Source organism: Emydura macquarii, unplaced genomic scaffold (genome assembly GCF_026122565.2).
Source record: "Emydura macquarii macquarii isolate MOO-44397 ecotype Brisbane River unplaced genomic scaffold, CSIRO-AGI_Emac_v2 contig_1043, whole genome shotgun sequence".
NCBI lineage: Eukaryota > Metazoa > Chordata > Testudines > Chelidae > Emydura > Emydura macquarii.
In genome coordinates, this window is record NW_027131180.1 from 5,598,489 (window position 1) to 6,751,921 (window position 1,153,433).

Sequence of the window (1,153,433 nt, forward strand, 5' to 3'; positions counted from 1 at the left end):
TGGTGAATAAATAGGACCGGAGAGTGATAAGGGTGAGAGAAAGAAAAGGAAAGCTGGAGTTTAAGGGTGAGGGGAAAATGGGCAGTTGGAAAGAAGAATGTAGAGTAATTGTGTGAAAGGATGTGGGGGAAAGACTGCAACAAACAAATGATCAAGTAGCTGATAGAAAATAACAATCAGAGTTCAAAGGATTAAAAAAACAAAAAACAAAAAACAAACAAACAAACAAAAAAAAAACAGTTGTCTGGTAATCAAGGGCTCTGAAGGTGCTTTGCCTTGCTGGTCTCAACTGTTGCTGAAAAAGTCTCTGCTACTCCTGTAGGGTTGGCTCTATCACCAGGACATTCTGGTCTGTTTCTCTGTGCCCACTTCTGTTTGTTGTTTTTTTTCCCCCTTTTTTTTTTTTTTTTTTTTTAAGCTGAAATACTTGAGAATTATGGTGTCCTTTGGAAAAGAAGAGAATGAACAAAACAAGGTTGCTTTAGAAACTGTATTATTTGAAATGAGCAGCTATTGTTAGTGCTGCCATGGAAATTATGCCTTGAAAAGGCCAAAATTTCCCCAGTGTATTGTATTTTTTTCATAAGACTGTGTAAGAAGTGTTGAATTTTCACTATTGAGACTGATCTCTCTTACTCATTTTATTAGATTGGCTTTTTGTGGTTCACACATCCTTCTGCTAAAGGCCTCAAAACATAGTAGCAATTGTAATGTTGGACAATTTTTGCTTTAGCTGATTATTCCTTGTTTGCTTGAGAAAAGTTGTGTATTTTTTGAACATGAGATGAAATGAGTTATTATTGCCAAGCAGTGTTCATAGCCTGTAGATAAATAATGCCTTTACGCTGAAAAACTTGTAATGATTGCTGAGTACTCAGAGGACTCAGTTATTTGAGCTAGCATTTCTTTACAAAAATCACCCAAATTATTCAAACGGTCTGAGACCAGCAATCAGTTAAAGACAAAGTGGTTAGTGCTCTTTGATAAAGTGGATCATCCATATGCTACTGAGTATTTTGGCTCTGACATTTTGGGCTCCATTTTCCTGGACGCACAGGAAAAAAGACACGGCTCAAGGACTATAGTTTAACTAGGCTACAGCTTTACTGATCCAGCTTATATGGGAACTATCCAATAGTGACTTGTATAGTGCAGGACATCCTTCATTCCCTGATCTATTCCACCTGGTGAAGGGCTGCTGTCAACCCCACCAGAACTGGTCCTAGCACATTCCCCCCCACCACTCTCCCCTGGTACAAAGGTTGGCTGGGGAAAAGGATTTTGAGTCACAGTCCCATTGCCCAGCTTCTTTAGGAGGATATTTTCCATGAAGTCCACTTACAACTCTAGTTTACCAGAAAAATGATTGAGGATGCAGAAACAATGAGGTACATAGGTTTATCAATTATTTTAATAAGTCTGAGGGGCACACATAGTGTTTCTTTACTCTACATCTTGTGTAACAGGAAATTTAATGCAAGAATTAAAATCCATCTCTGTTCATAATCCTAAAATCAAGTCAACATTTCTTTCATTTTCCATGACTAAGTAACCTTTCCCTCTTCCTGCTTATTCAGACAATTCTAAGGATGCCAAAATTTCTGTTTAAACTGGAAGTATTTTTCTTAAAGCTATATCAGAATTCTTCTGCTCTGACTTAACATAGGTATAAAGATGCCTTTCCATCAGGGAACTATTAGTCCTTTGTAATAAAAAAAAATGCCTTACACAAATTTCATAACGTCAAATGAAAAGTGCAGAGCACAATCCTGCAGATAATACAGCGCAACCTGCAGGAATGCACTTTAGTGGAGATTCCCACTAGTAAATCCCCCCCTGTAGGTCCCTTGTAGATCTAATAGATCAGGGGTGTCAAACTCATTTGTCATGGTGGGCTAGAGTTGAATTAAATGTACTTCAAGTGGGCCGTACATACCATAAATCGAAATACTAGGCACTTTTGGAGCCCTGTCTCTCGTGCACACAGCGCTTCATGCGCTGCCGCCAGAGTACACAGATCTCGTGGCGGTGTGCGATGCTGCGAGATCTCATGGCGTCATATTCTCTGGTGGCAGCGTGTGCTGTCATGACATCTCGCGCCGTTGTACCTTCTGGCGGCAGTGTGCGGCGTCACCAGAGAGTGCAGGCAGCGCATGACGCCGCCAGGGGCCAGACCAAAAAGGTTGGCAGGCTGTATCCGGCCCACGGGCCGGATGTTTGACACCCCTGTAATAGATGTTTTCTTTTTGTTGCCTCATGTCCTTTTGTCTTTGCAGATTTACTGTATTTCCAAAAAGTAGACAAGATTTGGAAACTGGATTCTTTGTTGTGGGGATGTTAGTCAATCAATATACATTTCTGTAACTTTAAAAATGAAATCCATTAACCTTTCATCAAAACTGCGTTGGCTTCTTTGGACAATTTACTGTCTCTTCCTCCCCAATCCCTGCTAATGTATTCAAAGTTCATTAGATTAATATTAACACCAAAATCCTTTCTACTACAGTGCTTCTTAAAAATATAGATGCAATCATAGACAAAGCAGCTAGCTCCCCTTCACCCTTGCATGAATTATTGATTTGATCATAACGTTAGGGACTCCAATAGGCCAAGGTCACAGCACAGTTGTTCAAGGACTTGTCATTTACCCTCAACATATGTAACAGAGTGATACCCAAAGACTCTCTCCTAGGTCTGCTTATAAAGGCATCTCATTAGTGTTTCTCTTTATCTCTTGGACTCTGTTCATTCTAAATTTTCCTTTTTTCCCCTTAAAGAGCAGCAGATACCATTTGACAATTACTATTAAATATATATTTCTCCTGCACTGCTCATAAGGTCCCCCAAACAAGACGGAAGCCTGTGACAGAAAGCTGGGAGCTCGCAGGTGAGCCGGGAACTCTGATCACTCTGGCACTAATTAGTCTCCCCAGAGAGGTCTGACTGGGGAAAGGAATGCAATTAGCTCTCAGGCTGGCAGGCTGGGTGAGCCAAAGGACTAATTAGCCCATCAGCTGAGGGCTGATGAAAAAGGCACGGAAAGGAAGTACAGGAGAGAGGAGCTGGTGAGTGTAGAGTCAAAGAGGTATCAAGAAAGTGAGACCTCTTCTCTTAGGCCCTGGCATAAGCTATAAGGGATGTTGTAAATAGTAATACTGCACAAAACTGTAAAGGTATTGGTGGAGGGAACTTAAACTGCCTAATTTGTGGCACCTGAGCAGTTTCCGTGGCAATACAGGGTGGGTGCACAGCATGCCCTGTTAGAGGCCTATTGTGGTTACACGCACATTCCTGCCCAAAGAGCTCAAGTTCAAAATAGACAGGATAAAGGGTGGGGGAGGGTAGTATGATGAGGAACTGAGACAGTAGGAAATACCCAAAGTCACCTGCAGCGTGACTACATTGCAGCTAGGAGTGAGCCTCCCTGCCCTGGTAGACAGACAGACTCACATTAGCTTGGTTCAAACTAGTGCGCCAAAAATACCAGTGTGGATGTTGCAGCTTGGGCAGCTGCTCAGGCTCTCAAGCCCACTGATTCCCAGTGTCTGCGCTCACCAACCATGAAACTCAGATCACATGAGTCTCAGTCCAGCGCCTTAAACACAACACCATCCTTCCACATACATATGGAAAACTCAAACCAGCTATTTGATAGGTAGCTGAAAGCTGGTGGTTTACAGGTGCTCGAATGGTGATAAACACAGAGATTGTCCATGACAGAGGAAGGGAAAGAGGATTTTTATTTTCTTTATCTTTTCTTTTTCCTCTCCCTCCCCCCAAGAGAGCTTGTGTGTTCAGAACATCTTCATGTGTGGGCTTACAGCTTTTGTGTGTCTTTTTAATGACAAATGTGTGGGTATTTACTTTTTGTTTATGAGAAGGGACAATAGATGCTACACACTTTAAAAAAAAAAAAAAATAGATTTCCCCCTTTTGTGATTTGTTTGGGGAAGTGAATGACCCTTTGCAGGGAGGGAGGAGAGATGATGCAAGTTCCCATTCTGTGCCTGTTTCTTTGTTGTTTGACTGAAGGGATATAAAAGTTCCTACTCAGATTTTTTTGTCTTGTTTTGTTTGTTTTCTTAAATTTGTTTCTGATGATGGATGGCTCCATACAAGGATGTTATGCCTGGGCAATGGATGTGAGCTGGTGGGTTTGAAGATGTACTTTAAGAAAACTCTTAAGGGTGATGTGACAGGGAATGATACTTGTCTGGAGCCTGGGAAGAGTTGGGCAGATGGGCTAGGTTTTCCCAAGTATAGCCAGCATCCAAAAATCTTATTTTCTCTATCAGATCTGCAGGATTTGAAAGCCAAAGAGCCAAAGTTTAATATCCTGGAAAGCAGATGTAGCTAAGAATCATCTGGTTCTAGCTGATAATCATACAAGGAGAAAGAGAAACTAAATGACTAATGAAGGGGAAACTTCTGAGTACTGCTGAGAGAGATTGTTACCCATAACTGTGCCCTGGAAAGGGTGAGACTCTGTTTGGCAATGTTTATATTCCTGGAATACTTCTAATTGTTTTGCAAGCTACTGGCAATGCCAGAGAAGGTATCCAGTTTCAGGCCAGTATTAGGCCTTTGGAATAGCGGAAGATGCTTCATCTTAGACCAGGGGTGGCCAGTCAGCGGCTCGTGAGCTGCATGCGGCTCTTTGGTCATACAAATGTGGCTCCCGGCTCTTTGCATGTGGCTCTTTGAAATTGACAAGCTTTTGGGGGGGAGGGGAGGAGGAGGAGGTTAAGAGACAAGGGGAAACTGACAAGTGAAATCGACAAGCTGCCTCCGAAATGGACTGATCAGCACAAATTTTCAGCAGAGGGTAAGAGATGAGGGGAAACTGAAAAGGTAAATGTGGCTCTTTGCCTCTGACTGGTTGGCCACCCCTGTCTTAGGCTTCTTTGGCAGATCCCTCCCCAGGCTTCCAGTGAGAAATACCCATGTGTGAATAGATCATTCAGGTTCCTTCTGCATCTGGGTGAGCATGCCAAATCAATTAAAATCAGGGACAGTCAGAGGAAGGGTTTATCTGTAACACTTATTTTTATATGATAGGAAGGCAAGGGTTATTAGTAAAACAATGAAAATGTACATTAGTCTGTGGACCTGATTCTCTTATCCTGTTGGTGTAAATCAGGAGTAACTATACTGAAGTTAATGGAGTTACACTGGTGTAAATTGCTATTAGGAAAATCAGTCTCTGAGACTTAATCAATCCTCTTCCCAGCAAACCCTCTCCCCATTTCCAAATAAAATCTTAGATAAATTATAACCCTGAATGCTTGTGTACCAAACAGAGATGTTTGTATAATATGTGCCATGGATGATCCCTCACTCATCCCATCCATCACTCCATAATCCATCACTCATCAGCCACCTGATTTAGGGTAAGTAGGAAGAGGGAGAGGTGAGAGCGAGGAAGAGGGAGTCATTCTAGCTAAGCATATTACTACATTAGGTTTGATTAACTCAGTCTCCCTTATGTTTTTAATATTTGAGTATTTAACACAATACTCATACTAGAAATAAAATAATTCTGATTGCTGCAATAATTCCATAAGTCCTGATTAATCACTGGGTTACTCCAACTTCTGCAGAGTTACCCTAGTTTAATCACGGTTTAACATAGTCATGAATCAGGTTCATTACGGCTATTACACATATATGTTGAAATTTACACATTTGTCTCATAAATATATGTTTAACAATTGGCTATTTATCACCATAAATTAAATCTTATTGAATACATTGTAAATGCCATCTCTATTTGAATCATTTAATTGAAAGTATGACAAAGAAATTTTACTCTGCAAGAAGCATTCAGTTTAATTCTGATTTGCAATATTGCATGTAGCTATACATATGTGAAAAACAACATCTGCTATTTTTTTCATGCAAAGATGTCCAGGAAAGTTAAGTAAGTCTCCTTTACTTACAAAGTCAACTGGAAGAACTGCAGATCATATAACCATTTAGCTCAACTAATAAGCACCCTGATTCAGCACATGCTTACCTGCTGTGATAGGGCCAGACCTGATAGCTACAGGAGAGTAGTGGAGGGGATCTCTATTAGCCCCAGGATTAACAAATCCCTGTTCCCTGGGTGACCCAGCTGTGGCTACTCCAGGGCAATTAGGCCAATTAGGCCAGCTGAGGCCAATCAAGGAGCTTGCCCCAGCAGTTAAAAGCCTCCCTGTCAGGCAGACAAGGGTAGCTGGAAAGGAGTTAAGAGGAGAAGTAGAGTGGAGGAGAGCTACTACAGGACTTGAAGCAATCACTACCACAACCCCAAAAGGTACCAGAGACAAAAGGGGGTACCTGTCTGGCTACAGCCAGGGATCCAAGGCACAGGCCTGAGGGAGAACCCCTTCCCACCCAGTTCCAGGAAGCGGACTGTGAGCAGTGGGGCCAAGGACAGGTGACCCAGGGAAAGGAGTAAGTCATAGACTGGGCAGTTTGGAGACTACTCCACACAGGGTCCCTGGGTTGGGGCCTGAGGCAGAGGGTGGGACTAGGCCCCCCCCTGCTCCCACCCAGGCATATCCTAGTCATAGCCGAAGAGGGCACAGTACCCATGAAAGGGCTGAACAAGCCGCCGTCGCCACACTGCTTTGCTGAATAAGGATCAACAATATTATCTTCATGTGGGAATTTTTCTAATTACAATTTTCAATAAACATCACAATAATTGAAAATAAAACCTTTGCAATTTGTGGATAATCCTCCATATTTTTCAGTAGCCATGGCCTCAAAAATATGCTCAGTGTTTCTATAGATGCTGTTTTGGCTGTACCTAATAATTTCATGTTTGTGTACCGTATAGCCAGTTCATTGCCACCTGACCACAGGATAGTCAGGGTCTTCCAAGACAGACATGTATTACACACTATGACTATTCATATTTTGGGTACAGGTAGATGTGGGAGTATGTTTGTTTAAAAAATGAGGAAGTGACAATTAAGAACAGAATCATAGAATTTACAGATGAACAAATTCTTTTGTTCATGATTATTCTACATCATCTATTCTCCAGTGCTTTGCCTATTCAGTTATATAATATACTTTTTTATGCTGTCCAGAGAAGATGTAAGCAGGTTGTAAATGTTTAATGAATTTTCTTTGTAAAGTTTCAGGTGCTAAGCAAATATGTTTCTACATCAGAACAATGCAAAAAGAAAATGAAAAGAAATAAACAATATTATAAAGATTTAATCCCCCTGAAACAACAAATATGGAGAGGAAGATAGGTCAAGTGGACTAAGCACAGAGTGAAGTGCTACAATTCTAATCATGACTCTGACTTGCTGTTTGGCCCTGGACAAATTAGTTTCTGCCCATCAATTTACCCATTAAAAAAATGGGAATTATAATAATGTATACTTACCTATTTTTAGGGTGTTGTCAGTCATAATTAATGTTTGTACTATGAAAATGTAAAGCTTTAAAAGAAATGTTATCCAGTGGTATAACTGATTTCAGGAATAAGCATCCTACCAATATACATGTTTACATGTTTTGAAGTTATTCTTCTAACATGGCTTTAAATGAAAATGGACCTTTCAGCAGTGGCTTGCTACTTTATTCAAATGTGGATGCATCATATAAAAATGCTTACACTGTCACACGTGTCTAGCTTTATTGTTTAAAGAGCTTCAATACTAGACTGGGAATTGCATCCTAATCACATAAAACAAAAGATGTATCAAGTTTATTTAACCAATATACAAAGTTTTACTTGATCGGGTGTACTATTTGCTGTAGCACTTCTCCGTCTGTATCATTGCCAGGTAAATTCACGACTGCATTCATTTGGAAATCTCTGATATTCCTTAGAAAATGCACACACACACTAATTTTTAATAGGCTTTTTTTTAGGCATAACCCTGCTGTACTCTTTTCCTGCAGTACACAGAATTCTCTGTTGGGGTGGCTTGCTGGGACCTCCATAGCAATGGCATTACTAATATTACGGGGGTAGTTCATACCACACAGAGCTATTGTCTCAGTCTGAGGCAGATATCATTGCAGGCTATGCTCAGGTCAGGTTTTCAAACTTTCAAACAACGTGCCACATGGGCTAGAATTTTTTGTAACTGAAAGCTAAGATTCTGTTCACCTCACGTGACTCCAAGAGTTGGAATCATAGGTTTGAGTCAATAGTGCCTCTGTGCTGGTGATCACTGAGATTGTGACCGGTAAAGAAAGTGGTCCCCGCTATTGAGCGGCAGCAACTGTTTGTTTGTGGGACAATTTCTTTATTAATATGTGATCCACAATGTGTAAAAGTTTGAGGACGCCAGAACATCAGCATAAAAAAGTAATAGCTAAATATATTAAAATGGCATGCCTTTGTGTCAGTAGAGCGGGCAGCAGAAGCCATCAGATATCCATAACTGGATATAAATTCCTGTTTTCTCTTCATTTTCTAGTACTAAGGAACTTTTCTCAAAATACCATACAGTCCATAACATTATAAAGTGTTGTGTTTTTGATTTGTTTAACATGAAGCCATGTGTGTGAGTGCTAACGTTTGCTTTATAAATAATCTGAAAGATAAGAGTCCAAATTCACGGCGGGTATAAGTGTGAACAACTCTATTGAAATTCTCCATTGAATCAATGAAGTTGCTTATGCCAGTAGGAATTTGGCCCAAGGTGTTCAATATAGTAATTGATCCTCAAATTACCTAAGACGCTCCGAGCCTAGTCACAATGTAAAATCCATAAGAAGTAAATATTTTTCCTGTCCAAGTATTCTTCAGTGATAAGATTACTGTACTGAAGGATTCAGGTTTTAAAATATTTCATAGTTTTATGAAATTGTACTTACCAAGAACACTTCATATTTGGTGTTGATGATTGTGACACGCTGTACCCATGTACACCCTTATGGTGTGATTTGTGTAACTGTGTATTGTCTGATGCAAAATATGCCATGTAAGGTGTTCTTGGAATGCTACAGCATACTGAACATTATTTTTATGCTTACCTGTTTCCTGCAATGCTGTACGTATGTACAGATATGAAACTCTGCTGTGTCTCACATGGCTTGAATAGATGCAGACAAACACAAAGCTGTGTTTCCACGCCCAGCAGAGGCATGCATACAGGAACAATAGACTGGCCTAAGCATCTGTAAGCACTTTGGCTCAAGTGGAAGAAATCATGCCCATTGCTGGACAAGGCCAATCACTTGACCCCAGAGGGGGTTGGGGAAACTTGTTAAAAAGCTGAGGCTTCTTTGTCTCATCCTTTCTCATGGAATCTATCTTCCAAGCCACATCAGACTGGCACCTACTCACAGGGAGGAGGGACCTGGTTGCTAGACGCATTGCAACCAGCCTGTGTCGTAAACTAATGTCATAGATTGAAAGAGACTGGAATATTAATCCTAGTTTTAGGATATGAGTTATCTTTTAGTTAATTGTGATTAACTCCTTGATTTATTAATAATCTGACTTAGATTCATTTAAAATCTTATTGTAGTCAATAAACTTATTTGTTTGTCTATCTAAAACAGTGCATGTGGATTGAGCATGTACAGAGACTTCACTTAGGGTGACAGAGCTGGTGCATATCAATTTCTTTGATAAATTGACTGACAAATGTAAATGAACTTGTAGGGTGCAGTGCACAGCACTGAACCCTGCAAGATGGCAGTTCCCAGGGTTGCAGCTGAGACTGGGGGTGTTTGCTGGGGGTCTATCCCATGAGTGGCTGGCCAGAAGCACTCCTTCACTAGGCCAGGGACTGATTACATGCAGGAGGCTGAGCATGGGCTGACCCAGGAGTGGGTGGTTCACATAGCAAAGCATGGTATGTCAGGGCCCAGGAGTGAGGAATTGGGGCGACACAGCTACACACGAGTCCGGATTGGGGGGGAAATCACAACAATTTTAGCTACTTTTTTATGATAGCAGAGATGTAGAACACAGATTACTTCATAAGAGGGTGAACCTTAGCATTTTCTCTTTTGAAAGCATCAGACAAATTTATTCACACAGTAGCTATGCTCTTTTTTTATTAAATATTTATTCTGAAAATTGAAGTTCAATGTGCCAATTGATTGATAACAGACAGTATCCAAAACTTCAATAATACCTAATAGCTAATATATAAAGACCTTAGCGCTACTTGATGAGTGTCTAATATTTGTTTCATTAGAGCTGTGCTAATATTCTGCACTCACTGAAAGGTCCACATATTTCAGGATTCTCTTATTATACTTATCTTTTAATGTACACAGTCCATTTATACAGAATTGCTTACAATGCATGCACATTAAACATAAATATAATATGTTTCTGTCCTAAAACCACAAAGACATGTGAAGTCTGAGCTCTTACAGCTCCTTTTACTGAGCCCCATTGCACTGAATGATTGCAGCCATTAAAGCATGGCATGGTACAGTATGTAAGATTGTTTTGAGACTAGAATATCATGTTCTTTATGCAGCAGTGGGCAAAACTGGTTTGAACTGAGTCCTGTAAGAGGTTTAAATTAAAATTCCCTTACTTTTGGGGTGTAATTAAAATCATACAGGACCTCCATTTTTCAAAGGGCCCAAACCTACCTACCAATACTGTCGGCACAATTATTTGTACATGATTTGTGGATATAGTCTAGTAGTTAGACAGCTGTATGGATTCAGCTGTGCGCAAAACAAATTGATGTGCACTTTTGACTTCAATGGGTGTTAATTGTGTCTTGCAGTTGGAGTATCTGTGTGCGTGCGTGTGCGTGTGTGTGTGTGCATATTCATGAGTGTGTGTGTGTGTGTGTGTGTAATCTCCTGTGCATTATGACAATAAGAATTGATATTGTCTTATGGGATGCACTGTTTAGTTTCCCTTTTACGTACATTCAGTATGATGTGAATTCCCCTGTGCAAGAGAATAGGAATTGTAATTAAAAAAAAAAAAAAAAAATCTGATTAAACAGTACCTTAAACATTCATGAGTACATGCAAACAGATGAATGAAGAGGTTTTTCAAAATGTGCAGGTGATGTTCACTTTTAAACTTTTTATTTTTATAATTCCATCAACAAAGAAGTAGATGACCAGATAGCTCAAATGACGAGTAGGAATATAGAACTTTTACATTCTAGGATACTTGTTTAAATTTGGGCCAGAGTGGCTAACATCTGAGGGTAAAATTCTAGTCCTATTAACTTCGATGAAGTGTAGTTTACATCTTGAAAGTTTGGTGTGGTATATACATTGATTTGATGGAGGTATCATTATACTTATTGCTGAAGAGGCATTACTAATTGAGGCTTCTGTTTGTAGTGTGTGGGGATATTTTATTTTTATTTTTTTATTATTGATACCCTTGTTTACAGAGATGGAAATAATGGGCACAAGGAGAGAATCCCTCATGGTCAAAACTGAGAGATTTTACCAGTTGACTATATAGGAAACTACCTTTTTTTCCTGCCTATTTTGTGAAAAAATAAAAAGGCTTAGATCTCTAGTTCAATAGGACTATTAACTTAGAAACATTACATTCATGCCAAGGGAAAGTAAACAGAATGTATTGTTCTTAAAATTATAGCTTTTTCCTACTCCCAAAGCCATAATGTATCCATAAAACTTAAAGCTCAATCAGGGCTAAAATCTATGAAAAATTCCAAAAGCCTGGGGCATGTCCTGAATGCTTAGTGTTATACTGCAAAGGTTAGGATTTTTCAGCCTGCCATCTGATTGGTTAAACATCTGTATATGTTCTATATTATGTCCCAATTTGAATTCTATATTTCTCTTTCTTGTACTGTCATTTGAATTGATAGTGTGGGGGAGAGGGGTTGAGAGTTTTTAAATAACCATTATAGACATTAGACTGTCATAACTTTAAGATCTGATATCAACCTGCCATGGTTAGAAGTGGATAACATATCTCACTGGTAAACTTAGAATTCCACCACTTCAACAGTATTATAAAGGTCTCTACAAATGCCGAATTATGAATTATTGACTCTTTAAAGTGGAATTGCATTTAGCAAGCTTCAGTCCCTGTGCTGATAACAGGCACATTTTGGGAATCAGGGTCAAGAGGGATTTTTTTTTTTCCTCAGCAGATTTGATTTGTAGAAAGAGGGGAAAAAAGTATGTATTTGAATGCTGCTTATGTATCTGAAATATTAGAATTAGGCCTGGATGAGATTAGTGGGCAGAGTTTTGCTGAGAAGCTCAAAGGTACAAGATAAATACATTTTTATACAATGGAGGCAGAAGTAAAGGAATGTGTTCCATGGTCATCAGGCCCACATATGTACATATAGAGTATATGATGGTTATTTAGTACGTTCTACCTAGCAGGCAATCTCCAAAGAACTTAATTTTCAAAGTCAAAGCTAGTTTCACAGTTTTCTCCACACAATTTCAATAAACTTCAGGGGGTAATTATTAGACATTGTAAATCACTGATGCTTGAATCATTTACAAATTAATTAAATGATGACAATCCTTGTATAAATTGTTCTTTCCTGAATTATTATACAGAATCTCTTGCTTTTGAATGGTAAGGTTGGCTTGACCTTCCTCTATACAATCCTGTTTGGGTCAATAACTCTTTGTTACTGTTCTTGTGCAGAGGGTGAGCTCGGCACATGGACACTGAGTTCTTAATCAGGCTGTAGTTATGTTCATAACAGTGTAAACGCCAAATGCATGGTTGGCTTTCTGCCATCTAAATATATTCAAAAGTGATTGTCTTAGCATGCTAGCTGGTTGTTAGTATCAGATCCATTTTGTCATATGTCAAATTTTGCTAAAGATTGTGAGCTTCCCGAAGATTTAAAATATTTTTTGCAGCCACATCAACTTTGTTTTAAATTCCCTGTTTTTAGTATGAGATTTCATTTCTTATGATTACGAAAATAGAAAATAAAAAATTGTCCCATCATTAGAGCCTAACAGTTGTAGGGTTGTATTGCGACTTTGGAACAAGCAAACATGGAAGCTTCACTCAGGAAGATTACTTTAAAGAAATATTTTTGCAACATGTATTGTACGTTGTATCAGTATTACATGTAAGTGTACTACATTTCCAGAACTGTTTTTAAATACTGTCTTAAAAGAAATAAAATAATAATGGCTAAGGACTGTTCAAAATAAAATAATCCCCCACATATTCCTGGAAAACAAACTTCTGGACATGGTTGCTTTATGTAGGTTCACAAAGCAAAAGTTTCTAAAGGAAAGTGCTGTGTTTTTCCTCCCCACCTACCTCCTTCAATGACGACTTTCTAGGTCTTAATTCAACAAAACACTAAGCATGTGCTTAAAGTTAAACATATTCTTAGTCTCATTTAAAGATGATAGAATTTAAGTATGTGTTTAAAGTTAAATGCACACATTTATGTGCTTAGCTACAGTGGCATAGTTGGCTGAATAGGAGCTTAATGAAGAAAAAATTCAGTCAGATGTCCAGATTTTACAAATAGTCAAAGCTTCTTAAAACTAAGCCACTTACTTGCCTAAATATGTATTCCAGAGCCAAGATTTAGGCACCCAATTTTGAAAATGCTAGGTTATATTTACCCAGGCCACACGTGGGGTGGGGGAAACTCTCATATTTCTTCAGTTAATTGATACAGAATAAATCCATACAAAACAGGGGGAAAAATAGTCCATGTTTTCCAACAGGTAATCAGCTCACACTAAATCAACATAACTTAAATACCAATTCTTAAGAGCCATACTTTTTCTAGTATGTCTGGGACAATTCTTCCTGCAGTCACATCACCTAACTGATCAGTGATGTGTTGCCAGTTTTTTATACAAGGGTATCAACAAAAATACACCTTCAGCCCTTTATACTTTAACTTCAGTGGGTCAAAGGCCAACACTGAACATTGTAACTTGAAATTCTGATGCATAGAATAATTAACAAGGCACCTGTCAAAATCAAGGCAATAGAGTCAGGTTCCCTTTTAAAATGGAATTAATAGTACAATGTGTTCTGGGAATACAAAAGCTATTTGACTAGGAACTAAATGCACTTTGAAAATTTTAGGAATAATGCCATACATTTTAGTGTCCTCAAGCTCAGTACCGCCTCATAAACCAAAAACCCTTAAATGTGCTCTTTCATGAACCTCTCCATAATGTCCAATTGTCTGGTGAAATTCAATATGTGGAACTAGTGTACCCATATATATATATATAAATAGTGTCCACTTTTTATTTTTACAAACTAATAACAGAATCTTCCTTTACCCAGAAACCATGGAACTCTCCTGTTTAAGAGAGACTATACAGTCATAGCAATAGCCCAGGATAAACTGTCTATTATAAAGCAAAATGAGGGGGAGAAAAGGAAGAGGAAAACTGAGTGTTGTTTAGGAGATTGACTTAGTAATACCACAGGCTGTAGAGACTGAATACAAATAGCCTGTAAAGGCTAAATGGAGAGGTTGTGAGAAAATGTTTCTGGATAGGTGTAGGAATGTAAAAGAAAGAGAGATGCACTAAAAGGGCATTTGCTTTAGCTTGATTTAAATATCTTAGGGTGCAGTCCACACTGAATAGAGAACCCTCACCCATGTCACGTTCACTTACGATATTAGGAATAGCAGGTGAAAAGCAGCACAGTGTTCTCACAAGTAAAGGACTGTTAGCAGCATGGAGAGTCTAGGATTCAGTTCCTGATGTTCTAGGAAATAGGCTACTGTGCAACTGGAAAATATAAAATACAAATTCTTACTTTGACTCTAATATCTCTGATGCTTTAAAAGCTCTTATGGTTATGTGGTATGTGCCTATATTCAGGATATATGTAAGCTACCAGATAAGCATTCCTAGGAGCAACATAGGCTACCAGATTAGCATTCCCAGAAGTAAGGTACTCTAGCAGTCTGCACCACAGAATTGTGAGGAACTTTAGCAGTGTTAAAGCCCTGGGGGAAAACACAAATTGCTTTAAGGTCTGCTTAATCACCAGAGAGTTGAGACTTTCCTTAGTACTTGGCACAATTGTCCAGGAGAAGGATTTTTGTGCACTTCTGGCTATGGTTTACATAGAGATACAGACAGTACATGCAGCTTTACAATTTTCCATTTGTGTGTGTATATCATTCTCTACACTTGTATTCCAGTTCAGCCTTTCTCAGCTGTGCTGGCACTGCAGAGCTAACAGGAATAATAACTGTAAAGCCCTTTTTGCCACAGATGAGTCTCTGCTTATGGACAGGAAGCTGATTTGTTGAAAGACCCATTTTTATAATAATTTTTCAGAGCAGAGCTGTATTCCCAGTGCCTCTGAATGGCTACCCTGTACTTTGAGTCCAGGTGTGGAGGGGAGGGTGTTGCTACCTACCTCCTCCAAGCAAATAAATGGATGTTTGTGAGGATGGATGAGGAGTGGGTGCAGTCTTGGTTCCACCCGCCCAGTGCACTTCCTAGGCCAGCAGAGAAGGGAATGGAAAGGCTGGAGAAGTGTACTATTGGTAGAGGCCAATAGCAGATTAATATCCACCTAGAGTAGGGAAAGAATTATGCTTCTGCATGCTGCTTCTGAGGAAGTGCACCTATTTGCCTCTCCTTACACAGGGCAGATTGTAAAAGTACAACTAGCTCTAAATTTTGCTGACAAAATAAATGGAGGCTTGTTAGAGATTCCTTTTTTAGAGTATGGCTCTTCGTGCTATTTATAACTGTTGTTCCATTAAGTGAGCACACTGTGCAGTATGGGATGGGTGAGTACTTTGAGCTGACAGGATAGCTTAAGGAAGACTAAGAATTATCACAATAGTTTTAAAGTTGTTAAAAGAAGGACAGAACTATTAAATGAGGTCATTGAATGTGAAGTGCAAGACAAAATAGGGACCCATTTCATTACTTGAGCTAGGAAAAGGGAAATAAAGTCATTAGATGTAGGAATGAACTAGAGTCTAAATACCCAAAACATACAAATATCAATCATAAAAACAGAGAAACAAGTAACCTAACCTACATGAGACAAAGAAGGCATTGGGCTTGGTGTTATGGGAACTGAATACTTGAGAACACTTTGTTTTGTTGTGCATAGAAGACCCAGTCATGGACCAGAACCCTACTGTGTTAGGTGCTGTACAAACAGATGGTTACTGCCATGAAGAGCTTACAATCCTAGTATAAAACAAGATCTAACAGACACAAGGGAATACAAGGAAACAATGAGACAGTACTGGTCAGCATGATAGGCAGTGGTCTTGGCATACTGGCAGCCTAACCATTGTCAAGTTTTTTGTAGGCATCACAACAAAGGAAAGTCTTAAGAAGGAATTTGAAGGAAAACCATGAAATGGCTTTGACCTTTTATGGGAGTTCCTTCCAAGTGTGAGGGGTGGTTTTGGAAAAAGCACAAAAGTGATTGTTTGAAAATGTATCAAGAGGGCAATGGAGGCTGGAGTCTACCTCTCAATAGTGAATGAGAGATACTAGGTAGGGTAGGTATAGGCCATGAAGGGCCTTGAAAGTGAAGACAAGTAGCTTATATCTGAGGCAAAGAAAGGAGTGACATTCTCAAAATGATGGCCTAAACAAATGATCTCTGCAGCAGCATTCTGAATAGATATTGGAATAAGATTACATTTAGCAAGGCGAGAGAGAAGGATGTTGCCGTAATCAAGATGCCATAAGTCAAGAATTAATTAATTCTTCTTGTCAAGAATTAATCTAGAATTTTATCTTTGAACATCTCACTACTACCTTTGGATAGAAGGAAGGAGAGTCATTTGAAAATTAAAGATGTAATTTTGTTATAGCATCTTTCGTACCTAAGGTGGGGATCCATTTAAATAGAGTAGTTGACCTGTGGCCTATTCTGCAGCTGCACTGCTGATGCAAAGATACACAGAGCTGCCTGCCCAACACAAAGCGATTACAGTTTTTGTTTACCAGGTAGCTAGCCAGAAGGTAGTTACTCTGTGGGAGAGAGTGTTTTCTCAGGAAGAGCTTGACGGCATGTTGATATGGTCTCAAATGTTCTGTTTGAGAATTTATTACCAGATTTCTTCATCTTTGTGGGGTGAAAGTATGGTTTCAAATTTTCCCTTTTAATCCATGGGTTATTAAGCAGTAACACAGCACATGTATTTTTCTGCAAGACATTTACTGAATGTGCAGTTTACAATGCAAACTACATTCTAGAAGCTTGGTTTCTGCAACAGTCACTTTGTAGTTCAAATTCATATTTCTTTGTTAAGAGGTGCAGACATTGAAAGAGACAGCAGCAATCTTATACTTACATCAATGCTACCAGCTTTCCTAAATTGAGCTTGAGTCTCCAATACTGCAGGAGAGTGATCTAGTTCAATGGTTCCCAACCTGAGGTGCGGGACCCCTCTGGCGAGAGGGGACGGGGGTGCCAAAGATTACAGGGGGCCCATGAGGCTTCAGTAATATTGAAGTCATTTAGCCTCCAAGCTCTATGCCAGCCAGAGTGGAGGAGCAGCCTCAGCCCCAAGCTTCACGTGGGTCAGAGCAGAGGAGCAGGCCCAACAGCCCCATGCTGGCTAGGTGCCCGATCAGAGAGGAGCAGCCCCAGCCAACCTGCCAGGGCCTGCCTCCCAGTTATAGTAGTAGAAAAGGGGTTTTACTGGTATAGCTTATTCCTGTATGAGAAGAGGAATGCTCTATATGGCATACAGCACCTCTCTAGCAGTATAACTATGTCCGCACTAGCAATTGTACTAGAATAATAATTTGGTAAAAAACTCACACCCCTAACCAGTATAGTTATATTGGTACAAATCTGTGTGCAAACCAGGCCTTTGAGGATGGGGCTAAACATGAATCTGAAAGGGTTTGAGCCCCCAGTGGCTAGCTTAGTTTCTTACTCAAGTAAGAGTAATTTATTGTTCTTATTTATGTAATTTAGTGTTATCATTATATATGTTTATAGTGGTTATATGTGTTTATGGCTGGTGAGGAAGAGAGTGGGGAGGGGATGCGTGTTTTACTTAGTGTTAAACTAGTGGGGCTTTCACTCAAAAAGATTGGGAACCACTGCCCTAGCCTTTGGACCAAGGCTTATCTCAGAATACTCCAGTCTCTTCCATTGGAGCTATTCCATTTTTTAAAAAGTTATGTACATATTCCGTGACTTAGAGACTTTAATTTAGGGAATGCACTAATCACAAGACTATTGATCATTCTTTCTCTGATCCAATGAATAGTGGAACAGCTTCAACAGGAGTGAATGAGAGCCATACCTGAATAGCCCAGGGGCTAGGGATGCTTAGGGTGACCAGATAACAAGCGTGAAAAATCAGGACATGGGGTAAAGGGTAATAGGTGCCTATATAAGAAAAAGCCCCAAATATCAGGACTGTCCCTATAAAATTGGGACATCTGGTCACTCTAGGGATGCTTCTGCAATGTGGTAGAACCAAGTTCAAATCCCTTCTTCACATCAGGCAAAGGGGGGGAATTGAATCTGGGTCTTCCCCATCCTGGGTGAGTGCTCTGACGACTAGGCTAAAAATTATAAGGTCACCACCATCACTGCCTAATCCAATCTATATATTTTTAGGAAAAACCTTGTCAAATTTGCAAAATGTTGGGTCAACTGAAATTACATTTTTATGCAAATAAACTATTTTTAAAAATTGCCAAGTCCTACCGCTGGGTGGTGCATTAGTATGCTGAGCCTATGGTCCTTTAATCCTAGCAACTCACTTGTCCTCTTACTCTCATGAGAAGTAGTGAATCTGTGGAGCCTGCTACCACCTTGTACATTCAAATTTATAACTGAGGGATGCTATGCAAGATGGGAATGGGGTGTTTACTTTGACATCTGACTGTAACTTGCCTTTACTAATCCATTACTAAACTGGTAATCAAATTCTAATTCATGGCAATGAGGGAAAGCATCTAACTTTCAATGGTTGTATGGCAGGAAAATGTTGCTCAGAGGATTCTCAACCACATAATGCCTGGTGTTCCAGTTATTTGGAAACTGCTACAACAGCTGATTTTTCACGTTTATTCTCTCTTCTGCTGCTGAATAATGTTAGCTGCCTTTAATAGAATGGTCAAGTGTCCAAAAGTATCCAAAAACCTTGTCTTCTATTAATAACATAAAAATGGCCATATTGAGTCAGACCAATGGTCCATCTAGCCCAGTATCCTGTCTTCCGACAATGGCCAATGCAAGGTGCTTCAGAGGGAATGAACAGAACAGGTAATCCTCAAGTGATCCATCCTGTCACCAGTTCCCAATATCTCCATCCTGTCACCAATTCTGGAAAACAATTGGCAATCCCTGCCAATCCTAGCTAATAGTCATTAATGGACCTATCTGCCATGAACTTATCTAGTTCTTTTTTGAACCGCGTCATAGTCTTGGCCTTCACAGCATCTTCTGTCAAGGAGTTCCACAGATTGACTGTGTGTTATGTAAAGAAATACTTCCTTTTGTTTGTTTTAAACCTGCTGCCTATTAATTTAATTTGGTAACCCCTGGTTCTTGTGTTATAAGAAGGAATAAATAACACTTTATTTACTTTCTCCACACCAGTCATAATTTTATAGACCACTATAATATCCTCCCCCCCTTAGTCATCTCTTTTCCAAGCTGAAAAATCCGAGTCTTATTAATCTTTCCTCATATGGAAGATTTTCCACTCCCTTAATCATTTTAGTTGCCCTTTTCTGTACCTTTTCCAATTCCAATATATCTTTTTTGAGATGGGGTGACCAGTTCTTCACACAGTATTCAAGATATAGGCATACCATAAATTTATAAGGAGGTAATATGATATTTTCTGTCTTCTTATCTATCCCTTTCCTAATGATTCTCAACATTCTGTTAGCTTTTTTTACTTCCGCTGCACATTGAATGGTTGTTTTCAGAGAACTATCTGCAATGACTCCAAGATCTATCTTTACCATATTTAAAGTTAATTAAACAGAGTAGGCAGAGATACTAATCAATGTAAGCAATGTACAAAACATGGCAGGCGTGTATAGCCAACATCCTTCACTTCACATACTATGTTGACATCATCATCTGATAAAATGAATCAAAGGTTGAGAGAATAAGTGCTGAATCAGGCATGAAATGTTTGTCATTCCATGAGTAGGCTGTATATATTGTGTAATTCTTTTAAATAGGCGTATACTTTTATAAAGCTCTAAGTATATACTAACAGAATTTATTTTTTTGAATGGAAGATTTCTTATTTTTTTATGGGCAAATGATCTGCTCAATGTGTGAGACAGGTGTCACCTTCAGATATGTATGATGAGATAAACATCTGCACAGTGCCCAGTGCAAGAGTCTCTGATCCTCTACTGGGGATTTTGGGTGGTACTGTAATGCAAGTAATTATCATGATCCCCTTTCTCTGAAAAAGGATATTACAAAACTTTAAGAAGATTAATAAAAAAGTGTAAATTATCAAGAGAAAATACCCAAGAAAGAAGGCAGTAATGTGTGGCAGTTCCAGCCACAAATAGGATGATGCAATTGAGTGGAAACCCCCACAAAAATCACCAGATCAACTCTGCTAGGTTCCTATTTGCAGACCGAACAGCCAAATGGGTTGTGTATTTCCACTTGCAGCATTTTCACTATTTCATACCACTCTTTAGTGCTTTACCAGTAAATTCTGTTTATTCTGTAAGTTTCACTTATTTCTTACCCTTAAGAGTCCTGCTCAACATGGAAGGTTAAGAATGACTTACAAAGAAATCACAAAGACTTAAGAATCAAAACTTTGTATTGCTTTCTATTGCACGTGATTCTGGCTTTTCATGATTGCTTGACTCTCAATTTAGCTGCTCAGGCTTTTTAATTTTGTAATCCTTGAAAGGGTTACTGTCATGGTCCTTACTCTTTGAAACAGATGTGTTTTTCTCTGATATTTTTAATGCTGTTCATGCTCTCCATGTGTTTCAGGACACTAATGTAGTAAGTAGATCATGAAAACGAATTGACATCTGTTTTTGAGATCTTGATGATTCTAATTTGTTATTAATAGCAGTTTTTAAGAAGGGTCATACTGCCTGGAAATAATTATTGCATAGTTTTCTGGGGAAATCAAAAGTACTGATTTAATAGGGCACTAATGTGTTGCAAAAGGATTCTTGCAACATTTACAGGAGGACTGATGGTGTAAAACTAATTAAATAGTAATTGTAAATAGTAATAGTAATTAGAACACAGAATTAATCACATCTTAGGTGAGTGTCTTAACCACCAGGCTATAGAATCATTTCTCACTCCCTTTCTTTGGCCCACTGACTATATATTTTCATTCATTATGGCAATTCATAGTCATTTTGTATGTAAGTTCTGAAAAAATTCTTTTTTGGCCAAAACTATTTAGTGAGTTCATGTCAAATTCACAAATAGTTGTGGATCAACCCAAACTACCTTTTATGGCAAATAAACTATTGAAAAAATTGCCCAGCTATAGTCAAAACTAATAGTTTTCACAGAATGTTTCAATTTTGATAAATTGGCATTTTTCAATGACAACTTTCACTGAAATTCCCAACCAGCTACAGCAACAAGTGGAAGAAAAGAAAATATACCATATATGCAATATGTACAAGACTCTAACTTAACTTTTGGAATTTCCTGATTTTCAAGTGGTTAATCTTACAATTTAACATTCCATTAATGCAAGTTATTTCCACTTATCTTCACTTAAAAGAGAGGGGGACAGCAAAAGAAGAATCTGGTGGTAATTGCTTTGTACACTTTACAAATTCCACTGACTCTTCCAGGGGAGCTTTTTACCTTACTCTGAAGCTATTCACCTTGCATGGCTTTTTGGCGTGGAAGTTCTTTGAACCAACAGTATGCACTTGTTCACATATGGTGTGGACTTGAGAGAGTATATTACTCTTGAATAAAACATGTTGTTCAATCCAAAACAAGCAAGTTCAATCAAGCTGTTTTTGAATGACCAGCTCTTTGTTAAATCAAAAATTTTCCATCTGGACCAAGCAAAGGCCTTGTCCTCAATGCATGCCAAATTTCATGTTTCAAACTTCAGTTATGTATGCTATAGTCTTTTCTAAAACAATGCGGTGAATTATTTTAATGATAAATGTATATTTTTCCAGGCCTTGCCACACTCAAAAGTAGTTGACAATATTTTGGTCAAACTTTTCAGGCAGATGCTTTCTATGGGAAATTTCATAAGGTGTTGCTTTTGAAAGAGATCAGTGTATGAAAAACAAGTCTTGTAACTGAAATTGTGTTGCAGGTTTAATTATACTGGTAGCTACCAAGCATCCACTATAAAACTTACTAGGACCTGTCATAGCTGTCTTTAGAGGGTTAACTAATATTTCAAATGAGCTTAAAAATATTCAGATGAAAGATTTTGAATGATTGTGAAATTTTATTATTTAGTTCGTTCAAAAAATTAATAGGCCAAATTTAGAAGAGAAATTTGATCCGCTGAGTCCCTCACATATTCATGTTATATTTACCAATGCCGTCTTAGACAGATTCAAACTTTTGAATGATTGAATGATTTTGTTATGAATATATATTTTATTTAAATTTTCTTTTACAATAGGCAATGGTCTCTTCAACCATATGGCCATAAGAAAAATGTGCTTGGATCTGTTTTCACAGCCAGAATTTATTTGGTGATCTTGCAGTGCATAGTAAAATCCTGTAGTGTTTGCACAGTGTTTATTAGACTCACACAGAGCAAGGGGTTGGCTCTCACTGGATCCCCAGAGGCTGAAGATATCAGCTATAGGATTTCCTGCAGCATCAGTTAGTGCTGTGACTGAGAAATGGGATTTTGGTTTCAGAAATGTTTGACTCAGGCCTGCTGTGCAATGTGGCACAGTGCTTTAGATGTAGCTGTTCTGGTTCACCTCTGGATAATTAGCTTCATTTATACCTTTTAAAAGTATATACAAATTCTAAATACCAAAAATCATGTGTTAGAGAGCTAAAATTGTGGCTGACAGTTAGTATTAGGCTGTATCTCATTCACAGAAATCCAGACAGCTTTATCATTTAATTCCTCAACCTGCTAGTTAATTTGACCTATTTTTTTTTAATTTTTATAGCTTCTCTTTCAAGGGTTGTGGTGACCCCTGGTGATTAATGGTAAATGGAATTCCCCCACCTGAGAATGCAAATCCACTAGAATTGGTTCTGAGCAAGTGAATGAATTAATACATGAAATAACTGCATAATAAATATATAAGCATTAAGTTTCTGAGATAGCATAATGTGTGACTGTCAAGCCGTATTTTCCTGCTTTCTCATCTCTAATAAAGCCATAATCATAGCTGTTGCAGGTTTGATGCTCTTGGTTCCCAAATGTCTTGAAAAGTAAAACTGTGCTGTAAAAGAATTGACAGTGACATTTTCAATGTGGTTCTGCAGTCTTTATCTAAGAAATTCTGCCCTTCTATATGCTATGCTACATCTGCCCCATTTCTTACCTGTTTTTCCCACCTGCTTTAAGACAATAATGACATTTAGGGTAACATTTTCAAAAGCACCAAGAGACTGACTTAGGAGCCTAAGTCCCACCTTCAGAAGTGACCAGTTGGCATTTCCTTAGTGGGCATTTAGGGACCAGTGGCATTTGGTATCACTTCTAAAAGTGAGACACAGGCTTCTAAAACATTTAGGCACTTCTGAAAATATTACTCTCTAGGTCCAAAACAAAATCCTATTGACTTCAACAGGAACAAGGATAGGGACTTCCTTTATATCATTAAAGTTTCTCTCCCTGTGGCCATATCTTTACCTTGTTCTGACAAACCTGTGTATAGTTCCCCTCATGAAATTTATACAGATGAGTGTGGTTGGGTAAGAGTGGGATTTGGCCTTCATCCCATTTAAAAAAATATAGCAGAGGATGGTCCAGAGATCTGTCAAATTCAGGGCTATCCATATTGGTTCCCTCTGCCTCAGTGCTAGTGCCTGGCATTCTGAGGGTCAACCACAGGCATCTTAGCATGATTTCAGATGACTTATAGGCTAACAGAGCTTCCTTTATACACAATCCAGTGTAATGGGGATGCCAGACCACTGAGGGACTTCATGCAAAAAAGAATGTCCAAAGTGGTGGAAATCATTGAATTCCCTACTGGTTTACAAGGAGGGTGGGACTGAATAGTGCACTGGATCCCTTAAACCCCTTCTGTCCCTCATTATTATATTGCTCACCCTATAGAGCATGTTCTCTGGGACCTAGGAACAATAGTAGCGCATACCCATACACACTCCATACATAGGGGCTGGAGATTCTGTAAGTGGACCTCTAGGAGATGAATAGTGACTATATTGGAGGTAAATGCTTATGCACTCTTGACTCCTGTTGAAAGTAATGGTATTGTACAACTGCTTCCATAGGTGCTGGAATTAGCAGTGTAGGGGGTGTGCCAGCACCCCCTGGCTTGAAGAGGTTTCCATTATATACAGGATTTACAGTTTCGTTCAATGGCTCTCAGCACCTTCACTATAATAATTGTTTCTGACTGTGCCACAGTGTACTTTAGAGTGAAAGGTTATTCAACTGTTTCCCTTATAGGTTCTTAAGATTCCTTTTATAGTTATTGGAAAGAAGACCAGACTATTTTTATTAACTCTTCAGCATTGAAGATGCAAAGGTTTCTTATCAGCCATTGAGACTGAGCCAATGAAAACAAAATCAACTGCAGATGGACATTTCAATTTTACTTTTTTCTGTAAGAGGTTAATAAAAATAAACCGAAATGTTTTGTCTTGGTTGTTTGCAAAAAGAAAAACATAGCCTTTATTTTGCCAATTCAGGAAAAGGATCAAATTCTTTGCTGGCGTAAATTGACTTTAGTGAAGTTTGACCCAGCAGATAATTTGTCAGATGGTTGTAATAGTTAGATTGATCCACATGTAGTGCATTTTCACATTGTGGACAAAATTACAAATCTTTCCCCTTACAGTGGTATGGAGACTCCAGAGCTAAACCTAAAAAATGAAATCTTCCTGGTATTACAGTGACTTCGGCTCTGGTTTTTGTAATGGTCTTTGGTGCTAGCCCAGCATGTTAGCACAGGAGTTGAACTGAAGTGACACTTCTTCAGTTTCTTTTTTATGATTTAATTACTAAAATGTATTTCAGCAAAAATATCAAAACAAAGCTTTTTAATATTCTTACAGGATATCTTTTTTTTTTTTTTTTTTGTGTGCTTTAGGGAGCAGCCTTTAAGAGCTGGAAGATGAAAGCTCCTATTCCACACTTGATTCTCTTGTATGCTACTCTTACTCAGAGCTTGAAGGTTGTGACCAAAAGGGGCTCAGGTAAGTAGATTTTCTTCCTTTTTCCATTAAGTTTGATGTTGTGGTTACAATTTGTATGTAAAGCATGTTTGGGACTTAGGAAATATACAGTAAGAAGTTGTTTCATTGCTTTCTGGACACAGTGGTTAAAAGGGTTTCAAAATCAGCAACAACAAAATGGAATATTTTTAACCCTAGAGATTTATGGACTAGTCTCTGGTACATTCCTTTGACTAAACTAAATGCAGCAGGCTATGGATTAATTGAAGTCATATAGATAATCTAGTGTCTTATTTTCTAAAAGGAGATCACTTTTTTATAATTGTTCTAAGTTATTCTCAGTTGAAGAGAATGTGATTTGTTTTGTTTTTTATCTAGCATTATTGCAATTGTAACATTAGCTTGTATTTGTGACTGTATTTGTTTAGTGATTGTAGACCTTCTAGAACAAAATTTTTTAGATATGCTGTTGAGGTGATTTTTATTTATGCCATGCAATTCTGTAAATCAAGGGACAGAGTCAAACACATACATTCAATACCACTAGAAATAATAAACAATGTGACTTCTCTTAGTAGAGGGCCACTCAGTTGAGGATGAATGGATTAATACACCAAAGCAAATACTGACAATTGTTGCCTCCGCCTGAGTTGCTGAAGATTTACACAATTTTCATATAACTTTTAAAGAGGAGTTGAGTCATGGTATTAGCAAGCTATTTGCATATTGATATGTAATAGGAATAAAGGAGCTTCAGTACTAGTCATGACAGTTGATTTTGGCTGTCATCCTTCATAAGGGCTTGATTTTCTTCTTAATCGTTGTCTTGAAGTTATAAAATTGTACAATGAAAACTTTACAAGACACTAATTTATGCAAACTCCTGCAACAAAGAACCCACACATATATCAACTGAAATTCTGATTCTTTGTTAGACTACTTCCATGGGGTAACCACTTTTGTTAGTCTTGGAATGCTTGTTTAAGATAGTTTTCACTTTATTATTTAGTCTCCTGGACACTAAACCTGTATTCTTTGTATCTCCAATCTCCATTAATTGAAGTCAATTAGAAGCAAAGTGATGCAGGATTGGTCCCTAGGTCATCTCATATTTTTGATAAGTAATTAAAGTAAGAAAAAGATTACAATTATCAAATTTCAAATGTATATCATTTTGTAGTGATCCACCCTGAAGCTGATGAAATACCAAAAAAATTCAAATGGTCAGAAGTGTGCGTGCATGGGGGGACGGGTGGGGGGCAAAGGTCGGGAGATTTATTGCCAGTAAGAAGCAGTACTACAATGTTAAGGTGTTCAAAAGACAGGACATTCCAAATTTGAAGTTGCTCCCAAAAAGTGATTTAATTGATGTTGCATATTCTTTGTGATGTGCAAAACTGCCATAAATTTTAATACTTTCCAGTCTATTAAAAGGAGAACATAAAATAGAAAATACTAAATTTGTACAAAATGGTTCAGCTATATTTGGGTTAGAAATATTGATCCTAATCCTGACACATAAAAATGTTGGAGTTTTGGCATAACCCATTAAAGAGAGAGGCATCACCTGAAAGATTCAGAATTTAGGATATTTTTACTATTAGAGCCCAAGTCCATTAAAGTGGAGTTGTACTTTATGAATTTATCATTATCATGTTGCATCATTTTTTGTCACAAAAATGGCTTTTACCATGACGTTAAGGGGCCATAAGAAATGGCCAACTATGATGTGTATACCTGTGTTCTGTTGCAATCTTGCACAATGGTGTTTTTGGTTTTCTTCATCTCACTTTTGTCTCTAATTTTTCTTCTGCTATCTTCAATTCAAGAAAAATTGTGTTGAATTTCACTTTTGAAAACCATGAGTGCATTCTGTCTAGCCAAAGCAAGAAAAAATTCCCGTAGCTCTTCAGTGAAATATGACACACTAAATTCACCCATACGATACTGGTGTAATAAAGAAGAAAATTATAAATCAATACCTGATTTTGACAAAAAACTGAAATTACATTTGTAGCCCTGGAGAAAAAAAGAAGAAGAAATCAGAGCTAAAAGCCAAAAGTAAGATATACTTTTCTATTGATTAGACATAGGATTGGGAATCAGCAGACCTAAACAGGCTCTGACATTGAATTCCTGTGTAACCACAAGCAAAACTTCTCTAGTTTTCACCTGCTGAAAAAATAGACTACAGAACTATATTTATCTCAGATGTGGCAAGAGGCTTCAGAAATGGTTTGTGAAGCACTTTCAGTTCCTCATATGGAAGGTGCTGTGTAACCACAAGACAATATTGAATTGATCTCAGGAATTTTTACTCAGTATTTAATCAGTCCTTACTAAGGCTACATCATCTCATTGACTTTGATGAGAATTTTGTCTGAGTAAACACTGAAGACTAGATTCTGTTAGCATTGCTCAGGATGAGTAGTGTCTTACACAGACAGCAGCCCCATTGAACTCAATGGGATTTGTTGCAGAATAATGAACTACTCAGTTTGAGCAAGGGGGTAGAATTTGTCCCTTGTACATAGGAAGGCTATTATTAAATCTGCACTTATTCAGGAAAAATCCCTTTCACTGTAATGGGCGTTTTGCCTGAAAAAGGGCTGCAGGATTTTGCACTAAGAAAGTAAAATTGTTTTTTGGAGAATAATGCAACTTTCTGGGGACTACTCTTAGAAACACAGAAAAAGGCTAGAACTAGAAAAACAGAACTTTTGTTCTATGCGGAAACACTGACTTGAGTGAAAAAAATCCTCTGCCTCTTGGTTTATGTTTACTTGGGTTTCTCCATGAAAGCCAAAATTTGTTTCTATGTGGATCAGGAGTTCAGCTGATTTTATTTTTATTTCCCTGGGAAATCTTTTGTTGCTCTGGATGGCTAAAGTACACTTCAGTTGTTTTAAAGTTGAATACCACTACACTTCTTATTTTCCTTGCATAAAAAAATCAGAGACAGGATAAAAAAGAAACCAAAGCACACTATAATGTAGGAAGTTTAGAATGAAAAAAGCCCCAAACCAATCAGGTAACAGTTACTTTAAAATCTGATTTGATCTTTTATTTTTGAAGTCACGGTGCATTATGGAGAACACTAAAATGAGGAGGGGAAAATGATATTTATGCTGGTAAATAGAAGATTGAGAATAATCGCATATTCTTTAAACTATGAGTTAGAAAAGAATGAGATTGCTTACATAATATTTCAGGATGTATACCGCAGATGTCAGAATTTACAACTTCCTGTTTCTTTCACTGTAATAGCTGAGATATACAAAAAAAAGTAAACGTTTTATTTCCTAATTTTGATAACTAATTATTTATACTTTATTTGCGGTCTTAAAAAGTAGGTGTTATCATTGATGAAACCACATTTACTACAATTTGAGCAGTTTATATTACCTGATATTCACTAGAATTTTTGGGAGGGGCAGATGATGTGCACTTACAATACTATTTTGCATTCCAGTTTTCACTTGTGAGTTTCATTTGTTGTTCCGTAGGATCACAGCATTAAAACAAAACCCTTCTAAAGTTAGTGGACCAAAATAATTTTGTCTCCATGTCTTCAAAGTAATTGAAGTTCAAGTACAGAATTATCACAAAACCGGGTCTACCAGCGTCTTCTAAACTTTCCCTTTTGATGTTGGAAAGAATTGTGTTTTTGTTTTATGCATAAGTATAAAGAATATCTTAGTTTTTAAATATCTGTAATGAAATATGTTGAGCTTTTCTAGTGTGTTTGATTTTCAGAAGGTTTTTAATTTGCAAATTGTTTCAGTTGTGATGCCACTTAATATGGTGGATCTCTGCAAAAATGCAGACTGCATCATAATAGTGGAACTCACCAAACTAACCCGTGTGCACAAGAAAGAGGAAAAAAATATAAAATTGTTCTTAGTGGACTCTCCCTTTCCTCATCCCCCAACCATTTCTGCACTTCCATGGTCTATGCTACTTGTTGCACAGTATCATGGTAGACTTCTAATGACCCTTTTTGCAGAATTTCCATGACTCAAGTGGTAATGAAGTGCTAGAGCAGAGGGACACTGAGCATCTTCCGATTACAGGTTTAATGGTATTATGGTAATGTTCTGCCTAACATATAAAAACAGAATAGAAGCTAAAGGGAAGGCAGGAAGGATGGAGTAAAAACTGTTAAAACTATTTTGCATAATCTTATAATTTAAACCATCAGCTCAAGCAAGTGGTAATTTTCTGGTTGTACACACACAGGCTAAACTGCTGAATTTGTACTGGCTAGAAGTGCCTGGGGTCTCTAATAGGTTAGCAGACTCTAAGACCTTGTGTAGGAATGCAGGACTTTTAATGTAGGATTTAGCAGCTAAATCTAGATTGATTCATCAAAACTCTTCATGGAGGACATAAAGGAGATTTTTGGGCCAAAAGGAAAATAAGATGAAGGAGGTTCAGAAGGGAAAAAACAAAAATTGGAAAAGACACTTGGGTCAAAGTGTATGTAGTATAGCTGTTTCCATGGTAACAAGAAAGCTAAACAACAGGAACAGGGTGAATTTTGCACCTTAATTTGGGGTCTGTGTGCTCTGTTGATTTTGGGGTATGTGGCCTGTTCTCAGGGTATAATAAAGGTGAATTTTTTAAGCATTTCTGAGTTGGCAATTAATACAGAGCTATGTATAAGAACAGAAAACAGCTAGCAGGAAGTGTGTTCGATAATATGATATTTGAACTAATGTTTAGATCTATTCATATTTTTTGGCATTTTAATAAAATACTTTTAAAGTGGTTCAAATTATGCATTTCATAAAACAATGGCTGGAGAATTTTAATCTAATCCAGTGGTTCTCAGCCTATTTACCATTGTGGGCCACATATGCAGATCTCTCTGTGTTATGTGGACTGCATCAAACAATATGTATGATCTCTATGGTCTCACCTTGATTTTCCTAACAGATGGGAGTGACTTCAGCTTCTCTTCCCACTGGCCTAGTCTTTGCTCAGCCAATAGGAATGCAGAGGTGTGGCAGAGCCAATAGCAGGGCTGGGAGCCTCTGCAACACTTTTTAAGTCTTGAAACAGCTGGGGAGTCAAGGTAGGCAAGGTCTCCGCAGGCTCTGTGCTTAGTCTGCAGATGCTGCAGATTTCATCATGATCTGTGCCTCACCTTCACATGCAGACATGTTAAAAAGGCAGGAGCAAGCTCCTTGTGACACCAGTAGAGACAGGGCTGCTGCTCAGCCAGTGGAGGAAACTGCCACCGCAGGCACATTCAGGAGATGATTATCCTCAGACAGCCCAGCTTTGGAAGTTTAACACCACCAGTGAGCCATGGGGACCCCAGCCCTGCAGGGGCCAGGCAGCCCACCCAACAGCAGGGCTCCAGGGTCAGAACCCATCATGACCCCTCCCACTGCCGGGAGGCCTGGGGGCATCTGCCATTGTCATTCCCACTGCCAGCCATCCCCACTGCCCCTACAGTGCGGGGGGGGAGTGAAGGGGGAGCAGGAAACGGATCCACAGACCCCTCCTCATGGAGCGCTGCTGCCACCAATTTGGGGGGGGGGCAGGACACAAACGTAAGCATTGGCTCCCGGGAGCCGGAGACCCACGGCATGCCACTGCTCCCTCACATCTCAGGTGAGTGTACTTCCCACTGGTCTATTAACTATTTTGAGGTCTTGTGCTCTCTCTTGATTTTAGTGGAAAAAAATTGATGCAACTTCTTGTTGCAGAATAAACACATATTGAAATATTTCTCAAAATGGAATTGTTCCTGACCAGCCCTAGTAAACACTGATCCTCCTCTCATTCCCATATATTTCCACTTTATTTTACTATTTTTTCCTCACTATTGTTCATTGGAAATCCAAATGCCTCCTGGTCCTAGTGTGGTGAGATATTTTATATTAAACTTTTATATTAAGTAGGTTCTTCCATATTGAAAAATCATAGGTATCTAACACTACCGGTAACAGTTTAGAAAAATACATCTGAAAGAATTGCAAAAAAATGTAATTTACTTTTTTCTCTTTCTGGTGTCTCCTTCCTTGTTTGTTTGGTGTTTGTTTTTATTTCTTTCTGATATTTTCACAATCAAAATAAACTGAGTCAGTAGCAGTTTTGTTTGTTAGTTTTTTAGTCAGTTTCATTTGCTTGAAGTGGTAGGCTGTTGCAATATCAGGAAACAATGCAGGGGGACTTTTACTCTGGCTTGCATCTGGGGTGGGGGGGCTGGAAAAAGGCCACTAGAACTTAAACAAAATGAAAAGTGTGTTTGTCAGGTCAGCTTTGGTCTTATAATATCTATATCTATTATAGGATCAAATATTATTCTGTAAAAAACAACGTCCATGTATGTTATCCTTTAGTATAATACTACTTGGATCCTGCCTTCCTTGCCTTTCAGTTAATCTGTATTTAGATTTTTTCCCGGAAAACTATGCTTAAAAGAAAAGATAAGGAAATAACACAACATTTTCATAATCACATGGTTTCAAAATCACATTTGGTACAATATATTTTGGAAAGGCTTTTGTTGCAAATTTTTCATAGTCTTTTCATAATCAAGATCAAGTTACACAGTAATCAATAACAGCCTGTTATATCTTGTTGGCTTCCTTCTCAATTGCTATTAATTTAAGAAACCAATTAAAATATAATAGACTGGATTGTAGCTTTGCTGATTGTGATATTAAATGTAGATACTAACTGAAATGTTCCTCTTGAGTGGTTTGTCTTCATGGAAAATATTTCTAAATTTTAAATCTGGAAAAAAAAAAATCTTGCATTGCTGTATGTATTTGAGGTTTATCCTTTAAAGTTACAGATAAATCTGTCTTTGAAAATCTCTCCTGACTTCAGTGCTGATTGGATTCTCCCCTCCCCAGCACTTTCAGTTCTATTCCACAAGGTTTTTATCAGCTGTGCTAAAAGGGTTAGGATTAGTAATATCATGAGTCTCTCCATACGGAAGTTATACATTTCAAGCCATGGCTCTGATTTAGCAAGCTGCTACATGTGAGAATCAAGATTCACAGATTCCACATAAGTAGAGTCGTTTGCAGGGTCAGGACCCAAATTTGTTAATAAAAAATAGTAATGGGTATGATCTACTAACTGCTTTTCCAATTATAGTCCAGAATAATGTGGGGAAAATATGGCAGTCATATATCATTAAAAATTGGACTTCCAAACCTATTCTTTCTTTATTTTAGGCTTAGCAGTGATTGTGTGTGTGTAATTATATGCTGCTTTACATGGTATTCTTGTTATTGCCTCTATTGATTACAAGGCATGTTAATGCTTCATCTTGTAGGAGAAGGGTTGGATTGATCTGCTCTGCATACTTTTAAACATGTGATCATGAAGGTTGTGATTAAGAAGGATTCAAGGATTACTTTTTAAAGGAAATCAGAGGAATTTGGGGAATGTCATATTTAGAGCTTTTCAGAAACCCCCCCCCAGAAATAGCATTTGCAGAGCTATTCAACCACAGTGTGAGATTTTCTGTTAAACATTGTGACTTTGAGGGGAAAAAGTATTAATTACATTTTATTATATTAGCAGAAACACATACTTTAAATTAAATTACATTTGTAGTAATTTACCTATTTTGTTTGACATTTAATATTCTACATTCTATTCTGTTATACTTGACAAAGCATATTTCAGATTTATTCAATGATTTTTTTTAAAAAAAGTTGCTGCTTTAATGCAATGACTGGCTTCAAATTACTGTTTTTAACATCAAATTAATTTACTTTATATCTTGAGCACCTAATAATTGTGTATACCACATTCAAACATGGCTAGCTGAGTAGTTCTAAAAGCAATTGTATTAATAAACTAAAACAGGAAACATGTTGCCCTGTTCCTAGATGTGAAAAGAGTACATTAGATTGAGCAGGAGTGAAGAAATCTAAATTCATTTTCATGTCCATTAGGGTTAAGCACCCAAATCCCACAAATTTCAGTATCTCCTCAATCCAGAGAAGAGCAAATCTTTTGCCATTAGCTTTTTAGTTCTTTGCTATTTCAACATTATCTTAATAACAGATGTAATGTGTATCAAATGGGACAGTTTGGTTGTGAAATTATTTAATAGCTGGATATATAGGGAGTGACTTCTTCCCTGTGGTCAATGCCCCTGCTTTATTTTTTTAACTACTTTCTTATTTTTATGAGAAAGAATGGGTCCAGCCTGCTTTCTTTGCCAAAGCCATGTTTACCTCAGCCATTTTGTGTCCTTCCTCTTGTACAGTTAATCTGGCATTCACTAGGTGATCATTATGGAAAGATGTCATCTTGAGAGACTCTTTATACAGTGCAAATGTGGACTTGTGTGCTGTATACTTCGTTGCTGAATTGTGACCCCAATCTCTGTGGACATTATGGACCAGATTTTCTTCCCTTGTTCATATTGGGTTTGATTCTGATAAGTGCTGAACATGTCCTGACAGACACTGAGTGCTCCCTGCTCCCTTTGAAAATGTAATGGGAGTTGAGAATGCTCAGCACCCAGCAGAATCAGGACCATTACTCAGCAAGGCATTCAAGGCTTCAGTAGTTCTATTTGCTGAGTAAGGTGCTGAATTGGCCTATCTAGACTATAGGGTTTTGGTTGTTGTAACTCATTAATTTGATTTTCAATTAGCCTAAGCTTTAGTCTGAACCATAATCAGGGACAAATATCAGTAGAGGACTAGACTAAAATTTACAATTTTGAATTAATTTGCGTTATTTGGCAATCAATTAAGTTGAATTATGGCACAACCCGAACTCTAATCTAAACAGATCCAGTGTGAGCAAGGGTGTCGGATTCTGGTCCTAAGGCATCTTACTGTAGGTTAGTGTTTCCTAAAGTGTAGGTAGTATTGCATAATGCTGCAGTATACAGCTGACTTGATATTATTTGAACAATGAACCCTAATTCTTTTCAACTTAAAAAAATCAGAAACCTTGTGTGAAGTTGGAGATTTAGGTTTGTTTTTTGTAAAGTTGAGTAAGAGGGCATTAGAGTTCAATGTAGCCTATACCACAGACAACATTATATGTCCTTTTTGAAGCTAACAGTGGTAATGAAAGAACCTATTTCTAAAAGAGACAGGAAACCTGTAGTGGTTCCATTAGCAGTTAGCTATAGCTGTTCTTTTTTATATTTAGCCAACTTTATTGAAGTTTTTTCAAAATAGCTTGACTCTCAGAATTTCTCTGAAGGTGTCTCATTGTGCAACTGGAATTAAACTCTGAGCCAATTAAATAACAAAAGTGTTCCTTCCTCCCCACATGTTTACATCCCTGGCAATTTGGGGAAAAAATCATATTCCCAGCACAGCTGCTAACATTTTCTCCACAGATATTTTACAAATAAATTATGTTTACTAAACTGTCTTTCCTCCTGCTGATTGGGGCACAATGCACCTATTTATAGTGAACTAGGATTCCCTGTTGAAAGAGAACCTTAACACTAATCAAACAGAAAGTAAAGTAGCAAAAGGAACCTCATACTGATGTGAGGTTCCTATCACTTTTTCTTATGAAGAATGCAAAATAAAATAAATGAACACTGCAATGCCATCTGGTGGTTTTATTAGGATGTTGAATAAACAAAGGAAAGACAAAAAGGATGCAGTGCATAGTAAAAAAAACCCTCTGAAATAATACAGTAAAAACTGGTTCTACTGAAGAGACAGTTATAACCTGATCAGTGCTAATTAGAAACTCTTAAGGACACACTTGAAATTTTAGGCCCTCAAAGTGCCTTACAGCAAACATGCTGTTTGTGTTGTGTGTTGTAATTATAAAGATGAGAATTCTGTTACAGTTCTGTTTTTTAACAGCTTGCTGCAGAAATTGAATTAATGAAGGTGGAGGGGAGGATCAGATCCTGTTTCCAGTTATACCACTGTGATTTACTACAGAATAACTGGAAGAATTTGGCCAGTGACATTCTGTTCATCAGCAAATCAGTGAGCATGCAAATTGTCTCAATCAAAGAGCATAGGCAAAGACAGGTACATGAAAAGCACACAACTCATGGTGATATTTTTAAAATCTTTCAATTCCTCTGGTTTTCTAATCAATTTAAAAAGAGAGAGCCCTTTTTAAAAAAAGCTTTGGAAGTAGATGGTTCGAAAGATGCTAATCACTATAATTATGAGGAAAATCAGCATACAAAAAAAATACATAGGAGCCTAAATAGAAGTTATTTCAATGTTTTTTTAAATAGCAAACCATTGTTTTAAACTGGGGTAGACTCAGCTTCTAAGATTGAGATGTGTTCTCCAACTCTAAAAGTTGTTGAGTACTACTGTTGAATTCCAGACAGCTGTTCAGTTTGATTATGTTCATGCCCCTTATTCATTATCTGCAAACATTTGCACAAAATGTTGTTGGTGAATGACTGTCCTCCTTATGAATACCCATGTTGATGCATGAAAAACAGTATTCCTACATGAACAAGACTATTTGCTGCTATTCTTTTTTTAAAAGAAAAGTCTGTCATAGTGGAGCAGAAACAATAGCATTGGTGAAATCCTAGCCCTACTTGAAGTCAACAGGAGTTTTGCCACTGATTTCAACAGGGCCAGCCTTTCCCACCAAGTAATTCAGGTGACAAATGATATAGACTAATGAATAGTGAACAGTTCACAAACAATAGGCTGAAAATTCTTCTTAACTAACTAACGTGTTTGCAGAAATCAAAATGGATTTGTGAACTTCTTTCAGACAAGTGTTGAAATTTGGATGATTTATTTGCATCTTACAATTCAGTTAGTTACAATTCAGTGGCTAGGGAACTCACCCAGGATGTGAGAGACCCCTTAGTCAATTCCCTCCCCTGCCTGATGGGGAGAAGGGATTTGAATATGGGTTTCTGACCTCTCACATGAGTTCTAACCACTAGATTATGGGATATTCTGGACTGGGTCTTTCTCCACCTCTTCTGTTGATGCTCTTCTAAAATATTAATATTTGAATTAGGGATTTTGTGCATCCCAGAGTCTAGGGGAATGTCAGACCAATAGGCTATAGAGGGGTCAGAAATCAGCAGTCAGATACAGATACGACTATCTTATTGTCCTTTTCCTCTTAAATACATATGGGAGAACCCTTTCATAAGTACAGTCCTTTGTTACTTAAATTTGGGGGTCAGCCCTTTTAAAATAACAAGAGGATACCCAGGGTATAATATACAAGAGTTTATTGGTTTTATTGGCCTCTGGCTGCTGTTTGTTACAAAATGTTAGCTTTTCATTAACAATTGATGGGGCTTGAAGATCTTTATAACTACCAAATCAAACAAGAAAGCCATGATTAAATCATGTTTAAAAACCAAACTGTAGTTCTAGTCAGTGTACAGATCCACACGCATGATTCTTATGAAATTTCTTTCTGTCAAAAGTAATGAAAGTAAAGGAGACAGAAGGGGAAATAGAAAGCCAAAAGGATGCTAATAGATATACTTACATAGATCAATCTTTGAGTTTTGAGTAGCTGTTTCAAATAACTTTACGGTCCTACAGTCCTAACTTTCTCTAGGGGATGTTTATCTGTAGCTTCACCGATTGGCATATGCTAGCAAGCAGCATGGACAATGCAAAAAAAGAAAAAAAAAAGTGACCCTTGTTCAGAAATAGCTCTTGCGGAAGATTCATTTATTTCACTATTGTGCTGTCATTTTTATGTAGAATAATGAACCAGAGGAGGAGAAGGAAAACCAAGGACAAGTACAGGGGGTTTGGTAGCTTTTCTTTTTTAAATGTACTCCGTTGCAAAGTATTACTGAACAACAGATATGTAAAAGTAGCATAATAGGATCTGCTTATTAAAATATGGTTTTGATGCTAAACTTGAAATAAATTCCAACTGATAAAATATCTTTTAGATTAAATTTAAAACACCTACTGATTTGTCCTTTCTGAAAAATGGAGGAAAGAAGTGATATCAACATTATGCGCACAAAGGACATATAAAAAGCAGCTTAGCATAAAAGGAGAAGGTCATGCTTTAGATTGCAATGCTGAAATCTGCTGACACTTTTGCACAGGGTAATTCTTGCTGCTATCATCTTTATGTAAAATGCACGTCTCCTGTCGCTACTTTGTAAGATTTATATTTTTGTCTGTTTCTGAAGAACCAGTTATCTTACATCTACTAAGACAATTATTGGATCAATATGATAATACGTTATGACATCGTAAGAAATTTAGAAGATAAATGCTCCTGCAATCAGTTTTATAATTTTATTGCAATGAATGCTTAACTTATTTGAGATAGCTGTCGGGTGTGCCGATGCAAAACAGACAACTGTGTCAAAGCAATTTGCAGATACATTTGGATTAGCCTAATTCCAACAGTAGCTCCTTTCCATAAGGAGGTTGTCGTAAGACTGGTATAAAAGGAGTGATCTTCCTTTCATTTGTCAGTGATCATTTTGTAAGTAACTTTAAGATTGGGTACTAAACAAAGGGAATTGGCATATAATACTGAGAGGGGATCTGATGGGAATCTGTGCCAGTTGAGGGCTCAGTATCTGTCAAGAGGTTCTCAGCTTCTTGCAAGAGGAGGCCTTAATTTGTTTGAAAATACTACCCTATGTAAACAAAATGAAGCATAAAACAATCAAAATAGGTTCATGTTAGGCTACAATGGAAGGTGGTTTTTTATTTTTCATTTTACTTCTTCGCTTTCTCCTTTTTTCCTCTTACTTTTCCTCCTCACCCATTTTCCAGGTGAAGGAAGAAAACTCATAATTTCTTACTAGGGCCTGGATTAGCTGAAACTGACTCGTTGTTGTAGGTTCTCTTCAAGCACTTTATACAAGAAATGCATCTATGCTGTAAAATGTATCTGTCTTTGGTTCAAAGACAGTTTGTTCCTTTTATGTGGTTGCTTTATTTTTTGTTTTATCATAGTTTTTAATATGTGATTTTTTTAACAGACAAGACCTATTTTGACTTTTGCAGTTTCTACTTTTCTGTGAACTGAAAGGCGACTATTGCCATGTAGGTTTTCAGTTAGTAAAGTGGGATATGGGAATGTCTTCAGGAAGGTATACATCCTTTCCAGGTAGTGACCTATTAAATCTCAGACAATGTCAGTGGTTAGGTGCACAATACAGCAACATGAATCTATACTGAATAGTAGGATTTTAATCAAATAATTAAAATATGGATCCAGGAGCTACTTGATGTATTTATCTGCACCTCTAAATAAATTATTTTCCTGTGTTGCAGTTTTGAGAGGGGCACCAGTCTAGTATGCTTTCATGAATTTATTGAAAGAATAAGTAAACAAATACGAAACAAATAAAAGTCTAAACAAAATGTGCTGCTCACTAATTTTCTTCCAGATTCCCTAAACTAATCAAATATAACACAATGCAATGATCAAATCAATAAATCAATGGTTCAATTTATCTGGCTTGCCAATTATTACAATGAGTAATTGTCAATTTATAAGGCTGATATAAATGTTCAATACTTTACTGGAAAGTTAAAGAAGAACACCTTTCTTTTAATGTAATTAAACAGGCCAAGAGTCTGCTAAAGACATATTATGACTCTTGCCTTTGTTTTAAGGAAATATAGCTCTTAGAATGTTTTTTTTATCGTTTCCCACTTTGGTGTTCCATCTTCAGTTTCTCTGACCATACAATGTATGTTAGTTTCTATCACTTTGCTTATTTCCCTTTCCCAGATTAATACGACTGAGTCTTTCTTATATACTTTTACACAGGTGCAAAAATTATTCTTAAACCAGGCACGTAGCAGTTTTGGAATAACACACTTTTAACCCAAACTAATCTTTTACTAGTTAAATAACAATCTTGGGGCATTTTGGTTTCTTCCTGGGGAAACAATTAGGGTTTGTCTACACTTAAAACATTGTAGTGGTGCAGCTGTAGAGCTTCAGTGAAGATATATGTGCAGGTACTCTATGTCCCTGAGAGGCCTTAGCTAGGTCATCAGGAGATGTCTTCTGTTGACCTTGTGCTCTCTACACTGGGGGTTAAGTTGGTTTAACTGTGTCACTCAAGAGGTGTGGATTTTTCACACCCCTGAGTGAGGCAGTTATACTGACCTAATTTCCTTGTGTAGACCAGTCCTATGTGATACACAAATACACACACACATAGACATTGTACTGGAATGTTGGAGAATTCTGATGTCTCTGAATTCTATACAAAAGCACTCATGTTGTCGTTTTAGAATCTCTATCTCATGGTTGTTCTTAGCTGAGAACTAGTTCTGATGCTGTAAATAACTTGAGTTCATTTTGTATGTGGGGAGCTGGTCATTTCTCTCTCTTAGTGGTAGCTTCAGTCTTTGTTTAGCTGGTCAGGATCTTTCACTGTGCCTTACATATACAACTTCACGTGGTGATGTTGGCATAAGAGTCTCCCATTTTCCTTCTGCATGATTAGAATCATTTATAAGGTTCAGTGTACCCTTGCTCTGCTTCAGGGACCACCCTTGTCCGGTTACAGATTCCAGCATGTTGTCTATAGATTTTTTGGACCTATAATTTGGTATCTCTATCTGAGGTAGATGTTTTCTTGCAAAATTTGTTGATGAACACAAACAGATATGCTCTTCATAAGCAGGACATGTAAGAAGGAGTTGGTAACAGATTTGCACTTAGGCCAGACATAAATATATAAAATACATAAATATAATTAATGGCTAGTCAGCATTACACATTATCTCTTTTCCACTCATGACAGTAAGTAAGCATGACAAGGTAAAAAGAGATTCTGGGGGGTAGGGGCAGAGTCTAAGGCAAATGAGTGATCTTACTCTAATAACTTTTTGTCTACAAGCCATAAAGCAGCTTCAATCAATTCATGGTAATGTTAATTTAAACATTTGACCAACCAAAGTTATTGAGGCCTAAATTTGAATATGGCCTATATTCCATACACATGGTTTTAACACATATAACAAAGGAGGATTAAGTTACTTCAGCCTAAAAGCACTATACTCTTGAATGAATGCATTCACAGGGAAAGGAGACGTTAACACATTCTAATTTATCTGCATCGACTTCACACCTTGATTCGCCTTAACTTTCTTCACTGTTCCCTCATTGAAAAGTTACTAGATCATTCTTCTAATATGTCTTGAAAGGTTGACAAATACTGAATGCAATATGTGTATGAGCTTGCAGTTTCTGGGAATTGAAGCTTAAATTTTGGGTTGTTTTCATTCTTAATTTAAACCATTTATCCATCCCACTCTTGATAGTACTATTATTTATTAGTAGCAATATTTGTTGCACCAGTGTGGGAAATGGGGTGGACCAGTGGAAGATTCTGGGCATAGGGATCTGTGGGTGCAGAGTGCTGGGTGTGGGTGGGGGTGTGCAGGCTGCTGTGAAGTTGTGGTGGGGAGTCTGGGGGGGCAGTCTCTGGGTGGGAGGTGGAGGGCATAATGGGTCCAGGCAGGGTTCTGAGCAAAGGAATCTGTGTGGGTTCTCAGTGGGGGCGCTGGGCATAAAAGTCTGTGGAAAGATCTCCTGGTGGGGGCATACTAGGCATAGCGGGGTAGGGAGGCCGTGGGCAGGGGGATGGTGTGGTGTAGCGCGGCACATGTCCGCCCCCAAGGAGAAGGGGTGCACTGGCAGTGCAGTAACACGCGGGCCAGTGTGTGTCTGGCAGCTGCCGGTTTGTAAATGGTGACCTTGTGCTGGGCTACGCGGAGCGGAGCCGCCCACATCACACTATGACCCATTGACCATAGCCGGCCCCTTGCTCTGGGGACTACCCCCTGCACTCCCCACCCTCCGCACCATTGTCCTTTTGGGGGCCTACAAATATATTTGGTACCAGGCCCACAAAAGGTTAATCTGGCCCTTCGTACATGCATTAAAAATTGATAAACTGAAGTAAAGAAAACCACATCCATCTAAAGACTTTTGGATTTGCCTAACAAACTTTAGTGATCCAGTTATAAATGAAGCATCTGTACATTTTTGTGCATTACCTTAAGAAAGATTGCAATTTTTAATGTTCTATCAGAGATCAATGGAATGATTCAAATATAATAAACTACCCAGCAAAGTTTTGATTTAGACAATTTTAGTTTTGCCTGAGGTCACTTAACATAGAATACAAATTCTAACTTGAAAGAGGTACTGCAACAGTAGTAGGTTAAAATGCAAGAGGACAAAGCCTTCTCAAAAAACTTTTCTATCAGCAATAAAGAACATCAGACAATGTTCAGGGACAATCCTGTGGTTGATTAATTTTTTATAAGGCCCAAGGAAGTCTTTTGCTTTCCACAGAAAGATTCAAATGAAAAGCAACTGTCCATGCTAACATCTGGCCTGTGTCATGCCATCTGTAATTCAGGCAAACTAAAAATAATTGAAATAGTATTTTATGCTCATTTAAGCTGTCTGCTTTAACCTTTCATGACCGTTTCCCTCTGCCATTTTTGTGCAATGTGTTTGAAACAAACTCTCATAAATATATGAATGTCAACTGAAGTCAAGCTATTCTGCATATAAATATATAATACATATACACATTTTGTGTGACTGATTCTGAGGGCAGTAATGGTAAATATTACCAGGTTAATAGGAAGTTTGGAATAGGTGTTATACTTTGCAGTTGAAGTAACCTTTCTTTACCAAGGAAAGGGCCACTGCTTTGGGATTGGAAGAATCACTATTTCATCTCAAACTGTTTTTAAAAGATAAATGTTGGATAACTGTTCTAAAAGCTATCTGGGATGGATGTATGGTACATGGGGCATCTGTCAGGTTCTTTTCTGATAGTTGTCTAAGTGTATGTATTTCCTTTGTTCCTAAAGTCCCCTGCCCAGTTCCCAGGCTTAGTAATTCTATAGGTGAAGAGAGTGGTTGGGTTTTTAGCCTCTGTTGACCTGTTCAACCTTTCTCTGAGGACGAGGTAGAGAAGATCTGTGTAGCCATGGTTTCTTATCCCTGATGAACAGCATCTGCATCAGGAGCTCATGATGATTGATTCACTATAGAATGCAGGCAGTACATCTCACTGTGTGTTATCCTGTACTCCTGAGACTACGTGCTATTGTGCAACTCCTGTTCCAGCCCTGCATACTGCTGAGAACTGTAGATTAATTTACACTGAAATTCATGGGAATCTAGCTTTTTTCTAAGCAGATGGCAGATGCCAAATCTTTGTGATGCATGGACTATATGAACAGGCATAAATGAATAGCTGTAACAGTGTAGTAGCTACACAGTGACTTTATTAAAATCTGTCTTACATTAAACTTGCTGCGTTATACTCTGATCATTATGTAATTAGTTTTTTTAGCATACCAAGCTCACAAATATGTGCTCATCATAGGTTGCTTTCACTTATCCCTCCATTACAAGCAACCACCCCCCTTCCTTCCTATATAACTGTTTTTAATTTCTAGGTCAAACCAAATATGTAACCATGTATCCTGTACTCACCTCTAGACTGGGAGGGATCAGGTGTCACCATGCTACAAGAGCAGAGCAGCAGAATAGATTTGCACTGGTGACTGTGTCCTACGGTTGTGTGTTACCTCTACAGTGAATATACTCTAAGTGAAATGTTGGAAGGTTAGAAGTCATTCTGGAGTTTAAGTACATTGGATCAGACCTTCAATGGATATAAGTTAAAGTAACATCACTGATTACATCAGCTGAAGATCTGACTTTCTCTTTTTTTCATTACACTACTTTCTTCTTCCTTTTTAAAATTTATAATATTTTTAAAGTTTATATTTCAGTGTTCTTTTTATTTTTATTGTTTACTCTTTATTTTCTAGAGTGCCTATTCTCAGCAGCTGTTTTATTTCATTTTATTTATTGAACTCCAAGTACTACTTGCTCTTTTATTTGGGGAATTTGGAGGTATCTGATAAATAGCAGGTTGGATTGTAGGAATGGGCCATCATGTAGACTGACTTAATGGGCGGCACATTAAAGTAATTTTTCACATTATGATTTCTCTTTGTTCTCTTAATATATATGAGAGAGGTAATAAAGTTTGAATGGAGAAAATGATCACTGTCATTTGCAACTTGATCAAAATGAAAGTGGGATAGAATTAGTAGGGTTAGCGGTAATTAATTAACATTTGGCTGGGATTGAAAGCTATAGTATACATTTCCATCTACCTCAAGTTCCTTAAATTTAACCTTAAGAAATTAATAAATAAATCATTCAAATAACCAAACTTTACATATAGGTGTTATCCCTTATTTTCTGTTTTACAGACTCTCCTCTACTTAAGACATTCATAATCTTGCTTTCCGTTCAATTAAACTTTAGTGTACCCTTTAAAATTAATATTTAGGTAGAACATGCAAAATCTTGTCATGCATATGCATAAACAAATGTACTGATGTAGAGTCCAGCTTGAATCTTCTGAAGTCAATGGCAAAATATCCATTGACTTCAAAGATAAGAGGATCCAGACCAAAAAACAAATAGCATGAGAAACAGAGTTTATTTTCTTTGTTCACTAATGATATAAATGATATTTGCTTAGTCACAGCTGACCTTTCAATGTTTGCTCTTTCAAACACATGTGTGGCTTATCCATTACCAAGACACATTTTTTCTTACACTTGCACTCATTTAGCCAATTGTTTGAATAAATTAACCCATTTAATTATGAATTTTCTGCACTCTGTTGTTTAGAGTTAGATTCTGATCTCTTTACTCAGTTGGGTTAGTCCTTTATTCCATAACTGTTCCCATTAAGTTCAATAGGACCACTTGTGGAGTCAATCAACATGAGTAAGCGGACAGAATTTGGCCCTTAGGAATTTCCTTGAAAATTTTAAAGAAGCCTATTCTACTACCATGCTTTTTCTCACTTTACGTATCCTCTAGTTTTTATTTAGTCAAGGCCTGAGTGATCCTTAAAAATGTCTTGAGATATTTTTATAGCTTTTTAAAATTTAGGTGGAATAAAAAGTTATACTACAGCCTTTTTGTATAGCTTAATAATTGTTCATTATAAAGAAATTATGTAGAAATATTAAGTTCATTTTTCTTTGGTGGTTAGAATATTCATTTTGTTAGATTATCATTAAATCTAGGTCAATAACCATGATATTTAGAAATAGTGGCTTTTTGTACATATACAGACTAGAAATGACCATAGCATGCTCTGCCCTGTATTTATGCATACTAAAACCATTTGCTTTATTTATTATTCATATATGCCCATAAGTTTGACTGGGGCTGCTTGGTCGAAAGGAAGTATGAAGAAGGTGATTTGGGCATTCTTCAATAATGGAAACCTGTAGTTTAAACACTGGACACCTTTAATATGCTCAGACCATAGCTAAGAACTTGTGGGTCTTACAGTAAATGAAATTTTGTGAAGAGTATGAAGTTTTACCTCTGAGAAAAGACTTAAAATATCTAAGTGTATCTCTTCATAATACTAAAGATTGATGTCCTAGCCTTTATCAGTATCTGGTATGAGTTGGCTTCCATGAATAAGAATCCAAATGGCTCTGAATCATTTAGATTATGGAATCTGGTTGAACTAACAGAAAAATGTCATAGTCTAACAACATTTTAAAATGTTTGCTCAGAGCTTGAAAGTTTGTTTAAAAAAAAAAAAAAGATGGTCTTTCACATTCTTAAAGGAGCTGTTTTGGTCACACTTATAGCTAACATAGCAATATAGAAGGAAAAATCTCTCATGTTTCATTAAAGCAAAAATGGAAAAGTGTGGTTAGATTGTCTATGTAATTCTTAATTTGGAAATACTAGGGAGTGTATTAAATTCTTATTTCATTGTTACAATCAGATATGATTCTGGGGCTCTTATTTAGGTGAAAATGACAGCATAGAATGTATTGACAACAGGGATCAGCAAGACAGCAAACATGAAGTGGATAGGACCAAGAGTATACTGTGGAGACTGCAGAATCCAGAGATACATTGTAATCTTATGTCAAACATTCGTCCTTTAGGGAAAGAAGTCCTGACTTGGTGATAGGTTTTATGACTACGAAAAGAAGAAACAGGCCTTGTGACAGTTAGAGGATTATGCTGGGGATATCTCCAGCCTGGGCAAAGATTTTTTTCATAATCTACTTTAGAGATGTTGAAGCAACTGGCATTACAAAATGAAAAATGATTAAGTCCCCAGGTAAAATTGCTGGTAGAGGCATTGAAGTACATCATTTGCTATGCTATCCCTTCTTTTCTAGAATAATTCTTGCTTGAGTTAGTCATAAAGATGAAATTCTGAAAATCTTAGTCCCTTGGGGTGGGTTTACTTTATTGATATATTAAACAGTAAATGTAAAACTTGATCCAAAGCTTACTGAAGTAGACAAGACTTTCTTATTTCTCAACTCTTTTCATTGACTTCAATGGAATTTGAATCAAGCCCTTAGTGAATGCCATGACATCGTTTTGTATGAAACTTGTGTTACTTTGCAACATCTCTCATGGTTGTTCAGAATTGAACTAATACCTTCATTTTATGTATGCTTATCACAAACCCCCTTGTTGCCCCAAATTTCCAGTTTGGGTATAGCTGTCAAAAGTTAGTTGTTGATGGGCTTTGTTTGCATTAGCTCATCTCTTGCAATCGGTTATGCTATCTCACTGAAAAAGAAATATGCCTACTGCGCTTGGTCAGTGAAAAATACTTATTAAAAAGTGGCTGAACTTAATTTATATAAAAATAAATTTTTCTTCTGATAAAACCAAAAAGTGGGATGTTGATATTTGATTGGTTTGACTACCAACATGTTACATTTCTCCAGTCTATAGTTTTTGCTCTTCTCTTCTTTTCTTTAAGCTGTTTTTTGAAAATATTCTCTAAGGCCAGATTTCTTCCATTAACGTCTATAGAAGTGCAGCCCCGGACATCAGTATATAGCCATTGATTTAATTGAATTGATAGTTCTATGTTAATTCACAGTGAGTCCTGCTCCTGAATTCTGAAGCCTCTTAGAGCCCTCCACCAAAAATGCCTTACCTCAAGCCATTGAGAATTACACCCTATTACAGTGACCCTGTGATGAGACATGCAGACCTTTTAGCATCCCCTGGAAATAACGTAGTATCTCTTCTGCACTCTGCTCCAAGATGTTGCTTGGAGGATTCCTGTTGAGCCAGACAATGGCCTGGATTTTTTTAGGTTAATTTCCAAACAATTCCATTACAGCTCAGGAAGATAATCTCAAGAAATTAAGTGCACCTGAGACAATTTAGGCTCAGACTCGGAATATTAAAGAAGGGCTGGGTTATTTTCTTGGGGAGAAAGAAAGAGAAAATGCATGGTTCTGTTGACCAGAAATAGGAAAGGGAGCTGAGAGGAAACTGGCAGTTGCTCTGTTTTCTTGGTTTTCTTGGTTTTCATGATCTTAAGTTTGTGTAAAGCTGAACCTGGGAGGAATGCAGCCAAGTTTCCAAACCTGCCTGCGGGGCTTATTTTCATCAAAAACCTGATTGGTTTCTTGTGAGCTCATCTCTCCAGATTCTCTTTGGCAACCCCAGAGCCATGAGAGACCGGGCTTCTCAAGATGCTCATCACTTAGTCTGATGGGCTGCCAGGGATTCAAGAGGCTGAAAGCACCTTGGAAACATTTTGAAAAGGTCAAAATGAAATGCCTTTTTCATTTTTTTCAAAATGATATTTTGGAGTTTCCATTCCCCAGGAAATTTTTAAAAAATGGGTTTGTTCTGTATCCAAACAACTTTTTATTTATTTATTTATTGGTGTTCCTATGGAAAAGGAACTCCAATTTCCAGCCAGTTGTAATTGTAGTCCATGGTGTCTCCTGGTCTCTTGCAGCAGTCCTTCAGAAACTTCACTACCTTTATTTGCAAAGACTGAGCCCTGTAGGACTCCACGGATGTGAAACATCAAGGGAGGAGCAGCAGCATATTCTGACCCCTTAGGGTCTGTCGGAATGTTATGAGTTCAGGCAGCTGTTTAAAACAACAACAAAAAAAATGTAATTCACCCCCACATGGTCTTTAAGGCAAATCAGCAGCATCTAATGAATGGTTGTGCTGAAAGCCAATGACTGGTTTAACAGTGTTAACATGGACATTTTGCCTCTGACCATGGCTATAAGGAAATTAGTCCAACAATGTAATCAGCAACTTCTCCCTGCCACATTCAGGTCTGTAGCCTAACTGTAAGGGTTTGATAAAACTGAATCCACCACCATTCTTTTTTTCTAACCTTGTTCAAGGGTGAAGAACTAGATATAATCACTAAGTACAACTATTGCTCTAAGTATTAGAGTAGAGAGTGGAGAATAGGGCATGAGGATATTCCTTGCTTCATTTTTATTTTACTGTACATCTGAGATGGCTGAATACTGGAAAACAATAGCAAGTGATAGAATAAACAATTTTTGAGTGAAAAAATAAATGTTCAGTAATTTTAAATAAAAAGTACCTTTTGATTGTTCTATCTGTTTTAAAACATCACAAAATATGTGAAATTCATCAAATTATTTTTACATTTTAATGTTTTATGATGGGTTCTCGTTAAAATATTATAACATTCATTGTGTATTAAGATTAAGATTAAAAGATAGTTGGAAATATATATGGTTAAATAATTCTGCTATAAATCTAGTTAACATATATATTTCATATTATTTGCCAGTGAATGAAAATGCATATTCTCATTTATGGTACTGACATATAAGCTAGGTATTAAGCAAAAAACACAGGGCTATAGCTATAGGAATTAAGCTAAACCTCATTTATATTAGATGTTGCTGTATGATTTTCTTGTACAAAGTACGCACTCCACTGAGAAGGAAATGAACTAATTTGGCTAGGGTATTCAACAGGCCCGCTTGCCAAATAAGTAATTTTCTCTTGTCTCAGGCTGCCTATAACCCTTGTTCAGCTTCTCATTTCCTCCTTGCTTTGGGTGAGGAGAGTAGTAAACTGCTGCTAGTCTAATTTACTAGCAGTAAATTATCACCCTCCTCCATCATTTCTGTGACTCAGTGCTCTCCCAAATACTCTGGCCAGCAAGTACTCCTGCTTTCTCCAGCACGTCTGGATCAAACCCTGGGCTTAAATATGGAAGTTAGATCAATATTTGACTGCTCTAACTGTCTTTAGATCATCAACAGGGGATTTTGATTTGCTTTAATTAAGTGCAGAGTATGTGCCTTCTCTGCCATTTTATTATGGTGCCGATCATGTCACTGATATACAAAGTAAATACATTCTTAAAGAAACAGACCATTTTGGTGTAATGTCATGGACATATTATTAGAGGAATTTTAATAACATGGCACAACTGGGCATTTTCATTTTTGAAAGTGTCCACTATTTTTTGTACTCTTGCATTTTTTTGCATGTGTTAATGTTTAGAAGTAAACAATACAGTATCTACAAATTGGATGAAACATTTTATTTTGAGGGACAGAGGATAGTGAATGAGGGCTTAAACCAGGCGGACCACATAATTTATTTGGCCTTTCTAGGAAATTATAATAAATTCACAGAGAAGCATCATCTGCTGTTTCATTAAAAATATGACTGTTTATATTCATGCTGCAATCCCTTTTTTCATGGGCCAAAGAAAAGTGTTTGCGTTGCTCTGTTCATCTGTATACTAAAATCCCAACCTTTACCCATATGCTGCTATTTTAGCAGGCAATCAAGTCAAGCCAAATACATCCAATGGGAACAAAAGTCATACCAATTATATTGAGGCAGAAGTTGCATAAAAAACCATATAGTAATTCATGCTAAGGATAGAGATCCTGAGACTAGACAGCTGAACATAATCCTACCTTGAAGTATATATAATAAAATGTATTATAGATGTATCTACAGTTCTGATGTATACTGTCGTCTTCTTCCTTGGTACTGACTCTGCAATCTTATTTAATTTCCACACACCTACTATACTTCAGCAGTTTGAACTAAATTAACATTTATTTTTGATTACTGCCTCGATGCTTTAACTATTTTCCAACAAAGAACCACTTTTCTGTCCTCATAAGATTTACTTGACCAAATTTTGACCAGAATTAAAGCCTTGAAACCCAAGAATCTGTCCTGCTATTGTTTACAATCTCACATTACTTTTAAACTTCCAGTTTGCTGCCTAATAAGATGCTACCATTCAGTAGTACCTAACTCCAAGAATAATACCATTGCAACCAATAGAACTATTTGTGAATAAGGTCCTATTCCCTATAGTTAAGGAGGGTAGAACCTGACCCTAAACTTTTTCTGAATCTTCTTCTAATACAATAACACAATAGCAGTCCTATCAGTTAGCACAAGATAGTGCTTTAAATGTCTACATATCTTTTCCTTTGGTTCCTGGCAGCGACAGTAATTTTAAAAATTCCTTTCTTTACAAAACACCATTCATTCTGATGCATGTTTTCTAAAGATGTTGCAGATTGTGCACATCAGTGGAAAATACACAACGGCCACCTAGGAGATGGGAAAGCAACAGGCAACTGGTACACACCAGTAGAGGAGAAGAGAGATTAGGACAAGGATTTGAGGCTAAATTTCTATGTGAAAACTGCTATGAGATCTTCACAGAGCAGACAGGAGCTAATATATGAAAGTTTCATCCTAACCCTACTTGCACTGTTACTGTACTGAACTCAAGAATACATGAAGGAAGTGAGGAACTCCACCCCACTTGCATAGTGATTAGAGGGTGGCAGTGCTTCAGTTCCCATCTCTGGGAAAATCCATTATCAATCATCACTCACAATATTGTAGGAATCCCAAGTTTGAAAGTGTGCTATGCTGATTTCAGGGATCTAGAACACCACATATTTTTGATCCAAAGATAATTCATTATCTGTTCTGCTGCAAAGAGTATGAGCAGGTACTTAAATAATTAATTCTTGCTATGCAGGTTCTGCTAAGTATGCTGTAAAAAGTGACCTTTTTGCAATGTAGATTTGGCACATAGTTAAACAATGTGCATGTCATTTGCCAGCAAACAATTTTCACTTTGTGGGGAGAGTTATTGGACTTGATTGCTGGTCTGGACATGATTGAGCAGTTTAGCATTATCATGTAATTCCGAATGCTTTGGGCATTTTTGTTTTTGATCATGATTGCAAATGCCAGGTCCAGATGAACACAGAAAATGATAGGGGGATAAATAATTATGGAAAAGGCAAAACTTTACTATGTTATTGAACAGCTTTGTTTTGTGTTGTCATTAGAGATCTTCTTTTCTTGAACACTCTGGATCTGTAATATACAAACATTAATTAGCCTGTATATCCATTTGATTGGCTATAAAAATCTGTATTTCTGTGTGGCATATACATACAGTAAGAATGAATTGCATGTGTGCTGTTTATTGAGACCTGCTGTTTACCTGTTATCAGTATTGTGAGCTATTCCCATTTTCCCTTTGGCATATAAGAGCTATGTCATTATACACAGGAACTTGGAGTGGATGAGTGAAGGTGATGGTTTAATAGGCAATATTTTTATAATACTTCAGTTCATCCCAGTGTTCTAAGAAAGAGTGAATTTCTTTCTTTCTCAGATCTCCTGACTCCATTGCACATCACTCTGTGTCCCTTTTCCCCAGGCAGGCATACATTTGTCACTCTTTGTTCAGCTGAGTTGCCCAAGATATGCTTAGTATGAATATATCACACTCTTTAAACAAGTGTTTCTTCAGTTACCTGGTATCATGTTTATATAACTATATCCCTTGCTACATGGCTGAACTTAGTTTATGAATAAAATTAGGTGAAGGTCATCACCAGATGAATAATATATCTAATTTTAATTTTTACTTTTAAATATTCTAATACAAAAAATGAAATATCCATGCTTTCTTCAAGGAAAATGTTGAGAAATGAAATACATATCGTAATAAATTGTTTAGACTTCTTAAAGTTCTTTTTTTAACCTTGCTTAATTCATGATTATTCAGACAAATGAATATGGCACAGATGTGAAATTATTTTTTATTTCCTAGCTTGTTTAAAGGGTTGTTAATTAATGTGAACAATTGCTCTCCAAAGATCTCCCCCTCAGCATTTTTTGACAGAAATGTTAGTCATTAACAATATCTGGAGGAAGAAAGACATTTGTTAGAAACTTTTTAGTGCTTTTACACATAAAATTTCAATGGGTTTTCAGCCCACACAACAGTTTTTTTGTCATCAGAGCCATCTTTGTTCATCCACAGCTATCCTGCTCTAAGCATGTTTTGTATCAGTGCACTCTGGGAAGGGCAGTTGTTCCTTACTGTCTTGGCAGGGAGTAGAATGTCTGTGGAACGCAACATTGACCAATGCACTCTGGGAAATTCTGCTATACAGAAAGGTAGGAGGAAGTAGAATTGGCCAAACGTACCATAAAGGTTTGTTTAGGCATCTTGATTGCAGTACAAAATAAGAATGTAATGAACTGGTTACAGGAAAAAAAGCCATAAGCTGGCCCCTGCCATGGCAGGGGAAAAACACTGCTAGGATCCTATTCACTGGTCAGTGAGTCTTCCCGTTAAATTCAACAGAAATTTGATCAAGCTCTTATTGAAGCTCTGCACAACATACTATGAATGGAGTCTCAGTCTGGCATCAAGCAGGTAAACTTGATTTGTGGGTGCGCTTGAAAGAGTAGCATCACTTCCCTCCCTGCTTCCCCCACAGAAGAGGGGCCTATATATAAAGCCAATATTAATGGGTGACAATTGCAGGTGGAGAGGGAAATACCAGCACAACACATGAATTTCTGTGTACATTGATTTTAACTTGTAAATATATGCTTCAAAAGCATCTCTAAGTTACACCCATCTTCAGTCCAGCAGAACAGACCAATATATGAATAAGTGTATAACCACATACTCATACCTGTGTAGAGGACTGTGCATAAGTACCATTGTGTTTCTAAAATATATACTTAAAATAATGCATAGAATATGCCTGAGCTCCGTCACAGAAGTTTTGTGGAACAGTCTTTGGCCGTTGGAATGTTCTTGCATGTAATACAATGGCTAAATCCTTGGAGATATAGAAAAAGGTAAGCTGAGCTTTGCATTGACCATAGAACTACTTGGTACATTACCTTAGTCATGGTTTCTTAACATCCTCTTGATTTTTGAGCTATAGAATATTGAGTTGTCATGTTATTGTCCTCGAAACAGTAGTGTAACAGGAAGCATCCCATCCATTTTGTAGTACTGAATGGAACAGATCACCAAACTGTAATTATACTTACTTGTTGTGAGCCTAATTAAATTATCCAGATTTATCTTTAACCAAGTTACCTTTGCTACTGGAGTTTGCATGTGAGTCATCCCTTCTTCAATAAGTTCTTTCGTGGCTAATTAGGAAGACAGTGTTAGCCATTCATTTGCTATAGTCACTGAAGCAAATCCTCTTACTCATTAAGAAAAACATTTACTTTTCATAAGCAAATCCTGAGAAGTACTGAGCACGCTCTTCCGTGATTGATTTCAAAACTAGAGTGAGAGGAAAATCTGGCAATACGATGGTTCTTTTATGTCTTGCATTGCTTATGCACAGACTTGTTTGGGCTATGCATTGACTACGTTGATTTGAATGACAGCTGAAGGTGCTCAGTAATTTTCAAGATTTAGCTTTGTCATTTGCCGAAGGATAGTTAACTAGATGATAACCCAAGTGCAACCCGAATTTACAAATCAGAATGTATTTTGATTCTGCATGCTGGAATCAGATGCTCAAATATTCTGCTTACTCTCTTTTCCCATTGTTAAAGCCCATTTACGTTAATGGAACATATTCTGCTCTGTTATGCTAATATAAATGTAGAACCTCTCCACAGAAGTTAGTATATATTGAGCTTTTAGTTCCTTTGTTCTGATCACTTTTAGATTTTGGTTGGTATTTTTTCCCCTTATATCCCAAAAGCTAAAATGATGATCAGGCACAACAATGGGGCTACTTTGTGTTTACACTGGCATAACTCTGAGTGGATTTGGGCTACCAACTTCAGTGGGTTTATGGATTGTAAGTGAGCAAAGAACTTTCCCTAGAATCTCAAACGGAGCTGGACTAGGAGTCTAAAGGCTTATATAAATTCTCTGGTACCACACCAGTCCTTTGAATATGTATGCACATCTTGGCAGTTGGGAGTTGTGTGTGTGTGTGGGGGGGGGAGGATTGGAAAAGACCTGATGATCCAGATTAGAATAAGCAATTCTACAGAAATACCCATTACAGATAAAAATAATTAATCATTTCATAAATACTGTATCCATTTATGTAGTTGGTAAATATATTTTAAAATATGTTTCCTTGTAAAGAACAAGAGACTTACAATGCCAGTTTACCCTGTGGTATTCCATTGAGTCCCATGGGATCATTTCCAATTCCTACTGGTGTTAATGAGAAGAATCAGTCCCTTGGGCTAGGGGTCTGACCAAATAATTTTGATAGTAGTAACTTACATTATTCTGTAATATATTTCCAGAAAGTACTAGAGTCGAGACAATGGAAACTGCTAGTATAACAGTGATTTAGTCATTTTTGTCTATGCTGAACCCTATCTTTTTTTTTTTTTTTTGGAAAGGGTTTTAAGGAATTGCTAGTGATTGCAATTGGAAGATGTACAAGAAAAAGTAAAGTGTTTGACAATGTATTGAGTTCCTTTTGTTCTGATTGCTGGTAAATTTTGTTTGGTAAGTCCTGAAAAACTCAGAGGGTAAGATGATAAAAAGAAACAAAGTAACATGGAGAAGATACATGTCTAAGAACTATCATCTTCAAAGGGAAGGAAAAGAAATATTTAAAACATTAAAAATGTTTTTCCCCCTAAGCCAGTTGTTAATTCAGTATAATATAACAGTAAAATTATAGGACAGAAAGAAAGTTATTCAAGTCCTTTCGTCACTTTGTTTGTAGTTTTGCTCAACTTTGGTTTTTTCTCTCTTCAAATGCTTCTATAAATCTTTTGGAATACTACTTATATTGATTCTTATTGCTACACCAGTAGTTGATTCCATGATATTGAGTACTGTATATGGAAACTCATCCTCACTTTAAGATCCAATCCTTCAGCCCAAATAAAGGCACTAGAAGGCCCTGAACATAGCAAAATAGGCAGAGTGTCACTACACATATGATCAGGATTCAGGGAAATATGTGCACACTGTTCTACCCCTCTTGCTTCTGTGTACTGAAGATATCATCAAGTGAACAGGAGATAGGCCATTCTAGGGAAGGAGACAGAGGTGAAAATTGTGGGTCCATAACTAGAGACAGCATCAACAAAGTCCCTCAACCAAACTGGGACACAGCAACCCCGGGAACATTGTAGCTCATTGGGTTGCAGTAATTGCCACAGAACCGCATATAATGAGAGGAGGGTTTGTAAATTAGTTTCCTTTCTTTTGCTATTTTTCCAACTCTTTGTGTTTTTGTGTTTGACCTTTAGAAAGGTCAACATTTACCAACAGTTATAACACTGTCCTGTCTCAGACACAAGTACATGCAGACTTTTTCATTATGACCATTGTCTATTTGAAACTAGCACTAAGAACTTTCCAACATTTATCTTTTCTATTTTCTATTTTGTGTAACTCATGGACTCTTTTACAATTATCACTTTTCTTACATATAGGATTTGGAATGGCTAAGAACGTTGATAGTCTCTGAATTAGTATGGTTGCTATTTTCTGTATGTTATCCAGTTTCATAATACCTTTTTATAAGTATGCCAGAAATGAATACAGTATTTCACATTTTGCTTGACTAGTCTTTCCTACGATGCTAAACCAATGTGCTCTGCCTTATATTCAGTAATCCTATTTACACTTCATAGAATTTTCTTACCATCTTACTTACCGCTGTTAAACACTGTGCCAAAAAGTGTTAGTTTTATATATCACTATCCTCAGATCTTTTTTCCTGCTCCATATCTTGTATTGTCTGTCTAAGACACAAAACATATATTCCCCAACTCTTTTCCTCTAGCCTCATTAATTTCTCTATGATGATTTGTATAAGCCACTTATCTTCCCGTGCTGTGCAAGTCATTCTAAATTTTACTGCCCTCTGTCTTTTCTCCCTCTTTTCTCACATTCCCTGCTAGTTTGTATATTAGCAAGTCCCTCACAAATCTTTGTCATGAAGGGTACTGAACTGGTTCTAATGTTCCATCTATATGGTACTTCACTAGTTACCTCCTTTCTCTGGAACCCCCGCCTGTCATAAATACTGTCTACAATATATAAATAACTTTTTATTTCTGTTTTAAACACTAGGCAATCTACATATTGTATAATACGTACTGATTTTTATACAATAGTATTCTGTGTACTACTGGTTAATCTTTTTCCAAATTCCAGGTAATGTGTGCAGATTTCTCTGACAACTTTTATTTTTTTAAATCTTGACCTAAAATGATGTAATTATTAGGAATGTATCCATCAATAATCATTATTACAGTACCTCCTATTGGCCCGAAGTTAGGTTGGGGCCACATTGTGGTAGGCACAGTGCAAACGCATAGTAAGAGACAGTCCTTGCTCTGAAGCATTTACAATCTTAAATAGATAAATCAAAACTAGGAGACAAATAGAGGTGTAGAGATGTGAAATGACTTCCCCAAGGTTTCACAGTAGGTTACTGGCAGAGATGGCAACAAATCCACACATCCTGAGTACCAGCTAATTCATTAGACCCCCACGGCTTCTAAATATTAACAGATAATATTTCACCCACCTTCCTCCTCTGTAAGATACAATTGCTACAAACTATCCAATCACTGCTCTGGCTTACATGAAACACAATATTAAGGGACAGATCATGACAATATAAAAAATCACCTCCACACACCTCTGTGTGACTCCCAACTCCTAAATTCCATGTCTGGTGGGAAAAATGACCTCCCTGCATAAGCAAGTAATGTAGTGGAGGAGCTGCAGACCACCAAGAGAAGGGGGGTAGAAACCTACTGTATATCTGCCTTTCCCCTCTCCATGGCTTGTGCCCTCTTTCCATGATATTTCTCCACTCTGTACTGTGCAGCAGATGGAATCATATGGTTCATAGTCCCAAAGCATTCTCTAATATCTCACCAAACTGCTAAAAGTATAAACAAATGCACTGTTGGTTTGAGTCTCCACAGACTTATTAGCACTCAACCAATCATCCTATGGAGTATGTTAAAAAGCAAAAACCTAGAGAGTCTCCCCTTCACAATTTCCTATAGTTGAAATATGTTTGTATAGGATTCTTGAAATGTGAATCTGATTTTCTTATTTCTTTTAAAGTTTCAGATAAAGAAACTTTTGAAAGGACAATACTTATTGTCTCCAGCAGTGATAAAGATAATGTGGATGCAGAGCATTTGGCCACTTACCATGTAATTCTTTTGTGCTCTTTTACTCAACATGTTCTTGTGAAATTAGCAAGAGAACATCCAGCAAAAGACCCCATTTTCTTACTTGAAATAGTTTTTTAAAAAAAGGAATGATTTTTAAAGATTTTTTAAAAAAATCTAATGAAACTCTGTGAAAACAGAGCGCTATAAATAGTCAAGCACCTTTCCATGCCATTCATTTTTGTCCCAGACTAATTAAAATTTACAGGAGGAGTACATCACATATGTTTTGCTCTGAGCATTTTACCATTTAATTTATCTTCTCCTAAGGTTTTGTCAATCAGTATGAACTTCTTTCATGGCATTCTAAAGAGATTGCTCACACCGAGGCTCACTGCCAAGAACTGTTAGAGGGTCTTGCTGTAGATGTGGGATTTTTTTTTAAACCCACTTTTCAGTCTTCCAGAAGTTGCTGCAAAGCTGACTCCACACATTTTCCCCAGTAAGACAAACCAAGCAAGCAGACAATAACTTCAGATGCCAATGTCACTATGTATTTTTTGTTAGAAATTCCATCAGAAGGTTCTTTATAATTACATTTGTTACCCTTCCCTTCCTCCATAACCTCTTCCTGAATCTCTAGCCGCAAAGATCAAGAGTGTCATAGTGGTCAGCCACCCCCAGGCCTGGGAATGTGTCTGGAAACACTATAATTCTTTTCCATGTACCAACTTAATGGGGTATCTGAACATACAAAATGGTCATTTTTGCATTATTTAAAATTGCAAATCATGTTTCTGCCCTGAAAGGGGAAGGTGAGAGGAAACAACCTATTGCTGTCTGACTGTAAAATTATTGTTTCCACTTGATAAGAGACAGCACATTTTATTCAAACTAAGAAACCCAGTTTGGAAGAAGAAAAGCTGACACCCACATTAATAGCCACTATAAAATCCTGTCTTTTCTTTTGGATTTCTAGGTTAAAAATCTATTACTTTGAAAGGTCTATAGTTAAACTATGTCCTATATCTAGGTTGATGGCTAATATGACCTTACTGTCAACATATTTTCCCCATCGGATATATACTTTTGTATAGGGATTTAAATCCCCTCATGACATTTCTGTTGTTGAAAAATAGTTTGGATAGTCTCATCCCATTAACAGCATGTATATTAGCTCAGATAAATATATTGCTTACTGTGTGAATATGAATTATCACAAGTTTGTCTTCTGAAAATATGGCAGCAGTCATATATTCAATATTGCCCTGGTCACCCATTCATGGGGGCTGCAGTATCTGCTGTAGGCAATTCTCTTTCATTTTGAGAGCAGAAGTCACTTAATCTTATGCTTGGCAGAATTCTTTTTTTAAAATATAAGTTTGATGGGTAATGTCCATATTTATTGTTAAGCATCTTTTAGGTTTTTATCAATTTACATTTTAACACTTGTGGGAAATGTGTGTTTGTGTTATCAGACGAGGGGGGGGGGATGAGACAAATATTTGATGATAAGAGTTTCAAAGAGTTAGTTTTACAACTATTAAAACACAAATTTGTCAACATCACATGTCAAAAAGTACAGCGTAAATATCCTTGAATCAAACTCTAATAATTTAAGTAACATTTTTCTCTTCCTATCTGTACATTTCTGTTATTGATGGAAATATTTTTCATCGGTTTGTGCGTGGACAGTGAAATCAAAGTTTATTGACACTTACTGATTAAAAACTAATCCGTCCAAGCCTACTTAATCTCCATAAATGTAAACACAGTATTACAAGAAACCAGGCTGCTATGTGTCCAGAATTAATCGTAGGAATTCCATCACCTAAGGGGAGGAACAAAAAGTATAGTAGCCTCTGCCTTCTAAGAGAAGCCAAGTTGCTTACATAATTTAAAAGAAACTGATGACAACATGTATGTACATGGGCAGTATTGCTGAGAAGTCCAGACAGTGTTCTTTGTTTGCACTTTTTAAACAGATTACTGCTATTGAATCTGTTACCTTTTCATTTGTATAAATGAACCTTCTTTTGCAGCACAGTTTATCTATCCTGGAAGAATCAGAAAGGGGGAGGAGGGGAAGGAGAAAGAAGAGTAGGGGATTTTTTCTGGTTCTTCTGGTGCATAATGGTTTCCATTATAGATTCCAGATAGCAATAAAATTGTGAGATTTATTTGGAAGGCAATATTAATAATCTGAGGAATGTAATAGGTTGAGTAGTGCTCTTTACAAAGAAACAACCTTTTCTTCTTCCTTGCCCACATAAAAACCTTTAAAGTGTGACAGGACAACTCAAAACATGAGGGTGAATTTGGTTTTCAGATATAGACACGTGTTCCACCTCATGTCAAGAGTATGTGTGAACATCTGAAGGCAGACTGGTCTCAGTGGGACAAAGTGAGAGAATTTGGGACATTTAAGAAAACTGATTTTATGTTTATTGAAGATTATAGTAATAAAGTTAAACAGGAATCAGACCTCTAAAGGAGCAAGAAGCTGTTAACTACTAAACAAGAGTAACTGTCAACTTGGGCTGAATCCTGTTCTCATTGAAATCAGTGAAAAAAATCTTCTATCTCACTGTAGAGATATGCTTGCAAAAAAATTAATAACCTTATTAAAAACAAAACAAAATAAAACCTCTTCTCAAAAGAGTAGACTCTCAAAAGATCTTATTACCATCTTCTCCTGGTAGATTTACAATGCAGAGTGCACCTGAAATATACCTAAGCTTGAACCATGGTACCAGAAAAACTGAAAGTACTTTTAGTACAAGAGCCAAAGGGACCTTTTTACTGTGCACAGCAACTCCAATGATTATCTTCTGAATATTAGCACACGAAGGCCTTGCTCCAAACTCTATTGGAGTCAGCGAAAAGACTCCCACTTACGTAAGTGGGCTTTGTTTTGAGCCCTGAAACATCATTCACTTGTCTTGAATATGATTCTCTGTGTGAGACTTGAATGTCCCAGGAAGGGAAGGGGAGAGGGAAAATTGACTACAGATACATTTTGAAATAAAGTGTTATGAATATTATAAACAGCTATATATCATTCTAAAAGTTAGTAATAATAATACATTTCTATTGGAGATAGTTTTAATGCAACGGGGAAAATGATTTTCACTGTAGTGTATAGCTCCACATATCCTACACGCTGCCACAAGTGTAGACAATGTTCAAGAGTAGAATGGGGGCTAACAGGTCTTGCTCCCACTCCTCAGCTGTCAGTCAATGGAAAAAGGGTGGAAGGAATGCCATGTCTTTCCCTTGTCCCTAATTTGAGCGCAGGCATGGTACTCAACAGCTGTATGCTGTTTAAAAAAAAACCACCCAAAACTAGCTTTCGTGAAATGCCAGACTGAAGAGGATTTTTTTCATGCATGTGTGAAGGCTTGCTCACAAATTAGGCTTTTTAAGGTCTTTTAAAAACTTCTCTACACAACAAATTTTGTGCTATTTCTGTGGTGTTTGTGCCAAACAAAAACAGCATGAGAAGAATTAATTCAGAGAAACGTAAAAAACCACGCCAACTCTGACCCATTCCTTTTTAGTGGAATCCCTTCTCCCTTCACTTTTATTACTTCCTGGCATGCTGTGATTATTCTTCTTTTCTACCCCATGATGCCTCTTCCTCTGAGGCTCCAGGCGTTCACTGTTCACAGTAAGATTCCTCAGTGTTGTTGGTGTCTCTAATCCACTGCATATGTGGCACGCTGAGTTTCTAAAAGTGAAAGATGGCCTCTACTTTGAAAGGAGTCAACTAAAATGTAGTTCTGATCAAGGTTCCTTTTGCATTAGCAATACTCTCTAATTGGTCTGAATGGGCCAACCGCTAAGCAGCAGCCTTAATCTACACGTTTTAATATTCCCTCGTGTCACATAATGAATTCTAATTTTAGACTTTCTATGTACTATTTTAAACTCTATTATTCATATTCCTTTCAAAAAAGAACTTTTAAAAGCCAAGTTCCTCCCTCATATATGAACACAACTCTTTGAAGTCAAGAAGAGGAAGATGTGCATCCATATCTGAGTGTAGAATTTGATCCCATACAGGTGTATACTGGCTATATGTTAAAGATTAATTTGCATCATGCATCTAGAATATAACTGTTTTTTTCTTTTCATTTTTTGCTGCTGATGTATATTTTCAAGTCTATTATAGGTCACAAAATATTGCACCTTATGAACTAGTAGGTGGGTTTTGTTTTTGCCACCAACTTTAGTTCACAATGAATAATTCACTCCAGCCACCAATGGGTCTATTTTCTCTAGAATACAATGTAGGATTAATTGTGACTCCTGTGTTAATAGGATCTGTGTGCTCAGTTTTTCATGCACAATATTGAAAATTGCCTTCATGTATCTGGATCCTATATATTGTATAAAGCACTAAATCTTAACTGAGAGATTTCCTGACATCAATTCTGGAAGGAAACCTCTTTGTAGGCAGTGTGTTTTCAAATGACAACACATACTCTTCTCTTTACTCTTTTCATACCATCATGTGCGGAGGTGGTGCTTAGTAAATAACTCTCTCTCCCCTAATTCAATGTCACTGCAGACTGTGAAATTTACCATGGAAAAGTTATGAGCAATATACATTAATGAAGGCTTTATTATTTGAAAAGTGAGTGGAATACTCCTATGTGTGGAAAATTTTAGACCTGATTACGAGTACAGTATACAGCAAAGTTCATATCAAAGAGATACATCCCCCTCCCTGCTCCCACCCGTGCCGACTATGTCTTCCTTGAAGGTAGAAATAGAAAAGATTAAAGCAGCAATACTTTTAAAATATGTCTGACAGAGATGCTTGTGTTCAAAATATCATCCTCTCTCTCTGTCTTCTCTATTATTTTGTGTGTGTGGAGCTGTGATGCACAAAGAAAAATCTGTGATTAATTTAGGGCCATTTTCTATATGGCCTACTGCTGCTGTATATAGATTCTTTCTGTTCTTCTATTTTTGCTAGGAAAACAGCTATAATCTTAATAAATTTAAAGTTACTACATTGTAAATAGGTCTACCTAACCTTTAAAAAATACCTTATTTATCATCAGCAACTCTCTTAGACACAGGGTTCTTTCTCTTTCCCCTGCCCTCCATCTTATTTTAGGTAAATCAGTGAGAGGAGTGAAGGCTATAAACCTCAATGGGCCTGCCTAAGATTGGCATGATAACTGGCTGTTGATTTAGCTTGTCATTATCACTAGGGAATCTCCATCTGGCAGTTGCAGAATCTCTCTTTTGCACACTTAAATGGAAATATCACACACATGCATGCACACAGGATCCACTGGCTGTTCAGCTTTTCTCTGTCATATCTGTACCATCCAGTGTGCCATCAGGATCATACTTTCAAAGAATATGCTGCCAATGCTACAGTCTTTACTAATATTCGGTTACAAATGCTGCCCTTACGTACATTTCCAGTCACTCATCTCTTTAGGTAGACAGCACTTTTAAAAACCGAAGGCTGACACTCCTTCTTTCCTTATAATACTTGTGGCAGGGGAATTGAAAAGAATGCTACTATTGTTGTTTAAAGGGACCATGCAAATACTTATTTTTTCCCTTTAGACTTTAATTATATTTACCTTCGTTATTTATAATACCTTCTTAGAAGCTTGCAAAGATAATTTATCTCCTTACCAATATTGTCCTTTCACATATTGCAAACACAAATCTTTTTCCTCTCCTGTTTCTGAGGGACTACAAGTCAACAATGGTTTTGTATTGCTTTTTCCCTTGTTTATGCATCAGCGGTGTTGCTGTCTGCATAGCTTTGGGAATAGAGTCTGAACTTTTGCTTCTATTGCTGACTGTGCAGTCGCAGAGCATGAAACGCCTTTGGTTCTACATGAACATTGACTTTTTAATTTTTCAGCATCCAGGTAGCAGATTTTAAACAGACCAAAATGTCAAGTGCAGTAATAAGAGGTGGGGTGGGAGAGTGGTATGTTGTACCATCGGGCTTGACAGGGTGCTCAAATGGGGGTTAGCAACTCCTACTCCTCACATCTGCTCTTATAATTTTTGCACAGGCATGATGCTCAACAGCTGTATGTTGCCAAATTACTGATGTCCATATTTATCTTTCCGGTGTTGTCATGCATATGTCAGTAGGGCTTGCTTCTCCTTTTTTGCATATATAGCACAATGTGTTTATGCATACAGATGGCTTAGGATCAGTGGATGCTACCCCTGCATCCTCTAACCTACAGCAGAAGAGAATAACCTGCTGGATGTCAGCGATTAAGAAAGGAAAAATATTAATACCAGGCTTGCTAGCACTTCAGAAGGTTCTGGAGTTAGGATACAGTTGGAGTGAGGGGTTGTGGGGAATACATGTACATAGACAAAAAGAAAAATTCTTACCAGATCAAAGGTCTTGCATTAAAGATACCACAAAAGCCCTTTAAATGAAAATGTTACAGTTAGTTGGCTTTTCTTCCTCCTCCTCTTTGAAATTACTATGTGAGACTCTTAAAGCTATTTCTTCATATTTTAGGCAGGACTTGTACCAATATAATTTTTCTATAAAATGAAATTAGCTTATTAATACTGTCACTGGTTCATGAATATTTAATGAACTTTGTTTGCTTTATTTAGTTGCTATTGTGTGTATTTATCTAAATTCTGTTACCTTAATTTACAAGATTTCAGAAACACTTCCTGATTGACTGTTTTCATTGTAAATAGTGTGTTCCATTAGACCAATGATATAACGGTTAGGAATGCTCCCAGATATTAAAGTATGTCTACATTGCATACTCCTTTTACTAGCATGTACAGAGCATGGGTACAAATAGCAGTGTAATAGTGGGGCGCTGCTTAGGCGAGTAAAGGCCCCTTAAAGGGATCTGATTTTCAGAAAGTGATGAGCACCCACTCTCTGAAACTAAGACCCTAAAATGTCTCAAGTTGCAATCCCAAAACTGAGGAAGGCCAGCAAGAGTAGCTCTAGCTCCTGCTTCCTAAACTAACCTCTGATATATGAGGGAAATCTCTGTTTTTATAGTTCCAAGGTCTTCCTTCTCAGGTCACTTCCTGCCAAGGTGGTGGTGAAAATAATCTGACAGCACTGCTGCCAGGATGCTCACAGAGGAGCGCCAGACTCTGCCACCCCACCTGGTAGACGATAGTTCCTTAGACCAGCAAATTGGCAGATGTCTATTTCCATGGATAGAAGATGAAACAGAAGATCTTTCTGTGTACTTCTGTGTCCCTGAGTAGCTGTCCCATCATGGGCACAGATCAATAAGTATTATATCAGTGGTTTTCAAACTTCTTGAACTGAGCCCTCCCCTTTGAGTTACAATTTTTGGTTCCACCTCCTAAACCTAGACAAAAACAGACACATGCAAAAGTATGCCTGATAGCCTATTCATAAACCTAACAGAGACCTTAACACAACTTTAATTACATTACCTGCACCTGTACATTTCAAATACACAGACACTTACCAATGGTACAGCTAAGGCTTCCTCAGCAGTGCTACTCCACTAGGGCAGGGCCAACACCTGCCCCTCTGCCTCTCCTCTCTTGGGTTTTCAAGGTAAAGGAAGGTACATGTGATGGTTTCTGGGAGTGGAACCAAGTGGGCATGGAGGCTGCTGGGAGTGGAAATTGCCATGGCCGAGATGATTTTTGACACTGACCCACAGGCTGTGTAATCCCCTCAGGTGAGTCAGGGGTGGAGGTGGCGTTCCTTCCCCGCCCCCTGTGGGGGCTGGCCTAAGTTGTCTGGTGTTGCTGCTCACCCCCCTGAACATTCCTCTATGTCACCTTAGGGGGGCATGCCTCACAGTTTAAAAACCTCTGTATTAGATGGAAGGAGTCTCAGAGGAACTGATTTTGCAATACTGTGCAAAATCCCACAGATGTTTAAGATGTGCACAAGGTACAAAGCGGTAAAGGCATACGGATTTATGTTTGCATTCCCAGCAATGGAATAAGAGCAAGCTACAAAATTTGCTTTAAGGGTGTCGTCGTCCCCCCCCCCCCCCCCCTGCATCTCTAGTAAGTACTGTGTGTGCAGTATTTTTTCTATTGAGGATACTGGACTACCCTCAAGCCATGTGCATAGCTCCCATTGACATTGTGCAGATTAAGGGCAATATATTGCTATTTGAATGAGATCATAGAAATATAACAAGTCATTAACTTGTAATGCTTGCAGTATGTATATTACCAGAGGTATTATCAGGGCAGTTTATTTTTTGCAGAATTATTCCGCGTGGCTGTTTTAGATCATGTCAGTTAGGACATCAGTTGGTCAAGGTAAAAATGTCATAACCCTTGGAGATGGGTTGGATTACTTGTTATATTTGCTCTAATAACAATTATGATTAATTAGGGTAGTTTTATTTTTAACTTTCCTTCATTTTTATCAAGAATATGGAAGAAGGTGGGATCCCCGGAACAATAGCTAATGGTGAAATACTGTTAAATAATGTAATAGTTAATAGAAAGGTTCTTAAGATGAAGTAAGTAGGAAAATATTGAGCAAAATTTAAAATCCAAGTCTTCATTAACAGCATAGCTGGTCATCACAGGTTCTCATATGATACTGCATTTTAAGAATATGCAAGTCTTTAACACCAAGAAAAGCTGTTTGTTCCATCAGATAATGCCTTAGCTGCGACTGGATACTGATAGCACAGTTAGATTTGCTCTGGGAAATTCAAGCATTGTGAAAGTCTGCCTGTATTGTTCTACCAGTGCATCTGTATCAGTATCTGAGAAATACCTTCCTGTCTGGGTCCTAACATCTTCCCAGCCAATCTCTAACTTGTAACAAATAACACTTGGAGTCCAATGTGGGACGCTCAGAATCTTTTCATCTGTGAACTAAAGAAGAATTTAACTTTGGTCTCCAGAGATGGAAGGTTAGTGCATTAAATAAATAGGATCTGATTCTCCATTGTCTTGCAACTTGTGTAGACATCTACATTCATGCAAAGTGCATGTAACATAATAGTCATTTTTTTACCCAATTTGACTATCTCACTTTGCACAGATGTAAATGACTGTGCAAGGTACCAAACTGTGGAAAATAAGGACTCTCAAATTCTCATAGGCACATCAGAAACCAGCACCTGTGATACACATTGAAATCTCCTTAAATGGGACAGTGAAAATTTTCACACAAAAATTTAAAAACAAAACAAAACAGTACAATACATTAAATGCTGTTTTAAATGTCTCAGAACTGTTAACCTGTTTCTACTGTGATATAGTTCAGGAGGGAAGAAACACATTGACTTTTCATAATTGAGCAATCTTTATGCTTCGTCATGGTTTGAGTGAGATCTGATGTAGGAGTACATTAGCCTTCTCTGTCCTTTTGTAGATTGGCATTAGAACACAAAATTGACTTTACACATGATTAGTAACTAACAGCTGTTTACTTAGATTTTTAATATTCTGATGGAAGATTTGACGTGTGATAGGAATGATCTCTATGTAGAGTGCAGAAAGTTTGCATGACCTAATTAGCTTATTCTCTCATTTGTGAAAATCAAAGGACACCCAGGTGTCTTGCCCCTTTTTAATCATTTCCCTGAAGTCTGAAAAAATATACTGTTACACTTTCCTGGTAAGGTCTTTCAAAAGGATTTATATTATGCTGTAGCTATTTGTACATTTAATTAAATCTTCCTGTCAGCAGTATTGAAAATTCTTATTTATTGATAAATGCAGCAAGGATAAAATTAAGGAAGTAATTACAATTCAAGCCATTTTACTCTCCTACCACAAATATTAAATAGCATTAACATTTTGGTATATCTTCTCTTTTTTCTTAGCTTAATTAAAAGTAACTCATTTGAGCAATATTTGTCAGACTCAGTAATGAAACATTCATTAAGTAGTAATATACCTGGTAATGACTGATTTTTTTTTTCTCTGTCATGGTAAAGGCTGTTTGTGCTGTATTCTGTTTTTGCTAACTGCATAAACTCAGTTTGCTTATTTCATAACACACAAGTTGTTGTTTTGCTTCTTCTTGTTGGTTTGCTTCTATTGCATCTAGTAGGTCCGAGATGGTGGGTTTTCAGAGTTACCCAGTGATGCTCTTATATTTCTCTCCTGCCAGGAGCTGTCCTTGACTGATACTTATCTCTCAGTAGTGCCAACTTCGAACATTAAAATTAGGGCTGTCAATTACAGTTAACTCAAGCGATTAATTTGTTTTCAGTTAATTTGATGAAAAAATTCATCACAATTAATCGCAGGTTAAACCCACCGTTAAACAGTAATAGAATACCAATTTAAATTTATTATAAATATTTTTTAACGTTTTTCCACCTTTTCAAATATATTGATTTCAGTTACAACACAGACTATAAAGTGTACAATGCTCACTTTATATTTTTTATTACAAATATTTGCACTGTAAAAATAAACAAAAAAATTGTATTTTTCAATTCACCTCATACAAGCACTGTAGTGCAATCTCTTTATCGTGAAAGTGCACTTTACACAGGTAGATTTTTTTGTTACATAACTGCACTTGAAAACAAAACAGAGTAAATCTTTAGATACTATAAGTCCATTCAGTCCTACTTCTTGTTTAGCTAATTACTAAGACAAACAAAATTTGTTTACATTTATGGGAGATAATGTTGCCTGCTTATTTACAATATCACCAGAAAGTGAGAACTGGTGTTTGCATGACACTATTATAGCTGGCCTTGCAAGCTATTCATGTGACAGATATCTAAATATTTCTATGCCTCTTCATGTTTTGGCCATCATTCCAGAAGACATGCTTCCATGCTGATGATGCTCGTTAAAAAAATAATGTGTTAATTAAATTAGTGACTAAATTTCTTGGGGGAGAATTGTATGTCTCCTCCTCTGTGGTTTTACCCACATTCTACCATATATTTCATGTTATGGCAGTCTCGGATGATAACCCAGCACATATAGTTCAATTTAAGAACACTTTCACTGCAGATTTGACAAAACACAAATGTGAGATATCTAAATAGAGCTACAATACTCGACCCAAGGGTTAAGAATCTGAAGTGTCTTCCAAAATCTGAGAGGGACGAGATGTGAAATATGCTGTTAGAAGTCTGAAAAGAGCAGCACTCCGATGCAGAAACTATAGAACCCAAACCATCAGATGATGAAAATGAATGTACATCAGTCCACACTGCTTTAGATCGTTATTGAGCAAAACCTGTCACCAGCATGGAAGCATGTCCTCTGGAATGGTGGTCGAAGCATGGATGTTTAGCATATCTGGCACATAAATACCTTGCAATGCCGGCTACAGCAGTGCTATCCAAACGCCACTCACTTTCAGGTGACTTTGTAAACAAGAAGCGGGCAGCATTCTCTCCTGTAAATGTAAACAAACTTGTTTGTCTTAGCGATTGGCTGAACAAGATGTAGGACCGAGGGACTTGTAGGCTCTAAAGTTTTACGCTGTTTTATTTCAAGTGCAGGTTTTTTTACATCGTTCTATATTTGTAAGTTCAACTTTCATGATAAAGAGATTGCACTACGCTACTTTTATGAGGTGAATTGAAATACTGTTTCTTTTATATAGTGCAAATATTTGTAATAAAAAATAGAAAGTGAGCAGTATACACTTTATATTGAGTTGTCATTGAAATAAATATTTTTGAAAATGTAGAAAACATCTAAAATATTTAAGTAAATGGCATTCTATTGTTTAACAGCGCAATAAATGGTGACATTTTTTAATCGCCTGACAACCCTCATTAAAATAAATAAATAGAGCCAAATATCATGTAACTGGCTTCAAAATCTTGAAATTTTAAAAATAATAAATTGGGATTTTTTTTAATACTCACAGATTTAAAGGCCAAAAGGAATTATTAGATTATCTAGTCTGATCTCCTGTATATCACAGGCTGTAGAATTTCATCTAGTTATTCCTATATTGAGCCCAAAATTGTGTTTGACTAAAGCATATCTTCCAAAATCTTGTCCAATCTTTTTTTTGCCTTTGATTTTTGCACCTTTAACATTCACATATAACACTCACAAACTAAAAGTCTCACATAACATGCCTGTAAGAGCTGAGTTTTACAAAAAACATGAAATATGTTGATACCAAATGGTAATATCATGAGACAGAGAAACTGTCTTTTTTCCCTTTTTTAATGCAAATTATTATAGGTAAAGGCTAAATTTTTCAAAAAATGCTAAGTGATTTAGGATTCTAAATCCCATTGATTTTCAGTGAGACTTAGGCTCTTAAGTGTGACATGCTTTTCTGAATATTTTACCTTTTAGCTATAATCATCAGCATTAAAACAGCATTACTGACTAAAAACTATGGACATATTTCTCCTCTCTGAGCATTAAGGTGGAGCTCAGATCCTATATTCTGAGATACTCACATTCCAAGATAATGAGTGTTGTACATATAACATAGACAGCAGTGGGAGATGAGTGCATTTAAGGGAAGTAGAATACTGGAGTTGTGAATATTGCCATATAGAACTAATACTGTTGAACATCAGACATTCTATAAGATAAGTTGTGCAGGACACCATATTCTTCCAATAGTTATATTCGCTGATATCCTGAAATATAAGTATGTACTTTAGTAGAGGTATGTGAAAGATAATTAATTTAGAGTTGAGACACTGGGGTTGAACCCAGCAAGAGTCTTCTGTACTGCTTTCTGAATACACATTAACAGGTGGGACTTTTTTATTTAACTATTGTAGGCAATTCAACTACTCTTTATATTTATATAATTATACCACTGCATTTACAGCTTGAATCCACCTATACCAGTGGTTCTCAAACTTTTTGTATTGGTGACTCCTTTCACACAGCACATCTCTGAGTGCAACTCCCTCTTGTAAATTAAAAATACATTTTTATATTTAACACCAATATATATATATATATATATATATATATATATATATATATATATATATATATATATATATATTTTAAACAATAGGGTTATAAATTTAGCATTTTGTTTAAAATTAATTTACCTTTTCTCACTGCTTTTAAATTAAGACCAAAACACAATTAATCAAATTATTGTTATAAGCAGAAAAGTTATTTTTAATAGTTACTGTTTAATAACTAGGGGTGCAAAGAAACTGTGTCAATATCTCTTTTCACAGCAGACTTAGCACCCTATTGCCACCCTTGCTTCTGTTCTGCTGCTGGCAGCAGCGCTGCCTTCAGAGCTGGCAAACTGGGAAATGCCTGATGCTGTCTCCTAAGCCTGCAGTCATTTCTTCGTTGATAATTTGACTTCCCATAATGTTTTGCTTGCCCTAGGCAAGATTCTGCACTGTTCATAGAATCATAGAATATTAGAGTTAGAAAGGACATCAGGAGGTTGTCTAGTCCAATCCCCTGCTCAAAGCAGGACTAACCTCAGCTAAATCATCCCAGCCAGGGCTTTGACAAGCCGCAGCTTAAAAACCTCTAAAGATGGAGATTCCACCACCTCTAGGTAACCCATTCCAGTGCTTCACCACCCTCCTAGTGAAAAACTTTTTCCTAATATCCAACCTAGACCTTCCACACCGCAACTTGAGACCATTGCTCCTTGTTCTGTCATCTACTACCATTTAGAACAGCCTAGCTCCATCCTCCCTGGAACCTCCTTTCAGGTAGTTGAAGACCGCTATCAAATCCCCCCTCATTCTATCACTCCCCCTAGCTTAGTGTCATCTGTAAACTTGCTGAGGGTGCTATCTACCCCATCCTCCAGATCATTAATGAAGATGTTGAACAAAACTGGCCCCAGGACTGACCCCCGGGGCACACTGCTTGGTACTGGCTGCCAGCTAGACATGGAGCCATTGATCACTACCCGTTGAGCCTGATGATCTAACCAGATCTCTATCCATTTTATAGTCCATTCATCCAACCTATACTTCTTTAACTTGCTGGTAAGAATACTGTGGGACACTGTTTCAAAAGCTTTGCTAAAGTCAAGGTATATCACGTCCACCGCTTTCCCCACATCCACAAAACCAGTCACATCTTCATAGAAGGCAATCAGGTTCGTCAGGCATGACTTGCCCTTGGTGAATCCATATTGACTATTCCTGATCAACTTGTGATCATGTGACAGTCATGCTTGCACACATACCACTGTGACTGCCACCATCAAATATCCATTATAAATAAATTCAGTACAAAAAAATAACTGTAATTTCATGAAAGAATATGGAACTGTATTTCTTGACAGATTGGATCATTCCTTCATTCTCTGTGCCTAACAGACGTAGTTATAGTCTGTAATTCATATGACTATTATGTGTTACCAGAAGATTATAGAATTATTTTAATATCACCTCATTATAGACTTACACTGGGGATCAAATATACTTCTAAACTGCAAGGGGTTTTTTGTTTGTTTGTTTTTTAATAGAAAGCTGTTGAAGTAAACAGGATCTAAGTGTTCTTAGGGCCTTGCAGGATCAAGCACTTAGCAAAGCATGTAAGCATGTGCATAGTCCCATTGGGACTAATCACATATTTAAGCACAAGTTTAAATGCTTTGCTGGACTGGAGATTGGGGTCTAGACTCCAGTATTGATACTCCTGATGTCAGTGAAAGAAGTACAGGAACTATCCTTTTTAATGCTACAGAAGGAAGATTAAGGGAAATTATGTTATAGACAAAACCTGCATTTTAAGGCAGATTTGGCCCAAAAGCACATATGAAGTAAATGTGAGAACATAAGAATGGCCATACTGGGGCAGATTAATGGTCCAGTATTCTGACCAGTGCCAGATGCTTTGGAGGGAGTGAACAGAATAGGGCAATTCTCAAGTGATCCAAACCCATCATACAATCACAGTTTCTGGCAGTCAGAAGTTTAGGGACACTCAGAGCATGGAGTTGAATCCCTGACCATCTTGGCTAATTGATGGACCTATCCTCCATGAACTTATCTAATTCTTTTTTGAACCCACTTATATGTTTGGCTTTCATAGCATCCCCTGGCAACTAATTCCACAGGTTGACTGTGTTGTGTGAAGAAGTATTTCTTGCTTGTTTTAGACCTGCTGCCTATTAATTTCATTGAGTGACCCATAGTTTTTGTGTTATGTGAAGGGGTAAATATCATATCTTTATTCAATTTCTCCATACCATTTGTGATTTTATAGACCTCTGTCATATCCCCCTTAATTATCTCTTTTCTAAGCTGAACAGTCCCAGTCTTTTTTTCTCTCTCCTTATGTGGAAGCTGTTCCATAACTCTAATAATTTTTTTGCCTTTCTCTCTACTTTGTCCAATTCTAATATATCTTTCTTTGATATGGGACCACCGGAACTGCACGCAGCATTCAAGGTGTGGGTGCATCATGGATTTATATAGTGGCATTATCATATTTTTGGTTTTAATAACTAATGTTCATAATGGTTCCTAACATTCTGTTAGTGTTTTTGACTGTTGCTGCACATTGAGCAGATGTTTTCAGAGAATTATCCACAATGACTCCAAGACCAACCCCTGGCACTGCTCTGACTGTTAGTCCCCCCGGGTATTTTTAGTGAAAAGTCACAGGGTTCTGTGAATTTTTATTTATTGCCCATGACCTGTCCCTGTCTTTTAGTAAAAATACCCATTACAGAATCTTAGCCTTACCCATGACTGCTTACTTTGCTTAAAAGTCTTTGGTGTATATTGTGTTTGCATGTTGTGACGGGGCCAGCCCTGACGGCTATAGGAGTGTGCTGGAAGGCATATATATCAGCCCCAGGTTTAGCAAATCCCTGTTCCCTGGGTGATCCAGCTGGGGCTACTTCAGGGCAATTAGGCCAATTAGGACAGCTGAGGCCAATCAAGGAGCCTGCCCCAGCAGTTGAGCGCCTCCCTGTCAGGCAGATGGGGGCAGCTGAGAGGGAGTTGAGTGGAAGAGCAGAGAAGAGCGGAGCGGAGCAGAGCAGAGCAGAGCTGCTACAAGGCGTGGAGTCAGTGGAGGAGCGGAGTAGAGCGGAGCAGAGCTGCTGCAAGGTGTGGAGCCGGTGGAGGAGCTAGTGGGGGTGTTGCGAGAGCACCCAGCCATGGGAGTTAAGGAGGAGCCCGTCCAGGCAAGACCAGAGGACGCCTGCCCCAAAGAGCCTGAAGGAAGACCACAAGCCGGGGGGGGGCTGCTACAGACGAGTGACCCAGGGAAAGTAGCAGCCCCTGGACTAAGCTGTTTGAGGCTACTCCTCGCAGGGTCCCTGGGTCGGGGCCCAGAGTAGAGGGCCGGACTGGGCCCCCCCGCTCCCACCCAGCCACACCACTAGCGTAGCCGAAGTGAGCGCAGACCCATGAGGTCAAACAGGCCCACCTCGCCACAATGTGTATATATACAAAACACCTTTGTTTCGACAGTAATATTTAAGTTGAAAGTTAGGAAATGCCATATTTACAATTTTATGCACAACCTAAATTCATGCAATTAATTCAATTAATGCATATTAATTATTTTTCCCCAAAATATCTCTGCCTCATTCAGTATCCAGGCCTCTTACTCCATGATTTCCGGTATGGTATGTCCTGCTACTGCAGCGTTAGCATCATTATGGGCTCAGCCTTTGTGCTATGTTATTTTGGCATCATGCCAAAATGTTGCTGGCAGTGCAAGAGATAGAAGCAAATGATCATTTTGAAAGTTTACATGGATGGAATTTAATGGAGAAAGAAAAGTACTTCTTTAGCCCTAAGTCTCTCTTTCTATCAAATTTAAAAAATCTACTGTTAACAATGGAGGTGTTAGAGTTTCTCAGGAAAAATGCTGCAAGAATTTTATAATGGGGGAAGTGTTAGGTGACCTAAATATGAGGGTTGCTATCAGCTGCTTCATATTAATTGGTGGTTTTGGACCTCACATGTTATGTTTCTATAGTCTGTTGAACTGTTTGTGAAAGTTTAATTTTTTTTTCAATGAGCAATGCTAAATGACAGGCAAACCTCAGAAAACTATGGAGATGAATTTTGAATACAATTATCCAAATCTAAAATAGAGATCCAGTGTGTCAGACTGATTGGCTGTTATTGTGAGATCACTACTAAGAGTCCTTTTAAAGATGGTGCTGATATGAATAACATGAAAAATAACACTATTGTTCAACCACCCCCATGTGAAAGTTCTTGAGATACACGTGTGCAATGGGTCTTTCCTCATGTCACTGAACACTTCACTAAAATAGAATGTGACAGTGAAATGTTTGCATCTGATTATTAGTAATTTGCTTAAAGTACACGGACTGCATGCATGCAACGTTTTGCAGAAATCAGGAAAGTATGACATGAACTCATTGCTCCTAAACATAGGACATTATCCCTGTAGGTTGAGCCACATGGATGACCTGCATGCCTGTGCAGAGTCTCTTCGACTGATGCAGTTCTACATGGGCACATATCTACCTGTCTACCTATCCATCATGTAAGACTGGAGCCTAAAATTTGTGTGTGTGTTTAATATTTTGCCTACAGAAAGTGAAAGCGGTTCATATCAGTAGCTGAATAATTTTTTTAAAAAACTCAACTCTGTGTTGGTATAATGGTTAAGGGGATAGTTGATATATTTTCATGTAAATATATAAATAATTTCTACTCACATTTTTGTATAATGTTTACAGTGATGTATTGTCCTATTACTCACTCTTACAGACATTTTATTACATCAATACAATTCAGTATGCAAATTACTGTAACATATTCCCAACCCTTTGTCCAAATCCTCTCATAAAATCAATTAAAACTTGTGATCAGCTTGTCAGCATTTAAAACCAAGCTCTTTAAAGCAATCAGTCAATATTTTGAAACATGGAAATCCATCACGGGAAACTTAAATATCTCTTAAACTAAGTCTATTATTATTGCTTAGTCCAATTATTTTAATTGATTTTATTAAATGGGAAGAGAGGGCAAATGTTATATATTCTAACTTCATCGGCCTTGGCTGTCTTGAGCCCTTGTGTAGTTAATGCCTTAAAAACACAACTTTTTCCTAGTGTGGACGTGATCATAGAGCGTATGAGACAGATCTTTAGCTGTTATAAATCACCATAGCTCCACTGAAGTAAAAAAAGCTAAACTGATTAGTACTAGCTAAGGATCTTGTCCTGAGTGTCTGAAAATGGATTGTGGTTATATATACCCTATCGTGTCAATAGAATTTGTGGTAAAATTAAAGGTTTTTTTTCCATGGGATTAATTTTTTAGTTACTTAGAAACACTTCCCTCAAGCGTTATTCTACATCTATTTTAAGTGTTTAGTAAGGCATGAAATATATCAGAGAATATAAAAATGTATCACTTAAAAATAACTTGAGTCAGAATAAAATTTTGCTTGCTGGATTGTCTTGAGTTGTTGGAATTGAGCTTCAACTAGCAGCAGCCTCACTGGTTTCAATTGTCTTACTCTATTGTGCTGCTGAATGCCCTATTTAGTTCTCGATTACTTTAAATAATGTTGTATAATTGTCTGTTTCATTTTTTGTTGTATAGTGTCTGTTTCATTTTGACTCTTCCCTCTTTACCATGCTTATAGTGCACCTGGATTCTGATGGAGTCATAGTACAGCCCTGGTATATTTTCTCTGGTCCTTGTCTGCTATGCAAATGTTCTTTTGGCAATGTCTTGGATTGTGGAATTCCTTCCGTATTTCACTTCTGATTCTCCTATAAGTTTAAATCTGCTATATGGTATTACTTTGATTTGTGTTAAATTGGGTTGTGCAATTGAGCTTAATTAATTCACATTCTCTTTGTGTATTGTGCAATATATTGTATTTCATTTAGCAAGGTGGTAATTAATTTTTTTATCTAAACTGACTGACTTTTTATTTTTCCAAGACATTTCTTTTATGTGCATGCAGCCCTACACTAGAGCTTTTTCAACTGAGAGATGCACAGGCTGGCCAAAAAAGGCCAGAGTTAATAAATATATATTTGTTCTATGTCCAATATTTACTCAGACAAAAGCTCTTAAAAACAGACGATTCCCATTGAGTCCTTGCTGTTTCCTCCATCCGTATTGACCATTGTGATAAATGTCTTGGTAAGTCATAATTCCTTTATTGCTGTAAAGCTTACCATCCCAGTGCTGAGTTTCATTGAAGATGGAATGCATATTCTCTTACAATTATTTATTTTTCTTTAAAATATGATAGTAATAATGATAATCTAACTATAAACTCAACTGAGCAACTGCACTCTTCTTTCTGATTTAGAAAACGGCTTTGTTCAAAGGGTTGATAAGGTGACAGATGTCTGTGCCAAGATGGTGTTATGGGTACTTTAATATTTTTAATGGAATGATCATTCCTAAAAGATTTTAATTTAATTTGTCATGTTGTGTTTAATTTAAAAAAAATACTGCTTAAGCATGAGGATTTCATTTGAAGTACCTATGCTAAGCTAGGTCTTTATTTTTCAAAAATTTATGGCTTACATGAATGTTTTGCTACTGTGAAAACTCGAAGTGGATTCACAACTCAACACCCAAGGAGCCAGAGCTAGATTCATGAGGCCAGAGTTTCACGTAATCAGTCCTACAGAGTTCTGACTCAAATTTCCATGCTTAAATCCTGTCAATTTATGTGGATGCTCAAGTTAGCCTACACAGAGGGTAATTTATATCTAGAGGCTCCCAGTTTTGACAACAACATATCACAGTAGGATCCAGTGCCATTGGCATAAGGGGGTAGAATATCTGAGCTTTATATGCAACCTGGCAGCAAACAAACAAGTGCTTACCTGTGGACCATACTTTCAGAACATATAAACCCTGAAGAATATTATCACAGACATATTACCCTCAGTCGAATAATAGGAATAATAAAAGGACTCCTTGGCATGAAACCTCACCTGTTTTCTCCTGCGGCTTCTGGTGAATGGAATAGCCATGAATCACTTTTTGTTAGTCAAGCCTAAATAATACAAAAATGCAATAAAATCATGCACACTGAATTTTAGGATGAACAGTTTAACTGGGTATGGAATCCAGAATGATCTGTGACTTCCCTGTTGCAAAAGGCTCCTGTTCCAGAGCACAAAGAAGAATGTTTATTGCATACTCTGTCGGTGTTCTTTTTCTGATATATAACCAGCTGAGGAAAAGATCCCTTCCAATTTTCTTCTGGCAGAGAAAGCAAATTTGCTGCTATTATTTTAGTTGTAGTGAATCACAGTTTAGGCAAGCTATGAGTGTCACATTTGCAAAGCTGTACAGTTAGGCTATGTAGTTGGCTTAGTCAAAACCTTCCCTACTCCCATATAAGGCCATGCCTACTAGTATAACCATTACAGTTAGTGGTATGATTTCGTGTTTGTTTTCTTTTAAGCTAAATAGTTATACTTGTAAAAGCCCTAGTGTGGGCATTTACATCAATAAAAACTGCCTAATATTGGCATAAAACTTTCCCCCTTTCTATTCAGGAATTGCTATACCTGTATAAAGTACCTTTATACTGCTATAACTGCATCCACACAAGGAGGGTTATCTGGAACTAATCTGGAATAGGTAAAACAATACAACTTTCTAGTGTAGAAAAGCCCTTAGAGAGGATTCAAATTCTTGCTTCCCAAGTTGATGAGACAAATTAAATGTACTGTAAAGGTACATTATTTACCGATCTTCAATCTTCCCCTTGCCCTCTAATTCAAAAGGTTGAATGGCAATCCTAGAGCACACTTCACTGCTCTCCCAGGAGGTGGCATGACGACAATAGCTATAGATTTCACCAGCTAGGAGTTGACAATGGGTTTATGTGGAAACGGAGGATAATGCGCTACCGTGGATTACATCAGCATAGTTTCAAAGTGGACAAAGAGACACATGCTTTTCTGGTCCTTGGGCACTCCTGACAATGCAAAAAAAAGAAAAACCAAATTGTCGCAGATCAGTATCATTAAAAGGAAACAATGATTAAAAAAATAATCCCAGATGAAGCAAAGCTCCCACCAGGAATCCAGGATATCTTGCCATTTGATTTTCTGTGTGGGATTTTTTTAATATGTATATACATGTAACTGTTGATCTTGATTCAAGAGGCAAATCCTGATGTAGGTCAGTGTATTTAAAATTCCATAAATAAAATATGCTTCTTAGTATTTTGAAGAAATAAAAAGAATGGCCCAGCATATTAAACCCACTGCAAGGACTTCAGCCTCTAATTCTCGATCAGTTTAAGTGAGTGGGTGTAAATTCACAGTAAGTGCTTTAACAGGAAGAGAAACAAAGCCGACTCTAATTTTTAAGAACAAGAAACCAATATAGCATGTGGTAAAATAATATATTTAAGAACATATATGAATATAATTTGTAGACTAAGTAGTGGATAGTTAATATAACATAAATTAGTGTCTGATTAGTGTCAAAAGTAAAGTTAGTTGGGAATTTTTCTATGGATTTTTTTTTTGTCAAAACCAAATTTTTTTCAGGAAACATCAGTTTTTATAAAACTTTCTCAGGACCAGAATGGAATTTTTGGAGGAAAGAGCCTCTCAGGATAGCCTGGTAGTTAGGGTACTCACCTGAGATATGGGAGACTCAGGTTCTCCAAATCAGGCAGAACCTGGGCCTCCCAGATGGGGTCCCTAACCACTGGGCTATTGGGTATTCGGAGCTGGGTCTCTCTCTATCTCTTGTATTTTTGAGACGGGGGTGAGGGAATCTCGGTTTCATCCTGATGTGGAACAAAAACAAATTTCAAAGCCTCCATTTTTTTTTTAAAATGAAACAGGACTCTTATTGTCCATTCAGCTTTATACCTTAGCAAAGCCTACTTCAAAATGTGTTTATTTAATATTTATATTGCAGTAGCACTTAGAGGCCAATCAAATCAATCTGCTAGGCACTATATAAACTGAAATAATATTTGTTACATAAGAAATAGTAACAAAATATTTTGCCACTCTTTATTTCTAGACTATTGTAAATGCTGTAGTGTGTTCTGGACACAAGTCATGTAGTTGCTTGCTAGCATATATATTGTTGAATATTAAGCTCTCTGGCCTGACAAGAGATTCCGTGGTATGGGGATTTGAGTCTAAGCATTCAGTAAGCTGGTAGACAATACATGTACATGCAGACCAATGAAACTCTAACTAGGAAAGACTTTTAGATAAAATTCAGTAGCTTCATACTACCCTGCTCACAAATTCTCTCCTTTTACATGTGCTCAGGACTCTTTTGACATTTTCTGGTTTTGTTACATTAAGCAACCAGATAAAATGCTAGGGCTGAAATTCTGGGTTTCAACCAGAACTGAGTATTTAAGGATAAGTTGCAATAGATAACTCAAAATAGCAGTCTCTTAGAAACACTATTGGTAGGATGACAACCATGTGTACATATGTACGTATGTTTCAGAGGGTTTTCTATTGCACAAGGCATTTAGCTGTCTTGCAACTATTAATCAGCACAGGTCTTAAAGCAGCTGCTTTCAGATTAATTAGAGAGAATCCAGGAAATAATTCAGCTGAATGTAGCTCTCATGTAAGTGTGCTGAAGGCAATTAAGAGAAAGTATAGTCATTACTGAGATTATCAAGAAGTATGCCAAAGGGCTAGAAAGTTATAAAACTCTCTTCTGCTTTCCCTAGTTTTATATATACCATTAAAGATAATGAATAAGTAGAAATTTTTTAAAAATATGGCTAAAAAGCTGTTGACAAATTTCTGAACTTGTGTCACTAACAAAGAGCTGGGAAAAGGTTGAGATGCAAAAGGATAAACTGAGATGCACTAAGGTGGAAATGGGGAATAGGAGAAACAATGCTGATCAGCAACAATTTCACCTTTTAAAGTTTTGCAAAATGGAGTAAGGAAGAATAAGAATTATTTTTATGAACAGGTTTTTTTCCGAGGCAAAAATTTCAACCACCTGCCATGGAAGTTCAGAGACGTAGCCTCCTCTTCCTCAAGGTTGTCTGGCTTCTTCCCCTGCCCCTTGCTAATGCAGGTATCAATGCCACAGATAATCAAATGCCAGGTTGATACAATTGTAAATGAGATTAAATAGGGTCCACTGGTTAGTCTGGGAGCAGAACAAATTCAAAAGTCAAAGCCCAGTCGCTAAGGGGGGCTTTAGCCACTTTTGTGATTCCTGGTATATGGGAGGCCTGGATTCAATTCTGTGCTCTGCCACAGGCTTCCTGTGGAGATTTTGGAGCAACTCATCCTGTGCCTCAGTTTTGTGTGTGTAAAATGGGGTTAATATTTCTCCGTCTCACAAAAGGGATGTGAAGTTAAATAAATTAGATGGTGAGGTGCCCAATACTACAGTAATTAGGGCCATATAAATACAATAGATACAGTGTCACCTTTGTTTGGTTCTTGTCCTGATTAAACAGGCCTATATATGGCCAAGGAACAAAAAGTAACTTCAATAACGTCTATAATACCATTCTTTTCTGCCCCCCAATGCTTTGATAGAACCCTTCAGAGTCTACTAATATATCCCTGATGATATTAGTATAGGTCATATTCCAGATAGAAGGTGAAACTTGAATGCCTTTGTTAGTGAACAGAGAAAGAGATATAATTGATTGCATTTAAATATGTTGGGGACTTTTCTGAATGGGAGTTATTGATGGAATTGTTTTCTGCAGTATGAATTGTCTTAGGCACCTTTATGTCAGTGGTATCAAAATCTACATGAGCACTTGACATGACAGACTAGAGAAGAATATTGCAAAGAGGATGTTAATATGGATAAAGTTGACAGATCTTTTACTACCATATACTGAGGATATTGTAATTAAGTTTCTCAGAAGCAGATACTGTCAGTAGGAAGACTGCCAGCTTAGATAGTTTATATATTTTCTTAACACACAATGGTGCTGGTACTAGTACAAATTTCCTCTCCAATGTGCCTTAGCCATGTTTGTGAGGATGAATTTCTGAGGGAATAGCTCAGACTTGATGCCACTCCTTGCCCTCTCCTAATGCTTGGATAGTTCAGGTTATTAGTTATGATAATGGTTTGTGATGTGAACACCTGCTTCTGGAAACTGAATGTACCTACTCATTCCAAATAGGCCACCAAATAGCCATGAGATTGTAGCAGCTGCCAGTCACTACTGCCCTGGGCCAGACTCTACAAAGGACTTTGAGATGAATGTCTCCTTTGCCAATAATGTTATTGGTAACACCACACTCTGAGAAGCATGGAAACAAAAAGTCCCTTCTTATGGACTGTCTTTATTTTGCAAATATTATTTGTACCGTTAGCTTCTATTAATTCAGCTACTAATATGGCTTTTTTGTTTAGTTGAGTTTTTTATTTTTTGTTTGTTTTTGGTTTGCTAACTTCTCTGTGCCCCAGCATCATGTATCATACTGGTTATACATGCTGGTCATAACATTGTATTTACCTGCTACATGTTTAACACAGGGAATTCACACTTTGTTGTATCTTAACAAAGCAGTTTTTGTTTTTTTCCTGGGTGAGAAAGTCCTGGATTTAAACACAGATATTAGAACCTGGAATAGGTTTCCAACAAGAGATTATAACAGTTTTAAACTACCTGAGCTAACATTTTTGACCTAAGCAATCTGACATTTTCAGTTTGAAAATTTTTTAATGTGAACTGAGTTGTAAATAAAAGTATAGATTATTGCTCCTTTTCTATACCTCACAGGCAAGATTTGGTACAGCACCTCGAAGAGGTGCAAAACAAAACTCAAAGCCCAGTAGCTAAGGGGGCTTGAGCTACCTTTGTGATCCCAGAATTCCAGGAGGTTATGGCAGCACAGTAGCCCCACGATGTAACTTAAGCTAAAGTAAGTGGTATATGTTATAACAGCCTCCCCCAGAATACCCTATTGTTTGCAGTAAAAGCCTGAGATCTGGTCTACACTGCGAGGTTAAGTCGCATACTGTATGCGTTCCCACTGCCAGGTCCCTTCCACTGACCTAACTCGTTGGAAACATCGACTTAATTAATCCACCTCTGTTAGAGGCCTAGCACTAAAATTGAAGAGGATGGATTGACCGAGAGACCGTGTAGGTGGAGCATCGCATAAATCGACATCATTGGCCTCCAGGAGGTGTCCCCCAATGCTCTGCTGTGACTGATTTGGAAATCGTTTTCAACTTCCACTGCACCACAGCCACATACGCAGGAAAAAGCCCCTCCCCTGGTCAAGTCCCAGGAAATTTTAAATCCCCATTTTTCAGCGTGGAGAGCTCACCAGCACAGCTGATCATGGTGAGTGGACACCTCAAATGTGCTCCAGCATGGAGTAAACCTGAGGTGTTGGATCTTATTGGTCTGTGGGGAGAAGAGTCTTTTCAGATGCATCTGATCCAGCACAAGAAACGTAGATATCTACTAAAAGATCTCTTGGGGCACGGTGGAGAAGGGGAACAAGAGGGACATGCAGCAGTGCTGTGTGAAAATCAAAGAACTGAGGGAGGTGAACAGTCGTTCTGGTTTGGCAACAAAGACATGCCGCTTCTACAATGTGATGCATGTGATTCTCAGTGGCAACGCCACCACTGCTCCCAGATGCACCTCAGGGGAGTCAGGCCAACAATGATGAGACTGTGGATGAGAAAGAGGAGCCAGGAGGAGAACAGGGGGCAGGCAAGTAGGGGATCTATTGTCCCTGACAACCAGGAGCTGTTTTTAAACCTGGAGCACTCCAGCTGGATGCAGGAAAGCATCACTGATGACTGTGATGCCGGGGAAGGCACCTCTGGTGAGTATGGAATTTCATTCAAGGAGTTGGGGTTATATCCTCTAATGGGTTCTGTTTAATATGAAAAAAAAAGTAGGTGGAGTGGGATCGGCTTCCTTGTGGGTGCTCCAGCTGTGCAGAGGGTTGTCCCCTGAAAAGACTGTTTATGTGCAAAAGGATGGCCTGAGAATCCTCCATGGAGACCTCCAGGAAACTTTCATGGAGGTACTCTGCAATTCTTTGCAGAATGGTTCTAGGAAGGGCTACTTTATTTCTTCCACCACAATAGGACACTTACCATGCCACTCCATTATTAAATCTGCTGGCATCATTGCGGAACACACCATAGCAGCATAAGGACCAAGTCTGTACCCAGCATCTGCTCCCTTTCCTCCTACGTTACCTTGAGGAGACCAATATCACATAGGGTCACCTAGGGAAGACGGTAGGATTTTTCATTACACATGTTCATAATGCAAACAATAGTGTGTGTGATCTCCCACCTAGGACGGTTTCTGGGTCCCTCATCCACAGTCTCCCTAACATGAGGTTTTTTTTTTCATTGGCAGGGATCTGGGTATGGGTGTTAATGTGTTTTCTCCTGGCCAACTTCCCCCCACCCACCTGCAGAGCTGCCTTGGGGAAAAACTGCATTTTGGGAGGCTTAACGCTGGTCTCTACTCATGTTACTGGGGAAGCAGAGCCTTGTCCACAAGACATTCTGTGGTCGTGACTATGATTTCCTAAAACTGGAAACACAAGTTCCTTATTGACCGTGGCTGGAGAACCAAACCAGCTATAGGTAGGGATTGTGATTCAGTTCTACCACACACTTGAGAATAATAAAGGGAGTGATTTTTACATAGCGATCTTGCATTTTACCCATGGTATGCACTGACCAATGGTTGACTTATACTTTGCATACCTTACAGTGGAAATCATGGCCTTCAGAGCATCCTCTACACCTACGGACAGGATGTCTCAGATTAGAAGGTGGAAAAAGAGAACTCAGGATGACATGTTCAATGATATAATGAACACCTCAGCTGACAGTGAGTTAAGAGCCTGGAGGATTTCATTGTCCGAAAAACTGGACATGGACATGGAGAGCAATCCAGAAGCATGAGCAGGCCATGCAGGATGAGATAATGAGAAATCAATCAGCCATGTTGAGGCATCTGATTGTGCTTCAAGGACCGCAGTGGTAGGATAGACTCCCTCTGCAGCCCCTACAGAACTGCCAGCAACAATTGCCCTGTTCCCAAGCTCCCACCCCCAAGCGTTCCTGAAGGAGGGTGGGCAGGGTGCATTATGTGTTCCACTCAATACTGGGTGAGGACAGTAAGAAGAGAAAACGGCCATTCTAAGACCTTTTAATGTGCAGACTTCTGTGCTTGCACAGATAAGCTGCATTTGTTTCTTCCCTCCCAATTTATTAGAACTGTTGCTCAAATTTAAATTATTTTCCTCTCCCCTTTATTACATTTGTGCAATAAAAGTCAATGTTTCTGTGTTGAAGTCGTCTTTATTTATTACAATCATGGAGGCTGTGGGGGAAGTGGAGGTGCAGGGACACTGATGCAGTGGAGGGGATAGTATGGGAAGGCACAACACAGATAAGTGGCACACATTACTGTGGACTTGTTAGAAACCATGTTTTCAATGCCTTCCTGAGGCACAGAGCTCCTCAGTGGCCTCTCATTGCACTGGTATCTGGCTGCTCAAAGTTTGCAGCCAGCCTATCTGCCTTCAAGACCCAACCCAGCAGAAACTTCTCTCCCTTTGTCTCGCAGACATCATGGAGCACACAGCAGGCAGAGAGAACAATGGAGATATTGCTTTCATTGAGGTCTAACCTAGTGAGCAAACTGCGCCAGTGAGCCTTTAAACATCCAGAGGCATATTCCACCACCATTCTGCACTTGCTCAGCCTATTATTGAAAGCATCCTTATCTCTGTCCATGTACCCAGCGTATGGCTTCATAAGCCATTGAAGCTATGGGTAGGATGGGTCTCCGAGGATCACTATTGGCATTTCAACATCATCAATGGTTATTTTTTGGTCTGGAAAGAAAGTCCCTGCTTGCAGCTTTTTTTAAAGACCTGAGTTCCTAAGGATGCATGTGTCATGCACCTTTCCTGACCATCCCATGCTGATGTTGGTGAAGTGCTCCATGATCCACCAGTGCTTACAACATCATGGAAAAGTATCCCTTTCAGTGTATGTAGTTTTTGGCAAGGTGGTCTGGTGCTAACATAAGGATATGCACCCCATTATTGCCCCACTGCAGTTAGGGAACCCAATTGTGGCAAAAACCAGAAGTCTATTAACGGCCCTGCACACTTGGATCACAGTAGCTCCCATGGTGGATTTACCGACTCCGAATTGATTCTCAACTGATCGGTCGCAGTCTGACATTGCTAGCTTCCACAGAGCGATGGCCACTCACTTATCCACTGTCAGAGCCGGTCTTGTGTTAGTATTCCTGCACTTCAGGGCTTGGGAAAGTTTCTGGAAACAGTGGCCTTACATAGCAGAAAGTTCTGCAGCTGCTGCTCGTCATCCCATACCTTCATAATGATGCGATCCCACCAGTCAGTGCTTGTTTCCTGGACCAGAAATGGTGCTCCACTGTTTTCAGCTCCAGTGCAACAGCCAGCAGCAACTGGGAATTGTTTCATTCTATGGCTTGTAGCAGGGCATCTTGAGTAACATCTCAATTCTCCATGCTGAGGCTCCTCTCTTGGTTCTGGAAATACTTCAGAATAAGTTGTGAGATGTTTGTAATGCTCACAACCAAAGTGCAGAGCTGAGTGGGCTCCATGCTTCTTGGGTAATGGCGCACACATGTCTGAGCCAGGATTTCAAAAAGATGCGAAAAAGTATTGGTTTGTTTGCAGTTGATATCGGAGGAGGGAGAGAGGAAACTGCACCACGGGAGGCCGAAGATCTTCTTAAAAAGCCCCTGCGGCTAGTTGCACTGTGAGATAGCTACTGAGCACTACTCTGTTCATTGATACAAGTGCGGTTGGTGAGGATGCCCTCCCGCGACGCAATGAGCATGGTGTGTTCACGCCCAACCGACTTCATTAGTGTGGCAGCTGGATGTCGACTGATATCAACTTCCCTTCACAGTGTAGACATGCCCTGAAAGACTGTTGTGGTGTCTGCTTCGGCCATTTTGCATCCTGCTGCTAGCCATATTCAAGACTTGCAGCAGGGACCTCACAGGCAAGCATAATGCAAATCTAGGGTATGTACACTCATTCCCATCAGCTGACTTTAATTGTCTCAGCAGACACACAAAAAAGACATTCTTTTCAGTTAGCTAAGAAAGAAGCCATATGATGGAAAGTATTTTGGAAAGTATTATATTATTATTATCATCCGTGGCTTTAATATTCAAAGTAAATGACTTGAATATACTCAGGAACAATCGGAAAATAATTGTACTTTTGTGTGAGAATTTAGCATATAAAGTTCTTTGATAATATAAAGTGCTAAATAAGTGTATTATCTAGAGTAGAAAGAGGATAAGGGGAGGAAATTTGAAGGGAAAAGAGCAATCCATAACCGCAATTGTCCTCTCCCCTTGTTGTCATCTCTTCCTGTTTGTTAATGTCTTAATGAAGTCTTGGACTCTACAAACAGCTTTATATATGAGTAATTTTATGCACATGAATAGATATATTGAAATCACACATGAATGAACTAGTATGCTTAAGTGTTTGTTTACAAGATCAGTGCCATAGATTGTAAAATTGCAAGCTCAACTGGGAAAGGAATTATCTGTATTTATTCACACCTATGGAGCTATGTAAGTAAGATAATAATAAGGGCCTGACTGCAACTGTTACTGTTATCTAACTACCTCTGCAACTGTTACGTAACCACCTACTATCTGCAGTGAGGAATGGTGGCAGAAAGTGACCCAAACTAAAAATAAAAACAGGGGACTAGAAGGAATGCACTGGGGAAGAAGCTGATCGCCATATTTGGGGTTGGGAAGGAATTTTTCCCCAGGGCAGATTGGCAGAGGCCTTGGGGTTATTTTTGCCTTCCTCTGTAGCATGGGGCATGGGTCACTTGCTGGTGGATTCTCTGTACCTGGACATCGTTAAACCTTGATTTAAGGACTTCAATAACTCAGTCATAGGTTAGGAATCTATTACAAGAGTGGGTGGGTGAAGTTCTGTGGCCTGCGCTGTGCAGGAGGTCAGACTAGATGATCATAGGTCCCTTGTGACCTTAAAGTCTATAAGAGTAGGAGGGGAATGAAAATGAGAAATAATGGTTACATATGGTCCTGAAGAGAAGAAGAAGAAAATAAAAAGTAACTCATATTTCAGTTTAGAAAATGCCTTGCAGCTCAGCAGCAATACAAATATCCAACTCCATCTGGACCTCATTTTTTGTTAGAGATGTACATCTAGGAAGATGATTTTCACCCCCATCAAAGCCTTACAATATCTGGAACAGCAGCCTTCAGTTATAATTATTATTATTATTATTATTATTAGTTATTATACTCTTCATAAGGATCCACAGAACTACAGAGGTCTACAGAGGCTTGTATAGCTGATGTTCCCATATCACCACTGGAAGGCCATACAGAGGTGATGCAGAAAGTAAGTTTGGAAGGTGGACCAGGAAGTTGTCTGGACAACCATGCAGACTTCGGAGTTGCTGCACCTCCAAACCTTGCTTCACCTCTCGATCTCTGACTTGGACCTGACTCTGACTCTTGCCTCCTGACTTCAGCCTGGTAACTACTCCTAATCTTCAGTATCCAATCCCAGCCTGATTCTGTGCCTGAGTCTCACCTACTGATTCCAGCACTAGCAATTACTCTGATCCCGGTTAACTGACTACTATCTTGTGGCTGTCCTTGACTCTGTGACACCAGCCTAGCAGTGACCACTAGGCCAGATGGTCTCTTACACTACCCAGCATAGATCTCAATCGCTTTACAGAAATGGATAAATTTAATTATTCTCAATCTACTGCCAGGGACACTGATGCATCAAGGATGGAATTTTCAAAAGATCCTAAGTTATTTAAGAGCATAAGTCCCATTAAAATTCAATGGAACTTGTGTTGCAAAGTGCAGCAGGTCAGAAATCCCCTTACTTCCCCTACACACAGAGAAAACTTTGTTGAAAACTGGAATACTGAAATATTTCAGTCAACCCCCACCCCAAAAAATTTGGAAATGCTGCCATGGTGCTTCCTGGGAGTTGTAGTTCAGGTGTCTCAGGCTTCCGTTCCCCTGTATAGGACTGCATTCCTGGTCAGACTATCTTCCATGATGCATCACAGTCTCCCCTCTGGGTAACAGCAGGCGGTTCATCATAAGAAATGTTGTCCATCAGAAATCTCAGCTCATAGAAGGGAATGGGGACATGAGGCTAATGAAATGCAACTCCCTTGAGGCACTGCAGTGGCATATACAAATAGAAATATTTAGGATTTGAGATGTTCCATTTTTTTCACCCAAAACCAAAGTTTTCTGCATCACATAGACTTTATTGCAACAGAACCAAATTTTCCATGAGTGTTTGGTGGAATTTTTTTTTACCAGTTCTACTCCTAAGTCACTTAGAATCTTTTAAAAATGATATCCAGTGAGTTTCTGACTCCTAAGGTCAAACAGAAAAGCAAGTCACATTTCCTAGCCATTTGATCATACTGTCCCTGATCAGTTCTAATACAAAATTCATTCAGATCAATGGAATTCTTGCCAATGACATCAGTGAACGCTGGATATGGCCCACCTACCATCTATAGTAACTGCACCATCACACTACAATATCATGGAAAAAAGTCAATTATGAAGCAAACAAAATAGTAATTTAAAATGAAAAATAATCCTAGTAATTTAAAAATAGAAAACATAAAGTAGTTTGTGGTTATTCTTCATTTAAATATATTTTTAAAATCTGAAATGAATTCCAGTATGGTAAAGCAGCACTTCATGAATAATACATTCATAGTGACTACTTATCTCAGGGAGAGACTGCTGCTGTTAAAAGGAATATTGATGAATTAGATAAAATGCTAAGTGCATATGCAAACAAATGTGATATTTTTTTATTATATGTTATATTAATTCAGTTTATATGAGAAAATGTTTGTGTATTTCAAATATGTTGTCTTGTCACGTACATTAGTGTTCTCATTTCATTTTATTTTCTGTTTTCATTATATATAATGAATTGCAGATGGTTTACTGTGGGGAGGGGGCAGTATGAAGGCAGTATTAACAGAAGGGACAACTTCTAAATAAGATAGAAAAGAGTAGTTGAAGTTTTAGTCAAAATGTGGACAATGTGGACTATATATTTAATGCCTCAAGCTTCTGAATAGAAGTACCTAAATCTTCTGCAAGATGTTTGAATACAAGTCTGCTATGATACTTAATATTCCACTAGTCTACAAAGTAGACACATTTACAATTATTGTATTCACCCTAGAGCATTTTATGAAGTTGGCGAGTGTGAAAATTTTATAACTACTTTATTATGCTGTAGGGTTTAGAAACTAAGCCTATTTTACCTTGATAGCAAATGCTCTCTACAAGTCCTGATGCAATCAAATTGCTCTGTTTTCATACTTTCCTAACTTAATAGTAAGAATCTCTTTGTCTACACAATGATGCATATTTTTCCTACTTCAGGGAATTATTAAATCAGAAAAAAACTGTCTTAATCCATTTGATCAAGTGGCAGTTTGTATTTTGACCCCGGTTTGTAATTTATAAATAAGTTATTTCTGGGCAACTTCTTTTAAAATGTTTCTCTTTTCGCAGTTGACTGCAAATACCGTTCTCTGTAGACAAACACATAGACAATGCAAAGCATTGTCTATCTTCTTCTGTTGATTTTTGCCAGTGACCTAGTACAATCCTTATCCTGTATCTTCATGAAACATTAAAATGAGAGAGAACTATTGGATTACAATTCTGTAAGGAAAACATGAGTTTCATGATATAACAACCATCCCGACTTCTATCTTGGTTTGTGTCTTAAATGACGCTTTTATTTACTGATAAAGTTCGTAGAAGGGTCTTCCATCTAAGTAAGTTCTCATGGAGTTATAGTTTTGGAAATACATGTCCCGCATATGAGTGCATTAATATGTCTCCTTTATTTTTACTCGGATCTATTTTTGACCGTTCTGAACTAGTTCCAATTTTCTCCAACACCACACACTTGGCACATACATATAACCAGCAGCTGCAGTATGCCATCATTAGAAATACTAGTTGGGTTCTCTGAAATCAGAGGTCTGGGACTAATCAGCTGTAATGTGCTAGCTGGGTTGTATTGTGTGTGTCACTGCCATGTACTGGATAGAATATGTCAGACCTGCTCAAGTCAAATGCTTGGTTTGCAGTGGTGTCTGTCTGGACTGATACTTCTAAAAATATGTAATAAATATGTATTCATGGATCTGGAATCCAAATTCATCTCTGGTGTAAGTGTAAGTAGGATAGTTCTGGGGATAAATTTGACCCAATTTGCATCTTTCGATTAAATTGCATCTGCAGAAAAGGTTTTCTTTTAGAACCTTATGTAACCACCATGTTATGAGGAATGCAGAGATACTTTTAGATATTTGATTTTCCTGATCAGCCAGTGTCACTGTCATGCAATACAGAACTCTCCTGCCTTCTGGGAGATGTGTGGCATCTTCGTAATGCTGGCAGTCACTGTAAGATTAAGAGAAAGGAGAATAAAGGTATGTCTGCACTTGGAGATAAAGGTTTGATTCCAAACTCAGGATGGTTAACTTATGTTGCAGCTGCCTGTGCTACTGCAGCTAAATTACTATTTAGTGCACTAGCATACTGAGAGCTAGAATATAGCTCTCATATGTATAAAATCTCCCAGGATAGCTACGAATATATCTGCTTGACTGGGGGGCCTTTGTCTGGTCAAGTGTGATTCAAGGGATTGTGGCTTCCTTAAGGATTCCTCCTTCTTTCAGGATGGGAGGGGAACAGGGAAGAGGAGTACATCACCTTAGCTGAGGGCTGGCCTAAGGGATTCAGGTATGCCCTTGGCTTCCTGTAGGCCGGGCAGGAGTGTGTGCAGGTATTCATTCCATAATGGTTCTGGTTCCTTGATAAACGGGAGTTGGAAGTGGAATTAAGTAGAAGACATCCCCTAAAGAAGCTGGGAGATGGGACTGGATCTCTTAGTGTTTGGTACAGCAAGAAGATGACCCTGTCTTCCCCTCTTCTTTAACTCTCATACAAGGGGAAGGTGATGGGCTGGGACCATGGTCGGAGCGGTGGGGGGCTAACAGCAGCCCTCACCAAATAGGTGGAAATGAGATGCACTGTCCAAGTTATTGTTGGGTAGTTCCTAATGAGCTAAGTTAATAAAGTTGTGACCTAATCAAATCACATTCCCCTCATCTTCTCATTCTTCCTGCGTATGTGCGACAATGGGCCCTTAGGCACAGCCCTGCATAAAGGGTGATGTGGGCCATACCACCCTAAGTCTTTTACTCTAAGACATAATTCCATTTACTTCCCTTTTGCTCCAGGAATGAGAGGGTAGTAATTTCCTAATGGCTTATGCCAGCAGCAAATGTTGACTCCCCCCACTCGCATGTGGACTAATGGATTGGTGGGTGGTGGAAGGGGAGCAGAGCCAAAACTCTGACCCTCTCCACCCATCTGCTCTGGGGAGTAAGAGAAATAAGCACTGTTCAGCAACCACTTATTTATGCACATCCAAAAATGATGGTGATGAGGGCAGTATAAGAACCTATGTAGAATAGAATCCAGACCTATGGTTCAGTTAGCTCATGGAGGGGATTTTGCTGCTTCATGGGTGTATAGTCTGTCATGATTTAGATCTATTTCTGCATTTCTATCTTGATAGTGCATAACACTTTCTCTTGGCTAATGTCATGGGGTGTGACTCCTTTTTTGCCTTCTCCCTGCAAACACTGTCCAGACTCCGGTGGCTGTGCCTTTACCGTCTGATTTAATTTTAAATTCCCTCCACCAATTTCACAACAGTCATTGTGCAACAGCCACTTTACAATATTCAATTAGCTTTTGGCCTTCACACCTGGACATGAGGGTAACAGAAGACCCCCTGTTCTGAGCATCTGTCCGGCTAGGCTCAACTAGCCCTATTCCTCCCTCTCACCTTCCTTTCCCCCACACTTCTTTCCTGTGCCACCTCTTATCCATCCTGGGCTGATGGGATAATTGGCTCAGCTGGTCATCCTGATTGACTAATTACCCCCATCAGCTTTCTCCAGGGTAACTTATTAATGTTAGAGTGATCTGAGTGCAGGCTCACCTGTCTGCACCCTGCACTTTGACACAGCCAATGAAATACTTTGGAGCTCCACCCTGTGTTTCTTGCACTGCCAAAACTCCTATTGACCTCATTCCTTTTGAGTGAAGTGCAATGCAGTATCAGACTCTTGATGTATATCAGTGGCAAAAAGCTACATTAACACAGAGTTGAGGTTACTTGGTGGTATGTCGTCTCCTTGCAAAATGCTGAGTTGAGCAAAATTTAAACTTTGGTAAACCTGGAAATGCACAGAGAAGGTTTCCCATGCAACCTCAACTCTGCCCTCTTTCAGCAATGCCCCAATAATCACCGTTAACACACATACCTTTATTCTGCCAGTCCCACAGTTGCTGAAATGTACAAGCTCTTCACCTCCTTTTACAACTCATTCACTCTCACCCTCAGGATTCCATTCAACACCATCTTCCTTCTGTTCCTCTGGAGCTGGCAGTAGCCAATGGAAGCTATTTGGAAACACTCTGGATGTAGTCAGTGTGTTAAGTGTACTTACACTAAGTGGTGCAGGCAGTAGTTGGGCCTCCTTGGTAAAGGTATGTTTGTGTATTGAGGACATCTGTGGATTACTTTCAGATGTGTGACAGAGCTGTGATTGTGATATGAGGAGATCTATGTTTTGCATGCTTTTATTTGTCTGAGAAGAGAGAAGAGGTGCATGGGTAACTTCAGGATCCCGTATGCATCATCTCCATGCAGAATTGTGTAGATTATATCAGGGAGGCCATTGGGCTTTATGAAGGATATTATCAGCAATAAGATGGAAAGAGGATTCTAATGCTTTAGTGATTAAGTGAAAGTACAGGTTGAGATGCTTTCCTCTGAGTAACTGTCAAGGTGAGCTGTTTAAGGCTGTGAAGTAGTTCTTAAATTGTACACCTGTGGTATTTTTTTTGCAGAGTTGCGTTAAGTGTGTGTGAATGCGCACCATCATCTAAATCCTCCTGAGTCTTCTAGTTCTAAGTGTGGCTATGTGTGATGTGTATAGTGAGACATTGCTCCAAGAGGATAAAGGGAAGGCAACCTTTTTTTACCCCTTCTTTTTTGTTCTTTAATAGTGTTTGATGGAGTCTGTGGGTGAGTGTGAACGGGTTATAAAACATTTCAGTGACCCTGAAGTTGGGTTTTTGTATTAATGGGGCATATTAGGGCATGCTGAAATGGTCCTGGGCAATCTTAACTGAGCATGTCCTGGTTTTCAGAAGTTTTCAGTTTAGCTCAACATAGTGTTCTGCAAGGGGATGACATTCCACCAAGGAACCTTAACTCTGCATTAACATAGTCTTTGACATTGAATTCCTGTTTTTTGAACAGGAAAAGATATGTGTTGATGGTAGGCATTAGTAGACATTTAGGCAGTTGTACATATTCCATCCCACAACTTGCATACCAAGCCAGCCAGCCCACCTCACCTCACCCCACCTAGGTACTAGCTGAGTCCCCGTCAGCCCTGCTTCGGCACACCTCCCCCAGTCATGCCCCTGATCCATTCACTGCATTCCTCTCTCCTACCTGGAGTCCTTCCCACTACTGTACCCAGTCCTCCCATCAATCAAGGAATGCATCTTCCTGAAGTCTTCAGTACCTAGCTGTGACACTCTGTACCTCAAAGTGGCACCCTGGAACCTCCATATGCACCGCTGTGATATGATTATGTTATGATTGGTACAATGCATGTCTTGTGGGGTATCATTTAAAAAGTCTCTGTTGAGCATTAATATCCTGTTGGATTGCATGTATTATCATCGTATGTGAAGCTATGAAGTATTGCTATGTGTTACTGAAATATGTTGTGAGGTTGGAAAATGCCCATGCCCAGCCTTTCAGTAGGGACAAAGGAGCAGCTATCACTGGTTAGACATGCGTTAATGGCTCATCAAAATAAATCCACTATCCCCGAGGCTCCTTAGAGAAGGCACATAAGCAATGGGGACTGCCTGGCCCCCATGTCACAGCAAGGATCTTTCTAGCAGCTGGCAAAAGGTATATAATAAAAAAAGTGACATCATCACTTAGCCTCATTCCCCCACCCTTCCATCTTAACACCTGGAAAATCATCTGAAAGACACAGACTTTGACTTAAGGAGATTGGCCCCAGGCTGGAAGGGGATCCAGTCTTTGTATTGAGGAACTGTAAACTGCTTGTACCATCTGTTAAGGTGAGAAACTGATTCAAATCTTGCTTGGTCTGTTTAAATTAGAATTTAGACTGCAAATTTGTTAGGTAACCAACTTTGATCTGTATGCCTACTCATAACCATTTACAATCTATCTTTCTGTAGTTAATAAATCTGTTTTATATTTCACTTAAAACAGTTTGTTTTGGTTGAAGTGCATGGGAAATCTCAACTCTGATTACAAAAGCTGATGCATGTCCATTCCATAATGATGGAATAGTGAACGGGTCAGGGTTCTGACAAGTACAAGATGATGCATGTCTGGGGTGTAGGGCTGGAGCTGGAGGGAAGTGGCTGAAGCCTCCCTATTGATGGTTCATGAGTTGTTGGGAAATCATTCATGTGACTCAATTTCTATTTGTTAGTTCCCCACCTTTATAACCAGACTCGTATGCAAGGCCTGGAGCAAAGGAGAACTATATTACAGTGGAACTGGTTGTGTTTCAGAATGGTTGGAGGGAGGAGTTTGTGCCAAGGCCAGTAAGAGAAATCACAGAGAGGGCTTCTGTTCCAAAATACTGACAGCTTTATGTTTGAGAGAAAGATCCTCTGACCCCTATCTAAAAGATGTACCCCATATCCAAGAAACACTGAGGGGTCAGAACTTGTAATGTTTCTATGACAAACAGTACACATTTTCTAGTCAGTCATGAACCCTCTCATTTTCCAGTTACTATTCTTTTGACACTTATTAATAGCTTTCATATTGCTACTGTAGCAATTATTCAGCTCAGCCAAACCAGAAGAAACTATCACAGTTCCTGGATACGAATTGCTGATGCCGTCCAAATCTGCTCTCAGACATTTTATGAGATGTATTCCAAGAATAAAGGCCCACCTCTTAAGTCACAGTTCAATACTGCAGAGTGGGCAAAACGTGATGCCAATGCAGGCCACCTCCCTCCATTCAAACCAGTCTGTAGGCACTCATCCCCATATCCTGGTGTACTCCTTGCTCTCCCTCACATTTCTGCAAACTTGTGATCCAGGAATGGCCCAGAATCCACAAGCTGAAAACCTTGGTAGTGAACATATTTCTTTTCCCTGAGCCATCAAGTATTCACTTTAATTTCCAAATGCCCACTCTGTGCATCTTTGGAAATATCATACTAATCTGCTCCAAGGTCAGAAAGTTGCCACTTGCCCACCCCATCACCCAGGAGCTAGTAAAATAAAGATTTTCTCAAAAAACAATCCAAGGCTTGCTAACCACCCATTCTCATTTCCTATCTCTCTGCAGCAATAACCCCTCTGCCCTCCTCCCCACACATAAAGTGTCTTCAGCAATTCTCCCCCCAATAGAACAACAACAAAAGTGGTTAATCCAACTGCTGATTATTCTGCCGTGTTCACAGTAAACCTCCCCTTAAATAAAAACATTATATTATAACAGAGACAATTTGTACAAGTTGTAGAAAATTATTAAATATTTATTGCACAGGTGTACAAAGGTTCAGACTAGAAACATCAGTTGTGGACTGTTCAGTAGGTGCAATGGTATTGACACATTATCTTGAACTACCCAGGCAAGCAAAAAGTGACTGCATAGAAATCTTGTCACTGTAGTTTATTGGTGCATGCACGCTGTAATCCTTCCAGACTATACATCCACACAAGCAAAGAAGTCCAATAATTCAAAAACTTCAATGCAGTTCATAATTTGGTACCCCAAAACAATTAGTGGGTGCCATGCACTATTTTGGATAAAACTAACTGATTGTGATCACCTTGACCCACATCACATCAATAGTTAAATCTCTAGTTCAGAAAAAAAAAAACACTACCACCCTTAGAAACTTTTTGGAAAATGGCTGTTTTGGAGGGGGAGAATGATCTCTGAAGCTCTTTGATCAAATGACCCCAAATTTGGGTTACTGACCCTTCCCTGCACTCTCCGCAGACACAGTTTATTTTAAAGAAATCTGACTAAGCATGTCTATTTTAGAGGATGAAAAAATGTCAACTTTTAAACAGAACTGTTGTGATGCCAGAAGATGTGATCTGTAATAGAGTCCCTTCCTTAAGAGCTCACAGTGTAAGTGAGTCAGTGCATGTACGCAGGGTTTGAGCATGGGTTGGGGTGCACTGGCAGAGCTGTTGGGTGCAGGGCACACTGGCAAAGCTGGGGGATGTCACACCTCCCTCATTTGAGTCCCCAGTCTCTCTCCTCCCCTACCACCAATCTCCATTTCTCACCCTATTTCCTCCCCTACCACCAATCTCAATTTCTCACCCTATTTCCTCCCCTTGCTGCAACCCCAAACTCCTCTGCCCCCTAATACAACTCTCCTCCTATGAAGAATTCACATCTGTTTTTCCTCTCAAAAGACTTTGGTTACATTCCCCTCAAAATAAAGTTGCCAACAATGACCCACAAATTGTTGTAACCTCCAGCCACTCAGTTGAAAACTTCCTTTTATCTAAAGTGGGGGTTTATGATTAACATATCCTTAGTTATGTTAAGTGAAGGATGACTTCACAGCCATTAATCTCAAGGACCTCAGTTATTCATCTTTTAGTAGCTCTATTTAACGGTACAGGGCAGCACAAGGAAACCATTGGGGGAGTTTTAACTTGGGAATCCCTCAGTCAAACAACCCCACAGATGGCAAACTAATGCTATCCTGAAACCCCATGAGGCACATCAAATTTCAAAGTAATCCAATTAACCATTCAAATTTTAGAGCACTTACAGGAGATCAGTTTTAAAGCATATAAAATGGTGAGAATTGAAACTCTCTAGCCGCTTCTCTGTATTATCATGTCCACACTGCACAAATGTTTATTTACTTAAATACCATTCTCAGTTTGGGTTCCCCCAAAGTTTTAATGGGTGCTATGCACTACGCTGGGTAAACTTCAAAAGATTGAGACCACGTTGATCCACATCACATCAATGGTTTGATCTCTAGCTCTGTGCAAAAAAAAAAAAAAAAAAAAAAAAGCCATATTTTTCAAACGTTTCTATTTTTTCAGGGTTTATATCATGAACCCCTAATTCAAATGACTCCAAATTTGGATAATTAATCCTACCCTACACCCCTGAGGCATACCAAACTTCAAAGGAATCCAACTAAGCATGTGGATTTTAGAGGACCTAGAAATGTCAACCTTTAAATAGAAATCATGACACAACCTTAACTACAGTGGCAATCACTGCCACAGCACTATAATATTCAGGGTTATTAGGAAGCAATAGGAAATCCAATTAACTGTTTCTTGCAAAGAAACCATCCGTACTTTAAACAGTCATAATCAGTATATAACTGGCATGGTTTGCAGGGGAAAAATGATAAATGTAATGCAAGCATCACCGCAAAGAATAGCAATCTACAATCAGTAATTTCACTGCCAAAACCTGGAGGTTTCACCAAGAGATATGGTACAGGCACTAAAATTAGGACAAAAATATTGTGCACTTTGAAACGGTATTTCAGGCCCATAGATTATTAATGGTTGCATTAAATATTATTTACTTGCAGTTTACCTTAAGGTAATAAATATGTTAACTGGATATGGCTGTAGTGATTTATTCAAACTAAAACATCTTTAATGTTGACTAAATACTATTTTATTGTATGAATATAAATCCACCAACTAAAATAATTTAATTTTTTGACATTCTAGATTCAGGTAAATTATCATTGCTGTACATTTAGATAAGCTGCAGTGCCAATGGATACTGAAGTGAATAATGCAAGAAATAGAATTATGAGGTCTTGAAAGTCTTCCACAGACTCAGGAGCAGTTTGAATAGTTTTCCCCTGGTGATTCACATCTCATGTATTGGCTAATTCATTTTTGTTTTATGCATTCAACATGGAAAAAATATGATGGCTTCCAACTTTTGTTGTCTTTTGCTTTCCTTTTAGTTGTTTCCCTTTTGCTGATTTAACTGGATTCAATTTGGAAAAAGAAGAAATGTCAGACATGTCTGACACATTGTAAATATTGTAACATTTTGTTCTTACAAGCTTTTTTTGAGTTCCAGTTTAATATTTTATCCCTGCTAGTCTTTCCTTAACTGTGTTGTGCACACTGGGGGGCCTACAGGATACATTAACCAAAAGATATGTCAATCAATTCTGTTTCATCTGTCTCTGAGGTATTTGTGCTGATATGGGTGTCACATTGTGCTGATATGGGTGTGCTGATAGGGGTGCAGTCCAGACCATGAGAAACTGTGTCACCAGTTGCCTTACAACCTTGGGTGTCTCACAATGCTTTGCTGTTGTAGTTCCCAACATGGGCCTCTCATAAACTGCCAAATAGCATTCAGGACACCCTGAGTGTCCATGTACAGCTGCAGTCCTGGTTCAGCAACTCTGACCCCATCAACCTGTCAGCAACACGCCAGACACATTCTGGTTTCCAGCAGCCGTGTTTACTACTTGCAGGGTGACCCCAATACACTACTTGTCCCAAATGTTCCCATACATGTGTTCTGAACTGTCCAGGTCTCTCCTAGTCAATTCAGATATTATGGGTCCATTGGCCCTGTAATGGATCGATTTCCAAAAGTTTGCTACTTTAACTGGAGTTACCCAAACAGTTCAGTTTAAACAAAACACTGGATTAGTTTTGATTAAAAAATTAAACGAATTTCTTTAATTACAGAGAGAGAGATTGAAAGTGAGTACAGTTGCAAGATATTAAAGTCAGAAATGGTTACAAGAGAAATAAAGATAAAATGCTCTCTAGTAGCTAAGACTTAACAAACTAGATTTGATTCAAGGTAAAATCCTTGTCACATGTTCCCAGCTACAGGGTTGACCAAATGCTCAGGTCAGAACTATTCCAAAGTCCAAAGGCTCTCTCTTAGGCGACAGAGAGTGAGAATACTTGGGTTGTTTTTGCCCCTCACATTAATAGTCCAGTCACCCTTTGAAATACATTTTCCAGAAGATTACCCCTAGTTCCTTCCCACTGTAAGAATGGAGACATGGAGTCTCGTCGGAAAAGAGGTCCCATGATGTTGTTTGCTAAAATGCAGATCAATCTGTTTCTGCCCTCTTCATTGCCAAAGAATGGCCACTTGACACAGGTGATACCTGGCTAGAAGCATCAGTTTATCCTTTGAGGAACAGGTTTAGCCCTTCCCTAGACTTGTCTGGTAAACACATTTCAGTCAAAATTTCAGCTTCTGTTCATAACTTTACATATAATATTGCTACACACATTTCTCCATGATATTACTGGCCAGTGAGTTATTAATTTTCAAATTTTACCTTACAATGCATGTTTTGTATACGGATCATTACAATAGTGTGTAGAGTATGAATACAGGGGTGTAGTAGGTCACAATTGGCCAATGGGGATGAAGGTAAATGAATCAATGGATAATTACCGCCAAGACTGTGACTGTTAAGAGATTAAGGCCAACATTGTGCTATAGACATACATTTCAATGGCAGCTTCATGTTAATCTGTGAGTGTTACCTTGATTATATTCGCAAAAATTACTCAAAACTTTAATGTGAAAAAGAGTTCATATGCATAATTATTTAGAGGGAAAATAAATAAATAAGGATTTGGGCCCACTCTTGCAGATCTTAATAAATAACACAAAATCCTTCCAATGATATTAAAGGGAGCTTTATTTGAATAGACTGGAGGATTGAAACCCCAAATTTGAAATTAAAAGTCTAGAGCGGTGTGCGTGTGCATATGTGTGTGTGTGAGATAACCACAATATTTTTGTTTCACTGAAAAGGAGATCCTTAAATCTGCCATCACTCTAATCTCATCTCTGGTATAACAGGATTACATTTTCAGGGACATGTGATCACAGCTAGTGTAGGTTGTGAGTTTCATTAACTACTAGTTCAAAGTAAAGTGTGAAGTTACATATTTACAGGATCAGGGATACGGTTGTTTTCTTGGCCTTTTATCTTCTATTCTTGAATAAGGAGAAACTGGGAGTGGTGGGAAGCGGTAGTTTGAGCAGTAAATAATAGTTTTATTTTAGAGTAATTCACAAGGGATATCATGCAGTTGGATAATTAATGAACAAGACAGTTTCCCCCCCCCCCCCCATTTTATTAACTTCTAATTTTCATGGAAAGGATAAATCACAGACATAGTATACAAATAAGGAACCACTTAAATAGGATAGGAAATAAGAGCAGGACCGGAATTGCTGCACCCTGAATGTTTCCGTGTGGTTCCTCCATTGCTATGGGAACTTGCTACTGATTTATTTGTCTGATTTATTTGGATTCCAAGAGGGAAGGAAACATTTTGTTGCTTCACGAAAAAGAATGAGGGAAAATAGAGAACAACTGATGTTTATTAGTGAATTTTTAATTTTCTGTTGGCTAGAATTAGAATGCAGTCTTTCCTAATTCTATCTGCTACCTTAGCACAGTGGTAAGTAAACAAATGAATAAAAAGCAGAATAGAGTGGGACAGAGAGCTGTGGGGATGCAGTGTACTGCAAAGTCTAGTTATTAATCTTTGTGTGCAGGATTCCTAGCCACTTCAGGAATTTGAAATTAGAACAACAGTGATAAGAACACAAGGCTTGTAGTGAAGCCTGAATAGCTGATATCCTCCATTTGTTGGAAATGTAATGTGACAAAACACATAATTTCTAATATGTTCTTAGTATGTATTGAGGACAACTTTCCAGAAAGTCCAGGAAGTAACCAGGGGGACAGGTATTTTAGACTTGATTCTGACCTTGGTGGCAGGAATTGGTGGCAAATCTGAAGGTGGAAGGCACTTTGGGTGAAAGAAAACCACGAAAGCTATTGTCAAAGGAAAGGGAAGGGAGGAGTGAAAGCAGCACAGGAAGGACAATGGACTTCAAAAAAGTAGACTTAACAAATTCAGAGAACTGATAGGGAAGGTCCCAGGGAAATAAAACGTAAAGAGAAAATGAATTCAGCAGAACAGGCAGTTTTTCAGGGGGACAATATTAAAGGCACAACAGCAAACTATCCCAGTCAGAGGGAAAGATAAAAAGAATAGTAGGAGGCCAATTTGGCTTCATCAGGAGATCTTTAGTAACCTGAAAATCAAAAAGGAATCCTCCATAAAGTGGAAATATGGAGAAAAATTGTTAAGGAGGAGTGCAAAACAATACCACAAGCTATGTAGGAACAAAATCAAAAAGGCTAAGGCACAAAATACGTTACAGTTAGCAAAGGACATAAAAAGCAATAAGAAGAGTTTCTTTACATTAAAAGCAAAAAAAAAAAAAAAGGAAAGTGTAGGCGCTCTACTTAGTGGAGAAGGAACACTAATAACTGATGACATCAAGAGTGCTGGAGTGTTTAATACCTGTTTTGATTCTGTCTTCACTAAAAAGATACTCAACAGAATTAATATTAACAACAAGGGGGAAGGAATGCAAGCCAACATACGGAAAGATCAGGTTAAAGAATATTTAGATAAATTAGATGTATTCCAGTCAGCAGGGCCAGATGAAATTCATCCTATGGTACTTAAGAATTATGGTACTTAGCATTGTTAACAACTATCTTTGAGAACTCATGGAGGATGGGTGACGCCCCAGAAGACTTGAGAACGACAAACATAGTATCTATTTTTGAAAAAGGAGAACAAAGAGGACCCAGGGAACTATAGACCAGTCGGCCTAACTTCAATACCTTGAAAGATATTGGATCAAATTATTAAACAATCAGTTTATAAGCATCTAGAAGATAATAGGGTTAGGAGGAATAGCCAGCATAGGTTTGTCAAGAACAAATTATGCCAAACCAACTGAATTTTATTCTTTGACAGGGTTATTGGCCTAGTGGTTGGGGGAAAACTGTAGATGAGCGATATCTTGATTTTAGTAAGGCTTGTGACCCAGTCCTACATGACATTCTCATAAGCAAACCAAGGGGAACGTGGTGTAGATGAAATGACTATAAAGCCAGGTCACAACTGGATGAAAGATCATTATTAAATAGCAGTTATCAATGGTTTACTGTCAAACTAGTGGGATCCCGCATGGATCAGTCCTGGGTCCCATGCTAGTCAATATTTTCAATAATGACTTGGATAATAGTGAAGTGTATGCTTATAAAATTTGTAGATGGCACTGAGCTAGGAGGGGTTGTTAGCATTTTTGCGGACAGCATTAGCATTCAAAAGGACCTTGATAAATTGGAGAATTGGTCTGAATTCAATGTGATGATATTCAATAAAGACAAGTACAAAGCGCTACACTTGACAAATTAGAGAGTCCAGAGGAGAGCAACACAAATGGTAAAAGGTTTAGAAAACCCAACGTATGAAGAAAGATTTAAGAAAAAAAAAAAGGGCATGTTAAGTCTTGAGAAAAGATGACTGAGTGGGACCTAATATGTCTTCAAATATGTCTTCAAGGGCTGTTATAAAAAGGAGGGGGATCGATAGCTCTCCATGACCACTGAAGGTAGGACAAGAGGAGATGGGCTTAAACTGCAGGAAGGGAAATTTAGGTTAGATAGCAGGAAAAACTCTTAAAGGGCAGTTAAACTCTAGAATAGACTTCCAAGGGAAGTTGTGAAATCCCCATCACTGGAAGTTGTTTTTAAAAAAACAAAACAAAAACAGGTTGAACAAACACCTGTCAGGGATGGTCTAGGTTTACGTGGTCCTGCCACAGCACAGAGGGGAGGACTTGGTGACTTCTGAAGGTCCCTTCCAGCACTACATTTCTTTGATATATTAGACATATTCCTTTCTTCTCTTTCTCAACCGAATGGTATGGGTGGGAATCATTTATGGCTTTCAGCAATTTTGCATTATTTCTCCTCTTTCTCTCATCCCTTAGGCCATAGATATCTATGCTCTTTCTAAAGACTGCATTGGTAACTCATCTGAAAAACATAAGTTTAACTTCCATAAAATGTAACATAACAGCCCCTGTCATCTTGAATATGAACGTGTAATAGAGGCCATGGGTTACCGCTCTAGATTGAGCTGAATTCCTGAACTTTTGTATCAGGAAGGAACAATGCATTCACAGACCTGTATTCTCCTCAGGTTACCCCTAAATCTTCAAAATGAGGGCAGACACAGACCCTTTTGACTTGCAGTTCACATTTGAACAAGGTCCTCCTTCCCCAGGGAAGGTGGATTTTCCCTGATGTTAACTCTGTAAATACATAAATAAGAAATTCTTCTAATATACATTCTTAAATTTCTTCAGAAGATTTGAACAGATTTTGTTTTTTTCCATTTTCATATATTCTTTGTTTATTGTGTGCTGTCCAGCAAACTTAGGGTTGTGAAGCATTGCCAAGAAGTTGTAAAGAGCTCTTTTCACTGAAGATAAGGATATGAAACTTTTTCCTTAAGATTATATCCTCCTGGCATGGCTCAACAGGAGTTTAAAACCCAGGTACCGTGAGATCTTGCTGATAATAGTGTTCCAGATAGATCCAATTAATCTTCTAGCCTGTCATCTTTGAGTTCCTCATATGACATCCTGATTCATTTCACTCAAGTGGTTGGAAGCTGAAAAGAAAAAAAAAAATCATACTAGAAGAAGCATTCCCATTTCAATCACTCCTGTCTTGTGGTGACTTCATTTCAGAATAACATTGTTTTTGAACTGCTACTGATGGTGGGAATTTTACATAGAGTATATAAGATAAACTGTTCCCTTAGCTATATAATGTTCAGTATTAAAGCTGTCATCTGTGTCAGAGCTGTTTTTCTACATATTTCCTGACAGAAGACTTTTCTTTTTGCAAAAAAAGAGAGCAAACGCAAATTCCCTTGGAAGTTGAATATTCTGAAGAAAAAAAGCTATAAGGTTCCTTTGGCTTCTTCAGAGTAGCTGATATTTTACTTCCAACTTTACAGCTAGCCTCACTTCGTTATTGATTATTTCTTTTACCTCTGACATAGCCATCACAGAAAAAAAATTATGCCAGCCATGTTCATAAATATAAGACACAGAGAGATTACATATACCTGTCAGTATAGAAATTGTGAAGAATTTATCAAATTCACAGCTTGAGTCATAGTTCTGACTGTGGGATGAAGAAGATTTGCTTGAAATCAGAATCTTAAGTGAACACACCCTTCAAAGCTTGCTTTTCATTTCAGGACAGGCCACATAAAACAATTGTAGAGCATGAAGATCTAAGTAAAATTGAGCAAGAAAATATTTTTTCTCTATCTTGACCCAATAGTTTGGTGGGGTTTATGTGGAATTTCATGGGTAGGGGGAAAATAGGACTACTTCTCACTAATAAGGATAGAAAAAGGTTGGTTTAAATTGAGAATATGAACATTGATGATTTAACTAAAGATGAACATGAACCAAAATCATAGCCCCAAATACCTGAGAACTTTCAGAGGTTTTAAGTTCTAATTCTAAGTTTAGAGATTCCAATCAATTCCTAATTGTAATGACAATGTAAACCTTCCATTCTAATTATTTTAAAGTTACTGAAGAGAAGTTCATTTTCATTAATTCCTATGAGTGCCAAAACACTTTTAAAACTGACATGGCTTGGCTTAATAGCCTAGTGTATATTTATTGAGAGAGCTACTTTCTTAATTATGATAAAAATAGATGAAAGCTATATTTCAAATGTACTAGAACATATTATTATTTAAGAAGGATAGCTGTATAACATTTTATATGTGCCAGATGGTGCCCAGTTGTCATGCAGGTTCTAAAGAGTGCACAAAGCTCAGGAGGACACCAAAAGTTTGTAGCTGCACAATCTGTCCCCCAGAGAGAATTCTAGAAGTGCAACTCTTCATTGTCCCCAATATGGGTCTGTGTATATAACACATCATTAAGCCTATGGCTAGCTAAAAGTTAACCAAACTGTTAAAATAGCATATTAGAATAGAATAGAATTTCTGAATTAAAAATAAAGCCACCTTAAATTTGATGCATAGACAATCAGTTGTGGTAATCAAATCAAAACAAAACAACTCAGACATTTCATTTTGAAGGTTCAAAATGTTTTTCACCTTATAACATAGAGGGATCACTTATACCCCACTGTTTTGCAGGCCTCCTAGGGATAGAATGTGGCAACTCTTCCTCACCAGCAAAGCTTCACATCAGGGATTTTTAGGCAAGCAAATGACTTCTCCAGATGAAAACTTTTAGCAAGGCAGAATATAACTACCCAAATTCAAATTTAGCCAGGAGACAAGGGCTAATGACCTACTCTTCTGAAAGGCTATGTCATTGACATTAGCTAATTATTCATTAATCAGGTCAACCAGAATCAATTTGATGCGTGAGCTGAGACATTCCAAAAATGCACATTCATTGCCAAAGTTATAAAGAAAGTCAAACCACTAAAGTGGTGAAAGTGTCTAGCCAGCCTCTTAGATACTAAGAGTTTTTTTTAAAGTGATAAACTTGATTTTTGTTTACAGTAGTCTATTCTGCAGCTGCAGATACTAGTTAATTCAAATTGGAGTTACCAATTATATGTGGAGAAAGAAGGAAGGCTTATCTTCATGTTCTAACGAATGCTCAAATAACACACTGTATTTCATGATGAACATAAAAACATAAAATACTTGTGTTAGAAATTTGCAGTGTAACATGGCATACATGATAAAAACTTAAAATATTTTTTGGAAGTTTGCAATGTAACACTATTTAATTTCTTAGAATTCAGCGCAATCGCATGCAAGGGAGACAAAAACTGGTCCCTGAAACAGAAGCATAACTCACCTCACCTTACTTCAGGCTGTCTGCCTGCAGAATAACTGCTGCAAGACTCAGATCCCTACAGAGCTCCCTAGCCGGCAAGCAGAACCAGGAAAACCTAATGAAATTTAAAGTGATATCTTATAATTTAAAACATAGTTTTCAATACACCACGCAAACACCAGATTAAGATATCTTGTTCATAGTCTCAATCCGGCAGTCTAGAAAATTTTAGGGATCATGAATTACAAATATTTGTTCTGTTATCCCATTGTCGCATTAAACTGAAATCACTATCCACTCTAATATATAACTCGTATCTTATTTTATCATCAGTGTTTTTAGCCTCTTTTGACTATAGAAGTTACTCCATTAGTTTGTCTTGTCCACTTCCAATGCAAATATGTTTCCCATAGACATAAAGCTTTTACCATAGCAGTTTAAATCTCTTCAGAGATGGACCTTTCATTACTATTGTCAAGTCTTTTAGAAGTCCCTGGCTTAAACCTTTTCCTGTTTCTTAGCTCAATTTGTTCTTTTTTTTTTTTTTTTTTTAATATCCCATTCCTCCTAATTATAATTCTATTTCTTCCTTGGTGTTCACAATCTAACATATTTGTAGATAGTTATTTTTCTCTTTAATTGCAATTTAAGCAAGTTGTACTGTTAATATACATTTAGTTTTACATCTTTACTAATAGGATATGCCTTTCAGCCTCTCAACTGCTTTCATTGCTTTTCTTCCTCCTGAAATATCTTCCTATTTTTCTACTTTTTTTCTGATAACAAGATGTGCAGAAATAAATGTGTTTATGTTAGATGCAATTTCATGAAAGTCTCTTTGAAAAAGACTATCACCTCCCTGACTCATAAACCCAAAATGAAATTAGTTTGGCCGCCATATCATATTGCAGATTATCTGCTATCTATATGTTGACCATTCTTGCTCTTGTATGTCTGTGTCAACATTATTGCTCTATTGGTATCTTCTTAGAACTACATATTGGAGGTAAATGTATCTATCATTTTGCTTTTATCCAGGCTGAACCTCTATTTTCTATCCATATTTCTATCCTCTCTATCTTTTTAAACAATGTTTCCATTTTCTAATCTGTGAATTTCATTAATGAGCTGCTTACCGCCTCTGCTACATAATTTATAAATAATATTTAATAAGATCACACCACACAGCTATTACAACTCTCCACTGTACAGTTCCCCCAGATGTATATATTAGTTTATCCCAGACTCTTACTTAATCAGCCATTCATACTATGGTATTCATAGCTAAATTCATAGATATGCTATTTTTTTCTATTCTGTCCTCATAGCCAATCCTTATGTAATTCTGTCCTTTACTGCTCCTTCATCCTCCCCTTTTCTGTGTCATCATCTGCTCTCTTTCAGCAAGGCATGTCATTAATAGGTGGTGTCTTACATGGTGCTTCCAGCATTTGAGGCTTTCATCCTGCCTCAGAGAACAATTTCCATGCAAAGTGTAGCTTACACAATGCTCTAAGGAGTCAATGAAGCAGTCAGAATATATATACACTAAGAGCTCCTTGTGTAAAGGAATATTGGACATCCACATGCAGCAAGGCTGCAATGCAAAATCACCACTGCCTCATGCAAAATCACAGCAATAGGTGTTTAGCTGCTCATTTGGGGCCCTTAATCTCTGTAGCCTCATTCACTTAACTGGGACATAGGCACTGTGTAATCTGAAATCTAGCAGTCAGCATATTTCGGATGTAGAATGTTTTAAAGACTTATCTTTTCTAACTGTCTGCAAGGAAACCTATGCTTCTGTATTCTGAAGAATGCAATACAAAAAAAGCGGGTGGTGAGATGGGGGAATAGATCTTGCATTGTTCTCCTAACTGGAGCTACTGATTTAGTTCGAGAAACATGTTTGGATTCAATATATTTTGTTGTATTTAAATCCATATAATTTGAGAGCTTTCATTTTGCTTTCTTTCCTTCTACCACCTGAACAAAAAGTGGAATGATAAGTGGTTAATGTGAAGTACTGCCACCTAACTCTTATGGAAAAATCCTGCTGAATTTAAGAGTATGATACTAAAAGACTTCCATAGAAATTACACAAAAAATCCTGTATAACTTAATAGAGACAGATACTATTCCAATGGAATTTTTAAAAATAACATAGAAATTCTGAGTACTTTGTTTCTGCTACAGAATTGTATCTGCTGGCTTAAAATTTCTATAGGAAGTTTATCAATACAAATTAACCTCTACAGGACCTTTCATTTTCAAACCTGGGCTTTCAGTGAGTGGGAGGGTCTGCAGAATTAAAAACATTCACTAGTGGGATTCCCTTTGTCCATTTGACTTCAAACCCTATGGCTAATCTGCTGTCAGAGGAGTCTTGAGGCCTGAATAGATTATCACCCTTTTTTCCCCCGCAAGGCAGGACATAATTGGGTCTTCAGAAATATGATATGCACCTTCAGTAATAGCAAGGGGTCTTCAGCAATAGCAAGTTTCCCATTGGGGGTCTAGCTATTGGAAATCATTCCCTGATGTATAAAAGCTTAACAGAACAAGTGGCAATGCTTCTCTTGTTGATAAGCTGGGAGACGATATTGAATATTTTTGTTTGGTTCTACGCTGTAGTTTTCCCAGTAGCTTTTTTTTGTCATGAAGTGCTGTTGCCTTTAAAGTGTGTGTGTGTGTGTGTGTGTGTGTGTGTGTGTGTGTTTGTGTATTAAATAATTGATTTAGCATCCTGATGTACCATTATTGTAGCTATCTTCACAATAAAAAGTTTTTTACTATCAGATACCTCTTCTACTAATTAATGCATTGTAATATAGCCTCAATTATCACTGAACATAGACAACTTGCATTAAATCCACCAGAGAAACTTACACTCAAGTTGTACTTCAGCCTCTTTATTGGTCATAAGTAAAAAAGAGTCAGTTTGCAGCAAAAATGGCATTAAACAGACCAAGACATTGTCATGGGTAAATCAGCCATGGGCTGTGGCTGGTGCTAAGTTACATAAATGTACCCAAAGGTAAAAAATGTTGCATATTCAGTCCATCAGAAAAATAGTACCACCTCTGAGAAGATAATTTAGGGTAGTTTAATATTTTAAACCAACAAAAAACATTTAAAAAAAACCCTCTACCCTATCTTATTCTTATAAGATGAGATTTTTTTTCAAAGAGCAGAAGGGAATTAGATGCCCAAATCTCACTGAATTTCAATATTTTGAGGCCCAACTCTCTGGCTCCTTTGAACATTCTAGCTACATTCTGCTTTTCATATCATCTTTCCTCTTCCTTCTTAATTTATTCTTTTCTGTGCCTCTTCTCTCCTCCTCTGTTTACTGTATTCCCTCTCTTCTCTTTTACTTAACTATTCTCATGTTTTTCTCCCCCCACGTTTCTACTGCATTCCATTATTTTCCTCCCCTTTATCTCTGATTTTACCTCTTATTGCCCTCCCTTCCCAACTTCTAATCTCTGCTTTCATACATACCCTGTTCACTCAGTTTCCCAAGATCTCTTCTTCTTCCTTCTCCCCTAGCCACATTGCATTTTATCTGGGTGTTTATTTTCTCCTCACACCCAAGTGTTCCAGGTAATCCAGGATGGACACATTAATGAAAAAAGACTGACTGGGGAACCAATTACTCAATTAAAAAAGTTCATGAACTATAATTTTACTATGTACATTCAAACATAAAAAGAATCCAAACATGACATTGTTTTGGGACTGTTATCAAATAAGCGTCAGGTGGCCATGCAGTAGATTGTAATAATGCTATCAATGTTATATCCCCTAAAGAAACCCAAACAATAAATTGCTGTAAGTGTAGAGTGTAGGTTCATTAACTTGATCTTCTACAAAGTGGAACATAATTCACAAATCTATTCTATGTAAATGAAAAGATGCCAGGGGAGAGGAGGATTCCCTAGTATAAAACTACTGTGATCCTGCAATCAGAATAACTGGTAACAAAACCATTCATTGACAGTTGAGTTTACTGTGTTGTTTTCCTGGATAATCTCTTGCTAGGCTCAGTAGAGCTATTCACACCATGTGCACTGAGGATAAATTGCCTCAATAAAAATTCTATTAAAGCTAAAGAAAATTATCTCCAAGATTCTGACACTTTCGGGTGGATGAGTGAATATATGTAATCTGGTAATCCTTGTTCTAATTGGCAACAATAGACTTTTGGGGACCTTAACATTGGCCCAGATTAGTTAAATGCTAAGAATTACCTTTAGCATAGCAATAAATTCTTCTCAGCTGAAAATAGTTGTCTCTCTGTGTTATGTTTGTTCATTTCACAATGTAAGGCCTTTCCTTATATCTCGTTGAAGTGCATTTCTCATTCTTTTTTACCTGCATTCCTAAAGTGGCTGAATTTGTATGTATTTATTTAGGAGATGCGCAAAATGAGTTGAACAACACAACTTGACTGGATGATTAGCATTCTGACCCAACTGTTTATCACATGATGACCACCAATACTGGAAATAGTTAGCTATGCATTCTTTCATTTGTTATTCCAACCAAAAGGATGGTGTGTAGCTGCATTGCACCAAGAGGAGTAGAAAGATTGTAGTTCAGGCCCTGACTCCTCTCTAACCCACTTCTGGCATTCTGCTCCCCGAGGGGGAAGAACAGGCATGAACAGTCCTGGCTTTGCCCTGAGTGCAGGGACTACACTTGTAAGTGATTCATATGCAGCCACACAAGAGAGCAGACAATAGAGACTTTGTCCCTCTACATCTGCGAGGCAGTGCAGGAGTGAGTCCTAAATATATAGACATATAGCAGGATCAGACACACTGCTCTGGTAACTGTTGCCTTTTTCTTGGTGACTGTTGCCATACAATACCGTATGGTGCTGTAGCATAGAATTTGGAAAGGAAAGAAAACAAAAAAGAGTAACTCAGGCAGACAGTATAGGAGTCGTTTGGGGGCAATGTATGCTCAATTATTGTTGTTTTTTACTGTGCCAGTGACCTGGCTCGCTTTCTGTCTTTTACAGACGATTAAAGAGCTGTCCTCACCAGGGTGCTGCAAAATAGTTAAATCTTAAGTAGTGTATTAAAAAACAAACAAACAAAAAAAAAAAAAAAAAGGCAAGAAAATCTGTTGAAGCGGTTTTTAGGAGTATACACTCTGAAAGATAGATATCTAATGAAAACTGAAGTAGACCAACGATGCTGGACTTTTTCTTGTCCATAAAGATAGTTTTACCCTTATATTTAGTTTTTCTGGTTCTGGTTTTATTTTTAGATGGTGAAATGGGGTGAAATACAGGAGATGCGTTTGACCGTAAGTCTGGGGACATAGATGTGGAAAATAATAGCTTCTGACTTAACCTATTTTTTCCATCAATGAAGAAGTACCTATTATTGGGAGAAAAAAAAGGATAGTAAGACATTTTATTGTCAGACTTGTTGATGACTTTACTGTCAATGACGGTGGCAAGTACCAGTTGCCTTTCTGGATTAGCTGATGACTTTACATGTTTGAAACTACTGCTCAGTTTTTTTCTTATCTCAGCATGATAAAATGTTAATTTTTCAAAAGAGTGCTTTTATTTTTGAGTGCATGAACATTTATTTTTAATTTTTTTTTACTTCAATCATGTCCTATATCCAGAAATCAAAACACAATTATCACAGTAAACAGAAATTGCTCAGGAAAGCATCTAGAATAACTACCAAGGCCAACAGAGAATGTGCTTTACTAGTCAGGATTCCTGTGCAGTCAAGAAATTCAAGGGCTTCCCACATTATAATGAGGTAGTGAGGCCCTAGGTATAGAAAGCATTTGCTTCATTAAGCTCAATCCTCCACACTTTAGAATTTCTTTTGAAGCAGAAGTAAGAAATAAAAAATGAAACACCCAAATAATTATTTCTTTAAGAGCACCTTATGCATGTACCACAAAATACATAACATTATAGTGTGGAATAGCATATATTTAATAGCTTTACTGCATTAACATGATCATTTCACTTTTCCAACCACTTAGCTGCTAAGTAAACTTACTTATAGGTACTGTAGTACCCGGAGCAAAACACACACCAGATGCCGTGTCATGTACTTGGTCTGTTACTTTTAAAAGCCTACATAGCAATAGCTCATCTGTGCTTCAGAGAAACATTGCCCCAGCATCACAGGAATAGAGCATAATAGCAAAGGAATTAAATTAATGTATTTTTTGTGAACAGCAAGCATACCTAACACCTTCTATTCCTGAAACTGGCTAGCTACAATGCAGGCATTAACACACTGCCCATCACTGTGCTTCCTTTTTGTTCTAGAGAGGGAGAAGAGTCATCTAATCTCCATTCCTCTTAAGTCCATGCCAAAGAGTTTCTAATTAGAAATAACTGTTATGGTGGCTTTTATGACATGGACATTTCCTCACTGGGAAATGGATTGAGAAAACCACCTCTATTTTATGTGGGTATTGTAATTAGAGCTGGTTGGAAATTTTCTGACAGAAAATGACCTTTTATTAAAATCAAAAATTTCAAGAGGAAAATTTTAATTTTGCTGAAATTTTTCCATCAGGAAAATCTAAAAGACAGCTGACCATCTGCAAGGGTGTTGTCAATTTCATTTTCTGCCTGCAAGGAGAAAGTGAAATTGAGAACAGCCTTCCAGGTGGACAGCCAGGAAGCTGAAAAATCCTAACAGTTTGTCAAACTCCTTTTTCTGAAAAAATTGTTTTGATTTTTTGTCCTGATTCAGGTTGACTTTTTTTTTAATAAATGCACAACTTTTTGGGGGAAGGGATTGCCAGCCAGCTGTAACTGTAATATATAAACAAAACAGCTGCACGTAAGCTTCATGGGTGAAATCCTGGCCCCACTGAAATCAGTGGAACGAGAATTTCTCCCCATGTCTCTTATCACCACTTCACTTTATTTATTAATGTATGTTTTCTTTATTTAGATAAGAATGCTTTTCTATTAGAATAATAAATAGGCAGGTGAAGCATTCACCTCATTCAGTAGAGGAGAAAGAGACCCACACTCAATACATTAGAGGAACTCTAGCCTTCAGGATTACTGGAAGTAATTGTAAGAATCAAAGGAACTTTAAATATAATACTTTTCCATGGATGTCAAAAGAAAAATAACACTGATCAGAGTGACCATTTTAGAAAATTTCCTAAGAGAGCAGTGCACTAACAACAATCAAGCCACAATACCAAGATTATTTTCTTTGTCCTCTATAGCTCTCAAACATCCAGTTTCCAAAGTTATGACACACATCAAGCACACCAGTGTCAAAGACCCACTAAACAACAAAACCGCAGGAAGCCTGAAATGTTACGGGGATCATATCTAAAGTTTTCAAGATCACTTTTTGGAATCATTCCAAAGTCAGGATTGGTGGGTAACTCAACATCAGGTTTAAGTGGGATATAGCAAAATTTCTTCAATGATTAAGAGGTAAAATTACTGCATAAGGATGTACTGTTGGGAAGGTAGAATATTTTACTCAATTTTTTTTAATGGAAATTGCATTAGAGGGCACAGAAACTGAATGAATATCAAGTTTTACAGCATGCCTGAAAGCACTGAAGAGGCTGAGCCAATTACTTTCAGTGTTCCATCTCGCCTCACACATACGTCACTAGGTCGCTTAAAAAACAGCCCACAGTCTTTTTCTTCCCAAGGATTCTTTCCCCCCATCCTTTTTATTTTATTCATTTATTTATTTTTTGGAACAACTTTAAGGGTTTTTTACATCACAGCAGGTTTTTTGGGAGAGGGAGGCACAATTTTGGTATGTTGTGAAACTGGCTTACCGACATTTTCTTTTCTCCTAACTTAGCTTTAGAAAACACAATTGAGGAAAAAATATTTTTTAATCATGGGACATGAAAGAAGTTGATGCAAAATATTTTGGGTTGCAACTTCAAAGATTAATATATGTGATTACAAGCGTAACAATAAAGAAATCAGTAGAAGCCATTATAAATCCAAGATAGAACTGCAAAGAGAGGAGCTTTGACACAAAATTTGGAGAATTATCTACTTCGGCTACTCAGTATAATTTTAATTTCAGGTGTTGATCCATCACACACATGCATCACCCTTATATCATTTAAAGCATAGAACTAGAAGCGAATATGGAAAAGACATTTCTCTTACATTAGCTTACAGCATCAATTTAAAATACTCAGGGTCTCTCTATATTCTTTTGTTTGTTCCTAGCCTGTTTCTGATGTTAGTACCATCTGCAACTACACAAAAAAGCGGGTTCAGTGAATTTGGTTAACTTCAGTTTCCTTCTTGATTTTGCTTCAAATATCCTTTTAATGTTTTAATTTGTGTTCTGGTATTTACGCTTTCCATATTAGGCCAAACTGGCTACTTCTTATCCAATTATTTTTAGCCACATTAAATACTGATTTCCTGTTCATGAAGTTAGCTCTGATTGAGTTATCTCCCTCCAAGTTAAAGTGTAGCTATTGTTAGACTTAATCGTTTAGGAGACTTATTTTAATTTCCTTTCTAATATAGATGTGCCTGCTCCCTATCATTATGTGAATTACTTTGGATAGATTGTATCTGAAGTTTCACATTATTGTTAAGTTTAGAAAATAGTGTGTGCAGTGCATGACTACGCTATGTTCTAATACTTGCAACTACATGTAATAACCAAATTTATTTGAGCCCATCTTCAAATCTGTCCTTCAGGACTAAGGGCTTGATACAAACCCCACTGAATTCATATGAGAACACTTTCACTGACTTCAACGGGCTTTGAGACCCTAAATCCATGGCAAAATTCAAGGCTTATTTTATTTATTTGAGTTCTCTGAAGACAACACTGTTGAATGTCTTAATAGCTGAAAACACCATGGCCAAGATTTTTGATACTAGGAGCCTAAAACTGGTCCCCTGAATCCGTAATAGGAACTGAAATCAGCAGTTGAGTTTTCAGAATTGCTGAGCTCTCAGCATCTCCCACTGACATCAGTAGGAGCTATTGGGTACTCAGCACTTCTGAAAATCAGGAGGCTTATATAATTTCCTAACTATGGATTTAGGACACTAACTGTTAGCATCCTACTTTTGGAAATAATTAGCTATAAACGCTTGGGCTGATATTTCAAGCTAGGCAGTAGCCTTAACTTCTGAATCCAAGAGTTACATACATTAGTTCTACTTTAAGTTTCCACTGAGAAATCAGAATTCAGTTGGCTGACTTAAAAGGATATGTCAGTTGAATGCTATGCTTCTGAGTGAATCGCGTCCCCCATCGTGTTAAAACACGATATTCCACAATATTCTGATATGGGCACCTAACACTAGTTAAACAGCAGTTAACAACAGGAAGTTCTGACTTCCAGCATCAACCAGATAGAATTATGAGTTTCTGCTTATTCTGATAGTTGTTGAAATGGAGTACTGTATGAGTCTTTTCAAAAGAGAAACCTTATGTTCTAGGTGTTTTAATTGTCTATTCTAATACAAAACTAAATTAATTTGACACTGATACAGGTGTACATGGCTGTGTGAAGGTTGTTGCTGGGCATATAATAGCTACTACATTGCATAATGTTTCTTTGTTAATTAAATGCTTTATAAAAGAGTTCAGAATGCTTGATTATAAGAAAAGTGCCTTAGAAATACTGTTGCTGTCACCAGATAAGGTGCAAATAACTAGAATGGGTGCTTTCACATGATGAATGGGAATAAATTTATATCATTAGCCTTGATGCTCACTGTTCATCTATTAATGAGGTGTTTATGCTAATATAAAACCAAAGTTCAGTTTGCCATATTTATTCTGTGTATGTAGACAGCAAATACACATTTAAGTTAGGGAGTGATTGGGATTGTGGTTAGAAAATTTTGAAAGGCTTGAAATATCAATAAATAATCATACATAGGGAAAAAATTGACCAGCTCTAGATAATTAAAACAGGACATTATTTACTTCTGTGGTTTTTTTAAAATAGCTTTTTCTATCACCTGATCCAAAGACAATTGAAGTAAATGTAAAGATTCTCATTGACCTCAGTAGGCTTTGAATAAGGCCCCTGAAAAGGTAAGACCTTAAAATGAGGGTGAAAGGTACAAATAGATAAAGAAATCCTCAACCAAAACCTGTTGTTTAAAATTTATTTTTAAAACTATCTTTTTCCTAAATCCTCCATATTTTTATTTGGATTTGGATTTTTCATGGAAAAATGTTGAAAATGTCAATACAATTTTTGAATAATTAAACATGTAATTTTATTTCTTTCAAAAATATTCACAGAAAATACCATTTTCTGATCACCGCTAGTGATTGACAATATAAAAATAAGTAAGGGACAAGGGAACTGTACAAGTTTCAGGGGCAGTCAAGGAAAGATATATTCCATTTCTCCATCAATTTTCAATTGCATTTGTGTCTCTCTTTCCAGATTTTTTTTTATGTGTTAAAATCTTCTATGTTGCCTTAATGCAGTTACGCAGGGAATACTCACACATCATATAATGACACTGATTTCTGCAAAATAAATATTTTTAGTTCATAGGATTGTCATTTAGTTGTAGTTTCAGGAGTACCTGCCCAAAGTAATTTTCCAGAATGTACTCATCAAAGAAGAAAGAAACAATTTTTCCCCCCCTACAGACTCATTTTGTCCTCATTGGGAAAATAGTCTTTAAATTAAGCCATTTTGTTTTTTTCATTGTTTTCATCAGCTAGGTACTGCCAGTTGGCAGTCACGGGCCCAACAGCCCTTAAGAATACAGATCTGGAAAATAGTGGCCTGTTGGAAGACTTCTAGCTTTTAAACAGCATCAGAGGTTTCATGATACTTCAGGGGGTTGTGTTTAGGGTTGACTGTCAAAATGTTTACCAAGGGCTTTACCAGTATGAAGAAAATACAGTATTCAATATGAGAAATTGATACTGAATGGGATTTCACCACCAGGTGGTAGCCCTTTTACATATATAAAGAAAATAAATCCTTTGTATGCTGAGAATATTTTCTTATGCTGATAAGTAACACAGCTTTTCCCTTTCAATCGCTTTAATATACAATGCAATTTTATGGGCTGAATATGCCAACCATGTTTGCTAGTGCCAAAGATGCACTTTATAATGAAATATACTTAGTGGCTCTGTGGCTACATTATCTTTGACAGATTTTTCTCTTTGGAAGTGAGGAAATGCTCTTTTCTTAAAGGGGAAGGTGTCTCCAAACCTGCCTGAAGGCCATCTTTGGCTTATTCCTCTGTCCAAATGCTAAAGAAAGATATATTGTATTTGACCTTTTACAGAATCATTGGAGCAGATTCCGTACTGACTTTAAATGTGGTTTGACTTGCTTTGGTGTGAAAAATGAGTCTAACTAACATGCTGAGGAGGTCGGAAGGGATCAGTAGAAGGCTAAGCAAATACTAGGGGGAACATAAAGCAGGCTCTTCCGTTTTCTAGTAAAGGTACCATTATTTAAGGCATTTCTGGATTTGCCTCTTAGACTTGCATGAGAGTCGTAGTCATTTACAATAGGTAAGATGTAAGGATTGATTGTAAGGACAATGCAATAGCAATGCTTGAGGCTTAGTCTCGCTATGCCAGAAGAAATACAGGAGGCACTGGATATGGTTTTAATTAGGTCACAACTTTATGCTTAAATATCTGGGAGAACTCAGCAAACAAAGTTGTACAGTGCAGGTAATTCTATAAGCATTTCCATATACTTGGGAGGGCTGCCATCAACCCTTCTTCGTACCTATCCTGGGCCCAGCCAGCCCATTTCTGGGAGCCCACCCCCGCTCATCTGTAGGTTAATGGGGAGGGGTTGACTCCCCACCATGCCAGTCATAGGCACCCCAAACCCTCTTTCTCCACTCCTTTAAAGAATGTCTTCTTTAAATCCTTCGCCAATCCTTCTCATCTGATCTTTATCCATTGCCTGCAGAGTACCTGCACTAGATGTCCACCATAAGCTGACATAATGAGGAGTGACATTATATCCTAACCTCCCTTTTCCACCACAATAGGCCCCAAATCTGCTGTGGGGAAGGTGAAAACCCCACCTCGCCTCAGCCACTCTGGTAGTGAAGGAAAAAATTCCTTCCCCAGCGGATTGTGACAAAGCTGGGGTTTTTAACTACATCCACTGGTGGGAGGGTGGGTGCTGGTCTGGGTAAAAGAGGGCTTTCCCGGCACAGCCCAGGATATAAATACCAACCCACCCATCATCTGTGGGTCCCCCCATTGACCTGGTCCTGCTTGGTGACTGCTTCCTGCTTAAGTGGAGCAGGGCTTAGAGGGGCAATGTCCCCTTTCTTATCAGCCTGCTGGAGAAGCCACCCATGCAATTAAAGGGGACCACTCACTTTCTTCATTAACCCGGACAAAGGACGTTATCTTAGCCCTTTATTAAATCTTGCATTTCTTTGACAGACCCATATAATCCTTCTTCCACTATCGAAGGCTCATTGTCTAACAAAGACTACCACAGCAGTAACTTATCTGAGCTCTCCCTTCACCTCCTGGCAAAATAACAAGATATGGAAGCAACACTTCCATGAAAGATAGCTCTAACAGGCTTCAATGGATCACCAAAATGTATCATACACACAAGGATATTCATTATTCAAATAAGGTCTAGAAAATGCTTTTTTAAAAATTGTTGGCTGGTTGGCTTAGTATACTGATCTCAGGTTACCATGTTTCAGGGAAAAGATACCACTTCAAATACAGCCCTTGACTATAAGCTGGTGGCTTTTAAGTGGCTTGAATAAAACAAATTGATTTCAGTCCAGTTCCTTTTGGATAGATAGATAGATATATTAAAAAAAAAAAAAAAAAACCCACCACCACAACCACAGCCTGCTCAGCGGAGAAACCAAGAACTAAGCAGAAAGTAAGCCACACTGTCATCCCCAATGGTGGACACTTTAAGGCATATTGGCAAGGCAGTGTGGCAAGCTTGCTGTACCTGTTTTGTGATCTGAGGACATTGGTCATCATGACTGTCAATCAGGCACTTCTCATCAGCACAAAAACTCAAATTACAAAAGTAAATGAAACATAAAATTACCAAAATATTTTCTATAGATGAAGCTAAATTTGTGTTTAACAAATATGATGTACATCAATCATTGAACTCATGTCTTGAGCACCCAACCACCAGCACAGGAGAGTAAGTGACTGAGGTACCCCTTACTCCCTCATGTGGGTCCCAGACTATCCTAAAGCAACTAGTCCCTCTCCCACACGGGTGAGTGAAGAATAGATGGGAAGGAGTAGGGAGTTGGCAGAGTTTTCCTTTACTTTGTCCCCGAATGCACCAGCTAACACAGTTGAGGTGGAAAAAAAGATGCAACGTGGGAAAGCTTACTTCCTTCACAGAGCAAGGAGGAAATTAGTTCTGAGTCACAGTCTTGATCCATTTCTACTCTTGGTGCAGCACAGCTAGGAGCTACTGTTTATTTAAGGCAGAGATTGCAAAGGGCCAATCTAGTACTATAGAATATACTAGCATATAAACCACTTCCTCTCAAATTAATGCATATCTTCCCGTATCATTTGTTGATTTAGGAATGATTTATGTGATTGCTCCTTGAGGCTCAACTGAAGCTTCTGACAAACACATCAAACTGTTGTCTCCTTCTCAGAGTGCATCAAAGTTGGAATATCAGATGTTTATGGGCTGCTGAAGACGTCATCCTGATTCCTAATGTCACATACAATCTGAATATTAAGCAGTGTTTGACCATCTCATGCCATCCCCAGTGAAATTGAACTGACTAAATATAGAAAAATACAATGGTCACACTAAAATATAAGTATTTATATCACTTTCAAAATTTCCCCACCCCTAGTTTGAGAGATTCCCTATTCATATAGAACTTGATCCAAAGCCCACTGAAGTCTCCAAGTCTTTCACCATCAGTGGATTTTGGATTAAGCCCTGGTCTATACTTACCTGGCGATTCAGCGGCTATCGACGGGAGTTACGCAAGGTACGCAGAGTAGCTTGAGTAACTCCTGTCGACTGCAATACTTCCCTTCTGCATGGCGTCTTCAATGCACTGTGCCGACGGGAACCATGTTCCCGTTGACGCAGTGCTACACCACTTGAGGGGGTGGTTTTAAAACATCGGCTTCTGGATTGATTGAGCGGGTGTACACTGACCACTCAATCGATCCAGAAAGGTCCATCTGACGGCGGTGACTCTGCCACTGTCAGTATAGACATACCCTAAGTCCTTAACTGGGATACTACTAAAATCTCTCAAATTATTTGAAAGCAAGGGCTGGATTCACCACCCTGTCATGCCAGCTTTACATCAGTGTAGCTCTATTACAGCATGGTGAATCAGGCCCTATGTGTGAAAATCACAGCCCATGTAAAATGGACATGGCTTAAGATAGACTCAGATGATTAATATTACATAATGTATGGGGTTAAGCAATGAATTGATGTATAATAGCAATCAGATATTACATGTTACAAGCATTTTATGGATATCTTTCATGCTTTTCTTCAAAATGTTGTTTGATTAATGATAGAAAATTAGTGCACTGTACAGACAATGTAAGAGAAACAAAACAGTTTTATATGTAATGATTGTACTGGATTTTGAAATTAAGCACAGCAGGTAGGAAAGTTCTGAATTGATTTCAAAGATATCACGCGTCCATGTTCGAAGGCAATTTTTTGAACCCTGAGGCCAGGATATTTAAACAAGGATTTGCTCTGAGCACAGGACTTGCATGATATCTCCATCTTAGAGCTTTATGACATGCTCCATTCCACTCCATTGAAAATCTTATCATTTTATGAATTATAAGGAGAGAGCTATAGAACAAATTGGTATTAAAGAATAGTCAGCATCTCACACAGAGAAATATACGTTATTTTAAAAATGTAAAGGGTGCACATCTTACAGCAAACTACTCACTGCAGTTAAAATTATCAACTTGAGAATCAAGTTGTGCCTGAGAGTTCCTGCAGAGAGAGATTAAATGTACACTGAATTAAAAGCATAAAGTAAAAATCACAGCAGCAGATGAACAAATAAAGTTGGCACTGGTGCAATTCCATGTGCAAATACTTACTACATGTCAGCTGGGAAATGGAATTTGATTTTAAAAAATGAAGCAGAATAAGCATTTGGTACAGTTTACAGTAATTTAAGAAACTTAAATTAATCAAAACTAATTGGGCTTACTTGACTGGCCCTGAAGATATAGTTATGAGCTTGTGTAGAAGTGCACCAGACCACAGAACAAACATCTTGTGGAATCATCTTCAAAGTCTCTATCTATAGAGATGATCAGGAATTTTTTAATGAAATAGTTTTTAAATCACAAAATGCTGATTCATCAATATTGTTTTTAATTTTTTTTTTAAGGAAAGTGTTGCTTTCAATGCATTTCCCATTTTGGCAATTTGAAACATGTTTTTCTATGAAACATCCTGTTCTGACACTTTCAAAATTAAAAGTTCCATTTTTTGATTCCAAACAACTTTTCAGTTTGAAGATTAAGTTAATTTACAGTACAGTTAAAAAAAAAAAAAAAGGCAAAATAAAATATTTTCTTTTGATTATTTCAAAATATGATGATTGACCCACACTGAATTATTGTTTTGAATTTGTAAGTGAATTTTGGTCATTATTTGGGTTGGGAAAATTTGTTTCCCACTCAACTCTGTTTATCCATCTCAGTGTTTTAGTGACAGAGTGCTGGGCGGCCAGCCCTTGCCCAGCTCTCTGTCACTCCAGCCCCAATTAAGTGAGGTAAATTGGAGCTGGCTAGGGACACCTGTGCCTGATTTGTGAAGGGGAAGCAGCTGTCCATCTAATTAGCCAGGGGCTATATACAAGCCCAGATGAAAGAAGTAAAGAGAGAGGAACTGAGGGAGAAGCTGGGTAGTGAAAAGTGAGCAGAGGCTCTGCCTGCAGAAGCTGAGAAGTCCCTGAAGCTGCTAGCTCAAGCTGTATGTTGTAAGAAGGTGGTGGGACTGCACGCTGTAAATAAATTGCACTGGTGACTGCTAAATCAGAAGGTCTTGGAGTCATTTGTGGCCAAAGAGGAGGGGTTGCGGCGGAAAACCCTTACCGTTTCCTTCTGTCATCTTCTGGATCTTGACTTTTTCTCCTCCGATCTCTCCATTTCCCTTTTTCTGTTCACTCATATGTCATTGTCCCCTCTCCTCCACACACCGCAGCTCCCCCATCGCTCAATTGCCTCACCCTCAAATATGTACTCCATCTGTCTTATCTTTTGCCACTACCAGCAGAACTATCCCATTCCTTAAATCTAATTATTGCTTTTACAATCATTTAATTGATTTTTCTTGCCTTCTCCTTCTTTTTCATTGCTTGTCCCTCTCTACAAAATCGCACCAGTCCATAAACTCTTCTCTCCCCGTACTTGCTGAAAAGTGACTTTCCTTTGCAGACTCAGCATCTGTTTATGCACTGTACTTCTATAAGCTCTGTCTCTCATGTCTGGTCCAGCAGGCTGTGGTGGTATTGTCAGCCTCCTGGCCTCCCTGCCTTCTCTTCTTTTGAGTTTTATTTGATCAGTTTCTCCCTTCTGTCTTTTTTCTGTTACTGTTCATTTACCTTTTTTTCTTCTCTAATTTTAATGCCTGGCTCTAGTCCTTCCTCTCATCTCAGTCCTCCACACTTCTGCCATGCAAACTCATCTTCCATATTCATCATCCTCTGAATCCATTGCCTCTCAGTTCTTCAGCTCTGGACCAATTCCCAATTATAATTCCTTTATCACAAAGTACTGTTCTAATCTCTGAATTCAAAACTAAACACATACTTTTTTTCCCCCTGAAATGTTAAAGCTCTGTTGTCTTTGTAGTTCTGCTACTGAGGAATTCAAGGTAATGTAGAAAAGACTCTTTACTTGCAAATGAGATGCTTCTTTTTCTTCTGTCACAGCACATTTTGGGGAGGACTTCCTTTTTTCGTAACTAACTGCTATGTCTACCCACTGTGTGGGCTAATCCACCACCCAACTTGTACTTCATCAAAAGACATGGAAAAAAATAAAAACCTCCATTTGTAGAAAGAGTTAGTCCACAGCTGCAAACTTGCATTTTGAGTTCTTTGTATCTTGAGTTTTGGTTGGGCTTTGTATAAAGATGGGACCTACTGCAAATTTCAGGCCAATGGACTTTAATTTTCTCAAAGGTCAGATAATTAATCCCTGGCATTGATTTGGCCTCTACTGTCTATTGAACTTCCTGTACTCTCATTGCTTCTCCTTCCCCTTGCATCTCCCTTGCTTCTCCTTGCATTTCTTTTCCACCCCTGCTGATAACACAAAAAGCAAAAATATCAGACTACTTTTGTACACTCACACCCACTGTTTCATGGAGACATGCATCAAAGGTTTCTCATGCGTTGAGGTGTTTGAGGACATATGTATAATTCTTCAGTCTTGCAGTCAACACAGCTGCTGTCTGGACAACAAAGGGTGTTATCTATTCTACCATATTAAGGATTCAGTCTCACTATCTTATAAGTGGATACCACTAACCTGTGAACTCAGCCCAAATGTATGATGTGTTTTAAATGGTGTTATTCATTGCTGTATTTGAGGATAAGACTGAGCCTTTGACTTCTTGCTTCAATGCCCTAACAAGTAACTACCTACTATATATATTTTAAATTTTTCTTTGATTTATCAGTAAGATTGTGCTTCAGCTGCATAGACAGTTTAAAAGTGAGTTTTTACTTTATTCTTAACCTGTTGATTATGGTGCTTATACCCAGAAACGACAAACATCAAATGGAGAATGGCCAGTTTCAGACAAGTTCTAGATGGAAAGAGGCAGTCACTAGTAAAGGAAATATTTTATTTTATTTTCTCTCTTTTCTATAATCAGTCACCATATGTAATTAACTCATATTATATTATATTATATTATATTATATTATATTATATATATATATATATATATAAGTGCCATAGAAATACACAAACACCCCTTTTATAGTTCAGGAAATTACAGTACTTACTTTTCTGTAAAAGCTGCTTGATAGCCGAATGAAACTGTAAAGATGAGAGTCAAGTGTGCTGTAAAAGGATCAAGGGGTCATTGGGTTCCCATCATCACTCGTATATTATATGCACTGCTGGACAAACAAACCTGTAATCATATAAACACTTTAGATTGTTTGTTTTTTCAGTCAGATATTCCAATGGCATACACAACGTTCTGTGTAGCATGAGAGAACAAGTTTTGCTACTGACTAGATCTTTCAAACTGGGAGAGCTAAGAAAAGCCCACCAAATATGCAAGCTCACTTGACCTATGTAGGTACTTGAACGGCCTTCATCACTGTAGTTCCAGAGTGCCTCCCAAGCATTTAACAATAGAAATAACATTTCTTATTACCGTTCACTAAAAAAGCTAGCCAAACAACAAATAATCCTTAATAGAATCTCAAGTCACAGGAGAAACAAATGGGGATAAAAACAAAGGGGAGAGGAATAGAGACAGATGAAAGAAAAGCTAGGGTTTTTTTAAAAATTGTGCTTCTTCTGTAGTAAACCACCCCCTTTACCTATCACTTATACCAGCTGAAGTAAGGTAACTGGAATTTGAAGTGTTCTGTCTATGAGTAAGGAGTCCCACATGTACAACAGTAATACAGATGTCTCATTTATTTGGCTTTGCTTTTATAGTTGATAACCAGAAAAAGCCCCCAGAACAAAAGATCAGAGATTGCCCACAGTTGCTACAAAAAGAGAAAGTAGGAGGGTTTCATATAGATTAGAAAATTAACTGCTCTTTTTAATTATTGTTAGGAGCACATATGATAAAATAAGAGGCAGCAACTGTAATTCTCCATCAGAATAAGTTGTGTTTGAGCCAGAACTGCACTCTCATCCTCATTTATCTTCCTATTCCAGAAACTTTGAGGTGTTGTGCATACCTGCACAAGTGGATTGGAATATTTTTAATTGGAAAGTGGGTACTGGTCTCATTTATTATTATATACCCATTTACAGCACAAGTAACCTAGTTCTTCTTATTTATAGAACAGACAAATATCTTTACAGGCCGTTCGATAGAGGGTGCACACGTTTTTTATTGCTATACAATGGACTGACAGTTTTTCACAGGTTGGCATTGGATAGGATAGTTCTCATTTGGTTAGCTAGTTCAAAAGTGGCACCGGACAAAAACAGCAATTGTGAGCTATACCTTCCCCGCAAGGGGATGATTCTGCCACCTTTACTGACAATAATAACTTACTCCCCAAATGGTCCCACTGAGACAAATAAGATCACTTGGCAAGTCTGTTTAATGGGAATAAGAATGACAGATTGGTTCCTAAATGATCTTTGGTTATACATATAGAGTGTACTGGTAATTTCTCATATGTGGCTGTGGCCATTTAGTTGCTATTGTTGTTTACCTTCCCCTTTTCATTATTTCCTGGCTGGTCTCTGTTGCATATTAGTCCTCTTAAGAAGTGGGCTGGGGAATGAGACTGCTCTAAAATATGGAGCAAACTTCCATTCCCCTCCTCCTTTGTTTGTATCAGTTTGTTGTATCTTACCATGTACTTAAATTGGACACTAACAGGGTCAGGCACCATCTTTTCATTCGGCGCCCAATCCTGCTCCCTGATTGCAGTATTTATTTGTATCATGATAGTGTCCAGGAGCACTTGTCAAGGACTAGTGCACCGTTGTGTTTGGCTTTGTACAAACACAAAACAAAATGCAGGAACTGTGCAAAAGAGTTTACAATCTAAATATAAAACAAGATACAGACAGATGGTGAAGCACAACAAAAACAATGAGACAATACTGGTCAGCATGATAGGCTGTGGGTATCCAGTATCACATCAGCTGCCTATCCATGACTGTGCATTGTGTTTTTTGTTTTTAGCAGGCGTAAAGACAAAGGAGAGTTTTCAGTATGGATTTGGAGAAGTACAATGAGGAGGCTTTGTGGATGTTTACACGATGCTCCTCTTATGTGTGAGAAGCAATATGGGAGAAAACATGAAGGTGTTTGTTTGAAATGTAACAAATCGGAGTTGAAGGCTAACATCACTGGCACAGTGGAGATGGAAGTTGACAACTCAGTAGAGTTTGAAAGATGATAGGTAGGGTAGGAATGGGCCATGAAGTTCCTGAGACACTTAAAAGTTCTTTTCTCTTCTGGGGTATCAAGATATCCAACTGTAAGTCCAAATAAACCCAACTTAATAATTCTTCTTCCCCTCTTGGGCTACACTGAAGCCTTCTGCTTCTTGGCTCCTACTCCTGGGTTTCTCCTATGCTGCTTCCTCCAAAGGTTTTTTCCCCACTGTCTCCCCTCTGCTGGGACTCTGGGAATCTTCTTGATCCTTATAGGCCCGAAATCAAGGTGCCTGACCTGCTCCTTGAGCTTCCAACCTGACTTTCTCAGACGCTTCCCAGAGAGGGATCTCCCCTTGCTCCTCTCCTGGATCTCTTCTTCCAGATGGGGCTTTCAGCTCTGTTTAAATAGATCTCACTCAGATCCCCTGCAGCTGGGTCAGTCATTATAATTAACACTCCTTCCCACTCAGCTGGCATATTTAATTATCACTAAATTGCTAGGTCACCGGCAAGGCTGAGGGATAGCTGGTAGGTCACAGGAAAGGCTGAGCTGAGCTTACTTTAAAGGGCCAGCCAGCCTGTGAGAAGGAGGTGTCTAGGTACTACAACAATACAAAGAATATATATAAAAAAAATAGAACATGGGGAAAGAAAATATAAGAGACTAAGCAACTTGTGATACTAGGAATAAATACCTTCTCAGTTGCTGTTACCTATATAATACAATTCTGGGATTGTCACTCTGTGTGTCACTCTGAAGCCTAAAATGTCTTTACTGTCAGTGTAAAGCAATGGGGGTAGCTACAAGTATGGTTGAGGGCTTTATTTTTTTCCAGATTAGCACAAGGTTCAATCATCACTCGGATTTGTGGTCTGTTACCATCCAATTTTTAAGTTCTCTGCCATTTTGACTTTACAAATTATACCTGTGTGGTGTAAAGATACCGTAAGGAATGTATCTGACATTGCCAAGACTCATATCAGAGGAAACTCTACCAGTCACCACCCTTACACTATAGCTAGTTTGCATATAACAATTTCATATTTTGTTTGACAGAGACTGCACAGATGGTGGATTAGGTGGCTCAGGTGCCACACAATAACCAGCATACAAAGGCAGCACACACCCTTCATTTTCCATCCATGTGACTCCACGCAACTCTCCCGGCACAATATAAACATAACCAGCATACGTATTGGGTTTGTAGTCAGTTACTATCTGATTTTTAAGTTCTTAGCCATTTTTGGTGTCTTACACACGACTCTAATATTTACACCCATATGACAGTGCATGCTTTCAGCTATTAGTGTAATCATGATCTAGCTTTAAAACATCATTCTGCTTCTTGATGAGAATTGTATTTTTGCTGCACTATTTCTTCAAAGTTATGTTAATGTTGCGCTATCTATCTTTGGAAATATATGTAAACAGGTTATTTAAAACATTGTGGTCTGCAGAAACATCTTCGAGAAGTATCACTTCACCTGAGACTGTAAAAGAGATTCCCTTGATAAAAAAAATACATTCAAGAACATTCCTCTTCTTTTCTTTGTGGAATGGAAAGAAAATTTGTTTTCAGAGCAGACCTAAGTTACTATATCATTTAGAAAGTCTCTTTCAAGTAAGAAGAATGCAAGGAAGAGAGAGGAAACTGGTAAAAGGAATGTTCCTTTGAAAGTGGATACTTTAAGAAAAAATCTCCCAGGAAAGTTAGACTCCGAAGCAAGGTCCATCTCTAACTATACCATGATTCAGGTGATAAGTAGGTTGAAAATCCGCAGTGCCACTTTTTTATTTTCAAATTAATCCTTCATTACTCTCATTCTAAACAGGAACCTAGGTATTTCCTAAACATATTTAAAAAACCCATAAATACTGAGAAAAAGTGAAACTTGATAGTGTTCATGATTTGTCATTAGGCTGAGCAGCACTGGTTATTCTAGAGGAAAGGGGTACTTAGTAAGTCTCTAGTTTGAAATATTAGTTTTGGTTCACATTTATTAAATGCTTCCTTTAAAAAATTGGACTATATCCTCAACCTAGTGTAAATCAACATAGATCTATTGATTGCAACAGAGCTGTCCCAATTTTATTTCACTGAGGAACTGGTTGGAGCATATAAGGTAAAATACCCAATACAATTTACAGAAATAATTGGGATAGTTTATATTAAAAAAATCCTATCTTAAAACTACAGGGAAATAAATTTAAACTCATCACCAATAGGTTCTTATATGAAGCTAGATGATCATCAGTTATGCACTGAAATAGTGGGAGAGACATAACTAAATTATCCATTGCTAACAATTATTCAAGGAATACTAAGACATAAAAACTGAAACAAAAAAGTACTCGTAAATTAAGACAGACCCAAAAAAGGGGAATTTATATCACAGTTTCTTTAGTTGAGAACGTTGAAATAGAATATACTGAGCCAACTGGGCAAAAAATTACTTCTGCTAAGCAATGAAATAACTTAGGTCTCTTATTTCCACTTTATTCACCTTGTTTTCTAACATTCATTCTGTGGTCAGCATTTTGTTTCCTTTTACAAGATAATGTGCCTCTATATCATCTGCTGACTCTGCAGGCCCATTCTACAAATTTTGATACATTTACCTGTGCCTAGAATTAGTACAATTTTATCAACTCAAGAAAGGGTTTCTTAAAATATTAGTGTTTATGAAGACGTCTGAGGATTTTTGGTAATGCTTGGTTTGAATCATGTGTAATTAACTTACAGCTGGTGTCATGAGAGCTAAACGCAAAGCAACTGTGTAAGATCTCTGACTAGATTATAAACTCTTTGGGACAGGGACTGGCTCTTTGTAAATATCTAGCAAAATGGGCCACTAGTCATAGTTAGAGCTACTGAGTGCTAACATAATAATAATAACTACTACTAATAATAATTATAATAATTAATTGAGGAAAGAAGCACTGTCCAGAGCCCTCACTTTGGGAATGATTCCTTCAACGGTAAAGACACTTCTTTAGTCTGGAGCAACTAAGACACTGTTCTTAAGTACTAGTATTTAACAACAAAAAAAAGAGGAGATTGTGATGAAACTAGAGGCACAATAGTTCCCATTTCTTTGTCTCCATATTGCAATAAAGTCTGTAAATTATTGATTCAAATCATGTACTATCCTTCTCTTGAGTGCATCAAAGATTATCACGTCATCTATTCAGGGTTCATTTGCTTACACTGCAACTTCTTCATGGAATACTCATTCAAATGAACTGAAGACATCATTATCGATTAATGATTTTCAGACAGAAGGCTTTTGGATTGTTACAATGTGTTTGTGAGTGAGGTTTGTCATCTGTAATGAAATAGACAATCTTATAAACAAGATGTGGCATCTTAACTGTTTTTGTCCTAGTGGGGAAAATAATAAAACATAGAAGGGGGTGTCAGGAGAAAGATTGACTCTCATAACCTAAACAGATTTTCCTAAATGACCTCAACAATGACATAATTTTTTGTTACCACATGAGTAGTCAGGTCTCCTTTCTCTCTTCTTCCCCTCCCAGGCCTGTGTCTCTGCCCATTCTCCCCAGTTAAGTCAGGTGACCACCTTTTTGCTATAAGCCCTCCACTTGTACAACTCCATATTGCCCAATGTGGTTATTATGCGCATAAGGGAATGGGAAGTTTGTACTCTGAGTTTAATAACTTTTGCATGTGGGGAGAGAAGGAGTTTACCGCACCCCCCTTTCAAAAGTGGCAGTGTGTTTTGGATCCAAAGGAGCAAATACCCTGATATCATGTGGCGATCTCTTGTCTCTGTCCCATGACCAAGCTCTTGTGCTCCCTTTTCCCTGCCTCCGCTGACAGGCCACATTCCACTAGGGATGTAAACATTAGTTTAATTAAACATCTGTTTAAACATTCTAAAAATAGAACGTTTAAATGGTTAACCCTTTGGGTGGGAGGGGAGCCATGCTGGGTATGGCTCCTCACTACCAAGCGAGAGCTGCCGAACTACAGCTCCCTCTCCCCCCACTGCAGTAGCTGGGCAGCTCTCACTCCCGGGGAGCTGAGCCGAGCCCAACTGCGGCTCCCCTCCCTCCCGCTGGGTTCCGTGCATCCCACCAGCAAGAGCTGCCCAGCTGCTCTTGCTGCTGGGGAGTCAGCCCAGCTGCTGCTCCCTTCCCTACCAGGTTAAACGGTAATCAGCTGTTTAAAACGTTTAAACAGCTGATTACCGTTTAAATGGTTAACCTGATACATCCCTACATTCCATATCAATCATGCTAGTGGGGGATCCCCTGACTCCTCAACCTCCCCAGAATCCACTTGTGTGGCTCTCATCAATCTGGCCACTTTGGTCCCAGTTGTGCAAAGACTGACAGACATGCTTAACTACATACGCTGTGAGTAGTCCTATTGAAGCCTCTGGGGCATCAAAGCCATCAGGGCTACTCACAGAGTATGAAGATGGGCATGTGTAAGCCTTTGCAGGACTGGGTCATTTGTTTGTATGTTGTACCCTGTTTGTCTTTCCTTCAGTTGTTCAGAGCAAGGACTATCTTTCTTTGTGTTTGTCCAGCACTCAGAACAGTGGAGCCCTGATTCAGACTCAGGCCTTAGGGTGCTTCTAAAGTACAAATAAATAATAATAATAGTAATAATAATAATTTTTAAAATAACACATTTGTTTTTTTTAATTCAGTAAATCAAAAGTTTCTACAAGAAAACAGTTTAATTTTTGTTTAAACAAGCATAGAACTTTATAAGGTTTTCCTTTTAAAATAGAGACACTTTCTTTGCTTAGTTTTAAGTGTAAATTATACACATACAGAAATAATCTGTGACAGCAAGGCACTCATTTTGATTTAATACAATTTATGTGTCTGGTATTTACAGTTGTAGCAGTCTCTGGGGTCCTATGATGTAGTCTAAAATTTGAATTGCATCAATTTGATGAAATTAGGTGTTAATTGTTTTAGTATCTTGCCTACAGGTAAATAAAAGTAGACTTGCTTTAGCATTTGCATTAATTCAGTGTTGTTGCAACTGGTTTAATACTTCTTCATTCTATAAGTTGAATCTATATTCAAATAAGAGTACATTTTGATGCATTTTCAGTACAAAATGTAGTCACCATTTGAATTTGAAGGAGAGAGCACACAAAGAAATACATCAGAACTAGCGTGGATGAATAATTTTTAGTTGGTAGGCTATTTTCAGGTTAAAAAAAGCTGAAAAGTGCAATTTATAAATTCTTCTCATTTGTTATGTGCACTTGAGTTTGCATCATATTTTTCTTGTCACGTCTAAATAATACTATGTCTCTTTCACAAAGTTTCTTTCCTTTTTCCCCAACTTCACCACTTTTCTGTCTTTTAACAGATAGATTTCTGTTGGAATGTTAACTCATCATCCCAAAAGGGAATGTCATTAATTTTCAGCTTCTTTGGGATTCTCCAGTCCAGTGTTTCCAAGTTTGTTGTTTCTAGACGGTTTAGCTCTACACCTGCATACAATGAAGGAGAAGATACTCATGAAGATTTATTATAAAAGGAAAGAAACAAGATGAGAAGTGTTAAATGCTCAAAGTAATCAGATGCATACAAATGACTTCAAAGTCCATATATGTTAGATTCTTAGCGGTATTTGAGTTTGCAGGCTTGTACAGTTCAACAAGGAGAAGTGCAGAGTATTGCACTTAGGGTGGAAGAATCCCATGCACTGCTACAGGATGGGGACCAACTGGCTAAGCAGCAGTTCTGCAGAAAAGGACCTGGAGTTTACAGTGGACAAGAAGCTGTATATGAGTCAACAGTGTGTCCTTGTTGCCAAGAAGGATAACAGCAAATGGGCTGCATAAGTAGGAAGTTTGCCAGCAGATTATTCCACTCTATTGGGCACCGGTGAGGCCACATTTGGAATATTGTGCCCAGTTTTGGGCCCCCCACTACAGGAAGGATGTGGACAAATTGGAGAAAGTCCAGCAGAAGGCAACTAAAATGATTAGGGGGCTGGGGCACATGACTTATCAAGAGACGCTGAGGGAACTGGGCTTGTTTAGTCTGAAGAAGAGTGAGGGGGGATTTCAGCTACCTGAAAGGGGGTTCCAAAGAGGATGGAGCTAGACTGTTCTTAGTGGTGGCAGATGACAGAACAAGAAGCACTAGTTTCAAATTGCAGTAGGGGATGTCTAGGTTGAATATTAGGAAACATTTTCACTAGGAGGGTGGTGAAGCACTGGAATGTGTTACCTAGGGAGGTGGTGAAATCTCCATCCTTAGAGGCCCGGTTTGAAAAGAATAGATATGGTACCACTGAATATCCAGTTGATTCAAAACCAAAGAAATAATGGGTAGGAAACTAATATGGTTGCAATGACATAAATAGATAAGCTTGTTCTGCTTGACTTAAAGCAAATTCCTTCCTTCACCTTGTGGAATGATTTCATTATACCTGTACTGGAGTACCTTTCCTTTTGTTGGTGGTGGCCCCATATTTACTTTCAAGGCAGATAGAAAGGTTGACTGGGACTGTACAGATAACATAAATTCTAGCAAACTACCTAGGCTGAGCTGTCCAGGAGAGACAAAGAACTAATTACTTGTAGTAGCATAATTTATAACATTCGTAAATCACATTATTGATGTGTGTATATTTGTATTTCTTAATGAGCATCACTGTATATATTTACCCCTTCCCCCGTATGTAACACATGAGTTATATTTGTGACTTTTGAGTGATTCCAGTTAACATGAGCAGAGTACCATGAAATACAGGTTCACATCTTTGGTCAGAACCTTTGATTGGTGATTCAGTAAAATATCTTGTATGGGGAAGTTCTGTTCTCATCCATTGTACAACCAGGTTTCTACTTCACTGAACATTTGGAGGGCATAGGAGTTAGTTAAAACAAACATGAGATTGATAGTTAAATCATCCTGAAATACTGGCGATGTGAAAAAAATGTTGTTCTCCAAGCACTTACTCATCCTCAATCAAAGCAAAATAAATAAATAAATAAAAAATTGACAGTTGTTTAGAAATGCAAAATAAATTACTGAGACACATTAAGGACAAGTCTTTAGAAAAATATAGTTGAGGATCCAATTGCTTTTTCTGGGTATTAACAATAAGAAATCTCAAGGTACTCATTTCTTTACAGAAGGGTGTCTTATTTCTTTTCTTTTCTCTTTTCTCTTTTTCTTACACTAATTTGTGCAAACATTTTTTAAAAGTCCATGTGATGAAGCAATCGTCCACTGAAGATGACAGAGAGCTATAGCAGGAGTGAGATTTACAGTTTAATAGGGCAACATAGTATCTATCTTGAAAGTATAGATGATCCATTGGATTGCTGGAATTTCAAAGAAGAGAGCATGGGCAGCTCCTGGATGTGCATTCTACTCTACATGCTAGGTATATTAGGCTGTAGTGAATTAGTTCAGAATGGAATTTCAGCTTCAGTGACTGGAAATGTTTCCAGAGTTTAATTGATTAAATTTACTTGAGAGTAAACATTGAGATGACAATAATTCAACATCTATAGTACATTTTTAGCTGATAATCCGGGAATCAGTTGCTTACATTAAAATTCTTTATCATACAACTTTATTTCAGAATTCTATGATACCTTATTTTAATGGTATAATAATGCTGGATTAGAACAAATTTCTTTTGAAAGTGCATATGACATTCACATTACTACCAAACTGCTGACTACTGTTGTTGTAATGAAAACCAAATGAATTTATGAAGATGAAGAGTTAAAACCATCACTCTTTCTAATCTATTTAGCCATTTATTAATATAAATATTCTTGGAGTAACACGAACAAGTATGAGTTACTTGTTCCAAGATGCCTGGAAGCTGAAACTAGACAAATTAAGAGTAGAAATAGGGTAATTAACCATGGGACAACTTGCCAAAGGTGAATGTTATTAATAGAGCTGGGCAAAATTTCCACCTGTATTTATTTGCTTCAAAAAAACTTCAGATTTGACAACACCATAAAATTTTGTGAATTCATGTTGGTTTTGCTAAATTGTTTCAGGGAAAAAAAATCCAAAAAAAAGTAACATTTTCAAAATGAAATGTTTCAGTTTGAAACATCTTTGTTTTGATTTAGTTTTAGTTTTATTAAAAATGCAAAAAAAAGTTTTAAAGGGTCAAAATCAAAATGAAACATTTCATTTGACCCAAAGCGATTTTTGCTGATTTTTTTTGAAATTGCTAATGAACCAAAAATATCCATTATTTCCCACCTCCAATTATTAATCCAGTTTGTTATAGTAGTGTAGTAGCTATAGATGGGCCTAGCCCATTGTGCAAGGCACAGTACGAACACAGAGTAGTAGATGATTTCTGCCCCAAAGAATTTAAAATCTAAATAGACAGGACAGACAGACAGATTGGGGAAGAGCTAGAACACACAGATAGAGTGAACCATGTGATGGCAGCAAATGTTGTGTTAGTTCCAGGTTGTGGCTGGGGGGATGCGTTTTTGGGGGGTTTTTTGTTTGGGGTTTTTGTTGTGGGGTGGAGTTAAGTGAAATGGAGAAGTGGGGTGATAGGGACAGGGCAGGCAAGAGAGGGTAAGAAAGCAAGGCGTGGTGTGAGGCTGTGTTGAAGACACTGAAGGACGGGAAAGGAGGGATGGAGCAAACAGGCAATCAGCACAGGGCAGAGAAAGACCAGTTAAAACTGCAGAAAGTTCTTTGACTGTCTAAAGATCCCTGCTTTGGCTGCTTCTGCCCTGACTGGCTGGAGTCTCTGGCTAGCTCCTCTCTCTACAGTTTTTTCCCCAAGACCACATGGTGTGGGAGAGGGGGAAGCACCACCAGGGTCCTACTGCCCCAGAGTGGGGGTTGTCCCCTGCAGAGTTCTGGGTCCTGGAGAAGTGTTGGAAGAAGGGATGGTTCCAGCTGGGTTCCATTTTACTACCTGCTCATCAGTGCAGCAGTCCCTTTTTTGGGTGCTTCTGTTCCTACTGACTATGGTTGACTTGTGGAGGAACTTCCATCACTGGACATTTTTAAGTCAAGATTATGTTTTTCTAAAAAATATGCTCTAGTTCAAACATGAATTAATTCAGGGAAATCCTATATTCTGTGTTTATGCAGGAGATCAGATTAGATGATCACTGTGGTCCTTTCAGCAGTCTGCTGCACAGAGAATTCATTGTGAGTCATATGTGTTCTCCAAGATAAAGGTCCGCAGTAGAGCTGGACAAATAATTTATTTTTTGGCTTACTCTTTGCTGTGGGATGGCAGGGGTGGGTAGGAGAATGGGTCAACTCTAGCTCTCATGGCACTAGAGAAACAAATGTTTAATATGTACATTTTTCTCTATACAATTTAATTATCTTCTTTAGCAATCATTTGATTTAAAACTTTAGACATATATTTTTGGAAAAGCAAAATTAGTATAGAACTATATTATCGTATACTGTACTCAGCACTAAAAGTTAGAGAAAGTCTTCAATTTTGAAGTGAGATTCTGCAGGTCCAACCAAATTGGATCCAAGATATATTATGGGAAATCTTCTAGTTCTCAAACATTAATTCTGCCTGATTCCAACCTTGGTAATCTTTTGGTGCTTTCAGAGAAGCATGCTTAAATTGTGAAGCAATCTGTTAGAAATAATCAAACAGGTTGTCCTGGGGGTGGATTGGGGAGACGGAACCCTTTATTGCCTGGTCGTTATACCTTGACACCGCAAGTGAGCAAGGAGGGGGTTACTTTACAATTCTTTTATCCATAACAATATGTAAATGTATACATTTTCAGCAACTCCACATAGACCCTTATTTGGTTACATTGGCACCTATAAAATGAATATTAACAACTACATAATGAATATAATTATACCCGCCCCTGTTTGTTGTTTACAGGATTACCATACAGAGGTCAGGCACATCACCTTAAAACCTATAAATTTTACACTAACATTATTTGAAGTAAAGGTATGCCAGGGGGAGAAAGAAGATAATACTTTTTTTCCTACCAAAAGGCCTTGCACAGAAATAGCGATAACGTATCCCCTGCGCAGATGGCCAGGAAAAGAGGAGAAGAAGAGAGATAACAGAGTCTAATTAAAATTCACACCAATTAACAGAAACAAAGTTTGCCCTTGCCTTGATCCTCTTCCCTGTAATTTAGGCCTGGCCACTTGTCTAGCTTTTAACTCTTTACTGTCCTACACTGTCCATAACATAGATGACACAGATTTTTTTTGTGCTGTCTTGTAAACATTTACAGATCAGATATAAACCCTTGAAAACCGTGGAGGGGAAGAAAGGGGGGTTCACTGGAAATGATACGCTAAAATTCAGCCTGTGTTTTCCATCCATTATGTTTGTTTTTTCACAGCGCAAATGACTAAGGGGTTAGTAATGTGGGACTGGGGATCTTTTTGTCCCTGAACTGCCTTATAATTAAGCTATTAACATTCTTTTTCAGTTCACCTGACTTAGAGGATTTGAAGTTTTAGATGCTAACTAGGTTTCAGTACATTTCACCATCATATGACTCAAATGATGGAATTGAAAGTATCATGGCCAACAGTGGTTGAAGATAATTACTTTGCAAGCCTGGTAGAATTTTTTCTAGAGTGAATAACTAAATGAATATGTTCTGATTTGTCAGCAAAACCCATTTAGAAGTTAAAAATGAAAATAAATAATAAATCAAGTAGTGTGTTAACTTACCTACAGTAATTGATAGTGTGGTAGTCCCAGCAGGGTCAATTCAGGGTTCGGACATCAAGCCATGGTCTGCTAAGTTTTACATAGTTTTATTTCAACATCCTGGAATTCTTCTCTCAACACAAAACGGCCCTAGCTGTCCAGAAAACCCAGCAATCAAAGCCAAAGTTCCAAACAACAGAACAGTTGAAGTTAACGGTATTTTTTCCTCTTTTTCTTGTTCAACACAGGATCGGTTCCAAATCCCATTAAAGTTTCCCATTAAAGACTCCAGTTGATTTTCATGAGAGCTGGATCAGATCTTAATCACTGTGGTGGGGTCCTTCCATTCCAGGCAGCATATGTTCATCACTTGAAGCAAGGGCTTTCCCCCCAGTCAAAATCCTTTTTAAGGCCTGCTTCTTTAGTGAGGGACTCCCTTTAAGACAAAACCTGTCCAATCCCTTTGGGCAGTGGGTTTGGAGCACTGGGCATATAGACTCTGTCACAGGCACGTGAAACCTTCTGAAGATTTGGCTTGATGGCTGTAATCATCAGTTTTTCCAGTTCATAACTTAAGAATTCTAACCTTTAAGAAAGAGCAGTTGAGGAAAATACTGAATATGAGATGTTATGGTGATTGATTAATGATAGAGACCAATTATAATTTTAGGTTTTATGACAATTATTGCCTGCATTTTAATCAAATGTCCTTGAAATAACAATACCTGGCTCTTATATAGCACCTTTCAATGGTAAATCTCAAAGCACTTCACAATCTTTAATGTATTTGTCCTCACGGCACTCCTGCAATTTCGGGAATTTCTACTATGCCTGTTTTTACAGATGGGGAACTGAAGTGCAGAGAGGCTAAGGGTCAGATTTTAAAAGTGTTTAGGCACTTAAAGGCACAGATAGGTGGCTAGTGGTGAAATGCACTAGTAGGGCTGTTAGGCTGAGGAAATTCAATCCACCTGCATAAAGCCCAAGTAAACTGGCTTTTTTTGGATGGGAGAATGGATAACTGTGCCGGAAACCCAACTCCCTATCTGGCTACATTGTTGAAGGCTAGAACATAGCCCCCCATGTCTACAACTCATTACTTGGTGCTAGGGTCCTGGGTGAAGATTGTTGAGTCAGCCCCCTGTCAGGTCAGCTCCCATTTTGGGAGGTAAATTGGAGCTGGCTGGAGAAAACTAGCACCTAATGAGACAATCGGAGACAGCTCCCAGCCCAATTAGCCTGGGGCAGTATAAAGAAAGATGGAGGAGAAGGAAGCCAGGGGTGGAAGCAGAGCAGTGGCTCTTCCCTCTTGGGGGTGGCTGCTAAGAGGGCAGACTGTGTATACAAACAGTGATGGGAGTTCTTGTAAATAAATCTGCGCCAGTGGTTATGGAATCAAGGGTCTCTGCGTGACTTTGTGACCAGAGAAGAAGCGGAAGCAGGGCAGGGGCACAGAACACTCTGCTCCAGGTCTATGAATATGTAACATCAGATTTGTGGCTCTGTTTTGGGTAACAGGATCTGTGTGTTCGAGAAAGTGGAAGTTGTACATAAAAAATAAATATTAGCAGTCTATTGTCCCTTAAGCCAATGGAACTATACAAACAATAATCCCAAAAGCTTTATTTATAACCATCAGCAACAGTTATTGGCTTATATTTGGAGAAAGAAATTGAAAGCCTATCCATGCAATCCTACTGATCTTCTCATAATCTTTGGAAAAGGGTAAAAAATAATGAAAGAGTGAAATTTGTTTGCACTGTTGGCTCTATATGTAGAAAAGGGAATCAGAAATAAATTACAGTGTGATGTTCTGTCTTCAAGCATTCTCTCAGAGTCATAATTAATGTTCATTTTAAATAACTTAACTTAAAGGTTGCTGAATTTTATACTGCAAGTCCCAACATCTCATTATGGATTGATTCAGTTGTGAGAACGATTCACAGGTGAAAAGACAGTTACTAAGAGGAATGATTTACATCTGAAAATCACAGTGTAGTTTTTCATATCACATCAGTGGCCTGAACTCATAGAATAAGAGAGTACTCAGGTATATCAGTGTCGTGTGCTAATGAGCAGCTTCCGAACTACATCACCTGCCTGGATTATAATGTCATTGCCTCATTTGTGCAAGAACTCAGAAATTACTGACAATTTATAAATACCAATTTGATCATAACAGTTTTTTTTATTCCACTGACAGCAATAGCTTACTAATCAGGATCACTCATTTTCAAGATTAGAATTAATTTGTAAGACCATTATAGCACTGCCTTATTTTCATTCTTTAGTTAAAATATAAAAATAACAGTTGTGATATTAAAGCAAATACTGACTGAAATCAAATGATAAATTCACATATAATATTTTGTGATCTGGAAAGTTAAAGGATAACAATAAACAGTGTCCTCTGTTATGTAGCAGTTTGCAAAATATCAGTTTATTTTTGGTGGAGAAATGGCAACATGCATTACAAGGGACAGCTTGAGCATGAGTGAGATGTGACAGTCATAGCCTCCTGTGCCAACATTCGGTTGCAACTCACAGTAAAAACCAACAAAACAATAGCTGCTACTACTCATACGATTAATGTCCCATGTAAATTCCAGCTGTTGCTCATGTGATTGCCCCCTGTGGTAGCCAAAACGAGTGTTTCACGTACCAGTCCATGGAATGTGGCATATAAATGTCCACCCTTTTATAAATCCAGCCTGCACTGTGCAGACAGATACCATTCATGACACTGTAAATCAGAAGTCTCTCTTCCTTGCGTTTTTATAAATGTGCCTATAAAGAGAGTGGCTTAATAACAGTGTGTGGGGGGGTTATAAATAGGATGGTTATAATTCATGTCTATTTTTGGTGAATATACCATATGCCATGACCTCACAAAGCTAACTTTGCTGCTGTTTACTCATTCTTCAGATACGGCCATTTGTGGCTAACCCTGTGTGGGTGCACAATGGGCACAGGGAGATACAGCGTGAAGTCTGGTCAATGAGCTTTCCTTTCTTCCCCTTGTCACAACTGTACAAAAGGCAGCTACAATCTCAGCCCTTATTCAGACAGTCAAGTGGGGAGTGACAGTGGCACCAGATACACTAGCCCCTCTAAGGGCCAACATGAGGTCAAGCTCCAAAAAGCATTTTGGATGTCTAGTTGCTGAGATGCTTCCAGGACCTGGTGCTATGGCAAAGCCCCTTTTATGTGCGCCCTAACATTTGTTGTGCCATTAAAAGCCACAGCAACGCCCATGACATTCTGTTGATGAACGAACACACGATAAGCTCTGGGCAGGTGGCATTCTGACACTGCTCCAGATGAAGTCTACATATGGTGTATCAGTTCAAACTTACACTCATCCTAGTATTTGGTTTTATTGGTTCCTGAAATCATTACAGGTTGTAAACCTCAGATTTCATCCCCAAGACTAATTGTTCCTTGGGTTGCCCATTAAGTCTCTCTGGCTTTACCATAGTGGCTTCTAAAATTCTGACCTGTCAAAATGAGTCAGACAAACTAAGCAGCTTTCAGCAGATTGAAATGAATCATTATTCATCTCTGTGACAATCTTTTGTGCATATGTAGGTATGTGGGTATGAAAAGCAGACAAATTAGTACTCTGATTAAGTATATATATATACATAGTACATGAGTTGAGGAATTCACAAATATCTACAGAAATGCCTGTCACAGCGAGGAAATATTCTCCAATGCTACATAATATACAGCTGGTGTAGTCAATAGGCCAAATCTAGACAGCAAGATGCATTTGAAAATACTTGTATTTACTTATCGTTGTTGTTGTTGTTGTTGTTTTTTCTGAAGTCTGGACCTTGACTTACCTTGACCAAGAAATTTGGATCTTGACAAAAAATTGGCGTCTCCTGATATACAGGATGCAGGTGTCCAACAACAACAAAAGATGTATTTTACATTCAGGTTCCTTCAGAAGTGTCAGGGAGACTCTCTTTTATGCACATTCATTTTTTGTTTGCAGGTAAACGCCTTTTCCTGCAACTTATTGTTAGCCCTCTCAGTAGTAGACTTTTTGGTGGAGACTGGATTTTTAGGTACTTCCTTTCCCCTGAATGTGAAGTTAATACTACTTGAATTGCAAGCTCTTTGGAGCAGGGACATTTCTTTGTTGTAGGCTTTTACGGTGAAGCCCTGATCACTAACTGGGCCTGAAGCACTACAGTAATAAAAATAATAACACTGTAAAAAAAAGTGACTTCCATTATATCTTTATTTTACATGGGGGTTTTGAGGACAGCCAATTCTTTCCCCTTATTGCTTTGCTTTTGAAGCATTTGCTTTTGCCCGCATTTTACTATCCCTTCTCTTCTTCCCCACAAACTCTAGGTTTTATAACTTTTCTAATGACTGACGTTTGTGGCTTCTCCAGCTATTTATCATCTCAGCTAAGACTTGGATGGTTTACTTCTTGTAGACTTAGGACTTGATCCTTCACCCATTAAAGTTAATTAGGTGCTGCCATTGACTTCAGTTGGTGCAAAATGCATCACTGTTTTTTGCAAGCCTAATCTTTGTCGTCTGGAGAGTAAAAGGTACATGGAGACTTCCCACTTTCAAACTTTGCACAGAACAATGTGATATGCCACTGGTGTGTTGCAGAACGGTGGACAAGTAAAGGAAAGGGCCAGATTTAGTTTAGTGCTTTTATGTGCTAGATTTTCTGGATTTTGTGGTGGTTTTATTTTTGATACTATTTAATTTCTGTTTCCTTAATAATTAACTTCTTACTCGGTGCTTGACTTAAGCTACTATATTTAAAGTTTGGTAACCATTATCTTTGTCTAAAAATGAAATGACAGGGTGCTGCCTATGATGTAGCTGAGGAAAACAATGAAATAGATTGAGCTCAGAGGGTGAGAAATTTCTGAGAATTTTTGCAAGAACAGTCCACACAGCACTTGTCACTGCAGTGAAACTCTGAAAATAGGAAATTTACAAGAGATGAATAATCCTGACAGTGTTTGCTACTTAAATGTGGTAAGTGTAACCCTAATCCATCACTGTCCTGATGAGCACACAGATTTATTGAGGTCATATAAAAATGCATGTAAAGCATTTGTTTCCTATTCTTGTTTTAGTATTATTTGTTTCAATATGGTCAGAATGAGTGTTAAAAATGCAGGATCTGTGTGGGAGGGGAATTCAGGTGGTGATAAAATACATTTCTTGATATAGTTTCAGAATGCAAAGCTCTTTACTGGAACCATTCTTCTAACTATATGTCTACATCCACTATAGAACGATAATGGGTGGATCAGCATTACTAGTTATTGTTGTTCCCCTTCCTCCCCAGATCTAAAATATGAATGTAAATGTATTCTTACCTACAATAAGCACTGCCAAGGAAAAAAAAGATGGACATGGGGAATGATAGTGAAAATAGTTTGCTTAGAAACAAATAAAATCTTGAAACTGCTAATAATCACACTATACAGATTTTGATTCTGGTCTAATATCTGTACATGAATAAAATTAGAAATTGGAATTATTATTTGTATATGTATTATTATAGCACCTAGAACCAATGTCCCATTGTGCTGGGCTCTGGACAAACACAGAACAAAAAGATGACCCCTATCCCAAAGACTTTACAGTTTCATTTATGCCTGTGAAGAGCAAACCACAATCTCCACACCTCACTACAGCTTTTCTGGTATATTTCGGTTCTCCAAAACAATTTTCAGCCACTTGAGCAACCATGCATGCTTTTCAAACAATGTTGGTTGTTGCTCTCTCTCTCTTTTTTTTCCTCTCTCCCCCTTAGATAAATGAATTACCTGTGTGGAACTGATTTCTATTCAAGTTGAAATCTGAAAGCATGTGACCAGAGGGATAGGATAGTGAACAGCATGGGCTGAATGATTGGAACATTATAGTATAATGCCCAGGAAACCCATATCTGCTCAGTTAGGTACTGTATCCCCCCCCCCCCCTCGTGGTGGCTGGGCCTCATATAAAGGGGTTGAGCCTTCTACATTAAAAGCTAATGCTGGGATCTGAGGTCTGAGTTCAATCCCTGCTGCCAACAGCCTACTCAGGGGTGGACTGTTACATCCAGAAAATGATGATAGAATGGTAAAGGGATGTTTATTGCAAGTAATGGGAGAGGTTATAATGTATATCTGTTATGCTGTAAGTGATAATTCATATTTATCATCATCATTTCTTTTACCCAGTTTCTTGGTAGGTTATATGGTCTCTGTATCACCTTCTTTTATCTGATCTTAAATGGTACCAGGAAGAATTGAGTAAAATTCTGTGAACTTAAAAGCCCAGCAAGAACTGATTTTGCATTTCTTCAAGTTATTTATAGATGATTTTCTATTCTTTTAAAATGCTGTCAACTCATCAATAGTTACTTTAGCTTTGTACAGTTTACCAGTTATTTCTTGTTCAGTGGAAAGTAACTTACACTACTAATAATGATCGTTATATTTATTTTGTGTTACACACTATCAATATCATCCTCTCCAGAAATGTTAGTAGTAATGATATACAATAAAGTCCAGTGATGAAAGCAATATTTCAGAAACATGCTTAATGAAATAATTTGTGCAGAACGTGCATCATAATCACTTTGTTCCTTTTTATTAGAATGTAATTTTATTTCAGATAGCTTAGGACACTAAAATGTCTGCTTGACTATTTCTGGCACTATGATTAACTTTCACACTCTTGTACACATTGCATTTTGATATTTATTGATCATTGTGAAAATTGTTTGAGATGAAGAGTAGAGCATCATAAGTGTGATACACCTACTCCATACTATAATATTCTCATCATTTTTGCAGCCTGAAGAAAACTTGATAGCATATTGGAAGTCTGAAAGAAGGTTTACAATATTTTAATAAATGGATGTCTCATATTTGACCATGTTGGCAGTTGTTGGCTGCGTGTGTTCTTCCAATGTGTATGCTGTCCTAGCAGATAGCCTTATGTCATGTGTTCTACATCCTGCATTTAACCAACAACCAACACTCATGTATGCACAAACCCATTCTGAATCTCTGTAAAAATAGCATATCAACCTTTTGATTTCTGTCCTGGTGCATTTACCAAGTCTCCCCCCCCCCCCCCCCCCCTTTTTTTTAAACATTTTATATGAAAAATTTCCACTTTAGAAATTCTGATTACTCACTCTCTGCTCTTAAATTTCTGGACTCACTAAAGGATCAGTGTCCAATATGTACAATTGCTGATTGAACTGTTCCAGTTGCTCCAGAGAGAATAAGATTAGTTTGCAGTAAGAACTGAGGGAGTCACTTTGAACACCAAAGCTTAGGAGATCATTTGTCGTAGTAAAATCCCTCTTGATATTAAACTTTAAACTAATTCAACAGTAAATCACTTTCAGGACACACTGGACTCCCATAATGGTAAAAGCAGGGATACATAACTAAAGGGGCTGCACTGTGGAAATAAGAAGGGAAATAATTTCTATTACTAGGACATTGTCTGTAAAATGGTATTGGAAAAAGATTGGACTGAAAGTAAATATGGCATTTAATCATATGTCCTTTGGAGTAGACCACATAGACTTTTGTGCGTTATGATTTGAATCCCACCAGGGCCACAAATAATTTGAGTATGTATTTATTTCTGTGAGTCATAGACTCATTTGAAGGGATAGCTCTGTAGGTCTTAAGTTGAAGTCTTTGAGGTCACTCACATAAAGCAATGGTTTAGGATCAGGCCTTAAGAAGTGAAAATTGATGCCTGATCCAAAACCTATCATGTCAGTGGAAGTCTTCTATTGATTTCAAGAGGTGTTGGATCTGGCCCTTTGTGAACAAGCTGAACATATGTATGTAACAACAATAAAAGGAGCCTAATGAGCCTGGAGAGGATTGCATTCCATTCAATAGAAAATATAAGGACATGATAGATGACAAAGATATGTTCTTTATTTTTGGGAACTTTTACAGTTAATTATTTTCTTAAGGAGTTACTATATGTAGAGTTGGTACATTTAATTGCAAAGTAGATTTGGATGTTTTATAGTTTGTTAGGCTAGGTACACATTACAGTTTACATTGGTATAAGTTACGTCTCGGAGGGGTATGAATCAGCCACCCCACTGAATGATGCAAGTTACAGAGTCCTAAATCCTGGTGTGGACAGTGCTTCCTGTTGACATAGCTCTGACTAGTTGTGGGGGCTGGAGTAATGAAGTCGATGGGAGAGCTGTCTCCCATTGGCTTAGAGCCACAGCACTGCAGTAAGCTCTGCAGTCTACCCATTGCCTTAGTTGGTTGTATTTAGTTAGTTATTCTATATCCTCTTAAGATCACTCCTTCCCATTCTTTCTTCATATTCACTATTATTGCTTTTAAAAAAATACTTAAAACAGCACTTCTGATGCCTTTTTAGCTAATAGAAATCCAGTTGTCGTCATACCTATTCTGAGGGGAGTAAAGCAGTATTGCAGGCATCCATAAGAAAATGTATTGTCCTATGTGGAAAGCAAAATCATTGAGCCCATCCTCTATGAAAGAAGATTCTATCATGGTGTCTGAATAAGTTGCAAGAAAAAGGATGCACCACTTTATTTTGAATTTTCCTCCCCCGCTCTTTGTTTTTTTTTTTGCTATTCTTGATAACTTCCCAGCTGAGATTCTCTAAGGATGTTAAGTTTTAATCTTTGTGTGTAGGTGTGCGTGGGTGTCTGCCAGTAAATATGAATCATGAATGGACATGTTTTGTAGTCTTCAAAATGCCTTTATTCTCTTTGGGATAGGTGACTGTATCTGCCTTTGTGTTAGTATAGTCTCTAGCACACCAGGCCCCCATCCTGAGTGTTTCCTCCATAATACAAATATTCAATATTTTAAAAAAGCTACTTTTCCATTTTTTTCTTTAGTGGACTTATTTTTCTGATATTCATATGTTCAAATTGTCAGTGACACAATGGTGTTTTTATTGCAGTGCTTTAGGAGTTGGGTTGCTTAGTAAGCTTAGCAGTCTTTTTTTTCCTTATTAGTATATTTTGCCAACTTTATTGTTTCAAACAAGGACTCTAGAATTTTTCACACTATACACCAAATCCTAATAGAAAGATTGTCTCATGGACCCACCTCCCTTCTTGTTCACCATCACATAACATCCTCTTGGCAACTTCAGCAATTCTTTATATAAAAAAATTACTAAATTATTGTAATATATTTTAGGATGTTTTAATGTGAGTCAGTAGCTGGAAAGCAGGAGGAGATCCAGCACCCTGTTGCCAGTCAGTCCCATATACCACAGTTTATGAACTAATAGCTTGAGGCAAAGGATTGTGAGGAGGAAAGAGGAAACACGGGAAAACTCAGCATGCAGATCTGGGAGATAGTCCTTTTCCTGTTTGGTTTTGGTTATCTGTATTGGTAGCATGTGTTAAAACATGTATTAAGGGGCTAAAATTTAAATAAAATAAATATACCTAGATTGTCAGGGGAAAATTGTTTATATATTTATGTATATAATTTGTTCACTAGTTAAGCAAGTTTCACTGTCAAAAGTGCGGCACTGCACTAGAGATCATCAGTAAAAGGCTGGATATGAGTAATGGAAAAATAATGTTTTACAGTTCTTTCGGCAAGATAAGGAGTTTGGATTAGATGAACCAAGAGGTGCCTGTCATCTACTATTGACATTTAAAATACAGAAAATCTTGAGAGTAAAAGTAAAATCACTTTTTTTGCATAGTCTAATATTAACTGATGATCTAGCACCATTGCTTTCTAGATCATATAGAATGAAATATTACTTTTATTTTTCAGGGTGAGATTTAAAATATAAAAAACTATCATGACAGGTTATTCCAGAGGAGATGTATAAAATCTCACCAAGGGATTTTGGAGCACATGTCCCATTGATTGTCAGTAGGATTTGTGCTCTTAAATCCCTTAGACTGAGAGGGAGACACTATTTTCTAAAGATTTTTATTCCCTTTCTGTTAAAAATTCCTCTTGCACCATCTAAATCTGATGCCCTACATAATTTACCACACTGAGACACCTCCTCCTGGGGGATGAAAAGGTAGGGGATATGAATACGATGGATTAAAATAATTCAGACCCAGAAAATTATAGTCAGTATATTTAGACAAAGAAAAACAGTTTTTTTTTTCAAACTTAAGTTTCTAAAATGTTGACAGTATTTGTAGGGTGTAGGTGTTAGATACATGTCATCCTTAGGCACATACTTTTAATAATTGAAAGATCATTACCTTAGTGGATTACTATCTCAGTGATGAGTTTAAAGAAAGACCTGGAAACCAAATTGTGGATTCTTCTTTTCTATTACCTTTATTCACCTTAATGCAATCCCAAGGAAAAGGTCAAAAGACACAGATTTTGATTATAGAATGCTGGAAGGCCGTCTGCCAGATTCTTCATTCTGAGAATATTTACTTTAGCCTGACATTTACTCTCCTGCAGAACAGAGCTTTATTCTTTCTCAGAGAATAAGATATTTTACTTAGAAAGTTATATGTGGGATTGTACCATAAGTACATTTATAAGGATGAGGCAATGTAATTGAAGCTTCAGTGTTCTCTAAACTGCATTCACCAGACTTCCAGAGAGAAACTTCTTATCAAACTCAAAATTTCATCAGAAGTGTATTGGTCTTTTTTTTCTATCAGATAGTAGAATGGTTTCCCATAAGCTACTTCTAAAATATGGGATCACTCACATACTTTCGGATTAGTTCTGGCCTCTGATATATACACAAATTAATGAAGTCAGTGGAAGTTTTGCAAATATCCCTGATGGCAGCATAACACTATAATTTATAGGACTTACATTTCTATATTATCAACCACTCAAAAAACTCATAGTTTTACAAATATTAATCAAACTTCTTAACATGTATGTGAGACAGACAAAGTATTATCATCCCCATAGGACCTATGGAGCAGTGGTGACTCAGGGAGGCTAAGGACTAGACTATGCAATTTAGGCACAGATCATACCAGTGGGTGGTATGGAGCTGCATTGTCACAGAGGGGGCATTAGCATGCCTTTGGAATCTCCCAGGCATTTTTAGGCTGTTTACCAACTAGTATACCCCTTTATGGGATGCAATTTGTTACCTTCTGCTTATACAACCAGATCTGCTTCCCTGCTGTCCCTTCCTCTTTGAGGCACCATGCACAGGGAAACAGTCCCCTGTACTTCCCCAAAACGTAAGTGCTGCAATTCTGCACAGCCCCTTTGTTAGCTGTGCCAGGTGGAAAATCTCTTCACACCCAAACCAGGCAGAATTTGGTCTAATGTGACCAAAACAAGGCTACAAAACAATTTTGTTGTACAATTAGGAGTGCAGCAAAGATCTCCAGTTTCCTATTTCAGTGCTTTTAAATACCTAGCTCAGGTTTTCTTTTTCTGGCATTTTCAATTTATAGAACTCAGTCTTTCTTACTGCAAAATAAATCCAACAACCGTAGCATGTTAAAGGTCTCTCCCAATTACGAAAGACAGTTATCTCAGCTACTGCAAATTGTAAGAGAGATTTTCCTTTGCTTTATTGTTTATTGAAAAGTATATAGTTTTGAATGTGCGAGCAATCAATTTCTGCACAGCTCTTGGGTCTTGAACGTGATGAACTGGATAAAATAATGGAGAGAGTAAAATGTATAGGAGAAGCGGATTCTAGCCACCTACAGGTTATGAATCCGTCACGCTTCTTCATGTTGAGTAGCCCCATAATGAAGGAGTAGTCCCATTGATGCTCCATACCTGGTGTCAGGATAATACTGTAATTATAATGATTTGCACTTCTATAACATCAATCTTGCAAAAATTTCAAAATGCTATGCTATTCAGACACTAGGATGAAATTCTCCTCTGTGAACAGGGTCAGTACAAACTCTATTTAGAGGACTTCAGTCATTCCATAGGCCTTGAGTTGGCCCTCTACCCACAGGCAAATTTAATTAATTAATTACATAAATTTGCCAACACACCTGCGAGAAATGTAAATAGTATTTTCCCTATATTGTAAGTTGGATAAAGGGAGGCACAGAGAAGCTAAAGGAAGATGCCTGTAACAGGGTCTGACTCCCCGCCTTGGCGCCTCCTCCTGTTTATCTGGGGAATCAGGTCTCAGCCAGGCAGACACCCCCTCTCTGCAGTATCTCACATTCAGTCGTGTCTCTGCTGGACCCTCCTTCTCGTAACTCAGCCCTCCAGTTGAGTCCCAATCTGTGCTCCTCCCCTTCCAGGGCATTCTGCAGTCCATTCTAGCCACTATGGCCACTGGAGTCCTGCTACCAGTTCTACGGCAATCAGGAGTGTGAAGGGGACCCAGGCTCACCCACTATTCCGGGTCCCAGCCTAGGGACCCTATGTGTGCGGCAATCTTCCACGTCAGCCTTTAACTGCTTCTTCCACATAACTCCTCCATCGATTTCCCAGGGCCACTTCAACACAGCCCCAGGACTTTCTCCACTGCTGTTTCAGGGCCTTTGGCTCTGCTGAGTCCCAGCAGCCAGCCACTGCTCTATCCAGGGTTCTGACAGACCTCCCTCTTTGCAGCTCCCTTATATACTGGCCTCCTGGGCCCTGATTGTCTGCCACGCAGCCCCTTCCTGTTGGCTACTTCTCATGCTGCCTCTCCAAGGGCCCTTTTAACCCTTTCCTGGCCACTGAGGGGCAGGCACCCATCACAATGCCACTTAGGCTAGATCTACACTGCAAGCTGGGGGGTGTGATTTCCCTGCTCATGTACACATATTCATGCTAGTTCCCACTGACCTAGTATGACTATAAAAGGCAGAGTAGCCGTGGCAGTGGAAGCACAGCTTAGCCATGCCAAATATATACACACCTGAAACTTGATGAGAGCTAGTGCAAATATGTGAACGTGAACAGGAGAACTATACACCTATTGTATCATGTGTATATATAGCCTTAGGCACAAGTCATAGTAATGGACATTGCAGAACCAGTAGGACTATTCATTGATATAGATATTACTCAGTGTGAGCAAAGGTGGTGGAAAAGGCATTAAATGAGAACTGTAGTAACTGTATAAACTAAATTAAGGTAGTGAAAATTGCATATAGAAAAAAATGAGCCCTGGTTTATGTAGCTTGATGGACAATGCATCATTTAACTCAAATACTCATCTCTTTCCTGGAAATGTTTCTTGATCTTTTTTCAGTTCTCACCAGATAACTTTTTAAAGTCTTACTTAGGCACAGTCTTTGATTTAGAGAGAAAAATGGCAAACCTAGTCTCACAAAGCATGTCCCAAATAGGATTTATGGAAAAATACATAATGCCAGTAACAAATAACTGACTGTCATTTGGATAGAATCTTTCATCGTGATATCCTAAAGTGTATGTGTGAACCCTGTCAGGGTGAAACTGGGCTATATGGGAAATTGAGCTGTATGTATTCACACATTCATTTTGTCTGTGTGTGTGCCCACATACCTCCACACAGACACACACATATAAAAATAACATTTTGATTGACCTCAACCAAATTTTAAAGATTTTGTCTTGGTCTTGAATTGGGATGCGTAAACTTTCTGAAATCTTGAAAATTTTCATAGAATGGGCCAATTGTTTCCCACCCAGCAATAATAATTTCATTTTTCAAGGAACCCTATTGATTTCACTGGGGCTCTCATGGTGTCAATTGTTATACAACATGGATAAGGATACCAGAATATCTTATCTGAGATGGTGCTATCCGGATTGATGAATTTTGTATTAAAAGTCCATTGTACTTTTTAAATATACATTACTCTCTATTGCTATATTTACAGTGCATTAGTAAATCTTCTAGATTATAATATGCTACTTTTTTTTTCTAACGTGGTATTAGATAACAAAGGTAAGAGCAAATTAGTTTCTTTGTTTTCCAATAGACAGATGAAATTAAAGCTTGCAATTGTTATTGGGGAAGAGGCTATCAGGAGATACCTTAATGACTATATTAAATGTCATGTAATTTAGAATTATGTCAAATAAAAGGGTGGAGAGACAGTAGAAGAAGAGAAAGTTTACATCTGAGGAGTGCTAATTATAAATAATAATTTAAAACATCTTTAAAGTCAAGATATTATGCTGTCAGGAAAAAAATTAGTAGAGATGTATTGGAAATTTTCCAATAAATCAGCCTGATAGATTTGTGCAGCTATAGTGAAGCCTACCTAAAGAAATGACCAATAAAAGGATGTGTGTGGGAAAAAAAATACATAAATCTTCTACTCCACCATTCACTATAGAACCTGTGTTCATAGGCCAGCACAAATATCCTGTAAACAGCCAAATAAAAATGTCACCTCTCAAGTTAGGGAATTTATTATTTCAGGCTCATAAAATTAATAAAATTGTGTGCTTCACGTATGTGCTAAAACTATTTAAAATGCTATACAAATGCTGTATGTTGAAATAATGTTGTTAAGGTTGCAAACAAGAACTCCAAATTTAGAAAAAGCCAGAAATACATTGCTTTGTTTCAGATTAATACAATATATGCATTAATATCAATCGCTTATTACAGAGGAACATATCCTGTCCTGGCTGGTGCAGATTTGGTGAGCAAATTCACTGAAAGATGTATCCTGCTACAGAGGTTCTGTTTTGACAAGTACCTATTCTTCCAGATCAGCACACTATGGGACTCACGTTGCTTCTCTTCTGAGCATGGTGTGTTCTTCCTGCTGCTGGCTAAAGCTTTTTGATGACTGAAGCATATAGACTGCTGGCCAGGTAGCCAGGAAATTGTCACTCCCTTAAATTACAGATCTATATCTCTGTAGAGTTGTGGTGCATGGGGCAATGTGCTCACCATGTTTTTCCTTGAGACACTCTTGATCAGTGTGCAGAGAGATCTTGCTCTGCTGCTTTCATAGACTTAGACTCCTGATAGCCTCTACTCCAATAACAATTGCAAGCTTTAATTTCATCCATTTATTGGAAAACAGAGAAACTAATTTGTTCTTACCATTGTTATCCAATACCATGTTAGAAAAAAACAATGAGGCATATTTTAATCTAGAAGATTTACTAGTGCCCTGTAAATATAGCAATAGAGAATAATGTATATTTAAAAAGCACATTGGACTTTTAATACAAAATTCAGCAATCCAGATAGCACTGTCTCAGATAAATGAAAGTATTTTTAGTTTAGTTTAGGTTTAGTTTAGTTTTCTTCTTATGTTTAAGAGTTGAGTAATATATGTTATCTCATAAGTCACTATGACTGAAAAGCTATTTTTAGCTCTGTGGGACTTTATACATTCAAACTGGCCAATAAATTAAATAGATAAATTAAGTGTTGTCAGGGCCAAGGATTGTTGGTTGATGCTGCCATGCTGATGTGTTATTTATCAATATCTCAAAGAATAACTTTTGAAGAGTCTCTCTTATTTCTAACTTGACAACCTTGAAAATAACTGCTCATTCCAGTTCACTATGTCAAAGGGGACAAAATTCTGCCCCATCAGGGAGATACCACACTACAATCAGTTATCATTAGTGCCCATCTATTGTGAAAACTGGGTCTACAAATTTACCCTCGTGAACTCATCTGTAAAAAGTGAGTGTACATTTATAACGGTCACCACAATCTATATCAGTAAACACTGATGGAAAAAGATATGAAATGGAGACAGACTAAATTAGTCCAAACAAAAAGGCCTACTGATATAAGTCGAGGACTGTGCTAATATCATGTTTGGTAAACAAGAACTGTGTGGAACCAAAATCAAAGTACCAAAAGTGGTATGTGAGAAATTATGCTTATTGGTGGACAAAATAATGAGGGGATGGGCTATTCCATCCCCCTTTTGGGATCCTTAAAGAAAGGCTCTTCGGGGAGAAAAATTGGCTACTATCACAAACTTCACCATTATCACTGCCACTCCCACCATCTCCTAGGACCTTGGTCCTTCTTCAACCTAATCCTGAAAAGATGCCCCAACAGACCAGGCCAGAGAGAGGGATTCATATGGCATCACCACCTTTACCAGCTTTTGTTAAATCCCAAACACCACCCTTCTCTCCATACAATGTGGCCTTTTCTTTCCCTACCTTATTTCTTCTCTTTCAGATCTCTCTCCACTTTTTCCCTTCTATCTAATAGAGTCTGGCTTAGCTGGCGAAGACTGCATATTTTGCAACATTACTGTGAGCTCGTAATCAGGAAGAAGCCGCTAAAAGCAGTGCTCTAAAGAGCCGGATGCTGACACAAGTTTGTCAGGTCTCAGAGTGGCTGATAAAATTGTGTTGTGTCTGTGTTTTTCCAGCAGTGAGGTTGCAAATGAGAATCAACACCAAACACAGAAGCTGAATTTTCTGTCATTGCTGGGTTTATTTTCTCTCCTCTTTTGTGTGTGTTCATCTTGTTTTATCTTCTTAGGAAACAGGATCAGACTAACAAAAACAGCAGGAACATCTCCAGCACATATTAACCAACTTTTCTTTTTCTCAAAAAGGACAGTTACTACCATTTTGATACCATTAAAAACGTTGTCCAAGAGGGTTTTTTTCCCCCTGTGAAAACTCCTATAACTGAAGGGAAAGGGAACAAGGAATATTGTTAAAATGAATGCCTTATTAAATACTTTACATTTCAAATGCTTTAACTGTTTTTCCTTCTTTGTCTCTATGTGTAATAAAAGGTTAAAAGGATTTTAATGGTGTATTTACTGTGATAGTATTAGGCACCTGCAACCCATGCAATCACAAGGGGCCCCAAGACAGGGAGGGGACCCCCTAACTTCATGATCAGTTGCTTGTCCCTGGTGACCAACACATTTGGAGAGAAGCAAGAACATTCCCTATCTGTGTGGAGGATATCATTTTTAGAGCAAAATCACATCCTCCACACAGATAGGAGCCCTGGAATTGAGCTTTGCATCAGGCCTTTTATGGACCAGCCATAGCCACTGTGTGTTTACCGTGGTATTAAGTGGGATGAGATCTTGTATACCAACCTGAGTTTTGTTTAAAACAGTTTAATGTTGGACAGTAACTGGTTTATGTTAACACCTTTGTCCTCTATATTGCATCTAAATGAATACAACAGACCTACATATTAAAATGGGAGTGGTGAATAAAATGAGGGAAGATTTAAATTATTCTTCATTGTCAGCTACACAGTATAGGTAAGAATGTTGACACACAAACATTTGCACACTATTTGTTTTGTCCATAAAATCCCAGCAACAGTGGATTGGAATTAAATATCAAAGCTGAGCACAAAAACAAAAGTCAGGCTATTGCCGTCTAAATAAATATCCAACCCTAGATTGTAATTTAGAACATAGATTAGATTATAAGATCTTTGGTGTTTTCTTATGTGTTCACACAAACATTAGCAATAATTAGACCCCCATTCCTCAGCGGGACCTTTGGCAACACAGTAAATAATACTGAACAAAGAGAAACTATAGAACGAATGAGGAAAATGAAACAGACAGATACTAGATACAAGGCAAAATATCAGTGAACGTTTCTATTAACATGTGACCTAGTATCGATTCATAAAATACAATAAATACCTTTTCCAAAAAAGATCATACTACAATGATAAAAGCATATAAAGCAAAGATTTTTCATATAAGGAATGAGGAGTATTAAAAGAAATAACCAGCTTTTTTTTTCCTCCCGAGTTGGACGTAGTTCTCTTTTCATTGCTGCATTCCCTGAGCTGCATTTGTGTGCTTTGTTTTTATTACATTTCAAATGAGATCACTGTATGAAGGGGTTTAAATAACATAGAAATAAGAGTGGTTTTTTTTTCCTTGAGCAGACTTTTTATGATGTATTTATAAAGTCCTCAAATTCATATAAATGGGGGCGTGGTGGTGTGTGTGTATGTATATATATGTATATATATACTGAGAGAGAGAGAGCGAGTACACTGGTTTATGGTGTACTATAGCTGAACAAACAAAATGAAAAATCAGACTATAGAATCAGCAAATGTAATTAAAACAAATCAGTTTCCAATGGTAACAATAGCCTTTATTAAATCTCGTACGTTATCAGTGGTGATATAAAGAATGTTGGCATAATATAAGTAGCTGACAATTATATCTTTCAATCCATAATACACTCAGGAAAAGTTGTGATCTGAAATATAATTTAAGAGTCTCATTGCTTGGCTAATTTTATATTTCCTTATTATTTTTGGATTTGTTTCAGTGTTATGAAGCCTCTTAGCTGTATAGAAACAAGCTGTATCATCCAGATTATTTTTAATGGAATACTGTAACAGGAAAATCAACAACCCACATTTTATTGTAATGTCCAGTCTTATGTTTCATACTACAATGTCCCATTTTAAAATGTTTTATGTCATATTTGCTATTTCTTCATTTTTACTTAATGGTTCCATAATTTATTTCTGAATCAGTGGGCAGCGCATTGCACAGTATTTCTGCAAAATTACTGAGATATGGGCTTCTGGTCTGAATGTTGTTCAACCTCTTCTTCTGCAGTTTCAGCATTTCCTTCTATTATGCAGAGCTTGTTTAAATAGGATTAAGAAGGCTTTACATTGCTAAACTGTACAACCCTTTCTAAAGAGTTGATTTAATTTAGTGGTCAGTTTGTTTGATAAAAGCTCCAGTTCTCATGTTTTATTACTCATTTTTATGGCTGATATGCTGTATACATCAGCAGAACAGTTTTGTCTAGTGGAAACTGGATGGTATATACACCTTGATATCTGTGCTGTAGGAAGCCTTGGCAATCATTTCTTCTCTTAATTTCTGCTGAGGAAAAAGCATTTGACATGGAATCTCCTCGGGTTTTTCACAATAGATCTAATTCTCTTCCCTGTGTTACACAATTGTAAATGCATTGACTTCAGTAGAGGTACTCCCTATTTACACCAGTCTGAGAAAAGAATTAGTCTCATTGTCTTGGTGTGTGCTTACTACACGTGTATTTATCAGAATTAGTAGAATAACACTTTCCAACAAAAGGTAAATTGTGTTTTATTTTTCTTTGGAAAGCTTTTGGCTAACCAGTCCTCATCTTTGTGAATCTGTTTATTTGATAATATTCAAAGAATATTAGTCAAAAATAAATGACATTCTATGGAGTATTTGCAAAGTATCTCAGATTGGTATTCAGTTTGAGTGCTTCAAAGTTAGTCATGCAAGTGTTGCAGAGTATAGAAAACACACATTTGATGATGATGTTTATTTGACCAAATCACAGTGACAGGTTTGGAAGCTCTGTGAATTCATGAATACTAAAGGGCTCCAGTGCAGTTGACTCAAATGAAAACCCTTCTGCTTGTAAAATATTCACAAGCATATTTCCACCATGTGAGCAGCTCTAATAATTTTGTCCCTAGATAAGCACAGAGGTGTGCTTCATTTTTGAGTGTGAGACTTGGATGTGTGTGGGTAACTCTTAACTTCAGTGGGAACCTCTAGTTTGCATGTTAGGCTATATCTACACTTGGATGTAAGGGTTTGATTCGCAGCTCAAGTAAACATGTTCATTCTAGCTCTCATCAAGCTAACACGTAACATGGGGTCTAGGCGGGTTTGTATCCAGGCTAGCTAGCCTATGCCACTGGGCACTGCTGAACATGCTTCCACAGCTATATTACTAGTTTTAGTGAACTAGTTTGATGACAGTTATGTCTATGTATGGTGGGAGTCACCCCCCTAGCTCCAAGTGTACCTGGCCTAAGAGTAAAATTTTCTCCAAACTAGCAGTTATGGACAATGTAGGTCAATGCTATTCCTTTTTAGTTGTATTTTCTACTCTTAAAATCTTTTAACAATTCACAAACTTTGTGCTCCATTTAGACTTTGCAATGAGTCCCATGCATGGGACAACTATGATCTGCCCCAGAAACAAGATCAAGTTTCTCCCTGGTCCAAGGCAAAAAGGGGAAGTGAAATACCCTGTGCCAGGCCTATTCTTGGCACAATGTATTTCCTCTGGCACAGCTCTGTTGGTTTGTGTGTTAATAGGGATAGAGCCAAAGCTGTCCCTATTTCCACCCACTTCCCACACAGGATATATAGTGAAACCACCACCAGGTACCCGTCTTCAAGCTCTTCACTACCTTTCAAAATCTGGCTCTTTCTCCTACAAGCTCTATGTAGAAGAGAAGAATAGTTGTAGTGAAATGATTCAAACAGAAAAGACATGTTGACATTGGAGACATTCCGAAAAGGTTCAATAGCTCATTACAACCACATACATCTCTCCAGACCCTAACAATTTAAGATTAAGGGTTAAATTTTGAAAGGTATCTAAACCCCATTTTCAAAAGTGACATGTTCCCTTGACTTCTGAAAATGTTACACTGATGCTAGATTTTTACATTTTGGAGTAATGTTTTAAATTACAAATTAAAGGTCTCAGACTGAAAAATCCAATATTAGTGTATTAATATCTTCATTAAAATGTCTTTTAAGAGCTTTGACAAGCATGAAGTATTCAAAACATTCCACTGGTTTACTGTACATTAGCTGGAAGTGTACTACTGAATATGGCCAGATCATGTGCCCAAGATCATTGTGTAGTAGAGTGCTTCTTGTTCTGATTTCCTCATTCCTGCACTGAAAGGGGGAGAAAAAGGATCAGTCACTGTAGTGATTACAGTCTTTTGATGCTGGCTACTATGCATCCTGGTTGTGTGGCTCCATTGGATTCAGGAAGTGAGAAGGAGGTACAAAGACCCATCCTTGAGCAGCTGTTGGAAACTTACCCTTCCATGTTCTGTGGCGTTTGGGGGCAGGTCCCATTGCAACTCCCCTATTCCACACACACAATTATTTCAGAGAAGCTACATAAGCTCTCACACTCCTCCTGTGAGCTTTATTGTGGGAAGAAGTGATCTCAACCCAGACTACTGAGAACGTTTAACACATGCTATGAATGGGTAGCTGACATGTGGCTTTCATTTTTTGCAAAACTCACTAGATATGTACTCTACAATAATAAAGAAATAAACATGTTGGACGTAACTTTGAGATGTTACTCAGTCCTTACTCAGGCAAATTCTGTAAGGTCAGATCCTAAAATTGTGTAAATCAGTAAAGCCCCACTGAATTCAGCAGAATTATGCTGATTTACACCATCAGAGGATCTAGTGTAATTATTTTTAATGGATTTTTTATCGATTAAGGAATAAGTAAAATGGAGAAAATAAGTTCATGAAAATTTGCTGCTACTTTGCTTTGCCACATTATTAATATACTTTCTAAGCCCAGTGTATAAATTACTGTGGGGGCTAATATTTTAAAGTTAATATTTAAGAAGGCAAAATAACACAAGAATTACAAACTGCTGTACATTTAGCTTTTTGGTTTTGTTCAGTTGTATTGAGATTAATAGCTCTAAGGCAAATGTTATTCCAATGAACTGAAGTTGTTTTTATTTTATTTTATAGTAGTCACAAAATTAAATATTAAGAGCCCTATTCAGCCTATATGAGCCTCCTCAATGCAGCTGGAATTTGGGAGCTTAAGTAACTGTCTAGGCTGCACAGCTTCAGAGGCTGCTCCTGATTCTCTGTGGAAAATACTAGCTAGTGTATGCTCCATTATTGTATGCAGTGTTGTTGTAGCTCTGTCAGTCCCAGGATCTTAGAGAGACAAAGTCGATGAGGTAATATCTATTATTAGATTCTATTCTGTTGGTGAGAGAGAAACTTTTGAGCTACTTCCTCAGGTCTGGGAAAGGTTATCAGAGGAGTGTGACAGCTAAATACAAGGTGGAACAGATTGTTTAGCATAAGTAGTTAACACATATTTCAAGGAACCATTCAAGATGAAGTGGCCCATTAACACCACTTCAGTCATAGGGGGAAAAGATGGGGAATGTTGTTCCTGGGTTATAGATTGTTGTAATATGCCATAAATCAAGAGTCTTTAATCAGTCCATGATTTATAGTGTCTAGCAAAGTTATGAATGTAAGCTCCCATGCTCGTCTTTTGAAAGTGTTGTGCAGGTTTCCTTTGAGGATGAGGACTGAAGTGTCAGATATGAAAAGTGTTCACCCGCAGGTGTTAGGGTGTTTTTATCTTTTATCGTTTTCCTGTGCAAATACAATTGAGAGCACAGTGATTGTTTGGTTTCACCCACATAGTTGTTATGGGGGCATTTAGTTGTTATGGGGGCACTGGTTATGGCATTTGGTTTCACCCACATAGTTGTGGGGGCACTGGACGCTACACATCACATGTTGTGAGCGGCATGTGTAGGACCCATGTATCTTGAAAGGTGTGTTGTAGTGGTTGTTGATCATTGTAGCAGTGGAGATATGTCAGCAGCTTTGGCTTCTGTTGTTCCGTCAAGTTCTGGTGCCGATTTGAGTTGGTGTGTCCTAGTCTGTGGGGAGCTTGCATTGTGGGGCAGATTCTTGTGTCTGGTTCTCACGAACTACACACACTCCATGAGCTTTTCTATATGCTTAAAGGTGGTGTAAAAATCATCTTTGCACTCCCACCAGCCTGCTGCCACTGAATGCAGGGCTCTACCCTTGAGGCAGGCTATAATAGTTGCTAATAGCCCTAAATGGACAAGTAGTAGCTGGGAACTAGCACAGCATATGTTGTGTCATAAGGAAAACAAGCAAAGCAGGGACATTATACCTATGCCAATGGTGGAGAGTCAGTGGTATAAGAGCCTCTACACCAGCTTTACACAATCTTACGCTGGGGTGATTCATCCAAGCTCTCTGACTAGAGTCTGCCAGCAGTGTGGTGCAAAGTGGAGGATAAGGCCTTAGGCAGCAGGTTTGCCTACCCTCTCCTCCTCCTTTCTTGGTGTTCATCCAAAGTCTCCACCAAACCCTGATTGTACTACATGGCAGTTAAGGGGTTTGATAATTATGGATCAGCTCCTCAGCTGTGTAAATCACTACTTCTTTATTGAAGTCAATGCAGCTATGCCAATTAACAGCAGCTGAGGACCTGACACTGTATTGGAGCTAAATACTCCTGAGATCACTCCTACTGTCCATATCTAGCTCAACATACTAAGGTATCAATATCTGGCCTTCCAGATCTCTTGAAAGTCTATATGCCATAAAAGCAGCTAGTACACTCCAGTAGAAATATAAATATCTGAAGTGTTTCGAAGTGCATGTATTTTAATTCTGATTTCATAGTTCCCCCATGTATATTTATAAGAACCCCCTGTAAAATGTGGCCATACATCTGATTAATGGCATAACTGTTGGTCAATGGATTTTCAAGCTTTTTGGGGAATATATATATATATAGCTTCACTAGTCACAACAGAATTAATTTTGCATTAGCTGCTAGAATCTCAAACAGCCTAAATGTAGTTAATATTCTAAGCCTATTTTTTAAAATAGACCTTGAAATTATTATGTAATTAGGAGCTGTGATAAGCCTAGCATAAGCGTTTATGCTTGACCAATGGTTCCATATGTTACAAAGAGTTAAATGCTGCTACCATAAATGGGAAGCTTTGGTTGCCTGGGTAACAAGTCCATAAGGCTGAGGCAAAATTAACTAAATCACAACAACGTTGTCCACTTGGTTTCAAGAAAATATAATCTATTCTAGATTATAAAGGTTTCACAATATTATTTATCATGCTGCAGTGGTATAAAAGACGTCTTGCAGTTTCAGCTGTCATGGCCAAGTGCTTTGTATTATGTGGACCCCTCAACATTAACTATGCCTGTAAGATTTGAACATGGCTGTGCACTACTGCGTTGTGTCTGATTTAGTACTTTTTACTGCTTCAAGCTGACAACTCTAAAAGAATGAGACCAAATGGTTTTATCAAAGAACAATTATAACCCATCAGTCTGATTATATGAAAAGCTGGAAGCACTGATCACAATGAACAAACATATGTGTTTTTTAGGGAAAAGTTTTTGATAATAATAGTCATTTGTTACACTGACTGTATGAGAATACATGTAAGCGATTACTTTAAAAGGGTCTTATGCTACCTTAATCAACAGAAAAAAAAAATCACTGAATAATCACGTCTTATGATTGTTACACAAAAGTGTTAAAATTTTATGGAAATCCATTTTTGGAGTATGGAAACAATACTCTTAACTACTTACAACTGATGATGGTGGTTGGTTCATCCCATACACAGACATTTAAAAACATGCATTTCCTATCATGTAAAATGCTCCACCGTAAAACTTTGGTAGTTTGATATCATTACATTGTGTTTTCCTTATCTATATTTCTGATCTTTCTTGAATTGTTCTTAAAGAGCAGAATGTTTGAACTAAATAAAAATAAATAAATAATACTATATTTATGGATTCCTTCTGCCTGTGTAACATCACTTATTTAGCAAGATGACTACCTCCTGTAACTGGCTCAGATAGATAGTTTGAAATACGTTTTACTTTCTTTTGATGGGGTCAAGTGCTGTATCCCTTTCAAACCACCTCACGGTCTTTAAAAAAATAGAAAATGAGGTTTAGTTTTCCTTATCTATGTATATACCTATATATATATATATATATATCCTATCCTATGGTTTTAGGTTGCTGCGTATTTGTGTGGTATCTGAGTGCTTTTTCACATAAAATCAGTAACATTAGTGAAATCCTGAGCTGACTTCATGGGGTCTCTACCCAGAATAGAAACTCTACTTGGGTAGAGGTTACATTACAAGAGGTAATTGCTTTGCTCATCCAATCTCACCTCCTAATCAATGACTGTCATTAGCCCTCAAGTACTCGGCTTTCATCCACTTCCCCCATTGTTATCTATGCACTTGTATATCTGTGTTTCCTATTTACTGTATCCTTCTACCTCTGCATCTGATGAAGTGAGCTGAGTCTCACGAAAGCTTATACCTGCAAAAATTAAATTTGTTAGTCTTTAAAGTGCCACAGAACTCTCGTTGTTTTTATTTATATTATGAAATTCTAGCATTGTTTTTGTTATTGAAATTGTAGGCATAGGTTCATGTCTGCACCTTCACAAGCTTCTATAACTAGTGTTTTAACATGAAAGGTGGGCATTCATCTGTGAAAATCCTAATAATTAGATTACAATAAATGTATTTCACTATGAGTATCAGTGTGTGTATATCTGCATGGATGCATTCTTAGTTGAAATAATGAGGTCAGATTCTCCTTCCTTTACTTTCATTGCTTGGTTCCAACACTGCAAAGAGAACAGGGAGAGAGGACCTCCATGGCTGGCAGAGCCTGTTGATGTCATAGGGCTCTGCACAGATGCCAGCCTGCATAATTTTGCATTGTTAGGACCTGATTTAGCAAATAATCCTAAAGTAAGACACACTCCAACATGAATAAAGGAGTGAGAATCTGGCTCAAATGCATAAAATAAGGCATTGCCCAGCAGCAAAATGACAGAATCAGGTATTAAATATTTTTTAACAGCTTGCTAGCAAATAAAAGGAAAAAAGGCAATATTTCATTATTATGATGATATCCAAAATCTGAAGCCACAACTATTTTGTATTACATTTTCTATATTTATTCAGTGTTTAATCATCTAAAGGGAGAGAGTTTTGTTTGAAATATTCTCTGTGTGCAATATTCTTTCGAAAAAAGTTATTAGTACTGATTCATCGTATGGTTACTATTTGTGTTTGCTCACCTATGGAAATATTTAAAATCCATACATTATATCAATGTATGTATTAGATGTATTAGATGTATGTATTAGATCAGTTTATTATCAGTGCCTACCGTGCCATTCACCATGTGATTTCTCTTTATTGCTACTCTGGCATGGAAGTCTGCCAAGTAAACTGCCACAAATGTAGATGCAACAACATTACTCTTCTTGTATGGTTTTTTTTCTTACAAAGAGTGAAATTTGAATATTTCTTACCCTAAAGATTAAGATTGAATGAGCTGCAAAATGAGGCCCTTGACTTATTAATTGCATTAACTAATCAATATTAGACTAAGAAATGCTGAAATAAATAAGTCTATCTTTAAAAAGAGAAAAGAAGCTGCTTTGTGAGCACTTCTTCTGCCTAACCTTAGTTTAAATTTACACAGCCACAATTAAACTATAGTGCACTTCATCCCTGCATTCAAATTCAGTAGAATAAAATTCATTTTTTAAATAACATCAAATTAACTGTCATTAATGGGAATTTAATTACCATGTTTCCCATTAGATATAATTAGTTAGCTAATGATCTATAAATTTATATCAAACACAACTTAACTATAACACTTTGCATAATAAAATAGCTAATCTAAAAGCCTAAAATGTAATTAAGATGTCACTGTATTGCCATATTTCATTGTCCATTGATAAAAATAATTAATGGTCAGGTGAAATGTACAGGGTGAAATTCACCTAATTGCAGAGGGCCTGCTCAAGGCGCTCTGCGTGATTTAATTTCTCCTTTAGTCTGGAGTTTAAGTGGTACGGGAGTTTGAGGCCAGTTACACCAATAAGATAATTAGGAGGAATGAGTATTGAAGGTTCATTCCTGTAAGGTGCAGAGCACTTTGGACACGATCCAGCAGAACACTTAAGCATGTTCTGAACTTTTAACAAAGTCAGTGAGACTGTTCACATATTTAAAGTTAGTATTCTGCTGGATTCAGGCCAGTGTGCTCACCACCTTGCCTGGCTGAGTAATAAAAATAATAAAAGTTATTTAAGAAAGTAATAGGATTGGTTTTAAGGGATATATTGTGGGTGTCAGCATATATAAATATATAGACATATGCAAGAACCTGAATTATGAGAGAGTATCCTATTATATATGGGAAGATACAGTAGAGTGAATGCTAAAGTTGAAGTTCTGCAAAACTTAAACCCAAAAAAAGTATTTGGGACCAAAAAAGCATCAATAGAGTCACGGAGTTGGGGGAAAGTGTTATGCAGCATCTTTTAAAATTTTAACTTTTTGTTATGCTTTTTTTTTTTTATTAGCTAAGCTCCTCAGAAAAAGAAGCCTTAGGAATTAGAGCTAAAGTAAATTCATACTTTTGTTGCTAAAGTATCAACTTTGAGAAATCATCCTGTAATGAGGACAAGGTAACAATTTTTCATTTCTCAATTTATTTTGTAAGAATTTATTTTCTTTGATTGGGATCCCCCAAGCTAAGGAAATGTTCCAAAATTGTTGCTTTCCTTTGAGACAAAATTCATTTGATTCATTTTCATTGTACTCAGAAGCATTAAAATCACCCTCCTTCCCTTGTGTTTTGGTCCAACATTGTTGTTGAATCCACAAGTTGTATTGCAGTAAATGGTGGTCTTTCCATTGATTTCAAATGAGTTTTGGATCTGTTGTTGAGCTGAGCAGATGTTGAGATCTGACTGTGCTAAAGAGTAAATATTCTAATGTCACAACGTTAATTGTGTTCAGGAGTTTGCCAAACCTGGAAGCTGACCCAAGAATAGGACCTGCACTTCTTTGGATATCAGACATTCATAGCTGAAGGCATTTAGAATCAAATTGAGATATTGCAGATGAGTAATATTTGTCCTGGATTTTGTCTTTCCTAGACTTCATCAGGATTTTTCAGGTTAAAATGAGTGAGAGCAGAATTTGGCTCACTGTCTAACAAACCAATCTAAATTTGCACTGCTACAACTAAACAATTCTATTTCTATACTCGTGAACTGGCTCTTAGATCTGAGTAGAAGCTTGTCGTAAAGTCAGCAGAGCAGCTTGGGCTTTACTTTTTTTGAGTCAAAAGTATGTTTCCCTGTATGATTGTCCTCTTACTCTGCAAAATCTCTATCGTGGTTTCCTCTGTACCTTAGGACTTATCTACGCTATGTCTTCCAGCAAGACTCCAAGCCTGGATCCACAGACTCATGCTTGCAGCGCCTGTGTTAGTACTCTAAAAATAGAGTGGAGCTCAGATTCTCAAGCACATTCCCTGGCCCAGGCTTCAGACCCTGAATGGTAATGTCTACACCACTTGTTTTAGAGCTCTAATGTGAATCCTGTTAACATAACATATGGCCCTGGGCTGGAAGGTTCACTCTCAGGTGCAGTGTAGACATGCCCTAAGATTCTTTGAGGCAATTTTTATTTCCATTGTCGCTGATGTAAATACAGAGTAACTCCATTCATTTGAATGCATTTACTGTCAGTTTACTAGTATAAATGAGTACAGAATTTGTCCCAAAGAATGTGCATATCCAGTCTTCCTTTGATGCTATGAACAAGCATTAAAAAGAGAGAGGTTAATAAAATATTAACATCCTAGCTTTCAGTGATTCAATCTCATCCTTTTTCTTCATCAGTTTGATAGTCATGTTCCAGATTTATCCCTGATGTCCTGATCATAATCTCATAAACTGTTACTTAAAACAAAGAAAACGACAAAAGCAATAGCTGGTTATGTTGCTTGAATGACTGCAGTAATAATATTGTTCCAATAGGATCCCTTGGGCTCAGTGGTCTATCAAATGCAGAGTGTATATGATAAAGAGGGCACAAGTTTCACGCTACACTCCCTAAACAAAATTAAATGTACAGAGTCATACAAGTCTTGCTCATGTTCTGGGTGCCTTGTAGAAGAAAAAAATCAGCATGATATGAATCCTAAACAGAGATGAGGTCATATCATACCCTTATTTTATAAGCTGTCCTCCAATTAGCATAAAAAGATGAACAAGTTTTAAAGCTATCCATAGGAGTTTTAACTTTCATCCTTCCCACTTTGCAAAGAGGACCATGACAGATAGCAGCATAGATATGGTGTCACTAGTTACCTGTGGGAAGATCCTGTGTTAACTGTATAAAACTTTGTTTCGGCTGTTATCTCGACGATGACTGTGGAGGAGGGAAATTTAGCACTTGTTAGCTCGGTGAGGAGCAGTGAGTCCAGCATTTGAAATAAAGCCTCTGTGTCTGATTGGGCAGGAGAAATTGGAAAGCTGCTTGATATTATGCCATTGAAGGTGGTGCTGTTGACATGCTGCCTCTCTGTGTGTGTCAACTACCTGGATAGAATCATACACGACAGATCTCTGTTTGCGTCTATCTCTGGCAACTTCTTCCCAGTTCTCTATGTTAATATTTGATTTCTTCAAGTTCCTTTAAAAAATGTCCATATAGCACAGTGTTTCCCTTCCTTGAGTTCACCATAGAGGAGAATCTTTGGGAGCTGATGATCTGGCATACGGACAACATGATCTGTCCATCGCATGCTGTAAGTGCCTCAACAGCAGACATGTCAGCTCTTCTCAATACCTCAGTGTGTGGAACTCGATCTCGCCATTTAATTCCTAGAAGCTGCTGCAGATGTCTGAGTTGCAAGCTTATACAACTATATACATCCTTATACTGGCTCTGATAGTCATAGTATCTGAATACACAAATGTTATGGGACTCATTTGTGGTACGGATTATATGTGGATATGAGAATAAATTGAAATGTGCATGCTTTGAAAAGGTGTGCCATTTTATATCAGGTGCTAGTTTATATCAGAGCTAGTTTTGAGAACACTGTCAGATTTTTTAAGATAGAAAACTTTGGTGTAAATAGTATGGTGCAGTAACTTGTCATCGTTTACTGTTCAGTGTGTGTGCAAACCATGAAGGGGTAATGGAGGGTAACAAGAAAAGACGCTAAAAAAGGAGTAAGACAAAGCTGATTAAATGGTGGGATTTCCTGATTTTACACCTTCCTGTTAGTTGCCTTTCTTCCGATACCCCTCTTTCTACCCCATCTTCTGTTCCTTTTGCATGCAACTTGTTTTCCCACTAAATTCCAAATCTGTACAAGATACAGTACTTTACCACTTAGTCCTTGTCTACCTGGGGACATTGATAGGCAATCACTTCCTGTGCAGTGTCCACAAAGACAGCTATTCCAGAAGAACTATTGTACAATCGTTTATTCTGGAATAGCTAAACCGGTCATTTTTGCTTTCTAGACAAGGCCTTACATGCAATATTCATTTACAGCACTAATTACATTTCCCAGAATTTGATCTAACGTGTTAACAGTACTTTTAACATATAGAACAAAATTCTGTCTGTTACACTGACTTTACACTGTAAATTTGCAGAATTTGGCTCATTACTTGATCTAATTTCTAAGGGATTGGCCCAGATCAGATGCTGCTGGAATTTATGCAAGTGCGAGGTGGGGGGAAATGGAAGGCGCAGTCTTCCTTTTCATGGACACCAGAGGGGCCAGGCACAGCTTCAATCTTTAGTGTCCTGGGCAATGGTGGCCCAAGGGATAGAGAAGGGCAAGAAAAAGATAGCATCATGACTCCACACCTGCCACTCCCCCTATTCCTGACATTGCTCTGCAGAGCAACACCAGCACAGCTGAGGATGTAGTAACAAGGTGTAGTAATAAATACATTCTTCCTACACTCCAGTACTTCCTCTGAGCATTGCTGCTCAGCAACACCCCAGCTAAACTTCTTGTTTGCATTTAGTGTACTGCTACTTCATTTTTTCTACATATGTGCATTGACTGTATCATTAAAATGTATATTAAAAATTGAAAAAAAAGAAACTTGGAACTCTGCAAGTAGCCAGTCAGTAAATGTTTGTGAGTACCATAGCAAGAGTGTAACAAATTGTATTGTTCTAATCAAAGTGTTTTTAGTATCTTACTCCTATAACATGTTTATATTTCAACATTTTAAAATGATGCTAAAGCCATTTATTTTATTTTAGGACATTCATTCCCCTAAGCATTATAAGGCTGCAATATACTTTTATATTTACTGTGTCCTCAGAATTTGCTTTTCAATTTGTGAATTTATTTCTAGATGCTTAATGGACCTGAAACCTACAAATGTGTATCTGGAGTAAGAGCCTTATATATTTCTGTGATAACATCCGTTCACCCGTTTCTTGCTGCTATCTTTGAATTCCAACAAGAAATATATACATTTGTTAGCCAGAAGTTCTTTCATGGTTAAAGGTTGAATCCTTGAAGATGTTGGTAACTATGTTATGATAAATTTAGAAAACTGCGTGGGTTGTAAGTGACTATGAGTACATTCTATTGTTGTCAGATGCATGGAAGCCGTATTGAGTGCCAGTATTTGCAACAGTAAGGTTGTCTAAGTATAATCAAAACAGGGAGACATTCCTCATGATATATCTGTACTAAGATCAAAGTGTGTCATCTTAAGAAAGAAATAACATGGAGATTATGAAATAAATTTTACTTAAATGGATAAAGGGCCATATTTTCTCTGAGTTATCAAATATCGGTAACTATTGACTCCGGTAGTTATGTCAGAGTTACAGCAGATTAACTGAGAGTCGAAGCTGGTTTCATGCATCAAGTAAAGGTAGTATTGTAGCACAAGATTAGCAAAAAACAACCACACGCGCACACATCCTCACCTCCAGCCCCACTCCACAACAAATTCAAAGTTCATGGGAAGATTTTGATCTAGGAACCAAACACATAGCTCTCAGGTCAGAATTAAGTAATAAAATTGCAACTCCAGGTTGGTTTCTAATTCCATTTACACTAGTGTCAACCCAAAGAAACTGTGCTAATTTAAAATACTTTTTTGGTATTTACTCCATTTTAGTTTAGAGCAGATTTTGCTTTGGAGTTTTACATTTACTTCCTTTTATTAATTTATTTCACAACCTTTACAGTTCTTAAAGATAATAACTTTTTTGCAAGTATTTTGCTATCATTTAAAGTTACATATAGTAGTATAAATTCTTTAAAAAGTTTTTTAAAGTAAACAAATTAATACTTCCAAAGTGCAGATCTTGGCTCCCACAGTACCAGTAGGAAGTTGTTAAAATGTATATCTTTGACTTAATTCATGTCATTACTTTTTTAAGAAGTAATAATTAGAGACATTGTAGAGCTTTGGTGAAATTCATATTTGGTATCAAGTTAATCTATAGTAAGGAATGTAATGATACACTACTAGTACCAATGCCAATTAAACATATTTAAATACTAATCAACATGATTGTTAAGTTAGAGCACTAGTGAGTGGTGCTGTAAGAATTTGATTTGACCAGCAATAAAGAAAGAATTAGGCTACTATTTTTCTTTAGTGATAGGACCTGATTCACTACAACAATACTTTAATATTTAAATGTAACAGTGAAATAACGAGTGGTAACTTACTTTATAAAATTAATGGCCGAATTTACCATATCAGAAATGGTTGCAGTAAACTTTAAAGTCAGACCATTTATTTAATAAAAGAACTGGCTAAAATACAGAGTTTCAGCAGTTCTACGCAATTAAGTTGAACACCAAATATATGTGGGGTTTTAGTACACCTTCCTTATAAGTTATTTTAAGATATATATATTTGTTTTTTGATGGGCAGAGGGTAGAATATGCTACCCTTGGATCCCCCATAATTTTCCTACTACTACTCTGAGACCCTTCATCAGTGTAACTCTCCCTCCAACTGAGATGGGATATACATGGCTCTAAAATATACAAGTACTGCTCAGATCCTTGGATTTACTGATTCATACCAGCTGAAGATCTTCAGTCTCTCTCTCTAACAGCTGTTTCAGGTTTTGACTATGAGTTAAATATTAGTACAGGTAGTTAAGTAGGTAGTTAGGTATCAGATTTTTCTGTCTCATGAAAAGTTCACAGATTTAATTTTTTTTGTCTCAACTTGGGACAAAAAACAATATTTCATTTTTTTGCTAAATGCAATTCCATTTTTTTATGTAGGTATTTTATTTCAGGTCAATTGAATCATTCTTGCAATTTTAACCCTTTCTGTTTTCTTTAACATAAAAAAATGAAAAATCAAAATCTTATTTAATTCACAGTGTCAAACTGGGACATCAGTGTTTTTAAACATTTCTTCCAATTTTTTTAAAAACAATTTCTTTGTTTAAACTGATGTATTTGTGAAAAAAAATTGGTTTCATTGAAACATTGTCTGATGAAAAACTTTCAATGATGATTTTCTTACCAGCTCTAATGAATACTGCCCTCAGAGATAACGGCAAATTCTTCTCTTGACTTCACGAGTGTAAATGCAGAGTAGTTCCATTTGGATCCTCAGTACCACAATGATCTTTTTGTCCCTCTGTATGGATGTCAATTGAGTTATTCCAGATTCCCTCCATTGTAATAGCTATCAGAATTTTCTCCCCAGGTGCTTGAAGGGGGGTTGTTATGCATTCACATGAGAGCAGAATTTGGCCTTTACATTACCAGAAAAGTTATTTATTAATAATAAAAAGCACTTACCTGATTCTGAATGTGTTTCACCATAAAACTAAAGGTTAAATAAAGGAAAGTAAGAGGAGAATTCATTTTATGTAGTTCTCAAGTAGCAGTTTTCATAAAAGTAAAATGAGAAACAGTAAATTGTGGTGAAGTTTAGCAATAAAAACAAAGGTGGCATATATTTGGAGGAGGGAAGGAAATGTTGAGTAGAATTTGATCCTTTAATTTCAAAGCTCATTTGACTGGATTTGCATAATTTCTTTAAGTTATTTAACATGCTGAGCTTTGTTCCCCACTGCTTTGTGCCTCTTCTAATCATTAAGAAGTGTGCAAAGTAGGTGTAAAACCACTACCACATCTCAAAAATGTTAGTGATTTATACTCTTTATTCAGTTTTCATTAGTAGAGTGTAATAAATAAAAGAAAGCACATAAAATGCAAAACAGTGAAGAATCAGGTTTGGCACATTTCATAAGTTTTCCTCCTAGTTCATTCTAACGAATAGCTGGATTTTGCTTCTTTTGCCTACTATGAGTAATGCCTTATACTGAGAATAGTCCCATACAATTTTTAAGGAACTACTCATGAACTATGGTATTATTCAATATGTCCAAGGGTGACAATGTCTGGCTTTAACTTATTTGAATTTTCTCTAAATATTATGGAAGGGAATCACTGCAAATAGATTCTCATCAGTAACTTCCTTTACCGTGGATCATCCATAACTGCTGATACATGTTAAATCTCAGTCAAACTCAGTTTTGAATATCTCAGATGAAATACTATCCCCTGTTGAAGTCAATGGGAGTTTTGCCATTGCCTTTAGTGAGGCTAGGATTTCACTCTGTTTTAAAAGGCCAAAACAGTGGTATCCTTGCACACTGTAACTGAAATGGAAAAGGAAGTTCATACTGAGTGAAAGATGAAAAGAATCTGAGCTAGGTCCTGAAAGTTACCAAATGGACAAAAGATTTCAAAGCCAGGTGGTGATGTTTAAAAATAAGTGTTTTTTGACAAATACTCTAGATAAAACCTAAGACATTTTAGCTAGTGTCTTCTGGTTAGTCAGACATGTGATACCCCTTGCCTCTTGGTAATGAGGATATTTCTACAAGTAGCAACTGGTACCTGCTAGTAAACAGCCTTCATTTGAACTTGTGGCACAAAATAAAGGAGTGGTTAAGGTTATCCTGGGTAACATCAGCCTTCATATACAACATTTGATATAATGTGAAATGGCATGGCACATCTGTTAAGTTTTTCTTTTATTGCTCATTTTAAGGAAATAAATCTTTTATTTCAGAACAGATACAATTATATCTGCCATGAGTAAAAAGCAAATGATAGTCACTACAGCACACATATGCTTTAAATACATTTTTTAATTTGGATAAATCAACAGGACAGTACCAAACCTACAGGGAGTGCCTGTTCTATAATATTCACTTTCATGCCAGTAGTCAGTCACAGAATTACAGTGGAACAGATCCTGAAAGGGTGCAACAACGGAAACATTCTGATTTTTGTTGTGGTATTCTTGCTATTCTCTTTCCATAGTAATGGAAATGCCATTGTAACATTAATTATTTGCCAAAGGACTTGTAAAGATTTGAATGATTCATAGTTTATAAGGCCAGGAAGAAACCATTATGGCTATTTTGCTTGACCCTCCTGCATAAACTCAGGTCAAATGACCTACACACAGAAATGGGCTCAAGATAGAACTGTTGAGTTAAGCACTTATGATCTTTATGGAGATGCACAATCAGATACAGTTTGGGCTTATTGTAAAGAGATCATTATCCAGTGAAAGCATACTAATTATTTGTCCTTTGGTATGAAGTCAAATGCTAGGTAAGTTGATTCCTATGTTAATATGAAAACAGCTGGTATAAATTTGCATAGATTCTTTGCTTAATACTTGTCAGCCTTGAAGACAATTTAATATGTTAGTTTTTTGAGACTACACAGTAGTGCACTGTGTTCTTTCCATTTAAAATCTGATAAATATCTGAAACAGGCAGCAATGTAAATATTAAATATGGTTAAAAAGTTGCCAGGTTTTTTGCTGGATTTATTTTTAATTTTCACTTTTTTCAATGTAAACCTGAAACCAAAAATTGAAATTTTCAGTTTCTGAAAACAGATTCTGAAAACAAAAATGTTTTTAAATACCCCCAGTAATCTTGAACTCAAAACCGAATTTAGTGAAATTTTACTGAAAACAAAAGTGACACAGTTTTTCAATCTAAAACTGATAAAATTTCAAAAATGGCTATTTGAGCCAAAAAATAGTTCCATGAAAAGATTTCTGTCAACTCTAGTATATACTGATGCTAGTCATATATTGGTCTCGCATGAAACTCAGATATAATGGTTTGGCTTGTGGATTTTCAGACCCATAAACGGCAGATAGGCCTCCCACTTCCGTTGAAGTTTTGGGCCTAACTTCCATTTCTGCCTTTGAAAGTCTCCCACAGTCTCAGATCCACTGACAGTCTTTAAGTCTGATCAAGATGAAATATAAAAATCCATACTGGTGAAACTAATATTTCTGAAGTGCGGGTATGATTTTTCCTTTACCCCTTTAGTACTTTGTGGCATATGATCTAAGTTCAAAAATGCAAATGTTATATGATGCTGTGAACATAGCAAGCCATATTTTCTATGGGCCTCCATTTTGTGCTTGTACACCTCTTTACAACTGCAATTAGTGGTGAACTGTGTATTTATATGTTTGCACTGGAGAGAAGGACAAATACCAGATATGTATACACAAATGTCTGTTTATAACCACAGAGTTTGCATTTGGGGAAGCCTACACTTAAAAGATCAGTAAAACACTTAATACAAATCTCTTAATTCCTTTAAAATCAGTGGGTCCAATGGTTATTTTAGCATAATTACAGTGGGTATGAATTCAACATATTGGTATCTCATTATCTCATCACATAGCAAATTGTGCACAGTATTCTGCTTTTTAAGGTGGAATGCTCCAAATCACTCAGTGTTGGCCTAATTCTCATCAGAATGAAATTGGAAGATTTATTACTGACTTCAAAGGAAACAACTGGCCAATGCTGAACACTTTTGAAAACTTCACTTGCTGTGTACTTGCTACTAACGTTAGATCTTTTCTGTATTTTTACTTTCATACTAAAAGTTGTTATCTAGTAATAGAAAAGGAGTAAATCTCTTTTGTGTTCATAGCACAAAATTCTGCCCATATAATCATAGAGTTTAGGACTAAGAAAGACCATCAGATCATGCAGCCTGATCACCTGTATATCACAAGTTACTAAAAACTCTACTCAGTTATCCCCACACCAGGTCAACAACCAGAATTAGACCATGGTATAGTATAGTATAGTGTGTGTATATATATGTGTGATATAATTTGGAAACTCAGTCTAAAAGTCCGTCAAAGTCATACATACTGTATTTCATTTAGCACCCTATTCACTGGAAGACAGCTTCTTAATTAAAATAATGAAAAAGAAAAAGGAAGGAGACTGAAATTTTCAGCAACTTTCATGTCTTTTATATGAGCTTACAGTCAAAGACATTATTGTAAAAAACATAACCAATCCATTAAACCTGGTCTTGTATACCTTGACTGAAACAAGGCAAGCAACAAGGAGAATGTTTAAAAATGTACACATTCTTTTTTTAAAAACTAGATAGACATTCAGTGGCATATTATGAATGCCAATAATGCTTAACAATTCCTGCTCATTATCACATAAAGTGTTTACTAAATAGCAAAGGTCATGTAAAAAATTAGCTGTGTTCAATAATGTTCTCAGGAAATGTAACAATGTTACATAGACTATTGTGGAATATTTTGCTTTCTCCAGGCTTAATGTGTGTTTCTTGTGTTTCTGAGTTCTCAAAATTTATCTCTTGGAAAACATGGTCTTGGAAAGCACTTTTACTTAACAATGCAAGCTAGCAAAGATGGTCTGGTCTTTTTATAATGCTCAGAAAGTAAGCAACAGTTTGATTTTATTTTAAAGTAGTTGTGGTCATTCTACAGCTAAGGTTGCAGCTCAGTTTCTAGATTTTGCCCTCAACACTAAAAATCAAGGGGGGAAAAGACGTTCTCTACACTGGCATCTTAGGTTTGAGGACAACAGGGAATTTAGCGACCAAATTTTAACTGAAGTAGACAAGGGGGTCATGACACTATAAATAGAGGTGTTCCCCAGCCTTCAAAGAAGCCTTAGAATTACATTGAAAAAAGAATAGAGAAAAAAATTGTTTCACTGGATTCTCCTAAATGAGACCCTGTGCACAGCACCAAAGTTCACCTAACTTTAAATATTAATAGTTTTTGAATTAGGCTAAATAGAACTCTGAGAAAACATGCTATAGCATGCCATCAGTAGCCCCATTCACAAGGCTGAGGAGCAACAGGATGTGGATGAGGTTGAGGGTTTCTTCACTCCTTTGGATGGAGGAGCAATAAAAGAGGAATACTTTCAAGCCTACTACTCGCCCTGGTCCCCATTCCCTGCAGACCACCTGAGATCTGTAGGATGGCTGTCCTGCTCCAGCAGACTTGAGGACATCTGGGGAGTTTGCATAATGGTATGGATGGAGGTGGGGGAGAAACCAAATGACCTTCTTCAGGTATGCTGTGGGGAGAACCCCCAGTGAGACTTAGGAGGCTCATCAGCTACCCCTTCCCTTCCCCCATCCCACACACAATCCTTTAAGATGCTTGTTTGGCATTCACACTTGCCCGGAAATTCAGATTTAATAAGCTACAGAGTCACTAATAACTATCACAGACTTATACTGTCCCAGCTGAGACAACAAAAAGCTCAGATGTGGGAAGTGTGTGTGATGAACAGCATTCATTTATATTAAATGATCCTCAGAAACTGCAAGAAAAGGTTGCAATGCTACACAAAGAATTGGGTTGCTGGTAGGTTAGCTGTAGTAAACTTACTTCAAGATGTATTACGTTGCAGATTCACTTCCCATACACACATCCAAAATATTAGTAGTATACATTCTGACACTGTGTACATGGGGGGGGAAATCACTTTCAAATTGAAAGCAGACAAGACCCCTGCTCCGTTTTCAAGAGTAAGAAGTTCAAATGCAGAAAGCATTGTGGATCTGAATTAAATTACACACAGTCAAATATTTCTTAAGGGGTCATACTTAAATACTTTGTTAAAGCTATTTAAAAAAACACAGGATTTGCATATATAATTGCATGGCTAATGTATATATCAAGGTGGAAAATAATTTGGTGGTGCCATTCATCTGCTCGTTACACATTAAAAATTACAGATGTCGATATTCAGAGGCTGGTGTTTATATACACACAAGCAATTTCAGATAACCTTCCAGCTCAGAAGAGCAGGTCAGTTGGCCTATAAATCAAATCAACAATATCAGCTTGACTGTGCTAGCTGATTTCTCTCATTTAAATATATCTAACTGAACACTAAGCTTTCTAAAGCTCTGAAAGGAGGTAGGTATCCATCTGCAACTGAATTTAATGGGAACTAGGTGACTAACTCCCCTAGGCACTTCTGAAAATCCCACCATCACCAGCTGGCTGGTCCCACTAGAATGAAGTAGGTCCAACTCCCCTATGACAAAGGAGGTACTCCCATTTGAGAGGGCAGGACAGCTCATGGGGGCTGTAAAGGGTCAGAGTAGAATGGTTCAGTCAGAAAAGGCAGGTGATAGGTGCCAGAGACCAGGGGACTGCAGGGTCCTGGAAGGAAGCAGAAGGTAGTTCCCGGGAGAAGACTGAAGGTCAGCGAGCACTAAGACAAGTTTGCTGGCTGGCATCCCCAAACCAGAGATTCAGGGCCAGAGGGCTGAAGGCATAAGAGTAGTGGAGGGGTTTACCTCCTGACATCTGCAGGACCAGAGAATTGCATCCAGAGGAAACATATGAGAGGGCCAGGGGAGTGACGGATGCTTCTTGGGGAAGGATGAGCCAACAGAGAGGCTGTGGGGGTTCCGAATGAGAAGAGCGGAGTTACACTCCAATTGGAAGGACAGTGTGTCTGTCATAGTACAAGGATGGGGAAGGACTGTCAGATAATTCAGGTGTGGCCAAAGATGCTGGTGGGTGATATGTGGGGCATCAAGGGACTATATGTTTTGAGTGTTTAAATGACTGCTTGTGGGGACACGAGAGAGCAATGGACTACATTGCTACACATTATGGACTAGTTGAACTATGTTGTTGCAATAAACCATCTCCAAGGGGGGGTAACATTAAGACCAAAAAAATAAATAAAAACCAAAACAAAACTGAAAGGCAGGGTATGGCATATCTCAATTTCCCTCCTTCAGATTCCCCAGAAATGGCCCAATAAGTCCGAATGCAAATAGTCCTTTTGGGGTTAGTTTATTATAATTGAGAATTCCATGCACACAAGTCTCAAGACGAGCAAGGCAATGCATCCCGTATAGTTCTGCCACTCCTCATCGTGCACTGATTTTGTCAGTCCCTTTCTGTTCTGGTGCCAGAACAGCCAGCCCAGCTCTTCTGACTGGAGTGCAACCCTAATCTTCCCAGCAGAAACTCCCACAGACTCCCTGCTAGGAACATCCTTGCCAGGGGCATCCCTCACTCCTCATTGCCCCGTCATGGTTACTTTGGGTCCAGCTCTCTGATCTGGAGATGTGAGGAGGTAAGCTGCTCCCTGCCTTCAGCTCACTCTGGCGTTTGGCTCCGGTTTTCCCCCTTCTAGAGTCAGGAGCCAACTCCCTCTGCTGCTTCTCCTGCCTTCAGTCTTCTCCCAGGAACCACCTTATGCTTCTTTTTGAGACTCCTACAGTCCTCTGGTCTTTGACTGCACTGACCTGGCCTTTCCCAATGAACCAGTCTTCTCTGACTCACTGGAATATCCCCCCTTATCTTTTGTAGCCCTTTGGTGCTGCCCTGCCCTCTTAACTGGCCAAGTAGGAGCACCTGCTCTGACACAGGGAAACTGGAACTACTTCATGCTAATGGAGCCAGATACCCTGTGACACCCACCCACAGACTTCATGAAACTGTGAAATTATTGTGCGATATTTTCTAAGTCACTGTGAAAATATCACTTTATTTATCTGGTTAAGTGGAGTCAACTCTGAACTCCCTGGGTTTCTAACTTTGTTTTAACTCTAACATTCTTAAAAAGCAATAAATACTCATCAGAAGGGCTAGGTGAAATTTTTGAACAAATACTTTTAAGTAAAAAATAGAGTTCCAGGTCAGCCAAGACTATTTGTGAAGTTGAGTTGAGTTCAGTGAATTATTTTGGATAAAAAAGTGTGTGAGGGGGGAAATTCAAAAAAGTCAAAACATTTATTTTAGACATTTTTTAAAAATGAAACGTTATGACTTCGTTCTGAAATACCATTTTGTTTAGACAGTTTTTTTAAAAAAAGCATAGAAAACAACCCCAAAATCATTAAACATGTCATGTGAACTGAAATGATTTTTTTCAGCTTTTCATTCTGTCAAGAAAAAAGTCTGGTTTAGGTGAACCTGAAACTTCCCCCTCCCCCCTCGAGTTTTTCAGTTTGGGCACCAAACTGAGTTATCTGTTATTGATTCATTTCCACTCACTGATATGTGCAAACTTCACCTAAACAGAATTTTCTCATGGTTAACTGCAAACCCTAACAACGGTCAGTTCAGTCTTTACCTGCTGTGTAGAGTCAGATGCTCATAGCACACTTTTACCTGAAATATTGTGTTTTCTTTATACCACATGTTTGGATGGGGTAATTTATTTTCTTAGATAATAATTAGAACCTTTGAAACTTATAAGAATGGCATACTAATTAGTACATGCTAATGGTGTCAGAAGCATTTGGGGTCAGATTTTAAAGATCTAGCTCAATTACACTTATGGTTTAGGAGTCCAAAATTAGATCCTTTTTCTGATTAATCTATTTTCATATTTCAGTGCCAAAGTTAATTTTCTTTAGGTTTTACTCCAGAACAGGCACATATTTACACTTTTCACAGCGTTATATATACAGCCATGTGTACTCGTGGAGATTATGCTTGCCAAAAATAGAGTAATTCAAGCAGTGGAGAATGCATAGTGGAAATGGAGGTAGCAGAGGGATACTTGTTTAAAACTAAGAAAAGTTTTCCATTAACTTTGTTGTTTGGGAAATAAGTTTAAATAAGCATTTTCAAAAAAAGCTACCTAGGAAATTGTTGTTTGGGGTTTTTTTGGTTCTCTTTTGGTTTTTCAACAACATTGAATTATCCAATAAAGATTTCTACCAAAAAGAAAATCCATTTTCTAGAGGAAAAACTCCTTTTGACCAATTCTACTTTAACATGCACACTTCTTTAACTTAAGCGTTCTGAAGTACTCCTCCTATATAGGGCTCATTACAAGCTCTGATGGGTGAAGATGGGTATTTAAGGAAAGCCAAGTTTAGGCTCAACAGAATCACTGTAATAATCCTTTCCAAAATCCTCATTTCTGGTCATGGTGGACAAGGGTTTATAACATATAGCCAATGAAGGAAGAAAAGTGAATATGGCTCAGAAATTCACCATACTCATAGCAGATTCTTTCTTCCTTCATAGAATCAGAAGCTTAGGGTAAGATACATACGATGGGTGAGACTAGTGTATCTAAAATCCTTGCTGTTAACCTGGGCACAAATAAGTCTGTGGCCACAACATCCTTTACCAAAGTACTAAACTAACATATACAAAAAATCAAACCTCCAGCTCAGCTGGTAGCCTCTTCATCAGAGATATGCATCTGCAACCTTAAATTGTTCTTCGGTGACTGAATCCACTTCACAATCCAGTCCACTCCTCTCCTTATTCAGAGCACAAGCAGGCCTCTAGATCAGCTCTAGAAAAGTCTGTCTGGTCTTCTCCCTTTTCTCTTTCTCAGTCTTCCTTCAGGCTGCTTTTTAGCAAAAGGGGACTCCCCAAGCCTTCTCCTCTGGAGTGTTTCCTCCCATCAGCTGTATTCACAGACTGCTCCTACAGGAAATGTTTGCAACATTATTTTTCAAACTCATTGTGGCTATTCAGGGTTGGTTGGTCCTTTGCTCTCATATTTCATATCAGAAAACAAATTCCAAACCTTTTTTCACAAAGAGGAATTGTGTTTTCCAGCTAGCCCTACAGATAACAAAAAATTAAAAAGTTTGATTTTAGTGATATTACAGTTTTCAGAGTGATTCCCTGTAGTTAAAGAAGAGAATGCTTGTAGAACTGGAAGGAAATGTTTTTGCTTCTGCCCATGGCAATAGCTAGCTGAACAATTTTTGTATAGTTTTCGGCATTTTTAAAAAAGTGAGTGCAGAAAACAGAATTGATGCCTATTGCTATGTTAGCAAATATATGTCTTTGCCAGAAAAATCAACAGAGTTCTGAGAGTTTGACTAGCTCTTATATTGTATTTTTTTCAGAATAAAATATAAACAAAGTAATAGAAACTTATATTAGTTTAATTTCTAGGTTAATAATTTCCTTCTACCTTTCTCATTTGAAAGCAATGTTATCAACATACTTCTGAAGCACAAAGGTAATGACAGCTGTATGAGCAATTCACAGAAAACAATTTATTTAACACAACTGAGCAGGAAAAGGTTATCCTATCCATGAGATTTCAAAATCCAATTTTTTCCCTCAAATTCAGACAAAAAGTCAATCTCAACAATTTTTAGAACAAACCAATAACATAAATAAAATAAAAATGGACTCACTTAAAATAGTTTGTTTCTATTTGGACCTTATTGTTTTCTTACATTTGTTACTATCAATTAACTTAAATTTCTAAATAAAAATTATTTGAATTTCCCCCAAAGGGAACCTCTTCATTTAAAAAATGTCAAAATGGGACACTGACAATTTTGAAACATTTTCATTTTCTTTTAAATGAAAAATTAATCAAACACCAATGCTTTCTGGTGAGCATTTCTGGTTTCAATGAACTAGCATTTTCCAACAACAACAGAAGATTGTTGAGAAAGTCCCACCCAGCTCTTATTAATTTAATTTAGGGGTTTTTTTTCCTGTTAAAATGTTAACTGTGGTCAAACTGCAAGCTTCATGAACTTGTTTGTTTCTCAAAACCAGTATGTTTGTCTGAACAGAATGTCTTTCAGTTTCTAGTTTGCCCGTAAGCCAAGTATTCACTCCTGAACTGTAGGACTAGGTTGTTGTAGCCCTTACTAGGCCATGCAGGGACAGAAGGAGGATTAAGGTGCTCCTTATTTCTCTGCTTGATCCTACTCAGATTGTGATTTAGGTCACAGGCAAGAGAATGGGCTGCTTGCTCAAAACTGCACCCTGCAAATGGATGGGCAGACCCCTGCTACTATTCCCATACTTACCACCAAGAGTTGCTGCTCTGTCATAGATGCCAAGGAAGTATGGGGGAAGCGGGGGATGAATTGTGATTCAGAGTCACAATTCATTCTCTGATCTGCTCCTTGGGTAGTGCAGTTATGCGTGACTCTTCACTCAAGGCAGATTGTAATGTTACCGTCTAGCGTGTAGTATTTTCTGCCTGTTGACTGAATGATTTCCAAATACCACAATGAGTTTGAAAAATAATGTTGCAAACATTTCCTGTAGGAGCAGTCTGTGAATATTCACGTCTCTCCAACACTTTTTTTTCTTTCTGTGAATTTTTCTCAAACAAAGATTAGCCAGCATGTATGTATGCAGAAAGCGTAGTAGCAAATTCATATAAGCTTTTTTGAATGAATGTTCATAATTTTTTAAGGAGAGTATTTGCACAGCTTAAGTAATTATACACTCAGGGGTGGGAGAGAAATGTAAGGGTTTCCAGATTTTTTTGTGCACTTCAGTCCTATTTTTAAATTAAAGTATGGTTCTAGTGTGACAGGTGACCCTGAAAAAATGGCAGAGTGGGGCTCAGTTTTTGTTGCTTCTCAATGTCTCGATAACCACTTCGCTCAATTTAAAAGTAAAGACTTTTTTTTTTCTAACTTCCAGTTCTGCAAATTTAACCTGGGATCAGAAAGTCAATCCCCTCCACATGAGATTGTACAGATGAGGGTATACTCTTGGGTTAACAAGATTGCATAGAAACTCTCAGGACATATTTGCTTAGCAAGACCTTTAATCCCAATGAGAAGGAGAGAAGCTGATCCTTTGGCAGTTCCCGCATTATTTATAGAGCTGGGAGATGGTGAGAAGGAGCACCCACAGAGATGTACCTGGCTTGCAAACTGACAAAATTGGATAGGAAGTCATTGAGAGTCAATAAACATGTAACTGGCCAATGTCACGCTTGTAGAAACACTTTTCAGAACTGAGCACCATTCAAGAAAGGAACATCTTCAGAAACAACTGACATGCAAAACAAGAACTGGAGCAACAATGATGTAATATTATTTTATTTCAATACTTGCCTACATGTTGCTCCATTTCCCTGTAGGTTTTGCTTTATAAATATGGACAAAGAGGCTGCTGCTGGAGATGTAGTTTATAGCATCAGGTTATGGTGTAAAAAAAAAAAATTGAAAATTCAAATATTATTATAAACATGTTTATAGGGGAAGGTGGAGGTTGATCTAAATATTTAATTAAGATTTCTATAGACATTAAAAAAAATAAAACCTTCCAAAATGTTTAGACCACAAAGTAGTGACTTAGGATAAAATGCATGTATTCGGTCACACTCACAGAGATATTGTGAAGCTTTATTAATGTTTCTAAAGTGCTTTGGGATGTTTAAGAATTATAATTTTTATAATATTGTTCTCTCCTAGTTGTGTCTGGAATGGAACCAACACACATCAGACTAATAGAGACAGCCTAATCTTTAGACATGCTGATCATTCCCAGTGGTTGCTGCATCTGCTTGGCATTTGCCAGACCTATTGAGGAGTCAGCTTAGGGATTCTAGAGCCAGAAAAGACTTTTGGAGTCACCTGTTGCTTTTCTTCAGGGATTGTCACTATCTCATTTTTACTATCTCATCGAATCCATATGTGAATATCTCCTAGTGATGGTGTCTTAACCACTTTCCTTCATGTTCTCTGAGGCCCACTTGCTCTTATTAACTTTTTCTAATGCTGAGCCTAAACTTTTCCTTCCTTGGGCACTGTTCCCAGTTCCACCATTTCTGAAAGTGAATATATTTTCCCCTTAATTTATATTGTTATCTTGAAGGTATGAGTTCATCCCCTGGTGTAGTCTTCTCCCCCATCACCTGCCCTGCCTACCCCTACTACATAGACTACACTATATAAATTTAGTTGGTTCAGATCTCTTATCCTCTAATCTGTTTGTCCTTTTTGGTTTTCATTTTTATATCCTTCCTACACTGTAGGACCAGACATCCAAAAAGCAAAACACAAACTTCACAGAGTAAAAATACAGGCCTCCATAGCTTGAGCTAAAGGAGAATCCCCACATAAGTGGAATGAATCATCAATAAAACTGCAGTACAATTGTGGCTTTTGCAACCTCTAGCTTTTATGTAAACATAACCCTTTTGCTACTGCAATCTGCTACAGCAAAATTTAAAGTCCTTGCATTCCACTATCACATTAGCACTTCAATGAGAATATACTTGGGAAATGAGGGCAAACACAGAGGTATACGCTTGATGTATTAGGCAGGATCAAGGTGGTAGCTTTGTAGCGAGAGTCATCATCTGATCACCACTGATTTATTACTCAGGCTTGCCTAGGCAGAATATTGGGTTAACACATTCTCTTGTTTTCTTCCAGTGTTATTGTGCATAATTCAATCACTCTTTAAAAAACAAACAAACAAACAAAAACACACTTCCAGCAAAATTATGACAATATAAAAATGTATTCCAGATGAGACTCGGACTCCTACATCAATGTAACTCAACTGGACCTTCAATGGCGCTGTGCCAATTTACACCAGATAATAATCTGATGTATAATATTCAGGGGGATTACTTTGTTTTCTAAATTGATCGTTATATATGGGAGTATAGAAATTTATCTAAATGTGAGGGTGTTTACCTGCTTTAAGGAGCAAAGAATAAGCCAAATAGCAACTAGATTGTACTCTGAGGTACCCAATTGTTTTTGTATGGGGAAAGAAATCAACTGACTTTGTTCAAACTTTACATTACAACTATCTTTGACTAATCAGATATCTCAAAGCTTTATAGCCATTCTTATTTTGTGCACTTCGGCTAATCAAAATTATAGGAGAACCCACCACCCACTTATTCTTTTCGTGATTGGGTCAAGTAACTTTGGCTATGTACACACTGATTGTGGCAAATTCATTGCTGTTAGATTGATTTTTCTGGTTCAATTGAGTGGCAGTGAAGACATGCTCAATCGATCTGGAAGTCGATCTAATAAAACCACCTCTCCAAAAAGCATAGCACTGCGTCGACGGGAACGCATTTTCCATCCACACAGCTCAGTGGAGATGGCTTGCTAAAGGGAAGTTACAAAGTTGACAAGAATTACGCAAGCTACTCTGCATAGTTTGTGTAACTCTTGTCGACTGCCACCGAATTTTGCCAGCAGTGTAGACCTGCCCACTATCATGTTTCTACAAATAGCTAAAAAATCCATGAGCACTTCTATAATGCAGAAAGAGAGAGGCAGGCATATTTCTGTCTCCTGCTCTCTTGACATTTTGAAATGACTGCCCCCACGTGAGTTTTTGACACACCTTCTAAAAGAAGGGAAGGTATTTCATTATAGTAAAAGGGTTAAAACACTTAAAAAAAAACATTTGGAAACAAAAATAAACAAAAAAATGACAAATGTCAGCTAGTCGGAGTTCTGCTCAGTGAATTGTTGAATGTTTAAACTTCAACTACCACCCTTGTTTTAAAATACTTCTGAAGCTATCCTGAGATCATATGAAATAAAATTAATTCAGATTGGCCAAGTAAACATTATGGGAACTGGTGTAGCATATTAGTGAATACTGAACTACCAAGTACAAAAAAAACCCAAAAAAAACCAGTCTTCTGAAAAGTTGTTTAAAAATTTAGAGGCAATCTGCAATATACTGGAGTACTTAGGGCACGCTTGGTAATGGTATACATATTCCATAGGCCACCTAGCTCTTGTTGTAATTACTAAGGCTGAATTATTTTCACAGTTGTCATGGATATCATGGAAACTGTGAAAATGATTATTTCCATGAAAAAATATGAAATCTCAGAGCCAGACCATCAGGTGGTGTAAATTGGAAAACTTCTATTGACTTTACCTAGTTATGACACCAGCTGAGTATTGGACCCAGTGTGAAAATTGTCAACTTTCTGCAACTTTTTTTCCTCATTATGAGAATTGCTTACATGGAATCTACAGGATGAAAAAGTACAAAATCAGCTTACCTGGAATTAATAAAAAGAAAATATTAATTTTGGTGGACACTTCTAGTACCTTATAAACCATAGTTTGGTTGATATTGACTATTCAAATATATGCTTGTGAATTTTAAGTTGAAAATTTGCCATGAAAGAGTACTTTTTCCTATGCAAAGAATCTATTAGTTGTCAAAATGCGAGTTCTAGTATGTATTTCCTGATTGTCAATTCTCCAAGCTTGAACTGTATTTGTACTTTCCTCTAATATTTCTCCAATCGGTGTACATATAGATCATCTCAAATTTGGCATCACAAAAAATAATTCATTCTATGCTTCATCACATCAAAGACTAGATTGACAAGAGAGAGACTTATTGTGTTGCTGGTTTTCTTCCTGCTCAGATTGCAGGAATGCTAAATAAATAAATAAATAAAGGTATTGAGTCTTGCTGTGATAAGCAGCCCACAGAAGATTCACATTGCACAATGCCCCAGAAAGAGTTGCTGTATGACAAATGACAAATCTGATTGAAGTAGTCAATTCTCCCTTTCGTTTCATTGTATAACTCAGTTATTTCTAGTGTTTCAATAGTGGTGTTTCCCTGTGAATGGTTGAAGGCAGTAAAACAAGCTTATGTTGCTTTGGGAAATAAACACTAATTTGTTGAATCCATTGTCAGATTGGAACAAAAGTGCACCAGTGTAGGTGGCCTTGTACTTAAAATAATTCTAATGGGATTTCTCTTTTGTTTTTTCACACTGTACCAGCTAGAGTCAAGTCCAAACTTTTCATTACTAGCATTTGTAGAATTAACCACTGTAAATACTCATTTTTTCTATTTTTGAATTGTTCATAAATGGATTCTGATTTTTTGCAAATATATTGATTGCTGATAACCAGAACTATGCACCAGGTACTTTGGAAGAACAACTATTGCAAAATCTTCAGTTCAGCCATTTGATTATTCGTGGAGTATGCGTGGTCATGTTCACCGCATGGTGATGTTTCTGCAGCCCAAGTGGTACGTTGAATCTTTTTAAATAGACAAAAGGTAAATTGTGATTGATGAACGCTCATGTTCTTGCATAAATTCCCTTATTCTCATGAAATCACAGATATTTGTACTTAGAAGAGCCATTCCCCAAAGAGTCATGCAAATAAAAACCCATTCACAATATTTTGAAATTTGAACAAATGATTGTAAATAGTGTTTTGATTCGATCTACTAAATATAGATCATTTTTTGTTGATCAAATTCCTCTGAATATCACAAAGTGGGCTTGTGGATCCTTTGATATAATATTTTCCAAGTGGTAAAGCATATGTACTGCTGTGGTAAAATCCAAAACCAAAGACAAAGCATTAATAATTCACTCAATTATTGTCATGTGGGATAATAGTAGCTCCAAAAATCATAAGGTTGTATACTCTGGTCCACTAAGGCACTTTGCATTGTGTAAGTCTTTAAATAGAAGAGCCAAAGGTTCAATGAAATCCACAAGTGACTTTGTTATTGCTATTGATTTTACATGGTGCCAGAAATAAAACATTGAGCTAGATAGACAGAAGGCCAGAGGATAGCTTCTCTTATGCAGGAGAACTCTTCAGTGATGTACAGCTAGCAAAACTAGCTGATGCCTCCTCTCAGTGTAAGGGGAAAAGATGTCATGATAGGTCTCCAGGAAGAGGGCACAGAGGAGCCAGATGGGCATGAGTACAAGAGTCATAACTGGCTCCATACAGCTATTCCTCTTTACTCCTGAGCATGGAACAGAAGGAGTGGAGTATCAAGCCTACAACCTTCCTAGTCACTGGATAAACTGAAATGAGGGTAGATTGGAACACTAAGTCACTGTTGCTTTCAGTATTGTTAATTTCAAGTAGAATTTGAAAAGTCCAATAGTCTACTAGTCCAGGTGTTTAACAGTGACCATTCCTTAAAAAATAACCATATTATAATTTGCAACTTGTGAATAATGAACTAACAATATTGTCTAACACTTCCTTTAAAATAGGAGTGTGGTTAGAGGGAAAAGTGGTGGTTCTTTATAACAGCAATTTAGAGCTTATCGAAGATGTCATATTGGCAGCCTATAGAAATTGCTTCTGTCTCGTTTTCTTCCATACAAATACAGGCAAAGCTTACTCTACTGTATGGAGGAGTGGGTATAATATGTGCAAAGAAACTTAACATAAATTGGCTGCAAAAACTATTGCTATAGTTAATATTTAGTCTATGACTCAGTGATGCTGTTTTAGAAATAAACTTGACATAATTGTTCATGTTATTTTACATCTCAACTACTGTCATGGCCACCTGAAAATCTGCTGTTCTGAGGGATGGGAGTATGTTTCTTTACAGGAAGTCACTTAAATCATTGGCATTGCCCCTATAGTGCTGAATAGGCTGAAAAACCTGTACAAGGAAGGTAGAATTTTAAGTACTAAGCTTGTGTCACAGTTACGCTTTGAATTGTCTCATTTGTTTTCTTTTTAAATTAAAACAAGGAAGTAAATCCCAACATTGTGTCTTTACGCAAAACTAATTTCTGTAATCAAATCTCTTGAGACTCCTTAGATTAGCGGTTATTGAATCCAATAGTCATTTAATATAATTACAACTGATACATAGGTGAGTTTTGTGAATGTAAAAGTAATGTGTACAAAGATAATGGCGAAGAAGGTTGAAACTGACTCTTCCATGAATTGCAGTGTTGTTGTAGCCTTATAGGCTCCATAATATTAGACACACAAATTAGGTGAAGTAATATCCTTTATTGAACCAACTTCTGTTGGTGAAGAGACAAGCTTTCAAGCTATGAAGAGAGCTATTCTTGACCTGAAGAGCTCTGTATATCTAAAAGTTTTTCATTTTCATCAAGAGAAGTTGCTCCAATAAAAGCTATTACCTCATCTACGTTGTCTTTCATGAATGGCATGGAATACACAAACAGGATTTATTTCTCTTCCTCTTACTTAATTCCCTGATTGACCAGCATAATGACTAGACATTCAATGCTGAGGAGTTAAATATATATGATAAGTGAGGCTGGTAACATCATGTATTAAGACTGTCTGACACTTTCCATTATAAGACTCTGTTTTCAGTTGCTTATGACGTTGACAAACTTTAACTGTTGGGGCTGGAATTTCCCATGCCTAGTGTCTACCTCAGGCTGCTTTTTTTTTTTTTTTTTTTTTTTTAATTTGACCAGAAATGGTTCAGCCATTTCTGAGGAAAGGCTAGGGAAAAATAAGTTGTTTTCCATGTTAAAAAATTCTGACACCCTTTTCTTTTAAAAGATCTAGTGCTCCCATACTTTGAAGCAGGGACTTTTAATTTCACAAGGGAGTGGACTTTATGTCAATGACTTGCCTTTTGCTGTCCGCATTGTCTGCAGGACTCCTACTTCATTTTCCAGAAGTTGAAAAGTGTATAGAGAACAATGCAGGGAACTGCAGAAAGAGAAGGGATGATCTCCTGGTTGAGTCAGTTAAATGTTGTCCTGGATAACTGGATTCTCTATTTGCCTCTGCCACAGACTTCCTATGCGATGCTGGGCAAGTCATTTAAACCCAACTTTTCACTGGTCGTCACCAACAATGTATTCCTCATTTTCTGAGTGTCTGATTTGAGACTCTGGGGTCTAATTTGCAGTCAATGGAAGATGTGCTTTGAACATATAAAATGCTATATAATCCTAAAAAAATCATGTTCCAGGAATTTTCACTACACTCATTCTCAGTGACTTTAGCTTCACTGTTGATGACCTGTCCCAGCCCTTGGAAGCATTTTTCTCCTCCTTCTCCTTTTCATTTGACGTTTATCATGGTTTGACTTTCCTACTCATCGAAAGGGCCATTCCTTTGATTTAGTCTTCACCCAGGCCTGCTCTCTCCCTCTCTCTCTCTCTCTCTGATCTCTCTGTTGTTGAGTTCCCCCTCCCTGGTCATCATCTGATTTCTTTCAGCATCACCTATCTGCCCTGTCCTCATACCCTGGCACTTAGCCTTTCCATGATCTCCAGTCTACAAGCATTGATGGCTTCTCATCTGCTCTCAGTTCTCGCCACCCTGCCGTCTCTTCCCTTTCTTCCATTGTTATAGCTGTTAATTATCTCCATGCTTCACTCCCCTTGACTTTTTGTCCCTCTTTCCTACTGCAAGGTCTTCCTTCCTCCACTCCAGCTCTTGCATTGCAGAGTGTCTCTATTAGATATTCCATGGCCAGGCTGACTTCCTCCATTACAAATAGGTTCTTTCCTCTCTCAGTTCTACCAATTTAGTAGCTAAACAACTTTACTCCTCCAACTTAATTGAATCTCACACCCACAATCCCAGCCACCTTGTCACTGTGACTGACTTCTCAAACACTTCCCTCCTCCTTCTTCCACTTCTCTCTCCCCACATGATCTTGCTGATTTCTTCCAAGAGAAAACTGACAAAATGCAATATGACTTTTCCCCTACCTTCAGCTTATCTTACTTCCTACCTCCCTTCTCATCCTTCTTCTTCATTACAAATAGTGGAATTTTCATCTCTGTTCTCTTTCTCTAACCCCTCCACTTAACTCAGTAACCCTCCTTTATTCTTCTCTTTAATGTCTCATCCTCCTCTGGCTTTTCCTTTCACAATACAAGCCTTTCCACCTTTCCAACTATCAACCCTTCTCTCTTTATCAAAAAGCTCATTGAATGCCCTATTTACATTCACTGTTAAGAATTCCTCTCCTCCGATTCCATCCTAGATCCTCTCTAGTCTGACTTCTGTCTCTTAGTTTCTGCTGAAACTGATCTTCTCAAAGTCTTTAATGACCTCTTCCTAGCCAAATCTCAGAACCAGTATTATATTCTCATCCTCCTTGACATGTCTGCTGACTTTGAGACTGTTAATCATGCTCTTCAACTTGAAAGTTGTCTTTCCTTGGCTTCTGTGACTGTTCTCTCCTTGGTTCTTCTCCACCTCTCTAATTGCTCCTTCAGCATGTCCTTATATTTCAAACATGGCAATGCATGAGGAAAGCTTGAGTATATATTTGAAATATAATAGTTGAAGCTCATCCCTCCCTGAAATAAATTTTGAACATTTCTAAGCATCTTTTACAATTAACTTTTTCATAATAATGAGTGGAAAATTTATAAAACAAAGGCTAAAATATTTGATAGTAAAATCTCATTGTACTGCTTTTAGGGACATGACTGGTCCTACAGACAAATTTCTGCCTTTCCTCAAGGTCAAAATCACTCCCACAACCTCCTGCATTCTATTTCCTAGCCTTCTCAGTCTTTCACAAATGGAATCTAGTACCTGTTCTATCAAATATCCCAAGAGTTAAAGCCCTTCTCCAACTGTAAGGGAACTTCTGGTTATGGGAATAAGTTAAGGGGGGGAGGGGCAGATTTATGGCTGGGACAGCCACTAAGTGGAAGAAATTGATGTCCATTTTTCATCTTTAATATTGATTCTAATCCCTTGATAGGGACAATATTCTCATTAATTATTTTAATCTGTATACTGTACATTGGATGTATTCTACTATATGAGTTTGTAAGGCTATAGTACTAACTATGTAGAAAGGACACGACAGACCAACAGATACCATGATGATGGGGCGTGGCATAAGAACCTAGGTAGGCGGGTAGCTAGATTGTTTTGAACTTGGAGCCAGCAAATAACATATGAAGTTGCTGAGGCCAGCAAAGTATTTAAGCACATGCTTAAGTCCTTCCCTATTGAATGTAATGGGCCTTAAGCACCTGGTTTAGTGATTTGCTGAATCAAGACCACAATGTCCAGCCATTACTCAAGACAGTGGATTTTTAGAATGATCCAAATCACTATCAGTCAAGGTTAAATGGTTATTTGGAATAGTCAGGTCAAGTCTGGCATTTTGTTAATCAGAATTCCCCTCTTTTAATTTCAACAGATGATGTTTTGTGACAAAATTGGTAATTATTCCCTGTATTTGTTTTAAATAACCATACAGGAAATACTTGTATTATAAAATATTAGGTAGTAATTGTTCTTTACACTAAAATCATGAGGCTAGATTCATAAAAGAACTGAGGCACCTAACTGCCACTTTAGGTGCCTAAATCCTCAAATCAGGCCTCATTGGGATTCACAAAGCCCCCGTTCAGCTGGCCCAAAACCCTGTAGCGATCTAAACTCATTTAGTGACTAAATTTGTATATTAAAATTCCCTGGGCACCAATTTTTTCTTTGTCATAGCATGCACACTGAAGCAGCATGCCAGATGGATGGACATTTAAGTCCTAGAGTTATTAATAAGTTCTAGGGAGGTTAAGAGTTCTTCTGCCTAACTTGCCTGTGGGGCTTATCTGGTAAGCATGCTCAAAGCTCACCTACTAGACTGGGCCCCTATAGGGGCTTACACAAAATGATGAGAGAGGAGGAGGATCTCCCTCATATCTTTTAGTACCATGGTTAACCAATGAGCTCTGGGATATACTGATAGGGGATCCCTCAATTTCTCTTGTTGAAGCTGTTTCATCATAAGTAAATAATGAATCATTGGACCAGAAAGAGAGATAGCAAGTATGAGAATGGCTTTATACACCATTCACCTATGGCATGGGAGATCGAGGATTCAGTCCCCCTTCTCAGATAAATTTTAAAATTAAATATCCACAGTGGAACAGCTTCAACAGAAGACACTGAAGTAGCCCCATGCCAGAATAATAGCATAGTATCTGCCAAAATGACCACTAACTCCTACCACAAATTTTCTTTCTGTTTAAAAAAAAACCCTCGCAAATTAAATGCAAAAAACATACTTAACCCAGAGTTAAAGTTTCCTAGTGACAGTTTCCAGAACAGCAAGTTCAGCACAACACAACATTCAAAAAACCAATACAATGGTAATGTACACATCCGTGTAAATTTAACTCTGCCTTCTTTAAACAATGCCCTAGAACATCCATAATTCTCATACTCATACTCAGCTCCTTTCCTTCCACTGAAAAGGCAACCTGCACCTGCCCTGCACTCAAACACGGAGTCTACTCGCCCGATTGAATTCCAAACTTCCTATTTGCACACAGGATATAAGCTATACCTACACTTACCTTTACCCATCAATACATTCACAAAATGCTCTCATAGCCCACCTCACTACTGACAATTCCAGACTGCCTCCCCATGCTTTTGTATTGAGACAAGCTGCACAATTTTGCAATAAAATGATGCAGACTTGCTCCTCATGGTAGACATGCTCCCCTTTCCTTTAGTTGCACACATGGGGTGTGCACAATCCCCAATCTCCTCATATCACAATTGCAGCTCCTCAAACTAATCCCTGTCTGCCCAGCTCAGAAACACACCTCTACCAGCCTGCCCACCATTCAAACTATTCAGTACCACTACAAATCACATGAGTGCAACTGCAGTGCATGTGGCTAATTACCAGTGGCTAGTGCCATCTCCAGGGGGACAGAGTCAAGTAACATGGGCATGTACCTTAATTCTGTATTTCCAGATTTTCTGAAGGTTGAGTTTAGATGAAGTCAACGTTCTGGAGGGACAAGAGCTGTCACTAGGAAACCTTAGTTCTATGTTAATAAAGTTTTTTTTTTTTTTGCCATTTAATATCCAACAGTGTAATGGGTAGGGCAGTCATCTGAGAGATGGCAATTCCCAGTTCAAATCCCATCTTCCCCTCAAGTGGAAGGGACAGTTGAACTAGGGGTCTTCCACATTCCAGGTGAGTACCCTACTATGGACTAAAAGTTATGAGCAAGGTTCTCCTCCTCCTCCTCCTCACTAAAATGGCATAGATGCCTAAAGCCAAGGGCAAGAGGACAGAAGTGGGAAGGGGTTGCAGTTGAGAATCCCAAGCAGAGGGCGGTGCTTATCGCTGAGGGAGGGGTGGGGCTTAGCTCACACCCACTGGCTTTTTTAGGCATGGAGCTGCCTAACATGCTGCCTTGGGTGAATCTCATTCTGAGGTGTCTGTTTCTCTTCATTCATTGTATAGGGAGCCTAGGTGTCTAACTCAGGCTTTGTAAATCCCATCTGGCACCTAGAAGTTAGGCATGGTGACACTGGGTGTCACAATGCCAAATGGCTTATCTACACATACATTTAGTTTGTGGCAAGATGGAGTGTGAACAATTTGTTAATGCACTTTTATCTATTCCCATTGAGATCAAAGCACATTAATGAACTGTTAGTGTGCATCAACCGGGTCCACACAAACAGTCAGTGTGTGGAAGGCTAGAAAGGGGTACATTCACTCCCCAGATTACCGTAAACTAGGAAAGCCCTAAAATTTTTTGTTTGTTTGTTTGTGGGCCTAGCCCGTAGTGATTTTTTAAAATAAAACAAACAAACAAACAAAACTGTTCGAAATAACATTCCATTAATTTTCCTTTCTTTTTAAAGTAAATAATGTTAATTTATGGGCCACAATATTTCAATTTTATTCAACATTAAAAAAAAAAACTATATATGTAAATATTAATGGCATATTTATGTATGTTATGACCTTTTTTTTCTATTGTCCCTAATGAATTAAGTAGCTCAACAATACTACCAGGCTTTAGTGATGGACTATAATGGCAACGTTGTGTTCCACATGTTGATTATTTTCCAAAACTTCATAAACAATTAAAATTTTTTTCATCCTTGAATTCACAAACAGCTATAATAATAAAAAAATACAAAATATTCTTTCTTAGGAAAATTGTTTATTTGAACTCGGTTTTCTACTCTATTTCAGTTCTGTCCTTTGGCCTGAGACTCCTGTCTACCTCTCCCAGTCCTGCAGCCCCTTCCACACAACATCCAAGATTTAGGGCCTGAGTTGAAGCTCAGTGAAACTTCCCATTTACTTCAATGGACTTTGGATAAGACTTGTGATTCTAAGGGCTAACATCATGGTGTTAACTAAACTGGTTTTCACAGCGTACCTGGCTGGATTGATTTTGGCTTATACTTTCTAAGAATGACCCCAAAACATGATGAGTCACAGTACAGGTATAACATGGGATTTTTTGTCTCAGTTTCATAGCCTGTGGACATAGCATCCTCCAACATTTTTCATTTATCAATAGGACTCATGTTGAATTCAGTAAGAATTATGTGCAGAGTCGGATGGCATAGTTTAGTGGTGTGGGTGGGTGCAGGTTTTATATTGGAGTACCTTCTCCTATATAGGGTGACAATCCATGGCTCAAGAGTCCTACCTGCCCACGCTATTTAGGACAGGGTTTTTATTGGGGTTTATTTTTTCAGTGCTATCTCTATGTTTGACTTTAAATTAAAGTCTGCCTTAGTGAGGCTGGTCACAGATTTTCCAATGAACATAGAATAACTGGCCAAACAATCTACCTCCAGAATTGCAGTCTTCATTTTCTTGTGGAAATGTATAATTAGCCACTGTGAGTCAATTCTTCTCTAAATTGCCAATTTAGAGGCTGATCTAGGGAAGTAAACAGACTCCATTGACCTCAATCTACATTGTAGCAGTCCCTTAAATGCATATTACGCAAACCTGCTATTGGGGGGGAACTGCACTGTTTATGTGTGTGCACTAGTGGGATGTTTTCAGGTATGGAATAGCGTCTTAAATGTTCTCTGTGCCATGAAATTAAATGTCATACATATTACTGTTTATTTTAAAGGGATGACATTAATCAGTTACTGGAAAATTAAATCAGCTGACTCTGTGAGATGTGAACGAAGAAGTCTTGAGATGCTCCAGATGCCATTTAAAACTGGAAAGGGATTAGTGGCTAATGAAAAGCCAAAAAATGGAGCCAGTAGTGTGTAATTACTTACACTATTTGTATAATACGTGTTGGGTAAACTTTTCAAAAATGTGTAAGTGATTTAGGAGCGTAAGTGCCATTTTCAAGTAATTTAGGCACCTAGAAGCCTAAGCCTTATTGGAAGACAATAACTTTCTAATTCCAAAATGTTTTATTTTATTTAATATTATTAACTAGGAGCAAAATTGAAATTAACATGTATTGTAGATTGCACTTTTTAACATAGAATTTCCACTTGCAGTGCGTAGCGAGCTGGAAATGTAAGACTGAGTTTGCGCAAAACATTATGAGAGCACTTCAATGTATTGTTACAAAAGCCAGTTACACATTATCTAAAAAACTCTTTCACCCTAACTGTGAACTTTATATTGAACTTTTTAAAGATGGAACAGTTAATAATGTTCTGACCAACTACTGAATTTTTAATCAAATATATTCATTAAGTTTTATTTTTATACATTAAGTTTTATTCATTAAGTTTTGTATGTTATGTAACAGTTGTTACAAACTCATAATCATTAGACTGTAACAAAGAGTGGATTAGTTGTACTTCACTTTTCTTTCTAAGGCTATGTCATCACTGACACTGACTGCAATCACATCAGCCAATTCCCTCAGCACCCTCAGATGCATTGCATCTGGCCCGCTGGACTTGTGCATGTCCAGCCTTTCTAAATAGTTCTGAACCTGGTTCTTTCAGCACTGAGTGCTGCTCACCTCCTCCTAATTCTGTGCTGCCCAGGGCAGTAGTCTGGGAGCTGACCTTGTCTGTGAAGACAGAGGCAAAAAAAAACATTGAGTACTTCAGCTTTTTCAACATCATCTGTCACTAGGTTGCTTCCCCATTCTGTAAGGGGCCCACACTTTCCCTGGCTGCCTTTTTGAGTGAAAGCCCCACTAGTTTAACACTAAGTAAAATACACATACCCTCCCCACTGCCCTCCTCACTGACCATAAACACATATAACCTCCATGAACACATATAATGATAATAACAACAAAACTAAATTACATAAATAATAACACTAAATTACTCTTACGTGAGTAAGAAGCTAAGCCTTCCCTGGGGCAGCCACCACTGCATGCCCCATGTGGCCGAATCCTCCAGCCTTTAGGGGCTCAAACCCTTTCAGATTCATGTTTAGCCCTACCCTCAAAGGCCTGGTCTGCACACAGATTTTGTACCAATATAACTATACTGGTTAGGGGTGTGAATTTTTTACCGAATTATTATTCTAGTACAACCACTAGTGTGGACACAGTTATACTGCTAGAGAGGTGCCCTATGCCCATACAGAGCATTCCTCTTCCCATACAGGAATAATCTATACCAGTAAAAAAACTTTTTCTACCACTGTAACTGTGAGGCAGGCCCCGGCAGGTTGGCTGAGGCTGCTCCTCCGCTCTGGCCGGCATGGAGCTTGGGGGGGCTGCAGCCGGCACAGAGCTTGGGTGGCTAAATGACCTCAATATTACTGAAGCATCATAGACGCACTCTAATCTTTGGCACCCCCCAAGGGAGTCCCACACCCCAGGATGGGAACCATTGCTGTAGAAACCCTTCTTGTTACCCTTCACATCCCTTGCTAGCTGCAACTCCAGTTGTGCTTTGGCCTTCCTGATTTCACTCCTGCATGTTCGAGCAGTATTTTTTTTATACTCCTCCCTAGTCATTAATCCAAGCTTCCACTTCTTGTAAACTTCCCTTTTGTGTTTAAGCTCACCAAAGACTTCTTTGTTAAGCCAACCTGCTCACCTGCCATATTTGCTATTTTTTCTGCACATCAGGATGGTTTGTTTCTGCACCCTCAATAAGGTTTTAAAGAAACCTTATTGGAAAGCTTATACTAGACATTTTTATACTAGTTATTAACTTGGAACAAACCAACCACCAACCATAACTATAAAAGCATCTGGATATGAACCTGGATGGAAAACTATGATTTATCCTAGCTATAAGTTCTGTTACTGATAAATATAGAATGAAACATGTATAATTTTCAGGGGGAGGGACGAGTTTTGGAGAGGGGTGGAGGGAGGACACGTAACCGGTCACATGACTTACATGTCTCGCAGTGTCCCTCATCTTTGGTCGCCATGCTCTCCCCATTCACTGCCCCACTTATGGGGGGGTGACTCTGTCCTTCTCCCACTGCACCCCCCCACAGCACATTTGGCTGCTTTCCCTGGAAGTTGGGCGGGGAACAGCTTGCAACCCTGGCTCCTCTTGGCCGCTACTCTGCAGCACGGCGGCTGCCGGTAGGGGCTTGGCTGGGAGAGGTGGCTTCCCCCCTCTGCCCTGGGCTGTGTCTGGTTCACTTGGACTCTGCCTCCGGCAGCCAGCCTTGATGAGGAGGGGAGGCTTCTTTCCCCGGCCGGGCTCTCACAGGTACAGAACAGCATCCCCACCAGCTGGGGCTGATGCAGGGTGTGGGCTCTGAAGGTGCTGGGCTGGCAGGCAAAAGAGGAGGTTTATGGGGAGAGGGTTACACACACTGAACATGCAGAAGCATCCCCTCCCAGCCAGAAGTGGCTGGTCCCATGCCCGCCTCTGCTGAGACCTGGCGCAGCACAGTCCAGTGCATGGGGCTGGAGGGGAGGGGCTGCTCCGAGGCTCTAGCTGGCTGCAGAAGCGGCTGCTACTTCGCCCGGCTGACATGGAGCTTGGGGCCAGATATCAGCCTTTGGCGGGCCGAACTCTGGCCCATAGGCCCTGGATAGAACAAATCAGAGGATGGGGTGGATTGCACCCTCAGCAAGTTTGCAGATGACACTAAGCTGAGGGGAGTGGTAGATACACTGGAGGGCAGGGATAGGATACAGAGTAACCAAGAAATATTGGAGGATTGGGCCAAAAGAAATCTGATGAGGTTCAACAAGGACAAGTGCAGAGTCCTGTTCTTAGGACAGAAGAATCCCATGCACTGCTACAGACTGGGAAATAACTAGCTAGGCAGCAATTTGGCAGGAAAGGACCTGGGGGATACTGTGGACAAGAAGCTGGATATGAGTCAGCAGTGTGCTCTTATTCCCAAGAAGGCTAAATGGCAAATTGGGCTGCATTAGTAGGAGCATTGACAGGAGATCAAGGGAAGTGATTATTCCCCTCTAGTCAGCACTGGTGAGGCCATATTTGGAGTATTGTGTCCAGTTTTGGGCCCCCCACTACAGGAAGGATGTGGAAAAATTGGAGAGAGTCCAATGGAGAGCAACACAATGATTAGGGGGCTAGAGTACATGCCTTATGAGGGGAGCTGAGGGAACTAGGCTTGTTCAGTCTATAGAAGAGAAGAATGAGGGGGGATTTGATAGCAGCCTTTAATTACCTAATGGAGGTTCCAGGGAGGATGGATGACAGTGGTAGTAGATGACAGAACAGGGAGTAATGGTATCAAGTTGCTTTGGAGGAGGTCTAGGTTGGATATTAGGAAAAGAATTTCACTAGGAGGGTGGTGAAGCACTGGAATGGGTTACTTAGAGAAGTGGTGGAATCTCCATCCTTGGAGGTTTTTAAGGTGCGGCTTGACAAAGCCCTGGCTGGATGATTTAGTTGGAGATGGTCCTGCTCTGAGCAGAGGGTTGGACTAGATCAGCGTTTCTCAATCTTTTTGATACCAGTGACTGGCTTCCTATACTGTGTCAGGGAGATCTCAGGAACCGTTGCCAGTCCATAGACTGGTCATTGAGAAACTGAACTAGATGACCTCCTGAGGTCCCTTCCAACCTTAATCTTCTATGATTCTATGATTATGATAGAATTGCTTCACATCATTCTCTGGGAATGTTGTTCATTGTGAAAGATGAATATGGCTTCACTGCATGCTGTTCAGGTCTTATCCAGATAGTGACACAGCTTTCTGTCACCTATATGGAGATACTGTTTCCTTTAAGTTGATTTATGATTCTTGATGCTTCAGCTGAAGAGTTTAGCTGTGTTCATGGTACCTCCCTAGTAAAGGATCCTCATACTCTAACAAGTCTGTATGGCAAAGTGAGGCATATTTGTTTTACATGTAGTTGGTCCACTGCTCTGAATTCTACTTTTTTACTATGGACTCTTGAGAACAGTGAAATTCTGGCCCCATTTCAGTCAGTGGACATTTCTCCAGTGATTTGAATGGGGATAGGACTTCAGCCAGGAAAATTCAATGGAATTCAGTTGTAATTATCACTGTTTGTAGAGACTGAGAACATTCAGCCACATAGAACAAAAATTAGTTTTGATAGCTGCTGGTGAGTTTGCAAAAAACTTGAAGAAAAACAAAAGCTTGGGATAGTTTTCACAAATAAATTGGTTTGAAAAAAATAATTTGAAATAATGTCAATCAATTCTATATGAGGAAGACTGTGTTAATATGCTAATGATTTTCAGGCTTGAGCACGCTTGTGGTGAACCAACTATTCCCCTAGGCTGAGCCCAGTCAGTCTGAGTTGAGTGCTCATTCAGTTAATAAAAGTGCTCTGACTTTTCTTGTGAGAAACGTGATTTTTGGGTATTTATTAAATGCCACTTTTACTTTTATTTTTCCCTGTGACTTTACAATAAGGTGATTTAAAAAGAAAACCAATTTCTACATTTAAGGTCCTTCTCTTTCAGAATAAATGGCAAATGTTAAAGTACTAAAGTAGGAAATCATATATTTAAATCTTTTTTAATAAAGATTCAGTTAATGTGGCTTTTAAAAGGAGATGAACCCTCTGCGTGAGAATATAGACACTTTCTCTCCCTTTTTCATCTCTTCTGGATCTCTCTATTTTGAAAATGTTCTTTGCTGATATTTCAGTTTCTGGAGTTTCTCGAGAAGTCTGTTGATTTTAAGCTGTGTCAGCGATCCCTTCTTTTCTCATTAATGTAATTGGGGGCTAGATTGAGGCATTCATATCTCAGTCTTTCTTAGATCATAGCAAAGATTCCCTCTGTCCCAGGAGGAACAGTGGGGAAATAGTGCTTCAAAGAGCCACAGTTTGTCCCAGGGCTTCTCCATGCATGTGGAGTGTGGAAACTGTTCAAGTGGAGGATGGAACATTTTGTTCTCTCCCTCCCTCCCTTTCTCCTCCTTCCCCCATTGAGTATGCTGGCCATGCTCTGTAGGGTAGTAAAAATGGAACCATCATTCCTCCTTACACCTCCTTTTTGGCGTTTTACCCTATGATGATTGGCCAGACAACTCAGGTCAACACCTACGACAAACTGTTGCCAACAGCAAACTCTTAGGCAGCTGTTAGTGATTGATGGCTGCCAGCTGCTTGGCCAGAGATTGAACCTGGAAACCACCAAAGCTTCTTACTGGGGATTGTAATACACTCATATCCTCTGCAGATCAGGTATGGAGAGAATGTGTAACACAAATTCACCAGAGGGTTACATACGCTAGCACACACTAGCCTTCATCTGTGCAAAGTAAGCAATGTTCTTCTTCGATTGATGGTCTCTATTGTAATCCGCTGTGGATTATGCATGCACACCAGGTGCACCATTCACCCAGAATCAGAGAATTTTGAAAGCAGTGTCCATTAGTTTGCGCATTCTCCCTGGCTTGCCTCATGCTTCTGACCGATGTGATAAAGGGTGGGGTGCACCAACCGCCTCTTTCCTTCCTTCTCACCGCCGCATGGTCCATGTTGGATCATTCGGTATCCTTACTGCTGATGTTGTTTTACATAAACAGTTGTAACTAGATTTATTAGTTTTTAATAACCTATAGATTTAGTAGTTTCAGTAGTTTTTAATAGTTTCAGAGTAGAATCAGATTATGGGGGACTCCTCCTATCCCGTGTCCCATTTGGTACTGTACAATGCAGAACTCTGAACTTCAACTCTGCACCTCCTGCCCACAATTCTTCTCAATCAGTGATGATTGTCAACACTGTATCTACTGCCTGGGAAAAAGCTCAAATTGCAGCTCAGTGCAGTATTTACCAGTTCTTTTTCAGTCATACCTGAGAAAGGTGGTCACTTTGCCTGTTCAAGCATCTTATGGAGATTGCCATGAGACCCCAATCAACACCAGGCTAGGGAACACTTCCTCCCTCCCTGTATATTGGTTTGAATCAGAAAGGCATGCACCTCCTGCGGCAAAGTCCGACTCTGGTGCCGGAGAATCCATTTCCACAGACCCCGTGGTGGAGCCTAATCAGGAAGTTAGGAAGCATTTTTATAAATATGGGACTAAGTCTTCCTCTAAATTCATGTAAAAAATATTGGACATCCTATCCATCAGCTCAGCCCATGAGGATTTAGCGTGTCCTAAGTCCCTTAGACATGAGAAGAAAACCCAGAAACATTGGGCTCCCCTGCCTCCAAGCTGTGCTCCATCAGTACCACTCCTCACAAGACCCAGGAACCTCCAGCAATGGCAAAGACAAACCAGAACCAGATACCATCTTCAGCCCTGGCACTGACAGGTAGAACAGAAAAAGTACCTCTTTCACTTCGGAGATCTGTGGCTGCACTACAAAGCATTTTCACTCTTCTGGATCCAGAATCCCCCCTGTATTGGGATCCTTTGTGTCCAGGGAACTCATTTATTCTCTTAGAGACACACCTGCTGTATGAGGCGTATGGCCCCTGCCCCCATAAACAACATATACCTCTCCAACGGCACCGACGGTACAGCCACTGGCACCCAAATCAGACTTTTCTTCTTCAAGGGATTCAGAACCACCAGAAGAATTGCCTCTCCTGTACTCTTATCCATTTCCCAGGAGATCCATGCTATCCTGGGAGCAACAACTGCTTCATCAGGCCCAGAGCCATTGATACCACCACAACACCCCCATTAACCTCTCCTACTGGCCATAATTGGGGGTCTTGGGACCAGTACACATCTTTAGAGTCTGTCTGATGAACGAGGGAATTGCCTCCTGCTTCCCCTCCAAGGGAACCATCAAACTTTTCCCCAGATCTGATGACAGAGAAAAAGTATTACACTCTAGTTCCAGCAGTTCCACTGGAAATGGCTAGAGTACCATCATCGACGCTGGACAAAGCAGCGACCTCGACATCCTCTTCTCCCCCAGATGACTTCGGGCAGTTCCAAGACTATGAAGAATCACTGGGGAACTTCAGATCCCACTAGAGGAGATCCAGGACTCCCATCACAAGCTTTTGGACATTCTCCACACACCTGGAGCTATAAGAATAGCCTGCCCTGTCAATGAGGCCATACTGGAACTGGCTAGGACAGTGTGGCATACCACTGCCACCTGTGTTCCTACCCCCAAAGATACACTATTATGTTGCAGCTAAGGGCTGAGAGAAGTTTTATTGTCTCACCCAGCTCCAAACCCACTGGTCATTCTATCAATGATAATTCTATCATTAGAAAAAGACATGTGTTTCAGGACTCCTGATATGAAGGACCTTATTCACATGTTGATATTCATCCTGCCAACAGATATTTTCTCAGATTTATAGTGGGCTCTGACTTTTTCCAATCCCCCTTTGGGATAACTACTGCTTCCCAGGTATTTTCAGTGGTATCAGGTCTTGTCAGATGTTATGGTCTCCTTGTTTCTCTGCACTTAACAACTGGCTCCTCGTTGCTAGATCCTGCTAAGAGGCTTACGCATCACCCAATATAATGCTTTGCCTCCTCTCCTCACTGTCAGTCAGTGTAAACATTGAAAAGTCTGTTCTCACCCCCACATCGGCACCCTTGAACTCTATCACCACAAGGACATACTTGCTCAAAGACAGGTTGCAGACTATGAACAAGATCATAGCTTGCATCATGAGCAGTCCTTGGGTAACAGTCAAGACATGTATGTCCCTACTTGGCCACATGGCCTCTTGCACTTACGTCACTCCATTTGAAAGACCATTTCTTTGAGCATGGCTATAGTCGGTATACTCACTAAGCTGTCATTCTATGAACCTTCTGCTCACAGTTCCCGCCAAGGTACTGTCTTCCCTCCAATGGTGGACAAATCTGCACCATGTATGCATGGGATGCCCTTTTCTCCTCTTTTCCAAACAAAACTATCATTATCAATGCATCCCTACTAGGCTGGGGAGCCATATGGGCAACTACATAACACAAGAGACATGGATGTCTCGAGAGTCCAGAATATACATCAATGTCCTGGAACTTAAAACAGTAAGAAAGGCATGCAAGTTCTTTCTTCCAGTCATCTGCTCTCACCATGTCCTGGTAAAGTCAGACAACATTATGACTGTATTCTACGTCAACAAGCAAGGGGGAGCAAAGTCTGCCTCCCTATGCACAGTATTAGTCAATCTCTGGAACTGGTGCATCACCAATCAGATCACCCTATCCTCAGCCTACTTTCTGGGGAAGCAGAATGTACTCGCAGACTCCCTCAGCAGACACTTTGTCATCAACCATGAGTGTAAACTTCATGACAATGTGCTACATGACATTTTCATGCAATGGGAAACACCAAGAAGAGATTTATTCACTTCTTAGATCAACAGCAAGTGTGCCATGTATTGCTCCAGGAGACCTCTAGGTTATCACTCTCTGGGCAATACTCTCCTTCTCTCCTGGTCTGGCTAACTTAACTATGCTTTCCCTTTGCTACCACTCCTAGCACGACTGCTGTACGATATCCAATGAGACAGGGCATCAGTCATCTTGATCAACCCCTTCTGGACTAGACATGGACCTTGATCACCCCCTTCTAGACCTGGGCATGGAATTTGGATGGGCATCATCCCTAGAATGGGCACACTCCTCAGCTGTGTGGGACTTCCTCTCTAACAGCACAAAGGACTGTACTAGAAAATCATATCTGGCTAAATGGAAATGCTTCTTCTCCTGGACACAACTAGAAGATGTTCTACCAAAAGCTATGGACATTCCCCTTATCCTGGACCTAGACTATATCCTGTCTTTAAAGACATCAGGTCTCTCCCTCAGCTGCCTTCAAGTTCAGCTAGCCATGATCAGCACATTCCATCCACCTACTGAGGGCCACTCCATTTTCGGACATCTGCCAACCAACCAATTCTGGAAATGTCTCATGATAACCTTTCCACCTCCTCAACAGATCACACCCCAGTAGGACATTAATCTTGTTCTCTTGGTACTAACAAGGCTACCCTTTAAGTCTTTAGCTACTTGCTCCATGTTCCTCCTCTCCATGAATGTTGCCTTTCCCGTAGCTATCACTTCAGCAGGAATGGTCAGTGAATGCCGAGCAATGATGTCAGACCCTCTATTCACTGTGTTCCACAACATTGAAATTTCCTTACACCTACACCCCAAATTTATCCCTCAAGTAGCTTCAGAATTTTTCCTTAATCAGTGCATTCACTTACTTGTATTCTTCCCAAAGCCGCACACATCTTCAGAAAAATGTAGACTCCACTGTCTTGATGTGTGACAAGCTTTGGCCTTTTACCTGCAGAGAACAAAATCATTCAGGAAAGCCTCAAGACTGTTTATTGTAGCAGAGAGTGTCAGAGGGCATGCCATCTCTACCCAAAGAATTTCCAAATCGATATCTGGCTGCATTCTACTCTACTATCAGTACTATCAGGTATCAAACCTGTCCCCACCTATCGGGGTGTGAGCTTACTCCACTAGAGTGTAAGGAACAACCATGGCATCTATTCAAGACAAACCCCTCATAGACATCTGTAAAGCTGCCTTGTAGAGTTCTAACCACACATTTTCAAATTATAACTCCCTGATACTGGACTCGGCTGCTGATGCCTCCTTTGGGATGGCAGTCCTCCGCTCAGTCCTACCATCCTCATCCTTGCACTGTCGTCCTATTTAGGTGTTGCTTGTCAATCACCCAGAGTAAAATACAATAGGGACTGTTACTTGAAGAAGGGGAGGTTATTTACTTGTAACTGCAGGTTCTTCAAGATATGTAGTTCTTATCTGTATTCCATCATTCGCCCTCCTTCCCTTCTGCTTCAGATCTTTCTAATTCGTGTTGGAGAAGGAACTCAAGAGCTGGCCAGTCCACTCTGCCCTTTATCACCTCTGTCAGAAGCATGAGGTGAGCCATGATGCATGAGCGGACCAATGAACATCTAATGCTGGGTGCACGGTGCATATGCATAACCTACAGTGGAATATGGATAGGGACCATACATCTCAAAGAACCTCCAGGTAAGGTAAGTAACCTCTTCAAATAAAATGCACAGTTCATCATATAAGCATAAAACAGTAGTCACAAAACTTGTTATTACAAGAACAGAAGCAAAAAGCGCATTTAGCTTTTTCATAGTATTGTTTACTTTTTTAAGTGTCCTGCTCTGTTCCAATTGTAGTTAGCACTGCTTTTTAAAGCTAATTTTGATGATATTATGTTTAGTGTTTGAATGCAGAATATTCCAAAATGCCTAAAATTTTTGTTCATGTAAGAACACCATTGAGCGGGGAGGGTGGTCCTTCCTATGATGATAGAATTATTTTCTTTACAGGAAATATCTTTTTTTTTCTTTTGACAAAAGCTATTTGATTCTTAAGAGCAGCCCGTGGACAATCAGTAAAGCTGAGGGAAAACAAAAATGTTTGCCCAGAGAGAAAAAGGAACAGAAAAATAAGATGTATAGTAAACATTCATTGCTCTCTCTTGGGTGTTGAGGTCGTTAGTGCTCTTTGAAGGCACTGACAATATTTCTTGAAAAATATATATTGTGTTCATGGAAAGACCATTTTAAACATTCCTGTAGTGGAAGCCATTAGAAGCTGTGTATCAAACACATTCTCTATATAAAGCATTCTCAGGTGTGTTGTATAGTTCGGGTGCTGTTCTAGGTGCAGATCAGATGACTAATGGCAATCTTCAGGCCAGTCCTGGAAATACAACAAGCTTGAATATTATTATGAGTGTTTCAAATGTAGGTGGCAAATGTTATCTTTGCTGTGACCGAATATCAGTTTCTTAGCTCATTGTATGTCACTGATTCACTGTGTTGATCTACTGAACATAATGTAATAGTTAAGTAAACCGTGTTGAATATTTTGTTTAAAAACAAGTGCTCTCAGTAAAAAATCTGAGCATATTTTCACCATGACAAGAAAGTTTAAAATTAAAAGCATTTTGAAACAATGATACGGATAGATAAAATAAATACAAATCTAGATAAAGCAAACAGTCATAATGGTTCTTTATTTATAAACTTGGAGTGATTTCAGTGAGGCTAAGCCTTGCTACAGTAATGAATTTGCATATCATTGATACAGCTCTCAAAGGGAAATTCCTGTAAACAATGCATTAATGGTTTGGAATATGCTAATTATTTTCCACAATTCACGAGCCCTTTGAACAATAAACACTCCCTCCAGATTAAGACATTGCCCTAGGTATGTTTGTGACCCTTATAAAATTTACAAAGTGAAGATACTACGGGCAGTGGCAGTGATCTTGGTGATGGACAGACATTTAAGATGTGTTGTACCCCTCCCCCTTTTATATAGCTGTGAAATCATAAGAAATATGCTTAAATATCCTTCCTTCACTTTCTCCCATTAAAAGAAGAAAACAGAATTTAACTGATATCATTGGAATTTTGCTATATGATTCATTCAAGCCTTTGTCATATCACTACTTTCTGTAGGTGGATTAAGTAGTTTTTTCTATTTCAGTTATGTTTATTGATAGCAATTCCTCCATTTAAAAATATATATTCCATGTAATAGGATTGTAAGAGTTCACTGGTGAATTCCTCCCAAAGAACTTACAAGCTATATTTGCCTTTTTAGCCTGGTTAGTAATAGACCTAGTAGAACTAGAGACCAACCCACATGTTTATTTAAAACCACATTCTTCAGTTATTCAGGCTTTGGTTCTTTGGATGAGAAGAAGTCAAAGTTCTGGATTTTGAAATACTTTTATGAATGCTATAGTATTTTGGAGACTCTAAAACTTGAATAAGCCATAGCATAGAATATTAAAAATTCTGACTGAGCAATTGCAAATTGATTCACAAATCACACTCCATCAGCAGCTACCGCCCCTGCTACATACTCCTACATTGTCAACCTTTCAGATGCTTTTTAGAAAGAAATAAAAAGCAAAAGCTGTGTTATCATCCTGGCATTCATTCCATTCCCACTCTGTCTGTCGTCATCTTCTCTGATTTTCTGATTATTTTAGCTAAAGCAATCTAAATCTCTTCAAAGTTTTGGTGTGTACTAACTTCCTTCTTTCCATTGTTTCTTGCTGATAGGCACCATGCTCGTTTACCTTGACTAGGGCCAGAAAAGAATAATCATTAAAGAAGTGATACTTAGTTTCCTAGTTATGCTTTTGCTTGATTCTGAATGACCTGTGCTTACCTATTTAGAACCTGATCTAAAGCCTATTGAAATCAGTGAGAGTGTTTCAAGTGACTTCAATGGGCTTTGCATCTGGCTAGCCCTACTATTTTGGTCATAGGTTAGGACAATTAGTTTAGTGTGCTAACCCATTAGCAATTCATTTATTGAGATGTGTGTTTAAAATTACTATAAATAATATTAATGGAATGGAATTATCCCAGTGACAACAGTAAGAAATTGTCACTATCTCATCCCAACCCCTGGACAAAAAAAGAAAAAAAAAAAACCCAAAAAGGCTGACAAGAGTTCTTCAAGGGAAATATGTTCATTAAGCGAACCTAAGCCTAAAATATCATTTCCATTTCAATATATTTAATTTTTCAAACATACTCAATATATACAGATAGAAAGAAAAAAAAAAAAAAGGTTCATAGACCTATAACATATTCCTTCCTGGGGATGGAGGGCATTTCACATTACCACAAAAGCTTTGTTATTGGCCACAGCTGGAGACAGGATTTCAGACTCAATGGACTATTAAACAGCTCCAGTATAACAATTCATATGTGAAAACAAAATTCCAGGCTCTAAACACCTCTAAACTTTAGAGCGTTCTAAATCCAAGCCCAAGTGTTTTGGTATGAAATAATCTCTATTTAAAATTCATCTGTCTCCTGGTCTATATCTATAGTGTTCAGACTGTTTAACTTATGAATAGTAAGCTCCTTGGGGAAAGAATCATATCTTCAGTTTTGTTTTGTATAGTACTAAGATTAGTGATAGTGTTTTATAAATACCTGCTGGCTGATTGGTTACTTAGTTAGTTATCACTTAACAGCTGGTAAGTGCTGCATTTCAGTGGAAATATCAGTTTGTTTTTACTCAGTGGTGACCATAGATATAGGTGTAGTAATATATACCCTAGAGCACCTTACTGCATTCAGTACTAAAAATCTTCCCCTTCTCATATTTCATGTCTCCTTTCTCCTCTCTTTCATTTATATTCCATTCATATTAATCTTGTGTTTTAAGGATGGATGGGTAGGTAACTATCTCTATCTTCTTTTTTTTCTCAAACCCGCAGAAATGAGTGGGGAGTAAGAGACCAGGCAAAACAAAAAATTCTCTGAAGCTCAACTACACCCAGTGCACCTAAGGATAGCCCAGCTCTTGCACGACAGAGAAGTGGAGTTACCACTAACTCCTGAGGGAGTGAGAAGGAGGAATCTTTGGTTCCTCAATTTGTTATAGTGTCTTCCACCACAGATTGAAGATGTGGACTTATAGAAGGCCTCCTGTAACTGCACAGGGTGAAAGGAGGCCCTGACACAATTTATGTGATGACAGTGAAAAGAGGCCACCTAGTAGAGGTACTGTTATGGTTAAAGTACACTTACACTGAAATTATATGTCATTCTAGAGGGACAAAGGAAACCCCACTTCACCAGAAGAAGTTATGTTTTGATGGGGGGTACCATAGTTCTATAAAATCAAATGTTTATTTTTACTCTTAAAACTCTTAAAGTATAAGGACTTAATAATCTCCCACCCCCAGTAACCTCTCTGTGGTTACTTTAAATAAAAGCAGAGGGGCTAGAATTCTTGGTGTATGGAGATGATGACAAACAGTGTTTTTTGTGTTTTATAATTTTACAAATATCTATTAATTCCCTTTGTCAGTTATTACAAGAAGTAAGCAGAATACCCTCTGTATGTATATCAAGACAACTGGAGTAATCAGGCTCAGCAACTCTATGAATATTTTGCTAAGCTTAATTAAAATTCAACCCTGCATTTGAGCAAGCCGCAGTGGTTTGGCAGACCTTCAAAGGGCTATACTGCAGCATAACAATAAAAGTGATAAAGGCACACAATAGCAATCAATATAATCCAAATGCTCCCACTACTCACAAATCAAGTAGAAAGTTGTTCCTTGAAGTATTTTCTGCTTTCTGGGGTGATAAAATTCAAATGTCTGGATTTTTTTTGTCTATAGCTATATATGTTCTTCTTATTACCATTCTGCTTTATGCTTCTAATGAATTGAAACTAAATGCTACTGTTATAATTCAGTGTGCAATACCATGTGTACAGTTTTACAGTACTATCATAATTGTACACTGCTTTATTTGTTTCTTGTAGGTTACAAATTGTAAAATGTGACTTCTTTTTTTTTCTTTTGCAATGAAAATGTCATCTTTTTTCTTTCTCCACTCTCTCCTCCCTCTCCGTGTCCCCCACGTGTTCTGATTACTCTTTTAAATTGAAAAAATTAGAACTCTGTTAATTCATCCTCTTTATTTGAGTAATTATTTTTGGACACATGACCAATCCTAGGTTTGTTTATAAATATGAAAATTACCATCTAATGAGATCCTCCAGCCCCCAAACATAAAGTAGAGCTTTCCCAAGCAGCTACTTGAGTTTTGATGGAGAAGTTAGACAGAACACTGTGTTTTCATGAGGATTATTCTCCTTCCTTACGAAATCCGATTTGGCCTCTACTGTCCTCCTTCATAAAAAGTGTCTACTTTACCCCCACATCATCTTTCAGAATTAGAATTACTCTTTGAAGAATAATTTGTTATGGCCACTTTGAAAATAGAGGTCCTGTAATAGAAATCATCTACCTCATACTCTCATGCCTTATACTTCATGATATTCCCATTTGTCCTGTTCCATTATCTTTGTAATGTGAAATGTAACACTTGTATTTTTGTATTTTGTTTGCTTTCTTAGCAAACTCGACTTTGACAATCAATCTAAAGATTTTTTCCCCTTCAAAATGGGAGCAGTTGGAACTGTTATGCCATTCCTTATCTTATGAGACAGAGTAATTTGACAACTATAGCAACATTTTTTTATATTACCGCCGAGAGAGCAAACTTTGGCAAACAAACACATTTTTCAACAGCTAACACAAACAAAAGAGGAGACAACCGCAAAAATCAAAACAATTAGTTGTCACCAGTGATCAATACTCCTAGAATCAGACTTTTATTATAAGAGAGAGACTTTGTAATGAGAGTTCCCCATTCAGATAAGATTTCAAAATCATACTAAGAGAAGACATTTCAGTCTGGTGCATCAATGTTCACTTTGGTCTTTAGTGTTTGTTAAACTTCACCCTTAAATTGTATGGTCTTTTTTCAAAAAGAATCTTACATATTTCATAAGATATAACAAAAGTCCACATTACAACATGGGATTTTTAGCCTGTAGAAAAATATACCTACAAGCTAACAGAGTAATATAAGCATAAATGTTTAAAACCTCAGAAGCTGGTGAGAAATCGAATTGTCATCCTCCAGCCAGCTGTATTGCCAGAAGATACCCCTATGATCCTGCTGTGTTATGAATTGTTGACTGACCAGCATACATGCACACAGCCTCACAGATCTCCAGTCTCTTTTTACAAGTCCCTTGCTGGTTTCTTCTTTCACATCTAATGCTCTGTGTAGCTGTTTCTGTAGGAAGCACAGAATGCACTCTGAGCTGTTTCTGAGAAAATCTTAAACAGTGAATGAAATATGAACCACTAAATTGTCTGAGGCAAGGTGGAAATCATGTGTCTGTTGGATTCGTACCTAGGATGTGACAAGCCTATGGGGGTGAATTGAGAAGGCTATTGTGAATTTAGGGCATTTTAGATACAGGCATGAGGGTGAGAGAAAGATCACAGTCCTCTTTGAGATGCAATGTAAGAAGGAATCTTGAAAGGCTAGAGAAATAAATAGGGAGTTGAGCAGTTGGAAGCTTACAGGAACATAACCTCTGAATTTTTTGAGATTTGTCTAGCATATCCATGAATGGATATTGAATTCAAATGGAAAACCATTTTTGGGTCATGTTTGTGTATCTCCACTACTTTCATGCATCTCCACCAAAGGCATGGTGTTGCACATGTACCTCAGAGCCTAATTTGTCCATATATGCTAAATATAATTGCTAGAAAAAATGTATTCATTTTTCTAGTTAATTTTTGCAAATAGACTTTCTCCTTTGAGTGATTGTGATTCCACTGTAGGTGTATGTGTGCCCAATATGCTTGAGTGGGAGACTTTTGCCAACATTACCAGTAGGAGGCTCATGCACCCCTGCTTTTCTCATGCTCAGGAGGGCTTGAAAGCGGTGTGGCCTATGCCTCCCTCTTAGTTCCTTCTTACTGCCCAGGAGAGAGTTGGAACTCCCCTGTCACTCTTTAGCTTCAATTAGTCAGCCTTTAGAAAAAGATTTTCTCTAGCTGTATATAGTTAGTTTGTTTAGAATTTGCATTGTTTATCTTATTTAAATAGTTAGTTTTCTCATCCAGAATTTGCATTGTTTATCTCATTTAAATAGTTAGTTTTCTCATCCAGGGATTTATTATGAAGAAATACTCAGGATTCCATCAATATGCCATGTACAGTGCTGTGATCCCTTTAATGGACAGGCATAAAAGCTGCCTAATTTGCTGAGGGAAGGGGCATATGAGGGAAAAAATTCCTATTTGTACTTCCTTTCCAACGAGGACAAAAATGCAGAGTGCTTTCTGCCTAAAGTGCATTTTATGGAGCAGGCAAATATGTCTCTCTTCAGAGCCTGACCATGAGATGATGGACAGCTCATCCATGAGGAGTGACCCTCTGGCTGTCCCAGCTTCTAGGCTCAAATTGGGTAAGAAACACCACTCATCTTCTCCTGTTGCCTCTTCAAAGAGTCCTAAAACATCTACGTCCCCTGAGACTGACAGTCAGTCTCATAGTTTGCCCCACAGGAATGCTTCTAAAAAGTCCTCTGTTGCCAAGTTGAAGTCTGGCTCTATTCACCTTGAGGACTTTAAAATCTTTCAGAACCTTATGAAAAGGGGGAATAAATGCCGCTTGTGCAAGAGAACCCACGTGAATTATTAGATGTCTTTCAAACTCCTGCTCCAGGAAGGGTTGTCCTTTCCATTAACGAAGACGTTCTGGAACCTGTGAAGACCCTCTGGCGGACTCCAGACTCTCGCACCTACTGCTAAATGGGTGGACGGGCACTACCAGATTCCACAGCAGGACATAGATTATTTCTTTACTCACCCTGTCCCAGACTCTCTGGTGGTAATAGTGGCCAACAGATGATCAAGGCAGTCTCACTAGAAGGTAGTCACACCAAAAGATAAGGAGTTTACGAAACTATACTTTACAGCAGAAAAGCCTATCCCACAGCAAACAAATAAGGGTGTCAAATTATGAGTGTTGTCAAAATATACTTTTGTTAACTGGTGAGCAATTTCAGCATTTGCGCACAAATTGTCTGAAGAATAAAAGGAGCAGTTCCTGCCATAGTGTCTGAAGGATACTTCACTGCTTAAACGTCTCTCCAAATGGCTATCGATGTGTCTGACACAATCTCACAGTCCATGGTAACACCCATCTCAATGAGACACTCCTCCTGGCTGTAGGCCTCTGGCATCCCAAAGGAGCTACAAAACACTATAGAAAACTTGTCATTTGAAGGGTTTAATTTTTTTTTTCTCTCAAATTACTTTGGATGCCATGTGCAAATTAAAATATTCCTGTGAAACCCTCTGTTTGCTGGTGTCTACACCCCAGGAACAAAGAGGAAACTGTTCAAACCTCAAATGCATTATAGATCATTCTACCAGCCGAGGCCTCAGAATATCTATAGAAGAAAATCTAAGCTTCCTCAACATTGCCAGTCAGCACTGTTTACAGCAAGTCCTTTTCATCAGACACAATTGACTTCAAATCAGTCATTTTGATTTCTCGATCAAGGAGAGCCCTCCAGCTATATCTCATATTCCGTTCAGAAAGCGCCTATCTCTCCTTTACAGTGCTTAGAAAGATTACATCAGACAAATGGGTGCTTTACATCAGACAATAAGGTATATATATATAGATATGTCATCTAGTTCACCTCTCTTCCCAAACCCACCTTCTCTGTCCTTTTTCAGGGACCCATCTCACAAGACTGTTTTACTTCAGGAAGTATGTCATCTTTTGGAATTGCGAGTGATAGAGGACATTCCTTATCAACACAGAGGGAAGGGATTCCTGGTACTTCTTGATTACCAGAAAGAAAGGTGGTCTTCAACTCATTCTGGACTTAAGAAAACTGAACCAATTTATCAAGAAAATCAAGTGAAAGATGGTCATCCTTGCTTCTATTGTCCCTTCCTTGGAGACTGGAGATTAGTATGCTGCCCTTGATTTCCAAGACATTTACTTTCATGTGGCAATACATCCTGGCCACAGAAAGTATGTTTGATTCTTAACAGGAGACAAGCACTACCAATACATGGTGCTTCCTTTTAGGTTACCATGGGTTTGAAAGATGTTCAAGTTTATGCTGGTGGTAGTGGCCCATTTGCTCTGCCTAAGCATACAAATATTTCCTTATCTGGATGACTGGCTAATTCAGGGAAGGTCAAGCACCCATCTCCAAAACAGCATCATTGTCATCAGACATACGTTTCCTCATCTAGGCTTAAAACTGAAGGTAGACACACCTGAGCCATTCCGTTTAGGGGACAAATATGAGGCACTGTCCCAGACTGCGGTGTCAGTAGAAGAGGTTTTGGAACAAATTGATAAATTAAGGAGTAATACATCACCAGGACCAGACGTTATTCATCCAAGAGTTCTAAAGAAACTTACATATGAAATGGAAGAACTACTTACTGTGGTATGTAACCTATTGCTTAAATTAGCCTCTGTATCAGATGACTGGAGGGTAGCTAATGTAACACCAACTTTAAAAAAAAAAAAAAAAAAAAAAAAAAAGCCTCTGGAGCCTTTTTTTTTTTTTTTTTTTTTTTTTTTTTTGTCTATCTTGACAATTACAGGCTAGTAAGCCAAGTATCAGACAAACTGGTGGAAACTATAGTAAAGAATAGAATTATCAGAAGGCTAAGTGAACACAATATGTTGGGGAAGAGTCAACATAGGTTTTGTAAAGGGAAATCATGCCTCACAAATATATTAAAATTATTTCAGGGTGTCAACAAACATGTGAACAGGATGCTGTAGAAGAGGGAGTGTAATTGGACTTTCAGAAACCTTTGACAAGGATTTTACTCCATGGCATGTTGCAGCCTGGGTTCCATGATTTAGGCTCTGCTGTATGCATTCCCTCCAGTCTTTCCGATTCTGAGTATGATCAGGAAGCCAAAAAGAGACAAGGCAACCTTAATCCTTGTAGCACTTGCCTGTCTGAGACAATACTGGTTCATAGACATACATCATCTCTCCATTTGGTCACCCAGAGCTTTACCTCTGGTTGAGAATCTTTTGTCTCAAAACCAAGGCAAATCAATGAATCCTACCTGTAATCTCTCTACCTCACCATCTTGATTATTTCTGGTTGAACAATCAAGAGAGTCTATGCTCCTAAGATATTCAGGCCATATTGGTGAGCAGCAGAAAGGATTCCATGAAAGTCACATATACAGCAAAATGGAAAAGCTTTTTGAGCTGGGTGGAATCTCCCAATTCATCATCAAATTGCACAGAGATTAGATATGTAGTTGACTACCTATTGCACCTGAAATCCTCTGATCTCTCAATCAGTTCAGTGAGATCCCATCTAGCTTCCATCTCTGCAGAGCACCCTCAGTGGATAAGTTATCTTTCTCTACCCATCCTCTTGGTTTCCAGATTTCTAAAGTGTTTTATTAATATGTACCCTTCCATTTCCATTCTGGTATCTTCATGGGATCCGAATCTAGTACTGTCCCACTTAGTGGATTCTCCATCACCATTTCCACTGCTATTGTCAATTAAAACAATTGGTACTTGGTAACAGTTACCTCTGCTAGGAGAATCTCAGAGCTTCAGACACTTCTAGCCAATATTTTCCACAAAGATAAAGTTTATCTTATGCCACACCTTAATTTTATGCCTCTTGTGATATCAGCATTCCACCTCAATTAGACTATTCATCTCCCAATATTCTTTCCAAAACTCATTCTTCCAAGGCTGAAGTAAAGCTTTATACCTTGGATGTTCACAGGGCTTTGGCATATACCTGGACCATACAAAGCTCTCTGACTATTTGTAGCCTATGCTGAAAGAATCAAGGGCCAACCTGTTACAGCTCAGTGTATTTCACATTGGATTTTAGACTGCATAAAGCTTTGCTATGATCTTGCTAAGGTCTTTCCTCCACCAAGGATAATAGCTTACTGTGCTAGGGCTCATTGCAGTTCATCAATCTTTTGGGGCAACATTCCTTTAATGGACATTGCAAAGCACCAACATGATTGTATGTACATACATTCTCCTGACATTACTTTATTACTCAAGCTTCTCAAGATGACACTAACTTCGGCAAGTCAGTGTTACAGTTTCCTTTCAAATAATCCTATCTACCAGTACCTGTAAGTGAATCACCTATAGTGGAATGTATATATGCACAATCAGCCAAAGAAGGAAAAAAATGGTTACTTACCTATGCAGTAATTGTTCTTCGAGATGTGTTGTGCATATATACATTTCATGTTCCTCCTACCTTCCCCACTGCTTCAGGTTGTAGGTAGATGGTGGTGTAAAAGAACAAAGAGGGAGGCGACAGCCATGCTGCTTTTGTGTCCTCAACTCTGAGCATGAGGGAGGGTCCGGCACATGAACTGTCTACCGGTCCTGCTGGTAAAAGTCTCTGACTCAAATGCATTGGGAGCACATATACCTATAGTAGAATGTATATGTGCACAACACAACTTGAAGAACAACTGTTGCTGTACAGATAAGTAACCAGGTTGTTTTAGTAACATTAAAAATAGTTTCTGCATCTGGTATCAGCCAGAGAATCTTTTTTGTATAATTGTTCAGCTTCAAATTGAAGAATAAAAACCAGAAGTTATCCTGTTTGGTGCTGTGATGGATTCTGCATGGAAGGTTTTCCTTAGAGTGTTGTTCATGCCTTGAGAAGGAAATAAAATAAAATGTGACTAATACATTATGCTTTAAAAATTGGCTACAGTGCACAGATTGAGTAAATGTTTCCACACATTTTTATAACCTTATTTATGACACATATTTATCTCAGAGTTGTCTATTGCAATATTACCGTATTTCTAAAAGAACCTGTCATTTCCTATTTACCAAAGACTCTGGAATAGGATTAAAATAGGTGCTCCAGACTCTCTGATAATTCACATGCATTTTATAAACTTCCATCAAAGAGTTTTTTAACTTAATCCAAATGTCAAAATAAAACCGGGATAAAATCACTTAGTAGTGGTTTGACTTTAACTGAACAAAATCCATGAAATTCAAAATGAGTAGTTCATCCTTCATACAAGCCACTGTGTCTTATGGATAAGGTTGCTGTGTTTGACTTTGAATGGGATTGTCATAGTAGTAATTGCAGGATCAGATTCTTAAACTTCATATGCCAATCCTTGATGGCTGCTGAAAAAGTAGGGAAGAATAGGGTCTTAGCTATAGGTAACTCATTAAGGCCAGTTATTCTTACACAGCTATTAAAGTGAGACACAAATTTAATTTAAATGAACCTTCCCTGAAATAATATCTTTCCAAAATACGCAGACCAACGATGGCCTTCTGAAGCACTGAACTAGAGATCTCATATGCGCACCTGTGACCAACACCTTGGCCAACTGTCATCTTCTGTTTAGTCCTTTGGCCTCTCCCTTTTTGTTCCCCATCACAGTCTAATCACAACACAATTCATTGGTATAGGACCCCTTTCTACTTAGTATAGCCTGCTATATAAAACAGACCATAGAATTTAAATGAATTGTTACTGTATCAAGCTCATAATGTCTGGCTGAATTATAGTATATCTTTTACAAAGACTCTAATCTTTCTTTAAAGATTTCAAGTGATGGAGAAGCTACCACATCTACAAGATATGCTCTAATTCAGAGAGAATTAATTCAGGAAGTCTTCTTGCCTGTGTTATGCAGTTGGTCAGACTAGATGATCACAATGGTCCCTTCAGGCCTTAAAATTTATGAATCCCTAGCTACGTTTTTCCATTGGTTAATTACCATTACTGTAAAAAAGAATGTGAATCTTATCTCTAGTTTTGATATTTCTAGACATATCTACATGTCTCTGTCCCAACAACACTCTGTATTGTTCTGTCAAATAGACAGATTTATATTTTTCTCAATACCATAAACTGTCCCACTCATTTTGCCATTGTCATGAACTATTAATTGGGGTTTGTGGTCCTAGAACCTCATTAAAAACATCCAGTGGACCAACCTAAGCCACAGTAATAGTTAGGGTCTGTTTAAAAAAAAAAAAAATTTTTTTTGAAACTTTTCAAAAATATTTGAAATTTTGTTTTCAACAGAAAAAATGTCTGTTTTTCAAGAATATCAATTTTGGCAGAACTTTTTATATGTATACATTTTTATTTTTCCAAATTTACTATTTTTTTTCAACAGGAATTGATAATCAAAATATGTTTTAGTTTTTGGTTTGAGATTTTTCCTTCCCACCCTTTCTCACTTTTCCTCCCCATCCTTATAGTTTTCCTTTTTTTCCATTTTGTCACTGAAATGGTATTTTGGTTAGTTTTGGGGGGTTTCTTTCAGAATATTTGGAAAATATCTTGCTTTGTGAATATTGAAAAACTAAACCAAATAAGTATACAACCATTTGCAAAAATATTTACCATTTTTCAACCAGCTCTATTAATAGTGCTACTTTATAGATTGTGTAATTGTGGGACACTCTCAAGTCACAGTGATGCAGAGAGGCTATGGGAACATTTTCACCTACTTTATTTAGACCTGTATAGGGCCTGATCATCTTTGGTATGTCTTTCTTATAGGATCATACTGCAGATGAGTGTAAAGTTTTGAAGTGACATTGATTTTAAAATTCCAATAATCAGTATCTAACCTTAAGTGTTGCATGTTATTTTAATGTGCTGCTACTAAGCGATGCATGGCTGCATAGAGTAGGACCTTGTTAGTGAATTATTTTGATGCATCCATTTTATTATCAGTGTTTTGCCTTGATCCTTGCTGAACTGTCTGTTTAGAAAACCTACAATGAAACAGGTGCTGAATCAGTGATTACTAATTAGAATCTGAAGAATCAGATGTAACTTAGGTCTATTTATGCTATTTTGTGTGTAAGAATGGAAAGAAGAAGGGATAAAATCAAATAACAGTAGTGCTATCATGTACGTAGAAACCATACTTTATAAGTTTTCTTGATTGCTTAAAGCAAACTGCCCATCTTCAACTAAAGGCTTTTGATGTGCTGCTAGTGTTCACTAAAACTGCTGTACTAAACATAAAACTCACTTTTCTTATTTTCAGTTTCAATGCCCACAATTACTTTTTCTTCTCTCTCTCTGATTGTAGCAGCTGTGATCTTTTTAAACAGCTGTTTTTATCAATCAAAGGTCCAGGGTTTTTTTAGCAATTACATAAATCAGTGCACCCCAAAGTATTTTAATGCTTGATGAAGCTTTTTTTTCCCTTTTTCTTTGGCTCTTTTTATTAAAACAAGATAATAATTTAGAAAGCTTTCACAGTTAGTGATGCTTTTCAATTCTTTGGGGCATGTTTTTATCTCAGTGTGCTGGGATTGACATGTATCTCTCCCTGTGAACTGAGATGAAAATACACCCCAGACCTTATGATGGCAGATTGTTTTATTCCTTGGACACCATTTCTGAACTTAATTTGCTTGAAAAGACTTCATTGTATATACTAAAAGGCATAGAGGAGCTGGAAAATGTGAACTTCACCCAGCAAAATGCTGAATATTTTGAAATTTAAAAAATGCAAATTAGGGAGAAGGATAGATATATAGTGTGAAAATATGTTAATGATGCAGTTCTGCTTTAAGGGTTCAGCCATACCTATTATCCATAGCTGCACCACCACAGGGGAACCAAAAGGAGGTAAAATGGCTCCCATAGCTCTGTATTGCATGAGTGAGCATTCACACTGCTCCTCCTTTTTTAAGGGGTGGAGCATATTAACCACTTGGACAACCAGTTCTTCTTGCAACTTATGCTGTCCATCTCTCCATCTTCCCGTTAGGGACCATGCACTCCCTACGAGAAGTGATTAAGCAGTCCTGGCATTCCCTTAAATGCAAGTGTGTGTGTGTGTGTGTGTGTGTGTGTGTGTGTGTGTGTGTGTGTGTGTGTGTGTGTGTGTGTGTGTGTGTGTGTGTGTGTGTAAGAGAGAGAGAGAAACTGAAGTAAACTTCATTGGTGCAAATCACTGCTTATGTTGTGTATTCTCTATGCGGTTACACTAATCCTGTTGCTAGTCACTGATAGCTGTAATTAGGATAAATCACCCATGTGGACATGGTCTATGTTTTTGAGCTACTGTTACAGTAATGCTTATCACTTTCATCTTATGTGTATTTCCCAAATGCTAGTCATTGCAATCCCCAAAACATTCCTGGAAGATGGGTAAGAAAGAATTAACACCTTTGTTTAAAAAAAAAAAACAGAATGGGTAAACTAAAGCATGGAAGTTGAGTAATTTTCTCAAGTCCATACAAGGAGACACTGTTAGAACTAGAATGGATTCTGAATTTCCCATTATTTTCTAGAGTCACAGTCAAATGTTTAGTGGTTTGAAAGCAGAACTGACAGCAACTAACTCTTAACTCATTTTCTATGGCATTTAACATGTGGACATTCCCAGTTCCAAAATGAAATTGTGCAGTAGCCAAAAAAGTTTATCTAAGGCCATAAAAATAGCTACACTAAGGCTTGTAAAGAGGAACTCCCTTGGTCAAATACAGACTCCTGGACGTTTGGCACTCATGCAATAAAATATATTTTTACCATTAACATTGTTAAGTCAGCGCAGCAAATCATATTTGTTGTAGGTAAAAATGCAACATTACTATTAGCAAAATAAAATACAAAAATCGCACTTATAGCAGCACCACAAAGACAAAATCTGCAGACAGAAATGGTATAATAAGCAGGAAACTGCAAAGTCCAACTTGCAGATCCTTGGTCCAAACCCACTGAGATGTGTGGAAATCTCTTTATTGACTTCAATAGGTTTTTGTCGTTTCCTAAAACTTTGTTGTGTCTAGAGCACATTTGTGTATATGCCTGAATAAAAACTGTCTTTTTCAGTTTCATATTAATCAAAGTCCACCCTGCATTAACATCGTAGAGTCAACTTATCAAAATGAATTTCCGTCTAACAATAAGCAATTTAAAAATCAATTGCACAAGCTACTCGAGCTAAACTTATGTGTCTGACTATGCATATGAGGCTTTAGTCAGCCTTCCAATATGCAGTAAGGCATAGTCACCTGTCATGTGACAAAGAGTTTAGCAAGAGGCATAATATGAGGTTGAGGAGTTTAAAGAACAATGCTGTACACTGCACCCTGCAAGCTCGTTTACATTTATCCATCAATTTATCAAAGAAATTGATATGCACCAGCTCTATGTGAAGTCTCTGCACACACTCAATCCACATGCACAATCCACTCTGCACATGCACAATCCACATTGTTTTAGATAAAACAAACAAATAGGTTTATTGACTACAGCAAGATTTTAAGTGATTATAAATCAGATTAATATAAATCAAGAGATTAATATGAATCAAGGAGTTGGTCACAATTGACTAAAAGTTAACTCAAATCCTAAACTAAACTTAATTTTTCAGTCCTTAATGTTAGCTTACCCACAGTTGGCTGAGATGAATCTTGCAACCACCCCCCTCCCTCCCTCCCTGGCCAGTTGTCAGAGTCCTTGATGTTGCTAAGTAAATCGATTCCAGGGGAGAGCCCTGAAACACAGATGCCTCTTTCTTTTAGCAAGTGTCCTTGACACTTCTTGGAGTCAGGTGATCAGCCATGTCCAGCAATGGGTATGATTTCCCTCACTTGAGTCAAATGAGGGTCACCTTATCAGGTGCTCAGGCCAGTCCCTTGTTCCGGTAAGCATGCTTCTGTGAGGAATGAACTCTCAGCTTTGTGTTTATCTGCATCTATTCAAGCCACGTGAGACACACATTTGGGGATATGACATATCAGAGCTTCATATCTGTACATACGTTTGACATTGCAGAAAACATACTACCATGATAATAATGTACAGCATGTCATAAGCTTTCCAAAAACACCTTACATGGCATACTTTGCATCAGACAATAGACAGCTACACTAGAAGGGTGAACATGAATGATACACAAATCACACTGCATGGGTGTACCTAGGGTACAGCATATCACAGACTCCAGGCCAGGTGTAGTACTATGAACAACTTTACAATCCTTTTGGAAATAAAGCATGTTTCAGATTGACAGCTGACCCTTCCATTTGTATTATCCAAGCATCACACCTTTGTATACTTAGTCCTTGTTAGGGTGTTAGGCAAGTAGAGTAACCCTAAGGTATAAACCCTACTTGGCTCTTTACATGCCCAAGAAGTGCCTGTCTGTCTTCATGGCTGTATTTAGCAGTATAGTGTCCTGCTGCCTCCCCACTAGCAGAACCTTTCCCTGTGTCCAGGAAAAGCTCTGACATCAAGGAAAGGCTCTGGCGGGGGGGAGGTAGCAGGGAGAGGCTCTTGCAGCTCCCTGCTGCTGGTGCCTTTCCCTGCTGCCTGCCCCACCAGAGCCTTTCACTGACACATGCAGCTACACAATGCAATGTGGACACAGCCTGCTTGTCCCTGCACATACTCTTCATGCTGCCACCAGTGACGTGCTGTGCAGTGTAGACATAGCCTATGGTTCTGCCTCATTGATCCCTTTCCCGAATCGAGGCCATTCAAATTCACAACATTGCTGTCAGAGAAACTGCATTTTATCCATTTACAAACTGAAATACAGAATTAGGTTTAGTAACGTGCCCAAGATAGCGTAGTGTAGAGCTTGTTGTAGAGCTAAAGAACAGAATCCAGAACTCCTTACTCCCAATCTCTTGTTCTCTAACTGAGAACTTCAAGTACTGAAAATCATGCAAGAGCTCAATGTTGTAGTTTAACCAGCCTGGCCAAACAGGTTCAGGTATATTTAGATGGGAAACAAGCAAACAAACTGTTAGGTATTTAACCACGGTGAACCTCCAGACCTTCACAACTTCATTAATCGCTCATTTACTATATATGTTCATTATTAGTTTACACACCATGAGTGGTTGATTTATATGTTGGAAGAAGACAAGGACAAACTGTTAATTTAGTTTTCACTAGACCAGCGGTTTTCAACCTTTTTTCATTTGTGGACCCTTAAAAATTTTGAATAGAGGTGCGGACCTCTTTGAAAACCTTAGGCATAGTCTGTGTACCCCAGGGCATAGGCGTGCGCAGCACATTTCATTAGGGTGTGCACACATTACCTAGGGAATTTTACCTGTGTCCTTATTTTTTGGCTATGGCAATGTCTTACCTGCCACTGGAAAAACTACCAGTGTCCTTATTTTTGGCGGCAGCTCACGTCGGGCGCCAGGTCGTTCCCTGCCGCCAGAAAAAATGCCGGCGTCCTTATTTTCGGGGGCCGCTCGCGTCGTGTGCCACGTCATTCCATGCTGCCGGTTTTACGGAGGGTTTCTCGAACCCTGCTTTAGGGTGTGCCTGGGCCCACCCAGCACACCCTATGTGCAGGCCTATGCCCCAGGGGGCTACGGACCACGGGCTGAAAACCACTGCACTAAAGGAAGTTTCAAAAAAGCTCTTTTGTGCTGCTTGCCTTGAAAACATTGCTTAACATTCTGATCATATTCAATTTTAATTGCCACTTTATAGTTTTCAAAAATGGGATGCAGTTGTAAAATACTAGGCTTTATTGCAGCAAGAGGAATATTTATCTGAACAGATGTATTACTGTTACTGTAAAGAATGGGCCTGTTTTACTTTATCAGCAGCTAAGGGGAAGGTTAATGACTATGATGTATCTTTTATGTTGTGTGAGAAACGTGTAGTGTGCTGCACTATTAAGATTTACACTGTGGAAGACAAAGCATGTGCTATTCCAAGCATTTTTTTTAACAGACTGTGAACTAGGGAATGAACTTCAATGACCAAAAATGTTAAAATAACATTTAGAAAAGCAAAGAAAAGCTCTTCTCCTGAGCTCATCCCTTTATGCTTAACTATGTGGATGACCCTTAAAAACTTGCTGGTTGCCTTAGGTTATCTAAATGCAAATATGTACTTAGCTGAGTGCTTGCAATATTCAGTGTATTTCCAGTAATCAGTTTAGGGCAGAACAAGGGAATAAAGCAGACATGAAGGTAATCCTTATCTATTTATCTAGGTGGGGACTGACAAGTTTTTAAGGGCCGGCATTTTATTTTAGACTACAATAAATGATGACTAATGTTACTCTTTGCCCCCAAGATTCTTGATAACACAAAGTGCAGAAGCCCTGTAGACAGGAAGAATTAATCTTATATTCAAGGCTCTGGTGGCCCATTGGCACAGACAGGGGAAAAGGGAGGGGCAATATGGAGGGCCTTTTGACTAAAGGCAATCAGAAACTAAGCATTTACACCAATAGCCCCAGAAAATAAATCACTGAGGATGCTCATAGGTAAGAATTGTGGTGAACAGACAGGATTAGAGAAGGCAAAGTACGAAAAATCAGCTGTCCTGTCCAGATTATAAGGGAGTAGTTTGGGCTGTTGCATGATCTAGGCACTTTGTTTTATTGTTTGGAGTGAGGGAATGTCATTAACTAGGGAGACTGAGAAGCAGGGATGAGGGCTTGTACTTAGAGTGGGGTGAATAGTTCATTGGGGTTGCATCCTTGACTACCTTGGCTAATAGCCACTGATGAACCTATCCTCCAGGAATTTATCTAGTTCTTTTTTGAATGCTGTTATAATTCTGGGTTTCACAATAGGCCCTGGATATGAGTTCCACAGGTTAACTGTGCATTGTGCAAAAAAATATTTCCTTTTGTTTCTTTTAAACCTGCTATCTACTAATTTAATTTGGTAATACCTAGTTCTTGTGTTATGTGAAGGAGTAAATAACATTTCCTTTTTCATTTTCTCCACACCAATCAAGAATGTATAGACTTCTATCATATCCCCTCTTAGTCATCTCTTTTCCAAGATGTAAAGCCCCAGGCTTTTTAATCTTGCCCCATATGGAAGCTGTTCCATACCCCTCATCATTTTTGTTACCCTTCTCTGTACCTTTTCCAACTACAGAATATCTTTTTTGAGATGTGGCGACCGGATCTGCAAGCAGTATCCAAGAAGTGGGCGTACCATGGATTTATATACAGGCATTATGATGTTTTCTGTCTTATTATCTATCTCTTTGCTAATGATTCCTAACATTCTATTAGCTTATTTGACTGCCACTGCACATTGAGTAGATGTTTTCAGAGAACTATCCACAACGATTTCAAGATCTCTTTCTTGAGTAGTAACAGATAATTTAGACCCCATCTATTTGTATGTATAGTTGGGACTATGTTTACTAGTATACATTATTTTGTGTTTATCAACACTGAATTTCATCTGCCATTTTATTACCCAGTCAACCAGGTTTGTGAGAGCCCTTTGTAATTCTTTGAAGTCAATTTTGGACTTAATTATCTTCAGTAGTTTTGTATCATCTGGAAAAAGGGGATAAATAGTGAGGTGGCAAAATCTGCAGATCATTTATGAATATGTTGAACAACAGTACAGACCGCTGAGGGACACCACTATTTAACTCTCTCCATTCTGAAAAATTACACTTTATTCCTATCCTTTGTTTCCTATCTTTTAACCAGTTACTGATCCTTAGGAGGACCTTCCCTCTTATCCCATGACTGCTTCCTTGCTTAAGAGCCTTTGGTGAGGGACCTTGTCAAAGGCTTACTGAAATTCTAAGTACACTATATCTATTAGATCACCCATGTTCACATGTTTGTTGGCCCCCTCAAAGAATTCTAATAGGTTGGCGAGGCATGATTTCCCTGTAGAAAAGCCAAAGTTGACTTCTTGAAAATTGAAAAAAAAAAAACTTTTCGTTGGACCTAAAATAATTTTTAAAAATATTTTTGGTTAATTAAAAAGTTTTTTAAAAAGGCTAATTTTGATTTGAGTCTTTTAAAATCTTTTAAATAAAAAAAAATACAAGTAAAGGACATTTCAAAACAAAAATGTCAAAATGTTTTTATTGGGGGGAGTCATAATGACCAGTTTGGTGAAAGGAATTTGCAAAATATTTAGCTGAATCTGCATTTTTTTGCTGAGAAATAATTAGGTAAAAAAAAAAATTCACTCAGCTCTAGTGATGGCTCTCTTGCAGACAACAAGAATTTGATTGTGGAGGACAAGGGGCACTAGAGAGGTGGCTGAGAAAATACTGAACTGATGCTAAGTTCCTACAGATGAGCCAGTGTCAATATTTGTGCAGTTGGGGGAGGGGAAGAGAGACCTCTATTGCCTGCCAGCTCAACACATGGAATCTTCTTTGCTGCACTGTTCACCCTTCTTCAAAAGAGATTCCCATGCAATTATGTAATGATTGTTTTAAACCTCTGGACATGCTCAGTGTCATTCAGATCATTCCCAAAGGCTGAGCAAGCAGATTGATTTACAAGCCTACACAGTTAACAAAGTTCTGTGATTTCTCTCTCAACAATTCAACTAGTCCCAACTGCTCACTTCCCACTTGGTAGGCAGAACATATGAGGGGAGGAGCAGGGTGTTGATCCTGTGGCAGGGAGCAGAGCATCCCTCCCCAGAAGTATGGATCATTATTGTAGCTCCATCTATGTGCAGTAATCCTCTGTGTCCAGCTGCCAATTATACTAAGCAGTTAAGTTCCTATGGTTCACCATCTCCTCCATAGCTAAAGGTGGCCTCTGAGGTCAGTGAAATTTCCAGCTTCCAACCCACAAATATCTTGGCAGCCCCCTGAACAGTGCAGAGTTAGGCATCAGGCAGCTGGTCTTGTGACATTAGGAGGTTGAGAAGGAAGGCATCCTGCTATCAGGAAATTTTTGTGGGAGGCTTTTCCTTTTTGGTAGAAATTTGATTTATAAAAGTAACTTGTAAAACTTTTTTTACCATACTCCTAACTGGTTACAAACAGAAAAGTGCTCTAGATTCTGACAATAATGTTTTAAAGTTCTAGGTGGTGTTTTCCTACTATCTTTTCCCCCATTGGTTTCACTGTAGTACCTTGGCTGGTTAATGCTGGGGTGAGGATTGGCACTGTGCAATCAGGAACCAAATTCATAGTTGCTGTAGCTTCTGACTCATTTTAGCCCCTTATTAAGTCATTCAACTCTGTGGAGGTGTTGAGCATGGCTCAGGAACAAAAAGGCAGAAGTATTATGCCTTCCTAGCGCTGGAGTTGCCAGGGGCCAGTTCAGCACAAGTTAGAGCAGCCTAAGGGGCTTCCCTAATTTTTACTCTGAGTTCAACAGCTTTTATCAGATATCTCAATCAGGAAACATTGCCATCATCATCTATTAAGATGTGTAGTAGAAATTTGTTGAAGACAAAGATACAAAAATCCACCACTGTTGCATAATTAACATGATAAGAGAAGTGAAAATTTGCCCTATGACTGCAGAGATGTTATTGGGCCACTATACTAAAATGATCCCTTAGACTATGTGCTAAGTACTTATGCTAAACTAGCTTTTCCATCTTGCATTTAGCTGTGATGCTTGGAAAACCTTTCTCAGACCTGAAGAAAAGCTCTGTATGGCTCAAAAGCTTGTCTCTCCCACCAACAGAAGTTGGTCCAATAAAATATATTACTTCCCCACCTTGTATTTCTAATATCCTGGGACTGACACAGCTGCAACTACACTGCATGGTGTTACATAAGTAATATTTAATGCATATAATAGAAAGCATATCATGGAATACTATATATAGTCTAAAAAGGAAGGTAGATGCTTTCTTTCTATGGCAGTAGATGCTTTTCGACATTCAGTTGAATGAACTAGCCTGGCCTGTTGAAAATAATAATAAGAATTAATCATTTGTTTTAAAAGGTAATATTTGCTTTGGCCATGCTTAAACTATTTTGTATTTGCTTTTTTCAAACATACACATGAATGAGATGCATGAGGGTCTAGTGATAAAAGCAATTGGCTGAAACTAACAAGACCTGGTTTCAGTTCTCACTTCTGCTACTGACCTGCTCTGTGTTTTTGGGAAAGTCATTCAGTCTCTTTGTGTCTCACTTTGTCTGTTTTGTCTATTTGGATTGGAAGTTCTTTAAGGTATCACTGGCCCTTACTAAGTGTTTGTACAATGCTTAACATGATGGGATCCCCATCTAAATTAAGGCCTCTTGGCACAACTATAATAGAATAATATTATTATGAATGTTTGCAGAAGATAAATTTCAAAGTCGCATGAAGAAATATTTGTGAAAAACAATGTTTAAGTTCATATGTACAAGCATTCATGTCAGAACTTCACATAAACTCATTCTGTCAGGAAAAGAAACAAGTATCAATCATGTAATTGCACTGGTCAATTAAAGAAAAACAACATAGTTCAAGAAGCAAATAGTGAATAACCAAGCCATAAGTTACATTTGAAACAAACAAAAAAATTTCAAAAAATTCATAACCTTATAGTTTGAGAAAATTCATATGTGCTTATTAAATTGATCAGATGATGCAGTATATTTTTATAGCAATAGTGAGTTTGTGTGATCACAGTATGTAATCAATCATTACTATATCAAATTCTCAGTTATTGAAGCAGTAGATATATTTTCCTGTTACCATGTGAGGAAACCCTTTTTATTGTTACTGAACAATCTTTTTAGAAGTAAAATCTGTATTTTATAAATTTGAAAAGGCAATTCTGTAATATTGTGTCTGAGCTTCCATTACAGATTAGGCGTAATAAAAATGGACTACCCTGTTATGTAATCACACAGCATAAAACTCTTATGTCATCTGCTGTATAATAGTGATAATAAGGTGACTATGCAGTACTGGAAGAGCTGAATTTTATACTAATATAAGATAATTTCCTTTTGCATTACCATTTTTATTACCTTGGTAACTTTGCAAAATGAGCTCACGGCCCATGTATTTAATACTTAAAATTCACTAAAGGGATGTTCAAACATCTTTCTAAGTAGAGCTATAAGAGCTTTAGAAAACCTGACTGGTTTCTTTTCCCTCTTCCTTTTTAAAGCTGTCCAGGCTTGCAAACTAACTGAAAGCATCATTAAAATCAATAGAGGAATCTCAGAGAAAACAAATTAAGCACTATAAGAGAGCTGCTCTTTTGGTATGGGAACCACAAAAATCCCTTCAGAGGTTTCACTCTAAAGTTGTAGAAGAATTATAGAATCATAGAAAATGATGGTTGGAAGGGACCTCAGGAGGTCATCTAGTCCAACCCTCTGCTCAAAGCAGGGGGAAAAAAAGCAAGTTAAAAAAATTAAATAAAATATTCTGTTTCCCCTCCTATAAACAGATTCACTGGCAGCATCTGGGGTTCCTTCATCTCCCAGTTCTGATGACAAATGGAACCGAGCATGTGAGCTTTTGAAAGTGATCCTACAGAGAGAGGTTTGTTCTCCAGCATTTGAATCTCTGAAAATTCTGTCTTCTTCTATCCAGAGTAAATTCTGTTCTGTTTTCTTGGGCGTCTAAGACTGTAGAGGTGATGTATTCTCTATACAACGGAAACCCCAGGCCAAGAGAGCCACATCTTATAGTCACAAAACTTCTCATCCCCACTGTCAGGTAGGCTCCCAACCTGGTCACTAGGCAACGCACAAGCTCATCTGGGCTCAGTGAGTCATCTCAAAATGTTAGTGCTTCCTGATTGGGCAGGGAACCAGCTGTCTGTTACCTGAGCCTTGTTGTGGCAACAGTATAGTGTCTGCTAAACATGTACAGTGCCGACAGCTGCACTCGCCCTACTCTTGCTTCCACTCCTTGTTTCTGCCTTGATTCCTCCCCACTTCAGGCTAGTCCTTGCCTCCTTGCCCTGATTCTGACTCAGGCTTCCACCTTTGGCTTGGCTTGGCTTTTTGACCTTGGGTTCAGATTGATGTTCCCAAACATCCTGTCCATGATTCTAACCTTTAACTTGGCTTCTTGTCTTCGGCCCCAGCATCTTACACCCAGGTCTTCATCTGAGAGTTGTGCATCTACTTGCACCCTGTGGGCGACATCTAGATGTCATGCTTTGGAATCATATAGCCTATGGCAGTATGTATAATCCTAGAATTGTCATGATAGCTCCTCAAGTGAGACCTCAGATATAGAATAGATCCTGGACATGGGCATCACTGATTTTTAAAAGAATGTTAAAACAAACTAGTCCTCTATGGTTGAGTGCCTCTCTCATCCTCAAGTGCTAACTCTGGCCACCTGTGCAACTTTAATGGTGACCAGATACCTAACAAAATACAATGGTGTTCTAAAGCAGATAGACTTGATAGATTAATATGCTGAGAATATTAGTTCAAAGATAGCACACTTCACAGTTCCAGTATTCAAACTGTTCACTGAGGCTATGTTCAGACTGATGGCGGAAAAATCGCCGCCGCCAGATCGATCTTTCTTGATCGATTGAGTGGTAAATGAGACCTGCTCAATTGATCAGGAAGTCGACTGAGTAAGTCCACCACCTCAAGTAGCGTAGCGCTGAGCCGACAGGAACGCTCTTTCCGCAGTGAGAACAGCGCGCAGAAGGGAAGCAGAGCAGTTTGCGTAACTCTCGTCGACTGCCGCCGAATCGCGCGGTAAGTGTGAACCAGCCCTGAGTTTCTCATGAGGAAGGACCACATTCCTCCACGTCATAAAATAGTAAAGGAACCACATTTTGGCCACTGCTTCTGATGCTGTCGTAGCTCCTCTGTTGCAGGCATTAATGGCTATAGTTCTCGTTATTCACAAATGTGCTGGTCCTGTCCCCAGCAGACTCTTCGTCTCCCCCAGCATGTACAGGGAAGTCCCATAAAACACAACTATGGACTATAAATTGTAGGTAGCCCCTGCATAGATTTCCCAAATCCAGACCTTTCTTCACCTCCCTATCTTATATCTGTTCTACTGTGCTGAGGCACCTGTGTGGTTATGGAAGAAGGGACAAGTTTTGCCACTGAGCAAAGAGTCCTGCATACAGGGATTCTAAACTGAATCACTTCTTTGTGTTGACCCGGAAGCCCTGAGTTACAGAAAGTGACTTCCAAAATATATTATCGTCAATAAAATTATCAAGGAAAGGACATTAATGATAACATCCACTGGAATACTTACAGATTTACATATTGTATCTTCCAAATGTTGAATAATCTCTCATAATTAAAACTGTCACAAATGGTTACTGAGGGAACAAAATGCTGATTAGAAATAGGCCCACGTTTAAAAAGTCAGACTAGGCTTTTGAAAACTCCCTGAAAGTTTGGATCCAAGTTTTTGGTTCAGCACCATAGAAAAAGAGCTTTCATCAATATGAGAAGGATCAAATTCAAGTACTGAAACCTCATATTGTGCCTCGAATTTGAATCTGGAGGCAGGGACATTCATGTTTATCTCTAACATCAATTTTATTTCTTGGTCCTCCTTTTCAGCCGATGATGTATTTAGAGTATTTTGTTTTACATTATTCCAGTATAATACTGTCAGAGGCAAAAATTCAAATTACTCTGTAGTCCAAGGATAAATAATTAATGTATTAACTTTAAATTTGTAAGTATGTTTTGTACATTATTTATTTTCTCCTATCTTCTGATGGTTCCCCCCACTGTAACACAAATCTGTAAAACATGCCATATACATTCACCTCCCAGCCACAGTACCAGCCAGGAATTGCCATTGGGGATTATCAATTTCAGAGGTATGTAGCACTTAAACAATGGAGAAGTACTTTAATGATTTTGCTTCTATTTTTCTATTAGAGTCAGGCTCAGGCAAATACATTATGATTTATACAATTACAAACATTTAGTATATTACCCCCTAACTTTATATACTCTATATTATCATAACTATAGCACAGGGAATGGAGGACATAACTAATATTTCACCCACACAAAAACTGGCTGTGGGGAAAGAGACAATCTGAAAATGTAGAGCAACTAATAATTATCTGGGAGAAATGAGGATAGTCTACCCTGCATGTTGATTAAACCAAATGTTTAGCAGCTGTGTTAAATGCAATCTTTTTAACTGTGATAATTATAGATATGCTGTACAAGTACATACTGTATTAAAGCTATATTAGTGAGACTTTACCACACATAAAGTTACAGCATTGCCAATTCTTGCAATTTTATTGTGATTTGGTGTGTGCGGGGAGAGGTTTGCTTGTTTTGTGAACACATGATGAAAGTCTCCCAACTTGTGAATTTTCAATTTTTCAAGATGGCCACTGACAATAGATCTGCAGCCAGCAAGATGGTTGACATTTCCCTGCAGTCTATCTGCATGAAGAAGTGAGCTGCCCTCAATAAAATTGGTTGCTGCCTCACACTCTTTTCAGTGAAATTGAAGGCATTCCCACAAACAAAGTGGCTGACATTCTGCGGTTCCTGGGCTAGACAGGACATAGGCATTGCAATGAACAGCAAAGACAATGAGAAAGGAGACTGGGAAATGTGAAGGGGGAGGTGGCAGATGTAAAGGTTTCAGGGCAACGTGGAGGGCAGGAGGGAAGTTGAGGGGGTGCGGAGGATAATGCAGAGGAGGTGGGAAATGGAGCGGACAAAATGGCAGCTTCTCCAGGTGGTGGGGAGTAGGGAGTGAGGGGAGTCACTTCAATCAGCCAGTCAAATTGTAGTGTTTCCAATTCATAAAAGCATAAGAACAGACATACTGGGAATCGAGCCCACTAACCTGTCTTCTGACAGTGGCTGGTGCCAGGTGCTTGAGAGGGAATGAACAGAACAGAGCAATTATCAAGTGATTCATCCCATGTCATCTAGTCCCAGTTTCTGGCAGTCAGGATTTAGGGACACCTGGAGCCTGGGGTTGTGTTCCTGACCATCTTGGCTAATAGACATTGGACCTATACTCCATGAACTCATCTAATTCTCTTTAACCTGGTTATACTTTTGGCTTTCACAAAATCCTGTCACAATGAGTTCAACAGGTAGACTGTGTGTTTTGTGAAGAAATACTTCCTTTTGTTTGTTTTAAACCTGCTGTCTATTAATTTCATTGGGTGACCCCTAGTTCTTGTGTTATGTGAAGGGGTAAAAAACACTTCCCTATTGGTTTTCTCCACACCATTCATGATTTCGTAGATCTCTGTCATGCACCCTCTTAGTTGTTTCTTTTCTAAGATGTCCGAGGTCTTTTTAATCTATTCCCTTATGGAAGCTACTCTATACCCAAAATCATTTTTGTTGCTCTTATTTGTACTTTTTCCAATTCTAATATATCAGCATACCAATTTCACACTGGAATCTGTAATGGGCTTTGCCGTTGCCATAAAAAAAATATCAGTAGCATATCCCCAAAGCCTAAAACCTTCAATTATTTCACAAAGATTATTATTAAAGCTGTAAAGAAAACTTCCCCCACAGTTACAGGAACTTCTTTAGTCACTGCTCTCCTTGAATTATTGGACTGTATAAGACAACAATGATGGATACACTCAAGTCATAAAGCAGAGGACCTTCTGTGGTGCCTAGGTGGAGCAACGCCATCACACACAAATACCAGAAGTTATGACTAACAGCATAGTCAGTCTACTGCTAAGAAACTGAAAGCTGACAAAAGAAAAGAAGTGAAAACAGCCCCAAAGAATCTTGCACCCACAGTTTCCCTTCATCAAGTTTCTGTTAATTTTCACAAGAACTGAGAGTGACATGGCCCTATCTGTTACTAAAGCAGGAAAAGCAGCTGGTGCTGATGGCATCCTTCCAGACTTTTAGTATCTTGGGCTGAGGGAATCTGACTGGATGGCAGCATTATTCACAGAAGACATCACTACCACCAACCTCCCAACAGTTTGGAGACAAGTTCATTACCATTTTAAAATCTGGAAAGCAGCTGAATGAACCCGAAAGCTATTTTCCTATACCTCTCCTCTGTATAACATACAGATTACTGGGGTGGGTGATCATGTTGGGGTTGACCCTGGCAAGGCTGACTCCCATGATGGAGACTGTAATCCCTCTGGAACAAGCAGCTTTCAGGGCATGGTGAAACTGCTGTGATCAAGTGCTTGCACTGACTACACATATTGAGGCCGGCTTCCAGCGGAAGCTAGAAATGGCTTCAGCTTTTATCAACTCATCATCAGCCAATGACATCATCTGGCATAAGGGCCTACTGCTGAAGCTCTCCAATCTGCTTCAGTGTGACCAGACGTTTCAAGTCATTAAATCAGTGCTCTCAGACAAAACATTCCATATCCATCTCAGAAGTCAGGTTAGCAAAAGGCAGAGTTTGCACAATAGCTTCCCACAGGGACCAATACTAACACTGTCCCCTTTTAACTTGTATATAAGCGATATATCCACAATGATATTCTGCACTTTCATTTTTGTCACTACTGACACAATCTGAAACACTCAAGGAAACAGAATGCACCTTTAATGCTGATCTGATGTGGACAGAAAACAACTCAAACCCAATCCATCAAAAATGGTTTTGTCAACATTTCTGAAGTTCAGAGGATGCTGAATATAAATTTATGTGGCAAGGCAATTGCCCATAATCTAATCCCCACTATCTAGGAGTCATTCTCAATCGCAGCCATACCCATCAACAACACCTGGAGCAGGTGAGCCCCAAAAAATGAAGAGTTTCATTAATAGAATGCAAAAGCTAGAAGGTTCTATCTGGGGTTATGATGATCAAATGCTACAAATGTCAACTCTGGCATTAGTTTACTCCATGAATGAATACTGTGCACCTGTTTGGGGAAGAAGTTTGCTCACAGACCTTGTTGATACACATCTAAATGCAGCTATGAGATTTATAACTGGCACCCTGAAGTCCATGCCACTGCCTTGGTTTTCATTCCTAGCAAACATCCATCCTCCAACAATACAGCGAAAGATGGCTATCTTGTGTGAGTGCACGAAAGCTTTCACTAACTGAAAGCTTTCACTCCATGAGAACCTTGTTCATCCATCTTGCATCCACCTTAAATCATTCTGGGTGGCTGAAGAAACTCATCTGTCATCCAATTTCAACCCAGAAGACACCTGGCAGAATTAATGGGCGTGTTCTGATGTAAACAACAAGTACCTCATTGTTATTCTGACTACCAAACCTTCTGGTTTCTTGCTCTGCCAAAGGCAGTGGATTGTGATTAACTGCATCAGAACATCATATGGAAGGATGTGTGCACCGTATGCACAAATGGAGAATTGAGGATTCAACACAAAGCGAAAGTGAAGACTTGAAACCATCAAACATGTTGTGAACAAGTATCCCATTTTTCCATTTCTAAGAGGGTATAGTAAAGGTGCATTTTTATCTCCTATAGCCCTCAAATGGATTTCAAAACTTTCTATTAACTTGTAAATATTGCTATTTCCATATGGAAGAAGAAGATATATATTTTTGAAATGGGATGGCCAGAAACTACATACAGTATTCAAGGTGTAGGTGTACCCTGGATTTATAGTGTCATTATGATATTTTTCTGTTTTATTATCTATTTCTTTTTTAATAGTTCCTTATACTGTTAGATTTTTTGACTGCCATTGCATTTTGAGCAGATGATTTTCAGAGAATTATTCATAATGACTATAAGTTCTTTTTCTTGAGTAGTAACAGCTAATTTGGATGCCATCATTTTGTACATATAGCTGGGATTATGTTTTCCAATGTGCATAACTTTGCATTTATCAACATTGAATTTTGTCTGCCATTTTGTTGCCCAGTCACCCATGTTTCTGTGATCCCTTTGTAACTCCTCATGGTCAGCTTTGGACTTAACTATCTTCAGTAATTTTGAAATGTATTTTCCTATTTGCCTACATTTTCTTAGTTTCCCAACTTTTTCCAACTGGGAAACCAGTATCAAAGTGTGAAAAGTGGGGTTTTCCACATTTTATTACATTTTACTACTCTTTACCTACTGAGACAGTATGGGAAAGGGGGGGAGAGATGACATTTTCAAAATATCCTGTGGGAAAACTGGAATTTCACAATGGGAAAATTTCAAAAGAGGGTTTTTTTCTGGGGAAAAGTTTTTTCTGGGGAAAACTTGTAATGAAGCTTATAAATGGGCTTATTATAAAATGGGCTTGCTATTTAAATATACGTAGTATTCAGATACAGTTTTTAATAATGCCTATCATTTCCAAGTTGACCAAAGAAACGGTACTTTTATGAATTAGTAGTAGTTGTTCCAATGAGCCTCATAGTGCTGTGAGGATATTTCTGGGAATAAGATATGAATGACATATCACCTAGAGAAAGGTCGGAACATCTATAGTCATAACAACAAGCTCTAATACTCAGTCAGGCGAGGAAATGGATGTGCCAGTTTGTCACTGTTTGACCTGAGTGGGGTCTTGAAAGCTTTTATCCTCCAGTAAAAAAAAAAAGGCTTAATAAAGTGTAAATTTAGCTATTAATAATATTCTAGCCTCCAAATAGGAGCTTTTGATTAACACTGTATAAAGAGCTATGTAATGTCTCCTGGGTGAATACACTGTTAGTTTAAAAGGAAGTACTTATCTTTGAAATAAGTGGCATTTACCTGATTAACTTCCAAAGGCAATGTGTTCGTTATCCACTTTTTAATATCAGCCTATTTAAAAATTTTCTAATATTGGTGTTGAATGGATCTTAATGTATTTACTACAGCATATAACCATACTTGCAGAGCTGTGTCCTGCAAATAAGTGCAAACTTTGTCTCTATCACTGCTGCATGTTGGTGCTGCCAATCTTTTAAAAATTAATTACAATTATTTTTACTTTTAAGTCAATTCAGTGTTTGAGAGTGATATCCTGGATACTGCAATCCCCTTATTTAACCAAAAAAAAAAAAAACAAATACAGCAACAATTCTGGTCTCCCCTGTTTAAGAAAGATGAATTCAAACTGGAACAGCTGCAGATAAGGGCTATTGGGAAGATTCGAAGAATGAAAAACCTACTTTATGAGAGGAGATGCAAGGAGCTTAGCTTGTTTAGCCTAACCAAAAGAAGGCTAAGGGGAGATATGATTGCTCTCTATAAATACATCAGAGGGATGAATACCAGTGAGGGAGAGCAGTTATTTAAGTTAAGTGCCAATGTGGACACAAGCACAAATGGATATAAACTGACCATCAACAAGTTTAGACCCTGAGGGTTTTTCACTTTCCACAGCAGCATGGGACGTGGGTCATGTGCAGGTTTAAACGAGTGTAAATGGTGAATTTGTGGTAACTTGAAGTCTTTAAAGCATGTTTTGAGAACTTCAATAACTCATCCAGAAGTTAGGGATCTATTTCAGGAGTAGGTGGCTGAGGTTCTTTGGCCTGCAATGTGCCATCAAACTAGATCATCAGAATAGATGATCACAATGGTCCCTTCTGACATTAAAGTCTATGAGTTTGAGTTTTTCTATGTTGCCTTGCCAATGCATGCACATTTTTTTTAGAAGGGATCACTTCTCTGTCCATACCTATTCAGTCCCTGGGATTTTTGTTAAGGCCATGCACATAGGTAGCAACTGTGCTAGCAATCACTGCTGTAGATAGCTGACCACTTTCAACTGGACCAAAACTATTAATACATCCATCCTAAGTACTAAGGACCAATTCAGCAAAGTAGTTAAGCATGTGCTTAATGTTAACTAGACCCATTGATTAATTACTTGGTTGAATACATATGGATTAAATCATGTGCTGAAGTGCTTTGATGAATTGGGACCTAAACAGATAGAAAGAGACATCTGATCACTATCAGCCTATAGATTTCATGGACCTGAAGATGAATGGTTATGGGATACAAGACATATTCCCGTTGGTGTCTAGTTTTCCAAATGTAATATAAAATAAACAGTCAGTTAATCTGCTGGTAAAATACAATACAGTAAGGCAGCTAATACTAGCAGATTTATAAGTAATTATACACCAAGAAAGTAATTTATTATCTTTCCACTGAGAATGTGCTCCTCAGACACACTAGGGCCTTGATGACTGTTAACTCTGGCAAGAAAATGTGCAGATTTATTATTCAGAGGCCACACTAGCCAAGAAAAATGAGATTGTCTTTTCTTTATTATTGGACAACATTATTTATAGTGATTCCATTCCAGCCACTTTTGGTAAGTCTATGTTGACAATTTCGTTATTTAAAAAAAAAAAAAAAAAAAAAAAAGGTTTCAGGGTTTTACAGCTCAGCTTTCCAGGCTGCAGTTTAGTTGACTAAGACTCATCCTAAGAGAACAGTTTTACCACATTTGGAAATAAAATCCTATTTGAATAACAGCTCAAAAGTTGTTACTCTTGCTTTTGCTGTCTCATTCTGTCAATTCTTTCTAAATATATATTTTTGTATTATATATAAATATATTGTTATTTAAATAGATATTTGAAGCTGAAAAGAGAACAAGGTAAAATGGTGCGTGTGTGTGTATGTATATGTATAAAATAAAATATTCTAAATATGTATATGATATAACTAACATTTTTAACTTTTCTCTGTTTCAAATCGCTACATAAATAGTATGCTAGTGGAGGAATGGTAAGGAGAAATGGGTGCACGGCGTGGAAAACAACAACATGGAGTTCACAACAAGCAGATATGATGTGCAGTACATACAGTCTAGTTAGAATCCATGATAGGAACAATATAAGATCTACAGCAGAATATTGGGAATATAGATATATTAATCATTAAAAAAATATGGCCTGAACTTGACAAGGGTTAGGAAGCTGAGTTAAGACCACTGCCTGTTAGGACAGTATTGTCTCATTATTTCTTTGAGTGCCCCACACCCCACGCCACATCTGTTTGAGACACCTTTTGTCTTTTTTCTTATGCTTACTCTGGGGCACAGACCATCTTTTTGTTGTGTGTTTGTACAGCATGTAACATTATGGGGTTCTGGTACATGATGTGCTCCCTGGTGCTGCCACAATTCAAAGAATAATAATTAACTCAGATCTTGTGGGAATGGATGAAATTCCACTGGAATGGCTCTTGTCTACATCAGATCTAAATTGAACCACAAATTTTCTCATTATTCATATTTCCCTCTCATGGAAAGTGAATTCTTGTGTAAAGCTAGATCCTGAGCTCATTTTTCAGGCTTCAGTAGGAGATTTACCTGAGAGTAGGAGATCAGGATCAGACATAACATATACAATATTGCTCACTCCAGTAGTCTAAGCAATGTTCTTTGCTGCTGTAACTTCAGGATTTTTTTTAATAATGACATTTTGTTTTCAGCATTCCCTAATGTTCTGAAATGAACTATTTCAACCATCTCACAGTCCTTTTGTATTCAGTCAGTGAATATTCAATATGCAAACTTTAAATGTTCATAGGAAGTAAATTCCAAAGTTGCTTGACTGAGTATTAACTGAAACCAAACTTTTTTACTTTACAAGAATTCAATCCAGAAGTACTTGTGTACTCTGTAACTGTTCTATTACTGAACAGAAATGTCTTGTAACATACCTGAATACCCACAAGTAATCAGCTAAGATTTAATTTAGAGTATTTGTGATCTTTCCATAGAATATATATATATATATATATATATATATATATATATATATATATATATATATATATATAAGATGAATAAACAAAGTGCTGACAAAGTCAAACAAATTATGAATCACCTATGGATATTTCATGAATGGAAAGAGGTAAAATCCATTGAAAACAATTTTGTTACAAATTATCTACCTGGAGTACTTCTAAGGCACCAGTAACTAGTACCTAAACGCTGCTTAAATGAAGTATTGTATTAGAATAATATTAGTGTGTTACATTTGGACAGTGTTATCCTTTGCAACCTCTTATATTTAAAGTAATCTCTCGTAGTACTATTATAAGGCCATATCTACATCATGAACTTCTTTGCCAGTGTAACTGTGTGAAACTAAGTTATACCACCAAAAGCACAATTTTACCAATATAAGCTGTATCCACACTAGAAGCGCTTTGCCAGTATAGTTACTAATATATATGCAAAGAACTCCTAGTGTATACCTGATTAAAAATTCAAAATATATTTGTGAGAAGAATTAATATGTTTTTCTCTTGGTTTTTTTTAACTTAAATAAAATTGTCCAAGGATGAGGTCAGGCTTTATTTATTTATTTTATTTATTTATTTTCAATTTAAAAGGACAGCTGGATCCAGATCTATCAATGTTGTCTTCTGGGGATAAGTGGAGATATGCTATCCCAGGCGTAGGTCAACAAACTTGTGGACTGTGGGCTAGCAATAGAAGATTGTAAAGTTAAGAAAAGGAAATAGCACAGTATGCTATACCATAAGCTCTTCAGCCTTCCTCATTTCCACATGGAGCTGTTCTTGGTTTTCCCCATAAGACTTAAGCAACTGCCTCTCCTTTCCCCAGGAATACATTCTTCTGTGGCTTGCACATCCTAGATAGTCTCAAGTGACCATATGTTTGTTCAAACTCCAATCCCCATGGTCTGAGGTCTTAATGAGGTGGGAAAATGAAACTGATTCCTTTTTACAAGAAACAAAAGGAATCCATGGTATACGTTTTAGAATGCTTAATGTGCCACCTGAACACAAGAACACAGTAGGGCAGTTTTATGATTACAACAAAGTCTATGGTAAAGAATGATGAAGAAGAGCCACTGTGGATATTTTCTGAAAACATCCACTCAATGTGCAGCAGCAGTCAAAAAAGCTAACAGAATATTGGGAATCATTAGGAAAGGGATAGATAATAAGACAGAAAATATTGTATTGCCTCTTTATAATCCATGGTATTCCCACATCTTAAATACTGTGTGCAGATCCGGTTGCCACATCTCAAAAAAGATATTTTGCTATTGGAAAAGGTACAGAAAGGGCAACTAAAATGATGAGAGGTATGGAAAAGCTTCCATATGAGGAGGGATTAATAAGACTGGGACTTTTCACCTTGGAAAAGAGACGAGTAAGGGGGATATGATAGAGGTATATAAAATCATGACTGATGTGGAGAAAGTAAATAAGAAAGTGTTATTTACACCTTCTCATAACACAAAACTCAGGGATCACCAAATGAAATGAATAGACAGGAGGTTTAAAATGAAGGAAAGGAAGTATTTCTTCACACAACACACAGTCAACCAGAGAATGTTGCGAAGGACAAGGCTATAATGGGGTTCATAAAGAACTATATGTGTTAACGGAGGATAGGTCTATCAATGGCTATTAGCCAGGATAGACAGGGATTACTGTTTGCCAGAGATTGGGAATGGCTGATGGATGGATCACTTGATGATTACCTGTTCTATTCATTCCCACTGAAACACCTGACATTGGCCACTGTCAGAAGACAGGATACTGGGCTAGATGGACCGTTAGATTGGGACATATTCTGACTTAGCATGGCAGTTCTTATGTTCTATGAGGCAAACAATTCAAGTTCAAAATCTTTTTATCCTACTTTTATACTGTTATTGGAAAGTACACATGAAAATACCTAGTCAGTTGATTATTTGTCATATATTCTGTTCACAATAATATTGTTCTGACTATCTGAGAGTAATAATCTAACAATAATACTACTATTAAAAGCAAATCTGTTCTGCCCCAAAAGAATCAAGATGTGAAGATATTTCTAAAAATAGAATTAGGTGCAGTGGGTATTTGATATGTATAATCACCTAATTAAAGGAAAGTACTTTCATATTGAAGTTAATAAGGCTGAAAATTCAACTCATTAATTATTAGAGAAAATACATCTATAGGAAAGAATGAGAAAAAGGATCCTGTGAATGTTAATAGAAACCATAATGTTTCAATTTTGGGTCTCTTAGCAATTCCCATAGGAGAAGACCTTGTCGACTGTGCAGGACATTTTTTTTCTGAAAGATATTTGAGGTTTGGGCTTTATTCCATGCTTTTTTATCATTGACCTAGAAGAAGATCTGAAATCTTAATTTAATACATTTTTCAGATGACACAACAATTGTGGAAGTGATAATTAATTAAGAGAACAGGTCACTGATACAGAGCAATCTGGATTGCTTGGGAAGCTGGGTGAAAACAAACAGTAGATGGTTTAATACAGGCAAATGTAAAGGCATACATCTAGGAACAAAGATTATAGGCCATACTTACTGTATGTGGGGACTCCATCATGGGAGTGCGATTCTGAAAAAGAGTTGATGGTTATGGTGTCTAATCAGCTGAACATTAGATCCCAGCGTGGGGCTGTGGCCAGAAGAGTAATGCAACCCTTGGATCTATAAACTCTTTTTGGCACTGGTATGACCCCTACTGGAATACATTGCACAATTCAATAAGGATATTGGTAAATTGGAACAGATTCAAAGAGCCACAAGAATGATAAAAAGATTAGAAAACATGCTTTATAATGGCAGACTTAAGGAGCTCAATCTGTTTAGTTTAACAAAGAGAAGGTTAAGGGGTGACTGGATCACAGCCTAGAAGTACATATATAGGAACAGACAAGCTCCGATGGCTGAAAGTTAAAGCTAGATATATTCTGAATAGAAATAAGATGCATATTTTTAACAGTGATGGTATAATCATTGGAAAAACTTCTTAAAGTTTGTGGTGGATTCTCTGTCACTGGAAAATTTAAAAATCACAATTGGATGTTTCTTTCTAAACTAAGAATATATTGTAACTGAAAGAGAAATTAATTCAGGGAAGTCCTATGACTTGTTTTATTTCGGAGGTCTGAATTGATAAAACCTATGAAATCCTACTTAAAACAGAATCACTATAAGCACAAATTTTATCTTCAAATCGAAATTTATCCTTTGAAAATACAGCCAAGACTGCTCACAGGCAACTATTGCCTCAGAGAAAGGTTTTGTGGCATATAAAAAGGCTTAGTACTGATTTTAGTCTTTGTTATTGTTGCATAAAGTAAACGTTACTTTCTAGTAAGAAGGAAATAACATAAAATATAAGTACAATGAAAGTACCCCTTTCTAGATCTGTCAGATAATACAAGAAATTAAAATGATTTCCTCCTCTAAATAAAACTCTGCTTTCTGGGAAATTGGTACTATATATTCATATATTTGGTTTTAAACTTCTTGTAACCTTGAAGAATAGTGGAGATGCATACTTAATGACTTTGTTGTTTGTTGTTAGTGTTGATATTTTGTAGATGCAGACATTTAGTTTGTTTTTTAAAAAGAGAAAACCCCTTGGATGAATCTGTTGATGAGGAAGAGGATTTGCTCAACATAATTATATACCTTGAACTTCATGAGTAAGTAATAGAGATAGACAAACATAGTAACCAGCTATGTAAAATAAAATCATAGAACTGGAAGGTACCTTGAGAAGTCTTCTAGTCCAGTCCCCTGCACTTAAGGCAGGACCAAGCATTATCTAGACCATCCCTGACACGTGTCTATCCAACCTATTCTTAAAAACCTACTACGGAGATTCCATAGCCTCCCTAGACAATTTATTCCAGTGCTTATAGAATCATAGACTCATAGAAGATTAGGGTTGGAAAGGACCTCAGGAGGTCAACTAGCCCAACACCCTGCTCAAAGCAGGACCAACCCCAACTAAATCATGCCAACCAGGGCTTTGTCAAGCCATACCTTAAAAACTTCTAAGGATGAGATTCCACCATCTCCCTAAGTATCCCATTCCAGTGCTTCACCACCCTCCTAGTGAAAAATGTTTTTCCTAATATCCCTCCTAGACCTCTCCCACTGCAACTTGAGACCATTGCTCCTAGTTCTGTCATTTACTACCACTGAGAACAGCCTAGCTCCATCCTCCCTGGAACCCCCTTTCAGGTAGTTAAAGGCTGCTATCAAATCCCTCCTCATTCTTCTCTTCTGCAGACTAAACAAGCCTAGTTCCCTCAACCTCTCCTCATAAGGCGTTTGCTCCAGCCCCCTAATCATTTGTGTTGCTCTCTGTTGGACTCTCTCCAATTTTTCCACATCCTTCCTGTAGTGTGGGACCCAAAACTGGACACATTACTCCAAATATGGCCTCACCAGTGCTGAATAGAGGGAAATAATCACTTCCCTCGATCTCCTGGCAATGCTCCTACTAATGCAGCCCAATATGCTGCGTTCTTGGCAATGCGTTCTTAGCGTTTTTGGCAACCAGGGCACACAGTTGACTCATAACCAGCTTTTTGTCCACTGTAACCCCCAGATCCTTTTCTGCAGAACTGCTGCCTAGCCAGTCAGTCTCCAGTCTGTAGGAGTGCATAGGATTCTTCCATCCTAAGTGCAGGACTCTGTACTTGTCCTGGTTGAACTTCATCAGATTTCTTTTGGTCCAATCCTCCTATTTGTCTAGGTCACTCTGTATCCTATCTCTACCCTTCAGCATCATGTATATTATTCCACCAAGTATCAGTGATGCCAACTATATCGTAGTTGTGTTAATAAACTAGCATTTCTACTTCTTCCTGCTTATTCCCCATATTTCTTACATTAGTATAGGCATCTAAGATACTGATTTGAATTCCCCCAGATGTTCTTTCTTGTCTCTCCCTTATTGCTGCTATAACGGTCCATGCTCCCTCCAGATTCCGACCCTTCTCCCAAGTCTCCATGTTTTTTTACTTACCTGTGGGCTTTTGTCTCCTGCTCACATCAAACCTAGCTTAAAAGCCCTCCTCCTAGGTTAGTATCAATTACGTATTCTTGACATTTTATGTTGTCTAGGCAAATGCAGTTTTACTCTTATAATTGCAAATACGACTACTCTTTTAGAAGTTGTAACTTTAAATTCTTCTCTTTTCTTCTGGGTTTTGACATTATGACAGATTTATATAGATAAGTAGATTTAAATAATAAAATCCTATCCTACCCTTGCACAATGAACCAGGAACAGCAACATAATGAGGAGAAATATTTTTAGAAGTTACAAAATAAGTTTTCTTTTTAAATTGTTTCCTGTTTTTAATCAAATGAATTGTATGAATTGCAAGCATGTTAATAAGCAAAGAGGCTATTCCCAGTCTCTGGGCAATATTAGCCTCTTTGATCAAAACTTCAGATCTCTTACTCAACTTATATATCGATAGGGCAGTCTCTACAGACCTTCATGGCCTTAGTCATGGAGGAGGAAGATGCCTCTAGGGTACAAGAAGAAGATAAAATAAATTAAATACAGACTAGGCCCCCATCCTTACGAACTGCATCCTACTATCAAACCCTGGCAACCTCTGACATCCATGGCGTTCTGTGTGGAGCAATTGGTAGGACACTTATGTGTAACATTCTTTGAGACACACTGACAGTGGTCAGGAAAATTTTGTTAGAATTGACTCCATTCTTAACATTTGTTGAGCATTTTGTCCCCAGACAGCAGTGAGCTGAGGACACTGTACCAACATCAGCTTAAAGTTTAGTCTTTCATTCAAATATTATCACTGTTCTTAAATCAGTATTTTCTCCTTTTTGATCAGTGTTTTAGCAGCAGCAGCATGTTGTCAAAATAATTATTCTGATACTCAAGGGATTATCCAAATTTTGAAGGTTTTTCAGTGATAATTAATAACCTATTTATTATAACCCATTTAGAACGTAATTATTCTTCACATGTGCAAGTTGAAAGAGAGATTTTCTTTTACAGAACAACAAATGGCATCAAGCATCTAGTTACCATAATCAATTCATCAAGATAATTTCATAAAGTTGCAACAGAGCACTGTGAAAGGGATTTCCAAAGATTACAGCTGATGTAAGGTTTTAGCTTGCTTTATACCAAAAGAGACAACGGACAGTGCTATCTGCCTCTTTAATCTTTTTGTCAAAATGCATTATGACCCTGTCAATATCTAGCGTAAACATTGTCATCAATCTGCAAATGCTATAATAAATTATTCTGTGTTCAGGTGCCCAGCTGTTAACTGAAACAAAAGCTTTATTGCTTTATTCATTTTACTTTTTATGTTTTTTTGATTATGTAAAAATTTGCAATCATGTTGTTATGGTCTCTAGAATGCAGTGCATTTGAAAAAGAAGGCTTTTCTCTTTCCCTTTGTCAGCCATGGCAAAATTTGCTGGGTTTTCTTTGCAGTAGACACAGGGTTAGCATAGTATGTTCATGCTGAGTCAGCAGAGATTACACTAAATTAAAACACACCAGCTATAAATTTAACAAAGTGTTCATTTTCTAAAGTGACTTCTTTATGCATCTGCAAATGGAAGTAAAAAAACTTTAATGGTGAAAGTCTTTGGTTAGTGTCTTTGAGACATTAGCTTTATTTTTAGTAGTTAAAACAGGATATATTATGCGAGAAATGGTGAGGTTATTTAGCGCTGATGTTGTGTGTTTTGTGTACAAATCACCTATTAATTTTTGAAACATGCATATCCTTTTCAGAAAGGTGGTACTGTAAATGACTAAATCGCAATGTAGTGTGTTTCTATATTAGTGATTTGAGTGTATGCTAAACACTGTAAAATGCCCGCCGGGTAAGTAAAATACATTTCAATATGGTGTTCACTCAGGGCTTGATCCTGCTTCCATTCAAGTCAATAAGAAAACTGCCATTGTCTAGAATGGCACAGGATCAAACCTTTGGGCTCTGATGCTGCTTGCATGGAAGTTGACTGTAAAATCTCTATTGAATTTAGGACTTAGACCAGTCCTCTAAAGCAACTATGAAATCTATCTGCCTCAAAGTATCCCACCCAAATAAGCAGGTACCATAGCAAGACAAGTAACTACCCAAAAATGGTTATTTGGAAGCCACTAAATATTCCAGCTAATTAATTTTGTTATGATGATGATGCACATACAGAGGCTTCAAAGCACCAAAGATAGAAGACAAAAGCTTTTCTCAAAGTAACTCAAAATGTACATTATTATTGATATTTACTGGAAACATAACTCTTGTAAATTATAAAGCTTCAAAAAAGCTGGATTGCTTGTAATTACTGTACAGGATCTGAAAAAGAAACAATGAGACCTTTACTGAAATATTGTGTCCATTTCTGGTGTTCACTCTTCAAAGAAGACATTGACAAATTCAAAAGGGTTCAGAATAGAGCTACAAGAATGAAATCTGCCTACAGTGAAAGACTAAAGAAGTACAATCTATTTAATTTACCCGAGATGTTTGAGATGACTTGATCACAGTATATAAGTGCCTTCCTGGGAAATAGATTTCATTTAGTAACCATCTATTTAATCTAGCAGAAATAGGCATAATAAAATCCAGTTTGTAAACTTAAGCTAGACAAATTCATTCCAGAAATAAGGTACTAGTTTCTAACAGTGAGGGCAATTAACCATTGGAACAACTTACCAAAGCATGTGGTAGGTTCTCTGTCACTTGAATTCTTTAAGTGTGGTATATTGTGATATGCAGAAGATCAGCCTGGATGATCATAATGGTCTCTTCTGGCCTTAAAATTTTTCTCACTCCTGGTGAGTTTTCGTATCTTAGTTTTTAGCTGAAAACCCTAGCAGTTGTGTTTACATTGTAATATGATAGAGTGGTGAGATATCTTACTGTATGGAACAGTGAATGTGCTGAGTAATATAGTGATACAGTATTTTGTGAAAATGAAATTTAAATTTCAATGGCTTGTTACATTGTACTGTGGGGCAAAAATCTGTTAATATTCTCATTTAGTGATAAACTGAATATCAACTAGTGACTTTGAGTGTATTTTTCTCCTTTAATAGTGAGATGAAAAATATGTTAAATATCTTGTCAGGAAGATTAGTTGGATGATTTAAAAAACAATGTTATATGTGTGTATATGTATATGTGTATGTATTGTATATTTGTAGTTCAGAAGAAAAAGTGGTAGTATATTGACACTATTAGAAACTGGCACATCTAAATCAGATGCTATTTCTTTATGGAAATCTTTATGCCTATATTCACTTGGTGACATGCTGTGGTGTTAAATTTGATTAGGGCTGCAGAAGATTATTAATATTTTCAGCTGTAATACGAACAGAAAAAATAAAGCTTAGGCTTTATATAGCATTTGAAATATATGGTATATTGAATGCACAAACACTGAAGTGTGTATAATCTAGTGTATTTACGAAAAAGAAAAGCTATAATTTCTACTCATTGAATGGCTTGAAAATTACTTTCACAGCCACATTTTCTGCTTTTATTTAATTGGAATCTTGGTGCTGGTAGAGGAACTAACACAGCTGAGACAACAAACTATGCATCCTTCTGATTGTATCTATTTGAAGTCAATGGGAGTTTTGTCACTGACATCAGTGGAGTCAGGATTCAACGTATAGGTGTATAACATTTTTGTGTGATGCTACACACTGATTTTTCCCCTCACCGTATGCATGAAGATGATAATATTTCACACAGAACAGCGTTATTTCATAGCTTGCTCAAAATGGTCTCTATTTACAATAGGGTTTCTTCGCCTCACACTCAATTATCCAGAATGGTGGGCTGTCCTATAAATAACTCAGTCACATTCATTTGAAGGGACAGTATTAGGCCCCAGTTCTCCACCTCACCTTTTTTCCTGCACCCACATAGAGTCCCACTGAAGGGGGCCACCATGTATGGTGAATTGCAGCACCATGGCCCTAAGGAGCTAATACAGCTCCCAGTGAAAAAGCCAACATCTCTTTTCCCAGTCTGCATCTGACTTTAATAAAGAGGTAAATACTAATTTAATTCCCCACCCCCCTTCTTTTTCCCAGAAGGAGAGGGATAGGTTCTCTGGATGTTCTGTAAGGATTCATATTGTGTTTAAAAAAACAATCAGACATTTAGCTGTAGTAATTGTTTAGAAACGGCAAATAAGATCAAAAATAGTTCTAGGCTTAAAATATCTATGTGTATCAGGCAGTATTGAAGTTATGTAACTGATAAAACAGTACCCTGCTGTATGCCAGAGGGAGATAGACTCATCCTGGGTTGTGTAAAAGTCTTTACACTTTGAAATCTCATGATAAGGCAGGTGGAGTGCCTTCCACCAAAAGTTGTTCAGATGTCAGCTCTCTATTTCTGCTGTGGGCAGTTAGTGTCCTTGCACAGGATTATATTTATTCATTCTTTTTTATCCTATCTGGGCCTGTTAATCTCTTGCTGTTACAAACATGTCGTCTGGTTGGTTGGAACTGGAACCAGAAAATTTCTAATATGTAGGTTCAGCATCTTCAGACCATTTCTAGCAGTCATGAAGGTCCACTTTCACTCTGAGATGCACACACAGCTTTCATTGACTTCAGTGGGAGCCACACTGATGCATCTTTGGACAGACTCGAGAACTAAGGTTCTCCAAGCACTCACAGTAATATTTGTCAGTAGAGAACTTAAATTTCAGCTTCATATATATATGTGTGTGTGTGTGCGTTTGTGTGTTGTGTAATTTTAAAAATAAGTATTTATGGGGCTTAGTCAGTTTATTTTCAGCTGCTTGTTCTTTATGAAGGAGAAATTGCCTTGCTACAAGTTGCATTCACTTCCAAAAATTCATCTTTCAAGTGGATCCCTTCATGTCAGTTAAAGAATACATTAATAGCAGCCATCAATCCAGATGGCTGGTTCTTATAGACAAGAATCTAAATTACAAGTAAAATAAATTGCCTTTCGTCCCATTTTTATTTTGAGAACTGTCTGAAAATGTTTGCTGTCAAAATGTAATCATCATCAAACAGCCCATATTTCCACATTCCAATACGATGCCTGCTTATTCTTAAAATAGATATCGTTTGTGGAATGTTGAGTATCACTATGTTGATATAATAATAATATAGACCTTGCAAATTTGCAGAAATTGATTTAGTTTATTAACGAGTATAAAATTTAATGTTATAATAATTCCTGCTTCCTGAAATTCATGCTAAATATTAATGAATTAATACATGGCCACTGTTATATATTATTTTTTGGCAGTACTAAAATAATAAAAAGTAGAGGTTGTTAGGATAATAAATATCATTTCTTTTCCCTCAAAGTCATTGATTAATGAAGCCAGCATCTTATTATGGGTTTTATCACTTATACTTTTGCTATTCAAATCTATTCCTGCCCCTACAAAAACAATAAAGCAGTAAATGAAATTACTACAGTGTGCAAACTATATTACAGAAAGTCTCTGATGCCTTATTGACAATTTACAAGGTGCTTTGAACTTAAGAATTTTTAAATTAGTTTTAGTTATCAGGCAGCGAGATGATGCAAATACTCTGTAATCTAGTCTTGTGGGAACTAATTTCAAATGAAGTGTTGGACTGAAATAATTGTTTCAGAGGATATTTTTCCAGGTATGGCCCAGATTAATGATACAGCTTTTCATACTACTGACGTTTCTAATGATTTTTTTAAAATGTATTGTAAAATTCAGATGTGCCATGCTATGCTTACATACACTGCATCTAACTTGGCATCTTAGACTGCCAGCAGAAGCCATTTTAACAGTAGGATCACAGAGGAAAAGACATAATACAGAGCTGGTGTTACATGGAGAAGTGACCAAATTTGGTGAGAATAGAAATTTTGAGATTGAAGAGAGTTCCATATTGGGATTCTCTTCAGTCTCAAAATCTCTATTCTTCAAGCGTTGTCATTCATAAAGTGAGAAGAGAAGAGACATGACGGGCTAATTTCAGACCTGCTTAATTTGAGGAACTGAAGAGTATCCCCAAGGAGCTATTGGAGAGATAGGTAGTAATAAAAGTCTGAGCACAAAGGGAGAGATTTTTGGTAAAGATTTATTTTGTGTCATTAGTATTAAGTTGGCAACCGAACATGTAGGGGTGGATGAGCTCTTCCAAGGGCTAAAGGAAGAAAAGGGGGGGAGGAGGGGCTAAGGACAAATTCAAGGGCTACTTAAAGAGGCAAAGGTAGCAAAAGGAATAGAAGTAAAGGGCAGAAGCAAATGAGAAAGAGTTGCCATCACTTTTAAAGTTTAAAAGATTTCTAAGCTCCTCAGAAGAGAGAGAAGAGGAGGGTTTGAACTGAGAATTAAAAAGAGAGAAGAGTTGGTAGGTATTGGAGACTGGAAGTGGGGAAGGGAGCAGTAGGTTAGCTTAACAAGAAGCCAGGCAGAAAGGATCATATGACTGAAGAAAGTGTTTATAGTGAAGGAAACCAGCATAATATCAGGATCCCCTCCAGAGGCATTCAACCTAATCAGAGTGGTGGGCGGGGGGCGGATAATGAAAGCAAGAGGGGAGCCAAGGCTGGGGATTAGTAGGCCTAGGACAGGCAGAGAAATTGGAAAACAGACAGAAATGGTTCAGTGTAAGAGAAATGAGGGCAGAGCCAGTGGAATCAATGAAAGACAGGTGAGAGAATAGCGTAAACAGAAAATTCAGAGAGGTTAATGAGTGACATGGTATAAGGAGGAGTAGATAAGAAGGCAACAAGCAAGGGAATGGGAGATCTTGAAAGAGATGAACTGGCAGTCACAGAAGGAAACACAGTCCACTGTGAAATCCAGTCCCATCCACAGGCAGGAATAACTGAAAATATAATGGCATGATCAAATGTTCTCCTGAATAATCAGGGAGTGCCCAGAAAGTAATAAGGGGATAGAGTTCTACACAGGATATGTCTGCACTGGAGATGAAGGTGTAATTTCCACCTCTATGATCAAACTAGCCTGATTAAAAATAGCAGTGTATCTGCTGCACAGGTGTCAGGACAGAGTGGCCACCCCAAGTACAGTCCTTTCTGACATCCTAGGTCAGTACTTGGGGCAGATTACCTGGGGCTACACTGCTATTTTTAGTGCACTAGCTTGATCAGAACTGGCATATATATGTTTATCCAAGCTGGAAATTACCTTTCCCAGCTCTAGTGTAGATGGACCCCACAATAGATCCATCAGCCATGACTCTGCTTCTCCCATTGAATGACTTGGCCCTTCCTCCAAATCTCCCTGTGCGCACTCTCACAGTGCAGAGGGAGTCCTGCAGAGCACAGATCTCTCATGTCGGTATAAAGGATGTTTTCTGTATCCTGCCTCTTCCCTTTATTCCTGCACAATCGAATACCACCAGTTTTATTAGATGTTTGCTTTCAGTCCATTTTGCTGCAGGGGTGTAGCTAGACGTGATCTTCTGCAGGGCCGCTGGCTGAGAGGGGTGGGCCAGCCGAAAAATCCAAACTTCCTGCTTCTAGCCATGTGACCGGATGCAGGAAGTTCGGGAAGCCACCGGCCATGAAAACTCCAGTTGAGCAGATAGCTTAAGCGGAGCTTGGGTGGGCCCTGGCCTAACCAGGCCCACCAGTAGCTATACCCCTGCTTTGCTGAGAGTGAAAATGGCCAGGATTTGCCTCTTAGTGGATAATGCTGGAATTATTTCCTCACAAAAGTCATAAGAAATCATATGGTCCCCTGAAAATTTGTTAATCAATACAATCTGCTGGAAATTATCAGTGTCCTTCATGAGACTTTCAAGGATCTCTGGCATGTCAAAGTTATTCATTATAAAATTGCTGCTAATAGACGTTCCCCAGTAAGTCTCAGCAGTTTATCTACTATGCTGTGTTTTCTCATGTACTACATATGTATTCAAAATACTTAATGCTTTCATTTGCTAGGTTAAATAGCAGTACAAAAATGTGAAAGAAACTGACTGATAACTGGACATATTTGTGACTTTTCCCTCAAAAGAAGCAATTTTAGACTATTTAAAATGAATGTGTTTATATGGAGTGCACTACACAGCCATATTTTATTAGTTTTCCTAGTGAGAAAATGTTAATTCCCTGTAAAATACAATACAATATCATATGTAAATGTAATTAGCACAACAATGAGTTGAATTTATTGGAAGTGCATTCTTCTTTTTTAGCATTTGACAGTCTCTTGAAAACATTTGGGATTTTTTAGGATTTGCAGGAACAAAATGTTTTCATTGCAGACACAGTACTTAAAGCTACAAAATTACTTTCCTGACACAGTGATGTATTTTAATATAGATTTTAATCAGTATAAATTCATAACCATTAAGACATATCTAAATGCTAGACAATTTTAACCATTAAAATGAACATTCTTTTTTATTGCTTATCTCATAACAAAAAATCCTCTACTAGCTACACAATCTATTTCCTCAGTCAACATATGGGACTTTAGAATTCTAACAGAATGTCCAATAGGATCTTGGGATTATCAAATTGGCAGCGGCTACCTTATTAGCTACCAGAAGACTTAAGAAATACACTGTCAACATTTCCTCCTCCAGTCCTAAATGGCTATGAAACATGAAGAGGCCTTTGTGTCATAGTGTTTTCTTGTCCAGTAAGCAAAGAAAATCAATTCTAAATTAAGGAATCATTTTTTTTCTTAAAGTTGGTTGGTTTTTTTTGGTAAGATTCAGTTTGTAAAATCTGCTGTAATAGTTAGACTTGTATTTTCAACACTTGAAGGTGGTAAGCTTCACCCAGTCCTCTCCTTACTTTATAGCTTGGAAGCCATTTCTCAAAAGATTTTTCCCTGCACACACTGCAAATCATTCCCACTTGATAAAGCATTTGATTGCCCTCACCACTGCACCCAGCTTTTTTTTTCTTTTCTTTTTTTTCCCCAAAACTCATACTGCAATTCACATACTCAAGAATACTTTTCCTCTGCAGAGCACTGTGCAAATACTACATTAAGCCCAATTTCATGTAAACTGTGTAGGTTAGCATCAATATATTACAAACGGGGAATTGAGGAACAGGAAGGTTGTGTGTCTTGCCCAATTCTAAACAGTAAGACAATAGCAGTCAAGATTAGAACTTTAGAGTTCCTAGCTACCTGACCCATACTCAACCCACTAGATTGTATTGCTATATATATGTATATAGAATATATAGATTCTATATGGATATGTGTGCAATTTTCTATGTACATGTGTCCCTTCAGATGGACTGTCAGGCCTAGTCAAGTATTTATAAGTCTGTAATTATTTTCTCTGCTGTTGATGGGCTTGAAGGAAGGATCATATGATTATTTTAGTGTGATGGAAGATCAGGGCCTTGTTGTACTGTTCCTACATATAATGAATAAACCATACTACCACTGACAGCTAATGGAAATTGCCCTTTAAGTGTGAGAAGCCCATTTCTTTACAGAAGAAGATTGTGGATTCTGTCACATTGTCACATGTACCATACAAAAACTGAAAACTGTGTTAACTGAAAATCTTGGTCTGTGTGTGTGACCAGAGATGTTACAGCTCTTAAACTATGTTAACAAAGGAGTGAGGGACTATATTTGCAATCAGACTTGGATTCCTTATTTGGTAAAGTATAGTACAACTGCTGGACCATTTGGCTCGCTCCAGATTCTTTTTGTGCTTTGTAAGTAGGTATTTAAAAAAAAAAATCTGTAATGAATTACTGAGGACACAAAATGAAGAAAACTCCTGGGAATGCTTTCTGGTGGAAATAAAGAGGAATATCTCTGTTTATTAACTTAAGCATCTGTTTCATTGCAAAGCTGAATTTGTGATCTGAGTTTACCTGTGGATATTAATCACACTTACAAATATTGCATAAAAAGACATTTAAGATTTATAATGCATTTTCAACACAAGTCACTTGTTTCTACTCCTGTTCTATACATCATCTTCCAATATTGGTTTAAAAAATTGGCCATTTTACTGTGACAAACTGATAAAACATTATCTTACGAGCATAATTAGTTTGTTTCAGATATAGTCATTCAGTGAATGAGACCATATTATGTGTGGGTTTGTCTCCATGTGAGGTTGCAAATGAAGAATGACAGGTGGGGGGAGTCCTTTAGTTATAGCCTTTTAAACCAAAATAAAGCTGTTTGATGAATGACAATAAGATATCACACAACTGCCACTGTTATTAATTAATGGGCTTTACAGGTTTTGATATATTCAACAGTATGACTAGTATTTGTGGCTAAAAATGAATACTAATGATGTGTGTAGTGTTACAATACAGATAGCACATTGTCAAAACCTGTTATAAATGAAAAGACTCATTTGTACAAAATCTGCAATGACAAATAAATTAAGTGATTGTCTCAATTAAGTAATTATCTTCATATTTGTATACATGTCAGGTTGCAAATCTCAATGTGGCTAATTTTTAAAAAAGACAACAATACTTAATAACTCCGAGGTAGTATTCCACAGAAAATCTTATCTTATAGCTACTAGTTATTAGTCAAACTCAGGGCTAACTGTTCCCATTGAAGAAAATTCTCATTCATTTAAATACGAACAGAATTAACCTTAATTTCTAGGGTTAATGATCACTCTGTTTCAAAATTAATCAGTGATTTCTGGTTTGCAAACAAACTTATATAGAGGGACCTAACAGGGTTGTATTTTCTTTCCATCAGTTGTTTCTCCAAGTTCATTGTGGCAGTGGCAGAAAAAACAAAACAAGGGAATAGCAATGTATGTTCAGAAAATCTGCTTATACTGAACTTTCTGGTAAGAAAATTTCATGTAGTTTTCTCAAAATTTCTGAGACCTATATATTTTGATTCTACATTGCAAAAATGTAGACAGTTACCCAAAACCCCAGCTCTAGAATTTCTACTTGCCAAGAAGATAGTTGTTAGTTTTCAGGTTTCCCTGTATTCCCTGTAATACATCACACAATATCTCAAATCTAACTTGGTGATACAAATTCAGATCCAATTCCAAACTTTTCTAACTTTCTGGAATTTTAGATTTGACCAGTTAGAGAGAGAGAGATTCAAGCAGTGAATCAGAATACAAATCTGGGGATTGATATGTCTTTGGTCTCACTTTTGTAAGATGCATACATAAAACATATACATAAATTTATGTATGAGAAGGATGCAATTCTTCTCCATATCAAAGATAGTATAGTCATGTGTATCTTGCATAATACATCAGCAGGCTAGCTAACTGGAGCCAAGTTATACTACAAAGTAATATCAGACATGCAAGACAAACATATGCTAACTTCTGTGTGCATTCATATATTACCCTTACACATAGCTACAGAACATCCTACTAAATAGACAGATAAGCGTTTAGGTGAAGAAAAATTAATAGAAAGTTGCAGAGACAAAGGGGGAAAACTGTTAGAGCATTAAGATTTGAAGTGAGAGTGGCAAGAGGATCTAATTCTCTGTTCAAATATCTTGAAAGTCTGACCATCAGACTTTCAAGGGGGAAGGAAAAAGCGGACAAGGATTTAAAAATGTCAGACATATAAATCTATTTGTAGAAGTTCAGTATCTTAGCATCTCTTAAATATATCCACCAAGGTAATTAACAATGTCATAACAAATTCGAGCTTTGGCATATTGATAGGAACCTAAGAACTATAGTTCTCAGTATATCAGCTAGACCAACACAAGATTTTTAAAGGTCTTTATAGATTAACAAAGTGTATTTATAGAATCTTCCCCCCCAGTGAAGCTACTACTGTGTTCAAGTTCATCAGTGAGTCTCAAATATATAAGTATTTACATGAAGTCATTTGGAGAGAAGTATGTAGATCACAGCCAGCATGGAGATCAGAAGGGAGGACTTCAGAGGGAGAAAAAGTTATTGCATTTTTTGCCCTGTTAATTTTAAATTATCAATGGGAGATTATTAATTGATGTCCAAAAGACAGTGCCAGAGTCTGAAGAGAGGGCATAACTGAAGGCATGAGTATAACTGAGGACATCCAAGAATAAGCTATAGAGGAAGAAAAGGTCAGGCCAATGAGAGAAACTTGTGGGATGCTGGTAGTATAGCAGAAGTGAAGCTGCCAAGAGAGACACTGAGATATTGGTGCTAGAAGTAGGAGACTAATCCAGCACACAAATTTAAAAGCTCAGGGAGAAAAGGGATGAGTTTAAAAGACTAAAGTTGTTAAAAGTGTTGAAAGGTCAAAGAAGGAGGATGGAAAACATACCTTTTGATTTCCTCAGGATTTGCTTATTTTGGGGAAGTTCTATGGCTTGTATCATACAGGAGGTCAGAGTAGAGGATCACAACATTTCCTTCTGGCCTGGAAATCTATGACTCTAGGAAGAGGTTAGATTGGTGACCTAATCTTCAAATCCCTCAATGAGCTCAACCCAAGCTACTGCAGAACAGACTTCCAAGCAGAAGCAACACATGGGGGAAGGATGCAGGGTCATGTCCTCCCCCCTTCCCGAGTTGCTGCTTGGTTCTTACTGAGCATGCTCACACACACCTCAATATTGGCAGATATGGATTGTTTCTGCTTCCAAGGGTAGAAGACAAAGCCTTCTCCATCATGGTCTTTGACTGTGGAACTTGCCTCTTTAAGACAGTCTGAACACGGATTTTGCTGCCTTTGAGACAAAGGGCTAGATACACAAAGAGGATTTAGAGTCAGCATTGCAAAGTCTAACATTTAGGCACCCTGCCACCTAGTGGAATCCACAGTCCTAAGTTAAGCACCCAGGCTCTCTATATAATGCATGGAAAGAATTAATTGCATAAGAATGAGATTCACATAAGCCAGCAAACTGAATGGGGAGACACCTAAATCCAATTCATCAAAAGGACTTAAGCACCTAAATCCAGGTTCTTCCCTCTGCTTGGGATTCACAGACATCAATCCTCTCCTGGAATTAGATGCATAAAGACCTTTGTTACGGGAAAAGGAGGAGGAGTTAGCCTAGGGGTTAGAGCAATTACCTAGGATGTGGGAGATCACTGGGCTATGGGATATTCTGTAGTGGGGTTTTCCATCTTTTCCTGTATAAATAATAAAATACTCACTGGAACAGGGACTCCCACATCCCAAGTGAGTGCCCTAACCACTGGACTATAAATTCCTTCTCACATTCTTTCTCTGGCCCAATAACAGTAAGAAGGGCACCACCACCTCCTCCTCCATAAATAGTATCTAAGTCCCGAAACAAAAACTTTTGGCCAAAACTATTTATACAATTTGTGTCAAATAGGCAAATAGCTTTCTCCAACCGAACTGCATTTTTCAGCTAATAAACTATTCACCCAAAAAAATGTCAGCCAGCTCTGCCTAGGGAACTTTAGACACCTACAGAGTTAGGCATCAGATGAGCAGGGATTTTGAGGATCTAAGTTTTGGTCTTCAGCATCTAAAGTGGCAGTTAGATACCTAAATCCCTTTGTGGATCTAGCCCAAAATATAAAACGCAATACTTTGCCTTGGCTTTCCCACAATAAAAATAAACACACACACAAACAAAAACCTAGTTTCCATGTCAGCAGTAGGAGTGAGAAAACCAAAGATCAGGCTTGATTTAGAGGACCCCTTGGATTTATGTAATTATGTAAGATCCTGAGATACTGTGGAGGTGAGCCTGGTGTTGATAGATAGAAGTCAACAATTAATGTTATCTGCATAGAGAAATCAGGCCTTATTTGAAAAAGAAAAGAATAGTTAAGTCTACATTGTTCTAGATATAGTAAGTACATTTGCCTGGAATGCAAAGAATTCAGGTTGCCTACTATGCTTACTGTCTGGACCGCTGTTGCTGTAACTACTTTGCATGAATAAAAGCTATTGTGGATTCTGAGGCGTATAAATAAGCGGGTGCTTCTTCACCTAGGAGCATTTAATCTCACTCTGTTAGATTTATCTCTACATCTTAGGCAAATGAGAGATAAATCTTCCTTTCCAAACCTGTCAGGCATCTGCTCAGTCATCAGTTTGCAGATTTACCAGACGGTATTAGTTATAGGTGTCAGCATCTTCAGATGTTGTGTTAAGCAGTCATTTTATAGAGCGGTTTCCTGCAACCTTCTTTACTCATGCCACTATCAGCATGTTTGTTTTTTGCAAGCGCTTGTTGTTTTACAAGATCTGACTGTGTATGTTTGTTTCTGTGCTTCAGTAGAGAGCTAATTTATTGTCCTTAACTATGCTTCTGAGCAGATCAGCTGCTGGTCTTCCTTGTTTCTGTCAAGTAGATTTAGGCTTGAGGTATGTGGAGGACGCTTCATTGTATACCTTTGTAAAACATCTGAGGGGAGGCAGTTGTGAGCTAGCACTAGGTGGATGGGTGGCTGCTGAGTGGTTAAATGTGACCATAAAGTTTAACTCCTTCCATGCTAGTTCCTTTACTATGACCCATTCTTTCCAATATAATATCTATATGTTTCTGCTCTAGCCTCTAATGTTGTGGTTATACAGTATTTAAAAGTTACTCTGATGAAGAATATAGACTGTGACAGATAGAGGCTCAAATACACTAGTTGAAACTGTATTCTCCAGCAAGCAACAAAGAAAGGACTTTGGGATAAATAGCCTGAGGTTAAACTGACTCAGGCCTTTGTTCTGATCAAACAAACAGACAGGAACTTCTGTCCAAAGAGATCCCCAATCCTTCCTGAGAGGGTTTGGAAGGACTTTGGCCTACAGAGGCCCTATCAGACTAATGGATCTCTGGTAATCTTTTAGCATACATATAGAAACTTATTATATTTCAAATGTTTTCTCTCTAATGCTTTTACCATAAGAATAAATGTGGTAGCATAGAGACTGTTGTGTGGTAATTTGTAACTGCTGGCCATTTCAGCTGTTCATAACCTTTGAAGAGAAAGTAAAGCTCAGATATTGGCCTGTTCAGTCTGGCTTGCTGGGAATATCACAGTGTAAGCAGGGAACTGTGCAGTGTGGAAAAACACTGGTCAGGAGGAAGAGAGCTGTGGGTCTCCACCCATGAGAGAAGCTGGTTGAGGAGCTGGGACTGTGGAATTGGTGCCCTCGAGGAACCACAGAGGGGAAATACAGGTGCAGTTGTCCTGAACTGTGACATGGAAACTGCTACATTATTATAAATCTCAGTAGCTATTATAGCTCTTAAAATCCTCTGCATCCTTTATTTTGGTCAGATGAGTTGTTCTTAGATGTCTCATTTTCCAGTGAATTTCCTCCCACTGCTATCCATAAAGGCCTTGCATCATAGTGATCTTTCCAGCTGAGATGGGCTGAGCCTGTTTTCCTAAAGAGACTGTCAACACCATTCTTTGTGTTGGCCACAAGAGTATTTGCTGAGAACGACAGTGATTTACAGTAGAAATCAGCAAATAATTCCAAATGCATAATCATAAAAGACCTGGAACCTACTGATCCTAGAGGCAGCTTGTCTCTCCAGGACATAATTCCATGTTGAAGCCATCAGAAACACTGGAATAGAAATTGGGGCGGGGGGAGGAATCTGTGAGGACTTCAATTGGGGGAGGTGGTGGAGCGTGGAGTAAATTTCGTTTTTAGCTGTGCTGCTGCCAAAGGTTCTGGGAGTAACTGAAGTGCATGTAGTATATTTTTATAGGCAGGTGTGGGACACTATTTTAGGTGCAGAACAAATCAAAATAAAATAACGTTTAACTTATTAGCTGAATTTTGCCTCTTTTCTTTGTGAAATATTTGTGAGCTAATCAAAGCATTTCTGCCCCACCACAGCGCTCACATGACATGTACAGGGGCTGCAATTCTGGCCAGACCTCATATGGCCACACGAGGGGCAGAGGGGAAGCTCCTTGATCTTTTTCCTCTCTCTGTATGCTCAAGTAAGGACAAGCAGAATCTAGCCCTTTATGTGCAGAACGTAGGGCGCACAGTTTGAACATTCCTAGGAATTCTGTATCGAGGACTAAACAAAACATTTAATGATGCTAAGATGAGTATTAAAGGAAAAGAAAAATCCCTGCAAATGTATGCCTTTTGTAGTCTTATCTGTAAACACGTTGCTGCTGAGCAAAAGGAAGAGTATGGGCACTGTCATCTTTATCTTTTATCATAAAAGTTAAAGGTTTAGGACATAGGCAAGCTATCAGTTTTCTTTTCAGAATGTAAAACATGTTAAAATACTTATTACAGGGTAAATGCTTAGAGCACAGAGTAAAAAAGTTGGTCAGAAAATTAAACCCTTTGCTGCTCCCTCAACCTGCACCCTTTGAAAACAAATGTGTCTCAAGACCAGTGTATGTAGAGTATTTGCAGGATCAGAGTCTTATTTAATAATTTTGTTGAGGATGCATGTGTGCTGCAAGTGTTAAAAAAACAAAAAAAACCAGTTTGATCTCTGAGACATTGCTTATTTGCTCTGTACTGCGAAATAGGAGTACACAGCTGTTTAAAAACTCTAGGCATTCAGATCTATGATGATAGGCACATTATGGGAACCTGCATAGAATATACTATAAAGGTGCTGCGGGCCATCCAGTCTCCTTTACTTTAGGATATGACAGTGCTCAGGATCTGCAAGATCAGTTAACTCAGCAGATACGACTCAGAGTATACAGAAGGAGGAATAGATGTGCTGTGTGGGAATGTGCCATTTTTACATGGTTAATCATTTTTACCAATACAGCAATTGAAATGGAGAGATGTTCATCCATATGTAGACATTCCTTTAAGAGTTCTTCTCTGCTATAACATATCTATGGTCTTGGAAAGATTAGATTTTAATTGGTAAATGTTAGTAAACATCAATTTTACCATACACACACACAGTCCAATACTAATAAGCAGAATTTACAGGCAAAACAAGAAAAATGCTGCTTGAGAATTTAGAGTCAAAATCCAGTAATTTAGACTTCTGAATTAGGTTAGTTACAAAGAGATTAGTAAATGAATGGTAAAAATAGATAAGATTTGTTGATTTAAGGGTATTTATTTGGTATATTTTGACATGTGACTTGACAATTTGTATTTCACTGGTTTATAAAGCTGAACTTTTTGGATCTCAATATCCACTATCTTTAAATAATTGTCTGACCCATAATTTCCCGCAGCTGTGAACATTTAAATGAATAAAAACAAAATAAATGTTTAAAAACAATCATTGATATTATCCACTGAAATTATTTTATATATATACACACACACATACAAATACAAAATGCCATCGTATCTACAATGGAATCTTGAGAACGGATCCAATTTAGGTACAGAACTGTCAGCAAACACTCCAATTTTTTTTTTATTTTTTTTTTAAGGGACAAAGGGTTTCAACCACTGCCAGTATTGTCAGGGTAAAATCAGAAAGGTAGTTAAACTAGAAAATCCCCAGTACAAGGAAATTATACAGGCTGCAAGGAAATTTAGCAGCATGAAAGGAAGAGAATGTTTACTGTAAAGCCATTCTTAAATAACCATCGTAATTGAAATAATTGTTTAGTTTGAGAATTTAAGGTACAATACTGTAGACTGAATAGCATTGAAATAATAACTTCAGTAGTCATTTGGTTATAAGATTTATTGCTAATTTATTTTGGTCTGCACATATGCTTTTCTATTTATTGTGGATTTTATTTATTATTGAATGTATAGATACTTAATTATTTACTCTGAACAACCCATTAAAACTATTTTATTCTGTTTTATATTAAAAAGTAAATCTCTAATAGTTCCCAAATTAGCATCATGAATTTGTACTTATGTGCTTGTAATATTTTACAGTTCACTTCATTTGCGTGCAGTAATGAATATCATTAAAATTTTGTCTTGTTTTAAGAGAGTCTAGTTTACATAATATTTCTAGTAAAACAGAGCAGGGATTAGAAGAAAGATAAAGGAAAAAGGAAAAACATATATTTCTAGTCAGTGAAAGCAAGGAAACTTGCCGTGGAACTCTTATGCCTAATTTATTTTTACCCTAATTTATATTTACGGGTAATATTTTTTTTCTTGTTTGGACTGTAGTAGACACTTTCTGGCTTAACTCAGAATAATTGCTTTAATATTTTCAGATTTTGTAGCATAATGTCAATCATATATGCACATTGCTTACACTATACAATTCCTAGCTGTGCTTAGTCATTTTCTAGTAGTTTATAACAGTTTTTTTTACATTTATAAGTCATTATTATTAACAGAAAAATATGCAGGCATTCTGGCAGCCTCCAAGGATTTGGTGGTACATAGAACATTGATTTCATGAAGCCACGGTTTCATCTGTTTGCTTTTATATGAACTGAATTACTGATACAATAAAGCTCTTACTAGTGCACTTGGCACATTCTTTAAACATTTACACTACATCATTTCCTTTTATCTTTAAAATTAGGTAATTATTGAATGATAACAGCTTGTGGCTATTTTACATATAATTGAAACTAAAAAAGTAGCAAAGTCTGAAGTATTAATGGTCCAAATGTCGTTGGGAATGACGTTTCATAAATCACATGGGGTTGAATATACACCCCAAAAGAAATACATTCCTGATACATTCCTGTGTAAGCAGGGGAATGATCCTGCTATTGTGGGGAACTTTCCTGGCATTTGCACTACCCCAGTGGAACCAGAGAGCAGAAGGACCTGAATCCTCGCTCCAACTCCCTTTATCCAGATTCCTACTTCTCTTCCACTTTCCCATGTGGCAGAATCCTCATAACCCTGACGAGGTTGGGCCCCAGTTTCCTTGGAGGCTTAATCCCCAGTCTTCTTGTGGTCACTTAGAACAGGGGCCAGAATGTCCCCACCCGGGGGTATTCTCTCTGCACCAGTCAGTTCCCTGACCCATTTTGATCACTACATTAAGTTCAAACAAAATACAATTTATTGAACAGAAGCTTAAGACAAATAAGGAAGAAGATGGAAAACGTTAAGGGAAATAAGGAACCCCACCCTCTGGGCCTGGGGACACCATAGGCAAGAATCTCTGTAACTAAAGAAAAGTTCACAGCCTATTCCTCACATTCCCCAGGCCTTCCTCCCAGGACCTGGCTGCAGGAAACTGTGGGTAAGACACCTGCTCTAGTTGTGGTCACATGCCTTTAGGTTGTAGGTGTCAGGGTCCCTTCTCCCTGGTATTGGCACTCCTGTGGAGCTCATGTCCCCACCTCCAGTCAGGCCTTCCAGGCTGTCTTATCTGGTGACATCTCCCCTCTGACCTCTCTGCCCAGTGTCCCCACCTTGCTCTTCTCAGCCACTCATTGCTCTTAGCTCTGGTATTACTTGTGACACAGCCGGCATCTGCTATCCTAGCTCTGGCGCCACAGCTCCCCACTGTAGCTCAGCTGTGGCTACCGTTGGTGCGGCTGGTCTCTGCTACTCCAGTTCCCCACTCCAAGCTTCTCTAACTCCCAGATATGAAGCTCTAGCTCCAGCCCATCTTTGCCTTCTGGCCCCCTCCAGTTCTGGCTGTTGCTGCCCAGTTCTGGCTCAGGCAGCTCCAGCTCACACAGAGGATGGGCCCCTGGGCTCCTGACTCGCTCATTGGCCAGCCTGCCTGCTTCATCAGACAGACTTGGAACATTGGCCTCTCCCCATTTGCCCTGTCAGTCTCAGAATCCTTATTTCTCTTCAGCCCTTCTCCTTTCTTTTGGTATTAGAAAAGGGCCAACCAAGTTTCAGTAGGGGGCCAACAGTCCCCGTACAGCTAGATATAATGATAAAGGAGTAAAGAGAAAAAAATTCCTGAAAGAAAACAAGTAATCTCACTCATGTGGTTCTCCAATCTACACAATTTACTCAAGCAAATCTTCCTGTAAGGGTTAATAGGAATATTACCTCAGTAAGGAGTGCTGGTTCAGACTCTTGGTTTAGTAGGCTAACAGAGTACACCAACAGTTCATCATAATAATAATACCTTGCATAGCTTTTCTGTATCTCAAAGCAACCTATGAAGCTGGGAAAGTATCATTATCCCCATTTTGTAGCTAACGAAAGTGACTTCCCATAAATATGTAACAGGTGGTTGGTCAAGCCATTAATAGAACCTCAGGTCTTCTGTCCCCTGTCCTCAACTCTAATCACTAGGTATAAAATCCTGGTCCAATTGCAGTCAATGACAAAACTTCTATTCACTTTGATGCGGCCAAGATTTCACCCTAGACTGCTGCCTCTTGGGGTCTGATGTTTAAATGTTGCATAGGTCACAAGCAATATAAAATTTGTAGTCCTGCATTTGCCCACATTGAACATTTAACCATATTAAACACATACACCAGACCTCTTGGCACAACAAACAATGCCTGCTTTAGAGGCCAAATGACTAGGGCCCCGTCTACACTGACGGTGGCAAATTCGCCGCCGTCAGATTGATTTTTCCAGTTTGATTGAGAGGTAGTGAAGACACGCTCAATCAACTTGGAAGTTGATCTAATAAAACCACCTCCAAAACATGCGTAGTGCTGCATCGATGGGTACACATTTCCCGTTGGTGAAGTGTAGTGGAGAGGGTGCACAATATGGACATTATGAAGTCAATGGGAGATAGACAAGCTACTCTACATAGCTTGCGTAACTCCCGTCAACTGCCGCTGAGTTTGCCGGTCAGTGTAGACCAGGCCCGGAATACGAAATGTTAGTGGTATTTCTATTCAGGCCTGAGGGTGACTTGCATATCATGTATCTGGCTTGCCACAGTGTTAAGAGCTTTTAACTCTAAATGCATTCCTATTGATGACAATACTACTTTTGCATATGATGATTATTTTTAATTTATCCCAAAGTGGAGCTAAACAAAATTCTGAGGTTAATATCAGTTGCTTTCTCTAACATTTTTAATAATTTTTCCAAGTATATTTGTTTCTTTACCTTTTACAGCTTGTTACAACATTTAGTGTCAGATTTTGCCCTGGTTACTCACATTAAGTAATAACTTGCTCCTTGACTTCAGTGTGACCTCTCCCAGAGGAAGGTATTTTTCAGTGTAAGCAAGGTTAACAAAATCTGGCCTTTAATAGTGAATTTATCAGATTAGACCCTTGCTTTGAATCCTGTTAAATAATCATATTTCAACTTATTTTTATAACAGGCAACTGAGAAAACAATTCATTTTTACCACAGCAGGATAAAAAGCTAGTGTAAAAAATCTAAATTCCACAACATGAAGTTAGAGACATGCTGTAACCTTTCTTAATGGCTAACTATCAGACATATATAATATAATTAATAAAGCCTCTTCAGGTGAATATGTGGTAATGCAGGACTTGTGGCTTCCTTAGTAGGAATACTTCATTTTTACTTGATATTTTCTATATTTAGTACTGGGGGAAATGATTCATGGCTAACATATCTCAAAAGTATATTAACATTTATCCTTGGGGCATTACAGGTGTTGCAGCCTGTCCCATTTATTAGAGCATTTTGTATTTATCTTCGGCGTGTCTTCCTTCAAAAGGGATATCTACTGAATTTCTGCATCACATTCAGCATCAATCACTTTGATTAGGGTCTCTCTCCACAAACCTAGCAGCTTTTCTTCCATGGCAGCTCCATATGTTTGCTACAGCTGTTATATTTTTAAGCAGAATGTGACTGTGTTCTGCTCTTTGTTTGTGTCCCTGTCAAAAAGGCAGTAGATTATTTATTTTACTCTGATTTGACTTGAAATCAAATGGCTTTCAATATTTTCTACATCTAATCCAGAATTACCATCAATGGTATAAGTGAAACTGCATCTGGATATCTTTTGACAACTCAGAGATTAGAAAGTATATGCTATCAACATTCATGCCAAGAAAATTGTTTGAAGATCAGGAGGTCAAAGAGAGAGTTTGCTGAAGAAAAGGTTACTCCAGAGAAATATTTAATGTGGACCCAATGATGAAAGACATTAACATTAGTTGGTAACCAGTTTGTTAATGGCTACTAACTTAAATTATACTCTGTTGCTTTTATGATTTTCAGAATTTATCTTGGGGAAAAAAAAATTTCTTGTTATATATTTTATCATGTTGCACTAAGGTGATGCATTATACAGTACACTGAATGCAATGCAAGAATACACTGTGATATAGCGAGAGCAGAAAGCAATAGGCGAGTGATTGTTTTGAAACCACATGTTTTCAGGTTTTCATGACTTTCGGTTCTGACTCATGATTTTTAATTTCTGGGGTTGGCAACGCTGCGGAGCCCCTGGGGCCAGGGTGGGTTGAACCAGAGCAAATAGAAGAAAGAAAAGGGAAAGATAAAGTAAAACAAAATAAAGGGAGAGTCCTGGATAAAGGGTGTAAAGTAGCTGTGAAAACAGTGAGACGAAAACATTCTGAAGAGGGGAAGCAGCGAAGGGAGGTATGTAAGCCTCAGACTGCTCAGGGCTCTGTTCCCTGCAGATCAGCTGAGAGTTGTTAGGGGGCAATTAGGAGCAGCTGAGGCCAATTAAGGACCAGCCAGGTGCTTCATAAAAACCCTCTGCCGCAAACAGACCGGGCATGGGCTGGGAGGAGTAGGAGTGCCGTGCCGTGCCGAGCCGAGCCGAGCCGAGCGTAGCGTAGGAGTGCTGAGTTGTGTGGAGGAGCAGACTGGAGTGCAGAGTTCTGTGGAGGAGCAAACAGGAGGAAGGTACCAGGCTCAAGAAGCCAGAAGGACAGAAGGAGGGGAAAATTAGCCCAGGGGAAGAGCTTGCAGTTGGGAACACGGTGCCAGCAGCACATAGCTGCTTCTCGTAGGGCCCCTGGGCTGCGACCCGGAAGAGCGGGGGTGGACGCGGGTCCGTACCCCCTCCTTGGGGAAGACGCGGTGACTGGAGATGCCCGGGCCCGCTACAAGCGGCAAGAGCATGAGACACACTAAGGAGGAGCTGGCCGTTTGCCACAACACCCACAAGGAGGTACCTATCTACTCACAGAAATGCTAAATACTTCCTTGAAGGACACCTTTATGATCAGTAATTGAGCACACATGGTTATGATAATGGAACATAGAATTCAAGCATTTAAGAAAGACAAGGAGATAAAGTCTTTAAAATAACAGGGTCTGAATATTTTGCCTTCAAGTTGACTTGTCTGATCGTTAGTTGGTGCCTGCGGAAATTTACTGAAAGCATATGCATTAATCCACTAACTAGGTACTTTTGCATCAGTTTTTTTTACATGGCTGTTAAACTCAATATCTCATTGACCAGCAGAAATGGTGATCAAGGGCCAGATTTTCAAGGAAGCACTTTTGCATGCACAGTGGATCCTGAGAATGTGGAGTTTTCTACCTCTTCAGATGTTTATTTTCAAAAGTCCAGTGTGAGCCCACATGGACACTTTGCAAATAAAACCTTCCAAAAGAGTACCCAGAGTCTGGGTACACACAGATGAATGTGTTCACTATACCGCTTTGAAAAGAGTGTTTCATGTGCCAGGATGTTTTACTTCTTGTTGTCTCTGTGCTTTTATGATCTCCACTTCTTCTCTAGTCTGAGCAGTATAAATAACCAAAGGTTACGTTTAAACTTGGAGTCAGGGATTTGATTCCCAGCTTGCGTAGATATACTTTTGCTAATTCTCATCAAGCTAGCATACTAAAAATAGTAGTGGTAGCATGAACACGAGGAAGCAGCAGCATGGATTAACTTCCTGACTGTATTCATGTGGTCCATGCAGGCTTGTACTCAGGGTGGACAGCTCATTCCACTGCTTCCCACTGCCCATGCTATTGTGTTTACACTACTATTTTTAGCATGCTAGCTTAATGAGAGTTAGCACGGGCATGTCCACACGAGCTATGAATTGCACCCCTAACTCCAAATATAGACTTAGTCAAAGTGTCACTCTTGGCTTTGCCTAGGAACTCACTTCTCTACCCATGACCCCAGGTGGCCTGAAAACATCTGAGACATCTCTGCACAGAAACTTCCCTTCTCCCACCTCTGGTCTCCTGCTTCCTTTCTCTCATCAGTCTCAGTGGGAGTGGGTACACATTGGTGCTTGTTTCCAAGTATCTGCCGCACACCACTCCACATCCCAAAGCATTGTCCATAAGCATGTGTGTGGTGGAATGGGGTAGTTGGGGAGAAGTACCTATGCCCAGTTATCTGCTGCAAGGGATATAATAGTATATAGTGGCTGCCTTCCTTCCTCTATCTACAATCTGGGTAGCCGGAGCAAGGCGGGTGTATTACAGATTACTCACTTGTAAAGCATTTGCAAGCCACAACCTGGCTTTAAGTAAACTTTTGAAAATTTGTCTCTATGCTTTCTATAATGGGATTCCAGGTTTGCTTGTTTGCTTGTTTTTCCATATATAGTATTGGTTTCTAGTGCCAACAGATCTTGAGATATTGCTGCTGAAAATCAATCTGAAATTCAAGTATGGGGGTAAGAAAGCAAGATGGTAATCCACATGAATTTAATGTAAGTGTCTTAACCAACAAAGCTAGAAATCTGAGAGTCCTCTTTCAATTCATAATGTTTTTCTAGCTCCAGTGCTTTACAAGATATTGCACCGTAAAACTATAATAGCCCTATATTGTATTGTGGTCTGGCGGCAACCGCAGAATCTGCTTACTTTAAGAAATACATTTTTTAAAGCTTGTTAATGATGTACAGGGCTTTGTTTATATGTGCCTTTGTTATAGAGCAGCAGAAAATAAATATTACATTAGTTTCTTTGGTTGGCTGTGTTTTTGACACCATTTTATGACTGGATATAGTTATTAGCTAGTCTATCCCTGATTTATAAAATGTTTTGATAATAAGTTACTGTGCAAAAATATGAAGAAATCTTGAGAAAGTGAAAGATCTCAAGCTGGTTATTGAGAGTTTTGATATGGACATAATAAAAACAGCCTGATTTTAAAAAGACCTCAAATGATTACTCAAGGTTGGTGGAGTTCCTGAGAAGGTACAAAAATGCTGTATGCCGTTCTCTAAACAAGCAACATAGAACTTGTCAGAAAATGATTTTTCTTCATGGAAAATTAAAACTCTTTGTTGAAAAGCCAAAAACCCAAAAACTAAAATATTTCCAGTTTTAGGTTCCTAAAACATTAAAATTTTAACTATACTAGGATCTAAAGTATGCTCTCTCATTTTTCACACACAAGAAATATTTACAAGTTCATTTAATAAATTCATGTAAGGTGGAAAACTGAGGCATATGTCCACCCAATTTAGGCTTAATCAAATTTTGCTTTTATTTATAATTTTTCAGACAGAATCATTGTCACTTATAGTTTCTGATCATATATTTATGAGATACAATAAACAGAAGGAACAGTTAGGGTCCCACGTTACTGAATTCCAGGGTATTGGAAAACTCTCCTATACTTCATGATGGTCATCTCAGTCTCTGGTCTGGCATTCACCCTCAGTCTCATTCCTTTAGTCTCTGGTCCAGTATTTCTCAGACTTGTTCACTGGGTTCATTACCTTTTCACACAACATATTCAATAGCTTTTCTCTAATCACCAATGTCTTATGTAACCTAGACAACATGTATGCACAAGTTAAGTTTTCATAGCTTTTGCTATCTATACTATTTTGATGTTGTCATGCCTTCATGTCACCATACTTCTGTTTTTCCCAGTAGAGGTACCTTTTTAGCATGATGTTTTGTGTTTTTTACTGTATGGAGAACTTCTTCTTATTCATGTCTTCCAACACAATACATTGCATGAAGAAAACATCACCTTTATTCTGTCAGCTGTGACCATTATTTAAGCATGCCTACATAAGAGACAAATGGGCAAGCCAACACTTATGTCAAACAGTAGGCCAAAGCTTTGGCATAAGTGTTACACTACCCAACCTCATTCGCTATACATAATTATGAGCTATTAACATTAAACTAGCAAAATGTAGCCCTTATTTTCTATCATTCAGCCCTTGCACCATTGGGACTTGACACCATTCTCGCTCTTCTTTGATAAGAGTGTTTTAGTTAGTTATACTCATTCACAGAGAAAGGGGTGTACATTTTCCAGTAGATTAAAATACTTTTTGTATTTCCTGACCATAAGAAATGAAATAATAATACTAATTACCAAGTGTGACTGAGACAGTTCTATTTTGGGATCCAATATGTAAAGTTCTAGTCTCTTGGATTTATTATATAACTATTCAAGTATTTTTTGTCACATAAAATTTGATCAAAACAAACAAAAAAATAAAAACCTACAGTGAGCAGGACCGTTCCAGTGAATCAGACTTACTTCATATTAGAAATAATTGTCCCCTTATGCCTAGACTCAAGAAGAGATGAGCAACCTATAGACTCTCAAACAACTCACAATCCATATGATGCCCACTAAAACTTTCAGATATGCCAGAATGACTGACTGTTACATTACAGCACTGCATCTCCTCATTGCTCAATTGCCTGAACTTGAATGTGGAAATCAGTTCCCTTGGATCTCACTTGCAAAGTCAATAGTAGAATTTGTTAATGGGCAAACTCACTTGTGCCAAAAGGGTAGGTATCAAGGAGATAATATTTGCAAAGTGGTCTTCTTTAGTTGTCCTTTTATTTTAAATTATGCTCTCTCAACCTTTACTAATGTTGCCAATTCAGCATCTTTAACCAGATTCTTTCATTTACAGTGTGTCTTGCCTTGGTGATTGGATTATAATTTGTTTTATTTTTTGCATTCATTATTATTACCAGTCTGGATATTTAATTATGGTTTATTATTTAACATTTAGTTTCTGTTGATCAAGTGTTTGGATACAAAGGCTTAGACAGAGGTAACCATTTTCAGTATATAGAAAATAATTTGCAATTTCTGCAGGCTCTAAAAGGTGCCTTTCAGGTTAGCTTTCTTTACCTTTTAATAGACTGTAATTTTCAACTGATAAGCTGCACATAGTAATAAAGAAAGCCATCTGAAAAATGAAAAAATAGTCTCTCAGGACTTTTAAATGTTTGATTTTTTGTTTGTGTCAAAGACTTCAAAATGGACCCATTTTTCAGATTTTTTTCCCCAAAATTTCTTATACTTTTTTTTTTTTTCCAGAATGGATGATTGAAAACCTAGTTGTGATAAAAAAAAAAATCCAGTTTCAATAAAATATATAGAATTTCATGAACATTTTAGTATTCACTTTTTCACAAAAAAGTGTTGAAAATGGCTGTTCATTTAAAGCACTTTGCTTTAAAATTTTAGACTACTTCTAGTAAAGACAAAGTTACAAAAATTATACAGATAGTTATTGTGCATTGATATATCACTATACATTGCAGTATCTCAAGGTCCTTTACAAATATTAATTAATCATGCCTCAGAACAGGCCTGTGAAGTGGAAAGGTATAGTATCCTTTTTACAAATCAGAAAACATAATAAGAAAAAGGTTAAATAACTTACACAAGCTCTCCCAGCTAATCTGTCATAGCACTCATAAAAACAAGTAGATCCAATGGAATAATACAACAAAATAATTTTTAAATAGTACGGTGAAGATAAATTGCAAGTTCACTTCACAGTTAGACAGTGGCTCATAATATTCATTATTCAAGCATTCAGACGAACAAATGTATTCACTAAAACATTTGTAAATTCTCAAAATTTCACAAGTTTCAGCATAAAAATTATTCATCTGAAAATTCAGTGTACAATTAATTTTTAGTTTGTCTTCTGTTTAAAGAATTCAATAGTCATTCAATCAGGAAGTAGGACAAAAATCATGTGATCAAGTTCCCCAGTCACAGAACAAGACTAAAGAATAGCCTTTAAAAATGGGGAAAAAGGAGGAGCTGGGGAACTAGAGATCAGTCAGCCTGACTTTGATACTTGGGAAGCTACTAGACAAATGCAAAAAACAACCAATTTGTGAATACCTGCAGGATAAAGGGGTAATCACTAGTAGCTAGCATGGATTTACCAAGAACAAATCATGACAAACAAGTTTGATTTCCTTCTTTGAAAGGGTAACTGATTTGGTGGATGGGGGGGATGTGGTGGACAGAATACACCTGAACTTCAACCAGACAGAACTATCATTAAGTGGATACATAATTGATTAAACAATCACAAACAAAGAGTAACTATTAATGGAATGATGTCGGATTGGAGGGAGGTCTCAAGTAAGGTTCCACAGGGATCTGTTCTGGGTCCGGTGTTGTCTAACAGCTTTGTTATTGACCTGGAGGTAGGTTTAAAGAGCACACTGATAAAGTTTGCAGATGACATAAAGTAAGGGGGTGTTGCCAATACTTTGGAGGATAGAGCTAAAATTCAGAAGAATCTTGATAAACTGTCAAACTGGGCTATAGACTACAACATGAAATTAAACAAAAATAAATGTAATGTGCTTCAGGAAGAAACTTGAGGAAGAAGGAACTTCAGGAAGAAAAAACAAATGCAAAAATACAGAATGGGGGGAAATGGCTTGGCAGCAGCACTATTAAGAAGAATCTGGGAGTTATGGGGTATCACAATCTCAGGATGAGTCAGCAATGCGATGCTGTTCCAACAAAAGTCAAATGCAATTTTAAATTGCATTAACTGAGGTCTAGCATGCAAGGGAGGTGATAGTACCGCTCTACTTGGAGCTAGTTAGGCCTCAGCTGGAGTACGATGTCCAATTTTGGTCACTAATGTATAGAAAGGATGCAGAGAAACTGGAAAGGATCCAGAGATGAGCGACAAAGATGATCAAAAGTGTGGAACGCAAACCATATGAGTAAAGACTGAAGGAACTGAGTATGTTTAGTTTGGAAAAGAGGAGATTAAGGAGGGATATGATAGCGGTCTTCAGATACTTAAAAGGTTGCTATAAAAGAGATGGAGAAAAGTTGTTTTCTTTTGCCACAGCGGGCAGGACAGGAGACAATGGGTTCAAACTACAGCATAGCAGATTTAGATTAAATCTCAGGAAAACTTCCTAACTGTAAGAAGAGTAGGACAATAAAACAGACTGTCTGGGGAGATTGCGGAAGCTTTTTCACTGGAGGTTTTCAAAAGGAGCTGAAGAGCCATCTGTCTTGGATGGTTTAGACACAACAAATCTTGTATCTTGGCAGGGGTTAGACTAGATGACTCTTGTGGTCTCTTCTAACCCTATGATTCTATCAAATAACCAAAGTAAAAAGCTTACAGAAGGCTGAAGGGCTGAAATTTGTTAACTTACATTTTTTCAGACAATATCTATGAAGGATAGATGCATTCATCAAAATCAGGATCAGGTTGCAAGCAATTTCTGAAGAGAAAAGGTCTTTTTTGTAGAATTTTTTTTCAATAAATAACCCAGCCAGCTCTAGATACTATGGGTAAAATACTGATCTTATTGAAATCAATGGGAGTTTTTGTCCCTGAGCTCAGTGGAACCAGAATTTTGCCCCAGGTTTCTTAATTCTCTGAAAACATCTGCTCAGTATTGTTGGAAAAATATCCAAATGAGGTTCGTTTGCCCTGCACCAGGAAAAGAGATCCACGCAGGTAGTTGGGCAGTCTCCAAGTTTTATTTCTGCAGAGGTCGGACACTTCCCAACAAGTGGTCAGTGTGAGACCCCGAAGGCATGCTCTCTTGCATATTTATACAAACACAAACAAAGAAATTATATATGCATAAATTCTTAATGCTTATTGGTACACTTAAATTATTATTATTATTACTATTAACGTTACACTTTATACTTCTTCTAACTATAAACATATGCATAACATAAAAATAAGGGCAAAAGGTTTCAACTTATCTATCAACATTGTCTAGACTATGTCTCAAGACTGCAAAAAACAAAAACTAAATTATAACTGACTCCTCGTTTCTTCTGTTAATCTTTCTCTCTGACCTTGGCAGGGATAAGCACCATAAACATGTTGAAAAGGAGCGGGAGGGTGATTTCAACAGAAAGCAGAACACTAAAAACAACAAAATGGAGTAACTGTGGTCAAGCAACCAATTATTTTCTTTCAGTATGCACTGGTGGTCAAAAAACGTAACAGAATATAAAGCAGAAAGTATCTTAATGCCAATGTATAAATCCATGATATGCCTACATCTTGAATACTGCATGCAGTTTTGGTTACCCCATCTTAAAAAAAGATGTATTAGAATTGGAAAAGGTACAGAGAAGGCCAAAAAAATGATTAGGGGGATGGGACAGTTTCCATGAGGAGAGATTTGAGGACTCAGACTTTTCACTTTAGAAAAGGGACAATTAAAGGGTGATATCATAGAGGTCTATAACTTCATGAATTGTTTGGAGAATATAAATAGAAAAGTATTATTTACCCCTTCACATAACACAAGAACTAGGAGTCACCAAAAAAAATTAATAAGCAGCAGGTTTAAACAAACATAAGGAAGTAATGCTTCACATAACTCAGTCAACATCCTCATTCAATCTGTCTCTTTCATCACTATCGATATTGGCTACCAGTCTCCTTCCATGGGTTCCTCATCCAATCTGTCTTTCTCCACACTTTCCCTGACCCCTTGTTCCATGCTTGTAATTTGACCATATTTCATGGGAATGGCAAAAGGCACATCCATGAAACAAAGGGTAGCCCCTACCAAATTTCAAATCCATACTCCAAAGGTTGGAGGCACAAAAGCATTTCAGAGAAATGGTCTCAAGATCTTTTTTTAACATGGAAAAATCAAGGTATTATCCTTAGTCTGGTTCTCAGAAACAGCTGAACAATTTTGGATGACCCTCCTCCTTTCCCCCCACCAAAAAAAAAACCTCCCCAACAACAACAAAAATAACAAAACCAAAATTATCAGCCCAAGGCAGACACCCAGAATATAAAACTTCAGCAGAAACATTTACATTTTGACATTGTTAAAAGCAACTGAAATCAACCTCTTAAAATATGAACAGCAAGTGGAAAGAACTGGTTAAAGAATATTTAGATAATTTAGATGTGTTCAGGTTGGCAGGGCCTGATGAAATCCACCCTAGTGTATTTAAGGAACTAGCTAAAGCAATCTTGGAACTGCTAGCAATTATCTTTGAGAACTTATAGAGGACGCGTGAGGTCCCAGCTGACTGAAGAAGGGCAAACATAGTACCTATCTTTAAAAGGGGAACAAAGTGGACCTGGGGTATTATAGACCAGTCAGCCTAACTCAGAAAGATACTGGAGCGAATTATTAAACAATCAATTTGTAAGCTCTTAGAGGATAATGAGGTTATAAGTAATAGCCAGCATGGATTTGTCAAGAACAAATCATGTAAACCAACCTAATTTCCTCCTTTGACAGGGTCACTGGCCTGGTGTATAGGAGGAAGCTGTAGGCATCTTATATCTTGATTTTTTTTGTACGGCTTCTGACACAGTCCTACATGATAGTCTCATAAGCAAACTAGGGAAATGTTGTCTAAATTGCTATAAGGTGGGTGCACAACTGGTTGAAAGACCATACTCAGAGAGTAGTTATCAATGATTCATTGTGAAACTCAGAGGGTATATATAGTGGGGTCCTGCAAGAATCCTAGGCATAGTCAATATTTTCATTAATGACTGGGATAATAGAGTGGAGTGCATGTTTACAAAATTTGCAGATGACATGAAGCTGGGAAGTGTTGCAAGCATAGTGGAGGACATGATTAGACTTCAAAAGGGCCATCATAAAATGGAGAATTGGTCTGAATTAAAAAATGAAATTTAGTAAAGGCAAGTGCAACGTACTTCACTTTGGAAGGAAAAATCAAAGGCACAAAGGTGAATAATTGGAGAGAGTTGTGAGAAGAGCAACAAAAAGTATAATAGTCTTCAAAGGGAGATTGTGGAATCCCTGGCATTAGAAATTTTTAAGAACTAGTTGGACAAACACCTGGCAGGGATGATCTATATATACTAGATTCTGTCTCAGTGCAGGGGGCTAGACTAGATGACTTCTCAAAGTCCCTTCCAGACCTACATTTCTATGATTTTCTGAATGGGAAGTGTTGAGTTGCCTTAAGTGATGTACCAGCCCCTCCTATAATATAAAACAAGTATAATAAAAATAATCCATTGTAATTGTAGTGTTGATTCTTAAAAACAATTGTATAAATAGTGTAGCTAATTAAATATTTCACAAATAATATTTTTATATATTCTATGAAAAGAAATACAAGATACTGAAAACACAATGGATAAAAAGTGTAAGTTATTCATGTGCCCTCACTTTTTTTGCACCTTGTGAAATTTACATATATTTATTACAAAATTTTATAGTGTCTAATTAAATGTAATTTGCTCTCGTGGTGTGTTGCAAAACACAATAGGCATATAATATTAACATTTTATCCCTGTTTGCAAATAATAAGATTTTGTCTGATTATTCATTAATGTAAAGTAGAATAACACTGAAATTATTGCAGAAGTTGTGAATGATGCGTACTGCGTGCCATGGGGCTGATGGCTAGAGGAAGAAGGTGAAAGCAAAAGTCAAATCAGCAGGGAACCATGCCGTACTTCAGAATATTGACTGTGGTAGGCAAAACCATTTTACAAAACACCTAACCCAAGAAGTTGTTTAATCTAATGTTGTCAAATGGTGCCTTTTGGGATTTTTCCTTCTTTTGATAGTTTAAAATATGGTAAAAAATACTACTCAAGAAAAAAACTCTTTTGCACTCCTACATTGTTGCATGTGTCCATTTTCAAATGCAGAACAGAAAACAGGCTGACAAAGAAAATATCTATGAAATGAAGTACTTGACCCAGATTTTGCAGCTAAAAATTAATAAATATGGATTTTTATAGTCATTGATTGTATAAAGTCATCCATGCTGTTAGGATATGCCCAGTTGCCTGTCTGACAATAGCTTTTATTGTTGGATCCTATTTCTCTAGACCATCATTAAACAACAGTAAGAGAATTGACTGGTGTTGATCAAATAGGAAAATGATAGCACCTGGGATGGCAAACATAGCAACTTCGATGTAATAGAAATGAGGTGGAGAATACATCATAACAAAATACTATCAAATATATTTTCTCACAAACAGTGATTGTGTGCAAACTTTTAGATGCCTACCATCTAAGGGGAGCAGTTTAACTCATAGAACTTAACTTGACCAGTATCTCACATTTATACTGCTAATTTTTATTTATTTTCAGTATTTCATTTTTTAAAGTTTTTCTTCTGTGACCACTAGTTACTTCAATGCTGTAGACAAAAAAACTTAAAGAGAGGAGGAAGCTTAATGAGATTGGTCCAGAAACAAAAAGTGATCAATGCTTTGTTAGATGCAGTCTGATCCGAGAGGTTTGTTAATCTAAGAGGCTAGTTTCTTTGGAAATTTGGAATTCCTGCATCTGGGTTTCTTCAAATATAATTGCTAAAACTGAGCAAGTATGTTGATGTATAGGAACAGACATTGTTTTGTTTTATCAGTTTCATGGTATTACCTCTAGTCCTGTATGCACCATGCCTTCTTCTAAAGTTAGTTCAAAGCTGAAGCAGGACAGACCATCTTGTGACCCATCCTACCAGTTCTCACAATCTAAGCAGAGGCAGGTGAATTCAGTTTGAATGAATGTTCAGCTGTGAATATCTAGGTATGGTCTACATGAAGTTGGTACACTCTTCTTTCTGAGTCAGTACGGAACCATTTAGGGGACATTACGATGTTGCAGGTTTTTCTGTTTGAATTATATGTAAAACAGAGGCATTAACCATTTGGGGTCATTAAATATCTCGTAGCACTTTTCACAAGATTAGGAGTGTTATTCCCCAGATCTCCTGAATGACTATTTTCTATCTTCCTAATTCTCCTTGCCGTTTCAGTTGGATATGTTTTCCACACTACAGTATAAGCAAGGAAGTGTGGTGCTGCTGTGTACTGTTGAACAGCTGTCACTCAGCATTTCAGTAGTGAATGAAGTGATTCCTATGGATAGCCTGGATTTGTTAAGCACTTTAGGAATCCTTTGGGACAAAATATGCTATTAAGTGGGAACATGTTATTTATAGAACAAAATATGGATTTCTATTGCACTTATTGTACTCTAGGCATTGAAAAGCATTAGATAGTATTACTGCAGTGACTGCAAGTACATTGGACAGCCATTCTGTGCTTCAGCAATATAACACAAATATAACTGAATACTAACATCTCTTCTGTTACGGTTGGCTAACATACCAGGGCAAAGCACCATCGACAATATTTTCAAATGTAGATGGAAAACGTTTGGTACTTAAAGCTATCTGGGCATACAAGTTTGAAAATTTTGGATCAGTCTTTTAACTTCCAACAGGACAGCTTCAAGAGAACTCAGTTTACTATCTCATCTAAAGGACATCTGAAAATAAAAACACTTTTCCTGCATGTTAATGTGCTATCTTTGGGTATAAACTCATAGTCCTGATATCTTCATGGCGCAGAGGTGAAAGTGCTACTAATTGGGCCACTTACTGACACATTTCTTATGCTGAAAGCATAACCTGCGAAGGCTATTTTGTACTATATTGCTTTGTCTTTCATCAATATCTTGCTTTATATAAAAATGATGATACACTATAAGGGCACCAAAATGACTAAGAGCATTACAAAACAAAGTATATCTTCATGCAAAGTTATATTGAAAATAACGAGTTTGAATCACTGTTTATAAAAGGATTAGAGCTCCCTTTCTCCAAAGAAGTAGCTCTTACTGATCTCTTTAAAAATAAACTTTCATCAAAACTTACTCACCTTCACCCTTCTTTAGGCAAATGGGGATACACAACGCTAGTAAAATTACAAAAACTACTGAACTCCTCCCTTCCTTAAAAAACACACTGACACTCAGCACTTTGTCTCAAAAACCAACTCTTTGAGGTTGCATGTAGCAATTGCACAATTCTGCATTCTTCTCTTTACATTTACTACAAAAGTTTGCAGTATGCTATAGTGTGGCTATTTCATCCCTTTAAATGGAGCTACTGCGTTGTAACACATCACAGCATAGTAAAGCTCAGAGCATTTTTTATAATCTCTACTAATTAGGCAATGATTGTGTATGGCTGCTATAATTACAGTTTTGTTTTTTTTCAGACTAGTTTATTAAAGAAATAGTCAAAATTTCTAAAAAAAGAAAAGGTAGCGTGGAGTGGAGATTATATAAATGATTCTCCATGGTTAAACTCTAGTAAATTACCCATACAACTGCTTTCCTACGTTCTTTACACAAGAAACAGTTAAAACTGGCAAATATACTCATACCAAATAAAAACCTGAAAAGATTCAGCTGTTTATTGTTTTGAAATTTAACTTAATATAACTAGAATAGATCTTCCTGTTTTCTCCACGGCAGATAAGCTATTAGGCATTTTTAAAAGAGAACCTTAGCAACCACACATAACATTTATATTTTAAGAACATCTGACATAGCCATCATATGTTAATATTTGGAAATTGTGTAGTTAGCAGTTGAATTCAAACCTGAGAGCTGCTAATGGACCAGTAATGGCATCATCTACTTTGGAAATTACTACCATGGCTATCATTTCATTGCAGATGATGATAATGAAAATAATACTGAGAACTTTTCATCCATAGACCTCAAGTTTTACAAAAGTAGATAGTCTGTATTCTTATTTTACAGATGGGGTAAATGAGGCACAGAGATGTTAACTGACTTGTCCAAGCTGTCAGAGTGGCTCAGTGAAGAGATAGGAAAGGCTCCTAGCATTTCTTCCATCAAGCGCTCCTTTCTGGGGAAAATAACTTGAGCCCAAATTGGCATGTAGGGTGTTCATGGGATTTTTTTTTTGTTTTCATTTTTAGAATGAGAATTTGACTGTTGTTGTTGTTCTAATCCATTAGAAGATGGTCAGTGTTCTGACCTCTGCAAGCTCTGGAAGGCCATTGATGCTGCCACCTGGAAGCTCATCCCTGCTAGGGACACAGTGAATCATAGAACCAAATGCCACAGAAAAGTGAAAAGATCTTTGATGATGGGTGAGAGAAAGCTCATGAACAAGTTACAGAGCTGACTAGTAGCCTGCATCCCATATAACTTTCTGTAACTCCCTAGCTAGAACCATTCTTATCAGCTCAGGGTTACTATAACAGGTCTCTGCTTGGGCCCTTGGCAAAGAGATGGATGGGTCACTGCCCTTGCCTAAGAGCTGAGAATTTTTAAAACTCTACCTGATAAGGGGGATATTGCTCTTACATAGCTGAGTTCTGAATGGACTCTTTTTCTACTCCTGTTGCTATTGCCTACCTCCCAACTGCTGTTGTGTTCACCTCTTTCTCACAGCTGCTGAAGACCTGTATGGAGGCTCCTCATGAACATCTTTGTTCTAAAGTCAGTTACTGAGCTGGAGTTAACCTCTAGGAATGGGATATCTGATGATTAGTGATTTGACACAATGGTTAGTGCAAGAAAAACAGACTAGATAGTTGTAAAAGCCCAGAAGTTAACTGAGCTGCGGCTCAGTAATTAACAAAGTTTCTCTGGAGAAGACAGGAGCCTGAGGATGGAAAAATAAAGTGGAGGGGAGTAGGTTAATCCTCTTTTTAGACTTCTAGGATTCAAAAATGGCTTTTATTTAAATTACAATTTCATGGGACACAAATCCTAAAGGGCTGGTTCCCACTGGCTTTATGGATTGTAAACTGTTCAAGGGAAGGGGATTGTTTTTTTCTACTTTTATATAGCACAGGTATTTAGTGATGTCCAAATCCTGCCTGAGTTTTTGGGTGCTGTCATACTATACGTATATTTAATAATAATTAGGGATGGTCAAATTTTCTGTCACAATATTTTTAATCAAAAAATGGTTTTCAAATAAAATGGAAATTTTCATGAAAAAAAATACCTCATTCACCAAAAATTTTGGAGGTTTTATCAAAAAGCAGAACCTTTGTTTTGTTTAATTTTTTTCCAAGCCCCAAAAAACTTTGAAGGAAAAAAAAGCAAAAAAACCCACCCAGTAATATGTTTTCCAGAGGGAAAAATATTCCAATTCGCTCTAATAATATTGCATTATAGCTGAGTGAGTAGAATCTGCCCTCAGATGTTCAAATCCAGAACTAATGAAAAGGAAATAAATTGTAGGATGATACACTACTATGATTACTCCTGATAGGAAAACTCTGCACTTTGTCTATAGTGACCATAATGCCAACTTCATTTTGGAGTTTCTCTTTAATGTAGAACAGAGCCTCATAATATAATATTTGGTAAAACCAAAAAAAAACCCCCACAAAATAAATGAGAAAATCTAGATTTACTGCACCTATTTCTGATGTGAGTGGTTCTACTGGGATGTAGTAACAACTGGATCTCGTGTGGTGGTGGTATTTTTAGCAGAGGGTCAATGAATAGCTAGATACAGGACTTAAAATGAAAATGCATTAATGTGTAATGGAAATATGCTTCTATAACAATGGTATCATTTGTAATGACTTTCCATTCAATACATTTGAGATTGCACTGTGAACTTCCTATTGTATTAGTGAAAAATAAAATCAACTAACACCATATGAACTGGAGAGGGAACACTCTAGAAGTAAACTTTTAAGTCACCAAAGTAAGACTATCTTTCCACCTTCTGCAATGACCGAGAGACTGATCTAATGAATGTACTGAATAATTATTCTGGACATCTCAGTGATATGTTGTGTTAGTACTTAGTTCTAACACAGTGTTGGGTGTCCTAAAAGATTTGTGACCGAAGCTCTCCTAGTTATTGACTACCAGGACTTCTCAGGAATGCAGTTTTCTTTCATACAGTAATTGTTGTCATTAGTGCATTAGGCAGGAACCTGATTCTTCTCCATAGAACCACTGAGGGTTGTCTGCATATTTGCAGGAAAGGATTTCTTTAACCCTATAGACACCTTTTGATCACGTGGATTTTTTTGAAAATGCTGTGTTTAGTGGTGTGGTGAATTGCGACGGGACCCCCTATCCTTCTGGGTCCTCTGTGTGGTCTCGCTCCTCCGAAATAAGAGGACTCGCAGGTGTCAGCCAGTGCAATCACCTGTGCTCATTTATTTACAGTGTGCAGGTACAATTTCCACTCCCGAACCAGGCCTGCTTGGCCTCGAGGCTCTGGGCTGCTCACCCTTTCTGGCCAAGAGGCAAACTAAGGTGCAGGGCTCCTACCCTCCTCCCTAGCCATACCTCCTCCTGTGGCTTCTCCCTGGCTGGTTTATGTGCTCTCTCCAGCTATGAGAACAGCTTTTTCCACTTGCCCCATTAGGCACAGTCCTGGCTTATTCTAATCAGCACCTTCAGCAGTTGCCTTCTTCCCTGCTGTCTGGGGCTCTGCCGGTCTGGCTTACCCCAGCCCAGGCAGCTAGGATGGGGGGGGGGGGGGAGGTGGCACAGGCACCAAGGGGCTTATCACCTTCCACTAAGCCACACACTTCCACCCTTAATGAACCTCCAGGTTCACCCAAACTCTTCCTCTCTTTGGCCTCATATATTGGCCAGCCCGACAGAGTTCCCTTTTTTCTTCTTGTGATCCATGGTGTCCCTGGAAAGGGGTTGGGTCCCTCCTCCAGCAGTACATTTCCTGGGGTGGATTTCCTCACCACTTTCCCAGTATAGGCAGTCCTCTCCCGAATGCTCCTTGTCCCATAGATCCTGCATCCTGACCCCTTTCCAAGATGTTCTCCTCCCTGACTCCCCAAGTTCTCCTGCTGGGACTCTGGAGCAGCTAGACAGTCTAGCATCTTGTGCCTCACTGGGGCTCCTTTACCCCTGCCTCTATGGGAGCCACTTCCGTGGGGCTCGAAATGGCCTTGCCCAGGCACTGCTTCCACCCATGCCCCTTTTTCCCACAAGCCCAGCACTCCCCGATCTCTGCAGGGTATGCAGGGCCTGGGATTCCTGTCCTTGTCTCCTCCTCTCCTCCAAGCCTCTTCCCCTCACCCTCAGGATTCACAGGGCATCTTTCCTTTTCTTCTTCCTGGTTGCGTCTAGGGGTTGTCTCTTGTTCAGTGGGGTCCTGTGTCCTCTTGTCTTCCTGCTTCCTTCCCTCAGGGTCCCCTACAGCAATCTGGGACTGGGTTTCCAATATTTCCCTATCAGGACCGGGTAGGGTAACTTGGCAACTACCTACACCGGTTGCCACTTAAACTGCCCTGGGGCATCCAGGGACAATTGCACTAATGGATACCTCTTGGTATCCCCATGGACACACCTGAGTTCCACCCCGGCCCCTGGGACCATCCAGCATGTTTTCACTAGCCCCCTCCGAATCAGCAATTGGGTGGAGGCGGGGTCCACTAACCCCTGATAGGGTCTTTTCCCCACCCAAACGGGTATTGTGGCTAATGGCCGTACTCTTGGCCGCCGGCCCCCCCTCCCCCCCCTGTCCTGCACACACACAGAAGTCCACTAGTCCACAATCAGTCTCGGGGCAGTCCACCTTCTTATGACTGGGCTGGCCACACTGTCAACAGATCAACTCTCAGCCTCTACTGCCCCTTCTTGGGTGTGGGTTCTGGAGACCTCCCCCCTGGTCCTGCACCTTTGGCAGGCTTCTCTGCCCTCATGGGTGCTTTGGTCTTCACATATTCCTCTGTCAGCCTAACAGTGTCTCCTACCTGGCCCGGCTGATGCTGCCGTACCTATACTCAGACAGTTTCTGGCAAGCTTTGAAAGAACTGTTCCAAAATCATAGCATCCAGGATCTCTCCAGTCTGGGTGACTGGCCGGCCTCAACCACCAGGTGGCCCAGTCCGTTAATCACTGGGCAGACACCCAGGACTCCAGGCTCTCAGTCCATTGTCCAAAACTTCTGGTGGTACCACTCTGCCAAGAGTGTGATTTGGTCCAGTACGGCGGCTTTTACCTCCTCAGTCTCTGGCTTGGGCCTCTCCCAATGCCATATAGGAAGCTTGGGCCTCGCCTCCCAAATATGGGATGAGGTAGCCCAGTTTTTCCACCTGGTGGGACTGCTGCATTTCCTGTACTCTTGCTACAAGCCATTTCAGGGTTTCTTCCATTCTAACAGCCACTCTCTGCAATGGCTCCAGAAGAGGTCCTGGATAAGCCTCCACTTATGGCAAATTGCCACGGGCCCTCCTGCCCATCTGGGCAGTCTCATCCTTCCAAAATAAGAGGACTTGCAGGCATCACTCGGTGCAATCACCTGTGTTAATTTATTTACAGTGTGCAGGTACAATTTCCGTTCCCAAACCAGGCCCATTTGGCCCCGAGCTGCTCACCCTTTCTGGCCAGGAGGCAAACTAAGATGCAGGGCTCCTACCCTCCTCACTGGCCATTCCTTTTCCTCTGGCTTCTCCCTGGCTGGTTTATGTGCTCCCTCCAGCTGTTCCCGCTTGTCCCATTAGGTACGGTCCTGACTTATTCTAATCAGCACGTTCAGCTTTTGCCCTCTTTCCTGCAGTCTGGGGCTCTGCCGGTTCAACTTACCCCAGCCCAGGCAGCTGAGTTGGAGGGGGTGTGTGTGGCAGAGGCACTGAGGGGCTTATCACCCTCCCCTCTACCACAAGTGACAATAAAGTTAATCTTAATTCAGACACAGTTTGAGTCTGCCCTTTATTAACAGAGTTACATTTATCCTCAGCAGTGATATTTTAAAAGTGGAGGGGGAGCTCTTTCTCAAAATATTTTTAAAATTCTTTGTGTTATTTAATATTCCCTTGGAAGTTTGAAAGTAAAACTTTCTATCCTGTCCTTTTCCTTTTCTCTGTGCATGCATACTAAATAGGTACTGCAAGGTTTGTTTCTGAGGCTTGGTCTACACTTACCCCAGCGATTTGGCGGCAGTCAAGGGGAGTTACACAAAGTACACAAAGAACTTGCATAACTCCCGTCGACTTCTCTGCTTCTGTTCTGCACACCGTCTTCACTGCACTGCGCCGATGGGAACCGTGTTCGCGTCAATGCAGCACTATGCCACTTGAAGAGGTGGTTTTAGTACGTCAGTTTAATAATGTCGACTTCTGGATTGACTGAGCAGGTCTTCACTGACTGCTCAGTTGATCCAGATAAGTCGATCTGACGGCAGTGACTTTGCCGCTGTCAGTGTAGACATAGCCTGAGTTAGTTTGGGAAATTTTAAAAAGATTTAAATAATTTGTGGGTGGGGGGAGGAAGTTTGCTAAAGTATTCATTTTTTTGGAAAAAATAAAATCTGTCAACTTTCATGACCCAAAGAAAAAACATAAACTCACCTTTGCTACAAATTTATATTTAGGCTCTGTTACAGTATTCCTTTCCTGTCACACATACATACCTACTGACTCCACAATACTCCAGCAGCAGCAATAAAGATTCTAGAAAATGTGCTACTTGCCAGAACTAGGTTTTGTTAGCTGTGAAATCTCCAGATTAAAAGATTACTTGTTTGTTGTGATTTATGCAAAAACTTTCATTGCACCCTGTTGATAAATGGTAATAGTTGCTACCCCATTTCCACTATATTTGTGGAGACCCCTTTTTTCAGACTGAAAGTAAGCCATCCAGGGAAGCAATCTATGGCAGAACTAGTGATGATATGGGAAATTTACACTGATCTGACATTAATTTATTTTAGCCTAGATTATTTTTTCCTTTAATTTCAATTTCATTATTTATCTTCGATGGATGTTTTCTTATTTTTTGCTTTGAGTTGTTGCAACACACTTATGTCAGACAGTTGCAAAGCTGTGTTGAGTATAAAGACTATCCCACATAATGAAGGATGTGGAGGTACAAATTGCATGGATTATGCCAACAGATAAAAGAATGTACATTTTTTACCTCTAGGCTTGAATAGAAACACAGTAAAATATAATGTGAGACATTTCACACTTGATGGTGTGAACACTGGAAAAGGTCAGTGTTTTAATTATTTAGCTTGCCATTACCTTGAAATAACTTAATATTTCTAGAGGTGGCATTGTTAAGATCTATTTTCATATTGATAATAATTGACTGGATCCAGTTTTCCATTTAGTTTTCAGACGCTGGGTCTGCCTAAAACTGCATTTGATTTTTTTAAGATTGCTTTACTCTCAGTAATTGTAACTAACATTAGTCAGTTAGAAAAAGGGAAAGATTTAAAATCATGTTATTGGCTAACAATAGCAGCTATTACATAAACATACCCCTGAAATTTAACATGTACTATATATTGCTTTAAGTATTTTACTATGTAAAATCATATACCCACCCAAGAGAAATACCCTACCAAACCCTTAACTAAACTTCATATGCAACTTCCTGGAAAATTCAGATAGAACCATTCTTGTGAAACTAGGTTTATAACCTTGTAATCTTACTGATTTAGGAAAATGGCCATTGGGAATCATCATACTGGCTACCTCCAAAACACTTAGAAACTATTGAATACTTTTGATGCTGCAGCTGAGTATGTTAAATTGATAAATATTTTGGGAAGTAAAAAAGAATAATCTTCTCCTGATGATGACCAGGATAAATGCAATCTGATTCAAAATACTGCTTGCGTACAGCAAAGCTAAGTTACTAAATATAAACAAATAAAACAGTTAAACTAAAGATGCAATAGCTATTTATTTGTAAAGGCTGATTAGAAAAGGTTTAGCCATTTCATTAGTGTTGTTAAACATGACACATAAGGAGTATTCTGCTCTTCTGTTAATCCTGCTTCATGGAATACATCAGAGCTCTGAACTGAGAAAAGGACATCAAGTTATTGCTAATAGGCCAAATCTGTCACACACTTTGACTTCTTTGCAGAGTGTGATGGCATAAAGAGATCAAAAACCTTCCTTAACAGGGTAGGTAAGTATTCCTCTGGCATGGGGAAATCTCTGGCTAGTCTGGGAAGCATTGCTGAAACAAGCTGGGCTTTGGTGGTCTCACAGCAGCATAACAGCTCCTGGGTAACCATTACCAGCCAGTACAATTTAGAGTACCCCTGAGGCTGAATTTTCTTACGTTGAGAACCAAACTAGTCCCCAGCTGCTCCATTGGTCAGAATAGTGCAAACAGGGTGTATAGTCACCTTTCTCCTTACACTTTCTGAGTCCTGAACTGAGAATTGTTTTGTGCAACTTGACAATTTTTAAATGTCTACCTCATTTTTTAAATGATCGTTTTTTACAGATACATCATCACATTTGGTATCACATATGGTTGAACTTTTTGTACGTCAGATTGTTTTGGCTCAGTTACACAGATGGGAAAGTTCCTTGACAGTGAAAGAAATGTACTGTTCTTGCATGTTGCCATAGAAGTTTTGTTGAAAAGCCTTTACCTTATTAAGCCATTATTTCCTAATGTGCTGTAAGATATATTATAAGCGATCATAGGTATAGTATCACATATTTTAACATTTGATGAAATATTATTTTTCAGAAGACCAAACGATCCTTTCTTTAGACTTTTCCACATGTAAATGTTTATCATCTGAATAGCATGAGTAGATGGAACTGTATCTTGCAGATCTGTCTTTCAGAGCACAGCCAACATTAACCTTATTTGGTGGTTTTCAATTCTATTTTGGCTATTTTTTACTTAATCTAAATCAGACATATTGATTGCCCCATTTCCTTAGTTAATAGAATGTACTCAGTGTGATTTACAAAGTTCTTCACTTCTTGACTGAAAGGTGATCTAGTAGGTTTGGAAGCAGTATATCTTCCTAGAAACCAGATTTGTTGAGTTGTACTGACAGTAGAATAGGTCAATTCTTTAATAATGTATGCTCATTGCTGTCTACCTTTTTTCCAGTTTGGCTTATATAATGTGTATGCATATATATAATCTTATATATGTGAATGTGTTAGATACATATGCACGCATGCAATGTTGAATCTATATATTCATCTTCTTCTTTTTCACCTTTGTTTTGTGCCATTAGTTGGGATTGGCAGCTCTTGTTTTTCATCTCCAAGAGTTTCTGTTGAGTGCATCTTCCAGACTGACATTGACTTCCTCCATGTCCTCTTTCAGTATGTCAAGTCACCTGCGTCTGGGTCTTCCCCATGGTCTTTGTCCTGTGACAACTAGATCTTTTACTCTCTGATCAAAATATCCCACATCTTGTTCTCTCACATGATCAATCACCTCATCTGATACTCTCTCAGCTTTTCCATGACAGGAGTTATCATGGCTCATATCATTTCAGCACATAGTCTGTCACTTCTTGTCTTACCCAGCATCCACCTGAGAAATTTCATTTTGGCAGTATGAGGTAGTACAATACTGAATATTTGAAAAATAACTCTTCTCTTCCTTCCGAAGTAAGATGCGGTGGTACATAAGCAGATTCTTCAATAATAACAATGCATTTTAGTTATCCACCTACCCTGAAGAGATTCAGTCATCCTTGTTGAAGCTGGGTTTTTTCAAAGCAATATTATACCATGTTCTGTACTGCAATATAAAACACTGAGTAAAGGAAAACAGAAAACAAATATAAAATGATGCCTTTCAGTAAGAGTAATTCTAATTTCAGCCAAATCGGTGGAATTTGGTTTCCTTTTTATTTGTGTTTAGGAAGAAACTAAATTTGGTTAGGGTGGAGAGAGTAGGATTTAATTTTTTACTTGATTTCTTGGAGTCCAAACCAAACAACCATCTTTTTTGTTCTGTGTTTGTTCAGCACCTAGCACAATGGGAACTTGGTCTATGACTGGGGCTCCTAAGACCAACAATGATAAAAATAACAAATAAAAGTCAGGGGTGCTGAACAGTTTTTACAGGGGAGTGCTGAGATCTATTGAACCAACTGTAAACCCTGTATATAATGGATGCTGCTTCCAGTCAGGGGGTGTGGCAGCACCCCGAGTTTCAGCACCTATGATGATAATACTCTACTGTAGTGTAATACACTTTGTTTTAAATCACTTCTACAGTCTGGGTATTTGTGGTCTGACTTTTTCCTCAAAAAATTATTATTTAAATAGCCTCAAGTGAACTTTGAATGTAATATCACATTAAGAATAGAGGTCTTTCTTTCCTTTGTTCATGCTATCAGTATTTTTTTTCCTGTGTGACACCATCTTTAGTAAGATACACCATGAAAATGAATGTATTACAATCCTCAGCCAGAAAGATAGGAATTATAGTTCCCTTTTAAGAAAATGAAAGCTGCAAATCAAATGGATGGAGTTTTACAATTTCCTATGAAACCACTGCTGTAAACCTTGTAACCAATGTTAACAAATCCTGCCTTTCCTCAATCTGTTAATGCCCAGTGTCAGACACTTTCTCAAATGCCATGAAAATTATGGAATCCATGACATTTGTGGCAAAATTGTAGTGTCATCGTATAGGGTGAATCCCTGGCTTCATTGAAATCAAACCACCCATTGACTTCAGTGAGGCCAATATGTCATCCTTGTATTCTGCATATAACTTAATAATAAAATTTAAATCCAGAAGGGACCACCAGATCATCTAATCTGACCTCCTGTGTATAATAGGCCATCAACACCCAGGCACTGTAGCTTGATTAACTATTCCCAGTGTTTGTACCAACATTATTAATAAACATTTTAGCACAGATTCTTTCCCTGATAGGTAGCTAAACAGAGTTTCTTGTTGATTGGGAGACTGATGGAATACATCATAAAGACTAATAAAAGCTTTTATTACTGATCAGGTAAGTCCACTCATAATCAAGCAACATAAAGCTTACAGAGATATAGGTTTTAGGATTGATAGCATCCTCATATATCCTTAAACTTCATAAAGAATAAAAATAGACGAATTCAGTCAATGGAGCACAATGGAGCACATCAGAACAGCATGCTGTTTACTCTGCGGAACTGAAGATGTATACACCCATCTTTATCTCTCTGCCCTCATTCCTCCCACCAAAAAACTGACCCTCTTACCGTCTCCCCTTCCCTCATCCAAAGACCTGGATCACTCTTAGTTTTCTCACCCTCCCACAATCTCCCATCCGCACCATAGCTCTTAATTCTTGATGTGGCAACTACTACCTGTGATCCTTCCCACTGGTCCCCTCCCCAGCAACTCCACATGGGATTGCATGTCCCCAACCCACCTGTTGGTAGAGAATCAGTAGAAGGGAAGCTATTTATAAGGGGAGTGCATGCCCAAGGATCACAGAGACATGGCAGTAATCTCCAAACAAGAGTTCTGATGTGCTCTATTTCTCTACCAGAGACACTTCAAATTTAGCTTAATTAATATCTTATTAGCATCTAACTCTTTCCTTTGCTTGTAGCAAAGGAACACTTTTCTTGTAGCATGGAGGTCCCATGCTAATGCTGTCTCTAAGTTGACTCAGTTCATTACGTTTGTTTTACAGGTGTGGGAAGACAGGGAATTTTAGCGGTCATGACTAGAGCTGGGCACATTTTTTTCAGTTCATGAAGCAAATAAAATCAGGGGTAATATTTTATTTGGTTCCAAAATGTAGAGCAAAGTTCATTTCAGGCCATCAAAGTGTGTGTCCATTAGTCCAGTGGACAGAGCACTTGCCTAGGATGCAAGGTTTGAATACACAATCTGAAGCAGAAATTTGAACACAGGTCATCCTTCCTCCTAGCTGAGTACTCTAATCATTAAGCTACAGGCTATTTTGCAACAGAGTGCTCTACATCTCCCCTTTTTAGTAATAGATATTCACTGTGCCAAAGCTAGAGTCCTTAAAGTACTTCCTTTGGAGGTAGGAGATGTAGATTCAAATTTTCTTCATGCCTGGTTTTCAGAAGAGAGCAACGGACTCTGAAAAAACTTTTCCTTGGCTGAAACTATTGTGTCAAATTTTCAAATAGTTTGAGGTTGACCAAAAATTGCTTTTTAAACAGATATTTATTTTTTTGGAAAATAAACTTTGGTGCAAAATATCCTGCCCTTCTCCAGTCATTTTCCTAGCACATTGACCCTATCAGTATAAATCATTGCTAGCCTCACAATTGCTATTCTCTGGACAAATTATGGATAGCAATGAACGACTAGGAATTGTGAGATTTAAACCATTTTCCAGCCAATGAGGACTACACTGAGGCTATTGAACCTTTCTTCATTTGCTACATAAAGTAATTGCACATGTACCTACATCTGCAGAGGTGGGGTACTAATTAGTTTATACAAAACATACCTTAATTTTTCTTGCTCTGTGGATTTTGTTTCATTCTCATTTTCACTCTAGCAGAAAGGAAAAAAAGGGTGTGAATCTTCGATAATACTGCTTCTCAGATGTTCTTCTCCGTGACCTACATGATTCTTTTTAATTATTATTATTATTATTATGAATGTGTGATTTTGTACCTGCAACAAGACGATGCATAAGTACTACTACGTAAGCAAATCCATGATGAAGTCAAGGTTTCACATGCAAGTCAAACTATGGATTTTTCTCATAATTCACAAAGAAATTTGACCTATATTCCCAGACCAGTTCTGATATGTATGGCGGAATTTAAACAAATGTGGATTTTTCTTAAGTTTTTCACTAAAATATGTTTTCTCTTAAAACGTGTCCAGGCTCATCTGGCAGATGTGCATTTCCTGGATTATTGAACTAGTTCTATTAACATAATCCTGAAAGTGGATGCAAAATTGGTGAGGGAAAGAAGTGCTGAATATGTAAGGGATTTCTTTCTGAAGCCAGATCTAAAACAGAGGTTCTCAAACTGGGGGTCGTGACACCTCAAGGGGTTGCGAGGTTATTATGAGGGGGTCACAAGCTGACAGCTCCCATGGATGCCAGTAAGGATGGCATGGCATGGGACAGGTCATCACTTTTGTGGGGGAGGTCGTCACAGCTTGAAATATTTTCAAAGGGGGTCCCAGTAAAAATGTTTGAGAACCCCTGCTCTAAAAGGTGCTGGGAGACTCTGGCTTTTGCAGCTGCTGCCAGGTCTCTTCCCAAACACAGGAGTCAAATCATTTGTTCCTGAGGCTGAGATATCTCATGCTTCCTTAAATAGAAAGGGAAGGGTGTCTGCACATTTTGACATGGTGTTCACACATCCCAGCTGTTGGTTTTTCTTGTTTAAAAAACCCATACTCCAGCAAAGAAATATTTATGTCTGGAAAACAGAGGTCAAATAATAAAAGCAAATGTACAGTTACTAGGTAAATATTCCGTCTTTCCTTTGCCCCTGAGTCCATTCTGGATTGAAGGTTTGGGTGTTGACCAGAATCTTCTCCATATAGTAATCTAGAATGTGAGGTTGACTGAAATTACTGATAATAGCTATTATTTTAATTCTATTTACGTGAGCAGCAATGGAACAATAGCTAAGAAAAAAGCTAGCACATGATGTCTGTCCCTGTTCAGGAAACTCAGGCACTTCACTGAAGGAAAAAGACATAAGTACATGTTCACAGTATTTGCTGAATTGAGGTATTGTCTTCCACCTGCACTAACACCCTCTTTTCTTCCTTCGATTCTCATCCCATTCCCTTTGTTTCTGAAATGGAAAAGAGAAAATCAGTGTCATTGCAACATTTCTCTCTTAAAAATAAAAACCCTGATTATAAAGTGTGAAGTGTCACTGTATATTGCAATTTTCACCTAATTCAATTTCTTGTTAATTTCATCCTCTGTTTAGTTTGATCAACACCTGAAGAAACAAAAGATTTATATTAAAAATAATACAAATTCCACATTTCATTTTGCTCAATTTTTATTACTTAAGGCAGTATTCGGATAACCCAATCACTGACTATAGAAAAATACTATTTAATTATCATGAGAGCCAAGATACCGAATAAGAGGAAAACAAGTAACAAAAAAACCCAAATGATAATTAAAGATGACTACACTAAAGGTTGCTACTCAGATATTGTCATTGACATTATACCGTAACAGCTATCATGTGCTGTGCAAACTGTGATACTGTGTGCACCCTGATGGCCACAGGGATAGACAGTTCAACTGCTTATTTTAATCAAAGTGATTGAAAAATAGAAGAGGGCTTGATTGGAATAAGAGGAAGCTGTGCAGTGTCGTAGCAGAATCTGCTGGAGACACTGATTGCCCAAAGCCATGTTCTGACCATGGGTGGTTTGGTGGCATCACAGCCCTGATTCAACTGACAGCATTGCACAGTTGGGACTTTCACCATTAAGGAGAGAGAATTTTCTATGCCCATTGTATTAAAATCTGTTATTCCTATACTTTTACACTGGGAACGGGATGGTGAAGAAGAGAACAAGAGCTGGGCCTGCCTGATTCCATGGTAGTCTATGGCACCACAGATCCTACTGCAGGGGTGTCCTGAAATGGCCCGCCAGCCTTTTTGGTCTGGCCCGCGAGGTCCGTGTGCGTGGCGGTGAGATGTTGCAGCGTTCTGCTGGGGCCGGCAGCCGCGAGTCTGTGTGCTGAGAGATGACTCATCAATTGTGCTGGGCCGGCAGCCGCCAGAGCAGCGTCGCTGTGCTGGGGCCGGCAGAGCAATGACTCATCAATTAGTTCGCGGCGTTGTGCTGGGCCGGCAGCCGCGATATCTCGCGGCGTTGTGCTGGGCCGGCAGCCGCCAGAGCACAACGCCGCGAGATCTCCGAGATGTCGCTGTGTTGGGGCCGGCAGCCGCGACAATCGCGAGATGTCGCTGTGCTGGGCCGGCAGCCGCGACCATGCAGCCGCCAGAGAAGAGCTGGCGGCAGTGCGCCAAAGGCTGGAGAAGGACACATTGCGCAGAGCGCTGTCTGTGGGAGACATCTGTGGGAGACTGCGCTCCAAAAGGCTGGAGAAGGACAGGGTGGTCTTGGGGCATTGCGCAGAGCGCTATCTTGGGAGATGCGCTCCAAAAGGCTGGAGAAGGACAGGGTGGTCTTGGGGCATTGCGCAGAGGCAGGTATCTTGCATCTGGAGAAAGAACATCGTGTGGTTCAAGAGAGGTGGAGAAATTTGTATTTCTTTGCTGAACTGAATGGGCATGTTTGATTTGTACGCAGCATATAGCTGTTGCCAAAGAGTACAATGTTCGGAGGCACTATGATACCAAGCATGCTGAGAAATATGATAAATATATTGGAAAGTTGCGTGAGGACAAAGTTTCTGAATTGGAGAAGTTATTGAAAAAGCAGCAATCGCTATTTACAAATGCCCATCAAGTAAGCGAAGCTGCAGTCATCAAAACCTTTTTCAGACTAAAGAAATGTATGTTAATGACTGCAGAATTAATATGTCCGGAAAACGGCAAGCCTTTGCAAATATCCTGTGATCTGTGACTCAATCAACTAAAGGACAGAGTCAAGTCCTTTGTTGCATTTTCAGTTGATGACAGTACGGATGATGTGGCACAGCTTGCAATTTTCATTCGTGGTGTTGATAAAAACATGTGCATAACAGAAGAGTTTGTAGAATTGGTTCCTATGAAAGACACAACAACAGGTGATGATATCTTTAATAATTTGGTGGAAACTTTGGACAGATTAGGTGTGCTGGATGCAAGCTGAGACGGATTTTCACATGTGCATAACAGAAGAGTTTGTAGATTTGAAGGTCTAAGTCTGTTTGAGAGCAAGCTGGAGTTGCTGCTCATGTAATTTACATTGCATTTTACACCAAGAAGCACTGTGCAGTAAAACACTGAAACTGGATAATGTTTTGGATGTGGTTATAAAAACAGTTAATTTTATACGAGCAGGCCTTCACCACAGACAGTTCAACTGCCTTCTGGAAGCAACTGAGAGACCCCATGGGTTACCATACCACACTGATGTTCGTTTAAGTCGGGGGCTGCGTGGTGAAATACAATTGTTTTTGAATCAGAAAGGAAAGGTTATGCCTGAACTGCAGGATAATGAATGGCTTCAAGATCTTGCTTTTATGGTGGACATCATGGAACAGCTCTCAACACTCAGATTATCCCAAGGCAGATTCTAGCTTTGGGAAAAGCAACTTTCAGTCTCTCCAGTCTGCTCAACATCTCTGTCTGTCTGGCAACAGTTCCCTTGCAGTAGTCTTAATAAACGGTTCTTGCTCTTGCTCTTGGCTCCACCCAGTTCCAGTTTCCATCCAACCCTGACCTTGATCCAGCCTGCAGCTGCTCCTGCTTCATCCAGCCACTTGGCAATGCTGACAGTTCCAGAGCAGCCTTTCTTTATCTTTTCCCTGCTATTTTATTTTCAATCTGGCCCACTTGAAGTACATTTACTTCAAATTGGCCCGCCATAGCAGTTTGACAGGAACCCTGTTCAGCCAATCCATAGGAAAGCTCCCACTATTTATCCTAGTGGAAGAATACAACACCTCACCATTCCCCTTTTTCTGCACACACTCACAGCTAGTTTTATTTTTCTTTTAGAAGCACATTTTTACATCTTAAAAATATAATTCATATGCTATTAGTAGAGCTCATTGGAAATTGGTATTTCTGGCCCACGGGAGATTTCTGGTACTTTGAAATTTGTTTTTAACCGCAGATCAGTACAGAGTCAAAATATTATATTTATTTATTTATTTACAGAATGAAAGAGCCAAAAAAATTAGAAAGGTGAAAATGTTTTATTTTGGCTCAATTCAACACTAATCTGTGCCCTACTGAATTGACCAGATCATTCACTGTTTTTCCATCCAATGAGAATTTTCAAAAACAATTGTTTTTAAAAAATCCTGTCTCAAATTGGCATAGAAAGTAAAAATTTTGACAGTGTGCATGAGCTGAAAATCTGACATTCAGTTCACACCAAATGAAACATTTCATTTTGATTTTGAAACATATGTTTTAATTCTGACTTCTAATTTATTTATGTATTATTTACTATACATTAATTTACAACATAACTTTTTAATTCCCTTTTAAAATGTTAAAATGGAACATTGAACAACTGAATTTTTTTCAAAAATTTTTTTAAAGGCATGCAATGTGTTGAAACTGACCCATTCCCAAGATCGATTTGGGGTTCGATAAATCAGCATTTTCTTTGTGAAATAAAACTTGACCAACTTCACTCCTGAGTGTTCATGTCCTGTTCCCTTATGCAAGATGTAGTTCAGATGCCTCATACACTTCCAACTCCTCTGTGGGTTGGGGTGTCTGGCCAAACTACATCGGTCATGATGCATCGTGGTTATGGGACTCCCATGATGCATCTTGGTGGTTCAACCAGAGGAGAGACCAGGATGCATCATGGGAAATGGACACAGAGTCCAGGCCACAAAGGACAATAAAAAAAATTGATTTTCCAAGGAAGATCAGTCCATAGAGAGAACATGCAAAAACCAATTTAAAAAATCAGTAAAGTTAAAACTTTTCCCTGGAAAAAAATGATTTTGCAGAAATTGCATTTTTCATAAAGAAACTATGTCAGAAAATTGCCAACCTCTGGCTAATATCAATAATCCAGTCCAAGGTGTGCAATAATAAGTTATTGGTTCACTGTTTATCTGACTGATAATACAGTTCCATACACATTTATAGGATGGAATTATGCATCTGTCTGAGGGCTGAAGCAGTGTGCCCAGAATGCATTACTCATATTTGCAGTGTAGAAGTTGTGGTAGAGCTTTTTTCAATTTTGACCAAAGAGACTATCTATAGTTTGGGATACAACCATAACCACAATCAACAGATGTGATTGAGGTATCACTTCCCTATTTTAAAAGGGCGGAGCCAATAATAGGTTGAGGGAGATTGGCTTCTAGAATTTGTAATTTATGTCCCTTTTGCTTTAACGGAACCCAGATCTGATTACCTTTCGGCAATGATGTAACACTTGTTCGTGTACTCAGGCTTTTCCTGATTCAGGAGAGTTTGGGAGCATATTGCAGAGTTCATTTTTTTTTTGGTAATAAATGGATTTCATGTGTGCCTTATTAGAAGAAATATGATTGCTTTAAGAGAGGGCTGGTCGATTAATGTACTATGATATTGATTTTAATGTTTTAATATTTTGTACAAGAACCTAGAGCTTGGGATAAAGACTTTAAAAGTAAATCCAAAATAAAAGGAGACTACACAGTGAACACAAGCCACTCTCTCATCTCCTGGACCTTTGCTATTTTTAATGTATTTTTTTTCTCCAGAAATGCATTTTACCCCCAACATCTTCTTGAGAACTATGTTGTCAGCCTTTAATTCCCTAGAGAACAAGCTATGAGTAAAAATTGATGCAAGCCTGCATCAAGATGAACAAAACTTGATGAGAGACTCGATGTTCTGGAGGATGAAATGGTTAGCAAAAAGCACTCAGCCTGTAAGTGTTGAGATGGGAAGTTTAAATGCTGTCTCTAGGGCTTTGATTGGGAAAGGAAATTTTTGCTCAACTGCACAATGGAGGTGTTGGAAAACAGTGGTAAAGATATAAACCTGTGTGTTTTGAGTCCTAAGGAAATAAGTCTTCTGCTTTTGCCCTTAACACACACACACAATTGCCACTAGCATTAAAAAGAATTTTGCTGAGGATAGGACATAACCCTTTGTTTGGAGCAGAATTCTCATCAGACAGCCAGATTCCTTATTCAGTCCGTCCATTTAATAAAACCGAATGCATTCCCAAAGAAGAAGAAAGTCTTTCTTTTATAAGTGCTGTTATACTGCTGAAATAGCTCCCAAAGATTCTCTCTCTCACCTTGACTTGTCTTGTTCTGGTCATATACAAAACAAATCTCCAAGAACAACAACAACAAAAGACACTTTGTGAGCATCTGTTTCTCCTAAGATCTTTTCTTCTTTGTGGTTTTAAATTCAAATGAATATAATGTTCATGAAAGTTTCCAGACTGATAGCAGCCCAAGAGACTGACTCCTTCTGACTTTTCATAAAACAGGTGTACAGACTTGGCAGCAGAAGAGTAAGCTTCTTCGTGTTGTCTTGCCAATGTTCCTCAACCTGACTGGCCTGTGGGAGGCCATCTCTTGCAGTGGTTAAAGAGGCTAGTTAAATTTCCATGCTTCATTCAGTTCTTAGCTTTACTGCTAAGATTGCAAACAAGGTTAGGAAAATCATAATACTGGTTCTGCCAGTGGTCTTGGTAGCCCAATATCCTGTGTCTCAGACAGTGTCCAGCACTACCTCCTTCAGAACAAGAAACTCTCCAGTAGGCAGTTGTGGAATAACTTGCCCTCAGTAAAAATTTCCTCCCAATCCCCAGGCTGGTTTATATTGCCAATTCTTGAGGGGGCTATATCTTTCAAAACACTTGTTTACATCGTAAATGCTTACTCTCATAACTATGGATCTTCCTATTACCCATATAAATATCTAGCCCTTTTCCGAATCCTACTAAGTTCTTGGTCTCAATTAGTTTTAAAACCTAATGGCATTGTATGAAAAAGTATTTCCTTTTATCTGTTTTGAATTTGGCAGCTAAAATTTCATTGAATGACCCTTTCTCTGGTGTCATGAGGGAGGATGAGAAGTTCCTAATCTATGTTCTTTATACTATTAATTTCTTAGGTAAGAAGGGACATGATAAAATTATATCTCTCCTCCCTAAAGTACCAGTTCCTATCTTTACATTCTCTCTTCATACGAGAAGTTTTTCCATGCACTAAGAAGTGCCAATTTGGTATTATTTTGGGGGACATAGATCTTCTAGGAATGAGACTTTGTTTTTACTATCTTATATTTTTTATGGCTTTCAGTCACTAGCAACCTGAGCAAGATTCATATCTGTGATGTAAAGGTGAAAAGCTTTATATTTTCATGCCGGCCATATCTGGTTCTCTAAATAACGAGTCGTGTCTTGCCATTTTTCTTTCTCATGTGACAAGTTTTGCCTAGTTAGAATTTAATTTCATCCTATAACATGGAAAAAGCTCACTGAATCTGGATCAGGCCAAGGGAGAGAGCAGAGAGAATTTGGAAATAGAGCAGGCTGGGAGCTTAACAATGATATGTTTTTGGTCAGGAAAAGCTGATTTATTGAAGCCAATACTGGTACTGGGAAACGGTCAGTTTTGACAAATCTCCCAATTCAGAACATTTTTTTGGGGTGGGAGAAAATTTTTGGTTTTTTATTTGAAATGATTTTGTTTTAAAATTATAGTAAACATATTATTTAAAATAATAATAGAAGGTCAAAAACTGAAACAGAACATTTCAATTGACACAATCTAAAAAAATTGTTTGTATTATTAGCTTATGAAAAACTTGGACATTTTTACTTTTTTGTCCATCTCAGAACAGGAAAAATGTTGAAATCTTGAAAACTCCCACAGGATGCGTAAACAGTTTTCCACCCAGCTCTTTCAAAAAGTGTTAGGAAGACATTGGAGACTTCCACAATGCCTGAGGCAGCCTAGAAAAGCTCAGAGGGCATAACTGATAGGTCATTTTGGGGGGAAGTAAATCCTTCGAGGAGTCTGCTTCGGGTTGAACTAGTTTTACTGGAATTATAAGAAATAATTAGTATTTATCTAATAGTTGTTTTCAGTATGTTGACTCTTCAGAATTGCTTAGATTCTAAAAGCAAATATTTGAAAAATTCACTTCTCAAATGTTTCTATTAATCTCCAGATTTTGAGATTTTTATCTGCTATAAAAAAATATATTATGCTTTTCTTAAAGACAAATCTGTCATAGGGAATCATGTCAACTTAAGGCTCTTCTATTCTCAACAGGATGTTCACCAACGATTTATACTTTGGCAAGCAAGAAATTCTAGGCTATCCTAATAATCCAGGCTTTGACTTTCCATTCAACTCTCATAACAATGCATGTGTGAAAAGTTAGGAAGTGAGCCACAGTAATACGTTTCAAGATGCCGTGGATCCAGTGGAAGCACCACAAAACACAGAATCTATTCTTTTTGAGTGAGACAAATTCTCTGCTGCTGTACATTAGCTCTGAGCACATCACTTTTCTGCTTTGCCTTCCATTTTCAAAAGTCATCAGCCTCCTTGTCTTGGATGGGAAGGAAAGTTATAGTCTCAGTGAGGAGCAGCATGAAAACCCTATTCCATACATCAAAGAGACAGTCTGAAAGTATGCAGAAAGTGCCAAACCAACAGAAATATAACGTATAGGTGATCAGAAAAAATGTATCTGTAAAGGGCCAATGAAATAAATGGAATTGCAACATTTTATCTCAGTAGAGAATGTGATCCCTCTTGTTTTATAGTTAGGAGATACAAGTTAGGCTGACTGGCAATTTTCTAAGGGTGAAGATCAAGTCTAGATGAGCTGAAGAAATGGAAACTATAGTCAGCAGGGCAAAAATGATCCTCTAAAAGGAAAAATAGCCACTGGAAGCTCATGTACAGAAGAAGAATGAGACCTATTGCAAGTTGTAGAAGACTAGGAAACACGTAAGCAGCCCAAAGGAGCACATGCATTTACCCCACTGCTTATGTTTATAAAAGAGGCAGAGTTTGCATATTAGCCAAAGGTTCTTTGATATGAAAGTAAGAATAGCCCTAGGCAAGTTTACTATGCAATACTGGTTCTTACAGATCAGATAATCCAAGCTGATATTGACCTTGTCAGCATTATAGCTGGGGTCCTACTATGTCAAGGATGAAATGATCTTGAGCAATTTTTGTTAAGGTATTAGGGAAGATTGCTCCCTGAAGTAACAGCAGTGAATTCAGTGGAGCTGCATCGATGATTAATTTAAACTGTTAAGGTAAATACATCTTCCTTCAAGACCAATAATGGTTATTTTGCTCCATCACTTTTATTATTGGGTTAAACATGTAGCCAGTGCAAGCAATTTCTCTGTCTCCACTCTTCTTTAAGACTCACACGTCTTTCTCTTCAAGTCTAAGGTCACTCTGCTGCACCAGGTTTTTTTCAAGACTGTTTTTCCCCCTAACTCCCTTTTAGAGCCTCCAGTGTCATCAGTCTTTAGTGATCTGTCCCAAAAGTTCTGTATGGTGAAAATTGATTTTCCTTCTTTTAGCATGTAAAAATCCCAAGAGTGTTTTGTGCACCATTGTCTGAGAGTGGTATTCGCAATATAAAATGTAAAGGCAGCAGCTTTTAAGTCAACACGGTGACTCTGAAACCGTCAATTTATGCCCATGTCCAAGGAAAAGGAAGGATTTGTACAGTAAGAAGACAACTGCTAGTCAACTACGGACACCTTTTAAAGGACATTTTTACATGCACAGTTTAAAAATTAAGAGTGACAGAATCTCACTGTCTTTCCCTTATACATTGTTGTTAATATAACAAGTTCACACCAGCAGAGTGCTGTCTCATGATAATACCATTATTCACACCAGATGGCTGCCTTTGTTAACTAAACAGCTGAAACTAGGACTTATATTCCATTAAAGCTTTACTATGAAGGTTTGGAGGTAAAGAATCTACAGAATGTTTGTGTAGTTATACCCTTGATGATAGGACTGTGTGTGTGTGTGTGTGTGTGTAAAATATGTATTATCGGAGGAGGAGTAGTGATCGCTATATTTTGTTCGTCTAATCCTTTCTATTTAAAAATAAATAAGCGCTCTTGAATCTCTGTGGTGTGCAGCAGGACTTTGAAATTTTGTAGGGGGCTGACCCTTATGTCTCAAGCAGAATCTTTTACAGGCCTCCTAGATATCCATTCAGATTTGACATAATTCCATGGTTTAAAAATGTGTGTGTGGGGAAATATAGCATGCCATCATGTAATTACAGACTGTAGTATAATGAATATGCATGTCATGGAGGAGGGTGAATTAAGGTTGTACAAGCATTTCCTAACTTTGAAGTGCTTGACTTGGTGACTTTAATAATGTATGGATGTTTGTTTGTTTGTTTTTTGAGGATTTTTCAGTATACTCTCTGTAAGTCCTTGATTCCTTGTCTCAATTGAGATTCTATAAATGCACTTGTGATGTAATTAGCAGAACAGAGCACAGAGTTTCAGCTGCTTGGATAGGACATTATCTCAGGTAATAGCTAACTCAGCAAAGCAGAGTAGAAGTGGGAGGGTGAGAGACTACAGGCCCAAATCCACCAGGTACTCAATTTAAGCCTACGGCTACACTGACGGTGGCAAAGTCGCCGCCATCAGATTGATTTCTCTGGATCGACTGAGCGGTCAGTGAAGACCCGCTCAGTCGATCCAGAAATCGACTTACTAAGACCACCTTCGCAAGTGACGTAGCGCTCCGTTGACGGGAGCGCAGTTCCCGTCGGTGCAGTGCAGTGAAGATGGCGCGCAGAAGAGGATCCCAGAAGTCGACGGGAGTTACGCAAGTTTTTTGCATAGCTTGCGCAACTCTCGTCGACTGCCGCCGAATCCCGGAGGTAAGTGTAGACAGGGTCTAAGAGGAGCAGAGCAGATAAGCAAGAGTGTGAGAGTTCTGTGGATGGACAGCTGTCAGACAATACATACAGAAGAGGGAACCCTAGAGGTAGCTCGTAGGAATTTGCTTTCTTCTGTATTGGGGGCATGCTCTCCTCCCTGGCTCCTTTCCTCTCTTCTCCAGGTAAATTGCAAGGAATAAGTGAGAAGAGGGATGGGGAGCAAAAGATGCTCCTAGTGGGCTAAGGAAACTGCTTCTGCCAGAGATTCTAGCTTGTGGTAGCTGAGATTAAAAACTCTTTTCTTGAGCCTTCTGTGGCTTGTGATAAGCAGCAAGCAGGCTTGTCAGTGGTTATCCCACCTTGGCTTGCTCTCTTTTACTACTTTGACCCATTGCAGTAGAGGGTTTTCATTCCCAATAAGCAGAAAGGCTGTGTTTTCTCCTTCACCTGTCTCATTTATCCAAACTGACTCTGAAGATGAAGAGATATGACCTCACTTCAGCATGAGACAGTGTCTCAGTCTAGCAGCTATGACATTATCAGTTTTGGTTTGCTAGTGACACCCTCAAAGCAGTGCCCTCACTCTCTGACTTTAATCCAGAAGTGGAGGAAGAGTCTGGGTGGGGGGAATTACAAACTTTAAAATATACATTAAATTTTGTTTCTTCCCAAAAACCACACTATGTTTAAGTTGAATGGTTGGGGAGCATAATCAGTCTTCGCCAAAATAGTTCTTGAACATTGCCATATGGTGATCAGGGGAAAGGAATGTTAATCCGGTTCTTATTGAACCTGGATTTTAAAAAAAAGTTAAATAGCTATTCTGGGGATGTCAGACACATGGTTTTTAACTGCATGGAATCAGGCAGAGTGAGACTGAGGGAAGAAGTGTTGGAAAGATCCCATAAGTTTTTCCATCTCAAGCTGCTCTCACATGAAAATGTGATTCCTGCTGAATAACTTGGCAGAATGAGGAGCCAAAATCTGTGGCAGCTCAGATATACTTGTGAAAGGCATATTCAGTTTAACTTGGGGGAAATTTTATTGGCTATATTTGGCACCAATTCTAAATGAGGAAGATGAGTAATTATGCTAAAGTTTAAAATTGAATGTCCCAATGGTTTGATCTTTTGAAATATATTTGCTTTTCACACAACTTATATTACTCAATCATTCACCTAGGTTTGATTAAGATATTTGAACAGTTGGTGCAAATATAGCAAATACATTCCAACAGAATAAAAGTTTATTTTTAATGTGCCTATAAAAACAGAGTTCTAAAGGTGTCTGATGGTAACAGGCTGTTTGCCTGTTTTCCCCCAATCTGCTTTATTTTATAATATTAACTGCCCTGAAACTTTGAACACAGAGATAAGGTTTCACACTGGTGCCTCATCATGCCTTTCCAGAATCCATCTATACTAATTTCTCTGAAACCAGGAAATGAAGAATTATAGTAATGAAAACTTAAAACTCTGAAAACCATGAAAATGTGTGTGTGTGTGTGTGTATGTGTATGTGTACTTAGTGGCTTCCTAGTGGGTACATAGTGTTGGATGTGTGCAGTTACTCTGGGCCCACTACTACATATCTGCCATTTGGACTGTTTTGTTCAGACTGTTGCTGGCTTAACTGAATCATGATTATGACATGATTGACCGACCACCTGAGTGTCATGCTTCAATTTCCTTGTGTTTTGGGATGCTGTTCATGGTGCCTCAGTGTGTAACACAAGTACACTTGTATTGCTTCACTTAACAGCCCCCTGGATGCTTCTGGGCAGTGAAGGAACAGCAAAACAATTCATTTCATTCCCAGATGCTTAATACATACATCTTTCACAGGGTCAGGAGAAGGAAGCTATACTTTCACATCACTTCCAGATCCCACTTAAAGAGCATTGTCTCAGTAGTCAGTATAAACTGGACAGGGCACCTTCTGAAACCGATTGGTGTTAATGCGGAGCCAGTCAGTAAGTGAGGTAGCTGTAGAGCAACATGAGGTGCTGAGGGAGCTATTGCTACATTTTTACCATCATCTGCCAGCCAGAGATTGAAGGATGTGTCAGAATCTTGGATCTGTTTCCCCTGCATATTAGTAGCTCAAGCCACTGCTGCAGCAGTGAATATCTATGTATAATGTCCATACTTTGGAAAACAAATACGTGAATAAATATTTTTTTCAGGGTAGCAAACGCATTCTTTTAATGGAATATTTTTTGGGGAAAAAAACCCTGTGTATTCCTCATCTAGCAGCTTATAGGTTCGTTTTCAGTTCCTTTTTAATACCATGCACATGCACCTCTCATTTTTGTTTATGCAAGATTTTATTTCCAGCAAATTGAGAATAGTATCTCTTGTATTACAAAGTTACATAGAACCAGAAAGACCATAGACCCATTATGCCTGGAACTTTTTGATGATGTGTGATATCTCTTGCCTGATCCTGATATAACTATTTTGTGATTCATACTGCTTTTCAATATGTTTGTTTCCTTGTTTTGCCCTGGGATTTTCTTTACAGCTTAAATAAAATATTTGCACATAATTATACACAAACACATTTTGGCATTCAAATGGCTCCCAGATAGTTAATTTTTCAGATAATTAATAAGCTGGCATCAAACACTTTGGAATCAGGAAGAATTTCATCTCACTCTTTTAAAAAGTGCACTTCAGTGTTTAGACTTTAGAGGTATATTTCCAAAGGCCAACATCTTTCTTAAAGGTACAAGTGTCACCTATAAAACCTGCAAAACACATTTTTGTAGACACAAAAAAATGGAAGCCAGGTATCAACCGTGCTGAAAATATATCCTTTAAATTCTACACCAATCATTTTACAGATGTCATTATTAGAGATTGTTTTTACAGCATTTATTTAAGAGTTGATTCAAGAGTAAACCAATTAAAAGAAGATACAAAAATGACAGCTTTGAAATCTGAATATTCACACACTTGAAATAACTAGAGGTACCACAGACAACCTTGTAAACGCCAAATAGCTTCAATTTATTATTAAATTAAGATTGTAAATTTGTATAATAAATGGAATATTTAAGTATCTCTAAATCTGAGTCGACATATAATAAAAAATACCAAGGACTTTTTGGAAGAATGGCAGTTATAATTTTCCTTAGGATACAAGTATAATTCCATTCAACTGTATCTTTACTGTAGACAGCAAAAGAAATTGAGTTGTTTTGAGACAACTATATTTGTTTTTTCATGATGACTTATGGTACACTAAGCACAAAAGAAACATTTAAAATTTGATCATGACATGAAATATTACACAGTTTGTGTCATCAAGGGTTCATAAAGATGGATGATATGTGGAAAAATAGTTTAAAACACTGCAAAGATGCTCTTGAATTAGAGCCACTACAAACAAACAAACAAACCCTTTTGGGAGCGGGCCCTGTTCTAGATCCATGACACCTTAATATTAATATTGGTGGGTAGTACTGGCCTAATTTTCAGAAGAATTGGCATCAATGGAAGTTGTAGGTCCTCAGCATCTCTGAAAATCGGGATATATGTGTCAATAGTGTGTGTGTGTGGAATCCTATGATTCACACGAATTATTAAATTAAATTATTAAATTAAATTATTAAAATACACAACACACACTAGAGAGAAAGATACCTTTATACTATGTCATTCATCTGAATGTTTGGCAAGAATGCACAATGTGTCTCCAAAAAGCAATATGGAATAAATGCTACATTGTTGTACTGCAAATCCATAAGGCAGTGAAGGAACTAGTAGCCACAGTCTCTTTCATTGTAACTTCTGTGCAATAATGGGCTTTAAATTCTTATCCATTGGTTAAGCCCACAATAGTAAGGACAGCTGATGAATTTTGAAAAGTGTAATGGAAAAAGAAAAATTATATAAGAGAATTGACACAATTAATTGTTAGAGCTCTGTGGAGCTATTGTTATCTGTTATATAAATCTATAATTATGGGAGTTTCAATTCACTGTGGTCTATAGCGGCTCAACCACAAATCAATCATTCACCAGACCACTCTTGCATTAGAAAAGTCCTTTTCTTGCAAGAAAGGATAACCTATTGAAAAACCGATTGACTAGAATGTGTAATTTATTAATGTAATAAAGAGCATTTGTTTTATAACCATTATTTTTTATTTAGTATGATATAATTGTTAATGCAATGATATGAACACATACAGAATATCTCACAGAAATATATTTTCTTTGTTTTTGCACTTCTATTGATATACAAATATAGACAGTATTTGAATTCAAATATATTTTCCACAAATAAAATAAAATCTTTTCAAGTTATAGACCAAATCTGGCAAGTCAGATTCAGGCTGTATTCCCAGTGAAGTCAATAGAAGTTTTTCCTGCGTGACGATTGTTAGCATTTTGCCCCATATCTTATAAGAAGATAGCAATGTATGGGTGATTTTTATTCCTAAAATTTGCTTATCTAACAAACAATGAATGCAAACTTTCTTTTCAAGTTAATGGAAGTTAGGCACCTAGCTGACTTAATTGCTTTTGTAAATCCAGTAGGTGCCTATCTGCATCTTTAGTCAGCTAAATATGTTTGTAAATGTTCCTTGTGGGATTTTGAAAAGCAGGTTAGGTGTCTAACTCCCACTGAAATCTTAATGCGTAGGTGCTTTTGAAAATCATTTTAATCCCCTGTCTGCATCTTTAGGCACCTAATTCCCTTTAAAAATCTGGCCGTTAGATGCTAAATCACACAGATGCTTTTGAAAATTTACCCCAAAACATAAAAATATAATAGTGACTAATGCTTATATAGCATATTCCTTTGTTGATCTCAAAGTGCTTTAAAGAGGTGAGTAGACATTGTTATACTCATTCCACAGGTGAGAAAATAAACAAAGTGGGCCAAATCTGTATCTGGTCCAGAGAGAGTAAGTGCTTTGCTCCAGAGCATTCAGCAAGTTTACTGGTAGAGCTGGGAACAGAGCCCAAAGGTTTGGATAAATTTGCTGGTCCCCATCCAGCCCAATGTACCTTCAGCAATTCCATAATTAGGACTTGAAGCTTTAAACAAATGAACAAACAAAGAAAAATTATGCGAGGAAATGTGCTTATTGGTACCTAGTTCACCACTTGCACTCCATCCTTAATTTACTGTAGCTCATTTGTGATGGGGCAGTGCAATACAGAGTGTACAGTGCATGTTATACAATGACCTGAGCTATCTGCATTATCTTCAGATGAGTGCAGCAAGCTGAACTAAGGAGGAGTGCGGGGTTTTTGGGTCCATTTCCTTAGTTTCTTTCCCACCATAAATATTATTTGAAAGGTGAGGGTTCCGTCTTTTTCTCTCTTTTCCTGTGTTGCTCCTATAGTCCAATATATACATTGTTCCACATTGGAATAGCTACTTAGAAAGTAAACCCATTTCGGCAGGAGGCATCTTCTTGTTTCATGTTTAGCGTCTAGCAGAATGGGATCCTGATCTATGACTTGGGCTCCTAGGAGCTATGGTAATACAAATAATATATAATAATAATTGTCAAAGACACTATGTTTTGAGGCGAGAGAAAAATGAACCTATAAGATGCAACCATTTTCTGAAATCTTTGTTATATTTTTAACACTATTTACAGTCATATTGGGCTATCATCCATCACAATTATTTTCTGAGTTAGCCAGTTGCACTGTTGCAATCTGCTAACCACCTCGGGGACTCTCACAAACAAAACGAAACAAACTGTAGTGGAAGCTGAAGTCTAGCTGAGATATCAGGATATATGAAGAATTGTTGTGTTCCTCTGGTGTTTTATTTTAGACCTTTTCCATTAGAGAGACATTTTAATCAATGTATGTTAAATCCATCTGCTGAATGGTTCTTAAAGATAAGTTATGTACAATTTACTCCCTAATGTACTTGAATGAAGTCTTTGAATATTAAAGGCAGGTAGAACATGGGATTCACTGGCAATCCATTCAAATTCAAGTAAAAAATACTCTAACTCAAATTATTACATTTTTGATCGAAGACTATCAGCTGGATCAGTATGTATTTGAAAAATCTGTCAACCTCATAAGCAAACAAAATTGCACTGATCCTCTCTTCCCATTGGAAATTATTTTATAGTTCCTTTGTAAAAGAGGTAAAGTTCTCACTTCTTCAGGAAAAATACTCTGGAAAACATGAATAATAATAAATATTGTGGGCAGGCTTGAGTGTGGACACAATTTTTAGAGTATATTAGGGCTTTCCCATTTGCAGTGGACGTGAAAGAACAACTCTCCTCCACTTTTTGAATCTCTTCCATCATACTCCAGAGACTATATCTTTGTACCATAAGAGGTGCCCCTGACAGCATGTATTAGTTTTTTGTGTAGTATGGATGAAACTCTGCATTAGCAATGGTCAGCAATGCAGAAGTATAGTTCTTGATGTACAAAGTCAAATGAAATAAAGATTTGGCTTTTTACTCAGTATTATTTATGGCAGTTAGAAAAACAAGAAAGGAAAGAGCATACTCTGCATTTATCATTTAAAGAAATAATAGAGAAAGTTAATATGCAAGGAAAAAAAAGAAGAATTTCAATCCTAAAAGTCTCACAAGCAGTTGGCAGTTCATGAAGTCTTTTGGGGACAGACCGACAAGAAAACATGCAGCAAAGCAACTGCTTAGCAAACTACCAAAGGGAGTCTTGTTCAAAAGAATAGAGGCCATCACAAGATAATCCCTGATTTAGTCTTTGACAGGTTGGCATCTCAGCATTCTCCACTGTATGAGCTACTATGTGCTGACTTCAGCATGGGAACACTGAAATTGGGGCATGACTACAGATTTCATTACAATCTCTGCTTTTTCAGGTCCATATGAGAACAACTTTGATTTTTTTTTTACCCATATGTAATAAACTTTTAACATAAAGTTATCTCTTGAATAATCATTTTGTCCTGATACATTTTTTTGCAATCAAAGAGCAGTGATTGGGCCCAGAAACTCTTGATTCTTCCACACTGACAGTATAATTGAATTTAAAACAACAGTAAAATTGTTTTCCCAACCAGTCAACCATTTTTTTGTACACTAGCCATAAGCAGGCTGTAAAAACAATGTAATACTGGCTAGAGCACAGTGGCAGGAACAGCAGCTTATGGTGCCATAAAGATCAGTCTTTTTTGCCTGATGCTTGTAATTTAAGTTCACAGATAACAGGCAAAGTTGTAAAGTACTGATATTTAGGACAAGCACAGGCTAGCAATTTCTGAGTGTAAAGATAAAGGGAAAAGAGCCACAAAAATAGGGAAGGAGGAGCAACAATTTGGAGATATGCAGAAACAGTAAGGGAACAAACACAAAGGTACCTTTAGATAATAATGATGCTTATAGATTTCAGAAACGTTCTATGTCGCTAATTAAATATATTTGTGTGTGTTTGTTATCAGAGCTGAATGGGAGTCCATCAACTTGGAATCATACCTCTATCTGAAAATTCAGTATTTTCTGTTACAAGTGAACCCTAAGATTCCTCTAACTGAAAGGGATTAATGACATAAATATTTCTTCTAAAAAACTGTCAGTTTGTTTACTTTGTGCATTTGACAGCAGTCTATGTATAGTCGGTTTCACTGATTTCTTGATGGTACCTGCCCTTGCCAACCTTTGCCAGAAGGTTGTTTACCAATAGCAGCAGCATCAGTAAAGCAGCAATCAAAGAGGTAACTGGCAGAAGAGCGCACAGAAAGCAAGTGGAGCAGGGATGGGCACAAGTATGTGTTTGGGTTTGCTCTCTGACCTGCTCAAAAGCTCATTTTCTGAGAATCGAAAAGGGAACTATAAAGTTATGCTGGGCTTTTGTATAAGGATTTTTTAAATATAATTCAACGCATGCTATATGAAAGATGCACTCTCGGGAAGCTGATCGTTTTTCAAAGAAGTCAATTTTTAATTTTTAAATTTAAATTCCACTTGATAGCTTGAGTTTTACTGTTGTCCATGTAGTATAAAACATTTGAGTCAAGGAAACTAGGACATCCTGGGGTTGCTGTGTATTTTAAAGTTAGATATACCAGGAGTTAATAATATCATGATTATTTACTTAAAATGTTATAATATTGGTGAAATAACTTGTACCAGAAGGATATTAAATAGTCATGAATAAATGAACTTAGATAATACAGACCATTTTGCTAGGTAAAACTATCTTGCTTTAATTTTAATTTAATTTTAATGCTGCAGGTTGTAGTATAATTTTTGTTCCCATCCTGGCCTCACTGTTGTTGAAGTGAGAGGAGTGCTTAGTGTTTATTTGAAAATTGATATCTTTCCCTCCCTCTAGCCTTGTGGTCTGTTACCTCAGTCATGCTGGAGAAAGCCATTTATCAGGGAGACAGCCGCTGGCCATAGAGGAAGGGCTTACACTCCACAGAAACTACACACCCAAAGGGAGGGAACATTGAGAGGGGAGCAGGGAGATAAAAATACAAATGCAGGGAAGACATGAAGTAGGGAGGGAAGAAAAAGGAAAGGGGAGGGGGGCAAATGTAAGGAAGATGGAGGAAATTAAAGGGGAAAGGCCAAAGAAGATTGTGTGGATACAAAGAGAAGAAACAAAAAGGACAGAGGAGGGAATTACAGCTGTGATGTGAAATTGCTGAATTCCCCACATCTGTAAAAGTGTAGGGGGAATACAATGAAATTAAAACCTTGCTGTTCTGTTTTATTATAGCAATTTGGCAGGGGGTTCACTGAAGAGTGCAAAGGATTTTGAAATATTGATTACTAAGGATTCTGGGACAAGAGATTATGAGAGGAAAATATGGTTGATCAAGGTTGAGAATCTCTGGTGTAGATTTAGACCATCTATGGTCTAAAGTATTCATGACCAAACATGAAAAGATTTAGTATGCCTCCAAAAGGTAAAATGCTTATCTGGCTACAAATCACAAGAGATGAGGCCAGAGTTCCTGCTCCTTTCTATTTTCCTCAGTAGGATTTAACTTCCACGTTTTAAAGGATTTAACATCCACGTTTTTACTTCTAACTGATTCTTTTATTTTGTTGTTTAGCCACGGTGGCACTTTATTGGTCCTATTACTATGTTTTTTTAATATGGGGTATACATTTAAATTGAACCTTTATTATTGTGTCTTTAAAAAGTTTCCCATGCAGCTTGCAGGGATTTCACTTTTGGCAGTGTATCTTTAAATTTCTGTTTAATGAATTTCCTCATTTTTGTGTGGTTTCCCTTTCTGAAATTAAATGTTACCATGGTGGGCTGCTTTGGTGTTTCCTCCCACAAAGGGATGTTATATTTTAGTATGTTATGGTCACTATTACCAAGCAGTTCAGCTATATTCACCAGTATTTTTCCTGTATTCTATTTCCTGGATTGCCTGGGTCGGAAATAGTACCAGGAGATTACTGGCAAACAATTTTGTGCAGGCATGGATTTGTGTGCTCTGCTACAAATTAGATGTATATTCTTCTTTCAATCGCCCGGCAGAACTTCTGTTGAGTTCTCTTCCAAACTTAGACTGAGAGCAATATGTGACCCTTAAATTGTAAATTAAGGATATGTCTACAGAACACAGCCTGCAGGCATTTTCCTTGAAACTGCTGGAGGGAGCCCCAAATGCATCCATGTAGTATATGTGACACAACTGCACCACTGGATTTTTTAAAAGCTCTCTGAGGAAAGCATTCAAGATAATTTACGGTTAATTCAGTTCCTGTCTTTGCTACATTGATCAAAAATATGAAAATACATTTAGGGCCTTTCAAATAAAGAATCAAAAAAGCAAGTGATCCTACAATTTTAGCGCTCCGATGATCATTTATAAGAAGGAGGAAAAAATGTAGTGCTTTTCTTTCACAAAAATTTTGAAAAAAGTACCAGGCCATTTTAAACTGAAATCTAATGGCCTTAAGGTGTTTCAGTTGTCTCTGCTAATGCTGGACTATCACAATTCACTGAAGTACTATGATGCCTTTGCTAATGAAGCAGATATAACAACCGCAAAATCTCATTCTTTAAGCCAAGAAAGGATCATAGAATATTTTCATACAGAAATTGCTTTGAAATGTGTTTGGTCTTGTTCTCTGGCCCTTAAAATATTGAATGCTGCAGGGAAATGGTATCTCAGGGGACAGCTGTATGTCAGACTTCAGTATTTCTCAGTTAGTGAAGCAAAAGAATTTCAATGCTAACAAAGTGAGAACTTGTAACTATTTTTGTATTATCCTTAAATGAACTTGAATTTTCACCGTTTCACCTTTCCAGAATTATAGTATTAGTTTTGTGTCACTTTAATATGTTTTAAATTAATCATGAGAAATTAAGTGAAATAACTGAAGGTCAATAAAGATTTATAATTTTCCCGTCTCAGTTAGAAAAAAACCTCAACAATGATAAAAATGGGAGAGGAGACTTCCAATTTGACCCTGTCATTTCTGGTATAATAAAATTAATATTTTTAAAATGTGGAATTAGTGTTTCTTGCATGGCACCTTTTTTCAACTATTTATTTTTAAAGGAAAGATTCTAATACCCTCACTCACATTGAGCAGTGCGTTTCTTGGTCAGTGGTCCCATTAGTTTCTGCTCAAATGCCCAATTACCATTTTCAGAAGCACTAAAAGGACAAATTTACGCCATCCATTAAATTAAAACTATACTACCTACAGTGAGTGTTTGTGATTTAGGGTAACATTTTCATAAGAACATGCACTGGAATAGACCTTCTATGTCATCAAGCCTACTTTTCTACTACCACAGTCAATAATCCCATTAATAAATTTATCAAACTCCCATCTCAAAACCAATTAGGTTTCTTGCTCCCACTACTCAATAATTCTTAGATTCCAAGGCCAGAAGGGACCAGCGTGATCATCTAATCTGAGCTCCTGTGTAACTCAGGCCACAGAATGTCCCTAAAATAGTTATAGATAATGTCATTTTTTAAAATAAAGTGCTGCTTTCTTTTCTATTACAACCATTGATTTTAACATTCTAACTGTGGGACTCATCTAGCCAGGTTTCAGTAATACCAACTAGATTAAACTCCTCTTGTTTGTTACCCAGGCTCCTGTTAGAAAGATGTTCCAGAACCTCACACCACACCTGGTTAGAAACCATCTAATTTCTAGCCTAAATTTGTTCATAGTCAGTTTATACCCATTTGTTCTTTTGCCAACATTGTCTTTTAGCTGAAATACTCTGCTCCCTCCCAGCTATCTACCTCCAAAGTTTTTCTAGGGAGCAATTACATCCCCTTTCACCCTTCATTTTGCTATTCTGAACAAGCCAAGTTCTTTTAGTCTCCTTTAATAAAATAGTCTCCCCATTCCCCTGATCCTCCTAGTAGTTCTTCTCTGTACCTTTTCCAGTTTGAATTCAGTGTTCTTGAGCATGGATGACCAGAACAGATGAACAGTATTCTCAATGAGATCTTATCAGTTACTTGTACAATGGTATTAATATTTCCCTGTCTCTACTGGAAACATCTCACCTGTTACATTGAGGCATTGCATTTGCCTTTTTTCATAGCCTCATCAAAAATCTACATAAAGGATATAACTCTCTATTAAATTAACTAGTTTATTAATTTCTATAGACTTCTCAGTCGTTTCTGAAGTCCCTTTATGATTTTATCATACTAAATTGATAGGATGTTTCCATAGGAATGAGACTCCAGATGAGATTAAGTAACTCACTGCTACTTATTTTCCTACCCCAGAAATAGTATCCTGCTCTTTGCATGTATGCATTCTAAACAATAAAATTTGCTGAGTGACATAAGGATATATACATTTTTATGTTCTATGCTTGTACTCATTTCCCACAAGTCATTAACTATAAATGATTATTTAAGTGACTATCTTGCATTTGTTATTTTTTAGCATTTTTGAATAAGCAAATCTTCCAGTTGTTTCAAAAACATGCCAACATTCACAGTTTCTTCCTTGTGAGCACCATATTACTCATTTCTGTGCACATATTCCTTGTCTGCCATTATTAATAATGAAAAAATAGTTTAAGTATTGAGGGTTGAAATGCAGCAGTACAACATGGCAGGCTACCAATTACTTTCTAATAGCATATACAAATATATTTACCACAGTTCTCTCTCTGACTCATGGATTGAATTTTGAACATGACAATTGTAATCTGAACGTTGATGTCATGTTGGGAGTGAGGAATTGGAGAAAAGGTGCTTAATCTTGTCCTGCATAATATACTAGTCAGTGGCTTTTGTTGTATGCAGTCTTGCTGCAGACATGTTGGTCCCAGTATATTAGAGGAACAAAGTGGATGAGGTAATCTCTTTTATTTGACCAACTTCTGTTGGTAAGAGAGACAAGTTTTCGAGTTAAATCTGTTCCAACTTGTATTTATCTGTGATACTCTGAGTACATTTTGCAGGCCTGAAGAAGAGCTATGTGTAAGCTCAAAAGCTTGTCTCTCTCCCCATCAAAAGTTAGTCCAATAACAGATATTATCTCACCCACCTTGACTTTTACTAGGCAGGTCAGTCTGGTAACAACAGAAATTGTGTGTTATAAACATTAAGCCCAAACATTCCTATGTTTAAAATTGTGCTGGACTGAAAAAAAGTGATAGGATTCAAAGCTAAGCCTCAAGTTGACACTTCATCTGTGCATTTATCTATTTAAAAGTTTTTCTCACTGTATTAGCCTGGTGATGATGAGATACAAATCTTGTTTCTGTGCATGTCCCAAGGGGACAGCAATCATAAAATCTTCTGCCAGTCTACTTCAGTACAATGAAAACAATCAATACAGAACATTCAGTCTATGAAACAGCAGCCAGACAGCAACGCTGAATAAATGCAATTTCAGTTCATTGACCAAGAGTTTTAAAATGAAGGCTTGCATACTTTGAGAATTAAACAATGTTCAATATCCTTAATATAAATTTCTCCTCTAAGGAAAAATCCAAGTTACAATTAAAATTGAATGAAGGACAGAATTCATTAGATCATATTTTTGATTTGTTGATTTGTTAGATTGATTTGTTAGATTGCAAGGTAAGGACTATGTTGTTTTATAAGGGACTGCCACACCTAATAATGGAAAGTGTGTCAGGCTTGATATTTTAAACTTCTTGGCTTTCATCAGTCACTATTTAAAGTTTTTTGTTTTGTTTTTTGTTTTGGGGGGGGGGTTAGCATCAGCAGTGCTGGTGCAGCTACAATCATTGCAGCAAGTTACAGGTTAATCAGGTTACAGGTTTATCAGGTTAAAACAACTTCTTACATGAACGGATTTTCTCTAAGAGACAAGATGTTTGTGATTTTAAATCTAGATTACCTGCATCATAGACACTAGTAGCTCTTTCAGATTTTACATTTGAAAAACAGAGACATTGCTTATCTAGCAGCAGCGATGGCCGAAACAAAATGTAAAAATAGACCATATTAGTGGAAAAGGTTTTTATCTGTCTATCTATCTAGGCCCTGATACTAAGATGTATTGGGATTGCTTCACACAGTCCTAAAACAGGCATAGCTGGTCATATAAGTGTCACTTTTGAGTGGAGGAAAACTCTAATATGATAGAGCTGCATACACCACCATCGTCCCTGTGGCTGGCATGACTGGAGGAAAAGGGTCTGGATGGGTTTAAAAGCCATATTTCCACTCACACTCTTGATATGCATCAAGGGCACTGCATGACCATAACCAAAATCTGGTGTTTCTGTCAGCCAACAGGTAAATATATAATCATTGTTAGTGCTACTGGTATAAGAACTTGGATATGACAATGGTCTCCAATTCAGAAAAGTCCGTCCCCATTCAGAAAAGCGCTTAAGAATTCTTCTGAAATGGGATGTTTTACTGAATTGGGGCAGTGGCGGGGACCATAGAGGTATCTCTACAGCTAGACCACTCAAATTCTGAAAATATATTGAAGTTTGTTTCTTGAGGAAGATGATCATATTTCAGAGTAAGGAAACAGAGAATAAGAGAAGACACCTCCTGAACCAAAGTGAATGTGTATACCAGGCGTTTACAGTTTTTTCTCCTTAAAGGTTTTTTAGTCCTGCTTCTTGTATATCTGACATGGAAAAAAACCTGTTGTCTGACTTCTCCCTTAGTTTTGCCTTATGCACCTTGCAAATGCTTTACCAAAACTTTGAAAAATATTTAATTTATATCAGAACTCTATTAGCCAACTGTGTGAGAGTATACTGCTTCTGGTTTGCTTAAATTACAGAGAGAGAGAGCATCAATGCCAAAAAGTTGCACAAAATTGGTACACCTTCTTCAGTAACAACAAAACAAGTCTACATTTTATAAGCAGAGTGCTAAAAACTTACTCAGGACACCTTCCTTAAAGTGTCTTCATCTATATCTGCCCATAGGAAAATTAAGTAATCATAAAGGCCCCCATTTCTGTGGTAGAGGAAGAATGGATAATAGCTCAAGACAGAACTGCTAAGTGCAAGGGCACCATCTATTGGCTTTCAAGAAGTGGCACTGACAATGGCCAATCAGAGCCAGTGCTGAACATCTGGAACTGGTAAGGGTGAACAAGACAGAAGAGAAGAGGAATATAAAACATGTTTTAATTAAATGTTAATCATAGGCTGTCAGATGATATTTCTTACAGGGACTTCATACTGAAAGTCCTGCTGTATGCACTTACATACTCTTATAACGAACATTCAAAATCAATATATTAAATTAGTATTACAAATATGGTCCTTGTCTAAGCCAGGGAATATCCTGATTGTTGTTACTGGGGAGAGGGGCTGTTCTTTCTAGTATTACTTGAAATATTTCTTTCCAGTATTACTATAAAATTCAAGATGGTGGCATCAAAATTCCTTGGCTTCACATCACTCATTTAAAAAAATAATAATTTGCAAATAATGATGGTGAATGCAGATAATGTGTAGCAGGTGGAATTAATAAACCCTGTGGACTGTTCTGCCCATGTGACCGAGTTGTTTTCAGCCTAACTCCCCCACATTTCCTGTTCCCTTGGTGTACTGTTCATAATAGTCCCTCCTGGAAACATGGGCCCTCTGACTCCAGTTCCACTGATCATATAAAACCAAAATATTTTCTAAAAAGTTGCGATCAGCATTTTAATAAAGTTATTCTGAGACTGTGACTGGGAGGAAGATATGGAAAGAGAATGTGCTAGCCCTTCAAGAGGGCCAAAGCATCATTTATCTTCATGTGTTAAGAAGAATTATTAACTAGGCTTGGACAGATTACATTTTTATTGGTAAATATTGGTCAATGTTGATTTCACCCTACACAAACAAACTGGCAAAACCAAATTCCATTAATAATAATAAGAGAAATCTACAGAAAGGCAAAGAAAAATGCTGCTTGAGAACTTATCAAAGCTTGATTAATGGATATTTACTTTATATATTTTGACATGTGATGTTGACAATTTGTTTTAACTGTTGCAAATCTTTAGCTTTTTGCATTTAAACATCTGCTATTAAATAATTATGGCATGACCCCTCTTGTTGTCTGAAGCCCTCCATAATTTCCTGAAACTGTGAAAGTTTAAATAGAGAAAAATGGGAAAAAAATGTTTAAAATCCATGATTTTGCACATCTCTGAAAATTTAAATGAATGACAAAATGAATGATATTTAAAATAAACATTTATATTCATTGAAATTATATAAAAATAAAAATTGAGTTCTGCCAAGCCTATTTATAAGTATTATGTGGCATACTTCCCAATCAGTTAAGTCATAACGGAACTCATCCATCCTCTTGTTTTTAAATACTTGTAGAAGGTTCCTATAAGAATGAAGTCATGTTTTCATAGAACACTATAAGCACAAATTTGCCTTTAAGCAGAACTGCAATTTCTATGTATTGTCTCTGGCCTGGCAGGGATATGACACAATCCTGCTAACTCTACAAATTGTTCCCCAAAACAGTAATTTCATGATACAATTTCATAAAATCCATAATTCAGAAGTGGTACAGACAAGAACCCCAATTTGTTACAGATGCATTTGTTATGGTTAAAGAAGTGGATAAATAGTGATCAAAGCTGATTATTTAAGGAACATATATGTATGAATATATATTCACTGTACCACGAGTGCTCATTCAACAGGAAAAAAGGTCGTATTAATTTAAATGTAATTGTTTTTCCTTGCATTTTTTCCCTTAGCTTTATGATTTCCCCTACTATTTTTCTTGGCTTTGCCTCATATTTGCTAGGGAAATGTCTCATAGAACAGAATAGAAAGCTATCAAGAAAAGTGTTGCAAATGCTAAGTATTGCTATTAATATTATACTTTTTGATAAGAAAACAAACTGAGATTAGAGGAAATAAATCAATTTAAGAAAATAAGGAGGGAAGAGGAGAGTGATACTGTACGCTGTTAACAGGCAATAGAAAATAGGGGGAAGAACCCTAAAATAAGATTTAGAAGGAAGAGCCAGATTTATATATATATGTTTTATAAACAATTTTCTTCCATCAGTTTGACAGACCATATAAAAAAGACCCTATAATTCAAAATGTTTTTATTTAAGAATTTCAATATAACAATTACTTGAGGACAGCCTTTAAACTTAGTATTATGTTGCACTGAAAACTTCCCTTTCTGTTTTCAGCCTCCAGTAGGTGGGTGACATCTTTGTTGCCAGTAAACATTTCAAAAATTCTAAACATAGGTCAGTGGAGTGACATGGCAGTCTTAGTTCCTGATTGACATGCATCCACAAAATATGAATCATCATCATAGTTGGCCTCCTTGTTGTAAGGATGTTGCATGTTTACTGGAGCATAACCACATAATCTCTATCGCATATAGAAACATGCTGTCCCCGAGAGCTCCTGACCAATGGTCTATCTAGTCCAGTATTCTGCCTTTGATGGTCATGATGGTAGGTTTCAGAGGAAGATGAAGGAAACTCTGTAGTAAACTGTTACAGAATAGCTGTCTGTGGAGCATGTTTGCGTTTTTTTTTTAATCTGTCAGATAATGGTAGGTTTTATGATTTGAAGCAAGCGGGTTTACATCTTTCTTGGTTCAAGACATAAACCACCATGCTTCTGGGAATAATCCAGCCTCTAAGTGACAGGGCTAAGAAGACATGTCCTCTTTAGGCAGTTTATTCCATTATAGGGCACCTTGTTCCTTCCTTTGAATTATCTGGCACTGGACAGTGTTGGAGACAGGATACTGAACTAGTTGGTTCCCTTCTTTGCTCCATCATGGCAATTCCTATGAGAATGCAGAGAAATGTATGGTCACATTTCAGTAATTATATAATATTCCTGTCCTCTGAGTGTTGAAGACAATTTCACTCAACATAATATGCATCAAGGCATATCAAAAAGCCAATCAAATTGCTGTCTCAAGTCATTTCATACTTTGTATTCATACTGCTCTCCTACTTTTAATATAACTCCTCAAGTATTCAGATATTCTTTTTCATTAATACAAATTTGCTGAAAGTCAATATCAATTTCAACAGAAGCTCTAATATGAAAGAAATATTTTAAAACTGTTAGTTTTACTATCTTTCCTGTCTGAGTTTTATATTGAGGCTACAGTTGTCCTGAAGCTGCTTCACCCCAGTCTTTCTTGTTATCCACTTACACTAATTTAATCTTCTTAGCTATTGAGGTTCCTTTAATTACTAATTAATTACAATTAATTTTCCTTTAATTATATCATTTATAAAATATAACAGTAATTACTTCATACAGTGCTCTGTATTTACGAAGTCCTTTCCACATCTTCATTAATTTTAAATTGAGCTCTTTCTTTATGTGGCTGCTCCCTTTTACATTTTCTGAATTAAATTCATCCACATAGTTTTATTTTGCTTTCAGCTTGATGAGTAGATTTCCCAAATTAACTTCTGTGCTTCTATTTTAGCCTCTTTTCTCATGCTAGTGAGGGGGCCTAACCTCTCTAGAAGCTCTGCGTGGAGTCTGGAGAGGCTAAATCAGCTGATCTTCTGAATGATAACAGTCTTCTTAATCTAGGTATCCTCAATCACAACCCTCAGCTGTCATTTTTATGCTTCTACTTTACACAAGGCACACTGATCATCCATTAAGATCAATTACTTTGACAGCTTCTGGGTATTTTGGGGTGTATCATGAACCAGAGCCAAAGCATTTGAGTCAGCGTTGACCCTTCCACTGGCTTGAGGCAATTCAGCTGTGTTTTACTGTATTCATAGATTTGCAGTGTTTAAGGCCAGAAGGGGCCACCCAATCATCTAGTCTGATCTCCTGTATCTTTCAGGCCATTACATTTCTCCCATTTACCTCTGAATTGAATCCAATAATTTGTGTTTGGCTAAAGCATTTATTGAGAAAATCATCCAGTCTTGGTCTGAAGACATTAAGAGATAGAGAAGCTGCCACTTCCCTTGATATGTATGTGTGACTCTGGCATATGGATTAGATTAACCTGGGTTTTAAAAGGAACAAAGGGCAATATAAAAAAGTAGAAGTGGTACAGGAGTTGTTTTCTAATATAGTAGTACTGTGTGTGACATATTCATAAATTTAAATGGCAACAAGTCTGTGTGTTGCATTTCTCCTTCTTTCTCTGTTCATCACAGGTTTGAGAAGTTTAAGACAATGAGGTTAATCTTTTAGCAATAGGATTGTCAGACCAGATCAGGCACATCAATTCTTGTATTCTTCCTTTAGTAATGATACCTAATGCTCATAAGAAAGTGAAAAAAGTTCCCATAATGCACCTAGCCAATTGCTGAATTATAGAAATCTCCTTCCTGATCCTCTGTTGAAGAGTTTGTCTTCAAGATTTCATCACTTTTAATATATTTAGGGTTTTTGACCACCCTCATCACAGTAGTCTCTGAACATCTTTCAGTAGTGTGCAGAGTAACATGATTGACATCTGTCACATCTGGTTCATTCTCATCATCATGCTTTCCCCATGAGAAATGCCATGTGGGTATTGTAGTGTAGTGTTTTTGGTAGGTTTTTGTTTTTAGTTTTTGTTGGTGTTTTTTTTCTTCATATGTACATTCTGCTATGTTTATGTTCGAGAAGGCAGGTCAAACAAGGGAGATTGTAATTGTCTTGTAATTGGAGACAAAAGTGGTGAGGTTTCTGATCATCCTGTGTTCCTGTGGGAGTTAGGAGCCAGACAGACTGTGAAACAGAGAAAGCTCTGTCTCCTGCACACTTGCACTTACCCATCTAGTAGAAAGTTCCTTGTATTTTAGCTTGCAAAACAACAAATGTTATTGATTACAAAACATTGTCTAGTGTGTGACAAGGTATCCAGCCAGAAATCAGATTCATGCAAGCAGAAGACCAGATGGGTTATATTAGTTTCAGGACTGCATTTGATAAAAGGCTGAGAGTTCCTCTGAATCTAGAGAATTAAAGGATGGAGCAGATAGCTCTGAGACCAGCCAGATTAAGAGAGAGTTAAGGCCAGGTTATGTTGACTTGTTTTGAAATACAGTTTTTCTACAAAATATTGCTGTTTGACTCAAGCTACTGAAAAAGATTATTTAAAAGTAACCCCATTCCCCCCAAAAAGAAGGACAAGGTGCACAAAATCCTCCCTTGTATGTGCTGTGCTTATTGATAGTCTTTTTTTACATCTGCCCAGATAGTCTTTTTTACATTTTAACTTCAGCTATTTCATTTTACTCATGATAAACTGTGATTGTGAATTCCACACACTGTGTGACTGGGGTGGTACAGCACATCTCACACTCCCTGTCAAGTATTTCCTTTTATTTGTCCTAAATTCACTTGCCATTAATTAAATTTGAAGACCCCTTATCTTCTAAAGTAGTCAAAATTGAAAAGAGAAAGAACCAACTTAGGAAAGCAGGGAAGAGGGAATGGGACACGATCCAGGGTGCAATCCAGACCAATGAGGGTTACCAGATGCCCTGTGACCTGGCTGGCTTACAATGCTGTGTTGCTGTATCTTCCACCTGGGCCACTCACAAACAGTCAAACAGCATGCAGGTAACAAAATGAGTATCTGTGTATAGTTGCAGCCTGACACCCACTCTCCAGTCACACTCTGGCTTCCACCAGGCTTGGTTACTACTTGCAGGGTGACCCAAACACACTCCCATTCCAAAATTTCCCCCCAAAATCTTGTGTTCTGCACTGTCCAGCCCTTTCCTGGATAGTTCACATATTTTAGATCTATTGCCCCTGTAAAGGGTCAATGTACAACAGTTTGCTACTTTAATTTGAGTTACCAAACAATTCAGTTTAAAAACAACACTGGATTCGTTTTTATGAAAGGAATAAAACAAGTTTATTTATCTACAAAGAGATTTTAAGTGAGTGCAAGTATAAATCATAAAAGTTAGAAATTACTGTACATTTTACATTTACAATTAAAAGAGAAATAAAAATAAAATGCTTTCTAGTAACTAAAATATAATAACTTGACTTGGTTCAAGGGACAGTCTTCCAAATGATCCCAGCAACAGGGCTGACCAAATTCTCAGGTCAGAATCACTTCCAAAGACCAAAGGCTGGTTCCTTTGTCTTCTTAGGTGAAAGAGATTGTGTGTGAGAGAAAGAATACTTAGGGTATTTGCCTCTCACTTTTATAGTCCAGTCACCCATTGAAATGCATTTTTCTGAGGGTTACCCTTAGATAAAGCTTCTTCCAGTTGTGAGGAGGGAGACATGGAGTCTCATGGTGAAAGACGTCCCATGCTTTTGATTGTTAAAATGGAAATTGATCTGTTCCCTACCCTCTTCACTGCCAAAGAATGGCCACTTGACCAGTGATTGCCAATCAACTTTGATTACACCTGGCTAGAGGCATCAGCTTGTCCTTTGTCTTTGAGAAATTGCTTTACCTACTCCCCAGACTTGTCGGGTAAACACATTTGAGTTATAATTTCAGCAACTATAATGTTGCTACACACATTTCACCATGGTATTATTCACCAGCAAGTTATTAGTTTTCAAATGATACCTTACAAGGCAGATTATTACAGTGGTGTGTAAAGTGTACATTTGGTCACACGGGATAGTTGGAGCAGTGAACTGGGGACAATTTTGGAGTGAACCACACTCATTCATTGTCTGACAAATCTCTCATGCTTTTTACTTCCATTCTAGCACGAGAAACTGAAAGTGTAAGAGCTGCTTCCAGAACAGAACTCAGTTAGGAAGCATATGAAAATGAGATAAAAATGTATGAAAGGGTATCAAAAGTTTGGCTTTGGTTCTGGGTAGAAGTTCTTGCCATACCAGATAATGTAACTCTGCTAAAGACTCACCAGGAGCTTTCCTTAATGGTAGGGTCTATGTCTTCCTGTAACAATGGCAGTCAGTACATTAGTGTTCAGTTAATAAGTTATAAACAGTGCTATTGTTTTTTCATGAAGATTCCTGATGCCCAGAAAGCATATTATTCACCTGATTACAGAACATCTTGAATATTTATTTTAAGACCACATTTCTAGCTTACACAGATTCACTGGCTTCATCTCTATGTCGTTAATGTTCAAAGGTTCTAGTGTTTCCCAAGGAAAACACAGAACATTGGAATGTGGCACCCATGGGTGCTGGAAAGATTGCAAAAGTGTGTGTGGAGAGGGAAGCAACCAACAGAGGCCAAACTGACTCATGTACTAAGTCACCTTGCTGCTTGCTCAAATTTGACCCAGCCATCATTTCCATCATGCCAGCAGGGAAGGGGCTCTGCAAATACACCACCCAGCAATGATCAGGGGCAAGGAGTGAAGGGATGCTGGGTCCCTTTTCTCCCACCCTTGTTTCTGCCCCTGCTGAGTCCAAAATCTCAAAAATGTTGGGGGCATGGCCCCCCTTTTCAAAAAATAGGAGAGGTGGTTCCTTGCCCCCCATCTTTGGCACCTCTATGAATTGCAAAGAGGAAAAAAATAATTTCTCTGCATAATTGATCATGTGTGTGCACTAGTGGGAAAATAACAGGTAGCTTAATCGCCAAGGATTCTCTAGTCCCTTTTATCATCCACATCTACTTTGCACAGTAAAAGTGCCAAAAAGGATGTAAAATTTCATTGTCTGAAGAAATACAGCCAAACTCTGATTACAACTCTATGTAACTTTAAAGTATGGCAGTCTGTTTGCAATTCATGCACCAAAAAAAAAAAAAAAAAAAGCCAGTGCTGCCTTGCTTCTTCAGTGACTAGGGCAGAGTGAGCAACACAGCTCAAGTGAGGAATAAATATCAGATGAAGGTGTGATGGGTTGTTCACCCTGCACAAGGCACAGCAAGTTCAATTAGATTAATTAACTTGATAGGCTGCACCTGGGGGAGAGCCAGGGATTGAAAGGCTGATTGAAAAGGAACAGGCAGAGCTGGTAGAAAGCCAGGAGGTTGGCAGCTGAAATGGGCTGCCGGGAAATAAACTGCAGTCACTCTCTGTGAGAAGGGAGGTGTGTTTGGGGCTATGATGTTAAATAGTCTGCAGTTACTCCCTGGGATGAGGGAATTTGGATTTATATACCCAGGAGGGCGGGGGTTGATGATGTAGGGAGGAATCCAGGAAAATAGCAACAGGGTTTGGGAGAAAGCAGACTGTAGTTGCTAGTTCCTGGAACCTGAAGTAGAGAGAAGGTTGAAGTTCCCCTATCAGCCACTGGGGAAGTAGCACATTCTGGGCAGTGGAGGGAAGACGGCCACTTTGGATAGAGAGATTTTGGTTCCCTAGAAGGGAAGGACTAGAGTGAATTGGCAGGAAAGCCACACCACAAAGAGGGAGTACCCTGAGTCAGAGAGTGTGAGAGAGAGAGAGAGAGAGAGAGAGAGAGAGAGAGCAGGGTGTGAGAACCAGTGACAAAAAGAGGTGTCAGACATGTAAGGAGCCAATCCCCAGAGCAGTCAGGAGGGGATTCCTTAGTGAGGAGCCCACCCTGTAACAGAAAGAACAAAACGGGGATATGCTGTCTTTCTGAAAGAAAATTCTGTCATACACAGATACAGGTTTCATCTGATTTTTTTAGCAGAGCTGACCAGACTAGTGTTTACTCTTGCACTAGATTTGACTGTTGGCAGTGCTGGGGTTCTTACAGTATGGTGCTTTTAAAGGGACACACTTTTACACCCCTCTTCCTTTTTCTTAAAAGAATGACTGCATTACTGGGTCAGATTCACAGCTGGTGTAAGTTGGCAATGTCCCCTTGACTCTCACTGATTTACTTCACCAAAGGCTCTACCCCACAGTCCTGCATAGTCTTGTGGACACATACTGGAGGCTCTTTGTCTCCTTTGATCTCCATGTGTGTGAAGGATTGCTTTCTTAAGGTTTTAGTTGCCTGCGATGATCCTGAGGCATTTTACCATCAATGGCTTTCCTGGAATAGTGGTGGTTTTACACAGAGCTGTCAGGGAACTATTTAACAAAACATTTGTCAGAAAATGTTGGTATGTCAAAACCAAAACATTTAGATCGGGAAAGGTTGGTTTTGACAAAGTTTTTAACATAATTTTGAAAAATGGGTTGACTCTTTCAAAACAAATAATTCTAGTTTTCTAGTTTGAAACACCTTAGTTTCAAATTTAAGCTAATTAGAATAAAAAGATAACTTTACCCTTTTTATTTAAAAAAAAAAAAAAAAATGATTGAGAACGTTCTGATTGAGCCAAACCATTTTTTACTTTGGGTTCATGACATTTGTCTTTGCACCATTTGGGAACAGGAAACATGTCTGATTTCTTGAAAATTTCTTGAAAACAAGAAACAATTTTTCACCTAAATCTAATGTATAACTTTTTCTTCTGTATTTTCTTGGCTGTTTTTTGTACTTTTCCTGGATGGAAAGCAACACGTATTCCTCCTCTTGATTCTTCTTTCTTTTGTTCTGCAGTACATAACAACTTTAATTTCCTTTGTCTACATTTATTATAGGATCTTCTCTTGCACTCTGATACCTTGCATAGTTGAATATATATATATAATTCTCCTATTCAGCAAATCCCCATTTTTCCCAGTAAATTAGTGAGATCTTTTTCAAACACTTCCTTTTCAGTCTTCAGCAGTCTGAACTGTTGATTCTACCTTATTGCTGTCTTCCAGCTTTTTCACTTTGGTTTCCAATTTGTTTTTCTCAATCTCACTCTTTGTGTATTCTTCTTCCAAATGTACATATTCAAAATGAGTCTGCCAATAGAATATATGGAGAGAAAAGTATCCAGCCTAGGTACCATGGTGACAAGTACTGTGTAAATATCTACATAGATTGAGTTTTCTTTTGCTTACAGTTCAGCTTTCAAGGCCCCAGTTCTTTGTGACACTTCCTAGAAGCTAAATGTGTTGTAGTAGCTGTTTGTCTTGGTGACAGTGTGCTGTTTTTTCTTCTGCAAATTGAAGCTCATTACATTTCTGTTGATGTTCTGTCAGCAGGTGGTCTGTGTCAATTATTTTTTTGCTTCTGGGTAACGAAGGCTGCTACCTACTCTTTTCAGTTCTGTTGCAGAACACTACAGTTCTGAGAAGCTGTGAGCTGTTCTCCAATCAGACACAATAAATGTGTGACCACCTTCATTAGAGAGACAAGGTGGGTGAGGTAATATCTTTTATTGGATCTACTTCTGATGGTCAGAGAGACAACCTCACCCACCTTGTCTCTCTAATATCAGGACTGACACAATTGCAACTACACTGCATGACCAGCTTCATAATTGTTGTAATCCTCATGTCCTGAGTATACTGGAGTTCTCACAACTGGTCAATATGTTTACCTCATCCATAATGGATGACTTATCCATTCTGCCTCTTGGTTTTGCATTCTATCATCTGAGAGAGACATCACGATGGGAAGCTTTTCCTCACCACATGTATGACACCTATTTCCAAATACTAGACAAGCTGAGTATGTTCTGGTTTGGGGATATGAACCGCCAGCTCTTCTGCAAGTGATTTGAGACATGGTGGTCATGAGCTTCACCATATACCCCACCGGTGCACTGTTTTCCATGCCCAAGCCATTATTTAATAGAAGTGCATGTGTCATTTTGCACTTCTGGTTTCACGTGCATCCAAGAGATTTCTGAATCTCCTTGTCCATTTCTAATATCGTTGAGAAATTGCTCCTTTAGCACTAGTTTCCCGTATTGCCAACCCAAGCATTCAAAAATCATAAGTCAGCCCCCACCCTGGCACTGATACTGGCTTAAAATAATACATAGTACAGGGTTTATATTTGTCTTCTGCTTTTTGAGCCTTTAGTGTTCACATTTTCAAGCTTTTCCTGAGGATTAGAAACTTATCTTGAAAAACCTGAGTTTTTCATGACTCCAGGAGTTAAGAAAAACACCAAATAACCAGACACAAAGTGATTCACCAGCTACTGTGCCATGTTGTGGGATGAGTGCAGCATTGCAAGATTTTTCATCAGTTCTGCTGACCATGTCCACTGTTGGTCCTCTTTTATCTTCTGACTTGACCCTCGCTGGGTCACCTTTGGGCTCACTCCTTTGGGGTAAACCAGGATTTTCATCTAGTAGTCCCAGGACCTCACACCAGGTCAACAGCCCAGGTCCAGGGTCAATAGTCCTCCTGGCCCCTTGTGTCTGGTGTCTTCCTACTAGTCTTCTTGGTGAGGCTGTAGGGGAACCCAATCTCTCCTTCTACCCTGGATTCCAGCCTAGGGACCCTTGTAGGAGTGTGTTTGCTCAGACTTCTTGCTTCTTCACTGAACTACTTCCTTCATTGCCCCACATTCTTCTCAAGGGGCTTGTATTCTCTTAGAGGCAAGACCCTACTCCCAGTTCTCAACATAACAAAGGAAAGTAAACTATGGAAATAAAGAATGACATCAGCTTCATTGTCCTACCAGGGTCCTCCAGCCGTCTGTCCTATTGCTCTGTGCTCACAGCCAACCTAAGATAGCTTGATGCTCTGCTGCACTCCTTTCTCGAAGCTGAGGATCAGGGGTCTGGCCATCTCCCTAGGCTGGGCCTTCTCCTTTATTAGGACTCCTCTTCCAGGACTGACATGCCTCACAAGTGTGATGGGGTAGGGCTGCCTGAGCCCAAAGCTGCTCTGTAACTTCTTGCCTGGTACAAGGCTTGTACACCTTATCACAGTGAGTCTCATTATAAAACCATAAGAATTGGCAACACAGGAAAAGACAATGACCGTGCCAGACTGCTGTGCACTGTTGGATTTTGTACAGTCTACCTTTTCCCTTGTGAATATGTTGTTTTCTTTCAGTTTTTTTAAAGTTAATAGTATTTCTTTCCTCAACTGGTTGAAGTCAATAACATACAACTAGTGACTTAAACAGAAGCAAGATCCAGTCTGTTTCCACTAGATTCTTGGCTAGGAGGTGTACTGTGGCTGACCACAAAGGTGACTGCACACATAGTTGATTTTAGCCTCCTTTTTCCTCAACACAAATGGCCACTGTGCTTACAAATCAAGAGATCCATCCATTTGGCCTTAACCCTTCAAAGTACTAGGCATTCATGAAAGCTGCTGAGTGCCCTCAATTCCCATTGTAGGAATTCCACTTTGCAGGACTGACCAGGCAGGTTTTTATATATAGTGTGTGACTATGGATTTGTTACACTTCTTTGTACTAGATTTCTTTTCTTTTTCTTGGTACAGGTTCAATAACCTCATCATCAGTTTTGCTGTGTAGTAGAAAGCCAGTATGCACACACACAAATGTACAGGTTGAGTCCTGCTTTTTTAGCAAAGCTTAAGCATCCTGATGCATACTCTTATGAGCTTCTGCACTAGACTCGGATTGTTGCTCTAGAATATCAAATGACTCTTTGTTCTTCCTGTCCATATTGCACAATGCCTTTGAGGGGTCATGTCACTATGACAAAGAGAAAAGAAAGGATGGGGATAGATTTGGGTCAGAGTGCTGTATGTTTCATACACATTCATAATGGTGGAGGGGAGGAAATAAACAAACAAAATTAGGAGTAATGTAAATCTGCCTCAGCCAGATTTAAAATATATATCACTCATCTGTGCTATAGAATGAAAAGGCACTTCAGACAACAAATGAAGGTGGCATTGGCTGAATGCTCAAAACTGATGTTCCCTTGAACACACACACACACACCAGGAACCACAAAAAAAATGGTATATCAAAGAAAGTCTGATAGCTTGGCCTCCAGTGTGCTCTGCCCCATGAGATGTCTGAGTTAGCTGTGAAAAAACTATTGCTAGTGGTATGCTAACTATCCAAGTAAACAGTGTGTGTATTACTTTTTTATTGTATTCATCACTGGGAGTTAGATTCCAACTGCTTATGCTAGCAAATCATTAAAATACATTGTCGTAATTCTTAACTCACATTTGGTAATTATTGGTCTGCACGCATCCTTCTGCTGAAATCAGATCTGGACAGCATTCCAGGCTGATGTTTTGTTCTTCTAAACACTGCAGTATTTTAGTATATGATTCATAATATGCCTAGAGATTAGGGCTCTGATGTACAAAATGATTCTTGCCCTGACAAGAAGGTGAGCAACTTAAAAAAGGTAGGGACAGGGAGACAGTCAACTACACATCATTTTTATATGACTGCATTTGTACTTTAGTTTTGTAATAGTATAAATAAATATCAACTTTACTCAACTAACCAATTGAGCTATTAACCTCTGGCTGCTTTCTTAGGTATTTCAGCAAAAGTTAAATGGATCTTGACAAAGGATGCTTCTGTGCTGCTATATGGAATGCTTGTAGCTAAAGGGTTTGGTTGGATTTTTCAAAGGAGTCCAACCCCCACTGTAAGATTTCTTTTGAAAATCACGGCCTTTATCTTCCCTTGTACTGAGACTTGTGCGATTTCTAATTATCTGATTCCCAAATTCAGCTTCACATTCCTCCCGATTATCACTGGGTGCAGGCATCCATCACAGTACCTAGAAAGGCTGCTATCACTGGCATAGTGTTGGGCTATATCATAGGTTGTCTGAGATTTCATTTTGGGTTAAATCTACAGGGAGGCCACTGAAGGCCTTAGTATAAAGGATGTCCGGATGATTACTACTTCCCAACCACAACTCACTGGGTTTAATGCAGGGTATAGTTCTATGCTCTGAATTATGCGAGGGGGGAGAGCGGACTAGATGCTCTAAATGGTCCCTTATTGCTTTACTGATCTCTTAATCATACTGGGACTGGTTGCTAGCATGCAACTCCACCACTTCCATAAACATTCATGATTTTACAGCACTTACATCACTATTTGTCACTTATCATGGTAATGGATCAGCTTGCTTGAGTGCTTATAAGTGGGTTGTCAAGGTATATATTATCTGGGCATTCTGCACTTTCTCACTACTTTGCATTTAATGTGACAATTGGAAGCAAAGACTGGAACATTCTTGCACCCCTAAATGTCACCCCTCCAGGCCAAGCTTGAATGGTGTGGCCAATAACTGTACTCTCCCTGTTCTGTTTTGAGGGTCAAAAATAATGGATACGTTTGACCAGCAAGCCACATTTCCTGACTTTAAAGCAAGAGCCCTCTTAAAGTGTTTTTCCCTATTTTAAAAAAAAAAATTGTTTTATTTTGTTTCTAGTTAGTTCTTCATCTTAGTGAAAGCAAGAGAAAATTAGAACTTGAACTTGATCCACAAATCTGTATCTTTAAATCTCCTTTTCCACTTCAGGCTCTTAGTTTAAGTTATTGCAATGCTTTCTGCTTGGACTTTTTTTCACTCCACATTTTTCAGTCACTGCACATACTCCCCCAAGTATCAGCATTCTATGAAGTAAGTTTATTCTGTCCTTTAGGTTAAGGTGCTCCAAAAAATTATTAAACTCTCTTGTAATTTGTGTTTAAAGTGGCTTTATTCAATATTTTCTTGATGTTAAGATTTACCCTGAGTGCACATCTACAGTGCTACTGAAAGAGTTATCCACAGAATTCTAATGAGATTTCCTTTGGTAAATTCCTACTCATTCTATTTGATGAGTAGAAGGTAGAGGATCTAGACCTCTACACCTTTAGATCATCAGTTCAAAGACAGCCCAAATTAACAGTCACTGGAAGTTACCACCATGGCTCTGTACTCAGTATGAAATCAGTCTCATCTCAGTCCATGTTCTAAAAAAGATACCTTCACAGATGTTACTATTCAGCACCCTTGTGGAATTATCAATTGAGAGACCAAGTATTGAATGTGCATGTGCAGATGAACCATCCTCTCTACCTTAAGTGTGGTCTGTAGGACCAGAATTGAACCTCATTGATAGGGCATGATAAGTAAGTCCAAATTGCTGTTATGTGGATAAATGAAAGCCTTCATTTTCAAGTGCTGTCAATCGAACATATTTCATGAGCACTAAATTCATTTGGAATAAAGGTATTGATTTTTTAACAAATCCAATGCTTTACATTGTGCCAATAGGACTAGCAATATTCATCTTGCATTAAATAGTTTTATAATACAATACCATGAAAAGAGGTAGATATAAAGAGTGAAAAATGAAAGTATCCAAGCCCTTTTAAGTACTTGCCCTGGAGGCACTGTTCTTTCTTAACAAATCTATCAATAAACCATTTCAGGAATAACAACAGAACAGCAATCACTGCCCAGGTCCTAGATATATGTACCAATCAATCAGTATTGTGTTGGTGTTAAAGCTGAAAATAAGAAAAGATATTCCTTATGAAATTAGGAGCCTTGAGGTGAATGTTCTCTAAATCTATAAAAATTAATAGAATACACAAATGATGGTCCTACATACAGTCCAAGTAAAAAAAAATCTGATGTAATTTGTTGTGAAGATGTAGTTAATCAAAGACTAGAACATATTGACTCTGCTCAAGGAGAATAGATCCCCTTATTTCTCATCTCCATGAAGGGAAAGCTCCTATATGCCTCCATATAAGAGTGAATTAAAGCGCAGGGTTCATGGATCTGTGCTACAGCATGGGAGAAACAGAGGGTCCTTTTATTCACAAAGTTGAGGTACATGTATCACTGGAGAAATCCCATGATTGAAGGACAGGAGTTTACCATGGAGACTGTGACTCACGAGGGAGTCTGGACTGAGGATGGGTCTAGGAGCACTACTTCTACGGTTGGTCTTGGGCCCTGCTCCTTCCTCACATCTTCTTACCCCCCCTGAGTCTGGTACTACCTTCCCTCAGTTGATCAGCAGTAGCTGTGCTGTGAAGCTGAGTGCAGACTGCTGGCAAATGAAAGAGAAAGCAGGTGGCACTTCCATTCACTTCTAGAGATCAGTCACATAATAAGAGGAGGACTTGGACTGGAACAATGGTTGATGATTCCTTCTTTCCTCTTCTTAGCCCCCAGTATTATCCCAATTCAGATTTTCTGCCTACTTTTGTCCCAAAAAGTCTGCTAGATTCTGATCCAAAGTTTAGTCCCTGAACCAAAGGTAGGGAATGATGATCTCTGTGGGCTCTGTTAAAATATTTCATCATTTTGTGCCCCAGTTTCCCATCTGTAAAGTAGGGATGTTAAAATATCCCCATGATATTGCAGTTGGAAGTAGTGAGGATAAATTCATTAATGTTCAGATAGTACTCAAGTTTTACGGCTATAGAAGAGTGTATAAACAGACAAACTAAAAAGTATTTTCCTTTACATATAATATATGGCCTGAGATATCCAGTGTTTTACTACAGTTCAGGAAAATGACTATAGTGCAATCTAATTACAGGAGGATTCTATGTTATTAGATCCTTCTTTGTAGCAAGAGCTAGTAAAAATTTCTCTATCTAACATTTTTCAGTAGAAAATCACTTTATTTTTATTTTTCTAGAGGGTTTTTGTTTTGTTTTGTTTTCTGTAAAAAATTATTTTATTAGTCAAAATTGCCCAGCTTTTTGATAAAGAGCAAAAAAAAAAAATGAGTTGGGGGTTTCTTAGGCAGGAGATCTTGGCTGAAAAACTGGGACTATCTGCAATCTCTTTTAATAAAAGTTTTTCACTTTTTATTTTTTCCCCCCAGAAAAATATCAATTTCCAACCAGGTCTAGTTTAACCATATTTCCAGAGTTTGTTGTGTAATAGTTTATTTTCATGGTTTATAAAAAAGGATGCTGCAATAAGTTTCGTGATGGTCTGCTTTGTACACCAGCATATTTCTTCATTTTCCTTTCCTAACATCACTGACATGAGGAGGGCAAGCTATAGATGTGGAAAGGATCTTTGAGCTTTCCATTTTATTTCTCATTTTCCCAAGATGTCTGCAAATCCCTTGTTCTCCTGTCTGAAAGAAAAACAATTGTTGTTCTTCAGTTTACATCTCAGATCCTCTGTGGAGCAGTTTGTCATGAAATGAGTTGTTTCTCCACAGTTTAGAATCTGTGCTACAGATGCATATTTTTCCTTGTATATTTTCCTTAGTTAGTGCTCACCGCTGACAGTTCTTGTTGACATGTATTTCTTCAATAATCTTCCTCAGATATCTTGGTCTTTCTGCTCTCCAATTAATCCTTGGTATTGCAATGGGGTAATTCCTGTTTTGTAAATTCAGATGTCTGACCTCTGCTATTAAGAAAACAATAATGCAATATTGACTTTGATTACATCAACTAGCAGTTAATTCTTCAGGAGATCAACTGAACATGTCAGATATTGCAGAGTATTATGCCCAATTTTCAAGCAAAATTTGTAATCACACTTTGACTCCCAACAAGGTTCATCATAAAGGAAAACTAATTTTGGGTATGGGCATGCAACTTTCTTTCTTTGATTATATAATGGTGCATCCCCCATCTTTAAATGAAATATGCATTGATCTGTCTGTGGCAATTTAGCCAAGTTTATAGTCTCCCCTATTTTCCTATGTCCACTTGCAGTGACTGATACTCTTGTAATCCCTTTAATTTTTTATGGCTCTTGATAAATACATATTAAGTTATCCATTTCAGTTCCTGTATGGGTAGAACAAGAACAAGGAACCACAAGTATTGGGGGTAGGTATTTAACAGAGGTTTTAAAAGACCTAAGCCATCGGAAACTTATTGCACTTATTCCAATGTCTATGAAAAAAAAAATATATATATATATATATATATATATATATATATATATATATGCTGAGATACCAGATAAAACCAGGGCTGATATGTTGGCTCTAAAGGATTCATTCTTCACTGGCAGGTGCAAGAAACCCCTAGTGCATAATTATTGAACAGTCTGTCCATAGGAGAAATTTCTTTCTATTTCCTCATCACTTAGGGTACAATTTTCATAAGTGCCTTAGTGATTTAGAAACCTAAATCCCATTTTCAAAAGTGATTTAGGCACTTAGGAACCTCAGCCTAATTGAAAGTCAATAGAACTGAGGCTTCTTCAGGCCAATTTTTAAAGGTTTTTAGGCATCTCAGGTTACATCTAAGGATCTAAATACCTTTCTGGCCTCAAAATGTCTAAGTCCATTTTGAAAATGGGACTTAAGCTCCTAAGTCACTTAGAGTGCAGCTACACTGCAGCTGGGAGCCTGCTTCCCAGATCAGGTAGACAGATGGGCTAGCTTTGCTTGAGCTACCGTGCTAAAAATACAAGTATAGCAAGGGGTAGCATGGGTGGTAGCTCAGACTAACTGCCATCCAGACCCCCTGGGTATATATTCCACTGGCTAGCCTGACCCATAACCTGTGTTACATAGCTATTTTTAGTACACTAGCTAGAGCAGAGCTAGTGTGTATCTGACTGCCTAGGTTGGAAAGCATACACCCAGCCTCAATGTAGATGTACCTAAAGGCACTTTTGAAAATGTTACCCTTAGTGGTTATCCTGTGATCTAAAGCTTGAGTTTATATCCCTTCCTTTAAAAAAATAACATATTAACGTAATGGTGTATGATGTTAATATCCATACAATGTATAGTTTTTCTTTCATACTATGCCCTTGGCCTCAATGATCTTGTGGCAACAAGTTCCTCAAGTTACTTATGTGTAAATATATATGTATTTCTTTCAATTTTAAATTAATTGCCTCTTTATTTTAGTGAATAGACATATTTTCTTTTATTATGAGAGAGGGTAAATAGGAGTAAGTGACTTATATTATAACTATATTATAATTATAGGTTGTAGTCTTCCATTGTGCGCCTTCTGATTAATCTTTCCCCTAAACTAAGCAGTTACAATTCTTTGTTTATTTTCATATGGAAGTTTTCCTATGCCACATCATTAATGTCCTCTATTAGTGAATCAGACCTATTTTTTTGCTATATCTTGACCAGAGTATCATATTGCAGTTGAGGACATACCATTGATTTATGTAATTGCATTATAATATTTTCATTATTGTTTTCTGTCCCATTCTTTATGCATCCTAACGAGAGCTGAGCAAAAACTTTCAAGGTTACAAAAAATTTCCTGTTCCACTCTGAGACTTTTCAAAAACTTTCACAAATACAGAGTGAGAGATGAGTAACCTGGTGTTTAATCCATGTGCTGCCTTATTTGTGGAAGAGACTTGAATCTGGGTGTTCTGCTTTCTAGGTGAGGGCCCTAACCACCAGGTTGTTGACTATACTGCTGCAGACTGCTCTCAATCTCTTCTGTTTGATAAATAATATTTATAAATAGCAAACTATTCATTGGACATGAATCTGGCTCTTTCACATACCAGGGAAGTCCCCTCACCAGTAGGCTATAAAGTAAGTCTAGTTCTAGCTCAATGAATGGCTAGAGAGAGATTTGAACAGTTGAAATAGGAGAGATGGACCCAATCCAGAATAGCCAATAGCTTGGCGGGACACCCAGCTTCAAGGGTCTGCTCCAAGTCAGGTAGAGCTGACACTTGAATTTGCATATCCTGCATCCCAACTAAGTGCCCTAACCATCATGCTATTGGCTATTTATGATTTTGACCAGAAATTCCATCTTGGACGTGAGAAACAATTTCCAACTAAAATTTCATTGAAACACACCCTTTCCTGCAAAACGTTTTGGGTTCAACCGATTTTTATCTTCTGATCAAAATTATTTAATCAGAAAATTCCTGAAAGTTCTAATCCTAACTTATTTTTAACATGCCACTGCTATACATTTCATATGTTTTCACTGAGCAGTTCACATAGACCAACCCTTGCTGTTGAGTGGTTACAGCTAATTTACAACCCAGCGATATGTATGAGTAGTTAAGCTTATTCCTCTACAATGAACATTGCCTTGTATTGGTCAACAATGAATTTTACTTGCTATATTGCTGCCCATTTCTCTGTCCTACCAAAGTTTCTCACAGTCTTCTCTAGATCTGACTAAATGAAATAGTTTTGTATCACCTATAAATGTGTTACTTCACTATTAGCCATTTTCCTAGCTCACTAGTAAATATTAAGCACTAGTCTCAATATGGAATCACTGTTGACCTATTGTAATGATAAAAACTATTTATTCCTACTCTTTTTTTCTGTTTATTATCCAGTTTCTGACCAATGACAGAATTTCACCTCTAACCCCATGATTACTTAATTTTCCATAATAGCCTCTTGTGAGGAATTTTGTCAAAGACTTTAATAAAATCCAAATAAATTATATCAATTAATTTTTTTTTGTCCATTGGCAACCAAAGGCAAATGAATCAACCAAGAAGGATCAAATGAAGGGAACATTACCTGCTTTTTAAAATAATTTGTTTAAATACAGGTTTTCAAGTATTGAATGGTACGTGTTAATGACATTGCCATTGTCTGTCCATGCATCCATCTAAGTATTTATATGGCCCTCATTATCATCATTATGTGTGGGAAAAAGAATAAATACTGATCATGAATGACATGTTGTTTTCCCTTACCCCTAATTTAAGCATGTTTGTTTGCATTTAAAGAGTGAACACTTAGTTTTGCCTTTAGTCAAAAAGTTCTGTTTTAAATTCTGCAAAACAGAATATATGAAAATATTTTAGTTAAAAGCTGAAGCTGATTCAGAAATGACCTTGGTAACTTTCATGACTTAATTTAAAAGGAAAAAGTACTTGGAAGAAAAGATGTAACTATACTTGTGCCTAATGCACAAGAGAATTCTTTCAGAACAATTCAACCATGTCAAAATATGTCTCGTGTAATGCTGTCAAGATTAGTCAGACTTACTATACAGTGACTTGCTGAGTAAGTGGTGCTCACAGAAGTTTGAAGTTGCTTTGGATAAATTATGCACCAAATATTTCAAAGTTTTCATGATATTTTGGGACAATAACTAGTAAACCTCAAAAAGTTTGGCAATTCAGTTCAGATGTTCACCCCAAAGTTTGGGTACGAGGTTAACCTTGTCTCAACTATCCAGATCTCTTGAGATTTCAAAACTGGGCTAGAAAACTCATGAGGATGCATATGATTCACAGTATTCCCTGCTTCAATCAGGACTGAAGTACTGTAGATCAGCTTTTCACAGTAATGCAGCACTTTTGCTTCAAGACTGAAATGAAAAGTGCAGTGATGAGAAATTGAAATAGAATGGGACAGAAAATTAGCCAAACTTCATGGAACTTTAAAATAAATAAACATATAAAATTCATGTTGGTTGTCATAATTCACCCACTTAGACAATCTTTAGTGTGATATCAGAAATACATTTTCTGTAACTTGACTAATTGGCTTCCTTCCTCTGCCTTTGCCTTTTTCTCTCATCTTCTTTTAGGCATATATGAACCTCTTCCTCATCAGGTAAATATTTTGGCATGTGGAAATAAATACAGGCTCAATATAATTTTAATCAAAGACTCATGAAACATTGCTTTTTATCAATCAAAATACAAGAATAAAAGGTGAAGATAAGTTTAGTATAATTAAGGACAGAATAGAGTTCTGAATCTAGAAAAAGCTGGAAAGGAATATAAATGGAAAACTCTCCAAGAGAAACCTTCTTGTGTTTCTGAGAAGGACCAGGTTTCATTAGGCTTTTATTAGAATTTTCCGTTTAGTTCTACATTTTCTTCCCAACAATTGTTTAGCTTTCAAAGATTTCATTATGAGCATTGTACTATACAGTTGTATTAAAAACTCCTCTATTTAAGAAAACTTTGGTTAAAATATTTTAAACTGAGCCTGAACAATCACACTACTTAATATTGCTGTTGTTTTTGTTTAAAGAAAGAAATATATCCTGCCTTACCTGCTAACCACATTACTAAAATGAATAAAACATAATAAGGATTTTCCTTAATAAAGAAGCTTGGTGGATTTTTTTGGTTTGGTTTGGTTTCTGTTTTCTTGTTGTTTTTTTTAGAGAAGGAAGGAGGGAGGAGAGAAAAGAATACACGTTTTATATTTATGTTTTGTTCCAGATAATACATATTATGGACAAATTTAGCTGCTGGTGGTCAGGAACCTTAAGGATTCCCTGATGTGTGTTTCTGTTTGTCTGTAATCCTATATTCAACATTGTACTGAGGTCTGTTAAACATTGATAAGCTGTTTTTCATGCAGCAGGTCCTCTGAGACCATTGTGCTTAAAAGCCATAAAGACCTGGATTAGGTTTATGCATTGTCAAGGTGGCTAAGATACATTTTAGTAGTCTGTCTATTCTTCCAAAGGTACAAAATCAGTTTGGCTATGTATTAATATCGGTATCATTGTAATGCATAGCTGGCTACAATCGTAAGACTTTAATGCGGTTTAATAAAATTTTCTGATGTGCATTCATTCTTCGACTTGTCAAACATGTTTGCCAGCACTAAAACATGGGGAAAATTATGAAGAACACTGCAGTGTATATTCCATAACTTTGATATATTAATCTATGGAAAAAACAAACATCTATTCAACCTTATGGCCAATTATCTTGTCTTCTCATTGCCCCAAAAAACATTTATTTAATGTTGGCTTTTTTTCTCTTTTTGTCCTGGCCTTGTCTTCAGTTACTAGTCAAAACCAGAACGTTATGCTTTATTCACTAAACATTCTACTTAACTCTTCCCTTCTGTATGAGGGTACAAGAAATTAAAATGAATGGGTGACACATACTCTGATAACTTGTTGTTTATTCTCTACATCTCTAAGAGCTACTGCACCCACAGCTAAGCCTTCAACCTCAACTGAATTTAAATCCAAGCTAGGTTTCAACATTCAGTATCCTCTTCTCAAGTGCTTACATTTAGGGCCAGATGGTGGACACATTTTGTAGGTGGAAATTGCGCTTGCAAAATAAATTCCTTCAGTTGAACTGCAGGTGCAAATCTGAGTACTAGTTCCTCTGACTTCCTACCTGTGGGTGCAACTGAGTTAGCTATCGGTGCACTTTTTGAAAGTTGTGTCTGTAATCCATTTTTTGGGTGCCAAGAAGTGGGACCAGAATGTGTGACTTTAGGGCACAAACCTGCAAGGTGCTTGGTGGGAGAGTGCTGAAGCACTTAAAGTGCTGTTTGCACCCAAAGAAACAGAGCCTGCATCTCTTCCCATTTGAAAATGTAGCCCATACTTTAAAGACATGTGTGATGTATAGGACTTGTGCTGCCCCTTTTGTCATGGAATAATTTTTACTCAGTATAGTTTTTCATTTTTTTTCCAGCTGGAATCAGTAAAACTCTTTAAGCTATCAGTTTGAAATTAAATAATGAAGACTTTTAATAATTACTGACTTTTCAGTTTCTACTGAAAGCCTGCATATATGGAAAGAATACCAAAATATTATATTTATAAATTGCTTGTTTTTTAATAGTGAAAAGTTCCAGAGGGGTAGCCGTGTTAGTCTGTATACAGCAAAAACAACGAGAGTCCTGTAGCACTTTAGAGACTAACAAATTTAATTTCTGCAGGCACAAGCTTTCGTGGGCTGCAACCCACTTCATCAGATGCAAGAAATCTTGTGATCTGACAAAGTGGATTGCAGCCCACAAAAGCTTATGCCTGCAGAAATTAAATTTGTTAGTCTCTAAAGTGCTACAGGACTCTCGTTGTTTTTGTTGTTTTTTAATAGTAAATAATTATTTCCAGGATGATTATTTAGTTGCTTTTAGAATTTTAATAACTAGGAATTATCACATTGTCAATAACATTCTATTGACTATGATGGAAAGGAGGGGAAAGCCTTAATTTATGTCTTTGGAGAATCTGGACTGCAGCCTGATGTTATACTGTACATGAGCCATAATGGGTTGCTTAGTTCAAATGTCTTATTCTAAAGTACTATAAGCAGCATAGGATAAGAGTCCACTAGAGAGGTGGACTTCTATTTATTTATTTATTTAATTTTTTTGCTATTCCACAAGTTCATGATCAGAACAAACATGTACCAGTTTTTATTCATTTTAACAGTCCCTGACATTCTCTGGAGGATTTTTGTTTTCTTGCTGGAACTGCTAAATTGGCCAGACTTTTGGAATAGAACAGAACAAAACAAAACCCCACAGTTTATCAGCTGGCAGTGGTGAAAACATATGCACTAAACACATTGGATGAAAGGAGATAAACTGCTAGCATTCTGTCAAAGTAAATCTGAAGAGCACATTTCTCCACCATCTTTGACTCTTTCTCTGTGTCTCTCTTGTTTTCCATTTCTTTTACTTTATTCACATATTCTTACCTACACTGTGAATATTTTTCCATGCTTTTACACTTGGGTGCATTTACATTCAGTGGCAATACGTTCATTTTAGCAAAAAGTCTATTCTTGTTTTATAAAGGCTGTTAAAATCCTTCAGCAAAACACAGTCTTAATGTACTACTTTCATTAAGACATAATTTAATGTTTTGCTATAAGTAACGTGTACATATATACTGCATACAGTACATCATAGAAATGAGGGTCAGTAGATAAACTGATGTAGTAAGCTAGCCTGTGTGAGGAAAAATCTTCATTCAGATACATACACCCAATTCCCACTGAAGTTAATTTTATGACTGGCTCTATATTTTCAAAGGCAATAGTAGCAGAAGGAACAGGAATGCCCACCAACCAGCTGATGTTTGCTATATTTAAATTTCCAGAGCATCATGATGTTATGCTCCAGACTTCACTTCACTCTGGATATCAAATTACGATGAAATAAGAAAACAAGGAACTGACTTGAACCATGCGAGAATACTTGCTGTGCCAAAATGTTGCAAGATCTAAAGCAGAACATTCTCTTGGGTTCATGCTATTTTGTCCCAACTTGAAGGAACAGGTAGAGACATACAATACACTTCTTTTATCTCTACATACAGTATTTAGCATCCATCTCCATTGTCAGCAGCTGGTGTTCATCTTTAGACTTCAGTATGAGTTTTTCAGAGCCATACCACAAAATACTTAAAAAGCCTGTCCTACATGTCTTTATTCATTGTACACTTAAATGTGCTTATGTTTAGATGAGTTTTAGCTGTTCCAAAAGCAGCTTTGTCCAAAGTAATTGGTCTCTGTATCTCAGCATTGCAGTTATTCAAAGTAATCTCACTATCAAGATACATATATTTGTTGACATCTCTAAATAATTTACTACCAAGTAGAATGTTAGAAGATTGATTTTCCATTCCTGTTTAACAAAATGGCATCAACTCTCTACCCAGCGCATAGATTTTCATACCAAACTTTCTGCTTGCTTCTTTAAACTCTTAATAGTGTCTAACAAGCTTAAGTCATATGATTAGCTAAGGTACATCTGTTTTCTGATATAGATTTTTACTTTATCATATGTAAAGCCAAACCTAAGATATAAACACTGTCATTTGAACCAAGAGTTAGTCAGTTTGATATGGCCCTGTTGATTTCTGTATAGAACAAAAAAAGAATACTGGAATTTGAACAGATGGATTACTTGAGATCATAGATGACAATACTTCTTGTTGGCTGCAGTAAATCATGGTCTTATATTTTATAATGTTCACATTTATACACTAATTAATATATTTAGTTTTAATGTTTGCATATTGCTCCCAAATATCACAATCTGATAGAAAACTACACCTTTAAGTTTTGAACATTATTCATTTGAAACTACGTTTTAAAAAAAAGACTGACAAAATAGACCACAACACTTTGCCATATTGACTCTGTTTGTTAGCAGGAAAGGGTTTGATCAATTAAAGTTTATGGGGAGATTTTCACTGAAGGGAGTTAGGCCCTCAGCTCCATTGACTTTCAGTTGGATACCAAAACTCCTCTTTGTGCCTTTGAACATTCCCTGCTTTGGGCTGTTGCTGCAATAACAACCATTCTTGGACACTGTAAACTTTCAAAGGGCATTACAAACATTAGCTAGTACTCCCAGCTGGCTGATTCAGTAGGCTAGCCCATAATATCATCCCGTTTTTGCAAGAGGGGCAAGTGAGTCACAGACAAGTTGCTCGACGTCACACAGTCAGGGGCAGAACCTCAATTCAAACAGAAATGTGCTTGCAAAGCTCTATATGCAAATGTGCTAAATGTTCTGACAAGTGTCCATGTAGGGGGATTTCCTAAATGTGTTCATGCCCAATTTGTATATGCTTTTTGAACCGACGCCTTGGACTTAAAAAAACTCACACAAAAAAGACCTCGTATCTGCAGTTTGTCCCGCTGAATTAATGATAACTTAGTGATAATGCTGATAACTCATTCAAGGTGGCTGATTATAGATTATCATAGTTTATGTTTTGTTGTAAAATGGAATATGTAAAGTTTAAATATGTGAACTGTTCAGTTTGAAACACTACATAAAATTCTATTAGCAATCAAATCGCCAAATGTAAATGGTTTCTCCCCTTTCCCCACTATTGCTTTACATGCCATTATTCAGCAGTGCCGGAAGACTGTAGCAGTAACTGATGATATAAACTTTCTCTGAGGCACTATATAATTTATTTCACTTTATAATTGACAGCAAATTGCAAAATATTTAGATTTCATTACCCCGTATGTGACAATGTGCCTGAAAGCACAGAAGGAGATGGCGCTAAATAAAATTAGTATTGTATGTATGATGGACTACCCCATCCTTCACAGTGCAGTGCTGCTTAATTCTAGCAGCCGGGATCAATCCACTCAATTAGTTTCAATTGCAGAAATATCAATACCATGATAAAACAACGACCTTAAAGACTAACAAATTTATTTGGCCATAAGCTTTCGTGGGCAGAAACCCACTTCGTCATCTGAGCTTATGTCCAAATAGAGCTTATGCCCAAATAAATTTGTTGATAAATTTTTTAAAGTTTACGCCCAAATAAATTTGTTAGTCTTTAAGGTGCCACAGAATTCTCATTGTTTTGCTGAAAACAGACTAACATGGCTACCCCTCTGGAATACCATGATAATGTGTGAAATCTCTTTTTGTATGTTTTTCTTTGCCTCTTGTGGTTTTTACTGTTCCTCAACTACATTAGTATCTAGTTAATTGTTTACCTATTTAGGCAATAATATTGAGACTAAACCACAATTTGTTGGTGTTTTGGGTGTATGGAACAGGTTGGAAATTACTTCAGTATCAGCCATTCTTACTTATCATAAATATTTTTTAAAATATAAATGAACATTTGTTTTACAGATCTTGTGAAGAGTGGAAGACTCAAAGATTGATTGATTTCAAAATACAATATTAAAATATGTTTCTACATAGAAGTACAAAGAGAAAATATTTATTTTTTTCAATATTATCCTATATATTTAGCATAGTTTAATGTGCATAAATTTTCTTTGAAGTAAACAAACCTCCCACAAAAAACCTGAGAGCCAGACCCAGATGAACTGCTAATAATACTGCTTATTATAACTTTTGTATTTTCCTTCAAAGGATTTTAAAGAGCATTAAGATCAAAACACTCTTAAAACATAGGGATGTAGTACTATCACCAGTCTGTAGACTTGGAAAGTGAACTACAGAGATTTGTGCAAAAAATCTGTGGGAACAGAGCCACAATTGCCTGACTCCAAATCCTTATGGAAATTGGAAACTACAAAACCAAATTTCATAGTAAAAAATATCAGCCTTAATGAATATCACACCTGGAATTAGACACAGGCAAGGCTGCTGGAAGAATTTGTATAGTGGGGGTGCTGAGAGCTATTAAACCACTGTAAACTCTGAATATGATGGAAACCACTTCAAGTCAGGGGGTTCTCCTGCACCCCCAGTACTCCTAGTTCCAGCACCTACAGACACAGGACAACAAGCTGTAGTTAAAATAAGGCCTCTTGAAGTTATTAAATTAAAACAGCCAATTAAAATCAAAAGGGGTTAAATTACCACTAATACCAACTCTCAGGGTTTTATGATGAGTCTCTCAAATTTTGGTGTGTAAACTCCAACTCTTGCAGTCAAGTGACGATCTTGGCGTAAATAAGTAAACAAAAAATAAATTTGTAGCCTTCACCGTTGTAAAGAAAAGCTTGAAAATGTGAACCCCAAAGGCTCAGAAACCAGAATGTAAAGAGAAAGCACCCAAGATGTATTTTTAAAATCTCATTTTTTAAGCCACTCATGATTTTCTGGGGCCCAGCTTGTGATTTCTGAATACTTGAGGTTGGCAGTCCTCAAACTAACTGTCCACTCTGCAGTTTCAGCACTGGACATCACAGCAAAGCGTGGGGCCCATAAGCTGCCAAAGAGTAGGCTTTCCACCCACCCCTGCAAAAACAAGATATTCAGCTTGCTGCCAAACTTCTCTGCCTCATATAAAGGTTAGGGAAGTAGACAGAACTTCCAGCTGAATTAGTCTGTACCCTCTCCTTGCTTAAGATGTTCAGTTCCCAGCCTCCTTCCTTGCCTTGAAAACTGGCCTTGTAGAAATCCAAGACTCAGAGCAGGAGTTCAGAACCAATCACATCCCTGCAACAGGCAATCAAGGACTGAGGAGGTAAAGACCAGGGAGCCACCAGACTCCAGTTCCTAACAACCTCACAAGTGATGTAAGGAGAGGAGGAAGGGGCTTCTCCTCCACCTTTCCCCATCAATGCTGGGCCTGGAACTGTGCCCAAGGGTGTGGGAGAGTGTGAAAGATTTACTTCATCCCCCATGACAGGGTGAAATCTAGCTAGCAGGGTAGGACTCTTTTCCACCATGAAGACAGAATCTGTTCTAAAGGAGGGAGGAGTGATGTGAATGGGTGTGGTGAATTAGAAGACTAATAAAGTATCAATGGTCCTTAGTTCCTACTTTTTTGTATCAGTGGTCCTGATCCAAAGCCACTGAAGACAATAGAAAGATTTCCATTGGATCAGGCCCATACAAGCCTTCATGATAACCACATAAAGGAGGAGTAGGCACATTTTTTAAAGATAAAGAAATAGAAAGTTTAATTGAAAAATTTTGGATTTTAAAACATGTCATCAAAAAGCCTTTACTTCTTGCTCATAGAGTAAAACTGAAATAATGGATGTGATTGAGGTAACATAGGTAATAAAATAACTGACTGCAGTCTTCAGTGCTATTAGGGTTTTAATTGACTACAGTGGAGCAAACACCAACTAAAGCACCTGTTGAAGATCTTGGCTATGTTTGTAGAAAGTTCTGGCTTTTTTATGTGAAATCCCTGTTATTTTTAATATTTAATATATAGTATATGGTGGAGTCACTGCCCTCAGCTCTTGGTTTCTAAATATGGTATGGTAAATGAACAAAATCTCTTTACCAAAAAGCTTAGATGTGAAAGTGTGAACAGATACAGTTGAGTTAAGGGCCAGAGAGTGGAACGGATGAGATTTCAGAATAGATTTGAGGGAGGAAGAGAGGTCGCACACATTGTTCAGGAGACTTTTCCAATCCCAAAAGGAATGGTGTTGTATGTTACTATGTACCTGTTATTTTCCCAGCATGGTTTATCAGTTAGCTGAGAATTGCAGGAATAAATTTATCCAATAGCATCTGCAGGAAATACTTTGTCCGGTATTTTTCCCTATACATGTTTTATTTTTTAAAATCCATATTGTAATTTTTAAAAAACAAATATGGTGCTTAAAACAATGGAAAGTTAATTAGGTTTAGTTGGTCTAGCTGTTTGCTCGCTTTTTACCCATCATATGGAATATTTTCACATCCTCTTTTCATAATAAAAATGTATGTATGAAATATGAATATATATTTATAGATGAAACTACATTTCACCTCCTAGTCCTATAGCATAGTCCTATAGCCCAGTAAGGTACTGTTTCAGAATCTGGCTCATACTGATTAAAATTATTATGCCATTGTTGTCCTTGCATGTGGAAAGTCTGGGTTCTGGAACCATTTTTATTTTCTGAAAGTAGAGAATAAGCCAATTTTCTTTCTTATATTGGGACAAATTCTTCCCTAACTACAACTGACATCACTAACAACTGTGAATATGTAACTCAGGGCAGAATTTGGCCTTTTAATCTGGTTCATTGTTCTATATAAAAAATTGCAGGTTATGATTTTTTCAGTTTGTATTATAGATTATCTATTCCATTATCCTTCTTTCTCAAGTAGCATATCACCCACTGAAAACCCTTAGTAATAAATTATAGTGTATTATTCCACTGCAGTGAATGTGAATTTGTTAGGTTACTGAGATGTTATCAACCATGTTTTTCTTGCAAAGTCGTGTTCCTTAGAATCTATGCTAAAGATTTTAAACATATGTTATACTCCTTCTGTAAAGAATACACTCTGACAAACAGGGTTAGATTGTGCCATTGGGCGCAATACTAACCAAGACCCAGGGGTAGCTTCAGGACCATGACTCAGTGATGCTCCTCTGAAGCGCAATTCTTTTACTGTTTTCTCTTTGCTTTTGATAGGGAGTGTCATAATTTTCTGTTGGCTTGTACCAGCAGCAAATAATGACACTCTCTCATGCTGGCTAAGCTGTATTGTCTATCCTACTGGGGGAGCAGAAGCAGCCACCTACTTTTGTGTGCCTTGATCCAATGCTTGGGAAATCCACAAAAGATATTAGGGTTGGTTCTTATTCCTCGGTACAGCCTTGTTTTCCATGAGTTAGTGTTTCAAAAGTGTTTAGCTTCTACAACTAGGGCCAGTTATTCAAAAGAGCTCAGGTGTCTCTGAGGCACCTGCAGGAAAGAGCCAGATTTTGAAAACCTGGCTTCTTCATGGAGGCACCTAGACAGGAACTGAACTATTTTTGAGAATCTGGACTAAATTACAGTCTAGTCCTAAACCGTCTTTAATTAACTGCTTTAATGAATGTCTTTTCAAGTCTGATATTAATAATAAAATACCTACTATTTACTTCATAATATTCAATTGTGTGAAAATACTATAAATAGATTGGCTCTGACAAAAAAGGCTGATAGTCATATGACAGGTTATTTTATGCATAGTAAAATATAGGCATGCCAAAGATTATGGAACGTGTCCACCAGCCACTGCAAGAAATAGGATGTGTTTTCTCATTTTTCTTACTTCAGCAGAACCACAATATACAATTTTTCAAATAAAGCAACAGTATGACATAACTAGTTTGACACTTTTCTTACGGCCTTTGGTGAGAATAAATTACTCCTTTACAGCCTGTCATTTGATTTCCCCAATTAAAAATGTTATCCTCACTAAAATGCAAATTTAAATTTAATTAGAGGCTCATATAACTCATAAAAAAAGATGACATGTTTCACTAGCTGGTTGTACCCAAATTATCAAACATTGTCTGTAAAGGACTAATAGGACAAGTATAGGTAAGAATTATTCTTAGAGCAATATGTAAACAGTTGTGCACTTGATGGATATGGATAAAAAGTTGTAATTATGTGTGCAAAGTGGTAATTATAGTGCAAATTAGATGTGTATTTGCATGTGTGTTTTTTTCTGTTAATTTAGTGCTGATTACTCAAGTCCAGTTCTAAAACTATATTTTGGGGTTTGTGGGTTTTTAAAACTTTATTTTTCATTATTACGTAATACTACACTGCTACATAACATTTATACTGGGAGTAATATTGCCTCTCTTCTTGAAATTGAGAGCTGCCATCATGTTCTCCAATTGTTTTAGGTCCCTGTCTCAAGACACTTATGGTCTATCTGTATCGTCTTCCTTTTTTAAGCATATGCAATCTTGTACAAAGAAAAATAAACGGGCCTTATGTATGGGATTTAAGAAGGGGTCAGGCGTGGAAGGAGAACTGGCCTTCCCTATGTTTCCCATCTGGTGCACTAGCACAGCAGCTGCACGGGCACTCCTAGGGATTTAGGAATGTGGTTCTTGCTGTTACTCACTACATGCTCAAATCAAACCCGTCTTCCATGCCATGGAAAGAGGCACCATAGAGAAAATTTTCACAGTGCACGAAAAGTGTGTAATCTCCCGCATAATCTCATGACCTCTGCTACACTGACACATCCTATGTAATAGAACCAGGGTAATGGTTCTGTGTTTAGTGCCCTTCATGCCCATTGAGGAGGGGCCATCATTTGGACCTATGGAATATATTTCTAGTTGAAACAATCCTCCTTATTACATACAAACAGAGAGTAGGGTCTGACTGAAAGCCCAGTGATGTCCATGGAAGATTTTGGATCAGGACCATAATTAACAATGATACAATAATAAAAAAAGAAAAGAATCAAGTGAGCATCAGATAATACAACAGTCCATCTTCCATTTTCATTTCTGTCCATCCTCCATAAGTGTTGTAAGTTGTTTTTTAATGAATGTAGACAACAAATTCAACATCAGTTCAACAAATTCATCTTTATGAACAGAAATTGAATTTTCATTTTTAGAATGAGAAAAGTGACATGAAATTTAGCAGAACCTTCACCATCGACAATCATGAAGGCCATTTGTTGATTAGACTATCTGTTGTACTACCTGCATGTCATATCACATCAATCATACATGAATGTAAATTAAAAGAAATTCAGGAAAAAATAATTACTGAGTCACCATGTATAACAGCTAAGTGCTAAATTTATACTTTTGCAATACTCCAGCTGCTTCATAAAACTCTGAATAATTAATTTACTGTATGAAATGTCAGATTAGAAACAACCAGTTTCACATATTAGATAATACTGAGAATGGGAAAAAATACAACTGGCAAGTTCACTAGATTCTTCGTAATGAAATGTAATTATTATGGGTAGCTTTTGGAGGATCTAGTTAATCTCTATTATATACTTTAAGCCAGGAGGAACTGCAATAATATTGAGCTGAAATTCAAGTTCTTTTTAAAAAAAACTATCTTCAGCAATGAAAGTATAACACTGGTTCATACCATGGCATGTCAGACTTTTGTGTCAGGTTTATTAGCATTTAATATGTCATAAGCAACCTTACAAGATTGTTCAATTTCATCATTTTCTCATCATATTTTCAAAATACACTCAGTATCAAGGAATATTTATGTATCAATTGTTCCTGCATCTGCGAGGAACACTTTCGGCTTTTTCTCTGCTCCTCTTCCCTGCCGGTTGGCTGGCACCAGAATCCCTATCCTCCTCTTCTTTTCAGTGATTGTCTGACAATTGTCACACATGCAAGCTGACTACTGTTTGCTGTACTTGCAAGTACTACATGATAAAGAGGGAAGGTAAACATCTGGCAGTGGGAAGCTGGGAGAAATTCTTACTTCCTTCTTCAGGCATCCAGAATTATTGCTACTCATACAAACTTCTGTGTGTTGGCAGGCTAATTCTAATTATGCAGGACCAGAGATTCATACATTTTAAGCCCAGGATAATAGACCATTGTGTCCACCTAGTCTGACCTCCCGCATAACACAGACCATAGAATTTCACTCAGTGATCCATGGATCTACCCATGTGTAGTAGAACTACAGGATAACTTTTAGAATGACATCTTGATTCCTAGAGTCCAAGATAGAGATCCAAGTGAATGTCAGTTTTAGGTAACACACTTGTATATGCAGTGACCTTTGTTATGCTGGTCTTTGCTCAGGTTGCAAATCACCTTCCATGGGTTTGGGAAAAGATTTTCCCTTTGGCAAATTTACTTGGCCAGTGACCACAGAGTGCACGTGTGTTTCTCCTTCCTTCACCTTTGCAGACAAAATGATTAATTTATTCTAGCTGTTTATCGTTTTGCCCTCAGAGCAGTGTGTGTTTTCCCCAGTGCTGACAGGAAAACTATTTGAACAGCATGAGGCTTATTGGTCAAACACCTTTGTATGAGGGTTTCTTTTTGCAGCTTTTTTTGATTATGACCCTCCTGCTCTGTGAGGGTAAGTGCCTTAACCCAGTATTTCAAATTTGTGAAATGGAGCAAAGGGTCGAAACCGATGTTAGTGACTTCACTGGTGGCAGTCTGAGAGAGACACAGGCCTCATTACTGGAAATAAATATGAGGCATTAGCACTAGGCAGCTGTAATATATGGAGATCCAAAAGAGATTAGAACTGAAAAAGGAGATGTTTAATTCCAATACAGGTTCAGACAGAAAACTAATCAGCCTCCAACTGAAACAAACTTCCGTATACACCTCCAACACCATGAATCATACTCAGTGCAGCCTTGGGGCTTCTAACAATAAATAACTATTCTCACAATGGCCACCATGTGGCAATAAGCATAACAAAAATACCTACAATATTATAGAGGCCCTATTTCTTTCTCTGACTCTCTCTCTTTCTCTCTCAGCAGCAGCAGGAAGGGAAGTTGTTTGGGATATTGTCCTTGGATGTTATTGTTGGCTGCTTGAAGCTGTTGATTGTGTGGCTTAAATATTCATGGTTACAGTTTAGTGAGTAGCTTGCTTTCCATATTGACTTAATTCTTTAACATAGTTGTGGTCAGAGGCCTTTAATCCAGGGACCTGTGACACAGTAATGAGAATCACTGTTATAGTGGAAGAAAGAAAATGTAACTTGATTTATGGACAAAACAATGCAAATATGATTTGGCATTATTTTAGACCTCTGAATTTAAATTTCAAAAGATGGAATCTGTCCTACAAAGGAAGCAGGCTGTGAACCTGTTTTAAAAATAAATGACAAGCTCCTAAAATGCTGCTGCTACCTTAACTGTGGGATTTACTCTGTATTAAAGCATACAGATATCTTCTAATGAAAGATAGGGGTAGTAGCTAGTTGTGAAAGAATAGATTCCCCACAGTAAGCTGAGACATACAAGTGCAATTGCAGTGTTATTAGGCTGAGATCGGGTTTGTCCTTCAGCGATGCAGAGTATAACGGGAGCTCATACCATGGCATGGGAGACTGTGAGTTGTAGGTAAATGTTCTATAAGTAAGTCTTAAATGATTGCTTTGATTTCCTCACTTTCTTAGCAAATGTTAATACAAAACTTAGTATCATTCTTTTGCCAAGGGGCCACACAGTGCAACAAAAATAAGTCTATTTACAGAATTGTAGGCTGGGAACTTGCTGCTTTATTTAAGTGTATCACAACAATGGGGATGGATGAAGAAATTTCCACAGACTATGTAGAAAATAGGGGAGGGTGGAATATGGCCCCATCCCATAATAATTGGGACAACTCAGTTAACCCCATGATGACCACTTTACTATACATTCATTGTAATGCAATCAGAATATTTTCCAGACCAAAAATTATATAACTTCTCCTCATTTTGCTACCATTAACTAATGGAAGGTCATTGGTTCAGCCCCCTCTATTGGAACAAGTGAAGAAAAATCCCAGGATCCTCTTTAACAGTTATACTCTCAAACAAATTATTTCTAATGTCCATATGTGTGTTTGAAAAAGCTCAGTGTAGAGCTGTTGCTGTTGGCCTACATAGACACAAATAGTGTGGTATCTACCATATTGATTTGACAAGTGCTTTTGGGATACCTTAAGTCTGAAAGACACTGTAATAAATCAAATTATGCTTATTCTTCATAATTCAGCTGTACCTGTGAGGTTTTAGACTTACTGCACATGGCTCTCTTCTCAAAATTTGAACATAAGAATTAATTTTTTACTTGTTCTCTCTCTCTTTATTTTACACTTAGTGTCTAGACATGTGGACAAGAGTTTGGGGTAGAGGAGGGCAGGGGGTGAAGGTGAATGCCATCGAAGAGTCAGAGGCAAGATGTAGTCTTACTCCACTATTTAGGCCTCTGAATGATACAGTTCAGTGCCTCAGTTCTATAACAGAACTGCTGCTGTGTTTACTGCATCATGAAATAAAACATAACTCAGCACAGATTTGAAAATTCATTAATGTTTATTTTTATTCCATTACTGTGTGCATACCTAGGAACAACCTATTTTTATACATCATCAAGGACTATTTTAAAAGCAAATAAAAAATCTCCCAGCACTATGCATTCCTATGAATCTCTAGTAATTAGGACAGTTCCTCAAAGGTCGCGTTTCTGTTTCCACCAGGGTATGTGCCAATTAAGAAAATCATCCTGTATTACTGTAATTTTACACTATAAAAAGATAATATTACTACATATAATTATTTTGTAATTATAATAGTATTTAGCACTTGTGTCTTTGGTCTCAGGTTCTCAAAGCTCTTCACAAACCATTGATTTCTATTCAGTATGTTTTTCTGAGACACATATGGTGTTATCCTGTTTTACAGATTAGGAAATTGAGAGACACGCGAAAGGTTAAATAGCAAGTCATTCACAGAGTTAGGATTAGGACCCCAGTTTCTGACTCTGGCTCATTCACTAATTTCTAGACTAGGTTTAGAGCTAGATTATGACTTGGATTATATGTTTTAGCAAGGGAGTAAGAAATCCTCTTACATTCCTGATTGGGGTCTGGGCACACATGAGTAAGTGGGTGCTCTGTTCCCATGCACTTGCTCCCAGCGTGAAGCTGGGAACTAGTGCAGAGCCTTGGCTTCCTCCTCTCTTATCATTGGCCAGCACAGCTGAGAATGAGCAAGAGTTGTCATAATTTACTGCTGGCCTAAACCAGCAGCCAATGAACATCCCCTACAGCAAGAAGTAAACTGGGGGGGGGGGAGGGGCATTGTGATTTACTGGTGTGCCTCCAAGTCAGAATGCCTCTCAGGACTATTTCTGGGTTAGTATAGCTTCCTCACCATTTCTTGCTCAGAGATGTGCCAAAAGTCAGTGTAGTCCATAGAGATGTTGGAAAGACTTTCATTTATGAAATCATTGGTGATTTGAGTTAAAAGCTACAAACTTGATGTATTAGATTAGTGAATTTAACAGAACATTGTTTGTAAAATTCCCAATCCCAATTTGGAGATGCTGAGTTACAGTGTCAAGAGAATGTATCAGTTCTCTTTTTTTTTAAAAAATCTATTATCAAACCAGGTGTTAATACTTCATTTGCTTCTCAGCTATTTATCTTAGTATCTCAGATATCACTCTGCACATAACCTGGTATTATTATATTGTCTTTCAATTATTACATTGTAATTTACATTAATTGTTCAATGTGCATCTTTAATTCCACTTCATATCTAGCCATTTCAATGGCCTTTCCTCCATTTCAAATGATAAATTTGGAAATTTTGCACAATGACTTTCTCCATGCCACCAAATAAACGCTGGGGGGAAGGAAAGTATGCTGAAGAATACCTACCCTGACAGTGTCTTCCTGTACAGGAAACATGCATGAATGCAGTGAAGAATAATATAGAAAATATTATCCTGTCAGTGTAAGAATTAATATGTCCTCAACTGGAATACTGTGATAAGTGCTGGTCACCTAATCTCAGAAAGAAAATAGCAGATATAATAAGGTTTCAGAGGCATGTGATGAGAGTGATTGGGGGAAGGAAAACCTCAGGTGAAGAAAGTCTGAGAAGATTGTGACAGTTTACCTTAGACAGGGGACGTAATAAAACTTTACCAAAAAAAAAAAAAGAAGAAGAATGATATCAAGAAGGGGCACTGAGAAATTTTTACCCTTTCTCATAATGCGAAGAAAAGATGGATATTTAATTCAGATAAACAGTGGAAAATTCAAAATTGACAAAAGAAAATTTTTTCACACAATGTACAATTGCCTGTGGATATAAAATATATCATAGCAGACATTAAAAAAAAAAAAAAGGATTAACCTTTGTTACCGATAACAAGAATGTCTACAGTTATAATATAAATATTTTTTTTAAAATAGACAGGAGCTTTGGAAAGATGTCAACACTCTAACTGCAGGACATAGGCAAGTCTCTTTCTATTGGGGATTTAGGAGGAAACTTTCCTTTGTATAGATTATTGCCTAAATGGCTAATATAGATAATATAGATAATAATGCTTCCTCTGAAATAGCTGGTACTGGCCACTTTTGGATACGGGATTGAACTGTTACTATGCAGTTTCTCTCCAAAGAGACATTAGAAGAGATTCCATACTGAGAAACAAAAACAGTGAACAGCAAGTTTTAACTATAACACATATTTAATTTTATGTGTGCAGGCTTTTTAATGCTGCTTGGGATTATATTGAAAAAATCAATCACACTTTAGGGCATGATGCAAGAGTGATACTGGTGATAGCGCTTGAATTAATATAACTGTTTATGAATTACCACTCTGTAAATGTGACATGCTCGTTACTGAAACATATTTCTATGTCCTTTACAAATAATGAGGTAGGTGAGGGGACAGCTGATGGCTTACTAAATATCTATCAGTTTTCTGGGCTGCTGGGGAAATAAAGGCTAAGTAACTAAATCTGTACTTTTCTTCAAGGAATGACTTTATTATTATTTTTTCTACAGTTAGTACAGAGAAAAGTGATTGACAGAAGAAATATTTTTATCTGTTTTTGTTCTGACATTAGTTGCAGCACAGGGGCAGAGAAGGCTGTTGATCTGCAGAATGATGGAATTACTGGATAGCCTCTCAATTATAGTTTTTTGAGCATGTACAATATAAAGTAGCAGCACTCAGCTTTGGACAGCTGGAGAGTCACTTTCCCAGTGAATAGAGTTACAGAAAAGCAGAAATAATGGCAGAGTGACATTAAGCTGTCATGTTCATATTGTGGCATTGCTTCTTCGTAACTCAGTGCCATTATGTATTGATGCAATGCTGTGACACAAATATTGCAATGCAATCTCAGAATTAACAGCATTTTGTAATTATTCTGTGCTGCTTTCTGACCTTACTCAACACTATAGGATACTTTTCCCCACCCCTTTCTGGCTGCTGAAAAGGAAGAGAGTCTTTTTCCTCCTGCTCCTCCTCCTACATTTCCTGTCTGCTTCGAAGGGCTTGTAGTATATGGAAGTGCTCTAGAAGATAGCACAGCCACAGTCTGTGCCAAACTGTTCTTACCTTTTTAAAAGTAATACATATCATAGTGTAGTATCTTTTTAAATGACATAAATGAAGGTGCCTTTGAAAACTCTGTTTTCAAAGGTGATTTTTAACTCCCTTTAGAGATGAGCATAGAAAAGACACTTATGGACTTATTCCCATCTTGGGTATTTGTGGCCGATATTGAACAATCCGTCCAAAATAATGACTCTGACTGTCCAAACATATAGCGCACACACACACACACAAAAGCTCACCTGGCCTGATAATTCAAATGCATATTGACCGGTGATTTTGGTATAAATATTACTTTTTATAGAGTACTTTGAAATCTCCTATAAGATTAAAACATAAGATATTATTATTTATTTTTATTATTTTATTATGGAAGGTTATAAGTAGCCAGATTACAAGTACATTTCATCAAGTTATTTTAAAAATGCATAGCTGGCTTTGTACATCCCATAGCTTTAGAAATGCTATCTCTTTTTATATATGTTGATTTTTGTACTCCATATAAACACTTTTTCTTGGAAACTTGTGCTTTAATCCTTACTTTCTTCTAAGAACCAGAATATTGTATTGACGTATTTTCTAGTGCCAATCTTTCTTACATTTAATGCTCAAATCAAATTTACCCTGGAAGTTTATTTCTGGTTTTTGCATACACATTCTTGTGGGAAATCCAAGAGGTTACTTTTACACTGAAGATAAATTCTCATGTTAGAATATGTTTCATGCTTTACTCTGGCAAAGGAATAAAATGCATATTTTATTTATCCTCTATACATTGTATCAGTCCTCACAGCATATATAATGTGCAAAAGTTTATAATAGATTTTTTTTTTTTTACTACCGAGATTCCAGATTACCAATAACTACTTCTAAGTGTCCTAAGATAATAAATGATACGGGTTAAACTATTGATTTTTGTATGTATAGTTGAACTGCTTTGGGATAAATGCCCATTGTAGGTCACCTTGCTCTGTCTTCCGCCCCAAAGGGAAAGAAAAACTCTCTCTTATTGTTCAGCTGCTAAGACTGATTGAGAAAAAAATGCACATGAAGGTATTCGCAACCTCATAAATGAAATAAAACAAAATATACAATACAGAACTATTCTTGTTGTTGTTTGTTTATTTGATTCCTATTGTGTATATTTGGAATGAAGTACATAGAAACAAAGCTTTCATTCATACATGCATAAGAAAAAGTATTGAAAACAAGCAAGTACAGTAATCTTTTAAATTATAGTACTTTGTTTTTGTGTGCTTCAGTTGAAGGTTTATTACTGAATACAGAAAAATAAAGATCAGTACTTGGAAAGTCATACATATAGTATCTAATCTCAGAGATAACCGGTATCTGAATATCACAGGACTGAAGAGACAAAGGCCTTCAGGGAAAAAGACAAGAAGGGCCTCTGAGAGGGCAATGGAAGCTCATGCTGCTTCTACCTATCACCTCCTCTAAGTCCTGGGCAGGATGGGAAGTGAAAGCAGAAGTATCTCCACCACTCATGTTGTAATTCTTTCATGGACTCAGCTGACTCAGTGTTTGGACTCACATTTGACTCCCCCTGTGAACTCAGTCACTCTCCTCCTTCCTCTTTTAGCTTTGTGTATTGCATTTAGCACGGCCTCTTGTGTTTGAATATGTTTCAGGTCAAGCCCCATAATGCATGACCAGTTAGCCTGTTATTTTATAACTCAAGAATCTGAATAGGGCATAGCTTCCTCAGCATGAATCCCTACCTCCTGCACCGTCTGCTCTGACTTTTTTCCAGTGGTGCTCACCTTTCCTCCAGCCTTCAGTGGATCTATGGATCTAGACTATTTTGGTCCCTAGGTTCAGATCTGTAGATCCAATGGATCTGTGGTTAATCTCCCATTACTTGGAACAGTCTTAATGTCCTGAAAATATCCCAGTAAATCAGTCTAAGCTTATGACTGAATCAAAACTAATTGCCAGGAAAATCACAAATTCTTATTTTTTGTGGGGGCTAGATTGACAGTTTATTCACAGTCCCTGGTAAGGGGTGGTGTGAAACTGCTCTGTCTCAGGAGCAGCTTCAGAAAGTGGACTGTCTCAGAACTATTATGCACAGAGCAGCTGTTTGTGTGATGTGGAGAGGAGGGAAGTATGTTGTAATGGACCATTGCCAGACATAATGTGCTCTTTACTCCCTTTCTCAAGCCCGTGGAGAAGGGAGGGATGGAACCCTGGCTTAGCTCTGCCTCTCCCCCCCAGTTGCTCATGAGAGGTCAGTATTGGGCACTCAGCCCTGCTCTCCTTCATGCACTGAGTTGGGGTCTTGGTAAGTCCTGTGGGGCCACATGCGTATGGTACCTTTATACACCCTGTGTGGCCATGTATGACCCAAGCATCTAGCAGACAGATGTTCTGATTTCCCCAAACACTTCTGCTTATGCTCATCATCTCCAGTCTGAGTTCCCCTTCCTGTTCCAATTCCTTTCTGTCTGTGTTACGCAAAGATGGCCAAACCTGACAATTTTGTGATATGCAAAACATGGGTAATAGGAAATGACCATCAGACACTTGTGACCTAGCTTACAGTAGGATTTGGACTCAGGAGATGAGCAGAAGTACACGGGGCCACTTGTGCTAGAGTATTTCCACAGCCGTGTGTATGTTAGAGAAAGAGAGCATGTGTGTGTGTGTGTCTAATATTTATATATTTGAAGAAAAAAATAGAGAGGCTTTGTTCCTGACCTCATTGATGTAAATGAGAGAGTTGATGAAGTAAGTGTACTGTAAATCTTTCCAAAACTTTGATAAGCTTTGACCTTTCAAAATTTGTATTCTCTTATTAAAACACATAGAGCTAGATTGTGCCAGGCCTGTAACAGACGTGTATGTGGAGACAGGAAACTTTGCAAGGAAGCTTTGCGTTGCTTTCACAATGGGCTCACAATGACTGCTGTTGCATAGCATTCCAAGAAACGGAAGCCACTTCAAAGTGGGAGGATGGGCTAAGGTTATACCAGCACTGGCACACACAGCTGGTTGAACTGATCAGGGGGATCAGGCTGCACCATCTAAACAGCTGAGTGGAAAGGGACATGGCAACTCCATACCAATCCTGATGTGATCCTGTGCCTACGGATAGTATGGATCCATAGGAAATACTCCTGACTATACTGACTTCAGAGGCAAAAGTTCTGGGAACTTCTCTCTCTCACATGCTAGTCCTAGACCCTATTTGAAATATTTAAGGTAACAAAGGCCTTTCAGTTCTCCAGAGTTCCTTTCTGGTATTTATGCACAAACTATGTAGTTTGATTATTTTATATGAGCTTCCTATGCTATAGTGTCACATATTGTTCTGCATCATTTCATCTACTTCCTTTGTAAATCATCAGTTGACAAATTCATTGGAAACAACCTTGTGCCATCAGCCAGCAGTGAGCATAAACCTTTAAAGGGTCCACCTCTTCCTTCCAACAAACAAACCTACCTATTATATCCTGGCTAATACTAAAATAGCTGCAATCACAGCTGCAACCTCCCTGCCTGGCAGTTAACTTATCCACCAGATGAAAAGGCTGCAGTCTATGTTCCTTACATCTTTCTGGCACAATGTACTTTCTGTACATGTAATTCTGGAGTTTCCAAATGTTATAGTCTTTCTGGACTGTTTCCCCTAATATATCATGACAACATAAACATGCTGGACTTTTCAGCTTTGTTTCTTTTCTCCTCCCAACCCAGCCTTCTCTGTTGCTTAACTCACCACAGGATGGAGAGGGAGGTGATTTGCCTCCCGGCTTTTCCTTTCATAGTCTATTGTAGCTAAGTTAACGGTAACAGCAGTTTGCTGAGAAATTTGCTGTTTCATGACTTAGGCAACAAAGAAAATAATTCAAAAGCACTGAGTTCTAAAGAGAGCTGGCTGTTTCAATGACAGTTCTACGTCTTGTACAACGTTTAATTTGTTCATGGGGAAATGATCTATATATTCATAAAGCGTAGTGTGCCGAGAATACTTTCACACATGTGATAATACTGTAGCTAACCCCCTAGTGCAAGGTTCATAATAGCAATCAAGCTGTTCAAATAAAGTTTCTTTAACCAGACTCAAATATCCTTTCCCTGGTGTGGATTGAGCTACGGTCAGCACAAGACCATGCTTCTTCGAGTGAAACATTCATCTGCGGGATTTTTTCACCCTATTTTCTCCTTATGGATTAGATTATCCCATTACCTGCGGTGAGATAAAGTGCTTATGTCAGATTCTTAAAGGCCCTTGTTTGTTGAGCACCAGATTGCTGACTCAAGTTGGGGCATGCAGAGCTCCAGCTCCAAGAGTCACTGTCCTTCATCGGAATGAATCCCTGACCTCTTCTTTGTGTATGTGTGTGGTGGGGCAAGAGGCAGGACATCACCACCGCTGCAGCATGCTCCCCCTATATGACTGTCAGTTCTGCTAGTTGGTGATGGGGGCAGCTGAGCATGGTGGCAAATCCTCGTCTTCCATCCTTCCCATTCTCTGCTTGAAGACAGAGAGCAATACCTGCACTTCGGAGCACAGGAACAGCAATTGGGCCTTATTGTTCATGGGGCTTATTGTGCCCTAAGATTTTAAATGCCTTGTGATCAATATCATGTAAAAAAAAAAATACAGGCATTTAATTTTGAAAACTTGATGATGACAAAACGGTCCCAGCTTTGAACCTCTTTGTCTGTGTAACTCCATGATTCCTTTCATCTGAAAGGCTAGAGTTTTCTAGCATTTTCATAGGCTTACACTTTCTACCAGCCAGATAAGCACCATGCAAATTTACCTAGATCTTTGCAGAAGGACATTTTGAAAAATAGGAACACCTTTTTAAAAACTTGGTTATTTTTTTCACTTAGATTTGTTGGCTTGTTTAAATTATGGATTTCTTTTACATAAATGGCCTTGTGCATCTGCTGGGTTACATTCAAGGAGATGTGGAATCTTCAGCACACATTTCTGTATTGTAATTATATTAGTCATACATGCTCTAAACCATGACCTTGTTGGGGCAATATGCTGGACTCTTCATAAAGGACTTTAAATTAAATCGCTATTGTTTGGCTTCCACTTTTGTCCATATAGTACCTTTCTCTTTTAGTTTTAATGTTGTGTTTATGGTTATATATAGAGCATAAATGGTTCATTTACTTAGGAAACTTTATATAATTATGTGCATTCCATTTTTCCCCTGGGAAACTGGCACTCCCTAATAAAAAAAAAATTGAATATTGTATTAATGTATTATGGCATATATAATAATTCACACTATAAAACCTAATTTGTTACCATAATTGGGATACATATCTTGATGATATATGATAAATACCTTAAAAATATTGAGTTTTATTCATTTAATGTTTATAGCTATGCCTTTCTATGACAATACTCATTATACATCTAACATTACCACCTCCTAGGAGACCAGATCTGAAACAAAATCAGTTTCTTCCTGGAAAAACACTGTAGGTAAATGCACCACTACTGATCTAACATACTGCCCACTCCATAAATTTTGGGGGTGATTGTGCCCCCTATCCTTGGGAAAATGGGATCACCTACCTCCTGTACAGAAGGGAGGGAATAATTTCCTTGGTACTGCCATCCCCACAACCCAGGATTCCACAAAGAGTGCTCTGCAGGGATGGGAATCACACAGGAAAAGGATGGAGGTGACACAGGGAAGGGAGTAACTCCATGATGGGCAGGGTGATGGGTTTTGTGATGCACCCAGTACACTCCATCAACAGGAAACTGAGTGAAAAAGAAAATACTGCCTGGGGCTGTATTGCCTGTTACCCCGAGCCCACTCTGTGGTGGAGATCCTTCTTTCAGAAGGCTTCTGGGAGCAGCTGACATTAGGAGTTTGGCTGCATTTGAGTCATGTTGCCATTCGGAGTCAGATTCCCAGGCCACAGGGGACCATTGTGATCATCTAGTTTGACCTCCTGTATAATACAGGCCATAGAACTTCCCTAAATTCCTTGAGAATATCTTTTAGAAGAACATCCAGTCTTTATTTAAAGATTGTCAATGATGGAGAATCCACCACGACCCTTGGTTAATTGTTTCAGTGGTTAATTACCCTCAGTATTAAAAATGTATGGCTTATTTCCACTCTGAATTTGTCTAGCTTCAGCCTCCATCCGTTGGATCATGTTATACCTTTCTCTTCTAGACTGAAGATCCCATTATCAAATATTTGTCCCCAATGTAGCTACTTATAGACTGCAATCAAGTCACCTCTTAACCTTCTTTTTTGTGAAACGAAATAGATTGAGCTCCTTGAGTCTATCACTCTGAGGCATGTTTTCTAATCCTTTAATTGTTTTCATGGCTCTTCATGAACCTGCTCCAATTTATCAACATCTTTCTTTAATTGTGAGCACTGGAACTGGACATAGTATTCTAGCAGTGGTTGCCCCAGTGCCAAAGATAGAGGTAAAATAATCTCAGTGTGGAGGTAACACATCACATTGTGTATTGACTTCCAGGAACTGATTCACAGGAACAGCTCCTCCTCACAGATGACCCTTGTGACAATTCAGGAAAAGGTCTGTTATTTCATATTAATATGATGTTTTACCTTATTTCCTTATTCAATTTAGGATTGTTTCCTGCCTGAATGCACATAGTCCAATCAAAGAAGGCTGTAAAAGGGAGGTTGTCAAGGAACCAGGCAGGCAAATTAAAACAATGTCCATGATAAAGCACATTTCCTCAAACACAGGGAACTAGTGCTCTGTGGAGAATTGAAACAAGTAGTGTATCTAATCCAGGAAAGATCATGAGAATGGCATCAACTTCCTCCACCATCTAGTCTTACTAAAAAGCACTTGGATAGCTGCAGTGGAGTTGCTACTATTTTTAAATATGCGTATCAAGGAACACCTCTTGCCATTTTCCCATGACCCCAGTGCATAATGGCTCCATGTGCTCTGGCAAGGACAGTGCCTTTCCTTCCTTTCTATAATGTATTCTGCCTCTCTAAAAGGTATAATTTAACCCCACACAGGCTAGGTTTCTATTCTGTAATAAATCTGGCCTCTGTGTTTGCAGTAGCTTGGGCACATAATGGGTAAATGTAAAATTGGACTTGAAATCCTAATTTATCATCACTCAGCAGATCATGTCAGCCTTGTAGCAAACATTATCAACATGGTAAACATTTTATTCATATTTTTAGTGTACAACTATATTCTAGATACTGAAATATATATCTATTTTTCATTAAGTGATGTGTAGTCTTTCCCCCCGTTAGTGTTCAGTATACCCCAGAACTGACAGTTCATATTTTAAAAGTCTCCCTGTTTCTAAACTGTAATTTATATCCTGGTGTACATAGTTTTAGGCAGACACTGCCCAAAAGCATTACACAAAAGAGGCATTATTTCATGTATCAAAGGTCAAAATGTTCATGATTTAATATGCCAGGGGTCACTAAGTTTTGAAATGGCTGCATACTTCTAAAGTGATGCTTAGTTCTGAAATACCTCTCCCATTTTAGTAACTGACACCACTTCAGAAATGGTTCAGTTTGCTGAGTTCTGCGGTGCATCTAGTCTGTAATGCTTTATGCAAATGTTCAGTGTAAGATAGAATTTAGATTCCATGCAAGTACTCAACATTATTTTCTTATTTAATAAACATGCTCCATAAGGATTCCTTCTGTAATGCTGCTGGGCTGTACTGCTTCCCATTGCAGTAGTTTAATGACATTTTGATAGGTCCTTAATGAGAGAGAATTTTATGTGAATAGGTATTTCTTTTTTTTTTTTTTTCCATGGACGGGATATATTACCGTTGTCTTTGCTGTTCTAGTGTAATTTTTGTGGAAATTGGCAGACGTAATAGTATGAGTTATAGTCCGCATGCCTCTCTTATATATTTAAATGCACATCATATGATAAGGACTCCTTAAGGTACTCTGTAGTTAGTTATATTAATTTGCTGCCTTGGTTGAAAGAATAACTGACCATATTGTTTAGGACTGATATGTGCTAGTACTTTGTGAAAGATTATGACTTACTTTATGATGGAATGAGTAACTGTTGGTGCTCCTTGCTTTAGATAGTTTTAGTATGGATTATGCTTTTCAGAATATTCAGTTGATGATAATGTGCAGTAGATAGAAGATCTTTTTTCATTCCTCTTGTGAAAGACATTTTCTATCTTCCAATAAGCCTGGCTAACACTGTAATACCTTATTCACTTTTCCATTTCACACGCCGAATATGCCTCCAACAGGTTGACACTAGACCTGGTCAAATAATGCTGAAAAAATATTTAGTGAATAAATGATTCAAGAAAACAGTGACATTTACTGACAAATTCAATCACCAAAGGCTCTTCAAACAACTCTGCTTTTCACTTAGGTATGCGCATTGTGTATTTTATTTAATTGCATTTTACTTCATCCAAGTGATGTGTTTGTATAATGGATGTGAATGGAATATGTCAAAATGCAAATTGAATTGATGGCTGCAGACAATTGTTATTTTTGCCATTAGAAGTCTGTTTTACAGAAATTAAAAATGCTGGCCATCTCTTTGTCCAGCAGTTGTGTGTACTCAGGAGTACCAGAGCCAATTTAGCCTCTTCTTACTCCTCATATGACAGAGATGGGTAATGATTTGCAGAAGTAGTGCACTTAGCCTCGTTTATAAAGATCTACAAACTAAGCTGTGACTTGTACTTCATAGATCTCATCTGGCAGGGGGTGAAATCCTTGGGGGTAATGGTTTTGTGCAAGAGGGAACACACTCAAATTTTGAGCAATGTCTCATTAGCTAATATTTCTAATATTTAAAATGTTATGTGTCTTGACCTTATTCCAGTCCTCATCCAATATTGTAGATACATCCCATATCTTCATTCATCAGTCTTTCTTTCTGACAAATGATGAAAGAATAGTTCAGTTCAGCAGAGCTGGTCAAATTATTGTAAACAAGCGCTTTGCCAAATTTAGCTCTTTTCTCTGTTCTCAGGCTGTTGGTGAACAGATCATAATTTTCACAAATTTGTTTGATCAACATTATGTGAAAAATGTGTTATCTGCACATATTTGTGACTGAACTTTTTGCTGTGAGAATTATTTCACTTCTTTGATAGTCAAAAATAGAAATTCAAGATGTTTTGAGAACCTGTGTTTCAGTCACATGCTCTGTTCCGTTTCCCTGGCTAGGTAAGTATTACTGTTAGAATCTTGTTTTTGGTGTTAAGTACTCGCTGATAAGAATATGAAGTTTGTTTTCCATTAATAGTCCGAAAAATTCAGTGAAATGTTGTTGCTTAAGCAGATATTCCTACCAGGAAACTTGTTTACTAGGATATCATAGCATGGGAATGCGAAGGGTCCACAAACCTATTCAAAGTGAGTTGGTAAAGAAAATCAAATGAATATTTACAAAGTTCAATATTTGCCTAACTGTAATCAGCAATTTTAAGAATAAATGTTGTATCAATTAACAAAGAGTAGCTTTTGCCTTTGAATTTCATACGGGATTATCGATTTCTTCCCCCTCATTCTGAACTTCCTTGATTATTTCCACTGTAACACTGGAGATGGCGGGGGGGAACTTGGAGACCTCTTTTTGTTCATGCACTTATCTATTATACCTTAATCTAAGGAAACATATTCCATTGCAGTTCCCTGTAGTTTGAGACATTTCAATGGCAGAGTAGCCTGCTCATAGGGAGGTAACCCGGGCTATGGTTAGAGAGCACTTTAAACTAAGCAAAGACCTTCACAATTTTAGAAGGCTACAGTGTATCTTAAGTTTGCTCAATAGTATCTTCTGAGGATTCTCTCTTCTATCTTGAGACCTTTTTTAAAACAGCCTTGCAGGTGGTGTGCAATAATGTTTCTTCTCTCAGCTGGTTTATCCAATATTACTTGACTGCTAGATTAAAAAAAAGTTATGTGAAAAAGCAATTTGAAGTGTAATGGAATTGGAATTAATTTGAAGAGAGGATGATCATCATCATAACAATATCAGTCATTTTCATTCCACTGCAAGGTGAAGGCTTCTTCTTTCCATCATGCTGAATAATCTGGTCATGCTTGGACAGTGTGGGTTGGCAAGATGCAGTATAACAAAGACCTTCACATAAAACACATTGAGGGATCAAAAGGGTGCACCACACTATATCTTTGGATCACAGTGTTAACACCTTTGATGAGGTGAAGCCAAACTAGAAAGCATTACAAAAAGATTGCCAGAATAAGGATCTTAAATGAACATCAGAGATGATTAATGAGTGAGATAAGAGAACATCCTCCTTTTGACATTAAGGGGCAGATAGAGGAGAGTGAAAGACTGAGTGAGTTGGATATCTGGAAAAAAAACTTGGTAGACAGACAATATTATGTGTTAAAATAAATTTTAAGTTAGAGATAAACTAGTGGATATACAGGAAACAGAAGATATATTTGATGTCATAGGTAATGTAGGGGAACCTACTTATCTAAGAACTGGCTTCTTCTTTTATCCAGTCTAGGAAGCCCCAGTCATGGAGAAAGGAAAATAAATGGCAGGAGGCCAAGGAAGGATAATTTCTGTCAGTGAAGATACATTACTGCTGTCAGTTTAATTTAGGCTATCAGGAGGGATTATGTTCATTATCCCTATGGTAGATGTCAGGATCTGTATTCTGGGAGGCCAGGCTGAGATTGGAGCAGGTACCAATGGTCCTTGTGGACATAGAATCGGGAGTGGGCTGAGGACAATGTTGTAACTGGGGTTTGGGAACAGTCCGTGGCTCAGAACTGTGGTCTGAGTTTGTAGAGAAGCCAAATCAGGATGGTAGTCAGAGTCTGGATGCAGACTGAAAGTCATAGCTGGTTTGGAGTCAGTCAAGGGATCTGGAGCCAGGAGGAAGGTGCAGGGATGGAGCAGGTCAGGAACAGGGCTGGACCAAGGTCAGAAAAGCATATGAACAAGGCTGAAGCATCCTGGAACAAGGCTCGGACGTGGATAGGACAGAGGGCAGGCTGAAAGCCTAGGAAATCTGTAAAAACAACGAGAGTCCTGTAGCACTTTAAAGACTAACAAATTTAATTTTTGTAGGCATAAGCTTTCATGGGCTGTAACTTACTTTCTTGCATCTGAAGAAGTGGGTTACAGCCCACGAAAGCTTATGCCTACAAAAATTAAATTTGTTAGTCTTTAAAGTGCTACAGGACTCTCGTTGTTTTTGCTGTACACAGACTAACACAGCTACCCCTCTGGAACTTTTTACTTAGGCAATCTGTAACACCCTAAGGCAGCAGGAGTGTTCCTAACTGAGTGGTGCTGTTACACAGACTAACTTGCAGCTCCAGTAGTGAAAATGAAATATCTGTCATGGTAGGGGAAGGGGAGGTAGATGTCATCTGACCTGGTTCCTGTCCAGGGATAGGCTGCTGCAGCACACCTGAGGGATGAGTCTCTGCTGTCTCTGCTTGAGGGATAAATCAGTGCAGCTGAGCAGCTGCAGCTTGCCTGAGAGGTTAATCGCTGCAGGCTCTTCTGGAGAGGTGTCAATGTACATATTGAGGTTCTGGGGATGGCCAGGCAGACTAGCAAGGGGAGGATCCAGTGGACCCAGGCACCAAAAACATTACAGGGGACAAAAAATGCAAAAAACAGGAATGGAAGTGTGGGTCACAGGTTCAAAAACAGGGATTCAGAAGGGGACACCAAGTAGAGAACCCTGGACAGAGTCCACTGCTCCTCAGAAGTGTACAGGGAGCCTGTGGGCCTGTCCCAGAGGAACTCTACCTGGAGATGTGACTTCAAGCAGGATTAGAAATTGGTCACACAGACACAGAGCAGCTCCCCATCCAACTGCCTCCTCCTGGTGTGGTGACAGCCACCTTAGCCAACACCAGAAGAGGTTGACAAGGAGGTCTTGTGACTTCACAGGGCCATGGATGAAGTGTGCATATATTAGGACATGTGGGGAAAAGTTTTGCTAAAACCTCAGGAGGAGGTTCTGGAGGAGCTGAAAAGGAGGCTGCAACCTAGCACACTTTAGATAGATGTGCACCAGGGTCTCCTTCTCTTTGCAGCAGGGTTACGTGTCAGGGGAGGTGGTGAAGCATGCCAGATACACACCCGAGCTCATGGCTCCATGAAGGAGCTACCAACTAATGTCCCTGGCGGGCCATGTGACCAGGATGGAGTTTGGACTGACTGGTGAATACCTATTGAGTTTCCAGAGGTGAATGGGAAGCAGCCATTAGACCCAGATTTCACAAGAATTTGAGGGACAACAAATGATAAAACAGGAATGAAAGTGAGGTCATAGGATCAAAATCAGGAAGCCTGAAGGGGACACCACGCAGAGAACCATGGACAGTGCCCATTGCTCCTCAAAGGCATCCAAGGAGCCAGTGGACGCATCCCAGAGAAACTCTTCCCAGAGACATGACTGCAGGGAGGAGTGAAAATAGATCCCACCGTTGCAAAGCCCCTCCCTGTCCAGCATCCTTTTACTGTGGTGGATGGCAACCTTGGCCAGCGCCAGGAGGAGGTTGACAAGGAGAACTTGTGACTTTATGAGGCCACAGATGGGGTGTGTGTATGTCAGCAGGTGCAGGGAAAAGTGCAGCCAGATCCTAAGGAGAAGGTTCTGGCAGAGCCAGAAAAGGAACTATAACCTGGTGCACTTGAGGCAGATGTGTGCCAGGGTCTCCCTCTCACTGCAGAAGGGACAGGTGTCGGGAAGGGGAGTGAACCACGCCACGTACACGCACATGCTCCTGGCTCCATGAAGGAGCCACCAACTAATAAACCTTGTGGGTTGGGGCACCGGGGTGGTATATGTGCACTTCATTCCTGAAGTCATCTGCCAACAATAGAGTATTACAAATGTCATTTTCCTCCTGGATTAAAGTTCATTGCATATCTGAAAATGCCTGAGATGTAAAGTCATATCAATGTTAGGTACATCAAAGTCTCAAAATATGCATATTTCATAAAGAAAGGATTAAGGAACGTAGACAAGAGCTTTTAATTGATTCATTTACCAAAGTAGAGTAAAATCAAATAGAGCAAGAAATTAACTTATCTAAGCAAATCACGAGAGTGGGGCTGACTCAACAGAAAATCACATTTATCTGTACTCTAGTTCATTTTGAGAAATACAGCTAGGGAAGGATGTGTTATACAGACAAAGCACTATACATTGAAGAAGTTTCCTTCGTGATGGCTGGATTTTTTTAACTCATTCACTGTTGGGCAGTGGAATCACATAACTGGAGCCACATTGTGCATTGGGCAGTAGGTGTAGCATGTTCTGAGCTATTCAAACAGGAGCATTAAAACAGGTTCATTGCAGCAACTATTTTTTGTCTTACTGGATCTTTGCAAACCATAAATTACTATGGTTTCAAATCACAAGGAGATGTTCTAACTATAAAAGACCTTACAAAGGGACAAATTCCCATCTCAGTTTCAAAGGGATAACCTCAATGATGATCTCTCCTGCCCCGCCCCCACAAACCCTGACACACAAATAAATTCACATAGGAGTCAGTAATAAGCCAGTTTGTATCTGGAGTGGTTTAAATATAATTTTTAACCCTGCATAGGATGAATACAATCCAGACTGTAGCCAAAGATAACAGAAAAAACAGGCCAGTGTCAATCAAAAAAGAAACAAAATACTGGATCCTGCCACTTTAAGGCAGTCGTAGATGTGCAGAACATTTCCCCGTCCTAATATACCAGGAGTCAAAACAAGGCTTTCTTCAGACTCATCCAAAACACCCAAGCAAGACATAGATAATAATAATAGATAGTAAAGTAAGAATTGTTTCCCCCCCTGGCAGAAGCAGGCTTCATCTAATTCTCCATGTAGATTGAAAGGAAGATACTCGGAAGCAAAATAAATGCAAATCAAAGTTAAAAGAAGATCTTCTGATTTGGACACCAGCAAGGATGTCAAGAACACAGTGTCATTGCGTAATTCATCCCAAAATGCATAAGTATTCTAATTTAGGTATTGCAGTTATGGACTGTCCTAATACCCTTACCCAATACCTTACCTCTGAGCACTATAACATGAACTAAGAATGAAGTGAGCACATGAAATAGCAGAATAGTGTAGACTGGGTATCGGTACCACTTGGCACACACATTATGCTGTTCATTCAGAATCCTGTTTTGGAACTTATATCTCCAATATGCAAAATACAAAATTATTCCAGTAAATCCCTCCCATCTTTGACTGAGAGACACCTGTTCTTGCTGCCTTTTTCAACAGGCTGCCCTACCTTTCACTTCTCTGTGCACTCTCCTACTCTAAGACCGAACCCAGCCCCCACTCCAAATGCCTGTTGTTTTGGGGGAATTTCCTCACTTTTGACTTTCTTAATTTAGAACCTCTACAGGTTTGACACATTTTGAAGCATTCATTAAGTTTTGGTACTTAAAACAGGAAGTCAACCTCATTTTTGCACCAGTTTGAAGACTGCATATATAGAGTTGAAAATCCAGAGAGAGAAGTAACCTCTCATTCCCCTGCTGAAATGGTGAAAGAGGCCATCTGGCAAAAGACAAGTAACAATGCTGCTGCATTTTTAATAGACTGGAGTGAGCTCAGGGAAAATCCACAAGGCAAACACACTCACTATTTTCTTTTATTTTAATATTCCCCCTTTGTTGGGTTCATAAGTCTATGACATATTTAATTAAAGACAGAAAATGTAAAAGTAAGGACAAAAATGTTGGAGCAGGGAAAATATTTCTTATTTATGCAGTAGACTGTCTCTAATGGATCCCTTTCACATGCAAAAGAGAGAAAGTGCAGTGTGTATTAGCAGTGATCATCTATGGAGTGTAAGAAAGATTTTTGGGAGTTTTTAGATAGCAATTTTGTTCAGGGAGAGAAGGATATCCACAATAAAGTTGACATGGGTGCGAAGAGTTTTATCCATAAAATGGTCAAAGATTCAACTAGTGTCATTAAGCGTGACCTTACTAAGAGATGCTGTTTAACTTGGTGGTAAATAGGATTGTCATATGACAACTGTATCTGGTTTTGGGGACTTGACCCAGATCATGTGACCAGGGCCAGGAACTAACTTTTCAGTTTCAAAAAGGCATCTATCTACTTGGGGGAATTTATCATTATTATTTTTTAAGTCTCAATCTTTTGCATAACAGAAGCATCTTTTCCATACTGAAATTGCCCCAAGACCCTCCCTCCACTTCCTCCTACCCATTTAGAAATCTGATGGGCAGAGTGGTCATGGCTCTTCATGAGAAAATCTGGAGAGGCAGGTCTCAGCAGGACAGGGAGATAGATCTCTTTGGCGCCTGGTTTCAGCAAAATGACAAATTCTGTGGCAAAAATTACTAAATTCCATTTCATATTAGAAAAAATTACAAATTATATGTCCTATGTTGCAGATTCCACATGATAGATAAGGTGGTTTATACCTCTTTGAGCTATTGTTACAGGCTATGTGCAGACTTGGGCAGGTATCACTCCATTGGTTAAGTTTGCTTCATGTTTTTGAGGTTTTCTCTGCAACCATAAGTGCTAGAACCAAAATTGTTTTGATTTTTGTTTGTATTAAAGTCTAAGAAAAGGAGAAAAATGGAGCACGGTTGTGACCCTGCTCAAATATATTTTTGCTTCCCCCAGTTCCTGCACTGAGTTACAGTCCGCAGGTGAAGAATCGCTATTTTTGTTTTAAAAGCAGCTATAACAAAATTAACACAATTTAACTGGTGGGGCTGTCTCCACTAAAAGTCCTGTCCCTTTAAACAGTCACTGTATCAGGCTTCACTGTATATCTGCTTATTCAACAGAGTAATAGTGGCCTTTTACGCTGTTCATTAGTTTCTCTGATTGCCACTGACTGCATATTTTTTTCATATGGCATATGAGAGTGTAGTAGATGTGGTAGATTCTGGCATGCCACAACTCTCTGTTTACTGATGTGTCAAAGTTGAAAATGATTTTGTTGGTCATTTTTTTGGTTATAACACAGGACACAATAAATGCAATTGCTGTACATGAACTCTTATTCAAATGAGATTAATCTAGTATAGTCTTTATCTTGTGCTTAATTTACAGCCTTTGCCACTTTGAATTATTCCTGGCCAGCAGAAAGGCACAGTCAGGAAACCACATGAAATCGCAGTCCAAAACTAAATGTAAATTTTTGTTTCATTTTGACTTAAAATGTAATTTGTTTGTTTTTTTAGAAAGAGAAACATTTCAGTTTTCCATTTTGGTTCAGGGATTTTCAGGAGAATATCCTCTCCAATTTTACTTCCTTTTTAAAAAATGTCCCCCTTCTTTTTTCTACAAGAAAAAGTTGGAAAACGTTTAAAAAGTGAGAGAACATTTGAGGAAAACATTTTTGGGTTTTTTTTATTAATCGTTGGTTGGTTTTAATTTTTCAACTGGAAAAGAGTCATAAAAGTGTGGGTTTGTTGTTTTTTTCAAAAAACAAAATGACATTTTCAAATGAGATGTTAGAATAAATATTTTAATGCAATTTCAATTATTTTTTTCATTTTGATTTCCTAACAGATAATCAGACATTTAATTGACATTTTCTTCTCATGAAATTTTGATTTTTTACTAAGCCACAGTTTCACATGGAAAATATTTTAGTTAGAAGTTTTTTTTGACTGGCTTTTAGCTTTTTATACTGGAACTCAATTTTTTTCATTCAAATTCATCTTCCATTTCAGTCAGAATTTTAAATGGCTAGTGATGAAGGTCTGATGAACAATTTATCATTTCATCCTATATTCCTGATCCTGGAATAGATTTACTGATGTGCTTAACTTTATGCAATGAGTAGTCCCGTTCACTGTGATGGTACTATTTGCAGTGGTTAAAGTAAGCATGTGCATGCCTCTTTGCAGGAACAGGGCCTTAATCCCTTTACTCCTTCATCATTTGATTCCTGTCAAATCCTATTGAGGTTAATGGCTAAATTGACATTGACTTCACGATTCCTGGGCCAGAATTTCACCATAGATTGTGTAATAGCTTTTAGGGGGCACAGTGGATAAGTATGGCCCTTTGTTTTCAATTTTTCTCTTTTTTAGTTTAGTTTTGTGTTTACTAAAAAATCCTCTTGTTTTGCAAAAGCTATTATTTGGGGGTGGAGAGGGTTGTACTGATTTTCACATGAATTTTGGACTGCTAGTACATGCAAATACTTATTGTTAAATAAATCAAATATGTCACATTAGGTAGATGTGTTTGCATTAATAATAAATTATTCCATGTGTAAATGTATGTTAGCTTATGTAGAGGAAGACACACACCCACACATGTTCATGCATATGTGTACATATGGCAATGTACCATCCATGAAGTAAACCATAACATTAAACTGCTTTTATTTTCAATATTCTTACTTTTCTTTATTTTTTTCTGTTCTCCTGACCCAATATTATGCCCAACTTTATGGAGAAAACTGTGAAGTTAATTTTTTTAACCAATTTTTTGCCATTTAAAAAAACACAAGATATTGGGCTCAGTACAGGGGTAAACTGGCGAAATGTAATGACCTGTGAAACACGAAGGTCAGATTAGATGAACTAACAGCCCCTTCTGGCCTACACTCTGTGAATCTATTATATTGATATAGTCCCTTTCCAAAGGTATGAATCAAGCCTCCTGCCTGGTGCTTGCTTCTTAGAGTGGGTTCTCCCCTCTTCTCACATTGGTTGGGTCCTGGGTTCTTTTTTGTGATACCTGGTAATTCCTCGCTGTGCCAGAGACACAAAAGTGCTGTCCCTTGAAAAAATGAATAACGCTACCATGTTGGCAAGGCACATAAAACCCAGTACAAAAGAAACAGTGAAGTATATCAAGACAAACCCCAGCAAGAAAATAACAGGAGCAGGAAAATAGGATCTGAAGAAGAAAAGGGTTAAGGGTAACTGTGAATACTAACACATCAACAAATTTCCCACCTTCCAACATTCACAAACTTCCCAGGCGGGTGGTGCACTGGGGATGAGTCTGGAAGCAAATGCTGTAGAGCTGTGAACGTTGAACGTCTTAAATAAATTTTAAAAAGCCTCTGTCTTCACCCATAGGTGGAGCCGGGACCTTCCCTGTCTTTCTACCCCACCTGCAGTGAGGTGGAGGTCTTGGCTGGCTCTTGATACCCAGTGCCAGGTCATATATTTACCACTCTTGGCTTTGGTACTGGCTGCCCCAGGCATTAAAGACTCCCTTTTGTGGAGTGGGAGTTAAACACAGACTCCCTGCGGTGTTCTGCTGATCTTTCATTTTCTGAATTCAAAACTGAAATTAACTCTAGTCTCTTTGTCTCTGAGTCATGCTGTCCCCTCTTACTGAGGGTCTGAACAGCCCTGGCTCATCCTTGGTCCAGCAAACTCCTTATCCATAACACCCCATACAGAAGCCCCCCTATTGGCTTCACTAAGAGTTTCTAGTGCATTCTGTCCCCATCCCTGACTCTCAGCATGCTGGGAAATGGTGTCAGAGGTTCTAGTAGCTATTATTATTATAGTTCATAGATCAGGACCCCTAGAGTTTCAGTACAGAGTTCTAGGAGCTTGCAGAGTTCCAGGAGATACAGAGAGGTATAGGGAGAAAATACATGTGGCATACTGAGAAGTGTATAATGGCTGAGTTTAAAATAAAAGTGTTTGATTCAGTATTCTCTGTACTTATTTTGCTAATACACTGAAAAGAACAAACAAGACCTGACTGTGCTCTCAGACCAGTTTCATGCTGGAGATATGGTTAAATACATTAGAGATTAGATGCATTGAAGTCTGTAAAACGCTCAGATAGCACAGTGAGGAGAGCTGATAGATAGATATGCTTTGTAATTTTTTAATTATCACTTTTCATTATTACTGAGTACAAATTTATATCCAAAAAGTTATCTTCTGTTCTCTCACAAATGGTTCTCAATTTCAAATATTGTAATAAAACAAAATAAAATTCCTAGGAGAGGAAATAGGGACATTTATTTTTTGGTTGAGTTCTCCGAAGTATTGTACTCCTTACCAGAGACAGAAATATCCAATGAAAAAAGAGAGGAAAATCACTTAGAAGTGAAGTTTTGAGCATATCTTTTCCCTCTTGTCTTATCTGTTCTTTGTCAGCCTGACCTATTCACCAGTCTATTTGTGGCCTCAAACAAAACACACACACTCTACACAGTTCTGTTGGCTCTGCTCTCGCAAAAGATTTTTAGTCTCCTGCTGGCATGGCATGGAGGGAGAGATTTTTAATTTTAATTTAGGCTCACACTTCATTTTAAATCCATAGATCTCAAGATGAGACCTGTGTAACTTGGTTCTGGTAATTCTGACAGGAAGCTATGTGATACAAAGAAATTCAAGGTCATTCTCCCTAAAACTTATGAAAGGAAAACTGTACAGAAACCATATGAAAAACTATAGGAAAACATGGGATCCCCGGAATAAGAAAAACCTTCTTTTAAGCTTCCTCTGCTTTTCAGGAAAAATATACCTGATCATTAAACTAATAATCTTGGAACTGAAATGCCTTTCTTGTAATGTCATTTAATGTTCTGCATGCAATATAACACATTTTAAAAAGCCTTTTGAAATATATACATGACTTGTTGAATGCTGTGCTGCTTTGAGGTACTTATTTTTTTCATTTGAAAATGAGCTGGCTTCCGTATGTCAATATTTCAATAGATCTATATAGTGATAGGATTTTGAGCACATAACTTCAGCTGACTAGAATGTGTATTGGACATGGAACTTAGCACACCTGAAAAGAATGCTTATTTTCCAAAAATGGGAAAAAATATAAAATGTCTCTGTGAGAGGGTAGTTGGCTCTTTCAAAAAGTCAGGAGCCCACCCTACTTCTAAGGGGAATGGGGCAACTCGAGTTCATCTGGGAGTAGTTAAGTAGTTGTGGACCTCAGTTAGGATATGTCTATGGCTTATGGTGGCGCATAGAGTACAGGCACTACACAGATAGCTACACGCCACAGTGAAAGGCAGTCTATGTCCTCAACAGTATGTACCTACATGCTTCAGTGAAGGCCTCCAGCAGGAGGAGAAATCAGGAAAGGCTCTAGCAGGTCCCCGCTACCATAGCCTTTCTCCATAGCCTTCCCCCAGCAGATCCTTTCACCTTCTCTGCGCCAGGGAAAGGCTATGGTAGAGGGATACTACACTGGTAAAAACAGCAATGTAGATGTGGGAGGCACTTCTTAGGCATGAAGAGAGACATATAGAGTATATGCATTGGGGGTTCCGGTGTGTGGGGCTTTCTACCCACCTAAGTAGTGCCTCAATGTCTGCACTGCTATTTATACCTTTACTAGCTGGGCGTGCAGTGTCTGTGCTCCCCATGTTACAATAAGTGTAGACATACCCTTAGACGGAGACTCCTAAAGAGAAAAGAATCTCTGAGGTGGGCGGGCTCCCAGGGCCTCAGCCAAACACAAACTATGGTCTCTGGGCAGGAAATCTGGGCTGAGCAGAAGGCAAACACCTAGGACTGGGTGCCTAAAAATGGGGATCTTGGAAACAGAGAGGAGTCTGGGGATGGGGAGACTCGAGGGCCCGGAAGCCCAGAAGAAGTGCTTCAGTAAAGGGGAGGATTCTAGCGGGAGAATCACATTGAGCAGAGAGCCGGGTGGGTCCTGCCTAGTAATTTTGGGGGCCTTTGACAGACTTCCACAGACCTTGACATTCGAAGAAGACTCCATCTAGGCAGCATCAGGAAACCTGAGGCAAAAGCCACCAGATGAAGCACCTAGAGAGAGGTGAATACTGAACTCAAGACAGATGACAGATGGACTAGGACTGACAGAGTCCCTCAGTAAAGAAACTGAAATAGAAAGGTGTTGGGTATGCTCATGAGAAACTTTCTGGTAAAGACTTTCTGTTAAACAAAGGAGACCTTCCAAGCAGGGTGTTTTTTAAAAACCAAAGCTGCTCTAGACTTGTTTATGTTCCAGATGGAGAGAAATCAAGGCATCCCTCACCTGCAATGCTACACCTGACCAACGGTGTTTGATAGAGTGATCTCCCATGCCTTCAGTCCCTTGTAAATGTAGTGACCCTTTATATTAGCAAATTGGGCATTGCCTGTAATAGAGTTTGCAAGGGAAATTTCAAAGATCTGTAGTGAATGTTTAGTCATGTATCCTCCCAGTGTTTTTTCATACAGCTCTTATGGAACAATTTGGACAATATCTCCAGACTCCTGTATTGGAATGTTCAATAAGCTTTGTTAACATACTGAAGTAATGCATAAGTTAAATAACCAGGAATATGAAACAATAATTAGCACACATGTTTGAAAAAGTAAGAAAAATACTTGAGATATTTGAAAGCAGTTTCTACACAGAAATAACTGGATTAATTTACTATATTTAGGATTAATTACATATCTATGTATCCATCACTGTAATTTTACATGGTACTTAAAATAAGTATAATATGCTAAAGAAAACAATGCAAAACAAAATCCTTGCAACCATAGTGTTTACGGTCTAGAAACAAACTAGTACTGTGAACAACTAGAAAGTACTGTGGGGCTGTTATTGCTAGTGTGCTTCATAGAATTAGTGGGTTTACAAAATGAAAGAGGGATATGAAGGAAAGGCTGGAGAGGACCTTGCATATATTGATTAGGTTTTCCTGGCCTCAGGAGCACCATGAAAAAAATGACAAAGTTAGGGACAGATGAAGAAGGTTTTAGACAAAACATAGGGATGTCGGAGGAAAGGCAGGTACAGTTGTAGGCAAGATTGGAAATATCTAGGGTTTTATGTATGAATGAAGCATCCTGTTCTAATCAGATCTTCATTTCTTTTTTAAGAAAAAGAAATTATTTGCATATTATGATGTTTTCATTTTGAGCACTAGCCCAGAAACTTTTTGGACATACTCTGTAAATTCTAGAACTGATAGTATGTATCTCATGTTTTAGATAAATCCTTCAGTGCTAATAAAAGTAGCTTCCTAGATTATTATCTGAGAGTCAATATTGTGTATTCAGTAAAAAAGTTGTTTAAAAAGTTATAGACAATGAGCTGGTTTCAGTATGTTAGTATTTGTTATGAAGATCAAAGATGGACTATTTGTATGTTTATCAAACTGTATCCAATTTACAAAGTGTCATAGTTACAGTCTTAGCAAGAATACCCTGTGCTATCTCAATTTTTGAGCTTTGGAAGAATAGCTATGTAATTCTATTTTCTAGGCACATTTTAGCAATTAATAAGGGTGATTACACATTTTCTCCTGCTATAAAAGATTTTAGAAAATCTAATTTTCTTAGTTGTAGGTGTCAGTTGTCTAGAGATGCCGGATCAGTGTGGCATTGTGCATGCATATGCCATTTACAGATTTTATTGGTGCCAAAAATGTATCTACTTTCCCTTCATTTTTGTAAGAGGCTTATGTGATGCTGTATATACGGATTAGTATTCTCTTTGTACATTAGCCTGAAAATATACAGATATTATGTGTGCCAATTGGGCACAACATTTTGAACATTTACTACCATAGCCTGCTTTTAACAAAAAACATCATTCTTAACATTCTACTAGATGATGTAGGTCTGCTGTTCTTGTTACAGAAGTGCTCTGTAAACGAGGAGGGTGAGTGTGTGTAAATATTTAACAGATAAGGTGCCAGTAAATGGTGCTCCAGAATATGTAGCATAGTTCCAGAGTTTTGTCAATGAAACTCATTGTTCACTGCAAATGGTTTCCTTTTGCTGCTCTTTATATAAGTTCTTGCCATGGTGTAAGAAGTGTTTTTATATAAATCAGGAGTAACACCATTTTAAAGTCTGGAAACAGAAGAGAACTTTATTTTCTTCATTTGGATTTTGGAGGGTCCATGTGGATTAGTCAGTGGGTCCAGAGATCGAAATGCTGTGCACTCTGGAGCTTCACAACCTAATGAGTTAATTCAAGCTGGGGATGAAGATTGAGACCACCTGCCTAACGATTGTCAGGTCACAAGCTACAGCTCTGCAGCCTTTTTCTTCACCAGAGTGGCAAACATTTTTCTGCAGCTCTAATTTTTATGCAAGCAGATTGCTGTAATTGATAAGCAGAGCTATACTGGGCACTGATTCAAAATGAGTTTGGTAAAGGCCAGGAGCCATTCCATTAATGGGCTTGTGAAAATGACTCAACATTTTGTTCTTAAGGATTGGTTTTAATGATCTTGACAGTTACTGACACATCAGTCTTTTCAGCATCCTTTCTCCTTTTATAATTAAATTGAAGGTTGGCATTAGGGAAGCTGGTATTCTGACAGGTAGTATATATTTTTCCTTGCCTAGAAAAGGAAGGCTGTGCTAGGTATTATTCTGCTCCAGCTGATCATAGGGAAAAGAAAGGGAGAGAGAGAGAGTACTCTTTCAATGCTGAAGTAGATTCAATTATCCATTCGCTAAGATTTTGTTAATGATGAGGGTTTTTTTCTGAGGGCTCTGTTTTCTATGAAGAATCATATTTAAATATGTTTGTTTCTAATCACATCATGGATTTCTGTGTGGTTGTTTTCAATTCAGACTGGATCCCACTGAAAGAATGACATTTGCCAGTGTGGTAAAATTTTTTCTATTTTTTCTATTTTTCTCTCTTTGTAGATGTTGGCAGGCCTAATTTTTATGCCATGTATCCATATTCCTTTTTTTACTTCAACTCCATTGTAAACATATGTGGTGTCTAGCATATAAACAGAGGTCCGTTGACTTTTGCCATCGAATTGTCAAATACGATTTTCCCTTCTCAATCTGTCACAGTTGTCTTAATTGTTAATTCTGCATGTTCTGTGTATGCAGATAAATACAGGCATGATAAGCAGATTGCTATTTACAAAGTAATGAGTATACATACACACACTAATAAGAAAATGCCTCTGAAGTACAAATATAAAAAGCAAGCTTGAGCAATATTATTACATAAATTGACTTTTACAAATTCAAAATTCCCTTAAAATGAAAGAACTTTTAGCTTTCTAACAGCATAGGTTAAATTCTACTTCGTCATACAAAGATCAGTGAAGTCACTGGGAGATAAAATAGTTAATTTTGTGTTGTATTTTGGGCATGCCAAATTCTGGAGAAGTTGAGATGATTTGGTTCATAAAAAGAAAAGGAAAAATTAAAGAATATATGGTTAATGGGCTTCCGAGCTGGGCTTCATGCTTATATCTGTAACATTTGCATGTAGAAAGCTTATTGGTTCATGCAAATTGAGTAGCTGATGTTTATGTGCAAACCTTGGGTTTTGCATGTGCAAATTATTCATACCAGCAAAACTGTGAACTAACAAGCAGCAAAACTGAACTGTTAGTCCACTTTTAAGAATTCACCCTATTATGTTTACTTATGTACATATAAAAAGATGAATGTATGAAGCACAAACAATAACATTTCACACACATGCAATGGAGAAAAAACAACAATCACTATTCTCAAAGACCGTAGTATGTTATGTACTGCATATGCATCTGTAATGCTTGTCTGGTTTTACAGTAAACAATACCTTTTATATTACACTGTACAGGCATAAATTCAGGGCCAGACTAAGGCAAGCTGGGGCCATAGACAAAACAATATGGAGTCCCTCTGTGGTTCCACCTTCATGACCCCACTCCCATATGAAATAGCAGTATCAGGGGATACACCACCTAGCCAGAGATGTGGACGCTGTAATGGAGAGACCCCCTTCTTCTCTTGGAAGTGGCAGCAGGGGCTTCTCTTCTCTTAAGGAGCGTAGAGAGCTCACACTACTTACCCCAGCAGCTGGGGTGTATCTGCTTGGGTGAATGATCCAGGTCTGCCTCACTCTTCTTCTCTAGCTATGCACAGTCTTCTGTTGGGTTGGCATTAGTCTCCCAGAGCAGCTTGTCTTGGCGATAACACCCTATTGAGATTCACAGAGAAAGATATATATTTTTCGGAGCCATTTGTATCAGGCTGCCTGCAGCCTCAGGCAGATGTCCTCTGCATTGGTTACATGTAGGTTATGCTTTACAGCTTTTTTTTCAAATTTTCTCTGAAACCATGAGGGCTCGAAATTTACTTTTCAGTGGTTACTACTCTCCCCCTTCTCCGTCCTCCTCCCCCCCTCACCCCCATTAAAGCCAAGATTAATGTAATCTCAACTCCAGGAGCTGGGGACCTATGCAAAGAGTCTATGCCTAAATCTGATCCTGCTCAGGCTCTGTACAAAATGGCACATACTCAATGGAAAAAAAATGCAGGCCCAGAGAGAAAAAAGAAGAAGGAGGTTCATTGTGTGTGTTTTTTGGGGAAGAACTGCATATTAGAAAAAACTCGCTCTTTGTTGGGAAGAGACCTTAGGGCGCAGACATCATCCATCAGTTTGTGACTTCTATAATTGATAACACATTGTGAATTTTCTTCTCACTACTTGTACACAATTTTTGCTGTTTATATATCAATAATGAAAGTGCACAAAAACCTCTCATGGCAAATAAATAATTGTTTTTGTTTTCCTGGAGTCGACTTGGTCTGAAGCACTGTGCCTATCTAGGCAATGTTTCAACAAGCAATGCCATTGCAGGCTCCATGCTGAGAATTGGCTCTAGTGTATTAAAACAAATATCCACACATTCTCCGCTCAATGCTTTTCACTCCTTCCTCCCCCGCCCCACTTACAACAGTTCTTAATCTCATATTGGCGTTAGTTAAATAGGTCCTTATTAGGCAGAGCAAAAGCAGAACAATGTCTCTTTCTTTGTGGTTACTAGATAATCCCTTCATGAGCACCAAGGACCTAGACATATGAAAAATGCACCTCAAATCTTTTCACCAAGGTTGTTGGGGTGGTTTTTGCTTTCATTTTTTTTAACCTTCTCTCTAGAATGTGGAATTTCATTAATCTTGTATAAAACCTGAAGCTTTAAAATCAAAGCTTAAAAAATCAAAACTGAATAATCTTGTTACACTGTGGTTTGGTCTACAAAAGAAAAGAATAATAGAATCACAAAACTGTAAGGCTGGAAGGGACCTCAAGCAGTTGAGTCCAGCCCCCTGTGCTAGAGAAGGACCAAGCAAACCTAGACCATACCTGACAGGTGTCTGTCTAACCTGTTCTTAAAAACCTCCAGTGATGAGGATTCCATAGACTCACTTGGCAGCTGATTTCAGAGCTGAACTACTCTTATAGTCAAACAGTTTTTCCTAATATCTAACCTAAATTTCCCTTGCTGCAGATTAAGCCCATTACTTCTTATTTTACTTTCAGTGGGCATGGAGAACAGTTGATCTCCCTTCTCTTTTTAATAGCCATTAACATATTTGAAGACTGTTATCAGGTTTCCCTCTCAGTCTTCTTTTCTGAAGACTAAATATACCCAGGTTGTTTTAACCTTTCCTCATAGGTCAGGTTTCCTAAACTGTTTATCATTTGTGTTGCTGTCCTGTGGACTCTTTCCAGTTTGTCCATATTTTTCTTAAATTGTGGTACCCAGAATTGAACAAAGTACTCCAGCTGAGGCCTCACCTATGCTGAGCAGAGGAGAACAATTATCTCCCATAACTCACAAACAACACTTCTGTTAATGCATCCCTGAATATTACCCTTTTTTTCTGAACCGTATCGCACTGTTGACTCATATTCAATTTGTGATATGCTATAACCCCCCAGATCCTTTTCAATAGTACTACCTCCTAGACAGTTATTCCCTGTTTTATACCTTTCATTTGATTTTTCCTTCCTAAGTGTAGTACTTAGCACTTATCTTTACTGAATGTCATCTTGTTGAATTCAGACCAGTTCTCCAATTTGTCAAGTTCCTTTTCAATGCTAACGTTGTCTTCCAAAGTGCTTGCCACACCTCCCAGCTTCATGTCATCTGCAAATTTTCATTACCGAAGTCATTAATGAAAATATTGAATAGTACTAGAGCCAGGACTCCACTAGATATGCCCTCTTAGTTTGACAGTCAGACTTTGATAACTACTCTTTGAGTACGGTCTTTCAACCAGTTGTGCACCAGTTGTTGCAATGCTCAATGCTCAATGCTAAATTCTAGAAATCTGTATTTAGCCATCTAAATAAAAATGATCAGATTTTCAGAGATACAAAGTGCCTGTAGCTCATGAAAGCTTTGCATTCATGACCAGACTACTTAAAAAACAAACAAACAAACAAAAAAAACAAAACAAAAAAACCAGTCTAATTGTCATTGAATTTCCCTTCTGACTGGCAGCAATAAGGGCTAATGCTGCAGGTATAGATCCCAGTCATGCCCTTAATTAGTATAACCCTTTCTTATGGCAGGACATGATCTTATAAAAACGTTATCTTTCATTTTGGATTATTTTTTCCACTTCAACACAGCTCCTGACAGAAAAGTAGCCAGAAGCATGTAAAATTTATTGTTTAGTGAGGGTTAAATTGGTGATTAACTACAATATGAAGCTGTAAGAGAAAGGGTTCAAATTTCCTTGCTCATCACAATAGATAGAAGAGAGAGCAATAACAGATCAGAAGGGGAGGAATGGTAAATGCTGGAACAAATCTCTAATCTTCTATCCAGACTACCCTGTCACCAATAGGAAAATGATGGTAGGGAAGAAAAGGAACAACAATAACAAAACCCTTCATGCCTCTGTACTTGTTGGGAACAGTGTGTGGGGGGGATATTATTAGATTTCTCTCTGGAATGAACTTGATTTTGGAGTAATAGTGAAAAATGGATTAACTTCAACAATATTTGTGTATTTTGACAGGAAAGGCTTAATTAAGATGGGTGACCTGCCTTCAGTTACCTATATTGCTCAAAAGACTGAGAGAAACTGTACACACCTGCAGCCACTCCACGTTGCAACAGCCTGGCCATCCCTTATTTTAAAACATATTGGTTGGAATTAGCATCATGTCTTTCTGTTCTGATTCATCATCACTCATTTTTCAGCCTACAGTCGAGTTAAAACGATGACAGAAAAGTTAAGCAGGAAATGAAATAGCAATAAATGTGTGCTGATTAGGGCCAAGATGATAAAGAAAGATGGCAATTATGTTTGTGTGCTATCCACCTAGTCTTTGCATTTTGGGAGCTTTTAAAAAAAATCAAAATAAACGTATTTTTTTCATTTTCCTAATTAAAAAAAATAAATTCATTAAAGCAGAAAAGTTGAGAATAGGTGTGTCAAATCAAATAATTTGATTTTCACATCACACTGACAGAATATTACCAATGTTGTGGGGTGCCTAGAAAGCACAAAGCCATAGCTCATGGCTTCTTCCTGTGTAGGAAAACAAGGGAAGGGGGAGCGCTTCTTGTCAGCTCCACAGCATCAGTCATCATCTAGCCCATAATGTTGTTGCCTGTTGGTAGGGAGGGAAGAGAAGAGAACTATTCTCTCTTTTCTGCCCCTCCCCAGCTCTGCAATGTACAGGTGAGGCACATGACGCAGCAACATTCAGTGACATACAGAAAATATATGCTCTTTTTGGCCCAATTCTGCACCACCAATGTCAATAGGAGCCTTAACAATTACTTAAATGTGGACTGAATTGGATCCGTACTTTACAAAAAGTCTGGTCACATGTTCATCTGGCACAAAATATGTGCTACTGTCTTTTGTCCCTTCTCAGAGTAAAAACACGCTTCAAAAGTTATGGACAGTTTGTACTGTCCCTTGGATAAAGTATAAATAAATGCTTTCCTGACAAGCGTCTAAAATAAAACTTCCCATTTATCATCCATAACATTGTAAAAAGATGATTTAATGGACTGGAGAAAAGCTTCTTTATTAGCTAGTTTTCTGAAGGGATTATTGTCATGGAACCAGAGCCAGAAAATAATGTTGTAGATACTGAGCAGTAAATAATCTGATTTTCTGATAAAGGTATTCCATTTTTTGTGTATAAAAGGGAGCTACATATTGCATTAGAGTGATATCAAAGCCAATAGTTTAGTACCCATGCGAGAGAGACAGGTGGCAAATATTCGAGACAAGCTAAATTACTTTGGTAATTTAAGTAAATCAAAGTAAAGACTTTGGTAATTGCTCTTTCTAAAATCAGGATTATGAGTGAGAATCCAGTCCTCAGCCTTCCTATTAATTGAGGTATTGATTGTTTTAATCCTTTCTTATAGAAGTCCTGCATATTAAACAATGCAGTAAACAAATAGAAGATTCCTAGATAACTTAATTTATGGAATATGACACTTGTTTACATATTGAGAAGAAAAAAATATTGGTCCAGTTCAATAGAATATTCCAACTGGTTCATGTCACCGGAATGGTGCAAAGCAGCTAGAGCATATTGAGGAATCTGGACACCCAATTTTATTTCCAAGACATTCAAACCAAAAAATGCAGTACTCATTATTATACCGTAGTGTTTAAAGTAAATGGGAAATACTGTTAAGTGACATTTAATTTTAATGTTGAGTCTTTTGAAACTTAATTTTAAGAGCACGACTTTGTCCTGTTGTTTTTCCAAAGGCAATAGAAAGTTTCTCAGATCTCGTGTCACATATTGTAGGACTTGTCTGTGTTTTAAAACTCCAGATTGTCCAGCTCTTTTGGAGGGACCTTAGGATCATAAAAGTTGTGTCAGAACTGATGGTAGGGAATCCATATGGCCACGCTGCCAGTAGTCCACAGCAATACTGCTTCACTATTGGTCAGACTCAAAAAAAACAAAAATAGGATATTTATCCTCAATCCTGCTATTTATTGTATGCAGGCGGACAGCTGTATCCAAGTGGAATCAGTGGAGTCATCAGCGGAAGCAGTGTGACATCAGTGGAGTCCTGCATGGGGGCAGCAGTATATTTGTGCACAAAAAGTAGCTGATGAAGGTTTTAGACAACTAAATAATATTAGCTCCATGTCTACAGTACTGCGTTGCCTGCTATTCCACCCTCTGTCTCCCCCCCACCACACACCTCTGTATAGGGATTACCGCAAAATCTGAGGTAGTAATATTTATCTATTAAAAGTCAAAGAGTCAAGGTTTAAGGTCTGCCACTATACACATTCAATAGACATTAGAAAGAAAAATACAACATTAGCTACATTTGTACATGAGCTAAAAGACAGGCTGCATTTTAGGCCAGTGCTGGCACTAATTTATAATTCTAGGCAACAATTTTCTTGAGAGGAGTTGTATAATCATAGGTGAGCAGGAGCTTAGTTTGAGTGGACTACCAGCACAGTATGTAATTATTTTAACCAGTTAAATAATACAGCTGATGTATTCTTAATCATTATTTCTGTTCCTGGTTTTAGGCACAATCAGGTCCAAATTTTGATATCCTTTACTCACATAGAACAGTAGCTTACTCCTTGAGGAGTTCATTTGACATAAGAGGGACTATTTGAGGAGTAAGAAGCTACTCAGTGAGAATAAGGGTACCAGGATCTCGTCCTCAGTTATTAGTAATTTATTTATAATAAATACCTGGCATTTCTCCTTGTATGTGACAGATAATCAGTTCTTAATGATTTTGACAGGGCCCAGGTGGGTGCACAGAGGCAGTGACTATCATGATCTCTATGGCACCACTCATAAAAGAACTTTAAAAGTATAAAAGGGGCTAAATTGTGAGAACACTGACCAAAGCGAAAAATTAGACACAGTTTAGTGTTTAACTTTCCTAAAATCATAAAATCATAGAAGATAGGGTTGGAAGGGACCTCAAGAGTGACATGCAGTATCCAAAAGGCGCTCGCATGAAAAATAAAGGAAAATTATACCTTGCTTACACTCTCTGGTTGAGTTGGTAGCTTTCAAGGTCATTATTATCTGGCAAGAACTCTTCCTTCCATTTTAAACTTTCAGTGAATCTTGGAATTATATGTGCTATGCCAATCATTCTCAACATCTGCCTTTCAATCAACTTCAAAATACCCAGGTTTTTTTTGTCTGTCTAATTTTTATGTCACTTTCAGAAATCATTTATGAATCTCTGGCATTACCAGTGCAGTATAACTTAAAAGTATTTAAGAAACACACTATAAAAGGTCAGACAACAATAGATAGAAGGTGGTTTAATAAGGATAATTTTCATATATGTAAGGGATCCAGAAGAATTTTGCAAAGAAAAAAATAGAAACTGGTACTGTAGTACAACCATTATGGATTCAAAATAATCATTACACAACCTTGGACATTAGAACCTGCTCAGAAAGAAATTCGAGTAGGGCAATTAAGTTTCACTCCTACTCTATTCAAAAGATGCCTTTGGTTCAACAAGAGAGTAACAGGTATTCTGTTACATCCAGAGGATTGTATCTCTAATAGTTCATCAGCCTCCGTTCCCTATATATTATAGTTCTGAGTATTGTACTCATTACTAGACAGACAGACACAGACAGTTAGTACTGCAGGGTAGTCTCAGTGACAGAGGGAGGAACACTATTGTAGCCTATAGGCATAAGAAAGTAAAATATAGTTATGAATTAAGGCAGTAATACAAAAGCTTACATGCCTTAAGCCTGAAAAGACAATAGCCCAGCCAAACTTACTAAGGCCCAAAGCCTAAAGACTTGATATAAGTAACTAATATACAAACAACTCTATATCACATGCTGTCACAAGATAGTGTTATTATATGTAGGTGTTGCTAAGCTACTGACAAATAACCACAAGATGACAGTTTATACCAGTTTTTAGATTTAGTTTATCTTAGGAACGTCGGCAGATGTCCAACTACAAGAATGCCAGGGTAACATATTGAAGTATATGCTAATAAATTTAAGGTAAAAGGACGAGTAACCTATGGGAGAGGGCATCCAGCATACGAGGTTGAGGAAATACATATAAGGAAAAGGGACTGAAATCCCTGCTGAGTATGCATTAGGCATAGTGGACATCAGCATAACACACTATAAAAGCTGTAACTCCAACCTGTGCGCCCGGGGGGACACAGGATGATGTCTACGTTGCTGGGTTCGACTGTTTATGCTTTTGCTAACTGTGTTAATAAAAATATCACAAGGAAAGAAAGCCTTTCCTAAGTGGAATTGGTTCCCTCATACACACAGGGGTCTTCGTAATAATTCTAATATTTCTGGGTCTAAACTTCCCTCTAGCAAGTGCCTTGTTTTCAATGATGGGGGGGGGGAGGGGGAGGAGAATACTATTTGAAAAGTTATAAAAGTATGTATCCTTAGAAGAGAATTGGGCCACAAGGTGTTAATTCAATTCAAGTTATAAAGTTGTATCCATAAAGAGCGATTTGACACTTCCTTTTTCATGGAAAAAAGCTGTGTGTGCCTGAAATGCATGAAGAGGTTTAATTAAAGTCACAATCATAACTGGGATAATATAGGTGAAAGAATATGAGTGCAAAGCACTATGATTTTTATAATTCTGTAGTACAATCACTGTGCATTTTCTATAGGTAGTGCTATATTAAGTGCTACATATATGTTCTTCTTATATGAATAATGCCAGTGGGCTAGATTCTGCAAGATACTGAAAGCCTTGAATCTATGTATATAAGTTGAGAGCACAAGCACTTTTCAAGAGCAGACTCTGTCACCTGGATCCCACAAATATTTACATGCATGTTTTAACTTTATGCATATGTGTAGTACCATTGAAACAGGACTGCTCACACATATGAAGTTAAACATATGCATATAGGTTTGCAGGATCTGGCCCTGCGCTTGTTAGCACTAGTTCAAAAGAAATGGACTGAGTAGTCTACCTGAAGGACATCATTTTCAGTTCCATTACACATACATATATTCATACAGTGTAAATAGCAGCTAATATTAGTTGACTAAGGTGTAAAATTTTGCATTGTCTGCAATTTAAGAGGCTAATTTTCATCTCTCACCTCATCAGCAAAAACATAATGTTATTGGGAGAAAAGTGACTCACTGAAACATAAGGCAGGTTTGCATGTTAACACCAATAAAGACTGCCATTGATCTGCTGTGCAGCTTCCACCATCTTCAATGGGAGATACACATACGATGTTGCTACAGTAATTGGTTCATTTTATATTATTTATTAAAATACTACAGTTGAATATGATATCTGCTGACTGTGTTTGAAATGGCATCCACAGTAATAAATAATACCGTGCTTCTGGGTCAGGAAAAAGGGTTTGGAGGCAGAAAATTGGTTTAGTCTTTATATTACTGAACTAATATTCATTTGTGAAGGGCTCTACAAGTATTGATGTAGTTACATTGCTTAGCTGCATGAAAATTTAAAAAATCCAAATCGTACTTGTGTTTTCTTTGTAAGATTATTAAATACATTGCCTACCTAAAGGGCATGAAGCTGTTGTAGCCAGAAGGATGACAAAGAGCCTACCTTCAATGGCACCTCATCTTGAATTTAGAGACCCATTATAAAAAAAAAAGGTGAGAGGAATTTGATACCTTACCTAAGCTAATTACACTGAAATGTTTTGTGTGACAATGTATTTTGATAATCTACACTGTAGTTAAAAATTAAACTTAAAATAAATATTTAACTCATTTGCACATGCAGAAAAAAAGGAACAAGGAAGGAAAGTAGACTACACAGATTTTTATCCTGTATGAAGCGATATTACTTTAGAGTCCGGGTTTTCTGACTCCCACTATTCAAGCACTGTTTTTCAGTGTTGACATAATGTCCCTGGTGCTCACTTTTAGGACAGGTAGGCATATACCCTAAGGCTTATTAGGGATGATGGAGCAGCACTGTTGTGACCCAACCACAAAATAAACAAGTTTTTTATTAGCTCTTTTTAAAAATGTTAATGCTCCAAATTCCTTCTGTGAGCTTCTTTCATGGCAACTTTTGTCTCCGCTGCATGCCAGTGCCACTACTGGAAAGATAATTCATTTTTAGAAAGTTGTATAATTGCTCTCTGAGAAAACAATTTCCAGTCCAAACCTACTTTTTCACTAAGAGTTTTGTTTACAATGGAGGGCACGTGGGGGCTGTAAAACTTGACAGTTGCCTTGTATAACTAAGAACCCAATGCTGTGAGATGCTGAATAATCTTGCCCCCTATTGGCTAAAAAATTCTAGGGTTGTAAAAACATATGAGTCAAAAATGAAGAGAAGGGTCAAATAAAACCCTAAACCAGAACCTCTGAGATCCTCACAGCTTTACTTCTATATTTAAAACTTACCAATACTTTAGCATTTAGCCTTCAGTGGGAATTGAGAGACCTCAGCACCTCCTCAGTGTTGCTCAAACCATCATAGGTTCAAGTCCTAAATAAGGACCAGTTAATTCACTCCTGTGGTAAAACATACAAAAAGGAACTTTGGTGAGGAAAGCTTCATGAGATCTCCTTCTGGAGATCACCCTGCATCATCCTCTGTTGGTGACAAGGTTTGTCATTCCTGTAGAAAAAGCCACAAGGCCTGCCCACAAACAGGCAGATCACAGGGCATAGGAGGGTAGGGCCAATCACTCAAAGTCATTTGCCCCTGGCTCCATCTCCAACCCCAATCTTACTATTACTCTGGCTGTGATGTTGCTTGGAGCTCTGGAAGAAGTCTCTGAGGAACATCCCTGTGGAAAATGAATACAAACTGTGATTGTATTACTGTCTTTGAAAATTCTCCACAGGACCAGAGGAAAAAATATGTGAATCTCCAGCCCCTGCCCTATCCCTACTCTTTTCCATGCCACCCAGCCTCGATCCCCTACAATTGTGTGAACTCTGTAGATTATGGATCCATCAGTGGCTATTAGCCAAGATGGTCAGAGACGTAACCCCATGCTCTGTGTGTCCCTAAACCTCTGACTGCTAGAAGCTGGGAGTGGATGACTGGGGATGGATCACTCAATAATTATCCTGTTCTGTTAACACCCTCTGAAGCATGTGGCACTGACAATTATCAGAAGACAGGATAGTGGGCTAGATGGACCATTGATCTGACCTAGTATGGGCATTCTTATGGAAGACAGTGCAACTGAAGTGACTGAATTCAATTGTATGCAGAAGAGGGAGATCAATGCATGGAGGGACCCCTCCATGTGTGGAGACAAGTATTTGTAGTTTAATTAACATAAGAACATAAGAATGGCCATACTGGGTCAGACCAACAGTCCATCTAGCCCACTGATGGCAGAATCCCCTGGGAAGCTAATATGAGGGGGAAAGGAGTTCAGGAGAGTTGGCTATATTTGAAACCTTATTAAGGGCGCAGGAACAAACCAACCTGATTGCCTTCTTTGATGAGATGACTGGCTCTGTGGATATGGGAAAGTGGTGGGCATACATACCTTGACTTTAGCAAAACTTTTGATATGGTCTCCTACAGTATTCTTGCCAGCAAGTTAAAGAAATATGGGTTGGATGAATGGACTATAAGGTGGTTAGAAAGCTGGCTAGATCATCAGGCTCAACGGATAGTGATCAACGGCTCGATGTCTAGCTGGCAGCAAGTAACAAGTGGTGTGCCCCAGGGATTGGTACTGGGGTCAGTTTTGTTCAACATCTTCATTAATGATCTGGAAGATGGAGTGGATTACACCATCACCAAGTTTGCAGATGACACTAAGCTGGAGGGAGTGGTAGATACCCTGGAGGGTAAGGATAGGATACAGAGTGACCTATACAAATTGGAGGATTGGGCCAAAAAAAATCGGTTGAGTTTCAACAAGGACAACGGCAGAGTCCTGCACTTAGGATGGAAGAATCCCATGCACAACTACAGACTCGGGACCGACTGGCTAGATAGCAATTCTGCAGAAAAGGACCTGAGGATTACAGTGGACAAGAAGCTGTATGTGAGTCAACAATGTGCCCTTGTTGCCAAGAAGACTAATGGCATATTGGGCTGCATTAGTATGAGCACTGCCAGCAGATCCAGGGAAGTGATTATTCTCCTCTATTCAGCACTGTTGAGGCCACATCTGGAGTATTGTGTCCAAGTTTGGGCCCCCCACTACAGGAAGGATGTGGACAAATTGTAGAGAGTACAGTGGAGGGCAATGAAAATAATTAGGGAGCTGGGGCACATTATTTATGAGAAGAGGCTGAGAGAACTGGGCCTATTTAGTCTGCAGAAGAGAAGAGTGAGAAGGGATTTGATAGCAGCCATTAACTACCTGAAAGGGACTTCCAAAGAGGATGGTGTTAGGCTGTTCTCAGTGGTGGCAGATGACAGAACAAGGAGCAATGGTCTCAAGTTGCAGTGGGGGAGGTGTAGGTTGGATATTAGGAAAATCTTTTTCACTAGGAGGGTGGTGAAGCACTGGAAAGGGTTACTTAGGGAAGTGGAATCTCCATCCTTAGAGGTTTTAAGGCCTGGCTTGACAAAGAGCTAGCTGGGATGATTTAGTAGGGATTGCTCCTGCTTTGAGCAGCGGGTTGGATTAGATGACCTCCTGAGGTTCCTTCCATCCTGAATCTTCTATGAGCTGAATCAGAATTACATGCTGTTGGTTCATTATTTTTCCTTAAAAATCTTTCACTAAAACAATTTATATTCTGGAAGCATATCTGAGAACTTTACTATTGACAGTAAAATTCTCTTAATATCTTATTTCAATGTAAACGATCAATAGATTACTATAAAAATGGTTTACCATTTCAGACTTGCTGAAGAAAGACACTATAATTTATAGCTCTGTGTGTATGAAACATACCATATTCTCCTGTAAAATACTGTGTAATGTTACTGCTGGAGGGATATGAGGTTTTCTTGTTTTGGTTTGGATTTTGATCTGAGAGATCCTTGAGAATAAAATTCATAATTAGATATTCCTGCTACACTTCTGTTCCTGTGTTCTGTATCTGGGTCCTGATCTTGCCATCCTGGGTGAAACCAATGATGCTTCATACACAGGCACCAGTGTATTTCTGCATAGATCCAGTTGAAGAATTTGTGCCCCAGTTCGTTATATTACATTTCCATGATGTTCATAAGGTTTGCAGAAGTTGCCCTTCTTGGCTAATGAGAGGCTAGTTTCTGCAAGACAGAAAACATTTTGCAAAGCTTTCTTTGCCTTCCCATGGTGAACAAATAGCTACTGTAGGCAAGTGACCCCAGTGGCTGGTTTATGTTGCCAAATGCTGCTTAGCTGCGCCACTTCCTTAGCTATAGCAACAGGTGAAATAATGGAAGAGCTAGAACTTGTTTACTTTTTAACCATAATAAACAAACTGAGATTAAAAAAAAATCTGGAATCTATCAAAATAAGGGGAGAAATGAAAGATAATATATGTATATTAAGTCACTGGTGCTGTGCTATCAAACAGCCAAGCTACATCCTTGTTTCTTTTGGTTCCCAGGCTGTAATAGAAATTTGTTGTAGAAGTTAGATTCAAAACTGGATTCAGTTTTGGTGGTAGAAGTGCTTATCCAAAATTGCTTTTGTAGAAAACTACTTTAAGAGCACTATAAGTGACCTCTTCAGAAGGATTCCATTACCCTTTTTTCTTTTTTTGTGTGTGTGCCTATATTGAGAATATTGTTTTATGTTTGTTATCATTTCCAGTCACTAAGGCCGGGAATGATTTAGGGTGAGAGGTTTGATTCTCAGATGTCACAGCTGCAAGTATGGAGAATTAAAAAAAAAAAAAAAAAAAAAAAAAAAGCTGAAAGGTTAAACGGTAATTCTTTCAAACACACAAAATACCCAGTAAAGTCAGACAGATTAAAAAAAAACAAACAAAATCTTGTATGATCATTTAATTACAGATCAGTTTTGGTGTCTAGATAGTAAACAATAAAAAAGGCATTTTGGAAAGCTGAAATTAACCTCCTACTAAACACTTATGTTAAAAGAAGCAACATAACCTTAAAAGCTCTTGAAATGCAGCAGTATCACATGTCCACTGCAACAGCAGCATGTAAATTGATATACGAGGATTAGCCATCAAGAATGTAGATGGTATTTCATTTTTTATGAACTAATACATAATTTCATTAGAATTTTAAAATTGTAATTATTAATATAACTGGCTACAAAATTCATAATAAGAAGTATAATGAAAATTAACCTTGCTGTTGCATATTTATCTTAAGTTCCAATGTATACAGCAGCACATATAGTCATATTAAAATGTAGTAAGCAAGAAAAATACTTATTTTAAGCCCAGAGTCCTCGATCATTAACATTGCCTGTTTCCTGTTGTATGTTTATTTTCATGCAATTGGTCAAGTACGTGTCCTTTCTTTGATCTCTAATAAAATAAAAGTTATTCTTGTAACCTATAAAACTCATCTGTTTTATAAACTCTCATATGTATTACTTAAAGTGATAATATATATTAAGGAGCTATTATTTGAATTGTTATTACATACCATTAATAGCTTTAAAATAACCTCCTCTTAGCATTACTGCTCAAATAGTTTTTTGTGTTAGCATTATAGGATATAATATGGTAAATTCTGCAGCCTCTTCCGAAGTGCTCAGATGCAGTAGGGAAAGCATGGTTCTGCTGCTTTGGGCAGCATTTGGGGAACTTCTGATAACTCTCCATACAGTAGGATTGTGTGAGAGGGAGGAATGGGAAGAGCTCCAATGGATCTATCACTATGCAGAACTCCTCTGTCCTGAATCTGTTAGCTTGGAGTAGGTGTTGGGGAAGGATTTGATCGTATACAAAAAGAAATACATACTAACTAGGGACAGCTTTTCAAAAGAACTCACCACCCAACCATTCCAGTCTAGGACTCTAAATAAATGTTCCGATTTTTAGAAGTGCTTGCCACTGTGACTATTTTCAATGGAAGCTGCTGCACGCTTAGCTTTGTTTGAAAATATGACCCCTGTAATATGTTTGGCTTAATTTCTCTGTTTTCAAGAAATCACTCCTTTGAAAATCTGAGTCCTTCATTGTGAGAGCTAAACATTTTTAAAAATCTGGCCAACGGGGACAATTCCATCTCATTGAATGAAGTTGGAATTGGAAGGGACATTTTAATAACTGTTGGATTATTTTTTCCTAATTCAAAGCACCATTGGTACTGTCACATTTCTTACTACACCTGCACTTCACATCTACAGAATGATTTTAAGAACTACTTTTCATCGTCATCTGTTCTATGATCAGCTGATGCACACAGTGGATTATACTCATTCCTGTGTTGCAGGTAATGGATGGGATAAATTTAACTCAATCTATGTCTCAACCAGTCAGAACAAAGCAGGCTAGTAAAAGCAGGGTGAATAATTGTAATTTTACTGCATCACCAGGCAAAATGTTTCCCTCTGCATCAATGAATTGAGATACTAGAAAAATAACAGCACACTCACAACGCTACACTCATATTTATCAATCATTAGAAAGTTAATCGTAGCTTGTTTTTTACAAAGTATAAAAATCATCTATGGGACACCCCTTTCTTCATTTTTTTCTCCCGAGCTTTCCATCCCACAAAATCTTCCCACTCTATCAGAATCTCTTGCCATTCTCACCTTTTCCATCATCTTTCTAGTAAAATGAATATGCGCTTGATGGCTACTGCTCCTCGTCCCAGTGTTTCAGGTGCTGAAGGTGCTTGTGCCACATATGGCTGCCCTTTTAAAACAGCCCTTAGATGGCTCTGGAGACCATTATCCTGTGGCAATGTTTCATTCTATTGTTTTCCTGGAGGAGTTAATTTAGTAATTTAGTAATTGCAGCTCAAGTGCTGGAATAAGAGTAAGGAAATCTTGTTTCACCCACAGACTTCCTAGGTGACTTTGAGCAAGTTTCTTAGATCAACCCTTTTGAAAGTGTCTATTGAGTACCACATATTTTAAGTGCCCAACTTGAGATACTTTGGGCCTGATTTTCAGAGTGTAGAACATCCACAACTGCAGTTGAACTCAATGCAGCAGCTCTGAAAATCAGGGCTAACTAGTTGCCTGTTAGTTTGTTTTAACCTTAATTCTCTGTGCTTTAGTTCCAGATCTGTAAAATGAGAATAATATTTCACTACTTCACTGAAGGTGGGAGGTGATTGAGAATAAACTCATTAATGTTTGGGAAGTGCTTGGATAGTGTTCCAGCTTGAACCTGAAATAAGTGAGGTTTATACTTAAAAAGTGAAAACCTGGCCCCATTGAAGTCAGTTGCAAAACTACCAGGATTTCACTCCCAGCCTCTTCAGAACTATAAATTCAAATCTCAACAGATTCCACTGACCTTTTCCTTATGTGATAGGTACATTTATTTGTATGCAATTTAGTTAATAAGTGTCTCTTGGATGTATGCATTAAAGATCTCCTGTCATTATTTGTAAAAGTAGAGGTTTTCCCTTCTCCCCACAGTTTTGCAAGTCTTTTGCAAGTCGTTTTCATTAAGGGTCTAATTCAGCAAAATACTGAAGCACGTGCTTCACTTTAGAGTAGTAAACTGTATGTATTAAAATGCTTATTTTACCTTTTTTTTAGCTATACTCTAAACAAAAGTAAAAAACTGTAGAGGGAGGGGAAGTCTTCCTTTTGGACAGAAACCTACAGAAGCTGCTCTAGCTACCTAATGTTTAGGATTTGTATATTACCAAATTGTCTGGTTGGAATGAGAGCTCATTTCTGCCAGATATCTTTGATTCAATTAAATAATAAGAATAAAAAAGAAAGTCAAGCTTTTCCTGCCAACGCTTTTTGTGACATAAAATACAGTAAACCATAGCTGCTCTTGGATTATGAACATCGACAGAAGCCAAGATAAATAACTTGGCCACTCATCATGATTTATGCTGGTTCCTTCTCTTATTAGATATTTAACATATACCTCAGGTGGCCATGGTTGATCCTTTGTGTTCTGTGTGAGGTACCCAAAATGCAGAACTGTACAAAGATTAAATTCAACAAAGAAGTACCAGCTGAAATATTTTAGACTACAATGTATTGTCTTCTATCACAAGCCATACACTTTTTTTTCCAATTGATTTGACTTACTTTTTTTTAATCTAAAAAATCTGTGCATAGAGACGTTATTCACATAAGAAAAGGATAGAGGGTTGTTCTTATTGTTTTATCTTCATATATGTCCAGTGTACTGTTTTTATTTTTTTTTTAAATATTTAGATAAAACATAGATCAAGAAAAAAACAAATAATAAACACTGAAAATACATCAGTACATTCAGGCTTAAATGGGACTACTTGTGCTTAAAATTACATGCGTTCTTAAGTGCTTTTGACTGGGGATACAGTACATAAAATAAAGCAGGTTGTCAAATAGTATGAATTGATAAGTCTAAAACCTAGATGTTAACCAGCTGTACCTCATGATGTAAAATATATTCATGTAAAGCAACAAATTTCACAATATTTATTTAACAACAAGTACTTAAGAATATGGATTTCTTTCTATTGAGCCATAGTGTTTATGAGATGAAGCTAGTGATCAATTTAGAAGCTTCTTTCTGATTACGGAAAATGTCCTTTGGAATAATTGTATGAATATGTATATAAACACCTATAGACATACACTCCTTTTAAATTGAGAGTCTATAGCAATCTGCAGAAGGCCCTATTTTAACACGACTAAAGGGAGCAATAAATTTAGGGAAGCTTTAGTAATAATATTGATTTCTTGAATAACTTGTGAGATTTGAAGATATTTGGAGAGTGATATATAGAAGAAAGTGCCTAGTTTGAATTTATATTATTAACACAGCTAGATAGGTTAATCCTTGTGGTTTTGATAGGTGTCCAAAGGGCTTTTGAAAGTGATCTAATAAGAAGACTGAATCATGGATGGTAAATTCACAGGCTGAAAACATTTTGCCAAGATTCTCCTGCAGATGTTTTGGAAATGTTTCTCTAAGTAATGTTTCCAAATGATGCTGAGAATATACATTGTGTTTTGTGCTAGGTCTTTTATAAATTTAGAAGCTGTCCAATTTGAAGAGCTAATGTTGTGGAAAAAAATTGGCAAGACATGTTACATATTAAGAGACAGCCCAGGGAATGAAGAAATGTAAAATACAGTCTCATATTTACCAGTGTTTATAGTGTCAAAGATGTGTGTTTGTTTGTTTTTTAGTTTACTTTGTAACATTTTCCAACACTAAGAAAATTTGGAAAAGTTAGAGTAGAAATTTTAAAAAAATTAAGTAAAAAGAAAACCGTAGGCCTCATTCGGTATATTCATTTGGTAACAGAAAAGAATATATGAAAAATAGGGATGGGAGGAAACCCAGAAAATGTCAAAAAAATCAATAGTGTTTTGCAAATGTTTTAGGTTTCGTGAAATTTTTTGTTGAATGAAAAAAAAAAATAGAACAGCTGTAGTAACAAGTTCACTGTGTACTTATGGCATTTTGGAGTCTCTTTTGCTGATCTATCCTACTGCATAATGTATTTTGGCTTAACCCTTCTGTTTCACACGTCATTTGTTACTGTATTATTGTATATTGAATTTCAAATTTACCTCTGGAGCACATCATATTCATCCTGCTTTCAGAGCTGTTCTCTGGATAAATGTCATTTCAGGAAGCTTTAGGAGTGGCAGAAGGTAAATGAAAGGCATTGACCATATAGCATGAAATTTGTACCCCTAGGCTTAAGCATTTCATCAGTTATAATGGGGAAAAAATATTCTACAACCTGTACCTTGCCAGGTTGCTAGTGGATGCTGATGACATTTGATTTCTTCAGATATTCATGGGAAATATACAAATCCTATACATTATGTGTACTTTATAAAGATTTTAGAAAAGTAATCTGTATGTATATTTCTAGAATTTCAGGTGGCCATGTTTTCCTCAATCCAAGTTTGAATGTACAATATGACACTAGGATACCTTGCATAGTTTCTCACTTATTAGTACATAAAAGATAAAAATTCCAATGCATTCTACTTGTCTTAATTTGTGTCCATTAAACACTAATATATTCTCTAAAATAATTTCATTCCATAGCTATGATATAACTTCAGTAGCTTCTCAACAGAGAAAAATCTTTACCAATCACAAAGGTAATGGTTCATATTGAAATAGATGGTATTTAAGGGTAATGAACATTATATGCTAGATTCCAACACTCTCATTTATACTGACTAACACCTTACACATAAGAAGTCCCATGGTGTAAAATACTATTCAGTATAAACCTGTTTTTCTTTAAAAAATTTTAAATGTTTTTTCCTTATTTGCTTCTCACCTCAGTGCTTAAGCTGTGAATATTTTTCCTGTCGCCTTTTTCAGATTTAACACATAAAAGAATAAAAGATAGATGTGAATAGATATGATAGATACATTCACTAGACATTCTAGTGTGTTTCTATTGGTAGCTCACTGACAAAGTAGTGTTTTGGTTTGGCAAATAAGTTATCTTGGTAAACTGGATGTTAGCAAACAATATGTATTTCAAAATGGCCAAATGTAAAGTCATACATCTAGGAACAAAGAATGCAGGCTATAGTCACAGGAGCAGAGGGACTCTATCCTGGAAAACAGTTATTCTGAAAATGACTTGGGGATCATGGTGGATAATTAGCTGAACATGAGCTCCCAGTGTGATGCTGTGACCAAAAGGGCTAAAGCAACCTTTGTATGTATAATTAGGGGTATATTGGGGTAGAGTAAACAAGTTATATTCTCTCCGTATTTGGCACAAGTGTACCTGTTACTGGGATATTGTGTCCAGTCCTGGTGCCCACAATTGAAGAAGGATGTTGAAAAGTTAGAGGGGGTTCAGAGAATAGTCACAAAAATGATTATAGAATTAGAAAACATGCCTTACAATGAGAGGCTCAAGGAGTTCAATCTATTCAGCTCATCAAAGAGATGGTTAAGATCACTGTTTAGTACCTATGTGGGTTACAGAAATTTGATAATTGATGATGATAGAGAACTCTTCAGTCCAGCAGACAAAGATATAGTAATATCCAATGACTGGAAGTTGAAGCTAGACAAATGTAACCTAGAAACAAGAAAATGTCTTAATAGTGAGGGTAATTAACCATTGGAACAATTTACCAATCTCTGTTTTGGATTCCCCATCAATGGAAATTTTAAAATCAATATTGGATATTTTTGACAGAAAACAGGAAATATTTCAGGAAAGTCCTGTGGCCTGGGTAATGTAAGAGTTTAGACTACACTAGGTTATCAAATGCTCTGTTATGGTCTTAAAATCCATGAGTAACAAAAGATGCAATCACATAGTAATTGCAATACGCTTCCACTATAATTGCAGTACTCTGAAATCCAGTGTTACAGAGATAAAGGTATACAAATCTTTATCTCTGTGTACATTTCCAGCAGAATTTTTTAAGGACAATATTGATTATTGACAATATTGACAATACTGAACAATAGATTATTGATAATCTTGACTAATATTGAGGTGACAGAAATTATCCTGGGAATTACCTCCCAATTAGAGGAAGTTTTTAAAATGTACACCAGATAAGAGGACTGGGCAAAGAACTGTAATTTCTTTGCTCAGTAATAAGTGGGTTTTTGGAATGGCGGCTCTACCACTGTTCCCCTAAATTGGGAAAATGTTATGCAGATTTTGTCGACCTGAGATCGGCTCTTGATTCTATTGACGGAGGTCATCTCTGGAAGAAACTTGAGGGGGCTGGCATATAGACCCTATGCTACTTTATCTCTTGTTACCCCTTCATAGTGGCCAAAGTGAGCTAACTGACCTTATATCCATCACAAAAGGTGTCCTTCAGAGTTGCTTATTGGCCCCTTTCCTTTTTAATTTTTATATTAATGAAGTCGTGATGGTTTTAGAAGGGGTAAAGTATTTCCCTTCCAAAATTAGAAATGGATTACGTCAGTCCTTCTTTACACAGATGAGATGGTTTTGTTGTCCCAGACATCCCTAGATTTGAAGCATATGTTTAAGGGCTTTAGCTGTTTATGTGAATGGGAGTATCTGGCCATAAATTGTCAGAAAACTAAAGTAATTGTCTTTGGCTGCATAAATGGATGATTGATGGTCGTTAAATATAACACGTCAGGATTTTCCCCTATTTGGGTATGTTTTACTTATAATGCCTAATGGGATAAGCATATAGAAGAGGTAAAGAAGAAAGCCTTATGTTCTATACAAACAGTGATGTGTTTCACGCATGTCCACAAGGTCAATCTAATCACACCGGTTCTTAGAGTTTTCAAAGCTAAAATCTGTGCTTACATACTATATATTGCAGTCCCAAATTTCTGCATCAATCTTAGTTAGTTAGCAGCACACAACTTTAAGAAGAATGCTCGGCCTCCGAAATTACACCCCAACTGTTTTACTCAGGCCAGAGTTAGGAAAATGTGCAATATTGAACAAAGCCGGATGACTTTATTTTAATTATTGGCTCTGTATTCGGCATATGAATCAACAGTGCCTTTTAAGTTAATGTCTGGAGGAATAGTTTAATAAGATACATTCTCTGAAGTTCTCTTGGATTTTGAAAGTTCACTGTCCCTCCATACTTTGATCTTTTTGGAACTTGATTTGGTTAAAACTATTGGCTTAAGTGTGAAAATATCAATTAAGCTCAGAACAGAAGATATCTGCAAACAACTGGACAAGGCAGCTGATCATACAATAAATGTTTCCTTGGCTTTCTCATTTAAAGATTATTCAAAGTTAGGAAGAAAACTTAGATATTTTTAATAACTATATTTTAAGTGGGGCCCTCACAAATCTCTATTTCGAAACTATTCATGCAGCCAATTTGAAAGGGAAAAATGCTGGGATTGAGAGACATAATCATTTTTGTCCATGTAGGTCTGGCGAGGTTAAAGACTTACAACACAATTTATTGTCTTTTAATCTGTACTACCACCCAAAAAAGAAACGATTATCTCTGTTCCTGGTACAGATGCCTTCTACCACATCAGCTCAGAAATTAGAATATTTGCTAGGTATTGCAAATGTTTTCATTGAATGGGTTGTCATCCTATTTATCTGAGCTAATCTTGTAGTTTTTAATTTATTTTAAAAATTAAATTAAATTAAACTCTGTGCACGGAAATATCTGAAGGCAAAAAGTAAATAATAGTATATTAAAATGATACACTGGAGAAGCAGAATGTTCTGCTGCTACCCTGATATACTTTGCAGTATAAGAAGAGTCCAGAGGTCTTTGATGACCCTAAGTGATCAGTTTCTCAATGTAATGTGTCATCTGAAAGACAGCTGGTAAAATCCTGGCATCATTAAAGTCAGTGGCAAAACTACTACTGACATCAGCGGGGCCAGTGTTTCAGCCAACATTTCCGGTAGCATAGTACCTGACACAAGGTGTGTGTTCAGTTTTGGAATGACCACTTTCCAAAAATGACCACTTTCATTGACGCATCGGCCAAACTCAATCGTTATGTAACTGTGAGATCTGAAGAGATCCCATCTTAAAATGGCTGAAATTCACAGCATGATTGTGGGGGTTATATCATGCCTGAATTTAGATTATGTAATAATTGCTTAATGAAAACAATTCACACACAGGCATCACTAAGATTTTTTTTTAATCGTACATGAGACAGGCATTACACAGCCATATCCCTATTGAAAAAGAGAGGAGAAACCCCATTTTGAGCAAAAGAAAACTTTTAAAGATGGAAAAAAGTAGATAAATGTTTTTAAAATGATGGAATAAATGAAAGAATTTCCTTGGATAGTTTTGTTGTCTTGAAATATCCATGAATGAGAGAGTTGTATGCTTTTCCATTTGCAATGCCTTATGTTGCATAGTGATTTTCACTCCTATGCTATCAAATTGTTTTCTTTAGATGACACTCAGAATCTGATTTTAAAAAAAAAGGATAAAATAGATTTTAGTGTGTTGTAGAAAGAAACCAGTATTATCTATTTCTCTCTGACAATGGCCAGCTGCCACTGTTTATAATTGCATATAGATCTATATCTTGGGGTATTAGCTAGGGATATTACGAAAACAAGATCTGGTGTAGACAGAAGAAGCACAGACATAAAAAAAAAAATACATGGATGTATAACTTTTCTCTGTGTGCATAATATAGCATTCTCAGAATCTATTCATTTATAACATTACAATGTAGATATCCTTTCTCTTGTAAAGGGTTATGTGTCACATGGATCATTGATCCAAATGGCCCATTTTTGTTCATTGTGAAGATATTTGTATGGACTTATTCAGTAATTATAATTTTATACTAAGATGATGACATTTAGGCTTCTGTAATTAAGGCATGTTAATATCATTACACTACATATCTAAGTTTTGTATGTGTGTGTGTGAGAGAGAGAGAGAGAGAGAAAGTATATAAGAATTTCTGCCATTAGGAACTTAGTCCAGCAATATTCTTAGGCAATGAATAATGGACATGCAAATTATAGGCAACTGTTGCCAAGATTGCAATTTTAATTTTTATTCTCTATCAGACAATGTTATTGTCAGTTCAGTTTGCATTAAAGTATTTTAATCTGCTGACTTGGACTGTAGTTAGATTCTATTATAGATTGTATTTCCATAAAGTTTATAGTATTAAGCACAATAATTCAGGGTGTTATTTCCCTTTGCCCCCGCTTGATTTTGGGAACACAATGTCTTATTCATAGGAATTAGGCAATTCCATATATTTATCAACTGGATAGCAGTTCCCCTCACCCAAATATTGTTCACTAAGCTTAAACTCCTGAAAGAACTGTTAATGTGTAGTAAAGTTAATTTCTTAAAGAACATAATATACTATATAAAGGATTATTTCAGTCTACACATATGCTTTATTAAATACTATAATATTCATCAATAAAGCTTGTGCATCCTCTTTAAACTGAAACAAAGACGGGGAAAAAAACTTAAGTCTCTCTACTTTCTTTATAGGGAAATAGAGGGAAATTTGGGTCTATAGCGAATTACCTACAGGTAGTGATGCATCATAATGAAACACTGAAATGAAACAATGAAATACTATTTTGAGCACAACTTGTACCTAACTGCAAAATTTGGGGGTAAATGTTGAAAGTCAAGGAAGTTAGTGTTTTGAGGATGAGGGAGAATAAAAATGAACTCATTGCATTAGACCCCTATTTATCTGTTACCTTTAAGTATTTGTGGCTTGTCTATCTGTGGTATTGATTACTGCTATAGATCTTGCTACTAAACTGATTGATCTAACGATGGAGCAACAGTCTGTGTCGTTTTGGATTTGTGTAGTTCACAAGTCTAGAGATATTTCATACTAAATAGATTTCTTAACATACTAGCCAGCAATGATTCTAAATTAGCTGTCCAGTGATATTCTATTCCAATTTTCTCCTTTTAAATACATTTAACATTTATTTAGAAATTTTTTAAAATATATAGTGTAATTAAATATATTAAAGGGAACCTCTAGCTTTGTCTTTTAAATCAAACATTGTTATTAGTGTTTACATGACAGCCTCAGAGGTAGGCACAGTGGAGTAATGCAATTAGAAAGCTCAAACAAAGATCAGACATAATTGTACTTCTGGCTGTCATTTATAAAATGTAAGAGGGTTTGGGTTTTATTTTTCCTTTCCTTTTCTTGTCAAGTATTGGTTTATTTTTAATGCTATCTTTTCTCTATTTAAAAATGGATGAAAATTGTCTTGTCAATTTAACGTTTAATGAATTTAGTCCTCTTGTTCATTTATAATAAATACTTCACAGAACAAAGGGTTTGTAGCCTTTGTAGCTATCATGCTTTCAAGGTGTGGTTTTACTCTGAAAAGTGGCTCTGTAACTATGTCATTGGGGGCTTTCACATTTTGTGTATCAGTTATTTTCAGATCAAATTTCTGAAGTATACAAGTAAAGTGATTTTTTTTTCTAAATGCAAACTCTGCTGTGGATCAGAAATTCAAGCTAATTACTTTTTTTTCTCATGCAAATGAACAATGAGTACACATCAGGGCAAATTATACACACATGTTCTATTCAATTTCATTCTCTTCAGATTGTGTCCTTTTTGACTTTTTAATGTTAATGGATGCTCAAATAGCCACATTCTCTAAAAACTATTCATTGCCATTTGCATCTGGCCAAAAGATAGTGCCACTTCCTTCCACATCTGGCCAACTAGTACACATGAAGCAGTCTGTCTGTAAAGCAATTCAGCGAACAGAGAACACATGCACTATTAAATACAGAACCCAATTCAAGGTCTTTCTTTTGATAGTCAAATCCCTAGATAAACCCCATCAATTTTAGAAAGAACTTCTCCCTCCTGGACTTTCCTTTGTAGAGGCTCATGATGCAGAAGCACAAAATTTTCACAGGTGATAGACCTTGATGGTAGATCTCAATCTCACAAGTGACAAATGGTCCTTGTCTTTTAAAGGGCATACTGCAAAACTCATTTCTTCAGTTTAGCTCTTCTTCAACCATTTCTTCACACCCATTCTTACACAATAAGAAACAAAAAATAGCCTCTGAAGTAGTCAAACCACTTCTCCTACTAGCTGGCTCCTGCTAGCTGGCTGGCTGGAGAGTAGGCTCCCCCAATTGGCCCAGTTTGGTGGGCTGTCCGCCTGCCTGGCTTCAAAGTTCCTCTGGCTGCCCCATTCTCTGGCTGCCTACCTTTTGGACTGCCCAGTTGCCAAGCTCCTTAGATTGCATAGGTTACCCAAGTAGCCAAGAGGCCCACTTGTACTGGTCTGCTCCCCATCTGTTTGGCTCTCTGGCTGGCCAGCTGAGCAGCATTCTGGGCAGCCCAGCTCCTTGGCTACCTGGTTGCATTTGCTTCCCGGCTGGCAGGCTGGCTGCCTGGTAGGCTAGTGGGTTTCCAGGCTCCCTGTGATCCCTAAGGCATCCAGCAGCCTGTTTCGTGCGATGCCAGGCAGCTGGATCTGCAGGCAGCTCAGTTCCCCAGCTAGTCTGCCCTTTGGGCTACCTGGAGAGCAGGGCAACTGGCTTGTTGGCAGGCTGATTCCCTGGACTGCTGACCTGGCACAAGCGTGGGTGGCGGCAGGGCTACCCAGCTTTTAGGCTCCCTGGCTACCCAGTCGGTCCAGATTTGTTTGAAAAGTTCAGTTTCAGTTCTTTCAAAACGAACTGGGTGGTTGTTGTTTTTTTTTTTTTTTAAATTTCCTTTCCCTCTAGAACTTCGGAGTGAAGAATTACAAATGTGATTCCAAATAAAACATTTTTGGAAATGTAACATTTTCCCCAGGAAGGAAATTGTGGCTCCCGCACAGCTCTCACTCATGGCACGCTGTCTTGAAAATATCTTGTAAAGAGCTGATGGAAGAATTTGTTTATATTTTTTCCTGAAACATTTCGTTGCTTGCATGGTTAATAAGATTTCAGTTCTTTTTATATATAATAGATTGTTTTTTGTAAAGTTACTACAGTTCTTCCAAAACCTTTGTGCTCACTTTACTATTGTTTAATAAAAATTTGCTTGACCTTCAAATTACTGTGCGCCTACGTCTTGCTTTATTACTTTCTTAGGATGAGAGTGATTATTTATTCTCAGCTCATAATAAGGGGTCAGCAGGTATCTGTAGCTGGTGTGGGCTGAGAAGGGAATTGTGACAATTTCCTGTTGGGCTTGCCATTTTGTTTCACTGAGTAAGTAACTGACTATTGCTCTAGACCAGTAGCGGACTAGTTCTCCTGCTGTGCTGGCTCAGCTTCTCTGATTTGTGTAGTGGGGAGCAGGAGAGAGAACAGAGTCAATGTTCTGTCCAGTTTCCACCTGTCTGCATGGGAGGGTGAGTAGCAGCAGCAAAAAAGTTACTCTTCCCCCTTCACTTCAATCCACAACATGATCAGCTCTTGTCAGACATTAAAAACCATATCCATGTATTTTTAATGTAGTTATGAGGTTAAGATGTAGGGTAGATACATTGTTTATCCCATCTCATTTCTGGTTATTTGTAATATTTGTCTTTGCATTATTTTGGAAAATATTATTAATTACAGGGGGACATAGAGGAATTAGCTGTTGCTTAGCTGTTCATATATTTCATCTTAGAGTAAGTTTAGGTCTTTTAGAGGATTAAAGCAAGTTAAGAGTTATACTGCAGGTGGGAGACATGTTTTAGTGTTTATTAAATATTAATGGATTCTTGTATGTGTGGGGTTTTTTTTAAGTAAAATATTTATTTAAATGAATAAGAACTATCATGAAAGTCTTTTCCAGTGTTGTTCTAATAATAAAATTGCCTGGAGGTGAAGGAAAGAGTGCTCATTTAGCTTTTATTTTTTTAATTAATAATAGTGGCTGGTATACTGGTAGTAAAAATAAATTCCTTTTCATTTAGGCTTCGTCTATATTAAAAAAGTACACCAATTTAACTACATTGATTTAGCTAAGCTGATTAATTTTTTTTATATAGACTACGCCTTAGTCATACCATGGTCAGCACTCCAAATTGGATTGATCATTCATCAAAATTGGGCTTACTGAAAAAGCATGCGACTGCCTGTCAGGGAAGTGAATACTAGACTACTGATTGTCAGTATTGGTGGATGTCTCATTTCTGTCTTAGGAATCAGCAATAAACTACTGTTTGTGGTTTTTAGCATTTTATTTAAATGTACACTTCTGTGAATATTTTGTCAATGACCTGGAACAATAGTTCACTTAGTTTTCCCAAAGTGTATGGTAGAGTATCTGAGCAGAGACAAGATAGCTATGAGGTTGACATTTTACCTTCAGTGCGGGTTTGTCTGAATCCCATAGAAAACTACAATTAGGTTTTGAAAGAGAGAAAAACATCAACTCATTTCCTCTAACTTACAAGAAATTCATTGTATTTAATTTTATTCAATTACATTCATAATATAAAATCTCCTTCTAGTATTTAATGCCAAGTTTGACTTAGAGTAAACAAAAAGTTATGAATCCTGGAAAGTAAGAAAATGCCAAGGGAGCATGCTTGCAGGTGCTGTCATAACAATATTGCCTGATGAACACACAACTCTTGATTCTAAAAAGGTATTTTTTCATTATTCTGGTTTCATCATTGTCATGGCCCCTAAAGCCATTTTTGATGACCTCACAGATATTGGAGGGCAGATCAGGCAGCACTCCTTTTGCTTGAATCTTAAGGACTGTTCTTTCTACCACTCTGGAAGCCAAAAGTACAGTACACTGCTTCTGGGAAGGCAGAAGGCGAATGTGAAAAAAGGGGAAATAAATAATGTAATGAAAATCAGTTCTGTTTAAGAACTCTTATGCTCTCATCGTTGACAGCAGCAGAGACAGAGTAATTGATGGGGTTCAAAGGTATAACATGATTCCTCAGAGGAGGCAGTTTGCTAAGATTTTCCATGTTCTCACAGCAGCATTATTGAGAGAATGGTTGTAGAGAAGTTATGGTGAATAAAATTCATACCATTCCTTGGTAATTGAGCTATTTTTGTATGAATAAGTGACTTTTTCTCCCCTTACCAGTGTGCAGTGAGGCCATTAGAGGACAATTCTCTGCTTTCAGATGTCAAAGAACATTGTGCTAATTTTAGTTTCTCTTATCAGACTATAAAGCATTTTACTTTAACTCTATTCATGCAGCTGTTTTGAATCAGGATGCTCTCAACACTTAACGATGTTGATGCTGTGAAAACGTCAAACAACTGTTTGATCCAAATAGCATCCATATTTGGCCCTATCAAAGTCAATGAGAGTTTTGCCATTGCTTTCAATGGGACAAGGATTTCACCCCTGCGGTTTCTAAACTGAAGAATGTATACGGTAGACATTGAATGTGCAGCTGATAGTACTTCGGTGGAATGCCATGTTTGCATGGAAGTTAATGAGGCTCAATGGAAGCACAGCGTGCCACTCATGTGTTATCAGTTGCATTATTAAGGCCATAGATGTCCCCATAATTCATTGCTTTCTTACATGGGATAAATATATATAATATATCTTTTTTACAAAACTAAATATTTAATTTTAAAATTTGACAAAATATTTACTGAACATGTGACCAAACCTCCACAAAATTGAAGGTGTTATACCTGCCCCTTTTAGTTGTTCTAATGATATGGATTTCTATTTTTCTGACTACAATTTGAAAGCAGGCAATTTGTAATATAGCATATATTTTAACATCACTATTGCAGCACTGTATAACAAACACAGTTGCTATGTGAATATGATTAACTTGAAGAAATTGCACACCATAAGCAAAAAAAACAAACCCGTCCTGTTCAGTTAATATTTATATAATAATTATTGTAAATTTGCAGAAGGGTACAAGATACGTAAAATAAAGAAATATGGGTAAATATGCTGATTACATTAAGACTATACTATGCAAACTTCAATTATTTGTTTAATGAATAGTATCATATTTTACAATACGTTGCAGTTTATCTAGTACTACCATACATATTTCACTCATTTTAAAAATAAACAATTAATTGTTTAATAAGCAGTACTAACATTTATGACAAGTACAAAGATTCAGTCAGAAAGTATAAAATATGAATTTGGTTCTGTATTCTCAACCTAAGGTTCATAACCTATAGAGGGATCATGACCACTCTGCCTTGCCTGTATTGCGAAATGGAGGTGTGGGAGAGGAGTATATCCCAGCTAGATGGAAGGAGGAATTTCTTGTAATAGAATGGGGAAACCTTAGTATGGAAAAGGCTGAGAACCACTCTTTTATATGGCAGTCATGTACCTTTCAGTAGTTGCAGTATATAGTATATACATTGCCTCATACTTTCATTGCTAGTTAGACACAAGCCATCCCACTTGGATCTCAGGAGGAATGGTAGTTTTTCATTTACCCTATTCTCTTCTTGGTGTGCAGCTGGTTTTGTAACAACTAACCTCTGATTAGAGAGATGAATGGTAGAGCTGGACAAACAATGCAAAATGTTCCCTGCTATTATTATTTGAATGTGTTTTAAAGAATTCACGCTGGTGTCCCTTTTGAACTTGCCGTTTACAAATAATAGAGTAATCAAAGTTTAATTTGTCAAAATTTTCAGACATCAAATTTTCAAAACTGAGTAGTTGTGGAAACCAAATTTTAAATTTGCACATGCAGTTATTTGTACCAGGAGTTCTTTCATACTCATCCTATCAGGAAAAGAGAAAAGTACCATGCAATTTGCCTGACCAATCAAAATTAACCAAAACAGCTTGGATGCCAGATCATTACAATCGGCCTATAGAATAAACAACTGAAAAGTAATTAATCAAATAAATGTGAATAAATACTATACTTGAGAAAATTATCAGTTTTTGGATATTCTCAGAGCAGTTAGAGGCTAACTTTATCAGATCAAATATTTGTTATGATCATTTACACAGCAGTAATGGAGATTATGGCACTCAGTAAAAATGATCTAAAAGCTGTTTTATAGATGAGATGAAAAATATTCTAGGTGCTCAGACACTAGAGTAATGAAAGTCATAAAAATAGTTATGTCAAGGGCGGCTGGAAAGAAAAGGCTAATAGGGCTAATCTCTGCAATAATGTCACAGTTGCGTGGTGAGGCTGATGTACTGTATAGTGCAGCACCATCTGCTGCCACTGGGGACTCTGGCAGCCACTGGGGGCTTGAGCTGCTCTAGTTCCTTATGACTGCAGAACAATTATCTGTAGTGGGGGACTCCTGGCTCTCCAGTACATATGTTGCACAAAGCATGGAATACACGCTTTTGTTTGTTTAATGAAAATTTTGAGATTTTGTTGAGTAAAAATGACAGAGTAAGTGCGGAAAAATCCCATCGTGTTCTCCCATTGTGCTCTTGGAAGAAGAATACTTATTTTTCTTCCCATTTCCCTACCAACTGCCCTTATCACTCAACAAAATGTTTTCCTGTGACTTCCAGACTCCAGAGTTCCAATTTTTCACATGAAAATATGATCAACTCGGGAGGGGGAGGTAGGAGAACTAGGGAGAAAAGAGCCTGGAATGCCAGTATATATTTTGGGCAGCAGCTGCCACCGGCCTTTAGTGGTAGTTTGATAAACATGTAATGATGAAGATCAGCCAGGAGTTCCCCCCAGAAAACCAGAATCAATTCCATGATCTGAATCAACCTTATGAAGAGATGCCCTACCATGACTTCCCCTGTACATCTTCAGTGTTGTAGCACCATACCAGCCAGCTTTTCCTGATCATAATGTATTATTTTCAGATTCTGTGGTAGTGTATTTATTCACATGGTTGATGAGAAGTTTAAGGTAATATCATTCTTATTTCCATGCCTCTTGCTAATCCTCCCCAAAAGAGGTGATTTTGTATATGGCATATTATGCATGGAAATGACATGTTACAAAGAAAAAAAGACTCGATCCAATCTATGTATTTTACAGTGACTCCACAATTATCTTACTCAGTTGTCATTAGAAATTAAATAGAACATCTACATACAAATAATACTTCTTTGGTAAAATGTCTAATCTCTGGGAAATCGGCTCTGGGAGCCCTGAGGAGTCACATTTTGAATTTTTTCAAAAATAGAAAAAGAATCCTCCTTTCTTTCTCAGGAGAGAGAAATTGTTTTTTGGCCAAGACTAAATTTAATTTTCTTTGCAGTCTTTTCTATAGATATGTCATGCAGACAGGTTAAAATAAATAGATGTCCTTTACTTGCCATAATAAAAAGGGGGCTATAACTGATCATATTGTCATAAATGTGCTTTCTTACATGCTGAATATGCTTTTTCAGGATACAGTATTTAGCATTAGTGCTTTATCTGTTAACCAGTGTAGAAAAAGCAAGTGTCACCTGTTGAGACATTTCCTAGCCTTTAATAAAAGGAAGAGGAATTCTCCATCTGGCTTGTATGATGAAACATTTATATTTTTACGAATAGGCCTAAAATAATAGATTATGCATGAATTAAATCTTGTTGTAAAAATTGTTTTATCTATACATCAAAAAAGGCTGCTCACAGTATATCGGAGCTTTTCTATTGTACCTTAATGATAGGGAGATCCAGTGTAGACTGTTGATTCTGGACACTTTGTGATCAGTGTGGATAGCAGTGAGACACAGTATGCCCGATTTGCAGATCAATAAGGTTTAATGTGCAAAGTTTTCTATAAATATACTAGTTAGATACGAAGCCTAAAATTAACTACAATATATCATACTCACTAAGTCTGGAGAGCTAAGCAGTTACTCAGAAGGCTGTATACAGGAACGGCTTTCTTCAGGGGTCTCACCAGAGAGTCAGTGGATCCTCTGGTCCAACCAGCGGCACCTCCTGCGGAGTCAAGTGTTGATGGAGCATCCCCCTTTGTCTAAGTGGTGACTTCTTATAACCTTCCATAAAGAACCTTCACCTAATTATCTCTCTCATTATCATATATGCTAATTACCTACCTTGGATTTCCACCCTTAACTACATTCCATTCTCACCATGATAACTGGGGTCGTCAAAACAACATCTGGTGATAGGAGGGGTGCAGTAAAAGTATGCTCCTTGTCAATAAAACAGTGTACCCCCAGATGTTCAAGGACAACTTGTTGTTCCCGTCACTGTTATCTATGTGCAGCTGCAAGCATATAGTGTCTGTATTTTGTCTTATTATGTGCCGTAGTATGCAGAAATTGAGACATCTATAAGGTTATTTAGTAATCCTATATATCTCTGCCAACTAGAAGATGTCATGCTACAGGGGTCAGAATAGCCAAGCAAGCAATTGAAGCTATGCTAGGCCTGTAGGACAGTGGTCAAGCAATTCAAATTGTACTGGGCCTCCAAAAGAGATCCAGTGTAGACTACAAAATGGTGTGGATTAGTGAATAAATGAAACCTGATAAAAGATCAAGGATATTGCATCACAATAAGTGCATAGGGTCATTTATTTTAACAAGTGATAAACGAGTTTAGTTATAACTATTTAGGACAATACTTTATAATATACTAGTGACTCTAGTGTAGTATACTTGCAAAAGTCAGGAGTACATATTACACTGAAACCTGGAATGATGGAGCATTGAACTATGAGAAGGAGCAGCTCTCCAGATAAGCCACATTCACTAACTGGTTACTAACTGTATATTGGATTTGTTTATATACTTGCTTGTTTTCTGTGTTCACAGAAAGCTGAACTCTTAGATGCTTATTGACTCTGTTGTGCTTCCTGTGCTTTTCACACCAATATACTTCATCAGCACCAACTGCTGTTCTCCCTTATTTGATCAGCTGTTTTTGCTGACTAAAGAACATTGCTGAGGGTGAAAAACTAGCTGAACTCCCCCTCACAACATTTTGCTTAACATACATACTTTACCCCAACACTGATTTTTTTCTTTTCTTCCAAATTCATTACAGCTGTCTGCTAATTGAATTGCATATACCTACACCTGTGGGCCCTGATTCTGCAATCAGCTATGTCCAGAAGCACTCTTGAACCAATGCAGGTTTCCATTGAGAAACTACTGAGGGCTCAGCATCTCTGAAAATCAGGCCACTTATTTAGGTACCTAAGCCTGCAATGCAGGAAATCACTGAAGCACATGCTCAACCCATCTCAACTCAGGAAAGCATTTAAGTACATGCTCAAATCCATCTCTGTTAAGGAAATAGCTTAAGCATGTGCTTAGCTTGAAACACTTGATTAAGCCCTGCACTTCCTTAAGTGGTCAAGAATGCTTTCCTGAAAGAAGGCCTATATATAGATGCCCTTTAAGCATTACTATACCTTGATCATCCCTGGCTACTCTAAATCCAATTGGAGCTATTGGCATTGTGCTGTAAATAACGGCAAATTAATTCCAGTGCCCAGCCAGCCGAGGATGTGGTTGAGCTGAGGTTCTGGAACCACTTCTGGAATTGATTTTGTGTATCTTGTAATTTTTTTGTTTTTATAGTCTGACCATTCCTTTCTTTTTATTTATTTTTTTTTGTTTAAAAAAAAATGAAAGGTTAAATTAGCCTCTCTCAGGGTTCTTGCTAAGCTGCCTGCCATTTGTAGAGCTAACGTTCATAGGTATTTCTACATTTTATTTTTTTTAATTACTTAATGTGATAAAAATGTTCTAATTTGCATATTTCTTCCAAACATATGTCACTTGAAAAATATTCCATTTTAGCTAAGAGTTACGGCTGAACTCATAGATTCCCTTAGATCATTTTTCCCTTTTAACTTTTAATAAAGTAGTCACATTTCTCAAGAAACATTAACAAGTTATAAAGAGGGAAAGATTTTTATTAGAGATCTGATTCTCCAAAATCCCTTTAGCAAATATATTATATTGTTTAACTTAAATTACAATAGTGGTATTAGGCAAAAATCAAAACTCTCTCTGGAAATACAAATAAGGGCCTAAAACAATCAACATATGAAACATGTTGTTGTTTAAAATTCTATTTTAAGCAATTTGTATTTAAATGGAATTTTTTCAGATGCATTAAGTTTAACTGGAAGCAAGACAGAACAATGAAAGTGGACCTCAGTCAATGGAAACAATTGCCTGAAGCTCCATGATGAGTGAAACCTATGAGGCACATGAATTTAAAATTAACCCCCCCATGGTCACAATAATTTAGAAATTTCAAATCTACTCAGGATGAGCATAAAATCTCAACATGGAAACTTTGAAGGGACCAGGAACAATGTAAAACAGAAAAAAACAAAAGGAAAACAGAGTGGATTCTCTTGAAGTCTTAGTTTAAGCTCATCGGTTTTAACTCCTTTTACAAAAGAACTTACGAGTGCCACTAAATCCTTATTCTGCACCACAGAAGTCAATGGGAGTTTTCTCACTGACTTCACTGAACACTAGGTCAAGCCCTAACTGGTCAGGTTTTAAATTAGAAATTTAGCTTGTTTTTTGGGCTTTCTGTTGTCATTTTCTTGTTTTAATATTTTGTCTATTTCAAAACTGGCTGTAACCCTTTTCAGCAACGAAGATTTTATTTTGCCATTTCTATTTCAAGATATCTCCAATTCACTTGCATTTTTTAAAAAGGCATTGTGTGAAACAACCCTAGTTAAACCACACTGACTATCAGACTATGTTGTGCAGCAGTAAATAGCATTGCATAGGGAAACCTGTTTTGCTGTTTTCCATCAGGTTTGATAAAAATATTTGTCCTTATTGATTTAAAGAGAACAGACATAAATCATATGCTCTGTAAGTCAAACTTAAAAATGTATATCAACCTGACCCCATCTGGCTACTAGCATTGTTTCTTAACATTCAACTGTACTAGCACATATTCCATGCTAACGTCTGTGATTAAATATGACAGCTTATTTCTGCACCATGTTAGCAAAAACAGATGGCCTAGGACTTAAATGTCTGTTGCCTTCCTATATCCACAGCTGTAGCATGCAGAACAAATTATACATGAATCTCTCTTTATAAATAATCTTTCTTGGCGAGAAATTGTTATAGCCTCCACAGTTATATTATATTAAGTAAATATGGAGTAGCAGGCTAGGTGAGGTATCTTGTACCTGATGTGAAAATAGTAGTTTCTTCTGTGTGTGTGAAAGTTTCTAATTGGGTGTGTTTAGGATACCAAGGATACCAAGGAATTAGCTTATAACAAAGTCCAGATGATTATAAATATCATAAAGAGTAAAGATAAATGTTCCTCAAAGAGCATAATAATACTAGTCTGGGGTCATAGATACTGGGGGGCACTGTGCTTTAGACCTCTTTCGGTCCATTTCAAGTGTACTTCACTCTGGGTGGAATCACACAGTCCTACCACTTTAAGACTGGATCTCTAGGCTGACGGCCCCCTGTTTACCAACCAACTCGCAAAACTGGGTTTGGCACTTGTAAGTCCTTTTCCTCCAGTAGCCACTGACACAATAAGATTGCAGTGACACAGAAACAGCTTCCTCAAAACAAAGCATTGTTATTCCTTCACCCAAACATATATAGCATGCACAGCCAAGGGGTAAAACTACAAAAGACCTATATGCATGGGTCTGGCCTCCACCTTGCTCTTCTCTTGCCAGCTCTTAACAGTACCTCTTGGCCCAATTAACCACGTCACTGGCTGAGTTAAATAGACTGTCTTCTCTAGCATGGTCTATCACAGCATCTCTCTCTGTCAGCATGCTGACAACCAGCTTACCCCTTCCCCACCTGCCTAAAAGGAAGTGTTTGTGAAACCGATCTGGTGTGTGATGCTTCAGTCAAACTTTTCTAATTCCGTGCTTCATGTATGGGAATCATTTGTATAGTGAACTTTTAAACTCCCTGATTTTCATTCTAATGTGTATAATGTATATGCACTAGGACTGGTCAAAAATTACTAGTGAAACTATTTATTTATGAAAAATTAGGGTTTTGACTAAACAAAATCTCTTGCGGGGGGGGGGGGGGGAATTCAACTTTTCATAGAAAAATCAAATACCCCCAAACTGAAAAGGTTTCGCTTGTCTGGAAACTTAAATATTTCAGCCAAAAACTGAAAGATATTGATTTGGAAATATCATGATGGTTCCTTGTGGAAGTTTTAGTTAGGTATCTCAAGTCCCATCTCCTCTTTGTGTTGGGTTTCCTGGCTGAACTATATTTTCCATGATGCACTGTGCCAGAAACTTCCATAGTGCAAGAGGTGGAATTTTGATGCAAAATGAAAGATGTAGTCCACCAGGAAACCCACTTTACAGAGGATAATTTGAGCATCTGAGGCACAACTCCCATGAGGCAACCCGGTGGCCTTTCTGAATTAAAAAAAAAATCAATTTGTGGACAAAAAAATTCAGCTTTCAATTTTTTTCAGAAAAGTCATTTTTTTCATGTCAGGGGAGTGGGGTCAGAGCAGGAGGACATTTTCTGATCAGTTACAGTATATACTTTCCTCATTAGTTGTGAGGAAGGAGGTGAGGTTTCCTCTCATAAGAAGTGTCATTGAGTTTGACCCCCAAAATCTGCAGCTCTTTTGATATCTGTGCAGATCTTGAGGCAGTCATTTGAAACTCAGAGACAGTCATTTGGGAGCCTGTACCCTCAGACTTTCTCCTGCCCCTCCAGTTCCCTTGGAAGCATGAAGCCAATCTACCAGGCAGTCTTCTGACCCGTGCTGCTTCTGGGAAACCCTTGCTTGTAGAAATGAGTTGTTACAGCACAGTGGAGGAACTTGCACAAATTCACAACAGTAAACAGAGTTAAGAGGTGAGTGGCACAGTCTGCCTTGGGCTCACATTTGGCTTAGTGTGAGGTACAGTGGGGAGCAGACACCACATAACCCTGGGTACAGAACTGCTCCATAGTACCCCCAGTGTGGCTTATTATACTCAACACACACTTTGCACCGTGGAGGAGAGGGGAATCCCAGGATTTCCCCACAATTTGGGAATTCTCATCAGCTCCTCTAAGGATAATTTAAGGTCCCTTTGCCATTCTGTCAGTGCAAAGGGACCAACCAGAAACCAAGAATATGGCTTGTGAGGTGTGGGACATCCATTACATTCCTTGTTTGCAAAAATGCAGGAAAAAATAATTCTGTATAAAAAGAAGCAATATCCAAACAATATGGTTTTATTCTATGAACTCAATCTAAGTGTCCCTGTGAATTAGCTGTTAATTAGAGAAGCATTCTGAGTATGTACACTATAAATGAGCACCCAGTAAATAATTCTTTGTTGTAGAATGTATAGAATTACTAATATTACTAAAATGAAAACATGGGAGCAAAGTATCAAACTCAAACTCTTTGATCTTTTCTACACAATAATTAAACGTACCATTGTATAGAAGGATCATTCAGGTCTGTCCTGGTAAAATAGTAATGATTGAAATTGACAGAAGAGTGAGGACCACTTGTATGCTTATCTTTTTAAAATTACTATCATTTTAAATCTCATTCTTTGCAAAGGCTTTTATCCTAATCTCACATCCTCGAGCAAGGAGGACTGAATGAGGCTTCTATTAATGTCACTTGTTGCAGATTTAACAAGGGGGATGAGAAACCTTGATATTTCAGACTTACGCTGGGCATGTATGTAGAGGGCTCTGATGGCTTCATTTTCAGTACTGGGCATCATTCTCTAATCCCTCTTGTATCATCCTGTAGCATTCAATGGTATTCAAAAAGGAACACTGATGTGTACTGATGGATGCAGGAGGCTGCATGACAATAACGAGGGACCACATTAAAAGGAGGCTTAAAATGGGAGGAGATATATAATTAAAAAGTTGAGGCTCCTTCCCTTCATGTCATTTTAACCTTGATCCATTAGAGGTATGTATAAGTCACAGGAGCTACCATACTATTTTAAACTCATGTTCCAAATTCCCTACATGTTTAAAATAACCTTTGCTGGAACTTACTGACATCAATTTTTGTCAGTACACTTAATATATAGTTGAGAACATATTATGATAATTTCCTAAATACCAGATTATAAATATATACTTTACTACATTAAAGTATGTTTAAATGTAAATACATTCAATCAGTACAGAAATATTCCCTTTCCATTTTGAAGTATCCCATTCTATCCCAGTCATCTGAAGCATTTAACCACACTACTGCCCTAAAGGAACACTAGAGAGGAATAAAACAACCAGATAACTTTTCTGAACAATATGAGGGTCTTTCCTTCACTCACCCATAGCTCTCAGTAGAAAAAACTGTGCTGCTCTTTACCAAGCAGAGAGGCCTATTGTAATAGGGATCTGGGAATTCATTCCAACTACATGAAAATTGTAAATGTCAGATCTCAGTTTAATTGCAGTTGAAATATGCAGTACCTCACCTTGAGTTTTACAAAGCTGCACAAATATTTTCAGAATGGAAATTCTAGCACATAACTAGCACTCATATTTACAAAATTCATTGACAAGAGCCTGATTTATGTATTAAATAAAAGGCAAAAGTGCTACATCCAAATATATGAATGTTTACAAATTTTTCTGGTTCTCTGAGGTTAATTTTTTTTTAAAAAAAACCTTCTTTAGAATTATGTATAGATTAGAACTCCTTGGCCTCTCCTTATTGCACTGTGATAGTATTTAGACATCATCCAATAAGTCAGTGATGAGGGATACTATAGTAATGTACTCTGTTGTATGCAGTGCAATTACAATACACATAATTCAGAAAAAATATAGAGTTCAAAGAATTTGAGATCAGAAGCTCAGTGGGAGGGTTATATTGTGAATTTATGGAGGAGGAAAAAGTAGATTGTGAATTTGGAGAAGTAAATCCGAGAGACTTGCGTGATCAGCATTTCCTCAACCTCTTAATAATTCACATTCTTCTTGGAAAACCTACTGATACTAAATACAAGTATTTTTCCTGACAGTACATTTCATACAACTCAGTGAAGTTACCATAAATAAAAGGTAGATGAATACCGCAAACATTAATTCTGGAAACTTGAATCTAAAGCTGAAAGTTATCTAAAGTATCATTACTCTGCTATAGGGCTAAAATAAGTTGAAGACAGCAATGGGGGGGGGAACCTTCCCCAACTTTTTAAAAAGAAATTACCCTCTCTCTCATCTCACCACAGCTCGCCATTGTTCTAAAAGAATGATAGTGACTATTTCTTAGCTATTAGCCATCTTAGCCAGTTTTCATCTGCTTCCTTGACTTTACCTTCAAGCTATCCACTGCCACTATTTTTAGTTTGTCCATCAGTTTATTTATGTTACTGAATACACATTATCAACTTATTCTTCATGCTAAGTATGCTTCACCCTGAAGCATGCTTTAAACACATACATCTACAATACAGGCTTTATTGGGTACATGGAAAATGTGAGGGGAAAAAAATTGCTTCATTGACACTGGGGAGTCTAACCCTTGAATTTTACCAGCAAAAATTTTGAATTTTAAATTTTCTAAAGTGGCTAGGAAGACTTGTTTGTCAGAGCAGAATTCAAGATGGCCTCTAGTAGTGATTATTGTAAAGACCTGAAAGCTTTGGTTTTCCTTCAAAAAATCTAAACGTAAATAATCAGTTCAGAGAGAAGGAATTCTTGTGTTTAAGGGAGATGGAGGATAGAATTAGAGCACAGAACGATAAATGTATTTTAAATAGGTGCAGAAACCCTTTACAAAAAATTTAATTGCAGTGATTTATCTTGTGGTATTTTTCTCTAGAGCATTATGTTTATAACAAGTCATTTTAAAGAGATTCTGAATATTAATTATGTGTTTGTGAATTTTCTGAAGAAAGAAATTAGGAGTCTAATCCTCCCAAATGAAATTAAATCACTTTGCAGAAGGAACAGACAGCTTGTGTTAAGCATATTATTGTGAGCTATTTTAACCAGCTCTTCTTAATATTCAACTTGACAGAAGTGTCAAGAACTGTTTAAGGTCAGGCATTAGGAGGCTACATGATAACTGTTCATATTGCTGAGGATCCCACATGTGGTTGAACAGATTAATCTCCACATATCACTCCACTGACACCCAGCTTTCTGTTACTCAAGGGAAACAGTATTCCAGATTTTTATGGTGCCATCCTGGGGAGTGTTTTAAGTACTATAGGTATTTCCTAGATAAGGAGAAGAAAAGGAGAATTGGCCATTGAATTATTACTTCAAGACTTGAGCTAGAATCAGATGCTTTATCTCAAGAGCATGATTTTATTCTGTAGAGCTGGGATGTCAGACTCCTGGCCTGCTTGATGTATTTATCTAGGTCCTTGTGACAGAGAGAGATTCACATTTTGAGGAATCCAAGAATCCCTTTTTTCTTTAAAGAGGGACTTTGGCTGTTAAGGTGCTTTGAAAGAACGAGCAATGTAGAGCTATCTTGCCTGAAACAGTTGAAGTGACATGGCGACTCTGAAGCCTAGTGTTATAATTCAACTGGGCTTTTTTTTTTTGGTCATATTATATAGTGGTACTAAAAGTGCCCAGCATTATTTTTTCTCACTGAGTAATTCTGAACTCAACATTTGTGTTCAATAAGGCCAAGTTTACTTACAACTAAAGGCAATGAGCAGTCTATATTTACATCATTTGTCAGTGGGATATCTCTTGTGGATAGCATAATACTGCAGTTCTCAAACTATGGAATATGTATCTCTGGCAGTGTGCAGACAATGCTCATGGTTGATTTAAAAAAATATAGTGTGAATCCATTATAACTATTCTGATTAAAATTACATAGATGGCTTGCCAAGTTCTTTTGATTTTAAATGTGGTACTCTAGATCTTGAAGTCTGTGAACTTTCCTGCACCTATGTAGAGGCCAATTAACTTCAAAAAGATTCTGGATGGGCATTTGGATCCACCAGCATGAATCAGATTGCAAGATCATGTCTGTAAATTGTTGTTCATTTTTTTAAAGGAACCTTAAATTCAAGTTCATCTGTTTCCTGACAAATATATATTTTTTAAAATACAGTATGCCACTAACATTGTGATATAAATAGAAACATTTACAATTAATGGTATTCTTAGGCTAATATTAATATACTTTATTTATCTCTTAGAATTTGGAGTAATCAAAAAGATTCAAATCTTAGTTTATTTGGTATGGAGAATCTGGTGGGGGGGGGAGGGGGGCTGGGAAAATGTCAATATGGGGTTATTTTTAAATACCTCAAAAACTAATTAGAAAAGCATTTATTATTTACCTGAAAATTATTTGTGTGTTTTTGTTTGCCATCAAAATAGCATTTCTAACTGTGGGTAAATATTTTATTAAAATATGTTTATGGTATATATTTTCTACTAAAAAGAATCACTGAAATAGGAAGAAAAACTGGAATGTAGGGAAGGAATCTATATTGATTACCATTGGAACCTCTACCATTGCTTTTTCAAGTAACTGATATTGCTATAGTATTTCAACATTTATTGTATTCTGTAGTGTATGCTAAGCAAAAGAAATATAGTGACTATCGCAATAGTGCTATCTGCATGCAAAAGCAAAACTGTAAATTTGTTAAATGGTGACTATTCTGTCACTGAATTAACAAAACATACCTAAAATAATGGTCCAAGACAAGACAATACCAATGTGACATAATAGGCAACTGCATTGTCAGAGTACAATTTCTGTTTCCAACAGGATGACCTGTTTAAATTGCATTGTACGGCATAGGATGATTAAATCTTGAGAATGCTTTTTTCTTTTTATTTCCATAAAATGTATGTTAAAAGCAGCGTGTAAGAGTTTTATCAAAATAGAAAAATAAAAGGCTATTTTGAGAACTTAATTTGGTTTTAACAAGTGTAGCATAGTTAGACTGATGGAATACAGTACAGAAATAAAATAAAAGGAGATCTACTTCAGGAATATATGAAAACTTAAAAACTTTTTAAATTGAGTCATTTTCAGTCATGGGTTTCCTCTTCCTTCCTATATGACCCAATTGGAGTAATTTCTACACCCAGCTTCTACTCCTTCTCTGCTCTATTTTTGGAGCATTCAGATGCTTCTTAGCAAGATTCCTGCTGGATTTAATAGGTCATCTGTGGTCTAAGAGAAAAGACAGGGGTGGAAATGTTTCTTATATGGAAAAGGGATTGTGCCCTATGTGGTTAGTGAGATCCACTAAGGGCTTCCTTACAGAGCCCACACTGGACAGATTCTTTGGTCAATGTTGGAGGTCAAATTCTGGCAGAAACATGACACAGTAACAGGCAAAGTAAAAACCCAAGAGTTCCTGAAAACTATTAAATGTAATCCCTATCTGATCAGGCAACTAATCAGAGCTTCAGATGCATGGGTGGAGTGGGGTCCGAGGAGGTATTCACATCCTTCTGACCCCAGCCCTCAAGACTTCTTTTCTCCCAAAGAGTGGTTTCTGGCCCCTTCTCCTTCCTTTTCTTACAGACCATAGAAAGACCAAGGTTGCTAGCATACTTCACAGCCATGGGGAAGAGACAGCAAGTGACATCTTTTTTTCTTTTTAAATGAATGAATACATTTCAGATATCATGGCTGCTCTCTGTGCACAGACAGGTTACAGATGCAGGAGGAAGAAGTTCCCTACAAATTCAAGAATACCAGGGAAACTTGGAATCTTTGCTTACCCTCAAAATTCCATCATAATATTTGTTGTCCATTACGATATTGTCCCCTTTCCTCCTGATTAAAAATCTAAATGAGAGGAGAGGAGATATATGGGTCTGAACCTGCCATTCCAACTTTCAGTCTAAGTCCTCATCATGTTGCCACATCTCTTAATTGGATATATTGGGTTTTTGAGGACCAGGCCTTATAAGATTTCTATGATGAGAACTCATTACTATTTAATAAAGTCCTCTTTTTACATACATTTATTACTCTAACTGGGATCACTTGAGTTTCCATAGATCTCCAAACAAATCACGTTTCAGATCCAGATTCAAATGTCCTCATTGTGCCAGAGTTTACAGGAAAACTAGAGTTCATGGAGAACTCAAAGCTGGATAAGGAGAAAATTTTATATTGGCACACAACTCTCTGCTCTGCACTTTGGGGGCAGACTTAACAACTTTCCATGTCAAAGGGTTTTCTTGACAAACAACTGGTAAGTTATCTCCTCGGGACACTTGAAAGAATTCTACTCTCTCCCCTTCAAGCTACAGAGTTATTCCTTCCTATCCGTATGGAATAGGGAGGCAGTAAGACAAATGCCAGGTCTGCACTTGAAACTTTTGCTTGTGTAGCAATGTTGGTTAAGAGTGTGATATTTAGAATATTTTTATATTGGCAAAAGTCCTAGTGTAGATGAAGTTATAAGGGCAAAAAGAGTTCTTGCTGACATAGCTTATTTAATTCAGGGAACTAGTGTAAACTATTCTGGCAAAAGAACTCTTGGGCCAGTGTAAACTGTATCTATACTAGTAGGGTTTGCTGGGATATCTATAACTGACAAATCATTTCTAGTGCAGACTAAAGCCAAATTCATAGACCTTTACATTGTAGTCCTGGTTCAGAGCAAGAATATATCTATGGGCTTTCTTATACACAATATCATTAAGGCCAGGAACCTTTTTTCTAGAGAATGATTTGAAGATCCTCAATTCTTTAGCTACTTTTTGACATTTCAAGGCTATCATTTCAGACTATCTGATCTATCACAGGGCGAGGTTGAACTGGATGATTTCCTGGCTTCCACAGATTTAAGAAAAACTTAATAGGATATTACGGTTGCTCTACAGCACCTGTTAAACCCACATTTGCTAGTTTGCACAGATGTCTGTGATTCATCATAAATTTGTTTCACTCAACTCACCTAGGGCAAGTTTTTCCCTTTACAGAAGCTTGTTTACCTGGGAATCCTATTTGTTACCTCCAAGTTTCAGTCCACGTGTAAAAGTTGGGGGTATCTCTTTCTAGATCTGTTTGCTTCAACTAGGAAATCCTAAGCCTCTTGAAGTTCTGCACTAGATATCTTGTCAATTGCTTAGTCAGGTTCTCTCCCCCCACCCCACCCTCTCCCCTGCCCCGGTTCATCTTCTTCATTGCCTGAACTGTAAGGAGGGGCAAAACAGACAAGGCAATTCATTGTCCCTGACTTTCTTCGTCAATTATAGTATTCAAGCTTCTGACTGTGAAGAATCCTCTCGCTTTGTTGTATCTCCTATTCCAGTATGTGATTTTTCCCTAGCTCTGGAAAGATTTACTCCTTGGTTCATAAAAAAGGAATCCTATTTGGGTTTTGGAGAAGATTATTAAAGTACTACTTCAGTCCCACTGGCCTATCTCTAGGGTAAAATACCACAAGAGTGAGAGGTGGAGAGGAATTATTATTTTTTTTTTATAAAGACATTGCTTTTACAAGGGGTTTAAAGAAGAATCCTAAGTTCTCATATTTTTCAAGCATGAAATAGACAGAAGTTTCCCTCTATTTTTTTCTCACTCTATTTTTGACCCAAAGATTTGTGTGGAACTCCTTATGTGGTGTGGGATGGGTTACCCAAAGGACCATAAGGGAGTTAAACGTTCAACTCCCATTGAATGTCAATAGGATTTGATTGCCTAACTCCTTAGCCTGTTTTGAAAATCTTAAGTACTTATCTTCATAAATCACAGGAGCTGAGGACATCCAATTGTTTTGATCATTTTGGTTCAGCAGCTCAAGAATGCCAGAAAGTATCTCACTCTGTTTAAGCTAATTAGATCTGTGTGTATTAACAGCTCTGCATTGCTGTGATTTAAGGGTTACTCTATGTGGAGCGTGGTGGCCTCAAGGTCTGGGATAGTATTGTTTTCTTGTGAACAAATCCTCCTGGGAGATGTCTAGTCATTTGGCCACATCTTTCCCTGACATTACCGGATAAATGAAGATGCATCCAGAGACACTGTATTCAGTCACTGCATATATGTAGCATTATGGTCGGATGTGTACTGTTTCTTTAAATCAGGACAGGGCTGAGCAATGTTCTAGGAGAAGCTCTACAATGAAGCAGAGAGACAGACAGTAGCTTTCAAAGTGATACAGTTGTCCATAGTCTAATGAAGCTTCTTGTATTCAGTGGTGGAATAAAACAACTCTGTGGCTCTGAATTATTGTCACATGACACAGCACTCCAGCATTGCCACATACTAGCCACCTCCATGATTAATTTTTCCCTTAGAGTTTGGGTTAATTTGGGTTATTGTTAGGCTCACACCATATGGTTGCAGATTGATGCAGTGAAGGAAGTTTTGTTCTTACCCCCAAAATGTTGATTCCTGCTAATTATCTCCACTGATCTGAAAGCCCTCACAATCATTTATCTCATAAATAGACAGTGGTGGATTCAAGAGTTTAGATTTAGTTTAGATCTGTCCTGCTGCAGTAATTCTCAACTGGTTGGCAGAAGATGGGGCTATTTGTGAGAGAATGATTGAAGCTGATTTATTCTCAGCTCATGGTCCTAGATTGGTGGAGATTTTTTGCTGAAATCCAATTTTTGAATAAGAACTAATTTCTTTTTTTCTTAAGAGTTAATTTAGGTGTCTTATCTCTAGTGATGGGAAGGACACAATATGGTGTTTAGAATATTGCCAGTGTTTATGTATGAGTGCACTGAAGAACTAAGATGCTGTACCTGTTTATTTCACATTTACATTTAAATTTAAATGAAAAGGAAGGTATCAGATGGAGTTGCTTAGCACAAAGTAAACTGCTAATAAAGCATGAGAGATCAGAAACCCAAAAGGAAAAAGAATGATAGGTTGAAAGACTAGGATACTCCTATTTATTTAGAAAATAACCTTTAAAGGTAAATAACAGTTTGTAATGAGGCTACATACCAAATATATCCTCGTCAAAATACTTTTCCAATCCTGTATTATACTTATATAAAAAGAAAAATGATCACTGAATCCAGTGAGTCCTTTACAGGTTGCACACAAAATTTATTGTTACATTACCTTTTATCCTTGGGTTGCAAAATTTGAGGAATTGTAGTCCATCAATATATTACAGCTACTTTCTGAGGTGTGTGACTTCAGATTTTATAACTTCCAGGATTTAGCATTCTGGTAAAAAGATAGCAAAGATGATGGAAGGTTTTATCATCAATAAAGGGAGGTTACACTATACTTCTTATAAGAGCACATTTTCTCTCAGGCTGAGACCTGGCTTTCCTTGTGTCCTGCATATTTGTACCTTATAAAATTCATTCTGGGCAGAAACCTGAATACCCATGTTTCTAATTACCTGACTTTCACTCTCCTTCAGCTAGTAGGAGGTATAAGTACTCAGGTTTCCATCCATAGTTTGAGTGCAAGTGCAATACTAATACTACCCTTCTGAAAATGTACCTATCAGATTCCAGTGTGCCAACTAAACAAGTAAAATAAATCTTAGTAGGGGTTCTAGTAGCTTTTTGTAGATGTATCTTGAGACTGGAGAGGCTTCTGAAGAAGGTCTAAACCTAAAAATTCTTATATTTCCAATTAACTTAGAAATTGTGATTGTAAAAGCAGACTCTGATAATAGTGTTATACCTTTGGAGTCAACCTAAAAATGTCAGTTTGAGTTATTGTTAATTATTTGTTGGTGTTAGAGCCAGCAATGTGCTAAGTACTTTCCAAACACTCTTCTTTGCCTCGAGGAGCATACAGTCTAAGGACAGACAAGAAGAGGTCAGAGAAGGGCGAAGGCAAAAAGGATTTTCTGTATGTATTTCTATACTTTTAAAAAATAAGTAAGGATTTATAAGTACTTATCTAGCTCCTGCCTCCACTTCCTAGCTGAAGATGGGACATCTGCCTGGGGCTTCTGTCCTGATGACAACTTACAACAGAGCAATGTTCCAAGAGCTGAGAGACAGCCATATCACAGCATGGTTTTACTGTAGGAGATCTTGCTCCTAATGTAGTTGTGATGCCTGGCTTTGCTGGTGTTGTACAGTGCTATTGATGATTGGCTGGTACTACTTTGGGTTCAGAGGTGTAAAAGATCTGTAAATACATTAAACAGAAATTCTTGCTTCTAGATTCTGATACGCTTCCTCACTAGGATTACTTCAAAACCTGAGTGAGTGTACTAGAATTTGGCCCTTAATATCGTGGATTAGAATACTGAAGTGAGTTAGTGTGGCATCCATATATCATACAGTGCAGAAACATAGTTATCATAATATTTTTCACTTTTATTAGACAACCTTTCATCTGAGGATCTTAAAGTGCTTAAACATTAATTGAAGATTGCTAAAACACCTATAATATAGGAACGGGATATATACGGGTCACTTATACAACCACTAGAATATACAGTTACCTCTGGGCACAGTGCAGCAGATGTTTAACTGTAGAGAGCAACAGAACAGTTCAGGGCGAAGGTATCCAACTGACGCTCCAGCAGAAATTGAAGGATGCCACAATGTAATAGGTATAGTAGGAATTTAGCCAGTACATCATAGTTAAGAAACCCTAATAAACAGGTGTCTTGGAAATGTCTGAATGCGTGCTTAATCACTATATTTTATGTGTTGGGTATCTTTGCAGCTAATTACTTTTAAGTTAGCCTACATGCGTCAAGGAAATCCTTAAAACTGGGACTATTTACTGTCTTTCACAGATACCGTTTCACAATATGCTCTAGTTTTTTCCACAGAAAATATGCAGGTGCTTGATTCTTTATTGTATTATCTTTCTTTTTTTCTGCCCAATTGCACTTTCCTTTCCCACACCCCACCTCGCAGCTTCCTGTTGTGTATATCTGGTCCCTGAAAATCAGCCACTCAGTCGTGTTTGTCGGGAGTGGGAGCATCATTCGCATCACTCCTTCCAAAGAAATAAATTTGTCTTAAGTAACTGTAACTCCTCTTTTGTCTATTGGGAAGGGAAGGAAACAGACCGTATGGGGCTTATCATTCTTGACAATGGTTGCCTTACATATTGCTTCTGTTTGAGGTGCAGTGTGCATCTAAGCTGCCATTCATTTTTCGAACATACTAAAACTAAGTTTAAATAAAACATTATGATTGTGACACAAAGTGACAGAAGCAAAATAAATCAAAGTTAAGAAGGCTCTCTGCCCTATTTCACTGAGTTGCCCTTAAATACCTTTGATTTTACAAACTCCAGTTTGCACCACTGGATGAGTCAAAGATGGCATTCTCTCTCCCAATCTCATATTTTTATTTAGTGTGAGTCACTTTTTAATCAACTGTTTAGAGCCACATCCCTTAAAGAGTTGTAGCCAGTACTCCAAATGAGCAAGTGAAAGACAGAGTATCCTCCAACCTAAAAAAAGTAGGGGTATGGCATAATGATATCCCACCACTCAAGCACAGCACAACTGCAATAATGGCTCTGCACAATAATGGCTCTGCACACACATTTACTAACATTTTAAAGCAGATGGTATAAATATGCTTTGATCTGACTATGAATGTAATGAGGCATAGCAATCTGGATTAAATGTGGTGGCTGCAACTTAGTTCATTAAGCCAATTTGAGGAAACAGTAATCCTCCATTACCCAGTGGGGGTTACAGTACCAATTTCTAGATGGCCACACTGACCATAGACATAACAATTCAATAAGCCCTTATTCCCCTCATCCTTAAACCCACCAGCTAAGGGACTTGCGATCAGAGTCCCTGTCCCCTTCCTCGCCTGAGTTATGTGAGGGAGTTTCAAGCTATGCAAGACACTAAGGCTAAACTAAATCAAATTTCAGGACTAAACACACGACTAGTCTCAGCTAGGGCTAAATGTCCACAATTGACCTGCATCTGTTGACTTTTTGTGAGCTCCCAAACCAACCAATGACACCACAAGAAGGGCAGGCAAAGGCCAGAGATTTTCACAACACAGTGCCAGCATGCATCACCCTCCTGAGCCAAGAGGGGAAGGCAGAGGCCAAGTGTTACATGGATGTGGTGGCGTAGATGTTCCAACCCCTGGCTCCCTCAGCAGAGCCTTCTTCCAGCCAGTCCCACTGAAGCCTCACCCTGGTCAGGAAAGTGAGCATTTGGGGGTGAAGGTTAAGATGTGTGGTTTTTTTACTAAATAAGATATATATATATATATATATATATATATATATATATATACCTACGGGTAAATTTCACAAACTAGAAAACTGATTGCATTTTAAAGCCTTTCAAAAATTCCAAGTCAAATTTTCAGTAAGGACTTGTGTTTATGGGTGGGAGGGAGAGGAACCGTCTAATTGCTGCTGATTGTGGAAGATTTGTTCTTTGCTATTTTCTCTTCCTTCTCTAAGGGATTGTTATTTCCTATCCTGAAATTTTGACTTCAGTGGATTCAATCCAATGTTAATACTATTGCTAAACTGAATGTGCTGTGGCTCTATAAATTTCAGTTAGGCATAAAAACCTTTTAAAGCTTTAAACTTCTTGCATGATTGTATGTACACAGACGTTGCATTAGAGCTTAAATGTCTAGTAGAATCAAGTCCACATATTATGTGAAAGTGGTGCAGCGACAACAATCACAGCCTTCCTGTACAGTGCATAAAACACAACCTATACTGATTAGTACTCTTCGGGGGGAAAAATCACTGTTTGTAATCTGAGTTTTGTACAGCTGAGCTAGATATTCATTTCCTGGCAAGAACATCTTGCTGAACTCTTGCATGTTGTATTGATATTGGTATAAAACAGGTTAGAGAGAAACTTTATGCATTATTTAAATGAGTCTCAAAGAGAAAATGTAACCCAAACTGATGCATTCAAAGGAGAAGAAAATCTATACATGATAGTAAAGAAACATCTAGTGTAGCCGTTTACCTGAGAGATCTTGTCCCAGTGGTCCAATTAATTTTATAGTATCACACTAAGACTTATTTTTCCCCTCAGAACAGAAGTTGATATGTTCTGAATTTCTCAGTGACCTTGTTTATATCAAACTCCAAATAAGATTATAATTCTCTGTCCTCCATTTACACTAATCATGTCAAATGAAAAATCTCTGTCTACAGAATAAGGCAGAGGCTTTTAAATGATATACGTTGTGTTGGAAACAAGGAAAACAATGAAAGAAAGTCAAGATGTAAGGTATGTGTTTTAATTGGGCTGCAACTTTATTATTTATCTGGGAACTAATTGTCAATAACTCAAAGTGCACATGAGCCTTCCTTCATAATCATTGCCAAAAAAATCCATCCTGTGCTAATCCCAGGAACTGCTAACTGAATGTAAAGGCGGAGGGGCAAGATTTATATATCCTTCCCCAGAGTGCAGAGCTAGTGGTTTATCTGAGACCCAGATGCCTGCTCACCAGCTCAGGTGATGCCCTCTCCACTGCTCCCAACTTTCAAGTGGGGGGATCCTTAAAGAAGCCACCACCCTTTTTTCCACCAGCCCTGACAAAACCCTCCATCATGAGGTTGAAAGGCTTACATTTTATGCATAGTATGATAAAGTGAATTAATATATTTTAGTTTCCTTGGACCTCTGTGCTTCCAGAAAAACATACTTTACTAAGCAGCCTATGACATGTAAATGGGAGCTTGATTTGTTTTGCAGATAATTACTTTCTGAAAGCAAAAAAAAAGCCCTGACAATTACTTTAAAAAATGAAAATTATGCTGCCTTTGTGCAGGGTGAGATGATTTCCAGCAGAGTCATTTGTTTTAGGCTGTACAGGAAAAAACCGAACCAAACAAACAACAGTTAAGTGCTGAAGAGATTATCTAAACTGAATTCATACTCATTTGTTATTACCATTTTATTTTCATTTTGTGCAAAATCAGTGGCATTTATTTCAGTTTGGGGATTGAACTCAAGTGAAAGGATACTTAGGCTTTCACTTTTAATTACGTTCTGGTTGGCTTACCTTCTGATAGCTCTTTGGTCTGTGCAAGTTGGTTATTTCAGACAATTGTCCAGGATGTTCATCTAATTTATACCTTGGAGGGAAGGTTGTATCCTATTTTCCCAAGAGAAACAGACGTACCTATTGATAACATGTACACTTTGAACCAAATGAATGACAAAATATAAAAGAAATCTGTGAAAACTCGCATGGTAGAATCCTAAAGAAAGAATTGCCTCATACTACTCTCTGGGATCTCTTGGGAAGAAAAGAACAGGGCTCCTCAAGAGGAATTCTGTCTAACTTTACTTAGAACCATAGGTGAGTCAAGACCAACTCTTGGACAACAGTGTGGAAGAAGGTGACAGGTCCACAATCAAAGTGGAACCCGATCTTCATATGAGCAGGAAGATATAGTCAACCAATATGACAAAACATAATCTCAGCCTAGGCTTAAAGACTCAGATGCTGATGGAGTTTTTCTAACTTCAATCCTCTCAAAGACTTTCCCCCAAGGAGGAAAAACTGAGACATTAGAAATGTTACGATATTTATTTATTCAAATTATACAGCTGTTGATGTCCATCCAGTGCTCCAGGTGCCTATCCCATAAATTAAAAATCATAACATAAACAAACAAAAGATTGGCCTGAAATATTAAACTTCATCCCCTTCTCAGCAGTTTTGAAGCTGAGCTTTGTGGCATGTCCAGGAGGTTAACAAATATGAGATTTGGCAGACCCCTGGGGGTAGCAAACTCTAACATCATCACTAACAATGCCCTGTCAGCAATTCCATCTCATTTATATTGAGGGTGTTCCAGCTCCAACACCTCTGTTGCTACAGATTGTGGCAGTATGTAAGGGGGAAAGAGGCCATCTCTCCAGGTCACAAACCATTTACAGATTTATAGGTTAAAACCAACTAAGTGAAATCAAAGGAATCACAGTTCAACAGTTCCTGTCTTGCCTCACTTTCCTCTGCTGTTTGCCAGAAGCTGGGAATGGGCAATGGGATGGATCTCTTGATGATTACCTGTTCTGTTCATTCCCTCTGAAGCACGTGGCATTGGCCACTGTCAGAAGACAGGATGCCAGGCTAGATGGACCATTGGTCTGACCCAATATAGCCATGTTTATGTTCTTATAGAATCATAGAAGATTATGGTGGGAAAGAACCTCAGGAGGTCATCTAGTCCAACTTGCTGCTTCCAGAACCTTTATGTTCTGGCAGTGTTATGGTGACTAGAAGTGTGACATGACAGGAAGCTGAAACCTAAGCTGAAGTTCTCACTAAATGAGATTCAGTCCTTTCTCCCATAATGGAGGACTGTGAGTGCTACTGCTCAAGTCTCAACCTCATTTGAGGACATCATCTCAAACTTTTCCAAAAGAAGCAAGCAGGACCAGTCTTAAGGATGTGGAAGCAGATGTCCTTAGCACAGCTTCACAGACTGAGGTGAGGCATGATCACCATAAAATAGGAAGAAGATGAGTGGCATGGGAGTAGCAGAATCTTGAGCACAGGGAGGAGTGAGTATTACAACTTACCTGATTGGGGGTAGAAGGATTGAAGGAACTGCTTTTCCCTGCCCCCTAGGTTATTGATTTTTGATCATCTAGGTCTAGGCAAGACAAGCAAGTTGGGACCTCACATTTCTGATTTAAAATATACCGATGTAGGACAAAACTTTGGTTATATGGTAGAAGAGCAATATTAAAGGAACAAGTGTTTGTTTGCTTGCTTTGTTGTTCACATATAAGGCATTGTGAAGTGAAAAGAATCTGTTTTTACTATATGGAAAAGTTCTTTCTGCTAAATAGAAAGGGATGGTGTGCAGGCTTGATTATAAATTCATGCTTACAGCCCAGGGAAAAACTGTATTTTTATGAGGTTTCAGCAAGTAATATATCTGCATGATGGGTTGTTACAAAAAACCAAGCAAATGAAAATGTCAGTTTGCAGAAACTGTCAAACACAGTATCACCTCATTTTGAATTTCTGTGTATTTAATAAACCACTGGTAACCCTAACAGGTAGGATCCTGTCAGTCTGGCAGGAAGAATCTTATTTAATATGCATTTAAGATAGTGTTGGCAGACACTCTAGGGGCTTACTAATGGAAAGATGGCATGAATTAGATTTGGCATGCAAACAATTAGTCATTTCAAGTGTAGTTAGAATTCTTGGTATGGAAACACTTATACCGTAGATTAAATTGTGTTTAACAATAATCTGGTAAAAAATTGCAAAGTTTTTATGAAATGCATTTAGACTGTGGTATGTGTAAGGAATTTTGATTTTAAATAATTGATTTTTATGAGTCCTTTAAATAACACAATTAGATATGTGAAAGCTAATCAACAACAATCACCACATCCAGTTCTTCGTATTTCTATTCAAAGATACCACCTTTGCTTCTTTTTCAGTTACAAATAATACTTTATAGACTTTACCACTGTGTGAACATACACAGACACACACACAGTTTCTCTTAATCTTGTTGAACTCTGAATATGAGCATGAGGAACTGGATTTGCATGTTGTGGTTAGATATAGATTGGAATTGGGAGTTTGTTGTATAGCAGAGGAGTCTGAGCTTGTTTGGGTGCTGGGATGTTTAGTTGGTAAAAGATGTGACTTGAGGTTGATCTGGATGGTAGTTATCATTTTTTAGTATTTATATTATAGTAGCTTGCAGAACCTTCAATCAGGATTGGACTCCATTTGTTCTAGGTGCTGTACAAATACATCTCCTTAACGTTCCACAGTTTACAATCTAAGAGGACAAGTTCCATATGATGTGAGAGAACAGAGATATACCATAAAATATATCTTTTAAATATACCTTTGCATTTATTGTTTTAAATAGACAAAAGGTACCAGTTATCCCCTTCCCCTCAACCTAGCCATCACTAACACACTGATTTCTGTAGGTTTCCTGACATAGGAGCTTTAGAAGAGGTCTGAAGGACAAACATTGGATTTACTTGATTTGCAATTATGATGATGGTAGAAAATGCACTTCAACATCTTTAAGGTAGGATGAGAAATTTAAGAAGAACTGTGGAGGAGACCAGACTAAAGGAAGGAGTGCTACTAAAGGAAGGAGGAAGTTATATAGAATGTAAAGTTCTGGTTAGTTCCATTAGCTCATCTTTAGGAAGCTTAACAAATTGATGAGGAGTATCGGCATTAACTATTTTTTTGTGGTTGAGTTTAAAACTGAAATTGTCCTCTGTCTGAGATGTTCTGAGATTTTACCATATAGGTGTATAAAGTTTGGAATTTGTACTGATGGCTGTTCCTGAGTTACAGAGAGAAAAAAAAACAGTCAGGGTCTCAGCAAATATTCAGAAAAGAATCATTTTGAAATAGTCCCTCTCCAAATTAGTTAATATTTTAGCAAATAAGTGTTATAGACTATGCAGTTGTCTTCTGAAGAGTTATTGCATTAAATTTGGATACTAATTTCAATAAATGAAGTATGAAATAGAAGAATTTTAATCTTGATTTAAGTGGAAATCTCAGTGCAACTTTAACTATGGTATCTCGACTGCTTTTAAAATATGTTATGTTATGGAGGCACCAGTAATTAATGTATTGATGAGTTGGATACATTGAGCATTCAAAATTCAGAAAATTTCAAAATTGAAATTTTTTTACCACGATGTAAGCTTAGCCTTCGTGTATATCCTGTGTAGATTAAATGTCATTTAAAAGTAAATGTGGTTTAAATTTGATACACGGATAGAGAATGTGCTATTTATTTATTTATTTATTTATTATGTGTATTGAGGTAGTGCCAGGAGCTGCAGTCATGCAGCAGGACACCATTCTGATAGGTATTCAACTGACCTCTTTTGGAAGGGCACATTCTGTGCCCTCCCCCCTGGATCTCACTCTTTCCGCCCCTCCCCAGCCCCAGGAGGAGCTTGCTCTTCTGTCCCTCCCTTAGCCCGGCTGGCGCTCGCTCTTCCCTCCTCCCTCTGCCCTGGGGCTGGAGGAGTTTGTGCCCCCAACAACTATGGGGGGGGCATTCCCCTACTTGCCCCTTTTTGTGCATGTCCCTAATTACAAGAGTATTTGGACAACTACTGTTGGCTGTAACAAGCTCTGTTTCCCCTTGCTTCACTGGAATCTTAGTGTGAGATTCTCTTTTCATGAGATTTCCAGCTCATTTTGCAGGCCTAAGACATCACTATAGTTGAGCTAAAATTTCGAAAACCCTTTAAATAGGGTGACTATATTTCCCAAAGGGAAAACGGGACATTGTGTGGGACTAGTGTGAGATCTCCCCCCCAGGTCTGGGGTAATTGCTCGCTCGCCACCCCGCTGCCTGAGCCCTGCCTTCCTGCCCTGAACATCACCGCTTCCCCTTTCCCCCCACCGCATTCCTCCACATCCCACTTTTTTGACAAAAGTGGCCATTTCTCCTGTTTGCTCTTGCCAACTGACCAAGTTGGCAAGAGCAAATGGGATAAATTACCACTTATGCCAAAATAAAAGTCAGGATGGCTGGGACAGGGCTTTAAAAAGAGACTGTCCCAGCCGAAACAGGACATATGGTCACCCATGAACATCTGCATACTGTATATCCAATGAATCTTTTGAATAATAAAAAGCCAATGCTGGGAAAGTATTGTGTATTGTGCCATGATGGATCGGTGATTCTGACCCTGGTAAAAGGTTCTAAAAATGGAATATTTTAGTAAAAGAGAGGAAGGGTTATTGTTATTTCTTCACTAAACTACATTATGACATGTTTATCACTCATGAGGCAAGCGAGAGACAGAATAAAGGTACTACAAGCCAGATACCTCCTCCAATTAGAACTTAAATGCAGGCTACCATTCAAAAGACTGCTGTTGTGTTCCAGCTGGAGGATGCTGGTACCAGCATGTGTCCAAGATATCTTGGAAATATGTTGCTCCAAAAAAAATGGAGTGAGAGGGGGAAGTTGAATACAATCTGTGCTAACTACCGATCCTACAAACGCTCATGAATATGTATAACTTTAAGCATGTGAACGGCCCTATTACATTCATTGATGCTACTCAGATGTTTAAAGATAAGCATGAATGTAAGTGTTTTGGGGATCAAAGATTTAATGTCTAAGGGAAAAATCCTGACAATGGCTCACTTTGTGGCAAGTATTATATATTAAACCTAGTGTGCAGTATATTTAAATCTAGTGTGACACTCTTCCTGTGTTAATCATTCTATAGCGGTCAAAATGTGATTTGGAGGAAAAGAATGACTTGAAAAGAGATGCCAAGGGGTAGATGTATGTAATTTACATAAGTGGTTTATTAGGAATTGATTATAAAAATTTAAAAATTCCAATTCACCTTTTCCTTATCAATGATCTGTTAATGTGTCCTGGGAATTAGAATATGTAAAAACAGTATTCAATCAAATGTAGGGGAAAAGGGAGAGGAAATATACAAAATGGACAGTTTCATGTCTTATTAGAACTTTGTATGAATATCATTTTATCTATATTCATGCTCATTAAACAAAGCTCTGTCATCTAACATTCATTGTTTCTAAAAGAGCACACTAAATATTTTGTTTAGTGATTTTGAATAATTTAGTAGAAGTAAGGTGGTTGTTTTAGCAAATAAATGGGTGGAGCATATTTTAACAGCTTGTCTTCTGAAATTATGAAAATTGAGCTAATCATTCCCATGTACATAGGGGGATTGATCATAGATAAAAGCTTGTTTATCTGTGTTGTTAATTAGCAACTTATTTTATTGTTCTTGTTTAAAATTTGGGTAAATGTCCCAATTGTAGCTCTTTTACGCTGGTTTTGTGGGGAGGGATGTTAATCCAGAGATCATAGATGCCTAATAAGGTATATGTAATAAAATGCTTTCTGATTCTTTTTATTTTAGTCTTTATGTTAATCCCACTTGGACTGTACCCATCACACTCAGTCTCTGTATCAGTTGAGAGAGCATTTAAGGATTGATTTTCATTCATTCTTATGCATCATTTACTCTGAGATGTTAATATTGCAGATGTACAGTATTGACATACTATATGCAGACATATTCTAGTAAAGACTGTCAATAATGTATTTCTAATTTTTCTGGTTACCAGTGTATTTAATTATGATTGGACTGGAAATCTGGTGACTGCCTAAAAAATCTGGAAAATGGGTGCCATATTAATCAGTAGGAAGTTTTGCATTTACACAGATGGTGTCTAAGATAACTAATGAATAACTGGCAGTGAAGTGACTGTTCAGAGAGAGAGGGCATCCATTAACTGCTCAGCAATAATTCACAGATGGCTGGAACTAATTCTTTTGAACACTATGGAAAAACTACCATTGATTTCAATAGTGCAGATTCAGGTTTATGGCCTTTGTCATTAAAACCACTTTCATTAGGAAAAAAGATTGTTGACTGGAAAAATGCTCTTTTCACAGTGGTATATGGGATCTTTAACAGAGCTAGGTGACATTTTTTGTTTTAATAGAGAATTTGCCCCCCAAAAAATGCACTTTTGAGGTGGCTGTAAAACTATTTATGACTTTGAGTGGGATTTAGCAAATAGTTTCAGCAGAATATAAAAGAGAGGAAATGTATTTCTGAAAAAAATCAAGGGTTCATTTTCATATTTTTGATCTTGATAGTTTGTTTCAAAATGAAATGTCATTTTAAATTATTTTATTTTGAAAATATCTTCTTGTGTGAAGGGAGGACTGCTACAATACTTTGTCATGTGTGTGTAAGTATGTCTGTATTATAGTCATACATACAAATGAGAAACATTGAGAGAAAGATCATTTTCAGAGTAAAAAAAGGTGAATTCTGTGATCTTGTAATCAGTATATTGATACGGGAATGAGGAAATATAAGTGAGTGACCTTTCCCACAATAGTTGCTGTAACTTTAAATCAAGATAATTATTTCAATTATTCCTCCATAATGAGTGGAGAGAGGAAATTGACACCCAGCAATGTAATAATGCACTGCTACATCCGATTTGTAGCTCATAAATGCTGACAGCTTTATACATTAACTTTTCTCCTCTTTTGGAGCAGAATACAAGTTGTGGTGCAATTTTCTAATTATTAAGATTTTTTTAAGCAGATACATATTCAGTTACAGAATAATGAAATCAAAACATTCATTACTCATAGCAATTATAAGTTGCAGCAGCGAAGAGTTTTAGGGCACGAAGGAGCAGAAAACAGTGTATTAGTTTTTAATCTGCTACTGTTACTTTTTACTCTGATTGAAGTCAAAAGTTTGAAGCTACTACTACGCGTGACTTTTTATTATTATTCTTTAGGCTTCTGACCAAAAGCCAAAAACTGGTACTCTACTAAAAAAGTGTATTGCCAATTAAAGTGAGCACAAAAGACCGTCAGAATTAATTGTGGAATCCATATTCCTCTCTGTTTACTGACCTGACCTGATGCTCAACAACCTTACACTTTGTATACGTATTCATATGAGAGTTGGTTGGGAAACTGAGAAGCGGAATTTATGACAATTTTTGTTATCATTTTTCACTGAAATTTCATTTTTGTCATATTTTTGATCAGTCCTAAATGACAATCAAACTAGGTATTAAATTATGCCAAATTTGAACCTTCCATTCATTTTCACCAGTGATATTGTTTTCCACTCACCTTATGGGTGAAAATGACTACTGCAATGCAGTGGAGAATTATGCCCTCCATCTTGAAGTAACAGCTATAATTTTCCTCACCAGGAGGACTGGGCAGAATTCCTCTTGGACCTCATAAGCAATATTCCTTAATGAGACTTTGAAAATATTTATCCTAAGTTTCTAACTGATGCAGGTACCTAAGTTCCGTTTTCAAAAGTCACATAGGTGCCTATGTCAAATGTCACCCACCCGCATCAACAGGTAGAAGAAATTGAGGGGAACAGCAGTGAAAGGGGGACAGGCCCAATGGGAAAGAAGGGAGACACTTGCCAAGGGATGATAGGCAGCTCCTCTCCCTGTGACTCTCTGTCATCCATTGGATAGCTGGGGGAGAAGGGTGCCGATCAGCCAGCATTCTCCCTCCCAGCATTTAGCCCAGTGCAGGGGCCATTTGGAGCCTCTTCTGGCTCTATTCCAGCAGCCTGCTTGAACTAGGAATGGGAATCCGACCTGAGAGATACTGTGGGTCTAATGAATTTCCAGTTTAGGGGATTGGGAAGGAATTTTTCTTCCATGGGCCAATTTGCGGAGAACCAGGGAGGGTTTTTTTTTCCCTTTCTCGCAGCATTTTCAGGCTACCAAGGGTTAAGTAGTAAAGTGCCTAGTACCTAACTGAGGTACTGGGGTGTGTTGTACATTTGTCGCAAGTTGCGGCTAGTTCCCAGTGTAATTAAGACAATAAAATGAACGGTTCCCAGAGGTAAAAGATCTGGGATTTTGGTGATGGGCCTAGGGCTCAAGTGATAGGGTGAGACTTTCTGGTCCTCACGGGCCAAGGTCACCACTCTGCTGCACCCTATCCTTCCCATGGGTAGGAGAATGATAGGGATCAGAGAAAGCTGAGTTATGAATTATATGGTATGGAGCCCTGTAACCACTGCAGGGGAACCAATGAAATGCCTGGTATAGGAGAGTATGTAATACCCATTCCTTGTGCTCAATAAATATTTATTAAATAAATATTTCATAAAATTTACGGCCTGCCACTCAATTCCATGAATGTCTGTCCTCGTTTTGCTGCTGTGTCCACATCAGAAACTGATTCTCTAACACCTCTGCACCAGATAGCAAGAGATTGAGAACATAAACTGAACCTATCCAGGATCCCTGTTGGCAGCACAAAGAATTGCTAATAGACATTAAATAGCCTGGAAGCCTGATTTCATTAATTCAAGCTTTGCTGTTGGAAAACAGTGTTATATTTGTTCAAAATATCCACAGCTATAATAGTCAATGATAACAAAGAATATTGGAAGGGAGATAAATGTTATGTCTCAGGATTAAAAATTTATTATCAGGGATTAAGATGAGACCTTCACAGGGGTGCAGATTACAGCAAATATGCTTTCTGTGAGGTTTCTTTCTTTATTATTTTTTTCTGTGAAACTGGCCACTGGCAGAGACAGGATACTGGGTTGGATGGACCCTGGGTCTGATGTAGTATAGCAATGCTTATGTTCCAAAATAAGATAAGGAAGATAAATATTATTTTCTGTTTATAAATATTTTAAGGTATACATAGCTTTTGAAACAGTGCTTTGGTAACTCTCACAAATTCTAATCCCACTGGAAGATTTCAGGCATTTTGTGCTGAGATATCATGATGGGAAGTATTATCATGTGTTAGTAAAATGGCAACCTGAGGAAAAGCTTGTGAAACTTCAGTGAAATGGGGGAATCTCCATTGCAATTAAATGAAAGATTTGTAGTTCCAACAATTCTTCCTGGGAGTCATTACCCTATATTCCTTCAATTGATTCCTTGAGAGCAATCTATATACTGTGCTGTCTCATGATAATATCATCATTACTATGTAGTGGTAACACTTACATGGTAGACCAAAAAAAGAGAGGATGAAAAAATAAGGCAATTACTGAGATAAAAATGGTTTGAGGTAGTATATTTTATTTCTAAGTTTAGTAACTATTGCCTATCCATTATCAGCATTTGCATTGGTGATTGGCAGCTTTTTAAGTCATTGTGGACAATGCAGGTCATAATGTGGTGCAATAGAAGGCAGGGATTTTAGCTAGAAAACTATACAGCATGCAATTCTGAACTAATCAAAATATTAATTATAAAATGTAATATTTTCTGTATAAATAAAGTCAGAAAAACATTATGACACTTGATCAAAGTATCAGTTTTAAAAGAGTTAAAGAATAAATAATATTGTGACATTTTGGATAATTTAGTGTCTGCTGTTAGTTCTAACCTGATATGAGTATGATCTTGGTCTGTATCACTGTCTTGGTACTGTTTGACGGTCAAAGGAGAAATCAAAGACAAATGAAGAATGAAATATTGCTAGTAAAAAGACTGTCCAAGATTGTCCAAGGGGAAAATAATTTTTTTCATTCTGTCAAAAGAATAGTATATTGTTTAATATATTGTATCACTATGGTAGAACAGCTTCTGCTTTCAAGACTATCATCTTTGATTGTTAACAATGATAGCAAGAGTTTAGATATACTGAGTTAGTGCTGTCCATATTAATCACTTCTTGGATGGTCAAGTCCTGAATATGAGTACCTGGCTTTACAGATAATGTTTTAGGTTTTGCATGAATTAACTGGTTATGGTTCTGAATTTTTTTCATCTCGTTCTATTCTTACGTTTTGTACTTTCTTTCATTATTCATGTGTGCTGTTTGAATATCCCACTATGTGCAAAGTAAGGTGCATTAATGAATACTATTGGTGTGGAACTCATTTAGAAGGTATTCATTTTAAACATGTTACATACTCATATAATTTCATGTACTCCATGTGTTTGTGCTAAGTGGCAGTTTTGAATACATTTTCTACCAAGAGAAATGCAAATATTTCTCACTGTACTCGACCTGTTGCATGGGTTGATAAAGTATCCCAATCTGTTTTCTGTGCACCTAAAGAGATCATATCTCCTAGATTACTTGGTACATAAGTGCTAAAATCAGTTCCTGACTGGATATTCAAACAGTAAACTACTTACTGTACCACTTTATTCACAGACAACACTCTTTATTCCCCAGAACTCATCCAACCACCAAATTATAATCTTTCCACTCAGGTAGACAGAATTTTGGTTAGCAAAACAGTTGCACTCACATGAATGTCTGGCTGCCAAAGAGCTTGCAATGATGTAGCACTTTTCTAATGGACATACGCATGTTATGCAGCGTTTTCACTCACCGATTAACTGTAAGTGTCTATCCTCGTTTATTGTGTCATTTATTTTTAACATGAGTCATAGGATACTTATTACATAGGTAGCAGGTGTCACAAAAAGCAGGACTTCTCAATGGCTAATTTCATTATATTGATCAGTAGCAAAGGGTACATATAAATATCCTTTTTCTAGTCGTTTACCTCTAAAGGGTAATGTAATAGCATCATTGAGGTCTCTTAGTTTTTTCTAGAAATTGCCTCCTCATTGTGTAGCAAATTGTATTCCAGCCTGAGCAGTACTACTGAATTAAATTCTAGTCTTTCATAAATAGTCCAAACATGCCAGGATGATCTTGATTTATCTCAATCATTTCCCTGCCATTGTGGTGGCCTTGGGCACTGGTCCACCTTTCTCTGCCTGTGGCACATAGTAGTTTTATCTACTGTGGCTGTAATACTTTGTTCTAATTTTGGTTATTGGGTTTAGTGTGCAGATCCTGGGTGATATGGATGGCTTGTGATATACAAGAGGTTAGACTAGATGATCTGGTGGTCCATTCTGGCCTTAAATTCTATAGAATGGTATCATTATGCTTTTTAAGTCTCCTGATCATGTCACTAAAACCTAAAAGGTCTGCCAAAGTAAAAAAAATAACCAAAACAAATCCTGTAATATATTTAAAATCATACCATTGCCTTTCTGTAATACCTGTATGTTTAAACTCTTGTTTGTTTCAGCAATGATAGCTTGGATGTTGTCCAGCAATTTAATTAGCACTTGTTTGCCTGCTCTCCTATAACAGATAATATTATTACTGAATTCAGGGACTCTGAAATCCCATATCTGACAAAGCAGGCTTAATAATGAGAATCACTTAGTTTTACATTGTATTTGTCTTGGCTAAAATGAAAACACATATATTTCTTCCACTAACTAGAAAACATACAGGTCAGAGTTGCATTCCCTGAGTGGTTCACTATTGAGAAAAAATACAATTGAGTAGGAATTTAAAATGGAACGAAATTGGAGTGGGAGTTAAAGAAAAGGACAAAGAGTACAGTACAGCGTTGGTTTTTGGATTGATGTTAATTTGTTTCTCACTGGATAAAATGGATCTGATTTGTCTATCTTTTTGCGTGAATTTTGAGCTATTTTATACAAACTGACAAATATGAAATGCGACATACATAGTCCTTAGTTTGGTTGTCTGCACACTGATTTCTTGTGACTCATACTGATAAGGTTGAGTGTGTCTCCAGTAACTTACAAGTTTTTTTATGTCAAGGCTAATCTCTGCTTTCATTTAGGGGGAAAAAAGTAGTGGTTGATTCTGTCCCTTTTTAGTCTCAGGGACAAACTTGACAATGTATACTGATCATTAGTGGTTAAAGTTTATCAGCTCTGTTTTTTAAAAGATCTCAGTTATTCATGGTGCCTGCTTGACAGACCAAAGATTCCAAGCACCATTGTTATGATTTAGTTGGACCTCCTACATAACACAGACCATAGAAATCCCCCAAAATAATTCCTTATTAGAAAAGCATCCAATCTTGATTAAAATAATTGTCAGTGGTGGACAATTGATAAATAAACAGTGGTAAGTTACCAGGACCAGATGGTATGCACCCAAGAGTTCTGAAGGAACTCAAATGTGAAATTGCAGAACTACCAATTGTTGTATGTAACCTATCAGGTAAATCAGCTTCTGTGCCAGATGACTGGGTATTGGTTATTTTATGTCAATTTTTAAAAAAGGTTCCATAGGCAATCCTGGCAATTACAAGCCAGTAAGCTTATCTTCAGTACCAGGCAAATTGGCTGAAAATATAGTAAAGAACAGAATTATCATACACATAGACGAATACAATTTGTTGGGGGAAGAGTTAACATGGCTCTTGTAAAGGGAAATCATGCCTCACCAATCTATTAGAATTCTCTGAGGTGGTCAACAAGCATGTGGACAAGGGTGATCCAGTGGATATAGTTTACTTAGATTTTTAGAAAACTTTAGAACTTGGTTCCTCATCAAAGGCTTTTAAGCAAAGTAAGCAGCCATGGGATAAGACAGAAGATCCTCTCCTGAATCAGTAACTGGTTAAAAGATAGGAAACAAAGGATAGGAATAAATGGTCAGTTTTCAGAATAGAGAGAGGTATATAATGGTGTCCCCCAGAGGTCTGTGCTGGGACCAGAACTGTTCAATATATTCATAGATGATCTGGAAAAAGGGGTAAACAGTGAGGTGGCAAAATTTGCAGATGATACAAAACTACACAAAATAGTTAAGTCCAAAGCAGACAAACTCACAAAACTGGGTGTCTGGGCAACAAATGTTGATAAATGCAAAGTAATGCAAATTAGAAAACATAAACCTAACTATACATATAAAACAATGGAGTCTAAATTAGCCGTTACCACTCAAGAAAGAGATTTTGGGGTCATTGTGGATAATTCTCTGAAAACATCCACTCAATGTGCAGTGGCAGTCAAAAAAGCTAATAGAATGTTGGCAATCAATAGATAATAAGACAGAAAATATTATATTGCCTCTTTATAAATCTATGGTATGCCCACAACCTGAATACCGCGCGCACATCTGGTCACCCCTTCTCAAAAAAAAAATATTGGAATTGGAAAAGGTACAGAAAAGGGCAACTAAAATGATTAGGGGTATGAACATCTTCCATGTGAGGAGAGATTAATAAGACTGGGACTTTTCAGCTTTGAGAAGAGACAACTAAGTGGGGATATGATAGTGGTTTATAAAATCATGACTAGTGTGGAGAAAGTAAATAAGGAAATATTATTTACTCCTTCTCATAACATAAGTACTAGGGGTCACCCAATGAAATGAATAGGCAGCATGTTTAAAATGAACAAAAGGAAGTATTTCTTCACACAACACAAAGTTAACCTGTGAAACTCTTTGCCAGAGAATGTTGTAAAGGCCAAGATTATAACAGGGTTTAAAAATGAACTAAATAAGTTCCTGGAGGATAGGTCCATCAATGGCTGTTAGCTAGGATGGGAAGGGATGCAAATCAATGCTTTGAAGTGTTCCTAGACTCTTTTTGCCAGAAGCTGGGAATGGGCGACAGGGGATGGATCACTTGATGATTACCTATTCTGTTCATTCTCTCTGAAGCACCTGGCATTGGCCACTGTCAGAAGACAGGGTATTTGGCTAGCTGGACCATTGGTCTGACCCAGTATAGTCATTCTTATGTAATCCACTAAGATCCTTGTTAAATTGCTTCAATGGTTAATTATCCTGATTGTAAAAATGTACAGTTTATTTCCAGTCTGAATCTGTCTAGCTTCAATTTCCAGCCTTTGGATCATGTTATACCTTTCTCTGCCAGACTGAAGAGCCATTATCAAATATATTTTCCCCATGTAGGTACTTACAGACTGTAATCAAGTCACCCCTTAACTTTTTGTTTGTTATGATAAACATATTAAACTTCTTTAGTCTATCACCATAAGGCATGTTTTGTGATCCTTTAGTCATTCTCATGGCTTCTTGAACTCTTTCCAATTTATCAGCATGCTCCTTGAATTATGGGCACAGTATTTCAGCAGCAGTCACACTAGTGACCAATGCAGGGGTAAAATAACCACTGTCCTCCTACTTGAGATTCCCCTATTGATGCATCCAAGAATTCCATTAGCCCCTTTGGCCACAGCATCACTCTAGAAGCTCATGGTCAACTGATTTTCTGCAACAACCCTCAATTCTTTTCAGAGTCACTGCTTCCCATGATAGAGTTCCCAGTCCTGAAAGTATGACCTACAGAACTTAAAATTGACCTTTAGAGACTGAAACCCATGGTCAAAAGTCCCTATATTCTTTCTTTGTGGAAGGAGGGGAACTCATGACCAAGTAGTCTCAGGGAAGGAATGCTGCTGCCTAGGTTACCACTGTTATTTTTAGCAGTGTAATAGTATGCTACCTCCCCTCTGCCAGAGCCTTTCACCACTGCCTCCCATCTTTCAGAACCTTTTAGCTCTGTCCGTAGCTGTGTACTGCAGGGTGGATGCAGCCCGGATTTCACTGCAGCATGTAGGTACATGCCGTACCCTACATGCTGCCACCACTGTAGACAAGGCCTTACAAAATACACTGACCAGTTTCTCATTGAAATGGAAACCACCCAGCAAAGCCTGAATCTGAGCTACTGCTCAGTCAAATGGGCAATAATATTAAGGCTAGCTCTGTTTTCTTTTTCTGTGCATTCCATAGAGAGCTGGGCATACACACTGTATTACTCTTACAGTTACATCTGAGTCATCTGACTTTCCCATGGACCATAATGAAAACTCATTGCCCACGATATGTTGTTTGCCTCGTTTCCATAAGTGTCGCACTTTTCATTATTCCAAATTGTTATTTTGGGATCCACTGTTGCACACTCTCTCTGTAGTCTGCGCTTTTGCAATTGCTACAAAATTTTAATAATATATCATAATGACCTAATCGGAACATAATCTTCTGTACAGGGTATAATCAATTTGACACTCTCTTTGAATGGTCTCAAATTCTTTCAAATAGCTGCCCTAGTTTCTAGTTCTGAATCGTAAGTAGGAGTAATGGAATAAAATTAAGCAAAGGAAAATGCCCTTAATTATTTTGAGAAATGGTGAAATAGTTTCCCAAAGGCTGTGGTGAAAGCTCCATCACTTGAGTCATTTATAATTAGACTGGACAAAGCACTCAAGAATATGCTATGGTGTATGGTGCTGCATTGTAATGGGGTGACCAAAAAGACTTTATTCCATTAAATTTTATAATTTTAATAAATTTTCTGAAAGCTGTTTTCCATGAAGGTGTAGGGCCCATCTCTGAGGACCCAGTTGCAGGATCAAGGTCTATAATGGTTATTTTTCATGCTGATGTAACATTTTCCTTAACATTTTTCACTTTACAAGCTCAGCGACTCTGGTCCCAGACACTACAGAAAGACAAGACAACATACCCAGGAATATTGTTTAATTAGTTTGCAACTTTATTATGTAACACATCTGGGAACTATCTGGTGATAACTTTTCCAGTGTAGGTCATCCCTCCTATTGTTACCCGTTCCACTTGGTGGAAGGCCGCTGCCAGCCCACCCACCCCTGTTAACCCAGTCCCAGCACCATTGTTGAGACTTCCACATCCCTCCGTTATCTGAGGATTAAGGGGCTGAGGAAGAGAGGGTTATCTCCTCACTGTAGCACTACTTAGGAGCTCCAACCACATTCTCCAGCTTCTTCAGGAAACGCCTTCTAATCTGCTTCCAATTTTGCTTTATCAGGGAAATGAACTCCCTATTGAATAAGCACCTGCATTGGGCACCTACCATCAAGAGTTACCTTCAGTTTGCTCGTCTTCCTCCTCCCTTTGCCAGAACTCATGTGAACCTTCAGTACAAGCTGTACTTTATAATTAGGTTAGATAGATGTGCATGTAACCTTCTAAACTGCATGCTTCATATGGTTAATGAGACAATCCATGCAGAAGGTACTCTGCATGCACAGCATGCAACCTCAGAAAAAATTAAGATGCATTTCCTGTAGACGTGTAATGGTATAAGATGTTGTGTTTTATCAATTTATTTACTGTTAAAAGCGTATGGTTGGAATTAAGGTTGTACATATAAAGTTGTTGTTTTGAACTTTACCCCCCAGTTTTGTTCTGAAATGAAATTCAGGCAAAATCAGCCCAGTTTTTCAAGGGGCTTTGATTTTGATGGAACTGTATATTCCAATGGAATACGGTTGCATCAAAATTTCTCTGAATAGCTCTAGTTAGGAGTGATGAGGGTGTATGTCAGACATAAAGACTAGGAGGGAAGCTGAATAGCAGGAGAGAAAGGAAAGCAGCTGGTGGGTCTGGGTAGTTCCACAACTTTTTTGTGATGCTAAATTATGTTATAGTGAGCTAGTGGAATAATGGAACATTTTGATAAATGGCCTATCTGAGGTGGGACTGTTTATGTGTGTGTGAGGTTTGGAGTTTGGGTCACTGTGACTCTTTGGCTACAAGGAGCCCATAACTCACTGATTCTTGGGGGAACAAGGGGGGAATCTAAAAGGGATCATTTTAAAATTGCACTTTCCTCTGTTTAGAAAAAAGTAAACATTATATAAAAATAAATTAGAATGGAAAATTCACTTCTCTGCTCCGAAAAGTTATTGAGTTAAATCTGGAAACTACATTCAATCAATGAAGGGTGAAATAGAGGGATTTTAATCCTGCTTTAAGTGCAAATCTCAATGCAGCCTTAACTATGGAGTTGCTAACAATGCCTCCATAATATAAAATGTCATGTCATCTAGAGAACATATATAATCATGCAGGCTTTGTAATTAAATTTTGAACTTTCAATCCCTGCAATTAAAAAAGCCCCTTCTTTCCTCTACCGCCATTAACAAAATGAACTCTGAGAAATCGGAAAAAAAGAAAACTCCTAGGCTTGGTGGAGGGATGTGAAAATTATGGGATTAATACTTCTGTGCCTCATCCAATTTATTTGCTCTGTTATATGTGTAAAATAATATGCAATATGCCATACAGTGGGGTTTAATCCCATCAGTTTCACGTGTTCTACACAAGGAATACATTCTTTTCACTGACTAGTCTTTATGGTTAATACAATATTAAAGTACTGATTTACAGTTGTCACACAAAAGGTTCCTCCTCATGCTATATTCTCATTATTCTAAAATGCTATTTGTAAACATTGAGCAGCCTGCTGTGAGTTTTTATAAAGAAAATTAATCCTATAGTAAAGCTACACTTAAAAGGTAGCTGAGAGGAATGGCAACTCTAGCAGAATGCTTAATTTAAACATCAGCTCTATCTGCTCTTTTTAATAGCCCAGGAATCCTTCTGATATTTGTGGAAGACTTTATTTGTTATGGTTAAATGACCCAAACATGGGTAAATAGGTTTCTTCGGTATGTTATTCCCATAAAAGACTGAGCCTTCTGAAGTAAGTGTGATGATAAAACTGCCTTATAAGAGCTGAGTTTACATACAGATTGCAGTACAGCAGTGTACAAAATGGTGCTGCTTACTTAGGAAAAAAAATATTATCACAGAGACATTCTCATGGACATTAAGAAGATAGCAGTAAAGGAAGAGAGCTTGGTAGATATTATTGTTCCACCTGTTCACAGACCCACGCTAGAAGCCTAACATGTCAAATGAGACACGTGCTTATTTTCTACCCTAATAATGCTTAGTCTTGGTGCAAAAAGAACACACAAGATGAATAGCCTTCTTTGCTTCTAGAATGGTACTAATTTATTATTACAAACATGGATAAGGAATTACACACAGCACAAAATGTTAAGAAAAAACAGTACAGAAGGAGAAAAAAATCCCTGGTCAATATCATCAGGGTGCTGTGGGCTATAATAGGAAGTCACAAACATCCATACAATACTTTACATGGACCACTATATAGCTCCAGAGCTTAGGAAATCCTGGACCCAAAATGACAAACTATTTCTTAAGATGGAAATGTAGGAGCAGAGAGGTTGTGGAGCCATCGTCCCTCATCCCTCTGCATCACTTGGTATAATATTACCACATTATGCGGCACTATGCTGTACCCTTTCAGCCGGTGTCCCCATGACCATGTTTCCTTTAGCTCACTAGGGATGTCTAGGAGGCATTCTGCTACCCTGAATGCATTCCAGTGGTCCTGCCAGTGTGGCATAGCTCCACACAACTCCCAAATGCAGGCCACAACTGAGCCCATCATGAGTGGAGGTGCCCACTCAATATATTGATAAATTAAAAGTGACCAAATTACTTCCATATTGAGTCAAAGATCAAATCCAAGGTCTTATTACAAGTCTGGGCAAAATTGTTTTCCCAGTTATCCAGCTGAACTCACGAAAGGCTCAGAGGATGAGTTTATATCCAGCCAAAAATCTCATTATGTCACACCCCCAACATTTGAGGTGTTATAAATCCATATCTGGATCTGAACTGAGCAGCATAGGACTTTCTCTAATCTCTCTCCTTTCCACGAAAACAATAGACATTCACAGCATTGACACTCTTTGTACCTGCCTCTCCAACCAACCAACCAAACAAAATTAGACCTGAAAGTTTTATACTTATATTTATATATATATATATATATATATATACACACACACATACACACACACACACGAGCAGAATTTGTCAACCAAGCAGACTTTGTCTACCCAAGAAACGAAGGTGTGTTAGAGACTCCAGGCAGTCCAGTAAGAACTTCATTCTTCTATTGATTTTATGTGCAGGAGCTCAGATACTGTTGTGATGGGTAGCAGTATAAAACCCTTGCAATCAACTTATAGACATGCCACTTTTGACACCATTGCCTGTGTTCTGTTTCTTGCAAACTTGTCCTTCTCTGGATACTGTGACTCTGTCCTTTCCTGATTCTCCTCCCACCGCTCCAATTTGATCTTTTTTTTAATGAGGTATTCAAACCCCCTGTTGGGCTCGAAACGGTTAAAAGGCAATTCTGGGCTGAGGTAGCCCCAGCCCTCCAGACTTGCTAAACATGCTCTGGTGGGAGGAGAAGGTTAAAAGGAGTTCAGAAGCCCATGAAAAGGGGGGTGGGCAGGCTGTAGGAAAGAGGAATCTATCTCCAGGGAGCCAGACCGAAGGCTGAGCCCAAGAGGGGATCACAGAGCGGGGAAGGCCCTCAGGCAGAGCCTTCTCTAACCAGTACACCTTTTGAGAACAGACTTAGAATTGGTGTTGCTTCCTACAGGTCCCTCACTGTGACCCAATGGAGAGGGAGTGGCAAGGCCATGCTACCATGCCCCACTTAAGGCCAAAGACCTGAAGAAGGATGGAGGTCCAAATGACCCTAGTTTAGGGTCAGGAACCAGTGATCTATACCACCCTTGACAGGAGACAAAAGGCTGGAGGTCTGATGTGCTAATTATGAGGTTGCCTGGCCCACCGAGTCCCCTAACATATTTCTCATTCCCCCTTCAGCTGTCTGTGATGGTTCCTCCCATCTCTGTCCTTGATCTCCATATATTCTGCCTGTACACTTTATCTCTGGGTAAACTCATCCCCAAACACAAATTCCATTACCACCTCTATGCTGACAACTCACAGAGCTACCTCGGTACCCAGACTTGTCTCCTTCTGTCCAAACTAAAATCTTAGACTGTCACTGTGACATCTCCTTGTGGATGTCTAGCTATCAGTTCATGCTCAATATGGCTAAAATAGACCTTTTAATCTTCTCCCCAAAACTCTTCCTTCTACCTTCTTTCTTGATCGCTGTGGGTAACACCACCATCCTGCCTATCACTCAGGCCTGTAAACTGGGCATCATCTTCAACTTGGACCTCATTTTAGGTTCTTATATTCACAAAACTTGCCAATTCTTTCGGCATAACATCTCTAAATACAGCCTTCCCTGTCCATCTATGCAGGTAAAACTCTCATCCAAGTTCTCATTATCTCACATATTGATTACTGCAACTTCCTTCTCTCTGGCCTCGACAAAAACAGTCTTGCCCTGCTTATATCTATGGTGCTGCAAAAATAATTTTCCTAGCCCTTGTCACCTTTCTCTTTGCATCCTTCCACTGACTCTCTCTTCTCTACCACATCAATCACTTCACTTGTCTTCACTTTCAAGGTCCTTCATGGCCTATCCCCTCCTTAAATATCATCTCTGATTCAGTATTGAGATGTTGACTCCCAACTCTGATAGGCCATTAATGCCAGCCTCCATCACCCACATTATACTTTCAAATAAACACCTTTTCCCATGCTGCCTCTCATACTTTGGAGGAGCTCCCAATAATCATCCAAAAAGGCACCTCATTATCCTCCTTCAAAACCTCCTTAAAACCCTTGTTTTTACAAGAAACATAAGATAGGCTGCTGGTGAGAAGACCACCATCTATCATGCGGACCAATATTTTCTTATAGTTTTCTTGTAGTCCCCCATATATCCGTAGCTATCTGTTGTCTTTTACCTAGATTGAAAATTATATTTGTACAGAGCCAAGCACAATGTACGTGTCTGTGCGTGTGAGAGAGAGAGAGAGAGAGAGATTGCTCCTAAACGCTATGATAATACAAATTATAACAACAGTGCACTCAGAAATTCTCACTTAAAAACTCAAGCATGAATAGAGTACATAATCAGCATTTATAATACATTCATTTTTAATAGTTACACAGTAATGGGGGGGAAAAGCAACAGATTGGAGTGGCATTCAGTTTCTTCCCTGCTGGTCACATAAATAGACTTTAAATTCCTCAGGGCAAGGATCATTGTCTTCCTGTGTGTTTGTACAGCACATAACACAGTTGGGCCCTGATCCTGAATGGGCCTTTGAGCATTACTGCCATGTAAATAATTAGTGATGATCATTCTTTTTGTCTTATAGAAGCCAAGAAGGGGAAAGAAAGACAAGTTTTAAAACCCAATTATTTTTCTGCTTAACCCAACCCTGCGACTCAATACATTATAAATGCTGTCATTTATGTGCCTCTCTGAAGACTAATGGAAGCAGGGATGCAAATCAAAGCTTTGCTTGACATTGGAACACCACAGGCACCATGCTGACACTGAGTGTCATAAAAACATTTTTTCCATAGACACGAGCACACACTTGAGATCCAAACTTCCATTTGTAAATTCCAAATTAGATTTCCTGTGTTGTTAGCATCAGACTATGACTCCAATGCCCATGGAGCTGGCAGGCTTCCAGTTTACAGTATGAGACTTCACAGTCTCATCATCTCTTTCTACAAACTGCAGCAACAGCCACCTTTAATAAATAGACCTTGTGGTGGGGAGGGAGAGGCGTTGGTTAGAAGGGGGATTACACATTGAACTGAGCAACCTCGAAGGAAATTTTAAATAATCACAGATCAAAAACTGTTTCATCTCTGTGGTGTGATGTTAAAATATATAACAGCATTTTCCTTACCTCCATGCATTTGAGGTACTATAAAAGCTGTATAAATATCAAATAGAGTGAACATCATTCAATAAAACTCTCATAAGGAAACATAGGTTATAAGGTTGCTCTACCACCAACTCTAACTTCATTGACACCTTTTATAAAAAATGTCCATTCCTGGGACAACTGGAAGAGCTTTATTGGGAGATTTGTTTAGAAGTGTGATCATTATTAGTATCTGGATTTGTCACCGTTGTTACTAAAATGTTCCTTTGGTGTTGGAAGATGGGATATTTCTCAAGAAAAGTCTATTTTTTTTTTAAATTAACGACAAAGAATCAAACTGCAATAGAAAACAAAATTAAAATAAATAGTCAGTCCCATTGTACAATATCCAATAGAGACATCATTGTTTTTGGTATCATTGAGACATATGCAGTGCATTAAAATTGACGCTGAGTGTCAAAATATGTAACACAACATAATATTGGACACTTCTTTTGCCTCAGTTCTCAATAATGGATATTGTTATACATTCAGTGCAATACTGACTGATGAAGTAGTGCAGTTCACATAAAATTGAATGGTATCACAGTGTTGTATAGCAAAATAAACAGCAGCAGAGTGAGATATAGCTATCCCCATGCTGATATACACCCAATTTGGAGTCCAGCAGTATCTTCATCTCCAAACTGGGAGTGTGTGTCATTACTGCAGCTGGTCAAATAAATTGCATTGTCAGCTGTTTTTTTGACTAAATTATGTATGCACAAAATACCTGCTTTCTATGGAAAATTTACAATTTTTTAATAAAAAAATAAACCACCCCTGAAAACTGAAAAACATCAAATCTGGAAACGCTACCATGATATCTCATAGGAATTGCCTCATACTCCCGTTTTCCTCTGTGGGCTCGGTGCCCTATTAGACTACATCTCCCATGATGATCCACAGTGACTCAGCAAAAGAAGCATACCATGGTGTATTACAGGATATGTGGTCCAGCCAAGGAGCCCAGCCCATAGAGGAGAATAGGAGAATGAGGAACTTGAGCTACAACTCCCATGAAGCACCATGGTAACATTTCTGAATTCAAACGTTTGGTTTTCAATGGCAAGTTTTAATCCAAAAGTTTTAGGGTTTTGGCCTGGCTTTTGATTTTTTTTGCTAAAAAGTCAATTTTCTCCTGGGCCAAAACAGGTGTGTGTATGCATTTTATTACTTCTTTATCCAGCAGACTAAAGGTATTGTTGCTCTTGCAGCTCCTTAGTATCTCTTCAGAAGTTGCTGAGATGGGGTGACAAATCTTCAGATGCATGAAACCCCTGCAATTTGTTGGCAGGTCAAGCAGAGAGTTGAATTGTTTCAACAGCTGCAGCAAGTCACCAGTTTGATGCCTTCGTAGGGGGCCTGGGAAATTCTGTTTCTTTCCATAGCATCCTATGGAGCTTAAGAAATAAATTAAACCCTCAGTTGGGTGTAACCCTGTCTTCCAATCCAGTTGCCTTTGAGTCAGCTCTGTTGCATAGATTTTTTCTGAATATCAATTTTTGAAAAGGTGGTCGTTGTTGCTAATATTACCATTATTATGGTGGCACGAGGAGCTCTAGACCAGGATCTCTTGTGCTAGCTGCTGCATACAAACAGAAAAGAGAAAGATGGTCACTGCTCCAAAAAGTTTACAATCTAAGTCATTATGTTAGCTATTATACTGATAGGCTTCCTCCCCTGTTTTACTAATAATGGCTAACTAAACGATAGAAGAAAATTTTCCATATTTAACTGCATACATCATAACACTGAATGAATATCATAGGTCAGAAATCCCTCTGTGCATATGCCACCTTCTTATTATAAAAACCAATCCTGGGGACTCACATGGAATAGCACCACATATAGGAAACATACACAGTTATCTCTTGGGAAAACTGAAACAAAATATTTTATTTCAGGCAGCTTGTCCTGAATTTAAATATTTTGGTTTGTTGAACTGACCCAAAACATTTTGTTTCAAGACAGTTCAACAATAAACTGCATTTCCTTCTTGTGGTAACTAATTTACATCACTGTGTTTTTATTTGGTTTTAGGGGGAGCTAATTGCACTGATTTATCAGTCAGTGGAAGATAGAAGCCATGATTTTCAAAGGCACATGAGGGAGTTATACACCTACTTTTCAATGTGTTTTGGGTACCTAACTGTGACTTCAAAAATCCTAGCCTGGATTTCTATACACTCCACTTTACCCTAAATATGCCTGCTAAACTATAAAATAAGTTTTGGTGGAAAAAAAGAAAACCTTTCTTCTCATATATTTCCACTAAAATAAGAGTGTTTCTCATTTCCTTTACCTAATGAGATTACAGTACCAAACCAGTATATTATCCCAATGGCCTCTATCTCTTTATCGGTTACTTGAGAAAACTTACCAAACATAAGGGACGTAGAATCGGAAGGAATGCCAGGTGCCATAAGAATTGAAAATTGGGAGCAAAGCTTTAGATTTAGTATGTCTTTCATAAGCTTTAGTTCCCTGACTTAATATGGTTATCAGGGCAAAAAAGGAAGGGAATATTAGATGTTATAGGAAGATGAATTCATCTAAAGTCAAGAAACGTAAAAAGAGAAGTAAAATGACATTTTATAATATTTACCTTGTAGATACATGGTTGTTGATATATTTTTCACTTTCAAGTTCAGGTATTTATTGATGCTCTTTGCTAAGATTTTTAAGAAGTTCCTATTGGAATTAAATAGCCTTATTTTATGGCTGGCAGCATCTGCAAGAAGGGAATATATATTAATAAACAATTACAGCATAATACCACTTCAATTAGAAATGAATTGCTGTGTGATTAGTGCACAAACAAATCTGATCCGTCTTTAAAAGTTTGTTAAGAAACATTCAATTATCCCTGCACACCATACATAAAGAGAACCTTTTTTGTAAACATAGTCAAGCTGTGGTTTTGTAACTCTTGGCACTAAAACATAGTTTAAATATTTTATTTTTCTCTTCTGTTTATCTTACATTGTACATTCAGTATTCATTAAATTAATAGTAATTGCACATAAAAGGAGATCGACTCAATATGACAAATTTTGGATTGGCAATGGCTTGTTCTTTTATTTTGACATTAGTACGTATCCTCTAATTGCTGCAGTAATGTTTCCATATTGGTTTCTGTGGGTAAGCGTATCACAAATAGCATTAATTGCTTTTGCTGCTGACAGATGCACACTGAAACTTTTACATTCTCATAGATGTCACCATATGAAAGGAAAAAAAATGTCCTTTTTTGTTCTTTGGATGTTACTGTTATTGTTATTTTTAATACACACTTTAGGCACAAGAATAGTTAATCCTTATTAATGCAAGCATTGCATTGGTTTCCAGGCAGGCAGCAAGGCTGAGATTGAAAGTATCCATAATAGTGTTTGGTGAGAAAAGAGCACAGCCCTATACTGCAAGTCAGCCATGTCTATCTAAACTTTTAGGGTGAAATTCTTGCCCCATTGAAGTCAATGCAAAACTCCATCTGATTTCAATGGGGCCAGGATTTTCCCCCAAGTTCTTATGCAGTATTTTATAGTTGATGCTGATGAAATGCCTCTCAAAGTGTAGCCCCTCCTTTTTTTTTCATGTTGCTGTTAGCTAGTCCATCTCATAACAACGTATTTATTATATTTTTCCAGGTAAAGAAAATTGGGTATTTCTCATGTTGAAGAGATGGCTAGTTTTTCCTAAATGCCACCCACCAGCATCAACAGGCAGAGTAACTTGAGGGATCCAGTGGTGAAAGGGGGACAGTCCAAGTAGCAAGGAAAACTTGCCAAGGGACAATAGGTAGCTCCTCCCAGTAGGAGTCTCTTGAGCCCATTGGCCAGCTGGGAGAGAAGGGTGTTGATTGGCCAGCATTCCCTGTTTCCAGGATTTATCCCAGTGGAGGTGCCATGTGTAGCCTCTGCCGGCTCCGTTCCAGCAGCCCACCTGAACTAGGAATGACAGATGCCACAAGTTTAGCCAATCACCTATTTAGATGATTGGGAAATAATTTTTTTTTCCATGGTCCAATTTGCAGAGGACTAGGGAGTTTTTTGCCTTCTTCACTGAACCTTCAAGCTACAGTGTCTTAAATAGGAACATACTTAGTATCTAACTCAGGTACTGGGGTGATTTTTTTCATTTATAGCAAGTTGTAGCCAGTTTCCAGTGTGATTACCTTTGGGAACCATTTATTTTATTTTAAAGACCTGGAATTTAGGTGATGGGCCATGGGCTTATGTAATAGGATGAGATTTTGTGGCTTTGGTGACTAAAGTCAGAACTTGGGCCCTCATAAGCTGAGGTTCCCACCCTGTTGTACCCTCTGTCCCCCTTGCATAGGGGGAGGGTGTTAGGACACAGTGAGAACTGAGCATTGGGAGGTAGGCTGAAAAGAGCCACTTGTCTTATGGGTTATATGGCAAGAAGCCCTCTAACTCTGGTGTCAGTTAATAGGTTTTATCTATTTGGGTTCTGGGATGTGGGCCAGTGAAGCCCACCCATGACTAAAAGACCTTTCCCCAGACTATGGGGAGGAGCTACTGAGCCAGGGACTCAACTAAGTTCGGTTAACAGGTTATGTGGTAGGGAGCCCTGTAAACCTCACCCCACACTGGAACCAGTTAAATGGCTGGTATAAAAGAGCGATGGGTGGGTAGCTCCTTTCCCCTTTGTTAAAGTTTAATAAAAGTTGCATGCATGTGTCTGTCTTTTTTTTCCACTGTGTCCTCATCAATCTTTATTTGCTTGCTCCAGATTTATACTGGTGTAACTGAGATCCTAGTCTGACCCTTTGTGTCTAGGCAGAAGTGGGGGAAAACACTGCCACTCCAGTTTCACTCATTGCTAGACAGAGCAGTAGTAGCCATGAGATTAATGACTACCATCAGCCTTAATGTGGTAAATATGAAACCCCGGGGGTTCCCTAGCATCTGTGCACTAGCTGCTAAAGAATCTTAGCTGCCTAGCTACCATGCTCAGCCTTATGAAGTGCTTCTGCCCCTGCAGCTAACTCTAACATGACTGTAGCAAGAACTGAAGTGGGATCTTGTTTCAAACTTTTATTTTCAGATGTTTGAACAGAACATAAAAATAACACTAATAATTAGCCCTTTCAAAATGAAATTCAAAATGAATTTATAACATTGTAAATTTCACATTAATATGCTGATGCAAATATTGACATCATGTTTCTTCCCATGAAAACTTTAATTACTTTCTAGACCTCAATGTGTACAAATACACACAAAGTTAATCAAATAAGGTAGTGACATGCACTCATTTCACAGTTACCACTTAAGATCATTTGAAAATTACCAATCACTCTGGCACAGTCACATAATACTTTGTTCAGTTGAAGTACATATTTTTTCATAACCCTTTTTCAGTATGTATTACAATAGCTTTTGTCTATGCTATGAAATATTACAATATTTAGATACTTTATAGTTACAAATATACAAATAGTTATAGATTGAGATGCCTGTCTCGCATATATTATGAACTAAAAAAATTGTTTATTTAGAGGCCAGCAGGGCTTGCTGTGAAATATAACACAGAGACAAATCTTATTATCCTTAATTAGATTAGCCCAGCTAAGTCAATTGGAGCTTTGTGTAATTCTTGCAAGTTTAATGAGAGCTTACAACTACTACCACAGAGGATACGGTTGACACTTAAGTAAAAATAATATTTTTATTTATTTACCCAGTAGTGATATCATTCATATAGCAACAGTGCTAATAAATGAGTAAATATAAATATGTATTTATGACAATGTTGTATGTTAAAGAAGACCATAACTCTGTCTGTCTATATACATAATCATGACATTATTGAACACTTTTAGAACTACCAACTTTTTGCACTTTGACTTTACTAGTATAATAAACATCCTCTGCCACAAATGTATTTTGTTTCAGCAATATTTCTGTGGCTTATATCTCTCTGACTCACTTTTTTTAAGTCACTGAAGTGATGAAAAGGTACACCAGCTGAGGATCTAGGTGTGTTGAGTGCAGCTTTTATGTTAACTCTCCAGAAGGACGTGTGAAATGTCTTTTCACGCATCTCCCTCCCCCCCCCCCCCAAAAAAAAAAAAAACCTGACTCATTTACCCCACTATGAAAATGGTTGTGTTTAGTATTGTAGTGGGTGGCATAGTAAAATAAAGTTTTGGAGCGGTCCCATGAATAAATGATTCATTTGATGTGAACATGGAAACACTGAGACCTGTATCTCATAGTATGTTTAAATGCGAAGACCACAAATGTATTAAAATGATTAACCAACTGGGATCCCCCGTCAGATTACCTGTCAGGGTTGTTCCAGTGTAGAATTCAACTGGATGCCAATGGCTGCGGGTTCTACAAACCTAAGAGTGAGTATGAAGCCATGGCCCCTCTACACCCTTTGGCCTGGCCAGGGACCCTAATGGGAAGCCAGAATCCAAACCAGTTCACCTCCCTCATGTAGTAGAGTTGAGATGAGATTTGAGTGCAATCTCTTCACTATGCAATGTTGTATTCAGGGTGCCTGCCAAGAAGCCTGTTGCCCTTTTTTAATCCACTAACCACAGTGGAATCCACCAAAGGTAGAACAAATGAACTGTAAGCCTGGGGCACTGGATAGAAGGTGAAAAGAAACCCACACTGCCATTTTGCTTTATGGGAAAAATCTCTTCTAGACTCCACATAAAATGTGGTGAGCAGGCTAGCCCCTAGAAGTATAGAAGTTCCAGATGAGGAGATAATAGAGTAGATAAGAGTGGTGAGTAGGTAAGAGTGGTAAACTTCTTGCCTCAGCAACAAGAAGAAGGAACCCCTCCCTCCTGCTCCAGCCAATCTATTACTACCCCCAACCAATGACAGCAGGAGTTTATGGGACAGACTGTCATGCCTGGACACAACGTGAGACAGCCCACCCCGCCTCCCATTCCACACAGCATGGAAAAAGGGACAACTGGCGCCGGGGGGGGGGAGTGAGAGAGAAACAAATGGCACCTTCTTTCTCTTCAGAACATGTGTGCTGTGTAGGTCTGTGGGAGTGGGGAGGGAACCTGGGGAGTGTGTGTAGCATTTTCATAGTTGTTCCTGGCTGCTATCTTCTCCTCCCGCCAGGGCGGAGGGTTGATTCTCCATTGCACCCAACCCCATAAAAGATTCATACGGGCTAGCAAGATAAGCATTTATACTCAAATGCCTCAGAAAGAAGCCTCTCTTCTTGTGATGGGATGTGCAGTTGCAAACATTTAAAACAAGTTGGGCCTTGAAGTCTGCTGGGCCCTCAGCCACTTTTGTATGCATTCTGATGGATTTTAGCATTACTCTTAAATAACAGCCAGTAGTCTCAGATAACAAAACAAACCTCATTTCAATCTTTGCATTATCCCCTCTGATATGTGGAGGATGTATAGGGAATAGTGCAAATACTGAGGTAACAAGACATATTTAACATACAATTTTAGGAGTCTCTACAGGTATTACTTTATCATCACAACAGTTCTGTGAAGTGTGTGTGTACAGATGATGAAACTCAGACAAAAATATTAATTGACTTAACTAGCCCAGCACAGAGGAGTCAGTGTCAAAATTGGGATTCATATTAAAGTGGTCCCTAACTCTCAGTCTCATAGTTGGTCCACTCCAACAGGCTGTTTCTTATACATCTGATGTGTCTCCCCTCATGCATCCCTTGTGGCTAGAATGCACACTGGCTGCTCAGCGAAGCTGCTTGTTTGGCCATAGGAAGCTTATGGGAAGGAGCTTGTGGTGAGCCTAACACCATCAGTGGCAGCACTGGGTGGCTTAGAGAGTTTGCACACGTACATATAAATGTGTGTGTTTGTATGTCTACAAAACCGAGATTAGCTTTGACATTTATAGGCCTTCAAAACCGGGTTGGGTTTCATAGACATCAAAGGTTTGCCCTCCTGTTGTGCCATACAAAATAGCATGACCATTTTCATCTCCAACTATTTCTTGCCTTTTGTGGTAATTATTGAGGGTGACCCTCATTCTTGTATTTGACATATAGGAGGAGATTTTCAAAGACCCAAAGGGTAATTCAAATGGGAGGAGCACCTTACTTCTATTTGTGTCTTTGAAAATCTCCCTCATAATTTACAATTAGTACACTGGAGTACAGCAGGCTCTGAGAAGTGAAGCGTACAGACACAGCTGTAAGAAAAGGTTGTAATCTGCTATACAAAAGATATACATGTATGCTTATATTTAAGAACTTGGAGGGTGGAAGAGATCCCAGTGGCCTGGAAAGGGGCAAGTATAACACCTATCTATAAAAAAAGGGGAATAAGGACAACCCACAGAATTATAGACCAGTCAGTTTAACTTCAGTGCTTCGAAAGATAATGGAACAAATAATCAAACAATCAATTTGTAGGCACCTAGATGAAAATAAGATTATAAGTAACAGTCAACATGGATTTCTCAAGAATAAATCATGTCAAACCAATACCTAATATACTACTTTGATAGCTTTGTGGATAAGGGGAAAGCCATAGATGTAATATATCTCGATTTTAGTAAGGCTTTTGATACTGTCTCACATTACCTTCTCATAAACAAACTAGAAAAATATAGATTAGATGAACCTACTGTAAGGTTGGTGCTCATCTGGTTGGAAAAGCATACTCAGAGGTTATTAATGGTTCACAATCAAGCTGGAAGGACTTATAGACTGAAGTCCTACAGGGATCTGTACTGGGTCTGGATCTATTCAATATCTTCATAAATGATTTGAATAATGCAATGAGAATACCCTTGCAACATTTATGGACAATGCCAAGTTGGGAGGGGCTGAAGGCACTTTGGAGAACAGGATTAGAATTCAAAATAATCTTGAAAAACTGCAGAAATGGTCTGAAATAAATAGCATGACATTCAATAAGGGCAAATGCAAAGTGTTACATTTAGGAAAGAATAATCAATTGCACAAATATAAAATGGGAAATGACTGCCTAGGAAGCAGTACTGCAGAAAAGGGCTGGCGTTATAGTGGATCACAAACTTAATATGAGTCAAAAATGTAATACTGTTGCCAAAAAAGTGAACATCATTTTGGGAATGTGTCAGTAGGAGTATTGTAAGCAAGATGCAAGAAGTAATTCTTCCACTTTACTCAGCACTGATAAGGCCCCCAATGGGAGTATGTGTCCAGTTCTGGGCACCACACTTCAGGAAAAATATGGACAAAGATGTGCAGAAAGTCCAGAACAGAGCAACAAAAAATGATAAAAGGGCTGGAAAACATGATTGTGATGGAGTGGACTAAGCTCAAAGGCCCCGTGCTGGAGGTCTCAGGATCCTGCCATGCCCTGTCTCAGAAAGCAGCAGAAGAGAAGTCCTCCAAGCAGCCTAGAGTGGTTACAGGGAAGCAGCCAAAGAGAGAGACTGCAGGAAGCAGCCAATCAGGGCTTACCAGGGACATATAAAAGGAGCTGCAGAACAGAGTATCAGTCAGTTGCCACCTGGAGCTGGAGGAGAGAGGACTGTATTCCTGGCAGGTTGAAAGAGCAGCAGGACCATGGGCAGTTCAGTTGCTGGCAGGGACGAGGGTAGTGAGAGAGCTCCTGGCTGGCTGCCGGGACTGAGTAAGGACTGAGCATGTGAAGGGCTATAGGAAGACAGTGTCTCCAGGGAGGAAAGCTTTACATTTGTATATCCTGGAAGAGATTTGTTCTGATTCACATACAGATAGTGTGTGAGACTTGGTTTGGGGGCTGAGTCACTGAAAAGCCTTCTGAGAAACCACCGACAGGGGTCACCATAAACTGAGAGACTGCAGACACACCTGACCAGAAGGGGGCACCCGTGAGAGGTTGACGTTACATTGACCTACAAGGAAAGATTGAAAAAAATGAGTTTGTTTAATCTGGAGAAGAGAAGACTGAGAGGGGATATAGCAGTCTTCATGTATATAAAAGAGAATGGTGATAAATTGTTCTCCTTAACCACTGAGGACAGGACAAGAAGTAATGGGCTTAAATTACAGCAAGGGAGATTTTAGATTAGACCTTAGGAAAAATTGCCTAACTGTAAGAGTAGCTAAGTACTAGAACAAATTACCTAGGGAGGTTGTGGAATCTCTGCCACTGGAGGTTTTAAGAACAGCTTAGACAAACACCTGCCAGGGATGTTCTAGACAATATTTCATCCTACCTCTAGACAGGGGACTGTGCTAGATGACCTATCCGGTTCTTCGTTTCCACGATTCTATGCTCCATTGACTCTCTTTCTTGGAGAATTCCCTTTCAAGAATTGTGTTGGCCCAATCTTGTTTAGTTTATAGGAACTAGCACAATTGCTGTCCATGGTATTATAGTATGGCTGTACGTTAGTGATTTTGTTGTAGTTCTTTGAAGCCCCGGGGAGAACACTAACAGTAGCACAAATTAAACTTTACTGTTTCATATGACAATGTAGAGCACTACCTCTAGGCAAGACATTGAATTTAAGAAATTGTTTAGGGATGAAATTGAATATAAGAAATATTTAAAATTAATTTCAACTGGGTGTGTGAGAGAGTCCTAGATTTTTAAGGCCAGAAGGGACTATTAGATCTAATGTGACCTCCTGTACAATTCAAAGCATAGAATTTTACCCAGTTACACCCAAATCTCTGCTCTCTAAAATAAACAGACAAGAAACAGCAAGTCTAGATCCCAACTCACCGTCCAGTGGGCATGGATTCAAATTCCTAGTGAGGTCCAAAAATTAGATTTTAAAGTTTAAAAAAAGCTAAGAAACTATTGTTTGTTCTTTATTATAAAGTTAAATATCAATAATAGAATACAAAATAAAGACAGTCCCTAACCCGAAGACATACATTTCTACAAGACAGACAGATGCAAACACACAAAGCAGGAACCCATGTGCCTGGATGTGCCACACTGAAATATGACTGGATGTGCCACGCAGGGCAGACTGCAAGAAATAGGGCAGACAATCCCCCAGATTGGTGGTATATCCTATAATTAGATTCACCAAGCCAGTAACAAAATAGCATCCGCAGTACCACCCTGGTTAACCAGAAACCAAACACAGTCCCCCTTAGGCATTCCAGCCCTTGAGTCCCATCCAGATAAGCAGGTCTAATATGTTGAGGGATTATTGAAAACCTAGTTCACCATATGTGAGGTTCTTACTAATCCCAGAGGATCAGACACATACTCTCAGGTCAATATATATTTCCTATCTTACCCAAATATCATGCTGTCAGCCAATCCTTAGTAAACTAAAGATTTATTAATAAAAGAAAAGGGAGTTATAAATGGTGAATAGAACATTCACATACAAATAATTGCAAAGTCCTTATATCAGGTTTGTAGCAGTGATGGAATAGATTTCTGGCTTGTAAAGTCTCCCTGGTAACTTCCAAAGGATTGGAAGGTCCGCAGATCATAGTTCAAGATGCTCCTTTTAATTGTAAATCCATAGTCCAGAGAATTAAAGTAGGAAAGAGGCAAAATGGAGATGTCTTTTCATGTCCTCTGCCATGTGCATGGAAAATTACCATTCCAAGCAAAGCCCACAGCCCCTGTTTGTGGAAAGTTATTGGCCTAAGACAGAGGGCAGGGTCACATGAGCATATCACATGTCCTTACTTCGATTGCTGAATCACAGGGGGTGGCCCCTGGCTACTTGCTGTCTGAGACATCCTCAGGAAGAGCTATCTGGGTGGGATGAGTTTCTTCTATGGCCCATTGTGAGATTGGAGAGTCCTTAATGAGCCATCAACACATAGTTGTTTTGCTCTAATGCAAATCTGTCTGAGGGGGTGTCACCCAGGAATACAACACGTTTTAGATACAAGTATATAGGCAATATTCATAACGTTAGCTACAAAGATAATACATGCATGTACACTTGATAATCATACTTAGCAAATCAGAACTTTTCCTTGACATCTTACATGACATTTTTTACAAGAGTTTAGGAAACTGTGTAACAGTGGTAACGATAGTGATATAGATAGTCATTTTTAATCATACAGCATCACACCCAGTGAAAGTAATGACGAGGGAATTCTTTCTTTAAAATATATTATTGACTCTCTCTGGGCATGACTTTGAAGAAGGATTTGAAAGAAGAGACGCTATTGACCTGTGGCACAGAGTAGGGTGGGAGTTTCACGTATGGAGAAAGAGATTAATCTGTTTGAGGGAGAAATGTATTCAGAATAGTAAGATCTTATGCAATCTAGAATGCCACCATTCTGCCTCTGATAATTACTACGGCTACATAACTTATTTATCTAGTTTGTTCAATCATGAGCTTTCCAATTTTATAAATTATGGTACAAGATAAGGACAATTACTGTTTCAGGGGGGCAATCTTGAACAAGCCTTGTCCAGGGTGAAAGATCCAAACTCTTTAGAGAGTAGAGCAAAAAAACATCCTGAATGTTAGATATAAAGGTCTTTTCAGCCCTCTCCTGTTCTACAGTAGAATGATTAAATCAATCAACTATCCACACTTGTGATAATCCTAGTGCCTCATTCTGGAGTCAAGGAAAATAATGAATTAAGCATTCTCAATTAACCTTTTGCAAAGACTCACAACTTTCTTTCATAACCAGGTTTATTTCTTCATTTGTCTTCCCCCTACTCATAGCAAATGCACTCATTAGTCCTCTTAAAGGGCTACCTGTACACCAAGTCTAATATTTTAAACACTCAACTGACTGAAAAATGTGGAAATGTGCGGAAAAATGTAACTGAAGCCTTTCTTAACAGGCTTAATAATTTGTAGGTACTTCTTTTAAAAATATAAATGAAACATACTTCTAGAATGAAACTAGAAATTTCAGCCCAAAATGTCATTTTTGAGACACTTAGAAGCAAAATGAAAATAGGAATTTGGAATGAAATTGCCATCGCCACCTTGATTGTAGCCTACTAATGTGAAAAGCTATAATAACAATGTTAATCCAAAAGGAAATTAAAGCATATCTAAAATGTACTTAACATTGTCAATTTAAAATATTAGCATTAATGATAAATCACTTTTTTCATGTTTCCAATTTTGTATTACATTTTTAAAAAAGTATGACAACACAGTGATCTACTAAAAAAGCTTGATCACATTCCTTTCTCTTTCTCAACATATTAATGTGTGTAACATTTTAGCTGTAATTTTCTGCATTTTTGATGGAGATTATTATTATTGTTACCATCAGTTAGAAAGATACTGTAAGAAAATCCTGAATTTTTGCAATGTAATCAGAACACAGATAATAGATTAAGTGGATAGATGGCTGATTGGTTCAAGCATTGTGTTGAGCACACTAGGTTTAAGCACCATTCTTTTGAGAGCCTCCCCCTCTCCCTTTTTAATGTTGGTTTATTCTAATTGAAGTAACAAAAGGGAACAACTTGAAAAAGGTACATGAGATGCCTCAGGATATACTGCTTGTTTTACCTTAACAAAACTGGCTATGTGATAAAAATGCTTATTAGAAAATTTGCTTTTGACATGAAAGTGTTCCAGCATAAATTTGTAAAAGCTTAAGCATTTCACGTTAAATAAACCCTAAATATATATATATATATATATATATATATATATATATATGAAATATATAATATTTATATTAAATAAATATACATAATATTGTAATACTTAACAGGAATTTAGATTTCTGCCATCACATTTGAAATTTGGACACTTCTATTACCTCACAAGAGCCAGAAATTGAATTGAGGCTTTGTTGCTAAGTCAGGTTGTGGCAATGGGCCCATGAGTCAGTAGCACAATTTTCTACTTCTCTGCATCAAATTTTCCCTTGAAAATGATGCATACAATCCTGAAGAATGGCAGGGAGGACCCTCTTAGAAGTGTTAAATATTTGGTTCACTGGGTCCTATCAGTAGGTAGGGCCTGCAGGGAGCTTGTTTATCCACCAGAACAATCTCATTATGAAGACAGTGATGTAGTGTGTGGTTTACTTCATATTCTGAAGCCATTCAAGGAAACAACTGAGTGAATGGTCCCTGTATTGTGCTATCATGAGCCGCAATAACTGGCAGCATATTAAAATAGAGATCAGGGACTACAGCCACTCAGTTGAATGCAGCTCTGAAATTTCAAGACTGTTGAATTATTCAAGTATTTTTCAATTTATAAAAGAAAATAAAATGTGATTGACTGCTTGATAGAGTGGTAATAGAAATATAGACAAAGAAAGGCTCAAGCTTGATAAAATTCTCAGGACATATTTATTTGTCATAATTGTTTTGTGCCAACATGAATGTATGTATTGATTTTGTGATGGTGTGACCATTGTTGTCATATACAAAGAAGGGTACCACTGGAACTCATTATACATAGTGTATTGAAAGATAAAGAAGAGAAAAGCATATGATCAAAACAGAAGTGGGCCAAAATTGAGAACATACCTCAGTAGCACAAATACTATTCTGCATTACTTTTCTGAGTTGTGTCTTAGGGGTGGATTCAGCAAAGCATATGCTTAACTTTAAGCATCTGCTTTAGTCCATCCTTATTTAGGAAGGCACTTAGGTGTGCACTTAACTAAGTCCCATTGATGTTATTAAGTATGGGATATTTTTTCAGATATAAATGTCAGTTGGGTGCCTAACTCCCACTGATTTTTTCAATGGGAGTTAGGCACTTAAATGATATGTGTGCCTTTGAAAATGTATCCCTATGTGCCTCAGTTATTTGTGCATCAGGACGCTTACTCGTGTGGATTTTAGTGGGAGTACTCTTCAAGTGTCACTTGATATGAATTACATAGAAGAATCTGACCCTTATATAGCTAGAAATATTTTACTTTAATTAAATACATACAAACCCTCAGTGGAGAAGAAAAACATTGTTGTTGTTGTTAGCCAGACATTCTAATCCGTTTAGAGGCCTGCAGCTATTCTTAGTCATGGTAAGTGTACTTCCTCAGATCTTTCTTGCCATGCCTTAGCTGTTTAACTAGTCCCTTTTTAAATATCTGTTAGGTATGTTTGTCTATTCTCTGTGTATATTTCTCTATCTATTTATATTATCCTATCCTATGACATCTCAAATACAGATAGATGATTACCTGCTAAAATATCACTATCACTACCAGTAAAACAAAAATCCCTAATGAAATAACAGACAGACAACTTCATCCTGGCATGAGAGTTTTGAACCTTTTGTCAAAAACACATTTTCACCTTCTTATAGATCTAGACCTACTGGTATTGCACTTGAGCAGAGTGGGGTATTCCACATGTTATGTTTAACATATTTACAGTCCCTCCCAGCTGAGATGAGCTTACAGCCGCTGCAAGTGATTTGAATAGAAGTGTTGGCTGAGTTAAACTGGTGTAAAATTGTTATAAGGAATAACACAATCAGAACAGCTCTCTCTCTCATACACACACACATCCTCCAAAACACCATATGAAAAGGGGGTAAATACATCTCTTTAAGGGACAGTGATTCTACAGCTCTGTACCTTAATGCATTACCAGTAAACAACGGACCATTACAACAGGTGAATTCTGATTCCATTATGCATATTTTCTGGGTTGTTAATGTATTTTGGAAATTATTTACTTATAGCTTTAAATCTATTAAAACAATCAAACATCTTTTTATATGACCCTAAACAGGAAAAAGGTGGTGTGTATGAGGGGACATGACAATGGTAGTAGGGGGTTCTCTTATTACATTTACTTGTGTTGAGAATAGTAATGGTTATATTTAAATTTACCAAAGCATGTGTGCTTTGTTCATTTTTTGTCTCTGAACTGGCCTGTAGTTTTCTCAGGGGTTATATTCTGATGATAAACATTTGAAAACCACTTTAGGAGTTACCATGCAGAAAATCAGTCTATTTCTATGTATTACAAGTATCTATATTCAGAAGCTACCCTTTGACATCATGCATCTGTATATGTATATGTGCGTATAGATATATACACAACGTTATTGGAAACCTAAGAGCTTGTCTATGCTTCAAAATTATTTTGGATTAAGATATAGTGTGAATTTAAAGAACAATAGCTATTCCAGAATAGTTTCTGTGTGGACATTCTTATTCCAGAATAAAAGAGTCCACATGGAGAACTATTCCAGTTGCTTTTCCTGGAAGACAAGCCCTAAGATTGTCTCATGTTCTTCAACTATCCAGTGACAAGTCAGCTCATTTTTCAATAGGGCAAGATAAAATATAAATAATTCATCTGACTCACAAGGGATTAATATTCATAAGAAAAATCTGGGTGTTTTTTCTTGGCTGTAAGAATACTAATCCTCTGGTGTCAGTCATTATATGCATGTGTTTCTGCAACTATTAACTCTATGATGCTGCTCAACAACAAAACTCTGACATATTGCCTCTAGTGGTGAATAGATACCTGTTATCTACTCTAAATATCTGGAAGAGTCGCATTACTTTTTTGTTTTATTTTTTGTTATGATTAAACCATGGGGACACATTGGAAAATACTACATTTTGAAAATTGCTTTGCAGGCAATATGCTTTCTCTTCAATCTTAAACTTCACTCATTTAGGATCTCTTTGAGTCTTTGTGTAAAGTGAGATCATACAGTTCCACAGCACAAAATCTTATAGACATATCAGTGTCCAAATTTGTTATTGCATTTCCCAATAAACAAGGCAAGCAAGAGAGAGAACAATAGACATACTGTTGATATCACCTGTGCACTAAGGTGCCTGCTTTTAAAATGAATTATAATTTTTGCATTTTTTGTACCCTTACATTTTTCAGTAATGCGCCTTCCCTTTGAATATGGCACACAGTTTCAGTATATTATGGTAGCATTAAGTTTACTGTAAGCAGATATGGTCCCAGGAGGTAGTGATCTGATTTCAATTGGGTTTTTGGCAAAGTCGTTAATGACGTTTAGCATGTATTGATCAAAAGATCTCAAAACTCTTTACAAAGCATGGTAACTATCATCCCATTTTACAGATGAGGAACTGAGGCACAGGTAAGTTAAACGTCTTGCCCAATTCTGTGGCAAAGACAGGCGCAGAACCTAAGTTCCTGTCAGTCCCATACCCTTTTCCCTGGAACACAGTCCTTTTCATCTTAATTTTGATTTGAGGCTCAGTCAGGACTAGGGCTAAGATTTGAATTAGACATAGACAATGCAGAAATTTTGAGAAGAGCTGTCATTCGATTTTGGCTACATCTAAACTGAAAGGTATTCCCCTTTTGTTTTCAGATCTAACCAAGATCTGAACCATATAGGAGTGTTGGATTAGTTCTGGGTTTCCACTGAAATTTCCACTGAAACTCTAAGGATTTAGTTTCAAGTTTGGACCACCTCAAATGGCAAAGTGGCATTTGTCTAAGATATATGCATGGTAACAGGGTTTTTTTTTTTCCTCATATCCATGGTTGTTTTCTAAACTCACAGATGGAATAATATATTTTCCTCAATCATCCTCTCAAGCAAGAGTCTCAGAGCCTGAGAGAATGGCTGAGTCTTACATTGTGCCCTGAATTTCAACAGACAGGTTATTTCAGACCAGTGAGGAAAATAAGTCTCAAAGCTGGGAGCTCTGACTTCAGCTGCCAGATGTTCAAATCTAGGTACAGTCAGAAGAAGCATCCTAGCTAATCCCAGTTGTTGTGACATATATAAAGAGCTATTTTCTCAAGTAGCCAGAACTCAAGCCATATAAAACTTGATATCGACGCCAAGAAGCTGAATCAAAGCCAGAAACTAATAGAAAGTTAGTATACGCTTCATAAAATTGGTGTAACATGCTCCTGTCATGGTGCATTCAATACCATCTGTTATTTCCAAAATTACAGTAAAACTACCAAATAATAATCTGTAGTTCTATTACAGTGCAAGTAATAAGTACTTAAATAATATTTGTGCTTTATAGCAAACAGTGATAGAACAAAGTATAGAAAAACTATCTTCATTTAAGCTTTGCAGGTTTTGAGTTTGTTGTCATAGAAATATCATCCAGCTTCTGTATATATAGTATTAGTTTCACTGAGCTTCACTGCAAGTACAATATTTGTACAGCCATTTATTTTAATAGTCCTTTAATACAATATCTCCTGAATTTTAAAAGAAATGATTCATGTAATAGTATATAATGTTAACTCTTTTTTGCACAATTGTATAATACCTTCCAACACATTTGGCTAAGATTACTAAACTAGATTGCAAATATATGAATTATTTTTGGCATTTATTCCATGGGGAATTCTAAACTGAAATAAGTGAAGGTTAACTGCTCTGCATTCAATCCAAAAAAAATATTTAGTGGAGTAGGTATTCTTCTACAGTATGTTTCCATGGATTCATCGTGTTCAAGGAAGTGGGCACCACTAAAATTGAAAGTCCTGAGAGAGAAACCAAGGCTAATAAAGTGCCCTTATAAACCAAAAGCATACAAACTAAATTAAATAGTAAAGGTCAAAACTACAATCTGATAATAAATTAGCATGAAGAAGCTGTTATCCAGTAACTTACATACTGGAGGTAACACTGCTTAAAGATGCATTTTAATTTACTGATTATTTCTGGGTTCCCAAGTCAACAAATTTATAGTGCTCAGAAATGTAAAGGCGGGAACTATCAGAAATGTAAATTACTTCTAAAATCAGCAGAAATGAATGCTGGGCCCCACTGGTATAATGCTTTCATTCCTAACTATGAAGATTTCAAAAATTTGGGATTAAAAAAAAATACGTTTGCTATTTATACATGTATCTCTTCTGCAATACTAAATCTTGCTTGGTCTAGGCCTCTGGCAGAGGTGATTGTCTTGGAGAGCAGGGGGGAGGGGCACTTTTGGTTTTTTGAAAATGTAACTCCTGTCCTCTGCCCAGACTAAATAAGGAAACTAATTAATCCATGAACAACATGCAACATTTGACTATATGGATGGCCATTCATTACACACCCTGCTTCTAATATTTTATTGCCCTCTACTATATTGACAAAGTTGGGTGGCAGTTATACTACTATGTCCCACTTTATATGTTCATGCCATCATTACATTTGACTATATATAATATATATACTCTTATACATTTTTAACAACTATTTATATTATATTACTCGTTTGTGGGGTCTTTAAATGAATTTATTTTTAAAAAGCTTTTTTCCCCAAATTAAAAAAATATATTTGTATCTGTTAATTTACTTCATGCTGTGTATGATATAGTCAAGGGCATATGGAAATATGGATTCATTCAGAATCATTGTTATTATTATTAGTAGTAGTAGCATTGATAATAACTTATTTTATGTAGCGTCCTCAGGCCCCCAACTGCAATTGGGATCCCCCCACATTGTACAAATGCATAGCATTAGATAGTAAGGCAGGTTGTAAATTTTCTCACACAAGGTTTTTTTTTGAGTAAACAATTATTTGAAAGTGTCGCTAAACTTGAAAGTTTTTGATTTTTGACTGGAATACCATTTTTTCCCAGATTTTTTTTAGTAGAAACTTAACATTTTCCAGGAGGGTAAAAAACAAACAAATAAATAAACAAAACCTTTTTTCAAACAGGTCTAATTGGTAGATCCCATCCTGAAGAGTTACTTTATCATGTATGCTGTTGTTATGATAGGATAGCATTAATCTTGACCGATAGTTTTGTCTGTGCTTAGCATTTTAAGAAGACTGAAGTACAGAATTATTGATAGCAGGAACAGTAAAATACCAAACACTTAAGTCATATTATCTCGTCCTCCACATTCCCAGTAACATCTTACCTAACCTGTTCCTTCATTTGTCAAGCGAGGATGCCTTGAATCATTTTTCCTAATACTCTGTTCTGCTGCATAATCACCATTACTGTTAAGACCTTTTTTTCTTAAGATCTAACTTAAACTTTTCCTTTCTTAGATTCAGGCCACTGCTCCTTGTCCTAACATCATCTGAGACTGAATAATTATCTCATTTCATTTATATTGTTACCTTGAAGGGATTTGATTAATGCAGTTCACTGATTATGACACCTTCTGCGGCAGATGGTCACTGTGTTACACTAATTTGCTTCCAGTATTTTATAATAATTCACTTTAAAGTTACATAGTGTAGAAAAAGAATAATTGCATATGTATCATAGGAATTATCAAAATTTACCGTAACTTCTGATAACTCTTTTCTATACAGTAGAAAAATGGTGTTAATAGCACAAAAAAAGAAAAAAAAGTAAATCTTATGGTACTTAAAAATGAATAGCACTGCTAAATGTTGAATGCAAAGTGTATAGGAAAGGGTGTAAGAAAGAGTGTTTTTACAGCTGTGTAACTTTAAACTGCAGCTTTGATATTAGGCTGCTACTGTGTTTAGTGGGCTGAAGCCTCTGTTTTTTATATATATGTGTATGTATATATATATGCACGCGCACACACACACACACAAACATTTCTCTTTTTCTTTTCTTTTAGCTGATGGATGCACTGACTGGTCTGTGGATTACAAGAAGTATCAAGTTCTAGTGGGAGAGCCTGTTCGTATAAAATGTGCATTATTTTATGGCTATATCAGAGCAAATTACTCTCTAGCACAAAGTGCTGGCCTTAGTTTGATGTGGTACAAAAGCTCTGGACCTGGAGATTTTGAGGAACCTATAGCTTTTGATGGAACTAGAATGAGTAAAGAAGAGGATTCTATTTGGTTTCGGCCAACAGTGGTGCAAGACAGTGGCCTTTACGCATGTGTCATAAGGTACTATATTTTAATTTATTGTGTTTGAATACAGTGAAACACAGAATTATTGCTCCTAATATTGAATCTTTATGCTACCATTCACCACACATAACATTTTCAGTGATTTTTGCCCCCCCCCCCCCCCCGATTTTGAATGTTTCATGAGTAAGTTAGGTTTTTCTTGAATGCTTTCAATATTCAAAATTGTTTGCTGTATAATTTTAATTTGTAGATTTCTATTAAAAATGTGAGGCATTTTGATTGGACACACAAGTCATCTTGTTTGGATGTGCATACCTCTGAGAATGAGATTTCTCGTGCAATTGTTCATGTTTACAAATTCAGAATTTATTTTCTACAGTTTTTCTCCAGTATAATCTTTACGTTGACTGATTTTTGCAAGTTGTTTTGTCCATAACTAATTCATTAGAATATTTTCATAAAGTGAATTAAAATGGGTTAAAAATACAATCAAAGCAACTCATTAAAATGTTTACAGTATATGTACCCTTCTCTGTCAGTGGCTCAATCTTGCATTGAGAGCAAAGGAAGCTGGATGCCTCCTAAACGTGCTCAGCATCTTGAAGGATCAAATCCCATTACCACAAAATCAAGCACAGTTCTATTTTTTAATTTTTGAGATGAATGTTCCACTTCTATCTGCATCTCTAAAATGGTTCATACTGATGTATTATTTCCAGCCTACAGAGAAAGTAGAGATCATCAGGGCACCCACTTATCTTTTGAAAATTACCTGAAAATATAGAATTAATTTTACAGATAGGTTGAAATGATGTGAATTAAAAGAAAAAAAACCTTGTGCTTGCAGAGGTGAAGCACAGTTTATTGCTAAATGTATTGTAACAATTGGTTATTGTCCTTTACAGACAGACAGAACACTGATAACTCTGCATCTACATGTAACTGTAAAAAGAGGATTTAGCTACCTCTATACTAGAGGAACAATAATAATTTTATAGGCAGCTGAGTGATTAGGAAATAAGTACATTATTAAGGTGTTCTGCTGTCATAAAGAGAATGAGCATAGCTGCTGTACATTACCAGGTACATGGCGGGTCTAGGGTTGTTTGGTTTGGTTTTAGCTCATAGTGTATGCTTTTTTGAAATGTTCATTATCTGCATCACTTTACACCTTCTACTGCTCCATGCCCTCATAGCCCCTCTGTCTCCCACGGGCTGTTCTTTGAGTTTATCACCATTTTTCTTTTCTTCTATATTTATTTCCATATAAAAAACAAAGAAGACAAAAATTAAAGAGATTCCCTTACCTAAGATAGATATTTATTTAGGCTCATATAAATATAGTTTCAGATGAACATCTATTTATACGTATGCAGCAGTCACCATGCATTTACTCACAATTAGTGCACAGTAGTACTTGAGGTGCCGCCATTATTTCTCTCTATTTAGCATAAGAAGTAACTTTGGTATCTCACATAACATTGTGTGGTAATTATAGGTAAATGCATTGTTGTTATCATCAGTCACTGTATGTGATAAACATTAAAGCTCCTAGAAAACTATTATTTGTGTATTCTAGTAGTCTGAATTAATGCACCTTTTTAAACAGATTTTGTTTATTCCAGAGATGGTTAAGGACTACATATAATTTACTTGGGATGAAATGCTACTTTTGAAACACCCACAAACTCTTCTGAATATCAACAGGAGTTCTGTGTGTGTGTGGATAGAGGGCAGATAAATATGGCTCTTTGGCCTGAATCCTGCAAACTGTTATTGTTAGGTGTCAAGCCTTTACCATTAAAATCAGTCGGATTACTTATGATAATATGCTCTACACCTAATAGAAAAAGTTTGTAAGGTTGAACCCCAAAAGTTAATATATACTGGACTTCAGTGATTTCATTAGAGAATGTATGATAATGGGTTCACTGTAGTTGTTTAGCACAAAGGGCTTGATATTCATTTCGGAATCACAGGTACATTTACATTCATAGATGATGTGAAGCACTACCTCTAAATAGGTAGTGTTATGTGCCCATTTAAACAAGTCTGAGCTAAACATTCATTTCATATTCTTGAAGAAAAACAATAAAACACAATACAGCGAATTACTCAGGGAAATATCTTAGTGGTTCATATTTCCCCATCCTATCCTAAATTCTCATATTATAAACTAATGGTCTGAAAAATATAAGTTTGCAAAAAATGTCTGAGATTTTGAGGTGAGGTAGTGGTGGAAAACTCCATGTAGTTCTAGCAGCCCTTCCAAAGCTATTACTGTTGAAGTAGTTAGGAAAAAAACACCATCATGACAGTCCTGTTACTACCATCACCACTGAAATTACTAGAACATTATGTGAGACTGTCCTGTGGAAGTGGTCAGGGGGCAGAGTGAACGGTAGAATCTGTAGAAGCATATGTAAGTTTGTACATCATTTTCTGCAAAAAAAAAACCAATGGAGACAGTAATGTCTTCTGTGTTTGTGTGTGTGTGTGTTTGAAGATTCTTTGTTCTTGTTCAGAAGGTCTCTCAAATAATTCCACAATGATGCCTAGCTTACTTTAGGACCCGGTACTGAGCAGCTCAGTTAAGGGAAAGGGTATGCATAGTAATACATTCATGATCATGGTGTGACTATTTGCACTGTTTTGAGTAGTGTATGGAGCAAAGAAAAATACTGTCCCGCAAAAGAAGCTTTTTGAAAAGTTTAAAGCAAATGACCCAACTCTGAGTTTTAAAGCTCAAAAATGGTGGGGATGGAGAAATCACATTTCTGACTGTAGCGAATGAGTTCTTATTTGAAGGAGAAATCATAACTCAGGAAGAGATCTTGACTTTAAATTCCTTGCATACTTACTCCTCCTCAAGAAAAAGTGCATAAGTCAGAGGGCAGCTGGTCTTCTCTCTCTTCATCAGAGATATTGCCTTGTTAGTAGGCTCCTACTCCCTTCTCAGTGTCACAATTAGTCCTAAGAGTTTCCCTCTTCCTATATCCCTTCCTGCTCTGGCATTTGTGATCCTCTACTTGCTCTATGTCTTGGGGGACAAAGGCTCAATGATCAATTTGCGAATAAAGTCCTATCAAAGAGTAGAAGAGGAGCTAAATTGCTGGGGAGGGAGTCACTGGAAAGAATTTTTTCTTGATCTCTGGAAGGAGGTTTTCCTCTTGTTGTTTAAATCAGCAGAAGTAGAGAACAGAGACTGATGGTTGACCAGTCCCTGGGTCATCAGAAATGCACATAGGGCTATGAGAAGAGAAAGAATAGGTAAATAGGCAAGTAATGAAGATGAGCTTTAGAAAAACTACAAACTGCGTTCCTACATTCCCAAGTTATGGAAAGAAGGGATGGAGTGGCCCAGTGCATACTATTTGCCCTGCCCCTTGCAACTCCTCTCCTCTGCTGGTATCCTATCCCAGTTCCATACCCCTTCTCCTTATATAAGCAGTGAGGAAAAGATGTTTCTCTGCTTGCATAGGGAGTGGAGAAACCGGGAGACTGAATTGTGGGTGTAGATATTATGGTGATGAGTGAAGTGTATAAATGCTTAGATGCGTGGTTTGGGCAGCCTCCCAGAAGGGTGTGCTAGCAGAAGCAAAGCAATCTTCTCCCAAGTGGAGTGCCTCCTCCCACTTTGTTGAGGCAGTTTTTTGCCAGTCTGCGTATGTAGGGGGAGCTTCACTTCACTTCACGAGCTAAAGATTAGTCCTTGAGTGCATGCATGCACCCCCACTCCCATCCTCTCACTCACCTCTCCCATGCTCGCAGCATCAATCCTCTTCAACTTCCCACGCTAGCTCTCATCTTTGCTCTTCAGTTAAATGCTGCTAGCCATAAGAATCATGCACAGCATCATCACAATTTTGCAATCCCTGTTGCTATAATCAATTAATCTGCTTCGTGCATATTATAGATACTTTCCACCAAGTTAATGCTTCCTAGAGGCAAGATTTGGGAGGTCATCAGATTGAGCTGGAAGTGGAGGAGAGCACTTGCTGTCCCTGAGGCAATCTTACTTAATCACTACCACACTAGTAGCATTGAGAAGACTGTTAGACCTATACAGCAATGATGCATACCGCTCATTATTTTGTAGCAGCCTTCTACACCTACAAAAAAGGAAACTGATTCTATCTGAAGTACAAAAGTATGCTCATGTGCTGTGACCTGTATTCTGTGTTGCAACCTTGTGGGAGTTGAAAGCTGTAGAAAATGAAGACTTACAGTGGATATTCCATCATGCTGTTACCTATTGTGTTTGCCAGATTGCACTATTGTTGAATGAGTATATTTCTAAAGAATTCTCAGCTAAAAAAAAAAAGAATCTTACCTTTTCAGTTCCTGGATCATGTTTGTGTCTCAAGCTGATGAACTTTTTGTTCATTATTATTGCACAGTGACTCATCAATGTACAGCTGCTAAGAAATAATAGCCTTTTGTGGAGACAGACAATAACTTTATATATTAAGTCATTATGCTGTGTAGGTACTTGTAATTCACGCACAAACTCTTACAACTTATATTAGTTCTGTGAAAACAATCAGTATTCAGTAGTCTCTTTGCAGTCTCTGCTGCCCTCTTCTAGCAGCAACTTGTTACTATGATACCCATTTACATTTTTTTACTTATTGTCCAGCTGTACCAAAAGGAGAACAGGAGACACTGAATTAGTGTAATTAGGCCACAACTTTATTATTAATGTCTGTGAGTACCCAGCAGATAACTCCACGATCATTTCAATCTCTACCCAAGGACTTCCGTCAGCCCCCGTCCCTTTCTATTGTGGTCCCCAGTCAATCCGCTGTTGGGACCTTACCTTCCTCCCCCACCCACTGAATAAAAATTATGGTGGGCTACAGAGGCATGGGAGTTGGCTCCCTGCCGTGCCAGTCAAGGCACCCCAAACCCCTCCCTGTTCCACTCCTTTAACACTGCCCTACTGTTCTTACAGTAAATAAGTTTTTCCTGAGATTTAATCTAAATCTGCTATGCTGTAGTTTGCACCCATTGTCTCTGTGGCAAGAGAGAACATCTTTTCTCCATCTTTGTTATGGCAGCCTTTCAAGTATTTGAAGACTGCTATCATATACTTCCTTTAATCTCCTCTTTTCCAAACTAAACATACCCAGTTCCTCAGCCTTTGCTCAGATGGTTTGCATTCCATCCCTTTGATCATTATCCTGATCTTTCCCTCAGTTCCCTCCCTATCTGGAAAACATTGAGAGACACTCCTCAAATAATGGCCCAATCCAGCATTCACTCAGGTTACAGGGAACCATTAGGAGACGGATTGGGTCTTGAATGATAGCACTATGCTTGGCTTCTGCATCAGCTGACAAAAAAGTCTCTCCAGGAAGTAGTCAGCATGGGGGTGAGGAGTTGAGATTGCTGTATGTACCCAGAAATCAAGTATATCACCTTACCTGAATCCTGTACCTACTTGGGAACTCAAGTCACTTTTTAAATATTATTTGTGAACCTGTAACTAGCAATTCTCACAAACTATTATTTTGTCTTCAATTTAGAAAAAGTATCATAATCTTTTATGCAAATATCTTATAACTTTTATAGCATCTCATAAATCCTAAGCATTTGAGCTTTGGAACCTAAATCACTTCCACTACTATAGTCTCTCCATTTTGCTGTATGGTGCTAGCTGTGTTAAAGCAAGCTTGCTGATCTAATTTGTTGTTTGTTGCTGTGCTCAAAGATAGTATTTTCTGGGACACTTGTGGACACTGACAAAAACAATTTTTGTGGCTAGTTTAAATAAACACTTCCATATATATGTCAAACATTGCAATTCTTGTTCAGACATACAAGACAGACTTGGTTATCACAAGACTAAGCAAAATAGCTGCGTGAAGTAATTGCTAGCAAGGGACTTTTTAAGGTTGACCCAATGCCTCTTAAACCACTTAAGTTGTTGACAAATGTGCCCATTAATAAGAATATTTGTGACATGCCTTTGCCTGAGTCAATACATACCCAACAATTATTTTAAAATAATCTATTAGGTATACATCAGCTTTTTAAGATGTGCTCCCTATTGTTTGTACCGTAACTTGAATTGCTTTGAGGGTCCAGATTCAATTTTGAATTCAGGTTCCGACTGGGAATAACAACTGCCCAAATAAATGAGTTCCTAATTGGGATGGGCAAATAGACAAATTAACAAACTTGCCCTACAATCTAGTTGAAATCGTCAACTATTTCCAGGATCAGATTTAAACCTAACTTTTTGATGGTTCTGAAATATTCAGATGAGGGGCAGTTCTTTGCATCTGAATGAAAACAGAAAGTGACAAGTGATCTTGTTCTCATGAAATTTTTGGTCCACTTTTGCCAGATCCAGAGGTCTAAATAGTTAGAACAGACATCCGGATTTTTGTGTATTTATCCTAACCTGAACTTGAAGCTTTTTGAGAATCACCCAGCGAAATTTGAGGGTGGTAAACAAAGAATCCTCTATAGGAAGAACTTTGAAAATTCAGGACTGCAGATGGGTGGTAAACAGATAGTATATTAATGATTCATAGATTCATAAATTATAAAGCCAAAAAGGACCATTGTGATCATGTAGTCTGACCTTATAGGCCGTAGAATTTCCATGAATTTATGGACATGTCATAAACAACAAATTGGAGACTACCATACATTTATAAAAAGGTAAACCAATTTATTTCACTCATAGAAAAGATACATTGGTTTATGTCTACACTGAGGTAAAAAAACTCCACAACACTGGGTCTCAGAGTCTGGGTCAGCTGACTTGGGTTCACTGGGCTCTGGCTACAGGACTGGGACTTCAGGCTGACTTGGGTCCCCCTTCACTCCTCCTGGGCTCTGAGCCCAAAGGGCATTACACTTCTAAAGCCTTGCATCCTGAGTCAAAAGCTGTGGCTATGCGGTGCCTCTTTTATTGCAGTGTAGACATACCCATCATTAGTTTATATAACCTTAGATTTATTCAGTAGTTGGATTTGAATCTTCATATTTGTTCTAAAGATGATCAGCATAGTTCTTCTCTGGCTTACCATTAACTTTTGGAAGAGCCTGTCATGAATGACTTAACCAATTCATACTATTTAAATAATTATATTCCTAGTATACATTTGCAATTACTGTGAAGAGCTCAGTTATGCTTATGATGTATCTTCATACACTGTTGTAAATTTAAGGATACACGTATGAAGTTTAAAATATTATTTACACGTACATTTATCTAAAAAGAACTATAATTTTAAGCCAAAATAACACAACCATTATATAAAACAAAAAACCAAAACCAAAAACACTTCACCACCACACTACTTTCAGAGAAGCATTCCTTAAATTATCATTTAAAGTGTAACATCTTAGTCCACTCACTATATCACCCTATGAAGACTTTTTGGATAACAATCCCTCTATGCATTGGATCCTGACAACCACATCGAATATATATACATATAGATATTGAATAAAAAACAGGGAGGGTGAAGACACTCTGCAGTTGGGGTGGGGGGAAGGAAGCATAAGTCTAAAAGAAACAGGATTCATTTTTCATAAAATGTTTACAGACACCATTTCTAAATCATCATAAGTAATGTAAAAGCTCTTTTACAAATGATGTTTGCCATCCCACAATACCTTGCATTCTTTTAATGTTAATATTGGTTTCTAAAGATCTCCACTTGACTCTGAGAAGGATTTTTCCCCAAATAATCAGATGCATACAGAATTATAAACACTTTATTTCCCCTAAATGATTTTCAACATTTATTATCTTTATATAAGTTTTTTTAATTTTCTTATCTGTTTAAACTAGCTCACCCAAATGTCAAAGTTACTATATAATTTTTATCTGTTTCTCTTTTGTAGCAGTTGCTATTAATTGAGATTTCTTAATATTTGTCTCTTCAAAAGGTAATCATTTAGTTCCCTGTGTAATATAATGAGACTGATATTTCTATCTGAAAATCATTCTATACTTTTAAAGTTGATGCTGGGGAACCTATCTTATTGACTAGATCTTCTTGACATACTAATTTTAAATGTAATATTGTTAGGTATTTCTCTAAAAATCCACCCTTTCTACCAAAATATTAGAGGCTAAATTTTGAAAAATAAGAGCTTGATACATACACGCAAATTGGGCAATTGAGCACCTAATTCTGAAAGCGAGTCCACATGCTTACATTATTTAAGTTTAATGTTATTATTACATATTGCAGTAAAGTCCAGAGGCCCCAGTTAGGATCAGGGTCTCCTAGTGATGGGTACTATACAAACAAACTAAAAGATAATTTCTCCCCCCAAAGAGCTTGCAGTTGGTACACTTTAAAGAAAGATACAAAAAGATTAGTTAGGATAGTGGCTTGGATGGATGAAAGGAGATAGTTAAACTAGAAGAAAATAAGAAGTGAGATGGAATCAGGACTTGAGTTGTACAGATATTTGAGAATGAAAATTTGGTGTGGAAAAGGGAAAGTCACAGAGGGGATTTGATAAGGGAACAAAAAGTTATTTGTAGTGGGAGAAGATGATAATTTTAGTAGTAATGTCTTAATAAACTGGGGAAGAGCAAGCTGAGAAGCAGGGAGGAGATTGAGATCACCAAAGAATCAATGAATTATAGGGATGGGGAAAAGAAGAAAGTCATATTTCCAGTAATAATTATGCAGGATTTGGGAATAGCCGTGATATTGGGAGAGAAGAGAGATGAGTTTAAAGTTTAAAGAGTTTAAAGTTTAAAGAGCCAGATGCCCATAGTCAGGGACCCAAGAAAAAGAACTCTTTCAAGAATTTCTATCTGATACCACTTTTCTTTTACTGTTAATTACTTTACTATTGAGAAAGATCATATTTTCTTAAGGGAATCAATGGAATAAATTAGAGATTCTCCTGCAAATTGTTTCAAGGTCTTGCTAGTATATGAGGATTTTAATATACTTTTGTAGCACAGGCTTTACCTCCTTTGCATTCATTGTCACATTTCGTCTTTGCTCCCATAATTAAAAAATTCATTTCATACTGAAATCTAAGGAAAATTTTGCATCCTCTGTAAGTTACAGTAACTGATGTATTATAACTACTTATTATAGGGAAAGAAGTATCTGACCATTTCAGACCCAACTGTTAGGGTTGGTCAGGAAACTATAATTCTGTTTAATTAAAAATTATTACTGCTCCAGAATTAGTTTTTGTTTCAACACAGAATGAAAATGAGACTGTTCAGGATTTTTCACTTAAAACATTAGAGATAGACAGACTCCTTCCCTCCTTCCGATAACCAGTAGCCCTGTGTTTAGGGAAGTCACCTGGGGGTTGGGGAAATGCAGGTTCAAGTCCATGTAAGGTGACCAGATGTCCTAATATTAGGGGCTTTGCCTTATATAGGACCCTATTATTCCCCATCCCCATCCCAATTTTTCACACTTGCTATCTGGTCATTCTAAGACTATGCTCTCTCTCATTTTGACCAAAAATTCTTCCCTGGACCTGAGAAACCTTCCTGATGTTTTCATCTAAGCCAGTATGTATCTGCAAACATTTTGTTTTTGACAAAATGGCACATTTTGATTTTAAAAAACACATTTAATTGAAAGATTTTCAACCAGCTCCATCTATTATAAGCTGACTGAAGTCAATCCATCTAGGGAGAAGGGATCACATGTTACTTAAAATAATGGAAAACAAAGATGTCCTATCATCTGTCCCCACATCAGATGGAAAACAAAATTAATTAAGCTAAATCCAGATGCTTAGGACTGATGTCTTTAATAAACTTTTTTAAAATAAGGGCAGTGAGGGTGGCTCTTCAATGATCAGTCTGAGGCCTACATTTTAAACAAAAACCTTCAAAGCATGCAGGCTCAAATTCAGTTGGCGGATAAACACTTCGTGCAAGAATTGATATGAGGCTGACCCAGTGAACGTTAGTCATGAGGTTTCAAATATGCTGCTTGCATATTACAAAGCAGATAAGAACATAACAATGTGACTGTAGTAGCAAACTATATAAGTTTGTACATTTAAAATTCAAGTTGACACTTTTCCTGCAGTTTGTCATTTTTAATCAAAAAATAAATTTAGCAGCATAAGGTAATAATTCACCTTTACATTTTATTTTCTGTAACTTTATGTAGGCAAAGATTTTTAAAGGCTATTACATGCATGTATATGTATTCCTAAAATGCTTATTATTAAAACAGTAAACTATATTAACTATTTTGGCAAATAATATATTTTCAATTTTGTAAACTGGACAATATCTGGAACAATATCATGCTTGCTCTTTTCCATTTCTAAATCCACTTTTATGGTGATTTTTAAAATTTTCCTCTGCCTAAAAACTGGATTGGGCACTGGACTGGGATTTAAGATACTTGGGTTCAATTCCCACTGGCCTGCTGAGTCACCTTGGGCAAGTCACTTCCCTCCCTGTGCCTCAGTTCCCCCATCTATAGAATGGGGATAATGGTACTGATCTCCTTTGTAAAAGGGCTCTGAGATCTACAGATCACAGGTGCTATATAAGAGCCAAGTACTATTAATGATTATTATTATAATAAATAAAACCCGGGAATTGAACATAAAGTGAGATTAGGAAATATTGAATAGTTATGATAGGACAAGCAAATGCTTGCAAGTTACCTGTCAGGATATTTGCATTGTGGAAGGATAAATGTCATTTGCCCATTTGGAAGACAATGCAATGAAAATTAGCAATTATGACAAGTTTTTGAGTGCTACTAGAAAGCAAGAGAGAGAGAAAGGGAAAATGAAACAAGTAAAATGATTATCACATGTTTTAAACAATTTGATTTTACGTTACTTTCAGAGCTAATTTTACTTTTGTCCTCCATTCTCTTCCAAATTGTTTATGGTCACTCTTTACAGCTTGTTTCCCATTAGACCTTGATCCTGAAAACACTTACTTCACTTTACACACATGAGCAGACCAGTTGATTGTGTTTAAAGTTAAGCACATACACTAAGCACACCTCCAGGCTTTCAAACCTGCCAATATGTGGCACAAGTCATCAAATTGTGTGCAATTCAACCAAAATGTGGTGTGTCTGCGTTTTGTTGTAGGTTGTGTCATAATTAACAGATTATATTTTAATGATAAAATATGTTTGAAAAGTTATTTCATAGTTAAACAGTGTGAACTGATAAACTCAGTTTTATAATCTATATTCTTGCCAACCCCAAGTGTTCAAAGATAAGTCAGATCCCCCCCCAAATTCATGAGATTTGCTTAATTTTATATATTTTTTAAAAATAATACATTTTGGCTTCCTTTTTATTTACCTTATGCTTTTTAGTCTTTAAGGCTGACATTTTCAAGGATTCTTCACAAACATGAGGGTTAGAAACGTCCTTTTTTAAAAAATAAGAGACGGCTGAAATTCTCATGCATTATCTGACTGCAGGAAATAGAGCTTTGAGAAAAACACCAAATATGGAGTGACTCACAATGAAATCATGAGAAAGAGCGGCACACTTTAAGAGATGAGATGAAAGTTGGAGAAAAGGTCTCTGCCCAGGTTTACTGGGGGTGTGGAGTGGGAAAGCTGAAGAGAATGTCCCTGCGTTGGCTTCTATTGAGGCATTAAAGTGAAGAGACCTGGGGAAGAAAGGGGAGGTCTTCTCAAGATTGCCTCCAGGATAATTAATTCAGGTCATCCACTGGTTTCCCCTGCAATTAACTCAGTCCCTGCACACCAAGATAATTCAGGCCTATCCCAGTGTAATTAACTGAACCACCCAACCCTACCCCAAGACCATTAATCACCTAACCCTGATACAATTAACTCAGGCTACCCGCATACAATAACATCAGTATAGGCTAGCCCTACCTGTCTGCAGAACTTACTTAATGCTGCCATAAGAAGAGTCCTTGCGGCTGCTCCAAGCCCTGTTTCTCTTTTCCCCTCCTTTTTAAGAACAGAGAGAGAAAGTGCAACTGCAGACAATGATTTCCAAAAGAGGAAGTGGGGAAACGAGAGGGAGTAGGCTGGGTCTTCATGTCACTGTTCACAGCACAGGGGAGTTTGGGGAGTGGTTCTCCCTCAGCCTGTGAAGACCCCAGTAGCTCACAGTACTCCTGCTCCACTTTCTTCCACCTTTGCCTCCAATCTCCTCCTTCCTGCTCTAGCCAAAAAAGAACTAATGGCTCCTGATCATCTGAGTCTTTGCTACTGAGATAGAACTGAGGGGAACTGTGCCATGAGGGTCTACAGATTTAGGCTTTGTGAGACCAGACAGGCAAAGTGAGTTCCAGTGTTAATGATATTCCAGTGTTTAGGATATTAAATGTCAAAGATGGGTTTGGGGAAAAGCAAATGAGAAAATTAAGCACATATAAATCAAACGCACAGAGATAATAATTTATGAATAAAGAGAAAGGAAATGCAAAAGAAAAGAAATCAAGAAAAAGAGGTTTAAAGGACATTTGGGCAGAGGTTAGATGAAATTCTGATAACCAGAAATGATCAAAAAACAAAACCCTGAGAAACTGAAGGTACCAAAAAAAAAAACAAAAAAAAAAAACAGTAGCTGAGGAAATGAGCCAGATGCTAAGACGGTGAGGAAAAAAATAATGTGAAGTTGAAAACTTCAGTGTTGCCAACTCTGATAATTTTTTTTGTTGAGTCTTGAGATATTGTGTGTTTTTCTTAAATCCCCAGTTCCTAAAGTCAAATGCCTCTATCGAAAATATATTAGAATCTTAATATTTGTTTTTTAAAATAGAAGAGAATTCTTAGCCTTAGTGATTGAAGAGAAAGGCTAGAGAATGTAACCTGATTGCATACTAATGCTTAAAGAAAGTGGCAAATAAAAAAGAAGCCTCCCAATTTAATATTTAATATTTTTAAAATATCTTGATTTTTGAGGCCTGACATAATTTTTGATGCTTAGGATGTGCCAAGACTGTTTACCTCACTGATAACTTGCACTGATTAAAGAACAATACAGTACTCTATCAAAATGAGAGATGCCAACAAAAGTGAAGAATGAATTCATTGGCATATAGAATGTCAGTGTCAGGTAATCAGAATCACCTCACTGGAAAGAATATTTTTAATATGTTTTTTCCTTCAGACTTCAAGGCTCCACCTAAAGAATTCTGATTCTATCTAATTCTGACCGTAAATAATGTTCAAGTGGTTTGTATTGGTGAGGCTTCTAAGTTTCAATTCTTTTCACAGTTACAAAAGCTCTTAAAATCAGACATTGCTGATTCCTGTTTTAAGGAAACTATTAGTTTATTCCAGTTCTTTGGGGTTTCTTCCCATAATCACAGATCAGAAAACATATTGAACTGGAAAAATATTTTTAAAAAACCAGAGTCCTGAATATAGATTGCCAAGGCAATGTTCTTTACTCTGTTAATGCTACTAAAGTAAAGGCTATGTATGATTGCTCTGGTAATAATAATAATGATAATGTTTAGCACTTAAATAATACGTTTTCATCTTCAAAGTGATTACATTAGACATTGCAACACCCCTATGAGGTAGGCAATTAAAGTGAAGCACAAAAAAGGTTAAATGACTTCCGTATGTCTCCAGAACAGTCAGTGTTCTACAATCCAGTTGACAGACACTACTACATTTAATATACTTGCTGGTGTTATTTGGAGGAGTAATGTATGTTTGATTAAATCAAAGGTCTTTGGTTAATAATAATAACTCACAGTGTACCTGAGCACTTCCAAACACAGAGGAAGATATGATCCTTGACCCAAAGTGCTCACAATTCAGACAGTGGATGGGGGAATGAAAGCAACAGATAAGCAGTTATACAGCTATGTATGTTAATGACTACCTATATTGTTCTCTATGTATGTATTGGTGAGTGGATGGAAGGAAGGAAAGAATGTGTAAATTATATCCAAGTTACTCCTGAAACCTGACAACTTCAGTTAGCAAGTTTCTTATACGCATCGTGACAGAGAGAAACCTTCAGGAGGACTTGAATGTAGAGAGAGTTAAGGGGCTTGCAGATAAGCCCAGAAAGGGTCTTCCATTTATAAGAGGTAATACAGTTGAAGAAACTGTATTGGTGTAGTAAGGTGACAAATAGGCAGAAAAGGTAGCATCACTGGCAGAGCAAAAGAGGTGCAGGAGGACTTGGAATTTTGTGAGGAGGGGCAATCATGCAGGACTCTGAAGTCAGTAACAGGAAGGTTTAATTCTGATGTGGTTGAAAAACAGCAATAAAATATAACAACGTCCTCAGTTCATTGATTTAGGGAGATCATTGCTGACTTTAGCTGCAGCTGGTAGTAGAATAAAAAAAAACCCACTAATAATTCTTTGATGAAAAATGTCAAAATTTGCAATGAACATATTTCACAATGAATTATTTGGCCAGCTATAGCTTTAATTGTAAAATGATTAATTTTGCAGCATGACTGTATTGGAATAAATATGCCCAGTCTGGATGATGGTCTGAAATTTGTGAATCTAAAGAAATTTTCAGTAATCTCTGCTAATGATTCACAAGATTTGGCAAGTAATATTTCTAAATTCTCTGTGATACACTGAAAATCATAACTGCTCAGCCATCCCCACTACAGAGAAAGGAAAACCTGCCATTTCCATATTGATGTTTACCCAATACTTCAAGATGATAAATTATAATTATGGTATGGGACAATTTAGTGCAAAACTGAGATTGGATCTACCCAAGGAGTACTGGGAAATGTACTTAACTCCAAAGTCTAAAGAGAAGGTGACCTTGGGGCAAAGTTGCCTGTACAAACTGAAATTTGGCCCACTTGTGTTTATGCATTATCATTCAGTCTTCAATTATGTGATCACTTACTATTTATTCCTCATTCAGTGTACAGGATGGACCATGCTCTGGGAATGAATCTGGGTTGTATAGTAAAGGAGGCTGTTGTCTGTAGGATCCCCTGCTGCATTTCTTGCAGAAGTTGGAAAGTGTGTACTGAATGAGGTAGAGGATTGTAGAAAGGGGAAAGGCACAGTCTCATTGTTCAGATAGTTGAATGCTGCCCTGGAGAATTGGACTCTATCCCTGTGTCTGCCACAGAGTTCCCATATGATGCTGAGCAAGTCACTTACACCAAACTTTTCAAAAGTGGTCACTAATTATGTGTTTCTTATTTTCTGGATACCCAATTTGAAACCTTGAGGTCAGATATTCAGAAGTTCTTTTAATGTTTTTGGTGTGTAATATTAAAAAATATGAAACTAGGCTAGACAAAGAGTTCTCTCACACAGAAATGAATTCTATATCATATTAAGTTTCAAAGACAAATAATTTTTTGTCTGACAATTTCCTATTAGTCACACCTTGAGTACTACGAACCAGTTGAGAGGTCTGAGAACAAAATATAAGGAGACTTTGGGCAAGTGTTTTTGTTTGTTTTCTGTTAAACATGGATTGCATTTGTCTCTGGCAGCCAAAACCCCCAAAGGACTATTTATCCCTTTTGCTTGGGAGTATGTTATGGAACTGCTGAGACACAAAGAGAGAAGGAGAGAGAGAGAGCATGTGTGTGACATTTAAAACATTCTTGTACTGAATGTTTTCCTGAGTACTATATTGAGAATGTTTTGGGACATAAACTAAGAAAATCTTATTCTATAACGTTTCTGAGTGCTCCAGTGAATGAAAAGAATAAACAAATGAAGACTGTGAAACTTATTTTCTCAAACAACTGCTTCTACCTTTAAAGTATAAGGGAAGTATATTAAAAGATTAAGATACAAAGGTACGGTTCAATTTAAGATGCACATTCTTCAGAGGTGCAGTAATATAATGTCTTGAGGTTTCATAGGTTAGCTTTATTATTTTAGCTGCACAACAGTTAATTAGCTAACCAAGGTCTTGTTTTCACTGCAGTGTTAGCTAGAGGTTTACCTCTAATGTTGACTTCAGCCTTGCTTGCCTCTGCACTCAGTCTAGTTTGAGCTAAGTGGTGCTTTGAGCTTGAATGATGCTTGACTGTAGCTGATGTTCATCTTAGTAATTCAGTGGGGACTCAGCTACAGTCCACTTGAATTCTGGGAGTTTCCCAATGTCTTCCCCAATTGCTGCTCATGTATATTTGTTGTGTCTATCCTCCCCATCTCATGTCCAGAAGTTATCTCCATACTATATAAATACCCACTTTGATGTTTGGCCCCTGCCTTGTATGAAGTTCTCGCTCCTCTATTGCACTTTAGTCCCATCACATGGTGACCAAATAGAAACTTCCTCCCCAGTGTGTGGCTAGTTGACCTCAGGCTGACACTAAACAATTTGTTCCATTGTGATGTGATTCCAATAGGACTTAAGGTTTTGGGTCCAAGACCCTAAATCAACAGGGTTATGACGATACATCACCCAAAACTGTCTGAAAAAGGGATCCACTGGACTGCTATCAGTGTTGGGACAAGATCAAATCTCTAAAGACACTGTACCACTAGGCAAAGGATCACAGCTTTCAGTCTGGTAAAAGATTGAGGAGCAGCTACTATGAGCAGTTTGTGCAGGTGCTCTCCAATACTCCAAAAATGGAGCCTGTCTATACCTTGGAGAAGTTTGTGGATGACTGACCACAGAGAACCTGAGGGCAACAAGATGCAGGGCCATTGCTGGGCACAGCATTTTTTAATGTAGAGGAGCCAAAGCTCTCTACTGGGAATGACAGCCATTATCTCTTACTGAAGACGCCGAGAAGGAGATGGAGGAACAAACCGTGAAGGAATGGGACAGGGAGGAAGCTGAAAAAGGATCTCCTCAGCCAAGCAAGGACTTGATTTGTCATTGTTATGTTTGGGAAGATATGACATAAAGGGCCCATTGTTTATGTAAAACCAATCTGTTGCCTGGTGGAGGATGGCTTTAAGAAATGCCACCTGTAACTTCCTTTCACGATATGGGTACTGTCACCTTCAACTCCATTAATGTTGCTTGTATGTTCCTTTCAGGGCATGATAACAACTTCTCCCCTTTTCTTTTCCCCTCCTACATTCAGAGGGTGAGCTTCAGCTATTGTCACACCAACCACTCTCTTCTGTGTATGCAAAATCACCATCTTTCCCATCCAACATCCAGTAATGGTGTCTGTACGTTCCCTGCTGGCCAGAAAACTACTATTCCCTTCCCCGCAACCTCAGTCTCTGTGCCTCGCACACCTCTTCTGGCATCAGCATGGGATCCAAGATAGATTCCAAATGGGGAAAAAACATTTTAACAGAGATTTATTGTAAAACACACTGCTGCATGTGTGCAAGACAGGCGTTATTAACACAAGCTTACAAATGCCTGACAACACAGGATTGGGGGTATGTCCAAGCAGTCGTGCATTACATTTATAGTAGTATGCTTTTTCGCACATGTGCACTAGCAATTAAGCATTTAAAAAGGTAGCGCAAACTTACAAAGATAACGTGTCCCAGGAAGTAAGTCCACTGTAAGGCCTTTTTGGTGTAAAATCAAGAAAATTTCAATAGTCTTTTGGGAATACAGGACCAGGCTCTGACTGCTGTGGATGGAAGATGATGGAAAGGCATTGGATGGATGTTCTTGCATCTAATTCAGCAGACTGCTTATGGTGGCCCAAATTTTACTCCAGTCTTGTGGAATAATGTAGCAGAACTTCTCATAAAGCCAAATTTCCAGTCTTTCACATTTCTAGGCAGACTCAACTTCCCTCACCCTCCACGATAACTAACTGTGATGGTGATGCTACCATAAAATGAAGTGTCCCTCCCTCTCTTGTGCAGACAAAGCACACACAGGACTTGTCTTCACTGTTGAGTTAACTTGAGTTATAACTTGAGTATTTCCCCTAAATCAAGTCCCATTCCCACACATCTTGAGTATAGTGTTGCTTTTAACTCAAGTGGGCAGTCCCATTATGGGATATAGGCTACAGCTTCAGTTAACACAACTCCTCAGATGCTAACACAGTCACCCTGTGTAGGTTGAGGATTATTTCACAGAGAAGGTGTTCTCACTTGAGCTGAACTAAATTGAGAGTAGTTAACATGAGTATAGATAACTTGTGTTAACTTTGCAGTGAAGACATAACATTAATCTCTTTGTTTATATATATGGTGAACCACTTTGGCTCAAACTTTAAAAAAGAAAAATCTTCAGAAAGAGACCAAGCCTGAAATATTTCAGTTTGAAAGGTGAGCATTTGTGAAGCTCTCAGATTCTACTATAAGAAAAACATACAAAAGCCCATGAGGAAACCAAAAAATTTGTATTCAGTGCAGGATGTGGATAGTGTGCAGTAACTAAGGCCTAGGGCCACACACTGAATGTTAAAGATAAAAGAAAAGATTCAAAAGCTACCCATTCAATGAGCACTGAATGAGGCAGGGATCCTGGGGGTGATCACGTAATTAAAGACTCTCATAATTAGGTTTGGCAGAATGTGATTTTTTTTTTTTTTTTATAATTTCAACTGATAGCAATGTTTATTATTATGTTATTTTTTTCCATTTTTATCAATTTAGATTTTCAGTTGTGGGAAATTATAAGGGGGTCATTCCAAAGAAGGGTCAGACAATAATAATTTAATGACAGTACAGTCTGAGATTCAAAACGCTAAAGCTTTATAACTGTTAAAACATAAATTGTCAACATGTCAAAAATATACAAAATAAATATCCTTGAATTAAACCCTAATAAGTTCTCAATCAGTATTTTTCTTACTTTGTCTTTCTGTAAATTTCAGTTATTATATGGAAGTATTTTTTGTCATTTTGTGTGTACATGGTGAAATTGATTAAATTTACTGGGAAAAATCTAAATTTCCAAGCCTAATCATAATGCATCCGCACAAGAGCATCAATTTAAGGTTGCACAGGCAACTTCAATTACAGCATTCCTGACTTCTGAATGCTTTCTTTTGCAACTTTAACATTCTGTTTTTGTATATAATATAAAAGTATAAAATTTTGTGTGTGTAGTATTTATCTGTAAAGGTGGAAAGGAGACGTTTGTTTTCATTTGATGTAATATATATACTGGCTATGACTTCTTATCTCATTTCATACTCATTTTACATTTTGCCGTAGGGTGAGTAGCATTGTAGGTTAAAGGAGAATTGTAAAGACTATTAACAAACTGCTTAAGTCTCATAATTTGTAATGTTGAAGTATTTAATCCTTCTCCTTTCTAAGACTCCTCTGTGAGCTGTGGTAATTAATGGGCCACACCAGGAGATTTTCGGCATTCTGAGTTGTTGCATCATTCTCCTAGGCCACCATGTGGGAATCAATAGAATCATAATCCCTAACTAAGTACAATCTACGCATTCTGTAAAGGATGTGAGGATGTGCTTGATCTCCAAATTGCAGAATGCAGGCTGCAATATGCTATCATACCCTTTCTCAGAAGAGTAGCTTTCAAAGTAGCTTTTTTATTTTTCTTTTTTCAGGTTATGAGGGAGATAGTCCCTTATTCTGCTGGCAGCTGTGTTGCAATTGATTCATTCCTCTGTTGGAATGAGAAAAGGATCACCTGCAATAAAAGTGATATCTGCAATAACATTACAGTAAATTGGCATTAAATACTCCAGTTAATTTGTGAACATTTAAATTAAAAATCAGAATAAATTGTTTTTCTGTTTGACTTCCAAATATTGAAGCCAAAATACAGTGTTGATTGCTTTATGAGTCAAGGAAATGCCCTCTAAAATTCAGATCTGTTACAAATTCATTAATCAGAATTAATCAGTTATATCAGATCAGCTGTCTGGCCTGAAACATTGCCCATCACTCTTGAAATAGTGTCCCATTTTCTACCAGTAGTACTTTGCTTAACAAGAGAGGGGTAAGTTTTCAGGACAGGCTCTTTAGTTACCAGAAATAGTTCTAAATCCGCAGGAGTCTAAGCAATAACCACATAGCTGTGGGAAGTCCTCCACAGGGGGTGAATAAAAACAGAGGAGAAGAGGAAGGTGATCAGGAACAGTCAACACGGATTCACTAAGGGAAAGTCATGCCTGACCAACCTGATTGCTTTCTATGATGAGGTGACTGGCTCTGTGGATGTAGGAAAGGCGGTGGATGTGATATACCTTGACTTTAGCAAAGCTTTTGATACTGTCTCACACAGTATTCTTATCAGCAAGCTAAAGAAGTATGGGTTGGATGAATGGACTATAAAATGGATAGAGAACTGGCTAGAGCATAGGGCTCAACGAGTAGTGATCAATGGCTCCATGTCTAGCTGGCAACCGGTCACAAGTGGGGTTCCCCAGGGGTCGGTCCTGGGGCCGGTTTTGTTCAACATCTTCATTAATGATCTGGAGGATGGGGTAGATTGCACCCTCAGCAAGTTTGCGGACGACACTAAGCTGGGGGGAGTGGTAGATACCCTGGAGGGTAGGGATACGATACAGAGTGACCTAAACAAACTGGAGGATTGGGCCAAAAGAAATCTAATGAGGTTCAACAAGGACAAGTGCAGAGTCCTCCACTTAGGAAGGAAGAATCCCATGCACAGCTATAGACTGGGGACCGACGAGCTGGGCAGCAGCTCTGCAGAAAAGGACCTGGGGGTAACAGTGGATAAAAAGCTGGATATGAGTCAGCAGTGTGCCCTGGTTGTCAAGAAGGCTAATGGCATATTGGGCTGCATTAGGAGGGGCATTGCCAGCAGGTCACGGGAAGTGATTATTCCCCTCTATTCGGCATTGGTGAGGCCGCATTTAGAATATTGTGTCCAGTTTTGGGCTCCCCACTACAAAAAGGATGTGGACAAGTTAGAGAGAGTGCAGCGGAGGGCAACCAAAATGATTAGGGGGCTGGAGCACAGGACTTATGAGGAGAGGCTGAGGGAACTGGGCTTGTCTAGTCTGCAAAAGAGAAGAGTGAGGGGGCATTTGATAGCGGCCATTAACTACCTGAAAGGGGGTTCCAGGGAGGATGGGGCTAGGCTGTTCTCGGTGGTGGCAGATGACAGAACAAGGAGCAACGGTCTCAAGTTGCAGGGCGGGAGGTCTAGGTTGGACATTAGGAAAAAAATTTTTACTAGGAGGGTGGTGAAGCACTGGAATGGGTTACCTAGGGAGGTGGTGGAATCTCCATCCTTAGAGGTTTTTAAGCTGAGGCTTGACAAAGCCCTGGTTGGGATGATATAGCTGAGGTTAGTCCTGCTTTGAGCAGGGGGTTGAACTAGATGACCTCCTGAGGTCCCTTCCAACTCTAATATTCTATGATTCTATGATTGTTCACCAAAAGGAAAATAAGTTATTGTTCTTGTTTTTTTTTAATTTAGGGCCATAAAATAACTTTATATTTAATAATATACAATTATTTAGAGGGTTGCTGTAAACTGTCCTTCTTTTGACTTACTGGAAAAAGCCTTCATCTTTTAATCATGTCTCATGGCTGTTTACTGTGCATGAAAAATTGGCAAAGGAAAAATAAAATCACATCCACTTGGATAGAAAGTCTAGGAAATTCTTCTTTTTCCCCTTTTTAAATATTAGCTTATATCGAGAATAATACGATTATATTCAGTCTGTAAATGCCATTTCTGTAGAACTATTGACTTGATATACTTTGAAAATGTAAACTTCTACAGTATGTAGGGATAGTTTTGTGCTGCTTACTAAATTTGGTAGTAAAAGACAGTATGTTTCTCAAAATACCTATATTTTATCCTTAACAATCTAGTTTTCAGTTCTAGAGGGTCAGGTGCCTTCTATATACTGTTTTTTAAAAGTCACAGTTAGTCTGTAGTACTTTTTTCCTATCAAAAAGCTCTTGTAGAATTTGGTAAACGTCAAAGCCAGAGCAAGTATCTTTGAACACACTTTCTATCTAGAACAAATAGAATTCTAGCCCTGGGAACATCTAGTACCATGTGCTTCCAAGCTGACCTGTGGCTGCATTAGACATGAATTTCCACGAATAATGGAAAAAATAGTTGAAAGACCATAGCATAATGTATTTACAAAATAGGGCAAAGCAAACAATGCATATGTCACTTTAACCTTAACTAAATCCAATGGAACGACTTTTCACCTCTCTTAACTTGTGGGAAGTAGACATTTATTTATTTATTTTGAATCTCTAATTTAATTTATCCTTCAGAATGTTAGTTTTAAGGGGGGAAAAGCTACTTGCAGTTCATGCAGTACTAGTTGATGCCACTCAAAAATCAATCTTTATTACACCAGCATAATTACTCTTTACCACAACATTTAATTGCAACACTATAGTAACAGCTGTGGATTCTTTCTTTTAACGACAATGTCTATAAAAGAAATTCTGTCCTAATAATTCAAATGTAATAATAATTTGAATGTATGGTAAGGTCTAATGTAAAAAGCCTGCTACCAGATGCCTAAAAGTGCAGTGCAACTTATGGGAATTCATACGTCAGTATTTTTTCTTGTTTTGCATGTGTTTAGAATGATGTTTACATAACAACAGAGCTAGCAAGCAAAGAAGTCAAATTCAGGGTGTCCAATATACCTATACCAGTAGTGCCCTAAACCAGTAGTGCCTACCAGTGTCTAAAGGTTGGGGGGAGAGGGTTGATTTTTCATTTGCACTTTTAAAGTTATTGGAGAATTATTTAAGTTATACAGTAATTTCAGCTTGACTAAGTAGGTAACAAGGTATCCTTTCAGTTTAGAGGAAACTTAGGAGCTTTGATATGCAATCATTAACAGAATACGCCAAAAAAGTATCTCCATATCAACAATATTGTGACTCTATTATAATAGTGTATTTCAGGTCATATATTTATTGTCATCTACACTCTTGGTTACCTGGCCAAAAGCAAAATAAAGCAAATAAGGGTCTATGCATGTAGATTGAAATGCTCTTAAAAATTCTAAAGATCACGAAGTAAGTTAAAGGTATTTATTATACAATAATGACATTCTCGAATGAATGAATATGTATATGTAGTACCAAAGTTTAGAATTAATATCTGCAATATTAGAGGGAGCAGAACCAGATTTGGTAGCAAAGAAAGATTATACTTTTAATAGTTTGTTTAACCTGCATGTTTGGTCCTTTACCTTCATATGTATTAGTACTTACCCAAGTACGGAGGCCAGGTTGTCTGTGTGTACTTGTGTGGGCATGGGAAAAGCACAAATATTTTCACGTATTCCTGTGTGGCTTTTGCAAGGGATAGTCATAATCAGAGTCACTGTGTGTGGACTGGACGTATATGTTGCCCCAAGGGAGGAGGCAGGATTATGTCGTCCTGTCTCCTGCACACACCAGGATAAGTAGGTTGTGTCCCCTGAATCCTCCATCCTCAGAGTTTTCCCAGTGGTTAACATTTCCGTTCTTGCACTTTCTGCAACAAGTAATGTGGAGGAAGGTCATTAAAAACAAGGCTATAGTAGATAAACAGGATTAGGGTTTGGCTGGTCAGCTACTTGCTAGTGATATATAGGTTTAATCTAGTATTCTATATTAACCCTTCAAAAAGTTGCCTACAACAATTTAAATTGTTTTTTAATGATCATTATTCCAAACCAGTAGGATCTGAATATCACCTGGTAAGATGTTGGAAAAGTCTAAAGCCACAGTGAAATGGAATCAAACTATAAGTATTCTCTAACTTTTTCATAACTGCTCAGTAGTTGGAATGTTTAAATCTGCTAATGAGAAATGAGAATAGGCTGATTTAAGATCCCTGTTATACTATTTATACTGATTTTAGCCTTAATGGTTTTATATTACACTACAAGTAAACCATAAATACAACATATGTACCGTTTAATCTTGCCTCAACGGCCTTTTTATTTTCACCATAGAAACAACAAAACCATACATATTCAGTAATTTATTGCTGAGAATAGACTTTGATGATTTACTTTGTCCTATTGTGAATATATTAAGATCAGAGATAGTCCATTGCATTTAATTGTACATGATGTAAACTAAAACCCTTTTGATAGGGTACATACCCTGTCCTGGCTTTGAAAGAGTTAATATGGACTTGAGAGGTAATTAATCTACCTGGCTGCACCTGAGAGACTAGTGACTAAATGAGTTTACAGATTCTGACAAAAGGGCGGGGACCTGGCCCTCCAGGAAAAAATACGCAGGAAGGTGTTCATCTGAAGAAGAGTTTTATGAAGGAGTATACACCCCGAGGTGGGTCATGGTGGGAGAGGACAGAAGAGATGAAGGAAACTTCTGGAGTGCACCTGAGAAAAGACCAACCCACAGACAGATGGACTTGCAGGGTAGATGAGAGTGGAGGATCCAGAGAAGATGCAAGATTCCAGAGAGGTAACTCTTCAGAGTCAGCATTTTGCAGAAGGATGGAGAGCACCCAGAATGGATTAAAAGTTTAAGCTCGAAGAAGGGGACAGAAGTTGCTTTTGTTGTGGTTTGCTTTTGAGTTTGATTAAAAGAATCCATAGAGAAAGCCTGTGGCCACTACTTTGACAGAAGAGTGGAATGTAAGAAGTGCTCTGGAAGGTTGGAAAATGTCATATGGGTGACCAGTGTTGCATGCGGGGACACTGTTTGGGACAATGATACCCTTGGAAGGAGAGAGACTTTAAAGTGACCCGGCTGGTGAACCGAGTCACAGACAGAGAGACCACCCCAGGACCAGAGTGGATGTCAGCAGGAGGCAATAGATGAAGAATGCCATGCCACGCAGGGTCACAACAGCATTAACAACCCCTCTCTGAACAAAAACCCCTCTCTGAAACACAGTCTTGGTTTTTACCCCTCCAGTACAGACTTCAGAGGTTGGCAGCAGTGATCTTCCATTTATCTGGAAATCAGTCTTTTCAAAATTATCCATTATCTATCTAAACCTTCAAACTAACAGATCTTTACTTAACGATAACGTTGTTTAATGAAAGAGAACTTGTAATTAATAGAGTTAATTTAAATACAGATGTTACCCAGTGGCCTGAATATTTCAATAATCTCAGTATGCAGAATCACCCAAGAGCACGGCAGATTGTTGTTGTCATTTGCATTATGGTAGCATCTAGATACATAGCCACCCATCAAGGATAATAGCTCCATTCTGTGCACACATAACTGTTACCTTAAATGGACTGAAAACTAGTTAGCTTACAAAAAAATAAATGTAAATAGGGAATCATCAGCCATGGTGTTCATACTGGGCTCCCACAAAGATCTATTCTTGGCCCAAAGCTATTCAGTAGCTTTATCCATAAACTGAAAGAAAATATAAATATTTGCAGATGACAAAAATTGGCCGTGTTATAAATAATAATTGATCAATTACACAAATGGATTTCACCCATTTTTGTAAGGGGGGAGGAGGTTATTTGAACAACATTCATTTTAACACAGCCAAATGCAAAGTCATTCATCTGAGAACAAATAATATAGGTCAAATTTATAAGATGGGGGATTGCAGTGAGACAGAAAATGACTTAGGAGTTATGGTAGAACTAACTGAACATGAGCTCTGAGTTTGTTGTTGTACCTAAGCAAGCACTAACATGATCCTTGGATGTACATGCAAGTACAACAGTGAACTTCTGAATGCAGCATTCTGAGACCATTCTTAGAATACTAGGATATTGTGACCAATTCTTGTGCCCACGCTTCAAAAAAGACATTGAAAAATTTAAAAGGGTTCAGAATAGAGCTGCAAAATCCTTTGAAGTCTAGAAAGCCTGCCTTAGAGAGAGAGAGAGAGAGAGAGAGATGTAAAAAGCTTAATTTATTTAATTTGTCAAGAGAAAGTTCAGAGATGGCTTGTCATGGTCTACAAGTACCTGCATGGGGATACCATTTCTTTAACCTAACAGAGACATCACATGATTCAGTGGTGGAAAGCTAAATCTAGACAAATTCAGACTAGAAAAATAAGGCACATTTTTAATAGTGAGTATAATTAATCTGTAGACTCATTTACCTAGTGATGTGATGGATTCTTCATCAGCAGATAATCTTCTAATCAAGGTTTTAGATCTTTTGAAAAGATCTGATATACCTCAAACAGAAGAAGGGGATCTGATGCAAGAATTACTCAGTGAGAGCGATGGTTTGTGTTGTGCAGGAGGTTAGACTTAGATGATCATTAAATGGTCCCTTCTGGCCTTAAAATCTCTGAATAATGAAAAGACAGTCCTTGCCTCAGGGAGCTTACAATATTAGTCAAGATATTACGTCATGAGGCTGAGACTGGGATTGAATCATATTCAAAAGAGTTAATGGGAAGTTCTGTGAAGGCAAAGCTTTTAAATGAAGGTATAGAAATTGAAGGGTCTGATTTTGAAATGTTTGGGAAATAGCTTTTGTTTGCACAAATATCTTATTCATAGCAAACGAGTATTCATGTCTGAGCAAGATATATTCATTATTTCTCATTCATTTTTCATTCTTCTTCTGTTCAAATTTTTCATCACATAGTCAAGGAGCATAAGACTCTATACCATGTAAATCAGATGACAAGTCACACACTGTAAATAGTAGTTCACAACAATATATCTGAATAATTATAAATAATAAATAAAAGGTCAGAATCCTGCAAAGACATAAGGATCTATTTAATTTTACACATTTTTGAAAATGTGGGACTGCTCACAGCAATGCTTAATTATGACAGAGGATCTAAGGACCTGCCCATAATTCATATTTCTTTGGAAAAAAGAGAAAACTCCTTAGCAGGTTTTATCGAGAGGCCTGACCAAAACTAGTTACAACTAGCCAAGGTGTTCTGTGAAAGTTAATATCTTGGCTATCTTGTAAAGCCTATCAAAGAGGGCTATTAGTCATAGTTATAGGGTCCTTGTATATTCAGTGGTCCATCTCCTAGAGAAAACAGGTCTTCACGTGTAATCTAAAAATTACTAATGTTACTCTTTACATCAGCTTCTAAAATAGAGAACTTTCAGCCAGTTTTGAAAATATGAGCAAAGTCCCTTGAATCTTGTAGTATTCCAGCCATTCATCTGATAAAATCACTCATTAAAGGGCCAAATCTTAGTCTCTTTTGAAATTGATGGCAAAATTCCTAGGGGCTTCAGTAAAACTAAGGGTTGGCCCTATAAACCTAAATTAAGCTGTTTGGGGCAGAGAACCATCTTTTTTGCTTTGTTTGTACAGAACCTACCACAATTAGGGCTACTAGGTGCTACAAAATACTACTATAAATAATAATAAATAATAAAAATAATAAGTATTGTTATTAATATATGAGCCAAATTCAGTGGATGCAATTGAAGTTTATTTTGATTCTAAAGATAAAAGCTGTTCTACCAGCATTACCTATGTTAAGTATAGGGGATTTTGTTGGAATGTCTCTAAAACTGGAATTAAAATTTTCAGAATGCCTTCTGATCAACAGCAAGTGTGTGTGCATGCACACCATAGACCAGGTTAGGATTTCAAACTGTTTTGAAAAAAAGGAAGGAGAGTTCCTGAATAAATAAATAACAAAACCAACAACATTTGGAATGAGTTTGGTGCGCTGTAATTGTGTTTTGTATGTGAATTTTCTTTGCTCTGCTGCTTGCGAGAGAAGCCATGTCAGGAATGGTATGTGAGAGAGCAAAAGTGTGTAGAGAAGGCATAATGTAGTGCAAGAACACTAATAAAAAGAACCATACGTTAAGCACTAATAATAGAACTCCCTAATCAGGACGTTCCTATGTTTATTAAGTTCCACATTGCAGCACAACTTGGTCCTCTCTGGTAACTGTGGAGAAGCAGGAATTTTATAACTATTCCACACATACAGCAATAAAATTACTTTTCTTTTCACTTTTTAAACTTGACACTGGAAAATATTAGAGATTATGAATCATGTCACCATCATGCCAGTACTACATACACCCTCTCAGGAAAGACATTGTGGCTTCTTTTTGTAAGATTGCATTGCCTGAAACTGTTTTGTTTTATTTTTGTTCTAATAGCAATAACATTCTTGATATTGGAATGTCTCGGCAATAAAGGGCTTATGCACTGATTAAATGGCTCAGCTTTGCTCCAATATTTAATCAACTGCCAGTGGTATTTATTGCTTACTGTACCCTTGCACTATGACATTATCCCTTTATCATATTAATGTAGAAAACCAAACAAATGCCAAGTCTTCAGAATACAATAAGATAAAAATGCATGGATTGTAATATTTTAAAAAGTAAGATTGTTCCACAATACCATATATCTAAAGCTATGTCTCTACTTATGGCAGCGTATAGAGTACATACACTGCACGCACAGCCCAGCACAGGTATAAATACCAGTGTAAATGGTAAAGCATTTCTTAGGAGAGTAAAGACAAGCCAGAAGTTATGGGTATATACCCTACACAGTTCTCTACATGCCAAACAATGCCTCCCACATCTACAATGTTATTCTAAGCTGCGTAGTGAGAAGCTGCTGGAGCTTTTCCCCATGGCAGCTTCCCATTGCTGGAACCTTTCTTTGCTGCAGGCAACTGCTGGAGTCTTTCTATGCCACAATGAAAGACTCCAGCAGCAGAGAAAGGCTCTGGGAGGGGGGAGGCAGCTGGGAAAGGCTCTGGCAACTCTCCGTTGCCTTCCTTCTGCCAGAGCCTTTCACCGCCATGTGCAGATACACACCATGGTATAGATGCAGTCTGCTTTTCACTGGGGCATACAGCTACACATACCCTACGTGCCACCGCCAGTGTAGGCAAGGTCTAAGAAAGCAGAGCTACTTTTTACAATTCTCCCAGGTTGGTCTGAGATTATGAAAGCTATGTGCAGATGGGCAAATTACCTCCAGTACTTTTAATACAAGGTTGAAGCAATTTAAAAAAAAAAATCACAAGATGCATTTTGTGACATTAGACATTGAGAATATGTTTAAGTATTGTAGGGATTTTAAGTTTCACTTACAATACAGGCAGAGTGGGAAACACTTCATCCCATTTCTAGCTACAAGTTTTGCTTAGTAGGTGATTATATTAACTTAAAGCGACTAACTGTTCGTACACTGTATAACATCCAATAACTTCCTTTACTTTCATTCTATCATGGTGTCCGGAAACAAATGTTAGACAAATACAAAACCATTTTTGTTAGAGATTCAGTGGCTTCCTTCCTTCCTTCCATCCATCCAAATTCTGCTGTAAGACATGCCCTGAGATTCATTTTGGTAAGATACTGCATGGATTTATCAGTGACAAAAAACTAAACTCACTGAGGCTACTAGTTTATGTAAATCTGCCAGCTATAACTATGGAATGTTTAAAACAAACCTGTACATTTTCAAGTTTTTGATTGACTGCAGCTTCTGACTGACAATACTGCCACAAGAATTAATCAATTTATTTATCTGGATGATAAAAGAATGAAAAGGGGCACCTATCCAAGGCTCTAACCTAAGTGCTAAATCCATAATGGAGACATAGAACCTAAATCCAGTGCTACAAGGTATAAGAATAAAAATAAAATTAAATAACAGCTTATCCCCTATCATCCAGCAGAATCCAACCCACTGTAGCACACACAATTCCCCTCCCTACACGCAGATGTAAAACCAGACAACACTAAACAAGAGTATGTGATGTGGTGAACAGTTCTAATTATTACTATTTATTTCTCTTACAGTAGCACTTAAAGCTCCCAACAGGGATTGGAGCCCCAGTGGGCTAAGCACTGTTCAAATACAAAGCAGGATATGACAGCTCGTGAAAATTGTCTTAATAACGCCATTGAAGTCACTGGAGCAGTGACCATTTGCATTAGCTGAGAATCTATCCCAGAGTGGGAGACTGGCCTGATGGCCAAGAGCCTAGCGAACACTGTACCCAAGAAATACAATGATTGGAAGGGGAACAGAGACACATTGTCAGGAGCACAAATGGGACATGGGTGGTCATGTCTGATGGTCAGATCCAGGGTAGTGGCAGGGCCTGGAGGTTAGAGCAGAGTCGAGCTGGAGTCAAGAATCAGGACCACACAATGCCTGGATTCATAGTTGAGAGCAGAGCTGAGGGTCAGAGACAGGGATCGGAAGCCGGACACCAGAGCCAATGGGTGAGCCATTGACATGCTTGAGAAGTGGAGCCAGGGGTCAGAAGCAGGAGTGTCAAGGATGGAGAAGGTGAGGAATTGAAGTGGGCACAAGAGCTGGCTAGGCAGGAGCAGCAGCAGGTACAGGTGCAGGGAGACGGGCCAAGTACAGCTGTGGGTGTGGCACACATTCAGCAGCCAGCATGCTCCGCCTGCTGCTGGGTCCAGCAGCAGCTAGCTCCACCCCTCTACCCGTCGGGAAGTGCTGTCAATCATGCAGCCCCTGCTAGAATCAGCTGTGTCCAGTGGGTTAGTAGGAGACTGACTCCTCTTCAGCTGGCTCCCTGACATATACAGATGAAATGACTCACCCAAAATCACATAGTAGGTCAGTAGTTCAGTGAGGATAGAAACTGAAGGGCTGAACTCACAAGGGGGATTTAGATGCCTAAATCCAACATTTAGGTGCCATTTACATTCACAAAACTACCTGATCCTGTAGGCCGCTAAAGTCCCAGGCACCTCAGTTTCAACTAGTAAAGTCCCTTAGGTACTTAAATTTCATGTGCACAGGCCCCTAAGTCCTGACTCCACCAAGTAGCTCAGTGCCTAACACATGTCAGGATTCACAAACGAGGTACTTGGCCTCTCTTCTCTCCTGTAAGGCCTGATCATGTAGGTGTGCTCAAAGGCCACCTAATAGCCTGCCTATCAGTGCAAAACACCGATGGTGTTGGCTGCTGTTACCCTTATATTCTAGAGCCCAGTGTTTAGAACACTCTTCCAGGATGTGGGAGATCAAACTTTGAATCCTCATTCTACCTAATGTGGAGTAGGGACTTGAACTCAGGTCTTTCACCTCCCCAGTGAATGCTCAGGCCATTGACTATTCTAGACTGAATCTCCCATGTTGAAGTTGTTCCGCTTTGTTTAAAATGCTTAAATATTCATTGAAGCAGGGACTAGAACCTGTCTCCTCCAAGTGAGTGTGCCAACCTCTAGTCTATGAGTCATTCTCACACTCTGGCTGTCCCAGTGAAAAGAGCAAGATATTTTTTGACCAGTACTTTGCTTGAAAAACCAGAAAAAAAACCTCCCTAGTGCTTGCTACTTGAAGTGGGTCCTGGGTTCTTTTGTTGTAATGCTTCGTGCCTCCACCTGAGGTGACTCCTCACTGGGTTAAAGCACAAAGGGGTCTGTCCCTTGGGAACATGAATATCACTACCACTGCTGGAAAGGAGTATAAATCCCAATATGTACAATAAACAGTCAAGTAAATCAACACAAATCCCATCAAGGAAGTGACAACCCCACAAAATAACTATATAACTAATTGGAGCTTTACTGTGAGCAGGAAAATAAGATCTGGGGAAGGAAGGGGATCACTATTAACAAATCAAGAAATTTCCCACCTCCCAACACTCACAACGCTTCTCAACTCCTAGCTCCCTCCCTGGCACCTTCCACGCAGGTGGTACACTGGAGATGAGTCTGGAGACAAGTGGTGCAATACTGTGAACATTGGCTGGTGTAAAAAAAAAAAAAGGAAGGGGTCCCCTTAATATATATTATCTCCTGTGTGGGGCAGGGTCCTCTCCTGCTCTCTGGTCTGGAGTCCTGTGTAACTCTCAGATAGCTCTTGATAGCCAGGGCTGGGTCGGATTGCTGGCATCCTGGTCTCTGCAGAGCTGCAAAAGCCTGGCCAAAGTGTTAGATCAAAGACTCCTGTAATGGGGAGGGGGAGTTAATCAGAGGGTCCCTGAGCTTTTCTGCTTCTCTCTCTGCTCCTGAACTCAAAGCTCAGAACTGAAACTAACCCCAGTCTTTTTGTTTCTGAGTCTGGTAGTCTACCTAAGGCTGAACAGCCCTCACTCGTCAATGACCCAATAAACTGCTTGACCATATCAATCTATGCAGAAGCCTCTCCACTGGCCTTGACAGGAGTTTATAATCCATTCTGTCCGCACCCCTGATTCTAAACATGCTGTAAAAAGGTGTTAGAGAGCTCTGGTAGTTATTGTTATAGTTCATAGAGTAGGACCACTAGAGGCTCAATCCAGATTTCCAGGATTTGGCAAACTCCAAGTTGGGGGGTGCAGTCATGTCAAATGAAAACACAAGAAGCTGATCAATTATCTGGCCTCGGCTAGCCTGTCACATCCAGGTGCTGTCACAGTTTTCCATGGATCTTTGGCTAGCATGATAATTTCAGTCCTATCTCATATATTATTCCTATAATTTGCTACAGTTATATAGCTAAAGTGATATTTTTAAGTGAAAAAGGAATATTCAATTTTCAAGAAACAACTTGATTATCTGCTTTGTAATGATAATCCCACATCACAATTAAATAAACATGAGAACTACCGTGTGAGATTTATAGTATCATAATCATGTAGTAATTGTACTGCTTGCACCTCATTAGTCTCTGATCTTAAGTCTTCTGACATCTTCTCTGATCTTCTCACAGCTCTGATCTTAAGTCTGTGTTTCAGAATAAGCAGCCTAATTTCCTTACAGTAAAGCTTTTTGGAGAACATTTCAAATATAAAAGATTTGAAGAAAAAATCCTTGCTGTGTTAGGAAAAGCAAGAAGAAGAAAGTTCAGAGGCAACTTATAAAATAACTGAGTTTGCTAAGAATATATCTGAACTGTGCATAGGAGGCTGTCATGTTCTGGGGTTCAATCCAGACCAGTAATGGGTCGTGTCACTGCCTGCCCTGTAACCCTGGGTTCCTTAAATGTTCTGCTGCTATGGCTCATGATCTGAACACTGATGGCCAGAAGACAAGCACACACTGAGCAGGTGTGTGTTTAGCAGCTCTGACTCAGCAATTCTGAGTCCAGCAGCCTGCTTGTCTAGCATACACCAGCTGTGGTTATATCTGGCAAGATGATCCCAACACTTCCTAGTCCTGAATTTTCCCAAAACCATATGCTCTGCAAAGTCTGGCCTTTTCCCAGACCATTCAGAGGAACAATAAGGTTTGATGGCTCCTCTGATGAAACAAAATGTACATCTTAACTGGCTTTAACTATCATCTCAGTTCAAACTCAGCAGTGGGTGGTTTGGATTAAAATTAAAAACAAGCTTATTAACAAAAGGAAATGGGATTTTAAGTGAGTTCACGTATGCAGGATAGAGTTAGAAATGGTTACAAGCAAATAAAAGTGAAAAATGCTTTCTAGAGGCTAAACCTCAACAAAACAAGTCACAGCCTTTGTTCAAAATAGTTTCCTTACCACCCCTCTGCTCAGGATCTCCCACAAAGTACAAAGTGCTGTATTTCTTTCTCTTCTTTGGTGAAAGATCACCTGGGGTTCTTTGACCCTCTCTTTTATAGCCCAGTGAACCTTTGAAATGGATTCTTCTGAAGGTTACCTTTCCCTTCCCCCCCCCCCCAAAAAAAAAAAAAAAAAAAAAAGTAAAGTTCATTCAGGGTGTGAGGAAGACAACATGGAGTTTCCCGGTGAAGGAAGTTTCATGCTACTTTCTTCCCCTGCTGGTGTTTGCTAAAATACAAATTGATCTGTTTCCTGCAATCTGCTTCCCCTGCTGTGATACTGAGTGGTTATCTCTTCCCCTTGTTGACTTGATGATCCTGTTTACTATCTATGTAAATTGCATTCCCACTGTCTCTTAATGTACCTTAGAAATACCTTTGACCATTCCTTTGTCAAGGCTGGAGTAATTTTAGCCCTGCCTGGGATGCATTTTAAGAACATAATTCCTAATATATTTGTGATTTTGAAATTTGTTCTCCATACATACACCATGCAATAATATTAATGATCAGTAGCTCTCTATTGATATCTTACATGACACCATAGAGATACAGATTATGTTAATGAGTTGGGGTACATGCACCTGGTCAGACCAGCTAAACCTCACTACCAGATACTATTGAACCTCTTGCATTGAGATGGTTGGGCCACAGAGGGCGAGTGAGAGAGAGAGAGTAGTGAGCTTCTACTTTTCTTCAACAGTATATGCAGTCATGACACACTCTGCCAATGTAATACATCCTACTTTGTGTGACATTATCTTCAAAACAAAATCACATTCTGTGTCAGGACATTGTTTCCACTGTTTTCTAAATTAGCCAATCTATGTCTATTACAAATAACATAATATTGTATGTTATGACAATAATAAAGCTAAGTGTATGAACAAATTCCTTATAGTCAGTCAATCCTGTTGCAATTTTCCCATTCTGAAAGCATCTGAACTTGCCATTGAGAAGATAAGTCAAACTATTCTAGTAAATGGTAGCCTTATGCAGTGCTGCCAACTCTCATGATATTATCATGAGCCTCACAATAGTTTTCCTTCAAGTCCCAGCTCCTGGAGTCAGGTGGAATGGATATGAAAATGTCAGCTTTCTTTCTTTTCTTTTTTTTAACAGTAAGTTTCTAACCCTCATGGTTGAAGAGAAAAGTTTGGGAAGGTAACCAACCTGAGAGCTCCCTAAAAGCTCAAAAGCCAGAAGCAAATACATAAACCCCAAATTTATTTATTTGTTTAGTTAGTCACATGATTATTAAGCAAATTTAATAATTTTATGGTCCTGACTCATGATATTTGAATCCTTGGGGTTTTCAATACTGCTTATATTCCCTATGAGACTATTTTCTGACTAAAAGAATGAATCATTACCTTACTTCCTTTCTTTCCAAATGTCTAAATGTAAAGTGCCGGTTCCCAGCTGCTGTAAGTCAGATAGCACTGGAGCTGAATGCATAAGGTGATATTTACATAAATTCTCTAGCTTCATGTGGTCCTCCAAACACACAATATGGAATGCCCTCTGAACTCTACATTGTGAAAATTATTGCATGTAAGCCATACTTCATATGATATGTTAAGCTCAAAAAGTTTCTAAAGAAATGTTTTCATGAACCATTCACAGGCTCTAAATATGACCCACCTAAAAGTGAGAGTCTTACCTTTTTAATACACCCTGAGTAATGACAAATCCTACAAATGTTTTAAACATTGGTTGCAGTAGACTTAAAGTCAAACCTTAAATAAAATGTGCCAGAGACTTGAAATCTGTCATGTTCTTATGGTAATGATTAAAGGATTAGATATCTTTTGTTTTGGCCACATAGACTAAACTCTTTGGGCTGGATTCACAAAAATGTTACTTCAGTTTTAAGGCAGTGCATCTACATTCAAATTAGTGTTGTTACACAGATCTAAAACCTGAGCAATGCTTTAGTGACTTAGGCCATTCGATGATAATGGTTTGTCTACATTGTGCGTTAGTGTGTTACACAATCAGCTGGGGTGTAATTCTAGTGCACATTAGTGTGTCAGGTGCTAACTGTCCACATGGATCCTGCTGGTGCACACTAAAAATTGTTTCAAACAGCACTACATCAATACTCCCTAGGGAACTATCAGTGCATGCCATTGGGGTAGGCAGTTAGCACACAATAACCTGGTGCTCCCTACAATTCAAACCCCAGCTGGTGTGTACTAACATAACATGTAAGCAAGCCCTCAGACCATTGTTGCACTTGATTCATTTTAGTATTAGGAACGTACACTAATTTAAGACTGATCTATTAAGATATTTCATGCCAAGGGTCATTTCAAATTAATCAACTCTACCACTGAAGCCAGTTTCAAGCAGCAAGATTCAGAATCATGAATAAATGTATGATTACTACTTAATTTAGAATCAATTTGTACACAATTCCACTCTTTTTAAAGCTATTTGAAATTGCTTTGTCCTCAGAAATTATGAATTTAGATAGTTACCTGATTAACCTTTTGGTAATGCAAATGTACCTGACCTGCTAGCTTTGTGAGCTGACATGGTAGATCAGTCAAAATTCAAAATCAGTTATTTTGTTCTTAGTTGGCATGGGAGCTCTCTTTTATAGCACTGCGGAGACAGAATGAGTAAGACAAGGATAGAGAGGAAAGAGACAAGTCTTCTAATAAGTGACATCAACTTAGCCAAACTTGAATGTGAGCTCTGTAAAGGTGATATATCTCATCTGGCTACTCAAGATCAGGTATGAGACTGCAAATTGAAATACAATAGGGAGCTTATAAAACTACCACTGAAAAGGTTAAGAGGTAGGACTCTGTATAGAGCATAAAGTTTCATTCCATTCACAAGCATCAAGACCTACCTAGAAAACTATGAAAGAATCCATATCCAAAAAATAAATCTTGGAAGATGTATTTCCCGATGCAAGCAAATTACATGTCTTCCTTAGGGAAAAAAGAGAAAGCGTGCATCAAGTCCCAGTAAAAAGAGTCTGACTAGAATCTTCAAATGCATAATTCTACGGGACGGAAGACTAATTTTGGTAAAGATGAAAAACAATTGTCATTGAGTCACCATTTTCAAACCCATTTTCACTTTTCTGGAACATTCAGATTTTGGGCTTAAAATGTTCATAGTTGATCTCTTTCAAACAGACAGACAGACAGACAAATACCTCAAAAAGGAGACTGGAAAGTCAGAAAGAAGTGATTTTTTTTTTAAATTAGGTAAAAATGATTCAGACATTTGAGTTATCAAAGAAATTAAAATACAAAAAATATTTGCCAGTGCAAAAATATTTTCCATTTTCAAAAATGGCTTAATTTTACATTTGGCTTGAAAGGTGCCCAATTAGGGATAGTTTTGTAAATTGTAAAACACTGAATTTCGAACAATATTATGAATATTTGGGAAAATTGTATTATGTTCTTTAAATTATGATCACTTTATTAAGGTTTACAAAATGTAATGCACAAATTCAAGTTAGCACATTCAGAATCATACTTTCCTTATCCTAACTGTAGAATATTTTTGGGCAACCTGAATAGTCTCTTAATGTAGTTTGTATTAATGGAATTTGTGGATGTATGTGTATCAGACACAGTAAGAGAAGGGAGCATATATAGGAGCTAAATATGTAGACATATATGTATTAGAACTGAGTGAAAATTGGAATTTCCATCCCACAGGATTTGTCCTGAAAGTCAATAGCGTAATATTTCATAGAACATAAAGTTCAAAAAAATTTCTGAACTTTGACATTTTTTGTTCAAAATGAAACATTTCACCATTCTAGAATCAAAATGTTTCATTTCAGTGTGTCAAACTGAATCAAAATGCATCGTTCCAAGCCTATTTGATATTAAATTGTATCTTCGTAAGGTACTGTGATGTCTCATAAAAGTTGTAGATAGGCCGTATTCTTCCCTATGAGCCCATCCTGTGTCTCCAATGTTACATTAACTCCTTGGTCAGTGGGGAAGCTATGGAAGAATCCCAGCTCATTAGGAGAAAATGTGGGCATTAAGCACCTGTTCTACAACTCCCAGGACGGACCACGTCATCTTAGGCAAATGCAGTTTAATTTTTAGTTGATGCAAAATGAAATCTTTTGGTTTAATTTAAAAAAATGTTTTGATTCAGGATTCAATCTGAAACAAAATGTTTGTTTCAATTTTCCATTGGGAAATCAGAATTTTAATTTTTCAGAAACCGAATCTTTTATTGAAAAAACATTTCAACAGAAATTTCCTGACTAATTCTAATATCTATTAATACAGCAAATTCAGTAGAGGAAGATTATGATTATGTCTTTATTACCTTTTCTTTGCCTCTTGAACACAATTTTATATTCATTAGTGAATTAATTATTGATTTCTAAAGGATAAGAAAGTAGTTTTTGCTTAAAATGTTGAATAATATAATTGCCAGTATTCTTTTACCTTTAAGTACTAATTAACTATAATTTATAGAGTAGGCTTCCAAAGAGAGAGAGCATTATTTAAGGATTCTAGCACTGTAGGGTTTTTTGCACCGAATAAATGAAAAATAGGAAATCCCTAAAGAATATTGAAAGGGATTTTTTTCTTGGAACTTTCTTTTGAAGCCTGTTAATGGATTGTGAAAGGAAGAGTGACTTAATATGTAGGGATCGGTGGGTTTTCATGGATGTTATATCATTGTTCATCATATTTTGTGTGTTTTTATTAAAATGGAATAAAAGCTACTGCAAGAAATAAGTGTTGAAGTGCGTATGTGTGCGTGTACAATGAGCTGATAATATACATAATGTATTAGCAAGCACTTCCTGTCACTCAAGGGAAATCAGAAAGTCAGAGTTGGCTAGAATGAGAGGCCAATCTTTTATCATAGACAGAAATAAATGACATGGTTTTATCCTTTATTTCTGAAGTTGTCTGTCTTTAGTTTTCACTTTAGTGTTTTTTTGCTTCTTATTTGCTTGTCCCACTGACACTTGTAGTGGTTAACTGTATCTTTTTATTTTAAAAGAAGATGATAACCTCCAATTTTGTAAAACATTTTGGCATGCTTTTCTCCAATTTCCCAGCCATGATTTTCTTTGATGAATCTGTATTTTTCTCATTGACACTTTTATACCCATAATTCCTCTCAGAGTACTGACTAATATATGGAGCTCAATTTTTGAACTCAGGAATTTTCTCTCAGTAAATTAATTTTCAAGCCTTTGGTCAGGACTTGAACAAAAGAATCTGTTCACCAGCAGCTTAACTGTTTGTGTTTTTGATCATCTGTACTTCAAATCTATGCAACGTCATCCTGTTATTCCAGCATTTGGTTCTGAATTTTTAAAATAGAATTTATAGTTTATTCCACACTTATCATCTACCTCCATGGGGCTTTTTTTTTTTTTTTTTTTTTTTTTAATACAAATATTTCTGCAAATGTGAGGATTTAGCAGAGCCTTTGTCATCCATCTCCTGCTGTATACACACATGACACTAGAAAATAATAGGCTTTATTAGAGGCATTTGTCATCTTTCCCTGCTATATAAAGATATTGAAAAACATTTATACAACAGGGAGAGATTCTGATAAACAGCAAAACTAGGTCCAGTTAGCAGTCTCCTTCTAACTCAATCTGAAGAGTTGAATAGATCCTTTTATGATAAATCAGAAGGCAGTTGTCTTCCTGGTTAATTCTGGGTTTAAACAAAGGTGCCTTATGCTCTAGACTGTGGCCTCTTTTGTTGGCCCAACTAGCAAGGTCTCATGTTCCAATCTACTGCAGTCTTTGTCTTCCCGTCCCAATCCCCTTGTTTCTATAATCACCTATTGTGCTTAGTCCCTGTTTAAGACCCAGTTCAGAAAAAAGTATATGCTTAATTCTATCTCTATTTAAAAAAGCACAAACTTAAGTCCCAGTATCTCCATTGGAAATTAAATGCATCCTTAAAATTAACCATGTGCTTAAGTGCTTTCCTGAAAATAGACGCTTTCCTGAAATTTTTGCCTTAGATCGTATGCTTTCTAGGGCAGATACTGTCTTTTATTTTATGTTCGTACAAAGCCCAGCACAACGGGGGTCTTATTTTCATTAGGGGCTTCTGGATACTACTATATTACTCCTCTTTCCCATCTCAAAGGGTCTTCTCAGCCAGCCCCCAACATCTGCTTCCTCTATTCCTACTCTCTCACACAGCAGAGCATCTTTGGTGGAAGTCCTGTTACCACATAGCTTTTCTCTACTGCATTTTTGGATCCCCCCTTCAATTTTGCCAGTTTTCTAGCTAAATAACACACTACCCTTTTCCACCCTGATTAACTCCCGTTTCCAAAATCTCAGCCATCTATTTACCACTTTCAACACCTTCCTCCAAATTCATTCTTGACCCTTTCCACTCCACTGAAACTGCCATTATCAGTGTCTCAAAAGACTTCTTCCTGGCCAAGTCCCAGTACCTGTACTCCATACTCACCTTCCTTGACCATTCAGTATTTTTGAGAACACTGACTGCTCTCAGCATCTTGAAATCCTCCTTTCTTTGGCTCTCTTGGTTTTTGTTTTACCTCTCTGATCTTTTCTTCAGTATCTTCTTTGGAAGGTCCTTCTCTTCCTCCCTCCTTTTTATAATGGAATCTCCAAAGCTTCAGTCCTTGCTGCCCTGGTTTTTTTCTATCTACACCTTACTTCATTGTGCTGTTATCCACAGTCATAGCTTTATATACCATCTTATTGTTGATTATTTGCAGTCTACCTCTTTAGACAAAGACTTGTCCCCATCAATCTAATCCTGAATCTGAGCCCATCTTTCTGGAATAGTTTTGTAGATATCCAGTGAACAACTTAAGTTCGACATACCCAAAACAGTCACCCAACTCTTCACCTTTTCCTGGTTTCATCTTCCTCATCATCAACAGCACCATCCTCCCACTCATTCTGGGTGATCTCTTTGACTCAACCTTCTCTCTTGAGCCACATATTCAGGCCAGATCCATGTTTTACCATTTCTCTCTACATAATATTTCAAAGATTTTGTCTTTTCTGTCCAGACTGCCAAGACTTTTGTTCAGGACTCATCATTTTGCACCTTGATAACTTGACATCAAATATGTGGCTCATTTACCATTCATTCAAAATGCTGCTGCCAGGTTTATCTTCCTGCCTTATTGGTTTGACCATATCACACCCTCTTTAAGTTTCTCCACGGCTCCCTCTTCTCCATGGCACCAAACACAAGCTCCTTGTATTTGCCCTTAAGATATTTCACCATTTAGTTCTACCCTGTTTATCACATACACTTATTGAGCCATAAGCTCCAACCTTATATGTGCCCATTTGTCTATTTTTCCTTGGGCACATATAAGTTTTCACCCATGATTGCATTCCCACTCCATGCATAGAAAAAAGCTCTCCATCAAAATCTGTATAGCCTACAGATCTTTTCGTCGTCTAGGACCTTCCTCAAAAATCACCTCTTCCATAATGCATACAGTAAGCTGCAGCCTGATAATGGCTATACAAATGGCAGGTGCGATTACTGATCCTGATGGGCAAAGATTGTACATATCTTTTTTTTTTTTTTTTTGCCTGTTTCCCTCCACACCACACACACCTGTTACTTCTTGCCTTTTAGTTTGTACGATCTTTGTAGCAGGGTATCTTTTTTTTCTATATGTTTGTACAGTGGCTATAACACAGGGGTCCCACCTCATTGGCCCTAGGTTCTACCACATTAGAAATGTATAATTCATTAATAAGAATATGCCAGATGTTTTCTGGCTTGGAACAAAAAGTTAGTCCTAGTCTCGTTCTGGGTTTCTGGTGGAGATAGGCAATAATGGGGAAAAAAGGTACATACTTGTCATGGATCCTCTGTTGTCACTTTCGTTTTGGGATTTAGTTACACATTTCCCATCAGAACTAGGGACCTATTTTTATTGGTGTACCACCTTAGTGGTTAATTGAACTGGTCTGGTTTCAGATAGTTTCAACTGAGAATACTGTTCAGTCAACAGACCTCTCAAAACTAAATATTCCTAACCTTTTTATTCTCTTCTCACATGGAAATATTTCTGTGCATTTAATCATTTTCATTGTCCTCCTCTGAACCTGTTTGAGATAGAGTGACTAGGTCTGAACATAGTATTCACTGTGAAAATGTGCTATCCATTTATTATTCTCTCTCTTTCATAAAACCTAGCATCTTCTTTACATTCTGGACAGCAGCTACACATTGAGATTTTCCCGATGACCCCCTGGGTCTTTTTCCTGAACAGTTACCGCTAATTTAGAATCCATCAATGTATATGAGATGTTCAAATTATTCTTTCCAATGTGCATTTTCTTGCACCATCTACATTATTGAAACTTCACTTGAAGGGTGCAGGGAGCTGATTGATGTATATGGTGAACTGAAGGAGGGGAGTTTATTTTGTGGCAAATTGGGAGGCTTTATTTGAATTATCCTTAGTTATGTAGTATAGAGCAGGAGAGAGAGAAAAATAGTATACACAATGATCCAGTTTAATATTTGTGTGTTTATAAAATTATAAAGGTACCTACATTACTAGATAGGTACTTTTAACAAAGTGAAATAAATACAAAAGTTTTTATGTTCCTGCTTTTTTATGTTCAGCCATTGTCTTGTTAAACATCCTTTTTCCGTATTACTTTAGGATATATTTTGGATTGCTCTCCTCATAGGTTGGCAGATAACAGTGCTGTGCTTCCTTTTAAATGCAAGGGGTCTGTGTGGTACCTCCCTTGCTGTGGTGAGTTTATATATCAAGTGTACAATATCATTTTTGGGCCCAATAGCTGTTTTTTAAAAAATGTTTTTACTTCAATATACCAATATCCATTGGTGAGGTTTTAATAATGTCTTGAAATTTCTTGCATATTTTTTCTTTTCTTTTTTCCCCTATTGAACAAATCAAAGGCACAGCCCTGGGTTCCAATTCTGATTGAGCCCATGAGTGGGTGATTTCAAGCAAGTCACTTGACTTCAGTATGCTTCAATTTACCCAGGAGCAAAACTGGGTAAACAGCAAGAACCCACTGAAAACCAGCTTTTGCTGCATCCGAAGTGAACTGTCCTAAATTACATTGTAACAGTATTGCCATTGAGTCTCCTAAAACTTGAATGTTAATTGTTTTGCCTTCAAAATATTTTGGGGCACGTACCATTTTTTTCTGTGTTTGTTCAGTGCTTGACACTGGTCCTAGATGCTAAGGTAATTCAAATAATACTAATAAAATCAGAAATTTAAATTTTGTGCTGTTTCTTACTTTTCTAAATGATTTTTCAGCTTTAGCTTTCCTTAGTTAAACTTTATTAACACAGGTATTCATGACATGGCAGTACAAAAATGCCCAGTCCCTTTCATACCAACACTGCTAGCTGCATACCATAGCTGGAAATGAGTACACATTTTAAAAATGTATTTGTACACATTTTGTGAGGACGTGATTGGAAGTATTATTGGCTTCAGGTTCTGACAGCAAAACACAAATACAATCTAAGGTGGCGTCAGATATTCCAAAACAAGTTCAGATTTATTGTACAATGCAAGGAAATTGAAAAGAATAGAACAGTAGGTACAGGAAAGTATATACAAAACTAGACTGACTATTTTACATATACTCACAGAAGTTAAGTGCAGTGCACTCACTAATGTACTTTTCCCCTCTGTACAGCCCTCCCCACCTATGAGCCAGTCAGTAGAGATGCCAGATGGAAAGGGACAGTAAACTGTGCCCCAAAATGGGGGCAAAGTAACTTAATCCCAGACTAGGGCCAGTGGGTAACAGATTTGTTTTTATGTGCAACTTCTTCTGAGGCAACATAGCTAATTGCCACCACTTAGTATGGACTGAGCTCATGGTCCTAAAAGACTTCATTTCCCTCCCTACAGACTCCCACAAACTAAAGTAATTGGAGTGCTTTTACCAACAGTGCTTGCACATCTTGCACCTGTGCCCTTAGACCTGGAATTTGCTTTCCCTATTGTATCACCGAGATCCAAGTCTGTTAACCTTCAGGGCAAATGTAAGACTTCTAATGCCCCTTAGGCTTTTGCTTGAGAGAGAAAGTATTTATTTTGGGACTAGAGCTTTCATTTCATATTGTCAAGCGTCTGTGTCTCTGTCATCTTTAATCCTTTGTACATGTACTGAGACCCTCTTTGGTGGTTTCATTTTATTAATCAATCAATATACTATGAAAAACATCAACCTTGTATGAAAGTTGATAACGAAATAAGCCTTTTGTTTCGTTTTAGCTCAGGTATAGTTCCTTATATAGTTCTCTTGTTTCTTCATGTTCACTGTTAATGACTCACTTATCTGGCTGGAATAAAATGATCAAATGTTGTCTTTTCCATGTTTTTTAAGGAGGTTATATAGTCATTGCAATAATTGTGTTTTCCAGAGCAGATTTACAAGCTGTCAGTGCATAGCTAAAATTATTGCATGTTGTTAACGAATGAAACATGGAAATTAAAATGGATTTTTTATGCATTGATAGGGCAATCATCAGCATCTTTGGGCATGTCTACACTACAAACAGGATGAGCCTCCCAGTCTGGGTTGACAGACTCACGCTAATGGGGCTTGAGCTAGCACACTAACACTAGCTGTGTGGACATTGAGACTCCAGCAGAAACTGCGGCTAGCCACCCAAGCTTAAGCCAGCCCACCCCCGTAGACCTGAGTTTGGGTGGCTAGCCCAAGTCTCCACTGCAGCCACAGTGTCTACAAACACTTTTGGCACACTAGTTCGAGACCCATTAGCATGAGTCTGTCTACACAGGCTGGGATGCTCACTCCCAGCTGCAGTGTAGACATACCTTTTGCATCAGCTGTGGGAACATTCATGGATTCCTATATCTGGCCTTCTCTGATGTTAGAAACCCTGCCTCCCTTGTGACAGTAGTACTGTTAGAGAGAGGTATGGAATGACCTGGAATAATCTCATATGGACAGTTTAAAAAAAAGTGTGTGGAGGGTGAAGGCGAGAGTCTCAGCAGTTGGCTGTATCAAAGGTGGGATGTGGGATGGATAACTTTGATCCTTTTGGAACAAAATAATGCGTGTCTTAAGTCTGTGTTGGAGTCTTGCTATTACTGTGGTAAGATTCTTAAAATGCAGACAAAACAAATTGATATTGGGGCTCTAATGCAGGTCCTTTCTCTGCCTCTTCATCCAATCTGAGGTCAGAAATTTAAGAGACAAGGAGAAAAGTGTGTGTGGAATTTCTTCATTTCCAGTCTAGTTTTCCCTCACTGCTTTATGGAGGCCGGCATTGTATTCTTCTTTCCCCATTTCCCAGAAAGGCTGGCATATAAGGAGTTGTGTAGAATCTTTTCCTTCCACCTTCTCCCTACTCACGCTAAGGAATTGGGACCCAAAGGCCTAGAGGTTCTTCTGTCTCTTTTACCAGATTTAAAGGGAAGAAAGCCTGTGACAGTTCCAGTATTTCAAGGGACTTGTTGACGGTGCAGAGCACAATGAGCAGTGGTCCTTTGCTGTCTCTGTCTAAGAAGAATGTGTCCTCTAATGTGTTAATCATTGCATTTAGCTTGGAACCATCTGCTAGATCAGTCACTGCTTCCTAACTGTGCCCACAAGCCCAGGATCTTTACCCTATGTCCTCAAAAATAAGACTTAAATCTTCACCTCTAGACACTTTGATTATGCATTCCCTTTGTTACCATTAATTAATTTTCCAGAAAATGGTTGTTACTGAGATCATTGGTTTCTCTGTCACTTTTTTCTGTGATCTAATTTAACGAGCATTCTTAGTGGTAGGGAATCATCAAGTTATATTGGTATTGCTACTGTCCTTCAATGCTACAAATGTTGAATGACAGGATCTGCTGTTAAATCATGTGCTCTCTGGTTAAAGAACCTCCCTCTACCAATCAATCCAGGTTTTTAAAATAGGGACAATCACCATAGTTTCTGAGCACATTATAAGGAGTTAAAAATAAATCCACAAATGGCATAGCCTAATTTTCTTCCTGGCTTCTCTGAAGGCAGTCAGGTATTCTTTTTTTCTTTGAAGTTGCATTTATTCCTACTTTCTCTTCACTCTTCTCCCTCCTCTGATGTTTTTTCTCCTTTCCCCCCCCCTTTTTTTTTTAACTTCACCCCACTTCCTCCACTTCCTCCTTTCTTTTTCTTTGCTCTTTTTAGTTGCATATCTGGAAAGGTTGAATCAAATGAGTTTCTCTTCTTTCACTCAAAGAAGCTGTATCTTGAGGGTAATGAAAATTGTGTTTATTCGGCAGTCCTGTGGAAATGAGGTCCAAAACCCAGCACTATTTCCAAGAAAGTCGTGTATACCACTTCCACAGCCTTCAAGCTTGAGGTTGGCAGCTTCACAGGTATCAAGGAAGATCTTTGCAAGTGAGATCTTTGTCACAAAGAATCTAAAATAGCAAGGACTAGTTCTATGGTGGACTTTGAAAATTAGAACGGAGACTTTATGAACTTGAGCCAGTATCCTATGATCAGACAGTGTACTGAGCAGAGTTCCAGGATAATTTGCTCTCAGCAGCCAGAATTTAGAGATTTGGGGTGAAATTGCATGCTGTACGTCTAAGAGGCTCAGCACAGAACTTGTAGCTCAGAATGAGGGGGAGTTAAAATGGCTTAAGTTACCTTTTCATCCTCCCAATCCCCCCAATATTTCAGGGAAAGGAGAGATCCCCAGCATAATTTAAACAACCCTGGAAACCTCTCTAAGTTCCCACAACCTCCCTGGGGCTGTCCTGTAAGGTTAACACTACCCAGAATCTCCACAGTGCTGCATTAAATGGCCCTACCATTCGCACACTCCACCTGCCCCAATAAATCCTCCATACAGAGGCTTGAAAGAGAATTCAGGCAGTTTGCTGTAGTCCTTGCACTAGGAGAATCCTCTGAAAATGTTTTATACAGCCCATTTATGTTGCTCTGGAACTTTGACCCAGATAAAAGGGCCAGAGAAGAGATGAAACTCACCCTTTATATCTAGTGACCACTTAATTTTATGTTTGTTTTGTATTCAAGTGGATTTTTAAATTGCAACTTTTTAACACAAATGTACTTACTGTTATTGAAATTATGGTATTTCTTATACTATTCAATAGTTCTTATAATATTCAGCTTTTTTAACAAGTTTATTCTTGTGCTAGTTTATCCTGCCTACTATGAGCTACTTTTTCTTTCATGTGTACAGATTTAGTAGCACAACCTAATGTTTTTTGAAGTACTGAACTGATGTCATAATTCCATTTCAAGAAACCTAATCCTATTGTATTTGTGGAAAGCTTTTCTAGGTAAACAGTGGAGGAATGTTGATAATTAACTTGCTTCTCCCTAGGTTTTTTGTTTTCCTCCAATTCCATTGATTTACCACTGTAAAATGCTTTGTAACCTGCCCTTTTCTTTAGTGTGTAAGTAAAATTATACATGCATATTCATGCTGTTGCTGCTGCTGGTAAGGCATCTAGTTCTAACCTGCTTTGGCAACTCATATGTCTTATTACATTGGCAATGTTTGTTTTAACCAGGTTATTTGTAGTAATTTTTGTGGGTTGGAGAAAAATGACATCATTGATTTGATGTTTGCAATATTTTTAGCAGCTGAATTTGGGATGTTTAAAATACTAATATTTTGCTCCTTTATTAAGACTGCACTCATTGTTAGCAGAGGAGGAGTCATCCTAAATTTTGTTTTTATGATTTATTTGACAATGTCTTTTCTTAAGTTCCCAAACAGCATATCACGAGTTAGAGAAATGGAGTAGGATATTTCATTCTCAACATCTAATAGACAATGTATTGTTTTTGTACAACTCCATTACTTAATAATGCATCCACAAAAATGTTAGTGAGCAATGACCATCTGACCCTAATTATGTAACATAAACCTAGGTTTCATTTTGTATGGTATTGAATATATTTTAACAAATAGGAATGTTTAACCCAGCATTGTATGGCTGCCTCATAGAGAACAAGGAATTGATTCAGCTGTTTTTGTTTTGTTTCTAGGGAAGGACCATGAGAATTTAAGTGCATAAAATAGGTCTCTCTCCTTTTAATGCTATGTACAGATTTATGGGACTGGGTATTGCATGTGATTACATGATTTTGGAAAAGAATATATAGAAAAATATATAATACATATGTTGCAAATGAATAGTAGTCTTAGTAATAGTCTAGCTTGTTTGCACTTAGATAAGGTTTAGAGGCTTTAATTGATTTTTAATGCCCTTGTGAATAGATGCTCTATGGTACATTTGACTTGAAATTTTAAACCTCAACTGACTCTCTTTCATAACAGAGGTTACTGTGAAGTGTTTTGGGTGATTTTTTAAAAGAACTGTTTTGCTTTGTTGTTCTCTCTCATGATCCTCTCTCAACAAATATAATAGATGTTTCCATACCCGATTTCCAGTATTTAAACACAAAGCTCTAATGCGTACAATGAGCTAAAATCGGCCTTCACTTAAGCTGATGTGAGGGCAGATTTTGGCAAAATATGGACATTATTTTCTTAAGTACATTCAGTTGTATTGCACAATGTTTATTAGGATTTTAATCAATTACAACCTTTATTCTCCCTTGTCAAACTGCAAAAGGCTAGTTTATAAATCTTAGTTATTTCAGTACCCAAGGAAGGAGAAAAATATTCAAATAAAATTCAACAGATGGCCAAAAATTCTTCTGGTATTGATATTTTCTATTACCTAGGGCAAACATGATATATAATGCTTGCAAGGTCTAATTTTTTAAGTGACTAATGATTTGGCATGCCTTAATTTTTGGGTGGTCAGTCAGAGATACCTTTAAAGGGACATGATGTGCAGAGGGCAAGATGCTTAGCGCTTTCTGAAAATCAGGCCCCTATAATGTGTCTTAAGTTGAGCACCCATAAAATGAAGAATCCAATATCTCAAGATTCTTTTAGAAAACGTAGGCCTTCAGGTCAAAGCACCAATTATCTCAAATAAAAAAAATATTAATAATTTAAAAATTTCATGGTATACATGGTACTAGTAATAACTTACACATTTCTGCTGTTCACAAGATCTTGGTAATAGAAGAAGAAAGAAATCTGTTCTGCTTCAGATCTTTTCTAACACTTAATACTATAAAAAAGGTTTAATGGCAAATGAGGAAATAATAGTTTGCATTAATAATAATCACTATTAATAATATCTGCATTTGCAGTATCTTTCATATGTGGATCTGCAAGTTCTTGAAAAATATTAATTCACCTATATATGAAGTATGCTGGTATTGATATCCTCATTTTACACTTGGGGAAACAGAGGCACAGACAAGTTAAATAATTTCACTAGTGTTATTCAGAAAGTCATTTGAAAAGGCAGGAATAGAAGGTAACCTCCTTATTACAACTCTGTTAAACCTTCAAAATGAAATGGAAAAGTACTCCTAACTTGCTTGTTTTGGGATCCACCAGAAGAGCTGGTCAATATTTGCACAATTTTTTTTTCTCAATCTTTAGCTATTTGCAGACTACAGGTCAGAAAAAAAGAAAGCATTCATTGAAAAATTTGCCTGAAAGTAACAATGTCAACCACTGTGTTTGTTTGTTTGTTTGTTTGTTTGTTTGTTTTAAATAACAAAACTGATTAGTCTCACGGTTTTGGGGATGAATCTTATTACACTTGCCAGTTTTATCTTGGTTTGGCATTAGTGTTTTGTGTTCATGACAACTTAAAATTGCAGGTGAAACTAGATGTCATAAAAATATGCAAACTATTCCCACTGAAACAGTTCAGCAACACTATTGTGAAGTGAAACCTGTGGGGTTCACACAGCTCTGTTCATACATCCAGACCCCTGTTCTGATTACTAAACAACTGTAGCCTTTCCTTTTAAACTGCAGTAATGCTGAGATTTTATTTATGTATGTTTATTTTAGTTCTACATTCAACACTGAAAACAATGTTGTATAGATTCACTGAGCCTGATCCAAAGCCCACTAAGTCATTGGGAGATTTTCTATTGACTTCAACGGAAGTTGGTTCAGACCTATTTAGCAGACTGCTTATGACTTTTTATTTCCAAGTGCCATGGATTCAAAAACTGCTGTGGCTTCTACTTTGTGTCTGGCATGGTCATGGAAGGTGCTTAATTGAATGCTTGACACCCTCTGGTGAATACATTTGGGAGATGGTGAGGATGAGAAGGTGACTAACACTTCTCCACTGGAGTGATATTTCTCAGTCACTCAACTGTGTTTTGATTAATCTTCCCCATTCCATACACAAATATTGGGAAGAAATAATGAAATGGAGAATTAACATAAGTCTAAGATCTTCTGAAGATATATTTCCAGTAACATACAAGTTAACATTATTTATATATGATTTAAAGGCTTTGACATTCTCTGTCATGTTTGGATTGTGGCTGTTTGGGACTGTCAAATATAAATTACTAGATTTTACAGCTTTATACGGCTATATTTGTTTCCCACTGTTCCATATTATCACACTGTCAGTCACTTTCTCTGCACAATGGACCATAGTATTATATATCCATTAAAAACCCCAATCGATATGTTTCATTCTGTCTTTAAAAGATATATGTATTTATTGATCTATAAACTGTTCTGTGTATTTATTGAGTTATAAAGAAGTCCCTATTGTCAAACCTCTATGCACATTTGCACCAATTAAAAACATCAGTGCTACACAAACATATTGACAAATGTCATCTAAATTAAACTGTCCCCAATCTTTTTAAAAGCCTGAGTAAAGTGGGTAGCTCATTGTTGCCCTGAAGACAAACAAATATTGCTGTGTTGCATCTACATGGTACACAGATTCCAGAATCTCTAATTCTAGACTGCTCCAAAGAGACCCTGCTTCCAGTCATCCTGAGTTAGATGTGCTGGGACCCCCCCATTGTCTGTCATCTTAATAAGGATGTCAATATAATAGCATCTGAGTATCTCATAATATTGAGTGAATTTTTCCATGTAACATCCCTATGACATAGGGAAATACTATTATCCCCATTTTACAGTGGGGGAACTGAGACACAGAGAGACTGAGGGCACAAAGTGAGGCTGTGTCAAAGCTGCAATTTGACCTAGGTCTCCTGAGCTCTAGGCTAGCACCCTGGTCATTGGACTTTCCTTCCTCTCAAACGATGGTCAATGAAAGACATTGCCTCTTAAGGTAGGAGGACGAAAAATATATAGGCCCTAGTTTTCAGACTAAGGTCCAGATCTTGCAAAGACTTAAGCATGTGTTTAACTTTAAGCATGTAACTTGTCCCCTGACTAAGTGTTTGTAGGATGAGGGCTTTAGGCAGCTAAAGGCAGACATCTCATTCTATACTTAGGCACCTAAATAAAATGGATCTGATATTCAAAGATGCTCAACCTCTCCTGCTGCCACTGAAAAAACAAAGCATAACGCTAGACTATACATACTCTCTTCTCCCTGGGAAAAGAACAAAGTGTACATGACAGATATTGGACACACCACATAATGCTCTTCTGGAATGCATTAAGATATGATGAGGAGGAGGAGGAGGATTGTGTAAGGACCTGAGGAGAAAAAAAGGAATGTCATCTGGAATGGGGGTTGCTCAGCACCTCTGAAAATCAGGCTACTTTTATTTAGGTGTGTAAGTATAGTTTTAGCTGCTTTTGGTTGACAATGTTAGCCGTAGGATTATATAGATCCATCTCAAGAACTTGAAATGCACCCATAATAAAATCAGTCTGCAGAACTCCATGTATGCAGTGTAGTAATTGCCATGTCAGTCCCAGGATATTAGAGAGACAAGATGGTGAGGTGATATCTTTTATTGGACCAACTTCTGCTGGTGAGAGACACATGAGGAAGAGCTCTGTGTGGCTCCAAAGCTTGTCTTTCTCACAAATAAAGTTGGCCCAATAAAAGATATCACCTCACCCACCTTGTCTCTCTACAGATCTCCATGACTTTTTCTCATGCATGACTAGGAAGTTGCAGACTTTACCTTGTTACCATTTTTTCCTGCACCTGTAGCCTCAAGATTAGACAGCTGCAATGAACTAACTCTCTGGGAGGGGGGCAGCGCTACTGTTTCATTCACAAAGTGTGAAGTTGAATGAGCATTAAATTGAGCAAGTGAAACTTTATTAAACCATGTAGATTGACATGTCCATGTGGCTGAATTGCTTCCAGCCTAACTCCCCTCATTTCTGATTCCACTGGTGTCCTGCCAACAACAGTCCCCTTAAAAAATCATGGATCCTCTGACTCTAGTTCCACTGATCATGATACATCTACTTCTTAAATTATCTTAGAAACTGAAACTACTGGAAAGGGTGGCAGCTCAGTTATTAAGAGAAGGTTCTTGCCGTGAGCATGTGTTAGCAATGTTCTGTGCTTTGCACTTGCTGCTGGTATAATTCAGGTTGGAGTTTAAGATTTTGGTATTGACCTGTATAGCTCTGAATGGTTTGGGATTTGCTTATCTGAGAGACTGCCTCTACGCTTGTGCCAAAGGGCAATAGCTGTGATCAGTAGAGGTGCTCACACTCAATCCTTCTCAATGTAATAGAAAAGAGATGCTGGCAAGGAATTTTTTTTTTTTATGAGGAACCTGAGACATTTGACTTCACTCTCCTAACTTGGTCCAAAATGGCTTGAATATTGTATACTTCACTGCACTCCGCAAAGCCCATTCTGTCTGAAGGCTTCTGGACAGGAAATATCATGCTATGGTGGATGTATAAGGGGTATATTTTGTGCAAGAATCAGTATTTGGAGTTGAACTTAAAAGAAACTCAAGTATTTCAACGTATGGAAATGCATAGTTAAGGCCACTCAAACAACATAAACTCTTCTATTCTACCCATGCACTCAGAACCACCAGTAACTCATAACAAACAGTTTCATCTTATCAGTGACCACAAAACCAAGAATGCCTTACTTTTAGTCATTCAGTGATTGCCTGAAACCCCATGCTCCTATACGGCCTGGATTGTCTATAGAAAAAAGAAATACTTTGCAATTTCTTTATTAAACATATAGCATATTGAAGGCAAACATTCCTCACTGTTTATTAAGGTTCCATGTTCCACCAGTAATACAGATGTCATTTAAGATGAAACTAGTGTCTCTACATATATAAATCTCACAGGGCCAGATCATGAAACAATACATGAAAATATCAACGATGAGTGTGATGATGATGATTGTTGCTCTGGCATGTATAAAACCAGAGATCTGTGCCGCTTGCTTTTTATGTCCTCCCACAAGCTGTATGTTTTCCACATGTAAAAAGTCTGCAATCATGCTAAAGCTATAATGTAAAAGAATTACAATGAAGGGAGGATAACGGTAGCGTATGAAACTGTACTAGTATTATGGCTTTTCCAAATTCAAGTTATCCACAGCCTATAGCTACAGTCTCCTTAAGCCTTTATTAGATTTGGGTGGAAAGCAGAGGATTAACATGAAAAAGTTAGAAGTGACTGAAAAATTGCTTTGGGACATGTTCAAAGATTGCCTACTGAGGTTTGTTTAGTTGGTAGGTTTTTCTGAGTCTGATGAATCTCTGCCTCCTTTTGTAATATTACAATTATGTTTTGCCGCTTACTGTAGCAGACACAGAGGCTGTCATTTTCAGGGTACTGCTGGTGCAAGTTCACATTAAAGCAGCTGTAAACATTTCAGAAGAGAATTGTAGATTTTGCAACTAATTTTAGGGGGTCTGCCATTTTTATTGCATTCTGGAATGTTCTTTAGAATTTAATAATTATGAATATTACTTCTGTTGAGAAAAAATAGTGGTCCCAGTTTATACAGTAAAGCAGCTGCCCTAAAGCAACATTGCAGAAAACTGTATTTGTTAAAAATATAGCAACAGTAGAGATGGCAACAACTAACCTTTCTCCCATGACAATCAAGTCAGTGAAGGGAGAAATTCAAAGCCAAATTAGGGCTATTTAAATGCTAGAATTATTGCACAAAACAGCACTTTCTCATTTAATTAAAAAAAAAGGAAAACAAACATAGTATTCTGATTATTTGGCTGGAATCATATGTGGACACTTGTACCCACATGGAGTCCCATTGATATTAGTACAATTATTGCACAGTTCAAATATTTTTTTTTAAAGCAAATATTAAAGTACCTATGGGGCATGAATTTGGCCACAAAGATACATATTAATCTATATATTTAACATCTAGAAAACATTATATACTGCATGTGCAATGTGTTATTCTGGACCTTAATGTTTAATAGTATAGAAATATATATTGTCCTGACTGTGATAATATAATAAATTAAAGAAAGAATTATACAAAAGCATGCTTTATAAGGGTTTCACACATTCCAGGATTGGCTACTCTGAGCTATATGATTCTGATTTAGATGGGCCAATGATCTGTTTCACAATGACTATTAAGTTTGTATAGAAATGAACTTGAAATGGTTTATTGTTTACTCCATAAAGCATAATGGTGCAATGTATCATGTAAATTATACATTAATGCTTTTTTTTTTTTAAATGTGTGTTCTGTTCTCTGAGCTATTATGGTTTATTGTATCATCTCAGTCTACTTTATACATCCATCAGGAAGTTATTCAAATATGCATATTTGACATTTTATGAAAAAAAGTTACTATGCCTGTGCTGCAACCATTTACAACAGCTTCATTTAGAAGTGCTAGAAAGCCTTCACCTTTTACTAACAGCCTGCAAAATAGGAAAACTAGCTGGTTAATAGTACACTGTAGGCAATGTAAGGTTCTGAGGCCCATGATCAAGTCCCACATGAGCTACATCTATAGTAGGCATAACAAAGTTACGGCTAGTGCTAGTGTCTTGTTCAGGTTAGTGCAATAAGCCTTTTAGATATGCCTACTGCTGTCATTTGTACCATTTGAGTACCTATGTGTTACCTACCATAAGATAATAGTTGACCACAATATCTGCTATTCTGTATTAAAACACTGCATAATGCATAGCAGCATATGGAATTTGAATATAATTTATATAATGATTTACATTGTATTGACACTAATGAAGGTTTTCAAAAACATAGTCACAATAAAGATAAAATATTCTAAAGGGTTTTAAGATTATCAGTGTGTGAACAATTTCCTCACAGCAATAGGTTTGCTGGTAGAATGTACTTACTTAGAACTCTATTCAAAACCCCTAAAATCTGATGGATCAAATCTCACTTTTCAGGTAAAGAATAAGTTTAGTCAGGATTTCCAACACAAATATATTTTGCTAGTAGGGAAATAATTTTGTATCTTGCTTGTACTATTTTAAGAACACATGATTTCTGTGCTCCTTACTTATGACCTTACCACAATGAGATAGTTACTGAAGTTCATAGTTTAGAGGCCAGGTTTTTCTAGTAGCAAATGTGGCTAAGCTTTCTTATGCATCTGCACTTTGCAAAATGGGGGTGAGCCCTTTACTTTTAGATGTGCGGCTCCCTGTATTTACCCATCCTATTGGCACCTCAAGATGTGCTCTGTAAGACATTTTGGAAACTTTTGGGGATGTGTGATGAGGTATATACATCCCTAGGCTGGCTAACCAGAGGCTAACAGGAATCTGAGCCCAATTAGGCCACTGGATGGCTTCCTGGGGGGGTGTTTGGTATAAAAAGTGATCAAACCCACTTGAGGAGAAGCTGGGTTTTCATAAAGCAAGGCACACTTGGCAGTCTGGAAAAAGATCAGGGGTGAGACCCAGGAGACAGGTAGCTGGGAATTTCCTCGATTGGGTTAAACGCTGAGAGAAGCCTGGGAGATCTGGAGTATCCTGAGCCTGAAGAAAGCCAGATGCAGTGATGGTAAAGCCTATGTGTCTGTCATAATTCAGCCATCTCCAGAGCACCCTCTCATGGCTTCAGAGTGCCCTGCAAGTGGCCCCTTCACTTAATTTCCCTCTTACAGGCACTCACAGTTCCCCTCTTCCCAAGGGCTCGATTGCCTGCTCACATTCTCCACCATTTGTAATAGTTACCCCACCTGGGGTGCCCTCCTGTGCAGGCCATGGCACAACCACTGCACCCGCCTCAGTTTTCTCTTCCTTCTGGTGTCCCCACTAACTGCACACACATTTTCCAAGTATAAATAGCCTTTGTAGGATTAATTTATTACAATAGCCCCACAACCATAATTCAGAAGTCCCAAGTACAGTCCAAGCAATACATTCACTCTTTCATGTCCCAAGTAGTCCATCCATACCGCGAGTACAGCTTTAGCATCTCTCGTCACACTCTGGCTCTCCAGTACAGTTCCAGCATCTCTTACCTTTCTCACCCCATCCCCTCTAGCTGGGAGGCTTCTCCTCCCTGTTTCCTCCTCAAGTTTGGTTCTAGGCCTTGCTTGAAGACATCAGCAAACTCAGCCCATCATCATTCCCCAGCATTCAGCCCTCTCTGGTTTCAGCTGTCTGGCTCTGAGAGCCATCAGACATCTCCCTCTGCTCCTCTCAGCTTCAGTCCTCTTTAGCCTAGTGAAGTTTGTTGGTGTCCCCGACTGCCTTCTGCCTGGTTCGTCTGCTCACTAAGGAACTCACACCACTCCTTCCTTCAGGGGCATCTCCTTCCTGAAGCTCTCAACTCAGCTGTGCTCTTCTTCTGCGCGTCTGTGTGCATACTTGTGCACGCTCAAACGCACTTTCTCCCTATTGTCACTAAACTCTTGGTTGCCTCTGTTTCTCTCATTTATGACTTCTAGGGGCACTATGCCAAACTAAGATGTACTTGGACTGGGACTAGAGAAATGGGCCTGACTTCAGTTAAGGGGCCATCTACCTTGTTACAGGCATTTGGACAGGAGTTTGAGAAGCTCCAGGGAGGGGGAAAGGGAAAAAGAACTTTTCAGTCACTCTTTTGGCACTAGAAAGGAAAGATGCCTCGAAGACGTAGGACTGGAGCATGCTCCTGTGGCTGACCCTGACATAAGATAGGAACCAGAACTTTGCAGAGAAGCCCTGGGAGGTACTGTGCATTACAAAGAGCCCAGGAAGGGGCTGAAGAAAAGGCCTGAAGAAAGGCTAACGGTCTGCAGCAAAGTGCCTGACAGAGCAGACTTTGGCTGCTTATACTAGGGTCCATGGACTGAAACTAGTACAAAGGGAGGGCCTGGGTTACCCTTCCAGACTCTGGGAAGGTGGTGTGAAGCTGCTTGGCATAAGGGAATATGGACAAATAAAAGCCCTGCGGGAAGGGTTTAAGGAGAGTTGGGGCCTAGAACCAGATGGAAGGACAGTTGGATTTTCTGTTACCCCAAAAGGGGTGGGATTTAAGTGTGACCTGGCCAGAGGGTTGAGTTACGACAAGAGGCAGATCACCAGAGGACCAGAGTAACCACTCACAAGGGGAGCTACAGAGGAAAGGGCTGCTATGCCACACCCACCTAGGAGGGGGCTGCCAGCAGCAAGTCCTCCCTTCTACACCCTGATATAATAATATCAAACTTGCATATTATACTTTGCAATGGAGGTAAATATTATTATCCCCATTTTACAGATGGGGAAACTGAGGCACAGAGGGGGGCCAGTGAGGCAGGAATAGAAACCAGCGTTCATGAGTCCTAGTCCAGTGCTCTATCAACTGGGCCACATTGCTTCCTTCTGTAATTGTTCACTCATTAAGCATTTCTTTCCAAGAGAGAACACAGTACGTTGCTGCTCCATAGTCTGCACTGGTTTCTAACTGAATTCTTGGCAGAATTTAAGTTTTTTTTTTTTAATCTATAAAGTTCTAAATGCTTTAGGTCTTGTCTTCCTGACAGTATATTGGCTACCTAAAGTGTTGTTACAGCTACAAAAAGTGGAAGTGCTTGAACTGCAAGTTGAACTGCAAATGCAGTATCCAAAAGGGATGGGGCTGATTACAGGGCATTTTCTTTGAAGGTGCTTAACTCTGGAACTCACTTGTTTTGACAGAGCCTAACTTGTAATCATTCAGGACATGCTATAAAGCTCTTCTGTTTTGCTGGGCATTGGGTGAGGAGGATGCTGAGGGATATTGGCTGGTTGGATGAGGGGGATTATTATTTTTGGGTGATACATACATGAGAGTTGGGGGTTCATTCAGATTGACAAATCACTGTTTTGTTTTGTTTTTGCAGGGGCTGTTTAGTCTCAGTTTTGTATTTTTTAAATATCTGTAAAAGTGCCTGGAGCCTGGAAATGGCACTTTTTAAAGCAAATTGAAGAAATAAATAAAAATACTCTATAATGTCAAAGTACATCACAATGTAATGTACTATAATAGGTCTTATGTCTGAAGAAGCACATTTTGTCTTAGTGAGCACCATATGCAGGCAATTTGAGTAGCAGCTGTTTTCTCAAAGTTGCCACCGGAAATAAGTCTCAAAAATTGGGTAATTTTTCCTCTTAAACCTGACTTGTTCCATTTCTCTGAAAATCAGGAATTCTCTAGGAACAGAATTTTCCCTGACTTCGTGTGAAGCAGGGTTTAAAATGTATGATTATTTCAAGGGCATGCACTATCTTTTGATATCTATGCTGGCTCTTCCTTGCTTAATGTTGAGCTTAATTTCAGAATCTAGTTATGCTTAAAAAAAAAAAAAAAAAAGAGAGAGAAAACCTGCTCTTCATCTGTGTCTCACATGGCCCCAATTTAATTTTTACCTGAAAAACTGCTCACAATTTCTGGGAAACACGTTCTCAAGTCTCCTCATGCCACCTATTGCAAATAGATCATGCACCTACCTGTCTGAAATAGAACCTATGTAGCTTCTTCTTTGTTGAATGACTTTATAAACTGATGTAAAATCTATCATTAAAGCCTGCAATTGATTTTAAGGGACTCCCATTCTTGGCTTCTTCTCTTCCTGGAGTCAAGCTGGTTGAAACACAGAAGTCAACAGAAGTGATTCTAGATTAGATGAAATAATGTGGCAGCCATTTCTAACAAACAGGTCTGTGCAAACTTTACATAACAAGTGAAATCAAATCATTTTATATTTCCCATGACTTCCTCAAATGTGCGTGGCAATTAGGAGGAACATGAAATTTTTGTTGTATGTCAAAGGCCGTTTTAATTGGCAAAAACAGTCAAATGATTTCAGAATTCTTAAAGGACTGTACATTTGCTAAAGTTGTGAATGTTTGTGATCCAGAATGTTTCTAAAAATCTACTGAAGTTTTGCTATAAAAAGTTAATGGAACTAGACCTAGGAACTCTCTCCCCAGCTCTTCGGCAAATGTGTTTAGAGAGGGGAAGATTGTGTCTAGGTACAATACTTGTGTGGATTGGCATCCTATAAATATTTTAGTTGTAAATAAATTTCTTTGCAATCATGTTCCCCAACACAATATTCTAAGAAAGCGATTTTCTCTCAGTTGTAGCAAGACATGTTGATTCAGTTTAGTGGCAGTTTATTGAAAGCCTTAGCACAGGAATCTCAGAAACAACTTTGAACAGTAGTCTCAGAGAACTGAAGTTAATATGCATTTTGTATCCAATAAGTGATCAAATATCTCTGATAGTTTTTTACATTTTTGCCCCAGGCCCTGTGATCCAAGTCTGCTGAAGTCAGTGGAAAAATTCCTGTTTAGTTCAAATCATTTCTGATTTGAACTATATCATGCTAAGCCCCACAATAGTACTTCATGCATCCTGCTGCGTGGTATTTCTCCACTTTCAGCCTGATTCTTTCTATCCTCCATGCTCCTATCAATCTTACCTTCCTATCTTTATCTTTCATTCAATTTCCACTTCCTGTAATCCAGTCCTTTCTTCCTATTTAGTCACTTCCTCTTGCCTTTCTGCCCTTGCCATAAAATAAAAACAAAAACAAATAAATTGAAATAAATTATGATTTTAGAAAAGAAGAAATGGAATTAACAAACCATGTTGACCATCATAATCCTGATCACTCTGTTTTTATGCTGTATTCCTTTCTCTCATCCTTAGCTGGGGGTGGGTTCATTTATTTTTAGGACTTAAGCTCTTCACATCAGTGATTGTGCATTCCTACATGTTTGTACACAGCACCTAACACAATGAGGCATTGATCTTGACTGGAGTCTTAGGACACTAATGAAGTACAAATAATAAACTACAATAATAAGTTCTGATACATAAAAAGCAGCTTGCCCTGTTTAAAATTCAATATATCCTGAATATATCCTGACATATCTTGAAAGTCATATGTGAGACTGTATGTTTAAATGATGTATCAAAGAAAGATATAAATGTGTAAGTTATATATACAGAGCAAATCTTTTTACCAATATTTTCAAAAAATTATAGTAATTTTGTGTACATCAGTGTTGGGGTATCTAATTTAAAACACTTAAAAGGGATCTGATTTTTCAGAAAGTGCTAGCCCCCTGAAAATCAGCCCCTTTGGGTGCTCACCCGATTGAGGCACCTTCAAATAACTATTCACTTTTGAAACATTTGGCTTTTGTTTCTGTACTTAAGAACATGTCCTGTTCAGCCCCCTTCACCCTGAGGGATCCTAACACTCATGTCAGACTATATGCTCTGTATAGGGATTACGTGCTTTCAGTGAAATGTGGCTACCTCCTGAGAGGAGGGCAGTAGCAATTCAGTGCTAGCACCACTACACAGTAGTGCTACTGACCTTGTTTTTATTTATTCGTACATATTTCTCAGTTGGAATAAAACTGAGGTTTTGTAGAGGAAAAAATGCGTTTAAATACTGATACTGCCCTGCAGTACTAAGGAGTACTGCACTATTGTTAGAAGTCATGTCCTTTGGCTGAGACATTGAACAAAGTTCTCTTCTGCCTTTTTTTGCTAGCTGTCCAGGTTGAAACTGAAGCGATACTATGACATACAACCAATATTCTGTCTATCAGTAAAGCAAGTCCTTTTTTCTAAGGCTATGTGTGAGCTATTGTTTGGTACATCCTGCAATTTGGCTTTGTCTGCACTGTTACTCGAAGTGCTTTATAACGCCTTTTGGGATCCCATAAACATGACAGGTTCTATTTAAAACCTGATTCTGTTTCCTTCTAGGTTCTTTCTTTCTTTCTAACCAGAGTTTTTACATGACAGGCATTACATTGTAAATGCTTTTGTTTCTGGCCCAGTGTAATAAAAAGAAGTGAGTTTAGGTCCAGCAAAGAAGAATATGATTGTTCAGGAAGAGGGGAATGATGACAACAATGAACAACAAAAATCTTCATTATGTAAAAGAGACAATTACAGATGTTAGGTTTAAAAAAAAAATTACTGACTAGAATAATTGGAAGGAGCTAGCCTTGGCTTGAGCCAGGCATAGTAGGCTCACACTCTACACACACTGTCCCTACTCAGCTCTCGGTGCAAGTGCACCTTGATCACATCCTGCAATTCAGATTATTCCCCTGTTATTGCAGTCTGGGGATCTTCAGCGCAAAGCCTTCAAGTCATGCTTTATTCTACTTTTTTTTTCTTTTAATGTGCATGTCTGGGGACTAGCATGAGACCACCAAACTCATTTTCTTGTGTATCCTGACGTGATTTAGATAAGTAGTGTGTTAACCTACTACAATAGCTAGCTATTGATGTTCTCTCTCTCTTTCTCTCTCATTAAAGCTATAGAAAATTGTGCAAAATAACTGTATTGCTCCATTTATGTATTCTCCAAAGATTACAATTTATAATAGGTTTTCTAAAACAGTTAATTTTTTTTTAATATCTGAGGAGGACAGTAGGACTAATAAAATACCTTTGGAGACTATGCAGCAGTAGAAGTTATATGTGTTTCATATACCCTTAATGTTCAAAGTGACTTTGAGTACCAGTGGTGACTTTAACTATTTTCCCTGCAGTTGCCTGGTTCTTCCAGTCCGCATTTACCCTAATACATTGCTGTTGGCATACAGAATCAGAACTGATGTTTTTTTAAACCATTGCTTGTCTTATTTTGTCCTTGCAGTTTTCCCACAGTTCTCACTGTTTTATTGTGTATCTCTGTGAAAAACATCTATAAAATCTGAACCGATGGGGTAAAAATGAGATTCTCACGAGGGCTGGTCAGATTAATTTGCTAACAATAAATAAGAAATATAGCTTTTCTGCTATTTGTTAATTGTGAACTGAACCTGAGGAAGAAAGGTCCAGTATTCTCGTGTCACCATGGGAAAGTCCCTTAGTGTTTCAGTTCTCTCTCTCTCTGTAAAATGGGGATAATAGCACTTCCCTACCTTTCAGAGGTGTTGGCATAATAAATACATTAAAAATTGTGAGGTGCTCAGATACAATGGTAATAGGAGCATATAAGTGCCTGAGATGGAGATGGATGAATGGATCTGCACCAATGTATTTGTTATACCTAAGTGTTCATCTACCACTTTGGATGAAGAGTTTTCTATTAATTGTTGTTAATATGCAGTTCACTTGGACTACTTGTAATTCATTATTCATTGTGTGTAGTTGGTTATCCACTATAAATTACATGGAGTTTTTTCTATTCCATGATTGGATGCCTAGAATTTCTTAAGAAGAAAGTATGGAATAATGAACATCAATATCCTTGTTCATTCAAAAATACCCTTTTTTGCAGAAGGGTATGAGTGTTCACATGAAAAAAAGCCATTCCCAAATATTTGTATGAATACAATTCCATTTGGCTAAATGTTTGCATATAACGACTAACATGGGGTAAAATAAAAAATGGAATATCCATTTGGAACTCAAACAAATATTCATTAATTGTGTTCTTACAGTATTGTAACAATTTGAGCTTTCAAAATCCATTTCTTCATCTGAACTTGTTTCAACCAAATTTGCTAAATATTCTTCCCTTGCTTATGTAATATACAAACACATAAGTATAGTACGTATAATCTTTTTATGCTGATGCTGCATAGATTTTATTGACAGAATGACAGATAAATAGATAATTTAATAAATATATAATTTGCTTATTTTATTGCAGTTTTATAAGTGTCAGTATTATAGAAATAGGGATGGCATTTGCATTTCTGTTTAATTGCTATGGAGTGAACATAAAAAGATGAGAACTTATTAAAACTGGAATGAGGGCAAGTTATAAAAGAATGATGTTACAGTGGTGCTACAGCTGCACTTTCTAATCATAAACTCTTAATTTCTAGTTTTTTATAACTGTATTGTAAAAAACTGCTTGAGGATGAAGCTTGGTATACAAGGTTTCAGTGAGGTGTGTTAATTAAAAATATATATTGCATGTATTAAAATAACTTAACTTAACTTGAAATGTCAAGTAATCAAAAGTCAGGAAATGCTAGATGTAAGATTTTCCACGACACCTTATTTTGCCTCTTTTTGTGTCTATCCTAAATGAGGCAGGGGTATAAAAATGTTACAATTAAAGATTGTAACATAAAGCATATGCATAACGGGGGCAGAATTAAGGTTGTGTGGACAACTGTAAATCTGGCATTTCCTAACTCTTGAGTGGTTGACATTGCAACCTCAATAATGTTCTTTTAACTTAGTATTTTAAAGTAATTTCCTATGTATTTTTAAGGTAAAAATAAAATTCTATTGTATGAAATCAGAGCAAGAACCCAGCATCATCCCCCATCCCATCATCATCCCAACTGTACAGGTCAGAGTGCTACTACTCAAGCTACTGCACTATGTTAGTTTACACCAAGAGGAGGCTGTTATCCCAGAGGGGATCGTGTGTTGAGTCCTTGGGTTGGTCAGGTGTAGTCTGCCCTTTCCTTCCCCACTACTACACCAGCTGCTTCAGCAGTTCCTAAACATTCCCAGACCTGCCAAGGGGGAGCAAAAGGGGCAGTTTTCCCAAGCCCTCTCCCCATCTGAGAGGGGCCCAAATCCCATGGAATTTGAATGAGTGGTGGTATGACACATGGGATTGTAGCTCCGGTTGAGGTGTTACCTGGTTTCCCCTCCATCAGTGGAGGAATGGCTGCATCAAACCTGAGTGGTGCTGTAGCCCTGGGGAGATGGGGCCACCCTCTTCAGGGTGAATGTGGGGTGGGCTCGCTTTCCATTCCACCCACCCTGGCACTTCAAATCCAGGGTGGGGAGAAAGATGGTGGGCCTCAGTTGCACTTTTTGACAGTGGAAAACTGTTCAGCATCCAAAAGGAAAAAAACTACTCCAGGGTGCTGGTACCACGGTCAGGGCCTCCACATGGGGGAAAAAAGGGTATGTTTTACCGGGGCCCAGAGGCCCTTGGTGGTCTGGTCCAGGCTGTAACTCCCATTACCATGTGGAAAAAAATGTTCATGGCTCATGAGATTGTATGTATGGGATGAGGGATTGTGGTATGTGTGTTAAAAGTTTGTACTGGGCCCAAAAAAATTATGTTTGGGCCCTAACTACGGCTAATATGCAACACAGTCTAAGGGGCTTGTGTTGCAGGCTGCTTCACCAACACTGTGGATAGAAGTGATGGTATCCATAAGAGCTAAAAAGAAGATGTTAAAAAGGAGCTTGTTCAGTGGCAAGCGGTCTGATGACCTTTGAGAAGATATACTTGTGTCTGGTATGGCATCAAATCATAAACTGATTTGGTAGCCAGAATCAGCACCGTTGTATGTGTCAGTGCAGTAGAGGACAAATATAACCATCTGCAGGATGATACACAAATGTATACCAAGACATATAACTAGAGCTAATTGAATTTTTTCAGAATAATAACTTATTTGCCAAAAAATGCAGGGGGAAGTTTGGAGGGATGGGGGGTTGAGGAATGTGCCTCCTTTAAAGTGGTTAGGGGAGACTAAGGTTCAGATTCCTACTCTGGAGCAGGGATTTGAATCTAAGTTTTCTCCCTCCTGGGTGAGAGCCCTCTGGGTGTCTCTCAATCTCCCTTGTTGAAGCTGTTCTACTTTGTGTAAAATACTTGAATAGTAATTGGGCCAGGAAAAGTGAGAGAGAATGACTATATCCCAATGGTTTGAGCACTTACCTGGGATGTTGGAAACCAGAATTCAAGTAATTCCTTCAAACAATTATTTATACGAAGTGTGACAGCTTCAATAGCAGAAACTGAGAAAGACTGAACAGAGTTCCCCATAATCATGAGGTAGGAGACGCGTGTCTCCAGCTGCATCCCAGATGAGCACCCTAACCACAGGATTAAAAATTATAAATTGGTCCAATAAAAGATATTACCTAACCCACCTTGTCTCTCAGAAAATGCTAGGCATTCTGGAATATGAAAAAATACCTGGCTTGTTTAGAAAAATCCATTATTCTCTGCAGTGTCTGGTCACACTCAAAATCTCTTGGAAGATTATATTATATATATACTATATATATATATATACTTATAAAGGCATCTTTGAATTAACTAGAAACCCAGGTATATGACTAGGTCAGATCTTTATAGAGAGCATTCCACCAGAAAACAAGATGAGTCCTCAGTAAAGCTTTTTGAATAGGAAACTCTATTCTTTGCTCTGAATAAATCCATTGACTCCCCAATTCCCTGCTATAGCTCTGGAGAAGTGTTAAGGATCTCTGTTCTTGCCTCTTTTATTTTTCACTTGCAAATCCCATCTTTATCTTTCTGTATTCCCCAACCTGTATTATTTCCTTCATTTTCTCTCTTCTATCCTGCTTTTCTACTTCTCCTTTTTTATTTTATAGCACCATCGAGAAACTTTGCTTGAGAGAATCAGAGAGATAAGACTAATGGAAAGAGAGGCCATTTTTTATGAGGAATTTGAAGGGGGAAGGTGAGGATGCAGGATTCATGGGGTCAGGGATGATATTCCAGGCAGAGCATAAATGGGGCATGAGATAAAGCCTGGCGTCACTTGTGGGAGTCAAAGAAAATATTAAGGTGAGATGAACTGGAAAAGCATGGACTCTGCTGAGAGGGCAGCTAAGAAATTGGATGTAATTAAAGGTGTATCTGTACTGGCTTCTGGAAGTGAGGCTGAGGAGTTTTTGTCTTGAAAAGAGCCCAGAAGCTAAAAAGAGTGAGGGTGACTGACAAAGAACATAATCATTACTGCATAGTTTCTATGGGCTAAAATAGTGAGTTATTTTGTGGTAACTGTGGGCCAAATTGATTTAAAAAAGTAAGATGTTTGGCTTTTGCAGTGTCATTGGAAATTGGATTTTTGAAAGGCTTGATTAGCCTCAAGGACTCTTTGCTGTGAAGTCTGGTTAGATTTTTCTTGACTCTGGCTCTTCCTAATTAGCACATCACTACTAAATATTCTGAATTTTACATATGGTTTTAACAGCCTCTGAAAAATTCAGATTATGCCAAATTTACATGAATTAGCGCTGCAGATTAGGTGGTGGAAATTTTGCTGTTCATGATATAGTATCAGCTATGTTCATTCTCAGAAGTATGACATTGGGAAATGGCCCTTCTTCCACAAATTATGATAGAATGACCCATGCAAGAAGTATATTTATCTCAGAAGGCCTGCCTTCCAAAAGTCGTACCTTGAAAAAATATGTCACCACCAGGTAGTTTGGCATATCTGGGTCTTTTGCAAGGAGAAGCTGCAGGAACCAGGAAGAATCCAATGTATATGTTCCTGTGCCTCTTCACATTGTTGCAACTAGTATCAAACCTCAGTTGTAAAAAGGACTAACAAAATAAAATGAACTTTTGTTTTCTCTGCTGCCACCTTTAAAGTGTAGCAGAGCAATCATTATTATTCATTCAGAAATATTTACAGAAGAAAAAGAACACATATCAAAACAGGAAAATGTATTTCATGCTCTGTTTTTCTGAGAGCATTTATTATCATGTGAAGATTACTTTGGTTTTTAAACTATTTTCTTTCTATAGGAATAGATTGGATTGTACATCTCTCTGTCTGATTGCTGTCATGCTGAATCATTCTCAGGATAATATTGTTCTGTATAAAATATCTCACAACAGAGGCTTCCTTTTACATTATAATATATGTGAAAATATTTTTGTGTTCTGTTCTTTATTTTCAACCTGAATCAGTTATGTATGCAACCCTTTTGTGCCTGTGGGGTAGGGAGCTGATCTCACTCAAACATCCCTTTTCCCACACCCATCCACAATTCCCAGTTAAAAAGCCAAACAAAATATTCTATTTAGAAACAAGTCTGCATTCCATATTTCTGTCCTCTTGTCCTTTATGTCTAAGTACAATTGCATGAGAATATGATCTTTGTTTAAGAATTCAACCGTTCCAACTGTTGTTGCATTATAATTATGAGACATCACAATTGACTATTTTGGAAATTATTATGGTGCAATGAAATGAGGATTATAATTTCATGTGAGGCTTAAAAGTAGGAGTAGATGAATTGATTAGAATCAAATGTTATTTTCATGCATATGGAGTTTAATAACAAATAAGAGAATGACATTTCTACCACTAATCATGCACATATGTAGGATGAACCTGGCCCTATTGAAGTCAATGGGAGTTTTGCCACTGATTTCGACATGCCCAGGATTTCATTCATGAAGTCTGACCAACAAAAAATAATTATGTGTATCATGCATGTGTACTGAATCTCAGAGCTCAGGTCAACTGAAAATAGCAATTTAGACATTAGGGTTCAGAGCCCTGTAAGCCTGTATCAGCTGACCAGGGCCATCCGCGGACATGCCAGGGTCCTTTTTTGTAGTGTAGACATAGCCTTAGATTGAGGCGGTGACTGTAGGTTAGAAATTATGCCTGCTATAAATAGGGGCAGCTGACCTTTAATAGGGAGAGACTCTGGCACAGGGAAGGACCTGGTGTTCCACACCAGTCCAGCAGAAGGCCTGAGAGGCAGACAGTTGTGGGAAGCAGGAGCTGGCTGGGAGGAAGACTAAGCTGGGGATGGCTAAGAAGCTGTGGAAGAACTGTGTGTAAGGACTGTGAATAGTGGCCAGGAAGGTCTACTAAAGGTGGAAGCTGGGAAAGCTTCAGGTAATTTGTATCTTGGAGTTCACTGGACCTTGGTTATATCTAGAGCTGACCAAAACTATTCAACTGAAAATATTTTTTGGTGAAAAAGGCAGATTCGGTTGACCTAAACATTTTACAAATTTGTGTCAATATTGGCAAATTGTTTTGATAAAAAAACCCAAAAATTCCAAAATGTTTCAATGTTTCTGAAATGAAACATTTCAACTTTTTGGTTCATAATGACTTTTTTCTTTGAAATTACTTCTATTTTTTCTGCTTTTAAAATTAAAACAGAAAAAAAGACTCCGAATGAAATATTAAAACTTTTTGGTTTAAGGTTGACCAAAAATGATTTTTAAAAAAATTTTGGAACTCCCAGTGACTGAAATTATTCACCCAGCTCTAGTTGTGCCAACTTTTATTTAAATAAAGCTAACCCCTATGAAAAGATCTTGAAGTAGAGGGTTTTTGGTGGCTTTATTCCACCTTCTTTATGGACTGGATTCTTAAAAATAATGAATGTTGGCCAGACCACTAATGTTATTCTCTACTCCCTTCAAAAACTTTCAGGAGACCTTTAACTTTTTGTCTAAAAAGCCATCAGAGATGGCAGAAAGAACCAAAAAGTAATATCTCCTCTGCCAGTATTAACCTGCAATTTTTAGACTGATCAGGGCAGTATCAGGAGAATGAGGTTTTTAGTTAAATAAATATGGCAAGAACTAAAACAAAGAAAAGAGGCATATATTCTAAATTGTTCTTTGTGTCCAAACATTTAATATAAAGCAGAAGGGGGGTACAATGCACAAAAATATATCAAGCTTTTTAATCAAAATAAAACTTACAAGATCTCATCATGCTTTCAGTCTCAGGTTTCTAAAGGGATTTCTGACAAGTACATTAGCTGGAGTGGTTAGGATGGCAAGTACAATCACTAACTGATTTTACGTGTTTCTTGGTACAGCAGCTTCTTTATTCACTTATTTTAATTATACAATCTTGTGGCTAGGCTTTAATGCTTAATAACACAGTGCCTAGGAAGTAACTAAATAATTGTACATGAGATTTTCTATATTTACCATGTGGTGCATTTTAGGATGTCTCATGTCCCAGAAAGAGGTAAGTGGCTGTAGAAGTCATTGTTTTCCTAGCTGAAGGCTTCTCAGCCCTTCTGTTACAGAAGCAGAGGCCCGGTAGGCAACACTAGGGATCCTAGGATGTGGATAGAATAGTCTACTAACATGCTGGCCTACCAGAAGACTGCAGATGTGGGAGTGTGTCAGGTGGCAGTCCCCCAGAAAATCCAAGATGGAGGTAGGGGATTGGTAGCACCCTTGACTATGTCTAGAAACGTATGTATTGGAGTAGGAATACTACAGCCTAAAAAAGAACTGGGAGATAGGCCTGAGGGTATAATAAATGTAGGTGAATTTCAGTGATTTCTGTTAAACTTACCTAGACTTGTATAGTTTCACTTTCACACTTGAGAAATAAATTAAAATGTGCAAAGCCAACCCACTGGTACATTTGTCAAAGCTCAAGAAACTGACATGTTTCGTACAGCCCTAATTAGATAAAATCAGTCAAACCTGTCCACTTAGGTATGCCTTCTCCATTCTTCTTACTGCTGTTCACAATCTACATGGATTTGGATTTTCATTTCCAGACACACTGGATGAGTCATCCTTCTGAGGATTAGAAAAAGCAACAAGGTGTTGATAACCAAGCCAAAAAATGAAAAGATGTCATTGTGGTTTCCGGCACCCTTCTGTGCCTTACACTCATGCTGCTTTGTTCGTCAGAGCAGCTGAAGATCCTACAGCCTATTTATTTTACACCTCTGACTCATTTGCAGTTTCTTATGCATGTAGCTACAGGCTATGCTGACTTCTCAAATGTGTCACTTTCTGATTGGGTGGTATCACAAAAGATGGAAAGCTGGCTTTTGAGAGTAATAAAGGGGCATGGTTGTTTTTATGTTATGTCAGAAACATTAGAAAAACAAGCATGAACCTCTTTTTTAATGCTGCAGAGAAAAGGGGTCACTGCATTTGATTCTCTTGTGCTTTTGGAACCTGGGCGTAAACACAAACTAGGCTTATGCTGGGATTTTAGTAGAAATGGGGAAATGTCCAAAGGTTCAGTAATTTGGTTGTAATGATATCCTAATTTAGCTGAAATTTCTTTGTCAACAATTCACTATTCCTTGCTCTGTCACTTACATATTTTAAAATTTATAAATGTGCCCAGTACAGCATCTTTTGGCACATCTGTAATATATCATTTAGAATGTTCATGGAAGAAGAATGGCTTCTTGGGTGAGATCTTGGGGAATTCACTTAACTTTTCTGTTCCCCAAAATGGGGATAAAACAACATCTCAAAGGGAATGTTGTGAGGTTAAATTAATTAACTATTGGGAGGCACTTTGAGATCATTGGATAGAAGGCATATTAAAATTGTAAAGTATCATTGTTTATTGAGTCAAATGATTTAATGCTTATCTGTATTTTAACTGTATGAAATCTTTATTAAAAACTTCTGGATTTTTCCATTTTTATATAAATTCAGAGTGTAAATCTCATTAGATCAGGGTTATTTATTTCCCTCTCCTCTCCCTCCACTTTCCAGATAGCCCGTATTTTCTAGTTTGAGTAGGGTAGGAACTAACACAAGACAAGCCTTTTCACAGGACTCTGGTATTTTCTTTTCCAGCTCTATCTGTACACAAAATACAGAGCAGTTTTTAATTTGATTTGTAGGACCCTGAACCATCCAAGAGGGGATTGATTTTACCCTCTCCAGTCCTACTTCCAAAGAAAGCAAATAATTGGCCTGTGAATTACTGACTCAATCTAGGAAAATGAGTGTCTACAAGTGTGTTGAATGTATCAAACAATGGGTGGTGATCACTAAGGATTGCTTACATATTAATTTTAAAGTGGGGGTCTCAGAGCATCTGTGAGGGCAATCACAAATTTCCTGGGGTTTATAGAGGTGGCATCTGGATACTAGGTAGGAGCTGAGGTGGAGCACTAGCCTACACAGATGACTTGATCTTGAGTGTTTTGATTGTATGAATATTGGGAGGAGGCCTAACATGCTCACTCTCTTCCAGTTTTTTGATCAATTATGTTTCAGAAAAAGGGATGGGAAAGATTCCATAGGCATCTTTATATCCATATTTTGTCCCCAGAATATTCAAATTAAATATTGTCCTCCCTTGACAACTCTTAGAGCTAATGGAATATGAGTTACCAAAAGTATCTCCCTATGCAGAGAAGGATAAACTGTTCCAGAGTTAGGTCAAGATACTAATTTATCCTCCTCTTCACTGATTATATAACAGCAGAGAATTTGCTTGATGTATTGTACCAAATGTTTAACAAAAGAAGCTGACTTAGCATGTGACACAAAGGTACAGAAACTGTTTCACTTCAGCTGTAGTTTGGGAACTTGTTTATACTAATGTTGGTTCAGCAAGTGGAAAAGAAGGAGAGAGAGAGGCCACTCAGCAAACTGCTTTATTTCCAAAATTTGAATTTTTTATTTTAGTTGTATAAAAAAGTGGATTGAACCACTGTATGAGATGTTCCAGTTGTACCATTGTTCCAGTACCTCTGTATGTAACAATTCAGGTGGCTTAATCAGAACCCATTTTGCATAGGCACTCCAGCTAGAACCAGTTTGCCCAGGCAATAGAGACCATTTTTATGGGCATCAGTCCCTCGGCCAATTCATGTTTACTCTCCTGTCTGTTTCCTTTCTATTTAAAGCACTAAAACAGTAGTCCCACTTTAGCTCCCTCCTGGTTACTAGGAAAGCCAGGGGATACCAGCGCCATCCACCCATAATGGGAAAGTGGAAGAGAAATAATAACTCCCCAGCAACTGGTACTCATCTTTGAGACTGCAGCACTACATTTATGCCAGCATGTGATACTAAGTAAGGTTTTAGATTTGTAGTCCTCTGATCTCACTCACATGGATCCAAAATGTGTCTGCCAGCAGAAAGCAGGCACTGATATGTTCTCCTGTGTATTAGGGGGTTGTTTTCTAAAGAGGAGTTTTACCATACGGTATTAAAAGGGTTAACTTTTCTATTTCTGTAGTGTAGTTGGTAGAAGACTGGAGGGAGCCAACTCCATACTGCATCCTATAACTGTTTTTTTCCTGCTCCCCCCTCTATCTCTCTGGAATCAGTGTTGAACTTCCTTAGGGAAGGGATTAGATATTATTAGGATATCTTTCTGGTTTAGCCCATTCCGGCCTTTCCGGCCTGTTTTTCTTCTGTGGTGATTTCTCTGTCACAGGTGAAATATTCTTGTGAGTGAAACAAACATTTTCAAATTACTGAAAACTGTATTTTACATATTTTATCACTATGAATATTCAGGGTCAAATTCAGGCCAGTTACAAGTAGGTGTAATCCCATACTTTGACTCACCATATAAACTGTGCATAGTGTTTTAGCTGCTTGACTGATGTTGCAGTTAAAGTTAGCTGTGGTACATGTACCAACCTTTAGTGCAATTCCCAAAAGCAGCTTTCCATTACAATCCCTTTTTTAAAAATTGCAAATTGCTTTCAGAAATCAGACCTTTCCTCACAGTATGTAATGTATATGTACAATAATAATATTTGTGTGTCTATTATCGCCAATCTCATATGTGTTCTTTGTCAGATTGAGTTTTATGTATATCTGAGTCTTCAGTGAACCCATACGAGTTATTACAAAAATTGCTTATACTGTAAGAAGCTGGAACATTTGCTTTTGAATTTTGTATTTATAAACCCTAACTTCTGCTTAAAAGTTTTGTGGAGAAATTATGGAATTCCACTTTATTTTATTCATTTGAGCCCGTAGATAATTACCAGTTCAAGATCTTAATGCAGTGTGTTTTCATAGATTAGCATTTCTTTTATTGAGGAATTGAAATTTTATGAAAATGTAGGAACATGCCAATGTGGTATTGAGTCTAATGCCTTCAAAAGAATGAGTTTGACTCATGCTTTTAATGAGGCAGAGAGCAAGAGAAAGCTGTGTAATACCAGGAAAAAAATTCTTACTGGTTTACTCACAAGGGAAGCCTTAATGATTATTTCTGAGTACTATAAAGGAAAAATGTCTGCTTTCTAAAGGTTAATTTTTGTATCAAAGGTTCAGTTAAAAATTCTAGATCAATAGCTCTCTTAAACAAAAGCACTTTAAGAAAAGAAGTTGGAGCAAGGCACACATAGTACTTGCCTATCAGCAAATATTACAATCAGTGAGGTACAATATTGTATAAACCTGACATCCTCTTCAGATGACACTGATGAGGACAAGAAGGAGTTCAGGATTGCAGGTGTGTACTCTTGTTGTTAGAACAGGATAGAGTTTTAAAGTTCCTACTTCTGAGAAATGAAGCAAGCAATAAACCAGATCAGTACTTCTGGTGTGATTCATTTGAATATGCTAATTAAAACAAATATCTTAAAGGACTTGTGTGCACTGTTATGGAAATAGGGCATAGAAGTGCTGTGGTACTCATATTCCAGTGTGCTGTGTGCAGTTTTTTTTATTTGGCCCTCAAAGGGAAGAGACCATCCCTTGTGTAACTCAACTGAGGTCAGGTTGGACTAGAGTATAAGAACTAGTTTGTCAACAATAAAATCGTTTCTGTCTGTTATATGAATGTTTTTCTCCAATTTTCAGGCATCAAAATAAGTCTTTAGTACTGCAGCAAACACAATGGACAGCATTCTGCTTCAGCTTGTACCTGTGCAACTCCAATTAATGATGTTTACAAAAGTATTTCTAAGAGCTGAATGGCATGGTCATAAAGGGAAAAAAAGTAATAAGTGTACTTGTAGCAGTAGTCAAAGTTGGGTGATGATGTGGAAAACTGTAAAGAAAAGAGAATTCACTGACTCTGTATTGAAAATGGCATGAATAGGAGGAGGCTAGGTGGACTGTGGTTTAATGTTCATGCCTTTTATCTGAAGTCCTGAGTAGAGCTGGGTGAACAAGCACGGTTTAAAAATACCAATATAGATGTGTCAGCAAGGGGTTCAGCATGGGCTAGCAATGCAAGTATGTAGCCTGGGTCTGCAGCAGGCTTGTATAGCCTGTGATGAAGTGTGTGCCACCATCTACACTGCTATTTTTAGCCAAGCTGGCATGAGTAAAGCTAGCTCAGGTTTGTTCATTCTTGTTTCAATCACACCTCAGGTCACGGTGAAGACATATCTTTAAAATGAAGAAAAGCAATTAAGAGGCATGTACAGGTACTGTAAGGTTTAAGATTCACATCTTAATGAAACAAAACAAAAAGTCCTTACTGGACTCCACTGCTTTCTGAAGATATCAACCTCGCCCTGTCACCAATTACATGGACATGAAAAATTATATTTTTGTTCCAGATAATCTATACCAAGTTCAAAAAAGTCCTTACTTGCACTATTAATCCCTCTCTCAAACTCTGCCTTCTTTGACTAGGTAAAGACAATTCCACCACAAACTCCCTTGAGAAAATAAATTGTCCCTTCACTCTTTCGAGAGAATTATCACCACATAATAGATTAAATAGAATTTTCAAGCCATCACTGAAAGAAAACGAGAAATTTCTAACTTACTGTTAATAGAACATGTCCCACTTTCCACAAGAATCTAATATGGGGTTATATTGTCCCTGCACAGGTTTCTTCTGTGTCATGGACTGGAAACTCGGAATTCCCACCTGATCATTCATAGGGGAGGGGTCTGAGGGAAGGGAGGTGAGAAGGTTGTTGTTTCTCCTCTACCCCACTCCACCTAACCCATAAACACTGGAATTGGCAAAGGTTCTATCCATTAAACCAAGAACATTTCTAAAATGGCACTTGTCCCTCCAGACTCGATGGCAGCATATTTCCAGCAGAACCTATGCCACCCTGGGGCTGTTCTGCTGGCTGCTACCCTTCCCCACAAGGGTGCAGAAGTACAGAGTGGCAGAATGGGTACGGCAATAACTGAGTCATAATCTTACGTGTACATGCAATGTGGGGCTAAGTAGGGATGACCCTATGTGGAGTGGCCATCTCACAACTTGTGGAGGTTCCACGGAGAGCTTTCCACAGGGTCAGGAAGAAAAGGAGAAAAGCAGTGTTTCATTCAATCCCTCTGTTCTCCCTGCTTCAGAGCCATCAGAGCTGAGTTTTCTGTGCTCTTAGAACAAGAGGGAACCATCTTGTCCTAGAAGACTGTAACCTTACGTAAGCGATCCCTGCAAATCATCATCACTAAATTCACACAAAGCACATGCACACATTCTCTTTCAGTTACATTCCCTTCTCATTCAGATGTACTCTGTGTCTGTGCTTTTTCTTCTGTCTTCCCTCTTCCTCATCCTCTTTTCTTTCTTCTCTTCCTTATTAGCTTATCTGTTTTTCTTAAAGCAATGGAATTTTAAATATAGTTGTTGACTTAAAATACTGTTTCCTGTTCCTTCTTATTACTACAGTTCATATACTTTTAGCACTTGAATATTTATTTAATGAAAACAATAACAAGCTACACCTGAAACACTAGAACATAATCTATGTGGATTCTGCATTTCTCCTGAATCCACTAGACTCTGACTTGAGCCAGCTTCAGAGGTTAAGATGAGGAACAAAGCTGACCAGCACACCAGTTAAGTTCCATCATTATGTTAGGAGGACAAAGAAAGAAGAAAAAATCTGCAAGGCCATTATAAAATAATAATTTGAGAGGCTTACATTCTATAGGTTACCCACTGACATTTTTCCTAAGCAAGCCCATTAAGCCTGAATTATGACTGCTTTGGGTGTTAACGAAGTAAGGTGTCTAGAGTTTATGAAACATTTTTACTTTCCAATAACAAGATCTGTGATTTTCTGGATCTCTTGCTCCTTAGGCTTCTGATTGCTACAGTATAAGTCTCTTAATCAATAGATGTTACATACTCCTGTCTTCTGTATTAAGCTTAATAGTTAGTTCCATAAATGTAACAAATGCTGACAGTTTTAGTTATTTATTTTAATTTTAGATAGATGATAGTATCATTGTCTTGTTAATATTAATAACACTACCACTATACGTTTGAATTTATTTGAGTTTAAATGAACAGTGCTCTTAATGCTTTAGATGTAAGTATCAGCCTTTCACGGCATTCAATAAATTAGCCTAGTTAGTGGTAAGGATTGGAACAAAGCCTATTATTCCTGTATTATTAGCAATTGATAAGATATTAGATGATTGCCTTCATTATCCACATGTCTGTAGTGAAATAAGATTCATTCATATTAATTGTTCTTTCTTCTATTTATAAACATAAGAAGTTAATAGCTTGGTTGAACCTCTGCTTTATTAGTAATGGTAAAATATTGAAAAAGAAACTGGCTGTGAGATTTGCACCAATTTTGTGGACATAACAGCCTCCCTCCACTGGCAACTACATGAATTAGAGACATCAATTATTAGGAGGAAAATTGCTTATAATGGTTCTTAATTTATTAAACACTATATGTTATAACAATGTTATGCACAAAGTTGAATAAAATAGCAGGAAATATAATTCTTATATATTTTACCCTTCCCTCAGGAAGTCTTTTGTTCTATTTCTGTATCGTGTAGACTTATCATTTTTGGATGGATTTTGCCTGGTGCCACTTTACAGTTTGTGTAATAACAATTGACCTTAATAATAAAAGTAGAGATAGTCAGGAATTGAATTATCCACACAGATGTGGGTACTGCCTAGAATCTCAGGTGTCTGAGAGTTCTAGAAAACATCCATTCTCCCTATGAGAATACAGAGGCAGGGAAAATTACCTTTGCATCTTTTTTTGAAAACTTTGCCCCTGGAGATTGTATTTCTGGGACTTAGCATAACAATAGCCAGCTAGTGTTCACCCATGTTGTGACATCATTTCCAGAAGTATTGTTTTGGAGGTTGATAAAGTTCTTGAAAGTAGGTGAAATATTCCTGAGTCATCAAATTATCTGGATTTAGGCCAAGTACAGATCTCTTAACACTTCAGTATTTGGAAATAACTGAGATGATTTCATCTTTTATTTGACCTGTGACAGCACTACAAATGTGGCCTCTCCAACCCCTTCTAAAGTCAGCAGGTAACATACTTGCTCTCTTATTCAACCACAGTAGGTTGCCTAGGGTATGAGTGCAAAATTTTAAGTTTAAAAAGCAAGAGTGTATTAGGCATGATGACCAACTGGTCACAGAGAAATTCAGTGGGCCAGAGCACAGCACATAACCAAATAAAAGCAAAACAAAATGGAAACATTGAATGAAACTATCCTCTATTTATCTCTATCTCTTTTGATCAGGAGATATTATATTTCATTTATTGTTGTCTTTGGGGTTTACCTATTTAGCTCATAGGTTAAACCAACCTGGTAAAGGGTATTTAGTGTTGTATTTCCACCATTTCATGGAAAATTTGCATAGATCTCCACTAATAAATATTTATAAAAATGCAGTAGTTGGCAATGTTTCTTTATAGCCTACCAGTCAGCCCACTTTGTTTTTCACAATACATTAACTGACAACTTGGTTGATCAAATGCTACATCCTGAGAGATAATTTATTTCTGTAGAGGGTAACATCTTCGTGGTTCCTTTCTCTTTTACTTGGTACATGGGCAACTCTGCTATTGTGGAAATAAACACACTAGATGTGTTTATAAAGTGACTCCAAGTGCTTTGTTTTATTTATTACTATTGTTGATTTTCAGTCTCAATTTCTGGCTACAGTAGGTATGTGTCATTGTTACAGCTTCTCTGCCATGCTAATGGATAGTGTCTTTTTATAGTGCCCTAAAGATATTAGTATTGTGGCTTCATATATTCAAAACTATAAGAGAAACACAAGGAAATCAAAATGTTAACAAGACAATAAGCCCTATCCCTAAATTAATAAAGTCCCTGTCCCTGTCCCTAAATTAATAAAGCAGTGGTAATAGGCATCCTTTGGTCTTGAGAGATCATGGGTATGTGCCCATGAGAGGTAAAAAATTTGTTCAGTTGCTTTTATGGCAGCTGTGGCTGTGGCTGAAGAGACCCACTTGAGAGAAACCATCTCTGCTGCATTTGTCACATTTAAAGATGATGTTTCATCTCTTTGGGCTCTGCCTTCTGAGCTCTTTTCTCCTCTTCTAAAATGGACTGCTTCCTCTTGTAGCTTTGGAGACCTTTATTAAGCTCTTCTTTCCAAAGGCTGTGTTTCTGAGTTTGATCTTCCCAATTATCCATATCCATTTCTTTGAGGTCTTGCTTGCACATATCCTTGAAAGGAAATTTTGAGCATCCTTTAGGTCTTTTTCCAAATGCCAATTTGCTGTAGAGGATGTCCTTTGGGATGTGCCCATCATTCATTCAGCACCCATGCCCAAGCCAGGGGAGGCATCTCTGTTTAAGAAGTGTTTGCATGCTGGGTATGCTGGCCCACTTGAGCACCTCAGTGTTGGGGACTCTGTCCCTTCAGGAGAATCCAAGAATTCTACAAAGACAACACATATGAAAGCTCTTGAGCCTTTTTTCCTGATGAGACTATAAGGTCCATGTCTCCCTCCTCTACAAAAGTGTTCTGATAACAAATGCACAATACACACAGATTTTTGTGTGTTCTATCAGTTTATTGTTTTCCCATACTCGGTTACTTAGTCTAGATATTATTGTAGCAGCTTTTCCAATGTGGATGTTGAGTTCCGTTTCAAGTGAAGGGTTGTCTGCAATAATGGAACCCAGGTATGTGAACTCATTCACCATTTCAAGTTCATAATTATTGACGTTAATGGAGGGTGCTTCTTCAACTCATTGACACATTATTTTTTTAAGTTTATCATAAGCCCAAAGTCTTGGCAGACTTTGGAAAAACTGTTCATAAGATTTTGGAGATGGGCTTCTGTGTGGGTTGTCATTGCTGTGTTGTCAGCAAAGAGGAGGTGTCAGATAAGGACCTCCCGAATCTTGGTTTTAGATTTAAGTCTTTCAAGATTGAATAGCTTTTCATCATATCCCTCAGTTAAGATTCCCTCAGTTAAGGAGCCAAAAGCTTGTTTCAATAGCGAGAAGAAGATATCCAAATAGAGTTGGGGCAAGTTCACAGCCTTGCTTGACCCCACTACAAACCTGGAAAGCCTCAGAGACTGAGCCATCATATTGGACTGTGCTGTACATGTTTTCATGAAAGGACTGAATCATGCTTAAAGTTCTCATTTCTCTAAATTTCTTGGTAACTTCATCTTTAAAAGGTGCTGCATGGAATACTACAATACCATCTGTGGCTATTCATGAAGGCTTTGGGACCTAGCTTGCAGTAGTCTAACTAGATTCCAATTTATACCAATTAGATAAACCTTCCAGGCTCCTTGTGTGTTTCCAATTCAACCTCTAGTTGGAAAAATCAGGGATTAAAAGCAGAGCTAGCAGAAATGTGGGGGTTTCGCTACACAAGATACTTTGGCATTTTCCAATTTTATTTTTTTCTGAATTGGAATGGAAGTATATTTAAATGAAATTTTTCGTAATCTGAAGATCCCTTCTTCCCCCTCCCTCTCATCCACCTCTGCCAATTTTGTTCTGGAAACACTGAAACACGGTATTCCCAAAAGAAAATATGTGAAAGTGAGACTTTTGTCAGTTTAACCACTACAGGGTGATGATCCAGCCCCCAGAGTCCTGGCAGACTCCCTGCCGCAGAGCCTCACAGCCCTGAACATCCCATCTCCAGCTGGGACTCCCAGTGCTGCTGCCATAGAACGGGAACACTGTCAACACCCAAGACCCTAGCGTTAGCTGGGAGTCTTACTGCGATGGAGCCTTGCATCCCCAGAATCCTGGCTTCGGCTCTGAGAATCCTGGCTCCAGCCAGGACTCTGCACAGACTGACAAGCTCCCTTGTGGATCCTGGATTGCTGTCAGGTTTCAAATGGAAATTTTCCTGTGTTTCAATGAAAGTTTTGTCAGATATGTAATAGATTTGACAGAATATTTCACTTTAGAAAAATTCCAATCAGCTCTAATTAAAAGTAGTATTACTGTACTGTAATCCTTTGAATGAGACTAGAAACAAACCCAACTGGGGCACACTGCTAATATGTTTGAGTCTCAAGACATCCAAGGCTTCCTAGATAAGCTAATAGTGGTGACAGTTTCTGACATAGTGGTGAACCACACAAGACTCGTTATCTTGGGAGACTTCAATAGCAATGCAGACAGCTACTTTAATATGACAATCCCTCTCAAGGTCCCTTCCAGTCCTATGATTTTATGATTGTATGATTCTACGAAATCATGTTCATCTAGGTGTCTGATAATTCTGTTCCAGTCAAAAGCATAGTGCTGATGCAGTGAGTTGGACAAGAGCGTATGTCTGTTCCCTTTTGCAGCTAAAACTGAACACTATGACTCTACTGAATAGTTATATGTGGCAGGAAATGGAGTCTGGAAAAATGAATCAATATACTTGCTAGATATTATTATTAAACAGCAGCACCCAGATGACCTGATCAGCATAAGGGCCTTGTTGTGCTATGAGCTGTACAAATATAGGGGAAGATATAGTCTTTGCCCCAAGAGGATATATAAAATATTGTTATATACAGAATATGACAGGTAACATAGTTCCCTAAGCACCTTACCAGGAAGATAAATCAGAAAGATAAAGATATGCAGACTTTGCAAATAGGACTGTGTGGTTAGGTGTAACCAACTCCAGTACAGTGTGAGTCTTTCTTCATGTCTGGTGGCTGGGCCAAATGTGACATGTCAATTTGTGACTGCTTAGCATTACAGAACTTAGTGCTTTAGCTGAAACAAGTAGAAACTCATTCTTTAAGAGCTGAAGGTGTAGGGTTCAATCCCATCATCAGCTTTAATGAATACAGAAGTTGCCCCAAATGAAGTTATCTCGTGAAGAATGAAAAACAAAAAATAAATGTTATATCTTCTTTATACAAACAATACAACCTAGTATCCACTGGGATATATAATTTCTCTAAAATTACCAATGATATGTCATTTTGTTTGTCCTAGTGCCTCCAGTGACAGTCGTATAGGAAACTCCCCTGACCCTTTGAGGCACTTGCAGGCTAACTTGAAGTCTCTGCTACTTGATACACTTTTTCTTAGTTCATGGGGCCCACCTACCTCTATTCCAACTGCAGCCAGCCAACAAACCATCTCCCCTCTGGAGCTGTTGTCTTGAAGATTTAACTGCCTCAGCCCCTTAGGGACTCTTTGATTTTTCATCTTTTTATGGTTCTCTAAGTCCAGCAGTCTTGTTTTCTTTTGCTCATATCATTTTATTTTGTTCCATTTTCTCTATAGTTCCTTACAGTGGGGCCAGCCGTTTCCAGGATGCAACCTGGGTGCCTGGCAGAAAGTGCCATAGGAGCCCCAGTCTCAGTGCTGTTTCCCTTCAGGTTTACAGTGGAAAAAATATCCTGTGAAGGCAGCTAAAGCTTTATGCTCCTTTTTTGCTGCTTTGAGTTTCCAGGAGGAAGTGCTTCTGAGAGACCCTACCTCATAGAATCCAGTTGTCTAAGTATCCCAGCCTGGGCATGGACTCTGAGCTTGGCACTTCATAGGTGAGAGCATCAGCATTGCCGTGACTCAGCACCTCAAAGCTAAGGGCATCAGCTCCTTGGAACCCTATCCACTATCTGTGCTGATGGACTCAGTTTTATTTGACGTGCTTATGCACTGAACTTCGAGTGCCAAATCTCTCCTCAAACCACAGATACACACAGAGCTGGATTCATCCAAACCAGGATCATAACATAACATGTAGCGCTCTCCATAGCACTTTCTGCTGCAGCCCAAAATATCATGAAAGGAGTCTAAATGTCCAGTCTTTAGCTGATGTGACAAACCCAACAGTGCTTTCTGCTGGGAGCCTAGGAAATGACTAGCTGACAATTAATAATTTGTTTGCTATGGATACGGTAGTTTTACCAACTCTAGTCACAAGTATACACAGGAAGTACTATATAGCTCCAAGGATGGGAGTACAAGCAAACTCCATTCAAGGGAAGATATTTTATATTTTTTGCCTTTACCTACCCAGAAAAGACTTTCAAGGTTTAAGGTCATTGACAGAAGTACTGTGCTTCCAGAAATGATATTCTTATTAGTGATTAATAAATAGTGCCTTTCAGGTTTACATTTTCTTCTAGAAATGAGGCTGTGGTACTCATTGTATGCTGTTTTTCTTACTTTTGGCCTTTTAATCACCTCCTGATAAACAGAAAGAGTAAACAGGTATTAAGACATCTAAAGACAATTTGAAGATGCAGCTATCTTTGAAAGCTTGCAATGCTAGATATACACTAGACTCTTGTAAATCAGCAGTCATCTCACAGAGTCTGAGAGTGAAAATAAGTAAAGGAAAAATGTCTTAGTGCTCTCTGCAGGAGCCATTTTCTGCAGATTAGGGGTCAAATGCATTTACAAAACAGTAGGGGAAGAGGCTTGCACTGTCACAGAGCACTCCGAGAGAGTGCTCAACCTTAGACATTATCATCCTGCCCACGTGGAAATCTAAAATGAAAAAAAGAAATCCTTTCAAGTCATTTTGTTTTTGAGACTAATTAAAGTACATCATAAAATGAGGGAAGCAAAACAATGTTCCCCAGTCTCTGACAGTCTGGCATATCAACATATGGCCAGCAAAGGAAAGTGATAAGTTGCAGGACAGAGCCCAAGTTAATGAAAGCTGAGGATAATGCAGAGGTAACATTTTGGTCTGGTAATATGGGGATGAGAGACTAAGGTAAACAAACTGGTAGTTCTCTAATTTAAAATACGCTGAGACAAAACTGTTTTCTATGGGATGAAAGGCCACAAGGCTGATTTTTACTCCAATGTTTAAAACTGTATTTTTAATTACTGCTTCACTTGAACACCTGCTGAAATTTGATGAATGGGTGGGCTAGCCTCCAGCTCATGGTGTGATGCCAAAAGTTCCAATTTGACAAGAGGCTGCTGTGCAGTAAACTGATTTGTTTACCCCAGAGAGCTGTTGTAATAGTGTTTGGCAGAAGGATGATTGTGCTGCTTTGCTGGTTAATGCATGAAGCTTCTCTTGGCCTTTACTTAGGAAGAAGTTGCCCGCCAATAAACAGTATGGACTACAATGATGGAAGGAAGGGAATTCAGAGGAAAGGAAAGGGTTCATTTATGGATTCAGACCAGTTGTTGTTGTTATATTAAAAGTCAGTTGTTGAGATGGGGAGTGGAAAGAGAAAAGCCTGTGCTGACCAATTAAGGACTACATACAAAATATGCAAAACAAGAATAGTTTGACTTTCTGTCTCTCTCTTGCTTGGGATGAATATAATTGCATCAAAAACAATTATGTGACTGGAATATATTTTTCACACTGGCCCCATTATTTTTATTTGTGTTATGTTACAGAAACTCTACTTACTGTATGAAAGTATCCATTTCGCTGACAGTGGGTGAAAACGACACTGGACTCTGCTACAATTCAAAGATGAAGTACTTTGAAAAAGCTGAACTTAGCAAAAGCAAGGAAATTTCATGCCCTGATATAGAGGATTTTTTAATTCCATATAGAGAGCCTGAAATCCTGTGGTATAAGGTAAGGAATAGAGACGTCTTCTGTTGTCTTCAACAAAATATTATGTCAAGGTCTGCTGTATTTTCAGTAATCTCAACATTTTATCTGGATGTGATGTACAGTTTGGATGGATTTAAGATGCATAAATAACAAGACAAGGAAGGATAAAAGAGAGGGAACTAGATGAGAAAGTGTTTTAATGTACTAGCCTTTTAACCTATGGAGACAAGGATTCAAATGCTTTCTTAGGTAAAATTGAGAATGCATTATTTGATGCCTTCCTAGTTTCCATCTCTCCATATCACAAAACAACCAAATAATTGGCAGTAGTCTTTCAACTGAGAAGTCCAAAACTGGAAAAGGAGAAATGTTACCAGGGTGGTCTGCTCTGATACACATTAGCAAGGCTGTTTGGGGAAACAATTGTGTGCACTAAACCAGATTCAAGCTTGTGCTATTAGAACCCTCAATTTCCAAACATGAAATTCACTGAAAAAAGTATGAAAACATTATTTAAAAGAAGAAGCTGTGAACACTTTTACCTGAGTGCATGATTTAAATTGTACCTCATACAATTCAGCAAAAATCATAGGTTTTACATAATATTAAAGCTTCAAAACTAACCAAGAATAAAAACTCATGTTTAAGGCTTGTGTTCTGTCCATTCTTCACACAGTTATGGGAAGAAAAGGGGAACAACAATGTCTCATATCAACAATTACCTTTGACTTAAAATATCTGTGTTTCTCCATGGTTTATTGATAACTTTATTTCAACATTGTGCATTCATTTGTTTTTCTGGAGAGTCATTTAGTCCTCGGCTCTGCATGGTACATCCTAAATTCAGCCCCCATGACTGAAGCTGGAATTGAGGGTGCTCAGCACTTCGCAGGAGGCACTTTGCACCCTGTAGGATCTCTTTCTTAATGTACCCTAGTTACTGGATAACCTCAAAATAGTTCTGACTTCTTAGATAAACCTGAAATTAGTCTCTGTAGACAGAAATAATTAACTGTTATTTTCCAGTTGAAACATATTTCACTATGTTTTCTGATTATAAAAACACACATATTTACCTTGCCCCATTATGAATATTTGCATATAGGATACATAAGACTGTCCAGTGATAGTAAAGAATTAGGATTTAGGAGGATTCTGGATGAGCAACCGCCTCTGAAAATTCAGGGTAATTATGTAGCCCAACTAGTTGCTTCATCTGAAATATGCTATTTTATATTTAAAATATGTAATAGAATACATATCTAAGGATTTAACCTGTATAAAACTATTTCACTTGGTAGGTTGCAACAATTTATGAAGGACCATTGTGAATTATCATGTGCATGGGCATATTTCTATTTGAATAAAAAAGTTCAAATGACATTTTACAAATCTAGCCTATATGCGTAACAAACTGCGATGCTGGGCAAAATAAGCAAATAATTTTGTATTGTTACATCAAAAGACTCAAGGACATTAATCCATTGGCCATGGATTTATTTCTTTGAAAAATGAAGATGTTTGGAAAATCCAGAAGCCCTGAAAAAATATCCAAAAGCATGCAGTTATTTTATGTTGTACTTCAGCTATTTGAAATCTGACTGCGGAAATTAAAAAAAAAAGAAAAAGAAAAAGAAACTATATGAGGGGGAACCAATAAAAACTGCCAGCACATACACACGCTCTTACATGATACCAAATTTTAGCCTACAGGATGGGCCCACTTATTAAACAATGAAAATAAGAATGTATTTCAGCATGAATGAAACATATAAAATGTTATCAGTAGCAATTAAAATTGTGACATATTATATTTTGTACGTATAAATATTACAAATTAGACATTGCATTATGTCACTGAGTCTGTAGAAGAGCACTGACAAGTTAAACCTTTCAAAGCAAATTCTAAGATGCTTTCAGGTATGGAGATGCAACTTGCCTCCTCTTTTTTTTCCCTCACTCGCTCCTGCTTCCCTCCTTTTTGATTAATTATTGCTTTACAATGACTTCCCATGCCCTCTATCTGTCATTAACATAACGAAGATAAAAGTTTTCAGTATATGTAATAGTCCCAGAGACAATATTAATTAGATAAGAAGAAGAGGAACTCTTCAACAATATTACTTCAAACCACCATCATTAAGGAATAAATGTCCTGCCTTTTCTGGCATCCAGGCAACTCTCATATAACTCAATGAAGTAGAACTTTTGAGACACTCAGTGTATGTGAGATATCATAACTACTCTAAACTATTTCCTAGCTCTTTGACTTGGGCAATGTTGTCAATAATCACCAAATTTAAATACAAGGACTTTAGTCACAGGTGTATTATATTGTCTTTGAACAGGAATGTAAGGCAAAAACATGGAGACCGAGTATTGTGTTCAAAAAGGACACTCTCGTCATCCGGGAGGTTAGAGAAGATGATATTGGAAATTACACCTGTGAGTTAAAATATGGAATATTTGTTGTCAGAAGAACCACCGAATTAACAGTTACAGGTAATTACAGGCTCTTAAGATCCTTTTGTGATATTGTAAAGGAAGACATTGCCTTTTTTTTGTTTTAGGTCATTTGTGATATACATGCCATAGACAAAAGTTTTGATGAACATGGTTTATCCCTGCACAGGTGATGTGACCAAACAATTTTATAAAGTACCAACTAGTGTGTACGGCATTCTGAATGAGGTCTGGATTTGGACCTCTTTTACAGACTTTTCTAAATGGGAAATGGAGACGGTGTTCAGTATTGTGGTAGGATAGGTAACTTGGAACCTGCACTATTTCTGACAGAAAATGATATGAGGGAGCCCACTATATTTGTTTGTGGAATGCTGCCTTTTGAATGCAACCACTTCTAGAACTAATGTTGCTATATCAGCGTGGCGTCATTCTAGCAAGTATCTTCCACAGGAAAGCAACCTTGATTCTTCTCCATCATCCCCACTTGCACAACAACCCAGCAGTTCAATAAATTTGTGCATACCTGTGAATTCCAGGGAAGAAATCCTGACCCCATTGAAGTTAATGGCAAAACTCCCATTGATTTCAATAAGGCCAGGATTTCATCCCAAGTATTACATTTCCATCTAACTCTAATTTTAATTTAAAAAAAAATCTTATAATAGCTATATATTTTGAAACCTAACATTGGTGACAGGGGAAAAAGATGCAGTTAATATAATTTACAGTAAAACATTCAATATTCCTATACACGTTACATCATAGTTTGATCCATCACATACTGTAATAGCAATGTCCTCTATTACAGAACACAACTTAGCGGTAACAGGTTTTGAAACCTTCCCTCCACTTCATACTTTAGTATCTGAGGGGCCGGTCCTAATTTAGAAAGAATATGGCACAGCCCTATCCAAGGGAAAGTCATACTGAATTGATTTCTATAATTATTTAGTAATATTGGGAGCTCATGCAGGTGCTATATCATGGGTCTTCAGAATGCAGAGTACTTTCTGCCATTTCCAACGTGACATTCCTTAATAGCAGGCAAAGCTTAGGTTTTCCTTGGGGATCGAAGGTGAAATAGATTCTTATTTGTCTCAGTAACACACACACACGCACACAAACACAAAAGCAGCTAGTGGAAGTGTGTTTTTGAGTAGAAAACAAAACAAATAAAAGAGTCTTAGAGCAGGAATATTCACTTCAGGTTCTCTTTGTTTCTCTACAAAGTCCAATATAGAAGTATATTGCATCTGGCAATTAATTACCGTGTTTATACGCCTTCTTCTGAAATTGTGGAAGCATTTCTGATTTTATTGGAAAATTTGTTTTCTTATGTGCTAATGAATCTCAATATCCTCCATCTTACACAGCTCCCACCCAAAATATGAGAAGCTGAATGTAAACCTCATGATTTGTAATTTCCACCTATTAGTCAATTATATATCTGGAAATCATACTGTGTGTTGATTTGAGAGAAATTCAGGCAATCAATCATGTTTTCTTTAAGAACAATATCCAGTTTTTCTTCATATTTTTTCTTGTATATGAAATTGATTTATTTGGTGACTAGAAGCAGGCAATTACTGTCTAGTGATTATGCTAACAGTAAACATCAATATACCCTGTTTGACTCCCATGAAGGAGAGCTGAGATAGAGGAGTCTGTAGTTAATTTACTCCAGAATAAGGCTGCCAATTATCTTCTCAATATATGATGTATGCACTTGAGTAATACATAATCCTTCAGCCCTCCGGTATTCTTTCAATCACTTTGGAATGGTGCTTCCATTGCAAAAATGTCTCTTGCAAATTTGGTGTGCAGTGTTGTTTGAAGCAGACTAAGACTATAGCTACCAAAAGAAGGAAAAATTAAAGCAGTATAATTTGCGATAGTGATAAAGAATATGCATTCGTTGTCGGGGAAAAGCCGTATACTTAATGTTCAAATGAAAGTCTGACCTCCCAAGAAGAGACTTGGCTTACTTTTGAAATGTTTAAAAATGAATGAGTTCAAGAGAAGAGATCTGCATGATTTCTATATCTGACAACCAGGGAAGATGTAAGAACCAATTGTTGCAGAGCAGTTTAGCAAATTTATTTGTTTTGGTATTACTGCAATTCTGCATATTGTCTTTATATTTTATGAGACTGAACTAAAGAAACAGATACATTGGTGTTATCATCAATTTGCTTCTTTTAATACATGCCATAGGCTGTGGTCAGTAACTATGTCATGTTATGATTTGACTTGTGATCTTCGCTTGGTAGGAAGACATGCACACCTTAAATATGTCTGATGTTCTGTTTCTGTACTGATAAAAGAGAGCTCATTTTCCAAGTGACATGCACTGTAATGTATGTGAGATTATTTCTACTGGGTTTAAAAATAGTTTATACTTGAATTCAGGAGTCAGAGAATAAATGTCCCATCTTGATTAAAAATGGAAAAATTACACCTTTTACCAAATTAGCTAGAAATGAACTAGCTAAAAGCACTCCCCCACCATAGGAAGAGAGTCATATAGACGTAGGGAATGTAAAGTGAATTTATATGTGGACCAACCTCTAGGCTGATTGATGGGTCCCTTTTCTTCCCTGATGTGTCCCTTTTTATTCTTTCACTCTTCCTCCTTGCCATTCTTTTCATTCCTTGCCTGTTCTTCTTCCTTTGCCTCCCTGCATCATTTACAAACTCCTTGGAGTTTGGAATGTATAAGGAAACCAGCTAATTCTATTAACAGATCTACCTCCCAAAAAGCTAGTCAGAAGAACCAGTCCTAGCACACTTGAAGTTTTAAGCCAAGGCATTTGTGAATTACAACTAGCCAAATCCATAATTATGGAGGTGTTCAGGAAGTTAGAGCAAGGAGAGTAGTTCTTCTGAAACCCCTCAGATTTATGACATGCCTTGCCTAACTTGTCCCAACCTTTCCAGATATTTTTAACCCATGCAGATTGCTTTAGTTTTACAGTTTGAATTTTCAAAAACCGGGCTTATTATTTAAAGTTAGCATATCTAGCTGGAGACTAGTGACTCTCCATAATCTACAACTATTCCTCTGCCTGTTTTTCCCTGTTCTGATGAAGAGAATGTGTGGTTATTTTCTAGTTTGTGTATGTGTGTGTACGTATTCATGTTTGATAAATTTATGTGTGTGTTTATGTATTCATGTTTAGGCTTTCTGCCTCTCTCTGTAGTGGGAAGAACTATGCTGGGGTGTATTATATTTCCATCCAGTGCAGAATGTGCTATGTGAAAAGCATGAGCCAGATGCTCAGCTGCAATAAATCACTATAATTCCATTGAAGCTGAAGAGCTACACCTATATATTATTACCTCTTCCTATCATCAAGCAAAATAACGTATGTTGCCAAGAAGGGATGGTCATCTGGCTGGTGACAGAGAGGCTGTGTTAAATCAAATGCAGAAGTGGATTAAAACAAAGCGTGCACGCACACACACACACACACAGTTTTTTCTCATGTAACTGCCAGGTGAATCAGGCAGTGGGTGGAGAAACATAATTACAGAAAGTTTCCACCAAATTCATTTACATAAAATTTCCATCCAATTTTGGCTGTCCACAGCCCAGATCAGAATGACAGGGTAAAAAAGGCTTTGGCAGTTAGTATCCTTTTAGTTTGAATAGGTCAGCTGTGAACAATTTGCACTGAATCCATCTTTCCATCTAGAGCTATCGGAAATCTAATTGTATGCAGATGAGGTTACTTTATAAGAAAAATATTTTAAAATGAAATGTCTATATTGTAACTGATCTTTCCTGCATCTGGTATGTTCACTATTCTCTATACTATTATGTTCTATAATAAAACAACAAAGTTATTTAGACCTCCAGATGGTCTGAATGGGTTTTCTGGCTGAAGGGGGTAGGAAAGATGGTCCAGTGGTTAGGGCACTAGCCTAAGGCCTGGGGGACCTAATTCCTAGTCTGCCACAGACTTCCTGTGTCACCTTGGGAAAGTCACTTAGCATCTCTGTGCCTCAATTACCCATCTGTAAAATGGGAATATTATAATTTCCCTACCTCCCAAGAGTGTCGGGAAGATAAATGCATTAAAGACTGTGAGGCATGAAACAAGCATATCACCTCCATGAGATAGGGCAGTATTATTATTCTCACATATATAAGGAATGAAGGGGATTACGGGACTTTCTCTATGTCACTCAAAAGTCTGTGGCACAGCCAGGAAGAGAACACAGCTATCCTGTTTCTTCTATCTGTATCACCCACTTCATATGGAATACGAGTATTACTGAGCATAATACTTCAGTATAGTATTGTATAAAAGTATGCTTTCTGTTATATTGTATCACAGCAGCTGTGATTCAGGATGTGTAATGCACTAGCGTTAAGCATTAGGCAAAAGAAGCAGCTGGGTTTTGGGGGGAGTTTTTTGTGTTGGAAACACAATATTAAGGGAAAGCAAAGGATGTAACTATTTCAAGCACACCTGGCTCCAACCTGGAGACCCCATGAGATCTTCCACTCAGGCTTTCAGAAAAGTGGGAATTCACCTTTTTCCCTAGAAGCTGCTCTGTTGTTGTCTGGTCACCACTGAGTTTCACAGTTCACCATTTTGTAGAAGCCGTTGCCAATATGCTTTTTGAGCAGCTGGTTATATAAGTCCAGGAAAGGCAAGCAGCTGCAGCCTTAGGGTATCTATTTTACATCTGACTGCTCTAGGCTTCTCCTCCCCCTCTTCCAGCTGGTGAGTAGTTGTAGTTCCAGTTATGTGTTCCTTTGGTTTGAGGAAGCTGGAACATCTTCACAAAGGCTTGATGGATGAACAGGGTCTGTGTGTTGTGAGCTGACACTAGCAATATGGGAAATGGGGCAACAGGCTCCAAAGCTGGTTAGGGACAAACCCTCCTAAGAATGTTTTTTTATTATTATTATTATTATGGCATAATAGTGCTTAGGTTTCCTTACCTCCATGTTTGTACCCAGACCCACATCTTCCCAGCAGACAGCAGATAGTGAGCCCTATGTCCCCCTAGTCTTCTTCTACGTACTGTAGTCCTAGTTCTTTCTCTCTCTCACCATCCAGCCTCTTAATGGTGGAATCACTGCCAAAGTCCCAGCATAGTAATGTGAATTGTGCTCTCACTGCTGCTGCTCTGAATTCCTTGTATATTCACGTCAAAGCGAAACCACCTCTCAAAGCAGAGGTTGAAGCAAAGGCTGTGGTACAAGGTCTGATTTGGGAGTTTAAATACGAATATTTTTTAAAACCAAACTGAGAATTTGCTTTAGATGTATTTTTAAAATAGCTTTTGTATTTAGTGGTGAAAAATTATGGATATAGAAGCAAATCTCTGGGTAATGGCACTAGTTTTACATTTTTATTTATTTATTGGCAGAAGGCTCATATCTTCAGCCCTTACTTAATGCCTGTTCCATACTAAGAATAATTGTTAATTTGCTTTATGTACCAATTGGAGAAATATAAAGTAATAATAATAATACCTTTTCCAAGAGGACATATTTCTTTTCCTTTTCCTTTGATTTTTCTTTAGTGCTGGTGAAAAATCTCTATCTCCTATCAGAAATGTGCTACAGTCTAAGCAATCAGAATCAATTTCCTTCTTCCAGTGACTCTCTGCTTTAGAAAGTGTTGTCTAAATTTCAAAATATAAATTAGAAATTTTCTGATTCTGATAGTATGTCACAAAAAGTAATATTCACAGAAACAAAACAATTGGTATTGTTGGAATCTGTATCGTGTTTATCCGTAAAGGAAAACACATTCTACCTTAAAGATTTTGTGAACATTTACAATTTCAGATTGAAAAGCATCCCCAAATTATTTACTAATTGGATTTAAAGAAAAAGAAATGCATGTTTCTAATTCCTAGCAACAGTCCAAAATTAGATACTATAGTTAACTTGGCCACAAAACATGTCATGGGCCATAAATACTTTCTGATCCCGATTTATTCTTTAAATATTTAGTTTAATATTATAACGTATTGTGCCCATCCTACAAAGATATCTGCAAGAGCAGTTCGTCTAGCTTGCATGGAGTCCCATTGAAGTCAAAGGGAATCAACCTGGGCATATGGGACTGTGCAGTGTATTCCTTTGCAAGATCCGGTCTCTGATGTAAAATGTATGCCATAAAACATACAGGATAATGCAGTTGAGCCCTATCAGCCTTGCTGTTGGACATTAACATATACAATTCTGTCCTGGCCTTTTGTAATTTATAGCATTACATTAATGCTTTTTTTTTTTTTTTTTTTTTTTTTTGGGGGGGGGCATTCAGTTAAGAGTAAGAAGTACCTTTATTTTTGCAAATTATATCAGACCTAATCATGTGGGCCTAATCATGAAATCTTTTTTTCAGCGTCAATTCCTGTTATCCTTACATGGACTACTGCCTTATTCATTGAGGAGTATTCCCATTGAAATCAATGATGTAAGATACTAATCAACATGAGAAAGGGCATCAAAACGTCGTCCTCAGGTTTTATCAGTGCTTTCCCCAGGCATTTCTCAAGGGGATTTGGCCCTGTTAAGATCTATCTCAAGAAAAGCATGTCACAGCAAACCAAGTACACTTTGACTTTCAGTCAGTTCCTCTGCCTTTTCTATGCTGCAAATGTTTTATGGTGAAATTTAGCAACACTAGCAAAAAAAAAAAAATACAATTCTCCATGGTGTTTTTCAAACATGCAAAATCACCATGCCCCCAAATCACCACCTTTAATGTGAATCTATTCTCTCAGCTACAATACAATGTCCCACAGCTCAAATTTTAAATTCCTATACCTTCCTATTTGCTCATTGATTGCAAGACAAAGCCGGAATGTCAGCACAGAAAATATGTAAACTAATCTCACTGTGCTGCAGGCATATTTTAGTTCTTGCTGCCATTATGCAATATATAAAGACCAGACCTTGCAAACACTTTATTCATGTTTGTAATATTACTCACATCCATAATCCCTTTGAGTTCATTAGGCCTATTCATGTGACTCAAGTTACTCATCTGCATAAGTACTTGCTTGGTTGTGCCTTAAATCCATATGCTGTATGTAGGCTTAGTGAAATCCTAGCCCTATTGAAGTCAATGGGGTTTTGCCATTGACTTCAGTGAAGCCAGGATTTCATCCACTAGCTTTAGTAACTCTGACAGATTTGAAATCTGTAATCCTGACCTATGCTTCATCCCTGTTACCAAGGGCTGATCATTTGCTTTTACAGATAAAAGTACTTCCATATATACTTCTGACCAAAACCTGCAATTAGTACCATAGCTGGGTCACCATTTAGTCTCATCAAGACCAAGATCTGAGCTGATCCAAATGTGTGAACTGGTGAATCACAAGTTTTTCAATCTAAAATAATGTATTTTCTCACTCACTGTATATGTAAATATTTTTTTTAAGTATTTGAAATAGTCAAGGATGGAGTCCCAGTCCTTAGCACATTGTTGGCCCAAACCTGCAGTCCCGATTTAGGCAGACCTTTTGTTGAAATCAGTATGATTTTAGGCTCAGTCCTTTAAGCATGTTCACACACAAAAGCCAAAGAAATATGACATCTTAAACATAAAGAGATACAGGTGCCTTTTAGTGTTTTTTAATTTGCTCACCACTGTTTTAAATGCCTTTCCCTACCAGTTTATTCTTTTCTATCCAACAAAAATGACTTCTTTTTCAATTTGTTATGGACTGTAAGCAAAAGCTTTTTCTGCTTCCTGGTTATCACATCAGCATCACTGGCTATATCACTGCTGATCTAGTGATAGGGTTGGTTGGTTAACTTCTCTCTTGGTTGTCTGACAAACTTGATCTTCTCAGCACAGGAAAAACAATGCTGGGCTGTAGTGGGTTTTCTGTTTCATTTTATGTTTTGTTTTTTAAATTGATGATAGATTAGTCTTTAAAATAAAATTTTAAACAAAAATATTTACAATGCCATCACTATTGCCATCCTAATCCTTGCTACTGTTACTGCCTTAAGCTTTACTCCAGCTCCTCACTTCTTTTAACATAGCTCCAAGCAACCTTTTCTAACTGATTGGGAATTTTCTGAGGAGAAAAAGTGGTTGGACCTATAGGTTTTTCTATGGACAGTATTAAAGTGGAACATAACTTATGATAGCTTCATTTTAATTAGGACATTTTTAAATTCAGAATACTCCAGTGAGTTTGAAGAACCAAAAAAGCAATCCTTATCTGCAATGTACCATTGCATTCAAGAGACCTACAAACCTGAAACAGTGTTAATGAATGTCGCTCAATGTAGTGAACAAATATATCTGAGTTATAACTGTTACACTGTGAGGTCCAGTGGAGCCACATAATTGATTTTTCATTGGGTGAACTCTCTTTTCTTAAGCAAAGTGTCTTATTCACTACCAATAGTATTGACATTATGATATGAATGAAAGTCAAAGGGATTTTTAACACATTTATTTGCAAAGTGCTAATAAAATGTCAGTAGGAGATTTAATTGTATTTCTTTGACTCAAAAGATGAGGAAATTGATTTTTTGAAATACTTATCAAAGAGCAGACATACACTGTATTTCTATGTAAACAGACCCTCATTTGTGGGAATGCTACCATTTCATCCATAACTTGATGGTTAGCAATAAGGTGGCTACATTCATAAGCAGAAGCTGCATTTTCTATGTCAAATTAAAGCAGTGGGGTACAAATACTTGTGTCCAAAAAGTATTTCAGTATTAATTTCAAACTATTTAGAGAAATGATGTTTCTGGATGCCATGGATCTGTCATATTTGTGTGAGTCAGTTTTATATCTGTTCATGGCTCACACTGAAATTTTAAAACATAAGGACTCTAAGTATATGTTGTTACCATGGTGCTATTTATTCGTATAACAATACAGTATGATGAAGTTGGTTAGATCAGTTTTATTCCACAAAGGGGTAGAAATTCGTATATATAGATATAATATAGTAGCTATATGGTAGTGCTGAAGAATACTAAAGATGTACGAGGCTAATAACCCACTACTGAATAAGATATTACAAAAAAAAAAAATTTAAATCATTCTTATGACATCCAAGATGCTTATTAAGCAACCTTTAAAAATGTAGTTAAATGATATTTGATGTTAATATTTTGCATTATTGGTATGGAATCAGAAGATTTTGTGTTACTTTTATGTTTCTCTGGAGTATGTTAAATGCAACAATATTGTCCTATAATATCATTTATTATTTCTCCTCCCCTTCTTAGAAAGCTGTAGATAATTGACCTGTGCATAGTACAGAATACTCCCAATGGATTAATGTGGGACTGTATTTTATTACACAAGATATTTAAAGTATTAAGGTGTGTGTATATAGCATAACTGCACAGCATGGTGTTTGGGCCCTGTTGTGGAACCAGATTCTATCAGTATGCATACACACTAACGGTACATAAACTCTGGAAGCTTATGGCACATTTGATGTTGGGCTGCATTAAAACAATAGTAGAGTTCATAATCAGTACCTTTGTTTTTCCTTTCCTAAGATTTACTTGGTGTTTTCTGGGAAAGAGAGGAGTTTTCTTTCAAAGCTTCTGGCCTTTTATGATATGAAAAGAAGTATTTGTACATAAGACCACAAATAACAATCTAATGTTGAAAATAAAAATCGGATTCCATATTTCCAACAGACACACTATCAAGAGTAAATTATTGTCATGTGGAATTTTTTCTTCAAATGAAATCCTTTAAAAATAATATTGCTGCCTGGAAAACTCCTATTATTATTACCCTCATTAATTGTAATAATAGCATAAGACCAAATTCTGTCCACAGGTATACTGTGTATAGGGATTACACTCATACACACACACTCACAGTTCAACATAATACATAGCTGATTCAGAGATTCTGGTTCCTGTCTTCTTGGTGACTGTAACTGGAAAATGAGTTTCTGCATTTCATTACGCACACATAGAACCCAACCTAGACCGTCAGTAGCCCAAAGTTCCTAAATATTTGTCCTTCTGCTCATCATTTTTGTGTCCAGTCACATTAACTAGAAGAAGAAAAGACATGGAGACTTATATTTGTTATCTAACAAATTCCTCTTCCAGAGCATATCTCATCAACTAAATCAGATACTCTGGTAAACATATTCCAGAGGGGTTTTCTTAAAGTCTATAAATGAGGGATCATCATTCTTGGATTTTTGGGAACAAATCAAATTCTAAACAACCACAAAATTTTAATTTGAAAAAAAAAAACAGGCATATGGTCCTAACCCAAATGACTTCTACTTGAAGGAAACTCATCCCAAATAAAATGATGATTTTAATACGTTTTCTTCACAGCTCTCTAAGACCTTGATTCACCAGAACACTAGAGTATGTGCTCTGTTGAATAGGGAGGGACATACACATGTGCTTAAAGATAATGTTACACAAAAGATTTGTGGTTTATAGCTCATACCTCATTCTGATAAGTACATCAAAATGTTCCATAAATATTATTTTGAATAAAAAACTCCTATAATTGTGTATGTGGCCATTTTATGTTAACTTCCCTTTATTATTCTAGAGAACTAGTTTACAGAAAGGAAAATACACAAAAACATCACATCTCAAGAAAATAATTAGGATATTTTGACTAATTCTAATCAAATTCTGACAGAGAATTCCTCACAAAATCTGCAGACAAAAAATTATTCATAAAAGTTATTTAGCAAGTAGTTCAGTTGACAAATACATATGAGAAAATTATTCTCTATCATTCTCAAACTGAAGGAAAGAAATATTTTTTAAAAAATATTTTGTTCTGAACCAGAATTTATTGTTAATCTCTAGTTTTATAGATATGTCCTCATGTGTTCCTGAAATATGTTTACCTAAGTAAATTATTATACAAACTTTTTGGAAATATTAATCCATCTTTACCAAAAAGCCACAGATCTTATGTAGTGGTGGTCTTTTGAGACATGGAAAGGGAGCACCATAAAGTTTGTTAAATAGAAATAACCTGACCAGCAATCAAGTTTTTTTCTCTGTTGCTGGCCAATAATATCTTTCTTAATGTTTAATTCATTTACTACTTAGAGAATAATAACTTGTGTATCAGCATGAGTTTGAAAATAAGCCACCGCTGTGGCTTTGTTTCAGACTTTGGGTGAAATCCTGGCTAATTTGAAGTCCATAGTTGTTCTGCCACCATCATTGAGACTAAGATTTCATCTGTAAGTATTTGGATTTATACATCATGAAAGATCTTAACTTGAATTAAGTCAAAATAAGTGAAAATAGGCAAAAAAACAACAACAAACTCACACACCATTGGTAAACTTTGAAAACTGGAAGCTATATAACTACTTTAGATTTTTTATTATTACTTTTTTCATGTATTTCCTTAGAAAAACCCAAAGTAATTATATGCATAACTGTTTTAAAAAATAGATATTTAAAAAATACTAATTTCAAGTTGTAGGGGCAGTAAAGAGGGTAATAGCCTTACAGCAACTGTACAAACTGATTACATATTAGTGGGATCCTTTTTTATCCTTTACAAAAATGAAAGGAGAAATGCACCCAAATAAATTGTACATTTTGGGATTGGGATATCAGATCTGGCTGACACAGATGTTGTTCATAATCTTAAACAGTATGACTGACTTGGCAAAGAACTTGATCCTATGCCCATTAAAACCAGTGCCAGAGCACCCATATCAATTTATTGGTGCAGGGTCAAAACAAGATGTCTAAGTATCAAACTCCATCTGATGGAGAGATTTATAACCTATTTGCATCTGTAGAGCAGTATACTGAACAAAGTCTGTTTGTAATGATCTATAGATAAAGCCACATGGGGAATATTAGCTGTGACAGATATTGCAATCACATGCAATATCCTTGGAAACCATACTATATTAAATCTATGAATGGTTTCTACATATGTTCTATTCCATGGAGGAGGGTTATCACAGCTCCTACAATAAAAACAGTGGGAGAGGGGCAGGAGCTGGGGTGTTTAAGGTGAATCATTGAGACTAATTAGTGCTAGAGAGTGGTTTGCATATACTGCATATACACCTCAGGAGTGGTTTGCATATACTGCTTCAAGCTGGTTTTCCAGAGGCTAGGAGATAAAGAAAGAGCTTCTGGTATAAAAGGATGAGCTTAACTGATACAGGGCCTTCTTTCTGATCCAGCAAAGTTGGCCCCCAACCCTTGAAGAAGTTGTTGGAAAGACTTTGGCCTACTTTGGCCCCATAAGACTGATGGGTGACTCCTGATATATTTAGTATGTGTTTAAATCTGTTTATTATTTTATATATTTTATCTGAAATACTTTTACCTTAAGAATGAATGTGCTTGCTTAGAAAGAGCTGTGAAGTAATTTATAACTGCTGGCAGTAGCTCTCTGGATGGGAAAGCAAAGTTCAGGTGCGGACTTTTAGGCAGACTGGCTTGTTGGGGAATATTCATGGCTGTATGTGCAGCCTTAGAAACCACTGGTCAGACATGAGTGGCACTAGGATCCCTGCCCAGACATAGGTGACAGCTGGAGCCCTGAGTCCTGACTGGAAACTGCTGGAGTGGGCCATGGAGTGCGGGAGATGGGACAATTCAGGGGCAGTTGCCGTGAAATTGTGACATTAGCTACATACAATCCTGAATCCATTAAGTATTTAAGAATATGCTTCAGTCCAGCTTTCTTTGGGATAACAATTAAGCACGTGCTTAAGTACTGTCCTGAATAGAGATGCTTTCCTGAACTGAGGGCTAAGACCCAATTGGACCATATGGTCCTTTTGTCAGTATTCCCAAAGTATATTCCAAACAATATAGAACATTACTGAGCATTTACATAGGACTGTATATGTACATGGAACTATACAAAATGGAGGTACAGCTTTAAAATAAGTAACAGCCAACATATAAAAAGTGTAACTAATTTAAAGTATATTTTCTCTAAGAATTTCATATTTATTTATGTATTACTTTCTTGTTCTTCTACAAAAATAATCATGTTTGTGAAGTTTTTCTCCAAAGTTTATATTTAAAATGGAAGTGTATATGAAAAAGAATGGGAATGAATGAATTAAAATTAAAGTTCATCATATTATGTTTTTTCTGATATTTCACTTATCTAAGTAAAGGTTTAGCATAGGAAAATAATATTGTCATACTATTTTGTTCTTCTGTTCAGAAGTTGATAACACATGGTAATTGTTTGAATATGGGAAAGAAATTGAAACCAGCAATGACATTTTTCATTCCTTTTGTGTAGTTTTTTCCCCCTCACTCTGGTGTACTTAATTCTGATTCACAACTGCATTAATTTTAAAATATGAGATATGAATTCATGGAAGCAAGATTGAGGAGCGATAGAAATCACTGGATTTCCTTTATATTCTTTTGCCTTTATTTAAGGCAGAAAAAAGAGAGCTTTAATAGATGAAAGTTTGTCAATTTCATCCTCCTCAAAATACGTTTCTCTTCTCATGCCCCTACCACCATACACTCTTGTTAAACATGTTTGTGGGATTTCTCCACAGACTCTGGAAGACAGTACATGCACACAGTCCTTCATATACTCTAGAATCTAGATTGAAGTCAACAATTTCACAGATAGATGTCTATGTATGTTTCTTAGTACAGGTTTGCACAAGTTAGAAGTAGAAGTTCACTGAGTGTGCATGCTATTCCCTCAGATTTACGTTTGTAGTTTCCAGGTTTTATGTCTTTGTAAATACTGGGACATCTTATGGAATGTTTCATTATTATATAATGATCCTCAAGGCAAACAATAGATCTGTGATAGCATTTCTATTATCTTAGAGTACAACTGTTGATAGGCACATGATGTGTTTGATTAAGCTTTTTAAGTTACCAAGAAGTAAGTGTAGCTACTTACCAAACCTATTTTGTTTTATTTTGGCAGTAAAACTGCATTGTGCTTTATTTACAACACTAGTTGAACTTATACTTTCTGCATTTTGTTAGAAAGGGATAACTTACCATAGAAGAAGTGAAAGTTTTCCTTTGGCCATTGGCAGCTTTTGCATAACTATTGTGTATGTGGATACATCAACTCTAAAAGCTTAAAAGAAGTGCCTTCTTGTTACAAGGATATTCACAATAGGATGAAATGTAGATGGGAGTCATGGTAAAGTAACCATTAGTAGTGAGTTGAATAGATTAATCTGATGGTGTGGGTCATCAATGTGGACAACAGAAACAATGACACAGATACCATAATATGGTTAAATGTAAAGCCTTCAACTTTATTTAAAACTACTATCTATCTGGGATACCCAACCCAAACTATGTGGAGGGCTGTTTCAGGGTAGATTTCAAGAGGAACCAATAAAGTGGATTATAAACCTGAAGGCTGTTCAGGACGTGCCCCCTTTACAACCTCCAACCTGCCCAGGGACCCTTTCTGGAATCCAGAGTCCAGAGGAGGAAAGCCATAAGTTTCACAAGACACAGTGGTAACCTCATCACCATGCTTTGCCATGCTCAAGACCACTGCCCAGGCAACACACTGAGCTTTTCTAATTCATCAACCACTTTCTAACCTGTCAAAGTGGTGACAATTGTAGTTTAAACACCCAAAATCTGGAATATCTGGATATGGTGTGGAAGATGAAAAAACCCACATAGCAGTTTGCCAATTTAACCATGTGGGAAAAACCTTTGAACTCCTGGCATCACCAGAGATCCAGCAAGTACATAAAAGATTGGAGCTCACAATGCCTATTTGGCTGCCTAGCTGCAAAGAGGAGCAACACTCATCGCCCTCCAGCACTTCCAGATAGGAACCAATCTCCTGACTCTAGCACCATGCCCCATCACTCAATGGCAGCAGCAGTGGATAGACCTGTTCTCAAAGCCTGGGGCCAGATGCAGCATAGGACTGCTTCTCCCCTCCATGACCCTCAGCACAAGGAAGAAAAGGAAGTGGGGATAATGGGTGAAGAGAGAAGCAGCAGCCCTCATGCACTGAAAGCAAAGGGGAAGGAGAGAGAAGAGAAAGGAAAAGAGAGGGCATGTGGAACACTGTGTCAGTTGCTCACTGTTGAGATGTCTCCACTGCTCCTGCCCGTGAAAGCCACACCCTGGTTGACATTTCTGATGCCTTGGCGGTTTTTGTTTTCTGTTTTGTTTTTCCAAAATACTTCTTTTTTTTCAGAATTCTTGAACTATCTTTCAGAATTCAAAAAGTCATTCATGAATAACTTGAGAAAGGGCAAAAATGAATAGTAATAAGATTATTTACATAGAAATAGGCTTATTACTTGTGTACTGCCAATGTATTTTGAAGCCCGATTTTTACCAACAAAAACTGGATCTTGCAGGATACTGCTCTTTCCAGGACCTACAGGAAAAAGCAAAACAAAACCATTGCTGCCGGATTGTGGTTGTTTTAAATGTCCAATTATCTATTTTGGTGAGGTTTTAGGGATGACAATTAACTTGGGGAAAAAAATGGTTATCAGCATTAAGACAGAGAAAGGTTTGGAAAACATAAGTTAGGCCAGTTACACTGGATGACACAAGAATGATTTCTCATTCTCTCTCTCCTGTTCTCACGTGCATATATGTGCACATCCTATGATATTAATCAGACACACCCAATTTAATTATTCTGACAAAGATGGTCTCAAAAGCTTGCGGGAGGAAGGTGTCTGGAGATGTTAGGCTGCCTTCAGAGATGCCAATGTAATTTTAAAATGCTTTTATACATGTGTTTTAATCCATCATATTACTTTATTTTATACTATAGTCCACAGATCATCTCTCCCATACCAAATTCTATTCCATTCTGTTCTATACAGGTTCTTATACTGCTATCATCATTGTGGTATCTGAGCACCTCCCAGTAGTGTCATAGGATCTTTGATGTGCACACGAAGCAGACAGTACAATGATTTTTAAGTTCTGTTCAGAAAGATATACATCTGTTGAGGAGTGAATAGAAATCATAAACCACTGAAACATATTTCCCCTACTTTATGCTGTAGTTTATGTATCTTGAGGGAAAGTGTTATCTGTAAATATAAATTGACAGACTACCATGTTACGTAAAATACATTTTCAGAAAAAATTTGCATTTTCGTTAAACTTAAGTTTATTTCAGTTACTTTCTATTCTGTTCACTTGTGGTAAAGTTTCTGTCTGTTTTAGGTTTTTTAAAATAACAGTTTTGAAAAAAAGCCCATCTTGTTCTGCAAAAATAATAAATACGTAAATGAACCTTGTTGGCCCTGGTGAACCAAACAAAGGACCCCTTTTAATTTCTGAATTTTTGTCTACCTACTCAAAGAATTCTTAAAAAAAATTCCAGCTTCCCCAGTTCACCTATTAAACTGAGTCACATTATCAAATGACAGGAAACTTGTGTTAATTTGATTGAAAAAGTGGTATTGAGTCCATACAAAAATGATTAATTAAGGTATACGTATTCTAAGAGAATTTCACAAATAGAACCGAGACGTTTTCAGTCAGTAAATTATTGCAGGAAAAAACCCATCTTGAAACACAAATTTTAGACATGCATTTTAGAGGCTAAATATTCTTTGTCTAGTAGTTGTGTGTGTTTCTACTTGTCTGTGCTCCTAAGCAGACATGAGATGAACAGGCTGAGATTCTGATTCAGAAGCTGAATATGAGCTATGTTTCAGGTTCAGATTTGCTCTCATAAGAGTTCTGTCCAACACAGATAACATGTCATTAAATCAGCTGAGAGATGGTAAGGTTTCCAGGCCTCTGTTTAATATCTATTGTAATGGAACTTTTATCAGGATTCAGACCTTTAGACAATACTGTAATGTATAGAGTGGATGATAATAACAGTATTCCGATCATTTCAACCAATTGAACAGAAAAAATAGGTCCCTTCCAATGGTGGGTCAAACCTAGAACCACAACTATAGGGGACAAGTTTGGATCCCTAGGGTTTCTCCACCTTCTGAAATCTGAATGGATTCAGACTTGAGCTTTCAGTTTTGGCTCATTTCTAGATCCAAGTATTTGTGGTGTTTTCACTGGAGAAATATTTTAGTGTGCCAATAAGCCATTTATAAAGTCAATGTAATAAAAATGATAGTTTGGTTCTTGGAAGATGAAAGTACCCTGAATTATATTTTGAGTTGTTTCAGCTTCATAAAATGGCTCGTTTGGAAGGCCTAGAGAAATAAAAAAAGCCTCAAATAGAAAAAGCGAAATATCTGAATTTACCTGAATAGTGAGCTATTTAGGATTATTCATGTTCCTGCAATTCACAGGCCTCATGGTTAGTGGTAAGTGTACTATCCTCTCCTCCACATCCTAAAATGTCCACTCTAAAAGAAAATATAGGAGCATTGACATAAGTTGTAAAAAGGACATTGAGAAATTCATGTGTATAACAATGATTTTGCAGTGAATGAAAGATGTACAAGTCAAGCTATACAAATTGTAATATCTGAATGTGGAGATGAAAAAGGCATTTTGAGTTCTAAAAGACAGTTTATTATGAGATGGCTATGCTGCAGATACTCTACTGAAGGCAGTAGAAAACTGCATTTTGTTATACCGTTATAATGGAGAATGACTGATGCATTTGTGGATTTCAGAAAATATTAAATGTATTCTTATCAGTTAATTAGAAACGCAGAAACATTGTTCTTACAGAAGTTGTCTAATTCACTTTCACTTCCCCTCTTTTTTATTTTTTAACATTTTTGAGGGGAGGGGACAGGAATGCCATAGTTTATATGTGCTTTTGGAAATCAAGCTACTCATTCCTAATATATTGGATAGGTATTACCTACAAGGCTCTGAAAGAAATTGTATATTTGTATATTTAACTATACGACTGAATATTTATCTTACTATTTTTGGTTAACAAGATATGTTCATAAAGCTAGCCACATGGTAGATTCTATGACTATCTTTTGAGTTTTATATGTTGCATATTGTGATATAGGAATTTTAAGTGAAAATTCAATACTGTTTAAGATTAAAAAAAAAATTGAAGCACCAGTCAGAATATTTAAACCCTTACCATTTTTCATGTTTTATGACAATATAAATAACAATTATTCAGTAAAATAAGATGTATGTCAGCATACTGTGGGTTTACACCTAAGCCTTTTTTGATACAGTCATATTTTTAAGTGAAACTTTTATAGGCTTCCTTAGATGTAAAACTTTTAAATCAAGATTTTAGTGTTGATAGCTTTCTTTGTCTGACTTTCAAGTAAACACTGAAATATAAGTCTTCATTTCCAGCAGGCAAATATCCCTTGACTGAGCTCTTGTTTGTGTCCTGGATGGAACACATAGATTGTCAGCTTAAAAAAAAAAAAAAAACAGTGAAAAAAGTACTTTTTTATTTTAAGAACAGGTATTTCTGTTTATCTGAAGAGAAGAAACATGCATTACCTAGGGTAATTCACCTTCCTCTTTAAATGATACCAGGTAAGGAGTGGTACAGATCCTTGGACCAATAAATTTGGGCCACCTTAAGCTTGCTGTATGGGAGTGAGAGAGCCCAACAATGGGGAAAATGAAAATTAGCACTCAACATACGACTAAGAGAAAAGCTGCTGGATGCGTACCGCTTAGCCACAGCTGCTGCCCGCAAGAACTCAGATAGAAACAAGCACCGATATGACACTAGGGTGCGGTCACAAGACTTTCAGCCAGGAGACAGAGTCTTGCTACGTAACCTGGGGGTTGCTGGCAAACACAAGATAGCTGACCGATGGAAAGCAATACCTTACCTAGTGGAGGAAAAGCTGGGCAATCTGCCGGTTTACAAGATTAAACATGAAGCAGGGTCAGGACCAATTAAGACGGTACACAGGAACCTTTTGCTACCTGTGAGAGTTGGTAGGTGCCCTAATGGACTGGACTATGACATGGGACTGGGGTGCAGCAGAGACACTGGACCAAATCCACCCCACAACCCGTGCTGTAGGTCCCTAGGGACTAACTGACCTCTACTAAGAGCATCTGAGAGTGAGTCTGAAAAGGAGGATATTCCCATAGTGTACCCCAGGGTGGAGACCAGATCCCATCCTCTATCAGAGGAGCCCAGCCAGAGCTCCAGTTCGTCATCTCTGAACCCCATGGCAGAAGCATTTAGGCCTGTTGTTGATGCACCCACATTGACAGCAAGACCAGGTTGGGATAATGAGCTTGTCACCCCAACATTCTCAGAGTCTGAGGCAGCACAACAGACCAGTGATGACATGGCTAGGCTGTTGGACCGTGGGGGGACACAGGTGGGAGGTGTCCCTGACGTCCCGAATTGGATCGGAGCAAGAGATGCAGGGGCCTGTGCCAGTACTCAAGGGACCCTCCAAGGAACCCTCACCACCCTTAGTCCAAGAAGAAGCTTCCCCAACCCCTAACATACCCATGCTCAATAGGCATGATAGAATTATAAGGCCAATCAACAGGTTAACGTATGATGCACTTAGAGTGAATAGTGAGGAAGTAATGCACCTAGCTCACAGACTTGTGGCAGCCATAGTAGGTTTCCTTAGACCCTTTGGGGAAAACTCATGTGGCAGGTACAATTTGGAGCATGATTTGCCGGGACGACAAATTCTCGGCTGGGGGGAGGATGTAAGCCAGGTCTGAGTGTCTCAGTGGCACTCTCCCTGCTCAGCAGCTGAAAGGGGGGCACTTTATTTACATGGGCTTTGTAAATTAAGTATTTAGCATAACTTACCTAGGTGCTGAGCATAATGGGAAATGGTTAGCAGGGCTGGTTTTGGGCTACAAACCACTTTTGTGTTAACTGCTGGGGTAATGAAATGTTGTCCTTCAATTGTATGAACAGATGTCAGCAAAACTGCGCTTAGTCTCTTACGATAAAATCTGCACCCTAAACTAAACAGAGCTCTACAAGGGGGCAGACAGATGTTTCAGCCTGGAAATGGGGAGATGGAGCAGTCTCCTATTGGGATTGCACTGGCCCTGGCAAAGGGCTGCCCCCAGGCATGGAGTGAGTCTCTCTCTTCCTGTTGTTAAAAGGTAGAATTAATGACTCATCTTGGAGTCTTTTGTTTATTGAAAGCAGGGACATTGCCTGTATGTCAGCAGAAGGTTTACCCATGAGCTGAAATCACTAAGAGCTGAAATCGCTAAGAGCTGAACCAGTAGAGGATCTGGGAAACCTTGCCTGACAACTAACAGAGCTGAGTGAGCACCAGGCAACTCGGGTGGGAGGCCGACACAGTCGGTGCCAGCCAGGTGTGGTTGGCGGAGAGGTTGGCACAGTCGGTGCCAGCCTGGTGCGATCAGCGGGAGCCAGGTGCGGTCGGTGCCAGCGGCTGGTGGGAAACAGGCATGGTTGCTGCCAGTGGTCGGGGACTCAGCAAGGCCCGAAGGCAGTAGGAGACAACAGCAGAGGGGGCCTGGTCAAGCCTGTGTCGACAGGAGCGGCATAGGCGGTGGAGCCACACCCAAGAGGTGGACATTGCAACTACGACTGTCAGTACAGGGGGAAGAAGGAATGGAGAGGCGAAGGACACACCCCGTACTCTGGGATGGGTTTGGCTCATTGAGTTCATGAACTCTGTTTGCACTGTTTTCCCAAACCAGTGCTGTTATCTCTCTTTTGCTATTAAAAGGTTTCTTTCTACACTCAGACTCTGTGCTTGCGAGAGGGGAAGTATTGCCCTTGGAGGGCGCCCAGGGGATAGTGTGTAATTTCCCAGGTGACTGGGTGGGGACTCGAGCAAGTTTGGTGTTGTATCATTGACAGGGACCCCTAGATATAGAACCCAGCCCTTGCTGCTTCCGGTCTGGGAGAAGGGTTACATTGGTGTGAACATTTTCTTTTACTAGTGGGATCTAATCTTAGAATGGGAAATATCATTGAAATTTGCTGAAGTAAATTGAACAGCTGCAGACAGAACTGTGCAGCTTTTAATTGTACACACCACACATTTTCATTTTGTCTAGGAGTATGTGCAGTCTGCAAAAATCTGTTATATTCTGATGGATGAAAGACACCATATAAATGTTGGCTGTTGTTGTTATCTATAAAAGAGATATTTGCACACAGAATGAGATGCATATGTATTTTGGATTGTCTACATCATGCACCATCCAATCAAGCAAACTACCATTCTGTAATGTTTTTCTCAGAAATACAAGATTGTGATATTGCCATTCTCCAGCCCTGCAAATTGTTGATTTAAATGTTGATTCTACTAGCCAAAGCAGTACTTCAAGGAGAAATCTCAAGAAATGTGCTTTTCACCATCAAGTATTTACTAATGTTGTGACTAGCAAGAAATTAATTCTAATTACAAAATATGCGATATCAATATTTTTCTAATACTCAAATTCTCTACATTTACATAATAGCATGTGATATCATTGACTCAGTCTGTTTCCTAAACTGTATAAATGCAAGAACATTATCTTACCGTCTGTTTGAAAATATACCTGTAAATCATTGCTTTAATTAAAAAAAAAAAAAAGAAAGAATGGAAGGATGGGAAAGTATAAAACTGCTATTGTAACATATCAAATTTAATATGGTGATGTGGTTTTGTTTTGTTTTTAAATAAGGGCCATTAAAGAAAAGCACGCACAGCTGAAAGCATATGAAGTTGATATTCATAAGGTTAAGAAAACAGCACATCAGTACCTATAGAAAGACTTAAGAAAAAGAGTACACATTTTGTAGTGTGAGTAATTTTATTTACACTGAAAAAACTTTCATTAGATGTTTGATGTGGTTTTATTACAGAAATGTTTTGTCACAGCCCTGTCAAAAAATCCCCCCCTAAGCTCCCTGAAAGGAGTAAAGCTTTTGATTTGCTCTGTCAAAGGTAAGTGGGGGTTTTGCTTTTATAAATCAGTGTTTAATGACCATGTAGGAAGGCGCTGTGGTCTCCCCTGGAGTCTGGACCCCAGGAAGGGCCCCAGCAGCCTGAATGGACCAAACCAGGTATAGTGGATAAGTCTGCCCGGCAACAGAAGGGCTGGGCTGTGATAGGACTGCCCGGCCAGCCCAATCAGTGACTGTGGAGCGGAGCCCGGACAGGAAGGGGCGGTATAAAGGACAGGCTCCAGAACTCACTCTGGGAGAGACTATTGCTGGAGGCAGATGTACTGCCCTGCCAGCTGAGGCTTAGGCTGGAGCCAAGATTCTGACCATGACTGGGTGGGGCCATCCTGTAGCTGGACCAGGCAACCCAGCCAAAGAGACTGGGCTGAGATACCAGAGCCCTGGGGCTGGACTGAGCTCCCTGAATCCTGGGACTGGACTGAGCCCCTGGAGCAACCCAGGTGGGAGATCCCCCCTAAGGCCGGATGGGACCTGGAGGAGCTGCCGGCTGCTGAACCCCCAGAGTCTGGGCAAGACCTGGATGAGCTGTGTGAGGCTGGGCCATTCCCCCAGCCCTGTGACCTAGAGGAGCTGCCCCTCACTGAGGAGTACACTGCATTACCGCCTGTGGATGAGGAGGGACTGATGGGCCTACCCTGGATGGAGTGCTCCAGCAACCCTGAGGAGTCAGGTATTGGGGGATATGGGGAGGAAGTGGCCCAGGGACAGCCACAGTGAATGGCTAGGACAGGGGCAAGCCCTGTTAGCATGTTGCGGCGGGAGCCCCGCCAACTGAGTGGCAACGCATTTGCCACTACTAGGGCCTGCGTCCCCCTCCTCCCCTTCCTGCGCCACCCTGGGAGAGCCTCCTCCTCCTGACTGCTCCCAAACGCAGACCCACGGCTTGCTCGCCCTGCCTAAGGGTTGGTTTGCTTGCTCGCCCTGCCTGAGCACCAGGCTATAAACTGCTTGCTCGCCCTCCTAAGGGTTAGAGCACTTGACTACTTGCTTGCCGGCTCTGCAAACTGCTTGCTCACACTGCCTAAGGGTTGGAGCCATAGGCTGCTGGCTCACTTGCCCTGACGGAGGGTCAGGCTAAGCCCCACCTGAGAGCTAACTGTTCTCTTCCCCCCCCTCTTTTTTGGAAGGCACTGTGGCCTCCCCTGGAGTCTGGACCCTAGGGAGGGCTCCAGCGTCCGGGCTGGAGAAGATGACCTTGTAACAGACCACCTACCTGAATAGTGCCCTTAGAAATCTGATGCCATATGCCTTGTATTCTATTCAGTTAAATGTTAACTTCATGTTAAGATTTTATAAATGTCCATATAAAGTCTCAGCAAAAAGACTAGATAAGTGCTAAGAATGTTTCTAATCTGTTTTCATAGATCACTTGTGGAAAAGTGATCTCTTACATTATTAATCAGCTGTTTAATATTTGCTTACTAGTGGCTTGTTTTCTTCCTGGAAGCTTATTTCCCCTTTTTCATATGGTAAGAGAAATTAACTAGAATTCTTTCAGTTCTTTTTATAAAACATGATATATGCTGTACCTCGATCAATAGAATGCAAAAACACAATAGTATGTGAAAAGAATATGCTAACTGAGGACTTACATTCACCAATTCAAGGAAACTCAGAATTGTGGCATTAGTAAATACGTTTAGACATTGAAGCACTAATGTCCACAGAAACTCAATAATGTTGTAAACCCTAGATGCTCCCTGGTGGTAAAATCTGCTACAAGAAGGATGCAAAAAATAATATCTGTACAATTATATCACATGTTGAGCTAAATATTTCTTCAGTCTGGTGCAACGTTGCTTCTTCTGTTGTGAATACCCTTTGAGGGCTATCTTTTGTTAGACTACCTATCTCAGAAGAGTGACCATCCTCTTCTGCACAAATGTTTGGCCCTAAGCCCATTTATGTGGGATGTTGTTTCAATGTAATAAGCAGTAGGAGACTGGCTCTGCTGTAGTATTATGATAGTAGCAACATACAGGGGATATCTAAATGTATATCTAAAATGTCTTTTTTCTCTCCCATCCCCTTTAAAAAAATCTTTAGTTTCTGACATTGTCGTGTGTCCTGGGGACACGGGGACTCAAAAACTTAATAGGAGATAGAGCTTTTGGTTAATAGGAGACGGAGTTCTTCACCTTTAGCTCATCTGTTCAGAGATGATTTGGGTTGATAATGACCAAAAGACTAATCTCTGTTGACTTTTTGGTCTTTATAAATTAACTGGCTGGTCTCTTTCTAATTCCTGTTTGATAAATGTACAGATCATAAAAAGCACCATTACAGTTAGCACTAATTGCTGTCTTTGTTGGTAATCTCAGCAGAGAAAATGAGAACTGAATAGCTTATGGATACTGAGCTACTAGTCTCACCCGTAGAAGTGATCCCTGAAGTACATTAACAGAAGAGTAGAATGAAGCTTACTCTGCTGCTGTATGTACTGTAGTGAACTAAAGGACTTCAGTTCCCTGTACTTATACTGTGGTGCAATTCATGAGTGATAATTTCATTTAAAACTAATATATCGATACCCATTTTTAAACTTCCTTTTTTAAGCTTGCCTGATTAGGTGGCTATTCTAAGGAAAAAAGAGATTTTTTTGCATGTTAAAGCAATTTCTTTTAATGGTGTCTTGGATCAGAAAAGAGATGTTCCCTTGAGAGACTTTCTTTGAGCCAGTTGTCCCATTTGGCACCAGCCTATTTGACAATGCCCATTTATTTGTATTCTAAAACTTGTCATTGGCCTGTAGGAATGCTCAGTCTTAGTTCTTTGAATTTGAGCAACTCGGTTGGTATGATCAGAACGCTAGAGGCTGCTTGATGTTCTTGGCTTCCTGAGTCAGATGTTATTTTAAAAAACACCAGATACCTGGTATTTTGCAGGCTCATAATGTAGTTGTAAGGTAGAAGGTAAGATCCTTATCGAAAGAAGTACTATGTGAAGAAGCATTATTTGTAGACGTTTAGGCAATGGAGTGGATTTTTCTAACCCTTATTAACACACAACACTTTATTTTTTCCCTACGTTTTGGTTAATTCTGTGTTATCTTTATTATAACTTTAAAACAAAAAACTCCTACTGGCCTCCTCCCATGGCCAAAGTTAAAGGCTAAGGGAAATCAGAAGCCATCCAAATCTAGAACGACCTAACTGGTCAGGGTTTAATCAATGAAGGCCTTTATTTGCTTACCCTGTTCCAGGAGCTAGCCAAGCTACAGCACAAGGAAACTTTGAACCTTGCTGTGAGAGCTCAGGCATCATTAAAAATTCACAGGAAAATGTGACTGGAAGCAAGAGTAGAAGATTCCCTTCTTCTCCCCAGTTATGCTAGTGAAAGGGAATCCAAACACTGCTGCCAGAGCAAAGAGCCCAGAGTTGCGATCCTGTGAAGCAAGACATAATGAAGTGAAACACAATTCCTGTACTCATAGTGAGTGGATTGTTTCCAGGGATCACTACCTATGCAATTTCTTAAATGTCCAAAAAGCATCTGAACAAATGGACAACTGCAAAAACACATGAGATCCAGAAACACAAAACACAATTGCCTACCTGTGTGTAGAGTTGAACCTTATGCTGCCCATGCAACCAGTAAACCACAAGGGAAGCAGAGCAGATTATTTGTGGTGACAAGACAAAGTAAGAAGAAAGCAGCCTACTTTCACCCAATACTTCCTTTTATTGGCACTGCCTTGCCATCCACTGGCCGACCTCAGCGTATCTTAGGTTTACCATTAGCATTACTTTCCCGATCTCATTCCACAATCTGGTACTAACCAAGATAGCCAGCATTCGTGTATGCTTTTTCAGGTCATTTGATATTGAGTCAGATTTTGAAAACTGGCTTTAGATTTTAGATAAGAAATAATTGAGGTCAGTTAGCTCTCTACCTTTATTGTCCCTGCGAACAGCAGTTAGACAGTAGGTGATATAAAATTCACCCTCAGTTATTGGTGCCTGTGAAGGCCAACTTGAGACCTTTTAACAGTTAGGCTGACTTCTAGGAAACAGTCGTTGCATTAACACTACATTCTGGGTTATCTTTGATCTGATTTAGAATTGCAAATCCTCCTGTTTTTTCTTTAGCATCACAAATAGTCTTGATCTTCCAGTTTTGTTTTGTTTTATTATTATACATACGGAAATGCAGTTTTGGAGAATATATTATAGACCTCATGGAAATGTATTCTTCACTTTTATTGCACTAGTTCATTCTGTGATTTATATATTTATTGCAAATTTAAGAAATGATGAAGTTCAGGTTGCATGTTTCATGCTCTTTTTTTATATGGATTGTGATTAGTGTTTCACTATATGGTCACAGTTTTAAAAATAATACCCTAGATAAATATTTGTAGAATTTTGTAATAATGGATACTACTGTACCATGCATATGACAGAGAACTTGTATTGACAAAAATCTCAACTAGTCCTATTAAGGTCATTGGGAGTTCCCACTGTCTTCAATGGTATCATGATTTTACCCATAGTATGGTGTCAGCAGTGCAAAAGCAACTTCGATCTGTCTATCATCTGGGCTTTTGGGAGCCATGGCGTATATGCAGCATTGTCTTCTTCTGTCAGCTATTTATCATAATAAAGGTGGAGTGACATTTTCTATTGCATCAAAAAAGAGAGGTCATTTTTTAAACTGTGTCAAAAATAAGTTGTGGTAAAAGAATAAACGTGGAAATGATAAGAAGTGATTAATGGAAAGGATGTTGTATAACAAAATGTCTCTAAAATAGCACAAACTCATCCTCTTGAAAGAATGCATACTTTATCTCGTAGATATAGTCTAGTAATACTTACAAGATAAGAAAAAAAATCTAGGTCTGGAGAAGTTAAGTGAGTAAAGTTAGGCCAGAGGTGTTCTTTTGAGAGCCTCTTTCTTTTTTCAGAAGTATTTCTATTTTTGCTCCCGGATTAACATCATAAATACTACCAACATATACTTAATGATTTGGGAAAGGTGAACCAGAAAGAAATTGTCAATGTAGAAGAGACATTTTTACTATATTTTGTTGTTAAATGAGGGTTTAGGATGACAAATTAAGGATCTTTTAGCCTGATAGACATTAATGTTATCAATTAGAGAGATTAAACCAGTGGTTCCCAACCTTTGGCCTAGGAGCCAAAAGTGGCCTGCAGGGTCTTTCAAAGTGTCCTGCCACTCCCCTCCTGCAGTCTGCAGAGGGGAGCTGCTGCCTAAGGACCCAGGTGGAGCATGTTGCCGCAGGGCTACAAGACTGGTACAGGCTCCTTGCTGCAGCCAAGGAGATGGGAGATCAGCGCTGCACTTTCCCTGGCTGTAGCAGGGAGCATGGCAAAGCACTCTGCCTGGGTCCCTAGGCACTGGGGTCCCTGCTGGAGCCAGAGGGAGGGGAGCACTGATCTCCTGTTTCCCTGGCTGTAGAAGGGAGCCACTGCCTAGGGACCCAAGTGGAGTGCATGGGGCTACAGGACGCGTGCGGTTTCCCTACTGCAGCCAGGGGCAGAGGAGACTCCTTCCATCTGGCTGCAGGTGGGCGGGGAGGGAGGACTGGAGTGGCTACTGGCAGAGCAGCCAGGACCCACCATGCTTAATGAGGGGCAGGACTCTAAAAATCAGTGCCTTCCAAATTGACCTGCACTTAGCAGGCCTACCACCATGACTTACCATGAGTAATTTGTAAGTGTAAAATGGTGTGTACGTCAATACATTTTTTATGAGTTGATAGACTGGTGGCCCTTCAAGGGTTGTAAAAATGATATTTGTTGACCTCAAGCCAAAAAGGTTGGGAACCTCTGGATTAAACCATTGGAGAAGTATGAACTTTTGGGGGGGGGGGGGGAATTATTAGTGATCAAATGCTAAGAAAACTCTGTAAAAGGCAGTGAGACTGCCACATATGCTATTCAGAAATGCCCAACTCCTCAGTATGGATGGAGTAATATACTACATGACCAGGGTGAGCTGCATCTAGCAATAAATGATGATATAAGATAATATAACGTGGACAAACCCACAAATTACTAGACCATATATCAGACTATTCAACCACTTTATTTGTAGTTTAAGATTATGTTGTCCCAAATATAAACATATTAAAACATGCAGTAAAGCAACTTGACTTTAAAGCAACAGAAGGGACATTTACATATGGATACCTAGCATGGGTCCTGCTCTCAAAGAAGCGTATAAAAATATACATATACAAAAATACTGCCATGAAAATAATATCATCTCAGTGAGCAAATAATTTGGCAGTAGGTTCCTGTGGTTACCACATAGTGGTATCAGAGCTGTAATAGTTTCCCCTCATACTGAGAATAGGAAATTACTGAGAGACTACTGTGTGGAAATTATTAATAAATGATTACTTTTGAATGGTGATCACTGTAGCATATTATTAGTAGTAATAGTATTATTTTGTCTGTGTGCAAAATTCCTTTAAGATAAATACTCAGGCCCCAATCTGACAAAGTACAACGTGTGGGCAAACAGTTGTGTTCACGCAGAGCACCGCAGTTTGATATTATCATCTGTGAGCAACTGAACTTACATTGCATGCCCAAACTGAAGATCAGGATCTTTAGGGGTTTGCCCATCACTAATTTTGACTTTAAGTAAGGATTAAGCCAGAGGAATAGATGAGTCCTTAGAAATTGACTATGTTTATAGAGATGTCCAGACCTCACTTACTTCCTTATGCTCATGAGTTGCTTATGTACATCAGAATTCCACACTTCTACTCGGAGTCTCACTGGAGGGAAAGGGGTCTATGACGAAGAATGGATCTACCTGCGCAGATCTGTACACAGGACCGATATTTAATCTGTTAAACTATATCTGACTTGATTGATAGCATTTGCATTCATTAGCTGCATCCCATCTATGGGAAAAATGAAGAACCACCATGATCTAATTAAGCAGCAGACCCTGCTATCACAGTCTCTGCTGCCAATAATTGGAATCAGTTTGAGTTTTCACTGGTTTTTAGTTCTTAAGCTCAAGTGAAAGATGCATACCAGATGTCAAGGTTAATAAATGTGGTCAACAGAGCTCAAAAAGAGAGAGGATTATTAGATCACATTCTGAGAGGGAAAAAAAGTTTAATAATCTTTAATATTTAAATTTGTAAATCTTTTTAATGACATGTTTGAAAAAGTGTAGGCACCTTCAAAATGTAAAAGTAAGCTATTGGTATAACAGTGTAATTTGTCATAAGAAATAAAGCTATGTATTCCTTCCAGGACTTGGAGCATATTAGAGAGGAAATTTGATTTTCATTGAGAGTGCTCTTGTTTTAAATCCCATTTCCAAAGCCTTGGTACAGGCCTTATAGACTGAAGTGCCGAAGGCTAGCCAGCCCTGATTACTAAAGGGGCACAGGATAAGGGAATTCTTTATAAAGAGTGGCAAGAAGCTGCAGGGGTGGCTGCTGGGAAGGAAGCCAGAGTTCCAGCCAGAAAGGGTGGGGACGGTAGCTTTGGGTGGAGCAGACTGGGATGGAGGAATAGCTCTGTATGGCAGAAGAACCAGGGTTGGCTATGAACTTTTTTTATTATGTTTATGAACTTCATTTTGGGGATTCTCTAAGGCTTGTTTGAACCATTATTGTTATTAAGGATCCTAAGGACTGTTTGACCCTTTCCTGTTATTCAACTAGCCCCAAGTGGAGGTGCTGCTAGCCACAAGACAGGCTGTGTGGAGTCCTAAGGGGCCACAAGAGGAGGCTAACAGGGGCAGAGTACTTTCAAAGCAATCCCTGGCCACGAGTGGGTGCTCAGTAAATGGCCACCTTGGTATAGGGAGCATGGAATAATCCAGTAGGTGCAGCATGCCTTATAAGATGGGAATGCCAGGGATATGTCTTCCTGAATGGAAAGACACTCATTTGCAGTGAAGTCTAAAGTTGCATTTTTGTTTGTGGTGTTGGGTTGTTTTTTTTTTTTTCAGCTCAGTTGCTACTCTGACACGCATGTTTTAATGAACAGTCTTTTTTGTTTTAGCGCTTCATCTCTGTCAGTTTGTGAGAGACAGGAGTCCCAACCGCTATTTTTTGAGTACGTGTTAGGTCTCAGGTTTAAGGGCTTTTTGTACTGTATTTCCTGATAAGTTTTGATGTTTTTTTGTAATCGAAAAACATTTCTTTTTGTGATGATGCAATTTATTATGATAAGTACAAAGTGTTTCCTCAGGTAAATCTAATTTAGACTTCTATTAGAAATGGCTAATTTGAAGGAAATGTGTAAAAACCAATTTTTCAGGAGCACAGAATGACACACCAGCGAACAGAAATCAAAATGCTCAATGTTTCCTTTGTAATGTAACCCCAGATTTGTGTGTGGGATAATCCACAAGATACAGACTCAGAGTTGCAGGATTAGGGATATTTCTTGTATGCTGTGAAAGATCAGGAGCTTTTAGAAGCATATTGACAGTCTCATAAAATTCCTGCCAGTCTTCCACCAACACAAGCATCGCCATTAAAAGACTGAACTGACCATGTCCCCAAGAGTCTTTTAAGCATTTGATTTTCACAATGATCAAGTATGTGGGGAAAGAGACAGGCATAAATATCTACCCGTTCCTGTTAGACATCGTAAAAGCTCAGAGCAGAAAATCTTGAAGGCTAGCAACATTATAAATGTTAAGTTAGTGGGACACATTAAGATTTGTAATTTGTGTAGAAAAGAACCAGGTAAGCCATTTAGAAAGATTTTTTTAAACCTGTGGGTAGTCATACCTGCAGGGCCTGATTCTCGTTTGAGTTACTATGGTGAAAATCCAAAACAATTCTGTCAAAGTTAGTGTTAAAATGTCACTTATGGGTTTAAAATAGGTACAAGTGTCACAGTGGGGAAATATTTCTTTTTCCAGATAGAATGAAATAGAAACATGACTTCAAATCTTATCAAATCAAGCAGCCTCAAGGGAAGTGTGATGGGTGGTGTTCGCTGAAAGCATTGCCTAGTGATTAGGGGGCTAATCTTCTGCTTGCCCCATCTCCAATATTTCCCTTGGGCCACACCTATGCCCTGTGGTAGTCTGTCTTTTGTTGTCTGTTGACTTGACACTCTTTTCAGTACACAATCAGTCTTCTCTCTCCCTGGAGTGATGGAGTCCCAAGGAAGACAGGGGGTCCCATACCCTCACGATTGAAGGGGAGGAGGAGGAGGAGAACACCTATTGACTCCTGTGAGTGTCCAATCCTAGCAGTGGGGTTCTAGAGGTCTTATTGTTTCCTTCCTTCCCTAAGGGAGAGTGTCTATATGAGGGTTTTTATGCTGTTTGAAATAAGGGGGGTTGGTAGGGGAGCCCACGGCCTCCGACTCCACTGGGCTCTGGCCCAGAGACCTGTAAAAGGCACCAATGTCCCGCCCCCAGGAGTGTCTCCCTCAGCCATTTCCTACCACCCACTCCCGCCAAAGTCTTACAGTTTGCTTCAAAGAAATAAAAATACAGGAGAATAATTGACCCTTCAACACCAGTGTGCTCTGCAGGCAGGCTCTCTCTTCAGGAAAATGTTTCTTTAACATCCTTCCCAGGAGATCATTCACTACCTGTCAGACCCCTTTGAGCTGTCTGGCTCCCTTTTGAGCTCCACCTCCAGCAGGAGCAGGTTCTGCAGCAGGGGTCTAGGCAGGGCCACCTGGGCCAAGAGTAGCTCCTTAACCACTTCAGTTCAACTGCACCCCATCACAGGAGGTCTGATCCAAAGTGCATTGAAGTCAGTAGGAGAACTCCCATGCAATGAGCTTTGGATCAGGCTGTAAGAAAGCTGCGGTGCTCATTAGAATTGATTTTGTGACATGCTGATATCAGGAGATGGCTCCGTTTATAGTCTCTGCACAGATTCTGCCTCACCTTAGCGGCACAGAAGTAAACACATCTAGACATTAGTCTCGAGAAGATCCATAAAATTACAACGACATCTAGGAACATTTCAGAGGGGTAAGGGTATCGTGAAGCATTTCAGGAAGACCAAAACAGACAAGATAGAGAACACATATAAATACAGGTTATTGAGTGGAGTTAGTTACAGACATCATCATTTTGATTAGTTTGCTTAATCAGAAAGATAGGGGAATGGAACCTTCACAAAAAAGTTTTCAAGTTAGGGACCACCAAATACAGATAACTGAAAAGAGTATTTTGTATTGAGCAACAACGGTCAAGTGCCTGAAGTTCTTACCAGACAAGGATGGAATTAGCAGTAAATGCTTTGTTATAGAATTGGAATTAGGGTCTTCATTTTATGAATTTCCTTCTCATTTTTCATACCGTTGATATCACTCAGAAAGAGCAGGAAAAAGTAATTGTAATAGCACCATTCAGAACCATAGACATGGATATTGAAACTTCAGTATTTCAGCATTTTGTCCATAAGATTGCTACCCAAAGAAGATATAAATCCAGAAACCAAGGTGCACAACAATTAAGTCTGACAGCAAAGTTACTAAAAGGAGTACATTAATCAAGAAAGATTTAGTTTCGTCCAGTAATAAATACTTTACAGTCATCAAGAGAACACTCAACAGCATTTGTGCTATGAGATGGTTCAGATTTAAACACTGGTGCACAGATAGGCATGTTACCTTAGTAGACCTATGTAGGAGTCTGTGGCCATCCCTCCCCATCAGTCTCGGAGGGAGGCCACACTCCCTCACTACTGCTTATCTAAAAAGACAAGACTTAATGGGGAGTTAGCAGTCTCAGGGGGCTGGCCCTCTGGGCAGGGCAGAGCAATATCAGCCTAACCAGAGCAATTAACAGTCTAGGGAGCCCTAGCCCTCAGTCTGCTTACTGGTCTGCCCTATTGCCTGGCCTCCTGGCTGAGGCAGACAGTGGACAAACGCAGGTCTCTTGGTCTAAAGTGGGTAGGCCGCCACCTCGGATTGGACAGCCACAGCAGATGGGGACCCGGGCCCACCCTACTTCCAGCCCAGGGCCCTAACAGTGGCAGATGGTTCCACCAATGGATCAATGGCGATCCCACCAAAACATGCTGACCAGAATTCTGGCAGCACAACCAGACTAGTATCTGGTGTCCCTGGGATACTTCCTGCTACCCTTTTGTAATGTACTTCTGTCTCGTGCAGTTCCTCTGTCTCCCCAGGGTACATTGCCAGTAGCAGTCCCAGCAACTACTCTGGGTCCTCCCCAGTCAGCAGACCTGCCAATTCTTCCAAGTTCACAGCCCTGCATAGCTCTGTCTCAGAGGCACAGGGCTCAGCAGTGGGCAAGAGGCATCTGTCTCCTTTTCTGGCTCTCCCACAACTGAGTTGCAAGACCCACCTTTTAAACTTCTTGTCCCATCCCTCTGCTTCCAGCAGGGTGGAGATGGCTTGACTGTTTCCACCCACTAAGAAGAGAAGAGTGGTTCCTCCCCATCAGTCTCTAAGGAAGGCCATGCCCCCTTGCTACAAATCTTCCTCCTCAAATCCAGCCCCTGATCTCTGTGGCTGGTTAGTTCTCCTTCCCCCCCAGCCATGACAGAAAGTCTGCTTTCATGTTTTCCTTACCAGCACAATGCTGCACAGTGAATGTGAAGGGCTGGAGGGTGAGGTACCCCCACATCAGTCTCACATTGGTCTCCTTCCTCGTCTGTAGCCATTTCAGGGGGGCGCGGTCTGTCACTATTATGAAAGTGTTGCCGAGGAGGTAATAATGGAGGTCCTTCATTGCCCACTTGACAGTCAGGGCCTCCTTCTCAATGAAGGAGTAATTGTGTTCCTACGGGAATAATTTCTGGTGTTCCTCCCCTCAATGTTCTGTAAGAGGATGGCACAGGGTCCTACTGCCCAAACATCTGTCTGGACAACGAAACTGCAGGTGAAATCAAGGCTGTACAACACCAGCTTTCGGCACAGGTGGTCCTTGAGCGATTGGAACACTTTCTAGTATTTCAGGGGTCCAAGATACCTATTGCAGCCTGTCCTTGGTCAGCTGCTCAGTTGTGAGGTGGCAATAGATGCAAACCAGGGAACAAACTGGCAATAATAGCCAACCAGTCCCAGAAACTGCCTCACCTGCTTTTTGGTAGTCAGGGTTAGGTAGTCCTGTAGATCCTGGACCTTTCTCACCAGGTGGCACATCTTACCTCATCCCAACATGTATCTGAGGTAGGTGGTCTCGTGCCATCTCATCCAGCACTTTTTGAGATGCACAGTTAGCCCCGTAACTTGAAGAGCTCTCAGGACAGCCACCACCTAGTTCAGATAGTCCTTCCAGCAGTGACTGTAGAACACCACATAATCCAGGTACTCCAGTGGCATACTCAGTGTCGGAAGGTCATTGGGGCACCATGAATACCGAAGGATATCCGGATGAATTGTTAGAGCTCACTCGGGGTGGCAAAGGCTGCCTTTTTCTACAATCCAGTGTCCAGCAGGATCTGTCAGTAGCCCTGGTAAGATCCAGGGTTGTGATGTACCTGGCCGCTCTGAGCCAGTCAAGCAGCTCGTCAATCCAGGGCATTGGGTATACATCAAATTTGGAGATGGCATTGACCCTCTGAAAATCAATGCAGAAATGGAAGATCCCATCCAGCTTTGGAACCAGTGCATTCACTCTGCGACTTCTTGATAACCCCTAGGTCCATCATCGCCTACACGTCCTGCTCTACCACCTCCCACGTTCATCACAGGAGGGGTCTCAGTGCCTCATGAACTACCTCCCCTGGGTTCATCAGGATGGCATGCTGAACCGGGGTGGGCTGTCCCACAAGGCCGTGAAGGTCCTGGGAAAGGCCTCCAGCAGATGTTTGGCCTGCTTCTGCTACCCCTCTGTGAGGGTGTCTACAAGCAGGGGCTCCTAAGTCTTGGTGGCCATGGGGACCTGGGGACCCATGTCCAATTAGGGGGATACTGGTTGATCAGCAGCCTCTCCCACTCATGCCACGGCTTCAGGAGGTTTACATGGTATATCTGCTGCTTTTTCTGCTGGACCTCATAGGTGACAGGTCCCACCCAGTGGATCACCTTGTATGTGCCTTGCCGTTGGGCCAGGAGTTTGGACTCCTCTGCGGGGAGTAAGAGAAGGGCCCAGTCACCAGGCTTGAAGGTCTGTGTTCACACTCCCTGATTGTAAGTTTCCTCCTGGGCCCCCTGGGCAGCATGCAAGTTCTCCTTCGTCAGGTCTTCGGCTTGATCCAGGTACTCTTGCAGTTGCAGCACATATTGCAGGAGACCCTGGGCATGTGACGTGGTTTGTTTCCAGATCTTCTGCATTAGGTCGAGCATCCCCCAGGGTTGGTGACCATACAACAGTTCAAATGTAGAGAACTTCATGGAGGATTGCAGCACCTCCCTGATGGCAAGCAGTAATATGGGATTAGTTGATTCCAATGGTGCAAGTCCTTAAGTGGGAACTTACAGAGAATGTCCTTGAGAGTCCAGTTAAACCACTCAACTGGCTCAGCAGTTTTGGGGTGGTAGACAGACATCTGCAGCTCCTTGATTCCCAGTAGATTGCAGACCTTATGGAATAGATTTACAGAACAGGGAACAAACTTAACCCAGGCCCACCCTACTCCACCGGGTCCCAGCCCAGGGCCCTAGCAGTGGCGGATGGTATCAATGGAGATCCTGCTGAAACACACTGACCAGAATTCTGGTAACACAACTGGACTAATCTCTGATGTCTCTGAGTTACTTCCTACTACCCCATTGCAGTTTACCTCTGTCTTGTGGGGTTTCTCCATCTTCCCAGGGTACATGGCCAGCAGATGTCCCAGCAACTCCTCTGTGTCCTTGCCCATCAGTAATTCCAGCAATTCTTCTGAGTCCTTGGTGCTGCAGAGGTCTCTTGGGTACAGGGCTCAGCAGTGGGCAAGAGTCTGTTTCCTTCTCTGGCTCTCCCACAACTGAGCTGCAGGGCCCACCTTTTAAATTGCCTGTCCTGCCCCTTTGCTTCTGGTGGGATGAGCATGGCTTGCCTGGGTCTGCCCATCAGGAGGTGGAGAGGGGTTCTTCCCTGTCAGTCTTAGAGGGAGGCAACACTTCCTTGCTACAACCTATTATTTTGGAGTTCACACAGTGAAGGACTTTAGGACTTCAAATAAGCTTGTTCCATGTACAAGTAGCTGCAATAACAAATGTTTTGAGTTAATAAACAAGGCTTATTTTAGTCACATCCTCATAACAAATTTCTCGGACTAGCTTTGCTGAAATGAAGGTCAAATAAGAACTCAAAACTGGACACTAAATATTTTCTTAAAGACCTTTATTCAACATCCTTGCAAACTATGAAAGTCCATCTCTAGATGTTTCCCAGCTACCAACACTGTAATTTTCTTACAACATTTTAATTCCTCTATCAAAGGACTGTTAAATTTGTAGGTCTCAAGTTGTTTAACAGGTTCTATATCTTTCACAATAAAAGATGGCATTAAGAACAAAATTGGCGTTCATCTCCATTCTAATTATTTTCCTTTTCTGTTGTCAGACACAATGATTTCTGACAAAGAATTTACCACCCTAAAAGAAGGCTGCAGAAATGTGACATGTAGATTTGTTAGAGAAACAAGAGGGAAAAAAAGGTGTCATTTGCAAGGTGTATTCATTGTACACTCTTCCTTTCACCCCATCATGTTTCAAATTGTTTATATGGTGATTGAAACTATTATGTGCTATCTTTTATGCAAATGCTATTTCATTGTGTTTATAGTGATTATTAATACACAATCATTTTTTCTGTAGCAAAGCAACTTAGACATGGAAGTTAGATACCACAATGCCGGGTTTTGTTCATTATTCTACAAGCTGCTATTTGTCCCTGTAGTTACACACATTTTAGATTTTTCTTTAGACAGCATCAATTTTGTGGTTAACAGCTGAACTCTTATTTCACATTCTCAGCTGTTCGCTACTTCACACCTGTTTCCTAGAAAAAAATAGTGTATATCCCTTACTGGGATCAACCAGATTGCAAAAATTATGAGTTTAGGTCCCAGCATGAATGTTTGGTCTTGGGTTTATAAGTATGTGACTCCCTAATGTATTTACATTATATAATAGTATTTACTGGCAATCTGTTAAATATCATGAAGCAGAATTTATAGAAATGTTTGGTTTGGTGGAAGGCAGGAGTTGTGGGAGGTTGTTGGTTTGCCTGTTGTTTTAAACTTATAAATGTTGAAATCAGTATCTCGGCATGTGAGCTATTTTTTTCCTCCTGAAATAATAAAAACCTGTTGTAAGAGAAGGTGGATTTGATGCTTTTCCTTTGACTTTACTCTCTAATGAAACAGTTGAATAAGAAACTGGTGGTGGTGTAAAAGCATAATCTAGTTTGAAGAACAAGAATGGGGGATTTGAGGGATGCTATCGCTAGTCTCAGACCTCTGTAACGAATATAACATTTTATTACTCTTGCTACATAAGCTCAAATACTATGACTTTCTTTCTCCCATTTATGAAATAAAATAAACCTATCTTAACCAGAATTGTAATGACTTACAAATTACATGCAACATATCAATATTACAGTATGAGTATTTTTAATATTCTTTCTATGAGATGATGACTTTATCATCCTAATTACATCCTACAGCCTCACTAACATTTTTGAAGAAAGTGCACTGACTTGCTAATCAAAAAATAGCCAAATAAGTAATGGTGTCAAATGGAATTCTGAGAGTTTTTCAGAAACTAAATTACCTCTTAGAGAATGTCTGTTTGGAAGTGAAGTCAATTTAATTTCAGTCTACATTTACCTGCCGAATTAATGAAGTCAGTCGATTGTGATCACACCACGCTCATTGTGTTGGAAGAGTGCGTCCCCGCCAGCAGCACTTGTATCGAGAAGCAGAACAGTGCACTATAGGTACCTATCCTACAGTGCAACTAGCTCGCAGGGGCTTTTGGGAAGGTCTTTGGCCTCCTCCCCCTCCCCCCCCATATCAGCAACAAACCGACGAAACACCTTTTTCAGAACCCTGGCTTTGCCACACGTATGCCATTGCTGGAGACACATGGAGCCTACTCAGCTCTGCACTATCATTGTGAGCATCACAAACACCTCACAACTTATCCTGCAGTATTTCCAAGGCCGAGAGAGGAGCCACATCATTGAAAATTGTGGTGTTACTCAAGCCGCAGAACAAAACAATTCGGACAGCAGCTGAACTCAGTGGAGCTGGTCCAAGGAAACAAGCACTGACTGGTGGCATCATTATGAAGATCTGGGATGAGGAGCAGTGGCTTCAGAACTCTCGGATGCGTTAGGCCACTTTCCTGGAACTTTGTGCAGAGCTGTCCCCAGCCCTGAAGTGCAGGAATACTTGCTTGAGACCTGTTCTAACAGTGGAGAAGCAAGTGGCCATCACTTTGTGGAAGCTACCATCACCAGACTGCTAACAATCGATTGGGAATCAATTCGGAGTTGGTAAATGCACCGTGGGAGCAGCTGATTCAAGTGTATAGGGCCATTAATAGACTTCTGTTAAGAAGGGTAGTGGGTTTTGGAAACATACAGGACATAGTGGATGGTTTGGCTGCGATGGCGTTCCCTAACTGTGGTGGGGTGACAGATATCCCTATCTTAGCATCGGACCACCTTGCCACAGAGTACATAAACCAAAAGAGACATTTTTCCATGGTGTTGCAAGCTCTGGTGGATCACAGGGGAAGCTTTAACCAACATAGAATCATAGAGTTGGAAGGGACCTCAGGAGGTCATCTAGTACAACCCCCTGCTCAGAGCAGGACTAACCTCAGCTAAGTAATCCCAGTGAGGGTTTTGTCAAGCCGCAGCTTAAAAACCTCTAAAGATGGAGATTCCACCACCTCCCTAGGTAACCCATTCCAGTGCTTCACCACCCTCCTAGTGAAAAACTTTTTCCTAATGTCCAACCTAGACCTCCCCCTCCTGCAACTTGAGACTGTTGCTCCTTGTTTTGTCATCTGCCACCACTGAGAACAGCCTAGCTCCATCCTCCCTGGAACCCCCCTTCAGGTAGTTAAAGGCTGCTATCAAATCCCCCCTCATCTTCTCTTTTGCAGACTAAACACACCCAGTTCCCTTAGCCTCTCCTCATAAGTCTTGTGCTCCAGCCCCCTAATCATTTTTATTGCCCTCTGCTGGACTCTCTCTAACTTCTCCACATCCTTGTTGTGGTGGGGGGCCCAAAACTGGACACAATACTCCAAATGCGGCCTCACCAATGCTGAATAGAGGCAATGCTCCTACTAATGCAGCTCAATATGCTATTAGCCTTCTTGGCAACCAGGGCACACTGCTGACTCATATCCAGCTTCTTATCCTCTGTAACCCCCAGGTTCTTTTCTGTAGAACTGTTGCCTAGCTCATCGGTCCCCAGTCTGTAGCTGTGCATGGGATTCTTCCATCCTAAGTGCAGGACTCTGCACTTGTCCTTGTTGAACCTCATCAGATTTATTTTGGCCCAATCCTCCAGTTTGTTTAGGTCCTTCTGTATCATATCCCTATCTTCCAAGGTATCTACCACTCCCCCTAGCTTAGTGTCATCTGCAAATTTGCTGAGGGTGAAATCTACCCTATCCTCCAGATCATTGAGGAAGAAGTTGAACAAAACCGGCCCCAGGACCGACCCCTGGGCACTTCGCTTGTGACCGGCTGTCAACTAGACATCGAGCCATTGATCACTACTCGTTGAGTCCTATGCTCTAGCCAGTTCTCCATCCATTTTATAGTCCATTCATCTAACCCATACTTCCTTAACTTGCTGATAAGAATACAGTGACATCAATGTGGGGTGGCCTTCAAAGGTGCAGCACGCGCACATCTTCAGGAACTTAGGTCTGTTCAGAAAGATGCAAGCAGGGACTTTTTTTCTAGACCAAATAATAACCTTTGATGTTAAAATGCCAATAGTGATCCTGGGAGACCTAACCTACCCGTTTCTCTCATGGCTCATGAAGCTGGACACCGGACACCTGAACAGTGATAAGGAGGATAATAGGCTAAGCAAGTGCAGAATGGTGGTGGAATGTGCTTTTGGATGTTTAAAACCTCACTGGTGTAGTTTGCTCACTAGGTTAGACCTCAGTGAAACCAACATCCCCATAGGTATATCTGCCTGCTATGTGCTCCATAATGTCTGCAAGACAAAGGGAGAGAAATTTCCGTTGCGTTGGGTCATGGAGGCAGATAGGCTGGCCGCAAACTATGAGCAGCCAGATACCAGAGTAATGCCCAGAGCCCATCGAGAAGCTCTGCGCCTCAGGGAGGCATTGAAAACCTGTTACTGTAATGAACAACAGTAATGTGCGTCATTTGTCTGTCTGTGCCTTCCCATTCCATCCCCCCTTACAGAAATGTCTCAGCACCTCCCCTTCCCCAACCACCCATCTCCATGCATGTAATAAATAAAGAGTATTTAATTACAAAGAAATTCACTTTTATTGCACATCTGTAACAGTGGAGGGAAAGGAAAATAGTTAACTGTTAGCATCCATTGTCATGAAGCTGGGAAGGCGAGAAAAAATCGGTGCTTGTCTGTACAAACACCAACGCCCGCACATTAAAACTTTTTAGAAAGGCCACCTCCTCTTCCTGTGCCCCTCCCCCAGTGTTGAGTGGAGCACATACTGCACCTTACCCACCCTCCTCCTGGAATACTTGGGGGTGGTGCTTGGGAAGAGGGAGTTGGTTGCTGGTAGTTCTGTAGTGCCTCAACATGTTTGACTGATCACTCATTATACACAGTATCTCGCCCTATGTGGCATGCTTGTGTTCCTGGGCTGCTCTTCTATGTCCAGTTTTTCGGACCATGAAATCCTCCAGTTTTCTTTTTCTGCCTTCTAATCTGCAATGGCTTCCTCCGCAGGAGTGGCAGATGCACTGAAGGCCACGCTTTCCAGTGCAAGACACACAAAGCACAAGGCAACCACTGTGAGAGCAACCTTGCTTTTCACCCATGGTATGCAATGTAAAAATCACTCCCCTTATTAGTCAAAAGTGAACAGTAGCTCTGAATCACAATTCCTGCCTCTTACACGGGTCGGTCTGCTGTGCCAGCCATCATGAGTAAGGGGTTGTGCCTCTAGTTTAGGGAAATCTCTGGAGAACAGAATTTGTTGTGGACAAGGCTCCCCTTCCCCCGGCAACATGAGCATGGAACATCATTTAGCCTCCCAAAATTCTTTTTTTGCAGGGAGTAGCCCTTGGAGGAGATGGCGGGGGGAGGAAACACGACCACCCATTCCCTGATCGCGAACACCCAGAACAACCTCATGTCAGGGAACATGTGGTTCACAGACCCAAGAAATTATTCCAGGCGGGGATCACATGCACTTTTTTTCTCGTTATGAGCACAGGTATTCTAAACTTGCACTATCTGCCCTAGGTGACCATGTATGATATTAGTCTCCTGTGGGTAGCACAGATGGAAAGGGAGCAGTTGCTGCAAGTGTCTGGGTACAGGCCTGGTCCTCATGCTCTTATGCTGTGTTCCACAATGGTGCCAGCACATTTAAGAAGAGAATGGCATGAGAATATGTCCTATCGTGGTGGAAAAAATAAGGCTGCCCTCCCAAGAAACTTTTTGTAAAGTATTGCATTAAAGTTTCCTGGAGATCTCCATGGAGGATTCTCGGGCCATCCCTTAGCATATAAACAGTCTTTTTCGGGGGCAACCCGCTGCATAACTGAAGCACCAATGAGGAACCCCATCTCCACCAAACCTAATTATTTTTTTCCTATTAATCTGAGTCTAACAGAGGATGTAACACCAGCTCTGTGATTTATATTACATACTCACCAGGTGTATGCCTTCCCTGGCATCTCGGTTGGTCAAGATGCTGTCCTGCATCGGACTGGGCTGTTCCGGGGTTAAAAACAGCTCCTGGCTTTCGGAGAGAATGGATGTACCACTTGCCTTCTCCCCACCCCCCATTCTCCTCCTCTTCCTTGCGCATAGTCTCATTGTCATTGAACCACAACTCAGATTCCCCCAAGTTATCACCGCTGCCTCTGGGGGCAGTGGTGGGGTCACTGCTGAGAATTAGAGCCCTGAAAATTTGTGGCTATCCACTTTATATCCATGGATATCTGCATCTGCAGATACAATGTGGATATCCATGGACCATTTCTTGCGGATTACGGTCAGACGGTCACAGCTGTTAGGCTGCTCGCAGGACTCAGCAGCTGATCAGCTCTTATGCGTGAGGGACAGCTGAGAGGACCCATCAGCTGTTAGGCAGGAGGGCAGGGCTGATCAGCTCTTAGGCAGGAGGTCAGAGCTCAACAGTTGATCAACTGTTATGCGGGGCTTATTAGCTGTTTGGGGTGGCAGGGGCTCAACAGCTCATGGAGGGCTGCTGGCTCCAAAACAGCTGATGAGCAGATGTGAATGCGGGTAAATCTAAAAGCGAGAGGGAGGATTGCAGGTTGGGTGAAAGTTTATTCCTGCGGATGTGGATCAATGCAGATCCACATATTTGTATCTGCGCAGCGCTCTACCGCGAATCACATGCAGCTCCTTGTAGAAGCAGCATGTCTTTGGTGACGAGCCAAAAAGACTCTTCGCGTCCCTTGGTTTTTTGATATGCCTGCCTCAACTCTTTCATTTTAACGCAGCACTGTGATGTGTCTCTATCGTGCCCTTTCTCCAACATGCCCCACAATATCTATTTATAGATATCAACATTTCTTCTGCTGGATCGGAGCTGAGACTGAACAGACTCTTCTCCCTATGTACCGATAGGATCTAAACCCTCAGGCCTACTCCAGGCTGGAGCACATTTGGAGCATACAGTTGCCATGATCAGTTGGGCTGGCGAGCACTTCACACTGACCAAACAGGAAATGGGACTTCAAAATTTCTTGGGGCTTGACCCATGGAAGGGCTGTTTCCTGTGTATGTGGCCGCGGTGCAGCAGAGCCAAAAACAATATCCATAGTGGTCACAGTGGAGCATTGTGGGACACCTACCAGAGGCCTATGGTGTCGATTTACGCAATGCTCTGCCTACACTGCTGCTCATTCGATCCGTCCACTTCGATTTTAGCACTACGCCTATCGCAGAGGTGGTTTTATTAAGTCGACGTTTCCAGCGAGTTAAGTTGGTGGAACAGATCTGGCAGCGGAGACCACCAGATGTGGTCGACGGAAGACGGCTTCGATCGACCTAACTTCACAGTGCAGACCAGGCCTTAGTCTAGTATCTCATTTGGCAACAAAGACACACATCCATCTATTTGTGTTTGAAAAGTATTTTAACAAGAATATGAAGTGAATTCTCACTGAAACCATTTTCAATATACAGTCTCAAATTGTAATCCTGTGAGCCTCCTCAGATACTTCTCTGGAATTACAGAATGGATACCTTGTAATTATTTCCCCTGTTTATAGAAAATACCATCATAATTCTCATTGTTGCTGTCCCCACTAGGGAGACGCATTCCCTAGTCAGATCAGTTGCTGGAGATGGTGCTGACAGTCCCAGTGCAGCCACAGAACACGGAGATGGTGAAGTCTATCCAGTCTTTGTACTTGCTCTTCCTGTATCGCATGCTTGTGCTTCTGGGCTTTCTCCTGTTCTCCATGTGCATGTCCAGTTTTTCATACCATCAATTCCTCCAGGCTTTTGAACTCCATGTCAGCAGCCCAGAGGCATTCATTATCTTGTTGAACATGTCATCCCAGACAGTCTCAAATACCTGTGTAGATCATTAGGCAAGTGTGCTTGAACTAGCCACATATAATACTTTCTAATCCAGAGAGAGAGAGAGGATTTGTCATGAATGTTATAGCTATGCTTTGTACTGTTTTCTGCTGCCATTTTCCAATACCTTCATTTACCCCAGGGGATTTCCTTTGGGATTTTACCATTTTCCCCTATTAAATCCCATATACCTATATTTCAGTTGTGGCAACTCTCCTTCACACTGAGGATGCCTGGAGTTGGCAATCCGTCTGTGGCCTGGTCTTATTTTTTGTCACACCCTTGATAACACTAGGAAAGGCATAAAGAGCAGACCCTTGTTTCAATTTGGCAGCAGTGCATCTTCTGATAATTCCTTTTTCATATATAGATCAAAGTGATTTACTGAGGGCAACACCAGGTGTTCCCTCCAAGGTGCTCTCTGTCCCAGCTATCCTGGGACTGAAAGACAAACTCAACATGCTAAATCTAATTTATTTATCATCTTATTAGTAACATTTACTGTACATATCTCACAGATATTAATTATCTGTGCATTTGTTTTGCAGGTGTAAAAAGGATGCAAAGGAAACGTTTCACTGATTTCTTGAATTATTCTTTGTTCTTGGTAATATCTCTTTTAGAAGTTTCAGAATATTTCAAAATTATTTCTCTTAACATTTTATTTTTTTTCTGTTTGGTCAACTACATCACCCTTCATCCCCTCTCCACTCCACCTCCCCAATAATTACAATCCTATTTCTAATGACACTGAAAAGCAATAAGACTCAGACTCATAAGTCACATAACTTTTGAAAATTTTACCCATCATCTAATTAATGGCATTATTTTTAAACTTACAAACTCTAAGTAAATTTCTAAGATCAGGACACTTCACAGTTTAAAAAAAAAAAAAAAAAAAAAAAGTCAGTCATTCAGAATTTATTCTTCTAATGCACTGACAAACACACAAAATTCCAAGAAAATATACAGAACTCCTAGCATAGTTTGTATCCTGGGACTAAATGCCTTTCTAAGGCCTCTTCTCCTGAAAAGATTTATGCACATGTGTAATTTTATAATAAACAATATACAAAATCAAGTGTGCCTCTAACTATATCTTTTCATTACAGAACAAAACAAGTTGGCAAAATGAAGATTGGTAGGACTGAGTAAATCAGGTAGAGTGATAAGTGATGAAGGGTTAGAGCAGCAAGAATATAGTTAGATCACTTCATTATTCAAAATAGGTAGGGTTGGTTTTTTTAATGTAGAGTTTTTTGTTGAAGTCCAGTATTGGGTTTAGTTGTGTTTTGTTTTTTGTTTTTTGGGGGGTTTTTTTTGGTGGGGGGGGGTATCCACTGGACTCCACTGAAGCAGAATTTCAACTTTTAATTAAAGAATTTTATTGCTCATGAACAATGACGCTTATCTGCAGGAAATTAGCCATCTGCAAGTGGATATAAGTGGAGTACTGTCTTATTTTAGTGTTACAGTGAAGCCACAAAAAGGGTGATGTAGGAGGCTGAGAGGAATGGCAAGGTCTGGAATCCTGCTTGCACTGTGTCTGCCCCACCCCATTTTACTTAGAACCATCCCTCTCTCTTCCTTCACTGACTCCCTTATTCAGAGACCTACATCTGTGGAGTGGATAATGGTGTTGACACTGCTCTATTTCAATTTCAGGATGACAGATTCTGGGAATTAGCCTCATAGGCCAGCAGGGATTTACAGGTGATATCCCAACAACTCTGGGAGCATGGCTCATGATAGCTGTAGGACTAGTTAAACATTTGGTTGCCCCTCAGTGATATGTCTGCACTGCAATTTAAAACCCGTGGATGGCCCATTCCAGCTGACTCAGGCTCAGGCTAGGGGCTGATTAATCGTGTAATCTGCTCCGCTGTGAGAACCACAAACTTCAGCATGTAAACTGATCCCAACTAAGTGAGTGAGTGAGTCTAACCAGCCACTCTTTGGATTATGCAACAGAATAACTCCAGCACAAACCCCCAGTCCCAGATACAACCCTAGGAATCTCTGTTTTACAGTGTTCAGTTAGGCTCATTGAACAATGTAAACTCATATAAATTCATCAGTTTAACAAAGAAATTGATATGCACCAACCCCATTATTCCAAGTGGAGTCTCCAATACACTTCAAAGGCACTACTTTAGGTAAAACAAACAAACAAATTTATTAACTATAGAGGATTTTAAATTATTATAAATCAAAGCATAACAAGTCAGATTTGACCAAAAGTAAATAAAAGGCAAATCACATTCTAAACTAAGCTTAACACTTTCAGCAACCTTACGAACTTAGGTGATTCTCACCACAGGCTGGCTGGTTTCCCTTCAGCCAGGCTCTCCCCTCTGGTCAGCACTTCAGTTGGTGATGTCTGTAGACAGAGGAAGAAGAGAGAGAGCATGGCAAATGTCTCCCCTTTTTATAATGTTCCTTCTCCCGTCTGGGGCTTTGCTCGCCCCTCCCTCCCCCCGGGTCAGGTGACAAATAATGTTGTTATGGACTCATCCATGTCCTGAGTCAGTGAGCATTACCTCATCATGGTTCCAAGGGAAAAGAGATGACTCACTCTAGAGTCCAGTGGATCCTCTGTTGATGCCCAGGCCAGTCCTTTTTTCCTGAATAGCTGGCTGAGTTTGTCCTATACATGCCTTGATGTGGTGTGACCTGCCTCTCTGCTCCTGGAGAGTTTTGCCTGGACATGTTTCAAGCCATGAGGACACATCTTTGGGAATATTACATAGTGAAACCTCATCACCACACACATGAAATTGCAACAAACGTTACTAAAACAATAGTGATCAGTACCTCATGAGCATACCAAAGACATCTTATCTGACATACTTTGCATTAAACAATACACAGTTATACTGTAAGGGTTAATATAGGGATGCAGGACATCACAGCAGGGAGCTGCAGACAGCCTGCATGGACAAGACTTGGAAGAAAGAGAATAGGGATGACACCAGGATATTCCTGGAGACATGGTCTTTAGTGATACATCTGTTATGATTGGCATGAATTTTTCAAGGATGATGGCTTGTCAGATGGAAAGTCTGGGAATAGATTGGTCAGGAGTTATGAAAGCAAGCAGTGTTAGCTGGTGGACATGCAACCTACCTAGTCGCTTGCACTCCCTGTGGCTGGTTTCTAGTGCAGTTAAACAACACAATGAACAGTTTTCAGAGGCTAAAGACCTGGTATTTTGGTGATAGCCCTTGGCTCATGCGATAGGGTAAGACCTTGTAGCCCTCATGGGCCAATGTCAGACCTTATAGCCCTCAAGGGAGGAAGATGGTAGTATTCAGTTAATATTCAACAGTAGCAAAAAATCACTGCACATTCCCACTTAGGTTAAGTGAAATGAGAGTATATTTTATTTGTGCTGTGAAATGGTAGTGGTGGGGAAATTGTTGCTAATCCAAATAATGTGCCACATCATCAACCTGATCTCACTGGCTACAGTAACACTTTAAGTGTTGATGAAGTTGATATATTTTACAAGTCAGTGCACCATTATATTAATGAAATCTGGACATCTTTGTTACCTGTACATTACAGTTCCCAGACAACTACATTTTTGCTTAAGACAAAATTAAGGACATAGTGTAGAAATGGAATGCAAATCAATATGAGTTTTATCATTGACATTTTAATATCTGTTTTTTTCCTCCCACAACACGGATTATTTAGGTAATACTCATATATGTCTGGCAGGGATGAGAATGTGCTAATCTTCCGTACAACTCAGTCCTGCAGGGTGCTGAAGCGGCCTATTCCTGTAAATACTTACACAGATGCTTAATTCTAAGCACATGACTAGTCCCACTGGCTTTTTACTGGCTTTAAAGTTAAGTATGTGCATAAGTGTTTTGCAGGATCAGGTACTAAAGTACTAATAAAGAAGTTTAATGGTCCAGTTTAAAAAAAAAAAAGCTATAGAATTAATCAACAACCAGAGCTGATCATTCTCCTGAAATGTAATAAATATGTTGCAGTACAAGAAACAAAAGCTACTAACAATACCATCTGCTGTAAAGAACAATTAAAACAACAAGATATATGGTGCTTTTTTTCCCCTCCAGGACACTCTAGGTTTTTTGTTTGGTTTTGACAATAATGAAAACCTTCTAAAAAATCTGGAAAAAACCCTATCTGTTGTCATCTCTAGTTAATATATCTAACCTATACATTACTACCATGGCCACCACTGTTGTATCTAATCACACAGTTAAAGATAGTTGAGCTTATTCTTATTTGTTTAAAAATTGTCCATGCACTCCATTCCATCTTTAGTTCTGGTATTTCATAAACAGATTTTCAGTTGAAGGATAGTGGATAAAGACATGGATTTGCCTTCAATTTTTAATATCCCACACCAAGCATTTTTTTAAAAAGTCAATGTATTTTAGTAACATTTACAAAAATAAACTTATTGCTTTTATTATGTAGACCAGTATAAAGCACTAACATTCCAAAAGAAAAACATACAATGATTCATTGGAAGCTTTAAAAAAACAACAACAAAAAACAACCTTGCAGCACATTTTATAATATCAACCAGGCTGAAAAGAAGATTATTAGATTTGAAGAGAGATGCTAAAATGTGTAATGTGCTGGTCATGTCAATGAGAAGATAAATACTAGAGCTAAACTTCAAATATGATAAAAATTGATAGACTGCCTTGATGTATTAGACCTCACTAAATTTTGCTCAAGAAATATGGAGAAAGTATTGTTATTTTTTCCACTTTCAAGTTACTTTTGAAAAAAAAAATGGTAGAACATTGGTAAGTCTTACACATTTTCAGAAACTAAATATTTATCAATTGTAGTCTTCTTCCTTACTCTTTTAAAAAACTAGACTTAACACTTTTATCATATAGTAAGAGCTTTAGTTTTATATAAACCTCTTTTTCCTTTTATGCAAATGACATTTTTAAAATTCTCCATGTGGCATGGTGATATAGGATGAGCAATATCATTCCATGCTGCACCACTGCCTACTATATCATTAACAAGTTAATGGTCAATGTTTTCAACCTAGAGTACCTTGCTTGTGACATTTTATGTCACATTGTTTCCGCTTACCTTCGGCTAATGGGTAAAAATGTCATGCTTTGAATTTAATTTGGAGGTTGACTATCTGTGTCTCTCTCTTCCTCTCTGTCATTGAGATTTACCAAGACTTCTAGTACATGCCTTCTCATGACAAGTATTCAGAATGCTCATTAGCACTCCAATACAGATGATACATAATTTAGAAACTCCCTGCTCTACACTTGCATATCTGTATATGAATTAGCATATGAAGATATGAGTAATTGTTTTAATGAAAATTTCACCTCTGCACCATTCTTCTGCAAGTTCATTGTGAATATAATTAGGTCTGCCATAGTCCTCTCCCTGTGAGCCTGTAGATAAGGCATGAAAAAAAAAATTTCTTTTGCTATAATCCTTCTGCTTAAAGATGATAGGAAAAGCACCAATGAATTTAATACCATTAATGTTCTCTGTGAACTAAAACTCTTTAAATCATAAATGATCATGTCTTTTTTTATTAAAATGTTGACAATGTCTCCGAATGTCTATTGAAATATATATGGCATTTTATAAATGGTCCAGTGTAATAAATGAAGGAACCTCTTCTGTGTTCTTCAGCCCCATGCATAACATGAACTTTGATATCCTGTTCATTTGACCTTCCATTAAAAAGGAAAAAAATATATATATCTTCTATTTCTGAACACCAAACTTCAGTCTGGTGCTATGTCAAAATATACATGCCCCATTAACTGTTAGGTGAAAACATCAGTGTTCTTCAGATACAGGGTTTATTTAAAGATGTCACTTTAGGAATAAATCTCAGAAATGTACTCTTATTTAATATGCAGAATTTTCTCCATTAAAACTATGCCTAGACTCTATTTGGGTTTTGACTACTTTTGAATCAGCTTAAATGATTAATGTTGATACTGCTGTGCTTTGAATGATTTTTGTAAATGAATGCATAAGGAGAATATTTTTTGCAAATTAAAGATCTAGGGTGAGATCCTCAGCTGATGTTAATTGTCATAATTCTATTGATGCTGATACTAGTTGTTATAGCTCCACTGATTTCAGTTTAGGATCTGGCCCCTGAACTAGAAGTAAATATTAGACATTCAAGATGGAAGAAATTTATGAAGAATGCGTATGCTACCACTGTAGTGGCTCTACTTACCCAAGCAAAATGTTGACCTGCGATAGAAAGTCAAAAGCAGGTGGAAGTGCAAATCTTGAGGACATAGGAGAAGGAGATGCTTTGACATTTCTTGTGCAGAGTTCATTACTTATTAACGTTATGATTACCAGTCACTAAAAGTGTGCTTGATGCTTTAAACAGGGAAGTGGGGGGATGAATATCTACTCCAAGGAGCTTACAATCCAGATATGAACAAAACAAATCAGATATAGACACACTGGTTAATTTCTAGAATTTTGGTGAAGCCACAAGTTCGTTGTGTATTGTGTGGATTGGAAACAGTGTAGGAATCTCATTGGCCTTTCTTTAAAAGTCTTTTTGAGGGAGAAATATAGAGATTTAAAGGAGAGAAAGTTTGTTTAACATGTAAGAAGGAGACTGTTGCAAAGGTAATAGGAATGTGATGGGGTGTCTGCCTGAGGGGGTAAAAAGGGCCAGTTAACTCTGTGACAGGTTGCACCTGGAAGAGAGTCAGGGCTGATAAGGTGACTGATGATGAAGCTTAGTTGGGGTAGAGACAGGCTGAGCTGCTATAAAAATCAGAAAGAGCAAGAAGGGGGCTTTACGAAGGAGCTCTGCAGTCTCTCCCTAGAGCAGAAGGGAGTGAGTAAGAGATAAGGAGGAGTCCTAGGTGGGAGTAAACCCAGGGAACCTGCTTGGAAATACAGACTCTGGCAAGAACCTGAGAGAGGGTGAGCTACCCAGAGAACAGGAGGCTCCATTGTTGACCTAGAGGTGGACCAGAGAGAGAGAGAGAGAAACTGAAGGAGGGGGCATCCGTCAGACTGGTCAAGAGCTAATCCTCAGACATGGCCATAAGCAGATGTCACAGTTGTGAGTAGTGAACCCTGTGACTCAGAGACCTGGATAAAAGAATTGTGGGAAATTCTTGAACTACCCGTGGGATAGAAGTCAGTAAGCTTCCTGTGATCTGTTTTTTAATTATTCTGAATATATCAGATAAAACTTTGCAATGCAGCTTCCCACACTCAGGCTTGGCTGACCCAAGTGCTAAGGCTCTGGTGCTGACCACCTACGTTACTTCATCAGTGAAGACTTATTTAACTGTGTTAAGAATCTTCTTAGTCCCAAAATGAGAGATCATGAATCAAACTTTGGTTAAGAGATCAGATACAGAAGGGAGGAATAAATGACCAGTTTCCATTTAAAAAAAAAAAAAAAGAATAATAATGGTATGCCCCAGAACTCATTGTCTGCATGGAAGTATTAAATCTGTTTATAATCGTTCAGGAAGTTTGGATGTGTAAAAGAGGAGAAGGTTAATGGTTTCAGCCCAACATGATGAAGTAAAGCAGTTGTGGGTGTCTACCTTAGTGAGGTGAAGTGTTAATGGGGAGGCAAGGGCACATACATATGCACAAAGTGCTCTTTAACAAGGAGTTGATTAGAGACATGGATCTATCTAATCCAAATACAGATATTTATATTTTAGTCTTTTTTTTAAATCAGCCTTTGTTAAATGGAAAAAATCAATATGATACAACTGGTTTATTAGACAAAGTTATTCTAAAAGAGTTTTTTCCTTCCCAAACACAATACTTTGGAGGACCCTGAAATAACTTCAGGATGTATGGGCCCTTTTTGTGCTCTCAATATTAGATTGCTGACATGCTTTCTACATTAGGCTGAACCTTAAATTAACCTGGAAACAGAAGCCTGCTTAGTGAGTAGTGCATCACACCAATGACTTGAGCCAGCAATCCAGGATCTGCAATGACTGCTTATTGATTTCCAGGTAGAATTTAAGCTGTTGATTTTGATAAAACCATATATGGTCAGGCACCTGCCTGTTTGAGACAAGGTCATACTTCCCCTTTGAGATAAGTGGAAGTAGTTGAGATGATATAAAAGAGAAGGAGGTGCCAGCAAGGCATTTTCTGAGAAGGGGCAATAACCTGAATTTGTTGATGCTCAGGTCATCCTGCAAGACCCATCTACTTACCTAGGCTTTTGGGAAGGGAGAAGCATGACAAGAATTGGTATTAGGGGATATGGTGTGGCAAGGGTATTGCTTGATTTGAGCTCTCTAGTTAATTTTTTTGGGTTTGGAGGAGCGTAGATGTGTCTTTAAATTTTTTGTTTCATTTTCTAATATTATGTAACAGGCACCTAAGATAAAACTCTTTCTTCAAGTTATAAATCTAAATGAATAGATAAATACTGTCATAATATATGCACCACTTGTGTAATTCTTTAAAAAATAAATGGTTAACGTGGTTGCTTTCTTGAGATGAAGCTTTTGGAGCTGTACAATTTTTTTGTATAGTGTATGCAAAGGTGTATGTTAACAGTTAGTTTGAAACAAAGGGTGATCAAATGACATTTTCTGACTCAAACTGTTTACACTTTACCCATTTTTTAAAACATTGTGTCATTGAATTATTAAGCATGTCAAAACATGTCTGACACTAACTAGATAGTATGAAATGTTTAGAAATCAGCAGATGATTAAATGATTATTACACAAACTGTGTGCTCTCAACTGAAGCACACAAATCTCTAATAATTTGATCAGATGATGGTCATTTGTCCATTATTAACTTTTTCTGTTTAGTAAAGAAATGAAAAATGTATTTAAATATGAGATTCTTTCGGCATGGATAGAATTAATGTGTAAATATCAACCCACAACCTTTGCCTGCATCGTGCAAATGAGATTGATACTCATACAAAGTAATACTTAAGGGCAAAAGTTTGTCAGATAATTGGTAATGGGACAGACAGCCTTTCTTTTCCAGATCACCATTTTAAAATCTGTCAATAGCAACTGAAAGCCATTATTTGATGGCTTCTTGTGAAGGGGAACCAACCCCACACAGGGACTGTGGGAGTTAATGAGAGCCATTGGGCTCAATTTGCCTCCCTCAGCTACACCTTCCCTAGGCATCAAGGAAACAGTTAAAAGGGCTGAGCTTGGCTCAGGTGGGGACTGATCAGGAAGAAGAGGAGATTTCTAGCTCCTTTTCATCAAGAGAATGAAGTCAGGGAGCTGGGACAGACTGCTGGCAGTCAGAGCCTCTCTAAAGGAATGTACATCTGCAATAGGGAGCCCAAGGCAGTTGGGAAGGAAAGTTGCAGGAAATGAGCCTGCTCAGGCACTGGTAGAGGGGCTGTGAGGGAATAGAGAACCAGCAGCAGCAGCAGAACCATCGGGATAGCACAAAGTGCTAAGAAGCTCTGCAGTGAGCTTACCAGAGAGACTGAGAGAGCAGAGCTGATGCACTGTGAGCCCAGAAAGAGGCTGGGGCAAAGGCCCAAAAAGACACCGCCCCCATACCAGGTAAGGACTGATGATTTCAGATCCTGACCAAAGGCCCAGTGCAAGGTTGACATACTGTGTTTTGTTAACTATTGGTTTAGTCCAGAAGGGTTGGGAATCTATGGCTACGTCTACACGGAAAGTAGTGCGTAGGGTATATGTAGCTACATGCCTCAGTTAAAAGCAACCTGAGTCCACACTGTGATGTGTAGCTCCACGTCATTGAAAAGCTCTGGCATGGGGGAGATGGCAGGGAAAGGCTCAGAGGCAGGGTGATTAAGATAAGGAAGGGATGGTAATTAAATTAAGGATCTGGAAGTCCTTAGAATGATCCTGTAAAGCAGGAATCCCTGGGTGGGAAGGCAGGGGTTTGAAGACAAATCACTGGGGACTCAGAAGAAATACAGCCAAAGTTACATTCAGAAAAGATAGAGAGGTGAAGGGGATAGGTGAAAAGAAGGGGCCAAAGCCAAGGGAAGGGATAGCATGTGACACCATTACTGTTGTGTCTGAGTGCCTCACAATGTCTAACCTATTTCTCCTCATAGCCGCTCTGTGAGGTAGAGCAGTGATGCTATCCTCATTGTACAGAGGGGGCACTGAGGCACAGAGAGACTAAGGGCTAGATTTTCAAAGATATTTACATACGTAGTGAAATTTTCATAAGCGCTTAGAAGCTTAGGTGCATTGTAAACCCCACTAGCTATCTAGCTGCATCTTTGGGTGCCTAAAAATCTTTGAAATTCTGTCCCTAAGGCACTGGCCTGAGGTCATACAGGAAGTCCATGGGAAGTAGAACTCAGGTCTCTGAGGGCTATCTCCATATCCACTGGTACAGCCTATCTGTGCTGCATGCTGCTAAAATAGAGGACCAGATAGATGGGAGCAAAACCGAGAAGGCCATTTTTCTGAGACACCAGCAAATGGTCGCAGGTGTTTAAGAAGGATATCACGTTTGACAGCATAAAAAGTGGCAGAGAGGTCAGGAAGGATGAAGAAGGAAGGAGAATGAGAGTCAGATGAGAGGAGATCATTAAACTCGAAGGGTGGCAGGATCTGCCCCATTCTGGGTTGTAGAGCAATAACTGCTGTGCAATTTTACATTTTAACTGACAACCATTTTGTTTTGTCATTTTTAGTTTCTCCTTTGAGAAAAGGAAGGAATGAGAAAGTATTGTATGGGTATCAGATGTTTTATGTCTCAAATTCTGAGGATTTCAGCTGTATTCAGGCCAATTCCAGAACAAGGAACAGAAATTGCATCCACAGAGTCCATAAAGTCAATGATTAGTGTCATGATTTGTATTATTCACTGGGCACCGTCTGTGGGCTCCGCACTGTTCAGAATATACCAGAAAATGCAGTCCCTGAGCTAACGCATATAAAATGTGTAGCCCTGGATAAGATGGCTCAGATAGTTAAGTATGAAGTGTATAGTTATTGAGTACATGTTAATATCTGTGAGTGGAGGTGCTGATGGCAATAGAAGTTTTACCTAATTAAGGACTGAAAGGTTTGATCCTCCAACTTTTTTTCAAGAGGAAGAGCTGCCCAGAGCTCCTGTGCCTATTTATTTTCCTTTCCTGCTTGCAGTGGCCCTGATATACCTCAGAATACTCAATTTTTTTCAACTTTAAAATTTGGAATTTTCTTAGTGTTTTGGTTTTAAATATTCTCCCGTGAGAACTGCAACTCAATCACTGTAATGTTGTGTTTTAGAGCCTTCTGGAAAGCCTTTAAACAGAAGTGAAAGCAGTGTTGCCAACTCTCATGAGTCTCATGATAATTATTGTTTTCCTTAAAGCCCCAGCTCCTGGAGTCAAGTGGATATGTGATGATTTCAGCCTTCATTCTTAAAGAAAAAGTAAGTTTCTAGCCTTTGTGGCTGTGGAGAACGCTTCCATATGTGACCCCAGTGCACCCTAAAGGCTCAAAAAAGAGAAAGCAAATAAAAAACCACCACATCTAATATTTTTACATAAGCTCGTTATTTTTAAGCCAATCTCATGATTTTTGGTGAGCCTGACTTATGATTTTTGAACATTTGAGGTTGGCAAAACTGTGAAACTGACTTGAAAGTGTCAGTTTCACTCCTGTTTAAAGTCAGTTTCTAGTCTGTTATTTGTAGTATGGTAACACTAGAGCCCCAGGCAGGTGTAATATAAATGCAGAGGGCCTTGCCCTAGTAGGATGTTTCTAAAAATTACATGATCTCTTCTAGGCTTGGTGAACTGCAAAAAGAAAGTAGCCTAAATGATAGAATGCAATCTAGATTGTTTCCATTGTTGTATTCAAGAATAAGTGTCCTTTAAATGACTTGACCCAAGATGTCAGAACACTTAAGTATTAGAGTTGAATGGGTCTAATATTTATTTAATTTTCTTTTTTTATATAGGAATTAGATACAGTGCTCCTGTCAGCTAAATTCTAAGTTATTATCTGCAAAAAAAAAAACCAAACTAGTTTTCAGGTAACTAAATCATGGTTAAAATTGCCCACTCCCCTTCCCCCCAATCTGAAATGGACACAGGCAAGAAATTCCTGTTCAATCTTACAGTATTGTGTGGCTAAAGAATATTACAAAAGATGAGCATTTCTATATACCTTGCGAAAGCGAAAACAACAAAAACTTGTATTTAATTCCCTGGATCCATATAATATTGTAAGACTGAAGAGATTTTTCTTGTCTGTTTAATGGTATTGAAAACTGTAATATTTTACACATGTTCAAAATAAAGGATTCCTATTTGTGAGTTAAACCGATGTAGGGTAGAATCTTTCAGTCAACTTCTATCTAAATTCTACGTAGTAATGTAAAGTTTGTAAAATAATATTAAGATTAACTTGTTTTTGTTGTTTCAGCTTTTCAAGCTGTAGAGAGATTGCTGTACATGTCTTTCTAATGTGGTTATCTAAATTAGGTACATGATAAAGGTTATTCTGTAAATTCTAAATATGGTACATATCCTGTACATCAACCGCCATGATTAGCTGTCAAAAAATCCTCATGAAAATTTATTTTGGTGGGCAAGAGAGCTAATACATGTGTACAGAAACCCCATTTCTAAATAAAGTAATTACTTTCTCCATTTCTTACCATAATTTTTAAGGATTAAGAGACAATCGGCCAAATTTAATATACCAAGCCATCTCTGAATTACGGTGGTGCAAAATACTTCTGTAATCACTCATCAGTTTTATTTGTTTTAAAATCCTAGAGAAAAAGTTTTATTATTACCAGACTAATACCTTGTATGCCACTTTTACTGCATAGCAGTAGATTTTATAATTTATGATTAATACATATGACCTCTGTAAATGGTAGCTGGAGATGGAAAATGTTTACAGTCACCATTAAACTGTATCAGTGTTAATGGTACGTCCTATAAAACAAAGATGTAAGCTCATCAGTTCTGTATGGAACCACGTCAGAGACAGGTATACAATATAATATTTTGACCATTTTTCTGTTTTATCCCATCACTTTTCAATATGAAATGCTTTTTCTCCCAGTGGATATAACTGTATAATCTCAAGGGACCAGGGAGATACTGAATCGGAAAGCTGGGATAATGTCAAGCTGCTCTGCCTTGACAAAATCAGGTTGTAGTCAATTTAATATTATATGACTAGAGTGTAGACTAACTTTTCGTTCTAAATGTAATGCATTTATTTGTGGGGGGAGAGAGCTGGAAAGGAGTGGGAGTGTCAGGAAGCTTAACCATTTTTAATCAAAATCTTGTGTCAGCAGAAATTTTTTAACCAGCTTTAAAAGTGGTCAGAAAATAGAGAACATTTTTTCACAATATTTGAGTCAAAATTTGGACTGACAGAGGTGTTCTGATCTGCTGTATTTATGAGCATGAAGTATATTACAGTGCATTTTATTATGTTGACTAAGGCTAAGTTCAGAGGCCCTGCATGAGACCTATGTGCCACTTGTGTCCATTTAAACCAGAATACCCTATTGTGTAAAGACTTATGGTAGGTCTGCATGGCAATAAATAAATAAATAAATAAAACTAGGCAGCAAGCTTCAGAGCCTGGGTCTACAGCCTCGGGCTCCTGGGGCTTGCGCTACAGCATGTAGATGTTCAGGCTTGGGCTGGGGCTCAGACTCTGGAGCTGAGAGAGCGGGATGGGCGTTTCAGGGTGCTGCAGGGACAAAGCTGGGAAGAGTCTGAGCTTTAAGTTAAGAAGAGGTCCAAGAAGCAACCTGAGCATTTGAGCTCTTTAAGCTTGCAATACATGGAAGAATCCATCAGAGCACAAAGGGAAGGAAGCTCCTGATCAGTGACTGAAGGTCTGATGCTGGAGGGGTGCTTGAACTGTTTACTGCTAAAGGTCTTGGAGTAGATCTGGGTGAATTCCTGCCTCCTGAAAAGCTGTTGGAGGAGGAGATAAGGTGTAAGTTTGGAACCATCTGTCAGTGAGGGGACCCTCATTCCACAGTTTGAAAGATTTAAATGGTGCTGACCCTCTGAATGAGGTGAATTCCACACTAAAAGATTACCAACATATATTCCATTATTTTGTGATATATAGGGCTATAAGTTGAGAGGTTTGGGTGTGCTTGTGTGTGCAGTGATTTCCCTTTCACCCAACTTACGTTCTTTGCAAACAAATGTACCCCAGTTGTACACTTTCACGCTACAGAGGTGTCAAACATTTGGCCCGTGGGCCAGATACAACCCGCCAACCTTTTTGGTCCAGCCCCTGGTGGCAGCGTGCGCTGCCGTGACATCTCGCGGCGTTATACTCTCTGGCAGCGTCGCACGTTGCTGCCAGGGGTACGAAGTCGCGAGATCTCGCGGCAGCATCACCAGGGAGTACGAAGCTGCCATGAGATCTGTGTACTCCGGTGGCAGTGCTCCAAAAGTGCCTACAGGATAGGTCTACTCGAATATTTAAAAAAGTTGAATACATTATTTGAAAAATATTATCATATTGCAGTTACTCATCTAACAATTCGACATAGCGTTTTGACAGGCTGATCAAATATTGTAAAGCAAAAAAAAAAAAATTGTTGAATAACTTACTTGATAAACACTCTTTGACCAACTCTATTATCTGACAGGCAAATACTATGCATTTGACTTAAAGGGAATATTTGCAAACAGTTGGCATGGAAAGAGTGGGTTAACACAGTAATGCCTACTTGTAGGGAAAGAGCCTGAAAATAGTAATTTAGTTTAAGTGCGGAGGCGTAAGCAGTGGTGTACCGAGGGTCTCCAATGCCCGGGGGCCAAGCCTTCATTTGCGCCCCCCCCCACCCTTCCGCACAGGGCAGGAGCGGTCCCGGCGCTGCCCCCAGTTGCTCTGGGGAAGGGGGGGGTCTGTGGCTGCCGGGGGGAAGCGTGAGGCGCAAGGGGATGCAAATACAGGCTTGGCTCCGCCACCCCTCCTCCGCACACTTTTCTGGAACGCAGTGCTGCCTCTCCCACTGCAGTTCCACAGCCCGGTGCTGGCTTGGATGGGGTGGCCTCACCCCCAAGGCTGGGCCAGTCCTTCATGATGCGTGCGGGGGGGGAGAGGGCGCTGAGGAGCAACCCTCAGAGCTTCCTGTGCCTCCCGCCCATTGTGAAGGGCTAGTCTGGCGCCCTCCCCCACACTTAGCCTTGACGCCAGTGATAGCTCGGATGAGGGTGGCCTCACCCCCCGGCTGGGAGGGGTGTGCAGGCGCGCCAGGACGGCCCTTCATGATGTGCGTTGGGGGGGGGGGTTGCAGGAGCTGAAGCAGAAATGGGAGCAGCCGCCGTTCAGCCTCCTGCGCCCTCTGCCCATTGTGAAGGGCTGGCCTGGTGCCCCGTCTCTCACTTACCCACCAGTCCAGCCCCACAGCCCGGCGCCATGGGCGACCTCACTCCCTGGCCTCGAAGGGGCCACTCCCACACATCGTGAAGGGCCTGCCTGCGCCCCCTCCCTCCCAAGCCAGGGGGTGAAGCCACCCATCTGATCCGGTGCTGGGATGCGGGGCTAGAGTGGCGGGTAAGTGCGCTCTGGGCCAGCCCTGCCTGCCCTCCGTACACCACTGGGCGTAAGTGTGGCTATTGTCTTAGAAATGGATCCACTCTCATTATCTTGGAGCAATAATATGAGTATTCAGATTAGCATTACTATTTAAATCCAGCATGGGACAAAGGTTCTCTTCCAATACAAGCTTGACTTTCCTTTTGTCACTGTGGTTGACTTTATTTCTGCTAAACAATCAAAATTAAGCTACTGGTTGCACCATATCCTTGTAAAGGGCACACTCCACTCTTGAGTGCCTCCTTATAGCTGGGTGTATACTGCTGTTCTTTTCCCACCCCTATAGGTTGTTGACCTCATTTGGTGGGTCTTCAGTGGATTGGTCCTCTGGTTGGGTCACAAAGTCAAAGTGAACTACTTTCAAGATGGCAGAGTCCAATAAAATAAAGTCTATCTGCTCCAGCTCTGGGCTCTTTAAATTCAACCCTTCAATAGGGCTTCCAAACAAGCCCTGTCCCATCTTGGGGCTTTGGTTATGCATGTCCCCACCTTTTGGGGGCTTATACCACTTTGCCTTGTGGCCAGTGCGGGAAACTGGGCCCACCCACTACTCTGGGTTGCAACCCAGTAACCCTATATGCAGCAGCCACATACCGCTCACTTCCAATTTGTTGCTGCTACTTCCCTAGGCCTCTTCCCACCTGGACCCTTTCACCTCACCATTAGCTATGGGCCCAAGTTCTCAGGTCCTTCTCTCCCTGAAAACCCAGCTCTGTAAATCTATCCAGAGATTAAACCCTCAGGCTCCTTCCTCCAGAGAGGAGCCCACTTCCCTGCTCCTTTGTTCCATTCAGGGACTATTCTGCTAGGGCCATGCCCCTACTTATGTCTGAGCCTGTTGGGCTCTGATTGGCTGTCATTAGCCCTTCTAGACATTGGAGGATCGGATATCTGTTGTTTCCAAGATAGCTGCTCCAGAAAGGCCACTCTACACAGCCCTGGAGAACCCAATTTTGCTGCTTGACTCCTCCCACATTGATGCTTCCTGTGGCAGGGTGTAGTGGGACCTGCAAAGGCTAGGTTCACCCTGTAATAATCTTGTTATCCATTTTTCTACATTTTTCACTCTTTATCATTTTAATTTTTTCCATCAATACAATAATTCACAAGCCTTTTTAAATAAACAAACAACAACAAATAGACATTTACAAAACAAAGACAAATAGGTGTTAGGCAAACACCTGTCAAGGTTGGTTTAGGTTTACATGGTCCTGCCTCAATATAGGGTTTGGATTTGATGGCATCTTGAGGTCCCTTCCAGTTCTACATTTCTATAATTCTACGAAAGGGCCAAACTGTGATTGCATTGTATAACTTTTTTTTATAAATTTGTGAAAATGCGATGGTAAATATGATACATGTTTTTATTCAGATTTATTGCTTTAATTGCAGAAAAATGTGCTGATTAGGTGCACCAGTGATTATTTGTAATCTGGAAGAATTCAGATTATCTAATACAATTTATACTTCTTGTACAAATACCTGAATGGTCTTTCTATTAATCTGTGTGATAGTCTGATCAAATCTACAGATTTAGCAGAAGGATAGTTTAATACTGAGTACTGTAGTCTTTGTGTAGTGGGAGTCAACACCGTTTTTAAAAAAATCCTACATGAGCAATGTTTTCCCCTTTGTGAGTTGGGTTCCACTGGGACTGTTATATGGCTTAATGAATTTTGTTTTTCATCTAAGCTGCCTTTTGCTTCAATAATAATTTTTTTTTTTTAAAAAATCAGTTCCTTAGATTTCATTCTTTGCCAACGTATTAGAAGTATTTAACTTATAAATCAGCACATTCTCTAACCACGGGAAACAGTCCATGCTCAGTTTAGGGGGTTGCTATGGCCTTTACAAATATGCAAGAATGTGGAAATACAGTATGCATAAAACACCCGTTGGATTGTAGACTATTCCTATTACTATAGATATTGGTCGATACATTTTCTAGGCAATAACAAATAACTCACTAATTTACTTTCTGTTTGTGAAGGAATTGCAAATGTGCATTTGGGGAAGCCTCTTACTTAACCCAGAGCCAGGCAGCCTCTGACCACAAATGGGACCAATGACTCTCATCTTCCTCCCCCTTAGCATCAAAAGATTATTCTTCCTCCTCTTCCACACAAAATAGTTTGAACCTTGTAGTGTACATATCTCAACTTATATGAAATCATGTACACTAAAAATGTATGTGCCTGAGCACAAAATTTAGATCAGGATCCAAAATTCCCCAGACCTTGGGGATATTCAATTTCAAGTTTTCATTTGGGTCCATCTTTAATGACTATGCTTGATGTAAAATATATATTTAAAACATATTTATTAATGTATGTGTGCAGGTGCACATGTATATTAATATATGAGGTAGTTCTATCTATCTTTACTAAGGCTATGTCTATACTGCAGGGTGAAGTTGACTTACCTAAAATTGACTTTCACCTGCCGATTTTTAGAAGTCACTGGAGCGTGTCCACACCATGCCCCTTGCTCTGGGGCTTGTGCGTCCACACTCGCCACACTTGTGTGCTATACCACAGTGCAACTAGCCATGGGGGCCGTCAGGATGAGTTTCATTGTCCCATGATGCAATGCTCCTTCCCCCTCCCTTCTTGCCCCAAACAAACAGGAAACCGTTTTTTCCGCCGTTTATTTATGCCATGCGCTCACCATTACTGCGAAGACATGGAGACAGCTCAACTCTGCACTATTATTGCGAGCATCACACATACATCACAGCTTATCCTGGAGTATTTTCAAAGGAAAACCCGAAGCACAGGCAACAGCAATGTCCCCGAGGCAGCCCTGCTACAAGCCATGAGCGGAACAATTCCCGATAGCTGCAGGCTGTAACGCATCATCTGCAGTCCATGGAGCGCCAGTACTGGTCCCGGGAAACAAGCACAGATGGTGGGATCGCATTGTTATGCAGCTGTGGGATGATGACCAGTGGCTGCAGAACTTTTGTATGCGAAAGGCAACTTTCCTTGAACTGTGCTTGGAGCTGGCCCCATCCCTGAAGCGTGTGAAAACGCACTTGAGACAAGCTGTGACTGTGGAGAAGCGAGTGGCCATCGCTCTGTGGAAGCTGGCAACCCCAACTGTTACCAGTCGGTTGGGAATCAGTTTGGAATCAGTAAATCTACAGTGGGAGTTGCCGTGATTCAAGTGTGCAGGGCCATCATAGACTTCTGCTACGAAGGGTAGTGACTTTGGGAAATGTGCAGGATATAGTGGAAGAGTTTGCCGCGATGGGCTTCCCAAACTGCAGGGGGGCCATTGATGGCACAGACATCCCTATCTTAGTGCCTGCCCACCTAGCAACAGAGTACATTAACTGCAAGGGTTACTTTTCCACGGTGCTGCAGGTCATTGTGGATCACAGGGGTCCATTTACCAACATCTATGTGGGATGGTCTGGAAAAGTGCATGACGCGCACATATTTAGGGGAACTCTGGGCTGTTCTCTAACATGCAGGTGGGCACTTTATTCCCAGACCAAAAAATTCACATCAGGGATGTGGAAATGCCAGTAGTGACCCTGGGGGATCCTGCTTATCACTTGATCCCTTGGCTAATGAAGCCATACACCGGGCACTTTGACAGTGAGAAGAACCGTTTTAATAACAGGCTAAGCACTTGCAGAATGGTAGTGGAATGTGCGTTTGGACATTTAAAGGCCAGATGGAGAAGTCTCCTTCCTATGCTGGACATGAGGGAAAAGAACATCCCATCAGTTATATCTGTGTGCTGTGTTCTGCATAATGTGTGTGAAGCGAAGGGGGAAGGTTCCCTCAGGGTTGGGCTGTGGAGGCAGAAAGACTGGCAACCAATTTTGAGCAGCCAGAAGGCAGTAATACGCTCAGCGCTTCACCTTCGGGAAGCATTGAAAACTAGGTTCTTGAATGAGACGCAGTAATGTTTTCTGTTGTATGTTTTGTGCCTTTTCTTACCATCCCCACTACCATCGGTATCGGTACCCTCCAAAGCCCTCCCCCAAAAAGCTATGAATTAATAAAGAAACATGTATTGAAATGATGCAAAGTTTTTTATTTATGAACATTCAAGTCGGTGGGGGTGGGGGACGAGTATTCATTCACAGTTTCAAGAGGTAGCGTGGTTGCTTGCAGGACAGTTGTCAGCAGGGCCGCTGCAGCTTTCTACTGGCCTCCACCAGGGTGGAGTGCACCATGTACTGCAGCCTGGCCAATCTTCTCTGAGACTGCTTTGGGGTGGGGGTGAGCAAAGCCATAGGCAGCAAAGCCATAGGCGGAGGAGCATTCTGGATGGGCTCCAGCGGGACTCTGTCCGGCCACTGCTCCTCCTGAAGCTCCACAAGCTGCGTAAGCAAAGTCTGCCTGATCCCGCATGATTCGCAGCATCTCCTGCTGGGTACTGTGATCCTGCTCCTGCAAGGCTCTTTGATTCTCCCTGTCCATGTTCTGGGTCAAGGTCAACTGCCACACTCAGAGCTCTGTCTCAGCAGTCGCAGAGGTGTTCATGAGCTCGCCAAATGTGTTGTCCTGTGATTTTTTTTTTCCTTTTTCTGATCTGCAATAGTCTTTCTGCAGCACTTATAGAGGGGGGCCAAGGCTGAGGTGTCTGCAGAACGAAAAGAAATGCACAACGTTGCCATTGTTAGCAGATGCAAAAAACTAAAGCAACTGCAACGATGTATAAAATACTCCCCTTAGTGTGCACAAGGCAAAGCCAGACCCTCATTCCATTACAAGAATCTTGGAAGGGTCGGCTCACCGTGCTGTTACAGAGACTTTACTTTGCTATAGAGAGGATTAATTATCTCTAAAAAGCTCATTTAAAATGTCCTGTATGAGAAGGCTGACCGGGCACCATGGTTTAATTAAGGTGACCGTTTTCTGACAAGGTGGCTACAGTGGATCTGAGGACAGCATGGGCGGGTTGATAGTCTCGTCAGACACCTTTGGAAAATAATTTAAGTGTCTCAGTAGGACAATAAAAAGGATACTTGAGAGGTAGAGGGTATCGGCTGTATAGCTCAGGTACTTTAAATATGCGCCATCTTCCCTAGGTGACCATGAGCGATATCAGTCTCCTGAGGGTAACGCATGAGGAAAGGGAAGATTTGCTGCACGCAGCGGGGTACCGGCTTGGCCCTTATGCTGATATGCTGTGTTCCGCCATGATTCCGGCACACTTGATTGCAGCGTGGCGTGTCAAAGTATTCTACCGTGGAGGAAGAAACAAGGCTGCCCTCCCCCGAAACCTTGTGCAAAGGATAACAGATTACCTACATGAAAGTTTCCTTGAGATATCAGCAGATGATTCTCGGAGCATACCACTGCACATAAATAATCTGTTCCAGGAGTAACCTCCCAGTAAAGTCCGCTAATCCCCTGAAATCCCCTTCCCCCCCATTGAAAAGGACATAATTGCTAAGCAGAAAAAAACAACTCACCAGATGTGCCTTCCCTGGTATTATTATTGCTGTCCTGTGTGTTGCTGGACTGCTCTGGGGTCAGGAATAGGTTCTGACTGTCTGGGAGAACGGACACCCCGCTCTCCTGCGAACTGCTCTCCTCATCCTCCTCCTCGTCCACGGAGTCCTCATCATTGTCCCTGGAATGTAATGCAGCGAAGGTATCGCTGCTGCGTGGCGGCACCGGGGTGTGGTCGCCACCAAGAATTGCGTGCAGCTCCTCGTAGAAGCGGCATGTTTTGGGCGAGGAGCCAGAACAGCTGTTCAATTCTCTGGCTTTTTGATATGCCTGCCATAGCTCCTTGATCTTCACGCAGAACTGCCGCGTGTCCCTGTTGTGCCCCTTCTCCAACATGCCCTGGGATATCTTCGTGTAAATGTCCAAATTTCTTTTGCTGGTTCTTAGCTGAGCCATAATGGACTCCTTGCCGCACAGACCGATGACATCTAAGACCTCTGGTTGACTCCATGCTGGAGCGCATTTGGGCCTTGCAGTAGCCATGACGAGTTCATCTACAAAACTCTCTCCACGCTGGCTGCACAGGAAATTAAAATTAAAATTTTCCCGGGGCATGAGGGGAGGGGCCATTTCCAGTTTGCATAGCCACATAACGGCAGAGCGTGAATGTCCAGAGCGGTCACAACGGGGCATTATGGGATACCTTCCGGAGGCCATTAACATTGAATTACGTTATGCTCTGTCTACACTGACACAAAATCGACCCATGAAATTCGAATTATACGGTATTCCACTTGTGGAGATGGTTTTATTATTTCAACTTTTGCAGCCCTTTAAGTTGACAGAACTGCCGTGACAGTGTAGACTCAGGCTTTAGGAGATCGACGTAAGTGACTTTATGTCGATCTCCGTCTCCAGTGTAGACCAGGCCTGAATGATTAGTCACCATAGTATCGGAGTGCCTTCTATGTAAAAACAATAGCAGTAGCAGAGTCCCTGCTAGATTTCATGGACACTATGGCTCCTCTTCTTCCTCTTTGGGTAAAAACTCTGTTTGAGGTGATGTTTTTTAGTTAGTTGGCTGGCTGACTAGTTTTCTTGTTTCTGGAGTTATTTTTGGGGTTTTTTTAGAGGTCCAAGTGGATGGTCATGTCAGTGTTGCAAGTGTCTTTTTTTTTTTTTTTTCTACGTTGGAAAGGCTCCTATATTTGTAAGTGCTTCCTAAAGATGGTAAGAGTCTGCATTTGCTCAGATTACTGTAGAATTTCATTCCATAGCCAAATCCACTCGAGTGAGAATGCTTTGTACCCAGCTTCAACATGATTTGATTTGGATTTTATAATCTGCATTGTGCCAGGAAAACACAACTGTGTTGGTTCATAGACTGAAATTCAGTCCTTACTGTAACTGTGGCTTGATGTATTACATGTTTTGAGGAGTAGGAACAAAGAGTTAAATTTTTGTCTGAAATTGCCTGGAAGCCAAAGAATGGACTTCAGCATCGGCCCTAGCGTGCTCATGGTGGCCTAGATCACAGAGAAATATGAGCAGCTGCATTCTGTACCACCTGGAGTCTGTGCAGTGGTTCACATCCAGCTCCAGATACAGTGAATTTCAGTAATCTAGCCTGAAATCAAAAAAGTTGGATCACTATGGCCAGACCTACGTCTGGGAAGAAGGTGTGAAGTTTTCTAGTGAGCAGGAGGTCAAAGAATCATGTTTAGACAGTTCTTGCCACTTAGATGAATGGGGATTTCATATGCCTTCTGTGGGAAGTGGGAACAGTGCCTTAGTTCATTTTTCAAAATATTTCCACCTTTCAGATATCATTACTTTGATTTTTTTTGCCTTCAGTCTGTATTTTTTTTTAGGCATTCTGACAATTTAATAGTGGTGGTGGTGGTTTCACTGGTGGTAAATGATCTACACAATGGTGTTTGTCAACATATTGTTGACAGCTTAGCCTGTGGTTTCTCTCTATCTTTCCCAGTGGTGTTATCTAGATATTGAAAAGTGGGAATAACATGGATACCTGTAGTGTCCAGCAAGTGAGGGTCTTCTGAGAGGAAGAGCAGTTATCTATCATCACTCTGTAAGATGTGGATAGGAACAGCAGGAGCCACTGTAATGCTGGGTCGTTTACTCTTGCCAGATCATGTAGCTGGAACAGCAATACTTTGTTGTCTGTAGTGGTGTTAGTTTCCATATATTAAGGATAATGTAATATTACTGTGGGTAAAACATAGTGACTTATTATAGGCACATTCCTATTTAATTGCATGTAAAATATCTTCATTTAATGAAGAGTGGAGATAAGTGCATGTTTGTTCATCTTAAATATTTCCAGTCACCAACTTAAATGCCTGACACTGATTTGCCATTCACCAGACAGACTTGGTAGTATTGGCTTTCCTTTCAGATCAAGCATAATGCTCCAACGATTGTTGATTCTCTGATGTGTGCCCTTCACTGAACACACACCGAACAACATAGAGAAAAACAATGATAATGCTTATTCAGTGAAAGGCATCACAGAGGACATCTAATTACTGCAATGTTTTCCCTGATCTAAAAGTCAGGCCAGCATCACTGAGGCTGATGAATCAGTGTCATAGATGCTTTCTGGAGTGCTGCTGAAGAAAATATTTCATATAACAAGTTATCATTCTCAAAATCCACTTGTTATCTCAACACTTCTCAAACTGTGAAGATATATTTTATTACAGGCATTGCTCATAAAGAAAAGTAGATAAAGATGACATGCACAACTCTTTTTAAATATGTCTATCATTTTTTCCCTTTCATCTATCTTTTATTAATTGATTGATTTTGCTCTTGACTGGAGATAAGCAATACAACTATGAAAAAAGCTAGGACAAACAACATGACAGCTATAACTTTTGGGGGATACATGTGTTCTTTAATAGGTACCTCCCATCCACCAGGAACCATATTTTGACAAATTACAGTATTTAGCAAGTGGATTATTTGAATTCTTCAGTTCAGTTGAAAACAAGTCTTTTAAAACATTTAATAAATTCTTTTACCAGAAGAAATTGAATGTAGGGGTAAATAAATTGGATAATCCTTTCTTCATTTTGCCAAATTGAAATGAAAAAAGTATAATTTTTGCCATTGCAAATGGGAAAACTTAGCCTTTTAGATACATGGTGTTGTATATGAGCTATATAATTTACAGTACTTTGGGATAGTATAGTATTTAATATTTCAGCATTAGGATATTACCTGTGATGGATGTTGCATCTTAGAAAGCTATTTGTCATTTCAGAGTTTCTTTTTAAATATATCTGTTAAATAGTGTGAGGCCACATGAATTCCCTCTGGTTTCCAGATGTTGTACAGAATGATACATTACAATTCTCTACCAGACCTATCTGACACACATGCATTTTGTCACAGACAACATCATGTAGTTGATAAACTACTCAATTTATGAATACAGACTTTGATGTTGCTTCTAATGTTAACAATTCTAAATATTCATAGTTAAGGCAAGGAGGAGGATGTCTAGAATTATTTCTGTACAATACATTGTTTTACTAGTGCCCCAGGAATAAAATCTGAAATATTTTGTGTATCATCAGTGATTTTTTTTCAGATGAAGTATATATTTATTTGAATGTTTTCTTAAAAAAAAAAGATACATTTGTGTTGCAATTATGATGACTTTCAGTTAGATATTCTTGTACACCTTATTTAGAGGATCTTTGGTTCTTAATCTTAAATGTAATTTCTAACTGTATTTTACAGTTTGTGATGTGTAGCAGGTTCACGCCGGCCCCCCTTATTGCTCAGGTCCTCTGCACCCACAAGCCAATGGCAGACATCAGCTTTGTGCTTCACCAGTGCTCTTTATTTACAACTTGTTACCCACCACCATCTAGCAATATGCAGTCTGGCCTCACAGCCTCAGGGGCCTCACTGCTCCAGCCACTGATCAAGGGAGTTAACCCTCCTCCTGTGGCTTCTCTCTTTGCTGGCAGCTTGTCCTCCCTCAGCCCTGGTACTTCCTTCCTGGGAGTCTTTATAGTGCCTGGCTAAGGAGCCTGGCAGCTGCTCCTCATCAACCCACTCAGTGCTGGGTTCACTCAGCCTTTTCCAGTTCCCTCCAATTAGAACCCCAGTGGCAGAGGGCTGAATTAGCCTGGTTTCTCCCAGCACCATGTCACATGGTGTTTATAACCTAAGGTCTTCATGTGTTATCAAATTGACTCTGCAACAACTTTCTTTGGAAGAGCTGCAGGAGGTTCTGAGATTTGCAGACAAAGAGGCTAACCTTGTTCTTAAAAAAAAAAAGAAAAAGAAAAATCCTGTCTCCAGTACTTGCATTGCACTCTGTTACTTCTGCTCTTTCCAAATCGTTTTCCTTGACTCCTTCCAATCAAGGAACTCCACTGAACCTACTCAGATTGTCCTCCTTGCACCATGTTAAAGGACCGGCTCTGCTATGGTTGACTGGTCTATTTCTGTTATCAGTCAAGAAGAGCCTTATACTGTACACCCAACCTTTTGATTATACTTCTGCAGAGAAGGAGGTAAGGTTGCCATGAAGTGACATGGAAAACAAATGTAGAGTGGAGTAGCTATTGCCCAAAGATTTATGTTTTAAAGAAAATTGTACATTACGGATATGAAACCTTTAACTGTTTCAGGCACATCTCCTCTGTTCCAACATACCCTGGAGTCTTTGCAGATGTCATTTAAAATAGGAATATAGGAAGCTTCTTGCATGCTGTATGTTCAGAAAAAAAAACTTTTATACTGAAATAATATAGCTCCTGTTTCTTTTGCAGTTTCTCCTGTTCTTTAGGGCAACATACGCTACAGTATTTAATGTAGCTTTCAGTATTTCCAGCATTGACTACACCAGTTTCAGATACTATCTCATATATAATATGTGGATGGCATCATTTCTGTGACAACCCCAAAGGCATATATAAACATTAATATAAAATCCTTGTTGAAGAAGATATTTCCATTTGTTGTGCAGTGTTCCTACTGTACACTCTGAAATCTTTATATTAACTAATCTTCAAGATTTCACTCATAACCAGTACATTATCTGGGATTGGAAATTTTCTGATGTGATCTAGTAAAGCACAGCTGAGTGCATTATTGGTGAAGTGGGATGGGGATTTGACTTTCCTTTGATTCATTTGACAATGGCCATGGTTGGAAACAAAATACCAGAGAAGTTGGACAGAAGGTCAGTTCCATTATAGGAATCCTATTTTTAAATTACATATTTAGAGAACGATGGGTGGCAGGTGCTCTTTTCTACCTACTTATTTACTTTTTTGGACTCAGGCAATCCACATGTTGACACAAACCTGCATTCAGCAGTGAAAATTAGGGAAAAAGTTGAATGCCCTGATTCTGGCTTCTCACAAAACCGTTCACAGCAGGAAGCACAGAAGGGCCTTTTGTGCTGACGTGTATGGTGAGAGTATGGGTCACACATTTTATGCATACAAAAGAAAATGTGCAGAAATCTCCATGTTGATTCCCTGGCAGGAATAATTGTTGGAAGCCAGAGTGTGGGCTGTTGTAAGCATCATTAATATAGCTCTTCCTGTCCACTACTATGTGACTGCCAGCACAGCTGAACCAGCATGTCAGGGATTGTAATTTCTTTTGGATACAAATCGCTGGCACTTTTCTAACCCTGCTCCTTCCTTCAGAGCAAAGTGCTGGGAATTGTGCTGTGAAGGTGAGGGATATCCTGACATCACCCTGTATCCTAGAAGTCCTCTTGAGCAGGTGCAGTATTTGCATCTTCCCTTGCTAAGGATGGTACCTAAAGCCAAAATCTAGCTCTACAATGTGTGCACTAATTTGGCCCATTATCATGTGGAATAATGAGCAGCATAAAGTTTGAAAAAGAAGCTGTCAGGTTAAATTTTAACCTTTTTCAAAAGCTGTTTTTGTCGCAATGATTAGAACAAAATCATACCATATTAACTAAATTACTCTCATTTGTGTTCTCCTTTGCATGAACACGTGAATTTGTTTTTGTAAGGTGGCTCTCAAATGCCTGGCAGTTAATTATAGAAGTGGCAGAAAAGGAGAGCCTGCTGATAAACATTATCCTTGTAAGTTCTTCAAGGGTAAAGTAATTCAGTGTAATTTGCATAGGTTCCTCAGACACGAGAGGCCATATGCAAATAGTATTTTTCCCAATGTTATATATACCATAGGCCAAAGATAGTATGCAAAACATTATAATAGACTCATACACAGTGTATAGCCTGAGTGTTAACATAAGAACACTGCAAACTGTAGCAGACATATTATTTTACAATGTGAATTTATTTTTATTTTTTTCAGTTGATGCTAATATAAAGTTGGGGGAGTAAGGAGACTGTCTGCTTGCATGCTTTGCTGGTAACAGGTGCAAGTTACTAAACAGGCTTACTGTTTCAATGACATAAGATCATTGTATATTTGCATTTACAGTGCAATGTGTTTTACCACATACAATCAAGTTTAAAAACAAAATCTGGTAAATATTACAGAAATTATACAATCTGATTTGGTTAAACTTTGATTAACTTGTTTCAAACAGTGATCACTATTGAACTAATGGAATTTTTGAAGATTTGAAAAATAATAAACAATTAGGTCCCAAATACCTAATTTCAATACTTAGAACCTTGTTGTTTGTCTTCAAACATCTTTGTTTTTACTGTTCATCATATTGACTCCCACTTGTCAAGATTTTTAATCGAATTATGGAATATGACAGAAGACATAGAAATTGTGCTTTCCTACTTAAGTATGGGAGTTTGATTTTGCAGCTGCGCATGCTGAGGATGATTAAATTACTCAGAGTTGTCATCTAAAGGTAGTAAGATGTATACCTGACTATGTCCATATACAATTAATTTAGTTGTGTATCTGTTTTACACCAGGACTCAAATATGGCTACTGCAAAAGAAAAGAAAAAACAAACTAATTTTCATTAAAAGAATGCAGATTGTGCCCTTTGGAATTTTTTTAACTATAAATTTGTGTTACTTGTCTTTTTCCACCCCCAGGGCATGACTTGTCTTATATTGAAGTGTGGTAGACCATTAGCTTTATTTTTATCTTCAGAGAGTTCCATTTGTTTTCATAGGTAAACAATAATTAATTCAGTTGGAGTTATAGTAGTATAAATACACGTGTTGAGTATATAACTTATGAAACATACCACTGCCGTCTTTTTAGAATATAACATTTTATAAACCAGTAATTCTCATCCCTCCCTTTCAGTTGAAATGGACTATTAGAGACTCCTAAATCCAAGGTGGAATATGCTATCAGTTTCAGAATAAACTGCTTCCGATGGATTAACCTAAAGTACTTAGATGAGATGGAGGGAAGATTTAGGAACCACTTTAAAATGGTTTCAATGGGAGGAAGGGAGGAAAAATAGGTTTATAGCTTTATCCATCTTGGCTTTTCAAACAGAATTGCTTACTGGTTTGCTGTGTGTCTACTGCCCTATTGCAATGCACAGAAAAGATATAAAGAATATAGGTATAATAAAATAATAAGTAAAGCAGCCCCCTATATCAATATTCTATAGACTACATTGTGATGGGCTTTATCTTCGGAGGCTGCACTGTTTATAATTTCTTATTGCATTCCTTTTCCCCCCCTGTTCACTGTTTCTATAAGGTTATGCAATAGAGTATCCCCTCCTAGATGTTTGCATGTTTCTAGTTTGTAGCATGACATAGCCAAATAAAATCCAAGCATCTAGTACACTTAAACCTGTTTTATTAAAAGTTTTTATTTTTTAAATTATAATGAGAAAATTCAGTGAAGAATATCTGCTGAAGCTAATTAATGCGCACAACAATACCAATGTAATTAACAGGGTATTTTGAGAGAAGATTTTCAGCATATATTTCCTTCATACCTGTTGTGGAGATTATTTCCCTCTTTTTGCAATGACAGTCTCCAGCTAAAATTTATATAGTTGTTAAGTTTCACCATCAACAACTTGTAACTTTTGTAATGTCTTTCCAATATTTAATTGCTTATGTGATTAGAGTTCACAATAGCCAATTTGTACATGTTGAATTGCTAATAATGTGACTAATTTAGAACCATTTTCAAGAGTGACCTCTAAAATATCACTGAAACTTTTCACTTGCTAAAATTTGAATGGACACGTGCAAACTGTATTTGCACATTGAGGATATAGCAATGAATCCAATTTGTGTATGCAAATGAAAGTTTCTGCATTGAAAAAAAATGGGTGCAGAAATTGTTAAATCAGTATTAAATGTTAAATCAAAGTCTTAATGAAAATCTGAACCTACATTTTTAACCGAAAAAAAAAAAATCTCTTTAACTGATAGATAGATATATCATTAATTATCAGCCACAGGGCTGGTATACATATATTTAGTAATAAATAAATACATTTATCTCTGCTCTTTTAGTTAGATACTTTCACTGGAAACTTATGATGAAAAATCTAAATTGTGGCTATAGTTAGAAAAATGACAGTTTTTTAAAAAAGGTATCTTTTTCCAAGAGAAATGATTTTCTTTTTGCCCATCACTTTGTACCATTCATGACACCATGTTATCTGAATACCTACAATCAATTTCCAAGTGATAAAGTAATTTTTGCTACCTTTTCTCCTGTTAGCATAATCTAGCTATTTGAGAGCATGCTCAATTTTTTAATAATTGTGCATCATAAACAGAATTTTTAGCAAAGGCCTTGTCTATTACACCGCTTATTTCACTGCAAGTTGGTGTGTAAATCTACCCTATGCTGACTGCCACACACTGAGTGTCCTTGTGAACCCTGCTGGCATGCATTAAAAATTCCCTAGCATGCTTTCATCTATCCTGCTTTGAAATGGAAGTAGATTAAAGTGTACCTCAGTAGGATCTACAGGAACACTCAGTGCATGGCAGACTAGTGTGAGGTAGATTTACACGCCAGCTAACTATGAACTAAGCGGTGTAATAGACAAGCCCTAATTTCAACTGTAGAGTCTATATAACTAGTAACGGTGGTTAAACCGGAAGGAAATCCTGCTGCTTCTTTCTCAACATCTGCTTTGTAATACAAATATTCTTTCTTCCATACAGCTAAATCTCTCATTGGTGCTCTCTTCAACTCCCATCTTGATTAGTGTAACATCCTCCTCTCTGATATTCCTGACACTCATATCTCATTCACTTCATGACACAGAACCTGCACAGCTTCTAAAGTCATAATCTTCCCCTGTTAATCTGAATGCACTCTTCCATATTCTCCTCTTTTTTATCAAATTAAACCTTTTTATTATTGTGGTCTTCAAAGCTCTACATAACTGCCCTCACCTCCACTTAACCAACCTTTTGTCTTACAACATCGCCCACTCCCTTGTCTGAATTCCACCATTGTCATCAGTCTTGATCTCCCACTTGCCTATTTATCCCACAAGCATCTCCATGCTTTCTTCCACATCACCCCCTGGATTGCCTTTTCTGAACTGGTCTGCAACATCACTGCCTTATTCAAATCTCTGTTTAAGACTCATTTCTTTCAGGATGCCTTCAGAACATTGTAAATGTGAGCTAGCCTTTACAAGTAACTGCATAGTCTTACTGTTTGCCCAGCTATGCTTTCCCTAAGCCCATCTCTATTTTTTGGTTCATCTCTTGATGTGTCATATGAAATATTTGTTTTTAAATCCCTGCTGATAGGGGTTTGTCTTGTCTTTCTGTCTATACTATGCAGTGCCTGCCCAACCTTTGGATCTTTAAGAAAGAATACATAATCAAATTAACACTAACAATGAGGTTTTTTTTCTAGTCTCCTCCAAGAAATATTGTCGGCACTCTCCAATATTAGGCTAGAGTATTCATGTGATATTGGGACATTTCCCAGCAACACTCTTTGGGAATGTACACATCTGGATATCTGACAGCAATTTTTTTTTCCAATTTGCATTATTTGCCTTGCAGTATAAGACAATATAAATTCAAGTTAGGAAATATAATATTAGATTTCCACATATATTCTCCCTAGTGTTTTCAGTGCTAATGTTGCTGAAAGGGAAAAACAGTCACAACCACAGTTACCTCTTTTGCTAAATTTCCCTGATCCTTTCTTTTTCTTTGAAAATCCTATCAGGATGCTGACGTTATTAGCAGTTTTATTGCTTATCTCATAGAAAACAAGAACTGAAATTGATTACAAGAGATAATTACTCTATCAACATCCAATCTTTGTATTAACGTAAGCAGTTTACATTAATAGACCTTGTACATTAGATTGTCTAGTATTAAGTTTATTGAAGCATATTATGAGAATTAATTGTAAAACTAAAAAATAAACTGAAAATACCCCCAGTTTTGTTTGCACAGTATTTTGATGCTTGTACTAATGAGAGTGCACAAGTAGCAGTTTATCAGCCTTCTTTAAATAACGCAATTTGCCAAATACATGAACAGTGAAAAGATCATTTCATATGCATTGTGGATGATTTAACTGGACTGTTGACCACTGGTACAGCATTTTACATTTCCATGGATAAGCTATTCTACACTTCACAGAACAGCAGAAGAACCAGCACTTAATTGTTAGTATATTGATAAGATCTTATCTTTTAAATGATATACTATAAATCTTTAGTTTTACAGTCTTTTTTAACAGACCGGTGACTCTTTTTAATAATTTGCTCTTATTTGGTATTCTGTGGTGTGTGTTGTTTGTCTGATTTAATGACTCATGAAAATTCATCTTGAAAATGAAAAAAAAAGGTAATATAATGATAGTAGGAAAAAAATCAGTAAATCATTAATAACATGGCCCATTTGTGTTTATGGCTTCTGTCTTTGTAGGACAAGAAAATGTTATCACTGTATGCCAAGATATTCAGATCATGATACCATTTCATAAATAAATGATACTGTAGATTTTAAAATGCTGAATGAAAACTGCAACAGTTTTACATTAAGTTCTTCCATCTGTACATTTATTCAAATATGCTTACATCTGCCCATGCTGCATATACTATTTAATCATAACCTAATAATATTTTTCAGGTAAGGTTAAAGATTTGACTTAAATCCACAAAGATAAAATAATGTAGAGGTAAGGCTTAAAGACCATCATCACAGATTGCATCACTCTCATGATATTCAATGAAATAATTTTCTTTTGTTTATCATGTTTAACAACTGTGCAAGAGTTCCTATATATCAACAAATCTCCTCCTGGTTGGGCAGAATCCTATAGTCCCACCACCCTGCCACAGAGCAGAATCCATCCCAATCTGGTAGGTAGAGGGTGCATAGGGAGTTCTGGAAGCCACATTTTAACTGTAAAAGAGCTGCATGCAGTTTATGAGCTACAGTTTGGCTACCTCTGTAATATATAGTATCTATATACACTATTGGCTGTCTATAGAAAGACATAACATAGGAAAAATTATACTGCAACATATTATGGCTTAAAATATAAATACACACCCAAAGAGCTCTCTTCAATCTCTTAGTATTGAGGATGAGGATTTTTCAAAATCACCAGAATTATTTGTCTTTTTTAAATTGATTAAAATTGTGAGGAAAACAAGATAACGGAATATCAGAAAACCCTGGCATTATTGTCTATCTTTTTTCCATGTCAATTTATTGCTCATGAAGGTTGCCTGGTTACAGCCTGGACAATAACAAGAAAGTTAACAAATGTGTACAGTTTTCTCTGTCTAATACAAAAATACCCACTACAGTTATCAACTGACTGAGTCTTTCAAATTTTTCCCAGTTTCTCATTAATAATAATGAGATACTTAACCTGTCTGCCTAAGTTTATATAAAACACTTTAGAGATTAGAACTGTTATATACACTAACAGTTAAGTGAATTGCTCAAAGCTAAAAAAAGAAGTTGATGTCTGAACCAGAGTTAGAATTAAAGAATTCCACCTTCTTAGTTCTATGTTCAAACCACTAGAGAGTGCCTCTTTGTTTTCAAGCAGAGCTGGCTGAAAATCAGGATTTCAGGCTTGTGAGAAATTTTTGGCATTTGAAGCTTGTTTTTGTTCTCAATCAGAATGGAACCAAGTTTCTTTGACAATTTTCAAGAGCTGGACATCCTGATTAAAATTTTAGTTTTAGAGTTTTGGACTTTCTGAAATCAAATTTGCTCCCTGAAACCAGCAGCTGCTAAGTGAAACTGAATGCCAATTTTCCTTGGAACCTGCCAGGGCTCCCAGGACCTGCAGTTTCCAAGTGGGCAAGCTAGGGAGCCAGATGGCCGGGAAATCAGGAAGCCTTGGGGATCCTAGTCCTGAGACAGTCCACATGGCAGGTCTGCTCCAGAACAGTGGATCTTGGGAAAGCAGAGCTCCCAATCCTGGGGCAGTCTGCACAGTGGGGCTGCCCTGGAGCCAGGGACCCTAGAAGTCAGGGACCCAGAGCTGAGGACTCTGGAAGCCTGGGGTTCCTGTCCCCAGCCCACGTCGTAGAATTCACCAGCAGCCCACCAGGTGAACTGGCAAGGAACCAGGCAGTTTTCTGTGAGAACTTTGTCTGTAACTTGATTAAAGTTCATAGAATCCTATCCACTTTCATGAGAAATGTTGACTTCAAGAAACCGGTATTTTCTGAGAAAACAGTTTGTTTCTCATCAGTTCTATTTTCAAATGCGGCTTTCTGGACATCAGCTATTGTTTTTAGTTATGCAGTCCTAAATTCAGAGCTTTGCAGTCCATAGTTTTTCATCAGTTGTTTGGAGTGGGGGAAAATTTTTTTTCTTATAAAGTATATACTGGGTCACATTAAATGGTTTTATGACCTATATATGTGATAAACGTCTTTGCAGGTTATTGATGAAGTATTCTCCTTATTACTTAAATATCTCTATATGTAGCATTAAAGTGCTGAAAGATTTACAGTGCTATCTTGTCTTCGTCTCTGCACGAGGTAGGCCAGTTCAACATTGACTTGGTGGTACAAGGATATGTTAGGCCACAGTTGACCCTTTAAAGCTTCAGATTTTGAACCACTCTCTTAATTTGCAGAAAGAATTGGGAATGGGAGAACTTGGTTGGGACAATCAAGATCAACTTTTGCTCAACTATTATGTTTATCCAACTGTATGGCCCCCATCTTTGTATGTATTAAAAGATGAAAAGAAATAGTTTGATTTGTTTATTTGTTTGTTTGTGTTTGAGTGTAGCTGGGCTTTGTCTATGTGAAGAATGTATTGAGGAAATGATAAATTGAAGACATGAGTTTTGTAATTAGTTCTGAAAGTGGTGTATATGGTCATTCTTTCTGCTTAAGAGAACAAGTGTAAGGATGTGGTGACTAGAACGTGGATCTGCAGGACCTAGGATGGCTAACATTTCCGCAGTGCCACTGGGAGTCCACACAGAGCCAGGATCAGGGAATACTGTGGAGAGTAGGGGCCGCAGTAAGTATCACCCAAGGTAGCCAGACTGACAGTGCCCTGCCAGCTTCTGATTAGTCAAACATACCATTTAAACTGGAGGGTCTCCAGGAAGTTGTCTGGGCAACAACACAGGCTTTGGGCCTGCTGTGACTCCATACCTCACCTCATGTCTTGATCTTTGGCTTCCAATTCTAGCCTGACTCTGAGCTTGACTCTAGCCTTCCGATTCCAGCCAGGTATACCCTCTGATATCCAGTCTCCAATCCGAGCCTGACTTTGACCCCAATTCTTCCTTACTGAATTCAGCTCTAGCAGTTCCTCTGACCTCTACTCACTGACTATCATCCCTGATTGTGGACTCAAGCCCAGATGTGACTGCTAGGCCAGACAGCCTAAGCCTTGGTCCCTTACAATAAGTTTCATATTCTAGGTCCAACTTCTATTTAAATTCTATCTCCTGCATTCATTGGACTCCCCTATTGGTCAACAATTTCATTGTTCCATTTGAAACATAACTTGGAGTTCTTGGTTGCAGAGAGTGAGGTGACTTATTGGGTAGCTAAGGCAAATATCACAAAGGGTCACAACAGAGACTTGAACTGGATTCTGAATGCAGTTGGAAGAGTAGAACAGAGGAAAAACATGGTCACAGAAACTTAAGTTTCTTAGCAGATGAACTGCTATATTGTGTTGGAATCTTTTTCAGGATTCGTTCTTTCATACCTATATGTAATGAGTAGTAATAACCAAGCATGGAAGTTATAAATGCATGATTCATTTGGCCAGAACTCTGTCTGATAGGATGGGATGCAATCATTTGGTCAGTCATGTGAAAGTAAGTGTGTTTGGCTTTCAAGGCTACATGAACATACTTTATCACTGAGGAATTTAAAAGAACCACAAGGCTGCAGATTGACTTAACTGATTGATTGATTTAATTGAGGGTGGATGTGCTCAGTAGTGGTGATATAACAGACAAATTCTTCAAAGTGCTTCCTTTTATTCCTACCAACGTTACCTCAATCATGCCTGGTTTCATTTCCATTCATCTTTTCTTCATCCAGATACAGCTTTCTCAATGCTTTGATGAAATTAGTATCTCCTTTTACGTGTATGTTTTGTCATGTCAACATTTCTCTCAAACTCCCACAATATTGAATAAAGTTCAAATGAATTATTTTTCAAAAATAGCCTTTTTTAACATTCTCATAAAAATATCAATTTTAAAAATACAATTTTTCTTTAGTGTTATTTTATTAATCTCTTATCAACATTTAACTGTTTTTCACTTTTGTTTTCAGAAGAGGAGCTTTATGTTTTGATAAAATGATTTGAAGAGTTTCACTGTCTTCTCTTTTTTTTCGTGACCAACTATTCTAGTGAATAATATGGAGGAGGGGTGAAGCCTGCCGAGAGTCTCTGTAGGTGGGGACTGTGGAGGTTGAGGAACAGTTGGCTTTACTCTGTTAATTGAAGAAGTCATTTAACCATAATAGGAGGATCCAGTCAACAACTGTTGGCTGTGTATAAAGGTTCATGATTATTTAAAGTAACCCAGTTTGGGAAATATGTATAGGAGATTTGTAGCTATCCACTAGATCAATGGAGCTAGTAACATTGTCTAGATAAATGCAGAATTGCCCAGGACAATGAGCCTTCAGAAATTAATACCTGTGTCAGACACCACGTCTGTCATGTTCTGTGGGAAGTCTTTGGTATCCAGGATTTTCTAGATTAGTAGGATATCCAGTTAGCTTTATATCTGGGTTTACAGAGTAGGTGAATTTACTCAAAGAATTATGTTTTCAGTTAACTTTTCCTAAACCCAGAAAGGAATACACTCAGATTCTGAGACTGGTTAGAAGAGTACTTAAACTGAGTCCAAATTCTTTTAGAGATTTAAAAGGTTATATGTCTTTTGTTTTAACTTTCACACATCTCCGCAAATCCTGGACAAGAAATATTAGTACCAATATACTGGTTGATACCAGGAAGTATTGGAAACTTAGCAAAGGAGACTTTTATTGTTACATTTCTGGCTATTTGCAGGTTAAAGAATAAGTGGAGTTACTGTAGTTAGAGAACACACTCAGTAGAAGACAGTCTATCCTTCTTGCAACATGTGAAAAATTGTTCTAAAGGGAGGTGGAGTCTTTCCATTCACTTCAGTGGGCTTTGAATCAAACCCCTGTTGTCTTTTTTTCTATGCTTTGTGCAGTCTAGTTTTAAATGTTGCAAGTAATGTTGCATTTTCCTTGGGAAGCTGTTTCATCCAAGACTGTTTTTCTTGATGTTTATCTTATATTTCCTTTAAAATCATCTTGTGTTATAAATATTCTTTGTGTAATATTTAGGGCACTTAAATAGAAAATATTCAGAGCAAAATTCAGCTAGCTTGCTTATTCATAAATATAAAATATGTATAGTAAATTACTTAAATAAAATATAGTGATACATGGAGCCTTGAATAGACAGTCTTTCCAGTATTTATAAAAATAAGGCTATGTCTTCACTGATGGTGGCAAATTCACCGCCGTCAGATCGACTTCTTTGGATTGACTGAGCGGTCAGTGAAGACCCGCTCAGTCAACCCAGAAATCGACGTATTAAGACCACCTTCTCAAGTGGCATAGCGCTGCATCAACGGGAATGCGGTTCCCGTCGGCGCAGTGCAGTGAAGATGGCGTGCAGAACAGAAACAGAGAAGTTGATGGGAGTTACGCAAATAGCTTGCATAACTCCAGTCGACTGCCGTCGAATCTCCAAGGTAAGTGAAGACAAGCCCTAAGAGATTACTTCTGATCTCAGAGCACAAAAATATACTATTATATTACAAGACAGGCATATCTCAAAGCTGACTCAAATTCCATTTTGTCTTTTTTCCTAATTTCAGATGTTTTGATGAAGGCTCTACACTTTTATAAACCTATCTAAACTAAAGCAAATATCTGAAACTTATGATGTGTGTAAAACTGCCTTGAAGAATATGCTCTGTAAATTATGGACTGATAGTAAAACAAAAAACAAAAGCTCTTAGAAAAAATAGTTAACATACATGAGTGTATCCAATTTTTGGTCTGCAATACTTTAGCCATATTGTTATATCTCCAGTATTTTAGCTACTCTAAAGCCATGTTGCAAAAGTGATTAGGCCACAAAAGGACTTCAGAATTACATTTCTGAGACCCATCATTGCTCATTGGTGGTGAACTGAAAGTATAGATGTTATACACCTCCCAAAAGCTGGAGGGAGATGAGTTGTAAAATAAAAATAGTGACAGGCAGTGATATCCCCACTAGTGGATACAGTATTTATACTTATCCATGTGCACATATTTAAATTTGTGTAATGATCTTTTTATCCATTTATATACCTTTCTGTAAGATCTTTATTAAAAATAATCAACGTTGACTGAATCTTCTTTTTTTTTTTTTTTTTTTTAACATTGTGACCTTGACGTTTGCTATTGTGCTTGAAATATAGTAACTCTTCTTTCTTTTCATGCAAATGGAAGGAGGGGCTCTTAGTGTAACTGAACCTGTCAACGGAAACTGTAGCAGTGATTAGTTGTACTTTCAATTATAACGTTTTCCTGAATTTCCAGTTAAACCACCATAACTATTGGCTGCCGATGGGCTTGGAGTTCCCTCCTACTCATCCTGCATGAGGAAGTAGCAACTCTGACAAAATACTACAGCTCCATTCTAAATGCATATATCAAATATCACGGTTGTAATTTCTGTTATGGTATATGACGATGTTTTCCTGTTGTACAGCCGTATATATAGTTGCAAAATTTGCAATATTTTCTCTGGGATGTGTAAATAGATAAAATAGTCCTTAAAACTGATTTTTTTAAATTATCTGAATCTTCTTTAAAATGTCATAAAGTGCAGATGTTCTCAGATTTTGGCAGTGGATCATGCATCAGAATCTAGGTAATACACTTTATTTAGTACTATGTTTGAAAACCATTTGCAAATTACAGCTACGGTGGAGGGCAGATGCATGACTACTCAAGAGCTTCCATCCACAAGAGTAGGTGGTGACTGTGCTTCACAGCTATATTGGTTGTCTATTGCTTAGCAAGTGAGTCTCAATCTCGTTTTTATTATGTAGAACGTTAAACAATATGAGACCTATCTTCTGCTGTCTTTTTGTTGGTTTTACATAGTAGAGCAAGTGACACAGATTTACAGGATCTCTTTAAGTTTTTGCTGTAGCTTATGTTTTAGCAATAACTTGCAGCACTTTAAACCCCCACATTACTCGCCCTTTGTTAACTGCACAGCTCCTATTCTGTACATACAAAATGCTGGCTAAAGTTTAATATCTGTGCTCAGTCATGAGGATATATGTCTTCCCTTCCAAATGCCATCCACTCCCATTCAGCATTTCCAGTTCCAGCATCTGTCAGCAGGCTTTTATATCCTTTGTTCCAGAGTAGGCTTTGCACATGCACCTGTCCAATCACCCTGAGAGTATTATAAAGAGAATGCATTTTGGGGTGCAAGTGGTATAGAAGATGGTAGCCCAGGTAAACAACCCATATGGGATTAGTGGGGTAAAGGGAAACAAGCTGGGAGCAAAAGGGAAAGCTGAATTGCCCTGGATACTGAATAACTGAATTCCTTCTAACTTTCACCTTTGCTTCCCCACCACATTACACCGGTGCTGAGCCACCATCAGATCAGACAATGAAGAAAAGTGTGGAGGCAGGATAGTGGCCTATCCATCTATGCTGAGGTTGCTGTAGGGATGGTCCCGTGCCACTGTTCCTTCACATATTCATCACAAATTACCTAAATCATGGCATTCCTAACTGTCATGCAGTTTGACACTTTTCTGCCATGATTATCGGTGCATTAAGAAATAGAGCAACTGTTTTCCCAATTTCTAAAATACTCTTCAAAATCCTTAAAAACACAGTTTTAGACTTGAAAAGTTCTAGCAGGTTTTTTACCATGGTAACTGAAATGATGGTGAGCACTGTTTGTAATTGACTACATTTGCAACGAAACTATCAGCACTAGTTCAGCTGTACCGGATGCTAACACCTATTCTGACCAACAAGCAAATTGCATAATGTAGAAAAGATCTCTCTCCCAAATTATTAAAGTTATTTTTCAAAGATATGCTCTTCTGTCATGCTAGAGAGTCAATATTACTCAAAAGCACCGAGAGAGCTTGTTTTTGCCATGTGGTATCTGTGGTTTAAACAATGGATACCCATGATATCTGAAAGGGAATTCTGCTTGCCACAAAAGATTGTCTAATATTACAGTTAAGTGATTTAAATACAGTCACTAAGCCCAGTCCATAGAGAAATATGAGCACCTTAAATATGATGTATTTCAATTTTTTATTTTTATATCTTAGTACCTTTGTTAGAATATTTTCAATTGCTGTCATATCTCTAGTAATGATGAAATAGAAATACATAATTTGTATTTCTACAAAACATTATTTCAGTGGAACTACTCATATGCTTGCAGTTAAGCATTGACTTAAGTGCTTTGCTGGACCAGTGTTTAAGGGCAGTGGCTAACAAATTGACTATAAGCCATTAAAGACATTCTGGCTTCTTAATATTTGTAGTGTTTTTAAGGTTACATTTCAACCACTCCAAAAGCAGTCTCAGACTTGCACTACCTTTTGTAAATGAATGACACCTGTGGGGCACATAGAGCTAAAATGTTCAGACCCATCAGGATCTCTCTCACACACATGTATTTGTATGCTTGGTGATTAATGCATCACTTGTCTGCAGGCAAAAATATAGGTGTGAGCCTTCTTTAGATTAAATAAGTGAAAGCCTTTTATTTTAATATTCACACCTGATTAAGCTGCTGTTCTCAATACCAGAGTTAGTGTACAACTACACTACAAACACTACAGCAGCACAGCTGTAGTGTAGACATTACAGCAATGGAAGGGGCTCCATACTGTAGTAAATCCACCTTCCCTAGAGGCAGTATCTAGGGTGACCGAAGACTTCTTTCATCGACTTAGACATGTCTACAGTGGGGTTTAAGATGGTTTAACTATGTCTTTAGGCATGAGTGATGTACCTAGGTTGACCTAACTTTCTAGTATAGCCAACCCTTAGCAATGTATTGTTGGTTAGGAGTGCCAGCTGCACAGCTGGTATAAATTGGCATAGCTCAGTTGACATCAGTGTAAGTGTGCCAACATACATATTTAGGTTTGGCAGATTCGTTTTTTCATATTTTGATGAAAATCAATGTTTGTGTTTGAGCATTTTTTATTTTTATTTACATTTTCACAGTTGCACACAATTATAGGGGTTCAGCATTTGTAATCAATTTAAATTTTCACAGTTGCAGGAAATAATGGGTTGTCACACAATAATTATTAATGATAGTAGACATTAAGATTAAAAAAGTTAAAGCTTTATAACTGTCAAAACACATTGTCAACATCATATTTAAAAAATATATAAAGTAAGTAGCCTTAAATCAAACTCTAAGTTCTTAAGCAGCATTTTTCTTACTTTGCCTATTTATAAATTACCGTTAACATTGATGGAAATATTTTTTGTCAGTTTGTGTATACTATAAAATCGACATTTGACATTTATCGATTAAAAATCTAATCCTTCCAAGCCTAACCATACTAGACAGAATAGAAATTATCTGTCCACCTTAACTATGGAGTTACTACCATCTATCTCTCATTCAGAAGCTCAAGTGTGAAGATGTTGAAGATGAACTCTTCATCTTGCTATACTGGCTGGATTTCATTGTTGAAACAGAGGTTGAATGAGATCAGCAGAGAACCCCAAGTTTGTTATTGTACACGTAGATAGATTGTAGGACACATATTGCATTTATAGACTTAACTTTTTCCAGAGATATGCTTTGGGTTAATGAGGTTGCATTATACAAATCAGAATATGAATATTTTTTTATGCTGTTTGCATATTCAGTTTCTATTCATCTCAAAGCATCAGCTACAATGCTGTGTTCAACTTTCATCACCATATTTAAAAGTAAGCACATATAAAAAATTGGAGATGGTTCAGAGAAGCAACAAAAATGGTAAAAAATTTGGAAAAAAAGAACTGTGGGAGTAGTAAAAACTAATGTGTTCCCTATAGAAAATAGATGGAAGATTCATATGAACAGCAGAGGGATCAATTGCTTTTATTTTTCAATGAGTACAATGAAGAAGTCATGGGCTCGAACTGCAGCAGGGGTATTTTGGTAAAATATTAATAACTTCATAACTGTAAGAACAGTTTGCTGATAAATCAGATTGCCAAGGGAGGTTAAGTATGTAGAATCACCATCATTGAAGATATTCAAGGCTAGGCATGACAGTCATCTATCCGGAATAATGAACTCTATCCTGCCAGGATTCAGAGGGCTGAATTAAATGACCGATGTGAAGCCCCTTCAAATTCAAATGACTCTATCACTCCAGCTTCATGTAGAGTCTGTCTGTAATATTAAAGCCATGAGAAATACTGGTAAGTAAAATGCAGAGTCCTGTTAGGATCCACCTAGAAAGTCAGCACCACTAAAATCTAACCTACGTACTACTTTAATTTAATGGAGTAAGAAATGGGTAGAAAAAATTGTTGTTCTGGAAAATATTCTGGTAAATATAAACTTTAGTACCTAAAGCTATACCTAAATTCAGCTTCATCTGAGTGAAATAATTTCTTAAGATGAACACTATACACCTATGGTAAAGCCTATTTACTGTCTAGGATGTGACAGAAAGTAAAGGTTTGATCAATATTTGTAGCTTTATGAAAATCATTTCTGTTTGAACTCCCTCATCACCTTAGGGGATAGAATCTTGCAAAAGTAGTCAGAGACCACATTACACTGTTGAACACACAGCTGTATGCAGCCTCTGAAATCTTCCTATCTAAGTTGTTGAGTGACAGCTATACCTCTTCAGTTATCTGGTCTCCAAAAATGTCCTTACTATTTGACAGTCCTTCTGAATCTATTTAGTGACATGATGGCTTATCAGCATTAATATTTCTTGAGAGATTTCATCACCTTAAGGGGAAAAATACTTGTCTTTTGGAGAGCTGATTGCAACTCAGACTTAACTTCAAACAAGAAGACAGAATATATATACTAATTTTCTTCTGTGTAAACCGTAGTGAGGAATTAAGTGATAATATTTCTGTCACAGACAGTTGTTAATGATGAGGAAAACTCACAAAGTTTGAAAGTAAATTTATATAAATGACCAAAAGATATGGAAATCTCATAAGATCAAGCTTCAAAACATAAGAATGGCTATACTGTGTCAGACCAATGGTCCATCTAGCCTATCCTGCCTTCCGCCAGTGGCTGATACCAGATGCATCAGAGGAAATGAACAGAACAGGATAACTATCAAGTGTGCCATCCCCCTGTCGTCCAATCCCAGCTTCTGGTGGTCAGCAGCTTATGGGCACCTAGAGCATGGGGTCTCATCCCTGACCATGCTGGCTAATTGCCATTGATGGCCCTCTCCTCTGTGAACTTATCTAATTCTTTTTTGAACCCAGTTATATTTTGATCTCCACAACATCCCCTGGCAATGAGTTCTACATGTTAACTGTGTGTGGTATCATGGAATCATAGAAGATTAGCGTTGGAAGGGACCTCAGGAGGTCATCTAGTCCAATCCCCTGCTCTAAGCAGTATGATGAAGCACTTCCTCATGTTCGTTTAAACCTGCTACTTATTAATTTCAGTGGGTGAACCCTGGTTTTTCTGTTAGTTGAAGGAGTAAATAACACTTTATTCATGACTGTATAGATTTTATATTCTCCTCCATCCCCTTAGCCATCTCTTTTCCAAGCTGAACAGTCACTTTTTAACCTTTCTTTATATGGAAACTGTTCCATACCACTGATCACTTTTCTTGCCCTTCTCTGTACCATTTCCAATTCTAATATCTTTTTTGAGATGGGGCAACCAGAACTCCACACAGTATTCAAGGTGTGGGTGTACCATGGATATATAGATAGATAGATAGATAGATACATATACACACACACACTGTGTGTAGTGGGAATTATGTTTTCCAATGTGTTTTACCATGCATTATCAACATTTCATCTGCCATTTTGTTGCTTGGGCACCCAGTTTTGCAAGATCCCTTTGTAACTCTTCGCAATCTGCTTTGGACTTAACTATCTTGAGTAATTTTGTATCATCTGCACATTTTGCCACCTCAACGTTTACACTCTTTTCTTCCAGAAAATGTATGAATGTCGAATAACATACATCCCAGTACAGATCCTTGGGTAACCCAGATTTTTACCACTTTCCATTGTGAAAAACTGGCAATTTATACCTACCCTTTGTTTCCTATCTTTTAACCAGTTACTGATTTATGAGAGGACCATCTCCAGTATCCCATGACTGCCTACTTTGCTTATGAGCCTTTCTTATCAAAGGCTTTCTTAAAGTCCATATACACTGTATCCACTGGATCACTCTTGTCCACATTTGACTCCTTCAAAGAATTCTAATAGATTAGTGAGGCATGATTTCCCTTTACAAAAGCTGTGTTGATTCTTCCCCAACATACTGTGTTAATCTGTATCTCTGATAATTCTGTTCTTTACTAAGGTTTCAACTAATTTGCCTGGTACTGAAGTTATGCTTACCAGCCTGTAATTTCCAGGATTGCTTCTGCAGCCTTTAAAAAAAAATTTAAAAATCAGTGTCAAATTAGCTACCTGCCAGTCATCTCTGGTACAGAGGCTGATTTAAGCAATAGGTTACATAGTACAGTTAATAGTTGTGCAACTTCATATCTGAGGTCCTTCAAATCTCTTGGGTGAATAACATCTGGCCCATTTATCAGTTTGCTCCAAAACCACCTCTGACACCTCAATATTTGTTACCTAAGAAGAATGTCTCACATGTGAGAATCTTCCTCACATTCTTTGCAGTGAAGACCAATGTGAAGAATTAATTTAGCTTCTCTGAAATGGCTTTGTTTGGCAGTCTTCCTGCTTCTATCAGGCTTCCTGCTTTTAATGTACTTTAAAAAAATAATAAAAGGGTTTTTTGTCTTTTGCTAGCTGTTCTTCAAATTCTTTTTTGGCCTGACTAATTATACTTTCACTTTTGACTTGCCAGATTTTCTTTCCTGAAACATATCCAGTCCTTCCAAGTTTCAGCCAGGAACTGATTCTTTCTTTCAAATTGTTCCATAAACCAGGAAGTGCAGAAATTGAGGGAGAAAATTAATTCAGCTTCTTTAAACCTTGAAAATAAATTTCATTCTGGTTTTAGGTGAGAATTGCATATATTATTTTAATCTAACCCACATGTCACATTTCTAGATTAAAAATTTTTCCATTGAAGTTACCCGAAGTTTGTCTATCTGTTAAAATGTGTATTAATCTAATTGAATATTTAAATATTATGTTAAAATTATAATTATACAGCACTCACAGTTAAGCACACTTTAGTTTAGGTTGCATACTCTTCTCTATTATAATTCTGTTTTCACTTGCTATAGTTTTCTTCCTTTTGTCTGACACTTTCAAACATGGACCTAGACAATGTGTGTGTTTTTTGTTCGTATTTTTTATATTCATGTTTTGAAGGTAAATTTGAGAGAAATCCCTTAAACCATATTTTGCAAAATATTGGAAACTAAACAAAAAAGCCTTGAAAAATTGGAATGATACAACAATAGGATAAGTCGTTCTAAACTTCTTTCTCCTCACCAGTACAGGTAGTTTGACATACACACATGAATAGTTCTAATGGGGGTGTCTTTGTAAATATATTTGAATCTTTATCTTTGTTTCTAAATTACAAACCTGCTTTCTAAGTCAGCCTGCCATTAGGCCAAGGTATAAATAGTGAAGTACATAGTTGTTCTTTCCCCTTTAATCTGTTTTGTGGCACATCAGATTACTCAACATTTTAGCCCTAAACATGGACTAAAAATTCACTGTAATAAGTCTCTTTAATATGTTTATACTAAGCTAAATTTTCAACAGCATAATTTTGTGCACATCTGACTAGAGCATGCACATTTCCCCGATTCATGTGATCAAGTGGATTTTCACATATAAACCCACACAAAACATGTATCGGTAAAATTTTCTTGTTGAAAATCTAGCACTATTATTTTGTTGTTACTTAATCTAAGGAAAATGTTATGGAAAGTGAAGGGCCAAAATATTAAAATATTTTGATTTTTTTTTAAAGATACTCTGTCAAAATGGTGTGTATTTGAATGCCTCGATACTTTATCTTAAAATTCTTTTTTCAGTCAGTGCAAAAGTCAATCCAAATTTGCCACTGTAACAGTGTTAACTCTTAGTCACAGAAATAGCTGTTGTCCTTAAACAGTTCTATAGGCCCTTGGAGCATCATTAAAACAAGCAAATGCTAAATGTTAATCTTTATTGGTCTGCAAACTTAATCATGCATAACCATGAAGAGTTCATTTTTAATTAAATAGCTCCCTATTCATTACTTATAATTTTCTCAAAGGAACAGCAGTAAAGAGGGTCAAAGTCTGCTGTACATCCTGCTGTTATTTTACATTAGCACATTCACTGATCATACGTGGACCTGTGCTCCATGTGCAGATTTCTCCATGTTAAAGAAATGGACATATTGCTTGAATGACAGAATGAGAATAGGGATTCTGGGAGGACCTACTTACTGTATCTGTATACTGAGGAGGTGAATACCCTCTGTATTACCACTCTGCTTTATGGGGCCTAGCATCTGCCAGAATTTGGGAGTAATAAAATGTTTCTTCCAAATTGGTTTTTAATTATATGGGTTATTTTAATAGCATCTGAAAAACAATCTGTCTTGCATTAGGTAGTATTGCAGAGCTGCTGGCCACTGTAAGGGGGGTACAGGTCCAGGCTACCCATGAGGAGCTAATTTAAGGATCCCATCTAGGCTGTTGATTCAGTAATGAGTGCTGGGCTTGATATAAGACCATCAGGGCTTTGTTGCACGGAGGTGCTCACAGAGAGAGAAGCTCTCCTAAGGGATGGATGCTCCTGTAGACTACAGACTCCAAAGAGGAGGGCTGTGGAACCCTAAACCCGAAGGGACAGACTTTAAGAAATTCAAATGTGAAATAAAAGTTAGAAGTCCAGTAGGGAAATATTGTCTTACACCCCTTTGGACTGTGTGGATTTAGAGGCCTTAGGAGAAGGGAAACTGAGTGCAGAAATACCTGCAGCACTACACTACACTAAGCACTAGATCAGCAGAAGGGGCACTACAGTTATGCATGTTCTGGGACAGTTGGATAGAACAGAACCACATACTAACAGTTGGAAACCGTTTTGGGGGAGGTAGTAGGGGAGACTTCCTTTCACTGCTGATTCATCTAATTTATTAACAGAGCCCCTCGCTAGTTGAGGTACTGTGAACTTTTACTTGAGTAATCTTTACTTATTTGATTAATTCCACAGAGGTTGATTGAACTATTGTTGTGAATAAGGACTACTCACTACAGTAAGACAGTGCTACCAGGTTTTTAAAATTTTTTTATAGAGGTAACAATTAACAATTAATTAGTAAAGGAAGCCTATTTCCATAAATTCATCAAATGTTCACTTTTCAGTCTGAAATATTCCAGATCTAGTCTCTGCCAGGTAGTACTTTTTTGAAATTTGAGTAAAAAAAATGGTTTAGATTTTATTGAGATTGGTAAAAATAGAATTTATGGCATTACACATGCACGTGTGCACGCACACACACACACACAAAGATAGATACATATGAATGTGTGCACGCATGCACAAATCTCCTGAGGCAAACTTGAACTACTGGTATTATGTAAAATTTCACTGTTTATACATTTTTTTTTCTGATATTGAACCTAAGTTTCTCTTTGCTTAGTTACATCCCATTACTCCTAATTGAGTTTTGGACTAGCCAAAATAATCCCACTTTTTCTGATAACATCCCTCAAGTATTATTACATAACTATATCATTCCTCATTCCCCCATGCTATCATTTGGTCAAGTCATGGTATTATGAATTCAGTTCTGTTAATCTTTCTTTATCAATCAAGTCCCAGTATAACCTGAAGGGATTAAGGCCTTGATCCAGAAAAACACTTAAGCATGTACTTAATTTTAAGAATGTAAGTAGTCCCACATGGCTATGTGGATGGTGAAGATGTATGCCAGTCTCACTGCCTATACATAGGTACTCATTTAATTTTGGAGTGTGAGAGGCAAGGACCAAAAAGAAATCAGACTCTCAAATACATACAAGAGGTTTATTACTTATTAAGCCATGGCTAGCTGCTATTAGCTAGGCTAAGATTACTGACAGTACAGACATCTGCTGACATTTTTCAATTCTGCAATCAGCCTTAAACATGATGGATTAACAAACACCCTCATTTGTGCTTCACTGTTGAGGTAGTCACCTTTACTTAGCCAGCAGAAACTTCCCAATTGAGAGGGATTGCCTTAAAAGGTTTTGAAAAAAAACAGTTTGTCAAGTAAAATAATGTGCAACAACAAAATCTTATCCGTATCCTTATCCTTCCTGTTCTGTGTCTTCGGAGATGTTTTAGAAGGTGGAATGTGACCTCACAGCAGTTTTCTTTGCCTTAAATCTTACCTCATTTATTACATCTAAACATCTAAGTGACAATCCTCTCAGCTGCTAATGTAACACTAGTTTTTACAGCATTTAACACTTTAACACCACTTTTTTAATACTTTTGATTTTCTTCTGATTTGCCTTTGTCCAGTTATTGTGTTCTCTCTCTCTCTTCTGAGTAGCTCTTTTCACTTGAGCACAGCTCTGTCTAACAAACTCTCTCTAAGAACAAAGGTTTCTATTTGGAATAACCACTTCTCATCCAGGCAGTTCAGGAAGTAAGGCCTGGTCTATGCTTAAAATATTCACACCCCCTGAGTGCCGTAGTTAAGATGATCTAGGCCCCCTGGTGTCGGGGCGGGTAGATCAATCAAAGAATTCTTCCATTAACCTAACTACCGCCGCTTGGAGTGGTGGATTAACTACTTTGATGGAAAAAACCCCTTCCTTCACTGTAGGAAGTTTCTACACTACAGGTGCTACAGCAACCCAGCTGCAAGGCTGTAGCTGCTGTAACACCCGTAGTGTAGACATAGCCTTAGATAGCCTTTCTTCCTTTACTCTTGGACACCTGTGTCTTTTCTCACTCTTAAAGGGCTAAAATAACCTCCTTTCCAGCAGTTCAGGGACTTGGGCATTATGCTCTTCTATGAATTTCCTCTAGTGTTTATCCATTTTTTAATGTAGTGTTGTGTCTACAATTGAATCCACCCTATTTGGTCTCATAAAGGATAATTACTTTCCCTATCTGTGACGTAATGATACTTTTGTGCATCACAACACATCGGCAAAAATGTGTACATTGTACACTGTTTCTAGGTGATTGGAGTCCTATAGATGCTTAAATTGCTTTGCAATTCACATCCTGTTTCTCCACTGTATTTGTTTTTCCAAGTCACAATTATGCAGATAGCTCAAAGCAGACAAGAGATGATAACTAACAATCAGAATAAGTTTTAGATGAGAAATTGCAACCTGTCATAGGGTACACATTTAGTGATCCAAATGAATGTAAAAACATAATTTAAAGGGTGACTCATTTACTTTATTTACAGGGCCTTTCTGTCATGCATGTAGTAACTTCTGTTACTTTTTCTGGCAGCTGATTTATGTTACAGAATAAGCAATTCTTATTTTGTAATCATTACAAATATTTATTTTTTTGTATTAATTGTTAATTAATTGTCATTCCTGTGAACAGGATGTATATTATAAGGAATATGTATGTACTCTATTGCTTATTAGAGTGTGCCTTAAATGTACAGCAAAAATATATTGATACTTTGATGCTGCTTTGTAGTCTTCAGAAGGATGAGTTTACAGTTTGATTACTTTCAACTACTAAAGAGAAGCAGCTGCAGCTCTGAATAAAAATGTGCTAATGAAGCTTTCAGAGGGGTGATCAAAATCAGATTTTGCTCTGTAAATTGTGCACTTTTCTGAAGATAACTAATTGTGCTGTTTCAGCAAAATGTGCATATTAAAGCAGCTGAGTCACACATTTCAGTAGCAACTTTAGAACATTTTAAACTCATTATGCTAGCTAATCCCTGCCACAAATGGTCCATCAGTCATGAAACATCAGAACGTAATTAAACTGTATTTTTTAGCACTGCTTTGTGTTTTCAATGATAGATCTGAATACCAGCGATACCCTCTGTACAGGCACATACACCATCATATGCATATGCTTGCAAGGAAACACACATACAGATTACTAAATATTATAGTAAACAATGTGATGGTTTTGACTACCTGAAAAAAACACTATCCCAAAATTTCTGAAGTGCACAATTTTTTACAGGGGAAAAGGAGGTAACATCTTGTGAACAGGCAAAATAAGGGTTATAAGTAATAGCCAACATTGATTTATCAGAACAAATCATGCCAAACGAATGTAGTTTCCTTCTTTGACAGTTAGTGGCCTAATGTAGTGGGTGAGGAAGCAATACACATGCTTTGGACACAGTCCCACATGACGATCTCATAAGCAAACTAGGGAAATGTCTAGATGGAATGATTGTAAATGCCTCCAGGCAATGCAATGAGTTAATCTGGTCTATACTAGGCTGCCTGACTGGCTGACAGAGTTTGCAGACTGGCTTTTACGTAAGTCACGCAGCAGCAGCTTCAGTGGCTATTCAATGCGTTCGTCCATGGCTGCAATGGTTTCTGTGCCTCCTTGTTTCCAGCCCTGCTCCTGTCTTGGACATGGCTCTCGTCATGGCCCCCAACCATGCCTCACTCCAGCTAACTTGGTCCGGATCCACGGCTCCAATTTCTGACTGCTGACTTCTGCTCCAACAACTAGACCTGATTCCTGGTCTGACCACTGGCCCATGACTGCCCACATCCTGGTTACTGACAAGGTGCACAACTGATTGAAAGTCCATACTCAAGGAGTGGGTTTCAGTGGATCTTTGTCCTAGTTTCAGTACTAGTCAATAATTTCATTAATGGCTTGGGTAATAGAGTGTGAGTATGGACTTATAAAATCCCTGGATGACACCAGGCTGGGAGGGATTGTTAGCACTTTGGAGAACAGGATTGAAATTCAAAAGAACCTTGAAAAACTGGAGCATGGGTCTGAAATCAACAAGATGAAATTCAATAAAGACAAGTGCAAAATACTACACTTAGGTAGAAAAAATCAAATGCACCTTTACAAAATTGGAATAAATGTCTAGGTAGTACTGAGGATTATAGTGGATCAGAAACGGAATAAGTCAACAATGTGGTGCAATTGTGAAGAAGATTAATATAATTCTTGGTATATTAGCAGAAAAGTCACAGTAAAATACAGGAGGTAATTGCCCCACTCTTCTCAGCACTGCTGAGGCCTCACCTGGAGCACTATCCAGTGCTTGGAACCCCACTTGAGGAAAGTTGTGAACAATTTGGAGAGAGTCCAGAGGAGAGCAACACAAATGACAAATAGTTTAGAAAACCTGATCTTTCAGAAAAAAATTTAAAAAAACCAAAAAGCAACCATAAACAGGCCATATATATATAGTCTTGAGAAAAGAAGAAGGCAAGAGGACCTGATAAGTCTTCAAATATGTTAAGGGCTGTTATAAAGGGGATGGAGTCAATTGTTCGCTATGTCCACTGACTGTAGAACAAGAAGTAACTGGCTTAATGTGCAGCAGGGGCAATTTGGGATAGATATTAGGAAAAACTTAATAATTGTAAAGATAGTAAACATTGGACTAGGCTTCTAAGGGAGGTTATGGAATCCCTGTTGTTGGCTTTTAAGAACAATTTAGATGAACACCTGTCAGAGATGGCCTAGGTATGCTTTGTCCTGCCTCAGCACGGGGTTCTGACCTAGATAACCTCTCAAGATGCCTGCCAGCCCTCATTTCTATGATTCCATGAATGCGCCAGGAGGTCAGTTGTGACGCCCAAGCTCTGCCACAAGCTTTCTATGAGACTTTGTGACAAGTCACCTAGGGCCAGATTCTAAAAATGCAGTTATAGCTGCCTAGTGGGATTTTCAAAAGCACGTAGGTGTTTAGCGCCCATTTAAGTTAATCCTCACTGATCTGGGTTACCTCAGCTATGAAATGGAGTGACCAAATCCCACAAGTTGACAATGCAGTATGTGTGCTGTTCTGGCCTACAGATTGGGGTGGCAATTGGATCTGTTCCACATCAACTGCCAGAAACTGAAGGGGGAGAGCCTTTGATCTGGAGTAGAACAGAAAATAAGAAAGGAAACAGGTTTCAGAAGGCTTACTGGCCACCTTGATAGAAATCTGGAAAAAACTGCAAGTAAGATACCAGAGAACTACATGGAAGAGAGTAGACATACAGGGCTTCACTGAGGGGAAAGAAAATTCAGGCTACAGTATGTTTATCTGCTCAATGAGTGGGGAGACTGGCCAGGTTTCCCTCTGGTAAAGGAAAGCTGGAGACCCAACTGTACATATTTTTCCTTCCACAATGAATTAACAAAATGTTTGGAAGCCAGCTCAATGGGACAGACTATCCAGGCCTTGATGAAGAAAAACAAAGGTTTGGGAATGAACTAGTTGTGCTAAAAGGTTGTCTTTGAAGAATTCACTTTAGTGTGCTCAGCTCCAGATGTTAACCTTTTGTTACTTTTGACTATTATTTTGATTAAAGAAGAGGTTTGGTTTTCCCTTCACCCCCATCCCAGATCTGGACTTGGCATTTGAACACAGCTTGTTTAATGCCAGGAGGCTGTCTTTAGGAAGTACCAATTTTCATGCCTCCATGATTCTGTTGCAACCAAATTTGCTGTGGAATCCACCCCCGTCATACAATTGTGCTCTTTTCCTCTTTTTTTTTTTTTTTTTTTAAGTGTAGCCCTCCTGCTTGTGAATCTTGAAAATGTTAGCTAAGCACAAACCGAGAGGTGCATCTAAGAACTGTGACTTTGCTTTATTTATCTCAATGAGTCACTTATTCTGAAACCTATAGGTGATGTTTCAAATGTCAAGGTGGCATTTTTTTTTGCTGCTGATCAATATAACAGAATCATTGAGCTAATGTGTTTCTACAACATTGCCCAAACTGCCTCCCAAATCTCTCCAGAGGGAGGGCTCCCAAACAAGCAAACTGTTTCCTAGTCAGCCAAAACTTCCTGCTTCCCCGTGACATCTTCTGTGATACAGTCATACTTGATCTCTCTAAAACTGTCAGCATAACAAAAACAAAATGTGTCAACAGTCAATTCAATCTCATTTGAAAATTGTAATATCAACTGAATTTAATATAAAAATAAATAAAAGTGGGGTTTAAGCTTCTTCATTGAATTACTATGTTTCATATTTAATTCATTTCAAAATCTTTTTAACTTAACAGAATTTCCAAACCAGAGTGGTACAGAGTCCAAGGACCTTCTTACAGATTTTAGTTCCAGTTTGCTACATAATACATGCAACCTTGTCTATAAGTTTTCATTGTGACACACCCACAAGAGGGACTTGAATGGGGTATTTTTCCAGTGAATAAAGAACATAATAAGCAGTCTTTATTCTGTCTAAAAGTAACCTCTCTGGATTCTAGCTTTTTTTAACTTAACCATAAAGGGTAATTATATTCTTTCTGACATTATTCTTGATTCTCATGTTTTAAAACAAATGCAATCCCTATTGTATAGTATCCTTTATGCCCCCTTTTTCACTCAATTTGGAAGTATTAGGCTTCAATGAAGATATCTCTCAAGACTCTTCAAATAGGTTATGTTGCATTAAACAGTTTTGTAATTGTGAATGGTAGACTCTTGAGAAAACTACATGTCAAATTGTATTCTCAGGTTTTGTATCAATAGCAGATTGCTGTACGATTGTATGAAAACGTTCTGACCTTTCCAAATGTCTACTAGCACAGTATAGGAATTATTATTACAGCAAAACACTACTTTGATATTGCCTCATGGCCTTCAGTCAAAATCAGCTAAACCAGTGCAGTGGAAAAACTGATATTCCTTTTCATTCTGCCCTTTACTGTAAATCTCTATGCCATAATATCTGTTTAAACAACTTATTTCCAATTCACTGAAATACCATGATTAAGACCCTTTTTAACATTCTTCCAAAACTTGACTATTTTATTCACAAAAAATAATACTGTGATGCTGGGACAGAGGAGAGAGCAGGATAGAATGTTAAAATAAGATAAAACCCCAAATCCATTTACAGTGTTTTCATTTTGTCTCATTTATAGTATACTAAAAAAATTACTTCCTCTTTCATTCCCTGGGAGACTAGATGCTAAACGAAAAGTCTTTCTACGATCAGCAGCCAATGTAAGTGCTTATCCAACTCTAGCTTTAGTTCTTTATTGTTCAATTAATAGCTGTACTGTAATATAGTTCATACTCTCTTCTACATACATGTACACACACAGTATCTTTTATGGACATGCTAAAATTATTAGTTTAGTAAATTTGTGTGATTAGGTGGGTTTAGTGTGCTGATGTTGGTGGCCTGTGATATACAGGGGGTCAGACTAGAATGACCTGGTGGTCCCTTTGGGCTTTATACTCTGACTCTATTTGTCCAGAGTTTTCCTCTACCTGACATACTGAGATCTGGGGATCAAATGTTAACCAGGGATCTTGGAATTTCTAACAAAAGATAATAAAACAACCACTCCAAAATTTCAGAAAAATAAGTCTTTAAAAGTTAAGCAAGAAACAAGCACAACGGAGGATGCTGCATTCTTGCCAGCTATCCTGTGCTGTCCTATTAGCATAAAGTATATGTTATGTGCAAGATCATCCAGGCTAAAACTTGTGTAATTCATTGGATGTAATATGGTTGACTGAATCTGTTCTGTCCATTATTAAAGAGCCATTATTAAAGAGCCAAAAACCATTTTTCCCCATTGCTTGGGGATATATTTGTATCTTGAAGCATGATGAGATTTGCATATTCGTTAGAGTCAGACATGTAAAAGCACATTAAGAAAGTAATATACTGGTTTTAATTGATGATTAATAATAAACGCTTATTTAGTGCTAGATTCTGCCTCTCTTAACATGACTTGTATCTCACTTCACAAGTAATCCTATTGAATACAGAGGAAGATATAGGTCAGAGTAATTAAGAGTATCAGAACTGAGCCAATAGTCATTTATATTGCTTTTGAAGTCATGTACAGAGAATTTTTCCTTTCCTTTAATCACTTATATTGTAGCTGCTAATGTATTTTTTAAAGGTCAAAATGTAAGCCCTAGCTATTGACATGTAGTAGTTTGGGTCACTTGTCCTTCAGACCAACGTGATGAAAATGCAACTATTTCAAGGACTTGCTGTAAATTCATCTTTTTGCTGGAACAGTGATGTCATTCTACCAACTCTTTTTGACTCCAGGCACTGCAAATGGAAATTTGTCAGTATAAGTCTTAGGAAGCCAAGATTCATTAGAAACGATGGTCAAGAATTTAAAAAATGATTAGTGGTTATAGGTGCCTCAATTAAAAACACCTTAGGGTGAATGTTCAGCATTTGGTGAAAATCAGGAGCCAGGCACCAAAACCCACTAGTTCATCTGGGAAATCTTGTCCAAGGATTTGCTGGCCTGTGTGAAATGAGTTTGGTGGTCTTATTGCCATTCCCAGTGGGGCAAGTATCCATATCACAAAAATCACTGCCCTAACTGGCACTAGTTAGCCAATCCTGTCATTAGTGCCAAAAGAGACCAAAGACTGATCATTCCCACACCATGCCTATCTTCTTATCCCTAGAGTCGGTTCCTCCATAGTGGGTTTGAGACTCATTTATGTATATATATTACATGAATTATTACATGAAAAATAGAGTTCTACAATACCCTTTAAAGCCAGAAACAGTTTTGGGGGAAAGGAAAGTAGAGTGGGAGCCTTTACTCTGATTCAGCAGCACTAGAAACCCATCCTCTCCTGGGGTGGAATTCCCAGAATTGAAAATGCTGGCAGTATGCCTACAATCTGGCAGTGATGCAGACCAGTGGTATCCATGGGGGAAAAGAATGTACAAGTGCACAAAATATAATAGACAGAAATGTAAACACTGAGCATCAGAAAATAATGTTTTAATGTGCTATCTGTCTTTCTCTTAAAGAAGAGATCAAGAGACATGAATTCATTGTGCACCATTGTTTAGCTCCAGGATATGTTTTGACAGTGAAGATGCCCCAAAACAAGAAGGAATGAAGGTTGAATAATTCCATATTTAAAGAAACTTTTTGTAGTTCCACTGCAGGGTGCTGATTGTACAAAACGTTTTGAGACTGAGGGATTTTAATATTATAGAAACACAATATTGGAAATGATGTGGTTAGGGTTTAATATATAAATATATACATACACACATGTATGCACAAAATCCTCTGCCTTGCTGTAATTTTTATTTCTATATAACTCTGTTAGTGATTTAAATCAGCAGGTACTAGTCTCTTCATTAGTGTCTAGGTCTGTCATACACCACTTGGCTCTCTTAATCTGATCAAACTTCTGTGGTGTTCATCATCTTAATATTCATCCAAAATGTGAATGCTGCCCAGTGATTATGTCACGGTTATCGAAATCCTCACTTTTCAACTCTGGCACATCAAGTTTTACTCTGTTCAAGACCACCTGCTTATACTGTATGTGAAATGAGCTTTCGTCACTTTCTTCTGGTGGTGGGTGAATTTTCCATCCCATCCACCTGTCCATTTATTAAAATGCACCTGCAAGCTGGTGGACTGAATCAGCCAGTTCAATTACAGAAGAAGCAGTTTTTCACTCAGCAAGCTTTTTCTCTAGACCACATTTTGATTGACAGTCATTATATTTTATTGAGGGTGTACACATGGTTTTGCATGTATAGTTCTCCTTTTTGAATTCAAGATTTGTTGTATTTGTCTGGGTCCCTCCCGATCCACCCACACACAGTTTTGTTTTTTTTAAATGGCTCAGGGAGCCAATTTGCCATATAGTTTTATTGTATTGTCCTCTTATTAACTGGTGGCTATACTTTTATGTATCAAAGTGGGGTGAGCAGTCATATTATCTTCTGTACAATGTAATTTAATTTATGGAATGGGCACTTACAGGAAGTTTTATAAACCTAAAGAAATATATAAAAAGTAAGGTATAGGTGAGATCTGGATAATTTAGTGCATTTATATTCTGGATAGTGGGAGTACCATGAGAAGATCAGGTGCCATGTTGATATGATCCCATAAAAGGGCTTCCTGATGTAGTAAAAAATGAATGCGTGAGGAAGATATTTGGTTCTACCCCAAAATTGCCATTTATTGCTGAGTTCAGTTTCCAGAGGAAAACAGCTTAGCAGTCTTAATAAAAATTATTTTGCATTATTGTAGGAGATTTCCCTCTTCTTTCTGGTCCTTTTCTTTCATTTGAGAAGTTTACCATTGTTTTCATGACTACATTAATTCTGCACTTTTTAGACATTATTTTTAATCTGCAAGCCACCATGTAAAGGTAGTATTTTGAAAAGCAATCCAGTTAAGAACCTTGATGAGGAGCTGCACTGGTGAAAAGAAAAGGTTATTACCGTGCAGATGAAGTGCAATGAGAATTAAATTTTAGATGTCATGAATGCAATAATATGTTTGCTTTGATTCTAAAGAGGCTTCCAAAAATGTCATTAACAGAGTTTTTATTTTCAGCAATTTACTTCATAGATGAAAACTGCTTTAAAATTAATAGTATGTAACAGTCCTGGAAGATTCTATTAGAATTCTTAGCTAATAACGAAGAGGATAAGTTGTTTATCTGGGGGATTGTTCTGCTGAAAAGCTTTATATAATGGAACTATTCCATTCTTTTATCAAGTATGGGGTAACAAAAGAAGAGAAAATGAAATATTTTCTCTTTTTGTGCAGAACCTAGATTTATAATTAGCTTGTCTTTCTGGATCAATGGAGAGCTGTGTTTTGGGCTTTGAAATGCATATATACAATGAAATCATCATGCCTTTCTAACAATAAATATGAAGTAAGATACATATAATGTTAAATTTGGTACTCTTCTAATCGGTATTAGAAGGCGCCTACTATATGAGTGCTTTGCCCCTCTACTACTTTTTTTTTTTTCTTATCTAGTCATTAATTCTCAAAACATGCATAAAACAATTAATTTTCAACCTCTGATAGCCACCCTGGTTGTCTTGTTAAGCAGAGTGTTAGCAGCTTTGAGGCAAAAAGAATATTGAGCATTCAGTATGCAAATGGACAACAGTACAATGTTGATTGCGAATTTTTTTGACAAAACATTTTTCCAGCAGAAAATGCTGATTTGACTAAACCAGAGTTTTTCAAGGAAAAGGTTTCAACAAGTGTTTTGACTAAAAAAAAAAAAAAAAGACTTTAAGAAAAATTCAAAATTGTCCAAATGTTTTATTTCAAAACCCACCAAAAAACTGTCTTCCAATTCTAAACTTTTTTTTCTTCAAAATTTTAGCTTATTTAAGCAAAATTTAAGATAATTATAGTAAAAAAAAAAAAAAAAAAGTTTTAAATAAAATCTGGTAAAATCTGAAACATAGAATCATGGAGTTTAAGGCTAGAAGGGACCACAAGATCATCTAAACCAGCGGTTCTCAACCTTTTTTTTCCCGAGTACCACTCGGGTCAGGTACAGTCAGGTCAAGTACCACTGTACCTGACCTGAGTACCACTCGGGAAAAAAGGGGGGGGACTTGCGGCGGCGGCGGGGTTGCATAGGGGGAACAATGCCCTCTGCCGAAACCCTGCCGCCGTTTGCCCGTTTTCGGCAGCAGGGTTTCGCGGGGGTGGGTGGGACTTTTGGCAGCGGCAGGGTTTTGCGGCAGCGGGGAAGATGGACTTGCGGTGACAGATTCGGTGGCGCGGTACCACCCAGCCTTCTTCCAAGTACCACCGGTGGTACATATCACAAGCCTCCAACAACTGACCGAAGTATTATAGCCCACAAGAGACTAGACTATTATGTGTCATAGGGAAGACGGAGGTGCATTAAGGCCCCCAAAATGACAGGGAAGTGATTAAATGAGAGACTCAGATCATCTTGATCCACATGCTGCAGAGGAAGTCAAAAAAAACCCAAAACCCAATGAGGTCACTGCCAACCTGACCTGGGGGAAAATTCCTTTCTGACCCCACAAGGGCCATCAGTTAGACACTGAGCATGTGAGCAAAAACCAGCCAGCCATGCACATGACAGAATGCTCAGTGCCACCTCATAGCCGTGGTGCTCTCCATCCACCATCCCATCTTCAGTTGTGGCCCCAAAACATTTTGAAAATATCAAAACAATTCAACTGAACTGATTTTGGGAGATTTTTGATTCACAAGAAATTTCAATTTTTTTGTACCCCTGCAGAATGGGGAACAATTTTTGAAGTCTCAAATTTTCATGGGACAGAAAAACCAGTTCCATGTCAAAACTCAGCAGCAGAGGGAAAGACTTGACACACACAGCCTTGGTGAAAGGAACCTGCTCTCTTAGGCTACATCTATACTTGGAGCTAAGGGTGTGATTCCCAGCTCACATAGACATACTCGTACTAGCTCTCGTTAAGCTAGCACACTAAAAATAGTATTGTAGCCATGGTGGCAGTAGTGAGTGGCATCATGGATTTGCCACCCTGAATATGTACACACAGGCTCTGGGGGGGATTCTGGACAGTGCTGCCCATGACATCATAACAATGCTACTCATTTTAGTGCACTAGCTCTCTGAGACCTAGAATGGAATTTGCTAGTTACAATTTCTCCTTCCTGTGTTTCTTTTTTGTGCTCCCTTCTCCTCTGTTCAGATTCCAGAACCAACCTCTTACATGGCCATTGCTCACCCAAAGTGCACCCTGTCCATCCCACAGCAATAGATCCAGGCTTAAACTGGGAGGGGGAAAAAATCTCTACAAAGCCCAACCTAGCCCAAAGTATCTGAAGGTCTACTCTACTGAAGTTTAACTCCCCACTTCCTCCATGAAGGGAGATATACTACAATCTGCTCCACCTATGGCTCCCACAATCCTCTCTTTCGGGGATCATCAAATTCTGGCTTGCCCTGATGATGGTTGTCCAAAGGTTGCCCCACTATCGAAATGATTAAAGAAGAGAGGAGCACTGGTGTGATAGCAACTGCAACCTTGCCCCACACAAACTAAAAATCTAATGCATAACTTTTAGTGTTCACTCCATTGGCCAAGTAGGACAGGGAAATGGGATGCATCAGCAAAAGACTGATGCCAACATGAATGGCATTCTGCCAGGTGGCAGGCAGAAAGGAACATCACATCAGTGCCCAGAATGAGGATTTCTGGGTCCAGAAAGTTGCGGTTTGGGGTTTTTTTTTAGGTCTTGGCATTTAGCAATAGTTTCTGTTATTTCACTACTGTGTGACCAGAGAAAGAAAAATATCCTATTGTCCCAGAGCAGACAAGGCCATATGAGATCTAATAAAAAGTCTATATCAGCCACAGAAATCTCACTCCAAAACTTACAATACTGATTAATTGTTCATGTGTGTTAATTTAATCCTTTTATCTCCAGTTATTTTACATAGCTGCGGACTATTTCAGTGTTCATATACTGTTTAATAAATATCTTAGGTAATATAATACTTAAATGTGCTATATTAATCATATGCCTAAGACTCTGTAACTCAACTTTTACTCAGTTAAAATTATTTATAGATTTAGTTAAGCATTTATTTACAAAGCACACACAACTCACATTTGTATATTAAAATTCTATTGTAGACAGCGCATATCTTTTCAATTAATGGAAGTGGGTGAGTTCAGTGTTTTTAGGCCATGATCCTATAATTGTACATGTGTAGGAAGATCCAGGGCCTTCATGGAGCCCTACCAAAGATCATGGGTCCCTATGCAGGAGCAAGGATCTGTTTGTATGCATGGAGATGCAGGATCTTAGTTTTCTTGTTTGAGGAAAAAGGACCCTGAATGAAAAAGGATCTGGTTTCTTGCCATCTTTCATTTTGTTTACACGTGCCGATGAGAGGAGAAATCTGAGGGGGGAGAATGGATCCTATTTTTTGCCATCTCCAATCTCCTGCAGTTATGTCTTTCTGATTTCTTTTTTTCTCTGGGAATTCTTTCTTTTTCTTGGGTGTGCATGCATTCATGTGTGTGTAAAAGTGAATATAGTTGGTATATGAAATATATCTACCAGTGTGGCTGCTGCTGAACTAAAGTTAGGAGGAGAAACCAATGTCTTGCAATGAAAGTAGAAAGCCTTAGTTTAGTTTGTTTCACAACTCATGAAGGGAGAGCCTGAAGGAGTAACAGCACTCGTTTGCTCTAGTTTAAACCAGAGGAGAGACAGACTCTGCCAGCCACTTCCTGACAATCGCCTTTCATTAGGCTCCAGTCACCCCAGCTGTGACTAATTTAAGGAGTCTCAGGGGCAGTAATACTCAGTCAGCAGGAACTAAGGCAGCATGGGTATTCCACTCTATAAAGCAACAGCAGCAGGCACCCTACATTCACTTCAGATAGAAGCTCTGATTAGGTGGGATGGTTGAAGTTAGGCAATAGTTAATATCCTCCAAAGATGAAGTCCTATAGAGAGGGGATTTTTTGGTAGTTGTTATTTATGGCTTTGTTTGTTTGTTTTTCCTGCTAATAAATGATTATTTTGTTTTATACATTTTACTGCTACTTGCTATGAGTCATCATCACTTTCCAATCTTCCCCTACTTGCTTGGCACAGGAAGGGGCCCAGTAACTACGCATTAACTCTCCCTTGTCACCTGTGTACCAAAGTCGTACAAAGGGGGCTCTGACATCTCCTCTGCAGTTATCATCTGCCACAGTTTAATCCTAACTAAATATAACAGTCAGTTTTCTTTTCCTCTATCATTTCATTCTGGCTCCTCATTTCTCTTTACATCCCCAGCTCACCTTTCCTTTACAGCAGCTTCATACGCTGCTTAGGGAGTGTGTACACACAACCTTGTAGCTGAGAGAAGGTGAACTGCCTAATCTGGGTTGCCACTCTTGCCCAGTTTCAGTGGTGGGAAAAGAGAAGAGGGAATTTCTAAGGATAACCACAGCTGATTTTTCCTTGTTTTCCATGTTTTTAAAATCCCTTCCTCTTAAATTTCATTTGCAACTTATTTTAGTTCTAATTCAAAAGCATCTTCACTTATCTTCAGTTAGTGCCAAGTTTGTGTGTATTTCTGGCTTCTTAAATTGTTCATTGGCATTTGACAGAAAAAAAAGGTTATCCAACAAGCACTTTGTTCTAAAACGTTTTGTCAGAACATCTCTAGTTACTGAATTTTTTTCTGACATATGATCAATAAGGTCAGCTGAAGTACAAACCAATCACACTGTGGTATGTTTGTGTTTTCCTTTTATCCCCTACCATGATCAAGATGTCAGTCATGTCCGAGATTGTATGCTTCAGGTTTCTATTTACGATTTAAGGTCGTGCTGTATGTTACATTCTGGCCTAGAATAGGCCTGAATGTAGAGAGCATTGGTGGTTTCCTCACACATTCATGGAAAAAATATGAAAAAATCTGCATGGGTCTATTGAAGTTTAAGATACGTTCCATTGAGTTTAATGGGTTTATGATCACACCCCATAAGTGACTAATACAAAAGGTATGCAAGTTCAAATCAAATAGACCTTGAGAGGAAGAATTGTCCAATGGATAGGCACTAGCAGAGGACTTGGGAAATCTGAGTTCAAGTCCTTCCTCTGCCACATACTTCCTGTATGACTTTGGGTAATTAGTCTCTCTGTGCCATGGTTCCCCATTTGTAAAATGAGAATGATAGTACTTTGTTACTTCATCAGTGTAGTGAGGATAATCTTCATTAAAGATTGTGAAGCACTCAGATAATATGGTAATTGAGATAATATCAAGACCTTAAATATTCAACTTTGCACTTTCCCTTTCATCTTTCACTGCCTTGGCTATGCTGCCAGCCTTCTATGTGCTGCCAACCTTCTAGTAGTAGCATTGCTCTGAAATCCAGAGTGAAGTCTGTGTAAGCGCTAGAAGCAACAAAACCTTTGCTTTTAATTGAGACTGTAAATTCTAGATGCTCCATTCCATTGTTGGGTCCAGTGGAATGTGTGGCTCTCTCTTCCAGGCAGACCATAGCAGCCATCCTAGCCTTCATGAAATAGACCTAGTTTCACTTTATGAACTTGGGAATGATGTGAGATTGTCCACCCTAATTGACATGTTACTGCTTTTGGTCGGAAGGGTCATAATTCCTGCTTGTTTGAACAATTCATGCATGTCTCTACTATACCAAAGAATATTAAGATTTTATGGACGCGTGTCCCAAGTTCTTCCCACCACCTGTGTGGGGGAATATACTGCACACATGTTTTGAGATTTAAAATATTTATTTTGGGAGGGAGTTGCAGGTTTTTATGTTCTACCAGGATGGGCTAGTCCTTCTGCAGATGTTTCCCTTTTCTCCCCACCCCTAACCCCCTGCTGGGTGGTTAGAGGAGTAAACAATATTTTTTATTACTATTGTTGATTACTATGATTCCTCCCAACACTTTGAATCAAACCAACTGAATGCTTGTTGAGCAAAAATTGTAAATGGATCTCAATCTGGCCACATTTTTCTGTGCAAAACATTTTGAAAGTACAAACAGATTTCTGCATGCAAATTGGTTAGACATCTGGGCTGGGAGCTAGACACCCAACTCTCACTGAAATCTCTACATAACTGATTTGAGAAAATATTTTTTCTCTTGTACAGGCAAATCTGAGGTTCTATTTATAGAAAATTATGGATGGGTTATCTTTGAAATCTTAGTGTATTGGCTTCTCTGCACAGCCCTGATAGATTGCACATGCAAAATCTAAGAGAAAGAAACACTCTGAGACTTCTGTGGCTCAAAACTGCTGAAAACTGAGAAATTTTCAGCTAAAAACTAATTTGTGGCCAAAATTCATTTTTTGTGCCTTGGAATTCTGTGAAGATTTCCCCCCTCTTCCCCCCCCCCCCCCCCCCGAAAGGAAAGCAGACACTTTCCATAATTTTTTGTTATTTTCTTAGAAGTCTATGTTTTGGTTGAGCATACTCACCTTCTTTACAGAGTTTGTCTCTGATGGGTACAACGCAATGGAGAAAGTTTCAATTCTTCCCTCCCCCTAGTAGGGAAGATAAGGAGATCTGAAGTGGGAGTGTCTGGAAGTGCTGTGTGTCTTCTGGATCTCCTATCCCAATGGCCTTCAGTGTGTGTGTATATGAGAGAAGGAGAGGTGTTGCTTCTTTCTTGTTTCCTCCCCATATTCCCTGTGCTGCAGGGTTGGTGGGGGGAGGGAAGTTGGTTTGGAAAAGTGGTCAGTACTGAGGGTATGTCTACACTGCAGAATGAAGTCGATTTACTTTACATTGACTTTCCCCCGCCAAATTTTAGAAGTCGCAGGAGCGTGATCACCACACTCCTTGCGCCAGGCTCTTGCGTCCCCACTCACCACAGTTGGGTTGACATTCAAAGCAGTGCACCCTGGGTAGCTATCCTAGAGTGCAACTACCCGCAAAGGCTTTTGGGAAGCTTGTCATCCACCCATGATGCAATGTGATCCCTCCCCCTCCCTTCTTGTCCCAAAGAAACTGCAAATGCTTTTTCGTGCCATTTTTCCATGCCACACGCATGCCATTGCCAGAGAGGCATGGAGCCCACTAAGCTCTGCACTATCATTGTGAGAATCACAAATACCTCATGGCTTATCCTTCAGTATTTTCAAAGGTGAGACAGGAACCACAGCACAGAAAATAGCGATGTTACTGAGGCCGCCCTGCTACAAGCCATAGAGCGGAACAATTCCCGTTTGCTGCAGGCTGTCACACATCACCTTGAGTCCATGGAGCGCCGGTTCTGGTACTGGGGAAAAAGCACAGATTGGTAGGATCACATTGTTTTGAAGGTGTGGGATGATGACCAGTGGCTGCAGAACTTTCATATGCGAAAGGCCACTTTCTCTGAGCTTTGCTCAGAGCTGTCCCCAGCCCTGAAGTGCATGAATACTCGCTTGAGACCAGCTCTGACGGTGGAGAAGCGAGTTGCCATTGCTTTGTGGAAACTGGCAACCCCCCAACTGCTACCGGTCAGTTGGGAATCAATTCGGAGTCAGTAAATCCATCGTTGGAGCTGCTGTGATGCAAGAGGGCAGGGCCATCAATAGGCTTCTGCTGCAAAGGGTAGTGACTTTGGGAAATATGCAGGACATAGTGGACAGGTTTGCCGCAATGGGGTTCCCAATCTGGGGGGTGGGGGAGGGCAATAGATGGCATGCATATCCCTATCCTAGCATCTGACCACCTTGCCACAGAGTACATAAACTGGAACGGATACTTCTCAATGGTGGTGCAGGCCCTTGTGAATCACAAGGGATGTTTCACCTATATCAATATGGGGTGGCCTGGAAAGGTGCATGACGCATGCATCTTTAGGAACTGTTCAATAAGTTGCAGGTGGGCACTTTCTTCCCTGACCAAAAAATAAATATTCAGGATGTGGAAATGCCAATAGTGACCCTAGGGTATCCTGCCTACCCCTTGCTCCCTTGGCTAATGAAGCCCTACACCGGGCACCTGAACAGCGAGAAGGAGCGTTTCAATAACAGGCTCAGCAAGTGCAGAATGGTGGTGGAATGTGAATTTGGCTGTTTAAAAGACAGATGGAGATGTCTGTTTACTAGGCTTCACATTAGTGAAAAGAACATCCCATCAGTTATATCTGCATGCTGTGTGCTCCATAATTTGTGTGAAACAAAGGATGAAAAGTTCCCCCAGGGTTGGGCCGTGGAGGCCGATAGGCTGGCTGTAAATTTTGAGCAGCCAGATTCCAGCGCTACGCTCAGAGCCAACCGCAGAGCGCTGCGCCTACCGGAGGCATTGAAAAAACAATTTTGCAATGAACTGCAGTAATGTATGTCTCTGCTGTTCTTTTCCCATCCCCCATCCTTGTACCAGTGGCCCCCTCCCCTTCTTTCCCCACCCAAGCTATGAATGAATAAAAACAGATTTTTTTTAATTCTGCAAAGTTTTATTTGTGACCTGTTTCACTGGGGGGGAAGGAGAATAAGTTCACATTGTAAAGTGTCACTATGCAAGCAACTGTAATTGTGTGCAGTTCTTAAAGAGGCCGTCACATCCTTCTGCTTGCCTCCTCCAGTGTGGAGTGCAGCACGTACTGCACCCTGCTCAGCCTCCTTTTAGAGTCCTTGGGGATGGGGGCTGATAACAAAGAGGTATGTAGCAAGCATTTTGGAGGGGCTCAGAGGGAGTCTGTCCTGCCAATGCTCTTCCTGGAGCTCTACCAAATGCCTCAGCATGTCAGACTGATCCCTTATAATACGCAACATCTCCTGTTGTGTATCACGCTCCTGTTCCTGTGCAGATCTTCTGTGTTCCATGTCCATGTTTAGTTTTTCAGACAAGGACATTCTCCAGGCTCTGAGCTCTGTGCCAGCAGCTGCAGAGGCGCTCATTGTTTCGCTGAACATGTCATCCCGTGTTGTTTTTTTTCCGTTTCCTAATCTTTCAGCAGGATTTCTGCTAGGGGTGCCGAAGGCCGAAGTGTCAACTGTAAGAAAAGCAAAGCACAAACTTGCCATTGTTAGCTGACCCAAAGTAGTAAAAAATATTTTACAGTATAAAAAGTACTCACCTTCATGTTCACAAGGCTAAGCCAGACCCACATTCCAAACTGAATGTATTGGACGGGTCAGAGTGACGTTACAGACATGGTAAGCAACGGGCCCTTGCATCTATTATAGAGAGGCTTCATTAGCACTAAAATCCACTGTACATACTAGAGCAAGGAGACAGATCACCGTTCTCCTCTGTAACATGCCAATAACGTGGGAGGAGATGGGCAGAACAGATTAGAGGACACTGCGAGTGAATTGTAGTGGCAGAAAACACAGGACAGTCAGTGTCCTGACCCATAACATCCGTTGCAACAGCACTAGCACTAGGAATAGTCTTGGGGAGGTGCTCAGGGATCCCGTCCCCGGCAGAGGAATAATACGGAGTGACTGTATTGGTCAGGTACTTTAAACTTGCACCATCTTCCCTAGGTGACCATGTGTGATATCAGTCTCCTGAGGGTAACGCAGGTGGAATGGAAAGATTTGCTGCAAGCATCAGGGTACAGGCCTGGCCCTTATGCTGTTCCGTGATGATGCCTGCTTGTTTAATTGCAGACTGGCAGGGAAAAATCTCCTACCACAGTGGAAGAAATAAGGCTGCCCTCCCCAGAAACCTCCTGCAAAGGTTAACAGATTACCTACATGAAACTTTCCTTGAGATATCCACAGAGGATTCTTGGAGCATACCTCTGCACATAAAAAGTCTGTTCCGGGAGTAACCCTCCACTGAAGTTTGCCATCACCCAGGAAGACCATCCCTTCAAAAACACAATCTCCTTTTAAGAAGTTGGACTGGGGACATAACCACAAAAATAAGATTTGCCACACACATTCACCAGATGTGCCTTCCCCAGCGTCTTGATCAGTCCTGCTGTCCTTGTGTGGCTGGACTGCTCTGGTTCTGGCTGTCAGGGAGAATGGATACCACACTCTCCTGCACCCTGGTCTCCACATCCTTATCCACAGAGTCCTCCTCATTCGTCCTGGACTGGGATTCTTCAGAGGTGCGTGGTGGCACAATGGTGGGGTCACCACTGAGAATCACATGCAGCTCTTCGTAAAAGTGGCATGTTTTGGGCGAGGAGCCAGAATGGCTGTTAGCTTCCCTAGTTTTCTGGTAAGCCTGCCTCCGCTTTTTGATTTCAATGCCACACTGCTGCACAGCCTTGTTGTGCCCCTTCTCCAACATGCCAGGAGATATCTTCTCATAGATATTTAAATTTCTTTTGCTGGCTTGGAGCTGAGCCAGAACAGACTCTTCGCCCCATTGACCGATGAGATCCAAGACCTCTGGTCGACTCTAGCTGGAGCACATTTGGGCAATGCAGTCACCATGAGTGGTTCAGCTACAAAGCTCTCTCCACACTGTGCAAACTGGAAATGATAATTCAAAATTTCCGGGGGCTTGAGGGGAGGAGCTATTTCCTGTTTTCGTGGCCACGTTACAGCAGAGCGCAAATGTCCAGAGTGGTCACAACAGAGCATTATGGGAGACCTCCTGGAGGCCAATGGTGTCAATTTACGTTGTGCCTACCTACACTGATGCAAATTCCACCCATGGAATTTGACTTCAGCGCTATACCACTTGCAGAGGTGCTTTTATTAGGTCGACTTTTCTGCACTTTAGCTTGGCGGAACTTATGTGCCAGTGGAGACCCATACTTTAGGGAGTCAATGTAAGTGGCATTATGTCAACCTCCATTTCCAGTGTAGACCAGGCCTGAGTTGACTTACTTTCAAACAGTACTACATTAAAGCACAATAAATAACTTTTAGAGTGCACTAACACAGGCCTGGTCTACACTTACCTTGAAATTTGGCAGCAGTCGACGAGAGTTATGCAAGCTACGCAGAGTAGCTTGCGTAACTCCCGTTGACTTTGTAACTCCTCTTCTACATCTTCACTGCGCTGCGCCAACGGGAAATGTATTCCTGTCAACGCAGCCCTACATCACTTGAGGGGGTGGTTTTACCGTGTTGACTTCTGGATCGATTGAGCAGGTCTTTGCTGACTGCTCAATTGATCCAGATAGAATAATCTGATGGCAGCGAATTTGCTGTTGTCGGTGAAGACGTGCCAAGAGTCTACCTGGGCTGGCTAGCGTGCAGCACATTAGGGAGCTTTAGAATCACAGACTCATAATATTCAATACCACACTCTGTGGACAACCTCTCAGTAATCTTTGGTTTCAGGGTCTTTTGCAGTTCCAAACAACAGTCTTGTGACTCAGCTCATCTTGATTTGATGGTTCCTCTGAATATGAAAACAATTTAAGTGGCTATATATACTCTGCCTTATGTTTTCCTGAAAAACTACAAAGATTTTGAAGATAAAATATTTCTTCATTCCACATGTAAATGCAGAAAAATTGATATCCTGGAATTCTGTCCATTACTCTGACAGAATTGTGTTATAATTGCTTGCTTCATATTGGGAATGAACAGATGGTAGGTACAGTGTAAACCATGTTTTCATTGTACAACAAAATGATTTGAATATATTTGTTTCACAATAGTGCATCATTTCATTTAACATCCACATAAATTTATATATTTGAAAATAACAGTATAAGTGTGAATCTCTACATATTTTCCCTCATTCACTTGTGCATCTGGAAGTGAGTGTCTGAGAGAGCTGTTGTAGTCAACCAATGATCAAAAATCATGCTTGTGCAGTGTATGTGCTGTGTGAGCTCACTATCCTGAGATTTGCTTCTTTTGAAGAGGAAAAGAAGTAAAGTCCATTGTTATCTTACTAGTCCAAAAGCTGAGTAAAGAAAATTTTGGAATCTCAAATGTGCAGACTAATGGCTTGGGAAGCTACTTACTGAAGTAATGAAGTGCAGCATTGTAGCAATTATATTAAGAATTATGTAGCACTTTCATGGTTTACTGTAAATACAGTAGTGGTGATGACAGAATCAAGCCAGCATGTATTCCATTAGTAGCTTTACTCTACATAAAATGTTGATTGTCCTTGTAAACCACAATGCTAGTGGGTCAGGAATATTTGCATGAAAAGCTAATGAAACAGCAGAGAAGCTCAGAATAGGCAAGCCACAGATTTCTGTATCCCAACTGTAGAGAAATTGTTAGGAAAAATAACTCAGTGAAGCCTCTTAAAGTTAATGTCTGAAAGCATTAAGTTCTAAGTTGTAAACATAATTTTAGACCCTTTTTTCATTTTACATTTTATGATCTATTCCACAGCAACAGAAAATAGTCTGCAATTATCTCCTAACAACTTACACAATTGCATTTTGATGTATCTATCTATAGAACATATATGCAAATTAGATTCTGATTTGAATATTAACCTTTTCTTAATTAACTTATTCCTATAAAAATATCAAGCTATTGGTTTGGGGCTAAAAGTGTCTGATAAAGACAGATTTCTAATTTTGAACCTGTTAGCTTGATAAACATGTTCATTATTACCATGGTTATGTGTGGGCATTTAACTAACTTCTCAGCAAGATCCCTCAAATGCAAGTGTCTAAAGGCATTGTGAGTTTGCGTTGAGGACACAGCAATGTCACTATCTTGTAGAACAATTTAATGGCTGTTATTTACCCTACCAGAGGGATGTATAATTAGCACAAGATAAATTAGACTGGAACTTGAAAAATTACAGCTGATGTCAAGCACTGTGAGATTTATGTCTTGGAAAGATTCCACTTATTCATAATGAGAAAATCCTTTGGTGACATTTCTGTTCTCTTTACTTATCAAGAAATCTTAATGTGTTTGAACTGTTTCTATGTACAGTTCTCTTAATTCCAATTTTGCTTCAGTATGTCTCCCAGCAATCATCCTTTAAAAGGATGCACTTACTACTATGCATTTAAAAAGATTATTATTTTAATATTTGTGGACAGCAGATGTTCATTTAGTGTAAAATCAAAGGTGGAGAAATTAAACAAATTTTAATTTCACTGATTCTGCTACAGTCAATTGTAGCTCCTGTCTTTAATTTATTCCTTTCTTTCTTTGTTCTGAACACATGCACTACAATTTAATGAATGCAAACCAATTGTGGTTGAGAGGTTTGTCACAATTAAGACTTTTTTGTACTATTTTAAGATTGTAATCCAATGTTAATATAAAACTAACAGTTAAGTGTACAATCTGAAAAAAACATTGTGTTGCTACATATTCTATTCTGAATTAGGTTAAGGGTCTTCTCCTTTACACAGTGCCTCTTGTGATCACAGTCTTCAACAAGACACACACATGTTCCACATATTACTGAGGTAATTCTGTTTCCATGCCACTTCAGTCTTATGTCTCTCTTGAGAGAAGAGATTGAGAAATATATTATACTGAAGCACATGTTTAAATTTAGCAATTTAGGCTGCTGCCTACGAAGAGCTGGGCTGAGATTTAAAACTCCAGGGTATGTTTTATTTGAACTACATTATTCCAGCTGCAGAAATTATAGGCAAGGGAAAATATACAATGCTTACGCCTGGAGATGGGCCTGAAACCCAGAGACTGAACATACATTTGGAAAAGTGGTACTCAGTCTAAACCCAAATAGGAGTATTTCTAAATTGTAAATCTTTACTACATAAAAACAGAACACACCAAAAACCAAAACAAACCACAACAAAACACCTATATTAAAATAAAGTTATTTAGGTGGCAAATCGAAGCACTCAAAAGTTAGGGAATGTCTGTGAAACTTTAATTCTTCTCCCTTGTAAACTGAGTCTAGGCACTGAATGAGACGAGAGTGCTGTGGAAAAAAGAATATGATCATATAATTAAAACTGTATAATAATGCATACACATAAGGGGACAGAACTAAAGTTGCACAAGCAATCACAAATCTGGTATTTCCTAACTTTGGAGCGCTTGACTTTGCAATCCATAGTTGCCTAAATTGTTTTTACTGGAAAAAAGATAAAAATAAAACACTATGTACAACTGTAACGATCGTCCGCGCCAACATGCATGATCAGCAGGGTAGCTCTGAAGTACAGGCAGCTTCTTCTTTCTTCCCAGGATCTGGGGGAGGTTCTGCAGTATGTGGTACTCAAATAGGCAGAGCATGTACCTCTGAGGTTCTGGCCCAGATCCAACAGTGGGTTCTCAGTGCATGGAGTTCTCAGCTGCTTTGTGATTTGGTGGCTGCATAAGCCAGGCTCTTTGGAATGCTCACATAGAGCTATTATGATTGTGGAAGGTTCCCAGAATTTTTCTGAGGCACATGAGTGGGATAAGAGAGATGATGATTTCTAACAATTTGTACCTCAGTCAAACCTGAATGGAATTTCATTGGACAAGTGAAAGGCGTATCGTTAGCCCCAAGGCTTTATCGCCATGGAATATCAATGGCCTGCTGAAAAGGAGGTGTTCAAGCTTTTCAAACAGGTCTCAGTAATAGTTTATAACTGAATGCCCAGGTATAGAGGGTCTCTACCAGCTTTCTGTATAACAATAATGATAAACCTCAACCCAAACTTAATTTTTTAAAATTTGGATCCAAATCTGAATTGTATAACTTGAGCCTATTGTTCTTTATATTTACCCCAGTTTCCCTTTCTCCTTTTACTCTGGCTTTGGTATAGATCTCTTTTTGTTCCTCTTGCTTTAATCCCATACAATTATCAACATCTGATTCCACTTCTTCTTGAATCCTCTTTGACTTGACTACCCCATTCACCGTTTCAGATGCTGTCCTGACCTATGTTCCCTAAATTTCTCCTAATGCTCTCATCTTATTCCTTCCTTCCTCTGCTCCCATCACCAGATGTATCCTTTCCATCACGACGTCCCCTCTTGTGGAATAAGATCCTTATCCTCACCTGCAAGGTGCCCTCTCTCTCTCATCCTGCTAATCACTCCTCCCCTTTCATTATTAGTAGCCCCTTAGCCTTCACTGTTAAATCTGTTGTCCTCTGTTTTCAGATTGAACAAAATAAATCCAAACAGCACCCAGACAGAATGTACAAAACTGTGCAGTAACCATTTTAGCTACTGTGCTGTCATTGACCCCAACACCACTCCTCATTCAGCTTGTTTCTTTTAGACGTTCTGGTGTATGTAGCCGTGCACGTGAAATGCTGTCCTTTCTAGTCAGGCCAGGAGTCTGCATAAAATGTTGTTAATGCTGATCTCCTTGTGATTTTTGGAGGGAAAGGTTTCTGATATGATTGGTGCTTTAGACATAAGCCCCAAGTTCTTCCTCAGCCCTGTGCATTGTGAAAGGGAGGAGCAAGGGATGTTTGTAAGGTATTTGCTTTATTGGATTTCAATATGACTTGGTCTCTTAAATCTACTTAGCCATGACAAGAAAAGTTATGTCTTTTCCATACTGGAAAGTTGGCACTGCCACCATTTTTCTATATTCCTTTCATCTAGATTTTTGCTGCTTTTGTTGGAAAATGTCCATATCATCTCTTCCCTTTCTGTTGGCTTTCAACTTTATACACACTATCCATCTTTAAAAACACACAGGAAAGGAAGGGGACAGATATCATACCAAAAGGCACTCCCCCTTCCCTCTGGGAAGTTGTTATAACACTGTGTTCTGGATGTGAACATGAGTATAGGCTATTGTGCCTCATAGTATCTATCCCTTCCTTTTTAGAGATGGCCATGTGAACATTTGCAATCTTCAGCCAGAACATGAACTACAGTATATGTGTGGAGCTGGGTTCTACACTTTGCAACCCATGGTACCACCACCAATGTACATCCAGATACTTAAAAATTCAACATTTATTTAAAGGAAGTGGATGACCTCCTTTCTGACTGTGGTTTTTCATTATGGAAAAATGTTGTATGTAATTGCTTCCAGTCACTGCCCTCATGAATAGAAATGAAACAAACAAAGACATGCAGTGTGAATGTGTAATTGGTCAGCTAAGCTTCTGCAGTAAAATCTATATTAGGAATAAACTCTTATTTGATTGAATGCAAAATGTAAGTATGCTTGTAAACCGATTGTATTATTTAAGTTTTTCTCTTGTGGTTGTGTGGGTTTTCTTTTAGTCTGTTTCCACTTTTCTTTCTTGAATAGGACATTTTCACCCAACTAAAGGACTCCCTGATAAAGGAGACAGTTGTGATTTGGTTTAATTTGTTTTGAACTCATTTTTCATAAAGAATTAAGTGGGCGGTTTTTTGGTCCTCTGCAGTTTGGTTCTTTCAGGTCGCCATCAAGGTATCTATACACAGACAAACACATACACAGTTAAGAGGAGCTGACAATTGACATGTATAATATACTATTTTGTTTTCTTCATGAGCTATCAGGTTTTCATGTGGATAGTGTCTTGCCTATCTTTGCATATCACTCATTTAATACCTGCTTGGGTATTTATGTGATCTACAATATTTCTGGAGGAGCTGAATTATAGTATCCTGAATTATAGTATCCTCTTCAATCTTTTGTTTGCTCTACTATTTTTTCTATCAGAGGAACAGTGTTTCAATTGTTGCCACTGGGACTGACTGACCATGAATAGTATAGGAGCCAAATAGCTCACAGCTTTCTTGTGAGATTGAACATGTGGCTTGCTAGAGTGGATAAAGTGGCTTGAGACATGGAAGAACATATCAGTGGTACTGCTAACAGTTACCGGAGGAGCCCAGCAATGAATCTAATAAACAAAGAGAATAAGATTGTCTTGTGTCTGCCTGCACAGGACCTTATTGCTTATCAATTAATTTGAACCTGCCATTGTTTCTGACTGCATTTTTCAAAGATTCTGTGAGAGACCTGTTGCTCTTGCCTCATTGTTGGTGTCAAATTGTGTTAGCTCATCCCAAACAAATGGAAATCAATATTCTTAGTTGCTTTACTTGTCCATTCTAGATACACTACTCAAAATGAAAGAATTTCTCTTTGCTATTCTGCTGTACGCATCACAAGCTACATTATTCTCAGTTAAGTTCTTTGTACAATGAATTTCATTGAGGTTTCTTATATTGATTCAGCCTACTTTAAAGGGTTTGCTGGTTTTTAAAATTCCTCAGTGAGCCTTTTATTTCAATTTTCAAACTTCATGTTCAGATCCATGTCTCAGTGTGTCTGTTGCAGTGTAGCTCTTTGCAGTGATCAGTGTGAACAGGAGGCGACTTAAGAGTGAAGTGCCAGTGTGGAGTGAATCTGGGACTTTTGAAGCAGTAAAATAACTGGTGTCTGTTACCACTGGTATTAGAATAGAATATTATTTTTGCACTTGACAGTTTATTTCCCATGTGGAAGGACATTCATTTGATTAGTAGACAATAAGGCAACACTATATATTTAGGTAACACATATACATACATCATTAATGATTGCTAGAAATAAAGCAATTAGAAAATTTTACAGCTATCTAAATGGTTTTAAAGTAATTGATAAATATCTAGCACCTTGTTAAAAAGACCTTATTGATTGGAACATATAATCTCTCTTGAGGGATGAATGCACACTCAGTTGCATGTTACACTGCTTACATATAAAATATGGAATATATATTACATTTCAAGGAAAAAATGTTGCAATAGAATTTACTTTGAGTATATATCCATATCTTGAAGGTAAAACACATTAATTACTAGGATGTTGTAACTATCCTAAAACCAAGCATTGCAAACTACACAAGTTCAAAGTTAAGATTAAATTTAAAAAAGAAACTCAGGCATGTTATGGTATGGAAATGCATAGCTAGGTCACATAGGCAGCCTTAACTCTGCCCTATAGTGATACCATGGGGGGTGGAGGAGGAGATATAATACAATGTGTATTTAAAAAACAGTTTAATCTAATCTAGAACTACTATTGACTAATCATAATGATACGGTTATGGTATGTTGCACTACAGGTTGGGGTTACCGCATCGGAGGATCTGCTGTAATATATATGCATGCATGCATAAAACTATGGCAGATCCCTGGCTGGTATAAATCAGCATTGCTCCTTTCCATTCCTCAGAGCTATGCCAAGGATCTGGCCCATAATTTCAAACATACATATGTATATACAATATAAGTATAGGCTGAAATTCTTCAAGTAATTTTGCACATGAATAGCTGTATGGACATGTGTTGTTCCAATGTACTTGAATAATTTTACAGAGGTAAATAATTTTAATCATGTGCGCAAGTGTTTGCAGGTTTGGGGGTCACATAGTCCATATATTTTATTTAAAAACAAATTTTTTTTTAATGTCTCACACACATACTATGTTTTTGTTTGCTTTACCCTGCTGGTAAATGTTGTATAAGCACTTATATTATCATTCATTATTTTCAGAAAATTAGACAATAACTTTCCCACAAAAATGTCCTTGTTGGTCTGAAACCTGTCATGCCATCTTACATACGGAGTACTTGCTTTTTTTTATTTGAAAAATAAAATATTGAAAAATAAAATTTATTTTATTTTTTATTTTTTTATTTTTATGTGACGAAAGTAAAAAAATTATTTTTTTTTACAGAGTTCTGAAAACGTTTCTCTCTTCTCCAAACCAAAGCATGACAGCTTGAAAATAAAATTTGATGCATGCCTAGTGCTTAGGCCTACCTGCTCTCTTCCTATGGAAAAATCTGGTGGGAGGAAGAAATGTAGTCGGGAAGTTCTAGGCTTAACTCTGTGGAATCCTTCATTCAGGGAGAAGTTTGCAGCCTTAGAGTGGGGGTGGGGAACATTACTGTCAAACTCAGCAGAAACTGAGGATTTAAATTATCTCTGCCTCCAACCTTGCATGTTATGAGAAATTTGGTGTGTGGGCGGTTGCACCGGGCCCTTTTCTCCCTGCGTAGGAGCATAGCACATAAGGGTGGTTGGCTGCCTTTCGCTCTGCCATACAGCCCGCACACTAACTCCCTCATCATGGCTTCACATTCCTAACCCATTTGGGAGAGTTAATTTTGGCCAAACCTGTACTGAAGTACATAGAAGTTTAAGTACTTTTTACCAACTTGGTCAGTTGTTTTATCCCCTTTCCCTTCTGATAAGCCTTACCTTTAGGGCCTCTGAACATATGTTAATAGTGGTTAGCGACTTACATAGACTAAGTGGCCAGGAAAAGGCTGCTTTTGTCGCTTTTCTCTGGTTTTTGGCTTTTCCTGTTCCTTTCTGTGCTACAGAAGAAGAACAAGGGGCATATGGTCCTTTATATTTCAGGACATCAATCCATTCCATACCCTTCACCACCCACCGACTACCCAGCTCCCATTATCCATTTATCCCACACATCCAAGAACTAACGTCTCAGTAGTCCACGCAGGACACACAGGCCAAGGAATACAGTTGCCCAGTGTAAGTACATTTAGAATAAAGGATCAATTGTTTCTATATGGAATGTCCTAGGCCAGAGCAATACCTTACTAATGGCTTCCATAATTGTCTAGATGGAGAATATATATTTAGTGTATTCATTAAATGCAGATTAATATCAACAAATTTAAAATCAGTCCCAAGCAAAATCTTTGTAAAATAGGAGTTAAGGTTTGTAAATAGATTTTGTTCTTCTTAGTTAAACGTGCTCTCTCTCTCTCTCTTTCACGCGCACACAAAAGTTTAATTACAAAATTCCACAACTTAAGAAAAATCTATAAATATTAGAAAGTCTGCCAGTGAAACAGTGTATGTATCTAGTCAATTCCCCGCTACTAGGTTAATCTTGATCATTTATTATCACTGAGCCTACTTAGAACACCTATCCTTGATCTTGTCCCTTCAGATGTACAAATGCTGACATACTTCAGTTAATAAACTTTTACTGATACGAATGTTTTTTTTTAATGCACAACTTTTCAACAAGATGAAATGTTCAGATATTTTCGTAAGAATTCTGTAATACATTACTGAATACAGAAAATACTTTATATAGCTCACAAATCACATACTCTGTGGGTGTGAACTAGACTTATACCTGGCTTAGGTGGCTGGTGGTATAGGGTGCCACATTCTGTCAGATTTAAAATTGGAGTACAGTGAATAAATTTTTGTTTTTTATTTGGTGGCTGAACTTGGTGGGGGGAGAGGAAGTTGTTTTGAACAAAAATTTTCAGTTTCTTTCACTGAAACAAAAATGAGGGGAAGGGTTGGAGAAGGGAACACATTTAGACCAAACAAAACATTTTAAATGTAGATTGGAAATGACATTTTGGACATGAAAGTTGATTTTAAGCAAGTTTCCCAAATTTTGTTTTGAAAATGTTAATTCAAAACAAAAAGGTTGAAACATTTCATTTTGACATTTATTTTAGATGAACCATTTCAACATTTCTGAACGTTTTGTTTTTGGGAGGGTTTTTTTTGGCCAAAACTATTTTCTGAATTCAAGCCAAATTCACAAATAGCTTCAGTGCCCTGAAAAATTCATTTTTGGGTGAATTTACTATTTGCCAATTTTTTTTTTCTTTTTATGGCTCAGCTCTGTTTATGATCAGTGTCAGCACAACTGCTCCTGCACAGCAGAGGATCTGACTCTCCAGCCTCATCCCACAAACACTAAAGCACATGATTCACTTTATGCATACACGTTGTCTCACTGAGTTCTTTGGGACTACTCATGGATGTGAAAGTTGGCAGGGTCTGAGCCTGAACAAAAGCTGAGTGGAGTCTATCTGGTGATTTTAATTAGCATTAGATCAGGGCCTACAATGAGTACATTTAAATGTTATGAGAAAATATTCTCACCTTTTCCATTTCTTAATAAACAACAACAGCAAATCACAACTTATATTGGCCTTTGGGACTCCAAGACAGCATTCTCTAAGAAAGACAAACAGAATATTTTTAATTACAACATTTCTCTTCAAATATATATATTTAATAAACATCATACCCAAGTGATCTCTCTTCATGGGAGGAAAAACTCAGCTTTGAAACACAAAGATCTGAGACAGTTCCTCACTTGAGGTTATTTAAAGTGTTAAAGTGATAAACAAGAGAGGAAAACGAACATGACTGTATTCCCAACTGATAAGAGGAGATTCTCCTCAAGTGAGATAAAGTGAGTTGTGTTCTCTCATCCCCTGCAGACCCTGAATTAGTAGTGGCAATAGGATTCAAATAGTCTCAAAATCGTCATTTGCAGATATTTATTTTTTTCTGACTTACTATATATACTGTATACTATTTGTCATTCATATTTATTATTTTAATTGTGGTAGTGCCCATGTGTCCCATTGTACAAACAGAAAACAAAGAGACCATCCCTGGCACAGAGCTTACACTCTAAATATATTTATAATGCAGAAAAAATTCACTTTCATTATACTTGCACCATTAGCTACTGGCCCTAAATGTGGTGGTAAATTTGGAGGGAAGATTTTGGGGCACCAGGGGGAGGGTGACCAGATGTCTCCATTTTATAGGGACAGTCCCAGTATTTGGGGCTTTGTCTTACATAGGCGTCTTACCCTCCAATCTCCTCCTGATTTTTCATACTTGCTCTCTGGTCACCCTAATTGGGAGAGAGTCCTTCATTCACCCTTTTGGCTATGGAACGAATTCCCCACAATTCTCTATTCAGAATTAATCTGCAGAGATCTGTAAGCACTGACAGGGAAATGGCACGAAGATAGCTAGAGAGAACTGCCATTGTTTTATTCTGTTATTCAGCTTCTGTGTGCTGTGTTATGGAACAATCAGTTTACAAGTGAAAATGAAAATAGATTTTTTTTTCTTTTATGTACGCTAAATAACTCTTAATTATACAGTACATACAAAGTCACACCAGTGTGATTGCTTTCTAACATGGCTCCAGTGCACCATGATGCATTTGGGGTTTCTCTGCTGCCACTATAGCAACAGTCCTAGACAGACTCATTCATTTTTGTTGGCATGGAGACAAGCAAAGAACTTAAAGCAAAGCTGTAAAAGAGCCAGCGAGACTCAAAGTGATTGTTTTGTAATTGGAGAGAAATGGCATGCAGAGCTGTGCTGATGACAGGGTGGAAAAGGGGTTAAAAGATTATTTCAACACCATTTACCAGACAGAATACTCAGTGCATGCAGCTGGGGCACATGTTTTTCCAATGCTCTTGTTGATGTGCCTGGTCCATCCTGATGTTCCATTTCCTTAAATGCACTTTCCATACAATAACTGCTTCTGCTGCAGGAGCATGGTCACGTTTTGGCTGCAGTTAAAGGGGAAATGTATTTGTCCAAGTGACGCCAAAAGAGTTTCGGCCTCAAGTTTAATTTGTGCTCACTACTGAATCAGTCTGTTACCTGTCAGCTCAGGGTGACCTACTTTTCCCAGACTATTCCTTTCACAGTCTCTCCCTCTTAATATTTCTCCTCATTTAATATTGTTTAAAAAAACAGAACACAAACAGCTCTAAATCATATAACATAAAACACTACACATATGTGCTGTGGGGTGAAATTATAAAATATAAATTTAGATTGCCATAGTTGGCTTTTCCCCTTGGGGGAGAGCAGAGAGCTTCTTTTTCTTTTAAGCCTTCTAGGTCTGAGGATTACAGTTAGAATATATTTAGCAACTGATCATTCAAACCAAATAAATAGATACACAGAGAGGGGAACAAATATATGAAATCACTGAGTTTAGAGAAGTAGAATTTCTTTGACCTCCCCCTTAAACACTGCACTCATCGAAATAAGGATCTGTTTGTCACATGGCCAAAAATGTGCCATTAATAATCATGTCATGAGTACAGTTTTATGAATAACTGATTTTTCAGCTCAATGACAGTTCAAAAATAGCTGTTGAGCTCAAAGCAAATCTTAAAATCTTTGGAACTGTATGTGGATCCGAAAAGTTTGTTTCAAGTCTGTTCCAGAGCAGAGATTCAAAGCTGGGTCTCACACATCCCATCCAGTTATGAGAGGGAAGGGAGGAGAGGCTTGGCAGCACCACCATCTGTTCTTCCTCCTTTGACCACTTTGTGAATGGTCAAAACTATTCCTGTCATATTCATGAATAGTTTCTGGTTGACCGAAACTGGGTTTTTTTGGGTTTTTTTTTTCCAACTAAATTTGTCGAAAACTTTTTGCCTAAGTCTAGTCAGTCAGGATGACATTCTAGCATGGCTTTCTTGTCCATTGTGGACATTTCCCCCACTTCTTATAGCTGTGTTCTAAAACTCTGATAAAGACCATAATAGAGTTATAAAATAGTCATTTAAAAAAAATCCTTCTCAGGGAAACTCTGGTAGGGCCTGAACCAAAGTCTGTGAGAGTTAATGGACTCCTGTTGACTGCAATGGGCTATGGATCAGCCTTTAAAGCCTGCTAGCAATAAATATGCCTCAGCACTACTGTTGTTACTAAGGTTTTAGCCATAGTGTGAAGAAATCTGAAAAGTGATCTGTTGATAGTTACAGTAATCAATTAAAAATTCTATACTCTGTTTGTGAGACTTTTGTTAAATATATTACAGAATATTCTTCTATTTAAAAAACAAAATAAAAATGCACCAAAACTTGCCAAGTAGTTTTGTTGGTTTCCTGAAGAAGGCTTATTATATTTTGTCATGGTGAAATTCTTTATGGGCTGGCTACTTTGTTTTGTTTCCTTCTGAGCTATGCTTAAAGAGATTGGTTTGATTTTTTTTTCTTTTTTTTTTTTTTTGAGGTGTCTTTCACCCTCCCCTTGTATCAGGAGCAACTGGACACCCACATTCTCCATCAAATGTCACAGGGCACACTCACTGCTTGCAGTGCCTCCTGCTGGTCATCCTGGGGATTAGCTCCACCATCTAATGCTCTCTCTCCAGCGGTATCTTCCCCTAACCTCTCTTGCTTTGCAGCCCCATTCACTCCCAGATCTGCAGTCTTCTCTTCGTCTCTCAGCCCTCTAACCAAGTCACTAAAGTTTCTGGGGAATTCACAGTCTTTCCAGGCATGCTGTCTGGCTGGCATCTCCAACACTCTTTGCTACCTGTGGCTGGTAAGGGAACCCAGGCCCACCCTCTACACTGGGTTCTAACCAGGGACCCTATAACAAGCAGCCACATCCTTGTGCAATTGTTAGCGCTTGTTGCTGTTTCCCTGAGCTTCTTCCTACATCATTGGCTTCCACTTTCTCTGGGTTTGCCAGCCTCCAACTCCCTCCACTCAGGGAGTGACTGCAGCCTACTTCCCTGCAGCTTTTCCTAGCAACAGCCACCTCCGTCTGCAGCCAACTACCTGGCTTTATACAGGACCCATCTGTTCCTGCAAAGATGAGCCTGTTCCTCTAACTAGGGCTTTCTTCGTAGCCTCCAATCTACTAGGTTAAATGGCCCATCTGGCCTTCATTAATCCTTTCCACTCCTGTGTGGGATGGACACCCCATTACATGAGGTCACTCTTAATAGTATAAGTTTGTCCAAAGAAATTAGTGCTGAAACCTGTTCTGAATTGGCTGTTTTCATTTGCTTTTTAATCTGCAATAGAGGCAAAATTGTTTTGAATATAACCTGTTTTTAAATACGTGCTTTTCTTTTCGCTATTGTGTGAAAAAGGTACATATTCTGTATCCTGTATTTGGAAACAATAATGATAATATTCTTCCTAATGTGAAAGAGAGATTTAGTTCTGATAAACATCCACTATTTGGAATGCTTATCTGAACTATCCAAATGTAATAGATCTACAAAATTGGAGTGGTAATCTCATGAGTGCCATTTTCCATGAGATTTCAAATGTCACCCACTCCCCAAAGCCTCAGTATCGGGAGACTTTGTCTAGGCTAGTAGGGGAAAGACATCTATGGGATATTCCTATTTCCCTCACCTTCCTCTCCCCACCACTTCCTGTGGGAAGTTGGCACCCTTTTGGCACCTGTCCCTAACATGCCCAATGGGTTGGGCTGAAGAGGGCACTGGGAACCTATCAGCTCCCTCACATCGAAGGGGAGGCCTTACTAACCTGCACTAATTCTGCACCAGGGAATAGCTGCTTGCCTTTCTCCCCCAAGCTTTCCCTGCCTGTCACCCAGTATGAGAGTAGGACCAAATTTCCAGACTTCGTTGCAGGCAAGACACACTTTGGAAGCTGGGAATTAATTTCCATTTAAATGAAGCGGGTGTTGAGGTATTTGAGTTATTTCCAACTTTGTGGACACCACCATAATGTATGGCTTTATGAAGAATTTGTGAAAGACACTATTGTGTCTTAAAATACAAATTGTATAGTATTGTGGTGCTCCAGGAGTGTATTGGTGAACAAACACACCACTTCCCTACCTTTTGGACTATTTTAATGCTAATTTGAATACTTTTTTGTGGGAACAGTAGGTGTAATAAGGGCAGCCAAAGGAACAGGATATCTGGCAGTTCATTTCAGTTGATGATAGCAAGCCCATTAATCAGTTTAGAAGGATGGGACAGAGATGGTAAAAAAAAAAAAAAAAAATCAGTGAAATTAAAACTAGATCTTCAAAAAGATGGAGGGGTTGGATGTGGGGTTTTGTTTGTTTTTGTAAAAAAAAAGCGATTTTGTCAAACGATTTTTAATTTATTATTATTATTATTATTTTTTTTTTTTTAGTTTTTTTTCATTCAACTTTCTCCTTTTTCCTCTCAGGTTTTTAATTTAGTTTTTATACACTTACTACTACAGCAACACTTCTGGTCTACTGGTCTGACTATCAACCATGTAAGCTCCCATGAACTGTGCCTTTACCAGATGATTATTTATAAAATGGCATGATGGGCTACCCAGGCTAGCGGAACTAGATACATTTCATTAAGTATTACCTTGAAGTGAAGCATTATTATCCATGAACATATATATTCTTCCTGTAGGCTCACTGCTTATCAGCAACATTATACTAGGGAAAGGCACATCAACTAGTTGCTACGTTTTTAGATGGCTATGCTGTAATGAGTGGTACAAAGCATGAAAATATCAAAGGAGGTCTAACAAAACTGTAAAATTGATTGTTATTTTAGTAAAATTGTGCTAATTATTGTTAATTATGAATGCCAATTAAAGGGAGCCAATAATTTGGGAAATTAGACAGATGTATTTTGTAAAAGGCTAGTAGAGATGCCATCTTCATGGCTCATAGCAAAGCTTATTGCAAGATTCTGTAAATAGTTATAATAGAAAAAGCTCAGTAGAATAAGAGTTGTTGGCATTATTGCTATGGTATATCATAGCATTAAAGTGAGTGAAGAAAGTGATGCTGAAAGTCAAATGTACTAAGGCATCTTAGTAAATTTTATCTTCACTTTAACATTGTACAGTGGACTAGGCTTGGTTTACTGTTTTATTTGGCGTGATTTGTAATTAGAATTGTGATTAATGGAATGGAAGTGCCCCAGTAATTAAATAAACCATCATTTGAGCATTTAAACCAAGATAATATCCCACCAGTTTATCTACATGATAGCTAAACATCACAAGGTCATTCTGGAAACTCCACTGTCTTGCCTGTTCTCAGTATAGCAGGTTTGTGCAGGCTTCCTCCTTATACACAAAACTTTCCTCACCACTAAGTGCTGATTTAGGCATCTGGCAGTACCTGAAAATGGAATTCAGGATTGGATTTCATTTTGTTGCAACTTCATTATGTGGCTTGGCCTTAAAATCGATCTTTTGTTCTGTCCTTTTCCAACTCTTTAACAAATTATCTTGAAATATTTTAAAGTTTAATTCTTGTTCTTTCCCTCTTCTCCATGGGACTCAAGATATCTCTACTTCAAGTTCAGTGCAGAATGAGCACTCTTGCTGTTATCCCTAGGATCTATTTCACTATTGGATTCTGAATGGTGAGGGATGGAAGCAAAGTGAAATAGCCAAAATGTAATGGGCACAGGTTTCATCACATAATGGCTGAGATTTTTAGGGGTTTAAGGTGGAGGAGTTGAGCATCTGTACACAGGTCTTCCCTGTATTTATATTGTGTTTCTTAAAAGCCAAATGTGTTTGCTTTTTAAAATTTTATAATCATAGGCTTCATAGGTAGCACTGCCTGTAGTTAAGTTTGCCTGACACTTTTTATTATCAAAGCATTTTTCAATTTCTTATAACTTTGCCAAACCTGAACTATTTGGGCTGAAATTTTCCATCCTGGGAGTTTGCCTCAAGCTTTTTTTATTTTGTTTTTGTTGTTTTGTTAAGTAACAGCAAAAAAGCTGTTTCCAAAGAAGATTAAAGAAAAACATGCTGTTTTGCCCATCTTAACAAAATTGTTACAACTATTTCACTGAGAAGTTCTAATGCCTCCATGCTTTGGAGCAGAGATTTGAAATTTAACAGACGGATCACCCTGGTGCCAGGGAAGTGCTTTTTACCATTCTGATGAAAAACTGCTCAAATTTGGCCGTTATAAGTATTACTCTGAAAAATATTTATTTATCACATCCTCAGTACAGTTGGACAGACAACTTCATTTCTGACTTTTCCTAGCTTTTGACTGCTTGACTTTGCAAGCCTAACTTTTTAAAAAATGTAATTATTGATTAACTGCTTGTAATACGTCATCTATAAACCCCAGCTGTACAAACACATAATAAAAGTTGGTCAGAGTCAAAATTGATATTCTTTTTTTATTTTGTTCCACTTCATTTGATACCACGCTCATCACAAATCTGCGTATTTCCATGTGTCAGAGTGCTTCAGTTCTCCTTAGTTAGTCTAGCAAAAAAATTACTGTTATAAATTGAAAGTTGGGCATTCTGTGGATTAAACAAAAGATGACATGAGATGCAGAAATATAGCCATGCTCTTGGAAGATCCAGTCAGGTTTCCTGTGAAGTTCAACAACTTCTTCATTAGCCAGTAATGATATGATGCTGGTGTTGATGCATTGGCATTCTGAGATGCACCTTCATGACAAGGAATATAGTGACAACCGTATCAGATATGCAAGGAACAAGGAAAAAGTTCCAATATTAATATTCAAAACTCTCATCCAAGAAAAGGAGAATTTCTTTTCTCTGTAGAGAGTCAGAGCAAGTCCCTAATATTGAGGAGTTATGTAGGATTTAAGTAACAGGACGTATGCTTCCAAAGAAACCAAATACCAGCAACTGAAAGACTGACAAGTGCCTGGGGAATGGTTTGCCAGGTGATAAAGACATCATAAAGACCCTGTGGTAGGGCCAATAGCAATATCTGGTAGTTTCCTTTATCCCAGTGAATTAATTGTGTTTAGGTCTGCTATTTAATGGCCTGATCCAAAGCCCACTGAAATCAATGGAAAGTTTATCATTGATTTCAAGGAGATTTGGATCAGGATCTGAGCATAATAGCACCTGCTGGTATCAATACAGAAAGGACTTGTGCCATAATTCTTTTATGACAGCGTTTACCATCCCTCAAGTCAGAGTGGAAAATTGACTTCCTAGGGCACCATTTTTGCAGAACTGCAACAGATATTTGCAGCAAGTTAGTCTGAACTGCTGTAAGAAATCTATATCACTCTAAGTAGTTGCAGAATAACATTTCAGTAAAGGCTACTTTGATACTTACAGAAGCTCTAGTGAAACTAAATATCTTTTCATTCCCTTTATCAAAGCACTAACACTTGCCACTTCAGACAAGCTGCAGTTCAGTATTGAGCAATGAGGATAATTTATATCAAGAACACTTTATTAAATGAAAAGGTTTAAAAAAGCAACAAAAACCAGTTTTCCAAATCCTTTTTCCATTGCTCCTGTTCAGAGCCTTTAGAGAGAGAAGTATCTTAAGATATACATTAGGCTGGTGGGCAAGACTTTCAGTTGAAACATTACTGAAAAAAAGCTTTGTTTTACTATGAACTAATGCTTCTTTTCAAGTTCCCAAAACTGGGACGTGTTGTAAAATGAAAAGATACCTGATTTCCACTCTCTGCTGTCATTAATCAAGTTTTCTCACGTCTGCAGTATAGATCTGCAGCAAACAGTTAAGCCACATCCAGGTAAATTAACTGAAATTAAGAAAAACAGCCAAAATGTACAAAATAAAATTTCAGTTGGGTATCTAACTCCTTTAGGCTCCTTTGAAAATTCCAAGAAATCTGAGATATATTTAAAATTATATACTCCCATTCACTTTTTGAATTATATATGGCTTCTTTTTCAGATGCCTCAAGCCAGCCTCTTAATTTATGTTTGCAGTTTTATGTCATCCCCTAGCCCTCGAAAAAATATGCATGCACCATAAAGTTGGTAGGTGCCTACATGATTTGCTAATTAGAGCTGAGAGGGGAAAAATCCTGCAAAAAAATTGTGATTTCAAAAACTTCCCATTTCACATCAGGATTACCTTTTGAGATGTTTCATAGGGGAGACCCCAGAATAGGCAAGTGATTATCAGGCTGAATATCCTAATCACTTTTCCATTATAGGGAAGTGGGGGTGTGCGCATGCACGTGCGTGCATCTGTCGGTCCCTCCTGCTCACTGGACCTGAGAAAACTTCCCAAAAGAAGTTTTCATCACAACCAACCCTTTTCTGGAGAAAAAAAAATCCATTTAAGTGAAAACAGTTTGTTGAAAAAATCCTGACTAGCTCTATTGCAAAAGCTCATTGCATTTGCACATTTGGATTTTTTTGCATGACAATATGCTCAAATGACCATGTAGGCAAAATTGCAGCTCTAATTTCCCATCAACTTTTGGACAATGTGTATTGTACTGATTGTCTTGTGAAATTCAAGAGTTTTTCAAGAGTGTTAAGAATACCATGGAGAGACTCCAGTTTTAGAATTTCAGTAACTGTTTAAAAATGTTGTGCACCCTGGAGAGATCTTAATATTTCTCATAACATTCCATGAAAGTACTAGTTCACAATCCCTCTTTATTCATATTACACAGCACAGTGAAAGACACTTTATAGGTAAGAAATTTTAGAGATCCCATTCTAAACACAGCAAGGAATGCAACTGGAATCTACAGGAAACATTCAGATCATGCACTTGGGGCAATTTCACACACTCTTGTTTCCAGCCAATTCTTTTCAAGTCGGTGGGTATTGTAGGCTTGTTAAGAAATTTCATTTTAGTTAGTTGGTGTTTTTAGTTTTGTTGTAATTTTTAGCTTCCCACTCTTGATGATAGCTTTACTACTGTAAATGTTTATACAGGGCTCAGCTTTGTGATGACAGTGACATGATGTGTCATTTTTACAGTCTTGTCTTTCAGTCTCCATTTACATTGAGACATAGACGTTAAAAATGAAAAAGACCTGGAGTGTCATCTTGCTATTGTTTTACCAGTGTGGGCTTGTTCCTCCTACTGTATTCATAAGTGATATGCCCATTCTGAATTTAAATTAAATTTAGCTTAAATTACTCAGATGTTGGAGTACCGTATCTTTGCTGAATGTAGTAATCCCATATAGTATACCACAGGCACTGTCCAGCAAGATTTTTAATAGAAAGTCCATGGAGTTGGAAATGCATGTATTCAGTGAATGAAAGGATTGTTGCTGTTACTTTTGTGCCAGATATGAAGACATTTTCTTCTAACAATGTAAATAGTATGGCAGAAAAAATGGATATTCTCATATTGAGCTTGTAAACCCACATTTGCTTAAGAATAGCCACTGTTAATGTATTGTCAACAGGGCTCCTGCATCACTGAAATACCTGCACCACTACTGAACTTGGCAAACATCTGTCATATGTCTCCCAGCCCTATTAGTTCACAGCAGGTATCAATAGCTCCAATCTAAGTTAATAGGAAAAACTGTAGGAGATCTGTTTAGAGCTTCTTTGCTTCAGAGAGCTAGAAATAAATTTTAAAAATGCAACTTTGTTTTCTAGAAGGCCTCCCTAGGATGAGGACTGCTTTCTGAAACTATTTTGTATGCATTATTGAGCATTCAGTGTGATAGACAGTCATATCTAGAAGTTATGAACTGACACATTACAGCCATTCAGCAAATGGAAAATGTGATTCATAATACAAAGTGCTGCTCCTGTAAGCAACAGTAAACAAAAATGGTAATGGGGGTAGTGGGATTCCCAAAATGCCAATTTTCCTTTTTCACAAGGAAAAAGCAGCAAAGCTAAAACTGTTACTACTTCAGCCTCATAATTCCAAATGATTCATTTCACCAAGTGCCTTAGCATGCCAAGATACCTTATAAAGATGCCTAAACAACCAATGACTAATATTTAAATATGTAAGCAAATTGAGACAAAAGAAAAATGCTGAAATAGTGTAGAAAATGTTGAAATACTGCTGTTGTGGTATTTTCAGTCTGGCAGGAAGCAAAATGTACTGTTTATCTTGTGGTAGAACCTGTTCTGGCAAGATTTTGGGTCCCGTTTTCCCAGATTCAAGAAGTATGGCTGAACAATTAATTTTGGTTTTGTCTATTTTTCTGTTTATCCAACCAAATGTTAGAGTGTGTTCTTCAGTCATAGGAACCACCCACCTCCATAGCATCAAAAAAGCAGGGTAGAAATGATCAGGACTTAGGTGTGTGCCTATATATCTTTGGAGGTGGCATTGTAATAAATGTACCTGTTAAGCCCACACACACAGTAATAGAAAGATGGTTACTTTTTCCTTTTTAGTTTGTATCTCACTCACTGACACACTCATATGACTTGAGACATATTTACTACTTATTCTTCCATTTGATAGGTATAATGTAGTGCCCCTCCATCTCATTTTCCTTCCTTCCTTCCTTTCCTATGTAGCGTTGCTGTTATTTCTCTCTCTATTGATCCTACTCGTCACGGGTCATTGCTACTCTTATGCCAGCTCTCCCACAGACTATACATTGGTTTTGTGGTCACAGAAACTCGCCCCAGTTGATAAATCACATTTCCCAGTTTTAGCAATCCTGGCTCAGTTTCCCTTTCCATTCTAATGTTTGAGACCTCTCTTCCAAACCAGCTAACTCAGGAAACAATATCTACTATTTTTTCCACAATCTTAAACACACTTCTTCTCTAGCACGTATAGTAGGCCCAAGAAAAGATCCTGTCTTTTGAACCCTTATGTCACATTTACAACTGTAAGACAAGGGTCATTTCTGATGTGCAGAGTCCAAGAAAATCAGATAGCTATCAGGTCAATCCTCTTTATGAGTTCCCTGTGTAGCACACTGTAAACCTTTAAGATAAGATATGACTAAAGATGATAAGTTGATGGATGTTTTGTGTATCAACAATTTCCAACATGAAAGAATTCTCCCCTTATATCTTACTCAGTATATTTGGTGAACTGTTTAAGGCAGTTAAAATCAAACTGGCTGGAGCACAGGAAATTTATGGACTTGTACTATTAAGTAGATGGACCGGATAAGTTAATAGAAATGGGGGAAGGGACAAAAATTCCCTTGTAAATGTGACTCACCAGCCAGCTTGCCTTCTGGTAGCTGCTGTGGCATAGCAGGATCTCCTCCTTTAATACCCCTGCTGACAGCTGTGCCAGCCCCGCAGTGGTCTTGCTTATTCTTGCACTCAGCCCACCACCTAGGTCACATATAGGCCCATTTCTTCTGAGGTAAACCAATAATCCAACAACTAATAATCCTTCAACTTCCTTCAGGCCAAGTCCAGGCTCACTAGTCCATACCACTAGTATTGGGGTAAGAGGGTGCTCAGTAGTCCTTTCCCCTTGCTCAGGGTTTTTACTCCACTTTCCTTGATGGGCTGGTAGGGGAAAGCCTTCCTTCCTTTCCCTCTAGGGACCCCTGAGTAAGCAGTCAAGGCCTGACTACACAGACCACTTGCTACCTCTCTGGACCACTTCCTACATTGCCCTGTCTTGGGCTTTTGCCTCAGCTTCTTCCTGGGCTATGTATGAATTCCACACCCCGTAACCTTCTTCCACAGGCTCACTGCAGAGTGTCTTAGCACTTTCTGCTACCCAGCTGGTTCTGCTTCAGGTTAATTTTCTCTACCCCATTCACAGGACTGTCCATGACAGAGCAGAAGTGTTTCAGCTCCCTGCAGGCCCTTCCACCAGCAAGCCAAGTCCTGGATGGATTTACATTCTGTCACTCCATCTCAACTACCTTGAGTTCCCTTCAGGGAGGCGCTGTCTGCCAGCAGTCTCCATCAGCTCTTTAACTCCAGCCAGTGAGAGCCAGACATTTGCTCTCTTTCTTGGCCAGACCGACATTTGCCAGGTTCAGCCTTTTCAACACCTCTCGCCAGGCTTGACAACAACTGCAGGTGTAGTGGGGTGAGGCTGATTAAGCCCACAGGCTCTCCTTGACCCATGCAGACTCCATGTGGGGTTGGCACACCCCATCACACTATCAAAAAAAATGTATACTTCCGTGAATGCTATAGCATCTTAGGAATGAAGTGGCTGATCTGCTAAGAACATTATGTAAATGTTACAGTTAGTTACTACATCAGGGGACTGATGTGGAAGACAGTGGACCATTTTTGTGATCCAGCCTGACCATTCCTATGTTCTTTATATAATTAAGAATTGTGTCTTAATGAAGCCAGTTTAGGGGGGAGGAGAATGTATAGAGGTACAGTTACACCAAATGAAATTTACTAGTCTGACACTTGAATACCCATCAAGCACAGTTTAAGAGCGAGACAGAACAGTCAGAAACAGCATCCTCTTTCTGTGTCTTTAGGAGGTTTTATCTAAACTGTGGTCAAACTGATAAGGGGTTCGTGTAGTTCAAATCACCTCTCTCTAAATTAAAATGGCCATTTATAATAACCCTGTTAGATTACTGCAAGGCAGAAATCTACTTCAATAACAATAAAATATTAACAGTACAGGAAGATTGCCATACATATTCATTTATGGAAAGAAAAATACAGATTGCCATGATAATTACTGTCAAGCATGCAAGCTGTCCTCTTTCCAAAGTGCAGAATGCATTTTTCTGTGCAGCTGGGACTGTGAATTACAAACCTATGTGCAAATCTAAATCTACAAGGACTGGTGTTTCTTTTCCAGCTGATACTGCAATGGATTCTAATATAGACTTTGACAGTGAGGGCTGGTGTGTAATATTAATTCAAAAGGAAAGGCTGCAAAGTCCAAACCCACAAGGGGAAAAAAAGTTTTATTATTCATTCTGAGTCTATGGTTAAGAATACAGTTTAAATACTGTAAGATGAACCTGTCCAATTTCAAACTGATAATATATTGTTTGACACAATTCAGACTTCAGAGGCCCCAGAATCTACAAACTTCCCTCCCTCCCCCACCTCATGGCAAAGCTGAGAAGAGGCAGAACAGGAGCTGTTGAAGTAGAAACAGCCCCAGAAGCAGAAAATCTTCCCCTCAAAAGGAGGCAAGGAAACTGTGGCAGAAATAACAGCATGGGGAGATGACGTCCAGCCCAGTCTCCCATGACCAAAACCAGAGTGGGATACAGATTTATTTACCAGGAGATTCAGTCCCCAAGAGACTCCCTCCCCTAACAATATAGGCTAACAACAAACCAGAAGCTCCTGCATGCAAAACTAGCTCTTTAGGAGCAGAAAATTTCTTCCGCAGCACCCTTAGCGGTAGCTGACATAACCATCCAAACCCCTTTGTAACAGTGATGTCACAGTGATGTCAGAGAGTATTTTCTTCAGTTTGGACTCTGGTAATAAGTGCAGTCTCAAACACGGTTGTGTACTAAATAGTGACATCAGTATGATAACCAGTGTTCATGTACACATACAGCCTTGTTGGCTAGGCTAGTTTTCCCAAGTCTAATTATGACAATAGCCCACAAGATGCAGTAATAGCAAATGGTCTGATCCTACAAAGAATTATTCACGTGTAATTTTACTCATTTAAGACCTATTTAAGTCATGTGACCCAAGATGCTTACAGCTTTAGGAGTTCAATTGCAATGATATTTTGCTAAGATTAAAGATGACAGCATGTAGGAGAGTCCCATTATTTTATTTTAGGAACAATAAACACGCCAGTGCTTGTAATTAATACAGTGCCCGTAATACATGCTTTTCAGGAAGCTTAGAGGTATAAATCAGACATCTGCCTCTTGGCATAGGACAGGGACATAATACCACTTTAAATGCCCTGTCCTGCACAGTTGTCTTATTCTTCATTAGGTTAGTTTGAGTAATACTTTTCACGTGGGTCTGAGTTTGTATCCTGTCATCTTACTTCTTGGGCATAATTATCGTACATAATTTAAGTGCTGGTGACGAGCTTTGTGCTGTACAGGACAGAGAAGAGGACATCATCCCTGCCCTATTACTGTCTCAGTAGATTGACTAAACCAAATACAATGGGAGACCCAGAGGATGCTTCTCTGTTAGAGCAGAGTTGTTATTTGTTTGCCTTCAGTGTGGCTCCACACATCTGCTTCATAAGTCACAATTAGAAATATACTTTTTAAATTATATGTACATGTATTTTACGCTGATTTATAAAAATATAAATTTAATACTTGTAATTATAACTAGCGCTCTTATAGAGCACTTTAACTTTCAAAACACTTCAAAATCATTAGCTAATTAATACTCACAACAAATGCAAGAATTCACACAGCTAGGGGGCAAGACACTCTGCTATGCTTTGCTACTCACCGCATTCAAGGTGTGCATTTGTTGACATATGTACATGTGCCCTATTAAGTCTTATGGCTTACAAATGAAGGCTGTTTGTGTTCTATTGGTATTCATCTGAAACTCTGAAATTAAGAAAAAATTATTCTCATTTTTTAAGAGTTGAAGTCACACAATTTTAAAGAAAATCCTAGAAATAAATAAATATGAATACCTTAATAATAACTTATATTTTAGTTATTTTGTTTCCCTCCCACCCACTCCATTTGTCTGCTTCATTCACTTGCTACATTTTCATTCACCTTGACTCCAATCCTGTGTGCATGATGTAAATTGCTCCACAAGCATAAAGTTAAGTTCTATGAATATAGGATTGGACCTTTCTTGAAGAAGGGGCTAATCTTCAGGGTTAAATCTCATTTCTTTTCTTCTGGATTTTTTGGGAGGATAAGAAGTGGAGGGAGAAGTCTGCTCTCTCTACGAATGAGCTTTGCACTTAGTCTTGGAAAATCTTATTCAGATGTGCACCTGTGGGGGCTAAGACCCTATGACAACCTTTATTTGGTAGCTGGGAGAGATGAACGGAGTTGATCTACATTTGTGGGAACCATTCAGTTAATATATATCTAGTTTCTTGGAAATATTTCTATAAGATTCTAGCAGGCAATAGTCACGAAATTATCTCACTTCCTAGTTTTCACCCTCCATATGTGGAAGTCAATTGGATAGTCAAGAAATCCCTTTATAATAAGTTTATTGTGTTTACAGTGACTGCTATCTCCAAGGCAATTTGTGTATTTTCAGATTTACGTGCACAAGAAACTCTAAATATGTTTATCATGAATAAACACATGATTTCAGCTTATTAGCTTTTAAACATCTAAAAAATGTATGTTTTGTTACACGTCCAAACCATTGAGATTCAGATTTGTAAAGGCATTGTGACACTCAGTGTCACGATGCTTTGTCTCATTTTCAAAAGTGATTTAGGTACTTAAAAGCCTAAATCCCATTGACTGTCAATTGGATTTTGGCCCAATAATGCCTAAATCCCTTTTGAAAATGTTTATGCTTCTAAATCAGCTAGATGTTGCAGTGCTGAGTACCCCAATGACTAAATACCTTTACAAATCTTGGCCTGAGTGCTTAAGTATCTAGAGTAATCAAACTTTTTTCCATCTCCAAAATTTCAATTTGAATGCCGGTTGGAAATTTATGGGGCCATTCTTATTTTATCTGATTCAGTTCCCTTATACATAATCGTAATACAGTTTATGGTAGTTGATTTTGTAAGGTGACTATAATTTACATACCCAAAGTATGACATTTGAAATTGCAGTTTTATTCTTTAAGAATAAAATGAAGTTGTCATCAGAGCCAGACTTCCATGTTTTGTGGCTGAGCAAGTTTTCTTTAGGGATTCGCTCTCTAACTTCTAGAATGTATAAAGTAGGGTCAACATTCTCCATGCTGTATTCAAGGAGTGCTTTTACAGCTGCACAACTAAAGAACCACAAATATATGACCGGTTCTTTGTTGAATCATCTTGATAAATTGCTGATCTCAAAAAACAGGTATGATGAAAGTACAAAAGTGTATGGGCTTTTTCTATATACACACAGGTTAAGTGGAGTTCCTTTGTGTTTGACTCATCACATCTTTTAATTGTAAGTTTTTAATTTTTAAAGTGTTAATTTGCTTTGTGAACTTGCAAACGTACTTCCTTTTAGGGCAGATATAGAGGAGTTTTTGAAACTGTACAGTATGAATCAAGGCATTGCTGCTCTGTTTTATCAAGTTGTGGCCGATCTGTTTCTTTACTGACAACAGCTGTGGATCTCTCCTCAGTGGAATGTCCATTGCTCCCCTAAAAAATGTTTGAAGAATTGATTTGCATGCTCGTACTGACAACAAACCCTTCTTACGTGCATATCAATTGATTTGAAATTCTGGGTTCTCTTCTCCTGAACTGTAGTCCACCCATGCCCATCAGGGAGCTTTGGGGGTGAACAATCTCCTACGTTTTTACTATACATCTTCACCTACTTTGATTTGCCATTCTATGCCTAAATAATTTTAAAATAGCCTGAAAATAAAGTGGATGAAGACCTAATTTTCTGACGGGTAGTGAAGCCATTTGAGTACTTAGCCTAATATCTTCATACAATATATGTATTTTAATAATAAATGTAAAATATGATAGAAGGTACCCTTGAACTAATTAGAAAAGTACCTGTGTATAAGAGTGAAAGATAGCATTAATTTCCTACATTTGTCTGAAGTTCAAATAACTCTTAGTTAAGATATTTTAAATAGTTTTCTCCCAGATTTAAGTTAAGAAAATAGCTATTTTGATGATGATATGAAGGTCTCAACTTTTTTGTTGCTATGGCAATGATAATCAGTTGAATTTTATATAGTCACCTATAGACTTTTATAGAATACAATTGTGTTACATCAACAGAGGTTCAACCTCTAAAATAAAATTGTTAAAGATGTCATGATTATCTTTCAACTGCTTCATTTGGGATAGCTGTTTTAGAGACATTTGTTCAAACACAAGGATTTCACCATCATACTTTTAATAATTTACTGTCTATGGCAAAGATCAAAGGCTGCTGGCATCTAATTATGTCATTAAATGAATGTAATCCATGTGCAGTATATTACAGAAAATGTGAAGGCAATCAAGCAAATTGTATTTAAGATATATGCTATTATACCCAGCTCAAATCTGTTGATGAACGAATGATAGTATAGTGCTCTCTTGCTTTCTGATAAGGGCATAATGACTAAAGTATGTCTCATCAGGTTAAAACTACTCAACTCATCTGTTTAACCTTTTAAAAGTTTAATACAGTGTGACTGGTGATTAGAAATCAATCTTCTGCCCTAAGAAAAGAACTGACAATTTAAAATATTTAAGAAGAAATCTAGCCATTCAGGTTGCTCTTGTTAAGCATATCAAGATTAGGTGCTTATACGCACAACTGACATTTTCATATGCATACATATGCCAGTAGAAGATACCAGGCCACACAAACTTCAGAAGAACAGGAGAGGCCCTACATGTGCTACTCTTGTGTAAGTACTTCATATGCCCAGCGGGTTGTGAAGCACTAAATAAGCAGGCTGGCACAATGTTGGTAATGAAACTGTCTTCTTTGAGTGTCTGACTTAATCCACTAAAATAAATGGGGTCAGTTAATACCTGCAGACATTATTGTTTCAGGCTGTCTCTAGAGTCAGGAGTACCACATTGCATCAGTTCACATCTGGCTCATATTTTCAAGGTTATATAGAAGCAGAACTCAGATTTGGGAACACATTGAGCACAAAGGGTGGTGCTGAAGAAGTATAATCTGTGCAGAATTCCATGTCAATTCTGGTGCTCTGTCTATATTGTCCAAAACCCTCTTTTGAAAAAAAACCTATATTCAGAAAGTGATTGAAATATTCCTGTGTTCAGGACAAATATACTTCTAGTTCTATTTACTATTAAGTTGAATACATTTTGAATGATTCCCTCTCACCTTAATATCAAACAGATCCTATGAACAGCTTCAGTTATTAGCTCTCAAAATCCACAGTTGCACCATGGAAACATAACTTGGTTCTGGAACTCTTAATAAGAACTTTTAGTCCCAGTCAACCATCTTTTTATTTTATCTCTTCTTCAAAGTGTCCTTTCTAGTAGTCATCATCTCAGCTCACAAGGTGTCTGAGCTGGGAACACTGTCTCTGGATTCTCAGTACTGCACCTTCCATTCCAACAAGTGGTGCTTCCAGAATCCACACCAAAAGAGACCTTTCATATATAATTTCTCCTGATTTTCGCCCTTAAGCCAGTACATCTGGGAGAAAAGCAATGCAATATACTGTCCACAAAGCAATCAAAATGTATCTTATCAGTGTATCTCTCTCATTGGTGAGATCCATCACTGTTCATTTTGTATCATCCAGCAGTGGAGGGAAATAAAATAACAAAGGTTCAGCTGCAAAAATATTGCTTTAAAAAAGCCTACAAAAAAGGCTTGTACCATCCAAAATCATCACTGCATATCAGAGAAGGGCAGTTGTCTTTTCAGGGAATGAAAAGTCCTCTTCATCATGCATTAGGGTGACCAGATAACAAGAGTAAAAAATTGGGATGGGGTGGGGGGTAATAGGCAAGTATATAAGAAAACCAAATATCAGGATTGCCCCTATGAAATCAGGACATCTGGTCGCCCTATCACACAAAGAAATTGGCAAAGTGGCTATAGGGTTCATTAAATATATTCTGCTGCTACTACAAATTGGATATACAAGCCTCTGCAGGTGTCAACTTTGACAGAAGGGTGTGACATGCACTGAAGCTACAGTAGTATTAAAGCAATCTGTGTACATAATTACGGGAGCCATCTCTGGTACTTACACTGCTATAAATATCCCAATATTGATATAGTGAGCTTGAATAGGAAAGGGAAATGTGTTACCTTAGCTTTCTTTTTTGGGCATCCAGATTCATCATTCTGTCAGTTCCTTAATTGTCCAATGTTTACGTTTACATTTGACATTTCTGTCTCTTATGCTTATGTAAGTAATTTGGGGTAAATTATCAAAGTGTTAAGACTGATAAGTAGCATTCTCACAGGATGTTTCACCTTTGGAAACAATCTCACTGGGTTTTTGCTCAGAAAAGGAGCAAGTCAAAACTCTTGATTAACAGGACTTATCCTACCTCCTCTAGCAACAAAAAAGAAGGCAATCTAATGTCGGAATGACTAAGCCAGGTAATAGGAGAATAAAAATTATCACATTACAAATTAATCTTTTTCATATGTATTTGTTATTCACAAATTTGTTCCCTGAGTAATTGTTCTTCCTCAGATTAATCACAAATTGTGAATATATCAGATTCACAACTCTCACTGTTCCATAAACCAGGTTACTTACATAATTTTGAATTTGCTTTTGGTGAAGATTCAAGCATTTGAAATAAAAATGAACTTTTTTTACTATTAAGGTCAGTAAAGTTCAAATATTTGAATATGAGCATGGAAAATTTTGAAATATAGACAGACTGAAATGAATAATGAATATTTTTTTGAACAATTCATTCAGTCTACTTCTCAACAGTCCCAGCTGAGCTCAGATGTTCAGATACCATAGTGATGGGTGTGATTTAAAAACCTGACTAGAACAGCTCAGTTGTGATAGTACTTTCTAGTGGAACAATTGTTTTGGTAATTTTCACAAGTTTATTCTTGCTTATATGTTATCATAATATACACCTTCCAAATTTATAAATAAAATGTGTATTGACACAAAAACACTGTTTTAGGTGTCTACATAAGATAAGCAATACCAAGATGCAATAATGATTTGATATGTCATGCAATAAGTCTACTTTTTATAGAAAATAGAGATTATAGATTCTTGTGCTAAAAGGGAATATATTCTATGTAATAACAATTGCTTTGTGGGATAATAGAACATTCAAATGCCATTATCAGTGATTTCTATAAGAAGTTTAATCTTCATTACTTTATCTCATTTTAGTTTTATCTACAAGAAAGTAGACAAGGAAGCAGTAGAATATTATTCATTACAATATGTGTGAATGTGAGTCAACAGTTGGATGTTAGGGAAAATGAGCTAAATATGTACGGTCTTTTCATGGAAAAGTACATAACATTTTGGTTTCATTGCACAAAGAACAGAACCAACCAAAATCCTCCTTGGTTTGGTTATTAACAAAACTCTTTTCTTGAGTGAAAACTACCACCAAAGACTAAAAAAAGAGCAATACAAAGTGTTGGGACAACTATTTAAGTCAAAAAACATATTGCATATATTTGGAAATGTACTGTTTGGTATATAGCACAAGAAAAAATGCATTGTTTATGTTGGACTTGTGTGTGTGTGTGTGTGTGTGTTTGATTTAAATTTTTGAAAGTATTTCGAAAGAAGGTGATTTTTTCCCAAGCAAATATCTAAATAAGGAGTAGGAATAAATTATCAGTTTTCACTATGGCAAAACTTTAACATCAGCTTACCACCAGGTTCCATAGAAGAATTGATATTGTTTAATATGTTCATTACTCAGCTGGAAAGAGAAGGTGAAGATTGTGATACAAAATTTGCAGATGAAACAACATTAGGTTAGTCAAACATGAATAAAAATGTGAGAAGTTTCAGAGGAACTTAACCACCTGGGTGAATGGCAACATGATGGCAGATGAAATCCAATGTTGACAAATACAAAGTAATGCCCCTTGGAGGGAACAATTTGAACTTCTTATTTACTGGGATCTAAATGATCATCGAACACTGTTATTTAAAGGGCAGCAGCAGTCAAAAAACAAATATAATGTTAGAGTTCTAAGGAATGGGATGGATGATAATATAGAAAATATGATAAAACCATTACATAAATCAATGGTTCAGCCTCATATACAATACTATGTTCGGTTTTGGTTTTCTTGTCTCATAAGGTTCAGAAGGCAATGAGAATGATTAGGGACATGGAAAAATTCTCATATGAAGTATATTGAAAAGGTTGGAATTATTAGCTTGGAAAGGAGACAAATAAAAGAGGACATAATAAAACTATAAAAAATAATAGCATAGAGAAGTTAGACCATGAACTTTTATTCACTTCGCATAATAGAAGAATAAAGGATATTCAATGAAATTAAAAGATAGCAAATTCAGAATTGACAAATGCTTTTTTTCTACTCAAAGCACAACTTGCTTGTGAAACTCATTGCCATAAAACTTTGTGGATGACACTAAGTTGGGGGAGTGGTAGATATGCTGGAGGGCAGGGATAGGATACAGAGTGACCTAGAAAAATTGAAGGATTGGGCCAAAAGAAATCTGAAGAGGTTCAATAAGGACAAGTGCAGAGTTCTGCACTTAGGACGAAAGAATCCCATGCACTGCTACAGACTGGGGACCAATTGGCTAAGCAATAGTTCTGCAGAAAAGGACCTGAGGGTGACAGTGGACAAGAAGCTGGATTTGAGTCAACAGTGTGCCCTTATTGCCAAGAAGGCTAATGATATATTGGGTTGTATTAGTAGGAGCACTGCCAGCAGATCGAGGGAAGTGATTATTCCCCTCTATTCAGCACTGGTGAGGCCACATTTGGAGTATTGTGTCCAGTTTTGGGCCCCCCTCTACAGGAAGGATGTGAAAATATTGGAGAGGGTCCAGAGGAGGGTAACAAAAATTATTAGGGGGCTGGAGTACATGATTTATGAGAAGAGGCTGAGAGAACTAGACTTGTTTAGTCTGCAGAAGAGAAGAGAGGGGGAATATGATAGCGGCCTTCAACTACCTGAATGGGGGTTCCAGGGAGGATGGAACTAGGTTGTTCTCAGTGGTGGCAGATGACAGAAATAGGAGCCATTGTCTGAAATTGCAGTGGGGGAGGTCTAGGTTCGATATTAGGAAAACCTTTTTCACTAGGAGGATGGTGAAGCACTGGAATGGGTTAACTAGGGAGGTGGTGGAATCTCCATTCTTAGAGGTTTTTAAGGTGCAGCTTGAAAAAGCCCTGGCTGGGATGATATAGCTGGAGTTGGTCCTGCTTAGCGCAGGGGGTTGGGCTAGATAACCTCCTGAGGTCCCTTCCATCCCTAATATTCTATGATTTTAAGATTGTTGAAGTCAGAAGTTCAGCAGGACTCAGAAAAGGATTAGACATTTATATGGGTAACAAGAAAACCCAGTTATAATAGTAAATATTTTTATTGATCTTTGGAAGGGATAGAAACCCTCAGGTTTCAGGGTATAAACCAACTTGTAACTATTGCAAGCCAGAAGGAAACTTTCTCTGGGATCAGGTTACCCCAACTGCCTAATGCAGAGTTTCTTTATCTGAAGCAGCTGGTATTGGCCACTGTCTAAGAGGATGTTAGATTAGATGGACCACTAATTTGATCGAGTCTGGCTGTTCCAGTGAAGGAGATTGGCAGAATGGAGATTTTGTTCACTCTGTAAGTCCTCTAGTCCAGTGGTTCTCAACCTTTTTGAGTTCAAGACCCATTTGTAAATGTTTATGGCCTGTCACAATCCAGTACATAGTCTAGGTGTGGAAGCCCTGTGGTGGTTTCAGTCGGATCCTGCCCCCTGGGGGGGTTGGGTCTTGCCTAGCACTCACCCCATAGTGGCTGTTCCTGCAGCTCCTGTGCCTTGGGACTGGCTAGGCTTGGATTTCCACTCCAGGTGTTGCATCCTCCAGGGTTGCAGTGCCACTCAGGTTTGGCCCCGTCCCCCTGACTGGACCAAATGTATGTGAGTGGAGTTGTAGCCAGGCTCACTGACATTTGGCCTACCCTGGTCTCCTGTCATCATGACAGCTGGGACAAAATTGAGTGGTGCTGGAACCCCAGAGGTTGCAGTGCCTGGGAGCCCAGGAGGTGAGCCCAGCCAGCCCCGTGGACAGGAGCCACAAGAGCTGTCACATGACCCTTTGAAACATTCTGGCGCCCCATGTGTTGAGAAACCCTGCTTTAGACTACTTATCTGCTTCCTCCTTCTCCTAGTTTACTTGTCCAGAAGACTAGTAAAGAAAGATTCTGTGTACTATTTCAAGTGTTGGCACTGCCATCTGATACAGTGTTATGTTTAAACATAGCATTGGGCATTATACTTCTCCTAGATTCTAGTCAACAAGCAAGGTACCTTTCATTTCCAATTTATTCAGACATTACCAATTTAATCCTTCACAAGTTTTACCTAAAGCCTGTACATCTCACTTGAGCAGTTTATTTAAAATTCAGACAAGACATCATAGAAATTACGCTATAAAAATTGTATCTTTTGTTATATAGTTTGGCCAAACTATTCTAAAATGGCTTTCTTTTCATCTGTAAAACAGAGTGATATTTTTCCTCTATGTTTGAGATGCTTCTGCAATTTGATCACACCAACAGTCAAAGAAGGAATTGAAATGACAGTTGGTCAGTGACCAGCTCCGAACTCATTAATTTATCAGACAGTTATTGTGTAAGTGGATGGAAAGTTACATGCAATCTGTTAACACTGATCTTCGCCCCAGAGTTTGTCAAACATTTGACATGCTAATTATTGAAAGGCTCATGTCATTTTTGAGTACAAGTAGACATTTTGTGTACAAAATGGATTATCAGTTATAGGGAGTGGTTATTTCACTACATGACCAAGAAAATCGACAAATTCTACGTAAAGCATTGCCACCTACTGTTTTAGGAGAAGTAATTTAGTTTCCATGTTCATCAAGGTGTTCCTATGGTAACTGAAAATCATTATCTGTGTGATCATCTGATTGTTTTATGATGCCCTTACAATTCTGCACTTCTTTTTTAAGTACCAAATGCTGTTTGACAACTTGCTGGCAGTAAATGTAAAAGTGACTAATTATGTTACATCAGTGCAGCTGTAATGTGTTACAGTGCAAACTAGAAGACCGGTTTCTGGCAAACAATTCTGGCTTCTGGAACCCGATCATTAATACACAGTGGGTGGATGGAGGAAGGGCAACAGCCCTTGATTGACATAACTTCAACTGTACTGAAAACCATTTCCCAAGCCTTTGTCTGGAGGCGAAGGTGCCATGCTAGTAGCCTCCAGCAAAATGTGAATGTGAATGAGTTAATCAGGAGACAGTGGGAGGAATTTAAAGATGAATGCAATTTTTAAAGGGCCATTTGAAAAATTTTAGCAATTCATATAGAACTAACAAATTGTCATTAACTTATCATTAGGTTTCATAACATTGACATAATGTAACATTGCTCAGAAAACATATCCAAAGATATAAAACATTTGATTATGCAAATAAAATCAGATGTAAATGCTTAATCTTTAATTTTCATTTGTTTATATATATATATATATATATAATATAAAAATAACTGCTAAAACGTTCAAAAGCACATGGAAATTATACATTTTGTTTTTAAGTTTAGTTCTTAGGTTAAATTGTTATATCATGGTGGTTAAAAATATGCCTTCATTGTTGGAACTTGTGCAATGACAGGAGTATTACAGGCAAATTCAAGACATGAGATTGTGACCTTTAACTAAACAAGCACTTCTTGTAATTGTAATTGCCTGAGGCTAGTGGATGCTACTATTACATTCATTTCCACAATAATTGTACACCTATTTGAAAAGACATGTCATGCATCATGGATATCCACTTTATGTAGTTCAGTATGATTATAGCTAATTAAATCACATAGAAAACTGCATTTACTAATGTTAAGTGTTTGACTAAAACCCACAAAAGAAACCCAGAAATTCATAGTTAAGATTCATAAAGTATTGTCCTTAGTCTGAATGCAACTCCAAACCAAAGCTGGAAGATATACATATGTTTGGTAGAATTTTGCAACCAAATTTTTATCCACTTTATGCAAATTTGCAGCCTCCAGATTTTTCTTGATTCATAGTTTCAGTGAAAGGCTACTTTTGCATTACAAATTTTGGTTTAGTTTTGAGTTTGATATGTATTTCCTTTGTAAAAGCCATAATCTGATTGTGCACTGGCTATGCCAGCTATGTAGTTTCTTCAATGACTTCAGTGGATTCTTCAGGGGTAACTGAGGGCAGGTCTACACTTAAAAGCTGTGCTGCTGATGCAGTTGCACTGCTGTAGCGCTTTAATGAAGATGCTCTCTCTTTGGTGACAGGAGAGAATGCTCATGCTGGCGTAGTTATCGCACCTTTCCAAGAGGCAGTAGCTATGTCGATGCAAGAAGCTGACATAACACTGTCTATGCTGCAGTTTAGGTCAATGTAACTACATCACTTAGGGGTGTAGACTATGCTATATCAACAGGAGAGCTTCTCCCGTCAACATAGCTACCACCTCTGGAGGTGGATTAACTACACCAATGAGAGAGCTCTCTCCTGTCACCAAAGAGAGAGCATCTTCATTAAAGCGCTACAACAAAACAGCTGCCTTAAGATACAGACAGAAGTTCTGAAAAGAGGAATATATTTTACAGAAAAATGACTGAAACATATCAGGGGTGTATATGTGTTGGCAGGAGTGTTTAATTCTCTTTGTCTCATCTACTATGTCTCTTTTTGTTACTATACTTCTTTCTGTCCCTATCTATTTTATTTCTTTTTGTCTCTCCTCTTTTCTTTAGAGAAATAAACAAAGGTGTGCTTATCCATTTCAGCTGTTGTGGTCTCTTGTGTACTATATAGCTATCTTTCATTTTTTATTCCTATTTTTCCAATGTAAACAACAAATATAAGCATAAAAAATTCTAGAATAACAGGAGTATGGGGACAACTACAGAATATCTGCAAACTAAAGAAACCAGCATTTAATAAACATTAGATAAACTGATAATCACAAATCTGCTAGTAACTTCTACAGTATGTACGGCATAAATGAAATTTAAAAATGCATGCAATTTATTTGATAGCCTGTGATTGATCTGAACTTTACTGTGGCTGTGTCCCATGATAATTCCTAAAATTGTTAATTAAGATAGTCTATTGTAAGAAGTCATTATTGAGCTCAGAATTAAAATGCATTCTAAATGATATTCCTGAACACAGCAGCCAATGTTCAACTATTAATAATTTGGCTATCACATAAAAAGCAGCATTGTAGATGTCAGGTTTTTTTTGTAAATGACACCATTTTCAGCTTTTGCTATAGCATGATAAATTGTCTATTTTCTCTTAAAATAGTTAAGTGGTCAAAATAATATTTTAGAAAAGGTTTGAAAAATTATTTACCTGGGACAGGATGAGTTCTTATATGGCAAAACTTCAACCCTGAGAAAATGTTCATCACCAAGTTTTGAACTACAAAAAAAAAAAAAAATCTAATTTATTAAAGAAAACAGTTAACACCAAGGAATCTTGTAAATAAATTAACTGGAAAGTCCCTCAGGATCTCTTGAAGATTGCTTTCTCATTTTTATATTTTGCATATCAGTGCACACTCCTGAAAACAAATGTCTAAAATGCTCACACCTCATGGAACAAAAAAGCCCTACTATATTCCCCACATTCTAATCAGAAGTATTTTTAGAATCAGAAACATCTGAAACTGGAAACATCAAACTTGACTGGTTTGGTAGAAACTCAAAGAAAATTACCCCTCATCCCTCCACCCCATCCCACTCCCCGAGGTTTGAAGAAATGTTCAAAGTTATTAATGTTTTTTTAAATTGGCAGTTTTGTACATCTGTATTAGGATAGCTAAAATAAATGTTTATTTCAATTATTTTGGATGACTGAGTTAAGGACTCCTCTCTTTTAATAAATTCAGAGGCTTTCTTCGTAATGACAAATTCTGCAAGATAGATAGGTTCAGATAAAAGAATTTACCAACTGTAAAAGCGGAATAGCCTTGGCCTTCCTTATTTCCTTCCCCTACACCCAAACATAACCTAAGAAATTAAATACAAAAATTCCATTAATACAACATTGTTTGATAAATTAAGTGCTAAAAAGCCAAGAAATTTCAATGGGTAAGGTTTCTTCCACTGCACTAATCCTGTCATTTCATAAATACATAATATCTTCTCTGTTAAATGTTTAGGACTAAATTATGGCTGCCCTTGCCATGGTTTGCTGCAGTGGATAAAAAGGAGAGGAGGGTATGGAACTCAGAGAAGGGCACAGGAAGCCACCCCTAGTGGCAACAAGATGCCTTGGGGTGGCCTAAATCCTCAGAAATAATCTGATCTGGGATTTCTCTGGATAACTTCTGCACAGGTCACTATGTGTGCATGTAATTCACAGACACATGCATCAGAATATGTTAATTGTTATGGCACATGCGAATAAAACCAGAAGAGTACAGGAGAGAAAGTAAAACAAAAAAACCCAAGGAATATATATTTCCTTCCTATTCACTACGATCTCCTTCCCTCTCCAGTGCTCTTACAGTGACCTACTATTCTGCTGGTAAATGATTGTGGCACTGCTCCAGTGATCTTCCAGTGCCCTAAATTGTTCCAATTTCCTGCTTAGAGACTTTTGATTCCTTGAACGTTCCTCGCTTTTGAAGGCTGGTTGTTCAACAGAGCTAAAATACAGGATAGTGTTTGTTTTATACTATTTTTTTATTGTCCGTTTCTTTGTTTTGTTGCTGTGATAAATAAAACATCACTTTGAAAAGGATATCAGAAGAAGACAGTCTAGCTGAATAATACATAACTTACAACGTATCGATGAATGCATTTGGAATACAATACACAGAATAAATATGTACATATGGAATTGCATTTGACTCCCACATGAATTTAATAAATTCCTTGTGTTCCGTTCTATTATAGTAAATATCAAAAGGAATGAGAAAGGGGAAAGCTTCAAATATGCTATTAGCAATTGAAACTTACCCTTTGTAAATGTAGTCACTAATTTCAGTGAAAATATGAGTGCTGCAATTGTCCTCCATTGCTTATGTAAAGTAAAACAGAATATGATTCTTTTTTCTCAGACATACATCATTGTTGAAAAATGGCACGTCTGATTAACAAACAGGTCATTCTCAAGTTTGAGTTTCCTGATTTGTTGTTGTTTCTCTCTTACTACAATTTCCACCCCTGGAAATATGTCAGACTGTGGTCTGCTCAATTATTATTTAAACTTACTTTGAGGTATTACATGGCATTATGCTTTCTAGCTGTGGTAGCTGAGATTCTATTATTTGTTACATTGCAGCTTATAGTTTGTTGCTTAGTGATCAAATCTATGTAGTTATGGTGGTGCTTTGACAGTGTCTGTGAGACATACAGCACAGATGTGCAGGGAGAAGGGGTTTAATTTTGCATAACACAATTTACCGGGATGTACTATCATTCTTTATTGTTTTTGAGTTTGAGTTGAAACACAGCATTGCCACATGCCTTTGTCATTAGTCTGACATAGTTACTGTAGTGTCCTTGCATAGTTGCATATTCATGAGTCAATTATAAGAAGAACCTATTGTAGCTTTTGAAGTCCAAGCAGATATTATCCATATTACAGAAAATTATGCCAAATTAAGTTTGATAGTATTATAATATAACGTAGAAGTGAGAGAGTTTCCATGTGATGCCTTCATGGAAACTAGATAAATTATACTGACCAGTGTGGAGAGTAATTAGACTAATTTATATATCCTGTTTTGGGGAAAAGGTAATGGGGGAGTTTTTCTTAAAACTTAACCTTATATTATCAACACATAGCCACGCACCACCCTGATCACTGGCATCTTACACATTCTCCTTACACTCTGTCTTTAGATTGTGATCTCCCCTGGGCTGTGATGGTGCCTCCTTTTCTGTTAGGAAAGCATCTAGGACCAGATTTTTAAAGTTCCTAAAGATGAAGATAGGCACCTAACTCCCCTTGATTTTAATAGGAAATAGGTATCTCGGCATTTTTGAAAATCCCATTAGGCACCTAAATACATTTAAAAATCTGGCCCCTCATAGTTTAAGGCTGTTGAATAAGCATTATTAGAGGTGAGCACATATATTCATCACTAACCTCTAAAATATGCCCTTTTTTAACACACACAACACCAAAAGTCAAAGGTGTTTGGAGCAAAAATTGTTAATTTTTTTTTAGTTGGCTGTTTCTTGGGAAGGTTGTTGTGGAAGAAAGAGGATATAGTTAATTGTCCAGCACAGAGGGCTCTCTTTCTGATGCTTGTTCTGTCTTGTGCAGTGCTGTGTCCTGAGGTTACTTTAGCAGTACTGCCTAAACATTAACGAATCGTAGAAGTCTATTTTATTTCTGACTATTTAAAATCATCAAATGCAGAGACCTATAGTGGGGCCAACCGCTTCTAGGTAGATCCCTGCTTAGCAAAGAGGTGTTTTCCATACCAGCATAATAACATTGATTTGCATTTTTGTCTGCCCGAAGGGAGCTTTCATTGTCATAATCAAATGGCCACTTCCCACAGTTGTTTGCTGGCTGACAAATTACTTGTTCTACCAACACTGAGCATAAAAGCTTACCAAACGCAAATATCTCCCAGGAACAAACTTCACAGCTGCTGGAGACACAACTTTTCCAACTCCCTCAATAACAATTGCAGTCAGTATGTATGCAGCATATGTAATACTATCTTTTTTCCCCCGATAAGGAGAACTTCTGCTACAACATTTGTTTAGTATTTACAGGAAGCATGTTTTATTAGACTGTTATAACTCCATATAAGTTAAATAAATTTAAATAGGTTTCATTTCATTACCTTCTGAATAATATTGCAAAGATTAATCATCCTCCTCAAAACTACTAAAGCAAAGTGACAGGTCATGCACATTTGATCTTATCAGAGAAGCAGTCAGTCGTCTGTGTGAGGACTGATGTATATCTGTAAATAAAACTAAATAGACATAGACTTGATACCCAGACAGTATCACGGATTTCTTATCCGCTGGTAAGAGGGTGGGTTAAAAGTTTTTCCATCTAATCCATTTTTGACAGAAAACTGAGTTTTTGACAAAACAAAATTTTTCATGGAAAGTCTTTGGTTTCCAAAGAAACATTTGAATTTTCCATTAAAACCTGAAAAACCAAAAAAAGTGGGGTTTGGTTTTTCAACGAGAAATCTAATAAAAACTGACTTTCAATGGGAGTTAGATATCTATCCTACTTAATAGGATTTTCAAAAGTGCCTGTGTATCTATCTGTCCCTCAATACTTTTGTAAATCTGGCCCTAAGAGTAAAATTTTCAAAAGTGTCTAGGTCCATTTTCAAAATGATTTAGGTGTTTTGTAGCATGAGTCCCACTGATTTTCAACAAGATTTAGGCCCAGATTTTTAAAGGTATTTAGGTATCCTGGTTCTGTGTTGCAACACCTGACAGATGTAGGAGCCTAAATCTCTAAATCTCTTTTTGAAAATGAGATTTAGGCTCCTAAATCAGGTGTTGCAATGCTGAGTGCAGCAATGCCTATACCTTTAAGAATCTGAGCCTTAAGCTTCTAATTAGAGCTAGGAAACTTTATTTATTTATTTTTTTTTTGGATAAACAGTTTATATGCTGAAAAATGCAGTTTTGGGCAACCAAAAACTGTTTGTAAATTTGACCTGATAGGTTTCAGGTGGGAACTAGTTTTCAGGGACAGCTTCAAAAAACCTGTGTTTTGGTGTCCATGTCCTTGCATCCTTATAGTCTTTAGGCACTTTTCTTCTATGCTGACAGATTCTGAACATTTTTGGAACAAAACTGAATATTTTTCTGGTTTTTTGGTTTGCTGGTTGAACCAAAAAATCAATTATTTGCCCAACTGTACACCTATGTACCAAGTTCACTTCTGAAAACAGGACTTAACCTTGTAAATCAGTTAAATGCTTTTGAAAACTTTTATCCAAAATGCGTAAGTCACTTCTGAAAATTGACTCTAGCCTCGTAGATAATTTAAGTGCTTTTGAAAATTTTACCCATCATTACTAAAATTGAAGTTTGGTGTAAAAATGGGTCCAACACATATTTTTGCAAAATGTGCTACAGAATCTTTTAGTTTTGACTGCAGTTGGTTGAAAATTGGTATTGCCATCCAGTTAAAAAAAAAAAAATCATATTTTATCTTTTGCTTTTGTCCTGAATCAGGCGAAAAAGTTCAAAACTCTCTCTTTTATTTGGAAATATTGAACATTTAATTTCATATATTTGATCTAAATGAAATATTTAGACATTCTTGACACACAACTTTTCATTTTGTTTGTGGAATCAAATCAAAACGTTTAGTATCCACTTGGTTTGACATTGAACTACATGTGCCTGACCTGTCACCTCATCTGAGTTGTAGTTCGGCTGCCTAGTGCCCCATTTCTCTTTCATTGGCCAGCTTCCTGACCAGACAACATCTCCCATGATGCACTATGGTCCTGGGACTCTACTGAGCTAGAGAGTTATGATGAGATCTCACCTTCAGGTGCTATTGCTGCCAAATTAAAAAATATATATACACACACGAATATATCAGTTTTCTTGTTTCACAAAATAAAACTTGCCTTTAGAACAATGCATGCACTATGAAGAATGGAATCAGAAAATTTCCCCTAATAAAACCTTAACTGGTGGGGAAGAAATGTGATTTAATTCAACCAGAAAGAGAAACAATGCAGTTTAATATTTACTTTTCTACCAGATGATGATATTTTTTGTCAATCTGTGTCTAGTCTGAAGTGTGGGTTTTTTTTTTAAATTTTCATGTGGTCTAGGTCCATTTTAAACAGAATTATTTTCAATAGCAATGTCCTTGTTTATAGCTTGGTCTTTCAGGTATTTTATTGTATAAACATCCTGTTTTGTTTATAAATACGAGAGGTTTGCTGTGCAATTGAGAATAAATTTACCATTGTGCAGCCAACAATTCTGGTAGCATTTCTGCAGAGCAAATGCTTACAATGTCTAATCTCAGTTTGTTGCCAAGTAACACACTGGATACGCACCGATAGCAGAAGTAATATAACAGCATTCACCATATTAATTTGATTTGTATAGCAAGTTTTACTTAAAGGGTGCCAGGTCCTATTGCTCATAGTCACATTTTTCCTTTTGGGGATCATTATATTTTAGTAATTGCTTTTAAAACAATGCATTATGATTGACTTTGATGTCATATAATCATGTAAAAATAGAGAAGTTCCTGGGGACAAGAGAAACTACTACCAAGGTATTTAGACTTCAAACAGGGTTTTCAGACAAAATGTATGCTCTGTTAAAGTCCCCTTTGACTGGACTTCTACCAGGATAAACCATGTGCATGCAGTATGCATATAAGACTACACACGTGGCAGTGACATCTATCTGATGCAATTTATCTTGCAACTTTGCTCCATCACCTGTAGCCTGGGCACTAATCAATCTCTCCTGGGACTTATTCTACTATTCCAGCCCCTTAGCTCTCTAAAAACAACTGCTGAGTGTTTAAAAATATATAAAAAGCCAAAGTAACATGAAATTTTTCTTCGCACACTAATAGTCCCAATAAAACAAAGTCCAAATTTTTGCCGGCTAGACTAAAATATCTGCCTGAAGCTTAAACTCTCAGGGGATAGCAAAGTAATCTGTGTCCTTTGACCTCTAAACCTTTTAACCCTCCCAAGGAAGCAGCACTCTAGGTTGCAGAGGATGGACTCTCCCAAAAAGTCTGGGGTTTTTTTTTATTTTACAAAAGTACCTCACTGAGAAGAGTGTCCAGTTGCGGGAGGACATAGCAGCCAAAAATGGCAGGAATGAAAGGACCAGATAATAACAACTGGTCAGACATTAACAACAACAAGACAGACATTAGAGAGTTGATGTCTGAATGTAAGGCCGTGTGAAATGATCTGATGCCAAAGATTTTAGCAGTAAAGAAGTTACTGACTCGGAAAATTGAGTCACTGTGCCAGAAACTGGCTTAGGAGAAACAAGTGAGGGAAAGACTGAGCTGAAAAGTGGCATGGCACTACTGGAGCACAGAGAGTGGGAGAGAGATGCAGCTTAAATTACATGATATGGAAAACAGCACAAGAAGGATCATGATCAGTTATGAAGGAGTTTCTTGAACATGTGGATAGAGGAAACAAAATGAATTGCAGAGTTGTTAAATTTGAGCTCATTAGAAGAGATGAAAGTGGAGAGAAGATAAAGGGTGCTATTCCTGTACCTGGGCCTCATAACAGACACAGAGATCTCATTGTGAAATGTTATCATTATCAGTAGGAAGATTTAATTATGAAAAAAACCAGAGAACATCCAGAGCTTATTCTCCAAGTCCACAATCTTTGATTCTTCAAAGATCATTTTCTGCCCTAACTTTAAAAAAGGAGAGAGCTGAGGGAAATCACAGCACTGCTCAGGAGGGCAGAAATTTGCTGCAGATAGGGATTTTAAACTCTTATTCAGCCTCCATAATAAATATTATACAGTAATGGTAAAACAAACTCCAGTTGTGTGGGAGAGAAATCCAAATCACATGTAAGAGGAAACTCCAGGGTAGTTACTAAAGTTAATTTGCTGAAGAAATCATGGCAGATAGTGAAACCCAAGAAAAGGATGGTAGGAAAAGGAAAGATGAAAGACTATAGAATATTCTGGCAATGGAAGAACTAAAACAAGAGAATTTATGTACCTGAATAATAACCTGAAGATTATGCAGAAAGGACTTCATGGGAGTCATCAAGAATGGAGAGTTGAACAGCAATTATTTTAATGTTGCAAAGAAAATAGTATGAAGTTTGGTTTAATTAGAGAGGGCTTAACACTGTGATGATTGTGTTCAGTATTTTAAAAATAGAGAATATTTAAAAGATAACACAGAAGCACTCAGTGGAGAAAACAATTCCAGGGATGATATATACAGAATATATTATGATGCAGAACTTGTTGCCAAAGGATGTTGTGAAGGCCAAAAGTATAACTCGGTTCAAAAAAGAATTAGATAAGTTTATGGAGAATAGGTCCATCAGTAGCTATTAACCAAGATGGACTCAACCTCACGCTCTGGGTCCCTAAACCTCTGCCAGAAGCTGGGACCAGGCGATGGGTGGATCACGTGATAATTACTCTGTTCTGTTCATTCCCCCTGAAGCATCTATCTGCAGCCACTGTCAGAAGACAGGATACTGTGCTAGGTGGACCCAGTATGATCATTCCTATGTTCTTATGTTTATGACATAATAAATAGATACAAGGGAAGACAAAAAACATCGACATGTTCTTATTGCAAATATATGTGCATAAAAAATGGCCAAAGTAGAGACTATGGGCCACATAAGGTGCTTCAGAATTCCTTTATATGGACTGGTAGAGTTACACAACACCACAAGTGAAATTTTCTTCCATTCCTCTTTGTGCAGCAGTCACGCTACAGCAAAGAAAATTGAACATTCAGTTTTGTTGCTTTCATTTGCTCCTGTTGTTCCTACACAGTGATAAAGGCCGAGATAGGCAGTAGACCCAGGAGAAAGCAGAAATAACCAAGTGTTTCATTCCCAAACAGTGTGGATAAGAACTTACAACAGATAGATAAGCAAAGTGGCCGCTCAGTATCTGGACAAGAAGGAAAAGCTACCATCAGCATGCCTGTCTTGCACCTTGTGTAATCATGTACACCTATACAAAGTAGTAACAGAATGGTAGCATTTCATGACACTTTACACTCTGCAAAGTTGGAAATGACAATATCAGGTATTTGGCAAATAAGGCCTTTGGTTTTTAACAGATATGTGAATTGTATGCTCATACTTGGAAAATGCTTGATGAGAGAAGATCTAGCACAGAGAAGCCACACACAATTATGTAATATTCTATCAGGCAATAAAGTTCAAACAGTAGGAGAAGCAAGGGATAGTGACACTGGTTGTAATCCTCTGTGCTTTGAATGCTGTTCTATGAGTCATATCCTGCAGTCCTTACCCAAAACAAACTCCCATTGAAGTGAGTAGGAGTTTTTCAAAAGGACTGTAGGACTGTAAATTTACTGTAAATTTACTCCTTGCTTACCTCCTCCACTGTAACTGGAATACCATAATTTCACCTGATGTGGTTGAATATCACTAGACAGATACTCCACTAAACAAAGAACTTCAGGACATATTGTTGTCTTCCCAACCTCAATTAAGATGTGGGTTTTTTTTATTTTGTTTTGTGATTTATTTTGGGTTTTTTTTTGCATTGCTGTCTTGTCTTTCCACATCTTTTATTGTTCCATACATCCATAAGCAGTACCACAGTCCAACTTTGGTCAATTTTTGAGGCACATCTTTAGATACCAGGTAGGAAAGAGATACTAAAGTGCCTATACTTTTCATATTTTGCCATGTTTGTACACAGGAATTTCAGTGCCTAATCATCCCCAAGACATCATTAAACTCTCATGAGACAGAAGAAGACTAGTGAGAACTAACGAGAGCCATCTATTTAGCAGCCAGCCCAAGGCTGAATTCCTTCTAGGAGCTGAGGGTGAGCCTCAGGGCACATCCACCCCAAAACAACAATTCCTTTTCTTTTCTCTGTATTTAAATCACTCCTTCCCTTGTTATCCTTATGTGTGAGAGAGGAATGACAATAGAAAAATATGAAAAAAGTCTTATCAATGCCTGGGAAGAGAGAGAGGAGAGAAAATGCAAGTCTATGTGAGATCCACTTGTAAGGTTTAGATAAAGTGGTAAGTCACACTACCTCTTGAGGATCTGGATCTTATATGCACAGTGATAGGGCTGATAAAAACATCTGAAGGATCACTTTGGCCAACCCACCCACTCTGCCAAGAATTTATACCTGTCCAATTCTTCATCAGTGCATCCAGCTTGAATCAACATCCTTGAAAATGACTAAGTTTTTATAAATGGGCATAATTTACACCCTTTATTCATCTCCACTTTTGAGCCAGGCCCTTTAAGTTACATTGCTATTAAACATAACATTAACTATTTTAAACATTCAGAAACTGTTAAAACATTCCCGTTTATTAAGAGTCCACATGAGGAATTCCTTTCTTGCTTGCTTACAACTAGCACGTTGCTATTTTACAGTCTATCAGAGAGATTAGTCATATTCTGAGGGAGATATTGTAGTTTACTGAACTGGAGTATCTACCTGACAGCAGTGGTAGTTCATCCACAGCAATATTTGTTTATTATTATGATTTCAATGCCTCTGTTTCAGCATAATGGTACTCTGTGTGTGTGTTACGTGTGTGTATACATACATTATGGAAGCACCTCTGGCAACCAGCCATCAGTTCTCAACATTTCTCATTCAGTTAGTTAATATAGGCTCTCTGATACCAGGGTAAGAGCAGTATAGGAACTAGAATAGAATAGAATACAGCAGAGCAGGAGATTCTTTAGGGCAAAAAAATCTTTTTCAGAACTACATGGCAGATCCCATCATCACCATTCTGTTGTTCCTTCTTTTGGAGTTCTTTGTATGCAGGAAAATCAAAATATTGAAGGTGAGATCAGTCATGTAGATCTGAGAGAAGAAATGTGCCCCCATTTTGGAACTTGCCCTGCAACTAAAAGTCTTTTGAAATAAAACACTTTTTCTTTTTTAAGATCTAAATGTAATTCTGTCACATGGGCAGACTGATATTGTCAAGATGTTGGATTGATATTTCATTGTTCTATTTTAACTACATATGCTCAAAGTCCTATTTTTTATTTTGTTTCAAGGCTGTACTATCGTTTGTGATGGCAGCATTTTGATTATTTGAGCCTTTCCTTGAGGGGCACTAAGAATTGTTGTAAATGTTCAAGAAGGCTAATAGGAAAAAGGGGCAATATGTGCACCCTCCCTGAATTCACAGGGCTGGCTCAAATGTCATGTCAGCTTCAGTTAGAGAGGAGCAGATAATGAAAATGAGCAGACACTTTTTAGAAATATTCTTGCATCCTTGTCCTACATTTTTTATTTCTCTTTCCAGATTTCTATTGCTACAGACATTTGCATGATAACAGGATCTTTGTTTCTTAACGGTTCATCTACTCCTGCTGTTGCTTCCTTACCTGAAGTCATAATCTTCCATTTGCAACATCAGAATTGTTATTGCAGAAGCAATTTTTGATGTCACAAAGAGAGGATTATGACTTCAGGTGGGAAAGAAGCAGCAGGAGCAGATGAACTGTTAAGAAACAAAACCCACATTTTGATTCAAATACCTCTAGTAATTTTTTTTAAAGGAAGTGGGTGATGAGAAATATGGACATTAAAAGCAGAGACGGAATTGTCTCTAAATACATGGTGTTTCAGACCTTTTTCAGAACATGATATCAAATTTGAAATCTGCCACAGAGATAACTAAATTGTATTAAACCCCATTACCAATCATCTTATTGCAGCTTAACATACCACCTCTAAGGGGTCCTTGGATGCAGCTAGTCTATCTGTGAAATTCTTGACTGAGTAATAGAACCAGGCTTCCCAAGGCAGTGGTGCAGAACACTGTTGGTGGGTTGTTGGGCTAGCCATTTTAGGTTTGTTTAATTATAAATGTTGCTCTTATACAGCCCTTGCCACTTTTATATAGCCCTATACATAGCCGTTGGACCTTCGATCAGTGCCTTGCTAAAGGCTGCAAGATTCTAGCCCATGGATCTTCAGTCAACCCAGCTGTTTGAAGTATGAGTAGGTAATCACCCCTTTGTGGTGAGGAGCAGATCTGAGCTGAGCAAAGCTAAGCAGAGAAATCTTGGTATAAAAGTCATTTTCTAGGTACAACGCAAGAGCTATGAACAGAGGCAGATAACATGGCAGTTTCAGAGGGAGTTTGGAAAGCGAATGTAAGGCTGTCCTTCTACGTTCAGCACTAAGTGTGATATCAAGATGGCCAGCAATGGAACAGTGGTAGTGACCTGTAACAGATGTGCCATTTTCTCTTTCCTGCCTGAAGACAGAAGGGATTTACTGTACATGAAGTGTACATTTGTGTCTGTGCTGGAGAAAGATTCTTGGATTGGAAGGGCAAGTTGAGACACTACTAAGAATCAGAAGTTAAGGAGATCCTAGACAACTAGGTTCAGGAAAGACCAGTAACCCAGCTTCAAGGAATAATGGAGCTAGCCAAAGGAATGGGTCAGAGAAGAACCACCAGAGAAAAGAGCTTGTGGTGGCATTCTACACAATTGGAGACAGTTGATGATAGGCAAACTGTGGCCATCAGAGACAAAAGAATAAACAGGATTTCCACACCACTAGAAGTTTCAAATTGATATCAGGTTCTCAGTGTGGAAATTATGGAAGGTACCTCTCAATATCCAGCAGGTACAAGGGAAGGAAAAGATTTACAGGACACACGCGTGGATGGAAGTTTGGACCAACCTGTAAGAAAGTCAAGCTTACCCACAAAGTGTTCTCCAACCGTCCAAGGTAAACAGATGATCCTTGTTGGAGATTTAATACGTAGTAGATTTGAAAGGACATTCTGCAAGGGGGACAGGTGGACAAAAAGGATGGCGTGCTGCCTTCCCAGAGCCAGGACACAGGATGTCACTCTAAGGCTGGATAGGCTTCTGACATCTATGGGCAAATATCCATTGGTGAGAGTTCATAACGGCATTTGTGACAGTGCATTGCAGGATATCAGATGATTGGGCAGCAGTGACTATGAGATGGTAGAGTTCAGGATCTTAACAAAAGGAAGAAAAGAGAACAGCAGAATACAGACCGTGGACTGCAGAAAAGCAGACTTTGACTTCCTCAAGGAGCTGATGGGCAGTATCCCCTGTGGGGCTAATATGAGGGGGAAAGGAGTCCAAGAGAGCTGGCTATATTTTAAAGAAATCTTTTTCAGGGAGCAGGAACAAACCGTCCCGATATGCAGAAAGAATAGCAAATATGACACGCAACCAGCTTGGCTTAACAAAGAAGTCTTCGGTGAGTTTAAACACAAAAAGGAAGCTTAAAAAAATGGAAGCTTGGTCAGATGACCAGGGAGGAGTATAAAAATACTGCTTGAGTATGCAAGAATGAAATCAGGAAGGCCAAAGCATATATGGAGTTGCAGCTAACAAGGGACTTGAAGGGTAATGAGAAGGGTTTCTACAGGTATATTAACAACAAGAAGATCAGGGAACGTCTGGGCCCCTTACAGAATGGGGGAGGGGGGGGCAACCTAGTGACAGATGATGTGGAAAAAGCTGAAGTACTCAATGTTATGTTTTTGCCTTTGTCTTCACAGACAAGGTCAGCTCCTAGACTACTGCAGTAGGCAGCACAGAACAGGTGAGCAGTCCTCAGTGCTGAAAGAACAGGTTCAAGACTATTTAGAAAGACTGGGCATGCACAAGTCCATGGAGTCGGATGCAATGCATCCCAGGGTGCAGAGGGAGTTGGTTGATGTGATTGCAGAGCCATTAGCCATTATCTTTAAAAACTCGTGGCCATTGGGGATGGTCCCGGATGACTGGAAAAAAAGCAAATATAGTACCCACCTTCAAAAAAGGGAAGGAGGATCCGGGGAACTACAGACCAGTCAGCCTCACCTCAGTCCCCGGAAAAGTCATGGAGCAGGTCCTCAAGGAATCCATTATGAAGCACTTGGAAGAGAGGAAGGTTATCAGGAACAGTCAGCATGGATTAAACAAGGGCAAGTCATTTCTGACCAAGCTGATTTTGTCTTCTGTGATGAGATGACTGGCTCTGTGGCTGTTGGAAAAGCAGTGGACGTGATATACCTTGACTTTAGCAAAGCTTTTGATACGGTTTCCCACAATATTCTTATCAACAAGATGAAGTATGGGTTGGATGAATGGACTATAAGGTGGATAGAAAGCTGGCTAGATCATCGGGCTCAATGGGTAGTGATCAACAGCTTGATGTCTGGTTTGCAGCTGGTAACAAGTAGAGTGCACCAGGGATTAGTGCAGGGACTGGTTTTGTTCAACATCTTCATTAATGATCTGGAGGATGAGATGGATTGCACCCTCAGCAAGTTTGCAAATGACATTAAGCTGAGGGGAGTGGTAGATTCCCTGGAGGGTAGAGATAGGATACAGAGTGACTTATACAAATTGGAGGATTGGACCAAAAAAAATCTGATGAGGTTCAACAAGGATAAGTGCCAAGTCCTGCACTTAGGACGAAAGAATCCCATGCACGGCTACAGATTGGGAACTGACTGGCTATGCAGCAGTTCTGCGGAAAAGGACGTCGGGGTTACAGTGGACAAGAAGCTGGATATGAGTCAATAGCGTGCTCTTATTACCAAGAAGGCTAGCAGCATTTTGGGCGGCATTAGTAGGAGCATTGCCAGCAGATCTAGGAAGTGATTATTCCTCTCTATTCAGCACCGGTGAGGCCACATTTAGAGTATTTTGTCCAGTTTTGCCGCCACCTCCCCACCCCAGAAAGGATGTGGACAAATTGTAGTGACCTTGTCTAAGAGATAAAGGGCAATTGGTCACAGAACTAAAAGTTAATGGTAGCTGAGGTACAAGTGGTCATGACTTGCTCACATTTATAATGTGCAAGCAGAACAAAGTTCAGACCAGTGAGATAGATAGATATATGTATCATTGGTCTGAACTTTATTCTGCTTGCATATTAGATATATATCTATATATTTGGTAGCTTACTAAATATATATATTTGGTAGCTTAGTAGGGCCAATTTCACAACGCTGAAAACAATTTTGAGCCAAATCAGCTGGGAGAAGAATTTAATCAGAGAAATGTGAATGATTATTGAAAATCATTTAGAAACACCTTACTAGATGCCCACAAAGCCACAATCTCACAACTGAGGAAGAAGGCTATGCTCATTAAAAAATAAAACAACAAAACCTGGTTTAGAGGAAAAGTGAAGGCAGCTGTAAAAAAATAATATATGCATAACAAATGGAAGAAAGGAGAAGTTGATGGTACTGAATATAAATCAGAAATTAGGAATTGTAGAAAATTATAAGGGAAGCCAAGGGTCTCTAGGAGATAACTATGGCCAGCAGCATTAAGGATGATAAGGAGGTTTTAAAATATATTTTAACAAAAAAATCCTGGCAATGGTATTGGTTCTTTGCTAAATGGAATGGTAAAATAATAAATAATAATGCAGAAAAGGAAGAGGTGATCAATATTTTTTTCTGATCTGTATTGGGGGGGGGGGGAACAGATGATGCAGTCTTATCCTATGATGGTGATAATACATTTTGCATTCTACTAGTATTTGTGGAGGATGCTACTAAAATAGACATTTTTAAATCAGCAGGATCAGATAACTTGCATCCAAGTGCTTTAAAAGTGCTGGCTGAGGTGCTCACTGGACCATTAGTGTTGATTTTGAATAAGTCTTGGAGCACTGGGGACATTCCAGAGGACTGGAAGAAAGCTAATGTTGTGCCAATTTTAAAAAAGGGTAAATGAGATGATCAAGGTAATTATAGGCCTGTCAGTCTGATCTTGATCTCAGGCAAGATAATGGAGTGGGTGATGAACTAAAGGAGGGTGATGTAATTAATGCAAATCAATATGCATTTATGGAAAATAGATCCCGTCAAACTCATTTGATATCTTTTTTTTTTTTGTTGATATTACAAGTTTGATTGATAAAGGTAATAGTGTTGGCTTAATATATTTAGACTTCTGTTAGACATTTGACTTGGTGCCACTGACGATTTTGATTAAAAAAACTAGAATGGATATGCTCTAGGAATTATTTTGGGGGAAGTTCAATAGTCTGTGCTATACAAGAGGTCAGCCAAGATGATCATATGGTCCCGTCTAGTCTTAGAATCTATGAATCTACATGTAAACCGATCCAGTTGAAATTGAGAAACGGAATACAGATTAAATTTTGGTCTTAAGCAATGATTACATATTTTCTTTTTATGAAGGACATTATAGTTATAAGAAAACAAACACAGTAGACCATAGGCCAAAATCACTTCTGTTACGTGGGTATGACCCCTTGATTTAGTGGGATAGCACATTTTTAATGGAAGGATACTTTGCATTGCATGGTTTAAATATAAGGTCCTATCCTGCAAACACACACATGCTTCATTGTATTCACATGAGTAGTCCACTGACTTCAATTGTATTACTCATATAAGTAGTTTTAACCACATGCCTGAGTGTTTGTAGGATTGGGCCCCAAGTCACTAACATTCCTGCAGTTTCCTATAATTGAGATAAAATGTATTACTATCTTAGCTTTTTTACAGGAGCCAACATTTGTTAATCAACATTTTGCAAGTTACTACACAGTGGTATCTGCTGTTCTCCCTGCCCTGCTGCCCTGTGCTTACAAGAGGAATTAAGTGTGATATCTTGTCTTTTGTTGTGTGTAGTAGCTTTTGATAAATGATGGCCCATCAGTCGTGAGACCTGGGCAATGCTCATAATATTTTACTTTAAGAAGGACTTTCATACTGTGCGCATTTTTAAACAGATGAATTTCAGATATAAACCTGTTAATGTTTCATTTCTCTCTCTTACTTTTCTTTACCATACTTGATGATTATGAAAAGTATATATATATAACCTTTAGGACAGTAGCAAGTCCTGAAGTATTTTATACCTCCAGGACTGGTTACTTCTTAGAGCTGTGGTTTTCCCCTTTTTTCATTTGTGGACCCCTAAAAATTTTTGAATGGTGGTTCGGACACCTTTGGAAAGTTAAACATAGTCTGTGGACCCCCAGGGGTCCATGGACCCCAAGTTGAAAACCACTGTTCTATGGTAACAACAACCTTTCACTGATCCTTTAGACATAGTCTATGGATCCCTAGTGCATCAGACTTGGCCTCTTCTCTGTAGCAGACACTATAGTAAGGAGAAGTATATGGATTTGGAGTCTTCATCCTTTGTTTCCCCTCTACTGAACAAAACTCTCTTCTCCTGTCCTGCTGGGTATGCCTTGCCCCACTCTTTCCATGCTCCTAGATTGTTTTTCCTGTCTCATGCCATGAAGCTGCAGAGGGCAGAGATTTACTGCCTGTTGAGCAAGAACTCCATGCTGAAGAGGCTGGCTAGAAAATAGGCAATGTGGCTGGGGAGCATGAGACCCTCTGCCTGCTCAGGTAGGACCATGTTCTGTGTGCGTTAGGGGCCTGGAGAGTGGTAGCAGGGATCTCTTTCAAGAGAGGAGAGGACACAGAGAGGGAGATTAGGACTTCAAGAGGAGGGGAGAGAAGAGAGATGAATTACCTTAGAATTCAAACTGTGGGAATGCTTCCCCTTAGACTTATGGCTCCCTTCCTTCCTCCTCCTATTCATTCCTGCAGCGAAGTCATAATATTGCATCTGTGATACTAAAGTCATTACCCCAGAAATGGACCATGAAGTCATAAATACAAGAAGAATGAACCTTCCTTGTAGGATCTGGGAGAGCAAGAAGCTGAGTTAGGAGTTCTAATTCAAACATATCATCACAAGTACTATGGCCCTTAATTGTATTAGAATAGTTCAGCTGTATGTGATAAGCCCTGGAAGGATAATGAATGATGGAGATTTTCTGTTAGTTCAGTTGGTAGGGGTGGTCTGTGCTTTTGGGGAAGGAGGAATCTGAATTCTGTCCCCAAGACGTTTCAAGCGGCTATGGTGTGCAGCACACTGACAACAGCTGACAACTGTGATTCCTGTTCAGCCACTGATTTTTTACCAGGGAGTAACCAACATTGCAATACCATGCCAGGCATGTAGAAAAGGACTGTCCAAGTAAATTTCCTGGTGTGTTTTCTACTTTAACTGTATTTCAAAGCTTTACTTTACTTTAACAGCCACTTCTAAAGGTCATTAATTAGGGTTGTCATCTCTCATGACTTGATCATGACTGCTGGGATATCTATTAAAAATAGAGAAAAGAAAAAATGGTCTTGTTTTGAAAACTGATACAGCAAAAATGCTTTGTGTTTTATTTATATATTTTATTAAGGTTTAGTGGTAAGCAGCAAGAGTGTATAGCAGTTGATGGATATTATTTGGAAGCAAACTTTAAATTAGGGGGGGGAAGTGCTTAATCTGCCTAGAAACCAGTTAAACTATAGGTTTTGTGAGTTTCACTTGGTTTTTGAAGTTTTTGTAGGAGAAAATGTTGTTTGGTTAGAGGACTGAGATTCAAGACTTTATGTGGATTCTATGGTTGTGTGACATCAGGTTAATTATCCGACATCTTTGCCTTGGTTTACCTGCCTGAAAATGGTGCACAATGAAAATTGTTCAAATGTTTTGACCTCATCGATAGTCTGTCAACCCAATTAAGTATCCATCCTGAGGGCTTTTTCCATAGGTGAACCCTAGTATTGCTGGGCTAGAGCCAGACAGATGTTTGTAAGATGCATTTAGCTCTACTACAGAGCTTTTAAACTCACTAAGGATTGCAAAACATTGTTAGAACCTATCTCAGGCTTCTAACCTCTGTCTTAAGCCATGCAAAAATATTGCCAAGAAAGCATATTTACACTTTTGGAACATGATTTTCAGAGAATTGTGCATGCTCAAAAATGCATACTTATATTGATGACTGCAGAGCACACATTCCAGTCTATCTTGGAAAATCTGGTTGATAACATTTTAAAATAAAGTGTACAAAATTGCTCAAATTTCACATTTTTGTCTTTCCTGTTCTAATTTATAGTGGCTTTCTATAGCTATTGGCTACTCTGCAGCCCAGAAAAGCTGAAATGCAGAGTATTCCAGGCATATACCCTTTCACATCCCCAGCATATTCTGATGCTGGAAGCTTCAGTTTTGGGTAGTTATAGGGTTCCCTAGGTCATAGGGAATTCCCATGTGAAGCAGCATGAAGAGACTGAAACTTGGCGAAAAACTGAGGCCTTAGAGTTAAACTCATTACATTATGATTGGCCACAAACTTTGGCAGCTGAATATATAATCTAAAATGGATATACAGCAGAGATATCCTCTGTGGTTTAGCAATAGTAATGGCTATAGTCATTAAATAGAGGTTAAATAAATATTAAAACAGACATATTAAAGCAACATCTTTTCCGGTATCTCCAGAGCTGCTGTAAGTAAGCCTGATGTTTCAGATAAATGACACTGATCGAGTTTTATGAGATTAACACTCCGAATCCCTGTGTACTTAAAAGTGATAATCTATAGATGACAATAGTTACAGAAAGCTACCTCCTGAGGTCCAAGGTCTCAGGGAAGTAATGTAGCCCTTTAAAAAAAAATAAAAAGAAAGAAATAAGATCTGTTGTCCTCTATCCTGCATACCTTTTGTATTTGGATTAACTCTTCCAGTAACTATGGGCTTGTCTACCCTTTAAACGCTATAGTGGTGCCACTATAATGCCGATGGAAGGGCTTCTCCTGTTGCTGTAGGTACTTTACCTCCCTGAGAGGCAGTAGCTAGGTCAACAGGAGAATGCTCCTATCAAACCAGTGCGGTTTACATCAGGGCTAGGTCAGTTTAACTGCATCATTCAGGGGTGTATATTTTTCACACCTCTGAGCAAAGTAGTCAGATTTCCTACTGTAGACCAGGCCTGTGTCTTTACTAGCAATGAGAGAATTTTGTCTGCTCTGAAGAGTGTTAAACAGATTGAGAACAAAAATGGCTCGAGAAACACTATCTGATTAAATGGTTATTGAATTCAGAGTGATAGAATGGCAAATCTACATTTAAATGACATAGTGGATGCTTTCTGAAATTTGACCGAATTATGAACCCTTAAAGAAAAGCTAACAAATGTGAATGACTAATTTTGCAGTTTAAATCAATGTAACTAGTTAAAAAAAAATCATATCCCAGAAACTCAATATCCTTCTCCTATCACTCACTTTACCCCCTTCCAAAAAAAAAAAAAAAGAGAGAGAGAGAGAGAGAACCAAGAAATGTATTCAAATTCAACATGAAGTAAAGTAACATGAATTCCAGTAAAGTGCCTGAAATCTTTTCACAACTGTGGACTGGCTTAGAGGTCTAACCCTGTGAGTGTAAAATACACTCATGAAAGGTAGAAGAATTGTTGTTGGAAGGGCCTTGAAGAGAGCTTTTGAATCAGCTTCAGTTCTTTTGATTTTTTATAGATAAAGACTTTGATCCAATGCCTAAACAGTGATACCTGGGTTAGCATTCCAGATATCTAACTGGCCTGGTGCATGCTCCTGACAGAGAAAGGTGGGGGGAACTCTATAGAGAAGAACATTTGCATTAAACCACCCTTAACTGATCAATTCTGTATTTGCTCCAAAGTTGAAATTGGCATGATGGATTTCAGGGGACATGGATATTTCAGTCGGAAAGCATAAAAAGCATAATGAAGGCAAAGTGGCTAACTGATTATCTAAAATACTACTGCCATAGTTCAGCTGACAAAAGATCAGCAGATTTAATAGGATAAACAAACAAATCCATGTGTGTTGTGCCAATGTGACATGCGTGAAGGAGTGGCGATTTTGACAAATTGAATGGAACAAAGATTATAGAGGCATGTCAAACATAATTCAAATCAATGACAATCCATAATATCTATTAAAGACTGTCATACAATTTACCGTTAAAAAGTAAAGCAACACAACATTCTGGATGACTACAAAAGTGAAAGTAAGGCTTTTCTGTGGACATGTATTGCTGGTATTGAAATAAAAAATCACTGCTCTTTTTTTATTCTTACTTCATGTTTTTATCTGTCAGAGGTCGGTAAAGGAAAGACTTATTTACAATAATAATTAATGTGGATTCTGTCAATTAAGTTTGTAGATGAAGAATTTGAATAAAATGACAGCATCACTTTAGCTGCATGATTCGACATTTGAGCTTTGCTGAAATAAAATAATGTACATGAAAATAGTGTTAGGGATAGATCCTGTAAGTTGCTAAGCACCTTTCTTTGAGGTGCCAAAAACCATCAGCTCTCACTGACTTTACTCATACAGCATGTTGGAGGAGGTTTGTGGAGCTTTACAGAATCAGGCCTTACTGTATATCACAAAAGTGCCTAACTATAAGTCTAACTACTCTAATGTAGATCTAGGGGAGACTTTCCACTTTTGTGGAAACTATTTCCATTTCACAGGTTTCAAAAATTGACCTATTCTCTGACTTTTCGCAAAAGTGTCATTGATCCTTTTATTAATGTTCTAATTGAACTTTTTGTCAAAATTCTGTTTGAAATCATTATAGAACATCTTCATTTACTGAAAATTGTGGTTACAGTAAAGGAATATGTTCTAATGCACAATTTTTATTAAAATAATTATTAAAAATCTATAACATTGCCATGGATTTTTTTTCTGAAAAATAGAAAATTTCTGTGATGTTGATAAATGTTTGTGAAAAGTGTGACAAAGACCAACTTTTTTGGTCAGAAAAACTTTTCTGTGCAAAATGTTTTGACAAGCTCTAGATAGTACTGTGAGTATGAAATATGTTATTTATAAGTGATGTATTTATCTTACAGTAAGAAAACAAGGTACCCCTCATAACATCTGGATGCATGTACATTATTTAATTAAAACAACACAAATTAAAGGATATCTTAGATGGCATATGTAAAAATCAAAATATTGTGAAAATATAATATTCAGAATAATTATTATGTGTTTTTTCCCCTTAGCACCACTAACAGATAAACCACCAAAGCTTTTGCACCCTTTGGAAAGTAAGCTGACGATTCAGGAGACCCAGCTAGGTAAGTAGCAATCATTTCATGCTGTTCAGTAAATTGTGCTGATGTTATCCTGTGCATTAATGGTTCATGATGATATTAAAGTTTACCATGAAAGACATGAAAGAACATTAGTGTTTTGCCATCACTGTGCTTGGGTTCAATAAAAAATGTGTTGCATAATTGCTATAAGAATATTATTATAATTAAATATTGGTTAATGAACACTTACAAAATGTGTCTTACTGTTTTAAAAACATGATGAACCTCAATATATGGACAATGTAAGTTGAGTCTGATGTATCGTCCTAATATTGATCTCTGAGTTATAAGGTTTTAAAGCATATATATGTACTTTTACTTTTACTTGTTTATCTAGCATGCATATTTGTGATTGTGTGTAATTAAGATTCAATGTAAAATTATAAGTGTGCAGAGTTTATTGTAGTTTAATCCAAATTCCTCTGCAAGACTTCTTTTGCTTTGGGATTTAACTATAAATCCACAATGACATTTTGTAATTGTAAATATTTGCGATGCCCACAAATTAGCCAGCAGACAGTGAGACGTTAATATAAAAGTGCTTTGTAATTCTAATATGCCACTATTTAAGAGGGTTTGGAAAGAACCATTTTACATAGGACAACATAGAAGAATTCATCAGTGGAGCAGGCATCTTTCTCCTTTAATTAGTCTGACCAATGTGGGTGTGCGGATGTAATATACAGCTTAAATTATGTTGTGCGGTGGCTAAATGCAACCAAATTGTCTAATGGATTGATGGATGTTCTAGTATTTCACATATGGAAACAAATAGGAGTGAATTTGGTGGTTAACATGAATCTGTATCAGGCACTTGTTGACAAAGAAAAGCAGCACTGAATTATGTTGAGGAGATTCTTTTGAGGAGAGATCTACAACAGGAGAAGTAGAAGTCTTGTAAATTAGGACAGAGAGCTTTGTACCGTGCTTGTCCATGCTAGGCCTGGCACTAGCCAGCACTTAGTACTTCTTCATTTTATTAAGTGTAAAAATGGTGAATATGGGAATAGTTGGTTAAGGGTTTAAGGTGTTGAAATACACATACTCACACACACTCCTGCAGTTGTAATACAATTCCTTGAAATATTAATTTCTGGAGACATTGCTTTTATGCATAATGCCACACAACTACCTGTGAATATATGACATTATGGATGGTTCTTCTCTCAGTCCCATGAAAAGCCAGAGGAATGTAGTCCAAAATAACTCTGTAAAACTGCTTTCCTGACTAATGTTGCTTTCAGAAATGTCATAGGGAGGAAAAATTGATATGGCTCTTTTTGCTTTTTGTCACTGTCTTTCCTAAATGTACTGTATTGATGAGATGAATTCAAAAAGAGTGCAATTATTAATGGTTAGTTGGTGGCACTTTATCTCTGATTTTTAGGATTAATCATATCTCTGATTTCTCAGAGTTCTAACAAATAAAATGAATAATTTGTGAAGTGCATTTTTCAGAAGACTAAATAGTTGTGGATGAATGTGAAAGGATTAACTTGAAATGTCAATTTCACATACAAATTGGAAGGACTGATCATAAATTAATCTGAAGTGATAATGGCTTGGCTTGTCTCACAAGGCTACAGGAACTGTATTAATTAATTACTTCAGTCTATGTGCAAAAATCCATGTGAATGTGAAACTTTGAGTTGAAACTGTGATTAATAACTATCTTCAGACTGAAGGTCCTGGTAGAGTTTAGCAATGTTTGACTTAAATCACATGAGTAGTCTCAATGACTTCAGTGTGATGATTCACATGTTTAAAATTAAGTAAATATATCGCATTGGCAGGATTGGGGCCTTAAAAATTCTACCATTTATCCATTTGATTCCTGTATCACGGAGAGAGATTGAAACTCATGTTTCAATGTCATGCTGAAAGACTCAGTTGAAATTAATATTGTAGAACTACAGTCTGTCTTAGGAAAAGCATTAATAGTGGTTAATTTTCTTTGACTTAAACAACATGGTTTATAATGAGATTTTTTTTAGAGGTAACTGTTAAGGTGGAGAGCAAAAACATTCATTTTTAGGATGGCCATGTGAAAATATTCCTTCTTCCAATTTATATGGGATCAGGTGTTTGTAATTCCCTCTATGCTGGATTTATCAGCAAGACTGATCTTCCATTTGCACTTTGTTCAGAATGCAGCAGCACGATTGCTCATGGATTTGAGTTATCATGATCATATTCAGCCCACTTTGCATCCTTTGCATTCATGGTGAATTCAGTTTAAATTAGCCTCATTGATTAAAAAAGTTCTAAATGGGACTGGCCATGGTTGTATTCAAGACCTTCTGCTTGATCCTCCATCTGATGTGTTTTTGCGTTCACATACCCGCTGGGGCTGGGAGGTTCTGCCGTTGTGCCAAAGGCAATAAATAAGCAGTGGAGCCTTTGTTGTGGTGGACCTGGTGGTGTGGAACTCCATCCCGCCTGAAATCTGGCTCATTTCTTCTCTCTCCGCTTTTGTTTTAGAGGTGTTTTTTAAATTATTATCTGTTGCTATTTTTCTGTTCTTACTGTTTTTTTGTTTACCCATATTGTTTGTAATTTTGTAGAGGTTTGCATGTTCTTTTTATTAGTTAATAGGAAATAGTTTTATGATTGTTGGTCAGCACCCCGAAAACTTCTTAGGGGGAGAGGTGCTTTTTAAATAGATTATTTTTATTATCATCATCATCATCATCATCATGTTTGAGAATAACAGGAAAGTTAACATTAATTCATCTATTAAAACCATACTAGCCTTTTGAGACTGCATTATTTATTAAAGTTCTTAAACAAAAACAAAAAAATCCCACACACTTCTAAGAAATCAGGCCTGATTTCCCAGACACTTACTAGTCAACTCAGAACTTCCTGAATTCACTGACACTATCTGTTATACAAACAAAATCCTAAAATTTCAGATTACAATGGATTTTTTTTTTTTACATTCCAAATGGCTTTAAATGTTGTCATACATTGATTTCTATCCCAAATAATCCAGGCATGCTAAATTTAAAGTCTAGTGCTTGATGAAAATAAAAATGAAAAGCAAAATCCTATTATAAGGCTTGGATCTCAAGTATAACTTATCCATCTGTCAATATTATCTTACAATATTCATTTATAATATTAACAGGTATTTTAAAATACTTTTCTTTTTTCTTTAAACAAACAGGTGTCCCTGTAATGCCTGATTTTATTCTGAATATAGTGCTCTCGTTGGAACAGTAGAGAGCAGGCATGTTCACAGTAGAAAATTTGTTAAGGATGGGCAAAACAGCTTATAAAAAGAGATTGAAACATCAGCCACAATTTTGAATTAAAAAATTAACTGAAACACTTTTGAGGAAAGAATAAGTTAGGTCTCTTTTTTTCCTTGTTTTGTTCTCTTCTCTCTCCTTCCCTCCCTCCCATTCTCCATTTTCTTGCCAAAACTGTAAGTTGAATTGCCAAATGTCTGCAGAAAAAAAAAAGGCTATTCTTGCAGTATTTTCAGAGATATTGAAAGCAGGAATTAGTTTAAAAAAAAAAAAAAAAGGATGAAAGAACCTGTTTTTGCATGATTTCCAACACTCTCTGAACAGACCAAAAACGTTTCAGATAACTGTTTGGGTAAGTGGCCACATTTTCGCTTCCTTATCTGAACTAAACTTTTGACCCTTTTGAGATTTGCCCATTAGTAAAAATTTCTTGTATAGACAAAAAAAACAAAACTAATGTTTGTTCTCCCTCATTGGTCTCTAAAGTATTTTTTCAATAAAATTGAATTTATTACTACTTGATGAATTGGGGCTCTTTTTCTTTTCTTTTAAAACACAAAAAAAGATGCTAAAACTGTTTGTAATGTATTGTTTCTAAAATAAGGATATAAAGAATTCCCAAAGGTCAAGCTTCAGGGGAAGAAGATTAATGGTCCATTTACATCACAATGTATTTTATAAAATCTTCCACAAAAATTGGTCTTGTTAATGAGAAAAGTATTTTTGAACTAGTCTAATCAGAAATTATATAAATAAATAAATTTTATTAATTCATTAAAAAAAGAATTAACTAGAACTCTGTGTGTCTCTGTTTTAGTTCTGAATGAAAATGAATGAAAACTGTTTTCATACAATACATCTGAATGCCATACCAATGCTGTTAAAGGAACAAAATCATCGTCATTTTAATATATATTTAAAAGTTACTTTTATTGAATAACACCTAATATTATTAAAACATAAGTCCATGGGACCAGATGCAATGCATCCGAGGGTGCTGAGGGAGTTAACTGATGTGATTTCAGAGCCACTGATTATTATCTTTGAAAGCTCATGGCAATTGGGCGATGTCCCTGATGATTGGAAAAAGGCAAATATAGTGCCCATCTTCAAGAAAGGGAAGAAAGAGGATCCAGGGAACTACAGACCGGTCAGCCTCACCTCAATCCCTGGAAAAACCATGGAGCAGGTCCTGAAGGAATCCATTTTAAGGCACTTGGAAGAAAGGAAAGTGATCAGGAACAGTCAGCATGGATTCACCAAGGGCAAGTCATGCCTGACCACTCTGATTGCCTTCTGTGACGAGGTGACTGACTCTGTGGATGTGGGGAAAGCAGTGGACATGATATACCTTGACTTTTGAAAAGCTTTTGATACGGTCTCCCACAGTATTCTTATCAGCAAGTTAAAGAAGTATAGGTTGGATGACTGGACTATAAAATTGTAGCCTGATTTTCAGTGTATTAATTATTTAATAGGGTAATAGGTTTGCCAATTGCTTGGATTAGAAGGTTCTTGTCCCTAAATCAGGCTCCAGAAGAATTTTATAGGGACCCCCGGGGTGTACAACAGGAAGATTCTTAATGATAACCAAATTTGTATAATTTTATAAGTTTTATTAAGATAACATAAAATGATAGACAAATAACTGATATAGAGAAAATGAACAATCAAATGAATAATGGATAATACCATCTTAATTTTAGAGACTCATATGGTATATATATTTCTATGATATAATTTGGATTAACATACTCACACCCTTCCCTGATGATTTGGTTGAGAGAGATGTCTGGTTCCTCAACTCTTGAATAGAGGGATGAAGTAAGCACTGCTAGAGACCTAAGAGCTATAAACTAAGACTACAAATAAGACTATAAAATGAAGAAGGAAAATCTTCACACAAACTAAAGAAACTTCAAGCAAGAGTAGATGACGATCGCACAAAATAGCACGATTTTTCCCTTATTATACCCCAAGAATATGGATCCTCCTTCTAAGTCCATATTTGGATGTTTCCCCTCCAAACTATTGGGGTACACACATTCTATAGGCTGGCAGGTTCGTTCGTATTATTGACGTATCCACATCCTTTTTAGGTGGTCTTTTTATCTCACCTTTATTATTTCTGGCCCTTTGTGGGTTCTGTGGTGAACTTGTAAAGTTTCTTGGGGCGTAACCTGTGACATCCCTCTCCCCTGTTTAATGTCTCCTGACTTATCTAGGGAAAAGATTCTAAATATATGTATGCTATCTGTGTTTCATACAGGATGTGACCTGTAAGATGTCTTGCATTACAGCAAAATATATAAATGTATAACTCTATTAATTAAACAATTATACTTAAATCTATAAGAAAAGATATCTACCTATGATACAAGCAAGCAGGCTAGTCCTATGGGCTACAAAATTGATAGAGAGCTGGCTAGATCATCCGGCACAACGGGTTGTGATCAATGGCTTGATGTCTAGCTGGCAGCCGGTAACAAGCGGAGTGCCCCAGGTGTCAGTCCTGGGGCCGGTTTTGTTCAACATCTTCATGAATGATCTGGAGGCTGGGATGGATTGCACCCTCGGCAAGTTTGCAGATGACACTAAGCTAGGGGGAGTGGTAGATACCCTGGAAGGTAGGGATAGGATGCAGAGGGACCTAGACAAATTAGAGGATTGGGACAAAAAAAATCTGATGAGGTTCAACAAGGACAAGTGCAGAGTCCTCCACTTAGGATGGAAGAATCCCACGCACAGCTACAGACTGGGGACCGACGAGCTAGGCAGAAGTTCTTCAGAAAAGGACCTGAGGGTTACAGTGGACAAGAAGCTGGATATGAGTCAACAGTGTGTCCTGGTTGCCAAGAAGGCTAATAGCATATTGGGCTGCATTAGTAGAAGCATTGCTAGCAGATCTAGGGAAGTGATTATTCCTCTCTATTCGGCATTGGTGAGGCCACATTTGGAGTATTGTGTCCAGTTTTGGGCTCCCCACTACAAAAAGGATGTGGGCAAGTTGGAGAGAGTCCAGCGGAGGGCAATAAAAATGATTAGGGGGCTGGAGCACAATACTTATGAGGAGAGGCTAAGGGAACTAGGTGTGTTTAGTCTGCAAAAGAGAAGAATGAGGGGGGATTTGATAGCAGCCTTTAACTACCTGGAAGGGAGTTCCAGGGCGGATGGAGCTAGGCAGCTCTCAATGGGGGTAGATGACAGAACAAGGAGCAATGGTCTCAAGTTGCAGTGGGGGAGGTCTAGGTTGGATATTAAGAAAAAGTTTTTCACTTGGAGGGTGGTGAAGCATTGGAATGGGTTACCTAGGGAGGTGGTGGAATCTTCATCTTTAGGGGTTTTTAAGCTGCGGCTTGACCAAACCCTGGCTGGGATGATTTAGCTGAAATTAGTCCTGCTTTGAGCAGGGGGATGGACTAGATGACCTCCTGAGGTCCCTTCCAACTCTAATATTCTATGATTCTAACTAGCCAAACTGTAATGTAAACTCCCCACTAAGGTCAACCTCAAACAACTAAATAGAGGACATAGATGGTAACCTGCATTTACATTAAGATAAAGATCATAGATAGATCAGGGTTAGTGAGCTCATTAGCTAAACTTCCCTGTCCCAGTCCTTCAAACACCTAATCCTAATCATGCCCTCATGGGTGATACATACCCATCCTCTCCTGCACGGTGTCTGCACAAGGCCCTATCTACCAATTAAGCCTTGTGTTCAGGCTTCAATGGAGCTTGCATCGTGCATAGGGTCAGAACAAGCTCTCTGCATTGGTGTAAATTTCATCTTTTATTAGTCATTAATAGCATGGACTGAACATACTGTAACTTCCTACTTTAGGCTGTTAAATTATTTCTTATCAAGATCATCACCCTAATTTTCATAAAGATCAATAATAAAGATAAATTTCCACAACATTTTGAATGGAGAAGGGTAAAGAAGCCTGTGATTTCTGCTGCTAGTGATTGACCCTCAAAAGGTTTCAAGTTTGAATTTAGTTTGGTTAAGTATCCAAAAGTTTGGATTCTTATCTGAAGCTTACTTGCACAATCCAAAATTCTGACATCTCTTATCAGCGTAGTGAAACACAGTTTAATGCAACACACCTTTTGAAAGAATTTTCTTTTGGAAACATTAGGATATTGCAAACTATCAAAAGCAAAACCATAATAAAATACAGAATACCATAAAATATGTAATGCAATTTAGAAATAGGCACATACTGTACATGACTGACATCCTTTAAAATGGTACTAATAAAAGCCTATAATTTGGAAATTTAAAACATCAGGAGTCAGATTATTCTGAGATCATTTTGCCTTGGTTTTTGGCTTGAAGATACACTGATTGTTTCTGAATTATATCCAAGCATTTCATCAAGACGAGTGTTTAGTGTTGAAACATCCATAATAACAACTACAACAACAACAATAATAAAAATCAGTCAATCAATCAATTAATGAATTAGTAGCATTGCATAAATAATACTGTATAAAACCTGAAAGAAATCTGTTAAGCAAGAAATACAAAAACAAAGTTCAGTATTATGTACTAAGTATTTCTGATTAATGACTCTTCACTATTAATTTAGTCTTCTATCAGGGGCGTGCACAATTATTTAAATTCCATTGCGTTTTGGAGGGGCATTTTCTGTGCTCCCACCTGGGATCCTGGGAACCAGAGGAGTGCGTGCCCTCCCCCACCAAAGCCAAAGGAGCTCTGGGTGTCCTGCCCTGCCGATTATTGGGCGGGTGGGTAGTGCTACTGCTTCCCACCTCTTGAGTATGCCCCTGTCTTCTGTAATATCCTGCACTGGAGTTACAGGTCTCCTTTGAACAGCATTAATCTCCACATGTAAACCTGACCTAAATAGCTTCTTTGAGCTCTCAGTGAAAGTACAAGGAATTCTGGCTTTTTCCCTCAGGAGCAGTATGCTCTCCAATCGTACAACAATAACCACTTGCCAACACTGAGTAGTTGAGATTCATGAAGTTCAAATTTGGAGTCATTTTACAAAATACTGAAGTTGAATATGTTTTTCGTCTCTATTAGGTGCTTTGTACTACTATTAGGGTTCTATGCTATATATACAAAAGGGTTTCATTTTGAAAAATCCATCTGCAGCTATGTGAATTTTGAATGGTGCTAATTATTGAGTACCTGGCTGGTTTCCACATTTTGAGCACTCTTATTCTGGTGAAAAGTTTGGAACTAAATGTAACTAAAACATTCCTGAAATATCCAGTTATAGTTTTCTTCTAAACCTCTCTGATAAATTTTGGTAGCTGGGCAAAGTGTAATATTATGGATATTTTTAAAAGCTTTGTTTGGTTAAAATGATTTCTGTTTGCTAACATACATAAAACATTTCATATTATGAACACGGATTTTATAGTTTTGAAGGATATGTGATTTTTTTCTTTAAATTTTCATAAAGTATTATAAAAGCAAAGTATCTATAGTACAGATACTTAACCCTCTTTTGTTTTGAGTGTCCAATTAATTAATTATCCAGTTTTGGTTATCTGCTTTTCAGTATTTTAGGAACTTGCAAGCAAAAAAGGTACGTTCACTTCACTCATCCTTACATAATGGTACTTGATTCAGAGAGAGATATTGACTATTGCTCATTCTATGACATGTAGAGGAGCTTTATTATAGCTTTGAAGTAGTGCTAACTGTAGTTGTGAATGTAAAAATCGTATTTTTAAATAAACATCCATTACCTGCTACGTTAGATGAATCTGAACCAAAGCTGTGACTCTCATGACCCCCTAAACTATGGGTTAGGCCTGAGAACAGCAGAATCCAAATGGCCCTTATTTTCAGAGTAGCTTAAGTCCAAATCTTGGATCAGAGTATCTATTACCATTGGAGTGTTAAAAGCCACATCTGGATCCCAATTTTGTAGCTTGAATCCATTCAGTAATACCTTAGATTGTTCAAAGCAAAAGGGTTTTTTTAAAGACTTTTCACTGTTTTTCCTCTTTATATTTTTTCCCTTTTCTCTGAGATGTAACAATGAAATTAGACTAGGCAGTTCCATTTTTTTCATAGTTTCATACAGAGAAAAATAGATGTGACCTGAGTGTTATTTCTTAAAACCCATATCAATGCAGACTGCACACACAAGAACCTAAATGCAATATATGCCATTAAGGTGAAATCCTGATCCCATTGAACTCAAAGGAAACACTTAGGTACTGTGTAAGATGAGGAGGAAGGAAGGGAATAAGAGAAGGAGAGAGATCAGTGAAACTGGGATTTGACCCTTAATTCAGGTTTTACGTATTCATAGAATCTAGTGTGGGGCATCTGCATTGGCTCCTAGTGTTTATTTCACTTTTTAGGAATACAAGTGGATCAATCAGTTTGTTTAAAATATTCTTTAAATAGCAACACACTGTATGCAGAAATTGTTGCACATTTATTACAAAAAATTTTGAAAATTTTTGTATAAAGGAGAACAGGAAAAAGTCTTCTTTGCGAGGAACAATATTTATCAAGTGGGAATTCACTATGCAAGAAATTCATACTCATTACGGCAAATATTCAAAAACATGCTTTAGTTAAGACAAATTAGGAATAATTCAGAAAAACTTTTAGAAAGAATCCCCCCAAATTCAAACTAACTCCACCTAACATTGAGGCCAAATAGATGCATATCGGGCTGAAACATCAAATGTTTTAGTCGTTTCACAAATTTTTCTAGATGCTTCATTTGAATTAATAAATGTTTGTTGTTTTGAATAATGCATTGGGGTTTGATTTTTTTTTTCCATGGAACTCTTTAAAGTAAGCTTAGTACATTTCTGCTTGTTAAAAATGATAGAAGAACCAACTTCTCGGCACTGATTTTATGATTCCTTTAGGAATTCAGATACTTATAAATCTGTTGCAATTTAAACTTTATAAGCAGAGGGGTTTCGTAATTCTGCCTTTTCCTGGTTCCTTCAGCCACTGCATTTCATCCCAGTGAAGTCACAATTAGAGGATCTCTGTCCTCAGAAGGCATTACATCTCAGAATGTAGTACTATTCTAATAAAGAGAAGTGAATTTACAAATGGAGCAACCACAATCTATTTTGCTTCATGGGTGATGATGAATGTCACAATATTGATCTTTTTCTTTGATTCAATATCCAATGTATAATTTTCAGTCTCCCAATGCTTTGAGTGCCTGGCCTGGCAAACATTAATGCACACAAGTAACTCTACTCACATGAGTAGTCAAGTCAATGAGGCTACTCTGATGAAAAAGGTTACTCATGTGTGAAAGTGTTTGCAGGATCAAGGCCCAAGGCTAAAATTGTTTTAGATTATACCGAGGGAAATGAAAAGTAACTGGAACAGGTGTGAATAGACTGCTCAGAGTACAGTTAAACTTCAAATAACTTATGCACCAGAGGGTACATTGATACATGTGGTAATGCACTAGCTTTCCACCACTGAAGATAACAATTCAAAGTCTAGCTCAATGTACAATGAATATTCTATTCTATTCAGGTTTTCATATGCACTCATCACTGTGATGTCTGAGTACCTCTTAGTAGTGCATTAAGCAATATAACTAATACATCTGCATTGTGTTTGTTCTCTCATCCTCTCCCCAGGGGAGAAGCACATGCAGTGGAGTGTCTTGTTTTGATAGCGTGTCTTTTGGGTTTTTTTAATGCAAACATGCCTGTTGCTGTGTGTTTATGTAAGAAAAGGCAAGGTCAAAGAAATGCAGTGGAAGGTGGTGAACTTTGTGATGGTACTTAGTCTTTGGGGGCCTTCATTCCACAGTTATGGACTTCTCCCAGGAAAAGATCTGTCTCCTGCACAGGCAAGCTTTATTCTTATTGTTGAGAGTTCCATTGTGCCAGAGGAATGCTAGCTGTTGACCACAGTCTTCAACCTTGAGCTTTAAGTGACCTTTTACAGCCTGTGGCAGTGAGCTGTGTAGAATGCCCACGGATATCCTGGACACAGGTCATGGAATGTTTGAACCTGCTTTGAAATTCTATGGGAAGCCAGGGTACAGAACAGATAGAGGTTTATTATAGTTGCAGTAGTTGCTGAGAAGATCCACTGCAGCATTCGGAACTGATTGGAGTTTCCTAAGTGCTGAAGGGTTTGTGTCCATATCTATTGCATTGCTGTAATCCATCTGAGATATGACAAAGGCATAAATAACCAAGGCCAGGTCTTTGTCTTCCAGAATGGGGCAGAGTTTCCTAGCTAAGAGGAGATGGTAGAAAGTGTTACTCATACATGCTGCTATGTGAGAGCTCAGTGTCAGTGAGGAATCTAAGAACACTCCAGACTACGGACTAAACTGACCAATTGTGGGCATGTATCTTCAACCAACGGAGACTGCACATACCTGTAAGCTCTTCAAAATACTTTCCTCTGCCCACCAGCATCACCTCTGTCTTGCTCAGGTTCAGTTTCAGCCAACTGTTCTTCATCCTCGCATTGACTCATCCAAGCATTGGGCCATCTTTGGTGGCAGCAATGTGGTCATGAATGGTGAAGAATAGGTAGAACTGTGTACCATTACATGTTGCTGACACTTTTGTCCACATTGTTTGATTAGTTCACATAGTGGCTGCATGTACATATTGAAAAGGACCAGAGAGAAAGAACTGATCCTTGTGGAAATCCACATGTGGAGGGATCTAGTGGTGGAGGTGCAGTTTTCCATCACTACTCATCGGGTGTGTTCCTCCAGCAAGCACTTAGACCATGTTAGTGTGTTACTCTTGATCCCAGTCACCTTTCTCAGGTGAGACAGCAGAAACTCATGGTCAACAGTGTTGAATTCTGCAGAGAAGTCCAGGAGGATGAGAATGGATATCTGTCTATTATCCATTGATAGAAGGAGATCATCTATCAATGCTAAGCAGTTTCTCTTCCAGGACCTGGCCTGAATCCAGATTGTGCTAGGTCTAGAATGTGAATTTCAGTTAGATAAGTTTGTAGTTGGTCTCCTGCTAGTTTGCTCTAGAATGGGAGATTTGATCTGGGCTGTAGTTGGCTAACACTGAAGGGTGCGTTTCTTCAGTGTTGGTCAGATTATTGAGTATTTGAAGGAGGAAGGGAAGATTCCTTCTTTGAATGATGCATTGCTTATTGTCAGGAGTGGCACCAGTTGTTTGTGATTCTGTTTCCCAACTCAGGAAGGGAAGGTTCAGAGTCACAAGTCTTAAGATGCATTAGCATTTCCAGAACTTTTTGATGAGTGAAAGTACTGAATTCTGGGAATACAGGTGGGGGCAGTTGGTTAGAGAGTATAGGCAGAGCTGATCCATGCTGTCTGAAATATCTTCCTGAATGTGCGTGACCTTTTCAATGAAGTAGGATGATAGTTCTTCACTGTACTTGGTTCTTAGCTCTGATGCATGTTGATTTCCAAATTAATGAAGTGGTTTACCCTGGATAATTCCTGGAGTAGGATTTGGCAGCCTCAGTGGAGCCTGATAGGAAGATTCCTTTGGCCTGTAATACAGCCTCAGCATAGGCTTTGAGGAATTCATTATGTTTCATCATGTTTAAATCAACTTTTGTTTTCCACCATTGGTGCTTGAGTTTCCATCCCTCTCTCTTCATCTGGCACAGAGAGTCAGACAACCAAGGAGATTTGCATGAGCAATGGGGAGGAAAGGGCCATTTGGAGTTCAATATGCAAAATAGTAATGATTCACTAGGTTCCCAACTCCTCATCCCATGGGTAGGGTGCTGCTGTCTTTTAGCAAGCTTTGGAATTTGTTAGAGTCAATGAGTATAGTGATGTTGTTCTAGTCGATGGACATGTTATAAAGCTGTAACACAGTGTACTGTTACTTTAAGATTTGTGAGGTAATCTTCTAGGGCCAGCAGTATCCTGTTCCAGATTCTGCCTCTTAAAATATACCTATGGAAAAGGAGACACAGGGGGAGAAAGTGGTCTTGGGAAGAAAACCCATACTGCTGACTGATTATATGGATGGATACTGAAGTGCCATGAGGAACTGAAACACCCCTCTCCTGTGTGATGATTTGCTTCATGCTCAGGGCAGTTCTCTTTGAGATTTAGGGTTACTGGGAAATGTGGGACAAATCAGCCTAGGAAATAATGGGATACATAAACCCTATGCTTTTCCCGGATGAAGAAAAACCTGGAAGGAAGCAGGTTGTGCTACTGAGTCTCTCTCCTAGAATCTATGGACAGAAACCTAATTTTCTATATTTTGATTTTGAAATGGTTTTGAGGCAGATCAATTTAAAGAGGGTCTGAACCAATTTCTGAAAAGACTTTAGTTTCTTTGTACTGCCTTGTATGGCAAACTGAAACAACTGCTGCTCTCAGGGGAAGCTTTCTTTCCTGTTTTTACAGACTCCGTGACGATTGTTATTTTGGCCTGCCATAGCAATAAACCAGTTTAGCAAATTTGCTCAAGAATGAAGTAGATTTACAAAACTGGAGCTGTAATGCATTGGCAGAGCTATGTAGAAAAGTGTACATGCTGCTTGCCTGTTTTATCTAGTGCTATACCTTCTGTATTTTCAAGAGTACCAGATATTCACATCAAAATATACTTAAAAAACTAATAACTTGTACATTATGTGTCCAGTAACATAGTGCACAGTAACTCTGTGCTAACCTAGAAAAATAATTCAGAATATTAAATGCATGGAAATATTCTGATATTTTATATAAAAATAGAATATACATGACAGAATGCATTTTGTTATTGCAAACCCCAGTGAAATTATATACTGTAGAATTCACCTAGAGCTTTTACATTATCATAATTTGAAATTGTTTTGTTCATTAAAACAGCACTGTAAATTGAGATGTGTATGTTATTTATCAGGATTTGTTAATACAGAACAGACCACATAGAAGAAAAGCTAATTTCTATCACTAATGAGTTTGTTTTTATTTGAAGTTAAACAATTCATTGGGCAGCTAGTTAATTAACTAATTATCCAATGAAGAAAATTTGAGAGATAGGAATAAATTGTAACAATAATGAAGAAAGCAGTTTATTTATCTTATCAACATTTTAATTAGATTTTCAGTTAATTTAATTTATTAGTTGCACCCTCTTAATTTTTTTGTACTTATTTATATCAATATATAGCTTATTGGTATATGGATCTTTCTTTTCTATATAATTATACGTGATTACTGCAATTGAAAACAACTACTAAATACTTTTGAAAAGCTGTTTTTTTAGGAGTTCATCAAATTTCTGAGATAATTTTAATTTCAGCAGATGAGATTTTTATTTGTAGATTTTCATTCTTTCAACCATTTAGTGTCAGAAATTTTATTTTTAGAAATGATATGCAAATCTTCACAAACAGGGCACTCTGCAGTAGGCTTGATGAGATTTTACTTGCTCATCTGAGTGGTATGAGAAAACCAATCTTAGAAAAAGGATTGTTCCTTCAGTTGAGTTATTGCTGTGTTATATAAAAATATGTACTGACTTTGAGTCAATGTGCTGGAGTAAGCCTCACAGATCCATTTTATTTGGGCAGCACATCTCAAGAGCACCACACTGAAATACTTCTAAATTAGTCATTATAGTAGTTCAGTAGTTTGCTTTTTTTCCTAGCTACTAACTCTTGCAATCCAGCATTTGTACATGCCCACTCTTCCTATTCTAAAACTATCCATTCAAATAGGCAGTTTTTCCATTCACCCTTCCTCACAAACCCAGTTCTCCTCAAGTTTGTTATGTGGCTAGAGGTAGAGGTTCAGTTAATGATATATTAAAAGAGACCATCAGGGCAGTCAACATTTCCTAGGGGCTGAGTGCTTCCGCTATGCACTGTGCTCAAGATTTACAGGTTTTATCCTTTATTATCTCATTGGTCAGTCCATTGCTACTACTGTGCAGTTTTCTTGTGCCTATCACCAGTTTTCATGTTTTGGGGAAATCTTTTGAGAAATACAATAGTTGAGAGTGTTGTAGGGTGACCAGATAAAAAGTGTGAAAAATTGGGATGGGGGTGGGTGGAGGGTAATAGGCATCTATATAAGTAAAAGCCCTGAATATCAGGACTGTTCCTATAAAATCAGGACATATGGCCACCCTAGCATGTTGTGTGTGGTTTTTGAGAAAATTACCGATGAAACCTGTTGTAGTCTGATACACGGGAGGAAAAAAGAGGACTAACAGGGGCTGGCTTTCAAAAGCTTTTAACATGGACAGGAAGGTAAAGATAATAGAAATAACAGCTACTAGGAAAGTGCTCGAGAATATTTTTAAATGGCTAGTAACTTGTACAAGGAGACTGTAAATAGTGACATATAATATTTTCTCTGAAAATGGACAAGACCTCTCTTTTGATGGAACCTGCTATACCAAAAAAACCCCCAAAAAAACAACCAACATTGAAATACATTTCTTCCACCACCTCTAGCACAAAGATCTTAGATATTTCTCCTTGTATTATCATCATATAACATTATACAGGAGACTATCCTGAAGCATTTACATGCAGGTAAATCCTTGTGACTAATGAACTCTCTCTGTGAAGGGAAGCTGTTAATATGTTAATCAAGCCCACACAGCACAGGTCATAGTATATGTCTGTCATCAAAGAAAATGTCATGCAGTTAAATGTTTATTTATCTGGCTTTTGTGCCTAAAGGGACAGTAATTATGTCAAATTTGGCCAAAAATATGAGTTGTAAAAACAAACATGAGACCATAATCAATGTTTCTGTATTTAGTTCCACAAGAATTAAAAAAAAGACATTTAAGAAGTCATTCACTGCAGTGTTTGCAACACAGACATTACAGCCTTGGGTGTGTATGTAAATCAGAAAAGGGAAGTCATTAAAGCCTGACTAGATGCAGAAGTGGGTATTTCTAGTCCAGTTTGACTCTTCAAGCTGAAGGAAATGTTAAAAATAAACAAACAACCTAAGTTTTGGAAAATAAAATTGATTTTTAAATGTCTTAGTTTATATAATCTAAGAAATAATGTAGATAAGAAATTGTTTTTGAAGATTATATTATTTTTAAACTGGTAGTGTCCCTTTAAAAATCCAGTATATCTGAAGTTGTCATAGTTACGGGGCTAGCTGCACCTCTGTCCCATTTCTGGTCTCTGAGTGCACCCACTCAGATCTTAGTCTTCATGATGAAATTTTGCAATTCTCACCCTGCAACTGGGCCCCGAGCTTACAGCAGCCTGTACATCCACCATTCTGACCCTGAAAGTATGGCTGGGTTCAGCGCCTTCAGTTCTTCTCTTCAGGCGTCTGTGACCAGCAGTATACAGTGATCAGGCAGCCTTCTTCAGGCCACAGTATCGTTTGTTTTAACAGCAGGAATAAAGCATTAGAAAAAAAGCTTTTTGAAACAACAGTCTACATTTATCTATCTTACCTAAGGGCTTACTATGGTAATCTAGACAGGCCTAACTTCTTCAGACACCCACAACAGGGTCCTGTGTCTCAATCTGCTTCCCCCAAACAACTACAACCTCTCTCTTGAGTGAGTATGCCTTTTGAAATCAACCAGAATTGTTTTGTCCTTCTGTGTTCAGACTTTTTTTCTGGTCAAAACCAAATCTGTAGGTTACTAGGACAGCTGGAGAAAATCATCAAAACTAACAGTTCTGGCATTGTCCCTTAACAACTCTTAAATAGTTCGCTGCCTGTTTTCCCAAACAGACTCCTGTTGAGTTAGACCATTATATTCATACAGTAAGCACCCCAATAACTAGGCTAACATGAAGTATTTATAAATTATCACAGGGCTGCTCCAAATCTGTCACAGCAGTGATTGAAGATCTATAATCCAGGTCAGGATGCATTGCCAACTACTGTTAAAATCAGATCAGGTTTCTTCTCTGGATAAGATTTTTTTCTTTGGGAAAAATACTTCAGGCTTACTTGTTGCATTAGAACACATGCCACGATGCCGCAGTTAGACTCAATGGGTGAATTCATGGCTCTGTTGAAGTCAATGGGAAAACTTCCATTGACTTCAGTGACATGGATTTCATCCAATGCCTCCAGGAATCCTGGGTGAAGCAATAAAGCAACTGCACCACCTTAAGAGATGTCCCCACAGAAGAAGGAGGAGAAGACAACCTTTTCCACCCACTCTAGGAAGGTCAATCTGGAGATGGCAAGGACTGTTGTTGCTCCCAGACTCAATGTGGACACACAAGAGATGGTCGGAAGGATCTTTTTGCTTTCTCCTCTTCTCCTTCTGTGAACAGGCACAGAATTGAGTCCTTAAACTTTCTTTGTCTCACTTTGGCCAACTGTAAAGTTGGGCTAATGACAATACCTACTATATCTTCCAGGAGTGTGTGTTGTTTCTTTAATTTTGCCAAACAATCTGAGACCCTTAGAAGAAAAGCACGAGGCATATATAGCCACAAGCCTAGTGCTAAGATATTTATGTTGTCAAAAATAAGCATGTAGTGTAAAGTCTGATAAGAGCAAGGGTGCAGGAGAAAATCTGATCTGATGGGGCTGGCTAAAAAAGATTTCCTATTAGTCTGAGTTCAAGCCCTTGTACTTTTGAAGTACAAAAGTCAGAGAATACTATGTACATTTTCACCAGATTGGAAATTTCTGATGAAGACTTAAAATATATATATATTTAATATATAAAATGTATTCATCTGACAAGATTGTAGAAGATAATGCAATCTGGCATTCAGATGTTGCATATGTTGATAGGTAGGTGGGGGGTGACACAGACTGGAAATAAAGGGTGGGCACAAAAGAGCCCCTGGCATGGGGAGGGGACGAATAGGGAATAATTGCATGGAAATAGGGGAGCATGGGATTTGACAGAACCCCAGGTATTGGGGAGTATGGAAGAATCACACAAAACCTCTGGCATGGAGGAAAGGGATGGGGGAGGTCAGACAGAGCCCCTGGTATGATGGGCCTGAGGGAAGGAGAACACAAATCCTCTGGCATAGGGGAGAGAGTGGTAAGTGGGTGTGACACCTGGAACCTCTCACATGCGGAAGGGGAGACAATGATGGAAGTAGGGAAACAACAGAGGTGTGTTGGGAGTTGCAGGGAGATCATGAAATAGAAGGGAATGAGATGGTGCCACACAGGGGGCTTGTGGAGGAGAGGAATGGAGGGTTACAAGGATCACTGGTTCTGGTATATGCAATGCGCTTATTTTACCGAAGTTATGAAGCATGCAACCTGATGGTAATCCTCTTTCAATTTTATTTAATTCTGTTGGTTTTTTTTAACTCTGAGTTGCAGAATGTTAATATAATTCTGCTAATAAATGAATCCCGTCTATGCACTGTAACAGGAAACGTATTGATTTGCTAATTATACTACCATCATGCCTGGTTTTAGTTATTCAGCAGAGTAATGTTTATACTGGATTCTTAAAACTGATCTTATTAATGTAAGTATCTTTAACTATGAGGTACTGAAAAACTACTCAAATTTCTGAAAACAAATTGGTCAACAAGAACTCTGTCTTTTGGGCATTATTAATAGGGTACTTTTCGTCTGGCCTTTGCAGCTTTGGCATTTTATCTTAACCATCCATTGTCAGGTTTAAATTTATTACTGTCATGTAAGATTTGTGAGTGTGGCTGCTCATGACTAACACCTACCATGGAGAGTGATTTAGCCTCTTTCCAGTGAAACTCTGCAGCAGCTATCGCTAGTGCATGTTTGCCCTTTAGCAACTGTGCACTTATGTACAATATAGTGAACATGGGGAATCTATGGCGTAAATTTTAACATCTGAGCAATTTCGATCTGTGTTAATCTATTGGATTAGCTGTATCGTATTTTCCTTGCATTAGCCCCATAAACTTTCCAGTGAGGTATGAGTGGAAATCACTTCAGGGTAGGAATTTATTGTATTTTGGGGTAGAGTATTACTTTTAAATTAACATCAGATGCAATTTACTACCTGAGATTTTTAAATCATAAAGTTTCAGGTAAATTCTCATTTCAGCACAGCTGTATCAGTATAAATCTTGGCATTTTCAAGGACTGTCATTTTATTTAAAGGTTGATTCAGCAAACTGGATGGCTCATGAAACTCTTAATGCGCTATGCAGCCTTTTTGCCTCTAGGCCGCTGATATGAATCCAACTGAAAAGACAGCGTCCCAAAAGTTTCTACATGCATCCTCATCATAAAACTGCGACTACAGCTGACATCCATGTTGGCGACCGTGAAGGAAGGCAAAGGGTTTGAGTGGGAATGAAAAATATATTATTTTAAAACTGTTATTTTACCTATAGAGAAGACCTTTTCAGGACCATAGTAAGGCCTAATGGCAGGGTGGTGTGATGAAGCAAAAGACTGCTGCTGCCTGTGTTAAATGTGTTGTTGGGCTAAATAAAGGATGTCTGTTTGTAGGACTGGGAATATAGCATCTTTCACACCATTTTAATAAAAACTAAATACATAACTTTAAAAAAGTTGATGCAGGAAAAAAAGATATCAGAAGACAAAGAAAAATATCTCCGGCAAGATAGAAGGATTTTTCTTTGTCACTTTAAGAGTTAAAAAGAAGGGATTGTGGTACATGGTGTATTTACTGGTAAAGGATTTAATACACTGTCATACTGATTTATACATAGCTGGATAATTTGAAATAATCAATAAGTTCTCTACACTCACCAGTGCATTCAGAGTATATAAATCAATTGACCTTTTTCATTTTTTAATTGCTAAGAATGTTCAGAAAATCATTTTATAAATGCAACATTTCAAAGGGCTTTGTAGTCCGTGTGGTTGTTACAGGTCTCTGTCAAGGTTGTAATGACATGAAAGCTAAATATTTAACTACCTACCTCTTTTCCATTAATCACCGTGTTGCCAGAAAAAGGTCTTTAACAGAGATAAATGACTAACATCAGAGAAGCATGGTACAGATGCACAATGGGAAGCATCAGCTATTTCAATGCAACCAGTTATCGGGTACTGTCCTCAAACGGAAGATCTTTTAAAACTGCAATTAGGAAACAAGGTTCAATTAAATATTTATAACAATCTCTGCATTTTTTAAGTCTTCCCCCATATAGTTCTCTCTCTGTGTGTAGGGTGAATATCAAGCCCTTTGTGCACATTCTATGCTTGTTGTGATCGTGTGGTCTTAATTTTTAAAGGATGAGGGATGAATATATACAGCAGGAGATGCAAGAAAAAGAGTTGTGGATTTCACTTTTTTTTATTTCAAGCCTAAACAAAGAAGTGTGCTGTAGTCTCCTTCTTCAGGGAAAGAATGCAAAATGGGTCAAAAGGAGTTAAAATTTTCACCCATCACAGCTGGCTCTGGGAACAATGGGGACAAGAAGCTATACAGGGCACTAAATGTGGAAGGGAGGGTCACAGAAGCAAGTACACTGTGGGCATGCTACCTCCCATGAAAAAAAATCACTGTTCACTTCTGTGCCTTTGCATTTAAAATAATGCTTCCCCACATGCATTGCCAAAGTCCCTTTCATTTTAACAAACACAGGAACTTTTACAGGCTGCTTGCTTCCTATGCTTTGTATCTCAGGGATATAAATAAGTTCTTTGCTTACCTCTGTGACAAAGAACATATTTCTATTGGCCTCTTTTCGTTAAAGTTAAGTGAAATCCTAAAGTTTTTGATTCCTTAGCAAACTATCCCTGTCAACCCTTTATGGCGCAGCCTGATTGAGGCACCAGTAGCTCTAGTCTGACCCTTACCTGAATTCAGTGCAGTCATATTTTGTTGAAGTTTGTATACCTTAAGGTAGACATAGGAATGCAAGGATCTACCTTTACTGAGACAGACAGCAATGCTGCTACACAGACTAGCATTTTGCAAACAGTCCCTCCCTACTCCATCACATTCCCATTCTCTGTAAAAGAACAATGGGACTGATCTACAATGCTGCCAGTCATCATGGTCTAGAAAGCCAGAATCCCAAGCTGCCCCCTGAAGCATACCCATAATAGACACCGCTATTTGTAGGACTTTGTGTCCGTCTAACAAGACAGCAAATCATAAATATGTGCTTAACCCTACGGCTCTGTCTTGGTATTTTTTCACATGAGAAATAAGATGGTTATTTCTACTGATAGAAAGTACTCATGTTAGTCTTTTAACTCATAACATGGCAAGCATAAGTGATCAATGTTTGTGTCTGTGTGCACGTGTGTGCACATGAGATCTCAGCATCATAGTTAATAATCTACTCAGCTTTCTTTAATATCTTCTCTTGCACTCACCCGTGTCACTCTATGGCAGGGAGAGAGTGGGAGACTCTGCGATAGAACTCATGTTGTGTTTATTTAAACATCTGTGATTTTTTTTTCTTTTAGTTCCCTCCTCCTTCTCCATGTCCTTCCCGTCACTTCCCCCATTACATCTGTGTGCTCTAGTACTGCTGGTTCTCATGGTTACTCTCAAAGGCTCTTTTCATAGTTTCCCCTTTGGAGCTGTGAGTCTCATAACATGCCTAAATCATTAGGATATGCTGATATCCTGCTGGGGATTTACATGTAGCCCTGAGTGGCCAGTAAATTAACACATGAAATTTTAAAATTCCAATGGAAAATGGTCCCTAAGCCCCATGTGCCCCCCTCCTCTCTATCTCTGGTATCCAGCTCCATTCTCTCAGGCCTTAACTGGACGGCCTAGCTGACACCTTGTGATTTGCAACCACACAGGATGAGTCCCAGGAAGCAGACTATATGTATTTAGTGAATATATTGTTTTTGACGAGTACTGCAAACTCATGCTTTTCAGATCAAGAAAGCTCCTTGAAGGTGTCTCTCCTGGGAAATGCATTCATTTTAGAAAGCTGTGCATTTCTTATAGCCAGGGGGCAAAAACAAGGCTGCTTTATTCTTAATCAGCTTTGCTGCCTAGGAAAATGGAGGGAGGAAAGAGGGGACATACCACTCTGCCTTAGTTTGTCAGTGGAAGACACATTTAGGAAGGATTTTAAGGGTGATATATTTAATTAAACCATATATATTGTTCACTATTAAGAGATTATGATTTTTGACCTGTGCAGTCATTGGGGCTAGCAGACAATGTTGGTATCCATATTTTTTAATTTTCATACCAACAAGACACACCCTGCCCAGCGCTCACAGGTTATATAGAAACATATCCCTGTGATCCCAGGGCAAAAGAAAAAGCATATCCCTCTGCTCCCTCCCTTTATGCAAGAGAACTAACATTTCCAGATTATTTTTCTCATTAAAGTACATACAGGAGAGGTTCACAAAATACAGAACTATATCTTTTTTTGTATGTGTGCGCACATGCTCTCACACGTTGAACTAATGTGCGTCTAGCATCTTTGATCAGAGTCATTGTTCTCAGGATATTCGCTTACCTAATGGGGATGGAGTCTCTCAGTCAGAGCTCATTCTCTGAGATATCGGTTAATTCTTTCTCTTATCTATCTTAACCCAGTCAGTTGTGGTGAGATGGGATAAATTCTCCATTAACCAAGAGGCAAAATTGTCAGTAACATTTGTCATTGCTTATAAATTTGTTAGATCCTTTAGAGAAACTTGCAGTGGCTTTAAATTGATGTAATCAGAAATCACTCTTTTAAATAGCTCCAGAGCAAGCCTTGCAGATGCAGTATCATATGTATGGCAAAGGCATTCCCATGTGGCATCTAGGACATTAAGGAGTCTGCTTTGTTCATTTGGTCCCCTGTTTTTTCCATCTTGATCTGTCTAACTGAAACAATATGATAGTGCCTGCAGTTTTTAGTTTCTTCCAATTTCTCAGGCCAGGGCACCTGCCCTCCCCTTCACCAAGACCCAGATATCAAAAAGGGAGAAGAAATTATCACAGTTTGTGTACCTGGTTATCCACGCATATTGTAGTCTCAGGAGCGGATCCTCAGCTTGTGTCAATAGTCATAAGCTCCATTTACTTCAGTGGAGTTATGACAGTTTTCACCAGCTGAAGATTTGTCCCTGGATGTTTGTGAGGTGTTCAGGGAAGAAAAATACAGGTTCAGGTACAGAGGGGGTTTTCCTCAAAAATATATTCACTTGGGGTTCTACTATATGTTAAGTGGCTTCTGATTTGCATCCCATCCCTTGTTTACAACTTTTTAGTATGGATTGTGAAAGTGGCAATCATATCACTGCTATATATATAAAAGTATATAGCCACTTTGAACTTTTTATAGATATTCTCCGGTTAGTGCAATTGCCATAGTGGCAATAATCATAGGTGCCACCTGAAAGAGTAATGCAGTGTCTGGAGGAACATGGGAAAGGATAGTGGGTAGCTGCCTTTCTAAATAAGAAGCATGCCAGGAGCTAGGAAGAATATCAGGACATTGAAAAGAAGTTTTGAAAATACAAAAATATGAGTGCCCTCACAGATGGGATGGACAAGTTACTGCCAGTGTATTTTGAAAACACAACGCAGCTCGTACTCACTGTTGATAATTCCTGTCTCACTGGGTGCCTTCTCCTGGATGAGAGAGGACTGGAATTTGTACAACCACTACAGTTCTACTTATTCATGACATTAAGCTGTTATGGATGGATAGATGTGTTGCAGAGGATTCTCCCCAGCTGTCTCAAGGCATTACTACCGGGACAGAGTTAAGGTTGTTTGGGTACCTCCATCATTAAATATATGTGAGTTTCTTATAAATTTAATCTTAGCTTTGAATTTCCTGGGTGTCTAGAGGGGTTTGTTTTCTAATTACAACAGCATTCTTGCCAAGTTTATATTTTGAACCTTAAATTATTGCCATGTACTCTCAACCTTACTCCATTTTAAACTAAATGCTTTATTTGAGAATGCACTACAATACTGGGCTATTAATTAGAAATGATGTACAGTTCCGCTCATATACATGGCAGCTCTTGTGCTCTTTTAAATTGGATAGAAAAGTTATTGTAAAATACCAAGAACATTCTGTAGGCACATTTTATCACCTATATTAGTGTTATTCCACTTTTTCATTTCTTTCCAAATGGAAATTAAAGTAATGTGTTTGTTTTTCCTTAAATGTCAAAAAGCACATTGCATTTTCAGATTTATATAATCAATATAGAATGCTGTGTCCTTACAGAGTCCACTGAACATTTCTTTTTTTAAGTTGGCAAAAAATTATGATGAATGCATGGGGACATAACAGATTTTACTTCAAATCAGATGTTCTGGAAATGAAACACTTCATCCCTGTTTTTGTCTGTGGATGCCAAAAAAAATACTGCTGCTTCTGGATAACATTATTCATTTCCCACCTTCTGTCTGTTTAAACATCTCCTGAAATGATAGTGTGGAAGATTCATAACTTTTGTAAGTACACACAAGTGAAAGTAGATGTAAGTAAAAGAAAAAATATTTTTTTTTAAATTCTCCAAGCAGGCAATCTTACTCGCTGATAATACCAGGGAAATAAATAAATAAATAATAAAACCTAAAGACTACAGAAAATCTTTGTTCACCATTATTCAACTCAGTTAAATTGTGACTTTTCAAAATAACTTCTGAATTCACAAGTAAGTACAATGACAGATTTCCTGGTGTATTAAGTATATTTTAAATGCCACCTTAGCAATAAACAACATGTACCACCATTATAAATCAAAACAAATTCAATGTAGCTTTACAGTATATTTCCCCAATTATATAACACTTATTTTCCTGAGGTGTCTTCCTTTTTGGTAAGTTTTTTTTATGCTCTCGGTGTATGAAGATTCATAAAAATTAATTTAAAATCCATGAACTTGAGTGTAATATTTATGCTTCTTTCTTTGTTATGAAAGATAAAAATGAATTAAAAAACTCAGTCATCGATATCTATTTCTCCTCAGCAGAAAGAATTTCAGAGAATTTCTGTATGTTCCTTGGAAGGTTATAGTATTCCGCTTTATTACTGTTGTTTGCTTAGACATGCTATCATAAAACTCGCAGTTATCTGATTGTTCTCATCAATATTTTAAACACATTTTTTAGCTGTCCTAGTATTTCAACATGGAAAAATATTTAAGACATCAGAGTGCAAATTTTTATTTTATAGCCGATAAGCTTTATGGTTCTGTGTCTTTGCTTATTGTTTTTTCATCCTGTCTTGTTATGATCCTTGTCTTGAGAGCAATCTGCTGTATGCTGGTCTATACGTGCAAGTTTCTACAGTTACAAGTACACTTATGTGAGCAAAAATAATGTAACATGGGAGATATAATATTAATAAGAGAAGCCAGGTCTCACCCCCTGAACATGGTCTCAGCATTAGAGCTGGCTGGAATTATTTTTCCACAAAAAACGTTTTGGTGAAAACAGAAATATTTTGGCCTAAAGTAAAATTATTTCAATTTGGAAATGCCACTATAGTGCTTTTTAGCAATAGCCATTTGGGTGCCTCATCCTCCTATTCTTCTATGTAGACTGGGATCCCAAGTTACACTACATCTCCAATGATGCAGTAAGATCTCCCCTCATAGTGATGGGAGACAGTTGCATCATGGGAGATGCAGTGTCGCTGGAGAGCCTGGCCCATTGAGGTGAGTGGTGATATAAGGAAATTTTACATCTTCCATGAGGCACCACGGCAGGATATCCAAATAAAAATATTTCATTTTTGGCTGATATTTCAGATTTGGCCATTTGGATTTTCAAAGAAAAAAATTAATTTTCTGTGTAATGCAGATAGTTCATGCATGCATGTTTGTGCACGTACACAGAATTGCTTATCCAAAAACTCAATTTTCACTGAAAACCAGTTCTGCTTGAAAATTTTCAACCATCCGTACTTGGCGATCCACTCCCACCCTTTGAGGGCATTGCATGGGGGGTAGAGATAGAATCTCAGTGGCAGGGGGAGAAACATGGAATTATTTTTTGTGGGGAGAGGGAATTACTGATCCTCATTCTGTCTAGAGAAGCAAGTGGCACTTTGGGTAAGCAATGGTGGAACAGCTTCACTGGGCCATCTGTCTAGGGATTGAGGAATAATTTGGTAAAACTAGAAAACCAAAAGCAACTATCAAGTTTGAAGCATCATGCTTTGTTCTAAGCAGAGATACCACAAACAATATTGACTTAAGCATTAATGATGCTAAGCATTAATTAAGCATTAATGGTAAACGACCTAGAAATTGTATTTTAGTATATGTAGAATATTGTAGAAAAGGATTGACAATGTAACAAAACACACTGCTTAAAAGTTGTGTTATCTGACTAGCTATCTCAGACATTTTCAGATCACTTAGCAAAGCAATATCATGACAGCTGAATTAAGCACTGCTTGATATTGTTTTTCTATTCAGCTATAAGGAATGCCTCACACAGAAATTGTATTCAGTAAAAGACTCAACCTTGAATTTTGTATTTGTAAAATAGCAAACTGTTCTGTACATAATGAAAGCACAGTCTCTGTTTATTTGTGTGGTATATTCACCACACTTAAAAAAACAAACAGAAAAACCTAGCCTTTAATTCTTTCATCTGCGATATAAACTGTCTTAGGATGTAGAGGCATTCAGTAGATGAAGATCAATTTAACTAATAAAGATTGAATTTAGTAGGATTACTTATGGACCACATTCATTAAACAGTATTACATTTTTCATATAGACCCATTGTTTCCAATATGACTGTTAAAGAATTCACATACCATTCAAGATGAATAAGGGTATTAGAATCTGGTCCCATGTAGCAGTTGAAAATTTGGGCCCATTGTTTGAAATATATACAGGTGAAAGACAGTGTTTAAGCTACTCAGGAATTCACTTTGACCTAAAGCTATGAGTGTTAGATAGTGAAGAAACAAGATCACTGTCTGTTGGAATCTTGTGTAATGTGATGCTGCAATGTCTCAGAGAACATAAGATCACCTGAACATCGGCGAATACCAAAGTTATTCTCCCCCCCAGCAGAACAAAAAAGATAGCTGGATGTTTCAATCATCATCTCTCTGTCTCCTGCAAAGGTGGTAGAGAGAGTTGGCAAACCTGCAAGTTAGACAGGCGACAAGGCTAGCAAGACTAAAACAGACTTGTTGAGACCATATTTACTATTGCATCTTCAAATGAAATTGCTAACTTGCAGAGGGGCAGGCTAAATAACCATTAGAATAAGAATAAATGTACACTAAATACAAACAATGAGATTAGAGGGCATATCTGGACAAGTAGACAAGACCAAATTAGTATTTATTGGTGGATACTTCTGTGTGTATTATGGCTAGGTAATGAGTATATAATTTAACTATTTACTAGATGAAATCTTGCCCTGCAACATGGGACTGAATACCAGAGAAAAATTCCCCACATACTGCTTAAAAAGATAACATAATCAAAACAGACTTCAAACATTTTCTTTAATTAAAGGTCAAAAAAATGTTTGTGTACAGGATTTTGCTTTATACTTCGCAAGCGGGACCAAAATATTATAGTGATTGGCCTGAAATAACAAAGAATAATATGGATTATTCAGTTAGGCTTTATTATATTTAGACATGTTGTACACTGCATCGCTAAGTCATTTTGCATTGATAATAAATTGCATTTTGATATATTATAATACTTCCACATTTATAAAGGTCAATTCTGTGGCTCCCAGAGCCCTTTACAAACTATACGTCAAATCCTGCTCTCATTTATTGAAATGATATCTCCTACCTAATGGATGAGTAAACAAACTGCAGCAGATTTTATGGGGCATGGACTTTTCTCCCACAAACCTCATGGTATAGCAGGGACCATCAACACGGTAGGAAGCACAACCCACAGATTCTAATAATATATCTGCCTGCTTTTTGGTAATGTACCGGTTTAGTGTGTGTCATCCATTGGTGGCTGACCCACAGGGAAGATAAAGGATCTATTACTGCTGCCAGAAAGGAAGAACTGGTTATGCTCAGCTGGTAGTAGCCTGCACTTTTGTTACCAAAAGTCCTGAGTGTTATTCCTGATACCACTCATTTGGGGGTTAGCTGATGACGTATATGGTTTTATTACATTGTGCCCAACTAACATGGGGATTTTGGCCTGTATGTATTCTATACTTTGAACCCAGTGGTCAGGCCTAACCCATTTCCCAGAACCACCTCCTTTTACTCATCCCTCCCATAGACTGATGCAGTATGTGCTACATACTCTGCAGCACAGAGGGATTATAGATTCCCCTGTCCTTCGTCTTCTGAGTGGCCATTCTATTATGTGTCCATCCTGTACAGCTTGTATGGTTGGCTAATGGGAAATGCTGGACAAGGGGCACCTTTGAATGAATCTGCCACCCATCATAAACAGTCTCACACACCCCTTCTGCAGAAAGGCCAAACAGCCACTTCACTTCCTTCTTCCCAAGGCCCTTGGAGTTCAGGGTCAGCTGGGGTGGTGCAGAACAAATATACCGCTCACTATACCACCATTTGACCCTGTGTAGTGAGAAAGCAACAAACTGAAGTATGTGTATCGACACAGCAGCATTACAATCACAACAACACCTGACTGACACAGAAAGGATGGCAAAGTATAGTCATATATACACAAGCTTTAAGGCTCATACCCTTTTACATCAATGAGAGCTATGTGCTCAGTAAAATTTGCCTCTGTTCAGAAAGCCCACCCAAGCCCTCCATACCATGGAACTCCTGAAGTACCCTTTCAGATGGGAGGGCACAGACTGGGCAACCAGATCGGAGTGGGGGTGGAGTGCAGCATTCCCTGTTTACTAGGGAAGCTGCTCCAATGAGGCTGGGTAAAAAGGAGTTTAAGGTGGGCTAAAGGAAAAGAAAGGTCACAGATGGGCAGCACTAATTAATCTACCATATACACCTTGCAGCTTGCCATCTTTGTTTTGGTGGGGGGATGGGAGTGGGGGAAAGTCGAGGGAAGTGTATGTCATCCCTTCCCCAATCAGCTCCACATAACACTCACGTAAAGTTTTATTACTTGGACTTTTATATGTGTTTCTATAGTTTCATCCTCAATTGTTTGAGTGTTTTCTATTCTTCATATATGACTCTCATTAATGTTGATGCAAGGTGATGTCTATATATCTTTAAATTTGCTTTAGAACTTCAAATTTAAGAGTCTTGCCTCTCTTTTATACATGCATAACTTCAGTTCATGTTTACAGGAGCTTCAAATGCACATTGAGGAAGTAATAGATCCCTCTGATCTCTAAATTATCAAATTTACTATTATAATAAAGACTCCAGGGATGCCAGGTTTTCTTCAGATCTACAGAATAGTCAGGCCCTCTAAAGCTGAAAGACAAATGCTAATGTGATCGAAAGAAATGAATGCAATACATAGGAACTCTCTTTGGAGGTGTTTTTATTCAGAACCTAACCTTTCATAATTAAAATGGTAAAATCTTCCAGTCTGGTTATTTTTCTGCCTATCAGTTTAAGTGTAGAAAAACCAAGAAAATATTTCTAACATTGATATTCCTCTTAAGTATAATAAATCCAGCTTTCTAAGATTTACAAGTGGAAGTAAATGCAAAAAGCACACACATTTTTGATTTTCACTGACTTTGTCGGAGAACAATAATGTGAATGAACAGCTTATGCGATGTGTTTCCTAGAAATTAACATTAAATGCAAAAAGACAAGCAAAATTAAGTTAGGGATGTAAAATTTCGAGCTATTTTCAGGGAGTATTTTTTTAAAATATTTTCCATAGAATGAAGATATTGAATTAAACATGTTTTCCCTTGCTTTATTTTATTTTAGTATCCACTACAAGTCTAAATGACAAATATGAATGTCATTGTAAATAAGAATCTAAATGACACTGTAAATGATAAATTATATATTAACAGTCCCTTCACTTTACTTGAAGGATTCTACTATAAACACTTAATCGTAATTATACAGTAGGTATTTTTGTCTTTAATGTAATATTGATAAATCTTATGATGTTGTCAGAATATTTTTCATCTTAAATGTTCTGCTAAATAAAGTTATCTGCACAGAGAACATTGTGAATATGTGTGCCCCCACGTTGCTCTTAGATGTGTTTCAGTGTACACAGAAAATGGATAAAAACTCAGTTATGTCCTTTAGAAAAAATTTTTTTTAGTAAAATATAACTCATTAAATGATTCTATGTAGGCCAGTTACTTATGGGTTATCTTTATGGGTGAATGTGATTGCTTCCTTTATCATTTTGTATATAATCTTCCTCTGTAAACCCAAGAGCAACACCTGCTGGTCATGATAAAATGTTAACAATCAAAGCACCTAGACTATTTGATCTAATGTTCTTTCTTAAAGATGAATAGTCAATTTCTTGTTGCATTGCATTGTGCTTTCAAGTTCGTCAAACATTCTTCCATCCCCAAAGATGATCTCCCTGAGTTCAAAAAGCCATTTTCCCATTATCCACAAACTAAGGATTTGAATGAGAATAGTGAAAGGGGTGAGAGGAAGAAATGGACCTTCTCTACCTAGAGCAAGCAATTTTGTGATAGGAGGCAAAGGGCATTAGATCTCTTCCTTTATTCCCATCAAATCTGATAAAGATTTTTAAATGATATTCTAAATTCTCCTTAAAGGTGAGTGTCACCAATTTGGCCCTTAAAACTAAAAGTACAGCTATGTTTAAGAGCAGTGGAATTTACATTCCAGCTTGTTACATCCGGCTGGCTGGTTCATTTTTCTTTGTAGTAGATACTTTATAATTTGAGCTTACTTGTATTGGATTTATAAAAGTGTGAGAAACCATTTGACAGATCTCTGGTGGCCTATATCGAAATGAGTTGGTCTCACTTCAGTGCCTAGTGAAATACATGTTCACATCACAAAACCACCAGTTGGCCAGCGCCCATTTCAATTTCTCTGTGACTTGGACCAGGAAACTGCATCCATAGCCATGTCAGAGAAGAAAATTCTCTGTTTGACAAAAGCTTTGCTTATTTTTTTTAATATGCTTTAAAGAGCTTTGTCAGAGTGTGGGAGATTGTATCTTGGGTCCTATGTGTTTCACCAGAAAGATTACCTTAGCTCTACTTTTACTGCCTAGACATAATGGACACCATTTCATTTCAAAAAAGTATTGCAACCTGCACTGAGATTAAATTCCTAAACCACACACCTCATCCTTATTCTGCAGCATGAAATGAAAGACCAATTAATATCATAAACATACCCAATTCATATTTTACTATGATGTCACACAGGAAATATTTGAAGTATTGAGGAGTAGAAATCATTTGTTTTTGTTTGTGTCACTGGGTAGTTTCTTAATTTCTTTGGTTATGTCTACACTACAGAGACTAAACTTGCTGGGTTATCATTGTTCCATAGTGTAGAAGTAGCCTATGCTGATAGAAGAGTGTTTTATGTTGGTGTAGGAACACTACCTCCCCTAACTAAGTTAGCTGTGCCTAAAAAAGCCCTCTCCATCAACATGTCTGCATCAACAGTGGGAGAAGGTGGTATGTTGGCATAGCTATGTTGGGCAGATGTTTTTTCACACCCCTGAGATAGCTATACTGATATAACTTTTCAGTGTAGATCAGACCTTTGTTTGGCAAACTGCATCCCCAAAAGTGAAAGCATGAGATTGGTAGTCAAGACTCTTAGGCTATGTCTACACTACAGACCTGACAGCAGCACACCTGTACTACTGCAGCTGCACCGTTGTAAGGTCTTCTGTGTAGCTGCTCTATGCCAACTGAGAGAGCTCTCCCACAGGCATAATTAAACCATCCCCCAATGAATGGCGGTAGCTATGTTAGCGGGAGACTGTCTCCTGCTACCATAGTTCTGTCCACACTGGCGTTTTTGTCGGTGAAACTTGTCAGTCAAAGTGTGTGCTTCTTTCACACCCCTAACCACCAAAGTTGTTAATATAGGCAAAGCCTTAGAATCAGTTCACAGCAGTGCCACTGATTTACTATATGGCCTTAGGCAAGTCATTTAACCTCTTTGCCACAATGTACCTAGCTGTAAAATCTAATCTGTTATATTTCTAAAGCATCACTCACAGACAACCTCAGTTCCAGAATTTCTGAACTTTTGTGTGCTTGACTTTTCAATTTTAATAATGTTCTCTATAAAGTAATGTTTTGCGTGTAATTTCCTAGTTTTTATAAAAAGCAAACTGCCAAAAAACCTGCCAAAAAACAAAACTATCATCAGGTAGCGTTATACTGACATCCACATTGCTCATCAGCAAGGTTGGAGTCTGTCACAGCGTGACTGGCCCCTTTAAGAAAGAGCAGAGTCCAGTGTGCTTGTGGCTCAGCTTCTCCCTAACTGGGTTTTAAGCGAGGTCACCTGCGCCATGTAAATGGGTGATTAGAGAGGGATTAGGGAGGAATTGCCAGGAAGCCAGAGGAGGGATTAGTCTGGTGACTCGCCTGAGCCAGAGCTAGGAGACCATGATACAGGCCAAAGGAGCCATGGCCAGAGAGGGCTCATGGCTGAGAGCAGTGGTGAGAGATGCCTACCGGAGAGGGCTGAAGGCTGGAGGTGAGGCATAGTGACAGAAGCCAGAGACATACTGAGAAATGAGCCTGGTGAGAGATGCTGGAGATAAAATGACGAGCTGATGTGTGGTGAGAGACACTAGGGCTGTACTTGGGTGTTGATGGACTGTTAGCTGGCACTTGAAGATTGAGTGTGCTGTTTGAACTGTGCTGGGGAAATCTGGATTATGTATGGGGGACTTCTGTTATGGTGTATGTGCATGGGGTTTTCTTTTGCAATAAATTAACCGTGCAAAAGCTATAGATTATTGGAAAGTCTATTTGGAGTATTTCTGGGAACCACTAAAGCGGAAACAGAGGCAGGTGCACTTATCATGCCATGGCCTGCTACAGGAAGGAAGGCACCCCAGGCAGGGGCCACCTATGACAGAGTCTTTAGAACCACCACCTAGGCCTCTGCTACTTGAGCTAATGGAGTAACTGATCGCAATGGTAGCTATGATCCTCTGTGTGGACCAGCACTAGATGGGAATGAGGCGCACACACTTTGCCAGTGGGTTTCACAGATATTTGATGACAGCAGAGTAAGGGTGAGACTCACAAATCTTGGGTTCCATTCCAGGTTCTAGGTGGAGGGAGCTCAAGTGGGCAAAGATTCTTCTGCTTGTTCTTCCCATGCTTGACCCATGCTGCCCTGTCTTCTCCAGCCTGTCCCAGTCCCATTCTTCTCACTCTACTCCTCAGGCTCTACTCCTCAGGCTCCTCACCTCAGTTGAAATCTACTTACTCAGCCAGTCCTAGTCTCCCTCTTTAGGCCTCATATTTGAGTCCCAGTCTCTCTCCTCCCTACACTCTGTTGTCAGTCACCGGTGTTGTCAGTCCGGATGTGCATGCTGGTGTGAGTTCCCCTCTGGATGCTGTCTCAGCTTCTGCAGCTAGCTGAATTAACAGACCTCATTAAACACTGCCTATAAATTACCACAGACTCAACTAAGTGGCAAAGACACTCAGCCAGGTTTATTGCAAGTGAAGCAAGGTGCTAGCACACCACAGGAGCTACAGGTACATTAGGACATGTATGCTCATCACAATGGAACAGCTCAGTTAACGGTGGCACTTTCTGTTATCCCCTAGTCCAGACAAAGATGCCCCTGCTGGGACCTTCTTCTTATACCTTGATATAAACACATTTCACACTGCATCTCTGACGTCAGCTATTGTTCCATACTTTGCCTAAAAATCAAGCATATCATCTTCATCCATCATCCTGTCTCCTCTACCTTAAGGTTGGGGTGTCTCTGTACTGTCTTTCATGATTGTGTTTGTGCAGCACAGTGTCTTGGGGTGAGCCTGTTCTGCCTCCCTATATTTATATATCTGTATTTCTGTTCGGGGAGCATTGGTATGGTCTCCCAGGATTGTGTTTCTGCAATCACCATGTATCAGGGGAGTTAGGATTATTATTGCTTTTAACAATACTGTGTTTCAGCTACTGATCCTTAGGAATGCTGATGCATTTTCTGCCAAGTTCCTGTGAACTTACAAACAGGCTCACAGCTTGACTTCTGCTAACCAAAGCAGGGCTTGACTGCTACTTTGGTTCAGGCCTCAGGACTCATATCTGGCCTATTATACTAGGCTTCATGTCTCAGGCTCTGAGTCTCTATCACACATCCAATCCCAGTCTCTTTGACGCAAAAGCCACTCCTCTCCCAAATGTCAAGTCCCTAATCCAAAGCATGAGGACACTAGAGACTTTCAAAGAAAAGTTTGGCAGAATTTTTTAACATTGAACAATGTATGTGTTCGCAGCCTCATTCTCGGGAACTGCTTAACTGTTTGGCTAGACATTTTCCCCAAAAAATCAGCTTGCGGAAATACCTAGTATGGAAAGTATCAGCCCAAATGGAAGTTGGCTAAGTTATAAGTAACTGAAAAGAGAGTCTTATTATGCAAAGTGTAAGTGTATTCTAAGCAATAGGCAGTGCCACCAGTCCTGCATATTATGTAACATGCCCGATCATACTGCCAAAACCATGCCACTTGATTAACTTAATATGGATTTGAGAATTGAGTAGAAAGAAAAAAAAATTCTGAACTACAGTTAATGATTTTTTCCCTTTTAACACTTCTTGTGATGTTTCTCCTACATATAATTGCAGTGAGTTTTAGGTGTTGATGAGACATTTTTTTTTTTTTTGGCCTGTTCTCAGGCAGTCATTTTCTGGTCTTATTTTTTGGCATTGCAGATTTGAAGTGTATTTTATATTATTGGGAAGGTTAAGTTAACCATGTCCCTGGAGGTATTTAGTGGTACCCAAACAGCCTGTCTATATTTACCAGTCTCACCCTGTTTATATTTCTGTAGCTGCAGCAAAGATCATTCTCCTAGTCTGTTACTTTGACAAAGTGATCCCTTTCTTTGAATCCTTCCACTGGCTCTCCTTTCTCTACTTTATTAAACATAAGCTGCTTGTCTTCACTTTCAAGGCCCTTTGCGACCTATCCCCACCCTGCCTAAAATCATTAATTCACTATCAAAATGTCAACTTCTTCCTCCAATCAGCCCATGATGCCAGTCTCCATCACCAACTTGATTGTTTTAAAATTTAACCTCTTCGTGCCTTCTCCCCTGCAGTCCTTCATGCTTGGGAAGGAGCTCCCCATAAACATCTGCAAAGCTACTTCATCATCTTCCTTCAGATCCCTTCTTAAAATTCTTCTTTGCCATGATGCCTAAAAAAACTTGACAATAGTTAGTCGGCTGGTGTCCTGAGACTGCTGCTTATCTTGCTTACCAGTATTACCTTGTTATTCCTTGTACTTTGCCATCAGTCCATCAATACAAGAATAACTTCTTATCTGCTTCACAGGGTGCTGTGAGAATTAATTAATGTTTGTAAAGTACCTAGAGACCCTTTGATGAGAAACATTACATAAATCCAAAATTAGATTATTTTAATCCACTTGAAAGAATGGCTTCCTCTGTAATTTTAGTAGCCAAATAATTTACAAGTATGGAAACTGAGCATCAGTCTTTGCATACCATGCTCCAATGCTAACAAACTTTGTAGCCCTGCGGTCAGGATACGCGTTTCAGTATATTCTGCAAAGTACTTAATTTAGAAAGGACAACAGAAATGTTTGCAAGGATGTGCTTCTCCATAGTCTGTGGAAGGCTAAACGATGGTTACAGAATCTCCAAAGAAGGGTTTCACCCAGAAGGATCAGTTTTGTGTGTGTTATTTACCTGTAGATTTTCATAAAGCTGTTATGCATAGAGCTGAGTGAATACTGAAAAAAAAAAAAAAAAAAAAAGTATTTGTGAACATTTGTTCAGATAAAAACTGTGAATTTCATTTGATGTTAAAACAAACAATTTGTGAAAAACCTATATGTATAAAGTGTGTTAGAAAAATGAACAAATTTGTAAAAAATCAGTGTTTGTGTGTTTATGTAAGCAGGGTCTGAGTGAGTTCTCCTCCAACATCTAGTGATGATGAGCTAGGGAGAAAGACTTCAGGAACAGACCATGTTTTCATAAACATATCTACTCTGCTTAGGTGCACAGCATGATGGAACTGCTTTGCAAAAATGGTCACTTCGGCTGGTGCTGGGTTACAAATCATGTTAGTATTGAGTGAAGAAGTAACAAAATGTTGTTATCCTCACAATACATCCTGTATAAGTAAATGGCAGCAGAACTGTAATCAACCTGCCTTGATTGAGGGGATCACCCTAAACTGAACCTCGCTCACTAAGCAGGGGAGTAGAGATGCCAAATCCCAGTAAAGGAGAGAGGGGATGGGGACAGGTGTTCCTGCCTGGTGGTGTGGACTTTGTCCAAAGAGTCCTAGCTACCATTTGACCTTCCCATTTCCAGTGGTTGAAGAGAGAGCTGATTACACTCAATGGAAAGTTCCTGTTGATGATTACCGGAGCTGAAATCACTGAGAAGCAGTCTTGGGGCTATGCCTTAGATCTGGTATAGGGACAGGGATGAAAGGAAAGACAATGGTGAGGCCGTACTAGCAGTGAGGTTCCCTGCTACCCAGTGAAATCACTAAGAGCTGAGATGACTAAAGACCTGGGTTAAGCAGTGGAACCTTAGAACATAGCATCACAGAAGTGGCCATGAGCATCCAACAGCAGCAGCACGTGCCTAGCAGCGACAGGGAAAAGCAGTGGAGGCAGTTGCAAACAGTGGCTTGATGCCCCCCCTTTCTGAGGTGGGAGCTGAACCCCTGTGAACACACCTATGAACTCTGAGTCTTTGCTAACCAAGGACAGCCAATTGTGAGTGGGGTGCAGCAGAGGGAGAGGGGAGTGATGCATTAAAGGGACATTCGTTTCTCAGAATTCCCACTGCAAGGTGGGAAACTGAGGCAAAGGACACTGCACAATGCAGTGTTGGGTCAGGTTTTTTCTTATGGTTGCGTGCTTTTGAATGTGGTTATGGTGTCTTCCTAAACAGATGCTTGATTCCCTTCCCCTTTTATTAAAAGTTCTCTTGCTACACACAGACTCAGTGCTTGTGAGTGGGGAAGCAATGCCTCTTAGGGGTGCTCGGGGTTGTGTTAAATTTTCCCAGATTATTAGATGAGCCCTCAAAACGGTTCTGTTTTGTTTGTTAAGAGGAACTACTAGATATTGAACCCAACTCCAACTGGCAGAGGAATTACATTTATAAATGTGAGTGTATGTGTACATATACATAACACACACATGTACTTATGTGTATGTATAAGTTCTGCAAGTGTGTTTAAAAATAAATAGAAAAACACATGAGTACATTTCAGATCAATCACCAAGCTCTTTCAAGAGGGAAAAAGCTCTCAATTCCTTTAAAAATGCAAAATCCTAGCTACATCACTGCTATTGGTAACCTGTCTGAGCCAATTTTCTCTTTCATTTTTTGTTTAAAAGGAAAGAAACAAAGCTTGTTTTGTGGGGTGGATGAGAAAGTTTGTAAAGCCCAAACTGCATGTATTCTGCATATAAAGAAAGATCTTCAGTCTTGAGTAATGCCATTCCAGTATCTTTCTTGAGCAAATTTTTAAAATTAAAATAACAATTAAAAATTTGGAGGCTTGAGTACCTCAAAAATGATCACACACACAGCCTTTTCAGTTATATCCATCTCAGTTATTGCAGCGTTTGGACTAGAAACAAAGAGGGATTGGACAGCTCTAGGGATAACAAGAATATCCAGTTACAATAGTTAATGCTAATAGAATTTTGAAAGAGACATTAAACCTCATGCTTTCAGGGTTTATGCCAATTTCTAACTAGAGGTATTCAGAGAACACCTAATCTGGAGGGCAGATTATATCACATCTGCCTAATGAAAGGTTTCTTCTGATGTTGCTTCTTCTGAGGCATCTCGTGCTGGCCACTGTGAGAGATAGGATACTGAACTAGATGGGCCCTGAATTCGATCCACGATGGCAATTCCTATGTTCCCATTAAGCAAAACAACAATGTGTATCTGAAACATGCTGAAATGTATAAACTAAACCCTTATGATACCCTCATGTGAAAAGGGCAAATCTCCTGACCACCCTGTCATCTAAATTTGCATCCCTTAATAGACAGTATGGTGCACCTAACACAGGGTGGGATCATAAAATTACCATACCATACCAAATGGCAACATTTAGGATTCGATTGTAATTTTACAGTCTGCCCTGAGTAAGGATCAGGATGTATCAGGAGCAGACCGGAGAATGAACTTTGGTTACAATTCCTCTGCTTCTTCATCCCACATTCTGGAGAGGGAGTAAGTTACTTACTCCCCTCTACACCTGGCTAGGTAGTTTATCTGCCAAATATCAGGAGGTACATCCAAGGTTCCTCCCACTTGTCAGCTCTCTCTAACCATTCGCTTGAGGAGGGAGAGTGTCAGATGAGTTGCCTCTCTCCCCAGTCTCTGTCCCACAGAAAGAGTCATAACAGGGGCAGGCTAAGGCTGAAAGGCTGTGACAGTCTAGTCGTTAGCAAAAATGAATGTCAGCCTTCGATGAAATAACTTGTGCCCTTTAGCATCCACAACATAGAGTTATTTGAGAGTTATATCACTATATGTGTCCATATTCTTTTGTCAGCTAAACCTGAGTGTTGCAAAAACTAGGACTCAGTTTCATTATGTGGACTTGGGATGCTCATTGAAGTACCTTGATTCTATAAAATAATCAAAGGACCTCTGTGAGACATAAAAAAAAATAATAATTTGAACCTCTGGCACATAATTTCACTCCAATATTGGATATTTTATTATAGGTAAAGGAAAACTGTACCTATTTACTTCAGACCAGCACTCTAAAATTTAAAAAGAAAATAAGCAACTCTCAACATAAAGAAACAGACAATTACTCATTACAGTAAATTTGACAATAAATTTTAAAGCTTAACATTTCTGAGATCTGCAAAATTATTACTTAAAATTGTACTTCATTAAAATAGCTTATGCAAAATATGAGATTTACTAAATGATTCATCATAGCAAAAAGAGCATCGCTGACATGACTTTCACACTTCAGTGACACACATCATAATAAAATCCCCTGTAATCCCAGCTGCATAATGTTGCAACTCATAGCTATATATAGTATAATATTATAGATAGCTTGGAAGTTCTTTAGGGTAAAGACTGTCTGTTTCTCTGTGAGTGTGTGTGTGTGGGCAGGGAAAACGGTACTCTGTAGGTGGCTAACTCATTCATACTTGTCAGTATCTTCATGTAAAATATAAGGCGATTTAAAATTTGCACTCATTTAACTAGAACTTGTCTATACTAGAGATTTTCCTTGGTAACTGCAATAGTTGTATCACTGCTGACTCTCCAACCACAGGAATCCCCCAATGAATTAATCTACCCCAAACACAGACTCCAACACTGATTGGACTTCTTGTCCTCAAACACTCCTCTGCTGATGTTGCTGCTGTTGTTCCCCTTACCTGGCCTTCTGCTTCTTGCCCAGTTGTTTTGCTCCCTCACTCCCCTCTCTGTCCTGGATGAGGAGGGGTGGAATCAGCCCAGAGTTTCATCCCTATAAGCATGGGGGGCAGGAGGGAATACTTCATCACTCCCTTTCATAGCCCTGGGAGCTGGAGAAGAAGAGTTGCAGAGCCATCTGGGGAGCATAGGGCTGAGCATTTGAGGAGGAGGAGGAGGGAGTGGAAGAGAGCTTTGCCCATTCCATACGCTGAAGGAAGAAGATGCCCTTTAGCACATGGAGCAGCTCTGATTGAGTTCATTTTTCCAAGACATGGGGGAGTGGTGAAGGACCACAAATCAGAGAGAAATATGGAATAACGTGACCACGAGGGAAGTTTCTTTCTAACCCTTGCCAGTTAGAGGGCTAAAATATAGGATATAATTGGTCCAGAACCATGGAGTTTAGAATGGAAGAATGTGATCCAAAATCGACTGAAATTAATGGTAATATTCCCACTGACTTTGATGGTTTTCGGATTGGGCCATTAGAGTCATGAGCAAGTGCCATGTGAATAATTAAGCCATTCAAAATATAAATTAATGGATGAGAGAATGAAAAACAGTTGAGTATTATTCTTAGAGCTTATGTCAAATATGAATAACCAGGATTTCACTGTAGTAAAAAATGTACCTATTAAATTTGTCTTGGTGAATTAAACTTTAAGAAAATGAGTGACCTTTGTAGTTGCAGCTCATTTATCCCTGTTTCAGTTGTATGTTGTTCTGTGAGTTTTCTCGTCTGGTCATGATGTTGGAGAAAATAAATGGGATTCTATGGGAGACACCTAACCCTCCCGCCAACAATTAAAAAAGTAAGTATCTAGGTCCCCTTTCCGCATCTATCATCGGAGTAGTCAGGTGGGTAAATATCAAAACTCAGAATAAAGCAAAACAAGGAACAATTTATTTAGGGGGCAAATAACAAACGAGGGGTCACTTGGGGATTTAACAAGGTGGAGCTTAACTCCAGATTCTTTCCCAATTTAAACCTAAACCACCCAGGCCCAAAGTTAAAAGAACTACTCAAGGTCTTTCTTCACCCTCCTGGGGCATTGCTCATGACTCCCAGGATGATGAGCCAGGAACTCAGGATCTGATGATGGACTCAGGAACTGCTTCAGATAGGTATGCTGACCTTCTTGTGTGTGCTATCTGTGATGTTCTTCCTAAAGGCTTCTCTTCTCTCCTTGACTCCTGTGCATGACGACACCTTGCTGCCTCTAAGGCAGACAGACCCGAGCTGACTGGCTCACTACCATTTAAAGAGTCTGTTACCAGGCAGATCCTTTCCACCTTACCTTTCTCGTCTTTTTCTCAGAAAGGGTGGGAACCACTGAGGAAGAAGACCTCCAAGATGGAGTCCTAGTTGTTCTTTCGCCATTTCAAAATGGTGATCAGCTTAAACATTTCACTTAATTAACATAATTCCCACACTGAGGATTTTACCCATAAGGAACAGGGAACATAACACGAGGGTATTCTCAACCCAACAATGAGAGGTGGTTATTAAAAGAAAAACTGCAATACACATCTGGAATGTGCCTATTTTCTTTTAAGGAAGACTTTAATGAACAAATAATAAAAGCTTTACAGTTTGTACTGAGTGAGGTTTTTGTTTGTTTGGGGTTTGTTTGTTTTCTATTCTGGGTCATGGGACTATCCGTTTATTAAAGACAAGATTCTAATTAAAGCCCAACAAGGCAGTTTTTCACTCTGGTGAAGAAGGTTTACGTTTTGAAGTGTACTTCATTCACACTTAAACATAACCACACATGCACACAAATTATGCAGAAGCAGAACATTTACTCAGAGTAATGTTTGCTTTTTTGTTTTTTAGTGCCTTTTCCAGTTTTAAATCCAATTTTGCCTTCATTAAGAAGAATGATTGTCTTATAAATCACGTTAATGGTAAAAATGTAAACTGCCTCATTCTTGTAGGATTTCTGGCATTTCTGCTGGGAGTTTTGCATATAAGATGTATTGTTTTCCATCAAGGGGTTTACATTACATCTCAATTTGCTGATTATGCGTGAAGTTTCAATTATTTCATTGCAGGGTTTAGCAAGGAAAGAAAAAAGAGAAAATTTGAAATATTCCACTGTTATAGATTAGTTTGTTCTTTTCAAAAAGAAATTGGCTTTTTTGATTTCTAATAATCGTTAACTTTTTGGGAAGTCATCTACACTCTGGTGGGTGAAGCATGAGAAATGCATAAAATGAGAAGACCTGGCAGAGACCCTGGTACAAACACTCTGTCCAGTTACAAATGCAAATAAGTTTGATGCTCCTGTCCTAGTCATAGTGAATAGTATTAAGACTATCACAGGGATCGTCTCTTTTCTGAGTTTCTGCAGAGCCCCGCACAGCAGGGGGCCTGTGGGTGCAATCATAGTGTAAATACTTACAAATAATAATTAATAATACATTAGTTGATGTAGGTGACAATCTCAGTAACAAATCATTTGATAACAAATGAAATAGGAAACTGCGCATAACATCTGCACACAGTCCTTCTCTCTCACTCCTTCTCTACCTCCCCACCCTCCTCCCACTCCGACATGAGCCACAGAACAGCTAGGTTTCTCCCCCACTCCACCTGCATAGCGACATTTGTGCCTGTGTCCTCCTCATACATTCCACTTCCACGTGAAACCAGACACCTAACCTGGTTCACTTTTACTCTGTGTCTATTGACATGGATAAATATCGATGATTGGAATTCTGGCCAGAAGGCCAGATGGAGTGGGGCTGTGGAGGGCATGAGGCATAATGTGAGGGAGAAGAACTGACCTCCAACAATCCACCTGCAGTTGCTCATGATGAAGCTCCACTACGATGAACTGTAGTATGTTTATTGGAGGACAGCCCTTCTGCATCTCCACTTCTTCCTGTCAGGGGACAGCAGAGGACATGTATAGGAAGCGTGGGAGTTAAGCTTAAGTAGCAGGATTGGGGACAGGTGGACAACCCTGTTCCCCAACTCTGCATATTCTCCCCTTATGTCATTTTTATCTGATACTAACTAACAACAAATGATCAATCAAGATTTCTCCTTCATTTATGGATCAGTTTATTTAGAAACACATTTAATCATGTTCTATTTTAGCTGGTGCCTTTTCTTTTATCTGTGTAACATACATTTATGTAAAGGCAGCTGGAAAAGAAGCTGCCTTTTCATAAATGTAGGTTACACAGATGTTACATATAAGAAATTCATGTCATCTGCCCCTGACTGTCCGCCATCTAATAAAATCTCAACATTCCCACATTATTAGTATCTTCCCGCTTTCCCGGTACAATGAGCTTCTTTTTTGTTCATGCCAATTCTGTGTTAAATTCATTTGTGTGTTTTAACACGCTATCCTCCAGTGCAGATTTTTCCGCTTGCTTGTTTTCTAAAGTCATGAGATATGGTCTTACTGGTGGGAGCTGGTCAATCTAAAATCCTAATCCAAAATTTTACTTCCTCAGATATTGATCCTCCCCCACTCCCATCCCTCAGTAGCCATGAGCAAGACATTTGTTTGGCTATTTCAGTATCCACCCATCTTGAATAAGAACATATACGTCTGCTATTTATATATTTATTTATTTTACATATCCAATCCCTCCCTCTCCTGCGGAGTTAATTGTGAGGGGATTCCATGCCTGATAGTTGTGTGTCCTTAGACTAAGGTTTAGCATTATATCATCTTGCTGGTGACATTAGGATTTATATCAGTTTGGTTTGGTGTTTATTAAAATGTAATTCACCAAGATCCTGGATTAAGTCACATATGTCCTTTATTTTTTATTATTATTCTTATATATAATTATCAGTTGCCATGCCAAACCTCTGTAACTGTCTATGCACTTACACAGTGATTGTCCTGCTGTTTGATCAGCAGCAACCCATTTATATCTAACCAGTGACAGTGACACGTGCCCAAGAATATATTTCTACCCTTTCAACAAAGTTGTTAAGAAAATCTACCCCTCTTTAATCATCTGTACACACACGCTTACACACTATCATGGAGAATATCACTTTTGCCATTTGTACAGTCTCCACCAACCCTTAGAATGAGTGCCTCATGTCTGAGCCTGTGAGGCTTAATTGGAGGGACAGTGTGAGCAAGTTACACTTTTATATAAATCTCCCTGGTTGCAGCTGTTCCACTTTGTACAAACTACTTGAACAGTCATTGGGTGAGAAAGAACGAGAATGAGTCTGTAGCCTGGTGCTTAGCACACTCACCTAGTGAGATGGCAACCTCCAGAGCAGGATTGTGAACCTGGTCTCCCACATCTCAGGTGAGTGCCTAGCCACTGGACTATTGTGTATAAGAGGGACATCACCATTACCTCCTCCAGTTTTGGGTGTGGTGCCTAAGTCCTCATCTATCCTGGAAAAAAATGTTTGTCCTAAACTATTCAGTAAATTCATGTCAAAGGCACAAATAGTTTCAATCAACCCAAAATTTCATTTTTTCAGTGAATAAAGCATTTCTCTGAAAAAATGTGCCCCACTCTGCTCAACTTGTGTATAGCTTCTTAACTAAATTGATTCCAATGAATTTTAATTGCAAACTATTCACTGTATGTCAGAGACAGCCTGAGCTGGACCCTGTAGCTTACACACTGGAACATTATCTGCAGTTGAAAAATCCAAATCTACTACAAATCAGAAACAAATCAGTTTCTGACATATGGACTATAAAACATTCCACTGAAGACAAAAGGTTAATAGTAAATTCTTTAGTATGTTGTCTGTTCATTAATGCCACCACATTATCTATTTGACCAAGCGTTCCAGAATAAAGCTAGGCAATGGGAGAGCTGGTTTAGTGCTGAAAACATTCATCATTTCAAAATAAGATCTTAAGCTGAATGAGTTCTGGAATCACTCTTGAAAAAGTAGCTCTTTATTGTATTTTTCCCCTTTTATTTTATCATGGCCATGAATTAACTATATAACAAAAACAGAACTGAAGGAAAGTTGGCTTCATTAGAAATAAGAATAAAATAATCTGAGCAGATATCCTTGGCTTTCAGCCTTACTTTCCTCCGTGTCTAAAGGTTGAGATAAATACTTAATTCATTGCCACACTGGAAGAAGACTAATTAATTAGGTAATTGTCTCTAACTAACCTGGTGTCTTAGCTGAGATCAGTATGCAACTGCTGAAACTAAAGCTCACATTTTTTGCTCCCAGCAATTAAACAGCAAAAACAACAAAAATATTTTAGCTTCTTTTTTAGCTCCTTGACAAAACACATTTTTAATTCAGAGATTTAGTTTTGTATCATTGTATTATTAAATGATCACTTTCACCCAAATTGCCTTCAAGCTCATACCCAATTCTTCTCTTCACAATCAGATCTAAAATGGCTGTCCCCCTGGTCACTTCCTCCACCTTCTGAAACAAGAACTTGTCCTGAGGACATGAGAATAACCTATTGTTAATAACATTTTGTATTAGGATGTATTACTTTTCCAGCAGATATCTGGGTGGTTGTTGGTGGTGGTGTGTGGGTAAAAGTTTAGCTGTTCTTGTACTTTATCTCATACTCAGTATTGAACATAATACAAGAAAGAAACTTCAAGAGCGCAATAACTTTGCTTTTAAAATCAATTTCAGAATATCTATCCTTGGACACATTCTTTTGTAGGTTAAATCTTTTCCTTCTTTTCTTCCTTCACTATGAACGGACTTCAGTGGGAGAGGGGAGCCAGGGAAACTTAGGTATCAGAAAGATTTTGACATTTTGAGGTTAAACTGAGAAGACACTTCTGGCAGAGAAAACATTTGATGTTTGTCAAAGGTGTTGCATAATCACTGACAATTGCTGCATTTTCCCTTAAGTTAAAAATTCACAGGTGAAAAACTGTTGTCATTGCTCTACAATTTAGCAAAAAAAGAGATCTGGTTACTTTTACCCAGTGGAAAGTTTTCAGTGTTTTGTTTTCCAGATTATGGAAAAAATAAAAATGCAATCATTTGCCTCTGTTTACATCATGGGTTAAATACACTCATTGATAAAGCTGCATCAGGTTTTTCATGTTATTGTTTAGGTATTTATCTTATTCTGATTTCTATCAAGAAAAAACCTTTAAAGAAATTACCTTTAGCATACTACAAACACTGTAAGAGGGTGCCTTGCCCTGTGGGTTGGAGAGCCTGAAGCTAAGCCAGCCCTGATTACAGATGGGCTTCACCTGAGAGGAATCAGGTGATTCCTATATAAAAAGAGGTGGCATGGAACAAGATGGCTCCTGGTGCAAAATGTATACCAATGAAAGGGGGAAGTATTTATATGTAAAACACAGAGGCCTTAAAGTATCAAAAATTTTGTTGCAACACCCAGTAAGAGCATCAGGGGGAAAAAAAGATGCAATATTGCAATTCTTTGGGAACACTGGGAAAGGTGAAAGACTTTAATTCTTGAATCATCTATGGTATCCAGTGTTTGTCAGTCATATTCTAAGCAAGTGAGCCTGCTCCACCATAAAACACAAGAAGAAAGAGGAGGCTCCTGCAGAACCCTCAGTAAAGGGAGAGCCAGACCAGGGAAGAAAGCTCTTCCAGCAGGGAGGCCTGGAAGGGATCTTGGCTAAAGCAGCCAAGAGACTGGAAGACCCAGAGGGGGAAGTAAAGAGGCGAGGTAGGATGTGGTCTAGGGAAAACTGACATACAGATAGTGGATCCTATCTAGCTGTGTAGTACAGGGTCCAGGACTGGAACCCAGAGTTGAGGGTGGGACTGGGTTCACTTACCAGCCGCTGAGCGGGGGTAGACAAGTCCTTCACAAGGCTAGTGACTGAACCAAGGACTGGCTGAAAAATAGCCCCAGAGAGGGCAGAAGGATTTTGTTTCTGTTAAGGACGTGTTGGACTTTTAGTTCCGACAGCTGGGATCCTGGAAAGGTGGACTAAAGAGTGTGATTCAGCCGGAGCACCGAGTAACCTGACAGAGAAACCTCCTCATCAACAGGGGAGGCTAGCCCAATCAGGAGATGCTATACCACCCTGGCACCAAATGGTGAGTGGACTCTGTTATACAGACAGACAAATATAGTGTCAGATATTTAAGATGTCTATAATCATGCTGGATATGCCATAGCAACTCTCATCTCACTCTCTTTCATTCAATAAGCAGAAAAACCTGTGGGGAAATTACCAACTGTAGAACATTGTATAATGGATTAAAGATGGGCATGTTCCTTTAAACCGAGGAATGGAAGCTCCTGGCATTTTCACCATCATACCCTTAACAGAACTATTTGATGGTCATGAGTTGTTATATTTTCATAGCTATGCTCAAGATTCTCCATTAAGATCTCACTAGCACAGTGCTCACTAGAAAAGTTATGTGCCAGTTTAACTGGAGCAGAAAAACTCAACAGCGGGATTTGTGTAGGCAGCTATACAATTCTGTGAATGCAATTTCTTATAGCAGCCATGGTCCATGAGACATTAGTGCTACGTTTGTTACCTCTTTGTACATAATTACATTGTATCCCATACAGAATACGCTAAAAGAGAATACCTGAGAGTGGAGGAAAGGAAAACACAGGTTTTGGTGATTGTGACGGTTGGAGAGGGGAATATATTGCAGAAGTCACCTGAATAACTTACTAGGGCCATTTGGGGTGTTCAAATGTACATCGTGTGTTTTGTAGTATTAGCACACTGACAGTCTTTTTGAAGTCAAGCCCAAGGCAGAAAGTTTGGATCCAGGAGCTCAGCACAAATCAAATAAAAAACTGTAAAAAGGGACAGGGGGAAAACTGTAACTGCACACTTAACCTGAAAATTGGCTCAGTTTTCCCAGGTGAATGTCTCTGATTGACCCTTTTGTGGAAAGTTTTAGGAATACTGTGAGAGCGCCTCATTTTTGCTTATATGAAAGTAGGGCTGAGCATGATGGAAAATACCAAATATAAATCACATTTCTCCTAACTTTAATAAGACAAGAAGAGGGACAGAACACGCTGTGCTTCTCATTATCCACAGGTTGCAAATGTATGTTAACAGAGTCCTGACAGAAACTTTGCATAAGAATGATTGACTGCAGTGATGTTGTTACTCATCCTATCCAAACCCTCTCCTGTGAACAGACATTGCTCTTCTCTTGCTGAATGCTCCGTATAGTCCTTAGTGCTGTTGGATTGTGTCTTCACCTTCTGATAGTCCTTTGAAACTGTTTAAAAAAAAAAACAAAAAACCCAAAGGATATAGCATATGTTTGTAACATTATTATGGTGAATAAAAATATTTTGTAATTCATCCAAGATCCACCACAAGTACTAAAGGCTCACAGAACCCCAAGGTATGTTGTAATTATTATACCCATTTCACAGATGAAGAAGAAGCCCAGAAAAGTTGTTACTTGCCCAAGGTTGCAGCACTTAAAAATAGTACTGATTAGTCTTGCCTATCTTACCCCTGTTCTAACCACTAGATAACAATGCATCCAACAAAAACACTTTAATTAAAATACTCCATAGCTTGCTTTCCCTTACTGAAAGGAGTTCATCTTTGTATCGTAATCTACAATATGTACGGCATGGGTTTTAAAAGCTTGTAAGACTTAAAGAAAAATGAAGAAATTAATTGTTGTTGACAACTGTGCACTTTTTAATGGTGATCACTGTCATGCAGTCCTCAGAGAGAGAACAAATCTACAGGGTAAAGGTCAACTGCACATAGCCATCCACGTTGTGTTGAGATAGGGTTTGAAGTGAGAAAATCAGGCTTTTAGTAATAAGACTAGGTTACAAATATATATGCATAACTATAAAATCTAGAAATCTCTCAGTATTGGAAGAGTGCCAGTGACATATTCTGTCTTGTACATGCCAAAATAATTATAGGTATTATGAAGTTTAGTAAATAATTGCTTAAATCTGAACAAGCACATCTTTCCTGCAGGTTAATAAGAAACATAATCATTGAATCATTTTCAAGCATGTGAACGTGTTCAACATAATGTTCAAAAATTAGCTCACATGCTTATCAAATAAAATAAATTATCAATCGTCTCTAACTTCATATGTTCCTTTTAAATCTTTGCCTACTGAGTCATTCTCAGAGTTTCTCTGCAAATGTTCTGCCTTGATAATCTTCTGCAAGTGACTCACTGTGTGCCTGTCCATCCCAGGAGGTATTTAGTTTTCTTTGTGCAGTAGAAAGCTCAAATTGCATCAGGCTAGAACCTTGAAATTTCAGCTTTCTTTCCACAAATGCCTCTCTTTAGCACTGTTTTGCCTGCTTTCTATTCTCTCTCATAATCTGGATCAAATAAAAGAAAATGAAGATTTAGTACCTAATTTTCCATTGCCATGTACCTACTATACTCATTTACACTTATGCAAACTGGGTATAAAATATTCCATTTACACCAGTTGTAGATTGCTGAGTTCCTAGTATTTACAGCTAGTTTGCAATCACTTGGGCATAAAAACTACATAAAATGCAAGGCAGTATACAACTCTTATTTATTCCCTAAACACAGTTTTTTCCGCACTTGCCTTGCAATATAGTAGCACTTCAGAATTACAAACACCTTGGGAGTGGAGGTTGTTTGTAATTCTGAAATGTTTGTAACTCTGAACAAAACATCATGGTTGCTCTTTCAAAAGTTTACAACTGAACATTGACTTAATACAACTTTGAAACTTTACCCCAGTAGAAAAATGCTGCTTTTAACCACCTTAATTTAAATGAAACAAGCACAGAAACAGTTTCCTTACCTTCCCAAATTTTTTTTTAAACTTTCTCTTTCTTTGTTTAGTAGTTTATGTTTAACACAGAACTATACTGTATTTGCTTGTTTGGTTTTTTGGTTTTGTTTTTGTCTCTGCTGCTGCCTGAGTATGTACTTCCGGTTCCAAATGAGGTGTGTGGTTGACCGGTCAGTTTGTAACTCTAGTGTTCATAACTCTGAGGTTCTACCGTACTTAAAATTCTGAATCTGTGTGCAGCCAACCGCTGAAACTTTGGTAGGGATAAGAATTGTGGTAGGCTGGGTTACCAGACTTCCTCGTGGGCACTAATTCGTCATGATGGGTAGCTACTGAGCTTAACTGCTGGTGGAGCCGAGCCAGAGTATTTGATGATCAGCAGCTCATCCTCCCATTTACTTAAACATTCAATACCTTTTCAGTTTGATTTTGTTCCTGTTGCAATTTCTTGGGTCTTGGATACATCATTTATTTCCTTCTAATCTTAGTTCTCTTTTCTATAATAGTGGCGATTTTGGTTACTTACTAATTTGTTTTTCTTTTTTTTCTACAAGTTTGCAACTTTTATTTCAGTTTCAGGAATAGGATAGCCATTGTATTGGTTTAGAAACAGTGTCCTTAAGTGATCAGAAAAGACAGGTGGTTGATCATTACCCCTTGCTTGAATATAGGATTTAATGGTAAACATTCAGGAAAATACTGATTTTAAATAATTCCATGAGATCTTCCTAGAGATTGTTCAAATCTCTTGGCACAAGTTTTGGACACCTTGCATGTTACAAACCTTAGAGCAGCAGCACAATGCCCAGGGACAATAGTTAAGTTTGGGAATGCTTCTGTCTGGGATGGGTTACATAGTGTGTCAGTCTGAGATGGGAAAATCCAGTGGTGGTTCTGACTTTTGGAATAACCTATTTGTCTGGTTTTTATATTTGAAATTTGGAGTGAGAATAAATTGATCTTGTTTTGGGCAATATTTTGTGTCTGTGTTATGATTAAAAAAGTTGTGGCCTATCCAGATGCAATTTATTAGAATCCTGGTTTGTCTTGATCAAAGGCATAGTATTAAGGATTGGCTGTCAACTAAATCTTTAACTTTTTATGCCCAAGAAATCCACAAAATCAGTTCAGTATCTTTATGATAAGTATATCCATTAATAGCTTTTGATTTTTGATAAAATGGATAGAATATGTTTAAGACAGTGGATGGTACCTATCAAAGCAGAGATTTGTCTGTCTTGTCTGTACACCATTGAACAAAGCAATCAGATGTTATGACTAATAATAATGCATAAAGTAAGAACATATTAGTTAATCCCATTGATCAGTATCGGACCTAAAGAAAGTCATTTCATAACCAGAAAGAGTCCTTTCACTCTGTGGAAGGTGCATTTACCACTTAGGTAAAAGTCCTGTAGAATTTATAGAGAATTAAAAACTTTCTACAGGTTTCTGAACCATCTTATAGAATTTAATTGAAAAATACATTCCTGCTATAGAATTCTATATGATGGTTCAGAAAACTTACATAGGGGATACCTTCTCAGGTAAATTGTATGGATGTTTAGAGTAAGTTCTATAGACTTTTAATGGTTTTATCACTCTCAAATACTTCTGGACTTTTTTTGTAAAATAAGTGAATTTAATAAAAGTTTAATTTCATCAACATTTTTATACCTGTATCTCAAAAGTGGATTGTGACATTTTTCCATGTATACTTCTTCACAGACATAGCTAAAAATCCTAAAAATTCCGTTCAGGCTGTATAGTTACTAACAAGTGAGGAACCAAAGAGAATGGATCCCATGTAGGATGGATGTCTGCTTTATGAATTATAAAATTGCTATAACCATGCCCTGGGAAGCTCTGGCATTACATGGAAATATGATGACCCTCAAGAATGTTATCTTCAAAGACAGCAGAAGCAGCAAACTGTACATTTCAAATTGGAACTCCTCTGATTTTTACAGGTTGCTGAACAGCTTCTTTAGGAGCATGATGAGCCTTAAGTAGGTTTTCATTCACACCATTATTTAATGCTTTACAGTCTTCTACACTAATTATGGAAACATCACTTGTATAATTGCAGAGCAAAGAACCATTAATTTTAGATATAATGCTTACTACTTTATGGAAAATTGTTTTGTGAATGCTGTATCATTAAAAGGCATTTGAAATTTTATGCAAGTTACATAAAGAAAAAGTAGCAGACAGGTGATAATGTCATATTTCTAAAACAACTCTACAGCGGAATTATAGCCTTGTAATGTTTGTATTTCTGACAAAACATTTGACAATTGATAGGCTGTGAAATCAAGGGGATGCTATTTACTATATCGTCCACATTTTATCAAAAACTTTTGAAAATTCTTAAAGATCTGCCGACACCTTTTGAACAATTGTAGGAAAATGTTATAGAAACAATTTTGATTATCACATTTTTGTCTGTATCTCTTTTCTCCTTCTCCCTTACTATATTGAAGGCAGACTCTTTCTTTCTTAAGAATTCATTGGTTTATGTAGCTTATTCCCCTACTGAAGTCATAATTTTTTGGGGGACATCACAGTAGGGTGCTACGGAAATTATCACTATATGTAGTTTGTGAAACAAATGATTTTATTAATCTCAGATTAAAATGATGGTGTACATTATATGTGCTTTTTGAATGTTTAATCATTGGAGTACATGCAACACTGTTTTACAATGTGCATAACTTCATGTACTTGGGTACTTTTGAGCTGGTGTTCATATTTGTAAAGATCACTAGTAGGTTTGTGTTTCTATAAGTAGGAGAAAACAGCGTACTAAGCATGGACAGTATACAATTTAGTCTGTTAACTTCATGTTCAACCATTTCTTTTTCAATTTTAGCAAAGCACATATGAGAACAATACATATGCCAAGTATGAAATTTTAAAGCAATGCAATTTTTTTTAAGTTATCCATATCAAATGAAAAAGGGAACATCCAAACTCCATAAAGCATGAAAATAATATTTTTCTCATATTCTGGAAACAAATATTACCAAGTTACATTTTAAAGTAAAATTCACTTTTGTGCTGAGAGGAATAAATTGTAATTTATTAATGATTAATTTGCTTTAGTTATTTTCAATTCATTTTAATCAAGCCAGATTTAATTAAGCCATAGCTCAGCTCTTCACTGTATACTTTTCATTTTAATTCTTTGTTCTTTAAAAAGCACAGATGAAACGGGAAAATATCAAATGGTATAACAGTCAAGGCAGGTGAGGTAATATCTTTTATTGGATCAATTTCTATTGGAGAAAGAGACTGGCTTTTGAGCTTCCCAGAGCTCTTCTTCAGGTCTAGAGAAGTTGGTCCAATAACAGATGTTACCTAACCCATCTTGTCTTTCTAATATCCTGGGAACAACCTGGCTACAACAACACTGCAAATTAGAGAACAAGCTTTTGGCTTCACCGATTACTACTAGCTAGGCAATAATCATATGAACAGTCTGCTGTTTCTATGAATTTGTCTAGGAGTAAATTCTGTTATTTAAGAGTGTAGTGCTTCCACACAAGAAGATCGCCATATAACTTAAGAAGCAATTAGACAGTTAAGCATATTTTGCAACTTATTCTTGCCGTTTAGTAAGAATGTTTTTTAATCAAGCTATAATACTTGAGATGAAAATATCAATTCACTCTTATAAATATGAAATTACAAGAAAAAAATTGAAATTAATTCTCCAGCTGTGCCGTGGGTCTTTTATTCCATTTTAAATGTACCCTTAGAATATGACATGATGGGTGTGAAAATATAGAACTGGTGAAAGCCTCATTTGTTTCAGGCCTTTGCACTGTCCTGGCCTATCCAACTATCTCTAGCGGGATTTAGACAGGGGAAAAAAATATTCCTCTCCCTCCTTCCAATGTGCTCACAGATCATGGCAGCTCAACCCTTTCTCAGTGCTGTGTGAAACTCTACCCAGCCTCATTGCTGTATAGCATGTGAGATGGGGATTGCTGGTGTAAGGCTGGTGGTTATGTGAGTAAGTGATTGAACTGAGAGACCTGCATTCATTTCTCTGCTTTGTCACAGATTTCCTGTGTGACCTTGGGCAAGTCATTCAATCTTTGTGCCTCAGATCTCTATTTGTAAAATGGGAATGAGAAAACTTTCTCCACATGTCACAGGGATGTGGTAGGAAAGTTTCATTAATATTTGTGAAGCACAAAAGTACAAGGGTGATGGAGGCCTTATATGTACCTAGATGTATAGGTTTGGGTTATGCTGTAGAGTGGGTTGCTCTGAAGATGAGTGCCTATTGGAGCTTGTCAGTAATCAAGATTTCATTTCCACTGGAAATTCTGAAATTTTGAAAAAAAACCTTTTTCCAAATCAGAATGAAAAGCCAAATTTCAAAATTACCCATGAAACAAAAATTCCAAACATTTCTAATCAGGCCCATCACAATGTTTTGTTTTAATAAAGCTGCATCATTTCATTTCAATAATGTTGCAAACATTTCATTTTGGTAAGATAAAAATTGTCATTTTCATAAGGTAGAAATGTTGTGTTGAGACATTATTTTTTTAAATTTCATTCTTAATTTTTGTTATGTAACATTAAGTGCAATATAGAATGTGAAATTAATATTTTAATATAATAGAAATTGGAAACAAAATGAAATACTTTTCTCTTATCCAAACAAAACATTTGACTTTATCAAAACAAGACGAGAGCCAGAATGATTCACTGACTTTTTCCCATAGAAAATTTCATTGAAATCAACATGTTCCTGTGAAATAGTTCTATTTCAATGAAACTGTATGTTCCGTTGAAAATTTTCCAAACAATTCTACTAACAGACAAGGAGAGACTGAATGGGTTTTGCTACTCAAAGACAGAGATGACTGCTCTGAAACCAGTTTTCAAGCAAGGAAAAGATATATCACGTGAGGCCCTTGGGGGAAATGGGAAAGAACTCTCCTGTGATCTCTGAAGCCTTCCTTGCATGATTTACATCTGTCAGCAGATGATTTACTCACCTTCATCTACCCCACTTCCTTATTGTGTTTCCGTGACTGGAGAGACCCTAGCACACATACAAGTCCCAGGTTGGGGAAAGGAGCCTGAATACATATTCCTTTCAAGATGCTTAAGATGTTGAGGGGAGTGATCATTAAGCTAATTTACATGAGTTTTTATTACGTTCTACTCTCAGAAGTTTAACTTTCTCACCATTTCCTCCTCTCCACTTTCCTCCCCATGTTTCATTATGCACAGGACCAACCATTCCCTGGATCAATAACACCAGTGCACAGAAAGCAACAATCTGGTCCTAAATTGACCCTTAAGGCAATACAGACTAGGCCCAGGATTTGCCTACAGGTGAAGATAGATGTTTCAGAGTCTGAAGGAAAAAACAGTCTGTTTTTATGTAATGTTCTTGAATGCCCCTTTTAGGCAGTCTAATATGAGCATGCAATAGTGAAGTGGATGGCATTTTCTTATTTTCATTTGCAGGTCACCCTTAATAATTATAGTGCATGTGCTTGTCACAGCCATGATTCTATTTATGAGACTTTTTGTTTTTTGTAAGTTAATTACTACTTTGGCAGAATTCCAGCCAACTTACTGTTAGCAGTGAATGCACTGGAGAATTTGTAGTTGGGGAATGTAGTAAAGCCCACAATGTATTGGTTTGTTGTTTTTGTTATGCAATTTAAGCAAAATAAGTTGCTCTTCTGTTGTCAGAGGGGATTTGTTACATCTCAGGTAAAGCTTAAATATTTATCTTTTTCTTTGGACTTTGAAGAGCAACTAGTTTTAGGTAATTCCTTGCTTTCTCATTTGAATTAAACTAAGTACATAGGTAAGGCCTGGTCTACACTAGAAACTTTGCCAATAGAGTATATTACTTTGGAGTGAGATTGTTTTACAACGTTTTCATACCAGCAAAAGCCCTAATATAGATGCAATTATGCCAGCACAAAAATGCTTTGGCTGATACAGTTTATTTTGGTTGGGGAATTGGTATAAGCACCGCCCACAATAGAAGGCAAATAACTATACCAGCAAACTTTTCTAGCTTAGAAAAGTCTTTAATTTAATCAGATTCAGGATCTGGACTAACCCCACAATGTTTGGGATACTGAAAATTAAAGCTGCTATCATATTGTCCTTCGTTAAATTCCGGCATGAAAATAGGGTAATTATGAGATACGATATACTTCACATTTTCGTATGTTAATTCTTACCTGCTTAGTTTCCAATCATACAGTCAGAGTTGCTTGGACACCAGATCTACATATTCAGAGCCCAATTGATTTCAGTAGAATTGCAGCCTTCTGTATAGGTACATAATAGCAAGCAAAAGAGTCGACTTTCATGGATTTGATTTTAGGATCAGGACCTTATGAATTTGTGTGTAGGTAGCTAGCATTTTGGGTGGTAGATGGGAGCTATTGGCTCATGATCAATCCATTTCTCTGTGCCTTGGACCTCTCCTGAGAAGAAACTTTAGCCTCTCCTAGGTTACAATCAGTAATCATTTTATTCATTTTACGTAGCTCCTGCAAAAAGATTTGGAGGTTTCATCTTTCACACAAAAGCTAGACAGTATTATTACAAAATAAGTCGATTACTGTAATCACTATGGATCATCTAAACAATATAGACTTTTTATAAACCTACAGAGAAAAGATACAGTATCTGGCCTTCATGAAATCTATTAAAATATTTTTGCAAGGTAATGGAAAACTTAGTTTAGAGAAAAAACGCTAAACATAAGGAAAAGAACATTATAGTTAGAACTGCATAGAAAACTATTTTCCTGTCCCTTTCTGAGATTTCAAAAAGTTGTCCCATTCCACATGGGGAGGAAACCAAGAACTATATATATATTTTTAGTGAAAAACTAGAGAGAAAAAGACCCAGACTCTCGCCCCTAGCCACGAGGCTGCTAACTCTCTCTCTCCCTCCCTCCCTCTCGTTTTGACCAGGGAGATCTTTCATCAAACTGACCCCTTCCCAGGAAAAGTTTTGATTTTAACAAATTATCATTTTTTGTCAAACTCCAAACCAGCTCTAATTATGGTACCACGTCAGACCTTGTCAGAAAAGCATCTTTTTGTCTTTCTGCTCCAGAACATTCTCCTCTGAGGAATGTTTTTATCTGACTACAGCTCTTGTCAGTCATATTGTATGGTTTTCTATTGCAGACCATGCCAACATTAAATACCCCACAACCTCAAGTAGTGGTGGGGTTTGTCTAGTGAAACGGGAATAAACAGGCTGATATTTGGCTGATTTGGCAGATGTTAGGAAGGGAATTGTTAACTATCTAGGAACACTGCTGGGGGAGGAAGTCAAGCTAATTGCTCACATCTCCTGGTGGCAGGTTCCAGTGCAGGCACTCCGTGAGTAGTCTGGTTCTCTGATTAATTGGATTTAAAGGGCAGATATCCCGAAAGAAACTTTGGGAATAAGGTCAGGGCTGCTAATGTCTGGTACAGCAAGAGACAATCCCCTTTTCCCAGCCCCTTAAACCAAGTAGAAGGGAGAGTGTGATAAGGCCCCAGCAGCAATCTGGAACCTGAATTTGGAAGGTGTGCATGTGTAGGGGGGACAACAGCAAATAGGTGGAACTGAGTGAGGAATGACCTCTATTGTACAAGTTATTGCCGGGTAGTTTCTAGATGAGTTAAGTGAATAAAGTTGTGGCCTAATTGAACCACATGCTTCACATCTTCTCATTCTTCTAGCAAATCTAAAACAATAGGAATTTGCCCTGTTTCCAGAAACCAGTGTCCAGGCACCGATGTATCTGCTCAGGTTCAAATCCTACATATAGACAAGGTAATCCATAATTCGGTGGCGCTTACGTCTGCTTGAAGCCAACACAAGCCCCACCAGTGCACATTAGGATTTTCTTGTCCATGATAGTGGTTTGCACCAGCCCAGGTATGTCACTGACTGATCACTGACTGCTGGATTCATTGTACACAAGGGTTAATCACACTGTCCAACACAATAGTATCTGATCTGAATCTCTCTGAAGAACAGACTAGACTAACTTCCTCAAAGAGGAAGAAGCTGGATGAGTGACTTGGCACAAAGTGTCCATGCATCCTGTGAAAGGAGGTCAGACCACCCCTCCAGTGTTCAATTCCCAGTTCAATTCTAAGTTTCAATTCCTGTGGGGTCCTTGATTCTTCATGGTACCTCAGCCGTTGTCTTTCACTGCCCACCAACATGATCAGCAGCTTAAAGCCACAGTCTAGCCCAGTGTCTGTAGTAAATTATGTTCCTGTTTTTCTTGTTAAATGTATTTCTGGTCAGTTAACAAATGTAGATTGTGCCTTTGTATACAGACAGAGTGCAATATGGACATTGCTATCACTTTTGAATTGCTTGACTTTTTGGTTTTTTTACATGTACAAATGAAAAATGGAAAAAAATGAAAAATTAGTCTATTCCTTGCATATAATTTCCTTTAAAAAAAATTAAAGACAAAAAATGCTTGTGCTGAATCATTTTTATAATTTAAATAGTCACAGTCAGAAATTCAGGAAGAATGGGCTATAGGAGTGTAGTTCATACATTTGCTGCTGATATTGTTTGGTGGAGACAATTTTAGAGATCAGCTGTTTTCTAACAATTAAAAAGAAGAAGAGAAGAAAAATAGGTATCCATTGTTCACAATGAAGAAAGTACAGTTTGTCCAACCTTCCATAATTAAAAGGTTAGATTTGTCCGAACACCCATTTAAGAAGGAGGAGTGGGGTGGGGAAAAAGCTCTCTTTATTGATGACACCAAGAATGAATGATTTCAGCCAAAAAGCAGTTTTTTATTTTCCCTGTGAGTGAAAACTGGGGTTGTAGTTTACAGTGCTTTTCAACCATAACAACACTGTTAGCTATCAAGTGAACTATAATAAGTATCATGGAAATAACCCATGTGAGGTCAATAGTGTACATCTGATGTCGACAGAGATATCTGATGCATATGCCAAATTTCAGCTGAGGGATGAGTTTATATGGTGGTCTTATATAACCCTGTGAAGTAAGCGTGATGTTGAAAACTGACAAATCTTAACTGTATAACAGCATGAACAGAGATGCTGTATTCTCTCTGTAAATGCCTGTTTTCACTCATCATTGCACTGCTTTTTCTGGTGGGCTCGTGACTGATGACGTTGATGTGGCTGACAGAGTATGTTTCTGAACAAATACCTTGAAAGTTTACTCTTACTCCAGCACAAGACTGCTTTTCCAGAGATGATGTAACTTCCCCTTCTAGTAACAGCTCAGTAAGTGTGCAAAGCCACACAGTTTTGTCAGAGCTGAATTAGAGACCCTCCCGGTGCAGCGGGCATTTTGCCAGCTACAAAGATGTTCCAAAATTAAATAACCACTGTTTCTTTTATTAAATTAATTAAAGGTTGTATTTAGTTTCTTCTAAAGCAGAATGCTCTCTCTGAGCATATTTTATTGCAACAAATGTCTTTTACTGCAACAAAAGAGCAAATTAAAATATTAAAATTAATACTTAAAAAATTCTATAGAACAGATCCTTGGGCCTTACCATTGGTAAATGAATGTATCATCATCATCATCATCATCATCATCATCAAGTATTCTACATGTCTTGGCTCCTTTTGTAAGTACAGTTCTAGTTTTAATTGCAAACAATAATAAAAATAGCAATGGATTGCTCTGAATCTAAGTGGATGTGGCAAATGAGCAGGCGATAGATTTCCATCTTGGACTGACTAAGAATGCTTTTGACATCTGCATCCTTTGGACTAGCTGATGGAAGAAGGCACCAAATCACAGGGAAGCCCTTCTTCCTCAACCTTTTCCCCACACTTCCATCATTACCACATTGGCTTCACTTCAGCACACCTGCATAACAAAATTATTAAAGTTTAATCCATCCAGGGTTTTTCAGTAGAATCAGATTGATTAAATTGTTTCATAAAGTTGTGCCAGAGTAATTGTATGTTGTAGGTGGAAAAATGAACAAAAGATTACACAAGCTTGTTCTCATGGCATATGCTGAGAAAACAGAAAATCCCTGAGTAGGAAAGGTCAATGCTTACTGGACTGAACTTCATAATAAGACTGCCTGGTTAATCACTATTTATAATGTCACTAAAGCATCTCATGGCTAACCAGGAGCAAACATAAGCCTTTGTGAGTTACCATAGCGTCTTATTATTGTTAGTTACAATAATACAGTGCTCCCAGAAAGCATATTATGCATTTTACAAACAGATCAAAAAGACACTGAAGTCAACGGCATAACTCCCATTGACTTCAGTGGGCCAGGATTTCTCCCATGGTACCTGACTTAAAGAGCTTACAAAAAAAATCCTGATACTACAAGATACTCCACCTGAGCAGATTTCTAGGTTTGCCCATGTGGAACTCAGAACAGGCTCAGGGACAATAATTTAGAGAAGTGTCATTATGGGGGAGGCAGTGTGATCTAGTAGATAAAACACTAGACTGGGCCACAGGAGACCTGGGTTCTATTCTTGGCTCTGCTATTGGCCTTCTGGGTGAGATCAGGCAAGTCACTTCATTGCTCTGTGCCTCAGTTTCATTCACAGTCATTGGCTAAATTGATTTTAATTTCATGCAATTAAAATAATTTTAAAGTAAATTAATAAACGTATAATGTGTGTATATCCATAATATATATGTAATGTACGCTTATTAATTTATTTTTTTCAATTTTTAAGTTATCTGTATAAATATTAAAGCAATTTAGCCCCCAGCTGTATATAGTACACAAAGAACCAATGAAACCTGGTTCATATCTGTGCAGTGTGAATTCTTAGCAGCCACCAATTGTATTTTATCAAAATGAACTGTTTGGCAAAGGTTCGCTTGAAGGATGAATGGACTCTCATGGTGGTTTTCTTGAGATGGAATTCAGATCTATCCTGACACCACATTTTAAATAAATAAAAGAACCCGCTGAAAAGTTGTATTGAGATCAACTGGCATTCTTATGTGATGAAAAGTGACACTCTCTTACTCTGATGCTTTGAAACAAGAAATATATTAAAAGAATACTGTCAAAGTTGCTAGGCTTGTGCTGTGACTTACTTGACAGTGGCCCCCTGTGGAAGAGCTTACTGTAAAGGCTACAAACTGATTGGTTTATTTATTTAGAGAGTTTTTTGTTTGCATTTAATCCTGGTGGTGTGGTTTGGAGTAACATGCACAATGGTGTCATTTAATAATTCATAACTTCTAGTCCCAGTTCTGCTGCCAACTCGCTGTTTGACCTTAGGAAAGTCACTTAAGGCTAAATTGTCCTTGCGGGGCACATGTCTACTTGGAGGACATGCACATCACCCCAGGGGAATGTCTCCTGGATTTCCTTAGAGTGTGGAGGAGTGCATAAACCTCATAGTCCCTTGCCAGCGAAGCAGCCACCTCCGCTAGTCGGCATGAAGAAGAGAAGAAGCATGGCTCTGCCTACTTCCTACTTTTCCCAGTACCCACTGGAGAAAAAGGAAACAATTTCCAAAGTAGTTGTTGTTGTGCTCTGCCAAGCACCAGGGCTATGATTTTGGCCAGCCTTTATAGAATCATAGAGATGTAGGGCTAGAAGGGACCTCAAGAGGTCATCTAGTCCATCCTACCATGCTAAGGCAGGACGTGGGGAAAGGTTAAAACAGCTGGGTCTGTTTAGTATGGAGAAGAGAAGACTGAGTGTGGATCTGATAACAGTCTTCAAATATGTAAAGGGCTGTTATAAAGGGGATGATGATCAATTGTTCTCCATGTCCACAGAAGGTAGGACAAGAAGAAATGAGCTTAATCTTCTGAAAGGAAGATTTAGGTTAGATATTATGAAAAACTTTCTAATACTGGAATTGACTTCCAAGGGATGTTGTGGAATCCCCATCACGGGAGATTTTTAAGATTATGCCGGCTACATAAAAAGGTGGCCTCTTTACTCCCATCCCACATTGCATGGACCAAGTAAATGCTGGCCAGAATTTACACCTGCATCTCTCTGCAGTCTTCTTCTTCATAAAATGTAGATAATTCCCCAAAGGGAACTTTCAATAATATTGAAATAGTGATCAATGGCTCCATGTCTAGCTGGCAACTGGTCACAAGCGGAGTTCCCCAGGGGTCGGTCCTGGGGCCGGTTTTGTTCAACATCTTTATTAATGATCTGGAGGATGGGGTAGATTGCACCCTCAGCAAGTTTGCGGACGACAATAAGCTGGGGGGAGTGGTAGATACCCTGGAGGGTAGGGATAGGATACAGAGTGACCTAAACAAACTGGAGGATTGGGCCAAAAGAAATCTAATGAGGTTCAACAAGGACAAGTGCAGAGTCCTCCACTTAGGAAGGAAGAATCCCATGCACAGCTATAGACTGGGGACCGACAAGCTGGGCAGCAGCTCTGCAGAAAAGGACCTGGGGGTAACAGTGGATAAAAAGCTGGATATGAGTCAGCAGTGTGCCCTGGTTGTCAAGAAGGCTAATGGCATATTGGGCTGCATTAGGAGGGGCATTGCCAGCAGGTCACGGGAAGTGATTATTCCCCTCTATTCGGCATTGGTGAGGCTGCATTTAGAATATTGTGTCCAGTTTTGGGCCCCCCACTAAAAAAGGATGTGGACAAGTTAGAGAGAGTGCAGCGGAGGGCAACCAAAATGATTAGGGGGCTGGAGCACAGGACTTATGAGGAGAGGCTGAGGGAACTGGGCTTGTTTAGTCTGCAAAAGAGAAGAGTGAGGGGGGATTTGATAGCGGCCTTTAACTACCTGAAAGGGGGTTCCAGGGAGGATGGGGCTAGGCTGTTCTCGGTGGTGGCAGATGACAGAACAAGGAGCAACGGTCTCAAGTTGCAGGGCGGAAGGTCTAGGTTGGACATTAGGAAAAAGTTTTTTACTAGGAGGGTGGTGAAGCACTGGAATGGGTTACCTAGGGAGGTGGTGGAATCTCCATCCTTAGAGGTTTTTAAGCTGAGGCTTGACAAAGCCCTGGCTGGGATGATATAGTTGAGCTTAGTCCTGCTTTGAGCAGGGGGTTGGACTAGATGACCTCCTGAGGTCTCTTCCAACTCTAATATTCTATGATTCTTTGATTCTATGAAAGGCAGCTAATTTTTAATGTGCTTATATAAATTATATATATTCATATTTTGAAAATATTTTGGTTTGCTAAAGCCATTTATCAGTGAAATGCACTGCCCCAGTACAGGAATAAGACAGACAGCTTATTATGACTTTATTATTTTTTACTTAGATAAGAAAAAAATCCTCTAACTAACACTTAAGCCTCATGCTCCTGCGAATCAACAGTTGGTAAAACAAATTAATCTTTCTTCTTAACCAGAAGTGAATACTATTCTAGGTGTGTTTTGAGTGGATGCAGGAGGGAAATACATCTTCCTTAGTCAGAAATAACGGGCACTTTTTTTTCTTTCTTTTTTTTTTTTAGAAAGTAAGCAGGATGTATTTGAACTTCATATGTATTGATATGCCATTAACATGAGTAGCTGTTCCCACAGTCCTAGAAAAATCATTGCATTGCTTCTGTTCATTAACAGATGTCCCAATTAATTGTGTGTTGTTTATCAGGAATCCAGTATAGTTGTCTTTTATAGCAAGTTTTATCAATTAAAATATATTTTTACAAGTTTGTTTTACGTATGGAGAACAGAATACTTAAGCAGGTACTGATTTCTAAAATAAAATGAAGTTCCATACTTTGAGCCTTCCAGTGTTAAAGTTTATGGAACATGATTATGATCTAATATTACAGTTTGTGGCCTCATTATGCTAGGGCCCTGCCCCAAAGAGTTTATACTCAGGTGAGTAAAGTTATACACATCCTTAAAAGCTGGCAGGAGCAGAGCCCAAGAAGACAAACAACATACATGGGGTTGGGAAGAAGGAGACAATCAATTTTATTGACCTTTTCTATTTACTTTATTTACTTTATTTATTTCACTATGCAAAAGAATAAATGGACACAAATCAGACATAAAAGATGATAACATCCATAAGCCAGTAGGAGAGCACTTCAGTGTCCCAGGACACTCTGTAGCTGACTTGAAAGTTGCCATACTTCTAAAAAAAACTTCAAAAACAGACTTCAGTGAGAAACTGCAGAGCTGGAACTCATATGCAAACTTGACACAATCAAACTGGGTCTGAATAGGGACTTGGAATGGTTATCTCATTACAAGAAGTAATTGTCACTGTTCACACATTCTCACCTTCCAATCAATAGTTGTGAATAGGCCTCATCTACTCTAACTGAATGGACTTTGCTAACACCTACCCTCCCCATTGTTGTTCCTTACCCTTGGATGTATATATATACACCCCCTATCTGATTTCTATTTCTTGCATCTGAAGAGTGGGATGCACCCCACGAAAGGTTATGCCTGCAGAAATTAAATTTGTTAGTCTTTAAAGTGCTACAGGACTCTCGCTTTTTAAATTTTATTTATATATATTATATATATATATCGGGGTGTAAAAATCAGACTTCAAGTGTGTAGAGTGAAGACAGGAATATTATATATATATATAAGAAGGACAGGAATATATATGAAGACAGGAATATTATATATATATAACGGGGTGTAAAAATCAGACTTCAGGTGTGTAGAGTGAAGACAGGAATTCTGGATGGACCTCAAACTCATTTTTTCTGGGGTTGGTCACAGCCATTAAGAGGGGGAGCATGGAGATTTCCTTCACCCACAGGGGGACAACTTTGACCATCATATAGGAGAAACAGAAAAGAGCAGAAAGCCACTTCTTCCCTAAAGCACTGTTTTCTGCAGCAGCAATCTCAACACTCTCCCTCCTCTGTGGAGCCACCTAACAGCTGGGGAACAAAGACTCAGTATGGCTGGTCAAACTGTTTCTAAAATATAACATTGCAACATTTATTTTTTTCAGAATTTTCCCTTGATGTCTGAAAATCAAAAAATGTTCAATTTTCATTGTCTTCAGTTTTGGGGTTTTCCTTTCCCTCTCTTCTCCCCCCCTCCCTTATTTTCCTTACCCTTTTCACTGGCACATTCAGGATAAACAAACATACAGTCATCTGTGGCTGCTGCACAGCATTGTGCCTTTTGATCCGTAGTGTGATCAGTGGCGTACCGAGGGCAGGGGGAGGCCCCCTGGGCGCCCCCCACCCATTGTGAAGGGCTGGCCCGGAGCACACTTACTTGCCGCTCCATCCCCGCAGTCCAGCGCCGGCTTGGATGGGGCAGCCTCACCCCCTGGCCTGGGGTGGGGGTGTGGGGGAACGGGCCAGCCCTTCACGACCTCAGCCTCCTGAGCCTCCCACTCTCCACCCATCAAGAAGAGACAACCCGGTGTCGCCCCCCACCCCAGGAGAAAAGTGGAAATAAGATTTTTAGGCTGTATTAAAATAGGGATGAGTAATAATACACAAAATAGAACAACATTATGTGAATTGATGGGATGGCTTCAGCTGAAATATATCCAGTCTTGGTCACCTCATTAAGCAAAATAAACAAAAATGGAGAAAATCCAGGAAAGAGCAACAAAAGTGATTGTATGAGAGTTGAGGTAGGTTTTATTGATAAGAGATTAAAATGACTAATTTCATTTAGCATGGAAAAGAGAAAAGTAAAAAGATATGTGATAGGGATATGTAAAATAATGAGTGTTATTGTTGAGGCTGCTGTTTAACTTTTTTCCATAATACAAGGACTAGAGGTTACTCAAAATTAAAAGGCAACAAATTTATATGAAAAGATCTACCTCTTTACGCAACATATAAAGAATCTGTTGAACTCACTGCTGTAAGATATTATCCAAGCAAATAGCACTGCAGGATTGAAAAAAGGATTAGGCATTTACATGAAGGGACTAAATTAACCAATAGATTCAAATGATGGATTATCAGTCCTCATAGTTCATTGCATAGCATAGTTCATGATCGGCATCTGAAGTCAAGAAGAAATTTGTCACCATAATTATGGTTATGTTCTATCAGCTCCATAGTTAAGGGATTGAGGTTTATATTTAAAGTAGATTTAAAATCCCTCTATTTCCCAATTATTAATAGAATTTAGTCTCCAAATTTAAAACAATAATTCTCTGTAGGCCAACTAAATTTTCCACTTTGCCATGGCTGGATATTTTTAGTAAAAGATTTTCTAACCTTGCTTGCGGAAATATTTTTAAGTGATCTCTTTTCAAAATAACCCTTGGCAAACTAACATTTTTTGAATCTCTGTAGCTAAATTCAACAGAAATTCCAAACTCCCCTTCCCTCTGCCGCCAAATTTGTCATAACTTAGTGATTCGAATACTAAGTTCAAATGTGTGTTAAAATAAATTAATTATTTCACCTGATCCATAATAATTTGAGCTCCACAAAGTGCCTTCCAACCTGCGGCCCGCGGGGTCTTTCAGAGAGGCCCGCGGCTCCCCTTCTGCTGGCTGCGGAAGGGAGCCACTGTCTAAGTAGAGCTCGCTGCCGGTGCAGGCTCCTTGCTGCAGCCAAGGGGACAGGAGATCAGTGCTTCCTTCCCCCTGGCTGTAGCAGGGAGCAAGACAAAGCGCTGTGCCTGTGTCCCTAGGCGCTGGGGTCCCTAATGGAGCCAGAGGGAGGGGAGCATGACCTCCTATCCCCCCTGGCTGCAGAAGGGAGCCACTGCCTAGGGACCCAGTTGGAGCGCACAGTTTCCCTGCTGCAGTCAGGGGGATGGGAGATCCTCCTCACTGAACTCCTCCCCTCGGGCTGCAGGGGAAGGGAGAGGGGGGCTGCTGGCAGAGACTTGTGGCCCTTCAGGGTTGTAAAAATTGTATTTGTGATCCTCGAGCCAAAAAGGTTGGGAACCACTGATCTAGAGTATCTCCCTGAGTCTCTGATCCGCCCCACGCAATATCTTTAACATTAGGGAGCATGGGAGAGAAGCTGGGTGGTAGAACATTTGGGAATGGGGAGGGGCTAGAGAGGGCATACAGGCATGACAGGGATGGAGATAGAGCAGGAGCTAATGAAAAACATAAAGGGCAAGAGAGCAAGGTAAATAGAAAGGACATCCTTGTTGTCTGGTGGGTGATAATTCAGTTTTAGTTGCTTAGAGACGAACAAGCCTCCTAAGACTTGCAGGAAGAGGAGAGGGATGGGTTGGCTCCAAAAGTGCAGTGGGGGGTGAAGGCAGCTGAGCCTCCTAAGAGGGTCCAGGGACCTTCTGGCATCTGTTTGTATTTAGAATCTATTAAAACAGATCAGCCAGAAGTGCATCACATTTGGCCCACATTTCAGCAGGCATATGTGTGTTGTATGTGGGAGAGACAATGAGCCAGAACCCCTCCCATGGCAGCACCTGGCACAGTAACATGTGCCTCTGCTTAAATAATAGACTAAATTTGAGCCTAAATTACTCATGTAAGTGTCAAATAATATGTTGAATTTTATGGTATGACAACAGAACAAAAGGACAAAGTTGAGAGATATCTGTGTGTAAATACTTGATATAATTTAAAAATAGAGTTATTAAAAGGGTGACTAAGATTGAATTAATATAATTAGAAAGGAACAATCAAAGAAAAAAGCACGCTAGACATCAGGAGAAAATTCTTACTCTAATGTGGAGTAGACAGTGCTCTGCCAAGGTAGGTCACTGAGGCATCATAACTAGAGATGCTGGAGAGTAAACTAGAAAAATGCTTCAGGGTTTAATGTAGAGGATTAGATTATACTTCTGAAGAGGGAGCGACTGGATAATCTAAGAAAATCCTTTCCATCTCTAGCATCTAGGATTTTTCAAATGATCCCATGTAGTTTCATTATTGAGTTTCCAGATGTGAAAAAGCTAATAGATCGATCTCTGTCTGTATAAATAAGATATCAGAAATTTATTGGGTGGAGCTCTTTGGAAATTTCCTAGTGGAATATTTTTTCCATCAGAAAATGCTGATTTGTTGAAAGAAAAACATTAAACGGAAACATGCTGCTTTGGTGGAAATTCATTTTAAAATGTCAGAAAAAAAATTAATAGGGGAAAAAATTTCTATTTCGGCCTTTGTGGACAGGAACATTAAATTTTCTATTTGAAAATGACTTTTAATTTCAATATTTTAAAACAGTGTATTATAAATTATAATATAGAATGGAAAGAAAGTTGATGTTGGAATGAAAGGTTTTGCAATTAAAAAAAAAATAATCATGGGATTTTTTTTTTCCAGTTCCATTACAGAAAAGGAAAAATTCCAAATAAAACTCTCCTTGAAAAACAGAAAGTCCAGTTTTCAGATTGTCCTATTGGTGGGATTTGGCCTCAGTGGACCCAGGGAGGGAGCAGTCCAACATAAGAGTTTTTCTCTTGTGGTGTAGAGCCAACTTTGAGACTTTTAGCCTCTTTCTCGCCTTACTTCAAGCCTAACTTGGAAAAAGAGGCAAGGCTGGACAAAAGAGGTTGAGGTTGGGATGATCCTGCCCCAGAATATTTCTCAGCTTTAGATTCATTGCCATTCACAGCCCGCACATATTAGAACAGCACAGTCAGACCAGCAATTCCAGGACCAAGGGCAGTTTGGGGACAGAAATGGTGAAAGCTGAGTCATATTTTTTGATTGTTTCCTAAACTCCGTTCTATACAGATCAGCCATATTCCAATGTGTGGCCCATTGAGTTTACTATCCTGATAGTTTAGGTACAGAGTAACTAAAAATGCAATCTTGGTTACATCAGCTGCAGTATCTGGAATTACTCTGGAACATTAATATTTAAAGGGCAATTTGTAGAGTGAAATCTCAACGTATACCAACTACTGCATATTAATCATAAATAACTGAAAAATATGTGATTGCTATAATGCAGAATTTTACATTATAAAGAAATGGAGGTTATGATAGCCAGAACTGAAATATACTGTTTGACATTGTTCCAAAGGAATGATTTGGTATGCAAAAGCCATAAATCAGATTTTCCTAAATTTCTAAGGTTTTTTTAAAAGGCCTTCATTTTTTCCCCTCTCAATGAAATCATGCAGAAATATATTTTCACTTTCTAGGAAGACAGGAAGTGGTCAGTAGGAAGGAGAGGAAGTGGCCATTTCTTATTTACTTAAAATTTTGTCTTTTAAAAGATGAAAAAATAATAAAGTTAACATACTTGCCCTGTAGACATACTGCTTTAGGATTAGTGTCTAATCACACTGAATGCTTAGACAACTGGAGGAAAAACTCCAAGATTTTTATGGTTTAATGTACAGTAGTAAAACTGGGCAGATGCTGACATGATCAGATAAAATAACTTTATCAACCATATCAAAGTGAAAACTTCTAGTTAATGTATAGGCTGATCCGGCAGTTTTTACACTGATAAACTTGAAGTCCCGCTGAATTTAATGAAACTTCTGGATTAAGCCCTTAATGATGAGAAGACTAATTCAGCCCTTATGGAAAGTCAGTGTGCTTCCCCAAATCTAAATATAACCTGACATCTCTAAGGAACTAGCAACTTGAATAAAGTTTATATCCATTCATGTATCTATTTTTAAAAGTAGTGCGGTGCAGTAATTAAGGAGAAATTATCATTGTTCTTGTCTGTGGAGCAATAGCCTTATTTTATTTCTTTTGGTATTCTTCTCACCTTTCTTTCTTACCTCTGTTTTATTTCCCAGTCCAATATTCTCAGTTCTAGTCTACACTAAAGAAAGAGTTTCCATAGTTTTCAATAGCTAGCTATACTTAAACACACTTGGTTATCATGGCCTGTATAGATATTGTCATCAGGAGGGGCTTTACTACGCACAGATGCTGACACTTTATGCATCAAAGGAAACATGCATGACAATGTTAGGTCTGCCTAACAAAACTGTTTTTGGAAACGACAATATCCTCTTTCTTTCAATATGTGCACAAATTTATGGCTCATAGTTTGCACCACGGTACATTTAGTTTCTGACCTCGTTCTCATACTCTAGTAGACAGCTTTGAGTGCTGGAAAGGCAGCCCATCCAGGTGCTGGATACAGTCATTCAAGTAATTCAGTAATAACCACTATTATTGATGTGGGAATTTTTATGTACTACCTTTATAGCACCACACATGGGCATGGTCCTTTTACAACAAAAATAATGAAAAATTGCCTCCTGCCAAAAGTATACAATCTAAGGGCCCTTGGTCACACTGAATAATATTTGAAGTCAATGGGACATCTTGCCTGAATAAATATTGCCGTTTCAGGACTTAAATTAAAGCAGTGATAAACAAAAGCAAATGACAACACGAAGTTGAGTATGAGAGGAAAAGGTGAGGGAAAGGATAATAGATTGTGCAGTCACTTCAGAGGTCAATATTCATTGAAGTGGTGTTCAAATAAGTTTTTGTTGTTGGGGAGTGAGGATTGTCAGTCTTCTGACATACCAGAATTTCAACTGAGGCGAGTCTAAAGGGAGACCTGTCCAGAAATGCACATATGGAAGTATGTCAGGTAGCCTACAGAAGAAATGAAGGAGGGAAAAATAAGATCCAGAGAGTTCACGGGGGACAGTTGGAGAAAAATAAAGTTGGGAGTGGAGTAATCATTTGCTGTTCTCGTTCTGGAACTTTAGATGATATGTTAGTTCAAGCCATTAAGCATTTTGAACATAAGGATTGAGATCTTTTATTTAACATGGTTTTCTATTGGAAGCCAAAGAAAGCGAAGATGGGTCTGGTAAGTTTGCAGTATTCCATGTTGTGACCTGGAAGATAAATTAACCTGTTTTGTCTGCGTTTCATTTGATTGATTGTAGGTAATATATTGTGGAAAAGGCTTTGGATAGAAAAAGTATATTCCTCTAGAACAGGAACTCACATTTGATTTTAGTCAAAATGGGTTGTTTTTTCCCCTACACAGTAGTAGTACAATTGACAACTTATTATACAGTGTAGTTGTAGCCAGGTCGGTACCAGAGTATTAGAGCAATAAGGGGCGGGGAGGTGAGATCAAAGAGAGGGCTAGTGGGTTACCGATCGCTGTAATAAGCCATAAATTAGGTGTGTATGTTCAGTCCATGATTTTTAAATTTAGATACTCTTTTTGTCTGTGACTGCAGAGGCATCCAGGGGCTACTCTTCCTTGAATGGTTCCTTATAATATGTGCTAACTACTTTGCTAAACAATCTGTTTTACCTTGCATGTAGCTGTGATGCTGGGAGTTCCTTTCCCAGACCTGAAGAAGAGCTGTGTGTAAACTTAAAATCTTGTCTCTGTCACCAATAGAAGTTTGTCCAATAAAAGATGTCCCCTCACCCACCTTGTCTCTCAGATGATTATAAATCAACCTATGCCAAAAATAGGCTAGGCACTTTAAACCCAGCAAAGTGTCTGCTACCTTGTGATTGATAGAAAGCCTGTGATGTTCTCTGGGGGGGGAATGGCCAAGTTCTCTATCCACTCAAATGACACATTACACTGTTGTTGCTGCAGAATTCCAGCAGCAAACCTTGGACAAGTTAAAAAGGGATGGATTCCTTTTTTTATCAAATGAAATTTTATTTAGGGTAGAACGATTGCTCTCCAAACCTGTCATTCCAAGTTAACTGCTTTGTAATAGCTGCTGCTCCTGGCTTCACCTCTGACTTTAAACTAACAAGCAAATTATTAAACGGATGGTGGTGATTGATTGGCAGGGCTTGTGGTGAACTCCACCAACAAGACCCTTGGAACCTGCCTCCCTGCCTGCTTGTCAGAAAGTGTGCCATATTCAGGATGTACATCATGAAGCAAGGCTTTTCCATTCAGTCAGGCTTTTGACTGCAGATTATTACTAATTTGTTTGGTTTAATTGGCTGTTTGGTGTTAGACAAGTTTCTATGGAAGGTGGTTCATTGCAGGTTATTCTTGCTTTAATTGTACCAGGGCCTAGTTATTATTGCAATAGGTACTACATAAGCTAAGAAAGATATAAAACAGCTCGGCAATGTCTGTTGAATAAGAAGCTGCAGATTTTGCACAGTAAATTTTCAGAGCAGAGTTACCCTTTGAGGGCGCACTCTCAAAAGGAGGCACTAACAGTCCCTGCCAATATCGATCTGGTGCCACCCTGCAGGTTTTCATGACACAGGGATGATTTTTAACAAACATTTTTTTTTCCTTTGAAAGAAGAATAGATGCCAAAGCTTGCAAAAAAAAAAAGTTATTTTATGTAAATTTTGATAATTGCTTTTTGTTTATCCCTCATTGGTTTTTATAAATATTATTGTCATATCTCCCTGCTCCTTTGGGTTAGTATACTTATTTTAAAGGAAGTAAGCATTGTTCACTTAAATTCACAAATTCTGACTGCTGGAGTCCTTGATATTTCAAATTCAAACTGTAGCAAGACATCACTTAAGTGAAGTAAAAATTGCTGGCTTTGACCAATTTGACACTGCATGCCTACTGGGAGCTGAGTCCAATCTGCTACTAAATAGCTGGATGCCATCTCGTTTGTTGATATTTGCTCTGAAAATGAATTGCTGTTAGGAAGACCTATTTCTTCCGCTTGAATGAGAAAGTATATAACTGATGCTAAATGCAAGAATATTTCTTTCTGTAGGAGCAAAAAGAAGATAGAACCATAGGAGGTACAGTTAATTACAGAAACAAATTAACTGACCATTTCTGGCCTACACTTCCTGTAGATCTGAATTCATTATTTTTCACTGATCAAAATAATGACATAGCAGTTATGCACATATTCAAATGCAAGTCATTTGTTGTTCACTAAAAAAGAAAGAGAATCCAAGATCCCATGATATTTTGAATGCTAATCCGTCTCTTTAAAGTAAATGAAACAGTCTCTTTACTGCCAGTTGCAGTCCTTTAGGACAAATATGTACTTTGTGCAGAAAAGTAATCAAAATGCTTGCATGTAGAAATGTGCTTAATTGAAAGATTACTTCTAGAATACTAGTGCAAAAACTCTTCAGAGACAAAATTAGCAAAGCATTTCTTTTTAACCAAAGGACAGCCATCCCCAAAGTGCTGCCTGCATTCTGAGTATGATCAAAAGTGTATTTGACTATGTACAGTCCAGGTTCAGAAGTTATTAGAAAAACTAGCACAAACAACTCTAGACATACTGCAAAGCTTTGATTAGGATTGAAGTCATCTGAGGGGAGTTGCACATTAAAAATAAAGTCTAAATTACCTTTTTTTTTATTTTAACCTGAGTCTGATATATTGGAACATAAGAAAAAATTGGGAGAGACCCAAGCTGTAAATGCCTGTCCGGAAACTAAATAATAAAGCTTAGCAACAAAGGTGTAACATTATTTTCATGGCAATTATGCAGGATACTTAGTAGGACTTTAAGGATGGACAATGAATGCCAATATTTGACCTGCCTTTTAAGATGTTCTAAACCAGCACAATTTAATTGGGATCAGGTAATTACTCAAAAGGCTCTTCTGAGTGCATTATTATCCTCCCGTGTCAGTTCTGCCTACCTTGTTATCCTGACATAGTTTGTCAAACATTGTCACGCAAGATTGTCTCTCTCAAAGATAAATAGCCTCAGTGCTGTTACTCTGAGCCTGAAGGCCAAGTCCTGAAATAATGAGAAGATTCTGTTGCTGAGGAACCTTTCTTTAAAAAAAAAAACCCAACAAAATCTATACTGCCCAGGTTTGTCTGTCACAGTAATGTGAGGGATATTTTAAAAACCTTACCCAGGAGAGTCTTTATGGATTTTGTTCACTCATCTCCTGGGCATTGTTTGCAAAATGTACCAGCTATGCTGCAGACTATATGTGTTCTTGATTCCCTTCCAGTTATCATCTTTGGGGAAAAGATGTGTAAAGAGTACTTTTAGAACTACACGGCATTTGTGTACCACAGAGGGTATTGTTGTACAGTTTATTCTGATTTTCTTTTCCATGTTGTTGGAAACCGCACATGAGAAGTAGCTTCCTGGATATTAGTTAAAGTCAGTGTGATTGTTACAGCATATGTCTAGGAGCTATTGCTTGTACCATTTGTTAACAATGAGAGAAGGAGACAAATTAATATTAATAAGAAGTTGCTTACATTCTTTACTATTTAAGTCGACTCTCAAGGCTTCAAGATTTTAATAAAGTGCTGTGTGTAGAGCAACCAAGGAAGAAAAAATCATTCACAGAGATGTGAAGTCTTTGGAGAAGAATGTGGCTGTCTTTGTTTGGATATGGGAGGAGCAATTACTGGGAGCCTTCTCCATTCCAGGTCCAAAAGGCATTCACAATTGGTGTGGGACTTAGTCACTTCACTAGGCTAGCATCATTGCTAGGTTTCCCCAGATAAGGGGGTCTCCTGCCCTTCTGCATGGGCAATTGGCACACTGTACCCTCAATGAGTGTCAGAGTTCCCTTTCCTGCCTTCCTCCTTCTGCACAGTCCGCCATTACTCCTCCAAAGACTCTTGTGGCCACATGGCCCCTCCTCACCAATTATCCCCTTCCCACAATCCTGCCAGTGGCCACATTCTGTCCCTTTACACACTGTACATTTTCACATTGAACATTGGCAAAAAAAATAATCATCGTTCAGTTCAGGAATCTTAATCAGGAGTGCATTCTACACTCTAGTTAGCGTTTGTGACATCCGTTTGCCTGATCTCACACAATTTTACATCATGTATATTTTGGGATTACAACAGAAACAAAACTATATTCCTGTTCCACTCCACACGTAATTTCTTGTGTGATGTTTTTAAATGCAGGCAAAATAAGACATTGATGACAGCAGCTTTTTCCTCACAGGAGATCATTCTGTAGCCAGAAGGCAGTCATGGTTATGACTTTTCACAGTGGATCACACATCATTCTAATTAGTGTTTCCATTTTTCCTTTCCCATCTTTTATCACTAATGGCAAATTTGTCATAGGATTTTAGGTATACTTAAAAGAGTATAGGGTGATTTAATATGGGTGGATGAGAACAGTTCAAAATGACAGATCTATCCACCCTTAAAAAAAAAGTCAAAGAGCATTCGCAGAGGGTTATGTGAATATTCAACGAGGTTACATGCATGAATGCCAGGTGTCCAGATCTGTGTTTCGATGGGCTCTATATGTTGCTGTGATGGTGCAAACACTTAGGTGCAGAATGACACCTTATGTTGTTCTGGCTTTATAATCTGTGGTAATCGGTACTACAGACCCCCAAGTGGAAGTAAATCTGCCAGGAGTGGAGGAACAGTCAGCACAGTTCAAGGAAGGATGGCTTTGGGGTACTCCCAGGCAGGGCCACTGCCGCTCTCTAATATGGATTTATTTGGTGGGTGAGGGATTGGATGATAAGCTTTCCTCCCAAATACACGCAGTACATCAGGGACCAAGAAAGAGCCCTGCCTTAATGGGGTTACTAACAGATTTTTTTTTTGAGTGGTTGAGAGAAAACATCCAGAATAATACTGCTGTTGTATCAGGGAAGCCGAGTCCAAATGGCTTCTGTTGACTCTTCTAACTGCGCTGGTTCATCCAGAGATCCAAACTAATACTAATACTAAAAATTGTCAAAAAGAAAAGTCAACTTTTTATTAAAGATTGTGATCTGTGAAGGAAGTGTCTTATACACGAGAAGATACACACAGACCTCAGTTTGAACACGATGGCAATCACACATGCACATGTCCTTAATTTAGTTGCAATGAAGGCCTGCTTGGTTGCCAACATATAACTTATCAGAATGAGCAAAATGAACCACTGAAATATATCAGAAAGTGTATCAGAAATTTGGAAAGAAAAACATAAATTAACAACCCTCTCCTCCCACAAATCGTCCTCTCATCTAGTGCTATATCAAACCCAGCCTAATTATAATACTTATTAGAGTAACTTGTCCTCGTTTCATATAACTGTCAGAAAAGGGAAAATATTCTGCTTTGTTCCCTGCTGCTATTTTCCATACTGGTTTGTATGGTATATTTATTAAATGCATAGTAATCGGTCAGAATAAAACAAATGTCAAAATATTTGGCTTCAAAGCTGTTTTCTTTTTTAGTAGGTATAACTTATTCCTCAATTGTTTTTAAGGTGTAATGTTAATAGAAGTAATCATATGCTCCTTTATCAACATTTTCTTAATTGTCACCCACAATTATTTACATACACAATTATTTACATTACACAAAAACAGCATTTTCCTTGCAGCCAGGCAGTTGGGGTGATGTCACTCACATAATTTATGATATGACTAATTAAAATAAATGAGCTTGCTATAATGTTCTCTGTACTATTTGCTGGATGAAAGTTATTACAATATTTAATGCTGCAACAATAAACTTCGTATGCAAAGTAATAATAAGCATGCATATTTAATGTGATGCTAATCTGCTTTCTGCCAAAGTTGAAGTAGTTTTAGAACTTCTTATTGTCAGCAGAATGTTTGTACATTTTGGGTTATGTTTTTCAAAACAATTCTCTGGATTTAGCTTGTCCCAAGCAGCGTCTTCACGTATACATTCCAGCCAAGCCCATCCTTCAGATGGCGTTATCTTTATCTTAAACCATACATGTGGGTCTATATAGACTTCTAAATGTAACACACTACGTTGATATCACACATTATTTTTCTTAGATAGTCGGAGATAAGAAATTATTAACTGAGTAACAAATGTTAAAGAACATTGGAGCTGTCAATGTTTCCAATGTTTGTTTTTTAATGTCGTTTTCACAAAGTGCTGTAGGTTATTTTGTGCTAACTACATAAATGACTCTGTCACCACTGTATATGAAGCACTATGGAAAAATGCATTACTGTGCTTTATCATAGTCATTGAAGGGCACAGAGCTCAAAATGGCTGATAGAAGTCACCAAGTCTTCCGTCATCATCAAACTTAGACTAATAAATGCCTCTTGTTACAAATCCTGTAATATATACTGCTGGTATGTGATCATTCTGCTAGCACAAAGCATCAAACTAATTAGCAACAGTACACATGCAAATGATGCTGTTCATTTTAAAGAACTTTGCATAATACCCCTATGATTAGTAAGGCAATTACAATATCAGTTGCATGTCATTATTAATCATTTTAATAACTTCGGTACTCTAAGTTTAGCTCGTTTTAAAGTACTAAATCTATTTTTTTTTTCTTTCTATAATATCCATCAAGCACTTCAGATTCTTGTCCCCCTTTTTTTCCTCAGCCTTATTTTTTTTCTCTTTGTCTTTATTAATTTTTCAGGTGAATGATGCCAGCCATATAATAAATATTTTTTAACCTGAACTGCTTATGAATAACACTAGGTAGATCTGCAATATGCAAAAGAAATGGTTGACGAACAGACACATCTTTATGATTTGCTAATTCGAGCCTTTTAGATCATTTGATTTAATGAGTTTCTTTTATTGTATTTTAAGCATAAAGGGGAGAGGAGAAATGCTTAAATCTAAACCAATGAAGGGAAAGGCATTAAAAAAGAACCCACACAAAATTTCAAGCACACATAGCAATGTAATGAGTTCAGACCATTGTTTACTGCTCCTTGGCACAGGAGAGTAAGATTTGGGTCTATGGTTACTAAGGCAAGTACACCTCAGTGCTGTATCTACAGGGCTACATTCTGAGAGACAAAATGTATTTTACCACAGCTGCATGGAAAAGCATCTGGAGAAACGTACCCATCAGTAGGCCTTCCAGCTAACTGTGTGTGCAGAATCTATTGTGTGCTCTACATATAATGAAGTTCCATACTTAACCTACTGATTTCCTTAGCTTACTAATTTAAAAAATTACAATACGTACTATCTTCAGGAGAGAGAGCTGGTTTACCTTTGCAGCCCTCCCTCCTTTTCTCATATTTTCCTTTCATGTGACTTCAGACCCTGTGCTGAAATAAGAGAGAAAAGCCAAAGATATTGCAGCTAGAGATTCGCTGTAGGTGCCAAGGGGTGAACCTTTTATGGTTTGCTTTAGAAGGGCACATGGGATGCAGGTTTAAGTTGGACAGCAAAGGTAGAGGCAGCTTTCAGACACAATGCTTACCAAAGTACAGACCTACTGCCATTGAATATGGGCTGTGATCCCCGATGCACCCCTGCACACTCCTGTGGAGTTCTGTTGAATTCACTGGGACTTTATATAGGCAGGACTCAGTGTCTACATTTCCAAAAAATGCTTCGTCTGAGAAGCAGACTAGATGGTTGGCTCCTCCCACTCCCTGCTACTCCCTGTCTACTTGTTCGCATTGGGAAATAGCAAGTCAGTAGTCTTTGCTCTCTAACCCACATCTGGACTCAGAATCTGAGCTGAGGAGTATGGTGGGGGGGACTTTCTCCCTTATTTCCCTGAGTGGCCATGTGAGGCCATGTCTCTTTTTTTCACCCCTGAGAAATTCTGTGTGTTTCTCAGATGGCAGATTGGTGCCTGCCATGTGCTCTCTCCTCCAATGAGCATCCCTAACAGCCACTGTTTTTTATTCTAAAATGTTACTGTAGATTTCAGATAGTTACCGAGAAATTGGAGCAAAGTGAGTGTTCAGAAAAGGTATTTTCCCATTTTGCTGCTTGTCTTTGAGCTTTAAATCACATACCAAAGCACATTCTTGGCACATCTCTATAGCGAATCAACATGGATATTTTAGATATTACAGCATTTTGCAATGCCTCAATTTTGTTACTTTCTTTTCCCCAAAGATGACAATTTAAGTAGAGCAAGAGATACAGGTAGTCATTTTTTAACTTGTTCTTCTGTTCAGGCTGCATGATGCAGGCTTGATAGGGAACAATGCTTTAGTAAAGAGTAGAAAAAAGGCTAAATATCACCATGTTCTGTAGCAATACTCTTTTATACCCTTGTTCACATACTTTTCAAGTCAGTGCATTCTTCAGTAAATTCTTAGTTACTAGGAGTTAATTCTTGGTTGGTTCTATCAGCACTATTTACTATATGCAAACAATATGGTATAACTAATTGCTCTCAAACTGCAGTTTTAAGAGCTACAATAACTAGACCTAAAATTTGATCAGTGTTTACAGTTAAGTTTTTATAATAGGCTACTATGGAAACTTTTGAAGACTGCCTTAAGATTCTCTCCTTTTTCTCTTTCAAATCCCTGACTTTAAACTAGAGCTGTTCAGAGGAGAGCAATACCCCTTTTGTGGCACCTTTCAAGGTTTCAAAACTTATTTTTGTGATGCATTGGAACAAAAGCAAAATCCTCTGAATGTTTTTATGCAATGGAATTGTGTTGGCTGAGCATTTCTAGTTTCTCTCTCTCTGCCATCTTAATCAAAATTTTGTCTTTTTCATCAAAACCAATACATTTCCACAAAACATTTTGGCTTCAATGAAAAAGCATATTCTGGAGAAATTTTATTTTGTTGAAAATAACAACCAGTTCTACTTTAAATCAGCCTGTCCTTCCTTCTAACTAATGGATTGTAGGCACCATTCTCTCCAGAGCCCATCCATAATGCTCCAGGGAGTGATGGTTATTATTTTGCTACTGATGCAGTTGCTAAAGCATGATTTAGGAAGCAAATAAGAGACATAGTATCTTGCCCCATAGAGCTTACAATCTGGTTTTAGACATGATGTAATGAGTAAGAGCAGTAAGCAAGCTGAGGGGAAAGAAAAGGGGAAAGGGAGGATAAAGCTTAGAATACTAATGTTTCTTGGTACTTAGGTTCACTATGAATGTCTCAGTGGTACCACTGTCTCTCTTTTATTTTTAATATTTTTTCTTGTCTTTTCCTTTTTCTCACTCCCTCCTTTGCCTCTTCTTTTATGTGGGAGGGGAGAGGACACTGAACTAACGTAAGTGAACCAATTTGGATAAAATTGGTAGAAGACAATGTGATGCACACTGTGAACAGAACGTTCCAGAACATTACTAGTCCCTGCTGGCAAAGAGAGTGACAGGATTAGCCCCCCTCCAATTTGGATCCTGTGAGAGGCAGCACATTGACGGCTACTAGACGATCACTCTGGTGCTCTTTTTGCTAGTGCACAGAATACACATAATAACAGAAAAAGCCCAGCTAATTGTGTTACTCATTGTAATGAATCCAATGCACATGTGCCAAGATAGGAGATAGTGTGCAGTGGCTTCTCTCCCAAGAGTAAGTCACAAGTTCATTTTATATTTTTTTAAATATTTTGCAGCAGAAACTGGATGGGAAAAAATGCAGGCCTGGAATCTTCAGGGTATGACTGAAAGTATGGGGAAACTGTCATATGTAGAACATTTTCCTTTTCACGATAACATGGATCTTGTTACATTTATCATTCAGGATAAATTTTAGATACTTTCTGTATAAAAATTCAGCACCCTGCTCTGATACTGCTGCATGCACAGAACTGGCAGGCTTCAATGGCAGCTCCATATGTGCAGTAGCTACAAAATTGGGACCAAAATGTTTTTACTGCATTTAGACATATTTGGGTTGTTGCCATTGTAGGTCTGTGTTTAGGCCCTATATATTCATCAGAGTCCTTTTTAAAAGTTTTGCTTCCACTTTCTAACTAAGTTACACAGTGATTCAAAGGAGCTCTTGGTTTGCCAGTGGTTTCTGAAGTTAAAGACCTTACAAACAGGAATTAGGATTCATTAACCTCCAAGACAGTCTCTTAAATTTTGCTATATCAAAAGAGAGACATGGCCATTTCTGTAACTTCTTGTAAACATAGTTCACATTTATTCAAATCTATCACTAATTGAGACTCATAACTTACACTAACCCCTCAAATTGCCCATTTTCCTTTGTCATCTATACACAGAAAATTGCTGCAAAATGATCACCTTTCACATTCAAGTCATTGTTCCTTTCTGGATTGGACCCATGTGCAAATCAACAAAGAGGCAAGAAGTATTACAAATTAGACTTTCAGATTGTGATATAATATTGATAGAAAAATGAAAATGTAAAAGATAGCAGCCATCTGTTGTTTAAACCAACCAAATTGTATGTGATTGTAATTGCTCTGTAAGGATTGTGCCTTTAGAAACAAACACATGTACATTTGTCGATGGTAGAGGCTTTCTCTAACTGCAGTAGGATGGGTATTCATTGTCCTACCTTCTCTACCCGTGCAGCATTTTGAAAAATAATGATTCCAACAAAAAACATGAAGATTTTAAACAATGTACCCCACTGATATATCCTCTTTACATTTCTTCCTAAAATGGACAAACGGTTCTGATATTATACAACAATCAGCTGATAGACGGATCATATACAGAAGTATGTAACAGGCTACTCACTAATTGACACAGTTGATTCCCATGTTTCCTGCAATTTGGTATTCTCAATTATAGACAATTGACTGCAGAAGAAAATCCAAATATGAAAAAAAGTGCACATGCATTAGAGGTCAAGAAAAAGTCACTTGGGTTTATTGAATCTCAACCCTTCAAATTCTTTCATGCGCATTTAGATTCAGAGGCCTCCAATTTGGAGACATCAAAATCATCTGAGGTCAAAAGTTTCATTTGACAGATAGTAGCAAAATTTCCAAAGGCAGGTAAGCACACCGCAGATACTGCAACTGGTAGCCAAATCTGCACAAAGGACAGACTGCGCTCAACTACCATTAGTACAATATATCTAATTACATTCCTAGACAAAATCTCCATTTAGATGGAGTTAAGATTGAGAGTACATATCAATAATTTTGGATAAAAACAAACTTTTTGTAAGAGTTACGATTAAATTTAAAAGAAATACAAACATTTAAATTATGGAATTGCACATTTAGGGTACCCAACCAGCCTTAATGTTGCTGTGTAGTAACACTGCAATAACCAGACAACTGTGATTAGTGAATTATAGCATGGGTGGTCCATGATTAGATTAAACTCGTTTTTTAAAGACACTTTGGATTTTTTTTCTCTTTAAGTTCAAACATTCTCAACACTTCTGACTTTACGAACTACACCTGTGTGATGCACAACAACCATAAGGCAGGCATCTTGGCCATACCAAGAATCCTAAACCATTGTGATATTAGAGGTAACTCAATCAACCATCACCCTTATTCTACAGCTAATTTGCATATCACAACTTCATTAGTTGTTTGAGAGAAACTGCACAGATGTATGGATGGATTACTTGACCCAACTGCCACAGTTCTTCAAAACCTCCACACAATAAGCACGTACAATAACCCCAAACACACACAGACCCTCACCACAGCACACACCCCTCATTCATCACCCACATAAATCTAGACAAGTCTTTCAGCACAATGCAACCCACACACATCAACACAACTAGCACATGTGGTTAAGGCTCTTTTTGTTTAGAATATCACCAGGTTCAATACTTGTTTGAAGTCTGTTACTGTCTGGTTTTTAAGTTCTGAACCATTTTTAGTTATTTTAAACACACAACTTTATGAATTACATCCGTGTGACAGCATGGCCTTTCCGCTATTAGTGTGAGAATAATTCCCGAGAAGATGGACTGATGGGAAGAGTGCAGGTGAGACAATCAAAGGTGGTTGTCTAGCAGAGTAGAGCACTGGTCCATGGCTAGGGCTCCTAGGCACTCCAGTGATACACAAAATAATAAATAAATATATTACATGACTCTTTAGTTTATTACATGGACCTCAACTCCACATATATAGCATGTTTGTGTGTATACAGCATGTCTATGGAACACATTATTTGGGACTTTCTCAGTGTTGTGCTTTTAAAGCATACTGAATGTTGCAAGATTAAAAAAAAAAAAAAACCTACTGAGAACATCGGCTCTCGTAGTAAATGAGTAAACTAGTAAACATGTTAAAATCCCTTTAAATAGTAGTAATTGCCAAACTAGTTCATGTATGCAAAGTGTGACTCTCCCCTCCAGGTTCTCTTCTTACCTCTCTTATTGTTTTTTTTCCAGCATATCTTTTTGGACAATCCTCCTCATCCCCTGTCTAACTTTCTGTGGGAATTCCACATGGCTCTTTCTTTGTTTTCCTTCTCTTCTCCCTATGCAGCTTATCTCTGGGTAATCTCCTCTGCAAACACAAATTCAACTACCATCTTTATGTGACTCATAGATCTACCTATCTGTTCCACACCTGTCTCCTTTCCTTTCCAAACTAAAATCTGGGCCTGTCTCTCTGACATGGCCTTATGAATGTCTAGCAGTCAGCTCAAGTGCAACATATCTAAAACAGAGCTCTTAATCTTTCTCCCAAGTCCTCCCCACTAACTCCTTTCTTGATCACAATGGACAACATTGCCATAGCTACCTGTCACCCAGGCCTGTAACCTGAGCATTATCTTTGTCTTGGACTTCTCTAGGTCTTCACATTCAGGCTATATTTAAATTTTGCAGATTCTTTCTGCATGACATCCTTAAGATATAGCCTTTCCTATCTATCCAGAGGGCTAAAACTGTTGTCCAACCTCTCATTATTTCATGTCTTGATTACTGCAACATCCTTTTCTCTGGCCTTGACAAATACAATTTTGCCCCACTCCATATCCACATCCATTCAAAATGTTGCTATGGAGGTCATTTTCCTACCCCATTGTTTTGATTGTCACCCCTCTTTTTGTATCCCTCTGCTAGCTGCCAGTTCTCTATCAAATCCAGACATAAGCTACTTGTCTTCACTTTCAAGGCCCTTACTCTCCTATCCCTACTCTATCTAGTATGTCTCATTCTGTATTGAGATGTTAACTCCTGCCCTATATCAGTCCATAATGCCAGATTCCATCACCCACTTGTTAAATTTTCAAACAAGCACCTTTGTGCTTTTTCCATTCTGCCCTTCATGCTTGGGAGGTTCACTTTTTTTAAACATCTACAAAATTCACTCATTATCCTCCTTCAAAACCCTCCTCAAAACACTGCTTTCCACACTGCCCACAAAAACTTGACATTGGTTAGGCTGCTGGTGTGCTGAGACCACAGTCTGTCATGCCTATTGTCCAACTGTTTCTTTGTACACCCCAAGCTGTCTACTCATTGGGGCAGGCACTGTTTGTTTGTTCTGTGTTTGTACAGTGCCTAGCACAATGGAGTCTCTGTTTAGGTCTCCTAGGTGCTACGGTAATAAAAATAACAATAACAACAACTAATAAGGATTCTGCAGAATGCTACAAAGAGCTCACATAATGGTAAAGGATGCTGTTAATTTTAATCTTCTTTTACTTTTAAAATGTTGCCAAGCATGCAGATCTTCTCCTTGTATATTAATCTCCTACCTCTTAGTTCACCCTTTATGTTTGTTAGTGGAACTCAGACCATAAATTTGTTATGTAAAAACATGCTTCCATTTGTACCACATTTTATAAGCTGAAACTCAAGAGTAAAAGCATTTGTCTTGCTTTCCTGTGATGTTAATATTGCCTTTTGTACTTTGTAACAGCAGAATAGGTAGCAGTGATTGAAACATCCTACATTAAAAAGAAAATAGAACGGTAATCCTGATTGTTATCTGCCAGTAGGATATACTGTATGAAGTCAGAGTATTCAGGTGAGTTAGGTGGAGATATGCAGTTTGCATGGACTGTACCAGTAGCAGGGAATTGTGTAGTTTAATGGACACTGATCATTTAGCTGAACAATTGTTTTCTGACTTTAGCTATGATTCTACATTATTTTACGATTTAATGCTTGCACAATCCCTTTTATATATGGCAGGAGGTTAGGGTGATCAGCTGTCTCAATTTTATAGGGGCAGTCCCGATATTCAGGGTTTTGTCTTATATAGACGTCTATTACCCCTCCCCCCATCCCAATTTTTCACATTTCCTGTCTGGTCACCCTACAGGAGGTTCATTTTCAAGTTAACGACAGGTTCAAGGGGTCCAGCTAGCACATGCAATAGCTAGCAGCTGCTTGTGATTGATGTTTATTTTCTGGCAGCATCTCAAACCTTCTTGTGCTTTGTGGGTTTTCCTAATCAAGCAGCTGCATAAGTATGTTGATTAAAAAATAAACACTTGGTTATCATGAAAATTAACCCATAATCCTTCATCTTATTAAATAACAAAATCATAGGTATTATTGAGACAGTTGGGAAAAAAACTTAAACCAAAAAGTTAGGTGGCATCGTCATGTTCATGGCTATCTCATGCATAAAATTGGATGGAATTAAGAAAATTAGAAATATAGATAGAAAATCATGAAAAACTTCTTAGTGAAATTTGTTAAATGGTAGAATTGCCTCCCAGGGAGGAGGTGAAAGTCCTGTCATCCGAGACATTTAAAATTAGACTAGAAAATAAAATGCAAACGAGCCCTGCAGTGGATGGGGTCTGAACTATGAGCTTAATCTGGCAAACTGCTGAGCACCCACAACTCCCTAAGACGTCAGGAGCAGCTGAGAGTGCTTAATATTTTGTGAAATCAAACCCTAAATGACCTAATATGACTTTTTGATCAGTATAATCTTATGATGTGCAATGATGGATTTAAAATTCTTTTTAGGGGGATTTTATTGTATGTTTACACAATGAAAAAATAAAGCCAATAAAACTTAATTCACTTACTATACAGCTATCCCTGAAGACATAAGAAGTAAAAGGAAACTAGCAATTTATTTCCTGTTTATTGTTAATTATTGCTCTTGGCATTTTTGTTAATCATTGGGAAATCTTAAATTTTTCCAAAGAAATTTCCCAAAAAGCAGAGAACATTATCTCCGAGACATAACTGAAAACTGCAATGATTTATGGCTTTGATGGGGCAATGCAATTTTTTGTATATAAAATTCACTGGCTGAAAGTCGCATGAGATGTTAAATCACCATGATCTTTTTTTTTTAATGACAAGATTGAAACATATGAACAGGAAAGAAAGACTTCTGTATTAAACGGGTTATTTTCTCTATCAGTTTGTTGCTCAGTTAGGGAGTTAACTGCATGAGCACCTGCAACAAGACCTGACAATAATCAGATCAGTATTCATTACAGAGGAGAAATGTATGCTGAAATGCGGGAATGGTTTGGTCTCTTGCCATCATAAATCATCTTCTTTACAATGTCCATATTATTAACAAAGAGAACCTAGCAAAGTTATTACATTAGTTTTGACTAGATTCTACCATCCATGGACTAGTTCTCTAGAATCTGTATACCTCAACAGATTTCTGTTCTCTTCTGTTGCCTGGTTAATCTTATTCAGTCCCAGATTTTATACATAAATACATATTTTCCCCCTTGAAATGGAGTTAATTCTCCACACACAAAAATTACTAGATTCTTTACAATAATGACTAGCTGGAGTGGAGAACTACAGTCTTATTCTCAATAATATAGTTTTGAATTTGATCATTAAGCAATCCTCCATAATTGTATGCTGCTAATATTTATGGTTTAGTAAACCTTGCACCTCCACATCTCTCATCTTATGGTCATCAAAAAGTACAACATCACGGGGTGCAAAATCCAGCCTAATAACTTGAAAAAAAAATACATTTAAAATTAGACATATGGTTCTGTACATTGATAGATGAATACAAATGTAAACACACAAAGCTGTGGTGTTTGATTCTTCGTTATTTCCCTGGTAAGTATAGGTATGTCTACACTTGCGACTGTACACGGTTACATGTGCATTGTTGTGCCGTAACCCCATTTTTATTCACATCTGAAACCCTTTCCTGAAGGACGGTCTAGTGCATGAAAGCTAGAACACATGAGGGATGTGTGTATGTACATGCCTCCTCTGTGGCATGGCCTTATACCTATTTTACAGTACAGTGTGGATGGGAGCAAGGGGAGTGTATCAGGTTGTGGATATCGATAGTCCTCCAGGGACATTCCACATGCATTGATCTCTTTGCTCCTTAGCCCCCCTTCCCAACCCTTTGCCAGTAGTAGTAATGACCTGTGCTGAGCACTTCAGCTAGAATATATTGATCAGTAAAGGGGATCATGGTCCGAGACCAGCCGCCTGGTCTCTGAAGCACACTCAGGTGCTGATCAATGTCAGAGGACACGATCCTCCACATCTTTGCCTGCATTGGCAGGAACACTTATTTGTACCTGGAGATTTCACGGGAGCTGGAAGAGACTGGCATTCAATGGACTCTGTCCCGATGCCAAGAGCATAGGAAGCACTTCAGGCTCCTATACCAGAGACTGAAGGACTCCAACAGTTGCTTTGGGGGGGGACCTAGCACATGCCCATGCTTCAATGAGCTGGACCAGGGGCTCTCAAGGGTTACGAGTACGGACGCTGAAGTGACTCTCAACTACCAGCCTCATCATACGACAGGATGCCAATGAGAGGCAAGGTGAGGAGGCAACAGTGACTTTGGAGGAAGTGCTGGAGGAGGCTACACGAGACATGGAGAAAGAGGAGCATACCTCTGCTTGATGGACCCCGTTGAGAAAGCCCTCTTCTCCCCTCCCCCCGTGGATCCTGCAGATCCAGAATTCAATGCTGGTAACTTTTACGGTGGTCCTCTTCGACAATATTCCCTTTTGCTCTGGTGCTACATGCCTCAACCCACCCCAGCCACTACCATCCCACCTTTGCTCCATCCTGCCATGGTCCTGGAGCAACACACAGCTGTAAATCAATTATTTTATTGAAATCCCATGAACCACTGTAACGAATTTAGCAGAAGGTATAACAAGTTATTAATTAGCAGCCACTGTGTCCCTGTGTCTGTACATTTCTCGGCCAGCACTGACAGCAATAGCCCTGAGCCATGCGAAAAGGTGGGAAGGGCCATGTTTTAAAAGGGCCCAGGTGGGGAAAGAACAGTTTCATAACACTTACGGTTGTGCAAAAACCCAATGCCATCCCTCTCCCACCCCTCACCCTCTGCCTTTCTTTCATCTTATGACTAGGAGCTGCCTTGAAAGGGATTGGGTTGGCTTGTGGGTTGTGTAAGCATGCCTAGATCTGGGAAGGTGTAGGGAACTGTTTAGTTGTCCAAGAAAAGTCAGAGCAGCCCATTCTCCCTGTGACTATTCCATATTTTTTGTACCATTCCCAGTCGCTAGTATCTGTCCCCCCTTCCCCACACTGAGCCATTTTGCAGAAGCTGGGAGAAGCAGGGGTGCATAAAGCATCTGCTCCAACAGTTGCATAAACACAATGCCATTGCTCTTAGCAGCGGAGAGGTGACTGGCTTGCAGAGTTAATACCAAACTTCAGGGACAAAAATACACTACTTGGAGTCACTCTCTTTTTTTCCACGGTCATTTCAATGCAGTTCTCTGGACTCAGGGGCCAGACTTTCTGGTGATGCAGAGGAGTTAGGAGTGGGTGGATGTTTTCTGTGGTTCTTTGTTCCTCTTCCCCTCCATCTGATAGCTTAAAACACAATCAATTTCCTCTTGAGTTTCCACCCAGTCCTGCAAGCGTAATTCAGTACATTTTTGGTGTAGCAGAAGTTCAGATTGGTTCTTCAGGTTTAATGGCAAAGAGAATGTGCTTGGGCCAACTTCTTAGCTCAGCAGACCCTTCCAATCAGCAATATGTAGATGGGTCACCATTAGCAGAAACGTCTCTCTGGCATAGGTGGCTGGATGTCCTCCCAGTACTAGAAGGCCACTTCTCTTTTCCATTCTGGAACCTTCAGAAGTATTACAGCAGTGTACAGTACCAGCATCACACAGCAAAGCAGTTCCCAGAGTGTCTTTTGTGATTCAGGAGACTCTGGGATATCGTCCCTGAGACGAGCACTATCGCCGCATATCAAAAAGGTGTATTGAGGACATGGGTATATGCCTGTGAATAGTGTGCTTGGCAAATGTGGACACGGGGTGCAGGTACAGGGTACATGTGCTAGCAATACCTGGACAAGCACCCAGAGACTCATGCCAGTGTAGATGTAGTCTAATTTTGGTGCTTTCAGAAATATTATGTCCTTTTCAGGCTTGACAGTAGAAGCTGGTAGTTTTATAAAGGCAAGTTGAATAATCTATGAGGCATGCACACCGACAAAATAATTATGATCAGAAGGTTCCACTTTAATGACATATAAATATTTATATACACGTAATACGAAAATAATTTCATTTCTTATGAAACATTTGGTACGGCATATGTACCCTAAAAGTATATTCTGCTAAAAGTATATTCTGCTAAAGCTTCAACAGCCTATTATTTTATTTGTTCAAAAGGTGGGCAAAGTGTTATGATCTATAGCATAGTATTGAACTGAGGGGAAGTGTGTAGTGAGTTACCACAGGGACTGGTTTTAGTACCATCTTAATTAACATCTTCATTAACAAAATGGAAGAGGGAATAAACACACACAAATGAAATAAGTAGATGATCCTAAAATGGGAGGAGTAGTGAACACCAGCAAATGTAGAGAAATAATAAAAAAGGGACCTAGGGATTACAAATATGGCCCTGAAATAACATTAACAAATGTAAGCAAATAAATCTGCTGCAAAATCGTCCAAAACCATTTGTCAATGGAAGGAAATTTGATAAATAGTAATCCTGAAAACTATACTGGGTGTCTTAATAGTGTGCAGTAAATTGGATGAATTTTCCATGTGATGTGGCTGCATAAAAGGCTAATGCAATTTTGTCTGGCATATATACAGGCATGTTAAAAAGCAAGCTGGAATATTGCATTTAGTCCTGGGCAACGCCTCACCGCGGTCAATGGAAGTTCTGTGATCAGAGTAGTGATGAGAATCCCAGAGTACTTTGAGGAAAAGGTCTTGATTAACAGCAGTGAATGCTTCTATTCAGTAGAGTAATATGCAGTGTGTAAATTTGGATGTGGGTGGAATGAAATTCTTTGCTTTTAAATGGAAGGCCCAATTTTACAGAAAAATTAAGAATGAGATTATTGCTTACTAGTGTGAGTAGTTCCATTGACCATACTTAGTAAGCATTTGCAGATCTAGGTCCTTTGTGAGCACCACAGAAATGTTTGCAGAAATTTACAACTGCGTTGTAAATCTTGCATTCTTCTGCCAAAAGGGTAACTATTAATACTGTGGAAAACCTTAGCTACAAAACTTGCAACAATAGAAAAGTTACCATTGGGTTTGAGGTTTCATTGCGATCTCAGAACTCAGTTTGTGTTTGTCAAAATGTTCCTTAAAATTTGTGAACTGTGGACTAAGATATTCCTAAAGCTTGTGAATCTAGCGGTAAATTACAGTTTTGCATAATTTCAGTGCAAAAGCAGGTAAAAACTAACAGTTCTTTTGAGTTTGTTTCTATTGTGGGTTTGTTCTAACCCGAAACTCACAGCAAAACTTAAGAGGTATAAACAGGAAATTCAGTGAATGCACAATCTCCTGTGAAATGAAACCATTGAACTTTACACAGCTCCTCAAACTACTTTCATTGATGAGAGAGTATCTATTAACCTATGGCAAAAACTTGCAAAAAGCACCAGTGGGAGGAAGGAGAAATTTGCTATGTATTTGCAACACTGAAATAAGCTTCACTCATTTCTTTACAAACAAAATGATGAATGTAGTTTTGCTAGCTAATGCTACTGTCTGTGACACATAAAATCTGGCAGGCACCCTGTGATACAAGGTTGAAAATATAGAATTCCCTCATTTGGAAAATCCAAACATAAAATTTTCTCATACCATAAAATACAAAATGTGAACTGCTGAACAATTGCATTAGAGGATCTGCTTTAAGAGCCAGATCGACATGGCTTGCTCCTGAACAGCTTTGCGTTGTGCGAAGGGGAATAAATCAACCTTTCCTTCCCCTTTAGGGCTTCCTTATTTCTTTGCTGCAAGTGGGAGGGGGAAAAACAAGAGACTTCACATCCAGTAATTCTCTCACTATGCAATGGAGCAACTGGAGCGGGACAGGGTGGATGGAGCCTTGGTTCTGAATCCCTAGTGCACTGGCCAGCATAGCCAAACTGTCATTGGGAGGCTACTAATTTTCTACTAGTCAGTGCCAGTAGCAGATCAGTGCTCCCCATGACCCCCGTGTATGCGCACACACACCCTAGCATGGGGTAGGGGGTGCTGGGAAAGAATTATGACTCAGAGGCACAATTCCTTCCCTGAGCACTGATTAGAGAGAAGGAAACCACAAAGAACACTGAGCAAAGGGTCAATCTTAGCCCTAAGTGAAATGGACAGTAATTGAAATGAAACCCTTGAGGATTAAGCACGGGTTTATTATCAATTAACAATTTCTACTGTGCTAGGAACAAAACATTTCAACACAGAAGCAAACTTCAATTAATGTTTAAGAAGCCGACTTGTAGCATAAATCCCCAAAAGCCGGGGAATTCATTTAAGACTGAAACTCGGCCCTTAATTCATCCTGCTTTGACTAAGCATTGTCGCTAATAACTCATTTTACAAGGGCAACTCTTTTGCTTCAATCTTGTCTTCCCTACTTCTCTTCTAGTAAAGGGAAATACTTTCCCTTCAGTTTGAGAGTTATGAGAGATTTAAGCAATTTCTAGAAACTGAGAAAAAAAGTTACAATTTATCTACAAATTTCCTGGGCTGGCATTTGTGTACTGAGACTTCAATTCAGCACAACACTTAAACATATACTTCAGTGTTCTATTCAGTAGAAATGGGAATTATTTCTATGCTTTACTTCAAGCACTTAAGTGTTTTGTTGAATTGGGACATAATGCGAGACCCCTAGATTAACTTTACCTAACCAGAGTTGTCTTTAAGGACTTTTATACAGTACCCTTGATAATTAAGCTAATTCCTTTTAACACTATTGACATGAGCCCTCTTCCATTGGAGCAGATGGGAAATATCCCACGGTCTTCGAAAGGAGCAGGATCTTTGCCTTTGTATACTGATTGGGGGGAAATAGACTCCGATGGTAATATCTCTATATGTAAAAACATGTCATTTGTTTTCACAGTGTGAGTAACTTTCACAGCATGTGAAACCCTATATATTTACAAAAACTTGTTAAAATAAAACTATTTGAAACTTGTTCAAAAGTAGTTACCATGCAGCTTGATAATATTGCATCTTCAAACATCAATTTAAATATATTTTTAAAAAAACATATATATTACTGATGCCAACCCAGCATATTGTATGCAGTGTTATTGCAGCCATATCGGTTCCAGGATATTAGAGAGTTGGTCCAATAAAAGATATTACCTATCCCACAAAATTTCATTTTAAAAGAAGACAGATGATTTTCTGCTGTAGGAATCTAAGCCAGTAACTTCATTGGAGTCTATTGTACTCTTATAATATAAACCCAACTACATTAATACTTTGAATACTTTGAATTTTTGTTTTTTTAAATGCTGTCAGGTTGAACCTACTGCTGAATTGCAAAATGGAAACATTAACATGATACAAAATTGACATTGCCCTGCTGCAATCAATGGGACTACATGTAGAATAAGGTACCACCCAACATGAATAAGGGTAGCTGAATTTGTTCTTCAGTATGCTGCACTTTGCAACCTCAGTCTTTTTCAACACTAGCAAGTAAAATAGTGGCAAGCCTCATAACCTGAGGTATCGCCCCCTGCATATATTGTAAAGCTGATCAGGCAAAATTGCTTCCCTATTCTCAATCAGTGCATTTTTCCCCGTTGAGGTTCCATCACATTGGGCAATGCAGTGCCACCCACAATGGGAGCACCAGGAGATATTTTACTTCAGTGTGTCACCCATTGCCACCCAGAACTCCGAAGGAGTGCAGCCACTGCACCAGCCCTTTAAGAAGAGGCAGCTCGCACACTCCTCTGGCCAGTTTGCCATTTGGGGTAGCTGTGGAGCCTAGATGGGAGCAACTCTCATATGAGGGTAGATTCACCTAACAAGGCTAGACACAACCTACCACTTAGTAGAAGGCTATTTTATATATTAAATATACTCCTGCTCTATTCAGATAAATCCACAGTGTTTGCATTGTACTGCATGTGACATTAGTGTAGGCTACCTGTGTAAAACTTTGTGATGAGTAAATGTGGTATTCCATAGTACTCCAGATGTTTACTTCCCACTAAAATTAGAAAATTAAATTATAATATCGAGGTTACATTTGTTTTATAGGACAACTTCCAGAAGCAGTAACTCTGGTCACCCTATCCCTTAAGCATGCAAACAAGGGTTTTCAATATCAGACCCTAAGTGCCAAATATTATTAGGTACAGTATTACTGAAAAATGTTTGAATAACTATTCAAATATTGCCAGAGCAAAGGAGCTTAAAAGCACATTGTCAGTGTAAAGGTTGGCTACTGAGGCAGGAGTGATTAATGAACGTGGCTGGAGTGTGGAGAGCCGCTTCCTCATTCACCTCAGGTGTTGGACGATATATAGCATATGAAGAAGCACAGGGATGATAAAAATAAATATTGAATGTCTTCCTTATGCATCAAGCATCATCAAATCTTTTACACAAGTAAAGCAGGGCCCACTGGAAAAGATAGTATGTAGTCATGCAGTTAAACATGTGGGCCAGGCCTTAGTGCAGCCAAAGAGAGATGAAGACCTACAAGTGGCTTTCTGCCCCCTTTCCACCCCAACGTGAGGGAAGTTAAGTCTAGTTCAGCACCTGGCACAAGTCAGAACAGCCTCAGGGTTGATCTAACCTGTAACAACCTCCCCTGTATCCCATTCCACTGGCTCAGGATCACTGGGGTGCAGCATCCTTTGGCCACTAATATGTTCCCTATGTCAGGCACGAGGAACAGGAGTGGATGATGTAGAGCAGACATTATACCACCTGGAGTTCTCCACTTTGAAACTGCATTATTCTTTAATGTAGTGGATTTTTTGTTTGTAGGGAATACTTATTTATTTGACATGTCTTCCCGTCAACAGAGATGAATGGTATTCTGAATTAGCTGAGTCCTAGAAACTAGGGAAAGACCAGGATAAAACTTGGATAGGAAATCAAACCCTTGGGTCTGTCTGTTTCTAGTCAATCTTTGTGTAATTCTTATACTGTCTGCTTCTCTTTAGAGCCGCACCTTAAATCATCTCATGATACCACTTTTAGAAGGGGTATATTGGCACATCGTAAATTCTTTACTGGATGAGATTACTCCTGACTGAACAGAACTGTTGCTGATGTTGGTGTGGCACCTTGCTGATCTCAGTTGTCCCAGATAACACCCTACTAACGTGGATATGAATCTGATCTTCTTAGTCTCTGATATTGACTTTGCACGTCTCACGCAAAGCTGTACTGTCACACACCAGCATATCTTGCCTCCTATCCTTTTTCACTGGGCTGTTTGCACATTTACATTCCCTTTCATCTTCCAAGTGTTGCAGCATTTTGTTTTCTATAATTCAAATGCCATTGTGGGTGACAACAGTTTTCATTGTAAGGATCTGTAACAAAATAATAGTATAGAATTTTAAAAGAATATATTTCAGTGTGAAGTTGAGAAAAGGAAGATTGTTCTATTTTATAATATTTTGAATTGAACAGGGATTGAAATGATTAAAGATAGATGGTGCCTTTTTCAGCTTACAGGCTTTCTCATTATCTTTGTTTTTTTAAGTGTGATATTTGGAATTCCAACAGAGAGAAGCAGTTGAGAAAAACATTTTGTTATACTCAGTTAATTCTTCCCTACATGTGCTATATTCAATGTATCAATTTTAAAAGCAAATGAGGCATCTCTGTCTCTTCTAGCATCCACTGCAAACTCTAGCTGTGCCAATTTTAGATTATGCTCATCTCTGTGGGAATATGATTTTCTAATCTTGATTATGTTTTAAAATAAAAAGAATAAAAAATTGGAAAATAGGCCAGTGTCAGGAAATAAACAGGCTGAGAGAACCAGATTTTTCTGCTGCTACTTCAGATCAAACCGTAAAGCCAAGCGGTATGTTTTTAGAAAGCAGCTAAAGTCTGAAGACTTGTATTGTTCACAAAAGGGTCCTAGATGGAAGAATGGTCAAGTCATTATCTTCTGAGCGCTAGTAGTTACCATTTGCTGAAACACAGAGTGTTACCATGCGGCATACTCTCTGATGGTGTTACTTTGTCTCACTGTGTGCAACTGTGATTGAACACAGTCAAAAGCCTCCCTCCACACAGTTCTGCATTCTGTAAAAGAGTGGATTGATTCATCTACATGAGCCTCAGGATCCAGAATTATAACAGAAGCATCAAGATGTTGAGGCCCACATGAACTTAACCATTGCCCCTTCTTTTGGGAAATACTCTAACAACTGATTCCATACTTAATGTACCGAATGTGCTTCATGAGTGTCATACCTGTGAGCTTCCTATGTCATACATCACTATACCTATTCAGCAGCGTCTCATTGCTAAAATAGCTAACCTGCCTGTCTAAGACCAAAGTCACGCTTGGTAGTCAACCACAAATCCCGCTATTATAATGGTATCACCTCAGAGTCATTTACTTACTTTTTGACTCCCCCTTTTTCCCTTAACCTTGCAGTTGTGCACCTGTTTGTTTGTTTAATTCATCCTTGCATAAAATAGATAAGTGCATGTTAGGATGAGAGAATTATAGTACAAAATTGTCATTCCACACCTAACAATACTTCTCTTATGGGGGGCGCGAGGAGAGGACTGGGAATCCTGACACTCCATGCACATCCCACATACAACTTTTTTGCACTGAGGGTTGAGGTGAATGAATTCTCAATCTGCAGGCAAGGCTTGGAGCATCTACACAGCCATTACTTCAGAACATGGTCTGTAATAGCAACTGGAGCCTCTGGCTGCCCCTTCCCTGGAAGGGATAAAGATCAAAGGAACCACTGGTCACTTCTACCACTTGTTCTGTTCTGGTCAGTCCCTAAAACCCCAAGATCTTTGCTTCTATTGTAATGGGCACACACAGGGCAGGTCACAGCTCTCAGGCATGCTCTGTTCTGAGCAGTTCCTTTTAGTCAGAATTTGGCCCTTGGAGTAGAACCACCATAAGAAAGTGGGCAGCATCTGCTGATGAGGACTCCAAATGTTTGAAGGCTTTCTACAAAGATCCCTAGGAAAAGGGAGTGGAGTCATATGATAATTTCAGTATGTCTCACTTGTTAGCACTTTTCTGCTGACACCATCACTGTAGTAACTGAGCACCTTCCACATACAGTCAATAGCAATGTCCCTAATGGATTTCATTGAGTCTGTGACACTTCTCAAAGTAAAAACTAAGCTTGAGACAGAATGGTGGTGGTAGTTGTTTGGTTTTTTTGGGGCGGAGGTGGAGTTGGGAGGTTGTTTTGTTTTCTTTTGAGGGGAGTTGGAAGAAGAAAGGGGTGTCAGTATTTTGTCATTCTTAGGATGCAAAGAGTTTTTCAATGGGGAAGATTTTGCAACATTTCCTACAGATGGTCAGACTCTAGATTCACCAGATCTCCTCTGGACCAGATATGGGCCAGGTGATCCTGTTCCACCACAGGACTTGGTTTAACACCCAGTGCTAGTAAATCTGAAGTGTAGCTAAAGAATGGAGTGTTGCATTACAAGAGGTGTCATCTTCATCCTTAACAGGAGAAATCTAAACCAATGTACATCTAACCAGGGTGATGAAGGGTAAGCAAGAAAATGCGAGTGCAGTAGTAACACATAAGGTAGCATTTGGAAGATAAAAGACCTATCATCAGTGGCTTCGGAAGAGAAATAATGTAATTTCCCAAGGAGGCTTTCTTAAATGTACATATTAATTGATATTTTGAAAAGTCTTAAATGCTGCCATATTGCATCTTAGAAGTTAAAAGGTCATTGAAAAGTAAATTCTTAATATACGAGGTTTATTCTGGGCTTCAGCGATAAATGTGCCTTTCTCCTTTACCGTCCGGCATTTGAAGACCACTCAAAAGACCCCTTATCACCAGTGCTGTTGCAGGCCATTTGCTATTGTCACTTTTCCAATTACATCTACTTTGGAGGATGCTGCTGCTGTGAAACCTGCTGCTAATAATAATTATGAAGAGGATTATTTCTGCTGTTCTAGCTGTTGACTCTTATGTACAGTGTCTTTTGTTTTAAGATTGATTCTAATCATCTTTCCCTATTAGTATTTTCCATTTCTGCTGTGTTGCCTATTGCGTCTAGTTATCTGGCTGGGGCTGAAAAACTGTGAAGCAGATGATGAGATGTTTGGTTGATTGGTTGGATGTTTTTTTACTTCACATCTGGCTTCTGTCAAGATGTTATTTCTCTCAGGATCCCTAATCTTGGGATAATTCCCTCTCTTCTTCCCTCTTTTTTCTAGGGAATCTGTCTTGCAGATAAAGACACTAGTGTCATCCAGAGATGATTAAAAAAAAGGCGTTTTTATCCTTCCATATATTTCTTCAGTTATGTCAAGGAAACCCCATAGGAGACTGGGAAACAGAAGACAGTCCAGGGTAGAGAGTAAGGTGATGAGATAGGGACAGTCCCGATATTTATTCAGGGCTTTTTCTTATATAGGCACCTATTACCCTACATCCCCTGTCCCAATTTTTCACACTTGCTATCTGGTCACTTTAGTGTAGAGAGAAAAAGTAGAGAAGAAGGAGGTTTCATTTTTACACTATTAATTTAGAAACTGTTCACAGTGCCAGCATTGTTCACTGTCAGACTACCATTTGGAGTCAGGAAAGATTATGGCATAAATGTACAAAAGTGAATTTGGGTGGCCCAATTTGTGGGTATCCAATTTAAGATACCTTAAAGCGTTCTGATCTCCAGAAAGTTCTGAGAAACTGCTCTTTGAAAACTCAGACTCCTTTTAGATATATCAAGCTAGGTATCCAAAAACTGAAGCATCCCAAATCACTAATCACTTTGAACACTTAAGCCTAGATCTTATTCAGCCCACATATGTCTCACTCTGCCTGCAACAGCCAAAGGGAACCCAGAAATACCTAGCAAGACAGTGCACAGGGATTCCTAAAAGATTTCTAAAAGTAATATAATCCTTAGTCATATGCTGAAAATGGAGTGTCATAAACCCACACTCATCCTGTGCACGAGACATTTACAGACAAAGTAGGAGTACAGCTTACTTTAAACCTCCAAAAAACTAAATTGTTCTTCTTCACTCAGGCTTAGATGGTACAAATTCTAAAAGAAAAACAAATTATCATCTTGCTGGAAAAAGATGCACCATATGATTTTCCAAATTACAAAATATTATGTTTATTATACAGCTAAAACTACCCAAGAGTTGATTCTGTTTTTGGGTTCACTTTCTTTCCTTTGTCCTTTGTATAGTTGGAACATACTTTTTTTTTATGAATATTTATGGAAACTCAGTAGTACTCTTTGGATGAGTTCAGTGTATTTTTATATAAAACTGGTATTTAAAATTTTTCCACAGATGTGATACACATTAATAAAATAAGAATATAGAATATTTTAAGAATATGGAATACATGGAAGACTTACACTATAGGTTATGAAGGGGTAAATACATTTAACTTTAGTGACAGAATACATTTCCCTAGAAGTATGTGGCTCAAGATTTATTTAGAATTAAGCAGTCGTTCAAGTGCCTATTGAAAAATTATGCACCAGGAATATTTTAAAGCATTTCTTCTATGTGTTTAATATCTTAAAAATATCTTTCATAGTATTTGGTAATAGGCCATTCTTCTATAGATCAGTTCTGTTTATAAGACAAAATGTATGGAATATGTCTTCATTTTTAAAAAGTGCTAATACAAAAGGAGACTTATGTCATAAGTACTATTTTGTACTTTTATACCCATCCAGATTCAGTACAGTTCTTCCCTACCCAGTAGATGGAGCCATAGCAATTAAACTTATGAGTTATTTCATACCTGTCTTTATGCGAGCTTGCTTCTATGGTCTGTGCTTCAGCTGGTGAATATTCAGCAAATGTTAGCACATATGAGGGATATGGGGTCTTTGTGAAAATGCCTGCATTTTGAATCATCTTTTTCTTCAAGTGAAGAAACAGTAGAGCTAGTCCAAAATGTGAAAGAAAAACTAAGTAAGAAAGGGTAATTTTTTTCCTGGAAAATAAATGTTTGGAAAATGTTCACAAGTGGTAGCTTGTCCATCTTCCATATTTCAGACCATCTAAAGTATCACTGACCTTGACCACATTACACAGAAGTTCTCATGATGAGGATGAATTGTTCTTGAACAATTTCTCTAATGTAATTTAAAAAAAAAAGAAGGAAGGAAAAACACACCACTTTATTTCAGCATCATGAAGGTCAACTTGGCCTTTCTCTGTTTTTATTTACTGAAAGATATTATGGATAGTGCCAAGAAAATCTGTTTATTTTTCAGTTTTGCTTATATTCCTCTTACTGTGTCCCAGGTTATTGATAGAATTTAGGACATATTTAGGTCCATATTTTACCCTATTTTGTTCCTCAGGAGTTCTGTTTAAGATTCCAGAGCCCTAGTGCAACTGCCACTACTTAGTGATCTTTTGCACTGTTTTTTATTTGATTTTCCTGCTCTTGGCATATGAAGATCCTGTGTGTGCTTCTTGCCCGTTTTCCTAGTGAAGTAGAATCAATAAAAACACTGAAGTCTGGGTTCTTTAGCTTTCAGAGAGTTTCCAATAGATGTCAATATTATCTATGTTATAATGTATGTCATGGTTGATCCCTGCAATGTCCTATTTATCTGTATGGTTTTCTTTTGAAAGACACTTTGTGTCTTATTCTGAAATAAAAGTACTTTAGGTTTAAGGAGCTTTTAATTTTTGTGAGGAATAGCATAATATAGTTATTACTGGAATACATCATGCTGTTACTATTGTTTCCATAGCTTCCCAGTAATTATATAATCATATAAATTAGTAATAAAAAGAACCATTAGGTCCCATAATCCATACTCCTGCCAATAGGATTGTTTCTATACAGTATAGTCCAGAATACTTTATACCTATTCTGCTTTAAATGCTTCAAGCGATATAATTTTCATTCTTTTTCCTTGGAAAATTATTCCACAAACTAAAACAAGTCTCATTGTTAGGCTGTTCCCTGCCCCTTACTCCTCCAATTTTCACTGTAGCTTGGTTCACATATGGGCTTTTAAACATCTTGTTTTATTTGCTTATCTCAATCACCCTTGCTTTTTTAATGTAGCAATTTTACCTTCTTCCAGATCCCACGAGAGAGGTCTTCCCTGTTTTTAATGTGCTGTTCCTCGCTATAACTTTTCTTGCTTTCTTATAGCTTTAACCATGTTTCATGTCTGACTCAAAGCTGAAAAAATGCAGAGTGAAACTGGGAGGTGATTTGAAATGGACTTCTAAACATAAATCACATTTTGATTTCTTGCTAGAGTATGTTTTGCTGTCAGGGACCCCATTAATCTACTAAAGTTAGATTTTTTTTTCTTTTGTTTTAAATTTTAAGCAGCATTTGTGCCTGAGAAGGGATTAGCAACATTGAAAGCTGAAGTGAGGTCTTAAGTATAATACATATTTAAAGAGGATAGTTGTAATGTATGTATCCTAATGTTTTCCTTCCCACATCTGGAATTTTGGAAGTTGAGATGCTTTTTCAGTCCTTGACCTTTCTTCACAGAATCTGCTTTTGGTTTGGGACTGGCTATAAACACATTTTGTCTAAGATTTTATAGACTGATATGGCACTAACAACTTCATCAAACCTTTAGTAAGAATATGCTTTGTAATGGGCAACAGGTGAAGGCTGTCAAAGAATATTGGCTTAAATTGGTCTCATATCATCCCCTACAGTGAAAAACAGCACAAAGGGTATGTGGCGGGGAGATATATTTAATATCCATGGCTTAAAACTATGGACATCCATCCTTTGTGCTTTGCATAGTTGGAACATACTTTTTTTTATGAATATCTATGGAACCTCACTAATACTCTTTGGATGAGTTCAGTGTATTTTTATTTAAAACAGGTATTTAAAATTTTTGCACAGATGTGATACACCATTTAATAAAATAAGAATATAGAATTATTTTAAGAATAGGGACTAGATGGAAGATTTATACTATAGGTTTTGCCAGTCGAAGGGGTAAATACATTTTAATGGTAGCTACAGAATACATTTCCCAAGAAGTATGTGGCTCAAGTTTTATTTAGAATTAAGCAGTCATTCAACTTCCTATTAAAATATTCATGGTGCATAATTTTTCAAAGTTTTTTTCTTGGCAGTACAGCTCACTAAGTCATGCTTTTATTGAATGACCAACTGGGTCTGGAGAGCACCAGTTAATGCTGAGAGAAGCAACATTAATTCCCACTGGAATTTAATCTGAAATTCCACAATTTCTCCAGTGGATGCTGCTGCATAGAGAAGCTGCCCCAGCTCTGTTCTGGTCCTAAAATCCCTTTCTTTGAGGTCAGTAGGACTGTTTATGAGAGTAAGTGCTCAGCAACATGACTAAGGGTTCCACAGATGAGCCATTTGCCTTTTTCAGACTCTCCAGAGATTCTGGGTCCTCTCCCCCCCTCCAGAATCCATGCACTAATATAAAAATATTCTCTAACTATCTGTGGATGTTTGCTCTAAGGAAACCTGCTGTGGTGTATTGAAGCAGTACTCACCACCGCAAGAATTAGACACTTACAAGGTAAAAAGAATTGGAGACATTTTTATGAATGTAAAATTAAGATGAAAGCTCCAACTGTTTACTGAAAAGAAAATGTGGATGGTTAATACACCTGCAATATCTACAGTTAATGTCATGTTCTAATAGTGTGATCAGGGGATCAACTATTGAACAAATACTGACCAGAAGTGTATTCGCTGCTCTCTACGTCATTTTACAACAAAAAGTGATGCCCATCTCTTTCTCTATTTAATTTAATTCTGCCTCACACCCAAGCAGAACAGGAGCTAAGTACAAGTGTTGACCACATTAAATACAGGAACCATAAAACACTAATATTGGAAATAATAAACTGCTAGATACATGACAGTTAAAATTGATTTAGCATTATAGAAGGGAGAAATACACTACTGTATACTCAGGCATACTAATACCATCCTATGGTATATATTTAATACGTGTGATACAAATCACATCTATCGATACAAATATTTTTTTAAACAATGGTATAAAGAATAATTTTTACTTTTTATCCTAAGTATTGTAGTAAGTCCAAAATAAAGAACAATTTAGACACTTTGCTGTCAGATTTACTGGATTTGTATTCATGTGGCCAACTTCTGTCTCACTTATTAACTCTGAGTTGTATCTAACTCCGTAAGTATTCCGTCTGTTTTCAGTGGGACTACTTAATAGGTAAAGTGCCATCCTGTACAATTAATGTGGGCAGAATCTGACCCATAATTTTTCTACAGTGCCCACAATAGCCCATATCCAGCTAGCTGGAAGAGTCTGAATGGAGCTTTTGCTACTCCGGTAAAAAAGCTTTCTTTTTTAAATTAGTCCCTAACAAAAATTATCCCTGTTCATCAGTTTGAGTATAAGAATATTCAAAGGAAAAGACAAAGGAAGTATAACTCTCATGAGCTACTCTGCATGGCTGAATGGAAAGCAACTTGCAGAGAATACAGACCTATCCACTTTCTACCACCCCACCACTGTAAGAACTAGAACATGTTGAAGAGATTTGAATTATATATAACCTTGGGCCTGATACCATTCTGCTACACTGGTTTATGCAAGTGCAATTCAACCAAAGTCATTGTAGTTACACTGACATAAAACTGGTATAACAGAGTAGAGAATTAGGCCCTTTAAATGTAAAGTGGGGCAAGAGCAAGACATTTTGTCTCTATTGGAGCAAGAGATGGGGTCTCCAGAGTACACAATCAGAAATGTAGATACTAAAATAGATGGTCTGGAAACTCACTAATTTTGTGTGGAGATGCAAGTGAATTTCAGATAATCTCAAACAAAGATGGTGAGTGAAATCACAGACATGAGAAGCCCACCCTCCAAACAAGTTGTGGGATAAAAATACCTTGATTTTGAGGATCACTAGTGAAGAAGTCACTAGTGAAGAAATAGGAAATATGGATGGGGCTGGACTCCACAAAACCCTTATCTCTGAAGAATGCTGCTATAAGATCCCAGTTAGACCAAGAAAAGGTCAAAATGCAGTTAGGGCCACGGTGATTGCGGTGATTTCAGATATTAATGAAACAGAACAAATATTAAGCACTTGAGGGAAAATATACTAATTATTATAGAGAACAGAGTGCTTATCTTCACTGGTTTTAGTCCAGCTAATCAGAAAAGTGAACAAAGTACTGACAACACTCAGGAAAGCTAATCTTGGTTAAAATGTAAAGGATGCTTTGCCACATCTTGCTAAATTCATGGGCATCCATGACTGAAGAAAATTTACTATTTTCATACACTGTTTCTAAGCTGCTTGACAGCAAAATGCCCAAATTCCTCCAAAGTTTAAAAATCGGCATTTTGATTAATATCCTTTTGTTTCTATCTAAGTATTGGATTGTTAGTTTATGTGAACAGTAATTAGCTGTTACAGTTCTTTGTTTGTCTTTAATGATCTTGTGATAGATGTGCAAGTAATTCTAAAACTATTACTGTCACTATAATTTATGATTCTTTCCATGAAAATCTTTGGAATACCGTGGACTTGGACACTTGAGTGTCCTAACCTTGAAAATATCTTCTATGTGTGATATATGTGAGTCTTCCCAGGAAAATTGAATAAATGACTGTTCACTCGATTTATTTGGCTAAAATTTTGAAGTCTAGTTTGAAATGTATTGCAGTTTCCATTTTACTGTCATAACAGTTTTGAGATGTTAGAGACATTTCTGAAACAAATGTTCTATTCTCTTCTACTTAAGTTCTTACACCGTGCCCATCACTGTTTTCTGACTAGCTAGTTGTAGTTCAGTAATTATAGATAGTCAATTATAGACCAACATTTGTCAATTCCTCGTCCCCTCATAAGCTGTAGACTCTCTTGAAGTACAACTTCTTTGTATACTAAATTAGAATTAGTTACATTTAGAAAACATTTATTATTCTTTTAATACCATAAGGCAAGATGCTGACATTCAATCACAGCCCAGGACTGGTGGAAATGCAGAGCCACTTTGCTGCAGATGCAGCATCAGGTAAAATTTTACCCCCTACCTCCCCCAGAGTCACATGACTGGCCAGAGTTCCTCTGGTTATCTGGGTGAAGAGTGAACTTCTGCAGTGCTTTACAAGGTGCAACATGCTCACCCCACACAGCCAACAGTTCTGCTGACTTTGTATGTAGAAGACAGCCACCTTTCCTCTCTCTTTTGGGCATGTAGCTCCTGAGGTCATGGAGGGAAACTTATTAGAAATTCTTGCACTGGGCTTAGAGCTGCAATTCTGGATGAGCATTACATTGAGCACACAAGAATTTTTTTTTATTTCCTTTCAAACACATCCATTATACCTCACAATACTGAAGAATTATTATAGTGCCAGGTAGCCTGTGGCTATCAGTCCTTTTGCCTGCGCTTTTCCTTTACACCATAACTTATGCAGCAAAAATCCACCCACCCCAAAGTTTCCTTTGTAAATCAGAACTGACTCAGCTTTAACCTGTGCTTCCATATAAGCAGGGAAAATAGGACCAGAAAGGAAGGCACAACCATACAGTTGCATTCCAAACTATCTGTCCACAAAACTTGTGGAGTTAACCGCAGCTCTTCTGTGTGTTGATAGAGTCTTATAGGGCAAGGCTTAGAGTTTAAGGGCATGGTCCAAAACTTATAGCATGTACATGCCCTGACTTGACCTCACACTCTCCCACCTCCCTTCCTAAGACTTTCAAAGAAAATATCCATTGCAGCATAAGTATGACAATTTACTCCTGAAAGAAACAGCATTTCATTAGGGCTTATCATGACATCAATTATACTCTGAGTTAATGAAATGCATACAGCAACTGGCTAACAAGAATATTTTAAGCCACAGAAAACTAATTTAACAGCACTGACAAAGAATACCAAATATAAAACATAAAAGCCAACCTTTGCTTTGCTTCCTGATTGGTGGAATATGCTCCATGGCTCATGCAGAGACTGTAGTAATTATCTCTCTCGGAGCAAACTAACTTGACTGAGAGAGGGAGCTTTCATTTTAATAAGGTTATTTACTTCTTAATTAAAAAACAAAATAATTAAAAATAGATTTAACTTTCTACAGCTCTGAAACAGCTTGTTCAATAGAATTGCTGTAAGCCCTAGACTCCCATTATTCTTTTGTACCCGGTCCTTTGGTGTTTTGTTTTTTCAACAGCACTTGCATGTAATTTTGTGTTCATTGCTTTTGTTTTCTTTTTGACAGCACTAACCAGCAAAATTTAGGTGGTGAATTTTAGAGTGTATGTGTGTGTCTGTCCATCTCTTGCTGCCATACAAGAGACACATTGGCTGGGTACAGGAGAGTTGACAGTTTTTACTCCAGACATTCAAGTGGACAAGCGAAGCATAAGAGATGGAGTTGCTATAGCAGTTGACAAAAGAATAGTCACTTCAATGAACAGCTGGAAACTCTCCTAGCAAGGTTGACTACTACCCACAGTAAACTATACGAAAGTGTGATCTGCTGTTATGCACTAACAGAAGCAGCTGACAAGAGAGAGAAGGATAGATTTTATCAACAGCTGGAGAGTATTATAGATGACATTCCAGATCATGACATGATTCTGATAATGGGAAATATGAATGCAAAGGTGGCTAGTGGACATGGTAAGCAAATGAATAATGTTGGACAGCAAACAATAAGGGGGAAAGGTTAAGACCGTGCTATGAGGCATAATTTGATTATTGGTGGCACTTGGTTTCCTCACAAATATTTGTGCATAAGGTTACATTGAACTCACCAGACGGTCAAACCAAAAACTATATTCACATTATTATCAGTGAAAGGTATATATAGATTGTCACTGTTGAATGTATCTATGGAAGTGTGGCAGTCATCATGAACTACTAATGGGAAAGATTAAATTAAAGTCCAAAAAGAAAAGATGGGTGCAACTGGAGCCAGATATGATCATGATAAGTTAAAGGATATCTTTGTGAGGGATGCATAGAAGGTGATACTTGGAGGGTGTTTCAGGCCATTAATTTGAGGTGATGAAGAAATCTCACTACAGAGCAGAACAGAAATATTCAAGGACAAATTACAAAACATAATGTAGAAAGTTATTGGAAGGCATAGCAAGGAAAAGCTGGACAAGCAATGAAACAAGAACATTACAAGAAAATTATAAAGAAGTCAAGAATTCTGAGAAAATGGAAGAAATAAAAGCATTCCACAAAGAGATGAAGAAATCACAAAGAATTGGACAAGCAGAAGCCTTGAAAAGGCTTGAAAAGAAGAGGCTCAACAACTAGATGCGGCATCAAGAAAACAAGATATGAAAACAATATACAAAAAGGTTAAGTTGTATGGAAACACAATCAGGCCCACTTTGCAAGTGCTAAAATGTGCTACCTATGAACTAATAGCAAATGCCAAAGAGTTGCTGGAAATGTGGAAGGAGCATTTTGACAAAGTCCTGAACCCAGCAATTCTTCCTGATGCAAGCATTTTAGACATGCTACATGAACAGGGCAGCTCGCAAGGCAATGGATATCAACACTGAACCACTATGAGAAGAAATAGAAAGAGTACTGAAGCTGTTAAAAAAATGGGAATGCTGCAGGAATAAATACTATAACAACTAAGCTGCTAAAAGCTGGCAAGTGCTATGAAATCATTAGAAAAAATATTCAAAAAGTTATGGGAGCAATATGAACTACCAGATGACTGGCTAAAGGCAATAACTATAACAATCCTGAAGAAAGTAAATCCTATCATTCTGAATAATTATAGTTGTATACAAGTATTGTCAGTATTGGGGAAAAATCATGATGAAAGTAGTTGTGAACAGATGAAGGCCAGTTTTAGAGGAAGTAGTCAGCAAAGAACAGAATGGTTTCAGACCGGGCCGAAGTAGCACTGATCAGCTATTCATGTTCCTACAGCTGATGGGATTAAAGATGTTTACTGTTTTCACCAACTTCATGAAGGCATTTGATTCAGTTTGGAGGGAAATATTATGAAAAGTAGAAAAATCATATGGAGTTTCTGATAAGATAATTGCAATTATAAAATTATGTATGAATACTCTTGGAGTGCCATAAGAATTGGTGGAAATTAAGCAGCAGGTTCAAGTCAAAGTTTGGTGTAGGACAAGCAGGCATGGAATAACTGTCACTTTTCATCATGTTCTTAAACTAGACATTAAGAATGGTAGACAAGTTGGAGAGTATGACATTGGTGATCCAGACTTAAGCTACTTAGTTTATGCAGATGACATCATACCACTGGCAGACACTTTTGAATTAATGATGATACTCTTTTATACCTTAGAAAATTGATTGAGTCAACTTGTAATAAATGCCAATCTTGGAATCTTGGAAAAAGGACAATAGATAAAGTATTAAAATGCAGTGATGGTGAAGTCATGAAAAAGCAGAATCTTATGTCTACCTAGGTAGCTCGATCAGTTCCGATGTTTCCATCAAGGATGAGGCTAAAAGGAGATATTCCTTAGCCACAAGTGTTGCACAGAAATTGACGAAATAATGGACTGATAAAAAAAATGTTTGGTACCAAAATGAAAATGTATCAGAGCAGTACTCTATGGTCTGCAAACAACTGCATTAAATGAAACAGGTATCAAAAGGCTACAAGCCTCAGAGATGAAAGTACTTCAAAAATGGTGGGTGTTAAGTGGAATGATTTTAAGACAAATGAAGAATTTAGAAGGAGAGTAGGGTTGAGGTCAGAGTATGGGATTAGCTTCAACTGAAAATATTACAATGGTGGGGACACCATCAAAGACAAGCTGATGATAGGATGCCAAAGAAATTAATGCAACACAACCAAGTTCAGTCTGACGTAGATGCTGACCACCAACTAGATGACCAGATATCATGCACAGTAATATATCCACGCTGGGTTTAATGGAGGAACAAGCCCATATACAGGATGTCTATGCTGTACTGCTTCCCGTTTCTTCAAAAATGCTTCAGGATGAAAAAAAAAGAGTGTGCGTGTGTGTGTGTGTGTGTGTGTGTGTGTGTGTGTGTGTGAACTTATTTAATTAATTTATATAATGAATAAAAAATATGTCGGTATGTAATTTTACACACAATAAAATTGTGATCTATATTCAGTATATCCAATCATCTGTCCTGTTAGAACTACATTGCTTAAAGGATCATGTGCAACATCTTTAAAGCATAATGCTTTATTAAGAAATGAATCAAAGATACCCATATAACAAGTGTGATAATCTTTTTTCTCATCTTGTCATTTATTTATGATAAAATATAAAATTTTGTGTATACAAATAAAGATAATGAACTGAAATAAAGAAATGAATGAAATGAAATAAAGAAAAGTCTTTCATCAAAAGTTCAAGTTTTTAAAGGAAAATGGACAAGAAAACCCCCATATGGCTTCTTTATTAGATATCAAACATTGTGTAGAAGAAAAGAGGTCATTTTAGGTTATTGAGGCTGGTGATTTTGTTCTTCTTTTTTTAAGACTTTTAAAGATTTGCTATAGAAAGTAACACTGTCTTGGAGGATGAGATCTGTTTTCATGAACTGAGCATAAAATCCCTGACATTTAGAAATGACAGTATGTCAGTATGAGATTGCTCAAAATAAATCCTGCTAAGTTTTATCAATGTTTTAAAATGTTACAAAGAGCTGATACTAAGTTTAAGGAAATTGTTTTGATACTGAGATGTATGTAAAGCTGGAGCACCTGGACTCCTGTTCAGTTTATAACTGTATCCCAAGCAGCTGGAATACCTAACTACACCTGTTGCATTGAAACAGACATTGACATAATTTGTTTTCAAGAAGCTTTTGATCTCTTATCTCATGAAGACTCATCTACAATGTAAAAAAGACCTGAAATTGTGACTGCTCAATGCTACCTGGAATTTTATATTGAGTGTCCTGCCTTTTCATCATTGTATAGAACTTAAAACAGATTACATAATATTATTAGAGGGCTGTCTCTCTGAAAATCCTAGGAAAATGGGAAGTGCCTCTGGTGAGGCTAACTTAGATAGCAATTACAATGGGTCAGAAGTGGAAACGTGTTTGTTAAATGTTTTTGTGAAAAATTTCAGCTAAAAAAAAATCAGAAAAATTTGACCAACTCTAATTTTCAATAAATATTTGTTGACCTACTTTCAAATGGTGTTGGGAATCTGATAAGGGACTAGACTTTGAGCTACAAAATTGAGCAAATTCAGTTAAAGCTCAATCTCTTTCCCCACCATGGCTAGCTCTGCTTTGATACCAGGGGCTCTTATAACACAGTGGTGGTTGCAATGTAAGAAACTACATAAAATAGAATAGTTATCTAGCTCAAATTTTACGTAAGGGCATCTGTGTTCAAGAAACACCTGCAACAGTAAAGTCACTGAAGGACAGAGTGACAGTTTATCCTTCCTTTTAAGAGTTAATATTAGATACTTAATGCTAATTTTGCCAACATTTTCTAGTGCAAGCTACTCTGATTTTTAACTTGCATTTAAAAAAATTATCTTCACAAATAAATATTTAGTGGCTCACACCAGAGGCAGTTGGTGATTTTATGATTCTTGGTGTCAACATGTAAATGAGCGTTACTACAAATTATGTATTCTAAATGTTGTTTTATTTATTTATTTGTTTGTTTATTTGACTTGACTCTTTCTGGTCTGTTGTGTAAATATTTCTTCAGTGATTTTTTCCAGAAGGGCCTTTTTGATCCACTGGACAGTAACAACTCTGAATTTTGACCAAACACATTTCAGCAGCTGCTAAGCTGCTGTGATGTACCATCGATTTTTGTGAAATGTACATGGATGTGCATACAGACAAATGTCAGTGGGCCTCTTTCTGCCTTCACTTATGCCAATGTAAATTCTGAGGAACTCAGCTGAACTAAATTATCTATGCTAGTGTAAAACTGTTGTGAGAACAGAAAAAGCCCTAATTTCCCACTTTTTAATAATCTGTGAAATCTTTGAACTACACAAATGTAAACACTACATCCCCAAACCTATGCATTTCTGCTTTTTCTTACATTTTAAACAATGCCCCAGTCACAAGCCTTTTTATGTAAATTTTCAGGTAGCACAATTTCTTTTTTGGCTGAATTAATATGGGAATAAAATGGAAGTACTAACAAAGCTGTAAATTCAGTGACAGTGGTGGACCATAGAGGATCGTACAGACAATGTGCTGGTGTCATATGGGTGTTTTATAAATTGAATTTTTTTCCCATTAGTTGTCTAAATTCTGAACATGTCTTGAAAATAAAATGTCAATTTTTAATGATAAAACAGGGATGCTATATAAGTGTTATTCCTATCAATGTTAAAAATACTCTGAACAGGTGTTCATGGCTTTCAGCTTTGTGAAAACTAAGAAAATGCCAAATTTAAATGAACTGGCATTTTGAATAAAGTCAAAAGGAACCAGTTACTTGGTTTTAGGTATTTAAATGCTCACTTTGATTAGAAAGTGCTGCATGTTCCAGGATTTGACTCAACCTAGTTAAGCTCTGGTACTTCAGATGTAACATTTTATTATTGTTCAGGCCTCAGGTGCTCTTATTGGCTTTGATAATCAGAGATTAATAGTGCTTACTTTCAAATATTTTAGACTGAAAACAATTAAACTTTAGGTAATATTCAAAGCTGGAAAAAACCCAGTATTTGAAATATCCTTCTTCAAATTTCCTTTCTGTCACATAATGTCATCTCATGTTGATAAAGAGTTGTTTTTTAGGGTTGATTTTGGTTATTTTACATTATGTCTGGAATGGAATTTTATAGCTCCTAGAACACTTTTTTACTGCATAACACATATTTGGAAAGAAAGAGAGAACTGTGTTAACAAATGGATTGAATTCAGCTTTTCCTAAACATCTTTTCCTCTTATCTTTCAAAAGAAAAGGTTTTACAAAGAATTATATTATATAACATTTCAAGCATGTCAGAAAAAATGTTTTGAACCGCTCAGAGACTTATGCAGAGTGTGACAAGGTTACATTCTAACTTCTGACATGCTCATCGTTAACATTTTGTCATTCTCTTAGCCTGTCTGAACTGAGGGAGATGAATTCATTAGAGATGGGTAAATAAAAAAGTGATTTTCTCTCTAAATTAGTATAATGACACACTTTCATGATGAATTTTCTAAATCATTTTCAGGTTATACCTTCCTCTCTATGGGTTCAATTATCTTTGTCATAAAAAAGAGCTTTTTCATAGACAACCTTTATCCATTTTTCAGAGCCTAATTTAACTATAAAGCTGTTAACATCACATTTTAAAGATGATGATGGATTGCCTTTTAACCTATTTGAAATTTTTCAGATTAGATATTATAATATTCATAGATATAACCTTACCAGTTATGATGAGGAAAAACTGAAAACACAAATATGGCTTTAACCTTGAAACCTGACATGGGTTTGGATAAGCTAGAAACTGTCATTTCATAGATTCTAATTCTTTCTCCAGGGTTCAAGCTCATGGTAAATCTATGTGCTTTCCTAAATTGACTGGGATTATTCTTAAATGCATATCCCAGGGACCAGATTCTGATCTCACTTTGGTTGTACCACCAGTGTAATTGCTTTTACAACTGTGGAGTTACTCCTGATTAATCTGGTGTAAGTATGAGTAAATTTTGGGTACATCTACACTGCAAAAAAACAAACAAACAAACAAACCATGGCAACAAGTCTCAGAACCTGGGTCAACTGACTCTGGCTTGTGGGACTTGTGCTAAGGAGCTAAAAATAGCAGCCCAGGCTCCAAGACCCTCTCCCCTTAACAGGTCTCAGAGCCTGGGCCCTAGCCTGAGCAGGAACATCTACACTGCTACTTTTAGCCTCGTAGTATGAGCCCACAAGCCCAAGTCAGTTGATCCATACTTTCGGGGAAGGTGGGGGGAGGTTATTGCTGTTTTCTCAGAACACGTGAGTAAGATTCTATTTTCAGTTATACCAAAGTCATTCCACTCATTTAGTGGATCACTCCAGATTTACCCTGGGTTTACTCCCATATATCAGAGAGTAGAATTTGGTTTATATGTCTTCTGGCTGTTTTGCCTGAGAAATTTATCACAAGAAATAATTAGGGAAACCATGTTAATAAAGGCAATAATAGATCCTATTCATAATGACATAGTTCAACAGATTTTTCTGTAGTATTAAAGTGAACAATAATAAGAGAGCTAAAGCTGTGCACAGTCACCTCTGGGGTGCAACAGTTCAGCTGCTTAACAGAGTACCATAGCAGTGTGCAACAGGATACAGTAATTCAACAGATAAATCCTCAATATGTCACAGCTACAGGTAAACACAAGGGACCAGATTCTTGTTTCTGCTAAGTTTCCATTGTATCACTAGAGTAGTGCAACATGACCTTAAATCTACACTAAATAGGCAGCTGACGATTCCCAGTTGTGAGTCATTAGCTGGTGTACATCTAGCTAAGCCTCCTGATCTCCCTATATGTAGGTAGCAAGAGAGGGTGTTCTGTGTCATGGAGGTAGGGGATGGAGTGTGCTGCACTGCAATGATCTTTACCATGTAATAATTACTATAGTCCATTACCAGACAATGCAGTTTAGTGTAGCCTTTGCCTATGAATGTGAGCTAGGTGAAGTTGAGAACTAAGGCATCTAAAGTCCAGTTTTTGTGCTGCAATGTTGGCACAAAATTTCCCCAAAGCTGAGTTAACCAACCATGAGAGGGTCTCCCCTGTGTAGAGAAATCCTTCTCTCCCCTGTGTAGAGACATCCTAAAGCAGTGATATTCATTATTAGTGGTCATGGCTAAGACAAAAGGGCCGGGCTGGGCATCTATGCATCATGTTGATCCCTGAATAACTTAGTCATCCTTTCAGGGTGCTGTGACTAGCACTGAAATTCCAGATTGGTGGACCAGTTTGGATTTAAAGACACTTTTACCCCCACCAGCTCAGCTGAGCTCTCCTCACCCACAGCTGAGGATCTGGTACTAAAGCTGTCACATCTGAAGGATTTATTTAATAGAGTCATAGATTTGGGACCACTGTGATAATCCTGTATAACAGAACCAGAGAACTTCCTCAAAATAATTCCTAGAGCATATCATTTAGAAGAACAGCCAATCTCAATTTAAAGATTGTCAGTGATGGAAAATCCACTACGACTCTTGGTAAATTGTTCCAATGGTTGATTACTTTCATTGTTTAAAGTTTACACCTTATTTGCAGTCTGAATTTGTCTAGCTTCAACTTCCAGTCATTGGATTGTGCTGTTACTTTTCTCTGCTCTATTGAGGACCCCATTGTTAAGTATTTATTCCCCGTGTGAGTACTTACAGACTGTAATCAGCTCACCCCTTAACCTTCTCCTTGTTAAGCTAAGTAGCTTGAGATCTTCGAGTCTATCACTATAAGATATATTCTTTAATTCTTTATCATTCTCATGGCTCTTCCCTGAACCCTTTCCAATTTATCAACATCCTTCTTGAAAGGTGGATACTACAGCTGGATCCAGTATTCCAGCAGCAGTTGCACCAATGCCAAATATAGAGGTAAAATAACCTCTCTATTTCTACTCAAGATTCCCCTTATGCATTGTATTAACTGTTTTGCCCACAGCATCATCCTGGGAACTCATGTTCGGCTGATTATCCAGCACAACCCAAAATCTTCCAAGTCACTGCTTCCCAAGATAGAGTCCCCTGTTTTGTATATAGCCTAGGATTTACTGAGTTATCACATGCTTTTGTGTAGTATTACTTTGCACTGTTAGACAGATGCTGTTTTCCGTTTCATAGGTGGCTGTAGTTACTAGTGGTGGGAGATATGTTATGTGTTAGCTGCTTTCAAGAGTTAATGTAATTTTTGATCAGTAAAATGTAATGAGTTTAATTTGTTAGTATACTTGAATATCTTTGGAAGCCAGAAGAATTATCTTCATCCCCGCCATCATCATCCCCAATATTTTCAAGTTGTAGATAAAGGGTGCACAGTACTTACTCTGTTTGATCCTACAGCAGGTTATCCACTGCAATGTTTACCATTAAAGGTAAATCTTAATCATAAATTTTGTGCTTCTCCTGATGAATGTGTTAATGTCTTTGGCCAAGAATAATAAATTAATTATATTATTCCTTGTGCTAAATAATGCCATTGATTACAGAAATCGAAAGGCAATGGTTTTCTTCCTCAGTCCTCATTCATTTTGTTGGGCAATATTCTGCTCCCTTTATTACTTTTTTCCTAGAGCGTAGGGGGGAGGTTTTCAAACATGAAAAGGGCAGGTAAGCACCTTCTCTTATATGTGCCTTTGAAGAAATATGCCCCATAACCTTGAACCAGGTGCCCTGGTAACTAAACTAAATGTAGTTTTACTGAGAAAAATGGATAAGCTAACCTCTTCGGTGTTTTTATTGTACTAATACCCTTCTTAATTAAACCATCTCACTGATTTAGGTACAGCATTTGCCTTTCTATTTAGATGCAGAAATGATAGTCCTATGTGATACTTCTCTCCCCTCCCTAGTTCATTCTATTTTTTCCCCCTGTGGAAAGTTCCATTATTGTAAGAGTGCAAGACTTAAACTTTCTTGACTGCAAAGACCCATGGCAGCCATCAGAGACTTCAGAACAGCAGGGTTGGTATGTGGGTGGGAAACATGGAGCAGGTGAGATAAACTGATCTGCAGAAGAGATGGACGTTCCACCCCACCCTCCTCACTCAGTGAGAGAGTTAAATGTCAGTTAGAAAAGATTACCATTGTCAACTCCATGTAAGGCTGTAATCAAATATCTTAATTTAGGGGTGGAGGAAAGTAAGCACAGAAATGCATCATTAGGTACAGTTCCCCCCCCCCCCCCACCCCCCATTTAAAATACCGTTAAGATGCTAACTTAAAGTAAGGTAGCTTAAAGTTCAAGATGAGAGATTGTCCTTAATTTACCACATTGTGCCTATTTCAGGGTTCTTGGAACAAGGATTGGTACAGTAATTTCAGGACCCCACGCAGTAAGCTGCAGATTGAATGGCACTAAGATTTTAATATTTGATTAAAATATGAGCCCGTCCAAGCTTGTATCAAATGTGACTTGTATGTCAAATATCTCCAGTATCCACTGTTGCCTTAATAACCCCACAGCTGAAATCCATGTATGTCCATGTGCTGTGCATCACTGGCCTTGAATCATGTAACATATCCAGCCTCACTACCTGTCAATCTTCTCCCCTATAATCTGTCCAGCATACGATTGCTAAAGTCATCTTCCTTTCCAATTGCTTTGATCATGTCACTCGCTCCTTGAATCCCTTTATTGACTTTCTGTCTCCTTTGTATCATGTTAAAACTATTCATCCTTGACTACAAGGCCCTACATAATCTCACTGACATTTGTATCTCTGTTTTCTTTTCCTTTGTGTATTCTCTCTTGCATCCTATCATCTTACTGCTTCCTTTGTCTCCTCCTGTCCTTCACTTTGTGCCTTCTATTATGCACCAATCCCATGGCTGAGACAGTCTTCCTGTTCTCACATGCCAGTTGCCTTCACTCCCATCTTTCAAATCCCTCTTTAAAGGGTTCTTTTGCCAGCCACCATCTTTGTCACCATGATTTATCCCCACATCCTACTATTGTCCCATTGTTTAACCAATATTGTAAGTCCTATGGGGCAAATATCTCAGAAGTATTTGTAAAGGGTTTTATAAAGTTAAGGCACAATATACTCAGGAAAAGCACATGTAAATAGATAGGCCCAGCCATGTGCCTTGGATGCCAGCAAACTCAGGCCTTGTCAAATGATTGAGGCAAGCAATTTACAGTAGCTTTCCATTGTTAATATTTCATCCTTTTTCAGGCCCACAGAGTTCAAATCAGGAGACTGTGAGCTGGATGTTTCAGTTGTTTTCAGACATCATGCACAGCAAAGAGGGAAAATCTCTAAGGCAGGACCCAGGCCCATACAGGCCAATATTTTCACAGACTGATACTTAAACTGTTTTAAAAGACACTTTTAAAAGTGTCTCAAATTGGGTACCCACAGATTGAAGCATCCAGAATCATTAGTCACTTTTGAAATCATGGTATGAGCATTCAGAAACGTCCATGGACTTTAATGGGAGTTGCTGGGTACTCAGCACTTTTGAAAATCACTTATTTAAGTGCCTGAAATTTAAGTGCCTAAATGGATTTAGGAGCCTTAGGTTAGACACCCATTTTTTAAAATGCTTAGCTACAGCACTTCAGGCAGACCTTTAAAGGAAAGCTGTACCTATTTTTCTCAGCTCAGCAGTCTGAAAGCTGTCAAAGTTGTATCTATGAATAAACTGCAACCTGTGTATTTTCCAAAAGTTTTTAGTTACAATTGACAGCTTAATGCAGGTGGTGGCCACCCTGCTGAATTGTGATGTCATTTGTGGAGAGTGCCATGTGGAAGCCTGGATAAGAGATTGTTTTTGCTACCTGCTTCAATGTGGCTTTAAGCATCAGAAGAAAACATTAATACTTACGATTTTAAGATCATGCAATTTTAAAGCATCTTTTTACGTTTGTTCATCCATTACTGAAGTAGATTAAATGCTTGTGTACAGATTCTTACATTGAATGCTCACACTGCTATAGTCACAAATCCACATTGCTTTTCAACCATGGGGCATTCCGGCACTATCTGCAGAAAGGGCAACCGTTTAAAATGAAATGTTGTGGTGTTTTCATGATGACATATTTCTTGTCTGTGGAGTGCTGGGTAAAGTGGGTGAAGATTTCCTTTGTGTTCTACTTGCATTCTACTTCATTTGCTCTTGTGCTACATTGTGCTCTTTCCATGGGTATATTGTAGGAATGGAAACAAAAAAAATATTCAAGGTTTGTAGGAAAAATCCAGTTGAAACAAATGTGACTTTGTAGTAGCTACACAGTATATGCATGGAATTCATAGATTCCAGGACCAAAACGGCTCACTGGGATCATTTAGTCTGACCTCCTGTATAACATAAGCCATAGAACAAAATAATTCCTAGAAGAGATCTTTTACAAAAAGCATCCAATACTGATTTAAAAATAGTCAGTGATGGAGAATCCACCACAGCCCTGCTAAGATGTTCCCATGGTTATTTACTCACTGTTAAACATGTATGCCTTATTTCCAGTCTGAATTTGTCTAGCATCAACATACCCATTGGATCATGTTATGCCTTTCTCTGCTAAACTGAAGAGTCCATTATTAAATAGTTTTTTCCCTATGTAGGCACTTCACAGTCTGCAATCAAATCACCCCTTTGCCTTCTCTTTGTTAAACTAAATAGATTGAACTCCTTGAGTCTATTACTTTAAGGTATGTTTTCTAATCTGTGAATCATTCTCGTACCTCTTCTCTGAACCCTCTGCAACTTATCAACATCCTTCTTGAACTGTGGACACCACATCTGGACACAGTATTCCAGCAGCAATCACACCAGTGCCAAATATAGAGCTGAAAATAACCCCTCTAGTCTTACTCCAGTTTCCACTATTTATGAATCCAAGGATTACATTAGCCCTTTTGGCCATAGCATCACACTGAGAGCTCATATTCAGATGATTATCCTCCATGACCCCTAATCAGAGTCACTACTTTCCAAGATGGAGTCCCCCATCCTGTAGGCATGTTCTACATTCTTTATTCCTAGTGGTGTGAGTTTACATTCAGCCATATTGAAATATGTTTTGTTTTCTTGATCCCAATTTACCAAGGATCGAGATCGCTCTGTATCAATGACCAATTATTCAGTAATGATTTCATGTTTTCTTCTAGGTTATTAATAAACATGCTAAATAGCATAGAGCCAAGAACCAAACCCTGTAGGACCAACTAGAAACATACCAATTCAACTATAGTATGCCATTTAATATTACATTTTGAGACTTATCAGTTAACCAGGTTTTAATCCATTTAATGTGTGCCAAGTTAATTTTATATCTTTCTAGATATAAATCTATAGACTGGAATTTAAATGGAAACTACTTAACTTAGGGCAAGATAGTCACTTGTCTTATGCATACTTAAATGACAATGTAGCCTAAAAAAGGTAGAAATGACTCCAAATGAAAATCTGGATCCTAACTTAATAGGGCATACCAATTTCTAATCAGAGGGGATACTACTATACAGTCCTTGATTTTCAAATCTAAAATTACAAATTTTCTTATTTAAAAATATCCAGAAGAAACCAATCCAGAGAGGGATTTTCATACTGGTTAAACAAAGAATTGTGTCCCTTATTTCAGTTATACAAACACAATATTCTTTGGTCAAGGAAACTATTGCTTAAACTGTCACTCAAGTTGCATAGGAAAAATAAAAAGAGAGGACTGGCAAAAATTTGAAAGGATTTCCTGAAAATAAATGGTATTTGTTCCAGTTATCCTGTTATCCTCTTAAAACTGTTAATGTTAAGTTAGACCTGCCAGAGTTATCGCTGATTTAATGAAGGCTAAAGTCAATATTAGGACTAAACTCTACGCCTTCTTTCTTCTGTCTCCAGAATTAAAAGCCAATAAGTTTGGAGGTGTTTTTAGTTTTGTTTTTTTAATGTTAGGGCCAGATCATGAATCTCAGATTTTCACAGATCCCAGCCACGTTGAAGAGAAAGTCAGGTACCTTCGTAGCACCATTCCCTAGTTCTCGTTCCCATAGAACTCCAGCTACTAACTGGAATCACCAATCATGGTCCTTTGGGTAAATGTTTGGTGGAGCAGAGGCACACTCAGTTCCAAGGTTTTCCATGGCACACTTCTTGTATGAAAAGTAGGTCATGAAGCATTTTGCAGCAGTGGGCCCTCCCATGGCAAGGAAGTCTCTGAAGCAGGTTGAGGTAGCAGGGGAAGAGAGTACTGCAGACCAGTGTGGTTTGATTCCTGCATACAGTTGTTCATTCATTTGGGCATCAGGTCGTAAAAAGTCTCTCAGTGGAAAGTATATTTTTAGGGGGACAAAGATGGCTTCCTTTTGAGCATGACAGTCAGTTCTGGAGTTATTTAAGGAGACAGGTGAATGATATGTAAGTGAGAAAATGTTTTTAAAAAGGAATAAAAAGGGGTATTTTGTCATGCCAGTTACCTCGCTACCTGCCCAGTTAGAAACAGTTTGATGAGGCCAAAACAGTGTCATCAGGACTTCGAATGTCTGGTGCAGGACCAGCAATGGAAAAAAAAATAAGCATCAATCCCTGTGTCCATTTATAACTATAGTTCTGAGATTAGAAGAGCGTGTTGATTGTTTTTTGTAAGTGAATTTCTGTTTCTTTAATAGATGACTTTTGTACAAAATCAGAAAGCTACCATTTCATAAACACAGTTATATAAAGTAATTCACTTACTTCTCTTCTCTTCTAAAACATTTATCATCTGAATGGGGATGCTGCCTATCAAAGTTACTGAGCATTACATGTCTCAGAACATCTCCCTGCCTTTGATGGCACACTAGCTGCCTCTGCAGGGCAATGCAGAGAAGCATTGTGGAAAGAAAAACTGAATCAGTTCACCTGCATTAATTATTAATTATGGTGATATTGCTTAGTGTCAAGCACACATTAAAGTGAGGTTAGCTGAGCTGAGGAACATGCAGCCTTTTTGATCCACAGGGGGAGATAGTCAGGTCAGAAATACATTGCAGCTGGTGGCAGTTCAAATTCCAGAAGTGAAAAGAAAAGAAAAGAAAAATAGAAAACCTGTTGTGGTTCTAAATTTTTCCAACAAAGTCTATCATCTGGAGTTCAGAGCTCTGATATTTTAAAGATTGTGTGGGAAGTTATTGAATTTAATCATCATGTAATGATTTGTAACTTAAACTGTAGCTCTTTGGAGCAAGGATTCTGTCTGTCTGCATGTACAGTACTACGGCGAGTGTGGCTCTGATCCTGAATGAGTCCTCTGGGAATTATCACAATATAAATAACAGCAAAGTTAATGTCATCCTACTTCTCCTTTTTCTGAAAAACGAAAACCAAAATTGTTGTTTTAAAAGAACAAACCTTGATTCCTGCTGTCTTGTTATCTGCTGCAGTAGGAAACAGAATTTAAGTTATGTACCAAGCAATGTAAGAGGCAGAATCAGACACAATATCTACATCCATCACTCCTTCTTCACCTCTAATAATATGACCTTCCTACACAGCAGGGCAGGAGATGTTTTTGCATCTTCATCTATAAATGATCAGTTTATGTAACGGATGTGGTTTTCTCTATACTGCTGCATCAGCAATAATATAGTCTCTCCTTTTCTTTCAATTTACCATTAAGTTAAAATCCATATGTCAAGGGTGAAATTTGTGGTGAAAACAGATCTGCCTTAGAATTCAGAGTTTAAAATGTCCAGACATCAGTTGTTTCTTAGAGTAGGGGGAAACAAACATTTTATTTCATGAAGGTTTAGAAAGAGTCAGAAAGAGAATATCAAGTCGAACACAAAGCTACTTGTATTATTGGAAGTAGACAGCAAACACAGTTGCTATTCTTTCCTTTCTGCACTGTAAGTTAAAAGTTACTATGCATTCTTGAAACTCAGTTGGTTAGCAAAGCTTTTAATCTAAACCTGAAGGGACATTATTTCTTTGCACTAATGCCCTCTGAGATACCATATTATGTATGAGATTATTAATAAACTGTTCTGATCTCTGGTTGTGCTTAATAATGAAGACTAAGTCCACGGCAATCTATAGCCCCAGTGTTTAGTTATACAGTCTTTCTTCATATCATCTACATGTAGGGCCATTTCTGACCTTCCTCATCAAGAAAACAGCAGTGTCACTCAGGAACTCTTGTTACAGTCAAGCATTGGGGACACACACATGCATGCACGAGAGAGAGAGGGGACTACTGCTCAAGGGGAAAAAAGAAAGTCAATGTGTGTGAAGTTGGGAAACTGGAGACTGTAGCACTGCTTTATTACTAAAGAAAGTGTTCATTGTGGATTTCAATGGAGAGGGGAAGTAGAGTTGTATATATGCCTGTTAGTACAGAACAAATGAATGGATTCAACCACACATCTAACGTGAGGATCTTTTGTGACAGCTAGTAAGGTATGTTCAGTATTTCTAATCTTTAATTGTGTTGTGGCCCAAATACCTCCATATAGAATGGGAATTGGTTTTAAATGTATGATTTGGTTTGATTTTTAACTATAGGTACACATGGTTTCTTAGAGTACTCATTTACCTCATTACTGTCCAAAATGGACATTCAAGCATCTGCACGGTGAATTAAAAGCATTAATTCCAAACATTACTTTAATACAAATTTTCAAAAGTGATAAAGCGACTTAGATGTTGAAGGGCTTGTCTACATGACAAGATACTGTGCAGCAGGCAAGGTTGTGAATCTACCACACTCTAACTTGCTGTGCAGTAATGTCCTGTGTAGACACTGTTACAGTACAGAGGAATCCTGGAGTGTGACTCAGCGTACTTTACTTTCAATGAGACTTACTATCTGAAATATCTAAGTCCCTTTTAAAAATGGGGCTTGGGCTCCTAAATTGTTTAGGCATTCTTGAAAATGTTACTTTTTTTCCACTCAGTCTTATGCTGTCCAGCCACAGACAAACTGTGACTGTTTGGTACATGTTAGAAGCAAATTATCCAGCTTGAAAGTGTGATGGGCAATTTGCTTATCTCAGAGACAGAGGGAGCCAATATCAGAGGCTTCTCTTTAAATCAATTTCTACAGTAGCAGAGACGTTCATAATAACAATGAACTGGATTTCTCACAAGTCTACCAGTATCGTTGTTCACATTGTAAGCACCTCAGGGAAAGTACTTGTCTTCTATGTATTTCCTGTGAAGTACTTAGCATATGTGTCACCACTATAAAACAATAATAGTAATATAAATTAATAATGGTTCAAATTGATCCTAGCATGTGTATATATATTTATTTAATAAAAAGTCTTCACATTTGAGAGAGAGTACTACAGATCCAGAAAAAAGAAGAATTTTTCATATCTTTGTCCTTACTGTTGCATTGGAGCAGTTTCAACAATCTTTAAAAGTACTTTGTTGAGGATTTTGCCTTTAACACTGAACTCTGGACCTCTTAATACCTAACTGTGAATTCCCTTCAACGGAGTGTATGCCTACACTGGAATCGGGAGATGTGATGGCAGCACATGTAGACCTATCTAATCTAGTTTTGATCTAGTTACACACATGGGGCCAAATTAATTGAAGTTACCCTGAATTTACACTGATTCAGTTGAGATCCCAATCTGAATGCTGTCTTGAGTACTTACACTCACCCTTCCTTTCTTTCCAGGCTTTCCTGTCCAAAAAAATTTCATAGAGAACCAGAATAATAAACAAGTTACCAGATCATTGTGCACCAAATTACATCAAATGGAATATATGCCATGATCTTATGTTTCACAGAGAATTTTGCTCTGTTGAATCCTTTCTTGTTTAATGTAGTTTCTCTAGTCAGTTTAATTTGGACTGATCAAGTTTTCAACTGTTTGAGGTGATGTTACCTCCTCTGTTATCTGAAATAGGGAAAACATTAAAATGTTAAAAAATATATATATTATGCCTTCAAAAAACATGTTGCTATATGGTCAATAAGGCCAAAAGTATAACTGGGTTAAAAACAGAATGTTACGTTCCTGGAGGATAGGTCCATTGATGGCTATTAGCTAAGATGGTCAGGATTGCAGCATCACGCTTGGAGTGTGCCTAAACCTCTGAGTGGCAAAAGCTGGGATGGGATGGGGATGGATCACTCTGTAATTGCCATAATCTGTTAATTGCCTCTGAAACGTCTGGCACCAGCTCTGTTGGAAGTCAGGATACTGTGCGAGATGGACCATTGATCTGACCCAATATGGCTGTTCTTATGTTCATTATCTACCTACTTAACTGTCAAGGCATGGAAGATTTTTTTAAAGGTATAAGTACAGTATAGTAAAGTCACTCTTCTTTCCAGTAAAACACACACACACACACTAGGGCTATGCATGGAGGCTTATGCTCATTTCAGCAATTTTGGACAAATTTTCAGATTTGGATATGAAAAATCTGAATATTAGCTTACGGTGAACACCTTCACTCCGCTCTATGTCATTACCTACTATGTGAGGCCCCAACTTACTAGGTAAAGACTTAAAAAGAAAACCTTATGCTGGAGACTCAGAAAACAAAAAGAGCATGCCCCCCACCATCGGCATCACCTCTAACCCACATACCCCTTTGGGTCTCAACACCATAAGATGAGCCACCTAACAGAAGACTTGTATCTTTCCTCTTCTGTTACGTTGCTACAACTGACGATAGGACTTCTGTTTTCAGTATTAATTAGCTCAAACACACAAATATAGAAATAATAGAAAATAAAACCCACAACAACCATGAGGCACTTTTAGCATTTAGTAGCTCTCCAGCCAGGCTTTGGGTGAAAATGAGGAAGAGATCGATAGCAAATGTGCCATGGTGAGAAGCAACATTAATATTTGGTGTCTTAGATGTGTATGTTGCAGAAGCAGTGTATGTGTTTCTTCTGTAGAAACCAAAGCAGAAGTATTTTTTCTATATTTGTAGACTATAACTGTAGACATAAGTAGGCACTGGAGAACTTGAATGTGTACCCAGAAGCAAAGAAGCAAAGAAATAAATAATAGCCCATAGTTAATCCTGGTTGATTTAATAGTTACGGTAGTTGAAAGAGGAGACTCTCCTGGTAGGGGAAAGAAAGAACTGCCAGAACACATTAAAACAAGATTAAAAGATTGTGTATCTCATGGAGAACAATTTTCATAATTTAATCTGTTTATGGCTCACAGTTATTTTAAAAAAAGATTTTCCGCAGCTGTAAAATGTTCATACTGTACAGCAAAAGTCAAACTTCTAAGGAACAGATCTTCCACTGACGATCTGACCCTCAATGATCAGTGGTCATGAAACAAGTCTACTTAGGGCTTATCTACATGGTGGGATAATGCAGGGGTGTGATTTTTTTAAAGCCCCTTAACCTGTTGTGTTAACCTGTTAATTAGTCTGTATAAACCCTGGTCGTGCTCATTAAATGTCACATAGTGTGCTTTAACATAGCCAGTTAAGTACATGAGGGAACTTTTAATGTACACCAACAGGGATGGACCAATTAATGCACAACACATTGCTGTGCATTACCCCACCATGTAGACAAGCCCTTAGATTATTGTAAGATCTTTGGGGAAGGAGCTGTCTTTATATTTGATGTTTCTACAGCACATTGAGGTTCTGGGGCATGATGGGGGCTCCTATGTTCTATGATAAGATGTAATTAATCATAATAATGATAAAATATTATACTGTTGATCATATCACAGTATGTGTTCAATGACTAATTTTTTCATCTATTTTATAAGCTAAAATTTACTATCTGGTCCTGAAAATACCCATAAAAATTGTAATGTTAACACAAGATTTTAATATTATTGCTAGAGTCCAGTTAATTTATTTGTTCCTTTCCCATCTTTATGATTCTCCCATCTTGGGATTCCAAACATGTGAAAAGCATCTGTGAGAGACTAGATTCTGCTGTGCTTAGAGTACTCTAAAGCCACTCTCAAATCATTTTCTACTCATTTCATCTGGAAAGTTGGTAGTAAACTGTTGTTAACATTGTGAAAGGCAGCTGATATAACTGCATATTATATCATAAGAAGAGACAATTATAAAAAGAGTATAAGATGAAGTACCTTCTAACAAAGCTGTAATTTTAACTGGTAATTAAACTCAAGTGTTTCATTTTTCCCAGTCAGCTCATCAGTGACACTAGAAAATAAATGAACTGAAAGTGAAATCCTTTGGGGGGGGGGGAAACAATAATAATTAATTACATTCCTCAAGGGAGAATGTACTCCCAATGCTTGTTTCTTGGTAACCTCTTGAGCAATAAACATCGTAATGTACATGTGGGGTGGGAGGGTGTTGGAAATTAAGATAATTTAATGTGAATATTCATGAAGTTTTCAGCATGGTTTAGAGTTTAAATCCACCACCATTTATTGTTTTGCAAAGTCAATATATAGATTACTCAGTGTGAAAATATTTTACCCCAGATATAATTTAATATCTCATGACTCTCTTCATATGAAAATGAGGAGAGCAGATTCCACAGGATTTGCTGCAGTTCTTCCTTGGCACTCCTCCAGAAGTTAATCATATATTCATAGACATTAGAAATGGAAAAGACCTAACAGTTTATAAAGAGGTAGCCCCTTGCAATACATGAATGTTTTCTAGAGAACATTGTATTATGTTTTTTCCCAAATCAATTTGAAGACTTGAAGTGATGGGACTTCGCCTATTGTTCTTGGGAAACTAATAGACTGCATTGTTTGGAATATCTTCTGATGTTCAGGCTAAATTTTCTTCTGCTTAATTTAATCCAATTACCTCAATTTATTGTGTTTACTCCCTTCATGGTTATCCTAACACTCTTTGGTTTTTGTTTAGCCACCCTACATGAATTAAAATTTTAATCTATTCTTATATAATAAACCGTCGAGACCCTTAATAATTTTTTGTGCATTTCTCTGCAATTCCTCCATTGTAGGAATCCTGATATACATATCACAAATATCAGACAACCACACTGAGAACAGAAATCACAATATTTGGTATTAAAAATACAGGGCTCACTCAGTGAGCTAAAGATGCTATCCAGAAGATAAAAAAGCAATTCCACTATTGCCATGTAAAGAAAACAAGCTGGTCCTTTTACCTGCCTATGAAGAATGAGGCAGATATCTGTACTATTTTAAGCATATTATTGTGCCTCAATTTACCTGTGTGTTGTTATAATACTGGCTGCATGATCTCAAAGTGATAACCTTATTTGAAGCTGTCCACATAAGAAGCCTGGAATGCAGACATTGACATCAGATAAATCTTACTGCCTGATGCTAAAAGAGACAATAGAGAGGCCCACCTCTGCTAGGATCTGGCTAGGAGAGAGGAGGGGCTCTGGCATGAAAGCTGGGGCAAAGAGATTGGGTTTAAAGCAGCCCCTGAAAAAACAGCAGAGGCCCTCTGAGAGGCAGATGTCAAGAAGGGCTGTCTCCTTCTCCCAACCTAGGAGTAGGGGTATCTGAATCAAATGGAACTTACTCAGAACTTGCCAGGAAAAGCTAAAGGGTTAGATAAGATAAGATATGGGATCTTATTTTAAGATCTGTTCCTCTGAATGCCTTGTTTCAAAATAAACAGTGCTTTGCATTATGAAACTTGTTTGATTACTGTAATTACAGCCTGTTGTAGCTCCTGAAGAGAAGTACCTTGGGGCAGGGGCTGAATCCTGTCAGACCTGCTGAGACATTCACGTTTGGTACCCATGGGGGCTGCAATCCAGGAATTGGTCTAAGACTGAGGGACCTACATTGTTCCACACTAAAAGAGGTCAAGGTAGTAAGACCTACACCTGGAGGGTGCCCTCAAAGGGATATGGAGGTGTCAGAGATGCAGCTAGCCTACTGCCATTCCAAGATGTCATTTTTGAAATATTGCTGGTGAGGTACATCACTGCTCTAATTACCAACATTCAGAGCTTGCTGATAATGTTTTGAGCTATGTGATAAAATGCACATCACACACCTGAGATTAGAATATGGTCCCATGATACCAAGTGCTGCAACATGGAGCAAGCCCACACCTCCAAATATTGCAGGCTGTACAGCACCCATCCTATGCTCAAACAGCCATCTGCCACCATTTTAAGGTACCTACTCTCCATTTTCCCAGTGATACTTTGTATTTCTCAGCCTCCTGAGGCAGAAATACACTATGATCAGCTTAGCAATGAGAGATCTAAAGAAGAAAGCGAATCTTAGGTTTTGTGAAGCCCTGTGCCACTTTGAATGTGTAGGAGCCCCAGAATGTTTACCCATCTGATACCAGAAAGCGCTGGTTCAGGGCCATACCCACAGCCTTCCAGTAATCAATGGTTGGACAGACAGGAGTTTGCTTGCCAGATAAAGAAGTGTTCATGAGCTCCCTGAGCTGGTGTTTCTGGATTGAGAATACCTTTGATTCAGTGACTCCCAGAACACAGGAATTTGTGCCACGGTAAACTCAATCATCGTCATTAGGTCTTAAGTACCGGACTCCACCTCCCCCATTGTTCTCAATGCACCTGGATATCTATAAGATGCCTCTGTGTTTCCTATTTTCTGTATTACTGCATCTGAAGAAGAGAGCTGAAATCTCTCGAAAGCTTATGTCTACAAATAATAAATGTGTTAGTCTTTAAAGTGCCACAGAATTCTCGTTGTTTTTTGCTACAATACATATATTTAGTGATAAGCCAGAAACAACTATTTGAAATTTAGAAACATCTGGAAATAGCATTTTCTCTATCCTCACCATGCTGAGTCAGCATTGCTCATGTATACAATTTGCAGTAATATAAATGAGAACACTATGGCACATATGATCAGCTGGTGTAAACTGTCATCTGAAATCAGTGGAGTTGTGACAATTTACACCATCTGAGGATGTGCCCCCAATTTGTGTGAGATGGTAATAAATTCGGGTCTAAAGCATAACAGTTGTACCTCCGTGCGAGGATCATCACTCTTCATAGACTAAAGTTTATCCGGCACTCCCACAATGAATGTCACCTATTTTCACTTTTTATATCCTGAAAGTTAATGCTATCAAAAATTTATCATCTTGAAATTCAGATCAAAGCAAGTTACAGAGAGAGTAAAAGAAAAGAACCCATCTTCATTTCAAGATTCATTTGTCTATGTTTGGATCTTTGTCCCAAAAGGTCAATATGAAAAAAAAGTGTCACTTGTTTTGAACTATGCCATCGTTACACTGGAAACCAAAATTGAACATGTTATAAAATAAACACATGCTGACTTAATGTGATTCGTAAATAAGAAGCAATTTCAAGCAGATGTGTACAATATAAGTAAAAGGATGAGAGAGGGCAGAGTAAATTTGAAACTGACTTTGAACACTTTGACTTTCTTATGGAGCCAACTATTTTGTTTTTAACATTTTAACGTTTGTATTAATGGTTTTAAAGATTTGATGTAGTCAGACTTCCAAGATGACAAAGTCTAAGTAGCACCAGATGACCAGAAATCATCATAGTGACGTGTTGAGCTAAAAAAAGGAAAGTATTATCATCCCATGTGAGCTACTTGAACACCATGGGAAGATGACATGAGAAAGCAACAGGTGTCACAAACTGAACAAAAATGAAATCTAAATAATTAAGCATGGGAGACTATTTATCTGAATTTCTAAAATAAAAAGCCAGAATTAACTACAAGTTTTCAAAGAACAAGTGAATTCCAACAGGCTGGTAATATTGGCTTTATTATTATTTGTTTGTATTGCACTAGTGCCTAGGTGACTGTTCAATAGTACTAGGAAACTTACCAACACATTATAAAAAGATGGCTCCTTCCTCAAAGAGCTTACATTATAAAACAGGACAACAAATAGATGTGGAGAGTCCACACATTTGGCTCTTTTACTCTAACTGCACTCTGATCCACAGATCTCAGAATATATCCATAGATCAAAGAGGAGAAGCACAAAAGAAGCCTAGACAATACAGAGATGCATATAGAAGAACAATGCATGAAGACTCAGTCCAACAAAGTACTTAAGCATGCTTAACCTTAAGCAAGTGAGAAGCCCTATTGAAGTCAATGTGTTTGAAGTCATGGAACTACTCATATGTATGTTAAAGCTTAAATGCTTTGGTGGATCAGGTCCAAAATGAAGAATAAAAATAAAGAATGAACAAATAATTTAATTAGAACACTCTACCAAAACCCCCAATAAGCAGATACTAATCCAACAACTTGATAGAAGTTTTAATAAGCTACTGCATAATGAATAGTACATATCATACAATAAAGATGAATATTATTAATTTAAAATATTGTTAAAAGCAATTCAAACTTCTGCTTACTAAGTAAGTATGCCATTCATCCTATGTGTCAGTTCTTCAAAAGAGAAATGTTCCCCTTCTTTCAAAGCTGTAAACAAGGACTTTGCAATCTGCAAGACAAAATATGTTTTGCATATAATATTTTTGTTGCCTGTTTTTTTCTTAAGGTTGATATAGTGTATCATTGAAATCATCACCCAGTTCAGCAAAGTACTTAAGCATGTGCTTAACTTTTGTCTCCGCAAAAATTACACAATAGAAAAATTCTTCGTCTCACTTGTGCATTGGTCATCAGGTTGAGAAAACAATGTTGATAGTTGCCGTTAAGTGTAAAGAAATGAAAAATGACATTGCACATATATTCACTTGGGTGTCATCCACCCATTAAAATATTATGGAATAATATCATTCAAGCAATGGAAAATGAACCGAGTGGTAATACAAAGATCACCCAAGCTTAGGCCCTGATCCAGCAAACCACTTAAGCAGTTGCTAAATTTTGAGCACACAGATAGTTCCATTGAAGTAATGAGACTGTTCATGTGCTTAACATTAAGTCTGTTTAGTGGATCTCTTAATATATATTAGCCTGCTTTGTGGGCTCATTAGCAGATTGCAATATTCAATTTTCGCTGTCTCTCATAAACGAAGGACTGCTGTTGATAAACATGGAATGGAGAGTCCATTTCAATTCTTGCAATATATATTGTAATTATTTGTACTATATATGAGACTTTTGCTTGTACCATGTACTTTTATTTTCACTGAGTACTTATGTATGTAGCACTTACAATAAGTGTACTATATCCTTTTACTTGCATTATGTGTGAGGTTTTTAAACTATTGCTGTCTAGTTTGTTGTTAGCTCATGGGTTTTTAAGCATCTCAGCAGAGAAACTTAGGCCCCCAAATCTGTCATTGAATCTGCACATGTAGACCCCTGCACCTGTGCAGAATCTTCAATGAGACACAGGAGTCAGCCTGCTCAGTGAAAGGTGATGCATTGTGCTGAGCATTACCTGTAAAGTACTGAGTGCTCTCAACTGCCAAGAGAAGATGAGCACACTCAAAGAGCACTTTTCACTGTTGAGCCCTTTAACAGCTTCATGAGCTTCAGAAGACTATTTCACTTACCCATCTTTCTCTGCTAACGTAAGTTCCTTGGCACAACCAGAAGAGTGGATGTAAAAACCTTGTTTTTCTTTGTTAGGAGGTTAGATACCATGATCATAAAGTATAGCTAAAAATGTTCATATGTCTGCTTCTCAAATTCTCTCAACTTCTGCCTGTCATTTATTTCTTCATAATATCTGGAAGATGATAATAATTGCATAGAAATCCATATTAGACTTTTAAAAGACAGCCTAATCCATTGTTCTTATGTCATGGAAGACATAATCCACAAATCTTGTGTAACAATGATGGATCATAACTTTTTTAAAGCTTTTGTTATATTTTTTTAAAAATTGAAAAAAAATATTAAAAAGCCTGTTCTTAATCTAATTTCAACAGAGCGAGACAGGTCTGTAATGTTTTTTCTAAGAAAAGAAGAAAAAGATTTGTATTACCACTTTGCTTGTCTGACAGATTTCTTAAAACACCTCCTTCTCTCCTTTGTTTTAATTTTTGCAATCACTTGATCCATGACATGGCTATTATCATTCCAGGCAAAGAAGACTAGACAGACCTCTGGAACCTCTCAGTATATCTCCTTAATCAAATGGCCAAATCATTGGTTGCACGTGACAACAGGAGCCTCTTTTCTGAAAGATAGCAGCATGTAACTTCAACACTCTATCCCAGTAGATGGGCCAGGGAGCGGGGAGGAAGAGGAGAAGAGATCGGAAGGGAAGTAGGCCACTCCCAATGGCTTCAATGGAACAGGGTCTGGTTCTGATCTCATTTATACCTATATAAATCAGGAATAATTCCACGAAAATCCATGGAATTACACTGGTTTAAAACTGATGTGAGATCAGAATCAGATCCATGGGAATCCACTGTGGTAGCAAGCACTGCCCACCAGATTACGAAGGCTTGAAATTATTTTATTTTGATCACACTAGTTTTTTGTGTCAGCCTGGAATTTTTCCCTTGAATCAATATATTATGTATATTTTTAAAATAAGTAGCGGTGAAACAGTGAAAACAAATAATCTCATGGTTCTGATACCACCACAAACCTTTACCTTTATGTAAATCACTGTAGTTCATCTGTTGGTCTCAGTTCATTCAGCCATGGCAGACATAAAGCTTGCTGGGAAAATATTTATTATTATTATTATTATTTTTAACGAGCACATGAAAATATTTGGGCTCTCATCCTGCAGCGTTCCCCTGCACCCATGCAGAGCCCCACTGATGTCTATCTGCATGGAGCTCCCTGCAGGGCTAAGGCTTTAGTTATGGATGTCTAAACTAGTGGCTTCATTTTGGGATGTTGTGAGCACTTGCAGCTCCCAATGAATTCCAAAAGAAGTTGTGAACGGAAAATCAGCCTATGTAGCCATAGCCTTTAAGAAAATGCTTTCTCTGCATCTGTGTGGGAAGAGGGAAAAATACTTAATTATCCATGCTAACTATTTGGAGAAGAGAATGAGAGAGAGAACCAGGTTTTCTACTGCTTAGCGTCATATGAAGTGCCTTATATAATGTGGGAGCCAAATGCTACTGACTCAAAATGCTCACATTTTACACTCACTTTGCACAGGTGTAAATGACCACAGACAATGGAGAATCTGAACCAGAGACAGCGTGTGTGTGTGTGTGTGTGTGTGTATGTGTATAAAACCAATATTTTTCCAAAAGGGGGACTGTATAACAGCTCTATACTCAACTATAGTAAAAGCATTTCAGAATTGCTGACAGAAAGAGAGGGAGCCAAAAAAAACAAAAAAAACTCTAGCATATTTCCATTCCTAATATTGGGCTTCAGAAGCACATTGAACTTTGTCCACCGAAAATCTCTAATGCTGGCTGGTACTCAGTATGATCTGGCCGGCCCCTTTCGAAGTCCATAATGCCAAATGAAAATAGTGGTTTATTTTCAAATAACTGTTTAGCATAAATTAGCATGCAGAAGTTGCCAGTGTTTGTGGAAGTCTGAGCTTCAGTGTGAAAAACGTAAATTGGATATTATGAAAAATTAAACCCCACAAAAGCAAGTGTTAGTTTTAGTCCCTGCAAGATGAAGGATTATTTTGAGGGGGGAAAAGTTTACATTCATTGACTAAAATGCTATTAAGCAATTTTTGGTGCCGAACCAAAGTAGGAATAGAAAGGAAAATCTTTTGTTGAATGCCCCCCTTTAAAGCCAAATGTGAATTCGATGAGGAAATCTGTCATTCACAATTTAACCGTTATTTCTGCCAGTACAGCATCATTTAATCTGTTCCTTTGTAAGATTTATTATATTTTGTCAATAAATCTTCTGTCACTTTTAGTTTGGGATATATAATTAGGGGGCAGGGATGGCTCTTTGTGTGAGGTTTATAATTTGCATCATTCTTGTGACTTTTGCTTTTTAACGAGGGATCTTTCTAAATCTGATAACCTTTAGATAGTATCAGTTTAATATCTATACAGCCTGTCTTGTAGCAGTCCAGTCTCATCCTCCAGGTGATGCATTTTCTTTTGTAATGCTCTTATATTTCATTTGTGCCTAAGCTAAGGACTTTCTAAGAGTCTGATTGATACCTATTATAATTATTGTTGTTTGGAGAGCAATGTGCTCAGTGTTTTACAAGATGTAAAGGCAAACACCACCCATGCCCCAGGGATTTACCATCTACGTAGACAAACAATGACTGGAAACACATGTTGGACACAAATACTGATAAACCATTGGCTATAGTGGTGTTAGTAAGTTCTGTATGCACTGGGACACCCAGAGGATGGTGCTAACATAATGCATGTGTGCTGTGTATTTTGGTTACTTAGTAACAGCACTATACAGGTTAGCATTTGTGGGTCTTGCATAAAAAGTGGGAGAGATTTTACAGAAGGAACAATGGGCACCTACTGTGCAGGTACAGAGATTTCCAAGTATGGGAGACTGAATTAAAGAGGTTTGAAGGAAGGAGTTGTCAGGCTGGAATCACTGGCAGAGAAAAGGGTACAAGTTGAGGTGTAACTGGAAAGAGAACCGACATGTAGGCAGGGGTTAAGCTGTGCAGAGCCTTGAAGAAGAGATGTAGGAACTTAATACAGGAGGCAGAAGAAAGCCACTGAAGGGATTCTCAAAGATAGAAAGAGTGGGGGAAAGAGGAGAGAAAGAAAGCTGATTTTTTTTTTTTTGGCTGCTGCATTAGGGACAGAAGGGAAGAAAATTAGACAGTAGCTGGAGAGGCCAGAGAGGAAGAGGTAGCAGCAATCAAGTCAGTAGATGATCAAGGCATCTATTGATCAGATTTTTGATATGTTGTGAAGAGAGAAACTTCAGGATTCCGTTACAGCCTGGATATGTGGGGAGAAAGAGAGGGAGCTGCCAAATATGACTCAAAGGTTTCAAGCCTGACTGACACTGAACATGGTATTGATATCAACCATAAAAAAGAGGAGAAAAGGTAACAAGAGATGTTCAATTTTCGCCCTGTTGAGCTTGATTGACTAGTGGCACATCCAAGAGAGTGTATTGGAAAGGCAAAAATATTGATAAAGGGTTTTTTTTAAAAAGTCAAGTGATATAACTTAATGACTCCTTTGTGTCTTTATATTAAGAATAAATCAATAATGCAGAAGGATTTTAAAATATGATCCAAACATGAAAATACTAGAGCATGAACAGTTAACACTGGTGAAAAGTACTTACAAAGAAGAATAAACTCTGAAAACCTCAGTATGGAGTCATTTTGTTCAGTTAGGAGAATCTTTATTCCGTTCCCCAGTCAATCCCAGGTGCAATCCTGACAGGCAATAGAACCAATGTTGCCACATATGGTAATGGGAGCACAAAATATGGCAATCCCATATCAGGGATTTTGTACCATCTGTGCAAGGACTTCATCTATCACAGTTGCAAAGGAATGCTTAATGGATAAGCAGGGGCATAGCTAGTGGAGCCATTACCATTGGCTCTACCAACCACGCCTGCCCCTCATTTAGTCCTTGTAAGTGCAAGGGCAGCCATTTGTGGGAGGAGGAATTTTGTCACCCGTGAGGCACACATTCACCATATCTGTTTACGTGGGTTTGGCATACCACTTGGCCGTTATTGAGTAGGCCTACTCCACAAATACCTTCAACAACAAAATTTAGGGCTGGGTTGTAACCCAGGATTGTAACCCACCCTAATTGATCAGGCAGATGTATAAGGGAGCATACCTCCCTTACCTCTTTTGACATGGAAACGTAGAGATTTCTGAGACCAGGAGTTCATGTGTGGTGGGGAAAGTAGGATCCATTGGTTGGCGACTTTCTCATCACAAGCAAGTGGGCAGAGACACCTGAAAAGTAGGTGGAGCCTTGACTCAGCCTCTGTTACCCAAGGTTTGTCAACTCAGTAACTTTTAGTCTCTGCAAGTCAGTATCAGGAACCATAGTACCTCCACCTGCTATATGGCTGACATAGCCAAGTCAAAACCAAGTGATTTTAACTTAAAGTTTCTTAGTCTTAGACTCTTCATTGATCTCCAGCAATTCCCATCAGAATCACTTTTACCAAAAGTCTCCACTTATTAGTCTTAAGCACATACAAATACAATAGGTGGTTAGAATACCCTAAAATTTCGTAATTATTCCACAAGTCTGAGGCAGTCTTCAGGTGAATCAGTCACAGATTTCCGGATGAGCTTCTGTCTGCACCTGGAGATCTTTCCAAATGTGTCCATGAAGCAATTCCCCTGATTCAGATTCACAACCTCCCTCTTATACTCCAAAAGTTACAGAGATATGTCAATCAAAAGAATGTTACATAGCTGACCAAACAAATCAGTTACTGAGGAAACGCAGGAGTTACAGAGACATGTCACTAAAAAAAATACAGTTAAGCAAGCAGTTTAAGTTGTTAGTCGGATAGCTAAATTTCCTCATGCCAACAATTCTAAAATCTATCCAGGCTTCCCATTTTTCACAGACATCTGCTTCAGCATATTCAGAGAGAAAGAGAATGCATGGAGCCAGGCTCACTTCACGTGTTCACTGTCTAACTCCCCCTCTCGCGGTTTGCCTTATTTATGCCTACAGAGGCTTAAAAATGGCTAGAACCAAGAAGAAGAATAACTGATAGTCCATCCTAATAATTGGCAGTGGCTTGGACACCTGCCTGGTTGCTAAAATGCTGCTGTACACCTCTGTAACATGCTACCTAGCAGAGGTCAGGTGGTGTAAGTAAAAGTAAGCTGACCCTTGTAGTTGCAGTGATTTACTTCCCCAGGGTGCACTACAGGTAAAGGGAAGGAATTGTGGCTGAGGCACAGCTCCTTCTCAAGGCTACTCCTGGGGGGTACAAGTATACAATTCTTCCTGCATGGCTGAACATAAAGGCCATTAAGTTTTAAGCTACATGTACCAAAAATAATTTGAAATCAATAATTATCTCTGTGTCATCAGCTCTGTTTTCTTACTGTAACACAGTGTTTATATTGAAAATGCTGATAAACCTTTAATTGCAGTGGTGTAAGCAAGTACCATAATAACAAAAACCTGATTATTTTTAATGACAGCTATTCTCCCTTACAGTTCCCATAGGTAGGATTAAATACACTATTCCTTTATCCATACACATTTAACAATATTGCCACATAGTAACCAAAGTACCTGGTTCTCTCTCTTCCCATATTTTATGGAATACCTTTCACACACACACTGATTTTTTTCAGTATAATAATATTTTTTTCAATATGATAGAAAATAATAAAAAACAAAATCTGAAACTACTGGCAATATAATAGACTAATCACAGAACTAAAATGACTGTAATAAAGATATGTGTTGAGTTAAACTTGGAAGATGCTGGAGGAATCTGGTATGCAATTCCCAGATGGAAGAGAATTCTTCCAAACTGAGACCACTTATGCAAATGCTTGACACCTGAAGCTACATACCAAAGGCCTTCCACAGACAAACCTCCTAATGAAGTCATTGAGAATTTAACTTGAGTAAGGGCTGCAATATTTGGCCTCTGAATATTGCAAATGGTTAACAAGAGACAAGTCAGACACGGAATATATGTTATGAGTAGAAATCATAGAATCATAGAAGATTAGGGTTGGAAGGGACCTCAGGAGGTCATTTAGTCCAACCCCCTGCGCAAAGCAGGACCGACCCCAAGTGAATCATCCCAGCAAGGGCTTTATCAAGCCGGGCCTTAAAAACCTCTAAGGATGGAGATTCCACCACCTCCCTAAGTAACCCATTCCAGTGCTTCACCACCCTCCTGGTGAAAAAAACTATGAAAAAAAAGTAAAAAAAGAAAAGAAAAAGAAACATCAACACTAACTGATTTCCACAATAGACTGGTGTTGAATATGAAACATTTGTATTCTTTTTATAGCCAAATTACACCTCTTGTTTTAATCCCTTTGGGCACATCTAGGGTAGAATTTGGCTCTGGGCCAGAATCTCAGATGGTGTAAATTGGTGTAGTTCCATTGAAAAGAGTGGAGCTACACTAATTTACACCAGCTGTGGATCAAACACTTATTATTTATCCTTTGCGGCAGTCCTTTCAATGAAAGTTAACCTGAGAATTACAAAAGGTACAACAACAAATCAGATGAGCAACTAAATTTTGTTTGGGATGTAATAATACATCCAGAATTGCAGTAGCATTCCCACTACTCAAAGACAGATAGGCTATGATAAATTATTATGTTTTACAAATGACAATTAGAAGTTTCCAAACTGCAACTGCAATTAATACCCTTAACTCAGTTCCTTACTGGGATTTTTCTCTGTGTATACATTTTGAGGTAACTATTGCACTCAACAAGTCAGAATGATTGGTAGGTTTTATTTTAGCAACAGTAAAACAGATACACCTCTTAAAATGAGAAATTATTCCTAACAATTTGGAGTTTGGCTTTTTTCCTGTAACAACCCACCATCATTCACCAGACTGTGTTTTCACATTTGTTTCTGAAACCTTTAAGTGTCTAATAAAATGAAACACACACCAGTAATATTAAAACTTTAATCATAAGTATTTATGTACACATTCTTACCTCAGCTCAGTGATGTTAGTTTTTGAAACCATGCTGTTCCCAATTACCTTTTTTTATATATAAATTGGTTTCCTCTAAGCATTTATTTCCAATTGTATCTTTTCTTCTGTGATTTTAATAAGCAGACACAGCTTGAATTAAATATTGAAGCTAACTTCAATGTAATTTTTCTAATAAAGAAATAGACATACTTTTTTTTTTTTTCGGTCTCTGCTACTGCCTGATTGTGTACTTCTGGTTCCAAATGATGTATGTGGTTGATGGGTCAGTTCATAACTCTAGTGTTCCTAACTCTGAGGTTCTATTGTATATCCAAAAAAAGATGATTCACTAAGCATTTGGATATAAGGCCTCTGTAATTCTTGTTTGGCTTTTTCTAAATCACTATTGAACACACAAAATATGATGCTGCTCTCTGGGAAAGCAATTGAATTAAGGTAAAAAATAAACAAGCTACACCTAACATACTGCTGTGAGATAGCAAAGAGGGAATGTCCACTAAGCAATGCATTGTAATTTCCCATCCTGAAAGAAATGGTCATAAAGACTGTGACAGATGAGTCTTTATACTGGATTTTGCAACATTTTCTGCAAAATGTTACAACCAAACATGTTCATCCAGCAATACAAACCTTGTGTAAAAAGCATGATCTTAGAATTCAGATCTCTGGCTCTTAGTATTATTTATATACAAAAATAAGATGAAGTAGTGGAAAAGAAATCAAATTTGGGGATTTGAAATTCAATCCTATTTAGAGTAAACATGTTTCACAAAAAAACCTAAATAATAAACCAGATGTCTTTTACTGTATGGCCTGATTACATGAAAATAAATACCAACAAAAACCTGAATGGCAAGAAAAATGGTCTAAGAAACTAGATCCACTGATAATAGCATGTGGCAGTAGATCTAGTTCAGATGCATTTGTCCACACAAGGTGTGAAATCCTTGCTCCATTATGGTCATTGTCAGTTTTGTCATTGACTTAATGGAGCCAGGGTTTCACCCAAGGCCTCTTCTCCCTTATGTCCCATTTTAAGATGTTAAGTAGGCGTAAAGTGGTGCTTAGATCTGGTGCAGGTGAATTTCATCCATTAAGAATACGGTATCACTGCAAGCACTGATGTTCAATCCTATCTAACAGTAATGGGAGGTAGTCTAGCCACAAGTTCACTGCAGCCTGTGGGAGTATGCTCTATTCAGTAGCTGAGCCAGGGCTGGGGTAATCAGAGAGCTGGAGTTAAAATAAGGAAAAACTGTAGCCTGTCATGCAAAACATCTGCAGATATTGATTCAGGATTTCTTTGTTGCTCATTGTCACAGGTGCGTGAAAGTTCGCCTTCCCTGGGATGGAATGGTAGGGCAGAAAAAAATTACCTTCTTTCTTTGAGTCCTAATCTTCCCCTTAAATATGTTCACACACAAAACAGGAAAGAATTGAATATTTAACCAGTACTATAAACAGGTAGAAAGAAGCTCAGAGGAAAAAGTCAAAAGCTACATCTCCATGTGTATGGGTGATTGCAAGTGTTCTCAGATGTTGATGTCTGACAATGCATAATATTTTTCCCCTTTGCTATAAAAAATCATGTAATATACTGCATATATAGTACTATTTAGTGTATGAAGACTGTGTTCACCCATTCCCATTCTGAAAATGTGCCAGTTCCTTAGTGTATGAAATGGAAAGCTACGGTAGGTTATAAAAATCTGATGGATGATTTAGGTGGCTGTAAGCAATAAACGCTGAGCTCTGCAGAAACTACTAAAAGCAAAAACGCAAGTGATTTACTAGCAATTTAAAGCACACGAGATTTGTACTGCATGAGGCCCTCAGGCCCATCACTTCTCTGCAGTAATGGGAAACAATATTTTGCTGAAAAATGGCACGATTAATTTCAAACTTGTGCTGTAAAATATAAAGGCAGCCTAGTTTCTTCTTTTCAAAGAAGCAGCTTGCGTGTATCTTATTCAAATTGCAGGTGGATGTTTTTTTTTTTTTTTTAAAAAGATATAATTAAGATCTCTTGACTGTGCTTTGTCAATAGGAAAGAATTCATTCAAGGCGGTTAAAACCAGTCAGATTTTAATGATGGTGATCTCACTGATCCACCAAATTCATCTAAATTTTCAACAGTAGGACAATTGGCCAAATTCACCAGATGTCCATTTAACCATTTGATGTCCATTAACTCCACTGTACTTTTACTGATAGGTAAATACTATATTTTTAAATAGTAATGGCCATCCCATTATGCATGACTGTTAATAAATCCAGTAAACCTGTCAAGCATAATGTCATTTTTTTAGAGGGGTTTAGTAATGAAAGCCTAGAGGTTTCAGACACTTGGTGTGATTCAGATAAGTATCCATCCATCTGAGATGTTTATCCTGAGCTTCTCTGAAATGTCAGACTGTGACTTCACCTTAAAGTGTGGTTCTGTTTTGAAAGTGACTCTGTAAAACTGGTGTACTGGGGCCCAGGGTGAATTTGCAAGGCTGTAAAGCTAGATAAAAACATATTTTTCTTTGTAAACTATCAAATTTGATCTGGAGTCAGTGAGGGACACTAAATGTGCAACATCACAATGCCATTCTCAGAGCAAAATAGCACTTGAATTCCTCAAGGTTAACCCAGCTCTGGTTCTTCAGACACAGTTTGTTTCCAACATAGTTCTGCTACCTTAATTCATCATTTTCCTTCTCCACTCCCAAAACCAGGGTCAGCAGCAGATTCTTTTTGGAAGTAGTCAGAGAAGTGACTGCTTTCTTATGATAGAAAGTTAGCTTAAGTTCATGGGACCAGATATCCTATTTCCTATTTTGGTATCAACAGCTGAGCAGTGGGATTTATTAGCCTCTTTAATGGGCTACACTGGAGCTGAGTTGTTCAAATTTTAGTGGCGTATTAGACTACCCTAAAAATGTATCCCATAGTGTACCATGCCCTTCTGAAACTCCTGCACATGCAAGATCCCTTCCTTCTCACTATTTCTGAGCCTCCTCAGTATCCGCTCCTGCCTAATGTTCATGGCTTCTTTCAGTTGCAGAAAGGATTCATCAGTAATGCAGTGGCTATTATAAGAAATAAAGATATCCTAAAGTGCTGTCCCTGGACAGGCACATGTATAGATACAAATTGTACTCACACATTTGCTAATGAAGATGAAAATCCTGTGGTAGACAATGAAAAAATAATTCCTTCTGATTTTTTTCTTTTTTGGTCCCTGGTTGACTTCTGAGTGAAGACACACCAAACAGATACTTGGAAAGAATTCTCTGCAGTAACTCAGAGCTCTACCCATCAAATGTTCCATCGCCAGCCTTTGGAAATTTTTGCTATTCACAGTCACAGACAGGCAATCTCATCACAACATCCCATCCATAAATTTATCAAGCTCAGTCTTGAAACAAATTAGGTTTTTTTGCCCCCACTGCTTCCCTTGGAAGACTATTCCACAACTTCAGTCCTCTGATGGTTAGAAACCATCTAATTTCAAGCCCAAACTTGTTGATGGTGAGTTTATATCTATTTGTTCTTATGTCAATATTGGCACTTAACTTACATAACTTTTCTCTCTCCCTGGTGTTGATCCCTCTGATGTACTTATAGAGAGTAATCATATCTCCTCTCAGCCTTCATTTGGTTAGGTTAAACAAACTAAGCTCCTTGAGCTACTCATAAGGTAGTTCTCCATTCCTATGATCATCTTAGTAGCCTTCTCTGCACCTGTTACCATTTGAATTAATCTTTCTTAAACATGGGAGACCAGAATTGCACACAGTATTCCAGATGAGGTCTCATCACAGCTTTGTATAATGGTAATAACACTTTGCTGTCTCTACTGAAATACCTCACCTGATGTAGCCTAGGATTGCATTAGCCTTTCCCATGGCCACATCACATTGACAAGTCATAGTTATCCTGTGATCAACCAATACACTCGGATCTTTCTCCTCTGTCACTTCCAGCTTATACGTCCCCAGTTTATAGCAAAAATTTTTGTTGTTAGTCCCTAAATGCATGAGCTTACACTTTGCACTATTAAGTTTCATCCTGTTTCTATTACTCCAGTTTTCAATATCCTCATAATATTCTTGTATGATATTTTGGTCCTCCTCCATATTGGCAAAACTTCCCAACTTTGTGACATCCTCTGATTTTTATTAGCACACTTCTAGTTTTTGTGTCAAAGTCATTAATGAAAATGTTAAATAAGATTGGTCCCAAAACTTGGTCCCTGAGGAACTCCACTAGCAACTTTCCTCCAGCTTGACAGTTCATCTTTCAGTATTACCCATTGTAGTCTCCCAATTAACCAGTTCCTCAGTCACCTTTCAATTCTCATATTAATCCCCAGCTTCTCCAATTTAATTAATAATTTCCCATGTGGAACTGTATCAAATGTTTTATGGAAATGTAGGTAGATTAGATCTACTGCCTTGTCCAAAATATCAGTTATTTTCTCAGAGATCAGGTTAGCCTGGCACAATCTACCTTTTTGTATTTTATCCCAATTACTGTTTTCCTTCATGTCCATAACTACGGTCTCTTTCAAAATTTGTTCCATGGCCTTGCATATAATTGAGGTTCTACCTATAGTTTTTTGGATCACTTTTTTATCTTTTGTAAAACTAGGTACTATATTAGCAGTTCTCCAGTCATAGTGTACAACACCCAAGTTCACAGATTCATTAAAAAGTCTTTGGTACTGGTCTTGCAGTTTCATGTACCTGTTCCTTTAATGTTCTTGGATGAAGATTATCTGGGCCTCCAGATTTGGTCCCATTAAATTTGACTTCCAGCTCGGATGTGGTAATTTCTACTTCCATTACCCATTTCCATGAGCCATGCTGCCACTACCCCTAAGCATCTCATTACCCTTATTAAACGGAAGCAAAGTATTTGTTTAGGTATTAGACCGTGCCTAGATTATCTCTAATCTCCACCCCATCCTCAGTGTTTAGTAGTCCCACTTGTTCTTTTCTTGTTTTTTTTTTTTTATTTTAATTTTTATTTATATGACTATTGACCATTTTGCTATTAATTTTAATTTCCTTGCAAGATCCAACTTCGCTTGGCTTTTGACAGTTCTCACTTTTCCCCTACACTTTCTGACTTCCAAGAGATAGCTTTCCTTGTTGATCCTTTCCATCTTTCATTCCTTGAAGGCTTTTTTCTTTCTCTTATTAACCTGTCTGAGCTGCTTGCTCATTCAATTTGGTCTGTAACACTTTTCTATGACTTTTTTCCCTTTGCTTGGGATGCAGGCTTCAGATAACTTCTGAAGCTTTGACTTACAGTAATTCCAAGATTTCTCCACATTCAGATCCTTCAGTTCTTCAGTCCAGTCCACTTACCCAATTAATTCTCTTAATTTTTTAAAGCTTGCCCTTTTTGACATCAAAACCCTAGTTCTTGTTTATCCTTCTATTTCATTTAAACTGAATTACCTAATGATCATTTTTACTAAGGCTGTCCTCTACAACCAGTTCTCCTATGAGGTTCTTCCTACTTACCAATACAAAATCTAAAATGGCATCACCCCTTGTTGATTCAGTGACTATTGGGTGAAAAAATTTGTCAGCTATCACCTCCAGGAATATCTGAACCCAACTATTATTAGTAAAACTTCTTCTTCAATCTATATCTGGGAAATTAAAGACACTAAGGCTATGATGTCTACACTGACAGCAGCAAATTTGCCACCGTCAGATCGATTTATCTGGTTTGATTGAGCAGCAGTGAAAACACACTCAATCGATCTGGAAGTTGATCTAATAAAACCAGCTCCCCAAAAAGCGTAGTGCTGTGTCGATGGGAATGCACTTCCCATCAGCACAGCACAGTGGAGACAGTGCACTAAATGGAAGTTACGGAGTCGATGGGAGTTATGCAAGCTACTGTCTGTCGACTGCCGCCGAATTTTGCCGGCAACGTAGTCCAGACCCAAGAAATGGCTTAGTGTTCCCTTTGATTTCTCTCTTCTCAGCTGTAGCAAAACAGTTATGTCACCAGGATTGAAGTTGCCTCTCCACAGCTATAAATCTGGCTATTGTGTTTGAGTGTTTGTCAAGATATCCAGGCCGATATCTAGGCCATTGTTGTACCTTTCATATCTGTGCTTTGTATGGTGGTGGGTCAAAGTAGTTGCCAGGGAGCCCAGAGAGTAGGAGAAGGATGTAATAGTTAGGATAAGAGATCATATGGGCCTGGATGAAAGTTTTGGGTGTCTGGAGAGAAGGGAAAAATTATTAGAAAAAATATTATGTAGGAAGATATGGCAAGATTTGTCATGGATGTGTGGGATAAGACAGAGCAAAAAATGGAGTGGACTGTGGTAGCACATTAGAGTTTCACTGTTTCCTCTGCAAGAGCCATTAATTAATTTCCTATTTTTGTGTGTGGTTCTTTCAAATGGCAATTGGGAAGAAAAGCATTTTTTTAAAAGTAAGAAAATGTGGGTTAAAAACCATTAATTTTGGAAGTACCTGAAAACATTTTAATTCCCTTTAAAATTGATCATTTATCAAGATGATGGTGTTCCTTTAACTCTGGATATTGGGCTGCATATCACAAATATTGTTAAAGTGAAAACTAAGTGTGCTTGTCTTAATCTTTTTTTAAAAACAGTATTAGAATGACTATAGTTCAGAGTAAAAATCTTTGCTTTCATTACAAGGTTTTGTTACAAAAATTGTTAATGATATCCAAACAGATGCTAAGTCCTCCGTGCTTCCACCAGCCCAGACAAATGGTGGACAAACGTACAAAATATCTGTTCTCAAGATTATTTTCAGCTTCTTCAATTATGTTGTTTGGGGAACTTACCATACTGACCAAATAAAACTCCACATGTTAAATAATTTTCAATATGTACTGTGGACTGCTACAAAAATGCATAGAGTACAATCCAAACTAGTGAAAGCAGAGATTTGATTGTACAGCAAACATAAGGGAACCAGGTTTCATGTGACTTTTTTCATTAATATGGATGTAAAATCTATAGGAGTGTCTTTATGCGTGCTCAAAAATCCACATTTGTCCATGCAAATCAAATAACTGCATGCCCAATAGCATGAACTGTGCATGCAAATATCGAAGTTGCTTGCCCAGACAGAGGTGCCTGAAAATTGCACAGCTGTATTATTGGAGACTCTTAGAAAATGCCCCCCCCAGACTCTTATCCCAAATTGCCATAAATAAAAATAACTTTTTTTTTCCCTTTTAAAATTATCTTCAAAGTCTTGCATAGGATTTTGACTGTAAAGCTCCTGTTAATGTCAGATGGGCAGATTTTTCCCTTTTGTACCGTAAATCCACAGAGGGTTTTATTTTTTTAATGAAGGTTGTTGAAAACTTGACCCCACAGAATTTATCTTGAATAAAATTTCTTTCTACATTTCAGAATGATCCCAGATTTTTTTTAAATTTATTTTCATGAGCTACAAAATATCTAACCACAGTAGTTACTTTCATTTCATAACCTAGAATTTGCTGTAAGAAATGCAGTCGCACCGCGCCTGTTTCTTCATTCTGGTCCAAGTATTCTTTCTTTATTACGAAATTCTACTGGTTGGAATTCAGTTTACTCAGAGACATCAGACTACAGATCAAAAGGGACAATGCTGTGTAGCAGCAACAGATCACTGTATACTTGTTTATCCTGAATGTGGTTCTTAAATGAAGAGATTGTATTCAGTAGCAACTGAAACGAACTACCAAGCATATATACCCAGGAGGATTGTGGTAGTCTCTACCATATTTCATCACTCTCATTTCTTTCCTGTTTTAGATGAGACATAAAACAAAGTCATGACCAGTTTTGGTCATAAAAAAATGCAGTGCTTTTTTCACAACATAACAACAGCCAGGAGTATTAGCCTTAATGCTGGATCTGTTTACCTGAAATTCCCCATTTGGATAATGGTATTCATCAGTTTCTGCCCTCTACTTTTTTAATGACTGTAGCCTTCAAACTTTGAGGTTACTGCATTTACCAATGGCAAAGTGTATTGTAGTGTTTGTGTACGCACATTAATTTTATATAGTTATAGATATGGATCTCTTAATTTTATATCAAACTGACAGTGATCAGTCACTAGAATTGATTCTAATTTTGGTAAGGGATGTATTAAATGCTAAAATTTACATTATATAAATTGAAATTTACAATTTTAAACACTCAAAATCCAGAAAATGCAAAAATGTAATTCTCATAGTCCCCTTAACTCACCCACACTTCACATAAATGTTCTGTGTTAATCTCTGTTCACGTGTGCAATTTCTCTCTGAAGTCAATGTAAATTGTGTGGACATATCCAAGGACAGTATTTTCATTTCTTGACTTCTGACTGTCTAAAATATTAACCTGAATATCATATTAATGTATGTTTATGTGATTAGTTAAGAGAAATCAAATAAAGCTATTAGGACACTAATCTCTATATTTATTTTTCTGTGAAATTCCAGAGTTGCAGATCACCATAATGAAAGATCAACACAAACTAGTTTACATAACTAGATTACATAACTAATGCTTATATTAGTAATTTAGAGTATTTGATAGTCCTATAATTATAATGAATACATTAAGTAGTCAGCATTGCCAAGAGCTGGCAAACTGTGGTACATGTACCACTGGTGGTACACAGGACACCTCCAAAAGGTACACATCCACCTACTTCTGGGGGGGGGGGCTGGCCAGAAGCTGCTCCTGCACTGGCCCCACCCCCAAGGAGGACAGCAGCCACTCCCCCCTCCCAGCCCCGCCCCTTCCCCCTGCCCCTCTAGGTGGTGGTACTACAAGTGGTGGCGCTTTATATTGATGATATGCAAGTGGTGGAGTTTGGGAACTGCTGGCCAAGAGTTTACCACACATTGTAATCTGAAATATAGCAATATTTCTTTATACTTAGATTAGGAATAACTGCACTATCTCAGATGCTACTATACAGTAATTTTTGCCAAATATTGACTTTAAATGTTAACAATTCCATAGTATTTTAATTCTAAAGATAGGGGTTAAGTATGGTATACAAGTTGATAAGAACTATTTTGCAGTCTGCTATTTTAGAATAACATTTTGTTTTATCTTTATTGACATTAGCCTACTGGTGAGTCCTCATTTTAGACTAGACACTTGAAAAATTCTAACTTGTAAAGTTTGCCTATTTTTCACTGATAGAGCACGTGTTCATTATTTTATGTGTGTGTTTGTTTTTGTTTTAAAAAAGAAGTCTTAATGTTACTTTAAGTGGGTAAAGTGTATTTTTTTCATCCACACATAATTCTAAAACAGGTGAACTGATTTTGCTCAATCTTTCCAAACGTATTTATCACTGTAATGAGATCAAGCTTGTACAATTTTAGAAGAAAAGGAAAAATTTGCCTAAAGTTATAAATAACTGAAAATGGAAGTCCTGATGTAATCTTAACAATACAGCTCTCTATACCAGGCCAACATTATGATACTTTAAGACCCCAAGCTGTGAAACTTATAAGGATACTTAATTTTAAGAATCTGACTGTCAGTGGGGCTACTTAGGTGCTTAAAATTAAGCACATACATAGGACTCTGCAGAATCAGTCTGTAATTTGTAATTTGTTTGCTTCAATCTGTGGAAGAAAGGTGCTACATGCCATAAATGTCATCTGCTATTATTAATTATTATGATCTTATTAACTGAGAAGAGAAAAAGAAGTGAGACATATTTTAATTGTTTCTTTGCTATATTGCTACTATGCTGCTATCAGTTTGTTATGCTGATACTGGGAGATGTGTATGGAGGAAATGACTTAGTTAGTCAGGCTTGGTTATTTTGGTACTGATTAATCATGTGCTTAACTTGAAACTTGTGAGTTGTCTAATTAACTTCAGATGGTTAGGTGCCTTGCTGATTAGGGATGAAATTATTCACATGCTTAAAGTGAAGCACCTGCTTAAATGCTGTACTGAATCAGAATTTTGATTAGGTTGAATGTGAGATTTAATTTCCAGAGATGGATGTTGGCGGGATCGATGTTAATAATTGTCTATCTTTCAGGAGAAAATAGTATGCTTTTGCCAATATCACCAGCTTATTGCATCATCTCTATGGTACCTCAGCATTTGGGAAAATCAAGCAAAAATGTGTTTTTCCTAACTATCCTTTAGTTTGTTTTGTAGCTGAGTATTTTGATATATCTTCTTGGTTAGTTCAATGTACTTATAGTGGTAAGTATGTTTAACCTTATTTGGCAGGTTAGAGTTTTGAGAGGAATTAAGTATTCTGCACCTCCTGCCCCTCTAAATTCAAGGTGCATTTCTTCAGTCTGGTTTTATATAATATAAACACACAATAACATATACATTAAATGTACATGTGATGGCATGGGTTTTTTTTTTCCCTGGCCTGAGAATTCATAGACCATTTCAAGGATTGGTATGCCATCGACAAGCTGCTTTTTCCTAGCTGTTGTGTTTCATGCAACGTTAGCTCTTAAATGACTGTAAGCTTGAATGATCACTGTGTTTTGAACTTCTAGAATAACCTCCTAGCCTGTGAACCAGGTTCCCCAAGCTAAAATACTATGAGAAATTGTGTTTTGAGATATATACTGCCCAGACAAAAGCAGGACATTCTGAAAATCTCACAAAAAGCCTGATCTTATGATATTTTTAGCTTGATTTCCAAGTCAAAGAGCTTTGGTTAAGCACACAGATTTTTGGATGCTTATCTGAATTGTTAATGGAACCTTTGCAGGCTGACACATGATCATTTAGGATTGCTTTAGATCAGCTGAAGATGATGTATAGATACCAATCAGGATGGTGCTGATCATACAAAGTTATATATCATGTTGTGAGTCTAAACTCATACAGGATAATTAAAACAGGATAATGTCTGCATTGCACAGATCCCCAAAAATGTCATCTGTAGGCATTGGTGGCTGTCCGACACATATATCCTGTATGTGTTAATTGTTCAATACCTGCACCAATTCCGTTCTCTGGCATTCAGAGATTCACACAGGTAGGTAGAGATTTTTTCTATGCAGTAATTGTTAGTAAGGTTTCCTGTTTTCCTGCTATAACGAAACAAATCTCATACATTTTACTTTAGGGAGTACATTTGTGTATTTTTAGAGTTACATGGGACTTGAGTCCCACTTCTCCCATTGATTTAAACATAACTTGTGTGGGCTTTTAGCCACCTACCTTTCCAGCTTTCTCTAAACTGAGGGATTAAAAGGTGGTGAGAGGAGAATAATATTTAAGAGGCTTTTGCCAAGAGTTTTCGAGAATTTGACTGCTTTCTCTGTTCACAGACACAGTTCAGTCCTCCAATCTACCGTATGCTTTAAAGATGGCAAAGGTGGAAGGAGGGAACTGCCTGTGGATGTCCCTGCACTGCCAGGGGATGGACTAGATGGCCTAATAGGTCTGTTTCCCTATACTGCAGCAAGTCTGGTCTACCCCACTTGTAAAGGGATCCCTTTCACTGCTATCAGAGCTAAGTCTCTCACACACACAATTATGATTTTCATTTTATTTTTAGCACTAACCCTGAATAGTTTCAAGCAATTTATATACATGAGGTTTCTGTTCATTTAAGTTGCTTTTCTTAGGAGGATAAGAATGAGCAAGAAAGTAATACTAAATAGGTCAATTCCCAGGTTCCTACACTCACTGGATATTCTTCTTTTTATATAAGTGAAAAATCATAGGATTTTCTTAAAAGTATTGCATAGATTTTTTTACTTAATTCATAGAAACCATTGTGAGGAGTAAGAAAGAATTGGTGCTTAAGCTGAATTGTTGCCTCGGTCCCACAAGAGATTAATACAAGAATTCAACCAAACTACTAAGATTACTGGCAGAGCAGAGTGGGAAACCATTTCTGGGGCTGCCTTATTAGATGGCCGTGGACCAAATCAGAATAAGTATCCACTGCATCAGGGCAAATATTCTTCACAGGATGAATGAAGAACATATATTTAATTCTATCATTATGACTAAAGCATTCCAGGGAATTCTACAGCATACTAGAACATGAGATCTTAATTCTGCAGCATTTAATTCAAAAGCATTAGCCTTGGCTCTTCTTCAGATCTCTCATGTAATTATGAGATTTTTGGCCTCTTGGCTAAGCTCCAATAAAGTGTCTGTTTAATATCTGGTAAGTGAGTGGAAAGGAAGATGACTAACAAGGAAATTGATTTGATTATTTAAAAGGTCTTTACTTATCTCTTACTCCTGTATCCCTATGACTACATTTCACATTGACAGAAAGCCTTTGATACTCATCTCCCAACACCAAACATAAAATCTTTTGTTGCAAGGCTTGGTTATTTCTTTTTTCTGTTTTTTTAAGTAGTTACTCCTCTCCAGATACTGAATTTTGGATCGTGTAATATTTGGTCCTTTCATTTTAGTTCACACACTTGCTACTCTGAATCATGTTTCCAGCCTCCCATTGTTTTCTATTGCATGATTATCATGCACCAACTTAGAGATGGAAGACATGCAGTATTCATGCAGAGACCTCCCTTTGATCCTGTGAGTCAGGAGTACTACAAGTGAGTTAGTATTATTGTAAGTGCTGAAAATTGCTGTGCTGCATGGCCCTGCCTCTCTATCCATAAATGAAGGGTACAGTACTTCATTGGTTTAATCCATCTAAACTCCAGTTGCTCATCCTTCAAATATGAGGAAAGATACCAGGATGACTTTCCAATGTAAGACCCCTTGCACGGTGGGGCAATGTAGAACTGAACTCACACCTGAGGCACACCAAGTTTAGAGGAATCTGAGCATGTCAGTTTTAGAGGATTTATAATGTTTGACTGTTAAACGGAAGTTGTGGTGCAACCTGAACTATAGTGCTACTGCTGTGCCACTTTAATTCAGTTGAAGTATTAAAGCTGTTCGACTGGGCATTGGTAGTGATGAGCATTATATGCCATCTGAGAAACAGATTGCATTGTTTTTTGCACAATCCTTGAAAGTGCCATGATATCAAAAAGCACTAGGTGACTAATGGCAGTTTTGCCTTGAATATGGCCAGGATTTCAGCCATTGTTTCTTGACCGCAGCAGCACTCACAAAAGCGTGTTACAGTTATGTTATATTGACGATAATGCATCAGGTCAACGACCGGTAATCACCAGGTTGTTGTGAGATTTAATTTAGTAACTTTTGGAAAGTACATTAAGATGCTTGATTGGAATACAGTATAGAAGTACTATTTATATTAATAGAAGTGTTAGAAAAACGGAGCCAAATATGGTACAGTAGGCAAGGTGACTCAGATTCATGTATCTTTATTCTTATGTTTTGGTATTTGATCACTTAAGTAGGAAAGAGAGAACTTACATCTACTTAATTACTCCACTTCTGCGAGAGGCGTAGTGTTTAATTCAATGTTGATGGGTCGACAGAGCCAGTGTAGATGTAGCATTGCGTAAGTCAACTGAACTGGCCTCTAGGAGGTGTCCCACAGTGCTCCACGGTGACCAGCAGTGTTAAGGGAAGGAGGGGTTCCTGTGTTCTCTCATGGCCACAACCCCCCCTGCCACTGGAGCCGCCTTGGACAAAGACCACACTTTGGGACACTTAAAGCTGGTCCCCGGTCTCCAAGCATGTTGCTAAAGGGAAGAGGTATTGTTCACTTGCCCCCCTGTGCTTCCAATGCAGGTTGCCCACAAGTTGCAGCACAAGGCCTGTTCGCCCATGCCCCTGGGCCATACTCACCATGACTGGAACAACAAACTGGTTCATTGAATAAGCAGGAATACTCATTATGTTCTGGCTTGCACTTCAGTGTAATAAGGGGAGGGATTTTTAAATAGCAACTCTGTACTAGACTCAGGGTATTCACTGACAATGGCTGCCTTGTACTCTGCATGCCTTACAGTGGAAAGTTTGGCCTTCAGCATATTCTCCACTCCTGCAGAGAGGCTTTTTCAGATGAGAAGAAGGAAAAAGAGAACAAGTGGTGACATGTTCTATGAGATAATGAATGACTCTGGGACAGCTGACATGGAGTTAAGAGCCTGGAGGATTTCATTATCTGAAAAATGGGACACGGAGAGCAGCCCAGGAGCATGAGAGTGCCACACAGGATGAAATGCTGCGGATAATGAAGGACCAATCAGACATGTTGAGGCATCTGTTTGAGTTTCAAGAAAAGCAGTTTGAGGCTAGAGTTCCTTAGCAGCCTCTGCAGAACGACCTGCAAGCATCGCCCTGTTCCCAATCCCCCCCCCCCCACTCCCCCAGGAGGTGGCGAAGGGAAGGTGCAGTATCCCTTCAACTCAACACCAGGTGAGGGTTCTAAGAACAAAAGGCAACCATTTGAAGACCTTTGATGGACAAGATTTCGGTGCTTTTACAGACAAGGTGAATTGGTTTTGCCCCTCCCAAGTTGATCACAACGTTTGTTCAATTATTTTTCTGCCCTTTCAGTTTCTTTATGTTTGTGCAATAAAAGCCAATGTTTCGAGAAAGAAATACTCTTTATTTATTCCAAGCATGGGGGCTTGCAAGAGGTGAAGGGTAGGATCAGAGAAATTGATGCAATGGAGGGGATGGTATGGGAAGTCACAATGCAGATAAGGGGTGCACATTACTGTGGCTCATTATTGAAACCGTTTTCAAAGTCTCCCGGTGACTCAGAGCTCCTCGCTGGACTCTTCTTATTTCCCTGATATCTGGCTGCTCAAAATTATCTGCCTCCATGCCCCACCCCTGTGGAAACGTCTCTCCCTTTGCCTCACAGATATTATGGAGCACACAGCAGGCAGCAATAGCAATGGGGATATTCCTTTCACTGAGATCTAGCATAATAAGCAAACTACGATCCTTTAAATGTCCAAAGACACATTCCACCACCATTCTGCACTTCCTCAGACTATTGTTGAACCACTTCTTACTGCTGTCCTGGTGTCCATAATAGGGCTTCCTGAGCCACTGGAGCAACAGGTAGGTTGGGTCTCCCAGGATCACTGTTGACATTTCAACATCATCAGTGGTTGTTTTTGTGATCCAGAAAGGAAGTCCCTGATTGCAGCTTTCTGTACAGACCTGTGTTCTTAAAGATGCACACATCTTGCACCTTTCCTGACCATCCCACGTTGATGTCAGTGAAACCCCCTGTGATCCACCAGCGCTTGCACCACCATTGAAAAATATCCCTTTCAGTTTATGTAGTCTTTGGCATGGTGGTCTGATGCCAAGATAGGGATACGCGTGCTATCTATCGCCCCACCACAATTAAGGAACCCCATCCTGGCAAAACCATCCACTATGTCCTGCACATTGCCCACAGTCACTACTCGTCTTAGCAGAAGTTAATTAATGACCCTGCACACTTGGATCACAACAGCTCCCATGGTGGATTTACCAACTCCAAATGTATTCCTCGTTGACCTGTAGTAATCTGGTGTTGCAAGCTCTCATGGAGCAATTGCCACTCACTTCTCCACTGTCAGAACAGACCTCATTTTAGTGTTGCTGAGCTCCAGGGCTGGGAAAAGCTCTGCACAAAGTTCCTGGAAAATAGCTTTCTGCAGAACTTTTGAATGCAGTCACTGCTAATCATCCCATAGCTGCATAACAATGCAATTCCACCAGTCAGTGCTTGCTTCCTGGGACCAGAAATGGCACTGCACTGTGTTCAACTGCTGTGTGACTGCTACCAGCAACCAGGAATTGTTTCATTTTATGGCTTGCAGCAGGGCTGCTTGAAGGACATTGCAATGTTCTGCCCAGCAGCTCCTCTTTCAGCTCTGGAAATACCACTGGATAAGGTGCAAGGTGTTTGTGATGCTCACAAGAGTGCACAGATGAGCGGAGTCCATGCTTCTTGGGCTATGGCATACATGTAGCTAAGTTAGCCTTTTGAAAAAAGGTGTGAAAAAATAAGGTTTTTTTGCTGTTGATGTCCAGGTAGAAAGGGAGGAAACTGCATCATGGGAGGTTCCCATTCCACCCTGCAACAATGTTTTGGTCCTATGCGGCATTGCTAGCCCTTCCCAAAATCCCCTGTAACTAATTGCACTGTGGGATATCTACCCCGGCGAATTGCTCTGTGTATTGATGCAAGCACTGCTGGTGAAGATGCACTCCAATGAGACAATGAGCATGGTGTAGACACGCCAACTAATTTAAATACTGCAGTGGCTGGATGTCGACTTAACTTTTTAATGCAGATATGCCCATAGAGAAAGACAGTCCCTGCACCAATGACCTTGCTGTCTAAATAGACAAACAAAATATGGGGGAACAAAATTAGTGTTATCTACAGTGAATGAGGAAATTAGGCCCAGAGGAATTCAATGATTTCCCCAAAGTCACAGCAGAAGTATGTAGCACAGCTGGGAATTGAACCCAGATTTCATGAGTCCTAGTCAAGTGTCTATGTGAACATCCTTTCTCTCCATTATAAGAATGTTTATTTGGATGGGCCATAACTAAAGCTGTGTAAAAAATTCTCCTTGATGCATGTGAAAATGATGCATTTATTCTGGATATCCAAAAAATTGGCCTATTCATTTCAGATTATCCTTAACAACTTTTCATTTTTTTCCACCTTGTGAAAGAGTGAGTTATGATTTCTAAATTTTTTGTTCTTTTTCAGCAAAACTTTGGGTTTACACAGCTCTTTACATAAACAGCAGCTCATCTACATTCTCTGCTGTGACTGCTCCCTTGTGTCACTGGACTGTATTTTTATTCATAAAAGTGACATTTCTATAACCAATAGCTTTTTTATTAGAAGTATTACTGAAATGAACCAAAACCCCCCCAGATTTTTTCCACTCAAAATCTCCATTTACAGAGAAAATGCCATGTCAACCTTTTCCTTCTGACGTTTTCAATAAATGCTCTTTTCAAACTTAAATTTAAATTTCTTTCCATTATTTATCATGTTAGTCATATTAGGAAAGATTCATTTTTATGCTTCTCAATCAGTCTTGATATTGACCTCCTTTGTAAAGTGCCATGCAATCCACAGATGAAAAGCACCATATATGAGCTAAATATTGACTAATTATTATTATTGTTGTTATTGGTCAAACAAAACCCAATTCCTAAACCACAGTCATTTGCATTTAGTAAAAATATTCAGATCCTTTTTTACAGGTGGGAAAAGATTCTTTTTCATCACATTGACAGCTCACTCCCATCTCCAGCGTACTCTTTTCATTCCTTCCTGGCCACTCCTATCTTAAGGGTCCAGTATATCTGTCAGTTCCATATTGGGCTCCAGATTCTGCTCTCTCTGGTGCACAACACATTCCAGATTCCTATAACCAGGACAATTTTGGCACATGGGATATTTGAACATAGCAGTACCGAGTGACACAGGATGCCAGAAGCCATGAAAGGTTTTGCAGTAGTAGAAAGGAATGCTGCAGATGAGAGAGGGTGATTGTGGAAAGGCGGGGATTCAAGGTGCAATGAGGGGTTCACTGTTAGTTTGAGCAGAGAGGAAATGTTCCTGTTATCTAGCATACAATTGCCTTAACTCAGCCTTTTCTGAAATCCTTATCTTGGCTATTGCAGCTTGGCTATTGCTAAGCCCACTGCCATGCTCCAGAGCTCTGAATTGTATGTGCTGTGACTACTGCTGCCCAATTTTGCATACACACCTCGAAATGCAGTCACAACATGCTCTTCTTCAAACTACTCTATCCAATCCCCATTCACTTTCAAATCCATTTCCAAAATTATTTTCCTTAAAACTTTCTAAGGACTTTTTCTGGTCCAATTCACAGGCCTTCTCTATCTCTAATTTTATCTGCTTATTTAGTATTGTCCTCCCCTAACTCTTTCCTTCCATTCCCCAGCAAAAAGAAATTGACATAGCTGGTGCAAGAGCCTTCCTCTTGTGTTATAAAGGGTTAAACTTCAGCAGACCATTTGAAGTTACCACACTGCCCGGTGACTCAGATTCTGTCACCCACACAAGGACAGGTATGATTTTCAGAGACTGTGACAGAGCAAACAGACAAGCTAGCTTACAGCAGCATCCATTTTGTGTCATCCAAAAACCTGTCTTAGTCATCACTGAATACTACGCACAGTTCCTGCCATCTCAAAAGGCCTTACTGTATCTCTCTGCCTCACCAACCCTCTAAATTTCATCTGGAAACATCTTTTCTGACTTTGCCTATACTTCTTAGTTTCTCCCTCTCGTTCGTTATTATTTAACTCTAGAACCCTATAATTTAAAACTGTAAAGTGTTTTTGCAGTACAGTATATGAAATAAAGTTGTAATGTGATTGTATTCATAATCTATCCCAGAAAAAACAGTTCATTAAACATACTGGTCACAACTGTCTGCGTAACTAGACTGGAATCCTAGGGACATAAAAGATAGCAAGTTGGGTAAGGCTTTCAATTGGACAGGTTTACCTATTCTAGTTGCACTTTATCAGACCTGTCTGCATGCTACCGTCATTTCACTCCTTAGTTAACTGTAGTGCATGCTTTCATTAGAAGGCACAGGGCTGTGGTTTCTTGTCTGCCAGTATTAATGAAGCTGATTATTGGCACCATTTTTGTAATATTCATCCTGTTATAACAGACACCTTTAGTGGTTACAGAGGAGGGCGATAGGATCTTGCTCTTTATTATTAGCACTGCTGTAGTTGAGAGTCTGTCAGCATTTTCATCATACTATTAATGCTGCTTTCAGAGGATTGTGATTCAGCCATAAAAATTAGCTCCAGGCTGGTACTTGGCATAGAAAGTTCTAACTCAAGAGATTGTTTTTTTGTAAGAAAAAGTTTTTAAAAACCCAACTTTGGTCATTTCTAGGTTATAGGAATGTAGAAAAACCATTTTGTTTGGTTGCTTCTTTTGTGGGCTCCTTGGATTTAAATCAGCCTAAGAGGCTTTCCCCATCCTTGCTGGAACTTTCAAAATCTCCTACTTCCCCACATTTTTGCCCTCCATCCTAAAGGACAATATCACAGCTACTATTACAGTAGTTGAAGATTGGACTCCCTTTGGACCCCTCATTTCACCCTACATACATTGAAATGTAGGGCTGGAAGTGACCTTGAGGGGTCATCAAGTAGCCTCCTGCACTGTGGCAGGACCAAGTAAACTTAGACCATCCCTGACAAGTGTTTGTCTAACCTGTTCTTTAAAAATCCCAGTTATGGGGATTCCACAACCTCCCCTGGAAGTCTGGTCCAGAGCTAACTACCCTTACAGTTGGAAAGTGTTTCCTAATATCTAACCTAAATCTCCTTGCTGCAGATTAAGCCAATTACTTCTTGTCCTTCAGTGGGCATGAAGAACAGTTGATTACCATCCTCTTTATAACTATCTTTAACATTTTGGAAGACTGTTATCAGGTCCCCCCTCAATATTCTTTTCTCAAGATTAAACATGCCCACTTTTTTAACTTTTCCTCATAAGTGAGGTTTCTAAACTGTTATCATTTTTGTAGTCCTCCTAAGTCTTTCTTAAAATGTAGCACCCAAAACTGGACATAGTACTTCAGATGAAGTATCACCAATGGGGAATAGAGTGGGACAGTTATCTCCTGTGTCTTACAGATACTCCTGTTAATATATCTCAGAATGATATTAATCTTTTTTGCAGCTGCATCACATTGTTGGCTCATCTTCAATTTGTGAACCACTATAATCCCCAAATCCTTTTCAGCCAGTTATTCCCCCATTTTGGATTTGTGTATTTGTTTTTTCCACTTGTCTTTATAGAATTTCATCTTATTTATTTCAGATCAATTCTCCAATTTGTAAAGGTTGTTCTGAATTCTAATCCTGTCCTCAAAATGCTATCCATTCCTCCCAATTTTGTGTCATTTTATAAGCATATTTTCCACTCCATTATCCAAGTCATTCATGAACATGTTGAATAGTACCACATTCAGGACAGAATCCCTGTGGGACCTCACTAGGTATGTCTTCCCAGTTTGACAGCAAACCACAGATGAATACTCTTTGAGTATGGTCTTTAAACGTTTGGCAACCCCCTTATAGTAATTTCATCTAGACCATGTTTTCCAAGTTTGCTTATGAGCAGTCAAGTGGAACTATGTCAAAAGCCTTACTAAAATCAAGATATAGCACATCTACAACTCCCCCTCCTCCCCCCGCCCCCCCCCCCCCCACACACACACACACATCCACTAGGCCAGTAACCCTGTCAAAAAAGGAAATTAAGTTGGTTTGGAATGATTTGTTCTTGACAAATCCATGTTGGCTATTACTTACTACACTATTGTCCTCTAGGTGCTTACAATTTGATTGTTCAATAATTTGTTCCAGTATCTTTCCAAGTATTGAAGTTAGGCTGACTGGTCTATAATTCCCTGGGTCCTTTTTTGTTACCTTTTTAAAAGATAAGTACTATGTTTGCCCTTCTCCTGTCTTTTGGGCTCTGACCCATCCTCCATGAGCTCCTAAAGATAATGGCTAACAGTTCTGACATTGCTTCAGCTAGTTTTTTAAATACACTGGGATGAATTTCATCAGTCCATCTAATTTATCTAAGTATTCCTTAACCTATTCTTTCCCTTTTCTAGCTTATGTTCCTTTCCCCTTGTTGTTAATATTAATTGTTTTAAGTATATGGTCACCATTAACCTTTTTTAGTGACGACTGAAGCAAAAAATTCCAGGACTACACTGATGTCTTTGAGAAACATAGGCACGCTGCCTCTGCACAGAGATTATAACTGTCCTATTGGCCTTCAGCATTGGGTAAATGCATTCTGAGTATTTGGCAATGCTGTTTGACTTTATTAATGCCCCAGCTACCTTCAAACATTTTTTTAATTATGTGATCAGGGACAGTCTAGATCAGTATGTAGTTACCTACCTTGGCAACACACACACATCTTTTTGGAAAACCAACCATGTCCAGACCATTCCAGATTGGCTGTGACAGCATTGTTTATACACCAAATTGGAAAAGTGCACATTTGATCAGACATCCATGGAGTTCCTGGGATATATCCTCTCCTCAGACAGTATTCAGATGGACCCCAAAAAGATAGAGGTCATTTGTAACTGAGTAATCCAGTGTATCTCAGAGGTTCAGCTCTTCATAGGTTTGCAAACTTCTATTGATGCTTTATCTCACACTTTAGGGGACAAACATGCCTCTTGACAGCCCTTCTTCACCAACCTGCCAAGTTCGCCTGATCCCCCAAGGCTTAGCAGTTCTTCAAGTCACTCAAAGCCACATTTACTGCAGCCTCCATCTTGATGTACCTAGACCCAGCCAGGGCATTTATTCTAGAGGTTCACACAGTGTAGCAATCAGGGCTAAACTCTTCCAGAGACACAGCATCTGTGCATGTACGATTCTTGGAAGCTTTCTCCTGTGGAACAAAACTATGAAATTCTTGATAATGAATTACTTGCAATCAACTCCACATTGGTGGAGCACTCCACTAGTGCCATTACCTCAAGAGGGCCCTATTTCCAGTGCAAATTTTCACAGACCATGATAACATCAAGAACCTACATAAGGCCAAGGTGTTAAATCAAAGATAACTCTGATGGGCCCCGTTTTTCTCCTGCTTCGTCTTTTGTAATCAACTATTTTTGTAACCAAGAATGGCAAAGCCAACACTCTGTCCCTCAAGGAGGATATTACAAAGAGGAAGAGAGATCCAGCTGAGAGATGCCCTTCCTCCTCAAGCCTTACAATTTCCTTGGCCTGACAGTACATCACAATCTGGTCACATTGAGCTGGTCAGCCTTCCAAGACAACCCTGTGGCCAAGGAGATTATGCATCCCGGGAACAGAATTCTACTATGGTATCTCCAGTTGAAGGTACTATGGTTATGCCATTACAACCCCATAGCTGACTATTTTGGCCAGTTCATAACCCTCTTATAGCCTCTGGTGGCCCAAATTATGAACTGAGATGCGAGCCTACATCAATTCATGTGACTTGTGTGCCCATCCAATGGTTCCACAAACCAATCCTCTAGGCACCTTCATGCCAGGAAACTCCATGCAGACTATGAGCAGCTGGTACCATGGACTTCCTGGTAGAACTTCCCAAATCGAATGGCCAAACTACAGTCCTCACTGTAGTGGACTAGCTAACCAAGATGACATATTTTATTCCTTGTGCTAAATTACCCTTAACCGAAGTAACTATGCAGTTCCTGTTCATGCATGTCTTCTGCCTTCATGGGCTTCCTAAGAACATAACATTAGATTGAAGCCCACAGTTCATCTCATGTTTCTGGCATGAGGACTTCCAGTGGCTAAATCTCTGCATCTTTGATTCATTACCATTTCATCCTCAATTTGATGACCAGGAAAAAGAGGATAAACTGGGTGCTAGAGCAGTACTTATGATGTTTTATCAACTACCGCCAAGACTACTGGTACACCCTCCTTCCCTACACTGAGTTTGCATACAACAATGCCAATCATGCCTTCACTGGTCAAAACCATTTCTTTACCAGCTCCAGGTTTCATCTCCATTTCCATCCCATGCTACCAATAGCCTCCCAAAATTCTGTGGCTACCGACATGATTCAGCAGATCCACCAAATCCAGGAACAGCTAAAGGGTCACCTCGAAGATGCTAAGGAAGCCTACAAGCAACACATAGACTTCCAAAGACAAGAGGGTCCAGGCTTCACGGTGGGCTGGAAGGTCTGGCTATCTGCTGACTCTCAAACTCAATACCTTGGGCCATACCAAATTTGCCAGCAAATTAATTCTGTCACTCCACTCACCTAAGTCTCTCAAAATGAACCTTGTTTTCCATATTTCACTCTTGAAACTGTTCAAAGAAAACACATTCCCTGAGTGGACACAGTCATCTCCTCCACCTGTTTGGGTCCAAGGCCACAAGGAATACATACCATCCTGGGACAGACACTGCTTCTGCCTTGTTCCCAGCCTTGCTCCATTCTGCTCCTGCCTTATCTTGCCTTCCTCCTGGCTCTCTTTCCTGGCTTCTGAATCTAGGCTTCTGACTCCAGCTTCATCCACTAGGCATGGCCACCCACATCCCAACCAGGGAACTCAGACTAAAAAGAATTTATGTATGAGAAAGATTGGTCATTAGACAGTGCAGTTCACACAAGCCTGATGGGAAGGTGAATCCTCAGATCTTGATGTGTGCGTTGACAGATGAACACCCAAAAGTGCCCGGTGAGGGCTTCTACCCTGCTTTCAGTGTTTAAAAATTAGAGCTACCCAATTAATATTTGAAAGTTATCAGCTTCATGGAGGAAGAAGTTGTTTACGGTGATTGTTTTTCATTAATATCATTGTAGAGGCTCAATATAATGCATCCATATGATAGCCATATGATAACAAATATGGATTTAAAATCCATTCAGATTAAGAAGCTGGTTAAATATGTAACTATGCAATCATTAGTCCCCGAGGAGAGTCACTGTGGACTATAGTGAAAATAATGCTCATTTTAAACCATTTGTAATTATAGCAAAGATTTGCCATTATAATGCCAAAGGACTGATGAGTAAACACTGTACTAAGTGTTTTCAAAAAGTTCAAAATTGATTTATTACCTGATATTTCCTAACTATATTTACGGATTATCCAATCAACAAAATGCACTGTACAAAGTTTGAATTGCAAATGTATACCATAGACCTAAGGACACCATTAGATGGCTTAGGTCGTGTAGAGAGTCAACATGCTTCCAATTCCAGGGAACTAGATTTAAATCCTAGCTCTAGGTCACAAGTGGAAATAAGTTTGGCAATCTTATCCCTGTCCCATGTGGATGTCTGTCCACATTAAAAAGCCATTGCACAGGTCAGTGTGATTGGCAGTCTTTGCTCAGGAGAGAAAGGTAAAGAATGGGCCTGCAGCTCAGAATGGATCTGCAGAGCTATGTAGGGAAGCTATATTGTGCGTGGCTTTAATCATTAGATATGTTAGTCTGACAACTTCGTGAGCATAGAATTCACATAAACATTATTGTCATATACTGGAAATTGATAACCCTGTTGTGTTCTCTATCTATGGTTGTACAATCATATAACATTTTTCTCTCTCACTTTGTGAGACACTCAAACAAAATCGCTATTATAATTTATTGTCTGTATTCTTACCTATTATACAGGCTACATGAAAATTTATTTTTATTTTAAGCTGATTCTAAAAAGCATCACAACCACCTGCTCTCCAAAACCTAGCAGAAATAAAACCAGAAACATAAAGTTCTAGGGTGCTGGGTAAACCAACAAGTGCTAGGTCTACACTATGAGTTAGGGGTGTGATTCCCCAGCTTGTGTATACATACTTACAGTAGCTCAATGAGAGCTAGCATGAGTATAAATAGCAGGGTAGCCATGGTAGTATGGGCAGTGCATTGGGTGACCAGATAGCAAGTTTAAAAATCAGGACGGGGTGGGGGTAATAGGCAATTATATAAGACAAACCCCAAATATCGGGTATCTCCCTATAAAATCAGGACATCTGGTCTGTTTTCCATTGTTTTCCATTAGCATCCACGTAATATGCCTTTCTCACATAATCAATCTGGTGGGAGAAAGTTTTCATAAGCTATTCGATTATGTCAATGAACTAGTAAAAGCTTTCTCACAAATGTTCTATATGTCAGGGGGCAGGAAAATGAGATACTTAAATAACCTCAGGTAAAAAGTTCCTAGTGCAACAATGACACCAGACCCAGTAGCAACTAGATGGAACAGCTATTCTGCTGCTGTTCAGTGCCATGAAAAACAATTTCAATATTATCATAGTGTTGTTGAAGAAGAACTGGGTGTGTGTGGCAACTTGGCACCACATTCATTTCAGGATGTTTGTTCAGGAAGGCTGGAATGCTTTAAACCTGACTCATCTAACTGGTGGACAAATGACACTAGGGACCAGATTCATAAGGCGCTTAGGTACCTAACTGCCCCATGATGAAACCCAGTGTTGTCAGATGAAATCTTCAGTGTTGCATTTTATCAATGAAATATGAAAGCCAATCAGTGACCTAATGGCTACATTTGAAAGCCAGAGACCATGCACTCTCTTTGCTTTTGAGAAAATGGAAGAACTCCTGTTTTTCCTTGAGACACCTACTCAGTTTCTGGAGGAAAACACTCAAAGGTTTCTCAGGGCTGAAGATGTCAACAGTATAACAACTGATCAAAAGAACAAGTTGGTGCACCTCTTTTGTTTGGCTGTTGACAATTCATCTGAAAAGCAGAAGTACATCAGTGATACTGAGAATGGGCAGCCCACAATTAAATTCCTGAAATGCATAAGGATTTTCAACCCAGTTTCTGTAATGTCTCACGTCAACAAGGATTACATTTCAATTCCTGGTTTCAGTGTCATGTCAGCAGAGGAGTTTGCTTTGTATATCAGGAAGGTGGCACCCGACGCAATTCAGAGCATCCTATGTTCAGAGGAAATTGACATCGCCTTGTTTTTGTCATCAACAGCCAACTGTTTTCCGAATTTGAAAACATTAGCTTTCAGGTTCATAAATGTTGTAACAAACACAGTTGATGCTGAGCGCAGCAACTCTCTGTATAATCTTGTCCTCTCTGGTCATAGGCATTCTCTTTGGAAGACAAACTGAAAGAGCTGGTGTTCCTTTTTTTTCAATCTTGGAATTTATAAAGACTTTATGTTAACAAAAAATCCATTGTCTTAGTCTTATTGATGCTCTATTTTTTTTTTTTTAACTTACTGTCCTAGTATTTTGATAAGCAATATGAGAGAAGAAGCCAATATAACTGCACAATAATTTTGTTACATTGTACTCTACTTGAGATACCGCAAGGACTCGAAGCATACTTTTATTTAATTGTTTTTGTCTTGCACTTGGATTTTGAAAAGATTTGAGCATCTAATTTAGTGCAGATAAAAAAAAATCTCAATTTAACAAGTCTTTATTTAACAACATTATTTAGTTTTAAAAATCACACATGCCGAGTCAATTTTTTTGGTCCAAGAAATGATAAAGCACTATAGTAATATGATAAAATGTACTATATGTGCTATATAAATACAAAATACCTGCATATATTTCTATAAAAGGTTCAAATAGTGTTATATTTCATTTAATTTGTAAAAAAATATAAGTATTTAATTTTACATAACTTTGACATTTTCCTTGCATAATTTTGATTTGTTCTGTGCATAATTCCCTGGGGTGTAAGAAAGAACATGGCACATTGAAATTCATATATGACTGTAGATTACTCAACTCTTTCATATGGCATTGGCATCTTAGTGGACGGGAAGAAATATTTTAGACTTTTACCATCTAGTTGTTCTTATGGGGAGTAAGTGAAACATTTAATGATGCAGACAATTAAAAGAAGCAGAAAAATACAGAGACAGAATAGTATAATCAGGAGTAGTAAACAAAAACTACACAGGTTTGTTTGAAATAAAATGTATTCAAATCTACCTTTTATGCAGTCAAGTATTTGATATACCATGTTTTTTAATCTCCTGAAAAGTGAGTTGTAGATGAGAAAATATTAGCAACACTGATTAGTATGAACTTTAAAAAATTAAATATGGGCCAATCTAACATTTAATCAGCTAACCAACATTAGTGATTTCTGAGGATGCATCAAATAAGAATTAGCAATTGCTTCATCTGTTGTTTGACCTGCATGAAATGAATTGAAGATCTCTGCAGTTTCTGGTGGACATGCATCTCAATCACACATTAACCTTTCTTCTTGGAAGTCTGAGCTGAAAGGCCAAGGGTGGAATGAGCACAGAGTCTGAACTACACTCTCATCTTTAGAGGTTGTCATTGCAGGCCCTGGCTGGGGCACATTTGCTGAGCAGTGAGGGAAAGTTGGCACTGTTGCTGTATATCCATTTTGTATTTAAGAAGAGAAATCAACTCACAGGACTGGCAATCTGCCACCTTTCATAAGCGTTAGACTGGTATGGAATTTTCCATCAAAATGACTTTTCACTGGGAAACACTTCTGCCAAAAAGAAACATTCTGCAGAGAAATCAAGGGATTTTCCAAGGAAAAATCAAAATAAAATACTTTGTTTCAGGTCATCTTAACCTGAATAAAAATATTTTGGTTCATTGAACTGAATTAAAATGTTTGGTTTTGAATAAGTTCAATATTAAACTGCATTTTCCCATGATGCCGTACTGCCTCATTGGGATTATAACTCAGGTTCCTGACGCCCCCTTTTCCCCTATGGTCCTGGCTCCCTGGCTGGATTACATCTCCATGGGAATCACATGACTATAGGTACATGCTGGGAGGTACTCCTGGCAGAGGTTGAAGAATTCAGATCTCTGAAGAAAGGCAGACAGATAATGATTTTGTTAATTATTATAAATTGCAATCTCAGATACTTCTTATATCTTCCCTTTGGTCAGCTGAAAAGTATTCAATATTTGCTAGGTTCCCAGATTCCCAATTTTGAGAGAACTATTCATAAACAACAGGGAGCCTGACTCCATAAATTTCTGTTTTTCAAAATATTTCCTCCATCTCTAATAATCCCCTTGAACATCCCCAGCTCAGTGATATGCATGTCCGAACTGGAAAAGTGCAGAAAGGAAATGAATGGGCTGTTGAGTACTGAGCTGGATGTTAGGTCCTACATGGGTATGTTAAGAAGCACAACATGCTAATGCCTGGATGAACCTGAAATGTTCAGCATTTGGTATGCAGTTAGTGAATAACAGAGGTACACAAATACAGTAGATCTCTCTTTCCAAAGCTATTAAGGAGCAGGTATTATATAATAGCACATTACAAACTAGTTTTTTTTTTTTTTTTTTTTTTGGTAATTAAATATTATCTCTGAAGAAATCAACTAGTTGATTAGCCAAGGTCAGAGGTTATAGATTACAGAGAAGGTTATATATACTCTGATGGCCTGTATGTAAATTGAAGTGTTAAGTCACTTCCTAAAGACTGTTGATATTCTTGTTTAACTTTGCTCTGATAAAGTAAGTTGTCTGCTGAAGCTCTCCAGAGTGGTCTGTGTTTTAGAAAAATATGTTATTTATCATCATCCAGGATAGAGTTCGAGTGTACCCTTGTACAGCAGAAGTACTGAGGCTATGGGAATGTACTGGTACTGCAGCCAATTGTAGTGATGGATGTTGAGTAATTTTTGTGATGTGGACTAGTATCCCCTAGAGACCAAGCTAAGGCCACCACATTCTGTTCAGGAATAAGAAGAATTAGGGTTAACAGCAAAGTCCCACATTTTTATTTGTTGAGCCGTTATTCCTCTGGTGAAAAATTGAAATCAATCATTCTTACAGCCACCACAGGAAAAAAGAAATCAAAGTGAAAAGGAAGTAAGTGTAGTATTAGTACAATTTATTATAAAATTACCATCATTGTAGTTAAGGTTAACTGGGGTGTCGCCGTTAAATTCCAGTAGCTCCTTAGTACAACATGGTTGGCAATGCCTGAGATTTTCATTCTTTCTAACTCTGAGGAACTGATTACATGATTTTAAGTCACACTCCCAACTCCACTGCAGCTCACCCCAGGGTTATGTAATGAAATGAAGAGACCGCTCTGAAGGCTGGAATGCTTTAAACCTGACTTATCTAACTGGTGGACAAATGACACCAGGGACCAGATTCATAAGGCGCTTAGGCACCTAACTGCCCCTCTAAGCACCTATGTCCATCATTTAGGCACCACTGACCATCTCAAAACCACTAATGCTGTAGGCACCTAAGTTACCATTGGTCAACATTTGCAGAGCCACGCAAGCCATGAGTCCAGCTAACAAGCTGCTTAGGGCTCTAGTGCAAGCCAAAGCCCTGCATAACTGAATAGCCAGTACATGTCTCACAATAGCATTTGACACACTGGGCTTTTCCTATACTAAGAATAAGAAATAACTGTAGTATTTGGGGAAGCATTTGTTGGCAAATATTGACTTTTTATTGAGATCCACTGAATGTGATGTGTAACGTATCTCTGCTCTGAATAAATTGGCTTGCTGCCTTCTATAACTATCGTAAAAAAGATGATACAGAATTCTGAGAGTTCCCTAGCATGGAAAATGTAAAATAAAATAACTGTGTGGTGTTATACAGCATGTTAAATACCAGCTGACAGCAGTCCACTCTTGGGTAGATGTGGTTACCAACACAGTCACTAGCAGCACACCAGCTCACTTTCTACCAATGAATTGGCTAAAATATGTGAAAAAGGACTGGTGACCTCAGATTATCTTAATTTCTCCAGATTGGGGGCATCACACTACTTCACTGAAGAAATTCATTGGCAGTTTCCCTGGATTCTCTGAACCTCCTTTCTATCTCAAGAGTCACCCCTCTCTTCCCACAACTATAATCAATTCTATAAATGCCAGGGAAGCTCCTGGGTCCTTTTCCTCTGTCCTGTTGGCTGTGTGTTCTAAAGAGATATTTCACCATAATGAATGAGTTAGTGAAATGTAAAGATTGAGTCTCCAAAGGGTATTTCCAACATTAGAAATCCCAAAGCAAAGACCTTGTGTTGACCTTTGTTAGAATTATCAAAGTTTGACTTTGGTATTTGCCTTACATTCATAGGCCTATAATCAATGAGAACAGCAAAGATCAAGATTATAACACAAATGTTAAATGGAAATTAATTGTATCAGTTACTCACCCTGTTATATGCTTCTGTGTGACAAAACTTTAGAGTTTTAGCAAGTAAAATGCAGGCTAGTTTACCTTCTATTAACATGTAGTACAACTAAGGTGACCAAATAGCAAGTATGAAAAATCAGGACAGAGGGTGGGTGGGTGGGGGGTAATAGGTGCTTATATAAGAAAAAGTCCTGAACATCGGGATTGTCCCTATAAAATCGGGACAGCTGGTCACCCTGAGTACAACATACCAGATGACTAGGAGTTAGCTATACAGATTGTCATTCTATGCCAAAGGTCTCATACATGATGTCTTTGTCTGACCTCATTGGTGTATCCAAATTCTGGTATTAACACTGAAATTTATATGGTAATAATATAAGTGCTAGCATTAATTATTTGCTGATTATTTTAGCAGAAGAGATGAGCAAAGACAGGGTGAGAGTGAAGCTCACAAGGTAGAGGAAATTAAGAGGTGCTGAAAGAAAGGAAAGCCAGATGGATGAAAGGGCGAGACACACAAAGATAGGGAAGAGGAACAGAAACTGAGAAAGGAAGATTTGGAGGGAAGATAAAAACAAAGGGCAGAGACATAGCAGTGGTCCTAAGAATTAACTTATTTTCTCACTGTGTGATGCTGAATGCAACAATAAGGTACTGAATAAATAACAGAGTTGGTCTAAAATTCTCCATCGAAGCTGTTTTTACATGGAAAACAGTGTTTTCAACTAAATTATTATTTTTTTCCAGAAAAGCTTCTGCTTTCCATTGAAAATGTTCAGTTTTTGTCAAAAAAAGAAAAACTGAAAAGTTGGTCTTTTAAAGTTATTGGTTTTGCAAAAGAAAGTTGAAATTTTCAATAAGAAAAATGTCATTTTCCCACCAATCCTAATAAACAGTAACTAAGATTTTTGTTAATATTTAAAAGCTGCATTCTATCCCAAGCACCCACTGATATTAGTTGGAGAACTGTTGTGGATCAAGAGTACTATGTACTTCTAAATTTATAATCTGACGCAGGGAAATTAATTACATATGAAATTCAACCCTCTCCACAAATGAGTTTAACATCCTAGGCTATGCACTGTTCCAAAATGTGGACAGGTCTTTTAATTCAGAGACATGGGTGTGTAACTGCATCCAGCCACTGTATACCAGGTTTGCATGAAATTATTTAATCATAATACCTAAAATATCTTCAGTGTCTTGAACTGATTAATCCTCAAAAGTACATATTTTTATACCATGTTCTGGTTACAGGAAAGTGAGACATAGTAGTCTAATGACTTCCCAAGACTTCCCACTAAGTCAATTGGAGAGCTAGGACCGGCATTCAGGTGTTCCCAGGCCCCAGTATTATGCTTAGTGCACTTGACAAAATGGCCAATATTCAGCAGTGTAATATAACTTGACCTAACTTAACATATGAAGAGTATACCGAGATATTGAGCAATTTGTAAGGCTGGAGGCTGCAGATAAGAAAATGTGTGCAAACTGCAGAGTAGTAGGTTTAGACAAGCTGGGAGTAAGCATTTCTTCAGAGAATCCCGCTTTAAAGGAATAAACATAAATCATTTACAACATGATTAACCCCCCCTGGCCGTAAATGCTGACATGGTTTACAACAGTGCTTAAAACAACTTGTCTAGCAATCTGCTTTGGTAGTGAGGCTTCTATGGAAATCGGTGCACTGTCTCTTTGTCTGCTTCTGAGAGATATTGTCAAGGCAGACAGGTCCAAACTGTGTGGTTTAGGTTTGTTGCGATTTGCCACCTAGCTTAGCATCTGAGAATGTAATGGTGTTGTAGCACTCATTTTGGAAGACTGATAATTTTTCCAGTGTCAGGGAGACGTATATTTTTTTAAAACACACAGGGTAGGGATTTGAATTTGTGCATGTGAGTGAAAGATGGGAAGAAGATTTTGGTCCTGTCTACCCTGACAGAGTCACTTTTATAATTTGACATTTTAGTGTTACCCATTCAAATAAACATAAAGCTTGCCTCTGTAACTGTGTATCATTTTATACTACTGGCATCTTAAAATTACAAGACTTTAATATTCCAACACCACTTTGAATTTCCAGTCTTTTGGACCTCACTGTTTTCAGATGCTGGGCATGGTTGTCTAACATGTCAGTTGTGCAACACACCTTTGAGGATTCCTTTAAACTGCAGTTTCAGAAGATATCTTAAAAATGATCATTGCTTCCTACACCAATGGCTGTCCTTCAGTCTATCAAATCAAAGGATAACACGAATGCCATCACAGTGTATTCTAACATGTATGACTAATGGGGCAAATGTAATTTAAACTGCCCATACAAGATGACATTTTACTCAAGCACAAACCATTCACTAGTTGCTAATTGCAACTAGCAGGTTCTCTGGATGCTGATGTTTTTAATTAGAGTTTATACTCTGGGCAATTTCTTCTGATTAAACAAAAGATTTTGTGTTGAAAAGACAGACAGTGTCCTCTACTGGAAAGGAGTTACTATAGCAACAGCTTGAAAATATCCAAAACATTGCTAATTAGAGAAATATAGTACTTAAAATAAACATTGTCTCTGCTGATGAGATTTGCCAATTTGAAATGAATACATTGTGTTGCAGGGTCTTCCTCACATTCTGGCCTGTTAGAAAGTGTGCTGAATAACAAGGATTGTTCCCATTTTAGATCTCAAAGAGTTTTCGATCAATTTCAAAGTGCCTCACTTTGAACACAATTGGTTAGAGCTCACAGTGCATCTTTATCACAAGAGACTGAAGAAGCATTTAATGCAATTAACAGAATTTTTTACAGAAATCAACGCAAGGAAGCAAGAACATATTAATTTTCAGAACTAAAGATGAGGCAGACAAATACAGTTGATGTTTGCTACTTTGTAGGTGTTCTCTTTAATTTCTTTATTTTATACTTATTTGGGTAAACAATAGACTTGTACTGAAAGGCACAAAATATTTATGTATCATTATCATTTGAGTGGGAAACAGAGGGCCCATGTTCCCTGGATGTACTATTATTGATGGAACACCAGAGAAGCAGGGAATGCAGGGAGTCAGGCTGAAGCAACTCAGCCACATGGACAGAGTAGTGCACAGGGTTTAATAAAGTTCCACTTGTTAAACTTAATCTGCATTCAGCCTCACTCTTTGCCAATAAAACAATTCAGCTTTCTTCTTTTTCTTCTTTTTGTCTGTCCTTTCTAAAGTCTATTTGCTGCTTGAGTAGCAGTCTCACTTTAATGATTCTCATCCCACATTTTGTGCCTTTCCTAGTGGCGCGTACCAAGGCAAGCCGTTACTGAGGATCCACGCGGAGACAGCATTATCTTGAGATTTCATGGCATGCTGTAGCAAAGCAGAGAAGGGGGGGGGGGGGATGGAGAGGGGTTGATGCCCTTGTTGGCAAATTTAAACATTGATGTAGACTCTTTAAAAGGATAAACTGTAAAACAGTAATAATCCTGCATTGACAAGAAAATTAAATATGATGGCATTCAAAGTAACCATAACATGTCCACTCATTGTCAAATGTGCACTATCATCAATTCAATTTTACAGTGGTTCAAAGCTTTAAAAAATAAATCATTTATAAAAGTAATTGCTTAAGGCTAAACAGGAATGGCCTTAATTACCAGCTCAGAAGTTGTTTTGTATGTTGGCTAAAACGTAAGGGAAAGCATTTTCTAGAGTTACGTTATTAACTTAGATATGCAAACATGCTCATCTAATAATCCACATGCTCAACAAACATTTGAAAACATACAACTTATTAAAGCTTATTAAAAGTTCATTAAGACTTTTCTACCCACCAGACAAACTGTTCTCCATCCTCTTTCTCCACATTCCTACAGAAAAAAACCTGACAGCCCTGTAGCATGCCATGAAGATGATTACATCTGGAAGAGGTAAAACCGTGGCAGGCAAGGGGAAAGATATACCCTTACAACATGGTTTTACTATCCTTTTGATGTTCCCCTCAGTGAGACTGCAGGATCCCCACTCCAACTGTGACCAATTTTTATAGTTGTCCATGCCTATGAAATTCAGTTTCTGACAGAGCAAAGGGAGGAAAATAGACTGTCTGAGAGCCAAAACCCCTCAGTGAGATTGCCCAGCTGAAAGCTTCCCACCTCCTCTAATTAGCTGTTAAGCTCAGAGGAATAAGCAAGGTCATTAGAAGTGGTAGTTGGTCACAAGCATCCTTTCTGGTGACCTGCTAATCATCTTTCCAATGGGTTTATTGTGAAGCTCAGCTATGATAGAAAGTATAGACTAATTTACAGCAGAACACCTGATATGAATGGGCCTTGTTCAACAAAAGTAATCTGCACAATATTATTAAGGGACGTTTATTACTTCCTCGTTTATTTTCCATATTTAAATACATCACGTTGAATGGGAACTTTAAATTCTGTGTGTAAACGTATACTTAAATATTTTATGCATTAGTGAGGAAAAAGCCTCAGGCTTTTAAACTTTTGCTTTTCTAACATGTTTTTTTCTTAACAAAACAGTGTTTATCTTAAAAAAAAAAACCACCCACAGACATTAATATGCACTAGTAAATGGCTTAGAAGCCCAATGAATACAAAAATCAGTGTAAAAGGTGTCTGCTAGCTGCAGGAGCTCAGCACCCCCGTGGATCCTAACCTTGATGATTCAGGAGTAAATTGGCCTACAGCCAGACAACTACCTCAGACTGTGATCTTATCAGATCTTGTAAACTAAAAAGTATTTGGCTGGGCTAGTACTTGATAGGAAGGCTCCAGGAAAAGCCCAAGGTGTTGGAGTGATGGTGATTCAGAAGGTAGCACTCTCACTTTTAAGACAAAGTTGGATAATGCCAGCTTGGTACTTATTATCTGCTAAAGAAAATGTATTTTGGATTAGACATACAACTGATGTGCCTTCTTACCTCTTGAGAACAGAAAAAATCTCATGGCTGTATGTGAATGAAGTGGCGGTACTCCCTTGTCACAATTACCAGACAAATATTTTTATTGTATTATCAAGGATTACCCTGGTCTTACTCCCTTTATCTCTGTCCTTCCCCTTGCCCAAACTTCCTGCCAAAGATCTGTTAGGACAATTTTGGGGCAGCTGGTCCTCTCTGACCTTCTGTTGTATTGCTATTCAACAGTTAATTTTACCTTGTACTTCCTGGAAATTCAAGTCAGGTACATAATGTACTTAGAAAAAAGAAAAGACAGTATTTCCTAGAAAACTAGATAGAGTTACGGTAGGTGACACGGAACAAGAAATGTGACAGCTGAAGAATCCTGCAGAAAATAAGATGTAATTTGTATAAATGTGCTTCAGAATTGCTATGAGAAGCTGTGTGTGCTACCTACACTCATCAGAAAAGATTAGTTACAGAAATATGTCCTGAAAGCTTACCTAGTCATACCCTGTATTTGACCCATGTTAACTGGGCTTCTAGCTCTCAACTCATTCCCCTTTAATTATTTCAGGATTTGAAAAATCTGCACCTCCCTGCCTGCCGTAGAGCTTTGTTCTGTGGGGTCACCCTGTACCCCAGCCTGCACTAAGGAGGAGGTTACGGGCAGGGCATGTGTGCATGGAATACATGCCAGGAGGGTCCGGGGGCATATTCTTTCCCTCTGGCTCCTGTGGAATTCACTAGCTTGCAGAAAGCTTACTTAGTACATCACCTGGGTTTAGGACTTTGTTTTATATGTATGTGAAATTATCAAAATTGCTTCACTACTCATGAATACCATTTCTCTGGTCATTTGATTAACCTTCTCCTCTTGCTGGGCCAATTGTTTGGACACTCATGCCTTCTTGATAGCCATTGTTAGCAATACCACACATGATAATATGTGTTAGTGACTTTCTCTGAGTATGCTTAGGAGGGTGTGGTCTGTGAGGTGTGCTGTTGCTACCTTGCATTGAGTGAAGATAAGCTTTCACAGAATGACCAACAGTAATACAGTTGCCAAACAGCTGAAAGAAGGTAATAAGTGACTCTCGCCTTAAAAAATGTAAACTTGGATTGCAAGTATACTGATTTTATGCCTTGTATGTCTGTGAATAGGTCAGCCAGGGTGGAAGCCAGATGTTTCCCTGGAAAACTGCAAATAAATTAAGATAAATAAGACTCTTATTAAATAATTATCCCTCTGCCTATCATACAGTTGTGACACAGAAGCCCATTCATTGGTGGTTGCCTATTCTGTCAGCAATTCTTAACAAGTCTGATAAACTCACTACACCTAACACATTGCTGTCATAATATTTATCTATAAAGAATGTTGTGTGAGGTATCAAATGAAAGTCAGTAATACACCGTCATTAATATCATTGTGAAATATACGTATTAACACTATAGGAGGAATTATGGATACTTACTGATACTAAGCTTTAAAGTCTGTAATCAAACTCAGGAAGAAACAGGTTTTCTTCCAGACAGGCGGGAACATAGTTATCTCCTTATCTCTAATGTATATTTAACATTGCGAGTCAAATACAACAAGAGTTACATTTGCAAGTAAAGTGAACAAGAAAAACAAATTAACAAGGGGATGTAGAAACAGAATGGTGATGGCACCCGGGAGAACCAGTCACTGGGGAGGAGGATATACTAGGGGGTATACTTCAAAAGGATACATTTCAAAGGTTTGCTAGACTATAAGAAGGAAAAAGAACTCCCTTATTACCCATCAATGAGGGTGCAAAAAAGACCATGCTATTTGCATACATAAAAGTTGGATCCTGGCCCAAGGAGCTGGTGACATTGAGAGGTTATTTTAGGTAGGAAACTTATCTTAGTAAAAGATTTTAGCCTGTTAAAAGTTATGATTAGTCTCGTTTTATTTGTAACCGCCGCTTTTCTCATTATTCTTACCCAAGACTCACTTGAATCTGCGAATCTCCCTTCTTAGTTAATACATTTATTCTCTTTTTACTATACATCCATATCAGTTCTGTAATATTAAGGAAAGTGTGCATCCTCAACTGAAGCAGAGAGGCTGGCATGTTTGCTGTCTCTTTGGAGACAGCAAACTTGGCAATTTCTGTGAGTGTCCAGTGGCAGGGGCTGGATGCTACAGAGGAATGCACTTCATGGGGGCATGGGGATTGACGTACACCTAAAGTTAACCTGCAAGCTGAAAAACAGGCTAGAAGAACTTCTGAGGAGATTGTTTGGGTGGCTAACACCCAGTTTAACATAAGCAAATCTCTCTCACTGAGGCAGAGAGTAACAAGGTGACAAATAATCCTGCATGCCCCAAGAAGGCATCGTAACAGTATCCTGCAGTTTTTTCCAAATGAAAATGGGGAAAAGTTGTACAAATGTTTATTCATTTCATGTGTCTACTAAGAACCAGATCCTCTCCTCCAACCCACGTTGAATAATACCTTACTGAGAAAGCTGGTCCATTGATCTCAGTGGGACTACTCATGGAATTCCACACAGACAAGGTGACAGAATCTGTGCTAGTGATCATATTAATAATGTATCTTTATCACAGGCACTGTGGTTAGTCTGCTGATCTTTCATCTTTAGAGACCCGAAACTAAGAATTGAAAATGCAGATTGAAAATAAGTTTGGTGATCTCGATTTAGGGCCGGTCCCAAAGAAGTCAGTGAAAACACTTCCCTCCTGTGAGAGGGAACAGGCCCTTCTTCCTGAAACCACAACATATTTCTGAATAAATAGTCACTACCAGGGAAAAGCGCACACAGTGGTTTAGAAGAATTGATACAGGCTGGGACACCAAACAGTGTACCTGTGTGCAGTATGTCTAACTCGAGCCAATCTCATCAATTAGTTACTTTCACATGCACCGTATATGTGAAGTATTACTGTCTCTTTGTGCGAATTAAAAACAAACTGAATTAATGCAATGTTAAGGCTGCACAGTCAAATAAAACTAAATCAGGAACTGTACACATTAAGGTTCTTGCAGTAATATTAAATTAGTGACATTGCACTTTTGGTATTCCTGTTTTCCTTGTGTGTGTTTCTGTTCATATTTTAAATATGTCCCACAAAGTATGGAATAAGTGTGCACATATATTATTCATTACACTTGATGTTCATGACTCAGTGAGGTGGCTGGAATAGGGAGGGTGAGTCATACCTCTGGCTTCTACATAGTGCTTGCCTACTGACATAACAACGAACAAGCACCTCTGCTTTAAAGGCTGTATCTTGGCAATATAAATAGATATAAATGAGCCTATAGGGGTTTGGTAAAGTAACTGCTATAAACTTACACAAATATGGATTTGGTTGAAAATATATTTTTTCATAACCTGTACCTATTTTTAGGAGAAAAACATGGAAGTAGCTCAGAGATCTAGTTTGTTTTTGTGTTATGCAAATCAGTACACTAACAAGCTATTATGGACTTGATCTTGCATTCCCTGTAAACCAAAACTCTCTGTCAAGATTGAGCCCCATTTCTATATAATTCGTTTCATTTGTTTGTTTCCAAATAACGTGTTATACACTGGCTGGAAATTAAACTACAACTAACTACATATGCAAATCCATGATTTTTGCAAATTGATATGTGAGCTCAAAGTGTTTTCTAGCAGCTGATGGAAAAATTCAACATTTTTGAAAATTCTGAAATAACATATTCTCTTTAATTCTCTGTAACAGGCAATTATGCTAATCTAACCTGCCGAGCTTTCTTTGGATACAGTGGAGACGTCAGTCCTTTAATTTACTGGATGAAAGGAGAGAAATTTATTGAAGATTTGGATGAAAATCGGGTCTGGGAGAGCGATATTAGGTAAAAGGGCATTTTTGTTCTCTTAGTCAAGATCAATACTGTATTTGTTTTTATAGTGAGTAGTACTATGTAAAAGGAAGGAATAGATTTTATTACTAACATGAATATGAAAAGGCTATGGGCCTGATTCTCTTCCGTTACACCTCTTTCATGTCATTTTAACGTCATTGGCTTTAGTGGCATTACACCAGTGGAGTGGAGAATCTGGACCTTTACATTTGAAAAGGGGGGAACAGAAGAAGTGCAGGCATTGGCAGGATTATCATCTCAGTTTTAGCACCCTAGAATCATAATAAATGATACAGGAATGCAGTAAGTAGCAGATCAGAATCCATACAATGGCTTCATCAAGTAACAGAAAACATTGCAGTATTGAACACTGAAAGGTTACTGAGAAGATGTCAAGGGAAATAAATATGTCAAGAAACAGGGCTCACAAATAAATACATTTTTTAAAGCCATGGAGCATAAAATGTGTCAAAAGCTGGCCTTAGTTTCTAAGTATTATTGTTCCTGTTATACGTGAAAGGAATTACATTCAATTATTATAGAAGAACTAGACCTCAAGGACTCTGTTTATCTTCTAATGCCTATGGTTTTCTTCCATATGGTCTACTTCTATCTGCTGAATACTTATGTACTGTACAACTGGGGAAGAATATCATATTCTTGTGTTGCTTCAAAAAGTGCTGCTTTAATCTGAGATTGTCTGGTCATTAGGAAGGCTCTGGCTGACATATCCTAGAAAATCATGTACAATATGATTATAAAGTAGCTATGTGTGTCTGAAAAGAACCTTTTCCCACACAGTATATAAACTAATACCATGTGTGAGTGCACAAGTGTGTGTGTTTAAAATATAGGTAGTTACCAGTCTAAAATGACAGCAAAGACTTCTTAATGAATTACAATGCAGTTTAAATAATGATAGGTATGTTTTCTACAATGAATACCTATGACAGACTAAAGTTAGCATATTTAAATTTAATCTTTTACTAAAAGGTTTGCTACTCCATAAAAAGAAAAGCATCTTTGTTATTCTGGTCTGATTCTCAAATTAAGCCTGAATATCTTCAGACAAACTAAAGTAACAGAAAAAATCTTGTATCAAAACCAATAAGGCCATGCAAACATTGAAGGCTATTCCAGTCATGTTCTACCTCCTCAAGTGATGATAAAGGTGGAGGCAAGAATATCTCACTTGAGTGTACTCTTATTTTGTTCTAGAGAGCACAACCCGTATTCGCCAGATTACATAGAATTTTGCTATGCTATATTTCTTATTTAAAGCTCTCCTATAGCCTTTCAGCCAGAGATTTAGGGCTTTAAAGTTTTCAGGAGATGATAACCCGCTTCATAACTGACTTGGTTTTGTCTTTGTTCAGGGAGGATCCCGAAGAGTGTTTTTTAATTTTCTTTGGTCATATGGATAGTGAAGAGTTTGAAGCAATTTCCTGTTTGCTCTGTTGTTTTTTTAAAAATCAATATTGGGACCAGTGAAGGGGTGGTGGGAAGAAAGGGAAGACAGGTGATATCCAAAGAGGCTTTTACTCAGGAGGTGCTTGCTTTTAACATCTACTTGAAATGGCATTAATCAAGGGAGCATTAACTATTCCAGTTTTTTACTGCTGGTTTATAATTGCTCAGTAAAAAAAAATATAAAAGCATGAAGTAATGATATTTTTACCATAAAAAATGGCCATGCTGCTTCCTATTAAAATGCCAAAGAATCTCAGAATAGTGCCTAAGGACAAAAACAGAGCTTGGGCCATAACGTTAGTGTCACCCTGCACCTGAAAATAACCATTTGGAATCTCTCTAGACCTGTGCCACACCCCATCATTTCAAGAGATCATATCCTACTTTTAAGTGGCATGTAAACTTCTTATCAAGATCTCCTTTCCAGCCCTCAATATATTATTAATGTGTGCATCATCCTGCTTAAGGAAGACAGTTAACTGCAGCGCTCATTAACATCTACAAAGCCAAACCTCCTCATTAAGAGTGAGGAAGAAAAGAGCATCATATAATTTAATTAAGATTGGCTTCAAATTTGGCTCTGGTTTGATGCAGGGTGCTGTGAATTGTGAGTAAAATTATATAATGATTACCTAATGCTCTGACATGGTACAAACAGAATATTAAGTATGAATTATTTCAATTTTTGTAGAGTTATTAAAGAACATCTTGGTGAACAGGAAGTTTCCATCTCATTAATTCTTGACTCTGTGGAAGAAGGGGACCTAGGAAATTACTCATGTTATGTTGAAAATGGAAATGGACGCAGGCATGCCAGCATTCTTCTACATAAGAGGGGTAAATATATTACTTTTTTATCATAGCTACTGTACATTTGTAATGATGTTGCATTTGTAAACTTTCCTTCTGAGGCTACCATTAGGAAAGTTACTGCCTTTTCTGAATCAGCCATTTTTGCAGAGATTTTAATTCCAATGTATTTAATCCAGTGCTCTCTGAGAGGGACAAACATTTAAAGGCCTTCTTGTTTTCACTACACTGACCTCAGGTCCTCTGAGCCTAACTAATGGCCACAGTAATCTTCCACTGAGATAATTAGGGTGAGATAGAAAGCACCTTGCTAAACAAGGCTCCCAATCCACTTGCACACTTTTCATCCTATAGCGTATTTCACTTTGACCCATCCAATGCCTGATGCTCTCCATACTCTTGCAAAATCCCATTGGCTTGAGTAGGAAATGAAAGATCAGGACCAATGTTCATTTTTTATTGTGATATTATTAACCCATTATGTCTATTTACATTAAGGCAGCAGTTTCTTCTTTAGTTTTAGTTTTGTCATATAATAAATCCAAAATGGGACTGCCAGAGAAACAATAATAAAATAATAACCTTTTAAGTTTATTTCCTCCCCCACCCCAAAATAATGCTTTATGGATATTCTACTGCACTAAGTTATAGCACTTATCTGGTAAGAGGTAAGAACGTGCAAATAATTAAATGATCCATTTAGCTTGGTATTTTATAGTAAGTGCTTTGCCATTCTTTCTTGCAAGAATTGAGTTGGGAAATCAATCTAAACCAGCTAGTCCATCTTTCAAGTTTAGTAATAGACCAGCAGGTAGGCAGGTAACCCCTATTCAGAGGTATTTGAACCCATTACATGAGATAAGTCAGTAAACACTAAAACCCCACAGGTTATCTTTTAATAGTGCAATTAATATACAGTTCATTTAGGATAAATAATTTTAAAGCTTGGGTGAGTTTAAACCAATGATTGATTGATTTTAAAAGATTTTTTATTATCCTTTCCGTTTCTGTTACTTTTCCATATCAGCAATAGCAGTAAGACTGTAACACTAAATAGAACCTATCCACATAAGAGTTCTGTCACTACCAACCTTTTAACCTAGCAATGTACATGCAAGGTCACTCTGTTCCTACTGCCTCCCTTCACAATCCATCAGTATAGCAAACACACCATGGCATGTGGCCTTGTGATAACATGCATACAAAGAAATATTCAGAAAGTTTAATGAGAAAAAAAAATGCTAAAGAAATAAATATTCCTTTGAAAAATGACCCTAGTGTGTCTGTAAAAATGCAAAAGGTACATATTACAAGCATTCTACATACATGGCACTTTGACAACTGTTTCAGTAAAATGAGAAATTAAGCGTGACAGATAAAAATCCTAGCTAGTCTCTCAGGTCTCCTAGCAGGACAAGCTTTGCACAGCTTGCTTGGTTTTCTGTAAATTACCATGGCAACATTCTGTTTTAGGTTCCTTGTTTAGACCCACATTTAGTCTGCTAGGAATACGTTTGTTATTTATTGATTTCTGATTATTTGGTGCAATTGGGAACTAGCAATAAATTAGGGAAATTTGTTTCCCAAATATTAAAAAGATACCTACAGAGGTACTACAATTTTTAAGTTTTAATTTCTGGCATTTTTTGGTTTTGGAACTTGGTTTTATAAACAAGTAAAAATGCTGAATTTGGAATGCTTATTAGATACATAAACAATGGATTAAAACTTCATAAACTCTATATACAATACGATATCTCTGTTCAAAAGGAAAGAAAAAAATGAAAAGCCCTGTTATTAAACAAAGACCTTTTCCAGCTCTATCAACTCTAATAATCATTGATTTTAAAACAACTACTTCTCTGATAATTCTAACTATACTTTTATGTATTTTATTATCATTCAGGATATTTAATTCTAAACACCTTTCACTTAGTGAAGGCTGATCTCACTAGGGTGAGCTCACTGAGTGCTCTGGGACATTGAAATGGTAAAATTACTCTGCAAAGAGCGTACAATACAGACAGTCCATTTAGGGAAGTCACAGTAAGAATAACTGAGCTCAGGGTTGGAATCTCAAAACTTCAGAATTCTAGATGTCTCTCTCTGCCACTGACTGTGTGCCCCAGTCAAGTTACTTAACCTCTGTATCTCAGTTTTCCTATTAGCAAAATGGGATAGAATTACTTACCTACATCATAAAGATATTTGGACATGTTTGTTCAATGTTCTTAAAATATGAAGTGCTACACTGCATAAGAGTGAAGTATTATTGCTCATAATAATATCAGCATCATCTACGGTCCTCAAAGTGCTCTACAAACCCAGTCAAGCATGAAGCATCAGAGAATTCCTGTGAAATTAAGGTTGCTGATCATAACAACACCTCAATACCTTTAAAATCTGGGCCTAAATGTCTTGCCCAAGTTAACAAAGGGAATCAGTAGTGGAAGGGATGAGAAGAGAACCACAGGAGTCCTAACATCCCTTCTTCTGCACTCTGCTAGACAAAACCTCTTTACTTCACCATTGCTCAGATCAACTTATTTTCCTTTTATCCAAGGAAAGATAATTCTGTTTCTTGGGCACTAGTGCTGATTTTGTTGAGTTATCAATGATAGCTATCATTTGTAAATCAGGTACATCTTCAACTAGATTTTGGAACCCTCCAAAAATGGATTTTTAAAGACAACCAAGTATAAGCTAACTAATGGTAGACTATTTTATATTATATAATGTTTGGATCATGCACTGCAATTTTATATTTTCATGGAGTTTAAATTCAAGGAAACAGGCCCACAGTTTACCAATATAATAAGTAATATAATGTAAGAAATGAGACAGAGAATATCCTTGAACAATGGTATCTCCTGAAAAGTGAAACTATCTTTTGTCAGAGAACAAATCTCCCATGGTGATGTTTAATTACATGGTAACTTGGAATCCCAAGGTAGCCTTTAATTACACAGAAACTTGTTAGAAAATGTTGGTTGTGCATTTGAGCAGACAAACCACCATAAGAAAAGTGATCAAATGTTTCAGCATGTCATACTTTTCCATTTATATGATTAAAAAGCAAAACAAATAGACTAACTATATGACATTTTCTGTGGTCTAGCTGCCAGTGAGGCAGACACAGGGCTCCATTATTTTCCCCTTTATTATAGCAGATGGTAGCCAATGTCCTTTTTGCAGCTTGTAACATGTCTTCTTGACCCATCATACCTACTGTCCCCCCTGCATTCTTGTGTCTTGCCCCACCGTAATAGTCGCACCAGTATGTTTGTTTCTTTATTTACCTATCATAGGCTTTCTCAGCTGGCAAACAGCTGGTCTGATGCCTTTGATCTTTATAATCTAGGGCTGGTCAAAACATTTCAAATGAAAGATTTTCCGCTGGAAAATGGGGGTTTGTCAAAATAAGAATTTTCAGAAGGAAAAGATCGATTTTTGACTGACTTTTCCAATGAGAAAATCAAAGAGGAAAAAGTAGACATTGTTCTGTATAATATGCCTGTACCATCTGCCTTCACAATGATGAAGCTTGAGAAGGGCCAGCTAACATCCTAAGGCTAGAGAAAGGATCTCATGTTTTCTTCACATCATACTCCTAGTTCACTTATCCATCCACAGAAGTTGTTCTTTTGCTGAGAAAATTCAGATGGTAAGGGACTCTGGCTAGATCACCAGAATAACAGAAAGATCAGCTTTCTTGACCTGTACCTTCAAAAGTAAATTCTGGAGTCATATTGTACGTGAAATTTACATCTATAGGCCTGGAGGTAATATCATACTTGCATATGACATCCACTGAGAAAGCCATGCGACAAAACTATCAGCTCTCAGTCCTGCAATTCTGCAGTCCTAGTATCTCCAGATCAGCCATAGCCTGGAAGGCAGCAAGTTAGGTGGATAAGATATGTATTGCATTTCCAACATAGGTCAGAAGCAATCAATTCACGTATCATCTGTCAAATTCAGTGTCAAATAACAAAGATCAACATTACATAAAGCTTCCAGGTAAGAATACAAGTGGTCTTATCTTAGTCAGAAGAGTAATGTTGCATCACTCCTTAAGCTGGCATATTTCATATAAATGGTGTATCACCATTTTAAAAGTGATTGGTTGTTTGTTAAAATGCTGGATGTTATACTGTCACTGATAAGAAAAAAAAATTGAAACCAGTTGACTTGAGAGATGATTTAGCATCAACCAGTCTCAATCTCACTCAGTTTTATCTCCAAATCCTACTAGTTCACTGGAATCTATAACCATCAGAATCATTTTCAGTTCACTGCCTGGCCCTTAAAACTAGCTTCACTCCCAAGAACATTCACCTAAGTGGTGGTCACTATGGCTGCAGCAATGTCGGAGGGAGTTTCATTAATTCCCTATCTAGGCTGCCTCATCTGAACTCCTTCACTGCAGAACACAAAGAAAGTCATTGGAATGTCATTATAGAATGTTTATAAAAACTTGTTGATGTTGGTGGTGAAAACAAAACAAGAGTTCATTAAGATCATCCTATATGATCAGAGCCAGATTATATTTACATAGAATGGGAAAAGGTACGCCTTCAAGGAGCGAATCCGGAGGTCAGAGGCATAGATTAAAATCTTTTAGTCGTTTTCTTCTTTCCCAGGAACCAATGCTCCTCTCTGATTCTACTCAGTTTGGTCGATCTTAGTTGTGTCAAAGGGTCATTTGCAAAAGTAAGGTACTTGCAGAAGTTGCTCAAAACTCAACAGGCTCCATGAAGGAATCAGAAGGCAAACAAAAGCTTAATGTGGGCACGTCCTTGCATTTCCTCCAGGCTGAGGAATGAGAACCCTCATGGAACTTATCTCTGAGTATTACATCCATAGGGAGCTAGCTGTCAATGGCAGGATTAAAGCAATTGGGATCTGCAGGAGCTCAGCCCCTCTGAATATCAAACCATAAGAGAAATGAAGGCCCTCTTGGACCACCCTATGGAGAAAATAGAAAAAGTCCTGTAGTAGAGAAAAATTCTCTCTTCCTCCTAGAAAATAAGAGTGTTTGTCTTTATTTCATATTCCCTTCAAACCACTTCACACAGTTGGGTAGAGATTTTCATTCCTTTAAGGTTTATGCTTGGTATCTTTGCTCAGAAAATGGGCAAATTAGCTGTCTTTTTTTCTTCTCTTGATATTTTTCACAAACACCAAATAGTCCTTCAGACTTGCCATACAGCACTTTTCTCGCTAAGGCTTTTCACTTTAATTAGGCTATAGCTCTTCCAAACATCTGTCTCATCCATTGTGTAAGGAGCAAATCCTTCATTCCCTTCAATATTAGAAAGGCCCTTAAGATTTATCTTTCCTTTGAAACTCAGAGGCAGTTTTCATCCCATACAAAGGCCACAAACTGGAATCACAAGCTTCTAGGCTAGGATCATCCTCAGCAGACCAAGAAGAGTATTTCAAAATCACTAAGTGAGGGTTTTGTAAAAATCAGGGACTCATTTGTTTAGTTGCCTTTTGGCCAGAGTGAGGTAGACGCTTTGGTGCAGGAGCTGTGGAAGGCAGTCATCTGGGAGTCACTGCACATCACCACAAAACACAGCTGAAATAATGTGGTGACTCAGGCACACTTTGTTTTCAGTCACTGAAAACACCAGACCAGACCTGCTGTGATAGACTGTTCCCCAACTCTCTTCTGTGGCCTCAAAACATGTTTCTTGGAATTTTAGGTGGCAACTCAAATATAATGAAATGTATAGGGATACTCATCTCAAATGAGGTGAAGAATCTGGTCAAAATTAATCTAGAGTCCATATTAGCTCAGGTAGTGAGAGATTTGGGAAGAGGAGACCCCTTACCAGTAGCTTTTCGGATAAAATTAACCAAATGAATGTACTTCCCTGTGTACAGTATATCCTGAGGTGTCTCCTAGTTACTATTCTTCCATTTTATATTAGGAAAATTAATGAAATTTTAAAAATATTTTCGGGGGGGAGAGAGGAGGAGGAGGCCAAGACTGGCTTTGTGTAAATTACAATTCCCAGTAACATCTGGAGACTTCTATTTCCCCCCACATTTTCATACAGTCTTTATCCTTAGCCAGGCAGCTTTGTGGCTCTATAACACAGCAAAACAGATCCCTCCCTGGATGCTGGGTAGAACAAGAGTTGGTCATCCCTTCCCATTGGCAGGAATACTGGGTTCAGCTTATTGCCATTTTCATCAGAAAAAGTCTCCTACAGTATTGGCTATAAAACATGAGTCACTTTAACTAGAAAATTTAAATTTCATCCCTTCTCTCACATTGATGCTGTACTTTGGGGCAGTACATTGTTGAAAACTGAGTCATTAATGTGGAGAGAGTTGATTGATAAAGGGATAATTTGGTTCTGTCAATTGATCTCAGATGATCAGTTTCTTCCATTCAAGCACTCAGTGACAATACAACCTACCTGATCCAGCTGCATGGCGTTACCTGCAGCTAAAGTGTCCCTTGAAGGATGTATGTGGTCTTGATTCACTGTGAGCACCAGAGATTGCAGGATTGTTGTTGATGTGGACAGAGTTCCATAGGTTCACCTAACCAGCTATAGCCTGTTATGACTTCCTGACCCAGAAGACCCTCCCTAATTTAGATTGCCTGTGCCAGGCCTGGAACAAAGCTTTGTATATATCCTTGAACCCTAGCCAATAGGGAAGTGCCTTGCAAAACATTAAAAACTCTACTATCAATCTACTATTAAGACTGATGGAGCAGAAAATTATTTCATTCACACTAGTCCCCACACAGTGCATGGGCCCTGCCAAAACAGACTGCTGCTGAGATTGTGGGTCTCCCAGAGCAACACTGGCTCACTTCTTTTGGGACTGTCCCAAGATACAATCCTTTTCTCCACAAGTAGGCAAGAGATTAATATGATAATGGATACCTCCTTAAAAATTACTTCCCAGACTGTGTTTTGGGATATATCCCATTATCTTGGAAGCTCTCCAATCCACTGAAAGCTCGGTTCTGTAGATTAGTGCTTATACCCATATGACTCATATTGCTTAGATGGAAGAGCAGACTGCTTCCAGGGATAGAAATTTGGCTCGTTGACTTGGCTGACCTGGCAGCTACAGAGTGGGTAACATTTCAGAGAAAAGGGATCTCAGACAAATTTGAAAAGATTTGATCTAACTTTTTTAGAATATTTTAATTAATTCTTGATAGATAGAAACAGGTGTTGTTTTCCTTTCCCCTCCCTGCCCCCTACCTTTCTTTTCTGCCTCCCGTCACTTTTTTTCTGTTCTTCACTTATTTCACAGGGGAAAAATAATACAATGAATTTAAATATTTTTCCCAGGTCTGTGCTTATTTGTTTGTATATGGAGATACTTTTTCTCAGGGAACACCTTCTGTGCTAGTGACAGACTGACTACAGAAGAATTGATGTCTTACCTGTTAATTATTTTATATGGTCTGGCTATACTAGTGCAGATATCCATGTCTGAAAACACACATTATGTAGGTCAGGATGTGGTTACTCATTCTCCTGACTACTGTGTTTCCAAGTAAAATAGTTAAAGCTGCTTCAAGGCTTATATCCTTTCTTCACAGGAAGGGCTCATTTGTATTCCTTCTGTTCCTCAGTTGGCTGTAATCCATTAGTTGTTTTCTTTCTAGAGAATAATTTTCATTAGTTAGGTTAGGGTGTTTAACCACTTTGTTTTCAGCTATGGAAATCATCAACAATAAACTACTGAAAGAATGTCAGAAAGCTCCAAGAAGGGCATTGGCTGTAACTTGCCTTACTACAGTTGAAAGACTTTCTCACTGTGCAGTCAGACCGCACACACACATACATACAAACACTTAACAGGTAAGAAATATTGTTTGGTCTTAAAGCAATTTTCAGTGGAATTCTTCAAGTCATCAGTGTTTTCAGCTAAGTCACTGTACTACAGTGGTTTGTCTTATATGGTATAGAAGATCACCCCCCTGCTCATTATAGGTCTAGCAGTACATAGGGATGATAACAGATATTGAGGAAGCATAGGCAGGTTTAACTCAGGACTTGTTTAATATGGGTTGCTGTCTGACTCAATACATTTTATTTACTAGGTTTATTTTACTTTAGTTTGCCATATTTATAAAGGTACTAAAATTCCATTCACCAGAAAATTCCAGTATCCTATGTGTTTAGTTCTTTAGCTTTATAGCAAATCTGTTGACAAAGTTTTAATGGTAGCATCACTGGCATGACAGTATAATGCTGTTTTATGAGTTAAGGAGCTTGAGTAAGACAAATTGCTGATCTCAAGAGCAGTCTGAGTCATTAGAATTTGATTATGACCAATATTCCACAGAGTGATAGTGATTGACTATTCAGACCTGAGTGAGACAAGAAGGAACAACTCCTTCTATAACTACTGCAAACAAACTGCAGGTCTAATAGTTCCCTCTGCCATAATGTACTGAAATTCTGTAAGATTTCCAAGATTTGGAACGGGAGATCGTCATATGAGATATGTTACTAACAGGTTTGCACTACAATTTCTGTTAATTGTTCCTAATGACTTCAACAATTAGACAAAAATGTAAGTTCCCAATAGAAACAAAACTCCATTATCATAAAGCTCTGAATCACTATGTTTGTTAATGCATTAAACTTGTATATCTTATATTGTATAAGACAATCTGTTTATATGCTAGCAAAAGCTTTTCCAGGTTCCATTATGTCAGAGCAGCAGAATGGGTATCACCATTAGCCCTTTTCTAAAAATGGAAGTGATTGTAGAATTTTTTTTTCTAGTGGTCATCTAAGAAGACTGGACATCTGGTTTGTTGGACAATTCTAAAAGTTCCAAGTGTGATTCACAGTTACTTTAGATATAGTTGATATACAACCAGAAGTGTACATTTGATCTTCTCCCTGATTCCCCCCTCTCCCCAAAAAATTTGCTGCCACTATTTTACACAATCTCAGGTCTAATCAGCATATATTTTGAGACCAAATATATAACCCAAGATTCTCTGTTACCTTGCTTCATAAATCAGGAAGGCTATTAGCCTTTTCTCTTCCCCAGAAAGCTGCAGTATGGCATCTCCAGGGAAAACCTTAGCGAGAGTACTAAACTTGCTCAGAGATCCCTGGCCTCTGTCAAGGCCGTGCTGTGTTGCCACTTGGAATGTACATCCAATTTTTAAATAGTTTTAATGGTTTTGACTGCTAATCTTCTCTCATTATAAATAACACCCACATGAGCTAAATTCTAAATTTTAGGGACAAGAACAGAAATATTTTAAAAGAAAATTATATACATTGTTCTTATAGACTTTGCAGAGTTAAATTATTGCTTAATGTTAGTCTTAGAAATGAACATAAACTGTATGCTATATGGTTTTACATCCTTGGAACGTGGTGTTCCATTTTCCCCCTAGTTTAACACCTTTCAATATTTCTTCTGCTCATTTCTTCCAGAGGATCTAAACAAAATAATTGTGCACGATGGCTAATGTCTGTAGCACAATGAGCAATCAGAAGTATTGCTAATCAGTAAGGGTTAATCTGATAAAGAATGTATTTATTTGAGGGGTGGGTGAAATAGAGATTAATGCAGTTTGGCATCAGGATGGATTTTTTTTTTCAAATTTAAATATAAACTATCTTTAAAATGTGATGCTCTGCATTTAGATGTTGTAAATTTCACTGTGTTGCAGCATCTGCATTTTTTTTTTCAATCTTGCCATTTCCTTGATCTAACATTTTGTGGGAGGCAGTCAGCATAATTATCCTCCTACTGTGAATAGGTATCATGCATTTCGCAGTAGAAATTAAAACACCATTTCCAAAGATATATTATGTTACTACTGTGAGGCCCCATAAGATCAGGGATGCAGTATGCTGGGTACTGTAAAAACACATATGAAGACAAGGTCCCTGACTTGCAGAGGTGTGAGTGTGTATGTGTGTGCATGTGTGTATAAAGTTAATTTAAATTCCTTGAAATGATTAGATTTTTCACAGAGAAATATGAGATAAATATTGTGCATAGTTCTAGTGAATGAAGAAACAACTGACTTCTACCAATGGTAGTAAATGAAAAAGGAGCTACAGTGATGATAAAAATTAAAAACAAACTGTAACCAAAACTAATCACTTTCAGGTTATTCAGTCATACATCTACATACTTGGTACCTAGCATTGCCCTTTGTGTCACCTTTTGGGGAGAAATTTTTACCGCCTTTGCTTATGACTTAGTAGTCAACTTGTGAAGCACTTCAGACGCTGCTTTTAGTGAGGACAGAGTATCACTCTATGTGTATGTCTACGTCGCATCAGAGATGGGACTGCAGCATGTGCAGACATTACTGAGCTAGCTTTGATCTAGCTAGCTGAAATAATGTCAGCCACTTCAGTACACACTCAGGGTCTTGGGAGAGCTTGTACAGCCCATTCTGCTACCCATGCTGCCCCAGCTTTATTGTTATTGTTGTTTAAACTAGCTAGCTCAGATCTGTTTACACATGCTGCAGTCACACTTTTGATTGCAGTGTCAATATATGCTGGGCTGCCCACCAGTGACTGTCCACAAGTAACAGTATCTATGAATCTATTCCAATTGTCTTAAATAAGAGTAGATTTTATTGGCAATTAGAAATCATAAAAATGGAAGGATAGATACAAAATAGTATAAATGCATATTCAAATGCTCTATAAAGATGTACTACCATATGCCATACATTTAAGTTATGATTTATTGTAAGTCCTCATAAATGTCTTATTTGGCTAAAAAAGTGTACTTTTCCTCGCTCAACCTTAATCTTTATGCAAAGGGTGTGTCACTCTTTCTCTCATCCTAAACACTGCCCATTTTTCAGTGGGAGTGTCTGTCATATAACCCAAGAAAACGTTCCTCTGTTAGCCAGCTTTCTCCTTAAATTATAGGAAATATTTATTTTCTACTCCAAATTCCCTTTGTAGGACAAGTTACTATTTACTTCAGTTGACAAAACCATTTTTGTCGTGCTTTGTCCTACAACACAACAGGTATGAATTTTAGTCAATATATTCAAGTAGTTCCCTTCAAAATCATATTGATTATTGTTAAATTTCATATAAGAATTCTCAGCTCACACCTTTGGAGGTATATATTGACCTGTACAAGCTGTGTGACTTGATTGTCCTAGATAAACAGAATTATTTAAGAATACAGAAATGACAGAAATAGGTACCTTATGCCTCAATACTGCAGAGAATTATATACATGTTTAATCTGAGTAATGCCACTGGGTTTGGTGAGATTACTCACAGTCTTTAAAGTTAAGAAATCTTTGTAAGTCATTGCAAGATCAGGGTCTGAGCTAGTATCATAATTACACAGCTATAAAATCACATATCCACAGTAAAGGTGTTGGCAGTCCTTGTATGCTCCCTTTTGGCTCGTTGTGGTGTTGCTGGTATGCCCCACCTCAATTTCCACTGTTTGACGGTAATCGGTTTTGTTTTAACAGCCTGGGGCAAAGAGAAACCAACTCAAGTTAACAAAATGACCCTGTTTTAATAAGGCTTCAGGACAGAAGCAATTACAAAAACATCTCATTAGGTCCTCCCCTAAGATCCCGATTCAGAGCCCCCAAAGTTAATGTCCATAACACCAGGTCTCCAAATCAGATTAGGCTAGTCTCCTGGAGCCTCAGAGAAATCATCACCCGCTTCAGCCTGTCTGCCTGGTTTCTACTCCCCTCTCCCTTGCTTAGCTTCCTCTTTCTGTTTTATAGGGTGTGGGCTTAGGGCAGAGCAGAGCTTCCTTGATTATACCCCAGGCTTTCCCAACTGTAGGGTACAACCAGTCCTTTAAAGAGGTAGAACACTCCTTCACATCCACTTAATAGTTATCGTCTCAAAAAAGAATATTTGAAGTATAATTTGTACTTAGTAACTCAGCTGTATATAGAGTAACAACTAGTCTACAAAGGAAGCCAAATAAGTCTAAGGTATGAAGTTCAGCGTGAATCTCTTCTTTAATTCTCTGTTCAAATGCGGTAAATAAGTAAATAATCTATGTGACACTGATGATGAGGTTTATCAAAAATTAAGGATAGGTGCAGATCAAAGATACATCCCAGAAGCGCACCTGATAACTATGGTAGGATTAGTGCAAAATGAGCCATATCATTCAGTATGTTTAGAGAGGGCATGTACTTTATTTTAATTAGCTGTTTCTTTCACTGGGTTGCTTGGCCAAAGCATCCTGATAAAGAGAAAAATTGTAGCCATTGGTCAAAATGCTTGTAGCAAATCTCATTTTAAATTGAAGCAATTTATTCAGAAACCAATCTACTATTGCAGCAGTAATCAATGTGTTTTCCCTTAGAGTAGATCCTTTCTTGTGCTACTACTGTTAATTGCCTGTAACTAAATGATTGCTGTGCTCTTGAAAGTAACTCTTTGGCACTTGTTCATTCATTGCTTTTAACAGAATACCAGTTCCCCTAAGGTTCTGACTGGTAATTTTCCTTTACAATTTTCAACATTCAGTCTCAGTCCCTTAAAGAGGGCAAGGTCTGTAATTTTAACATCATAACACAAAGGCTAAACAGATTTTAAAAGGTTTGCACTTTTTGTTTCTCCCTTCTGATGTGGAATTGTGCTGAAACTGAATCTTTTTAAAACGCTGCCACTCCAGGCAACTTGAACTTGAGCAGAAAAAGCACATCACCCTTCAAAGAGAGTAAAACGCTTGCTCTAGCAACCATGCTCAAAGCTGAATACAAAAGATAGAATAAAGCAATGGAGAGCGTTGAGAGTGTGAAGATAAGTATGTCTTGCTATCTTTGCTTACAGTCTAATATTAATGGTCACTGCATAACAATATCAGCTCCTATACAGCACTTTTCATCAGTCGATCTTAAAGTGCTTAACAAAGGTGGTCGTTATCATTATCCCCATTTTACAGATAGGGAAACCAAGATACAGAGAAGTTTAGTATGAACCCAGCGGGTCAGGTAGGCTTGTTCTCAGATAGTTAGTCCGTGCCACTAACACGACAGCCACACTGAAATTTGTAGTGCCTTTGTTTGAGCAGAGCTAGTGTACGTCTGTTTACATGGCCTGGGAGCAGGCCCACTGACAGTGGCGGGGCAAAGGGGTCAATTGCCATGGGGCCTGATGTTTTAAAAGGGCCTGGGTGAATGGGATAGATCCATGAGCAGCGGGCGAAACTTCCCCTCAGGGAGGCTAGCTCCCCGACCCACCTCTTTCACCCATAGCCCTGCCCCAGACCCCACCCCCATTCACCACTGCATCCCTCTTCTCCCCCTCCCTGCTGCTCACCGCATCCCCCCCTCCCCCCGTTCCCACTCAGCTTGCCACCTCAGGGGAAAGAGAGTGTGGAAGAGAGGAGGGGATGCAAGCAGGGAAGATTGGGAAGAAGGGATGTGGCAGTGGAAAAGCCGAGCGGGGAAAGAGGGATGTGGAAAAGAGGAGGGGGGACGAATGGGGGAGAGGAGGGATGCAGCAAGTGGCAGGGATGAGGGAAGAGAAGGACATGGCAGCAAGTGGACCAAGCGGGCAGGACCTGAGGCAGAGCAGGGGTGGAGTGTGGGCGGGGCCGTGGGCAGAAGAGACTGGATGGGGAGCTAGTCTCCCTGAGGAGAAGCTTCACTCGCCACCCATGGCCGTAAATCTCAGCCATCCCTTTATGCAGGGGGGGGGGGTATTGACTGTTCTGCCCTGGAGCTCAGAACTGCTGTTGGCGGGCCTGGCCAGGAGGTATGCTCCCAGGCGTAGTGTAGACATACCCTTAAGATCAGTGAATGCTCTTAGGAATTTTGCTATATTGCTCTGCCAGCCTAATGGGTGTGATGCAATGCTATATGAATTCAGATTGATTTTATTAAAAGGAAACAACCATACGAGCTGTACCTGCTCTAGAGATGTTATAGTTCCAGTATTGAAAATTGCATGAAAATGTACTTTAAAAGAGACTCCGTATTGACCAAAGTACTACTTTTCATATAACCCATTCGTTTGACTGCATGCATATTCATGGTAGAAAGAAAACTACATGCAGTGTTTTCTGCTTAATCTCTCTAGCGTTACTTTTGGGGAACATTTTGTTTTTGAATAGTAATGTTTTTCCTTGCCTTTAATGTATCATAACAGCAGGCACAGAAGTGGTGTATTTTGCACCTAGCAACGTAGCATATTAATTCCCCATATTCTGGGTACCACTGAACAGCTGCATCACATGTGGTGCAAAATGATAAACAGGCTGTGGTAAGCCAGTGCAGTGTAATTTCCATTTCCATTTATTTTCTAAAATATTGTATTACTAGCCTGTGCAAACTGTGTTTTTTAAAATAAGCTTCCTCCCTACACACTGGAACAGTACTGAAAGTACGAAATAAGCACTGATCTTAAAAATGTCTAACACAAAGGAGTTTCCATCACAGTTTTGAAGAGAATGATATGGAATGTAAATACTTTATTTTATTTTATTACACTTTTAATGTCTTCTGGGGAGCAATGAAACCTTTTTAACAGTTGCACGTATCAGAATAATAAAAAGTTCACATTTATTGATAGAACATAGTCAAATTAAATGGAACTGTCCCTTTTTTCTCTAATTTTGTATTTCTTTAACTGAATTGTATAGTAATATATTATTGCACATATACATAACCAAAAGAGATTACATGGATAACAGGAGGGTTTACATTGCTCAACCCAAGTACATGCTGGCCAAATGTAGGCAAATGTTATGAAGACAGGATGCTGTTTATAGGGCCACAGTCCCCCTTAGTTGTGCATTATAGAAAAAAAAAATTTATGGAACACTGTTCTCATCCAATTAGGCTTTTTATCATCCATAATGTGTTTCTTCAATTTCCAAGTCCTGTCCCCAGTCCTTCAGAACTGGGTGATAGAAATATTACAAATTAATGGGTCTTCTGTAGCTATACCAAATTACTGCGCCTCTCTAATTTGTATACAGCAATCAAATGACTGCACTATTTCATTTGTTTTTTCTTTTTGCATTTTCATGTCTTATTTGAAGAGTAGTAAGAATAATAATAAAATGGACTCAAAATAGTAACTGCTGTTTTCATGAGAATGCAACTATTAGAAGTAGTAACAACAGACAATGATGACTTTTCACTTACGGTTATTATCTGATAAATGACATCACCAAGGAGACTGCTGTTTTCAGACAGATATGGCTGCATTTGATTGGATGCTACATGACAATGATCTCAATCCATCATGTGAATCTCCAGTGGTATAATGTAACAAAGGAAGAGTGGTCCTGCTCTGAGTCTGAATGTCAGAACTGACAAATTGAGATGATTTGCAACATCTAAACATAAGACCTCCCTGCTTAGGGAAAGAGGGAGAAATAAAGATGAATTACAAATTCAGGAAACTGTGTCAAAGATATTAACACATAACTAAGGAATGGGCTTTGGGGGTTCCCAAGATAATTTGTCTTCATATTCCAAAAGCATTTTTATTTATATTTTGAAAAAGAAAAATGGTTATCTTTTGTTTAATCTAATGCAATTGACAGAAACCCATCAAGAAATGTTGCTGTGTGTCTGATCTTTTGTGTGGTGCAGGGAGGGTTGTGTCTGTCTTCACTTTCACAAAAGAAGAACAATTATCTTTGCTTACAATATGAATGCTGTGACACAATACATCTATGCAAACAAAACAGTGAAATATATATATATTAAACACAGCACAGAACATTCAGCAAAAAAATAGTTGACTGACTCTTCACATAATCTTTTTAAAATGTGGTATGAGGGTATTTACATATACATAAAGGAAAAATGCACTATCTGTATATTTCTCACAGGTCCCCATAAATAATCTGGAAATTAAATGCAAAATTCCTGTACTTGCATTCTACTACTATCTTCAAGATGCAAAATATTTCCAGTGTTAATCTTTCTCCAGTTCTGAATGTGGTTGTTATTACATTTTATAATTCTTTGCAGAACTGATGTACACAGTTGAGCTTGCTGGTGGGCTTGGTGCTATTCTGCTGCTGCTTGTTTGTTTAGTGACTGCCTACAAATGTTACAAGATTGAGATTATGCTCTTCTACAGGAATCATTTTGGAGCTGAAGAACTAGATGGAGGTAAGGCAGCTTCTCAGTATATTTCCTACATTCTTAATATGCCTGTCTCTTTTTTCAAGGGCATAATTTCCATTGTGGAGCAAGAAGTGTTAACAATGCAGAACTATGAATGGCATTTCTCTCACTGCATTAGGCCTGGCATTGAAAATGCATCCCTAGACAGCAGATTATGAGCAATGATTGTTTGACTGATGCATCTGCTGCTCTCCAGATCTCCATGAGACACCTATATCTTTTAGATTTTTGCTCCCAACACCAAATGTAAATTACAAACATTGATAACTTAAGGGTGTTCAGTTCCATCAATGCTGAAAGCCAGCTTCACTTCCCTATAAGCGAGTGTCTCCTCTAATTGTATTCCCCGAAAGTGTTAGAGGCTGAAATGAATCTCAATTGCTCCTTGTTTACACTGATCAGTTTTGATAAACTGTACAGCATGTTTTGGAATTTACCCAGCAGTCTATGCTCTTGAGTTTATTTACTTAACTGTGTAGAGAGTGGCTAATGTTGATTAAACTAGTTGTTCTGCACATGTGGTGATTCGCCTAGTTTAAACAATAGTAATTGGCATTATTTGCACTGAACTACATCTGAGTTATATGCTACTTTTTCCATTAAAGAAAAAATTTATTTTTGTCCTTAACCATGCTATTCAGAGTCGCAGCTGAATAGCAAACTGGGTTGAACATCAGACTTTGATTGATTGATTTTGATTGATTGATTAGGCTTGGTGCCGCTGGTCAGAGTTCTTGCTATTTCAGACTGCTACCTTATGTTTGACACACTATATCCTTATTTATTAAAATCCTATTGAAAGTAGGGTATTAACCACTATTGAAGATACAAGTGGACAGATAATATCCTGTTATATATATTGTGATAATGTGTGGGATGGGAGATGTTAGCCAGATCTGTCACAATAAGGATGAACAGAGGCAGTAAAATTATAGGGCCCTCCACCTTTGCACAAGGATCCCCAGGAATTGGCTCACTTCTCCCTATAATATAAAAAGATGCAAGGATGTGAAAAATATAATGCCCACAACAACAAAATCAGAATCATGTATTCTCACCTGCTATACACACACACACACACACACAAATATTTCAGTATCTTGCACCTCTGTGTCACCTTCTATTGAGAGATCACAAAATGGTTTACAATATTAATGTGTTAATTCATATAACATCCCAGTGTGATAGATTAATATTACCACTCTCACAGTGAGGAACCTGAGACGCAGACAGATTGTGACCTGCTCAACATCACAGAGGTTTTTGATAGAACCCGCTTCCCTCGGGAATTAACCTCCCCCCACAAGCAATCCCTATCCTCTCTCCTTGTATGGACCTTCTCCAGTTTGCACTTCTTGCTCTCTACCTCTTCCTCCTCAGAGGCAGACAAAGTTAGGCAAGTCTAGAGAAAAAGAGTATGTAGCATGATTGATTGTTACTGTTTTAGTTGTGTGTGTGTGTGACTGACTGTAATATTATATTTCATTATATTAAATCATACCAAAATAAGTAGTTAAATTAGTTATCATTTAAACAGTAGTAGTTTAATGTTTTCATTTACCATTACAGTTGTAATTCAGTCAGTGTTGGCTGAAATTTGAAAGCTCACTTGGTAGGAAACATTACATATTGTAGTCTCCTAACTTCACTGACCTGAGGAAGTGAAAATCTATAGGTCATCCTGAGGCCCAAATCTCCCATTTGAAAATAGTAACCAAAAAGCACTGGAATGGGTTACCTAGGGAGGTGGCGGAATCTCCATATTTAGAGGTTTTTAAGATGTGGCTTGACAAAAACCTCACTGGGATTATTTAACTGAGGTTAGTCCTGCTTTGAGCAGGGGGTTGGACTAGATGACCTCCTGAGGTCCCTTCCAACTCTTTGATTCTATGAAAAAGTACTCTTACCAAGAAATTGAGTTAGGTTTTTGAAGAGGAAAAAAATAAATATAATCATCTATTTAAATCAGTCTTTCCAGTAAAATAGATTCTGCCATTACAGCAGGTGGAGAAAGATGTACTCTTTAAATAAAAAGAGCAGAAACTGTTACGTGCTTAAGCTGAGGTAATATGCAAAACGAAATATTACTCCCAGATTCCATATAAAATATAATGTATTGAATAAAATGGAGCACATCAAAGCAGGAATAAAAACCTATTGCACTGAGGGACTTACTGCAGCTGGACCTTTTATATTAAGTGTCTGTTTCACTTAAGTTCTCAAAATTAATGCACACACAGGAAGGCACAAAGGAAATACCTTATGGACCAATAGTTTACACTTTGTATTGGAAGAAGTTGTAAAAGTAGACCCCTGTCCTTTGTAGTTTTCATTACAGATAGGCATTGTGCTTCATTGTACCTTCCAGAGGCTCTCCACAAAATGCTACTTTTCAAAATTCTCCACATCCCTCTCTTCTGTGGGGCATTAGCCATGTGCCCACGTTATCCATAATTTACATCATTTTCTGTCATATCCCAGCATAACATTTAGAGAAGCAAACATTGAAATAGTCACAGGCTCCTTTTGTACAGTGTGCTGAATCCACAGAGGATTCCAAACACTTTAAAATTTAGGTCCAATTAAATTTCTTCCCAGAAGATATCCTTCAAAATGCAACGTTCAGTTTCTTTCCTGTTTGGAAAGCAAGTCCTGCAGGATACCAAAGCTCATCATGTCCTGTTCTCTTCTCTCTTCGCCTTAGAAGAAAACTGCATTCATTTTTCTCAGCATTGCAATCTGATTTCTATGTACTTTTTCCTTCAGAGTTACTAATCCCTCCCTCTAACCTTAAGCTTGGATCCTACCACATGACCCCACCCAAGCAACTAAGCCTTCTTTCTTGACTCTCCAACAAAAAATCCAGCCCAAAAACTCCCTCATGCTTCACTGCTGTCATGCACCCAAACCATCTTTGTTCCCAATTGCCAGTTCCCTGCCTCTCCCCCAGAGTTAGATCACCATCTAATCCAGCCCTCATTTTACTTTGCTTCCCTCTCAATGTGCCAAAACATGTCTTTCAAGTGCCAGTTCCATCTCTCACCCTACCATGGTTATGGGACCTGACCAACTTCTAGCCCTCAGAATATTCAGTTTCTAGCCATTATCCAGATGGAAATTACAGAGCTCTTTAAGATTACTAGAGGGAAACGTGTAATACAAGGAAAGTATGGGATTGAAAGCCAAAAATTCTTCCATTTGTAATCCCAAATCCATCACTGATTTGCTCTGTAACCCTAGGCAAGTCTCTTCTGTATCCATTTCCCCATCTGCTAATTGTAGACAGATTATATTTTGGAGTGTTGGGTGAACATAGACCTAGGTGCTTAATGGGAGCGTCTGCATGCTCAACACTTTTGAAAATCAGGCCATGTAGAAAATCAGGCCTAATCCTAGATTTAAGAGCCTAAGTATTTTTTTAAAAACCTTGTGCCCAGTGTTTTATCTCCGTGCTAAATATAATTATTATTACAATCTACTGCTAGTAGAAGCTACCTTGACCAACTATGACATCACTTGTACCACTAGAGTATACTGTATATACCACATCTCAGTTTGCGAGATTTCACACCAGTTTCCATCCTGCTATAAAACTAGTTTAACAGTTAATATTTACACAAAAGGTTTAATATTTATATTTGTCAAGGACAATCCAGTGTTGCCTTTTTTCCCACTAGTAGAAAAATGTTAATAATTTAGCCAATTGGCCTACTCAAATCAACACAAAAAGGTACAAAATCTTCATGCTAGACAATCCCTTAACTTCTTTCTCCCTTCTTCTCTTTGAATATACAAAAGTCTTGAAACAAAATAAAAGAAGGGTGCTTTGATATATATAAATGTGACACCTCTCCTGTTGGGGGTGAAATCCTGGCCCCATTATCAATAGGAGTGCCAGAGTAGAGTGCCAGAGCCTCTGGGTAAGGGTGCCATCCTCTGTGCAGAAGTCTTCAAGTCTTAGGCTCAGATTCATTAAACCAAATATAAGGGACTTCTCAACTGCTTAAAGTGAAGCAGATGCTGACATACCAAATTCTAATTGCAGTAATTCTAGTATCAGATTTTAAGATGTATGGACATGTGGTGCCTCCATCTGGAGAAATGGTCTCCAAATATTGATGTGGACATACAAATAGTGAGACATGCTTCCCAAAATATGGTTAAATAGCATAACTTTATTAAACTATTAACCAAAGAGAAAACACTACCCATCAAGACAATTCCAGTGTGGCATTTAACTGGCACCGATGGGCCTGGGTTGTACAAACCTGGAGTGGGTATGAAGCTATGCTGTTTTAGGCCTGCTGAAGTCCCAATCTGTTCTCCTCCTGCATGCAGGATGTAGGAGAGATGAGATGAGGGGAGCCCTGTGCTGTATGAGACATGGAAGCAAACCTCTTCCCCATGTAATGTCAGGGTTGGGGCCCCTGCCCAAGATGCACATTGGGTTACAGAAACCTCACATCAGACCCTTTTTGTAACCCACGATGCAACAAATGTTGCAACAAATGTAATGTAATGTAAACTCAAAACCTGGAACTCTGGTGTGCTGGATGGAAGGTGGGGAAAAAAAAAAAACATAGCCATTTACTAGTTTTGCTGTCTGGGAAAAGTCCCTTCCAGGCCCCCCTCCTCCTCTAAATTGGAAATAAGCTTAGTACCTTGTTACCTGGGGTTCTGCCAACCCAAAGCTAGCGGTAACTTTACTCTGTGCAAGGTGGTGTCAGGAAATAAGCCAAATGGAGACACGGCCCTCCAGGCAACAGATGGACTGGTAGAAACAGTAAAACACAAATGTTCTCTTACTACAAAGCTATACTTTACTTAGGCTCAAACACAACATGAGAGTGCTCTTACTTTAAAGCTAGATTTTACTTAGGCTCAAGCATTTACACATGTCCGCAATAGGTTAGTAAAACACCTCAACCCTTAATAATTACCGAAGTCTGGTACGGCTTTTGAGTGGAAACAGCGATGGCTTTCCAATTGGCCTGATCTTCCAGCTGTCGATGGAGGATCCATAAGCTGTGTCCAGGAAGAGATCCCAAAGAGTCCAAGCCTCTCTCCCCGCCCCATTTATCCTTGTTAGTAGACAATGACACTTGAAGAAAGAGGAAAAAGTGTTTCAAAAGCTTGACCTAAGGTCGCCAGAATATTTAATTAACTAGATGTGTTCCTACAGAATCTGCATATCTTGAGACCAGGACAAACATCTCCCAGAGGGCATGCATAAATAAGCTTATTGGTCTTTTTCTGAAACATAGATCCCAGCACATTCACCAGAGCATCAGGGAAGGGTACAGGGTCAGGCAAAGGTTGAGTAAGAGGCTCTCTTCCCCTCCCTTCCTGGCTTAGTCATGCCAAGGCTGCACAGGCCTGCAGAAAGGCCTACCAAGTTTGGCTGCTGTTAGCAGCAAGTATGATAATCAGTAGTATACTATCAAGTGGTCCCTGGCCTTTTTACTGGTCTATCAAAATCTCCCCGTAAAACCTGGCATATTAAGAGATCCAGCTCAGTAGATAAGAGTGGGGAAAGGTGAGGCTTGAACAAAGCAAAAAATGGCTACCAGCTAGCAGTGGGCAGAAATGATCCCTCCTTCCTACTCTCAGGTCCGTGCAAGTCTGTCATGGGCCCAGTCATCCACAGACAGCATGATCAAGTAGGACAGACTCAGAGCCTGGATGCTGTGAGAGACAGCCTCCTCCTATCCCCACACTGCAGGCCATTGTGAGGGAAGGGACAAGGGAACCAGTGGAAGCCTGGGTTTCCCCCTCTGTTCTGTGCAGGCCCAATAGAGGAAGAGAAGGTGGTACATATAGCCTTACTACTCCCAGACCCATCAGTTACACACCCCAATTAGTGAGCAAAGTGAGCAGGCTTTAATACATCCAGGAACTTTTCAGCCTAACTCAGAGTAACAATTTAAACTAATGGGAACAATTCTTACAGTCTAAAGGAATCAATAAACTCACAAAATGAAGACTGAAAAGGCAGAAATTGATTAGCCCATTCTGAGTGACTTTATTTAAAGGAACAAGGGGATAGGAGAACTGAAAATAAGAAATAATAGAAAAAGGCTGAATAAACAAATGCAGTGTAAATAGATTAATACTATAAAACCCACACAAACATCCTTTTCCCAGCCATCATTATTAAACACTAACACCCATTATGCAGGGCTGTAACCAGGGCAGGGCAAGTGGGGCAGCCGCCCAGGGTGCAAAGTCACGGGTGAAAAAATAATGGAAAAAAATGATAGGACTTTCTCACCTCAGATGCTAAAATACTTATGGCACTGCCATTATGGGTTGACTAAGCATGCTGGCAGGATTCAGTGAAAACAATTTCAGTTTTAAGAGTAATAATGTTGGCTAACTTGTAGACAAGGAGGTGGTGTGACTTTGTAGCACTCCCATGAGATCCCACAGGAGCCACTCAGTACTAGTGCAGCTTGGGAGCCCTCTTATTAAACTTCTATCAGATGTTCTTCAGATCACTCCTTGTTCTCTTGATCCTTGCTGGAACAGGAATGAGGTGATGATAAGGAGAGTAAGGTCAGAGTGTCCTCTCTGTCCTCATAACAGTCCCTCCACTCTTGCTTCAATCTTCTCGCTGGTGTGGAGTATTCCCTTGAGGTGCTTCCTGGCACAGTCTCTTAGACTGGGTCTTTACAGAGTATGGTTAACAGTTCTAAATGAGAACTCTATTGCCCTCATCAGCTCTCTAGATCAAGCTTCAACTTGGGGAAACGCCCCTGGCTTTGCATTGATTCAGAAGGTCTGTGCTGACATTTTCTACTCAATGTTGATTGCTTTCAAAAGATGAGGGCTTCCATTGCTTTGGCACTGGAAGCCAGCTCAGTGAACAAATTGGAAGGGTTGGCTGGGCAGTTTCTGTCTTGGAATCATTGTTGGAAGTGGGACTGCTTGTATAAACCACCTCCCAATAGCACCATCTTCTTCACCTCCCATGTTCGCAGCAAATTACTGGCAAGGTTCAGATGGGATCACCCACGTCAGATTTTCGCAAAATAAAAGAAGGTCATCCATAGTTCTTAATAACGTCCTTAGCTTGTGGGTTAAGGTAAACAGGAACTAGGCACTTCATATTCTGAAACATGTGGAGATAATTAGGAATAACTGGATGTGTAGACAAGCCCAAGCATTATGTAAAAAAGAGGACACCTTTGAGAATCTTTGTATTTTAATATGAATTAGCTTCTAATACCTTGGGATATAACTTTTGCAAATGGTCTAGACATCTTGAAAAATATTTTTGTTAATTATTAGCCCGTACGGGTATGACAACTCTGCAATTGCTACCGAAACTAGTGACACATTTCCAATTACAGAATCTCTCCTGGGGACCAATGAAATAAGACTGCAGTAACAACCTCAAGTGTCCATATGAGTTCTAATTGGCTGCTGGCACAGTTTGCTAATAGGAAATGCTATTTTATGAAGATCAATTTCAAAATCCAACATATAAAAGCAGCTTTTATCCTTCCAAATCATAGTAGTAAAATTAGTAGTAATCTAATTTATGTTGGCATATGGGGGTTTGTAGCTTGTATCCCTGAAACTTATTGATTAAAAGAAAAATGTTTTTTGGCTCTCTAATTTTTTTTTTTACTGCAACGAAGGAATGATTTCAGCTAAAATTAACATAAAAATAAATAACATTATCATAATAATGTACTTTATAAGATTTAACCATTAGAAAAAGACAGAGTGATTACATGTCCCAGAAATAGAATAGAAGTAAAATACTCTTCAAAGTTATCTACTGTCATATTAAAGATTGCATATGAGTTAGCAAAGCCTTTTATATAGCATAGAAATGTGGGGAGGTATTTTCACTATATGATCTCTTCTGGACGTTAGCCAGCTGCTGCATCAAATATTTCCATGGTTTTGGATGTTCTCTTAGCAAAGGCCACAGCCATTAAATTCTTTTGACCCCAAAATGGTCTCAAGAACATGAGAGGTTTGAAGATAGCAGCTGGCATAGCCCATACTCCTGTATGTTACGAAAAGGAAATGAGTGACTGTACACCTTCCATACTTTTTTTTTTTTTTTTTTAACATAGGCTGAGGGCAGAGCTGGTGCAACCACTAGGAAACCTAGATGGTTGTGTAGAGTGGCAAAACTGGGGAGAGAGTGGCAAAAAACTGAATGAACTATTCATGAAACAACATAAGTAAACGAACAGGCTTCAGCAGTGGGAACGACAGGTCAATGAGAACGTACAATCAGTATCATAATATTCTCTCTTTTTCATGTAAAATAAATCTGTAATTATAAATGCAGAATTTTTATTTATACTAATGTACCATATTCATTTTCGAAAGTTAATTGGGGATGAGGGTGTGCAAAGCTGAAGGTTTTCCTAGGGCACCTAATACTCTTGCACTGGCTCTGGCTGAGGGTCTGTGTTTCCAAATAATCTTTTCCTCATTCTAATTGGATCAAGATAAAGTACTGATTTTTCAGTTCCCTGGTAGCTCTGAAAAAAAATAAAATAAAAAAAAAATGTTTGAGTTTGAACTGAATTTGAAAATTAAAAAAAATTTCAGCAAATTCAAAAAGTCAAGTTTGGGTGAACAAACCACTTTATTCATACAATCATAGAACCATAGAGGATTAGGGACGGAAGATATCTCAAGAAGTCATCTAGTCCAACCCCTGCTCAAAGCAGGATCAACCCACCTTAAAAACCTTAAAACCTTAAAAACCTCAAGGATGGAGATTCCACCACCTATTCCGCTTTGGATAAATAATTCGTCATTGGAGCAGGGACATGACCTTGGGGCTCCTATTTCCTTGATGAGTGACGTAAGCAGCAGATTATAGAGTCACTTTAATGTTCTCTATCTTGCCCAAAGACTATTTAATTTTAATTTTATTTATACAAAGTGGAATGACTTCAACAGAGGAAACTGAGAAAATCCCACCCTAGACTATCCCCCTGTGACCAGAAAAGCAAAGCAAACCTCATCCTTGCAAGGTTGCCTTCCAGGCCACAAATTGCATTAATCTATGAATTCATCCAAAGAATAATGCAGTCAGTATTTTTCCTCGTGTTTAGTTTCTGCTGACCTTTCATATATTACTCAGCAAGCAAAAAGTGCATATTCATTCTTTGTATATCTTATAATAATATTCTTTTTGTAGCTTTTGCATTAGAATTGCAAACAGTTTGCAGCAATAGAGAGAATAGTTAATATCACTATCTTTTAAATGCCATAATCTTTTTAGAATTCTAAAACTCTTATAGGAGTGTTTGAGTTTTCATGTCAATCTTCTAAGACTCTAATGTACCTAATGTTTTATTTAACAAGTAGTAAATCTTCAGGAGTAGAATTTAATTTAATTTTTTACAGTTAATGAGAGCAACTGAGAATGCATCTAAACATGTATTTCTAATTTAATTAGGAATATGACATTAGAATAAAGTTAAGCAAAAGATTTACCATTAATAATAGATTATCCAGTTTGGTTTTGTTAATTAAATAATATTCTATCTTGTGTATCTGTCAATGCCACGTTTGAGATCTGATAATTGAAAGTCAACTAAAATATAGATGATAAAACTTGTATGCTTGAAATACTGGCACTGTATTAATCATTCAGATCTCTTGTGATGGATTTTCACCTTCACTGAATTATTGCCTATTTTCAGGCAATATCAGCTGTGACTTTGGAAGTTCATATTTAAAGGAAAAAGGTTTATATTAGTATTTGTATTAAAAAAAAACAACCTTGAAACTGTAATTTAGTAGTTTATCATGAGATTTAGGCTTCTAAAATTCAAAAGATTAATGAATTGATTGGAAGGTAACAAAAAAATAACTGAAGTAAAGCTTGGTACCGAACTGGTTCACTGGTTATTTAAATGTGTGTGGTCAGGGTTAAGATGTAACAAGGCCATTGACCAGTTGAGAACAAAGTTCAAATCCAGACCTCAGTCCCTATTGAAATGAGTTTGAGAATCTCAGCCAAATCCTAAATTTTCCATTTCACAAAGCCACCAGACAATTTAGTATGATTGTCTTTGTTCAGAAAGCTAGAAGTATATTAGCAGAACTACTGTGTCTAGGGAATTTTCCACACTGAATATTTTCACTATGGCTAAACCAATGCTAATGGTTCTTTACTTTCATAAACATTAAAATTGACTCGACATTTGTTAAATGCATGATAAGTTTCATTTTTCTATTAACCCTCAGTAAATGTTAGGGAAAGTAAACATTTTAAAATTTTGCAAAGATTCATGATGACTTTTAGATTCTCCTAATACCCATGCTGTCAATCAAAAATTTTAATTACATTTTTCACTATTGTGAGGGAGATGAAAAATATTGCCTGCAATACATTCAGTGTAGCTTCACAAATTATGAAGCCCACACAAATTAGAACTTAATATTGTTTGGAAGTAGCAAGAATCTTGGGGAATTTTTGCAATTTTCTCAATATTTATTTAAATATTTTTTATTGAACAGGGCAATTTAAAAAATAGCAAAGCTTGCTGTATCAACTTGCCTTTGACTCAGGATGGCATTGAAGAATCTGGTTTCTTATTTCTAAGGCCTTTTTTTTCAAATCTTAAAACTTCTAGTTATGTCTGAATCTATAGTATGATGACATGTACTCTAGGGAAGGAGGTGAATTAGTTATCCATCAAGTTTTCCATTGATCTAGAAATGGAACGTCTGCTAAAGTCAGAAGTGGCTTGCTGGCTACATTTAACAACAGAAGAATCTGCATGTGATCAGCTCTGTTCAATCTAGTAGATGTTTCTGCAGTCAATATTAATTACTCTAGTGGATTTTGGGAGACATGAGAGAGATAAAGAGCCTAACTAGCTGTAAGGTTCGTTAAAAGTAAGCTCTGGACCTAGAAATGCGACTTGTGACATTTGTCCAGGCAGTGTTGGTTTTTCCATATTAACTGTCTTGTGGTTAAGTACATTGTGTCAGCCATGCAGCAGAATTTGTAGTCTGCTTCAATGAGGCTGACCACAACCAATGGATTCACATACACTTCATGAACTGATATTTCTGAATACTTCTATCCACAAGTGTAATTCTTATGGCCTGATTCAGCAAAAATATCTGCAGCCTGTAAGGCCATCCAAGTCCTCAAAGGCCACAGGGGTAGGGAATGGGGCTGTAGAGTAGCCAACCTATCAATAGGTAAAGTGTGCACATAATAGCACTCATTCCAAGCAGAGTGTGTCATCCTGTCCCTGGAAAAGTGTAAGCGCTAGACTATTTTTGTGCATTGGCTCACATCCTTTTGCATGTACAGTTGCTGAAAGAGAATGCATACAGAGAGGTATTTAGATGCTCAGTACCATTTATTCACACAGGCAAAATAGATGCATGAAGTTTGGGTCTCACTTTATGAAATCTGGTCACAATGAGTCATTTACATAACTGCTACACAGGAGGTTCTTACCCCTTGAAATCAGAAACAGCATGTGTGACTGTAGTCTGAGAAGCTTGTATAGCTTCTGACAGTCAGTGACTCTGGAGACTTACCACGGGTGCATAAGGTGTTAAAATGCCAATAATGGAAATGAAGAGTTTGCAAAAAGTTTGCTCTAGGATGACCAAAACAAATTTTTAGGGTGAACTCCTGGCTCCATTGACTTCAGTGGAGCCAGGATTTCACCCTTCATATCTACCGTGCAGAGCCAGTTTAGACAACACTGGCATATCTGAAGCTCATTGGGCCTCCCCAAAACCAGGGGACATGTAGAAATGATACCTGGAGGTTTACCTTTATGTTTCACTTCCACATAGTGCAGGGATACAAGCTGCTTTGTGCTGGCTGAGACCTCTGTCGAGATATCTTGAGTTGCCCTGAGGGAAATTATGTCCACTGTGTCTGGACCCATTATCTACTGGTCCCCTTTGTGTGGAACTAATTAAAAAAAAAAAAAAACCCATGGCATGGCAGAGTTGGTTGAGGGAGGCTAAGTAGGAGGAAGCTATACACTGAACTTGTGCTTTGCAGGTGCGGCCTCAATTGCATAGCTATGCTGGGGGCTGGGAGAGGGCAAATCGGTTTGAATAACCTCACTGCCTGCTTTCATTTTTTAGTTGTTTCAAATAAACAGTTCACAAAAATGAGTTTAGTAGTAATCCCCTCTACAGCTACGTGTTTACAAATAAGCATGGGTCTCTTGTATGATGTCATATGTCATGTAAGGTTGTGTCAGTTGAATTACTTCACATAACATAATGTAATTGTGCAACCCAGCTTGATATAGTGCAAGGTGTGCTACCCTGAAAAACAGCTACACAAGAGCAGTCTTGAAATAGTTAAGGGAAACTTGAGTTCTCACAAATAAAGGTGATATTTCGAGTTTGCTTTTAATCTCTACCAGCAAAAAGATTCAGATGAAGCCTTCAGCTTCCCTGTCTTTGTGTGGTAATTAGCAGGTGTTTTTCAAGTTAAGCGTGGGAGGAAGCAGGCAGTGAAAGACTGGGATCCAGTTTATCACTAATGCATGCATGCCTCACAAAAACAAATCTTTGAAATGGCATAATCTATACTTAAAGCCAAAGTGCAAGCAACAATCAATCACATTTTCATTCTGAAGATGCATCAATAGCAGCTTTAATAGCACTTCTTATGCTGATAAGAAAAATTAGTAAATTCTGATTTGAAAGAGGAGATTGTATTGTCACCATTTCTCTAGGTTTTGCTTTTGGCTGTGTTGTTGCTGGTTTTTTTTTTTGTTTTTTTTTCCCCTGATTTGGTTTGTTTTTTCCTCCATGTGTTGAATTTATGATCCAGCCTTTGTTTGAACTGATTTGGAACCCAAATCTATGAATGCTTACTTTGAGTAGAGTGATAAATAGTATCATCAAGATCCCATGGGGCTAGATTCTGATATACTTATTTGATATCCTGTTTATTAGCCCCGTAGTCATCTGGTAGCCCAAGTGAAGAAAATGGAATTTTATGCAGAGTACAGGGTAGCACAATCTGTACCTGGATACCACATTAGGAAATACTGAGACCCCTTGCTAGCAAGGTATTTTAAGCATGTTAATAATCCCATTGATTTATCATCAAATTAATTTTAACTATTTGTGCTTAAAGTTATGCACGTGCTTAAGTACCTTGCTGGATGGGGCTCTGATAAGGTAAGATTTAAATAATTTTACAAATCCTCCCAAGTTCCATTATATTCCATCTTTAAAATTTGTTTCTTAATAAGACAATGAAATCAGTAGGAAAAAATGCAGATGGTCATAAACATGAACATTTTAAACATAAAAATGTAGCCTTTTCCTACTAGGATGGCATTTAATATCTATCTACAAATGGAAGTCACTAAAAATGTCCATTTTGAAAGAGCAAACCAAAGGCAATCTTAGTTGATACCTGATGTACTGTGCACTCAACTAGATTTCTGTATTGCCTTTTGCTCTTGCCAGTTAATTGAACAATCAAATTATAAAACATTTGTAATGTAGGCGTAGCTGTGTTGGTCCCACTATATTAGAGAGACAAGGTGGGTGAGGTAATATCTCTTATTGGACCAACTTCTACTAGTGAAAGAGGCAAGCTTTCGAGCTTACACAGAGCTCTTTTCAGGTCTGGGAAAGGTAATCAGAGTGTCACAGCTAAATACAAGGTGGAACTGATGGTTAAACATAAGAAGTTAATACATGCTGCAAGAGACCATTCAAGGTGAAATGGGCAGTTAACACCTCTGCAGTTGTAGGACAAAGGAGGGTTAGTGGGTTACAGAGTGTAATCAGTCATATATGCAGTACCCTTTATTGAGTACATGATTTTTAGAGTCTAGCAAAGTTATGAATTTAAGCTCCTGAGTTCATCTTTTGAAGATGTTGTGCAGGTTTCCTTTGAGGACAAGGACTGGGAGATCAGAGATGGAGTGATCATTTGTGAAAAGTGTTCACCGATCAGGGATAGAGTGCTTTTGTCTTTTATCATTTTTCTGTGTGAATTCATTTGGGAGCATGGTGATTGTCTTATTTCACCTACATAGTTGTTACTGGGGCATTTAGTGCAAAATGATCACTCCATCTTTGACCTCCCTTTGACCTTTCTAATTTTGCTAGACACTAAAAATCATGTACTCAATAAAGACACTGTATTTATGGCTCATTACAACACTCTGTAACTCACTATCCCTCCTTTGTTCTACAACTGCAGAGGTATTATCTTCCCACTTCATCTTGAATGGCTAATAGAAGTTGGTACAATAAAAGTTATTACCTCACCTACCTTGTCTTATAAAATGAAGAGCCAAAGTAATTACGTTGCAAGCTTATCTCAATACTTCTGGTTGTCACTCTTTCTGACAAATAGTTAAATATATATATATTTTACTAAGATCCACAGCACCATTTGTCATGGCTGCTAGGTGCCTTAATTATAGAAAGGAGAGCAAAGCAAGAACAAAGGTAAGGATAGCAAATACCAAAGCCAGAGGTCCTCTTCAGAGAGAACCCTGCCTCCAGCCATGACATGGGAAAACTAAGGTTCCAAAAGCCAGTACTTCCTAACTATCTTAACTGCCCTGATGAGGTGTAAAGTCAGAGTTAATCTTTAAAATAATCATATCTGACATTAATAAGGTTTTTAAGTTCTTTCAGGACCCCTTGAATTCTACCCATAAATCTACAGGACAGAAACCTGAAAACATATACTACCCTGAATTCTAAATGAAGTCCTACTAGGAATGCAGCTGCCTGTTTCTTGCGTTGTCCAGGATGCTGCGCACACATTCATTAGATAAAGAAAGTGTTTCACAAATCTCCATGATCTGAGTTTGAGGCCAACTACCTTATGGTTGGAATTCAAGATGTTAATTTTAACCTGTACAGTTCTAACTAGTCTGTGATCTGGTTATTTGATAGTTCACTTCTCTCTGTAAAATTGTACCATAGTTGAAGTCCATGGAGACACTGGAGCTGGAGCCTCCATGGTAAAGAACAAAGGTGTAGTTGAAATAAATATTATACTGTTGCATTTAAGCAAGAAAATAATGACAGACCGTGAACCATTTTCCCTCAGGTTAGAAAAATACAAACTGTCTCAATAAGAAATGCCCTGATGTCTTGAAACCGGTTTGTCTGAATACTGCATCATTCCTTGTAATGTATCCCCCACAGAAATTAATGCATTCATATAGCTAAACAAGGAATTTTAAAGGACCATGGCCATGCTCAAGCAGGTATCGTTATTGTTGCTAATTGTAATGCAATAGCACCTTTCAATCAAATATTTAATTTTTTTTAAAGGTAGTTACCAAAGTTTCACACTGCTAGTTATAGTAGTTTTCCAATAATCTCTTTACTTTATTGCCGATTAATAATATTAGATATACAACCTATTTCAGTGTAATCCGAAGCTTTTTCCTTTAAATCAGCCTCTACTTCCTACCTCATTCATTCAGTGAAGTCACAAGCCATTGGTTAACAACATCAGACGTTTCTATCTTGATGAATTTTGATATGTCAAATACAGCAGTAAAGCACGACTGAAGGAATTATCCAGAAAGATAGTACTTACAGTTGAGGGAGATCTTCTGGTCTGTTATACACACACCCACAAACACACCTTCTTGATAATTGACTCCAGTGTGGAAGAAAATGCAGCTCAGGTACAAAATCGTTCAATGGGGTTTCGATGGAATGTTATATTTGTAAAGTTGCCAGTGTGGCTGACTGGCTGTGGTATAAAGAGTGTCATTTGCAAATTTTAGAGTATAAATCATACAATTCACAGGGAGAAGGGAGCAGAACGCTACGTAAAATGCCATATTTTCATTTTGTATGGACAGGTAGCATTAGTCTTGCACTCGGCATGCTTTTGGAAACAGGAGCTGTTCAAATGTAAAAAGGAGTAATGCGAGAAAAGAATTTGTTGTTAGTAAATAGCTGAATTCAGCATTGAGTGAATATAACATTACTTACAGCACATAGTAGAATATTCAATCAGGCCTCTTTTACAAGCAATTGATATTCTCTATGGCCTGTGCATAATACTGTCTAGAGAGTTAAAGGATGTTAACATTTCATTACTCCTGCCATTGATTTTTCTCTACTTTCTTCACAACAAAAATCAAAATGTGACCCCTTATTCCACTGAATTAGTTCCAGAGCACTTGGCATTATTGACCTCCTAATGAAAATTAATGATGGCTTCTTTCATTCAGTCTGACAAGTAAGTACACCAAGCAAATTTCCAAAAAGGGTGATTTTTCCCCCTCAGATTGAAATGAAAAAGCACCATATTAAATACAAAAGCCTAGATAGGCAGCATTAAGTGTGCAAATTTAAACACTCAAAAGTCAGGAAATTCATAATACTTTAATTATGATTCCAATTGCACTCTCATGACCCAATGCTGCAAAAACTCAACCATGTCAGCAGCTTTACTCATGTAAAGTCACTGAGACTACTCATATGAGAGAAGTTATTCCTGTGTTTAAAGGTTTGCAGCATTGGTCCCTTAACTTGTTTAAATTGCACATATTTGGCCACATCCTGCCCCTTGACTGTTTTTCCTGCATAGGGGAAAACCAGCATAGATATTAAACCCCTCTGTGCTTGTGGTATGAGGCACGGTTAGCAGTCCCTGACTGCTAGAAAAGTCACTTTAGGCAGCAGGTATGTCTTCACTGAGGGCAGCAAATTTGCTGCTATCAGATCGACTTCGTGGCAGTGAAGTCCCACTCAATCGATCTGGAAGTCAATTGAATTAAACCACCTCCCCAAAAAAGCATAGCGCTGCATCAACAGGTACGCATTTCCCGTCAGCGCAGCATAGTGGAGACAGCACACAGAAGAGAATTTAGGAAGTTAATGTAAGTTACGCAAGCTACTCTACATAGTTTGCGTAACTCCTGTTGACTGTCGCTGAATTTGCCTGTCAGTGTAGACCAGACCTTAAGTTAGAGAAGCAATGAGGCATAAAGCCACCTTTGCCCTCCATCACCTCCTCTAGTCTTGCACTGAGCACAGTTCAGCTTGACTGGGAGTTCTGGGCTACTGTACATATACACAAGTTAGGCATTGTATATAGTAAAGCAGTTTAAAATATTGCAGTAGAAACAGGCAGCACATGCTAATTAACCTTAACGACTTCATTTTCTGACTCTTGTGTGTTTAAATATGCAAATTGCACATCAACATAGATATTTACAAAAACAACGGGAGTCCTGTAGCACTTTAAAGACTAACAAATTTCTGCAGGCATAAGCTTTCGTGGGCTGCAACCCACTTCGTCAGATGCACCCCACGGAAGCTTATGCCTGCAGAAATTTGTTAGTCTTTAAAGTGCTACAGGACTCCCGTTGTTTTTGCTGTATACAGACTAACACGGCTACCCCTCTGGAACTTTTCACCACAGATATTTACATTTTTTTCTTTTTTCAAGGCTAGAAAAGGCTTTAAATTATTTTAAGTGGCATTTTCTCCATCTGCTCAAAGAATACACACACACGAAACAGGTGAATTGATTGTCTTTACATTCACATACCCACAAATATATGCACAAATCACCTTCAGGTTAAGACAATGGTCTCTCTTACATCAGTGTAAATCAGGTATAACTCCATCTGTGTCAAAACAGGATAGATGAGAGAACCCATTTGCTGATGATATAAAATTATCTAGTGAAAATGTATTGTTGTCTGAAGATCAAGTCAGAATACTTAATTCTTTCTTTCTGTTTATAGACAACAAAGATTATGATGCATATCTGTCCTATACCAAAGTTGATCCAGACCAGTGGAATCAAGAAACTGGGGAAGAAGAACGATTTGCTCTTGAGATCCTACCGGATATGCTTGAAAAGCATTATGGGTACAAGTTGTTCATACCAGACAGAGATTTGATTCCCACTGGAAGTAAGTTATATTCAGGCATGTGTGTGTTTCCTATATGGGGAATACAGAGATTACAGATGTTGAAACAATGTGCTTTCAATCCACAATACCCTCCGAGTTTTCCCTATCATTTTAAAAAATATTTCATCTTATTTTGGGGGTGCACATTTAAAATGTTTGTTGGCTTGCCTTCGTTCTACCCTAAAATATTGCTTTTGTATTTGGTTGGGTATTATTTTCAGTCACGTTGAAAGAGTTCAGGAAAGGTATGTGTATGTATAGATAAGGAAAGCATGACGAGACCAGTATTTTGGAGGGTTTGGTGAGAAGCCTTTCTATCTGTGAATCAAATACTGATGTCCTTATTATGTTTTAAATTTGTCCATGCTTGGACAAATTCCCAGGGCCCTGAATGTGCACTGAGTAAAATCTGAGTAAGGACTCAGAATTTAGCTCTACGTTTATTCCCAAAACTAATCAAGCTTTTATATGGGAGAAAATAGACTTGTGTTCAAACACAACAGTGGAGTGATACATTTGCAGCTCTTTTAAGGAACACTATGCGATGTGGCATTCTGTTAGTATTCACAGCAGATGAGTCGTGTGGCTACTGGAGATCTTCACAGAGAGAAAATTAGCTGATTAGGCTTAATTTTGTTCTATTACTACTTGTTTATATTTATTGTGCACAGTCCTGCCCAATTTTAGTTACTGCTTTTGTGAGTAGTTGTAAAGTTCATCTCCATAGCTTCTATGTGGCCTTCAGACTGCTGCCTTCTTATTGGGTTCTTTTAATTTACTTTTACATAAAGATAGTAAAGAATCTTTTATTTTAAAAAGAAAAATAATTAGACACATTAGCAGCAAAGTTTTAGTTAAAATCTGCAATAACCTGAATATTAATTCACAGGAGACAACTTTCTAGATGTCTAGGGGAAAAAGGGTCCACCCCTGCAACATACACAAAAGTAACTTGTGAGTTTTTGGTGTATGATTGTTGGTCCCCTAAATCACATGGTCATTGTTTTGTTATCTCACAGAATGCATTTTTAAACAGAAGACTGATGATAGTGCATAACCTTGCTCACATGTAGATGTCGCTATTTGTACAAAAAATAGGGAGCGTCCAAATTTTGATGAATAGAAGCCCATTCACATGGTGGTGGTGGTGGGTGGGATAGTTGAATGAATGTATGCAGAAAATGTTTCAACCAGCTCTTCCCCAACAAAAGAATTTAGCCGTTTGTTCCTACTGAGGCTTTGTGGGTGCGATACTTGCTTCGACTGATCTTGAGCAACTGTCTTATTTTATAGCCTACATTGAAGATGTGGCAAGATGTGTAGACCAAAGCAAGAGACTGATCATCGTCATGACTCCAAATTATGTGGTAAGAAGAGGCTGGAGCATCTTTGAGCTGGAAACCAGGCTTCGGAACATGTTAGTCACAGGAGAAATTAAAGTGATACTGATTGAATGCAGTGAACTCCGGGGAATTATGAACTACCAAGAGGTCGAGGCCCTGAAACACACCATCAAGCTTCTAACTGTCATTAAATGGCATGGACCAAAATGCAACAAGTTGAATTCTAAATTCTGGAAACGTTTACAGTACGAAATGCCTTTTAAGAGGATAGAACCCATCACACATGAGCAGGTTTTAGATGTCAGTGAGCAGGGGCCCTTTGGGGAACTGCAGACGGTCTCAGCAATTTCAATGGCTGCTGCCACCTCCACTGCTCTTGCCACTGCCCATCCAGATCTGCGCTCCACCTTTCATAATACGTATCATACACAGATGCGCCAGAAACACTATTATCGAAGCTATGAATACGATGTACCTCCTACTGGCACCCTGCCTCTTACCTCAATAGGTAACCAGCATACCTACTGCAACATCCCTATGACACTTATCAATGGGCAGCGGCCGCAGACAAAAACTAACAGAGAGCAGAATCCAGATGAGGCTCACACAAACAGTGCGATACTGCCCCTCTTGCCTCGGGAGACCAGTATATCAAGTGTCATTTGGTGACAGAAATGCAAGGGGACCCCTAACCCCCTTGAGTAGGAGCTAAGTGTGCAGTCTGGTGCCTGGAACTACATCCTCGACTGCTGCTGTTAAACATGCATTACAATCTATAAAATACGAGGAAAAACAGGGTCTTGTACATATGTTTTTTGCAGTTTCTTTGTAGCATCGGTCTTCCTGTTTTACTCATGTCTCTTGCCATTCACATCTTTGACTTTGTTTTATACATCATTGGAATTTGTATATTACAGTTTTTTTTAAATGAAGAGACTGCTGTATAGATAGGAATCTTTTTGCTCCATTAGTATAGTTTTAGAATTTTTTTAAAACATTTCTTGGGAATGCTTGGACAAAGCTATGTTAATATCAGAAGCACCATCCATTTTGTTGGCCTGCCTAGCCTGATTCATGAAGGCCATGCCTGCTGCATTTCACCGTTGTGAAGAACCTTTGTTCTTAGGAGGACCCCGCCAATCATTCTGAGCTCCAGTTTCATTACTTAGCCCATGACAACGCTCTTTCCTCCTGCCTCCCCTTATGATGGTCCCGTGCTGGGTAACACTACAGACAGTCTGATCATCTAACATTTAACTCAATAAATGCTTGTCAGACAATAAGATATACCCAATATGTATCAATTGCCTCACAGTAACCACTACAGAGTGTGTAGAAAGTAAAGTAGGGTTTGTTTTTGTTTTATGAATGAGTTGATTTGTACCCCTTTTATTTATATAAAACAACAACCCTAATTCGATCACTTCTGGAATAGTGTGAATGTGTTTGTGGCTTTTTTTTTTTTTTTTTTTTGGCTTGTTTTTGTAAAGCATTTGACTTTTTCTTTCCCCCTTTTAAATTCTGCAAATTAGGTTATTTGCAATTGTCAGACAAGTAAGGTAATAGGTGTTGAAGTGTAGTAAATCCTGCTGAGATTTACAATGATGGCTTCCAAACCAGGGGAGTAGAAGGACACTATCAAATATGGTTCGTCACATTGTATTATAGAAAATGGATTTTTCTAAAAAGTAAGAGCAAAACATTACTTTCCAGCTGAGTATGGATTCCCCTTGTATTTTAATATTCCAATCACTGTAATTACTTTTCAATGATATATTCACATTTGAGCCTCTTTATATCTTTTGTTTTAGCTTGTTAAAATAAGTAAAACTTTATTCATTTCAAGGTGATTTAAATGAGAACTCAGGTGGTAAAAAAGAAATTATGAATACCAACGAACATCAGTGTTGTAAGAATAAACATTTATTTATACAGAGTTAATATTTAAATCAGACATGGAAGTATTAAAAACCATTAAGTTTATTGAATAATAAATAAACTAGTTTGGTTTTTAATTCATAATTCCATCTTTGAGGATTGCAGATTACATGTGTGCCATTGCTCCCAAACCAAAAAAACACACTACATACAGTTCAGATATCTCTAGAACTAATGGAATAAGCATCTTATCCATATTTACATTAAAAAGTCACTTTCCATTTAAGAAAATGCAAGTAGTGGAGTTAGATTTTTTTTTCCCTTTAAAAAGGGCCAAATGCTCTGCTGGCATAAATGGATCTCATGGACATGCACCAATGTACACTAGCAGTTGATTGGCCCCCTTCTTTCTTTCTTTTTCTTTCTTTCTTTCTTTTTTTTTAATATAAAAAATACAACATGAACACCAGGAAACAGAGCTTTTAAATTATTTCAGTAACTCGTTACCCGTAAGGATTTTCATAACAGCTGCCTGGTGTTGGCCAATATAATGGATGTTGTGTGATTTGTTCATTCTTATTATCACTATATTCAAAAAAATACAATTTTAATATTTTGGTCTCATTAGTAAGATGTGATTGGTCAAAAATGTGTAACCTGCAGTTTGTGGGTGTTTGTGGGAGTAAGTCAATATTGACAATGTATGAGGAACAACTATTATGTTGTAACAGTCAAGAATTCTCAGTAGCTGCATAACCAGTTAAAGGAGCTTTGGGATGTGCACTGATTTTTATTTGCTTAAAAATGTTCCTCTCTCTGACAATTCGCTCAGGTCCTTTTCTACAATCTGATAAAATGTTTAGGCAGCTTTGCAATTTTGAGTATGTTCAGATTGGAAATCGGCTGTTATTTATTTGATATCATGCCTGCCTATCAGAAACTGATAGCATTTAACTTCATTCAACTGGATTCCAAATTCCGCCAATACCCAACAAAATTAAAATATTGCAATACCCTTTCACTTCGTCCCTCCCCTTTATATTTTTTTAAGGTGAAGACCGGGATATGGAATAAATGTAGAGTTTAATGATCTGACCACAGTCACATTCTAGGCATTGGTAGGTGTTTCTTTAGCCACATTGGGAGTACTTTTTTGTTGTTCTATTTTTAGTGTAGATTTAAGCACTTTGAATAGCATGATTCAGGGATTGATGGATACTATTTGATATTCACACTACTTAGAAAAGTTTTTCTTATAATGCTTTGTCATATTATTAAACAAACAAACAAACAAACAAAAAACAAATGAAAAAAGAAATAAATGGAGAAGCTATCTATGGCTTTAGAAACATTCCTCCCAAGTATTCCTCTTCTATAAACAGCTCTGTGTGAGAAACAGTGAAGGAAACTGTCATGTGTTCACGTGCTCTATGTTTGACAAAAGTTCTGTTAGAACACAAAATAAAAAGGAAAAAAATTAATTTGCCCTAGTGCTTAGGCTCCATCCTTTTTTGGTTGAGATGTTCTAGTTTTCATAATGCAGTATGAACTGTGCATGCAATAGCCAAGTGAAAAGGTTAGCCATAAATAAGCACTTTATCTTTAAAAATTGTAGTGTGGTGACCGGACAAAACTTATTATGCTTGGTTTCCATCTGTCACTAATTTTGAGTATGTATATGGAGTCTATGCATATGAATTATCTAGACATGGGTGCTTCATCTTTATAAAATTCTCTGTTATCAGGCTACTCCTTGATATAAAGTAAAAGGACTTTATCACTTTATCACCATGGAAATGCACTAGAAACATCCCCCTTATATTATAGAAGTTCAAAAACAGCTTTACAGAAAGGAAGGACTGTACACCATGCAGCTGATTATTTTGAAGATAAAGTATACTGGGCCTGATTCTGCTCTCAGCTACATCAGTGAAAATCAGGACTAGAAGTCTATTGCTGTTGATGAAGTGTAAAAACTGGTTTAAATGAAAGGAGAATCAGGAAAAATGGATAGGAACTAATTACAACTAATGGTGGGATAAAATCCTAATCCCCACTGAAGTCAATGGCAAAACTCCCACTGACATTAGTGGAGCCAGGATTTCATCCAAGGAACCTGTATCACAAGATACTTTGGCATGCTTTCTTTCAGGATGGCTGGTGCTCGGGTTATAAAACCAATCTGACATTACATAATGGCAGATAACCAGACTCTTCATATTTAGAAAGCCTGTTATACTTGTCTGATTAAAATGCACAAAGCTTTAGTTGAATTGCATGCATTAATGATCCATTAAATTATAGATTGACCAATGAGATTTTTGGGAAAACTGGCCCTTTGAGCAGGCTTCCTTTTTTCTCAAACTAAAAACAAAATAAATTCATAAAAATTGTTACGTTTACAAGCCTTGGGAAAACTTAATTACAATAAAAAAGGACGTAGGAAATGCAACAATAAAGCAGATACTAGAAAAGCCAATGGCATAAAAGCCAAGGTAGGAGAAGGGGGAAAAATCAGCCTGTTTTTTAATTGGGTAATAGACGTTCTCAGTTATGGAGCCCAGCCGCAACTCAGTCCAACCTACATAAAGCAACTGGCATGTGTCATGTCCTGCAGATAGATCAATGGTGTCACAAATACAGCCCTGCACATTACTGAATGATTTTGTGTTTGCTAGTAACCCAGCAGTGGGCACGGTTGTTGGGGAATCATCCATAATTGTACCTAGAGACAAAAGTTTGTTGGCTCTAAGAATCCTCCTCCAGAACAGGCTTACTGCATGACCCAGAGCAACTATTTTCATTCTCACCCTCCCTACCCCCAACTCAATATCATTATCATATTTTCTGCTCTCTTCCTAACTGAACAGGAGCTTTATTTGGCTGAAATTGGACAAACATGGGCAGTTGGTGTCTCCCTGCATAATGCTTGCTTCAAATTTCTTAGCTTTTTTCTCTCTGCCAGAGCTCTAGTTCTGTTAAGAGTCACTGAGTGGAGACGGAGGAATGAGCATTACACTCTTTATGTATTCAGTAGTGTCACTGGTTTTGTAGGTTGGAGTTCAACATTGATTCCATGCTGTCTTGTGGAACTTGTTGTTTTGATGAGCAGTTCCCATTGACACTGGACATAACACCAAAAGATGACAAGGCAGCATCACACTTCTCTAACTGAGCTTTGGTGTTCCAGAATCCACAGAGTCTTTGGGAATAAAACCAATAGAAGTGACCATTATGATTTTTCCTTTGCAGTTTTGGTTTTAATTCTGTTTGAGATCAACTCTGATCTTAGTACTGTACTAATAATGTCTATGAAGTGAGTTACACAGCATTCAGTAAGCAGAAAATGTAAGAAAAAATGGAAAGAGATTGCCCATGTTAACAGTTGGGTATGTGGTAAAAAAATTAAATTCCTCCTCAATGTGCCTAAACAATTCATATCATGCGAAGGTGTTGTTCTGGGAAGGTATCCTGTTTGTAACAACAGAGAAATTTGACTCAAAATTTTAACAGCATGCTCACACTATATAGTCAACATCCTTGATAACCTTATTCAAACCAACCAGTATTTGATGAAAACATTTTTGCTTCTGTTGAGTTAAGGTTGCATGGTTTTCAATAATTCTGGCAGCAAGTTTTGAATGTTGTATGAAGTAAATAATCCCTATCCAATACTATAGAAAGGCCCACTCTACAGATGTTAAACTGAGATTTTCGTTTCATTTTAGTTTGGCAGATGCCATTTTCTCCCCTGCCTGGTGTCAGATACAGTAAGGGCAGAACATAAATGTTCAAAATAAAATGAATTTGCTTTTTAAATCTTAGCTCCTCTTTTCATCAAATCATAGTTTTTTTTCTATCCCCAAATATAAATAGAAAACATGTCCAGTCTCCAGGAAAAATAAATACCCAATAATCAGACTCACTTTTTGCAAGGACTTTACAAATGTTAATTAATTATTCTCCACAACCGATTCAAAGGAGGATAGGGAAACTGTCTCTTTACAGATGGCAAATCATCAACTGGCTTGCACAACAGCTCCAGGGACTAAAGGAATATAAGGTCCCCACTTGCTCCCTTGTGTCAGGGTGGAAACCAGATGGAGCCTTTGTTCCATCCTCCACAACAAGGGGGCCAGCATACCTGTACCAGCATATTGGCTGACATACACTGTGCTAGGTATAAGCTCAGCAAAGGGTCCTTTCCCCTCAAAGCAACAGGGAGATTGGGAAACAGATTGTGGCTCTCCCAGTCTTTTCAGTACTTATGGTAAACACTATGATTGAGCCAGAAAGTTACAAAGTTAAGACGAAAGCATCAAAAGCATGATTACAAATAACTCCCAGCCTGCACTCCAACCACACCTCACTGCTCCTGAACTTAACCTACATTCCTTCCACTTTGCCCCCTCCTCTACATTTCCCTTGCAGTCTCTGCAGTGCTCCAGATAAAACACAGAGGTGCATCCTTCAAGCCGGACTCATATGAACATTCTGTGCACATGGGACTATTTGGGTGAGTAAATGTCACTCACAGGAGCATAGATTTGCAGGAGCAGATTTTTAAAATGTAAAAGTACTTGCATTTTCAATTCACACACTTTTCTTCATCAATCCCTAATGTCTTCAGAGTGTCCTTTGGGGGTAAAATCCTGCTACTACTCCATTTCTTTTCAAACCGCAATATGTGATCTTTCTCTGCCGCATATACACCCTTCATAAAACAATGCAGTGACTACTTCCTGCGATTTAGCATATTGTTTTAGCTTCAATTCTTGGAGTAGGTTGATTTTCCCAGCAATGTTGTAGGCTGTCGTTTGGGAGTCTGTTTTAAACTTATTTTTCACTGCTTGTGTGACAGGTAAGCAGCAGTGTGTGTGCATTTGTTTTTTTGTTTGTTTTTTTTTTTAAATAAAAAATTCTTCATTACAAGCTTAACAGGTGAACAGCAATGAACTTATGAGTTTGGAAGAAATTGTTTGCCACAGTTAAAATTCTCTGGTGAGCAGCTCACTGCAGCTCTAATTATGTTCTTAGGGACACTTTAAGTAGACAATTAAAACAATTAGTATTATACATGTAACTTTAGCATCACATTAGAATGTTGTACACTTGTCTTCCTAAAACCCAGGAAACATCAAATGGTGACAATTATGTAAATACAAGGTAAAGAAGAAAACATCCACACAGCTTTCTTATTGTTTCTAATTTGCAAAAATTACAAAGAAATCATGCTTCTTATTTTAGATCACTGAACCCATTTCTACCTCAGCAAAAGCATTTAAAATGCAAAAATGCAAACCTGTACAAGACCTATAAACTCCCAAGAAGAGAAATGGTTGCAACGAATGCCCTCAGAACCCTTATTTTACATATGGAAAAGCACTTACATGCGCTTTTTGTTGTCTGCAGATAGCTATCCAATTATATAATCACACATAGCACTGTAAAATAAAACAGTAACAACCCAATTCTGTAAAAGTAGACAGTCCAAGTAAAATGGTTTTGCTCACATGAAAATGCTCTGAACGTGTTTTAATACCAAGGCAAACTTGTAGTCAGCCCACTGCTAGCTATGGATAGATTTGGGAAGGAAAAGGAGAAGCAGGCCAGAGCCCCATTCCTATGGTTCCATTCCACACAGCTTTGGCCATGTGGATACCTATTGTACAGTGATCTATTAGTCATGCTCACTTTGGGGGGGTGACAAGGCCACTTTTCCTTATTTGTATACCCTTTGCAGAGGTATCCTGTGAAATCTCTAGAATGGAGGTTATGTGGGGTTGTCCTGTGCAGGTGGCTGCTTGGGTTGCTCCACACCCCATCCTTAATAAACAGCAAGAGCTAATTGTTCCCCCTACCTCCCTTTGCTACGCTAAGCCCTTACATACTTGCATAATCAGCCTCTGGATACAGCAAACGATGGATTTGAGCATGATTTCAAGCACCTCTAGAACACCGGTACCTAAAATTGATTAGGTGCTTCATTTCCCGCTCCTGTAATGTTGAAAGATACTTATTACAAAGTTTTATTAGCGATACTGAATGGATTTTTCAGGGTTTGCTGGCAGGATGACCATATCCACTTGATTCACAGGGTAGTCTCACCAAAAGTCCCATCATTGTATATAAGGATTACAGTGCTACCAGAGTGCATTTTCCCCCCCTGAAGTTTGATTGTATGAGAGTTATGATGGTAATGCCAATGCTAGACACTAGTATGCAGATAGGATGCTCAGATATATTTTTTTTAATAGTTAGACACACTTACGTTAATGGGAGCTTTTCTATTGACTTCACTGGCCTTTGAGTCAGATCCTAACACCCCCAATCCTGCAAAGACATGTGCTTAATGCACATGATTATCTTTACCCCTTGGGACTATTCACAGTGCACAAAGTTAAGCACATAGAAAAATCTTTGCAGGATTGAAGCCTTAGTGCACAATAGGTAGGTACTTTTAGGTAAAGTAGAAAACATTACTATGCATTGTTCAATAGAGAACTAGACAAAATGGCCAAAGAGACTTATTACAACAAGGAACATGCATTAGTTGCCAGTGGTAAGTATTTAGCTGACTTCACTTTAACAAAGCAATGGAACTGTGACTAAAAAATAAGGAAACTAAATTCTGTAGAGGAATGCTTTAGCTCAGAGCCCCTTTGGACTGAAGGATATTTGTCCAGAGGATTTAGTTTCTTTAATTATATTCAGTAACTTCATAATTAACAAACGGACGAGAGTCTGAATAAAGCACTTTATCATAAAATCTCTCAGTTGGTCTTCTGATCTTCTTTTGCACAGACCATATATTACATACTCTCTCTCTCACACACACGCGCACACACATATTTTTAATGGAAAGAAATAGATGCCGAATGGTACTTTGGGAGCATCTTTCCACACTTATTTAACCATAAGTAATTCCACTGCACTTACACGAGCATACAACTGGTTTAAAGGAGAGCACAATCAGGCCCAGAATTTGTAATCAGCACTCACAATTGCACAGATGCTGATTAAGCAAAACCTGTAAACATGATTTTTCTATTTTATGTATTTTTGTAAAAGATGCAGAGTTTCTATCTTTTCCAAGTGTCTTTCACTGATGCTATATAAAAGGCAGCGCAATACATATGTTCCTTCCAAGACTTACCATAGGGGTACAAATGTGAATAAAAACTGCAAAAGTTGCCTCTTTCTTTAGACACTTTGTGCAAAACCATTGAAATTAAGATAGACACACTTATAGTAAAGTAGAAATACAACAGACTACATTATGTGTACTGTATGTTAAATATTTTACCTAATGAGATTAACTTATATTCATATTTAGTTAAAAAAATTTAAAAGGGGCCATAGAGAAGAGTGCATAATGATGCTATACATGCTACTGAAAAGCAAAAGGTAAATGATAGAACCGTTACCCAATTTTAATGTATGTTACTTTTAAAAGTATATTTATGTTATCCTTCAGTATATGACACCTTTAAAAAAATTTACCATGTTTAATACTTTAAACTGCACAGCTTGTTGTAACATATTTAGCATTTTGTACTTTCATTGACTTTTATTCTTAAAGGAGAAAAGACATCACTCACTAAATATGAATGCTGCACATGTTAGCAATAGAGATATTGATTTTTGTAACTTTGATTGCACTTGCCTTAACTTTTCCACACGTGCGTTCATGCACGCACACACACAAAGATTAAAGGAAACTAAACCCAGAAAAATAGGCAAGTTCTGCACCGAATATACTTTTTGCATAATTTAATGAATAATGACACATGAGCCTATTCACTATTATCCTTGTAAAGAGTATATGAGCACATGATGCTGTAGGTTTGTTAAAGCACAAGGTGTACTTTGTCTAGATTTAAAACAACAACAACAACACAACTTTTGGTGTGACTTTGCTTTAGGTTTAAAAAAAAGTGGATGTTTAAAAAAAACCCTTTATTACTTGCATATGAATATTTTTGTATAATAATATCTGAAGAAGGTTTTAAACTGGAAAATCTACTTGCTTTATAGTGTGCAACTTTTAGAGAAAATAAACAGGGTATATGTCCAGTTTGTAAAAATGTTTTCCTTTCAAGATTACTCTTTCACTGGCTAAATGCAAGATTAAATACTTTTTTTGTGAACTGACCAAAAAAAAACAAAAAACAAAAAAATAAAACTATGTGAATAAGTTGCGTATGCAAACTTTTTTTAAAAACAATTATCCAGTTATTGCCAGTAGTAATCTAGGATAAGATAGGAAGATTCCAGTTTGGTCATTTTATTTTATAGACATACTAGGCCAGAGCTTTAGCTGGTTCTCCAGTGGCACTGTGTCAGTTTACATGAACTGAGGGTCTTGCTTTTTGCATATAAATGTATTTTAACACAAGATATATTCTAGTCTTGGGAAAAAAACCGTCAGTATTAATATCTGCTTTTCTTTCATGTGTAATTGGTTATTATTAAGGTTGTGAGTCTACCAAGGAGGTCGCAGAAGTCACGGATTCTGTGACTCCCAGAGACCTTGGTGAAATTATGCTCCAGCTTCCACCTGTGCCCTGGGGCAATGGGGCTGAAGGTGTCAGCTTCTAGGAGCTGGGAGCTCTCAGCTGCTGCTGGCAGGAGCCCCCCATCTCCAAGCTGCCACCCCGCTACTGTCCGCTGGGGTGGGCGGCAGGTACCCCTGGCTCCCGAGCCTCATGGGCGGTGGGGTAGTCCCACAGGCCCCCAGTTGCAACAGGCGGTGAGGGAACCCCAGAGCCCTGAGCTGCTGCGGATGGCCATTCCGTGCAGCTCCCAGACACTGCGGGCAGCCTGGGCAACCAGGACCTCCAGACTCCAAGCCGCTGTGGGCGGCTGGGATCCTGGGCTCTGAATTACCATGGGCAGCCGGGACCCTGGAGCCTCCATCTGCAGTGGGCGGGGAGAGGGGTCATCCTGGAGTCCCCAGCCATGGCAGGTGGGGGGGTGCACCCCACGTCCATCAGTCTCCATGGGCAGTGGGGGGAGACCCTGAATTCCCCCAGCTGCTGCAGATGGCAGAGACCCAACGGTGGCAGGGACCCCACAGTCCCCAGCCACCGCAAGTGGCCCCGCAATGCCCAGCCTTCAGCCACAGTGGGCGTCTCTGCAGCTGCCAGCCTCCACTGGTGGACCTTGCAACTTCCAGTCACAGGCAGGGGGAGCTACCAAGGGGGAGCTCGGCGCCCCAGCACTGCGGGTACTGGACTGGTGGCAATTGCTGGACCCTCCCCTTTCCAGAGTGGGGCTAGGGCTCTCATCCCCCCCTCCTTGGGCTTCAGTAATGCCCTCAGCCCTCCTCCCCAGTTATTTTTAGTAAAAGTCACAGACAGGTCAAGGGCAATACACAAAAAGTCACAGAAGACCTGTCTGTGACTTTTACTAAAAATAAGCGTGACAAAAATTTTAGCTTTCGGTATTACTATCCCTTCAGTCTCATACTGTAGTTTGCATTCAGGCAGGGGCATGCACAGGGGTGGGGAGGAGCAAGCAGACCATATGCCCCACCCAATAATCAGCGGGGGCACAGAACTGATCCGACCCAAGGCCCTGGCAGGGAGAGCGAGCTCCTTCGGCCCCAGGAGCACAGATAGTGCCCCTTCAAAAGCCGTTAAATGATTATTTCTGTGCACGCCCCAGCATACAGGATTAAAATATTTATAATAATTCTCAGTTCCAAACTTTTTCATGGAAATTTATAGAGTTGTTCATATTAAAGCAAGTAGCCAGTGCAGTATAAATAGCTGAGGAAGAGTTTAAGAATTTAGTTTTAAAAAAAACTAATGCTTGATTCACCCTCACATTACTCCAGTTTTATGCCAGTATAACTCCACTGAAATCATCGAGATGCATAAAAGTGGAATACCACAATAATGAAACAAGTCCATAGCCTTGCATGTGTGTACGTATGTGGCGTGGGAGTACTATCTTGACTTGTATTGGAACTGTATTGAAGTAGAATTACAGCAATATTGTCATTGTACAAATAAAAGCTACCACACAACCATCCAACATGTTTTAAAAGACTGATAACATTTTAAGGTTCATAAACAAGATTTAGTGGTTGGATCAGGAGGAATTCACTCATCAGTTCTCAGAACAAAACGGAAAGGACTTGGTTCTCTTCTCACTAGCAGTGGTGTAATTCAGGCATACTCTACTTAACTCAATGTAGTTATATCAGTATAAGTGAGACAGTATCAGCCCCTTTGCTTCGTCATGCTTTCATTCCTTAGAACCTCCATGTCCCCCGCATTTTAAAAAAATGTAAGAAACTTATCGCTTGTTTCTCTTTTCACTTTCACCAGTTTAAAATCTGGGTAAATTTCAGTGGAATTGCTTCAGATTTGCATCACTGTAAGATGAGAATCAGGACTGTAGTGTAAGGACATAAACACAAAGAGCCATGCTTTAAGCTGCAGTTAGAGAATTCCCTAACTAGGAAATCCCCCTGTTTATTAAGATCCCTACTGCAACCCATCCTAGACTTCTCTGGTAATTGTGGAGGACCAGGAACTCTTTAACCAACTCCCATCTTCCTGTCTTTATTATAAAAGATTAAAACTCAAATTATAAACCAATGTGTGAATACAGAACAATTCAAAATAAATTTCAAATTCCTTATAATTATTTACACTTCTATGGCCCCTTATCAATTGCATTTAAACAGTCCTCACCAGAAGGCTAAAGATCAAGTCTTTGAAGGGGTCTGCTCCGTCTTCCAGACCATGTTCTCAGTTTTGTTGGGTTTGGGCATGGCATTCCATATGTAGGGGGCTCACTTCCTGACAGAGTACCAGCAAATCCCATATCCTCTTTTTGTTGTGTTGGGACATATTGAATATCAACCTGATTCCTTCCAAGAAGTCCTATTGGAGTGTCCACTAGGTAGAGCGTAGGAGTTGCCGTCAAGTTCCAAACAGTTCCAAAATGTCAGGGAATTTTAGAGCCAAACTTTGTTCCATGGTTCCATTCAGGTAGTGCTTTTGTTGTGTGCCAAACACTGAAGTTTTGTTGTTGCTGAATTTTTATTTCAGCGTGCCATTTTTGAATTTCCTTCGGGTCCGGCCACTTAGGTTTAAGCTGTATTGCTACCACAGGTAAAGGCATCCTTAGCCGTCTTCTCATTAGAAGTTCTGCTGAAGATCATCCAGACACGAGCAGTGTTGACCAGAATGCAGGCATGCATTGTATAAGTCCACTGATTATTGTGCAGAAGTCTTTTGAAAGTCTGCAGTGCTGTCTCCATCTCCCTGTTGCTCTGGCGGTAACGTGGGTTACCAAAATGTTTTCAAAATCAAAGTCCTGTGAAAAGTCAAGAAATGGTTCAGAAGTAACTAAGGCCCATTATCAGACATGTGGATTTCAGGAACTCCATATCTTGCAAAAGTTGACTTTAGTTTCTGTGCCTATAAAGTCTTTGTAAATGTAACCAACTCACTACATCTAGCGAAGTAATTGGCTACAATAATGTATGTATGTCCTTTCCTTTCCAGAAAAAACAAATCAGTGGCTATCTGCTGTCAAGGTCTACTGGGTAGCTTTGTAAAGAGCAACGGTTCTGGCAATTGTTCCCACCCATATCCTTTTTTGTTGCATAGCTTGCAGCCCTCTACTAAGGTATGAATATGCCTACTCAGACCAGCCACCATACAGATTGTTGTACTCATACTTTGCACTTGTTTTTAACCTTGCTGTACCCCATGGATGCTGGAGAGCAGCTCTTTCTGAACTAGGGATACGAATGCACTGTCCTTTCAGAAGCAGGTCATCAGCCATGTGAAGGTCATTTTGAGCCTACCAATATGATGGAGGTCAGTTGGAAATTGACTTCTTCAATCTTATTCTCTTTGGCAAAGTTGAGGCAGTTTCTAGCAATCTCTTCTTCATCTTTAATTTGCTGATGGCTGGCAGATGCTGAAATTGCTGCTAGAACAATTTCATTGTAGATTTTGACTAGTCTCTTTCTCTAGAGGCTTTTCTTCTGTAATTAGTGGTTGCTCAGTTGTGCCTCTAGATAGTGTCTGCTGATATGAGTGTTTTCTCTGGTATGTGTTCATTGTTGAAAGAAAATTGCATCAATTGTAGTCTAAATCTTTGAATTTTATGCCCAATGGGTTTGAACCCAGTAATTTTCTAGAGGCTTGTGGCCTGTTTCATTGTTAAAAATCAAGTTAAACAGATGTGCACTGAGGCATTTATAGTCCCAAGTGACTGTTATTTTCTTTTTCCACTTGAACATGTCACTGTTCAGTTTCTGTGAGGCTGCTTGATACGACTGCGACTGGCCTAGTCTCCTTCTAGCTTTTTTTGTGGGAGCACTGCTCCTAAGCCATATGAAGATGTGCCTGCTGCTATTGTTGTTGTTTACCAAATATGCTACCAAAACAGAGCTGGAGATGGCAGTAGTTCTTTTTATTTATTAAATGGGTTTTGTGGGGGGGCTACTCCACATTTTGTGATCATTACCGCAATCTCTTAAAGGTTTTTATTAGATGAGCTAAATTTGGTAAGAATTTTCTAAAAGGATTTGTCATGCCCAGGAATCTTCTTACAGCAGAAACATCTTTGGGTTCAGATAAGGTGAGTAATGCCCTCAGTTTGTCTGAATCAAGCTGAATTCCCTGATTCCTAATGATGTGTCCTACCAATTTTATCTGCTCCTTTCCAAAGTCATATTTCTCATTCAAAGTGAGGCCGGCCTTTTGGAAGCATCTCAAAACTGTATGTAGTCTCTCCTCGTGTTCATTTTCTCTCTGCCATATACCAAACACATCAGCTGTGTGGCAAAGGATGCCAGGCAAACCCAACACAATCTGAGGCGTTCTCTTTTATACATGTTCCGGTGCTGAGGATATACCAAATGGAAGATGATTGAAACAATACCTTCCAAACACAGTGATAAATGTAGTTAGTGGTATAGATTCTTTAGCATGGTGGATTTGCAAGAAGCCTGATGTAGAATCTACATTTGAGAAGATTTTGGCTTCTGAAAATTGAGCTAATTTCTGGTCAATTACAGGAAGCATATCTCTTTCTCTGCACAGGCTTTTATCTAGTTGTGTAAATTCCACACAAATCTGGATTGTGCCATTGGGCTTTGGTACTATGATCATCCCTGCACACCAGTCGGTGGGTTCTTCCATCTAGGAAATAACCCACATATCTTCTATTCCCTTTCATTCTTCTTTGGCTTTTTCTTGCAAGGATATAGGGATGTGGAGAGGGGCTGTGAGAGCAAAGGGAGCCTCTGATGGCACTAGTTTTATTTTGTACCCCTTTGACAGCTCTCCTATCTCTTTGAAGACATGTGGATATATCTCCTGTATAGTTTGTTTTTTTGCCATTAATGCATTTCAGTTTCTTTACTAGATTTAGTCCTTGCATGGCTGGCAACCCTGCATTGTTGCCAGTCGTAGCTTGGGGTCTTGCCATATCTTCCACAGCTTTTCCAACCTTCCCTCCTATTAAAATTCTTTCAGAGTGGTCCCCCACTCTGTAGCTGTATACAGTTTTTATGTTATAAATATCTGCCGTGTCAGTATTGTCTGATGCAGTCTCCCCCCATGCTGCTAGCATGTAAGTCACATTGCTGTTTCTTTATGGTTTCTTGCATTCTTTCTTTTGCTACAGCTTTTACGAGTATGAGATCTGCGTCTAACTGAAGCTATTGTCTTTTATACAGACAACTATTTTGTCTTATGAGTTCTTCTTTTAATCATTCCATATTTGCAATGTTCAGCAAGACAATGAACTGCAGTAATAAAAGTCTTAGCTGTTTCTGGCACTTTCCATTACATTTAGCCATTTCACATATAAAATTCTGTCTGTCCATGAAATGGGCAACAAAAGCCTCTTTTCCTTTGGAGTAGTCTTTCTTTTTGTTATCAGTGAAGGGTAGGGCTCAGCAGCAACATCACCCATGGCATTTAGCAGGTATTTTTGTGTTTTCTCTGTTAAACCAGAAGCCATTCAGAATCACTCAAACCTATGGATTCAGCAAGGCCAGCTGGCTGAGTTACCAAAATCAAACTACTTTAACGGAAGCATTCATGTTATGGGCTCTATTGCTATTTGAAGACAGGAATCTGCCTACATCCTGCTGCAGCTTTCACAGGTCTCTTCCCTGATTTTCCACTTTCCCCATTCACTCACTACACTGACATTCGGGGGGCTCTTTCTCTTTCTCCCCTGTCTTTTACTGCTTCTTTAGAGAAAAGAATTCACTCACTTCTGACACCATGTAGTGTGAGGACAGAAACACAAAGAACCACGCTTTGAGCAGAGAGAAGTTACTACACATCCTGGTTCTGTCTGGTAATTGTGGAGGACCAGGAACTCTATAACCACTCCACGAGGATGCTTAGCACAGTAAGCCATGCACCAATAGATAATAGGTCTGTGACAGCTTGAAAAAATGTCTCAACTTTTTGCTACAGCTGGGATTTAAGTTTTAAACATGAGCTAGCATTCCAGTTGCCACAGTGTGCCATGCTGCAGAAACATGTTATATCCTGTCAGTCCATTATTTTTTCCCCACAAATTGAATTAGATCACTTGTACCATCACAAGATCACATATTGAATCACACAGACTCAATATCACCAGTGAACTTTGCAGCTGGAGCCTGCAGCCTGAAAGGCCTTCTTGAACTCAAGTTGTCCTGTTTCCTCCAGAAAGTGATCTCTCTGAACACTATCTCTAAAGTAGCTACTTTTCTTGATATTTTAATCTGTGACATATGCAACACCCTGAAGAGTTTCTGATCCGATGATCATGGTTTCAGTGATAGCAATCCAATCCATTGCCCCTAGTATGATGTCAATAAACGTATTATACACTGGATGAGTCACATTTACTCTATTGACAGCATGTCAAGTGCAAAGGAAATATGGGACCCAATGTACATTCAGAAAATATTTCTGTATCTTTAGTTTCATTCTGAAAATATTTCTATTAAAAAGGACATTAATAAAAATGATAAAATAACTCAAAGGGCTCTATTCTTCTTTGACATGTTTATACTATAGCCCTTGGAATTTCAAAGACACACATCTGAGATGAGTATTGATGTATAAATTACAGTATAGTATGTTGAATCCTTTCAAAATCACACATAGCCAAATGAGTTTGGCGGCTAAATGAAGCTACATACCTGAAAAGAAGAAGAAACTGAAAAAAGTGAGAGAACTGCCTTTAAAGAGCAACATATGCTTCGCTTTCCAAATATTAGCATCTAACTCTACCATAAAGAGCAGAGCAGAGCAGGTTGAATTCCTTACAGTCATCTCCATTTATGATCATCCACTCACACAGTAATAACCTAATCTTCAATACACATAGAGAGTTAGTCAGTGATCTAAAAATTCTCTTCACATTCAAATAATTGCTAACGTTCTTTCAATCAAATGAATGTTTCCTTCCTGTTAGGCTGAGCTAAATTTTCACGAACAGGTCAGTAGGTGCCTGAGGATGCTATTAAGTGACTAACAGTGAAATGCTTCCAAGTGTCTATGGTATTTGTGAAGTACTGCAACTAAATTCTGAGAGACAAATGTTCAAAAGGGCCTCACGTAGCCTCAAGCTGGTACACAATTTTGCATCTGCAAACTCCTGAATGCACACAGATTGAATACTGTTATTTGTGGATGAAGTTGATAGCCTACACATTAAAAGTGTTAAACCTATGAGATTTGCATGCCTATATTGGAGGATAACTGTAGTGTTTCTTCGGAACCCTCTAGAGGATGGCCAGGTACTATATTCAGATGTCCTGGGAGACTTCTTTTAAAAATTCTGCTCCCTGCAGGTAGAAAAAGGATTTAGAGCTCACCTTTCTGCCCAACCACACCTGAACGCAGCCTGTGATAGGCCAGTCCCAAGCATGGAACCAGCTACTAATGGCAACCAGGGCTGGGCAGGATGTAGGGAACCTCCTACCAAGAGCCCCATGGCAGCAGTAAGGTGTTCTTACATAGGAAACAGTATGCCAGCCTCATGCCAGAGCACAACCACTCCCCTTCCCCATATAGTGGCGATGCTTCTGTGGGAAGCGATTTCCAGAGGTAGCATTCATTGGTGGTGCAGTGTAAAGAGGCCACACTGCTTTCTAGGACTTCAACATAAATTGAAAAAGTGGCCTTTGTGCACACATCTGTGTGTGCACCTTTCAAGCCCTAACACCTAAATCGCTCAGGTGACAAAATTAACACATCCAAGTATTCAGCATGGCCTGGCACATATGTGACTACATACAGGGACTGGCTTGATTGCTCTCCACCTTGCCTCCGTTTTCACCCATTTGAGGGTGGATATTTTCTGATTTTCCTAAGTAAATCTGGTTGGGCCTTGTTCCTCTTAAGTGAATGTATTGATATATTTCTGCTTTCTAAGCCACCCCAACTTCCCTTTTTTTTAATGCAACTCTTGAAACAACCATAAAGGCATCCCATCTTCTTCCCTCTCTGTCATTACCAGTCATCCATAGCATAATCATCCTCCTCTGCACCCCATGACAAACACGCCATACCCCAGGACCCTGGAGCCCTGGTCCCTCCCTACTCCCCATTGATAATTTCAAGTAATGTGTTGAATGTGTTATGTTTTATGTGTCACTTGGCCAGGACATTGGTAGCTTTGGTTAGGTTATGGAATTTCTCTCTATTGTATGAGCATGTAGCTCCCCTTTGTACAGTGTTGCTATCAAAGAGTTTTGTTTGCTAAACAAAGTTGTGTTTCAGATGTCAGTGCAGTGTGCATAGATTATTTTGGTCTGTAATTAATGACGATATTATAATTGTTTAGTTTCAGGCTTGCCGTCATAGGCGTTCAGAGATCTACATTTGAAACAAAGGCTCTTGAAAATGCTTGTGAGTCACCTCTTTTCATACTTGCTTGTAAGCCTACATCCTAAGTGATTAACTAAGGACACTTGAATGCCATTTATGCTGTTGCAGGCACAACGCCAAAAATAAAATGCTCAGGTATCCTTTATGCAAACTGACAAAATGGCTGCCATTGGAGCAGAAAGAGACGTAACATTACCAGCGTGGAAAGTACAATGTTCATTGAAGTGAGAATGCCATTTATTTGCACCAGAAGCTGTATTGCTGTATTCTTTTGCTTACTTAGGGGAAAAAAAAAAAAAAAAAGAGTATACAAAAAACTGTAATGCTGAGAACATGAAGAAAACAATTTGAAGCTGCCAGGCAGACCATCTCGCTGGCCAAACTGAAATAGAGGGACCAAGAACATCAACCCAGGCAGACTGACAAATATTTTCAATTGGGAAAAGTTTGCCATGGAATAGAATGCACACAGGTAGGTGAGTTTTACTGGGGTGTGTAATCAAACGTCACTGTCAAAGCAGAATGAATGTATTGTTAACCAACTGCTTGACTAATATGTAAATGTTACTTGGATGTTAAAGACTTCGAAGTTGAAAGACAAAATGACCACGCTTAGACAAATTTATTAACAGCCTAATTCTCTAGTCCAGTGGAGTTTATTAACTAAAACAAAGCAATACACAACATGGAATCATACATATCACCCATCTGGGAAGATCTTGCAGCCTTCACTTGACACACCAGGTTTGCTTCCAGAATATGCCCCAAAAACTACTTTGTATTTATAATACAGTTCTTTACAAGTCAGAAAGTGCTTTATATCACCCACGACTAAAGTTTACCAATCAGCTTTTTTATCTTGTTTCTCTGGTACCAGAGTGTACCTTTTTGTTTTGTGTTTTGTTTTGGATACCTCATTTAAAGCCAGTTGGGCATTGAGGTACATTCTAACCTGTGCTAGGACACGCTACTCATGTATCTTGTTTTTGACTGGCTTCCTATTTTCTAATGCCGAAGTGTTATGGGATACTTGATGTGGGGGAACAGAATTGTGGGAAGAGCATAATACAGAACTTCCTACTATAAGCGCGCGCACATGTGCACACGCACACAATATTAATGCCATTTGCATTATACCTATTAAGATGACGTATATTAGGCTTAACATATATATAGGCTAATAAATGGCAAGTACAAATCATTGCAGTGCTGAGTGATATTAACAACTAAAGAGACTAGATAGAATCATAGAGTAGAAGTGATGGTAAAAGATGTGGCCTGAAGATCAGTAATGTCAAGCCATTCAGCCATAGGTCTTCCAGGTGTTTCTCTTTCCAGATTAAGCAGGGTTCTTCCTTTAAATGCAGGTAGATGAATCCCATTCACAGATTTGCCATTCAATGGAATCATCATTCTCTACCCAACAAGCACTACTACCCATTGTTACAATGTAAGAGAATGATTATGAAGACATGAGAAGACACTAAAGGAAGAATTTCCATGAAAGAAGATGCACAAGATGTTCTATGGAAGATACCTCCTCCAGCTGCCTCTCAGTCACCTCTCATGACACATTCTCCCCAGTGGCATAGTTTCTTTGGGCATACAGTGAACATTGCCAGGGACTGGCAAAACTGTGATGATGTCCTTTTCTAGCAACACATCATGTGCTGCTAAGGGAGAACACAAGTTGCCTTCTGAAAACAAATCCTCAGGTTATATAGCTGCTGAATGATATCTTCTCTAAAACTTTTGGTGTCGAACACCTCCAAAGTCAGAGCCACTCAAGTGCACAAGCTTAATTGGGGCCTCATATTATTTTAGGTAGAATCAGTATATTACATTCTTCTACTACGAAAGTATGTCTGCCAGTGAGATATTTTTGCTGCTGAAGTCCTAGTTAAGTTTATGTATTTGAGTGCAATTTAGAGGAATTCAAGTCATGCAGTGTGGGTGGTCATATGTGGGAAATTAGTTGTGAAGCTGAGCAGTATGAGTATGTTTGGGTATCACAAAATGAGTGTTGTTTGGCACGGGAGTTGAGGTGAGCTTAAAATGTAATGGAACATTAACTGATGATTCCCTTGACTTGTGTTGATTATGTTGCTAGAAAATACACTTTTGAGCAATCAATAAAATTACTTTTAGTAAACAGTGAAAATGAATTTAGCCAATAGATTACAATGGCTCAAAGAGAACTACTTAGCTTCTGAGTAAATGAACTGCAGGGTTTTTTTAAAAAAGGAAAGCAGACTAAATTCATATTTACCCAATAGACCTGAGCACTTCGTAAGGAGCTGTTTCAATCTATTAGGTACTCAATAACTCTTTTTAAAAACCTCACAAACTGGTTATGTATTTATCCAGTAAAACATAATAGCTTTGTAAAAGTTGCTTTGGTCTCTCTTGGCAAATAATTAGCATTTCTGAAAACTGACTAAATACATATTTATATAACGTACTAGAAGAGGTTTCAAGGACTTATTACAGGCCTTGGTTTTAAATAGGATGGATGGCTCTGATCTAATCTTTTGGGTAAATAATTTGTTTTATAATTAAATTTGGAGGGAGTGGAAATAATTTTAAACAAATATTTAAATAATAGCAAGGATCTGACAAAAGAGTCAGACTGACACTCCCTCCTTGACTCCTGTTCTTTAAAATAAAAAAGCAACTGGTGGTGGATCCCTATGGAACTTCTTCTAAAAGAGGGAAAGGGGAATCAGAGAGAGAGAGAGGGAAGATGGCTTCAATCACAGATGGAGCATGCACTATGTAGAAGATGTTATAGCCTAAAGCTGCATTAACTTTTAGTCAGAGTCTCTTCAAGAGTCCCCCGACATGCCCTTATCTATCTGTGGAGAGTCTTCACAGAGTCCAAGACATGGATGTTATGGAGGTGTTCCTTCTGAATAGAAAGAGAGAGCTCTGTGCATGGATGGCTTCCCCTGCACATAGATCCTGAGGAATATGATCCTGCCGATGAAATTATATTACTGGTTTTGCATTATATTCTTCTGGAGCCCTTGTTCTGTTCAGAAGCAGCATGGCCATTGCCATCTCAAAAAGGCCAGCTGTGGCCCTGGATTTCCAATTGGTTAGGGGCTTGGCAGTGGGGAAAAGATAGCTTCTCTATCATCCCAGAGCCACAGTTGATTTAAGAACTAGTAGTGCCCCCTTACTCCTATTGGAGGATAGGACTGGAACTCCAGAAGAGAAGCCCAGCCATGTCCAACTGCATTGTCTTTATACTTTTATGGCTCCAACCTACATGCAATCCCTTTAACACTTTATCTGGAGGCTTCTCTTTCCTCACTCCTTATGTGAATTGCCGTTGTGTGGACTTGCAAAATAAGAATTGACAGTCCACAGAGGATTAGTGGATGCATATAAAGGGGATATGCATCAGAAAATACATGTTGCTATTAAGGAAGCCTAAACTGTGCCTTATTTACTTAAGTTTAAAATTGCCCTAGTACAGAATAAACATAGCACAAAGAATGCCACTTAGAGGTATTCTTATGGGCCTCTTTAACTTTTCCTTTACATGCACACTGCAGAATCAGGCACAAGCAATCTATGTTTGCCAGAATTCACTTTAACTTTCTGGCACTTCTATTATTTAATTTTTTGTGTATGTCATGCCAAACCCACGTTTGAAATGCAATTAAGTTTACTCTGTGGTGTATTATCCCCTTTTCACACAGAAGTATGTTTTTTTCATTATTACGTGTAACACGCTACATTTAAATTACATTAGCAGTTCTAATTTTCTCTGGAAATTCATAATGAAGACTGCCAATGTGCCCTCATCCGCTGACATTGTATGAATAAAATCAACAGGCAAGCAGGCAGCCCCATAGGAAGGCTTATGGATGAAGTGCCAGCCATTATTTTGGAATTTCTTTTCTCTTGTCAGATTAAATCAAACACTTAAAATATAGTTTTTCTTTGAAATGTAATAAACTTGTTCCTTGTATGTAATCAGAGTTAGGCCTGCTGACTTTAGTGACAAAATAAGATTTTAGGCCAGATCCCCAAACGCATTTAGGCACCTAATTCCCACTGAACGTCTTTGAGGATCTGAGACTTACTGCTTTTTACTCCTGTTAGCCCTACAGAGCTGAGTAGGAGTGAGCTGGGGATTCTGTTTCTTAATAGAAATAATAAAAATAATTGTCAACTAAATTATAAGCAGTGACACCGGTCCAATTTTGCTGAAGTCAGTGGGGGTTACGTAGGTGCCACTAATAGCATAATTTGAAGGTTATGCAGGATTATGCAGCTGTCACTGAGGGCATAAATGGAAGACAATGGGGTTGCAGAGGTGTAAATAAAGGCATAATTTGGCCTCTGGAACATTTATTGCAGGGGAGGAGGTAGGAGAAGGAAAGAGTCATGTTTGTCTCTAATATTGCAGGTTGAATTAGGCGGAAAATAAGACTTCAAATTTTACCAATAAATTGAGCATGCTTGCTCAAGAAATCAGCCCTGGACTTTCATAATACCATACTCACAGCTGCTTTTCAGAGCAGAGCAATACTTAAAATATTGTTTAGGATGATGGAGCCTTGGAAAGGCAGGTCTATGAAGTTGTCCAGAACTCTTTCCAGGTAGGTCTTGTTGAAATTGTTAGGATATTCTTTCTCTGTTGGGTGGCGGTGCGTTCACTCATTTTACCAGTTCGCTGTTAACTGGATTTTCTGGTTTTGTTTTGTTTTTAATATTAATAGGCCCTCTTTTGCCTGAGAAACTACAGTTAATTTAGTTTTGAAAATATGTGTATTTATTTGCATGTTCAGAGGAAATGTAAGTCTTTGAAACTGTTATACATTTTCCTGTATTAGCTATATTACACTTTTAACATGTTTGGCCCTGAGAAAAGGGTGAAGCACAATTTCTCATACATTGCAACTAACTAATATGCTATCATTCTTAATTAATTACTATTATTCACAAGCAACAGAAGAAAAAATATTCTTGTTTATTATCCACAGTTTATTAACCAATGCTCTTGGTGAAGAAAAATGCTGTTGTTGCCCTCATTTTACTGATTGGGAGGCTGATAGTATAAGGCCTTAGCATTGCAACTGATTTTTGTGTGGGTGGATTTCTGCAAATCCCCATTGACTGTGTTACAACACTATGAGGGGCTGCCTGTGTGGAACAAGTTGCAGAATTAGTGTCTAAGGGCCGGACTGGTAAAGATTTCAGTGGAAGTTATGTACTTGGGGATTTTTGAAATTTCCCCTAGGTGCCCATCTGAATCATTAAGTACCTGAATACCTTTAAAAATCTGGCCCTAAATGATTTGCTCTAGGCTTCAATGGGAGTCTTTGTTAATATTTGGATTAGAACTGAGGGTCCAGGATCCCAGTTGTATGCTTATGCTACTTCACTGTGCCATTCTTTCTTTTATTTAGTTATTTGTTTATTTATTTTAGTTATTGTGTTTATTTAGTTATTTACTTATTTAGTTGGGAGACTCTTGCATGAAAGGCTATTGGGCTTGTTTGTTACTTTATTGAGTCCAAAATGACTCTCTGGCTTTATGGGTACAGAAAATGCTGCCGTTTCAGAGGTATTCAAATGAAAAATGCATTGAGATTGCTAAGCTTTAAAAAGATTGGCTATCCATTTATTTACCCCTCTACATTCCTTACCCCTTCACTTTGAGATGACTGCTTTTTACCAGTCGTGCTTGTAACCTCTTGTTAACCTTTTCCCTGTGGTACACATGAGGTTTTATCCTTTCTTGTAGCTTTGAAAGATTTAACCAAGTAAACATTTCTGTCTAACAGCGAAAATGAAAAGACAGTTGTATTACAAGAATAGTAATTCATACAAATAAATACAGCAAATGGAATTGGAGCGAGTAGATAGGGTATGGCAGGATTCCTGAGTATTTTAATGGGATTGTCATTGTTAGTAGGTACAGAAAGCAGGATAAACTGGCCAATAAATATTAGTGATACTGGTGATGGAATTAGCTCATCACAGTAGAGCTATAACCAGCTCTGTTGATATTGAGAAAGCAACACAGTCTAGTGCAGTGTTTCTTAACCTGGGGTTTTAGAGGGGTCGCAAGTGCAGAGCTGGTATTGGGGGTGGCAAGAAAGGCAATTGCCTGGAGCCACAGGGGCACCATGAAACTAAGTTACATGCCTCAGCCCAGTGGGGGTGGGACTCAGGCTTCAGGGGTACAGTAGTTTGGAAAGGTTAAGAACCACTGCTCTAGTGGCTTCTGTGAGAAACCCCTGAATCTGCTACTGACTTACTGTGTTGTCTTAAGCAAGATACTTAGCTTCTCTGTGCCTCAGTTTCTCTATCTTTAAATTAGGGATAATACTTACTGTACATGGGCATTATAAATATAAAACAATTATTTGCTGACAACTTTGAAGATTAAAATGGCCATTAGATGCCAAGTACAATGTGTGTTGCAAAGTTTCAGATTAGGCTGCAGTTCTTAGAGCCCGTAGGAAGCAAAGATACATTTAAATAATTTTCAGTTCTGTCATCTTGGTTTGCAGTCACCCGAAGCTTCCGAAGCGACCTGTCCACTCTGACAGTTTCCTGCTCTGGTGGTAGCTCTAATGAGAACACTTTCTCTGGGAATGCCTCAAGGGAGCTGCAGCTAGGATGGCTGGTCTGGAAGCTTACAGCTGATTATAAATTTTGAGGGTAGCAGATGAGATCATTAACTTACTTATTTTTTAAGGTTGAGATGACTTTGTGTGTAACATATTGCTCCCCTGTCTTATATTTCAAGGTCATCTGACTCGTAAAAAGTTTTCAGCTTCAGTAAAAGAATCTTTCAGGACTTTTCTTATGCTTTTAGCAGTGAGAAATAATGCTTTGCACTTCTAGAGCACCTTCAGTGTAAGGATCTTAAAGAACTCTCCCAGCCATTAATGAATTAAACCTCACAACAGAGAGTTGGGTATTATAACTATCCCCGTTTTATAGAATGCTAAACCTGGGGCACAGAGAGATCAAGACCAGCATTTTCAAATGTGGGGTCTGCCTTTGGGTGTTCCTGTTACTGGATCCCCATTTTGAGACGGCTCTTACTGTACCGCAAGATTACAATACAAACCCAGAAGCATGGTAGTACGTCCTTAAATTACAGGGGGAGGGTGATGCTGGGGGGTGCCTTACTACTTTTGGGGGCTACCTTGGTTCTGTCCTATTCAAGGGGGCCAGATTGTATGTTTTGGCCCCTTACTTTTCCCAGTGATCCCTGAAACTGCGTACCCAAGCACTGCAGGGAGCATGTGCAAACTGTCAGCCTGGCTTGGGAGCACGCATGGCAAGCCAGTCAGAGCAAGGGAGAGTCATCGGTAGGGCCCTACCAAATTCATGGCTGTGAAAAACGTGTCACAGACCATGAAATCTGGTCTCCCCTGTGAAGTCTGGCTATTTTAGACCAGTTTTTACAGAGCTGGGCTGCCGGAGAGCAGCAGTTGCTGGCTGGGAGCCCAGCTCTGAAGACCACACCGCTGCCAGCAGCAGCGCAGAGGTGAGGGTGGCATGGTATGGAGGGATCATCACTTTTGGGGGGGGGCTGAGCCAGCCTTATGGGTGAGTGAGAGGGCAACCACCCAGGGTCCCGGGGTCACCTCCTCCCACCCCCATGCACATACAGGCAGCCCAAGGCCCCTTTCATTCCCGAGCACTGGGCCTAGAGCCAGGGAGAGGCATGGCAGGGGGTGCCCCAGCCAGGGACTCTTATTATGCTCTGGGATCCAGCTGTTAGTCCTGGATGAGCTGGGGGACTTCCTCTTCCCCTGCATGGGCCGCTCCCTAGGCCACGTCAGACCCATCTCCAGGAACCTCCTCCAGGATGCTCCCTGGCTGCTGGCTGAGAGCCCAGATGTGAAGGCATGGCCTGGTATTGCCACCCTTGCTTCTGTGCTGCTGCTGGCAGTGGCACTGTCTTTAGAGCTGGGCTCCCGGCCAGCAGCTGCCCTCCGGCCATCCAACTCTGAAGGCAGCAGCGCAGAAATAAGGGTGGCAATACCACCACTCCCCTACAATAGCCTTGCGACCCTCCCCCCACAACCCTCTTTTGGGTTGCAACCCCTACAGCTACACCAGGACATTTCAGATTTAAACTGTGAAATGTATGATTTTTAAAATCCTATGACTGTGAATTTGGTGGGCCCCAAGTCGTTAGCCCATTCAGGTCCTGCTGGTAGCACTCACAACAACCCAATCCCAGTAGAGAGCAGCTGCAAATTTTTCCAGCCTAGAAATGTGCCTATCATCTCTAGAAAGGCAGGGAGAGTTGTCAAATTCCCAGTCTAATCAGTATGTGCAGATGATAGCAGAGTGACAGTTCTGCTAAAGTTAAGACCAGCTTCCTGATTAAGACCAGCTAAAACTCGATTCTTCTAAGTATTCTAAAATCTACAAAGATGCGCCGATGGTTTCGAGATTAGGTGTGCCTGATGGGAGTGTGAAGTTCTGTTAGTAATCCAAATCTGGGGGCATTTGACAAAGAAGTTCCCAAGATACAACCCCTGGGAAAATAAAGCAGCCTTTCTTCTAGTTGAGAGATTCTGGCAATCTTTTTTTGCCCACATATAGTGATCAAACCAGGGCCCAGAGCATCACACCAGAGTCTCCAATGCTCAGGGGTTACCCCAACAGAGTGCATGGCACCATCCAGTCCTTTGGGGGCAAGCAAATTGAAATGTTGTTTGAAAAATATTTTGCTTCTTCTCACACCTAATACATATACGGACAGAGAAATTACCGGACTCGTTAGCCTTCCTAGTTCCATGATGGCTGTATTATTCAAGGGATTAAGAAGCACTTCTTTGAGCTTCACCCACTCAGTGTCAGTCTGAGTCCTGCCTGGGGCAGAAATCTGGAAAATGTTGGGAGGTATGTTGCTAACAGCGGTTTGTGTAGGATGCTCTTTTTTTAAAGTAAATGCTTGCTGGCAGGAGAGGGGTATTTTTAATTTTAGAAGGTGGAGGACTGGAGAAATAGGAGTGGGAGGGGGATACATAGGGGTTGGTGATAGGGGAGGTGAGAAGGATTGAGGGCTGAGGGGAGCGGGACAAACACTGTAAAGGGGATGTGTGGGTGAATGGCACCAAAACTGGAGCAGGGATGTCTGTCAGCCCCATATTCTCCCCTTCTGTGGATCTGGGGGGGTCTGAGACCCACTCCCTAACCCCTTCATGTGATCTCATTTCACTGTCCCCTTTGGGGCTGTCTGAACTCCACTCATTCCCTTTGGTGTCCCTGCCCATCCCTGACCTGCCTCCCCCACTCCTCCATCCCATATGTATAAGACTTGGTCTACACTCGAGATTTTGTCGATCAACATCAGCTGTTTTTGAAAAAACAGTGCTGGTGTACACACTGCAATCACCCCCAACTCCGTCCCATCCCCCCAGCCGACAAAACTACTCTGTTTTTTCCACAAAATAAAACCACCTTGATGAGAGATGGAGAGGTTTTTTCGCACAGCTTAAATCAACAAAGTGTCAGTGTAGACTCCGCGCTGGTTTATGTTGTGGTAAATGGCCTCTGGAAGTGTCCCACAATGCCAATCCTGACCACTCTGGCCATCAGTTTGAACTCTGCTGCTCTTCAGCCACACGCCACTCCCCCTTTAAAGTTCAGGGAATTTTTGAAATTCCACTTCCTGCTTGGTCGACATGGAGAACTCACATTTTTTCTTCCCAGCTGAACATGGTGGCTCCACATACCAAACGTTGTCCCGCTGGAGCACACGGGCTCTCATCGGCATTTGGGGAGATTTGGCCATGCAGTCCCAGCTCCACTCCAGCTAAAGGAACTTTGATATCTATGGCCAGATTTCTCGTGCCCTGGCAGAGAAGGGCTATGAACAGGACATGCTGCAATGTTGAGTGAAAATCAAGGAGCTGTGGCTAGGCTAACAAAAGGCCAGGGAGACAAACACCTGCCACTTCTATAAGGAACTGGAAGAAATCCTCAGCAGCGACCCTCCGTCCACCCCCAAGACAACCCTGGATACCTCCACATACCCAGGGATAGCAGACACTGGACTCAACCCCGACAAAGAAGTCATGGGCGAGGAGGTGGAATTGGATGAGGAACCAGAGCCGGTTGTAATTACAGAGCTTTTTGATCACCAATGTAACTTGCGTCAACAAACCTTTCCAGTGTAGACAAGGCCAGTCATGTTCTGGGGAATCCCTGTCCCTCTGGTTGGAGAGTTTAGAACAGGTATGTTTGGAGCGCCTACCAAGAACACACTGCTGAGCCAGCATTAAGGAGCTGAGAATGGGTATGCCTGACACCCATCAGAAACTCCCCTTTCCTGCTCCACAGTGCTGGAAACACCCACTGATGCGAATAGAGCAGTTCACACATCTCAGAGCTATTGTTTCAGGCTGTCTTCAACTCCACTGGATAGCCTTTCATCTGAAAACATCTCCTGGAGGGGGGCCCCTTCACACACCTCTGAGCCTGCAACTTTGAAGCTTGAAATTCTCCCTGGGCAGAAATCTGAGACTGACCTGTAAACTTCTGGAAAAAATCTGCCTCTGTCAACATTGGGTGGTAGTGGTTTTTATTATTATTGATCAGTGTAATCCGAGTACAGCAGAATACTCAGAAGCCACTGAAATTAAACTCATTTTGGTAAGAAAATAAATTACACATGAAAATGTTCACTGGGAGGGAATGGGTAATTAATTAGGGATTCAAATGTAGATAGTAATAGGAGAAGAAGGGGTGTGTACACTTACTGAGAGTCAGGTTGTGAACCTTTTTGTGATGAATAGTTACTTGAATAGTCTCATTGACTTCAGTGTCACCAGAGAAGTAAGGGGTTCAAAATCCAGCTTTGAATGAAACAACATGGTCCATATATGGAAGATGCAGTTTATGGGTATCCATTTGTCTGTATTGATATCTTCATTTTTTGTTCCTTAGAAAAGTGATTAACGTCTTCATAAAGCTAGCTACATCAACTTAAAACCTGAACTTCCATCATCTTCCCCTCTTTTCAATGTAAGAAATAAAGTTATTCAAAAACCCCAGAAATTGAAATTCACTATAATACCTGCTATATCTTAATCAAATTCAACAACTAAAAAGAACCAAAACATCAGATGGCCTAATGATAACCAATGTTGAAGTGCGACAGGGCCAGGATCATGTTCATTTTAAAATTACTAATATAACAGATCACAAAAAATCACAAGCATTAAAATCCTACTGGATTAAATGCAGGTTAGAGGCATGAGAGGAAATGTAGTATGAAAGTATTTTTCCCCCTTACATCTATGGGGTAGGTGTTAGTGGTACAGCAGGTGGTTAGGACATGATGTAACTCACTCTAGAGCCAATGGAAAGACTCCCATTGAAGTTGGCAGTTCCATCTCCTTAATGCACTTAATTTCACTTCAAGGGACCACATTTAAACCTTGTTTTTAGGCCAGGCGTCCACCACACAGATTCATAATACTAATAGTCTCAGCTAAAGAAAAGTCTAGGACTGTGAGAGCAGACAGCTTACACTTTGTGATTAAGATGCACAGGAAGAACTGCGGGAGGATGGTGTGGGTGAAAACAAATCTCACTTAGAATGAGACTATAACATGTGTCAAGTTTTCTAAATAATGTGCATTTTATTGGCTTAATTATATACTATGTAAATGGATTTATATGGAAAATGCTGACATCTTTAATTATAGTGGCTCTTGCCATGTCTGTCAAATACCAAATACACATGTGATGCTATAAAAATAATCATCAAACCTAATACTTTTAAAGATTCTCTACTGCTTTGAATCTTGTTAACCACTACTTGTTAACCACTACTAATTAATAAGAGTATTGAAACGCTTATTCACAGTATATTTATTGTGCCTGTTGGCTGATGTCAATTTCAAAATCTGTGAGTTTTCAGATTTAAATGATTTATTTTAGACATTTTATCAGTCAAGAAAAATGTAATGATACTATATTAGTACTAAGTTTCTTGCCTACCACACTTACAGTTTTCATGCTGTGAAAACACTTTCTATATCATTTCTATATACTGTTACCAATCAATTCTAGGACATTCAGGAAGGCATAAATAAACTAGAAATCTTTCTTTGAATTTTGTTTGTGTGAAGTATTTGGAAACTTAAGAGCTCTTGTAATCAGAAAAGTGACCCTTTTGGGCTTCATATTTGGTATTTCAATGATTTTTGTATCTTTTTTTTTTTTCAGACTTTAAATCAAACTTTTTTTCCTCCTAAGTATTGGCACTGAAAACTCAGCCTGGGATCTGCAACTCAAGTTATGATCTTTCAGTTTCTTACCTCATCATCAGTCATAACAGTTCTGCAATCAGTACCTGGCTGACAATTTTGTTAATAGTATAGGAGGCAGAATATAATCCAGTTCACTCTCCCATGGCTGTATTGGTTCTGCGGTACTCAAAATAGAAAAAACACTTAATAGCAGTCACTGGAAGCTTTGCTGTAGAATAGAGTGCAGCTCTAAACTGCCCACTCAATAAAGTAAGAAGATAATAGTGAAGACAGACAAGGTTAAGAAATCTTCAGTAAGAAGGTGTATATTTATGTGGTCAGTCATGTGGTCTGGACATATTTTTGTATTTATTTATTTAGCGTTTGCATATTCGCTAAACCAAGCAATAGCAGTCTCATTGGCCAAGAGGAGTTCTAGGAGTACAATGCTGAATTTGGTTAGCAGGCACTCCTCAACCATGGGTATCATTGTTTGATCTGCACTGCATCTGCAACTTAGATTATCTCAGAGACCCCAAAGATGCTGGCTGGCTGCACAGAGACCTTGCCCAGTCTGGGATCATTTAAGAAGGATCCACTGAACATGTGACAGTTCAAAGCTGGGCGGGCAAGCAATAGGGTCTGAGACGAGGAACTTATTGGTGGTTGGTGTCAAGCATCAGTCTTCCCACTGCAGGGACTTCGCTGTCACCTCCTGGTGTGGCAGCCTCGACCCAAGTGGGTGTTGTGATGAAAGACATGTAGCTGGTGGGCTAAAAAGGTCATTGAACAAGGGCAAGGTTGGGCTGGCACATACTTTCTCAAGCAGCTTTCTAGAGTGCTAAGCTATCTGTGACAACCCATGTTTAAAGTGATTAATGAGACACGCTGTTCTTTCAGTTAAACAGGAAAGAAATAATTTTATTTCATCTTACTTTTCAGCTGCCAGGAGGTGAAGATCGTGTAGAGGTAAATTGGCTTTCCTGTCTAAATAACAAAAGCTGAATACAATATTCATCTTACTCTCATTAACATTTTTCCGCACATCTTTTCTTACCACTCCGTTTCTTGTGCTTACTAAATAAAAGATATTATGAAGCAGACATGAAAATGTGCTCCTCTGCAATGAACTGCTGGCAAACATCCATGTCAATCACTCTGTATATGCTAATGTGATTGCAGTGAAATAAAAAAGTATACTCATGAAATTACAGTGAATGGACATTGTTCTAGTGCCAGACAGGTGCTTTAAAAAAATATTAGGATTCAAGTTAATATCTACATGCATTACTTCCCCTTAAAATGTAACAGATTACATGAATGAATTTCATGCTGAGAATACCAGGCATTAGTAGCATCCATGTACTATAATTCACAATCAGTACCATTTTATAAGTGTTTCTATTTAGGAAATAACATCATATTCACCGGGGGGGGGGGGGGGGGAATAGGAGGCAAAATGCACACAACATATCCAGAGGAACGATACTGCCTGCACAGAATTTGAGAGCCATGTTGTGCCACTTTGTGCAATTTATATAAAAATGTCAAATAAAATGGGTGCACGGGCAGAACAGACACCCTATCAAACCCTGTTTAAAGCCCTTGGGAGTTTTTGAGTGCACTTGTATAGAAGTGTAATACTTGTGCCAATAGTGGCAAAGAGTCTTGAAGTGAGTTATAGAAGACATAGTTTGTACCCTATGTTTAAATGAAAATCTTAAGTTTTAAAGTAGGATTCCAGTTACTATCATCTTTGTATTTGTGCTGGGGAACCACCTAAAGTCCTTAACCAGGACTTGGACCCATTGGTCACTGGTGTAGTGGGGCAAGATCTCAGTGGAACTGTGTATCAGAACTTTTGCCACATAGACGATGCCATTTTGTTCTGAAAATGGCATCCTTCACATAATGTGATCATACATCCACCATGTGTGTCAGTTCACACCTCATGAAGGATGCCATTTTAGAGCAAAATGGTTTCCTCATCGTTATACTTATGAAATAAACAGCAGGATCTTATTCAGGGGACAAGGTAGTATGCCATGTTTATTATAAATACAAAAAAAATTTGAAAAAGCAATTGCCTAAAACACACTTATGCACACACACACACACACACACGCATACAGTTCTGCAGGAGGGATATAATTACCAGCCTCTGTGTTGCTCAAGCTGAATCACTGGCTAGGTGAATCAGACACGAGGATGGAGCGAGGCTTTGTTGGTCACGACACGATGCTCCTTGGGGTTTGCAGAACGAGCCCAAAGTCCACGTTTCTTCTTCCCATTTTTATACTTATCCATCCCCGTTGGGGTCTATGGATTTTGTCATGTCAGATAGTCTCCTTGTTGTTTGATGTAATCGTCAATGACGTTTGATATCGCAAGGGTGACAGCTTTCCCATTATTCTTTCATTGCTGTTTCGCACTTTGTCTTGTTCCTGTCCTTGGGTGTTAACTCCCCTGTTTTCCGGGGTTATCTTGATCTTCGGCTATCTGGGTTGTAAAAGTTCTTTAAACAAAAGCATCTTCTCTCCCTCCTGTCCTTGGAGGCTGAAAACCATTATCTCAGCAATTACTTCCTCGTTGTCTTATTTCAGCAGACTCAAACTGCATTCACTCCTCATTCATACTTACTAAAAATCATTACATTCTTATCCCATTACATTGGTACATTATCTTATACTTACTAACATAATAAAATCCTTATACCTACACCAATTCTATTAATACCAATTTTACTAAAAAGAAATAAAAGAAATCTTATTTGCCCTCTCATTGCCCCATGATTTACACATCAACCGCATTCCTGATACGCATTGGGCACTTTACTTCACTTGTAAATTATCCCAATTAGTTTTCAGGATGTTCCCAAACATTCATATGTAGATCTTCACAAACAGGGCCCCAATGTGTCATAAATGTTAAATCACAAAATGTTCAGGCAGGATTTTCTCACTCATATGTTCAAGCAGTCAATGATCATAGTGGAGCCTGGGGTGGCATGAACAAACAATCAATGTGTCCGGAACATTCCTATCTATAATGCCTAGATTTATTCTTTCTCAGTGTGAGGATTAACCCTTAAGCTTCAAATACGTATCCATGGTCTGAGCTTGCTCTGGTTCAGGCCTACATCATAGTGCTGGGGCCTGCAATCACCTTGCACATACAGTTCATGTGAGCTCACACTGGCAAGGGAATTCTGTAGATACCCATTTAAAACTACACCACTGCCATTTTTCTAGGCAATGTATAAACATGGAAGTAGAAAAGGTCCTTGCCCTTGTAAGCTTTCAGTTATCCTCTAGGTAATGACAAAATCAAAACACACAATACATTTCCTATAATGCATCATTTTAAATAAACTTGTAAAGTTAATTGCAGGGTCTATTTAAAAATAAAAAGTATGCCACAAGTTAAAGAATTAAACTCCTCCGATCAATGCTCCCTCCCACTTTCCAGTCCTAATAGTTGCTCCCTGGAAACTGTGGTTGGCCAGTCCTCCTTACCCACTTTTAATGAAGCACACTGTGAGACAGCAGCTATAGGGCTGAAGCAAAGTTCAGTGAAGTCAACAGGAATCTTTCCATCAACTTCAAGGGACATTGTATTTCAATATGTGCTTGGGCCAGTACAGTTTACCCATTATTCACTGAATTCTATTTCTTTTCAACAGTTTTCTTGGTTTTTTTTATCTGCTACTAAAATGCAGCCACTGAACTTAGATATTAGTTGAGTGAAGACCATGACCAATGTTGCTTCAGGACCTGCCTGAGCAGCTTGAAAATTCCTGTGCCAGATAGATCCTTGATTCTCTATTGGAATAGGATTGCCTGAGTGCATTCTTGCCCATTATGGAAACACTGATTCCAAAGTTAAGACTGAGTTGAATTTTGAACTTAAAGCAGGGATTCAACCACTTTGTTATGTATGGGAAAAACAGTATTTCTTTCCCAAAATTACAGCAGTTACTCTTGGAACACAGAATTAATTTTCTGAGAATTTACTTGTAAATTGGTTAATTTTTATTCAAACTAATTAACTTTTTAATGGATCCTTTAAGAAATTTACCACCCTGTGTCAGACTATTTTTGTCCTCCTGAATGATCTTCATGGAATAATGCATTCTTCCACCTTCCAATATAATTAAAAGTAATTGAATTATCATGCATAGGCTACATTTTGAGAATTTCTTTCAGGATTAATGGTCATATTTGCTGCTGTTTTTCAGCAAAGGCTGAGAATAATAGTCTACTATGGAGAATTCCACAAAGAACTGCCTCAGGCAAAATGGCTCTCATCTCTTACTATTCTCAATGGGAGTGAAGCTACGGATGCCATTAGTAAAGTTGTCCTCTTTCATATTAGATATGCCTACAAGTCAGAGTTTGAGCACCTTAATTGTACATTTCTACACCATATCTTAGATTTTATTTAAATTTAACTTTAATCTGAGGTAATACTTGATTTTGGGACAGTTACAATATGTGAATGTGATTTACCCCTAAGTGACTTGTATATGTTCTCTTAACCATTACTTTAGTTTAATGTGGTTTTTATGTGAGAATATAAAGTAGGTTCAGATCATCTCGCAAGAATCATGTCTTCCTTTCAGTTAGCTGAACTGATAGGGAGAGAAGACTCCCTAGAGAAGACTTTACTTTTACATAATCAGTTAATTGCTTTGATGATAATGTTGGTTGTTTTGACACATACTGTACAAAATATATTCAAAAAGGAAGAGTCGTATAATTAGCTCATTGATATCACTGTTCTCTGTTCTTTAACATTTAAAAATATAAAACAAGAGAGAGAAGTTTTTAAAAAATTAGATGATTTACTTTTTTTTAATGGGGACCAGAGAGGAGTAAGTAATTAATTTGTTCACTGTATCTTTTAAAAACACAAAAACAATTATAAAAAGTGAGGATAAGAGTTTTTAGGACAATTACTACACTAACTTATTTTATTCCCTTGGTCTTTATATTGAAAAAGCATGAAAGAGAAATTAGAGCTAAGATCAGTTTTATGTATGTAAATTCAAGGCTGATGAAAGATGACAGGCTGATAGCCCTAATAACTGAAGTTCTGTGCATGAGAGCCAGTCAGAAAATGGGAAATTCTCCCCTCCCCCTCCCTCTGTAAAAAAATCAAAATCTGAAAACTGAAAGTTTTCTATTTGGAAATACCACACAGTGAAGAGTTTTACTTCAGGTGTCTCATGCCTCCTACCTCCTGCCTGGATGGGTTCTTTGTTTGGGTTATATCTGCTATAGTGCATCACAATCTCCCCTGTTGCTGAGCCATTACAGAGCATCATGGGAGATGTAGTTTAACCAGGGAAGCTGGCTCATGCAGACGAATGGAGGTATGAGGCACTTGAACTATAACTCCCATTACTCACCATGGCAGCATTTCTGAACCAATATTTTCAGTGTTCAGGTGTTTCATTTGTGATTATAGACTTTTTGCCAAGAAAAAAGAAAGTTTAATAAAAAGCACACTTTTCTGTCAATACAGCTTTGAAAGAAAATTTGATCATCCCTTCTTTGTACATCCACATAAAAGCAGCAACCAGCCTTTGAGATGTGAAGTTAGTGTCTTGTGACAATGATAAAGCAATAGTCAATTTCTTCTAACACTGAACAAAGAATGCTACTAGAGTAAAGTAATCACTACCTTCTAAAGCTACTAAGGTCTTTGACCTTAGATCTTCAACCTAGGATCTTCCCTTGCCTCTTCCTGCCTGCTACCGATTATATTTCAAGAAAAAGTACACATCCTCACATCTTTTCCCTTTTTTATTCCTGTATAAATAATCTTTAACAAGATGTAACATTTGGTGATAAATTATAGATCAAAATGAATTATAGATGCAAATTTAACCATTCATCCAGATCTCGTTTAGTCATGTTTTGGCTTTGAGTGGTGTTTTGTCCAGTTGATTCATTTTGGGATTCTCAAATCCCCAAGATGTACATTCCTATTCACTAAATTTAAAAATATTCTTGGCAATATTAGCTCCCTTTATTAAGACTGTAATGAGCTTACACAGCAATTATACTGGATATGGAACCAGAAGACGATACCATTTTTCTTTAGTACTGAACATCTCAATCAGCCTGAACTACACATGACCTGAGTGTGCTTCTATATCCAGTGGCAGCAGCTAGTTTTGTCCACTGATTTCCCTTATCCAATTTTATCAGAACTAGTTATTTTGGCTTAACATTGAGGAAACTTCAGGTTACATTACTCGGTTAAATAAGAAAACCTGATCCCTCTTAAAGTTGATGTCCCTCCACCTCACACACAAAGCTGGTTCAATTACAATGAAGATGATCCTCTAAGATTGGCACCATTATTCTGATCTGTCATCCATCTTAGCTGTTTATAGTAGTTTCTGCTTATTGACTTTATTGCCCACTAGAGCAAATACTGGGTCTTCACACTGTAGAATTGTCTTAACAGGAGCTCTCAACCTAGCCATTTCGTTGTGGGTGATGGGAGCTGGAAGTAATATGCACAAAAATAAATTGTGTCCCAAAAGTTTGGAATTCAGGAGTGGCAAACTAGGGGCTGCTCATCAATTATTATTTCTTCTAGAATGTCAAAATGAAGCAGATGGGGACAGGTTCTCACCTAGTATGTTTGGCATTATTGACTTCAATAGAGCTACACAGATTTGTACAAACTGAGAAACTGGCCCATGTTTTACCTTTGTGTGACCTGTTGACTTGTGCATCTACTAAAGTAGAATGTCTACAGCTCCAAAAAGATATTCAAGAGCTACCAAATAGGTATGTCCTTTTATTTATCATTTAATTTAATCATTTAATTTAATATTGCCCAAGGCCAGCTGGATAATTTTGTATGCCAAGTTCACTGGGTTGTTCTGGTCATTCTGCAAGACTGACATGATTTCAGCTTGTGTTTTACATCTTTAGCATATAATGAGCTACCATGCTAGCATTTAGCTTCACTGTCAGCATTTTGAGACCCTGGTGTCTCTCATGCACTCTTTTCAATATGTCCTCCTGCAAGGACTGGAGGACTATAATACCATTTCCATAGGTAATCAAGACCCCTTAATTCCTAGGGTTGATCTTCCATTTTCCTGGCAATCACACATTATAGATCAATGTTTCTTTTCCTAATCATGTAGTTTCTGGGAAATCCCAGGGACTCTCTACCTAACACATTAGGGATTATGGGACCTATCTCCTATACACTCAAAATAACAGCCACTGCATCAGCAGCAGGAGGAATACTTTTGCAGCCAAAAAGCAATCACTGATATCTGAAATGTTTTAAAGGAAATAGTACCATGCCAGAAGTCTTCTATGTGACACTTAAGATGAATAACAGAATTGCCCACATGATTGCATAGCTGTACTCCTACATTGATAATGGTGGTTTTAAAGCACATTTTCTATGCTCAGTCACATAACTGTACAACACGTCATTATGAAGGAAATAGTTCTCTCTTTAGTTTCAGTACCTAATATCTAACAAATTTGGCAAGAAAAAATAACAACGACCCTAGAATCGGTGTCAGGCATAGTTTCCTTTTCAACAAACTGTGTATTTGAACAAGTGCTCAGACCAAGGACTTCATGTCAATTACTGCTAATGAAGTGTCATTGGCTAATATCCAAAACTCCCCCAGAGAAAACACTACCTGGAAACAAACGGTTCTGGCTCTTTCCATTTGTGACAAGACAAAAACTTTCCAAGATAATTTGATCTCCAACGTTTTAGAGAAATGAAATATTCACATTTTTATAATGTAATTTTTCATAAGCCTGAAGGTAAGTTTTGGCTCCTCTGAAAATAAATAAAACACATTTCAGGCTCTTAATACTTCCTTAAATGTTTCTCTTTGCTATTATTGATTCCTCGGTGCATAAATAAAATTTCCCTGCATGGCATTTCAGATAAGACATGGAGTAGTCTATATAGAATAATCTTCAGAAGCAGAACGTGTCAGAATTTAACTCCAACTTTAACATGTAGACAGATAAATCAACTGTGTGTTACCTTTAGGGAAAATGAACACCAATATATTAATAAATTATCAATCAAAAATGCTTCTTAAATGATCATGTTAGTCCCTGTGCAGAATAGTTCTAATGAGGCTTTCAGCCCTTTTCTTTGGGAGACTATATTGCAGCTTAATCAATCTGACTATCTTCCAGCTACTGGATGAAATCCTATCTCTACTGAAGTCAATGGTTAGACATACCCAAACTATCTTTAGTCTAGCTAGCTAGCTTGGGTACTAGATTACGGGCACTGCAACAATGGCAAATTTCACTGTGCACTCACCCTGTGGCTAATTACCAGTGATCTAGGCAGGGCTGTGCAGCCAACACCAAAGTGTCCACTGCAAAAGCTTCACTCTTCCAGGACCCAAGCTAGCTAGCGAGATTAAAGCTAGCTTTGGTACACCTACCCAAGCACAATCATATCCTATTATTGCAATATAGACATACCCTTAGTGCCAGATACAATGGTCACTGAAGTCAATGAGTGGGAGACTGTTGACTTCACCACTCTGACTCACTTATTTCCTTTCAAACAAGGACGTCTTCACTTTAAAATATACTTAATTTATCACTTTCAGGAATAACTCTGGAATTCTTACCTTGGCTTTCATTACCACTAGCTGACTAGGTGGGAGGTGTCACTCAGTCACTAAACCACTCTGACTACAGAAGCTTTTTGCAAGGTATAAGTATTTGCAGTCATTATTAATTCAGACGTGAATTTAGGTTTGATTAGAAGAAAAAAATCATCTGGAGGCAGAATCTAAAGCATTAGTTTTAAAAGAGTTCCTCTAACCAACAGTACATCTATACTACAAGGAATTTGTCAAATTCTATTCTTCTCTACTGTGTACTAGAAGGGCTTAATAAAAGGCTAAAGAACATAGGGTTAGTGTCTGCTTTTATCTGCTCAGTGAGAATACAATTTTCCTATAACATTGTACTACGCAGATGAGTAACCAAAACAAAAAAAAAAAAAAAGCCATATAAATTGCACTGGTTGTGTAAAAATGAAAACTCTTCAGTTCAAAAATTTTGGTATAGCCACTGTAGTTATACAATTTAATAATAATAAAACTTAACACTTCCATGGCACATTTCATCTTCAAAGTACTTATTCAATTTGTTTTCAAAGCCTTCTTTTAAATCTCCTAAAAGAAGTAAAGGCAGAGGAAATTACAAAGTTAAAACAAGAAGGGAGGGGGGGAACCAAACAGCTCAGATTCAAAGCATTATTTAGTTCTAGAGGAAAAGAATACATCAACTATAAGTGCCTCAATAGCAAGCTGAAATTTTAACAAAAGTCTCCCTTTTTCTTTCCTTCTGTGAGGGCAAGGATAGGAATAGAAATTCTGTTAATAAAGATCAAGCCAGTAGAAACATTTACAACAAAATATGATCCTCTACGGAACTGCAAAGATGAAAAAAAGAATGCCAGGGTTCACGGTTCTCCATAGCATAGCCCTGGGGGGCTGCAAGCAGGTTTCAGGGGGTCCCCCAAGCAGGGCCAGCATTAGACTCACTGGGGCACAAGGCAGAACGCTGAAGCCCGAGCCTCGTGGTGCTGGTGGAGGAGCTGGGGCTGGGATTGTGCAGGTCAGACATGACGTCAATGAAAACAAACTACTGAGTCAGGATGAACATTGATCACGACATCAGCATTTGCTTGTCACAGATACCCCCACGTCTTGACAGAATTGTTGATCAGCACTAGCAACAAGTTTCACATTCACTAGGTAAAACAGTAATAATATTGGTTTTTATTTTTTTCCCTATATTATCTTTTTCTTTCTTTATATGTGTGTGTGTGTTTAACTGTATAACTATCAATTTAATACAGCTTTTAATCTCTATTTTACTGGCAGCAACAGCAGCAAAGTTACATGGAGACACCCCCGCCCCGGGCACTGGCATTAGCTTGACCTCAGCCTGATCCATTACAGAAACATTTGTGATGTACTGCGTTCTCGATCAATGCATAGTGCTGATTGTGACACTGACCATGCCGTTGTCAGGGCCAATCTCCAATTACATCTTAAAAAAATCCATCATGCAAATTCAAAAGGCAAGCGTCGCCTCAGCATCACTAACATCAAGGACTCTGACACTTGTGCAAAGTGTCAATGTGCACTTGAGCGTGTTTCTGAAAATGATCGACTTGATTCCCTTGATTCTGACACCATGTGGGATAATTTTAAGACTAAGACACTAGGCTGTCTTTGGAACAACAAGGAAAAAAACAACCTGATTGGTTTGCAGCATCTAAACATCTGCTGCTCCCACTCATAGAAAAGAAAACGCAAACTTGCCTAACTTTACTTCGACAATTAACTAGTCCAGAACTCTTAAGTTCAAAGAGGCTAAGGCTACTGTCCAGAAAGCCACTAGAGAATGTTCCCAGAAGTACTGGCAAGACCTGTGCAAGAAGACTCAGACCTGCTTTGAAAGGGGAGACCTTCATGGTACCTATGATGGAACCAAAGAGGCACTTCATCCAATTTGTAATAGACTGCAAACCTGAAAGTGAAAGATGGTACCATCCTGACTGATAGGCAAGAACAACTTGACAGATGGACTGAGCATTACAAAAGATGCTACACGAAGGTTGCCATTATCTGTGATACTGCCTTAGCTGCCATTCCCCAGCTTCCAATGGTGCAGGAGTTGGACCAAGTACCAATTCTCGAAGATGTAGAGAAAGCTATCAAAGAGAGTGCACCTGGGAAAGCAGCAGGCAATGATCAGATACCTCCAGAACTCCTAAAGGCAGAAGGGACAAAGCTTGCAAGCAACATCCACGCACTTCTCTGCCTGCTGGAAAGAAAGCCACGTACCCCAGGATCTGAAAGATGCAAACATAATTACTTTATACAAAAATAAAGGAGACAGAGCATAGTGCAACAACTACTCAGGGGTAACTCTGCTCAGTATGGTCAGCAAGCTACTTGCAAGGGTCCTGCTGGAATGACTCCAAGTCCTTGCTGAGAGTTTATCCTGAGAGCTGGGTATCATAGGCCTGGAAAGGATCAGCCTTTCCAAACAGCCAGGCGTGGCCCCACCCACACTCCACCCTGAGGTCCCGCTCCCTCTTGCTGCATCGTGCTCTTCCCCCATGGCCCCAGTCCAGGCAGGCAGGCACTGCAGCATCTCTTCCCACCCTTGATCTGCCTCTCCGCTGAAGCAGGTGAGGGCAGGGGTTGATGCTAGGGAAGGCCAGCCATTGGTCTGGGGCCAGCGCTTGGGGGCTGGGGCCGGAGCCACACCTAGACAGTACTCTGGCGCCCGGTGCACTCCAGGGCTGGGGCTGCCTGGCTGGTGCTCTGGGGCTGCCCAGTGCTCGGTTAACCCAGGACTGGGGCAGACTTGGGGAAGGCGGCTGAGACCAGCTGGTGGGCTGGTATTTTGGCTGCCTGGGGTGGGCCAGCTGAGCCAGCTGGTGTGGGGCTCCTTCAGCCATAGTAGGGGGCTTGGGTCTCTGGTGAGGGAGGAGGTAGAAGGGGTGTAGGCTTAGGCGGAAGTGAGGCGGCCATAGGCTAGCCTCCCTGAATGAGGGCATTCACACGCCACCCATACAGTTCAGGTTCAGAGGGAAGTTCCACAACTGCCATGTCCTTCACAGTGCGCTTGTTGCAGGAAAGAAAACGGTAAACAACAGGCGCCTCTCTCCATAGCATTTGTTGACCTATAAAAGGCCTTCAACACAGTTAGCAGGAATGGCATATACGAGATCCTGTTGAAAACTGGCTGTCCAAAAAAAGTGCTCTTCCTTTTTAATGAGTTCCATGAGGGAATGAAGGCAATTATCCAGTATAAAAATGAAACATCGTCTGAGTTTAGCATGGATACTGGTATGAAGCAAGGCTGCGTCTTAGCTCCTACCTGCCGTGGCATCTTCTTCTCTATTCTTCTTAAATACACTTTCGGAAACTATCAATCTGGCATACTAATTGAATCGAGGATGGATGGCAGCTTGTTATCATCAGGCAATTTCAGAACAAAAGACATGTCACACTGCCACTATTGAGAATCTGCTCTTCACAGATGCTGCTGTATTTGTCTCTAATTCACCTGATGAATTGCAGATCATGATGAATAAGTTCTCTCTGATTCATATATCAAGTTTGGCATGGTAATCAGTATCAAGAAAACAGTTGTCATGTCACAGGGTACTAACATCCTATCTAAAGTCTACGTCAATAATGATGTTCTGGACAATGTGGATCACTTCTGCTATCTTGGCTCAACTTTAACAAGGCTCACTTAGCCTTGATACAGAACTTGATGTGAGAATCAGCAAAGTATCTGTCACCTTTGGCAAACTTAGCTCACTAGTCTGGAATAACAAGTTGCTAGTCCTGAAAACAAAGGTGTCCTTTTATCAGGCTTTTGTCCTTATACCCTCCTTTACAGCTATGAAAACTGGGTCACTTACTCCAAACAGGAGCAAAGATTCAACAGTTTCCACCTTTGCTGTCTCAGAAAAATCCTTGAGTCACTTGGGACCAATGGCTCACTAACAACGAGATTCTTGAGAGAACAAGCCTAGAGTCTTTGCAGACTATTCTGTCAGGCTTCACTGGCTGGGATACATGGCGTGCATGCCTCAAAGTCATCTACCGAAGGTCGTGCTCTATGGCCAACTCAAGAACTACCCATGACACAGAGGAAGGCCAAACCTCCAATCCAGCAACAACGTCAAGCAAAGTCTTAAGAAATTCAGCATTTCCACTGACAACTGGGAGAGTTATGCCCACAACCGCTCAGTCTATAGAAGCCAGGTCAAGGCTGGTGCAGTCATCGTGGAGAGTCACCAGAGAGCCCAGGCTGAGATCCATAGGTGAGCCAGGAAGCAGAGAGCAAAAGCTACCAAGTGTTCATAATTTGTGGTGGCACAAAGGTGGCCTTGGTCCCCTAGGGGGCATGCTGGGGATCTGTGGACTTTGAGGTCTATAACCCAATTTCTCTGATGGACTATGTGTGGGAAATTTTGGGAGGATTTAGTTTCCCTTCCAATTTTTCGCTGAAGGATTTTGCCGTGAGGGAGGGGTGATCTGAACCAGTCTTTCAAATGAACCAGACTCTTAAAGCTACTGACCAAGGTAATGTTTCCTAACTCATAACCTGTTTAGCACAATTATATGGCAAATGTGACTTGAGAATCTCTTGATGCCAACTTGCAGAGGGCACAGTGGTACGTAGAGGTACAGGGATCCCCTGGGTTCACCAAAAGCATGTCATGTATGGTCTCTAATGAAAGCCTGTCTCACACTGGTCATCATAATCTTTGTATGGTATGGAAAATGCTTGTGGAGTTATGCACATATGCTGAAATTTATGTTCTCTAGGCCTTATAGTTAAAAGCAGGTCACACAAAGGTAGTGTATCTTGAGTCAAACTTTGCCAGACAGAAAGTGGGAGACACCTATCTCCCTGGTGGACATTTATGTATTCTATGTCATACAATAGAAGTCTATTAGCATTCTAAGTCATGCTAATGCTAATGAAGAGCTAGTGAACAGTTTATGAAGACTTCAGAAAGATATTAACAGGAAGAAGTAAACAGTAGGGGGGTAGAGCTATTTTCAGATGAACATCAGAGGTCAGCTCTGATATATCTCAGAGTGCAGAGAGACACCCCGGCATCCTTCAATCAGGGAGGACAAGCCATCATTGGACTTGATCTTATGAAAGAGAATCTCATTCAACTTGCTTTAAAATGCTGGGGAAAGGTCTTGGTAAGTTATCTTGTAGGAGATTGGGGAATGCCTTGTGAGTTAAGTTTAGTTCTAGAAAGCATGTTCTCATTTTTATAGGTAACTATTTGTTTCCAATATTCTTACTTTATATCACAAAAATCTTTATTCTTTGATACATGTATTTTTGTTTTCACTATAAATTTATGTATGTATGTATAGCAGGTAAGTACTGTGTGTTAAGAAGAGTAGTGATCTGGAGTTGGGAGTAGCAAACCAGAGAGTTCTGTGAGTGTTCAATGGAACAAGAGCTGGGCAGTCCAGAGCAACACTTGGAGGATTTGAAGGTTGGTGTGTGCTTATTGCTAACTTGAGAAAGAGAGGTCTGCAGAGGCCTGGATGGTAGTGCTTGTGTTGCCAGAGGCTCTGGTGGAGTCAGAATGCTGAGCCATAGACAAGAGCTCCTCAAGCTAAGAGCAAGTGATAGTGAGGTTGTAGCCTATAGGACTAGCCTTCTTGCTTGCATATATACATATATATATTTCCTTATAGATTTAAGTATTGTTGTTTTATTATAATAGAGTCATAGATTCATATTAAAGTATTATAGCTGTAATGCAAGGTACCTTACAGTCCACATCCTGTATGAAAGCTAAAGCAGTTAGCATACATATGTTCGGGACCGTTGCCCCAGATAAATAATGATGAGTTAAAGGATAAGACATATATAGTTATAACGTTTACCCTAGATAAGTTAGGAGGCATCAAAACAGGAGGAGATGTCTCAGGTTATGCCCCAAGTAAACTTCACAGATACACCACAGAACCCACAAAAGGGCCAGAAATAACAAAGGTGAGATAAACGAACTATCTGGAACCGTCTGGAAAGGATGTGTATATGTCATTAATACACACGAACCTGAGAGCCTATAGAATAAGTGTACCCTAATAATTTGGGGGTGAAGAATCCAAATTTGGACTTAGAAGGAGGACCCCTATTGCTCAAGGTATAAAAAGGGGCAAATCGTGTTAATTGTCAGCTACTCTTTCCTCCTTTTAGTTAGTGTATTAAGATTCCTTCGTTTATACTTAGTATTATTTGTAGTGTTAGTCTTAGCCTTATAGCTCCTAGCCCTTGAGCATTGCCTAGCACTCCACCCCTCTACTCAAGAGTTGAGGAACCGGTCCTCTTTCTCAATCAGGTCACCAGGGAAGGATGTGAGTATATTAATTCAAAGCAAAGCGTGTGTGTGCGTATGTATATGTGTGTGTGTATATATATATATATTGTGATATAGCGAAGGCAGAGGGCAGTAGGAGAGTGGTGGATGCAAGATATGTGAGCCCCAGAATGCTCAGGGCTCTGTTCCCTGCTGACTAACTAAGAGCCATTAGGCTGTGCTGTGCTGTGCTGAATTGAGTGGAGGAGCAGATCGGAGTGCAGAGTTGTGTGGACAGAAGAAAGGTACCAGGCTGAAGAAGCCAGAAGGAGGGGGAAAAATTAGCCCAGGGGAAGACAGTGCAGCTGGGAACCCGGTGCCAGCAGCACATAGCTGCTTCTCATAGGGCCCCTGGGCTGGGACTCGGAGGAGCGGGTGGGCCTGGGTCCCTACCCCCTCTTTGGGGAAGATGGGGTGACTGGAGATGCCCTGGCCCACTACAAACAGTACAAGCGTGAGACCCACTAGAGGGGAGCCGGCTGCTTGCCACTATATATAAATATCTCTATATATCTATATATATATAGCTATATCACGAGTCTTTAAAATAAGACTGTAATCCTATCCATTATCCATTTGATTAATCCATTTGATTTGATTTGATCCATGATCCATTTTCTTTTAATCAGTCATTTGTCTATCATTTTATGTTATCTTAATAAAAGCTTATAAAATTATACAAATTTGGCTATCACTGTGAACATTCCTGTTGTGCACCCCAGAGTCTCTATAAAACTCTTCTAGAGCCTGATTCTGGGACAAGAACCTCATGATCTTCTGATCAGATCAACTGGCAAGCCTATAACCCCATTTAAATTACTAAAACACCCAAAATCAGACTATAGGTATCCCTGGGAAATGTCACAGCAATCAACAGAAAAATATAGATACATTGCATGGAATAGATTCACCAATAAATGCTGGTTCCTCAGTCTTTCCAGGATAGCAAAAGAAGGTGAATAGTACCAGCGAATGTGGCCTCTCCCTAAAAACATATTGACTACACAGAGCCAGGGAACAGGCAGTTTGGAGGGAGGACATTTTTCTTTGCTTCCTTACTACTGAGTCTTTCACAAGATAAATCAAAAACCTAAATCTCAGTGCAGTTTCTGTGGACAAGAATCCATAAAGCATATCCAATAGTCAGCACAACTGGCACTAATTGATACCCTTGTTGGCATTTTTTAGAGAAAAAAAAAAGATTCAAAGAAGCAGATAGGCATGGAGATTTCACTACCCACTTGCCTCAAAAAGCTTTAGAAATGGGCTGACACATAATCTGTGGGGCAATAGAGAGAGATTTGCATTGTTGGTGCCCATGCTATGCTTGTTCTGGGGATAAATAGAGAGCTTCAGTCTCCAAGCTGTCAATGTGGCATTTTTCAAGAATGCCACATTGACTATAGAAACATTTTAAGAGAGGGGAAATAACAACGTTAATGTATCTCAGAGCTGCACTGGTTATAATACTTAGCTGCTCTCTCGTTTCAATGGGATGCTAATTTAAATAAATAAAGGCTTGACAACAGCTAATTCCACTCAGCAAAATTCAAAGTCTCATGAGGCCTGAAATTGTCTGTCACACTTCTCAAGTGACAGCCCAGTTAATAATACTTTTGCAGTGAGGTTTAGATTTCAAAATGCAAATGGTGTGTGTGTGTGTGTGTGTGTGCATATGACTCTGTGGAGTCTCAGTTTCACCAACTTCAGACCAACTTCTTGGTGTGAGCATGTGCTTACAAACATTAAAATGCACATGCAGGGATATTAGTGCTGGGCATGCAGTAGTCCTGATACATGCACAAGTGGAGGTGGTGGTCTGAAAAACCAGGCCTGTCATTTTATTCTCGGCAAAGCTAGTCTATGTTAATGATAGTGTACTAAAATTTTACAGCATCAACCAAAAGGAGAATTAAGGTCACCTTGTGTATTATAGAATCTACATTCAAGGCTGTGGAAACCCCAAAAATTTCATCTTGACCACATCACATGGGTTTCCACATACCAGAGGAAGACTAACTTTTTAATCTTATTAAATCACTTTTTGATTTAGGTTAAAGTTTGGAAGTAAAAAAATTCTATAAGCAGGAAACAAACTCCTCAAGACCAGGCAGAAATTTATTTGCTGGTAATAAGGAGAATATACTTTCTGCTAGTAACCTAATTATTGAGACAAAATGTAATCTTACAAAAGCATAAAAACATGTGGAGAAGCCAAATAATTGCAGTCACAATTTACATTTTTCAAAAAAAGAGAGAAAATTAAAAAGCAAGTTAAATCTGTTAATATAATTGAATCAAAAGGGGGAAAAAACCCACTAATTTATTAGAACAAGGGGTTTGTATTTAATCCAATTATCATTATAATCAGATGTCACATGAACACTTGTAACAAAGAAGTTATTACCTAAGTGTCTTATATAACTTCTCCTGCTAACCGAAAAGTTATAGAAGATTTGTGGGGAGGAAAAAATTTAAAAAACAGAACTGTTTTTTTCTACACACTGCTTGTGACACGTGAGCCTGACTAGTTTATGAAAGACACCAAATTCTCAAGTGAATTTGGTCTTTAGCTGCCTAAAAGACGAGGGAAAAAAAGACTGGAAGGGAAAAAAATAAACTATAAAACATTTTTTTTAAAACAAAATCCTCTTCTTGAATCCCCTTAGAAGGTAAAGGGTGATGTAAGTGTGATTATGCTATACTAGGTGGTAGTAATCCAAAGAGAGAGCCCATTGCCTAGAGCTGATAAGTCAATATATCAAATTTGGTACAATAAAATTGTAGAATTATCAAGAAGCTGAGTGTTGAAACCAAGTTATTTCTTTTTCTGTATGCCACAGTGGATGTTATTTCATGAGTTATGTCCTCTGAATTAAATACAAATGCTTATATTCAGTATCCTATATCGTGCATTGTCTGGATTCATGTAGTGAGTGGGTGTGGCCTTCCTCTGAAATTGACAGGGAGGAACAAGCCGAGCTTGTTGGGTCAGAGCCAGAGACTGCCTGTCCACCCGCCCGGAAGCGAGGGGGCAGGACAGGAAGTATAAAAGTAAGGCCCAGGATCTCAGTCCGGGACAAGCTCCCGGAGGGGAAAGACATCTCTCCCTGCCCTCCAGAGCTGCCTGCGGCCTGGTACCTGGGTGAGCAAATGTGCCGGGTGAGCGAACCAGGGCTTGGGACCAGGCACCGGCGAGGGAGTGGCTGGCAGCCTGGGGCCCAGATGTAACCCTAGAGGGCCAATGATCCAGATGGACTAAGATCTGGAGCAGTTGCTGGATGCGGGTGACAAAGAGGGGGCCCTAATGGGGCCGGACCTGGAGGAACTGCCCTACACCGACTTCCCCAACAAGCTGCCCGACTTACTGCCCCCCGATGATATCGAGGGGCTCTGCAACCTACCCCAGGGTGAGTACACCAATGAGGATGACTGGGTCATGGCCCACCAGGTACCCAAGGGAAAGGGGGAAGGAAGTAGCCCAGGGGAGGGGAAACCCGGTCCAGGGACTGTGGGACTGGAAAGTGAGTCAGCATGTTGCAGTTGAGACCCCGCTGACTCCATGGCACACCCCTCTGCCACGGCTAGGGACCTGGGCTGGGACGCAGTGGAGTTGAGTGGGCCTGCGTCCCCCTCCCCTCCTTCCCTGACCACCCCGGGAGTGCCTGAACTGTTTGCTGCCCTGCCAGTGGCTCTGCCCTATTGCCTGGGGGCTGCCCCTCCCAGGCCCAAAGACTGTTTCCCTGCCCTGGCGTGGGCCAATACCCACTGGAGCAGAGTAGTGATTGAGTGTGGCATCCCTCTGCAATTGACAGGGAGGGACGGCCATGCTCTACAATTCAAAATGTCTCTTAATTAGTGTCACAGTTACAGGGCGAGATGTGTTTTAGACCCCTTTGCAGTTCCTGTCAAGTGCATGCCTCAGGTGATAGGCTTAGCTTCCTTCCCCTTTTTCAAGGCTGGAACCCCGCAGTTCAACCATTCCTAGACTGGAACTCTGGGTTGTAGCTTCATTGGTTACCACTGTGGCTTCTCTAGCAGATCCAATTGGACTTGGCTCCTGCAGGAGACTTCCCTGTGATTGAAGTGAACAGAAACTGATTAAAGTGACTCAGAACCATTTTTCAATACTAGCATATTATATGTTCATACAACAGTACATAACAAGCAAAGAAAAGGCCTACAAACCTGGGTCTTGCCCACACCTTTTCTTTTGCTTGCAAGTATTGGTAAGTTCCACTCAGTCCAGTTAACCCTCCTGACCTGAAAAGGACAAACAGACAAACCTGTTGTAGTTTCTTTCTGTCAGACTCTCTCCTCAAGCCCATTCAACCCCCACCCACTTCCTTTTTCCAGGGAGTGCTTTAAACTATTTATGGTTCTTTTGATCTTTAGGTTTATGGCCTTGGAAAAACACCTGTGTCATTTTTGCCAGGAGAGGCATCTTCCCAAATAATGATCCTTCTATTGTTCCTTTTGCCCCCTTGAAGTTGTTTACCTTATATCATCTTTGATCATCTTTTTGTTTCCTGCTTGCTCTCCTTAACAACCTCCTTTGATTTAATTCTGTAAAGTCAGAATAATATCAAGCAGATAAACTGAGGTACCCATAATCATGCAAAATAATACAGATTTCTCCCTTGTTCTCCGCAATTATTTAAATGAAATAATCTCATGCTACTATATGTTTCTCTTACTCTTCAGATAAGTAAACCAAGGTTTTTAAAATTGTATATAGATCAGAAAGCCTACATTTAAAATGAATTACACTGAAATGAAATTCTTAGTTGTTCAAAGCTGATCCAACAAGTTTACAATTATTTCTAGGTTAAGGCAATTCCCTGCACACTGACTGATTAGCAAAAAAGGAGGTGATTCTGACTTGTATAATCACTGTATAGTTATTTCTCAATAACTACACACTATTAAAATTCATTAAGTCTGAAGACCAGTATGATCCAGTCAGAAGTTTGCAGAAGTTTTCGTGTACTTTATTTCAGCATAAAGTGCAAATGCAAGCACTCTTGCTCTAATTCATTATTAGTTTCAGAAATTCCTATCAGCATGCCTGCACTAAATATGGCTGCCTACACATCTGACCCCGCTGCACCCTGTCACTCAAGCAAACGTCTCATATTATATACAATTTAGCTTACAAAGGACTTACTGTTAGTGGGCATAATAAAAATAACAGAGTGCACCTTGTTAACTCTGTAAAAATCATAACTTGAGTCAAGATATCAAGAAACCAACCTGATAGCTTTCTTTGACAGGGTAACAAGTCTTGTGCATGGGGGGAGGCGGTAGATGTGGTATATCTTGACTTTAGTAAGACTTTTGATACTGTCCCACATGACCTTCTCTTAAACAAACTAGGGAAATACAACCTAGATGGAATTACTATAAGGTGGGTGCAAAACTGTTTGGAAAACATTCCCAGAGAGTAGTTATCAATGGTTCACAGTCATGCTGGAAGCGCGTTACGAGTGGGGTTCCGCAGGGATCAGTTCTGGGTCCGGTTCTGTTCAATATTTTCATCAGTGATTTAAATAATGGCATAGAGAGTACACTTATTAAGTTTACAGACAATACCAAGCTGGGAGCAGTAGCAAGTGCTATTGAGGATAGGATTATAATTCAGAATGATCTGGACAAACTGGAGAATTGGTCTAAGGTAAATAGGATGAAACTCAATAAGGGCAAATGCAATGTACTCCATTTATCATACGTACAAAATGGGAAATTACTGCCTAGGAAGGAGTACTGTGGAAAGGGATCTGGGGGTCATAGTGGACCACAAGCTAAAAAAGAGTCAACAGTGTAATGCTGTTGCAAAAAAAGCAAACAGGATTCTGCGATGTATTAGCAGAAGTGTTGTAAGTTAGACACAAGTCGTAATTCTTCCACTCTACTCCATGCTGATTAGGCCTCAGCTGGAGTATTGTGTCCAGTTCTGGGTGCCACATTTCAGGAAAGATGTGGACAAACTGGAGAAAATCCAGAGAAGAGCAACACAAATGATTAAAGGTCTAGAAAACTTGACCTATGAAACAAGACTGAAAGAACTGGGTTTGTTTAGCCTGGAGAAGAGAAGACTGAGAGGGGACATGACAACAGCTTTCAAGTACATAAAAGGTTGTTACAAGGAGGAGGGAGAAAAAATGTTCTTCTTAACCTCTGAGGACAGGACAAGAAGCAATGGGCTTAAACTGCAGCAAGGGAGGTTTAGGTTGGACATTAGGAAAAACTTCCTAACTGTCAGGGTGGATAATCACTGGAATAAATTGCCTACGGAGGTTGTGGAATCTCCATCACTGGAGATTTTTAAGAGCAGGTTAGACAAACATGTCAGGGATGGTCTAGATATTACTTAGTCCTGCCATGAGTACAGGGGTCTGGACTAGATGACCTCTCGAGGTCCCTTCCAGCCCTATGAGTCTATGAAATTCAATTAAGTCCTGATTCGGCAAAGCATTACTCATAGGCATAAAGATAAGCATGTGTTTAAGCTCTTTGCTGAATGGGGATAAAATTGGTGACATTCTTAAAGTTAAGGATGTGCTTTAGTACTTCGTTAAATTGCAAAACTTCTTTGTCTTATAGAAAATGTACAAAGATGTATCAGATGACTGTGAAGAGGTGATGAAGTAAAACATTTACAGACTTTGGGCTCTGTTATAACAATAGATGTTGTTAATGAACCTGGGCCGTGAAATTTCTCTTGCTGTATCAGCTCTTACTTGAAAAATCACTAGGCTGCTGTAATGTAATTTGAAATGTACCCATTATTTTTTCTTACATAGGTTTCAAGTCTTAAAAATATAAATAACACACATAAAAAACCTCCAAAAAACACCCTCCAAACATGACCTTTGTCACAGAATGTATTTAGACAGAGTGCACTCTTTACCTCAAAAGTTACCTGACAAGTTATTGGTTGATGAAACTTAGAGGCTTGTTCTGTAGCCATGTTTTTCATTGGAACTTACTTTAAAAAGTTTTATTCCCACTCCTAAATAATGCATGAATACAACACATAATAAAACAAGAAATAATGAAAACAGCACCTATGAATAAACATGAAAACTTACCCACTTATTTCCTTAAAAGAAATAAAATAATGGAATGAGCTTGTCTTATTGAGAATGTATTTTTTCTCTGTTCTTATGAAGCTTTTTATAACAGTAATCAGAAATTTTTCATAGTTAAATCTGATAGATTTGGAAGGCTAAAGACGTATTCTTAAGATTCTATTTAAAAAAAAAAAAAGGCAGATGTCTTTTAACAGCTTCAGTTAAAAAGAAAAATAGCTTTAAAAATCCAATTTACTCTTTACCATGGATCTTAATCAGCTTCCACTGAAAGACTCCATCTGGAAGCTGGATCAAGCCCTACATTTTGTTTTTTTTTTTGCATTTCACTCAGCTAGGACATTGAAGTGAAATGCACTTTAGAAGCTCATATATATATATTTATATATAATTAGGTTCCCTTTTTTAGTTCTCCTACACTAGCAAGATGCAATAATGTCTACATTTAAAACACTATGGGGAATGTTTCGTTAAAAAAATTAGCCACTTTCAGTGTAATACAATAAACCTGTATTTTGTAGGGAAAAAAATCTTTTTGGCCTTCGTTTTTGTAAAAGTTTGTTTTTACAAAACCTGTATTTTGGCCCTAAATTGGCCTGGTGGTGTCTCCTTAATTGAACCAACTGTAAAATTCCAAAGAGTTTGTTTTTCATTTTAGCTGAATGGATCTTTAACCGTGTAAAATAATGGTTCATTAAAGAAAAGTCTCCCAGGAGACATGCCATCTAAAGCATAATGATCTGATTAGTTTTTCAAATGAATCTGGAATAGACAGCGTAACCTTTGATCTTATTTAGTGTATCAAAATGGGGATTCTGTACACCAAGACTGCAAGCTGAATCCTTGGCAAGGGAAATGGAATAAAATGAATTATTTCCTGTGTGAAGTTTGATTGATTTAGTTACAAATGCAGTCACCTTGGGACCTGTGTGTGAGATCCTAATGTTGGGGGATTAGTCAAAGAGGAACATGCAAATGAGTGGTTCATTCTATCCTTTAGTATCTGAGATTGTCTCTCACAAGCAATCAGGGAGGTTGGAGAGGCAAAAAGAAAAGGTAAGAGCAAGCAGAAACGAGGTTAAAGTTCAAAGGAGGCCACAATTAGAATCTCCTTCTTGCAAAGGGCTAAATTATGTCTTTAGGAACGGCTCCCTGTAAGGGAGTATATTTGTAAAATTATTGGGACTAGCCCCAAAACAACAAATGAATCAAAGATGGCAAAGTAGTTTGGTGCAGTATACGTCCTCTCATGGACCCTGGGCTTCAACAAGACCAGGATTTCATACTTTATATTTGCTCTTTATTGGTCCGCTCTCCTCAAACTGAAATAAATCTGTAGGATTTTATCATATTCAAAATTGCAATGGAAGGTGATTAATCCTGGTTTATTCTGATGTTAAGCTAACTTGATCTGATCACGTTAAACTAAGAGTATAACTACACTGCAAGTAAAGGGGTGATTGTAACATGGGTAGATATAACTATGCTAGCTTTAATCTAGTTAGCAAGGAAGGCCCTGACTGAACAAGCCATTCCTAGTTTCTTCATACAGCAAAAACAAGAGTCCTGTAGCACTTTAAAGACTAACAAATTTAATTTCTTCAGGCATAAGCTTTCGTGCGCTGTAACAAAGTGAGTTACATTCCACGAAAGCTTATGCCCGAAGAAATTAAATTTGTTAGTCTTTAAAGTCTTTAAAGTGCTACAGGACTCTCGTTGTTTGTTCTAGTTTTCTTCAGATTCCTTTGGAATAGTCTCCATGGTTAGATATGTATGATCCCAGATGAATGAATTAATCTACTGCCTTTATAGCTCGACCATTAATCAGGATGCAAGCAGACATCACATTTTCATTTATCTGTCAACATGAATGCAGTTGCCTTGATCTTCCAAGTTCTTAGCATCTTCTTGACTGGTTCCTGAGTTCTTTCAACGAGCATAGGAGAAGTGATGGGTTTTGATTCTGACTCTTTTCAGGTGGCTTCAGGACAGATCAGATCATACTTCTATACTGTCAAACGAAATAATCGCTGTATTCTCAGTGATTCTCAGTGATTCTCTCCAGTTCCTCTAAGGTACTGAAATTAGTGGTTTCTGGCAGTTTGGTCTTCAAACTTTTTGAACGGTCATAGAAAACCAAGCCTCTTTTTTCAATTTCCAGATTGATTTTCTCTGCTGCTGTCTTGGCCCTGGCAGAGTACCTTATCGGCAGCCTTTTCGACTCATGTCTCTAGCAATACCAGCCTAAACCATAATTTTTAAAACCTCTGCTGAGAGCTTGGGGCTTTTATTAATGGGTCAAAGGTTTGTAGCACCCTTGCCAATGTCAATATGTGCTTCAAATCCTTGAACTCTTTCATGGTCCAGCAGCCATGTCTTTTCTGTATCTTGTAAAGGAGTCTTAGGTGAGCTATTCTAGATTCCTAGATAGTTTTGGATTTCCTGACCTGATTTAGAATTACTTTCAGCTTCAGATTTTTTTATCTGCTGTTCAGTCATAAATCATAGAATCCTTAGGAATTATTCAAAAGCCTTTTGAAAAAGTCCCTCATGAGAGACTATTAAGGGATGTAAGTAGTCATGAGGTGAGAGGTAGTGTTGTGAACTAGAGACCAACTAAGAGACAGAAAACAAAGTAGAAATAAATGGCTAGTTTTCTAAATGGCAAAAGAGTAACCGTGAGGTGCGCCAAGTATACATACAAAGACTGAGAAGGCAAAATTTGCAGATGAAACATTATTTAGGTTCTTTGAAGCTAAAGGAAACTGAAGGGAACTTGAGATGGCTTTCACAAATCTGCATAAACGGGCAGCATGATGGCAGATGAAATTCAGTGTTGATAAATGCAAGATAATGCACATTAGAGGGAATAATTGGAATTACTCATGTGCATTGGTAGGTTCTAAGTTTACTAATCACTCAGCAAAAAGATATCAGATCTTTGTGGACAGCTCAGTGAAAATCTCTATTCCATTCACAGTGGTGGTCATAAAAAAAGCAAAGAAAATATTTGGATGCATTAATAATGGGATGAAAATAATCCTGAAAATAGTATGCCATTATATAAATTCATGGTACCACCTCATATGGAATACTGCTTCCACTTCTGGATATCCCAGCTCAGAAATAATGTGGCAGAAATAGAGAGGGTTCAGAGGCCAGCAACAAGAATGATTCCAGGCATAGCAAAACTCACAAAGACAGATTAAAAAAATTGGGCCTCTATATTTATAGAGGAATTGGATAAGAGAGGACATGATCAAAATGTACAAAGTAATGAATGGTGTAAAGATTTAAAACTTCTATTTACCCTGATTTATGAAAATATAAAGTGACATTCAAAACTGATAAAAAAAAGTATTTTTTAGACAACACATTAATCTGTGAAAGTCATGTGGTGATTAAGGCCATGGGTGATTCTTAAAAGGATTAGACATATATATAAATAACAAGATCTGGAACTGGTCAAAATGTTTTCATCAAAGATTTTTTTCTATCAAAAATTTTTTTCAAACCTTATGAAAATTGGTGTATTCTTTCAAATTGAGTTTTCCCCATCAGAATGAAATGAAAAGTTGTCTTGATTCAAAATGAAAAATGGTTCAATCCAATATGATTCAAATCAATATTAAAATTATTCAGGTTTTAGGGTTTTTCCCCCTCTTTCTATCCTTCCTCCACCACCCCATCCCGCTTTCCTCCTGCCTTTTTCAGAGGATTGGGACAGAAGAAAGAGTAAGGAAGGGAAAAACTACAAATAAAGTAAAACCAGTTATGTTTATTTTGAGTCAGTGAAAATTAAAATGTTCCACAATTTTTGTTTCTAAAAATTAATATTTATTTTTATTTTCTTTAGAAAATGTTCATGGAAAACACTTTTTTTTAAAAAAAAAAATCAGCCCTAATTAGAAGATTCATAGTTAAGTTAGAAAGGATAAAAACTTTTATAAGTGATATACACCCTCGTGCTTCTGATATAAGCAAAATACTAATTGATATGGGCTGGGAAGAATCTTCTCCTGTAAGCAAAATTATTTTATAAGTGGACAATTATGGACAAGTGATATTAGTTATATTAGAACCTAACTGTGATGCTGGCTGGATTAGGACGATTTTTGATATTATTTAACATCAATATTTCATAATTACAATAATTCATATGAGATATGCCTTGTCAGGTACTGTTAGAAAGGTTATAATTTGCTAAGTATGATGATATTGTTTGTGTATGTGTCATATTTGTATTTAAAGTTATGGATATGTTTGATGTACCTATATTTCAACTTGTGCTGTGTTTCTGGGAGACAGCCCAGACAGGATGGCTGCAGAATTAGCCTGCTTAATGGCCCATTAAGGAAACCCACAAGTATAATGGGCCCAGGGGGAGAAGCCAGGGATACACCTGTTGAGTCACCAGGACTTACTCATGTGACCCTGGACTCCATCTTTTTTCTGTAAATTTCCACAAGCAGCATGGCAAAGGCCTAGGGACATAAAAGGCAGCTGCACCACATTCATTTTGTCTTCAGTCACCAGTTGTCATCAATCTTCACCTACCTCTGGATCAACTCCTCTACAACTGAAGCTGTGAATCAAAGGCCTGAGACCCATCCAGGTACTGGATTTACACCAGAGGGACTATACAAGCCTGCAAACTCTACGATTCTACTGGAAACCTGATTTATATGAACTTTCCAATCATTTGTATGTATGTGATTGCTTTAATCATTTAACATTTCTTTTACAGTTTGAATCTTACCCAAAATACTATGCTTCCAGCCAATCCTTTAGTAACTAAAACTAAAGGTTTATTATAAAAGGAAAGAAACAAACTTATATTGATCTGGTAATGTGGCTGACCCTTTGGGGTCAGGAGAATCTTTTTAGTAAACAGCATAGAGTTTTAAATAATGTATTCCTTTACTGGACCTAGTGATTGATTGGGAGCCAGAGACTGAAATGCAGTAAAGGGGGCTGTGTATATTTTGTTTTATCTTCTTGAGAATCAGTGTGGGGAATCTGAAGCATTGTTTGAGGCTGGTTGGGAAATCTGACTTCAGTGTCACCTACCAGTGCGGAGAGAATTTGCTCTCCTTTTGCAGCCTGACCTTGGCATTTTCAGGTAGTCTACCCTCGGCACGGACTGATCACACTAACCAAGCAAATACTTCTACATGTGAGTAATTCCATAGAGCTCAATGATTTGACTTACATGAGTCAAGTTATAAATGTGTATGTGTTTGTGAGATCGGGCCCCCATCAAGCTAGCTGGAACGTTTTTAAGAAAAATCCCTAAAAGTCATAGAAGTCATATGACAAACATCCAGCCGTAATTTATAAGATAATGAAACTTCAACAAAAAGGTTTATCTAATTTTAAAAGGCTTCAGGGCACCCTTTACAGTATCCTGTTTATAAATTAAAATTCTGTGCAATAAAGCCATTTCTGCAGCCTTCAATAATCAGTAGATGCAACCCATGTTCGCTCTCGACCAAAGATAAAATTGGAAATTACCTTTTTTCCAAGACATGCATCTCAGAGGTACCTCTTGTCTGATGCAAGTCTTTCATTTATTATATTAAATTTTCATCCTCTGGCTAAACAGACCAAGAGGGTAAATAGTACTTAAATGACTTTATTACATTTCTCTTTACTAAAACTTCTTTAATAAGTGCATTTTTGGTGGTAACCCCCTTGAGGGTCATAGAGCCTTTGTTAGGTTTTTAACAGATTCCCAAAAATGAGTGATGGAAACAACCCGTTCAGTCAACTAGTTCATTCCCTGGCCAGTTCAGGATTGTTCACTATATTCTAATATAGTTCAGTGTTTTGCCCACTCAAGTTTTAAATACTTTAGTGCTGGAGATGCCACCTCTTCCACAGGAGAAACAGATATGAGTATATTTGAATATGCAGTCAGGCTGGCTGCCTGCACATAAAATCTGAATAGATCCCTAGATGCACCAAAGAGTGTTCATATGGAATTAAACATTCAAATGAATGCATGTTGAAATAATACAGGAAGGCTTATTTCACGGTGCAAAATATCTGAATGCATATACCAAGACCCAGCTCATTGCCCTCAGCTGATTCAGCTAATGAACCCAATTAATAAACCTTCTGATTGGCTGAAGCTAATGAACTCTTGATTGGCTGAAGATTCCAGCAGGTACATTCTTAAGCCTTGCAGCACCACTGGGTTAATGACTGCACAATAGCATTCCACACCTGCAGCTGTTTCTCCGGTCCTACTTCTTGCTCCTGAAATTTGCTTCTGCTTCTTGGTCCTGGATCCACTCTTGGTTTCTTCCCCCAGCTCCCAGTTCCTGATTTCTGCTCCTGCCCCTGCTCTGGCTATATTCTGGCTCTTGGCTCCAGCTTGCTCCCTGGACTTGGTAATTTGTCTCCTGTTTCAGGCTCTGGCTATTAGGCCAGGTCACCTCTGCTCCAAACAATAGTCCAGACTCCCACCCTGATCATTAGGCAGGATGCCCACAGCCCAATCCTTAACACATGTTCTTGCATTTGCCAATCTTTCTACAAAACCCATTCACTTTATTTCTAACTATTTTTCTCTTTTGTCCTCCTTCTATTTCTGTTTGTGGTATAGCTTTTATTTTTAATCTAGGGTGGTTGTTCTCTTTATATATTTTCTCTGTTCATTTCAATTAAAGTCTCCTTAGACAAACAGAGCTTGGTGAAATTTTCCATATTCTTCTGGGCGAGTTTCCTCACATTTCACTATTATGGAATCAAGTCCCTTAACTTTAAAAAACTGATTTTCTGTAAATACTCTTTTAATCTTTGAAGTTATATAATTTCACAGTTATGGGGGTGGTTATTTGAATTGAAATTACTACTTCTTGTGGAGGATCTTGTTAACAATCCCTCCTTGATTGAATCCTGTAATTGCTTTTAAATCATGTCCCTGAAATGATTTTTCATCTTTGGTATCCATTATCTCACTGAACTCTGGCACTCACAAGTATGGATCAATCACAGATTTATCTCAGTTACGGGAAGAAGAGTGGGACAGAATGCCTACCTAATTTAAAAAGTCCAATAAGTAAGATGCCCTCTCTCGATTAGCAAGTTAACCTTTGTCTATTATTTTGTTGGGTCAGACGAAAATTACTATTTCTCAGTTAACAAAAGCTATATCCATTTTCTGATCAATCTTTAACCATCACAGGAATTATATTGTTGGCCATTTTAATGGTTTGCCCAGGTTACTATAAATGTGGGAATTTTTTATTTTAAGACGATCATGATGATCATCATCATCATTTAGAACCTCATCATGTACTTGACTGTGTAAGAAAAGCAAAGAAATAATTTTCTTCCTCATCACCTTACTTGGCCTCAGTGAATCTTGGGTGTGAGGGCTGGCCTACACTGGGAATTTATATCGGCATAGCTACATCTCTTAAGGTGTTTGAAAAATTCACACCCCTGAGAGACATAGTTAATAACCTAACCGCAAAGGTAGACCTAGCTATCATCTCTCAGGAAGTTGGATTCCTACACCAGCAGAAGAACCTATCCAATTGGTGTAGCTAGTGTCTACACTGAAGCACTACAACGGCGCTGCTGTAGCATTTCATGTGTAGACAAGTCTTAAATCTGGAATAGAATGCAATCCCCCAGTTAGCAAGTAGGCAAGGGGGGAGGAGAAAGAGGGATGGGCAGAGTCTTCCCTCTGTTCCCATGACTCACTAACCAGAGTAGTGGGCTGGTGCAGGGAGATAGTAAACTGAACCCTTCCAAAGATTGCCATAACTCACTTCTCCCTTTGAGCAAGACGGAAGCAGGAAAAGAATTGTGACTCTCTGAATAAGAATTCCTTTCTTGGGCAGAATAACTACATATCACCCATTACTCAGGGCTGAGACTGAAGTCTCGAATGAGCCCTTATAACAATTAGATCCTCAATGGTATAACACAGTGGTTACACATTTTCATTACACCATTAATTTCAGTGTTCAGGGCCTATTCTTCCATCCATACATACATGAGTATTATTTTCAGTGGGATTATTCATGGAGTAAGGTACAAGTCAGCATGATTAAGAGCAACACTTTGAGAGCTTTAAATACTGTTCTCATATTACAAATGGATTTCTTGTTCTTCTTACCATTTGATTAAATAGAACTATTTTGCATTTACTTTAAGAATCTAAGTTACTGTATAAAAGAAAATCACATTTAATATAAATGCAATTGTTATTACTAGCTTTTATTTGTAATTCATTACTATAGTATCCAGATGCATTTTGCATGACTTCGATCAAAGGCAAGTGTGTGTATTAGGATAAATATTGCAAGTATTGGGAGTCAATACGATCCGTATGGCTTGGCGCTTAGTTACTCATGAAGGAAAGCTACTAGGATAGAAGTAAGAGGAAGAAGAAACATGGAAACTGCCCCCAAACCTGAACAATATGGGCTTGTCCAATAGGGTTGCCACTGCCAAGATGCAAACCAGTCACTGCCAGCCTCCCACCAACAAAAAACAGCCACTGGCCACACACCCCACCAACAAATGGTGTAACAGTGCTGACTATAGCTAGAGAACTATTTTACACCTGACATATGTATTTTTATGTTATTTTTGTCATTTTCCGTACCTTATTCTTACATGGCGCTGCAGCCTGGACTATGGGGTTGTGAATTGTAGCTCACTCTAATGTACCTCAAGTGCAAGGAGGTAATGGCACACTAACTAGCAAGGCAGTAGAAAGACAGGCCCTTTAATTTTCTAAATTTGAAGTTATCCCTGATTAATTATCCCTCATTAATTCCATGTGTACCAATGAATCCAGAAAAAAATTGTCCACACATGAGGTTAATCAGGGATAACTCCATGGGTAGACAAGCCCTAAGTAACTGGACTTACCAACACCCTTCTTGATTTTGTTTGCTCTCCATTTCCTCTGACCTCAGCCCTGACTCCCTTTGTCCCTTCTTCTCTTTGACCCAGTTCTTCCTACCAGGACATGCAAGGTTAGCATGCTGAAATGAACTAATAGTAACTAATAGAGACTAGGGTTTGTAGGAATGACCCTTTGATTCCACTAACAACTCAGGTAGGGGTTGGATGCATGGAAGTGTGGGAGAATTCTTCCCTAGTCTGGTCAAGGAATATGAATGTCATTGAAAGATAAGGGCAGCCATATAAATGTCAAGAGGCCTTCATCAGCAGGGGATAAGCCAGGGTGTGGGGGAGGCAGTCCATTGTATGTGCACTTTTTGATAGCATTAAATAACTGATTAGGCCTGCATCTCTCAAATGTAAAAAGGGCTCCTTTGAAATACTAGATAACTGCTTATCTAGGGAAGGTGGCTTTCACTCAAAATCTGTACGAAAGTAGGATATGTAGAAAAGGAAATAGAGTGATAAGCACATCTGGAGATATTGAAATTGAGGAAATGATGTTGTCTGGGAAGTAATATAAAAAGATGACTTCAAGGCTAAAATGGTAATGCAGTGTTTGACACCTAATCTTCAAAGGGAATGGAGGGTACAACAAAGGGGGTATTTGAGAAGTTAGGAGGTGAGAGAGCAAGAGAGAGACTTGACCACTTCCAGGAAAGAGACAGAAGTCCGAGGATGTAAGCATTTTGTTCACCGAACTGTAACCGTAAGCTGTTGACCTATTTATTTGAGGTTGGATGCAGTCTTAGATCTAATATATTTTATGCTATTTAGCATTGTGGTGTATCTAGCTAGGTGCAGATAGCTATCCCAGTTTATGTTTTAAGTTTGTTCCTAGGTGGTCCTGTAGCTATGAGTCCAGGAACTATAATTCCCAGGATGCACTGAGGGTGGAGAAGAGGAGGAAGAGGAGAAGGAACGGAGGAATATGAGCTCTGGAAAGGTAAGGGGAATAAACCTTATCTTTGCTGTTATCAAGCTTCCTGAGTCTTCCTCAAAGGGGTTCAAATACTTAAACCCCAACTCTGCAATACTACATTTTCAATGGACTAGGACCATTCACATTTTAAATATATCTTGAATGAAAGCACGATTTATGCTTATTGTAATTTTGTCTTGTTTTTGTCAATCATGAGCCTGAAATCCATGTTGAAATTTTATTCAGACAAGATTCCTACTGAAGTCAAGGAGTCAGAAATAAGAGAAAGGCAATCCTGGAAGGACTCTAAGGGAGCACTGAGGTGTGTACGGTAGGTCAAATTCTTTGAGTTGTGCATAACTGTGACGCCAGTACTCAGTGACTTTGCAACACCTGAATTTTCTTCAAACCCCACTCTTGGTGGCACAGAACCATGTTCCATAAACTAAGGTGTTTGTTGCTGCTGTTTTTTCTATCATTTATAGTTGCAAAGGAAAACGTTCCAATATAACCCAGTGTTGTTGTATGCTGTATACATCTCTTGGAGGCATGAGATGCCCCAGGCATCTCAACTTTGAAATCTAAGTAAATTTCATTGGCACCTTTATTAACTATTTCATTGCTGATCACTTTAACATCCAGCTAATGTGCCTATCCCATAAACCCAAACTCTGTTTAACAGAATCTAAGGAGCCAAATGTCTCCTAAGCAACTGCTGAAATCCTCCTCATACCCCTGACTTCTATTCAAAATTTTATAATGCCTTGAAAACTAAGCTTAGAAGCAGCATAAAATAAAGAGAATTCAAGATCAAATTAAACAACAAGGGAATCCAATCGTAAATATATTACTTACTTTTATATTTAATTGAATAAAAGCCCCCCTCAATTTTTAATATCTGAAGCTGCTCGAGAATATGGAGTGTTGGAGAATGCTGTGGCCTTGTGGCAGAGTTTAAGCCAAGCTTGGTGCTAAGTGCACAGGATTTTGTGCATAGGGCTGACGTGAAATATATATTTTTAGGGAAACTGGGATAAAAAGATTTATAATGTGCTTAGCATTCCATACTTTACAATGATGTTCTAAAAAGAAATAAAAAATAAGATTTTTTTTTTAATACCAAATCAGAGCTCTGATCCATCAAGTCTGGTATCTTGCCTTTAACAGTGGCCAATATCAAATATTTCAGTGGAGGACAGAAAAAACTCCATAATCCAATGCAACCGCAAGAAGACAGTTGGATCGAGAGAGACTGGATCAAATATAGGCAAATGAAATGTAGAAATGTCAGTGGCAGAGGTGATATTATTACAAGCCTATCCAGGTAGTATCTGGTCACTCTTTACAAGGTGTGGGCTAATAGAAAAATAACCTTGTTTCAAAGAGAGTATTTGTTACAGAGAGAATGGAAATGCTGATATGGGATAAATTTTGTTTAAAAACACCTGTATTATTTAGGAATCTAAATCCCATTAAAATCAGTGGAATTTAGCCTTCTAATCATTTGGTCCATTTCTGAAAATTTTACCTCATGGTAATTTCATTTTTAACCCTGAAAGGGACCAGAGTAACAGGTGTTTATAAAGAAAAGCCAGCATTTGGATTCTGTTGCTATAACCTTTATTTGTGGGGCAAAAAAATATAGACCTGTTTCACAGAGTGTCTGTGACTTTATTAAAGGATTTTAAAAGGAATCAAAGGTTACAGCAATTATAAGCCACTTGTGAGAGTGCAAAGTATATGTGCATTTAAAATGTGTTGCTAATAAGAGAATTCCTGCTTACCAGTTGCCTTGATTTCATGCTGATGGAAGTTTGCTGTTTAACACTAACCATTTGACATTGGTTCAGTATGTGCTAGATGTGTAATAAAAAGTCACAGTACAGAGTGAAAGTTTTCCTCTCTAGAACAAGTATGGCCAAAAATAAAGCAAAGGTGGAGATATGGGAGGAGAGTGCGAGAATAAGTGAAGCTGATTTCAATTATCCGCTATCCTCAACTGGCCTGCCTAAATTGTCAGCTAGGGTTATGTCCAAGCTACAAGTGCTGCAGAAGCATGGCTGCAGCTACGTCACTAGAGTGCTGTAGCGTAGGCACTTGCTACAGCGACGGAAGGAGGTTTTCCATGGCTGTAATAAATCCTTCCCCTTGAGTGATGGTAATTAGGTAGATGGAGGACTTCTTCTATCTACCTAGCAGTGTCTACACTGGGGCTTAAATTGGCTTAACTCTGTCTCTCAGCTGTGAATTTTCCACACCCTTGAGCAATGCAGCTAGGTGGACCTAAGTTTTAGGTGTAGACCAGGCCTTAGGCCACAGCTACACTACAAACTTTGGCCAATGCAAGTTATGTCAGCATAAAACCACTACAGTTAGTATATCGCTCATGCATGTACATACTTGGGTCCTTGAATCAGCGCTGCACATACTCACCAGGAGTGCTCGTGTGAAGGCACAGTGCAATGCACCATCAGTAAGTATCCCAGTGTGCAACTCTCCACTATATAGCTCACTGTCTTTTGGGAAGTTTTAGCAATGCATAATGGGACTAAAATGACTTGTGCAGGGGCGATAGGGAGCAAGGGATTGACTTCCCACCATTCAACTTTCTCCATCCTATAATGTCGTCCATGTCCCATAATTTCCATGGCTTTAAAAAAAAACAAAATCCCGTGGCCCTCCATCGGTGACAGAAGCATAGAACCTGCACAGCTCTCCACGATTGTAATGAACTCTGCAATCACAGGTTGGAGAAACCTCCGACATTTGCAGAGCCGCAAGAAGAACCATGTCAGTGGGGAGCATAGCTATTTTGTGGAAGACAGATTGCTGTGGGACAACGCGAAAACCAGTTCAAGATTGTTGGTGGCATTCAGGGAGCAGCTGCAGATAGTAAAGCACCGCAGCTGTGAAAGTCTACATTCCTGGATCTGTGTGCCGAGCTAACCCTTGCCCTCATGGACACTAGAATGAGAGCTGCACTGACAATAGAGAAGAGAGTGGCAATTGCGCAGTGAAAATATGCACCACCACATTGCTGCCAGTCAGTGGGAAATAATTTTGAAGTTGGAAAATTCACTGTGGCGGGCTGGGGCCATTGTCATGCAAGTGTGCAGGGCCATTATTCATGGATTTGCAGAAATGGGGTTCCCGAACTGCAGTGGAGTGATAGATGGTACATCCCAATTGTCATGGAAAAGAATCACACTGCTACATTTTAGAGTTGGATTGGGTGCAGCTGTAATTGTGACACTCACACAATCACATAACCATAGCTATGGGGAATACTATAGCCATAGAGAAAACCCAGATGGCTATAGGGAAGTCAAGCAGCATGTCTGGATGCTGGGCAAATGTACTTCACCTGGCTACCAGATACAAAAGACTTATATAGGGGTTGCTTAGGTTCATTTACATGTTGATCATATAGTGGAATTTGATTAACAGTTTATACTTCACAGGAAAGACAATCGCAATGCACAGTGGGGCACACCATATGCCCTTACAGGAATGCCCAATGAGTCACTTGAGTATACAATGTAGTTTTCAGGGACCCTGGCTAACACCTGAAGATGGGTGGTTACACAATACCTGTTCAAATGCTAATTAGTATGGAGTGAGTTTCTATGGGACCGGTAAGACAAAGGGGGGGCAGGTACTGGTACTTATCAAAACAGGTGAAGTCTGTTCACAGACTTCAATAAGGCTTAAGGCTCATAACAGAGAACTTGCATCTTGAGTGTGGTTCAGAGACCTCTTGTGGGACTTTATCCTAATTTCAGTTGAGGCATTCTGTTAATGGCTACAACTTCAGGCCAGGCCTTCTATGACCAGTTTCAGACCAGCATTCTATTAATCAATTTTATGATTAATTCTTTGATTCCACACTATTATGACACCAATGCACCTTGCTCCAAAAAATATCAAAAGAAAGGGCTATTTTTCTTATGGTTATGCAAGTGTTGGTGGATCACTGGGGATGCTTCACTGACACGAGTGTTGGCTGGTCAGGGAATGTGCTTGATACTTGCATCTTTAAGGACACAGGACTGTTCAGAAAGCTGTAAGAAGGGACTTTCTTTCCTGATTGCCATTGGTGATGCTGAAATGCCAATAGTGATCCTGGGGGACTCCCACCTACTCCTTGTTCCCCTGGCTCATGAAGCACCACCTCGACAGCACCAAAGAAAGGTTCATCTACCGGCTCAGCAGATGCAGAATGACAGCTGAATGTGCTTTGGATATATTAAGGGGACGATGGTGTTGTTTACTCACAAGATTGGATCTGTGTGAGAAAATATCCCAATGCTATGTCCTGCATAATATCTATGAGGCAAAGTAGCCATCAGGGTGGAGAATGGAGGTGGAGCAGCTGGTTGCTGAGTTTGAACAGCCAGACACAAGGGCTATTGGAAGACCTCAATGTGTAGCTATACAGCTCAGGAAGACCTTGAAAGAGCACTTTAATAATGAGCCAAAGTAATGTGTTGTGGTGGACTGTGTTCTACCTGGCCCTGCAGTTCTGTGGTCTTTTAGGAGTTGTGTGGTGCTTGGTGTACATTTATGATGATTGCACTGTTTCTCACTGATCCTATGAATTTTGTCACACTGTACAATTACAGGTAAATGGGTGCTTTCAGTACGTGAAGGCATTCTGCAGCATATATTGGAAACTAATAAAGATGAATTATTTTCCAAAAAATATAGTTTTATTGAATAACAAAATCAGTGCAAAAAAAATCTGAAATTTAAAAGCAAATACATTAAAAACTTAAGTCCCGTTCCATTAATTTATTAACAAAGAGAAAGAAAATTCATGTTCATATTGGCTGCGCATACAACAATTGTGTCTCTCTCAGGTTAGTGGTATGCGAAACCATGACTGTCCTTACTGCCGCCAGTGTAGAGTGGCAGGAGTAGCAATGCGGCCCCTGATGCCATGTGAAATGTTGAGGGAGGGTGTAGGGAGGTGTTAAAATGGAGTTCTCCATGGATTGCAAAGGGAGGCCAACCCATGACTGTTGAACCTGTAAATCCACAAGAGTCTTCAGCATCTGTATTTGCTGCTGGAGAAGCCCCATTATATCCTGGTGCATCTTCCATTCCTTTTCCTGCTAGGACTCCTGGGTCTTTCTCCTTTCCACTCCTTCCTCCACCATGCAATCTGCAATATGCACCGTCTAGGCCCTCTGCTCATGGTCTGATGCAGCACTTGCTTGCAGGATCTTGCTGAACATGGCATTCCGAATCCCTCTCCTTCCTTTCACCTCGCTCAAGAGTTACATGGATGTGAAGGGGAGGGACCCCTCAAGGCAGCAGGTACAGCTAAAACACACAGAGGTGCCACTGTCAATATACTAACAATGCAAAGTGAAAGTCAAGGGTTAGAATTCCCATCCCTTGCTCCCCTGAACTTTTAAACAAGGCATGCTCATTGACACCTCTGTTTTGGAGTGCTTGTACATGGCACCACTCACGAGCTCCAGCCACGGTGAGTCTGGCCTGTCAGGGGTAAGGGAAATGAGGAGGGAATTGCTTGGTTTCATGAAGCTGAGTGCAGAGCAGCGGCACTGAACACTGGCACCGTTTTCGCCAGACGGTGATGATTTTAGCTGATCTCTCACTCCTCAGGGTAACAAAGGCCCAGAGAGCACAGCTGTTGCTAGCATCCCAAAGCCACCTGGGCCTGTGCGCCACTAGCCTGTTTATTTCAATAGTGCTGCCAATGTTATCTGATTGGTCTGGGAAAGCATCCTACCATGGAAGAAGAAAGAAGGCTGCCATCCCGCAAAACTTTTGGGAAAGGACTGCAAAGCACCTCCATGAATGTTTCATCGAGATCTCTTGGGAGGATTCAAGGGACATTCCTGTGTACATAAAAAACTGCTCCACGTGCCCTCCTCAACCTCTGCCTAACTGGACAAAGGGATGAGAATAAAAAGTAGATAACTCTACCTCTCTTAGTTGTACAGCTACCTCTGTCAGTAGGAGTAAATTAATGAAAAGTTAATGATAACTTTGTCCTGCTAAATTGGGGGTGCCATCACTACATCATTATAACAGGAAATACACTTACACATTTATTCTGCATTGGGCTCGCATTTCAGCGCGACTTCCAGGACTGAGGTGGAGTCTCAAATGGGTCCTGGCTTATGGCATATCTAGACCACCCTGAGTTGCATGTGCCCCATTCTCCTCCTCTTCCTCATCCTCCTCCTCCTTGCTGTTGACACCAGGGGTCTGTGGCTTGGGCTTCTCGGAGGCTGTGATCTGTGGGGTTTTGATAGGGTCTCTGCCAAGAAAGCCATGCATCTTGTTGTAAAAACTGAAAGTCTGAGGCTCCGCACCAGATTGACTGTTGGCCTCCCTGACCTTCTGGTATGTCTGCCATAGTTCCTTTGCTTTCACATGGCACTGCTGCTATCCCTGTTTTATCCCTTCTCCTGATTCCTCTGTACAATCTGCTCTTAGAAGTCCACTTTTCTACAACTAGCCCGTAGCTGTGCCTGCACAGCCTCTTCTCCCCACAGCCCAGGAGATCTAATAGCTCTAATCTACTCCAGACCAGAATGTGGCTGGAGCATGCAGTCGACATAGTCAGCTCAGCCTCGGCACACAATAATGGAGAACTGCTAGAAGTGCTCACCAAGCTAGTAAACCGGGAAAAGGCATTTTAAAAATGTACAGGGTTTTAAAGGGGTGGGGTAAAGGGGACTTCCTGTTTCTGTGACTCCTGGGCAATGGAGTTTACAATTGTGACCAGAATGGTCAATGTCGGGCATTGTGGGACAGCTGCTGCAGGAGTGGTACTGTTGACATAGGTAAGGAAGTGCCTACGCTCGCACTGCATTGACCTCAGTACATCAACCATGGCTCAATGCCACTCATGGAAGCGGTGTTACTGTGTTGCCATATCCGGACACTTATATCGGTGGGAGATGAATTTAAACGTAGACACATGCACAACTAGGTCGACACAAGGCAGCTTATGTTGACCTAACCTTGTAGTTTAAACCAGGCCTTAGAGTGCTCAGTAGAGGATTGAGGCTAGTGTTCCACTTCAGTTAAACTATTACCTGGAAGCACAGTGGAAAACTATATATACATGTAAAGGCTAAAATTAACACTGAGGCCTAAAACTTAAGTCAACCTAGCTACGTTGCTCAGGGATATGAAAAATGTATTCCCCTGAGGGACACAGGTAAGCCAACTTAAACCCAGGTCTGGACGCCACTAGATATTCTTCCATCTGCCTAGCTATGGCCGCACGAGGGGTGGATTTACTACAGCAATGGAGTCACTGTCACTGTAACAAGCATTTATGCTATGATACTGCAGTGGCATAGCTACAGTGCTGCAGCGGGGCTGCTTAGCACTTGTAGTGTAGACATAGCCTAAGCTTTTAAATAAAGGTACAGAGAACTGTTGGTAGGATTTGTAAATTAATTCTCTTGCCAAGAGTCCGAAATACACACTTGCAGAGGTGAACCAGTATAAGTTTATGGCCAGATATATTTGCTCTTATAATAGTTTAATATTGACTGATTGACTGACTTTTTAACCGCTTCATCCCATTCCCACCTAATCCGCCTTTGCAAGGTTTAAGAAAAACTGAATGTCTTAGCCTGATTGTCAAAGGTGCTAAGCACCTGCAGCTACCATTGATTTACTGGGATTTATGAGTGTGTGGCACCTTTGAAAATCAGGCCGTTGTTACATGTATTATACGACCAACTAAACTATTTGAGGAGCTGAAATGAGTCTGTAGTTCATTTGCTGTTACTTGAATCATATAATGAAAACTGGTTTCTTTGTACTTTGAATAATGTGAAAGGAAGAGGCTCATTAGTCATTCTTCAAACAATAAATTCAATGGTTTTTGACTTGTTTGCTTTTCAGTGAGGAGCAATGACTGTTTCATTAATTGTTTCATATTTATTTAGTGTAGGAGAATGTGGATTGATTTTTTTAATCAATTTTTAGTAAATTACTCTTTAGATCAGGTTCCAAAAAAAAAAAAAAAAATCCTCCACATATGAAAACCACATGCAGCAAGTCTTCGGAAGGCAATGGAATTCAAAAATAGCTCTTATAGATTTTTTTTTTTTTTTTTTTTTTGCGCTACTGATCTTGGGACTACTAGAAGGCAAAAACTATACATATCACTCTTTAAAAAACAGGGTGACAAGGCCATCCATAATCTTAAATTAGAATGTTGTCAGTCTGATCTAAACATGGTTTTTGGACAGGTGTAATGGTCAGTTATGGATGTGGCTATTTTAAACCCATATAGAAATACCAATACAACACCTACATAGTTATAAAGGTGCCATATATTAGTATAATTTATTCCCCTTTCCATGTGGGCATAAATTTTTGGTCGATTTTACATTTAAAAGTTGCAGTGCTCTAACTTTAGGTTCAATCTGTGGTGAACACAATTAGCTAGATATAAATTAAGCCCTGATGTCCTGCCCTTAAACCATAAAAGAGTGGAGTTAAATGCATTCTGGTTCCTGTCTGGGAGGACAAAGGAGACATCCAAGCCTCTGTTCAGAGCACAGTGTGCACATTTCACAAGCATGGACCATTTGGGGTGAGTAGGACTCCATCTCAGGGTTACCTCTGCTCATCTCAGTTCCTGATCTGCACTTGCCACACTCACTTGAGTGCACACAAGGAGAGAGATGGCATACGTTCCAAAATTGACCCATTTCCCCCATTCAGAAATCTGGTAATGAATGTTCAGTTCATCCAGCAAGTGACTGGTACCCTCATACTATAGCCAGACTGGTGGTCCATGGCACACCCATCTCACTGGAAGAATCCTGTACTGGCCATGATCAGGACTGGTATGCAAGGACAGAGACGGACACACAAAAAGCCATTTAAGGCATAGTCTAATAATCCATGTTGGGGTAGGTGGTTAAGCTCCCACCTACAGGAATGCCCTGCCTTGAGGCCCCAGCTAGGACATGGGGCTCAGGGAAGCTGCTGTTGGATTCGGTCATTTAATAGACCAGACTACTGCTCTGCAAATCTAAAGTCTGCACCATTCTTTGGGGACATGGCTCAGTCTCATGAGCACTGAGGGGCAGAAGTATGACAGGGGCTACCCTGTTTATTCATACCCCCAATATGGAAGAGACTCAAGTATAGAGGTGACTCCTTATCCAACAAGCAGCCTCACTTTCGCTCTATAAGCAAGTGTTATGGGAAGGTGCGGGAATGCCTGTGTTGAGACATTACACCAGCTGAATTAAGCTAACAACCAAAGCAGTTCTGCACAGCCTCACGTATAAATCCCATACAGGTGCCTTTGCAAGCAGCTTTCACCAGATAATCTATTCATACCCCCATTGTCTGGGCTCCCACTGAGAGGGGTGGGGTTCAGCAAGGTGTGGGCGCAATCATTTGCCTTCCAGTCACAGATGATTGGCCCCCCGCAGCTTGTACATTAGACTTTTAAAAGACTGCATTTTCATGGACAAAGATTCCTGCACTCCAATGGGAGGAGCAGAGATAAAGAGTAGACAGACCCACTATTTTTTTTTTCCAGGGGAGGCTGGAGGGAAAGTAAAAGCAGCTTTTATAACCTCTACCCTGTAAGTGTCGTAGGGTCTATGGGATTTATGGGCATGGACAGCCAAGTGCACCAGAACTCAGTGTATGAACACAGTATGCTTAAGAATGGAAATGTCCCATATTCAGAGTGGGACAGACACGTTGCAGTCTCCTCAATCTAAGGTCCTGACTACATTAAGGAAGTTGGTCCTAATGTAACTACCTAAGTGTGCAAACCCCTAACTAAAGCACATCAGTCTGAAGGAGGGAGCTTTAATTTGGTCAACTGCTGTGAGAAAGGACCTTGAGTCTATATGTGAAGTGGGAATGGACACTCCTTAATAGGGGTCTGATTATATCAGTCTTGCTGACCGCATCTCAGAGGGGCAAAGTCACTGGCAGCATCAACACCAGACATACTAACTGTTGCCAGTGATGGGAGGTTTCCACTTTCACATCCAACAGTCCCATGTTCTATGTTGAACAGATTTGGGTTGCAAGCATGGCTAGTGCCCCAGAGAAGATCAGGAACAGACCATAAGCATAGGGAATGCTAAAATAGAAAAGGGCTCTGTACCAGGAGCAAGAACCAAGCCAGGGAGAATCAGACCCAGTCTCAGATCAGGGCAATCAACCCAGCCACCACACTGCCCTGCTGAAGCAATTATGAACCCAGAGTAAGAACCAACTAAACTAGCACGGAAAGTCAGAGTCACCAGATTCACCAAAATCTACCCCACAGGTAGTGGGGGAGACTGGGGCTCACTCCCAAGGAAGCATTTGGCTGGGGTGAAGACAGTCAAGTTCACATCCAAGAGCTGCTGCCACCATCAATTCAAGTCAGTGAGCAGTCCCTCATGAGCATGGCCCCAGCCTGAGGCAGCCATGATTCTCCACCAGGACTCTGCCTGGGCCATGGACTCAGCCCTGTCCTCCCTAAAAAGTCCTAGCCCCCTCCCCCCACTGCAGCACCCTGAGCCGCACAAGGGAGGGGAGACAGCTCTTAACTTGGCCCATGACTTGGCTGCTCACCAGCTCCACATGGAGCACCACAAAAGTAAATCTCTCTCTGAAGTAAAGCCATCCAGGCATTTATACCAGTATAACTCTGCCCACACTGCTTTAACTATATCGAGGTAGTTAAAGTGGTACAACTTTTGTGTGTAAACAAGGCTTCAACTATAATATCCTTTGTTAGATTAGTGTAATGGGATCAAAAAAAGGGTGTGTGTTGGGGAGGGAACAATAGCGTGATCCTGCAAACTGTTTGAATGCAATAGGACCGTTCATATAAGTAGAGCCCTGCACAGATACAAAGTGTGTATATCCATCCAATCTGGGATCTGCAAACATGGTCTGTGGATATCTGCAGATTTGCAGGGCCCTTCATGTAAGGACTACCTGTATTTACAAAGCTTTGCAGATCAGTCCCATGCTTACTACTAATGAAGAAATACTAAATGGAGAAGTATTGAAAGGGCTGTGACCTGTGAGGCGGATCCCAAGCCATAAATGTGTTTTTGGAAGCAAGGTTAGTCACTCTTCAATCACAAGAGTGAACAAATGGAGTTGGCAAGCAGAGCTATACAAAGGAGAAACTCTCTCCTTTCCTTATTTTTTATCTTAAAAAAGCTGAAAGCGACATATTTTTCTGGGAGGAGAAAGGTCAGCAATTAATTTTTTTAAATTTCTGTTGACTTTGCTAATAGGGTTCTTACATAAAAGAGAATTTGTTACCCCACAACAGCCATAACCAGGGAGTAATTAGCATCATTTCTTTTTCCTTTCCTGTGTTGCGCTGGTTGGTTCTAGGATAATAGATTTAATGAGTGTAATCACAGGGCTGTGTTTCAATCCTGAGAGTTCTGCTGACAGCATAAACTACAAGAACAGCAGCAGCACTGAGCCACAGGCTGGAGATGGAGTCTGGTTAATTAATCTTCCTGGGCCAGATTTTGATCTCATTCACACTAGTTTCACACCAGTGTAGCCCCATTGATTTTATTTGAGTTACTCCTGATTTATACTGGTGTAATGAAAGTATAAATATGTTCTCCTGCCTTTTACTTCCTTGGGAAGTAACGTAGAAAGCTATTTTCCTTTGTCTTCTTTAGTAAACATAAGACAAGTATTATAAATGTAATAACTGGAAAGTCTGGTCACTTAATACTGTAGAAATTACAGGTAGAAACAGGGAGGAAGAAAGATTGTAATGCTAGTAACGTGGACAAAGAAAGATTATTAGATCAAAACATGTTTTCATTTATAAAGGTTAACACTTCTCTGCTTTCTCATTCTTGATCAGGTCCTTGAGTTTGATCAGATAGTTTCATAGATAGTAATGTCAGGTCCTCATAACAATGAATAATTTAATGTGCCATAACAGGCTGATATATAGTTACACACAATAGATATGGGCTGCCATTTGGAAAAACAGATTTGAACACCCTATGACTTTGGATTTGATCTGAATGTTGTCACTCGTCCCTCTTTCTTTCTAATGGGCCACATACAAAAATGGAATTCAAGCACCTTTGAAAAGTCTGGATCTGGATTCCAAGGCAGCCTTAATGTCTATGACCCATCTTTGGTTATTAAAGTTCTAATATTTTGTCAGCATACTGTCATTTATCACTACTCTCAAAACAAGGCCTTTTCCTTTCCCTGTATTAGTAATAAGAAGCAGGGTTACACTTGAGATGGGAATGAAGTCCAAGCCCATGACCTGAACTTTGTGGTGGCTCAGAATCTGGCGCTCAGCACAGAGCCAAAGTCTGCTGTTAAGAATAATTTCTAGCAAAACAATACAGAACCAGATCTTGTCACTCATATACAGTTGAGCTGTACTTATGTCAAAAGCATTTTCGGGACAAAGATCTAGTCTGAGGACCATATGCACAGAAGATCTGATCCAACATCCATTGAAATCAGTGTGAAAGTTCTCATTGCCTTCAGTGGTTCAGACCCTTATGGTTTTATTTCTCATTTTATAAATTTTGTGCTTTGAGAGAATGGGTTTTTTTTAACTAAAATGCACAATGACATTACATTATATGCCTGTAACCTCTCTACATGACAACTTCCAACATTACTACCACCAGTGAAGAATTATGAGTCCTAATTTTGCCAGTGACAGATGTAGCCTGACAGTCTAGAAGATGAAAAGACCCTCTGTCTGAGCTGGAAGCATCTCCTGGAGAACACTCATTGGGACCACTTGAAAACTGCCCATGGTGGTATAAATGTTGTCAGAGTGAATTTATTAAACCTAGTGTTAAACAGATTCAAATCCATGGTTACAGATGATCTCCAGCATTCTCATTTTAGCTAAAATATTTCACAATTACATATCAAAACGCTTTGCAAACAAAATAATTGGTCTCCCAACATATTTCTCTGAGGAAAGCAACTAAATATTATCTGTCATGCTGTCTGGAGTGGCTCACGACTGTGAGTGCCTACCTCAGGGCAGACTGTCAAAAGCAGGGCAGAGGCCCCAAACAGGTATTATGTTCTATAACGAGATTTCACCAACCAACTACCAAATGTGAATTCCCAAAGTACTTCTACAGTCTTAGAATGGAGTCTTAGACAATCTCTTTAGATGCTCCAGTCTGCCTTGCAACCCAGGCAACCTGGACTACATGATAAATGGTCATTTACAACAAAAATCACAAAATATTCAGGTTATACTCAGTCCCAAGAGACCAGTCAATCAGCCAGGTCGATTTGCATCTCAAATTTCACATCAGAGATGACGCTAGTAGCCAATTCTATGGTAAATCAATTAAAGGTTTATTAGCTAAGGAAAAGGAATGAAAGTTATCGAGCGGTTAAATCAGGGGAAAATATAAGTACAGCTGAGTCACAGTCTATCATTTCAAAAGGTAGCAGAAATGTAGCAATCTGCCAGTTTCCCAAAAGTCTTTTAGAGCTAACTCTAGGGATCTCCATCTTCTCGTTTGGTTTTTCTGTCCTTAGAATCCAAACAGTCCACAGACAAGAATTTTTTCTTGTGTCCATATTTATATCTTCTCACAGAAACCAAGATGAAAGCAACAGTTCCCGCACATGTCCCTTCTTCATGCAGCTGAAGGAGAAATGCACTCAGCAAAGTCTTAGATCTTTAATCTCACAGACAATGACCATTTCCTTTCCATGGTCAAGAGTTAGTACTTTCCTTGTTAAAGTTCTTCATTTGTGTTACACAAGGCTTCTTTCTCATTTGATGGGTTACTTACTTACTGGGGTATATACAATGCAAATGTTTGCTGTTACGGTATAACAGGGTGAAAACAGTGCATGAAATATCCCACCAGTTTCTCATGAAGTTTAAACACATTTTTATACATTTTAACATCTACTTTGAACTATACTAACACACAAGTGAGCTGGTCTGGCTTCCAGATGTCTGTTTGTCTGTTCTTAGCCAACACCTAAGCCTTGGCCAGAGCTGACACTTGGCTTACCAGCATCACATTATCATCCATATATTTTCAAGTGGGGAACTGAGGCAGAGATTATGAATAACTTTCCCAAGACTACACAGTGTGTAGCTGTCTCCACAGCGCCTTAAATGGGGGAATCCTCTCCAGGCAGATGAAGACTTTTTGGATCCCTCTACACCATTCCAGTTCTTTTATAAGGTGCAAAGGGGCCAAAGCAGGATGACAATCTCATTCAGTGGTTTTACTTAACATAAGATCTCAGTTACTCAAACCTGGTGGGGGGGAGTGGGGAATCACACTCACAATTACAGCTAAAAGAAAGGTAAAAGAAGCAAACATTTTATTATGGCAAACATAGAGAATGACTTTCTAGACCAGCATCAGGACATTCTTCCAGATAAGGATATCAGATAGTTGAAAACCAACAAATGTTATTTAAGGGCTAACAAAATTTAGAGGAGGACATTAGATGAAATGTATACTGAGACCTATGGGGGTTTCTATGAAGTGGCTGCTTTCACTATAAAAGCTAAACTTTCTGAGGTTCAAGTTTAAGCAGATTATGTTTATGACCTTCTCCTCTATTTCCTGACTTACCCAAACTCCAGATACTATTAGATAAATCACAATTTTGTTTGTTAACCAGGGATTACAACAAGAATATTGGCGCTCTAAAATGTTACCAAAGCTCAGCACTTTAGATGTTAATTACCACAACATTTAGACAACTCTCAGCAAGTTAAATCATGCACTAGAGACCCCCGCTTCCCTAGATTTTGCTGACACTTACATTTTTGCCATCAATTCATTCATACATCTTACACATAAACCCTTCTGCTTCTTTATCACCACTGGCAATTCTCCCATCTTCCTTGCTCCTCACTGTCACAATCAGTACAGTTTTTGACTTCTATCTCTTTCTCCTCTCCCATTAGTACTGTCACTAATTGCTATCAATATCACCAAAATCCATCATTCTTATCCATCCACATTGCCAAAACTGTTGTTCCAACCTGATTTTTTTTTTTGCTTTAACTATTGAAACCACTTTCTCTCTAGCCTCTAGATATGCATGTAGCCTCCTCCAATCAATCCAAAATGCTGTAGCAAAAAACACTTACTTCACTTGCTGCTAGCATTACACTCAACCCTTCTTCAGACTGCTTCATTAATGTCCTCTCTCACCATAGCACTGTCTTTGACCTCTCCTTCAAGATCCTTGGACCACACCTGCATTTGTGTCTTTCTTATGTCCTCCTGGTCCCCTTCATTCCATCTACACAGCTCAACTACGCCTCCCTCCTCCCCCAAAAAAAGTTTCACTTTCCCGCCCCGGATGGTCAGTTAGTTATTCCTCTGTTGTTTGTGTGGGTCTATCACTATCACAAAGAAGAAAATAATATTTTTCAAAATAGGGACATGGGTTTGTGAAACTACAAAATTGGTAGAGGAAATCAGGGGCATATATATTAATTGAAACTACATTTAACTTTTTTTTAATTGACAGCGCCCCTTTGAAAACACGCTGAGAAAGTAGTGTTCTAATGGAAGGCATGTGGTCCAGTGGATAGGCCATCAAACTGGAATTCAGAGACTTGGTTTTGGTTTTGAGGTTCTGCCACTGACCTGCTGTGTAACCTTGGGTAAGTCACTTTAACTGTCTGTGTTACTGTTTCCCCACCCACCCTTCATCTATCTGATCTGTTTAGACTGTAAGCTCTTTGGGACCAGGATGGTCTCTTACTGCGTATTTGTACATTGCCTAATAGTGGTGCTCTGAGCTCGGTTGAGACAACTGTAATACAAATAATTAATGTTAATAATAATTTAAAAACCCACCTGCTTCCAAGGCCTTGCTCCATCATTAGTAATCTAGTATTGGCACTATTCCCAGTGTTACTGGGGCTTTCAATTTTCCAGCTTTGCAAGAAGAAATGACATGGGCTGACATGTATCACTCTACCATCTCCAGGTTACAGTCTTGGAGCCTTAAAATTCTAAGCGTCCTGCTGGGGATTTCCTGCCCCCGTGGGTGAATTCTGTTGAACAACACAGATTACCATTTTTTTCCTTAAAAAAAAGAAAAGGGCAGGACAGAAGAGCCAGGAATGTATCTTGTTCTCTCAAGAAGGGAGGGGAAAGAAAATATTTAACTCCTGGATTTCGAGAGTCCCCATTTTCTCTGTTCCTCGAGGATAAAGATGGAGAAAATGAATGAAAATTCTTACAACGAATTGACAAGGTCCTTACTTTTTCCTGATTTTCTTCATCCCTTTGTCAAATTTCTGACCTCTCATCTGAGCCTGTGTCCCCTTCCTATTTTGTTTGCCTGAATTCCACCTCCCCGTGTTGTCTTTCAGCATTTTTCCATATGTTGTCTCTTTACCTATCCTGTCTCATGGCCCTATTCATTCATTCTCTCTCTTTCTCTCTGCTTCCCTATTTCCATCTTTAATTACAGCAATCACAGGTCTAGATATTAGTTTTTCCAGTTTGAGAGCAGGTCCTGTTATAAGCTGATTTTAAAGAACAGGGGATGATGTTCTCCTGCACTATCTAAGGGCAGACTCAAGCCCCTGACATTTATACCATATTTTTCTCTTGCTGTTCTGAATGTCACAGGTGGTTAGAGGATAGCTGTGTGCTGTGCATTCAAAAGACACTAAAAAAGAAAAGCCCAAACATATTGCCTATCATCTTTCAGTGTCTTAATTTTAGCTTTCAATAAAGAAATGCACAAAGCAAAGAATACAGAATCATTTTGAATCAGATCATGCAGATTGGTCAGTCATGATATAGTACTCTCTTTTTTTCTTTTTTCCCATTTGAGAGGTTAAAAAAAAATCTTTGGTTTTTATACCAGTGTCAGCAGAACTAATAAATAACACTTTCATAACAAAGGAAAGAACTGTGAGCAGCCAAGCCGTGGCAAGGACCTCTTCAAAAGTCTGCTGATCATTTACATCTCTGCAATTGTGAAACCAAAATATTCTGCATGAGAGAGACAATGACATGCAAATATAACAGGGAGTTAAGTTTTCATATTCAACAAGCTTCTCATCTCTTGAGAGGCAATGTGGATGGGTGACCTGACCTGATTTGAATAGAAATTGACCCAAACCTTTACCCTCTGGACTGATAGGGTACATCTACACAGCCTGGAGCAGCAAGGGTCAACAGACTTGGGCATGCAGGGCTCATGCCAGTGTTCTAAAAATAGCTGTGTAGACAGTGCTTTGAAGCTGCGGCTTGGGCGGAAGCTCAGGCTCAGAAGCCCCCCCTACAGGTCAGAGCCTGAGCCGCAACTTCAGAGCACCATCTACACAGCTATTTTTAGAGCATGGGTCCTGCAAGCCAGAGTCTGCCAACCCGGGCAGGGAGACTCACTGCCATGGGCTGGGTAGATGTACCCATTGCGACTTAAATGGTCACAGGCTTTGTTCTCACCCTTTGCATGGGGTGAATTTCACCTTCCCTTTACGTTCCTGGCCTACCCCAAACTGTTTAGTGGGAAACCGGGGCATCTCAGAGGAGGAACAGGAACCAGAGAAATTATTATTTATTTGTATAGTGTTAGCACCAAGTACCCCAGTCATACACCAGGCCACCATTGCACTAGCTGCTGTGCAAACACAAAACAAAAAGAGGCTCTTTGCCCCAGATACCTCAGATACATGTACTGCATGGTCCCTATGAGGCCTACTAGCTGGAGCCAAACTACATGTGTGCTTCAGGTTATCAGGATAGGGGCCATAATCTGGTTTCACAGTGAAGTTTTTCCGCCAACTTCAGTCTGTAAATCTAATGGCCCAGTAATACAAGATAAACAATAACATCAGTGACTGTTTTTTCTGATTAGCCAGTTCTTGTCCAAATTGCCAAATGTCTGATCCAAATATGAATTTGTTCCTCTAAAATTTGGCTATAAAAAGGTCCAAGATGTGCAACGTGGCTGAGTTAATATCGGGGAAGCAACCTGAACTATTGTAATTTTCTGACCTCTGAGTGCTTGATTGTTCAGCCATTATGTTTCACTAATTCTCATTGGTTGCATTATAATTTTTAGCTAGGATTAAACCAGTCCCTTTTTAAAAAATAAAGGAATAAGTAGGGACAGGTAAAATGACTTGTTAAAATAAAAAGCTGTGCAAGCCATTCTGAAGATTAGAAAAAGTTCCATGTTGAAGCAAATGAACTTCTTCCCCACCAACATAGGGCTGAAGCGGTGCATCGATTTTTTGTTAGCTCTCTGCACAGGCATGAATTTCACTTGGCTGGCTGAAGGAGCTACACAGGGCCTCCACTATTGCCATGGGAGTGGACTTTGCTCTATTGAAATAATGCACAGATGGGAAATGCTTCTCCGCTGCCTTGCACCTGTGCAGTCATTTACACCGGGGCAATGTGGGTGGGAAGCCCTGCCATTCACTTTGCACAGGGCTCAATGACTGCACAGATGCAGGCGGAGGAAACTCAGACTCTCCATTTCTAGGCAGCTGCCTGCCAGCATCCAAGTTGTGTCTATTCCTTATGGTGAACAGAGGTTGCCAGCTGGTAACCAATGTGCTAAGATACTACAGTAGAATCATAGAATATTAGGGTTGGAAGGGACCTCAAGAGGTCATCTAGTCCAACCCCCTGCTCAAAGCAGGACCAACCCCAACTAAATCATCCTAGCCTGTGTACCATGCAAATGTCTGTAATAAAACATTGGTTTCTTGTGCAGCTCTCTCCAGCAATAACTAATAGGAGAAGCTGCTTTACAAAGAGACATTTTGTATCAAATGGACAGGAGTAGAGCTGCAAAAGGGTAAGAAACCACCTGCAGTTCAGTCTCTATGGTGCTTTTGTTCCCAGTCTGTTATTTCTTAAAAATTGCCCATAGAACCCAGTAGTTAATTCCATGGACACTTCCAGATGTGCCAGCAAATGGAACTTCTGAGTCCAGCTGCAAAAAGTCACAATGGAGCTAGATTGTAACTACAATCTGTCTTGAGTGAGGGGCCCCCATAAGTGCACTGCCTCAGGAGAAGCTTCGTCACAATTTCTCCCTTACTCTTCTTTGCTCTGGGTGGGGAGAAGTTAGCTATGTCACCCGCTTTTGTGCAGATGGCCAGCTACTCTAGCTGGTGAGTGGAGTTGGAAAGGGACTGTGCTGGACTTCTTCCATTCCTTACCCTTCTGCTCACAGTTGGGAAGGTCAGGCTAGTCACCTATGCTCTTTCCACTGTTGCCGGAGGTGCAGTCTTAACAGGTCCAAGCAGGGACATACGGAGATCTTACTCCCCTGTTTAGCCAGGTAAGTGTTGTGACAATCTAATGCATAGTTTGGGGCTGGAGCAATATCAGGCAAGGCCTAGAGTGGCTCAGATGCAAAGGAATGTACAAGGCTTCTATAATTCTCTCCACTTTTGTGGTGGGTTTTCCTAGCCAACTCACAGCCCTTTGGCAGACTGTCTCACCGGGCGTTCAACAACCATGATATCAGAACACACACTTGACTTTTAGTTTACAAAGCAATGGTAATCCCAGCTCTCCTCTAGGGCTGTGAGACTTGGGTGACCTATAGAAAACACCTGAAAAACCTGGAACGCCAGCACCAGCACTTTCTCCAGAAGATCCTCGACCTAAATTGGGAGGATTGCTGCACTAACGCCACTGTCCTCACAGAAGCCAACATCTTCAGTGTTGAGGCCCTGATTATCCAGCACCAGCTGAGGTGGAGTGGGCACTGTGTGCGCATGCCTGATGCACACCTACCAAAACAATTGCTGTACGCCCAAATCACCAAAGAAGTAAGGAAACGGGGAGGCCAAAAGAAACCCTCAAGACAAACATCAAGAGATGTGGCATCGCCACCACACTCTAGGAGACAGTCGCCCAAGACAGAGATAACTGGCAAAGACTTGTCAGAGAAGGAACAATCACTTTTGAGAAAAATCGCCTTGTCCTGGTAGTAAAAAAATGCCAGAAAAGAAAGAACAGACAACTGTCATGCAGCAATTGTGGTCCGACCCTGCCTTCCAACACCACCTGCAACATCTCCTAATGAGTCTGCGGCCCAAGGATCAGACTCCTCTGTCACCAAAGGACCCATATAAAATAAACTCTCTGAAAGAGATCATCCTCGACCACTGAGGGATTGACGACAACGACAGCCCTTCTGTTACACACAGCAGGGGCATCTAGACAAAGATGCTTACCTATCTCTAAATCTAATGGTAAATATTTTTACATATATAATAATTTTGCAAGTGCTATTGAATGATCCTCAAAATTCAGTTCCTTTCTTGCTGTCTGGCTGACAGTGCATTTGACTGCAGTGGGGGACACACCCAAGTTCAAAGACAGCTTTGTATCATTTCCGCCCTTCTCTTCTCTGTGATTCCCCTAGCTGAGTGCTCTTAAAGTTACTTCACTATGGTCTCTATAATTTATTTGCCTTTTTGCTTTGATTCAGCACTTCAAAGGAATGCAGGATACAAAACTAAAAGTAGCACAGAGAGTGCATAAGGCAACATTTCTAACAGGTCACTTCTGTGAGAGAGGAGCTGAAATTAATAAATAAGGCTGATGGCATACTCCAGCCAGAGGCACTTGCAGTACCTAAAGTACTCCCCTCCCTTCATCTGCCAAAGATCATATAACAGCAGATGCCAGGTGAAGCCAGTCTGAAGTTAGTGCCATTTGTCTTTAAATGTCAGGATGATAATACACTTGACATCTACCATTGTGATACATTGTGCTGTGCTACAGCCATTTGCACCCCTTTAACTCTAGGTGTTATGCTAGATAGAGAAGGTGAAACAGGATATGGAAAGGCAGGCAATCATCAGAAATACAGATATGTAAGTAAAGTGATGGAGGCATCAGCATAATCCCCTAGTTAACTTTCCCTGGACACTCTTACGCAGTAGATCATGTGTGAAACTTCCCCACTCTAGTTCATTCTTCTTCTTCCTTTCCCTTTGCACTTTTCTGTTTAGAATAGACATGTAGTCTTCATTTCTTTTGCATATTTTATTTGCCATATGTTATTCTAATAACACAACTTATACTGTGGCTATGTCCTCTTCTCCTTGGTTTGTGTGATTATCAGTGTATTTAACAGTTCTACAGTGAATCTCTTCACCTGCTCTATATCCTTCCTATAATTATCTAATTAAGGACACATAAGCACTTTTCCCTTAATTGTGACACACTGCCATTGCTCTTTATAAGTATTTTTTGTTTTCTATTACGAGCCAGATCTTCCTCTCCTCCCACGGTCTATGCTTGCTGCATTTTTAACTTCAGAAGCAAGCTACAGCATAACTTCTGGCACCATCCCAAAAGCTTTCCTCAGCTATAGACAAACTGCATATGTGACTTGGTTGGGGTTTGGGAATAAAAGGGGGTGTTTGAATCATGAGTCGCTGGTGGTAGAAAGTCTGTCTCAAAGAGGAAGACATTGCACCATTTACTAAAGATGGTCAGACTCTGGATTTGCCTTTTCTCCTGTGGAAGAGTGTTTCATTGCCAAAGCCCCTTGAAAGAGAAAGCTTTATTCCCCACTCTCACATGCTTCATCCTGGGGTTTGTGATCTGTCTTGTCCCAGGGGAGCACAGCTCTGGTTCATTGATCAAAATTCAGTCTTTGATAACTTGATCAATTAATTGTTTTGAAAATTAGGACTGAGGCCTTAAACTGGGTTCAGAATTGACTGGAATCCAGTGGAGGGACTTATACATGCTCATGGTAGGCATAGAGAAGGTGGACAGCTGCTTTCCATACGATCTAGCACCTGTGCAGCATCTTCACATTCACCTTCAGAAACAGTGAGTTATAGTAATCTAGCCTGGAGTGACAAATGCATGGATGACTGTGGCCAGGTCAATGCCAGGGAAAGGGGTGAAGTTTCCTAACAAGCTATAGGTGAAACAAGTCATTTTTGGAAACTGACTTTACCTACTCATCCAAGCTCAAGGAAGAGTCAAACAGGAACCAGAGGCCTTGCACAATTTTGAATTGGGCCTTAATGCCTAATGTGTTGGTGCATTAGTTGTTCATGGCAGGGGTCAGGCAGGAATTTTCAATCCATATTCAGCACTGCACAAATAGCCAAGTGCATTATGGGGGGGTAGAGGGGGTTAATTTATTTTTCATTCTCCTAAAGCTTCAGTCAGTAGTTATTGCTAGAGGCGGGATACTGCACTCGAAACACCAGTGGTCTGATCTAGCTTGACACTCTGTTCATAGAATCTAGTTCTTAGCTGACTTTAATTTCTGCCTGAAATATTTAAGGTCTACTTTGGATAGATTCCAGTGCCAAGCCTGAAGATGACAATAAGAGCATTTAGGGCTATAAGCATATCAGCAAATGCTTGTCTTGCACTCGTCTAATTCTTGTGCATTGTTAGTATGAGCAGCATCATTAAATAGCTTGTCACAGCATCATTAAATAAGTTTATCACGGTCAGATACATTATTGTCTGCAATCAGATGGTCAGCAATTGCCAGATTTTATTTAAGTCTTGATTTACATGCTGTTGTGAAGTGATTCAATTAATTTCATTTGATATGGAGATGAAGGAGACAGTTTGGAAGCTACATTTTGTGTGGATGATTTGGTATCCATGTTGTATTGAAGAACATGGATTTTGGGTTTGAACATATTTCAGTTTGAGTTTCTAGCAACCCTCAAACCTTGTGGGTCAAGCCTTCTATCTCTTTGGTTTTTATCTTGGATATGTGGGTTCGTGGTGATGAAGGGTGATCCTGACTCCAAAATATGCTTTTTATGTACAGGATTTCTGAGACGATATGTTGAAAGGTCAAGACAAGAAGAGGGTTTCAGCACACTCTCCACAGACACAATGTTCATGATTGCAAGCCATTAAGGTCAAATGGGTCTAACTGATAGACAGTGGAACTTGCAGTGTTGTAGCTGTGTTAGTCTCAGGAAATTAGACAGACAAGGTGGATGAGGTAATATCTTTTATTGGACCAACTTTTGTTGGTAAAAGAGAGAAGCTTTTGTGCTTATACAGACCTGAATACAGACCTCAAAGGCTTGGCTCTCTCACCAACAGAAGTTGGTCCAATAAAAGATGTTACCTCACCCACCTTGTCTCTCAGACATGGGGTCTTATTCCTAGGGTATGTTTTCACTTCAGTTAACCCAGGTAATCGGCACCTGGTTTTGTCTAGCCTGGGTGTGAGCCTCACTGTTTCTGCATTTGCCTGTGTGTGGCTGTGGGCATGTCCCATGGTGCTTTGTGCTGAGATGCTCTAAGGTGCCTTCCCAGTCAGTTAAGGGAGAACTTTCTGTCCTTCGAGGGGAATTGTGAGAAGGGCATTGGAGGACTATGAATAAGGCTACGACATTGTCATAGAGGTCATAGAGCTCACAGATTCTGTAATTTTACAAGACCGCCGTGACTTCTTCAAAATTCCAATACTTCAGCGCAAGGTGGCAGGGCTCGGGGCTTCATTTCCATGGTTTATTGTTTATTGCCCATGTCCTGTCCATTACTTTTAATAAAAATACCTGTGCCAAAACTGTAGCCTTAACTATGAGCACTTGAGTGATTTTTGCCTGTGCCTTCATTGCAAAGTGAATGGGTCCCAGCCTGAATTAAAGCAGAATTTAGGCCTAATGCCACATGCACACACACACACACATCCCCCAACCAGGCTTAAAACACCCCCCAAAACAGGTCAAAGATTTTTCTTTGTGGATGGGTGGGGGGGGATAAAACTCAGATAAGAGCCCAGGCTAACTGTGCAATGAAAACATATCCTTAGATGGCCTAGCTCACTGACTTGGAGAAACCAGTTTGTGGCAAAAGGAGACATCACACCTAGGTTTTCTAACAAAAAAGCATTGAGACTTGGTAATTGTCTCAGGCACCAACAGAGGGTGAAGCTTTGAGAAAAGCTTCCCTGACATGGGGAAAGCAGACTGGCGAATGCAAACTGAGACCAGGCTGGATCCCAAGAACTCCTGAACTTGCAAAAATAAATAAATTAAATAAAATGTAAACAGTAAGGACTGGTCTATGCTACAAAGTTTTACCAGTATAGCTTCCCTTCTGTCAGCACAACCTTGCATGTGTTCACATTCAATTTTTATTTCTATGCACGAGCCCCTGAACTCCTGTCAGTGAGGTTAAATCAGCTCCCTGAGTGGCAAAGTCCTCTGTTAGCACTATTCCTCCAGCACAAGGCTGTGGGGGATGCTATACTGTACCTGTACTGATTTGATTTGACTGCAGTTAAAGCTGCAACTATGACCTCTTCAAGATCCTGTTGAATCCACCCCAACTGCCCCAGAGGAAACAACTGAGAAAGGGGATGGAGACTCAGATAGGTGTACTTTATAGCTCCCGTTTATGCACACATTTCATTTTACGTTTTCCACAGTCCCCAAAACTTCATCCCCCCCTTCTCCGCACCACTATGCAAAATGGTGGCGGACTTTGGGCAGGCAGGGAACAAAGGAATTAATTTTTTTAAATAGCTGGTATATTTTAAAGGAATGCACTGGCAGCACTAGTCAAAAAGTGACAGAAAGAAAACTGTAAGCTACCAAAAAGCATTCCCAAATACATACTTTAGCAGAAGTCTATGATTCATTTAAGTGGGTGGGGGGGAACTAACACAATAAAAATAATGCAAATACAATCCTGTACATTCAAAATAGAAAAAGAAATACACACCAACCAATACCTGAGGATTCAAATTAAATACATTAAAAATACAAAAGAGTGCTTGCAAGAAATCCAGTAACTGGGTATTTAGACTCCAGGATTTTGCAGAAATATCACTGTAAACTTACTGAATGCTGGTTTTCTAACCCCAAATGTAATCTTTTGTTTTTCAAGGCTGAAAGTCCAAATTCAAAACAAATTACTTGCACCTATGCTTGGTATCAATGAAGAAGTGCAAATGGTATGTTGCTGGCTCAGGGGCCTTGGCTTGGACTGATTCACAAAACCAGCCAGTGACCACAACTCTTCTTTGCTCACAGAGCTTTTGGCTTGTTTTGACCCGTTCATCCTGTTTGTCCTCTGGCACAATTTCACTGAAGTTTTAAAGCAAGTTTGATCTTTGCCTGCACATTTCTAGGAAGACCAGCCTTGTTTCTCCTGAGGCAAAACATCTTCCCACGCTATTCCGCAATGAGCTTTGGGGGAACCACTTGGACTCCCAAATATTATCTAAAACACAACATGCAGCAATAAAAATTTGGCTAATCGAGGGTCGGTCTCATCAGAAGATAGCTCTAGTGGCCCTTGAATCAGCCAAATGCACACTCTGCAGTCATTCTGCATCTGATCAGATGATCGTTAAATCTTTCCTTCTGCTATCCAGGTGTCCAGACTATAGCTTCATGAGTTGGGGAAGTACAGGTTAAGGTGAGTCCCCAAGAATTATGACCGGCATTGCAATTGTACCAATGTGAATCTGGTATTCTGAGGAAAACGTTCCTGCTGGCAGATTTTTCAAAAGTCCTGTATCTCTAAAAATACGAGCAGCATGCTCCTTCCCTGAGCACCCAACTCTAATATATGTGAAACGTCCACAATGATCCACCAATGCTTGCTTAGCATTGCTAAGCAACCTGCACCTTCTTGAAGAGAGGCCTTCTCCTAGTCCAATTCCAGTTCTGGTTTCAATTATCTGCACTGGACAGCTGCAAATCTGGGACACCATGAATTTACAACCTACCGTACCCACTAGACTGCTGAGACTGCTGAGAGGAAGTTGAAAAACTCCACCCTACTCTGGACAATCTAGTGGTGAAGGGGAAAAAAATCTCTTCTTAGCTGCTAAAAAGTGACTAATATGATGCCCACAGCAAGGCCCCAAAACCCAGTCCTACTGTGATCCTGGAGGTGGGTAGGAGGTCCCAGCTGGGAGAAGGGCTTATAAAGGAGCCAAGAGGCTGGCTAATGCTAGCCCCTTCTGTCCAAGCAATCAGACCCAGAGCCACCCTCACCTCCTCAAGTCCATGAATCCTTAAAAAAGCCAAGGGTTTTCTTTTCCCTGCTGGCCCAGACAAAACACCCTCATCTCTGAGACCATGGGCCTGGGAGGGGGGCATATGGCGTCTTTATCTCACATTTAAACCAAGAAGTTTATTCGCATTTCTGATGGTATATGTTAAATATTCTGAATATGTCATATAAAGAAATTTAAACACAGATGTCCAGGCATGGGCCCTTTTAGATTTACTTGCGAATATAGCAGAGATAGGAGATGCCTATAATCTTCCTGAACCCAAGTTTACTTTCTTCCTCTGTCACTTATGACCTACATTTTCAGCAGTGACAGGTGATTTGGGGTGACTTCATTTTTGGGTGCCCAGCTTGAGACACCTTAAAGGGGCCTGATGTTCAAAGGGAAAGTGTTCAGTACTTTGTGAAAATCAGGCCCCCTTAGGATGTCGCAGGTTGGTCACCCAAAAAATTGAATCACCCCAAGCATTAATCATTTTTAAACACTGAGCCGAGTTTCATGATATCCCCCAAACCACTCTTGTTCAGAAGAATCAAACTCTGTAAGGAACTCGCACCAGAATTGAACGTTAACATTTTATTTCAAGAAGAGAAAATTGACTTATTTATTGTGTTGTCAGTTTACTTGCCTCAGGGCAATACGGTCCCCCTTCTCCAGCCCTCCCCTAACACGTGTGAAAAGGCTGAAAATTCTCAAGTCACGTACTTCGGTCATTTTCTCTTTTGTTTCATGGCAATAGCCTTTATTTAAATTCATCACCACAAAAAAAAAAAATGATCTGGCCTTCCTGAGTGCCTGCTGATCCTTTTTGCAAAGGTCAGTTGTTAACAGTTTATTCTAGTTACAATCTGTCACGTCTGTCCCCTTCTGCATCCTTTAACGTCTCAGGCCTCTAGCCATTACTTTTCTATCAGCAGGGAATTGACATCCCTCTGCTTCCAGACTGGGGATTTAAGCTTGCAGTCCCTCCGTGCTTCATTGTGTTTAACCCAGCTGGTCTGTCTTTGGACTGGTACCTGTTGTTTTGCTCTCTCTCAAGATGCTAATGGATACCAATGATCCTTCCCAAAGCAAAGGACATTTTTTTGAAGGACAAAAGCTTTACAAAGAAAACATAGAATAAAATAAAACAAAACCAAATCCCACAAGCATGATGAGCTCCAGGAGTCACCCATCTTCCACATGAGGAATCTGGTAAGTTTCAACATCTTCAAACCCTTCCAGTAGGGTTTTCCCTCATGGTTAAAAGTTCATGTCAGTTTGTTGAATCAGAAAGAGAACCCCTCTGCCTGTATTGGCTCGCCCTTTATATAACACTCTTTCTTTGCCTCCTGGACTTCTGGAAGCTGGTCTGAACCAGTATATGCAAACCCAGCCTCCTGGGTGGTACCGCTCTGCAGTTATTTACCTGCTCCACAGTCTGCAGTAATCATATCCCACCGGTTTTAATTCCTGAAGGATGCATGGCTGCTCTCCTCTATGGAGCGAGAATATAATTCCTGGTACATAGAGATACAGATAACATTTACATAGTTGATACAATCTTCTCAAAGATACTGTATGTGTCTATAATAACTATCACATAGTCAATGCCCTCTTGCACTGTAATATGTCATACTAATAGTCTATCTCTAGTACACAAACCTCACTTGGGTCATGAAATCTCCTTTTCAGTAAAGACAATCATGACTATTTAGATTTATTTATAATACGTGTGTGCGAATTAATCTGCACCACTTCCTATAATGTAACAAGATACATTATCTTACAGCTGTTATTGTAGTTGCATTGAATTTATGTTTTATCAGTTTAGGTAACAACAGAATTAATGACTGAGGATCAATGTTTAGCCAGCTCTATTAAAATAAAAACCAAGTAATCAACACTGCACGATCAAATACAACCCAGAAAACCTAGGGGGATCTATTAATTTTTTTCATAGAACTACATAAATGTTTGAGAAGCAGCTAAGCAATTAATGATATTATGGAAAACAAGCCTCTTTAGCTGCAGAGAAAGAACACCTTAAAAATTCAGAGGAATGCAGGTGGCAGAACCCTCCTAAAACTTCAGCTAAAAACACCCTCATGTAAATACACAAATGAAAGAAAATGCTGAACCTAAGCTACTTCTTTGTATCCAGATGTTGCAGGAATCTGAACAGTGGATAATTTTTCACACAATGATTTTTAGAGTAGAGCCAGTAAAATCTCCTCCCCAAAATGCCATTCCTTGAATTTAAATATCCAAAAGCTTCCCAGCATGGGAGTATTTGTTACTTTCTCTACATATTTTTCCATGATTTGTATGATCATTTGCCTCCATAAATATGGGCCTGATCACCCCTTCCAGCAAATAAAATATGGAAGGGGAAGGAAATCTTTCTAGGATTCTCTTCACAGAGTATCATAGCATTCCACCATGAGACAGGGTTTGTCCACTGCAGAATGAGATTTGAGTTCAGCATCAAACTTCATGGATCCTGAGGAACATAAGCTTATTCTTGCTCTTACCCCACATGGCATCTCTGTTGGACCCATTCTGTTAAAGACTGCCTCTCCCTCAGGCTTACCCAAAGCCTACACACTCTCAACTTTATTTGCCCAACACCCCTGACCTTGCATGTGTAAGCTCTGAAGACTGAAATTTTAGAGGGTAAAGAGCTCTCTGTTCTCAACTTTTGGTGAACAAAGGGAAAAACTACCACAGAGTTGTTTCATCCATATAAGTTCTCTACCCTGAATTCCTTGAGCGACACTTTGGGAGTCACCATAGCTATACACAAGCTCAGAATTGGTTGGGTAGTGGAAATGAGCTGTGAGGGAGAAAGAGAGGGTTTCTACCTTGTGGGAAGGAGTACACTCCCAGTGGTAAGAAATCTGCTTGAGGTTTCAAGGTACTACTAGTTCCCCTTTCCTGAGCTATGAGGAGGACTCTTCAATCGGAGATGACACGGAGGTGGGTCTTTGACAAGGTGCAGTGCAGAGAGGACTCTTTGCTGAATTCTGGTGAAGAAGGCCTGTCTAAGCACATCTCAGTACACTACTCACTGAAACCTAGCCCATGAGGATGGAGCAGGGGGAAATCACATGGCAAAGAGATATTTGCTTATTGGATGTTCACACGAAGAGGTGGGGAGCTGAGTTAAGTCTACTGATAAAAGCTGTGTTTTGCTTATCATTCATTTAGACATATTGTTGCTTTGTTTTCCCAAGTGTGTGCTGTGTTCCCTTTCTCCCTGTGAAAGTTTTCCTTGCTTCATACATAGACTCAGTGCTTGTGAGTGGTGAAGTGTTGCCTATTCAGGTTGCCCAGGGAAGGTATTTAATGATCCCTGAAGTTCTGGGTGGGGATGTATTAGTTTTAAGAGGGGCCCCTATTTATTGGAACCTGGCCCTTGCTGCTAACAACACCTGGAAGAAGAGTTCCACATCTTTCTCCTGACCTGCAGAGAGCCTTCCACAGAACCAGGGTGAAAGTGGGAATGACTCTGTGGAGGGGGCTGTGTCACCTTCCGTATAGGCGGCATGAGATCTGCACACATCCTCTACTTGTGGATTGGGGAGCATGATTGGAAACAAGCTATTTATTCTGGTACATAGCACAGATACAAGCTATTTATTCTGGTAAACAGCATAGAGACCACAGCAGGAAGTTTGCCAATAGTTGCCTAGGTTCCCCACCTCTTCCTGTCCTCCACTGGGACACTTGTCTTATCTAGACAGGATCTGGTCAGGACCTCTTCCCATTCAGCATATGGGAAAAGCAGGTGATTACAACTCTTGGTTTAAGGGTAGAGATTCAGTTTTAGCACTCAATATCCTTGTTTACATGCATTTCAGTCATACTTCTAACACTGAGAGTTTATTTTTAAAATACAGCAAAAAAAAGGGAACCACATAGAAAAATATGATGTGATAGAAATATGCAAGTTTTACCAGGAGAGCATAACATTTCCAAACCAGTTCCTTATGTATTATCCCAGCAGTACTGTGTATCACATACATGCATACATTTAGACCATTTCTTTTGTACTACTCAATATTTAAGGGATAATGAGACAGACACCATTTTTACAAGGTAATAATCCAGTTGTGAATCCAAAGTGTACAAGCTACAAGGACATGGGTCAATTACTATCAGTATAATGTTTAGACAAACATAAAATAGAATTAATCTCACCTTTCCTTGCTTCTCCCCTTGTGCCTGATGCTCCCTCATGCTGAGTTCAGCTATAGTACTGAGTGGCTAAGAAGTCACTCTTAGGTCAGAGCGTACTGAATCTGCCATATGGAGGGCAGAAAGGGTTAGATTTCTGGTGTTTGACATTTTCTAAAATGGATCTGCAAACACAGATCAGGGAGGGGAGGCACCAAACTAGTGAGGAAGGAATGGAGACTTAAAAAAAGAAATTGAAATGGTAATTAGGGTGGCACTAACCTAGGAAATGGAAATGGAAACTAGAAACTGCCTTAGAGTATCTGAACACTGGGAAAGGCTGGAATTTGATGCATCAGAGAAAAGCAAGGAAAACAACCCATAATACAGCTAACCAGTTCTACAAAAGGGTGGGGAAATTCTTTCTTGATTTCCACAAGCTTACAACTGAAGCAGAACAGTTGATGGGGCAGTTAAAAAAAAAATGGATCTCCCAGCCAGTCCCTGGAGACTATTCAACCCAAAGAAGGTGGTTTGGAGTTCTGACTAGAGGTGTTAAGGGATCCTTTGACTCTCCACTGGCAGAAGCTGCTGTGTGGGTAAGTGATCATCTCTGCTCACACCCCATGTCCAGTCAGTGCCACCACATTTTGGGAAGTCTATTCCCACCCAGCACTGATCATACCAGGAAGAACAGAAGTGATAGCTGACACAACCTCAGCTTCACCTGGGGACTTTCTGGTGGCATAAAACTAGGATGACTCTAACCCAATTGATCTTGTTTTAAGTTTATAGCTAACAATGTTGCTAGTGACCATGAAATGACACTGTCTTTAAGAGGAAAATCCAGCCACTGCAATTAATTCAGTGACTTCCTGTGGCAATGAAGTATTAGCGTTCATATCTTAATTTATTACACTTTAGTTTCATCCCCATGCTCATACAACTTAGGAAAAAGCAAAAACTGTATGGCTTTGAAACCTGGCAAGGGGGTTGAGTCTCAGAGTCAGGGCTCCAGTCTCAGCAGGAATGTCTACCCTGCTATTTTTAGCTCTGTAGCATGAACCTGGATCAGCTGACCCAGGCTCCAAGACTCACTACTGACAGTTTGGGTTTGGGGTTTTTGGGTTTTGTTTTGTTTTTTTGTTTTGGTTTTGGTTTTTTGCAGTATAGACATACCTTAACTCCCCTCTGTGCCTTTGAAAATCTCCCTTCACATCCTTCGTCTCTTACTTTTTGTATATTTGACTATTTGTTGTTCATGATGTTTCTCTCCCTTTTGGCACATTATTACTGTGCCTGTCATAGTTCATGTTCCAGTCTCTTTATGCTGTTTGCATGGGGTTTTCACTTTTGAAAGGATGCATTTGTAACACTAATCAAGTTATGCAACCCTCCATTTGGCCACACCAGTTTCACTCCCCCTTTTTTTGTTTCCTTGCTCAGAGGTAAGCGCACCATCTGTGCCTCTACTACAATGGTCTGAAATGACCTCCAAGCTGAATTGGTGGTTTCACATTTTTTTCCTTTGCCCTTCAGCCTCTTGTTGACCATTTTGCCCATTGTTTTAAAATCTGCCCTTTTAAGTTTGCTGTTGCTGTGTTCCCCACCTCTGATCTGATATCAAACCTAATCGTGCAGCAATGGCTGTTAACCCATGGAGCTACTCTAATAAAATAAGACAACTTTTGTGGTTTTAAAAAGTAGTCAGATAAAACACACAATATTTATTTGGGGGAAAAAAACAGCTAAGATAACTTGCCAAGCTCACAGAGGGAGTCAGTGTGAGATCTAGCTAGCTAGGAATGAAACAAATACCCCCACCAACCTCTCTCAAATATAAAACCTAAACAACTCCCTGTAGTTTACTTGATTCAGAATGATCAAACATAACTAAGGGTATGACTACACAACCCTGCAGTTTGGACGATGGGGGTGTGCATAGCAGGGCACACTGAAGTGTTGGGGTATAACGTCCCCTGTGGATGTGGCAGGCTTAAACAAAAAGGTTCCTGTGACTGGGTGCTCTAGGTTCAATTTCCAGTTCTGCCACAAGCTTCATGTGTGCCCTGGGGCTAGTCATTTCATCCTTCTGTGCCTCAGTTCTGAATCTGTAAAATGGGGATGATAATAATGCTCTCTTTCTCTTCTCTCATCTATTTAGATTGTAAGCTCTTATTACGTGTTTGTACAGCTCCCACTGCAATGGTGCTTTGCTCTGACTGGAGTCTCTATATGTTACTGCAATACAAATAATTAATGACTATACTTCTTAGGATGGTAAGCAAAGACAGCATTTTTAATGTTTAGGTGATGTAAGTGAAGAGTAACTCAGATGAAAGCAGTGAATTCATAAATCCACCAGGAGGCTGGGGCAAATGAGAGCAGAACCAAGACTTAATTCCCAGAATAGTGTTGTGACAAAGTCAGCCTGGATGGCTACATGAGGGTGCTAAGCTCTTTGCTCTCTTTAAGGGCCCACTAAGGGAAACAGCCCCATGCCTTAAATGGCCTTTATAGGCGATATTCCTGCTAACGGGATAGATGGGGACAAAGGTACCACAGCATGACCCTGGTGTGATTTGCACGCATCTGATCTGGTATCAGACTCACTACTATTGTGCTATGAGGCCAGCATGTGAGCCCTAGAATGTTAAAGGCCATTTTTCCTACATGCTGGGCCCCTCCCAGCTCAATTAGAGACACCTGAGCCCAATCAAGGGCTACTTGAGACCTGTAGAGAGAGGAGGTGAGATAAACAAGCTGTTGCAAGCTGACAGCAGGAAGATTATCTCCGCCAGTGCAGGAGACTGCGTGCCTTCCCTCAGGGGAGACAGCTAGAGCCGGGTGCCTACTTAGTGGGAGGACTACCCCCTGATGACTCCTGCCCCACTGAGGTGGCTACAGGAAGGTAATCCCCCTGGTTCTGTGTTCCACAGACTCAGCCCCCTCGTGGGGCAGAGAGACCCTCCTTGGAGCCTGAATCAAGGCCTATCTTATGTATTCTGAGGAAGAAGCACCAAGGGGGGCAGATAAAAAAGACTTGTCCAGGGTGGATAGAATTTATCCCAGGCCTATCCTGCCAGGGGAGGGAGCCCTGAATCTGATGAGACTGAGGAAATGCCTTGCCACAGTGTTTAATCATGTATGATCACAATATTTTCTTGCTGTTTTTATGTTTATGGACTACTCTGGAAACAAGAGATCCACAGCAGCACTGTGATTTGTGGGTCCTGCAAGATCAAGAGACTGTAATGGAAATGTAGACATTTACCATGGAAATAGCAATGGACCCTTGACAGCTGTAGTGTGTTTCTGCTGTCACAGTGGTTTTTGTTTTTAGATGAGGTGGAGAGGGACTCTCAAGATGTAGCAATCTTTCATACTGTATCATTCTCTGTAACTGACACTTAGAAATCCTTCCTTTATTTAAAATTAAATATTACCAAATTTGATCAACTCCCACAGAATCCTTTTCACTGTTTTAATTTAAAAGTTAAACATCTAAACGCCTCCAACAGAGGAAGATCATGCATAAATATAATTAAATGGAATTTTATGCCATTTTCATCCAATTCCATCTGCTCTGTTGGAATTACCACAGTTCCTATGTGTTATGAGTCTTTCTGCATAAGAAGTAATGAAAAGCTTAAACTGAACCAGTTGCTTTATTTATAGGGATATTCCCAGTACCCAGGCTTTCATCAAGGATTATTATAACCTCAAAAATTGTCACTTAGTTATTTAATAGGACTACTTATTTGTACTGTATCCAAATAAACATAAACAAAGTGCATCAAAGTTTGTAAGATGCCTCTTCCAATGTGGCATCAGTGAGTGACCAAAAGCCATAAATATCTGATAACTTTTTTGGTGGCTGAGATGGTTTACTCTGGGTGAAATTCCCCTGTGTACAAAGGGCCAGCACACAGAAAGCGCAGCACACAGTAAGCCACCTTTCTTTCCGGTTTACTCTGGAGCAAGGGTAACTCTTTTCTGTTGCCTGGGAGCCTGACTTCATTAAGGATAATGGAGATCCTGGGACCCCCAGCTGAGATGGAAAATTAGGTGGAATCCCCCAGTCACCCCTCTGCATTAGTTCTTACTCCTATGAATATTTATAGTTGGCACTGCCTCCTCCTGGACAGGCACTGTATACACCTGTGGGTGTACCTGGGTTGCTTCCCAGATCAAAAATGTAAATAATGGCTCTTAGGCAGGCAATAAACATGCAAAATAAAACCAACACAATTTTACTGAGAAGTTATCCTAACAACATACACTAGAAAATGCAACAGATTGAATAGATTAAGTTGCTATATCTATACCACACCAATAGCTGCCGTTGCAATAGCTCAGGCAATGGTTGCAGCTTTCAACAGCAAGTTGCAACATAAACCTACTGAAACTCTTGGCCATATATACACATCCACTCCATCCCTGAATGCGTGCTCTCCCTTAAGCTTCTAGTCCTGGGTCCTCTCTTGCGTTGGCATGCTAGGTGAACAGGAGTTCAGGCCAGCACTCTGTAAATCCATCAAAGGCAGTCCAGTGAAACAAGAAGTTAGGCAATTTTGTATTGTGACCAGCTTAGGTAACACAGTGCTAATTGGCAGTAACAGTTGTTATATTGGAAAACAATAACCCAGGTAACGCACTCTTTCCTTAATTGTCTGTAAGCCAAGTTCAAATCTGCTGCTGAGCCGACAGTCTCCAACTTCTGCTCTCAATGCAGAGCTGTGCAGGAGAAGTCAAAGAGCCAGGGCTCAGCACTAACGGGTGTGCAACTGGAGAGTAATTTTAACCCTAGTCGCATGGGTCTCCAACCCTGGCAATCCAACCACAGGACTCTGTCACAGCTTCTCCTCGGCCCAGACCCAAAGGGAAGCAGGAACTCTCTGTTCCAGCTCCCCACGCACAAAGTGGAGGCTGCTGATCCCAGGCAGCAGTCTTTGACCCCGGAAGCTCAGTCCCGCCCCAGCAGGCACCCACCACTGTATCATGGAACTAGCAATTTAAAGAACATAGCGGTCTGTTCAACTAAGATACCCTCTGAAAGGATTCAGAGGCTCCTCCAGTAGCTGAGCCTACCTTCAATCCAGTTCAAATGTTCAAAACACGGCTCACATGATTCACAAACCTTGTACTGGCTGCTCAGCACAGGGTGCCACCCTCAGTGCATGAACGGGAGACCTTTGGAAAACTCTCTCAAGATCGATTTTAATTTTGAAAAAATTCCAAGTGTGCCTAGCTAAGCTCAATGAAAGTGAAAGCAGGTGCTCCACAGTGCTATCCTGGGGCGCCCAATAAAAAGGAATAAATCAGTGGAGGGAACAGGTGCTGGGCTTTTGAGATCATTTACTTCAGCAAATCCTCTGTCCTTCTCTCATATGAATTAAGATCGATGCTCCCTGGCTGTATCTGCATAACTGTATTTGCAGGAATTGCGTTTTCATATGTTTCTGGAATAGAGGGAGGTTTTCTTCTGTATGGCCTGCATGATCTAAGTGCCCAGAATACAACACGTTTTAGCAGAGGAAGTGATGAGAGAGGCTCTTTTCAGTATTTCTGGTGCTTAATGCACCAAATCCTCTCTGTCGCTCCATGACGCGTATCAGCTCAGCCTCAGGCTTGACACACACAAATTCTGGTTGAAACAAGATTATGACACAGTGATCTTGCTCTAAACATTACCTTTCATTTCAGCAGCAGTGTTGGAACTTGATCTTGGAACACTTTAAAATTCCAGTCAGCTTTTTTGCTGAATTTTGGTGAGCTTTCTATCTTCTTCTTTCTTTTTTTTTTCTTAAGATTTACTCTTTGGAATAAAGACTAATTGGAAGCACTTGCTTTGATTATTAGACCAAGGACAAATTGCTTGTGATTTAGGGCATGATTTGGATCTAAGGCAGAGGTCAGCAACGTGTGCCACAGTGGTATGCGCGACGATTGTGAGCATCACTCACCTCTCCCCCATTGCGGCCCCACCCTTCTCCCACATGGGCCCAGCGGCACCCTGGCCGGAGCTGCGCCGCTCCGGCCCAAAGTAGTGCCATATGGAGGCCAGCCCCCTCTCCCAGCTCCGCCCCCTCCCACATGATTGTGACGCTGGCTGAATGAGGGGGACCATTTGTGATATTATTTAACATCAATATGTCAAAATCTTAACAATAATTCATATGAGATATGCCGTGTCAGGTACTGTTAGAAAGGCTATAATGTGCTAAGAAAGATGATCATGTTTATGTTCATGTTTTATATGTGTACTGGAAGTTATGGATATGTTTGATATATCTGTATTTCAACTTGCGCTGTTTCTGGGTGACACCCTAGACAGGATGGCTGCAGCATTAGCCTGCTTAATGGCCCATTAAGGAAACTCTACAGGTACAGTGGGCCTAGGGGGAGAAGCTGGGGATATACCTGATGAGTCACCGGGACTTACTCATGTGACGCTGGACTCCATCTTATTCCTGTAAATTTCCACAGGTAGCATGGCAAAGGCCAAGGTCCGTAAAAAGCAGCTGCACCACATCCATTTTGTCTTCAGTTGTCAGTCTTCACCTACCTCTGGATCAACCAACTCATCTAACTGAAGCTGTGCATCAAAGGCCTGAGACCCATCCAGGTACTGGATGTATACCAGAGCGACTGTACAAGCCTGAAAACTCCACAATTATACTAGAAACCTGATATGTGTGGACTTTCAAATCAATTGTATGTGTCTGATTGCTTTAATCATTTAACATTTCTCTTATAGTGTTTCTTCCTTGTATAATAAACCTATCACTTTAGTTACTAAAGGATTGGCTGACAGTGTGGTATTTTGAGTAAGATCGAAACTTTTATATTGCTCTGGTACTGTGGCTGACCCTTTGGGGTCAGGAGATCCATTTTGGTAAAGAGCACAGAGTTTTAAGTAACTTATCACTTTACTGGACCTAGTGATTGATTGGAAGCCAGAGACTGAAATGCAGTAAAGGGGGCATGGGTGGGAGGGAGCAGCTGCTACGCAGCGCTGCTGGAGCTGGGAGCAGCCCCTGGTCAGGGTGCTGGGCCCACAGCATGTGGGAGAGGGGAGGGAGGAAGTGGGGGAAGATGTGGCATGCCACATCCAAAAGGTTGCCGACCCCTTATCTAAGGAATGATCTACACTAAAGTTTTGTCAACAAAAGCCAGATTTTGTCAACAAAATAGTGGAAGTGTACACACAGAAATGCTCCTCCCACTGATGTAACTCTCCTGCTATACTGGCATAATAAAACCACCCCAATGAGAAGTGTAGGGCTTATGTTGGTGTAGTTTGGGTGATACAGTGCCAGTGTAGACATTATGTTCCTTACATCGGCTGTTGGCTGTCATTCTTGTCAATTTCATGGCCCCAAGAAAGCTGCCTAGCTGCCCCCCACTCCCTGGAGCTCTGGTCTCTGGATCCCCACTCCTGGCTGAGAGCCATGGGTGAGAATGGACCTCGCTCCTGGCGGGGAACAGGGAGGTGAGAGTGAGGGAGGCAGCCCATCAGGACCCCAAGAGCTTGTGGGGCAGTCAGGCTCCCAGTAGGGAGCTGCCAGCAGAGCTGAGAGACCAGGCTACCAACTCCCTACACTGCTCATCTTAGGTCAGTGGAAGTGCTCCTGGTGAAGACTTGCAGTGACTGTAAGTCGACCTAACAAGGGTCAATTTGTCTTTGTAGTGTAGTGTAGACAAGGCCTAAGTTACATGACTGTAAATCAGGAGTATCTCCATTTAATCAGGTTCCTAATGCATAGGAGGCCTTGTCTACACTTGAAAGTTATTTTGATTAAAGGTAGGGTGTGACTTTAAGCACAATAGCCAAATATACAAGAAGTAAAAGATGAAGGATGTGTAATCTAGGCCTGATTTATAAGATGCTCTCTCAAGGATTCCAAACTCTAGCCAATGGTTCACTGAGCTCTGACTCTAGCCTGAATTGTAGTTGTTTTCAAATAGACAGTAATATTTGTTGCTGTGTCATTTGCCACAGCTATGTTCTCTGACTATCACAAATGGCCTGTATGTTACAATGCTATTAAATTACATGAAATAACCCCCTTTGCCGTTCTACTAGACCCTCAATACAATCATCGATCCTAGCCTCTCATCTCACCCTCTCCTGTCCTGCCTTGCTTCAGGAGGTTTCTTTTAAATATGAACTCAAACCAAATGCACTGCTGTAATCCAAACTATCGTTAATGTGGTTTATTGATTCTTTTTTAAAGAAGGACTTCTATACATCAACAAACTTAAAAAAATAAAGCGTTTTTACTTCAAGCATGCTAACTTGTCTGTAAGCTTTTGTATTCACTTCACAATTATTTCAGACACATTCTGTATGGTTGTAAAAGAGCTTTTTTCCTTAGGTTTTTTTTTGGGGGGGCAGTTGTGCTTTTGTGGAGAGGATTTGCTTTTTGGGGGGGGGTTGGTTTTTGAGTTTTTGGTTGGTGTTTTGTTTTTTGTTTTTCCTTAATCCTACAATGAAATCATATTCTTGTGTTTTACCTAACCCTGATTTGTTTCCACAAAAGTTAATGTGATGTCAAAAACTTAATATTCTGACTTCAGGATAGGAGCCAGCGAAAAAAAAAAAAAAGGTGAAAGCGAGTGTGGAAAGTATTTCAGTACTAAATAATTAAATGTTGTACTGTGTCAGAGACAGGATTTTTTCAAGTCACACCCTGTGTGCACTATAAGCAGGAGACAAAGAAGTCATTGGCAACAAGGACCTCTGAACGTGGATTACGTATCTGTTTACTCCTCCAATCATTCCTGCATTATAAAAATTGTAAAGAGAGAGCCTCTGTTAAAAGTCAAATGACCCAAGTTCTCCTTTATGACAATCGCTGTAACTCCCATGCAGTCAAGAAGGATTTGACCAATGCCTCTGACAGCATTTGTAAGCTCTTTTTATGGTAAATATAAACTATGGATCAGAGGCTGTCATCTGACTGAGCTGAGCTCATTCCAGGACCAGTCTGGGTCAAAAGTGAAGTTCAGTCCCCTTGTGCTCCCTTAACCTCAGAGCCCCTATTACAGCTTGTATTTGTGGTTCAAAGTCACTCCAGACTGAAACGTAAGAGGGCACGATCCTGTGCTGTATTCAGCTTACTTTGTGCACAGCAGAGGGAAGGAGCTCTCAGGAAGTCAGTTCTCCTCTTCCACTCTTTGTCCTTTGCCTGAGCAGTTTAGGGTAGCCTTGAAACGTCTTTTGAAAAATGATTATTTATATTGCATAGGACCCCGGTATGCGAGACGCTGTACAAACACAGAACAACAAGGACGGTCTGTGCCCCAAAAAGGTTCAAATCTAAGTACATACATATGGATACAGATAGACAGATGGGGAAATGGAAAGAACAGCCCTCAGCTGTTATAGAACTAAAATAATATAGAGTAGAAGTCTGAGGACTGTTCTTCAGTGGTGCCCCGAGCTAGCCCCCTTTTTCCCCACCAGGCCTCTGTACTGGTGGCTAGTAGGATGGATAGTGTAGAAGACCCTGGCAGCTGTAGGCCATTTTTCCTTTTATGTTTAAGTCTGGAGTGATTTTTAACCACAAATACAAGTTTTACAATGAAAAGATGGACTTAGGAATAGTATACCTGACTTCAGTGTAAGCTCATACACAAAAGGCAAATAACATTTAACCTTGGGTGCCATTTTTCTTTACATTAAGACTTTTCCTGACATGAGAATTGGCATAAATTAACTTCATTGACCTCTATGTATTGTATTGTCATACGTCAGTTGTGAATCTGCCCTCTGTGTACTGACTGTCATGGAGGTCTTTCTTAATTCAGAAACACTGTCTGCTCTTTCTACAGTCATTTGTGTTTCTCAGAACATTTACAAATTCAGCTTTGTCATATTAGAAGAATGCATGCTTAGAAGGTTTCTACCAAAATACTAAACACAGAGCTCATGTTAAATGATATTCTTACCTTTTAAGAAGGTACCATTTTTCAAGGCATTTCTCTGATTCATTATTTTGAGTTAATTATGTTGCCATAGACGTTTTAACTGCTCCCCGGCACTGCCCTTGAAGGTTCAGTGCTCATAAAAGTCACTAATTAGTTAAATAGTAGACTGATATGTCTTTATAATACTTTCATAGAATAGAATAGCAGCTACAAGCTGTGAAGCGATATCCAGTTTGTTCTCCCACCTCCATCCTTCACCCCCCAACAGTGTTTGATTGACTGTGTACAGTTTTGGCCTCCTAGCTATAAAAAGGACATAGATAAATTAGAGAAAATGCAAAGAAAGGTGACTAAAGTGATAAAAGGATTAGTGAGCATGACCTCTGAAGTGAGATGAAAGGAACTTAATATGTACCTTTTACAGAAAAGATGACAAAGAGCAGATATGATAACCATGTTTAAATATTTAAGAAGTAGTAACACACAAGATGGGGAAGAATTATTTAAGGTGATTAAGGATAATATAATGAGCAATGGCCTGAAACTTAGAGGGAAATTTCATTCAGGTTAGACATATGAAGTAAAAATTCCTAAATCAGGGTCAATTAGACAACAAAACAATTTGCCAGGAGAGATGACTGAGTCACCATCTCTAGAAATGTTCAAAATAGCTAGATAAAACACGTATTGGTTTGATAGTGAAAGCAATCCTGTCCTGCCAGCTGATAGACTAGAGGACTGTGGATAACCTTTCTAAAGCTATTATATCGATGAGGCTGGAAATAAAATGGGATACAAATGTGCAGGTGTTAGTTATCTGATTTACCACTACTTAAGAGTCATTCAAAATATACTTAAATTTCATCTAAGTATGCCTGAGTAGAGACATGTTGAGTAACAAAGCTTATTATAGAAATTGAACAGTGGAGGCTCAAACACTAGAGACCGCCACACAGACAAATGAGAAGATAAATGCAAAGTAAAATAAATTTATTTTATCGTAGTCCTGTGCACTCTTCAAAGGCCATTTATTTAATGTTGATGCATGATTCATATAGGGCATGTGCCCTGATATCTCAGAATGTACAGTGCATATATGCATTTTCCAGTATGGGCCTGCAAACGAGCAGCGGTGGAACCTCACAAAACAGCTTTCCAGGCATGACGGAATACTGAGGGGGGTCTTTCATAGGTGCATTAACTACTGAACACGTGTGCAGCTCAGATGAGTTAAAGAGCCCCATCTGCTTTTTTATTTTTAATATGGAGTCACCACCGGAACAGAGTACAATATATCAGGGACCATTGTGCAGTATGGATTTTATGGTAGCTCAGTTATGGAGGGTGATAATTCACAAGCAGTTTTTACCTTAATCTGTGATGTCATTTGGGATCTAATTTTCTTCCAACCCTTATTCCATTTCCCCCTACATTATCCTCCAAATAAAATACACTCAGAGAATACCAAGATAGAAGGAGAAGTGCATAAATCTTTCAGATGCATTTACAGCGGTGCTTTGCACTATAGCACATATTCAGCTGACAACTGCTGCATGCCTTTGTGCTCTTATTCATTAGATATGTCTGTCTGGCATAATACTAGCAAAGTGGAATTCTTCATACCCAAAATATCCATCTGCTCTTTCAGTGGCTCACAAAGTAGCTATCGAGCTATTTATTAGGTAGAATGTCCACGGTAACACTTATTAACTCACAAAGCATCAAACTTTCTGACAGAATTCTTCAAGGGTTAAAATAAAATGCATAAAAGTATCCGAGCAATAGGAGGGTTTTAATAGGGATTCAGAGACTTAATTAAGATAAGTGAAATGGTGAGAGTGAAACTGAATCCGTTTTAAAGAATTTCAGTAGTACTCTAAGAAAGCAACCAGGGCCTACTATACCATGTAAAAGAACCATGACCTTGGGAGGGCATAGCTTGGAAAATGAAGATAGCTTGTTATAGTTGACATTGCTGATATTTCAGCAACGATGCAAGTTTTCACAGCACAGATGAAGAAGTGATAATCTTGAGAAGCCCATTTTACAGTACAGACTGAGATCTATTGCCTTTTTCAAAATATCAGGATAGTAATTATGTCATTACCAACAGGAAAGAGAGATATATGTCCGTCAAAAAAGGTTAGTTTCTGGAGTGTCGGGGCATGTGTGTGGGATGGGGGTAGTTGGTGTCTTTTGGCATTAGGCGAACTATTTTTAATTGCTTTATTTCCCTTATTAAAAATCTCTTTAACTAAAATGTCAGTTACTGATATTAAACTAAGTTAAAATCTCTCAAGCCATGATTGATGGAAAAAACCAGAAGAGTCAGTGCTATTTGATTTGTAGGCCTGCAGGGATAGTTATGATTTTAGAGGCAGTATATATTTTGTTTATGTGGAAACCTCCTACACCACATTTATGTCTTCAGTCTTAAAGATTTGTGGGTCCCTTGGAGAAGCAAGCTACGAGTTGTTGCTCTTTGCTCCATGCTAACTGGCCCAATTCCTGAATTGTAATTACAGAGCTTGCAGTCACACCTTCAGGGGCTGCTAGCCTTATTTCTGCATTCATGCATACGTTGAGGAAAATAAAACAAATAAAGCCCATGCAGGTCTATCTCCTGGGTGTCTAATGGTGGGACGGGACTCTCATGCAAAGACATTATAATGATTAAATACCCATCCTGCCCATAATGCATAGAATAAAGCCGGTGCTTGTTATAGTCTTTGAAGAAAAAAAAAGGTCTTGATTCTTTTCTGACTTAGATCTTGATTCAAAGCCCACTTAAGTCATTGGAAAGACTCCCACTTTCTTCCATGAGCTTTGGGTTCCATTTTAACTTCAGTGCAGTTATTTCTGATTTACACATGTGGCAAAAGCAAATTGGGCCTATGGTATTTTGTAGTGTATCCAATAATTAAAAAAAAAGTATCCAAAATGAGGTAAAGCTCTGACATTAATAATAAGACTTAGCTTTTATACAGTGCAGTTCATCAGTAGATCTCAAAGTGCTTCACAAAGGAGATCAGTAACATTATCCTCATTTTACAGGTAGGGAAACTGAGACACAGAGCAGTCACCCAGCAGAACAGTGGCAGAGCCAAAAATCGAACCCAGGTCTCCTAAGCATCCAATCCACTAGGTCATACTGTATGTCTCTATATGTACTGTGTATTTATATATTGCTAGTATTATTTGATTTTATCTGCATGATGTTAGCACCCAGAGACTCCATTCATGGATCAAGACCCCTTCCTGCTAGGCTCTGTACACACATAAAAGGGTGATTCCTTCCTCAAAGAATTTACAGTCTGAGCACTTGTCTACAGTGCCCCTCAGTTTGGATTATGGGGGTGTGAATAGTGCTGCCCTGTAGCTCCCCCATGTGGACTCTTCAAGCATGAACTAAAACGTTCTGCATTTGCATTAATGTAGTCCTCCTCAAACAGGACTGCGTCAATGCAAACTAGGAATCGTTAGTTCACATTCACAGCAACCACACATGGGCGTTACAATGCAGCACTTTGGTTTGCACTGCTAGTCACACACCTGTCACCAGAACTGTGGAACACTGTACACCTACCTTAAGTGTTATGGAGGTGTCAATAGAAGCCCCATAGTTAAAGATGCATTTCAATTTTCACTGAAAGCAGGATTTATCTATTGGTTTGACTGGCGATTTCCTTGATTTTTAGTGACTGCATTCATAAGAAATGCTCTTGAGCAGCTTTAGTATGTTCCTTGGGACAGGGACTGGTTTGTTCTGTCTTTGTACAACACCTAGCACAATCGGGTCCTGGGTACTATGGTAACACAAATCATAATAATTGAGACCTGAACCTTCTTTAAGATGAAGGGAAGTGTCTGTGTATGGGGTATTGGAAACGTATTTTGTTTTGACAGGACACTTTTTGATGTGACTCAGCTACTGCCCCTCGTTGCCTTTTTATTTCTGGCAGCACTTGGCAGAACTTGAATCAGCAGGGGCAGTCTCAGCATCACATTACCACCCGGCATCACTGTTATGTGCTGGGATTGACCATCCAAGGGTTACACCTTTTTCTAGATTTTCAGAGTTACGGTGATGCTACCAAAGAGACCGTGGCTTTGTTTTCATTGCAAAAGGGCATGTTTTTTCACAAGGAGATAGCTAACTCGGTGTAAAATTTTAGGGGTAAACTCTTATGCCCTCATCTAGAGTTTCTCTAGATGAGCTATTTTAGGTAAAATTTACAGTGCCTAGTCTCCTCTAGGATTTTGCTTTAAGGTAGCTATCTTGAAATGATCTATCTTGATGTATAAGTACACTGTTTCCTGCAGTGAAGACATACCCTCTCTTTGGAATATTAATATTTTAGTATCTGTAGATCCTGTTTAGCATTCCAGATTATCTCATGCAGTTGCCAAATTCTCTGGCCTCAAGCACTGAAACATCAAAGGTCATTTGGGCCAATGATTACTTTTGTAAACTGGGTAGTTTCTTTCACTTGGCTAATTAATCATGCTTTAGGTATTTCCCAGGCTCAGTCTGTCTCAGAAACAGCATGTGCAACTATTTGTACTGATATCAACGGTACAGCAAGGAAACTAATTTCTTGACAATACAGGAATAAAACTACAAATAAGAATATCACAATAATAGACATTGTATAGCTGATTGGATTATGGCAATGTTAATGCTTAAATGGTCAAACCCAGTAGAGCAAATCCTATATTCCTTCAGACGATAAATTGATTGAAAACAATTCCAAATAATATTTTAATGTAATTTTCTTTTGTATAATATTATATATAATACACAATAAACGTATGTGCTTCGAAAATATTTATGTCTGTTCTTATTGTTGATTTGCCTTTAAAATATTTCATACATATATATGTAAAAAATATGGCTGAAAAATATGCTGTGTACCTGATTTTTGCTAGTGGCCTCAGCTTTGATACATTGTTGTTCTGCATATCCTAGCCCCACTTTACTTTGTTTACAATTTTATTCTCTATCAGTTTTGGTTATCCACCGTGCTAACCTTTTGGCCATACCAATATTTGGTTTTCACTTCTTGTTAAAAAAGCTCAGTTGGGAGCATCACAGTGCGTTTCAGTTGGTTTTTTAACAAATAAACCTGTTAAAAGCCCGTATGCCTATGGGTAAATGCTATTGAAGGCCACAGAGCTTGTTGCAGAAAAAGCTGTCAGTATTACAAAGAAAATTGCTCATCTACCACATGCAGGGGTAAGGTTTGGAGTGAATTAGAGAGAGAGGTAGGCGGGGGTCAAGAAAACTTTAGAGCAGAGAGATTAGAATGAACCAGAAGAGAGAGAAAAGAAGGAAAAAACCACCATTTTCATTGTGGAATCCATATAGAATACCTCAATATGTATAACAGAAATAATTTCATCTGTATTTATCTGCCACTGTTCTATGTATGAGGCACTCTTTTTTCCCCAAAAGTATTAAATGTATAGAATATTAATTTTCTGTCATAAGTAACACACTTAAAACAATAAACTCTGAATGGACAATAGAACAAAAGAGGAGTCATTTAAAATCACTTTTAGTTTATTTCATTTCAAATCAGCAAGGTTCACAGTTGTGTTGGATTCCAAAACAATGTCTCTTTCTTCCTTGTAAATTTTTATAGAGAACACAAGTAGCAATGTCCATGACAATGGTGATATGGTTCAGGGGAAGAATTGAGATGAGGCGATGCTACAGCCATCAGGAAACGTGTGTAGCGGAGGGAAAGAAAAATGGGGAGGGAGTAGGTGTGGGGAAAACAGAACAAACGTGTGTGAAGGGGAAGAAAATGGCAGAGAGGAAGAAACTCCTCAGGTACTCTGTGTAGAGGAGGGGATATCAGTGAGTAGGGAAGCCATTGGGACTCGGTGCAGAAGAAAAAGAAGGTGGATTTGGAAGCAACTGGAAATTCTGTGCTAGGAAAGGAAGCAGCAAGATAGTATGCAGCCATCAGAGATTTTTGTTCAGGGTGAGGAAGCAACAGTGGGAATGGTACAGGAGCAAAGCCTAGATCTAAAAGCAACCCATTGTAACTTTCTCATCACAGTCCCTCATCTTGCCTCCCTTGCTGCTCAGAGGTCAACCAACACTATATCTGTAGATTTCACTGCATATGGCTAAATAGTATTGTGTTATTGAGGTGCTTTCTTCCTGGAGATAAATTTGTCAGAAACACGTTCAATTTCAGCTGCATCTTTCCCATTGATTTTAGTACCAGTTGCGCAATGATAGCCTGGACGGTACTTTGAAAATATAGGGGTAGGTGTCATGTTAATTCACTTAGTGTTTCATATTTTTTCATAGCTGCAATTCCCATTCTTCCTCTCCCTTTCTCCCAACATACACACATAGGCCGGGTTAGATCAAGTGAAAAATCTGAAATGTTAGGGCTCGCATTAATTCCACCTATTTTCACTTAACACACTGCAAATATGCGCTCTAGCTGTAGGATGATAGTCTTTATGTAAAAACATGAGGGTCAGCATTACTGTTTTATGCATGAGATCAGAACCAGGTCCTCAGACTCTAACTGATGCCATGTCTGTTGTCTAGCTCACTAAAACTGGATATCTGCTGTCTGTCCCAGTATGATAGAGCAGGGATTCTGGACAGATTACGGAGATACAGGGCCTGCTCCTCCATTCCTTTACACTGCTGGAATGCCATTCAACTGAATGGAGTCATACCAGCATAAATCTGTCATAAAATATTGGAGAACTATGCTTATGAAGTTCAGATGCAATTTGGGGCCCTTGCTGTTAATAATGTTAACATATTGTTAGCTTAATACCAAAAGCTACATTGAAGGAATGTTACAGTTGCAAAAGTCAAGCACTCAAATGTCAGGAAATATCATCATTAAAGTTGCCTGTGTGCAGCCTTAATTTGGCCACCTTGTACATATGCGTAAAGCTAAAGTCCTGGCCAACATCACAGCAGGAGTCTGTGTCAGAGCCTGGAATAGAACCCAGCTATCCTGGGTCCCCATCCAGTGACTTAGGATACAATACAATGCAGCAGCAAGACTAAGAACCTGGGTCAACTGACTCAGCCAGGAGGGGCTTGCAATAAGGGGCTTAAACTAGCTGTGTAGATGTTCCCACTTAGGCTGGAACACTGGATCTAAAACCTAGCAAAGGGGGTGGTTTCAGAGCCTGGGCTCTCAAGCCCACGCAGGACTCTCTGCACTGCTCTTAATAGTCCTGCCATGCACTATGAACCTGAGTCCTGTGAACCTGAGTCAATCGACCTCGGCTCTGGGGATGGGTGTCACAGCGTTTTTTTTTTGTAGTGTAGCTATAACTTTAAATATCGAAGAAAATTCTTTCCCCCTCTGAGACGTTCTGCCCCACTTGTTGTCCATCCTGTGCAGCTCCGTTGAGTAAATGGCATATGATCATGTTGTTAAAGACTGTATCTTTGTGTATATGCACAAGGCAGCCAAATTAAGTTTGCATGGCTATTTCTTAACTTTTGAGCACTTGAATTTTCAACCTTAAATGTTCTCTTATCATTGTTTTTTTCAATCATTTTCCTAGGTTTTATTTTTTTTAAAAAGCACACTAAAAAAAAAAAAAGATATTCTATGTTGTGGAATCTTACTGATCCCTCATATTTGTAATCAGCAGGCTGTGAACCCTGATGCTTAAAACTATAGCCCAGATCATTGCCGTTATATTTTGTATGGACCAGTCACTAGAGGGATTGGGACAGTTTGCCAGTGGCTTACAAAACAATTTGCTTCGCAGAATGGAAATGCAGGGAATTAGGACTATTGGTTCCTGGTTCTTCTGTTGCTGGGGAGTGTAGTATAGCGATGACAGATAGCACAGCATATAGATCTGGCACATTCACTCTGAAAGGCTTTGTGGAAAAGTGGATGAGACTTGGATACTACACGGGCAAGACTTAGATTATATTACCAGGCCAGCTAGAGGTGATCTTATGCTCCCTCTCACTTATCTCACTTGCAGAATAGGGACCATGAAGCCTGGCAGCTTCTTAAGGTATGAGGCCTTGCTCAGTAATAAAGCTTTGAAATCCACAAAATTAACATCAGTCCTTAGAAAATTCTCCCTCCCCCCACACAGTTCCTGTCCCAGCAAACCTTCTCCTAGGACAGAGAGTATTTTGCAGCTGCTGCCTGGCATGTGATTAAGTGCTAATACAGTGGATCTGTAAACAGCTCTGAAGGACTGGGAGCATGCTCAGTGCAGTTGGTACAGTTGGTACAGTTGGTACAACTTGTTGGTACAGTTTCACTGCAAATCTCTAATCAGCTTTACTGCACATGTACAAAGGCAGTTTTCAGAAGCTTATAATTTGTTCAAATCTGGGTAACGATACATAGCGAAGTGAACACCTCTGTGACCCCAGGACTATCCCTCTGCCAGATTTCAAGTCCATTCTCTAATGGATGAAGGTTTTACAGATGTTCAAAAATTGTTTGGAAAAAATATAATTTAGAAAAAAAACTGGTAGTTTTGCCAAACTTAATTCTCAGAAATGGCTGACTTAATTTTACTGCAACTTAAAAACAGACTGAGGCATGGGAAAAGCATGGAAAACTTTAACCTAAAGTTTGACAAAGCAGCTAACAGCAGGGACTTATCATGGAAAGTGCTAGGCAACCTTAACTATGTGTCACTGCCAGCTCTGTTTATAAGAAATAATGTGAGGCCAAACAAACACTACACTACTACAGCATCAGGATCCTCTCCTCATAATCTTGTGTTAAATTTTATCTGGCCTTGATCACTGGGATGTTACATGGCAGAGAACATATAAGGAAAAATTCTTCTTGTCCAATACCCAGAGTACTTGCCAGCTTAGCATCTCCAGCAAAAGCCTGACCAAACACGAGCTGTTGTTTGAAGTAGGACACATCTGGTTTACATTACTTTGTTAAGTTATTGCTTCATTAATTCATCCACACTCTCACTCACTGAAATGTTATTTTAATCTTCTTTTAAAAAATTAATGATCAAATTGTCTTCTGTCTCTGCCAGGATTATACTTTAGTAAAAAGGATGGATGTCTTAAATTGGGCTTCTGTGAGTTGTTTTTTGGTTTTTTCAGAAAGAAAGGAATTCCACTGCAAATTGGGTGCATTGCATGTTCTTTTCTATTCACACAAGATGAGATATCCCATTAAACAGCATGAGCAACGTGCTATAGCCTTGGTCCTATTTTTAAAAGTTTAACACATTTTCACTTTTAATTTCACATTGAAGGAGATCTCCTCTTTCCGTTTGCTATTCAGGATGCACAAAGAACACATGTCCCTTGAAAAAATCATTTCTATAATATCACATGTGAGTGTCACGTCTCTGAGGAAAGCAATAATAGTGAGGGAACAGCACCATCTACAGGACACATCACTGTATCAGTGAAGAATACCAGATATGAGGATAGTCTTCTGTAAATGTACTATTATATAACTTAAACCATTCCTCTAAACAAAAGAATCCTGCATTATGGCTCAGAATATCTCTTGGTGACATGACGAATAAATTCTGTGCTATTCAGAGTTTCTTCGAGCCATGATCATTTTCTATGGTGCCCCACTCCTGTGCTTGGAGGTAGGTGGGTGGGTGTATGGGGCGAAGGAGTTTTTTTGTTTTAAGGAAGCAGTAAAAGTATTTTGACTGAAGGATGATTCTAAAAATATTTGAGGGCTATACAGGCTTTCAGAGAAACAGGGGTCAGAGGTAAAAGGAAAATTAATATTTGCATGACACATGCAAAACAAAGCCTGCATGTTTACTAGAACAGTCATTGCTGCAGTGAAATCTCTGATGCACTAGGCCCCTGAATTACAGACAGGCCAGTACAGCTGGCATAGGTAGGGCCAACACTAAACTGAATAGGAGGACAGACGGACTGGGAGACTGCTCTCCTTTAGCTGGATTCTTTGGACTGAGAGAGCAGGTTTACCTTGTTAGATCTCACACCCCAACAGACAAAAGATGGGAGCACAGACCATCTTGCTGATGGATGGGTGACATCAAAGGAGAGGAACATACATTGCAGGACACAATCCCTACTCATACCAATATATCAGAAGGTAATGGAGAGTGGATTTTGAGTTTTACACAGCTGTCGAGTGAGAAGGAACATTTTGGACTTCTGAGTCCATCTCCCTATACTTCTGAAGGACTGTTTTAATTGTTCGTCAAAGAGTGCCATTAGTTGGTTGTGTAGATTTGCCCCAAACATGTCTAGGGATTGGGAATTCCATAATCAGCTTCGGCATCTTGATAGAAAGTGGAGTGGATGCTAGGGGTGTCTGTTGCTTATTAGCAATACATCTGTGAATCACAGGAGAGCATTTTGTTTACGAATGTATTTACTCTTATTCAAGTCAGGATCTTTGAATATTCAGACCAGACAGCAGGTGTGCAGTCCCATCACCAATGGCTATGAGTTACTGGCTCTCAGCAATTCCATTTCACAATGGCTGGTTTTAATATTTTCTCTGACTTTCATCACATGGATTCTTACCAATCAAATTTTACTTCTGACGGTCAGAGTGGAATGAATCACAAAATTTAATGTGAAAATCGGGGGAAATGCATGGAACGCTCATAGAAAATTCATGGGATGCTCGTGGGTCCAGGCTGAAGCCATGAACCAGGTCTCTGTCTTTCACTGTCTTTTGAAGGATGAGGATCTAGTGGCTGCTGTATGAAAAAATCCTCTTAATGTCTTTTGGAGGCTACTTAATCCCTTTAGGAGGTCACCCACTCCTGTTCTCCTCCCTAGATATTTTCAGGAGGGCCTGCCAGGTTAACCTGCTTTTCCTCAAACTAAAGTACCATGTATATCCTTCCCACCTCAAGTTGGCATGAACAGGATTGACTGACACCCTGGGCAAGGGTAAGCCTAAGCCAGTTCTTCCTCAACAGTAATATTTTGTAACTCTTCCTCTGTCTTGCAACCCATACTCCTTCTTATCACCACCACTGATAACTTTCACGTTCAACGTTATCATTAGATCACAAAGCTCTAGCACAGAATCATCATTATTTCTACAGAAAAGTGCAACCCCTGCCTTCCTAATGGCTTTGTCCCTGCTCGGGATTTTAAGATCACACTAATATCAAACAAATCCTGCACTGAATTTATGAAATTTATCCACCTGGTTAGAAAACGGTAATTAGTAAGGAAGCTATGCCTCACTGTTTACAGCGCATTGCTTTGGTTTACAATGCCATATGCCTGACACTGACTACAACACGTTGAAAATACTGCTGCTTTCTGAGGGATGCATTGTGCTTTAATATTGTTATGGAGCATCTTGGCTGTTCTTACTGCTGCTTCTGACCTTCTTAATGTATTCTACAGCTGTTGTAAAACAGAGCATAGTAACCATCGCAGACATGAACACTCATTATAGAGAATGAGAGCTGAAAGACACTTGTACCCAGAATCCAAGAAACACTAGGTGGTTTGTGTGTGGGAAAAAATAGAAAGGAATTAATGGTCTAATGTACTTGATCAAGGCAAAGCTCATCACCAAGAGTTCATGATCAAGGGTGCCCAGACTCTACCATATTTGTTAAACCAGGAGGGCTCATGACCCTGTCTACTTTAGAAAATTTGCACCGATGTAAGTAGATCAGTGTACCTACAAATGCAAATCCCTAATATAGATGTGCTTATACCATACTACTTAATCTAGTAAATTTCTGGTGTGAATTTAGGTCTTGTGTAAACTACATTGGCTCAGTATGTCTGCTTAAGGCGTTTGTACTAATGTAATACTGGTGCAAATTTCTCAAACATATACCCACATTTCCTTCAGGTTGACAGATTCACCAATAGATTTCCAGTGCTATATATAAGAACATTTAAAGCGCCTCTGGGATGATACATGCTGTTTTATAGAAACGATTTTCAACAGTTTAACCATCCTCTCTCTTAAGTGCAGATTTACAGTCTTGGCTGTCACAGAGGAGACAGCTAACTGCCAGAACACACAGCCCTTAACCTCAGATTAATGGCTGTTACTAAATGAGGTGGGATGAAGCATCCGTTGGCCAGACTGAAAAAAACATTTTTGGAAAATCAAATTTAAGAGTAACATAAACCATACATGGACCTAACAAAGTCCTATAGGTGAATTCCCACAGAACTACACTCTTGCATACACAGGCCTCAGCCTATTTTTTTCTTTCCTTTAACTGGCTCAATCTTTGACTTTTTAAAAAACCAAAATATCCCTTAAATAAAGGGGCATTTTGGTGTGTGTAAAGACTGCATAACTGAGCCCTAAGGCAGCAGAGTCCATGGGTAGAAGAGATCAAAGTCATACGGAATTAATGAAGAACATAAAAACATTCAAAGATTGCTTTCCCTCTGCTGCATTTTCCAGTCATGGTAACACCAAGCACAGTTATACAGACCAAAATTTTTCATGCTCTCTGCAAGACTGGAAGATGTTTCTGTTGAATTTGCCTTAAAGAAACCATGGAAATGTCAAGGCTGATCCTGCCTCTGTTCCAGCCTCAGAAGCAATTGGGGTCAGGAGTGGCGGTGTAAGGTGATGAGTCCCTTCTGTGCTAGGCTACAGCCAATCCACAAGCCAGAAACTGGTCTTGTGACTCCCAGACCAGGCATATAAACTTCACAGAAGGAACAGCCACTCAATCTACTTGATGTCATGCCAGGACTTGGAACTTGTTCCCGCTTGACAGTGGCAACGGACTCTCCACGTCTTAGCCAGCTCCAGCCGTACCCTTGCTCTAGTCCTGCTCCAGCCCTGTTCCTAGTTCTGCTTCAGCCTCACTCCAGCTCTGCCCTGGATGCCTGAGTCTGGCTCCAACCATTAGGTATGACCATCCCCATCACAGTGTCTGACACGAATTCCTTCAGCACAAGAGCTGTGTAGCATCAACAGATGAGGTCCCGCACAATGCCCTTTGTAGACTCCTGGGGATAAGAATGGGAGGGGACAGAGGTAGCATAGTTCATTCGAGACTGCTCTGAGACCCATAGGCTGCCCTCCATAAGTTAGAGCAGTCTATGGGGCTGATTTATGCCAACGGCCATTTTGGCTCCTGCCAGAGCCCAGAACAGAAGTGCTCAAAAGTGTTGTTAAGCCACCTTCTGCCCTCATTCCTGCTGAGCTGTGTTGCACAGAATCTGTCGCTGATGCTTGCTGGGGGCTGGCTGCAAAGAAGCAGTGTGATCTGATGCTTTGTGGGAACAAGGAGCAGAATCTGTGGGTTGTTAATTTCTACATCATCTTTCAAGCTAGCAAAAATTATGGGTTTCTGTTCTGTAAAATCTTCAGAAAAAACTGCACTTGGCAATTTTTTTTTAGGTTGCTCTATTTTTGTTCACTTTGTCATTGCGTTTCATCTTCATGTGTTTATCAGGATCATTCCTCAAAGGTTGCCTTTGCAAGAATATAATCGATATTCTGTTCACATGCTGTCTCTTCATCCATGCTGCTGCTGCTGAGTTATTCTCATGCATATTTGAACATTTTAAAGCTTAACCTTAGTACATATGGTTGTTGCATACCTCTTCACTATCCTCTCACTTTGCAGTCAAATTTACCTTTTCCCCCCACAAAACCTGATGTTATTACAATTTTATTATACAACAGAAATCCTGCATTGTAAAATACTATTTACTGACCATACATAAATCTCACCCCATCACCACATTTACTATTATTTTAATTGTGTCCTCCTTTTGGGATCTTAATCCCTAAATTAGTCTTATGTTTGGGACTTGAAATCTTGGCAAGATCGGTAGAGGCACTTACTAAGCAAATGATAAAAATGTATTCCTGAAAAACTATGTGCGGGACCTCATTTGAAGTCAAATCTTGGCTCTGTTGAAATCAATAGCAAAACTCCCACTGACTTCAGTGGCACCAGGATTTCACCCTTGTTGTACTGACATCAAATAAAATATGAAAAATGTAACAAATTTGGTAGCCTTTAAACCAGTTCCAATATGCCTGGACTGTACCAGAGATGGCTTTAGCTATATGTGAACTAGGTAGCTATCTGAACCTTGGCTCAGAATGTAGAAGACTGTGGGCCAGGGACTTGAACATGGGTCTCTCAGCAGATGTCCGAGCCACTGATCTGTTATTCTCATGCTTTCTCTGAACCCACTAATATTGATTAGTTATATCGAGTGGAACAGCTCCAACAAGAGAGAGACACCCAACCTACAATGCCCCATAGCCTAGTGGTTAGGGCATTCACCTGGCAGATTAATCACTGGCTTCAATTTCTTGCTCAACTTCAGGCCGGCTGGAGTGATTCAAAGGAGTTGATCAATCCAGGGTGATTAGGAGACAGGGAATGCTATGTTTTCTATACACATAGACTTACTGTTAGTGACTTTTATTTCAAATTAACAGAGACAGTAAACAAAGAAAGAGCAAATATAGAATCTTCATGAGTCAGAAAGAGCACAGAGACTCTGTAATGTTCCACATCTGAACTGACTCAGCAGTGCCACCCAACAGACAATGAGGGAAAGGGGGAATATATAGAAAACAGAATAGCAACGTCTCCCCGTGAATATATACAGTATAGGAGGATCTCTGGCTTTGTGGGGGGGGGAAAGGAGAGAGAAAAAATAGGGGAGCACCTAAGGAAGAGAGAAGATTTAGAAAGCAGAGAAGAAGACAAATTTATGACAAGGGGGGAGAGAAAATAGAGAAAGGAGGAAAAATAAACAATGGAATGGATACAAAAGAAAATAGTGAAAGGGAAGACAGAAAAGAAAAAAGTGAATAAGGAAAGGGACTGAGAGAGCACCTAACAAAAGCACAACATAAAAGTAACACAGTTTGGTTTTTTCAGATACCTATATTCCAGCTTTTAGGGTGGCTTTCCAGGCTGTGAATTGTGGATTTTTGGCCAGAATAAATATACACTGTTAATATTGTTGACCTCTATTTTCCTCTTTTGTCTTGGGGTGTGAAGCCAAAAGTTTCAGCTACAGTGCAACTACACCAAAATGGTGTAACAGTCAGCTGTCAGGTACCACGCTTATATTCATTGCAAAGTGTATAGTACAGATCTTTCTCCAGGAGATCGATACCTGTCAGGAATTTGTCAAAGTGTGGTGGACTTACAAAACTGAAAACCTGTTGGGAAAATGGACTCTGTATTGTTACCAATATGATGGGAAATCATCCAGTGTATGGAGTCATTCCAGCAAACCAGTGGGGAAAAGCTAGACTATTGCACTGCAGTCTATTACCATCCTGCCTACTGACAGTCCAATAATGATAAAAGTCCAAGAAAAGAATAAACAATGACAGACACATTATCCAATTTTTCAGAAACAAGAGCCTTTTGACAGTTCAGATAGTGGCAGAAAGATTCCACTCCTTAATTGTCACATGCAAAACATAACTGTGCCCAATATAACTGGTGAAGAACATAAGCCTGCTATATGACAAGATTAGTTAGTATAGATGTTATTTACGTATCTAGGTCTTCTTCATATGGCTAATGTAAATGTAGAGCAACAACTATAATTTTACATTCAGATGGTTAAGCCAGATACTTGCATGTGGAGTAGCAGAGTGAATTGCTGTGATGCCTTCTATGTATTTGTAAATCAGGCATTGAGTTGTTATATGTTCCATAGTCTGTTCTGGATGACCACAGTTGTACACTGGAGAGTCTTTAATTTTCCATTTGTGTACCAAGTATTTGCATGTGCCATGGTTTGTGTGGATGCGGTTTAGGGTTACTCATGAACTTTGTGGGAGATGAAAGCCAGGGATCTTCTGCGTTGGGTCTTTTACGATGTGTTTATTTGTAACTTTTTGTGAACTCCAGTCAGCTTTCCAAGCTTCATCGGTTGAAAGTTGCATTGTTGAAGGTTAAACATGTGGTTCCAAAATGACTTATGCAACTTCAAGTGATGATGAGGGACAATCTTAAAGTCCTGGTAGATAGGAAGACATTCGTTTTCCACGATCCTCTGGAATTCCCGAAGGGTTGCGGCATCGCGGTGAATAGATGGGTGGAGAAAAGTATGACAGCATCGGCAGCGAAGGTATTAGTGGTTGAATTGAGGGTTCTGTGATGCCCCACACTGCAGTGTTCGGTTGGATATCAACAAGCTACTTCTAGTCCATACCAACACTCAGCTATGGAGTACACAAGGACCATCGCTGATGTTCGTAACACTGATATTGATGCTCCCAAGTTTGTGCTTGCCAGTTTCACCCTTTTCTTTGTCTTGGCAGTTACCTTCTTCAGATGGTCATGGAAGGTTAGTGTGCGAGCCAGCTTTACTCCAAAATAGGTAGGAGTGGGGTCATGTCGCACAGTGATGCCGCAAAAAGTCACTTTCAGGGTGCACTTAGCATTCCTGTTATTAAGATGGAATGTAGTGACTCTTGTTTTGTGAGGATTTGGCTTGAGCCTCCATTTCCAGAAATATTCCTCCATGGTGTTTAGGTCCTCTTCAAGGTTCAAGGAGTCCACCTATATAGTTATTATCCAGCACAAATTTACTTCAGTACTGCTCAGATGCTGAGGCTCACCTATATAGGCCCCATGACCACAGCCTTAGGTGGTAAAATAATACAAGATTTATAAAACAAGGGTGTTGTGATTCTAGCAGAATCAAGGTAACAAATTCCCTTTATTATTTAATGGCATATAAAATATTAGCTATTGGTAGTCATTGAACTCTAAACATGAATCCACTTAGTTAGCGTTTTCTGGTCTTTCCAAGGTCATGCTATGACAATGAGATTTGGAGTTGTCTAGCATTGTGCATTCAGCATTAATTATGATTGTCAATACAGTAACTCTATTAATGGTCTGTGCATGAGGCTGCAACCTGAAAATCCTTTTACCAGCTGTGATATTGCACCATAGCTGTCAAATGGCAAGCTGAGAAAGCCTGCCTCCAAAAACTTTAGACTAGTTTTGGGTCATAGAGCCCTTCATCATGTTCAGGCTAGAGACCTTTATAAAATGTGTGTGGTGATCTCAACCTTTTTGGGGGTAAATCGTGGCTCTATAGTAAAGAATGGGAAGAATCTACATTTTGTGTGGTGGATAAAGACTTTTGGGTGTGTTGTATATGCACAGGAGGTTCCAAACAATTGGGGAAAGTTGTGATGCAATGGTAGTAAACTCTAAGTACAAGCAGCAGCTGCTGTTCAAAAGGATCTGGATTTTTATTATAGAAACATAATATGAAAGGGAAACAAATTACCTAAGTATCTCAAATGCTCCAACTCATCACACTTTAGAATATTTCCACCTGGAAAATGACCCCACGGATAGACATTCAAGACTTTTGCTAAGTACTACTTCCTTTACTACTATCTAGTTACCACGGAATTCTTCTATGTGCCTTTTATAGAGCCTTTCACAGCTTGCTTTTCTGGTAGGTGGCCCTTTAAATCTGAGAGACACGAGGGGCTGCAGCCATAAGAAAGCCATTTTGAATATGATTTCTGCAGACTGCACTCTTTTCTTTCAGCTGATAAGTGTGTGTTTGGGTGTTGGGTTTTTCTTAAGTTTCTACTATGTTTTGATCTTTTCCCCTCAGTACAGAGGAGACTGTATATGAAAACTTGCATTGACACTGGAATAGGTGCATGTGAAAATTTCATTTAAAAAACATTAGACTGAAGACCATGGGAACTAAAGACACAATCCCTCAGGAGGAGCTCACAGCTTGTAGCATAACAACTTATATGTGCTTGTATAGAGTCAAAAGCACTCTACTGGTGCTTAACAAATGTTGCATTGTGTTAGTCTGATGAGCATTGTTTTGCTCTAGTGTTTTATAAGTAACATCCTCCAAGATTTTCAAAAGCTTTGGAAGGCACAAACAGCAATTTAAGTGTCCACATAGGGGTTCAGAAAGAAGAGGCCATGCAAGAGCTTTTCAAAGCTGGTATTCAGCTGTTCCCAAGTTCTCTGAGAACCCAGTGGCTTGAGTCCTCCAAGGATAAGGTTGGGGTTCAGGGGGATGGGTCTCCAGTGGTGTCTAATAATAGACTGCTTACTACTGAGCATCAAGGCCTGAACAGCATATGCAAAGCAATAGTTTACAGACGCTAATGTATACCTAGGGTGCATTTCTGCTAAGCCACCACGTAAATTTCACAGTCGATGCTCAAAATTCCACTGTACGCACAGGGTACTTGAGCATGGCCAAAGGTTGACTTTGAAAATCCTCCAGGATCTCAGCTCTCATTTGAGTTATTAGATGGGGTTGCAATGGCAATTTCAGTGGCCCACATTTTTGAAAATGCTGATTCTGTTGCATATAAACTGCTTCGGCCCTGCCTCATGTTCAACTTCCTGCAATAACTAAGCATTAAATGGGGAAAAATCTGTTTTAATATTACTCTTTAAAACAAGTTATCAATTCCCTCCTCTGACCCCCACCTATTTGAGATCTCTGTCAGTTCAAGCGCTGGGGAGAACATTGTACCATTTCAGCAAGCCATGGGTGGCTGATGGGAGAACTGCAGTAGTGTCCTCAGTAACTTTGAATGAGGGGTGAAACTGTAACATATAGTAGTGCCTTGAAAGCATGACATCATGTTGTAGTGGGGTTTTGAAAATGCCAGTAGCTGAGGGTCCAGGTGAACTCCCAGATAGTTTGAGCATATAGTATTGAGAGGACAGTTCCAAGAATCAACCCCACTCAGTTTCCCTTTGCTGTTTGAGTGCCCAAATCCTCAGCAGCATGTCCAGAGTGGGAGAGACCCTTGGAAAATTTGCAAATGTACTATAATTATATAGTACAACTGTGATATAACATTGTATTATTCCACTGCATTGGTAAGCTTAAACAGCATAGTACTATGTTTCATAGGCATGCATCTATATAAGGTATTTATTTTTATAAGAACTGCCATATTAGGTCAGACCAATGGTCCATCTAGCCCAGTGTCATGTCTCTGATAATGGTCAGTACGAGCTTCTGCGGGAGCACAGCTGAAGAGATCCACCTCTGGTTTCCCCTGTCAGCTTCTGAAGGTTTAGGGTTGCCCCAAGTGTGGGGTTGCATCCCTGACCATTTTGGCTAATAGCCTTGATGGACCTATCCTCCAGGAACTTATCTCGTTCTTTTTTTAAAAGGTTATGCTTTTGGCCATCGCAACATCCAATGACAATGAGTTCCAGAACTTAACTGTGCCTTGTGTGAAAATGTACTTCCTCTTATTTGAATTAAACCTGCTGCCTATTAATTTTATCAGGTGACCCCTGGCTTTTGTATTGTGGGAAAGAGTAAATAACACTTTGCTATTCATTTTTTCCACAGCTTTCATGATATTATACACCTCTGTCATATCCTCCCCTTAGTCATCTTTTTTTAAGATGAACAGCCCTAATCTTTTTAGTTTCTCCTCATACAGAAGCCATTCCATACCCTTGATCATCTTTGTTGCCCTTCTCTGTACCTTATCCAGTTCCACTATGTCTTTTTTGAGATGGGGTAACCAAAACTGGACACGATCTTCAAGCTGTGAGCACACAGAGTTCAATCCCTTCTTGACTGGTGCTCAGCACTGAGCTGAAGTTTTGAAAGTGACTCCAGGATGTCTTTCTTGAGTGGTAACAACTAATTTGGAACCCAACATTGCGTATGTGTAGTTGGGATTACTTTTTTCCAGTGTGCATTACTTTGCATTTACCATTGTTGAATTTTACCTGCTATTTAGTCACCCAGTTTTGTAAGAGCCCCTGTAAATCTTCACAGTCAGCTTTGGACCTAACTATCCTGAATAACTTTGTGTCATATGCAAACTTTGCCACTTTGCTGTTCACTCCCTTTGTCAGATTATTAATGAATATGTTGAATAATATAGATCCTAGCACAGGTTGTTGGAGAACCCCACTGTTGACCTCTCTCCATTGTGAAAACTGACCATTTAGTCATATCCTTTGTTTCCTATCTTATAACCTGTTTCTGATCCATGAGCGAACCTTCCCTCTTATTCCATGTCTACTTAATTTCATTAGGAGACTTTGGCAAGGGACCTTGTCAAAGGCTTTCTTGAAAGTCCAAGTACGCTATATTGACTGGATCACCCTTGTCCACATGCTTGTTATCTCCCTCAAAGAATTCTAATAGATTGCTGAGGCACTGGTGTTCTGTTTCATATTCATATTTCAAATCATATTCATCTGTGTGTGATAATATTGTTCTTTTCTGTACTTTCTACCAATTTTCCTAGTACTGAAGTTAAGCTCACCAGGCTATACTTGACAGGATCACCTTTGGAGCCCTTTTAAAAAGCTTTATATAGTTAACTTCCAATCATCTGGTATAGAGGCTTGTTTCAGCATAGATTATATACTACAGTTAGTACTGCAATTTCATATTTGAGTTAATTCAGAACCTTTGGGTGACTCCTCGTGAGGTTTTCATCACTATTACTATCTTAAGATTTCCATGTCTTCTACAGCACTGTCCAAAAGCTGCTTCCAGGATACAGCTTAGCAGTATTACTGCTAATATATATGATCTTAGCTCTTTATTTCTCTGTGTTGCATGCCTTGTAATATTACATTTTTATTGTTTGTAACACTCGCTTATAAAACAGTTTAAGTATAATATGTAAATAGTGCAGTCTCCTTATTGGTCCCAAGAGTCCATTTCTCAGGCATCTTCGTTTGTTTTCCATTTTGGGGTTTTTTTGGTCATAGTTCTTATGTTATTTTATTTCTAGTTAGATCAGATGTGTGCAAGAAACTTCACAGATAAACGAGGCAATGGTCCCTGCTCCAAAGAGCTTACATTCTAAATGGACTATAGACAAAGAATGTTACGCAACAGAAACAAAATGATTTAGCAATAATGTTTAACCCCTGTCTTGCTGGTTCAACAGTGTTTACTTTTTCAGTTGTTTTAATAGTCCTCATCTGTTTTGCAGATGGGGACAAGAAGGATATTCCTGGTGTAAGGGGACATAGGGAGAAAAGTGAAGAGTTGAGTGAGAGAAGGACATGGATAGTCACGTGGAGATGGAAGGAACTAAAAGAAACGAGCAGAAAAAAGAGGTAAGGGACAAATTGTGCAGGACTTGAAGGCTACAATAAGGAGCTCAGCTGTATTTTATGTACTTTATTCGAAGCAACCTGGTTTCAGTTGTCCCTACTCCTTACTCTTACTGCTAAGGATTATTAACTATATCAAAGTAGGCCACAATCAGGATTTGGGGGCCCACTGGGCTAGATACTGTACAAAAATACCAAAGAAGCAGTCCCTTCTAGTGTACAGTCTCGAAATTAGTGTTTGGAATTTATACAGGTATTAATTTTCAAAGCGCTGTATAAGAGAGCATATTTTAGCAAACAGAGCATATTAAGTGTGTGAGGTAAGTAAATATTGTCCCTGTTTTATAGATGGAAGAAACTGAGACAGAGAGGTTAGATGACTTTTCCCATGGTTATACAGCAAGTCGCTGTCCAATCTGGGACTGGAACTGAGGAACTTGCCTTTTCTACCTCTTGTCTTTCTCATTAGTATTTTTATTGTTTGCATTAAAAAAATAATCCTTTCCTGAGCTGTTCTCCATATATAGAGGCTACCTCTTCTAATTCAGAAAATTCAAATACTTTATTTTTTACAAACTAAAATGTTTTTTATTCCTAACATAGAAAATTCAAAAAAAGTTTTAATAAAAGCTAAGTATCTCCCTCAATTTTCTTCTTCTGTTCAAACCCTCCCCCCTTACTTGTAAGACTGTCACTGATGAACATTGATTCATATTTGCAAAGCTGTAATGAAAAAGGTATTCCAATTGAAATTGTATATTCTAAGGAAGTGGGGGAGAAAGGTGGTAATGAAATACCACACAAGAAAATGAAATCAAAAGTTAAGCTCCCTTGTGATTGATTATGCTGCTTGAGCAGGTTCCACACTCTTATTGGTTTAATATCTGGCAGCAAAGGTACCAGATGAGATCTTTCTCTGGGGGTGATGATTCTGTTCTAGTTGATATGTTTAATGAGGTGTTACTAATTTCCTCCATGCCTTTTGATAACAGTAAACATATCTTCTCCCATTTAATAGAATGTACTTAATATTCTAAGTGTCTGATAAGTGGTACAGAAGGCTGCTATGTGCATGTCTTCTGCAGAATTATCGTAACTAGACAGGATTTGAAAGGATTTGCCTTAGTACTTTTTCCAGGACCCCTAGCCCAGATATGCACTGAAATATTCATTTTCCATTGGTCCCAATCGGTGTGTCATTCAGACCAAATTTGCCTCAGGTATTCTTGGTTCACACTGGCTCTGCAGGCCTTAGACTGCATAGCTGTAGAAGTAATCAGCTAATGGTTCTTCTCTTGACGTGAGGTTTTAAAGGGTGTAATTGGCTCAAAGAGGAAGGTAGCAGAGGGGACTTATTGAGCCAAAGAGTTTCTCAGCTGTTCCTCCCACATCCCCAAAATGGATATTAAAATAGGTTAAGAGAGTTTCCTTCCTCTTTTCAACTAGGATAGTCCTAAAATCAAAGTGGGGTGGGGACCAGGAGGAGCACCCATCTTTCCAGTGATTATAGAGAACCCTACTTCTTCCTAGCAATCAGGTATAGGAAAAGCACTCAGCCATTCATTGCCAACAAGTTTTTTTTTATTTTTTCCTCCAACATTTTCTCCTGTCTCTACAGAGTCATCTGGGGGTAGGGCATCCCTAGAGCTTTCAGAGCTCCTGCATGTTGCACTTCTTTATGGGGCTAGAAGACAAACTGACCCAGAACAGCATTTGTGATTTGCAAGAGATACAGAGCTTATGTACGTAAGCTCTCCTTCCCCAAGTAACTCTGTACTCCTACCAGCATATGGAAAGACATATGTACATATATTTTATTTATGCAGCTGGATGACCTGTTTCTTGAATGTGGTGGCCTGTTGTAGAGCCAGTATCCATGACTCAGAAAGCCACAAATATTTTAGCCTTAGTAGAGTCCTGGATCACAGGACAAAGATTCTGTTTATAAAGTGTTTCCAAATCCCTGACTGGAGGACACCATGTTAGGGCTGTGTGGATCTCTAATAGTTTCTATCAGATGCCTATAATTATGAATTCCATATAACTAACTTTAGTTCTTGTCTGAAGTCCAGCAAATCATATAAGGCCATCCTGGGACTTTTGAATGGTAAGTGTTTCAGTGTCTGTCCCCACTTTGCCTGGCTCAAGTCAGTGCTATGAATCTTTAGTTTTTCTAAGAATCAAATTGCGTCCTCATTCTTTTTTTTTTTTTTTAAAAAGAGCTTATGGCATAACACATCAGAATTAATATCCCAAGTTATATTAGCCTTTAAAATACTAAAAAAACCTTGGAAGAGAAAAATAATGCACCAGTAAGGCTAGCTTCACATTCACAAAGGTTAAAACACTGTTAATCTGTATTTTATTGTATTTAATCTTGGAGGGAAATATGATACATGTACTGTGCCTGGTATAAATATGTGTGTGCACATGTATAATGACAATATTTCTTTCCCTGTGAAGTAAAATACCTTAAATAGCAGTAGACATCCTGATGAAATAGCAGCTGAAGCAGTAGAGCATAAAATTAATATGCATCAAATGGCAACAGGAGATGATCGGTTGATAGGCTATTCCATAAAGTTTGCATGCATAATTTAAATATAGCTGTTTAGCAGTTTGGGGAGCTCACAATTATAGCACTTTTTATTGCTAAAGCATGAAATATATTTGTTCGGGTAATAATATAGTCTTTTGTCACAGCAAAATTTAAACAATTCAGATCTAAAATATTTGATGCAAGCTAGCATACCTTGTGGACTGACATCTAGTGCTTTGGTGCTGTAGAAATCCCTTACTAGTTAAAGATATATCTCAAATGAATCACTTTCTATTTTCTGTGCTGCTTGTTTTCACCATTTAATCCTCAAAATTCTCCACCGCATTCGTCTGTTGACTTGATGACCTTCCTGGTTTGGGAAGGTGAGGGAAAACTTTCATCCCATGCTGCCTGGGTTAATGGAATTCAGACAAATGAAAGTAACAGGTTTGACTTCTGGAGTGGTGTTGAGTTTAGTTAACTCTGGGGTTGGAAGTGAGATTATTGAACAAGCATCTACCATATGATGAATCACAAAGAAGTGTCAGAATCCTGATAGGTCTGTCCTTCTCTGAGAATAAGTAGGGACCTTGTCACCATCCAAAAAGGAAATGGGATCCCAAGAATAAAGGATCTGAAGTGTCCCCTATCTGATCAACTTTAACTGAATGCTAGATGTTGTGAATTAAATTTGAGCGTACACGGAGAAAGTGTCTCCACAACACAAAGATTCTATCTATGTCCTTCTACATAAGAAAAATGTGCTGTCTACATTTCATATTGTATAGTGCAGTTTTTCATAGGTTCTCAGAAAAGGCTACATACTTTCCTGATACTGCTGATAAAGATGCTTTCTGCTGAAACTCTTCCATCTACTCTTATTCACTTTTTTCTTAAGAAAAAGATCTTTCTTAAAAGTGCTTTGTTGAGTGACGGTATTTAGCCTATTGTAAAGTTGTCTTTCAGTGTTAAATTGCAGGCATTTATAACTCAGGAACATTAATGTTCTGAAACTTGGATCACTTTTCAGGATGTAAGTTGGGGTGGAGGGATGATACGAAAACAAGATGTTTGCTGAGCTGCCTCACTGTAGTCATTTTCGGTTAATTTCAAGTGGGAAAATTCTTACAGCACAAAAAATTGAAATGTGAGCTCTTTAATCCCTTCTTTGTAAAAGGCTACTGATTAATTATTGATGGTGAAGTAATTTTCTATATATGCAGTATTCGTATTTTTATTTTGCTATTTATCAATTAAAATGAAGAGAACAGTCTTACAGCATTACTTAGTCCAGTTAAATTTTTTTGAAAATTCACTACATGTGAAGAGCACTGATTTGATAGGAAACTTGGTGCCATATACTGTATATCACAATATGGCAAGGAGATTGGCACGTTGTGTTGTTTGCATTTGATATTGTCTGGAGTAGAGCAGCCAATGTTTTCCTAAATGTATACAGTTTGATTTTTCTGAGTTCTACCATAGTAATCTGTTTCTTGGTCTCAGAATCTCCTAAGAGGGCTTAAAATACTGAAAATATCATGGAAATGTAGCAGTACCAAAATCTAAAGAAATGACTACATTCTTACACTGTACATATCCATATTATTGGGGTCCTTTTAATTTGAAAGTATAAGACAAACATAGCAGAAAAAGATGTGTGTAGCAGTTTACTATAGAGCCACATAACTTTTGGATAATAACTATTGCTATTGGGTACTTGGTAAACTGTGATTTAACTAATATTGCATTGCATAAATCCCCTGGGTAATTAAATGGAAGCCATTGTGGTGAGTTACAGTATGCAGGGACAGTATAAGAGTTGTTGTTGTTATTATTATTATTATTGTTATTTAAATATTAGTATTGTACCATGGGAATCTTTATACTCACAGATTTAAAACTTCATAATTTCCCCTTCCGGCGACGGTAAACAAGAAGGGTATTATTGTCCTGAAGGAGAAGCCTCTTAGAAGAATCTTAATGCCCAAGAGGCTAACATAATTACTTGGCTGATTGGAGATTTATTAATTAGAAAAGAATACCAAAGGGGCAGTGTGGTCCAAACATAGTATCATAGAAGTATAGGACTGGAAGGGACCTCAATAGGGCATCTAGTCCAGTCTCCTGCACTCCAGGCAGGACTAAGTAATAAAGAGACCATTCCTTACAGGTGTTTGTCTAATCTGTTATTAAAAACCTCCAATAACAAGGACTCAACAATCTCCCTAGGCAATTTGTTCCAGTGCTTAACTACCTTGACAGTTAGGAAGTTTTTCCTAATGTTCAACCTAAACCTCCCTTGTTTCAGTATAAGCCCTTTGCTTCTTGTCTGGTCCTCAGAGGCTAAGGAGAACAAAATTTCACTGTCCTCTTTGTTAACAACCTTTTATGTACTTGAAAACTGTTATCATTGTCCCGTCTTAGTAGTCTCTTCTCCAGACTAAACAAACCTAGTTTTTTCAATCTTTCATAGGTCATGTTTTCTAGAACTTTAATCATTTTTGTTGCTCTCCTCTGGACTTTCTCCAATTTGTTCACATCTTTCCTGAAATGTGGCACTCAGAATGGGACACAATACTCCAGTTGAGGTGTTATCAACATGAAGTAAAGTGGAAGAATTACCTTTTTCTGCAACAGTGTTACACTGTTGACTCATATTTAGCTTATGATCCACTATAACCCCCAGATCCCTTTCTGCAGTACTAGGCAGTCATTTCCCATTTTGCATATGTGTAATTGATTGTCCCTAAATGGAATATGTAGCATTTGTCGTTACTAAATTACATCCTATTTACTTCAGAGCATTCCTCCACTTTGTCCAGATCATTTTGAATTTTAAACCTATCCTCCAGAGCACTTGCAATCCCTCCCAGCTTGGCATCATCCACAAACTTTGTAAGTGTACTCTCTATGCAATTATATAAATCATGTACAGAACCTGACCCAGGACTGATCCCTGTGGGACTCCACTCAATATGCCCTTCCAGGTAGACTGTGAACCACTGGCACCTACTCTCTGGTAATGATTTTCCAACCAGTTATGCACCACCTTATAGTAGCTCCATCTAGGCTATATTTTCCTAGTTTGTTTATGAGAAGGTTATGCAAGACAGTCTCAAAAGCCTTTCTAAAATCAAGATATACCACATCTACCACTTCCTCCCAGCCAAAGGGATTTTACCCTATTAAAGACTGGTTCTTGACAAATTTATGTTGACTGTTACTTATCACCTTATTATCTTCTAGGTGTTTGCAAATTGATTGCTTGATTATTTCCTCCATTATCTTTCCAGATACTGAAGTTAAACTGGCTGGTCCGTAAATCCACAAGTTGTCCTTGAGTTCCAGAGGGGTAGCCGTGTTAGTCCGTTTTTAGCAAAACAGTGAGAGTTCTATGGCACCTTAAAGACTAACAAATTTATTTTGGCATAAGCTTTCGTGGGCAGAAACCCACTTCATCGGATGCAGGTTGTCCTTATTTACCTTTTTATGGATTGGAATTATATTTGCCCTCTTCCAGTCCTCTGGAATCTTTCCTGTCTTCCATGAGTTTTCAAAGTTAATCACTAATGGCTCAGATATCTCCTCAGTCAGCTCCTTGAGTATTCTAGGATGTATTTCATCAGACCCTGTTGACTGGACAATGTCTAACTTGTCTAAGTAATTTTTAAACTTGTTCTTTCCATATTTTAGCCTTAGATCCTACCTCATTTTCACTGCCATTCGTTATGTTAGACATCTGATTGCTACTAGACATTTTGGTGAAAACTGAAACCAAAAAGTTATTCAGCTCTTCTCAGCCATCTCCACATTTTCTGTAATTGTCTTTCCCCCCTCATTGAATAATGGGCCTACCTTATCCTTGGTCTTCCTCTTGCTTCTAATGTATTTGTAGAATGTTTTCTTGTTAGCTTTTATGTCTCTAGCTAGTTTAATCTCATTTTGCACTTGACCTTTCTAATGTTGTCCTTACATACTTGTCCTTACATACTTGTATTGTTTATATATATATATATTTATATTCAGCTTTCATAATTTGACCTAGCTTCCACTTTCTGTAGGACTCTTTTCTGAGTTCCAGATCATTGAAGATCTCCTGGTTAAGTGAGGGTGGTCTTATTCCATCCTTCCAGTCTTTCCTAAGCAGTGAGATAATTTAATTTAAACTTCTGACTTAGTGTCTTTGAAAAACTGCCAGCTCGCTCAAATTTTTTCCCCTTAGACTTGTTTGCCATGGGATGTTGCCTACCAACTCCCTGACTTCGCTAAAATCTGCCTTCTTGAAATCCATTATCTTTGTACTGCAGTTTTCCCTCCTACCAAACATGAAGAAAAGAACCCTTATCCGTTGTCTAAAGGTAGTGCTGTACAGAAGACACACTCTGTTTTGCAAAAGATTTGAGGAGTTTTAAAAACTGGCTTTGTCCTGAATTGTACAAACCTCAAAAAAATTAGAACTCCTCCAAGGAAAATTAAAAAAAAAAAAAAAAAAAAAAAAAAAATTGTAGGTCAATTGAAACATTTCATTTAAACTTTGTTTTGATTTTGACTTTTTTATTTTGTATTATATTATTTATAGAATAAAATACAAAATTCAAAATAAAATCTAAGTATCTTGTTCCAAAAAAGTTGAAACTGGATGTTTCAACACTGGCCAAACTTTTTTCCAGTTTTCTTCTAAAATGAATTCTGGCAAAAGCAAAGTGATTTAATGAAGCATTTTGATTTTGATGGAACTGCTTATTGTGACAGAATATGATTTCATCAAAGTTTTTCCAATGAGCTCTATCTAAAGGGGAGGATTTGGCAACTGGCAGCCAGACATTAAAGAAGACAATTGTGGCAGTGTAGTCTGAGCCCGGTATTGCCTAGGTAGCTCCAGAAGACCTTACACCCTCAAGGTGCTGGATGGAGACCTCCAGTATAGTTTACTTTATGTGGGACAATGCAGAGCCTAGAGACATTCTGAATAGAACTCCATTCCCCATCTAGTGACTGGACCTGCAATATATTTATCCTGCTTCTCATATCTCAGCCTGCCCAAGGAAAGGTGTTGACCCTGTCTCAGCTGGAGTTCATTCTGTGTATCTTACTTGGAATTATTTCTGAAACATTTAACAGCTAGGGGTGAAATCCTGGCCATACCGAGTTCAATGGGAGTTCTGATATTGACTTTAACATGGCCACCATTGGTGTTTACTTGTGCATTGCAGAAAGTAACTCCATGTATTCTGCCTTTCTTACTAATGTAGAATCTCTTGCTCCTGACTGGAAAGAGATTGTTAATATTATATTAGAAGCGAAACTCCAGTCTAATCTAATCCATCTAATCTATGCTTTTCTTTTGCTGAGGGAGCATCTTTGTGCTATTCTATTTGCTTTTTTTCCCTGCTCAACATTCCACTGTAATAATGTGCCATGTTCAGTGGAATTGCATTCAGCCATTTAAATAATGGCAGAGGTAAAAGTGAAGAAATTTTGACTGTAATGTGCTTCTTTTGAAGAACTCATGCATTTATAGTATAGCATATTTACAGAACCATTACAGCAATGAGCCTACCAGCTTCAGTTCACCAGAGACACCCTTATAAGCATATAGAGTTGATGGAATTCATTTCAGTCACTTACTTTGGAGGTAAGAGTTAGGTTCTGGGGTGCAATCCAGATGGGTGAAGAGTTGTGACCTCTTACCCTGTAACCCTTAAATGCCTTAAAGCTTTGCTACTGTAGCTCTCTGCCTGGGACTCACACAGTCAGAAACAAGAATGCACTCCGTCTATGTATTGGACAGGCCAGGAGCCTGCCTGCAATACTACAGATTTCCATTCGTCTCCCCCAGCCTTGGTTAACTAGTCAGCTGGATCCACACACTCTCCAGCCCTGAAGTTCCCCAAAATGTTTGTTCTGAAATGTCTAATCCTGGAACAATCAGAGGAATGTTAAGGTTCACTGCTCCTCTAAAGACTCAATATTCAACAGTTTGTTATTTTAACTGGAGTTACCAAACAATTCATTCATTCACAGCATTGGATTGGTCTAGATTATGGAATAAACATATTTAATTCCAAAGAGATAGGTTTTAAGTGAGTGCAAGTATAAGGATTAAAGGCAGAAATGATTACAAAAGAAATAAGATAAAACACTTTCTAGTAACTAAAACTTAACAAGCTAGACTTGATTCAAGGTAAATCCTCCTGATACGTTTCCATCAAAATGGCTGACCCAATTCCTGGATCAGAATCTATTCCCCCAAAGTCAAAGGGTGGTACCATTGTCTTCTTAAGTGAAAGATAAATAACCTGGGTTTCCTTTGCGACTCTCCTTTATAGGCCAATGAACCTTTGAAATGGATTCTTCTAAGACTTACCCCTAAATAAAGTTCATTCAAGCTGTCAGGAAGGTGACATGGCGTTTCCTGGTGAAGAAAGTTTCTTGCTGGAGCTCCCTGCTAAAATAAAATGTATTTATTGCCTGCCCCCTCCAGTGTAATTGCATGAGCATTAAATATGTGATTGTCTATCTACTCCCACACTGTGATAGTGTGAGGTTTGCCTCCACATCTTGTTAGTTTGATGGGTCTATTTATACAATATTTAAATACATTCTCATTGTCTTTCAAAGTACTTTGGCAGTTACTCCCAGGTGGAAAAACTGCATTTCTCGATCTAGGATGGACTAACTCCTGCTTAGCTGGCAAACATCTTAAGAATTACAATTTGAGTTTATGTCCATAACTTTGCATCAGTTGCTTGCACCTACATTAACAATGATATTAATAACCAGTGAGTCACAAGCTTTTCATTGATACCTTGCATGACACTTAGCAGATACATTTCATGACATTAAAGAATTGGGGTACACTTGAACTGGTTAAACCAACTGCAATTTATTACCAGCTATCTGCCCTCTGCCCTTGGGCTGTTCTTAATTCACAGTAGGATTAAAGGAAATTTCACCCATAGCACACATTTCAGATTTGGCCTGCATCCTTGAGCTGTGACCACAGCAGAGTTTTCAAGGATAGAGCTGCTTGGTATTTGGGTGAGATGCCTCAAAAACATCCAGGTGTCACAGCAGTTGGTGTTGGTGACTCATGAGGTAGCACTCTTTTCTCTAGGCCCCTACTGAATTTAAGCCAATTCTCAAGCAATTTCAATATATTCCTCCAGCTTGATTTTCCCCTGGAATTTTCCAGTTAGATAAGTTAGCATTGTTTAATGTTGTTGATATAGAATAGCTGTTGCTTTTCCATTTCACATATGACTGCCATATTTTGGGAAGAATTAAATAAGTCTAGCTATGTTGAAGAAAAAATGCTATTCATAAGGTAGCAGAAATGGCACAATGCAAGAGCTTCCTTATTAAACATTTGTTAGGAGAAATCTAAAAGAATGTGGCTTTCAGATTGGTGTGTTAGGGTGTATGATAATTACAAATTGTCCAGGCTACTGCAAATTCAGGTGAAGCCAGATTTTCAGAACTTTACCATAAATCAATTACAGTCTAGACTGCATTGTAATTGTAAGCATTTTTAGCATGCTGTGAAGGTGAATGCAAAAAATTACAATGTGACCTAAAGCTCACTATTCTCTGAAGCTGCTGGGAACTCACGACTAGACAATGATATGAAGGGGAATTAAGATGGACTGCTCTGGGGCATAATAAAAAATCCCGTTTTCGACATGTCATGGTAATTGGTTTTAACAGTACCTTGCAATCTGGAATATCAGATCCATTGGTAACATATTTGGCACTTTGAGGAGATGGTGTTAAGCTCTTCAGATAAAATATCCAGGAGAATTTTACTGAGTGATTCATGCTTCAACAATGCACTAAAGCTGAAAAGTGAATTTAAAGTACTCTGGTATGTCGTTGAGAATAGAGTGCTATTGATAAGCTGTGACTCCTATGAAAAATCTATCAGTCATGCTATGGGTCAGATCCTGAGCTGGTGAAAAAGACTGACAATGTGTTATGTTTTTAACAGTGAAAGTAATTAGCCATTGGAACTATTTACTAAGGGTCATGGTAGATTCTCGTATTGGCAGACTGGGAATAGTTAGAGGAAATTCATATGTGCTGTCAGCACCAATTCCTGAGCATAAAGTGGTCTGAGTTTGTGCAAAATGTAATCTCGCAGAGATCTGGCCTTCCTTCAATCACTCATTATATTCAAAAGTGGCACTGCATACTCTTTGGCCATATTGCCAGAATGGACAAAAAGACTCCAGTATACCATGCTCTCAAACTCTATATGGACGAGTGAAGAGGTGTACACCCTGACCTGATGCAACCCATGGGGCTGCACCAGAGATTCAAGGATTCACAGGATTGAGCCAGGTTTGGGGAGTTCGCTACACAATGCCAGCTGTGATGTCATCAGCCTCGGTCAGTCTGACCGGCGCAATAGTCCTCAGTTGACTCTGCATATTTTATGATGATGGTGAAGATGTGGTGGATTCTCCATCACTGAAAATTTGTAAATAAAGATTGGATGTTTGTGTAAAAGACATGCTCTAGGAATTATTTGGGGGCAAATTCTATGGCCTGTGTTAGACAGGAGATCAGACTAGGTGATCAGAATGGTCCCTTCAGGCCTTGGAGTTTATGAATCTATGAAAAAGAACTGGTAAAGTTCCACTAAAATCAATTTTCCTCTGTTTTTTGAAAACTATTGAAATCAATGACCTTTGCTGATTTATACCAGCAAAAGATCTGGCCCTATATTGGTAGTCAGTCTGTAGTACTGGTCCACCCTCTTCATTTTGGAATTACACTGCGGTCATAGTTTAACTGTGGTTTAACTGCAGTCATAGTTTTACACTTGACAGTGCAACCAGATAAAACAAATTGCATAATATGTAATCCCAATAGCTAACAATAACTATACCAAATAGCATGAAAGCAATAAGACTCGTGTTCTGTGTATCAGATGTCTATGAACAGATGCAATTCACTTTTAAACAGATGTTGCTTGAGTTGTTGCAGTCTACCCTCAAAATGTATAAATGTAGAAGAGGTGATAATTGGAAAGATTATCTATGATGAGAGAGGCTCCTTAATCAATGGTCTAACAAATGCTGCTTTAAAAGATAATGTCATCTTGCTTTCTTTCAAGAAGGTACCAATGAACATCTCTTATACTGGCTCCAGTTCTTCCCTGCTGGCTATCCACAGGCAATAGGAAAATTGATCTGACTTGCAGAGCGTAGCCTGTACACTTATTTCACAAGCTGAAACTCAGACAAGCAAGAATCTGAATTTGTCCCATTATCCTGGAGGCAGACATCACTTCAGAGCTGAGATATCTTATCTGAAAAATAATGTGAGAAATCCAGAACAAGAAACATTCTACATTGTTACAAGACTCAAACAAACTGAATGAACCCAGTTGTTAGCCTCTCTGAAAGGTTCTGTTGATTGGCATTCTGTGAGCCCTATGGTGAACACAAAAAATCTTTCTTTGCATTCTATTTAGACATGACATAAGATTTCAAAAATCTCCCTATGCTTCAGTCAATATAATTCAGAGCAAAACTTCTATGATTGATGCTCTGCCACTCTTCCTTTATAATTCATCACTCACAGATCATATGAATACCATGGTGACCCATGGAGATGAACCTTGATATAAAGGGCTTTATAGGAGCCTTTGTATCACTGGGCGAGGACTACAAATCATTATAAAGTACAACCAACTCACTAATAAAATGGTCTGTTGGCAAGGCAGTACTCTTTCTTCAACCTCTTGAAAGCTAAGCATTCCATTGGGTCAGAGCATTCCATTTGTCCTGACAGGAGAAGTACACTCTCACTTTACAACAGAGGCAGTAATGTCCGCCTGTAACAGTCCCGTGGCCAACATGATGGTCATAAGATTCTGAGTCAACCCACTGGAGTCACTATTCATAATATCTTTATAAATCACCCATAATAATTAGTCAATGTGATATCATGATCACTGTGGAGTATTCTGGGATACAGCAAGGAAAATTTGTACTACAATTCGAGTTCCATCTTAACCCTATCCTGGGACTTACATATTAGTTAGATCATGAAAGATATTCCAAACCTTTGTTATGTATGTGAGGAGACTGTCCGAAGTACAGTATTCAGAGACAAGAATGGATAGTATTCAAGATGTGGGCATACCATGGATTTATAAAGAGGTAATACGATATCCTTTTCCTAATGATTCCCAATATTCTATTAGCTTTTTGACTGCCACTGCTCACTGAGTGCTTTCAAAATACAATCCCCCTGATTCCTTACTTTGCTTAAGAGCATTTGGAGAGGGACCTTGTCAAAGGCTTTCTGAAAGTCCAAGTACACTATATTTACTAGATCACCCTTGTCCGCTGGTTCTGGACCCTTCTCAAGGAATTTCCCTTCACAAAAGCTGTGTTAATGCTTCCCCAAAAAACGGCATTCATCTATGTGTCTGAGAATTCTGTTCTTTACTATAGTTTCAACCACTTTGCCTGGTACTGAAGTTAGACTTACCAGCCTGTAATTGCCAGGATAGCCTCTGGAACCTTTCTTAAATATAGGCGTTATGTTCTCTACCTCCAGTCAGCTGGTACAGAGGCTAATTTAAGCGATAGATTGCATACCACAGTTAGTGGCTCTGTGAATTATGTATCTTAATGATGTTAATTATTCTGCAGAAGAAATGGCAGTCTGCGTCTGCTGTTAGAGGCAGTGCTGAGATTAGGGGAGGCCCAGAATGACTGAGAAAAATTGGTGGGAGCCTCTGGGAAAACACAAGTAACAACATCTGTGTTTCACAGGGCTCTCATGAGAAAGTGTTCCACATGCTTTTTATTACGAGATTGTGATGAACTTGTGATGGCACCACTGCGTGTTTCCAAGACTAGAAACGCGAAGGGTCTCTTCACCACATATGGGAGCCACCTTTGACAAAGTATTCCAGGGTTGATGAGGGGAGAAAAGACCTGCTGTATTACAGATTCTTCCAGACTCTAAAACAGCCATCATCAGGTGCTTTTCTCTCTCTTGTTGGTGTTTTTTCCTCTTGCAATATAAAAGTGCATGCTATACTTATGAAGTAAAAGGTCTGCAGTGATAATAGTCTTTAACTTGTGATGTAAGGCTTTCTTTGTTGTACATGTTGCAAACAAAAGAGACCAGTTGTTTTAATATTCTTCTCTGAATACTATTTCCACTTGAACTGATATGGTAGAGAAGTGCTTGGCACTTCCATTTTTTTTAAGGAGTTTTAAAAGCTAAATTCAAATCAGCCATTAAAAGAAGTAAATACATAAAGTGGAAGGCATTTGTGAGAAAATATAATAATGGCCATTCAGACAATAGTACTTGCTGATATTGTAATGAACTAATTACATAATACACTTCATAGAATCATAGCAATTAGTCCTTGAAAATACCTATTCATTCATCTTACCCACCCTCAATCATTCAAGCATCTTCTCTACAAGGTTTTCTTAATTATTTTTTCCAGTCTAGTTTTTATATTTTTCAAGTGTCAAAAAATGCCCTGAAAAAAATTATTTTGAGGATCTTGCCTCCCAACAAATCCTACCCACTGTAGTATTAGGAAAAATGTTCTGATTTGCCAAATTAAATAAATACATCTATTTAGAATGTTTGTGACTGCAATAAGCATATTTAATCACTACGGCTGCAAAAGCAAACACTGACTACAGGAATGTAGTTGACCAGAATAAAAGAGAAATGAAAAGTCTTAGTTCCTGTAAAAGATTAACTGAGCTATTTCAGAAAAGATGGGTCCAATGAGATTATACAAGTTATCAATGAAAAAAACAGTATGTACACATACTGTATTTCATAACCTACAATGGACTGCCACAACTCTGCTGTATTCCTACATTTCTTTGTATTTTTCACCATCACTTCTAATAGCTACTTAAAAATATTGTAATGTCAATAGTTCTGGTTTTTAAGCATTAATTTCCCCTCATATAATCACACACTAAAGGAACACCTGGAGACTTGTATTTTCCTTGAGACAGGATGATACAAAATGCAAGGAGAAGCTTGAAGGAGAAACAGCATGTGACACAGTATGTTAATTATTTCACCATTTGCTCCTCCCATAAGCAATAAAGGCATGCCATTTCACCTCATCAAATCTAAGTTAATTTGCTATCAGTATTTATAATTACAACTATGTTTTATTTCCTAGATACAATCCTAGATACAAATTCCTAGGTACAATTACTCCTCGGTGCTTTACCCGTTGGGGTGCATTTTTCAATGGAATTTGCTCTGGCAATTTCAGGGGCAAGGCTATATCTGGTAAATCCAAAATCATTGGGGTGTTTCTGTGCTTAATTTTTGCCTTATTTAATTCACGTTTGGTGGCCAATAGGGACAATAGGAGAGACTGAGATCTTTCAATCAGCATGAGTCCCCATTTGGGCAGTGATAGATGTCATTACCGTTTTTGGAATCCGTGAGAGTTTTCTCCGTGTAAGGATGGCAGGATCAGCCTCTAGTGACATAGAATGCATCGTGGCATTTATTTATTAATAAACCTTGTCTACGCTGGGTAGATACAAGGAATCTAGATACAAAAGATAATGCAAAGCAGAGCTGAATCACATGCAGTGTGTACTGCTTTGTAGTTTGAAGTAGGCAATTGTTTTTAAGTCAATGAGTGTGTGTATAAAAATTGGATTACACTAACATTTGAGGCATAATACAAATGTTGTGAATATGGCTGCTGGAAACATCCATTCCACTCTATTGAAAGTTTTTTCTGCATTTGCTTCACTATGGCTCTGGGTAGGCATTTCAAGAAATGATTAATATACATATTTTCTTAACCACTGCTCTGGGCCTCATAAATGCCTTGTTTGTTAGGTTTTTCCAGCAACATTAACACATATTTTACAATCAAACTTCAGTCTTAAAATTGGTCTATCGGATTGTATTTTGGAAGAAATCAAAATGGTGGCAGAGATTAGACTATTTTGTGGCTTCCTCTGTCGCAAGAACTCTACTACCAGCTTGTCAAGAAGAGAAAATTGAATTCTTCCACAAATTTCTTCTAATGTTCCTTTCAGGCTTGGGTACCTTTCCAGATGCAGAATTACCTGTCACTTCTGTCATCTCTGTGACCAGTTACCCCGTTTTTCATGTTTTCTTTTTAAAGATAAAATTGGATGTAATTGATGCTAGAGAAAGTAATAGAGGAACAAGATATTAATAAAATTGAATTTATCCGAGTGATAGAAAAAAGGGACAAGATCTCCAGCTGCTGTAAATTGGCATAGCTCTATTGTCCCCAATGGAGCTGCAACCATTTACTTCTGCTGAAATTCTGTCCCATAATATCACCATCTTGTGTTTTTAAGTTGAAAGTGCAGTTTTACTCTGCAAACATTGGTTATGAAAGTGTGGGGCTTTAGTCCAGGTACAAATGGCATTTTCTTACTGGACAGATTTGCTCACTGGGAATATTTAGTCATATTTGCGCACTTCTGTGACAAAAATAAGTTTTTACTCCTGATAATCCTGAAGAACCAATACAGCTAAGGGGGAGTGGAGTAAGTTAGAGTTTCTTTCTTGCTATGTATCAACAAAATTAACAAAGTTACAATTACACATATATAAACCTATTAAAGATAATTGTGCGAGAGTTATTGCCTGAAAAAAAAAAAAAGGCTAGATGGAGAAATGTAATTGTGGGTCTGATCCTAGAATGAAAGCTGTCATCTCCCCTAAGTCGAAAAGTTTCCTCTCTGAATATCTCTATCTTTACTCAGTGTGGTTTAGCTACACTGAATCTCAGTTTAGTAACATAGTGTGCTGCTTTTTAACAGCTTCCATTGTGTATATATCTAACAAAGGGTATGAGGTCAGCTGTATTAGTTTAATATATTGAGATAAACTGGTTGTCCTTGTTAGCAATCATTGAATCATATGATGGCTGGAAAGAACAATGAGAGGTCATCTAGTCTATCTCCCCCACCCATTGTGCTGAGGCAGAACCATGTAAATCTATGACCATGTGTAGAGGAGTGGCCTGTCCCTCCCTGTCAGTCTCAGAGGGAGGCCATGCCCCCTCGCTGCTCCATCTGTGTGGATACACTTAATACAGGGGAATTAGCTTTCCATTGTCCATAGCCCCCAAGCAGGGCAGAGGGAGTAAGCAATCTCCATAGCCATGGCCCTCAGTCAAGGTGTTGCAGGAAGAGGAAGCAGTCTACAGCCCTGGCCCTTCAAGCAGGGCAGGGCAGGCAACGCAAAGTCAATAGCCCTAGCCTAAGGCAGAGTAAACAAAGTGAGCAGACAGCTACCTATTGAGGCTTCACAGGCCAAGCAGTGGTAACCCCAGGGTGTGGGTGGCCAGAGGGAAAGGGGACACAGGCCCACCTGACTCCACTGCATCCCATCCCAGAGACGTAACAATGGTGGGACATCCCACCACTGGCTCAGGGGGGCTCCAGCCGCAACATGATGACTGGTGCTCACGCCTGAGCACAGCCAGACTGAGGTCGGCTATCGCTGGGCTACTTCCTCCACCCCTGTGCCCATGTATCTGTGGTCCAGGTCATAGCCCCCTTCCTCAGGGTAGAACACGAGGGGCAGTCCCAGCAGGCCCTCGGCATCGCTGGCATCAGGCAGCTCCTCCAGCTGGCAGGGGCCAGGCAGATCCTCTGGCTTGCAGGGCCGAAGTAGCTCTGGCAGGTCCTCAGAGCTCTGGCAGATAGGCAGCCCTGGCAGCCTCTCCACAGGGCAGCAGTAAGGTTCAGGTCCCAGCACCAAAGGACGGACATCCTTCTCCTTCAACCTCTCTCCCTCTACTGAGCTGGAGGGCCTGCCCTTTATACTTCCTGTTCCTGCCTTTGACCCGCTCCTCTGCTTCCAGCATAGTGGGCGTGGCGTCTCCGAGCCCACCCTCTGGGATTTGAGTGGCAGTTCCTCCCTGTCAGTCTCGGAGGGAGGCCACGTCTCCTCGCTACATCATCCCTGACAGACGTTTGTCCAACCTGTTCTTAAAAACTGCCATTGTGGGTTTATGTCCATAGGTAATTGATTGTACAGGTTACCCTCTATTGCCAGCAAGGCAAATGGCTACTTGGACTCCTGTGCCTTTGGCAGGCCTGAGTGGACTTAATATTGTGTTGGCTAACTTGTTCTCCTTTTTAAGCAGTTTTTCTTCCCCAGCAGAGAGCCTCCAGCCTTATAAACCATAAAATCTTCCTGTTTTTTGTTATTACTATTATACTAGTTCCAGGGTTAACTTGTTAAAAATCTATGCTATGCTGCTATATTATCATTTGCTGTTTCATCTTGTACACATCAGTGTGCGTGTGTGAGAGAGAGAGAGAGAGAGAGAGAAAGAAAGAGAGAGTGTGTGCGCTCACTTCTGGACCAAAATCACCACTGTCCTAAGGAGGACCTTGATGGAGTTACTCCTGCTAAGCCAGCAGTGAATGCAACTTTTTTGAGGGGCAGGAGAGAATATGTATGTAGTTATGCAGTACAATGTATGAGACAAAATGGCAAATGAATAACAGCATAGTAGCAATTAAAAAAAAGTTGAGCTTGGAATTAGTGTTCTAATACATTAATAATGTAACCACACACAGACAAAAATTAGTCTATATACAGTGTGTGCATGTATATATATTTATGTGAGTGAATGAGTGTGTGTGTATATACAAATGTGTGTGTGTATATATATAATGTATAGTTACAAGTCTATATCACAGTGTATATGTGTAAAAGATTCTGGACCAAATCCATTGCTGGCAGAATAGCGTTGTAACTGCTTGACATTAACAGAGTTGTACTTAAACCAGCAGTAAATTTGGCTCCTTATTTATTTTGTGGTGTTAAGTATTTGTCCTTATGGTCCAGCTTATAGCCTCGTGTCCACATTATTCTTGTTTGTTTAAAGACATTTTAGTCAAAGTTAATTTACAATTTAGAACTGCACTAGTGGTTTTGACTGTTTGAATCTGTCTCATGTACATCACAAATTCAGAGTGCTTGACTTTTATCATGTAATAAAGCTGGAGGCAATATGTGTTTCACTGATCTAACAATGCCGCTCCAAATTTTAAAAGGGTTTGTTATAGTATTTACTAGCATCTCTCAATTATTATCTTTTTTTCTTGATGAAAAATTGCTAAATAACTGAATGACTTTCTGAAGGTTTTTTAATGTTTACTATAATGCCTAGACTGTCCACTAGAGGAAGTACTTCTGTCTTTAAATAGACAAAAATGATAATATCTTATAACAGATTCAATATCCTATACACAATCATTTCAGAAAATACATACTTTATTTGCATGGCCACGTCTTTGGGTGCAAAATAGATATTGCTCAGTTGGTGTTGTGTGTTCATAGTTTATTTGTAAGAGCAAACGCCTGCAAAAATGTTTAAAATAAGCTATTAGAAAGATTACCTGAACAAAGGTTATACATTAAACTAGAAAACAGAAGATTAAAAATAAACACTATTTAATTCTTATCTATAAGAAACACTCTTAACCAGGTTCACTGAAAATATGAGGTTTCTTCTGATTTATACTTTCTCATATCTCTCCAGAGGAAAGGGTATCTCCCAAGAGTAACCCCTACTGAATGGCACTTTGTGATTAGAAACTCACTGGTGCTAGCATTATAATCCTGGCTAGAAATGCTGGGTGTCTAGGTTGATGTAGGTGGCAATAGCTATTACCGGGCAAAATGTACAGCAGTGACTTTATCTAGCAGAGACTGTCACCATGAGGATTGCTAAATGAAATTTGTGGAGAGCCTGCTTTCAGTTTGAAATGCCTGTGAAATATGTGAGCTCTGGGTAAATGTGCTTATAAGAGTATTCTCTTCTTAACGTTGGTGAGTTGAGCACTAATCGATTCACTTAAACGTGCATGAGAATAATGTCAATATGTATATTAGAATGTTAACTAATATATTCTATACTGGTTCCTTTGGGAGCATTATAGAAAAGGTTATCCAGACTCCAATTATTCTAACACTCCAGATAATTAAGCCTGTTTCTTTCTGGAACTGTTCTTAAGAGTTGTACAAGTATATCCAAGGACAGATTGTATCCTTGTAATGCCTGGAAGATGATGTTTTCCCCAAAATCCCACAGACAATATTTTGCCACGTTGTTTAGCACTAGAATGGTGTGTAGCATTGACACAAAACAAACTGTTTTATCAAAATGTCTGAACATTGTTTTAGATACATATTCTGAGCCGGATCCTGTGGATCTCACATGTATAGTTCCAATGAAGTCAACAAGACGATATGAGTGAATTTAAAAAAAAAAAAAAAAATACTTTTGGGAGCTTAGCTTCTCCAAAAAAATACTGAAGCTTTTGTCAACAAACCAACACTTTAACTATGTGCCACCTATGTGGTCATTGAAATATAATTTGTGAAGTCTTTTAGTAGGATCATCTCCAACACATCTAACTGGTACAGCCCTTACGCTTAGCTTAGACTCTGCCCTGGACTGGTGTTTCTATAGTATGCACCAGAGTTTGGTTTGTTTCCGGGTGCACCAGAGTTATTTCATTCTTATTGTAGGATAGATGTCAGTCTTGAGTGCAGGAAGCTGTCATGGCAAGGCTCATTCCTTGTATTCTCAGAGAGGAGTCTCAGTGAGAAGTAGTGAACTGCTTTAGGAAACCTGCCATGATTCCTGGCTCAGCCTGTTCTACAGTCATATGTCAGTATGTGGTGCAAACTTGTTTCTCTCCAAAAAAGTGACAGAAAACATTTCCCTGTGCCCATGAAACCCAACCATTATAATTCCCTCTTAGTAGGGCTGCCAGTAGGTCTCCTCTGCCACTTATAGCTAGAGCAGAATATAGTGGCATGCCCATTCTCAAATGTGAACAGCTGTGCTCCTTTTATGCTTACCCTGTATTCTGTAAAATGAAGTGATTTTGAGCTCAGGCTGTTTGGGTTCCATAGCCCTTAAACGGGAAGCATTCTGGTGGGCTTCTGCACTCCACCACCACCTGCTGTTCAACAGCGCTACCATCCTGCCCTATTTCTTATGGATTTGTTACTATGTGGTGCCTCCAGTCACATGCTTCTCTGCCCCTTCCCTTCCCCACTGTCCCAGAGAGAGGGCACACTGCATAAAAGGTATGCTGTTTTTGGACTGCACTAGCATGCATGGAGTCTTCAGGTCCCACAAAACTCTCCTTAGCATACTGCCTGTCTACTCACCATCGACTTGTGCATTGGGGACAGCATTTGTTCCTTTGGTACCTAGCTAAGTTATTGGCCTTGGTCCTTCATGATGAAACAGAAGCTCTTTGAGAAGGGAGCAAAGTGATTTACTAGAGCATTTTTTAAAAAGATCTAAATTTGTGAAGGAACAAAAATAGCCCTGTCATATTTTTCATAAATGCAAGAAACATTAGTGTTCCCATTTAGTGTATGTGCACATATCTCTCAGGCAATTTTCTAAGGTATTTGCTTATAGGGCTTCCTTGGAAACCAACTAGAGGGCCACACATTTCACAGCTTCTACAGGAAGAGCACATTGCACCCACCAAGACCTCCTGGCATTCCCCACCCCTCAAGGTCCCTGTATGCCATTCTCCCATCACCCTCTTTCAGGGACTCCCTATAACTCTCCGACCCACTTCCTCACGCCAGGGGCTCTGTGTCCCCCCTTCCCCACTCCTTCCCATTGCAGGGGCTCTGGGTGCCCCTCCCTCCCCCTATCACATGCTAGGATTCCCCATTTTCTGCCCCCATGGCAGGGACTCTGTGGTTCATCCCCACACCAGAGTCCCCCAATCTACCCCTCCCAACAGGAGTTCCATGTGCCCTCCATTTCTGTATCCCCCATACCAGGGACTCCCATTCTCCCCTCACTATAGCAAGGGCTCTGTGTGTATCCCGATGCCCCCCATACCACAATCCCCCATTTGACTTCTGCCAAGGATTCTGTGCTCCTTTCCCCCATACTAAGGTTTCTATGTGTATCCCCGTTCCCGCCATACCAGGGGCTCTGCCCTCTAGTCTCTCTTTGTCCCCCATACTGGAGGCTCTGTGTGTCCCCTCTCCCCTCTCCCTCTACCAGTTTCCCAATCGCTTTTCTGCCAGGGATTCTGTGCGCCCCATTCCCATATGCTAGAGGTTGTGTGCACTCCCCATTTCCTCCACCCCATTATTGTTCTTTCTGTCCGGAAGATAAGTCATCCAGGGTATCAACATGCTAAACTCTATTGAGAGGAGGGCCAGAGATGAGCTAGGGGTATCATGCTGAAAGGTTAATGGCTGCCTTCAGCCAGTTCTTTGGTCTATAGAAAATTGCAGAGGCACTTCAAACTGAGGGTCTGCTAAATAAAGGAAAGGGCTAGCTGCATCCCCCATTTCCCGATATCCCCCCAAAATGTATAGGGTTCTTCCCACTTATGCCTAGAACAGTCCCTGAAATTTTGGAATTGATCAGATACCATACAAGCTACTTTACAGCTTTGGTATATTTAGCTGTCAGTTTAATTTAGGCCCTGAAATTTAAGACCCTGATTGTGAGGGCAGAGCCACTTCCTCCCTAAGGAAGCACCAGAGGAGATGGTCTCTCAGGAGACACAGTCCCTGCCAAAGCTGTGTAGCATATAAGAAGAGCATGCAAGCTGTGCCATCACTCTTTGGGGCAGGGACTGTCTTTTTGTATAGCACCTAGCACACGGGTTCTGGTCCATGACAGGAGTTCCTTGGCAATCCAGTAATACTACTACTACTAATAATCCCTTTGAATGCAGACTCCTGGCCAACTCTGCTGGTTGGGAGACAGGGCCTTGACTACACTTTTCCCCCCTACCACCTGTGGGACAATCTGCTCCAGTAGGGGAACGTAGAGAACAGTCCCTGCCTTTCCGTGTGCACAGGGGTTGTAATTATCCTGGCCCTTGCATAGGGTGTGCTAAGGGTGGGGGTTAAGGAAAGCTCTGTGAGCATCCCTCTCTCTTCCCCACCCTCCTGTATAACTTTCATGAAGGCTAGGAACACCCTCACCACATTTAAGAGGTTTTACAAAACACACGGAATTAGGAGAGGTTATTACATGAAGTTTGAGTTACATCAGGGATTGGCTTTGTTTAGACTGAAGCGCTTCTGCCTACTTTTTCTCCCTTTTTTCATTTGCTGCTGGAAAAGCAGAGGAGAATTGGAAAGGGGGGGGGGGAAGAAGAAGGAAACAATTCTTTTTTCTTTTCCAATTTTGTTGAAAAACAGAAAATTTTAAATAAAAAAGGCTATATTCAACAAAAACTTTTTTTGTGGGAAAAATTTGACCAGCTCTAACAAGCAGCCCTTATATAGCCAGCCCCACATAGGTAGAGTTGGGGGCTTCCTTGAATGGCTGCATAAGCGCTAATCACCAACTGAGCCTTTATTTTTGTTGACAGAATCCCTTTAAATAAATAGAAAGGCCATGGTAACAGAAGCAGTGTTAACCTAAGCCACTTAAAGATGAAAAAAGAAATGATCATTTCATTAAATGTTTGAATTTACTTTATTGTTTGCAGTGTTGGTGTAGCCCTGTTGGTCCTAGGAGACCAGAGAGAGAAGGTGGGGAGGTAATATCTTTTTTCACCAACAGAAGTTGGTCCAATAGAGACAAACTTTCAAGCAACACAGAGCTTTTCTTCAGCTTTGCGTAGCTTGAAAGCTTGTCTCTCTCACCAACAGAAGTTGGTCCAATAAAAGATATTACCTTCCCCACCTTGCTCCTTAATTACTGTTATGTAAGAAATACAATTTAAAAACAATGCTCAAAGTGTAACCCCCCTTGTAATTATCTTTGTCATTAAATCTTGCTGGTAAAATGGTATTTAGCTCAAAAAAATCTGCAAGGAAATTAAGATTATAAAGCCTGATTTACACTAGAAAAAATGATCCATTTGATCCATAATGACTGTCACTAGCCTATTTCCTCCCACCATACCAGCTCTCCTCTTCAGAAGGAATTGGAAGTGCTTAGTTAATAATGTCACTCGAACAAAATCGCTTTCCACATGGTCCTTGATATTTATCATGGTTCCCATGTTAAGACTGGCTTCCCCCCCAATTCTACATTAAAACCAAACCATTTTCAATATCCCCCCTCCCAACCCATTTTCAATAGCCAGGAGAACTTACTGCAGACTGCCATTGTCAACAGTGGGTTGTTGTCCTACTGTGGCCTTAACAGGATATGCCTTTTAAACTCTTGCTGCAGAGTGCTCAAAGTGGGTGAGATTAGAGAATGGAAATGATCCATATTAGCAGAAATGCGGACAACATGATCTAACAAGTCTTTTTTCATTTTCTGACTTTGGATGATTTGTCTTTGATAATATAATTAACTAGCAGAGAAGGACCAAAAAGAATGTTAAAGCCACAGTCAGTAGGTTAAGACAAGCAAAGAAGGAAACTGAATTTAATTTGAAACCTGAGACACGTATAGGTTATTAAACACAGTGGGCTAGATTCTGACTGCAGTAACAGTGATATAAATGCAGAGTATCGCCATAGTTTCAGTGGAGTAATTCTATGTTACCAGAGGTGGAACCAAGGTCAAAATTCGGCCCACTGATTTCTAATTTTTATAGCAAAGGTGTAGGGGGAAAACAAATCAATTGTCTGTGGTCTACTATTAGTTCTTATGGCTTTGTAAAGAGTTTGCTATGTTTAGAAGATTGAGCTTTTTCCCTAGAGTCCAACATATGCTAAGTAAGGTTTTGTCACAGGCATTGATGTACCTAAACTACTCTTACCAATTTTGAAATGTTTGCAACGCATTATCTAAGGGCTTGTCTACAGGGGAAAATTGACTGGAACTGCTATTATAGAGTAATTTTTATGGTAATGAATGATGATTGTATTTCAGAATAATTACTCTATTTTGGAAGCATACTACTTATTCCAGAATAAAGTGGCTTATTTCAGAATAGAGCATACACACAAGGAGCTATTCCAGAATAGTTATTGCAAATAATTTATTCAGCAATAGTTATTCTGGTCAGTTTCCGCATGTAGACAAGCCTGTAGGTAAATGGTTCCTTAACTATTCAATACAAACCTGATCCAAAGCCTTATGAAGTCAGCAGAAAGCTGAAGTCAATGAAGTCTGTTATGGATATGGCCCATAGTTCAACTATAAAGATCACTGTGACTAGGGCATTTTATTTAGTATGATGGAAATGTGCAAAGTAATTTGGCTCATTTATCCTATGTTTAGCTTTCCAAATAAATGTTTAAAATGTAAAACTACAACAATGCTTAGTGAAAAAGTGGGGGTTGCTCATTTTGAAAACATAACAGCTTAGTGTGATCTTTATTCAGAGACATGATGGAAATATTCAACTCACTTTGGAAACAAACTCTTCATTAACAGTTTAAAAGGCATATTTTCATGGCTGTCCATCCTATTCTGAAAACAATAAGTTTAATAAAAATTAAATGTCAGAACTTGAAGAATATTTTATTATTCAATACAAAAATACTATCTATGTAAAAACAATAAGTTAGTTTATTTACAGTACTTTACACTATTCCGCTCTAGGACTTCCTTAGTAATGGATTTATTTGTATATGATACATGCCTTTATAACTTTGCACAAAGCATCTCCAGCAGCATGTCATCCATGTTCACTGTTCCAATGATAGGCCTAAAGAATAGTTCAGCAATGACATTAGCATTAATGGATCTCAGCAAGGAAAGAACAACATTCAACTTGGCAAATCTGGCCTGGTCCCCTCGATGAATCAGTCTGACGTGTTCATTTAGAGCTTGCTGCGCTTCCCTCTGCAGTCCCTGAATATACTGTACACACTGCAGCCCTGGCAGATCTGAAAGAAAAACAGGAAACTAAATGTCCGTTTACAAAGTTTTTATCTATAAAACAACTCATGGAAGTTGGCCATCCTGCAGTATGCCAGCTAACTGGTAACTCATAAACATCAATATTAGGTTTCTCAGATGAGAAACAAGCCAAATCTTTTGAATGACCTTTCTGCATTAAAATGATTCAGTTAGAAATCGTATTATATTTACCGTGCACGTAGATAGGCACAGATTTTAAGAGTGCAATCCAAAATCTCACCTCTTTGCTGTTCTGGATGTACTGTGCTGCTCCTCATTACGCAACAAATTTAGATTGCAACAATATTTTCAAATACACATCTAATTTTTTTAAAATATAATTTGTAGGTGATAAAATATGGACTGGTATGGATTGTTACCAGTAAGGACCTTCAAGGTGCCAAATATAACATGTACATAGTACAGATAACAATAAAAGGAACTAGTTTGCTAACAACTTGTTGACCACTAGGAAATGCCCTATTCATATTAATGTGTCCTGCTGACAGATATTTTGAAACAAGCTCTAGATTGTAGATAAGCAAGTTAATGCCAAGATGTGAGAGGATGTTTCCTTTCAAACAAAAGGAAATAGGGAGAGTTTGCAAGTTCAATACCTTTCCTTTTTGGTCTAATAGTTTGACAATGTTAATTAAAACATTCCAGTAATATATCAGAGCACAACCAACCACCTTATTACATTTCACGTATGTTTTTAAAGATAAAAATCATAGCTGACTTTATTGTGAAATTATATATAAATATTGCTGTTTAAACAATAAACTATGGATATATACAAGCACTCCTCATTTAGAAATAGAATTTGAATAGTTAGATTAAATCTTGAGATTTGTGTGATGGGGTTTACGACAACCTTCCCAGATCAAGCACATTTTGTTCCACTAATTTTTCTTAACCTCAGTTATGAACTATCAACTGCATACTTTAAGAAACCAATTCATAATGCTTACAGCATGCCCTGTCGAGCAGCAGTTGAATTTGCAAAGTTGCAAGTTATTCAGAAAGACACTAGGGTGACTATTACCTTTCACTAACCAACCTCCATGGATTAACTTTTTATAACAGAAAATGTGTGCAGAAGGTGTAATCCTCAAAGGCAATTATTCACAAAATAAAAAGCACTCTTCCCAGTAGCTATTAGCCATGAATGAACTGTGACTGTGAAGACCCCTATCATACATCTGCTTGAACAGGAAAGAGGATTTTCTAATAAAAAGAAATAAATTTAAAGACAGGTCATTTAGCACCATGGCTTCCAGTCTCAAATTTAATTGGACAAAGAGCTCTCCACAGCTGTGCCACTGCATGGCTTCAGTAAACTATTGTCCTATGCCAACTGGAGGGGTTCCCCTCTTGCTGTAGTTAATCCACCTCCCTGAGATGCAATTGCTAGGTCCACAGAAGAATCACAAGGATTTAGGTTGGTTTAATGATGCTACTCAGAGGTGGGGATTTTTCACACCCCTGAGTGATGCACTTAAACCAATCTAATTTTCTAATGTAGACCAGGCCCAAGTTTTTCTAATCGTTGGGAGGTAGGAACAAGGGGAAATGATAGTCTGCCCCTCTTCTAGGACTGCCAGCTGTCAGGGACAAAAAATGGGCTAGCAGGCTGATCCTGAGCCTATAAACTGGGACAGCTGGCATTGTGTAGCGAGCACCCTTACAGATTTCCCTGGGCAGCTACCCCCCCCCCCCCCCCAAGAGGGCCAATCCTGGGAAGCCCTGCTGGCCACTCTAATTTGAGTGCATCCAATGCCAAGCCCCCCAAAAAAGCTCCAGCTTTCAGAAGTTGCCTGTTGACCAAACCACGGTCAGCGCCTTCACTCAAGCCCCGCTCCAGTCCCACCAGGCGAAGGAGCACATGCAGGGAATGCCCACGAGGGGCGGCAGCCCCGGCCACCACTCACCCGGGTTGAAGAGCACCGTCCCCTTGAGGTAGGCGTACTCCTTGGTGCTGATGTCCAGGCTCCAGCACTTGGCCAGGAAGCCTTTGATGGCCTGGATCTCGCCGGCCGAGGGCAGCTGCAGGCTGCAGCTCGGGGGCTGCCCTTGCCGGCGGTCGGTCAGCAGCCTCTGCAGCATGCTGGGCTCCGCCGTCTCCACCGTCTCGAAGTGCACCCGCTCCTGGGCCAGCCCCAGCACCAGCAGCGGCGCCCAGCCGCTGCGCACCAGCACCAGCTGCTCGTCCAGCGGCAGCTCCCGGAAGCAGGGCAGGCTCTTGACGAAGCGCAGGGTCTTCACCAGCACGGCCGAGGCCGCCTTGCCCGCCACCTGCGGGCTGCGCAGGGCCACGCGCCGCCGCCAGCCGCACGAGCAGCCCGGCCCCGGAGGAGGCGGCGGCGGCGGCTGCGCTGCCTCCTTCCGCGCCTCGCTCTTCAGGATGCGGTAGAGGATGCTGCTGCTCTGCCGCCTGCTGCTGCTGCTGCAGCGCTCCGTGCAGCAGCCGGCCATGGCGCCGGGCCGGGCGGGGCGGGGCGGGGAGGGTCCCCTCCTGCCGGCGGGGCTGAGCCAGAGCGGGACTCGCCGGGCCGCCTCGCCCTGGACTGATTTATACCGCCTGCGTGCAGCGCGCTTGTGTCTCAGCGGGTCAAGGGGGCAGACGCGCATTACTGGCTGCGAAAGAGTCACAGTCCGTCCTCCGCCTCCTCCTGGGCTAGCGCTACCCCCTCCCCTCGGCGCTGCCGCTGCTTCCTAGGGGGAGCCTGCGAGCCGCCGGCCTTTGCGCTCCCGCAGCTGGCCCCTGCCTGGCTGCCGGGCTGTCATTCGCCGGGCTCATCGGCGGCTCGCTCCCTGGGGACTAAAGGGGGGGGGGGGAGCTGCCGGGCGCCTCGCCCCGGCCCGCTTGACGTGCGCTGAAGGGGGGCCTGCCCCTGCCCGCTCCCCCGCAGCTCCTGTGCAGGAGCGTGGGCGGGGAACGGAGGCGACCTCCCCGGCTGCACTGTAAGACGGGACGGCGGAGCTGGAAAGCCGGCTCAGTGGGCTCTGCCCGGCAGCGGGTAGCGCCCCGGGTAATTTAAAGCTGCCATGCCCCAGCAGAAAGCTTGAGGCAGGCCGGCGCCCCCCTCCCAATGTCACAAAAGGATCAATCCACGTGGCACGGGAGGCTGAATATTTCACTGCTACCTGTCAGCAGGTTTGGGAAACCCGGCCCTGCCTTTTATACACCTGCTTCATCTTCCCCAGACCAGGCAGGCTGCTTGCCTCCTTTGTGAGTGCCAACCAAACGGTCCGGTTTGCTTTTAGTGGGGGGGAGGGAAAATGAGTGAAGGGCTTCCTTTCGGTAGAGTCAAATAACAACAGGGTCAAGAAGATCGGTGTTGCTTCTCCCTCTCCTCCCTCATCTTAAACAAGTGTCTTCCGCAAACACTCCCCTTCTGCCGTGTTATCAAATACGTTCAAGGCCTTTTCTGTTTCCATCAAAGAAGGTTAGCAGTGATCGGGCGACTAACACAGTGCACGTCAGTGTAAATGGGGCAGGATCTGAGGCTAAAATAGGGAAGGAATAAGTTCAGAATTACTTAGCCAACTTCGAGGTCTTCAAGTTAGCAAGGTCTGACAAAATATGACCTAGAATACTTAAGGAACTAATTGAAGAGATCTCTGAGCCCTAAGCAATTATTTCTTGAGACCTTATGGAGGACGGGAGAGATCCCAAAATGCAGACCAGCATTAAGTTAGCTTAACTTCAGTACTGGGAAAGATAACAGAGCAAATCTTCAATCAGTTTGTAAGCACCTAGAAAATGAGGTGATAACGGTCAGCATAGGTTTGTCAAGAATAAATCCTGTCAAACCAACCTAATAACCTTCTTTGCGAAGGTAACAAACCTTGTGGATTGGGGGAAAGCTGTAGATATAACCTGTCTCAACTTTAGTAAGTGATATTGTCTCACATGACCCTCTCATAAACAAATCAGGGAAATATAGCCTAGACCAGTGGTTCATGGTCTGTAGGGTCTTTCAAAGTGGCCCGCCGCTTCCTTCCCACTGGCTGCAGAAGGGAGCCACTGCCTAAGGCGGAGCATGTTGCTGTGGGGCTACAAGACCAGTGCAGGCTCCTTGCTGCAGCCAAGGGGACAGGAGATCAGCGCTCTTCTCCCCCTGGCTGTAGCGCTCTGCCTGGGTCCCTAGGCACTGGGTCCCTGCTGGAGCCAGAAAGAGGGGTGCACTGATCTCCCTGGCTGCAGTCTCCCTGGCTGCAGAAGGGAGCCGCTGCCTAAGGACCCAGGCGGAGCGGATGGAGTTATAGGACGCATGCAGTTTCCCTGCTGCAGCCAAGTGGACGGGAGAGCCTTCTCGCTGAACTCCTTCCGTCTGGCTGCAATGGGGGAGGAGGGTTGCTGGCGGAGACTGGTGGCCCTTCAGAGTTGTAAAAATATTTGTGGCTCTTGAGCCAAAAAGGTTGGGAACCACTGACCTAGACAAACCTACTCTAAGGTGGGTGCACCACTGGTCAGAAAATCATAGAGAGTAGTTATCGATGGTTCACAATCAAGCTGGAAGGGTGTATAGAATGGTGGTCCCACAGGGATCTGTCCTAGGTCTGGTTCTATGCAACATCTTCATACAGGATTTGGAAAATGGCATAGAGAGTGTACTTATAAAGTGTGCAGACAATACCAAGCTGGGAGGGGTTGCAAGCACTTTGGAGGACAAGAATAGAATTCAAAATGATCTTGACAAACTGGAGAAATGATCTGAAAAAAATAGGATTACATTCAATAAAGACAAATGCAAAGTAGTGCTCTCAGAAAAGAATAATCAGTTGCACAAATACAAAATAGGAAATGACTATGTAGGAAGGAGTACTGCAGAAAAGGATCTTGGGCAATAGGGGATCATGAACTATGATTCAACACTGTAATACTGTTGCAAAAAAAGTGAACATGGTTCTGGGATGAAGCCGCAGGAGTGCTGTAAGCAAGATGAGAACTAATTCTTCCGCTCTACTCAGCACTGATAAAGCCTCAACTGGAGGTGTCCAATTCTGGGCATCACACTTGGGAAAGATGTGGACAAACAGGAGAAAGTCCACGTGAAAGCAACAAAAAATGACAGACAGTCTAGAAAGCATGACTTATGAGGAAAGATTGAAAAAAACTGGGTTTGTTTAGTGTGGAGAAGAGAAGACTGAGGAGGGACATAAGTCTTCAAATACGTAAAAGATTATAAAGAGGAGGGTGATAAATTGTTCTCCTTAACCACGGAGGATAGGACAGAAGCTTAAATTGCAGCAAGGGAGACATTAGGAAAAATGTCCTAACTGTCAGAGTAGTTAAGCACTGGAACAAATTACCTAGGGACGTGTGGGATCTCTGTCATTGGAGATTTTTAAGAACAGACAAACACCTGCCAGAGATGGTCTGTCAAGGTCTCTTCCAGTCCTACATTTCTAAGATTATAGTATGAACTCTCTCACCAGTAAACATGAGTATTCACTTTAACCCCCATTTTCCAAAGATCAATGATTTTGATTCCAATGGGGATCAGTGTAATGAGGAAATAATCATTACAGAAATCTGGGAAGGAGAGACAAAATGTGCACCTTAGGGAAGATTGTTAACTCACAGACTGGGATCTGCTATTAGTGTGCTCAGGAATTGACACGACTCTCATTTGATAATGACAGAAAGGCTTTAATTACTATACTTATAAACATATAAAATGAGCCCCCAAACCAAAAGTCCAGTATATTTTAGCTGCAAAAGCAATTATCCTCACCAATGCAGGCAAGAGGCAGCAATGGTTTCTTAGCAGCTTCCCCGGAGAGCCTGGATCCCTGGTCTCAGAAGACAGCTGGGCAAGATGGCAGTTCTTGTCAGTTTATTGTCAAGAGTGATTCTTCACTCTTGAAGCTTGCCTGCCTTGCTTATTTCCATTGCTTCTCTTTTATATTCTTAAATCCAATGTTTTTCAAAGCATTTTGGTAATTAACATGAGTAAACACAGGAATTCCAGAAAACAATACAAGAGGGAGAGACCCATGTGCTTTACTTAGAGAAAAAGGCGCTAGCCACCTAGATGTGGTGTTTAGTTTTAGTGTTCCACCCTTCAAACAAAGAGGTATTGGGGTATATGCCTGGGATGGCATCCAGCCATGGGCTTTGATCATAAGGTATTTTGAGAGGTCTGGAGCTATGTAGGTCTAGCAGGCCCTGCATTTAACACATTTCTGTTTACTGCATAGATGAGTTACTCCCAGAGGATAAGTTCATTAGGGAAAATGGTCCAGACAAGAAAGGCAATTAATAAACAGTTACCATAATGAAATACCAGATATACTTTGAGAATAGAAAGACAGCATAGGTGTGTTGCAATGAGAAACAATCACTCCTTTTCAAAAGGGACTCCAGCCACCATTTCACATACTCTGCAATATTCAATTTATTAATTTGGTAGCTTAATTTTATAAGTAGGCCCAGCCTAGCTGAAATTTCATGGTCTATGATGTATAATGGTCCTGTGAAAACATGATTTCCTTCTCATTCTGAATGGGAGATAAGTAATTGTGCTTTCTCAATCAGCCTAATTTAAGTTAACCATGTGCTGTAGGGAATATTGTAATCTATTTAATAAAGAGTTAATTATCTGTGTGTTGTGCAAGAAGGAAATTTGTGAGCTACTGTTCTATTGACTAGAAGAGCCTTGGAATAGATTGAAAGGGAGTTACTTGTTGTAAGTGGTGCTCTCTACTTGTCTGTGGCTGATTTGGTCTAAAGAGCTATCTAAACTGCGAATGAGCCTCTGGATAATACTTCTTGTGTGTTAATAAAAGAAAGCATCTGTTGAAGAAATATAAGTACATGCTCTGTGTTTTGAAAAAACATAAGCCTGGGGCCAGGCTCAGCCTTCAGTTACACCCATGAATCTTATCCAGCTTAGTGAGCATTCATGGGTATAGTTGTGGGCAAACGTCCCTTTAAATATCTTGTACCTTAAAGGGGACATCATTACAAAGGTTCTATATTTAGTATGCAGTACTGTATAAGTGCACTTTATTTATTATGAGTCAACACCAATTTTCCACATGCATATTATCCAAAATTTAGGTTATCCAGAAGCTCCTATAGAATCTGAAATTTATCTGCAACTCTGAAGTTAACATTTCTAACATTCTCCAAGATATATATTTTGTACCTGCCCAGTATTTCAGACCATTGTTGACCCAAGAGTCCTTATCCAGTTTTCCACAGACCTGTGCCATGACCCTTTATTACATTTATTTGCTTATAATATTAACGATGTATTACTACATGCCTCAGAGAAGAAGTGATTGTACATTTTATGACCAGGCATGTTGTTTTACTGCAGTGGAAGGACTATGGGGGAAAACTTCACTAGATATAAGACTTTCATATTTGACAGGCATCCAAAAAAGGCAAATCTGGAACAATTTGGTTATTTTTCTCCCTCTTAATTTTCATTGTATCACAGAAGATAGATATGAAAAATGCCTCTCTGGTTATCTAGTCCATTTCCTTTGCCAGACTCAATTGTTCCCTAAGATATATTCTCCAGAGCTTTTTCCAGTGTAGTTATCACATCTTTTTTCACATCTTCCAGTTGGGTTTCTTTGGGCCAAAATCAGAAGTGAGTCTAACCAAGTCTTAGAAAGTAGAGGCATGAGTCTAAATTGGTGTAATTTATATTTTCTTCTGATTTCTCCAAGTTCTCTTAATTTAGACCCCAATCCTGAATTTGCACATGTGCTTAACTTTACTCACATGAATAATTTCATTGGCTTCAGTGGAACTCCTCACATGACTACAGTTAAGGATGTGTGTAAGTATTTGGAGGACCAGGTCCTTTGATTCCCATAATCTTCCTTATTTAGTGTTAGATGGTGACTTAGAGTACATGCACATTCAGAGATGTAAGGTAGAGTAAGAGCCTTCCTTAAAAATCTGTAAGATTACATAGAATTTGGTCCCTTAAAGGGACCAAGCTAGGGTGAGGAATGGGGCAGAGCCTTGACTGCAGGTATAACCCAGCAGCAAATTCCTCCCCCAATCCTTGGAAGTAAGGGGGCAGCAGGGAAAGAATTATCTCTGTGGGGTGTCCCTGCAGCACAGTTCTATTCTATTCTATTCTATTCTATTCTATTCTATTCCATTTCAGGTATCTGTGGGCCCTATTATTGCATTACCTGTAGAATTTTCACATTCTTTGCTCTTCAACATTCATCCAGCCTTCCTTTTGTATTATACATTTGTCTTTAATACTAAGTTTTCAAAGCCAATGCAGGTTTTTTCCTTTAAAAAAATTAAAGCATCTATATTTTAATATATAAAGCTACAGAGCCAAGAATAAGTGTTTCTGCAAAGAATCTAACATTACCTGAATGTGAGTGAATACTATATCATCTAAACATGAAAAGACTTATACAAACACAGAAAAGAAAAATGTTTTGAACTCTTATAGCAGCCTTGGATATGAAGGTGATATGATGCATTCTTGGCAGTTTTATTTCATGTTAATCTTCGGTGTGTATACACCTCATTGGATAGCACTCCTGTTTCTTGACCAGAGTGCAGAAAGTTCAATTTCAGAAAAGGACTGCCATTCATATTTAATGCTGTCACAGCATAGCAGTGGCGGGGAGATACTTCACTGTTAGGGGCCAGATGCTGAGAGCTGCTGAGCATCTCCACTTCCCACAGAAATACTGTGCTGAGCAACACTTAAGTACATACTATAGTTTTCATCCTTCAAATGAAATGTTAAATTTAGGCCCAGTCTGGTTGGTTACCCAGGTGAAAGTTGAAGATTCCCACGAGTCTTTCTTACCAGTAATCACTGAGCCTGGTACATTGGCCCACATTACTTTTCTCAGTAAATTAGGTTATAATCTGCCAGACTGTGCATGTGTTTTTCTGAATTGCTAGTACTATTTGGGTTCACCCGCCCAGCCTAAAGGGAGGAGCTGCTGAGCCCGGGACTCAACTGATTTGATTACAGGGGACAACGAATGAAAAAACAGGAACGGGCTGAAGGTCAAAGGGCTAAATGAAGGGAACCTGAAGGGGACACTGAGCAGAGTACCCCAGACAGCGCCCACTGCTCCTCAAAAGTCTGAACTGCTAGTTAAATGAGCAGTGAATGGAGATTTGGCTGCATGACTCTATTTGTTTTCCACACAGATCCCTTTCAGCCCATTATGGCTGTCATGTGTGTCCATACCGGTGTTTCTCATCCTTTTCAGGTTGGCAACTCTTTATTCAAAGTCGAAAATTTTCACAATCCACTTACTTTTATAGGAAATGTAAGAGTAAAAATGTATCCATGACAGCATTAATAATAATTGATTTGTGTGCGTGTGTCAAGAGGTTGGCAGAAAATACTTGACCTTGAAATGTAAGGGTATATTGGGAATGCAGGAGTGAGATTTTCTTTGCTTTAGCTTGTAATAAAATTCTTAATGCTTTATGACTCTCCCAACCTGATTGCCCTTCATGACCCTACTGGAAGCAGGGTTTGTGGCAGAGCCAGTCTCCAGGCAATGTAATGAGCACTGCTGGGCTGTAGTAGGCTGCATAATTGACTGTAGCACCTGACTGATTGGAAGAGTCAGCACACTTGCTCTTAAACCCAGCAACACCAGCAGTTCAGCAGTGGCTCAAAGCATTCATCACAGCTGTGCTAGTGCTTGCTTGACCCCAGTCTTGCCATACTCCAGGTAAGCCAGTCTTGACTTTCAGTTCCTGAATTCAGCTCTGACCCTTGGGCTTTGGCACTTGGCCTCTGACTCTGATGCTGGGCTTTGATTCCTGGCTACTGACTCCTACTCCATTAGGCATGACTCCTGCTCCAGCCACTAGGCAGGCTGCCCATGTCCTGGTCAAATGACACCACCCTGCAGCCTTAGGTGACAGGTCCTCAAGGATGACAGTGTTAAGAAGAAAAATTGTAGTTGATTATGAGCTGAAAGTGTGTTTCTGGGCCATGTCTTGCAATTTTTTAAACTGACTTGTTTGAGTCAGTCCCATTGCTATAGGAAGGAGGCAGGTATTGCCACCTCTGTAGCTTGCCTCCTTTTGCTTCTTTCCCAGCCCCGTAGGCAGCTCTGGTATGAGCTATCAGTGCACTAAGCAGCTGCTCTCCCTTCCTTTCTGTAGTTGCTCAACAGCAACTCTGCTGCCCAGCTGCTTAAAGAGGGAGGTCAGAGTAACTGATTGTTCTGTTTCCCCACCATGCTGTGGGATGCTCAGAGAGTGCAGATTAGGAGCTTGACTGGTTCTTTTGATCTAGGGAAGTGCCTAAAGTAGGATGGATCCCCTAACCCTGCACAGCCACCCAAGGCAGTCTAGCAGAAGGGGAAAAAAGGGGGAAACTGAAAACCAGTTACAGCATCCTGATTCTTTGCCCTGGTCCATAAATTACGCCAGCTGGAACAGTCCTCAAAAGAGCACCCACTAGCTGAGGATAGCCTGAGTGTGGCACTTTCCAGCCACTCTCTCCATCTGCCCTCTGATTAGTGCATAATTTGCGAAGAAAGAGGTGCTGGGGCTCAAGCAATAGCATACAGTATATGCAAAGTCATACCTTGCACATCACTGACAGAAGAGGCGCTGGGGTTCAGCCCCGGGATGGAAAGTGGTGCCAGGAATGATTCCCAGCAAGCCTTGGCACAAATTAAACTCTGCCTCTGATATGCCCCCCAGTACCAGAGACTTTGGGGAGGAAAGCATATCAGGAGTTGGCTGGATCTGCTGGGGTCTCCTACACTGATGGAGTCTCTGAGCAGGGATCTGTAGGTTGTTTCCACAGTGGAGCTGATTTTGTGGACCCAGAACTTGGCAGCATCAGGACTGGGGGAGCCAACTGCACAGATCCCTACCGTTGTGCAGACTTTGCTGGACTGCAGTGGACAGGCTGGCAAGAAATCTTCCTGGCAGTCACTTGACCACAACAGAGTCCGACTGACTCAGTGAGTGAGGATTATGTTGTGAATAAGAGTTCTAGGGCTCAACAAGCAGGGCATTTAACTAAGATTGGGGGGTTGGCCATGCTCCTCATACCCTCTGAGTTTTGCAAATTTCACTTTTTTATCTAAATATAAGTTTCTTGTTTTCCCAAATAAAAAAATATTTGTAGTTTCATGTTCCTAAGGACTCCTGAATGCTTACCAGTAGGGAGGAAATGCCTGTGAAGGTAACCAAGGGATTTAGACTATAAACCCTAAAACCTGGCAGTTGACAAGATTTAGATAGGATCTTGAACCAAACATTGTGATTATTTTAACTGGAACACTTAGACATCATTTGAGGTTGGTCCTTTACCACTACTAATGACACTTGGTAGAAGCCTTTACATTCATAAAATATGAGTGTAAAAATTCCTTTAAATTACTGAACTTATTCATTTAATTCATTCATTTAATTTCAGTTACTGAATTTATTATATTTATTTGCCATGATGAGTAAGTTGTTGAAAAACAGATAAGTAGTAGACAAAAAATAAGTTAAGCCTTTTCACTTTATAGCTCAAGGGTGTGACAAAGAGACTATCGCAATATATAGACCAAGTTCCAATGTCAATGGGACGCCATTCAGTATATGGACTCTGAAGACCAAATTACTGTATCAAGACACAGGTGTAATTCTAGCTATTTCTTAGAGACTGACATGTTGTTTGCACTTGTATTTGTGAATAATATCCTGGGATAAAATGCAAATAGTGTGTTTACATCAAATAGAGTTGGGAGTTTGTATGTATTTTATATGTAAATCTACATGTGGGCTTTAGAAATGCCCAAATCCCTCGACACTTCTGAATTCAGGCTTATTTCACTATAATTCAATATTTAAAAGTGCTGTCCTTCTACTAAAGTAACTGATTATATTTCTCATTAATTCACATGTTTTGAGAGAGATGAAATATTTCACCTGCTTTTTATCTTTCTCTGTAAATGAATTTGAGAAATTCATAAATGATATATTAATTCATACCAGAAGTCAGAATCTCTTTTCTGATCTTGTGTATTTGCAAACTTAAAATACATGTATGTAATTTTTTAGCTGATAGTGGCTTCCTTCTCTGCTTAAATTACAATTCACTAGGTTTCTAAATCTGCATATATTTTGGTGTTTTTTTGGTTTTTTTTAACAGCATGGATTCATAAGTTCAGGGCCAAAAGGGACCATCAGATCATCTAGTCTGACAATCTGTATATCACAGGCCTTTAAATTTCATCCATTTACCCCTTTATTGAGCCCAATAACTTTTGTTTGACTTAAGTATACCTTGTTTTTGGCTAAAGCGTATCTTACAGAAAGGCTTCCCTGTCTTGATTTGAAGACAAGAGATGGTGAATCCACCACTTGCCTTAGTAGTTTTGTTCCAATGGTTAATCACCCTCACTGTTAAAAATCTGTACCTTATTTCTAATTTGAATTTGTCTGGCTTCAGCTTCCAGCCACTGGGTCTCGTTATGATTTTCTCTGATAGATTAAAAGCCCTTTAGTACATGGGGTTGTGTTTTTGTTTTTTTTTGTTTGTTTTCCCTGTGAAGGTATTTACACTATAATCGCAGTACCTCTCAATCTTCTTTTTGGTAAACTTGACAGATTGAGCTCTTTCTGTATCTCATTGTTAGGCATTCTCTTCATCCCTCAGATATTTTCATGGCTCTATTTTGCATGTCTCACACTTTTCAACATCCTTCTAAAAATGTGGACATCAGAACTGTATGCAGTATTCCAGTACCAGTCTCACTAATGGCATGTATAGAGATAAAAGCACTGTTCCACTGTTTTATATGTCCAAGGATCAGATTAGTCCCTTTTGCCACAGCATCACACTAGGAGCTCATGTACAGTTGCTTCTCCACAATGACCCCTCAATCCTTTTCAGAGTCACTGCTTTCCAGGATGGAGTCCTCCATTCTGTAGCTGTGGTCTACATTCCTTGTTCCTAGATATATAACTTAGTATTTGTCTGTATTACAATGTGTTTTGTTTGAATGGGCCCAATTTATCAAGAAATCCATAATGCTCTCTTATGACTATCTTGGCCTCATCAGTATTTACCACTCAATCGATCTTTGTGTCGTTTGCAAATTTGATCAGCAATGATTTTATACTTACTTCCAGATCACTGATGATGATATTGAATCGTGTCCGGCCTAGTACCAATCCCTGCAGAATCCCATAGAAACAGCCCCATTCAATGATGACTTCCCATTGATAGTTACTTTTTCAGAACTTTGTTAGATAGTTCTTAATCCATTGAATGTGTGCTAAATTGATACTGTATAGTGCTATTTTTTTTAATCAGAATACTCTGCAGTACTAAGTCAAATGCCTTTATAAAAAGTCTACATTACACCTGTGCAGTTACCTGTACCACTTTAATATATATAAGCTCATCAAAAATGAATCAGGTTTATTTGACAAGAATGGTGCAAGTAGGAAATGGAAATCAGAGAAAAATCCTAAATCTATACCACTAGAGCTATACTGTGGCAACCCAGCATTTGTGTGGGTAAAGTGTGTAAGCAGGAGTAATTTCTATCTGGTGTCTCTAAAGAGCATGCTAGATAGTGATGTGATGGTGGAAGCCTAAAGTGGTCGGTCTGCAATTGGTAAATGACCTGTTTTCTTCCCAATCCACATATAATACATTTTCAGTTTTCCCATCCCATGGGAATTTTTGACCTTTCTAAAAATGTTTCCCATCTCCAATTGAGACTAAATGTCAAAATCTCAAAGATTTTCATGAACCAAAAATCCAAAAGAAATCTTCATTTGGGGCAATTGAAGCATGTCATTTTGATAAATTAAAAACTTTTTTTTTTATTTTGACCCTTTTTAACCTTTTTTAGTAGAAATTTACTAAAATTTCTAAACAAAAAGTCATTTCAGTTTAAAAAAAACCAAACAAACCTTAACCTTTCTTGTTCAACAATGTCAAAATAGTCTTTACTTTTTTTTTTTTTTTTATTTAACCCAAAATTTTTCAAGTTGGGTGTTTAATTGAACAAAAAATTGTTTCACGAATAGTTTGTTTCAATAAATCAGCATTTTCAGTGGAAAATACTTAATCAAAAACATCCTGACCCACTTTAATTTATATGCACTATTAATATTACAAAAAGATTTGCATTGATGCCACACCTGCTAACCTATCTGAAAAAATTCCTTTCTGACTTGATTAGGATGCAATGGCTGATAGCAATTCTGGTCAAATATGTTTCCTGCTGTCTGCTGTGAAGTAGGTGTTTTGTTGCTACTTATACTGTCTTATATAAGTAGATAGACCACATTTGGAGTCACATAACATATGAATGACCAGATCAGTGTCCTGGCCTCAAGGCTGGATTTAGGAGCAGGTGATACAGGGGAGCACCTGGGGTGCACTGGGCTCAATGTGCTGTTTTTTGTTTTGGCAACAAAAGGGGGAAAAGAGACTGACATGGCTTGCTAGTTTATCACTTGAAAATGCCACTGGCCAGTCTTTGGATCTCTGATGCTGTGCTTCAGTTTGTGAGGGTAAATGTGAGGAAAAACAACCTTTGGAACTAAAGGACTAGGGTTAACATTCTAAGGCTGTCACCTACTGTAACTCTATTTAAAACTGGTCCGGTTATGTACTGGTTAGTACATTTCAGTTATTCTTAAATTTAAAAAGTTTCTATCAGTTTACAGGAAACAATTTTTTTTTATTTGCTTATATATGGCATGAATACATACATTTTCAGACTAGGATCTGTAAATCTGTATCTTCTTGTATGACCTGGATAAATCATGCATGCAAATTGCACATCAAAATCGTGAAATGGGCTACAAATGCAATAAAAAATAAGGTATTCAAAAGTTTAACAAATGGAGGTGGGGGCACCAAAGACTCTCCTCGCCTGGGGCGCCATTTGGTCTAGGGCTGGCCCTGCCTGGCCTTTATCAGAGAGAGGCTACTGTGGGATATACTTTAGAGGAAGGTTGAAGAAACTGAGGATAATTTGTGGAAAAGCTATCTCATAGAGAAAGTTTCCTCCTAACCTATATCAAGTAACTTGTCTGATGGGAAGCAGTGTTGCCTAGGGGACAGAGCACTGGACTATGATTTAGGAGACCTGGGTTCTATTCCTGACTCTACTAATGAACTTGGGCAAGTCACTTTACCTCTCTGTGCCCTGCCTATTTGTAAAAGGGAGATAATGATACTGACCTCCTTTGTAAAGCACTTAAGAGGTAGATATTATAATTGTTTGATTTATATCCCATATTTTTCCTCTCTAAAGTTAATGTGGATGTTCTTATCAACTCTATCCATGGCTAGTCTTGGCCTCAATGCTATCTTTTGTCAGTGAGTTCTAGGGGCTAATTATGCATTGTGTGTGGTAGGGAATTCTTTTAACCATTCTAAATTTGATACCTTTAATTTTCACTGACTGTCCCAGTGTCCCCTTATTTTTGTATTATGAGACAGTGTAAATAGAGCATATGACTGACCTTTTCTATATCTTTCAATATTCTGTATACCTCTATCATATCCGCATTCATTCATCTTGTTTTCAGTCTCTGTTCATATGGAAGTCTTTCTATGCCTCAGATCATTTATTTGCTTATATCTGTCCATTTTTAGTTACATCATCTCCTCTTCTGGTGCCAGCTCTGGATGTGCCTGTGTTAGCCATGCTCCTTTTCTCAAACACCTTCCTCTGCCTCTCTGCTACACCATCCTGAGCATAATTCTTACAGAATTCTTAGCATAATTCCTCTTACACTGTACAAGCTGTTATTTTGTGACCATCTCCTCAGGACACTCAGAACTGTAAGCATTGTTCCCTTCTGCCTCAGCAAGGAAGAGCTTTGCTGGAACATAAACTGCGTGTCAGCTCCCTGCCACCCCAGTTTATCCACCTGACCAGCAAACTCCTTGAGACCTGTAAGTCTTAACCTTGCCTTGCAGGTAACAGACAGAGAACCCGCGTTCCCCAGAGTTGTCTCTGCAAGGTCCAGTCCCTCTCACTGGACAATCACAGAAATTATTATGTTTGCTGCATCCAAAGATACAGTGCATACTCCAGTCTGTTGCTTTAATCAAGGACTGACACTTTAAAATCAATATAACAGCAAAAACTAAGTTTGTAAATAAGTTTTATAAATAAAAAAACCAGATTTAAGTAATAAGCAAGAAAAAAAGAGACTGTTATGGTTACAAACACAACAAATGTAACATGCTTTCTAATGCCTAAAATTTAATTCTAGCAAGCTGTCATTGTCTCAATAGCTTTTTTTCATTTACATCAAAATAACAGCATCTCCAGCCCTTCGTGGTAGGAGGATCCAACTTTCACAGACTCGGTGTGCTGTCCCTTTTGTTCCCAAAGTGATGAGTAACTAAGGGGTTCTCTTCTCTCCTTTTTATAATCCAGTCAATCTTTGGAATGGTATCCCTAGATAACATTTTTCTCCCCTGCTGCCTGTGCTCCAGGAAGCTAATATCATACTGTCTTCTCATCCTCCTGATACCTGGTGTTTACCTCCGATGCAAATATACTTTCATTGTCTCTGACTTAGAAAGCAGGACCCAGGCAGATTGGCAAATCCATATTCCTTTATCTAGGACAAACTTGTTTGTTCTCTCCGCAACATATTTTAAGAACATATGCTGGAAATAGAGACATGATTCTTTGTACACAACTCATCAATACATCACACAGTGATGGTACTGAGCAGAGTGTCACCAGCTTTCACAAAAAACCTTACTTGATACATTTTTTTGTAGTACAATAACATTGTACACAATCTGATTCAACTGCTTCATCTATGGGGCTCAAATTCCCTGTTCTCCCTCCCTGGGGTGTTTGGACCCTGATTATCACATGTACCCTCTACAGTATTTGGAGATGTAACATGCATTGCCTGCTCTGAATTTTTAACCCAGAGTGTTGTACTGACATTGCATTGCAATGTTTATTCCATATTATTTCATCATCATGAGATATCATCATCACCACATGTAGTAGCAGTACAATACAACAACATATTATCATAGATCTGCAATTCCATTTGAAGTGATAGCTTCTTTCCTCTTCTTTTCAGCTGCTAGAATGGGCCAGGAGTAACTGAAAGGCCCTGGCGGCTTCAATTTATTTGCTTAGTGCTCTCCACTGTTTAGCATATGTTATGCAATGTGCAGAGCAGTGGGAGTCCTACCATTGGACTTACAAAAATAAAATAAATGAACTACTAACCTTCATTTTGTGAAACTCTCTAAAGCTGAATTTAAAAGCTTTAAACTGTAAAGCTGTTTATATCTCTATCCAGATCCATACAGAAGCAGTTGCCTACTCATGATATTTTGGCACATGGTTCATACCGACTTTTGAGTGCATGAGGTTGGCTGTACCATTACAGTAGATAAATTTGCAACAGTGAAACTAACCTGATGTAGTTACACCTGTGCAAACTCCTAACATGGACATGTAAAGCAGGGTTTGCATTGGTGCTATTTAATCCAGTAAACTATTTCCTTTTGGGGTTTGCAATGGTGTAGTTATATTCATGTACTTAGACAAGTGCAAATTTCTTTAACATTGACAGTGCCCTAGAGGGCAGTGTCTGTGTCTGTCTGTCCTTTCTCTCTGCCTAGTCAAATGTTCTCTCTTTCCCTGCACAATAAGTGGTGTGTAACTAGTTTAACTGAGAAGTACCCATGAACATACAGAGTTCTTTTATTATGCATATACCAGAGATTTGTCAAAGGTGAAACCAGAGCTCCAGAAGCATTAATTTTACAGTTCTACAGAACAATTCAGTAAACTGTTGCATGTCTATAGGGTTGCTTTCATTCTTGTGTGAAAGGGTCAGACCATTCATTATCACATTTTTGTTAGAAGATCTTGTACTAGTCATCTGTTTTCCCAAAGAACATTTGTATGAGTTGTCTAACCTAAATGTACCTCTGAGTCAGCCTTTCTCTGCACTAGAAAAGGCATACATTATACACATACTGAGGCCTGATACAAACTTAGAAGTTATGCTGGTATATCTATATAAGTTAGGAGGGTAGGAAAAAATCACATCCCAACCCAACATAGTTATGCCAGCAAACGTTCCAGTGGAGAGAGAGCTTATATCAACAAAAGCATTCTTTTGCCAGTATAGCTTACGCTAGTGCCCTGAACAAAATAAGCTATGCCAATATAACTGCATCTGTACTTTGCCTTTTGCCAGCACAGCTATGTTGATTAGGGGTGTGATTATTTTTTTTTCCCCACTCCCCATCGTCTGAACTGACATAGCCATGGCGTGCATGTGCGTGTGTAAAATGCATGTATAGGAAAGAAGAAAAAAGAAATATTTAAGCCCTTAACTGAAATGGCATGAACAAGTAAGTTGTTGGTTTTTAGTAAAATACCCATATTTATTAATAGGCAAAAAAGACTTAATTGAGCCCAACTCTGCTGTTTCACATGGATATAAGTGAACTGCTAGGGCTGACATGTCTTGGTTCACTTTGTCACACTTCAGGGCTACTGGACCTGTACTCCCCTTCTATAGTACAGCAAGGGCACCCACAGTCAGGCTTCCATCTCCCCTGTCAGTCACCTCTCTTGGGTGGAGACAAGTACCCCAGTCAGTAGGAGTGAGATATCTCCAGACTGAACAGTTCCCTGCCTTTGCTGTGCTATTCGTAGCAAAAGACAGGCTGCCTAAGCAAGCTTCTCTTGCCTTGTCTTCAGAGACTAATAACAGAGTGATTGCCAGCAGTTGTAAGTTATCACACAGCACTTTCTGTGCAAACCTATTTTACGCTTAAAGTAAAAGCACCACAGGGAAAACAATAAAAGAACCTACACACACATGCCAATAAGCTTATCCGAGATCACCCCACCCTAACTTGGGCTCTCTGGGAGCAGTCCTTCAAAACCCCATGCAAGGGGTTGCCTTATGGTTTTAAGTTCATCACAGCTTCAGCTCAGAACCGACACCCTCATGACATGCTTAGTCCACCCGTCACACAGTTTAGGAGCTTTTGATTTGGAGTTTCCTGGAGCAGGTAATTGGCAGACAACTGGTTTCTCTCCCCAGGGCATAACTTCAAATGGATGGAGTTCAAGGGGGTCTCTTTCATTCTCTTCACCCTCCAGGTGAGAAATCCACTTTACCTGCATTGTCCCAAACAGTGCTTTGATGTTCTTAACATTTATATTAGTCAAGATCCTAGAAAAGTTACATACAATCCTACTGTAACACATAAACAATTGCATTTTTAATACAATGGACCCAAACAGTATTAAACCTATTTCAATAAAGGTTTGACTTAAGCTTTACTGAATTATCTTAATTCCATAGGGTTTGTCCGAGATATTGCAGGATATTGTCTTTCTGTCACACACTTCACAGAATGTTCTTGAATCACTATAAATGAGTACAGTAGTTCTCAAAACAGTAGTATAAATCTTACTTAAAAAAAAAAAAAAACCAAGAATCGTGCTATTTCAGATTCAGCTAATCAATATGGGTTGATTCAGAGGCTACTGAAATAATCCTAATTAGACAGAAAAAGGTTGTGATGTTCCCTTCTGCAGTCTGGACTGGCAAAAAACTGTGTCACCCCAATCCCTCACTCCTGGAGCCTGTCTTGCAGTTGCTCTGCTGTATGAACCCCCGTTCCTGGGTCAGCGTGCACACTGCCTCTTGCAAGCAAGTAGCCCTCAATTCAATGAGTGAGTGCTTCTGGCCAGCCACTTGTGGGTTTATGCAATAGAATAATCCCAGCAAACATTCCCAGTCCCAGATGCAACCCTAGGAACCTCCGTTTTCCTGTCTTCTGAATAATGCAAGCTCATGATCAGTTCGTCAATTTCTCTGATAAATTGACACACACCAGCCTGGTCACTCTAAATGAAGTCTCTAACACACTAAACCACATGTACTGATGTAGATCGAACAAATTTATGAAGTACAGAAAGATTTAAAGTGATTATAAGTCAGAGAAAAACAGGTCAGATTTGATTAAATGTGAATAAAAGGCTAATCGCATTCTGAACTAAGCTTAACACTTTCAGCAACCTTACAGTCTTAGATAACTTTCTCACCACCGTGTGGTTGGTCCACCTCCAATCAGGCCTTCCCTCTGTCAACACTTCAGTTGCTTTATGTTGTTTTTAGATGGGATGGAAGACAGAAAGAGAGAGCAAAATCTCTCCTTTTTAACATGTTTCTTCACCTCCCTCTGGGGCTTTGCCCCCCTCTTTCAGGGTCAGGTGACAGACAGACAATCTCCTGTATGACTTCCTCCACTTGAGTCAATGAATGTTCCCGTATCGATGCTTAGGCTAGTCCATTGTTCCTGGAAGATCTGGTTTGTTTTATGCATGCCTTAGTGAAGCGTGACCTGCCTCTTTGCTCTTGAAGCGTTTTTGCCTGGATCGGTCTCAAACAATGAGACACATGTTTGGGAATATTACATAACAGAGTCTCATAACCATACATATGACAGTTACAGCCAACGTATCTCTATAACAATAAGGTTTAGTATGCCATGAGCATTCCAAACACATCTTACATGACATACTTTGCATTAAACAATACACAATCACACCATAAGGTTGCACAGGGGGGTGCAGTGTGTCACAGAGGCTAACTGTGTTCTTCCATGAACACCATTTAAGCAACTTATTTTAGAAATTAGTGAGCTTCCATAAGAGAATGCCATAATATTTTAAATCCTGTTTATTTATAACTTTAAAATGGCAAATGTGCTACATCTTTTAATGTCTATATTCTTTTGTCTTGTTTCATTTAATATACTGAGCTGAAAGCAAACTAAATTTTTCTCTTCTACTGTGGTATATAATTCTCTACAAGAATTATGGGCTATATTGCTACCCCTTTAGATTAGGTTAACATTAAGGACTTGCCATTCTAGTGGAACCAACAATGTGAAGAAGCATAGGTGGTTGAGGCAAGTAGGAGTTCTCTCTCTTTTCTGCATTCTTTACCATAGTATATGAACTCATGCAACACTCATCCAGCAACAGAGAGGGAGGATGAGAGAGTCGCAGGTACTGTGAGAAGGTGGATTATAAGAGAGGAATGTGGATGAGGGAGGATTAGAAGATGACTATAGATTTAAGGTCAGAGCAAGAGTATGCGATGAACAAGTAAAGTAAAAAAATGAGGAATAGTAATGAGAGGTTTTTGAGAAGAAGTAAATACAAAAAGCTGAGTAAAGTAGAACACTCATGATGAAGAAAATAGAATAAAGGAGCAAGAAATACAGTAGGATTTGGCCCATGAGAGAGTTGTTTTTGTTTTTGTTTGTTTTAAAAAAAAAAAAAAATTAGAGCAAAAAACAGTGAAAGGATGGGGTCCAGAGAAAGCAGAAAAGTGCCCAAAGTCATAAATATTACTTCTTCCACACTCCCCTTTCAGTAGTGTGTTCTGATGTTACTTTCTGAAAGGAACAGGGAAGGGAGGGAGCAGCTGGGTTGCAGTGGGGAAGAAGGATCAAAAGGCATCCCTTTCTCTCCCTTCCCCAGCTGTCCAAACCATCTTGCATCCATCTTCCTGACTGCAGTCAAATGTATCCTTCTACAGGTAATTCCAAGTTTTTGTTTGAAAAGCATGGCTATCTTTCCGGAAGAAAGGGTGAGAATTCTCCTCTGATGAAATAAATCAATTAAATAGTGAGTCTCACCATTTATTTTGTGCACCAGCCATGTGTGCTCAGTGTATATTACATATACCAATTGCAAAATAATATATATTCTGAGAAGGGGGGAGGACACTAAAAGGTCATTGTTGAGTGACCACTATGGTGTCTCTTTCTTCCATAAAAAAATGTCTTTGAATTCAAATCTTTTACTCTTTTCAAGGACCACTCTTCTTTCTACACTCTTACCATCACAGAGCATATTGTTTCCTTGGACTTTTAATCTCAGGAGTGCAGTGCTTCAAAAACACGCTCTGGTAAAACTCTGAGAAGTGAGCACTTAGGTATTGTGGTCTACAAGCAGCTAAAGCATCTAGCAATCACATGAGATGTTCCAGGAATATGTGTGGCTGTTAATTCAAAGTAAACTGCAGGTATTTTTATTAACAACAATTCTAGTAGGGACAAGCCATCCTTTACACTGGTAATTCCTCTGTTAAAGGTAGGAAAGTGAGTCTGAAATAATGGAATAGTGGGGTGTAGTATTCTCCTTTGTCTTCTGCAGAACCTGCAAAGTGTTCTGATAGTTACACTATGGATTCCAGGGAATCTCTGGAGATCTTGTCCTCTGGATAGTCTTTCCCCCAAATCCCACAGCAACACAATTCTTGAAAGAGCTTTGCTATCATGGCCCGGCTGAGTGTTGCTGCTTTGTAAATCTTCCCTCATGGGGGAAGAGGAATTCATTTTCCAGTGGGTAAGAATGGACATTAAAGGTGGACCCAGTCAGCTTTAACTTACATGGGGAGTCCTTATAGGACTGAAGAATGAGGGCGCTATTGAAGCGTCTGCTCTCATGCCAGAGGCAGATCCCTGTGGAGTTCCTGTAGAAGGGCTTCCACAGGGTTGGGAACAAGAAGCAAGGAAAGATCCACAGTGGAAAGGCACACAAAGAGAAGAGGGAAGTAGCATGATGGTCTAGTGGCATCGGAATTCCAAACTAAGGCTGGTCTCTCACTCCTGGGGAGAAGCAGGAGCTAGAAGTACTGCAGATATAGAGCACTCTGTGGGTATTTCTACCTTGCAATAAAACAATCACAGGTGGCCCGAGTCCACTGAGTGAGGCCTGGGCTGTGCGGCTATAAAACTGTGGTGTAGAAATTCAGATTCTGGCTGGAGCCTGGGCTCTGGGACCTTCTCTCTTCTGTGGTCCCAAAGCCTGGGCTTCAGCCCAAGCCCAAACACCTAGACTGCAATTGTGAGCCTGAGTCAGCTGACCCTGGCCATGCCATGCTGTGGGTCTTTCTTTGCAGTGTGGCCATGCTCTGTCTGTCCTTGAGGCATTCTGTAGCAATGTTCTCTAAGTAAATGAAAGAACAGCGTTAATGAGAGATTGAGGGAGCAACAGCCAGGTCCTGTGGCCATATAATGGCCTTTTGAAGAAGGGGAAAATGAAGGTTACTAGAAAACCACCACTCAAAAATGGGCAGAGACTGAAGTACAAGGCAGAGAGAGAAGTTCAGAAACAAGACTGCCGTGTGAGGGAAGAAGAGACTAGCAGAATAAACTGGGGGAGTGATTGGGGAGGAAAAAGAAATGCACAAAAATTCGAGAGAGAACAAGAGAACTAAAAAAGATAAAAAGCTAATTTAAGTGAGGATTCAGTCTGAGATTTGTGTTTGGGTTGGTTGGTTGTTTTTTGTTTTGTTTTTGGCTGTTTGATTGTCAAAAGAAATGTAGCGTCTGATTTCCCCACCATGTTAAAGCAGTGTAACTATGTCAGTACTAATGGAGTTACACTGGCGCAGAATTGGTACAATGCAGAAGTGAAAAGAAACCCATTCTCAAAGTATCTGTGATGTTTGATGCCATGGGTGGCTACACTTCCCTGGTGAGTGATCCCATTATGTAGTTTATATAAGCACTGCAGGACCCTAACATGGAAAGTGTATTATAGAGCTATAAGAAAACGGTCCCTGGCTATTTTTCATAATGTTTAGATTCTCTAGTGCTGTTATTCTAATACAGTCAAGACTTCAGTTGCATGGCTTATACAGCTGATGTTGTAACAGCTTCAATAAAGTTATTACAGGATCAGTGCAAATGCTACTTAAAGTATATCAAGTGATGTATATAGATCCATGGGTGTTCATTATGTTGTTGTTCTCTTGTGTTTCCATTGACAGCTGTTACAATGTCACTGATAATGCCTGAAATAACTACACCATCTTAAAAGAAGAGCTTAAATGCCACAAAATTGTGTGGGAGATCATTTTTAAAGTTTGAGAATTAAAAGGCAGAATTCTGTGAGCATTTGTCTTCCTGAATAACGCTGTTGTGCCTAGGGGCTGTAATTTACTAGGCTTCTAATTACCGTATAATCCTGATGCATGGAATTTGTTGTTATATCATGGGAGAGAATGGAGAACTCATTCTAAATTTTTTTGCCTTGTCTGGTTTACAGGTACTCTGAAGACACTGTGGTTTTCAATGTAATACTGTCCTGGTATGCTGTTTTCTACATTAAATGTTTACTGTTATCTACAGCTGTCAATAAAATTCTCCTTAGTAAGCCTTCTTGTGTGAGGAAGTGCTCATCGCTGTGCATAAGGGTTGCACAATTGAGCCCAATGAGACCATAGACTGCTCTTGGATTACATCAGTGATATGATCTGCTTTTTATTATTTGCACGATGATGGCAACTAGAGGCTCCAGCTAAGACTGGGGTTACATTGTGATTAGGTACTCTGCAGCCCACAGCAAGAGACAGTTAGTTACAATCTTACAATCAAAATTGACAAATGAGAGAGGCAGGCAGGGAGGGGAAACAGAGGTGAAGTGACTAGCCCAGTGTCATGCAGCCAGTCTGGAGTAGAACTGGAAATAGAAACCAAGGGTCACATTCTGGCTCCCTTGAAGTCGAGTGGAGTTTTGCCATTGACTTCATTGGAGCCAGGATTTCAGCCCAGATCTCCTGACTGCCAACCCAATCCTTGATCCACTGGACCACAGTAGCAGTAAGTTACAGCTTGGTTATAAAATATCTTAAGCCTTTGTAAATATTGAGCATGTGCTGACTTCTCTGAACAAACCAAGGCAAACTGAGATATTGTCGTTCTGGAATCAAAAGTAATGGGCACTGGAACAATTTCCCCATCAACGGAACATTGAGAAACCTGAGTTATGTCTTTGTAACTATTCAGTATTATCAAGAAAGTCATATTGAGTAATGTATTTTACAGGTCCAGCTGCCGCTCAGATTAAATGGTGTAAATTAACTGCAGGAGAATTACTCTGCATTTATACTGTCTTAACAAAGTGTTACTGTTCTGCATTGCTGATGGTTGCCAGATCTCCCCACAGTAAAACCCCCATGCAGCGATGCCAATGTGAATTTTATCCTGTTGTTCCATCAAGAAAACAGGGTGTGTCCTCTTCCCTTTTATGAAACCACTTGGGGCTTTGAACCCCAGAATCTGCATTTTCCCCCCTACAGCCGGGTCCATCCATCCTGGCTGCAGGACCCTCCTTTCCGGCTCCTTTAATTTTTCGATGGATTTCTCCTCAAGGCTGTTAGAAATGATGCACTGTACACACACACCACCATCATCATCCTATTTTCCCCCCTCACGTGCAGCTCTCTTAACCCATAGAGCCTGTGGGATAGGGGACAGAAAGATATGCTGACCTTCTGCATTGGGAAAGGGAGAGCCACATATGCATCCCAGCCCAGCGTGATCTGGTCCTATAGGGTATGTCTACACAGCAAAGAAAAACTCATGGTAGGCCTGTGCCAGCCAGCTCGGGCTGGGGGGGGCTGTTTCCTTACTGTGTAGACCTCCAGGCTTGGGCTGGAGCCCAGCCTCTAGAAACCTGTGCAGTGGGAGGGTCTCAGAGCTTGGACTCAACCTGAGCCCAAAAACCTACATAACAATGAAACAGCCCCACAGCTCATGCCCCATGAGCCTGAATCGGCTGGCACGGGCCAGCTGTGGTTTTTCTTTGCTGTGTAGACAGACCCATGGTTCTCTGGCAAAATTACAGCCAGTTAGCTGGAGAAAGAAATCTATGGGAACAAAGGCAATGAAAGGTATAAATGTACCTCTAGGCTATCATGCAGAAACCTGGGACTATTCTAGAAATAAGAATAGACTGTGTGAAAGGATGGAAACTAACATTCAGAGATCCAAAAAGTTTGAAACACATGGTTTGTATGCTTTCATGCTATATGTGGCCTTTTAAAAAATTAAAAGAAAATGTCAGTGTTTCACTTAGTGTCAGAAAGCAGGCTAACGAAGAAGGAGAGCAGATGTTTATTTCCCCAAAGTAAGGCTGAACGTGAATGTCAGGGATGTGGCACGTCAGCCTTCAGGGAGCTGTGACGCTGTTCAGTCAAGCAATGTTGCTCAGTGAAATTATCTGAGTTAACAGGCTTATGAGGAACATGTAAGATGAGTTTTAAAATAATAACCAGAGTGGGCTAGATCATTTGCCCCTTGATCCCTGCATGGGAAAAACCCTCTGCAACACCCATATCACTACTATGCAGATGTGGCAGAGCTATCTCTGCATAGACGGGTGTCTATGCAGTGGCAGGGATGGAGATGGGGCAGGCTGAGAGGGAGAGGACAAGACAAAGATGAGGGGGCTGCCTATTACCCTAGGTTATATTATCTGTTCCATGGAGCACTCGCTAAAGTTCCAATCACTGGTTGTTGGTGTTTTGTTTTGTTTTTTTCCGCCGCACAGTGAAATATTGTATCAAATAGCCTCTGGATGGTAATGACTATTGAATTGGTCCAGATTTGGAGCAGAAAACAGAGAGGAAAGTGTGTATCCTATTAGCAATCACCTGATTCATCTAGTCTCCAACCAAAATATATTTTAACAGGCACTTTTTTTTTTTTTTTTTTTTGCTTCCTGACTAGCCCCACTATCTGCTCCAAGGATGTACCCTATTTTTACCCACTTATGCTTTCTCCTGCTCAAATTTTAAGGTCCTGTGTCCTAAGAAGGGCTGAGTGTTATTCCTGGGGAGTGGTTATATTAGATCCTAACTGACCCAAGAGGACTCTCCAGAGTCTCACACACCATATTCCCTCTCTTCTCCTGCTTGGGGATGATCATGGTGTTACTACGGCAAGAAGTCCCTGCTACTGTGAGTGGAGGACTACTTGGTGGCCGCTCAGATTCCCTTACAATGGTACGTAGCTGTAGTGCTGGGATTTATAATCCTTAGAAGGGGGAAATCTGTATAGCCAAAACCTAGGAATACATTTATTTTTTCCCAGTAAATACAATTGCTTTGAATATAGAAGTGGAGTGGGGAGAAGAAAGTTGTTTTTTTCTTTCTCTCTGAATTATGCATAAGAGACTTGAATTGTTTATGCTAAACACAGCAAGGAGCACATACAATTTTGTAAAGAAATCGAGTATGTAAAATTTAATTTATAGTCAATTGTCTGCTCATAATTCAGCCTCAAAATTATAGGAGTCTCTCTATAATAAACTGTTTTGTTGGCTTATTCAATAAACTCATAGAGGCATGTTCCAGTTTTATGAGATTTATTACCTGTATTGCCAGATGACCTTAGTATCTTGTTCTTTCTCCCGGTGATGAGAATTAAGAGTTATTACTGAGTGCAAAAGAAACTTTTGAAATTGTTCCAGTTTTAAATGGCGTGACTCGACGAGCAAACTAGCTTTTAATTTGTGTTTGCATTGAGATATTAAAGCAATTCCCTAGGATTTCATACACTTGCAAAGGAGTGACATAACACTTATGTAGTGTCTCATAATTATTTCCTTGCATCTTGCAATATGGATTCCTCTGACTCCTACCTTATACCAAGTAGTGAGTCAGTATATTGTTGGAACAATGCAAGTACTTCTGAAGCAGCTTTTGTACATTCATAGCATGGCTAAGGATCTGAAAAGTTCATGACATGATGACTACTAAAAAGTTGCATGCTTTCTGTAAAGATCCCATGCTGCAGTGGACGTCATAGACACACCCATTCACTTGATTTGCTGTGGAGTCCACAGACCTACTCAGAACTTCCTCTGCTGAAATCGCCTTTGTGCAATGCAGTCTACATTTATGTAATCAAAATACAAATCCAGTTCCCAGTGGTTATGGGAGTAGCATTTTAAAAAATTGAACTAGTTAGATGGCTTTCACCTGTACACTGATGTTCAAATTATTAGTCTAGGAATGGTCTTAAATCCTTTGATTCAAAAATGAGAACTGTGAATCAAATTCACAGAATCAGAAATGAGTAGGGAAAAAGACAGGATGTGAGTCATTTTTAGGAATGATAAATACATGAGGGCAACAAGAGTGACAGGAAACAGATTCATAACCTGCAGGGTGATACAGAATAATTGTAGTATCACGGGGCTGTTTTAAGAAGCTATGATCAACTGAATTTGCTAGCTAGCTTATTTTTGTTTGGGATCAGAAAGAAGAAATAAAAGTAAAGAAAGCGTTTCTCTCTCCTTCTGTTTACCCTAAAAATTTTGCAATTGAGAAAAGCAGAAAGCCGGCTATTTTTTTCAATCTAAGCATATTACCCCATCATTGTGGTGACAGAAAATGGTATTTTTCTTTTCTTTTGCTTCTACTCATTAATCTTTGTGGATTAAGTAGATTATACATAATTTTTTAGAAACATCGTGCTGGTTCCTCAACTGGTGTACATAGGCATAGCTCCACTGACTTCAAATTCTGCAGAAGGACACAGTAATCATAACAATAATAAATAATTTGCAGTCACATAATGACTTTCCATCTAAGCATTTGAAAACACTTTATGTATATTTAAAAAATAAAACTTCCATTTGCTTTGTGAGGTAGGTAAGTGTCTTTGCCCATTTACACAGGAGGAAATTGAGAAAGTCACACACAAATTGGTCTGAAATCAATAAGATGAAATGCAATAGAGACAAATGCAAGGTATTTAATAAGAAAAATTCAAAGGCACAGCTACAAAATGGGGAATGGTAGGTGGCAATACTGCTGAAAAGGATCTGGTTACAGTGGATCACAAATTGAATATAAGTCAACAATGTGATGCAATTGCGAAAAAAGCTAAAATCATTCTGGGTTGTATTAATAGGAGTTTGGTATGTAAGACATGGAAGGTAAATATCATGCTCTCCTCAGCGCTGGTGAGGCCTCAGGAGGGGTACTGTGTCTAATTCTGGGCACCACACTTGAGGAAAGATGTGAGAAATTGGAGAGAATCCAGAGGAGAGCAACAAAAATGATAGATTTAAAAATCCTGACCTTTGAGGAAAGGTTAGACAAAACTGGGCATGTTCAGTCTTTGAGGAAAGAAGACTAAGGAGGGACCTGATGATAACAGTCTTCAAATATGTTAAGAGCTGTTCAAGTCCACTGAAGGTACAACAAGAAGTAATGGGTAGAGCCCTGCAAATCCATGGATATCCATGTGACCCCCTCCGTGCTGAGGGTAGACCACCTGAAATGCCAAGGTCAGGGCAGGCTGCAAAAGGAGAGCAGATTCTCCCAACAGTGGTGGGTGACACTGAAGTTAGACTTCCCAACCAGCCACAAACAGTGCTTCTGATTCCCCACACTGGTTATCAAGAAGCTACAACAAAAATATACACAGCCCCCTTCACTGCATTTCAGTCTCTGGCTCCTAATCAGCCACTAGGTCCAGTAAAGAGAGAAATTATTTAAAACTCTATATGCTCTTTACCAAAAAGGTTCTCCTGACCCCAGATCAATATAAGTTTGGATCTTACCCAAAATACCATGCTGTCAGTCAATCCTTTAGTAACTAAAAACTAAAGGTTTATTATAAAAGGAAAGAAACAAACTATAAGAGAAATGTTAAATGATTAAAGCAATCACATACATACAAATGATTGGAAAGTCCATGTACATCAGGTTTCTAGTAGAATTGTGATGTTTGCAGGCTCGTATAGTCCCTCTGGTGTACATTCAGTACCTGGATGGGTCTCAGTCCTTTGATGGAAAGCTTCATTTGTAGATCCAGAGGTAGGTGAAGACTGAAGAGGACTGAAGACGAAATGGATGCATGTGGTGTAGCTGCCTTTTATGTCCCTTGGCCTTTGCCATGCTGCTTGTGGAAATTTACAGAAATAAGATGGCGTCCAGGGTCACATGAGTAAATCCTGGTGACTCATCAGATGTAGCCCCAGCTTCTCTCCCCGGGCCCATTGTTACCTGTGATTTTTCCTTAATGGGCCATTAAGCAGCTTATTGCTGCTGCCATCCTATCTAGGGAGTTGCCCAGAAATACAGCACAAGTTGAAATACAGATACATCAACCATGTCCATAACTTCCACTGCAAACATGACACATACACATAAATAATATTCATATACTTAGCAAATTACAACCTTTCTAACTGTACCTAACATGGCTTATTTCCTATGATATTATTTAACATCAATATTTCAAAATGACAATAATTCATAAGTGGTCACCCAATCCAGCCCGTGTCACAATCCGCTTTATAGCCATGGAACATTTTTTTGTGGATCGGATGCAGCTCTCAGGATACACGGGTCACACATTCCATAACTTCGTGGGACCTCTGTGACTTCTGGAGCAGCTGTCAGCCCTGGAGCTGATTGGTGGCCCGGGGCTACTGCTGAGGGTGCAGTGCGAATGCAGATACACAGAAGATATGGAGTGCAGATCGTGGGTTGGATACAAATTGATTCTGATGGATGCGGATCAGATGAAGAGCCATGTTTTTTGTATCCACACAAGGCTCTAGTATTGGGCTTAATCTGCATCAAGAGAGATTTAGGTTAGATGTTATGAAAACCTTTCTAACTATCAGAATAGTTAAACTCTGAATAGGTTTCCAAAAGAAGTAGTGAAATATCCATCATTGGAGTTTTTTAAGAACAAGTTGGACAAACACCTCTCTGGGATGGTCTAGGTTTACTTAGGCCTGCCTCAGCTCAAGGGACTTGATGACCGCTCAAGGGTCCTACATTTCTATGACTCCTCACATTTTTTTCTGAGGCACTGCTTCCCAGGATAGAGTCCACCATCCTGTAATAACATAGTATGGCCTACGTTCTCTATTCCTAGACATGTACATTTAGCCATATTAAAACACATTGTTTGCTTGTACCCAACTTATAGAGTGATTTGGATTGTTTGGTATTGGTGACCTGTCCTCTTCATTGTTCACCACTTCCCCAGTTTTTGTGTCATCTGCTAACTTTATCAATGATGATTTTATGTTTTCTTCCAGGTCATTAAATAGCACAGGGCCAAGAACTGATCCCTGCAGAACCCCACTAGAAATACACCCACTCGATGATTCCTTTTTACAATTACATATTGAGACATCAGTTAGCCAGTTTTTAATCCATTTCATCTGTGCCATATTAATTTTATACCATTCTAGTTTTTTAATCAAAATGTCATGTGATACCAAATCAAATGCCTTACAGAAATCTAGCTATATTACAACAACGGTATTATCAAATGAATTTGTAATATCAAAAAAAGATATCTCATTATTTTGATATGATGTAGTTTCCATAAACCCATGTTGATTGCCATTAATTATATTACTCTCCTTTTAATTCCTTATTAATCAAGTCCCATAACAGCAGCTCCATTATTTTCAAAGTTAGACTGGCGGGCCTATAAATTCTCAGGTCATCCTATTTATCCTCTTTTTCAAATACTGGTACAACATTCGCTTTTTTCCAGTCTTCTGGAACTTCCCCGGTGTTCCAAGACTTGGTGAAAATCAACGTTAATGATTCAGTGAGGTCCTCAGCCAGATCAGTTAAAACTATTGGGTTCAAGTTATCTGGACCTGCTGATTCATTAATGTCTAGTTTTAGTACCTGCTGTTTAACATCATGCTTAGTCACCGTTTGGAGTAAAAAGTTGTTAGCATTCTTTTGTTCCTAATATACTTACAAAACTCCTTATTGTGCTTAACAGTTGTATCCTTTTGCTTCCTTATCCATCTTCTACAATTCCTATCTTCTGGTTTATATTAGTTACTATTAACTTCTCTCTTCTTCTATTTGTTATATATTTTATTTTTTATAGCTGCCTTCACTTAGTCTCTAAACTAAGTTTTTAATCAATTGAGCCTTCTTCCTCAGTGTGGGATTTTGGCTTTTGGGGCATCTAAATGATGTTCTTAAATGTGAATGATAACTGGAAATTGTTTTTCTGATTAAATTCTTCCTCCCAGCTGATTTGTCTCATAATATGTTTAAATATTCTGGCATTGCTCACTACTTTGTCTTCTTGTTATGGCAAAATTCTTATTATTCTGTTCACAATCTGCACTGTACATGCTGTGGACATAATGTAACCAGATCCTAAAAGGTGCTGAGTAACTGCTGAGACATAAACTCTTACTTTGCTGAGAGCAAGTTCTAGTCCTTTGCTTGTACATACAGTATTCCAGCTTTTTAATGTCAACATTCAGACTCAGTTTGCCTTTCTAATTCTTGTCCTTTGTTACAATTAAACCTATGCTAATGTGATTTGCTCTTTTGTATGCTTTGTGCTTCTGACTTCCTAATGGTTCCATGCTCCCTTCAATGTAGGTCTATGCCTTGAAAGGCATGATTGAGCCCATTGGAGTGTGTCCTATACTGCATTGCAAACCCATGGTTGTGGAACCTGGTTTTGTGGCCTTAGTATTTCCAGACGCATCCTTGAGCATCTGCACTGCATTGTAAACCTGGACTTACACATGCTGGATTCACAGCTTTGCTAATGTGTCCATCCCGCACTACATAGACCTTCTGATTTGGGTCTATGTCTTGAGCTGCATCCACCCTGCTGACAGGGGGACTCTGACCACCCGCTTGTAGGATCCTAGAACCTGGGCCCTGAGTGCTTGCTGACCCGAGTCATGCTGATTTGCATGTGGATGGAGGAGAGGGTTGGTTCAAACCAGAGTCAGAGCCAGAGCTTAGTGTGCAATGTAGATATACCCATAGGGACATACTCACAACCAAAGCAGTGAAGTCGGAGCAGGACAGGCTCTACAATTCCTGGCCCTGCTGCTGCTGTTTCACTGCTATTTTGAACCAGCTAGATCAAATCTAGCTCAGGTATGTCTGTCATGCCACAGTCACACCTCTGATTGCAGTGTAAATGTACCCTCAGTGCGACTCGTGTCCTGCTTTCTGGCTTCAACTCTTCTACCAGCCTCTCTTGTGGGCATGCTTGCCTTAACAGGCTCTTATGTCAGTGGTGCCATGTGGGAGTAGCAAGAAGAATAAAACAAAAGGCTACAATAGGCCTTTTACATTCATGTTGTTGGCAGGATTGGGCCTTCTGTTATCTATTACTTAACCGCAAGACATTTAAAAGTATGTTGGACCAAGCACTAGAAAATTTAGCATAGCAAATGATCTTGTATTGCCAACGGATGGACTAGATAACCAAATAGTTATTTCCATTTCTTGTTCCTATGAGTCTATTATTCTATGGTCTGTAGACCATAAATATTGAATATTCCATGTTCATCCTTCTCTCTAAATATGGTATTAACTCTGGTTTTAAAGTCAGGGGATTTAACTTAATGGAATAGCATTGTTCCTTGTTCATTCTCTCTTGTTTTAATTGGATCCTCTACTCCTTGGTACTTAGCAGGATTGATTTGTAGCTGGTGATAGATACGTTTCTGTATCTGACGGGTTCCAGTCCTTTTGCAGGGCTGTTGTATTAAATATGATTTATGTAAAGTATATATTTGCTGCTCACAAAGGCTTATCCACTGAAGGGCAAGTCCTGCCCACGCTACTCTTGCAGCTACAGTGGATTCTGAACACAAACCGATGTGGTTCTCAGTATGTCACATGGGGTTGGGAATGGGAGCAAGGCAGAGATGCTTCTAAGAGCCTTAACGTTTTCTCTCCAACTAATCTGAGCATGTTTCAGTACTCAGGCATACCAAGCATTACGTTCAAGTCAAAATAATTTTCTTATCTGGATCCTTTGTAACCTCATAGACTGAAGCTTGTTTCTCCCGCTCCTGTTCTCTGCCTAGCTCATCAGAGCTTTCTGTTATTCCTCTAAAACCTTTGCTTAGAGCTTGATTTTTTTCAGTTTGCAATCATGTTACTTTCCACCTGGCTGTTTCTCAGCCTGAAGGATTCTCCCTCTATGAAATCTCCCTTTTGTCCTACTTTTTTAGATTTAGCCATTTTTTTCATGATTGGTACACTACTTGGCAAACTATCCCTCTAAAATCAATGGAATAGCACCTAATGGAGGAAGAATCTGACCCTCGAATTGTTTGTTCAATTCTGCAGAATTTCATAGCTCATACATCTTATGCCAGGTTTGTGTACCCTTCTGCCAGACAGGGTTGGCAGCAGCAAAGGGCCGGGTTCTGTATCTAGGGGTTCCTGTCAATGATACAACACCAATCCAGCTCGATTCCCCCACCCAGTCACCTGGGAAATCACAACTATCCCCTGGGCGCCCCCAAAAGGCAATACTTCCCCTCTTGCAAGCACAGAGTCTGAATGTAGAAAGTAAACCTTTGAATAAAAGGAAGGAAGTAACACAGCATTGCTTTGGGAAAACTGTGTTCCTCGCCTCTCCCTGCCTTACTGACAGTCGTCATTGCACTGCCCACCTCTCGGCTGTGGGCTCTGCCAGTCCTCTCTGCTTGCTCCTGCCACTGGCCAGGCACAGGCTTGATTGGTCCCCTCTGTTGCACCTGTTGCCTGCAGGCATCCAACCACTGCGGACTCCCACCACCTGCAGGCCCCTCCGCCGCTGTCTCCTGCCACCTCAGGGCCTCCCCAAGTCTCCACTGCTGTCTCCTGCTACCTGCAGGCACTAGCCATCTGCTGGCCCTGCTGGGTCCTCTGTGCTGGCTTTCAGTCAAGTCCACCCTTGTGGAGCTCTGTTTAGAAGAGAGTGAATTTTTCATCAGAACAGGCTAAACACAGTCTGCTGCCATTTGTTTATACAATCGAAGGACAACATTTCATTACCCCTGCAGTTAACACAAAAGTGGTTTTTAACACAATACCAGACACATGGACCATTTCCCCTCATGCCCAGCACCTACTGTGCTTATGGAGATACAGTGTCATCATGTTGAGTACTTAATGGTACTCCTGTAAATACAAAGCCCATTTAAATAAAGTGCACCCCCCCCCTTTCGCTGGCTGAACTGGAGGAGTGCCACTCAGACACTCAAACCTTGCTGACACTTGTTTTCTCTCCGCCTATGCCCAAGCTGTCCCCACATGTGACTTAGCTAAGGGGTAGGCACAGTTTTATCCTTTTACCTTCTTCCTCTGCCTTTAATATTTGGGAAGAATTTTCTTTCACTTTAGCCATTTCTCTAAAAGAAAATCCAAATATTCTTGTTATCAATGGAGTGAATCAGAACTTCCCTATGAAATGTGTATTCATTAAGAGCCCTAGGATTAGGCTATTGGCATAGGTGCTGGAACTGGGCGGGAGGGGGGAGTTGCTGCCACACCCCCTGGCTTGAGGTAGTAATAATAACCCAAATACATGGTTTCCATCTTCAGCACCCCCACTATAAAAATTTGTTCCAGCAGCACTGGGTATTGAGGGAGGGTGCAAGGAGTCTTCTCCCATTGTGTCCTCCCCAAAAAGAGAAGACAAAATGCCATCCCTTCCCAGCACTTGGGAGGTAGAAATTACGCCAGAGGGGGCTTGATAGAAGGTCTGTGACCAGCAAAACAGACGTGACCAGGCTATGTCGAATGATGCAACATTGTGTACTTTCTCAATGTACCATGGAGCTCAAGAAAGGATTGTGACTCTGCCCCACAGCCCTCCTTCTGCTGGTGCATCTCAACCCCGCCTCCCAGCATGGACTGCTTTGTTACTGACCCACTCTGATGGATTCTCTTGGCGACCTCAGCGGTATATGTCTTTCAAATTCTATATTAGCTAATTTCTTATTTCCTTTGTCTGCTCAGTTTCTCTCTCCATCTGTAAATTTTTTTATTTTTTTTTAATTTAAAAAAACAAACCATTCTTTTCATTCTGATCATTTGATACTGGGAAATCTGGGTATTGGGATTATTAATATTTTTCACTTTTACAGAATAAACCCAACAAAAATGGCATAAGATTCTGTAACAAATGTTCTCATATTCAACAAATCTATAATACTGCGAGTCGCCCAGTGTCCTTTGTTGCATCAAAATCCCCCCCCCCTTCTGAAATTTGACTTCATTGACAATGAATAGCCAGCCAACAGTGCTCCCCATCTCCCCAGCCTTGACTGTTCCTAGACATCCTAGTTCAGGGCTGCTTAGTTCATCTCATCTCTTAGGTCCTCTAAACATTAGAGGCAAGATCTCTCCCTGTCAGCTCTGAAGCCTGCTTCCTCCCTTAGCTCCTTCTCCTAGAGTGCTCTCTCTCCGGGCTTGGTTTTCCTGGTAGATGTTGTATGGGTAGGGCCAGCTTGCCACAATGTGGTATTTGGCCACCTCACCACATGTATCTTTCATTCAAGGAACCCAGTCCTCTACACACAAACTAATTGTTTTGCTACTCCTCTGCTTGAAGATATTACACCCATTTACACCCATTTAATCACTGGGGAAAAATTAAGTGCAGGAGTTGAGTGACATGGCCAACATCACACAAGGACCATAGTGTGTATGTGTTTTACAATTGTCTCTAGCTGCTTGATGGTATCATAGGTGGGAAAAGCAAGAAAAACTCCATACTGTTTCAACAAAACCTCACAGTAAACTAACTATTTTCTAATACATTTATTTTTGTTCCTTTCCTAAAGAACAGGCAGAAGAAACCCTGTTTCCAGAAAATGTGTGAGAACATGAGGATAGGGGTTATCCTCTGCTTTGTTTGTTGTTGTGTTTTTTTTTGTTTTTTTTGTTTTTTGTTTAAAAGACAGGAGTTTTTACTTATTCCAAAACAGCTGTCTGATTTCAGTAGCATTTGCTATCTCTACTACTAAAAGAATGATCTATTAGGATTTTCCTTTTCTTTCCCTTAGAGAACCTTAAAGAAAAACACCAAGGACATTTTCAAATAGATATAATGGTTTAGACACTCTTATCTACAGTAGATTGTGAAACTGCTCTAGTTTTCTCTTCTTTTCTTCCAAACCCAACTGTTTTTATAGCATCAGTGAATGCAGGGCAAATTACACATGTGTAAGTGCAGAAACTGCACGGATTCAACAAACTCTCTTGCAGATAGGTAGCCGGGATGACTTCTCACCATCTCATATGTAATTTCTGGAGTTCTAGTTCTGGAACCTAGCTCTGGGGAGTACCCTGTCCCATATTCCTGCCACAACTGCTTTTCTAGAGAAGAATTTGTCAGTATGTTGAAGGAAAAAAACCACATAAAAGCTGCAGCTGGTTCATCACAGAGCAGCGTGTCTCCTAAATGGGCCACGAGGATCATAATGTATTGATGAGCAGTAGCCTTAATTGGCTATTATTATTATTCATTTTATTTTTATTGCTAGCACTTATAAGCCTCAATTGAGACTGGAGTCCATTGATGCTAATCACTATGCTAAAACATTGGGAGAGCCGACCCTGCCTTGAAGAGTTTACAGTCTAAATACACATGGCAGAATGTGGGAGGAGAAACAGAGGCACAGAAATGAGATGCAACTTGCCCAAGGTTACGGAGCAGGTCACCAACAGTGCCAGGAATTAGAGCCTAGTCCAATCACTAACCATTAGACCATGCTGCCTTCCATGAACTGGATTAATTTCAAATCTTCATGTCCAAAGCCTTGAGTGTGCTAGAGCCAGTTCTCTAAGATGCTATGTTCTCACTGCATTTAGAAAATTGTAGCTGTTCCTTTAATTTTTACCTGCAGCAGAATAACATTGAAACTATATCCACTCATCAACCAAGAAATCAACTCTCCAATAACAGGAATGTGGTAAATAAATGCTTACTGCATATAAATTACCATTAAGTTTTATGTCCATGCACATCATCAATCCTCAATCAAAGTAATCAATTTTTGTTCTAATTAGTTTGTGGTTCTCCTGGCTGAGGCTGGTAAAGCTCTGCTTCACCACTCCAAATTGTTGCTCTAACAAGATACTTTGAGAGAGCCTTTTATTTCTATTTGCCTCAAAATGAGGGCACTTAATAGAACTTGGGAAATATTATTCAGAGTAAATAATTAATTAGCCAAAATTTGACCTTTTTGTATTTCGTATATAAATCATCCCATAAATGCTTTGATTTATTTTGTTCAATTTCTTCAAAGTTCATCCTCTTGTGCCAACTTTTGTAAGAGTTATTGATGGGACATGTAGCTACTTATACTAAGAAGGGTAGGTGAATGACTGGGGCACGAAAGGTGAGGAAAAATATTTTGTAGCTCTAAATTACCACAACCAGGCAGTGTTTCAGCACAGTAACTTAAAATAGGTCTGGACTGCTGTATATGATATTTCATCATCAGTACAACTGTTTCAAATGAACTGTACAAACTCTGCTTATGTCTTACACAGTTTTTGTACTGTATGCTGTGATGAGAGGAGCAAAGGTCCAGAAATTTAAGATGCAAGCAGTTCTACTATGTTATTTATGCTAGAACAGTTGTTCAAAGTGGAGATATTTTAAAATAACTAAATTGTTGATGATTAACTGTTTATATGGCACCTTATGGGTGTATGGCCCTTTACAAAATTATTAAAAATAGAGGTCACTGCCCTAAGAAGTCTACAGTTACCTGCTTGAGGGTTTCTAGCATCTTCCTCAGAAGCAATTGTCACTGGCCATTCTGAACCAGGATGATGGATGATGTGGGTCATTGGTCTGATCCCTGTCAGTTGCTATTTTCTTACAGCTCTAATTACCTATAGTGTAACAAAGTACATGACGACAAAGAAAGGGAGTCAATAGAAAAGGCATGTGATTTTGTTCTGTTTATTTCATGAGCAGGAATAGTTAGCCAGAAAAGAGATTAGAAAGGTAGCCAAAAGAAATGCGTTACGAGAAAAAAATTGGAGGAGGAGTATGAGGGTACTTAATAGAATTTGGGGAATACTATTCAGAGCAAATAATTTAATAAGACAAATTTTGCCCTTTATGTTTCACGGATCATCCAGTAAATGCTTTGATTTTTTTTTTTTTTTTTTGGTTACAATTTGTTCATTATTCATAATTCCTCAGATACTGTATGCATACACTTCACCTCTGTGGGTTGTTTGAAAATTGTTTGCTTAGACTATGTCAGACCTTCTTGTTTGTTGCATGTGTGTCCACCATATTATTGTCACACATGGCTCATAGGTGACCTATGTCAGATAGTCTTGTTTGTGCTCCTTGATTAGATGAGTGAAACTTTTTTATATAAAAGAACAAAGTAATCCAAAATAATCTGAAGATGAGTGAGCAAATCTATCAAGAATAACTTTCATGCAAACATGTAATTGCATGAGCATTCATAATACATTTGCTTTCTGCAAATATTCTTGCCACACAAACATGAACATATTTAGTATGGGTATATAGACATTCAATTAATAGAAAGAGTTGTGAATACCAACAAAATATTCAAAATGTTGAATACTTATTTTGCAGTATTAACCTAACATAATCTCCAGTGATGAATGAACCTGGTAAGGTTCCAAGGTTCAATTCAGTTAAGAATCCAACAGTTGAAAGCTTACCCAAAGCTCCCTGTACTTCTTGGATTTAGCAAACTGTATGGAAAACTTCATGAGTATATAATTTTTTTCCTTAGATTATCAGTGTTTTCTAGTGGTTATAGTCAAGCCAGAAATACAGCAAGAATAGCATTTAACTTCTACTTTCAGCTAAAATCAGGATGAACAAAAATGAAAAGCAATAGTGGCCATAAAATTTCACACCAAAATAATTTTTTGTCAAAAAAAAAATAGTATTAATAAAATGTTAATTGGTGTCCTTTTATTTCAGCATGTAAATTGGTCAGGAAATATTAGAAACTTTGAACAGTTAAGTAATCTTTTCAGTAATAAAACTCTTCACTGAAATGATTTCACAATAGCAAAATCTGAATGTAAACCAGGACAGTAAAAATATTATGTTCCTCTGACCAAAAAAAAAAAAAAGAAAAGAAAAGAAAAGAACCACACCTGGCATTATTTAACAAAAATGCTGGTGCCTCACTGAAAGACTCCTGGAACATTACAAAAATTCACATGGGTGAATTAAATTTGCCCTATTATGTGTTCCTAATGACACCTTTATTTCCATTTGTCACCTTTCATCTATCTAATCTCTATAAAGGTAACCAGCATGTAAATAAATATTGACGTTTTTCCCAAATGTTAATGTGTTTTGTATATCTTAGGACATAAGACTAGATAACAGGTTTTCTCTGTTTGTACTCACATTTTTTCTGATACAAAGAAAGAGAGAAAAACATAGATGTACAGCATGGAAAAGTGTTAAAATGTATGGACCTCAACAGTGAAAGTAACAACTGTTTAGGCTATTCAGCTCACAGTTAGTGGTAGTTTTGCCATTACATATTGTAGATTCTGGTCTGTCAGTTAACTATGTGCTAATGAAGGGGAAACCATGGTGCCTTAGAGGTCTTTCAAATTTTAGAACCATTCCAATGTTTCATGCACTAAGTCCTATTTGTATGTTTCAGGAGACATCTGCACATGGTAACATCTTTTGCATTGAAAAAGAAGTGAACCATCATTGTATTTGCATGTTGTCTTTAGTGCTTATCTCTTTCATTTCAGTGTACAGACTTGAACAAAAAACAGATTATCTTCATGAAGAATTAAATATTAACTTCATGCTGTTGTATCATTTAATCCTTGACATTGATCTAATTTTCTCTTAATTATTTAAAAAGTTATTGTGTGAAGCCCAAAGTTCTTTTTATATTAAAATAATCATTCTTGCAGGCTGCTTTTAAAATAACTCATACTTATCCAAAGCTTTAGTTTCAACCATTTTAACTCCTTACCACTAAGGCTCGCAAAACAACCTCCGTGCTAGAGAAGAAAATAAAACATTGGCTTTTGGTGAGGTTTTAGTTTTTGTTTGTATGTTTGTTTGTTTGTTTGTTTGTTTTTTAAGGTTTAGTACACACTTACTGGGAAATTCCACGGCAGTCGATGGGAGTTACGCAAGCTACGCAGCGTATCTTGCATAACTCCCATCGACTTCCTAACTTCCCTTTAGTGTGCCGTCTCCACTGTGCTGCACCGATGGGAAATGTGTTCCTGTCGACGCAGTGCTACGCCTTTTGAGGAGGTGGTTTAACTGAATCGAATTCCGGATCAATTGAGCAGGTCTTCACTGCCACTTGATAGATCGATCTGACAGTGGCGAATTTGCTGCCGCCACCGTCAGTGTGTACATATCTAAAGTAAATTATGCTCCTACCACATGACTGGGCTTGATATCCTCTGACTGCAGTGGCTATTGTTACATCTTCCCTATTTTTAAGCTTTCTTTGATATGATTTTCAAAAAATCCAACTAAAAGCAACAACCACACATTAATACACCCAATTAGTAAAACATACCCAGAATCTGGGCTGGATGTTAGGTTAGATAATCTGAACCCATCAAGTGCAATAAGGTATATTCTGCCTCTTACTGGACACCTGTCAACCAATCCTATCACTGAATCTCAGTGACTTTCTTGATATATGGCCACTCCTTATCCTCAAAATAGTTCCTTCTGTTGTTTGGCTGCTGAGGTGAATCCAATACTGTGGAGCTTCTATTTGTTTCTCCTGGTGTTTTTGATTGACAGTGACTTGATGAACAAGTGGTACATCTGAAACATCATGAGTGCAGTCAGTAGTGATGTTTGAGTGACTGGGAAGCATTAAATGTATATAAGACATTCGTAGAGTTATCAGTGTGCACTCAAATTATGTGCATCACATAAAGGCTCATTAACAATGAGAGAAGTAAAAGCTAAATTTGACCAGACAGCAGAATTAGATTTTACTGAGCTGACTCGGATGCCTTCAGACTGTGTTAACAGTATTGCCACCATAATAAAACCATGCAAATGAAGGAGTTTCGTAGCTCTGAAAGACGTGAATTTGGCCATCAACTCAGAGCAGTCCCTCAGGACAGCAGTTGAGGGGATCATATTTAGACTTAAAAATGCAAAAATATTTTGAGTTTGGGATAAAACTCAAAAGTCTTGGCAGGTCCCACCCATACAAAAAGTGTAAAACTGCACTTTGATCTTGCTTTGTCTCCACTCCTGAGGTGTACAGCTAGAGCATCATGTCTTGTAGCTTCGACAACCTGGATGGGGTTGAAGTAGCTGCTAATGAGCTGTTGATTTGGGGCAAAAAGTATCAATAACTTACAAAGAAAAGAGTGGTGAGAGGAGAAGACTCAGCATTTGAGGTTCAGAGGTGTTTTGTTTTGTCCACTTTAATGAGTTTGACTATGAATACTGTTAGTAAATACAGTCACTTCTCTAAAACTTTAACATTAAGCAAATGGAATAAGAATGTGCCTGGAGTTCAAATTAACAGGTTCCATGGGGCAATCCTAAGTGCAACTTTGATACTGAATGATGTAGCTTTAATTTATTAAGAAAAAGATGCATTAATTATGGAGGACTGTGTTATTGTTCTTAGAATGCCTTTTCTGTTTCATTAACTTTCCCTTTTTAGCATTCAGAATACAAACTATGGAACTACTCCTATCTCATAATAGATTAACATTATATAATTATTAAATTTGCTGCTGTACACCTCAAATTAGATTTTCTTTTACCTTCAAAGTTAGACAAACAATGTTATGGATCACTCTGATATACCATCACTGGCATTGCTAATGTTTTCTAGGTGCATGATAGGGGTATATTGGATTTAAATATTTGCAAATTGCTTTGTAGGAGCTCTTATTATTTAATGTTAGAATGCCGAGAGTGTGTTTGGCGCTGTACAGAATAGAAGAGTGACCTTATTTCAAAGAGTTACAGATTTAAAGTGCATGTAAATAGTGCAGTAGGCAACTCAAGTGCAGAACTGTTCCCTTAAGACCAATCTATTTTTTTTCTTTCTTTTCTTTTTTTGAGGAACTGAACTAGATTTTTAGGCTTTTTGGAAGAAGTGTGATTGAAGGTGCAATTCTGCTCTGAAAAAAAACTACATGGAATAAGTCACCATTTTACTCAACAGCTCTCCCCCACGTGTATTCAGTCACACCTGCTTACCTTTGTGACAATAATAAGTTTGTATGACTTTTGGCTTGTGTTAGTAATGCAGAATCAGTATACTGAGAGAGAGAGAGTATGAGTTAGATTCTATTCTTCTTTTATACCATCAGTATAAGAACATAGAACAGCCTTACTGAGTGACACAAATGGTCCATCATGCTCTGTATCTTGTCCTCCAAAAGTGGCTGATGCCAGATGCTTCAAAGGGCATGAACAGAACAGGGGCACTTTGTCGAGTGATTCATTCCCGGTCATGCAGTACCAGCATCTGGAAGGTAGAGGTTTAGAGACACCCAGAGTATGTGCATCCCTGACCATCTTGGCTAATTGGTGGACCTATCCTCCATGGACTGATCTAATTCTTTTTTGAACCCACTTATAATTTTGGCCTTCACAGTATCCCCTGGCAAGGAGTTCCACAGGTTAACTGTGCATCACGTGAAGAAGTACTTACTTATGTATGTTTTAAACCTGCTGCCTAGTAATTTTAGTGTGTAACCCCTGGTCCCTGTGTTAGGTGAAGGGGAAAATAATAATTCTCAATTTCACTTTCTCCACACCATTCATGGTTTTATAGGCCTCTATCATATCCCCCCTTAGTTGTCTCTTTTCTAAAATGAATAGTCCCTGTCTTTTTAATCTCTCCTTGTATGGAATCTGTTCCATATCCTGGATCATCTTTGTTGCCCTTCTCTGAACCTTTTCCTGTTCCACAATATCCTTTTTGAGATGGGGTAACCAGAATTGCATGCAGAATTCAGGATGTGGACCTGGATTTATACAGTGGCATAATGATCTTTTCTGTTTTATTATCTATTCCTTTCTTAGTGGTTCCTAACGTTCTGTTAGCTTTTTTGATTGCCACTGCACATTGAGCAGATGTTTTCAAAGAACTATTCACAGTTTGGTCTGCAGAACCTTTTGTGACTGGTGATGATGGTGAAGAAAATAACTGTTGGTCTCCCAGATCCTGATTTTGTTTGGGGAAATCTCATGAAAGAAAGCACAGAGATGAATGAGAGAATAAAAGAATAAAAGAGTGGGTTAGGTTTGGGCAAAGTACAAGGGCAGAAGAGGGTGAGTAAAAAGAGATAATTGTAGAATTTAAGAATGGCCTGAGTCACTTGAATTCAGAGCTGGATTTGGAACTACTCAAGGTTTGAGGCTGTTTGAATCTGGGGGCTGTAGTGCTGCCCATTATAGAGGAAGGGCCTATATGTGAAATCTTGTTCTGTATATGAGTTAGGAATCTTTGACCCTTTCATCTTCACAATTTTGGAGTGAACGGATTCAGGATCTTGGTTTGGGTCCATCTCTACCAGAAATGTGTAACAACCGCAGTGGTCAATTTCTTGTTTAGTTACTTGAGGTATAGTAAATAGTTGACCCAATCTCTTGCAGATAGTTAGATCTTGCTTTCTATGTCGTATGTGATTAGTTTAATTAAGAACACTCACAACTCAATTATCTAAATGGAACAGGGACGTTGGATAAATGACATCTTAGACCATTGACGGAATTTAAAGAGCAAATTAATCTACAGGAAAGGAACATGACCGCACTTTGAACAAATGTGATGTTCAGATAATTGAGCTTTAACTGTGTGGGGTGTGAATAAATACACATCATTTTTCATTATGGAAAAATTGGGATTGTTCAAATACATGACCAATTCCCTAATATTTAATGTTTTCCTCTAAGAGAAGGATTGCAGCCATAACCATTACAATGTGTTGCCAGACAAGGATGTTGCGGAGAGCAGCAGCAGAGATGATAGCGTGCCCTTACAACCCTAATTTGGTTGTAGAAACAGACAACTAGTTAATTGGTACAGTCTGTCAAGGCCAGGAAAATTTTGATCTGGCTACATCAAGAAAACAGTTTTCTCAAGCAGCAATTTCAGCTCACTGGAACACACTACACTTGTATGCCTGAGAGATTTCTTTTTATGTACTAATAAGAGCAACTTGTCCTTATCTTCCGCTAAAAGAGTCTGTTGCCATTTTAGATTTTTCATCCATTTGTGAAGTTCACTTGTGAAATCGGTAGTGGTGATGCAAGTCTGAATCTAATTCTGCCACTTATCCAACATCTGTATCTTGAGCCCAATCCTGTGAGTTCCATAGCACATCACCAGAGCAACTGAAAGGCCCCAACTCCCATTTATGCGTATGCACAAAGAGCTAAAGATGCATGTGCAGTTTTAACGTTGTCATTTCTGTCTTCTAAATGCTTAATGAAACCATCATGTTCTTTACCATAAGTTTTTTCCTTGACAATTTGAGGGTTAAGGAAGGATGGAAAAATAATAGAAGGCATCTCAGTCTCCTAGACTTGGAAGCTCTAGTTACTTATACATGTTTTGAATTATTTTGCAATTTGACAACTCACCTCCCTTGCTGCAGGTCTTGCAAATGTTACAACATTCACAGGGACAAACCCATTTCACAGCACTTGTTTGTTTTATGTGGGTGGTTTTTTTCAAATTTTGTCGGTCTGCTAGAATAATTTGTAATGTATTTTTGATCCTTTTGTGTCGTGTGTCGTCGTCCCCCCCCCCCCCCACACACACATAATATAGCTCTAAAATTCTCATCACATTTTCTCTGTAGCCCCTTCCTGGTGCAAAATCCTTCTGCAGCAATCTCTTTACAAGTAAAGTATACAAGCCTACAAATGAACTAGTCAATAGAGCGTGTCAAAATGTTTTTGATAGAATAGTTTTCTGCAAGAATATGCTGTTTTTGTCAAAACTGAAAGGTTTTATGGGAATGTATTGATCTGATGAAATTTTGACAGAAAAAATTCCTGCATGTTTTATTTCATCCTTATCATTTCACTTCATGTTGACTTTCTCATTTCATTTTGACTTGATGTGGGAAAAATTCCATTTAAGGGTAGTGTAGTGTGATTGCCTTGTCTGCGTGTTGCCCTGTGTTCTTTCATTGGTTGAGAGCACACTTGTTTAGTTTATCAACATGAAGTCATGGTGGAAGCAGCAGATCTATGTTGATAGCTGGGCTCAATCATTGGAATCAAGGTTGAGTGATAGTGAATTTTGTCATAAGGGAGCAGGGATTCCCAGTAGCAGTTACTCTGTGTATCTGTCTCTGATCACCAGCGCTCCTAGGTTTGTACCCAACATGCTTTGTCCTGCAGATTTTGATTTTTTTTTTTTTTTAAACCCAAAAAAAGGGTGAAAAGCAATGGGGGATGACACATGGATTTTTAGTTTGGAGTATTCTGTCTCCCCACAGACAAGCAGGTGCTGAGGGAGGGTAACTCAGCTGGAAGAGCCCAGACACATCCAGAAGTAGGAGGGTAGTTACTGGATGTGCTCAGCAGCTATTTCTGAAGCTGTTCAGGATGGTTTCTTTATGAGCAATCTTTCATTATGGGCATGTCACACACAATTACTAAGAGCTGAGCCAATCAAAGCACAAAGAGGGGAGGAAGTAGCTTTGTGGACTCAGTGGCTGATACATGCAGGACCAAGAGATGTCTGATTTTTGGCCCAGTCCCTATGCCTGTACCACTTTGGATACAAGTGAATGCCTTTCTAGCTTTACTTACCAGGGACACCCTCCATTAGAATACTACTTGGTCCACACTAGTGTGTTTTATGGACCAAAAGGAAGAACTGAGAGGAAAACCACTCTGTAGTCACTTTTAAAGGCTACAGAGCCTATGGAACTTACATTAACTATTGGATATTGGCTTTAAACTGGGATTCCATCTGAATTAAAGAGAGAGAGAATGGGGTAGCGCTCAATGAAGTGAGGATTCGTACCTTCCTACCTGATTTAGATGGGCTTGTGGGGAGATAATGCCCTATAGAGTGAGAACCTCATAGCATACAAAATATCCATCCCTGCATTTCTAATCCCTCTACCTGTACCACTTTGGATTCAGGCTACAGATTTCTGTTTCAAGAACCACTGAGTAAACCAGTCAGCTATTAACCCAAGGACTGGAATGTGGCTAGCTGTGGAGATCCCCAGACTATTTATTTGCTGACAGGAGTCTGAAGTCTTTGCAAAAGAATAAAGATGTTGCCATTCTTGCCCACCTCCAAAACCTCCATACTGCATATTATGTTACACTATAGAGACTGAGAAATCATGTTAAAGAAGAGAATCAGGGAATGTGTGTGTGTACACGTGCTAAAATACAGAAGTATAGATGTTATGCTGAAACCTTCCATTTATATATAGGTAACAGCAACGAAGTGGAAAAGTCAGTATAAAAACACTAGTAGATTTACTACCTAATAACTTCTTAAACAAAAGCTATATATAAATATTCCAAGTACTATTTGGAATATTTATATATAGCTTTTGTTTAAGAAACTACATGATACTTTTTTTTTTTTTTTTTTGGGAAGCTGACTGGCAACTGTTATTACGTACAGGGATTTTTACATCCAATAGTCCTGAGGTTTCACTTTGTGTAATGCTTTCAGAAAGGTCCTGAAAAGCCAGAACTCTGGCCTGAGCTTCAGCAAAGAGTTAATGTGAGCTGCAGGAAAAAGGGGTATGTAACAGGTAAACATACTACCTCAGCACTCTCCTCCCCGTCACAGGTGCTGCCGTGAAGCAGGCTATGTTAATTGATTTCACCCTACAAAGCCTGCCCCCACCCCCATTCTGAAAGAGAAATCATGGAAGCGGAAGGACAACTTCAGGTCAGACTTGTAAGCAGTAGCAGTTGTCTGGCTCCCAAATCAAAACAAAAAAAACTCTTTTTCTGATGCTGCACCAACTGCAAGCAACATTGTTGCACCCTCCCTCCCACAGCCCCTGTCTGAGAGCTCTGTTAGTGAACTGGCACATCCCAGCTCTGGAGGTTTGGGAGGCGAGGTTTGTGGTGGAAGCTCCACTCCATGAACCCCAGGAAGAGAAGAGAGGGAAACCACATTCTCTTGAGGAAGAGCAGTCAGCAGAATCCATTTTTTCCAAGGCAGGCAGCTTCTGTGGAGAGGCATATGTCCCTGGGGCACAACTGACCAGTCAGAGTGGAGTGTTCCAGCTAGTCCAGCATCATATATAGTTGCTTCTCTTCTACAGGCTGACACCCTGACTCAACTGGCTAATACTCTGCTACCTCAGTCCTGGAAAGGACGTGGTTGTTAGTCATAGCTCTCTTGGGAGGGGGGACCATCACTTCCTCCATCTCTGCTGGACGTGGTTTGGTGGGCACGCTAGAGAGAAGGCAGTGCTCCTACATTACATTTCTCTCACCAGCAACTGTTACCAGTGATTCCCTGACCCCTTCCTACAAAACATGGTAACGGACACCACCCTGGGTTTGGTTTTGGCAACATTTCAGATTTGATGCACCACTGCCGTTTGTCAGCTCTGCCAACGTAGGGTCAGCCTGGGCCATGACCTTAGAAGGATGGGGACATCAGGGATGCTGAAACACATGGAACAACATGATCACAGAGCACTGGTGTCGCAACAGGTCAGCTTAGGAGAAAAGCAAACAGCCACTGAGTTTACGATTGAGGTGAGGCAGACACCACCAATGCTTTCCATGATATGATCAGCGAAGTCCAAGAGCAATGTTCAATAGACCACAATGAAGTTCTCTATTCATGTATTTAAAATTCAGAGGGGGTAAAAATAGGATTGCAATGATCGTAGGGCCATGTTGCTGACCACAGCATGTATGGGGATGCTGGCCATGGACATGTTTCTTTTCTCCCATGTGAAGAGTGAGGGCTTCAGAGGCTTTCTGGCTGCTGCAGCTGCTCCCAGTGGACACATCCTTAGCTGCTCTTCTCTTGCTAAAAATGCAGTGCCAGATTTGTGAGCTGCTGTGAGACTTGCAGTACACCGTGCTCTGGATAACTGTGAAGAAAGGAAGGTGCACCTGACCACTGATGTGGACCAGTGGTCAGACAACTGACTACATGTGCATTATGGCCCACTGGGAAAGTTAAAACTGAGAGACTACCAACAGCCCTGGCAATAGACCTACCCTCATTTGACAGCACACCACGCTTTGCATGTGTGAACTTGAAAAGCTGTACACCTCCAGGAAGAACACACCTTGCCTCGCCACTGCCTCAAACTGGTTGTGAGGGAATTTCTGAAACTCTCCATTTCTCTCCAGGCGCTGCTGTCAATAGCCAGGAAAATCCACAGGGAATGTGGAGAGGTTTTCATTCATCCCAATGAACAGACATTGGCTTACCCAATAACCTACCCTGAGTCTGACAGAGGACACCAGCTGCAGCCTGGTGAAAGACCCTAACGCTGTGGCTGGGGAGTAGAAGGAAGAGGACATTGCTGAGGGGATTAGTGCATTAGGTACCATTGGGGGTGGGAGGGCACTGGGAGGAGTTGTGTAAGAAAACACACCTTTCTACCCCCTTTTTTTTTTTTTTTTTTAAATAATGTGAAAATAGCACTTGGGTATTCTCTCACTACATTAGTTTTGTTCAGTGTATGCCTCTTACAGAACCTTGCTGTTAGATTGTTGATGAGGAAAGGAGTTGGAAAGAGTTGTGCAAACGCAACTTCTCCCCTCCCTCTTCAGTTTGGGGAAGGAGGATTCAAACTATTGTGAAGACAAAACAGAGCACTTGGCTGTGCTCCCACTACGTTGAATTTCTTCACTATTTGGTGTGTTACCCTCTCAGAACAATCCTACGCAGAGACGTTTCGGAATTCCTCTCATTTCGGGTCTGGCTCTGGTTTCAGGAGAGAAGCCATAGTGCAGGTGGATGGAGTGTATGGATGGTGTGATTGAGTGGTTCCTAAGGGGGAGTACTGGGAAGATTTTTATCAGCTGAACTGCTAACAGTACATTAACCCACAAATCAATAGTAGAATTTAGCAATAAAGTTTCCCATTTGTTGTTTTAGAAAACAGTTTCCGAATTAAAACAAGTATGTTTAACATGAAGAATTGATGCCAGAACAGTATCTTGAGTGTCTGTCTTTAGAAGCATATCCAAGGAATGATAATCAGGGAGACCCATTGCCAAAGCAAGAGGAGGAGGAGATGCTAAGGAGAGCACAATTGGGTTGTGGACATCAATACAAGAAGACGCAAGTGTGTACGATGGGTGTTCAGGAGTTGGCAGTAGTAAGGGCAGTGGTGTTATAGGCCCTGGAGCCCCAGTAACAACAGAGAAACAGAAGTAACAAGATGAATATCTATGTTGTTAACCCTTAACAGTTGGGGGGGGAGGTGGACTTTTATTTTTGTGTGTTTTTAAATAAATCAACAAAATTTAAGGAGCTGAAGTTAAGGTCTACACCTCTTGACGCTTCCTCCTTTTCATCTGTGACAATTCAGGGCAACTGCATCTGTATTCCCTCTCTGTGGTCCAGCAAGGGCACCCACGCTAGGCTCATTGCTCCTCAGCTGTCACCTCTCCTAGGTAGAGATCCGTATCTCTCTCCCACTCCTAACTGGGCTGCATGGTTCCTTGCCTACACTGTGATATTCCCAGTAAGCCAGACTCCCATAGGCCAGCATCTGAGTTTTGTTTTCTCTTCAAAGGCTCTGAACAGCTGTAATGGGCAGCAGTTATAAATTACCACACAGCCCTTTCTAAGTGTGCACATTTATTCTTAAGGTGAAAGTATTACAAAGAAAGCATGTTATAATAACAAAAGAATCTACATGCATGCTAATAAGCTTACCAGAGATCACCTCAACTCTAACAAGGGCTCTGGTAGGAGTCAGACCCTCAGACCCCACCAATGGATTTTTATGTGGTTACAAGTTCATACCAGTCTTAGTTCAGAACTAGCACACCCATACAGCTGGGACCTTTAATCTTCAGAGTCCTGTAACAGTAATCAGCAGACAATGGTCCTCTTCTCAGGGTGTATCTTCTAAAGGCTGGATTTTTTCATAACTAGAAGTGGGGAATTTCCCTAGAGAGTCCCCCAGAAAACCATTTGATACTGTTTTGTCCCAAAAATCCATTCTTGACTGGCACAATGTTCAGCATAGTCCTTTGAAGTTCATAACACTTTTCTGGGTTCATATCCTGCCTCTCCCTTACAGAGAGGTTACATACAATCTTGGTCCACAATAATACAAACATTATTCGTGAGAGACAAAGTGGGTGAAGTAATGTATTTTATTGGACCAACTTCTGTTAACTTCTTAACAGAAGTTGGTCCAATAAAAGACAGTACCTCCTCCACTTTGTGTGTCTAATCTCCTGGGACCAACACGGCTACAATAACACTGTGTACATAAATCATTCATGTGACACAGTGGATCCCAAAGATATTTCAACTTAATTCAATGAAGTTTTCCAAGGCTATTGCAGGAAATTGCCATATTTGTCATATCCTTGACCTCCATGTGTGAGGCAGACAGTTAGACTGGTTCCTGAGGCTACAGACTGGCTAAGCAGTTGGTCTGTAGCCTTGATCCTGCACTTGGAGGAGTCCCTCATTCTCCTCCATGAATGGGGTGTAAAGGCACCCTTGTGCTTCCATCATCCTTTCCTGGGCCATGGCAACCTGTTCCCACTCCCCCAATGTCTTGGCACAAGCCTTCAGCTTCTCTCTCTGCCACCCCACAGAGGAGAGGTGCTTGATCACCTGCTCCCTCATAGCTTGTAAGTGTAGACAGGACCCAAGCAAGATGCTGGGAGCTGCACTGTGAGGTACAGGGGAAGTCGGGCCTGGGGAGCCAGCCTGATGTTGGGGTGTGTGGTGGGCAGGATAGGGATAGCAGCTGTGGGATGGGATCCTTTGTGCACTCCCAGCAACTCTCGGCAGCTCCTCTGGAGGTGACAACACCGAGCACTGGAATGCCTCCTCCTGTGTATGGGGAAGCCCCCTTTGCAGTGGTGATGGGCAGCAACCACTGAGAAATACTCCTAGATAGTAGAGCACCTCTCCCGCTCAGGAGAGGTGCCTCCTTCCCTCCTCCATTTCCTCTCATCCCCACTCTCACCTTCTGCCCCTCAACTCTCACCCTGAGTTCCTAGGTGTTTATTGGTGAGTGATTTGGTGACGTGTGCAGTCCCTCCCACTCTCATCCACCCTCCTTTCCCCATCCTGACGGACTGATGCTCTGACAATTGAATTCAAAATGGCCACCATTGTGCTTTCTACTCTGGGCCAGAAAAGGATTAAACGTTTTTGTTATGAGATTTTCAATTCAATTTTTCGGAATTCTTGTTTCACAGAAACCTTCAGCTTCTTGTTCCGATTTGGAGGGTTTTTTTTTTTTTTTTTGGTTTTTTTTTTTTTGGTTTTTTTTTTTAAATGTTGGCATTTCCCTCAGAACAGAAATTCTAGTTCCTGACCAGCTCTTCTAGTTAATCATTTTCATTTAGCAGCATGTTCTCCATGTGAAAATGCTTAGGAAATTTACTGCTGTCCTAATGGATCACATGACACTTAGGCTTGAAAGCAACCTTACATTTCCAAATAGATAAAATGTTGTATTTAATGTAGGGAACTGGTAATCAGAATGATCTCTTCCCCTTCCTTAACCACCTTCAGGATTTTCAATATTATCTGGAATTTCTAAGGAAACACAGCATGCAATAAGACACTAATAGAATAGCATTATTATAGCAGACTAGTGATTCAACCTTTTTCCTTCCCCTCGATGTCATTGAAAGCAGGCCTAGAATAAATATGTGGATTTAGGAAACTGACTGAATGCACTCAGGGAGCATCTCGGACAGGATTGTACTCGAGGAGGAAGTTTAGCCCCTCCTGCCACTTGCACTGTCATGGCTATACTTCTGTATTTAGTATGCTGATTTGATCAAAGCTAGGGTATATTTCCCTGAGCTGGAAATTACATCTCCAGCTTGAAGTCTAGATATGCCCTAAATTATAACGCATAATAATAAAAAAATAAGTGAGCCCCATAATCCCACTACCAATTCTGTTCCAGTGATGGTTATATCTCTTGTAAATTAATTAGCACAAAAAAGAACAGTCAAGTGATTAATAAATTGTACTGGTAAAGAATTGAATATTCTCATCATGTGCTTAATTTAAGGTTGAATCAACAATGAGTTAGCGTTTCTGTTTCATATGTCACTTCTGGGTCAGTTTAAGTAGTCCGTAGATGGTACGACTTCCTCTTTGCCATCAAGAATCTTACAGGGATATAAACAACTTCTCTTGTGATTTAAAAAAAGTCTATTTAACCTCTTGTCATGGAGTGCACAGGCTCGGTGCTCTGGAACGGCTCGGAATGAAGTTCAGACAGGACCCCCTTTGGCTGTGACACCCATCGGGGCACATTCTCACTAGAGCAAGCCTCCTTGTGCCTGATGTCGGCGCGTTCAGCACTCCTGTTTCTCGTCATGAGCTCCCCTCAGTGAGTCCGTCTGAATGGGACATCTGGGGAAGCCTTACACACCTCCCAAAGGGGCCATGCACCCCAACTTCACAGTCAGCATTGACTCTCAGCCAGCAAGGGAAAAAAGGCGGGTTTACTAGTCACCTGGAACGCAATGTAGAACAGATCTTGTTGGCGCAGAAAATAGGAACATTTTAGCAAAGCCCATCATGGGGGGGATCCAGAGCCCCGGGCTCTCCCCACTGAGTCCCAAAACAGGAGACTGACCAGCTTCCAGCAGCCCACCCTCAGTTAGGCCCAGTTGCCCCTCCTCCGTTCTTTGTCTCTTTCCCGGGCAAACTTCATCAGGCCCTGCTGACCTGAAGACATCTAACTTGTTTAAGTAATTCTTAGCTTGTTCTTTTCCTATTTTAGCCTCAGATCCTGCCCCGTTTACAATAATGTTCACTATGCTAGTCATTCAATCACGGCTAACTTTTTTTGGTGAAAACTGAAACAAAAAAAGCATTTAACACTTCAGTCATTGCTGCGTTTTCTGTTCTTATTTTACCCTCCTCATTGAGTAATGGGCCTTCCCTGTCCTTGGTCTTCTTGCTTCTCACATATCTGTAAAATGTTTTCTTGTTACACTTTAGGTTTCTAGTGAGTTTAATCTCATTTTTGACCTTGGCCTTTCTAATTTTGTCACTACATTCTTATGTATATATATTCATCCTTTGTAATTTGACCTAGTTTCCACTTTTTTGTATTTCTCCTTTTTGAGTTTCAGGCAATTGAAGATCTCTTGGTTAAGCCAGGTGGTTTCTTACCACACTTCCTACCTTTCAAAGTAAATTGTTTTTCCACCTGTTCAACAGGCCTATCTACCCAGACTATTAAATGGGAAGGTTGACAGTACAGTCAGTGTAAATCTAAACAATTTTCCTCTTAAAAATAGATCTTTTTAATAGATTCCATAATGCTGGTATTTTGTAGCAATGCAATGGCTGATTGAGCTTTGCTGAATGTGCTTGACACCAGCAGCTGTGAATGAATGATTTGCAGATCCTTATGCCTTCTGAAAGCAAACATGCAACTTTAAATTCCATCTATCCAGGCATTTATAAGATGCCAAATTGTCAATCACAATAACATGCAGGTGCTTTATGGTACACCACCCTTTGCACTTCAGAAAACTTCAGAGCCACCTATATTCCACCCTGCCATCCTCCCTTTAAGCTACATCCTCCTCAACCTCTCCATCAGTCCCTGGTACACATTCTCTTACATATGTTCTGCTGCACTGCACACTTCCCCAGCTGCTATGTCCCTTTTTACACTTCCTGCTGTTCTATGCACTACTGACTTTGTGTTTAGCCCATTTGTTTAATTAAGCACAATTATGTCTCTTGGCTATTAAATACAGAGAGAGCTAATATGTAATCTACCACAATTGATTAATAAATGTAAAAGGAAATTAGGGCTACTAAGCTTTCCTGAATTAACCAAGGGACATCATTGGTATCATGAAGTATATTGAAATAAAAGGATAAAAATAACAGATTTACTGCCAGATCAGATTTGGCCTGATAATGTTACTACTTTGAAATATAGTATCTTTGTTTTTAAGGAATTTGCCAATATGATAGCATTCAGAATTAATTGCCAATAAGGTATCCAGAGAATCCTTCACAGATGATCAAACTGTTAATTTGTTTGCCTCTCTTGCCCAAATGTTGATGGACTTTTTTAGCTTTTTTTTTTTTTTTTAAATGTGCCTTTACATGATATTAAAATTAATTCCACTCAATTTCAGAACCTTTTAAAAGCACATGAGGGTGAAACTTTAAGTGTTGAGGGTGTGGTAAGAAATGCAAGAAAATTATTGAATTCTTGACCGCAAAGGAAAACAACAAAGTAGTTTAAAGAGAGAGACCATATTTGGAATACCCAGCATATGCATATACCCATAATCCTTGAACAGTCATAGACAGACAGGAATATAACACATATAAACTGCAATGTTAGCAATGGCTGCATTGTGATGCAATTTCTGAAGCGTAGGTATCTGACAACTCATACTATTGAGCAGGGTGTGCACAAGAACTTAAATTTGACCCCTTTTGGAGGGACATATTCTCCCCCTCACCCCACTGCAGCCCCATGGCTGGAGGAGTTCTGTGTCCTTGATGATTATTTGGGGGACCCGTGCCCCTGCTTGCCCCCCTTTGTGCACGCCCCTTCTACTAAGAATGAGTTCATAGTATCTGCAGATTAGGTTTTTCATTGCTGTAGTTTTTAGTTCTGAAAGAAATATTCTCAGAACGGCTTTCCTAGGAATTACTAAATAAATAAATAAATGTAAAAGAGTGGTGAGTGTTCCACCACCTAACTATTCTGTCCTGAAACTTGACATTCAAAATGACTTCTTGAAAACTTTGATAGCCATCAAGATAGCGCAAATCATTTTCTAGGCCTCTAAATAGTACCACATTTCTGAAGCTTTCTGAGGGGCAAAAGTAATGAGTGCTTAATATTACATGTTTGTGGAAGCTCCATCTAGTTTAAAAAAAAAAAAGAAGCAGCAAACTGAGTGTTGATTTTTTAACATAAAATATTTCACACAACCCTCTTTTGCAAGGATACTACCCACTGACTGCATAATAACCAAAGTTATCATGCCAAAATGCATGACAGAGTGGTGGCCCTTTTTCTCCATGGCTACTGAGGAAAGAGTGCAACACCATCTTGTTTGGACTCATACAAACCAGAAGCTGAATATGATAGCTCCAGTGTATTACGGGAAGGGAAGGTATGTGTGTAACCTAACAAGTCACCACCAAACATGCACAGGTATTTATCATAGTATTAGTTGGAGATGGAAACTAGTGTGTAGTTTTTATGACCTTAGTCTGGAGAATTTTATAAAGGCTGACCACTGTAATCAGAATTCGATGTGCTTATTTTGGAGAATTACTCAAAAACAATACTCATTAACTTTGAGATTATTTTGCATAGCAATATGACACTTTAATGCGAAAAGGAAAATGGCTACTGAGTGTGTCTTTTCAAGGTCTGAACGGTTATGTATTTTAGTGTTGAAATTGTTTATGCTGCTGATAGGTCAAGGGGTTGTGCAGGTTTTGTCAATAGGATTATGTTCCAGCAATTGATTTTCTTTCAATGAGTAAATAATGAAGTAATTTTACCTTGTCTGTTTCCTAATCAAAAATAGCTCTTTTATTTTGCCATGACAAAGGCTGCCAATCCTTATCTTCCAATGAGCTGCACATGAATTGTTAGATAAAATATCGCTGCAAGCAGTTACCTGTCCCTACTTCTGTTACATATATAATGTCAATAAACGCTATAGGGTGTATTGGTTGCCAAGGTCATACAAAGCTTACAGTCCCAGTCTGATAGTAAATTAGTATGGCTGTTACATCAGGGATTGTCTATTGTTAGTGCCTCAAAATCTGTCTCTCTCTACTCTTCATATATATACGCAGTAAAAGCAGGGACAGTCTCTTAGGGACCTTAGAATCAGTCTTTTCTTGTTTTCCACACGTATGATAAGGAATAAAAACAGATTACCTTTTATATTCAGAGTAGGTAATTCTGTTTATTGGAGAGGAATAACAGCACATTATTCTTCAACCTATGTGTAATCAGCTGTCACTAAATCAGTGCCAGGTGAAGCTTCGACTGGCCAAATACTCAGAGGGTAAAGCTAGCATAGCTTTACTGAGCTCAGCAGAGGTATGCCAATTTATTCCAGTGGAGGAACTCGCCTTCACCCTCTCATGCCAAAAGATTTGTGCCCCCATCTTCTCAATATATGTCTTACCGCAGGACCCGAATCAGACCTAATGATACAAAAGAATAAAACGCAAGAAGAAAGCTAATGAACCCCAAAGAGGGAAAAATTTGTTTTGGAAACATGCTACAAAGCCATAAATAGACTTCTTATACTTTCCTTTAAAAAAAGGAAGCTAAACTGTTTCCTAGACAAGGAGGCATTTGAAAATAAAATAGATAATGGGACAAGGCCCTAAACATGTAGATTTCATTAACAAGCACAAAGAGAACGAATTCACAGAGGAGATGTCTGCCTGGATCAAAAATAGCATTAAAGGAGTTCTGTTTTGTTTTATCTTGTGACCCAGGACCTGCATTCTCTGAGGCAATTCACTTTCTGCAAGGGAACAAAAGAAAAGGTGGAAACTTATATCCACCTAGGCAAAGCAAGAGGATTAGGTATGTGTGCTTAGAGTGTGGGAAAGGTAAATTGCAAAGATAGGTTGTTATAGAGGTGTCCAGCAGGGAGTCCACCATTAGGACTGTATTCTAAAATAGGCTTAAAATGGGGACTAAATCCCTGTTTTTCTCTAAAAAGCCTTTCAGTGTGAAATTTCACAAAGGGTTTGTTATGCTGTTGCATAAGAATACATGTGCAGTTTCTATGCATAATAGAAAAGGCTTTTATATACAACTCCTGGGACATAAGGCTTTATGGGCTGCTGGTGAATAAAGTCTTCAGTCAGCAGCTGCACTTACATCCATCCCACAAATTTGCCCCTGCCTCCCCCCTCCCCCCTTGTGCAACACCAAAGTCCCCCTTAAGCATTACAAAAATGTAAATAATTTTACATACAAAAATCTTTGCTGTGAAGCGGATAGGATTGCTAGACACACTGCAGACCTGACAAAAACCCACAAAAGCAAGGGAATGAAAAGCGAATCCTCCTAATAGTACTTATGGCCTCTTCTCCATTAATGGATACGCACCTTACCATTACCACAGTTATTTTACAACACAGTCCATTCACTGTAACCTTCATTTTACCCCCTCGGGATACCAGCCTTTCATCCACCGCTTTTGCCAAACGATCCCTTCCCAGTAAGTACTGTGCCAAATATTCACAACTCATAATATTAGATGGAGGTAGTTTGGTAAAGGGTTGTGTGGAGAAGGGAAGGTTCAGAAGGACAGAGTTAAAGTTGCAGTGCATGTTCCACTGTGTACTTGAAGCTATGGTAATGCTAAGGTGTGTGCTTGTTGTTGGGAAAAGCGGGTACATACTGTTAGGTGGCTTACCTTTCCATTTCCTTACTTTTGTGGGATTGAGTCAAGTATCGTATGTTTGTAGCAACCATAACTGTTTCAAAATGTGTGTGTATTTAATCTGAGATAAGTGTTAATAAAGTTTTCATTCTTCCTCAAATAAATAGAATTGCCTAGTCTTAATAAAAAATAAATAAAATCAAAGAATCAGTTTGTTTTTATAGCTCAGTGAACAAACCCTGCCATAAGGGTAAAATCTTCTGGATGCCTCCCCTCTGAAAGCAGGAGTTGGGCTTCTCTATAAACTGCATTTTGAAAGAAGTCCCTGAAAGCAGAAATGCAGCTATCAGGAAACCTTAACTGTAGTGTTGCCCCTCTGCTCCTCCTGTGTCTGGGTTTCTGTGGGCAGTTCCAGTGAAACAGTGAGGGGGGAGTCTCAAGAATTGTATGGAAGAGGGAAACCACAGTCCAGATAATCAGTGGGCCACAAGGCAGAAAGGGGTGCTGCCACACAAAAGGCCACAACTGAAGGAAGAAGCACTTGCTCTATACGGCTGTTCTTGGAGGATATCAGATAGGAAAAAACTGTGTCCGTGAAGCTAAGGGGAATATGAGCTTTTTCAGCACATGGGTCTTCATATGTCATTGACTGATTATTTTTTCAGTCGATGGATAATCAAAGTGACATTTCCCCACCCAAGATTCTGACACTTAAATTCCTCATTGAATTGCATTTGTTGTCTTGTGAATTTTGTATATGTTTATGGTGAATTAGGGGTCAAATTCTTCCAACTGACTTCAGAGGAATTATTGTAGGGGTGAATTTGTGTGCTCAGCTATTGAAAAACAAGATACATTGCCAGATGGGGGGAGAAAAAGGGAAAATGAAAGAAAAGATTATTTAGTGCTTACTAATCATATTCTAGAGGAAAATAAATGGCAAAAACATTAAATTTCTCCATATCCTGTCAAGCACATTGTGCAAGATCTTGGGGCAAGCTGAACTGAGTAAATAACCTTGCATAAATGGCATCAGGGTTTTCTATGACTTCCATGTGATGTTTACTCAGCAAACTAGCAAAGTATCTTTTCTCAGTTTATCAGTGGTTCACATTGTAATCTTTCCCCTGCACTGTTTCAGGTTTGTGGATTTCCTGCAACTTTGGACATATTTTAAACCTGGTTTTGGCTTTGTTTCTCCAACCCTTGCCCCCAGCATAAGCCTAGTTAAATAGGTACCAGCAGCTTTTGTAGCTCCTACAGCTGCTACTCAAAAAGCCAAAATGTGCAGAATCAAGACCCTTTCTATAGTGTCTGGTCTGAGGAGAGAGCCTCAGTCATCAATATAAAGACACCAGCACTTTCCATACTACCACTGTTAGGATCTACCACAGAACCAGGAGTTTCAGACATTTTCAGTCAGATAGAATCTAACTTTACTGGAGACACAGATACATTCGAGTGCTCCAGAGCTCAGGCTCCAGCCCAACCCCAAATGTCTGCCCTGCAATTAAACAGTCCCTTAGCCCGAGCCCCGTGAGCGCAAGTCAGCTGACACAGGCCAGCCATGAGTTTTTAATTACAGTGTAGACATCACCTGAGAGGCCAATATGCTTTGTTTTCAGCTCAGTGACTTGCCAGCGCCATCTCCTGTTTCCCAGATCCTTTGGTGGTCATTGCTGTTTTGATCCTTTAATGGATCGTCATGGCAGTTAGTGCATTGGATTTCTAGGGCTTATCCAACAACTGTGTGCTGATTTGCATGAAGTTGAGTTAGAAACAGTAAAGCCTCTTTTTCTGAAGAAAATCAGGACAGGTGAGTTGCTGAGCTGGGAGGAAAGGATAAAAGAATGAGATTTATATTATAGGTAGAGATTAAACATGAAAGCCTGCTGATCTGGGGATTGCTGAATCCTTTGTATTCTATATTCTGTTATTTCCTGTCAGTTGAGAATAATTGGTGCAAAGGGTTAAAAAACTACCTTGGCAGGGAGAACAAAAAACATTTCTAAAAATCTTCAGATCACTCCATTGTTTGTTCTTTTTTTTTTTTACCTCCAAGTGTCATTTTCTGATGATAAATATTAGAACTTTGAACACAAGAACAGCCGTACTGGATCAGACCAATGGTCCATCTAGCTCAGTATCCCATCTTCCGACAGTGGCCAATGCCAGATGCATGGAATAGGGAATGAATAGAACAAATAATCATCTAACGATCCATCCCATCAGCCCTTTCCAGCCTCTGGCAAACAGCAATCCCTGCCCATGCTGGTTTATAGCCATTGATGGACCTATTCTGTATGAACTTATCTAGTTCTTTTTAGAACCCTGTTATAGTCTTGGCCTTCACACCATCCTCTGACAAGGAGTTCCAAAGGTTGAATGTGCGTTGTGTGAAGAAATACTTCCTTTTGTTCGTTTTAAACCGCCTGCCTATTAATTTCATTTGGTAATCCCTAGATTTTGTGTTATGAAATGGAGTAAATAAAACTTCCTTGTTTACTTTCTCAAACCTGTCATCATTTTATAGACTCCTATCATATTCCCCCAAGTCATCTTTTTTCCAAGCTGAAATGTCCCAGTCTTATTAATCTCTCCTCGTATGGAAGCTTTTCCATAACTCTAATCATTTTAGTTGCCCTTTTCTGTACCTTTTCCAATTCCAATATATCTTTTTTCAGATGGGGCAACCTGATCTGCATACAGTATTCAAGATGTGGGCATACCATGGATTTATAAATAGGCAATATGATATTTTCTGTCTTATTATCATCCCTTTCCTAATGATTCCCAGCATTCTGCTAGCTTTTTTGCCTGCTGCTGCTCACTGAGTGGATGTATTCAGAGAACAATCCACAATGACTCCAAGATCTCCTTTTTGAGTGGTATGAATATGTTGAACAGTACTGGTCCCAGTACAGATCCCTGGGGGACACTACTATTTACCTCTTTCCATTCTGAAAACTGACCATTTATTCCTCCCGTTGTTTCCTATCTTTTTGCCAGTTACTGATCCAGGAGGGGACCTTCCCTCTTATCCCCAGACTGCTTATGTTGCATAAGAGCCTTTGGTGATGGACCTTGTCAAAGTCTTTCTGAAAATCTAAGTACACTATATCCCCTGGGTCACCTCTGTCCACATGCTTGTTGACTCCCTCAAAGAACATTAGTAGATTGGTGAGGCATGATTTCACTTTACCAAAAACCATGTTGACTCTTCAACAAATTGTATTAATCTATGTGTCTGATTATTCTGTTCCTTACTATAGCTTCAACCAGTTTGCCTGGTACTAAAGTCAGGTTTACCAGCCTGTAGTTGCTGGGATTGCCTCTGGAACCTATTTTTAAAATTGGTATAGAAAAACCAAAGGCCAAGCCTCCTTAAACTCATCCCATGTCTCTTGTCATCAGAATATTTCTGTGGAAGAATGTACTCCGATTATGCTGCTGAGCATGTGAGAGAGATTCCCACACCTGAACCATTCTTCTTAGGTGACAAATCTGAGGAACTGTCTCAGAGTGAAGTGTTGGTAGAGCAGGTTTTGGAACAAATTGATAAATTAAACAGTAATAAGTCACCAAGACCAGATGGTATTAACCCAAGGGTTCTGAAGGAACTCAGATATGAAATTGCAGAGATATTAAGTATGGTATGTAACCTATCGCTTAGATCAGCTTCTGTACCAAATGACTGGAGGGTAGATAATGTAATGCTGATTTTTTTTTAAAAGGCTCCCAAAGCAATAGTGGCAATTACAGGCTGATAATCCTAAATTCAGCACCAAGCAAATTAGTTTAAACTATATTAAAGAACAGGATTTTCAGACATAAAGAAGAACACCATGTTGGAGAAGAGTCAACATGGCTTTTGTAAAGGGAAATCATCTCTCACCAATTCACTAGAATTATTTGAAGGGGTCAACAAACATGAAGAAAAGGGTGATCCAGTGGATATAGTGTACTTGGATGTTCAGAAAGATGTTGACAAAGTCCCTCACCAAAGGCTCTTAAGCAAAGTGGGCAGTGATGGGACAAGAGGAAAGGTCCTCTCCTGGATCAGTAACTCATTAGAAGATAGGAAACAAAGGGTAGGAATAAATGGCCAGTTTTCACAGTGGAGAGAGATAAATAGCAAGGTCCCTGAAGGATCTGTCCTGGGACTAGTGCTGTTCAATACATTCATAAATGATCTGGAAAAAAGGGGTAAATCTGTGAGGTGGCAAAGTTTGCAGATGATACAAAATTATTCAGGCTATTTAAGTCCAAAACTGGCTGTAAAGAGTTACAAAAGCATCTCACAAAAGTTGGTAACTGGGCCACAAACTGGCAGATGAAATGGAGTGTTAATAAATGCAAAATAATGCACATTGGAAAATATAATCCCAACCATTCATATAAAATGATGGGATCTAAATTTGCTGTTACCATTCAAGAAAAAGCTCTTGGAGTCACTGCGGATAGTTCTCTGAACACATCTGTTCAATGTGCAGTAGCAGTCAAAAAGCTAATAGAATGTTAGGATCATTAAGAAAGGGATAGATAATAAGACAGAAAATATCATAATGCCTCTATATAATTTCATGGTACACCCACACCTTGAGTGTGGAGTTCTGGTAGCCCCATCTGAAAAATGATACAGTGGAAATGGTAAAGGTTCAGAGAAGGGCAACAAAAATGATTAAGAGTATGGAGCAGCTTCCTTATGAGGAGAGATTAAAAAAAGACTGGGACTTTTCATTTTAGAAAAGAGATGACTAAGGAGTGATATGATAAAGGCCTATATAATCATGAACGTGTCGAGAAAGTGAATAAGGAAGTATTATTTACTCCTTCATCTAACACAAGAACCAGGGATCACCCAATGAAATTAATAGGCAGCGGGTTTAAAAAAAACATAAAGTACTTCTTCACACAACATACAGTCAACCTGTTAAACTCATTGCAAAGGAATGCTGTGAAGGCCAAAATTGTAAGTTGGTTTTGGATCAGTTCCTGGAGGGATAGGCCCATCAATGGCTATTTGCCAAGATCATCACGAATGCACTCCCATGTTCTAGGTGTTCCTAAATCTCTAACTGCCAGACGCTGGGACTGGACGACGGGGTGGTTTGCTCGATAAATTGCCCTCCTCTGTTGATTGCCTCTGAAGCATTGGCCACTGTTGGAAAACAGAATGTTGGGCTAGGTGAACCATTGGTCTGACCCAGTATAGCCATTCTTATGTTTTTATGTTCTCTTGTACCTTGTATTTCATTTTCTTCTTGAACATCAATAGAACATTTAAATCCATAGTGGGAGGACTTTCAGTGGTGTGCACTGGGGAATTAGCTTCATAATTCCCTAGAGTGATAAAGCTAGTTAATTCTTCACACATCATGTTGGAAATACTACTCTGGAAAATATTGAGTCATGTGGCTCATATCATTAACTCTTCCTAACGTTCCCAATTCACACTTTTTATACCTCTACTATCTCTTTTGCAGATCAGACACCATAGTAACATGATGCACATAGAATCTGACTAGCAGGACATTAAAACAGTATCTCTAATTCCGTCCAGGAATGAGCCTGTGAGTCTTCTCTTTTCCACCATGGATGATAAGACTAGTCAACTGAGTATAATTCTTCTTGTATTTATTTATTTTTCTTCCAATCATAGTTAGCATAAAGGGAATTGAGGCTACAGGTTTTTTTCCTCTGCAGCATATTCATCACCAAGGTTAAGGGAATATAAGTTTTTGCTTTTAATTGGTTCTAGTCTGACATAGTTGGTTTCCAAGGTTATAGAACTCACTTACTCATGAGTACAGAAATTGAATGTTAGCAGCTGTTTTAGTGCAGTGGAAATTTAAATCCATATTGTAGGATAGATCTCTTTTTTTTTTTTTTTTTTTTCTTGTTGTTGTTGCTATTATCAGACATGAAGAAGGGTTACATTCGTCTGCTTTTCCTAGTTCATCAATAATCTTACAAATGGTAATCTGAAAAAGTAGCAACTTGTGGGTAACAATGTCCATTACCAATGCTTATTATGAAGAGCCCCTTACTATTTAGATGTTACCCATTATTTCAGTAATATGATCAACTATCTCTCTTTCAGTGATTGGCATGCCAGGCTACCCTGTTGAAGTGATTTACGTATATCCCTCCTCTTGTCCCTTCTGGAAACCAAACCCTACATATGAATGGCCAATGTGGGTACAGTTAGCTGAAAATTTGCAAAAGGAGTTCAGCCCCCATTTAGGAACTAAAATAAATGGCCATCTTTCTAAAATAACTCAGCACACTGCATGCTGAACTCTGTTGGAAATTTAGCCATAAGTGCCACAGTGAGAACTGCTGGGTGCTAAGCACTTTTGCAAATCTAGAGCGAAATTTTGGCCCAATTGAAGTCAATGGCAAAAGTCCCATTGACCTCAGTGAGACCAGGATTTCACTCCTGGACTTCAGTTACGAGCCTAAAAGAAAACTGAGCTCTTTTGAAAATCTGGGCCCAGTTGTGTAGGCTGAGCACAAAATCTGGCCTCTCAACGTTTGTTCCTGCGAGGTGCTGGATGCCCTCTGCTCTCACTGGTTTAATGGGCGCTGAAGATGTTCTGCACTTTGCATAACTAAGTCTTATGCAGAAAAAAATTCAAAAGGGAATTTTATTCTGTAATGAGCTATTGTTCAGATAAATCACCCAGCCCTTGTAACTGTTCTGGCAAGTAAATGGAGTCAGACGTGGACGTTGATAGACAAACTGTATACTGAATATGATATTTTAAATGCTCTCATTCTATTCTGTGTATATTTTGAATGTTCATGTGGGCTATTTAAAATAAATATTTCATGAACATTTTCTGTTCTCCTTAGCCACACTACAGAACACCAGGGATGGACACAACCAACAATGCTGAAGGTTTTGGCATTGAAAAACCCAAATGAATGGTGGTTGGTTTATTCATTGTTATTATCATCAGCTTATTTTATTGTTGTTGCATCTAGGTGCTCCAGTCATGGCCCAGAGCGCCACTGTGCTAGGTGCTGTACAAACACAAACAAAAAGACAGTCCCTGCCCCAACGAGTTTCCAATCTAAGTGCAAGACAACTGACAAGGGATGAATACAGGCAGACTAGAGGGAATATGCAGAAGTAATAAGACAATATTGGTCAGCATGATAGGCAGTGATCTGCATCCTAGTTTACCCAGACTCCAAAGATGTTTGGATAAATCAACTTAAAAAATCTTAACCAGACCGGAACTTTTTTCAAAGCGAATCCAAACAGATTTAGTTAATTTTAAAATATATTTTTCATAGCTCCCACTCAGTTTTCAAGTCAAACACAGGCTCATTTGCCTGGTGTTGAAAAGCCAGAGAGCTGCTCTCTGCAACAATCTATATATTTCTCTCATCAATTGCTAGTTCACAAATATCAGGAGCATATTTGTTATGGAGAAAATTACCTGCCAGAAAAAAACATAATAGCATGATTATTAATATACATTGAGTTCTGTACTCTGTTTAGCAACAATGATCAAGTAACTAAGTCCCAAGCATTGTTTTGGCTTTGATCCAGGTAAACTGCTCCTTTGCTTAATATAATTTTAATTGCTTCTGAAACCTAAACAACTTGGAAAACAAAAACCAATTAAATTGAATGGGTCTGTTAAGCGAACCATTCACCTTTCCTATTTGGTAATTGTGTAAATAGGAACATTCTGTATTATGCAACCAGACACAGTGTTGCCTATTTCTTTTCTAGGAAATATAAAATGAAAAACTTTTAAAACAGTTTTAATGATGTATTTGATTTTTATATTAAACACACACAGTTCCCTTCTGATGTATATGTAAATGCCATATGTGAGTACAGGCTTGTGATCAAAGCAAACTGTATGTAAATGTAGTTTCTTGGTGGACATAAAACCATCAGTTTATGATTGTGTCACATTCTCCGTCAACAGAGATGGCATAAACATCCCCTGCTACTTATAGAAAGTCAAAAACAAATACAAAATATTGCAGGTATTCTTAGGCTTCTTTGAGATTGCTGGTGGCACTGCAAATTAATGCATAGGGTGAAAATTTGGCTGTACAGATATCAACAGTTTTGTCATTAGCTTCCATGGAGATAGGATTTTATCCAGTCAGTATGGGAAGGGTGAAGAGAGAAGGGAGAATTTGTGAAGATGAAGCCTGAAATGGTCATAAATTGGTGAAACCTCTGTTTTCAATTAACTTTTAAGACAATAGCAGCAAAACTGACAAACACAGAAAAGCTACCAGAAATGATAAATTAAAACTGCGGTGCAGTTTCCTGATATACAATTAATCTTTTCTATTTTCAGTTAAGGACATGAAAAATGCTATTCACAGTTAAAGAAAACTTTCCAATCAGTTTTCCTGAGTCCTCTGAATCTCCATTGAATGATTTAACTATGGGCTTTAACTTGGGACACATTCTTCCCATGGTCTGTGATATATATATATACCACTGCCAAAGAGAAAATAAATGATAATGTGATAAGTCTGTTTTAGTTTTTAATTATATATATATATAATGAATTTCTAAACTTTCTTTTAGCAGTTTTTCCAAGCAGTACAATTTTGCCCACATGATGATAAATTATGGTACACAATTGTATCTATAAAGGGAAAAAAATATAACTTGGCCAAATTCAATCTAAGGAAACAGAGATTGGAGACTTCCCATTTCTTTCCTCAGAGCATGGAATGATTGGGAAAGGACTGCTGGATTTTGGTGCATCTGTTTTCTTCACCCCTTATGTGTATTGGTGATAGATCACATTAGGGAGAACTCTCCTCATGTTTTGTCTCCTTGCCCCCACATGGTTCATTCTGTAGCTGGGCAGCCATTATCTTTTTATTCTGTATGAGTGTCACATTCTGGGCTGCAAGCCAGTGAGGGGTTATGTCACCACCTGCCCCATAACCTTGGGTGCCTCACAGTGCTTTGC

General features: G+C 38.6%; 2 protein-coding genes and 1 long non-coding RNA gene across 4 annotated transcripts; 2 read left to right on the plus strand and 1 right to left on the minus strand.

Annotated features, from left to right (window-relative positions):
* Window positions 1-6,221: 6,221 nt before the first annotated feature.
* On the plus strand, window positions 6,222-938,237 carry IL1RAPL1 (interleukin 1 receptor accessory protein like 1). Of its 2 annotated transcripts, XM_067545295.1 has the most exons (11): window positions 6,224-6,298; window positions 25,156-25,261; window positions 470,255-470,534; window positions 552,965-553,151; window positions 555,479-555,632; window positions 724,477-724,551; window positions 899,021-899,153; window positions 901,324-901,469; window positions 917,413-917,556; window positions 935,304-935,474; window positions 936,768-938,237. In XM_067545295.1, exons 2-11 carry the CDS (start codon window positions 25,180-25,182, stop codon window positions 937,484-937,486), a joined length of 2,091 nt encoding a protein of 696 aa, XP_067401396.1. In that variant the 5' UTR covers window positions 6,224-6,298; window positions 25,156-25,179; the 3' UTR covers window positions 937,487-938,237. The 2 variants fall into 2 exon arrangements, 1 of the variants encoding a protein (XP_067401396.1); XR_010919158.1 differs by lacking the exons at window positions 25,156-25,261; window positions 470,255-470,534; window positions 552,965-553,151; ... (5 more) ...; window positions 935,304-935,474; window positions 936,768-938,237 and adding an exon at window positions 7,131-7,685 and having other exon boundaries at window positions 6,222-6,298.
* Window positions 938,238-1,085,980: 147,743 nt separating this feature from the next.
* On the minus strand, window positions 1,085,981-1,088,935 carry NR0B1 (nuclear receptor subfamily 0 group B member 1). The gene is made up of 2 exons (XM_067545296.1): window positions 1,088,215-1,088,935; window positions 1,085,981-1,086,270 (listed from the first exon to the last, which is right to left on the minus strand). The coding sequence occupies exons 1-2, from the start codon at window positions 1,088,912-1,088,914 to the stop codon at window positions 1,086,026-1,086,028; spliced, it is 945 nt and encodes a 314-aa protein (XP_067401397.1). The 5' UTR covers window positions 1,088,915-1,088,935; the 3' UTR covers window positions 1,085,981-1,086,025.
* A 6,993-nt stretch (window positions 1,088,936-1,095,928) lies between these two features.
* Window positions 1,095,929-1,110,474, plus strand: LOC137151071 (uncharacterized). Its single transcript, XR_010919159.1, has 4 exons — window positions 1,095,929-1,095,982; window positions 1,105,344-1,105,402; window positions 1,107,800-1,107,857; window positions 1,110,377-1,110,474. It is a non-coding gene; the product is annotated as an uncharacterized lncRNA (long non-coding RNA).
* The last annotated feature ends 42,959 nt before the right edge of the window (window positions 1,110,475-1,153,433 follow it).

Bases quoted from the DNA above. Each gene is read 5' to 3' on its own strand.
- IL1RAPL1 (XM_067545295.1), top strand. From the start codon at position 25,180: ATGAAAGCTCCTATTCCACACTTGATTCTCTTGTATGCTACTCTTACT. The intron at 724,552-899,020 runs GTAAGTAGCAAT...TCTCTGTAACAG, and splicing joins GATTCAGGAGACCCAGCTAG to GCAATTATGCTAATCTAACC. The intron at 901,470-917,412 runs GTAAATATATTA...AATTCTTTGCAG, and splicing joins CATTCTTCTACATAAGAGGG to AACTGATGTACACAGTTGAG.
- NR0B1 (XM_067545296.1), bottom strand. From the start codon at position 1,088,914: ATGCGCGTCTGCCCCCTTGACCCGCTGAGACACAAGCGCGCTGCACGC. The intron at 1,086,271-1,088,214 runs GTGAGTGGTGGC...TTTTTCTTTCAG, and splicing joins GACGGTGCTCTTCAACCCGG to ATCTGCCAGGGCTGCAGTGT.